The 1,129,932-nt window shown below is 42.3% G+C and overlaps 4 protein-coding genes, 1 long non-coding RNA gene and 4 other non-coding genes across 23 annotated transcripts; 4 read left to right on the top strand and 5 right to left on the bottom strand.

The window, feature by feature from the left end:
* Window positions 1–76,545: 76,545 nt before the first annotated feature.
* VPS13C (vacuolar protein sorting 13 homolog C) lies at window positions 76,546–258,008 on the bottom strand. 5 transcript variants are annotated; one of them, XM_070797480.1, is made up of 85 exons: window positions 257,829–258,007; window positions 246,041–246,084; window positions 245,326–245,368; window positions 241,125–241,220; window positions 238,851–238,952; window positions 234,002–234,064; window positions 229,022–229,087; window positions 228,613–228,722; window positions 225,740–225,799; window positions 223,591–223,650; window positions 222,475–222,555; window positions 221,524–221,581; window positions 209,887–210,014; window positions 208,262–208,368; window positions 207,544–207,715; window positions 206,234–206,296; window positions 200,401–200,530; window positions 199,745–199,839; window positions 193,981–194,123; window positions 192,617–192,809; window positions 191,108–191,222; window positions 190,036–190,172; window positions 188,961–189,084; window positions 187,513–187,630; window positions 185,816–185,945; window positions 183,041–183,119; window positions 182,229–182,368; window positions 177,295–177,448; window positions 176,306–176,385; window positions 174,734–174,793; window positions 173,000–173,162; window positions 172,144–172,260; window positions 171,048–171,151; window positions 170,694–170,861; window positions 169,894–170,198; window positions 167,595–167,742; window positions 166,738–166,846; window positions 162,392–162,528; window positions 160,207–160,363; window positions 158,642–158,721; window positions 158,099–158,158; window positions 157,265–157,421; window positions 155,512–155,628; window positions 152,325–152,428; window positions 151,464–151,631; window positions 149,830–150,134; window positions 148,534–148,681; window positions 145,657–145,807; window positions 142,058–142,170; window positions 136,752–136,921; window positions 135,170–135,417; window positions 133,946–134,175; window positions 132,316–132,408; window positions 129,645–130,010; window positions 129,177–129,263; window positions 127,380–127,535; window positions 126,944–127,208; window positions 126,171–126,331; window positions 124,763–124,884; window positions 123,960–124,254; window positions 121,266–121,655; window positions 119,753–119,857; window positions 118,859–119,023; window positions 115,771–115,899; window positions 115,353–115,486; window positions 112,908–113,034; window positions 107,886–108,121; window positions 105,564–105,705; window positions 104,274–104,414; window positions 100,959–101,040; window positions 100,778–100,847; window positions 100,042–100,153; window positions 99,825–99,938; window positions 97,559–97,698; window positions 95,893–95,974; window positions 94,604–94,717; window positions 93,739–93,814; window positions 93,151–93,314; window positions 91,556–91,601; window positions 89,927–90,050; window positions 89,095–89,209; window positions 83,726–83,814; window positions 80,146–80,269; window positions 78,688–78,771; window positions 76,546–78,393 (listed from the first exon to the last, which is right to left on the bottom strand). In XM_070797480.1, exons 1-85 carry the CDS (start codon window positions 257,926–257,928, stop codon window positions 78,292–78,294), a joined length of 11,262 nt encoding a protein of 3,753 aa, XP_070653581.1. In that variant the 5' UTR covers window positions 257,929–258,007; the 3' UTR covers window positions 76,546–78,291. The 5 variants fall into 5 exon arrangements, 4 of the variants coding, with proteins under 4 accessions (XP_070653581.1, XP_019824301.2, XP_070653582.1 ...); XM_019968742.2 differs by lacking the exons at window positions 229,022–229,087; window positions 234,002–234,064 and having other exon boundaries at window positions 257,829–258,006; XM_070797481.1 differs by lacking the exons at window positions 76,546–78,393; window positions 78,688–78,771; window positions 80,146–80,269; window positions 83,726–83,814 and adding an exon at window positions 84,821–88,359.
* A 14,892-nt stretch (window positions 258,009–272,900) lies between these two features.
* On the top strand, window positions 272,901–275,155 carry LOC109565071 (C2 calcium-dependent domain-containing protein 4A). Its single transcript, XM_019968741.2, has 2 exons — window positions 272,901–273,491; window positions 273,930–275,155. Exons 1-2 carry the CDS (start codon window positions 273,475–273,477, stop codon window positions 275,080–275,082), a joined length of 1,170 nt encoding a protein of 389 aa, XP_019824300.2. The 5' UTR covers window positions 272,901–273,474; the 3' UTR covers window positions 275,083–275,155.
* Window positions 275,156–321,835: 46,680 nt separating this feature from the next.
* LOC139185556 (U6 spliceosomal RNA) lies at window positions 321,836–321,940 on the bottom strand. Its single transcript, XR_011569125.1, has one exon. It is a non-coding gene; the product is annotated as a U6 spliceosomal RNA (small nuclear RNA).
* Window positions 321,941–331,305: 9,365 nt separating this feature from the next.
* Window positions 331,306–331,378, top strand: TRNAG-CCC (transfer RNA glycine (anticodon CCC)). The gene has a single exon. It is a non-coding gene; the product is annotated as a tRNA-Gly (tRNA).
* A 6,959-nt stretch (window positions 331,379–338,337) lies between these two features.
* Window positions 338,338–338,469, bottom strand: LOC139185507 (small nucleolar RNA SNORA2/SNORA34 family). The gene has a single exon (XR_011569087.1). It is a non-coding gene; the product is annotated as a small nucleolar RNA SNORA2/SNORA34 family (small nucleolar RNA).
* A 50,509-nt stretch (window positions 338,470–388,978) lies between these two features.
* Window positions 388,979–392,148, bottom strand: LOC109565070 (C2 calcium-dependent domain-containing protein 4A). The gene is made up of 2 exons (XM_019968740.2): window positions 390,389–392,148; window positions 388,979–390,197 (listed from the first exon to the last, which is right to left on the bottom strand). Exons 1-2 carry the CDS (start codon window positions 390,658–390,660, stop codon window positions 389,063–389,065), a joined length of 1,407 nt encoding a protein of 468 aa, XP_019824299.2. The 5' UTR covers window positions 390,661–392,148; the 3' UTR covers window positions 388,979–389,062.
* An 11,546-nt stretch (window positions 392,149–403,694) lies between these two features.
* Window positions 403,695–415,483, bottom strand: LOC109565069 (uncharacterized). 2 transcript variants are annotated; one of them, XR_011568836.1, is made up of 4 exons: window positions 415,248–415,483; window positions 409,047–409,463; window positions 405,712–405,782; window positions 403,695–404,017 (listed from the first exon to the last, which is right to left on the bottom strand). It is a non-coding gene; the product is annotated as an uncharacterized lncRNA (long non-coding RNA). The 2 variants fall into 2 exon arrangements; XR_011568835.1 differs by having other exon boundaries at window positions 409,047–415,483.
* Window positions 415,484–549,951: 134,468 nt separating this feature from the next.
* On the top strand, window positions 549,952–1,054,684 carry TLN2 (talin 2). Of its 10 annotated transcripts, none has more exons than XM_070797476.1 (61): window positions 549,952–550,094; window positions 640,269–640,354; window positions 709,859–710,049; window positions 761,499–761,563; window positions 814,029–814,112; window positions 843,358–843,529; window positions 846,025–846,122; window positions 847,606–847,735; window positions 848,619–848,771; window positions 850,543–850,685; window positions 852,268–852,395; window positions 871,327–871,390; window positions 872,395–872,499; window positions 886,825–886,980; window positions 890,002–890,103; window positions 891,119–891,195; window positions 893,933–894,113; window positions 895,015–895,128; window positions 898,098–898,206; window positions 898,966–899,174; window positions 901,236–901,334; window positions 905,132–905,299; window positions 906,750–907,044; window positions 909,890–910,056; window positions 913,509–913,637; window positions 914,858–914,971; window positions 917,004–917,117; window positions 919,802–919,936; window positions 922,354–922,482; window positions 924,584–924,719; window positions 938,902–939,110; window positions 939,993–940,112; window positions 941,119–941,316; window positions 942,370–942,509; window positions 950,107–950,200; window positions 951,123–951,212; window positions 955,245–955,367; window positions 956,690–956,833; window positions 958,536–958,697; window positions 965,022–965,162; window positions 965,591–965,772; window positions 967,227–967,359; window positions 969,784–969,885; window positions 976,313–976,483; window positions 986,174–986,320; window positions 991,028–991,129; window positions 993,566–993,685; window positions 1,001,581–1,001,727; window positions 1,007,259–1,007,425; window positions 1,008,580–1,008,763; window positions 1,012,405–1,012,530; window positions 1,012,727–1,012,843; window positions 1,015,950–1,016,135; window positions 1,019,893–1,020,000; window positions 1,031,964–1,032,069; window positions 1,032,943–1,033,067; window positions 1,046,094–1,046,219; window positions 1,048,547–1,048,609; window positions 1,048,701–1,048,883; window positions 1,051,854–1,051,979; window positions 1,053,803–1,054,684. In XM_070797476.1, the coding sequence occupies exons 6-61, from the start codon at window positions 843,394–843,396 to the stop codon at window positions 1,053,929–1,053,931; spliced, it is 7,662 nt and encodes a 2,553-aa protein (XP_070653577.1). In that variant the 5' UTR covers window positions 549,952–550,094; window positions 640,269–640,354; window positions 709,859–710,049; window positions 761,499–761,563; window positions 814,029–814,112; window positions 843,358–843,393; the 3' UTR covers window positions 1,053,932–1,054,684. The 10 variants fall into 10 exon arrangements, with proteins under 10 accessions (XP_070653577.1, XP_070653578.1, XP_019824294.2 ...); XM_070797477.1 differs by lacking the exon at window positions 709,859–710,049 and adding an exon at window positions 640,448–640,600; XM_019968735.2 differs by lacking the exon at window positions 709,859–710,049.
* On the top strand, window positions 921,038–921,110 carry TRNAG-CCC (transfer RNA glycine (anticodon CCC)). The gene has a single exon. It is a non-coding gene; the product is annotated as a tRNA-Gly (tRNA).
* Window positions 1,054,685–1,129,932: the final 75,248 nt, after the last annotated feature.

The following is a 1,129,932-nucleotide window of genomic DNA, read 5'->3' as shown; positions in this document are numbered from 1 at the left end:
CTAAACATAAGACCAGAAACTATAAAACTCCTAGAGGAAAACATAGGCAAAACACTCTCTGACATAAATAACAGCAGGATCCTCTATGACCCACCTCCCAGAGTAATGGAAATAAAAGCAAAAATAAACAAATGGGACCTAATTAAACTTAAAAGCTTTTGCACAATCAAGGAAACTATAATCAAGGTGAAAAGACAGCATTCAGAATGGGAGAAAATAGTAGCAGATGAAGCAAATGAAAAAGAATTAATCTCAAAAATATACAAACAGCTCATGCAGCTCAATACCAGAAAAAATAAATGACCCAATCAAAAAATGGGCCAAAAAACAAAATAGACATTTCTCCAAAGAAGACATACAGATGGCTAACAAACACATGAAAAGATGCTCAACATCACTCATTATCAGAGAAATGCAAATCAAAACCGCAATGACGTACCATCTCATGCTGGTCAGAATGGCTGCTATCAAAAAAGTCTACAAACAATAAATACTGGAGAGGGTGTGGAGAAAAGGGAACCCTCTTACACTCTTGGTGGGAATGCAAACTAGTACAGCCACTATGGAGAACAGTGTAGAGATTCCTTAAAAAAACTGGAAATAGAACTGCCTTATGACCCAGCAATCCCACTGCTGGGCATACACACCAAGGAAACCAGAATTGAAAGAGACACGTGTACCCCAATGTTCATCACAGCACTGTTTCTAATAGCCAGGACATGGAAGCAACCTAGATGTCCATTGGCAAATGAATGGATAAGAAAGCTGTGGTACATATACACAATGGAGTATTACTCAGCTATTAAAAAGAACATATTTGAATCAGTTCTAATGAGGTGGATAAAACTGGAGCCTATTAAATGGATTGAAGTAAGTCAGAAAGTAAAACACCAATACAGTATATTAACATATATATATGGAATTTAGAAAGACGGTAATGATGACCATATTTGTGAGACAGCAAAAGAGACACATATAAAGAACAGACTTTTGGACTCTGTGGGAGAAGACGAGGGTGGGATAATTTGAGAGAATAGCATTGAAACATATATTTTATCATATGTGAAAGAGATCACCAGTCCAAGTTTGATGAAACAGGGCACTCAAAGCCAGTGCTCTGGGACAACCCAGAGGGATGGGATGGGGAGGGAGGAGGGAGGGGGGTTCGGGATGGGGGACACATGTCCACCCATGGCTGATTCATGTCAATGTATGGCAAAAACCACTAAAATATTGTAAAGTAATTAGCCTCCAATTAAAGTAAATAAATAAATTTTTTTTTTAAAAAAAAGCTAATCAAGGAAGTCAAATGTAATACTGAAATGTGAGTGAAGTGAATTTGCTCAGGTTATCTGACTCTCTGCAACCTCATGGACTGTAGCCCACCAGGCTCCTCCATCCATGGAATTTTCTAGGCAAGAGTACTGGAGTGGGTTGCCATCTCCTTCTCCAGGGAATCTTCTCAACCCAGGGATCAAACCTGGGTCTCCTGCATTGTGGGCAGACGCTTTACTGTCTGAGCCACCAGGGAATCCGATACTGAAATGTAGTCAAGTAATAAACACAAATAGAAAAATGGTAGACTTAAAGCCAATCATGTCAATAACTCATTAACTGAAAGTGGATTAAGATTCTAATTTAGAGTTAGAGAATATCAGACTAGATAAAAAATAAGGATCAAGCTATGTGTTGCTTATATTTTTAAATATAAAGATACATAAAACTTCAGAGTAAAAGATGGGAAATATTACACATGCAAACCTACTCATGTGGCTTTGTAGGCAACAAAGTGGTCCTTAAAACAAGGACCAGAGATAAAAAGGGACATTTTATAATGACAAAGGGTTCAGTTCAGGGAGAAGACATAATAGTCTTAAATATGTGTATATCCAATAACAGACATTCAAGGTATATGAAGCAAAAACTGATGGTATATGAAGACATAATTGAACATACCACCTAAAATTTATATCTTTACACACCTCTCTCAGTAAATCAGCAGAAATAGACAAAAATCAGTAAGAAAATAAATATGAACATTACCAGTTAATTTAGCCTAACTGATATTTATAGAATGCAGCACCTGTATAACAGCAGAATGCACATTCTTTACAAGTCAGTGTGTAACTGAAGTAGGCCATATGTTGAGTCATAAAACATAGCTTTATAAATTTAAAAAAGTAAAATCATACAGAATATGCACTGTGACCACAATGAACTTAAACTAGAAAATAGTATACAATATACAGAAAGTCCTCAAATATTTGGAAATTAAGCCAAACATAAATAACATAGGTCAAAGAAATTATTTTAGTAGGTATACATATTTCTATATACAGATTTACCCTAGATATTATAATATATGCATTTTCCTTTCTTACTATAAACTCTTGATAAATATTCATTTACCAGTGCAAATATGTCATTTTTTGAGTTTGTAATTCAACAATCATGTCCTTCTTTTTGGATATATTGACTGTTTGGGGTTTTCTAAAATGTCTGTAACTCTGCATGAATGGATTTATGCGTAATGCTTTTTCTTTCATATTACTTACAAAGGATGGTACTAAGATAATTAGTTCAAAGGACTTAAATATTTTTAAGGCTCTAGAGATAGACATGGAAGAATTACATTCCATTAGAGTTGTTGCAGTTTACATACCTATGTAATAGTTCCTAAAGCTAGAAAAGTTGGGTTGAGGATGTAGTCTAATTTCTGTACTTAGTGGAAATTTAATCTTGTGTTAAATGCTGACTTAAAATCTTAAATTCAAGGTAAATTTTAAAATATTTAAAACTGAATGATAATGAAATACATCACTTGAAAATTTGTGAGCTATAAATAAAACAGTGCTTTGTGGTAAATTTAATGCTGTAAATGCTTCTATCACAAAGGGGAGAAAGTATAAAGCCGTATGTCTGAACTTTCTCCTTAGGAAACTAAGCAAAGAAAAGCAATTTTAAACCAATATAAGTAAAATGATGAAAGAAAAGAAAGCAGAATAGAAGTCAATGATGGAGAAGGCAATGCCAACCCACTCTAGTACTCTTGCCTGGAAAATCCCATGGACAGGGGAGCCTGGTAGGCTGCAGTCCATGGGGTCACTAAGAGTCAGACATGACTGAGCGACTTCACTTTCACTTTTCACTTTCATGCATTGGAGAAGGAAATGGCAACCCACTCCAGTGTTCTTGCCTGGAGAATCCCAGGGACGAGGAAGCCTGGTGGGCTGCCGTCTATGGGGTCGCACAAAGTCGGACACAACTGAAGTGACTTAGCAGCAGCAGCAGAAGTCAATGAAATAGGAAATAGACAAATGTTACAATAAATAAATATAAGCAAATATTAGTTTCCTGAAAATATAAGAAATGTTATAACCCTTTTAACTAGACTGACCAAAAATAAAAAACAAAACAAAGTAAGTTACCAGCATTTAAAATAAAAGATGACATCATCTTTGATGCCATAAAATATTAAAGAAGCAAAATGGTAAAGGAATATTAGGAATACTTCACACCAATAAAGTTGATAAATCAGATGAAATGGGCAAATTCCTTGAAAGATATAAATCAGTGTGACTGACATGAGAAGATGCAGATAATCTGAATAGCCCTTAAGAAATTAAATTATTAGAAATCTTCACACAATAAAAAGACCATTTCCAGATACCCTCTAAGTTTAATTTTATCAAACATTTAAAGAACAAATAAAATAGCACCAACCATACACGATTTCTTTTGGAAACCACAGAAGAATTAAATTTTTCCCATAAAACCATTTTATGAGATTAGTGTAACCCAGATATCAAAATATGAGTTTTATAAGTGAAGCACAAACCATGAACATAAAACAAAAATCTTTAATAAAATTTAAAGAAATTTATCCAGAAACACATAAAGGGTTAATACATCATGACTATGAAGGTTTCCTACAAGGAAGGCTAGGTTGGTTTAACATTTGAAAATCAAAATGAACATGGTATAATTCTATTTTTCAATTTGATTTAACCATTCTCAGCAATATTTTGTAGTGCCTATTGTGCAGGTCTTTCACATCTTTCCTTAAAGGTTCTTCCTAGATACCTCTTGTTTTGATGCTCTCATAAAATATAATACAGCCACTATGGAGAACAGTGTAGAGATTCCTTAAAAAACTGGAAATAGAACTGCCTTATGATCCAGCAATCCCACTGCTGGGCATACACACTGAGGAAACCAGAAGGGAAAGAGACACGTGTACCCCAATGTTCATCGCAGCACTGTTTATAATAGCCAGGACATGGAAGCAACCTAGATGTCCATCAGCAGAAGAATGGATAAGAAAGCTGTGGTACATATACACAATGGAGTATTACTCAGCCATTAAAAAGAATACATTTGAATCAGTTCTAATGAAGTGGATGAAACTGGAGCCTATTATACAGAGTGAAGTAAGCCAGAAGGAAAAACATAAATACAGTATACTAACGCATATATATGGAATTTAAAAAGATGGTAACAATAACCCTGTGTACGAGACAGCAAAAGAGACAGTGATGTATAGAACAGTCTTATGGACTCTGTGAGAGAGGGAGAGGGTGGGAAGATTTGGGAGAATGGCATTGAAACATGTAAAATATCAGGTATGAAACGAGATGCCAGTCCAGGTTCGATGCACGATACTGGATGCTTGGGGCTAGTGCACTGGGACGACCCAGAGGGACGGTATGGGGAGGGAGGAGGGAGGAGGGTTCAGGTTGGGGGACACATGTATACCTGTGGTGGATTCATTTTGATATTTGGCAAAACTAATACAATTATGTAAAGTTTAAAAATTAAATAAAAATTAAAAATATATATATATAATTCTTTTAAATTTTCTTTCTCCAGTTGGTCACTGCTAACATTTAGAAATACAATTTATTTTTGTATATTGACTTTGAAGTCACCAGTCTTGTTAAATTCACTTATTGGTTTTAGCTTTTTTTTAGATTCTTTTAAGTTTTCTATGAAGACAATCATGTCATCTGCTAATAACAACAGTTTTGCTTGTTCTTTTCTAATTTTACCCCTTTTATTTTTTTCCTGGATTTTTGCACTGGAAATAAATAATGAAAACCTGTCTAGAAGGTATCAAAGTAACAATTATATTTGGGCCTGAAATTTAACATATTTTCTGACAACCAAAATGACAAGGGAAATATGCAGTGATATGTTACATTTCTCTCACTGTCTTTAAGCAGTAACATACCAATTCCTCAAGGAAAGGAAAACTTTTCCCCTGCATATAACTAGTAGTTTGACTTAATGTTTATAAATATCTTTGATCCACAAATATGTTATCCAAATCTCATTTTTTTTCTTGTTGTTCTATAGGTTCCTAAGGTTCTGTTTATATATATATATTTATCTTTTTTTCTCTCCATTATTCAAACTGGATAGTTTCTATTGATCTATCAAGCTCACTGGCTTCTTTCTCTGACAAGGCCATTCTGCTATTTCATAGGGAAGGGATATTGTATATTTTAGAGACAGGGCACGCAAAAAAGGGGTGATATCCCAAAGACTTCTCCCACTTTCTGTAAGCTGAAGGGACTGTTTTCCTGCTCTTCAGACCAGAAGAGAAGAGTTTGCTTCAGTTTTTGTTCCCACACCTAGTGTGCATCTCTAGGTTTGTGGCTGCCTTTGAATCCAAAAATGTTGATATCAGAGGAAAATAAAGAGAAACTCCCTCACCACCAGTTTGGTTGAACTTCAAGTTCTGGTCCCTTTCACAATCTGTCTGCTACCATTTACTTTTCGGAGTCTTCCAACAGCTGCTTTATGTATTCTGCCCAGGATTTCTTACTGCTTTTAGTGGCAGAGACAGGGTAGAGTGTGTTAACTCCATATGCCACAGGACCAACATTCACAAATCTTATTTTAAAAATGTTTTTATTTGTCAAACTGTTGTAAAGCATGTTGACACAAATATGCTACATCCCAAATTTTAACTTAAAGGAAAATACCAGCATGTTCACTGGAGTTTCCAGGTAACTTCATTTTTATTGAGCCCTCAGAATAAAGCTTCCCTGACCTTTCCTTTTAATGAAAGAGTATTCTGAGATTGTAAAGTAAGCTGTTAGAAAACTTACAATTTGCAATTACTGACCTAAGTAAATCTGGCTTTTCTTGATACAGTATAACCTAAATATGGAAAAACAGAAATAAAGCGGATGCTGAAACTTATAAAAGACTATAACTATCATCAGTCACTAGCAGTTTCAAATTTCCGTGTTCCCCAAACACATTCCTGCTCTCACTGATTAACTGTATATCAAGTAATGTCCTTAAAAAATACATTTTGCTATTAAAATACTTACCAATTTATGTTAAATGTTAGTTTTCTATGAGATTTTGACAGTAGGTTTCTGCTACTTAAAGAAAAAAACAAAAAAATATTGGAAACCTATGACACTAAAAAAGGGCAATTTTGTTCAGGCTGAGAGTGCCCACCCCCCCACCTCTCAAGGGCACATGGTCTCTCACACAGATACAGATAGACACACAAAGGGTCAAAATTCCCATAAACAAAATACACTTTTATCAGTCACTAACTCTATCACTAAAAATCACCCCCTCTGAGTTGAAACCAAGTAACTCTAAATGTTTTCTCAAACTAAACTGAACCCATTATTCCTTTCAGCCAGGACCTTGGCTCAACAAACACATACCCCAGGGGAACTCAGAGTTCATGGAATGACAATGTCATAAACAAACTCCCTTCAAGCCTAGGTGAATAGGTCTATAAAAGATTAATCGTGCACTTCCTACAGGAACTCCTAAGGTAGGAAGTATGGTGGGAAGAAAAATGACAGTAAAGTCGCAAAAACGACACAAGATGCGGGTGCTGTACTTGACACAGATGAAGGTCATGGAATTGGATTTCCTTAATGCATCTCAGTTCAGGTTGTTCCTCATCTCTGTTTAAATGCTGTGGCCATGAGCTCTGGAAACACTCTCCTGTGGATTTAGACTTGAAATATGCCCAGTAGCTCTCAGAAGGACAGGGTCAAATATCTGGGAGGCAAATGCAAGCTCTTTCTTCATGTGTCACATGGCCACTTCCCTTTTGCTGGGAAATAAACAGGTTGACTACCACTCTATTCACCAGTGTGAAGTATGGACACAGAGGGAGCATTTATCTTCCCAATCGACCTTTATCCAGGACAAAGCCCTGTTCTTGCCTTGCTTCAAAGTCACCTACTTACACACACATTTCCTCAGAAGTCAGAATCTTTTGCTTAATAGGGGAGAAGTGAGTTGGCTCTGGAAGAAAAAACCAGAAAGCTCACTTGCAAGGCACTCTGTAAGCCCTTCCCAAAGCCATACGCACACACTGGGCTTCACTTCTCTCCTTCACAAGGGCACACAATCACTAATAGCATTAATGAAAGTTTCTCACAAGCAGTAAGTGCTTAAAAGTAGATCTCTTTATATGCTACGCTTCAAGTTAAAATTTGGTGCTGGTCAGGCTAGCAGATAGTAAAAACTCCTCTAGAGTTGGAGTACAATCAAATTCCTACTCTTTTCCATTAAAACATCCTGTTCACTGGATTATTTCTCTAATAGTCCTCTTCAAGGAATTTTGCACAAATGCAAGTTTCACACCATGATTTATGAACTCTTGGACATGAAATAACCTGCGTCAGAGAAAAAAATCCATGTGGGCCTAGAAATGAGGAATGGTTTAGAAGCTTCTTGATAGAATAGCACCCCCTGGTGGCAGAAGTAGGGAGTGAGTGAGGTCCTAGGAGCCTGTGGAGGCAAAAAGTACCAACACCAGGAAATCTACAACTTCAGGTTTTCCCACTCTGTCATCGTTAACTATCCGATTTCGGTAGTATTCCTTCATGCTGTGTGTCCAGGAATTTTGTTGGAGAAGGCAATGGCACCCCACTCCAGTACTCTTGCCTGGAAAATCCCATGGACGGAGGAGCCTGATAGGCTGCAGTCCATGGGGTCACTAAGAGTCAGACATGACTGAGTGACTTCACTTTCACTTTTCACTTTCATGCATTGGAGAAGGAAATGGCAACCCACTCCAGTGTTCTTGCCTGGAGAATCCCAGGGATAGCGGAGCCTGGTGGGCTGCCATCTATGGGGTGGCACAGAGTCGGACATGACGGAAGCGACTTAGCAGCAGCAGCAGCAAACATTTCTACTGAACATTTGCCCAACAAGAATTTAGTTCAACTATGAAACAAGAACTCTGCTGAGTTTCTAGTGACTGAAAAAGACGTGGGCCCTGCATTCATAAGCTAAGACTTAAATTTAATATCAGCAAGTTCTGTGTTCAAGGCATACATGGGGTACCATAAGGACACAGAAGGAAGTGCTGCCCAGATAGAAACTTCATGAAAGCCTTTCCCAATGGTATGCTTCAACAGTGTCTATAAGTGTGGCTACACTAGCTAAGTGAAAAGTAGAGCAGGAGAATACATGATACAGTGGAGAGGTCTGCATAACTCATGCTGAGAACCACGCATTTTTCACACAAGCTGAAGAAATACTGTGAGGTTACAGTGCACAGCGTGTTTATGGGAGGGTGATGATAAGTGAGAATTAAAAAGTAAACAAAGGCCAGAGCATGAGGAGAGGGTGGTGGTAATCCTACAGGCAATGAATGGGGAATACTGAACAGTTCTGAGCACGACAGTGCCGTGAGGATGTGTGCATTTCTGATAGGTCCACTCAGCAGCAGCGGAAGCATCAGGACCCATCAGGGAGACCCATTCTAGCATCAGAGAGAACTATCAGGGTTGTCTCTATAATACAGGCAAGTGATGGTGTGGACCGAAGGGAAACAGTAGGCTTGCAGAAGTAAACAGAGATGTAGGAGTTTTAAAAAAGGAACAATTTGTTTGACTTTGCAACTGCTTGTTAGTGGTGGTGTAGGCAACAAATCAATTACAATACAGCTATCAGGGTTAGGATCCAGGTTGGAAGGTGAACCAGTTCCTGAAAAAGAAAACACAGGAGGAGAAGCCATTTCGAGGTGCCAGAGAGACACTTTCGAAAAATCTCTTTAAATTTTAATGTGAGATTTATTGAAGTAAATTTAAATGTAGTAAATGCACCCATTTTAGGTGTTCACTTCTGAGGTTTGACAAACATAGACAGTCATGTAACTTCCGCTACCATCAGGTTATAGAATATTCCCATTGCCTTTCTTTGCAGTCACTCTCTTTCCCTTACCCCAGATCTTGCAGCCACTGATTTGATTTCTATCCTTACAGTTATTCGCATTTCCAAAATCTCACAGAAGTGAAATCATACAGTATGCAGTCTTTGGTTTGCCTTTGCACTTAAAATAATGCTTCTGAGATTCATCCCTCATGTCGCTTGTATCTGCAGTTTGTCCTTTTATACTGCTGTGTAGCTTGCCGTTGTATATACCATAAGTTGTTTATCCATTCACCAGTGGATGGACATTTGGGCTGCTTCCAGTTTGGGGCTAATATAAATAAATTTGCTGTGAATACTCAAGTACAAGTCCATATGAATATTTGCTTTCATTTCTCATGAGTAAAGGCCCAGAAGTGGGACTTCCTGGTTTTATGGGAGATACATATCTAAAACTGTAAGCTGTAGCCAAGCCTTTCCATGGTGCATGTGATACTGCACCCTCACCAGCAACGAATGCGAGTTCCGGGTGCACCGCATCTTTACCAAAACTTAGTATTGTCGGTTTTTTGTGTCGGCCTTCTGATAGGTATGCAGTAGTGTCTCACTGTAATAATTCTTTTTTTTTTTTTTTGCCACAGCATGTGGCATGCAGGATCTTAGTTCCCCAACCAGGAATCAGACCCGTACCCTCTGCAGTAGAAACACAGAGTCATAACCATCCAACCACCAGGGAAGTCCCTCATTGTGGTTTTAATTTGCATTTCTCTAATGAATAAGGCAGAGGAACCAGAGATCAAATTGCCAACATCCGCTGGATCATGGAAAAAGCAAGAGAGTTCCAGAAAAACATCTATTTCTGCTTTATTGACTATGTCAAAGCCTTTGACTGTGTGGATCACAATAAACTGTGGAAAATTCTGAAAGAGATGGGAATACCAGACAACCTGATCTGCCTCTTGAGAAATTTGTATGCAGGTCAGGAAGCAACAGTTAGAACTGGACATGGAACAACAGACTGGTTCCAAGTAGGAAAAGGAGTACGTCAAGGCTGTATATTGTCACCCTGTTTATTTAACTTATATGCAGAGTACATTATGAGAAACGCTGGACTGGAAGAAACACAAGCTGGAATCAAGATTGCTGGGATGCTGGGGACCAGCCCCAGCTGATCCAGGGTATTCGAAGGAGAGACGGCCTAGGCGACTATTTATATGCTAATTAGAGATATAAAGAATAATAGAATGAGGATAGCTCAGTAGGAAAATTCAGTGGAGAAAAGAGGCTGAGTAGCTTGGTTTACGCGGGAGACCAATAAAACTTCAAGACAAGAAGTTTGCACCACTTACTTAGGCCGCAGGCACCCTCTCAAATAGCGGAAGGTGCCTCACCCTAGACACCTTCTCGAGTGGGTCTTAGAAGCCCAGGCATAATTAGTAAGCGTGGTGGGTTCCGCGCTCCAGATGGAGACTTACCTGGAAGTTAAAGGGAAGAATGACATGGGGAGACCAAGCGTTGGTGAGCAAGGCCCGTAGCTTTATTTTCAACAGGGGCTTATATACCCTAAGTTAAACATAGAGGATAATAGGGGATGCAAAGTCAGCAGTCTTTGATTCTTATCAAAAACCAGGGTTCTTTCCTGCAAATTTATCGTATACAAATGGTTTAGGTGATTTACATCATCTTCTGGCCAGAAGGCCTACTAACATTTTATGACTCTTGACAAGGACTTATCAACAAAGACTTATTTTCTCGAAGAGTAATTATTTTAAGGTTTGGCGCCATCTTCCAAAGATAAAATTGCATTCCTATAGGGCGGATGTGTAATGGGTTTACAAGAAAGGAAAGAATTTATTACCTTAAGGGTCTAAAGTTACTAACACCAAGGCCACTACTTATTTTTTCTATATACCAACTATTAATTAATACATATTCAAGGATACAATTTAGGGGATGTGAAAACTTGGCAACAAACATTGACTCATCAATGAAATCCTTTACTAGTTTATTCTAACAGTTTCTAACTCTCTGAGAGGCTCTAAGCTATTTGAATATCTTAAGCTTCCCATGCCTCTCGAGGCTGGGAGACTGTAAACAATCGTATGCATAGCTGCAGGAGTCTGGGTAAACTTGTCAGGCGAGTTAGAGAGCCATCTGAGGGGTTTGGATTTAAACACTCCTAATTGCCCAGGAACTTTATTAATTGGAGCTGTAAGTTAACTCTTTGACAGAGAGAGCGAGATGGTGGTAGGGGACAGCCCCCAGTAAAGTCAGAGGTGAGAGCACAAAGCAATAAAGTAGGCAGACTCTGGTTTTTTTGGGGGGTAGATGCTCGAGAATATCCGGGCGGACTCCTGAGGCTCGATCCCGCCTTTGCGTATGCCGAGCCTCCTTCCTCATGACCTTTGTCACGAGTGGAATGCCTCACTGGCTCCCGGCACTGGGAGAAATATCAATAACCTCAGATATGCAGATGACACCACCCTTATGGCAGAAAGTGAAGAGGAACTCAAAAGCCTCTTGAAGGAAAGTGAAAGTGGGGAGTGAAAAAGTTGGCTTAAAGCTCAACATTCAGAAAACGAAGATCATGGCATCCAGTCCCATGACTTCATGGGAAATAGATGGGGAAACAGTGGAAACAGTGTCAGACTTTATTTTTCTGGGCTCCAAAATCACTGCAGATGGTGACTACAGCCATGAAATTAAAAGACACTTACTCCTTGGAAGGAAAGTTATGTCCAACCTAGATAGCATATTCAAAAGCAGAGACATTACTTTGCCAACAAAGGTCCGTCTAGTCAAGGCTATGGTTTTTCCTGTGGTCATGTATGGATGTGAGAGTTGGACTGTGAAGAAGGCTGAGTGCCGAAGAATGATGCTTTTGAACTGTGGTGTTGGAGAAGACTCTTGAGAGTCCCTTGGACTGCAAGGAGATCCAACCAGTCCATTCTGAAGGAGATCAGCCCTGGGATTTCTTTGGAAGGAATGATGCTAAAGCTGAAACTCCAGTACTTTGGCCACCTCATGTGAAGAGTTGACTCATTGGAAAAGTCTCTGATGCTGGGAGGGATTGGGGGCAAGAGGAGAAGGGGACGACAGAGGATGAGATGGCTGGATGGCATCACTGACTCGATGGATGTGAGTCTCAGTGAACTCTGGGAGTTGGTGATGGACAAGGAGGCCTGGCGTGCTGCGATTCATGGGGTCGCAAAGAGTCGGACACGACTGAGTGACTGTTCTGATCTGAATGAATAAGGGTGTTGAACAATTTTTCACATGCTTATAAGATCGTATCTCTGGTAAGGGTTATTCAATTTATTGGCCCATTCTTTACTGGGCTGTTTGTTTTAGTAATGAATTTTAAGAGTTGTTTATTTATTCTAAATACAAGTCCTTTATGACAAGTTATTTGCAAATATTTTCTTCTATTCTGTGGCTTGTCTCTCTTATATTTCTAATGATGCTTTCAAAGAGTAGAAGGACTTAGTTTTGACCACATCAATATACTTTTATATCAGAAAGAGAAGGATTATGAATTTCTAATTCAACTTTAGTGCCATCAAGACAGAGATACATTTTGCAAAGCTTCTGAAGAGTTTCCAGGTGTTTTCTGATTTCTTTTCAAAGAAATTGACAGAGAATTTTGTATCTCAGTTTTACCTTGGAAAAACAACTCCTCCAGCCATTGAAAGTTTGCAAGGACATTGGCCTTCATTTTTTTTATTTCTGTATGAGTAGCTAAAGGCAAGAAAGTTTTTTCCAATTTTTCAGTAGCATCTACGATGATAACTCCAAGACCCTGAATTCAAAGATTTCTCTTATTTATATAGCAAAACATATCTGCAGGGTTAAGCTAATTCATGGATGAAATTCTTTCAGAAAGGTTCAAGGACTTTTTTTTTCTTTTTCCTTGAGAAAAGCATTTAAAATTCTGGCTTTACTTTGTTAGCCGTGGCCAGCAGTCTCTCTCTCTCTTGGCCAGAGCACCTCTCTGTGGGAGAAGAGTTCTTCATATCTTGCTCCTGTTTCTGGATAAAATATCTTTTAAATACTGTGATTTAGAGGCCTGCTCCTGATAAAGCTGATGCCTTTATGGCTATTGACCAAACTCCTTTCAGGATTTCTGGAAGAATCTAGACATGACACAAACACATATCTGTGTGAAAAGGAGTAAGTGACATGAATGAAAGGAGCTTCTAGCTTCACTATATACCCAAAGCAGATGCATCATCAGGTATACAGAAGCACCATCTGTGCAAAGTCTGAAGCTTTTATTCCCAGGCAAAGTTATGTTTTTGGGGAAACAAAACTTTTTACCATTTCCAACAAAAAGGAATTTAAAGGGGACATTCTAATGGCCAGTGTACATATGCATGATCCCAAAAGCTGGGAGTAAAATAGACTGCTGATACCCAAAAGAAATAAAGAGGAGTATGCTTGAAATCCACAATACTCACTGGAGTGCCATTTTGCACTCCCTTGTGCAGTGGCCTTGATCACTGCTGCTGCTAAGTCGATTCAGTCGTGTCCGACTCTGTGCGACCCCACAGACGGCAGCCCACCAGGCTCCCCCGTCCCTGGGATTCTCCAGGCAAGAACACTGGAGTGGCTTGCCATTTCCTTCTCCAATGCGTGAAAGTGAAGTCGCTCAGTCATGTCTGACTCTTAGCGACCCCATGGACCACAGCCTACCAGGCTCCTCCGTCCATAGGATTTTCCAGGCAAGAGTACTGGAGTGGCCTTGATCAATGGAACACAATAAAAACAAGATTGCCAAGGCTTATGATCTTACAGGAAAAAGGTTCTGGTATCTTTAGCAATAAAGTAAGTTAAAGAATCTCATCTCACCTATGAGTCTGGAAAAGGGTAAAGAGAACATGGAATTGTGGTGAGAGAAAATATGATTATCATTGTAAACCTGAAGACTAGCTCAGAAGCAAGGACTGGAACATCTGTGTTTTAGGTTACTTAATATTTCATGTCTCTCCCTCCCCCTGCCCAAAACTTCCTAATACAAAGAATATCAGCAGTGGCTAGTGGGTTAAGATTCCTGAGTAAGTAAAACTGAATTGATGAATTTTTGCATTTGCTCCTTGAAGAATATTAACTTTTCACATACACACACAGAACAAGAATGGATTCTGCAGGACAAAAGAAGTGGACCGCACTTGGTATTTTCCATTCCTCCTCCAGATCTACCCTCCCTCCTCCTCTATCTGCCCTGTCCTCTGCCCCAAGCTGATCCACTTGGATCTCAACAACGAGACTCCCCTGTCTCCTGACATGTGGTTGGGTGTTGACTAATGGGGAGCTTTAGCAGGAGATCACAGGAAGGGAAGAGAGGGCATCCAGAGTGTCTATTTGATTAAATAGGCCTGATTCTCTCTAGATGGCCTTTTACACATAACTTTATGCTTTTAGGTTTGAATTCTGGGAGCTTCTCCCTTTCCTCATCCTTTTGGACTTAGGGATGCTTATATTGCTGTCCATTTTTCTTTGAATGAGCCTACTCATTGGATAAGACCATGATGCTGGGAAAGACTGAGGGCTGGAGGAGAAGAGGGAGACAGAGGATGAAATGGTTGGATGGCATCACCGACCCAATGGACATGAATTTGACCAAACTCCAGAAGATAGTGAAGGACAGGGAAGCCTGGCATGCTGCAGTTCATGGGGTTGCAAAGAGTCTGACATGACTGAACAATTAAGCAACAATTCCTCTCTAAATAGTACCTCTGCTTCTATTAGGAACTGTATTAAACCCTTCTGGAATTACTCTAAAGTGAGTACACCCTTTGTCTCCTTTTGAAGTCTTGTCTGATATAGCTTCCCCGAGGAGGTGAATGTTGGAATGGATCTTTCAGGGTGCATGGAAGATCACCAGGACAAAGTGCATATGACAGAGGAAAGCACCTATTTCATCAACATTTTGGGACCTACAGGACTGGCAGTGCCTGTATGTTCTAGAAACCACAAAGTCAGTGAGGGCATGATCTTGGCAGGAACACGATGGAAGATGAAACTGGAAAAAGCATAGATCACAAGGAGACTCAGTGCCAACACATGGGATGTCATCCTAGGAGGGGCAGGAACAGAATCCAAAATTGTTTACTTATTTTTGTGGCTGGAAATTTTATTATCTTCTCCTTCTGAAAACCATTGCCTTACTGGAAATAAATCCTCATAATGAGTAAAAAAGAAAGTCACTTTTAAAAGGGCAATGATATCCCCTGTACGTTTGGCTCAGAAACAACTCTTACCCTATCAGATGCCAACATGGTACATGGAATCACCACAGTCTGTTCCAGTCTACACCAAAAGAACAATTTCCCCTCTTTCATCTTCCCTTCTCCATGGAGCAGCTGAGCAGGCCCCTGGGAGAATCCTGACTCTCTTGACTTGGCAGGATCTACAGACATGTACAGAATAGCATTCTCCGCTTTGTTTAGAAACATCTGTGGGAAATCATGGGCATCAGTGCGGCATTGACAGCAAGAGCTAAGGCTTCTGATACAAAGCCCTTTCTCTGTGCTGAGTGGCAGCCCCTACAATTCTCGGGATTCCTCTGGTAGACCATTGACTATCTCCAATACCAGCTGGCTTCAAGCACTCAGCTGGCTTTTACAGAGTTCCTGGGCCAACAGGTCTTAAGTTCCCATTGTGCTTTCCATGCCAAGCATTTCTGGACTTTTGAACGTCACCAATATCCTTCAAAGTACATGGTCTACCGAGGGAGGCAATTGTCCACAATATTCTATTAACTAAACAATACCCTCTCTCGGTAAAAGAGTGTTTGTTTTTCCAAATTCCTAAATGACCATCTGCATTCCTTTACTTTGGGCAAATCTGCAGATTCAGGGCCCTCCATATCACTCACATTACTAGGGAGCACAATTATTCTCTTTGAGATGCTAGACCACAGGATCAGTGTGGCATCCAGAATCTAGAAGCCAAGGCTCTGATCTCTAATGCGTCCTCGGACACCTCTGCTGCAGAGTGGGCTTCATTGCATTAACGGCCCTGTTTTTCAGCTGTCCAAGGACCTGATTTAATTACATTGCAAGTCTCTGTCTTCATTGGAAGTCCCCACACACACTATTTGCTCCATTATTATGGATTGCGTTTCCTCTCTGCTGCAATGTCTCATTCTTGTCCTTCCTTGGGCTTTAGTGGCTCATAGACATTTGCATTAATTTTCATTTCTCCTGGTGCTTAATAAACATCCTCTTAGGCATTCATCCTAGAAGAAGGAAATCATATAGTTCAACCAAAAAGCTGAACTCCAGTCTCAGACTAGAACTGAAACTTGTCTCTCAATTGGTATGGTCCCCCTACCTTTCACATCGTCTGAGGGAAAAGTCCAGGGGCCTCGCAGAGACAATGTACTTGCCTAATATGCTTACACCCTGCTGAGGTATTCTGGTTGCCTTTCCTTAGGGCTTCCCAGGTAGCTCAGATGGTAAAGAATCTGCCTTTAATGCAGGAGACCCAGGTTCGATCCCTGGGTCAGGAAGATCCCCTAGAGAAGTGCATGGCAACCCACTCCAGTATTCTTGCCTGGAGAATCCCGTGGACAGAAGAGCCTGGTGGACTACAGTCCATGGGGTCACAAAGAGTCAGACATGACAGAGCAACTGACACTTTCCTCAGTGTACCTTGTAAAAGTCACATGAAAACACACGTACTCTGTGTATAAAGTCCATTGCTGCATCCGGTGACCCAGGAATGGTTAAGTAAACTATGATACTCATTCTACAGAAGAGTGTGTAGTTACTAATATGACGCATATAAATATTACATAAAATACTATGAGAAAATATTCATGTTGTACTGTTAGCAGGAAATGAAATGATACATACAGCATTATCACCATGATGTTTTAAAATATACATATCCCCATGCCTAAGAAAAGGACAGGAACGAAATATACTAAAATATTTACATTGATTGGGCTGGAATTAGAATTTCTTGGAAAGAATTCTTTCTTTTTCCTTCCTTTCAAAGAGAGAATATTTATTTATTTCTAGGACTGAAAATAATAACCTAAAAAAAAATAAGACAATAAGCAAATATATTTTCTCATCATTGGAGATCCCAAATAATTAAGCTCGGTGGATATAGAGGATGAAACACAGAAAGAGATGCAAATTGGGACCACTGGACAGACAACCAGGAAATTTAGGAAAATGAGGAGCAGGGTCTTCAAATCAAGATTCCAAGAACTTTATTTAACCCCCAGGTCTGTCTCTTTTGCAGACACACCATGACTGTGTTAAACTATCAGTGGAGGGAGCTAGAGGTTGCTGCCCTCACCATTATGTAGAGGAGAATGGGGGGTGAAGTTACAGAGAAAACAGTTCCTTAGGAAAGAACGGGACAGGAAACCAACATCGATAATAGACAGCTCTTCTGTGCCTTTGAATACAAGATTAAGAACACAAATTTAAGTACAAAAATGAATATTAAAATAAGAGAAATCACTGCAAGTTATCAGTATAAGAAGTTGACAAATAAAAAGCACCAGAAAATTCATTAAAACAATGTTTTTCTTACTTAACTGTTTGTTTTCTTGCTTAACTTGGGGGTATGTTTCTACACACTCTATAATATTGTTTTTCCTGCAGTTTTGACTGCATATTTTGTCATTACCACTTCATGGAACAATTATAATGTTTCCTAACTAAAGATTACAAAGGTAACTAAATATTTCCTCTGATGTAGTTAACTGAAAACTTAAAATATTTATTTTGAAATAATTTTAGACTTACAGAAGAGTGGCAAAAACAGCACCAAGTGTTCACCCAGCTTCCCTTAATGTAAATATTCCATATAGCTATAGGAAAGCCATGAAACAAGAAATTAACACTAGTATAACACCATGAACAAAACTACGGACTTTCCTTGGAGATCACTAGTTTTTCCACTTATGTCTTTTCTCCGTCCCAGGATTCAATCCACATTGCATTTAGTAGCTGCTCCTTTAGTCTCTGCCCATGTGTGGCAGTTTCTCGGCTTTTCCTCGTCTTTCATGACCTTGAGCTTTTTATTTGGTACTAGTCAGTTGCCTTGCAGAAGGTCCCCCGTGTGAATTTGTGGAGTTTTCCCACGATTAAACTGAGCACATTCTTTACTGAAAAGAATTCCACAGAGGTGATATCCGTGGTGTATCACGTCAGGGGGACTTGAGTTGTTCTGCCTTACAGGTGATATTAACCTTGATTCTTGGTTAAGGTGGCACATGCCACACTTCTCCACTGAAAAGTAACTATTTCTCCATTTGTATTTAATAAACATTGGGAAGAAGATACTTGGAGACTATGCAGAAATCCTGGTTCCCTTTAAACTTTCCCCCTCTAATTGTATTATCCATTGGTAGAACTTACTTATAGAAATTATTATTGTGGCAATACAGTGGTTTTAAACATGACTTTCTATTTCTCTCATTCTTTATTTATTAAGTATAATTCTTTATTTACTACGTGGAATTCTTCCCTGTGAAAGAGCTTTTTCCCCACATTTATCAGTTGCTTTCCATGTGATTAGGGACTCATGCTTATTTATTTCATTCTTTAGGATATAATCCAGTGCTATCCTAATCTAATTTTTGTCAAAATTTTCCAGCTTTGACCACTAGGAGTTCTTTGAGATTGACTTCTGTGCTCTTCAACATATTCCCCCTTTTTTGGGGGTGGGGGGTGGACTTCCATACTTTTTGTTATAGGCTCATCTTGTCTGTTCCCTAAGCCTGCTCTGGAATCTGCCACTTCTCCAAGGAACTCTGACTCCTTTCTATGGAGCAGTGTTTATCACGATATGGAGAGCAGGTTTGCTCATTGCTCCTGGGATGTCACTGCTCTGCTTCCAGGCCCTTTTCATGCGCCACAGAAGAAAATTAAATGCATGTACATTAACCCTTGTGTGCACACACATCTATATTTGTGCATCTGTGTATTTACATGTGTATGTGTATGTTATATACACACTAAGAGTTACTAATAATTTTCTGAATTCAATCCAGATACCACAGTATTCAATCTATACTTTCCTCCCTTTTAACTTCTTCCTCTTACAGTAAGAAAGCTCTTGTTCTCGACAATACTTCTACTTATTTGTACCCTAGTGTACACAGAAAGCGCTTTCAGAATTGCTAACCCAAATCTCCATGGGAAAATCCCATGTGTATGAGCAATACTTTCTGTCTTTAGCTTTACAGTATCAAGTCAAAAACACAGATTTCCGAAAGTACTTAAGTCAGCTCCTTTCTTCTCAAACCCCCTTCAGTGCAGTTATGTCTGTGGTTCTCAAAAGGAGCTATTTTGCCCCAGGGCACATGTGGCAATGTTTGGAGAAATTTTAGGTTATAACAACCAGGGAAGTGACACTAATATCTAGTGAGTAGCGACCAAGGATGGGCTTCTTTGATGGCTCAGCAGGTAAAGAATTTGTTTGCAATGTAGGAGACACAGGTTCGATCCCTGGGTCAGGAAGATCCCCTAGAGGAGGGTATGGCAGCCCACTCTAGCATTCTTGCCTGGACAATTCCATGGACAGAGGAGGCTGGTGGGCTGCCGTCCATAGGGTCACAGAGAGTTGGACACGACTGTAGCAAGTGAGCACACATAAACACACAGAGGCCAAGAACACTTAAACTGTCTACAATGCCCAGGAGAGCTACAGACAAGAATTATATGGACCTAAGTGTCATTAAACTCAAAAATGTATCTCTTTCTCTTACAGATATCCTTTTAATAGAATCTGGATTTTTTTTTTTTTTTGCGTTGCATATTCTAACATCAGGAAGTAGAGAATTTTTTTGATATAATTATATATCTTTTTGCATTCATTTCGCAATCTATTAATCTTCATCTGAATTTTCTCATAGCTCTTTAATAAATGAAGACAAAAGAAGATATGCTTCTTATAGGCCCAAATCTGGAATCTGTAAATGCTTACTTGTTTATTGCCATATTCCAAATTATTTTTACAAATTGCAGTCAGACTGGCATATTTCCAGACAACTTTCCATTAGCAGAATCCCCAGTGTGTTCATGGCCACCCCAGGCTCCCTGGACACAAAGGGAAGTGTAATAGAGAAGTTAAATGGAAAGAGACTGGTTTTAACCAATGGCTGTTAAAATGTCTTAGTTTTACAAATTTTACAAAAACATGTGAACGTGTTGTTAGGGCTTCTCCTAGGGCCTTGGATGAGATCTGAGATGAAGGATTACCAAAGCTTACACTTCATTACTTCCAAAGAATTCTTTTCCACCCAAAAGACAGATGGTTACACGAAATCCAGGCTCTCAAGGAGCTTGTGATCTAGGGAAGAAGGCAGATCCTGTTCAGAGGTGTCTCATGCGGCCCCTGTATGAGGGTACAGCCCTTCTCTTGCCTGGGTCTCCTGCATTCCAGGCAGATTCTTTACCATCTGAGTCACCACGGAAGCCTCCATGAAACTCAACCCCTGTGAAATCTTTGTTTCTGAGTGCCCACTCCTCCCCATCATCCACCTACAGACAGCCTCCTCACACTGACCCCTAGGTGGCTCTGGAGGCCAAGGCAAGGCCGGCTCCTAAATTTTCTTTTGTCCTTTGATTTTTACACAGGAGTACAGAGTAGAGTAAGAGCTTGAAAGAAGATAGAGTACATCAAAAATATCATCATCCTAAATACTGTGATTTGAAGTCATTTTTCACTGCCAAGAAAGGGGAAAAAAAAAAACACAGTAGTCATGCCTCTGAAGGCAGTGTTTACTCTTCCAGGGAGAGGCCATATGGGAGAGCTTCTGACAAGACTGTCAAAAGTGTGTTCAGCAGTTTAACTAGTAATAATAGTGAAAAACAACAAATAAAGCTTTGAATTAATCCAGCATCTTTCATCTCCATATATCAAAGGGTGTTGCCACTGCTCCTGCTAACGACACGTCTGTGAAACACGGAAGTCATCCCCCGGTGACAGATGAAAGAACAGAGAAGCTGAGAAACTCTCCCCTAGTGAATCAGCCAGGGACCCATGGGGGTGGATCAGCCCCTCTCCAAGGAATCAGCAACACCTCCCTGGGCTGTCGGAGCTCTTCCTCTAAGGGGATTTGGGTTTGAGAAGGGCCTGAATGTGAGCTCCCCAGAGCATCTGTGGAGGGCATCAAACCTCTGTTCTCCAGAATGTGTCAATAAAATGCATCCATGAAGACAGCTCTGTACCTCTGCAGGTGGGTCAGCAAGACTCTTTTTTTTAAAGGTCAGCTGTTCATGGATCTGGAAAGGCACTGGCCCCACAGAGCCTACTGTTGGGGAGTTTGTGATACATGGAGCCAATCAAGGGAAGATACACACATACCCCTCAAACCCCACACTCCAGCCACAGGAAGCTGCTTGCAGTTCCCTCAGGTGCAAAAGCATGAGCTTCTGTGCCTTTGTTTATGCTGTCCCCTCTCCTTTGCTCATCCCTCCCATGACACTCTGGAAGTATCACTTACTCTATCAAACCATACACACAAACACACCTTTCCTTCCTTTCTGTATCTTCCAGATTCTAAACAGATCTCTGTCAAGGACCCTGTTAACTCTGTTGCAAATACTTGCTGACATGTCTGTATTCCCTACCAAATTCTCAGCTCTTTGTTAGGGGGGGACGTGTTGTACCTTCGTGTGTCCAGAGTCCAGCATGGTGTCAAGCTCATACCAGATGGTCAGTGATGATTTCTGGAAAGAAACCAGGAAGGACAAGAGGAAGGAGCGACAGGGAAAGGAAGGGAACTAATATCTACTGTGCAGCTACCACTTGTGTGCAGAGTCCTGTGCCAGACACGCATTTGTTCAGTGTTTAGTATGTGCTTCTCACTTGAGGATTTGTATCTTTTTTCAATTGCAGAATTTTCTGAGCTATTATTTTTTTTTTTTGAAAACTGCTCTTCTCCTATTCCTTCAGTTCCCCATCTCTGGAAGCCCATCTGTTGGAAACTCTGTCTGTCCTCCACGTCTCTTTCCAGATTCCACCTCTTTGTCTAGGCGCCACATTCAGGGGACCACCTCAGTGTTACCTCCCAAATCACTGATGCTCTCTTGGGCACATCCACTCCAGGGTCGATCTTGTCCCCTGAATATATCTTTATTCCAATTGCTTGGTTTTTCACTTCCAGTCCCTAATTTGTTCGTTTTCACATACACCTGTTCTTGATTTCTACCTGCCTGTTTTTGGTTCATGATTTCCTGCTGTTTAGGTGTTCTTCCTTCCTTTATATCTTCAAGGATCTCAAACATACTCATTTTAAAGTAATTTTCATGTTGCTCTATTCAGTTTCAATGGGAGTGAATTCTGCTGATTTTTGAGCTTTTGGCTGTCTTTCTCAACATTAGTTTACTTCATGGGCTCTGGGACTTCTGTGGGTAGGTTCATTTGGAACGTTTCCCTCCCATCATCCCTCGGTCTCCTCTCATCCCTCCCTGTCTGGAAGTTGATCAGTTCCCCTCCTAGCTCTCCTAGCCCAGAGTCAGCTGTGGTAATGGTGGCTCAGGATTCCGTTGCCAAGGTGATTCTAGGGGTGTCACAGATCTAGTCACTGGGCCAGGAGTAGCTCCTGAGGTCCTGATGGTACGGCTTCCTCAGCTTCTTCCCTCTACCCAGGCATTCGGCTCTGCAACATCCTGCAGCTCCAAGCAGTAACTAGTTTCTTCTAGTCCTTTCTGAAGAGTTGGCAGTGAGCACTTCAGTTTCACCCATTGAGCTCAGGTCTAGTTCCCAGTCATGAGTCTAAAACTTCTGGTCCCTGTCATCTCACAGCAGGTGTACTACAAGCCCCCTCTACCTATTCCCAAGCCCAGGAGCCCAGTAAGTCTAATGTGTTGCTTCTGGCTCACAGAGGTGCTCACCTTATTGAATGTGGCTATGTTTGAGTTCTTCTTAAATATTTCATCCCACATTGCAATGTGTTTGACATCAAGGGAACTTTCAAGCATGAACTCCCAACACCGTCTTGACTTCAAGTCCCAGTCTAGACATTTTCACAGGGTCAGTGAGTTCATAAGAAATGATCTCCAGATGACCAAGATGTACCCAGTCACCTATAAGCTCAGTTCTCCAGGCCTTGGTCCTGGGCCAGTGAGAGCCAGACCTGGGAACACATGGAGCCCTACCCATGAGTGAGCATCATCTGCAAATAGTCCCCAGCTCTCCTGCCTGTGCACCTCAAGGTGGGGCCAGCTCAAGTCCCCAGAGAGAACTCAGCTACAGCGTCCACAGAGCAGGAACACAGCATTTGTGCCCACATTGCCCAAGTCTGCCCCAAAGGCTCACTCCCCTCACCCTGTTGCCTAGCCTTGTTTGGATTTTGTCAGACTCTCAAAAAAAAAAAAAAAAAAGATTCCCACTTAATATTATCACCTTTAGGACCTCTCAGAACAGACCCCTGGAGCACTGAACTTGAATCTACTACTCCCAGCCTTGGTCCAGACACCAGGCCTTCTCTCAGACCCACACTATACTCCTCCTGGCCTGGTCCTAGCTGATACCTTCCCCTGGCAGCTCTCATCCCCATGAAGATGTCTACACTCAATTACATCGTGTGTGTGTGTGTGTGTGTGTGTGTGTGTGTGTGTGTGTGTAGGGGTGGAAGTTCCCACACATCCAAACAATGCTCCCCACCAGCTGTGTGCATCCATGCTCAGTTGCTTCAGTCATGTCTGGCTTTATGTGACCCCATAGAGATCTGTCCATGGGATTCTCCAGGTAAGAATACTAGAGTGGGTTGCCACGCCCGCCTCCAAGGGATCTTCCCCATTCAGGGATCAAACACTCATCTGCGGCTCCTGCACTGCAGGCGGGTTCTTTACTGCCGAGTCCCTGGTAAAGCCTCCCCACCTCCTGGGAGTCCTACAATTCAACTCAGTTCTGACACTGTCTCCCTCCCTGGAGATGGGATTAGATCCCACAGGTGAAGGGCTCAGTCCTAACCCAACTGCCCCCACCCTACTTCAGACACCAATCTCAAGTCCAGGTTGTCACCTATATTTCTGAAAGACTTTCAGTCTAGTCAAGGGTTCCAATGACCCCCTCCTTGGGTTTGATTAATTTATAAGAGCAGCTCAAAGAACTCAAAGAGATACTTTACTTACTAGATTACTGGTTTATTCTAAAAGGATATAACTCAGGAACAACCAGATGGAAGAGATGCATGGGGCAGGGTATCAGGAAGGGTCACAGAGTTTCCATGCCCCCTCCAGGCACACCACTCTAAACTCCATCTTTGGGAGGTTTTATGGAGGCTTCATTACATAGCAACAATTGATTAAATCTCTGGCCTTGGCAATTGAACTCAATCTCCAGTCCATTTACCCTCCCCAGAGGTTGGGGGTGGGCTCACGGGGTGGGCGGTGGAGCACTGAAAGTTCAAGCCCTGTAATCACAAGTTTGGTTCCCCCAGCAACCAGCCCCCATTCTTAGATGCTTTCCAAAAGTCACCTCATTAACACAACAAAAGATGCCTATATGGGCCTCATCACAGACAATTCTAGGGGTTTGGAGAGATTCGTGCGTGCAAAGGCCACAGAGACCAAATATATATACATTTCTTATTACAAATCACAGTATAACACCCAAACATCACGGACTAGACAAGAGACAGCAACCATGCATGCATGCTAAGTCGCTTCAGTCAAGTCCAACTCTATGTGACTCCATGGACTGTAGCCCGCCAGGCTCCTCTGTCCAGGGGAATTATCCATGCAAGAATACTGGAGTAGGTTGCCATGCCCTCCACCAGGGGATCCTCCCAATCCAGGGATCGAACTTGTGTCTCTGACATCTACCTACATTGCCAGGGGGATTCTTTACTGCTAGCGCTACCTGGGAAGTCCGAGTTCATGCACGTTCTCATGTAATTCTTAGCACAGTTTTGTAAGTAGACATTGTTACCACTTTTACCTATCATAACTACAATGAGTAATATTTATTGTCTGCTCAGTGTTCCAGGATCTGCACCTACTACCTCACCTGCAGTTCACTTAATTCTTGCAACAGTCCTACATTGGCTACTACTATCATCTCCCCATTCTACAGATGCAGAAGCTAAGACTCAGGCTTAGTATTATATCTCTAAGACCCTAGAAATACTAGGTACTGGAACAAAATTTTGAACCCCAGTTCATCTCCACCTAAAGCCCATGCCCTTGGCCAAATGTGTCTCTGTCCAATCCATCTAAATATTGATCTAAACTCTTTTAGCAACTGACACTATCACTGGTGCCTGCCTTCTAGAAGTAACTCCTCCTTTATGGGCCTCCAAGAAACTGACCTGGACAGAGTTTCCTCTCACCCTGATCTCTTTCACAGATGCTCCTTGTTCTGCCCACAAACCCTGATGTTCCCCAAACTCCCACCTCAATTTCCACATTTTAACATGTTCCATTTCGAATAAACCTGTATGCAGGTCAGAAAGCAACAGTTAGAACTGGACATGAAACAACAGACTGGTTCCAAATAGGAAAAGGAGTACGTCAAGTATTGTCACCCTGCTTATTTAACTTATATGTATGCAGAGTACATCATGAGAAATGCTGAGCTGGAGGAAACACAAGCTGGAGTCAAGATTGCTGGGAGAAATATCAATAACCTCAGGTACGCAGATGACACCATCCTTATGGCAGAAAGTGAAGAAGAACTAAAAAGCCTCTTGATGAAAGTGAAAGAGGAGAGTGAAAAAGTTGGCTTAAAGCTCAACATTCAGAAAACGAAGATCATGGCATCTGGGCCCATCACTTCATGGGAAATAGATGGGAAAACAGTGGAAACAGTGGCTGACTTTATTTATTTGTTTTTTTTTTTTTTTTTTTTGAGCTCCAAAATCACTGCAGATGGTGACTACAGCCATGAAATTAAAAGATGCTTACTCCTTGGAAGGGAAGTTATGACCAACATAGACAGCATATTCAAAAGCAGAGACATTACTTTGCCAACAAAGGTTCATCTAGTCAAGGCTATGGTTTTTCCTGTGGTCATGTATGGATGTGAGAGTTGGACTGTGAATAAGGCTGAGCACCGAAGAATTGATGCTTTTGAACTGTGGTGTTGGAGAAGACTCTTGAGAGTCCCTTGGACTGCAAGGAGATCCAACCAATCCATCCTAAGGATGAGTCCTGGGTGTTCACTGGAAGGATTGATGTTGAAGCTGAAACTCCAATACTTTGGCCACCTGATGCAAAGAGCTGACTCATTTAAAAAGACCCTGATGCTGGGAAAGATTGAGGGCAGGAAGAGAAGGGGACAACAGAGGATGAGATGGTTGGATGGCATGACCAACTCAATGGACATGAGTTTGGGTGAACTCTGGGAGTTGGTGATAGACAGCGAAGCCTGGTGTGCTGCAGTTCATGGGGTCGCAAAGAGTCAGACACGACTGAGCGACTGAACTGAACTGGTTCTGAAGTCATTACTGATACCCCCACCTCTGTTCCTGGCAACACCATCCACCCAGAAGTCAGAGTTGGCCCTACAAGGCCTTGTCACTTCATCTCGCAGCCCCTCAGTGAATGTGGCAGATTCTGCCTCCTGAGAGCCCTGAGGCTGTCCTACCTGATATCTCCGCCACCTACAAGCCTCCTCCAGGCGCTCCGGGTCCATCCCCACCATTCATTCCCACCATCCACACCTAGAGCCCTGGAGCCCTAGCTGGTCTCCATCACTTGCCACTTCCCACAGGGGAAGTGGGGCTCTCATGGCCCCAGGTTTTTTCCCTGCTAGTCCCTCCACACAAAGCATCATCATCCCTTGCCCCCCCACTTTTAACCCAAACATCCCCTGCTCCATGAAGCCATCCACAAGATCTTTCTCTTGGGTTCTGAGCCTTGCAGGGCACTGATGTCTCTGCCCTCAACTTCCCAGGGCCTCACCAGGACAGCCTGTCTGGACCTTCCTGTGATCCTCCTGCTCCAACAGCCCACTCCAGGCATCAGGACCCCTCCATGTGGCCAGGGAGCACAGAAACTCCCCCTCCCTTTCTGCCTCCAGCCTGCCCCACTTCTAGCCTTCATCCAACATTTAGGTAATTAACTGACAACTGGCAACAGATACAGAAAAGCAATTTTTCACCCCAATGGGGGCCTGTAATGTTCCATTCTATTTTTCTAAGGGCAGTGATCAGAAGCCTGTGTGCACAGAAGAGACGCTTTGACAGAGTCACCAGCATCTGAAGTCAGCAAGGAGGCTTAAATAAAAGAATTAAGAGAAACAGATCTCAGTTGGAGCTCTACACAGAGGGCTATGATGCTAAAATTTGCATTTAATAAGGACCACATGGCAGAATCGTTCTATCATAACTAAGAGTGCCACAGACTGATATCAGAAGTGAGTCCTCAGTTCTCTGAGGCTGTGTCCCCACCCTACAAACACACAACCCCCCAGACATACCCTATACCTCACACACAACCCCCCACACACCCCAGAATGAGTCAGTTTCAAACTTCTGACTGACTGGCCCGCAAAAGGTTGTTAAACTGCATCTCCTGCTAATCCCAGTCTACTCCTTAGCAGTACAAATCCAAAAGTTGAAATACTTCAGGTAGAAAAGGTAACCAAAAAAGAATTACAAATAGCTAATAAACATATTTAAAAATTCAACTGCAGGAGCAATGAAAGAAATACAAATTAGGACATGATATTATTTTTCACCTATCAAATTGGCAAAGCTAAAAGTAATGATCAATGAGGAGAGGATGTCAGTCGCCTCCCAGTTGAGCCGAGTGTGGGTGATGAAGGAAGCGCCCACACCCCAGGGTAGAAGAAATCTCAGTACCCTTTCAAAGGTCTTCAAGTCAACTCATCTGTCCTTAAACACTTCACTGTCAGCAGAGCCTTGACGAGCATGAGGGGGGTTATGTGTATGCTTGGGAAGGGTGAAGAGAGGTGTGGAGGGAATGATACCCCTACACACATACACACATAGACACCCACACTGTCTGACCATGAACAGGGCCATGCTTCATCCCACCCTGCCACACTGATCTGTTAAGGAGGGCATGACCAATCCTGCCTTTATAGGCTTACAATTTAAAAGTGGAGCCAAGACTCATACACAAATCCAGAGAAAATAGGCAAACAGAATTAGATACTGTCAGAGAAGAAAAACTGCTGGGTACTTTCAAAAAAGAGAAGATTACTTCCAACTAGGCCATCAGAGGGAACAGAATTTTGTCAGCACTATAGGGAGAAAAGTATTCTAGGGGCAAAGGAAAGATTAAGGTCACAGACAAAGACGTTTCAATATGCATTAATCACTGAGGTCCTTCCCAGCCTTTACATTTTTATGATCTGATACTTTCCCTCCTGTTAGTTGGGTGAGTTCCAAAGACCCCAGAAAACAGACACTGCTAGACACTGTCCTTATACATTGTTCAGATAAGCTTGGTTAATTCTCAAAACAGCTTTAGAATAAGTATCCTTAGATCTGCTTTACAAATAAGGAATGTGAGGCTCAAAGAAGAAGACTTGAATTACCCAAGATCAAGAGTTTGCCAGTGCTGGGAGGTCAGATATGAACTGATGCCCACCTGACTTTGAAACTTCCATCCATTCTTTCTTCTATACCATACAGCTTCACTTCAAGACCACTTTCCTTTTTTAAAAGTAAAGCCCCCAAATTGATCTATAAATTCAATGCCATCTTGATCATATCCCAGTAGGCTTTTTTGGCCAAAGTGACAAACTGACCCTAAAATTCATATAATAATTCAAGGGACCCAGAAAAGCCAAAATAATCCTTTAAAAAAACAAAGTTGAAGAACTCACACTTCACAACTTCAAAATTTCCTACAAAGCCACAGTAATCAAAACTATATGACATAAAGTGCTAACATAAGAATATACATATAGATCAGTAAAGCAGAATTAAGAATCCAGAAATAATCCCACTCCTAGGAATATACCCTGAGGAAACCAGGGTTGAAAAAAGAAACATGTATCCCATTGTTCATTGCAGCACTATTTACAATAGCTAGAACATGGAAGCAACCTAGATGTCAATCAACAGATGAATGGATAAAGAAGTTGTGGCACATATACACAATGGACTATTATTCAGCCATAAAAAGGAAAGCATTTGAGTTAGTTATGATGAGGTGGATGAACCTAGAACCTATTACACAGAGTGAAGTGAGTCAGAAAGAGAAAGATAAATATCTTATTCTAATGTACATATATGGAATCTAGAAAAATGGTACTGAAAAATTTACTTACAGGGCAGCAATGGAGAAACAGACATAGAGAATAGACTTATGGACATGGGGAGAGGGGAGGAGAGGGTGAGATGTATGGAAAAAGTCACATGGAAACTTACATTACCATATGTAAAATAGATAGCCAAAGGGAATTTGCAGTATGGCTTAGGAAGCTCAAACAGGGGCTCTGCATCAACCTAGAGGGGTGAGATGGGGAGGGAGATGGGAGGGAGGTTCAAAAGGGAGGGGATATATGGATACCTATGGTTGATTCATGTTGAGGTTTGACAGAAAACAACAAAATTCCGTAAAGCAATTAGCCTTAAATTAAAAAAAAAAAAGTTTTTAAAAATCCACACCTTTAAAAGGCAGTTGATTCTTGACAAAGGTGCCAAGACAATTTAAAGGAAGAAAAAAGATAGACTTTTGAACAAATGGTGATGGACCAACTAAATGCTGTGTTATGCTTGGTCGCATAGTCGTGTCTGACTCTTTGCAACCGCATGGGCTGTAGTCTGCCAGGCTCCTCTGTCCAGGGAAATTCTCCATGCAGGAATACTAGAGTGGGTTGCCATACCCTCCTCCAGGGGATCTTTCCAACCTAGGGATTGAATCCAGGTCTCCCGCATTGCAGGTGCATTCTTTGCTTTCTGAGCTACCAGGGAAGCCCAAAATCACATGCAAAAGAATTAAGTTGGAACCTTACCTTACATCATATAAAAAGATGACTCAAAATAAATCAATATAAATGTAAGAGCTGAAACTATAAAACTCTTAGAAGAAAACATAGGGGTAAATTTCTGTGACCTTGGATTAGGCCAAAGTTTCTTATTACCTAAAGAACAAGAAACCAAAGAAAAATAAAAATAAATAAATTTGAATTTTGATAAAAATTAATAACTTTTGTCTTGCAAAAGATATTTTTCAGAAGGTAAAAAACACAACCTAAAGAATCTGAGAAAATATTTGCAAATTGTATATCTGATATGGGTAGAGTCTCCAGAATATATAAAGAGCTCTTACAATGCAACAATAGAAAGACAAATAACCCAATTTTAAAGTGGGCAAAGGATCTGAATGGAAATTTCTCTAAAGAAGATATACAAATGGCTAATAATTACATGAAAAAGTATTCAATATTGTTAATCATTCAGTTCAGTTGCTAAGTCGAGTCTGACTCTTTGCAACCCCATGAATCACAGCACGCCAGGCCTCCCTGTCCATCACCATCTCCCAGAGTTCACTCAAACTCATGTCCATCAAGTCGGTGATGCCATCCAGCCATCTCATCCTCTGTCGTCCCCTTCTCCTCCTGCCCCCAATCCCTCCCAGCATCAAGGTCTTTTCCAATGAGTCAACTCTTCACATGAGATGGCCAAAGTATTGGAGTTTCAGCTTTAGCATTAGTCCTTCCAATGAACACCCGGGACTGATCTCCTTTAGGATGGACTGGTTGGATCTCCTTGCAGTCCAAGGGACTCTCAAGAGTCTTCTCCAACACCACAGTTCAAAAGCATCAATTCGGCGCTCAGCCTTCTTCACAGTCCAACTCTCACATCCATACATGACTACTGGAAAAACCATAGCCTTGACTAGATGGACCTTTGCTGGCAAAGTAATGTCTCTGCTCTTCAATATGCTATCTAGGTTAGGGAACTGCAAATTGGAATCACAGATACAAAATGGATACCACTCAATACCCATTAGGATGGCTAGAATAAAAAAGATATATAACAACAAGTGTTGAGAAGACGATGAAAAATTGGAACCCTCATACATAGCTGGTGGGAATGTAAAGTGGTAGGGCTGCTGTGGAAAATAGTCTGGCAGTTCCTCAAAAATTTAAATAGAGAGTTAACATGAAAAGTGAAAGTCGCATGGCCATGTCTGGCTCTTCATGATCCCATGGACTGTAGCCTACCCGGCTCCTCTATCCATGGAATTCTCCAGGATGTGATACAGCAATTTCACATACACATACATATACCCAAGACAACTGAAAACAGATATTCACACAGAAACTCACACAATATTCATAGAAGCATTAATCATAACAGCCAGAATTTAGAAACAACCTAAATGTCCATCAACCAATCATGGACAGAAAAATGTGGTATATCCACACAGTGGAATATTATTCAGTCATAAAAAGGAATGATGTATCAATACAGGCTACATGATGAACCTTGAAAACATGATTTCAAGAAAGAAAATCAGTCACACAAAAGCACCTACCTATCATATGATTCCATTTTTATGAAATGTCCAGAATAGACAAGCTTAGAGATGGAAAGTAGGAGTGGGGGGCGGGGAGTGGTATGGATGCAGAAAACAGGGAATGTTTCTCAATAGGTACAGGGCATCTTTCAGGGATAATGCAATATTCTAAAATGGATTGTGATGACCGTACAACTCTGTGAATATACTAAAAAACACTGATTTATATGCTTTAAATGGATGAATTATATGGTATGTGAGTTATATCTCAATAAAGCTGTTTAAAAATAGGCCAAAAAATTCTAAAGTAAACTAGCACATGCTCACTGACAGTTGGAATATAGAGAAAATGTAACAAAGGACAGAGAAGTCACCCGTGACCACCAGAGCTAAGTGCTGCTCATGTTTTGGTTTCTTTCCTTCCAAATTTTATTTTCAATGGTTATGTTAATAGTTGAAATTACAGGTGGACACTGTTTCACCTGAATTCACTTCTTGCCTCGGAATAACCCCTAGGTGCTCTTGTCCCTAGACACATAGTCCAACCTTTGCCCCACCTCTGCCCGCCAGTTCCTGAGGACCGTGTTCTAATCTAGATGGTGTCCTCTGACTGGAAGGCCCTTCCCCTGATTACCTGGCTGGAAACTCCCCACTTTTCCCTCACTGCCTGCCCTAAAGTCTCCTCGGCAAAAGTTTCCCCAGAGTCTTCAGCATTTGCTTCTATTGGTACTTCTCTCACTGATCATTCTTTATTCCTACCACTGGCTTCTGACCCTAACCTGGGCTCCTCAAGCACAAATTCAGGATTTATTCCCATTAGGAAAGCTGAAGGGAAGGAAAGCATGTGTGGGAGAGTATGGGATGGGGAAGCTGAATCTCCTTGCCTGAAGACCCCCTCCTTCTTCCTGGCTGACGTCCCTCCAGGAACATGAGGGGCGGGCCCAGCAGCCTTAGCCCAAGACACCCCTCGCACCCTCTAGTTCTCCCTGGATTTTCTGCCCCTTCCCCACCTAGACACTGAACCAGTAGCTGACAGGTTGGCCTCCCCTCTCCCTCTCTCTAAGGCTGATGCCTGGTGAGCCCTGGTTTGAGGGGCCTAGGAAGGACCCAGGCCAGGAAGACCTCAGGCTCAGTGACCCCATCAACCCCTCAAGTTCCAGGAAAGGGGCCAGATCGGTGAGACTGAGTCCCTTAGGCACCTTCTTGACCACAGAACTCTGGGTCCAGTGTATTACAGCTAGCAACAAGAAGTCTCCCCTTCTTTCTCAACAGAGATGGAATGTACTCTCAGATCTCAGAACTCAGGAAATAGAGCCCATCTCCTTGTTATCAGTGTAAAAACTCAGCTGAGCTATTTGTGATCTAAATCAAAATAGAACTGTGTCTGGCAAACTCATTTTTCTCAGGCCCCGGCAGCTCCCCAAGATACATTGTCTACTGATGGGAGGGTGATGGGGGGACAGACAATGGCAACTGCCAGGAGCCATTGATCACTTGCTTTATGTGCAGAATGAATCCTTAATCACTGTCGCTTCAGAAAGAAAGGGGAAATTGAGATGGATTCTCAAGTGCCAAAGGCAGGGAGCTTGGCAATTGTAGCTCTTTCATTAAAACTTTGGAGCGTAATAAGTTAGCCAGTGGCTGTGCATCTCTGTCCACAGACCTCAACTTGGCTCATTGCTAAGGAACAACTAGGAGGAGTCCTAAGAGTCACAGGTAACTCTCCTCCTGTGAGCCAAGGGGTTTAGAATCTCATAGGTCACTGAGACTGGACATCTCAGGCTTACAGTTGAAGACCTACCTAATCACTGGACCCAACTGACCCATCCAATCCTATCCCTTACTGCTCTCTGAGCCTGGTTTCCTAATTTGCATGTGCTAAGTCACTTTAGTCATTGTCTGACTCTGTGTGACACTATGGACTGCAGCCTGCCAGCCTCCTCTGTCCATGGAGATCTCCGGGCAAGAATACAGGAGTGTGTTGCCATGCCCTCCTCCAGCAGATCTTCCTGACCCAGGGATTGAACCTGTGACTCTTACGTCTCCTGCATTGGAGGGTAGGTTCTTTACCACTAGTGCCACCTGGAAAGCCCAAATTTGTAAATGAGAGCAAAGCCTTGCAGTGCCTCATTCACCTAGGCTGTATTCTACTCTTCTGCCCCATTTCTCGCAGTAGCGTTTTCTGCTGGTGGGGACACTTATTTATGTATTCATTCATTCTGCAAATAATGATCAACAGCTTATTATGGGCTCAAGAATTAGCAAAGAGTCTCAATAAGAGGCAACATTGCCCTTTGGTTCTGGGGAGAAGAAAAGTATCACACTCTTTTTATGTATGAAGCCCAAGCTTCCATGCAGTACATACACAGATATGCAGCTTCTTTTTACTTTCCATGAAGGAAGGTCAGAATGACTAAGAAAAAGATGTCTGAAAAGGTTCCTTAGAGGAGAAATAATGAAAAGAAAGTCACTTGTCCACACTGGCTTACAGTGACTTTCTCCCCTTCTCATCTACCTCACGCATCAGGACTAATAAATGTGTCTGCCTCCAAGAAACTTTCCCCAATTGATCCCCCACTCCTTTTTGGCCTTCCTCTTTGCTCTGCTCACGATCTTCATGCTGCTAGTTCACAGCATTAACCTCTGTGCACTCAACTATGACTCTGACCCATGGCTCCATCTCCCACACCGGTCTAGAGAATGCACTCAGACAAGACTCTTATCTTCAGTTCAGTTGCTCAGTCATGTCTGACTCTTTGCGACCCCATGAACCGCAGCATGCCAGGCCTCCCTGTCCATCACCGACTCCCGGAGTTTACCCAAACCCATGTCCATTGAGTCGGTGATGCTATCCAACCAGCTCATCCTCTGTCATCCCCTTCTCCTCCCGCCCTCAATCTTTCCCAGCATCAGGGTCAATTTTAAACCTTTAGGGCCTAGAAGCATAGCCTACATAGTAGCTGATCAATAAATATTGGACAAATGAATCAATGAGTGAGTGACAATTCCTATATCACTTTGCTGTTCTGAAGATACAGAAAAGAGGAGTCAAGGGAACCAACATTTATTAAGACCCTCCATGATAATCCATGGCACAGTCTACCTCACGCCCATATTTACCATAACCTTGGACATTCCAAGGCAGAAATTATTAGCTCTGTGGAAATGAAAATTAAACAGTATTCCATGCAGCAGTAAACAGAACCCAGTCCCTGTGGCTCACCAGAACCTACTAAATTTTCAAAAAAATTTCAAGCCCATTTTTAAACCACTGAGAGCTTGAAATCAACCATGATGAAGTATTACACCATGGAAACTGGCAAACATTATAAATCAAGGCTATTTCTTTCCCCTTTGAGACCTAGTTTACTAGGTTCCATGCCTGGCCAGAGGTCTCCAGGAGAGAGTAGAGTTTTTCCATTGTAACATGTGGCCGGCCTCTCAGTTGAGAGTGGGTGGTCAAAGAGAAATCTCCATCTTTGCATCATAGGACTTCATCCAGGATCTCACCTGATACCTCTTGTCTTTCACTGAAACGCCTTTCCTTTCCTTTTAGTTAATTATTGTGAGGGAATGAACAAGGACCCTTGAAAATTGCCCTTTTGAAAACATGGGGTCACCACCACTTTCTAGGAGGCAGAGATCAGAAGATGGGAGAGTTCTGGAACTCTTTTCCATTATTGATGCCCCAAAGCCAAAGTCCAACAGGCCTGGCAGTCACCCTCATGGAGAGCACTGCAGAAGCTTCACCTAGGGACTGCAATCATATTTTCTTTTTCCCACCTCTCTTGACAGTGTAGGTTCTTTAGGGCAGGAACCAACAGTTTTTGACCTCTGCATTCATCTCTAGAAACAGCTGTTACAGAGTTGGCACTGAGTGCCTGTGTGTGTTGAACAACACCCACCTGACCCGGACGCAGCTCATCGGGGGACTGTCCCATACTTAATCCAGGTAGTCCAAGCAATGCTCCAGTGGAATTCAACCTACTGAGTCCACCTCGAAGCTCAAACAACTCTCTTAATTCCTCGACCCTTTTGCATTTCCCATAAGACTCAAATGAAATTTTAAATGCCTTGAGAACGCTCTAGCTGTATGTTCTAAATGCTAAATGTCTTATTAGACAAAGGAGTTTGGGTCTGACTCCGCTAGAATACAGATCTGCTCGGAGTAGCATCAGCAATACCTGGTGTTTCACACATCACAGTATCATTAGCAACCAGACAGAGTTATTCAGCTCATACCTTTTAATGCCAAGTCTCTGTTTTCTGACTGCTTGACAAGCCAGGGAGGATAAATAAAACAGGCTCCTAGGGCATCTGGTTTTTTTCTCACATTAGGTTCCGTGATGGGATCCCTGATTTAAGACCAGGATCCAATTGAGAAGCTGTGCTGATAGCACAATAAATAATAGGGGAACGTCAGGCCTGAATTGGTGTTCTGTGTTAGTCCAGGACCATGCACTGTGTCATTATTTATATCAAGCAAACTCTTACTTTGGTCTCTAGAAAAGGACATCATAGGGAGAATTAACATTGAAAATGGAAAGAAAAAGGCATTCATGAGAGGGTGAGTGTTTGTCCTTGTTGGGAAATAAGAGTCAACAGGTAAAAATATTTTCTATGGACGTGTTCAAAATATTCATAAGGGACAGAGAAGGTTCTGTTTTCCCGGCTGCTTTTGTCATGATCTCTATCTACAGCCTCTTGCAACTGACATCAGTAAAAAAGAATTAAAAGGATTCCTTATCAACAGTGATCAAACAGTCTAGAGGTTTTTGTTTTTTTTGTTTTTCGTTTTTTTTTTTTTTTGCACAATATTCCAAAATGCTTTGAGTCTTTGAAACAAAGATTATTCATTAAATTATACCAAAATACAGTTTAATTCTGTCCTTTCGTAAGACATTTCACAGAATTACATTCACAAATTAGAAAAAACATCACGATAAGCTAGTTTTTAAAGAACTATACGGCCTCCATATTTTTATTCACCCTTTGGCTGGCTTCCTCTCCTTTTAAAAGTTGTATAACAACCTGTGGGGTACACTGAGAGTCACAGATGCAGGTACTGGGGTGCAGAGGGGTCAAGTTAATTACAGGAAGTCTCATAGCCAGCAGGTGCTGAAGCTCGGCTTCCATTCCTCAGTGACTGTCTCCAAGCAAGGGGCTCCCTCTTCCTCACCTCCTCCTGCATCCGAGCCTCTGAGACCTCTCGGTCCCACCTGAAGGAATGCTAGAGGGGCCCTAGAGTTGCCCCTTGCCTCTTTCTCCCACAGGGATCCTGCCACTTCCCAGAAAACCTGGGGCCCACGCCTGATAGCCCAGTTCTTCCTCACAACAACTTTCTATAGTAAGTGGGATCAGAGGCCCCTGATTTGTATACGGCAAACGAAGCTCACAGGTGTGTGGAGTCACTTCCCAAAGTGAAAGTCGCTCAGTCATGTCTGACTCGTCACAACCCCATGGAGTATACAGCCTATGGAATTCTCCAGGCCAGAATACTGGAGTGGGTAGCCTTTCCCTTCTCCAGGGGATCTTTCCAACCCAGGAATCGAACCCAGGTCTCCTGCATTGCAGGTGGATTCCTTACCAACTGAGCCACAAGAGGCCACATGCAAATGTCAGAGTCAGGACTCAAACCCGCCTTGGGGATTCCAAGTTTCCTCCATTTTTGCGCAATAGTAAAAAGTCGCTGTGCTGGAACGGCTTCTTCTCCACACCTGTATGGTTAGACAGACTACTGGCTCTGGAGTTAAAAGCCCAGGGGCAAATACTGGCTCGAGACCAGGGCAAGTTGCTCAGCCTCTCTGGGTCTGAGTCCCTCATTCCTCAAGAAAAGCAGAAACGCCACCTGCCCAGGCTGTTGCAAAGCCCTTGGGTGACACTCCTGACACCCCAGCAAGGCCATGCACAGGCACAGATGGTGGGGTGCTCACACATCCCTGTCAGATGCCTGCCTCCTGTAGGGACCTGGGGTGTGTTTAAAGCAGCAACCAGATGGGAAGCCTCAGCCTGTTAGAGGGAAGAGTGGGCACAAACTGGCCCCTCTCACCTGCACGGAGTTTCTTCTGAGGGACCTCATCCAGCTCTGACAACGGGCCTCTCCTTGCAAGAATATCCCAGTCAGGGGCCATCTCTGTAACCAAGAAGAGAAAACGAGGGAGCCAGAGCCAGGCTGACATGGGACACGGGGGCTGGAGATGTAGCCAGCCGGCACTTGGGGTCTAATTATCCAGCAGTCAAAGCCCTGGTGACTTCCGAGATCCCTATCAACCCTGAAATACCCTCCACTGCCTTCCAAGTCTGAGTTATCTCTCCAGGCACCCAAATTAAGCAAGACATGAACGAGGTCACTACGGTGGACTCCAAGAGCCATTTTCTAGCAAGCACCCTGTAATTCCTGAGCTCCTAGAGAAGCTGCGGGCTTGGGTCTGTAACAGAGAGGTGCCATCAAGCAGGAAAGACCCAGAGACATAGAACAGGAGCCCAGAGCTCATCCAATTAAACTCCCTAAGTTAACAGGTGATGAAACCAGGGCTGGGAGAGGGAAGTAAAAATAAAGCACAGCTTAAACTGTGGTGCAGCTAAAGCCAGAGCCCCCAACCCAGCTTTTCCAGCAGGGCTCTTCCCTCCTCCACCTCGCCTCTTTGGTACTCAGATTCTGCCCTTGGCAGAAGCTATTCCTCCACTTGGAAGCCATTGCTGGATTTGCCATCACAAAGATGCACTTATGGCTCACTTATACCCTACCATCCTCTGCCCAACATGTCCAATGACTCTCCCATGAGCTACTCAGTAAAGAACAAAACGCCTAGGCCAGCATTCAGGGGTCTCCTTTGGTGCAGCTTGATACAGTATTTCTAGCCTTATTCATTCTTCCTCGTCATTCATCCATTTCACAAATATTTATTGAGCAGTAAATCGAAGCATGCACCAAAGGATAAAGCACTCAAGAACAAAACTCTTTCTGCCCTTGTAAAGCTCCTGTGTGTGTGCTAAGTCACTTTAGTCGTGTCTGACTCTATGCGACCCTATTGACTGTAGCCTGTCAGGCTCCTCTGTCCATGGGATTTCCCAGGCAAGAATCCTGAAGCTGGTTGCCACGCCCTCATCCAGGGGATCATCCTGACTCAGGGACTGAACCCACATCTCTTATGTTTCTTTACCATCTGGAAAGAACTAGTGCCGTTACTAGTGCCAGCTGGGAAGCCCCTTCAAAGTAACAAAAAAGTACCAGTATAATGTATTAAGACTCAGAGACAGATACTTGCAGACCCATGAACCCAGAGAAGGAAATCAATCTGAAGGAGGAGGTTATATCTAGGAGAATCTTCCAGGAATAAAGATGCCTGAGTTGAATTTCAAAGTGGGCAATGACCAGTTATGAAGGAAGGACCCGAGAGGCACCACGAGAGGGCATAGCCAAAGCAAAAGAAAGCCATGGGGAACGTAAAGCCCACGTCACGTTCTTTTTCACCTCCGTGCTTTTGTGACTCAGAATCTAAGAAATTCGCTTCTTCATGAACGGTCACCAGGTAAGTGGATGAGGCATGTGAGGAGTTTCAGGAAGGTCGAAGCTGTTGTGACACCAAAGAGTGAGACAGGTGGACATGACTATGGGCGAGGCAAGCAGCAGGCTGCGGGTGAGGCTATGGAGGGCTAGGTGTATATTCAGAAAGGCTTACACTTGATCATTCAGGTCAAGCATTTTTTTTAATTTTTTAAATACATACAGTTGATCTACAATGTTGTGTTAATTTCTGCTGTACAGCAAAGTGATATGTACATTCTTCTTCATATTCTTTCCATTATCACAGGATATTGAATATGGTTCCCTGTGATATACAGTGGGACCTTGCTGTTTATCCATCCTGTGTATAATGGTTTGCATCTGCTCATCCCAAAGGTCAAGGATTCTTGAAGTCTGGCCTTCAGGGTCAGGGTCCTTCCCCCTGAAGCTGTTATAAAGTTTTATGCAGGAATTCAGCTTTTATCAGATTTCAAAAGGGATTCATGACTAAAGCATGCGAAGGCTAATTGGGACAAGGGTTGAAACATGTTGGAAGGTTGTAAACCAGAAAGGGCCAGGGTGAGATTTATTATTTATGTGGATCTTGCTGATTTATGAAAACGGGGTCTATGTCTTTTTCACTGTTGTATTCCTAGTACCTATCGCCACGCTTGGCACACGATAAGCGGTCAATAGGGAAAGAACGACAACATCATGGATGACGGGCTTGAGGACAAGGACCAGATGCATGAAATCTGTTAGGAGGCTGCTGGCTGCTGAGAGGGGCAAGCGAGAGAGGATGGTTGTTAGTATAGAGTAAAAATGACATATTTGAAAATAAGTTTTGGAAGTAAAATTAATAGGACCCAATAATTTAATGAATATGGTCGGGGGAGGCAGGGCAGGCGGTGAAGGAGAAGTCAAGGATGACTCCCGCTTGTCCAGCTTGAAAGCCTAACTAATGGTGGTGCCACTAACAGAAATCAAGGAAACAGGAAGCAGTGTGTTAAGAGTGGCTGGCATTTGGTTCTCTTGGGATGTGGCCTGCAGGGGGGCCTGGGTGTCATCCAAAGGGAGATACAAAGTAGGCAGTGTCCATGAGGCGGTTTGGTAGTGAGTTTTGAGCTGAGGACAGAGAGGTGGAGATCAGGAATATAAAACCACTAAAGCCCTGAGAGTGAGTGAGTTCACACAGGGACACTGTAAAAGGAATAGGGAGCAGTCCAAGGACAGAACCTTCTGAAAGAACCAGCATCTGGGAAGTGCAGAGAGGGGCAATCTCTGCACTTTCTTTTAAAGGGACCTGTAAAAGAAAGAATTTCCACAGGGGATACAACGGAAGCAAAGGAAAGAAGCACTTGACGGAGGAGGAAGCATCCAACCCAGGCTGATGAGACTGAGGCTTCAGGAGGCTAAGAGCTAGTCACTGATTTGCCAGTACAGAGGTTATCAATGGCTTTAAGGAGAAGGATTTCAGTGGAGCAGGAGAAGAGAAAGTCAAATAGTGTGTGATTTGATGGACAATGAAGAAATGGCTATCATTCAAAGAGCACCTCCTCTCACAGAGTTTACATGGCCAGAGGTGGAAGGAATTAGATTATATCAAGAGTGGACCTCAGGATAAAGGATAAATCTTTTTCAGATGAAAAGAATTTGACTTCTTGCTGTATTTCTCTCACTACATTATAAATTCTTTGAAAGCGAGGACAGCAGTGCTTTTTTTAACCCCCCTTCCTATGATATCTAGTAACATCTGCAGAGAAAATATGAGTGTTCATTCATTCCTTCTTTATTTATTGAGCGTCTACTATATGCCAGGCACTGTTCTAGGCACTCAGGCTAAGTCAGAAACCAACAAGACAGACTGCCCCTCAGGGCGCTTAATTCTAGGGAAATGGTAGAATTTCCATTTTACCATGAGAGTAGGAAGTAGTGGGCCTCGTTGAGAAAGCAAGATTTAAGCAAAGACCTGATGGGAACAAAGGAATTTGTTTGCCTGGTTGGAATGTTGGAGAACATTCCAGAGAAATGTAGGAGGATCAATGACCTCAGTTTGCCCAGGATGTAAGACTGTTAGAACCAAAAGCCCAAGAAAGAGACCAGCTAAAGGGCCAAGGCAGGAGTATGGGTCATGTGTCCAAGGAGGCCAGTGTGGCTGGAGGAGAGGGAGTGGGGTTGGTGGTGGGGGCAAGAGGCAGCACAGATGCTCCACAGGCCCTGGAGCCATTCATGGCCCCAGAGCAATGAAGCCCCTATATGTGTCAGGTATGTATACAGAGCCCCGAGAATACATCCATTAACAGAAACAGGGGGGATACAAGCAGCACACAGGATGAAGGGCTGTGATGAACCTCAGGCAAACACACTCACCTTTCTCAGCAACTTGCAGGCATGTTTTCCCCTCTCTGGGCAGCAGCCCCATCCCATCCCCATGGGCTCCACGTTCCACCCTCTTAGTGAGTCTGCTGTCCACCTTCTCATCAGCTCTTGGGGGAAACGTGCTGAGCAGCAGGGCCAGCCTGACCCAGAGACAGAGTGGGACGTCACCTATCACACACAGTACCCTCTGTACCCCACTCTGACAGCCTCCACAGCTGTGTGGCCCTTGGGGAGAGACAATGGTTCTTTTTCTTAAGATTTTTTGATGTGGACCATTTTTAAAGTCTTTGTTGAATTTGTTACAGCATTGCTTCTCTTTCGTGTTTTGGTTTTCTGGCCACGAGGCATGTGGGGTCTTAGCTCCCCACCAGGGATAGAACACGCACCTCCTGCGTTGGAAGGTGAAGTCTTAACCACTGGACCACCAGGGAAGTCCCAAGACAATGGTTCTTACAAGGGTGACCCATTCAGATGGCAGTGAGGAGGATTTCTTCTGAACTTTTCAAGCTTTCAAATAAGACACAGAAATAAGGCCCACAAATTCTCTTTTGTCTTATAAAGTATAAAGATGCTCGCATGTGTGGAACCAATTCCTACAAAGTTTGCTTCTTTCAGAAACATCTCATAGAACATGGGGCTGATGAGGAGAAGGAGGGGGGACCCCTAGTGTCAGCAGACTAGGAAATCGTAGTTAAAACTTCAGCTAAAATGGAAGTGTGTAATCTGAGAAAAGCAAACGCATTAGGCTATCATCATTTATCAACACTGGATTGTAGATTAGCCAGTGAGATTGGCTGTTCACAAATCAAAGATTCAAGTAGTACCAGAAAGGGAGAGGAAGATGACTGGAGAGCGGGAAGAACCCAGACAATTCCAGATAGGAAACCAGGAGATGTGGACCCAGGGTTCAGAGAAATATTCAAAAAATAGGGACTTCCCTGGTGGTCCAGTGGCTAAGACTCCACACTCCCAGTGCAGGGGCCCCAGGTTCAAGCCCTGGTCAGGGAGCTAGTTCACGCGTGCTGTAAGTAAAAGATCCCGTGTGCCATGACTAAGACCCAGCTCAGCCAAATACATTTTTTTTTTTTTTGAGTCCTAAAAAAAATATCCACAAAGTAGTTTGATATTCTCTACTTCGTTTGCCCCTCTCAATCCAGGATGGTAAGAATTATATTATCCTCCAAGGAGTAGCATAACATGGCAGACCCAGAAAGTGCTAGTCACTCAGACGTGTTCAACTCTTTGCGACCCCATGGACTGAAGCCCACCAGGCTCCTCTGTTCATGGGGATTCTCCAGGAAAGAATACTGGAGTGGGTAGCCATTCCCTTCTCCGGGGGATCATCCCAACCCAGGCATCGAACCAGGTGTCCTACATTACCAGCAGATGCTTTACTGTCTGAGCCACCAGAGACGCCCCAGACTGGATCTCAAAGCCCAGCTCTGCCACTCAACTGAGCTGTGTTATTGGGTAACTTACTTAACTACTCTGGGTCTCCTACTCCTCATCCTAAAAATAGAGATAATTATAGTACCAATCTTATAAACCTGCTGTGAAAATTAGATGAGCTAAGTCATGAGACACTCTAAGAACATGCTTCACACATGGTAAACACTCAGTAAATGTTATTTACTTTTAGCTGTTATTTGTAAATAAGGATACAAGGCATCAGAAGGTAGAGATATTTCGCCAAGGCCACCAGCAACAAAGCAGTAAAACCTAGATTAGGAGGCTTTGCCTTTTCCTGGAAAACATCTGGGAACCTAGTTATGAGATACAGATTCCCAGGCCCCACCCTGGCCCTTCTGTGTGGGTGGATCTGGTGAGCAGGTAGCCTGTGCCATAGGAGGGCAAGACTCTGCATTCACTGAGGACAGGTAGAGCCTAGGTGATTCTGTTAGAGAGGATTGACAGAGAAAACAGAGGATTGACAGGGGAACCCTGGCTGGGACTTGAAAACTCCTCCCATGTCGTATGTTGCTGGACCGAGGGGCCGCGGCAACCTCCCCCAGCCCCTTGACCCTGCTGCTTCTGACTCGCGGTGCATTTTTGTTTCTCTAGTTTCTAAAGGGAAAAGTGCTATATGACCATTTTCAGAGTTTTCTCCAAGAGCTTTCAAATCAAGCCCCACTTCAGAATGGATTTTACCACCGGGTTCTGTAATGGAAATGCTGACCTAATCTTAATTATGAGAGAGAATTTCTCTCAGATGGAAATGTGGTGACCTAGAAGACTCCATTTGCAAGTCCTCCTGACCTGTAAAAGAAGATGCCTGGTGGAATATTTTGGGTAATATATTATGCATCTACTTATCCTATGATCCCCATCTGTGGGCTTTAGCAAGACAGTATTTTGAAGAAAGGGAGGAAAAAAAAAATATGAACACCAGGCTTGAGAACACTCGCCTGGATCACAGACCAGGGTGAGCTTTCTACTCTGCAGTGTTTTGCATTTCATATGAAGTGAAATCTATTTCAGGTGCTGCTGAAAATGCAGGAAAAGTACCAGGGACTAGAGCCCTAGGAATTAAACTGGCCTCAGTTCAGAGACACAGAGTGGTCTCATACCATCTTTTCTGCATATTCATAATTCACCAATGTGAAGAGGTCTTTGTTACCAAAAAAAAAGAAGAAAGAATGGAACAAAGTTCCTTGGGAAGTATCATCTCATACGATCCCCTTCACCCCAACCCCGGAGGTTCCCATGTGTTATCAGCATTTGACTTTGTGCTATACCCCTGGCAGTCACTTCTTTGTCAAGACAGGGATGGTGTGGGCTGCAAGGGGCATATATTTCTCAGAAACCAAGGCTGCTTCCCCAGAGACTGGGGCAGTATTTGCATATTTAGCTCATGGCTAGGATAACAGGGCAGAGCCCCAGGCAAGGATGGATAGCCACTGTGATTCTATTTCATAGCAGAAAGCATAAACCCCTGAGGCCATGCTCTCTTGAGAGCGAGGAGTCATCAGTACCCATATGGGATGGGCCACAACTGTTCTGAAAGCCCCCAGCTACATCACCTAAGTAGCATTAAGTCAACCCAAGATTTTTTTTAAGCACACAGTTCAGTGAATTTGGGCAAGTCTATTTGTTCATAGAACAACATGAGAATGTTCCCATCAGCTCGGCATGTTCCCTCGTGCTGTTTTTCGGTCAATCTCCCCCTCTCCACTGGCACTACCATTCTGATATCTATCCCCATGGATGCATTATGCCCGTTCTAGAACAGTGACGTCAATAGAATCATGCCGCCTGTGCTCTTGGTGTCTCTGCTTCTCTCAATCAACATGACGTCTGCAGAATCACCGTGCCTTGGTATCTGTCAGCCATTGGCTCTGGACCACTTGGTAAATGTTGGGAGCTCACTAGACAATCCCACCTCCCACAGAGGCACTTGGGTTCCTGAGCAAACAAAGCCTTGACATCCCAGGAGCTCCGAGCACCAAAGCAGCAATTCTTCTAGTTGTGGAGTTCATGGGGATGTGAAGGACCTTGGCTTTCTGTGAGTCATTAACTCCCTGCCTCTTCTCCATCCTTCCCCATGGCAGCTCCCCAGTTCCGATGCAGAGCAGGGGTTTCCCAAGCAGCCTCTTGCGGTCCCCAAGTAGTTCAGGATCTTGATGCATGTGCCATGAGCAAGGAGGGTAAGAATGTGGAGGTGCTGATGGTGAAAGGTTTTATTAGCTGTGATGAGAAGCCAGTGGTGGGGGCCAGGGAGGGCACTGCTTTCCTGGGCCTGCAGAGTCTGTGCTAATTTATCCTTCCTCTCAATTGCCTCCAAACTTCGGTAATAAGCACGCTGGTAGTTCGCTGATGAAATATATTCTTCCAAAGCAATTTTAAAATAATCGTAGTGTGTGCTAAACCCTTAACAAAAAAAAAAAAAAAAGTATAAGAAAGAAAGAGAAAACCCTGCAGCCAAGTCACCCTAGACTGAGCGGCAACGACAGAATTTCATAATTAGGAAATGCAGTGTCATTTCTGAACGTTATTGCACCTTTGAAAAACGGTATCAAACTGAGGCCTGCATATTTGATACCCAATTGATTTCAGATTGCAAGTCAACTGCAGCAAAATAATGAGCTGCCTCTGCCCTGAGCGGCTGAGCTCCAGCTCAGAGGGCCTGGGAGGGAAGGTAGGAAGGGGGACCAAGCCCCAGGGCTCCAAGACCTCTGAAACAAAGCTGGGGCCACTGGGCTGGCAGGCAGGCAGGACCGCACACTGTCGTCTGTGCTAATTTTTTTGCCCAAGGGGCTGATTTTGAACTCTTCAATTGTGCTTCAATTTTGCTCACCAGGGCTGATGTTGGGAATCAGAGGATCAAAGCCCTAGATGAGAATGGCCTGCAGTTCCCCACCCTCTTATCTAGGGCTGGCCCCAGCCCAGGGAGCCTGGGGGACTGTGTGCACAGCACCATCTCACAGACCCCCAACCCTTCTCCATCACCACCAGGCCTGTCACCCAATACTGGGTGCTCCAACATCCATTAGGGTTTCATTCATAAAATGAGAGCATCTTGGACCTGGAAAGGAATAGTGTGTCATTCTTTCCAACACCCTGATCAAAGCTAGAATGTCTCCACAGCATTTCCCAGATCGAGTCCCTCAGGTCCTTATGCTGGGAGCTACACAAACTTGTGACGTCACCAATTCATGGCACTCCGGCTGCCAGCAAAGGCCTTGTTCCTTTCACCTCAAATTTGCTTTCTGTTATTCTCACCCACATCACAGCCCTTCAAACATCCAAGGATGATTGGATGTCTGTACGGCACATGTGTTGGTACCACGTCTGTAGAGCCTTCCCACTATCGGTGTCCCAATTGTGGGCCTGGGGCTCTCTCTGAAGCCTTGGCTTGACCCTGAGCATAGCCCCCAGTCAATGACACATGCCCCAGAGAACTCACCTGCTAGATGGGATCACTGAGATGTACGTTCTATGCCATTTCCCAGTTTCTCTGCAGAATTAAGCCCCAGTACCCACAGTGGGAGCTGGCTGGCTGACATCCATCACTGGCTGCCTCACTCCCCTCCGGGGTTTCTGTACTTCTCAAATATAGCACACACACCCAGTACTTGTCTCATGGTCCATTCCCGGGGAACCCAACTAAAATGATGCTCTATTTAAGTGCTCTTCCTCAGGCTGAAGAGCCCTCATACCTTCTCCTGTTCCACATGTGATTCTGTTCACAGACCTGTAACTACCCTGGCCAAGCTTCTTGCTGACCATTTCACTTGCAAATTTCTCTCCTACAATGTGGAGCTGGGACGGAACATGATGTTCCCAGGACATCTCTCTAGTACAGTGCAAGTCCTGGGGTGTCTCATGCTCTGAGCACACACTTCTCTTCCTAGTCTTTCATGATATCACACTCAGGGTTTATAATCATCCCCTGCTTGATGTGACACTCCCAGCTTTCTGCCTTGAACTGCTAAAATGCCCAGCCTTATTTTACACTGGACTGGATGGCCATGTTCTCTGTCTTTATTCAAAGATTTGATGTAAATGCTAGCTAAGACAGGCTCCAAGACTTGACCCCACAGCACAGTACTAGATTCTTAGGATGGCAGCAATTCATTAACCACATCCTGTGGGAACAGTTCATCAGCCTCTAACACCTGTAACTAATTTTTTATCATCAAATCCACATTTTCACTACTGGATACACAGGATATCACAAGAGACTTTGCAAAGGCCCTACTGAAAGCCCGGATCATAATCTCTAAAAGACTAGACAAAGAGAAATATCATATGATACCCCTTATGTGTGGAGTCTGAAAAGAAATGATACAAATATATTTATTTACAAAACAGAAACAGACTCAGACTTAGAGAAAGAAGCAATGATTGCCAAGGTAGGGAGTTTGGGATGGACATGTCACTGCTATGTTTAAAATGGATAGCCAAGAAGGGCCTACTGTAGAGCGCAGGGAATTCTGCTCAATGTTATGTGGCAGCCTGGATGAGAGGAGAGCTTGGGCGAGAATGGAGACACGTAAGTGTGTGACTGAGTCACTCTGCCGTGCATCTGAAACCATCACACGTTATTAATCAGCTATACCCCAATACAAAATAAAAGGCTTGCAAAAATCATATATATTTATGTATTTTTTTTTTGCAAGCCTTTTATTTTTCCTGTGGTCATGTATGGATGTGAGAGTTGGACTGTGAAGAAGGCTGAGTGCCAAAGAATTGATGCTTTTGAACTGTGGTGTTGGAGAAGACTCTTGAGAGTCCCTTGGACTGCAAGGAGATCCAACCAGTCCATTCTGAAGGAGATCAGCCCTCGGATTTCTTTGGAAGGAATGATGCTAAAGCTGAAACTCCAGTACTTTGGCCACCTCATGCGAAGTGTTGACTCATTGGAAAAGACTGGGAGGGATTGGGGGCAAGAGGAGAAGGGGACGACAGAGAATGAGATGGCTGGATGGCATCACTGACTCGATGGACATGAGTCTGAGTGAACTCCGGGAGTTGGTGATGGACAAGGAGGCCTGGAGTGCTACGATTCATGGGGTCACAAAGAGTCAGACACGACTGAGCGACTGATCTGATCTGATCTGCAAAAATATAAAAGCTTGATTTTTACTCATGTCCTCCATAGGTAAAAAATCTAACAACAAACAAATTAAAGCTAGAATAAATCCCGGAAAGCTCCACCATGCCACGTGTCCTGTCTCCCCTCGTCTTCCCATGCTGCATGGTGTCACCCCCCACCAGCTATGCCAATATCAAAAGTGCTTTCTATATTTTATTTCCCAGGTTCTGACATGGTTTCATAAATGTTCTCTGGTAGGACAGTCATCGTTAACATAGGAGCCCTAAAAGAACTGACCACAAGGCTAGAGAACAGGGGTCAGCATATTCTTTCTGTGAAGGGCCAGAGAGTAAATATTTCAAGTTTGCAGGTTAGACCGTCTCTATCACAACTACTCAACTCCATTTTTCTTGCCCCAAAGCAACCATGGACGATATATAAACAAAGGGCATGGCTGTGTTCCAACAAAACTTTATTTATGGGCACCAAAATTTGAATTTCATATCATTTTCACATGTCGCAAAATATTTTTTTCGCAACCATTATAAAATCCATTCTTAGCTCACAGAACATACAGAAATAGCCAGGGGCCTGGATTCAGCCCATGGCCATAGTTTGCCAGCCCTGGTGGAGAGTAAGAAAAAGGAACATAAGCCCTACTGATGTCCTGGGTCCTAAATGTCCAGCTGCGGGATCTCAGGCTGACTGGGTCCATGCCCTCTGACTGTGCTTGGCTCTCAGAAGGGATACCAAGGAGAATAAAGAAAGGCAGCCCCGTGCCCAGGGCTGGGAGGACGGGGTGAGGAGTCCCTATGCACAAGTGGGTGATCCATCTCAAACCTGTTACCCCAGGCTACCTCCTCCCTCTGCAACTTGTATTTCTAAATGCTCAGAATTTAGTTTCTGAGCAATTTGGCTTGTAATTTATTTTAGAAATTGGCTAACGATTTATATCCAGTTATGTTCCCTGCATGAAAAGCTGAATGCTACCCTGCATCCCTCTCATCCCCTCTGGGCTCTCTGTGATCTCTCTGAATTCTCGATAGGAGTTCACCAAGCACATCCCCAGAAAGTTGCAGCAGCCTGAGTCAAAATGGGTCTTAGCCAAGGGGCTGGTAGACTTCAAGGTGTGCAGGTCTCTCTTCTTATCTTCAGCCTCAGATCTTTCTCATTTTTTATAACCTGCTTTGTTTATTTGACCAAATGCTGTAGACAACATCCATTAAGAAATCTTCCTGTCATGTTTAATGGTTGCACAGTATAGTATTGCACTGTGACAATATCCCATAATTATTCACTTAATATCCTTTTATTAAGATGTTTAGGTTCTCTGCCTGTCTTACTGTTATGCACAAGGCTTTGCAACAAAATCTTTGGACATATCCATGATGACTCCCTCAGGAGAAATTCAGGACTGTGTAATATTAGTAAAATGTAATTTAAGCAAAAAACGCTCTGTTTCCCAGATCTTCAGTCATTCTTACATACAAGCTGAAGCTGATGTTTTTCAACTCTGACAGGGCATCGGGAATAGATCAGTAACTTTCAGCATCTTATGTGGTATCCGATCTCTCGCGTTCCCTATCCAGGTTACAGAGATTCCTCCTCAACCAAGAAGAAAGTGATCTGCATCTTGTTATCAGTGCCCCCTCTATCCACTGCACACTAATTCTCAGTGTCCCCACCGTGTCCTTTCAGCCACATCCCACCATAGCCTTCCTGGGGTTCATCCTGTGGCCAGGCAGTGTTCTTGAATTGGTCCTTGGCTACATGTTTCTGGTGAGGGTTACTTACCTGTCAATAGGGCTAAGGTACGGTGCCCCATTTTTGGGTCAAACACCAATCTTGATGTTGCCTGGTTTTTAGATGAAAGTAACATTTAAATCAATACACTTGAGGAAAGGAGATTCCACCCCCCCAATATTGTACATGGGCCTCATCCAATAGGTTGAAGGCTTTAAGGGCACAGACTGAGGTTCCCTAAAGTAGAAGGAATTCTCCCCTAGGCTGCCATGTAGGAACTTTGCCTGAATTTCCAACCTGCTGCCCTGAAGAATTTGGACTCCGGCCTGCAAAATCAACTCTCATCTGAACTTCCAATCTGGCTTGTTCTATGGATTTTGGACTTTCCAATCCCGCAATCACAGGAGTCAATTCCTTAAAAGAATTACATGGATGTGTGTATATAGGAGTGTGAGCAGGTTTGCATGCACACGTGTCTATCCTATTTGGAGAACTCTGACTAAGACACTCCTGCTTTCCTTTTCCATGTGGCTGTACTGGCTTCTTTGCGAGCCTTCTCCTCTTTCTTTCTAGGTCACTTATGACTACATAAGCAGAATGGCCGTCGAGAGGCTCCTGCCCTTGCAACCAGATCACCTTTTAATAGTTTAGGGAGAAGAATCACCCCTCTTCTCTCTGACACCTTTGCACCAGGTCCTGCTCACATATGACTGACATGCTACTCCCTTCTCAGCCTCTCTTCCCTCCTAGATGGACCCCACGGCTGGGGCCACAGTCCTCAAGGTTCTTGTCTTCTCCTACCCCAAATAGACTCCTTCTTGTCCCAATTACCAGTTTTTCTCTTTGCTTTCTCTCCCTTTGGAGATGAAATTGTCAGCAAGGCAAGACAAGACGTTATCTGTTTTTAGCTGCCTGAGACTCCGGCTGATGCCCAGATGGCTTAAGTCTTCCTTCACTCCTGGATCCTGCCTCCATGCCAGCTTTGTGTTAGGCCTTTAAAAAGTATGATCCATAGATTCCGAAAATAGGACTCCTGTTGCTCTCCACCAGCACCCTCCCTCCAGGTTGGGGTGTGCACTCCAGTGAAAATTTGCTAGATTCCCACTCCCCTTCTTTGAGTTCTGATTCTATCACTGTTAAACACATTATATGATATTCTTTCCCAGTATTCCATTGCTGAGTCCTGGAATCAGAGGACCCCAAGGTTAGTAAGTGTTTTACAGTCATCAGATCCTGGGATTCCATCTCCTTTGTTAAAACCCCATCAAGAGGGACTTCCGGGACTTACCTGGTAGGCCAGTGGTTACGAATTCCCCTTCCAAAGCAGGGAACAAGGGTTCAATCCCTAGTCCGGGAAGATTTCACATGCCACGGGGCAACAAAGCCATGCACCACAGCTACTGAGCCCGCATGCTACCACTCCTGAAGTCTGCGCCCCTAGAACCCACGCTCCAAAACAAGAGCAGCCATTGCAACGAGAAGCCCAAGCGTAGCAATGAAGCCCGTTCACCGCAACTAGAGAAAGCCCAAGCGCAGCAATGAAGACTCAGTGCAGCCAAAATAAATAGATAAATAGTAATATTTTTTAAAAGTAAAGAACAACCTTAAAAAAAATAGGAGAGACTTCCCTTACAGTCCAGTGGTTAAGATTCCGTGCTTCCAGTGCCACTTCCATATCTACCACCGTGCTTCCAATACCTCCATCCCAAGTTGGGGAACGAGTATCACACGTCGTGTGGTGTGGCCAAAAATAAATATATAAAAATAAAGAGCTGTCTTCCACTGGAAGTAAGGTTCTACCATCAGCCAAGACATGTGGATCAAAGCCAATAAAAACTCAACTTTAAAAAACAACACATTAAGAGGTTTGAGCACTTCCGTGACTAGAAATTCACTTTCAGCCATCCTGTTGTGGCCCCTTCCTTTTTTTTTTTTCCAAAATGACTTTTTCTAACTAGGGCTTGACAACAGTGGCACAGCCTAGGGGAGGACAGATAGGGTGCTCACAGTTGGAAGAGTCGAGCCAAGGTTTCCAAAATTAATCTTTTCAACCCTAAAGATGAATAGAGAAGGTAAGAAAAGACTGGAGGGCTTTTTGCATTAACTTCCCCCATAACAAAATCTGGCCAGACTTCCACTTGGCAACACCTATGAAATGTATGTTTCTACTTTGTTACATTTTTTTTTCCACTTTGTCACTCAATCTCTATTTACTGGTATCTCTGAGGTCCTACAGATTTTTCCTAGCTTTCTGCAGCATTAATTTAAATACAAGAATATGGGCAAAGAATTCAGCAAGGATGGTACATTATATAAAAACTCAGGAATAGAGAAAACTGAAATGACTTAACAGATTTTGCCAGATCAAAATGAAAAGCTTATTTGAAAAGTAAAAAATATAGTAAAATAGATTATAATGCTCAAAGTGTTTATATATCTTGCACGAAAAGATCTGTAACACGTGTATAATAAAAGTACTTTATAAAAAAACTAGGTAGAGGATATGAACAGAAGAGGAAATTTAAATGGCCAGTAGACACGTAAGAAGATGCTCTAATTCATGTCAAAAAGGTAACCAAAAACAATATAGTGAAAGTGAAGTTGTTCAGTTCTAACTCTGTGACCCCATGGACTGTAGCCTGCTAAGCTCCTCCATCCACGGGATTTTCCAGGCAAGAATACTGGTGTGTTGTCATTTCCTTCTCCAGGGGATCTTCCCAACCCAAGCATCGAACCTGGCTCTCCCACACTACTCTTTACCAACTCTTTACCGACAGAGCCACCAGGAAAAAACAATATGGAGGTTCCTTAAAAAACTAAAAATAGAGCTACCATATGATCTAGCAATCCCACTCCTGGGTATATATTTGGAAAAGGTGCAAACTCTTACTTCCGAAAGATACGTGCCCTGTAGTGTTCACAGGAGCACTGTGTACAACAGCCAGGACACGGAAGCAACCCAAGTGCCATCACTGGATGACTGGCTTAAGAAGAGGTGAGATATACATGTATGTATCATATTACTATCATATCATGTGTCATATTACTTAACCATAAAAAAATCAAATATTGCCATTTGTAGCAACATAGATAGACCTAGAGATGATCATACTAAGTAAACCAAAGACAGACAGTTATTATATAACTTACATATGAAGTCTAAAAAATAATACAAGTGAATCTATACACAAAACAGAAACACACTTACAGACATTGAAAACAAACTGATGGTTACCAAAGAGGGAAGGGGAGAAGGGATAAATTAAGAATATGGGGTTAACAGATACAAGCAAGTACACATAAAAATAGATAAGCAACACAAACTTACTATGTCGCACAGGGAACTATCCTGGATATCTTCTAATAACCTACGGTGGGAAGAAGCGGAAAATACACACATGCATCTCAATTACTTTGCTGTACATCTGAAACTAGCACATATTGTTCATCAACTCTACTTCCATTTTTAAAAAGATCATTGAAGTGCATATTCAACAAAATACCAGTGTTCACTCACAAGCTCAGCAGCTCTTTTTGAAAATGATAACATCCAATAATGTCATGGTCTTAGAGAAATAGAATCGCAAATAGAAACTGGTAGCATCTTTTTGCACATTAACTTTGCAGTATTTATGAAGATCAAACTGTAGCTAAATTCTGGTCCAGACACCCCCATGTATAAGAATTTACTGAGCAGAAGGATATGTAAAGATTTTTTTACATATGTAAAAAAGATTTAATAAGGCATTGTAATAGCAAAATGGTAATAAGAATACCTGAAACAAGTAAATTACCAATAAGCGAGAGGTAGACAAATTATGTTGCATTTGCACCCTGGAAGGCTAAGCAGAAGTTGAAAGTATCAAGATCAATATTCAACGATCTGGAAAGTAGGATGTCTATATATGCTAAAAACAAAACGAGACAAAAATAGTTGCAGACCAAACATATGTTTGAAAGACGTATCTGTTATTGACATAAATATATCTGTGTTATGTTGGGGAAAGTCAGGAAGTTCAAATCCCAGACTGCTGCCTGAGATCCTTTTGGACCATGATACTGGACAGCCAGATGAAGGTAGGGGGCTCTCCTATCTAACTTCACAGAATCGTACCCACCACCCCGGAAGAGCTGGGGATTACAGGACCTTTTAATTTAGGGTGTTTTTCTCTATTTTTCAAATTATTAAAAAATCTTACCACAGTACCTGGCATAACACAGGTGTTCAAAAGAGAGTAGCCATTCTTTTGACCATTATTGTGTCTCATACCAGCACAATTTCACTCTCCTACACCATTCACCTGGTCAGCTGCTGTATTCCCAACACTACTGTCTTCTTAGTAAGCGGCAAGTGTCAGTTTCTCCCTGAAGATGCTCAGTCTCTGACTTAAGGCTTTGCTTCCCCTTCTCCATTCCCCTTCTGCACCACCCACAGAATTGGTGCATTTTTCCCCATGTATCAAAAAGAAAGGGAGGGGGGACAATTGGTTGGATCAATGACTTTGGTAAATACTTCATGCCGCATCGACAACGTCATTTAGGAAAACAGCTGAGCTCCAGGTGACACCAATACTCTCCATTAACACAAGCTCTAACACAAGGAGTCTTGGAGCAGCTACTTTTGGGCTCTTGCTTCTGAGGCTTCCTAGGGCACTGGAGTGACTAGCGCATTCCAGTTTGCCCAAGGCTTTCCCCATTTTAGCACTCAAAGTTCCACAACACGGCTACCTCTTCAGTCCCATGCAACCCTGGCCAGTGAGTTGTCTTTTTGAACACCCATTATGTCTGGCTCTGTGCTCAGCATGGGAGATGGCTACAAAGACGAACAGTCTCAAACTGCCCTGAGCAACCAGCCCCTTCTAGACAGCATTCCCCTGGTGGAGGCACACGTGACATGCCCTGGAGAGGAGCCACAGGGAGGAGGCGAGCTCTGCCTTCTGAGATCTGATCTCCCCATGTTCTTGTCCTCCTTCCACCATTGCCTCTTTCTCCTGCTGGCTCAGCTCCTGGGTCCTTATCCTCTCCCTGGAAGTGCAATTAATTCGTTTGCATGATCCCCCAGGGCTCAAGACTGACTTTCTTTAACAGACACTGCCTCCTCTCTTGGAGACAATCTTCCCAAACGCAGCCCTTGCCTCCTCCCTGTGTTGGTTGCCCCTCCCTCTTTCCAGGGCTTCCCTGGTGGTTCAGAGATAAAGAATCCACCTGCAGTGCAGGAGGAGCAGGAGACTTGGGTTGGATCCCTGGGTCAGGAAGATCCCCTGGAGAAAGAAATGGCACCCCGCTGCAGTATTCTTGCCTGGAAAAGTCCATGGATAAAGGAGCCTGGTGAGCCACAGTCCATGGGGTTGTGAAGAGTTGGCCACGACTGAGCTACTGAGCATGCCCGCCCCTTCCCCCACTCATTAGCAGGCATGTTCAGCTCTAGGCATCCTCCCTGTCCCCACCAATTAAATCTGAGTCACAGGAAAGGGACGCAGGCATAGGTATGATTGAAAGCCCCCCCAGGTGATTTTAATGTTCAGCTAGGCCTAACGCTCTTCTGCTTTGTTGAAGGGTAAACCGCCCAGGTGTGGTACCTAGAGGGCAGTGGTGATGCATCTTGGCTCCTCCTACCTGTGGACTAGATGACTTTGAATGCTGTGTCTTCTCACCTGTAAAAATGTGGTGAATGCCAGCATTTTCCACGAAGGGTGATTGGGAGTTTTAAACAAAATAATGGAGGTAAAAATACCTAGCATAATGCCTCAGTCCTTTACTCTTTAGTATGAATGTGTGTGTAACCCTTTTCTGACAGATGGTCTTGAAACGGGAGGGAGAATGAGGAGCCTGTGTGTCTTAAGGAGGGAACACCCCAATCAGGAAGAAGGTGAGGGAAGGGCTGCAGGCCAGCTTTGCTGATGTCACAGGTTTGGCTCAAGGATGTCATTTGCACTGATTTGCTTTGTTGCTTTTTCAGGTCACCTTCCCTCTCTGGTTCTCTCTTTTTTTTATGATTTTTTTTTCTTTGACCCTGTTGCATGCAGGATCTTAATTTCCCAACCAGGGACTGAACCTGGACCCTCTGCAGTGGAAGTGTGGCGTCTTAACCACTGGACCACCAGGGAAAGTCCCAGGTTCTCTCATTCTTGAGGGTAAAAGTATTCCTGATGTAGAGAAAATAATGAGAAACAATGTGTTTTCTAAGGAGAATTATCAGCAGGGCTCTGTTGATGGGCGCTTCTCATTTCTTGCTTGTGAGGTCATTCTTGTGGACAAAGAGAAGAAACCAGAACTTGGCCTGCCAGAGGCACCAGGCCAGTTCTGAGCTCAGTTTAATTTGACGAGCCACGAATCTTTTTCAATGTCGTCCAACATATTACAGGCACTTGATGAATATTAAACAATAACAATAACAAATCACTGTCTTCCACCTGCAGAGCCCCCTCTCAGCTCCAAAACCAGAGCTCGGTCAAGTATTTTTGGAAGGAAATTCTGCTTAGCTCCTTGTCCTCCCAACACTCTACCCAGGGCCAGAGAGCTGCTGGGCTATAGTGATTATGGACCATGGCCTTGGCCCACACTGGGTCCAGCCCCTGCAGAAGTGGGCAGACACCCGGAGAGGAATGAGAAAAAAGCACAGCAATGGCCCCAAGGACTGCCACCCATGACCAGAGACTCTTAGTCCCACAGTCAGTCCATGAACCCCACCATCAGCCAGAAGGCCTCCATCTGCCCAGCCACCATTTTGCCCTGGCTTCCCTTCCACCCAGGATGGCCAGTTCATTTCATATCACCTGTCACGTCTGATCCATCACTCATACTTGTCTGGAGAACTGAACCAAGAAGGAAGTTGGTGGTGGGTGGTGATTTCCTGGGAGAAGGGAGTGAGGTGGCTTGGGAAGTCAAGATGATACAGAGAAGGACCCTGTGGGGCTCCTGGGCACAAAAACCTTCCTGTGTCCCCCATCTCTTTGATTATAGGAAACAGGCTTCGTTCAGCCTCCATGACCGTCCCTGAGTTCCGACAGGTGGGTTCAAACAAATGCTAATTATGGAAGGGAGGGGGTTCGAGACAAGGGAGAAATAATCAAGAAAAACAACTGTGTAGCCATGGAGCAAAGTCCTGGTTCCCCATCAAGGGATACACACAACAATATCTTTGAGCTGTTTTGCTGAGACTGAGACCCTCTCCAGGTGTGAGAAGTTAGCAGTTAAAGATGGGTATGCAGCCCACAAGCATGTAGACCCCAGAGTGTTAGAACCAGAAGGTTGATGCTGCTGATTCCCAATTAGCTCACCACCAACCAATCAGAAGAATGTCCATGAGCTGGTCACGCCCTCTTCGGACAGTTATTATGGAACTCCTCATTACCCACACCAGCTGGGACACACGGTTTTGAGGGTATTAACCCACTGTGGTCCCCTTTGCCTGGTAGAATAATAAAGCTATTCTTTTCTATTAATACTTCACCCAAAATTAAACCTCTGTTTCTGAGAATTAATTCAGTGTAGGGTTCAGAGGCCAGACTCAGCTTCAAGGAAGGCATCTTGCTTGAAGATAAGCATCTTGCTTCTGGTCTGCCTGCACTTTTGCATCTTGCTGAGGTTTGGGTTATGGGCATATATTATCTATTTTTTTTTTTAAAGAAGCTAAAATTCAAATGCTTTAAAGGCAGGATGGAGAAGTTCCCTTTAAGAGAAAAGGGACAGAGAACTGTGTTCTGTTACAAAGTCAGCCACTGTGGAGGGAGGGGCATAAGACAGATTCGCTGAATTTTAGGTTCTTCTTCATGGTTAACCAGAAAAAAAAAAAAAAAACATCCTGGTTGAGTTACAGATGGCAACGTGTGTTTGTCTTAGATCCCACCCCCTCCGTGTGCAGACTTTCAAATCAAGCAGAATCATCAACCATCACTAATGAAAGTACCCCACCTCAGCCCTGTGTTTCTGCTTTCTCCCTCTGTGCTCAGGGGAATAAAGGATAGAAGAAATAATCCAAGCAGGGAGATTAAAAAAGAAAAGGTTCAGAAGAGGCAGGAAACAAGGGAAACCAACGTTCAGAGTTTAGAAAATGGAAGAATGTGTCACAAAGGAGCAAAGAAGAAGAAAAAAAGAAAAAGCCTAGTGCCCTAAGGCATCAGCTGCATGTGGGGAATTCACTGCTCTCCTGTGCACCCGGACCGTCCTTGTTAGGGGCCATCCCGGGCAGAGCTGAGAAAAGTGTCCCTCAGATTATTATCTGTGTTCTGTGGTTCCCAGGAGGGACCCAGTGGAGAGGGGCTACACGAGACCATTCAAGTAAGCAAAAGGGGCTCATCCACGCACAGACCCAGACTTTCCCAAGAAGCAGCGGGGCCACGGGACAGAAGCAAATATAACGATGATGGAGCTGCCCCCACTCTGATGAATATTTATGTTGTTTTGGGTTTCTTCTAGACCAGAAACTCCATGGGGAAATGGCCTTGCTCACTGCAGGTTCCCCCAGCACCAGCCCAGCATGGGAGAACACAGGAAGTGCTAAGTAAAGCTCATCAACAGAGATAAGCAGTGGTCCGGCATCAGCAGACCTGAGGAACACTAGGATGTCTGGGGTGACTCCGCTGAGGGACCCAGAGGAAAACCCATTTTACAGATGCAAGAATGAGGCCAGAGGTAAAGCAGTCTCTACCCTTCTCCACCAACCAGCCAATGAGCGCCTGGTAGATGGCCACACATCTTGGTCACGGCTGCGTCCTCTAGACCCACCGGGACCTGACATCTGCCTGTGTCAGAGGGCCTTTAGCACATGGGGTTCCAGAGAGAAATCCAGGGAGAGGGACACAGCCAGGGTTGTCACCGTGAGCTTGGAAGGAGGTGACTGATGCAAACACAGGCAGCATGACCAATGCCAGGGAAGAGCCTCCTGAGGAGTGGAGGGTCCCCTTGGCCCTGCCATGAGCCCCACCGTACCTGTGTGCTTACTGGTTCAGTCGTGTCTCACTCTTTGCGACCCCATAGGCTGTATGTAGCCCACCAGGCTCCTCTTGTCCATGGGATTTCCCAGGCAAGAATACTGGAGTGGGTAGTCTTTCCCTTCTCCAAGGGGATCTTCTCGACCCAGGGATCAAACCCAGGTTTCCTGCATTACAGGTGGATTCTTTACCAGCTGAGCCACAAGGGGAGCCCATGAGCACCACAGATCTCCCTTTATGCAGACTTTAAGCTCCAGGCACTGGAGAAAATGTGCTTTGGGCTGGGCATGGGTGGGAGAGGCCCCAGGCTTAAGGGATTCTACCCAGGATGTCAGCATGCCCAGTCAACTAGATGGCCAGCACAGGAAACTGAGGAGTCTATGTATTTGGCTGAAGGAAAGGGTGTCACAGAACATGAGGCCCCAGAAAGCCCTCTGTAAGGCAGCAGGACATGGTCGGGGAGCGGGCTGAGAAGTTTGCTGAGATCAGAGCCAGCCAAGTTCAAAACCCACCAGAACTTGCCTCCTGAAAGTTGTGCCTTGGCTGCATAATGAGAATGGACAACCTGGGGACACGCCAGGTGCTCTCACCCAAGGAGGCAGGGAGTTGGAGGCAGGCTGGGGATACAGTGGGAAGGCCTGGCTGGACACTGCTGGCAGCCAGCCCCAAAGGGTAGATCCTCTCTTCAGGGATCACACTGCCCAGACACAACAGCTGGACACATTGACATTGGTCAGACCCAGTGAGGGAGGCAGCATGGAAATTTTTCTCCCTATTTTATGGATTTGAAAACTGAGGCCCCAAAGGGTGAGAGAAGCTGTTTGAGGCCTCCTGGCCAGCAAAGAGTAACTGGACATTCAGGCCTGGTCCCTGCCCTTCTGGAGGGGTTCTTCCCATCCCTCTGGGCCTTGTCCCCTTCATCCTGTCTCCACCTCTGTCCAACAGATACTTTTGGGGTGCACCCCTGGTGCCTGGCACTCCCTGCCCGCAGAGTCACTCACTTCCCATCAGCCGCTGTGGTCCTGGGCTTAGGCCAGAGGAAAGTCCTGTGGGCCTCAGCTCAGAGTCCTGGGGAACTGGCCCATCCTCTGCCCAGAGCTTGGGTCCCCCATTCTTGAACCAGGGAACTCAGGACACAGCTCCCACACACACACACCTTCAGCCCCTGGGGCAGGTGTGGCCCCGGGAAGCTCCAGCTCACACATGCACACAGCACCCTATCGGGGGTGCCTTCACCCCACGGGTGCCAGCATAGGCCTGTGTCCCCATTACCAGACCCTGGAAGGCCACACGGGACTCCCCGACCTGGGGCTCTCCCAGAAACGTGAGCTCAGCCCAGCTCTCAAGGACAGCCCCTGACGCCCTACCATCCTGGTGGCGGGAGAAGGGGCCCTCTGTGTATCTGAAGGTCACACTCTCCATAGGGAACTTCAGTTTCTGACACAGAAGCGATGCCTCAGGAGAATGCAGGCTCCCAACCAGGCCACCCAATCACACCCAGGGCCACAGCCCCCTCCCTCACCCCTCACCTAGTTGGCTAGAGCGACGAGGTCATCTCTGAGCTCACTCTGTCACCACCTACCCCTCCCTGATGGCCACCAAGATGGGTCACCTTAGCTCTCCCAGCTCCCAGGAGATCCTGTGCCCAGTTCATCTGCAGTCCCCCTTAACTGGACCATAAGCACATGGAGGATGTCTGTTAAAGAGGATCCCGGGGGACTTCCTGGTGGTCTAGTGGCTAAGACTCCATGTTCCCAATGCAGGGAGCCCAAGTTTGATCCCTGGTCAGGGAACTAGATCCCACATGCTGCAGCTAAGACCCAGCACAACCAAATAAATAAAAAGTGAAAGTATTAGTCACTCAGTCATGTTCGATTCTTTGCAACCCCATGGACTGTAGCCCACCAGACTCCTCTGTCCATGGAATTCTCCGAGCAAGAATACTGGAGTGGGTAGCTATTCCCTTTTCCAGGGGAAATAAATAAATACATAATTTTTTTTAAAAGAATCCCAGAAAATTTCAGGTGACAAAGAGAGGGAAGACTAGTAAGGCTATGTATTCATTGAGTTCTTTGTAGGAACGCGATGAAAAGCCCTTTATGCTCATTGATTTGTCCTGACAACAGTTCACTGATGTGGGGACTGCTCTCATCCACGTACGGGGATGAGAGAACTAAGGGAATGACACAGACAAGAAGAGTCTAGGCCGGATTCACAGCCAGGCAGCCTCGCCCCAGCCTCACATGCTCAGCCACACGGCACAGCCCTGCTTTTCCTACCAAATAAAGGACCAATTCCCACGGGTCTTTTTCTAAAAATAAGCATGGCTCTGATTCATTTTAATTTGTGTGGCACACAGTAGGTGTTCTCTGAATATCTATAAAAGATTAATAAACAAATGACATAAACATGGACACAACAGCAAATACTGGAGGAGGAAGAAGCTAAATATACATAGTCTCTGTTCTGAGACTTCAGCAGCAACACCTCCCCCGTTCTGTGTGTGTGTTACAGACGTGTGTGTCTCATACACAAACGCAGGCGCACACACAAGTCTATGATCTCAAAGTTGAGAAGATGACTATTAATCACTTCTACAAAAAATGTTTGAGACTCCTCCATCCTTCAAGTTGTGCTTGAAAAATGTTCCCACGGTGAATTTCAACATTGCTTCTGCTAATCTTGCTGAGAGGACTAGAGCTAATGGCACTGAACCTCTGCTGTCTTTATACAGTGGCACCCCGGCTTGGTGAAGCTGCAGGAGGTGAGAGCTCAGGGCTTCTCCGCAGGCCTCCGTGGGATCCGTCTGGCTCCTGTCCTCTCCATCTACCTGTGGGAGCCCAGTAGGGCCTGAAGCGTCCAGGGACAATGGCGCCCACCTGCACTGCACAGCTCACAGCAGGCACGCACGTGGAAGGGGCTTCTATGCTCCGATTGTGTGTGTGCGTGCATGCATGCACAGTGCCTGCATGTTCCAGGGAGTCTAAAGCAGTCCCACATTTAAAGATTCTCTCATTATTCCGTTAAATACAGCCATGCATGTTAGAAACATACATCCAAATTTGGGATTCAGAGATGGATTGTTGCTCTATCTCGGCTGGACTGTGCGCTGTCCTCCCTCCTTACTTTATACACACTTTAGCCTTTAATAAATAATGAGTTTTAAAATGGGGACAGGGCTTCCCTGGTGGTTCAGTGGTAAAAGAATACACCTGTCAATGCAGGAGACACAGATTCCATTCCTAGTCTGGGAAGATCCCACACGCCGTGGAGCAACTAAGTCCATGGCCACAATTGTTGGGCCAGGGCTGTAGATCGTGGGGGCCGCACCTGCTGAAGCCTGTGCTCCCTAGAGCCTGTGCTCTGCCACAGAGAAGCCACTGAAATGAGAAGCCTGAGAACCAAAACTAGAGAAAAGCCCCAAGCAGCAATGAAGACCTGCTGCTGCTGCTAAGTCGCTTCAGTCGTGTCCGACTCTGTGCAACCCCATAGACGGCAGCCCACCAGGCTCCCCTGTCCCTGGGATTCTCCAGGCAAGAACCCTGGAGTGGGTTGCCATTTCCTTCTCCAACACATGAAAGGGAAAAGTGAAAGTGAAGTCATTTAGTTGTGTCCGACTCTTTGCGACCCCATGGACTGCAGCCCACCAGGCTCCTCCGTCCATGGGATTCTCCAGGCAGGAACACTGGAGTGGGGTGCCATTGCCTTCTCCAATGAAGACCTAGCACAGCCAAAAATAAAAGTAAAAATTCTAAAAATATCCAAGTGTTAGTCTCTCAGTTGTGTCTGACTCTGCCATCCCATGGACTGTAGCCCACCAGGATCCTCTGTCCATGGGATTCTCCAGGCAAGCATACTGGAGTGAGTTGCCATTTCCTTCTCCAGGGGATCTTCCCAACCCAGGGATTGAATCTGGGTCTCCTGCATTGCAGGCGGATTCTTTACTGTCTGAGCCAACAATCTAAAAAAGCTCAGATGGAAGAGATCCCAGAATTCTCCAGGACAGAACTTGCTCAGCACCCTCCAGGTCAAGGGTCATCAGGTGTGTCTGACTTGGCTACTTGGAGCTCCTTCCAAGGTCCTCTTCTATGGCTTCAGAATCAAGCAGTAGATTGATCTCACTCCTTCCGGACACTGATGTTCTGGAAACAGAGATCTTTCTGCTCCCTTTTTAAGAGGTTTATAAAAGTCCAGGTTACTGTAAACAAACGCCTAGTTGCTCCATTTTGCTCCCTGTGATGAGAGCCTAGCTTTATGTCCTGACACTGAAAAGCGAGGAAGAAGCTTAAGTCACTCCGCTACCCCGTGGCCACTGAGAGAACTGCACTTTCCACATGGGTCAGAAGCTGGTTCCAAAACAATGACGTCTCAGAGCTGAAAACAATTTTTTAATCTATCATAGGGATGAGCACCTCATAAAAGGGTCCACGGTAGTTATTAATTGGACCGGAAATTGCCTGTTTTCATACAATTATCCATAAATGTTCTTGCGTTAAAAGGGACTGATTCCTATCAGGATGGTTAGAAACTACCTCCAGGGTTTGTCCAATTAACTCTCTTGCCTCAAGGAAGGATATCCTTCAACCTTTCCAGGAAAAAGATATTGCTGCCATTTCTGAAGAGGATCTGGAGGGATGTCACAATCTCCTGCTAATGCACATGTGAAGGTCAGAGAGGCAGAGGTTTTCTCTGAAGTCAACCCCAAACAAGAGTAATCCCTTTCAAATCAGATTATGTGAGTTCAGGTTGGAGTGTCAGCACTTACTTGCTCTGAGCCTTGTTTTTTTCATCTGTGAAGTAGGAGGGCTCCAGAGTCATGCCTAACGGTGGTATCAAACAACATGCGTGCAAAATTATGTTGTAAAGCAGTAAGTGCAGTGGAAACTAGGCTCCCGGTCATTCTAATCAAATGTTGCAAAGTGGAAGAAGTATTTCACACAGGGGCAGGTGGCTCAAAATTAGGTCCTCAAACACAGAGCCAGGAGAAACAAAGAAGTGGAGAGACATTTATCACATACCCTTCTGTTTATAAAGCATGCAGAGTGGGAGCCCACTTATGAAACAGTGACCTGTTAATTAGAATTCTAAGTCAAGAGTAATCACCCTCACCCACAGCAACACTGGCAGGGGGCAGGGAGACCCAGGGGCTCCGTGACAGAGGGCTTGCCCTGATCAGGGAAAACATCTGTTCTTGATTTTCTGGAGTTCTGGTTTCAAATATTCCAGTCTATTGCTCCCATAAGGACATATGTGTTTGGAGGGGTCTGGCAATTGGGGTGCAGGAAATATAGTCCTCGAAGCCCTGGAATCTGTCATAATTCACCCCTGCAGTGCCCTTCTGAAACAAAGAGAGACAACTAAAAATGAAAAACCCTCACTGGGGTTTCTGAAATCCCAGTCCTGAAGTGCAGGGCTCTCACGGTCTCCACCCTCACTAAGGAGTCTGAGGGTGACCTCTTGAGGAAGCAATGGACCCCAGGCTGGACCCAGAATCCTCTCAAGTCTGTAGCTGACCCCAGCTGTCTCTTTGGACCAGGACGAGTAAAGACCCCTCCTTGGAGCACGGGCACAGCTGATAGCTGGGCGCCCTCTAGTGGATGATGATGGGAAGACCGTCTGGAGAGATGCAAAATGAAACCTAACCCCCCACAAGCCAAGTTGAGTTTTTTTCTCCCAGATTTTCTTTCCTCCGCTACAAAATTGCCAGCACACATCTGCTTCCACGTTGACTGGCAAGCAGATTCCGGTCCCGCCTACGATCCAGTCCAGGGAACGACCTTCAATTCATAACAAATCACAGAAATCTTGGAAATTTTTCTGAACGGCAGCTCTCTCCACCTCCAAGAAAAACAATGAAGTTGGGTTTGGGGAAGGCTGGCTCCCTTGATGTGTTTCTCACATGGTTCTCCTGGTTTAGGGAACTTTCAAGTCTGGGCATTTAATCCAGGCACAACTCTTTCAAATAGGAGGTCTGAAAACCGAGACAAATAGTGGCTGTTCTTTTTAAAACACATCACTTCATTTGCAAAGCGTTTTGGTCTTTTTATTAGTCCCTTTAAAGCATAAAATCCACTCTGCCGCGCACACCCATTCCTGTGAAATAGATTCCAATAATGCTTCAGGCAGACGCACTCTTCCTATTTTGTGGGCATGCACGGAGGTAAGCCTACATTTTCATGGAAGTTTAAAATTATCAAAATGGAATTATTTATATGTGTTATTAATCTTTGTTTATATTTTTACAATTACTTTTTTCATGGTTTTTCAATACTGATACAACCAATTAAATGTAATAACAGTATTTGAATATGGATAGTTAACAGGAATATTGGATCAGATAAGATCAAAGACCACTGGGATTTCATTATTAGTCATCTTATACTTGGTTCCTCTGCGCATTTAAGCACCTTGTCAGACTCCTTACATACATAATCTTGTTTAAACTTCCCAACACCTCCATGAAGCAGGATTATTATTTCCATTTTATTGTTAAGGACACTAAACAGAGCCACAAAATGATCGTGCAGGGATTCACACCACACCCGTCTGGTGGAAAAGCCTAGGATCTTTCCACCCTGCTTTACTGCCTCCTTTGTAAGTATTATCACTGCTGGTAAGGACAGCCTACTTCCAAAGTACCCTAAACCAGAGGAAGCTGACTGAATAAAAAATATTTTTAAAGACAAATAGAATTTCAACTCAGAAAAGTCAGATTAAAGTAATGCTTAATCTGACCACAACGGCATGAAACTAGAAATCAACCACTGAAAACGAAATGAGAAAAAAAAAAAGATTACATGGAGACTAAACTACAAGCTACTAAGAAACCAGTGGGTCAACAATGAAATCAAAGAGGAAATTTAAAAATATTTACCTTGAGAAAAATGACAAAATACAAATATACAGAACCTACAGGATGCAGCAAAAGCAATTCTTAGAGGGGAGTTCATAGCAATATAGGCCTTCCTCATAAAACATGATAAATCTCAAATAACTAACTCGGCCTGAAAGAAAAAGAAGAAAAAGCAAAACTAAAGTCAACAGAAGGAAGAAAATGTTAAAGATCAGATAAGAAATAAATAAAATAGAGATTAAAGAAACTAGAAAAAAATTAAAAAAACCAAGAGCTGGTGCTTTGAAAGGATAAAAAAAGTTGACAAACCTCTGGCCAGGCTCACCAAGAAGAAAAGAGAGAGAGGACCCAAATAAACAAAATAAGAAACAAAAGAGAAAGAATAAACAATACTGCAGAAATATAAAGTAAATGCTTAGAAGGAAAAGATTGCAGTAATTACATTCAGCAAAATGTTCTCATACAAAGGTGTCTTTAGAAATGTCCTAAATAGTATCTCCAACCCAAATTACACAAACCACTCGGAAACTTGAAGACCAAAATCAAACAGTACACAAAACACCGGTACGTATTCCCAAGAGGACACAACATCCAAATTCACCAAAAGCACAACTTTTAAATAACAGATTTGAAAACATCAACAAATGCTCTTTGCAGAAAGACAACTTTGGCTTTTCTTTGGAGCACTTACTAAAACATTATAAATAATGTAAAAATAACTTAAAATAATTAATTAAACTTCACCTTTCCTAAAATTAAATGCCTCCAATCTAAGGGCCTGGCTGCTTGATCTGGGAGGAATTTCGTTAGCATTTATAAACTGTCAGTGTAACTATCTCTTCAAGAGACACTTAGGATTATTTTAATTCAAGAAGCCAATTCAGCATTTATAAAAGGTAACTCTGTCAGTATGCCCATCCATTTTCTTTTTGTATTAGTAAGACTGTGCTTCCTAATTTAATTCTGAAGTGTACAATTCTTTAGACTAATGATAATTATGCATATATTAATATATGTTTATGGCAACAAAAGAGAAACTATTCTCAAAACTTCAAGAGCAATGAAAATAATGTCATTAGATCTGTTTCTTCCTTACCTTGGTGCTTCTCTTGGCCAAATGGCCCTTATAAGCAGAGACTGGTTACCCCTGCATCCCCACCCAGCACAGGATTTGACCAATGGTTGGGGCTCAGTTTCTTTAATGCACCTGTAATAACAACTTCTGGGGTGCAGGTCTGATCCCTAGCAAGGCCTCTAAATATCACCAAGGACAGACATACCTCCAAGCTTATTGCGATCTGGCAATAAATAAGGGCTTTCAGAACCAAACTGTTTGGTCCCCATCAGGTGGACAGGCTCAGAGAGGTGAGGGCAGCCCCGAGTGCCCTACCGAGGCCTTCCCACTGCACACTGGTGCTTCCCTCTTAGGCCTGTGCAGCTGGGGCCTTGAGGCATGCCCACCTCCCAGAAAAGCAGCATCTTCAAGGTAAATCCCAGCAGCTCTTCTCTTCTACAATGGCTAATCAGCTGCCACGTCCTCTGAGTGGGGCAGCCCAGGCAAACACAACAAGCAGTGTGATGGGCCTTCCTTCATGTCCAGGTAGGTGAGTGCAGAGTGTCTTCTCTTTAGTGGCTGGCAACTGGGAAAGGGGGCAGATTTTAAAAGGGGGCATTTCAGGGAACAGAAGTGAAAATCAACACGTACAGTGACTTCCCCAGTGGTCCAGTGGTAAGACTCCAGGCTTCCACTGTCGGGGGCAGAGGTGTGATCCCTGATTGGGGAGCTAAGATCCTGCATGCCGTGTGGTATGGTCAAAACATAAAATAAAAATAATAGTGAATGTCTTTTTTTCTAAGGGCAATTGAATGCAGGTCATGGAGATTTGTCAGCGTCACCCCTAATCATACCCTCCACAAAGGCCTTGTGTTGGGTTGGGTCTCGGGACTGGGACTCCCATTTGGATGATCAGCCCATGAAGGCAAGGACCACTGTGGAAGCAGACGTGCAGCATTTCTTTGCACCCTATGTCTTTTGTCCCAGGAAGAATAAAAGACACGGCAAGCTTCCTCATAGAGCAAATGAGGGGAAGATTATCTTTCTACAGGAGGCCACATTATCCGTGTTTATCTCTGTTTTGACAAAGAAGTTGAATCAAAAGCAAATGTTTCTAGAAGCAACAAGCTAACTACCCAAAGCCTTGGTTTCTTAATTAATTAATCAGCTCAGCCCAAAGACATGTCTGTTTCCAATATGTGGGTTCTGCTTGAAAGAGGTAGATATTTCTGGTGGAAATGTTTTAATCAGTGGCTAAACTGAGATAAGCTTGGGGCTGGGCTGCCAATGGAAATACTAATGAAGGTCCACAGAAGGCCAGAAGTTTTCTGGATTTGAATCCAATTCCAGTCAGACCATACTAGATCCAGAAAAAATTTCTTACCCAGAAAACCTTCTTAGCATGGATCACTGAAGTGATTCAAGCCAGGCCTGGGCTCTATCAATGAAATTAAAAAGTTAGGTAGAGCTAATTAAGAGGATAAAGTATCATTTAAATTACCTTTCAAGCATTTTCAATTACCTTGGAAGCAGCAATTGACAACCAATCGCTATATGAGATATGAATCAACTTTTATCTAATTCATTAAAGTGGGTTCCCCAGAGCCTTGGCTAGACCATACCTTGATAGCCTAGTTTAAATGACTGAACCATTTGTACCTGAAAGTAAAAGAATTGACTTTGCTCAGATGCTGCCTTCAGTGTGGTCTGACTTTGCGCATTTTTATTTTACAGCCTTTCAATTTTCAAGAGAGCAAGCACCTGGATTATGTGTAGCAGCAGATGTCTGACTTCTTTGCGTGTTCTCCTGGGCAGGCCTGCCTTCCCTGGGACTGCGTTCCTTGCTCTGGAAAACGAGGGGCCTCATCTCTCAAGTTCATGGGTCCCCTTTGTTGCAGCTGCTGTCCCGTGTCCAAATCAGACCCAGCCACTTTTGCTGGGAGACCCTCCAATGTCAGAAATTTCTAATGCTGACACCTCCAAATGTTAGAAACCTCTTGGGAAAATCAGTTTCTCCAGAGGAAAAGAACGTCCATTCAGCATCTGGGGAGCCTGAGCAAAGAAGGGGAAGCAGATGTGGGTCTGCTTCATTAAATTGTTAATTCCCCTCTAACAGCTCCCCTTTTTCATTGTAGCACAAGCTGAGGTCAAGTTCTCCAGAGCACTAACTGCCTCAAGCATCACAGCCCTGCACACCTGCCTCCTTCAACGTCCAGAGAAAGGAGATCAGCCAGCTCTGGGAGCCTAGAGATGAGATGGGGACGGAATCACTCATTTTAAGACTTCCGATGCAGTCTCCTCTGTTCCGTTCCACCCCAAGCATGGCCTTCTTTATCATCTGAGGCTTCCAGTGCTCCTCAGTGCCAGCTACTCACTCCTCTTTGGCATCCTCCAAACCCTCCTGAAACCATCTAAGTGGCAGCTCTATCTAGTTTGCTAAACCAGTCACAGTCCAATCTGTCACGTCTCCATCACTGTCCTCCCCTGGTAGGTCTGTTCCTTTTTCTCTCCATTGCCAGTTAGTTACCTGGGTGGGACAGTAAGGAGAGAACCTCCATGCAGATTTCATCTTGCTTTGTTTAAGACATCCTAAGCATGGTGTCCACGGTGTATTTGGTCATACCCCCTCTTCCCTGCTTTCCCTCCTTGACATTTGCCAAGACCCAGAGTCACTCAATATCTGCTCACAGCCCCCAGTCTCACCAGAAGCCGCCCCACCCTTGCAGGTCTATCTTTTCTCTAGAGTGCATGGGGCTCCCAAAAGAGAGAAAGCTCTCCTGTGTTCTGGGCTCCCTTCATCCAGGGATGAGGGTATCCAACTTCTCCAGCTGTGCTAACGGTCCTCCAGTCCAAATAATATCATGGCCACCAAGCCATGTTTTTCTTCTCTCCCTCTCTTTCCTTCCTCCCTCACTTCTTTTAAAATGTGAAATGTTTTGTGTACATGAAGTGTGAAAAATAATCTTATAAACATTCATGTCCTTATCACCTGGATTGAACAGATATCAGCATTTTGCCATTTTTTGCTAACAATCTTTTATTTGTGATGGAACAAATCATTGCAGATACACCTGTCTCAGTTCAACTTCCTTTTTCCTGAACGTCATCCCTTAGTGATTTTTAAAGAAAGGATTCCATTTTTTTTCCCCTGAAAAATGGGATCATTTAACCCTCATTCTTGAATGATACTTTAGCAGATTAAAGACAACTTAGGCACTGGGACTTCCCTGGTGGTCCAGTGGTTAAGATTGTGCTGCCAAGGCAGGTGGCACGGGTTTGATCCCTGGTTAGAGAACTAAGGACTCACATGCTGTACAGTGTGGCCAAAAGATTAAAAAAAAAAAAGACAAATAGGCACACAGTTGAGTTGGTTTTCTCTCAACAATTTGTAGATACGTCATTGCCTCCAGGGAACCATCATTGAGAATTCTGCTAATTGCTGGTCCTGTGTAGGTCATCTACTTTTTTTTCAATTTTTTCTCTTTGTATTTGCACAGCTACAGTCTCAACCCAATGTGTGTTAGGTTTGGATTTATTTTTATTTATCCAGCCCTGGACTCACCTTATTTCCTACAATTATCAAATCAAATCTTTCTTATATTCTGGAATGTATCAACTGTTTCTTTATACTTTCCTGCTAGGATTTAGATTAGAACTATGTTAGATATTCTCAGTCCTCCGTGTTGCTTAACTTGTTTTATATTTTCCATCTCTTTTTCTCTGCTGCACTCCAGGGAATACAGTGAGTCAGTTCTATCTACAAATTCACTAATTTTTCCTTTAGCTGTATTATGGCTGCCCACTGATTATTTTTATGTCTGGAAGATTTGGTTCTCATTCTAATTTGCCTCTTCCTTTTTCAAAATAACATCTTGTTTTTAATCCTTTATATCTATGTAGCATTTTTTACTGGATATTTCTAATTTCTCAGTAATTCAACCCTATCATTTTGCTGATTTGGTAAATTAACTTGTGCAAATTCATCCGCACGTAATACTTGCAATCCATTCTCCAAAGGAAGGACTCCAACAAAATTTCAGATGACAGGGATGGGCAGCAAGGAAATCTTCTGAGTGGATGGCTGTCTTGGTCCATGTGTATTGCTGTAACAGAAATACCATAAACACGGTGCCTTATAAGCAATAAACTATTTCTCATAGTTCTGTAGTCTGATCTGTCCAGTGAAGGCCCACTTCCTCATAGGCAAGTGGTGGCTTCTTGTGGTGTCCTCACATGCAGGAAGTGGGCGAGGATCTCTTAGGGGCTCTTTCATAAGGGCACTAATCTCATTTGTGAGAGCCCCATCCTCATGACCTAGTTACCTTCCAAAGGCCCCAACTTCTAATACTATTACCTTGTGGGCTACAGTCTCAACAACTGAATTTTGGATATGAAAATAACACATTCAGTCCATTACAGTATTACCTCCTGGAGGGCCTAGGCTGGCCTGGTGTCATATAATGCCTATATTACACACCCTGAATGGTCAGACAACTAAAGGGCACCATTAAGGGTAAGGCTCTGAGAGATACAATCAAGACTCTGTTTGCAGAGCAATAGGCAGGCTCTAGACTAAGCCATTCCTCTTCACCGACCAACCAGGGGGCTCTCTTTCAGCTCTCAGTTACCAGACCATTCTCATACACAACAATTAGCAACACCACTACACACTTCCTCTTCCTTTTCTATTAAAGGCTTTGTGGTTTAAAGAACTCATTGACCATTAAAAATACATATATTTAAGTTCTATGGGGATACTGTGGGAAAGAGGAAATAAGAATACTTTCAAGTCACACATCTCACACTTTGAATTAACAATGATAAAACCCATCACTTTTTCCATATCTATAAAATCCACACAGAGCACAAAAAGGCAGATCTGGTCCAGAGGTCTTACTTTCAAATGAAGAAACTGAGGCTGAGAAAGGTAAAGCGATTGGGTAGGGGTGGGGATCTTTTGATTTTAAATTTATAGTACCACACAAATTCACTGTTATGCTTAGTAAAAGATAAAAGGTAAAACAACAATATTCTCAAGTAAAAGTTATGAGATTCATAAATTATAATCATGAGGAAAAGTAGTACAATAATGGGGACATTTTACTTTATGTAAGTTATTACTCTAATAGGTTGGGATACTTATTATTAGAAAGGTAGAAGAGAATACGATTGCCCAGGTACCACTCTGCCTAAGTTGTCTCTGGCAACAATCATTCAGATCAGGTACAATATCTGAGAGAGACATGGATTAACTGTTGTATTTAGGGGAGGACCATCAAGATGATGGGATGACCCGAATTTATGTCTAATCAGGGATGGTTTAGGTAGAAAGAGATGAGAACTTGAAGACTTACATGACTTGCTGAATGAATGGACCTGAGATCAGCCTTCAATTCTATTACTCAGTGCCTCCATATACAGGCTTCCATTTATAAAGTCATTGTTTTAAACAATCACTTATTGGGACTTCCCTGGTGGTCCCAATAAACGGGTGGCTAAGATTCCATGCTCCCAATGCAGAGGGCCTGGGTTTGAACCCTGGTCAGGGAACTAGCAGGCTTTACAGGTAGCTCAGTGATAAAGAATCCATCTGCCAATGCAGGAGACATAAGAGGAGCGGGTTCAGTCCCTGGGCTGGAAGATCCCCTGGAGGAGGGCATGAAAACCCACTCCAGTATTCTTGCCTGGAGAATCCCATGGACAGAGGATCCTGGCAGGCTACAGTCCATAAGGATACAAATAGTCGGACACAACTGAAGTGATTTAGCACACAGCAGACAGACAGTAAATGGTTTCCAAGTTTTCTATTGTAAAAATGAAAGTTCTCAGAGTTTAAGGAACATTCTTTCACAGAAAACAAACCTGTGTTTCTTCTCTCTGAAATATTAATACGTATGTACTGCTGGGGGGAATGCATCCCATGAGAAGGACACCAGCCAGGAGAGGAAAGATTAGTTATTAACTGGGCTTTGTCTATATAAAAAGTCATTCTTACTCTCATGGCCCCAAGGATTGGGACTGAGTTCAACAGACGGAAGCCACAGGAAAGCAGAGTTATGCTTAATGTAAGGACCTTCCAACCACAGATTATTATAATTGTGTGCATTTAAGTACAACTAAAACAAAGACTGCCAAGGGAATTACTTTTTCCAAAAAGTGAATGATAATACTAATTAAAAATTAATCCATTTGACATAAAAGGAAGCATTATTGGTGCTTCTAAAAGAGCTGCATTATAATTCAACATTAATTGATTTGAGTCATTAATTTTAAATAGAAGGGGCGATATATTCTTATTCACCAGTCTGAGTCATGGGTAATCAGTCTTCATGACCTCTACAAAACAGTGTTTTTAATAGTAACCATTCACCATCTGGATTGTAATAATCATCATGCAAAATTTCCGCTCTGTTCATTTGGGGTCAGTTCCAAAGGAGCATTTTCTAGGTCTCTAAGCTTTAAACAAAGGAATCTTTACACAGGCAAGCAGTTATTTCCTGCACAGTCAATAATTCCAGATACATTAAAATGTCATACAGACCTTACAACTAAGTATGACCCCCTTATCTTGGCTTAAAGAAAAAAAAAAATCTACTACTTACATTACACAGCTGCTGATACTTGAATGACTGCAGAGTCCAGGAAATCTTTAATGAAAAATTTAACTCTGTTAATACTCTAATTCATGCCCCTGTCCCTTTCCTTCCCCACTACTTTTGAAAGTGTGAATCACCCTGAATTGAATGAAGTAAGATTTGATCAGAAGTGTCAAAGTGGGTTAAGAATCTCTAAAAGAGCTCCATAGAGAGGGGAGATGTGTCCTGTGCACGTGTGGCCTCTTAATTTAAACCCTCAGTAAGTGCATGCTTCACTGATTTACAGCAGCAGTCTCTGGTGAAGCATGAAGTATGTGTTCACTACTATCTTAGTGTATGCTATCACCCTTGCCGTTTAGTTGCCCAGTCGTATCGGACTCTTGGCGACCCTATGGACCACAGCACACCAGGCTTCCCCGTCCTTCACTATCTCCCAGAGTTTGCTCAGACTCGTGTCCATTGAGTCAGTGATGCCATCCAACCATCTCATCTTCTGTTGCCCCCTTCTCCTCTTGCCCTATCTCCTTTATCACCCTAAAGGATCATGTTGGCTTGTTTCATTACCATTCTAATTATTTTTGCAATAGGAGTCAATCCTAAAAACAGTTTGTTCACCAGATTTTTACTTAATTAACAGAGAAGGGGACAGAAACCATAGTAATGTTTCAATCTCCTATATGACAACACCAATTACTTTGAATTCTTCACCAAAACAATTTGCCAGCAAAACTGAAATGAAACATTGACATGGTCTGAAGAGGGAAGAAAATTCTATGGTTCTTTGTAGCTTCTCCTATTGTTTTATGATGTTTCCAAAATTCAGGATGGAACTTTAATAAACAGATAATTTTGAGGTTATACAGACCTATAATCTATCTGAAACCCTTGGGACCAGATGTATCTCACAATACAGAATTTTTCAAATTTTAGAAAGGCAATATATTTCATATATCGTAAAGCTGGTACACCTCCAAGGAAGTCTGGAGTGGGATCCCATAGTCAAATACATTAACTTTGCTACAGCCAAACTCATTGACATAAATAGAATTAAGACCACAATAGTCTCATATCAGTTCAGCTCAGATTTTGCTGTAAAATGTCTCCACTATAAACTCATAAAAAAACTTTTTGGCTTTCAGAGCTTTGTGAATCTAGGTAAGGGACTGAAGTTCTGCAATATGTAAAAAACAAACAAAATGTGTTTCCAAAGGCTTTCTCAGTTCAAAAAGAAACTCAGTGTTGAGTATTAAATTCAAAAACAGTAAGCATAAGTTCTGCTATATGCACAATTACTAAGATAAATGGGCTCCCTCTGGCCCAGGAAGTCTCAAATTTCTTTTCAGAGCCAACATACACACACAACACAGAACCCACTTTCATCAGTATTAATCGTCATCCTTGCAGTGATTCTCAACCACAAGGGCTTGCCCCTCAAGGATGTATCATTTTAATATGAATAATCTCCTCAGTTTAGTCACTCAGTTGTGTCCGACTCTTTGCAGCCCTATGCACTGCAGCACACCAGGCTTCCCTGTCCATCATCAACTCCCGGAGCTTACTCAAACTCATGTTCATCGAGTCGGTGCTACTACTCAATCATCTCATCCTCTGTCGTCTCCTTCTACTCCCACTTTCAATCTTTCCTAGCATCAAGGTCTTTTCCAACAAGTCAGTTCTTCGCATCTGGTGGCTAAAGTATTGGAGTTTCAGCTTCAGTATCAGTCCTTCCAATGAAAATTCAGGACTGATTTCCTTTAGTATTGACTGGTTGGATCTCCCTGCAGTCCAAGGGACTCTCAAGTGTCTCCTCCAACACCATAGTTCAAAAACATCAATTCTTCAGTGCTTAGCTTTCTAGAATAAACTCCAAATCCTTATAAATTTCTAGAATAATCTCCTACCCCTTAAAAGCCTTTGGTTTTGGGCTTCCTTGGTGCCCACTAGTAAAGAATTCACCTGCCAGTGCAGGAGACATGGGTACGATCCCTGATCTGGGTATATTCCACATGCCACCACGCAACTAAGCCTGTGGGCCTCAACTACTGAGCCTGTGCTCTGAAGCCTGGGAATTGCAGCTACTAAGCATATGTGTCACAACCATGGAAGCCCATGCTCCCTGGAGCCTGTGCTCTGCAACAAGAGAAGCCACCACAATGAGAAGCCTGCATGCTGCAACTAGAGAAAAGCCCAAGCAGCAACAAAGACCCAGCACAACCAAAAATAAAGATAAATAAAATTTTATATATTAAAACCAACTTTGGTTTTCTCCCCAGTAAAGAGATGATTCTTCTAGCTCTGGCAGTAACTGCAATTCTGTAATTTAACTGGCATTGATACCTGCAGAGTTCTTCAAGAGTTTGATTACTTTAAATCCACAGTATTAATTTTTTTAGTCCCAGTCGTATCTTAGAAATACACATGGAGCCCTGTTGAAAATACAGATGTCCAGGCAGCACCGTATCAATGCACTTAGAGACCCACAGCACCAAAAAGGTGACAGTCCCCTCCCTTACACATAAATCAAAATAAAAACAATACTAAATCATGAAACACATGTAAAGAAGTCCACCCTAGGATCATCAGTACCATCTTTCTAGATTTCATATATATGTGTTAATATCCTAGATCACATTTTTCTTATGAATCTTGAACCTTTTGTCCTTGTTTTCATTTTGATGGCCCCAGTTTTGCTACATTCCTCAGCCAGCACCTGTTCTTCATAGTGGATAACCATGTACGGTGATAGCCTTCAGACCTGTAGTCTGAGCTCCCAGCGGGATGGGGTGGAGGGTGGGAGATAAAAAAGAAAAAACAGAGAGACAGAGACAGGCTGTGTGGAAGCCTCCCAGACTGCCGAGCGGTCTGAGAAAGGTTCTGTAAAGCCACTGAGGAGTCTTCAAGCCAAAGTTGGCTATCAGAGGACCTCCCTGTCTCCCAGGAGTGGGTGAGCCCCAATATCCTTGCCATCCCCAGTTGGTGACTGATAGAAAGCATGGACAGGGCAAATGAAGCTATAAATTCACAATGTGGCAGCCAGGTCCATGGTCACATCAGGTCTCTGTATTCTCTCAGCACTGAAGATCCATACCCCCAGGAAAAACCTTGTCCTGCTTAGCATCTTTGAAAGCTCTTGAGAACTATATTCAATATCCTATGACAAACCATAATGGAAAAGAAGATGAAAAAGAATATATATGTACATATACAAGCTGAGTCACTTCGCCGTACAGCAGAAATTAACATGACATTATAATTCAACTATACTTCAATAAAAATTTTTAAAAAGCTTTCCATAACTATTAATCTAACATGTCACAAAAAGTAAAAGCAAATATTATTGAATATGAAACACAAACCCACAAGGTTTTCACACCTGCAAATAATGCACCAAATGTTTAATTTCTCTCAATAGTTCATATGCAAGCAGTTGACTCCCAAAGCATTTTAAAAAACACAAAAGACATTATTACACTTCACTAATGAATTACTTCTCACCTAGGGGATTAAATCAAACAAAAACAGTACAAATATTTGGAAGTTTATTTCTAAGCCGACGAGATGATGAATTTCTGGGTTTCTGTAAATTAATTTTTCTTAGTTCAATGTTTTGTACATGCCATCAATACAATTTAATTACTTTAATATTCAGGACACTGTCAATAGCTGTGATTTATGAAAAATATAACTAGATATCTCAAATTCCTGCAAAAATATAAATACAAAATATAAGTACACTTGAATAAACTGCAATTAATCACTGATACAGAAATTCTACTTAAAGTTAAATGTTTCTTGACAGAAAAAAAGTGATGTTGAAAAGGCAAAGACAACAATACTGAATCAAATATTTAGGGCATTAGTTATTATACCCCTTTTTTTGAGCCTACAGTAAGTTTATAACTAGGAACATTTTTTAAAGTCTTAAGGCCAGTCTTAAAAAACATGAATAAGGATAGTAAAAATATTACCACACATATCAACAAAACAGAGCAAACCGAGTTTGTGCACAGCTTCATTTCATTTCAGTGCCTTTAAGTAAATGTCATGTTAAAAAACATGAGTAAATTGTAGGGTTCATCCACGGAAATGAAAAACTTTTGAGCATTTTTAAAAAAGCTTTAATAGGCAGTGCATCTCTAACCAGCATAAACAAGATGCAGAAAGAACAAAAATGAACTGAGCCTGCTCGCTCAAAGGACACATCAACCAATGATTCTTCCACAGTGTGGCTAGATGCCTTATTTTATTCACATATAAAGCAACTAGAGATTTTTCATTCTTCCTACAGAAGTATTTAAAATACATTTCTAGGTATGTGTTAAAATTAAGTGTTATGATGCCCTTAAAAATCTTTCAACTTATAAAAAACAAGTTCTAAGTATATAAAAATATTTAATTTTTCATGCCTGACTTGAAAAACTTAAAGTGCAATATTTTCATGCATCAGCACATTACAATTGTGCCACATAAGTTCATGTAAATAATACCCAAAACTTCCAGAGAACAGAGTATAGATATTTTAAGGTTTGATTTTCATTTGTCTTTATATTATAGTGAAAGGAAGAAAAATAAGCACCAGAGCAAGACATGTTTTTATTAAGAGAAAATAATGTTTTTCTGGAGGAAAAAAAAAGAAAGAAACATGTCATTTCTCCTTTCAATGGTCTTTCTTAAGTCAACCACTCGGTTTACCAAAAATGTTACATCAGTTCAATTACTGAACAAAATATACCATATTTTGTCCAAAGACACAATTGTCTAAAAGGCTCTCAAAGAACACTAGTCATTCTAAGCTCCTTTCTTATTTTTCAGTAGGGATTGTAATTAAAAACAAGTTTATTACCCTTGTTCCATAATTTTAACATTCATGGAAATTTCACTCTGAATTTAAAGTGGTATTTCTTTAATGGGACCATCGGGCGGCAGTGTGGACATGGACTGCTATCAAACACACAGCCAAATTGGGAGCCAAAATTGGGGGGGAAATGGAAAATGAATTACTCTAGAAAAAAATTCCAAAATTAAAGGATTCCTTGAAAAATTCTCTTTAGCAAGACAACGACGAGTGGTTTACAGACAAGATGGTGATTGGTTTTTCTCCCAGCAGCAGCCCCTAGGATCTGTGATTAAGACAGTACTTGGGGCCTGAGAATTCTCAGTGATGGTTGCTTCATCAATTTCTGCTGCTGTCTCACTGACTGTCCTTCCTCAATGGCACGACATGCTCTCTGGAAAACAAAATATTTATCACAAATGGCAAAAACAAGTACAGGCTCACATGGTGGAGCGCTCAAGGGTACGAGCTGCCCGCACAGGTCCAAAAGGAAGAATACACGGTCAGTACATGTCATGCTAAGACTGGTCTGCCCGCAACATATTATTCCAAGTTTATATCCATCCAAAGCTTCAACTTGAAGATCTTTTGGGAAAAGTGGTGACTGTTGCTAATAATAACAGATTTTTTTTTTTTTTGTCTTTCAGCTAAAAAAAGGAGGGAGCATTCTTTAAAATAAATCATTTACCTCTGCCGTGGTGGTATCCCGCAGGTAAATTTTCTGAATGTAGCCTTGATTGGCACTATCTTTTTTTTGGAACAGACCTTGTCTCTGTTTCAAAACAAATAATAACAGAAAAGAAATTATTATGGGGAAGGAAAAAAACCTATAACCTTTAATTGAGTGCTTAAATGTCAACTCTATTTTATAATCAGCAGACTAACCAAATACACATATTCAGGTCTGATAAGAAATAAATCATTTTTGGTACAAGTATAGTGACTCCATATTTGTGAGTTGTTAGAATTTGTGAAATTGGATCAGTATACATCTATCTGCATAAAATGATGGCTTTCTGCAGGCGATGATAAATCACGTACAGAGATACCACTTGATAACTCATCACATCTGACAAATCAAAAACCCTCCCTTTATTTCCTTGGCTGATAGATAAAATTTGTACATAATGTAAAATACACTGAGTCAATTCTCACCTCTGATGTGAAAGGAAAGTGATAACTGAGAGAACTGTAATATACATGCATACTGACAGGAAAGACACAGTCTTTCAGTGGTCTGAAAACTATGTTTCATATACCAAGGCACTCTTTCAGTTTTGAAACTCTACAATGAGGTAAGGCTGAAATACAAAATGGCATGGTTTCATAAGTGGTTTCTTTTACTTGTAAACTTCTTTGAAAAGAAAGGAAACATAAAGGATAATAGTACTTACATCTCTAACTATTGAATTTTATAATTCAGTAAGCATTTTTTAAATAGTTTCAGTAATAGAGATAACATAATTATTGCTTAGGAAAAAATATAGAAATTACCATCTTTGGAATAACAGTTTCTACTTTTTTTTTAAGGGTGAAAATAGAATTACAACATATATAAGAAAAATTATACATTACAAAGTAAAATGAGTTTGAGAAGTAAGCAAAAGATAGGGTATCATTTTTGCCAATTACTTGCTATACAGTTAAAAAGTTTTTCCACAGAAAATGGAGAGGAAAAGACATGATAGCATTATTACATACTTAAAATGCATTAGTCTTCTATAAATGCCAAACATTACTAAATGTGAGTGTTCTGGACATAATGTTTATAATAATCTCCTTAAATCCTAAAACGGGGAATCTTTCCAAGAGTATTTTATATTATAGCAAAATCATATCCATTTGAAGTAAAACAAACAACAACAACAAAAACCCCACTTCTATTCACTTCCATTCTTCTACCAAAAAGGAACCTAACTCTTTCAGTGAACAGATTTAATATTTCACTCAGCGCATCAAGGACTGCCAGAAAACGAAGTACAGAACACAAATTACATTTTCCTTTACTCTTCAGCATATGATAATAATAATAATTCTTCAAATACTTTATGCAGTTAACTGTAAAACAAGAGTCAGAAAGCACTCCTGGTTTCTACTCATTTAACAGATTTTTTACTCTAAAGGTGTGTGATTCATGTTTTCTTACCACAACTGATATTTTGAGCAGATTTCCATCGACAGTGGGAGGCTGTACAAAATCTTCAAATAGATATTGCCAGTCTGTGGACATATGGCCTAGGATTTCAACTTCCTTTACACACAAAACTCGCCTATTTTGCAAAAGGAAACAGAAATATATAGGTATTGATAAAAACAGTTAGTTGTTCTAATATTTCCCTCGACTAGATGCCATAGATATTACTTGCTTAGTAAGCAATATAACCTGGAGCACTAAAAAAATGTATGCTTCACATTAAAAAAAAAAAAGATAACTGTCAAATAAAGAGCGAACATAGCACAACTAACACAGCAGAACTTCAAAAATCCCCCTTCTGCCAATCTTGGAAAATTCAGGACAGTGTCATTTTAAAAAAACTGAGCAGAAAACTGAAATCATTCTCTTTAAAACACATAAGGAACAGGCTGTACTTTCATCCAGGAAGTAATAAAGGCAGAAGCCCCTGAAAATGTTTTACTTGGAAAATTATTAATTGCTTTTTACTGTCAATCATGTATGCCTTCTAATCAGGAAAGAAATGTCACAAACTTCAAACATCAGCAAAGATTCATGTTAAGCCTACTAATAAATACCAGGTTTGAACATTTTAATACTGATGTACTATATCACAGAGTGAGCAGCTCATTTTACTCAACAGCAATTAAAAAAAAAAAAAAATCACAGAATCCTTAAAGGGCATCCACATTGATTTCCCAGTGTGTGATTCAGATTGGGTACTGATATAACTATACTTGATTCCAAAGTTTCTGTAACAGAAAGTAAAACTAGGAAAGGAGAGCTGTTGAATCTATGAATGCGCACGGTGCTGGAGAAACAAAGACCCGGCTTTCTACTTGAGAGGTATTTATAGGCTAAAAGGGGAAGTGAAATTCACTCAGTCAGGTCTGACTCTTTGTGACCCCCTTGGGACTCTCCAGGCCAGAATACTAGAGTGGGTAGCCCTTCCCTTCTCCAGGGGATCTTCCCAACCCAGGGATTGAACCCAGGTCTCCTGCACTGCAGGCAGATTCTTTACCAGCTGAGCCACAAAGGAAGCCCAAGAATACTAATGGAGTGTGTGGAAAATTCTCTTGGTACACAGGAGCGAGGAACTGACTGTTGATAAACTAGGTAGGGTAAGAGCTGATTCTTGAAAGGAGGAAGTCTTCTAAGGAAATTATATTCTAGACAAAGGGAAGAGTGCAGTAACATATATGGTGGTTCAAAAAAGGAAAGATTTATCTGAGGAAGGTGGAGGTCTGCAGCTGGAGTACCAGACATATACAGCGGTGAGAAAATTAGCTTGGTGCCAGCTCTTGAAGGTTTTTTTCTTTGTTGGCGGGTGGGGTTGAGGGGATAGTGGAGGTTGTTAAGAAATTTTGACTTTAATCTACAGATGATGGAAATGATATGATAAATTTTCTTATTGAAGAGTCATGGCCAAAGCAGGAGAGATTGGGTAGACAGTGAAGGTGGGAAGTGACCGTAATAGTCCAATTAGGAAACAGCGAGACCCTCATTTAAGGTGGTGGCTTGTGAGAAGAAAGAGATAGATTTTAGATGTTTAGAAGGTAGGGGTGAATGAACTCAGTGACTGATGGGGTAAGGACTGATACAGACCCCAGGCACTGCATCTTTCTGCACAGGTGCTCCTGAAATTGTGGGTATATTTGGGACTGTGTCGAGCACTGTAGGAAGTGCAGCATTCAGGGCCCCAGCCTACCAAGTGCCTGCAGTGCCTCCAATGACTATGACAACCTCCAACACCCCTACCCATTTCAAACAGTCTTTAGGAAGTGGACTCCAGCTCCCCTACCCCCAGCCTCCTGCCTAGTAGAGAATCAGAAGATAGAGATAAGAGTTAAAGATAACTAATACAAATCATTGCATCAAACGCAATTCACCGTTTTGATTGTCTTAAAACTCTACTGTTGACCATTTCGACAATACAATTGTCCTCCTGCTGCCCTCAACCTCCTTCACTTTTTCCCTCCTGCACCACGTTTCCCGGAGTTCAAATCTTGGTCTTCTGAATAACACATTCTCTCAGGATGGTCTCTTGGATCTCAACTCCATATCTTTATCCAAACTCCACGTATCTACACCTATACTTATTTCTACACATCTCCTTGACCTTTACTTTAATATCTCAAAGCTATGTCAAACTCATCAAGTTCAAAATGGAAACAAGTCATCATCTTTTCCGCCAAACTACTGTAAATGGTACTCAAGCCAAAAACCAGCGAAGTCATCTGGTATTCCCTTTTCTTTCATATTCAGTCATCCAACCCTCGTCTCTAAAGGCTGCCCCTTCATACCTAAGGCAGAGTAACTCACTGAGCTGGTCAGGAATGTTATTTTACTAATTGTCTTCTGAAAATCTCTACAAGTGATCCGATTTGAAATTACTATGATTTTAAATTACTATGATTTTTCAACTTACTTGAAGAAAAATAGATGTATAATGTACACGTTAATATTCCTACCAAATGCCTAAATCAAACAACTACTAAAATATTACATTCAATCCCCAAAATATGGGTTTCCACTGCTTAGTATGGAATTACATAAAAAGTATAAAAACTACTCTTTAGATTGTTTCGTGAATATTTTGATTTAATTAATGGCCAAATCAGAGGACTAGCTAACTCTCTCTTAGAAACAGTTTGTAGATTTAAGCCTGAATTCTCAAGTTTTCCTTTCTCTCCTTCCCACCTAAATACATTTAAATGCAGTAGTAAGAAATCTAATATATAAATGTTACCTACTCTAAGTGCTTTGCTTTAGTCCTAAGAAACACATAACTTGGAATGTTTTGAAAATTGTTTATCTGTAATTAGAATAATTAGGGTAGATCTTAGGAAAATAAACTTAGTAGTTTAGTCCAAGTTCTTTTATTGGGAAAAATGATCCACTACTCCCAAAATATTTAGAAAGAAAATGGGACGCAAAGATATAATAACATACTTTTACAAAGGTATGCTCAACCTCCAAAATAAAACCTAGTGAGAAAAAGTAAATTCATCCTCCATAACTGGACATACAGTTCACATATAAAGGTATACTACTGTACTTATAAACTCTAATCGATTCTGTCTCTCAGACATTGTGTAACTTGGTTAAGCCTCTAAACCACACTTAGTCTCAGTTTCAGCATCTCTAAAACGAGAAGGTCAGAACAGATGATCTTGAAGGAACCATTCAGACCTGAATTTCTGTGCTTCTATGACAATGAACAGGGCTTCCCAGGTGGCTCAGGGGTAAAGGATCCACCTGCCAATGCAGAAGATGCGGGTTTGATCCCTGGATCAAGAAGATCTCCTGGAGAAGGAAATGGTAACCCACTCCAGTGTTCTTGCCTAGGAAATCACATGGACAGAGGAGCCTTGCAGGATACAGTCCATGGGGTCTCAAAGAATCAGACACGACTTAGTGACTAAAGAACAACAATGACAATGAACATTTTGCAGCTGAAGCATAGTTATCTAAATCCAATGTCATTTTCGTCTCCAAAATTCTTATAATATATACAGTTAGCATTTGAAAAGATGTCACTTGAAGTCAATACCTATTTGTAACCATAAAGCTTGCCTTCTTGTTCCCAGGAATAGCACAGTGGTATCGGTAAGTCTCTCCTTCTAACTTTTTGACGTGATTCTGAAAAGAAAAGAAGACTCAAGATTTGTGTTGTAACATGCATCTGAACAGTATTTCCAATACCCTATATTAGTGCCAGTTAGGAAAAAATTATTAAAACCAAAAGCACAATTCTACAGATTGGCACATGAAGCTAGAAAAATGTTCACAGCATTTTTATAAATAGACTTTCACTGAGCCTTAAAAGTCAAGTAACTATTAAATGCTTACTAAGCAATCTTCTAATAAAATACACTTTGTTGTGTGATAATTCCAAAACTTTTAAATAGTTTTACCAGAAATAATCACAAATTTTATTTATATGAACCAACACTAATATAAAACTGGACATTAACATTCCAGAGGTCCTTAAACTGGGGTCCTTGGAAGGACTTTGGAAGGCCTATGAAATACCATAAAAAAAATACAAAATTTTGAATATGTGTTTCTGAACTTGTTTCCAGAGGACAGTTCATATTTTTCATCAGATTTTTAAAGGAGTCTGTTATCCTTCTCAAATGTTAAGAACCACTGATCTACAATAATAAAAATAATAAAATTTCAAGATAACTAATATTGTTGAATATTTGGTCTTATATATTAAACATGCATGAGGAGTACAAATATGTACTAGAATTATATTCCTGGTAGAAAAGAAAACTTAATGGCAATCTTAATACAAACATGAAGAATTTCTAAGATTTCAAACAGCTGGCACAATTTATTACTGAATACAATTACAAGCATAAAATAATTCAAGTATAAATAGTAGCACATTAAAATACATTTTTTAACTATCTCAAAACTATTGTGACCTCAATCAACAAACATTAAATATCAATAAAGTTACATTTACAATTAATGCTAATGAAATATTATTGACATTATATATAATGCATAATTAAAAATTAGAGAAAATATATGAAAATATAAAACATAAACATACCCAACAAATAAGATAATAACAATTTATAACCAAGAATACATCAATATTATCAAAAGGATAATATAATCAATAATAATCACAAGCAGAGAAAGCACACTTGTTTATTATTTCAATAGTAAAATACACATTTTTTTTTAAAGATCCTTGGTTCCGTCATTCTTTGACCAATTACGAAAAGCCATGAACAACAAAGATGAATCCCTAAAGAATGGGGGTCTCAACCTCAGAATGGATGTCTCAACTTCAGAATGAATCTCAGAGAGAAGTGAAGTTTAACAGTTACTTGTTTCATATCTTCTTGTGTGAATTAACTAATATCTTTTAATATTTATACCTTAATTCCTTTAAAGTGAATATAAATGAAAATAACAATTTAGTATATTTATTTTCAGCCTTGAAATTTAAATATGTTAAAACATTTAGATCTGAGATGAAATATACAATACTACTCGCTTTCCATCTTCTACCATCTTGTATGCATTTTCATTAGTTATAAGCTTTGCATTTTACAAAACTAAAGCTTTTAAAGTATATTTTACCACCATAACACATTACAGAAACCTAGTTTTCAGCACTTCTGAAACCCACTACACTCTGAGATTCAGTCTCTATGGCAGATGAGTTTATAAAATATTCACTCTTCCTTCCCAAAAAGGCAACTGGAAGAATTTATAATATTTAGCAAAAGCATTCAATTTTTTCAAGTAAATTCGAAGGAAATAATACAAGATATGAAAAAGCAATGTGTATAATGATGTTTATTACATCAATATATTATCATAGTATCATTAATGTAAAATATATTAAACATATATATAGTATCATAGTGTCATTAATGTAAAATAATGGTAACAGCTCTAATGTCAAGAATTGGGAATAGTCAAATATATGTGGTAAAGTTAGCTCAATAGATAAAGCAAGAATTAAAAATGAAGCATTTCTAAGAACCAGGAAAAATATAATTAAGACAAAAAAGCAAGGAATGCCATTTTAAATATTATACAATCATTAACTATGGGAAGCAAGATGAATATTAAACAAAAACTGGCTATACATATATATATATTTCATATATGTCTCTGTGTAAGTATTTATATGAATGTGTGTGTGTGTGTGTGTAGATGGTAATTATCCTGGGAGAAGAGAGGATAAGTAGAAGAGTATATCCTATGAAAACACAGAATATAATTCAGTAACTTTCAAAGCTCACTCGTAAAGAATGCAGAACAATACTCAGGAGAAAAGAAAAGGGGGTAAATCCAGATTCCCAAATTATTCCAAATTATTTAGAATGTACCCATATTATAGCAAGCACTAAGGAGGATATAATTTTACCCTCTAGTGATCTTCAATGTTTACACATTTATGTTATACTTGGTCTGTTAAGGACAGAAGTCTCATTTCATTTGGATATCCAGCACAGTGTAGATAATCAAATACTTTGTTCCTAACTAACTGATTACAACAAGATAGTAAGGGATGAAACAGCCTAAACTCCTTAACTATCCACGCCTACCCTTGCTACCCATGGAAGAAAGTTACCAAGCTCTTTTGTTAATGTACAATCATTCTGCTTCTTCCAGTTCTCATATCTTAACGAAAACTACTGAATCACACACGATGACTATATTTAGCTAAAATAATAAAGTTTCTTGAAGTTTTGTGCTTACTGACATGCAGTTGGAAGAAACAGAAATCATGAGGAAAAGAACACTAAAGAGCTACACGATCAAAAAGTAAACAGTGAAGAAAAAGTTTTTCCCAGAAGTCTCATAAAATTGTATTAATAATATTTCCAGGAAAATTGAAAAAATATTACTTTTACCTAAGAAGAAAGAATAATTATTAGTGATGATTTAAGATAGAATCTTGAATTAGTTACTGTGCTTGATTCTCATAGAAACTGTATATGAGGCGCCATTTCTGCCAACCCTCAATTATCCAGGCGCAAGAAAAGTTTTTCAGCTACAATTTTAGGCAGGCTAGTCTTTGGATGTCATTCTTCTATTTTAAAGTGCTTGTTTCAAATAGGAAGCTTCCCTGGTGGTTCAGACGGTAAAGAATCCGCCTGCAATGCAGAAAACCTGGGTTCGATCCCTGGGTCAGGAAGATCCCCTGGAGAAGGAAATGGCAACCCAGTCCAGTATTCTTGCCTGGAGAATTCCATGGACAGAGGAGCCTGGTGGGCTACAGTTCATGGGGCTGCAAATTCTTCTATAAAGTGCTTGCTTCAAATATGAAGCATTCAATTTATTATTTTGATAACTATAGTTTAAAAATATATAATGCAACTGAACAGTTGTATGTTAACAGCTTCATTCTCTTTAAATGTAAAACACAATAAATCTAAATTCATAATTTGTTTCCAATTTTGGGAGGAAACATGAAAGTTGCTAGATAAGATACTGCTAAATCTAACATTTTTATCAATTATAGAAAAAAGAGAAATCAAAATATAACATGTTGAAAATTTATTCTGGGGTCGCTAATTTCAAAATCATAGTTTATATTTTTTTAAATTTCCATTAGGATTATGCATCCTCTTGAAGGATTTAAAAGCAAAAGAGATTGGTTTTTAAATATAAAGACATCCATCAATTCAAAAGCCACATAAGTAATCTGCTTAATTACATGTTCAATTTCTATTTTTACATCTAATAATTGTGAAATAAGCATAACCAATAAGGAGACTTAATTTTTAAAAAGTATAAATACGAAGGGCTAAGACTGTACATAACATAATTAGAAAATGATTGCAATTTATCTAGCAGGAGTATAGAGAAGTTAAAATAGAAAAAGAGGCAAGGGAATAAATTCTCAAAATTGATGTGCCAATACTTATTTGAGGTTGAGGGACTGATCCAGAGCAACTGACTGTTGTTTAGTCATTCAGTTGTGTCTGACTCTTTGTGACCCCACAAACTGTGGCCCGCCAAGTTCCTCTGTCCACAGGATTTTCCCAGACAAGAATACTGGAGTGGGTTGCCAATTCCTTCTCCAGGGGATCCTCCCAACCCAGGGACTGAACCTAAGTCTCCCACACTGGCAGGCAAATTCTTTACCACAGAGCCATCAAGGAAGCCCAGAGCACGTGATACTTCATTTCTTAAAATATATGCCCCAATCAACAGTTTCATAACTTGAGTAAATTTATGGTGATTTATGAAACACAGGTATGTAATTCTATCAGCAGGACTCATATACATAAAGAACACACAGATTGGACATAAGAATTCTTCTTTTTTTTTTTTCAACTTTACCAGAAACGCATATGAATACCATAAGAAAAGGAGAAATTCTCAGGATGACAGTAAAAGTTCAATAAAGTATCCCTCCAACTAAATATAAAACAAAGTTGATTTCCTGCATCTTTTCATCTTTTATATTGACCTCTTATTCCTGTACAATATTACTAGGAATATCACAGTTTTTATCTGTAGCCAAGCCACTACAATAAAAAGTTCAGAGAGAGGTAAGAAATGTAAAGATAATTTCATCAAAATGGACTCTCACTCTAAATAGATCAGGACAGTCAATTAATACCACAGTTTGTTTTGATTTTTAAGGATGAAATCAAGTAGTAGTATACAAAACATTTACTCCTGTATTTCCAGTTCTTGCTGTGTAGGCAGAAAAAAGAAAGAAAATAAAGTTAGAAGCATGCAGAAAGGTAAAATGTAATCACATACTATAAAAACCAAAGGCTAAGAACAATGAAGAGTCATTTTATTTTAAAGTCAAAGTAGAAAAATATTAAAAATTTTATTTTGGAGGAAAGCTAGTCATGAGAGAATAGCATTTTACATATGTGTATATTGTTTACGTTACAAAATTAAAACTAAAATATAAACCAAAAGAAATTCCAAAAAAGTTTCAAGGTTTTAACAAAAGATTATAATTGTACATAATCTTTTTTTCTCTCTTCCAGCTTCTGTTTACCTGAATAAATCTAGATTTACAATACAGGACAAATAAATTAATTTGGTTGAGAGAAAAGGAGAGAAAAGGAAGCAGCAAAATTCCAATAATTAGCTATAAGCAGAGGACCAAAGTTTAACAACATAAGGCGCTCAGTACAAACAGTAATAAAGCCTATGACTACTTTCAACATTATCCTTTCTGCACTAAAAAGCTTTGATCCTGGGCAGAAAAGAAAAAAATGATGAGTTACTCCTATTTGATATGCTATGCTAATAAAATAAAATAATCAAATTCTACCCTGCATACCATTGTTTCCTGTGTAATCTTTAAAGAAGTTCATGAATCAGGAACTTTAGGAACCAGCCATGAAGCTCTGACCGTAGAAATCTTTAAAATTCAATTTCACTCATGATCGTAAAGAACAGAATTTATACCTCAAATATGTCATAGCCCTCAGACTCCTGTCGGTCATAAGGCCGAATGATGCCATCTTCATGGATCAGGCGAGGGGAACGGAGCCTGGACACATCCTCTGTTGATTCTGCAACCCTGTGTAAGTACATATAAGAAAACACATGAGAATCTCTCAAAATAACATAAATGTATTATTGTATTGATTCAACCACTATCCTATGTAACACATGAACCATGAATACTGTGCTGAGTCTTGTCAGACTCTTGTGACCCAGGGACTATAGCCAGCCAGGCTCCTTTGCCATGGGATTTCCCAAGCAAGAATACTGGAGTGGGTTGCCATTTCCTTCTCTAGGGGATCTTCCAAATCCAGGGATCGAACCTGCGTCTCCTGCATTGCAGGCAGATTCTTTACCAACTGAGCTACCAGGGAAGCTCCACTATGTAACACAATATATCAGTATTTGATAAACAGTAATTTTAAATAACTTGCCAAAATAATGTGACTAATATTAAAACCAGGTCAGTTTGACTTCATGCTCCCCCACCTTTTCTTAATAATAAAGGCGGGGAGTAGGCCATCCACTCTTTTATTCCATGGTGTCTAGCACAGTGCCTGGCATATAGTAAGGACCAATAACCATTTGTCAAATAAAAGAGAAAATGAGCCATTAAAAAAAAAGTCTCTTCTTACACCTCTTTGGGGGAGCTCTAACCTTGTGGACCAGTAAGAGCTCTCCATCAGACTTTAAGGTTCTTAAGGGCAGGCAGAGTATTTAGCATACTTATGTACTCCTAGCAACAATCAGCACATAGACACGTGGCCTGTACATGGTGCACATATTTAATTACCTCTGAATCCCCTGGAAGGTGCTACTGGCCATGTCTATGATTCCACCAGTTGGACGAGCCACAGCACCCACAAGCCCTTTTCCAATCCCTTTGAAGAATCCAGCAGCTCCTTCCTTTTTGGCACCTTCATAAAACCAGACAATGAAAGTATAAAGATTTTAAAATCAGCAAATTTGAACTCAACGAACATCTAAGTCAAATACTGAATGGTTTTACCCAGGAAGCTCCTAGAATTTGACGTTCTAAAGAGGTTAAATTTAATCCTAACCTGTGATAAAAGAGTGGTTTTCAAAGTATATTAAAAATGCAAAATTATGAGGCCCCACTCCCAGCCAGTAATCTGCATTTTTACAAACCCCCAAGGTAATCCTAAGGCATACTCAAGTTTTACAACTAGTGATCTAGGAGTTTAGTTAGTAACTATGACTGGAGGATCTGAGAACTGACCAGAAAATATTATTCTTATTATTACTGCCAACCATCAGGAGATTTTTAAAGAAGTGTACTTTTTAAAAAATATAAGAACTTTATAAAAATATAATTCACATTCCATATAATTCACCCATTAAAGTATACAAATAAAACGTTTTTATAGTATATTCACAGCTCTGCAACTATCAGCATAATCAATTTTAGAAAATTTGCATTATTTCAAAAAGGAAGCCCATGCCTATTAGCAATTATTTCCTATTTTTCCCCAAACCCTCTTCCCAATTCTGTGTAGTTTACCTCCTTCCTCCCTACCCTGCAGATCTAGGCAATCACTGACCTAATTTTTATCTGTATGGATTTGCCTATTCTGGTCAAACAGAATCATACAATATGTGGCCTTTTGTGACTGGCTTTTCTTCACTTAGAATCACGTTTTCAAGGTTCATTCATCTTGTACTTGTATCAATACCTGACTTCTTTTTATAAATGGATGTTAACCCATTTGTATGGCTTATACCACATTTTGTTTATCCATGCATTAGTTGATGGACATTTGGATTGCTACTACATTCTGGTTATTATCAGTAATATTTTTATAAACATTTCTGTACAAGTTTTTGAGCAAACAGAGGCTTTCAATTCCCTTGGGTATATACCTAAGAGCGGAATTGCTGGGTCACATATATAAGCTCTATCTTTATATCCAGCTGTCCCAGTACCGTTTGTTGAAAAGACTATTCTTTTTCTATGGAATTATCTTGGCACCCCTGTCAAAACGCAATTGACCATAACAATAAACATGTATTTCTGAAATCTGAATTCTACTCCATTGATCTATATGTGTATCTGTATGCCAGAAACACCTGTCATAGCTACTTTAACTTTACAGTAAGTTTTAAAATTGAATCGTATAAGTCCTCCAACTTCATTCTTTTTTTCCCCAGATGTTTTTGGCTATTTAGAGTTCCCCTGAATTCCCATATAGATTTTAGAATCAGTTCATCAATCTTTGAAAAAAGAAACTATTGGGATTTTGATAGGGATTGTACTGAATAAAGAATGTGTTTTAACTAGGATTAAAAAAAAGTCAATTGCTATTGAGAGTCCAAGAGAATCTAGTCTAACAATAACATCTATTACTTTTACCATGTATCAACTCTTCAGACTTTGTACAGAAAGGAAACATTCTCTACCTACCTTCCACCGGCTTTGTTATTATTCCAGTCACTCCACCAACAACTCCCTGAGAGAGAAATTATAGATCAAGTCAAGCCTGAATGGAAGGTGCTTAATTTTAAACCGACCACTAGAGGTCTCTACAGACATATTATTACAGGAATAACTTTTTAAAAAAAAACAAGGACTTGACAGAGAATATGCACGTATAAGTGAGATCTCTGATTTTTAAAATATGACCTCATAGCACATATTAAATGAAGCACTTTACAGAAGCAGAACTTTTTAACAGTCAGAAGAGTAGAGAAGGTGAACATTTTTTACATCTGACTCTGACACCAATCACTAGCTGATTTGTGTGCATGCGTGCTAAGCCGCTTCAGTCATGTCCAACTCACTGTGACCCAGTGGACATTAGCCCACTAAGCTCCTCTGTCCATGGGATTCTCTAGTTGATGCAATCTCTTTAAGCCTCAGTTTCCATATCAGTAAAATGAATGACTTGAGAAAATTAGAGATCTAATTATAAATTCCAATGAAAAGGGAAAAGGAAAGTGAAGTCGCTCAGTCGTATCCGACTCTTTGCGACCCCATGGACTGTAGCCTATCAGGCTACTCCGTCCATGGGATTTTCCAGGCAAGAGTGCTGGAGTGGATTGCCATTTCCTTCTCCAGGGGATCTTCCCGACCCAGGAATTGAACCCGGGTCTCTCACATTGCAGGCAGACGCTTTACTGTCTGAGCCACCAGGGAAGTCCAAATTCCAATGAAGTTACTCCATAATTTAGTGCCAAGTGTGGAAAACCAAAAATGAAGGGACCTCTCATGGACAGCAAATAACCTGACAAATAAAGCGCTTTGAGGAGACAATACACGTTACAAATCACAGGCACAAACACAGCAGTTAACAGTCTACTGGATTAATTTCAAAATTTAAAAAGTAATATTTGTGCATTCTTTACATAGCTTTCAAGTAGTGTTAGTAACTAAAAACGGCTGTATATCACACAGAAAAAGAACTGACGGATGTATACTATACTGAAAAGATTAGATACCTCTAGGAAGAGGAGAGGGATAATCAAAGAGTACTTTATAGCCTTACCTAGGTTCCCATTACCCACTTAAAAAAATAACTTAGAAGTTCTTATAATTACTCATAAGGAAGATAGTCATGTATTACCTGTATAATTGAATGGTATAGTCCTGAAAAGTAATGAAAGGTAGTTCCTGCTTTATAACACGTAACCTGTGCACCTGCCTTCTATAGAAACAGTTGACTGATGATGACCTGAAGACGATGACTCTCTCCTTCCAGTTACCTCCACCATTCCTCTGCTCCACTTCCCCACCTTCCACACTAGTGCTAATCTGCCATCATTATAGTTTTCACTCCAGCCCAAGTACCAAAGTCTAGGAATGGGCTGGGGGGGAGGGTAGACTGATGCTGATAAAGGGAAAGGACAACAAAAAAGGAAACAGAAAGTGTGCAATTTATCACTACTGTTACTCTGACAGACTTTTACTTACAAGCAGTGTTCCACGTGCCACACAACCAGTACATATGCTAAAGTGTATCTGTAAGTTAGTATTTCTTGAAGATTCAGCAGGAGACTTACAAGCAGCAAGCCCTTTCCCCCTCTGGCCAGGCTGTCACCAAAATCTTTAGGCTGCCGACCCATCTCTTCTCTTCTTTTTTGCTGATATTCTTTGTCCATTGTAATTGCTGCCAAACCTTTTCCAACAGAGCCGGTGATTCGAGATACAACTCCTGCTGCACCACCTATCAAAAGGCCCAGAGAAGTAAATCACACTGTTTCTTTGAAGAGCATTATCGCAATAGAGAGCATGTGGCTGCTTGAAACTAACAGGTGCTTAAAATTCTGTCCCTTATACAAAAAGGCGGATATTGATTGTATTCAGTTTCCACTTAGCAAGAAGAGGAATAAAACTATTTCAAGTACACTGACTAACAAATCAACATATTAAATAAACAAATTAACATATTAAAAAAAAACCCTCAGATCAGTGTCAAATTATTTTCCATTTAAGAACAAATGAACACGTCTTTTAGAAGGATTATTGTACAGCAAAACCCTCTTTTCTTAAACATAGTCATTTATTTTTTATAAAGAATGAATTTAATAATAACTTATAATAATATAATTATATTTACACACATAGACACACAAATATGTAATACATACCTACTGTGTGTCCAAAGAGACTTTTTACTCCAATTACTAACCCCTCAGCAAATTCTTCAGGGCCTTGAACAGCACCCTGGTCGAAAATTTAAAAAAAGTTTGCTACTTAAAATTTAAATACGTTTAAGATTTTGAATCTAGTATTTCAGAATTTCCATGAAGATACAGAATCCCAAAGATACGTCAACATTGTGCTGACAGTTTTCACCTTCTAATCCCAAAACTGATAGAACACCTATTGTGTCTGAAGATACTTTTAACCCACATGATCTTAGCAAACCCTTTAAGAGGACAAAAATTGGAGAGGAATAAATCATTGGCTTCAACCAAAATTGGAAATTGGCCTTCCAGGACCAAGTGCCATCAGACTGTTAAAGCAAGCCACACTGACAGCAAGACTAAAGTCCACACAGTTTGGACTCTCCTGTTTTTCCATTTATTCTTTTTGCTTTGTCCTTCTGAAACCCTCACCACACTGAGATCCTGCATCCTTTAAATGGAGGAGAACAGGTTAGAGGAAAGCTTGACTATGAAACAAAGTCAGCTTTCAATGCCCATTAGTTCTTTACACAGTGGTGACACAGTTTTGAAATGTTCTCAGTCTACTTAGCACTCTTCCTAACAACTACATTAAATCCTAGAAAATGTAGGCATGCTTTATTACCCAGATACTAGAAGTGCTCAGTTAGTTCTAAAACAATCTTTTACTGTTATCTCTAGTAATTTTAAAAATATATAAAATTGATGTACTTGGTATTTGAACATTATTCAGTTCCAAGATACAATTAAAATATGAATTATCTGTCATAAAAAGTAGAACATCCGTTTTTCTATACTACACTTAAAATAAATAAAAGACCAATACCTGGAAGGGTTCATAGAAAAGAGCTTCAAAGCCTTCAGATAGACCTCTAATTAATCCAAACGGGTTTCCAAGTACATCTAAGCCGAATACAAGGACATACATCTGTTTCAAGAACTACAGGAAAATAAATAAATAAATGAAGTTCTTTGCAACCATTGTAAGAAAATACATCATGAACCAATGTGGAAAAAGTGGGATACTGACTAAATTAGGTTGTTAAAGGAAAACTCTGCAGTGACGTTTTACTATGTTCCAGGCATTATGCTTGTACTTTACATGGGACTTTCAAATGGGATAGAACTCAGGTTTGAGGCAAAGTCGGCCCTTTATCAGTTACATAACCTTGGACAAGTCGCGTAGTCTCTATAGGCCCTGCTCTTTTAATCTGTAAACTGGGAGGCATGGCTGAGTATGCATATTAAATGAATATATATTTCAATAATTGGTACTCATTTTTGTTACATTATTATCAGCATTGCTATGAACTAAATGGGTTGATAACCAAAACAAAAAGCCAAATGAAAAAATATCCTTATTTGGACATGTAAAAATCAAGTTTAAACACCTTAAGAGAAAAGACCTTTCAGCAGAGGAAGGCAAGAGGAATGTCCCCCATAGCAATGGTACTCGTGCGTGCGTGCTCAGTCGCTTGAGTCATGTCCGCTTCTTTGCAACCCCATGGACTGTAGCCTGCCAGGTTCCTCTGCCCGTGGAATTTTCCAGCCAAGAATACTGGAGTGAGTTGCCACGCCCTCCTCCAGGGAATCTTCCCAACTCGGGGATAGAGCCTGCGTCTCTGATATCTACGGCATTGGCAGGTGTGTTCCTTACCCCTAGTGCCACCTGGGAAGCCAATGGTACTCTAGTGCCCCTAAACAGCTACTGTGTCTCTGTGCACAGACTTCAAACCTGGAGTGACAGGCATCAGTAAGAGGAGCTGGGTTTCCCGGCAATTCTACTACACTATGCTTAGAAACTATAGTCACTGAGGGAATAAAATGTAATGACCCTTAAATCACTATTCTTCCCCAAAGTGGTAAATGTATAATTGCAAAGGGAAAACACACTAAAGGAAACTTTTAAAAAGGTTTACATAGTTGGTGAGGGGCAAAGGCAGGTAGGTGGAATTAAAGAAATAGAAGTTAATCATTCCAGAAAACTACTAAGTAATGAGATTGTGAATTGCAGTAAGTTAGGTAAATGTCACCCACTACAGTCATAAATGCTTTGCTTTGATATTTTATGAAGTATCTTCCGTATGAGCTACTGTTAATATGACAGGAAGTTACCTGTTCACTGTAATGTCTAACAACACTCCACATGAGCTGATCTCTGTTGTAAAACTGATACCGAATTTCGTAATAAGCAAGTCTGGGAGGAGAAAGAGTCAAAAGTACTAAGATTATTTTTTGGGAAAAAAAAAAAGACTTAAAATTTCAGTGATAAATTAATCATTTCTAAATCACAACTAGGTTTGTACATATAGTTTGAGATGTTAAATATTAGGATGCCAAAACTATGATAAAAATAGTACATTGTCATGCAAATCTTTCATAAACACATAAAGAGTAAAAAGTTGACCATAATCCCACTACACAGTGAATTTTTTCTTAAACTTTTTCTTTTCCTCATTTTCCACTTCAGATTCTTTCTTTTCTTTTCTATGCAACTGAAAAATATTAAAACACTCTGTATGCATTTTTATACTCAACATTTTAGATAAATATACTTTTAGGTTTTCAAATTTTGATGTAACCATTTTTAATAACATAGCATTCCATCATGTGGATGGGTCAAACAATTCTTTCATGATCAGATATTTATAAATTTTGACATAATAATCAGAGTTGCCATGTGTATTCTGAATATAACTTTGGCTGCATTTCAAGATTATTTTCTGACCGAATTCCTACCCAAAATAATTACTGAGTGAAAGACTACAAAAACGTTTAAGACTCTTGAGATATATCCCTCTCCACTCGTACATATGATAAAAACAAAGTCCATTTCTTAGATGCACTTCTCTCTAGTACTAGGATTTCTCATATTTTGAAAATCTTTGATAATTTGCTTTAATTTGCATATATTCTTTGATAAATAATAAAGCTAAACATTTCTAATATCTATTAGCCACTGTATCTTCCCTTTTATGAATTAGTTAACATTGTTCTCTAGTACCTACAGCATTCGAATTTTTAGGTTAAAAATTAAATTATTAATCTTTTGCTATACTTGTCATATCATCCCAGTTCTTTGTTTTTTAATTATTTTCATTGATTTTGTTTTAAGAGTCTAATTTTTATGTAGTCAAATTAATTTTTATTTTTCCACCAGGATTTTTGCCATTGCTTTTAAACATAGGACGGTTTCCTTTTATTTAGAGATTTGATAGCAATTAACTTGTTTTTCCTTAGTCTTTCTCTTTTCATTTGAATTTAATATTTAAGCCTTTGAGTCCTATAAAATTTGATAGTGTACAAGGTAAAAATAGTATTAATGAATTTTTTCTCTAATACCACTGTTGAACATTCAATTCAATAAATATTCATTGAATTTATATGTATCTGGCACACACAAATATTCTTATATTAAAGGTAGCAAGGAGCTATTATCTATACTTTGCCACAAATTATACTGAAATCTAATCCTACTGCTATATATTTCTAAATATAATTTCACTTAAAACATGGTCCATTTATAACATACTACTAAAATAATTCAATGTTTATACTATATTCAGGTATTATCTAGATGCTGATAACTGAAAAAAATGTTAGACTCTTTACCTTGTCATTATAAGTAAAATAAATATACCTAAAGTCCAAACTATTAACAGTGTAAGTAGTAAGAATTACCACTTTTCTAAGGTAACTTCTAGCACAAATGAAAAGAATGAATATCCAGAAACAGCATCCTGGTATAAAACCTCCTAACACACTTCATCACAACTCTTACTTGAATATAAGGTCATCCACATCAGTCAGAGTAGCACCAATGCTTTTCAACAGCAGGTTGACAGAATGAATTGGAATCAATTCCTGTTTCTCTTGGTTTGATTCCTCACCACCAGAACCCAAAGACAAACTCAAGTGCAACTAAAAGGAAAATAATGTTCAATAAATGAAAACTAAAAACAAAAATATTTACATACATGGACACCAAATTGTCCAGACACAAACAAATGTATCTTTCAATTAGAATCCTAAAGAAAACTATTATGTTACTCTATATATTACACAGAACAGCTCTGATCCTCATATTTACTTTCTAATAAAATACAAATCAATTTTTCCAATATAGTTCCAAAATGGAACTATAATTTTATTCAAACTTTATATATAACATTGTGTTTATATGGAGAAAACCAAAAAAAAAAAAACAACACTTTGCAAAAGCAGCATAATCATTTTAAGAGGAAAAACGTCAACTGGCCTACCAGCAGTTTAACTCAAAATAATGGATAATCATTTCTACAAGATAAATAACTTTTAGTAACAATTAATAAGAATAACTGCAGTATAATTATATGATAACACCATAACAACAGCATGACAATTATGGCAACACTTTAGCAAGTTCCAAATAAATGGTTAAAAGAATAATAAGGTTTTCAGCTTCCACAACCCCTTCAACTCGGACTTAACCATGAGATTTTCACATTCCCATTTAGCTTCTTCTACTTTGTGCTGCATCAACATTAGTGTGACAGTGCCAGAAGATACAGGCAGAAGGTAATTCAATGCGTTAAGTAAAGCAGATAACTCTGCCTTCTCATTCTGCCAATTCTCTAGGCATTCTCCCTCATCAACAGAGAGCTCAATAGAGGGAACTTGTGGAAAAGCTAGGAAAGCCTGGTTGTTGAATTTCTTCTCACATGTGGACTTTTGTCCATCTGCAGACTTAGAGAGGGCTGGGATTCATGAAAGGCAATCTTAGGTGAAAAGAGATCCAGCCTTTTCCTACAGAGTAAGAAAATGACCATGATAGTCATAATTTTAGTTATTCAACTTTATGGGACAATTCCCAGTGCACCTAAAAATGTTGTTACACAGTCGCTCAGTCAAGTCCGACTCTTTGTGACTGAATGGACTGTAACCTGCCTCAGTCCATGGGATTCCCCAAGCAAGAATACTGGAGTGGATTGCCATTTGCTTCTCCAGGGGACCTTCCCAACACAGGGATTGAATCCGTGTCTCCTGCTTGGCAGGAGGATTTTTAACTGAGTCACAATATGTATAGGTAAATTATAAACCTGTAATACCCCATGGAGATTATAAACCCCATGAAGTCATTTTATATCTTCAACAGCAACTTCAATAGCAGGTCTTCAGTTAACAATTTGTTGAAGGTATTGTCCAATCTCATAAAGAACTGATTTTCATTTAATAATGAAAAAGAAATTGTGTACAACTCACCACATAAAACAATATCAATTCTGAACCTAACACTATCAATGTTTGATATCACCAAACTAATATATCAATTTATAACAATAACTTCATTTTATACTTCCATTCACTTAGCTGAATGGATTGGTGAATGCAACTGACAATAATGTGCTGTTAACAGTTTTTGAGAATGTAAAGGATCATCGATATTTTTAAAGAGTTACTTAATTGTAAATCTGGCCCATTACACAAGTTTAGAGCTTTATGGTTGATAGCATTTGTGGATTCTCTAAGCAGTCACCTTTCCCCAGAAAAGCTAAAAGGAATAACAAAAGGAGACAAGGAAATGGGTTCATAAAGGACAAAATCAGGCAAGTGAAAGGTATCCAATTTTCCACTCCCCTAGTTACAATCGAATTTTGGAAGGGTGGAAAATACCACATCAACAGTGTAACAGCAACTTCAGCGTTTTCACAGGCTGGTTAGGACACCCATTATAGCTTTCTATTCAGACAGGGAGGAGTTACAAAGCACAACCACAACATTAAATGTTGGTGAGCACTTCTTTGCTTAATTAAGAAATGCTTTTGTCAGCTTCTTCCTTGAAGAAAGGGGTTATTAATTCAAGACTAGAGATCATGCTCTGGTGGTTTCTCTATGGGAACTGTGGCTTTACATATGTTACAGAGAACTGTCTTAATTATTTCAATTAATCAAACAAAACTCCCCTCCAAATATTAGATACAACAAATTAAAACCCACATTTGTATACAGATCCTTTAAAAGTTCTACAAGACTTCTGTCAAATTTTCAAAGTAATAATTACAACAAACCTTTATAGGAGAAATATGGAAATCTTCAAAGAAACTAAGCATGGATGTATCAGTCACTGAGGTCCCCACTAGTTCTGTGTTTATAGCATCTAAGTCTTCCCGGATCAACTCTGTCTGAAAAAGAATTAACCAAGATTTTCTATCTTAATATTTTTCTACAACAATTATTGAAAAGAATGGTTGATCTTTCATAATATTCCCCAAAAATAAAAATTACCCATTTTCTTTCAGCTTCAGGGTCAGCTGTTGGGGTAAACAGCGCAGTGATAGCTCCTAGAAATCCCTGATCAACTTTCAAGGCCATTTCCTGAATGAGAACCATAAAATACCTAAGGAAAAAAACATTTTTTTAATAGAAAAAGCTTTTTTAAGGATGAAAAAGGCATTTCATCAAAGCTTGTAATTTTCCATGTTAAAACTTTGATTTTGGCCAAAAACCACAGCAAGATCTTTTTCCGTGATCTCTAAAACAAGCGTTATGTTAGCAAGATCGAAGTTTATTTAGACTGAGATCTTTTTTTTTTAATTAAAGTAAAAGTTTCACTAGGGGTAATACTGCTATATTAACACTTAGCATTTAAAGTTCCAAATGCTCTATTTACCATGTTATGGAAGATATAAGAACAATGATGATGTAGCATATATTATCTAATTTTTAAAGTCCGCAGGAATTAAAGAACACACCTCAGAAACACATCATTTATATTTCACTATTTTATATTCTAATGGAAGTTACAAAGGGGAGAAGTGGTTGAAGGAATTTCACACTTTAAAATATATAGAGGCTATTATTAAAATAAATTTCAACATATAAAATCACTTGACCATAAAGTAGATTGATACGTTCAGGTGGAAATAATTTTCATACAAAAGTCACTTCCAAAACATAATGTATTTTCAAAGCAGATTCTCATTTTAAGTTCCTTTAGATGATCAAGGGTATCTTTACTTACTTGAACTGTAAGACTTTACTGTACTCATTAAATCTTGTGATGACACTCACATCAATGAAAGGTTTGGGCTCTAAAAGGAAGAAAGAAAACAGGAAAAAGGCAATCAAGCTTTCTAGTAGGTCAAAATGATATCTATTCAACTTTTATATATAGGGTATATCTCAACTTAATTTTTTCTTACCTGAATCCAAAGCAATAGATTTTGGAGGGGCCACAGGATGAAATACAACAGGGAACACTGTACCTGGTAACTGACTATCAACCTAAAGAAAAGAAAACTGATTCAGCCGTACTTAATTTAAACTTTTGTTTCAGAGATGTATTACAGAAGATGCCACTAATTACATCATAAATAATATCTATATTTTTTTTTGTATGTGCTGCTATTAAAAGTTTCACTTTAAATCTAAATTTCTTATATATCTCACCAAGGGCAAGTTTCCACATACAGGAATACATAAACACTCTCATAATTGCACTAGAACTGTGGAGCATGAACACCACTCATGGAAATATTTGTATCAATGGATCATGTGAGATTTCAACTATATATAATTTAAATAAAAATGTAAGTGAAGACTGCGTATGAAATTACAGGTTAGGTATTAAGAAAAAGAGAACAAAAATGTCCTAAAAAGTAGTAATCCGTAGTTAAAAACAAGAGATGGAGGCAGGCAGGCAGGGAGAAAGCAAATGAACCGTTTGATAAAAACAGCCTCCAATAAAGCCCTAATCATTCCCATATAGAAGAATAAAAGAAAATCTTAATTTGGGATTTGATGACAAATTTAAAGCAATATTAAAAATAACAATTTGTGTAAGAAAACATATGACAAAATTAAAAGTCTCAGCGGTCATTTAGCCTTGGATAATTAGTATGGTGAATCACAGGATATGTGAAAGAAGGAGAATAACATAAACAAAAAGAAAGATATCAATTCTGATGTATGATTTTTGTTGTTGTTCAGTTGCTAAGTTACGTCCAACTCTTTTCGATGCCATAGACTGTAGCACACCAGACTTCCCTGTCCTTCACCATCTCCCAGAGCTTGCTCAAACTCATGTCCATCAAGGCAGTGATGCCATCCAACCATCTCGTTCTCTGTCACCCCCTTCTCCTCCTGTCTTCAATCTTTCCCAGTATCACGGTCTTTTCCAATGAGTCAGCTCTTTGCATCAGGTGGCCAAAGTCCTGGATCTTCAGCTTCACCATCAGTCCTTCCAATGAATATTCAGGGTTGATTTCCTTTAGGATTGACTGGTTTGATCTCCTTGCAGTCTCTCAAGAGTCTTCTCCAACACCACAGTTCAGTACCATCAGTTCTTTAGCGCTCTGCTTCCTTTATAGTCCAACTGTCACATCCATACATGATTACTGGAAAAACCATAGCTTTGACTATATGGACCTTTGTCAGTAAAGTAATGTCTCTGCTTTTTAATATGCTGTCTCAGTTTGTCATAGATTTTCTTCCAAGGAGCAAGCATCTTTTAATTTCAGGGCTGTTGTCACCATCTACAGTGATTTTGGAGCCCAAGAAAATAAAGGCTGTTACTGTTTCCATTGTTTCCCCATCTATTTGCCATGAAGTGATGGGACCAGATGCCATGATGTCAGTTTTCTGAATGCTGACTTTTAAGCCAGCTTTTATACTCTCCTCTTTCACCATTGTCAAGAGGCTCCTTAGTTTCTCTTTGCTTTCTGCCATAAGAGTTGTGCCATCTGCATATCTGAGGTTATTGACATTTCTCCTGGCAATCTGGATTCCAGCTTGTGCTTCATCCAGCTCGGCACTTCACATGACGTACTCTGCATATAACTTAAATAAGCAGGGTGACAATATATAGCCTTGACATACTCCTTTCCCAATTTGGAACCAGTCCATTGTACCATGTCTGGGTCAAACTGTTGCTTCTTGACCTGCATACAGATTTCTCAGGAGGCAGGTCAGATGGTCTGGTATTCCCATCTCTTTCAGAATTTTCCACATTTTGTTGTTATCCACACAGTCAAAGGCTTTGGCATAGTCAATAAAGCAGAAGTAGATGTTTTTCTAGAATTCTCTTGCTTTTTCCATGATCGAACGGATGTTGGCAATTTAATCTCTGGTTCCTCTGCCTTTTCTAAATCCAGCTTGAACATCTGGGAGTTCTGGGTTCATGTACTGTTGAAGCCTGGCTTGGAGAATTTTGAGCATTATTCTGCTAGCATGTGAAATTAGTGCAGTAGTTTGAGCATTCTTTGGCATTTCCCTTCTTTGGGATTGGAATGAAAACTGACCTTTTCCAGTCCTGTGGCCACTGCTGAGTTTTCTAAATTTGCTGGCATACTGAGTGGAGCACTTTCACAGCATCATCTTTCAGGACTTGAAAGAGCTCAACTGGAATTCCATCACCTCCACTAGTTTTGTTCGTAGTGATGCTCCCTAAGATCCAGGTGACTTTGGAATCCAGGATGTCTGGCTCTAGGTGAGTGATCACACCATCATGGTTATCTGGGTCATGGAGATCTTTTTTGTATAGTTCTGTGTATTCTTGTATTCCACCTTTTCTTAATATCTTCTGCTTCTGTTGGGTCCATACCATTTCTGTCCTTTACTGTGCCCATCTTTGCATGAAATGTTCCCTTCAGTTCAGTTCAGTTCAGTAGCTCAGTCCTGTCCAACTCTTTGCGACTCCATGGACTGCAGCAAGCCAAGCCTCCCTGTCCATCAGCAACTCCCAGCACTTACTCAAACTCATGTCCATTGAGTCAGTGATGCCATCCAACCATCTCATCCTCTGTCATCCCCTTCTCTTCCCACCTCCAATCTTTCTCAGCATCAGGGTCTTTTCAAATTAGTCAGTTCTTCACATCAGGTGGACAAAGTATTGGAGTTTCAGCTTCAGCATCAGTCCTTCCAATGACTATTCAGTACTGATCTCCTTTAGGATTAACTGGTTGTCTCTCCTTGCAGTCCAAGGGACTCTCAAGAGTCTTCTCCAACACCACAGTTCAAAGGCATCCATTCTTCGGTGCTCAGCTTTCTTTATAGTCCAACTCTCACATCCATACATGACTACTGGAAAAACCATAGCTTTGACTAGATGGATCTTTGTTCCCTTGATATCTCTAATTTTCTTGAAGAGATCTCTAGTCTTTCCCATTCTGTTGTTTTCCTCTGTATTTTTCCATTGTTCATTTAGGAAAGCTTTCTTATCTCTCCTTGCTATTCTTTGGAATTCTACATTCAGCTGGGTATATCTTTCCTTTTCTCCTTTGCCTTTTGCTTCACTTCTCAGCTATTTGTAAGGGCTCCTCAGACAACCATTTGGCCTTTTTGCATTTCTTTTTCTTGGGTATGGTTTTGATCACCGCCTCCTATACAATATTATGAACCTCCATCCATCATTCTTCAGGCACTCTGTCTATCAGATCTAATCCCTTGACAGAACCTTGTGAAAAAATAAAATTCAGACCCAAGATTCCAAAACTGATTGAATAGGATGACAATGTTACCTGAAGCCAATACAATCTGGCCCTTAAACTTCTTTGGTGAGGGGATTGCTTATATTCAACTTGAATTCCTGATAAAAAATGTCGCCTTATAAAGCACCGAGAAGGGAGGCGCATTTCCATTGGGTCCTTGCCAAAATTCACCTGGAAAAAAAGCAGATGTGCTTGTGATGAACTGGTATTAGCAGTGTAGACCATTTTAAATATCCACTTACTCACAAACTGAAAAAGAAAAATATTCATTTCTACATCTAATCAAAAGATCTACCTTAAGATGATCTAGAGCTGAGATGTTTGAAGCAGAATCATCACATAACTAAGGTTATGTGGAAAATATATTTTCAGTGATATGAACTGTACTTAAAGAACATAAACCATGTTTTTCATTTTTTTAAAAACCTCAAAGAGTGAGTGTGTGATAGTCACTCAGTTGAATACAACTCTCTGCGACCCCATGGACTGTAGCCTGCCAGGCTCCTCTGTCCATGGAATTCTCCAGGAAGGAATACTGGAGTGGGTTACCATTTCCTTCTCCAAAAAACGTCAACAGTAATGAATAATTCCAGATAACACTTATGCTTTGTTTTAACAAAGTTAAACAGTGAATAGTCAATAGCTTAGTTATGTCTGACACTAACTGAATAGTGTTCTTTCATTTTAGCATGACCAACATTTATAAGGATGAGGGTGGGGGTGGGAAGCAGGTATGGTGATAATGCAAATGCAACCACCAGAGACAAAGAGTAACACACACTGCATGACTGCAACTTCAGTCAAGCTTCTGGGCTCTTCCTGAAGCAAAAGTGACTTTCAATTTTAATAATGTAGGGCCCTGTGTAGAGCATATGTTTATTTGTGGACATCTACTCATGTCCTAAAATAATTTACATTTAATGAATTTAATTGGGCAAGTTTTTTTATAGGGTTTTCATCACTGAGATACACATTTCTGCACAGCCTATAGCAATATATTGATATCATTCAGAACAGAAGTTTCAATAAGTAACGTTGATTTCTCCATAATTTTCCTAAAAACAAGTTACATGAAACTATCTGCTTTGCAAATAGAGGAAATTATAAAAATGCAGATAAGAAACATATTTAAATAATGTTTTACAGTATATGATGAACAGTATATTTTAATTTAAAATGTGCTAATAAATTTTTAGTCATACTAATGCTACTAACAAATTAGCTTCTGCATACATATATTTACTTGGATAGCAAAATTTTATTTACTACCACCACTGGCAACATAATACATAAATAAGAAAAAACACAAATTTGGTATACCTCAAAATTATCATCTAGTTTAATCCAGCCAAGGTCTCTTGATTCTAGATATTTCTTATAGGACTTTTCCAATAAAATTATTTGCTTTCGACTAAATGGCTTCCACTTCTGTTTTCGTTTCATCTCCCAAACAACACCAGAACTAAAATAATTCACAAAGAAAATTAATTAAATTAAATGCATAATTTAGGTTGTGGAATTTTCACTCAACTCCAAATTGTCGCAACTGTCAACTCCTATGAAAATCACATTTATGCAAGAGATTTTAAACACCAAAATATATCTACGTTTTATATAAAAGTACATAAGGAAAAGAGGCAGGAGATACGTTTTTGTATCACACACTGACATCAATGAACTATGGAACTGGCAAAATTTTTTCATATGGGGATATTTTAGGCAAAAACCCATCAAGATGGAAGACCTAAATATCAAACATAAAACTATAACATTCCTAGATATAACATAGGAGAAAATCTAAGTGACCTTGGGTTTGGCAGTGACTTTTACAATACATCACTAAAAGCACAATCCATGAAAGAAAAATAGATGTGGGACTTTCTTGAAATTGAAAATTTCTGCTCTGTGAAAGACATTGTTAAAAGAATGGAAAGGCTGGGAGAAAATATTTGTAAAACATACATCTGATAAAAGACTGATATGGTAAGTCCCCTACATACAAACCTTTAAGTTTCAAACTTGCAAAGAACAGAACAGGTGTCCACATGTCCAGTCCCATAAGTTAGTTTACATGTCCGGTGTACACTGTCACATGTGTGCATACAAGCGGCTGTGCTTTTCAGTACTTTACTGTGTAGTACTGCATAGAGTACAGTATCTCTATGTCAAGCCCAGGATGCCCAGAAGCAAACATAAAAGCAGTGGTGATGCAGCTGGTGCCCAAGAAATGCCAGACGCCGCACTGTACTACTGTACTTCTCAAGGTACTATACTGTAAGATTAAAGATATTTTATTTTTTGTTTTTGTTTTTTTATGTATTATTTGTGTGAAGTATTATAAACCTAGGGGTCGCATAGAGTCGGACACGACTGAGCGACTTCACTTTCACTGTTCACCTTCATGCATTGGAGAAGGAAATGGCAACCCACTCCCGTGTTCTTGCCTGGAGAATCCCAGGGACGGGGGAGCCTGGTGGGCTGCCGTCTATGTGGTCGCACAGAGTCGGACATGACTGAAGCGACTTAGCAGCAGTACAGTACTATATAGCTAACTGTGTTAGTTGGGTACCTAAGCTAACTTTGTTGGACTTAAGAACAAATTGGATTTATGAACATGCTCTTGGAACAGAACTTGTTTGTATGCAGGGGACTTACTGTACCCAAAGCATGCAAAGAACTCTTAAAACACAACAATAGCAAAAAAATATTAAATTGGGCAAAAGATCAAAACTTCATCAAATGAGGTTCAATGACAAAAAAGCATATGAAAAGATGTTCACCATCATATGTAATTAGGTAACTGCAAATTAAAACAAACAGAGATCACTACAAATCTAATAGATGATCTGACAATAGGTGATCTGACAATACTAAATGCTGGCAAGGATGTGGAACACCAGGAATCTCTCATTCATTCATGGCATGGTTACCAAATGGTGAGCCGCTTCTCACAAAATTAAACTGCCAGGTGCTGCACAAAGAGCATTTTTGAACTTCATCAAACACATTATTATCCGTAGACCCTATACTGGTTATACCTGATAATTATTTCCCTCAATAGCCTCCAAAGAAGAATGAGTCTTTTACCACAGTCAGTGTGATTGAAAACCAAAATAGATAAATTCAAATATTTTCCTTATATAAGTATAAGCAGAATCAGAGAAAAGAACTGGTTCCATCATTATTAAAATGTTCTAAACAACCATCCAATAAGATCATGTACGCAGGTTAAACTACTGCCTCCGTGAAACTTTTTTCCAGTTTATGTGATTCAGTGTTCTTGGCTTCCCCAACCCACACCAGTGTCTCCAGCCTCTACAGCACCACAGAACATGTTCATACTTCTTTGTAGCTTTTTTTTTAGTGTTTTTGTAATTCATTTAAAAAATACATACAAACAACAAGGGAAGAAAAAACCTCTTCTCCCACCAACTAATGAATGTTGTCGTAAGGGCCAAGACATGATTTTATCTTAGGGGCTTTTCAACTAGCAGTGAAAGCAGCTGTTCAGTAAGCTTTGCTGAAAGGTATGTACAAGTACATCAAATTCAAAATAGGTATTTGTCTACTCTCATCAAACTTGATATTATGAACTTAATGCCTTTTAAAGATTTCTGATACCTTATCTTTCTTCTCCCATACCTGGTTATCCCAATATATGAAACTTCCTGCTTGGTTTCATTGTTGACCAGTGAAAGCCCAAGACTATGGAGAGAAAAAGTTATTTCGTGATTGGCCTGCTCCATTTCTTCTGCCTGCAGAGCTTTGGAAACCAAGGCAACATCATCAGTGAAAAGCAAGACTCTCTGGCGCCCATCGAGAAATGATACCCAGTGTATCTGGATGTTTGCATCATAGGCAAACTGTCCACATTCATCCTGTGGGAAAGAAAGATTTCATATTAAAACCACAAACAGTAAGCTTTTATTACATAAAGTTGAACTGCAGTAGCTAGGAAAGCATGACTATAAATCAGAAAACCATCAAAATAATATAAATTAATTAAAGTTATGTGTTTTGAAACATCCTCACCAATTTTTTCAAACTGTAACAGATCAATAGTGCTTATTTTTTTAAAACCTTAGTTTAAGTTACCTAGTTAGGCTCAAAGGGTACTCAGGAGGAATAAGAATCTCCTTCAAAGGCACCAATGGCATAAGATGCTTACTTGTCTCCCAGATAGAGAACAGAATGGTTTAAAACTTTACTGGAAATGTAATATCAGATAAAATTAGGTTTTAATACTTTATAATGCTGCAAGTATTTATATAAATCACACTGTTAAACAGTCAAACTATGGTGATCAGTTTGTATTAACTTTCACTAAGAAGAGCCTTCTTGGCTGACAGTCTTTTATAGCATTTAAAAATATTAGGCTTGATTTGGTGCATGTCTTCAGAGATTTAAATAATGATTTTTTTCATTCTGGACTTAACAAATAAAACAACAGTTCATTTCAACACGAAGTATAAGAACCTAATATGTGATTTTCATTTCATGCTTTCTTGGGACACAAAAGCCAAAAACAAAGGATGTCACCAAAAGCACAGAAATGGTTGGTATTTGCTGTTCTCTGAAACTGATCTACAGCTTTTAACATATATCAAAGTAGATGGCCCAATTTTTTAGTCTAACATGATTAAATTTTATAAATGTTTCAGAGATACCTACTAAAGAAGGTGAATTTTCTCCTTGTAAACTACAAAATTTGATATGCTTCCTGGTTCAATCTTAGTTATTATTCAAATGCTCTCCATTCGTTTTCAATCTATTGGATCTGTTAAAAATTAAATAAGGTATATTTTAAAATATCCCCAGGCAACAATGTTTCAGTTGACTTCCAACATTTTCAGTTACACATTTTGATGCAATATTATTCACTGCATGAAGGTTTATGGCTATCATGACTTCTTTGTCACATTATCATATTCTATTTAATGATTTTTGCTTTGAATCATAAATTGTTTTTTTACTTTTGTTTACTTGTTAAATCTTTATCATTTCTTCATGCTTTTAACTTTCTGTGCAGTTAAAGCAGATCTCATGTAAATAGCATCTGTTAGAAACTACTTTTTAACTTAATCTGAATGTGATCTTTTAATAGGAGAATTTAAACCATTTTCATTTACTGACATACTTGATGGGAAGCACGGTTTAGTGGGAAAAGTCCAGGGACTATGAAGTCAAGAAGATCTGGTTTTGAATTCTAACCAGCAGTTCTAAGTTATAAACATAAGAATTTATGATACTATATAATAAGCATTAACATATGATATATTCAACAAAATGTACTGACATTTGCCACTTACTATATACTTCCTTAGGCTTCCTTCTTTTACTGTAAGAGCAAATTTTTCTTTATTTTCATTTTCTCAATTGTTTTAGAATTCTTTTATTACTCACTTTGCTTCTATTAATTGGTATCCTTTTTAAAAAAAGTCATCTTTGATCTATATTTCTGTAATTAAAATTTAGGATTAAATGCTGTTAATATATTCTGTTCATAACATACTATTTCCTTGCTCTCCCTTTCATTTTATTTTGTTGTCTTTGTCTTTTGTTTCACCAACTTTCTCCTATCACAGTTGTCATATGTTTATAACTTTGGGAATCTCAGGCAAACATGCTGAAAATTTTCTCTGGTCCTTCTGTGGTAAAAAAAAATTTTCAGAAGTGTGATCAGCTTCTGAATCTTTAGGATCAGGCTACAGTTTTCTCCTGAACTATTTTTTCGTAAACCCCATGTTTGTTTTTTTCCTGTTTATTCACACTTAAACATCCGCTGGATCACTGAAAAAGCAAGAGTTCCAGAAAAACATCTATTTCTGCTTTATTGACTATGCCAAAGCCTTTGACTATGTGGATCACAAAACTGTGGAAAATTCTGAAAGAGATGGGAATACCAGACCACCTGACCTGCCTCTTAAGAAACCTATATGCAGGTCAGGAAGCAACAGCTAGAACTGGACATGGAACAACAGACTGGTTCCAAATAGGAAAAGGAGGCTGTATATTGTCACCCTGCTTATTTAACTTATATGCAGAGTACATCATGAGAAACACTGGGCTGCAGGAAGCACAAGCTGGAATCAAGATTGCCAGGAGAAATATCAATAACCTCAGATATGCAGATGACACCACCCTTATGGCAGAAAGTGAAGAGGAACTAAAAAGCCTCTTGTTGAAAGTGAAAGTGGAGAGTGAAAAAGCTGGCTTAAAGCTCAACATTCAGAAAACTAAGATCATGGCATCTGGTGCCATCACTTCATGGGAAATAGATGGGGAAACACTGGAAACAGTGACAGACTATTTTTTTGAGCTCCAAAATCACTCCAGATGGTGGTTGCAGCCATGAAATTAAAAGACGCTTACTCCTTGAAAGGAAAGTTATGACCAACCTAGACAGCATATTAAAAAGCAGAGACATTACTTTGCCAACAAAGGTCTGTCTAGTCAAGGCTACGGTTTTTCCCATGGTCATGTATGGATGTGAGAGTTGGACTGTGAAGAAAGCTGAGCACCGAAAAATTGATGCTTTTGAACTGTGGTGTTGGAGAAGACTCTTGAGAGTCCCTTGGACTGCAAGGAGTCCATCCTAAAGGAGACCAGTCCTGGGTGTTCATTGGAAGGACTGATGCTGAAGGTGAAACTCCAATCCTCTGGCCACCTCATGCAAAAAGCTGACTCACTGGAAAAGACCCTGATGCTGGGAGGGATTGGGGGCAGGAGGAGAAGGGGATGACAGAGAATGAGATGGCTGGATGGCATCACCAACTCAATGGACATGAGTTTGAGAAAACTCCGGGAGTTGGTGATGGACAGGGCGGCCTGGCGTGCTGCGATTCATGGGGTCGCAAAGAGTTGGACACGACTGAGCGACTGAACTGAACTGAATTGAATGAGGAAAGTGCTTTACAGTACTGTGTGGATTTTCTTTGAATTCCCTTTTCATGTACACCTGAGCCTCAGAAGAATTCCCTTCTCAGATCAGCCAGGAAATGGCTAACTGTCTTGTTTCTAGCTTAATTTTCATAACCTGGCAGATCACCAGTTGACTAAGGCACAATAATCTATTTCTTACTGTCTGGTTTTCTAACACCGAATAGAACAGAAACATTTAAAACCACAAGCCTGTGAATACACTACTGCCAGGATTCTTTATGATTTTGCCTGAATTTATAGACCTTGACATAGTCTTTCAGGATGGCGATACCGTTCTTTCTCCAGTATCTGTGTACTGCCTTATGGGAGTTGTGGTTGCCGAGGAGCATGAAATGTGAGGAGAAAGAAAATAACACCAGCATAGTACAGGGATCCCTGGTCAAGCTAGCATGTCTCTGAGCCAGAGACCTCATTGTAACAGGGAACTTAAGCTCCTCTCTACCACTTACCACTTGAGGGTTTCTCTGTTGTAAAAAGTAAAGCAGGCAACAGAGCTCCATCAAATTTTCATGGCAAAAATCACTCCAAGAATCTCATAACCATCAGTCTGATTTTTCAAAAGTCTCTCTCTTTTATGGGTATTTCAGAGAGAATATAGGAGAGGGTAATTCAGTCACTCTTGGCCAATTACTATTTTAAATAACCAAGAAAGCTTTTATGACAACTGGCATTATCAGACAGTGGAATATGACACTGTAAGAACTTTTCAGCATAGAATATAATCCTACAGAAACTAGGTACCACTCGCGGAGGACCAGTGTCTATATTGGAGGGAGGGTGGCAGATGAATTCTTTTACTTTTATAAGTATTTATTTATTTGGCTCCACTGGTTCTTAGTTGTGGCATGTGAGATCTCAATCTTTGTTGTGGCATGCGAGATCTTTAGTTAAGGCATGTGAACTCTTACTGTAGCATGTGGGATCTAGTTCTCTGACCAGGGATCAAACCCGAGCACCCTGCATTGAGACCATGGAGTCTTAGCCACTAGACCACCAGGGAAGTTCCTGGCAGATGAATTCTTAAGCCCTTCTCAAAGTCTAAGTGTCTAGGAAATAACATGTTTAATTAATTTAGCTACCTAAATAGTATTTCCATAAGTAATTAATTATATTTCTTATATGGATAATTTACTACTGTCATACTCCTTTAATTAAAAAACCATATGGCTTTGATAGGGAAACCTTGCCTTAAAAAATCTTACAGCTAACAGTGGTATACAAAATAAACCTGTTTTTTACTTAGCCTCAAAACTCCTTCCTTATAAAAAAAAGTAAATAAAAAAGTACTGGTCTTAGGCAAGCTGAAACAGACGCAAATAAAGTATTTTGACTGATCTAGGACAAAATATTGGTGTGAACTATTTACCAACTAAAGCCCCAAAGCAACTTATTTTGAAAATACTTGCAATTCATTTTTAGTTCAATAAAGAAAAAGCTGACAGTGTGAAGCTAACTTGTCTACTTCCTTTGTTATCAGGCACTTTCCTGGTGGCTCAAACGATAAAGAATCTGCTACACTGCAGGAGGCCTGGGTTCGATCCCTGGGTTGGGAAGATCCCCTGGAGGAAGGCATGGCAACCCACTACAGTCTTCTTCCCTGGAGAATCCCCATGGACAGAGGAGCCTGGCAGGTTACAGTCAATAGGGTCGCAAAGAGTCGAACACGACTGAGCGACTAAGCACAGCACACTTCATATGATACCCATTCACATCAGATGATACCTTTAACAGATCATGTTCCCCAACATTTTCTGCATAACTCCATTTAAGCTTTCTGGTACCAGTGGGATCTTCCCAGGCAAAGAGTCGAACTTGTCTTGGCAGCAATACCATTTCTTCCTTTGACCCGCTGAAACACAAGCGACAGAGGGAAGGTTAAAACACCCTGGCCTTGAGAAACGTAGACCTGTGGTTTATCGAGGAGGGGACTGGCACAAACATGGTATAAAACTGCCTTTGTTAATAAAACACAACTGTGCCTAAAAATGAGTACCCTAAAATGTCCAAATAACTAATGATTTTGAGGCTTGAGGGAAAAGAATATTGCTCTTTCTGAAGCTGCAGTATATTCTGAACTGATCCAGGTAAGATGGCACTAACAAAATTCATGAAGGGAAACAGACTGGTACCTCAGAATTCATCTACAGAAAAGGTTGTGAATAGTAAACGTTTTAGGAGCAGAGAACTGTACTTGGTACTCAAATTTGAGATTTTAATCAAAAGCAATGCATAAGAAGTAAGAGTCTCAGAAGAGAAAACAACAGGTCTGTTCCACTGCTACTCCAAGTGTGGTCTCTGGGCCAGCAGCACTAGCATCACCTCGAGCCTTGCTGGAAAGTGCAATATTCTGGGGCCCACCTAAAACCAACTAACTCAGAACCTGCATTTTTACAGGATTTCTAGGTGTTCTTAATACTGATATTTAAGTTTAAGGAGTACTGGTCTAGATAACACAAGAAACTTTGCAGAGAACTAAAATAAAACAAAAAGTAACCCATTTAGGGTTTAATCTATACTTTCAAATCTCTCAGCAGATTCAAGCCATGAGAGTTAAGAATACGTTAGATCCGGAAAGCATTAATTTTTAAAAATTTATTTATCTATCTTTGGCCGTGCTGGGTCTTCACTGCTGTCTGAGGGCTTTCTCCAGTTGCAGTGAGTAGCGGATACTCAGGAGAAGGCCATGGCACCCCACTCCAGTGCTCTTGCCTGGAGGATCCCGTGGACGGAGGGGCCTGGTGGGCTGCAGTCCATGGGGTCGCGAAGAGCTGGACACGACTGAGTGACTTCACTTTCAATTTTCACTTTCATGCATTGGAGAAGGAAATGGCAACCCGCTCCAGTGTTCTTGCCTGGAGAATCCCAGGGACGGGGGAGCCTGGTGGGCTGCCATCTATGGGGTCGCACAGAGTCAGACACGACTGAAGCGACTTAGCAGCAGCAGCAGCAGCAGCGGATACTCTGCTGTAGCATGCGGCCTTATTGTGGTGGCTTCTCTTGTTGTGGAGTTCAGGCTCTAGAGCGCTTGGGCTTCAGTAGTGGTGGCCCGTGGTCTCACCAGTTGCGGAACATGGGCTCTGTTGCTCTGAGGCATGAGGGATCTTTCCAGACCAGGGATCGAACCCATGTCTCCTGCATAGGCAGGCAGACTCTTAACCTCTGGATGACCAGGGAAGTCCCAGCAAGGCATTATTTTTTATATATTTATATGCATGTGTGTGTGTATACATATATATAATGGGTATTATTATTTTATATTATATATACATACATAAAAATAATGCCCTGAAGATTTATAATAATAATTCTTTGCAAATATATTATTACATATTTTAAGAATCTAAAGCCCCCTGTTTAATGGCATCACCCAAGCTAAACAACAGCACACACAAGGACAACAAAATTCCTGTCAGTCTGTACTACAATACATTCAATATCACTATTTAATCTTCCACTTAAATCTGTCTTCAGCCCTCTACCCTCCTGTTTAATATTCTACTATCCAACCAAAAAAATACGATTTATAGAGAGAAGTTCACTGAGCATCACGAGACCACAAAAGAACGGTACTGCTTAAACAAGTTCACAGTTCCTTGTATCCAATTCTGAAATATAAAAAGCTTCAAAATTCCAAATATTCTTCTCTTAAGTTTGGTGTCCAAACTCATGTGGCAGCAAAACTTATCTGAACTGATGGGAAACTATTAATACTTTCATTTATCTCACTTATTATAAATGTTTACATGTTTTGCTGCAGGAATACTAATGTGTTGGTTACAGAATACTGCTTCAGAACTTGCTAGGGCTATTAGCAATACGCATCCCTATTACCTTTCTAAAATCTGAAAACACATGGAAGGTGAAACACATTTAGATCCAAGTATTTCCTAGAAGGAACTGTGGACCAGTGGGCTTCCCTGGTGGCTCAGCTGGTAAAGAATCTGCCTGCCAATGCAGGAGACACACAAGACCCAGGTTTGATCGCTGAGTCAGGAAGATCCCCTACAGAAAGAAATGGCTACCCACTCAAGTATTCTTGTCTCAGAAATCCCAAGGACAGAGGAGCTGGCAGGCTACAGTCCATGGGGTTCCAAGAGTTGAACACAACTTAGCAACTAAACCATCGAAAACAAATCATATTTTCTAAGAACCCTTTTTATTTCATACCTCTGTTTATATGTGAGGATGTTCCATGGTGTGTGGTTTATTATTAGGGCAGGTGCACATCCCTCATGGTAGTCAGAAAAGCTGATGACAGTTGAATGTGGAGCAGTATCTACATCCACCAAGATACCCCCATTCTATTGCAGAAAAAAGGAGTATGTCTGAAGCATTGGTTTAAACTGCACGTTACATTTAGAATTTCAATCATTCATATAGATATTAAAAAGTCTGTTTTCTTAAATTCCTACAGAAAATCACATTGGCTCTGATCTCTTACAAACATATGTACAGCATTATATATTGTTAGAGTTAGCATACCTTCAATTAATTATCAGGATATTTTACAGCACGTCTTAATAAAATATTGTAAAGCAAACTTTAAAAATCAAAAATATTTTATTTTAAAAACAGGAAAACATACCAGATCTTCCAAGCTCAATAAAGTGCCATTATCCTGTTGGTTATAAAAGAATGGCCTGGATGATCCCTCACAGCTCACCACTCTCACACAAAGTTTGCCTGAAAATTTCTCAGGCCAAAATGGAAGGTTCTGAAAATATGGAAGTCAAATATCAGTCTTAATACTATGGTAAGTAAAACAGTGGCTAATAAAGTTTTAAATTCTAATTCAGATCATAACTCAATTATCACTGTTTCTTAAAATAGCTCCTTTACATTTCATATTGAGATTATTGACAATATAATGATTATTTATGAAGCCTAAGAAACTCCATCAGAAGAATAGATGTATTAGTCTTCTCATACTTACAGAATAATTACAATATGAGGAACTGAAGTGCTATTAAGAACATCTCAAATATCTTAAATATTTAAAAATTATAATCTTAATATTTGCTTTTATGAATTGTACTATGAATTCTTTCAGAGTATCTTGTCCTAGATAAACCACAAGGCAACTGAAGGCAGAGGACCTTGCTGGCACTCCTGACACTATCCCCCTATAGCTGTTTGATCTTAATCTTGACCTTTTTGAGCCTCAGTTTCCTATCTGTAAAACTGAGATTTTAGTTCATAAAACAAAAGTTCCTCACCCATGACAGAATACTGGGTAAAAGCTATTTCGGAAAAGAATACTACTACTATCAAACTCACATCAAAGATAAAAAGATAAGGAACACGTATTTGCTGCCAAGTCTATGGAGATCATTCTAAGTGCCTTGGAAAGCCCATGCCTCTTAGAGGTCTAACTTTGTATTGTAAGTGGAGTCCCTCCTCTTAAACTTTTTGCCAAGCAATTTTAAAGATAATTTTAGAATTCTTTTTAGATGTACAGAAAAACAGTCCTATCCTTAAGTCAGCTGGTTTGGTTGAAAACTCAGGCAAATTCAAGCAGTAATGCTTGTTGGTGCACCTGCCCCCTCCCCCACTTTCCTTATTCTCTTCACTTCACCTCTTGTTGAGTCTGCAAAGTTTTGTTCAAATACCAGCCCTTCTATGAAACATTTTCTTTTGATCTAGGCCACAATGATCTCAATCTCCAATAACCTTACTGACCTAAAAAAAAAAAACAGATTCAATTTCCTTCTCTGTAAAGTAAGGTGGTTGAATTTTGGGGATTTTTTCCAAGGAAACTTCCAGTTCATCTATTCAGAGATCCTATAACCACCTATCAGTCAGTTCAGTTCAGTCGTTCAATTGTGTTAGACTCTTTGTAGACTCCATGGACTGCAGAACACCAGGCTTCCCTGTCCATCACCAACTCCTGCAGCTTGCTCAACTCATGTCCATTGAGCTGGTGATGCTATCCAATCATCTCATCCTCTGTCGTCCCCTACACCTCCTGTCTTCAATAGTTCCCAGCATCAGGGTCTTTTCCAATGAGTCAATTCTTCACATCAGGTAGCCAAAGTATTGGAGCTTCAGCTTCAGCATCAGTCCTTCCAATGAATATTCAGGACTGATTTCCTTTAGGACTGACTGGTTGGATTTCCTTGCAGTCCAAGGGACTCTCAAGAGTCTTCTCCAACTCCACAGTTCAAAAGCATCAATTCTTCGGCATTCAGCTTCCTTTACAGTCCAACTCACATCTATACACGACTAGTGGAAAACCATAGCTTTGACTAGATCAACCTTTGTTAGCAAAGTAATGTCTCTGCTTTTTAATATGGTGTCTAGGTTGGTCACAGCTTTTCCTCCAAGGAGCAAGCGTCTTAATTTCATGGCTGCAGTAACCATCTGCAGTGACTCTGTACCCCCCAAAAATAAAGTTTGTCACTGTTTCCATTGTTTCCCCATCTATTTGCCATGAAGTGATTGGACCAGATGCCATGATCTTAGTTTTTAGAATGCTGAGTTTTAAGCCAACTTTTTCACTCTCCTCTTTCACTTTCATCAAGAGGCTCTTTAGTTTTTCTTCGCTTTTTGCCATAAGGGTGGTATCATCTGTGTATCTGAGGATACTGATATTTTTCCTGGCAATCTTGATTCCAGCTTGTGCTTCTTCCAGCCCAGCGTTTTTCATGATGTACTCTGCAAATAAGTTAAATGAGCAGGGTGACAATATACAGCCTTGGTGCACTCCTTTCCCAATCTGGAAACACTCTGTAGTTCCATGTCCGGTTATAACTGTTGCTTCGTCAAGTGGGCCTTAGGAAGCATCACTAGGAACAAAGCTAGCGGAGGTGATGGAATTCTAGTTGAGCTATTTCAAATCCTAAAAGATGATGCTGTGAAAGTGCTTGCACTCAATATGCCAGCAAATTTGGAAAACTCAGCAGGGGCCACAGGACTGTAATAGGTCAGTTTTCATTCCAACCCCAAAGAAAGGCCATGCCAAAGAATGTTCAAACTACCATACAATTGCACTCATCTCACACGCTAGCAAAGTAATGCTAAAAATTCTCCAAGCCAAGCTTCAACAGTACATGAACCATGAACTTCCAGACGTTCAAGGTTGATTTAGAAAAGGCATAGGAACCAGAGATCAAATTGCCAACATCCGCTGGATCATCAAAAAAGCAAGAGAGTTCCAGAAAAACATCTACTTCTGCTTCATTGACTATGCCAAAGCCTTTGTCTCTGCGGATCACAACAAACTGTGGAAAATTCTTTAAGAGGTGGGAGTACAAGACCAGGTAACCTGCCTCCAGTAGCTTGCCATATATTATCTTCTTCTATGTATTAAGAGAGTCTTAAGCCTTCCAAGATTGGATGCTTCTTGAATATAAAGACATTATCTTGACTACTGACAGAATAGTACATTATTTATATGTACATTTTACAGTACATATCCACATTTATACACATAGGAAGAACCATAAAATGAGTGTTAACAGTCTAGACTAGTGATAAATATTATCAACAATTCTTTCTTCTTTTTAACATATGCTTATAGTATGAAAGGGAAGTCTTTCTAAGCTGGCTGTCATAGTTTAACACACAAATATGGTAGCAAAGTGATTATGACAGAGAGATATATAATTCTTATTTACATGTCGATATTTACTTGTACATTTTAGGAGCCAATTATATCAAAGGAAAATTATTACCTCTGAAGAAGCAATATAGTTCCATTTACTAGTTGGCAGTGAGCCATCAGATGCAATTTCACCAACTTCTAGTTCTAATGATGACTTGTTCTCAATGGTATAAAAGGGAGTCAAAGTAACTATTCGTGTAAGATTAAAAGTGCTCATTTTGATGCTGACACCAACCTGTGGAAAGGAAACAAACAAGTTTATCATTTCCCACCACTCTACACACCTTGAAACACACACAGCTATTCACTCACAGTCTTCTTCAAGTATTTTAAAATAGGATTTCTTAAAAAAATAAAGTAACTAAAAAGAACCATATTCCATGACTATCTTCTCACTAAGAAGAAAAATTTCAGTTCCTTAGTCTGGGACCAGCAGAAACCAATTCAAGAAATATCAATCAGTAATTTAACAAATGATGACTTGTAATAACAAACTTAATTTTTAAAAATCCTTTACTTTTACACATTCCAAAATAAATTGTTTTAAAATCAGTGTACAGTTTCCTTTGCTGCTTTATTCTCTCTGCTATCAATAAAATGAAATAAAAATTTTAAAGAAGTAATAAAACAAGTGAACTAGTATCAGATTATTCAAATTGTTGCAGTGAAATTTAAGATTTAAGGCTTTTTGGCAGGGAGTGGTATGGATGTGGATTCTAGTAATTCTGAATATTTACCAAATTCCTTCCTTAAATGTATTCAAATCACTGTCTTAAACTTTGACAAATTTAGGCTTTGCTTTGCTACTAACTGTACTAGAAATTAAGTAGACAGACACAATGTAATAGTAGACATCCTCCATGTAATACCCTGAATTCACATTTCTATACCCCTGAGGATTTCCAGCTTATTTAGTGAAGAAAATGTGAATGAAATCAGAGGTAAATAAGCAAGCAAAACCTACCAGGTATTCCATGTTGTTGGCGGGACACTTCACACATCCGTAACTTCCCACTGTATCCAATGAAAAACCATTGGACCACGAACTAGTTGAAATTTTTAACTGTACCTACACCAGAGAACACAGACAATTATATAAGAAATCTAAAACACTGTACTAATTTTATTTGATGGATAGGTGCTAGACCACCTGAAATTTATTTAATAACATGAGACAAAGAAAAGTATTATCAAAGGCATGCTGCAAATGGGTAAGAGAACCACAGGAACTCTAGGAGACAATACAATAAAAGCAGAGCTCTAAAGTTCCCTTTGCATTCACCTCTGTGATGAGTATGATGAATTTAAAGATGTGTACCAATGAGACCTTCTGTTACTTAGGAAGGAATTACAATGTAAAGTGATATTTTCCAGTGTTAGGTTTTTTATACAGAGCTAATGAATTCTTAAACTTTTAGCACACACAGGAAATTTATGCTTTTATTATTCAGCAGACAATGAAAAGTGTTTTGATAAGCAGAATGGAAGACACAATACCTGTCCTCAATAAGTTTCCAACTAAACAGAGACAGGAAATACACACTAATAATTATAATGCAAGACAATGTGATAACAGCCACATAAGAGGGATAAAATCCTATCAAACTGACAGGATAAAAAGCTTACTTATGGCTATGGGAAAAGGTAAAGTTTTACAGAAGAGATCTAATTCTGCTCCTGTATTAACCTCCATCTACCCAGCAGATGATAAAAACCTGAGTACAACCAAAGGTCAGACACATAAACAGGTACAATATCAAGCATTAATCAACACTTTATGAGAGAGGTTCTCAAAGTATGGTCTCAGGCCCTACTCAGACCTACTGAACTGCACTATGGGGGCCTGGCTCAGCAGTCTGTTTTCAAAGCCCTCTAGGTGACTCTGTTACACACTGAGATTGAGACTGAGAAGCACTGCTCTAACAGAACATGCATGGGATATCTAGCTCTGCTTTAGATGATCAGAAAATCTTTCACACATGTCAGGCTGGAGCAGCATGTCAAAGCATGAACAGCGATAATGAGAAAACAAGAAGCAGGCAGGGAAAGCATAGGGCAAAAGACATTCTAAGCAGGTGCAGCTACACAAAAGCAATATCACGATGTGAGTTTGCACAGGAAAGAAGCAACCAGAGCAAAAAGGATCAGATCAGGCCTTAGGCTTTGTTTTTCTCTTGAAGGCCCGCCTTAATCCTTCATACATATGAGGCTCAGTTAAAATAAACCAAATTCAACTGCTCTCTCTTTTGAAATGCCATTGCATCACCGGTAACCTACATAAAGTCAAGCTTTCCACTCGACACTATGTCAAGAACAGAAGTAATTCTAGGGGCACTGGAGAAAAAGACACCTCAGCCTTGGGACACTATTGTTGTTAGTTCCTCATACCCCACTTAATCATGTATTCCTTAAAAGTAGTCTTGGATCTAATGCATACCAGTGACACTGAACAATTTGTTTTATTGATAAAAACGTACCTTATTTTTACTAAAAATGTTCTTCTTCTTGAAAGAGAATAAAACAATATCCCTAAAATCAGCTGGATGTTTCACATGCGTATCTTCTGCACGATACTGGAGAACCCGAGAAGTCTTGTTGATTAGCCAGTAGGGACTGAAAATGGAGAGCTCCATCTGGCTGCCAATTCGCTTGACATGTATTGACAGGTCAACTGTCAACGTTTCTTCGGAGTCAGAAGAAAAACACACAAGGAAGAATTCGGGAAGTGTACTGCATATACGGAAATGTCCATTCCAGTTTTTGCCCTGATATTTCACCAGAACTAATTCCATTATTTCTCCACTGATTCGCGAATGTAGAACATTGGCTGTACTGCCTTCGGTCAGCTCATGAGTTTCTGCTGTTCCCTAAAAACAAACAAAAACTAAATTTGCTTACCAATTTAAAAAAAATCTCTGAAATAACTTCCCCATCTTATACAAATACTAAATTACCTACCAGATTCACATTAACTGAGAAGTCTTCAAGGTACCATCTTTACATATTATGAATATCCAACAATTACTAAGGACTAAAAAGAAAACACTAATATAGCCAAAGGCAGAAGTTGTCATTCAGCTATCATCGGCCAATGGCTGTTAGTTTTGAGAAAAACTCAGACCCATGTCAAGAATCTAAGGCTGGATTCAAGAACACTGGCTATTTCCATTAAGAGATATGTCCTTACACGAGCCACATAACAGCCTGTGCTTCAGCTTCATCCTTTATTCATATTCTACACTTAATGGTTCTCATTCAAATAAAACAAGGAAAGTGATGTCAAACTATTCTGACAAGCTATCTAAGGTAGAACTACTTTAAAAATGAGTAATGGCAATATAATAAACTAGGCTTCCTTACCAACAGCTTCTCTTGTATAAATATTACTTGAAAATGAAAGTGAAGTAGCTCAGTTGTGTCCAACTCTTTGCAACCCCATGGACTATAGCCTGCCAGGCTCCTCTGCCCGTGGGATTTTTTTTCAGGCAAGAATACTGGAGTGGGTTGCCATTCCCTTCTCCAAGGGATCTTCCTGACCCAGGGATCAAACCTGGGTCTGCTGTGCTGCAGGCAGACTCTTTACTGTCTGAGCAAGAGCTTACTAAATAAATACTACCTAGGTCATCTAATTAATTTTAGTCTCCACAAGTCAAGGGTGGCTTCCTGTCACATAAAGAAAATTAATTTAGGTTCCAAACACTTTTCAGATTTTTGTATTTTGAAATGTTGTGGCATGAACAAATTTAAAAGCATATACTATGGAGAAGGAAATGGCAACCCACTCCAGTATTCTTGCCTGGAGAATCCCATAGACAGAGGAGCCTGGCAGGCTACAGTCCATGGGGTCGCAAGAGTCGGACACGACTTAGTGCACTGTCTCACCCCAGAGATCCTGCCACATATACCACAAAAACCAAACATCCCCCAGTGACCTTGGCCCCACTGTTCCAATCACTCCCAGGTGGGAATTGAGGCACATGTCCACAGAGGTCACAGACAACATGCATACGGTTCTGTTATGTCCCATATATTACCCTTTCATGTCCCAAGGAAGACATTTTCTCTTAGAGATTTTCATTTAGTGTATCTTTAAAAAATCTTGTGTTAAACTTGCCTCCATCTTTTTCTTGGGTGAGGACAACCCAGAAATGGCCCTTTTGTGTCTGTGATGTTGCCATTCACAGCTTTCTTGATAGGCCTATACAATCTTGAGAACAGGGTTGCTGTATGCTGAATGTTAGATGGTAGCTCTTAGCTTTGCCTATCTTAGGTAGTTATGCTGTGCATTTTTTATTGGTGTACCATGTTTGATTTGTCCCTAATACCTTTGAAGTTTTTCTGAGAAATGAATAATGCAACATGAACTTATTAAAATACATTTTAAGCCTTTTAAAAAAATAAAATAAAATAAAAGCATATACTATACTTCATTTCTAGAAAATGTTCCCTAATACTTCTTAGGACAGACAGTAATTATTTTTTGGTTCATCTTGAACCAAATAATCATCACTTTAAAATAAATCTGAACTAAATAATCATCACTTTAAAAAACTTTAAGATTAACTTCATAATAAATTAAGATGAAGTATTTTCTCACTGGTGCTTTCCTGTACTTTAGCTAAGAGAACTGCACTTAGATAATAAAGAGATAAATACAAGTATTAATTTATAGCAGATGCAGCAGAGTTAAGTGGTGAAGAACAAGGAATCACATTGCTTCGGTTCAAATCTCAGTTCTACCATTTATTAGATGCGGGATTCTGAGCCTGGCACTTAACCCCGCTGTGACTCAGTTTCCTTATGTGTAAAATGGGTCAAATAATAGCAACTTCTTTGGTAAGTTATTGTTTGGACTAAATAATGCATGTAAAACACATGAACTAGTGGCTGGCACAAAGTAGATGCCATGCCAATTTTTGCTATTATTATTACTATTAATGCATTACAAGTATGTGATGTAATCACATAAATACATAATCACATAAATCACATAAATACTCAACAAAAATACCATTAAAAAAAGAATTCACTCCATGCAATAATAAAAGTCAAACAAAATGCAAAACAGGGGGCATATATGTATACTTGTGGCTGATGCATGTTGATGTATGGCAGAAACCAATACAATATTGTAAAGCAAACAGAATTTTTAAAAAATGCAAAAGACATACCTCAAGTAAGTATCTTAGAGAATATGGGAGAAAATTTCGCAAGGTGACAGTAGGGTAAAGGTGAATGATGTAAGCGGGATCCCAGTCTTCCCCCTGTGCACTTATATAGCTCAATTCATCAGGCACAGCAACTGTGTTGACTATGAGAGGTAAGAAGTTCATTTCTGTTGATGGACACTGCAGCATGCATCTGACTTCTTTGCTCCGATGAAGCTCTTCCTTCCAGGAAATATAAGTGGTGGATTCTTTGTACTGATTCTCTAAGATACCAGCTGGCTGAATGAACAACTGACATCTAAAGGAAAAAACAGAGAGGGAAAAAATTTTTTATTGAGAACTTAAGAAAAAGAATTCAACTAACTCTTCTTGATGACTCTACAAGACAAATACTCTTATCCCTATTTCTATAGATAAGAAAAACAAAGCTAAGAAAAGTTAAGAAACTTGCCCAAAGTCACACAGCTGACTCATGGAGGCACCTTCTGAGAAAAACTACTCTGTAAAAAATGACAACTAAAAAAAAAGTTAATATCAAATACAAAGACAATCTAATAAGTCTTATAAAATTCTGAAACATCAAATACACAAATGAAAAAGTTTCATTTGGCAAATTCAATAATAATTAAATATATTTCTCCATATGTCTTAAAATTGGATTTTATAGATCTTTAGATAGTAAGAATTATTGTTATTGTAGAATACAGATGTTTTATTTTTTCCCCAGAATATAGTTGCTAATTCACAGAATTAAAAATATACATAATGAATCTTTCATAGTTTAATATATTCAAGGAAGTATCTACCTATATGAATCTAAAGGAACATGGAACTCCTCTTCAGGTCTGGCTATTCCAATGCGCTCCAACAGCTTCACATTCTTAACATATTTATAGATGATGAAAGCAATAGAAAAATGGTTTTTAATCTGTTGGACAAAAAACATACAAGTTGTTTAAAAAGATGTAGACATTCAAAAAGAAAACTGTGAGCCGCACACAATTACATTTAGATCTAAAAAACTGCAAGCCCAAAATTGGAAGATATTTTTATGGTAATTGAAAACTTTTATTTATTTAAGTGCTATATATCTGAAACTTGCTGTTAAATGGAAGCTAAGAATTATTACGATATTCACATGTTCACATATTACATGCTGAATTTTAGTATACATTATAATCTTTCAAATATGTATTAATCTTTGAAGACTTCAGCCATAATATTTTCTTCATTATAACCTTTTCTCAAAGTACTATATGACTAAACACAAAAGGATAGCAAAGGAAAAATGAGGTAAATAAACATGGTATAGTTCTTCCTTAACTTCAATGTAATATGCTGCTGCTGCTAAGTCGCTTCAGTCATGTCTGACTCTGTGCAACCCCATAGATGGCAGCCCACCAGGCTCCCCCATCCCTGGGATTCTCCAGGCAAGAACACTGGAGTGGGTTGTCATTTCCTTCTCCAATGCATGAAAGTGAGAAGTGAAAGTGAAGTCGCTCAGTTGTGTCCGACTTAGCGACCCCATGGACTGCAGCCTACTAGGCTCCTCCATCCATGGGATTTTTCAGGCAAGAGTATTGGAGTGGGGTGCCATTGCCTTCTCCATAATGTAATATAGGTAGGACCTAATAGCAAACTGAGAGACAACAAGGACCAGAACTTGAAATCCTTTCATTTTCACCTAATTTTCTAGGTAAGAAGAAATGTTCTTTTGCTGATCATATGCTGAAATCTGTTATAACACACAGAAAAAGAAAAATTAATAGTCTTAAAAGTGAAAAAAATATTTATACAGGTTAACATGCTAAATTATTTTTTGGGGGGAGATCATTCCAATATTCCTTCACACATACTTGAAAACTGCAATACAAAGAGAACGGGATGTAATCTTATTTGACCACCAGCTATTACTACCATACTCCTCAGTTTTGAATCTTCCAAGGAACAGATAAAACGTTTCATTAATTTCAAACCCAGGAGACAACAATAATCGACTTTAAACTAACAAGAGCATTTTATGAGATATTTAAAATGAAGAATGTTACAAAAGTAAGTTGGACAGGAAACAGCAGCCAATTTAAACTATTATTTATTTCTGAAAATCAGTAATGATCTATAATAAAATGAAGTTTTATTATATTCCCATGGTCAGCCAAGTGGTTTAGTATTTCTTGATATACTAAAAGGAATACAATTCACTTAATGCATTACCTGGAGAGGAGAACGAACAGTAATTACTTTATTCCCTTCAGTTGCGTCAATTTGTACCACGAGTGAGTCAAAATGACTGGTATTAGGATTCCATACATTATACAGCCGCCGTCCAGGTCTGGCAATTGGGACTTTGGTTACTTCTGTATATCCATGAGGTGCTAAGGCAGAGCGTTCCAAATACTAATTTACACAAACTTTTATAAGACAGAATCAACAGCAGCACCTCAAAATAACAACAAGCGTATCCTTCCTCATGACTAGAAATGATGACTACACAAAATTCTTGTCTAAGACACAGGAGCTAACAAAGAAAGGAAACTATTTATTGTTACAACATTTTCTGACCCAAAACGATTTCTCTTGAGGTGGAGGTTTTGTATGTATTAAAACAAACAAGACCCAGTTCGTTCCTTACTTTCCCAACTCTATAAAACAATAAAAATCATCTTGTTTTCTGAAATGGTGATAATTACTGTCAACATTCTGAGACATCTGAATGTAGTTACTTTCACTCCTCAGTGAACTCCCGTCCTTTCTGAAGCATATGGCATACTGCACTATTTAAGCGTATAGAGACAATTTAGCTCTTTAAGGTAATTTTTAAATTAATCAAGTTTAATTTTCTCAAGTTTTGAGAAAGAAAACAAAAGTTTGTCAACTGTTTCAAGCCTTTCGAAATCTGCAGCAAAATATTTTTCCATATTTTACCAAAAATAAGCTGATATCAGTACTTCTAAAGATTCCCTTAAAAATAAAATAATACAGCATACCAAAGGTCAAAGAGAAGAGGGAGCTCTCTTGACGGCTGAGTATAGACAGTTTCCCTTGACGTGAAGGTTCCATAGTGGCGTATTCCAATTCCAGAATCTGACCAGCATCAACATCACACACATCACTTTTCTCAGGGCAGCCCATCACTCTGAGATTATGATTGGGCTGCACCTTAATGGGAACACCTACAGAATTTGTTACTGTAAAAGGAGCCCTGTCTTTTAAAGAGTAGTCAAAAGTAGAAGCAGTGCCCTCTGAAAAACCCTGAAAAGGAACACAACATCACAGTTAAATATTTGCAAACTACAAGTTTTTTTAAAAAATTAAATTATGACTACATGTTTTTTAGAAACTAATGCGGATGACACACAAAAATAACACGCATGTTTCAATTTAAATTCCATTTGACATACTGCAACCAAGAATTAAACATACTTTTGCTAAATTGTTGAAAACATTAAGACAGCTTTTGGATATTGTTATATTCATTGTATCTCCTGAAGAAATATCAATTTCTGTCTGTGGCTCAGGAACTGCAATAAAATCATCTCCTGGCATCAAAGTTTTATCTTGGACTGGATTCTTCTTTACCTATGAGGGTAAATACATAACAAATTTATCAGCCAATGAATAATAAAATTAAAATACTCTTGATAGAGTTAAATTCTTCTAACTTTGTCACTTAATATCAAGGCTCCTCAAAATTCTCAAACATATTCAGTGCTTCACCTTGACTTAGCACAGATCAACATTCTTTCTTTCAGTGTGTAATCCACACGTAGGGAAATGTTTACAACTGCGCCATGGAAGCACTCCAAGGAAGTTATGATAGTTGTCTCCAGTCTATTCTCTACAGAAAGCTATTTACCTAGAGTCATCTGACTAATTGCTCATTTTATGCTACTGAACACTCTAAGAGGACACTGAAATCTAAACTTATCGGCACTGGAAGTAACACCTGGAATTTTTTCTACTTTTTACCAGTAATACCTATAAATAAGTAATACAATAAGCTTCCAATCAATCATCAGACTCCATCATAGCTTTTATTCTAAAGGCATTACAAATATCTTATCAAACTTTGTTAGCCCACCTATACCAAAGAAGGCTAGGTCAGAAATATTATTTCTACTTTACTGAGAGGAAATCGGGGACATAGGTTAAGTGACTGCTCATCTTTAAAATAAGAAATTGCTGAACCAATTTCAATGCCTCACACTTGAGTCAGGCTGCCCCAGAGAGATGTGATGGGATCATTTGTGAAGGGTATAAAAGTATGTTCCTGTTAATCTAGAAAGACGAACTTCAGTATCTAGGACTCTGAAGGGTTTTCAAGAAGTACCATAAAGAGGTAACATAAAGAATTCATGAGCCAGAAGAGCAGTTCTTGAGTCTTTCAGTGTCTTAAAATGATTGAATCCTAAAGAGATTCATTTATGTGGATTATTATCTATCGGTATGTACTCTATGAGAAACTAAAGCTGTTGTTGCTACTCAGTCACTCAGTCATGTCTGACTCTTTGTGACCCCATGGGCTGTAGTACACCAGTCTTCCCTGCCCTTCACTATCTCCTGGAGTTTGCTCACACTCATGTCAATTGATTCTAAAAAAACTAAAAGCTGAGAAATTTTTAAATATTCATTTAAAACTAACAATTACATGTTAATAATATTTTAATGAAAAATAACTGTTAAAAATACATAGTGAGAAGGGCATTTACAAATCTCTTTAGTGCAAACCTTAGGAGAAGACAGGTGGATAGTCAAAATGGATAATCAACAAGGACCTACTGTACCTACCACATGGAACTGTACTCAATGTTATGTGGCAGCTTGGATGGGAGGGGAGTTTGAGGGAGAATGAATACATGCATGCGTATGGCTGAGTCCCTTTGCTATTCACCTGAAATTATCACAACATTGTTAATTGGCTATACCCCAATACAAAATAAAAAGTTAAAAAAAAATAGAAGACAGGTGGTCTCTCATTTCTAATTCTGTATACAATCTGTTGCAAAATTACATGTTCTTTGGGAAATTCCACTGTTTGCTTATGAGAGAATGAGAATGAAAATGATATACAATGACTGGATGTTATTATGAAAAGAATTTTGATCCCAGTATCCTCTAAAAGGGTCTCAAGGATCCTGGACTACATCTTAAGAATCTCTGAACCTTTTAAAAGAATATATATAAATTAATGTGCACAATGATATTTTATGATTTCCTTACAGCAAGGCTTAAATTCCACGGTCTTTTCTCCTCCACTCTCTCAATCAGTGGCTCCCAAACAGCATGGGTCTCATTGTAATAATGAACCTGGAAAGGCACAGAATTATAATGAGAATCTTTAAACTTTAACTACATATTTCCATAATCAGTATAAAAATACTAAGTAATGTAATATGTCAATAACCATTTTAAAAACATACCTAAAGACACAAAGAATATACATAAAAAAGGGTGCATTTTATTCTACTCTCTTGGCTTCACAAACAAATTATTTAGCAAAAGAACCCTTTAAAAATGATGGCCAAATAAACAGTATTATACATCAACAAATTAAATATTAGACTGTATTATCTATTCATATGTATACTTGCTATGATCATGCACACACAAAAAGCTCTCTTCTTAATTCATCAGTTGTACTTTTAAGAAGTTGCCTCTGCAGGAAGGTAATAATTAATGTGGTCATACCTCTAATGTCATGTCAGCAGAAGCAGCCATTAGGGAAGTCCAATTTTTAATATTTCCTGAAAACTTAGACTCTGCCAATAATAAAGGTACAGTTCGATGCCCAAGGCCACATTCTAAGGTAACTTGAACTGACTCGACAACAACAGCACAATTTTCCTCTATCGACTGATTTTCAACGTCTCTGAAACTTTCTGTTAATTCTGTGCCCATGTCAACACCAAGAAACCAAGAGTTGCAATCACTAATAGATTTGATGCCCCAGAGATTTTCCATTTCCTTAGATGTATCTTTGGATTCATCTTCTTTTGTCTTTGGGGACATAGCAGCCATTATTGTCATCACGGTATTAAGAATTATGGGTGAAATCTTTAAAAAAAAAAAAAGCAGAAAAAAATTCAGAGTAAATTCTTTCCCAGATGAGAAGAATGAATACATTAAAAAAAAAAAAAAATTTAAGTAACTAATTAAAATTTGAATATATCAACTGTATAACTAAGGAATACAAAAGAGAGCACACACAAAATCACACGTCCAGTTAACTGACCTCAAACCAGTGATTTCTGCTCAACTTGTTCTAGAATTAAGTAACTAACATGCATGTCAACTGTCAAAACCTAAAGTTAAATCAATTAATTCAGAGGCAAATAGTATTATGTGAAGAGAAAAATGCAGAAGGGTAACTGAATTTTTCAACCAGCTGCATTAACTAAACCAACTGCGTGATCCTCACCAAGATATACACACATGGTTTTCACTGGTCTCACTGAAACAGGAAACCTGAGACTCACCATGGAACCCCTTTCACAAGAAGACATGAAGAGTCCACCTCCTACCATCTTTGGACAGTTTCTTTGCTCACCTCTTCATTCGAATCACTGTGCCTTAGTTCTTACGTCTTCCATGATGATGTCTTCCATGCCTGGTGAACACCATCTCAGCCCACCCTCCACATGATTTTTCTAAAACCCAAATCTGAACATGTCATTCCTATGCTTAATAAAATCTTCAACAACTCCCCCTCGCTTTCAGGATAAGATTAGATCTCTCTTTAAGGACACAAACCTCTTTGTGACCTGACACCTCATCAATTAGTTACCCATGACTTTCCAAAGTTTGAGCAATAAGTTAAGTAGATCGATTTCAATGTTCACTTCTTACAATCCTTACTTATTTAATATGCTAAAGAAATATGATTACATCACCAAAAGAAGGATTCAGTATGTAGTGCTTCCCAAACTTATCTGTCAACCAAATCCTTTTTTGCCTTGCCTTGTTAATGTAACCTATAACTAGTCCTCTTAGTCCCAACTCCACTACACCATTCTCCCCAGACATATGGGATCACCCCTTCAAGACCTTAAAGGATTTTTCAAACCTGGACCTATATACATATATATATATATAAGTAAAGTGATATACATGGAAAAACAGTCCCTCAGCATCTTAACCCAGTGTCTCAGACAAAGTGCATACAAATTCAAGTTTTCTCCCCATTTAGTAGTGTAGTCTCAACAAAGTACCACCCAAGACCAACTACACTGAGAGAAAACTGAATTGTTATTTACATGGTAATTCAAATGACATTATTTTGAACCTTGGTTTATTCACTATTCACTATTTACCTAAATAATAAAGCTACTATCAGAATTGCTATTAACCACCTCAATTTTGTGTCCCTTGAACAGAGAGAGAAACAGATTTTATAAAGTATTCTGTACTTTTCATTTGTAATTGACCAAGAGGTCATACTTAGAGAATGTGAAAGGCATTGGAGAACAGATTGCTTTTTCAATACTTCAAAGGTAAGAGATAAAAAAATTCTAATACTTTATTTCTAGCATACATGTCATTAAAATATTTTATAAGACATATAAAACATTTAATTACATAAATATTAAATTCAACCAAATAGCACCCCAAATAAAAGCCTAAAAATAACACTGTAAATAAAATAACAGCAACTTCATTTTTCCATCCTTTCCTTCTCTTTCCCCTTCATCTCTGTTCTTCCCACCTAAACCCAATCTCCAACACACAAGCAAATATACTAGATAAAAATTATCCTGACCATCTGTATACATTTAAAAGTATAGCTCACCCTGAACAACATGAATCTGAACCATGAGGGTCCACTTAAATATGCCAATTTTCAATAGCAAATACTATGGACTACACTATTTGCATCTACAGATTTAGAACCTCAGACATGGAAAATCTGAGGAACTGCATGTACCGAGGCCTGACTATAAAGTTCAGTTCAGTTCAGTCGCTCAGTCATATCTGACTGTTTGCGATCCCGTGGACCGCAGCACGCCAGGCCTCACTGTCCATCACCAGCTCTGGGAGTTTACTCAAATTCATGTCCATCGAGTCAGTGATGCCATCCAACCATCTCATCCTCTGTCGTCCCCTTCTCCTCCCACCTTCAATCTTTCCCAATATCAGGGTCTTTGACTATAAAGTTAAGCACTCCTAATCCCCACATTGCTCAAGGGTCAACTGCAGTCTTTCAAAGAAAACAGAAACAAACATTTGCATTAAAGAAAAACGGATTAGGGGTATTTACTGATTACTAAATATGTGACTAGCATAATGCTCTAAACATGAGACAAATCAAAAGATAAGAAAAAGAAAAATTGATTTTCACCCAAATAATATGATAGGCACTAACCTTAATTATAAATTCTTCAACTTTAATATCTATATTTTCTTTTCCTGATGTCTGTGTATATTTTTTCATAAATAGAGAACAGGGCTGTAAGACCTACAAACAGATAAGTGAAATTTACTTAAGGACATGTCTTACTTAATTTGAGATCTTTAACTATCGCCTATTACTAAAAGGAAAAGCAAATTAAATTATCTGAAAACCTCTCATGAGGGCTCTTCCAAACTATGGCAAGTCTACGATCACAGTAAAGGACTTTCAACAGTTGTGACGAATTCCTTTATGCCAAATTCTTAGGTAGTAATGCACATTTACTAGCAGAAGTCTAAAATATCTTTTAAATGAAACTCATTCAGTTGTGTCTAACTCTCTGCAACCCCATGGACTGTAGCCACCAGGCTCCTCTGTCTATGGCATTCTCCAGGCTAGAATACTGGAGTGGACAGCTGTTCCCTTCTCCAGGGGATCTTCCCAACCCAGGAATCGAACCCAGATGTCCTGCATTGCAGGCAGATTCTTTACCGTATGAGCCACCGGGGAAGCCCAAAATATCTTTTAAATGATGTCCTGTGTAAAATATACTTTAAAGATATTTATAAAAATGAGCTAAGCAAGGTCTTACATTTGCAAAGAGGTAAATGAAAAAGGTATTTCATTATAATTTTTATGATCACAAAATTACTAGAAATTGTTATTCTAAATAAATAGTTCTGTTAACATTTTTATTAAAAAAAGACTATTTGGTAAGGTAGGTAAATGAACAGTTTCCCAATGATTAACAACAGGTCAGTCTTGAATTTCCTGTAAGTCCTTATTAGAACAGATTGCAAATCTTCAAATTCAATGATTTATTAAAACTATGAGGCCTATATTGTTAAATATCATTAAAGAAACAAATAAAATGCATCTGAACTGAATGAGGGAATTAATACTAAACAGCTTTCATTTTTAAAAAATTAGGATGAGCTTTAAATAGAAATGATTAATATAAACTTTCTGTGACATGTCAAGACGATCCCACTTAAGAATGTTTCATGATAACGTACAGATTAAGCTCAGCACTGTATTTCTTTACACAAGTCACTTTATCCATCCATTTTTTTGTAAACTTAAAATAACACTGCAAATAAGTCACATTATATAATGATGCTCTTTAACATAAAATAATCAATTTAATATTAAAAACCAAATGGTGTGATAGTTAATTCATTTAACCAAAATCACATTTTTTGACAGTAATGTGAAAGCACCATTGAAGTTAATTTGTAATAAAGAAAAACAATCTCTTTTGGGCATGTGACTCCACTGAATGTTTGGTTCATTCATCCACTCAGTCATTCATTGGATATATAGTGGTGAAAAAAAGCAACAGTTGAAACGGAATATTGATTTGTATGTACTAAAATTCAAATACTGTTCAGCAAAAGATGGTATAATGAAAATAAGTCTGGAAATAGTCTATAGTTCTGTCACTACAAACATGGGTAAATCATTTAACATCTTTGGAATTCAACATCTTTATCTGTATCATCTCAAGCTGGAGTAAATATAGAGCCCTCATATTTTAGGATTCTATGAATCAACCATTTCTGCCATCCTTCAATTCAAGCTTAGGATATAAAGTCATTCTTACTGTGGTAATATTTTTTCCTCTCTTTTCTCTGAGAAAAGGGCAAGCAAGCACTTTAAGATCTCCCAGAGAAGCTGTCATTATCTGTTCAAGTTTGGATGTTGATAGAAAGAAGTCACACTGGAATGAAGCTGTTAGAGCAGGAGCATCAGCCTTTGTCAGGTTGGCAACAAAAACCACTTCTGGATCCGTGATCTTGGCATTTAAAATCATATTTGGTCTTAGAGAGTCATCTGAAGAAACATAAATGGGAACCATAAAAGTTCTAGTAAAGTAAATCTTGTCACTTGTGTATATGTTATCTGTAAGTTTCTACACTGCTTCTAATATCCTGCTGTTAGGGATATGGTGAAAGTAACAATATAAATAACTGATTGGTTAGGACTAACCATAAATAATTATTAACTAATGCTGATTATGTGGGATAATGCAATCTTGATCCCTGTTTTAAGACTTTGACCTAACAGAAATAGTCTTGAAGTTCTTTTTGTCAGAATTAATGCATATATGCAATGCATGTATATACATCGGAGTGTGTACTATGTATGCTGCAAGAGCAGGGAAGGGAAAACAGGTGAGGGGAACATCAGGAAGAAGACAAGAGACCTGCTAAAAGCACACAGACCACTTTACTTGTTTACTTTGATTTTACCCTAACGTATATAGTCAGTGTCATACAATCTATAGTATAAATGCATTACATGTATATATGAATACAGAGATATCATATGCCTACTGTTTAAGAAAGGTAAATGGAAAAATAAAATTCTGACCTTGCCAGTGAACAGCAGTTTTCCAATACTGCTCAATTGCACATTAGAGAGAAATATGCATGAGCTTAGACAATTACAATTTAACAGAGAAAAGAAATGTTAATGGCAGAGCTGGAACCAGAGCACAGGCTTCTTGGCCCCTGATCCAATACACATTTCTATTCCTGTTGTTTAGTCGCTAAGTTGTGTTTGACTCTCTTTGACAGAGTAGCCCACCAGGCTTCTCTGTCCATACAATTTCCCAGGCAAAATACTGGAGTGGGTTACCATTTCCTTCTCTAGGGGTCTACCTCTCTCTCAAAAATTGACACTTACTAAGGTTTTTCTTCTGAATATATTTAAATTTGAAAGAGTAATTTTACATTCTTAAATGCTCCATTTCTCTTTTTTCCTGTTTGCAATTCTGGTATAATATAAGACAAGTTATCATCTGTGACAAATAAATTCTGCTAACCTTTCTCCATCTTGATTTTTGCTAAGGCAGTTTGTTTCAGTGGAATCTGTGATTCTTTAGTCATATTTTCTGGACTCTGAGGTACAGCCTTGATAAAGAAATCGGCCACAGTCATCAGAAATTCCACACTGGCACATACATACAGCTTGTCAAGAACAGCATCAATATGACTTTCATTTTTGCCTTGTTGGTAACTTATGTCAATCATAGAACTGTTGTTCTCTTGACCATTCTTCTTATCAATCATTCTGAAAAAAATTTATGTACATTCAATATTTTATTCCTGCTAAAACACTTAAAAAGATGAAAAATTTTCTAAGTGTCTTGTAATAGCTTTTCTTTCACCTTTCAGTTTCCAACCTGTATAGAAAACAGATCAGTGTTAACTGCAATCTAATTAGCTAATCAGCAACCAAGACAGGGTCTCCTAACCTCCACAGCCAAGGTTCATGGTAATAAGTAATCATAAGAGCATTTTATAATTATAACGCAATACTAGAAAAACAAATCAATGACCACTGAAAGGAAGTTTGGCAAAACACATTATTGTAGCCCCACAAAATTTAAAAGACAACCTCTTTATTTTATAAAATAAAACCTTCTTGAAGGAATTTATCTCCAAAGATCATTCGATACAACTGACTCCCAAGTTAGTCCATGTAATTCAAATCTGGCAGTGTTCATCAAGGGTCTGCAATGACAGTTTCCACACAGCCTCAAGCATGCTGCAAAAAGCAGGCTATGAAACAGAAGCATGGTCTTTATCACCCTCGCCTAGACTGCTAGGCTAGGCACCCTTGCCAAGACACAAAGTTTGCAAACTAGAAAAGCTGAATGCATGAAAGCACTCTTCCCTCATTTATTCATCTCTTAGAAAGACAAAGGGCTCAAGCAGCAGAACAGTTTTTCTCCAAAAATAATCAAGAACAAAAATATTATGTATCTCATTATTTGTGAAAGGAATAAAAATATTATTAGGCCACTAAAGTTGCGTGTCTCTCACTTTCCAATAGGGTGATATGAATTACTCTTTCAAAAATGAGTTGATAAATGTGAAAATTAGGGATTCCATTTCTGCTAAAACTTTTTTTAATCCTGTAGAGTCTTTTCTTTAAATTTAAGTATAGTTGATCTACTAAAACTTTTAAAGAAATTTTACAGAACTGTTTTAAAATATATATACAAAATAAATAAGACAAAGATCCATAAATTGAAGGCTTTTTTGAAAAAAGATTCTGCCTACTGAAAACAATTTACAAAAATGTACCACTAATGAACCACACACATGAATTTCACTATTAAAATTCTTACATTTTCTTAGTTCCCACTTTTAAGACAATATTATTAAACTTCCCTTTAATTCAAACATAAAAGCAACTGAACCTGAAATTAGCACTATTTCTTGAAGCACTTCAAACTGAAATATGACCAAAGACCTACATTGATAATTCCAAGGAACAGAATCCCAAAAATGATAATCAAAAGATCCCTTCTGACAATCTGAAGCCAAGCAATCAATGCCTGGTAACAATGCCAAGCGCATCAACCTTTTATATGTGCAGCAAATTGAGAAATGACAAACCTTGATGTTGCTCTCTCAATTCCTTCTCTGAGATCATCAAGAGTGCAGGTCTTAAGTTTAATACTGACATTCATTGAGCCATCCTTAAACATCTTCCCTGAAGAGGCCATAAGATGTAGCCTGAGTTCACCGAGCCGGAAACTATCATTATGAAATGCAAGTTTGGATTCCTGGGGTACATTTTTCAAGCAAAAGAATCAATTATCTTCAGGTGTATGTAATTAGTTTTAAACATATTTCTTAACTCAGAGATTAAAAGCAAATTTTTAAAGTATGGGTATTAAAACTGGAACAAAGAAAAATATGCATGTTTGTGACTGTATATGCACATGCAAATACATACCTAAGTGTGTGTGCTCATATTCAACAAGGGTTAATACATAAAATTTTCTGATTTACAGTTCAATGCAAAAAGAAAATCGGGAAACTGTCAATCAATCACTCTAACTTATAAATATTTAATGGGCTCTTCTGTAAATCACTCTGTGATAGGAACTAAAGGCTTTATGAGAAAGGATAAAGCATGGTACACGATCTTAGTAAGCTTATACTCTAATTGAAAAAAATAAAATGGAAATTTATTACAAAGAACATCACAAGGAGATGCTATAATTTGTAAATAAATAAAAAATGATACATTGTCACTTATCTACTCATACTTACATCTTCCTATATTCCACAAAGAATATTAAGAGATTAGGTAAAGAATAAAAACAGCAAAAGCTCATAGGGTCAAAGAGATAATTGTGGGCTGGGAAAAATTCATGAAGAATGTGAGAACTAACTGAACTTCAGAGAGTGATTGGAATCAAGCTAAGAGGGGTAGAAGGCATTCCAGATGGAGAAAGAACATGAGCAAACAATTCAAGATGCTCTGGGGGCACAAGGTACAGGCTGGCATCTTAGGCTTGAATATTTCAATAAAAGAAAAGTAGGGAAAAGAGTCTAGAAAGAAATGTGGAGGCCTAACTGTGGTCTCAAACCCTCAAGATTTAAACTTTAAGGAAAAACGACCTCAATATGTATTCCACACCATAACACATAGCTCAAATTTCTATAGGTATGATGAGACACTGAAAGAACAAAACCTAACCAACCAAGCAAAAAAATAAATAAATAAATAAACCACAGAGAGAGAAAATCTTTGGGGAAGTAGGATTTTTAGTTTAGCCGTAATTGCTCACTACAGACCAGTGAGTGTATTGATATAAAGGTGCTGCTGATGGGCAATTCTTGGCACCGTGGTTCTTACTCAAAAGAGTACAATGCATGTAAATGGGTCAGAACGAAATTATTATTGGAAACTTGCAATGTCTTTAATTTACAAAAATACAGATAATTCACAAACTTGTGATTTGTAACTTTTAATAGAAATAACCAATGACACATCTACTAATCACAATATAATAGGGTTTCTGGTATGGTTACTGATGTAGACGATTTGGAGGCACTGAGTACATCAATGCTATATATTGTCACCCTGCTTATTTATACGCAGAGTATACCATGGGAAACGCTGGCCTGGAGGAAGCACAAGCTGGAATCAAGATTGCCCGGAGAAATATCAATAACCTCAGATATGCAGAAGACACCACCCTTATGGCAGAAAGTGAAGAACTAAAGAGCCTCTTGATGAAAGTGAAAGAGGAGAGTGGAAAAGTTGGCTTAAAGCTCAACATTCAGAAAGCAAAGATCATGGCATCTGGTCCCATCATTTCATGGCAAACAATGGGGAAACAGTGGAAACAGTGGCTGGATTTATTTTGGGGGGCTCCAAAATCACTGCAGATGGTGATCGCAGCCATGAAATTAAAAGACGCTTACTCCTTGGAAGGAAAGTTATGACCAACCTAGACAGCATGTTAAAAAGCAGAGACATTACTTTGTCAACAAAGGTCTGTCTAGTCAAGGCAATGGTTTTTCCAGTGATCATGTATGGATGTGAGAGTTGGACTATAAAGAAAGCTACGTGCAGAATTGATGCTTTTGAACTGTGGTGTTGGAGAAGACTCTTGAGAGTCCCTTGGGCTGCAAGAAGATCCAACCAGTCCATCCTAAAGGAAATCAGTCCTGGGTGTTCATTGGAAGGACTGATGTTGAAGCTGAAACCAATTCTTTTGGCCACCTAATGTGAAGAGATGACTCATTTGAAAAGACCCTGATGCTGGGAAAGATTGAGGGCAGGAGGAGAAGGGGACGACAGAGGATGAGATGGTTGGATGGCATCACCAACTCGATGGAGATGGGTTTGGGTGGACTCCGGGAGTTGGTGATGGACAGGGAGGCCTGGCGTGTTGCGGTTCATGGGGTCGCAAAGAGTCGGACAGGACTGAGTGACTGAACTGAACTGAACTGAATGTTCTTTTTTAATAAGTTAAAATTCACATAATGTAACACTGACTGTTTTCTAAGTAAAATGGGAATCTTAAAGTTTAAAAATAAAATAAAATTTAAAAATAAAAAAAATAAAATGGGAATTTGTAAATGGCTACATGACATTGAGGAACCTGAACTTGTGCCAATGTGTAAGTTGAATGACAACAAACAAGGAAGCCACTGCAGTACTGTGTGAGCTAAGAAGCCTCAAATGATGCAGCAGTGAGAACTTCCAGGAAAGAACAGAAATTCACTGAAACTGACAGTACTTGGTGTCCAAATGAATAAAGAATGTCAACAAAGAAGGAAGTAAAAGAAAACAACAGGATTGTAAGGCTGGGCAGCCAGTAGAATAATAGTACCTTAATCGAAATGAAGAATATATTTAACTGTTCATTTTGCATTACATCATTTTCTGACCTTTTATTAACATTAACGTTAAACATTAGAAATTAAGGCTGTCACCTCATACCAGTCAGAATGGCCATCATTAAAATGTCTACAAATAACAAACTGCTGGAGAGGGTACGGAGAAAAGGAAACCCTTCTGCACTGTTTGTGGGAATATAAACTGGCGCAACCACTACGGAAAATAGTGTGGAAGTTCCTTAGAAATTTAAAAATAGAGTACCACATGATCTAGCAATCACATGCCCATATAGCCAGGCAGAAATACATTTGAAAAGATACAAGCACCCCTATATTCATATAGCACTATTCACAATAGCCAAGATAAGGAAACAACCACTGAATGGATAAAGAAGACATGGTACATAAATACAATGGAATATGATTCAGCCACAAAAAGGATGAAACAATGCCATCTGCAGCAACATGGATGGAACTAGAGGTTATCATACTAAGTGAAGTAAGTCAGAAAGACAAATACCGTATAATATCACTTATATGTGGAATCTTAAAATGTGACACAAATGAACGTATCTACAAAACAAAAACAGACTCACAGACATAGAAAGCAGACTTGTAGCTGCCAAAGATGGGGAGTATGGGAGGAGTAGATGCAAACTGTTATACATAGGATGGATAAACAACAAGGTCCTACTGTCTATCACAGGGAACCATATTCAATATCTTATAATACACCATAAAGGAAAAGAATGTAAAAAATGAATATATATATATGTATATGTATAACTGAATCACTATGCTATATAGCAGAAATGAATACAACACGGTAAAGGACATGGAACAACAGACTGGTTCCAAATAGGAAAAGGAGTACATCAAGGCTGTATATTATCACCCTGCTTATTTAACTTATATGCAGAGTACATCATGAGAAATGCTGGACTGGAAGAAGCACAAGCTGGAATCAAGATTGCCGGGAGAAATATCAATCACCTCAGATATGCAGATGACACCACCCTTATGGCAGAAAGTGAAGGGGAACTAAAGAGCCTCTTGATGAACGTGAAAGTGGAGAGTGAAAAAGTTGGCTTAAAGCTCAACATTCAGAAAACAAAGATCATGGCATCCAGTCCCATCACTTCATGGGAAATAGATGGGGAAACAGTGGAAACAGTGTCAGACTTTATTTTTTTGGGCTCCAAAATCACTGCAGATGGTGACTGCAGCCATGAAATTAAAAGACACTTACTCCTTGGAAGGAAAGTTATGTCCAACCTAGATAGCATATTGAAAAGCAGAGACATTACTTTGCCAACAAAGGTCCGTCTAGTCAAGGCTATGGTTTTTCCTGTGGTCATGTATAGATGTGAGAGTTGGACTGTGAAGAAGGCTGAATGCCGAAGAATTGATGCTTTTGAACTGTGGTGTTGGAAAAGACTCTTGAGAGTCCCTTGGACTGCAAGGAGATCCAACCAGTCCATTCTGAAGGAGATCAGCCCTGGGATTTCTTTGGAGGGAATGGTCCTGAAGCTGAAACTCCAGTACTTTGGCCACCTCATGAGAAGAGTTGACTCATTGGAAAAGACTCTGATGCTGGGAGGGATTGGGGGCAGGAGGAGAAGGGGACGATAGAGAATGAGATGTCTGGATGGCATCACTGACTCGATGGACGTGAGTCTGAGTGAACTCTGGGAGTTGGTGATGGACAGGGAGGCCTGGCGTGCTGCGATTCATGGGGTCGCAAAGAATCGGACACGACTCAGCGACTGAACTGAACTGAACTGAATTGCACAAATGACAGATACTTGGCTCAAGGTCCAACGGTAATAATATATGAATACTGTATAACTCTTATAATATGAAACATAACAAAACATATACATGGACATAAACAATAGATATAATACTTACAATAAGTGCTTATTATGGGTATTATTATATTATATGCATGAGTATTATGATGATACTAATCAACTGATATAATAAAAAACATTTATTAGAAGACACTATATAAAAAAGCTTCCTAAAAAAAATCAATGACATAGTATGTGGTTCAAATCATAATGACACTAGACCTTGGTTCCTCAATTCACTCATCAGTATCCTTAACATATCATCTAATAAATAAAAAGTTTATTCAAGGAAAACATAATGCTTATATATCATAGATAATCATAAATTTTAAAATAACCCTCTAAGGTTCCAAAGCCACTAAATTATTTTCCTTAAATAGTTAAATATGCATGTATATATAGCTATGTAGTAAAACTGTACATATAGCTAATTATCCACATATAAAATATTTCTCCTAGAGCTAGGTCTAAATATTTTAGCACTGATATTACTTGGAAAAAAGTAAAAAGTTTTCCTAAGCCTAGAAAGATTAAAAACACTAACAAAGTGCAAACAGAGAGCAAGACCAATGCATACTCTGTAGGCCAAATAGAATTTAACAGAGATCAACCTTAAGAAGAAGAATCACATCAAAAAAATGACAATATTCTAAAATTGAATATCAAGAGCTAAGGACTTTCTCCTAGATATAGACATTAACTACATACCTGGCTGGTATCATTGTTATACAGTACAATAGAAAGAGATTCAAAGTGAAAGTCAAACTGGAGAGTGACACTCTGGTCCAAAGCAAGCTTGGGGTCTGTCACATCTTCTTGTTCTAATGGTTCAAACATAAATATGAAAATTAGTAAGCTTTTAAGTATGTATATGACTTTATACATATTTTGTATACATAAAGCTAGGATAATAATGCATGATTCTAAATTTATATGATACTTTCAAGAATTATTTAAATCATGATGAAACAATGAACAAAAATAGCAATATATTCCATAAATATTTAGTACTGGGCAAAATGTACACAGACTATCTATATTAAAAATAAAAAGACGGCCTGGCAAAGACTATTAAGACAACTTTTTTTAAAAAGCCCTACAAACGCAAGTCTACTTAATTGTAGTTTATAATTATTAAAGCATTTCACTTAACTGGTTACAGGCTATTCTCAAGAGATTATGAAATTGGAGGCAGAGAAAAGTAAAATACTTTGTCCAAGAGCAGACAGCTAGTCAGTAAAAGATCCTCTGCTAGTGTAGTTCATGTCTCACTATCTTTAATTACCTATGACATCCAATCCATTACCTTTGATAGATAAAAGCAGAGTTACCTTTGATAACTTAAAAGCAGAGTTGAAGAGACCTCAAATATAATGTGGCACAGGGAGTCTCTGGAATTCTGAGGTGAAAGAGACTTCAAGAAGTAATGCAGTCTTATCCCTCATCTTTAGACAGAAACGTTTTAGACAAAGAATACATAATGCTTTCAATCCTGCTTACAAAGTGATTCTGCAGTCTCTTTTGGAGATGGATTCTATTATTTTGGTCATTTATAGGAAAGTCTATTCTTACATGTTACTGCAAGAGCAAGCACAGCATAGCTTTAACTACATTAAGGCTTCTCCAAGTTGGAAAACGCCAGGCTTTTTCCCTTTACCTTTCCCGAAAATAAGCTACATTCCCACGTAGTTTTTCCATCAGAACTTGTTTTGTTTTCCCAAGTGCCACATTAACTATACAGCTTGAACCAGGGACACAGACTGACCACAGGTGAATATAGTGAGATTGTTAACCACATAAAGCTTGCCTGCTGCAGTTTATTCGTCCATACAGTACACTGTTCCTGTCTGACTACAGCAACAGCCTACGTATCTATCACTTGTCCGCACGGCAGCATGAACTCAGCCTGGGGAGAGATGCAGGGAGGCCTCACTAAATTCATATAGTGCTCATAACTATCCTCAACCAAAAACCTTATTTTGCTCACTGCTCCAGGCATTTGTTTTATGACTTCAAAACACACCAGACCTAACTATAGGAGAAGCACTGCTGGCTTAGTATAGTTACTGGCAGCTTAACTGACTGCTGCCATAACTAACAGTCAATGACTTAAACGTGAAAAAAGCACAACAGTCTGGGGTCATTTATTAAATGGACAAGGAACACTCCATCTCACTTTAGCCATGAAAATACTAACTTATTCACAGTCTAAAACAAAACATGATATTCACATAACAATTTTAAATGATGAAAAACAGTGAAATTATAAAACTATTCTATATACTTGGCCAAGAAAGCAGAAAGGAACCTTGTATGTTAGAAAGATTGTCTTTTAAAAATAGCTGAATTTAAAAGGTTCAGTGCCTTTGAAAGATAACAATTTTAATAATCTGGAAAATTCCCTTCTGTATCTGACTGTATCACTCCCCAGTGAAGACAGAGAAGCAAAGCTGTTACTGAACCAGAATACCTTCCTATTTCATGGACCAGTCATCTGAGTATGACACCAGTTCCTTTTCTCTCTTAATTATTTTGGGCTTTTACTATGCTGCATCCCTACTTTGCTTTTTCTCTCAAAGTATACTACTTCAGTTCATTGCAGTCACTCAGTTGTGTCCTACTCTTTGTGACCCGATGAACCGCAGCACACCAGGCCTCCCTGTCCATCACCAACTCCCAGAGTCCACCCAAACCCATCTCCATCGAGTCCATGATGCCATCCAACTATCTCATCCTCTGTCGTGCCCTGCCCTCAATCTTTCCCAGCACGGCCAAAGTACTGGAGTTTCCGCTTCAACATCAGTCCTTCCAATGAACACCCAGGACTGATTTCCTTTAGGATGGACTGGTTGGATCTCCTTGCAGTCCAAGGGACTTTCAAGTGTCTTCTCCAACACCACGGTTCAAAAGCATCAATTCTTCTGCACTCAGCTTTCTTTATAGCCCAACTCTCACATCCATACATGATCACTGGAAAAACTATAGCCTTGACTAGACGGACAATATCTTTGTTGACAAAGTAATGTCTCTGCTTTTTAACATGCTATCTAGGTTGGTCATAATTTTCCTTTCAAGGAGTAAGCGTTTTTTAATTTCCTGGCTGCAATCACCATCTGCAGTGATTCTGGAGCCCAAAAAATTAAAGTCAGCCACTGTTTCCCCATCTATTTGCCATGAAGTGATGGGACCGGATGCCATGATCTTCGTTTTCTGAATGTTGAGCTTTAAGCCAACTTTTCCACTCTCCTCTTTCACTTTCATCAAGAGGCTCTTTAGTTCTTCACTTTCTGCCCTAAGGGTGGTGTCATCTGCATATCTGAGGTTATTGATATTTCTCCCAGCAATCTTGATTCCAGCCTGTGCTTCTTCCAGCGCAGCATTTCTCATGATGTACTCTGCATATAAGTTAAATAAGCAGGGTGACAATATACAGCCTTGACGTACTCCTTTTCCTACTTGGAACCAGTCTGTTGTTCCATGTCCAGTTCTAACTGTTGTTTCCTGACCTGCATACAGGTTTCTCAAGAGGCAGGTCAGGTGGTCTGGTATTTCCATCTCTTTCAGAATTTTCCACAGTTTATCGTGATCCACACAGTCAAAGGCTTTGGCATAGTCAATAAAGCAGAAATAGATGTTTTTCTGGAACTCTCTTGCTTTTTCGATGACCCAGTGGATGTTGGCAATTTGATCTCTGGTTCCTCTGCCTTTTCTAAAACCAGCTTGAACATCTGGGAGTTCGTGGTTCACGTATTGCTGAAGACTGGCTTGGAAAATTTTGAGCATTACTTTACTAGCCTGTAAGATGAGTGTAACTGTGTGGTAGTTTGAGCATTCTTTGGCATTGCCATTCTTTGGGACTGGAATGAAAGCTGACCTTTTCCAGTCCTGTGGCCACTACTGAGTTTTCCAAATTTGCTGACATATTGAGTGCAGCACTTTCACAGCATCATTTTTAGGATTTGAAATAGCTCAAATGGAATTCCATTACCTCCACTAGCTTTGTTCGTAATAATACTACCTCAATGCCCCTTGAATTGGGCAAATTCAACTTTCACAAATAAAGGGCAAGCATGCATCATGCAGGCAACAAGAGGTGGGCCCTCCCTTTAGAGCAATGAGCCCAGTTCTTTCCCCTGGGAACTTCAAGGCAGTCTCAGCCCCTTCTGATCTTCCACAGTAAATAATACAGCATTGGATCAGTTCACACCACATTACACTGGACAATTAAAAAACCCACTAAATGTAAATATGACATTAACATCTAATTCTTTTCAACAATCAAAGCAAAAATCTCCATCAATTTATACCTATGAAGTGCTCAGGTCTACTGGAAACGTCTTGTCTGACTCTCACAGCCTCCTGGGTAGACTGTGTAGGGCTTGGCTGTGAAGAAGCTTCTCCAAGATTCTCTAGCAAAATTTTCATTAAAACTGTTAAGTCATCTCTACTGAGAGCAACCTAGAAACCACAATAGGTTACTGTTAATACAAAACAATAAATGATGCAAAATATCTATGTCTTAACTTATGGTCTGTCAAATAAACTGTTCATCTAACTAAAAAAAATAAGCGAGTTGAGACCATAAATAGCAGGATGAAAGTATTTTATCTTGTATAGTATTAGACATTACTCCTGTGTGTAGACAGATTTTTGCCTCCACTCATATCCAAGCCCCTGCTTCCGGTACGCCCCTCCTGCTGCCTTAACTGTTACTGTTACTGTAACTCATTCTGTCTGGACCTGTGTTCCTCTCCCCTCTCCCTAGCTCATCTCCATTCTGCTTCTCTCTCTTCTCATCCAGTACCGGCATCCTCCTCCACATTGTCTGCTCTCCCCCAAACTCAAAATAGGAAGAATGCTGTTCAGTTTCCAGTCTCCATCAAGAAGGAAAAAGATGCGCTCCTGCAATGTAGTCTTATTCTCAGTACATGCGTGTCTGCATATACTTAAATCATTTAACCTATCAAGATGATGCCTCCTAGAACAGTAATAAATCCATCTGCACAGAACTGTTAAAAGCCAAAACACAGGCCAAGATGAGCATCTTGCTAATCTCCAACCTTTATAAAAAGGGGATATGTGACAAAAAGAAAAAAAAAAAAGGCAAGAGATTTTGAGTCAAGTAGATATGTGTCAACTATACCACTCTCAAGCTGTGCTGTTGGCTAAGTTTCTTAGCCTCCTTAACTCATGAGAAATAATATCTTCCTCATCAGTGGCTGCAGAACAACATGAAGCTGCTAGAATAAAGAAAGATGCTACTGGCTGCTAAGACCCATTAAACCTTTTCATCCTTCCATCGTTTGTGCATTTCCCCTACACATACTGAGGCATCCCTAGTGGCTCAGAGATAAAGAATTTGCCTGCCAATACAGGAGATTCAGGTTCGATCCCTGGGTCAGGAAGATCCCCTGGAGAAGGAAATGGCAACCCAATCCAGTATTCTTGCCTGGGAAATCCCATGGACAGAGGAGCCAGGTGGGCTACAATCCATAGGGTTGCAAGAGTCAAACACGACTTAGCAACTAAATAACAGTAATAACCTACACCTAGTAATAGTGATCCAAAAGGTCTTTTTGAAGTTCAGTTGAGTTCAGTTCAGTCATTCAGTCGTGTCCGACTCCTTGCGACCCCATGAATCACAGCACACCAGGCCTCCCTGTCCATCACAACTCCTGGAGTCACTCAGACTCACGTCCATCGAGTCAGTGATGCCATCCAGCCATCTCATCCTCTGTCGTCCCCTTCTCCTCCTGCCCCCAGTCCCTCCCAGCATCAGAGTCTTTTCCATGAGTCAACTCTTCGCATGAGGTGGCCAAAGTACTGGAGCTTCAGCTTTAGCATCATTCCTTCCAACCCAAATCCAAACAGGTGCATTCACAGCACCTTTTCTTCTGAACCCTGCAGTACCCTGAGCCCCTCAAATTGTGCCCCTATCCCCAAGGACAACACCTGATTCCCAGCCTAAATGAAAGTGTGGACATATTTTAGCATGAGATGACGACCAGGGATTTCTTATTTGCTCCAAGTCCCAGTCCTTAGAAAAGAGACATCACTTTAACTTCCCAGAACTTCTTTCTATATTCATTTCCACTTGTGCTACCAACTGAGATAGCATAGCCTCCCGAAGAACAGCTAACTTCACCACCTCCTAGTATTTGAAAAGGATCCAATGTTAGTTCTGTGATCTAATCTGAGCAAGGGAGAATTTAAGAGAACAGTACTATATCCTAGAATAGAAAAGTCAATACTCTGAATAAACACATGCTCTTCTTTATATATTTATCCATACCACAGACAGGGATCTCTCATTCCTATAACAAGCCTCAATTTTAATATCCTCACTAGTAGAACTCGGATCCTTTGACCCTTCTTGCTATATCTTAGAACTAACTCTGAAATAGTCACAGATATCAAAACCCATTACACTGCCGAATTTTCACTCATCTTCCACACATTCTGTTTAGTCACTCCCTCCTTCCCTATCCCCTACTGCTTGGCTTCAGCAGTTTCATACACAGGCACACAAGAATCCCAAGGTTCCTACACTAGGGTGACCATCTTTGACCAGTATCATCTCTTCCTGTGAGCCTACCTACGACCTGCTAACTACAATACTAAAAATACTGCTGCTTATATGCTTACCAATGAAACATATTCACCTACTGAAAATGCTCTTCTAATTAAAAGCGTGTTTCTATACATTAAAAACACTATTTAAGGTGCTTTGGATGTGGTATCTAAGTATCACTTTACAGGGACTTGCCTAGAGGGTCTATACTTAAGATTCTATCCTTCCAATGCAGGGGGCACAGATTCAGTCCTTGGCTGGGGAACTAGGATCCCGCACACCATATAGCATGGTCAAAAAAAATTTTTACATAAAATTTAAAATATCACTTTTCTTTTATTATTTGTCTTAAAACTTGAACAGAATCTTCTAAAATTACTAATAATAATCTCAGTAGACTCCCTAGCTTTCAACCTCAGAGTTCTTGCTGGCTTCACCAAATATCCAACTAATAAGAAATAAACAAAAGTGTGAAAAACTACGACACCTTCATTTTCAGTTAACAAAGCATTCCCTTTTAAACGTTTTATCACTTTCTGATGTACACTAGAACTACACTGTGATCAATGATAAAAGACTAGCTAGCGAGCAATTATTTTATACACATACTTACCTGCATAGGTTTTAGTCTTCCTTTTACCTCCACTCCTGGAATTTGCACATACCATGATGCTGCTAAATTTCGCTGTATGTATAAAAGCATGTTGACTGGTTTTAAAATTTCAATGTCATGTTGTGGTAAGTCAGCCTGCAAAATTGTTCTGAAAGATAATTAAAAATTTATTTTATATTTCTAAAATGTACATTTTAAAATGAAGACTATCATCATATGTGTACCAGTTTCCACACAGCATTTTTCCAAACACTAAAGACTGCTATCAGAATTCTTTTAGAACATGCTTCTTTTCAAAAATCAATCAGGATAAGTTTATAAAACAGAGCTACATAAACAAAGCCCATGCAATGCTGATTTCAAAGAAACAAACGGCATGAGTATGACTATTGCGCTATTTACTATCTTTCCCAAAGACTAATAATAGCTACTAACCAATGTCATACAAACAAATGTTACATCCTCCTAAAACATCTCTGAAGGACAAAGAAAGTGGTGCTGTACTAGGCCCTTAGGTTTATGCTATTAGTACTTCTCCAAACTCAAAGGGAAAAGCTCACCAAACCTAGAAGTTAAACAAGCATATTGTAATAGTCATTTCTAGCCTGCCATCTAACACATATTTGAACCACCAAATAATTCGCTCTTGTCATCCAACAGAGCCAACACCTTCCCATTTTGATTTGATAATCCATTAGATAGCTTACTGAGAATTCCTAGATGTGACATGCTTTGGAAACGAGAAATAAATCTTAAATTTTATTATATTTTTAAGAAGGCTTTGTCCATGTATAGCTCTGTGCAAAGCAAATAAATAAATATCTAAATTGAGTATTAACAATAATCTTATAATAGGAAATTTTTATAGAGTAAAAAAACACATCATAAATTTAGTAAGACAAAGTATAGATTCTATGAGGTCCATCACTATCAACCACTAACCAAAAATCAATGGTCAAAGTTTCATGATTAGAAGAAATAAGGAATATGAACCATGAACCACTAGAGTGTTTTACCCTGGCAATGATTCTATAAAAATTCTATTTCTAGTAAGTAATACATAGTTGGGGCTTCCCTGGTGGCTCAGTGGTAAAGAATCCACCTAAAATGCAGGAGATGCAGGTAACTCCTGGGTAGGGAAGATTCCCTGGAGAAAGAAATGGCAACCCACTCCAGTATTCTTGCCTGGGAAATCCCATGGAGAGAGGAGCCTGGCGGACTATAGCCACAGAATGGAAAAAGAGTCAGACACAACTTAGCGACTAAACAGTATGCAATTGGATTATATATTTATACCTGGACAGCTTTAGCTGAGTGAGTTGGATGTCCATTTTATCAATGATGGGGGGTAGAGAATGATGTCCCCTAGAAACTACATTAAACCGGTTTTCAACTGTGATTAAACCCAGATCTGCTATAATAGCATTAGGTGATACTGAAGACTGAGGAATGATAATAACTGGTGCTTTCAAGTTGATATCCATCAAAAGGCGGAAACTCTTTTCGGCCAAGTCTTTCATGCTGGAAGCAGCTCTTTCTGCAGCCTGGGCCGTAGCTGAGCTCAAAGCTTCTTTGGCAGTTTGAAAATTGTTGAGGAAGTTCTGTGGGGAAATACTGGTATTTAGAGTTCCCCCCAAAACAGGGATTTATTTTTTAAAGGAAAAACTTTAAAAAAGTGAAGCTAAATAAAAGAGGTGATATAAAAGAGATGTTATTTATGACTGTGTACATGAAATAAAATTTAGAAAGATACACTCTGATATATTAACATGAACAAGAGTCCCTTCACTTTATGTATTTCAGAATTATTTGTTTATTGACAAATTTTGGTAGCAATTCTTTTTTGTGTGTGTGAAAATAACAATGTTTATTGAGGACTTGCTAAATGCTTTACATGTTTTTCTTTGTTTCATATTTTTTAAGTATTTATTTAAATTGGAGGCTAATTACTTTACACAATTGTGGTGGTTTCTGCCATACATGGACATGAAACCTCCCTTTCACTCATTTAAAACCTCCCTTTTACTCATGAATGTTGGCCATTTCAACCCAAATTTACATAAAGAGGTGGAGGAGAAAGCTTTACGGCTCCCAAAGTAGCTTTGAATCTGTACCTCTAGGTCATAGGAATAAAGTCTAGTCTTAGAAACTAAGGTTTTGCCTGCTTATTTCTGAAGATTCTTTTCTTAAGTGTACTTCAACATGAGCAAAGGTGCTTAAGTTTTACAATCTTGCTATCACTAACAAGAGTCAAAAATTATTTATTTAGAGTAAGATACCATTCATCTCAAATTCAACTAAACACAGAAAGTCTTTTCCCAAAAGAGAAAAGAACTGGAAGCGATATTCTTGATGCACATCCATTAATAACACAGATGGCTTATTCAGTTGTTTATTTAACTAACCCCCCTCCAAATAAATTACTTTTCAGAAAAATAAAACATCATGGTTTACATAGAAATGTGTGATTTGAAAGCTTTGATTAACAGTCCTGCTAAAAGAAAGGTATAGGCAAATTAAACTCATTACTCCATGAAACTTACATGGAAATAAATAATTAAAAGAATTTTATGGCTTTCTTTATTATAATTATAATCAAAGCTGTAAGTTCCAGTATTAGCCCTTCCAATGCCTAATGGTCTCCTTAAAGGATTCTTTTAGTTAACCATATTTTAAGGGTATCTCTCAAAACAACTAAAACTGAAAAGCCATAACAAATATCAGAAAGTATTTTCAAACTATGTAACTATGTTAAAGAATGATCCTTCATAGTTGGTTCAAACCAATAATAACTGTAATAATCTATTTAGCATTTAGGAGTTTATCACACAACCCTATTTAGTAAAGATTTTGACTATCTAGATTCAGATACACAGGCAAAGATATTTAGGCTTCAATGAGAAATAAATATATTTTTAAAATAAACTTACCAAAAGAGACATGAAGAATTTATGAACATACACAATCTGAATACAACCCACTTTGAGACTAAGTTTGCCATCTACTTTAGACATATCAGAATAGGCCTTTCCTTCTGTGGCATCTGGATAAAGAGTCATTTCAAACCTAAAGACTTCATCTCCCAAAATAGAGACAGCCTAAAAGTATTAAATTAACTCGTTATTACATCAAAAGAATTGTATCACTGTATTACACAGTTTCTTATTACAGAGTCCTTGACATACAAAGAAGCATCATTTATATCCAAGCTTCAACAAAATACTAGTTAAAAGCATTTAACTTGACAATAACATTTTCCTAAATCTCTAAGAAAAAGGTTTATCAATGGAGATATCAATCACTTAATTGGTCAAAAATTACTTTAACACATCATCTAGTCTACATACTGGAGAAGGCAATGGCACCCCACTCCAGTAGTTCTTGCCTGGAAAATCCCATGGACAGAGGAGCCTGGTAGGCTGCAGTCCATGGGGTCGCTAAGAGTCGGGCACGACTGAGCAACTTCACTTTCACTTTTCACTTTCATGCATTGGAAAAGGAAATGGCAACCCACTCCAGTGTTCTTGCCTGGAGAATCCCAGGGACGGGGCAGCCTGGTGGGCTGCCTTCTATGGGGTCGCACAGAATCACACGTGACTGAAGCGACTTAGCAGCAGCAGCAGTCCATATACAATGTGAAAGCAGACAATGACCATATTCATGGCCAATTCCCAACAAATTGCCTGACACATGACAGATACTACATATACACTGAACAAATGATTAAAGACATCTCCAGACACAAAAAAACAAAAATAAATTTCAATACTGAAACACATTTTTTTAATTACCTTTTTGTGAATGGATGTTAAATCAACATTCGTAACTATGATATCCTTAAGTCTGGCAAACATGTCGGTCTGCTTTGGCCGCACAGAGACAGAGGCATCCATTCCTGTGGGAAATACAACACTTTTAATCTAATCCAAGTGAACTAATTCAGTGTTATTTAAATTCAATAATATACTACCAAGATAGAGAACAGATAAAATTACTATTAGACATATGTGAAGTAACAACTTAGTTTTTAATAGTTTTTTAAAAATGTTTTGGCTGTGCCATGTGGCATGTCAGATCTCAGTTCCCCAGCCAGGGATCAAACCAGCTCCCCCTGCACTAGAAGCACAGAATCTTAACCACTGGACCGCCAGGGAAGTTCCAAAGGTAGCAATTACTATGTATGAGATACTTATTAAATATTACAATATCTTCAAGTGCTAGAAGCATCTCACCCATAAAATCTGTGGAAATTTCAAAACAAAAGTAATCAAATTTCAAAGACAATTAATCACAGGTCTCCAAAAACAAGTATCCTGGGCATTAGCATGATCAAAATCATTTAGGACAACACCTAACATACGTTGAACAGTCATTTTATAAACATTATATAATGAAAACTATTAATCTGAAAACTATGAATAAATATAATTTGATGAATAAATACTATTCTTTCTACAATAAACTTTATCCAAAACACAATTTCTCTCCAAAAAATGTTTGTCATTTTCATGATTTCTAAAGGCATGATTTTTAAAAACACTTCTCAGAGTGAATCGGAGAATGGCTATAGCTCAACCCCAAAAATGAACCTAGATCATTACCACGTTACCCATAAACAGATCCTTAGTAATATCTGCTGAATGGAACTGATTTTCTAACCCCTGTTAACTGCTTATTATGTACATGACAGGCATTTTTCTTAATATATGCATATATGCAAACTTAATCCTCACAACAATCCCATGAATAATTACTGTAACAATGTCCGTTTTATAGATGAGGAAACTCAGGCATGGAAACATAAATTAACGTGCTCAAGGTCAACCAGTAAGTTTTAGAGCCAAAATTTGAACCTTGACAGGCTGTTCCAGAATCCATGGTATAATCTGAACTCATCTTTCTATCAGACTGATGATGAGTAAAGCTTATAAAATTTCTTTTAGAAACCTCTTTTACTGATGTTATATACGCACAAAAGGCAAGGGCCATAGGACAATGACAATTTCTTTACTCAGTGAGATGCTCTGCTATTCATTTCTCAGTTTAAACTCATATTATTTTGAAAATGCAAACAGAACATGAGACTAAATCTTAGACTTATTCTGAAAAAAATTTTAAAATATAACAAATGTCTTATATCAGTCATGAATCATAACAAATTTACTTCTAACATTTCAAAGCATATCTCTGAAAAGTTTGCAGGAGTCTTCAATATAAATAAACCCAAAGATGACTCATGATGATCTAAAGGGGTGGGATGGTGCGGGGGAGGTTCAAGAGGGAGGGGATATATGTACACATATGGCTCAGATGGTAAAGAATCTGCCTGCCAATGCAAGAGACCCAGGTTCAATCCATGAGTTGGAAAGATTCTCTGGAGAAGGAAATGGCAACCCACTCCAGTATTCTTGCCTGGGAAATCCCATGGACACAGGAGCCTGGCAGGCTACAGTCCAGAATGTCACAAAGAGTCTGATGTAACTAAGCAACTAACACACTCACTTTTTATAGCTCATTCACTTTTTTTTTTTTTTTAATGACTGTGCTAGGTCTTCACTGCTGCACCCAGGCTTTTTTCTAGTTGCGTTGACCAGGGGCTACCCTTCTTTGCAATGCTAGGGCTTCTCATTGTGGTGGCTTCTCTTGTTGTGAAGCGTGGACGTGTGTAGGCTTCAGTAGTTCTGGTGCAAGGGCTCCGTAGTTGTGGTTCCCGGGCTCCAGAGTACAGGCTCAACAGTTGTGGTGCATGGCTTAGTCGCTCCACAGCCTGTGGTATCTTCCTGGAACAGGGGTTGAACCCATGTCTCTTGCACTAGCAGGCTAATTCTTTACCACTGAGTCACCAGGGAAGCCTACCGATTCACTTTTTTATACAGCAGAAACTAACATAACATTATAAAGCAACTATACTCCAATAAAATATTTCAAAAATAAATAAATAGGGCTTCCCTGGTGGTTCAGCAGTAAAGAATCTGCCTGCAATGCAGGAGATGCGTCCGAGAAACACGGGTTTGATCCCTGGTTCGGGAAGATCTCCTAGAGAAAGAAATGGCAACCCACTCTAGTATTCTTGCCTGGGTAATCCCATGGACAGAGGAGCCTGGCGGGCTACAGTCCATGAGGTCCCTAAAGAGTCAGATGCAACTTAGCAACTAAACAACAAATACATAATAAAGTTTACCATTTAGAAAATAAAAAAATGGAAAGTTGTATCTTGTTAATGAATGAGAAAACTCAATATCATTAAGATATCAATTCTCCCTAAATAGGTCTACAGATGCAATGCAATTCCAATTAAAATACTACAAGGCTAAGAAAAAAAAAAAATACTACAAAGCTTTTTGTTGAAATTGGCTGTTGTCCTTGAAGTCGCTAAGTCATGTTCAACTCTTTGTGACCTCACAGACCATTGCACACCAGACTCCTCTGTCCTACACTATCTCCTGGAGTTTGCTCAAATTCATGTCCATTGAGTCTGTGATGCTATCTAACCATCTCATCCTCTCCCGTCTCCTATTCTTTCTGCCTTCAATCTTTCCCAGCATCAGGGTCTTTTCCAAGAGTCGGCTCTTCACATCAGGTTGTCAAAATATTGGAGCTTCAGTTTCAGCATCGGTCCTTCCAATGAATATTCAGGGTTGATTTCCTTTAGAATGGACTGGTTTGATCTTGCAATCCAAAGAACCAAGAGTCTTCTTCAACACCACAATTCAAAAGCATCAATTCTTCGGTACTCAGCTTTCTTCATGGTCCAACTCTAACAACTGTGAAGTTGGAAAGCTAATGGTAAAATTTACACGGAAATGCAAAGAATGTGGAATAGCCAATCAGATGAGGGAAAAAATATAATTTTACTGTTACTGAAATCTTGGGGGAAAAAAAAAGACAAGCCATGAGAAATCTACCATGCAACAAGCTCATTCTTCCTGAAGGTCTATGTAAAAACAAAAGTACCTACACCAAGGAATAAGTACTTACCATGTATTCTAATATCTGCAATGTTACACTTCTGATCACAGACAAAAACATTAAATGCATTTAATTTAGCGGTGACCTTTAAATCAAACACATCTTCTTGAGAAGAGTTGCTGGATACTGAAAAGTAACAAAATCCTTGTGATCAGCAAAATGTAAAGAAGATATAGCACATAAAATAATCTCAAATTCACTAGAAGTACAATATGAACTGTGAAGAACCAAAAAGGTCTCCATTAAGATTATACATATTATTATTTTTAAACCAATTTTCAAATGCCAATCAGACAAAAACTAGTATTTTTCCATCCAAATTAAAAATAAAGGCAACCTTTATTAGCACCTGGTAAGTACAATTTTGTTAGATGGAAAACTTTACTATAACTTTTCTCCTAGAAAAAAAAGAAAAATCCCTATAATAGAATTCTAGGATTCTAACAGAGATAAATTTTGATTTGGAACTTCTTTTCACATCATATATTAGATCAAAGAAAAATATTTCATGAAAAACTGAAATGGTAAATTAGTAAAAATATGTATTATTAACTATGACACATACAATACATGTTATTAACTATACAGCCAATTTCTCTAGACTGTATTCTGTTTCTCCATGAAGAATCCTAAGATAAAGTCTGTAAGAAATGAACATAAAGAGCTAAAGTTAAGGAACAAAAAGCTACTTTATAATATGTATTTGTGTCTATGTACATGTCTAAGAATCACAATCAAATGGATTCCCTTAATCTATTTTAGTTCAAGTCCGGATTGATAAATATAAGATATAATTTCCTAGAGATGTGTCTTGACTGAAGGAAACAATGTTTCTTATAAAACTGTAAAAGTATGGGGACATCAGTCCTTAATCACCAAGATGATAAAAGAGTTTGTTTGTTTTCCCTTAAAATTTAAAGTAGCATAATCAAACCATAAAAAAACAGCTACACAGCATAACTAGAATATTGCTTCTTTGGATTAGGATTTTTTTATAGTTTATTGTGAGCTTAAATACTCCCTGTATCAGATCTAATATTACTAACAGCTTTATACTTTAAAGATGCCAGTAATATAGATACTGCAACCAATTATGGTCTGAAAATTAAATGACCAGATATTTAGATACTCACACCATATGATATGAAAGAAAAATAATTAAAGTAATATTTGACTTAAAAATAGGCACATATTCACTCAGGCTATACTACATCTAATATTTTCAGGGCACAAGTCATGGCATGTGCCCATATCTCTATGTGACTTAAATCCAGTTTTGGTTTGAAATCAAAGTGAGTCTGTCTCTTCCATGAGATTATTCCTTTTGTGTCTTGCAAAGCTTAAATCTGTTGAGTACCAGGTAGTTTTAACTGACTGAAATGGGCCTTTGTTACTATGCATGACTGTGATCATACTTTAATTTCTTCCTTTCTCACTTTCACTAGAGTGAAGGCTATGGGCACATCAATGCAAAGTATATACGACTTTATTTCATGAAAAAGCAAGGCAGTGGAATCAAATATAAATACATGATTAATATTAAACACATACTTAAAATCTCTCACTAAATTTATATCAATACCATAAGAGTAAAATCCGCTTTCTTTTGAAACCAACATAATCTGTTAAAGCACTGGAAACATTAAGGTGCTAAATGGTTATCTTAGCTTAAAAATACAAGTTATTCTGTTCAGTTCAGTTATTACATATGATTATTAAAGTTCAGGTAGAAAGTATGAGACCATGACTCAAAAGTTAATACCAGTTTTGGCAATGATACTTCTGGACTCCCCCATAAGTGGTTTCAGCTCCGAGTCCTTCTTAGAAGGTTCAGAGGATGGAACAGCAGAGGACAAAAAATCCATGAAGGACAGTAAAGCTTCCAAATGAAGAACTAAGTCTAAAGATGAAAATGAAACCTAAGATAATGAACAATTAGAGAGGCAAATTTCAGATATGGAAACATTTTTATGTCAAACTTCAACATATACAAGTAGCCCAAGAATAGTTCAACCAAGGACCTTTTTTATTTGAGAAAGAATTCACTATTACTCTGTTAATCCTTTATCAGACAATAAACTAACACTGCCAACTTCCACACATGACCATACTTCTAACTTCAACAGAACTTGATAGCTTTTAAGTAAAGATTTAGAAGTATTATCAGCCTTAGCTCAGTCCCCTTATAGAAGGTTCCAGGCAATGTCTGTACTGAGCCATACTTTCTGCCTGACCCTTAATTTTTTTTCTAATCCTAAAGTCAGTTAACAATTCAAGTGCTTAATGCTTCCATTAATAGGATGTCAAATAAGAGTTGTAAATAAAATTCCCTTAAAAATGTATTATTTTGTCCTCAACAAGGAATCATTAATTTGTACGTGGGAAACAAATAGTCTTTTAGGAAATCAAATAAACTTTTGTAATAATTTTATCTCAGCTCTATATTCATTTCTTCCATCTACAAGATTAGATCTATTATCATTACCACTCTTACTCTAATTTTAGAACTCACAATCTCACAGCTAAAGATGGCTTTGAAGCTATATTTAATCATTAACATATACCCTAGCCTTACAGTGAGTTAGAAAAGACATACCTCAAGTGTTTGTTTGGTATTGTCATGAGTGGTTTTAAATTCTGGTCCATCAATGTCTGCCTACAAATAATGGAGGATTAAATCACCAGGTTGGAAACAATAAAAATTCACACAGTGCAAAAATATATATACATATAGTCTTTACTTTTCAAAGCATGCTATGAAAACACTATAAATATATTTTTTAAAGCAAAGAAGAATATGCCCAAAACACAACCACATAAGTAATTCTCACATTCTGTAAAAGCAAAATCCCAAACTAGGAGGAAATGCTAAAGGTAGGGAAAATGCTAGTGCATCTGGATTATATTTTGCTTCAAGTTACAATGGAACTTTGTATATTTCCACTTATTCAAAAACATACGATTAACTCTGAAGGTTACTGAAATGATCCAGGACTGTCAGATGCTTGCATAATGCACTATAATCAACCAGTTTTAGAATAAAAAATTTTAGGGGAAAAAACTGAGACATTGAATATGGGGGAACTATGTAACTTCATACATTCAAATGTTAAAGAATTTTAGAACTAAAACTAGGTACCTTTGTCAATAACATTTTCAGAAGGGGTTCATCTGTTACATTGGAAGAGTTAATAATGTGAAGAGGTCCTCCTTTAGAGTCTAAAAGAGAAAGAGAGATCATGAAGTCTTTTAGATATTTCAAATATATTAAAAACAGATCAGCCAGATACACAACATATACATTTCCCAAACCTCAACAGTTGGGTGGTGCAGTGGATAAGAATCCACCTGCCAGTGTAGAGGACACAGGTTCCATCCCTGGTCCGGGAAGATTTCACAATGCTGTGGAGCAACTAAAGCCTGTGTGCCCTAGGGCACTTGAGCTACAACTACTGAGCCTATGTGCTGCAACTACTGAAGCCTGAGTGCCCAAGAGCCCGCATTCCACAACTACGGAGCCCGTAGGCTGTAGTTACTGAAGCCCTTGAACCTAGAGGCAGTGCTCTGCAACAAGAGAAGCCACCACAGCAAGAAGTCCCCTGCACCAGAACAAAGAGCCACCCCAGCTCACCCCAACTAGAGAAAGCACATGCAAAGCAACGCAGACCCAGCACAGGCAAAAATAAACCACAAAAATACATTTTTAAAGAATTCAAGAGTTGTATGCTAAAAATGGTGACTTTTACTATATGTATCATATCTCAGTAAAACTGGCTTTGAAATAAAATCCGAGATACTCCACAAAGACAAAAAACCAGCACTAGCCAATTACAAATGATATAATATTTGGTACTACTGGTATTACTTATTTCAACAAATAAGAATATATTAAAGGACAAAGCTAAAAAATACTTAAACTAGGGATTATTCTCAATACAAGTCTGCTTTACTTAAAGTGACCCCATAGAATTCCAATGAACTTTAAATACCTGTATTAACTTTAAAAGTTACTTTGGTGCAATTTAGAAAGTGAATTTGAAAGGTTGAAGAGACTACAGAAGAATGCTAAACTTTTTCCTCTATATATTTTCATATTGCTTGTTATTTTTTACAAGTATATATTAATATTATTAATATTAATATTAATATTTATTATTTAATATTTAATTAATAATTAATTAATTAAATAAATAATAATATTTAATTAAAATATTAATATTATTAATATATTAATATAACAAAAAAACACTGCTGTAATTTAAAAATAAATTTAAAAATCAAACAAAAAATTTACTTTCTAGTAAACTAACTCACCTTTCAAAAAGGGTCCCTGGGCTCTCTACCTGAGTATTGTACTTGGGTTGTGATTTCCTAATATGTCAGTTCACAGAGAATAGTTATAATGTTGCCTTTTACAAGTTCTGAAGTGTTTTATATAGACACTAGAGACATAGGCCTCATTCTTCTTTTAGATATATTCTACTTTGTGCTAAATATTTAGATATAGACTTACTTTATGATCAATTACTACATAGATAATGAATTTTTAATTTTTAAATATCAAATTACTTTCTACTAAATGTAATAAATTTAAACTAATTAAATAATTACAGTGACACTAAAAGATATGCTTAAAGTTTATAAAAAGGTAGGGACCTCTGTCTATTACATGCACAATTTACAAAGACTACACTTCATACTTACCAGTGAACTCAAAGCATCGCATACTAATCTTTTTTAGATAAGCTTCAGCAGTCAGGTCATAGGCTTTAACTCTAGCTTCCAGTCCAAGCTGCAGGACATTTAGTTCATGTAAAGGCCTTCCTTTCTTTTCTGCTTTTTCCATCAAAGTAATCACAACCTAGAAAAAGATACCAGTATTACCACAAACTATTTCACTAATATACAATGAAGATGTAAGTTAACAATTTAATAACCATCCAGAGTAATATAATAAAAAATTCACCCAATGTAAAGATGTGCACTTCTATTTGTGTCTGGAAATTGCCTAGGGTTATTTACTTTGGAGGCACACTTACCTGTTCAGATTTTTAAAGCACAGCCAATATATTCTAGTGGATTTCAAGACAGCTAGGAAAAAAAAAAAAAGTGGTTCTACCTAATTCCCAGAAGTCCTAGTCTGATGGATGGTGTCAGACTAAATCTCAAAGTCTGAGATATACAATCAATTTTTAAACTACACTTAAGGCAAGGTTTCTCAACCTTGGCACCAATGACATCTGGGGCTGGGTCATCCTTTCCAGGGAGGAGCAGTCCCAAGCACTACAGGCTGTTCAGTGGCATCACCGGCCTCTACCCATTGGCTGCCAGTAGACCCCTCTCTCTGGATGGCAAAAACCAAAACTCTCTCCAGATGATGCCTATTATCAGCAAATTGCTTCCTCTTACCCTAATCACTGTCCTCGCAAAGACAACTGTAATTACATGTATCACAAATGATATTAAAAAGGACTTATGGGTTTTTCTATGTACATATGTTAATGAAGCCCACGTGCAAATAGAATGATTCATCTATCAACGTTTCAATTATCAAAGCTTAAAAATCTTCAATAACTTAATATCACCAGAAAAACAGCAGACGTTTAACATTAAGGAAGTTTGTTTCAAAGCATATATTTCAGATTTTAAAAGTAGCATTCAATTGTTTAAAAATTTATTATGCTTAACTCAGAGACAGAATATAACCTCTACACAACTGTTTAACAATGAAGGGATTTTTAGGGGAAATTGTTTTCTTCCAAGTCCCTCTGTGTGACGCTTTCCCACATATAAACATGTTTATGTCTGGTTCCTCTCTCTACCCTGTCCCAGTCCCCTTCCTGAATCCTGTTTCTCAGACTCCATTTTATTACTCTTTAAAAATGCAACCCAAATCTCACTTCCTCCAGGAAATCTTCCCTGATCCTCTCAGACTGCTTAGATGCCCTCTTCCTACTGTGAGGGCACCAAGGACGGAAACCACCTGCCTTGGCCGGGCATGATGATAACCGCTTGCCTGAACTGTCTCACAGCAGAAGGTCCAATAAGGAAAACAGAGCTTCCCCTGAAAACTAATGGACAGAATTCGGGATAAAAGCGGATAATAGGAGGGAGGAGATGCCAGCGAACAAACCCAGAAGAATTCAGACAGGGCCAAAAGGAGGAGGGAGGAGACAATATGTCCAGCCAACCTCCCAAAAGCCCTCACACTGCTATCGACATTGGCCGAGTCACACGTGCACCATCAGGAAGACCCTGAGTCACCAAACGTATTTGGTGAGCAAGATGACTGGCCAGAGATAACCTGGCAACCAACCCCATTACCATGAACCAGAGACTGGGAACCACGTGACAGAATGTAATTTAATGGGAATATTACAAAAATGTTAATAGTTTTCTTGTTTGAGTTGAGTCTATGCCTTTTACCTTTGTTTCCTTAGCACTCAGCACATGCAATGAGTATTTGCTACATGTGTGAATACAGAAGAGGAAAACTCATTTACTCTTTCCTTAAGAATCTGAAGCTGGACAGCAGACTAAAAATAAGATAACATCTTTTAAATTTATACACATTTTATTCTATTGTATTAACGGTTACTAACATTTTCAAAGAATTTTCTCAGTCCTTTTCCTGTCTTTCCTATACAAAATCCAAAGCAAGCCACATTCCATTTGTCCTAAAATCGTGTGAAAAGTGTGTTAGAGGGCATACTACCATTTTTTCTATGAAATATTATAACCTCAAAAAATAATTCATCTTTAATGCTCAAATTTATAAATATTACATCTACATACAAATTACAAATAGCCTATGTAAGATTTTTTTAGTAATTCCAAATATCCATTATCTATTCACCTCATTTTATAAAAACAGATGAAAATTACACACCTCTTTAATTTCAAAATTCAACAGCATATTAATGATGTCTACAGATTTTATTTCTTCTACTCCAGCTGTTGAAGTATCTTGAGAAACATGCACATCTTGTTTTAATGTAGAGATTTCAAGTGGCTCTTTAATTTCACCTAAAGAGGTTTAAAAGAAATTGATTTACCTCTATTCACACATTTCCTACATGAATACTCAATGAGGACTTAGACAAGTACTCCAGACTTGGTGCAAGCATTCAAAATCTACACATCAGAATTATACAGCCCCAGCCCTTAGAGAGCTCAGTTTAGTAGAAGATACATAGACACACACACATCATATATAGTACAGACAAAATAAGCAGGCTTCAACTGCTTATTAAATAGACAAACGTTGACAGACTCTATGTAAGTGGATAGAAACCACGTAACTAGGCAAGACACTGCCATAAGGAGATCAAGAAAGTCTTAACAGGACAGTTATCTTCAAGTGGAACTGGAGGATCTCCTCAGAAGAGACAGATAGGAATAAAATAAGAGGCAGCAGAAAATCACAGAGAAAGAACACATCAGGACAGGTTTTGCAAACAGAAAGGAGTTTGAAATGGTTAAATCATGAGGAGAATAACAAGAACGAAGGTTTGATAAGAAAAAAAGCAGGGGAAAGTTGAAGCTTCTTATGCCATACCAAAAACCAAAAGTAAAACCAAATGCCTATGGGCTTGGTGTCCTGAAATTCATACCCTGAAACACAACAAAATTTGCTTTCCAAACTGTAATACACAACACTAATAACAGCTATCACTTGCTAAGTACTCACCTCTGTGTAGGATGTGTGGTAACAGATTTACATGAACTAGCTCAGTTAACTCTCCTAACAATACTTTGACGTAAAAACTTTATTGTTCTCACTTCCCAGATGAGCAAACTGAGGTCCCAACAGACTCAGTGCCTTGCTTAGTGTTTTCCATGTGGAAAACCACTGCTGTTAATTACTACCTTTGAGAAAGCAATACACAGGGCAAGGCTTCTTAACTATCCCCTTATTTTAGCACTGTTTCAGGCATAATGTGATCCAGGGGAAATAATTCTAGCAAATGTTTTGCTTTTAGAAAACAATTCATAGAATAGGCAAAGATTTCTTAAATAGAAAATAAAAAGCCCTCATCATTTAAAAAATATGTATTAGAGTTCATTAAAAGTAACTAATTCTATAAACAGAAGGCCCATTAAGAGTGAAAAGGTAAACCACAGATAGAGAGAAGACATTTCTACACACATACTAACATGTATACATATAGCAAACGTAACCAGCAAAGGGCTCCTATCCAGAATGAATAAATAATTCCTATACACCAATTAGAAAAAAAGACCACACCTTAATAAAAATGGTCAATAGACTCGAATGTGTGAGTAGTTGCTCAGTCGTATTTGACTCTTTGCAACCCCATGGACTGCAGCCTGCCAGGCTCCCCTGTCCATAGAATTTTCCAGGCAACAATTCTGGAGTGGGTTTGCCATTTCCTTCTCTAGAGGAATCTTCCCGACCCAGGGATCGAACCTGCATCTCTTTCGTCTCCTGCACTCGCAGGTGGATTCTTTACCACTGAGCACCTAGGAAGCCCCATACTACACTTGATCTTAGTCAAAAGGCTGAGAAAACTTGAATGACCATGTCGAAAAAGAGAATATCCGAATAACCAATAAGCATATGAAAAGATACCCAATTTCATTAGTTACCAAGGAATAAATAAAAACCAAAGACTGACAATGGTCTTCTTGGTGAGAATGTGAAAAAACTGGAACTCTCATACCCAGCTGGTAGCAAAGTAAATTGATTCAACCACATGGAAAACTGATCAGTATAACCTGGCGTAAGTTACTGAAGCTAAATGTAAGCTAACATATAAGCCAGTAATTCTACTCTGAGTTGTATGTTCAGAACAAAAAAAGTAATATAACTGTACCAAAAGATTGTGCAATAACTTTCATAAAAACTTTACTCATGATAGTCAAAAACTGGAAACAGGAATAAAAGGAACAAACTAGTGCTAGATACTCCAACGGATGAATCCCACAAACAAAATGTTTAATGAAAGAAGCCAAACATGAAAAAATTTTTCTATGATTCCATTTATATGAAATTCAAAAAGAGGGAAAACTACTCTATCTACGGTATTACAAACTAGAATGGCAGTAAATTCTGGGTAGATCTTAGGGGAGGGTGGGAGTTTGGTACTGACCAGGAAAGGGCATAGGGAGGGCTCTAGGGTGCAGTGCTGGAAATGTTTTATATCTTAATCTTGGTGATTACACCAGTGTAGCCATATATAAATAAGTTCACTGAATTTACACTTTACTATATGTGTTAACATATTGTAAAAAAATAAGACACCCCTCCCTAGTTTTTTTGTTGTGTGTGTGTGTGTGTGTGTTGTTGTTATTGTTGTTTTTGAGATACAACTGACTTAAATTATTGAACGCAAATCCAAAGCTGGTGCTCCGTGACAACCTGGAGGGGACAGGGTGGGAAGGAAGGTGGGAGGGGGTGCAGGAGGGAGGGGACACATGTATGCCTACGGCCAATTCATGTTGATGTATGGCAATAACCATCACAATATTGTAAAGTAACTATCCTCCAATTAAAATTTTAAAATATTGTATTAGTTTTAGGTAAAAAAAAAAAAAAAAAGAACAGCTCTTTAAAATCAAAAAAAAATACAGTGGTATACCATTTTTTCACTCAGCAAATTGGCAAAAATTTTTAAATCTGATAATATGCTGTGTTAGAAAAGGCACAGAAAAACAACCTGATGGGAGTACAAAACACTCATGCTCATTTTGCGTATAAGCTCTATGAGGTTCAACTGTCAAAACAATAAGTGAAATTAAATTTTATTACATGTACTAATTAAATTATTTTAACAAAAACTAAATACTCTTTTATCCAGTAGTCCTGGTATTTTTCCAACAGATAAACATGTACTTGTAAAAGTGTATGCACTAGAATAATTAATGCAACATAATAAAAGTGAAAGACTGAAATAAACCTGACATGTCCATTAATAGGGACTTTATAAATTATGATACTTCAATAGAATACCAAGCATCCATTAAAAAGAATGAGTTAGATCTATACACAGCATATATACAGATATGGAATGAACACCAAGATACACTATGTATGTGTACATGCTGCTAAGTCATGTCAGTTATGTCCTACTCTTTGCACCCCCATGAACTGTAGCCTGTCAGGCTCCTCTGTCCATGGGATTCTCAAGGCATGAATATTGGAGTGGGTTACCATGCCCTCTTTTAGGCTATGTGTATATACATACATATAAAACAGCTTAGAAAATAAGTCTGGCAGTTACTTTGTCTTAAGTTAAAGGGCCACTGTATCTAATAATTTAAATCCTCTTGCATTTATATTGCAGTACAATTTTTTCCGTATCTTTGTTTAGTTCCGTATCTTTGTTTATCAACCACCTCAGTTTTTACATCTATATTACTAGTGTGTGCATGCTCAGTTATGTTCGACTCTTTGAGACTCCATGGACTACAGCCTATGAGGTTCCTCTGTCCATGGGATTTTCCAGGCATGAATACTGGATTGGGTTGCCATTTCCTTCTCCAGGGGATCTTCCCAACCCAGGGATCAAACCTACATCTCCTGCATTGTCAGGTGGATTCTTTATCACTGAGCCTCCAGGGAAGCCCCAGGTATATTACTACTAAATCTTATTTTAAAGTCAGATTGAGTAGGCTACATAGCATACTGTCAACTTAAATTTTCTTCTTTCCTATATGTGCAAATTTAAAATTTATTCCAGGAATTCACCACTGATCTGAAACCCTTCTTTCTGGCTTCCTCCTAACTCATGCAACTTAGAAATAACTGACAGTTTGCTTAACTTAAAAGCAAACTGTCGTTTTATTCAATAGTATCTTATTTACTTTCTCGGTAATACAAATCACAGTTGTAAATATGTATTCATTTATTTCATTTTTATTGTCTGTCACCCCTACTAAATTGTGCTGCTGCTGCTGCTGCTAAGTCGCTTCAGTCGTGTCCGACTCGGTGTGACCCCATGGAAGGCAGCCCACCAGGCTCCCCCGTCCCTGGGATTCTCCAGGCAAGAACACTGGAGTGGGTTGCCATTTCCATCTCCAATGCATGAAAGTGAAAAGTGAAAGTGAAGTTGCTCAGTCGTGTCCGACTCTTTGCGACCCCATGGACTGCAGCCCACCAGGTTCCTCCACCCATGGGATTTTCCAGGCAAAAGTACTGGAGTGGGGTGCCATTGCCTTCTCCTACTAAATTGTAAATAACTTATATTATGCCACCTATTGTTAGCCTCTTACCTGTCTCCTGTATTCTCGGTTTTACTTTATTCAAATCTTCAGGAGCCTCACCAAGATTTTCTGCTAGTATTCTAAACAAAAGATTAAGATCTTCTTGATTTAGATTAACCTGTGAAATACAATGTTCCAAGAAAAGATAATTTCATTTTTAATGAAACAATTCTAACACAGAAAATAAATCCTTAGTAACAAAACACTAAGGACCGAATAATCTTAATGATGACTAAAAAATTATATAATCACTATACACTCAAGTATTTCACTACTTATTTCATGTCAAAGTGAAGACAGTGTCTGAGAAAAACAGTATGATTTATGAGTCAGTATTAGTTTCATCTACTTAATCAATATGATTCTCAGTGAAAGTTAATAATGATTAAAGAAATCAGATCACCTTTTTTTAAAGAAATTAATTTTGGAACATAAGTGCTACTATGCACATATAAATGCTATTTTTTAAATAATAACAATTTCAATGTAATAGAAAGGCCATCTTCAATATAAAAAATAGGGTTCATTCAATGCTATAATTATCTTATGGGTACTTAGATATCCCTAAAATAAAAGGTTGTATATATAATATATAGAAGAAATAGAATTATAATATACTGATACTAATAATTTACAAGTAGATCTTTGCTAATGTGTACATATAACAAATTTAAAAGCTAAAGAACACTTAACTAAAGATTAAATTCTACTAAAAACAATGAAGATACTGTTGGACAATATCACACTGAAATTTTTCTTACAACAATCAGTGAAAAAAAAAGTCCACATTTCATTTGGATTTATAATGAGAAAATCTTCAGAGTCTCAACTTTCAATAACAAGGTTTTCTCCACTCATCTACTCACATTCATTGACTCAAGATGTCCTTTAATTTCCACAACAGGCACCTTGTGGTACCAAGATGCAGCTAGATTCCGATTTACAAAAAACTCCAAGTTAATTGGGTGCAACAGCTGAATATCAGGATGGGAGATTCCTGGCTGGATCACTGTCCTTATGGGAAATATAATTGATATATACGCATAAACATCGGGGTAAATGCAATATATCATTGAAAAAAAAAACAGAAAGTCCAAAGTTGTTGCTCTAAATGCTGATTTGAAACACAATGCTGTTTTAGTGTTTTCTAAACTTGATTTATAGTTAATTTAATCTACAATGCACCAGCATGAACAGATTAAAATACAGCTGACCTTTGAACTTCATGGGGTGGGGGCGCGCTAGTGGTGACAACCTTCCACTCAATCATGTAACTTTTACTTTGCCCTCCATATTTTGGTTCCTCTGTATATGCAGTTCCTCCACAACTATGGCTCCAAACAACCATGGGCTGTTAACACTGCATTATTTACCAATGGGAAAAAATCTGCTTATAAGCAGAATCATGCAGTTCAAACCCATGTTGTTCAAGGGTCAACTGTATATGATATACAATTAACCTTTTAAAAAATTTTTTCTTTAAACAGAAGATAGATGACAACAATTTTTAAAAAGAAACTGATATCACTGACAATATGGAGGAATTATCTGTACAGTTGTTCAAGGATTCATACATACGCTAGTACAGAGATTAGAGAAAAAAGCGACATTTGAAAAGCAAGCTCTAAGTTTATAAAGCTCTTCACCAGCATTCTTTTCTTGACGTGCCTTATAATCATTCCTTTTTTACTCAAGATAATTAAATATCCTTGGATGGGGTAGAAAATGATTTTAAAATGAATGGACACACTTTCAAATGTCCTCTGGTGTGAGCCCAAGAGATACATCATAACTTACACAGCACTCCTGCCAAAAATGTATAAGCTCAATTAAATCATGAGGAATCACTCAGACAAAACTGAGACTCATTCCATGAAACAACTAGACTATACTCTTCAAAACTGTCGTCATCATGAAAAACAAAGAGGGCTAAAGAACTATTACAGAATAGTCTATCAGTACAGAAATCCCCCTCCCTAGTACAAAATACAATTTAATGCCACATGTTACCATGGACTAAAGGGGAAATTCTTGGACCAACTGGTAAAATCTGAATATTGATTGCATGTGCTATGTGCTCTGCCCATGGGATTTCCCAGGCAAGAATACTGGAGTGGGCTGTCATGCCCTCCTCCAGGGGATCTTCCTGACCCAGGGATTGAATCTGCAACTCCTGCATGACAGGTAGATTCTTTACCACTGAGACAGCGGGGAAGCCCTATAGAACCCATACTGGATAATACATTATACCAATGTTAAATTTGGTAACTGTGGTGATTATGTAAGAGGATTAAAGTCCTTGCTCTTAGGAGACACATGCTAAAGCATATAGGGGCAAAGGATAAGATATCTATTCTCAAATAGTTTAGCAAAAAATGTTTTAACTTCCAGTTATGAAATAAACCTTGGGGACGTAATGTATAGGATGGTGACTATAGTTAATATCACTATATCGTATATTTGAAAGTTGCTAAGAGAGCAGATCTTGAAAGTTCTCATAATAACAACAAAAAATTTCTGGAATATGTGTGTTGACAAATGTTAACTAGACTTACTGTGGTGACCATTTTGCAATACATACAAATATCAAATTGCTACGCTGCATATCTGAAACTAGTATAATCTGTCAATTATATCTCAATAAAAATAAAATTTTTAATTTAAAATATTAAGTATATATACAGAATTAAAGCAAAGGCAAACAATTGGTGAATCCAGGTGAAGGATTATATGTGAACTCACAGTACTACTATTTTTGCAATTTGTCTGCAGGCTTGAGATTTTTCAAAATAAAAAGTTGATTTAAAGGACTTCCCTCGTGGTCCAGTGGTTAAGAACGCAGATTCACTGCATGAACCCATGCAATGGGACACGGGTCAATCCCTGGTCAGGGAACCAGGATCCCACAGGCCTTGGAGCAACTAAGCCCATGCACCGTAATCAGCCTACGCACTCCAAAGAAAATCCCGCATGACGTAACAAAGAACCCGCATGATGCAACTAAGACCCAACACAGCCAAAAAAATTAATAAATATTTTAAGATAACTGATTTAAGATACTGTTCTGTGCAACAGAAATATGTTGAGTATGAATTTCAACAGTCATAAAACTTCACAGACAATATTAAACAACACTTGAATACGTAATTATTGAAAGAGCATTACCTAGAAAGCTTCAGTTCTGTTAGTTGCACATCCATTCTATCAATCACTGGAGGGTCTGAGTAGTTTTCACCAGATACCAGACTGAACTGATTCTGAACTCTGATTAACCCAAGATCAACCACTACTGCATTGGTGGAAATGGAAGACTGTGGGATGACTATAACTGGTGCTTTCAAATCAATATTGATGGAAACACGAAAGCTCCTCTGGGCAAAATCTTTCACACTTGTGGCGGCCTTTTCTGCAGCCTGAGCAGTAGCTGCACTCAGAGCCTCTTTCGCTGTCTGGAAATTGTTCAGGAAGTTCTGGAGACACAAAGTAAAAGGACAAATTCAAACAGGAGGATAAGCACATCATTTCTAACACCATCTTCTTTTTATTTATGTGCTAATGTTTTCCCAATAAGTAACTTTCAGTTGAGTTCTATTTTTCTAAAGTTAGGAAAGTCTAATTACTGACTATCCATCCATATGCATGAGCTACCTGACAATGGCTAATTATAAATAGAGTTATATGGCTGAGAAACAGAGAAAAAAAATTATAATAGTTTTTACACTTGAGAATTTAGATTCACTATGTTCCAGAAAAAACAATTCCATTGTAGACAATGCTAGACAAAAATCATTAAATGATTTCAACTGTTAAAGAGAGGTTTTGACCTCTACATTAATCCATAAATAATATCAATAATCAAATCAATGCACATCCTAAATTCAAAGTTTTAAGATTGCAATCATAATTATCAGACTTGCTTAAGTACTTCTAAGTCAAAAAAATCTATATATAAATGGTGATTTTACCAGAAGTGACATGAGGAATTTATGGAGATAGACAATCTGAATACAGCCAACATTGAGTGATACCACACCATCCACCTTGGACATGTCAGTATAGGAATCCCCCTCAGTAGCATCTGGATACAAATCCAAGTTAAAATGAAAGACTTCATTTCCCATTATTGACACAGCCTGAAAAGCAGAAATGTGGATGAACAATGACAATGACAAAATAAAATCCCTATTGAAAAGTGTATATAATCATTATAGAAACATTTTCTATCAAAATATATTTCATTACCATTATAAAAAATAAAATATATATTAAAATAAAATCTCTCATTCACCAAAAAATATTAATGATTTACTGTCACCTACTTTTTTATGAACTGTCTTAGGATCAACATCTGTGACAATAATATTTTCCAATCTGGCAAATAGTGACTGCTTTCTTGACTGAAGAGAAAGGGAAGAATCAAGACCTGAAAAGAAGCATATTATTTTAATTTCTATAGATACCATAATAGGATCTTAAGATTTTTCTTCTATTGCATAACTTTATTTTGTAGGTGATATTTTCATAAATTTAGCAATGTCTGAACTCCCAATTGATAAGTGCAATATTAGATATTTTTGGTTTTATAAACAATGAAGCATATAAATTCATTAAAAAATAATTATTTGAACTTTCAACCTTGTGAAGAAACTACATCTAGTACAAACATATTATCTTAGGATTTTAGTTAATTCTTTATACTTATATCCAGTCATTTACATGGAGACTATAAAAGTTTCATGAATCAACTTCAGATTAGTAGATACACTCCAGTTCAGAAAGAACACAGAAAAAGCCTGGTTTTCTGGGTTTTAAGTTCTACAAGAATTGTATTACACACATTCTTTACCTTTACCAGATCACAATGAGCTTATAGAGTCAGAGAAAAAATCTAGACTCATTTTAGCAGCTTTTGCCTAAAAGAACATAATGGGCTCTTAGGATTTGTTCTTCATAAGGTTGCTTTGTATTTGTACCAAGCTAAAGCATATTCACAGACCTTAAACTGAATTCTGGGTTGACACTTAGCTCAGCTCATCAGGAGCATCCCTACAAAGACATTAGTATTCCTTTCACCTCTGAGACACTTGTGTGTGCGTGCTCAGTTACTCAGCAGTGTCTGACTCTTTGTGACCCCATGGACTGCAGTGCATCAGGCTCCTCTGTCCATGAGATTCTCCAGGCTAGAATACTGGAGAGGGCTGCCATTTCCTTCTCCAGAGACAACTCTCAAAAAGGTCCAATTCACCAGTATATGTGGTTCAGCTCTTGAAGAGTTAAAAAGAAAGTATGTAGTCCAATTATGTCATAAAATAAGCCAGTTTTCAAAGCTCAGAGGCTTCCATTTGTGAATATGCTTTAGCATTGCAAAAGAAACCTTATCTTTTCAATGAATTTTAAGATCATGAGAACTTTTACCTTGAATCTTGATTTCAGCAATATTGTTCTTCTCATCGCAAACAACAACACAGAAAGCATTCAATTTGGCAAACAGCCTGAAGTGAATCATGTCACTGTCTTTAGAGGATACAACCACTGCAAATAAACAAAGCAATTCTATCACAGTGGGATTCTAGGGTTACATATTCTATGAAGGTTTCTTCCCTATATTAAGTGTTCGGCTTAAAATAATTACAGAAGTCTCAAGTTCTTAAAGATTTCAAACACTTTTTCGCTTTATATATTCTGTAGTTTGCATTTGCAATAGTGAGGTGTTACTTTTATAATGTAAAAGCAAGAAAACATTTAGATAAATATAAGGACACTGAAACTCAAGGAAGCTAAATAATGTGCCTATGGTCCCACAGTTTAAATAGCAGAGTCAGGATCTAAACTGAGTTCTTTCTGGTTCAAAAGCTGGGCTCTTTTCCAATTCATTGATAACCTTGCATCCTGGCCCTCATGTCTGTGGGTCTTGATTTCCTTATCTGCAAAATGTTAGATATGATTAGTCTTCTATGGAGCCCATTCAGGAGCCACTAAGAAAGGAAGAAGAGCTCAAAATCAATACAGGTCTTCTTCCCTTAGTACCTTGATAAAGGCATCGCCCATCAACAACAAAATAAGAACAAAAACAGACATTAAAAAAAAAAAAAAACAGTATTAATCACATTTATCTAAGATATCAGGCACCCACGTATGACTTAGTTTGAAGAAAAGAACAAAAGGAGGGGAAATGGCATGTAAATGACTAACTAGATGGTCTCTAAGATTCCCCATTTGGCTCTACAATTCTAAAACCCTTTCTAACAAGAAACAACCGTGTTTTTCATACCCTTCTGCAGAGCTGAATTTTTTTGCTGTTTTTCAGTAGAAACCTGTATGTCCTTGGTATCACTCATGTTTTGGCCATCTGATGGAATAATGGTTGTCAGGTAGTTAATAGAAGAGAGAAGAGCTTGTGTATGCAGCAACAGGTTTAAAGATGAAAAAGCCACCTAGAAATATTTTAGAAAGAAAATTACTTTCCCAGGCCAGCTGTACCAGTAGTCTCCATATGATGAATGCAAAAGGCTCCTAACTAGGTTTGCATCACTGCCTTATACTGCTTGGAAGGAAGGAAGAGGAAAGGAAGACTTATAACCCACAATCCTTAAATAGGGACTATATGCAGAATAAATTACACTTAGTATATTTTGGGGATCAAGATAACCTAATTACTCCACTCCCCAAGCCTAATTATCATAGAGTATATAATCTGCCAGTAATGGTCATTCTAACATTCCACATATACATGGCTTTTCTCAATCTTCAATGACTGACTATTATGATTATATAAAATATATATTAGCGCATGAAACTCCAGAATCATCATGTGTTACCCTTATGTCAATAAATTATTTCAAATGTGATATGCATGAGATTTAAATATAAAAAACGCAATTAAGAGTGACTCAGTCACTGATCTTCTACCACAATTATGATCTTATCATTAAAAAAAGAATACATAACTCATAGGAAAAAATATATTTTTTAAAACAGTAACTCCAAAAAGCTAAAATAGAAAACAAACTGCTTTAAAGAATATATGATTTTCTAAAAGCAAATTGATTGTTTTTTAATCTATTTGGCTCTACCAGGTCTTAGTTGCAGCATGCAGGATATCTAGCTCCCTGACCAGGGATCAAACCCAACCCCCTGCATTGGGAGCAGGGAGTCTTAACCACTGGACCATCAGGGAAATCCCAAAGTGAAATTTTTTTTAAAAAACTCACTTTTTATTCAAAAGAATTTGTTTTCATTGCTTCAAAACACTGCTACTGCTGCTAAGTCGCTTTAGTCGTGCCCGACTCTGTGTGACCCCATAGACGGCAGCCTACCAGGCTCCACCGCCCTTGGGATTCTCCAGGCAAGAACACTGGAGTGGGTTGCCATTTCCTTCTCCAATGCATGAAAGTGAAAAGTGAAAGTGAAGTCGCTCAGTCGTGTCCGACTCTTAGCGACCCCATGAACTATAGCCTACAGGCTCCTCCGTCCATGGGATTTCCCAGGCAAGAGTACTGGAGTGGGTTGCCATTGCCTTCTCCTTCAAAACACTAAGTGGACATAAAAATTATTAAAAGGAAGAATCAATATTTAATAGATTCTCCACATCTCCAAGATAAAATCTGAAACTCATTTCTCTCATTTTCTTTTTATTGTTTCCTAAAACAAAATTCTTCCTCTATTTGACTACCTTAGTGTGGCTCCAGAGTACTCAGCATCTCTCCTTATATTTCACATTCTTTCTGAGCCCTGCATTAAATGATATTGTCTGGTTTGTTCAGAATCCTGTTGGTTCTTCGTCAATTAAAGTTCCCTCATCTACAGCATTCCCTCCTTTAGAAATAATCTGGATGTGATACAGTAAGTTAAAATAAGAGCATTATTATCCTGAATCATAAACACTGAGTATGAAAAGACATTTATGAGGTTAATTTATAACTTGTAATGGTTCCTCAAAGGATACTTAGACTTCCAGAGTAGGTTATTTCCAAATAGGATGTAGTCTTTTGATAGAATTTCTTACCTTAAATGTTTGTTCAGTTTTTTCAAAGGTAGTTTGAAAACTGGGTCCATTCTTATCAGCCTAAAAAAAAAAAAATGTTCTAAGGAAGGAATTAAGACCAAAGTAAACAAATCATTTACTTATAGTCATTAATTTATTTATATTCAGTTACAACTGTATTTTTAAATACATTATATATTTAATTTTATCATTATTTTAAGGTTACATCCAAATCCATTTATTATAAGAGTACAAATTTGTCCTCCTCCTTTAAACAGAGGAGAGCATGGCATCACTCACTTTTGGGAAATGGCTAGGGATCAGAAGGATAAACTATGAAGGCTAGAAGGTTTCAAGGTAGTCTAGCCCATCTATTAGAAGGTGAAAGAAAGGGAAAGTCACTCAGTGGTGTCCGACTCTTTGCAACCCTATGGTCTATCCAGTCCACTGAATTCTCCAGGACAGAATACTGGAGTGGGTAGCCTTTCCCTTCTCCAGGGGATCCTCCCAACCCAGGGATTGAACCCAGGTCTCCCGCATTGCAGGTGGATTCTTTACCAGTTAAGCCACAAGGGAAGCCCAAGAATACTGGAGTGTGTAGCCTCTCTTTTCTCCAGGGGATCTTCCCAACCCAGGGACTGAACCGAGGTCTCCTGCATTGCAGGAGGATTCTTTACCAGCTGAGTCACAAGGGAAGCCCAGCACATCTATTACCTAATGTTTAAATCCCATTAGAAAGTCTTCAATTTTAGGATATCTCCAGGAAAAGAAATCTCATTTCCTTAGAACTCCAAACTTTAGAAAACTTTGATTTAATGAGGTCTTCACACTGAATCAAAAACCCATCTCCCATCATAATTACCAACTGCTTCAAGTTCTGTCCCTCAGGAATACATAAATTCAGTTTTACCTCCTGTGAGAAGCCTTCTGGCTAGATCAGTATCTCTGCCTCCCCACTCCCACAGCGCTTTGTGTTCTTCCTTATTAAAGAATCAAACACATTATATTTTAATTATTGCTTACCTATCTCCCTACTGGTCTACATATTCCTTAAGAATAGAGAATGTTTTCATCTCTGTATCCCAAATGCGTAACAGAATCTGACACAAAAGACATTCAATAAATAGTTATTGAATGATCAAACAAATCAACTAATCTTGAATGAAACCAAATGCCATCAGTTCCTGCAGCATTCTTCATATAACATACTTTTGAGTCACTTCCAAACCCTGGCAGTTCTCTACTCAATCAAATCCAATTTGACTGCATCCCTTCTGAGGTAGGATACCCAGCCAAATATCACCTACACAAGCAATGAACGCAGGTGGACGAATGTCCCCCAGAAGACAGGAGGATTTATTTCATCCAGGCTTCCATCTTTGTAGACAAGAAGTCTGGCTTTGTAAAATCCTAGTCCTGTACTTGAGTGAAAGAGAAAGAAGGTGTACAAATGGAAAGAGAAACAGTAGATATCCCTGTGATTCAAAGCCATGGCACAAAACAACTGCCTTTAATAATCTACTCTCATCTTTTCCCTCCCAGAGGATAGCTTAGAGTATTAAAATAAATACATAAACATTCTATGACCCTTACCTTAATGTACTCCACTTTTAAAAGATCTAACCCAGGTTTGTCAGAAGAGCTAATCAAGTGAAGTGGCTTCTTTTTAGATCCTGGATTAAAGAAAAAGAAAAAAAAAAGTATTTCAAATAAACTGCTAACAGGTACTACCAGATATCCTCTATAACCTCATGAAGATATACCAGTCACTGCCTCCGGAAGCCAGGGAGGGAGACGTGATTTATCCACTGTTTTATCCATCTTTTATTATTTGCAGTCTTATAACTCCTGTTTATGAGATAGCTTAGAATTTTCCACTGGAATAATCTTCTCTAAGGGAAATAATAGCCTAGGAAATTACTGTGGATTCATTCCTTCATTCCTCAAACATCCAGTGAGTACACAAGATGTACCCTGGAATGAATAAACCATAAAAGCTACTGAGAGAATTAATTTTATGTCCCATCGTTTTAATTTTTATAACCTGATACTGTTTCTGATATACAAACACTACTGAATTGAAAGAAAAAGGATTTCAATATTATAAGACCAGAGATAAATTCTAAATTTTGCCATTCATAAAATGCATAATCTTAAATAAGCCACTTAATCTCTCTCTATTTAACCTTCCTTTGTTAAATGGGAGTAATACACCCTATATAATGGGGATTTATACAGACTCTCTGAGGCAGAAGATCATAGTAGTAGTTAAGAATATAGACCCTAGGGCCAGATTTCTAGGGTTTTAATCATGGTTCAGCCACTACCTAGCAGTGTGATCTTGGGTAAATTATGTAACCAATTTACAACTTCATTTCCTCTTGTGAAAGCTAGAGATAATACCATTGCCTATCTCATAGCATTGTTATAAGAGTTAAATGAGTTACTATTTATAAGATGCTTAGAACACTTCTAGCTATTATTTATTATAAATTATTACTAAATAAATATAAGTGTTTCATATACTCAAAAGTGATAATAAAGCTGTTATTGTCTATTATTTCTACTTTTATGGTTATTACCTTGAATTTCATGGTAATCCAAGCTGATTTTCTTTAAATAAGACACTGCAGTTAAATCAAACGTTCTCATTGTAGCCTCTGTTCCTAACTGAGTAACATTAAACACTAGAATTGTATCTTCTTCCTTCTGTTGTTTGGTAAATTCCAGAATCACCTGAAACAATCAGGATAGCCAAAGAGAGTACTCTGAATCATACTTAAAAACACAAAATCCTTCTTCATATATATCATCAAGACAATAATAGAAATTTTGCTTATACTCTTCTATTACAATCAAGCTATTTACCATGATTGCATGTTATCATCTTAAACTCTATGAGAATATAACTACATCTATCTAGAAATTGTGATGAAATTTTATAACCTTATTGATTTACTCTTTTAATTTAGTAAATATGGAACTACATGAATTCTTCCTTAATACGATTTTCTAAAACCTATACCTCAAAACTAAAAGTCATGTTTGGTGATAAAAGAATCATCACCATTAATGTAAAAAGTAAGACAAGGATGTTTACTATTACACTACTATTCAGATTTACTGCAGAAATGACAGTCAGTATATTTAGCCAACAAAATAAAACATATATGTTTTTAAAAACATGCAAGCTCTTTGATATCCATCAAAAGATGGAGGTCTTTGTCCCCTCCCTTAGAATTTGGGCAGGGTTATAACTGCTTCAATCAATAGAGTACAGAGTTCCATAAGGATTTCCAAAGTCAAAAAGGCCATGAAACGTCAACCTAGGCTTTCTCATTCTGGGGGAAGCTAGTTGCCAGATAAAAAGTTCAACTACCCTGAAGCTGCCATGCTCAGGAGGCCAAGAGTTGGCGCTGTGGTCAACAATCCCAGCTGAGCCCCAGTCAAGGTCCAGTACCCACTGCCAGCCTCATGACTGAGCCATCTCTGGAAGCCCTCTGAGTGTTCATTCGGGTCACTGCTACTCCAGTCAAATCTGACCAAGATCACATGAAAGACCACATGCAAAAATTACTAAATGGGCTCTTCCAGAATTCCCAACCCACAAAACTATTAGCAAGATAAAATAATTGTTTTGGACTACTACATGTTGGGAAAACCTATAAGCCAGCCATAGTAACTAGAATAATACAAATGCCAGGGAAAAAGCAAAAGCTAATATTATCAGCTGTGATATAAACATATATCTAAGAAAATCAGAGTGTCAACTGAAAAACAGAAACAGTAAAACAGTCCTGTAAGATAATTCAATACACAACTGAGATCCAAAAATGCCAAATAAATCAGTAATTTAAATGAAAGCATTGTGGTGGATTCATTTTGATATATGGCAAAACCAATACAATATTGTAAAGTTAAAAAATAAAAGAAAAAAAAAGAAAATTAAAATAAAAAAATAAATGAAAGCATTCAAATCATATAATAATAAATAAAATCATGGGTAAATATTTTTGTTATTGTTCAGCTGCTCAGTAGTATCCAATTCTTTGTACTCCATGGACTGCAACACACCAGGCTTCCCCTTCCTACACTACCTCCCAGAGTTTGCTCAAACTCATGTCTATTGAGGCAATGATGCCATCCAACCATCTCATCCTGTCTCCCCCTTTTCCTTCTGCACTAAATTTTTACAGCATCAGGGTCTTTTCCAATGAGTCAGCTCTTCACATCAAGTGGCCAAAGTACTGGAGCTCCAGTTTCAGCATCAGTCCTTCAAATGAATATTCCAATGAATATTCAGGAAATGAGTATTCCTTTTAGGATTCACTGGTTTGTTCTCCTTGCTGTCCAAAGGACTCTCAAGAGTCTTCTCCAGCACCACAGTTCAAAAGCATCAATTCTGTGGCACTTAGCCTTCCTTATGGTCCAACTCTCACACCCACATATGGCTACTGGAAAAACCACAGCTTTGACTAGATGGACCTTTGTCAGCAAAGTGATATTTCTGCTTGTTTAATACACTGTTAAGGTTTGTCATAGCTTTTCTTCCAAGAAGCAAGCGTCTTTTAATTTCATAGCTACATTTACTGTCTACACTGATTTTGGAGCCTAGGAACATGGGCTGATTCCATTGTTCCACCATCCATTTGCCATGAAGTGATGGGACCAGATGCCATGATCTTAGCTTTCTGAATGCTGAGTTTTAAGCCAGGTGTTTAACTTTCTTCTTTCACCTTCATCAAGAAGGTCTTTAGTTCGTCTTTACTTTCTGTCATTAGGGTGATGTCATCTGCATGTCTGAGGTTATTAATATTTCTCCCAGCAATCTTGATTCCAGCTTGTGCTTCATCCAGCCCAGCATTTCTCATGATGTACTCTGCATATAAGTTAAATAAGCAGGGTGACAACATATAGCCTTGACGTACTCCTTTCCCGATTTGGAACCAGTCCATTGTTCCATGTTCATGTTGCTTCTTGACCTGAATACAGGTTTCTCAGGAACCAGGTAAGGTGGTCTGGTATTCCCATCTCCTGAAGAATTTTCCAGTTTGTTGTGATCCACACAGTCAAAGGCTTTAGCATAGTCAATGAAGCAGAAACAGATATTTTTATGGAATTCCCTTGCTTTTTCTATGATCCAACAAATGTTGGCAATTTGATCTCTGGTTCCTCTGCCTTTTCTATATCTAGCTTGTACATTTGGAAGCTCTTGGTTCACACACTATTGAAGCCTAGCTTGAAGGGTTTTGAGCATTACCCTACTAGCATGTGAGACGAGCACAACTGTGCGGTAGTTTGGACATTCTTTGGCATTGCCCTTCTTTGGGACTAAAATGCTAAACACACCCTAAAACTAGAATATAAAGAAAAAAATTAGATAAATTTCACTATATAAACATTTAAAAATTTGGAATGGCATAAAAAAAAGGTCAAACTGGGAAAAATATTTCAAATGACACTACTATTTTTTCTTAGATGATTTTGATTGTTTATCACTTTAGTTCATTAATTTAATACTTTAAAAAATATTTATTGAGCTTCATCTTCCATGTATAAGAGAGTGTCAGCCAATTAGAACATCAAAATAACCAGGACAGACAAGGTCCTTGTCTTCATGAAGCTTACACTCTAGGGACATTGCTGCTACTAAGTCACTTCAGTCATGTCCGACTCTGTGCGACCACACAGATGGCAGCCCACCAGGCTCCCCAGTCCCTGGGATTCTCCAGGCAAGAACACTGGAGTGGGTTGTTGCCATTTCCTTCTCCAATGCATGAAAGTGAAAGTGAAGTCGCTCAGTCGTGTCCGACTCTTAGCGACCCCATGGACTGGAGCCTACCAGGCTCCTCCATCCATGGGATTTTCCAGGCAAGAGTACTGGAGTGGGGTGCCACTGCCTTCTCTGCTAGGGACGTTAGGGGAAAGCAAAGGTTACTCTCCTATGTTGGGTGGTCAGGCCTTTCTAGTAAGTTACCATTTCTGAAGGAAGTAAAGAATCAAGTCATACAGGAAGAGTTTTCCAGGCAAAGGAAACAGCAAGCACAAAGAATATGTGCTGGTGCATATAAGAAACAAAAAAAGCACGCATAAGCTCCACATGGCAAGAAATCTGCTCACTGCTGTAGCTCTATTACTTAAAATGATGCCTGGTATTTGTTGACATTGATAAATATTTATTGAAGGAATGAATGAAATGTGGCTGGAGCAGAATGAACAAGGCAGAAGAGAACTGCAGATGAAGCCAAAGAAGTCACATAGTGTGATTGTAGATCATGTAAAACACTGTAGCCATGGGAAGAATTTAGCCCTTTACTGTGAGTGAGATGGAAAGCCTCTATCGGGGTATGAGCAAAGCATGATCTGACTTTCCCTATCAAAGGATCACTCCAGGTACTGTGCAGAGAACAGAGTACACGATAGAAGCAGGGAGACAGTTAAGAGCCTTCTGCAATAGTCCAATGGAACAGAAGGGAAATCATTTGAGAATCTTATGAAGGTAAAGTCAAGGGGTTTTCTAATATGTTAGATGGAAATATGAGAGACAGGTAATTCAAAGGCTGAACATGGAGAATACATCTTTCTTCAAACAAATCCCAATAATAGGTATACAACAGTCACTAAGAAACACCTCCTTTTTATACCTTTTCTGTTTTATTCCAAAGCAACAGATTTTCATTTAAAATTCCTTAGTACATAAAAAGCAAAGAGGCAAAAACAAAAATGAAAAACTATAATCTCACCATGCAAAGGGGAACACTATCATTTATTTTAAAAAGGTGTGTTTGCACGTGTTTAATTTCTAAATGGAATTATATCCTTGGAACTGTAACCTCTTTTTTTTCCCCAAATAAAAATATGCTGTGAACATCGCTCCATGTCAATGTTTCCTTTTATCATTACATGACTTAATGACTGTAAAGACAATGCTGCAAATTTAGAGTGAGTGAAGTCGCTCAGTCATGTCTGACTCTTTGCGACCCCGTGAACTGTAGCCTACCAGGCTCCTCCATCCATGGGATTTTCCAGGCAAGAATACCGGAGTGGGTTGCCATTTCCTTCTCCAGGAGATCTTCCTGACCCAGGGATTGAACCCAGGTCTCCCGCATTGTAGGCAGATGCTTTACTGTCTGAGCCAGCTGCAATTTTAGGTTGCTTGCATTTTTCTAAATTATAAGCATGAAAATAAACTATATTCTTTAGATTAAAAATTGAAAAAACTGAAGTAAATATGTCACAGAAATTTTCTACAGAAAAGAAAATCCTAATTGAGAGTCTCAAGCTTTTCCTAGATCAGATATACTGTAGATCACACATATCAGTTTTTACAAAATAACATTTTATTTCCTTAGAACTATGTGTCTATGTGTGTGTATACACACATGCATGCGTTTGTGGCAGTAGGGAAGATAGAATACCATATTTTAAATATATTTAATGTTTGGGTCTAGCAAGAGACTTGTTTATAAGGACAGCAGTAACAAGAATATATTTATGGACAAACAAATACACATACCTCTTTAACTTCAAACTTTAGTAGAAGATTAATGAGCTCCTCATTTGGGGCCTCAGGAGCTTTTTTCACATCTGACGCTTTCGTACTTTTACTAGGCTGTATGTCTCCATCCTCAGCATCAAAATACTCATCATCAGATTCTAAAGGAAGAAAACTGACTTGAGAGAATGTCCATCGAAAACTGCGTAAAACACTCAAACCGAAATAGCTCAGAAGTAAACTTCATTTATTAGACAAAGCCTTCATATTCAGAATCATAATACAGCTTCTTTCTAAGTCCCACAAAGTAACTCAACCTGGCATGAGATAATCATATATAAAATCAAATTGCCTTTCTATTTCCTTCTTCAACATTTCTGATTGCTTTTCACTTCAGCTTATTCATTCACTTTTCAATAAAATATTTATTGGATATCATCTATCACATATCAGTCTGTTCTAGCCACTAAGGATACTAGAGTGACCAGGACAGACATTATCCTTGCCTTCATCAAGTTTACATTCCAGTTCTAAATCAAAAAAGATCAGTTAGACCAGAGATAAAGAAAAGACTCAAGTAGAGATCAGGGCCAAAAAAAAGGAGCTTATTTAGAATCTTAAACACTGTCAATCACAAAAACACTTTCATACAAACAAAGAAACTCAGCCATAAATAAAAATAAATGATTTAAAGTCTCACTGTTGGTTAGTAGCACAACTAGAAATAAAACCAGTCAAATACTACAACACTTTCACAATTCTTTTGTCAAAACTGTATTTCAATATACTAATTGATAGGTTTTGTTTAATAAAGAACATTTTACTCTCCTTACCTGATTCAATGCCATCCAGCAACAAAGGCGTACCAAGTAGGCCTTTTGTTCTAGTTGATATAATAGGAATTGAGGATACCTAGAAAATAATACAAAAAGTTTTCTAAACATACTAATTTGCCAATGTACATAAATGAGATAAATACTTAAAAAGTAATAGTGAGTGAGAGCTGCAAAGACACATATACAGCACACAAATCTTCCAACAAAGCACACTTCACAATCAACTAACTAATGGTTGGCTGGAGTTTACTTATTATTAAGACTATCACTTGCATTTAAAAGGGCAAAATCATGTATAACTAGTAGGTAAGTTTGCTTATTATTGTGTCATTCAGTTGCTGTCTGTTACAATAGTAACCCTACATCTTCTCCAAGGTTTCTGGAAAATAGTATCAATATTAGTTGGCTATCTCAAACTTCATTTCAAAATACATGGAAGCCCAACATATATTTTATGTTATAAAGATCAATTCCAAGTAAAGTGATCTAGGACTTTTAAGTCTAACACATATGAACACTTTATAATGATCATTATGTTTGGCAATATTTTAAAGATTTCTATGTCTCCAGTTCACTTCAGTCTTTCAGTTGTGTCCAACTCTTTGTGACCCCGTGGACTGCAGTACACCAGGCTTCCCTATCCATCACCAACTCCTGGAGCTTATTCAAACTCATGTCCATCGAGTCGGTGATGCCATCCAACCATCTTATCCTCTGTCATCCCCTTCTCCTCCTGCCTTCAATCTTTCCCAGAATCAGGGTCTATTCAAATGAGTCAGTTCTCATCAGGTGGTCAAAGTATTGGAGTTTCAGCTTCACCATCAGTCCTTCCACTGAATATTCAGGACTCATTTCCTTTAGGATTGACTGGTTGGATCGCCTTGCTGTCCAAGGGACTCTCAAGAGTCTTCTCCAACACCACAGTTCAAAAGCATCAATTCTTCAGTGCTCAGCTTTCTTTATAGTCCAACTCTCACATACATTCATGACTACTGTAAAAACCACAGCTTTGACTAGCTGGACCTTTGTTGGTAAACTAATGTCTCTGCTTTTTAATATGCTGTCTAGGTTGGTCGTAACTTTTCTTCCAAGGAGCAAGCTTTTTTTAATTTTATGGCTGCAATCAATCATCTGCAGTGATTTTGGAGCGCAAAAAGATAAAGTCTGTCACTGTTTCCACTGTTTCCTCATCTATTTGCCATGAAGTGATGGGACCAGATGCCACGATATTAGTTTTCTGAATGTTGAGTTTTAAGCCAACTTCTTCACTCTCCTCTTTCACTTTCATCAAGAGGCTCTTTAGTTTTTCTTCACTTTCTGCCATAAAGGTGGTGTCATCTGCATATCTGAGGTTATTGATATTTCTCCCAGAAATCTTGATTCCAGCTTCTGCTTCATCCAGCCTAGCATTTCTCATGATGTGCTCTGCATATAAGTTAAACAAGCAGGGTGACAATATACAGCCTCGACATACTCCTTTCCCAATTTGGAAACAGTCTGTTGTTCCATGTCCAGTTCTAACTGTTGCTTCTTGACCTACATACAGATTTCTCAGGAGGCAGGTCAGGTGGTATGGTATTCCCATCTCTTTCAGAATTTTCCAGTTTGTTGTGATCTGCACGGTCAAAGGCTGGCATAGTCAATAAAGCAGAAGTAGATGTTTTTCTGGAATTCTCTTGCTTTTTTGATGACCCAATGGATGCTGGCAATTTGATCTCTGGCTCCTCTGCCTTTTCTAAATCTAGCTTGAACATCTGGAAGTTCATGGTTCACGTACTGTTGAAGCGTGGCTTGGAGAATTTTGAGCATTACTTTGCTAGAGTGTGAGATGAGTGCAATTGTGCAGTAGTCTGAGCATTCTTTGGCATTACCTTTCTTTGGGATTGAAATGAAAACTGACCTTTTCCAGTCCTGTGGCCAGTGCGGAGTTTTCCAAATTTGCTGGCATGCTGAGTGCAGCACTTTCACAACATCATCTTTTACAATTTAAAATAGCTGAACAGGAATTTCATCACCTCCACCAGCTTTGTTCCTAGTGATGCTTCCTAAGGCCCACTTGACTTCACCTTCCAAGATGTCTGGCTCTAGGTGAGTGATCACACCATCGTGGTTATCTGGGTCATGAAGATCTTTTTTATATTGTTCTTCTATGTATTGTTGCCACTTCTTCTTATGATCTGCTTCTCTTAGGTCCATACCATTTCTGTGCTTTATTGCACCCAATTTTGCATGAAATTTTCCCTTGATATCTCTAATTTTCCTGAAGTGATCTCTAGTCTTTCCCATTCTATTGGTTTCCTCTATTTCTTTGCACTGATCACTGAGGAAGGCTTTCTTATCTTTCTTGCTATTCTTTGGAACGCTGCATTCAAATGGGTATATCTTTCCTTTTCTCCTTTGCCTTTCACGTCTTTTCTTTTCTCAGCAATTTGTAAGGCCTCAGACAACCATGTCTGGTTTCTACGTCTACTTTTACTTAAAACACATTTCCTAAAAGTGAAGAACATTTTTCTTTTCATCTATGTATCTTTGTTTCCGTTATTCCCTACAAGAGACTTTATACCATCACTCCAAAACAGTAGCAACCAAAGGCTAGTCTTTATTTATTTACTCAGTGTACAGAATCAACTACAATAAACCCCCCAAAAATATCACATAAATGAAACTGGCTGTAAACAATACTGAAAAACAAAACAGCTCACAAAAAGATGAAAAAAACTCACCATATATAAAGATGTAAAGATATTTAGAATTTTTATTATCTCTATTTACCTGTTTCTCTGGAGACTGTGCAGATGATTTCTGTGGCAAGGGTATACTGTTAATCAAACATAGCACATCTTTCATCTTCTGGTCAGAAATTCTCACATGCATCAAAGGAAGCCCTCCGGATACTTTAAATCTAAAAACATAATTAAACTCTAAGGTTTCAAGGTCCAGCTTCTCTATACTATGGAAGAGGGAAGGGAGTGGAGAGGAGATTACCTTGTGGGGTCAAAGTTACCTTGGATATGTTTTAATATAATTACATTAATGTCTCAACACTGTCAGGGAATAGGAAGTTCTATGTAAGCCAAGTTTTGTATCCTTCTTAAGCAGCTAAACTATCTTAAGCAAAACTTATTTTTTAGGAAGATATTGTAAACACAAATTGTCTATGTTTTAAAACCTAAAACACTGTATATAACTTATTTGCTGGTGTTAAAGATATGTCATTCTAAACATCAAAGAGTACCCACCCCATCATTCTCTACCTTCTTACCTCCCTTTAATTAATTTTATAGCATTTGTCAGCACCTGACATAGTATTAAACTTCCCCCAGAAAGAAAACTCCAGGCCCAAGAGGTTTCACTGGCAAATTCTACCAAATGTTTAAGGAGGAAAAAAACACCAATTCTACACAACTTCCCTCCCTGAGGCCTGATACACTGATGCCAAAACAAGAAACTAAGGCACAGGTCAACAGCCCTCATAAACAGAGATGTAAGGTTTTAAAACTTCATGACAAAATTTTAGCAAGCAATTCCAACATTTTAAAAGAATAATACATTACTAAAACAGGTTTATCTAGTAATGAATGGCTGGTTTAACATCCAACTGATAAAGAGTACCAATGAACTACTGATACACCCAACACAAATAAATCTCAAATCAATTATAATGAAAGAAGTCAAAAAAAGAACTGAAATTGTATGATTTTATTTATATAAAAGTCTAGAAAACTCCAACAAACTGGGAGTGTCAGAAAGCAGATCAATGTTTCCTGGAGACCGAGGGGAGAGAAGCTAGCAGGAAGGGATGTGAGGGAGCGAATTCAAAGCAGCACAAAGACTTCTGAGGATGATGGGCGTGTTCATGATCTTGACCATGGAGACGGTTCCATAGAAAAATACTTACATCAAAACTTATCAAAAAGTACGTTTCAAACAGATGCAGCTTATTGAATGTCGATGAGACTTCAATAAGACCGTTCTTAAAAACGCAACAAAAATATATCATAATTATTTACTTAAATTCAAAATTCAGTTTCTACTTTCCATTCCCTTATTCTCAAGATTTCTATGGCTTCATAATCAAAACAGCTTGTAATTTTTAAAGATATTCTTTTTTAATATAGAACCTTGAATTTGATCCATCCAAAAACACATGGTATACATACTGTTGATTCACTTTGCTGCACAGTAGAAACTAACACAACATTGTAAAGCAACCATACTCCAATAAAAATTAATAAAATAAAAAATGGATAACCAACTTTTACAGGATGTGAAAGTCCAAATGCTTCTGAAACAAGAGAGGTGATATATAATTCCAATAAACATTTTCTTAAAAATGTATTTCTGCTATAAGATAATCATTATTTTTTGTGCCCTTTAGAAACCTAGCTGTGGTTTCTTAAAATTCAGTAACTGATGCAGAATTATTTCACCTTGTTGATTTTATAATATAAAGGAAACTCATACATTACCTTGCCATTCTAATGTCTTTTTCCACCATTGCTTTGGCCAACTCAACGTGAATATCCATGGGTTGCAATATATGCATAGTAGATGGATGCTGAAATCGACACTCCTTCCAGTTTTCATCTTAAAAAAATGTTTACTTAAATCACTATTTTTATTTATTAAATAATTATTTTAGATTATCAGATGTTCTATGGAAAACTGATCAGAAATAATTTAGAAATATATTCAATAATACTGACTTTTACTTCTTTCAACATACAAGCTAAATGACCTATATTTTTTAATTGACAAAAGTCAAAGACTATGATATACAAATAATTCTAAATATTTATTTGAAGAATTTTTTTTATAACATCTTACATTTTAAAGCTAACAGAGAAAACAATCTAGGAATTTACTGCCTTTGATTCCAGAATTAGAGATCAAGGCTGGGGAGCTGCAGGAAAAGAAAAAGGAGAAAATGGGGTAGGGGGAAGAACAAAGAAGTTTCTGGCAATTATTCTAAAGGAAAAATGAGTTTTATCAAGCAAGATTTTACGACAAGAAAAGAACAATAGTCACTTCTCTTCCAAATAAGAAGGTTGTAAAGACAAACTTCCAATGATTAACAGAACCCTACACATATCTTAATTGATGGCAATAAATAAACTTCTTTTATTGCTTATAATTCAAACAATTACTATTAAGTATATACAAAAGAAAAGGCAGCTTTAATGGTCTGTACAGGTACTTCTCTTCAAGAAATTAATATTCAGGCTCTATCTATAAGACTAAGTACAGCATTATGTATTTATATTTTAATAAATCTCAGCACTCCCACTATTGTATATACTCTGCACATAGAAGCCACGTCCTTTCCTCCAATGACCTTCCACAGAGTGATATATACTCAAGGATATTTTGCAAATATTTATTGCTTCTAGATACTAAAGAAGTATAGAGAACCAGTGATCTTCATTTAAGCAGAAAACACCAAAGCTTTTGGAAAATAAGTTCACTACCTTTAAAGATTATATCCATACTTCTCAAGTATCAAATGTAATACTACTCAAAATAAAAACTAGGCTGATAGTAAAATATTTTAAAAATGAAGGCAGCAAGGAGAAACAACACTGAGACATCCCAAACACACTGGGATAGAGGAACGTGAGCTAAATGCAACTTCTATTTTGTGTTTTACGGGAGTTTTACGTCATATTTAAAAAAAAAATAGGCAGTGACTGGACTTAGATACCAACAGTACTAAGTACCTGAAGATGAACAGCCACCATCTCTATTTGGAATTGTGACAAAGATTTTCACTGAGGGGCTCCTATTTGGTTCTCTTAAGTGACCAGCAGCATACATGTTCAAAACGTCATCAGGGATGATATACATGCGAACATACATATCCATTTACCAAAGCTATTCAACATAATTTCAAGGTCCTGAAAACTGAGCAACAGTTTACCTGCTCTTGCAAAGAGTAGCTGCACACTTTTTATTTCAACATCAAACTTGTCATATGCCTTATCCATTATTTCTTCCAGAGATGAATTACTGGTCTTCTGCAAACCTTGATCTTTACTGTTAAGCTAAAATGGAGAGAAAGCTTAATTTTTTAACAGAAAAATCTATATATCAACATAAGTTGTTTTCTTGAAGCCTAAATAAAATTAAAATATTGCTCTTAATGAATTCACATTTTGCTCCAGTTTCTGATAGTTATTAGCAAATACTTTATTTGGAATATACCATATGAGCATACGTCTCTATTATGTTTGGATAACAGGGACTCAGCATGCTGACATTAATTACAAGATGAGTTACAAGAACTCTCTCTCAATCTGTCTAAACATGCAACAAATCCTGGCTCTCAGGAATCGTCACTACTTGTGGATCAAGTTCCCCTACAATTCATCTTAAACTCTCCACCATAAAAAAGAAGGTTTTATTCCTTCCTTTCCCCACTACATAAATGCATAATTAGGCCATTAGAATTCAGCTCCAATCTCAACTTCCTTTTCCCTCTGCCGAAAGGAATCAAGGATCAATTCAGGACAACAGTTTTTGAAATCTTCACTTTTTCTCAGAAGATTGGAATGCTGGGAGGTTCAACATGCACGCCCTTGGAGTTCTCTTATTCTAATAGTTGTTGTCAGTGATTTAACAAATATATAATCATGTTTGCATAATTTTCTATTCTCAAGATATATAAATGAACAAAGAAAACTATGTAATTGGATTTTAGAAACCTAGGAACGCTTGAAAACTAGAAGTGCATCTTTCTAATTAGGAAAAGACAGCACTAATCCAGCCTTCAATATCAAATCATCCACCATTTCAGAAAATGTAAGGTATTTTTTTTTTGAATAGCCACAAAATACATAGAAACTACACAATCTGTGTTAAGCATGACAAAATGCTTAACAAGAAATAAGTCTGGGTTTAGTTTAAGTGAACTTTGAGAGAAAAACAGCGAACTGTCAGACAGCTAGCTACTAAGCTGAGCAAACACGGGCAGGCAGAAATGTATACACACCTACCCGAAAGGTACCAAAATCTAAGATGAGAAGATCTGACTTTTCATGGTGGAAACCGGTCTGTGGAACTATTAGATAAGAAGGCTTCAGATTTATCCTTAAATCAAGAACTTTTCGGGTTTCAATAATATGTGTAAGTCCTACAAGAAGAAAAGGAAATGATGAAAAACAGCCAAATTTAAATACATTAATATAATCGTATCATTAATGAGAAAAAGAATATCACTTGAATAGTATGTTGGTGACGTTCTTTTCACAGATTAGGTCCTCCACTGGGCATGTAAGTTTAAATTACATGTGATCAATGGGAAACAATCACACTGCATAATACAATAAACCTGACACACCTAGTATTTCAGTCAGAGATTGAAAAATTCATTATTTCTTTAGTTAAGTGGGCTTCCCTGATAGCTCACTTGGTAAAGAATCCGACTGCAATGCAGGAGACCCGGGTTCAATTGCTGGATCGGGAAGATCCGCTGGAGAAGGGATAGGCTACCCACTCCTGGAGAAGGGATAGGCTACCCACTCCAGTATTCTTGGGCTTCCCTTGTGGCTCAGCTGGTAAAGAATCTGCCTGCAATGCAAGAGACCTGGGTTCAATCCCTAGGTTGGGAGGATCTCTTGGAGAAGGAAAAGGCTACCCAGTGCAGTATTCTGGACTGGAGAATTCCATGGACTGTATAGTTCACAGGGTCACAAAGAGTGAGATACGACTAAGCGACTTCCACTTTTCACTTTAGTTAAGTAACCAGATATAGTGGGTAACTTGAACTTAGAGGCCATGATGCACAAAAGTATGTTATCTTTAAAACTCGATTCACACACAGCATGGTGAACAGTCCCTTAAGAACTGAGACAGGGAACTTTTACATTTCAAATTTACTCTGCAGCACAGGTTCCTAAATTGAACAGCTGACAGAATCACCTATGCCCCACATCATTCTCTTTCTCACCCAGTCTGGCAGGTATATTCAAGAAAAAGCTACCTACACTATTTCAAATGTAGTGTTTACATTAGAAGAGAAAAAAATTTTTGAGAGTTGAGATGTTGCTTCTGCATCAAATTCTTTACCTGTAGCAGTTCTCTCTTTAATTTCCTCCAGCTTCATTAATGTAGCTGATGTTATTTGCTCAAGATCCAATCCCCTATTTGACTGAAAGAATTCAACCACTGCATTGATGGTTTTCTGTAAAATCATTGAAAATATAAGCAAGTTATACACAGTATTTTCCATATTATAAATTTTAAAGTTACAGTTTAATTCTAATCAAATCTGGCTCTGAACTGAGACGGCACTTCCAAAGATAAGCTACCCTCCTACATCTTCTTCTGGAGGGAAAGAGAACCTGAAAAAAGGTAATAGGCCAGTTAAGCTTATTGAGAAGGCAACAAAGGTGTGCATATCATTAAGGTGACCTTGACTATGTTTGGTGGTATCATGTCCATGTAGCAATGGGGTATTACTTCTAGTCTTAGCCAGCAGAATGTATACCGCAATTGGATTCCCCTGTGCTCTAAAGTTTAGAAAGGAAATAAGAAAACTGTTCTGCCCTTACCTACATCTAAAACTTCAACTTAAAAATCAGACATTTTGCAAGAAAGAATGAGTACTGGGGACTGGATGTACAACAGTGCAAATGTACTTAACACTTCTGAACTATACACTTAAAAAATGACTAAGATGGTAAATTATATGTATTTTACCACAATTTAAATTTTTTTTAAAAATCAGAGAAAACAGTAAGTTCTGCCTCTGACCCACACTGTGAAATTATTTCCATAACTGTACAGTAAAAATAAGTCAGAGACCTTAAAACACAAAGTGGGCCAACCAACCAGTGATGGAATAATGAACCACAGCCTTCCACGTCTTGGCTAGCTCAGGATGAATTAAGAGAGTCTGGATAAAGACGGAGCTACAGATACAGAACTGGAGCCAGCTGTTTCAATAACACAGAAATGACAACACTTTTTTCTCACATGATCAGTATCTAAAATTCTTTTATTTGCTCCTAAAGTTCCTTAAATTGGTTACAAACACTGAGGAGAAAGGGAGAATAAGCCAAAAGAAACTGGAGTAGAAAGTCAGTATATAATTATTTGTGAGTAGTTAGTTGGTATAAAAGCATAGACTTCTTTAAGAATATATTACCATTTTTTAAAAATGTAACACAAGCATAGGTAGTATACCTTACAGTAGGGAAAAAAAAAAATCTGTAGTATATTAAAAATCAAAATTAACTGCTGGGACTTCCCTGGTGGTCCAGAGGTTAAGACTCCACCTTCCATAGCAGGGACTCTGGTTTGATCCCTGGTCAGGGAACTAAGGTCCTACATGCCACGGAGCAGACAGGCTCACACGTCACAACCAAGATTCCACATGCCGCAACTAAGACCCAATGCAGCCAAATAAATAAATATAAAAAACTAAATACGTACTGCCCTTTAAACAAGAAAAAAGTATCACTAAACGGAGCTGCTAGGTAAATAAAGATTAAATATGAAAATGGAAAAACAAGAAACCGTATGTCAGAAGCTTAAGATGTGTTTGATTAAGATTCACTTTCTCCTTGTACTCACAGCATCGTAGATGACCTCCACAGGCTGAGACTGAACAACCAGAGTCTGGTCAGCAGTACTACTCTCTGGATTGGTTTCAAATTCAATTTTAAGCAAGGATGATGCAGTATCGCCAATTGAAGCCACAAGTGATGGTATAATATCTTGTTGTCTCAGACCTGTTATATACCAGTGTTCTAATTTTGCTTCCACTCTACAATCCAATGAGGAAAAAAGAAGTATTACAAATAAGATCCTTTGCAATATAACAGTTTGAAGTACAAATTTCCCTTTAAAAAAAACTCCTTTGAGAATCAGGACCATGTCTATCATCCAGAGTTGAAGTCCAAACTCCTTAGCCTGGCATTTAACTACCCACGGAGTCTGGGATTTTTTTTTTTCCCTGATTTGGTTTATTTTTTTGTTCTCCTAATCCTCATGAAAACCCGCTTTGGCTAGCTTCAAAACACTGCAGAACTGTCACACGAATACATGCTGCACTTAATTCATGGGATTCATCTCCCGGTTTCTCCCGGTTTCACATGACCCTAAAGCTGTTCTCCCTCATCCCTGCTCCTGCTGGCCCTTCCAATCAGTTAAGCTAAGTCCCCGTTCTTTGAGACCAGTTATTCCCTTCCACAGCTGAGTTTGTACAGCATTAATCCTAAGGTATTTAAAACTGCAGCTCCTTATTACTTCTGAGCTCTGAAATACCGAGCTGGCCAAAAAGTTCATTTGGAGTTTTCCATAATGCATGCATGCTAAGTCACTTCAGTCATGTCCAACTCTATGCAACCCTGTGGACAGCAGCCTGACAGGCTCCTCTGTCCATGGGATTCTCCAGGCAAGAATACTGGACTGGGTTGCCTTGCCCTCTTCCAGGGGATCTTCCCCACCCAGGGATCAAACCCATATCTCTTATGTCTGCTGCACTGGCAGGCAGGCTCTTTACCACTTTTCCCAGCACCACCTGGGAAGCACAAAATATCTTAAGGAAAAACCCAAACAAACTTTTTGGCCAATCCAATTATTATACAGATTTTACGTTAACTTTCTGTATTCCTTCTCTTATCATCTATACCATAAACACCTTGAAAACAAAAAGTTACTATTCTTATGCATAGCCTTCATAGTAACAAATTCATGAACTGAACAGTATACAAGAAATATTTGTGAAGGAAAGAAGCAAGAGAACAAATAATGAGCTTCTCACATAGTTTCATAACAAAACAAACTCAAATAAAATGACCATACTCACATGCTAAACGAAAAAAAACAGAGAGGAATTACTATTAATCAATTTTTTATGCTAACTATACTATATTTTTTTGGCTTGAAGTCACACCTAGAAATAAAAATTGAAATAATATGTTTTTAAAACTTACTTAAGTGCTTGTGCTCCTGGTCGCTGAGATACTTGAGTTCCAAGACCAATTATCTGAATTTTCAGTATTTCTGGAATATTTCTATTTTCTCTTATTGTAATTGAGGTGCTTACTAACTTCAGTGCCACTATATAAGCAACATACTAAATGAAAAAAATGAATGAAAATGGTTAAATTTTAAGAAATTACTTTAATAATTTCTTCATATTTAAAATTGTTAAATTATAAAATGATCTAAAAAACAACATGGTTGGTCTTTGCATCACTATGTTCACCATAAAAAAAAAAAAGGACATTAGAAAACCCAATAATACAAAATTGCAAAAGATTCAAAATTAACTTCTCTTAGTTTTTAAGGTAATAAAAAATGAAATGATAAAATATTTTGTGGCCTAAATATTCAATTCAGTAGCTTTCAATAAAGTAAATTAATTCAGATCAATCATCTAGCTCAAAAACTGAACAACATTCAAAGAACATCTGCTTAATGACTTTGGAGAGTTAATAAGACATGGAGAAAAATAAATCCTGCTCCCAAAATTGATAGGTCAAGACTAAAGGTAGGACAGATAACCAGAAAGATGATTCTCATCAAACAACACAAGAAGAAAAGGAGGAACACAGAATCTATAAAAAAGTCAGAAAGCAACTGACAAAATGTAAATAATAAATCTTTATCTATCAGTAGTTACTTTAAAAGTAAATGAATTAAATTTTCCAATCAAAAGACAGAAACTGGCAAAATGAATTTAAAAAAAAGATACAATGGTATGCTGCCTACAAGAGACTCACTTTAGCTTTAAAGCCACACACAGACTAAGAGTGAAGAGATGGAGAAAGATATTTCAAGCAAACATTAACCAAAAAACAGGATAGCTATACCTACACCATAAAAAACACTTTAAATTAAAAATGGTCAGAAAAGACAAAGAAGGTCATTATATAAAGATAAAGGGGTCAAACTATCAAGAAGAGATAACAATTATAAATATATCATGTATCCACTGGAGCACCTAAATATATAAATCATATACTAACAGAACCAAAAGAAATAGACAGCAATATAATATTAACTGGGGACTTCAATACTCCATTCTCAACAAGGGAGAGACCATCCAGACAGAAACAATGAGGAAACAGTGGATATGAATAACACTACAAGCCAAGTGGATTTCTCAGACATACATAGAATGTTCCACCGAATAGCAACAGAATATTCTTCTGGAATACACAGAATATTTTCTAGGATAGATCATACACTCAACCATAAAAAAAAAAAAAAAAAAATTCAAAATATTCAAGAAAGTACACATTATATCAAGTATCTTTCAACCACAATGAAATGAAACTAAAAATCAATAATAAGAACAGTACAAAACTCACAAATACATGGAAATTAAACAACACACTCCTGGATATACTCCTGGATCAAGAAAGAAATCAAAATGGAAAACAAAAACTATTATGAGACAACAAAAATGGGAATACAACATACCAAACTTACTGGGTGCAGCAAAAGCAGTTTTAAGAGGAAAATTTATAGTGATGAATGCCTACATCAAGAAAAAAGAAAGATCTCAAGTAAACAACCTAGCTTCACACCTTAAAGAATTATGAAAGAACAAACTAGGCCCAAAGTTAGAAGAATAAAGGAAATCATAAAGATTACAGCAGAAATAAATGAAATAGAGGATACAATAGAAAAATAAAAACACGATGGAGATTAACAAAACTAAGAATTTGTTCTTTGGAAAGAAAAACAGAACTGACAAACTTTAGATAGACTAACAACAAAAAAAGACAACACATAAATAAAATGATAAATTAAAGAAGAGACATAACAACTGATACCATAAAAATACCAAAGATCATAAGTGATTACTATGAACAGCTATCCACCAACAAATTGGAAAATCTAGAAGAAATTGATAAATACTGAGAAACATATAATCTACCAAGAATGAATCATGAAGAAACAGAAAATCTGAATAAACCAATGATGAAGGAGATTGAATGAATAATCAAAGAAAGAAAGGAAGTGAAGTCGCTCAGTCATGTCTGACTTTGCGACCCCATGGACTGTAGCCTACCAGGCTCCTCTGTCCATGAAATTTTCCAGGCAAGAGTGCAGGAGTGGATAAAAAGACCATACACCATAATCAATTAGGATTCCTCTCAAGGATGTGAGGTTGGTTCAACAAATGAAAATAACTTATGTAACACATCACATGAATAAAAGGATAAAAATCACATGACTATTTCAATAGGTTAAAAAAAAAAAAAAAACACCATTTGACACAAGTCTACACCCATTCAAAATAACAACTCTCGAGGAATATGGTATAGAAAGAATCAACCTCAGCATGACAAGCCCACAGCTAATATCATACTCAATGTTGAAAGGTAAAAAAGTTCTTGCTCTAAGATTATGAACAAAACAAGGGTGCCCACTCTCACTACTACTATTAAACATAGTATCTGATATGATAGCAAGAGCAATCAGGCAAGAAAAAGAAACAAAATGTATCCAAATTAGAAAGAAAGAAGGAAAAATTCCTGTCTTTGCACATGGTATCCTCTTACATAGAGAAAACCCTTGATTCCATCAAAAAAAGAACTAATGAAAAAATTCAGTAAAGTTGCAGGATACAAAATTAACAAATGAAAGTCAGTTGTGTTTCTTGAGTTATTTGAGAAAAAAAATTTAAGTGATCCCATTTATAACAGCAAAAAAAAAACAAAACAATAAAATACTTAGGAATAAACTTAACCAAAGAGCTGAAAGATCTCTACACTGAAAACTAAAAGATAGTCATGAACGAAACTAAAGAAAACATAAACAGAAAAGCTATGTCTTATTTATGGATTCTTAAAATGTACATACTACCCAAAGTAATCTATAGATTCAATGAAATCCCTACGAGACTTCAATGGCATTTTGCATGGAACTACAAGAGACCATGAATAGCAAAAGCAATCTTGAGGGGAAAGAAAACCAAAGCTAGAGGCACAACATGTCCTAATTTCAAACTATATTACAAAGCTACAGAAATCAGAACAGTATGGTGCTAGCATTAGAATAGGCACACAGACCAATAGTACTTAATCAAGAGCACAGACATAAATTCATACACATATGGTCTATTAATATTTGACAAAATAATCAAGAATATTCAACAGGCCAAAGATATTCTTTATTAAATGGTGCTTAAAAAACCTGGATATTCATGTGCAAAAGAATGAAATTGGTCACCTGTCTTACACCGCTCACAAAAAAATAACTAGAAACGGATTAATGACTTAAATATAAGACCTGAAACTATAACTCTTAGAAGAAAACATAGAGAAAAAGCTCCTTGGTGGCAATCTTGACAATGATTCAATGGATATGACACTGAGCAGAAGGAAGAGAAGCAAAAATAAACAAGCAGGACAACATCAAACTAAAAAGCTTCTGCACAGAAAAAAAAAAAATCACAAAATGAAAATGCAATCAACAGAATGGGAGAAAATATTTGTATACCACATACCTGATAAGGGGTTAATAAGAAAAATACAAAAGAAACTCATATAACTCAACAGCAAAAGAACAAATAATCCAGTTAAAGGTACAAATTATTATATATAAAATAATAAGCAACAGAGATACATTATATGTCACAGGGAAATATAGTCATTATTTCCTAAGAACTTTAAATGGAGGCTAATCTATAAAAATATTAAATCACTATGATGTACACCTGAAACTAACATAATAGTGTAAATCAACTATACTTCAACTTAAAAAGATTAAGCAATAGCTTTATATGGAGGAAAATACAGTCAATGTACTTTAGGAAAAAAAAACACAATGAGGTATCCCTTCATACCTCTTAGAATGGCTATCATTCTATGCCAATTTACATTCCCACCCTTGTACACTGTGGGTGGGAATGTAAACTGGTACTGTTGTTGTTTAGTCACTAAGTCCTGTCCAACTCTTTTGTGACCTCACAAAAGGTAGCCCACCAGGCTCCTCTGTCCATGGAATTTCCCAGGCAAGAGCACTAGAGTGGGTTGCCATTTCCCTCTCCAAGGGATCTTCCCAACCCAAGGATTAAATCTGAGTCTCCTGCACTGGTAGGAGGATTCCTTACCACTGAGCCACCTGGGAAGCCCACAAATTAGTATCATCAGTATAAAAACCAATGAGGAGGTTTCTCAAAAATTAAATAGAGACATACTATATGATCCAGCAATTCCACATCTGGATATTTACCTGAAGGAAATAAAATCAATATCCCAAAGAGATATGTGCACCCCCACGTTCACCGCAGCATTATTCACAACAGCCAAGACACTCCAACAGCCTAACTTTCCAAGGACAGATGAAAAAATAAAGAAAATGTGGTATGGATATACATGATGGTATATTATTTAGCCATAAAAAGGAAGGAAATCCTGCAACAACATGCATGTAGCTTGAGGACATTATGCTAAGTGAAGTAAGTCATTTACATGTGGAACCTAAAAAGAAAAGACTCACAAAAACAGAGAATAGGCTGTTGGTTACTAGGAACAGGGAGCAGGGTTTGGGGGAAATACATGGAGGCAGTCAAAGCTACAAACTTCCAGTTATCAGATGAATAATTTCTAGGGATGTCATGTAATTTAATGTAACAAATACATAAAAGGCTTCTACAAATCATCAAGAAAAAGACAACCCAATAAGAAACAAGAGACTCAAAAGTCACTTCACAAAAGAAGATATACAAAAAAGTGAAAAACCTCTTCAGTTATCCAAGAAATACAAATTAAAACCACAATGAAATACTACATACTCACCATTTAGAATGGATAAATTTAAAGGACTGATAATGATAAGAGTTGGTAAAGACATGGAATAATGAGAATCCTCATATACTATTGATAGAAATGTTTTCCACATTGGAAAAGTATTTAGCAGAATCTATTAAAGTTAAATATACTCATATCCTACGATACAGCAATTCCATTACAAAGGATTTAATGAGCAGAAAACCTCATATACCCAGTAAAAGACATTTACAAGCTGTTAATAGCATAACAACCAAAAAACAGGAACAACCCAAATACCAATCAACAAAAGTATGAATAAAGTGGTATTTCCAAATGAAAATACCTACACAGCAATGAAAATGAGCAAAATACAACTAGTCAAAGAACAGAGATGGATCTCAAAATAATGCCCTATCTATTGCCAAGGTCCATAAATTAACCTTGATGGTAATTACACAGTTGTGCTTTATGACAAATCCAATGAGCAACACATTTTGATTTTGCTCACTCTTTCATACAGGAGTTCTATTTCACATACACAAGAAAGATAAAATTTTAAAAGACTTAATTACCTCTGCAATAAGTACTTTTTATCAGGTTATTCTCACACTCATTAAAGCAAGTATACCGAAAGTTGGAGACAGTTTTAAATGGTAAGGTCTGACTGAAACATTTAACAAACAGTAAAGCAAAACTTTCACACTGTGGTCCTGGATTAGCATCACCAACTCAATGGACATGAATTTGAGCAAATTCTGGGAAGTCGAGGAGGGCAGAGGAGCCTGGTGTGCTGCAGACCATGAGGTGGCAAAGAGTCGGACATGACTTAGCGACTGAACAAGAACAAAGCAGAAACAAATTGCAACATGTTTTTATTAGCTACTCTAAAAATCAATACTTGTTTAATCCAATTCAAGATAGTACAGAAAAATGAAACCACCTGAATAATTACCACCTAAATAATTACCTGCTTGGGTAAAGTTAGGTTGTGGGTGCTCTCACTATAACCAATAGCCGTGAAGAGCTTATCTTTTTCCTCTGGTGTCATAAGGTCATCAATAGCTATAAAAAGACAATATTTTAAGAAATCAACTGCTTCAGTTTTACAGAGACTGTGAATAAAATCAAAACAAATTAACAGGTGGCCTAAATTTATAGACACAAATGCTGAAGCAAAAGCAGCAAAGTAATTTCCTCTAGTATACTATGTTGACTTGTTAAAGATCATGTATTTTGCTTATTTAGGTCAAGAAAATGCAGACATAACATTAAGGCAATTCATGTGTCACATAGAAATTTTACAATTTCCTAAGTATTTTAAAAATTAAGTGAAATATCTAATTAAATATCCATGTAAAAAGTAACAATAAAGAATGCCACATGTGAGATTTTTGAATTTCAATTTTCAAATTTTTACACAAATGACTTTTCTCAAAAATTCAAAGCTTCCTTTTAAATAAACATGGAAACGTTTCATCCTGATATATCTGCTTATATGTTTACTATACTGAGCTACTTTTACTTCAAAATTATTACAGAATAAAATTCAACTAACTAGCTAAAGCAGAATTTATATATTTTTTCCTTACCAGTGTGCAATAAGTCATAAGACTTGGAACTTACTTTCAGGAATCAAAGATTCTTCATCTTTTTTCTTAGATTCCTTCTTACTCCAAAACCCACTAAACCAGCCTCCACGTTTCTCAGCTGTGTCAGTAGACTTTTTCTTCAATTTTTGCCCTGATCGAATCACCTAAAAATTAAAAATCAAAAAATTTAATTAAAGAATAAATGCCCTCTTCACTTTCAGGTCCAGGCAGGTAAGAACAGTGGTTACATTTTTTTTAACACTACATAAAGTTAAAAGCAGTCAATACAGCTAGTTCCTTCTGAACTGATTCTCAGCATTATCTGGTTAATACAATCTCACTATTAATTACTTTCCACACGTACTGACAGCTTTCTGATGAAGCTGCATTTTGTGAGTGATTCAGATAAAGTTTCAAGTAAAATTCTTCTGAGCAATGTGTTTTCTAAATTTATAAGGTAAGAAGTCAAGAGGAAAGCAGGTTTTTAAAATGAAAAGTTCCCTGAAAGGAAGATACGTGATCTCAAAAATAAAATTTAACAATCCCATTTCATAATCCATACACACTGTTGACTTGCTAACTATGAACATAGTTTGGGGACAGAATATAAATAAAATTAAAAAGTGCTCAAATCTCATTTCATCCTCTTTCTCAACAAATCTTGGCTTATCTGCTGCTCCTTGTCTTCACCCCTTTTTAGTAAAATACAGATGAATAACTCAAGAGTGGAAAACGAAAGGATAAAAAGAATGAAGGGGTTAAGTAATTTAGACTCTTCTCATTCCCTGAATAAGTAAATAATTTTGCCACTTTAAATTTAAAATATTTTAAATTGGTAGTGAATTGGTAACATACTGCAAGCTTCAGTGTATACCAAAAAGTGAAATAATCCAAAAGCAAAGTTAAAGAAAAGAGCTGAATTATATAGTAAAGAGAATAGTTTGATTAACAACTCAATTTAAACTAAGCTATCTTTGACAAGTAGATATTATATAGGGAAACAGGTTTGTATCTGTCCACAAAATCATTAATGTTTTCCATTATATCTCAGTTGTAACTATCTTTTGTCAAGCTTTATCCATCTTCAAGAGTTAGAAATGCAATGGGTAAAAAAAATATATAGCTGGCTGGTTTGTATTCTATATGAAATAATAATTAATTTCTTTGTTCTCCTAGCATAGATTAGTATGCATTTTTATTTTCCACAGTAAAATATATCTATATGAGACCAAAAAGAACTTTTACAATGTGTATAAAACCTAATATGAAGAGGGATGCAGATCCCTTTCACTTTTTCCTAAATACCACCTCTGTTGCCTTCACTTCCCTTCCTTATCTAGCTAAGGGGCCAAGGTAAATAACTTTAGCCAATCCTCAGCCCACATTCTAAACTCTCTGGCCCTGCAGATTTTCTATTATAATGAAAAAGCATCAATTTGGGATGAATCTAATTGTCATCTCTTTATCTACATCCCGCCCTTCTTTAGCTACAACAACTAATTTATCTTCTTCCTTCAATTTTCAAGCAACTGGTAAGTGTTATTAAGAATACCAATTAAATTGAAGCCACTTAATTTAAGGAGGATTGGAATTAACTGTTTCTTCTGGAAAACTACTCCTCTAATTCATAGGAACAATCCACAGCAGTAGCAAATACCTTTTAAAATACTCAGACACTCTCCGACCCACCTTGGGGAATTTGTCCTTAAAAAAATTAGAAATGCTTCGGAAAATGTGACGACAAGGCTATTCACTGTAGTGTCATTTATAATTAAATATAACCAGGAGGAAATTGTGAAGCAAATTCCAGTGCACGAACAGAATGGAATATGAGTCAGTTATTCAAAATTATGTTGGATAAACAATTCTATGGAATACTACATAAAACAGAACACAGTATTTTTTTTTAAAGAAACAAAAGTGTTAGTTACTCAGTCATGTCCGATTCTCTGCAATTCCATAGACTGTAGCTCATCAGGCTCCTCTGTCCATGAAATTCTCTAGGCAAGAATACTGGAGTGGGTTGCCATTCCCTTCTTCAAGGGATCTTCCCTACCCAGGGATTGAACCCGGGTCTCCTGCATTGCAGACAGTTTCTTTACCGTCTGAGCCACAAAAGTAACTTAGAAAACCTTTCCTTGACTTCACAATGCCCACCAGTTGCCACCCTTTATCTTGTTTTCCACTTACAATGAAGTATCAGGACTGCCTGTGCTTACTCTCTCCAATTCCTCATCTTCCACCTTCTCTCATTCCTATCAAATTTCTACCTATAATATCCCATAAAATTTGCTCTTTAAATGATTTCTTCATGGCTAACTCCAATGATGAACTTTCAGTTCAGTATGAAACTGATCTAAATGAAAGCAGCGAAAGTTTAGAGACCTGAAGCAGGATATAAATCATCTGCACAAGTCTCAAACTCCTGTATTACTCATGTGCAAAACAGACTCAAACCATCACACCAAAGGCTGAAAGAACTGAACTGAGATTTAAACCACTATCCACAGAAGGCAAAACCCAACTTAAAATCAAAACCAAACCAGACTGTGTGTTAATACAAAATATCAAACATTTTCCAAAGGACACATAATATAACAGTCACATCATCCAGAATACAATCCAAAATTACCTGACATACAAAAACAAAACAGACAAAGAAAAAAAGAAAAATGTGACCATTTCTCAAGGGGAAAAGTCTACAGATGCCAATACTCATATAATCAAGATGTTTAAACTATCACAGGGTCACTGTATCCATGTTACATGAGATAAACAGAAATACATTCAGTTCAGTCGCTCAGTGGTGTCCGACTCTTTGCAACCTCATGAATTGCAGCACACCAGGCCTCCCTGTCCATCACCAACTCCCAGAGTTCACCCAAACTCATGTCCATCAAGTCGGTGATGCAATCCAGCCATCTCATCCTCTGTCGTCCCCTTCTCCTCCTGCCCCCAATCCCTCCCAGCATCCGTCTTTTCCAATGAGTCAACTCTTCGCATGAGGTGGCCAAAGTACTGGAGTTTCAGCTTTAGCATCAGTCCTTCCAAAGAACACCCAGGACTGATTTCCTTTAAAATGGACTGGTTGGATCTCCTTGCAGTCTAAGGGACTCTCAAGAGTCTTCTCCAACACCACAGTTCAAAAGCATCAATTCTTCCGTGCTCAGCTTTCTCCACAGTCCAACTTTCACATCCATACATGACCACAGGAAAAACCATAGCCTTGACTAGATGGACCTTTGTTGGCAAAGTAATGTCTCTGCTTTTAGAAATTACTAAAAAGACTGAAATTTTCGGTAGAGAAATGGAAACTATAAAAAGGAATTCAGTAAGAATTCTAGACCTGGAAGATACAATATCTGAAATAAAAAAATGAAGATGGGTTCAATGGTAAAATGGAGATAACAGAGGGAAAAGTAAGCTTGAAAAGAGATTAAGAGAAACTATCCAATCAAAAGAACAGAGAGGAAAAAAAGATTAAAGGAAAAAAATGAACAAGACCTCAAGAACCTATGGTCACATACATGTTTGTGTTGTGTGTATATATACATATATACACACACACATATATGTGTGTATGTGTGTATATTATATATATATACACATATACACATTTGAAATTTGGAGACCAAGAAGGAAAGAAGGAAGAAATAGGAACTAAAAAATTATTTGAAGAAATAATGGCTGAAACATCCCAAATTTGATAAATCCTCAGTCCTTATTTCAGTTGCCCAATGAGATGCATCTGTCACAGCTGATCACTTCCTGTTCCCTGACATCTTTTCTTCACTTGACTTTGAGGTTATTACAGTCATAGCGCTTTCAGCCTACCTCTCTGGCAACTCCTCCATGGTAACCACGGCTCTCACTTCTTTGACCTATAAACAATACATAGACTTTGGGTCTTTGGACTCCAGGTACTCTAAGCTCCAGGTACTCTAACTTAGGTGATCTCATCCAATGCCATGGCTTTTTAAATAACATCTATGTTCTGACCCCTTCTAAATGTGCATATATATCCAGCACAGACCTCTCTTCCAAACTCCACATTCATGCATCCAACTGCATACTCCCTATCTCCAAGTTAATATATGATAGCTTAAATCATCAGTCCCAGAAAGAACTCCTGATCTTCTCCCATCTCACCCAAGCATGTTCCATCTAGTCTTCCCCATCCCATTTCACGGCAACTCCATCCTTCCCAACTGCTCCAAGCCTAAATCCCTATAGTCACTTTCAACCTCTCTTTCATAAAACCCATATCTAATTAGATGGGAAATATTGGCTCTATCTTCAAAATATTTCCAGGGTTTGAGCCTTTCTCATCACCTCCACTGCCACTACTCTCAGCCAAACTTCTATTATCTCTCACCTCAAATATTTCAATAGCATCCTAATTGTCCTCCCTGCTTTCATCCTTGTTGTCCCTCTATGGGCTTTTGTTTTCAAAGGAGCAGCCAGAGTAATGTTTAAAAATCTACATTGGATTATATCATTCTGTTCTCAAAATAGCTCCTCAACTCAGAATATAAGCCCAAATCCACACAACTGCTTATAACACTTTCCACAATCTGACATCCTCCTCAATACTGACAAGCACCTCTCCCCTCCTCTAGCACCTCACTTCTCTGACCTCACTAACCACAGCCACCGGTGTCTCCTCTCTTTCACCACTCTACTTAGAACCCTGAATGAGTCAGATGTGCTCCTAGCCCAAAACCTTTCAGCTTGCTCTACTACTTATTCCTGGTATACTTTTTCCTCAGGTATCTTTCTGGTTGACTCCCTCATGTTCTTCAGTGCTCTGCTGAAATGCACCTTAAGAGAGCCAAACTCATTGGAAAAGCCCCTGATGCTGAGAAAGATTGAAGGCAGGAGGAGAAGGCGGTGACAGAGGGTGAGATGGTTGGATGGCATCACCAGTGAAAATCAGACATGGACTGGACAAACTCTGGGAGGTGGTGAGGGAAAGGGAGCCCTGGTATGCTGCAGTACATGGGGTCGCAAAGAGCCAAACACGACTGGGCGACTGAACAACAACAAAGCCGATGAACAATGCTGTGACAGTTTCAGGTGAACAGCAAGGGACTCAGCCACACATACATATGTATACATTCTCCCCCAAACTCGCCTCGCATCCAGGCTGCTACATAACACTGAGCAGAATTCCATCTGCTATACAGTGGGTCCTTATGGGTGATCCACGTTAAATACAGTAGTGTGTGCATGTTCATCACCATCTCCCTAACTGTATCTTAATTACCAGAAAAGTTATGTTACAGAATAATAGAAATGACAAGAAACAAAGAGGAGAAGTTACCACGTAAGGTAAGTCAGTAATTATTACTACAAAAAGATTGTAAGTACTGAAAGTATTACAAAGAGACTGAATTCAATTTTAGAAAAAAAGAAAAGGAAGGAAGGAAGAGAAGAGAGAAGGAGGGAAAAAAGAAGATGGGTGAAGGAAGGGAAGGAAGAGGAAATAAAGGGAAAGAAATAGGGGCTACGAAGCATAAGTAACTAGGGACATATGCATGAGAGAACAACTGGAAGCCTACATATCAAAATGGTAACACCTGCATTCTGTGTTGCTAGAACTGTTTGACTTTTACTTACTTTCTTTTGGGGGACCAGCAAAAATTTTGTTATAAAATTAGGAATTTTCCCCCTTCATACTACTGAGGTTTTTTCCCCCACAATATTCCAATTTTATTTTTTCTGAGACTGAGCCATGAAAATTCAACCTTTATTATCAATTGAGTAAATTTAAACAACTTTCTAAGCAACTTAAATTCTTGATTCCAGGTTTAAAGGAGTAGTATTAACCCATTTAAAACATAAAATCAGCTAATAAAAATGATTACCTCAACTTGTGCTTGTTGCCTTGCTAAAATTATGTTAAAAACATCTAGTATCTTCTCCAAGTCCTATAAAACAAAGGGACATTTGTAAACAAATTTGTAAACAAAGAAAATGGTCATTAAATTTTTTTCATATATATTTCTAGGCTTATTCCAGTCCATGAACAAACAGTATCTGTGATCTAATGAAAGTGTAAGTATAAATTTGAACAGATATTTGGCTTTTACATTTTTACATTTTGCAATGTGAAAATAGTTTTGCAAAAAAGTAAATCCTCATTAAATATGAAAGTAAGAATTTTAATGAAACCAAAACAATATAGAGACAGCCATACATGCAAATGGAAACAAAAATATTTAAGAGGGGGACCTGTTTTAGGTATTGGCCTTATGGTTGTTACTTTGGACTCCCTCTTCTCCATGCTATTTTACAATCATTATACTAAAGTCACCTTAATAAAATACAAAATTTAAGAATGTAAAATTCTTCAAGTCAAGTATGCCAAAGCAGAAACTGACTTGGGGAATTTATGTAAGGGGAATCTAACATGTACTGGATGACCTATTTGTCAGATGTTCTATCTGTTATTTCATGCAATTCCCACAAGAGTGTAAGATACATACTATCTCCATTTTATACATGAAAATAACAGATCTAAGATGTTGAGAAAATTGATGCTTTTCCTAATATATAATACTAGTGATTGTCATATATTTCAGAATAACAATTAATTCTTTACATTATGAATTTATGGCAAAAATAGTGATATAATCAAGACCAGATGATATTCAGCAAATTAAATATTTAGTACAGTGTTTTTCTGTATTTCAAAAGCGGGTAAATAAGACCCCTATCTTAAGGAATAAGAACTATTTTTTTTACAAATAAATTATATATTTAGTACAGTGTTTTTCTGTATTTCAAAAGAGGGTAAATAAGACTCCTATCTTAAGGAATAAGAACTATTTTTTTACAAATACTCTGAACTCTTAAAAAAAAGCCACTAACAAAACAAACAATACATATTTAGCTAATAATAATTACATACTCAAACAGCTCTGATACTGATTTTCTAAATATTATTATTATAAAAACTAAACACGTTTCTCCAAATAGTTTATAGTAGGCTGATATTAGCAAGGTATTTTTAAAGGGAAAAAACAGGTAAAAACACTTTGCATTTTCCATACAGTTCTCTCAAAAAGAACTCAGTATTGTTCTTCCTAAAATTGTCTTTAAATTTATATCTAGAAAAATTAATACTTAAGGATGATTTAACAAATAACACCTTCCCAATACATGCAAGATATACCTGAATTTGTTTCTGTATTTCTTCTGGGACTTTAGTCTGGGTTAGCTTATTTTTATAGGCACTTTTATAATTCTTGAGCAATTGCCTGTGTTTTTTTATGTTACTCCATGACCACATCCGTGTATACCTTCTTATATGAACTTCAAGAACAGAATCGATTGCATATTTCCACCTGTAAACCAAATTTTGTTAATGCACATTGGAATATGAAGGTTTAAAAAGCAGGAAAACAGCACTGACATTTTACAGCTACACTGTTACTTATTTTGTTCTTATTAACTGTATTCTTACAAAGGTTCAGCCATAATATTTCAGTTCCCCAATACTTCAATTCTCTGACTTAAATACATTATGAAATAAGCAAACCATTCGAGGAAGAGGGTGTGTCAAAGCAAAATAATAGAGACACAAAATGACATGCTGTGTGAAATTAATAATATCCCAATATATTTGTGACACTGAGTTCACATGCATGACTGAAGGGCAATATGATCAAAAAAATGTTGAAAGTCTTGAATGCTGAGTTAAGAATTTAATCTAGGAGCAAGAGTACAGGAGAATGTGTTTATAAAAAAAGTAACAAGGACATAATATAAAAGCCCTCTAATGTCTATTAAAAAAAAAAGTGGCTTTGTTACATGTCTTTCAAGGTCTGTTAGCTCTGAGAGTTCCTAATCATATGATTACATAAAATATTTTTTTAAAAATTCTAACTTACCATTGTCGACCATTGGTATGAAGTGGTAAATAAGGCTTATATTTTCTGTAAGGAGCATTTCTAACCATGTAATCCACTGACTCCAAAAGGTCGATCATACTTAAGTACTATAAAAACAAAAACCAAGTTACATCTGTTACATCACAACATGGATAAATACCAAATTTTATTATATTTTCTGCCTAGTGAGATTTCAAATTATCTGAACAATGAATACCATAGCTGCTTGGTAATTCAATAATATATTTCATCAAAGTTAAGAAACCACCAATTGTAAGATAATATTAAGCACTGCTGATTAAACATCATACCACTAATAATAATATACATGCCATTTTCAGATATATTAAAGTGTGATATAAATGTAAATCTTAGAACCAATGAAATACGGTATCTGTTACTACTGACATGAAACTCGCTTAGTGCTAAAACCAAACATACTTTCCTCTGGACCATCATTTCAAGTAGTGGCAACCTATAAGCTAAGTTTCCAAATTGCTCCAGGGAATTATTGCATAACTAAAGCAAGATAAAATTATTTAACCACCAATACAAACAACTCACATGGAGGAAAACACACACACACACAATGAGAAGATAAAGAAAGGAGAGGTCTAACCTAAGAGTAACCAGTACTTATCATGTGGATAGCATGAACTTAAATGTATTTGTAAGTGTAAAACATACTCCAAATTTTGAAGACTTAAAAGATAAAAGGATATAAAATATTGTAACAATTTCTAATTTTGATTACATGTTGAAATGTAATCACCACTTCCCTGGTGGCTCAGATGGTAAAGCCTACGATGCAGGAGACACGGGTTTGATTCATGGGTCAGGAAGATCCTATGGAGAAGGAAATGGCACCCAACTCCAGTTCTCTTGCCTGGAAAATCCCATGGACAGAGGAGCCTGGTAGACTACAGTCCGTGGGGATGCAAAGAGCTGGACACAACTGAGTGACTTCACTTTTCACATGTTGAAATGATAATATTTGGGTAGGTTAAGTTAAATAAAATGTTATTAATTTTAGTAATTAATTTCCTCTTTTCTTACTTTGCTAATGTAGTTACTAGAAAATTTAAAATTCCACATATAACTTGCATTATATGTGTACTGGACTGCACTGAGCCAAAAGTTCAATTAACTATAAAGCCCTCATCCTCCTTTCACTTCCAGTTCTCCAAATTAGTTATTGAAACTCCTTAGGTACATAACCAAACTTGAGAAACAAGTAAAGGAAAAAAAACTGCCAACACAGCTGTTCTAAAAATTAAGTAAACAATATTTAATGTAAGAGTGTCTGCTATTAAAATCTGAGGAAGGAAAATAAAACCATTAAAATTTTTCATCAAGAACTGGGAATTAAATGGAACCATGCCATATACTATAATTTGGCAGGATTCTCTACCAATAAGATGAAAATCATAAAAAATGAAAGAAAACTATTTCTTATATTTGGTATTTATTTTAAAATAATACATACAATCTATTTTGAGGAATCAAAACTCAACAATAACAAACCAAAAGAACCACCAGAGCAGTGAAGAAAGAACAGTCACAGAGGACAAAAGCTGTTGAGATTCAAGGCTACTCAAAGCTGGAAGTCCTTAAATGAATCTTACCTGAGGTTTGGTCAGTTCAATTGCAATATTTTGTACTTCTATGTTCCAATCAAGTTTAGGTGTTTTGAGCTCTGTTTCTGCATAAGGATTCATGTAAAGTTTTGCAGAGGCTGATATTGGCTGAAAAACTTACACAAGATGGGAAGACATAAGATATGTTTATATGCCCTTACCTATGAAAAACTGTAAATAATTATGAGAACACTGTTACCTTGAAAGTAAAGAAAAATCATCAAAAATATATTTTTAAAAATATTAAAAAAAAATCATCACCAAAAACTACTTAAGCACCTATTTATCTACATAATCGGAGAAGGCAGTGGCACCCCACTCCAGTACTCTTACCTGGAAAATCCCATGGATGGAGGAGCCTGGTAGGCTGCAGTCCATGGGGTCGCTAAGAGTCGGACGTGACTGAGCGACTTCCCTTTCACTTTTCACTTTCATGCATTGAAGAAGGAAATGGCAACCCACCCCAGTGTTCTTGCCTAGAGAATCCCAGGGACAGGGGAGCCTGGTAGGCTGCTGTCTATGGAGTCACACAGAGTCGGACACGACTGAAGTGACTTAGCATAGCATAGCATATCTACATAATAAGAATTCCCAACTCAATGGTAAAAGTAGAATCTCCAAGGAGGAAGATTGTGTTCTATGCCTCTAAGTAAGAAATGCACAAAATATACACAATCTAATCTTGATTATTTACAGTCTATGTAAAACTATGTTTCTCTTCCTTGCTGCAAGATATTTAATGATTTTATTATTCATTAAAAGTACTAATACAGGGGTATGGATAAATTGGGACATTGGGACTGACATATACACATTACTATAATATATAAAACAGATAACTAATAAGGACCTACTGTATAGCACAGGGAGCTCTGCTCAATACTCTGTAATGGCTTATATGGGAAAAGAATCTAAAAAAAGTGGATATATATATATATAGATAGATAGATAGATAGATAGATAGATAACTGATTTACTTTGGTGCACACATGAAACTAACAAAACACTGTAAATCAACTATACTCCAATAAAAATTTTTTTAAAAATAGTCATTATTGCCTGAGATGCCCCCACAAAAAATAACAATACAAGACAGGAAATAAAACTTGATTAATTTTCATCTTATTTAATCATAGTTAGAATTTAGGAACAGAATCATGAATGAAATTCATATTACCCAGAAAAAATTACCTACTACTTTATAATTTTCAAATGACTATTACATATATAGTTTTAGACTCAAAAGAAGACAATATTCTTGAAGTTAAGTAGTATAAAAAAAGAGTATCAGGGAATATGACAGAACAAAAAGTAATGTATTAAATTATAATTGTGAATAGTATTAAAATTATATAAATTGTGATATCTTATAGTATTTATAATATACGAAAGATCATATAAAATTTTTTAACTTATTTAGAGGTTATTTATAATTGAAACATGCCCAAGAATAAAGTTGCAGATTTTTCTAAACAAGTTATTTCATGAATGAAACTAAATGCTCTCACAAACTAACAGCATCTGAAAGCTTTACCATCATTAAACAGGCATGCTTGTGGACATAAAGAAAAAGTGCCAACTCTCATATAAAGGCAGTTGGCTATAAAAGAATAAAAAGAAAACAACAGTGAACCATAGTAGTATGGAATACAGAAGAACATGGGCATAAAAACTGAAACATAACGAGGTACACTAAATATATACAAAAGAATATTAGAGGCGGTCCTAAAATGGTGGAGGAATAGGACAGGGAGACCAATTTCTCCCTCACAAATTCATCAAAAGAACATTTGAACGCTGAGTAAATTTCACAAAACAACTTCTGAATGCTGGCAGAGGACATCAGGCACCCAGAAAAGCAGCCCATTGTCTTCGAAAGGAAGTAGGAAAAAATATAAAAGATAAAAACAGAGACAAAAGAGGTAAGGACGGAGCTCCATCCCAGGAAGGGAGTCTTTAAAAAGAGAGAAGTTTCCAAACACCAGGAAATACTCTCACTGCCAAGTCTGTGGCGAGCCTTGGAACCACAGAGGGCAACATAACCCGGAGGAAAAATAAATAAATAATTAAAACCCACAGATTATGAGCCCAACTATAACTCCCCGAGCGGATAAGCAGCGCAGACACCCGCATCTGCCACTAGCAAGCAGGGGCTGGGCAGGGAGGCCCCGTGGTTTGCATTGCTTAGAGTAAGGACCAGGCCTGAATGCCCCGAGGGCAATCTGAGGGAACTAACTTGAGATAGCAAACCAGATTATGGGATAGCTACCACTCAAAAAGCCCTAAGCTAAGACACCACCAGGCTCACTCACAGAACAAAGGACTGAGCAAAGCTAGCTGGCTGCAGGCCGGCCCATCCCCCTCCGGAAACAGGCAGGCGAGGGCAGCCAGAGCCGGAAGGAGGCAATCGCAGCCCCAGAGAGGCATTATCTACCGAACTGCAAGCAGGCTTCATGCTAACCAAGACTTCTTGGGATTCTGGATAGTCAACATCTGCCGCAGAAGGTGCGCCAGTTGTACACCCAGAAAACTGAGCAGCAGGGACGGGGGAGGCGATAAGTTGCAGCCACCACGCTCGCCCAACACCTGGTCACCTGAGCTGCTCCAACCTGGGAAGGGCACAAAACACAGGCCCAACCAAGTCTGCGCCTCTGAGAACTACCGTGTACCTGAACCTGAGCGGCTTAGACCTGGGAAGTGCACACAGCCCAGGGCTGGCCTCAGACAGTTCCCGACACAGCAACCTAGAGCCTAAGCAGTGTAGACAGGGAAAGCACACATGTCGTGAGCGGGAGCAAGCCAGTGTGGCTGAGACACTGCGAGCACACGCCAGTGTTATTTGTTTGCCATGTCCCTCCCTCCTCATAGCACGACTGAACAAGTGAGCCTAAAAAGTGCCTACCACCGTCCCCTGGTGCCAGGGCGGAAATTAGACATTAAAGAGACCAGCAAACAGAAGAAGCTAAAACAGAAGGAACCTCCTTGGAAGTGACAGGTGCAGTAGATTAAAACCCTGTAGATAGTACCGACTACATAGGAAGAGGCCTATAGATCTTGAGAAATATAAGCCGGATCAAGGAACTATCCAAAAATGAACTGAACCCACACTGCCCACAACACCACCACAGAAAGTCCTAGATATATTTTTACTATTTTTACTATCATTCAATTTTTTTTATTTTTTATTTTTAAGTCCTCTATTACTCCTCTAATTTTCATTTTTATAACCTACCACTACTTTGCCCCCCCCAAAAAAAAGAGACCCTATTTTTAAAGCAAACTTCATATATATATATTTTATAATTTTTGTGACTTTTTTTTTTCTCCTTTTCTTTAATATTGTGTTTTTGAAAATAAAACCTCTACTCTAGATTTTTAATCTTTGCTTTTTGGTATTTGTTATCAATTTTGTACCTTTAAGGACCCAATCTTCAATACCCATTTTTACTTGGGAGCGAAATTGCTGGCTTGACTGCTCTCTCCCCCATTGGACTCTCCTTTTTCTCCACCAAGTTGCCTCTATCTCCTCCCTCGCCCTTCTCTTCTCTACCCAACCCTATGAATCTCTTTGTGTGTTCTGGACGGTGGAGAACACTTAGGGAACTAATTACTGGCTGGATCTGTCTCTCTCCTTTTGATTCCCCCCTTCATCCCCCTGGCCACCTCTCTCTCCTTCCTCCCTCTTCTCTTCTCTGTATAACTCCGTGAACATCTCTGAGCAGTCCAGACTGTGGAGCACACATAAGGAAGTGATTACTAGCTAGCTTGCTCTCTCCTCTTTTGATTTCCCCTCTTCTCCTCCTGGTCACCTCTATCTCCCTCCTCCCTCTTTTCTTGTCTATGTAACTCTGTGAACCTCTCTGGGTGGCCCTCACTGTGGAGAAACTTTTCATCTTTAACCTAGATGTTTTATCGATGGTGCTGTATAGATGGAGATGTCTTGAGGCTACTGTAAAAATAAGACTGAAAACCAGAAGCAGGAGGCATAAGTCCAAATCCTAAGAACACCAGAGAAATCCTGACTCCAGGGAACATTTAATCGACAGGAGCTCATTAAATGCCTCCATACCTACAATGAAACCAAGCACCACCCAAAAGCCAACAAGTTCCAGAGCAAGACATACCACACAAATTCTCCAGCAACACAGGAACATAGCCCTGAGCTTCAATATGCAGGCTGCCCAAAGTCACTCAAAACCTACTGACATCTCATAACTCATTACTGGACAATTCATTACACGCCAGAGAGAAGTCCAGCCTCACCCACCAGAACACAAGCTTTCCTAACCAGGACACCTTGAAAAGCCACCCTTACAACCCCACCCACAACGAGGAAACTCCACAATGGAATTTAGAAAGATGGTAACAACAACCCTGTATGCGAGACAGCAAAAGAGACACAGATGTATAGAACAGTCTTTTGGACTCTGTGGGAGAGGGAGTGGGGGGGGATGATTTGGGAGACTGGCATTAAAACATGTATAATATCATATAAGAAACGAATTGCCAGTCCAGGTTTGATGCAGGATACAGGAAGCTTGGGGTTAGTGCACTGGGATGACCCAGAGGGATGGTATGGGGAGGGAGGTGGGAGAGGGGTTCAGGATGGGGAATACGTGTACACCCGTGGTGGATTTATGTTGATGTATGGCAAAACCAATGCAATATTGTAAAGTAAAAAAAAAAAAAAGAAAACAAATGTTAATAGTTCTCATAAAGTGTGTAAAACCATAAAAAAAAAAAAAGAAAACTCCACAAACTGCCAGAATACAGAAAGGCTACCCCAAACACAGCAATATAAACGAGAAGATGAGAAAGAGGAATAACCAGCAGGTAAAGGAACAAGATAAATGCCCACCAAACCAAACAAGAGAGGAAGAGATAGGGAATCTACCTGATAAAGAATTCTGAATAATGATAGAGAAAATGATCCAAAATCTTGAAAACAATGTGGGATCACAGATAAATAGCCTGAAGACAAGGATTGAGAAGATGCAAGAAAGGTTTAACAAGGACCTAGAAGAAATAAAAAAGAGACAATATATAAGGAATAATGCAATAAATGAAATTAAAAAAACACTTTGGAGGGAACCAACAGTAGAATAAGGGAGGCAGAAGACAGGATAAGGGAGGTAGAAGATAGAATGGTAGAAATAAATGAAACAGAGAGGAAAAAAGAAAAGTGAATTAACAGAAATGAGGACAATCTCAGAGACTTCTGGGACAATGTTAAGCGCCCCAACATTTGAATCATAGGAGTCCCAGAAGAAGAAGACAAAAAGAAAGACCATAAGAAAATACTTGAGGAGATAATACTTGAAAACTTCCCTAAAATGGGGAAGGAAATAATCACCCAAGTCCAAGAACCCAGAGAGTCCCAAACAGGATAAACCCAAGGCGAAACACCCCAAGACACATATTAATCAAATTAACAAAGAACAAATATTAAAAGCAACAAGGGAAAAACAATAAATAACACACAAGGGGATTCCCATAAGGATAACAGTTATCTTTCAATAGAAACTCTTCAGGCCAGGAGGGAACGCCAGGACATACTTAAAGTGATGAAACAAAATAACCTACAGCCCAGATTACTGGACCCAGCAAGTATCTCATTCAAATATGAAGGAGACATCAAAAGCTTTACAGACAAGCAAAAGCTGAGAGAATTCAGCACCACCAAACCAGCTCTCCAACAAATGTAAAGGATATTCTCTAGGCAGGAAACACAGAAAGGGTGTATAAACTCGAACCCAAAACAATAAAGTAAATGGCAATGGGGTCATACTTATCGATAATTACCTTAAATGTAATGGGTTGAATGCCCCAACCAAAAGACAAAGACTGGCTGAATGGATACAAAAACAAGACCCCTATATACGTTGTCTACAAGAGACCTGCCTCAAAACAGGGGATACATACAGACTGAAAGTGAAGGGCCAGAAAAAGATATTCCACACAAATAGAGACCAAAAGAAAGCAAGAGTAGCAATACTCATATCAGACAAAAAAACTAATACAATATTGTAAAGTTTAAAAATAAAATTAAATTTAAAAAAATAAATAAAACAAAGCCTGTGAAAAGACACAAAGAAGGACACTACATAATGATCAAAGGATCAATCCAAGAAGAAGATATAACAATTATAAATATATATGCACCCAACATAGGAGAACCGCAATATGTAAGACAAATGCTAACAAGTATGAAAGGAGAAATTAACAATAACACAATAAGTGGGAGACTTTAATACCACACTCACACCTATGGATAGATCAACTAAACAGAAAATTAACAAGGAAATACAAACTTTAAACGATACAATAGACCAGTTAGTCCTAATTGATATCTATAGGACATTTCACCCCAAAACAATGAATTTCACCTTTTTCTCAAGTGCACAGAACTTTCTCCAGGATAGATCACATACTGGGCCATAAATCTAGCCTTGGTAAATTCAAAAAAATTGAAATCATTCCAAGCATCTTTTCTGACCACAATGCAGTAAGATTAGATCTCAGTTACAGGAGAAAAACTATTAAAAATTCCAACATATGGAGGCTGAACAACATGCTGCTGAATAACCAACAAATCACAGAAGAAATCAAAATATGCATAGAAACAAATGAAAATGAAAACACAACAACCCCAAACCTGTGGGACACTGTAAAAGCAGTGCTAAGGGGAAGGTTCATAGCAATACAGGCATACCTCAAGAAACAAGAAAAAAGTCAAATAAATAACCTAACTCTACACCTAAAGCAACTAGAAAAGGAAGAAATGAAGAACCCCAGGGTTAGTAGAAGGAAAAAAATCTTAAAAATTAGGGCAGAAATAAATGCAAAAGAAACAAAAGAGACCATAGCAAAAATCAACAAAGCCAAAAGCTGGTTCTTTGAGAAGATAAATAAAATTGACAAACCATTAGCCAGACTCATCAAGAAACAAAGGGAGAAAAATCAAATCAATAAAATTAGAAATGAAAATGGAGAGACCACAACAGACAACAGAGAAATACAAAGGTTCATAAGAGACTACTATCAGCAATTATATGCCAATAAAATGGACAACATGGAAGAAATGGACAAATGCTTAGAAAAGTACAACTTTCCAAAACTGAATCAGAAAGAAATAGAAAATCTTAACAGACCCATCACAAGCACGGAAATTGAAACTAACCAGAAATCTTCCAGCAAACAAAAGCCCAGGACCAGACGGCTTCACAGCTGAATTCTACCAAAAATTTAGAGAAGAGCGAACACCTATCCTACTCAAACTCTTCCAGAAAACTCCAGAGGAAGGTAAACTTGCAAACTTATTCTATGAGGCAACCATCACCCTAATACCAAAACCAGACAAAGATGCCACAAAAAAAGAAAACTACAGGACAATATCACTGATGAACATAGATCCAAAAATCCTTAACAAAATTCTAGCAAACACAATCCAACAACACATTAAAAAGATCATACATCATGACCAAGTGGGCTTTATCCCAGGGATGCAAGGATTCTTCAATATCCGCAAATTAATCAATGTAATACACCACATAAACAAATTGAAAAATAAAAGCCAAATGATTATCTCAATAGATGCAGAGAAAGCCTTTGACAAAATTCAACATCCATTTATGACAAAAACTCTCCAGAAAGCAGGGATAGAAGGAACATACCTCAACATAATAAAAGCTATATATGACAAACCCACAGCAAACATTATCCTCAATGGTGAAAAATTGAAAGCATTTCCCCTAAAGTCAGGAACAAGACAAGGGTGCCCACTTTCACCACTACTATTCAACATAGTTTTGGAAGTTTTGGCTACAGCAGTCAGAGCAGAGAAAGAAATAAAAGGAATCCAAATTGGAAAAGAAGTAAAACTCTCACTGTTTGCAGATGACATGATCCTCTACATAGAAAACCCTAAAGACTCCACCAGAAAATTACTGGAGCTAATCAGTGAATATAGTAAAGTGGCAGGATATAAAATCAACACACAGAAATCCCTTGCATTCCTATACACTAATAATGAGAAAATATAAAGAGAAATTAAGGGAACAATTCCATTCACCATTGCACTGAAAAGAATAAAATACTCAGGAATATATCTACCTAAAGAAACTAAAGACCTATATATAGAAAACTATAAAACACTGGTGAAAGAAACCAAAGAGGACACTAATAGATGGAGAAATATACCGTGTTCATGGATCAGAAGAATCAATATAGTGAAAATGAGTATACTACCCAAAGCAAACTATAGATTCAATGCAATCCCTATCAAGCTACCAATGGTATTTTTCACAGAGCTACAATAAATAATTTCACAATTTGTATGGAAATACAAAAAACCTCAAATAGCCAAAGCAATCTTGGGAAAGAAGAAGGGAACTGGAGGAATCAACCTGCCTGACTTCAGGCTCTACTACAAAGCCACAGTCATCAAGACAGTAGGGTACTGGTACAAAGACAGAAATATAAATCAATGGAAGAAGATAGAAAGCCCAGAGATAAAGCCAGAGATAGGTTTCCCTGATGGCTCAGACAGTAAAGCGTCTGCCTACAATGCAGGAGACCCGGGTTCGATCCCTGAGTCAGGAAGATCCTCTGGAGAAGGAAATGGCAAACCACTCCAGTACTCGCCTGGAAAATCCCATGGACGGAGGAGCCTGGTAGGCTACAGTCTATGGGGTCACAAAGAGTCGGACACGACTGAGCGACTTCACTTTCTTTCTTTCTTTCTTTCTTTCTTTCATGGATATCTTATCTTTGACAAAGGAGGCAAGAATATACAATGGAGAAAAGGCAATCTCTTTAACAAGTGGTGCTGGGTAAACTGGTCAACCACTTGTAAAAAATGAAACTAGAACACTTTCTAACACCATACACAAAAATAAACTCAAAATGGATCAAAGATCTAAACCTAAGACCAGAAACATAAAACTCCTAGAAGAGAATGTAGGCAAAACACTCTCCAACATAAATCACAGCAGGATCCTCTATGACCCACCTCCCAGAATACTGGAAATAAAAGCAAAAATAAACAAATGGGACCTAATTAAAATTGAAAGCTTCTGCACAACAAAGGAAACTATAAGCAAGGTGAAAAGACAGCCTTCAGAATGGGAGAAAATAATAGCAAATGAAGCAACTGACGAAGAATTACTCTCAAAAATATACAAGTAACTCCTGCAGCTCAATTCCAGAAAAATAAACAACCCAATCAAAAAAAAATGGGCCAAAGAACTAAACAGACATTTCTCCAAAGAAGACATACAGATGGCTAACAAACACATGAAAAGATGCTCAACATCACTCATTATCAGAGAAATGCAAATCAAAACCACAATGAGGTACCATTTCACACCAGTCAGAATGGCTGCTATCTAAAAGTCTACAAGCAATAAATGCTGGAGAGGGTGTGCAGAAAAGGGAACCCTCTTACACTGTTGGTGGGAATGCAAACTAGTACAGCCACTATGGAGAACAGTGTGGAGATTCCTTAAAAAACTGGAAATAGAACTGCCATACGACCCAGCAATCCCACTGCTGGGCATACACACTGAGGAAACCAGAATTGAAAGAAACACGTGTACACCAATGTTCATCACAGCACTGTTTATAATAGCCAGGACATGGAACCAACCTAGACATCCATCAGCAGATGAATGGATAAGAAAGCTGTGGTACATATACACAATGGAGTATTACTCAGCCATTAAAAAGAATACGTTTGAATCAGTTCTAACGAGGTGGATGAATCTGGAGCCTATTATACAGAGTGAAGTAAGCCAGAAAGAAAAACACTAATACAGTATACTAACACATATATATGGAATTTAGAAAGATGGTAACGATAACACTGTATGCGAGACAGCAAAAGAAACACAGAGGTATAGAATAGTCTTATGGACTCTGTGGGAGAGGGAGAGGGGGATGATTTGGGAGAATGGCATTGAAACATGTATAATATCATACATGAAACGAATTGCCAGTCCAGGTTCGATGCATGATACAGGATGCTCGGGACTGGTGCACTGGGATGACCCAGAGGGATGGTATGGGGAGAGAGGTGGGAGGGGGGTTCAGGACGGGGAACACGTGTACACACATGGCGGATTCATGTTGATGTACGGTAAAACCAATACAATATTGTACAGTAACTAGCCTCCAATTAAAATAAATAAATTTATACTAAAAAAAAGAATAGCAGAGAAAATGTATGGGATAAATAATATACAGGCAGCTTTGTTAGAGATCTACTCAAAAATAAATAAAGGTAAGGCTGCCAAGAAACAGAAAAGAGATCTGGAGAAATTCAAATCAAAACAACAGTGAGTTTACCCCCTACATCTGTCAGAATGGCTACCATCAAAAAGTTTACAAATAACCAATGCTGGGAGAGAATATGAAGAAAAGGGAACCTCTGTGCATTGTCAGTGGGAAATGTAAACTGGTGCAGTCACTACTGAAAACAGTATGGAGGTTCCTCAAAAAACTAAAAATAGAACTACCGTATGACCCAGCAATTCCACTTCTGGGCATATATCCTGAAAAAATAAAAACACTAATTTGAAAAGACAGGTGCACCCAAATGTTCACAGCAGCACTATTTACAACAGCCAAGCTATTTCAGCTACCCATATGCCCATCAAAAGAGGAACAGATTAAAATATGGTACGTATATACAATGGAATATTACTCAGCGATAAAAAAGAATTAAATACTGCTATATGTAGCAATATGGATGAACTTAGAGAATATTATGCTTAGTGAAATAAGACAAAGACAAATATTACATTATATCATTTATATATGGAATCTAAAGAAAACACAAATGACTGAATATGCAAAACAGACACAGACTCACAGATGTAGAAAAGAAACATGTAGCTACCAAAGAGGAGAGGGAAGGAGAAGGGACAAATTAGGGTATGTGATTACCATGTACAACCTACAACACATAAAACAGATAAGCAATAAGGATTTACTGTATAGCACAGGGAATTGGACCCAGTATCTTATAATAATCCATAATGAAGTATAATCTGTAAAAACACATTATCTGTACTTTGTATACCTGAAATTCACATAATACTATAAATCAACTATGTGCATGCGTGCAACTCCTGCATCTCTTGCATTGGCAGGCAGATTTTTTACTACTGTGCCACCTGGGAGGCTATGCTATAATCATCTATACTTCTTTTTTTTAAAATCTCTGGAGTACTTTGTCTTAACACTACAATACTGACATGTTCAAAGTAACCTGAATATCAAGACCCCAGAGATTTCATTATTAAACAAAGAAAAAAAAAGAAAATCTAATTCTTAAAAGAAAGTAGACATTAACAAGATAGGGAAAAAACATGGAGGTCAAGGGGGTTAGCTGTTGGGAGTGAACTATACCCACAGAGCCCTTCTCTCTCACTCTCCAGTGGTGTAAGTGTTACAATCAATTTCTAAATACTAAAATATATACTGAATATGCTGTTATCATGACACTAACATATAAAATTAATACTTTCTCTTTGTCAAAATAACTTTATCAGAAAAAGTATATTAAAATACAGTATTTAATTCCACGCTTCCTATAACATAAAATAAACTTTTACCATTACTTACTGTATTGATGGTTTGGGGGTATATTGTTACTTGTAAGAATTTCACTTTTCAGCTGATCCTATAAAAAAAATTTGAATGATATGAGAATGAAAAAGAAAATGCATATATTCTCAGCACCCCTGACACACACACACACACACACATGAAATTTGGTTCTAAATCAGTATCTTTATTCCCAACTTTGTAATTATTAGTCCATAAGAAAAACACACTGAGCACTATTTACAGATATATTTCTTTAGAATATTACTTCAGTAGGTAATTTTTATAAATTCTAAATACCTAGAAACAACATAAGACTGTTCCACTCTGACTTAAAAGGTATATAATGTGTACACACACACACATTCATAAATTAGGATCTCAATCACTTTCTAGACAAAGGCAAATTAATCATTACAATATCTTTCTGAGAAATAAAAGACAGAATCTTGGAATTAATTCAGTTCAGAAAATTCAACTGTTCTTTTCTAGGTAAATATGACTAAGACTGCTTAGCTTTAAGACATGACTTAGCATGCTTAGTTTTGAATCAATCATTCACTGTGATGCATCACTGTAAATGCTTAAAATATATGCTACGGATACATTTTTTAAAAATCTGACAGGTATCATCTTTCTTTACAATCCTTTTCAAGTAATCATTCTCATATGAAACTCCACAATGCAACCAGAATGCCATCAAAATGAGAGTGTGAAAAACCATAAATCCAGTTTTAATTTGATAGTATAGGTTCTCATCTCACTGTCAAGTGAAAGATGTCACAAAGATCTTCAAAAACAAAAGTGCTATTTTTAACACGGAGTCAATTCAAAAACTGTGTTGCACACTTCTGACTTAGTTACAACTTAAGCAAAAGACCAGTATCTTGTCCTCATTAGAGAGAGACCGCGTATGTAAAGTAAATCCCAGGAGTATAGTCAGCTATTCAGGGGACAAACTGAAATTACCAAGATCTGTTCCCTTGACCCCTGGTAAGACATGCTGCAGTTCACATTCCAGTAGGCACTGAGACTATCAAGTCGTATCAGCTATAAAAGAAAAGTTGGAAAAGATCAGGCAACTAACAAACCGAAGTTATGTATCAATATTAAAAGAATATTCTCATGTTCACTATACCAAAATCATCCAACTGTCATTTTGAACTTTTAAAGGGAAGAAGATAATGCAAAAGTGGAGGAAAATGTATGTATGTTCTTCAGAGACTTTATTATTAATCTGGGCTTCCTTAGTGGCTCAGATGGTGAAAAAAACTAACTGCAACACAGGAGACCTGGGTTCAATCTGAGGGTCAGGAAGATCCCCTGGAGAAGAAAATGGCTATCCACTCCAGTATTCTTGCCTGGAGAATTCCATGGACAGAGGAGCCTGGCGGTCTACAATCCATAGCATCCTAGAGAGTCGGATATGACTGAGTAACTAACACTTATTAATCTAGCATTTGCTGAATTGTGCTTGCAGGAACAGTGTTCCCCAGGGGATTTACTCATTCAATAATCAAATATTTATTGCGAATTCAGTATATAACAGACTCTGTATTTCAATGAATAAGAAAGACATGATTTCTCCAATGAATACAAATGGCTGTTTCAAAGGAAGGGTGAAGGGAAGAGGATTCTATGATCAACAAGGTGGAGAAAAGTACATACAAAATATCCCTTTGGAAGATTCAAAGTGTTTATTAGCATATTTAAAGTATTGTGAAATCCTGGAGTTTAAAACAAAACAAAATATACCTGTCTAACTATGAACACCTTTCTGTTTTAGTCAGTAATCTTATTTGACCAGAGAATATTTTTTCAACAAATCTAATATTATCTCAATTATCTAATGCCCCATCAAATACAATTTGGGAAATATTAATTTTATCCAGCTTCTTTATATTCTAGGTGAAGAAAGGTAAGTGATTTTAGAAGGTAACATAGTAACTAGCTGAGCCAAAACTAAACCCTAAACTTTCAACTCCCATTCAATGGAATATTCTGTTCTATCAAGATTTCTTGAAGAAAATACATTAAATGTTTGTACTTAGGAAAATAACTAGATTTAAAAGTCTAGTCTAATACCTTGTATATAATTTTTTCTGCTTCATTTAATATGCATGGTGTCCAGTGTTTGTTTGCAGTCTAAAACAGAAAAAAAGAGTAACTGTGAAATGAAGTATATGTATCACAAAACAGTGCTCTAATAACTGTAACAAAATAACTTAGAAATAACAAGACATCCAGTTAACACTGGCTAATGTGAGTTACCTGTTTTTCATATTACAAAATCAAAGGAACAGTGAAAAAGAGAATTGAGGAGGTTCTAATTTAATTGAGTTCATTCATCCAGAAAATAATTACTGAGCTATTGTGTGTCTGAGAGTGGGTATGAATAAAAAAAAAAAACAAAGAGCTAGCTAGGCAGTAGTTAGATGTGGCTGAGTGGAGTCAGAGGAGGTTAAGGAGAGGCTTTTCAATTTTAATATAAAGGAGAGACTTAAATGTGCTTAAATGGTTAGAAGACAGAGGTGGGCAGGGAAGAAGAGTTGAAGATTTAGGAAAGAAAAGGAAATTGACAGAAATAAGGAAGAAAGGACAAAAGGTAGAAGAGAATGAGAGAAAGTCGGGGAAAGGCTCCTAAGGACATGGGCGAGGATGGGATCCAATCAGAGGTGGGGAGATTATCTAAGATTTAAGAGTTAGTCTGCATTTGAAAAGATGGAAAAAAGGAATGGTACAGATACAGAAAGAGGTGAGTCTGCTATTATTGTTGTTATAATAGTCAATGTAGTAGTTGAAGCAGAAATTGAGCCAATGTGGCAAATACTTTATTCAAACTATTTAATAAATCATCACAAAAACACTAAAATACAGCTAATACTGTAGTAATGAATGGAGGTTGGATAGAAGGAAACCAACATGGTAACCATACAGTAAGGTGTCACAGGTGCTTTGATAAAATGTGAAGGGGAGTATTTTTAAAAAAGAAATAGTAAATTCTAAGAGTGAAGTAAAAAAAAAAAAAAAAAATGAGAAACAGTAATATCTCAAGGAAATATTAAAACCTGAATAAATCACCAGGAAGTTTAAGGGAAAAGAGTAACACAGGCAAAGAAAACCATATGAAAAATCTGAGGAAAGATACAGAGGATCAAACAACAAGAAACTACATCATCCTTACACCCTAGTACTCCTGCCATCAGTCAATGCAAACTAAGTCACATGACTATGTTGTGTTTTTCATTTGGTCTGCTAGAAGCTCAATATTAAATACTGACCTTTCTTATGACTAATATTGTTAGTCTCATTTTTCTGAAACGATTATGTCTCTACCTTTCAGAACACAGATTCTGGTTCTTCGAAAGTATTATAGGATTATTTCTTTTTTATTGAAAGCTATTTCAAATTTATTTTGGAGACAAGCAAAGGATAAACGGTGTATTAAACACTAGCTTCCTTGACTCCCTTTCCTTTATTTCTCCAATACCTGTTAATTTTTTTTTTTTGCTTTGATCTTCAACTGATGTATATCTCTACTTCTCTGTATGTATGTATCATTCTTAAGGAATCCATGGAACAAAGACCTTTTTCTGTTTAATAGACTACTTCTCTTTCCTTTTCCTTCGTCTTCTTTCCTTCCTAAGGCCCTCTTCACATAACTAATCAAAAGGCAAAAATATACCCAATGTGATTTACCACTCACTGTCCTTAACTTTAAAACATGTTCCTACCACTTAGTTGTCCATAATAGAAAAAAAAAAAAAAAAGTCCAATCAGGATATACCCACTCTATATTTTAAAAGAAAAAACAAACTGCATTGTAAAATACTTAATCAAAATAAATTATGTATATTTCAATATAATAAACACACATATACATACATATAAACAGATACACATGTACAAGCTATTTGGAAATTATACTGTGGATAAGAAAGAACTTGACTCTGGAAATCTATCTTCCCCTAATTTACTACACATTTAAGATACAGCTTTTAAGACCTTCAAAACACTTGTTCTTAATATTTCTATATTTGTTAAACTCAAAGATAAAATAATTACAGAATATAATAAAAGTATCACTAAAAATAATAAAATTTCTAGAAAAGCTGTAGAAAGGTTACACAAAAAAATAAAATAGCTATTTGCAGCAATAGCTGATTTTAGGAAATTCACCCTGAGAATAATATTTTACAGATTCCACAGAAATTTTAAATAAGGTCAACTTTACCAATAGACTAAGTTCTCCCAGTGTGACACCAAATGAAAGAGGCCGCGTTGGATCTGATACCTGTCAAAGAAAAAAAGTGACATTAAAATACACTCATAGTGAGGATAAATCCACTTTACACTCTACAACAGGCAACACAGGACAAAGAATTTACAAGGAAGTTACACAACAGAAATGGATTTGTGGAGAAGAAAGGGAAGGAAGACACTAACATGGCTGAGATTTTCCATATTTTGTAGGCATGACACTAACATGATACTTTCCCAGTGGAACTATTTTTTTTACTAGAAGTGAGAACACTCACTAAACAGATTCTTGCCCAGATAGTTTAAAAGAGATAGTTTCTTTATGTATACCACTAAAGATGTTCTTCATAGATAAATAAAACAAGGAGTTGCAGATAAAACAGTGCCACTAAATTATTTACAAAGATTTTCACATTTAGAAACGTGAACTGTCTCTCTACACCTTTAATTTCCAATGACACTTAAAAAAGAATGTTTGTTAGAAGATGCTCAAGATCCCTAATATTTAATTTCCTCAATCCCTTAACCCAAAATCTGCCATTATTAAACTGATCTAGTTCTCATCTTCAATATCTAATAATATTTATACACAGTGCTTAAACTGTGCTATTGTGTGTATGATGACTTTGTTTTTGACATCTCAGAGATGTACAAAAATTAGTGTTTTTTGGTCATGAAAGAAAATAGGGAAACTAGAGACAAGAGAAAAATCATATAATGTTCTAAATCATCCATCAGGGACTTGAGTCACATACACCCTTCTCAAACAGGAAAACCATGATCTGGTATAGCTGTAAAGAAGGAGCTTTGTGAGCTTTGTTTTTAATATCAGATATATTATGGTTTGTGGCAAAATATATTTGCTTCATTCTCATATTCATCTTTTTAGGCCTATGGATATCGAGCTCAAAATAGCTTGCAGCTATTTCAGTAGGAACTTTAATAAAGCACAACTCCTCAGCTGCTAATGCACTACCCATAAATTACTGCTGTCATACAAAGAGCATCTTTATGATAAATTATACTCCCCCTACCCTCATTTCTATATTTTTAACTATCCTTCCACACACAATAATTAAGGTAATCACACTGAAAGAGGCAAGATACAAGGAAGATCCCTTTGCGCTTTTAATTTTTTCTGTAGATTATTTTAATATATTTTGTCACTGACACCAACTTAACTGTAATTGATGTTACTTGTCCCACTCCTGTGCATCTCTGTATTTTTTCATTAAAGAGAAAGAAATAACGTACCTTTCAAACTGTACTTGCTCAGTAGAAAAGCTTAGTTCAAGTTTAAACTGAAAGTGGGAGGGACGGTCAAGAGAGAAGGGACATAGGTATACCTATGGCTGATTCAAGTTTATGTTTGGCAGAAGCTAACACAATACTGTAAAGCAATTATCCTTCAATTAAAAGTAAAAAAAGTTTTAAAAGCTGAGATTATTATTCATCAACATACCACACTGGCTTTAAGAATAATTCTTTTACTTCCATGACAAGTTGAGTTCTAAGTTTGTTTTAAACAAGGCAATTTATGAATTAGGCTTTTTAGACATTTGTTTGTAAAATTCTGTCTACTGGACTTTCCAGGTGCCTCAGCAGTAAAGAATCCACCTGCCAATGCAGGAGACGTGAGTTCGATCCCTGACCCAGGAAGATCCCACGTGCTACGGAGCAACTAAGCCACAACTACTGAGCCTGTGGTCTAGAGCCAGGAGCCGCAAGTACTGAGCTCATGTGCTGCAACTACTGAAGCCGGGACACGCAGAGCCCACGCTCCACAACAACAGACGCCACTGCAGTGAGAAGCCCAGGCCCGCAACTAGAGGGCAGGCTCTGCTCACCACACCTAGAGAAAAGCCCACAGCAATGAAGACTCAGCAGAGCCAAAAAAAAACATTTCAGTCTAATGATGAGCTAGGTTTTTCAGACATTTGTTAGCAAAATTCAGTCTAATGACTATAGAAAACCAAAACATAAAGTTGGTATAAGACGGAGATGGTATATCTTGAAAAACTACAAGTGTATCTTACTGAATATGAACTGAAAAAAGGGACTTATCAGGAAAGTAAAATAAATTCTCTATATGGCAGTATGACTTTAAATGTAATCTAAACTTAGAGCAAACTAAAAACAAAAAAGAAAGCAACTCATTTTTGGAAAAGATGAAAAAGCATTTCCAATTGGTTACATAAATGAAAAAATTCAAGGCTTTTCAATTATGCTTCAAACTTTAAGACAAAGCAATGCACATTAAGTTTAAAATATTGATTATGTTTTAATTGAAATTAATCAAATAGTTCTTAATCAACTAACGTTAAGCTTTTAGTTATCAGTAAAGTGGTTTCTAAACATTGCTCCACATGTATGTGAGTAGCTGTGTGTGCTAAAATCCTGTGTGGTAGAATGTAAAGTACATGAGACTACCAGCCAAGTGACCTAGGTTTTAGTCCCCTTTCTAACAACCACCATTGTAACCAATTACTTCATTACCTCTGGGAACCAAATTTTTTGTCTTTGTAAAAAATAAAAAAATTAGTTCCTTAAAGCTTTATTAGTCTAAGTCTTTAAACAAAATTCAAAATAAATAATAAAGGAAATCCAAAAATCTCTTAAATTAGCTTTAGAAAGAAACATATGGTGGTTTATGATATATTTACACATTTAATGTAAAAAGCTTAATGCTAATAAGGAGATACGGTAGTGTACTAATCAGGAAAAACTTAATCTTGGATTTAAAACTGCCATGTATGGGCAAATCAATAATCAATAATTAATAATAATAATTAATCAATAATTAATGTCATAAAACACACAATTACTTACACCAAGTAAACTACTTACATCATCTTCATATTTAATGTGAATGTCTGTGATTTTTACTTGTACATTTTTAATTACTTGAGTTGCCAATTTTTCCAAAAATGTATCCTTTTTGGCTTCTTTTGCTTTATCTATAAAAAATACAAAAATACAAGTTCAAGAGCTGAAATTATCACATAATTCATAATCAATGATCAAGGATAGCTAAAGTACTACTCAACGGGAATTACAACCTATTCCTTGCTTTATTTTAGATTTTAATATGCATTTCCAACTTAAAACTTATTTTTCAGCCACTATATCAACAGGGAAATCCCTAAAACTTATTTTGAAGTTACATCATAATCTAACATTTATTTTACCTTTGAAGACAGAAATCAAGTGGCAATGTGTATAAATAACACATGGCATAAAAACCACTTTTACCTACCTTTTGAGCGATCAAGACCTTTAAAAGGTTTCTTAAAATGTTTTTTGTGCTTTTTACGTTTACGTCCTTCTCAGTGGAAGCATTTTAGTGAGAAAAGGATAAAATTCAAGTTAGCAGACTAGAGGACAGAAGAGAACAACAAGAGACTTCTTCCTGACAGCAAATTTAGTACAATTCACCGTATTATATTCTAAACTGACCTGTTACTTCAATACAGGCAGAAATTCACAAACCTTTTTTAGTCTAGAATAACCTTCTGTAATAAAGAAAGTAACTTGGCAGATGCAATTACACAAAAATTGAGTAAAATATCTGTACACAGTGCCCATTAGAATATTTACAACTGCTTATAATATAAACTTTAATTTTTAATTTCAACATTGCCAAAATATTGGAAATGTAATAATGACAGAATATGTATGGTAGGAGCACAAACGAAATGAATGGGTAGGTTGCTGACAGATGACTTCCTCTGAATGATACACCTCACAAAAACAGGATCCTTTGCAGTCTCGAGGATATAAAGAATACAAAAAGGGAAAAAAACTGCACACAGAATTTTACATTTAGCTTAATAATTCCTTTAGTATCTCTTTTATTTGGCACTGCCTTGTTTCATGGCATTAACCCAAACCTATCTTACCCAACTTATAAATCTTTACATTCAACTGCCTGCTACACATCAAATCCAGTCCTCACTCTTGGGGCAGCCTCTGTATGGTCTCCCCTGTCTCCAATCTCCACTCTTTTCTCTGATCTAACCTCCTCTGACCTAATACGACCAGATTCACGTCTTCCAAAATACTATTCACAGCCTGTTAATCCCTGCTCAAAATTATTTTAAAGGCTCTTTGTAGCCTGCCAAATAAAATGAGAAAGTGTTTGCATGACACAGAGGTCCTTTTATGATCCAGTCCCTATCTCTCTGTCCTGTTCTATCTTCTGCCACTCATCCTTGCACTGGACACTTCAAGAAGACTACTGCTACTTTCCAAAACAAGCTATAACTTTAAAAAAAAAAAAAACACTTTTTATTTTGTCCTAGTGTATAGCTGATTAACAATGTTGTGACTGTTTCAGGTGAACAGAGAAGGGACTCAGCCATATATGCACATGTGTCCATTCTCCCCTAAATTCCCCTCCCATCCTGGATGCCACATAACACTGAGCAGAGTTCCATGAGTACAAGCTATAACTTTCTAATGCCTTACTGCCTCTACACATAGTAGATTCCCTGAACTTAGTTTGCTCTCCCTCAAGTTCTTCAGGCAAATTCCTAGGAGGCTTTCAAATCTCAGGTCCAGCACAACTGCATGTGCAATGCCTTCTTCAACTTTTCCAAGGATCTCCAAGGCCATCCACTCTAGTACCTTATGCAGACTTCCACTAAGCAATGAATACACTGTATTTGAAGTATCTGCACAACTGGTTTGTTTCTAGTCAGGAGGAGTCCTTCATTAGGACAAGAATTATAATATCTAGGCACAAAGCACATGATATGTATCTATTCAACTGAATCAAAGTTATCTACATTTGGATATTAAAATAAAATATATAAGCTCAATTAATGTTATAGAGAATACATTGATATTTAGCTCGAAATTTTAAATTTGTTCTTCCTTGATATTTTAAAGCAAATTATCCTGCCACTACAAGAACTAAGAATCAAATTATCAAGTCCTGGATTTTAAGCATAAGACCCTAAGTTTCAAGAAGAAAATATTTACTAAACCTGTAACAAACAGGACTTTGCTATTACCAGGAGTTCTTGTCACAGTGATGGTCCCCTAAATCTTTTTCATTTACAAATAAAACATTCAGCGACGTTCTCAGAGAAATACTATTTGAAAAGAAATAGCTAAGAAAGCCAGAGAAGCCCTGAAAACCATCCCACTTAGGGAGAAAGTTTTCGGAGACAGGATTCAGCTGCCTGGGTGTAGAGTCTGGAGTAACTCACCCTTCTCATCTGACCTCCTATTATCCTTCTGGGTTCACATTTGTCCTAGAACCTTGTTCTGTCTTTGATCTCAATGTTAGATGCACCATGTTCCAAATGGTTTCAAACTCTAATCTGAGTACTACAGAGTCTTCATTTAATCTGATGGATAGTCACTTTCTAAAGCAGTTCTCAAATGTTTTGGTCTTAGGGTCCCTTTAATACACTTAAAATTTAAGAACCTTAACCAGCTTTTCATTAGGGTGGGTTACAGATACTGATATTTACCACGTTGGAAATCAACACTGAAAAGCTTTTTAATAGTTATTAACTTATTAAATAACCCATTATGCAATAGCACAGGTAACGTGTATTTATAAAAAATAACTATGTTTTCTGAACAAAAACTTGTAATGAGAAGACTGATACGGTTTTACAGTCACAAATCTCCTTAATGTCTGGTTTAGTAGGAGACTGCTGGATACAAATACCTGCTTTTGCCTTTGCTCTTTTAGGATCTATTGTTTAGGTTGGAGTATGTGAGGAAAATCTGACCTAATTACAGAAATGTAATAGGAAACAGGAGGAACATCTTCATCTTTTGCATATGACCATCTTTTCATGTAATTATGGATACTACATCAAACTCAACCAGTGATAGCTTCTTAAAGCTGTACCTTGGAATCTGAAACTATCCGTCAATTTTTCGTCTAAATTAAAGCCGGTCTACTGTGCACTTTAATACATTCATAATATTTTACCACACTTTTATAATACAGAAATACTGCTTCATTGAATTATACAGATCTTATAAATGCGGAGTCATTTTATTTTTTAATATGAAAAATCACATTGTTAATACCACCAAAAATCTCATCAGAAAAGTCTTTGAGTATGGGAAGCTGTGAAGCTCAAAGTAGCAAATACAAATTCCCCAAAATTCTAATTTTTGTTCAAAAGCTCAAATCTTATTGCTGGTAACAAACAGTGTCAGTTCTTTTTTCTTAAAGCTGTGTTGTTGAAATGTCTACCAAACACCCAAATCTGAGTAATAATCGTCTGTCAGCCATTCTTTGAAGTAAAATGGCTTCCCATGAAAAAAGCAACTAGTTCCACTAGTTCAACTAGTAAGATCAGAAAACCCAAACAACTGCACAAGTATGTTCCCTTGAGACAATTATCCTCCTTCAGTCTACAGAAGTGCAACATGTAAGCTTCCTCTTTTGTCACAAAATGACAAAGACACATATACTCAAGAGCTGTAATCTATTAAAATTAAATGGTTTCTATTTCATCAATGGTTTTCTTAAGCAAAATTGCTGCTTCTTCCATTCTATTTTGGTTTTTACTGTGCGTGACTGGCAGGGAACAATACAATAGCTCCTGGCAGTAGAGTTTGGTGCCACTGCCTTAAATCATGGGAAGGCAGCCAGCAATCTTACACAACATTGCTTTTGCACCATCAGTACCAATGTCAATACAGTGGGGAAAAAAAATAACGTCTTAGAATTATTATGAAAATAGTTTTGACTTTTTGAAAATCATTGCTCCAGAAAAAAAATTTTTAATGAGTAAATATACACTCTCAAAGAATCAGACACAACTGAGCGACTGAACAACAACAAATATACACTCAGGAACTGAAAAAATGAAAGCATTGTAAAGAACACATGAAGTCCAGGGCAACTAAACAAAAGACATCTTCAACAAAATTAACTGTTCTCATTTCAGAATCATCAAATTCTAGGCCAAGTTTAGTTTTTTGGTTTTGTTTTTTTAATCCAGGCTAATACACATTTTTGGAATAAAAAGAAACTCTGAATCATGAAGTTTTACTTTAGAGTGACCTCTGTCTGTTTTGTTTTGTTTTTTAAGCACTGCTTGCTGCCCAGTGATTTTTTTTACATATTTAAATAGGCCACTAGAACTCATTTGTATCCTGGAGGCAGGCTGCACTTAGTAAGATCAGAAAACATTGCCCCTGGCAGTCTACAGAAGTTGGTTCCATTATAACCCACAAAATTGGACAGTGAACCATGAGTTATCTTTTATATTAAACAAAGTGACTCTAAGACAAGAGTCAGTCACTCTTACTCAAGGGGCAGATTTGTTCAAAGAGAAACTCCTTTCAGGATAATTTCATTCATGCTATGAAATTTGCCATGCAACTCATCCTTCCATTTGTCATAATGAACCTAAAAATGAAAGAAGTTTCTAGCAGCAAAAGTAATTCTATCATAATGCTTATTGTGGTTTATATCTTGAAATAGAGATGCCAATTGCCTGCCACTTAATCGAAACAAATTTTAAGTGTGACTAAGTTAATATAACAAGTTCCTGAGAAGTTATAGATAAATATATTTAAAATATTTTAGTATTTAAATATTGTTTAAAATATTAGAAATTATTATTTTAATGTGCTTGGTAAACTTCCTAAGATACAAAAAAATCCTACTGTAAATCCTAAAACAGTCAGCCTTCAAATCTGCCTTTTTTGTGAGACTGTCCAGGACAGTAGTCTACATGTGCTGCAAAGCTGCTACACAGATGAAGCAAATCAGGGAGGACAGGAGAAGAAAGTCAGGGAAACATCTTTTATCAAGGTCCTAAATAAAGTCTCACTCCAAAAAATAAAGGTTCCATTTTACTGCTTTTTACAAGTTTGAGAACCACTGCTACAGAAGAGAAATCGTTTAATTGAAAAACTACTATACTATTGAACGAAGTCAAAAAGGCAGTCCAGATTTGGAAGTTATCCACAGATCAAACTGTAAACTGCATAAGGCAGTGGGCTGGGTCTGTTTCACCCCACGAACACTGAGCATCCAGCATAGTCTTCCTACTAGAAGACATTAAGCATTTGGTGAGTGAATAAATGGCTGCAGAAGATGGAGAAACGAAATGACAGTGAAGGGGAAAAACATGAATTACATTTCCATATTTTCTAAAAGGATGACATGCCATATAAACTCCATTAAAAGCACAAGCATGGATAAGAATATAATTTTGTATGTAGCTCAGTATAATTAACCGTGCATACCCACCAGGCTTTATGTCCTTGTAAACAAAGTTTTCCAAGCCATATATGAACTCCCCTGAATGTGCGCCTGCATCCGCACGGCAGCAATAACCAAAATGCAAAGCATTTTAAGACATCTTTAATTTCACATGTAAAATACATCTGAACTCAGTTCAAAGAATTAGACATCAGATAACAGAACAAGTAAAATCCAGTGACACTAAAACAACTTACTTCTACGGAAATATTCTCAAGTGACACCATTTCCATTCTTTCAACAGACAGGCTCTGTTTTCATATATTAAAACAAAAACTCTTAATAATTAAAATTATAACAATTAATAATTTCAAGTTAACCAAAACAGACAAATATCAACTATGGCTAATGTCTCATTGATTTACCCAATTTTCAAAGAGAGTAAAAATCTGCTCATTTGGTTCCCTTTCTGCCCACCATTTGTTCATTTTCAGAAGGAAACACTGCTGCAATATTTATGCTAATTTTAGGGTTAACTGAAATGAATTCATCTTACTTTAGTATCATGTTCCCTTCAAAGACACACTATCTGAATCCTTTCTATTCATTCTTGTTAGTGATGGTTAGGTAACACCATCTTCCATTTTGCTCCCCAAATCCAGCTTATATACCACTACCCAAACACAGCCATGATCAAATCACTCTCCAGATTTTTAAAGAAAAAGTAACTTCCTGACTGTCTCACTGACTATCGATCAAAGTCCATTATAACGCAGTCAAGAGCCAGACTGAGTTCAAATTCTAGCTCTATCATTTTCTAACAGCATAACCTAGAACAAGCTATTTAACTTCCAGCTTCCTCAACTATAAAATGGGAACAATAAAAGCCATTAAAGCATAGAATTATGACTATTAAATGAGTCAGCTGATATTAACCACTTTGAAGAGTGACCCGCAAACAGTAAATTCTCAATAAATGTTAGCTGCTATCATTATCATCATCACCATCATGGTATTCAAATTTCTCAAAACCGATATAAACTTAGTTTTCCAACTCCCCTCCAGCTACACTATCAAAGTCCCAAATTCTTAGCAGTTCCCCATACATGCTCTACACTTTTTCATTTCACTATCGCCTTAACCTAGAACGCCCTCTCTCCCTTCTGCATACTCAGCTGAAATACAGACCTTCAGAGTGTCCACCCCGATCTCTGGCTGAACATGATAAGCCCTTTAGGAACTTCTGTAATACTCTAACTGCATCTCATTAATGAGACTCAACACCCTCTCCTGTCTATTACCATACATGAGGTCTCTGACAGTAGGCTACAGGAATTTTCTAATTTTTGTGTTTACAACAATGTGTTCAACAGACTGGCAGCAGACTTCTCAAAAGTACCTGGAAGTTAAAAGATTTTTACCCTTAAAATTCTAATGTTAAACTCAATATTCTATCCCCAGCCAAATCAAACAAGTGTGGAAATAAATTACAAAACTTTCAGACTTGAAAGGATCTTAAAAATTATATCCAGTGCATCCTTTCTTAAAAGCTATCAGAAATGCTTCAGCTAAACAAAGGAACAAAACTAAGAACAAAAGGCAAGGGACTCAATGAATTAAAAACAGAAGAGCAGTGAAGATCAGTTCTAGGATGACAATTATATAGCAGAACTAAAACAAACAAACAAACAAAACACAACCAAAAAAACTGCTCTTCAAGAGGGCAAGGGGGACAGGGAGAGGACAACAGATGTGTTTGGACAACTGCAAAATAACACTGAGAGCCATATGATTGATAGATTTCATGTAGCACACAAAAGAATTTAAGGTAAATTTAAACAGAAGGAAAGAAGCATTTACAAATTTAAGAAAGAAAAACAAAAGGCTGGTGCAGAGGAAATATAATCACAGTATATTATCTGACCCATCCAGTGAACAGTAATTATTTTGTCACAGTAATGTAAATTTTGACTCATAATTGGCCAAAAATTATGATACGACCATATTATGAGAAGATAGAAAGAGGAACTGAGGATGAAGGAAGATGGTAAGAGAGGTAAATTCCTTGACTACTGTGGAAGGAAATACAAGATAGTGCCTTACATTAATAAATTAGATAACCACAGAATGTTACTATTTCTAAAATGATGGCTCCCTCTAAGGAGTGAGTTGAAAGGGTAGAGAAGGGTGAAACAAGAAACTGACATTTTTCATAAATCTTTTTGGAAAAACTATTTGATTTCAGAGTTAACGTTAACTCTAAAATTTTAAGAGTTTTGATAAATTAATATTTTAAAATATAGAATCTATATAGCATTTGAAAATCTTTTGATTTTACTAGGAATTTAATATTACCCTTTACTTTACAATAGCCTTTCCAAAAAAATAAATTTAGTACAATGAAATAAAAGAAGAAAAATATCAAGAAATTTATTTTGACAGTTAAGCAAGCTCTCTAGAAATGAACTTGTATTTCAATTTTCTTTTTTTCCCACATAATAGTGGGCAGGCACTCTATTTTATCAAATGAAACAAACTGAGTAAAAGTACATCTTTAAAGCAGATCAGACTAAAAACTCTATTTTCATTTTTATCAACTGCTGCTTATAGTTAAATCATTTTCTCTCCTTATCTCTGAGTCTCCATATATAAGCAATAGTACTTTTGTGCTTTCAAACTCAAGAAATAAGTGGGAAAATAATAAGTAAAAAAAAATAAAGTATAGTAATCAAGTCAAAACTGTTAATTAAAAATGATGAAATGGAAAGCATATAAAGGCCAGGGTTGTCTTTAATCATTCACATGAACAACATTATATGAAGATAGGGTCTATATTCATATAAACTAGAGAAAGTACTTAAATGCAGTCAAAATGACTAAATGTATTTCTTAATAATTGAGAAAAAAAATCTCTATCAACATATTTCCCAACTTCTGAATTTATCTCTTTTATACTTGGAGCATTTTGTTGACAAATCTAATAATGTTAATGAAACTGAGTTTCAATTTCTGAATCTTAGTTCTATACTAACAAAAATTAAACTTATCATCCAAGAAGCTACAATATAATGATTATTTATAAGCTTAACAGCCCCATTTACACAAGCTTAGTACTACAGATGTTGATGCTCTATAGATTTATCAAATCATCCGTAACAATCTCTCTGCCAGACCCAAAAATAAGTTTCCAAAGTATTAACAACCCAGTGACTTAGCAGTAGCAGTAGTCAAAATTCACAAGCACTTAATACAAAATGTATAGCAAACTATCATTTTGCTGATTAAGCTGTCAACTACTAAAACGGAGAGAGTATATACCATGCTTTCTCTTATAGTTCACTGGAAACACTAAAATATTTTGAAAGCAATCACAGTTATTTCTATTCCAAAAAAAAGAAAAAAATGAGTTTGGGGTTTGTTTCTCAAGAGGGAAAATATAAATTATATATATTATAAATTAAAAGTATATAATTACATGTAACAGCAATATATCCAACCATACATATACCAATTGATGACTACATACAATTATATGTATGTGTATTAACAAACAGATTTAATCTGAACTGATTTAAGGAAGAAATTAAATTCTAGTGCTCTCTAAGCCTTTTTCCTCATATTAAAATTAATAAAACTATTTCTAATTAACCAATATTAAGTAAAAAGAAATATTCACACTGAATTGGCATAAAACAAAACCATGACCACTTTGCTTTGTTTGGCAGATAAAAGTGACAGAAATTAACAAAACCATTTTCATGGAAATACAGATCCTTAAGTTTCAGCGGAAATATAAGATACAGTTAAATATGAAAAGAGAAAGGAAAAAAATGTTTAGACTTTTAAATTTTTCTACCATTAAAAACAGCCTCTGTATCTGAAATATTTTAGTACTTTTCTGTAAAAGAATCAGTAATTCTGAATAAGGGAAAAACAGCCAGGGAAAAAAGAATTAGAATCTTTGACAAAGAATTTTAATAAACAAGCTATTTTTAAGAGAGATTTCTCTTGATTTAATTAAACATCAGCAGCTTAAGCATCTTATTATAGTATCTAAAAATAATTTCTATCATTTCTAACATTGGCCATATCTTTAAAGAGAGACCAAAGAGAAATGCCTTAGGCATTTCTAGTACCATCTTCTTCCATCATAGAAATATATAAACATGCTACCAAATGATGCAAAAATGATGTAAAATGCCATTAATTTTCATACGCCAACCAGCAATCAGAGTATGATTTGCCTTGAAAGAGAAAAACAAACTTGGAAAGGCTTGGAAATGCCTTCAACTCACCATCCTACAGACTACTCGGTTTTATCCTATCCTTATTCTTGCTCCATAAACCAAATTAAAACAGTCACCAGATTTATTTTTAGATAAAAACAAAATATTAAAACTTAAGATGTTAAAATGTTGAAATCTGAAAAACCAATTTTTAACAATTATCCTGTATAATATGAAAAGATATAGCAAGGAAAAGAATTACAGCACCATTTCCTCTAAACATTACTTCACTATATTAATATGCTGAACTTTATTATCTTTCAACAACACAGGTGAAAATATAGACAAAGAAACCATTAACCTTTGGCAAAAACAAACAGGACTACAAGAACTCAAAGAATTTGGGAAGTCTCCATAAAGTAGCATAGTAGATATGACTGGTTAAGAAAAGTAAGAAAATTTAACTGGCAGTGAGATAAAATAATCACAAAGGCAATGATTCCTAAATGTGTCATTAAAATCTTTACAATCAATATTATGAGATATGATATTAAAAGATTCTTTGGAACAATAGCTTATGAAGGCTTATGAAAGAATCCTCTTTACAGAATATTAAATGTATCTAAAACATAGGTATATGTACATTTTTCTAAAACATAAACATATTGTACCTTTCTCTGCTGCTTTTTGAAGGGCTTCTTCAATTCGGGATAACTCTCTCTGTTTAATATCTTGCAAGGATTTTTCTTCCTTTTCAGCATCATATTTAATACCTAAAATATGTATATAGTTAATTCACATATCAAGAAAGGCAATAATAAATAAATAAGCAAAGTTCAGCCTCATTATAATATTGTGTGTATGTGTAACAGGTAATCTTTGTAAGCAAAAAACATTTATATTCTTTAGATTGGCTTTACAAAAAGTTTACATAAATGATTCCTATCTACTTACAAAGTTCACATCAAAAGGAAAAGGAAGGAAGGAAAGGAATTAAAGGGAGAAAGAATACAGGAAAAAGGATGATTGGGGGAAAGGGTGAGTAGGAAGGTAAAAGGGAAAAACAAAGAGAAGGCAGAAAAAACATCCAAAAATTTCCAGTTATTAGATCTGAGTGGTAAAATTTTGAGTAACTACAAAAACATGTAAAATCCAATATCAGCTGGTATCAGTGTAAGATTGATTTAAAAAAAGACTTTGAGAAAGTAATTCAAGAACATGTATCAACAATCATAAAATACACAAAATCATATCCTTTTAATTTAGTAATCTCATTTCTGATCACGTACCTAAGGAAAAAACACAAAATGAGAAAGATATCTATAAGGAGGATGAGTTATAATGTTCACTGTAACAGCAAAAACCAGTTGGCAGTCCATAATAAAATATCATATAGCCTTTCAAAATTGTCACTATCACCATGGAAACTGTGGTTTTCATATTTCATCAAAAATAGCCCTTTTGCACTGTTGGTGGGAATGTAAACTGATGCAGGCACTATGGAAGACACTATGGAGATGCCTCAAAAAAACTGGGAGTAGAACTACAACATAACCCAGCAAACCCCACTGCTTGGCATACACCCTGAGGAAACCAAAATTGAAAAAGGCACACGTACCCCAATGTTCACTACAGCCCTATTTAGCTAGGACAGGGAAGCAACCTAGATGTCCATCATCAGATGAATGGATAAAGAAGTCATGGTATATAAATACAGTGGAATATTACCCAGCCATAAAAAGGAACACATTTGAGTTAGTTCTAATGAGATGGATGAACCTAGAGCCTATTATACAGAGGGAACTTAAGTCAGAAAGAGAAAAACAAATACCTTATATTAATACATGTACATGGAATCTAGAAAGATGGTACTGATGAACCTATTCGGAGCAACAGTGGACATGCCAACATAGAAAACAGACCTACAGACATGGGTGGGGGAAAGCAGAGGGTGGGATGAACAGAGAGAGCAACATGGAAGCAGATACACTACCATGTGCAAAATAGATAACCAGTGGGAATTTGCTGTGTGACTCAGGGAACTCAAACCAGCACTCTGTAACCTAGAGGGGTGGGAGGTAGGAGAGAGGTTAAAAAGGAAGGGGACACATGTATACCTATGGCTGACTCATGCTGATGTATGGCAGTGGCCAACACAACATTGTGAAGCAATTTTCCTTCAATTAAAAATAAGTTAAGTTTGGAAAAAATATATATACACATACTAAGCAAAGAAGCTGGATCCATGTTACATATATAATGTGATAAATGCTATGTTAAATCAAGCATGTATACAGTAAAGACTGGAAAACAAGTTATAAAAATACAAACTGTCTTTTATGGTTGATAAAACAAGTAACTTTTCCCTAAAATATCTGAACTTTTCTTAACATTATATTGATCTCAAACTGAAAAAAAATTAATAAAATTAATAGTGAAAGATATTACTTTGAAAAACATCACTACTTTAAAACATTCATTGAAAATTAAAATACTATAATGTATAATGAGAAAATTACCTACTTTATACATGCTTTTGAAAGAACATTCACTCAAAATCAGAAGCAACAAAATGGGAAAAAAATTTCCAATCTGTAGATTAACATGACAGTACATTTTTTAAAATTTATTTACTTTCATTCTCAAAAGTAAATCTGTCTAATGCATCTCAACAGAAGACTTAGTTGTAAAATAATTATTCACAGAGAATATAATAAATTTCACAAATGGTTGAAATTACTCTTTCCAACAACAATATAAAATACTTTATATAAAATGTGGCTATGTATGTATATGTAAAATGCATGTATGTGTGTATATATATGAGTATGATTAGTTTATTTAAATTATGTTCTGTTTTACTAAACATATTAAAATATTTAACCAAAGTAACAATTTAATTTTACTATGACTTTACTGAATGGTTATAACCTAAAATAACTTACTTGCTCCTGGGACAACAAGCAGGTATAATCCCTCTAGAGTTGCAACAACAGCTTCGCCATAAAGGTTCTTCCAAGGAATCTTCAAAGTTAATTTATCTAAACAAACATGATTTCAACTTTCTTATTTGGATGCTCAAGAAGATATACATTTCTCGCTTTCCATTAAGAGAAAAAGTATACAAAACCCTTCAGATATAGAGTATGAACATTGCTCAGAAAAAAAGAAACTAACACAGTTTAAAACATCTTTTTATATTACTATTAGAAATAACTATTCACATTGTGCTTTATATTTTTTAAACTTTTTGATAACTATTATTTCATTTAATATTCCCAAACTATAAGAAAAATGAGGCAACTATTACTTTGGTTTGGAAAAAAAGAAAACTCGGTCCCAGGCAGGTTTAATTATTTGCTTAAGTCCACTCAAGTCATCAATGGAACCAGAACTGATGATCTAAATATGGTACATGCTGTTCTAGTCACACCTGCAACCTCATCTCTACAGCATCAGTGTAAAAGAGTATCTGTTCAAGATCCCAGGAATTGAACCAGCAACACAGATTAGAGCACCAAAGGAAAAGACCTTTGACAGTATGCTAAATTGCTACAACTAGAAGAGGCCAACCCTGAAGGCAAGGTATACTGTTTTATGATTACCAGTATTATAAAGTGACAGGCAGGTCAGACTAGTTATATTCCAAATATTACATGAAAGGAAGAACACATCTTCTCTGTTAGAAATAATGGTATTAATATCAAGTCCTTCAGAGACTGGCCTACAGAAACTTTCTCACCCATAATGTAGATGAACTACCCTAAGTGTCACTAAGCCAAGTTTGGAGTTTTATGGGAAAAAGCTATGCAAAGCAGGAGAGAGAAGATAAAAAGGGCATATTTTCAGCTAAATTTTGAAATGGGCAAAAATCTGTCTTTGGTATCTTTCCACACTATTATTTCTTTATGCTCTTCCCAATCACTAGTATGCCCTCTTTTCAGGTCTCCAGGCAGCACAATGTCCCAATCTGCCCTCAACTGTATCAGAGCAATTCTACCCAAACCTTTTCACCCCTACAGTTTTCCATGTTCCAAAATTAGATACCTTCTCTCATCACAATTTAAAAAATAATGACCCTATAAAAGCTATAGTTCTCTCAGTACTGCCGATCAGATTCTTAAGACAAAAGAATCTGATTCAACTAAGTCATGCTAATATGTGAGTGACTAAACTACTTACACCATCAGAATCACTGGCACTTTTAAATCAAGATGCTGAAAGCTCAAAGAATTGTTGACCTGGATAAAAAGCTGAAGAAGAAATAAAATAATGTAATGTAAGGGAGGATATTTTGCTTCACCTGGATGGCTATGGAGGCAAGCCAGTTTTGGCTGGGAATCTCTTACCGAGGTTAAAATCCAGAATTATTTCTCCATCTAGATTTTTACTTTTCTCTAGCTTGTAACCCTGATGAGATCCTTAAATGGTTCCTACATCAGAGGAGCCTAGAGGTAAGGGCAGTACACTTCTGGGTCATTTCTAAGTCTGTTGATTTTATAGTGAGCACCACCTATATTTATAACAGATAGCGTTTTATTTGTAATTATCTCATCAACTCCTAAAAATAGATTTAATTGCCTTCTTGGTGAGCATGAGATTGAAAAAGTGGGAAATGCTTCTTTAATATACCAAAAATAAATTATCTGTTCTCTAAGCCTTTTTTCTCTCCTTTTACCATAACTCATTATCCTCCCGTCCTTGACTATTCTGTATTCCACTGAAATTAAGTTCCACTGCCTTCCTTTTATAAATCAGGAAAATTTTTTAAATTTTTAAGTAAAAGCAGTATCCACAAACATATCTAGCTCTTAGAAAATCAAAACATCCTTGGTGTACTTAGCCACACTAACTCGACAGGTTAGGTATAATATTTAAGCTAACAGTAATTTAAAAACTGTTAATTTTAAGCTAACAGTAATGTAAGTGCCTGATAAACCTCAAAACAGAGATAAGTATAAAGAAAATATGCTTTGCATCCTTACATGCAAAGTGTCTCTCCTAACTCAGTGAGTAACCTGGAAGAAAGCCATTAAATTCTTATAATACTTTAAAAGCAAAGAAAATAAATTCAGAACCATAGAAAACCTCTTCCAAAATATAAATTTTGTTGTAATAATACAATGAATAACATATAAGTTATTTAGGCAAATATAACTCACCCATTAACCTGGATATGAAGCTGCAATATTTTGTCCTAATTATAGATCTCCCTAGTATCTTTGAGGACAAAGATACCATAGTTACCCTTGCTTCTCCCACAGCTATGTATCTTAAAGGTAAAAGATTGAGTTAATAACTATAACTTCACTGGAGGATTTCAATTAAGCATGCAGGGCTACAATACATCCACAACACTGCTAAACAAGGCTCTGTGTAATAGACAAACAAAAAATATAATTTTTTGCCCTAGCAATATTTTCAATCTAAAGGAGTATCTCCTGTTTCAAGAGGAAAAAAAAAAAGAATTTACATTAAAATGTTTTAACTTATATAAAAGGAACACATATTTATGAAGTAATGCAGATTCACAGAAGTATTCAAGTAATTACTAAAAAGATGCTACGACAGTAAAAGACAAAGCCTTCCCTGAATACAAAATAATGAATGAAGAAGGAAAGCGATGTGGTGAAGTAGCAGGGTGACAGGGATGAAAGGAAGGATTGGTGGCATAAGTGAAAATTCTAAAGTAAGAGTAACTCATCTAGGGTTGTAATTTATAGCTTTTAAAAAGTAAAAACCAGGCAGCATGGAGAGTTGAAAAGACCTGCTATATTAAATGGAGAAGGCAATGGCACCCCACTCCAGTATTCTTGCCTGGAAAATCCCATGGACGGAGGAGCCTTGTAGGCTGCAGTCCATGGGGTCACTAAGAGTCGGACACGACTCAGCGACTTCACTTTCACTTTTCACTTTAATGAATTGGAGAAGGAAATGGCAACCCACTCCAGCGTTCTTGCCTGGAGAATACCAGGGACGGGGGAGCCTGTTGGGCTGCCATCTACCGGGTCGCACAGAGTCAGACATGACTGAAGCGACTTAGCAGCAGCAGCAATATTAAAATTCCTATTGAAAAATTTCTCCAACAAAGATGTATGCTTAGTTATGGATGATCTTAGTGTGAGAGTTTAGCTACACAGACTTTCAACTTAACAGAACATATCTTTTATACCACATTGCTGCACAATATATCAAGTGAAATGGCTGAATAAAACATAAGGGAAATTAGCTATACTTAAATTCTCTTTAGTCAATCCTAAAGAAAATCAACCCTGACTATTCACTGAAAGGACTGATGCTGAAGCTGAAGCTCCGATACTTTGGCCACCTGATGCAAAGAGCCGACTTGTTAGAAAAGACCCTGATGCTGGGAAAAATTGAAGGTAAAAGGAGAAGAGGGCGGCAGAGGATGAGATGGTTAGACAGCATCACCAACTCAACAGCCATGAATCTGAGCACACTCTAACAGATAATGAAGCAAGGGAAGTTTGGGGTCCTGCAGTCCATGGGGTTGCAAAGAATTGGACACAACTCAGCAACTGAGTTCTGAGTAAGGCTTCCCTGGTGGCTCAGAGGTTAAAGTGTCTGCCACCAATACCGGAGACCTGGGTTTGATTCCTGGGTCGGGAAGATCCCCTGGAGAAGGAAATGGCAACCCACTCCAGTATTCTTGCCTGGAGAATCCCATGGACAGAGGAGCCTGGTAGGCTACAGTCCACAGGTCACAAAGAGTAGGACACGACTGACCGTTCACTTTCACTTTTCACTTTCAGCAACTGAACAACAACAAATTCTCTTTACTAGAGTCTGCAAATTATATTGCTTTGAAATTTTAAAAAAAAATCTGCATATCAACTTTGAAAATGAAGATACTTTTCTGTGGTGGAACCAAAGCCTGAAAAATATCACTGCAGTTCAAATATCCTTCTAATTTAAAAGGTAATTTTCTACACTTTGCTCAAAAACTTCCATACATATACTAGGTACAGTATACATTAGGCTCAGAACTCCGAAAGCTCTAATCAACATAAGCCAAAAACCTATCACATTTTGTTCAAGCTAAGAAAGATGTCTGAGATTAAACAACAGGAAAAATAAAAAACTAAAAGGATGAAGAATAATTCAAATGAAGAGTGAAGTACTTACCAATTTGGCCAGCCTTGACTTTAAAAGGAACATCCAATTCACTCTTCAGAAGAAAGAAAAAAAAAATTAAACAACATCTTAAACTATTAAGTGCCCCCAAATCATCTCTGTAGTAATTATTTAAATACACGATCATCTCTAAGGAAAAATAAAATTTTTACATCTGAGCAACTCATAAAGGATATGTTTCATAGGTGAAAAAATGTTTTTATTAACTTACAATTGACTTTTAAGAAAGAATTCATAAGAGAAGCAAAATATAAACAAGGATGATAGAAAAAGAGTTTATAGTTAAAGAACATTTCATTTTCCAAAAGATACTATTTCCATCATAAGGAAAAAAATTCTTTTTCTAAATCTTCAATCTCAGATTTTCCTAGAATAAATCATTAAACAAATAATCACTTCATCTGGTACCTGGTACCAAGTACCCAGCAACCAGGGTTTCAAAGAGCTTATCAAATTAACTGGGTAGTCAACATAGTAAAGAATCTGCCTGGAATACAGGAGATTCCGGGTTCAATCCCTGGTTTGGGAAGATCCCCTGGAGAAGGGAATGGCTACCCATTCCAGTATCCTGGCCTGGAGAATTCCATGGACAGAAGAGCCTGGTGGGCTACAGTTCATGGTGTTGCAAAGAGTCAGACAGGACTGAGCAACTAACATTTTTACTTTCAACATAGTTTATATTAAAAAAAAAAAAAAAAAAACTTACCAGAGCATTTTCTTTGATCTGTAGATTATCCAAGGCCACATTACCTTTAAAAAAAAAAGACAAAAATTATAAAGTTAATACACCAATTAGTATTAGTATACCCCATCTTAATGCAGCACCAACACTATGCTGAATGCTAAGAAGTAAGCAAAGCAAACTTCAAGAATTTAAGAAGCTAAGGCACAAAAGAGTTGTTCTATATACACAAGAAGTATTAGTTATGGCATACTTTAGGTGAGCCCAATGCAAAAGAAATCATAAAATATTTAAACTGGCTAACATTTAAATAGACAATGAGAAAGAAACTGATGCCTTTCAGACTAAAGAACTCTAGAACTGAAAATATCTATATATCCATCATTTTGAATGATGAAGCCAAAATCTTAAAAGAAGGAAATAAAGAGGTTACTATTAGAACAGATCAATTATCCTGTAACCCAGAATCTTTTCCTTAATCATAGGGTCAGTGAATAATTTCTATAAGAATACAGTGCTGGTCTTTTAAAACTTCAAAGATCCTATTCCCCAGTAATTGTTTATGCTTCTACTATTCTCTCATTAGTCCAACTTTTTAAAAGTTTATTCAGATATTAAGTTATAAAAACAAAAGCCATAATGACACTATTGCATGACTCAAATTTTAAACACTGCACCTATATGTTCATACAGAATAAGTAAATATTGTTTACATAAAAATATAAACCAAAAAAAGTTTTCATTTCATGTAAATTCTCTAAAGATTACTAAAATGCAAGTTCCAACATGAAATACAAGTATAAATTATTCAATCATGCATTTTCTTAATCACTCATGACACATTTCTGTTTTTGTTTTGCTTTTTCAAAAAATACTATGCTTCCTATGCTCTCTCAAAACATTTCTCAGTCAAGCAGTTTCTTTCTGGTGGTATTCTAAAAAGTATATTCCTCTATTATGCCACTGTTAAGAGATTCGCTTTTCCCCAGATCTCAGATTTATTCAAGCAAACATTTATTAAGCACTTACTCCAAGTCATGTACTGGAAAGAGAGAGAACAAGCCTGCTGGTTGAGGAGAGCAAATTTCTAAAATTTGGTTAATACTCTATTGACATGCCAACAGAATAGTACATAAGACGCAAGGGAGGAACCACCTAGTTCTGCCAAGGGAGACTAAGAACTTCACACAAAAGTTCAAGCTAGAAGACTGAAGGAATATTTATTGGGTGGATAAGAAAAGAGAGCAAAGGGCTTCCCTGGTGGCTCCGCAGTAAAGAATCTGCCTGCCAATGCAGGAGACACAGGTTTGATTCCTGGGTCAGGAAGATCCCCCAGAGTAGGAAAGAGCAATCCATTCCAGTATACTTGCCTGGGAAATACCATGGACAGAGAAGCCTGGTGGGCTACAGTCCACCAGGCCGCATGAGTCAGACAGACACGACTTAAAACTAAACCACCACCACCAAGAAAAGAAGGCAACAGACATCTCGGAGTACGATGTATTTTAGAATGCACATGTGGTTTTTTGCAGGTGGATGTGAGGATGGGAGATAAAGCCAGAAAGGTTGACAGGAGTTAGGCTAACCAAGAGTCTTCGGACTGAAAAGTTCAGACTGGTTACAAGAGAGAGATGAAATATGTACAACGAGGATGACAAAATCTGAGCTAGAACCATTATTCTATTGTTCTAAGAAATGGATCTGTCCAAATAATTTACCTAAAGATACAGCAATATTGGTTACAAAGCAGAAAGGACTGATGGGGGGGGTGGGGAGGACCTAAAGAACTCCAAGTCCAAAAAGACAGCAAACATCATAATAACCTATAACAGAGCAACAAAATATAGACAGACATGGGAAACACACTCATAAAGCAGTGAGGTTTAAAACAATGGTAAAGAATGCCCAGCTTGATCTATATATTTAAAATTACATATATGCACATATACATAGATAACAAACAACTCTAACACTAGACACCATAATAATCACAGCTGTTATTACCATATAATAAAGTTCATCTTCTTTATATATGCATATTGTAAATTTTCTATAATAAACTTAAAAGCTGCAAGAAAAGGAAAGTAGGAGGTAGAAGCCTCGCAAATGGGAAGAAAATACTACAGCATAATAACAGGAGGAAAATTTCTACAATATACTGAAGAAAAATTAAAACCTAAAGTAGGCAATAACTTCAGGGTCAAAGAGACAGATGAAAAAGTTATTTTGGGGCTAGAACTGACAAGATGTCATCACTGACCAAACATATGAATAATATAGTAGTCATGGAAAACTGACATGTATTTTGAGAATTAAGAAAAAAAAATCTTTAAAAAAAGTATTATATGAATAAAAATTACATAAAGTGGGAGAACATTCCTGGACTTAATTCTGTCAGATGACGAATTACAAAAAATTACAATTGGGAATTCTATGTGAGTCAAAAGAAGTAATGCGCACAGAAGCCAGTGCACATGTGAAGCCATACACACCAGTTTAACAAGACCTAACACCATGGGGTCGCACAAAGTCAGACACGACTGAGCGACTCCACTTTCACTTTTCACTTTCATGCATTGGAGAAGGAAATGGCAACCCACTCCAGTGTTCTTGCCTGGAGAATCCCAGGGACGGGGGAGCCTGGTGGGCTGCTGTCTATGGGGTCGCACAGAGTTGGACACGACCGAAGTGACTTAGCAGCAGCAGCAACACCTCTAGGGAGGCTTGTAAACTTGCTCATGAATTTTGCTTGTTCTTCCCCTTGATTTTCAACTAGAGGGTCAAGGGTCACCAGGAATGTTCTCAAGTAACCTGCAGTAGATATGAAGCATTTTCTAACAATTGTTAAAGCACTAACATATGTAAAAATATAAGTGCTCTCATAAAAAGCACACTTTCTACCACAGTGGCACTGTGGTTCTTTAATGAAGTGATAGATGCTATTTAAGATGTGAAATAGTAAAGCTACCAACATGGCTAACAGAGCTAAACAAGTACATTTAGAAAGGCATATGAGAGAAAGGTAATAGTGTTTATTTCTGGGAGGCAGAATTAAGGATTTATTAATTCATGTTCCTCAGTATTTTCTAGTTTTTACAATAAACAGATATTACTTTTATGTTAATATTATTAAATTATAATATGAAATGGGGAAACAAGGTAAACTCTAATGTCAATGTCAATATGACCTTAATATGTTTTATCTAAATTCCTCCTATATTTACTATTTACTATCTACAGAAACATTAAAAAAAAAGATCTATTTCTACTACTTAAGAGTCTAGCAATCAAATGCATATTTCCTCTCTGGAAAAAATGTAAATGTTATCTAACAAATAGTAACCATAACAGTGATAATAAGAATGATATATTCTATAAATTATTTGCACTGAAGGAGGAGTCACTACTCCTAACACAAAGAAAAGGGGAGGAACAGCAGCGTATTTCTGATTAACACCAGGGTGAAAGTGCATTCATTTATTCAACCGGTAGATGAGTGCCTTATCTAAGTAAGGCACTGTGCTCTTAGTGTATTCTCCCACTAAAATGCATGCTTTTCTGCAGATACAGAATATCAGCCTCTTTGTACTTAACTGACTGCTGAGGCAAAAGTTAAGATTTAGTTTTCCATCTCTATTCAAGATAATATAATTCTATATACATGCAAGGAACTTTAATAGCTATAATCAGATCACCCAGGGCTAAGAGCACAGAGGTCATAGGAAGTTCCTGAAAACCTAGAGGAAGGATAAATATTTGTGTCTAATCTTTAACAACCCCCCCCCCCAAAAAAAGGGAGGAAAGAAAGACTAATAATTGGAGATGGATAAACTTAACTCTGCCAGCGAGGAAGGCACTAAAGCCAATCCCACAATCAAGTGTGTCTAAGCCCACAAATTTCTAAGGAGACCAAGGTGAGAAAGAAGAAAAGAGGCTCTGTGAAGTGATTGCCTTCTATGATGGACTGCCAAGTCTGAAGGATGACAGCAAAAGTTAGTCTGGCTTCAGAAGACAAGGTTTCTGATTTTGATCCTATATGATGAAAGTAAATGATGGCCCACAAGCTACCCAGGCCTCTCAATGCACTATATGATGAAAGAAATGAAAGTAAATCATGAAGAAACAAATGTATGTGACCAGAGTGTCACATATAAACTTTCAAAGCTAATCTTGAAGGATATTTTAAAGAAGCATCTTAAAAGAGTAAATCCTCAATCAAAATTTAATTTAATCTTTATGAATGAACCAGAGGAGGGAAATGAAAGTAAATCCATTAAATTAGCAAATGAAACCAAGGAGGCAGAGTTGGAGCCAGCTCAGAAAAATTTCAAAAGAAAAAGAAAAGACTGCTAAATTATACAAAATAACAAAGTTGGTACATTTGTGAATAAAAATCAAATGCCACTGATATAATGTGGAGCAAGTCTGCCTCAGTCCAAGAATAGCTTTTAAAACACATAATGGCCTACAGAATAAATGTAAGAAATTCATTGCTGATGCTAAATACCTCCAGTCTGAAATAATCTGAATTTTCACAGAAGTTTCACTACACTATTCTTATGGCACTTAACACTCAGGTATATAAATCCCCCACCTAACTTCAAACTCATTGATTCTCCTCATAGAAGGCACTCAGAAAACACTGACTCAGTTAATTAGAATGCCTGTGTGTGTTTTAGTCGCGCAGTTGTGTCCAACCTTTGCAACCCCATGGACTGTAGCCCACCAGGCTCCTCGGTCCATGGGATTTCCCAGGCAAGAACACTGGAGTGGGTTGCCATTTGTACTGAAATAGAAATGACTACATTAAGAACATAAATCTTTCTATGTTATTGATAGAAAACACTCTCAGATCTACTACATTACTTGATCCTCACAGCCTCCTGGGTGTAAAAGGAGGCAGGATGTAAAAACAAATCAGGGTTTAGAGGTTAAATGATTGGCCTAAGAACACTATGTGAACATAGTAAGTGGTGCAGCCAGGGCTCAAATCTCCTGATGCCCCAGGCTGTATTAAAAACATTACACGATCTTCCAAAGAGCACAGATAGCTTAGAGAATCTGATAATTCTGTCCTCCTTGGGGAAAAAAAAAAAAGCCATGTAAGAACTGGACCCCGCACTGAGAGGTCTGGATAGCTGGTGAGCCATTTTTGGTTTTTGCTTTTTAAAAGAATTTCTTTAGAAACCCAAAACCAAAAAGGGTAACTAAAATCAGTATTACTAGCAAAGATATAACCAGAAAGGAAAGGAAAGTCAAGCTTTATGTTAAGAAAAAGAAATGTGTCTCCGTGGGAAACGCAGAAGCAGGAGATAGCATTGCAAAGGGTCATTTTAGTACTTTTTAAAAATCTACATTTTTCTAAAAACAAAAGAAACTCATAAGTTATGATTTAGAACGTTTTAGGATCATGAAGACCTTAAAACCTAATCTGCTTTCACTTTATACATGAGGAAATCTTTTAAAGAGACTGGGTGGTTTATGCAAGGTTATACAATTAATATGTAGTAGCTTCCCAGGCGGAGAAGGCAATGGCACCCCACTCCAGTACTCTTGCCTGGAAAATCCCATGGACAGAGGAGCCCGGGAGGCTGCAGTCCATGGGGTCGCAAAGAGTCGGACACAACTGAGTGACTTCACTTTCAATTTTCACTTTCATGCATTGGAGAAGGAAATGGCAACCCACTCCAGTGTTCTTGCCTGGAGAACCCCAGGGACGGGAGAGCCTAGTGGGCTGCCACTATGGGGTCGCACAGAGTCGGACACGACTAAAGCGACTTAGCAGCAGCAGCAGCTTCCCAGGTGGCTCAGAGGTAAATAACCTGCCCACCAATGCAGGCGATGCCTGCCAAGCAGGAACTGCAGGTTCGATCCCTGGGTCAGGAAGATCCCCTGAAAAGGAAATGGCAACCCACTCCAATATTCTTGCCTGGGAAATACCATGGACAGAGGAGCCTGGCAGGCTACAGTCCAAGGGGTGGCAAAGAGTCACATGACTTAGTAACTAAACAGCAACAGCAGTAGTGCTTAGAATAGAATCTATGTCTCCCGACTCCCTGGTCAATGTTCTTGATATAAAACACACAGACAAATACAAAACTGGGATTAAAAACAAAAAATCAACCAATAAACAAAAATGCCCTCATCCAGGGAACTAGCTTTGCATATTATAAAATGGTGAAAAAAGAATATGTGGTGCTATGCACTTTTTATTTAAGATTTCCTTTGCTTATCTGTAACATAAACTCATTATTTATTTGAAAGTATATATAAATATTCAAACACATTCATTTCCCAAGGACGTGAGCTAAAGTAAGCGAAAGTGTTAGTCACTCATTCGTGTCCAACTCTTTACGATCACATGGCTCCTCTATCCATGGAATTCTCCAGGCAGGAATACTGGAATGGGTAGCCATTCCCTTCTCGAGGAGATCTTCCCAACCCAGGGATCAAACTTGGGTCTTCTGCATTGCAGGTAGATTCTTTACCATCTGAGCCACCAGGGAAGCCCTAAGCTAAAGTAAATGAATGAACATTTCTAAAATAAATCAAATTATTTTGATAACTATTGCTTTAGTAAAAATACTTAATAAAATATTATATCAACTCATTTCAGTTGAATCCAGCTATTTAACCCAAATTATCTCATCTAGAGTCCTTTTAATAGGAGTTCACAGTAACTTTGTCTTGGGAGGGGAAGCTGGGGGAAGGAGAAGAAACAACTGACTCTCACTCTTCCATTTCCCTATGGAAACAGGAAGTCTCAGCAAAGAAAGCTGGAAAGCTGCCACGTCACCACTGAACTTTCTCCTTTTCAAATACATTTCAGGGCTCTCGTAAGAGTAAGTAGTGTGGCAGAGCCCCTTTGCAGAATGGTTACCCAAGTACCAACTTCCAGCTCTATTTGTAGAAAGGGGTGGTTTTAATTTATCATACTATTCAAATTTGTGGAAAGTTGTTTTTAATAAAATTTTAAAGCATTGTTTTAAATAATGATATTTAAATACCTAAGTATGTTACGATATTGAACTTTTTTGTTTACATGTGACAGGACAAGCTAATGAGAAGTGTGGCTTTCACTAGGCTAAGTGTTGGCTGGGAGGAGAGAAATAAAATTCCTCAACAGGTTTAGAAATGCTTAAATATTGCTATGTTTTATGGATTAAGGTTAGAAAGAAGCAAAGAGGCCTGTTTTTTCAAGCTGCCTTTCAGCTACCTGTTAAGACAATGTAATATATAGATTTGGATTTGCAAATATCAGCATGAGGCTGGAACTTCATTCTTCCTGTCATACTTCATGACTGTGAATCTGCTCACCAGTAGTGAGTGAAGAACAAAAAGGTAAACATGATTTGACTATCATTTCTCTCCATGAATGCAGGGCAAGTGGGAGTACTTAATGAATGAGTACACATGGATCTGGCCTTGTTCAAGTCACTAAAGTTCAAAGCCGGAAGAAACGACCTTGCCTTGCCTTCTCATTTACAGATACAAAGCTAGTAGTCACTGGGCAGTGACTTGCTAAAAACCAGTGAACCAGGCAGTACTGGACATGTAATTAGATCCCATGTTTCCTCCTCCCTTATGCTGCTCAGCTCAGAACATCTGGCAGCTGACAGGAAAGTGTCAAGGGCAGAGTGAAGGACAATAGAGTAATCAGAGTTAAAACTCTGAGGGTACTCCACCTGGCTCCTACTCCTACTGGTGGCCAGCAGGTCACCACAGCCATCTCCTACATCCAACTCTTCACAGCCTCTGTGTATATTCTACCTATCAAATGGAAGCAAGAGCAGCAGAATTCTGAATGGAGATTTTCTGATGACTTTTCATGGCAAGTCACCTTGAAAAATCAAACTGAAAAAGGTTCTACATTGCCACAATCTCGCCTAAACCAAATTGCAAAAGATCTGGTGTTTCAACATACCTTTTCAAATATGTTACTCTTAAAACAATTAAATTCTGGACATGCCTCAAATAGCTAAAGGCTGTGCAACTTATCTCCTGGTACCAGTTTATGGGTAACAAAACCTAGACAAACCTTCCCACCTACATAGGCAGCAACATGCCCACCAGGCACTTTTCTGAACCTTTGAAAATCGGACTTACAAAATACCTGGCAGGTGGTATAAGTTCTCTAAGTGTAAACTCAAATGGAAATAGTTTTTTTTCTTTTAAGAACAATCTTTGGAAATGTGGTATTAGCTCTCTACACAAAATTATTACACTGAAGAATGTGAAAACCTTAAAGGTCATACTTATGAAAATATAGGCATAGCTCATTTTACTGCACTTCACTTTACTGAGCTTCACAGATACTGTTTTTTTACAAATTTTTTACACATTGAAGGTCTGTGGCAACCCTGTCAAGCAAGCCTACTGGTGCCATTTTTCCAACAGTATTTACTCACTTCATGTCTCTGTGTCACATTTTGGTAATTCTTGCAATCTATCAAATTTTTCATTATTATTATATTTGCTATAGTGATCAGTGATTTTTGATGTACCTACTGCAAAAAAGATCATGACTCACTAAAGGCTCAGATAATGGGTAGCATTTTTTAGCAATAAAGTATTTTAAATTAAGTATGTACATTTTTTGACATAATGCTATTGTACACTTGAAAGACTACTAAGGTATGTTCCAAATTAACGTTAATAAGCACTAGAAAACCAGAAAGTTCATGTGATTTGCTTTATTTTGATATTCACTTTATTGCAGTGGTCTGGAACCAAACTCTCAATATTTCTCAAGGTATTCGTATAAAATAAAACAAGCAGGCTGGTTTCCATCATTCAACTAGGTTTGTGTATCATCACCATTACTATCAGTATTAACAATTTACCAATTAGAATCACAAAAACTTTTCACATGATTTACCTTACAAATAGTGTTATTTCCGCATTTTAAAAGGGAGATAAGTAAACTAAGGCTTAAAGAATTTAAATGTTTCTCCTATATCCCACAGCTAGTAAATAAGTTTTCATTTCTCCACCACAGCAAGAATTTTTTAAAAATCATTATGTGTAAATCACTTTTAAAATTACAGAGGAACTGCTGGGCATTTAAAAAAAATCTTTATAAGAATAAAAACGGAGATGACAAAGCCTTTATGTGTGTGTGTGTTGCAATTTAAGGCAATATTCACAATAAACTTTCAGATTCTAGGCCTTCCAATAATTCTCCCCATCTTTCTCACTCTAATTTTTTGTTTCTTGTGGATTTCATTGGGAATGCCTGTATATGTATGAATATTTGCACAGAAAATTTTTCAAATTATATCAACACACCATTTTGATTTCTAAAACTCCTTCCTGATACCATCCAAGCAAAGATTATGCATTTTTACTGACATGCTACCAAGTCACTTCTTAAAACTTCTGTTTCTTTCTTAAGTTAAAAATTTCATGAAGCATATAATTCCTCTAAGTACCTTTTAATTTTCTACTACAACCTATTCAGCACCAGAAGGTCTACTATAAATGCAAAATACAATTTCAATATTCCCCTTAGACTAGGGTTTCTCAACCAACATTTTGGGCTGAGTACTACAGTCCATGGGGGTCACAAAGTGTCGGATATGACTTAGTGACTAAACAACAACAACTTTTTGCTGTGGGGAGCTGTCCTGAGCATTTAGAACATAACAGTCTTTAGGGGTTCACCCAGGAAATACCAAAAGCACACATCTCCCCACAGCAGGACAATCAAAAGTGTCTCAGATATGCAAATGTTCTCTTGGAAGCAAAGTCATTCCTGCTTGAAAACCATTGCCATAGATTAGTCAAAGAAGTATCAATTTATCCCTTGTTTGGAAAGAATAGTAGATCAGCTGTGCGAAATGTTTGCAGATGGAATTCTTCCCTTTCTCAACATATGAAAATTTAAGAAAAAAACTAAAAGGTCAAACTCTGTGACTCATAAATCTTATCTGCTAAACCAGTTTTCAAGTAATTATTATATAAAATTTTAAATTCTTTATAAAGCTTGTCAATGTTAAAGATCTCATAAATATCAGCTGTTTTCTTAATAATAACTTAATAATCTCATTTGTTTTACTATAAAAAGTGTAAGATAAATTTATTCAAAGAACAGAAATCACCAGCTCACAGTTTTGCCTATTTTAATGAGAGAATTAGTATTATAAACAAAATATTTAAGCAATAGCTGTAAAAGCTCATAACTTATTGCTTTCTTTATGCTTATCACAAAAACAAAAGGCAGCAAAACTTTATACGAGTTTAGCTGTGGTCTGATAAACCTGAATGGACTTCCATCAGAGGCATTTCCTAAAAGAAATGGGTTTATTTGCTCAGGGCCTGTTATAAAGTTGATGCTGGCCATGGGCATAACGCACAAGTACCAAGTCACTTCAGTTGTGTCTGACTCTGTGTGACTCTATGGGCTGTAGCCTGCAAGGCTCCTCTGTCCACGGGGTTCTCCAGGCAAGAATACTGGAGTGGATAGCCATTCCTTTCTCCAAGGGATCTTTCCCACCCAGGGATGAAACCTGGGTCTCCCACATCATAGGCCAACTCTTTACCATCTGAGCCACCATGGAAGCTCAAAAAGAAATGGAATAAATTCTAATGGTATATTTTATTTAACCCAATATATTCAAATATTATTTTACCACATGATCAATATAAAAAACTGCTGAGATATTACACTTTCTCCTATTGAGTATTTTCAAAACTTGCTGTGTACTTTATACATCTAGCACAATTTATTTTGCACTAACTACACTGGAAATGTTCTTACAGTGGCCATGAACCGAACATCCATTTGAGTACTACTACAGATTTCCCTTCAAAGCTGACAAAATTCCCAAAACTCTTCTGTAGAGTGAGGAAGTATCCCCAGTGTCCCCAGAGCTTTTCAGGTAAATGGTGCAAATAAGCTTTCTGAAGATGGAGAAGCACACTACGGTCTACTTCTATACACAGCCTCTAGGATAGAAGCGTTGGTGTCAATTCTTCAGTGTGCAACCAGTTCAGTTCAGTCGCTCAGTCGTGTCCGACTCTTTGCGACCCCATGGAACCGCAGCGCACCAGGCCTCCCTATCCATCACCAACTCCCGGAGTCACCTAATTAATGATGATGTAGCTCGTGGCTTGAATTTCTCTCTGTTGCTCCAAAACAAAACTGAAACTCCTCTTCTTAAGAGGAAAATCAATCCTAAGGGAAGTAGTCACTTTCTCAGTAGCTGAGAGTATTATAAGTTAAGAATTTCTACCGAAGAGCCTTTCCTAATGATCTTCCCCTACTTGCCAATCGTTTCCCAAACCCTTTAGGGAAAAGCCAGTTCCTGACAGCTATCAACTGCCAGAAAAGATAACTGAGAAACACAATTTCCTGTTTCTCCTTCCTTGATGCCACTTGGGCGTGTGTGACCACGCAGCCAGCCTCGCTCCACCTGGAGTGAGAACAGGAAGGGTTCTGTGGAGTCGAAGGGGCCAGGCCGAGGGCAGGCAGAGGTCCCCCCAGGTGGGCAGATGTGACCGGGCAGGGACTTCGGACTCAGGGACACGAAAGCTGGGAATCTCCGCGGGACGGGCTTGATCCAACCGCCCCTCTCCAGACCCTGCGAGCACCCAGGACCCCGTGGCGGTGGAGGCGGGCACAGGCCTCCCCACGCCCTGCACCTGCGGCCCAGGGAGGGGGCCCCACCGAGTGCCCTCCCCGGAGGCGGAGCCTCAGACGGCAAAAGGAACTCGGCCGGGGCTGGAGCCGGGAGGGGAGCAGCCTGCGGCTGGGGCCCCATGGCCAGCGTCTGCAACCCCCAGCAACCCGCGGCCGCGCCCTCTCGCTTACCGCCCCAGATCCCCAGCTTCAGCTGGGACTTGTTCAGGTTCTCCACATAGTCCCCCAGGAAGCGGTTCAGCAGGTCCGCGACCACCGACTCCAGCACCATGGTGGGACCCAGGCACAGGAGAGGGAGGAGCCGGAACCGACCGGCGCAGCTGAGGGCGGCGACCAGCGCTGCGAATGACAGCCCCCCCCGGGCGCCGACCCGCCCCCGCGCCGCGCTGCACCGCGCGTGATTGGGCTGTGCGCAGGCGCGCCACAGCGCCGCCGCCGATGCTGCTGCTGTTGTTGCTGCTGCTGGTTCTGCTCCTCCCGCCTCCCGGAGCTGGAGCTTCGGGGGCGCGTCGCAAACTCGTGACCCCCTGGCCGCAGGCCGCCAGGGCACCTGACAGCGGGCGGAGCGGCGGAGAAGCTGCTTTGTGGCTTGCCTCAGCGGCCAGCACCAGAGGAAAGAGTTGTTAGAGAAAGAAAAGGGAGGCAGGAGTTGCTGAGCACGGGTACATCTTTGACCGTCTCTCTGCTTCCTCTGAGTCTCTTTCTTTTGCCTTGAGGACCGTAAGGCTCCGTCGTCCGGGTGGGAAGCATCGGCGCCGGAGCCGACCGAATGGCTACCCGGCGCTTCCCAGGCCTCCAGTCCACACTGAGCAGCCTCATAAGTAACCATCCGTTCAGGAGGGGAAAATAGGAGACCCTGCACCCTAGTTCTGCTACACATCAGCCGCACCTGGCACCAGCTCTCTGAGGCAAAACACACTTCAGTAATTTGCAAGTGAGAGGAGGGGAAACAGAACTGCATCATAAGATGGCAGAATGGGAGCTCAGTATGCATTTCGTTAACTCGTTCTTTTACTCCCTTCTGTGCCTGATTGGCTCTTAGTTAATTCAGGAGTCACTTCTTAATTACATACTAAGTTAAGGAAATAAAGAACAAAACGACGTAGTACTTGCTTTTTTTCCCCTTTAATTGTAGGTTAGCTGTTAACTTCATCTCTTTTAATCATTGAACTATTTCTGGTGTGCCAAGACTTTTTGAAAGTGAGATTTTTATAATTCAAGGACTTTTAGTAAAATTTAGCCACTCGTTGACAAGCCAATTCTCTTAAGAGAACAGGACATTTTTTAAAATTTATGAAAAAGAAAATACTGTTGAGATAGTTTGCAAACATAAACCTGAGGATAATGAGATTATTTGTGGTCACATGTTTATTAAATGCTTCGCTGCATATGTCTGAAAAACTGTGTGTGAATTGCTCTTAAACAACTTCTATGGACATTGTGTAACCCCCAGATTCAAATGTTGAAATTCTTTTTATTTAATTGAAAGAGAATTGCTTTACAGAATTTTGTTGTTTTCTGTCAAACATCAAAACATGCAAATATTGAAATTCTAACCTCTACTGTCAGAGTATTAGGAAGTGGGGCCTTTGGGAGGTAACTAGATCATTAGGTAATTAAGTAGAGCCCTCATGGATGGGATTAGTACCCCTATGAAAGAGAACCCAGAGAGTTCCCTCACCCCTTCTGCCATGTGAAGATACAGCAAGAAGACTGACATCTATGAACCAGGAAGTAGGGCCTCACTAGACTGAATCAACTGGCACCTTGATCTTGAACTTCCTAACTTCAAGAACTGTGAAAATTGTATTATTTTTAAACCACTCAGCCTGTTGTATTCTGTAATAGCAGCCTGAACAGGCTAATAAGAGGATCGAAAAGAAAAATCATTCCTTAAATACAAAGTTCACTGGAGAAAAAAGTCAAAATATCTAGAATTGGTGTTATATAAAATGGATGTAAAAGAATCCACACTAAGCAGTACTAATGCTATCAATAACCACCTTCATCCCTCACTCCAGCCCACAGAAAATAAAACATTAACCATTTGTTTTTCCTAGCTTAGTCACCCTGACAAAATACCTAGGATGTATTTTGAAGCACTTCATACTTCATTCCTTTACCACCCACAACCAATTAACAGCCAAACATGTCTCTTCTGCTTTTGCATATTTCCTAAATTCTCTTTATATATCATCCAAACTATGCAATCACCCGCTAACCTGTGCCAAACTTGTTTTTAATCTGCTCCCAACCACCCCTCTCCCCTTGTACATACACACCAACTATGCACTAGACAGAAAGAAAAAAAAGATGTATAGATAGATCCATACAGATATCCATACATTGTTACTGAAATAGGCGTGCACCAGAAAAAGTTGAGAAACCAAAAAATGCAAGGATATATGAATAACTGTACAAGAGGATAAAAGAGATGTCACAAGCCGAAGAGTGTGGTCAAGGAAATGGAACAGAAGGGGAAATTTGCTGGGAGAAGTGGGAAATACTAATCCTCGCGTAACAATAACTTCTTATACTTTTATGGTACTTTACACTTTTGAAGGAATGTAACATAATGCATATGCCTACCTTCATAAGCATGATTCCATTTTATTAATACTTCTGCAGCTGTACCTCATGAGCTATCATTTCAGTATTATGCCAAGGTATACATTTTCAAGTAATCCTCACAAAAGATCTGCGAGACAAGTAATGCAGATAATAGTACTATCTTCATTTATAAGAAAATTAAAGTCAGTGATTTACGTAAAATTAAATGATTTACATAAAACTACACAGCAAGTATTTCTTTCCCTTAGCTCCCTGAGCACTGCCACTTTTTCTCTTTTAATAAGTAGAGTCAAATCACCACTAGGCTAGTAATAATTCTCAGAGATCTTATTTTGAAAGGGTACTGACAGAATGGAAAATCTCAGAGTAGAAAAATTCAGCTCAAAATTGTCAGTACAAATAATGCTATTACCATATAGGATAAAAAGCTTTTTAAGTTTTAATATTTTACTTTTTAAGTATATTTTGAGGAATTGGTTATTATGTGCACAGAGTAATGCTCCAAATTTCATATACTTCTTGAAAAAATCCTAATCCAAAACAAACCATAACTAATGAAAGAAGCATCATTTGCCCTGTAACACACTACACCAAAAGGAATTTGGACATACAGGTTAACTAAAAAACATAAGCATTCTATTAATTATAGCTCTTATATTCATTCTGGCTTCAGAACAATGAGAAGTTTAACAAAGGCGATCAAAAGCTAGGGAGGGATTGAGCAATAAAAACTGATTAGCAAAATATTTTTCTATTTTTTTTTTAAGTCAAAATTAGGGACACTTTAGAAATTGATGACTTTTGCTTTAAGACTGAAAAATAAGAAATTGTAGTGTCACACTACTACCTCCTACCCACACCCCATTCCTCCTAGTCCTCAACTTTGTTTAGAAAAACAAAGGGATTTGGCGGAAAGGAAATGGAGGAGAAAGCTAGAGAATAAGAATGCTACTGTGGTTTTTCAGAAAAGTTTGGAAGTTTAACTGGGAGAAGGCTTGTGAGAGGATTGCAGAATGTCAGAGAAGAGATCAAATATCTGGTTAATCCAACCCCCTCCTTTGGCAAATGGAGACACTGAGTGCGAGAGAGAATTAAGGGACTAGCCAAAGTCCCTCAGGAAGTTACTATCAGAGCTAAAATCCAAGTGTCCCAATTCCCTGGTCTGTGTACTTTGCATTACTTCACACTCTAATTCTGTTGAACGAGATGAGTAAGTCAGAACACCAGTATTTTATTTGGTTATAAACTTTCCTCTTCTTGCTTTCCTTGACATCTATATGTTATCTTGCAGGTCTGCTTTATCTTTTAATATTTATTTATGTATTTGGCTGAACCGGGTCTTAACTGTGGCAACAGAATCGTTAATTTTCGTGGCAACATGTGGGATATTTAGCTGCGGCATGCAGAATCTAGTTCCCTGACCAGGGATTGAACCTGGGCCCCCTGTACTGGGAGCACAGAATCTTAGTCACTGGACCACCAAGAAAGTTCAAGGTCTGCTTTAAATGGTGTGTCTTCTTCTACTCCAAGAGCACCTCTGACCTCGATGGTGAGTGATCTATTTATGCTTGCTTTGCAGAATTGTTTTCCAGCTCCATCACTGAATGTTCCCATAGCTGTGAGCTTGGATAATGACAGTCTTCCTCTGAATAGATTTGCGTGTTCCATGAACAGAGCCTCATCCTGTTAGACAAACCACCCGAGTACTGCATGGATCATGCTTCCGAGGTAAGTAAAACATTAGGCTTAATGTGGTCACAGGGGACCAGCCATGCAAGGGCATGTTTCTGCTGTTTTCAAGACATCTTATATAGGAAATGTTTCCAAAGTGTTATTGAAGAAGGTGATTTATTAATAAAAACAAAGCAAATCTACTTGGCTTGGCCAGAAAGAGAAATGTTTTTAAGGGAATCCATGTGTGAATCACCTAATCCTTAATCAAGCAGACTCATATAATAATAACTGCTAAGTGATAGCCAACACTTACTATGTACCAGGCGTTTCATGCATTTAACCCTCAACCCTCACAGTGATTATGTGTGGTAGGCCTTGTAACCGCCATTATACTTCAACTCAGAGAAGTTAATTTCCTTGGCCACAGTTCCATAGTTAAAAAGCTGCATAATATTTGAACCGAGGATGGATAACTCCAACTATGTTTCTTTACCACTAATTCATCTCTCCCTCCACAGCACAGCTTTGCTTAACCACTTCTCAGACAGCTTCTCAGATTGTGAGCCTCACTATTGTAATCCAGGGCTCTCTGGGCTCTCATTTGCAGAGTTAACAGCATCTTGCCTCCTGAGAAAAGATGAGTCAAAACACAATCACGTGACCCTTGAGTGTATAATTGGTAAACATTCTCCCACAGGTTTAACAGTGACCCAAGGCAAAAAAAAAAAAGATACCCCACATCCAAGGACAAAGGAAAAGCTGTAACGTGACATTAGAAGGGAAGCTGTTGTGCTGCTAAGTCACTTCAGTCGTGTCCAACTCTGTGCGACCCCACAGACGGCAGCCCACCAGGCTCCACCGTCCCTGGGATTCTCCAGGCAAGAACACTGGAGTGGGTTGCCATTGCCTTCTCCAGAATGGGAGCAATCATGTTGAAATCAAACCTCATACCCTCCAGAGACGCTTGGAGTGCACAAGCAAAACCTGGTGTGCACCAGGAAACAGGAGAAAGGAGCAGTGACCCCCACAAGAGATTTTGAGTGTTGGAGGGTCTCCTGCAGAAGTGTGGGTCAACAATGGCCTGCCACAGGGCCAGAAGCACAGAAGGCCTAAGAGGCATGGCCTAAGTCCTCTTGGAGGAGGTCGTCATTAGCCCTACCATAGAGACTGCATGCAATGTGGGAGACCTGGGTTCAATCCCTGGGTTGGGAAGATCCCCTGGAGTAGGGCATGGTAACCCACTCCAATATTGTTGCCTGCATAATACCCATGGACAGAGGAGCCTGGCCATGGGGTCAAAGAGAGTTGGACACAACTGAGCGACTAAGCACACAGAGACTGCATGCTCAAGTTCTGGGCCACCTCAGGACAGACTACAGTGAGGGAGCACAGTGCCACCCCACCCATCAGCAGAAAGTTGGATTAAAGATTTACTGAGAATGGCCTTGTCTACCAGAGCAAGATCCAGTTTTCCCCAGCCAATCTCTCCCATCAGGAAGCTTGCATTAGCCTCTTATTCTCATTTATCAGAGGGCAGACAGAAGAAGCAAGAGCTACAATCGAATGACCTCCAGAGTGAAAACCACAATCAAGGAAAACTAATCAAAATGATCACATGGATCACAGCCTTGTGTAACTCAGTGAAGCTGTGAGTGTGAGTCACACTGTGCAGGGTCACCCAAGACAGATGGGACATGGTGGAGAGTTCTGACAAAACGTGGTCCATTGGAAGGGAATGGCAAACCACTTCAGAATTCTTGCCTTGAGAACCCCATGAACAGTATGAAAAAGCAAAAAGATAATGAAACTGAAAGATGAGCCCACCAGGTCAGTAGGTACCCAGTGTGGTAATGGGAAAGAGTGGAGAAACAGATCCAAAAAGAAAGAAGAGGCTGAGCCAAAGTGGAAAGGACACCCAGTTGTGGATTTGTCTGGTGGTGAAGGGCTTCCCTGATAGCTCAGTTGGTAAAGAATCTGCCTGTAGTGCAGGACACCTGGGTTCCACCCCTGGGTTCGGAAGATCCCCTGGAGAAGGGAAAGGCTACCCACTCCAATACTCTAGCCTAGAGAATTCCATGGACTGTACAGTCCATGGGGTCGCAAAGAGTCAGACATGACGGAGAGACTTTCACTTTCACTGGTGGTGAAAGTATATTCTGATGCTGTAAAGAACAATATTGCATAGGAACCTGGAATGTTAGGTCCATGAATTAAGGTAAATTGGATGTGGTCAACAGGAAATGGCACAAGTGAATACCTACATTTTAGGAATCAGTGAACTAAAATAGACGGAATGGGCGAATTTAACTCAGATGACCACTGTATCTACTACTGTGGGCAAGAATCACTTAGAAGGAATGGAGTAGCCCTCATACTCAACAAAAGAATCTGAAATGCAGTACTTGAGTGCAATCTCAAAAATGACAGGATGATCTCTGTTCTTTTCCAAGGCAAACTATTCAATATCACAGTAATCCAAGGCTATGCCCCAACCACTGATGCTGAAGAAGCTGAAGTCCAACAGTTCTATGAAGAACTACAAGACCTTCTAAAACTAACACCCAAAAGAGGTGTCCTTTTCATTATAGGGCACTGGAATGCAAAAGTAGAAAGTCAAGAAATTCCTGGGGTAACGGGTAAGTTTGGCCTTGGAGTACAAAATGAAGCAGGGCAAAGGCTAACAGACTTTTCCCAAGAGAACACTGGTCATAGCAAACACCCACTTCCAACAACACAAAAAGGGAATCTACACATGGACATCACCAGATGGTCAATACTGAAATCAGACTGATTATAGTCTTTGAAGTCAAATATGGAGAACTCTATACAGTCAGCAAAAACAAGACTGGGAGCAGACTGTGGCTCAGATCATGAGCTTCTTATTGCCAAATTCAGACTTAAATTGAAGAAAGTAGGGAAAACCACTAGACCATTCAGGTATGACCTACATCAAATCCCTTGTAATTAACAGTGGAAGTGACAAATAGATTCAAGAACAGAAGAACTATGCAAAAAAAGATCTTAACGACCCAGATAACCACTATGGTGTGATCACTCACCTAGAGCCTGTCATCCTGGAGCGCGAAGTCAAGCAAAGTCAAGCATTGCTACGAACAAAGCTAGTGGAGGTGATGGAATTCCAGCTGAGCTGTTTCAAATCCTCAAAGATGATGCTGTGAAAGTGCTACACTCAATATGCCAGCAAATTTGGAAAACTCAACAGTGGCCACAGGACTGAAAAAGGTCAGTTTTCATTCCAGTTCCTAAGAAGGGCAATGCCAAAGGATGTTCAAACTACCTCACAATTGCACTCATTTCATACGGTAGCAAAGTAATGCTCAAAATTCTCCAAGCCAGGCTTCAATAGTACGTGAACTGAGAACTTCCAGATATTCAAGCTGGATTTAGAAAAGGCAGAGGAACCAGAAATCAAATTGCCAACATCTGCTGCATCATAGAAAAAGCAAGAGAATTCCAGAAAAACATCTACTTCTGCTTCATTGACTATGCTAAAGCCTTTGACTGTGTGGATCACAACCCACTGTAGAAAATTCAAGAGATGGGAATTCCAGACCACCTTATCTGCCTCCTGCAAAACCTGTATGCAGGTCAAGAAGCAAGTCAGAACTGGACATGGGACAACAGACCTGTTCAAATTCGGAAAAGAATATGTCAAGGGAGTATATTGTCACCCTGCTTATTTAACTTACGTGCAGAGTACATCATGAGAAATGCCGTGCTGGATGAAGCAGAAGCTGGAATCAAGATTGCTCGGAGAAATATCTATAATGTCAGATATGCAGATGACATCACCCTTATGGCAGAAAATGAAGAGGAACTAAAGAGTCTCTTGATGAAGGTAAAACAGGAGAATGAAAAACCTGGCTTAAAACTCAACATTCAAAAAACTAAGATCATGGCATCTGATCCCATCACTTCATGTCAAATAGATGGGGAAACAATGGAAACAGTGACAGACTTTGTTTTCTTGGGCTCCAAAATCACTGCAGATGGTGACTATAGCCATGAAATTAAAAGGCAGTTGCTCCTTGGAAGAAAAACTATGACAAACCTAGACAGCACATTAAAAAGTAGAGACATTATTTTGCCAACAAAGGTCTATATAGTCAAAGCCATGATTTTTCCAGTAGTCATGTATGGATATGAGAGTTGGACCATAAAGAAGGCTGAGCACTGAAGAATTGATGCTTTTGAACTGTGGTGTTGGAGAGGACTCTTGAGAGTCCCTTGGACTGCAAGGAGATCCAACCAGTCAATCCTGAAGGAAATCAGTCCTGAATATTCATTGAAAGAACTGATGCTGAGCTGAAGCTTCAATTCTTTGGCCACCTGATGTGAAGGGCTGACTCATTAAAAAAGACCCTGATGCTGGGAAAGATTGAGGTCAGGAGCAAAAGGGGATGACAGAGGATGAGATGGTTGGATGGCATCAACAACTCAATGGACATGAGTTTGAGCAAGCTCTGGGAGATAGTGAAGGACAGGGAAGCCTGGCATGCTGCAGTCCATGGGGTCGCAAAGAGTCAGACATTACTGAGTGAGTGATCAACAACAGTGGATGGAGGTTCATAACATCCTATAGGAGGTGGTGGTCAAAATCATTCCCAAGAAAAAGAAATGCAACAAGGCAGAATGGCTGTCTGAGGAGGCCTTACAAATAGCTGAGAAAAGAAGAGAAGCCAAAAGCAAAGGAGAAAAGGATAGATACACCCGTTTGAATGCAGAGTTCCAAAGAATAGCAAGGAGAGATAAGAAAGCCTTCTTAAGTGAACAATGTAAAGAAATAGAGGAACAAAATGGAGGAAAGACTAGAGATCTCTTCAAGAAAATTAAAGATACCAAGGGAACATTTAGTGCAAAGATGAGCACAATAAAGGACAGAAATGGTAAGGACCTAACAGAAGCATAAGAGATTAAGAAGATGTGGCAAGAATACACAAAAGAATTATACAAGAAAGGTCTTAATGATCCAAATAACCATGATGGTATGGTCACTCACCTAGAGCCAGACGTCTTGGAGTGTGAAGTCAAGTGACCTTACTTTGGCCACATGATGTGAAGACCCAACTCATTGGATAAGACCCTGCTGCTGGGAAAGATTGAAGGCAGGAGGAGAAGGGGACAACAGAGGATGAGATGGTTGGATGGCATCACTGATTCAGTGGATATGAGTTTGAGCAAACTCAGGGAAATAGTGAAGGACAGGGAAGCCTGGCGTGCTGCAGTCTATGGGGTCGCAAAGAGTCAGACATGACCTAGCAACTGAACAACAACAACAAGAAATTTGGCCAGGAGTGGAGCTCAAGTGAAGACAAAGAAGTAGGTAGTCAAGGGCATGGCAAACTCAAGGACGTACCCACCCTGCCCCCAGGCTAGATATATAAACCGTGTTCAACAGTCTCTTCTCATTTCTGCCTCAGCCAAGCAAAGTTCAAATACGCCATCCTCATTATTTCATTCCTCTTCTGACAGAAGTGCATAGCTAATATGATCTTGTACAGCAGGATCTACCTGCCTAGCATAGTGGCTGGAAGCCAGGATGCATCCAGTAAATATCACTTTGAATGAATAAGTGGACTAATGAACATTTACTCTCCTCTGTACTAACAATAAATATCTGACATTGTGTATATCAGGCTGTATGCTAAACTTTTCATCTGCATTATCTTATTGTATGGGCTTCCCTGGTGGCTCAGTGGTAAAGAGTCCTCCTGCAATGCAGGAGACACAGGAGACGCTGGTTTGATCCCTGGGTAGGGAAGTTCCCTGGGAGAAGGAAATGGCAACTCACTCCAGTATTCTTGCCTGGGAAATCCCACGGACAGAGGAGCCTTGGAGGTTAGTGTCCATGGCGTTGCAGAAAGTTGGCCACAACTTAGCGAATAAACAAGAAAAATAGATAGATAGTGGCGAGGCAGTTCTCCTGGGTCTTTAGGTCACTAATCCCATTACCCTCTGATGGAGAAGAATAAGAGGCTTATGGAAGCTTCCTGATGGGAGAGACTGACTGAGAGGGAAACTGGGTCTTGTTCTGATGGGCGGGACCATGCTCAGTAAATCCTTAATTTTCTGTCAATGGGCGGGGCTATATTCCCTCCCTGTTATTTGACCTGAGGCCAATCTATGGTGGAAGTAATAAAGATAATGGTGACCTCTGTTGAAAGGTCTCATGCTACACTCAGTGCACCCAACCCTGCAGCAAGCCACCACCGACCCACACCTCCACTGGAGACTCCTGGACACTCACGGGCAAGTCTGGGTCAGTCTCTTGTGGGGTCACTGCTCCTTTCTCCTGGGTCCTGGTGTGCATAAGATTTTATTTGTGCCCCCCAAGAGTCTGTTTTCCAGTCCTGTGTAAGTTCTGGTGGCTCTATGGTAGGGTATTTGGTGACCTCTTCCAAGAGGGCTTATGATATACCAAGGTTTACTGCACCCAGAGTCCCTGCCCCTGCAATCCAATGCTGACCCATACCTCGCAGGAGACACTCAAACACAGTTCTGTCTCAGTCTCTGTAGGGTCTCTGGGTCCTGGTGCACACATGGTTTGTTTGAGCCCTCTGAGTGCCTCTGGTGGGTATGGGGTTTGATTCTAAATGCTATTTTGCCCCTCCTACTGTCTTGCTGGGGCTTCTCCTTTGCCCTTGGATGTGGGGTATCTCCTCAAAGTTACTCCAGTGCCACACAGCCACCTTGTCTAACTCAGTGAAACTATGAGCCATGCTGTTGAGGGCCACCCAAGATGGACAGGTCATGGTGGAGCATTCTGAAAAAATGTGGTCCACTGGAGAAGGGAATGGCAAGCCACTTCAGTATTCTTGCCTTGAGAACCCCATGAACAGTATGAAAAGGCAAAAAGAAAGGACACTGAAAGATGAACTCCCCAATATGCTACTGGAGATCAGTGGAGAAATAACTCTAGAAAGTATGAAGAGAAGGAGCCAAAGCAAAAACAACACCTAGCTGTGGATGTGACTGGTGATAGAAGCAAGGTCCAATGCTGTAAAGAGCAATATTGCATAGGAACCTGGAATGTTAGGTCCATGAATCAAGGCAAATTGGAAGTGGTCAAACAGGAGATGGCAAGAGTGAACATCAACATTTTAGGAATCAGCAAACTAAAATGGACTGGAAAGGGTGAATTTAACTCAGATGACCAGTATATCTACTACTGTGGGCAAGAATCCCTTAGAAGAAATGGAGTAGCCATTATAATCAACAAAAGAGTCTGAAATGCAAAGCTTGGATGCAATCTCAAAAATGACAGGATGATCTCTGTTTGTTTCCAAGGCAAACCATTCAATAGCACGATAATCCAAGTCTATGCCCCAACCAGTAATGCTGAAGAAGTTGAAGTTGAATGGTTCTATGAAGACCTACAAGACCTTCTAGAACTAACACCCCCAAAAGATGTCCTTTTCATTATAGGGGACTGGAATACAAAAGTAGGAAGTCAAGAAACACCTGGAGTAACAGGCAAATTTGGCCTTGGAGTACAGCATGAAGTAGGGCAAAGGCTAATAGAGTTTTGCAGGGAGCTGCCCGTGAGAACAGGGTCCTTTGTCCAAAGGACACAGCTCTGGGAGCTGCCTCAGTCCTTGAGGGTTTGCTTGCAAACATAGCTCTCTGTCCCGCCACCCCAGAGATTAGGCGCTTATTTACTGCAGGCACCTGAAGTTCTGTGCAAACTTCTCATGCACAGAGAAATGTTATCTGGTGTAAGAAATAATAACAGGGAGCCATTCCCATGCTCTCAAGATTTCTTGTGACTGTTTGTAAGATGTATAGGCCAACCAAGAAAAAATGTCAACTGTCTTGTCTTTCTCACGCTTTTTTGTATAAATATAAGATGCTGAATAAAGTTGGTGTCAGACTGCGTCCCTTCGTGGAGACGTGTCTGAACCTCTCGACCCCATCTTTGTAGTCTCTTGCTTTAGTTTCTTTCTTAGCCCCGCCGTGCACGTTCTCGGGACCTGATCGGCTTTGCTGGCTGGCACCGGCAGAGTTTTGCCAACAGAATGCACTGGTCATAGCAAACACCCTCTCCCAACAACACAAGAGATGACTCTACCCATGGTCATCACCAGATGCTCAATATGGAAATCAGACTGATTATATTCCTTGCAGCTGAAGATGGAGAAGATCTAAGTCAGGAAAAACAAGACCAGGAGCTGACTGTGGCTCAGATCATGAACTCCTTATTGCCAAATTCAGACTTAAAATAAAAGAAACTAGGGAAAACCACTAGACCATTCAGGTATGACCTAAATCAAATCCCTTATAATTATACAATGGAAATGAGAAATAGATTCAAGGGACTAGATCTGATAGAGTGCCTGAAGAACTATGGATGGAGATTGTGATATTGTACAGGAGGCAGTGATCAAGACCATCTGCAAGAAAAAGAAACAAAAAAAGGCAAAATGGTTGTCTGAGGAGGGCTTACAAATAGCTATGAAAAGAAGAGAAGTGAAAGGCAGGAGAAAAAGAAAGATATACCCATTTGAATGCAGAGTTCCAAAGAATAGCAAGGAGACATAAGAAAGCCTTCCTCCGTGATCAGTGCAAAGAAATAAAAGAAAATAATAGAATGGGAAAGATCTCTCTTGAAGAGATCTCTTCAAGAAAATTAGAGATACCAAGGGAAAATTTCTTGCAAAGATGGGCATACTAAATGACAGAAATGGTATGGACTTAATAGAAGCAGAAGACATTAAGAAGAGGTGGCAAGAATACACAGAAGGACTATACAAAAAAGATGTTCATAACCCAGATAATCACGATGTGTGATCACTCACCTAGAGCCAGACATCCTGGAATGTGAAGTCAAGTGGGCCTTAGGAAGCATCACTACGAACAAAGCTAGTGGAGGTGATGGAATTCCAGTTGAGCTATTTCAAATCCTAAAAGATGATGCTGTGAAAATGCTACATTCAATATGCCAGCAAATTTGGAAAATTCAGCAGTGGCCACAGGACTGAAAAAGGTCAGTTTTCATTCCAATCTCAAAGAAAGGCAAGGCCAAAGAATGCTCAAACTACTGCACAATTACACTCATCTCACACACTAGCAAAGTAATGCTCAAAATTCTCCAAGCCAGGCTTCAATAGTATGTGAACTGAGAACTTCCAGATATTCAAGCTGGATTTAGAAAAGGCAGAGGAACCAGAAATCAAATTGCCAACATCCAGTGTATCATCAAAAAAGCAAGAGAGTTCCGGGAAAACATCTATTTCTGCATTTTGACTATGCCAAAGCCTTTGACTTTGTGGATCGCAACAAACTGTGGAAAATTCTTAAAGAAATGGAAATATCAGACCACCTGACCTGTCTCCTGAGATATCTGTATGCAGGTCAGGAAGCAACAGTTAGAACTGGACATGGAACAGCAGACTGGTTGCAAATCGGGAAAGGAGTACATCAAGGGAGTATACTGTCACCCTGCTTATTTAACTTATATGCAGAGTTCATCATGAGAAATGCTGGACTGGATGAAGCAGAAGCTGGAATCAAGATTGCTGGGAGAAATATCAATAACCTCAGATACGCAGATGACACCACTCAGAGTAGAAAGTGAAGAACTAAACAGCCTCTTGATGAAAGTGAAAGAAGAGTGTGAAAAAGTTGGCTTAAAATTCAACATTCATAAAACTAAGATCATGGCATCTGGTCCCATCACTTCATGGCAAATAGATGGGGAAACAGTGGAAAGAGTGACAGACTTTATTTGGGGGGCTCCAAAATCACTGCAGATGGTGACTGTAGCCATGAAATTGAAAGATGCTTGCTCTTTGGAAGAAAAGTTATGACCAACCTAGAGAGCATATTAAAAAGCAGAGACATTACTTTACCAACAAAGGTCCATCTAGTCAAAGCTCTGGTTTTTCCAGTAGTCATGTATGGATGTGAGAGTTGGACTATAAAGAAAACTGAGCACTGAAGAATTGATGCTTTTGAACTGTGGTGTTGGAGAAGACTCTTGAGAGTCCCTTGGACTGCAAGGAGATCCAACCAGTCAATCCTGAAGGAAATCAGTCCTGAATATTCATTGGAAGGACTTATGCTGAAGCTGAAACTCCAATACTTTGGCCACCTGATGTGAAGAACCAACTCATTTGAAAAGACCCTGATGCTGGGAAAGATTGAAGGCGGGAGGAGAAGGGGATGACAGAGGATGAGATGGTTGAATGGCATGACCGACTCGATGGACATGAGTTTGAGTAAGCTCTGGGAGCTGGTGATGGACAGGGAAGCCTGGCATGCTGCAGTCCATGGGGTCACAAAGAGTCAGACATGACTGAAAGACTGAACTCAATCTTAAGCATAAATAGCATGTTGCTGTTTAGTTGTTAAGTCTGACTCTTTTGCTTTGTCTGACTCTTTTGTGAGTTGTCTGATTTTCTTAGTTGTCTTAGACAACTAACTCAGTTTAGTTGTCTGACTCTTTTGAGACCCCATGAACTGTAGCTCATCAGACTTCTCTGTCCATGGGATTTCCAGGCAAGAATACTGGAGTGGGTTGCCATTTCCTTCTCCGGGAAACCTTTCTGACCTAAGGATGGTACATGCATCTCCTGCTTCGCAGGCAGATTCTTTACCACTGAGCCACCAAGGAAGCCCAGAAATAACATAACCCAAACAAAATGCCTCAGATCTCTTTCAACCTAAGCTAGCTGGAAGAAGGTCACTTAGAAAGTAAATTTAGGTCAGTTTTCAAAGGAAGGAAAAGATCTCTCAGGTGAGCACAGTCTAGAAAGGCCAGATGTGGTTAGGGTGCCTCCAAAGGATGGGTCCAACAGCCCAGATGTGTGCAGGAATATAATTTCCCAATTTAAAAATCAGCACACAAGGTTTAAGAAGTGGGTTGTTATTTTTTAAACTGAGGTATAAGATACATAATCTTATATCTAATCTTAAATGCATGCTAGATTATCTTTTTACATATGAATACAACCCAGTAACCCCACTCAGATCAAGATGCAGAATATTTCCAGCAACCTATAAGGTTCCCTGTACACACAGTGGTTTGTAATCAACAAAGAAAAATGATTTAAAATCAGAGCAGAAAGCCAGAAGGCAGGTAGGGAACTTTGAAACCTGGGCAGAGTAAAGGCTGGATTTGGAGGGTGGGGGGGATATTAACTAAGAATGAAACAAACTCGAGGTTTGTATCCTCTTCACGGTGGGTATAGAGAGCTTCTGCGATTCAATTCAGTATGCCGATTGATCCTCACAATGACTTTGCCATATAGTAAAGGCTGAGCCCTCTTTTGCACATAAGTAAACAAAAGCACCCCCCATTTAGAAGTGAATGTCTAGAATTTGCACTGCGGATCCAGCCACGTGGCAGAGCCAAAGTTGGAAGGCTTGGCGTCAGGTTACCTAGCAGTGCCAATTCGGCCCGCCCATTGGCGGGCTTCCCAGGCCTCAGGTATAAAGGTTCAGGACGACTGCCTTTAAACTTTACTGAACCCTGCAGCAGGAACTTTGATCTCCCCAGAGGCCGTGCACTTCTACAGTTTGGTGCCCCAGGCACAACGATGCGGAGACCTATATGACGCTGGACCCCAGGTATATTAGAAGAGGCCATAGCCTTGCTTAACTCTCCCAGGGACTTGTCTGAGGCTCTTTGAGCTTAAAAGCGGGGAACAAGCCAAATATCCTAGAAAGGATAATAAATATTTTAAATCTCTCTGAGGATTAGAATGCAATAATCCAAGGATTCAGGAAACCATTGCACAAGCATAGTGCCTCTTGGCACCAAGGACAACGCGAGGCAAACATGTTGAAAAGCTCTGCCTTAGAACAGCGAGGGCAGGTCTAGATTAAGGCACAAACCCAAAGACATCAGAGAAACACTGAAACATCTGCAATAGCAGCGTGAGGGGCAGTTTGCCTGGTTCCAAGGGAGGCAGGAGGAGGCACCCCGTAAGTAGAAGAGACCGGAGACCGGAGCTCCTGTGCCCTGCAGAGCTCACTCTGAGATCCGTGTGTGCTTGTGCGTTGCAGGATGACCAGCTCCAGCAGAGCTTCCTCAGGAACCGGCACCTGCTGCCTAATGTGGTGCCTGGAGCGGCTCCTCTTGGGACCCGAGCGCCTCCTGCGGGGCAGAAACCGGCTTTACCAGGATGGAGCCCGCCGAGCCACGGCCCTCACGCCCGCCGGGTGCCCAAACGTGCTCACCCCGGACCGCATCCCCGAGTTCTGCATCCCCCCGCGACTCGTGCCCTGCCCGACTCTGACTGCAGTCCGAGACTCCTGGGACGAACAAGCAGGGACTGACGACGGCGCTGGCCACACGGACTGGGACCCGCGCTCGCAGGCCGCACTCTCGCTGCAGCACCTGCCCCGGGCGCGCACTGCCTACGGCTTCTGCGCGCTGCTCGAAAGCCCGCACACCCGCCGCAGGGAGTCGCTCTTCCTCGGGGGCACGGGCGCAGCCGCGCTCCCGCCCGCGCCCCGTCCCCGGGCCCACACCTACGGGGGCGGCGGCGGAAACGACTCCCTCCCGCCCCGGGCGAGAGCGCCCATTGCGCCCCCCAAGGCCCGCAGTGGCTCCCTCCTGGACGCGCTCGGCCCCGGGCCCCGCTGCCGCCGCTTCCTGCGCGCTTCCGAGGAGCTGCTGCGCCGCGTGCTGCGGGCCCAGAGGAACCGAGACCTGGCCCGCGCCTGCTCTGTTTCCAGCGGGGACGGAGACGACGAGGACGAGGACGAGGGCCCCTCCGGCTCCGGATCCTCGGCGCGGGCCCCGGGCGCGTCCCCCTCGCCAACTCCCAGCCCGCTTCCCGAGCGCTTGGAGGCCGAGGGCACCGTAACTCTGGGCCGTGCCGGTGGCGCCCTGCGCCTGGCCGCTGAGTACAGTAGAGCCAGCGGGCGCCTCCGTGTCCGGTTGCTCCGTGCCGAGGGCCCGGCTGGAGGAGCAGCCGAGCCCCGCGCCCCCGTAGGCTGCAGAGTCAGCTTCATCCTGAAGCCGCGGGGCGCCGTGGTCCGGCGGAGCCGCAGGGCAGTCTTGGAGCAGGACTTGTGCTTGGACGGGCTCTCGGAGGACGAGGTGCGCCGCCTGGCCGTGCGCGTCAAGGCGGAGAACCCGGGCCGCGGGCTGCAGCGGGGCCGCCTGCTGGGCCAGGGCGAACTGCTGCTGGGCCCCCTCCTGCTCCTCTGAGGGCGCACTCTGCCGCGGGGCCTCTCGGACACTGACAGCCGCTTTGTACAAAATAAATGTGTTTTCATTCTTCTCCTCAGGTCTTTGTTTACTCAGGTCCAGTATTGGCAGAGATGATGTTGGATTAATTACCATGATAAAGGATGCTATATTTTGTGTTATTCAGTCGCTAAATAGTGTCGCAGTCTTTGAGACCTCACGGACTGTAGCACTCCAGGCTTCCCTGTCCTTCATTATCTTCCGGAGTTTGCTCAAACTCATGTCCATTGAGTTAATGATGCCATTCAGCCATCTTCATCCTCTGTCAGCCCCTTCTCATTCTGCCCTCAATCTTTCACAACACCAGGGTCTTTCCCACTGAGTCGGCTCTTTGCATCAAGTGGCCAAAGTATTAGAGTTTCAGCTTCAGCATTGGTGCTTTAAATGAATATTCAGGGTTGATTTCCTTCGAGATTGACTGGTTTGATCTCCTTGCTGTCCAAGGGACTCTCAAGAGTCTTCTCCAGCACCACCATTCAAAAGCCTCAACTTTTTGGCGCTCAGCCTTTATGATCCAACTCTCACATCCATACATGACTATTGGAAAAACCATAGCTTTGGCTATGAGGGGGCTTCCCTGGTAACTCAGACTGTAAAGAATCTGCCTGCAATGGATCAGGAAGATCCCCTGATCTTACTTACTTAGCTTATCTTACTAGTTCTTCATTGCCTGAAGAAGGCAATGGCACCCCCCAGTATCCTTGCCTGGGGAATTCCACAGACAAAAGAGCCTGCAGGCTACAGTCCAAGGGGTTGCAGAGTCAGACACAACTGTGACTAACACACACACACTTGTCTTTGTGGATATTTTGTGTATATACTGTCAACATTATTTTTCAGTAAACAGTATGGAGTTTTGCAGTGGTGTTTCCCAATGTGGATAACCAATGGCATTTCCTGTGTTACCCAGGGTCTTATTGAGAGATAATGAATCATAAGAAGTATTAAAGTTAGAGGGTTTCCTGATGGTCTGTTTGCTCCAATATCCTCATTTTGAAGTTTGTTCATTCCACAACATGCATTGAAACCATCTTAGAACATGAACTACTTTTGAAGCATTGTTTCAGACCTTGATCGAGAAAATGAGATGGAGAGAGAGAAACTGACTTGTTAAAGGTCAACAGTGAACTGTTAGTAGGAACTCCAATCTCGTACTCTTGGCTACATCTTGGAAAAACGTAGGAAGAATTGAAACCATTTTAATATTCTGAGCTTAAATAATAATTGTAATAGTTTTACAAAAATCAACTTATTTAATTCTTAAAACAACCTTAAAAACTGGTATGACTATATCCCCATTTTACAGATGAGAGTATGGAGGTACAGAATAAAGACAAGAAGGATTTGCACCTAAGTGATCAGTATTTTCCTCATAAAGCTGTATAAGTAATACTACAATGTCTGAAAAGCTTATCTTACTAGCGTTGTGAAACTGCAACTTATATCTGAAATTGTTGACTCTGAGGCTGAGGTCTCCTCACATTTCTCACCCTCCAGTAGAAAAGCAAATACATTAAAATGAGTGATTTATCATCTCAAGCTGCTGACATCAGGCATTGAGATGAGCTGGGTCTACAATTGACTGAGGTGGAAACTAAGGACCTCGGAGTCATAGATAAAAGGGGTACCAGTCTTATTGGCACCAGGTGAGCTAATGTGCTAGGGCAGAGTCAAGAGTACCTATAATGGTATTCTTCCTCCTCTGGCTTCTGATGGTAATAATAGGTTTGTGTGGTGGTTTAGTCAGTTGGGCTTCCCTGGTGGCTCAGCTGATAAAAGAATCCACCTGCAATGTGGGAGACCTGGGCTCCATCCCTGAGTTGGGAGGATCCCTTAGAGAAGGAAATGGTTACCCACTCCAGTAGTTTGGCCTGGTGAATTCCATGGATAGTGTAGGCCATGGGGTCACAAGGAGTTGGACATGACTGAGAGAACTTCACTTTTTTTTTTTTTAAGTCACTAAGTTGTGTCTGACTCTTGGAACCCCATGGACTGTAGCCCACCAATCTCCTCTGTCCATGAAATTTTCCAGGCAAGAATATTGGAGTGGATTGCCACTTCTTTCTCCAAGGGACCTCCCCAACCCAGGGACAGAACCCACATCTCTGACATTATGGGCAGATTCTTTACCACTGAGCCACCAGGGAAGCCCAATAATAGGTTTACTATCTTTTAAAGGATTATTTTCCTTCATCCCTCAAATTCATTGCCAGCCAGCCATATTACTTCCTTTCTTATGCATATAGGAGGAAAATTTATCCTAAATGAGGGCTGAAAATATTTAAACATGTGGTGTACTGTTAAATATGACTACATTATCAGTCTGGGTTTGGAAATGGTTTCTGCTTTTACTAAGCTGCTGACAGTTTTATCCATTGGTGCTCATGAAAAATGCTATTTAGAAAAGAGTTTCAGTTTTAATAATAGCCCAGGCATAAACTGAAGATGGGTTATTATGATAGATATTTATAATGAAATTCACTGAACAAATGTGAAGAGTGTGAATTCATTGACTGTCAAAATCAGTCACATCTGGAAGTTCAAAGTGATTGATTGACTAAATGATTGATGACATCATGGTAGTTCATATCTTTAACACGTTCTTTTATCTACTCACAGTCACTGTTTCCTTGGTCTTCAAACCAATGCTTTAAAAAAAAAATAAATATATATATATATGGCTTCCTTGGTGGCTCAGACAGTGAAGAATTCACCTGCAATGAAGGAGACTCAGGTATATAATATATATAAAACCTTCTTAACATTTAGAATTTAATCATTAGAATTTAGAATTGGTACAGTGACTGAGTTCACATATGCAGTACTTTAAAAGGAAAATATTAATAAATGGAAATTGAGAACAACCTGGGTATTTACAATACCATCATGTTTTTATTTTTTTTAAAATACAAACAGATTGCACTCATGGCTCAAATCATACAATTTATTCCAGAAAACACTATAACCATGATTGACACTAGATTATATACAAGTAACAATTTGGGGACAGAAGTGTAATTTTATTAAGAAGGTAAATCGGTGCAAATCAGGGACCTAAGTTTTCCATGAAATAACAGTTTGGGAATACCCAAACAGAATCTCCATTAATGTTAAGTCACAGTTCATTAAATAATATAATAGCCTAATCAAAAAGATTTTAAATGACTTAAATAGAATCATTAATCATAAAACCATGTAATGTTAGAGTTGAGAAGAATGCTGAGAATCATTTTGTACAAATCTGTGTATCATAGAAGAGGACCAGAGAGGCAAATTGTCGATTACCCCATATTATACAATTAGTAAAAGAGCTATTCACACAGTTCTGTCCTCATTTTGCTCTTGGACCAGTGTTTCCAAGAAAGGAAAAATACTTGTGCATAAATTATTTTAAGACTGATTTAATGTGAATTTTTTTGCATTTAAGGAATCTTATTTAGAGCTCATTTTTGTGAGGACATCAGTCTCTCTAGGGGCAAATTTGGTTTCTATTTTGCTGTGCTCTAGTGGATCCCTCGAGTGTTCTGGCAGTGGGTCTGTCTTCTTCCTATTGGACCGTTTCAACCAATCCAATGCCAGAACACAATGACCTTGATGTGTGCTAATACCAGATGACAGGAAGAGTCACATCACAAAAAATAACTAAATATAGCTATCTGAGCATAAAAGGTGCCAAAATATTTTAGATTTAAAAAAAAAAAAAACAAAACTTTCCCAGTAATAATGAAGCTGGGTGTGTGTGGCAACAGTTTGTTGGTTGCAGAAAACTGCTTTAAGAGTTCTCATGTTTCCAGTTGAGCTTTAGGTACCCATATCTTTCCCGTGAATGACACAGCACAATCCTGTCTCTTTGTGGTTTAATATCTGAACATATTAAAAAAAAAAAACAAAAACCTGTACAACAATGGGAAATATGTCGATTTAAATAGCATTAAGTGCAAATTTAAAATCAAATCAACATTTTGGTCACTTAGCCTTGCTAAGACAATGCATTCTACATCTAAAATATTAGCTTTGATATGACTGAAACATGCCTAGAATATTGTTTCTTTAGAATCTAATTTTCTTTTACCCAGACTTCAACAATTCTCCCTAAATCCATCCCCAGGACCTAGGTAAAAATTACTCTTTTAGTCAAAGATATTTGAGAGACAGAGCAAGAAGTGGGTACTATGTGATCCCTATGACATTAAAGTAATAAAAATATATAAGTGGATAAAAAGGTACCAAAGAGGTTCATTTAGAACATCTATCATGTTCAAGATGCTACATTTGTAGATGTAAATAAGACATAAAATGTCCTTGCTCATAGGGAATTAAGTTTCTAAAGCCAGGGGAAGAGATAGACAATAAACAAGTCATTTTAGTAGTGTTTAAGAAAATTAAATGTGCTAATGGTAAAGAGCATGACTAGCTAGGGTGAAGGGGTACCTTAGATTGGATGGTTAAGAAAGGCCTGTATACTGACACTGAGCCTCTTGTGGTTACATACGTATTACTATCATATTTTAATCCAATGTCCTGATCTGAGGACTTCTTGACCTCCCAGGGGATCTGAGAAGTGTTTTCCTAGGAATTTTGCTATTAAGTTATCACTAGTGAGAAATACTTCCTGTGGGGTTCAACATTTCTATGTAGGAGATCTGCCTCCAAGCTTATTAGTTCAACAGATGAAATTGACTTGAGGCAGCCAATAGAGTTTATAAACCCACTTTTCACTGCAGTGCATAATTTAGCACAGCAAAATCCCATAGCTAAGGATTTATTATGGTGCCATGAATAGTCTTGGCATTAATTTGAGAGGATTACAAACTCTGGCCAGATTAGGCCAGATATTAGGATATTAGGATATTAGGATATCAGGATATTAGGAAGCAAATAGCAACATGATTTTTTTCTGCAATGTTATAATTTTCAAACAAAAATTTTAAAATATTTATTTATTTTAATTTATTTGGCTGCATGAGTCTTAGTTGCTGCCAGTGGGATTTAGTTCCCTGACCAGGAATTTAACCCAGGCCCCCTTGCATTGGAAGCATGGCATCTTAGCCACTGAACCACCAGGGAAGTTGGAGTCTTAGCTCCAATTTTTATCCTTAAATCTTCTCACAGACAATTTGGGCTAGTTACTCGTAGTGTACCTGGGGTTAGATGCTGTAGTCTGTCTCCTTCAACACACAATCCAAACCCTTATTGCTTTAATTTCTGTGCTATAGAGGCTAGAGAATAAAAAGTTGCCTTCCCAGGCCCCTTTTCAGCTAAGGACAGCCAAGCAACTCACTGTAGCCAATGAAGATGTGGAGAAGTCAGCAGATGGTGTCTCTGCCCCTTCTCTCTCCTTGCTAGGACACAAGGTACCTGAGAAATGGCAGACATCATGAAGGACAGTAAAATAACCTTTGTTGTTGCTGTTCAGTCACATGGTGGTGTCCGACTCTTTATGACCCCATGGATTACAGCATGCCAGGCTTCCCTGTCCTTCATCATCTCCCAGGGCTTGCTCAAACTCATATCCACTGAGTTCCTGATGCCATCCAACCATCTCATTCTCAGTCATCCCCTTCTCCTCCTGCCTTCAATCTTTCCCAGCGTCAGGGTCTTTCCAGTGAGTCAGTTCATTGCATCAGGTGGCCAAAGTATTGGAGCTTCAGCTTCAGCATCAGGTCTTTCAATTAATATTCAGGATTGATTTCCTTAGGAGTGATTCAGGATTTGATCTCCTGTAGCACAAGCGACTTTCAAGAGTCTTTTCCAACACCACAGTCTGAAAGCATCAATTCTTTGGCACTCACCTTTCTTTATGGTCCAATTCACACATCCATACATGACCACTGGAAAAACTACAGCTTTGGCTAGATAGACCTTTGTTGGCAAAGTAATGTCTCTGCTTTTTAATATGCTGTCTAGGTTGGTCATAACTTTCCTTCCAAGGGGTAAGCGTCTTTTAATTTCATGGCTGCAGTCACCATCTGCAGTGATTTTGGAGCCAAAAAAAATAAAATCTGTCCCTGTTTCCATTGTTTCCCCATCTATTTACCATGAAGTGATGAGACCGGATGCCATGATCTTTGTTTTTTTGAATGTTGAGTTTTAAGCCAACTTTTTCACTCTCCTCTTTCACTTTATTCAAGAGGCTCTTTAGTTCTTCTTCACTTTCTGCCATAAGGGTGGTGTCATCTGTCTATCTGAGGTTACTGATATTTCTCCCAGCAATCTTGATTCCAACTTGTGCTTCATCCAGCCCAGCATTTCTGTATGGGCTTCATCCAGCCCAGCATGATATATTCTGTATAGAAGTTAAATAAACAGGGTGACAATATACAGCCTTGACGTACTCCTTTCCCAATTTGGAACCAGTCTGTTGTTTCATGTCTGGTTCTAACTGTTGCTTCTTGACCTTTTTTGTGTAGTTCTCTGTATTCTTGCCACCTCTTCTTAATATCTTCTGCTTTTGTTAGGTCCATACCATTTCCGTCCTTTATTGTGTCTATCTTTTCATGAAATGTTTCCCTGGTATCTCTAATGTTCTTGAAGAGATATCTAGTCTTTCCCAAATGATCTTAGCTCCCCAATAACATCACCAATCCTCCATGCTAGCTCTGGACAGCCTAAACTCAAAGTTCCTGTTTATGAGACAAATACATCCTTTACCTGTTTCAGCCATTGTCAAGTATTCAGATGTATATGAACACAATCTTAACTGATACAGACAATATCCGTTTTACAGAGAAGGACATTTCTTTTTTTTTTTAATTTATTTTAATTGGAGGTTAATTACTTTACAATATTGTATTGGTTTCTACTCAGAAGAATTTAAAAAGTTTCATGAGGTTTTGCACTGAGTAAATCATGAATTTAATTACAGACCTCTCAGACCTCCATGCTCACTGCTTTTTTCACATCTCATCATCTTTCCTCATGTAAGCTATTAAAAAAAAATTTTTAAGTACAATTGGCATACAATAAATGGCACTTGTTTCATGTATACAATTTCATGAGTTTTGACATACACGTGCACCCATGAGACCAACACCAAAATCAAGATAATGAACGTTCCTGATTCCTAATAGCTTCTTTATGCTCCTTTGTAATCCCTTTCTCCTGCCCTCTCCACCTCCCCTCTCTGGTCCTCAGGGAATCATCTGCTGTCTTCACTACAGATTAGTTTATAAAAGTTTATGCAAATAGAGAAATCATATATTTGGAGTCAGTGGGAGGATTGCCTTCTTTCACGTAGCGTTAGTATTTTGAGGTATATCCATATTTTTTCCATATCAATAGTATGTTTCTTTGTATTGCTAAATGAAGGGCTATTGAATGGATAAACCACAACTCTTTTTATTCACCTGTTCGTAACTATTTTCTATTTATTCCTTATACTTGTTACTTGTTTTTTTTACCCCTTTTCCTTCATTTTCTGCATTGTTTTGTTTTAACTGAGCATTTTATAGGATTTCATTTTCTCTTCTCCCTCTTCATATCAGTTATATTTCTTTTAAAATTTTCTTTAGTGGTTGCCTTGTTGCTTGCAGTATACACTGACAACTATTTGTGTGTGTGTTAGTCACTTAGTTGTGTCCGATTCCTTGCAACCCCATGGACTGTAGCCTGCCAGGATCCTCTGTCCATGAGATTTCCCAGGCAAGAATACTGGAGTGAGTTGCCAGTTGTTTCTCTAGGGGATCTTCTCAACCCAGGGATCGAACCCGGGCCTCCTGCATTGCAGGCAGATTCTTTTCTGTCTGAGCCACCCGGGAAGCAGCTAGAGAAAAGTTGACCCCCAGATGGATAAACAGCAAGGCCCTACTGTATAGCACAGGGAACAACTATATTCAATATCCTATGAAAAACCATAATGGAAAATGAATATATATATATATATATATATATATATATATACACATATGTATGGGTATGTGTGTGTATATATATATGTATATATAAAATCACTTTACTGTAAAGCAGAAATTATCATAATCTTGTAAATCAACTATACTTCAATAGAATAAATTTTTTTAAAAAAGAAAATCTGACCCCATTTAGGAAGCTAGACTTGCAGAACCAGCATCCACCTATTAATGGAGATTTAGATTGTTTCTAGTTTTTTACTATTCCAAATAAACCTACTGTGACTATTCATGTACAAGATTTTGTGTGAGCATACACTTTCATTTCTCTTAGGTAAATACCTAAAGTGGATCATCATATAAGAAAGTGACAAAATGGTTATACCATTTAACTTTCCCACCAACATGTTAGAATTCTGTTTGCCCTACATCCTCACCAAAGCTTGCACATATAAAGATCTTTTGAAGGAAACACATATTCAAAGTTTCTATATATATATTTTTACATTTTACAAAGTTTCTATTCTGTTGCTTATGTGTTGTTATAAGCATGTACCTCAGTCCCCTCAAGAATTTTGATGACAGTTTTACTTTAATAATTAAAATGTAGCATTAATAATTAGGCAAAGGTCTCAATTAGGACAGAATTTCAAAGTAATGTAACCATTATTATCTTGGTATAACATAGCTATAAAATATCTTGGTGCATTAAAATAATCCTAGAACATCAGAATTTTTAAAAATATTCAATGACAATTCCTTTCAAGTTTCAGGAATCATTGAACCTCTTTCCCAAAGCCAGTAATTTAGTCATTTAAAACAATTCAGATAAAAGAGATTTACCATAGATCAGGATCCAATTTTGTGAGAGTCAGTTAAAGGAAATAATTATATCACTAGAGAAAAGTCTGAATAGATGGAGCTTAGAGACACTGTTACTTTTCTGGTAGGTAGGTTAATAGAAATCATCTTTGTCAAGGAATTGACAATCTCTTCTTTCTTTTCTGTATCACCCTGAAGCTGGGAGAGCAGAAATATGAGCTATCTGGTGCCATCAGAGCTAGAACACAGATGCGGGGCCAGTTTCTGACAGCCATTAGTCCAAGGTGCCACTCCACATACAAATCTGGGCCTGGAGACTGCAGCAACTCTCCAAGTGGTGGTCATTGACAGTAAATTCATTTTTTAAAGAGGAGTTCATGTTCAAAGTCAGAGGGACATGGATTCCAGATCTCAGCTGATGTTTACTATCCATGTCTCTTGGTCACGTGAATTAGCTTTTCTAAATGTCATTTCTTCGTTAGAAGAGACGTAATAATGTTACCTACCACATAGGATTTGTGTAAAGATGAAAGGAGATAATGAATTCAATGTCCTCTGCACAGGGCCTGTTATGTAGAACCACTCAGTAAATAGTAGTTCTATTTTTGGTTTCTTCATAATGGATGACATTTCTGGACTTTCCCCCCAAGCTTCTGGAATGCTCAGTAGTTGCTTATCCTGTAGCTGGAACCCGACATCTAAGGGATTTAGTAGGTAAGTTATACTCATATGAATCATTTGAGGAACAATACAAATTGCCAAAGCAAATGTTACAAATAATAGTGCTCTAGACAAGGATTCTTAAAAAGGGGAACTGAGAAATGAGGAAGGCTCTGACTTTTATTTAATACTGATGTTCCAGACATTTTACTAGAGACACAATCAGTGTTAGATATCTTTGTGCCACTGCCAAGTGATAAAAAGACTTTTTAACAGCCAGGACATGGAAGCAACCTAGATGTCCACTGACAGATGAATGGATAAAATGTGGTACCATATGTGCAATGGAATATTAGTCAACCAGAAAAGGAAAGAAATTGGATCATTTGTAGTGATGTGGATGAATTAGACTCTGTCATACAGAGTGAAGTAAGTCAGAAAGAGACAAATATTGTCTATTAATGCATATATGTGGAATCTAGAAAAAATGCTACTGATGAACCTATTTGTAGGGCAGGAATAGATATGGAGACGTAGTGAACAGACTTTGTGGACATGGGGCAGTGGGAAGAAGGAGAGGCTGGTATGAAGTGAGAGAGTAGCACCGACATGTATACAATACCATGTGCAAAATAAGTAGCTAGTGGGAAGCTGCAGTATAGCACAGGGAGCTCAGTACTCTGTGACAACCTCGGGAGGTGGGAAGGGCCGGGTGGGAGGGAGGCGCAAGAGGGAGAGGATATATGTATACTTACAACTGATTCACATTGTTGTACAACAGAGTACAACACAACCTTGTAAAACAATTATACTCCATTAAAAAAATAGATTCTGATGCTCAGAAAAGATGCATTTCATATGGCTGGTAAAAAGAAAGACACTGATTTGGAACTGAGTACATATGACCACTTCACGGGATCACAAAGAGTTGGATGCGACTGACTGACTAAACAACAACAACATATGACCACACAGCCTCTACTAGACTTTGGGTACCCAAGAAGGGGATTGGATTTGGGTTTAAACAGAAAAGGGAGAAGGGCAACCTTAAAAAGGAACTAAGTTTTGAATCCAAGATAAGTAAACTGTGTTCTGGAAACACTGCTTCTTAAATCCCCAACAGCCCCTGGGAGCATCTTTGGTGACCATGTCCCACGTGTGGAGAACTTTGGCTTGCTGAAGTCCTGGCATGTAAATTAACTAAAACATAGATACCACTTTGCCTTGCAACAATTAGCAGAAAGTAGCTCATCCTATGTTAGCAGTCAAGATTTATTCACTCAAAACATCATGTCGCCCAAGGACAACATTATTTCTCCATCTTTTAAAGATATTTTATTGCATGATTAACTATGTATTCAGCAGTAGTTCTAAGTATGAGCTTTTCTGAAAAAAAGGACAAATCAAAGGTTTTCACTTAAGAAAAAAATGACTGATTTTGAACCAAGACAGATATATTACTTTTTATGTTATATAACTCATTTCTTTAAACTTGGGATTGAGACTTGAGAGTTCTTTATTGGACCAAGGCCCTGAAATGTGACAAGTATTTACCATCCTTAAACATTTTAAAACATTTGACTTTTTTGTTTTAATTTGTATTTGGAGTATAGTTGATCTACAATGTTGTGTTACTTTCTGCTGTGCAGGAAAGTGTATCAATTATACATATACATATATCTTCTCTTTTTAAGACTCTTTTCCCATATAGGTCATTACAAAGTAGAGTTCCATGCTATACAGTAGGTCCTCATTAGTTATCTATTTTGTACATAGTAGCAAACACTTTCAAAATGTCGATTTAAATAAAGAAGAAGGTAAGTCTGTGAAGATAATAGAATTTAGATCAACTTAGAAAAATGATGCTCAGTGTCCTCGTTTTATAGATGAAAAAAGTGAGATCAAACAGTGAAAGGATTTTGCAGAATCATATTGTCAGGTAGTGACATATCTTGACTCCCAATTTAGAAACCCTTCTCCCTTCATCTGCCATAATACTAACTATACTGGTAGACTGTTAAGTTTTTGTATTATTAAAGAACATTTTAACAAATGATCACCATCAAAAGACAACCACACTTCTGCTGACCACTGCCAAGGACAGACCCTCTAGTCATCTGTTGCAATCCAAGGAGGCCAGTCCACATGGCAGGCAATACCAAGTTTCCACTGAGTCAGGGATCTCCTTTGTGTTCTTCTGCACTGGCTTTTGGAACTCAAGTAAAGGCCCTTTCATTTCAGATGAAATTTGTCTTGATAGATTGGACCTAGGCTGGTCCTTGGAGAGAGATCAAGCCCTTTGGAGTGGGAGCACTGACTCCAAGACCCTAGACTACCAGAGAACTAACCATAGGGAGTATCAAATAGTGATAACTCACCAAAGGAAACCACTTGAATACAAGATCTGGCATCACGCAACCACCAGTAGCATCCTGTGCAGGATGCTTCATCTAAACAATAAACAAGACAAAAATACAAACCAAATCATCAGCAGACAGGATTACCACCTCACTCAGCCTTGTCCATCAGAGGAAAAACAAAGCAAACAAACAAAAACTCAGCACAAATCTCACCCTATATGAAGCCTACACAAACCACTGGACCAACCTTAGGAGGGCAGAAACCAAAAGGAAGAAAGAATTCAACCTTGAAGCCTGGGAAATGGAGACCTCAAACACAATAAGTTAAAAACAATAATGAAAAGACAGAGAAATACTACATAAATAAAGGATCAAACTAGAAACACAGAAGTCCAAATAAATGAAGAGGAAATAGGCAAACTCCCTGAAAAAGAATTCAGAATAATGATAGTAAAGATGATCAAAAACCTTGAAATTAAAATGGATAAAATGCAAGAATCAATTAACAAAGACCTAGAAGAATTAAAGAATAAACATACAGAGATAAGCAACACAATTACTGAAATTAAAAATACTCTAGAAGGAATCAATAGCAGAATATCTGAAGCAGAGCAATGAATCAGTGAACTGGAATATAAAATGGTGGAAATAACTTTGGAAGAGCAGAATAAAGTAAAAAGAACTGAGGATAGTCTCAGAGACCTCTGGGACAATATCAAATACATCAACATTTGAATTATAGGGGTCTCAGAAGAAGAAGAGAAAAAGAAAGGGTATGAGAAAATTTTTGAAGAGATTATAGTTGAAAATTTCCGCAACATGGAAAAGGAAATAGTCAATCAAGTCCAAGAGGCACAAAGAGTCCCATACAGGATAAACCCAAGGAGAAACATGCCAAGACACATACTAATCAAACTAAGAAAAACTAAACACAAAGAAATAATATTAAAAGCAGCAAAGGAAAAGCAACAACTAACATACAAGGGAAACCCCATACACTTAACAGTTGAGTTTTCAGCAGAAACTCTGCAGGCCAGAAGGGAGTGGCAGGATATATTTAAAGTGCTGAAAGGGAAAAATCTACAACCAAGATTACAGTACCCAGCAAGGATCTCATTCAAAATTGAAGGAGAAATAAAAGGCTTTTCAGACAAGCAAAAGTTAAAAGAATTCAGTACCACCAAACCAGCTTTACAACAAATGTTAAAGGGACTTATATAGTCAAGAAATACAAGAAAAGAAAAAAGATCTACAAAATCAACCCCAAACATTTAAGAAAATGGCAATAGGAATATATATATCAATAATTACTTTAAGTGTAAATGGATTAAATGCTCAGACAAAAGACACAGACTGGCTGAAAGGATACAAAAACAAGACCCATGTATATGCTGTCTACAAGAAACCCACTTCAGATCTCAAGACACATATAGACTGAAAGCGAGAGGATGGAAAAATAAATTCCATGCAAATAGGAAGCAAAAGAAAGCTGGAGTAGCAATCCTAATATCAGATAAAATAGACCTTAAAATAAAGATTACAAGACATAAGAAAGGATACTACATAATAATCAAGGGACTAATCAAAGAGAAAGACATAACAAATGCAAATATCTATGCACCCAACATAGGAGCATCTCAATACATAAAACAAACACTATAACAGATATAAAAGGGGGGATGGTCTAAGATGGCAGAGGAATAGGACAGGGAAACCACTTTCTCCCCCACAAATTCATCAAAAGAACATTTGAACACTGAGTAAATTCCACAAAACAACTTCTGAATGCCGGCAGAGGACATCAGACACCCAGAAAAGCAGCCCATTGTCTTTGAAAGGAGGTAGGAAAAAAAATAAAAGATAAAAAGAGAGACAAAAGAGATAGGGACTGAGACCCGTCCCTGGAAGGATGTCTTTAAAAAGATAGAAGTTTCCAAACACCAGGAAACACTCTCACTGGCGAGTCTGTGGCGGGCCTTGGAACCTCAGAGGGCAACATAAACGGAAGAAAAAAAAATATATCAAAACCCACAGATTACCTGCCCAAAGGTAACTCCCAGCGGAGAAGCAGCACAGACGCCCACATCCGCCACTAGCAAGCGGGGGCTGGGCAGGGAGGCGCCGTGGGCTGCATTGCTTAGAGTAAGTACTGGTCCTGAATGCCCCAAGGACAATCTGAGGGAACTAACTTGAGATAGCAAACCAGATTGTGGGATAGCTGTCCCATGAAAAGCCCTAACCTAAGACACCGCCAGGCTCACTCACAGAACAAAGGACTGAGCAAAGCTAGCCGGCTGAGGACCGGCCCATCCCCCGCCGGAGACAGACAGGTGAGGGCAGCCAGAGCCAGAAGGGGCAATCACAGCCCCAGAGAGGCATCATCCACCAAAATGCAAGCAGGCTTCGTTGCTAACCAAGACTTCTTGGGATTCTGGATGGTCGACATCCGCTGGGAGGGTTGCAGCCAGAGATTAGCTCCCCAGAAAAGACACACGGCACACCTGAGAAGGTGCGCCAGTTGTACACCCAGAAAACCAAGCAGCTGGGTTGGGGGAGGCGGTAAGTCACAGCGACTGCGCTCACCAAGCACCTGGTCACCTGAGCTGCTCAGACCTGGGAAGAGCACAAAACTCAGGCCCAACCGAGTCTGCGCCTTTGTGAAGTACCCGAGTACCTGAATCTGAGCGGCTTAGACCTGGGAAGTGCATACAACCCACGGCCGGCCTCAGACAGTTCCCTGCAGAGCAACCTAGAGCCTAAGCAGTGTAGACAGGGAAAGCACACAAGCCGTAAGCAGGGGCAAACCCAGTGTGGCTGAGACACTGCGAGCACACGCCAGTGTTATTTGTGCCAGTGTTATTTGTTTGCCGTGTTCCTCCCTCCCCACAGCACAACTGAACAAGTGAGCCTAAAAAAGTGTCCACCACCGCCCCCTTGTGTCAGGGCGGAAATTAGACACTGAAGAGACCAGCAAACAGAAAAAGCTAACACAAACAGAGGGAACCGCCTTGGAAGTGAGAAGTGCAGTAGATTAAAACCCTGTAGTTACCACTGACTACATAGGAAGGGGCCTATAGATCTTGAGAAGCATAAGCCGGATCGAGGAACTATCTGAAAATGAACTAACCCCACACTGTCCACAACAACACCAGAGAAAGTCCTAGATATATTTTTACTATTATCATTCTTTAAATTTAAAAAAATTATTTTTAAGTCCTCTATTACTCCTTTAATTTTCATTTTTATAACCTAGTATTACTTTGCAAAAAAAAAAAAGACCCTATTTTATAAATCAAACTTCATATATATTTTTAAAATAATTTTTGTGACTTTTTTTTCTTTAATATTGTATTTTTGAGAATCCAACCTCTACTCTAGATTTTTAATCTTTGCCTTTTGGTATTTGTTATCAATTTTGTACCTTTAAGAACCCAATCTTCAGTTCCCATTTTTACTTGGGAGCAAGATTACTGGCATGACTGCTCTCTCTCCCTTTGGACTCTCCTTTTTCTCCACTATCTCTTCTATCTCTTCCTTCCCCTTTCTCTTCTCTACCCAACTCTGTGAATCTCTTTGTGTGTTCTGGGCTGTGGATAACACTTAGGGAACTGATTACTGGCTGGATCTGTCTCTCTCCTTTTGATTCTCCTCTTTATCCCCCTGGCCACCTCTCTCTCCTTCCTCCCTCTTCTCTTCTCTGTGTAACTCCGTGAACATCTCTGAGTGGTCCGGACTGTGGAGAGCACAAAAGGAAGTGATTACTTGCTAGCTTGCTCTCTCCTCTTTTGATTTCCCCTCTTCTCTTCCTGGTCACCTCTATCTCCCTTCTCCCTCTTCTCTTCTCCAGTAACTCTGTGAACCTCTCTGGGTGTCCCTCATTGTGGAGAAGCTTTTCATCTTTAATCTAGATGTTTTATTATCAGTGCTGTATAGATGGAGAAGTCTTGAGGCTACTGTAAGAATAAAGACTGAAAACCAGAGGTAGGAGGCTTAAGTCCAAATTGTGAGAACACCAGAGAACTCTTGACTCCAGGGAACATTAAACAATAGCATCTCATCAAATGCCTCCATACCTACACTGAAACCAAGCACCACGCAAGGGCCAACAAGTTCCGGAGCAAGACATACCACACAAATTCTCCAGCAACACAGGAACACAGCCCTGAGCTTCCATATACAGGTTGCCCAAAGACACACCAACCCACTGACATCTCATAACTCATTACTGGACGCTTCATTGCACTTCAGAGAGAAGAAGTCCAGCTCCACCCACCAGAGCACCGACACAAGCTTCCCTAACGAGGAAACTTTGAAAAGCCACCCATCCAACCCCACCCACAGTGAGGAAACTCCACAATAAAGAGAACTCCACAAACTGCCAGCATACAGAAAGGCCTCCCCAAACACAGCAATATAAACAAGATGAAAAGGCAGAGAAATAACCAGCAGGTCAAGAAACAGGGTAAATGCCCACCAAACCAAACAAAAGAGGAAGAGATAGGGAATCTACCTGATAAAGAATTCCAAATAATGATAGAGAAAATGACCCAAAACCTTGAAAACAAAATGGAATCACAGATAAGTAGCCTGAAGACAAGGATTGAGAAGATGCAAGAAAGGTTTAACAAGGACCTGGAAGAAATAAAAAAGAGTCAATATATAATGAATAATGCAATAAATGAGATAAAAAACACTCTGGAGGGAACCAACAGTAGAATAAGGGAGGCAGAAGATAGGATAAGTGAGGTAGAAGATAGAATGATAGAAATAAATGAAACAGAGAGTAAAAAAGAAAAGCGAATCAAAAGAAATGAGGATAATCTCAGAGACCTCTGGGACAATGTTAAATGCTCCAACATTCGAATCATAGGAGTCCCAGAAGAAGAAGACAAAAAGAAAGACCATGAGAAAATACTTGAGGAGATAATAGTTGAAAACCTCCCTAAAATAGGGAAGGAAATAATCACCCAAGTCCAAGAACCCAGAGAGTCCCAAACAGGATAAACCCAAGGCAAAACACCCCAAGATACATGTTAATCAAATTAACAAAGAACAAATATTAAAAGCAACAAGGGAAAAACAACAAATAACACACAAGGGGATTCCCATAAGGATAACAACTGATTTTTCAATAGAAACTCTTCAGGCCAAGAGGGAATGGCAGGACATACTTAAAGTGATGAAAGAAAATAACCTACAGCCCAGATTACTGTACCCAGCAAGGATCTCATTCAAATATGAAGGAGACATCAAAAGCTTTACAGACAAGCAAAAGCTGAGAGAATTCAGCACCACCAAACCAGCTCTCCAACAAATGCTAAAGGATCTTCTCTAGGCAGGAAACACAGAAAGGGTATATAAACTCGAACCCAAAACAATAAAGTAAACGGCAATGGGATCATACTTATCAATAATTACCTTAAATGTAAATGGGTTGAATGCCCCAACCAAAAGACAAACACTGGCTGAATGGATACAAAAACAAGACCCCTATATATGTTGTCTACAAGAGACCCACCTTGAAACAAGGGACACATACAGACTGAAAGTGAAGGGCTGGAAAAGATATTCCACACAAATAGAGATGAAAAGAAAGCAGGAGTAGCAGTACTCATATCAGATAAAATAGACTTTAAAACAGAGGCTGTGAAAAGAGACAAAGAAGGACACTACATAATGATCAAAGGATCAATCCAAGAAGAAGATATAACAATTATAAATATATATGCACCCAACATTGGAGCACCGCAATATGTAAGACAAATGCTAACAAGTATGAAAGGGGAAACTAACAATAACACAATAATAGTGGGAGACTTTAATACCACACTCACACCTATGGATAGATCAACTAAACAGAAAATTAACCAGGAAATACAAACTTAAATGATACAATTAGACCAGTTAGACCTAATTGATATCTATAGGACATTTCACCCCAAAACAATGAATTTCACCTTTTTCTTAAGTGCACACGGAATTTTCTCCAGGATAGATCACATCCTGGGCCATAAATCTAGCCTTGGTAAATTCAAAAAAAATTGAACTCATTCCAAGCATCTTTTCTGACCACAATGCAGTAAGATTAGATCTCAATTACAGGAGAAAAACTATTACAAATTCCAACATATGGAGGCTGAACAACACACTGCTGAATAACCAACAAATCACAGAAGAAATCAAAGAAGAAATCAAAATATGCATAGAAACGAATGAAAATGAAAACACAACAACCCAAAACCTGTGGGACACTGTAAAAGCAGTGCTAAGGGGAAGGTTCATAGCAATACAGGCATACCTCAAGAAACAAGAAAAAAGTCAAATAAATAACCTAACTCTACACCTAAAGCAACTAGAAAAGGAAGAAATGAAGAACCCCAGGGTTAGTAGAAGGAAAGAAATCTTAAAAAATTAGGGCAGAAATAAATGCAAAAGAAACAAAACAGACCATAGCAAAAATCAACAAAGCCAAAAGCTGGTTCTTTGAGAAGATAAATAAAATTGACAAACCATTAGCCAGACTCATCAAGAAACAAAGGGAGAAAAATCAAATCAATAAAATTAGAAATGAAAATGGAGAGATCACAACAGACAACAGAGAAATACAAAGGATCATAAGAGACTACTATAAACAATTATATGCCAATAAAATGGACAACGTGGAAGAAATGGACAAATTCTTAGAAAAGTACAACTTTTCAAAACTGGACCAGGAAGAGATAGAAAATCTTAACAGACCCATCACAAGCAGGGAAATTGAAACTAACCAGAAATCTTCTAGCAAACAAAAGCCCAGGACCAGACAGCTTCACAGCTGAATTCTACCAAAAATTTAGAGAAGAGCGAACACCTATCCTGCTCAAACTCTTCCAGAAAATTTCAGAGGAAGGTAAACTTCCAACACCCTTATGGCAGAAAGTGAAGAAGAACTAAAAAGTCTCTTGATGAAAGTGAAAGTGGAGAGTGAAAAAGTTGGCTTAAAGCTCAACATTCAGAAAACGAAGATCACGGCATCTGGTCCCATCACTTCATGGGAAATAGATGTGGAAACAGTGGAATCAGTGGCTGATTTTATTTTGGGGGCTCCAAAATCACTGCAGATGGTGATTGCAGCCATGAAATTAAAAGATGCTTACTCCTTGGAAGGAAAGTTATGACCAACCTAGATAGTATATTGAAAAGCAGAGATATTACTTTGCTGACAAAGTCCGTCTAGTCTAGGCTATGGTTTTTCCTGTGGTCATGTATGGATGTGAGATTTGAACTGTGAAGAAAGCTGAGCGCTGAAGAATTGATGCTTTTGAACTGTGGTGTTGGAGAAGACTCTTGAGAGTCCCTTGGACTGCAAGGAGATCCAACCCGTCCATCCTAAAAGAGATCAGTCCTGGGTGTTCACTGATACTGAAGCTGAAACTCCAATACTTTGGCCACCTCATGTGAAGAGTTGACTCATTGGAAAAGACTCTGATGCTGGGAGGGATTGGGGGCAGGAGGAGAAGGAGACGACAGAGGATGAGATGGCTGGATGGCATCACCAACTTGATGGACATGAGTTTGAGTGAACTCCGGGAGTTGGTGATGGACAGGGAGGCCTGGTGTGCTATGATTTATGGGATCGCAAAGAGTTGGACACGATTGAGTGACTGAACTGAACTGAATACACCACACTAACAAATTGAAAAATAAAAACCATACGATTATCTCAATAGATGCAGAGAAAGCCTTTGTCAGAATTCAACATCCATTTATGATAAAAACCCTCCAGAAAGCAGGAATAGAAAGAACATACCTCAACATAAAAAAAGCTGTATATGACAAACCTACAGCAAACATTATCCTCAATGGTGAATAATTGAAAGCATTTCCCCTAAAGTCAGGAACAAGACAAGGGTACCCACTGTCACCATTACTATTCAACATAGTTTTGGAAGTTTTGGCCACAGCAAACAGGACAGAAAAAGAAATAAAAGGAATCCAAATTGGAAAAGAAAATGTAAAACTCTCGCTGTTTGCAGATGACATGATTCTCTACATAGAAAACCCTAAAGACTCCACCAGAAAATTACTAGAGCTAATCAGTGAATATAGTAAAGTGGCAGGATATTAAATCAACACACAGAAATCCCTTGCATTCTTATACACCAATAATGAGAAAATAGAAAGAGAAATTAAGGAAACAATTCCATTCACCATTGTAACAAAAAGAATAAAATACTTAGGAATATATCTACCTAAGGAAATAAAAGACATATATATAGAAAACTATAAAACAGTGATGAAAGAAATCAAAGAGGACACTAATAGATGGAGAAATATACCGTGTTCATGGATCGGAAGAATCAATATAGTGAAAATGAGTTTACTATCCAAAGCAATCTATAGATTCAATGCAATCCCTATCAAGCTACCAACGGTATTTTTCACAGAGCTAGAACAAATAATTTCACAATTTGTATAGAAATACAAAACACCTCGAATAGCCAAAGCAATCTTGAGAAAGAAGAATGGAACTGGAGGAATCAACCTGCCTGACTTCAGGCGCTACTCCAAAGACACAGACATCAAGACAGTATGGTACTGGCACAAAGACAGAAATATAGATCAATGGAACAAAATAGAAAGCCCAGAGATAAATCCACACACCTATGGACACCTTATCTTTGACGAAGGAGCAAGAAAATACAATGGAGAAAAGACAATCTCTTTAACAGGTGGTGCTGGGAAAACTGGTCAACCACTTGTAAAAGAATGAAACTAGAACACTTTTTAACACCATGCTACTGCTACTACTAAGTCACTTCAGTCGTGTCCAACTCTGTGTGACCCCATAGACGTTAGCCCACCAGGCTCTCCTGCCCCTGGGATTCTCCAGGCAAGAACACAGGAGTGGGTTGCCATTTCCTTCTCCAATGCATGAAAGTGAAAAAGTGAAAGTGAAGTCGTTCAGTCATGTCTGACTCTTAGCGACCACATGGACTGCAGCCTACCAGGCTCCTCCATCCATGGGATTTTCCAGGCAAGAGTACTGGAGTGGGGTGCCATTGCCTTCTCCTTCTAACACCATACACAAAAATAAAATCAAAATGGATTAAAGATGTAAACGTAAGACCAAAAACTGTAAAACTCCTAGAGGAGAACATAGGTAAACCACTCCGACATAAATCACAGCAGGATCCTCTATGACCCACCTCCCAGAATATTGGAAATAAAAACAAAAATAAACAAATGGGTCCTAATTAAAATTAAAAGCTTCTGCACAGCAAAGCAAACTATAAGCAAGGTGAAAAGACAGCCTTCAGAATGGGAGAAAATAATAGCAAATGAAGCAACTGACTAAGAATTACTCTCAAAAATATACAAGCAACTCCTACAGCTCAATTCCAGAAAAATAAACGACCCAATCAAAAAATGGGCCAAAGAACTAAACAGACATTTCTCCAAAGAAGACATACAGATGGCTAACAAACACATGAAAAGATGCTCAGTGTCACTCATTATCAGAGAAATGCAAATCAAAACCACAATGAGGTACCATTTCATGCTAGTCAGAATGGCTGCTATCCAAAAGTCTACAAGCAATAAATGCTGGAGAGCGTGTGGAAGGAAATGGAACCCTCTTACACTGTTGGTGGGAATGCAAACTAGTACAGCCACTATGGAGAACAGTGTGGAGATTCCTTAAAAAACTGGAAATAGAACTGCCATATGACCCAGCAATTCCACTGCTGGGCATACACCCGAGGAAACCAGAATTGAAAAAGACACGTGTACCCCAGTGTTCATCACAGCACTGTTTATAAAAGCCAGGACATGGAAGCAACCTAGATGTCCATCAGCAGATGAATGGATAAGAAAGCTGTGGTACATACACACAATGGAGTATTACTCAGCCATTAAAAAGAATACATTTGAATCAGTTCTAATGAGGTGGATGAAACTGGAGCCTATTATACAGAGTGAAATAAGCCAGAAAGAAAAACACCAATACAGTATAATAACACATATATATGGAATTTAGAGAGATGGTAACGATAAACCTGTATGTGAGACAGCAAAAGAGACACAGATGTAAAGAACAGTCTTTTGGACTCTGTGGGAGAGGCCGAGGGTGGGATGATTTGGGAGAATGGCACTGAAACATGTATATTACTATATGTGAAATGAATCGCCAGTCCAGGTTTGATGCATGATACAGGATGCTCGGGGCTGGTGCACTGGGATGACCCTGAGGGATGGGATGGGCAGGGAGGTGGGAGGGGGGTTCAGGATGGGGAACACATGTACACCCATGGCAGATTCATGTCAATGTATGGCAAAACCAATACAATATTGTAAAGTAATTAGTTTCCAATTAAAACAAATAAATTTATATTAAGAAAAACAGACATAAAAGGAGAAATTGACAGTAACATAATAATAGTAGGAGACTCTAACACCCCACTCATACCAATGAACAGATCATCAAAACAAAATTAATAAGGAAACAGAAGTCTTAAATGATACATTAAATGAGATGGATTTCATTGATATCTTCAGGACATTCCATCCAAATGCAGAATACACTTTCTTCTCAAGTGCACATGGAACATTCTCCAGGGTAGACCACATCTTGGGTCACATATCAAACCTCAGTAAGTTTAAGAAAATTGAAATCTTTCAAGCATGTTCTCCAACCACAATGCTATGAGACTAGATATCAATTACAAGAAGAAAACTGTAAGAAACACAAACACATGGAGATTAAACAACACGTTTCTAAATAACCAACAGGTTACTGAAAAAAACAAAAGGGAGATCAGAACATTTCTGGAAACAAATGACAATGAAAACATGACAACTCAAAACCTATGGGATGCAGCAAAAGCAGTTCTAAAAGGGACGTTTATATCAATACAATCCTACCTCAAGAAACAAGAAAAACATTGAATAGACAACCTAATTTTACACCTAAAACAACTGGAAAAAAAAGAACAAAAAGCCTCAGAATTAGTAGAAGGAAAGAAATCATAAAGATCCGAGCAGAAATAAATGAAAAAGAAATGAAAGAAACAATAGTAAAGATTAATAAAACTAAAAGCTGGTTCTTTGAGAAGATAAAATTGACAAGCATTTAGCCAGACTAAAGGCTTGTCAAGAAGAAGGAAAAAAAAAAGAAAATCAAGAAAAAAAGAGAGAAGAATCAAATCAGCAAAATTAGAAATGAAAAAGTAGAGGTTACATCAGACAGTGAAGAACTACAAAGGATTATAAGAGACTATTATGAACAACTATATGGCAATAAAATGGATAACCTTGAAGAAATGGACAGATTCTTAGAAAAGTTCAGTTTTCCAAGACTGAACCAGCAAGAAATAGAAATTATGAACAACCCAATTACAAACACTGAAATTGAAGCTGTGATCAAAAATCTCCCAAAAAACAAAAGCCCAGGACCAGATGGCTTCACAGGAGAATTTTATAAAACATTTAGAGAAGAGCTAATGCCTATCCTTCTAAAACTCTTTCAAAAAATTGCAGAGGAAGGAAGACTTCTAAACTCATTCTACGAGGCCACCATCACCCTGATACCAAAACTAGACAAAGACAACTCAAAAAAAGAAAACTACAGGCCAGTATCACTGATGAACATAGATGCAAAAATCTTCAACAAAATTTTAGCAAACAGAATTCAGCAACACATCAAAAAGCTCATACACCATGATCAAGTTGGGTTTATTCCAGGAATGCAAAGATTCTTCAATATATGCAAATCAATCAATGTGATACACTGCACTAACAAACTGAAAGATAAATACTATATGATAACCTCAATAGATACAGAAAAAGCCTTTGACAAAATTCAGCACCCATTTATGATTAAAACTCTTCAAAAAATGGGCATAGAAGGAACCTACCTCAACATAGTAAAGGCCATATATGATAAACCTACAGCAAACATTATCCTCAATGGTGAAAAACTGAAAGCATTCCCCCTAAAATAAAGAACAAGACAAGGGTGTCCACTTTCACCACTATTATTCAACATAGTTCTGGATGTTCTAGCTACAGCAATCAGAGAAGAAAAAGAAATAAAAGGAATCCAGATTGGAAAAGAAGATGTAAAGCTCTCACTGTTTGCAGATGACATGATACTGTACATAGAAAACCCTAAAGATAGTATAAGAAAATTACTAGAGCTAATCAGTGAATTTGGCAAAGCTGCAGGATACAAAATCAATACACAGATATCACTTGCATTTCTATATACTAACAATGAAAAATCAGAAAGATAAATTAAGGAATCAATCCCATTCACCATTGCAACAAAAAGAATTAAATATCTAGGAATAAACTGACCCAAGGAGACAAAACTGTACACAGAAAATTATAAGACACTAATGAAAGAAATCAAAGACAACATAAACAGATGGAGAGATATTCCATGTTCCTGGCTAGAAAGAATCAATATTGTGAAAATGATTATGTTACCAAATGCAATCTACAGATTCAATGCAACCCCTATCAAATTATCAATGGCATTTTTCACAGAACAAGAACAAAAAATTTCACAATTCATATGGAAACAAAAAAGACCCCAATAGCCAAAGCAGTCTTGAGAAAGAAGAATGGAGCTGGAGGAATCAATCTTCCTGACTTCAGATTATACTACAAAGCTGTGGTCATCAAGACAGTATGGTACTGGCACAAAAACAGAAATATAGATCAATGGAACAAGATAGAAAGCCCAGAAATAAACCCATGCACCTATGGGTACCTTATTTTTGACAAAGGAGGCAAGAATATACAATGGGGCAAAGACAGCCTCTTCAATAAATGGTGCTAGGAAAACTGGACAGTGACATGTAAAAGAATGAAATTAGAATACTTTCTAACATTATAAACAAAGATAAACTCAAAATGGATTAAAGACCTAAATGTAAGACCAGAAACTATAAAACTCTTAGAGGAAAACACAGGCAGAACACTCGATGGCATAAATCAAAGTAAGATCCTCTATGACCCACCTCCTAGAGTAATGGAAATAAAAACAAAAGTAAATAAGTGGGACATGATTAAACTTAAAAGCTTTTGCACAGCAAAGGAAACTCTAAGCAAGGTGAAAAGACAACCCTCAGAATGGGAGAAAATAATAGCAAATGAAACAATTGACAAAGGATTAATTTCCAAAATATACAAGCAGCTCATAAAACTCAATACCAAAAAAACAAACAACCCAATCAAAAAGTGGAGAAAAGACCTAAACAGACATCTCTCCAAAGAAGATATACAAATGGCTAATAAACACATGGGAAAATGCTCAATACTGCTCATTATTAGAGAAATGCAAATCAAAACTACAATGAGATATCACTTCACACCAGTCAGAATGGCCATCATCAAAAAGTCTACAAACAATAAATCCTGGAGTGGGTGTGGAGAAAAGGGAATGCTCTTGCACTGTTGATGGGAATGTAAATTGATAAATTGGAAGATGGTAAGGAGATACCTTAAAAAACTAGGAATAAAACCACCATATGACCCAGCAATCCCACTCCTAGGCATATACCCTGAGGAAACCAAAATCGAAAAAGACACATGTATCCCACTGTTCACTGCAGCACTATTTACAATAGCTAGAACACGGAAGCAAACTAGATGTCCATCAGCAGATGAATGGATAAAGAAGTTGTGGTACGCGGGGAGAGAGGAGGGAGGAGGGTTCAGGATGGGGAACACATGTATACCTGTGACGGATTCATGTTGATATATGGCAAAACCAATACAATATTGTAAAGTTAAAAAATAAAATTAAAAAAAAAAGAAGTTGTGGTACATATACACAATGGAATATCACTCAGTCATAAAAAGGAAAGCATTTGAGTCAGTTCTGATGAGGTGGATGAACCTAGAACCTATTATACAGAGTAAAGTGAGTCAGAAAGAGAAAGATAAATATCATATTCTAATACATATGTACAGAATCTAGAAAAATGGTACTGAAGAATTTATTTTCAAGGCAGCAATGGAGAAACAGACATAGAGAATAGACTTATGGACAGGGGGAGAGGGGAGGAGAGGGTGAGATGTATGGAAAGAGTAACATGGAAGTTACATTACCATATGTGAAATAGATAGCCAAAGGGAATTTGCTGTATGGCTCAGGAAACTCAAACAGGGCTCTGATTCAATCTAGAGGGGTGGGCTGGGGTGGAATGGAGTGGGATATGGGAGGGAGGTTCAAAAGGGAGGGGACATATGTATACCTATGGCTGACTCATGTTGAGGTTTGGTGGAAAACAAGAAAATTCTGTAAAGCAATTATCCTTCAATAAAAAAAAAAAAAAAAAACCGCAACCACTCTTCTGCCACTCTGATCTATTTAAATAATTTTTGTCTTTATTCACTACTTGCCAGTATTTGTTGATAAGGATGCCAGTACTTACATAGTTTCAAGAATAGTTTATGTACACATAGAATTTTTTCTATTTTTAATTTACTTTATTTTTCATTTAATTAATTTATTTTTTGGCCATGGCTCAAAGCATGTAGGATCTTAGTTCCCTGACCAGGCATCAAACCCATGCCCCCTGCATTGGGAGCATGAAGTCTTAACCACCGGACCACCAGGGAAGTCCCTATTTTTTTATTTATGATTATAATTTGAGTTGTTCGTGTTGCCATTGGTCCTTGGTATTAAAGCTCCTGAAGAAGGCGTATAATAATTAATATCACATTATCCCTATTGTTGAACATTTTTCATTCTTCCCAATTTTTTTCTCTAATTTTTTTTCTTGAATAAATTCTAAGTGATGTGATTTCAGGATTAAAGGCTATGAACAAGGTGATCTCTCCTGTGTGTCCTCAGTTGCTCAGTCATGTCAGACTCTTTGAGACCCCATGGATGGTAGCCTGCTAGGCTCCTCTGTCCATGGGGATTCTCCAGGCAAGAGTATTGGAGTTGGTTGCCATGACCTTCTCCAGGGGATCTTCCTAACCCAGGGGTCAAACCCAGGTCTCTCACATTGCAGGTGGATTCTTTACCAGCTGAGCCACAAGGGAATCCTAATACATCTTAATAAACTGTCTTTTTCAGTTTGCTATATTGTCTTTTACAAAGTGAAATGAGGAAGAGAAGTACTGTGAGGAGAAAAGCCCTAAATTTAATAGGCTTGTAACTAAAGAACTGAATGTATTTGTAGAAGGCACAGTGTTTTCAGAGATAACACAGCAAGTGAAAAGGAATGAGTATGGCTTGGCTACTGTTGTAGGTAAAACTATTGCCATATGTTAATGGATAGTAAGGATTCTCTCAAAGGATTTGCTTGTCTGAACTGCTTCTGAGCATGGAAACCTTCCTCTCCAATCTCCTTTTTCCCATGTCGGGGTCTAGTTTACAACAAGAGGCCCCAAAGAGCAATGGTATTTCCTGTGGGATTTTAAAAACCCTTGGAAGGAAAGTTATGACCAACCTAGATAGCATATTCAAAAGCAGAGACATTACTTTGCCAACAAAGATCCATCTAGTCAAGGCTATGGTTTTTCCTGGGGTCATGTATGGATGTGAGAGTTGGACTGTGAAGAAGGCTGAGTGCTGAAGAATTGATGCTTTTGAACTGTGGTGTTGGAGAAGACTCTTGAGAGTCCCTTGGACTGCAAGGAGATCCAACCAGTCCATTCTGAAGGAGATCAGCCCTGGGATTTCTTTGGAAGGAATGATGCTGAAGCTGAAACTCCAGTACTATGGCCACCTCATGCGAAGTGTTGACTCATTGGAAAAGACTCTGATGCTGGGAGGGATTGAGGGCAGGAGGAGAAGGGGACGACAGAGGATGAGATGGCTGGATGGCATCACTGAATCAATGGACGTGAGTCTTGAGTGAACTCCGGGAGTTGGTGATGGACAGGGAGGCCTGGCGTGCTGCGATTCATGGGGTCGCAAAGAGTCGGACACAACTGAGCGACTGAACTGAACTGATTGCCTTTAATTGCATTTTGTTAAGCACCTTTCTAAGTGCCTGGAAAAAGAACTGGCAATAATAATTTGCTCATAAGCAGCAAACTCAGTCTTAAATCATTTGGAGGAGAATAAACTGGTTTTGGGCAAATATGTTTTTAGAACTAAGCTTTTTAAATCTAATGTTCATTATGAATACAATTGATATAGTTTTTCACATTTAACCAAGAAGGTTTTGTACAACTATAGACTCCATTTGCATGACTGATATAAGACTGTTGCAAGTGCTGAAAGGGGTTTTGTATTTAATAGATTTGGGATATCTTTTGTGGATCTCATTACAGGAGGAAAAGAGTTTGAAAATTACAAATTTGAACTGAGATGTCAAATAAAATCATGAATTAAGCTGTCACCCCAAGCAGAGCCAATGATATTAAATTACGATGTCAGTAACATTGTGAAATACTCTGCTTTTCAAATACCTGAGTAAACTCAACCCTGAGAAAGATGGGTCATAAGTGTTTGTTGAGCACCCAGTATGAACTTAGCAACTGTGTCAGGCACCCTTGGGGATATTAACAACACTGAAGAAAGAAGATGACAAGAAATAGGAGACACGAGTTCTAGTTCTGGCTATGCATGCCATGAGCAAGTCACTTCCTCTTTGGGTCCTAATTTCCTCATTTGGAAAATGAGAAGCTTGGAGTAGCTCCAGAATGGCAAGTAGGTTTCATCTCAGGCATAAGCTCCACTGAACTTATAGTGGTAGCCTGGAGTGCAATGTTGAAATGATTGTTAAGACAACATCGGACTCAGCAGCAAAGAGTGCTGTTGATTGATTAGCTATGTCTGTGTAGGTTCACACAGAGGTATGGATACTTGTGCTACTACTTAGCTACCAGAACCAGAGCTCCTGGTTTCAAGAGCTCTCCAACTCCGCTATTCTTTAATGTTAATGAAGATAAGATTTGTGCCCTAAGTAACTTAAAATGTGCTCGAGGAAATAAGACCAACCACCAGAAATTAAATACATTGAATAAATCAAGGTGGAAAAATTATAAGGGCTAATTTGTGTGGTATAGATGATAAACATCAAAACTGAGAGAATACAAAGATCAGTTTATTAATTCAACCTTGGGTTGTTGTTGTTGTTTAGTTGCTAAGTCATGTCTGACTCTTTGTGACCCTATGGACTGTAGCCTGTCAGGCTCCTCTGCTTGTGGGATTTCCTAGGCAAGAATACTGGAGTGGGTTGCCATTTCCTTCTCCAGACTTGGGTAGTCAGGGATATTTTCTTGGAGGAAAAAGGACTTAAATTGAATCTTAAAGAACAGGGCAAGATAATAATAATATAAATACTAAAAAAGATGATATATTTTTTATTATAGCACTTTAGAATTTACACACCATCTTGGAATACATTATCAAATTTTGAGAAGATTTCAGAGTTTTGAGAAGTTTACAGAGTTTTCACAACCATTGTAACATTTAATCTTCACAATAACCCTAGAAGTAGGTATCATTAGCTACATCTTAAAAATGAGGAGCAAGACATTTAGTAAAGTTAAGTAACTTTTTCAAAAAATGTCACAACATTAATAAGGGGCATAGTCAGAAACAGACCTACAGTTCAGAACTAGACTAAGTGAGTGTATTGATTAGGACTGAGCCTTACAATAAGTTCCCATTAACTTCAGGAAAAGACTGATATATAACTATGGTAATAAGAAGTCACAAAAACTGGTATTAAACCTGTTTCATTGATCAACAATTTGCCACACTGAACATACTTCTAAAACCAACCAACCAGTATCAACCCTTACTTCTGGAGGCTAGTCAATCAGATGGACTCATTTCTGTAAACCTGCCTCTGAGTGACCACCAGTCAACAACTGTCTCAGCTGTATCAGCCAGCAGCTGCAGAGAACCTCATCAGTTTTGCCTCAAAAAGTCCTCCAATCCCTGACCTCCACGCTTTCCCCAACACCCCTAAAAGATATTAGCAGCCTTCTCTGCTCAAAATGGATATGCCTGACCAACACAGCCCTCTACCTATAATGGGCAATAATCTCACTTTTGTTTTTCATTTCAGATATTGAGTGGTGATCTCATCACTTGTTGACAGGTCCAGTCATGAAAATAAAACCACTTTGGGTATTTCAAACAAAGATAAGAAAATATAGCAAACTGCTTCCACAGAGTGGGAAGGACTGTGTCTGCCAAAAAAAAAAAAACGATATTCGGGTGACCCAGAGATGAATAACTCTAAATGAGGTACAAGCTTCTAAAACATGGTTATATGGAAGTATGCAACTCATGTCAAGCCTTCTTCCAGGCACTGGAATACAGAAAGGAACAAGAAAGAGGGGTCCTGGATCCAGGGGATTGGAGACAGACAGTAAATGAGTTTTAAAAGATAGCTAAACAAGGTATGGGAAGTAACGTGAAATGACACAAGAGTGATGTGATAGACTGGTGACAGGGAAGCCCTGTCTCAGGTGACGGTGCTGATATGGAGACCGAGGTAGGCCAACCGTGGTAGGCCTGGGAGCAGGGCATCTTGGACTGAGGGAAGAGCCCCTGCAACCACCATGACCACCCATCCTAGAAGGAGGGGTACCCTTATGATGCTCTGTCATCAGCACCTTAATATTGTCCTTCTGGTCAAATTGTTCACTCCAGAACATCAAAATCTCACTGAGATAAGCATTAGCAATTCTTTTGTGGATTTTTTTTTCCTTTTTATTTAAAGTTGGAAACAGGATAAAGCCCAGGAAGGGTTTATAACTCTGGCTGACTGATTAACCAACTGTTTTTCTCATAAGATACCATAAAAAAGAAGAGAAGGGGAAAAAAAAAATCCTGGGGAGGAAAATACAGAACAGATGGTGATGTTTATCACTTCATTAACCTTTGCATATGTGAGAAATGCTTGCGAAATTTCTAGGAACTTGGCATAGCCAGAAGAATACAGATATTTATGTAAGCTAATTGCTGGTAATAACAGCATCAATAAGCCTAATCACACCTGAGGTGGTTGAGCTGGAAACAGAAAACCCAGCTTATCACATACTTATAAACCTGTCACTTATGGTAACCAGAGCTTTAAAAAGAAGCAGGGGAGGAGGGTTTTCAGAGAGTAGCTCTGCTACTATTTCTCAGCATTGGGACTATTGATTGAAATAATTATGAAATGCTTCTTCTTTAAAAGCAGGTGTAAAGAGATAGGGAAGAAGTAGGGAAGGCATTAGGCGGGCATGATGAGAGTGAAAGACTGAAGAAGGGTGAGATTATAAATAAAAGAGATGAAAGACAAAATTAAGATCTGCTTATCAAAGTATATCTTAAACACAAGAAAAAAAAATAAATAAATAAATAAAAGAGATGGTTCCTCTCCCGGTTCTGCTCTAACCAGACCAGTCACTCCTCTGGGCGCTGTCCCCCTAATATACGTAAAGGCAGCATTGGACAAGAGAGGTGGTTTCTAAATGGACTTTTTCAAATAAAATTTTACGAACAGACTGCAAATGAAATCTTACAGAGAGATCTAACATCAATGCTCATTTTAAAGATGAAGTCGCTCTGGTTGATGAAGAGGTGAGGGACCCAAAAACCCATTCATTTATTCATACACTAATTCAACAAATGTTTTTTTGAAATCCTATTATGTGTCAGGCAGTGTTCTGGAAAACATCAGTGAGCAAAACAGATAAATATCCCTGCCCTTATGAAACTTCCTTCTCAGCAAGAGGGTAGATAAACAATAAACAGAGTAAATCAACATATAGTAAATATACTTAGTATGTTGGTAAATCATGGTAAAAACCGTGGTATAAATAAAAGGTGATAAAACAAGAAAGAGAAAAGTAAACTAGAGGAAGGAGAATCCAGAGTGCCCAGCTGATGTGGGGAAAATTGCAATAGGGAAGGAAGTCAGAGATGTTCTCATAGAGAAAGTGAGATTTGAACAAATATTTGAGAAGGGAGTGAGGAAACCACCAAGTAGGTGTCTGGGAGAAGAGCACCCAGGAGAGGGAGTAGCCTGAGCAAAGGCTCTGCGTGGAAGCACACCTGCACAGTGGGGCAACAGCAAAGACATCAGGGTGGCAGGGAGGCAGTGGGCGAGGAGGAGAGGGACGGCAGAAGAGACTGGAGAGGTAAAGGGGGCTAGACTGTGCAAGGCCTTGAAGAGTCTGGCCAGGAATCTGGCCTTTACGTTGAGTGAAATGGGGAAACCGCTGTAGGGTTCTGAGTCAAGGAGTTGCCTAACGTGACTTCTGTCTTAACAGACTCACTATAGCTGCTGCATTGAAAATAAACTAGATGGCAATGAGGATGAAAGCACAGACACGAATTCAGGGCAGAAACACTAGAGAGAGTGAGAAATATGTCAAGGATCTGGACATAGTTTCAAGCCCTGCCTCTCAGCCTCCTATTCACTCCCATAACTGCTTCCAGAATCCTCCTGGAATCCCTTGGACTTCAAGAGTACACTTTGCAAATCCATGGCCATTCTGATGTGCTGGTTTCCCTACTGACTCTGGTCCCCATCTCCAGTAGAGCCAGAGCACTAATCGCTAATGTTAAAGGAGCTGCCTAGGGGATGGCATGAACCACTGGACCTAACTTTTCCTCCAAGCTAAACATTTAAATTTTGGATAATGAGAAATACTTTGGCTTCTGAGTCATCGTCAGAGTCTACCTCAAGCCTCCACACCGTTAGTTCTGGCTTGGAGAACAACCTCGTGTGCCTTGCTGTAGGCAAGAGCTCCAGTGAGGGCCTCCAGCATGCAGTGGGCTCTCGTGTGCAGATTCCGTCCATCCTTTCTGCTCCTCTGATGACAGGGAGCAGCATACACTTGGCACCACAACCCCCAGATCCCTCTACAGACTGCTTCTGTGCTTTCTGCACTGTCATATTGGTGATAACTCCAGGTATTACACACAGCAAGGTCTCAAAGCAAACATGTTGCGTGGATTCAAATCCATACCAGTAGTTCAGCATAAAAACTACTTTATGGGACTTGCCCGGTAGTCCAGCAGTTAAGACTCTGTACTCCCAATTCAGGGCCTTGGGTTCAATCACTGGTCAGGGAACCAGATCCCACTTGTCACAACTAAGAGTTTGCATGTTGCAACTAAGACCTGGTGCAGCCAAATAAATTAATCAAATAGTTAAAAACAAACCCCCCCAGTATATTATAACCAGCAAAATCAGAGTCATAAAGAAGGATGGGTTTTTGGTTTTGTCCACTTGAGTTGAACCTCATAGACAGTTGCTTGTGATTTAATTTGAGGGGCACATAGGGCCCACCTGGCTAAATTATTTACCCCATGCTGCCAAGTCACCTCAGTCATGTCCGACTCCGTGCGATCCTACAGATGACAGCCCACCAGGCTCCCCGTCCCTGGAATTCTCCAGGCAAGAACACTGGAGTGGGCCTCCACCTCCTTCTCCAATGCGTAAAAGTGAAAAGTGAAAGTGAAGTCGCTCAGTCGTGTCCGACCTTCAGCGACCCCATGGAGTGCAGCCTACCAGGCTCCTCCGTCCATGGGATTTTCCAGGCAAGAGCACTGGAGTGGGGTGCCATTGCCTTCTCCAATTACCCCATAGGCTTCTATTATTTCTTCAGTTATCTGAATTTAAGCCAGGATGACAAATAGAATTTATTTCAAACATCAAATGTGATCAATTAGGAAAGTCTATCTGGAGCAATGTGTTGAAAAAGAGAAACCACATCTGGGTTCAGCAACAAGGAAAAGAAAAACTGTAATTTATCAATAATGTCTGCCAAGAATGTGATAAGAAGGTATTGTCACACATTTTATTCCTATTTTAAACCTTTTTCTTATACTCAAAAGCCCCATATTTACAAGGTACCAGTTAAAATACAAAGACAGAGAAACTTATCAGTAATGAGGCCAGTTGAACATTCGTTCAAATGTTAGTTTTAAGGGGGTAAACTCCATTTTTAAAGTATGTATCTGGTGGCACTAGTGGTAAAGAACTTGCCTGCCAATATAGGAGACATAAGAGATGTGGGTTCAGTCCCTGGGTTGGGAAGATCCCCTGGAGGAGGGCATGGCAACCCATTCCTATATTTTTGCCTAGAGAATCCCATGGACAGAGGAGCCTGGCCGGCTATAGTCCAGAGGGTGGCACAGAGTCCAACAAGACTGAAGCAACTCAGCTAGCATGCACACATGCATCTGAATCTTTAAATTGGATATAGCCTGGTCCAAATGTTTGATTAGGAAGTAACTGTTGAATGAAAATCTGGTAACATTCAACCTTCAACCCAGCCATTTTGTCCATTGCCTTTTGACATCATCTCTTTCATTGAAGTTATTTTTTGAGCACCAAATGTTTTCAAGGCACGGTTTAGGTACTTGCCATATATTATCTCAACTTCTCACCACAATTCACCCATTATATCTGTTTTACATAGAAGACTCTGGATTGTCACACAGGTACAGGTAGAAAATCCAGGTTCTGAATCCACCTCCAATGCTTTGTTCTTTCTTTCAAATTTGAAATTGGCACTTTAAGCTCATGCACATAATTTGCAGAGATAAATTACCTACTAATGGATGTCACCAGCTGACAAATAATGAAGCTGTTCATCTCTAAGATGACTCTAGTAACGTAAGCCTGGTGATCTTTGTGATTTCGCTAAGTAAAGCCCCAAGGGCTATTAACCCTGATTCAATAAATGCTGAAGCCCTTACACAACCCTTTGTTTGCATCTCTTCAATAAAATGAAAATGTCAGCTGGATGTGACGCGCCTCATTCTGCTGGTGATATTTTGAAAGAGACAACTGTTTTCTCAGAGCTCATATTTCCTCTCCAGTTCCCTCCCTTCCGTGGTCCTCCCCAAGCCACCACCTGTTGGATGGTTGCTGGGAAGGTCAGGCTTTCAAATGTTGAGCCAGGACTGGGGAACTTCCCAGAAAGTGTGTCTGATTTTCAGGTCTTCTGATTTTATAGGGCAGAAACATAAGGCTTCCCTGGTGGCTCAAATGGTAAAGAATCTGCCTGCAATGCATGACACCTGGGTTTGATCCCTGGGTCAGGAAGATCCCCTGGAGAAGGAAATGGCTTCCCACTCCAATATTCTTGCCTGGGAAATCCCATGGACAGAGGAGCCTGGCAAGCTGCAGTCCATGGAGTCACAAAGAGTTGGACACAACTGAGAGACTAACACAACATTTAATGTAGGTTTCCACTGTCACAGATAATGTGAATATAGGGCATGAAAAGCAAAATTTCAAATGAGCATTTTTGCCTTGAAAGTGAAAGTCGTTCCATTGTGTCTAACTCTTTTTGACCCCATGGACTATATAGTCCCTGGCATTCACCAGGCCAGAATACTGGAGTGGGTAGCCTTTGCATTCTCCAAGGGATTTTCCCAGCCCAGGAATCAAACTCAGGTCTCCCACATTGCAGGCGGATTCTTTACCAGCTCAGCCACAAGGGAAGCCCAAGCATACTGGAGTGGGTAGCCTATCCCTTCTCCAGGGGATCTTCCCTACCCAGGAATCTAACTGGGGTCTCCTGCATTACAGGTGGATTCTTTACCAACTGAGCTATTAGGGAAGCCTTTTTTTTTTTTTTTTTTTTCTTTATGCATCTTTAATAATGCTTATGAGTCAGGACACTGAGTCAAAAAATAGCAGGCTTCACCCACAGGCATTTAATCCATAAGTGCCTACTCGGTGTTCCTCCTCACACACTGTGTGATGTATCATCAGCCTCTTTGGAGGATGCTAGAGGGACAAGGGACTCAAGGTTCACAAACCTTAAACTCTACCCAGAGAGGCAACATGGACATCAAAAACATTTGGAGAACATTAGGATGATAACAACTAACACTTACATACTAAGAGACAGATCCTTCTCTAAATGCAGGCAACAATGTCAAGAGTGAGGTACTATATTTTTATCCCCACTTTACAAATAAGGAAACTAAAGCTGAGGTCACTAGAAGAGGTCAAGCTGGAATTTGAACCCAGACTCTTAATCACACTCTGTGTTGCCTCTTATGTTAACCTCTTGGAGAAGTGGCTATAAGGGTAAATAAAGCTGAGATAATAGGGAGTTTAATATCACCTCTGTAATGCAGGAGGGCTTCAAGAAGGAGGCATGAATTCCTGTGTCTGCATCTCTCATATTGGAATCTTGGAAACCTCACTGAGGCTGTGGGGTGCAACTTCCCAACTTTGGATGTCAGCTCTGTCTCTAGAAAATGTAGTCTTGGACACATTTCTTAACTTCTCTGTGTCTGTTTCCTCAACTTTAAACTAGAGGCAGTATTTCTGCTAGGCTATAATACTTCTGCAGTGGTTGTAAGAACAAAATAAGACACTGGGACTACAGGGTTTAGCACAGCTTAAACAAACAAGCTCAGTAAGTATTCACTGTTACTCCTATCACTATTATTGTTTACAGTTGGGAACAAGGTTGAGATAATGATTGCGATATGCTGGCAATAAGGGTGCACAGGGTATTGTCAAGCAGGATGGGAACTTGGATCATCAAAAGATACTAAACCACAGCAACCCGTCTAAGGTTCTGTCTGTCTCTCACTCCATCTCCAGTTCTCCTCCAGTGATCAGGTCTCTTCCATGGAGTGGAGAAAATCATGGGTGGAGACCACTGCTGCCAACATCTTCAGCATATATTAACCTAGCCTAACAACCTCAGAGGAAAGAAGAGCAACACCATTCCGAGGGAAGCCTCTGACTGGCATAGCCTAGTCTTGGGATGCTCCCTGGGCCAATCACCATGGCCAAGGAAGGGTACCACTGTCAGCAGTGGGACCAACACCTCATGGAGTGATGGAGGGCCAGTTCCTCCAAGAAAGGGGGTGCTATCCCAGGAGAGAGAGCACAGGGATGCCAGGGAAAAACAACAGATGTTCATCCTCCAATACCCACCCCTAGTACATAAAAATAGGCTTACTTTGTTACACATGGGAACATAACTTTATTAATAACCAAATACCATTATTTCTTCTGAAGGAAAAATTACTATGCTTATCAACTTGGAAATTTGAAACCACCAGCAACAAAAAGTAAAGAAGGTATTCTGTCAATACAAAACAAACTTTAAAATGTGAATCATATCACTGATAATTTTATAACTTCATTTTTATTCTGCTTCTTTGTTGTTTAGTTGCTAATAAGGGCATAAGTATTATGGCCAACTCTTTGCAACCCCATGGACTGTAGCCTGCCAGACTCCTCTGACCATGGGATTTCCCAGGCAAGAATACTGGAGTGGATTGCCATTTTCTACCCCAGGGGATCTTCCCAGCCCAGGGATCTAACCTGCATCTCCTGCATTAGTGGGCAGATTCTTTACCACTGAGCCACCTGGGAAGCACTTTTAATTCTAAGTTGTGGTAACTTGTTAAATTTTCTTTTCCTCCAGAGTTCCTTAAAGAGTTTTTATTTGGGAAGAGAGAAGCTATTCTGCTAGTAACGCAAGTTGTCAAAAACAAGACTTGCGAAGAATATGCTTCAGAAAACCTTGCCCTCATTTCATAGTATGTTATGCTATGGTAGCACATTTACAGAAAATTTCAATTTCTCTTTTTGATGATTTTGATGATCTTTGACGATCTTTTTGATGCGCAGGTTATTTGAAATACATCTCTTGTATCTTTTGTCAAATTTGTATTGCCTGATTCAATACATTTTTCTTGAAGTTATTTTTTTCACCAATTTAAATGACATCATTTAGAGTCTGGAATGTGAACAAGTCAGTACTGTTCTAGTCCTTGAACTCTTATAACTTGCTGAGTGATCCTTTGAATTTATTAGTGCACTTTAATCATGAGAACAGAATTGAAGTGCTCCTAAAAGAAAATATGATTTTTGTATTTATGTCAAAGAACTAATTAAAGGCATATAATTTTTTTAGCTTGCAGTTTTTCCCTGGGAAGGTCACATCCAATGTGCATTGTCAGCTGAAAAATAAAAGCAGCTCACCAGAAATCACTAGAAAAAAATGCTTAGCAGACTCTAAATAGTGACTCTTCCACCTGGCCTCAAGATAAAACTGAATCTCTTACAAGGCAAGAGGTTACAGTTTCCAGCAAGATGCAGATTCCAAAGCAATTATGTTTATGTAGGAAAAAGTCATTTATGCCCCAATTTTTTAAATGTCTAAGGTATTGATTCTTTCTCCCAGTCCTCATATCTCACACAATTACTAAGATATTGGTAGGAGACCAGTTGAATTCCTATTGGAAAACCATCTGCAATAAACTTCAGCAAGTTATCTATCTCAAGTTACTAATCCAAAAGCAGCAGTCAGGGAAATACACAGCACACTTTCTTTTCACAAACTTAAATTATGAGTTCCTCAAGAGACCCTGTCTTAATAATCCCTTTTATGTTTCCCTCTCAGGGCTGAGCATAGAGCCTTACACGTAGTAGGAGATTAATAGGTGTTTGCTGAGTTAATTCAGAGTCAGAATGATTACAATCAGCAGTGACCAGGAGGAGCCACAGCCTGATTCATACAGACTGAAAAATCCAGGGCTGCCCAAAGGTTTGAGCTGACTGAGGACTGAAGGTGGGGGAGGGGAACATTCACGCTGTAGACCCTACAGATATGTGGATTTATTACAACAAAATCAGCATATTATGGCATTTTCCTACTGAAGCATCTTGAGGGTGTCTTTTAGTACTTTATAGGATGGCATCACCATCACCATCATGTGGGCTAGCAAGGGCCTGGACAGAGGAATTGATGAATCAGCATTCAACCCTCCAGAGATCTTGAATCCTTCAATCACTGGAAGTGGGAGGAGCAGCAAGAGGAATCCTGCTGAATAAGCTGCTGTTATGTTCATAGTAAAAGTTTAGGAGTCAAGACGTATCCTCTGATGGGGTATGTGATAGAAACCTCTCCTCCTCCCTCTCCTTGGCTCACATCCCAGTTGGTGGACTATGTGCTGCTCGCCCTGTGTGCAATACCACACACAGCAGCTGGGCCATGTCCCAGGAAAGCCACACCAGCCGTGCACTGGATAACAGGCATCAGCTCAGCCCCTGTGGTCACCCCGGCATTGGAGTGGGGAGGGGAGACAAGCTCTTGATAGAACAGCTGGGGAAGAGTCAGATAAGCTCATCTCATGACTTAAGCAGTGGTTCTTAATGGGATGATATCATATCTCAGGAGGTATTTTGGTAATTTGAAGAAGGGATTTTGGTCAGCACAGTGACATAGGAACACTGTCCTCCTGTGGTGGATACACTGGGAATCCTAAGTGGCCTGCAATTTGATAGTTTCAGATAAGGAAGAATTTTTCCAAGTCTGGCATGACTATTAAATGTTCCAGCAGGTATCCACATAGTGGAAAAACCTCTTTATCATTATATGAGCGTGGGGTTTCCTAGGTGGCTCAGTGCGTAAAGAATCCGCCTACAACGCAGGAGACACAAGAGATGTGAGTTCGACTCCTAGGTTGGGAAGATCCCAGGATCTCCCCAACCTGGGAGGAGGAAATGGCTACCCACTCCAGTATTTTTGCCTGAAAATTCCATGGACAGAGGAGCCTGGTCCATGGAGTCGCAAAAGTCAGACATGACTGAGCAACTAAGCATGAACAGAACCTACTTCTGTTTTCACATGTAACTTGAAGTCAGTTTGGATTTATCTTAACAGAAACTGATTTTTTTCATGAGTATAAATCCTATGGAAATCAGTAATTTGTTTTGTTCAGAAATATATCAAAAGTTGTTCATCACTGTGGAGAGTCAGTCCACTTGCTGATTTGGTACTGCACACACCTGTTAGTCTGTATTTATAACTGTCTCATGTAAAAATGTAACTAAAGACATTTGAGACTCCCTTCAGCAGATTCTTAAACAGATTTAGATCCAAATGTTATTAAAATATGCTCAGTCATGTCCCCATGGACTGTAGTCCGCCAGGCTCCTCTCTCCATGGGATTTTCCAGGCAAGATTACTGGAGTGGGTTGCCATTTCCTACTCCTTATTAAAATATGGCTATATGTTAACATATGTTTATAAATAAACATCATGAATTTTCCTAGTAAAACTTTTTCTTAATATTCACAATTTTGCTATCACTTATTTATAATTTTTTAGAAGTGATAAGAAACCTAGTATTGCAATTAAACATTTAGGATTGCCTGGGTTCTTCTCCACCTAACTCTACTAATAACCTTCAATGTCTACTCCTGAATGATGGCTCTTCCTCCAGTCTATCTTTTACCTTTCATCACCTACTGAAGTATACAGTCTCCAAAGTTGTTCTCATGCACTAGAGATGGAATTTTTAAAAACTCAACATGTGGTAGGATTTAAAAATAGGAATTTTGCCATAAAACCCAGTTCTTCTTCAGTTAATCTCATAACAAAACCAACAACTGATACTATATTTATAAGTAAGTCTGAGTCTGTTAGGGAGATGATGTCACACTTCCTCTTTTTCTGCACTATGTTAGTATGTAGTTTATCTTGGCATGTTATCCCTACTTTAACTAAGGTTACTTCCCACTTTCTCTTATCACAGATAAATGACTCTGTTCTGCTAATATGTATCCTCATACTAGTTCCTCCTGCAGTGACTTCCCCAGCTACTATTGCTCTTTTATTCTCCCTTATATCTTATATTTTGGATGATATCTTATCTGTTTTATTCTTTTAAAGCCTGACTCATTTATTAGGTATACAAACAACCATCTGATCAATTCACTGTCTTTTAGTGAAGTGGTTCCCTACCATTTAAATGTTGAAATAAATTTTATCATTGTTACATTTCTTTTGTGTCTCCCTTATAGTTGTGGTGGGCTTCCCAGGTGGCGCTAAAGGTAAAGAACCCACCTGCCAATGCAGGAGACATAAGAGACGTGGGTTCAATCCCTGCGTTGGGAAGATCCCCTGGAGAAGGAAATGGCAACCCACTCTAGTATTCTTACCTGGAGAGTCCCATGGCCAGAGGAGCCTAGTGGGCCACAGTCCATAGGGTCACAGAGAGTCAGACACGACTGAAGTGACTTAGCACGCACACACAGTCATGGTATCGTGTTAATTTTATAAAGTTATGGACTTACCTGGAGTGGTCCAGTGGTTAAGACTCTGTGTTTCCAACACAGGGAGTGCGGACTCGATTCCTGGTCTGGGAATCAAGATCCCACATGCTGAATGGTGCAGCCAAAAATAAAAATAAAGTTGTAAGTATAAGTAGGTTTTTCTTATTTATGAGTTTTATCTCCAGATCCATTTTATTTACTATAAAATCTAAAGATACCAACAGCCAAGGCCAGGTGAAGAATATACTTTAGCTGGAAACCCCTGAATATCTTGGATCTTTGTCCTTTTTACAGCCAGGCAAGACCTTTATTTGCTGTACAGTCATTAGACAGGAATTAAGTATATGGCAGTGGAGGTGGTGGGGGAGCACTTCCTTCCTTCCTTCCTTCCCCTGCTTAGCGAGGTCCAGATAGTTCTGTGCTCCAGGAGGTGATGGGAGTCTACCATCAAAGGTTCAGACCTGGAGAGCAGTCATGATGCTGCTTTACAGCTAGGTCCCCTGAGATCCAGAGCCCACATTCTCCATCTCACCTGCATGTAGGTAATTTCTCAGACACTTTATTATTTACCCACTCACAAGGCCATACTTATCTTCGGGTAAACACGTAGCTGGCTCAGTGGTAAAGAAGCTTCCTGCCAATGCAGTAGATGCAGGAGACTCAGGTTCGATCCCTAGGTCAACAAGATCCCCAGAGTAGGAAGTGGCAACCCACTCCAGTATTCTTGGCAGGAAAATTCAGTGGACAGAGGAGTTAGTGGACTGCAGTCCATGGGCTTTCAAAGAGTATGTGACTGAGCAACTGAACATGTATGCACGCAGACACGTAGCAAAGCGTTCCAGCTGAATATAACTGGGATTCAGAGAATGGTGACTCAGTCGGGGTCTAACCTGGAAGACAGAAATGACCCTGAGTACTTAAAATCATGGAGCTTTAAGGCAAGGAATACATTACACAGGAGTTGGGAAAACAAGGAGCCAATAGAAGGAAGTGTTTTAAGAGCAAGAAAGCCCAGGAGAGACAAACCCACCCTGAGATCTCTTTGCTCGTGTTGGTAAGCATTGAATGAAGGTCTGGGAGGAAGAGGAAGAGAGGCGATTAGAGGTAGAGATGGCAGTTTATCAACCCTCCAAATTAAGGATATCTGAGCCAGGGACTGGGGAGGCTACTAGGATTTTCCATGACTTAGTACTACTTTCTCAGTAAACAGAGCTGTGATTACATGTGAAATTCCTTGAAATTCCACCAAGCTGGTCATATAGAGGACACTTTCTCTGACTTCAGAGTTGATGCCCAGTGTCTTCTATTTTTATCTTCCTTAGATCATTTGAGTCAGTTTCAAGGAAGTGTGGGCAGTTGGCGATACATTCTTTTGCCTCTATCTTGCCCAGTATTATCCCAGACCTTTGTGTGTGCAAGGCAAATTCTCCAACAACCATGTCTAAAGAGTTCAAATCTCTTCTAAACCCAAACTAACAGATTTTTAGAGCACTTTATCCTTTTATCATTTTTTCATTAAAATGATGTGCATAAGGAAAAGAAGGTGAGTCCTAAAGTGAGATATTTGCCATTGGTGTGATGGTGGACACACCAAATGAACAGATTTATTTTTTTAATTCTTGAAAATTACCTATTTAGTTGGCTATACCTGGTCTTAGCTGCAGCATGCTGGATCTCCCATCTTTGTTTCCAGCATGAGAACTCTTAGCTATGGCATAGGGGTTCTAGGACCCTGACCAGGGATCAAACCTGGGCTCCTACACTGGGAGTGCAGAGTCTTAGCCACTGGACCAACAGAGAAGTCCCCAGTGATCAGCTTTAAACCTTAGATTCCTAAGTGCTAAAATAGGAATATTAAAACTTAGCTTGCAAATAAGTTCTGGGAAGCAACTTCCGCAATGTCAGGGATGTAGTAGGTATCCAACAAATAGTGGATGTTATTACCAAAATGACCTCTGACAGTATTTAATTTTCATTGAAAGATTTGTGGTAATAGCTGAAAACAAATAAAGATGGTAAAGTGATCCATGATGATGGTAAAGTCATCTTAAAAACAAGAGTCCTGGGACTTCCCTGGTGGTCCAGTGGTGAAGACTCCTAGCTTCCACCGCAGGGGTCTAGGTTTGATTCTTGGTTGGGAAACAAAGATCCTGCATCCTCAAATCCAGTAGCTTTCAATTTTTCCTTATGACCCACCATAAGTAACACATTTATATAATAATACATTTCATGCATGAAACTAAGACATACATAGAACACTCCTACTCTTACTATATGTGAAAGATGCTGAGGTTTTCTATTCTATGGCACTCTATTCCATTTACTAAAAAAAAAAAATTCTGGTCATGAGTCAGTATGCTTCAAGTGAATGGAAAATTCTAACTCATTAGATTCTTTTATTTTTTTAATGTGTTTAGAAGGAAGTCTGCCTAATTCATTGACGTCAGAGGAAGTGAAGCAGCTATGGACAACTGAAAAGGCAGTTACTGCTCGCCAGGAGCTTAACATGAATGTAAATCCCAACCTCAGCTACACACTCACTCGGTTTTACCACCAGAATACAAGTTCTAAATCATGCTTTACAGCTGCTTGTCATGTAACATTTGGGCAACCTCGGAGGAGTCCCATTGACAGGGACTTGTCTCTGGCTGAGTCATTAAAAAATGGCATACGTCCCAACATCTCTATTTGCATCCATCAGGAGACGGTTAGTGATTTTTCTATTTTAAGCAGTGAAGGATGTGCCTTTGCATTCAAGGAGATTCTGAGCCCTCTAATTGCCAATAGATTTGGTGTGATAAGTATGCACTTAGTGAAGTCACATTATAAAATGAGTTGCTCAAATATTTAATCAGCTGTGCATAAAGCCCAGCCACATGGTTCCTTTGGTATAGCATTATATCCATCATGGCGAGGAGTTGCTATGGGTTACAGTTCTCCTGTCAAACATGAAAAACCTGGATTTGGGAGATGAGTTCCAGCAATGGCTTTCTCTTAGCTGAAGAAAGATTTGCAAGTAAGATGCTTGGGCCAAGCGTGCAAAAGTCTTGGATTCTTATCACACATATTCTTAATGGTTTCCTGGGAATCACCATTTTTTTCCCCTCAGCCTCATTTGCTCAGAGGGAAGAGCATATATTCTGCATGAAGCATGTGCTGAGACCTTTCATAAAGGTTAAAATAATTTGTCCAAGGATATTTTATCAGCCAGGGAAAGAAGTGAGACTCCAAATCTGGCCAGGCATTGTTGGGGAAAATGCAGTATAAGAAAGAGCTTTTGAAGGAGCTTGAAGTCTAGCGGAAGAGAGAGATCCATAAACACATTGACACAGACTTAAAAAAGGGCTCTCATGATCGGAATGAGTCACGTTGCATGGGAGAGCAAATGGGTGAATAACAAATTCTGTCATGAGTTCTTTCTATCTATCTATCTATATATGGGGATTCCTGGTGTCATTGAAGCTTTGAGAAATAAGATTAATAAAAATAACAAGCCAAGTTCCCATTGAATATGAACTTTATTTTTTATCCTAATATTTGAAATCCTAATATTTCTAAGCCCTGCCTTTTAAGAAGGGTCCTCCCAACTCAAACACTCTATATACTAAATGTTACTCAAAATAAATAGGTCACTGGGTTAAGGTTTATGAACCCTTTTGGCTATAAAGAGATTAGTTTGTCCTACCCTTGGCTGGGCCCATTTTTTATTCTTAAAAGTCAAGAATCTGGATGTCTTCCTCTACTTAAGAAAATTAAACTCAGTCTTTTGCTCATTCTCCTTGGTTCCCTTTTTCGTATCTTCTTTCCTTTGGTAGTAACCATGACATCCATCAGTCTAACAAAGATATTAGATAAAAATCTAACATGTTAGATTGTAATATTTTCCCAAATATTACAAAGGAGCAAAAAAGGCTAAATTTAGCCCAGCTTTCTTCCTTTCTCCAAACTAGTTCACACAGTCCTGCAATTACTTGGACACTTTTAATACTTTAACCTAAAACTTTCTTAGGAGGCAGCAAACATCTCTTTCCCAATAGTTTCAACAAAAGACTCCCTGAATATCGTAAATTCTGACTGAGGCTCATGCCCATTCCAGAACCAAAGATGGTGGCCAGGAGGCTTTATATATGGGACAGGTGCTCCAAACCTGGAGAATCCCATGGACAGAGGGGCCTGGCAGGCTAGAGTCCATGGGATCACAAAAGAGTTGTACACGACGTAGTGACCAAACAACAACAACCCATTTCACTGTGTATTTCACCAATACAGGGGGAAGAAAAGACCAAAAATATGTTACTAGAAACAGGGAGAAGAGATGTTGAGCTACCCTAAAACCACTACCATGAGTATATAAGACCCTACACAGAAATTGTAGAAGTCTTGGGAAGGGCACTGTATTTTTTAATAAAGCCTGGAATAGAAATTTGAACTAAGTCTCATAGAGATTTTAAGAGGCAGGAAGACATCATCTAATATGTAGTTTGTGTTGGGGAAAAGAGTAAGATAAGAGATAGGTCTAGGGACCTCCCTGGTGCTTCAGCAGCTAAGAGTCTGTGCTCCCAAAGCAGGGGGCCTGGGTTTGATCTTCAGTCAGGGAATTGAACTAGATCCCACATGCTGCAATGAAGAGTTTGTATGTTGCAGCAAAGATCCTGAGTGCTGCAACCAAGACCCAGAGCAGCCAAATAAATAAATAAAATTTTTAAAAAGAGGTAGGGCTACCACGAAGCTAGTGAAGCTTAAGCTTTCCATATTTGACAGCAATCCTAAAAACATTCCATGAAACTACCATTAATGAATTATAATGCTGAAACAAACTTTTCCAAACCATCAATAGTAAAATATTTAATTAATTCATACTAAAGGGAAGAATACCTATTTTTCCTCTCTATAAAATTGATATTATTAAATTAATGTAATATAAAGAGGTGATCAAGTAGTATACAGCCTAAAACTTGGGGAAAGTACTTTCGAGGTGTGTCAAATATTGATTCATAAAAATTTCATGCTGTTTATCAGGATTTTGTTATGCCTATGGTATTTGTCAGTTCTCTCTAGCTTGTTATTTGTCTTCTTTTCTCTATCAAATTTAATATTCACATAGGTACTTATGTATTTATAATTATTGCTCATTTTCTTAAAGAGATCACCAAAACTGTATAAGCTGCAGACCTCACAGAACCTGCATTTACCCTGGGATTCATCCTTTTAGAAGGATCCATAGCGTGGCCCAGAGCTTCAAGCTTACTTTCAGTGTTAATTGCTCAGTTGTGTCTGACTCTTTGTGACCCCATGAACTGTAGTCCATCAGGCTCCTCCTGGAGTGGGTAGCCATTTCCTCCTCCAGGGTATCTTCCTGACCCAGGGATCAAACTCAGGTCTCCTGCGTTGCAGGCAGATTCTTTACCATCTGAACCACCAGGGAAGCTCCTTTCCCAGCAATCTCTGACCAGAAATCTTTCACCACAAACCTAAGGAGGAGAAGGTGTCTGTGGCTCTGCATTCCCAGCTTAATTCCCTAGGTCACTCCTCTTGGGCAAGCCTTTTTTAATGTATATATTTTAAAAATGCATATATTTTTGGCCCTGCGGCAGACAGCATCTTAGTTCCCCAATCAGGGATCGAACTTAACAACTGGACCACCAGGGAAGTCCCTGGACAAGCTTAATTGCCCTCTCTTTGAACCAACCAGCCTATGGGAAAGAGATATATTGGCTGGTTTAAGCCAATCACAGCCCATTCCTGGATTAGGGGTGGGGTCAGTCCCACCCAAACCACACAAGTAAGAACAGAGACAGAGGGTTAATTTTCCAAAGAAACTGGGTGTCCTGGTACCAAGGAGAAGGAGATGCTGGACAGAAAGCAGTAGGTATCTCAAAGCTGAGACTTGCATTGGGTGTAAAATTTAAGAGGGCACCAAAAACTCAGCAAGTTAAATAATATTTTAATGCACTTAAAAAAAAAAAAAAAAAAACTGAACCAGAAAACTACAGCCTGCAGGCTGGCTGCTTAAAAAAAAAAAAAAATGAAACGCTTCAGGAATTTGCATGTCATCCATGCAGGGGCCAGGCTAGTCTTCTCTGTATTGTTCCAATCTTACTATATGTGCTGCCAAAGTGAGCACCTGCCTGCATTTTTTGTTTTTTATTTATAAGTAACTTTTATAATAGTGTCTGGGCTACCTCCCAGGGGAGTTAGGCTCTGCCTCACCATTGCCTTAGAAATTTTTGAAGTTCTGGAAGAAACTTTCTGGGTCCTAGGGCTTCTTGGAACTCAGAAATTGTGAGGTGTTCTTATCCTACGTGCGTGCGTGCTCAGACGCTAAGTCATGTCTGACTGTGGGATTTCCCAGGCCAGAATACTGGAGTGTGTTGCCATTTCCTTCTCCAAAGGATCTTCCCAACCCAGGGATCAAGTCTTCATCTTCTGCATTGGCAGATGGGTTCTTTGCCACTGAGCCACCAGGGAAGCCCTTCTTATCCTATACCTGTTCCTGTGTTAGACGTTCAGTTGTGTCCGACTCTTTGTGACCCCATGGACCATATCTCACCAGGCTCCTCTACTAATGGAATTCTCCAGGCAAGAATACTGGAATGGGTTGGAGAAGATTCCCTTCTCCGTGGGATTTTCCTGATCCCAGGAATCAAACCTGGGTCTCTTGCATTGCAGGCAGACTCCTTACCTTCTGAGCCACCAGGCTATAAGTCAGCCCTAAATTGGCCTCCTGTTTCAGAGAGGTATGGGAAAGCAGAGGATGCTCCATTTCCCTAACAATTAGGATCATCCCTTGTTGCTTAGCTGGTAAAGAATCTACTTGCAATGCAGGAGAGCTGGGTTCAATCCCTGGGTTGGGAAGACCCCTGGAGAAGTGAAAGCCTACCGTCTCCAGTATTCTGGCCTGGAGAATTCCATGGACACCGTCCATGGGGTCACAAAGAGTCCGACACGACTGAGCAACTTGGGCATCCCTGCTAGCTCAGTTGGTAAAGAATCCGCCTGCAATGCAGGAGAGCCTAGTTTGATTCCTGGGTCAGGAATATCTGCTGGAGAAGGGATAGGCTGCCCACTCCAGTATTGCTGGGCTTCCCTTGTGGCTCATCTAGTAAAGAATCCACCTGCAGTGTGGGAGATCTGGGTTGGGAAGATCCCCTGGAGAAAGGAAAGGCTACCCACTCCAGTATTTTGGCCTGGAGAATTCCATGGAGTGTATAGTCCATGGGGTTGCAAAGAGCTGGACGCGACTGAATGACTTTCACTCATTCCCATATTAGTAGCACAAGCCATTCACTTGATTTTGAAGAAAAAAGACTGGTGGGAGGCCTTGGACTCAAGCAGAGCCTCTGCCCTGTAGCTCTAGCCCCATACTCCCCCTCCTCAACCCCAAGCTGATGAGGGCAGGCGCAGCCAGCTTGCTGGCGATGCCACATGAGATCTGCTGGGGACAGATGGAGGAAGAGGCAGGCAGACCCTATCCAGCTTGCTGCCAGCCCAAGGCAGGCCTTGTTATTTGATGTGGGTGCACTGTGCGCTTCAATTACTGGGCTAGGCTTTATCTTCTCTGACAGCTCACAAAATATCAACCCCGTCGCATGCTGTCAGAAGCTTGTACCTAGAAACAGCCCCAGGTATTGGTGAAAGGGAAAAATGCATCCTTCCTTCTGACTGCATGTGGGACTAGAGAGCCAGAATTTCATCAACAGGACCACAGATAACCAGTTAAAGTGACTAGTAACTCATAGGTGATCCAAACATGTCATTTTAAATAATAGTATCTATTTACCTCTAAAAAAACACATTCATGGAAATGTCAATAAGAGCCATTTGTCAGCTCTGTGACCTTGGTGAGTCACCAGGACACTTAACCATGTGGTGCTCGGTCTCTCCAAATGAAGGTAAGGGGCAGAAATTGAGTGATCATCTCTGAGGTCCTTTCCAGCTCTGGCAGCTATAGTCTTATGAGACGGGGGTCACTTCCTTCCCTTCCCTTCCCAAACAGAAGTAGGCAGCCCCAAGACAGCTGTGTTGCCCAGAGGACCATGGCAGAAAACATGGTCAGAGCATTAAAAACCTGTCTATACTGGAAGGAGACTGATGTGTAAAATACTTCCCCCTCCCCCCCAAAAAAACCTGTCAGTTACTACTAGAGCTTATTTTAAAATAATCTCAGGACTTCCCTGGTGATCCAGTAGCTAAGATTCAGCATTCCCAGTAGCAGGGGGCTCAGGTTCAATCCCTGGTCAGGGAACTAGATGCCACATGCTGAAACAGAGGGATCACGTGCAGTAGTAACTAAAGACCCTGAATGCTGCATAGAAGATTGAAGAAACTGCATGCTGCAATTAAGACTCAGTGCAGCCAAACAAATAAAAATAAATGTTTTAAAAATTTAGAGGCTCCCCTGGAGAAGGCAATGGCAACCCACTCCAGTACTCTTGCCTGGAAAACCCCGTGGACAGAGGAGCCTTGTAGGCTGCAGTCCATGGGGTCTCTAAGAGTCGGACACAACTGAGTGACTTCACTTTCACTTTTCACTTTCATGCATTGGAGAAGGAAATGGCAACCCACTCCAGTGTTCTTGCCTGGAGAATCCCAGGGACGGGGGAGCCTGGTGGGCTGCCGTCTATGGGGTTGCACTGAGTTGGACACGACTGAAGTGACAGCAGCAGCAGCTGGTGGCTCAGTGGTAAAGAATCCAACTGCCAAGGCAGGAGACATGGGTTCTAACCCTGATCCAGGAAGATCCCATATGCTGCAGAGCAACAAAACATGTGTGTCACAAGTACTGAGCCTGTGCATTAAATAATCTCAGGACTTTAAAATAATCTCAGGACTTCCCTGGTGATCCAGTGGCTAAGGCAGAAAACATGGTCAGAGCATTAAAAACCTGTCTATACTGGCAAGGGAGACTGATATGTGCTTTAAAACCCAGGAGCCACAACTACTTAGCCCGCTTGCTTCAACTCCTGAAGCCTGCAGGCTCTAGAGCCCATACTCTGCAACAAGAGAAGCCACCGCACTGAGAAGCCCATGCACCGTAACTAGAGAGTAGCCCCTGCTCGCTGCAACTACAGAAAAGCCTGCTCAGCAAGAAGACCCAGCAGAGTCAAATATAAATAAATAAATTACTGTTTTTAAAAAGTCTAAAGATAATCTCAGGAATATGTTACATATCACATTTGTGATAGCTCAGTTCCTTTGAGAAGCGGATGCCAAGAGGGGCTTAGACATATAGGAGATTTATTGAGGGAAACACCTGTGAGGGAAAAGGCGCAGTGGGAGCCAGGGGAGATGGGAGAGAGACTCCAGACCCCAAAGCAGGGCTGTCACTTGTGAAGAGAAAGGCGGCACTGGGAGGTGGGGGAGGAAAGGTCTCAGACTGTAGGTTCTCTAAGAACATTTCGGATAGACTGAAATCAGTTTCCTAGGGCTGCCACAACAAAGGACCATGGACTGGGAGACCTAAAGAATGGAAATTTTCCTATAGGTCTGGAGGCTACATTTCTGAGATCAAGGTGTTGGCAGGATTGGTTTTATTCCAAGGGCTTTCTTCTTGACTTGTAGATACCTGTCTTCTCCCTGTGTCTGTACTTCATTTTCCCTCTGTATAGGTCTATATCATAACATCCTCCTCTTTTTTTTTTTAGGATTTATTTGTTTGTTTGTTTGTTTGCACTGGGTCTTAGGTACAGCATGCAGGATCTTTTATCTGTGGCATGTGGGATCTAGTTCCCTGACCAGGGATCAAACCTAGGCCCCCTGTATTGGGAAAATAGAGTCTTAGCTACTGGACCACCAGGGAAATCCCCCTCATCTCCCCTTCTGATAAGGACACCAGTCATATTGGATTGGTCCACCATCATGACATCATTTTAACTTGTTTTTGTTTAGTCACAAAGTTGTGTCCAACTCTTTTGACCCCATGAACTGTAGCCCACCAGGCTCCTCTACCCATGAGATTCCCCAGGCAAGAATACTGGAGTGGGTTGCCACTTCCTTCTCCAGGGGATCTTCCAAACCCAGAGATCCAACTCGCATCGTCTGCATTGGCAGGCTGATTCTTTACCACTGAGCCACCTGGGGAGCCCCCATTTTAACTTAATTACCTCTTAAAAGTCATATTCAGAGGTACTGGGGTTAGGACTTCAACATATGAACTTTGGGGGAATGCAATTCACTCCATAACAGGCAAGAAAGGTTTCCTCAAGCCAGTTGCCCATTAGAGGAGCCATGTGTCTCACAGCAATGGGACACCTTGAGTATCCTCGCCATGTTCTGTTCTTGGCTGGAAGCCAGCCCACAGGACACATGGCCTTGTGCAAACACTGTGGTGGATTCAAAGAGGCCACAGCTGGGGCCCTCAGTTAATTATCCCACTGCTGGCAGGAGATCCATGGTGCATTTCCATGGTCACTGTGACATTCAATCTTTATTTACTAAATTGCTCAAGAAAAATAAATTGACCACCTATTAGGTACTAGGTGAGTGAGTCTAAGCCCTGATTGTCCACCAAAATTACTGATAGAGATTTTGTTTTCCAGTGCATTTTTCTGGGCCCATCTCTGCAGGGGGTCACTGTCCTTGAGAGCTGGTGTGTCAGGTGCTGGGGTGGGGAGGGTGCTGATGGGACAGCCTCTGCCCACCGGAGCTCCAAGCCAGCAGACGGAATTAACAGCTTCAAAAGCCTCGTGCACAGAATTGCAGCCACATTACAACGCCCTGGTTAAATCAGTAACTAGAATCAGCTGGAAGCAAGAAGGACTTGTTATGACTGTTGTCAATCAGTAACAAATATAAAGTTCCATGAGGATAGGTTCAGAGGTTCTCATTCATCTTGTTTTTCCCCTCAATTCTTCCTTGCTAGGAGCTTCATCTGCACGTCTTCCAGCTGAAACCAGGAGGAATGACTCAACTCAGACTGCCGTGAGATTCCCTGCAAAGGTCAAACCCCAGTGCCAACATGCTCATTCCCACAGTGCATCCTCCAGCTTCATCTGGTGGCTATCATCTTGGCTGCGTTCACAAACCTCCAATGTCATGGAAGCACATTCCCCTCCTAGTTCCAGCAAAGGGAAAAAGGGCTACAGGCTCGATCCTCTACCCTGATGTGGAATGTGAAGGAAAGACCAGGCTTTTCAATCCTGCCTTGCCTTTTACCAGGCAGACCTCTGGGAGCAAAGTATTTAGTCTCTTGACATCTCAATTACCTTACCTATTATTTGGAAGTAATAGTAACTACCCTGCAAAGTAGTTGTAAGGATTAAGACATCAAAGGTAAGAATGTCCCCTACGACTATGAGCTCATAGTTGGTATGTTATAAATACTGAGCCTTCCCACCCCAATCATCAGCAAATTATTTTCTCTAGAGTTAGAACAAAAATTCTCTTGCCAAAACCATTGAGGAAATCCAAAAACTCCAGCTTCCATTTCCCCCTTTTACCTCCTTTATGTACCTGGGAGCTGCCACAGCAGCCAAAATCTGCTCTCTGGAAAGGCTCTGATGTCAAGCTTTGCCACCTCATATGAATTTCTACTTCTCTGAACATTCAATCCAGAAGCATGCCATGATAACTATTCAGCCTCACCAGGGAAAAAAGGGGCTTTACCTCTTGGTAAAGAAAACCACATAAATAGCAAGGACTTTTCTGGTGGCCTCAGTCACACCAGATAGGTGTCCTCCTCTTATGGGGTGGCCTTGGTTGGAAGGGCAGTGTAAGGTAGGAAGGATCATCCCCCCAGGAGAGTGCAGACATTTCTAGAAGGAACCATCTCTCTTCTTTCAAACGAAATCTTACCCTGGATCCTGATATTTATAAAACAGGAACATATCCTATTTCATCAATATAAAAATTTTCAGTGCAATTGTATAACCTTTGCTCATTATAACCCAAAAATGTATGAACAAGAAGATTGTGTTGAAATTAGGACATTAGATGACAGTTACATTTTCTATCATCTTCAATAACTTGTTGTTTGAGTTGTTCAGGATCTAAGAAACTGGGCTGCATGTTGTTAATGGTCCCAGTCTTTTAACAGCTCTTCTGTCAGTCTTGGGAGACACTTTGAGAAAAACATCCCTAAAGCTTGTATAGGTCCATCTAGTTAAAGCTATAGTTTTTCCAGTAGTTATGTATGGATGTGAGAGTTGCACCATAAATGAAGCTGAGCGCCAAAGAATTGATGCTTTGGAACTGTGGTGTTCAATAGACCCTTGAGAAGACTTCTGAGAGTCCCTTGGACTGCAAGGAGATCAAACCAGTCAATCCTAAAGGAAATCAGTCCTGAATATTCATTGGAAGGACTGATGCTGAAGCTGAAGCTTCAATACTTTGGCCACATGATGTGAAGAACTGACTTACTGGAAAAACCCTAATGCTGGGAAAGATTAAAGGCAGGAATAGAAGGGGACAACAGAGGGTGAGATAGTTGGATGGCATCACTGGCTCGATGGACATGAGTTTGAGTAATCTCTGGGAGTTGGTGATGGACAGGGAAGCCTGGCGTGCTGCAGTTCATGGGGTCACAAAGAGTCAGACAGGACTGAGCGACTGAACTGAACTAAACTGAAAGCTTGAAGATATATATACATATATGTATATATCCATGTGTGTGTGTATATCTATCTATCTATCCATATATATATATATATATATATCCATCAGCACCAAGAATGGACAATCGTTGCTTATTATCGATAACATAATTTTTCATGTTGTAACATGTTCGTAATTCACTAGTTATCAAGTTATCACCTAGGTGAGAATAACTCTGTAATGATGCATTTGCACTTGGCCCAGCCTTCAATCCAGTGAGGTCCACACAGCTGTGCTAAGACACATGCACAGCCTTGACCTTCATACAAGACCAGCAAGGAGTGACAAGCTTCCAGATCAATACACATCTACAAGAGATTTCAATATATGCATGGCTGAGATGTTTCGACAAGATTTTTCCCAGGGCTACAAAAAAAGTTCACATGTAAATATATATTCATATGCTCATATCTCCTATGGTTAAAATTACACTGGATCTGTTTGATCATTCTGTCTTTTATTCTTGTTTAAAGCCACTTTCATATTTTAATGAAATTTGACTCAAGAGTTTGCAGAGTCCCTGAATCATTGAAAAAGCAAGAGAGTTCCAGAAAAACGTCTATTTCTGCTTTATTGACTATTCCAAAGCCTTTGACTATGTGGATCACAATAAACTGTGGAAAATCCTTCAAGAGATGGAAATACCAGACCACCTGACCTGCCTCTTGAGAAACCTGTATGCAGGTCAGGAAGCAACAGTGAGAACTGGACATGGAACAACAGACTGGTTCCAAATAGGAAAAGGAGTACGTCAAGGCTGTATATTGTCACCCTGCTTATTTAACTTATATGCAGAGTACATCATGAGAAGCGCTGGACTGGAAGAAACACAAGCTGGAATCAAGATTGCTGGGAGAAATATCAATAACCTCAGACATGCAGATGACACCACCCTTATGGCAGAAAGTGAAAAAGAACTAAAAAGCCTCTTGATGAAAGTGAAAGAAGAGAGTGAAAAAGTTGGCTTAAAGCTCAACATTCAGAAAACGAAGATCATGGCATCTGGTCCCATCACTTCATGGGAAATAGATGGGGAAACAGTGACTGACTTTATTTTTTGGGGCTCCAAAATCACTGCAGATGGTGATTGCAGCCAGGAAATTAAAAGACACTTACTCCTTGGAAGGAAAGTTATGACCAACCTAGACAGCATATTAAAAAGCAGAGACATTACTTTGTCAACAAAGGTCCATCTAGTCAAGGCTATGGTTTTTCTAGTAGTCCTGTATGGATGTGAGAGTTGGACTATAAAGAAAGCTGAGTGCTGAGGAATCGATGCTTTTGAACCATGGTGTTGGAGAAGACTCTTGAGAGTCCCTTGGACTGCAAGGAGATCCAACCAGTCCATCCTAAAGGAAATCAGTCCCGGGTGTCCATTGGAAGGACTGATGTTGAAGCTGAAACTCCAATACTTTGGCCACCTGATGCGAAGAGCTGACTCATTTGAAAAGACCCTGATGCTGGGAAAGATTGAGGGCAGGAGGAGAAGGGGATGACGGAAGATGAGATGGTTGGATGGCATCACCGACTCAATGGACATGAATTTGGGTAAACTCCAGGAGCTGGTGATGGACAGGGAGGCCTGGCGTGCTGCGGTTCATGGGGTCACAAAGAATCGGACACGACTGAGCGACTGAACTGAATTGAAGCATCTCTGCAGGACCCCGATCCCTGCCTAAATTGAGCCCAATATAGTTGGAGGAATAAGGCCCAGAGAAATGTGGAGTCCTGCCCGGCTCACACAGCCCATTCATGGCACCACTACAATGAGAACCTTTAACTTCAGCCTCCTTGGTCAGTGCTCTTAACAAGACACCAGAGTTCCAGGAGGTTCCTAGTGCCCCACAATAAGGGCAGTGACAGATGTCAGCACATAGCCAAGCCTGAAATCCTTTCCCAAAGGAGGGAGAAAATTCTCAAAATGACTGGTGGCCTTTATGACTCAGACTGTGCTGTGGGCCATGGAAAAATAATGGTTTATTTGGTTTGGTTTACTTTCTGAGAAAGAGAGGCCAAGCTACATCACACCAACATGTGGTGACGCTGAGTCTGAGCTGTGACCCTCAGTGATGTGGGGAAGGGATTCAGCATCCATGGGCTGGGATGGAAGATAGAGGGTTGGGGACCAGGTTTGAGTCTGGGCCAACAGAAGGGCAAGCCCAAGAGGCCTGAGGCAACCATCTCTCCATCTGCCAGACAGTTGCAACAGCTATTCTAAGCCCTGGCTCGAGGCCAGCCTTGATTGATTTCAGCAATAAAATTACATGTTCCAAAACTCATCTGTTTTGGACCATCAATGACAAAGAGAGTTATTACAGAATGTCAAATCTGTCCCTGTGTTTGGGACACATTTCTGTATTAATACCTGTTTGGCCTCTACAAATGATTCATGTGGGGCAGTGGAATGACTGAGTCACTGTCAGAATAATTTACTCACATCCCTCTCATCATTATTGTACATTCTTTCCTAGAGCCAAACATTACTCACATGTCTCTTTGACCTACGTTAATATGAATGTCACTGATAGGCTGTTTTCTCTCTGCTGAGCTGAGGTGTGGTAAACAGGAAAACAAGATGAAAAGCATTTCCAATGATAGTTATGGAACCCTGTGGTTAAAGGGTCAACCCACATTTTCTAGTCATGGAACAAAGGAATGATGATCAAACTTGGCATTAACAAATTCTACCTCTGTCCACACCTCAGCTATTTCAAAGGGTTTTCTAGTGCTGCTTCAGTGAAGTCAATTTCCCCCTCCTACCCACAGGCATCTTTTTGCTGCCCCAGGCTCAGGAAGCAACTGTGCACCATCCTCTTTGTTCAGACGCCTTTTCCTTTAGGCAAAAAGAACAGAAATCTTCTCCAACTAGCTCAGCAAAAAGCAGGGACTATATGGACTTCCCTGGTGGTCCAGTGGCTAAGACTCTGCGTTCCCAATGCAGGGGGCCCAGGTTTGATCCCTGGTCAGGGAACTAGATCCTACATTTGCAACTAAAAATTCTGCATCCTATAAATAAGACCCAATGCAGCCAAATAAATAAACATTAAAAAAAAAAAAACCCAAACCAACAGAGACTGTGTTGGAGGGAAAGTGGGGTTTCTCTCAGGAAGCTGAGCTAGTGAGGAGATAGGAAATACTTGGCAGAGCTAGAGTTCCTTCTCTAAAGAGATACATTTTTAACAATTTAAGGAGACATGTGGGTAGGAGGGTCACTGAGCTCCTGTTGCCAGGTTAGAGGAAGAAGTATGACGTCAAGGGGTTTGACAGTAAGTCCAGCCCCACCTGACGCTGCATCATGGGGAGGAACAACTGTAATTACATGACACAAGAAACCCACGCTTCATCTATTTCTACCTGTGCCAAGTGGCCCTTCTTCTGTTCAAATCAGAGCATGGACTGTGCCCCACGCACCCTGTTATCCATCCGAACACAAGGACTGCAGGCTAAATTCCAAATACCCAAGACCGAAATCTTCAGTTCTGCCTAAGAGAATGGCTCGATCTTTGAAATTTTATTGTCTTGTACAGGGCATTCTCTGTACTAGTTTGTTGTAGTTATAAAACAGTTAGCAAGACAGCTTACATTTCCATTTAATCAATATTTTCTATCCTATACATCTCTGCCCCCAATTTTTTTTCTCTTCAAAATCCATTCTTTAAAAGAAAAAAAAAATCACTGGAGAAATGTGTGTTAAAAAACAACAATAAAAACCATCTAACAACTGACGTGCCAATAGTCAAGTCTGTGACTTGTAGAGAAGGTGGTCAAACAATGGCACATGATATACCTATACCCACCCACCAGCTCTTCAAGGCCTGCCCTCAGCCAGGACCCAGGCTCACCATCAGACACTCAGGGTCAGGCTGACTAGGGCTCCCCAGGGCTAGAGTGACTATGCTCTGGTCCCCAGAAACCTGCAAAGTGCCTAGAATCTCGTTAGCTTCTCTCTGCTTTTCTCCATTGTTTCTAAATAGCTTGCCACACCCTTCTCATTTTGCAGGGGGCAATTTTATGACTTCATGTATAAGTAGTCTGGCCCTGTGAGTGCCCCGAAAATGGAAGACATAAGGCTTGTATGGAGTGTAAAGGAAGCTCTCCATCATTAATTGCAGCACATAACCAGTGTTGTTGTGATGTGTTTTCTCACACTGGGAAGGTTGACTCCCATGCATCCATTTGGATTTAAGGTTTTGTTTCTTCAAAACATGGGTGTATTTTTTCCAAGATACTCCTCAAAATATTGAGTTGGCCTAAAGGTTTGTTTGGGTTTTCCATAACATCTTATGTAACAAACCTTTTGGCCAACTCAGTATGAACAGAGAATGTTCATGAGTGGAGGAAAGCAGAGGAGTTGCACTGCTGTCCACCAGGCAAGGAATATGGGGATAGTCTGAGAAGAGAGAGGACATGGAAGGGCAAGAAATTTGGCCTAAATGGTTGCTGCCACAAGGAAGATGGTTAGTGTCTAAGCATGACTTGCCATGTGCATATGTGTGTGCTCACTCAGTCACACGCAAATCTTTGTGACTCCATGGACTGTAGCCCACCAGGCTCCTCTGTCCATGGGATTCTCCAGGCAAGAATACCAGAGTGGGTTGCCACTTCCTACTCCAGGGGACCTTTCCTACTCCAGGGATCAAACTTGTGTCTCGTGTATTGGCAAGCAGATTCTTTACCACTGTGCCACCTGGGAAGCCCATGTGAATAGGAAACACAAACCAATCTCATTTGCACTAACACCCCTGGAGCTCCAGGCAGCTTTCTTGAGGGGTAGGGGGCTTGTTTGGTACAACCACCATTTTTCTGGAGATGATATTTCATCTCTTGCACAAGGAGATATTCTATTAAATTAATGGCCCTGGAAGGACAACTAGTGGCCTTGATCCGCCAGCCATGGAGCTGTCAACCCTGGACCCACCCACCGTCCTTGTCAGGTTTCTTACGGGAGTGTTTGCCCCAACCCTGCTTAGAAATAGCGCACTGGCTTTGGCCAGTCTACCACGGTTGAGAAAATAAATGAAAAAGAAAAAAGGAGAACATAGAAGCCAGGGAAAGGAGAAGAGCCCAGATGAACTTCCTTTCCAGATTCCCTCTGTGGATTTCCCTGGTGGCCCAGTGGTTAAGACTCCACGCTTCCTTTGCAGGGGGCACGGGTTTGATCCCTGGTTGGGGAACTAAGATCCCACATGCTGTAGGACAAGGCCAGAAAACAAAACAAGACCAAAAGACTCCCTCCATGCTAGGCACATGCTTTCAATCAGGCCTGAGACTCCATTATTCTTTCTGACAACACGAGAGCTGGTATACTGTGCCCTTCAGACTAGAGAGGAAAGAGAGGCTCAAGGGGTTAAATGACACACAGTTGACTAGGGGCAGAGCCAAGATTCAACCCTGAGGCTCTCTGCCTTTAAAGCTCATAAGCACTCATCACTGTCCCCACTGCTGCGGATTATCTCATTTTCCTTATCTGGCTGTCAAGGAGTAATTACCTCGCAATTCCCTCCTGTCTCATTCTTTCCATTACCGTCACCCTCACACGTTAACACAGATCAGGCTCTGCCAGCTCGTGGTCAGCCGTCCCCTCTGCCGATGGCTGCCCCATATTGGTCCCTTAGGCCAACAGACCACCTGTGCATCCCATGCACTCTGCCCATATGGTGGCCCCAACTGTCTCATGACCTCCTGCTCCCGCTCACTTTTGCTCTGGTCCCAACTCCACCGGTGTCCTAATGGTTAAAGAAGACAGCTTCAGGGACAAGAAAAACACAGTGACCAAAACTGTCAGAACCGCCTGCCCTGAAATTCATGGGCACTAAGGGGCAATCCCACAGTGGGCTGGAGGACAGAACATGCAGCGAGGAGAGGGCCTGGAACCCGGGAAGTCTGCCCTTCCAGCCCCCTCTGCTGCCTTCCTCCCTGTGGCTGGTGCCTGCTTAGCCAGCCTGGGAGAGGACCCCTGTCTACAGGGCCTGGCCCTGGCGCCCCCTAGAGGTCACTGAACGCAGCAACCCTTATTCAGTCCAGGAAATCACTGTCTATAGCGGGTTCTTCAGCCTGGTTGCTCTCATAGCTCCAGTGATAGGGAGAGTACCACCTCTTTTCACTGCCAGACAGCCCTCATCATCAGAAAGACCACACCAATGTTTTCATGCATTTCTAGTCCTGATCTTCTTACCCAGATTTATGAAAACGACTTCATTTTCCCATAGGTCTTCTCCTGTATTTCATTTTTTTTAAGCAAAAGCAGTCTTTTTTCTTTTTTTTTAATTTTTTTAGCTGTGCCGGGTCTTAGTAGTGGCATGTGGGAGCTGGTTCCCTGACCAGGCATTGAACCCAGGCCCCCTGCCTTGGGAGCACGGAGCCTTAACCAGGGGTGTCCCAGATCTTCTCCTATACTCATCAATCGTTGCAAGATTGTACATTTCCATCCATGACATTCCACCTTGATGACATCAGGCAGCTGTTCCACCTTGCTGAAATTATTTTGGGCCCTAATTCTACCATCAAACTCACTATCATTTGTCTTTCTATAAATCTCAAATTCGATTAAGATGTATAGTGTGAATCTGAGTCGCTGATATGAACACTGAACATGACTGTTAAAGACCAAAGCTTTTCAGAATGTATTTAGAGGCTTTCTTCCATTCTGTCACCCATTCTTCAATCAATAATGTTTTAGATTCCGTCTTTTAAAAAGTCACAGATTAATCTCTCTCCTAACTCAATCGGCATTTCTTCATTTTATAAATTTAGTGGCTCTTTACAGTCCAGATACACCATACCTGCTACATACATACCCCCGATCTGATCGACCAATAGTCCCATTGGAAGGGGAAATAAAAAATCGCTGGGTATGATTTACAGCGAGCTACTGCTGGCTCTTGGTAAATTTCTACTTGCTTGACTAAGAATTCACAAAACATTCACTTAATTCCCTAAGGAGCTTCTAGATTCTACCTTCTTTCCTTTTTTTTTTTTTAAGTCTTTATTTACTACAATATTGCTTTTGTTTTATGTTTTGGTTTTTTGGCCAAAAGGTATGTAGGATCTTAGCTCCCTGACCCAGAATCTAATCCAAACCCCCTGCATTAAAAGATGAAGTCCTAACCACTGGGCTGCCAGGTTAAGTCCTGATTCTACCTCCTTTCCTTTTTTGACAATTAGAGCAGTGTTTTCTTTCTTTCTTTTTTTTTCTTTTGAGGTTGGAATTGCTTTTATTGGGGCAAGCATGGCAGGCCCACCATGGTCAGCTTAGTTTTCTGCCCTCCAAGGCAGCCAAAGCCGGGCTCCTCCACCCGCCACCTACATGGGTTAGTGGAACATGCAGAGCTCAATCACAGGGTGGAGGCAGGAGGTCAGTGGGGAGCTGCCAGAGCCTGGGGCCAATGGAACAGGAGCAGGTGGCACCGGCTGGCTGGCCTTGGCCAGCATGGACTGCCCAGGCAGCGTCCCAGGCCAACATGGGGCTGAGAAGCTCCCTGGGGGAGGCAGGCAGCACCTGGGGGCCCACAGGCCTTGGGGGATACTGGGCCCACGGTGGGCAGAGGCCTGCAGGAGCCCAGCCATACCTGGCCAGCATGCCTGAGAGCTGGGCAGTGGCAAGACTTTCACCAGGAGGGAGGCAGCTCCCACCCCAGGTCTGGGTCCTTGGGGCCTGGGGTGTGAAGGGGGACACAGAAGGCACTTACTAGGGAGCTGAGGCTGGAAGGCTGAAGCCAGAGGCCTGGGGATGGGGGCCCTGGCCTGGGTTGGCTGGGTCTAGAGCAGTGTTTTCTTACCTTGAGCCTTTCCATACTTCCTGTTTTTCATAATTCCTCAGAGATGACTGACAGGCATTCTAGTCCATTTACCTGCAATTTGACTGAATCAGGATATGAACTTATTCAAAACAGGTGTTTTTTTTTTTTTCCATTCCTTCCCCCTTGGGCTTCCATTTCCTGTTCCCCATGTTTTGCATTGTGTTGGTCATTAACCTTGATAGAATGGCAAAGTTAAAAAACAGGTGCGTTTTCTCTTTGTCACTTGTAAACATGGTATCATCTACCCCAAACAGGCTCATGCCTTTGCAGTTCTTCCTGCCCTGAACCAAATAAAAGCAGTCATTATTCTTGTTCTTCAAGCCCAAGTTCACCCTGCCCTTTATTCATCCTGTTTCTATCTTTACAAATTTATTCACTCATTCACTCACTGGATGAACTTTTGTTAGGAAATCTATATCTTGTTCCCCAAATAAGATAATTAATTACACCCTATTGACACATTCTTCTTTTGCCAAGTTTTGGTATTTGCATGCATTATTTGTTTCTGTACACACCTCCTCAGCACCCAGATGATCAGATGTCACTTCTTTGGATATAATTGAGGTTGGGGGAAAGGGAGGGAGAGAAGAAAAAATTATAGTCCATATAGCAGGTCAGGAGTAAAGGTATTTACAATGCATCCTGGGGAGAGATTAAAAACGACAAGGTGTCTCTGGTGGTCAGTGGTTAAGAATCTGCCAGCCATTGCAGAGGACACAGGTGCAATCCCTGCTCTGGGAGGATTCCACGTGCCATGGGGCAACTAAGCCAGTATGCCACAACCACTGAAGCCCGCACACCCTAGAGCCCATGCTTCGCAAGAAGAGAAGCCACCACGATGAGAAGCCTGTACACCACAAGCAGAGAGGAGGCCCCGCTAGCCACTAGTGAAAACCAGTAGGCAGTGACAAAGATGCAGTGCAACCAAAAATAATAAATAAGTAAAATTTTAAAAACTGAAACAAGACAAAGAAAGTAAACCCTGGTATTTTAACCACATCCCCCATTTCTCAGAAGAAGGAGAGTTAAGGCATGCATTTAAGTGAGTTTCTTTGGGGACAAGGTGGGAGCTGATGACAAGAACCACCAGTTTCAAGTCATAAAATCAGACAAGGAAGACAAAATACCTTTAGGCATGCATATAAATGTTCACACAAGCTTCTCGCTTAAACTGCAAGGGAAGCAGATTCTGAAACATTTCTAAGGAATTATTACTTAATATGTATAAAAATATTACCAATGGTTTAGTAATGGTATAGTTCCTGTTATTTTAGTTAGTTAAGTATAAAAATTAAAATAAGGGTTTTTGGTGGATCTGTGACCTCAGTGTCTCCAATTCCATGTTTCACTTAAGACCTTAAGTTATTTATTTAAATTGGTTAAATATTTAATAAACAGAATAGAAAAAAAATAGTTTTCCTTTCTAAAGAGCAAGAAAAATTTCCTTTCTTTGTATTAAAAAGATACATTTTACTATCCAAATATTTGTATATCTTTCCAGGGAAATGAAATCTGGCAAGATTTATGCCTTTCATATAATGAAGATCATAATATTTAAAAAGTGCATTTACTGTGAAAGTAAGTAACTTTCTCAATTAGTGTCCCAATTGAGACAATTGTGTCAATAGAGAGAATAGTGTCCCAATTTCTCAATTAGTGTCTCGATTGTCTCAAAAGTGCAATAAGGATGCACTTTCACAATCTAATATAGAACTCAAAATGTTTTACAGCCCAATAGTAAATATAAGTTTCTAATTTGAATGAAGTCTAAAATATACAAGTCAGGACTCTAACCATACAAAAGGATAATACTCAGAGAGAGCTCACAGTTCAGAATCATCCCACAGCAATTTCGGGGGGATAGTAAATAGATTTTTTGGAGAAGGAAATGGCAACCCACTCCAGTATTCTTGCCTGGATAATCCCAGGGACAGAGGAGCCTAGTGGGCTGCCGTCTATGGGGTCGCACAGAGTCGGACACGACTGAAGCGACTTAGCAGCAGCAGCAGTAATTAGACCTAACAGTATTATCATTCTAATGAGCAAGTTAAATCAGAGAGCTCTCAATTTTGGAATTCCAGTATTAATCAACTATAAGTAAGTGTTAGCTTGTATGTATCACCAACGACTGAGATGTTTCTAATGAATTGACTATTACATTTCCTAAGTTCTGAAAGGCCAACAGACCAAAGAAAGAGATTTCTCTATATTCCTGCTTGAAACCAACAGCTTTAGCAAACTGCTAGCCTTGATTCAGGACCCACGGCTTTAAGATATTTAATTGTAAGATTCTCTCATCTCATCTCACCTCATCTCATCCCATCTCATCCCATCTCATCTCATCCCATCTCATCTCATCCCATCTCATCTCATCCCATCTCATCTCATCCCATCCCATCCCATCCCATCCACGGGGTTTCAGACACAGAGTCCTTGTGCATGAGGAGTCACCCATGAAACCACAGTGAAGTGAAGCCCAGTGAGTGAAGAAGCTTCTTGGGGCAGCAGCAATGGAAACAGACCTTCAAGGTTGAGTTGGAGATGAAAGGGTGTTCTGAACAGAGGCTCTGACTTGTGCTAAGACATGTAGGGTGACCCACATGGCCCGGAAACTCCAAGAACTGACTGAGGGAAGAAGCAGGAGGGAAGTCTGGCCAGCTGAATTGGGCCCTTGACAAAAGGGCCTGAAACGTCCCAGCAGCAAGCCCAGAATTTCTCCTGAAAGGAAAGGGGAATTTACATGACTTGTGTCATAATCTGACATGTGATTTCAAAAGACAAGGCAGGGGACTTCCCTGGTGGTCCAGACGCTAGAACTCCACATTCCCAGTGCCAGGGGGCTGGGTTCAATCCACGGTCAGAGAACTAGATCCCCCATGCCAAAACTAAGAGTTCACATGCCACAACTAAAGATCCCACAAGCAGCAACCAAGATCCCACATATGCCACACCAAGCTCCCGCATGCTGCGACTAAGAATCGATGCAGTCACACACACACACACACACACACACACAAAGAGAAGGCAGGAGACAGTTTGCAACATGAGTTCTCTGGGAAGTGACTCTGGGAGGCTCCATGTTCTGTTTTGCCTCTCTTACCTCTTTTATATATTATCTTTACGATAACATTGACAGTGTGTTAGGCTAGGCCACAAAACAGGAGTTTATTCAGTTCTGTCTCTGGAAGGCCATGAATCACTCTTTCTGGCTGCAGTTCCTCTGTCTGTTAAATCAGACCACAGCACCTTCCTGACTACCTCTTGGCCAAGAAAAGCTACCATATTTTTAATATCTTAGTTGTATACAGGCAGGGTACACAGGCAGTATCCCATTTAACCGTTCTATCAACCTTACCAGGGATGAACTATTACTATCCCCACTATACAGATGAAGGAATTGAGGCTCAGGAAGGCCATGTGACATCCTTAGATCTTATAGGTGGAAGTGGCATAAGCAGGAGCGGTCTTTGCTGATCTTCCCAGTAAGTCAAGGGACGATGGTTGTAAGGCTTCCCACCTCCACTGGATTCAAGGTGTTACTGTGGTTATAGGAAGCCAGGGGAAGACTACTTTCTCCCCTCAAAGCTTCCACCTTCTGCACAATGTGCTTCCTTTCTCTCTCCTATCAAGGTGGTGCTGTCATTTTGTGTTTAGGATATGGGGTTACTGATTTTAATTGCAGACCCTCCCCCCCTGATTTTAATTGCAGGGCCAGACTGAGCTGGCCCTGACTGCTGGCACGGTTCTCTGCCAGCCAGCCATGCTCAAGAGATGGATTCCTCAGCATCTGTCAGGCCAGTCTCAGGGATTAGGAACACAGCAGCCCCCCTTGCCTAGGCCTCTCTACAATTCAACAGTTTGGGAGCCATAACTCAGCTCAGGCCTTCGGCAATACTGCGACCCTGTTTGGCTTCTTCTCACCTACTCATCACACCAATGATTCAGAAACGTGCTGTTCTTATGGTAATTCGTGTTTGTGCTCTTGTGTACAGGTGTTGGCAGTGACTTCCTGTTAGCGCACTGCTTTTGTTTTTGCCTGAGCTGGGATTAAATGACTTCGCTTATAAACAAAAGTGGAACCACAAGTCCCTGGGCACCCTGAAGCAGAACCAGTCAGATGGTTTTGAATTTATGATGTTTTCCTTTGATGAAAAATAAGGTAACATAATAACATAATTAAGAGGTGGCTGTGGTGAGATGGGAAGAATATTAAGAGGTGAGGTCAGGAAATCAAGTCTCCTCCCCCCTTTCTGCTGAATTTGAAGTTATTTGTGATAATTACTACTTCACATTATATGTATAACTGAATCACTTTGCTGTACACCTGAGACGAATGCACAATAATAAATCAACCATACTACAATAAAATTTTTAAAAATAAGTGTAAAAAAAGATAAAGTTCATAAGCCATAAAATTCACCCTATAAAAGGGCACAATTCAGTGGTTTTTAGTATATCCTGAAAGTTGTGGAACCGTCACCCCTCTCTCATCCTAAAACATTTTTCTCGTCCCAGAACGTAACTGCACACCTGCTGGCTGTCACTCTCCATGCCCTTTCCTGTGTGCCAACACCACCTAGACTTGCTTGACCCCTCACCTTCTCTTTCCGGCCCCCTGCTAAATCAGAGTCCCCAGATCCCCCAGTCATCACCAGCCAGGTCACCAGAGATGAAGTCCCTCTGGCTGAGCGCAAGGCCAGGGTCATTGTCTTTTCACTAAACAACAGGATGGCTCTGCTGTCCAGCATAATGTCATCTCTAATGGCAGAGACCCCACACTCCACTTTGCTACAACTGTTACCCAGGTGAATAAGATAAATAAGCTGTCAGAGTGGGATAGGAAGAGACTGAGCTGGCCCTGACTGCTAGCATGGTTCTCTGCCAGCCAGCCACGCTCAACAGATGGATTATCCAGCATCCGTCAGGCCAGTCTCAGGGATTAGGAACACAGCAGCCCCCCTTGCTTAGAGCAAGAAGTATCGCTCAAGGAACTCACCCACATTTCCTGCCTCCTGTGCGACTCCTACTGAAAGGAAAACTTATTCCCCAGTCCAGGTTTTCATCCATAGCAGGGAATTCGTGCTCTAAGCCAGAAAAGATGTAATGTGTAAGAGACACCTCTCTGACCCCACCTTCTCTCCTCCCTTAGGGAGGAGACTCAGCATCACTTTTAAAAAATGTATGTATGAGGGACTTGCTTGGTGGTCCAGTGGTTAAGACTTCACCTTCCAATGCAGGGGGTATAGGTTCGATCCCTGATCAGGGACCCAAGATCCCACATGCCTCATGGCCAAAACAGCAAACATAAAACAGACGGAATATTGTAAAAAATTCAATAAAGACTTAAAAAATGGTTCACATCAAAAAATATATGTATGCATGATGTGATATGGTATGGAATGATATGATATGGTATAATATAGTATATCAGTTCAGTACAGTTCAGTCACTCAGTCGTGTCTGACTCTTTGCAACCCCATGGACTGCAGCACACCAGGCTTCTCTGTCCATCAGCAACCCCCAGAGCTTGCTCAAACTCAGGTTCATCGGGTTGGTGATGCCGTCCAACCATCTCATATAGCATCTATTATGTACTATATACTTATGTCTTTGTTTCTGTCTGTTCGTCCAGTAAAACATAGTATCCAAGAGAATAGAGCTAGCCCCACCTCCAGTCCCTAGAACTGTACCTGAACAATAAGAAATAAGATGCTGTATGAAAATGTCTTAAGTAAACAGAGGAGATTCATGACAATGGAAAAGTGGCATGAGGTCAGAGGCCAAAATTGAACACAGAAAATTTGCCACTAGTATGAGAGGCTCTGAATACTGAGACTCAACATTTCTTTCAAAATTATATTTTTATCATGTTCTAAGATTTAGCACAATAGGACCATTGTTTGGTGAGCCCAGCCCTGTAACCAGAGTTGGCTGCTTCAGCCTCCGGGCTGCTCTTCTATTCTCAGGACTTAGCTTATAGTCCTGCCCACCCATGCTCAGCTGGACATAGAACCCCTCAAAGAACCCCCTCTCTGGTGGCTATCCCAGGGTGTGGGCTCAGAGCAGGCATCCTGGGTTTTCTTCCCGGTACTGTTGCAGGAAGGCAGACCCCTTCCAGGGCCCAAAACTGGGCTCTTGTCCAACACTCGGAAATGAATTGTCCGAGGAGACACATGCTGACAAAGCAAGAGATTTTATTGGGAAAGGGCACCTGGGTGGAGAGCAGTAGGGTAAGGGAAGCCAGGAGAACTGCTCTGCTGCGTGGCTCGCAGTCTAGGGTTTTGTGGTGATGGGATTAGTTTCCGGGTGGTCTTTGGCCAATCATTCTAATTCATTCTTTACTGGTGGCGCACGCATCGCTCAGCCAAGATGAATGCTAGTGAGAGGGATTCTGGGAAGTGGACAGACATGCGGTGTCTCCTTTAGACCTTTCCTGAACTCTTCCGGTAGGTGGTGGCTTATTAGTTCTATATTCCTTATCAGGATCTCCTGTCATAAAACAACTCACGCAAATGGTTACCATGGTGCCTGGCCAGGGTGGGCGGTTTCAATCAATGTGCTTCCCCTAACAGTACTACTGGTTTTCTCCAGCAGGAATCACTGACCAGTCATTCCCCTAGGGCAGTCCTCTATACAAGGCACAGAAGACCCACCAGAAACGCAGAAATTCAGAGAACATCACAGTTACTGCAACATGGTACTGTATGCTATTATATACTAATGCAGCATTTAGATCCCCAAGAGATGTGCTCTGATAACAAAGAGCAGTAAATACCTCAGCTGCCTTCAGAGTTTTGTTTTGGTTTTTTTTTGGCTTTGCTGAGTTAGTGTTCAGTCACCAAGTCGTGTCTGACTGAGACCCCATGGACTGCAGCACACCAGGCTTCCCTGTCCTTCACCATCTCTTGGAGTTTGCTCACTCATGTCCACTGAGTTGGTAATGCTATCCAACCATCTTGTCTTCTTTTAGGAGTCTACAAATTTGGATCCAGAACTGAGTAGCCCAGACCAGAGAGGAGAGGCTCTTGGTGGTGATAGACTTAACCTCATTTCTCTTCCTTCCAGACAGAGCACTCCTCCAACATAACGTCAAACAATCTTTGAAGGGGCTCTAGACTGTTATCCTGCCCACAGTGCCCACGCACCTCCATTCACTTCTGCCCCCTCCCTCATACTGTTCCCTGCAGCGTGCCATTTCTCCTAATTCCAATCTTGCTCCTGACTCCATGGTGGCCTGAAGCATTAAGAGCTATTAACACCACTGGGTAAAAAAGACTGACATTTGTTTTAGCCAAATTTCCTCTGTAAGAGTCTAATCTACATTTGATATAATCCAAGGGCATCTCAGGCTCAGCCTCAAATTTCATTTCAGTGGCTCCTAGAGGAGTGATTTCACAATCACACCAAGTCTTTGACCCAAAAAAACCTTTGTCTCTTGGCATCCATAGTAACTCAAATCCAAACATAAAAAGAGAAAATAAAGGCCATACGGAAAGAAACTGGGTCAGCATCTCTCAGTGGTGTTCATTCAACAGAGGATTCGGGTCAATGATATTTTGCCATGGTCCACATTGGAACAGAGCCTTTCATTAGCCGCAAAGCTCCAGGCAAACTTGATTTTATTGACCTCTTTGAATGCATTTCCTCTTATCCCTGGCAAAGAAAGTGGAAAAACACTTTTAGAAGTCAGTCTACCAATTTTACCCTTAACAGGTTGAGTGACCTACTTGACCCTAGGTTTCATTGTCCACCAATTGCCCAAGGGCATCTGGATGGCAGGTTTGCAGCCACCCTGAGTTTTTTTATAGCCTAAAATTTTAGAGTCTCTTTATCTTTTTCTCTTAAGGAAACAGCAGAACAACAACCAGAGTGTGTTTAACAATGAAAGAATGAGGGTAAACAAATTTGATTTTAAGACCGTGACGTCAAACAGGGTAAAGCATCAATTTGGTCTTGCAGGTTTAAGCCTACAGAGTTCACGTAGGTTTGAACCTGCAGGGTTCCCACAGTGTCAGTGAACTCCTTGACATTCGCCGTTCAGACACACGAGGAGAGGCCAGTAGACTAGGAAGTGTATTTGGCCCTCAGGTAAATATGCAAAACAATCTGTTCTTGAGATGTGGTCATGGCAAACATTGCTTTGTGACATTAATTTTATGGCAGGCAGCAACATTCACTATCAGTTCTGTTCAATTCAGCCTCTCAGTCGGGTCTGACTCTTTGCGACCCCATGAATCTCAGCACGCCAGGCCTCCCTGTCCATCACCAACTCCCGGAGTTCACTCAAACTCACGTCCATTGAGTTGGTGATGCCATCCAGCCATCTCATCCTCTGTCGTCCCCTTCTCCTCCTGCCCCCAATCCCTCCCAGCATCAGAGTATTTGCCAATGAGTCAACTCTTCGCATGAGGTGGCCAAAGTACTGGCGTTTCAGCTTTAGCATCATTCCTTCCAAAGAACACCCAGGGCTGATCTCCTTTAGAATGGATGGGTTGGATCTCCCTGCAGTCCAAGGGACTCTCAAGAGTCTTCTCCAACACCACAGTTCAAAAGCATCAATTCTTCGGTGCTCAGCTTTCTTCACAGTCCAACTCTCACATCCATACATGACCACTGGAAATACCATAGCCTTGACTAGATGGACCTTTGTTGGCAAAGTAATGTCTCTGCTTTTGAATATGCTATCTTTGGTCATAACTTTCCTTCCAAAGAGTAAGCATCTTTTCACTTCATGGTTGCAGTCACCATCTGCAGTGATTTTGGAGCCCAAAAAAATAAAGTCTGACACTGTTTCCACTGTTTCCCCATCTATTTCCCATGAAGTGATGGGACCAGATGCCATGATCTTTGTTTTCTGAATGTTGAGCTTTAAGCCAGCTTTTTCATTCTCCTCTTTAACTGTCATCAAGAGGCCTTTTAGTTCCTCTTCACTTTCTGCCATAAGGGTGGTGTCATCTGCATATCTGAGGTTATTGATATTTCTTCCAGCAATCTTGATTTCAGCATGTACTTCTTCCAGCCCAGCATTTCTCATGATGTACTCTGCATAGAAGTTAAATAAGCAGGGTGACAATATACAGCCTTGACGTACTCCTTTTCCTATTTGGAACCAGTCTGTTGTTCCATGTCCAGTTCTAACTGTTGCTTCCTGACCTGCATATAGGTTTCTCAAGAGGCAGATCAGGTGGTCTGGTATTCCCATCTCTTTCAGAATTTTCAGTCTACCAATTTTAGCCTTAACGGGTTGAGTGACCTACTTGACCCTAGGTTTCATTGTCCACCAATTGCCCAAGGGCATCTGGATGGCAGGTTTGCAGCCACCCTGAGTTTTTTTTTTTTATAGCCTAGAATTTTAGAGCCTCTTTATCTTTTTCCCTTAAGGAAACAGCAGAATAATAACCAGAGTGTGTTTAACAATGGAAGAATGAGGGTAAGCAAATTTGATTTTAAGACCATGACGTCAAACAGGGTAAAGCATCAATTTGGTCTTGCAGGTTTAAGCCTACAGAGTTCACGTAGGTTTGAACCTGCAGGGTTCCCACAGTGTCAGTGAACTCCTTGACATTCGCCGTTCAGACACACAAGGAGAGGCCAGTAGACTAGGAAGTGTATTTGGCCCTCAGGTAACTATGCAAAGCAATCTGTTCCTGAGATGTGGTCATGGCAAACATTGCTTTGTGACATTAGTTTTATGCCAGGCAGCAACATTCACTGTGGCCTCCCCTTAACAAAACCATGTAACTATTCATGCTAAGGTGCTTTAGTCCTGCCTGACTCTTTGTGACCCCATGGACTGCATGGACAGCTCCTCTGTCCATGGGGATTCTCCAGGCAAGGATACTGGAGTGAGTTGCCAAGACCTCCTCCAGGAGAATCTTCCCAACCCAAGGATCCACTCTATGTCTCTTGTGTCTCCTGCATTTGCAGGCGGGTTCTTTACCACTAGTGCCACCTGGGAAGCCCATATGACTATTAGGAGTAATTTATAACAGAGTAAATTTAAGTCCACGTAAATCTCATCACCCCAAAATGCAACTTCTAGCCTGCCAGTATGGTTACTAACATTTTTCAGAATCTCTGGGTTGTTGAGGTGAGAAATAGAGTATTTTCTGCCATATCAATAAACAAAGATATCACAGCTATCAACGATTCCGACCCTCCAAATATGAATTTCTGAGCCCCGAGAGTGCATAGGAAGAACAATGCCCACTCTCTGGCAACCATCAAGTTGCCTCCAATCCCTACCACAAGCACTGAGCCCCAGGATACTGGCCCCAGATAGCTGAGATGCAGAGAAAGGAATGATTTCAGCAAACCCAAACCCTTCCCATACATAGAAAAGTGCTAAATTCCTTAAGTCTAAGATAACTGGTTTTCCTTAATTAACAATAATCTTTTGATGTTCAGACTACCTGCCCCTTGTTGCAAACTTGTGTATAACCTGACTGCTCCCACCTCCCACCGCCACCACCTCCTCGGAAAAATTCTCTCATGGTCACTTGAGACGCTGTCTCCTGGGCTTGAAGTCCTAAAAACTCTCAATAATTAAAACACAAACTCTCAACTTTTAGCCTGACTATTCTCTTTAGTCGACAGAGGTTAATTTTTCCTTGAAGATTCAGGTCAAGCAGTCTTCCTGATTTCCATTCCCCTGTGTAGAATTGACCACTTGTTCCCCATGGTACCCTGAATGTGTCTTTACTGAAATGAAATTATTGATGCACCCAATTTTGTCCATGTCTTTCTTGTAGGAATTCTTTCTCTTTCTCTCTGCCCCAGGGTAGAGAGGAATCTCTTCCTCCATACAATCTCATTTCTACCAAATATAATGTTTGTTGAATTAGTAAACAAAGTTTTTTGGAATGGTGTGGAATGCATGATTTCTGCAGTCATCTTAAATTTTTCCATCATCCAAACCATGACCAACGGCCAAAGTTGAAAAGAATTCAGGTGTAGACAATAATAACTTCCCATTTATCATTTTCTTCAGCCCCCAAATTTACTTCCAGCTACCCTTTTCCTTCCAAGAGCATTTATTTTTTAGATCCTTTTAAGATTTTGTATTCTATAAGGCTATAGAGCATACAGTGATGGATACAGTCAACAATGCAACAAGAGACTCTTGTTTTTGTCCAGACTCTGACACTAATCACCTGGGACACACTAGAAAGGTCACTTCCTTAACTAAGGGTGGCAGATGGGTTTCATTTCAAGGATCCACACCAATCAGTTGGTAGTGATCATGTAAGATACCTTGTTGGAGGACTCAGACTCCTGAGTTCCATGGGAAAGAATTTCAGAATTGATTAGTGATTATCTGCCATGATGGAAAATAGGCTAGGTATTTACCATCCTCACAGAAATGATCTCAACCATCTCTTTCAGACTCTAAACTTCTGATTTATTTTTTAGTCATTCACAGACCACCCAGGATCTTTTAACATTCCTCTTACACATGCTATATACAACCACGATGCATTCAGTGTTTACTGGATCCTGGTACTACTCAAGGCACTTTGCTTACATTATGTCATTTTATTCCTATGACAATGCTAGGGGCCCCATGCTACTACTATTCACATTATGTAGAATGAGGAAACAGACCCGAAGAAATTGAGCAGCTTGCAAGATCACAGGGCCATAATACTGAAATCAGGATTCACCCACTGAGGGCCCCTCTCCAGAAACTGTGTTCTTAATCACTATGTTGAGGTGGCCTTTCTACTTTAGCTTTTTTCTCAACAAAAGATTAAAAGTCTGCGATAGGGAAAAATACAATAAGCCTGTTCAGAGATTAGGAAACTGCTTGTATTCTACTGACAGGTAATCATTTGCAACCTCAAGTAACACAAGGCTGTACAAATATTGACTGCTCCTGAATCACTGATACTACAGGCAAGCTGTTAGAAATGCATAAGTCCTTGGAAAAATTCAGACCCATATCATTTGCAGGGCTTCACCAGTGGCTCAGATGGTAAAGAATCTGGGTTCGATCCCGGGGTTGGGAAGATCCCCTGGAGAAGGGAATGGCTACCCAATCCAGTATTCTGGCTTGGAGAATTTCATGGACAGAGGAGCCTGGTGGGCTACAGTCCGTGGGGTTTCAAAGAGTCAGACATGACTGAGCAACTTTCACACTCAAGCAATCATTTTGCAGAAGAACTAGTGAGTAAAAGAAGTTGTGATATTTTAGGTAAAATGAAACAGGAAATCACTCCTTATCTCACTTTTCTACCTGGACAGAAGGTTAAGAACTTCACTTGGGGCCTTGATGTGTGTGCTCAGACACTCAGTCGAGCACACTCAGTCATGTCTGACTCTTTGCAACCCCATGGACTCTAGCCCACCCAGCTCCTCTGTTCATGGGATTCTCCTAGCAAGAATACTAGAGTAGGTTGTCATTTCCTTCTCCAGGGATCTTCCTGACCCATGGGGCCTTGATGCTCATTGGCAATTCTTTCAGCAGCTTCCTTGACACACTATCCTCAGCCTTTCTCTGTTCCACACTTCCTGATGCTCAGCAGCTGATCTCCTCTCTAATTTGCTCACTTTATTCTTAGTCCTTTAGACCAAGTAGACCCACCCATATATTACGACCCTGTCAATCAATCCATCGAGGCAAGCCTTACCTGTCAGCAGCTTCTCTTGGCTCAGCTCAAAAGAGGATTCATACAATTTAGCACAATGAGTTACCAGGATGGGTATAAAGGAACAGTTCCCTCAAATTCAATGGACCAATAGATGGGATGAGGGGCCTGGTCACATTTCCTTTATTTGAAACCTGAGGAGCACCCTCCCCCAACCTGCCAAGTTTAGAAAAAGGCATTCCCACTGGAACCCAGTGTGTGAAAGGATGTGTGTACCACTTCCTAGAGAAAGATACTATCTTTTGTTGTATTTTGCACATTTTCTCCTGTCTTTATTCATTATTACTACATTCAATCCTCTCTATCCAAGTTTAAACTTTGTGTCACCTATGCTCTGGACCTCATCCTTTTTTTTCCAATAGTTTTTTATAGTGGTAAAATGTCCATAATATAAAACATTCTATTTTAGCCATCTTTAACTGTACAGTTTGGTGGCACTAAGTACATTCACACTGTTGTACACCATTATCCATCTCCTGGATTTTTCACCTTCCTAATCTGAAACTCTGTCCCCTTAAACACTAACTCCCCATTCCCCTCCCCACCCCGCTCCCACCCTCTGGACTCAGCACCTACCAATGTACTTTCTGACTCTATGAATTTGACCTTCCACCTTATAAGGTGGAAGTCTTATAAGTGGAATCAAACAGTATTTGTCTGCACCTAAATTAGGGGCTTTCCAGGTGGCACAGTAATAAAGAATCTGCCTGCCAATGCAGGAGATACAGGAGACATGGGTTTGATCCCTGGGTCAGGAAGATCCTTTGGAATAGGAAATGCCAACCACTCCAGTATTCTTGCCTGGGAAATTCCATGGACAGAGAATCCTGGTGGGCTATGGTCCATGAAGCATGCATGTGAAACAAGTATATTGGAATGTATTTTTAAGGTTAACTTAATATACTGGATCTCATTCTTTAAAAGAACTTGCCTCCCTCCTGAACTGGGGGTTTTAAATTAATTTCCAATTATTCATTAATGACTCTAATGGATTTTTTCATTTAAGAAATTAAGATATTACAGATAAGGCTAAAGTCAGGGAGGTAGTTGAGAATAAGAATTTTAAAGGAGAGGATGGGAATGATAGCTTACGTGGTCATTGAAGCTGTAACCATTGATCATATTCTGGAGACAATCTTCTCCCCTGTCTTCAGTTCAGTTCAGTTCAGTTACTCAGTTGTGTCCAACTCTTCGTGACCGAATGGACCACAACATGCCAGGCTTCCCTGTCCATCACCAACTCCTGGAGTCTACTCAAATTCATCTCCATTGAGTCGGTGATGCCATACAACCATCTCATCCTCTGTCATCCCCTTCTCCTCCTGCTTTCAATCTTTCTCAGCATCAGGGTCTTTTCGAATGAGTCAGCTCTTCGCATCAGGTGGCCACAGTATTGGAGTTTCAGCTTCAACATCAGTCCTTCCAATGAACACTCAGGACTGATCTCCTTTAGGATGGACTGGTTGAATCTCTTGGCAGCCCAAGGGACTCTCAAGAGTCTTCTCCAATACCACAGTTCAAAAGCATCGATTCTGTAGTGCTCAGCTTTCTTATAGTCCAACTCTCACATCCATACATGACCACTGGAAAATTCATAGCCTTGACTAGACGGACCTTTGTTGGTAAAATAATGTCTCTGCTTTTTAATATGCTGTCTAGTTTGGTCATAACTTTCTTTCCAGGGAGTAAGCGTCTTTTAATTTCATGGCTGTAGTCACCATCTGCAGTGATTTTGGAGCCCCCAAAAATAAAGTCAGCCACTGTTTCCACTGTTTCTCCATCTATTTGCCGTGAAGTGATGGGACCAGATGCCATGATCTTAGTTTTTTGAATGTTGAACTTTAAGCCAACTTTTTCACTCTCCTCTTTCACTCTCATCAAGAGGCTCTTTAGTTCTAGGGGGTGTCATCTGCATATCTGAAGTTATTGATATTTTTCCCGGCAATCTTGATTCCAGCTTGTGCTTCATCCAGTCCAGCATTTCTCATGATGTACTCTGCACTTAAGTTAAATAAGCAGAGTGACAGTACACTCCCTTGACGTACTCCTTTCCCGATTTGGAACCAGTCTGTTGTTCCATGTCCAATTCTAACTGTTACTTCTTGACCTGCATACAGATTTCTCAAGAGGCAGGTCAGGTGGTCTGCTATTTTCTTTTTTTTTTTTTTTAATTTTATTTTATTTTTAAACTTTACAATATTGTATTAGTTTTGCCAAATATCGAAATGAATCTGCCACAGGTATACCCGCGTTCCCCATCCTGAACCCTCCTCCCTCCTCCCTCCCCTCCCCTCCCTCTGGGTTGTCCCAGTGCACCAGCCCCAAGCATCCAGTACCGTGCATTGAACCTGGACTGGCGACTCGTTTCATACATGATATTATACATGTTTCAATGCTATTTTCCCAAAGCTCCCCACCCTCTCCCTCTCCCACAGAGTCCATAAGATTGATCTATACATCGGTGTCTCTTTTGCTGTCTCGTACACAGGGTTATTGTTTCCATCTTTCTAAATTCCATATATATGCGTTAGTATACTGTATTGGTGTTTTTCTTTCTGGCTTACTTCACTCTGTATAATAGGTTCCAGTTTCATCCATCTCATTAGAACTGATTCAAATGTATTCTTTTTAATGGCTGAGTAATACTCCATTGTGTATATGTACCACAGCTTTCTTATCCATTCATCTGCTGATGGGCATCTAGGTTGCAATGTTCATCGCAGCACTGTTTATAATAGCCAGGACATGGAAGCAACCTAGATGCTATTTTCATCTTTCAGAATTTTCCACAGTTTGGTGTAATCCACAAAGTCAAAGGCTTTGGCATAGTTAATAAAGCAGAAATAGATGTCTTTCTGGAACTCTCTTGCTTTTTCAATGATCCAGTCGTGTTGGCAATTTGACCTCTGGTTCCTCTGCTTTGTCTAAAACCAGCTTAAACATCTGGAAGTTCACAGTTAACATATTGCTGAAGCCTGGCTTGGAGAATTTTGAGCATTACTTTGCTAGCATGTGAGATGTGTGCAATTGTACAGCAGTTTGATCATTCTTTGGCATTGCCTTTCTTTGGGATTGGAATGAAAACTGACTTTTTTCAGTCCTGTGGCCACTGCTGAGTTTTCCAAATTTGCTGGCATATTGAGTGCAGCACTTTCACAGCATCCTCTTTTAAGATTTGAAACAGCTCAACTGGAATTCCATCACCTCCACCAGCTTTTTTCGTAGTGATATTTCCTTGACTTCACATTTCAGGATGTCTGGCTTTAGGTGAGTGATCACACCATCGTGATTATCTCGGTCATGAAGATCTTTTTTGTATAGTTCTGTTTATTCTTGCCACCTTTTCTTAATATCTTCTGCTTTGTTAGGTCCATACCATTTCTGTCCTTTTATTGAGCCCATCTTTGCATGAAATGTTCCTTTGGTATCTCTACTGTTCTTGAAGAGATCTCCAGTCTTTCCCATTCTACTGTTTTCCTCTATTTCTTTGCATTGATCACTGAGGAAGGCTTTCTTATCTCTCCTTGCTATTCTTTGGGACTCTGCATTCAAATGGGTATATCTTTCCTTTTCTCCTTTGCTTTTCGCTTCTCTTCTTTTCACAGCTATTTGTAAGGCCTCCTCAGACAGCCGTTTTGCTTTTTTGCATTTCTTTTCCATGGGGATGGTCTTGATCCCTGTCTCCTTTACAATGTCATGAACCTCCATCCATAGTTCATCAGGCACTCTATCTATCAGATCTAGGCCCTTAAATCTATTTCTCACTTCCACTATATAATCGTAAAGGACTTGATTTAGGTCATACCTGAATTTCCCTACTTTCTTCAATTTAAGTCTGAATTTGGCAATAAGGAGTTCATGATCTGAGCCACAGTCAGCTCCTGGTCTTGTTTTTGCTGACTGTATAGAGCTTCTTCATCTTTGGCTGCAAAGAATATAATCATCAATCTGATTTCAGTGTTGACCATCTGGTGATGTCCATGTGTAGTGTCATCTCTTGTGTTGTTGGAAGAGGGTGTTTGCTATGACCAGTGCATTCTCTTGGCAAAACTGTATTAGCCTTTGCCTTGCTTCATTCTGTATTCCAAGGCCAAATTTGCCTGTTACTCCAGGTGTTTCTTGACTTCCTACTTTGGCATTCCAGTCCCCTATAATGAAAAAGACCTCTTTTTTGGGTGTTAGTTCTAAAAGGTCTTGTAGGTGTTCATAGAACCATTCATCTTCAGCTTCTTCAGCATTACTGGTTGGGGCATAAACTTGGATTACTGTGATATTGAATGGTTTGCCTTGGAAATGAACAGAGTTCATTCTGTTCCTTTTGAGATTGCATCCAAGTACTGCATTTCCGACTCTTGTTGACTATGATGGCCACTCCATTTCTTTTAAGGGATCCTTGCCCACAGTAGTGGATATAATGGTCATCTGAGTTAAATTCACCCATTCCAGTCCATTTTAGTTCACTGATTCCTAGAATGTTGACGTTCACTCTTGCCATCTCCTGTTTGACTACTTCCAATTTGCCTTGATTCGTGGACCTAACATTCCAGGTTCCTATGCAATATGCTCTTTACAGCATTGGACCTTGCTTCTATCACCAGTCACATCCACAACTGGGTGTTGTTTTTGTTTTGGCTCTGTCTCTTCACACTTTCTGGATTTATTTCTCCACTGATCTCCTGTAGCATATTGGGCACCTACCAACCTGGGGAGTTCATCTTTCAGTGTCCTATTTTTTTGCTTTTTCATACTGTTCATGGGGTTCTCAAGGCAAGAATACTGAAGTGGTTTGCTATTCCCTTCTCCAGTGGACCACATTTTATCAGAACTCCTCTATCTTAAGCCTTTTAAAAAAGAGTTTCTTCCCCTTAGCATAAATAGCCTCAAATCACACTTAGTTTTAGAAACAAACACCAAGAAAACAAGCCAAAAAATATCTTTTCCAAAGCCTTTCTCCTGTTATCATCAGCTTCTTTCCTTTCTCTCCTTCCATCTACTCCTTTCAAGGTTTTCTCTGTATCCTCTAACTTTTGCAGTTTCACTACACTGTGTCTAGCTTTTGTTTCTGTGGGTTGGACCTAGTATAGACAGCACACACTTACAGCAAGAGTTTCAATAAAACTCAAATGTATTTTATTGTTGCCTTCTACTGCCCCGGACCCAGAGAGCTAGCAGTAGGAGTAGGGAAATGAGAAGGCACCTGTACAGATATACCCATCCAGCTATGTTCCCAGCCAGACCAATGGTGGGCCCCCTAAAGCTACGGGGTAGGGACTTCCCTGGTGGTCCTGTGGCTAAGACTCTGTTCTCCCAAAGCAAGAGGTCATAGTTTGATCCCTGGTCCAAGAACTAGATCCTACGTGCTGCAACAAAGAGTTCACTTGCCACAACTAAAAAAGATCCCGCATGCCACCAAGAAGGTGGAAGATTCCACGTGCTTCAACTAAGGTCTGGCACAGCCAAATACGTAAATAAATTTAAACATAAAATAAAGGTAAGGAGTAGCTCCTTCCTTCCAGGGAACACAGAGCACTTGCGTCTGGAGTTCCTGGGATGGGCAGTGCTCCCCTGAGCACTTAGCACAGATAGAGAGCTGGTCATTGCCAAGGTAAGCACTGGTTTTGTCAAGAGCTTATCAGGGTGTAACTGTGATTACTACCAAACATGCCCAGCAAGCTCATTCTCTACTCCATTCCAGTCAATCAATCATAGTTATGTGTTCACTCTTACATCACGTATCATCATCAAAAAACTGTTCATACTGTAAGCCACCTAAGACCCTTCTAATTTATTCTAGTGACCCTCTAAGAGGAGTCTCATATCTTAAACCAGTAAGTCTCTGGACCAAAAGGAAAAGCCCCAAATTGCCTCTGACTCTATCATTCCATATGTTGTTGTTGTTGTTCAGTCATTAAGTTGTGCCCAACTCTTTGCAACCCCATAGACTACAGCACCCAGACCTTCCTGTCCCTCACTATCTCCCAAAGTTTGCCCAAGTTCATATGCACACACACACACACACACAAAATCAGGAAGAAATTTTCTGTATAAAAGGATAGCTAGTTATCTTGATAAAAGTTAATAAATGTTACCCATCCTTCTCTCAAACATTTAAAATATTACCTTCCTCAAAAACCTAGTTTTCAACTATGCAGGGCTGTTTTGGTTTGTTTTTAGGTTCTTTGATCTCTAGTTCTTGGCCAATGTCAGTATCATACGGTTTCATATGCTATAATTTTTCATTTCATTTTGATATTTAGTAAGTCCTCCTTACTAAAGGACTGTCACATTCTGACAGAATGTGGTCCACTGGAGAAGGGAATGGCAAGCCACTTCAGTATTCTTGCCTTGAGAACCCCATGAACAGTATGAAAAGGCAAAATGATAGGATACTGAAAGAGAAACTCCTCAGGTCGGTAGGTGCCCAATATGCTACTGAAGATCAGTGGAGAAATAACTCCAGAAAGAATGAAGGGATGGAGCCAAAGCAAAAACAATACCCAGTTGTGGATGTGACTGGTGATAGAAGCAAGGTCTGATGCTGTAAAGAGCAGTATTGCATAGGAACCTGGGATGTTAGGTCCATGAATCAAGGCAAATTGGAAGTGGTCAAACAAGAGATGGCAAGAGTGAATGTCAACATTCTAGGAATCAGCAAACTAAAATGGACTGGAATGGGTGAATTTAACTCAGATGACCATTATATCTACTACTGTGGGCAAGAATCCCTTAGAAGAACTGGAGTAGCCATCATGGTCAGCAAAAGAGTCCTAAATGCAGTACTTGGATGCAATCTCAAAAACGACAGAATGATCTCTATTCATCTCCAAGGCAAACCATTCAATATCACAGTAATCCAAGTCTATACCCCAACCAGTAATGCTGAAGAAGCTGAAGATGAATGGTTCTATGAACACCTACAAGACCTTTTAGAACTAACACCCAAAAAAGATATCCTTTTCATTATAGGGGACTGGAATGCCAAAGTAGGAAGTCAAGAAACACCTGGAGTAACAGGCAAATTTGGCCTTGGAATACAGAATGAAGCAAGGCAAAGGCTAATACAGTTTTGCCAAGAGAACGCACTGGTCATAGCAAACACCCTCTTCCAACAACACAAGAGATGACTCTACACATGAACATCACCAGATAGTCAACACCAAAATCAGACTGATGATTATATTCTTTGCAGCCAAAGATGAAGAAGCTCTATACAGTCAGCAAAAACAAGACCGGGAGCTGACTGTGGCTCAGATCATGAACTCCTTATTGCCAAATTCAGACTTAAATTGAAGAAAGAGAAAACCACTAGACCATTCAAGTATGACCTAAATCAAGTCCCTTATGATTATACAGTGGAAGTGAGAAATAGATTTAAGGGACTAGATCTGATAGACAGAGTGCCTGATGAACTGTGGACAGAGATTCATGACACTGTATAGGAGACAGGGGTCAAGACCATCCCCATGGAAAAGAAATGCAAAAAAGCAAAATGGCTGTCTGCGGAGGCCTTACAAATAGCTGTGAAAAGAGGAGAAGCGAAAAGCAAAGGAGAAAAGGAAAGATATTCCCATTTGAATGCGGCGTTCCAAAGAATAGCAAGGAGAGATAAGAAAGCCTTTCTCAGTGATCAATGCAAAGAAATAGAGGAAAACAACAGAATGGAAAACACTAGAGATCTCTTTAAGAACATTAGAGATACTAAGGGAATATTTCATGCAAAGATGGGCTGAATAAAGGACAGAAATGCTATGGACCTAACACAAGCAGAAGATATTAAGAAGAGGTGGCAAGAATACATAGAAGAACTGTACAAAACAGAGCTTCACGACCAAGATAATCACCGTGGTGTGATCAATCACCTAGAGCCAGACATCCTGGAATGTGAAGTTAAGTGGGGCTTAGAAAGCATCGCTACCAACAAAGCTAGTGGAAGCGATGGAATTCCAGTTGAGCTATTTCAAATCCTGAATGATGACGCTGTGAAAGTGCTGCACTCAATATGCCAGCAAATTGGGAAAACTCAGCAGTGGCCACAGGACTGGAAAAGGTCAGTTTTCATTCCAATCCCAAAGAAAGGCAATGCCAAAGAATGCTCAAACTACTGCACAATTGCACTCATCTCACACGCTAGTAAAGTAATGCTCAAAATTCTCCAAGCCAGGCTTCAGCAATATGTGAACTGTGAACTTCCTGATGTTCAAGCTCGTTTTAGAAAAGGCAGAGGAACCAGAGATCAAATTGCTAACATCTGCTGGATCATTGAAAAAGCAAGAGAGTTCCAGAAAAACATCTATTTCTGCTTTATTGACTATGCCAAAGCCTTTGACTGTGTGGATCACAATAAACTGTGGAAAATTCTGAAAGAGATGGGAATACCAGACCACCTGACCTGCCTCTTAAGAAACCTATATGCAGGTCAGGAAGCAATAGTTAGAACTGGACATGGAACAACAGACTGGTTCCAAATAGGAAAAGGAGTACGTCAAGGCTGTATATTGTCACCCTGCTTATTTAACTTCTATGCAGAGTACATCATGAGAAACGCTGGGCTGGAAGAAGCACAAGCTGGAATCAAGATTGCCGGGAGAAATATTAATAACCTCAGATATGCAGATGACACCATCCTTAAGGCAGAAAGTGAAGAGGAACTAAAAAGCCTCTTGATGAAAGTTAAAGAGGAGAGTGAAAAAGTTGGCTTAACGCTCAACATTCAGAAAACGAAGATTATGGCATCTGGTCCCATCACTTCATGGGAAATATATGGGGAAACAGTGGAAACAGTGTCAGACTTTATTTTCTGGGGCTCCAAAATCATTGCAGATGGTGATTGCAGCCATGAAATTAAAAGACTCTTACTCCTTGGAAGGAAAGTTTTGACCAAGCTAGATAGCATACTGAAAAGCAGAGACATTACTTTGCCAACAAAGGTCCATCTAGTCAAGGCTATGGTTTTTCCAGTGGTCATGTATGGATGTGAGAGTTGGACTGTGAAGAAAGCTGAACACCAAAGAATTGATGCTTTTGAACTGTGGTGTTGGAGAAGACTCTTGAGAGTCCCTTGGATTGCAAGGAGATCTAACCAGTACATTCTAAAGGAGATCAGCCCTGGGTGTTCACTGATACTGAAGCTGAAACTCCAATACTTTGGCCACTTCATACACAGAGTTGACTCATTGGCAAAGACTCTGATGCTGGGAGGGATTGGGGGCATGAGAAGAAGGGGACGACAGAGGATGAGATGGCTGGATGGCATCACCAACTCAATGGACATGAGTTTGAGTGAACTCAGGGAGTTGGTGATAGACAGCGAGGCCTGGTTGCTGCAGTTCATGGGGTCGCAAAGAGTTGGCCATGACTGAGCAACTGAGCACATCAGCACATCAGAGATTTAATTTATTGAAGGTATAAGGAAAACCAAGGGGACACAGGCTCTGCCATCTGCCTCACTGGGGGAGACAGATGCCTATATGGGGTTGCAGCAAAGCTTATTAAGCAGGTTTGTACCCAGGAAAAGCCCCAGGAAACCCACGAGGGAGTATCAGTTCCACCTGAGAGTACTGAGAAGATGTTGCAGCCCCCACCCCATCCCCGGGTCACAAACAAGAAAGGCGACGGGTTCGGGCTGGGGCAGAGGGGATGTCAAGCAGCAGCAAAGTTACAGGGATACAGAAGGGCATCTGCAAGATCAGGGGATTTTAAAGAGTGAAGGGTATGGAGCCAAGAGGGTTGATGTGAGGTTGAGAGAGGGCTAGACTGCATCAGCTCACAGAGGGCTTTGACCTTGGACTGCAGAACTAGGCAGCACAGGGTTACAGAGCCCATGTCTAGGAATTCACCCTTGGGGCCATGAGAAATTCTTCCCTGGTCCCCTGATTAGGTATTTCAGCCTGTTCACTGCAGACCAGGGAGAGGAGAGGTCTCAGCCCTGACACTTTCTGGGCTCCCCCTAGCTACTGGTTTTATCTTATCACAAGCCCAACACCCAGTCCCAGGGTCTCAGCAGCATCTCTGTTACCTCCGTCGAGGCTCTAGGTTGGCCTGAGTGTTGGTCCATTCTGCAGACTTTAGCACTATAGCAATAATCAGGAACCTTCGGATTTTCCTCTGGGTTCAAAACACTTCAGTTTCACCTAGTGCCAGCACCTGCCAGCTCTGCAGCTTGGAACCATCACAAACAAATTCTGTTCAGATAACTGCTATGAGCCCCCTGCCTCTCTTAAACTAACAAAAACACCCTTATCTCCCAACCAAAAAAAAAAATCCCCATTATTGTTCAAATGTGCCAACTTCCTATTTGCCCTGGCACACTGCCCCTTCTTCATTTCAGTTTCCCAGCAGCAGCCAACATTCCTGCCAACTTGAGCAGCAAAGCAGGTAGGTTCTGCCCATGTGTGTACAGGACCCGGGGTGTGGGAGGAGACGCCATGGCAGGCACAGCGGGGTTCTTCCCAGCTCTCCAAGAGCCCGAGGCATTTACAAGGCCAGCACGGGCAGCCAACCTGCAGCCTACTCTAAACAAACACCCCCAAACTTGGCTGGAGTCACTGCAAGTCCTGTGTGTTCCCTTTATCGTATACATTAACTCTTGATTCTCACAACAACCCTGTGAGGCAATTTTCAATTTTGGTTTCAAGGATGAGGAAACTGAAACTCAGAGTATTTAAATGGCTTTCCCCAGGCCACCTGGTAGAGATGGAACCTAGGCTTATGATTCTGCCTAAATCCTGTGCGTGTGACCCTATCCTTGGCATCACAGAGAGGAAGGAATGCTTTAAGAAGCCCCAGTAGATGGGTGGTGAGTGTGTGCACACACGCACACACACACACACACACATACACAGTCATAGCCATCATGGCACCTGTTCCACTTTAAGAACCTCACATTGAACTGAGCAGAGTGCCTTCATCTGGGTAGGAGACCACGCTAAGATCACCATCAATTTTTACAAACGAACTTGGCAGTGTTTTATCACACTGATGGCAGTCATCTGTTTGCAAGTCTGCTCCCCTCACCAGGCTGAGAGTACTCAGGTCTCCACAGGCCTCAGCACACCACTGATCCTAAAAGCACATTAAAAAAAAAAGGTAATGAAAATGAGAAGCATGAGGACAGGTAAGGTGTCACTTTGGTCACCTTGCTCAGGCTATTGTGCTAATGTTAATGCTGTTAGTGACTAGCCGGCTCACAGACCCTTAGGTCAGGCCAGTCTGTTGGAGGCAGGTGAAGGTAAAACCAGTCTGATGGAGGTGGGCAGAGACACAGCCAGCAGCACCAGGGGCATCAGGACTGGGTGCCGAGTGGTGGGTCTCGGGGGACACAGCCAGTGCTGAGACAGGAAGTTCAACAGGAGACATGTTGGAGAGCACGGGGAAGCCCAACCTGAAAGATGGCAGTGCTGATGGGAAATGGTTAGAGGGCAGTGGTGTGACAGCCTTGGCCTGGAAAAGAACATGGTACCCACATTAACTAAGTCACCAGTGGGTGACCCTGCCATCAGGGGAGGGTTCCCTCTGGCCTCCTCTTACTGTACATCATCCTGAAGGCACCCTGCTCCCTCCAGCGCACAGCTCTAAGAGCAAAGGTGTGCGTGCATCGAAGCTCTTAGGTCACCTAAAGAAAGTGGAGGCATTGATGACAACGCCTTCCTTTGTCCAGCTCCAGGAGAGATGGAAGTCTAAACACAATTAGAGTGAGTAAAGAAGCTCGGGCACTTTTACTCCATGATGCCCAGTTATGACTCCCAGTCTCGTACCCGACTCGTGGGCCGAGATGTGACCGTGGCGTGATGTCAGTCTCAATTCTGGCTAACACGAGACAATGTCCAAGATGATAGATGCCCACCGTGTAGGCTGCATGGACAGCCCATGTGGATTTGAGAAAAGAAGATTCAGAGACAAAAGCATTTAGGAAAGAAAAGAAGTTTCATGTCCGAATCTTTGCGATCCCATGGACTGTAGCCTGCCAGGTTCCTCTGTCCATGGAATTCTCCAGGCCATAACACTGGACTGGGCGGCTATTCCCTTCTCTAGGGGATCTTCCTGACCCAGAAATCAAACTGGAGTCTCCTGCATTGGAGGCAGATTCTTTACCAGCTGAGCTACCGGGGAAGCCCAGGAAAGAAAAGAAGTTTACTTTAAAAAGGATTCAAGGGAATCTGTCTTCAGAAGGACAGGTTGGCAAAAATTAAAAGAAAATCCATAGAGATATTTAAAGAGGGAAAACACTCAATATTAGAAAAAGCCACCTAGTTTCAATTAGCTGTTGTGGTAGAAAAGCAGCATGTGATTGTCATAACCTCACAAGTCATAACTTGCGGTCAGATGTCAGCAGGGTAAAGTTTTTGTTCAAGTCAGGTAAGAATCAGATGACAACTCTACCCCTGAGGAAGCAGTTACAGTGGCTAGAAACCTATTATTGGACAAGGTCAAGGCTTCCTTTATTTGGGGAAGCAGTACTAGACATAGTGATCGATTTATTTTAATCTCCCATTGCAACCTAAGTTGACTTTTTTGTTTTCTTTGGTTGTGAAAAAATGATGTACACATTACTTAAAATAGCAGCATGGCAAAGTATCAATTTTGCTTTCAAATTTCCAGGTAGCTGGAACTCTTGTTACCACTTGCAAACCCCAAAAGGTAACAGTCGGAGAGCTGGAGAGAATTTGAAGATTAGAGCATCTCTTTGGAGAACTGCCAGGGCGCTGTGAGTCCAGTCAGAGAGCTAGAGAGAACCTGTATATTGGAGTATCTCTTTAGAGAACTGCCAGGGCACTGTGAGTCCCAGCCCTCATGCCAAAGAGGAAGATGTGTGTGTGATGTGGACAGGAAGGAGGGGGCGGGAGAGCCATGCTGTTTGCTCAGAGGACTGCGTTTGTCAGTGAAACAGTTCAAGAGGAGAGGCGGCGGAAGCAGCCTGGGCCAGTAGAAGGGGCTGCTGTTATGGTGTCAGTGCACTCCTGGAGGTCCAAGGATGTGTTGGTGTCTGCCCAGGTCCAGATAGGAGCCCTAGCAGAAAGACCTTGCCTGGAGACCTTGGGGTCCCACCCCAGGGGTCTGCCTTGGAAGAATAAGGGCCAAAGTTGTACTGAGCGTCAGAGGGGTAGAGGGAGGAGTTACTAAATGACCAGCCAGATGATACACATCTACCACCAACAAGGGAATGGAGGGGAAAGGATTTTCAGCCTGGAAGAAAGAAATCCATCTTTTTTTCTTCATCTCCAAGAAAACCACCAAAGAGAAACTCATCCTTAGACACTTGCCAGGTCAGACAAAACTGAAATCAGACCAGGGCTGGTCAAATAAGACCCTTCCTGTCTTTTCCTTTCCTTCCTCTCACCACTGCAACTTTTGGAGTCATCTGAATGTAAAGCAAGTCTGATGTGCAAAGAAGCAGTGATGTCAGGAGACCCAGTGTCCAAGGCAGGTTTGTTCCATCAGAGGTCCTGGCTGGGGAGACAGAGAAGATTCATGTTTAAAGTTTAAGGTTTGTTTGTGTTTTAAAAATGAAATTACACAGGGCTTCCCTAGAGGCTCAGTGGTAAAGAATCCACCTGCTAATGCAGGAGACACAGGTTTGACCCCTGGTCTGGGAAGATCCTACATGCTGTGGAGCAACTAAGCCCATGCACCACAACTACTGAGCCTGTGCTCTAGAGTCCAGGAACCACAAGTCCTGAGCCCATGTGCTGCAAGTACTGAAGCCCACAAGTCCTAGAGCCTGTTCTACACAAGAGAAGCCACCGCAGTGAGAAACTGCACCCCAATAGAGAGTAGCCCCCACTCTCCACAGCTAGAGAAAAGCCCAAGCAGCAACAAAGACCCAGAACAGCTAAAAATAAAAATTACATTGTAATTGACATTTTAATTATTACTGGAGATGACTTAAAGGGCTAAGGTGACTGGGGACTTTTATTACATAGAAGTTATGGTACCAGCATGAGATTTCATCTCAGGCCAAAGAACCAGCCCCACAGCAGGAGTGGGGTGAGAAAAGATGAGGTCTCTGTAATATTGCTGTTATGAGTCCTGCCCCCTTGAAGACCAGTTAGAGCAGTGTACTAGCTTCCCACAAGTGCTGTAACACATGACTGCAAACACAGTGTATTAAAATATCACAAATGTATAATCTTACCGTTCTGAACATTAGAAGTCCAAAGTGGGTTTTACAAGCCAAAATCAAGCCTGTGTTCCTTCTGCAGGTTCCAGGGGAGGATCTGTTGCTTACCCTTCACAACTTCTAGAGGCTGCCCACATTCCTTGGCTCAGAGTCTCAAATCACGTCATGGGTTCTAGTTCTCCCTCAGCTTCCATCATTATGTTGCCTTCCATCTAGCTGACTCTCCTGCCTCCCTCTTTAAGGACCCTTGTGATTCATCAACCACTCCTCTCCTAATAATCCAGGGTAATCTTCCCATTTCAATATCCTCCGCATAATACTTCAGCAAAGTCTCCTTTACCATGTAAGGCAATGTCTTCATGTTTGCTTAGTCGCTCAGTCGTGTCCGACTCTTTGCAACCCCATGGACTGTAGCCTGCCAGGCTTCTCTGTCCTCTGTCCATGGGGATTCTCCAGGCAAGAATATTGGAGTGGATTGGTTGCCCTCCTCCAGGGGATCTTCCCAACTCAGGGATCAAACCCAGCTCTCCCAAATATACTGTATGAGCCACCAAGGAAACCCAATGTATCCATAGGTTCTGGGAACTGGGATGTGGATATCTCTGGGGGACCATTATCCAACCTACCACGAGTGGACAAGTGAACTTAAAAAAAAAAAAGCCACTTTATTCTTTGAATCTTTCTTTTTTCCTTTGTATATGGGGATAATAATACCTATAATCTGCAAGATTATAGGATTTAAAGAAGGTCTGATGTGAAACACTGCATAGCATCTCAGTAAGTGCTTTATAAGAATTCATACTTTACATGCAGTCACTTGATAAATTTGTTAAATCCCGATTATGTACTGGGCAGTGTTCTAAGTGCTGAAATATGCATTGCTAAAAAGAGAGGAAATTGGGAGAAAGTGAGGGCTTTGGATGTTCTAAAAGAGTAGGTTCTGAAATTGGGAAAATAATTCAGAAAAGTGAAGCAATCACCTGGTTGATTTTATCAAGTACTGATGATAATTAATCTAAGTAGTGGGGGATCTCATTAAAATACTTGGCTCATATCTACTTTCCAAGAAATATTGACCTGTGTGTATGTGCTGCGCACATGCTTAGTCGTTTCAGTCGTGTCCGACTCTTTGCGACCCCATGGACTGTAGCCTGCCAGGCTCCTCTGTCCATGGGATCCCCCAGGCAAGAATACTGGAGTGTGTTGCCACGCCCTCCTCCAGGGGATCTTCCCGACCCGGGGATTGGACCCATGTCTCTTAAATCTCCTGCATTGGCAGGCGGGTTCTTTACCACTAGCGCCACCTGGGAAGCCCCCAGGTATATATACTAATGGGATACAATATTAAAATGCAAAATATTCTCATGCCCTAGGTGTTTGTAGGGATTAATTCTGAGGCTTAAAAGGACTCTACAGCAGAGCAATGACTGCAGTCTGGAAGCAAATTAGTTTGTAAATACACAGTATTAAGGCTAAGTCCTGCCTCAGGTCTAAGGGGTTTATATCAAACCTTCCTGGGGTCCTGTAAACGGTGTTAAACTAATTAAACAGGGAGATCATCAGACTGAGGTGGCTCTAATGCCATGGCAGCCCATTTAAGCAAACCACACTTTATGCCTGTGAATGTCTCAAGATTACAAAATCGAAACATAAGGACAACCAATTACAAACAGCCACCGAGGCTTGCAGTTAGAGCCCATCAATAATTTCCTTACCTTGCTTCCGCCTTTCCTCTATAAAATTCTCTCCCTAAGTTCCTGTCCACAGAGGGCTCCTAACCATTTGCACTCTGGCACCACCCAATTGAAATTGATCTTTGTTCAAATAAACTCTTAAAGTTTTTAATATGCTTCAGTTTATCTTTTAACAATGGGTACCTAACAGAGGTTGAATCATAAAGTTGAGGCAGTGACTTTATAGGTTTGGCTCCCCAGATAGAATATGGAAATAATACTAAATTAAGAAGCAAATGAGAAAGATAAGGATTGTAGGGGAAAGGGAAAGCTGCCCAAGAATTGCTTAACAGAGCACAAAACCTTTACTGTTGGTAGAATTATAACCCTTCCTATCTAGAAGAGTCTCAAAATTCTATACTGGCTATAATCAAAGTGGATATCTTACATCTAAGGAGCAAGGAGCATTCCATACACATTTTTTTCCTGAGCTTGACTTTTTTCCACTTGGCAATATATATATTGAATTTTTCTATTTAAAATAAAGAGATGAGGAATACTTTTTTATGATGAAGAAATCTGAGGCTAGCACAGGGAACTATATTTAATATCCTGTAATAAACCATAATGGAAAACAATATGAAAAGAATATATATATTTGTATAACTAAATCACTTTGCTGTATACATAGAAACTAACACAACACTGTAAATCAACTAAATTTCAATTAAAAGAAATCTGAATATATTTGTAAGACAAGGAAAAGAAATCAGTGAAGGAAGCAAAACATGCCTATGAAAACCATAACTATGAAGACTGTAAAATGTGGAAATGCACAACACTGTAGGAAGTGTACAACTGTAATTTTGAAAAGTTAGCAAATAGGGAAGGAAATACGAAAATATTCTAGCTGTGTGTGATAAGGTGGTAGAATTGTGGTTGATATATCCTCTTTGTTTCCTAACGTTCTGAAATGTTTGCACAGTATTCAAATTAAAATAATTTCAATAAGTTACTTTTGATACAACAGTACAGACAAAGGCATATTATTTACAACTGAGGACCTTGAGACTTCTGATTCCATTTTGTAACCTTTTCTCTTGGGCATTATTTCCACTCTTACTCTCTTAAATCTTCAAATTTTTACTATCATTCCTTGTGTTTTTATCAGATCTTCCCCTAGTGTCGCATTAAAATTGTTTCTCATTTGGGTTAAGCCAGCTCTTTAAGAACAAAAAATTTCTTTTAAAAAGAGCACTTCATTTTGGCTGTGCTGGGTCCTCATTGCTCGGGCTTTTTTCTAGTTGTGGCAAACGGGGGTTGCTCTCTAGTTGTAGCGTGCAGGCTTCTCGGTGCAGTGGTTTCTCTTGTTGTGATGCCCAGGCTCTAGGGCACAAGCTCAATAATCGCGGTGCATGGGCTTAGTTGCTCCGAGGCATGTGAGATCTTCCTGAATCAAGGATTGAATCCTCCTGCATTGGCAGGCGGATTCTTCACCACCAAGCCACGAGGGAAACCCAATGGACTATTTCTTTCATTGTCTCTAGCATTTTGACAATTTATAATTAAGCCCTTGAACCCCATATTCCATCATAAATCCTCATTTTGATACAGGTCCACAAGTAAACACTGGCTGTACAGCAGTGTCATCAGAATTCTTGAAATCTTTTTGCTTGAAATACACCATTAAGATACTGTTTACAAAATACTAAAAAGAGGTGAAATTGTAACAGGATTATCAACATAGCAAAAAATCAATACTAACCAACAGCAATAGAGACCTTGTTTCTCTGGGCAAGCAAAAATATGGCTGGCTAAGAAATATGGTTCAAGTAGACTGTTATCAAGACCTGAAAAAGCCTTCTTTTTTTTTTTTTTTTTTCTGTTAAAACACATGTCCATTAATATCTAGTGGAAATGTAAATATCTTATCAGGAGACTGGGCTCTGCTTACAGGATACCAAAATTTCACTGATGTCTTTCTTTACCTTTTAAAATTTGGTCTCAGAGGCTCCTATTCATCTCAGAGGCCCAAGAGAAAAAACAAATAACATGTGAAATAAATTTAAAATGCTAGTATTTTGTCTACACCCTCCACACATAACCTCTCCAAATTCACATCTTTCCATAGCTGGGACAGTAAACAATTAAAACTCTTTCTTTTATAATGGTATTGGCCTTTGGGCTTCTTAGGAAATCACTTTAATTACCTCCAATTCTGTCAGCACATTGAGAGCAATATTATTGTCCCATTTTACAGATAAGAAGACTGAGGCTCAGAGAGATAAGTGTCTTTCTATTGAAGAGACCAGACCCCAGAAACCTGACTAGGACTCTTTCCATATTACTACACTGGGCATAAATGGGCATTATCATGGCAATAACATGGTAGCTACAAACATTAAAAGAATTGATGCAGGTATAAATCTGAACAATTCCTTTATATTCTCCACTGGGACTTTCATATAGTTTGTTTCTACCTTCCAAGGACAGAGCTATTTCAAAAGTCAACCATGATCTTGTCAGAGCTTTGGTGTCTCTTTGGACCTTTTGCCTTTGAATCACGCCACTCTACCTGACCATTTCCACCCTCCTTTCCAACCCTCATCCTAATTTTGGTCTGACCCCAGGCTCTCCCTAAGACCAACATCCAATCCCTGATTCCTTCTGCCTCTAGCACTTCAGTCCTCCTCAGCTTCTTTTGACCTCCCCAACCCTGCTCTGGAATTTCTGGCTCTGGTCCCTTCAAGAAGCTTCAGAGCAGAGGCCAGCACCAAATTATCTGGCCTTCCTGGGCCTGAAGAGAGAATCTTTCCTTCTCTCCCGTCATCTCTGACTCACACCAAGCCCAAGTCTCGAGCTGCCTTAAGGGGACAATCATAAGGAATCAAGGACCCTGGGCCTTGCTTTACGCACTCAGACTGGTGGGATTCCAGAGTCCCAAGGAAGGGGAGAGTCCTTGAACATGAGGATTCTGGGAGACAGAGGACATGGAAGTATCCAGTGAGCAAAACCTAAAATGAAAAGCATATGTGTCAAGACTGTAACTGCTGGAGACTTGAGACACGGGGCGGAGCCTGGAGCCCAGCAGTGCCTTTAGCTCCGTCTTGCAGAGGAATGCAGCCCATGGGAGTCTGTGGCAGGGAGAAGTGAGAGCATCTCCAGAGTGTCCCTCGTGCCCTGACTTGACCACGAGCCACCCCGCCTCATAAATTTCCCCTACCCCAGAGAGGCCTCCTAGACCCTGCTTCCAGCTCCATGATTATTCATCATTTTCCATGCAGGAAACCAGGAAAACAACTTCTTTGAACATAGCCAGACTACCTAGGAGATGATATTTCAGTCTTTTTTTTGTAACTTGAAGGAACAAAGACCCATCAATCCAGAGCATACATTCACTGAATATCAACAAGAAGGTGAATGATGTGCTTAATGCAAAGAAGTGTGCAGTGCGGTCCCTGCCTTCTGGTCTAGTTGGGGTGACAGGACACAGGCCTGTGGGACTCTTATCACTGTTATACTGTGATTCAAGGCAGCAGATGCTGGGACAGACTCTTGGACCCAGCTTGTTTCCTGGCCAAAGCTGGAGAATCTGCACCAGCAGGGCCATTCTTGTTCCCAGTTCCTGGGCCCTACCGTGATCCGATGCGAAAAAGTTTAGTCAGACACATTGTGGAGTTTAGCGTCAAGTCTTCTTAGCAACTAATTTAGCCCCAGATTTGATAACTGTTGGTGTCAACCAGTCCCCTTTTGGAACACCTCACTCAGTTCTCACTCAGCTCTCATTTCTTGTGTGTGTCCCATTCTACTTGAAGGCCTGGAAGTTTCCTCCATTCCCAGCCTTTTATTCATGCCATCCACTTGTCCTCATGACTTCCCAAGTGTCCCCCTGAAAGGTTGTTGTTGAATCACGCGAATACACTGGGATTCTTGGCCCCTGGAGAAGAATTCAATCCGGGGCCAGAGACGAGGCTTGATCGCTCAGAGTTTTATGTAATAAAGTTTTATTAAAGTATAAAGGAGATAGAGAAAGCTTCTGACATAGGCATCAGAAGGGGGCAGAAAGAGTAACCCCCTGCTAGTCTTCAGCTGGATGTTATATAGTCACTAGCAGTCTGTTAATGAAAAAAAGGAATGTCTTAGAATTCAGAATGGCACCAGGCCCCTCACCCATAAGATGCATTTTGGGATAATCTTGGCACCAAATGGTTTATCCTGGGCTATAAAATGATTAACTTGAATCTTGAAGAAGGTTCACCATACAAATAGTTTCATTTACATAGATTAGGGGAACAATATCTGAGTTTAACATACTGGTTTGTCAAGTAGGTTCTGGGCCAAGATGCGGAACCGACTTGGAGACAGAGTTTGGGGTAAAGGCATAGTACATTAGCATAGCTTAAGACAAATATTTCCATAAGAAAAAGGCATTGGTTATCTCTAGGCTCAAGAATAGCTAACTTCAGGTGAAACCAGGTGTCATTATGGCAACACAGTATTTTAAGAGAAACCTCCCTTTAAATTTGTATAGAGAAGGAAAAAATATTGCTAGTTTGTTTCCTCCTGTCGCTTAAGAGAGATAAAAATGTCTGACACTTGCAGGCTATTTCCTCCATTTGGAGACCCCTGGCCTTCCTGCCTGTTATCCTCTCATTTTCATCCACTCCAGTCCCCAGGTCCTGGTCTACAAAGACTGTGAAAAGTTTGTCCTTTCTTTCTCCTTGAGAATTCCAGACCCCTCTCTTCTTGGGGACCCCTAGATTTCCTATCAACCTGCCTAGGAAATGACTCTCTCACCCCAACCCAGATTCCCAGTCCGTATGTTCTGTCTACAGCTAAACAACGAATCTTGTGGGGCTTTTCTGGAAAAGCGCGAGTGACAAAAGGCTAAGATACAGTAGCTATCAAGACCCAGGGTCTCATGCTACCCATGTGAGCATGAGAACAACTGTGGCAGCTGCAGAACACTGCCCTCAAAGTCATAACATCCCATTGAAAGTAAAGCCAGTCATCAAAATCTACAAGTAATAAATGCTGGAGAAGGGGTGGAGAGAAAGGAACCCTCCTACACTGTTGGTGGGAATTTAACCTGGTGCAGTCACTACGGAGAATAGCTCGGAGGTTCCTTGCTGCTGCTGCTGCTGCTGCTAAGTCGCGTCAGTCGTGTCCGACTCTGTGCGACCCCATAGACGGCAGCCCACCAGGCTTCCCCGTCCCTGGGATTCTCCAAGCAAGAACACTGGAGTGGATTGCCATTTCCTTCTCCAATGCATGAAAGTGAAAAGTGAAAATGAAGTCACTCAGTTGTGTCCGACTCTAGCGACCCCATGGACTACAGCCTACCAGGCTCCTCCATCCATGGGATTTTCCAGGCAAAAGTACTGGAGTGGGGTGCCATTGCCTTCTCCATGGAGGTTCCTTAGAAAACTAAAATATAACTGCCAAAGGATACAGCAATCCCATTCCTAGGTATATGTGCAGAGAAAACCATGGTTCAAAAGGATGCATGCCCCGCAACATTCATTGCAGTGCTGTTTACAATAGCCAAGACATCAAAGCAGCCTAATGTCTATTGACAGATGAATGGATAAAGAAGATGTGATACATATATACAGTGGAATATTGCTCAGCCATTAAAAAGTAATGAAATAATGCCATTTGCAGCCACATGAATGAACCCAGAGATTATCATACTAAATTAAGTCAGAGAAAGACAAATATATGATATCACTTATATGTGGAATTTAAAATATAGTTCAAATGAATCTGTATACAAAACAGAAACAGACTCACAGACATGAAAATAAACAAAGGGGAGAGGGAGAGGGGAGGGATAAATTAAGAGCATGGGTTTAAACAGATACAAACCACTATACATAAAATTAACAAGCAACAAAGTTTTACTGTATAGCATAGGGAATTAGCACAGGAAAATATATTCAGTATTTTGAAATAATCTATAATGGGAAATAATCTGAATATATATATATATCACAAAGTAATAGCTGAATCACTTTGCTGAAACTAACACAATATTGTAAATCAACTATACTTCAATTTAAAAAAGAGCAAGAGTGAAGCCAGACTCTGGCTTGTGTAACCCAATCCTAGTGTTTCACCTCAGCCACCTGTCTCTTTAGAAATTGCCAACTTAGACCAAAGTTCAAACAAGTTATAATTCCCACAAGCAGCCGCATTTCCATTAAACAATTTAGTTATCAGGTTAACTTTGACCCTGACACCTGCCAGGCCAAACCAATTTGCAAGGATTTTAGAGAGCCCATGTTCTGAGGTTTTATTACCCATGTTGTTTTTTGAAATTACATAATTTTAAACACTTGACTTTAGATATCATGAAAGCTTTTTGTCTGGAGGGATTTCTGCATCGTGCGTGTATGTGTGTGTTGGGTTTACAGTAACTCCATAATTCTCACATTTAAACATGGTGAATTCAGAGTTTAAACTCCATCAGTTCAAGATTTCCCACCTTTCCCTACCTTTCATTCCTCCTTTCAACAGGGAGGCATATGTACAGAGAACCGTTGTCAGAGGTGCCTGGCTGTGCTGAGTGGTGGTTTCACGGTGCTCAGCTGGTCTTCATTCCTATGAACCGGTCACAGTACAGATGCTCACGTCTCATCATGGCCTCTGCTCTCTGGGCCCACACACTCTACTTCTTGGTTCTGACACCAGGCCTTTCTGGGTGGACCAACTGGCTCTCAGTCACTGCTGAGCTCCTCTTGGGGTGCCCTGGGGAATTCTATATGCTTTCTGGGGCCTTATCACACCACGTGAGCTTACCCCAACTCCACAGGTTGGCATTACTCCCTCAGCCACTGCCATCCTCCCAGGCAGGCCCCACGACAAGGCATTCATCTAGTAGCATTTACAAAGTGATGACCAGGGCTTCCCTGGTGGCTCAGTGGTGGAGAGTCTGCCTGCCAATGTAGGAAATACGAGTTCAATCCCTGGCCCGGGAGGACCCCACGTGCGGAGGAGCAACTAAGCCCATGCATCACAACTGTGGAGCCTGTGTTTTACAGCCCGGGAGCTGCAGCTACTGAGCCCAAGGGCCACGACTCCTGAAGCCCGTGCTCCTGCAACAAGACAAGGCACCGCAACAAGAAGCCTCCCTGCCGAAACTAGAGAATAGCCCTGCTCGCCGAAATGAGAGAAAAGCCTCTGCAGCAACAAAGACCCAGCACAGCCATAAATAAATAAATAAAACTATAAAAGAATAAAGTGATGACCAATGTTGTCAGAGATCTAAAAAGAAAAAATATAAATACACACACACACACACAAAACATAAACATGTCTTCTTGTTTTCCTAAACAGTTTATTGGAAATTATCTGACATGCATTTATCAGATAATATTGATAGAGTGCCTACTATGGGGCAAGTACTATTCTAGGTACTGGGGATACAGTATAATCAAGACAAGATGAAAATCCTGATCTCATGGAAGTTAGAGTCTAATGTGTCAAGGTAGACAATAAACAGGCTTCTCCTGTGGCGTTAGTGGTAAAGAACCTACCTGCCAATGCAGAAGACATAGAGATGAGGGTTCGATCCCTAGGTCGGGAGGATCCCCTGGCAGAGGGCATGGCAACCCACTCCAGGATTCTTGCCTGGGAAATCCCATGGACAGAGGAGCTGGAGAACTATAGTCTAAAGGGTCGAAAAGAATGGGACACAACTGAAGCAACTTAGCAACCACGTACACACATTTCACTGTGAAAACAGCTTATTTTAATCCTTACCTCCAAACAACCCATGAAATATTAAACTTTCCCTGAAACAGGACACACCTAAAAGCTTCTGAGCAATTCTCACGGTGTCAGAGTTACAGATTCCCAGGATTGTGCATGCTGTGGATTATTTATCAAAGTATTAAAAGCACTGAAATGATCTCTTTTACAACAGTATAAATATCCATTACCAAGTGCTTGTTATGTGCCAGGTCTTTGCATGTATTATCTCTAATTCTTAGTATAATCCTAAATTAGATGGACGTTGTTATTCTCAGTAATAAACTTGAGGCTGATACAAGTTTAGTAAATTACCTGAGGTCACTTAGGTATTAGGTGGCTGAGCCTTAATGGAACTCAAATGGTCTGATATTGCTCTGCCTCTGCACAAATAGTAGGGGAGTGCATAGAAAGAAAAGCAAAATTCTAAGTAGGAAATCTTGGAGTGCTCCTTTAAACAAAACCATTCCTTTATATTTAAGAGTGTGCACACGTGAGCTGGAAGAGTTAGGGAGAAGTTTGGCTTGAAGAGGAGAGGATGAAACAGAACATTTGTTAAATCTGAAGTTTGTAGAAACTGACAATTGAGGACCAAACAGAAATGGTAAAACATCTTAGGAAGTATAATACAGGAAGGCGTAAAAATAGAATCCATTTTGCAAATGTTCAAGTCGCATATAAGCTTCTGGGAACAGAGCTTGAGGAGGTGGGGGAGGAGGTAAGGAAGCTGACCGAGGGCAACTGTTGTGTGGGCATGAGCTGTTCTGTGCTTAGTCGCTCAGTTGTGTCTGACTCACTGAAACTGAATGGACTATAGCCCTCCAGGTTCCTCTGTCTGTGAGAGTTCTCCAGGCAAGAATACTGGAGTGAGTTGCCATGCCCTCCTCCAGGGGAGCTTCCCAACCCGGGGATCGAACCCAGGTCTCCAGCATTGCAGGCGATTCTTTACCGACTGAGACACCAGGGAAGCCTGGTGTGTGTAGGCATAGTGTGTGGACATAGATACTGCCATAGTCCTTACCCCCGACCCAAATCCTCACTGCGACCTCCTTTGTTCCTCACACCCCAAAACTGAGCAAGCCCTCTCCAGCCCCCAGGAAGCCAGCCTTCCAACAAGATGGCACCCTCTGTCCCTGCATCCTCTGTCTTGGCCCTGGACCCAGCCTCCCAGGCACAGGCAAGTTATCCCAGGCTGTTCCACCAGTCCATGCCTCCCCATGCTCTGGGTGAGGCTCCGTGAAAATCAAACTCTCCACCTGTGTCCCCCCACTTCATGGTGCCTTCCAGAGTGTGTTCTAGGAAAGTACCCTGGGAACTGAGTTAATCTCCATCAGAATCAGCCCTGGGTGCTGTGTTCCCACTCAGGAACCACGAGGGAGAAAGCAGAAGGAAGAGCACAGATCAGCCCTGCCCGGGAGGGGGCCTTGTAGCTAATCAGCCCTTCAGCGTCTCGGCTTCTACCCCCATTGGACTCTTTCACTTTGTCTTGTCTTGTAGACATGCCTTCTCTTCCACAAGATTATAAGTTCCTTGAAGGCAGCCCAGAGGAAATGCTTCATAAACCTTCTCTGAAATGAAGTGAAAGTCGCTCAGTTGTGTCTGACTCTTTGTGACACCATGGACTGTAGCCTACCAGGCTCCTCCATCCATGGAATTCTCCAGGCAAGAATACTGTAGTGGGTTGCCATTCCCTTCTCCAGGGATCTTCCCGACCCAGGGCTCGAAGCTGGGTCTCCTGCATTGCAGGCGATCCTTTACCATCTGAGTTACCAGTGAAGCAAGCCCAAGCCTTCTCTAAGTTTCCATAATCACGCTCTCCTCTTTAGAAGAGGATGAACCAATGGGGACTCGTCAGTCCAGACTAACGCACTTAGGGGTGAGCTCAGGACATCAGGAAATCTCTCTGCTTTCACCCTCTCCTCTTTTCCTCACCTGGTCCTTTCCCTTTCTGGATTTCTATTCCTGGGAAGAAAAATGACATTGTAACCATGACCACATTACAGTGAATGGAAACACAAAGAACAGAACTGATTAAACTGTTTGGGGTTTCTTGTCACATGATGTACCTGGAACCAAATCCACATCCAATGTTCTATTCAAATCTCTTTAAGATTTTTAGCCTTTTCTGTGCATTAGTTATTTTACTAATTATTTTTATTTGTCCCCCTTCAAAGAATGTATCTACTTTTTATTTTTTAAAGTGTCCTTAAGATATCCATTTTCAGAAAAACTTTCTGGAAGGTAAACGTTATGTTTGCTTTCCAGAATAGTTATAGCATTAATATCTCAGGGTAAAGTACATTAGGACATTCTCTCTAAGCCTTATTTCCACAGGATTTACTTCTTAAGGTTGTGTCTGTGCTTAGTCACTCAGTCATGTCTGACTCTCTGCAACACCATGGACTGTAGCCACCAGGCTCCTCTGTCCATGGGATTTCCCAGACAAAAATACTGGAGTGGGTTGCCATTCCCTTCTCCAGGGATCTTTCTGACCCAGGGATCAAACCCAGGTCTTCTGTATTACAGGTAGATTCTTTACCGTCTGAGCTACCAGTGAAGCCCAAGCCTTCTCTACGGTTCCATAATCATGCTCTCCTCTTTAGAAGAGGGCAAACCATTGTGGCCCATCAGCAAGGAAAACTCAGTCCAGACAAACGCACTTTGGAGTGAGCTCAGGGTATCAGGAAACCTCTCTGCTCTCATACTTTCCTCTTTTTCTCACCTGATCCTTTCCCTTTCAGGAATTCTGTTCCTGGGAACAAAAATGATATTGTAATCATGACCACATTACAGTGAATGGAAACACAAAGAACAGAACCGATTAAACAGTTTGGGGTTTAATTTGCCCAGGTCTCCTGGGATTAGCAGGTGGATTTTTTTTTTTTACCACCAAGCCACCAGGGAAGCCCTTTTTAAGGTTAGTGCCTGTAAAAAGGTTGGGAGATGGATGAAGTTTGTTTTCAAATTCTCCCTGTTTTGCCAACCCAATGTCTCTATGTGCAACAGGCTCCTTAGCCCACGTCTCTACTGCTGCTAAGTCACTTCAGTCGTGTCTGACTCTGTGTGACCCCATAGACAGCAGCCCACCAGGCTCCCCCGTCCCTGGGATTCTCCAGGCAAGAACACTGGAGCGGGCTTCCATTTCTTCTCCAAGGCATCAAAGTGAAAAGTGAAAGTGAAGTCACTCAGTCATGTCCAACCCTCAGTGACCCCATGGACTGCAGCCTTCTAGGCTTCTCCATCCATGGGATTTTCCAGGCAAGAGTACTGGAGTGGGGTGCCACTGCCTTCTAGTGTGTGTCGTAGCCCACATCTAGAGTCTTCCAAAGAGAGGAACTAGGGTTAAGAACTGGACCTCTCCTGCCAGCCTGCCTGGGTTCAAATCCAAGCTCTACCCCTTCCTAGTCGTGTGACCTTGGGCAAGATACTAGATTCCACTGTCGCTCATTCTGCTCGTTTGCAAAGTAGGAACAATAATGCCACGAGCAGTGGTCCCCAACCTTTTTGGCACAGGGACCAGTCTTACGGAAGACAGTTTTTCTCCATGGGCACTGGGGGCGAGGGAAGAGGCAGTGGTTTGGGGATGATTCAAGAGCATTACATTTATTTTGCACTTTATTTCTATCACTGTTACATCAGCTCCACCTCAGATCATCAGGCATTAGATCCCAGAGGTTGGGGACCCCTGGCCTTGAGCATGAAATATCTGAATAAATTTCAAGCACTTAGAACAGTGCCTTGCACTCAGAATGAGATGGTAAATAATAATACTTTAAAAAATTGTGACCTTCTGCCCAAATAAAACCTCCAAAAGAAGGATCAAGAATTGTCCTTCTCAATAGGGTCCTGATCACCCCACCCCATCACAATTTCCTTTCCTTCCTGTTCTCACCCTTCCTCCAATCGCACATTGCTTGGCAGTTGCAGGAAGACACAGCTCCAGGACAGCTGTATCCTCCCATCAGCCCTCCCCTTATCACATCCCTGAGTGCTGGCAGCACCCACTCCCGTCCTAACACCCTTGTTTTCCTCGCTTCCTTGTCTTTCTTTGCCCCCAGGCAGCTCTGGGTAGGGGCTACATTCACCAACCACTGCTTGGCCTTCCTGCCAGGCTCACCAGTAAGCTAGCAGCCCCATCCCAAAAGGTACCCATCACAGAAGGCTTTCAGCCCCAAGCAGCTTGAAAAGATCTTGGGACAGGCTTCTTACTTAGAAGCCTGATCCTCTGTGACCAAGGTTGGTTCTTCTCTGGGAGTCAAGAGATTGCCCAGCACTGCCCTTTTCCTCCTACTCAAAACAACCTCACTTCCAGAGGCAAAAGCATTGCCTTTTGCCATGTGGGACAGAGTCCAAGCCCTCCTTGCTGAGATTCTGGTGAGAGACCAGCTCATTTTCATGCACGAATCCCTCATTGTTGATTTTTTTTTCCGCTTTGCTTTGAGGAGGGGCCCAGCCCGGGACACCCAAAGAGGTGAATGTACTTTTTCATCACACCCCTCCATAGATGAACCTCTGCCCCGCACCTAACTCAGGGGTTTTCTCCAGCAACAACGTCCCTTCTCCCAGCATTGCTTCCCAGCCCCACCCAGTCTCTGAGGTCCTGATGCAGACAGCATGGGGAGCACACAAAGGTTCCCTTCTCACACTCCGTTCTCCCAAAGGTGGGCACACACACACATGTGATCAACACCTATGGTCCCTAGTGATCACTCCAGAGCCAGGGACTTGGTAGGATATGCAGAGTCAGCCTCAGCATCTCCACCGCAGGCTGGGAGTAGGCTGAGTGGGCCCGGAGGTACCAGAGTCAGAGGATGGAGGGATACAGCGGGACGAGGCTGGGGGCCGAAACACAAGTCCACCCTGTGCAAAGTCAGCCGGGAGAGCTGAGCTTCTAGACTTCCAGCTAAGAAGGTGGACATGAGTTCCCTGGTGGTCCAGTGGCTAAGATTCCTCACTCCCAATGAAGGGGACCTGAGTTCGATCCATGGTCAGGGAACTAGATCCCACATGCTGCAACGAAAAGTTCACATGCTGTGACTGAAAGATTCTGCAAGGGGCGACGAAGGCCGAAGCTCCTGTGTGCCACAACCAAGATCTGGTGCAGCCAAATACATAAACAAATAATTTTTTTAAAGAAGGAGGTCCCACTGTGACTCTGCGTCTGCAAACATCCTTTCATTTCAGTCCTGGTCTAAAGGGAACAACCTGACAGGTACCTGAAATAGGCTAGTAATTAACATATTTATTGATTTAATCCTCCCAAGAACTCTCCAGGGTAGGTGGTGTTACACCTTGATTTCACACTAAGGAAACACAGGGAAAAAAGTAAATCTCTGAAGGTCACATGGCTCATAAGTAGAAGAGAGATGGTTAAAATCCAAAATCTATGCTCTTAACCACTACCTTGTTTATCCTGGCTCAGAGGCCCCACTGCTCTGCAGTCACCGGGCTTGAAAATCTAGGCTTTTATTTCTGAGCCTTAGTTGTCTCTTCACACACATATTTCACAGTTCGTTGTGAGAATTAAATCTATGCATGTAGATCTATGCATGGTGCCTCACTAGTAAACACGAGCAATGTGAGTTATCAACAACATCGCCATCACTACTATTACTAAGTGCCAAATGCCCACAGATCCCTGTTTCCAGGTTTGCCTGCCCCTCTCACTCTCCCTCACCTGTTGCCCTGCGATAAGGTAGGTCTCTGACACTCACAGTTACTCCCAGGCTGTCTCCACCTTAGTTTCCAAGCTACTATGTAGCTCAGTGGGCTTCCCTTGTGGCTCAGTTGGTAAAGAATCTGCCTGCAATGTGGGAGACCTGAGTTTGATCCCTGGGTTGGGAAGATCTCCTGGAGAAGGGAAAGGCTACCCACTCCAGTATTCTGGCCTGGAGAATTCCATGAACCGTATAGTCCATGGGGTCACAGTCAGACACGACTGAGCAACTTTCACTAACTCACTGACTCATGTAGCTCAGTTGGTAAAGAATCTGCCTGCAATGCAGGAGACCAGGGTTCAATTCCTGGGTCAGGAAGATCTCTTGGAGAAGGAAATGGCAGCCCACCCCCGTATTCTTGCCTGAAGAATCCCATGGACAGAGGAGCCTGCCTGGCTACAATCCATGGCGTCACATGGACTGACTTAGTGGCTAAACCATCACCATGAATGTACATAGAGCTGAGGCTTAGCAAGATTAAGCACTGCGCTCAAGGATCATTCTTTCAGGTTCTAAGACATATCTCTGTAAAATCAAGCGGGGTGTTTTAATTGTTTTTTAAATTATAAACTCAGCTTTGAAAAAAAAGATTATGAATAAAGAAAAGCATGACCACAATCGCACACTCCCAATAGCAGTAATATTCATGATATGTATTACTTGCTGAGTTTTGTCTATCTCTGCAAAGACTGACTTTTCTCCCGACTTACTGCCTCTGTGGAGCAGTGGGGAGCGTTCTTCACTGCAGCATTGAGGGAGCCCAGAAATACTCACTGTGGGATTCTACAGTGACCATGGAGTGAATCCAGAATGACTCCAATTTGACCTTGGGAGAAAAATAGCATAATCAAGCATGGATATAAAGTTAAGTCAAGCAAGTGTCCCTTTAGAGACAAATCTGTCTCTTTCAGCCATTAGTTTTTAAAATATTTTAATTAATGCATTTTTGACAGTTAAAAACTGTATATATCTAAGGTGTTTAAGGTAATGTTTTGATACATGTATGCACTGTGCAGTGATTATCACAATCTAGTTAACACACCCATCACCTCCCACAGTTACTTTGTGTATATTTGTGTTGAAAAACTTGAGATCTACTCTCTTAGCAAAGTTCTAGTGTGTAATACATTACTATTAACTACAGTCACCATGCTGTACAGATGGTGTACAGGATTCCAGAATTTATTCACCTTATAACTGAAAGTTTCTATCCCATGACTAATATCTCTGAGCCATTATTTTATAGTCTAAACTACACTGTAGCCAAGCTTCTAGGTGAACTGCTTAAATTATGTAGGCATATAATCCAGTGATATTAATGTATTCTGTAAATCAGAACCAAAGTTAAAATAGGAACTTTACTTTTGTTTCTTTTTTCCTCTTTATCATTAACTAACCACATCAAGTCCAGGTTTTGGGGTGGGGGGCGCAATTTTGATTTTTGTTTTTACTTTAATTTTTTTAAAGCTGAGATTATCAGAAACAAGGACCTTCTATAATAAATTCTACAGAGTTTTCAAAATTTGTGACTGACACCCAGAACATCCTAGAATAAGGGTTGTGGAAGTGAGAGGAAGAATAGGGAAGGAAGGTTGGTGGTGATAAAACTCTGGTTTGGTCTGAGGGACCTCTCACAACTGCTCAACTGCCTGAAGCTCCAAGGGACATTTCTCTATCCTGTCCTTTTTTGATTTGGTCCCCAAATGCCCAGCACAGAACCATTTCATCTGCATTCACTGCAGGCTTACCTCATGGAATACAGCTGGGCTGGGATGGGCAGGGGAGGGGTGGTGGGTGGTGGGCATTGGCAGGGACATGTAAAGATGTGTGAGAAATGGACCTTGATTCAAAGAGCTGACAATTCCACTGGGGCATGTTGATATAATCAGAAAATCTGGGACTGATTCCTGGTTCCCTCACATACTGGGCTTGCAGGAGTAATTTATTACAATTCTTAATCTGTAAAATAGGGCAACTGGCTATAACAGTAAAAGTATCTACATCTGACTTAAAGGGTTGCTGTTTGGATCAAGAGCAATAAATTCAGTGAAAACATTTTACAGACTAGAAAGTGATAGGCAGGAAATTCTTGTTATTATTCATATAAAATGTTTTCACAACACAAACAGCACCTCTCAAAATTTTGTCCCTTTGCAAGCTTCAAATTTCCAAGATTATCTTTTCAGAGACCTGTTTCCTACAAGATGTGATGCATGCCATTCAAGCGAGCTGCTGCCAGGTACAGCCTTACCTGGAAAGTATTTGATATTTTGACACGGTCATCTTGACATGGGCATGTTTTGACCTGGCCCACGAACAAATCTTTAAGCTTCTAGATGTTTTTTTTTTTTTCTTTTTGAGTGACCAATCAACACATTAAATATACATACTTACCCCATTGTCGAGTCTTGCTCGATTCTGCACCTCACTCCATCACTGACTTCCTGAGTTAGAAATCAAGGAGACAAGTAGGGTCCATAATGGGGAGGAGATGAGAAATAAGGTGAGCTCAAGTTCTGGCATATCCAATCAAAGTCCTTTTTTGATGTCGTAACAGAAAGTCCAATTCAAACCCAGTTTAACTGAAGAGAGATGAAGGGTAACCCAGCTACAGCCACAGCTAGATTCAGAAGGCAAGTGATGTCGCTGGGATGCTGACTCTCCACTTACCATTCTGTCCCCTTCACGTTGCCTTTATCCTTGCATTCAATGCACCGGCAAGAAGGCAAGCAGGAGCTCCAGGCCTGCGTCTCATCAGGTTCAAACTCAGTAGCAAATTGTCTCTTTCTCAACACAAATTGTCTGTCTGTTTCTCTCTCTTTCCTCGAGAAGGGAAAGGCTACCAGCTTCAGTATTCTGGCCTGGAGAATTCCGTGGACTGTATAGTCCACGGGGTTGCATAGAGTCAGACACAACTGAGTGACTTTCACTTCTCAACACAACTCCTGGGTTTGAATCTCACTGAACCAAACGTGAGCCTCACTGGATCACAGTTCCATCCTCAAACCAATCATTGAGGCCAAGAGTAAGAAATACTCTCATTGGCCAGGCCGGAGTCAGCCTACCCCTGAAATGATGCAGAATCACCTGAAACGTATCAACTGAGAGAACTGGTAGAGAGATGCCACTTAAGAAAATCAAGATACTGCCGCCACAAGGAGTAATTACTTATCAGTAAATACCCACTACTGATCCAAATTTTACAGGACAGAGTGCTCATTAGAAGAGAGTGGTCAGAAATCACTTGTCAGACAAGTCACAAGTACTGGGTTGGCCAAAAAGTTCGTTTTTTTTTTTTTGATACAATGTTTAGAAAAATAGGAATGAACTTTTTGGCCAACCCAGTACAAGGCCTCATATATTTACTATGCTTTGTTGTTGTTCAGTCACTCAGTCGTGTCCAACTCTTTGTGACCCCATGGACTTCAGCACACCAGGCTTCCCTGTCCTTCACCATCTCCCAGAACTTACTCAAACATGTCCATTGAGTCAGTGATGCCATCCAACCATCTCATCCTCTGTCATCCCTTCTCCTCCTGCTTTCAGTCTTTCCCAGCATGAGGGTCTTTTCCAGTGAGTCAGCTCTTCACATCAGGTGGCCAAAGTGTTGAAGCTTCAGCTTCAGCATCAGTCCTTCCAATGAATATTCAGGATTGATTTCCTTTAGAATTGACTGGTTTGATCTCCTTGCAGTCCCAGAGATTCTCAAGAGTCTTCTCCAACACTACAGCTCAAAAGCATCAATTCTTTGGTGCTCAGCCTTCTTTATGGTCCAACTCTCACATCCATACATGACTACTGGAAAAACCATAGCGTTGACTAGATGGACCTTTATTGGCAAAATAATGTCTCTGCTTTTTAACACTCTGTTTAGATTTGTCAAAGCTTTTCTTCCAAGGAGCAGGTATCTTTTAATTTCGTGACTGCAGTCACCATCAGCAGTGATTTGGAGCCCCCCAAAAATGAAGTTTCTCACTGTTTCCATTGCTTCCCCATCTATTTGCCATGAAGTGATAGGACAAGATGCCATGATCTTCGTTTTCTGAATGTTGAGTTTTAAGCCGGTTTTTTCACTCTCCTTTTTCACTTTGATAAAGAGGCTCTTTAGTTCCTCTTTGCTCTCTGCCATAACAGTGGTGTCATCCACATATCTGAGGTTACTGATATTTCTCCCAGCAATCTTGATTCCAGCTTGTGCTTCATCCAGCCCAGCATTTCTCATGATGTACTCTGCATATAAGTTAAATAAGCAAGATGACAATACAGAGCTTTGACTTACTCCTTTCCCAATTTGGAACCAGTCTGTTGCTCCATGTCTAATTCTAACTATTGCACCTTGACCTGCATACAGGTTTCACAGGAGGCAGGTTAGGTGGTCTGATATTCCCATCTCTTTAAGAATTTTCCACAGTTTGTTGTAATCCACACAGTCAAAGGCTTTAGTATAGTCAATGAAGCAAAAGTAGATGTTTTCCTGGAATTCTCTTGCTTTTTTCTATGATTCAATGAATGTTGGCAATTTACTAGCCTCAAAAAGGCTAACATTTACACGCTCTGCTCATTCTCTATGAGTTCCTCTGTTTGTATTAGACTTCTTCGATTTCTCTGTTAAGGATCGAAGCAATTTCTTTCAGGGAATAAGTAGAATCATCTTCCTAATGAGTACTTGATCTCCTTGACAATTAAAAATCTAGAGGATTGGATTCTATGGATTCTATGCACCCTAGGGGAAAGATAATCCATTTCAGAGAAAAAGATATCAATATAGATATTTATGTTTTCATCTTAAAAGCAGGAAATCAAGTTTTACCAACAGAACTATTGGCACTGTCACTGGTGCCCGTCGTTGGTCCAGACGTCAGAGGTTCTCAGGAAAGATCGGAGGTGAACTTCCCTGATGGTCCAGTGGTTAAGACTCAGACTTCCAACGCAGGAGGTGAGGGTTCAATCCTTGGTTTGGGAACTATGATCCCACACACTGTGGGACGTGGCCAAAAAAAAAAAAAAGTAGAGCAGGTGTTCTGTACACAGAGGGGTGAGCAGGGCCCTCTTGCTTTCAGCATATTGTGCCCTTACAATGGCTTTGTCTGTACACAGAGGGGTGAGCAGGGCCTTCTTGCTTTCAGCATATTATGCCCTTACAATGGCTTTGAGGGGCAAAATGGCACATGTACACAACTTATTTGGAAATCTTTCAGGAAAAGAAAGACAGATGGGTACCTAGAGTAGATTGTAAATAAACAATGGTCATGATAAAAATGTGGAAAATGTTATCACATGGAGAATTTGGGTGGGTGAAAGGTATATGGGAATTTTTAGTGCCGTTTTTGCAACTGTTCTGTAAATCTGAAAGTATTTCAAAATAAAAATTAAAAGTTTGATGATGGTGAAGAGGCAATGCAGAGCAGCCTAAGCGGAGGAAAGAGGGTGGCTCCTGCCACAGTGACCAGGAGGAGGAAGAGAGAAGGATCCTGAGCATTGTGAGGGCAGTTCTGACAAACGAGGCACTGTTGCCTGACAGACCGGAGAAGGCGATGGCACCCCACTCCAGTACTCTTGCCTGGAAAATCCCATGGATGGAGGAGCCTGGTGGGCTGCCATCCACGGGGTCAAGAAGAGTCCGACACGACTGAGCGACTTCACTTTCACTTTTCACTTTCATGCATTGGAGGAGGAAATGGCAACCCACTAGTGTTCTTGCCTGGAGAATCCCAGGGACGGGGGAGCCTGGTGGGCTGCCATCTATGGGGTCGCACAGAGTCGGACATGACTGAAGTGACTTAGCAACAGTAGCAGCAGCCTGACAGGTGAAGACAGGAGACACTGCTTCTTTTTTAAAAAAAGTGTTAGCAATCTGCAAAATAAATCCTATTCTTTTTACCAAGTAAAATAAAGTTTGGATTTTCTATATCAGGACAAATAGTGTCTGATCACCGGGGATATTTATCAAGCACTTGCTGTTCGCAAACGATGAAACCTCCTCGTGGTAATGGCTGGATTTTAGAAGGACACACCAGCGGAGCTGTTGTTCCTCTCTTGGGAACACGGCAGATGGAGTCTGAAGGGCACAACCAGTGGAATGGAAAGATGCAATTCTCTGTGTTTATGTCACTTAGTGCAGCCACCCAGACAGGTTCCCAGCAGCCTGCCCTTTGTACAGACTTAAGACTAGAACCACAGGTGAACATGAAACCATTCAGCAAAATGATACTCGTCAGCAAGCGCTGAAGAAGGGTGTTCACAATATATTCAAAAACAGAAGGGCCCCTCCCTCTGTTAATGCAAAACTTCCTGGGATGAAATGGAATTCTCTATTTTAACCCTGGCCACCTTCACACAGTAGATCCAGGGGATGAGGGTTTGATCCCTGGGTCAGGAAGATCCCCTAGAGGAGGAAATGGTAACCCACTCCAGTATTCTTGCCTGGAAAATGCCATGGACAGAGGAGCCTGGCAGGCTACAGTCCATGGGGTCACAAAAGAGCTGGACACGACTGAGCAACTGAGCATACACACATGTCTTCACACTCAGTATTTTAGAAAAGACAAAAACCTCAATTCAAAGAAGTTAAACATGTGCCCCAAGATCAAACAATTAGTTGGCAGCAGAGCCAAGATTTGAAGCGAAGTCTTTCCAGCATCAGGCTTTTGGCTTATTTTAATACTCCACATCATTTCCCGTCTTATTTCCTAATAGGAAGAAGCATGGGCCTCAGTAGACACTGACCTCATACTCAGCGATGGATTCAATTTTTGCCAATAAAACACGTGGAGAAGTTCACTGGGGTTTTCCAGGGAAATTCATTCTTAGTCTTACGGAAATGTTTGTAGAAACAAGGCCTTCTCGCTAGCCTGGTCTCTGATGAGAAATCAGAGGGTAGTCCCAGCATCCTCAGACTACAACTGTGAGCTGCCCCAGGATGGAATGATGCATGGATGGCAGAATGGAGCTGTGGAACAAGAGCTGCACCAGGAATGTGTGTTCTTTACCCTGTTTCTACCCACTGGTGTTCTGGACCCTTTCTTGCTTTTATAAGACTGTACTTCCATAATTATTGCCGGTTTTCTTTCTCTTCATTATCAATACCTCCCTCCATCCTGGGAATTCCAAACATGTGCTGGATTCTTTCAGATTAAAACAAAATGTGGGACTTCCCTGGTGGTCCAGTGGTTAAGACTTCATCTTCCAATGCAGGGGATGCAGGTTCAACTCCTGGTCAGGGAGCTAAGATCCCACATGCCTTCAGGCCAAAAAACCAAAACATGTAAGACAGAAGCAATATTGTAACAAATTCAATAAAGACTTTAAAAATGGTCCACATGAAAAAAATCTTTTAAAAAGTTTTTTTAAGCAATGATTATCCTTTGACTCTGTATTCTCTTCCTGCTACAGCTCTTTTTCTCTCCTTTCCTCGTCCAAAACTTTGTCTGTGCACTCTCTCCTTCCACTCATGTTTTAATCCATTCTAGTTTGGTTCCAAATGTCACTATTCTACTAGACTTTCTCCTGTCAAGTTCGCCACTGACCTTCACCTTCCCAATGTCAATAGGCATTTCTCTGTTTCCATTTATCTAGACTTTCCAGCAGGATGTAAATGAGTTGAATACCCTCTTCTTATTGGAATACATTCCTATCTTGCCTTCCAGGACTCTGTGCTACCCTGGCCTCTCCCCTACCTCATTGGCTGCTGCTTCTCTGTCCCCTACACTGACATTTCCTCCTCTACATTTCCAAATGTTGGACTGTCTCAGTACTTGGTCCTAGGTCCTCTCAGTTCAGTTCAGTTCAGTTGCTCAGTCGCGTCCAACTCTTTCAGACCCCATGAATCACAGCACACCAGGCCTCCCTGTCCATCACCAACTCCAGGAGTCCACCCAAACCCATGTGCATCGAGTCAGTGATGCCATCCAGCCATCTCATCCTCTGTCGTCCCCTTCTCTTCCTGCCCCCAATCCCTCCCAGCATCAGAGTCTTTTCCAGTGAGTCAACTCTTCCCATGAGGTAGCCAAAGTATTGGAGTTTCAGCTTCAACATCAGTCCCTCCAATGAACACCCAGGACTGATCTTTAGGATGGACTGGTTGGATCTCCTTGCAGTCCAAGGGACTCTCAAGAGTCTTCTCCAACACCACAGTTCAAAAGCATTAATTTTTTGGCACTCAGCTTTTTTCACCGTCCAATTCTCACATCCATACATGACTACTGGAAAAACCATAGCCTTGACTAGATGGACCTTTGTTGGCAAAGTAATGTCTCTGCTTTTAAATATGCTATCCAGGTTGGTCATAAGTTTCCTTTCAAGGAGTAAGCACTCTCCTGTATTTATTTAATCTCTTCCTCTATTCATTCAACACTCAATCAATACTTGTTGAATATCTACTATATGTCAGACTCTTTTCTAGGCACTGGAAATAGAGCACTGAATAAATAAACAAATCTGTCTTTATAAAGCATGCATTCTAGTTGAAAAGAAAATAAACAAAAATTAATAAGTCTATAATATAATGTAAAGTAGTGCTAAGTGCTATGGAAAAGAATAAAGCAGTGCCAGCGACAATGATGCTTTTTAAAAATACGATGGCCAGTGGAGGATGCTCTAAGGAGGTGACATTTACATCTAAGAAAAGTGGAGGGTGTGTGAAAGAGAAGTTAAAGCTGATTCCAGGTTTCTGGTCTGAGTAAAAGAAAGAAGGATCGTGCCATTTAGTGAAATAAGGAAAATCAGGGGAGGAAGAGATTTGGGAGGAGAAAATCGAGAATTCTGATTTGGAGGTATTGATGAGTCATATGTCCATATTAAGCGGTTATTTGGATAGGTCAGATTTCTCTTGTGGATGATTCCTTCCTCAGATCTTATGGAGACTTTTCTGACCACTCTGTCCCAGAGAACATCCCACTTGCCACCTCCCCAACCCACAGGATCTCTATCACCCTCCATAATTTATTGTCTTTATGATAGTCACCGCAAACTGTAATAACAAAATTTGGCTTTGGTTTGGTACCCTTACAAAAATTAACTCTTGGGGGAACAGGAACTTTATCTTGTTTATAGCTTTGTCCCCTGACCTTGGTACCATTCTTATTCAGAGTAAGCACTCAACATCTAATTGTTGAAGGAAAAAGCAAAGGGTAGGTCAGTCCTCTGCAGAAGTCAGGACACCTTGGCTCTTGTCTGAGCCCAGCTAGTCACTGGCTTTGGACCTGTCACTTCTGCGGTATATTATCAGTTTCAGAAGTCATTTGATTAGCTGATTTCTAAGGGCTAATTTGTCAACTTTGAAATTATGCTTAAAATCCAAGATTTTTATCTATTTATTCTAACCAAATTGGTACCTAGAACTTCATTTTGCTAATAACAATGTTGAAGTGCATTTTGATGAAGCATGAGTGCAAACTACTGTTTCTGGGGAAATTCACCACGGGGATGCTGAACAGTTCTATAACCCCACCTGGGCTGCCCTAAATCCTCAGTCTCAGGTGGCCATTCATTCTGCTAGCTTCCACTCCAGGATGGAGGAGAAACAATTAGAAAGAAAGGAGAATAAATGAAGGAGTTCATTTTATGGAACATCATTGAGCCCCTGTTCACTAGTACAGTTCAAGTCTTTTCAGGGATGCTAGCATATTTCAGGTGTATTTAAGGGTTATTTGGATGTTAAGGCATATCGTCACAAAACCTGGTGAGGTAGGTAACTCCTCCTTTCACTGATTTCCAGGAGGTGAACTGATTTGTCATAGTACAGACAAGTGACAAGCACTAGATAAAAGACTGAAATCTAGATCACTCTCTAACCTCCTCTTGCTCTCCATCACACCATAGATACCTATAGTCAAGGGCATACCTTCTTGGGTATAATCAGTTTCCAGTGGACTCAGGTCTATTTGTTGAATAAACAAATGAAAATAAATTGGATTAAGAAACCCTCTCTTAGAACCTTGTTTTCAAAAAACTAGCAGTTTACATTTCAACTTGTCTGGGAAATCCAATAGGATTAATTACTATGTACAGGGCTTTCCCAGTGGCTCAACAGTAAAGAATCTGTTTGCAAGAGACACTTGATCCCTGGGCTGGCAAGATCCCCTAGAGTAGGAAATGGCAACCCATTCCAGTATTCTTTCCTGGAAAATTCTATGGACAGAGGAACCTGGTGGGCAACAGTCCATGGGGTCTCAAAGAGTCAGGACTGAAATGACAGAGCACCTTACATATAGTTAGGCAGAAATAAAGCCACAAAGCAAAATATCACCTTGTTTATAGAGACAAGAATGAATTCCCTTCTGAAATAGCTTGTATTTCCCAGGGCTCCTTCTGGAGAAGGCAGAAGGGGAGGCCAGGAGTATCTACTGCCCACATACCATCCACTGAAGTTCCTTTGCTTCCTCTCTTTGCTTTTTCCTCAGCCATTATTAAAGACTCCACTTTCAAAAAGATCCTGTTCTTTCTTCATGGAAAAGGAATTCTTTTCTCACCAAGGTATCCATGTGACAGAAGGTTCCCACCCTGAGGTGTGTGCTCACGAATGAGAACATGAACCCGCACCACACCAAACATGGAAAGCTGCCTATGTCCATCCTGGCCTTGGGCATGATGCTGAAGGAATACCATTTTTTAAAAAACCCGTAAGTCGTTTGGTATTGCTATATTAATAAATTAGGAATGACAAAACAACGCAGATGGAGTGTCGTTGTTTTTCCTTTCGTCCAGCCACAAGCCAATCTCTTATGTTTAGAGAAAAAAAAAAAGGCCTGGAAAAAAGGATTGAGTGTTTTGAATAGAGGAGGGAGTCATAATTTTATCCTTCCCTACCAATAAACGATGGCAAATCCGGACATCTACGAATTAAAACGGCAACAAAGCAAGAACATGATTAGAAAAATAAATAAATAACATTTATTTTGTACAATATCAGTGGCTAATCAGTGTCCGAGAGGCCCCGCGGCAGAGCGCGCCCTCAGAGGAGCAGGAGGGGGCCCAGCAGCAGTTCGCCCTGGCCCAGCAGGCGGCCCCGCTCCAGCCCGCGGCCCCGGTTCTCGGCCTTGACGCGCACGGCCAGGCGGCGCACCTCGTCCTCCGAGAGCCCGTCCAAGCACAAGTCCTGCTCCAAGACGGCCCTGCGGCTCCGCCGGACCACGGCGCCCCGCGGCTTCAGGACGAAGCTGATCCGGCAGCCGACCGGGGCGCGGGGCTCGGCGGCCCCTCCGGCCGGGCCCTCAGCACGGAGCAGCCGGACACGGAGGCGCCCGCTGGCCCGATTGTATTCGGCGGCCAGGCGCAGGGCGCCCCCGGCGCGGCCCAGAGTTACGGTGCCCTCGGCCTCCAGGCGCTCGGGACGCGGGTCGCGATGCGGCGAAAGGGATGTGACTGGGGCCTGCGTCGGGGACCCGGGGCTGGCGCGGCTTTCGTCCTCGTCATCATCTTCCCCGTCCCCGCTGGAGACGGAGCGGGCGCGGGCCAGGCCTCGGCTCCTCCCGGCCCGCAATGCTCGGCGCAGCAGCCCTTCCGGGGCGCGTAGGAGGCGGCGGCAGCGGGGCGGCGGGGCGAGCGTGTCCAGGGACGGGCTGGGGCCACCGCGGGCTGCGGGGGTCGCAATGGGGGATCTCGCCCCGGGAGCGAGGGGGGCGTCTCCGCCGCCGCCCCCGTAGGTGTGGGCCCGGGGACGGGGCGCGGGCGGGAGCGCTGCGGAGCTCGGGCTCCCGAGGAAGAGTGACTCCTTGCGGCGGGTGTGCGGGCTCTCAAGCAGCGCGCAGAAGCCGTAGGCAGTGAGCGCCCGGGGCAGGTGCGGCAGCGAGAGTGCGGCCTGCGAGCGCGGGTCCCAGTCCGTACGCCCCGCGCCGTCGTCGGCTCCTCGAAGCCAAAGGTCTGGCTCAGCAGCGCACCTCCGGGGCAGCGCGGCGGCCGGGGGGGAGGACTCGGGGGCATAGGGGGTGGGCAGCCGCGGCGGGATGAAGAACTCGGGGATGCGGTTCGGGGTGAGCACATTGGAGAAGGCAGGCTCCAGAGGCGCGCTGCTCGCCGCCGAGGCGCGCAGTTTCCCGAGGAGCCGCATTCTCAGAGGCTGGGGCTGGGAGTGGCGGGAAGAAGCGCTCCTGCGGGAGGAGAGAAGCGAATGAGTTTGGGCTCCTCGGGCCTCTCGAGAGTGGCTGGACACCCATCCAGAGCCCTCGGGGTATCAGCGCGCCAACGATCCCCTGCCAGTCCCGGCGAGCTCGCTCGGGCCCACAAAGCCACCCGCCTTCCATTCATTGGTACTAATTAAACAAAGAAGTAGAAATCAGACCTTTGCCTCTTTTTCAATCCCTCTGGTTCGTAAGTTTCAAGTTGCCTTCTAGTGCCTGCTGACGCTCCAGCTTCAGCACTGTAGCCGGGACAGGGGCGCTCCCCCTTATATTGCAGCCTGAGTCCCGCCCAGCTGGCCAGGAGTCCAACCCTTGGAGGCGCCGGCCGGCTCGCCCTTCCGGCGGCCCCTTCTCGCCAGAGCTGCTGGGGCTCGCGTGGGAGCGAAGCTGTGGCGAAGGCCAGCCCCCTTCTGCTCAGCCCTGGGGCCTGCATCCGCTCTGCATGCAGGGAACCGCTCACATGGGCCTGCGAAAGTTTGCCGGTAGAGGGAGAACGCCTGGGTCGGCCTGCCAGGAAGAATTGGCGGCTGAAAATGCCGGCGGCTTCTCGGAAAAGGTGAAGGATAAGGAAGCAAGAAGTTCTTTTTAGCTGGGAGCTAAATCCTGTCCCCCTCTCCTCACCCCCAACCCCACATGTGAACAACACACACTAGTAGCTTCTGTTTTACTGCCCCCATGAACCTGCAGTCTGTAGACCAGTATAGTTCCCATGGTACTCGTGTACTTATTTATGCGTCTGTCTCCCTCTGCTAAACCTTGGCCTTCTTAAAGAGTATCATTGACTGCCTCAGTCAATGCCATATATGTTGGTGGAGTGGGTGAATTAAAGTATGCAAAAATCTCTGAATGTCTACCGGCTCTATCAACTTAAATATTTGTTTGTCTTGGTTTCGGCATGTGGGATCTAGTTCCCTGATCAGGGTTGGAACCTCGGGTCGCAAGCACTGGGAATGCAATCTTAGCCACTGGATCACTAGGGAAGTCCCTGCCTATCATCTTGATTGTCACAAATAATGGGGTTTTGGCTCATGCCCTAAACATGACATGATAATTCAAAGCTGCCCTTTTCTCTCTACTCAAGCACCTAACAAAAAAATCTACGTTGCCTCTCGACCTCTACCTCCCTCCCAACCTTCATTTTCTAAGATGAGAAAACTGGAAGTCCAGTGGGACTTGATGAAATCCTGTAAAGGGTTCAACAGAACTAATTAATGGCAGAAGCTGGAACTAGCAATTTCCTGTCGGTTTGCCTTTGCACGTGACACTTCCTGTTATCTGAAATGCCCTTCTCTGCTTTTTTTTTTTTTTCCTCTATAAAGAACTCCTTTTGTTTTACTTCAGCCAGACATCCACCTGTTCAGAATCCTTTACTCGACTCCTTCACTACAGTTCTCCATGTCTCCTTATTCCCTTCATGTGCATTCTAGGCACCACCACTGCTGCATTCAGCAGCCTGCTGTGGAATTTTTGGTTGACAAGTTTGTCTTCCCTACTAAACTAGGAATTTCTTGAGGGCAAGGACTGTGGTAAGACGACCAGAGAGGAATCTGCGGGACCTACTATCAGTATATGTAAAATAAAGAAAAGGGCTACTGTCTAGAACCTGGGTCAGCCTCCATCCCAGAGCAGACCTCTCTAAGGGACAAGCCTGGCTGTCTTATTCATCTCCTCCACTTTCAGTGCCAGGACATACAATGCCGGGCAAATAATAAGTGCTCAGTAAATATTTGATGAATTATATTGTGTTGTATTTAGCCTGATCCGGTCTTATGACTGTCATGTGCTTTTAACCACATCTCTCTCTGCTTTGTTCAATTTCTTTCTCACAACAAACCAATGCGGTGGACATTGCTTCTGTTTACGATAAAAGAAACTGAGGCTTATCAGTCAAATTATGAATCACAGCTCAGGTATTGTAAATCCTAGTGTTTTGCTAATTTCTTCCTTCTCTTTCCTTTCTCCTTCCATTCATCCACTCAGTTCAGTTTCATTCACTGAGTTCACTATGTGTCAGAGATTGTGTGCATGTTTTGTATTGCACTTAACATCCAGAACGTTCATTCTTAAAGCAACTTGGTCTCCTAAGTATTTTCCATTATCTTTGCTTTGGATTAAGTACCATTATTTCCAAATTTTTAAAGGTAAGGAAAGTGAATGTTTTCCATAAGTGAATAGTTAATATTTTCTTTTAAAAGTGATCACTGTTGTTCTGTTTTTTGAGAGGGCAAGTGTGAATCAATATGCAGCCAGGGAGTAGTAACCATACCTGCTGAAGTCAAACTTGCAAGCAGAAGAATTCCCAGAGGTCTCTGACTGGATCATTTCCTACTGATTCTTCAGGCCAGTCTGCAAATTCTTGGGTGAATGGCCTTCTCTAAGCATAGCACACTTGCATGATATGCCCAGGAGCCAGCTCACTTCCAATGAGACCTCAGTGAAAATGGCTTTTCCTCTCCTGAAGGTCTTTGTGACATGAACACACAGAACTTCTGTCAGCGAGTAAATCCACTAAAAGCAGGACATGAGATTTGAGAAATTATGCTACCAGTATAGCCATGTTCATGGAAAAACATAAGCACACCTATAAACACAATCTCTATATAGAGGGTTTTCTAAAACAATTAGTTTTCCATAGATTAATATTCTACAGAAGAGAACTAAGATACAGGACAATTAAATTACTTACACTGGGATACACTTCAGTCATTCATTCATCTAAACCAATAGCTATAGGCTGAGTCCAGAGTTAGAGGCCTGGTATCCTTCCTGATTCTTAAATCACAATAGTAGAAAGTGAAAACCCCCTCCCCCAGCGGAAACTCTGATAACACCATTATTTCATTATTTTGTGTCTTATGGCAGAAAGCAAAGAGGAATTAAAGAGCTTCTTGATGAAGATGAAAGAGAGTGAAAAAGCTGACTTAAAACTCAACATTCAGAATGCAAAGATCATGGCATCCAGTCCCATCGCTTCATGGCAAATAGATGGGGAAACAATGGAAACAGTGACAAACTTTATTTTCTTGGGCTCCAAAATCACTGCAGAAAACTAAAAGATGCTTACTTCTTGGAAGAAAAACTATGACCAACCTAAGCAGTATATTAAAAGAAGAGACATTACTTTGCCTGCAGAGGTCTGTATAGTCAAAGCTATCGTTTTTCCAGTGGTCATGTATGGATGTGAGAGCTGGACCAAAAAAAAGACTAAGCACCAAAGAACTGATGCCTTCAAACTGTGGTGTTGGAGAAGACTCTTGAAAGTCCCTGGGACTGCAAGGAGATCTATCCAGTCAATCCTAAAGGAAATCAATCCTGAATATTCATTGGAAGGACTGATGCTGAAGCTGAAGTTCCAATACTTTGGCCACCTCATGTGAAGAACTGACTCGTTTAGAAAAGGCCCTGATGCTGGAACGATTGAAGGCAGGAGGAGAAAGGGACGACAGAGGATGAGATGGTTGGATGGCATCACCAACTCAATGGACATGAATTTGAGCAAGCTCCAGGAAATAGTGGACAGGGGAGCCTGGTGTGCTGTAATCCTTGGGGTCACAAAAAGTCAGACACAACTGAGTGACTGAACAGCAACAACAAATAAATACAAAAGGTTCACCATCATCTTTTATTCAGGCTCTGAAATTGTTAAAGAAACTATACCATTAATGATATTAATGTTTACTGAATACTCACTACATACTGGGGTCTTATTTAATCCCTAAACAACCCTCTAAAGAAGGTAGGGATTTAGAAACTGCAGCTTGTAGAGAGTAAACAATTGTCCAAAATCTCCCATCTGGTAAGAGTGGTGCTGGGACTCAAATTCAGATCACTTCAGCTCATTCCCTGTGTGTGTGCTTTAACCACTTCAGTATAGTGCCACCCTCAAAGCTGCTTTTCCTGAACCCATCTCCTCTCTAGGTAGGTAGACAAAAGGAAAAGAAAGCCTTATCCCAAGGCCTTGCATTGAAACTACACACCTTATTGATGATTGCTAAGTCATTTCAGTCGTGTCTGACTCTGTGCAACCCCATAGACAGCAGCCGTCCCTGGGATTCTCCAGGCAAGAACACTGGAGTGGGTTGCCATTTCCTTCTCCAATGCATGAAAGTGAAAAGTGAAAGGAAAGTCGCTCAGTCGTGTCCGACCCTCAGCGACCCCATGGACTGCAGCCTTCCAGGCTCCTCCATCCATGGGATTTTCCAGGCAAGAGTACTGGAGTGGGGTGCCATTGCCTTCTCCGCTTATTGATGATACCAGCACCTAAAAGATTAAAACATGCAATTGTCCTAAGTAGGAAATCACTAGTTATACCACTTGCAGACAGAATCCTTGTCTTCTTGGGAAGTGTACTGATTCTCTGTATTTATACCATACCTTGGTTCCAAAATAGGATTTGCAGTGATCCACATAATAAAGACCCAGAGAATCTATTGTCAGCTAATGCCTGACATGGTGAAAATGGAAAAGACATGCAATTAGCTAAGAACCCTGAGTGAAGTCACTAATTGACACTACCTATGACCCCAAAATGGGAAGAACAAGGTGTGAAAGAAGCCCCCGTGAGAAGGCTGGGGATAACTTTATTTTTTCTCAATTGAAGTATTGTTTTATAATGTTGTGTTAGTTTCAGGTGTACAGAAAAGTAATCAGATATATATATATATATATATATATATATTCTTTTTCAATTATTTTCCATTAAAAGTTATTACAAGATATTGAATATAGTTCCCTGTGCTATACAATGGATCCTCATTGTAGTATTAACTTTTCATTTCCACTCTAAGTTAGTATATTCTTTCCTGGGGTAGTTGTGTGTTTTTTCCGGTGGTGCTTGTCTTAATTACTGCTTAATCCAAGTTATGTACAGTGTCATTAATGTTATTTCCATCTCTGTAAGTCAAATAGTCTTTTAAAATTTTAACCGTGTACGTACATTTACATTATGATAGTGATTATGATACCTTCATATTAAATCAAGTACTTGATATGACTTATTAAAATTGGTGAACACAGTTAATTAATGCATAGCAGCTTATACTTCCTTATGGGCTGTCTAGAAAATAAACTCTTTAGTCTTGATCCCCAGTGAAACGCTTGATCCTAGGTAGTCAGTCACTGATTTATCTGTCTTTTCTCTGCAAATAGCAACCAAATTTTTAAGTATTTCATTCTCTTTCCTATCACTACTTTAATGCTGACCAGAAGTAACATTCCTGTTGAAGACTTATTTTTGTTCTTTGTCTGGGGTTTCTAGATTCCATTCACATTTTCTTCAATTTTTCTTTTCTAGGTTTTAGAAAAAAATGCTTTTCATGTATGTAAAGACCAAAGCATAATATAGTGAACACCTCTTTACCCACCAACCAGCTTAAAAAAAAAAAAAACTATTTTGAAAACAGTTGAAGCTCCCACGGTAACACTTCTTAACCACATTCTTGTCTCTTCCCCAGATTTAAGTATTATCTTGAATTTGGGGTTGTTGTTCTCTCATTTCTCTCCCTCTCTCTCCCCCACCCCTTTATTTTGTTTGTTTATTTGGCTGTGCCAGGTGTTAGTTGCAGGCGTGCAGGAAGATCTTCGATCTGCATTGCAGCATGTGAGATCTAGTTCCCCGACCAGGGATTGAACCTGGGCCCCCTGCATTGAGCGAGGCATCTTAGCCACTGGGCTGCCACAGAAGTCCCTCCCCTCCTCTTTAAATATTAGTTTTATTGCATATACACATGTAGGCTTCTCTGTTGGCTCAGTGGTAAAGAGTCTGCCTACCAATGCAGGAGACCTGAGTTCAGTCCCTGGGCTGGGAGGATACCCTGGAGAAGGAAATAGCAACCTGCTCTAGTATTCTTGCCTGGAGAATCCCATGGACAGAAGGGCCTGATGCACTATAGACCATGGGGTCAAGAAGAGTCAGAAGACTTAGAGACTAAATAATAACACATATACATATTTCTCCCTAAAAATTTTTTCCATTTTTTATAAAAATGATAATTCTAAACATTCTTCACAATTTGCTTTTTTTTTCATTCTACATTGTAAGATTCATGTACGTGCCCATGTAGAGCTCTAGTGCATTCATTCTTACTGATGTACAGCATTCCATTGTGTAAACATGCTTCATTCTCTTGCTGATGGATGCTCGGATTGTTTCCAGTTTTTCCACAGCTTGTATGAGCTCAGGTATACAGGTCTTCTCAGTCACCTGTGCAAAGATTTTCTAGAGTACATCTCTAGTGTATTTGCGCCTTCAGTTTTAATGTGAAATCACTTTCCTCACAGCAGTATATAAGATTTGCTATTGCTCCCATCCTCAACTACATGTAGTATGATCAGATTTTTTTTTAATAATTTTATTTATTTTTGGCTGTGCTGGGTCTTTGTTGCTGTGTGGGCTTTTCTCTGGTTGTGGTGAGCAGGGCCTACTGTCTAGCCATGGTGCACAGGCTTCTCGTTACAGTGGCTTGTTCTGCTGTGGCTCACCGGCTCTAGGGCACTCCCGCTTCAGTAGAAGTGGTGGTTCCTAAGACCTAGAGCGCAGGCTTGATAGTTGTGGTGCAGGGGCTTAGTTGCTCCACGGCATATGCGATCCTCAATATATGGGACTGAACCCGCGTCCCCCCACTGACAAGTGGATTGTTTACCACTGAGCCACCAGGGACGCCTCAGATTTTAAAATATTGCTAATCTGGTGAGTGTTGTGGGCTGAATTGTGCCCTCCCCAAATTCACAATGTGACATCCTAACCTGTAGTGGCTCAGAATGTGACTATATTTAGGGACAAGATCTTTTAAAGCTGTTGTTGTTGTTCAGTATCTCAATCGTGTCCAATTCTTTGCAAACCCATAGACTGCAGCACGCCAGGCTCCACTGTCCTTCACTATCTCCCGGAGTTTGCTCAAATTCATGTCCATTGAGTTGGCGATGCTATCTAACCATCTCATCCTCTGCTGCCCTCTTCTCCTTTTGCCTTCAATCTTGCCCAGCATCAGGGTCTTTTCCAATGAGTTGGCTCAGGTGGCCAAAGGATTGCAGGTTTAGCTTCAGCAACAGTCCTTCCAATGAATATTCAGGGTTGATTTCCTTTAAAATTGATTGGTTTGACATCCTTGTTGTCCAAGGGACTCTCAAGAGTCTTCTCCTACACCACAATTTGAAAGCATCAGTTCTTTGGCGCTTAGCCTTCTTTATCATCCAAAATGGCTGGTTTAAAGAGGTATTTAAGGTTAAATGAGGTCATTCCTGCTGCTAAGTCACTTCAGTCGTGTCCAACCCTGTGCGACCCCATAGATGGCAGCCCACCAGGCTCCCCCATCCCTGGGATTCTCTAGGCAAGAATACTGGAGTGGGTTGCCATTTCCTTCTCCAAAATGAGGTCATTAGAGGGGGCCATAATCTGATGTGACTGGTATCCTTATAAAAAGAGAATAGAAAAAAAAAAAAAAGAAGAAGAGATTAGATTAGAACAGACACGCACAGAGGGAAGACAATATGAAGATGATGGTCACTTGCAAGCCAAGGAGAGAGTCCCTTAGAAGTCAACACTGCCAACATCTGGATTTGGACTCCTAACTCCAGATCTGTGCAGAAATAAGTTTCCAGTATTTAAGACCTGTGGTCTGTAGTTCCTTGTTATGGCAGCCCTAGATACTAATATAGTGATTTTAAAATAGTAAATTATCATGTTAATTTGCATTCCTGTCATTGATAATTGAGGTGTAGCAATTTTGTGTGTAATTAATCATGCAGCTTTCTTCTATAAAATTCTTTTAAATTAAAAAAAAATACATTATTGTGTCATTTCTTTCTCTTGTACATACATACACACATTGAACACTACTTCTCAGTCACTTTTAAGTACTGTACCTGTCTCCCCTGTGACTTGCTTTTCATATTTTTATGATGTCTTTTGAGAAATAGAAAACAGAAATTGTCTTCTGACTCTGGAGGCTAGAAGTCTAAAATGAAGATGTCAGCGGAGCTGTGCTTCCTCTGAAACCTGTAGGAAGTATCCTTCCTCGCCTCTTCCTGGCTTCTGGTTACTTGCTGGAAGCTCTGGGAGCTCCTTGGCTTACAGCTGCAACTTAGTCTCTGCCTGCCTCTATGCATGGCATTCTCCCTCCTGTGTCTGTGCTTCTGTGTTTCACCTCTTCTTAAAAAGACACATGTCTTATTGGATTAAGGGTCTACTCTACTCCCATAGGACTTCATCTTAACCAATTACATCTGTAAAAATGCTATTTTTCTAAACTTGGTCACAAGAACTCCAGTTCTGAGGTACTGGAGTTAGGTCTTCCACAGATATGCTGGGGAGAAACAATTCAACCCACAACAATGACTGAATCATACCATGTCTGATCCATCTGTCATCAGTGACGTCTGGGGAATTTCTAAAAGAGGAAAAAATGTAGGAATCCCCATAAAAATTGAACCACCCCGTTATTCCCAGCACAGGAACCGGAGGCCACTTCCACACCTCTGCTTCTTGGGTAGAGATATTTATAATTGTTGCCTCTTCAGGGGAAATGTGAAAGTTAGCCAACTCACTTAAGGCTCGGCCACTTTCCTGAGGCTGCTTCCAACTGGCTGACAACCAACTGTTGCTGTTTAAAGAATAAAATCCGCTCATCATGAATAAGGAAATGACTGAATAAAGCCTGGAATTTCTAGGAAGGAACTAGGTTGTAGAGCATTTTTCCTCCACGTGGGGAGCTGTGGAGCCACATGAGTACAGAGTAGAGCATGGAAGAGCCCAGGCCAGCACAGGGCAAGGGGTCCCTCAAGGGAGAAGACTGCTAAGGCCTGGGCAGGGGGTCCCCACCCCCCTGTCAACTTTTTGTCAGACCAGAGACCTGGGATCTTGGTACAGCCCAAATGGTAAAGAAAGAGCCATGCATGCATGCTAAGTAGCTTCAGGGGTGTCCAACTCATTGTGACCACATGGACTGTAGCCGCCAGGCTCCTCTATTCATGAGATTCTCCAGGCAAGAATATTGGAATGGGCTACCATGCCTTCTTCCAGGGGATCTTCCCAACCCAGCGATTAAACCTAGGTCTCCCACATTGAAGGGTGGATTCTTTACTGTCTGAGCCACCAGGGAAGCCTGGAAAGAGCCATAGAGAAGGAGAGATACAGAACATTTTTAGTTGCCTTCTCAAGCAAGAAATCCAAGCCAGATCTCACTTAGAAGGGAAATGTGACATTTCTAGTAACACCCGAATTGTGGAGAAATCTGTAACTATTACAATTAGAATAGTTGAGTTGTTTCTGTAAAATATACACAAACTCTTTGTCAGATCAATAAAATTTTAAGTGTCTGTCACAGACTAGGTTCCCTGAGAAACAGTAAACTAGAGATGTGCACGTTAACTGCGTTATTGGAAGATGCTCTTGAGAGATACACCTGTGGGGGCGGGGGGTGTGAAGAGAGCAGGATTGGGCCAAGGCACGAAAGTGGCAAGGCAGTCCCCACAGAGGCCTCTGCAGCTTCCACAAAGAGCTCTGGAACTGGGAGAGGCCTGAGGAGTTATCTCAGTGTGGGGTAAGGAGGCAGGCAATTATTATCCCTCTTGCCCTCATCAATCAATCATTGGCCAAGAGGTCTCCCAGGGAAGTGGGCATGACCTTGATCATGGTTGAGTCCCTCAACTAAGGCAATTCCTTCCTGGAGAAGAATTTATCTGTGTTTTGTTAGCAGCTAGGAGAATGAGTGCCTAGAAGCTGAAGTGGGGGTGGTAGTCTGAGCAACACACCATAGCCTCATGTGACTATTCTCACTCTGGAGTGACTACCGGAGAGTTGACACATTCAAAACACACACACCATGGCCACTCTGCACATGCTGGCATCCTTCACTCCATTTGCAGAAATATCTAATCCTAAAGATTCCTCCACTTAACACAATTCACCCATCCCTCATTTAATCACAAATGCACTCATGTCCTTCCTGAGTGGTAAGACTACTTAAGGTATATCCAGATAATATTCATTTCTTGTCTAGACCAAGTCCTCATTTCTGATAACCTCTGGGCTGACTGGTTAAATAAACTGAGATATAACATCCATGGCTTCAGTAGTGAGGAATCTGCCTACCAAAAAGAGAAACAGGTTCGATCTCTGGGTTGAGAAGATTCCCTGAAGATAGAAATGGCAACACACTCCAGGATTCTTACCTGGGAAATCCCATGGACAGAGGACCCCAGCGGTGGCTACTGTCCATGGGGTCACAAAAAAGTCAGACACAACTTAGCAACTAAACAACACAATAATATCCATTATGTTAGAGATCACTTAAACTGAAGTTATAGATGACAATAATTATAACAATGTGCACCATACAATCTCATTTCTGGATAAAGATATACATATGAAATCTTTCAGAATGGCCGCTAAAACAGGGTGTGTAGTTATCTCTGGACAGTGGAATTATGGAGTACTCAAATTTTTCTCCTCTTGCTTAAATGTATTTTCTGATCAACCCAATAAGCATGTTACTTCTGTAATAGGACGAAAAACCGTTTCTCCTCTGAAGAGTAGATGAAGAGCAGGCCTTATGACTATGTTAATCAAGCAGTGATTTGTTTAATCACCAGGGGAAGAAATTAGGAACAGGATTTTAAATGGAATTTGTATATTATACTGGCCACTTCAGATCCCAGGAAATTTAGGAAAGGAGAGGTCTGAGTAAGAGAAGAAGGTTTAGACCTGTGCTGTTCAAAACAGTGACCATCGGCCACATGTGACTTTTGGGCACTTGAAATGTGGCTGGTTTAAACTGGAGTGTGCTTTAACTGTAAAGTACAAGATTTCAAAGATTTAGTATTAAAAATGTAAAATATCCCATTAATAATTTTAATACATCTTGAGATGATAATATTTTGGATATATTGGGTTAAATAATATACAATATTAAAAATAATTTCTCCTGTTTCTTTCTAGTCTAGAAATTCGTCAGGAAGCATGAGTTCTCTGAAATACTTCTCCAAAGCATAAACAATTTGAAAAAGTAATTGTCTCACGAGATACGCCCTAACATTGCAGTTTCACTTGGGGCTTTCCTAGGGCCACCACCAAAGAGTGGTGGCGGAAGCGGCGGCTCATTGGGCTGACAAAAGAGCACATCAAATGAGCTCTGTGTGCTGCAAGGCCGTTCAACACAACACCTAACTGTGTGCATGTCAGTCTATGTCCCTGAAGTCTATCAGCTCAGAGAAAGTTAAGGAAACATGCTGTTGCAGACAGACATTAACATCTTCCTGTGGGAAAAGCCCCCATGCCTGTCATGGGACGCTGCACAGGAACTCCCCATTGCACCTACATGCCAGGGGTTGACTTGAGTTGAACTGAGCATGTGATGGAAGGATTCTGACTTCTCCCCAAGGAAGAAGATCAGTAACGGGAAAAGTGCCTTTAAGGAAGAATGGTTTACTCTTAATGACATGTGCAGTTTTGTCTTTGATTAATTTATTCTTGGTTTTGAATGCTAATCAGTGTCCAAAATTAAGATGCAATCAGTGGTTACTCCAAGCTATGTTTACATGGAACATATTTAGTTCCTAGAACACTAAATATATCTCAATTATCATTTCATCTTTTCAGCTATCTAGGAGGTATTTTTCTAGCTGCAATAAACAAAAGAGTGTAACGTGTAACTTGAGCTTGGAACTAATTCCAAAGGCCCAGTCAGAAGAAATGGTTTCTTTTTTATTTTTGTGATGTGACATGCAAGGTCTTAGGTTGCCCGACAAAGGATCAAATCTGTGTCCCCTGTATTGGAAGCATGGAGTCTTAATCACTGAACCTCCAGGGAGGCCCCAACAACTTTTTGTTATAATAAGATACAACTAATAAGGTGATTGCTGCCTGAGTGGTGCTCCCCAAATCTCCCTTTATTCCAGGTTGCAGAAATTCCTCCTCACAGAGCACCATCTGATGCCTTACTAGGCAGGCACTCAGTGAGAGCTGTGGTCAGTTATTATTTAGCACCATGCTTCTCAAACTACTCCTTCTGGAGCTATGGAATTACGTACATTTTCTGCAACTTTTACGAGAAAACTTTTCACATGTAATGGAACACACAAAAAACAAGCATTTTGGAAAACCCAAAGAGGATCAATTTTGTATGGAGAAAACAGAAAATATTACAGTAAATAGTAGTATTTGACCTGAGACTTTAGAGATTCATGATAATAGCCAGGTTCAGCCACACGGCAAACAAAAGTGGGACATTATTCCTGTTGCTATTATTACTGTCAGCAGTATCCATTCTCATCAATTGAGAAGATGGCATAACTTCAGTGCTGAGACACAGACAGGCATCGTCATAGGAACCAAATCAATTGTGCACAGCATAGCAAAGAGAGATCACCTCTACACCTCTGCTTTTCAATAAGACTATTCAAATGTTTCCCAAGGGAAACATGAAAATTTCTCAATTTGGCCAGGGTCTTGCCTCATCCGTGAAGCTTTCCCAGATTTGCTAAAGAACAGTTGCTGCTTAAGGAAATTTAAAGGGCTATAAAATACTTTTCATTCTCCATAATATAAAGGACAAAACTTGGTTCGACTTAGCAATTTTTTCTCTTAAAATGCCAGACATTCTCTGCAATTAGTATTTCCCTTAAATACATTTTATTCAAATACTGTTAGCATAATCTGCCATGTCCCTGTGCCTTCTTTTAAAGTTCTGTGTGCTGTGAAGGGGGTCTTTTTTAAGAGAGATGACTGGAGTGCCTTGTTAAAAATTAAAAGTCTCTCTATACTTAAGTACAGTCTGACATTTGTCTTGAGTCATATTTTCTGGTTCACAGTTGGAATGATACCGTGTGCATGTTTCAAGCCAAGTGCAGATAAACCAGCTTGAATAACCCCTTTCGTCACCACTTTGTTTGACTAGAGACAGAGACCCAACAAAGCTCTCAGGATGAACTGCCCAACTTGAAGAAAAGATGGATTCTGGATCCACTGAGGTAGCTGGGCTTTCCAGTTTGGATGGTAGCTAATATAATAATATTATCACTCTACTCACATTCAGCATCCCTGAGACAGAGGCATCTTGGAAGGGAGAAAACATAATGGCCCCATGGGAAGCTGTATACCGTGGACATAGCTTTTGAGAGTAGCAGTGCTAAGTTCACTGCAGCCAGCCCAGCCCAGGGTCAGTGGAGTTTAGGCATCTTCAGAGTGAACCAATGGACTAAAAAACAAAAGCTCCCCACATTCCCTTGAATATTTTCTCAGAGTTAAGACTTTGGGCCTTGGTACAGTCTAAATAGTGAAGAGCCCTCCAATGGCTAATACATGACACTTATTGCTGTCCTTTGCAAGTGAGGGCTTCAAGTTGTATGACATTTTTGTATATAAGTAGTATGAAGAAACCCTTATCTAAAACATATATAGTACTACATATTACTTAATTTGTGTCATCTTTGAAAGATATTTCACACAAATAAACGCTTTGTCAGATCATATGTCATCAAAAGTCCACTTTATTACAATGCTCTAGTATCGCCTTGAAGTACACATGTTGTGAGATAGCACAAATGTCAAGGTTTCAGTAAATCGTTTATATGCCTTAGTGCCAGGCATCCTATGGCACCATTTGTTTCGTGAGTGGAAATGCAGAGTTTCAAAGAAACCTCACACAGAAGAATTCAAATATCCCACGCTTAAAAGCACACTTGCCCTCTCACTCAGGATACGGAGCAACACAGGGGGGTCCCTGTTCTCAATGTCTCTAGTCTCTGGTTGGTGTCCATTCACCTTCCACGTGAAAATCCTCCTGGAATGGGGCCTGTGGGCAACAGCAGATTTGTTAATTTTGTTAATTTGTTAACAAGTTTGTTAATTCATTAATTAAATTAAAGCACAATTATATGAAAGATCATTAAAAAAATCAGTGTGGTAGACAGAATTGTACTAAATGATCCCATTTCTGAAAGAAAAAATGTATATAGGGCAAACACTGTGGGGATATCCACTAAAATGTGGCCAGCAAGTTGACTCCGGATGGTTGCAGATAATTCCAATCTTTATCTCATTGCTTGCTGGTATTTTCTAGATTTACCAAAATGATAGTGTTCCACAATAGAACACTTGTCCCTTAAGAAGTAGGTACTTCTCTAGGGAGGTGGACATGAAGCTACTTTAGACAATGAATGTGAGTAATAGTTGATGATATTAGGATGGAGTTTTAAATATAGTCAGTCTAACAGTTGCCACTTCAGAGCCCAGGAACTTGGGAAAGGACAGATCTGGGTAAAATAAAAAGGCTTTAGGCAGATGGGAAAGTACATGAGTTCACTGAAAGCTCAAGAAAAAGTGAAAATGTTGTAGCTTGAAAATAATGTAGCTTTCCCTGATTCCCTTATAGGTCAAATGGTGGGCCCCTGCCAGGCAGAGAGAGACCCACACTACTTAACTGCTGTATATGTGAAGCCATACGACTAGGGGCTTGGTAATAGAGCAATGGACTTATGCTGAAAGGGGAAAACCAAGGACCATGAGCCTGTGGGAGAACTGAATCAGGCCTAGCCCAGGGAAGTGGATGGAAACTAGTCACAAGAGTGAATCAGTAGTGTAGATCTGTGTGGAATGCCCCATCAGACAGGTGCATCCTGGCCCATTCCCTAGGAAGAAAACCAGTAACCCTGAGGATGTACATGGTATGAGGAATGAATCAATGTAGTTTATAATGAATGACATGTCATTTTGATTTGGGTTATTTTGTTTGTTGACCTTTGAAAGTACTGTCATAATTGACATGCAGTTGATGGTTAGCCCATAGAGGTTCCTTCAAAAACACACAAATTGGTTAAATTGATCCAAATGAAGCCAAATAAGGGAGAAAGTACTTTGACTACCTCCAAATTTCAATTCTATATTCAGGTAAGAAACAGGTGCAAGCTTTTCTAGTTCTTAGTTTCTTTAATTTCATTCTTATTGTCTCTCTCTTTCTCCCTTTATAAAATATTCTAACCCTCCTCATTCATAAGGTTTTGAATTCTTGAACAGATATTAAGTCCAGACCAAAATGAAGATTAATAAAACATTGTTTTGTACTGCAAGTTAAAATTGAACACTGCTTAAAAACTACCATAAATCTTGTAGTTCACTTTATTTAGTGTTAATGGAACTTTTCAGTCTTTGTGACAACCTAGAGGACCTGGAGAAGATCAAATGGTAAAGGGAGGAAGCAGAGAAAGGAGAACTTAATGCACTAGGGAAATAGCACAATATAGAGTTAAGAGCCAGATTCTGTTTCCACCTGTATAAGCATCTTAGCTAAGTAACGTAAACCGCCCCCCCCAGCAACTCTACAAGAAAGCTGTTATTAACATCATTATCATCCCCATTTTGTAGACAAGGAGACATGCTCAGAGGAAAAAACCCATAACACAATACCCGGAATACAATTACTGCTATGCAAGTGTCAGTTTTAAATGCACTTAAAGTGAGTATTTAACACCCAGCCAATCAAGACTATACCTGGTTTGTTTCCAAAGAAGCAAGTTTCAGCCAGTGCTGTTTCTAAACTTAGGAGCCAGGTATTCCAATGTCTGAGAAATCAAGCATAGTTGCCATCAATTAATTTCCAGACTAACAATGAAATTGACTTTATCAGCTGCTTCTTCATGCCACATATTTAATAATCACACTTAAAAAAGAATTCCCAGTTTAAGGATTAGGATTACAGATGGGGAGAAGCTACCACTCTTGGCTTAATTTTATCTAGGCCATATACAATATGTGAAAATGTATTACTCCTTGAAAAGTATTCTGTAACAATATTCTAGAATAGGAGATTTGCAAAGGTTTTTTTTGGCAAAGGGCCAATAGGAAATTTTGGTTTGGTAATCATATACCTTTTTGTTGCTACTGAAGTTGCTTCTTTTTACAACTATATAGCCAATCATGTAATAATGTTAAAATTATTTTTAGTTCAGGTGGCCAGACTAAAATTTTAGAATATAAGCTAAGAATAGTTTAAAAAAACAAAAACAAAGAATAAGTGACAGACACTGTATGTGGCTTACAAAGCCTAAAATATTATCTGAAATATTAACTACAAAAAAAGTTTGCTGATTGCTAGAGAATCATAAAATAAGGGTATCACTATTAAAAAAGTAACCTTTTGCTCCTAAATTTTCTAGTCAATAGAGCTAATTTATTTTTTCAAAATAACCACAACAACAATACATAATCATCTCAGAGGATGATAAGCCATTTGACAAAATCCAACATCCATTCTTAAAATTCTCAGCAAATCAATAATGGAAGAGAACCTCCTTAATCTTATAAAGGACATCTAAGAAAATCTATAGCTATCATCATAATTTTAATAAGACTATACTTGTCGGTATAAAATAGAACGCATTCCTAAGTTCAGGAAAAATAAAAACATGTTCCCTCTCACCATTTCTATTCAGCAGTGTACTGGAGTTTCTAACCAGTACAATAACGCAAGAAAAAGGAAAGACATCCAGAATGGAAAAGAAATAAAGCTGCCTTTATTCACAGATGACAGGAAAATCGGATGAAGTCTTAAAAATAAAAAACCTAATAGAACTAGTAAGTTAGCCTAGTGAATTTGCAAGGTGTAAGATCAATATGCAAAAATCAATTATATTTGTCAAAACCAGCAACAAACAATTGAGAAAACAATACCATTTACAAAAGCATTGAAAAATATGAACTGCTTAGGATAAATCTAACAAAAGATGTACAAGATCTATAATTGAAACTGTAAAACATTGTGGAAAGAAATTAAAGAAGATCTAACAAGTAAGTTTCCCTGGTGGCTCAAACAGTGAAGAATCTGCTTGAATTACAGGAGACCCATAGAGAGCTATTCCATAGCTCATAGTTCAGAAGACTCAGTCTAAGACGGCAATTCTCCTAAAATTGAGCTATAGATTCAAAGTAACCCTAATAAAAATTCCAGAAAGCATTTTTTGAGAAACTGATGATGAGCTCATTCTAAAACTCACATGGAAATGCAAAAGACCTAGGAGATTCAAAACAACTTTGAAGAAGTCAGAAGACTAATAGTACTATCTGATTTTAAGACTTACTGTAAAGCTACTGTAGTAGTAATCAAAACAATATGATATTGGCACAAAGATGAACAAATCAATGAAATACAATAGAAAGTTCAGAAACAGAAGCACACATATATTAACAAGTGATCTTTAACAAAGTTGCAAAGCAGTAGAGAGAGAAATGATCTTCTCAGTAAGTGGTGTTGAAACAACTGGATCCCCATATGCCAATAAAAAGTGAACTTTGAGTTGTATTTTTGAAGGACTATATACAACGTTTTTTACCATATACAAAAATTAACTCAAAATGTAAAATCTAAAATTATAAAACTTCTAGATGAAAGCAAAATAAAACCTTTGTGATCTTTAGTTAGGCTACAGTTTTTTTAGATACTACTCCTAAAATACAATGTATATATATATACATATATATATGTGTGTGTATATATATATATATATATATAAAACAAACTGATAAACTAGACTTAATCAAAATTGTAAATTTCTGCTCTTTAGAAGACACTGCTAAATGAAAAGACAAGAAACATACTGAGAGAAAACATCAGATATATCTGTAAAAGGGCTTATATCTGAAATTCTTGAAATTCAGTAATAAGTGGAGAGGAGGACAACAGATTTGAACAGACACTTCAAAGAAAATAGAAAGTGAAAGTCGTTCAGTCATATCTGACTCTTTGCAAGACCATGGACTATATATAATCGATGGAATTCTCCAGGCCAGAACACTGGGGTGGGTAGCCTTTCCCTTCTCCAGGGGATCTTCCCAACCCAGGGATCAAACGCAGGTCTCCCTCATTGCAGGCAGATTCTTTACCAGCTGAGCCAAAAGGGAAGCCCACTGAGCTACATAGTAGCCTGGAAACTAAGGTGGAGACAGCCTGGGAGTAACTGTGAGTGTCAGAGACCTACCTTAGCGCAGGGCAACAGGTGAGGGAGAGTGTGAGGGGCAGGCAAACCTGGAAACATGGATCTGTAGGCATTTGGCCCTTAGTAATAGTAGTGATGGCGATGTTGTTGATAACTCACATTGCTCGTGTTTACTAGTGAGGCACCATGCACAGATCTACACGCATAGATTTAATTCTCACAATGAACTATGAAGTATGTGTGTGAAGAGCTAAGGCTCAGAAATAAAAGCCTAGCTTTTCAAGTCCGGTGATTGCAGAGCAGTGGGGCCTCTGAGGCAGGTTAAACAAGGTAGTGGTTAAGAGCATGGATTTTGGATGCTTTACCAGCTGAGCCACAAGACAAGCCCTCAAAGAAAATATGAATGGCAAATAAAACAATGAAAGATGTTCAGCCTCACTAGTCATTAGAGAACTGAACATTTAAACCACAATGAGATATCTCAAAATCCATCCGAAGGATAAAATTAAAAGGATAATGTCAAGTGTTGGTGAGGATAGAATACTCACACGCTGTTAGTAGGAATGTAAAGTGGTACCATCAATTCAGAGAACAATTTGGTAGTTTCTTTGGCTGCTAAATATACACTTACTACATGATGAGACAGTCATCCAACGTGCACAAATAGCCTCAAGCCAGTTAAAGAAAAAAACAACCCACAAATACTGAACCCTATAGTGAATGTAAACTATAGACTTTAGTTAATAATCATATATTGGAAAAGAAATTTAAGAATATAAAGGTTTTATGCTTAAAATTCCTCATGTGGGAGTGGGAATTCCAAGGCACCCTAAAAAAGTACAGTCTTGGGGTTCTCTTCACCACTCCAAACAGCCTTGTCATTCCTTGACTTACTTGTAGCTTCAGATGTCTGTAGAGCAGCATGTTCTGAAAGTAGGTAAACCTCCTGACGCGGAAAGTGGGAAAACTCCAGGCATTTGCTCCTGTGAGAACTGGAAGAAGTTTTGAAAGTTCTGGGAGATGATGTGTTCTCTTGTTGAGGAACAGCTTGTTCTGGCAAGTTAGTCCCATGGAGAAAGGTGAAGGCTAAGCCTCTGGTGCATCAGAGTCTTTTATCTTAAGTAGACCCCAGCTCTTTTACTGCCCGGAGTACTGTGGCTCTTCACCTCAGCAGGCCCGCGTTTCCACTTTTATGGAGGGTTGGCTTCCGGGATGCTCACTCGGACACTCCCTCTCTTTCCTCTTTCACAGAGCCTGTTTCATTTCGTCCTCAGTAGGGTTCCATCAAAGTCAAACTTTGGTCTCACTTTCCTAGAGAATTCAACCTAGAATTCAACCTTGAAAATCTTTAAGGTCCAATCTCTTACACTTCACAAATAAGGTAACAGATTCTATGAGGTAAGGTGACTTTCATGGGGCTAAATAAGTTAATTTGTTTTACACCTACCCTCACACTGTAGGCAATTGGATAATCTAATTGCTACCATGACAATATACAATATGTCCAAGATTTTCAGCCCTGATTTCAAATATTCTGTATAGTCATCAGGCCACATTAAGAATTTGACTATCTAAAAAACATTGCAACTACTACAGATGTGTTAAAAGGGACCTTCTGGAAGCAATAAATTTCTGTTACTGAATCCAACTTTCCAATTCCTAAGTGCTGAATTTTAACATTTTTAGGGCAATGAATCCCTTCTTTAGGAAACATGAAAGCTATGAATCCTTTCCACCCAGAAATATTTACCTGAAAACATAAAATTTTGTTCCAAAGACAACTATACAATACATGACAGTGAAAATCCTTAATCTGATAGCAGAAATGTCAGCATATCTGCTATGTAGCAAGGGAATATTCTTAAAGAACTCATATCCTAACAAAAAGTTGCAAATATTTATATGGTATGACATATTATAGAGCACATTTAATCCTCACAACAACCCTGTGAGGTAGGTATAATATCCTAATTTTCCCCATGAGGAAACCAAAACCCAAAGCAATCTGAAGATGTGCCAAAATTCACACAGCTAATAAGTCTGCAGCCTGGACCAGAACATAGGCTTTTTGTTCCCTGTTCAAAACAGTTTCACATATAATATTTTCCATTTTGGAATGAAGGTTCTACCCAGGGAAAACTCATTGGCAACCCATTTCAACAAGCAGTTATTTTTAAGATTGAACAGCAAGTAGGAGAGGACTGTAAGACCGCAGATTGGCACCCTATCGTGCTGTTTATAGTGGCACTCTGTGTCATGGTCCAGGCACAGGTTGGAAAAGAATTTCCAGACATGAGACAGAATGAGAGGGAAATAATTTATTAGAATGGGAGACGCTGTTAGAACAGCGGGCAGCTCGAGGGAGAACGGGCATTGAACAGGGATCCTTAGTCCACTTTTATACCCAGGGTACAAGGAGTGGGACAGGGGTCTTGCGGGTCATTTGCTGATTGGATGAGGCACGTATATTGGGTGGGGGAAGAGTAAGGGAGTAAGGCAAATACCTTCTCCCTGTGGCGGGTAGGAGGAGAGAGAGGTTGTACTGCTCAGGAGGACCTGAAATCCATTAATAGTTACAATAGCGGGGAGGGAAGGACAATAAGGGTCTGGTTTCTCCGTTACTACATTCCAAGACCCTCCTTGGTTTTATCTGGTCTTTAGTCCTTGGGTCACCATACTCTGCAAGCATTACTCCCAGGCCGGGTTACCAGAAAAATGTCATTAGAATTACAGGCTTTGGAGTCCAGACACTAAACACTATTTAAAGGAAAACAAAACCAGATGCCAGAAGTGGTGAGGTACACAAGTTTGTTTTTTGTTTTTTTCCGTAGTTAGGAAATATCTGGCCTTTCCCAAAGAACAGCTTAGTTGTGAGAACAGCCAGTAACATCTTAGGAAAGGCATAATGCATACCAAAAGGGAGCTATGACAGCTAGAAAAAAGACTTGGAAGAGTCATAGGAAGACTAAGATGTCAGGAAACTTGCTAAACGGCCAGAGAAACACCTCCAGTAGGGCAAAGCAAGGTGAGAACCCCTAATCAATTCATAAGTCAGAGATTTCAGAACCTCTGTCAAGTCTCTGGTCACACTCCCAGAACTCTTCCTTTGGGTATCTGCTCAAAGAAATGAAGATGGGGAATCTCTTGTGACTTTATGCCATTGTTGCTGGCGTGGGTCCATGAAAACTAAATACTGTCCAAGGACTGTGGCAATTTTTTGAAAGTTTTCAAAGGCCCATGGTGATGGAGCAAATATGGTGGTGCTGCTCTTGTTGTAGTGAAGACATCTGTCCAACCTAACATGCCACCCATCATTACAGGACTTTGGTACACAAAACACTCAAAATACTTGGTAAAATGACAGCAGGACAGCCAATGTCCTTCATCCGACCTTGTGTCTATAGGTTAGTGTCCATCTATTCAGTACATTAGTTCCAGGCTCTTTTGGACTCTGGCCAGGGACCTTGAGGCCCTCTCTCAATCAACAGAAGGGAATACCTTCCAAACAGAGCATGTAGGAAAGAGTTCCCAGATCCACTCAAAACCCAACCCTGTTGCCCAAAACTCAGTTAGTTTTCAATGTCTGCTTTATAAAACTAAAAACCTAGATGCATAGTAAACCTTTAGTCTCTCAGAAGGCTATTGTTCTGGAAACTTTCTGTATACTCTTCCACCCGCAAGGATATGGAAGATCTTAAATACCTTCACAAAAGTACCTCCCCGCGAAAGGCTCTCCCATCAAGGGTTGAAAACCTTGGCTCTTTCTGCTCTGTCCCAGCACCTCCCTCCTCAGTCTCAGCAAAGACTCTTAACAACCCTTAAATATTGGCAGTCTCTTCTACAAAAGTGTGTGCTGGGGCGGGGGGAGGGGTATGTGTTCTCTGGTTTGGGGGCTTCCTGGACTTTAGGAACCCATAAATTGGATACCAAGTTGTTCTTCTTCAGATTATTATTATTTTGTTGTTGTTGTTGTTATTTGGGGATAAAGATGCTTCTTCATCCTTCTTTGTACTTCCCAATTTTCTCACAACTTCTTTTACTCTCTTTTGCACATAGCATGACAGCCAAGCAAGAGCCCAAGGTGCGTTGCTGCTGAATGACCTGCAACCTCATTGAAAGATGTGATCATTGACCCCTCTCTCGGTGCCTGGTGGGTGTGGCATCCAGACACAAGAAACATCCTATCCCTGACTCACTTCAGACCCCTGCCGGGTGCCTATAACATTTCCCCAAAATACAACGCAAAGAGAAGTAGTGAGTAGAGTCTGAATCCTTAGACCATACATATCAGCTGGTCTTCCACCCTCGGGCCAATAACAATTAAAAGAGAAAACTTCAGGATCCATTCCAGGGGCAGAAGTCTTCATTTTCTTAGTCCTCTCTTTACCTATACATGGAAAAGGGAGTTCCTGGAAACCCACTTCTCACCCCACAATCCTACAGACAGCCTAGACATTATCTCCCCACTACATATAAGCTCTTATGGGGCAGGGAAGGACTCTTGCTCATCTTTTATCCTCAGTGCCTGTACAGGACTTGGCATGTAGTCAACACTCAGCGTAGGAAGGAAAGCAGGGAGAAAAGCAGCAAAGTAGAGACAGAGGGAAGGAGGTTTAATTCTTCCTGTTTTGCGTGTGGGTTTCTTATGCTTCTGCCCTAGCAGCCTTGCTCTTCTTAGCCTTCGCCCTTTCCTCAATATTCCTCTATCTTTCCTTTCACATAATCTCTAACCTGAATCAATTTTTCCTAATTCCGCCCCCCCAAGTTTTTCTCCTCTCTCTGCTGTTGTAACCTAAACTCCCTAATGTTTTTATTCTCTACAATTTTCCTGGTTTCTCCTCTCCTTACTCTAGTTTTTTCATTATTCATGGCCTCCTTTATTTTTCCTTTATGGTAAGGATTGACAGACCTAAAGCAAGCGAGAAGAAAAAAAATTCTAAAAAGAGGAATACCTCAAAATGATGAAAAATGAAGCAATAGCCAAAAAGAAGAGGCCCACAAAAGCAAGGCCCAAGGGTTCAGTAAATAGAAATCATTCTTTCCCCTGCCTTTGTCTTATCACAAAGAATAAGACATTTCCATTCAGGTATTTTCTAGCCTATCCTCTGGCTTCTTCAAAGTAACCCTAAAAACTCTTCTAGTTACCATCAACCTGGGAACTGATGCTTTCAGGGGTATGTCTCCTCATTCAACACAAGGATACCTGGTGCTTTTTCTGCACACTGCTCCAAAGAGGCAGCTCGAGGCCCTGTTCTGAGTGACAGCAAAGGCCCCAGCTAGCATCCTAAGGCTGCAGCCAAGCCCTTGCTCAGCACCACTGCTACGCATCTCATGTACCTCCCCATTTTCTGATCATAATGCAACCTCCTTCAGGGCTGCTGCCTCTGCAAACTCCCTCTTCCCAGTTCTAATCTGGGTTCCAAAAGTGTCTGGCCTCATCAGATGATCTCACAACTGGAGGAAGGGACAAGACTTACAATCCTTACAAATTCAACCCTAGCTTCCCACCAGAATCCAACACTCTTTCCCACTTTAGCATAGAGGGCATGTTTTCAGTGGGGGAACAACAGCACAGGCTAACTTTAGGCACTTTGCTGATATAAACACGGAGGGGAGAGCTAAAGACCAAAGCAGCAAATTACCAAAAAAGATTTGCCCAGTTTAGAACGTGGATGCATAGCTGACATCATACATCCAGGGTCCTTCCTGCTAGGCAGAAGATGTAAGCAGACCATGGAGATGCCATTTATAGTGACAAACTGCCTGACAATGAATATCATATGTCCCCTTCTCCACCAGACTCCTGCTACTCTGACACCCACTTCCCAGACCTTAAGTGCTAAATGGCATTCAATCTCAGGATTGGATCCCAAACTCTTAACAACCCTTAAAATTGCATTTGACTGCCATTTTGTTCTCTCTGCGATATTGTTTCTATCTTCCAGGCCCAGTTACAGAGACAGGGTAATAATTCCGGAAGGAAGAATTGGTCTTCCTCTAAGCCCACATGTGTCTCTTAGGTCAGGAACAACTATCAGCAGTGATGTGCCATCCTCTTTTCCTTTGGGTCCCTGAAGACTGCAGTTAAGTCTTTTCTAATGACTATTACCATGGATGTGAACAGTTCCTATACCGGCTTAACCTATTTTAAAACAAGTTCTAAGAGCGGCCCCACCACAGAACCTTAAAGGCAGCCTTTCTCACTACCCCAGGTATTATCTATTTTATTTCCCCAGTTCTGGTTTCTGGGAAAAACACCCATCCCCAATCCCATAATGCCCAGCAACTCTTGGTAAGCCTAGATCCAGATCCAGTCCAATATCATTTCAGGGCTCCAGTGCAGGACCACCACAAATTTTGCCTCATCAACAGACAAACTTCAGAGCTTTAATGCAGCTCACATACCCCACTTAACCTATAAGCCAGAATGTCTGCCTTACTTAAGACACCAGACTCTTCCTCCCACTAGGGAGGGAACCCACTGAAGGGCAATATTCTTTTGTCTCATCCCCTGAACCTTAACAGCATGCTTAACTGTTAACCCTAATTGTAACCCTAACCATAACCAAGTGACTTCCCCAATGACATCAAAGTGACTTAAAAGTCATTTGGGGAATTCCTCATATCTAGTAAGAAGGGGAAGAGAGGTTAAACTATTGTATCCTAAGAGATGAAGAAGGAGAGGGCTTTGATAGGGAAAAGAAAGGAACGGAAGGAAAATAGAGATGGCCTGAATGACGACAGGAACCCCTAGGCTTGTCTCATGGGGACAGGAATCTGGATGCAGAGGCCGAGTCCATGAAACCCTAACTATGTGGAGGTGTCACTAAACTAATGGCAATGATCCCATCAGTCACTCATAGCAGGAGGCATGTCTGCTCCCCCTTGGAATCAGAAAACTTGGCTAAAAATCCTCAACCTTGAGCTAAAGAGAAGTCATCAGCTCAAACTCTGTATTTATGGGTGTAACTACCCAATTTGACATCCACCATATAACCCCCTGCCCAGGACAAGGTTTGAAATGTTCCCGCGGTTCCTCCAAGGTCACCCCATAGGCCGGTTGCATTATATTAATAAAGCTTGCGCAGCTCCAACCTAATCATCCTAGAGGAAGATTTCTTTTCCTAAGGCCACGGTCACCACAAGAATATATGGCTCTGCTACAGTTCAAGGCCTGGGCAACAGTTTAGTTTTTCGAGTCTCCAACCTCCACAGCCTCTCGACTGGCAAGCCTGCTGCAGCCTTGAGGGCGTGTGGCCAACCTTGACTCCAGCAGTGAACTTAACAGAAAGAAGACTGCGGAGGGGCTCCGCCAACGGCCAACGCCTTTCAACGACAGCCCGGCCCCTCGTGCCCTTCCCAGCCCTCTCCCCCGCCCCGCCCCGGAGTCTCCCGGGTGACTGGGCTGGTGCGCAGGGTTCTCAGAGCTTCCCTGCCGGGATCTGACCAATGACCGGGCTGATGTCCAGGTGAGCTGTCGGTGGTCTCTCTCCTGGGCAGCCCCGCCTCCTTTCATTCCTGTGACCTTGGAGTTCTGTGCGCGAGCCCTACACCACCCGCTGAGACGTTGGGGGTGTCACATGGACGCTCTCGGCTGGTCGCAGGCTGGGGTTCTGTCCCGCTTGTGGTGGCTGTCTGCCCATCTCCCCCGACAGCAACGAGACCCCATGTGGGCCCTCTGGATGCCAGATTAGCAGCTCTACACTGCACATGGGGGGGCGGGGGGGGGGGCAGACCTGTATGCCTTCTCCTTGCCCTCTTCAGCCCTTCTGGTCTCAATTTTTTAACCTGATGGGTTGAACAGTCTTTGACTATTCTGGATCATGGGGGCAGGGCAGGTGCCCCTTTCTCACCTCCTAATCCTCCCCAGAAATGAAGCCATTTCTCCTTTGTCCTGCTCCACTGGATGCTTAGGCGGGCATTTAAGCCTCATCCCTGCCCCCTTTGCCCAACTGGCCCTCTGGCTCTCATCTGCAGGTAAGAGGGCTCTGGCTGAGCAAAGGTGGTCATACAATCCCTTGTTCTGAAGCATCTGAGGCATCTGTGCTCCTGTCACTCCCGTGTTCCTGGCCTCTCCTGGGTCTTTTTGGCATTTTCTATGTCCTTTCATCACCCTCTCCTGGGTCTCAGTTACTCACATGTCCTTTACCTGGCTACCCTTCAGATCCACAGGGCTTCTGCCCATGGCAAGCACTACCTGTATGTCTTTTGTGCTTGGCTTATTAAACTCAGGTATTTAATGAATACCATTTTGAAAAACATTTTTAATTGAGCATTACCTGTTGATAACAGGTTTAATAAACATCACCTATATTATCTAAATTATAAAGTTAGTATGGTGGAGTCTTTTGAACAATGGGTTAAACAGCCAACAAAACTTCTTACAAGAACTATAGGCTTTATAACCTCTAACCTCCACAAAGGCAACAATTAAGCTTTGCTTCACAGACCTATTCTTTCCCAGGACAGATGGAGAGAGATTTGCTATAATGGGAACAGTGGTTATTTAGTAGTGATGAGATGAATGCTTTCCATTTTCCTTTTATCTGTGTTTTCTACAATGCAAATATATTTTAAAAGGCTTTTTAAGAGATATGAAGAGACTGTGGGAACAGGGAACCAAGCCCTTTGACAACCTGATCAAGAGATACCTGTTTGCTCTTGTGGGGAACTTCCTCTAATACTCACAGGCCTTTCCCACACAGTATGGTTCTAACAGAAAGAGGAAGCAAGGGCAGCTTAGGGGACAAGGAACTGGTATGGAAAGGGTTAGTGGGGATTCTGACCATGGTTTGGGGCCGAGGGACCTGAGTAATTAATTATACCTTCCCCTAAGAGAAGGACCAGAGGACAACCCACACTGCATACTTGTGAATTGGGAGCAGACTGCCCTGTCACCAAGGGATCTCCTGTATCTTATTTATTCAGTCCTTGGGTAGCTTCCCCATTCACTGGTAAGTGTAAGGCCAGATTCCGAATTATGGCTACCAGAGTATTCAAAACAACTTGAGAGCGTCTAGAGGTTAGGACTTGGGCTTTGAAATTGGACAGGATCAGCTTTCATCTGAGCTTTCCACACGGATGAGGTGTGCTACCTTGGGCAGGCCATCCAGTCAGAGACTCTGGTTTTTCATCTGAATGAGTGTTGACAATGCTTGTTGTCAGGATTTTTGTACTTCACAGTGCCTGTCAGGTAGTCCATGCTTAGATGAGAATTAGTAGCCTCTTTCCTGCTTCCCCACCACCAAAGGAGCCATAGCCTCCTTTAGTGTGCACCTTATTCTCATCTGTATGCCCAACACTCTATGAGAACCCAGTATTAGATAGTGGAGCTGAGATGCGTTCCTTTTCACAGAACCCTTTGCAGACCCTGAGAAAGGGTACCCCCGACCCTCACTGTCCTTTAGGGTGTTCTGGGGTCTAGGATCCTGGGTTTTTGGAGTACAGAGCTGGAGAGTCCATCTTCCCCATGGGGAATGAAGAGTCTCACGCAGGCTCTGAACCAACCTCTTAAATATGCAGTGCACAGCCGAGGGCAAAGGGTAGAGGGGCCTGCCCACTCCCAATCTGAGGCTGACTGACTACCCCAGAACTTCTATGTTCCCTGAAAAGAAACACTTGAGTCACAAGACCCAGGATACTGTCCTGTCCTCCCCAGTTAAAATTACATCCTCCATAGCAGGAAAGCCCCTGTCATAGAACTCAGTCTTCCTGCAGTCCCGCCTCCCCAGCAGGGCCTCTTTGTTTATCTTATATGCCCCTCCCCGAGCCGTGATCCCCAGGAGCACTCTTCCCCATCACGCCTTACCCTCCTCCCTATGAGCACCGAAGCCCCCAGCACTCCAGCTGCCCAGCGCCCCAGCTGGCTTTGGTGTGGGGAGCTTTCCATATCCACTCTGCAGACAGAGGGGCCCCATAGCTTCCCTTCAGTGCACTTACTGGTGCAGCCTCTTTATCTCCTCCTCCCACATCAGTCCCCAAAGGGGTCTGAGGACAGGTGCATCAAGTCTTGAGAGAGGCATCTCCAGCTTTAAGAGTAGGGCTTTTGGGGTGTTGGTAACTGGGAGCTGTCAGATCTAGTCTGTCCATAGAGACAGTGTTGGATGGGGGCTCCTGGAGTCCCATTCTCAGGTCTGAGCCCACTTTGCTTACCTGCCCTACCCCTCCTCAGCCAAATATGGCTGGGCAAAGTCCTCTCTCTGTGACAACATATATAGAATTTATGGAGGGAGTGGAGGAAAATTTGTATCTTTTTATTTCCCAGAAAAGAAACATGCATTTGATCATGTGTGTCAGAAAGTGGGAGGAAATGACAAAATGGATAAACACAGTAGAGTTTCTAAATTAGCCAGGAGAAAGTGAAAACTAAGGAAAGCGGAAAAAAAAAGAGTGGAGAAGGGGATACCCTTGGTAAATGGTGAACATAAAGTAGAATGAAAGGAATAAAAGGGAGATTAACAATATAGTTATTATGAAATGTAAATGGGCTGAATTTCCCTATTAAAAGACAGTATGCAACTGAGTTAAAAAAAAAAAAAACAAACCCGTTATATGCTGTTGAACAAGAAATACACTTAAAATGCTTTCAAAAGGCCTGAAGAATTTAAAGAATGGTCAAATGAAAATATATAAACAAGAAAGCATAAATACTATCACTAAGAAGCTAGGTTGAATAAATTATGTCACAAACTTATTTACGCCTAGGGATACAGCTACTAAGTGTATCAAGCAAAAACTACTAGCCATGCAATGAGAACTTGATTTCTTTAAATATTTGCTATGATGGAAGATTTTTAAAATAGCTCAAGAATTCTTTTGTTTATTGTTCCAAAATCAGATAAGATGATCTTAGATCACGTGGGAGAGTAAATGTCTAAAATAGCTAAGAAAATCACATAAAAGAAGACAACTGAGGATATCATGAGATGTGGCATAAGGGTCTCAAGAGAGCTCCTGAATGCCTGGGCTTGGGGCACAGAAAGGTCTGTGAAAGGACTCAGCCAGGGCACTGCTGTGGAGAGGGTGACTCTGAGCAGATCAGCTAAGGAAGCTGCCACCACCAGGAGGGAGACCAGGGCAGAGCGCACCCTGCTGGGTGCCCTGATTGAGGGTGAAACCAGCAACAGGAAACTTAAAATCTGCCGTGGCTCAGATTTCCCTCTCTAGGATTGGGGAACATGCAGAGAAATGTGAATTGACTAACCAGTGTTTGAACATTCAAGAAACAGACACTACAGGCAGAATGCTAGCAATGATGTAGTTTTCCTTTGGCTGAAAGCTACTGGAGAAGACATTTTCCTTTAAGAGAATATATAAATTTCACGGCTCAGATTTAAAGGTGTTGGAACTGACTGGGTCCTCTCAAAATCCAGTTTATGGCCCAAATTCACAATTTCTCAGTTATATATAGATATGTACATATAAACATATATATGTTATGAAAGAAACATCTATGTAGAAGATCTATATCTAGATAATCTGTACGTAGGTATATACACACACGCACATACACATGTATATTGTATATATGTCAATGAAACATTTCCACAAATGTTTTTTCAGGGCGTTGGGAGAAGAAGGAAAAAACTAAGATATGGTGCCTCCCTTAGAGAAAAGCACACTATTGTTACAGAGCAGTGGGGAAGGCTTATATGTGGTTTCACCTAAGTTTCCTACCTAGAAGTGGAGCCACCAACGTGGTTATAAGAAGGACTCCACAAAACCTCCACCTAACCTTTCTTCCATGATTAATTAACAAAAACAAGAGATTGACTTGAGAAGCCAGAAGAAACACCCCCAAGGAACCAAAGCCTCTTAAGACTTGGAGGAGGACGCAGGTAGTATTTGGGCTTGTAGAATCCCCAGATCAGCAGAAATGAGCCACTGTTTCAGAGAATGATGTGGTAAGAGACTAGTTGGTAGGGAAGCATGCCAGAAGCAGCCTTTTTTCTGAAGTGAAGTAAAAGTCGCTCAGTCATGTCCAACTCTTTGCAACCCCGTGGACTAGACAATCCATGGAATTCTCCAGGCCAGAATACTGGGGTGGGTAGCTGTTCCCTTCCCCAGGGGATCTTCCCGACCCAGGGATCGAACCTAGGTCTCCCGCATTGGAGGTGGATTCTTTACCAGCTGAGCCACTAGGGAGGCCCAAGAACTGGAGACCTTTTTTTATTCCGTTAAAAGGAAGTAAGTCTGGAAGTAAATCTTTGCCTCCAAGGAGCTAAGTCTAATGGGGAGACATATAAGATAAAAGGCAAATGCAGTACACATGACTGTTGCTTTAACATCAGAAAGACAGGCTGGAAGCCCATCTTAGACACCTGGGTGGTCACTGATTGCCTCCTGGAGGAAGCAGTGTTTGAGCCTAGAAAAATGAGTGGGAGTTGGCTGAATAGTGGGTTCAGGGTGGCAAATTCTTTCTAGCAAAGGGAATGGTACCTCCAAAGGGTAGAGCAAAGAGCCAAGGTGCTTATGGCTACAGCATCACTTTGGAGGGCACAAGTGGCAAAGGCCTTTAAACCACGTTAAAAGAGAATAGGAGTATCTTTAAAAATAAATAAATAAATAAATAAATCTTACTGAGCTCTTGCTCCGCTCTGGGCTCACCCGACAAAAAAAAAAAAAAAAAAAATCAGCATTAAAAAACAGACAGACAGACACACACACACACACAAAACAGACACAGACATAACTTCAGTGAGATATATGCAGAAAAAGTAAGCTGAGGAAAAATATTCCAGAGATGAACATGTATCAGGAGAAGGGGAACATGCAGAGAAAAACAGATAAAGCAATGAAAAAATGGAAATGGGTATTGGGGGTGGAAGGAGCCACAGGCCAGGAGAGTAATAGCGGAGGAGACAGAGTGATCAAAAAGCAGGAGGGAGGGTGGAAGAGAGCAGGTTCCCCCAAGAACATGGAGGAAATTTAGACACTGGAGCTCAGATCCTGCTGACCACGCAGTATCTCTCTGACCTTGCAAGGAGTCTCCCTTGCCAAATCAGACCTCCTCTTCAGTTCTCTCAGCTCAAAGGGAAAAGGAGAAAGACGTTTGCAAGTCCTCGAGGTTGGGGAGCAGGTAGCAGAGCAAAGTCCAGGTTAGAAGGGGTTGACTGGGAAAAGTTAGAGAAAATGTTGTCCCAGGAGGACTGCGGCAACCAAAAGTGGTGTTCTTCAGCTAAAAGAATAAAATGGAAGGGAAAGTGAAAGGAAGAAAACACTGATGGAAAAGAAATCTTGCCAGAGAAATTCCCAGTCACCATGGAAAGACGCAGGCACTAGAGGTCAGAGGCTATAGCTAGACTGTCAGAGTTCAAGTCCTGCTGTTATACCAACTGTGTGACATTGGGCCAGTTACTTGAAATCTCTGTGTTTCCTCAACTGTAAAGTAAGAATGAAATAATAATTAGTACCAACCTCAGCGTGATGTAGGGCAGGTAAAATGAGTTCAATACAAGCAGAATGCTCTGTGTAGTTAGATGTTACCATCTATCAACGCTGGCTGCCATTACTCCTCTACCCAGTGATAGTGCTGGCACCCTTAAAGTCCCATCCAGGCTCTTCTGGTCTATTGGAGGGATGCAGTGAGGAGAAAAACAAGGAGCAAGAAGGGGTATTTTGGGTTTAGGAGGATATTTAGAACGGAGAGATGACCCATCACTCCCCTGAAAGCCTGCCATGCCAGCTGGGCTCTAGTCTTGCCTCTCTTAGACTGTGTCTGTTGTACACATCACTTCTAGTACTTATTTGGATCTTGTTTGGATCTTGTTTTCAGGGTTGGCCTGAGGGCCAGCTATTCAAAAGGGAAGTTGATTTGCAGTCTTTTCATACCCATCCAAGCCCCCTCTTCCTTTCAGTTGCCTAGTACCACCTGGTCCTCTCTCTACCTTTCACATCTCAAAACCTGCTCTTGCTTATATCTCTTTTGAAGGGGATCTGATTGCTCAATGTAGGGTTGTAAAAATGTCTGATGGAAGCTGGACATCTAGGGATTTTATTGGGAGTCAGTTCTTTGAAGAGAGATGTGAAGCTGGCTGGAATCTCACTATTGTGGAAAGAAGGTTCTGACTGAGGAAGCTCTTGAAGGGAGAGGCTTAATTCCATTCCTGGTGTATTTCATTAGAGACTGTATTCCTCTTTTGTTGTGGTTCATGGGATCTATTCCCTGTAACACATGAAAATGTGGTGGAAAGTGTGGCTACAAGACCAACAAAGATTGGGGTAGGACTGAGCGGTGGGCCAATGGCCTTTACAGGTTTTTTCTCTTTGAAGAGCCTGACCATTGCCCCCAGTGCACGAAGTGCCAGAGAGGGCCTGAGAACTGTAGCTGGTGTGGCAATGATAGATTTATTCAGTCTCCTAGTGCCATTCCAAGGAGGTCTTTATAAACTTTTTGAAAGAGCGTGGAACAGAAGTGCTACCAGAGACTCTGTAAGGAGCTGGTCCCCAGCCGTGGAACTAAAAGATTTTCCCTGAACTGTTGAGCTTGGAAGGGAACCAAGGCTATACAGTCTAGGGACCCCATGGCAGTTAAAGGCAGGAGGAGATGGTATCAGCCCCCACCAGCAGGAAAGCCTAAGGAGCAGCTCTGCCTGTGAGCTCTTGGAGAGAGCTCAGTGATATCATACTCATATGCATAGAAGACTGAAATCTTTGCCTTAAAGATCAAGAACAAGATAAGGATGCTCACTTTTACCCCTGCTATTCAATATTGTACTGGAAGTCCTAGCCAGAGCAACCATGCAAGGGGAAAAAAAAAAAAGGCAACCAATTGAAAAATAAGTAAAACTCTCTCTATTCACAGATAACATAATCCTATATATAGAATAGTCTATAAAGAATCTATTAAAAAAATGTTAGAGCTAAAATTCATCTAAATTCATCAACTTTATACAAGGTCAAAAATCAGCTGTATTTCTATAAACTGGCAATAAACAGTCCAAACAGGAAATTAATTTTTAAAATTCTGTTTGCAGTAGTATGAGGAAGAATAGAATACTTAGGAGCAAATTTAACCAAGATGTGTATAATACAAGGAAAACTACAAAACATTACTGAAAGAAATTAAATAGGTTATCTAAAATGAAAAGACATCTCATTTTCATGAATTGAAAGACTTGAAACTGTTAAGATAGTGATAATACTAAAAGCAATCCACAGAATCCGTGCAATCATTATTTTTTAAAAAAACAAAACCAAAGATCTATTTGCAAAAATTGAAAAAAATCATTCTAAAATTCATACAGAATGGAAAGGGGACCAAAAAACAAAAAAACAAAAAAAAAGTTGGAGGACTCACATTTACTTCCTTGTTTCAAAATTTACTACAAAGCTATAATAATCAAGACAATGTGATACTAGAATAAGATTGATATATAGATCAATAAAGTAGAATTAAGATTCCAGAAATATAAATTGAATGTTAATTGATTTTTGACAAGGATGCTAAGACTATTCAATGAAGAAAGAATAGTCCTGTTAACAAATGGTGTAGGAACAACTGGATAGCCATGTGCAAAAGAATGATGCTGGATCTTACCTCACACTTTATGCAAAAATTAATTCAAAATGAACTAAATATAAGAGCTAAAACCATAAAACTCATAACAAAATATAGGGGTAAATCTTTGTGACATTAGATTTAGCCATGGTTTCTTAGATATAATATCAAAAGCACAAATAATTTTCAAAAAATAAATTGGATTTCATCAGAATTAAAACTTTTGTGAAGATCAATGAAATTAAAACTGGTTCTTTGAAAGATAAACAAAATTTATAAGCTTTTAGGCAGAATCACAGACTCATAAAGAAGCAAAGGGAAAGGGTCCAAATCAATCAAATCAGAAATGAAAAAGAAGTTGCAGCCAGCACCACAGAAATACAAAGGACCATAGGAGAGGACTTCCCTGGTGATCCATCCAGTGGTTAAGACTGCATTGCCACTTACAGGGGGTGTGGGTTTGATCCCTGATTGAAAAAGTTCTGCATGATATGGGGTGTGGCCCCAAAAAAAGGTATGATTCAAATTTAAAAAAAAAAACAGCAACTAAAAACAAAAGACCATAAGAATCTTTACCAGCAACTATATGCCAATGAAATGGACAACCTAGAAGAAATGTATAAATTTTTGGAAAGGTAAAATCTCCCAAGACTGAACTGGGAACGAATAGAAAATATGATCAGACCAATTATAAGTACTGAAATTGAATCTGTGATTTAATAACTCCCAACAAACAAAAGTCCAGAACCAGATGGCTTTACAAGTGAATTTTACCAAACATTTAGAGAAGAGTTAATACCTATTCTTCTGAAACTATTCCAAAAAACTTGAAAATAAAGGACACACACCTCAGAATTCATTATATGAGGCCACCATCAGCCTGGTACCAAAACCAAAGATTTGTTGTTTTTGCTGTTTAGTCACTAAGCTGCGTCCGACTCTTTGTGTCCCCGTGGATTGTAACCTGCCAGGCTTCTCTGTCCATGGAATTTCCCCAGCAAGAATACAGAAGTGAGTTGCCATTTCCTTTTCCAGGGGTCTTCCAGACCCAGGGATCGAACAGAGTCTCCTATATTGGCAGGTGGATTCTTTACCACTGAACCACCAGGGAAGCCCAAAACCAAAGATATACCACACACAGAAAGGAAAAGTACAAGCCAATATCAATGATGAACATAGCCACAAGCAAAAAAATACTTGCAAATCAAATCTAACAATGCATTAAAAGGGTTATACACCATGATCAAGTGGGATTTATTACAACAACACAAGGATTTTTCATTATCTACAAAACAGTGTGATACACCTCATTAACAAACTGAAGATGAGAATGATAAGGTCCTACTGTGTATAGTACAAGGAACTATATTCAATAGCCTGTGACAAACTATAAAGAAAAAATACATGAAAAAGAATAATATATGTGTATATATTACTGAGTCACTTTGATATACAACAGAAATTACCACAACATTGGAAACCAACTATACTTTGATAAAATTAAAAAAATAAAATACAAATATCAAATTGATGCCACAGCAAAGAGTCTGCATGCTACAACTAAGAGTTCACATGCTGCAATGAAGACTGAAGATTCCATGCGTAGCAACTAAGACCTGGCACAGCCAAATAAATATTTTTTAATAGCAAATTGAAAAATAAAACCCATATAATCATCTTCATAGATTCAGAAAAAGCTTTTAATAAAATTCACCATCCATTTATGATTTAAAAAAAAAAACAACTCTCCAGAAAGTAGGTATAGAGGGAACCTACCTCAACAAAATAAAAGCCATAAATGACAAAACCAGAGCTAACGTCATACTCAGTGGTGAAAGGATCCAGGAACAAGACAAGGATCCCCATGCTTGCTTGCCACTTTTATTCAACATAGTTTTGGAAACCCTAGTCACACCAATTAGAGAAGAAAAAGTGAGAGGAATCCAAATTGGAAAAGTAAAACTATCTTTATTTGCAGATGACAGATAATTGAACACTATATGTGTTGTTTAGTCACTAAGTCATGTTCGACTCTTTTGCAACCCCATAGACTGTAGCCTGCCATGCTGCTTTGTCCACAAAATTATCCAAGCAAGAATACTGGAGTGGGTTGCCATTTCCTTCTCCAGGGGATCTTCCCAACCCAGGAATCAAACCTGTGTCTCCTGTATTGGCAGGTGGATTCTTTACTGCTGAACCACTTGGGAAAGCTCAGAAAACTATACATAGAAAATACTAAAATCCTACTAGAGCTCACCAATGAATTTGGTACAGTTGCAGGATACAAAATTAGTACATAGAAATCTGCATTTATAATATATACTAACAACAAAAAATTAGAAAGAGATACTAAGGAAACAATCCTATTGACCACTGCATTAAAAAAAGAATAAAATACATAAGAATAAACCTACCTAAGGAGGCAAAAGACCTGTACTCAGAAAACTACAAGACAATGATAAAAGAAATTGAAGATGACACAAACGGAAAGATACACCATATTCTTAGACTGGAAGAATCAACATTGTAAAAACAACTATACTACCCAAGGTAATCTACAGATTCAGTGCAATCCATATCAAATTACCAGTGGCATTTTTCACAGAACTAAACAAAAATTTTTTTAATTTGTATGGAAGCACAAAAGACCCCAAAAAGCTAAAGCAATCTAGAGAAAGAAAAATGGAGCTGCAAGAATCAGGCTCCCCAACTTCAGATCATACAATAATGCTACAGTGATCAAAACAGTATAATACTGGCACAGAAAAAAAAAAAAAAAAAAATAGACCAATGGAACAGAATAGAAAGCCCAGAAATAAACTCATGCAACTATGGCCAATTAATCTATGACAAGGGAGGCAAGAATATACAATGGAGAAAAGACAGTCTCTTCAATAAGTGGCGCTGGGGGAATTCCCTGGTAGTCTAGTGGTGAGGACTGCATGCTTTCACTGCTGTGGGCCCAGATTCCATCCCTGATCCTACAAGCAGCGCCACACAGCCAAAAAACAAGAAGCAAAAAAGTAAGTGGTACTGGGAAAACTGGACAGCTGCATGTAAAGGAGTGAAATGAGAAGTCTCTAACACCACACACACAAATAAACTCAGAGAGATTAAAAACCCAAATGTGAGACCAGTTAATATAAAACTCCCAGAGGAAAAACATGGGCAGAACACTCTTACATAAATCACAACAATATCGTTTTGGATTGGTCTCCTGCTGCTGCTGCTGCTAAGTCGCTTCAGTCGTGTCCGACTCTGTGCGACCCAAGACGGCAGCCCAACAGGCTTCCCCGTCCCTGGGATTCTCCAGGCAAGAACACTGGAGTGGGTTGCCATTTCCTTCTCCAGTGCATGAAAGTGAAACGTGACAGTGAAGTCGCTCAGGCGTGTCCGACTCTAGCGACCCCATGGACTGCAGCCTACCAGGCTCCTCCGTCCATGGGATTTTCTAGGCAAAAGTACTGGAGTGGGGTGCCATTGCCTTCTCCGAGAGTAATGGAAATAAAAATGAAAATGGGACCTAATTAAACTTAAGATATTTTGCACAGCAGAGATTTCACTGGTAGTTCAGTGGCTAAATAAAGACTCCCAGCTGCCGATGCAGAGGACCCGGGTTCAATCCCTGGTCAGGGAACTAGAATCCCACATATCGCAACTAAGAGTTTGCATGCCTCAACTAAGAGTTCACATGCTGCAACTAAAGATTCTGCCTGCTGCAACTAAAAGATCCCACATACTTGGGACTATCCCACATATGTGGTCCAGGGGTTAAGAATCTGCCTGCCAATGCAGGGGACATTGATTTAATCCCTGGTCTGGAAACTAAGATCCCACATGCCACTGGGCAGATAAGCCCACACACCTGGACTATTGCACCCAAGCACCACAACTACTGAAGCCCATGTGCTCTGGAGCCCGTGCTCCCCAACAAGGGAAGCCACTACAATTAGCAGCCTTCACACTGCAACTAGAGAGCAGCCTTTGTTTGCTGCAACTAGAAAAAGTCTGTGCAACAACAAAGAGTCCATGCACTGTAATGAAGAAGACCCAGCACAGCCAAAAATAATAAATAAGATTCTGCATGCTGCAACGAAGATTCAGCACAGGCCAGTTAAATATTTTTTTAAAAAAGAAAAGAAAAAGCTTTTGCACAACAAAGGAAAACCATAAACAAATCAAAAGACAGCCTACAAACTGGAAGAAAATATTTGCAAGTGATGTGACTAAAAAGTGAGTAATTTACAAACTGTACACAGCTCATGTGGTTCAATATCAAAAAAGCAACCAAGTCAATCTTAGGTAGATCTAAATAGATATTTCTCGGTCCTGGAGGAGTATTCCAAATGGGTCACAGGGAGCGTAGGCGGTCAGGTCCACGTCCCAGGAAAGAGAACACAGGCACCAAGAAAGGTCCCAGTCCAGCGAGGGAGATCGGAGAGGAAGCCACTCTCGCTCCCCTCACAGAAGGCGTTCCAGGTCCCCAAGACGACACAGATCCACATCTCCCTCCCCTTCTCGACTGAAAGAAGAGATGGAGGACAAAGAAAACAAAGAGCAAAGAATGTGAGATAACTGAGTAAGCAACAGAACAGAGGAAGAACTAGAAATGATGAAGTTAATGGGATTTGCCTCCTTTGACTCCACAAAAGGGAAAAAGGTGGATGGCTCTGTAAATGCCTGTGCCATAAACACGTCTCAGAAGAGAAAGTATAGTCAGTACATGAATGGAAAAGGGGGATTCAACAGACCTTTGGATTTCATCGCGCGAGAACTGAAGTGCTGAAGAATGATGTTTCTTCTCTCATCTTGATCAGAACAGTGGATTTTTGTATTTAATATGCATCAAAAACAGGATCACAGTCCTTCCTCCTTGTAAAGTAAGAAAATTTTATTTATGATGTATGTAGTTCACTTACCCCGCCTCAAAAAAAAAAAAAAAAAAAAAAGAAGTTAAATATTACACTTTTTTCCTTTAGGAAATATCATTTGGCAGTCATCAACCCCATTTTTTTGTCCTTATTCCTATGGAAACTATATATGTTTTTTTTCTTGACTGCTCCTTATGACTTTTTAAAACACATAAAAGTAATTTGGAAGTAAGTTTCTCAAATAAAGCAATAATTTCTAAAAACAAAAAAGCCAACCAAACAAAAAAGATATTTCTCTAAATAAGACATACAAATGGCCAAAAAATACATGAAAAAAAAAAAAAAACCTCAACATATCTAATTATTCAGTTCAGTTCAGTCGCTCAGCCATGTCAGACTCTTTGCAACCCCATGAATCACAGCACACCAGGCCTCCCTGTCCATCACCAACTCCCGGAGTTCACTCAAACTCATGTCCATCGAGTCGGCGATGCCATCCAGCCATCTCATCCTCTGTCATCCCCTTCTCCTGCCCCCAATCCCTCCCAGCATCAGGGTCTTTTCCAATGAATCAACTCTTCGCATGAGGTGGCCAAAATATTGGAGTTTCAGCTTCAGCATCAGTCCCTCCAATGAACACCCAGGACTGATCTCCTTTAGGATGGACTGGTTGGATCTACTTGCAGTCCAAGAGACTCTCAAGAGTCTTCTCCAACACCACAGTTCAAAAGCATCAATTCTTCGGTGCTCAGCTTTCTTCATAGTCCAACTCTCACATCCATACATGACCACTGGAAAAACCATAGCCTTGACTAGACAGACCTTTGTTGGCAAAGTAATATCTCTGCTTTTCAATATGCTGTCTAGGTTGGTCATAACTTTTCCTTCCAATAGACCAACACAAATAAAAACTATAGTGAGGTATTAACCTCATTCAGTCAAAATGGCCATCATCAAAAAGTTTACAAATAATAAAGGCTGGAATGTGGAGGGGATACAGAGGAAAATATACTCTCCTCTACTGTTAGTGGGAATGTAAATTGGTGCAACCACTGTGGAAAACAGTAAGGAGCTTCCTTGGAGAACTAAAAACAGAACTACCATATGATCCAGCAATTCTACTCCTAGCTATATATCCAAAAAAGATGAAAACACTAATTTGAAAAGATATATGTATTGCAATGTTCATAGCAGCACTATTCACAACAGTCAAGATATGGAAGCAACCTAAATGTCCATTGACAGAGGAATGGATAAAGATGTGATTTATCTGTATATGCTGCTACTGCTGCTGCTAAGTCGCTTCAGTTGTGTTCGACTCTGTGTTACCCCACAGACAGCAGCCCACCAGGCTCCCCCATCCCTGGGATTCTCCAGGCAAGAATACTGGAGTGGGTTGTCATTTCCTTCTCCAATGCATGAAAGTGAAAAGTCAAAGTGAAGTCGCTCAGTGATGTCCGACTCTTAGCGACCCCATGGACTGCAGCCTACCAGGCTCCTCCGTCCATGGGATTTTCCAGGCCTGAGTACTGGAGTGGGGTGCCACTGCCTTCTCCTTACCTGTATATAGTGGAATATTATTCAGCCATAAAAAAGAATGAAATAATGCCATGCGCAGCAACATGGATGGACCTAGAGATTATCATATTAAGTGAAGTAAGCCAGCCAGATTGAAGGCAGGAGCAGAAGGGGACGAAAGAAAACGAGATGGTTAGATGGCATCACCACCTCAATGGACATGAGTTTGAGCAAGCTCCAGGAGGTGGTGAAGGACAGGGAAGCCTGGTGTGCTGCAGTCCATGGGGTCACAAAGAGTCAGACACAACTGAGCGACTGAACAACAACAAAGCCAGAGAAGGACAAATATCATATGATTTTTGCTTATATGTGGAATCTATTTTTTTAAAAGATACAAATGAACTTATTTACAAAACAGAGACTCACAGACATAGAAAACAAAATTATGTTTACCAAAGGGAAAAGGAGAGGAGGGATCAATTAGGAGGTTGGGATTAACATATAAATAAATACTACTGCACTCAAAATAGATAATCAATAAATGCCTACTGTAGCACAAGAAACTATACTCAATGTTTTGTAATAATCTATAAAGGAAAAATGTGTGTGTGTGTGTGTGTGTGTAACTGAATCACTGTGCTGTACATCAAAACCAACACTGCATTGTAAATCAATTATACTTCAGTAAAAAAAAATTAAAACATTTGTGCATCAAAGGACACCATCAAGAGAGTGAAAAGACACTCTACAGAATAGGAGAAAATATTTTAAACTCATGTATCTGATAAGGGTCTATTATCCAAAATATATAAAGAACTCATAACAACAAAAAGACAAAACACAGTTTAAAATGGGCAAAGGACTTGAATGGTCATTTCTACAAAGGAAATAAACAAATTGCCAAAAAGTACATGAGAAGATGCTCAACATAATTTGCCATTAGGGAAATGCAATAAAAACCACAAGAGGGTACCACTTCACATTCCCTTAGGATGGCTATAATTAAAAACAGAAAACAAGTGTTGGTGAGGATGTGGAAAGATTGGAACTTTCATATTCTGTTTGCGGGACTGCAAAATGGTGCAACCACTATGGAAAACAGTTTGAAAACCTCTTAATAAATTAGAATTACCATATAATTCATCAATCTCACTCGAGGCTTATACCAGAAAAATTGAAAACAGGTGTCAAACAAAAACTTGCAGCACTACTTTTAATAGCCCCAAAGTAAAAACAACCCAAGACATGGAAGCAACCTAAATGTCCACAGACAGAGGAATGGATAAAGAAGATGTGATTTATCTGTATCCTAGAATGTTACTCAGCCATAAAAAAGAATGAAATAATGCCATGTACAGCAACATGGATGAACAGCACTATTTATAATAGCCAAAAAGTAAAACCAACTCAAAGGTCCATCCACTGATGAATGGATAAAATGTGGTATATTCCATACCACAGAATACTATTCTGACATTAAAAGGAGTGAATCACTGACAAATGCTATAAAATGGATGGACCTTGAAAGCTTTATACTAAATGAAAGAAGACAGACACATACATAGGTTATTATGTTGCATGATTCAGTTTTTAAGGAATATCTATATACGCAAACCCATGGAGACAGAAAGCAGATTCATGGCTGCTGGGTGGTCATGGGAGGGGAAGAAGCAGAGGATGGGGAGTAAATGTTTATAAAGAGAATAGAGTTTCTTTTTGGGGTAATGAAAATTGTCCAGAACTAAATGGTGGTGATAGTTATGAATATACTAAATGTCACTAACAGTAACTTTTATATTAAGTACATTTTACTGTTGTTGTTTGGTTGCCAAGTCATGTCCGACTCTTTGCAACCCCATGGACTGCAGCACACCAGGCCTCCCTGTCCCTCACCATCTCTCAGAGGTTGCCCAAGTTCATGTCCATTGAATCAGTGATGCCATCCAACCATCTTATCCTCTGTTTCCCTCTTCTCATTCTTCCTTCAATCTTTCCCAGCATCAGGATATTTTCCAATAAGTCAGTTGGCCAAAGTTTAGGAGCTTCAGCTTCAGAATCAGTCCTTCCAATGAGTATTCAAGGTTGATTTCCTTTAGGACTGACTGGTTTGACCTCCTTGCTGTCCAAGGAACTCTCAAGAGTCTTCTCCAGAACTACAGTTTAAAAGCATTCTATGGTTCAACTCTCACATCCATCCATACCTGATTACCGGAAAGATCATAGCCTTGACCATACGAACTTTTGTCAGCAGAGTAATATCTTTGCTTTTTAATACACTGTCTAGGTTTGTTATAGATTTACTTCAAGAAGCAATTGTCTTCTAATTTCATGGCTGCAGCCACCATCCATGGTGACTTTAGAGTCCCCAAAAGCAGAAATTTGTCACTGCTTCCACCTTTTCCCCTTCTATTTGCCATGAAGTTATGGAGGTGGATGCCATGATCTTAGGTTTCTTTAATATTGAGTTTTAAGCTGGCTTTTTCACTCTCCTCTTTCACCTCATCAAGAAGCTCTTAATTTCCTCTTCACCTTCTGCTATTAGAGTGGTATCATCCACATACCTGAAATTGTTGATACTTCTCCCAGCAATCTTGATTCCAGCTTGTAACTCATGCAGCCCGGCATTTAGCAAGATGTGTTCGGCATAGAAGTCAAATAAACAGGGTGACAATGTACAGCCTTGTTGTCCTCCTTTCTCAATTTTGAACTAGTCTGTTGTTGCTTTTTGGCCTGCATACAGGTTTCTCAGAAGACAGGTAAGATGGTCTGGTATTCCCATCTCTTTAAGAGTTTTCCACAGTTTGTTATGGTTCACACAGTCAAAGGCTTTAGCACAGTCAATGAAACAGAAGTAGATGTTTTTCTGGAATTCCCTTGCTTTCTCTATGATCCAGCAAATGTTGGCAATTTGATCTCTGGTTCTTCTGCCTTTTCTAACCCCAGCTTGTAGATCTGGAAATTCTCAATTCAAGTACTGCTGAAGCCTAACTTGAAGGATTTTGAGCATAACTTTACTAGCATGGGAAATGAGTGCAATTGTCTGGTAGTTTGAACATTCTTTAGTACTGCCCTTCTTGGGAATTGGGATGAAGACTGACCTTTTCCAGTCCTGTGGCCACTGCCAGGTTTTCCAAATTTGAAGACATACTGAGTGTAGCACATTTTAAAAAATACAGGAACACAGGGCAGGAAGCAGTCAGGCAAGATAGAAACTTGAAAATTTTCTATAGAAACTGTAGACATTGTGAACTGAAGAAGGAAGAGCTTCTGGAAGCTGCCACAAGCAGAAGAGAGCCCTGGGGACATCTATCAGTGATGACCATTAGCTCCTACACTTTGTCCTCTTAAACGCCCACTGCTAAGCGCAGTGAGAGACAGGCATGTTGTGGGTGCTCCAATACATAGCTTTATGAATGAAGGAGTGAACTGTTAGAGGGGCTGAGCCTGTCCTTGCTGAATGAGCCAGCATTCCCAGAACTCCTGACAAGAAGCCCCCATAAGCTAAATGGAAAACTTGACAATATCACTAGGATATTTGATGGCCCCTGCCAGGAAGCTTGTCAAGAAGCCAAGTAAACTCCAACCCCTGACCTTCCGTCAGACCTTAGGGAGTGTTACCACCTAGAAATGTCTGTTACTTTACTTACATTTGGTCCAAAAGATGGTAAAGATAATTGACTTTGTAAAGAGCCGCTACTGTCGAGAGGATTCCCCCCTAGCAAATAGCAAACTGGAAAATCAAAAACCTCGGTAGCTGAGAACTTGAACTGTAGATGGGCCCACACTTCCCACATAAGCTGTGGCCTGAGACCTGACCTTAGAGTGAGAGTGGGTTTGAGCTGCAGGAGTCTATAAAGCCCATTAATAGGACAAGCACATGGTGGCTGTAAATTAAACTCCAAACTCAAACTTTATTGTGGGGAAAAAGAATGACATAAAAGATACTCAATTTGGAGAAAATGTACAGTTGAATTTAATAGATGTTGAATATGAACCACAAGGAGAGCAGATGGTTTGTTTAACTCAATATTGAGACAATTTTTTCTCCCTAATAAGTAGCTTTCTTGATTACAATTGTTGAGGAAAACCTACTTCTGGTTCCTTTAGGGATCTGCAGGTCACAGATTTCTCCATTCCCGGATGCAACTGAGATCATCAAAAATGTGCATCTGTGCCCAGCTTACAGTCTATCACAACCTGGGGCATCTCCTGTCTTGAATTTTCCTGTTTTCCTTCTCTCCTCTCATGTTCCAATCAAATCCTACTCATTCTATACTTTGTGTCACACAGCACCACATGCTTTCCCTTCTATTTGTCACCAGATCTAGATGATACACTATAGAGAGTGAACCCTGATTTTTTCTGGTATATTTAGAGAAATCATTTTAGTCAATTATGGAGCATTTACCATGCGCTAGGCTCACTGGAGCATTATGAATGAAACAATGGATGAGTTTTGGTCTCAAAGGATTCCCTGTCCAGTGGAGCAACTAACTTTGCTTTTTAATGGGGTAAGGAATTTTGACATTTGGGTTCACCTGGTATGAGGCAGCATAAAACTTTGAGGTTGTCTATTTTTTAAAATAACAGTTTTTAAAAAATATTCTTTCTTTAATAAATTATATTAATAATAGCTATATAAAACATCAGCCTTATGGCATACTGCTAAAATTTTCTCTAATTTAAATTTGATTTTCTATTGAAGGGTAGTTGACCTACAGCACTGTCAGTTCCAGGTGTATAACACCGTAATTTGTTATTTCTATACATGCAATACAGTGGCCATGAGGATTTTCCATTTTTAGGGCCAACATCTGACATGGCCTTCAGAGTTGCCCTTGGAATGTTTCACATCACGTGATCATTTGCCTTGGGGTTGGGTGGAGGAGCCGGCAGAAATTCTAGTCTGCTGAACTGGGTCTGGGGAGAAAGTCACTGGAACAAGAACTTGGGGAGATGACATCAGTCTAAGAGGCAAGAAAAAGATGTGTATGAAGAAATCAGCCTTTAAATAACTAGTTCTTGCGGTGGCCTTCTACAATGAAACTGAACATTTTTCTTTGGAGGGGGGAGACTAAGATTACACTTTCGGAAAACAGTAGAGCTTCCATGATGATGGAATTTGGAGGGTACTGGGTGTGAACTCTAAAGGAAACAAGGATGGGGCATCAACTAGAGCATCAGTTTGGCTCAAAGGGTCGGTCCATAAATTAGAAAGAAATGATTTCCTTCCTCTTGCTGTCCTTTGTTCTTGTAGGTGTGGGTCATGGCATGATTTGGGAGACCAAGGGAAAGACTGAGGACAAGCTAGGAAAACAGAATAGGGAGCAAATATAAGCAATGAAGGGAAGAGTATGAGAGGGCAAGGAAAGGGACGACACCACAAAAAGCTGAGAGAGACAGATGAGGGGGAAAGGTATAGAGAGAATAAACACAGAAGGGCTGAACAAAGTCCAGACGTGGCTGAACAAAGTTCAGACGTAGCTGACCAGGCCCTCTGCCCTCAATGGGTTGTTTGCCGGAAACAGCTCTTCACAGTAACAGCTTGAACAGAGAGGAGTGGAGCAGAGACAAGGACCACTCCTTGTCTGGAGTGGTCATCACTGGAAGGCCAGTGATGCTCTCACCCTTTTTGCATTCCTTCTTCATATCCTGTTGTTCTTTAGTCCCTTCTTTCCATCTCTAGCCTCAGAACTTGCTCTCGTCTGCCTTTTGGACCCTTTTATTTGCTTTGAGCTAAAAGGCAATTGCTTAAACTTGGGAAATCAGAATAATGATGGAATTTCAGTTTCTCACTCATAGGCCTTTGAATTTAAAAGCCTTATTTTGGGGAAGGACAGAAATTTTGCTGGTGTCTCTAGCAGTCCACCATTAAGGCATATTCATACCCTGTTTAGAACCAGAACTGGACAGGCCCTGAATAAGTAGGATGTAAGAAAAGGTCAGGAAAAGTTTTAGACTAAGCTGACTCAAGAGGAACTCCTGATTAGAAAACAACTCCAATGTGGCTACACATACCATTTCCCCAATTTGGAGGTACCGAGCCAAGGGGGAAGATGATTGAAGAACAAAGGTGTTTCTTCAAGACAGAAGCAAATACGAAGAGGACAGAAATGCAGATGCCACTGTAATTTTAAGAACAACTGCGAAGAACAATTTTAAGAACAAGAGCTAAATCACAAGGGTCAGAGAGTTGAAATGGATGAAACAGTTATGCAACTCCTACCCACATCTACAGTGTACCGTGAGCACACCAAATCCTAGGCCCTGCTGAAAGGGGAACGAAAATCTTGGACTTAATGTTCAACAATCTAAATAATAACAATGCAAGATTTAAACCCACAAGCATCATTTCAAGAAATATCCCTGGCATCAAAGCCATTCAAATTTCTTAGAGTTGAAAGAATTTGGACTGTATCAAAGACTACTAATTCTCATAAAGGGGCTGGTATCTGAACAGCAGGAGTCACTGGTTGAGGGCAATTTTATCAGACAGGTGGTGACTCTAGACAGTTTATTTTGTGTCTGCGTAATTAGATCCTCTTCCCAGGCACACACGCGAGGATTCTGAAAAAGGGAAAGATGCCCTTGTGTGCTCCCGTCCACGTCATTAGAAATCAGATGCACCCACTTTCACAGGTACTCACTGACTGCGATCTGCAGACTCGCCCTCTGAGTCTCCACACATAGCCATGCTTTTTGCACCAGGCAAGGGTAGTAGCCCCGACCTCTGCCTGCCCCTACCTCATTCTGTAAAGGAAGCAAACGTTTTTTCCTTACATTTTCGCATGTATTATAATGCTTTAAAAAAATGAACTTTCAGTTGTAATGGCAGACTTCCCTGTTGGTCCGGTGGTTAAGAATCCACCTGCCAATGCAGGGGATATGGGTTTGATTTCTGGTCCAGGAAGATCCCACCTACCACTGAGGGGCAACTAAGCCTGTGTGCCACAACTGCGGAAACCCCTGCACCCCAGAGCCCATGCTCCACAGCAAGAGGAGCCCTCTCTTACCACAGCTATACAAAGCCCACATGCAGCAATAAAGAGGCAGCACAGCCATAAATAAATTAAATTTTTTACATTGTAATGCCTTTAAGGAAATTATTTTATTCTTCAAATAGAGAGAACCTACTGTGGGGAGTCACTCCCTGGTAATGCTAAGGTTCAAAGCCCCTACTCTGTGAAGGTTCTTTTCAATTAGTGGAGCTGATCTTAGGGTATTTGAAAGCTGAAGCTGGGATTCATCCCTTAATTAAGGGCTAATCAGTCTCTGTGCATATCTAACAAAGTTCCTAGAAACTTCAGTACCGAGGCTAGACAGGCATGTGGGGTTCTCAGATGTCAGCTTCTGGGAAAGCAGACTGTGGAGAAAACAAGGATTTCTTTTGGCTTTTGAAGAAATAGGTCTTCATTGTAGAATATAGGCTCAGAAATAGGACCTGGGGCTTGTTTCTTTGAGATAGTGCAGTAGAGGACAGAAAGCTAGGCAGTGCCTCAAAGGGTTAGTTCCCTTGTTGATGGTAACTGGTAGACCAGAAGGGCGACCAGATAGAGCCCAGAGGGTGATGGGGGTGGGACAGCCTTGAACGGTCCTTTTTGATTCCTTGGGAAAGGCTAGGGGAAGAAGGATGAATGGGTCCTACCAATATGGAAAATTCCCAGATGACACTTTTGCTTTATAACTACTCTTTCACCCCTTTACTCTCCTGAAGCTGCAACATTCCTATTTAATAAAATAAAATGTTATCAGATGATAGAATAAGAGATCAAACAGAAAAAAATAGGCAGATGAGATATGCAAAAACCTGAGTAAGAGAAAAGCAGAAATGGTGAGAAAGTAAATATGGGTAAAAACAAGGCAAAAACAGGAAGAGATTAGGTGACATTAAAAGTAAAGAAATAATTGGTCACTGGAAGAAGGATATAGGCAAGAAGAAGGAGAGAAAAAAGGCATGGGGTTAGAGTCTTTCAAGAGAGGACAGCAAGAGTACATAGTTGTATCCTTTCTCCCAGAAGCATATTTTCTCTGTCTGCCCTCGTCTCCCTTTTTCCTTTATTCCTTAATAAATACATATTGAGAGCTGACTATTCTGTGCACTAGGCTTAGAAACAAGGGGAAATCAGATGAGTGAGACCAGCTCCTTGCTCTTAAATTGCCTGCTGGTGAATTATGTGATACCCTGCCAAAGGCAGGAATAATGCCAATGTTCTTGCAGCTGGACTGTGGTTGAATGCAAGGCTTGGTGGGGTTAAGGCATTCCTCATGCATACTGGGCAGAAACTGATTTCAATGACCCTAAATTTGGGTCCACAGACTATACTGGGACGGGGAGCCAGTTATGTGGCTAGTGGCTAAAGATTCAGACCTTTAAAGATTCTGGCACCACTGGAAGTGTTAATTGGGTACTTTAGGACTACTGGGCCCACGGCTGCCACATCCTCAGTTATATATATTGTGGGAGAAATTATGAGACTTCCTCTAGTTTCCCTGAATCAGCATCTACTAAGGGTGGGATTAAGCAACACATATAAGTACACACATGTCTACCATCACTGTAATTTGATGAAAGACATTTCAACACCAAACCATGGACCTGCATCCCCTGTCCTGGAACTCAGTTGATTGGTGGGTAGCACCTTAGGCCTACCTTTGGAGCTTTTTCTGAGATGTGCCCTGGTGTCTATGGAGCTTGGGTGCTATATTCCAGCTCCTCCTCTGCCCTTTCAATACTGTCAGTATTTTCCATGGCAGGCTCCTCTGCAGTACCCACTTCCTTGATATCCTCCTGCCCACACAAGCTCACAGTCATCCTTGTGAGTCATCACAGGTCACATCACTCACCATAAGTGAAATCAAACCTTCCCCACTGCTTCCTCTCCAAGGTGCTGCAGGGAGGGGATGGGGACAAAGATGGAGGTCTCAGTCTGCAAAGATGTGCCTTCCGTGCCTTAGGACAGAGGTGGCTTACGTCACTCCTCAATCTCTGGCTTGTGGAAGAGTTGTCATTCTGTCTGGTTTCAGACACACCCCTCTCTCTTGCTGTTAGTATCTTTGGGCCATAAATAACAGAGGGGTCCTTTTCTTTTGAGCTTCTGTGAAGTGTGGTCCTTTCCGACTTCTCCCACGTCCCTTTTCAAAGTTGAAGTATTTGTCAAGGCTTCCTCTTAGTCAACAAACACCTTCGTGTTTTGTCTCCTCCTCCTTTAGCAAAACCAAAAATCATGTGTCCTTCAGCAAGGACCAGGTGTATCACACCAAGGGGAAAAGGACCCATAGTTCGTCTTGATGGTCAACCTACAGCCCAAGGGAGAGTGCAATAGCCAACACGAATGTTGTCTGGACTTCAGGGATCTACACATTTCCCCTCATCCAGGCAGACAGAGAAGAAACATATTTTTGAAACCTCTGAAATACAGATGGGCTGTGCATTCTCACCATGCCTGCTCTGGGATACATCACACTGTAGCCCTAGAGCATAGTTAGAATCTTTCACCAGGGCTTGCCCCAGATTTCTCTGAGAAAGAAAATAAGGTTGTTTTCTTGCTCTCCTTCACTCGTCCTCTCATCTCCCTCTTCCATCTTCTTGATAGCCTTCCTCCTCATGCCCAGTGTCTTGATGTCCTCAGCACCATCGTGTCAAAACCTCCTTTAAGCTCTTTGGATACGAAGGCAAATAATTAGCGATTAGCACTTGTGGTCAGAGACATCCATGGTTCTCCATTTTTGCTAGTAACATGTTTCCCAGGGGAGAATTCTCCAGGGATTAGGAATGTCGCCAGGATCTTCTGTAGACTTCAACGAGGTCGGGGTATTTGTCTTCCAGCCTTGCCACCTCCCTTGCAGTGAATCTGAGCCCTCCTCTTGGGTAACCAAAACCTTCATGTTCTGTCCTTTCCTCCTTTATTCAAACCAACCCTCAGTTGCCCTTTGGGAAGCAGTCATATAACCTTCACAATGGCTGAAAAATAACAGCTTTTTCTTCTATTCTTCTTTTTTTAAACCAAGATTATAGCTGGATTCCCTTCCCGTCTCTCTGTTGATAGATGACTTGGCCTAAAGTGAGAATAAGTATATGGTAGAGGGTGGAGGCTTTCCCACAATGGCCTTCTTTGCATGTGTGTCTCAGAGGTGGCAGAAGGACATCAGATGAGGCCCAAGTATATCTTTCAGGTAATATAAGTATTATATATTATAATACTTAGGATGTCAAGTGATGTAGGTGTTAGCTGCAAGGTCAAGTCTCTAAAGGTGCTGCCATATCCTTTAGAGGGATCGGGGTGACATTTAGGGCTGTTGAATAAAAACCTGGAGTAGGGGATGGTTGATGGATATCTCTTGCTTTCACTCCCTATTTACAAACAGACCAGAAGAGGGAACAATGCTACCTCCTTTCCCATCCCTGGTTATGTCCTCTTCTGCTGGGTGGTCCACGAAACTCTGCCTCTCCTCTGGCCCCTTCTCTTTTTGGCCATTCTACTGTCTGGTCTTTCCTGAATGAGGAATAGGAAAGGAAATTTTTTAAACATCTGGTGAATGCAAAAAAAAAAAAAATCAGTTTTCACCCAAAGTAATAGAAAGTACTCTAAAGGAGAAAATCTGTATATATATATTTGGGGCCCCAAATATATGTGTAATTTTCCTTGCTCAAGGTCCTTAAACTCCTAAGGCTGTATATAGATCCTTGGTCAAAAACTTTTGTTCTTGTTGGTTCATTCTTAGAAATATTCAATTAGGGTGGAACTTGTGGTGGGGTGGACAGTTATACTTGATTTCACCCAATGTGAGAAGAATCTTGGGGGGTGGGATAGATACTATTGTGAGACTTCCTTGGACTACGTGAGGTGGGTGTTCACATGAGCCAGTCTTCTGAGAGAGTCAAGTTTTGTGTTATAAATTGGTTTGGAGTATAGGTGGCAGCAATGGTCAGGGGTTAGGGGTTGCCTGAAGGAGGCAGTTTTGAGAAACAAAACTGTATAATTAGGCAGTCAGACCAGTAACTCCTCCCTTATCAGTCTCTTGATATTACCTGCTCCTGCCGGTGGTATTTGAAGGCACCTTAGTACTCTTCGTCTGGCCTGAGCTGCAGCACAGCTGGGAGTGGATCACTGCCTGCTCTGGCCCTTCAAATCCTTGGAGCAAGTACAGGGAGGGGGTGCACATCATGGAACTGCTCCTTCTCTCCTTGGTTCCTGTTTCTTCTTATCTCTATCTCCACATCATCCAACATCCCTGTGAAAAGAGAAAAAAATATTAAATAGCATCTGTCTCTACATATGGGAAGGTTTGGGGGAATAATTTGGAAAGCAGGTACAGCTTATTGCAACAAGGAAGGGAAAGAAGTGAGGGTGTGTATTTGGGCAGCACCCCAGAGGTCTGAAGGACTGGCAGGTGTTTCCAAAATAATCCTGTGCCCAGAAGACCCATTTACCATAGGAGCGGAAAAACAAAGGGAAGGGCAGGTGTCTGCTGATATGGGAGAACGTTTCCTGCCACCCCAGGCTTTTTTTGATGTGATGTTAAAAGTCAGCTGAGGATGCTGTGAATTTTCCCAGTATGTCTCAGACATGAGCAAGCAAAATTACACAACAACAAAACAAACAAAAATAATATAGGCTTGGCACTTTTAATATAGCCTCATAAGAACATTTTAACAAAAATTCATAAAACCAAGTCACTCTGTATTCCCTGGTCATTTTTATTAAAAAAAAAAAAAATTTGGCACCAAAAAAACAGAACTGGACTTCCCTGGTGGTCCAGTGGTTAAGAATCTACCTGCCAAAGCAAGGAACACAAGTTTGATCCCTGATCTGGAAAGATCCCACATGCCTCTGGGAGAATAAGCCCATGCTCTGGAACAAGAGAAGCCACGGCCGTGAGAAGCCCACGCACCTCGGTTAAGGAGCAGCCCCCACTTACCTCAACTAGAGGAAGCCCCACAGGTGCAGCAACAGACCCAGCTCAGCCAAAAATAAACAAAAGTTTTTAAAATTAGAAAGGACTAACTGTAAGAATACAGCAAAAACTTTCAAAAGGAATCATTTGGCTTTAAAATTCAGTATACAGTTTCATCTTTTCTCCTCTTGCTTGCATCAGTAAAAACATTTTCCTGGATCTTCCCCATTGCTTCAGATTGGGATTGGCACCCCTGCCATTAACCCAGCTCTAGCTCCTCAGAAATCACCTTGGTTTCACATATGCCTCTCGATGCCTCTCTGAGCCATTAGAAAGATTCACAACAGGCTTACACACGTCTGTTTCCCCTGTCTAGGGCAAAGGTAGACGATGCCCCTTCAGTAAGCTCTGGCTTACAAAAAAGAATGTTCTGTGTCCTCATCCTGCCCGGCTTTGAGACATGGCAGCCTCTATAGCCTGTATTTCAGGAGTGTCTGAAACCCAGTTGTCCCACAACTTGCTCTAGACTTTGTTATGAACCATAACCACTTGCTTCTTGCTCTCCCAGCTACTGCTTGTGCATTTTTTTTTTTTTTTGCTTTCTTGGCTGCCACCTCCCAGGTACTTATTCTCTTTCTTCCCCCTGTGCAACAAGGCTAACTCCAAGTTGTCATTTTTTCTAAGAGGGCAGGGAATTCACTAAGGTAATGATCTCAGCTCCCTCCCCAACTACACGTGATTTTGTTGAGCTACTTCCCAAGGGAGAAACAAGGGCAGATCAGGAACATAGCTCAAGGCCCTCGGGGATCTACTAAATTTAAAGCAACGAAGTTCAGTCACTCAGTTGTGTCGGACTCTTTGCAACCCCATGGACTGCAGCACACCAGGCTTCCCTGTCCATCACTAACTCCTGGAGCTTGCTCAAACTCATGTCCATCAAGTTGGTGATGCCATCCAACCATCTTATCCTCTGTCGTCTTCTTCTTCTCCTGCCTTCAATCTTTCCCAGCATCGGGGTCTTTTCCAATGAGTCAGTTCTTTGCATCAGGTGGTCAAAGAGTTGGAGTTTTAGCTTCATCATTAGTCCCTCCAATGAATATTCAGGACTGATTTCCTCTACGACTGACTGTGTAGGTTCGATATACACTTTGTCCCTTCTTGGGAGAGGTTAATGGTGATCATTTCTGAAATAATCTGATTTATAAACATAAGATCTTGTCCTGCAAGCTTAAAGCTTTACCATGTATTCTGTAGAGGGCATCTTGAGGACTTTATGAAGCTTTCCTTCAGCCTGCCCTAGACCCACAGAGGACTTTGGTGCTTGTTCTCAAGCTTCCCATCTCCCATTCTGATGCTCTATCTTTCTTTCTAGCCTTCCTTCAGGTACCCAGAAGCTTCATGTTCTGTTTCCCACTCCCCCTATCAAAACCAACTTTCATTCATCCTTAGAGAAGAGACCAGATGCCGAACGTGAAAAATACGCTCAAAATCCCACACCCCTTTTCTTTCCCCACTTTCCAAGCTGTCACTGAAGGGAGAGTGCAATCACCAGGAATCTGGCCTGAAATACACAGGAACCTGTGCTTTGCCCCTATCTGAGGACACAAGTGACTGGCATCACTTCTGAAATTTCTGACTATGGGTAGGCTCGGGGTTCTCATCCTCTCTGCCTTAGGAAACTGCCACCCTCTGCAGGGAGGGGAATCTCTAGATTTCTATAGAATCTTTATTGAGGGACTGTCCTGGATCTCTTCATGAAATACAGAAAGTTGCTTTTTTGATCTTCCACCTCCTGTAGAGTTCTGGCTTCTGTGTTTTTCACTCCCCTAACAAGTGCTCTATGGTATCTTGGGATGCTCACTTCTTCTTGATAAATCGTTCAGCTGTCCCTTGGCACAAGGCCAGAATAACTCATATTAGGGTGAAAAAGACATGTAGCTCCCCACTGTGTCTCTTTGAGTTGCTTTATAAGTGATGAAGTCCAGGGATTGTCAGCAGTAAGACCCACATTTGTAAGGGTTTTAAACTTTTCCCGCTTGCCTGGGGTGGGTGAGAAGCACTGCAGCAAGGATCACTGCTATTTCTTTTGAAACCTGACTTCATATACAGGGACTTCTAATGTCACCCCACTATCCTGCTTTAGAATTCTTTTCACATATGAAATAAGTAAAATTTGTTTGTGTGCCCTTTATTGCTTCCCTTCTCTAAGATTTTGGCAGAGGCTCTGTCTTCTCTCCGCTTGTAAACTCATCCCTCATTTGTCCTGTGGGAAAATAGGATAGACTAGGATGGAAAAAATCTATATTTTTTTCTCTTAGAACAGTGACAGGTCTCAGAACCAAAGCAATCATGTTCTCATGGCTGCATGTTAGGTATCATTGCTTAGGCTAGCTCTTGGAGAAATACAGCTGTAGGAAGGCTTCATGTCAACCACCTCTGTGGAATCTGCCCTGGTGGTTATAAGAGCTCATCCCGAGTCACAACCAGTCTATTCTGGGAACTTCTCCGGGATCTTAGAAAAAGCTCAGAGGGTAGCTACAGGCTTATACTCCTTTGGTTTTGTAAGAGGTTAGTCAGCCTCTAACTCATATTGCTGTCTAAGGATATTTTTGCAAAACCCTAAAAAGATCCACGTCTTTAAAAAAAAGAACTCTTGCCTTTAGTTGTTCAAGAATGATCCTGAGACAAATCTGCAAGTAGTGCAGCTGAGACAGTGCTAGAGAGAAGATCTGTTTTAATTCTGACTGCCATTTTTCAGCAAAGTGGAATGGTCCCTGAAATTTTTGATCCTCTGTTTCCTCATGGACAAAATTGGTTTACTGATATTAACTAACCACACAGTTAAGTTCAGTTCAGTTCAGTCACTCAGTCGTGTCCAACTCTTTGTGACCCCATGAATCGCAGCACGCCAGGCCTCCCTGTCCATCACCAACTCCTGGAGTTCACTCAGACTCACATCCATCGAGTCAGTGATGCCATCCATCCTCTGTCATCCCCTTCTCCTCCTGCCCCCAATCCCTCCCAGCATCAGAGTCTTTTCCAATGAGTCAACACTTCGCATGAGGTGGCCAAAGTACTGGAGTTTCAGCTTTAGCATCATTCCTTCCAAAGAAATCCCAGGGCTGATCTCCTTCAGAATGGACTGGTTGGATCTCCTTGCAGTCCAAGGGACTCTGAAGAGTCTTCTCCAACACCACACTTCAAAAGCATCTCACATCCATACATGACCACTGGAAAAACCACAGCCTTGACTAGACGAACCTTTGTTGGCAAAGTAATGTCTCTGCTTTTCAATATGCTATCTATGTCGGTCATAACTTTCCATCCAAGGAGTAAGCGTCTTTTAATTTCATGGCTGCAGTCACCATCTGCAGTGATTTTGGAGCCCAGAAAAATAAAGTCTGACACTGTTTTCACTGTTTCCCCATCTATTTCCCATGAAGTGGTGGGACCGGATGCCATGATCTTCATTTTCTGAATGTTGAGCTTTAAGCCAACCTTTTCACTCTCCACTTTCACTTTCATCAAGAAGCTTTTTAGTTCTTCTTCACTTTCTGCCATAAGGGTGGTGTCACCTGCATATCTGAAGTTATTGATATTTCTCTCAGAAATCTTGATTCCAGCTTGTGCTTCTTCCAGCCCAGCATTTCTCATGATGTACTCTGCATATAAGTTAAATAAGCAGGGTGACAATATACAGCCTTAGCATACTCCTTTTCCTATTTGGAACCAGTCTGTTGTTCCATGTCCTGTTCTAACTGTTGCTTCCTGACCTGCATACAGGTTTCTCAAGAGGCAGGTCAGGTGGTCTGGTATTCCCATCTCTTTCAGAATTTTCCACAGTTTATTGTGATCCACACAGTCAAAGGCTTTGGCATAGTCAATAAAGCAGAAATAGATGTTATTTCTGGAACTCTCTTGCTTTTTCCATGATCCAGCGGATGTTGGCAATTTGATCTCTGGTTCCTCTGCCTTTTCTAAAACCAGCTTGAACATCAGGAAGTTCACGGTTCACATATTGCTGAAGCCTGGCTTGGAGAATTTTGAGCATGACTTTACTAGCATGTGAGATGAGTGCAATTGTGTGGTAGTTTGAGCATTCTTTGGCATTGCCTTTCTTTGGGATTGGAATGAAAACTGACCTTTTCCAGTCCTGTGGCCACTGCTGAGATCTCTTCAAGAAAATTAGAGATACCAAAGGAACATTTCATGCAAAGATGGGCTCGATAAAGGACAGAAATGGTATGGACCTAACAGAAGCAGTAGATATTAAGAAGAGGTGGCAGGAATACACAGAAGAACTGTACAAAAAAGATCTTCACGACCAAGATAATCACGATGGTGTGATCACTCACCTAGAGCCAGATATCCTAGAACGTGAAGTCAAGTGGGCCTTAGAAAGCATCACTATGAACAAAGCTAGTGGAGGTGATGGAATTCCAGTTGAGCTATTTCAAACCACACAGTAGTGGGAGGTTAAAAGGATCTTTCTAAGGTGTGAACATATAATATTCCTTGTCATTGTAGTACTTATGATTTGAGTGCTGCCACCTCATATTTGCACACCTTTGTCTATTATGGTGCTTCCATCCTCTTGACCAATATTGAAATTTCTACTTGTAAATCAGTGTTCTGAACCTATACTTTGTAGACGTTGGTGCACTTTAAGTTGTCTGTAGGCCTCTTGACATTGCATGCAAAAGTATATATTTGTATATGTGAGTAGGATTTTCTGGTGAAAAGGTTTCATAAATTTCATCAGGCTCTCAAAGAGATTCCAATATCTAAAGGGTTTCAGATTTGGAATTTGAGAGTTAAACCTTTGATTTTAACCACAGAAGTACATGTAGTGAGCCTAAGTTTCTATCAAATAAAACAGTATTGTCTTATTGTGAGATACAGACTATTTGAAATTGAAACTGTGAGGGAAATTCTGTGATGTGCTCACTGGCATAAGAGTATCTGATGGCCTGCAAGCTGAAGGGCAAGGCAGAGACTCAGTCTGTGATGTTTTATTGTCAGCTGCCTGATCCTGAGCAAGACCCTTCCCCTCCCTGAACTTCAGTGACTGTATCTGTAAAATGAGGGATTGAATGCATGGTTTCCGCAAGTCCCTCAACAACTCTAAAATAATATAATTCTCTTAGGAAGCAGGATGAAAGCAGATCCAGGTTCCTATGGTAAATTTTAAAAGAATTAGGGGAAAAGGGGGCTTTGTGCCCAGGGTTTCTAGATTCCAGGATTTCATCCCTGATAATGATCTGACAGTGAGTCTGCTGCCTGGATAGTTTCCAGCCAAAGGAAGTAGGCGGACAGCTCGGAGAAACTGATAAACTAGACATTGGACTGCCCCCCATTCCAAGGGCCAGGATGGAACTGTCAGGGCTACTTCTCAGCAGAGCAGGTTTGTGCTGCCCCGATTCATCTCACACATCTCCAGGGAATCAGTGCCTGAGACAGAAGACATTCTGGCGCATGTGTCTTCAGACTTGTACCATAGATCGCTGGCTGGGGAGCACCGACACCTTCCTGCAAACACTTCAGTGCTCGGTAAGTCTGAGGGGACTGGATGCAGCAGGAGCAGGGCCTGGGTGGGAGAAAGTAGAGCTCCTGCCCTTGTACTTCATCTTCCGCCTGGAATGCTGGCACCCAATTCCCAGGTGGAGGGAAAGGGAAGCAGAATCTTCTGAGAAATGTGCAGTCATGGGCATCAGAGTCAGATATATCTTCCAAGAGTAATAATATGTTACCTAGCTTGTTCCATGATTTACCTTTGCAAAAAATATCCATGGATTATTACCATTTGTAACGAGTTTCAAGTTAGCATTAAGTATACATTACTACCCATTTTCACTTAGCAAGAAATAAACTTTAGGGGAAAAGGACAATGGCAGATAAATTCTATTTGGAGAAAATGTAAGGATGCATCTTAACATTGCCCATTACCCGCACTTAGGTAGGATATCAAGGTGGATAACTTTTGAATACCAAGGACAGTTGAAAAGGAGTGGTGTGTTTGCCACAACCTTTCTGAAAGGGAGTGTGAGAAAAGAAATTGCAAGGCCTCTTGACAAGTGGAAAAAGGAAAACATCTCATCCACAGTATTGTCATACATGCTACACATAGACTAGAGGTACAGAACACCTTTATCCTCTACTTTTGAGGGCCTAGACACTAAAAAAAAAATAACAAAACAATATTTGTATGGTCTCATGAAACATCAAGGAATTAGAATAAATTTAGAGTAAAAAGCAAAATGTCCCATGTACCTCCTACCTGTCCTTATGAGTAACAATCAACAACAACCTCTTGACCATCTTTCTTGTCTTGTCTCTTGTCTTTACAATATGTGCCTGCATGTACATACACTCCATTTTTCACTTACTGTTTGAGAGAATTGCATGTCTGTATATGTAGGTCTTTTTCCATATTTCTTGAGAGCTGCATGTCATTCTATAAATATATTGATGGATTGTTAGGTTGTTACCCTAGTATGGTCATTACAATCACATCTGCCTAAATAGGCCACTTTTTTTGTACATGTGCAAGTCCATTACTCTTAAAAAGGAATAGGAAATCATGTAAATTTAAAATAGATAAGCTTTCTCTTTATAAAGGAAGAACTCTAAATTACTCCACTCAACATATGACTTTTGACTTAACATAGAACATTCACTATTTTCAGTGAAACATCCAATTTTAAAAATAAAATGAATTTACTTATTACACACACGATAAATAGAAGAGAAATGAAAGGGGAAACAGGTAAGGAAAAATAGATAAAAGGGAAAATAGATAAAACCTTCATGATTCCTAAATATCCATGAAGCAAAAATCTAGTATATAACCACGAAACACAAAAAATATCTTCTCAGCTTTTAAACTTAAAGATGGGTAGATTTTCACTGATGTATATTATACTCTATTCATTGAAAAAAAAGACAGACCTTTTCAAAACCCCTTGATATATTTGCAAAACTGACCATTTATCATACCACAAAGAAAAAATAAAGTCCCCAAAGTAGAAATATTGTATTGAAAATTGTGTAGACAATATTCTCTGAATAAATGAAACTAAAAATTAAGAGATTAAAATTCTATCACCTGGAAAAATTTGAACTCCTTTTGCTCTTGTGCATAAGAAATGAATTCTAAAGTTGTAGACCATCCAGAACGTAATAATGATGAAAACATCAACTATCACAATCTATGGCTTTCAGCAGAAGCATTTCCATGAATAAAATTCATAGATGTAAATTCTTCCATTAAGTAAAAAATAATTATAAATTATACATCCAGTTCAAAAATCTGGAAAACAGGAAGAGCTTATTAATAAAGATTAAAGTGGAAAGCATCACAATAAATAAAGCAGGAAAAGGATAGAACTAAAGAGCTAGTTCTTTGGATGATTAAATTTAAAGAGTAGGTTAACTCTTTGAAAAATAAATTATATAACCTAAACAATGAAAAGAAAGGTATAGACACCCAAAATCAGAAACACAAAAAAATTAAGCCCTCCCTAAAAGAAGATAATAGAGTCAAAAGTGATTATTTTACTCAGGCAAATATACTTGCAAATGTAGGCGAAACAGATGATTTTCCAGGAAACTGTCAGATAGTAATCCCTACTCTTCCAAAATGACCTGCGCCCAGATGACTTCACAGAGTAATTTTAACAAACTGTAGGAAACAATTTAATATATCCAGAACTTAGAAAAAGGAAAAAAGCTACCAAAAAATTTTTTGAAGGAAGCATAACATTAGCAGCAGAGAATCTAAGATGACCATTTTTTAAATGAACAATAAAATTAGAGAGCTTACCCTGCCTGATTTCAAGATTTAGTATAAAGCTACAGTGATCAAGACAGTGTGGTATTAGGACTTCTTTGGTGGTTCAGTGGCTAAGAGTCTGAGGTCCCAGTGCAGGGGGCTGAGGTTCAGTCCCTGGTCAGGGAACTAGATCCCAGATGCCACAACTAAGAGTTCACCTGCTGCAAATAAGAACTCCTGAGAGCTGCAACCAAGCCCCCAAGCAGTCCAATGAATAAATAAAGATTTTTTAAAAGACAGTGTGTCATCAGCATAAAGATAAATATACAGCTCAATGGAATATAAGAGAGCACAGAAGTAGTTCCATATATATATGGCTATGGGTTTCCAACAAAGTTCCCAGGGTAATTAACAGGAAAAGGATAATCTTTTCAAGGAGTGGTGCTGTCACCGGCAAAGCCCACTGCGGTAGGGGTTGGGGAGGGACAGGGGAATAAAATGGAATCTAGGCTATGAGGTCTAACTTCTTTTTTGCTTAATTTAGTTTTACTTGCCTGTAAGTGCTGTGTGCAGAAGCCTTGTACCTAACACATCAGATGAGCTATCCCAGCACACAACTGCAGTGCCCAGCACTTCAGACCCGACAGAATTCCTTCCAAAATGGCCGAACTGACACCTCAGCTCCAGGAGCGTGTGCAGAAGTGCTGGACATGACACCTCAGTTCAAGATGGCGCCGCAGTGGGCCGTGTGCAGAGACACTGTGCCTGGCACTGAGATCTGGAGAGTGCAAAGCAGCAGAGAACTTGGCACCTGCCCCCTCCCCCACTGCCAAGACCCCTAAAAAGCAGCCAGGTGCTCTGCCTCTCCAGCAGAGTCTGGACTCTAGAGCTTGAGCTCCCACCTCTCCATTCTTTAATCAAAGAATCCTTTCCTTTGCTTCTGAACCCAACTCAGTCTCCATAGCTCACCAGCCAGGAGGACCCTTGCTGGAGCCCAGCTGGAAACTGTCAATAACAGTACTGGCACAACTGGCTGGGTATCTGTGGGGAGGGGGGAATGCCTCCACTCTTATTTCTCACATTATACACAAAAATTAACTCAATATGTATCATAAACCTATATATAAGACCTGTAACTATAAAACTTACTGATTCTACAAGAAAATAGAGGAGATATTCTTTGTGACTTTGGCTAGACAAAGATTTCTTAGATATGTTGTCACCAAGAACCCCAAGAAAATTTTTGTAAACTAGACTTAATCAAAATTTTAAACTTTAATAAGAATGTAAAGATAAGCCACTGACTGGGAGAAATTATTTGCAAAGCATAAAATCCAAGAGAGGATTTATATATAGATTATATAAAGGACTTTTATAACTCAATAAGACAGACAACCCAATTTTTAAAGCGGGCAAAAACTTTAAACAGACACTTCATCAAAGAAGAGAACATGAGTAAATCAACCATACTTCAATAAAAATAAAAATTTTTAAGTTTAAAAATTTCCAAAATAACATGAATAGTAAATAAATCTAGGGAAACAGGTTCACCCTGGCAAGCTGCGGCAACCCCACAGGCAAAGGCTTGAATCACAGCCTGTCTGAGTCTTGGCATAATGTCTCAGGAGAACAGGAGAGGACCGGGGGCTTGTGAGAAGCTCGAGGCAATCTTCCCTGGGAGGCCCCACCTCATCAGAAGAGTTGGCTGAATATAAAACCTCTTAGCTGAGTTTAGAACTGGCTCCTCAGTGATGGGGTTTCCCCTATTTCATGACACAGTCATCTGGCCCTTTTTGTCTCAGTCTCATTCTTTCTATTGTGTCAGGCAAGAACCATGGGAGCTGGCGCCTTTAGCTTACTCTTCTACTCACTACCTACATAAGTAACTGTAGAAACTGAAAGTGGCTCATTGTATCCTTACAAGTTGAACCACGCAGGCCTTGGCTTTGACTTGTGTGTGTGTGAGTCTGACAATCAGATCAGATCAGATCAGTCACTCAGTCGTGTCCGACTCTCTGCGACCCCATGAATCGCAGCACGCCAGTCTGACAATAAACACATGATAAAAACACAGCATCTTTAGTCACCAGGAAATGCAAATCAAAACCGTAGTGAGATATCACTATACACCAATTAGAAAGGCTAAAATAAAAAAGATTGCTCATACTTAGTGTTGGAGAGGATGTGGAACAACAGAAAAGCTCAGTCACTTCAGGAGAGGAGATAGAAAATAGTAAAATTATTTTGGAAAAATATTTAGATAATTTCTTTCAAAGTTAAACATATACCAAGTCCATGATCCAGCTATTCCATTCTCAGCTATTTACCCAAGAGAAATGAGAGCATATATCCACACAAAGACTTCCCATAGCTTTATCTTTAATAGCTAAAATCTGGAAGTGATTGAAATGTCCAGCAAAAAGTAAATGAAAAAACAAATTGCATTACATCCATATAAAAGATTGCAGGTATGCATGCTAAGTTGCTTCAGTCATGTCCTATTCTGTGCGACCCTATAAACCATAGCCTGCTCTGTCTATGGGATTCTCCAGACAAGAATACTGGAATGGGTTTCCATGCCCTCCTCTAGGGGATCTTTTCAACCCAGGGATCAAACCCACATCTCTTACATCTCCTGTATTGGCAGAGGTGGTTCTTTACCACTAGTGCCAGCTGGGAAGCCCTTATGAAAGAATTCTACTTGGCAATAAAAAGTAAGTATTGGTAACAGAATGAAATCATTAAACCATACTAAAGATAGTATGTTATATAATCTCATTTACATCAAATTCTAGAAAATGCAAGCTAGTCTTCAGTGACAGAAAGCAGATTAGTGGTGACTTAGGGGGTAGGAAGTGAGAGAGGGAGGTTTGGATTGCAAAGGGTCATGAAGAAACTCTTACAGTGATATGTTCATTAACTTTATTGTAGTGATGGCTTCATGGGTACATATGTCAAAACTCATCAAACAGTGCACTTAAAAGGTGCCGTTTGTTAACTATAAATAAAGTCATATGAACATGCAACCTCATCTAACATTTTAACTCACTCTAGCTGCTATGAGAAGGAACTGGGTGGGGGCTGGGTGGCAGGTAGGGGTAGAAGTTGGAGGTGGTTAGAAAGCTGATGAACCCATCTGAGTGAGAGATGCTGGTGGCTCTGGCAACAGTGGAAATGGAGGGGGGTGGACAGATTCAAGACTGATTTTGAGACTTAAAAAGACTTGCTAGGAATTTAATGTCTCCTCTTAAGGAAATTCTCCCTTGAGTTTCTGGTCCAGGTCATACAAATATGTAATACAATTTTTCATTCTCCCTGTACTCATCTCCATAGTACCATCAAAGTTTATGATTGTGTATATACTGGTAATACTGTTTACTAGGGTTTATCTCTGCCACTAGACCAAGCAACATAAGGGCAGGATTTGTATGACTCACCGCTCTCCATCCCAAGTGCTTTGTCCCGTGCTTGATGTGGAGGGGTTATGTAGTAGTTTTAAAACATGCCTGCATATCCTTTAATTTTTCTACCATCAAGGAGTGTCAAATATCTTCCAAGGATAGGTCTTGAGAGGTAAGAGAACTTCTGCCCAGCTTTCTCTCCCTTGGGAAACTCATCCTGCTAGGAGGAAACGTGGGCCACATACAGGGGTTCCAGCTGACAACTCCAGCTGAGGTTCTAGCTGGCAATATCAACTGTTAGACATGACACTAAGTCTTCAAGATGACTCCAGCCCCAGCCACTGTGTGACTGCAACCACACAAAAAGTCCTAAGTGAAACACACAGCTGAGCCCAGTCACCAACAGAACCATGAGTGGAAGTGAAAGTGCTAGTCACTCAGTCGTGTCCCACTCTTTGCAACCCCATGGACTATAGCCACCCAATCTCCTCTGTCCATGTGATTCTTCAGGTGAGAATACTGGAGTAGGTTGCCATTTCAGTTTCTTTCACTTTCAGTCATTAAGTTTTGGGGTAGTTTGTTACAGCAATAGATAATTGGAACTAGGTTAGTGAATGTTTTTTGAATGAATGACTGAATAAGAGGGGGTCTGCTTCAACACCAGGTGAGTCTTAGCTGGTGAGTCTGTTGCCCTGTTCTGACAGGTCCTGAAGTTCTTGGAAGCCCTGGTTCACAAAAGAAAGTCTCTGTTTTCAGATCTATTAAGAGGAGACACGGAAACTCTCTCCCCAGAACAGAGAACACAGCAAGCCCATGTTAATTCTGGCTGGGATTTCAGAGAGCAGCTTGTTTGTGAGTTCTTAACCTTGAGTCTGTGAACAGCTTCAGGGGAATGAGCATGCATGCGTTTTGTATGTATGCACATACATTTTCCTGGAAAGAGAATCCCAGGCCCTAACTTTCATCAGATTTTTAAGTCTGTCCCAAAAATGTTAGGACCCTCTTCTCCAGTCCAACTACCTCAATTTCTAGATTAAAAAACTGAGAACACTTCCCTCTCTGGTGGTAAGGTGGACTAAGTGTCCTGAACAAGCATGCTTCTGAAAACAAATTCTGATTAAAATTTTTTTAATTTCTTAAACACACAGATGAGCTGGGAGGGGAAGTAAGAAATATTGAGGCCAAAACCCCAAGAATCTAGAGAGGTAAGCTATGCATTGCAATCAGCTTTTATCGTAAGGACTTCATAAAGTCAGACATGACTTAGCAACTGAACAACAAGAACAAAGGCAGCCAATCAGCAGTAGACCTCCCAGTCTTGAAAATGAACTTGAACTTCAGTTTCCATAGCCTCATGGAGGTAAGATGATTAAGGGAGAAACCCAGGGGGCTCAAGGTGGAGGACCTAAACTCTACCCCCCATAATACTGGTACCCCAGAAGAACTGCTGCTGCTCCTGCTAAGTTGCTTCAGTCGTGTCCAACTCTGCACGACCCCATAGACAGCACCCCACCAGGCTCCGCCAGCCCTGGGATTCTCCAAGCAAGAACACTGGAGTGGGTTGTCATTTCCTTCTCCAATGCATGAAAGTGAAAAGTGAAAATTAAGTTGCTCAGTCGTGTCCAACTCTTCGCGACCCCATAAACTGCAGCCTACCAGGCTCCTCCATCCATGGGATTTTCCAGGCAAGAGTACTGGGGTGGGGTGCCATTGCCTTCTCCGAATAGATGCTAGGTAGAAGCATTTACCGCTTCCCAACACACTGCAAAGAGAAGTGCCTATCCTAATTTGCCTCTTCTCAGGTGAAAGTAAAACATCCCTTGAGAATTCATCACTGGCAAGCATCCTTCATAAGGGTTTGAAGCCCCTGCACCATGCTCCCCTTCCCCATACTTCCCTCCTTCTCTCTCCTTCCCTCCCTCTGGCTAGGAACCTGGGACCCTGTCTTTTGAATAAACCCCACAACAGGGTTTCTGGCCTCTTCTTCCCATGGCTGAAGTTTCTCGCGGGGACTCTAGCCCCCAAGCCTGCCGGCTGTTCATTGACCCATTGAACACTGGGGTCCTGGGAGGCTGAGGGCTCTGGCCTCCGCTGGGGAAACTGGACTCTGGGTGAAGCTCCCAAGCCAGCGCTATGTGGCCCCCGGAGACAACCTGCTCTCCGGCCTCTGTTCAGGGCCGGGCTCGGGGGTGCAGGCATCCCCGGGAAACCCTGCTCTCCACTCCACCACCCCCACCCCAGGACGCCTGGCTATCCCCGGACTTTCTTCCTCTGGGCTCTGGAACTTTCTGTGGATCCTCTCTCCTCAGGATGAGGAAAGCAGATGTCGCTCTGCCTACCAGGTCCCCAGACATCTCCCCGACCCCAGGGCCTCCAGCTTTCTTCTCCTTCATTCTCCGGTGACCGCAGCCCTTCTCTGCAGTGACAGGTGGCAGAGTAGGGTGCCCTACCCCCACCCCAAACCCCACCCTCCGGGCCCAGGGCCTGCGTCTGGCAGGAGAGGCTGGGTCCCCATGGGGATGGCTGCCCAGCAGAGGGGTCACCAAGGCAGGTTTGTGGGTCCCCGCCTGTGTTGGGGCTGGGCTGGTGCTCAGAGGCATCCAGCTGCGGGCAGGGCCAACAGGGAAAGCCCAGGGCGCATCTGCAGGACCCTTGTCAGCCTTTTCTAAGTGCTTTCCCTCCACGGTGGAGCTCAGGTGTCCCTGGGGTCATATTTTCAAGAACATGGGGGAGTGGCACCCTCACTCATCAAAGCAGCAGCCTGGCCAGCATCCCCGGAGGAAGAGCTGTCCCCTCAGAGCGGCAGGTCAGGCTGCTGTGAGAATCATCTGCATTTTCAAACCACTGTGGTCCCTGTGGCGCCCACACCAGTTACATCAGAACTGCCCAGGGGTTGCACAGGGTGGGATTTAAAGCTCCCGGATAGCCGAATGAGTGACAGTTGAGCCTCACAAGGACCCTGAAAGGCAGGGACTGTTGTCATCCCCACTGGGCTCAGAGAAATCAAGCCAGTTGACCAGGATCAGAGGGTAAGTGGGAGGGATGAGGGGTTCCCCCCCAACCCCTGCACCAGTGGGGATCCGGGCTTCCAGTGGGGCTTCGAGTGGGACCAGGAGGCCTCAGGCTGGCCCAGGAGCTGGTTCTGTCTCCTCAAAAATGGAGAGACATTTTTGCCCCCTCTTTCTCTGCAGTGCTGGGTTGGGCCTCCTCCAAGCTCCAGAGGCGGTAGGTCACCTCCACTTACCTAGCCAGGTCCTCTCACTGGAGAGGTGCACCCTTTGGTGAGGGGGAGGCTATATTTTTGAGGTGAAATATTGTATAACAGCCAGGGGCACAAAATATTAAAAGCCCATAGGTGCCAGCAAGGTTTGAACCAGGGTCAGAAAATTCAAAACAAGGGAGGAAGGCTCCTTTTGGTGGAGGCCCTGGGGTAGGGTGGGATTATCTGGTTCCCAGGCTGCTTCTATCCTCAGGGTTAGAGCAAGCCATGTGCCATATGAGAGTCCCAGGATAGTGACCCCAATATAGGATTACCAGAGTATAGGCAGAATATATCCTGCATAATTTTGCCCTGAATCCTATGTTGATCATGTCAGAATGCCTTCAATGTCTTATATTCAGCTTTTTTCAATAAATTGCAAGAATTCAGCAATTAGAGCTGTTTTAGCTTTTTTTCCTGCCACAGTTACTGGTACTTACATCACTTAAATGGCAACACTGGCTAAAAATCATACACATCCCTCCCAAATAAAGATCTGGACAATTCCTTATGATCCCTCCTGCAGATTTAGCTGAGGGAAAACCAACAGAAGGGACTGAGAGGTAAAAACGTTTATTTTTTTTTTTTATATTTAAGAAAGAGAGAAACTATTCTTTAACGAAAATCCCAAATCAAGAAAATAATCACTGATAATTAGCAGTGACTTGGGATCAGTTCACAAGGAAAGTTTGAGAAACTGTCACAATCAAGAAGGCCCTGAGGAGACGTAATGACTAACTGTAATGCGGTGTCCTGGACGGGATCCTGGAATGAAAAAGGACTTGGGTGAAAAGGGAGCTGAATAAACTACATGTGTGTTACTCACTCAGTCAGACTCTTCCACCCCACAGACTATAGCCTGCCAAGCTCCTCTGTCCATGGGGATTCTCCAGGCGAGAATACTGGAGTGGATTGCCAGGTCCTTCTTCAGGGGATTTTCCCAACCCAGGGATCAAACCCAGGTCTCCCACACTGCAGGCAGATTCTTTACCATCTGAGGCACCAGGGAAGCCCAAATAGATAACAATAAAGTATCAGTGTTGATTTGCCAGTTGTGACCAAAAAGTCCAATAAGTGATGAAGTGGTAAAGAATCTGCCTGCCAAAGCAAGAGACACAGGAGACTTGGGTTCAATCCTGGGTCAGGAAGATCCCCTGGAAAAGCAACCCACTTCAGTATTCTTGCCTGGGAAATCCCATGGAGAGAGGAGCCTGGTGGGCTGCTGTCCATGGGGTCACAAAGAGTCGGACATGACTGAGCACACACAGACACATACCATATGAATTCGATGCTAATAACAGAGGAAAATTGGAACTTGCCAGGTGGTCCAGTGGTTGGGACTCTGTGCTTCCACTCCCAGGGGCATGGATCCCATCCCTGGTCTGGGCACTAAAATCCTGCATGCTGTGCAGTGTGGCCAAAATAATAATAGAGGAAATGGGTAAGTGGAGACTCTACTATCTTTACAATTCTTCTGTAAATCTAGAGTTATTCTAAATTATTTATTTAAAAAGAGGCAACTTTGGGCACTAAGACACTAATGGCCTTCCCTGGGCAGGAACATTACACACATGTTGCCAGGGGAAGAGTATATTCAGTCTGACCCCTGTGAGAGGAAGAGAGCATAGGGAAGCCAGGGCAGTGACTCTTCCAGACTCCACTGGAGTCTTCCCCCCTTCCGACCTGGCTGTGTATCCTTGCCATGGCTCTGTAACAAGTCAGGAACACATCTAAACGCTGAGTGTGGAGGTGGCCCAGCACCCCTAACACAGGTGTTACTCAGTATTCTTCCATTCTGTTATTTAAATCCTGTTGCCTCTCTTTAATAGATATAAGTGTGAGGAAATTTCCCTGGTGGCCCAGTGGTTAAGACTTTGCCTTCCAATTCAGGGGGTGCAGGTTTGATCCCTGCTCAGAGAGCTAAAATCCCATATCGCCTCGGTGTCCAAAAACCAAAACATAAAACAAGCAATAGTGTAGCAAAGTCAACAAAAACTTCAAAAATGGTCCATATTAAAAATTAAAAAAATTTAAAAAAAAACCTGCAGGTGTGAAAATATCAGTTTATTTGAAGTGCTGAAATAATAGTCAAATGTTAAAGAAAAGATCCCAATAATCCATTGAGTGAAACCTACTTATGTCTTGTTCATAATTTTCAATATCTCTTTAGCAATAGGATTATGTATGCTGAAAGAACAAACAGCTTTAACAGAACTCCATTACTTACGGGGATTTTTTGAAAGCAATAAGGAAAGTACTGGCAAAAAAAAAAAAAATCCTTTGAATGTCAAGGATGTTCTTAAAAGGAACCTTATTTATGAACAGGTAAATTCCTACCTGAAGTGGATAATTATTATGGCATTTACCCTTACCATAACTATCTTTTGAAATGGTTTCATCTCCCACAGAATTCTGTCTTTTATATGGAGTTACTAAATATTCTCCTGACATGAGAGCAAGAGAAAGAGTCATATGTGGGGTTGAAGATGGGAATAAATTTTTTTGACAGTGCTTTTTTTAGGTCAGTGGACATTTTTAAAAGTCATTGGTCAAGAGAAGCAATGCAATCCAGAAAATGGAAAAGCAGCTTTGGCCACGAAGGATGGTATTATGTGTTTCAACAAATAAAATTTGAAGAACAGTTCTCAAAGTTGTTTATATGCCAGTACATGCTCAGTAAACTGGCTCATAATGTTACTGTTGAATGTGTTTGCTCATTAATGAATGTTTAATAGACAAAGTAGTGCACTTAGATGTGATCACTGTAGATGTGTTACAGTGCAGTGGAATTTAGATTGCTACTGTAAGGAATTTAATAAGCAAATTCTGCAAAACAAAGATCCATCAAGGAGAACGGAATCATCAGGGAAATCTAATTAAAGAGACATGTAACTTAGATACTTCTGATATTTCAGATAAATAATAAGCACACTTTAAGTATCTTCTACACAATATTGTTTCAGTATACATTGCATAGGCAATTAATTATCAACATACACAGAGTACCTTTTATGAGCCATACACTTGTTTAAAATTAATCTGGCAGCACCAGGTCTTGGTTACCGCATGTGCAGTCTAGTTCCCTGACCAAGGATGGAAACCCAGGCCCTCTGCATGGGGATCTTAACCACAGGACCACCAGGGAAGTCCCTAGCCATACACTTTTAATTATATTCTCTTTGGCAGAAAACCCCTGATGGGGTCACAGTTGAAACAAGGTTTTCCTTTTCTCTCCATCTCTTGTCCACTCACCCCAAAATCACACTTCAGGGGTCAGTGAAGAGCAGTCCTGGGAAACAGTCCCTGCAGCTGGGGTGGTTCTTCCTCACCTCTTCGTCTTCCCTGAGCTCCAGTCCTCCTCGTACGTAGCCTGTAGTCTGGCTCCAATAGCTGCTGAAAGTTCTCTTCTGGCAGGCCTACCCCACTGTCCACAATCAGCTCTTAGTTTTGTTGAAATTCTGGGTACTCTCAGAGTAGAGTCAGTCCCTCTGACAACCTCAGCCCTTTTGAACCCTCACCCACTGGGAAAGTGCCTCACCTCCCCCACCAGAGGCACATTTACCCATAAAACAAGAACTCTGATCTCATCTTTCAGTTATTCAGGGCTCTACCATGCCCGGAGAATATATATATACATAGCGCAGGAAGGCAGAGTGGATCTTATCCCCATTTCACAGATGAGGAACATTCCCTCAAAAAGATCATGCGTACTAGTGCGGTCACATCAGTTCATTTAATGCTGAACTAATTCTAAGCCAAGTAGTACATAGCTATTGCCCCAAGACTCCTAAGTGCTTCTCTTGCTCCAGACGTCCCAGACCCTCCCCCAGGGCGTCCTGGACCCCATCACAATCCACCAAGGAAGTATTAATGCTTAGCACAGCAGGAAACCTGGGGACTGTCTTCTGAAGAGCAGAGCCTGCCTCACGTCAGCAGAAACATTTTTAGTATCACCCCTGATTACATGACTCACCAAGATCACATGACTAGATAACAGACTTGGGGAGGAAACTTAGGTTGAGGAAAAAGATACAAACGAAGTTCTCTATTTAAGGAGATGGAGATACAGAATAAAACCTGCCTTACTCCGTGTTCTACCTTCCCTGAGTCTCCGTTACGCAGCATCCTAACTTGATGTGTATATAAAGCATCCAATGATAATTCACTTTCTTCTTTAAATCTTACAATTGAAATAGTCATTCGACTTCCTTTGTGATTAAAAGCATAGTCCAGGAGTTAGAGCTGGGCTGTTCCTTTTACTCTATCTAGTGAAGGCTTTGTAATTCCAGTATTTATCTTATTGATACAAGTCTCTTGGGAAGATACCTACATGTTGAAGCAATCATCCTGGAAGTCACAATATCAGGAGCTACCAAGTACACTCACAGGCATTTCTACTGCTCATAGGCAGGTATATGTGATAAGTCATATATATCCACAGGAAGAAAATATCATCAAATGAGACCTGAAAGAACACATACATCTGTATTAGGGATTAAGGTCGCATCTCCACTTCCCTCTCCATAATGTCCCCTTGCTTATCATTGTATCTGGATTATGATGATGGAAGGAGAACTTACCTAGGATGAGAAGTATTTAATACAGCACATGGGCTTTCAGCTACATTAAGCCTGTGACTAAGAGTACTCATTTGAACAAGGCTAGCAATACAGCTCGAAGAAGGCAATGGCACCCCACTCCAGTACTCTTGCCTGGAAAATCCCATGGACAGAGGAGCCTGGTAGGCTGCAGTCCATGGGGTGGCTAGGAGTCAGACATGACTGAGCGACTTCACTTTCACTTTTCACTTTCATGCACTGGAGAAGGAAATGGCAACCCACTCCAGTGTTCTGGCCTGGAGAATCCCAGGGACCGGGAGCCTGGTGGGCTGCCGTCTATGGGGTCGCACAGAGTCGGACACAACTGAAGTGGCTTAGCAGTAGCAGCAATACAGCTAACCATGCAGCCAATAAAGTTTCCTAGGCTGCTGTGAGCTGAGCTGATCTCAGTACTCATGTTGTGACTCCAGTGGTTTCAGAGGCGACAACTACTAATGTGGATGTGGGGTGGGCTCTGGAAATTCCCAGAAGTTCCAGCAGAGACACAACCAGATCAAAATTAAAAGGGCATTAGTCAGAAGGCTGAGTGGAAATGACAGCAGAGGAAAGATGGCAGTAATGTTTCACATGTTAGAAAATGAATGGACAAGTGGCAACTGATTGAGCAGATGTGAGAGAGTTGAAAACTAAGGTGAAAAAGAGACAGGACAAATTTGGTCATAGACTCATCAGATTGGAGACATCAGGTATCTTTGAACACAGGGTGCAGGTGAGGGTTGAAAGTAAGCTAGACAGACTAACTTGCTACTTTTTATTTATTTGTCTATCTCACGCCTCCCCAACCTCCATGTCAAGAGAATTCATCTTCTAACCTCCTACAGCATTTTACTATGTGCTTTACAAAGAATAGATACTAAATCTTTTGAATGAGGGAGTGAATGAATGAATGAAACCTGGAGTGAGAGAGAACTTAAAAAAGAACAGAGTGGGTGACTGAGAACCAGCTGATATAAAGAGATTTTTCCTAAAGATATCTGAAGTTAACGTCTATGAACACAGACCTTCTTAGAATTGGTGACCACAAGGATACTGACACCCTTGGAAATCATTAACCCTTCTTGCCTACCCACAGCACAGCTTATATTATAAGCTCTTTCAACACAGTGAGAAACACCACTTTTCTGACCTAAAGGACAGTAATTGTTCCCATTCATTAAAAATGCATATATCTGCAAAAAGGAGTTCTTCAGAAACAACTCAGTCAGGATAGGCTCAACCGCTGAATTGCTCCTGCTGCTGCTAATTAAAATGAATTCATCAGCCCCTAGGGTTAAGCCGGAGGTTAGGATGCAGTAGAGCTCAGTACCAACATCTCCCTGCTTCAAGATCTCTTTGTTCTTAAAGACCTAAAAGGAAACACAAATATGCTTAGTTGGAATCAGTGGCTTGCTGGAGAAGCCTCTTTCCAGATTTCAGGTGCTTGGTTCATCACTGACCTGGGAGAAAAGCGTCCTGTTCATGAACTCTACAGAAATGTACCCTCAAAATAGAAACTTGGAAGGGACAATGAGAAAATCTCGGTTCTTACAAAATCCTTCTGAAAGCTTCACCCATCTGGATCAGGGAACTATAGTTCTAACTTGACCCGTGTACACAGGTAACAAAGACCCCAGTTTTCTCTAGAACAGACTACCTTGTGTGCCACAGCCTCAAACCCTGGCTGTGTCAGGCCCTGCCCAGAAGTTGGAAGGTGCCTGCAGCCTTCGTTTGTAAGACAAGCAGAGCCACCTTGTGGTTGAGTTAGAAAACTGTGTTTGAGGCTGCAGTCTCGCTGAAACAGCATTCAATGAGGATGACCCTGGAGGGAGGAGACAGGAAAAAACTGGAAAACAGGCCTCATTATCAAGGAAACTTGGAATAAGTGGTATTTATTGCGTTTCAAAAAACGAAGGGCAGGGTTCCATTTGCAACTAAGTTTAGGAAATGCTGAGTTAAAGTTAAAACAAATTTGTTCTCTGGCCCTCTAATATGTCCTGATTGATGGTGAATCTCTCAGAATAGTATTAATGTATCAAGCAGTATTTAAAAATTGATTTGAGGGATACAGAGATAAATTAGGAGTTTGAGATTAACATATACACATTGCTATATGTAAAATAGGTAACCAGCAAGGACCTACTGTATAGCACAGGGAACTCAATATTCTGTAATAAGCTACAATGCAAAAGAATATGAAAAATATCCAATATCAATCAAAAAAATATCAAAAATAGACACACACAATAAGGGCTTCCCTGATGGCTCAATGGTAAAGAATCTGCCTCCAATGCAAGACACTCAGATTCAATCTCTGGTCGGGAAGATCCCCTGGGGAAGGAAACGGCAACTGCAGTATTCTTGCCTGGAGAATTCCATGGACAGAGGAGCCTAGCAGACTACAGTCCATGGGGCCTCAAGAGTCAAACACGACTTAGTGACTAAACCACCACCACCACCACCACCATCATGTATATTAAATAATTCTATTGAGTCAATATTAAATTTTTCAATGACATGATGGTGTCATGGTTCTTTAGGAAAACGCCATTGTTCTTAGGAGACACAGGCTAAAACATATACGGGTGAAGTGTTACGACATCTGCAATTTACTTTTAAATGGTTCAACCAACAATGTATATGTAAGGTGAGGGGGAGGCAGATCTGGCAAAACATTAACATTGGTGAATTTGGAAAAAGAGTTTAAATGTTGTATGTGCTTTCATTATACTATTCTTTCAAATTTATATAGGTGTGAAATTTTTCAGGGCTTCCAGGTGGCTCAGGGGTAAAGAATCTGCCTGTAATGCAGGAGATGCAGGAGACGTGGGTTTCATCCCTGGGTTGGGAAGATCCCCTGGAGAAGGAAATGGCAACCCACTCCACTATTCTTGCCTGGAGAATTCCATGGACAGAGGAGCCTAGTGAGCTACAGTCCATGGGGTTGCAGAGTAAGACAAAACTGAAGCAACTGAGCATGCACACATGCTCGAAACTTTTCAAAATGAAAAGATAGGAAGAGAAAACAGTTAAATATTTTTAAATTTTAAACATTTAAATGTCATTTACTTGGGCATTTAATTGGCCTAATTCAGTTGTGTGGAGAATCCATATATAGTCAAACAGACCAACTCATTATAGACAAATTAGGTTTTCCTTACCTGTTCACCCATTACTTAAGAAGAACTAGCTCAGTTGAGTTTTACCCATTTCTTTCCATTTAAAACAGACTAGGAGAATTTGAGATGCTGAAGCAATCATTTTGTTGACCTCAACTACATTTTTTAAGCCTGACTAACCTCTTTTGCTGACTATATAAAGCAAAAATACATACATAAAAACTTAATGCCTAGGAGAAATTGACAGACTTGCCATCATAATGAGAGATATTAGTAATCTTCTCTCAGTAATTTTCAGGTTAAACACACAAAACAGTAATTGGCAAGTATACAGAAGATTTGGAGAAGAGCACTGTTACAAAAAAACTAAGAAATGGCTATGTTAAATAACAAATGACCATATAGTAAGCCATAAAGCAAATCTTCATAATTAATTTCAAAGAATCAGTGCCTAACAGGACCTATCCACTAATCACAATGTAATTGAGATAGAAATTAATTTATAAAAGATAACTTTTTATGAAGGGGAAATGGTGGGGGGTGGTGGTAAATAAAATTGGGAGATTGGGATTGACATATATACACTACTATAGATAAAATAGATAATTAAAAAGGACCTACTATACAGCACAGGGAACTTTTCTCAATATTCTGTAATGACCTATATGGGAAAACAATCTTAAAAAAGAGTGGAGATATATATAGGTATAGATAAATAGATACTATATGTGGATATATGTATGTAACTGATTCACTTTTCTGTACACCTGAAACCAAAACAACATTGTAAATCAACTATCTGATCAGATCAGATCAGATCAGTCGCTCAGTCGTGTCCGACTCTTTGCAACCCCATGAATTGCAGCATGCCAGGCCTCCCTGTCCATCACCAACTCCTGGAGTTCACTCAGACTCACGTCCATCGAGTCAGTGATGCCATCCAGCCATCTCATCCTCTGTTGTCCCCTTCTCCTCTTGCCCCCAATCCCTCCCAGCATCAGAGTCTTTTCCAATGAGTCAACTCTTCACAAGAGGTGGCCAAAGTACTGGAGTTTCAGCTTTAGCATCATTCCTTCCAAAGAAATCCCAGGGCTGATCTCCTTCAGAATGGACTGGTTGGATCTCCTTGCAGTCCAAGGGACTCTCAAGAGTCTTCTCCAACACCACACTTCAGAAGCATCAATTCTTTGGTGCTCAGCCTGCTTCACAGTCCAACTCTCATATCCATACATGACCACTGGAAATACCATAGCCTTTACCATAGCCTTGATGAGACGGACCTTTGTTGGCAAAGTAATGTCTCTGCTTTTGAATATGCTATCTAGGTTGGTCATAACTTTCCATCCAAGGAGTAAGCGTCTTTTAATTTCATGGCTGTAGTCACCATCTGCAGTGATTTTGGAGCCCAGAAAAATAAAGTCTGACACTGTTTCCACTGTTTCCCCATCTATTTCCCAGGAAATGATGGGACCGGATGCCATGATCTTCATTTTCTGAATGTTGAGCTTTAAGCCAACTTTTTCACTCTCCACTTTCACTTTCATCAAGAGGTTTTTTAGTTCCTCTTCACTTTCTGCCATAAGGGTGGTGTCATCTGCATATCTGAAGTTATTGATATTTCTCCCGGCAATCTTGATTCCAGCTTGTGTTTCTTCCAGCCCAGCGTTTCTCATGATGTACTCTGCATATAAGTTAAATAAGCAGGGTGACAATACACAGCCTTGACGTACTCCTTTTCCTATTTGGAACCAGTCTGTTGTTCCATGTCCTATTCTAACTGTTGCTTCCTGGCCTGCATACAAATTTCTCAAGAGGCAGATCAAGTGTTCTGGTATTCCCATCTCTTTCAGAATTTTCCACAGTTTGTTGTGATCCACACAGTTAAAGGCTTTGGCATAGTCAATAAAGCAGAAATAGATGCTTTTCTGGAACTGTCTTGCTTTTTCCATGATCCAGTGGATGTTGGCAATTTGATCTCTGGTTCCTCTGCCTTTTCTAAAACCAGCTTGAACATCAGGAAGTTCATGGTTCACATATTACTGAAGCCTGGCTTGGAGAATTTTGAGCATTACTTTACTAGCATGTGAGATGAGTGCAATTGTGCGGTAGTTTGAGCATTCTTTGGCATTGCCTTTCTTTGGGACTGGAATGAAAACTGGCCTTTTCCAGTCCTGTGGCCACTGCTGAGTTTTCCAAATTTGTTGGCATATGGAGTGCAGCACTTTCACAGCATCATCTTTCAGGATTTGAAATAGCTCAACTGGAATTCCATCACCTCCACTAGCTTTGTTCATAGTGATGCTTTCTAAGGCCCACTTGACTTCACATTCCAGGATGTCTGGCTCTAGGTCAGTGATCACACCATCGTGATTATCTGGGTCGTGAAGATCTTTTTTGTACAGTTCTTCTGTGTATTCCTGCCACCTCTTCTTAATATCTACTGCTTCTGTTAGGTCCATACCATTTTACTCCAATACAAATGTTAAAAAATCAAATAATTTTAAAATCTATACATTTTAAAATATAAAGACACATAAATAATTCATAATCAATGACAAAAAATTAGTGAAAATTGGAGAAGTCTAAGAACTTCCCCATTCCCCCAACAAAAGATATGCACATCAAAATGTGTTGAGATACAACTAGTGGGGGAAATCAGAAGAAAATATACAGCTGTGAAAGTTTATAATACAATAAGCATAGCTTAGCTTGGACTTCCAGAGAAGGCAATGGCACCCCACTCCAGTACTCTTGCCTGGAAAATCCCATGGACATAGGAGCCTGGTGGGCTTCAGTCCATGGGCTCGCTAGGAGTCGGACATGACTGAGTGACTTCACTTTCACTTTTCACTTTCATGCATTGGAGAAGGAAAGGGCAGCCCACTCCAGTGTTCTTGCCTGGAGAATCCTAGGAATGGGGGAGCCTGGTGGGCTGCCGTCTATGGGGTCGCATAGAGTTGGACACTTCTGAAGTGACTTAGCAGCAGCAGCTTGGACTTCCCAGGAAGTACAGCCAAATAAAACAAAGCATTGTATTGGAGAGGGTGTTCCCTGGGGCAAAATTGAAAGAGGGAGTGAAGCTGGAGAGGAGGGCGGGAGATTAAGGAGGCATTTTGTGTTGCTGCCAGAGGTGCTCTGGGTCCTCCTTTGAGGAACTGGTGGAACTGCATCTCTGACTCCTGGCGGTAAAGAAAGAGAGGGAAGCCACAGGCTTCATCCACCATCAGTCAGAGGCTTGCCCCAGAAGGTGCTAGCTAAGTCCTTCCATATTTCCAAATTGAGCATCCAGAGCAGGAGGTAAGAGGTAGTGTTACATACCTGAAGCAAAACACTGTCAGGCCTCACCTGATTAGAACCCACGCATTGTCTAAAAGTTAAAGATGCACATACCTAGGACCCAGTATTTCCACCCCTAGGTTTTCCTTGTGTGCTAGTTGCTTCAGTCATACATGACTCTTTGTGACCCCATAGACTGTGGCCCACCAGGCTCCTCTGTCCATGGGGATTCTCCAGGCAAGAATACTGGAGCGGGTTGCCATGCTCTCCTACAGGGGATCTTCCTAACCCAAGGATTGAACTCAGGTCTCCCTTATTGCAGGTGGATTCTTTACCATCTGAGCCACCAGGGAAGTCCAAGAATACTGGAGTGGGTAGCCTATCCCTTCTCCAACAGAACTTCCCAACCTAGGAATCGAACTGGAGTCTCCTACATTGCAGGCAGATTCTTTACCAGCTGAGCTACCAGGGAAGCCCAAAGTATTCCCTAGAGAATTTTAAAATTGTGCACCAGAAAAACATGCATAAAGCCAGATTTGTTGTTTTACAACATCAGAAACAACTTACATCCCACCAAGAGTTGAATGGATTGAGGATGATGGTATAAGTATAGTGGAATAAAATAGTACAATGAAAATGAATGGACTACAGCTAACACATCTCAAAAGCAATATTGAAAGAAAGAAAAAGCTGTTAACAGAAAAATACAATGTGATTCTAGTTATATAAAGGTCTACAACAAACAAAGCTTAACAAAATATTGTTAAAGTCTCCAAACATATATGTAAAGCTATAAAGAAAAGCAAAAGAATGATAAATACAGATTTTAGGATAGCTGTCATGCCTTACGGAGAAGGCGATGGCACCCTACTCCAGTACTCTTGCCTGGAAAATCCCATGGATGGAGGAGCCTGATGGGCTGCAGTCCACGGGGTCGCTAAGAGTCGGACACGACTGAGTGACTTCCCTTTCACTTTTCACTTTCATGCATTGGAGAAGGAAATGGCAACCCACTCCAGTGTTCTTGCCTGGAGAATCCTAGGGACGGTGGAGCCTGGTGGGCTTCCGTCTGTGGGGTTGCACAGAGTCGGACACAACTGAAGTGACTAAGCACCAGCAGCAGCAGTCATGCCTTAAGGGATTCGCTGGTGGCTCAGATGGTTAAAAAAAAAAAAAAAATTTTTTTTTGCCTACAATGCAGGAGACCCAGGTTGGATACCTGGGTTGGGAAGATCCCCTGGAGAAGGGAATGGCAACCCATTCCAGTATTCTTGCCTGGAGAATTCCATAAACAGCCTGGTGGGCTATAGTCCATGGGGTCGCGAAGAGTCAGACACAACTGAGCAACTAATAGTTTGACTTTTATGCCTTAAAGGAGAGGAAAGAGTGCCAGGTGAGAGACAGAGGATTCAGAGTCCTCAGAAGTGTTGATATAATCTATTTCTAATGCTGAGTGCAGAATACACAGGTACATGCCATTTATATTCTTCAGACTGTTCATGTGTAATATATTCTCTGGTGTAATATACTTCACAAAAATAATTTATTTATTTATTTTTGACTGTGCTGAGTGTTTGTTGATGTGCTCAGGCTTTCTGTAGCTGCAGCAAGCCAGGGCTACTCTTAGCTGTGGTGCGTGTGTTGCAGGAAGGGGGACCCCTTCCAGGGCCCAAAACTGGGCTCTTGTCTAACACTCAGAAATGAATTGTCCGAGGAGAGACATGTGCTGACAAAACAAGAGATTTTATTGGGAAAGGGCACCCGAGTGGAGAGCAGTAGGGTAAGGGAACCCAGGAGAACTGCTCTGCCGCATGGCTCACAGTCTCGGATTTTATGGTGATGGGATTAGTTTCCGGGTGGTCTTTGGCCAATCATTCTGATTCAGAGTCTTTCCTGGTGGCGCACGCATCGCTCAGCCAAGATGGATACTAGTGAAAGGGATTTTGGGAAGTGAACGGACATGCGGTGTCTCCTTCCGACCTTTTCCAAACTCTTCCGGTTGGTGGTGGCTTATTAGTTCCATATTCCTTATCAGGATCTCCTGTCATAAAACAACTCATGCAAATAGTTACTATGGTGCCTGGCCAGGATGGGCGGTGTCAATCAGTGTGCTTCCCCTAACACGTGGACTTCTCTTTGCTGCGGCTTCTCTTGTTGTGGAGTACAGGCTCTGCAGATGGTCACTGCAGCCATGAAATTAAAAGATGCTTACTCCTTGGAAGGAAAGTTATGACTGACCTAGAAGTCATATTAAAAAGCAGAGACATTACTTTGCCAACAAAGGTCCGTCTAGTCGAGGCTATGGTTTTTCCAGCAGTCACATGTGGATGTGAGAGTTGGATGATAAAGAAAGCTGAGCGCTGAAGAATTGATGCTTTTGAACTGTGGTGTTGGAGAAGACTCTTAAAAGTCCCTGGGACTGCTAAGAGATCCAATCAGTCCATCCTAAAGGAGATCAGTCCTAAATATTCATTGGAAGGACTGATGCTGATGCTGAAGCTGAAGCTGAAGCTCCTATACTTTGGCCACCTGATGCGAAGAACTGACCTATTTGAAAAGACCCTGATGTTGGGAAAGATTGAGGGCAGGAGGAGAAGGGGACGACAGAGGATGAGATGGTTAGATGGCATCACCGACTCAATGAATATGAGTTTGGGTGAACTCCGGGAGTTGGTGATGGACAGGGAGGTCTGGCATGCTGCGGTCCATGGAGTCACAGAGTCGGACACGACTGAGTGACTGAACTGAACTGAACTGAACAGGCTCTAGGCTCACAGGCTTCAGTAGTTTCGGCACACAGGCTCAATAGTTGTGGCTCATGGCCCTAGAGGCTGCAGGCTTCAGTAGTTGCAGCAAGCAGACCATAGAGTGCGAGCTCAGCAGTTGTGGTGCACGGGCTTTGTTGTTCCATAGCATGTGTTATCTTCCCAAACCAGGGATCAAACCGTGTCCCTGCATTGGCAGGGAGATTCTTACCCACTGTGCCACCAGGGAAGTCCACAAAAACAATTTTTAAAATTCGTTTTCTAAAAAAATCTCATGTCCTATTAACACCCTTACCTTTTCCCGATCTCACTTTAAGCAACAAAGTGTAAGTATTAATAATCATATCCATCTAGGACTTTAAAATTAACTTGGTCTAGATCTCCTCACATTTTAAAAACAAAACCCTGTATTTTCAGCCCTAGGTACTTACTTAAGTTAATATCACATACTTTCTGCTTTGGTCCCAGGCTATTTAACAGAACATGAATAGATTCCATTCATTCAGACTTTACAACTTCTACCATTCTTTCTCATTTGTGCCTCAAGGCATATAAATTGTTCATATTTCCTGTCCTGCTCAAATCAAATGATTTCCCTTTATATTTAGTAAACGGTGCCTGTTTACATGTAACTTTTAAAAATACATAATGGAGCAAGATCGTAGAGTTAAAACCCAAACACCTGGGTTTTAGGTGCCTAAAGGAAAAGACCATTTGAAACTTTTTTTTTTTTTTTGCATTTCTATAGGTTATGATTTTAAGATAGTGTAAAACATTGCTAACATTTTTAAATTAGTACAAACAGTACAGCCTTGAACTTCTCTTAGTTTGCATTCTCATTATACAGAGAACCAGAGGAATGGTTAAAAAGTAGCCAGATAAGTGAGCAGTTCTTTTGCTTTGAAATCACAGCCTAGAATCCTGACTGGCCAACCTTGTTTGGTCACTAAGTCAAGCCTGACTCTTTGTGATCCCATGGACTGCAGCACACACACACCAGGCTCATCTGTCCTCCGCTGTCTCCCCGAGTTTGCTCAAATTCATGTCCATTGAGCTGGTGAAGCTATCCAACCATCTCATCCTCTGTCGCCCCCTTCTCCATTTGTTTTCCATCTTCCTCAGCATCAGGGTTTTTTCCAATGAGTTGGCTCTTCGCAACAGATGGCCAAATTGTTGGAGCTTCAGTTTCAGTTCTTCCAATGAATATTCAGGGCTGATTTCCTCTAGGACTGACTGGTTTGATCTCCCTGCTCTCCAAAGGACTCTCAAGAGTCTTCTCCAGCACCACAATTCAAAAGCATCAATTCTTCCACATTCAGCCTTCTTTATGGTCCAACTTTCACATTCGTACATTCGTACACTGGAAAAAACTATACTTTTGATTATACAAACTTTTGTCAGCAAAGTGATATCACTGCTTTTTAATACACTCTCTAGGTTTTTCATAGCTTTTCTTCCAAGGAGCAAGCACTTTTTAATTAAATCGAGACCTGTGTTTGATCCCTAGGTTGAGAAGATCCCCTGGAGAGAGGAATGGCTATCCACTCCAGTATTCTTTCCTGGAGAATTCCAAGGACAGAGAAGCCTGGTAAGCTACAGTCCATGGGGTCACAAAGAGTCAGACATGACAGAGTGACTTTTATTTTCAGTTTTTTAATGGGACTGCACTTGTCAAATAATGAACTGGCCCGTTTGTGTCTCAAAGGTGCTATTCTTCTCAGGGACACCTGGATTTTAAGAACTGCCCATTTTAAGTTGGTTTCTTCAAAAGCAGATGTCAAGAGGAGAATTCGGGAACAAATGATTTATGAACAAAGTGCTTCCAGAAGAGACTGGTGAAGAGATGGGGAAGCAGAAGAGTGAAAGGTGTGGTGGGTTTCAAGACATGCTGCTGAAATCATGTAACTTGAACCCATGGTCTTTTAACTGAGATCACACACCTGGTCCCAGGACTTAATGGAGCCCAGGTTCTTAATGTCTCATCGCAGAAATAATTCAGAAACAAAGTGTTTCTCTCTGCGTAAGTCCACTTCTTACCTATCAGGCTTCCCTGGTGGCTCAGACGGTAAAGAATCCGCTTGCAATGCAGGAGACCTAGGTTTGATCCTTGGGTTGGGAAGATCTCCCGGAGAAGGGAATGGCTACCCACTCCAGTATTCTTGCCTGGAGAATTCTATCGACAAAAGAGCCTAGCAGGTCCTTCGGTCATAAAGGGTCCATGGGGTCGCAGAGACTCGGACACCACTGAGTGATTTTCACACTTCACAGAGTTTGGGCCATCTCAGAAGGTGAGAGGGGCCCCAGGGTATGAAGTTATCAGTTTTTATATGGCTAGGTAATTTCAGAGGTTAATGAGTGGAAGGAGTATTCTAGCTATTTTGGGGACGGGATGGGGATTTCCAGGAATTGGGCCACTACCCACTTTTGGACATTTCTGGTCTGCTTTAGCAGATGCGCGGGCACAGAAGGGCCGAGAGGAGCTACTCCACGTTCAAGGTCAGGAGAGGTGACTCGCCTAGGTTAAGGAGCAGCAGCTGCGCTTTGCTGGAGCAGCCATGAAGAGATACCCCAAGTCCAAGGTAACAGAAACCCAAGTAAGATGGTAGGTGTTGTGAGAGGGCATCAGAGGGCAGACACACTGAAACCATAATCACAGAAAACTAGCCAATCTGATCACACAGACCACAGCCTTGTCTAACTCAATGAAACTAAGCCATGCTGTGTGGGGCCACCCAAGACAGACAGGTCATGGTGGAGAGGTCTGACAGAATGTGGTCCACTGGAGAAGGGAATGGCAAACCACTTCAGTATTCTTGCCTTGAGAACCCCATGAACAGTATGAAAAGGCAAAATGATAGGATACTGAAAGAGGAACTCCCCAGGTTGGTAGGTGCCCAATATGCTACTGGAGATCAGTGGAAAAATAACTCCAGAAAGAATGAAGGGATGGAGCCAAAGCAAAAACAATACCCAGCTGTGGATGTGACTGGTGATAGAAGCAAGGTCCGATGCTGTAAAGAGTAATATTGCATGGGAACCTGTAATGTCAGGTCCATGAATCAGGGCAAATTGGAAGTGGTCAAACAGGAGATGGCAAGAGTGAACGTCAACATTCTAGGAATCAGCAAACTAAAATGGACTGGAATGGGTGAATTTAACTCAGATGACCATTATATCTACTACTGTGGGCAGAAATCTCTTAAAAGAAATGGAGTAGCCATCATGGTCAACAAAAGAGTCCGAAATGCAGTACTTGGATGCAATCTCAAAAACAACAGAATGATCTCTGTTCATTTCCAAGGCAAACCATTCAATATCACAGTAATTCAAGCCTATGCCCCAACCAGAAACACTGAAGAAGCTGAAGTTGAATGGTTCTATGAAGACCTACAAGACCTTTTAGAACTAACACCTCAAAAATATCTCTTTTTCATTATAGGGGACTGGAATGCAAAAGTAGGAAGTCAAGAAACACCTGGAGTAACAGGCAAATTTGGCCTTGGAGTACGGAATGAGGCAGGGCAAAGGCTAATAGAGTTTTGCCAAGAGAACGCACTGGTCATAGCAAACACCCTCTTCCAACAACACAAGAGAAGACTCTACACATGGACATCACTAGATGGTCAATATCGAAATCAGATTGATTATGTTCTTTGCAGCCAAAGATGGAGAAGCTCTATACAGTCAACAAAAACAAGACCAGGAGCTGACTGTGGCTCAGATCATGAACTCCTTATTGCCAAATTCAGACTTAAATTGAAGAAAGTAGGGAAAACCACTAGACCATTCAGGTATGACCTAAATCAAATCCCTTATGATTATACAGTGGAAGTGAGAAATAGATTTAAGGGACTAGATCTGATAGACAGAGTGCCTGATGAACTATGGATGGAGGTTTGTGACATTGTACAGGGGACAGGGATCAAGACCATCCCCATGGAAAAGAAATGCAAAAAAGCAAAATGGCTGTCTGAGGAGGCCTTACTAATAGCTGTGAAAAGAAGAGAAGTGAAAAGCAAAGGAGAAAAGGAAAGATATAAGCATCTGAATGCAGAGTCCCAAAGAATAGCAAGGAGAGATAAGAAAGCCTTCCTCAGTGATCAATGCAAAGATATAGAGAAAAACAACAGAATGGGAAAGACTAGAGATCTTTTCAAGAAAATTAGAGATACCAAGGGAACATTTCATGCAAAGATGGGTTTGATAAAGGACATAAATGGTATGAACCTAACAGAAGCAGAAGATATTAAGAAGAGGTGGCAAGAATACACAGAAGAACTGTACAAAAAAGATCTTCACGACCCAGATAATCACGATGGCGTGGTCATTCACCTAGAGCCAGACATCCTGGAATGTGAAGTCAAGTGGGCCTTAGAAAGCATCACTATGGGCATCGGGGGGTGGGGGTCCCAGTTGTGCTCTCACAGGTCTTCATTGCAGCTGGGAACGCCCATTTCGTGGGCTCCTGGGTCCCCATTGATCGGTATCCAGTGAGCGGAGCAGAGGGGTGTGGACCACAGTTGGTGAAGAGTCTGCCTGCAGTGTGGGAGACCCGGGTTCGGTCCCTGGGTCGGGAAGATCTCCTGGAGAAGGAAGTGACAGCCCACTTCAGTGTTCTTGCCTGGAGAATTCAATGGACTGAAGAGCCTGGTCATCCAGAGGACCCAAGACACGGTGGTTACTAATAGACTTCCCACAGTACTTCTTCATTCCGTGTGGACTCCTTCAAGGTCAATGAGCATCACAGCTTCCCTTGAACTTCATCTGGAATATATAGGTGGACTATAAAGAAAGATGAGTGCAGAAGAGTGGATGCTTTTGAACTGTGGTGTTGGAGAAGACTCTTGAGAGTCCCTTGGACTGCAAGGAAATCCAACCAGTCCATCCTAAAGGAAATCAGTTCTGGGTATTCATTGGAAGGACTGATGTTGAAGCTGAAACTCCAATATTTTGGCCACCTGATGCGAAGAGCTGACTCATTTGAAAAGACCCTAATGTTGTGAAAGATTGAAGGCAGGAGGAGAAGGGGATGACAGAGGATGAGATGGTTAGATGGCATCACCGACTCAATGGACATGAGTTTGGGTAAACTCTGGGAGTTGGTGCTGGACAGGGAGGCCTGGCATGCTGTAGTTCATGGGGTCGCAAAGAGTCGGACATGACTGAGCGACTGAACTGAACTGAACTGAACAGAAAAACAAATGCTGTTCAAGGACACTGAAAGAACCCTAATGTTGAAAATCAGATCTGTATTGTGAGCAATGCTTAGAAATCCATGAGTTGAAGCATAGTATTATGCCTGCCATCCTTGTAGTTCCCTCAGCGAAATATGTTGAGAAAAGCTCTTCATTCATGGTATAGATTCACGAAGAAGCTAAATAGCATTAATCTTTTACTTTGACAACTGTGAATGTAAATCTCTTGTGAATCCTATGTGACAACCACACATACCAACATGATTTATTAGTATTATATCAATATTTTTAGTCCTATTGTATTTCAACTAAAAATATCAATATACAATTGTACATGAAGTCAAGACATAAAATCAGGGCAAATACAAAATATTCTATCCTTTGAGAAAGGGAGCGGAAAATCTATGTGCTTTGCCTATTGCATTTTTATGTATTAGATCCTTAAGTATGTTATTCACCACACCCAACTGAAAGATTCACAAATGTTTCAGAGAGGAAAGGATCATTTCTCTTTAACAATGAGTAGTTCAACTCCTTTCAAAGCAAATACTGGATGGTAATAACTATGAAGAACGAAGTTAATTATTCATATTTATATTACTCATTCGTTAGCTTGACAAAATTACCACCAACCAGTCCATTCTGAAGGAGATCAGTCCTGGGATTTCTTTGGAGGGAATGATGCTGAAGCTGAAACTCCAGTACTTTGGCCACCTCATGCGAAGAGTTGACTCCTTGGAAAAGACTCTGATGCTGGGAGGGATTGGGGGCAGGAGGAGAAGGGGATGACAGAGGATGAGATGGCTGGATGGCATCACTGACTCGATGGATGTGAGTCTGAGTGAACTCTGGGAGTTGGTGATGGACAGGGAGGCCTGGCGTGCTGAGATTCAGCAAAGAGTCGGACACGACTGAGCGACTGAACTGAACTGAACTGAAACTGATGTGCATCCTACAGTAAATCCCAGCCCCAATGTCTTATAGGAGCCTCTCTGGCCATTGTCATAAGTGAGTCTAATTTTGTGTGAGACCATGAAAACTCAGTGTTTTTATTATGCTTGTGCTTATGACAGGAGGTCTGAGAAGGCACTTCTGAAGGTTTATTCCTACCAGTCGTTGTCATTTTTATAGAGTCTTTAAAGGTTTAATCACTAAGGTGTTGCTTCTGCACTTGTACTAGGCTGACTAGCAACATGTCCTTTCTCCCTAAGTGCAGTAGAAGTCATCCCCACTTCCCAACATGTCTGCTTTCTGTCCTCTGGAGTATGTATTGCTTGAGCTCACCACAGCGTGGTAGATGGAAATCATCAGGATATTCTAGAAACCCTTCTTATTACAGTCTCTTCAGAAGGTTACAACTGCTGCAAACCTCAGGATTTTACAAAGCACTTTTTACAACCTCAGATGAAGGAGAAGTCAACACTCATGACAGTCACAGGCTTCCATGGCCTGTATGTGATCATGGGCTTTGCTTCCATAATCATCCTGTTTCTTATATCAACTAAGATGTCACCGTATTTTTTTATCATCATTTTATCTTTGATGTTTTTTAGATATATTATGGATTTTCCTATATATCTTCACTTATTGACGAGGGTCTTATGTTAGTAGTTACTAAAACTGACTTCCAGTCAGTTAGCTGTGGTAGAATAGGAAAAAGAATGACCAACTGTATATTATTAACATTATGTATTAATATATTATTAGTTTTATTGTTTGCAGGCATCCAGTTCTAACTTTCTGAAAGAAACATTCAGAAAAATCATGTCCTTTTGAATGTCCGTTTGACTGTATAGGAGCAAGGCAACGTTATTATGTAAAATTGTTTAGTTTCCATTATGTTTCTCCTGTTTGATGTAGATATTGGCCTTTGGTTCTATCACTAGCATTGCAAGTTTAAAAAAAAATTAATTAAAAAAAAAAGAAAGCATCACTACGAACAAAGCTAGTGGAAGTGATGGAATTCCAGTTGAGCTCTTTCAAATCCTGAAAGATGATGCTGTGAAAGTGCTGCACTCAATATGCCAGCAAATTTGGAAAACTCAACAGTGGCCACAGGACTGGAAAAGGTCAGTTTTCATTCCAATCCCAAAGAAAGGCAATGCCAAAGAATTCTCAAACTACCGCACAAATGCACCCATCTCACACGCTAGTAAAGTCATGCTCAAAATTCTCCAAGCCAAGCTTCAGCAATACGTGAACCATGAACTTCCAGATGTTCAAGCTGGTTTTAGAAAAGGCAGAGGAACCAGAGATCAAATTGCCAACATCAGCTGGATCTTCAAAAAAGCAAAAGAGTTCCAGAAAAACATCCATTTCTGCTTTCTTGACTATGCCAAAGCCTTTGACTGTGTGGATCACAATAAACTGTGGAAAATTCTGAAAGAGATGGGAATACCAGACCACCTGACCTGCCTCTTGAGAAACCTGTATGCAGGCCAGGAAGCAACAGTTTGAACTAGACATGAAACAGACTGGTTCCAAATAGGAAAAGGAGTATGCCAAGGCTGTATATTGTCACCCTGCTTATTTAACTTATATGCAGAGTACATCATGAGAAATGCTGGGCTGGAAGAAACACAAGCTGGAATCAAGATTGCCAGGAGAAATATCAATAACCTCAGATATGCAGGTGACACCACCCTTATGGCAGAAAGTGAAGAGGAACTAAAAAGCCTCTTGATGAAAGTGAAAGTGGAGAATGAAAAAGTTGGCTTAAAGCTCAACATTCAGAAAACGAAGATCATGGCATCTGGTCCCATCACTTCATGGGAAATAGATGGGGAAACAGTGGAAACAGTGTCAGACTTTATTTTTTGGGGCTCCAAAATCACTGCAGATGGTGATTGCAGCCATGAAATTAAAATTCTTACTCCTTGGAAAAAAAGTTATGACCAACCTAGATAGCATATTGGAAAGCAGAGATATTACTTTGCCAACAAAGGTCCATCTAGTCAAGGCTATGGTTTTTCCAGTGGTCATGGATGGATATGAGAGTTGGACTGTGAAGAAAGCTGAGTGCCAAAGAATTGATGCTTTTGAACTGTAGTGTTGGAGAAGACTCTTGAGAGTCCCTTGGACTGCAAGGAGATCCAACCAGTCCATCCTGAAGGAGATCAGTCCTGGGTGTTCATCGGAAGGACTCATGCTGAAGCTAACTTTGGCCACTTCATGCGAAGAGTTAACTCATTGGAAAAGACTCTGATGCTGAGAGGGACTGGGGGCAGGAGGAGAACGGGACGACAGAGGATGAGATGGCTGGATGGCATCACCAACTGAATGGACATGAGTTTGGGTAAACTCTGGGAGTTGGTGATGGACAGGGAGGCCTGGCGTGCTGCGGTTCATGGGGTTGCAAAGAGTCGGACGCGACTGAGCGACTGAACTGACTGGTCTGCCTTGGAACTGTCGTGCTGCCTGTGAATGTGTCATTTAGGTTGCTGATGTGTTACAGCGAGCATATACTGAGGCTTAAGGTCAGTAAAGAATCTACCTGTGAGAGAGTCAATTCCTAGTTAGGTTGATGAGAAGTCCGGGGTCCCCGAGGAGGAGAATGGGGTCTGGGGCTCCCAAGGAGTAGAGAGGAGTCTGAGGATCTCAAGGAGGAGAAAAGGACAAACATTTTTTTCTACATTGCTTTGTCTTAGTCAATATAGCAATGTCTCTTGCTCCGGATATGTTTCTCCTTATCAAGAACCTTCTGACTAATCTTGTTATCTTAAAACTTGTATACTGTGGGAGTGGGTCTGGTAAGACCTTTCTATTGTTAGTTCTAATCTTGTTAATTTAAGATGTATGTTGTAGGAGTGGGTCTGATAAAAGTAAATAAGGCCTTGCTAAGACTAGCGAGGGGGGTACTCTCTGTCCCCCTTCTGATGTCTTATGTCTGAAGCTTTCCCTGTCCCTTTTCATACTTTAATAAAACTCTGCTACACAAAAGCTCTTGAGTGATCAAGCCTGGTCCCTGGTCCCAAAGCCAAATCTTCTTTGGAAATCACGAATCTGACACCGTTCACAGTAAGCTATCATCGGCAATGCAGGAGACACAGGTTCGATCCCTGGGTTGGGAAGATCCTGTGGAGAAAAGAATGCAACCCACTCCAGTATTCTTGCCTGGAGAATCCCGTGGACAGAAGCCTGGCAGGCTACAGTCTATGGGGTCGCGAAGAGTTAGACATGACTGAACAGCTAACACTTACTTAAGGTCTAGTAGAAGTCTACTTGCCCACCGTCTAGGACCCATTTGGTTCTAAACAGTTTATGCTGTGTCCTTGATCATTCTTTCAAAGGTTATGGCCTGCCCCCTTCCCTCCTGTTTTATTACCCTGAAATATGTCACTTTAACACATTGACAATATTTTATTCTTTAAGATAAGGAATTTGAGAAACAGAAACAGGAAGGTCTCTCTGATCTCACCATTCTTCCCTGAAAGCAGGAGATAAATCTCCCTTTGAAAGGTGCCTTCCCTGTGCTGGGAGGAAAGGAGACATTCACCAGAGACAGGGAATTTAGGGCCACGAAGGCTATCTAAACAAAGCTTGTTACCTCTTCACCAGGTTACTATCCTTAGCCCAAACCACTTGTCAATTCTTCACAAATGTATTGCTTCTTTGTCTAGAAGGTATAAAAGTTTCTTGGTCTGTTCACTTCTTTGAGTCTCATATCTCTGTGGAACTCCCATAGGTGTATCTGTGCATATGTAATTTAAATTGTTTTTCTCTTGTTAACCTGTCTTTTATTATAGGGGAGTCTCAGCCAAGAACCTAGAAGGATAAAGGGGAAAGTATAGCTCCTTCCCTATGAAGGAGCTGCGAGCTCATAGAAAATCCTACAGAAGGTAGCTTCAATCTGATATTGCAGTGGAGCTCCAGAGAGTACATTGCACCTCAGAGTCTGTCCTGATTTGAGGCAATGAATCCAGCTCCAGTGTCATTGGCTAAAAGCCCCACAGGCAGAAATTTCCAGGTCTTTCAGGCTCTCTGCACAAGTGGCTGAATGTAGCCCAGGGCAGTCCTCCAAAGAAGTGTCTCCTGTGAATCATGGGTATCTGAAGTCATAACCCCCGAGACTGAGGCTGCATTTTTACCAGAGGTGCCTTGCCCTGCCCTTCAGGCCTTACCTAAAAAGAAGACGTGATAAGGAGTATTCTAGGCGATCGGGCTGGGGACCCTAAAAAGCCTGAGTGTGCTCAGACTTAGTTGTGATGCTGCGCCTGATTGTCTGGCTTCTACCTCGAGGAGGCCTTCATCATAGCTGTCTGAAACTGAAATAGGAGGGAAGGGGACAGTGCACAAAAGAATGACATAGCTTGAGGACACGACACAAACTGATTAGAACCAAATAGGTCCAAGATTACGGTAGACAAGTTGCCTTCCACTAGACCTTGAGCCTCAATATACACTCATTGTAACATTGGGCTTCGTTGGTAGCTCAGTCAGTAAAGAAACTGCCTGCAATGCAGGAGACCCATGTTCAATCCTTAGGTCAGGAAGATCCCCTGGAGAAAGGAATGGCAACCCACTCCAGTATTCTTGTCTGAGAATTCCATGGGCAGCGAAGCCTCGTGGGCTATAGCAGTCCATGGGGTCTCAAAGAGTCAAACCAGACTGAGCAACGAACACTTTCACTTTCACAGGGGCCAGGACAGTTCAAAGGCCCACCAGAAAGGTCAAAAAGTGGGTGGTGGCCCAATTCCTGGAAATCCTCATTCTTTCCCCCAAATTCCCCCACTCATTAGCCTATAAAATCACCCAACACTATAACACTGACAACCCCATACTCTGGTGTTCCTCTTGCTTTCTGAGATGGCCCATACTCTGTCTGTGGAGTGTGTTTCTCTCTAAATAAATCCACTTGTTACCTATCAATTTGTCTCTCATTGAATTCTTTTTTCAATGAGATATCAAGAATCTGAGCTTCCAACCCTGTGCTCTATGACGGTCTAGAGGAGTGGGATGGGGTAGGGGATGGGAGAGAGGTTGAAGAGGGAGGGAACATATGTAAACCTTTGACTGATTCACATTGTTGTATGGCAGAAACCAACATGACATTTTAAAGCAATTATCCTCCAATTAAAGGTTGAAAAAAAGAATCTGAGTCTCATTAAGCCCCAAGACCAGGTGTGATCTCAGTTAGAAGACCATGGGTTCAGCTCCCACGATGGGTTTCAGCTGGGTTCAAGTCCCAATCAGAGGTGGTGCAGTTTCAAAACCAGGGCTTCCTGGGATGTTCTGCCCTCCTGAGGGAGACCCCCAGTGGAGCTCACCTCTGAGTCTGAAAAGTGTATGTGGTCTGTTTACCTCTGATGGAATCAGTAGCAGTTATCACGTTTCAAACTTTTGGGTTTACAGGATCAGAGGATTTAAGAATACCACCTAGGTGGCTATGTTTTTTAAAGGGAATTATTGTTAATTTGCACTTCCGTGAGAGGCCTCCCAATTCACTGGTGCTGTGTGATTCCAACAAATCCCTCAGAGAAGCCAAACCCCTCACACTAAAGCCACTGAACAGGCCTTTCCCCACCCAAATTCCTCTCCCCTGACTCTAACTACCCCTCTGTCACCGTGATTCCTTTGACTTCTGGCCCTTGGATTTGTCTTTCCGTCCTTCTGCCCTTCTACCAGCCCGGTGAACAGTTGTTGGGGCTGGCACCACTGAGACACAGGTGGGGCCACCCATCCCTGCCAGGCCCTTCTGCCTACCTCCAGCGGCTGTTAGCTGGTGTGGATTTCAAAGGCCTGAGCAGAGTCGGGGAAGCAGGAGGGGAGAGGAGCAGGCCTGGAAAATCAGACTGAGAACTTTTAGTCAAGTCCAAATCACAGATCCTGTCAGGAATCATCCGGATTCAAATTCCAAGTTGTGTTTACATTTCTGGAGCTTCAGAATGTGCTGAAGCTTGTTCCTACAGGAATGTGTTTTTAAAATCCTTTTTTCAATAGCTGATTTAACTTCAACATAAAAAAAAGGAGGAAAAAAGAAAACAGACTTCCCCCTGATGTGGTAGTGTTTCTATACCTTACATTAGAAATATTACAGGATTCCTGAGGTCAGATTGGAACCTGGCCTAGCTTTGCTGGATACACAGGAGCCCATGTGACACACATATTGTACTGCTTCAACTGTTACCCTGCAGCTCGAAGCACAAAGATGTTGTGCTATGCTTTTATTTCCTTGAGGATTTTGGTTATTTTTATTTATCACATTAATATGAGCATTTAAATACAAATATGGAGAGCACCAAAGAATTCCTTTCCATGGTTTAATCTCAGGACATTTTGTGAAGAAAAACAGTTTCTGGGGGAGACGCTGTTAAGCATTTTGAGTTGCCAGCATTAACTAAGGGAAACCATGTACTTGTTATTTATGTAATTTTTATCGCACAAGGAAATGTTTATAATTAAAATACCAAGAAGTCAAATACATTACAGAGTAAAATATATAAAGAGATAAGCATAATATGTGATGAAATGTTTATCTTCTCACTTAACATTTCCTTCGATCCAAAGAATCAACACTGACTGTTTAGGGATAATGATGAAATTGTGTGTGAGTAAGCATGGACAATCAACTAATGTTTGACTGGGAAGCCAAGAATACTCAATAGGGAGAGGAAAATCTCTACAACAAACGGTGTTGGAAAAACTGGATAATCATCTGCAAAAGAATGGAATTGGACCCCTGCTTTACACCACTCACAGAAATTAAGTTGAGGACTTCCCTGTTGGTACAGTGGATAAGAATCCACCTGCCAATGCAGGGAACACGGGTTCAGTCCCTGGTCTGGGAAGATTCCACATGCCATGGAGCAACTAAGCCCACCTGCCACAACTACCGAAGCCCATGGGCCCAGAGCCCGTGTTCTGCAACAAGAGAGGCCACCGCAGTGAGAAGCCTGCGCGCCACAACGAAGAGTCGCCCCCGCTCAGCACAACGAGAGAAAGCCTGAGCACAGCAACAAAAGACCCAGCACAGCCAAAAATAAGCTATTAATTCAAAAACTTAAGTTGAAATGGATTAAAGACTTAACTGTAAGACCTGAAACTGTAAAATCCTTTGCAAAAAACATAGGGGAAATCTCCTTGACATGGGTCTTGGCAATGATTCTTTAATATATGACAACAAAAACACAAACAACAAATATAAAAATAAAGAAGTGGAACTATAAATTAAAAAGCTTCTCAGTTCAGTTCAGTTCAGTCACTCAGTCATGTCTGACTCTTTGCGACCCCATGGACTGCAGTACACCAGGCCTCCCTGTCCATCACCAACTCCCAGAATTCACCCAAACCCGTGTCTATCCTGTCGGTGATGCCATCCAACCATCTCATCCTCTGTCATCCCCTTCTCTTCCTACCTTCAATCTTTCCCAGCATCAGGGTCTTTTCAAATGAGTCAGCTCTTCACATCAGGTGGCCAAAGTATTGGAGCTTCAGCTTCAACATCAGTCTTTCCAATGAACACCCAGGACTGATTTCCTTTAGCATGGACTGCTTGTATCTCCTTGCTATCCAAGGGACTCTCAAGAGTCTTCTCCAACACCACACTTCAAAAGCATCAGTTCTTCGGCGCTCAGTTTTCTTTAGAGTCGAACTCTCACATCCATACATGACCACTGGAAAAACCATAGCCTTGACTAGATGGACCTTTGTTGGCAAAGTAATGTCTCTGCTTTTGAATATGTTATCTAGGTTGGTCATAACTTTTCTTCCAAGGAGTAAGCGCTTTTTGATTTCATGGCTGCAGTCATCATCTGAAGTGATTTTGGAGCCCTAGAAAATAAAGTCTGCCACTGTTTCCACTTTTTCTCCATCTATTTGCCATGAAGTGATGGGACCAGATGCCATAATCTTTGTTTTCTGAATGTTGAGCTTTAAAAAAAAAAAAAGCTTCTGCATAGTGAAAAAAAAAAAAACAAAACAATCAACAAAATGAAAAGCAACCAGTGAAGTAGGAGAAAATCTTTGCAAACCATCTATTTGATATTCAAGGAACTCATAGAACTCAATAGAAAAAATAATAATAATCTAATTTAAAAATGAGCAGAAGACCTGAATAGATATTTTCCCAAAGAAGACTTCCAAATGGCTAATAGATATGTAAATATATGTTTAACGTCACTAGTCATCAGTTCAGTTCAGTCATCAGGGAAATGCAAATCAAAACCACAATGAGATATCACCCACAACTGTTAGGATGGCTGTTATCAAAAGATAACAAATGCTGAGGAGTGTGTGGAGAAGAGGGAACCCTCATGCTCTGTTGGTGGGGATGTAAATTGGTGCAGCCACTATGGAAAACGGTATGGAGGTTCCTCAGAAAATGAATGATAGACTTACCATGTAGTCCAGCAATTCACTTCTGGACATGAATCCAAAGGAAATGAAATTACTATCTCAAAGAAAGATCTATACTCCCATGTTCATTCCAGCAGTATTCACAAGGCATGGAAACAAGTGTCTATCGACAGATGAATGAATACATAAAATGTGACACGTGTACAAGCAATGAAATATTATTCAGTCGTGAGATAGAAGGAAATCCTGCCGTTCACAACAGCATACATAGGCCTTGGAGTCGTTATGTTACGTAAAATAAGTCAGACAGAGAAAGACAAATACTGTGTTATCTTACTCATGTATGTGATCTAAAATAACCAAACTTGGACTGGTGGTCCAATGGCTAAGACTTCGTTCTCCCAGTGCAGGGGGGCCAGGTTCAATCCCTCCCTGGCCAGGAAACAAGATCCCACATGCTGCTACTCAGAGTTCGCATGCCGCAACTAAAGATCCTGCATGCCACACGGAAGACTGAAGATCCTGAACCCCACAACGAAGACCCTGCACAGTCAGATAAATAATATTTTTTTAATAAAATAAAATAACCAAGAGACTAGAATGGTGGTTGCCAGGGACTGAAATGTGGAGAAATGGCAAGGTGTTGATTAAAGGGTGTAAACTTCCACTTATAAGATGAATAGGTTCTGGGGAATCTGATGTACAGCATGGTGACCATAGTTAACAGTACTGTATTACGCATTTGAAAATTGCTAAGAGAGTAAATCTTAAATGTTCTCACCACAAAAAGAGGGAAAAGGTAATTATATGAGGTAATGGAGGTTAACTAAATGTACTGTAATCATCTTGCAATATGTGTGTATCAAATCATCATGCTATAAAATTTTAACTTACACAATGATATATCCATTGTATCTCAATTAAAAAAAAAAGAAATGGTGTGTGTGTGTGTGTTTGAAGCAATAGATTAAAGAAAATAATTCTTGCAAGCTGCCTGGGCCACAATAAGTTCTAAAATATGGTAGTTAACTATGGATAAAATATGTTTAAATCTCATGGTCAATTAAATTTTGCAAAGTTTTATTTAAACAAAATTAAGCAGTATCTTTACTGCGGCGTGCCTCAGAGTCATTTATATGCTAATTCCTACTGGAACCTGCTTCATCCCCAGATTCACTGTTGGAATCCTAATGCCCAATGAGACAGTGTTAGGAGGTGGGGCCATTGTGAGATGATTGGGTCCTGAAGGTGCAGCCTTCTCAAAAGAGGCTATTGTTGTTATGAAAGAAGCACCACACAGTTCTCTAGCTCCTTCTACCCAGTGAGGACACATCCAGAAGTTTGGAGTCTGCAATCTGGCCGGAGGTCTTAGCCAGAACCTGACCATGCTAGCACTGGGATATTGATGTAGAGGTTCAGAACAAGTCTTCCCAAAATAAGTCATTTTTGCATGAGGATTATTTTGAGCTAAAGGCAATCAAGACCCTGCGGTTGAAGAGAAACTATGGTCTCTCCCTTAACAATCTAGAAGAACTTCAATTGGAGATTATCCCCAAAAAAGAATTATTTCCACAGATAAATTTTTATCCAAGTGGCCCCATCAATATGGCAGGGCAAACGTGTAATACCAAATATCTCTTCTTATCATCCTGTGAATGGATCCTCCTGTTCTTGGAAGCCCCAAGCCCCTATCCTATTCCTTAGCTCAACGTGGCACATACACCTCATTTTACCTTTCTATCTCTGAATCTCTCATGTATGTGGGGTTCCCGTACATATGACATTAAATTCTATTTTCTCCTGTTAATTGTCTCATGTCAGGTTAATCCTTAGATAAGTCAGAAGAATCTAGGAGGGTAGAGGAAATTTTCTTTCTCCCCAACATTGGAATTTCAGCCTCTACAACTGTTGTTTGCAAGCTATTCTGTTTGTGGTATTTTGTTATAATAGCCCCAAGAGCTAAGACGCTAATATACGTTGTGAACTTGGAGAGAAATGGTGTAATGAGACTCATGAACATAGAATCCCTTGTTTATGTAAAGACCAACTGTTCTCTGCAACACACTTTGGGAAACTTTATTCAACACATTTAGAAATGAAACTTCATTCAGTAGTGAAATACATCTTAAAACTCCGTATCTATTACTATATAGTTTATGAAATATAGATTTGTCACTCCCGTTCACCTGCCACAATTAGCTACTTTTGTCTATTTGTCTATTTCATTAGTCTGTGATCAATTGTACAAATTTTGGCAGAAGGAAGCCTTGTCAGTGGATTTTAAATATACTTTCAAGGGTAGTTTTTATTGGATATTAAAATATTATGTACTAATATAACATATGTGTGAGTGTGTGTGTGTTAGTCACTCAGTTGTGTCCAACTCTTTGTGACCACATGGACAGTAGCCCGCCAGGCTCCTCTGTCCATGGAATGCTCCAGGGAAGAATACTGGAGTGGGATTCCATCCTCTTCTCCAGGCGATCTTCCCAACCCAGGGATATAGTACATAACATATTTTATACAATTTGTACAATTGTGAAAAATCTTCATTTCTATATATATAGTCACTATATATATATATAAAATATATAGTGATATTGGGTTTTAAATGTATTTCTCTTGTGAATAAAGTTTCAGTTCTGAATGGGTTTTGGGCTTCCCTGATAGCTCAGTTTGTAAAGAATACGCCTGTAATGCAGGAGACCCCAGTTCAATTCCTAGGTCAGAAAGATCCTCTGGAGAAGGGATAGGCTACCCACCCTAGTATTCTTGGGCTTCCCTTGTGGCTCAGCTGGTAAAGAATCCGCCTGCAATGTGAGAGACCTGGGTTCAATCCCTGGGTTAGGAAGATCCCCTGGAGAAGAGAAAGGCTACCCCCTCCAGTATTCTGGCCTAGAGAATTCCATGGACTGCATAGTCCTGGGGTCTCAAGGAGTCAGACAGGACTGAGCGTCTTTCACTTTTGCTTTCTGAATGGGTTTTATAAGAGTTTCCCAAAGTGTGTTCCAGAGAACTGCCAATCTTAACATACATAATAAATGTGTACATATGTAATACAGCGTATTGTATAATTATTATATATACACATACATACAATATATATGTATTATTTATTAGTATATACTTACATGTATGTATGGGGCTTCCTAGGTGGTGCTAATGGTAAAGAATCCACCTTTCAATGCAGGAAACAAGAGTCGCAGGTTTGATCCCTGGGTCAAGATCCTTGGAGTTTGATCCCTGGAGGAGAGCACGGCAATCCATTCCAGTACTCTTGCCTGGAGAACCCCATGGACAGAGGAGACTTGCAGGCTGCAGCCCATAGGGTCGCAAAGAATCGGACATAACTGAAGAGACTTAGTATGCAAGCACATAGGTATGTATATATACTTAAGTAAAGCCTTTTTTTTCTCCTTTCATTATCATGGTTTCCTTTAACTTTGCAAATTTGAATGAATAATGAAGAGATTAAATTAGCATTGAGCTAAGGTAATTTGGGGGAAATAGGACATTTTAAACAGAGAAAATCCTTTCAACTCAGATTTGAAGGAATGATAAAATGAAATAAAATTTTTATAACTTATATGGCAGTCTTAAATTTCTTTAAAATATGAGCAGTTGATTTGACAAAGCATGAAATTTTAATTGGCACTAAGTACTTCGTCTCATGTCGCTCCTTTTTTAAAATTTTTTCACCTTTTGCAAATTTCACCCCTTGCTGACAGCCTTGTCAGAACTGTCTCTAATCCTTAATGTGAGCTATAAGCTCTTCACAGAGCAAATCCTGCAGCCTGGTCATCTGTATGGTACACATGTTTAGTCGTTAAAACTACCAGCCAGCTATATGCAGCAGGGCAAAAAACTTTGTCTAAATTATGAATTTGAGGTCCTCAAAATCCTGAAGTACTTTTGAAGTTATTGAATATTAAATTATGTACAGTTAAAATTTTTGCATAGCATTTCCCAAGATGCCGCGTACAAAACTAATTCCTCAGGCTGCTAACAGGGTGGCCGATAACAGAGTTTCTTTGGTCAAATAGGTCTGGAAAAATTGGTTTAAACCAAAGCTTCTCTAACTCTCTGTAATGAATGACCAGTGTTTCTTTTATTCTGTTTTTCTCAGGCCATTTTTTGTCAAATATAATAAAACTTGTCACCAAATAAATGAAATTTATTACAGTCAACAAATATTTTTCTGCCAAATTTCTCTAAAGTTTCTAAATGCTTACTCTGTTCATTTCAATACTTATCAGTAACCAGTATGAAAACAATTCCAACACTCAGCTGACCTAATCCACAGACCATATTTTAAGTTTAAAAAAAATATAAATGTATTACAAAAGTACTTCCCGGAGATTTTAATATACTAACGGGCATCATAAATCTACAAGAGATATATTCCACATGTAACATTTAGGAAAATTTCCCAGTTAAGAGCACAGAACCTCTTCATTTGGTTGGTTTTACCAGCACATCCTATGAGATCTGTGTTCTGTGGGAAACACTTTGAGAAAAAATTTTAAGTGTGTTTTGTTAAACTCTACTTTCCTAAAAACTATAGCTCCATGCATGTCATATAAGTTAAGTTTTGCTTCCCAGCACATCTATATTTGTAGACAATTCCCAGTTACCTAAAGAAAGACAGATGGATGGATAGACAGATGGAAAAGAAGGAGAAAGGAAAAAAGGAAGGAAGGAGAAGAGGAGGAAGGAAGGAAAGCAGGGAGCGACAAAGAGAAGGAAGGAAAACCTTAAGCAACAGGCACTTAATTATATAATTGCTAAAGGGAAGAAAATACTCTGAAAGCTAAAAATTATTTGAAAGTTGCTTCTGTCACTAGGCAATTTTCTTTCTGAAGCACTTTCTTTTTTAAATTCTAAAAAGTAGTTGCCAGATATCCTGACATGTGATGCTAAACATAGAACCCACCAGAATACCATCGCTCATGTTCTGGGAATGTGCTAATTCATAATGAGTGGAAGCTCACCAGTCTGATTCCTTGTGTCCTAAAAGTTCAGGAGGCCAAAATGTAGGGGCAGGTGGTCAGCCATGCTCCTGCATGATTTCATTTTTTTAACTGGAGGATAATTGCTGGAGGATAACTGGAGGATATCTGGAGGATAATTACAAAGTTGTGTTGGTTTCTGCGGTACAACAACACAAATCAGCTATAAGCAAATGGGCTTTCCTGAAGGCTCAGAGGGTGAAGAATCTGCCTGCAAAGCAGGAGACACAGGAGATGCTTGTTGGATTCCTGGGTCAGGAAGATCCCCTGGAGAAGGGCATGACAACCCATTCCAGTATTCTTGCCTGAAGAATCCCATGGACATGAATGAGTGAGGGAAAGTCACTCAGTCGTGTCTGACTCTTTGCAACCCTATGGACTATACAGTCCATGGAATTCTCTAGGCCAGAATACTGGAGTGGTTAGCCTTACTCTTCTCCAGGGAATCTTCCCAACATGGAAATTGAACTGGGGTCTCCTGCATTGCAGGCAGATTCTTTACCAACTGAGCTATCACAGAAGCCTATAACTCTATAATCGTAAAGAAGGAAATCAGTTCAGTTGCTCAGTTGTGTCCAGCTCTTTTTTGACCCCATGAACTGCAGCACACCAGGCCTCCCTGTCCATCACCAACTCCCAAGTTCACCCAAACCCATGTCCATTGAATCGGTGATGCCATCCAACCATCTGATCTTCCGTCATCCCCTTCTCCTCCTGCCCTCAATCTTTCCCAGTATCAGGGTCTTTTCAAATGAGTCAGATCTTCGCATCAGGTGGCCAAAGTATTGGAGTTTCAGCTTCAACATCAGTCCTTCCCATGAACACCCAGGACTGATCTTCTTTAGGATGGACTGGTTGGATCTCCTTACAGTTCAAGGAACTCTCAAGAGTCTTCTCCAACACCACAGTTCAAAAGCATCAGTGCTCAGCTTTCTTTATAGTCCAACTCTCACATCCATATATGATCACTGGAAAAACCATAGCCTTGACTAGATGGGCCATTGTTGACAAAGTAATGTCTCTGCTTTTTAATATGCTGTCTAGGTTGGTCATAACTTTCCTTCCAAGGAGTAAGCGTCTTTTAATTTCATGGCTGCAGTCACCATCTGCAGTGATTTTGGAGCCCCCAGAAATAAAGTCAGCCACTGTTTCCACTGTTTCCCCATCTATTTCCCATGGACCAGATGCCATGATCTTCATTTTCTGAATGTTGAGCTTTAAGCCAACTTTTTCACTCTCCTCTTTGACTTTCATCAAGAGTCTCTTTAGTTCTTCTTCACTTTCTGCCATAAGGGTGGTGTCATCTGCATATCTGAGATTACTGATATTTCTCCCAGTAATCTTGATTCAAACTTGTGCTTCCTCCAGCCCAGCGTTTCTCATGGTGTACTCTGCATATAAGTTAAATAAGCAGAGTGACAATATACAGCCTTGACGTACTCCTTTTCCTATTTGGAACCAGTCTGTTGTTCCATGTCCAGTTCTAACTGTTGCTTCCTGACCTGCATATAGGTTTCTCAAGAGACAGGTCAGGTGGTCTGGTATTCCCATCTCTTTCAGAATTTTCCACAGTTTATTCTGATCCACACAGAAGGAAATCAAGGAGTATAATTGTTTTACAAGGTTGTGTTAGTTTCTGCTGTACAGTGGAATGAATCAGGGGTATGTACACATATGTACCCTTCCTCTTGGGCCTCCCTCCCACTCCCACCCCCCCCCCACCCCTGTGTGTGCGTGTTAGTTGCTCAGTCGTGTCCAACTCTTTGCAATCCCATGGACTGTAGCCCCCCAGGCTCCTCTGTCCAAGGGCTTTCCCAGGCAAAAAACTGGAGTGGGTAGCCATTCCTTTCTCCAGGGATCGAACCAGGGTCTCTTGCATTGTTGGGAGGATTCTTTACTGTCTGAGCCAACAGGGAAGCCCCACACCACCTCTCTAGGTCACCACAAAGCACAGAGCTGATCTTCCTGTGCTCTAAAGCAGGTTTCCACTAGCTATCTATTGTACCTGTATATATGTCAGTACTACTTTCCCAGTTCATCCCACCCTTCCCTACCGGCCCTGTGTCCACATGTTCGTTCTCTACATCTGTGTCTCTATTCCTGCCCTGCAAACAGGTTCATCCTTACCATTTTAGATTCCGCATATGTGTTTTAATATACAATATTTGTTTTTCTCTTTGTGATTTATTTCATTTTGTATGACAGACTCCAGGCCCATCCACATCTCTATTTTTCCTGAAAGAAGGTTTTATTGTGGAAAACAGCTCAGAAATTACCTAGTTAGGAAAATTATTACCTAAAATGTCACTGCTCGGTGGGTCTTCCAAGGACCAGCAACTTCAGCATCTACTAGGATCGTGTTAGAAATGCAGACTCTTAGATCCCACCGCAGACCCACTGAATCAGATGCTTCGTGTTTACCAGATGCATAAGTGATTCGTTTGCACCTTCAAGTTCAAGAAGCTTGAATCTAACTGTGTGCTTTGCACATATAAGTGTGAATAAACATTCATGACTCAGCCTTAAGGGATTCCATTAAATCAAATTGAGGCTGGCTGGGTACAAGCCAGTAAATTTAGAGAGGGGGAAAAAATGCAAAAAGGAAACCTGAGGGTGAATACAGATCATTCATCTGCTATGTTTGCATAAAATTGGATTAGCTCTTTATGATTTTTCTTCAGTTTGATCTTGAAATGGAGCCATTATTACTCAGGTGGAAGCGGCTCAGAGTTATCAACCAAAGTGCTACTGAGAATTAAGATGACACCTCCCCTTTTCCTCCCCCTTAATATTTTTCTTCTTTTGGGGGAAGAGGGAGGTAGATAAAGAAAATTTCAAATTTCAGGGGTCCTGAACTGGTTGTCTGTGATCTGGATGCTGTATAGGGGAGATGTCACGTCTCTGGGGTCCAACTAGCCTGGGTTCCAGTCTAAACTCTGCAGCTGTGTGGTTTTGGGCAATTTAGTCTCTGAGAGTTCTCATTTCCTCTTCCATAAAATGAGAATACTGATACTTGCAATGTCCTCAGGAGCAATTCAGAGATATGAAGACTTTAAAGCTCATCTTTAAGGTAGGCAATAATGTCATTGCAGCAAATGTGAATAATTTTCTCAGATCTAGTGTTTCAGGGAGCCTCAACCCAGTTAACTCCCCCTTCCCCACCCCAGTCTCATCCCCACTCGCTTTGTGAGCAATGACAAATGTGCACTGAGTGCCTTGGGTGTTCAAGGGAAGTGAATACGTAACATAGCCTACTATGGAATGGTTTCATCCAGTAAGAGGTTCTTATGGAGCTCAAAGATTTCACAGGTCATTACAACTTTAAAAATAATTTAAGGCATTGATACCAGATTGTCAACTTTTTGCTACTGTTAAGAAAATCGGTTTTAAACATTCACCATCTCTAAAAGAAAAGCCTATTTTAACATAAAAAAAGTCAGACATTATGAAAGACAATCCTTTTATATTGAATACATTTAACTCCGAAAAACGTTGCATTGTCCTTTTGTTTTCACGATATGAATAGTTGAAAACCTTTTCATGGACCTGTGGCATTTGGTAACCACTCCCTTTTAAAAACCCCAAAAGGGCCAAGAAAAGCGAAGGTTTTGTCCAGAAGTTGCTTAAAATTGCCAAAAGTTTTTTTGACCCTACCAGAAGCCCTACCTCCACTTCCTGGCCAATCCCAGGCTTGGAGTTGGGGCTCAGGTATCAGGACTGGACAATTTAAATGTTGGACTAGGCCAGGCATCCACAACCTAAACATTATTTTATTTATATGAAACGAAGCCTTCTGGGCCCTGGCTATGGTTAGACTTTGAGAGGATGCTGAAGTGACTAGCAGATGGGAGTAGAATTGCAATTAGTTAATGCAAGTGTGTTATTCAATGCACTTAGCAAATGTATGTGTTTTTAAAAAGCTGAAAGAAACCACATCCAAACGCAGGCAGATGTTACTGCTAGTTGGCTGGAAAGACAGTTTATTTTTACGTAATTTGGACTTTTCAGTATTTTCCATCAAGATAGATTGTTTATATAATAAGAAAACAGAGTTTATCCTGAAAAATAAGTACATAAAAATTTTAAACTATGAATTAGGTTTCCCAGGAGTTGTGCAGTGAACTACACGCATAGCCATAAGCTATGCGCCTGCGTGAAACACATTTCGCATCATTGTATATCCTTTTGTTGCTGTTGTTCAGTCACTAAGTCATGTCTGACTCTTTGCGGCCCCATGAATTGCACCATGTCAGACTCCTCTGTCCTCCACTGTGCCTCAGAGTTTGCTCAAATTCAAGTGCATTTAGTCGGTGATGCTATTTAAGCATCTGATCCTTTGCCACCCTCTTTGTACCTTTTTGATTTTGTGCCTCATGCATGTATTATCTATTAAAAAATAATTAATATTTTTACCTGTTCAGAATGCTGGGAGAAGAAATCCTCCCATGTAGAATGGTTTACTCATTTTCTACCCACCTCCCTCTACCCCTGTGTAATTCCACCTCACCTCTACCCCATCTTTGGGCCTTAGAGGGGTGAGGGACCTCTTCCTGGGGCTCCCCAACTGGTTAGCAGGTGCTACCCAATTTGTTATGGTAGAATGTGATCATTCTCGTCTGGCAGCATGGAGTTGACTGGCTTGATTGTAACAATTAGAATTGCAAACCATAACCCAAAACAAAGACCACTTCAAAAATCCACCGCTTACCAAAACATGATGCTGTGATGAGAAATTTAAACGAAAAAGAAAAAAATCAAAAAGACCTTTGTGCAACCAGACTTGGGGCGGACAGAACTCTGTAGTCTTCTGGGGCAGAGGTAAGATGAACATTCTTACTCATTAGTAAATATTTGAGATGAAAGCTTTTTTCACTCACCTCCTAATTATCATTTTTTCCAAAGCATCTGCTTCTGGGAGAAGATTAATTAGTTGGCTATTCCTAAAGGCTGGATTTGAGGAGATCAAAGGCCCTCAAAATGTAACGGAGAGAGAACTAAACTGTGGAAAAAAAATTTTTTTTTGGAGGAATGAAGATCAAAATCTGTTTGGGGAGTGTCACAAGTGGATGAGGTTTGCTCTGATTTTTTTTCTTTTCTTCCAGAAAAAAAAAAGCCCTTGCCAGGACACAAATGTTTAACTTATACTACATTAAATTGGCCTTCTCTTTGAAGGGCTACCACTTAAAATTTCTCTCTTCTTCAACAGATAAACACATGAAAAACATGTTTCATGTAAAACTATATGCAGAGCCTTTATGAGATACTTTGCAGGGAAACATGAAGACTCAAATATGGTCTCCTTACTTACTTAAATGTGATTTCCTTACGTGCACCTCAGACATTTCCTCCACTGATTTCTTCCTTCTGATTTAAACAAGTCAACCAACAAATAGATATTGATACATTATGCAATTTTATCCTATGTCTGCACAATGACTTGGAAACTGGGCTTGCCAACATCTTTCTCCCCAGCCCACATGAGACTCTGCTTCTCCACAGCTTTTCCTTTCCTGTCTATAAAGCCATTGCTATAGACTGAATGTTTGTGTTGCACAGAATTCATCTGCTGAATGGGACTAGTGCCCTTATAAAACAGATCCTAGAGAACTCCTTTAATCTTTCTCCCATATTGAGAACATGTTGAGAAGATAGCCATCTATGGGCTAGGAAATCATCCCCACCAGATGCTGACTCTGTAGGCATCTTGATCTTGGACGTCCCAGGCCCTATGAGAAACAAATGTTTGTTGTTTATAACCTACCCAGATTATGGTATTTTTAAATGGTGCATGGACTAAGACAATCCTACTTCTTAAATTTTAATTTAGCTATCAAATTAAAATTTAAGAAGTAGGATTGTCTTAGTCCATGCACCATTTAAGCTATCAAATTAAAATTTAAGAAGTAGGATTGTCTTAGTCCATGCACCATTTAAAAATACCATAATCTGGGTAGGTTATAAACAACAAACATTTTTTTCTCATAGGGCCTGGGACGTCCAAGATCAAGATGCCTACAGAGTCAGCATCTGGTGGGGATGATTTCCTAGCCCACAGATGGCTATCTTCTCAACATGTTCTCAATATGGCAGAAAGATTAAAGGAGTTCTCTAGGATCTGTTTGCCAAATTCAGACTTAAATTGAAGAAAGTAGGGAAAACCACTAGACCATTCAGGTATGACCTAAATCAAATCCCTTATGATTATACAGTGGAAGTGAGAAATAGATTTAAGGGCCTAGATCTGATAAATAGAGTGCTTGATGAGCTATGGAAAGAGGTTCATGATATTGTATAAGAGACAGGTATCAAGACCATCCCCATGGAAAAGAAATGCAAAAAAGCAAAATGGCAGTCTGGGGAGGCCTTACAAATAGCTGTGAAAAGAAGAGAAGTGAAAAGCAAAGGAGAAAAGGAAAGATATAAACATCTGAATGCAGAGTTCCAAAGAATAGCAAGAAGAGATAAGAAAGCCTTCTTCAGCGATCAATGCAAAGAAATAGAGGAAAACAACAGAATGGGAAAGACTAGAGATCTCTTCAAGAAAATCAGAGATACCAAAGGAACATTTCATGCAAAGATGGGCTCGACAAAGGACAGAAATGGTATGGACCTAACAGAAGCAGAAGATATTAAGAAGAGATGGCAAGAATACACAGAAGAACTGTACAAAAAAGATCTTCACGACCCAGATAATCACGATGGTGTGATCACTGACCTAGAGCCAGACATCCTGGAATGTGAAGTCAAGTGGGCCTTAGAAACCATCACTATGAACAAAGCTAGTGGAAGTGATAGAATCCCAGTTGAGCTATTCCAAATCCTGAAAGATGATGCTGTGAAAGTGCTGCACTCGATATGCCAGCAAATTTGGAAAACTCAGCAGTGGCCACAGGACTGGAAAAGGTCCGTTTTCATTCCAATCCCAAAGAAAGGCAATGCCAAAGAATGCTCAAACTACACACAATTGCACTCATCTCATACACTAGTAAAGTCATGCTCAAAATTCTCCAAGCCAGGCTTCAGCAATATGTGAACCGTGAACTTCCAGATGTTCAAGCTGGTTTTAGAAAAGGCAGAGGAACCAGAGATCAAATTGCCAACATCCGCTGGATCATGGAAAAAGCAAGAGAGTTCCAGAAAAACATCTGTTTCTGCTTTCTTGACTATGCCAAAGCCTTTGACTGTGTGGATCACAATAAACTGTGGATAATTCTGAAAGAGAAGGGAATACCAGACCACCTGACCTACCTCTTGAGAAATTTGTATGCAGGTCAGGAAGCAACAGTTAGAATAGGACATGGAACAACAGACTGGTTCCAAATAGGAAAAGGAGTACGTCAAGGCTGTATATTGTCACCCTGCTTATTTAACTTCTATGCAGAATACATCATGAGAAATGCTGGACTGGAAGAAACACAGCTGGAATCAAGATTGCCGGGAGAAATATCAATAACCTCAGATATGCAGATGACACCACCCTTATGGCAGAAAGTGAAGCAGAACTAAAAAGCCTCTTGATGAAAGTGAAAGTGGAGAGTGAAAAAGTTGGCTTAAAGCTCAACATTCAGAAAATGAAGATCATGGCATCCGGTCCCATCACTTCATGGCATATAGATGGGGAAACAGTGGAAACGTGTCAGACTTTATTTTTCTGGGCTCCAAAATCACTGCAGGTGGTGACTGCAGCCATGAAATTAAAAGACGCTTACTCCTTGGAAGGAAAGTTATGACCAACCTAGATAGCATATTCAAAAGCAGAGACATTACTTTGCCAACAAAGGTCTGTCTAGTCAAGGCTATGGTTTTTCCAGTGGTCATGTATGGATGTGGCAGTTGGACTGTGAAGAAGGCTGAGCGCCAAAGAATTGATGCTTTTGAACTGTGGTGTTGGAGAAGACTCTTGAGAGTCCCTTGGACTGCAAGGAGATCCAACCAGTCCATTCTGAAGGAGATCAGCCCTGGGATTTCTTTGGAAGGAATGATGCTAAAGCTGAAACTCCAGTACTTTGGCCACCTCATGCGAAGAGTTGACTCATTGGAAAAGACTCTGATGCTGGGAGGGATTGGGGGCAAGAGGAGAAGGGGACGACAGAGGATGAGATGGCTGAATGGCATCACCAACTCGATGGATGTGAGTCTGAGTGAACTCCAGGAGTTGGTGATGGACAGGGAGGCCTGGCATGCTGCGATTCATGAGGTCACAAAGAGTCGGACACAAGTGAGCGACTGATCTGATCTGATCTTAGAAAAAAAAATAGGCTTCCCTGGTGGCTCAGACTATAAGGAGTCTGCCTGTAATGCAGGAGACACGAGTTCTGTCCCTGGATTGGGAAGATCCCCTGGAGAAGACAATGGCTACCCATTCCAGTATTCTTGCCTTGAGAATTCAATGGACAGAGGAGACTGGCAGGCTATAGTCCACGGGGTTGCAAAGAGTCAGATAAGACTGAGCGACTAACATTTTCACTTTCACACTTAAGAAAATATAGATTAACAGGAGATTTTAAATTACTGCTAAGTCCCACACTTAAAGAAAACTATTAACATATTATTATTTAATCTATCACTCCAGCTTTTTTCTAGTCATAAAATTACTTTTCTACGTAAACAGAATCTTACAGCATACACTGTTTTCTAATTTTCCCCCCTTCTTTGCATTTCCACAACACTGATCTATAGAGAAGAAAACCACTCTATTCTGACCAAGGTGGGTGTTGAAATGTTCTGATAACACACGCCAATCACATTTCATCGCAAATTGTACTATACTTAGCTAGGTGTTTTTGTATACCTTGGCCTTCAAAATGACCAACTGAGCCTACTCTGTGAGTCATCAGGACTCTGGTAAGCAACCCCACTACAGGGAAGCTCTGTTCTACACCCAACGTAGTCACACACCTAGAGGTGATAATGGGCCCTACATGGGCCCCAGGGCCATCTAATGAATCTGCAGCCGCCCCTGGCCCTGTAATTGGCCATGGTGTGGGTTATTTGATCAGTTTGGGGAAAAGTGTCTTTCATCCCTTTCCCACTACTGAATGAAGGCACCGCTGAGATGCTGGCCTCTTCAACTCAGAATCTAAGGGCTGGGGCTATCTCCTCCCCATCCTGAGCCCTGCCTTCCTGACTGCCCCAAACAGGCTCATTTTCCAGGACTGCACTGTTCATTACTCAAGTCACACTGTACCTAACCTTCGGCATTTGCTATTAGGAAGAAATCAGGTGGGCAAAGGCCACCACTGAAGAGTGTCCTTTAGTAAAGTGTGTACAGCCTACAACTGTGAAAATTTGCAAGGGTTTTTAAGTCAAAGGGAGTTTGAGAGAATCCAGGAATGATCTGTTGCAAAAATGCAGGATATACTTGGAGGACATATTCTAATTAAGTCTGGATCCAACATGAAGGCAAGTTAAGCCAAGAAGATGTTAATATCAAGAGGAATTTTTGAAAAGTTAATGAATTGTACTTTACCTGCAGAGTTTCCCAAGCTGGTGGATCATCAGAATCACTTGGACTACTTTTAAAACTTGAGATTCCCTCCTACTGTACGGCACAGGGAACTATATTCAATACCCTGTGATAAGCCATATGGGAAAAAAATATGAACAAGGAAAAAAAAAAGCCTCTAGATTCCCACCAGATCTCCAAGGTTCTAATTTAATAGATCTGGGAAAGAGCTATTAGTGTTTACCTATTTCTTACTTTGTTTTAGTAAAACATTTCATGTTTTTTCCTTTCCTTTCTTTTTCTTAAGCTAAAAAAATTGGTCTATTGTCAATTATTTCCTCTTTAAGCTGAACTTTTTATTTTCTTTATTTTTTAATTAATTGGTTAATCAATTTATTCAGCTCGTGCTGGGTCTTAGCTGCAGCACTCAGGAATCAGGATTTCCCATCTTTGTTGTGGCATGCAGGAACTTTAGTTGAGACATGTGAACTCCTATTTGCCTCACGTGGGATCTAGTTGCCTAACCAAGGATTGAAACCGAACCCCCTGCATTGGGACCTCAGAATCTTAGCCACTGGGAAGTCCCTAAGCAGGCCTATTTTTAAAAATTGAATTGATTTGTTAATTCAGACAACACCAGTTCAGATTGCTTTGTTTGTTTATAGCAGTGGTTCTCAAACCTGGATGCACCTCAGAATCACCTTGGGAAGTTTTAGAAATCCTACTACCCAGCACCCCATATTAATTACATCACAATTGGTAGAGATGGAGCTAGGCTTCAGTTCCTCAAAGCTCCAGGCAATTACAAGGTCAGCCAAGGCTTAGAATCACTTAGTGAGACCCAGATTGAAGTACCAACCCAGGTGAGACCTCCCAAGGAGGGAACTAGTGCAGCCCTTACCTAACGAAGGTGATGGGCTGGCAGAAGGATGCTCACACACAAAGGGGATGGTGCTGGCAGAAGGATGCTCACACACTAGTCTGCCCAATGCACACACAGCCAAGCTCTCAGGATATTTAGAAAATCCATAAACTGATATGCCTAGTCGGCCTACTCAAAGAATGTTCCTGCTTGCTGCTGTGTAACCAGTATAACCAACATTTGCAAGCCAGAGTCACTACTGGGACTTCCCTGGTGGTCCAGGGGCTGAGGCTCCACACTCCCAATGCAGTGGGGCCTGGATTCAATTCTTGGTCTGGGAAGTACATATCACACGCCTCAACTAAGAGTTTGCATGCCACGACAAAAGGTTTTGCAGGCCACAATGAAGGTTGAAGATCCTGTGTGCTGCAATTAAGGCCTGGAGCAGCCAAATAAATATTTTTTTTTTTTTAAAAGTCACTGTTCCCAGGCTTAGCTACTTTTTTCCCTCCTCTTCACCCCTCCTTTCCCTTCCTGTGTCCTCCTCTCCTCTACCAATTGACACCCTAACATGTGAATAAACAATTTGCACATAAAAAATAAATGTTTCATGTATATTACCATATGTGAAATAGATCACCAGTCCAAGTTCGATGCATGAAACAGGGCACTCAAAGCTGGTGCACTGGGACAACCCTGAGGGATGGGATGAGGAGGAAAGTGGGACGGGGGTTCAGGATGGGGGACACATGTACACTCATGGCAGATTCATGTCAATGTATGGCAAAAACAACTACAATATTGTAAAGTAATTAGCCTCCAATTAAAATAAACTAAAAAAATAATTTTAAAAGTGAAATAAATGTTTTTTATTCTTTTGTTGGGGCAATGGGTAATTTCCTCGGTTCTGTCTCGTCACAGTGAAAATCTGAAACAGCAGACCAGTGTTACAGCTCGGTTACAGCTCAGTTTTATTTGGCAAGCAAAGGAAAAATACATCCTTGAGGCGTGAGGACAGGCCAACCCGAAAGAAGAGCCTCAATCCATCTTGGCTTCCTCTCCCTGAGCCTGCCCTCTGTAAACTGGGCTAGCCAGGAGGGCTGCATGTTTCATCTGAGGTTCTCACTCTGGTCCTGGGATCTTCCTTTGTTCTATTTTCGCAGGCTTCTTCCTTCTTTGTCTTTTAGCTACCGCCATTTTTGACTCCTTTTTCCTATTCTAACTACCTAACACTTTGACACTGATTTCCATGGCATATGTCTTAAACTGAATGTGGTTTATTAACAGTTGTTGTCCAGTAGCTCAGTCATGTCCAACCCTTTTTGACTCCATGGACTGTATCACGCCAGGCTTCCCTGTCCTTCACCATCTCCTGGAGTTTGTTCAAACTCATGTTCATTGAGTAGGTGATACCGTCCAACCATCTCATCCTCTGTCATCCCCTTCTCCTCCTGCTCTCAATCTTTCCCAGCATCAAAGTCTTTTCCAATAAAACAGTAAGTCACCAAAAATGAATCACTGCTATTTGCCAGGCACTGGGTTGATCACTTCAATGTCATGATCTCATTTCATGCTTATAATGTAGCCGAAATTCGGCCTCCGTACATGGGTGCCAAATTTATTCTCACAGACAAAGTTTTGGACAAACTAGAAAATGATAGCTTTATTACTTTGCCAGGAAAAAGGGGGGCCATAGCAGGATAATGTCCTCAAAACTGTGTCTCAACCTGGAGGCAATAGTGAAGAGTTTTATAACAATGGTTCATAGAGGAGGGCATGATCAGCTCATGGACATTCTTCTGATTGGTTGGTGGTGAGGTAATTGGGAGTCAGCATCATTATCTTCTGATTCTAACTGGTCTGGGGTCTACCTCCTTGTGGGCAGCATGCCCACAGGTGGGGGTTTCAGTATCTGCAAAACAGCTCAAAGATATTGTTATGTGTGTCCCTTGATGGGTGAACCGAGGCCCTACTGTAAGGCTGCATTATTGTTTCCTGATAATTCCTCCCTTCTCCCTGAACTCCCTCCCTTCCCTCATCAGCAGCTTCTTCAACCTGCCCTTTGGAACTCAGGGAAGATCCTGGAGGCAGAATGAAATCTATTTCCTACAAACAAGAAATTGGGGACCCAGAAGGCTTTTTGCCCAGGAACCCCACAAGGCTCTGCTCGGTTACAATGCAAGCTTTTGGTAAGTACTCTTATCATTTCTAATTCTCTTTGAAGAAGCTGAGGCTTCAGATGTGGGCAACGCAGCTACCCCGTACACTGTGCTGTGACTCTAGGAGCTGTGTATGTGTGCTTAGATGCTCAGTCATTTCCAACTCTTTGAGATGCCTTGAACCGTAGCCCACAAGTCTCCTCTGTCCACGGGATTCTCCAGGCAAGAATACTGGAGTGGGTTACCATTTCTTTCTCCAGGGGATCTTCCAGACCCAGGGATTAAACCCATGTCTCTTATGTCTCTTGCATTGGCAGGAGGTTTCTTTACCACTAGCACCACTGAGCTGGGATTCTGCAGCAGCCTCTCTTCTTCTTTGCTTTGTCAGGTTCTGCCAACAAGGGGTGCAAGGAGAGGGAAGGAGGGATTGCCACTTCCCTCAGCTTCCTGCACCTGTCAACACCTTCTCAGTGATGGCCCTTGCCTTCAAAGATCTGGGCTCCCACTCCACAATGTCGCTCCTGACAGCTTCTAGATTCTGAGAACCCCAGCTTTTCTTTCATGTTCCCCCCATTCCCCGCAGCCCTAGAGGGGACAAAACCGCTGCTTTCTGTGATTTTATTGTGTTCTTGCTGGGTTACCTTTTGCTTCTGTAGTCCCTGTAGCACTGATTTAATCAATTTCCTGTATAAAAATTCTCTCTGGTAAAACAACAGGTTTCTGTTTTCCTAACTGATAAAGGAGTAAAGTAAGTTACTCAAGGACACACAGTAAGAAATGGCAGAGGGACTTCCCAGATGGTCCGGTGGTTAAGACTCCACACTCCAAATGCAGGGGACCTGGGTTCAATCCCTGTTCAGGGAACTACATCCCACGTGCTGCAACTACAGATCCTGCAACAAAGATCAAAGATTTGGTGTGCTATAACTAAGACCTGGCACAGCCAAATAAGTAAATAAATATGGAAAAAAAAAAAGAAATGGCAGAATCGGGGTTCAAACCAAGTTCCTCTGACTCCAGAGCACCTGCTCTGCCCTGTGCCACTAAGAGCTTCTCAGCAGATGGCCTAGAGCCTCCAAGAGAAAAGAGTCTCATCTGACCCTAGTTTTCTTCAAGAAAGCCTCTTCTGAAATATAAAAAAAATATGTTTATACCCATTAAAAACACATAACTTTAAAGAAAAGTGGCTACTGATGTGTGAAATGGAAAAATATATGGTACATTCTGAAAGTGCTTGAGGATGCTGACCGTTAATGTTGATGAAAATCCTGGTTTCTTGAAATAAAAGTGTCTCATGTAGGCTAGTATAATCATTAGAGTGAAGTTAAGTTTTAATATTTTTAAACCCCAACAGTTCACAACTCCATACTAATGTATGCTTCTATAGTATATTGTAGGTTGTGATTGGTTGGCCAAAGGAGAAAGAGGTTCATGAACTATGGAATGGATATCACACAGCTTATCTCGTCTACACCCAGTTTATGTTCTTTAGAGCAGGGGTCCCCAACCCCTGGGCCGTGGCCTGGTACTGGTCTGCAACCTGTTAGGAACCAGGCCGCATAGTAGGAGGTGAGCAAGTGAGCAAGCACAGCTTCATCTTCATCTGCTACGCCCCATCGTTCCCCACCTCTCGCATTATCACCTGATAGCTCACCACCCCCCACCCCCCATCCGTGGAAAAACTGTCTTCTGGAAAACCAGTGCCTGGTGCCAAAAAGGTTGGGGACCACTGCTTTAGACTATAGGGAACCTGGAGAAAAGATGATGCTTCTGTTTCATCTTGATTCAGACTGGGAGCCCAGTTCCCAGCAAGTCAGGAGCCTGTTTCCTCATCTGTAAATACCTATTTCCTAGTCCAATGGCACCCCACACCAGTACTCTTGCCTGGAAAATCCCGTGGATGGAGGAGCCTGGTAGGCTGCAGTCCATGTGGTGGCTAGGAGTCGGACACGACTGAGAGACTTCACTTTCACTTTTCACCTTCATGCATTGGAAAAGGAAATGGCAACCCACTCCAGTGTTCTTGCCTGGAGAATCCCAGGGATGGGGGAGCCGTCTATGGGGTTGCACAGAGTCGGACACGACTGAAGCAACTTAGCAGCAGCAGCAGCAGTACTAAAGTGAGGCCTATGAATAAACAGCGGGCAACACAGGGAAGGCAGCTGATGCATTTTAGTTATTCTGTTCTTAACATACACAGCGCGCGCACACACACACACACACACACGTGTTGTGTAACCAAATGTTACTGAAAAGTGTAAAAGTAACACTGTACACAATGTACAGGACAAGAAAATTATTCTAGAGATGATGTCATTATCAAATAATGCAATCCAAATCAAATTTTCAAGAAGGTTCTATAGTACTCACTAATATAATTTTTATGTTTATAAAAATAGTATAAAATTTTTAAAAATCATTATCCAAGATGGAAATCTACAAAGTTGGAAGAAAAGGTCCTCTCTAATCCCATCTGCTGGAGGTCTCCACTGTCAAGAGACTGGCATATACCCTTCCAGACTGTACATACAGAGAAGTATGTGGCTGAGAGTCAGCCCTGATGAAAGTTCACTTGTAACCCAGCCCCTGTTGCAGGTGTGGGCCTAGCTCTCAGCTGTCAGGACTACTTCCTTCTGCAAGGTCTCCCCCAATTTCACCTTCCCCATACCCCCACTGCTCCCTCTTAGTTTATTTATCTCCTATGCTTCTTTTCCTTTCAAAGAATCCTGCCTCTCCTTTGGGTCAGTCTTCAAGGGAGTCATTGGTCATTTATCCCTGTCCATGCACTGGTGAATGGGGCTCATGCTTTGGATTTGCAAATAGAGGAGGGGGTGGGTAAGAAAACCTCATCTTGGCTAAACTCAAGGTAGAGTATCTATATCAGCTCTCTAGGCTGTGTAACAAATTACCCCATAACTCAGAGGTTTAAAACAACATTTATTAGCACCTGGTTTCTATGTGCAGGAATCTGGGTGTGGTCTTTCATTCAAGGTGTCAGCTGGAGCTGAAGACTTTTCAAGACTCAACTGGGAAGACATCTCTTCATGAGACCGTTGGCAAGATTCAGTTCCCTGTGGGCTGTTGGCCAGTGGGCACATTCAGTTTCCTGACACATGGGCCTCTCTATAGGACAACTCACAAGGGTGTTATCAAAGCCGGCAAGTGAGAAGAGCCAATGAAAGAGAGCACTAACAAGACAAGTAATAGCCTATTGTGATCTGTTCTTGGTGATATCCCATCAGCTTTACAGCATGTTATTTGATAGAACCAAGTTCAACCTAGGGACTGAGGGACACTGAGAAAGCAAGAACTTCTATTGGGGTAACACCAAATTTACAGCCCAAGCAAGGTCTGAATTTATGTACGTGTGTATTTTTTGGCCGCCCTGGATTTTCATTGCTGCACGCAGGTTTTCTCTAGTTGCAGCGACCAGGGGCTACTGTTCCTTGTGGTGCTCAGGCTTCTCACTGCGGTGGCTTCTCTTGGTTCAGAGCACAAGCTCTAGAGCATGAATTTAATAATTGTGACGTATGAGCTTAGTTGCCCTGAGGCATGTGGGATCCTCCTGGACCCGGCCCCTGTCCCCTGCATTGACGGGCAGATTCTCAACCACTGGACCACCAGGGAAGTCCTGAGTTTCTTAAAGTTCATCAAATCCACTTTAAGATATTTTCAAAGTACAGTGTATTATCAAATCTGCCTTAACTCCAATGGGTGACCCTAAGCCATAGCCTGAAATCTAACTGTCTCATCACTCTATGCGTTAAGGCCAGTTCCATGCCATGCAGTGAAACGGCAGTGTCTTTGGGAATATGACCACCCCGTTGCCTCTTAGTGGCCCTTCTCTTCCACACACAACTTCTGTGTCCTCTCCACACTTCCCTCCTCCTTCTGAACCTCTTCTCAGGATAGTCTCTGACTTTGTGCTTGGTCTGATCTAATACCCAGCTGACCATTTAGTGCTCACTCATTGACCTGCGAACAGCAGAGGAAACTTCCTTTCAGGTGGCTGACCTCCTGGTCCCAAATGCCTTCCATTCTGCATTTCCTCACTTTTCTGCCCTGTTTGGGTCTCCCCCTGGGCCTTTTGTTATATCCACAGCATCTGGGTTATGGACTATTTAATCTGGCATCTGTATGAGCAAGGTTCAGTTGGGAAATCAGTATCTGCTCTGCATATTTCATGCAAAGAGCTGGTTGCAAAGATAGTGAAGGGGAGGAGAAAACAGGGAGAAGAGATGCCCCAGACATCAAGATGCTAGCGCCCTCACCACTGCTGGCCACCTAGATTCCTTGCCACTCACTGTTCACCACCCTGCTCACCACCCTCTGATGCTGCCAAGAGCAAGAGACAGTGTAAGCTGGTTTCTTCTCCTGCTTTGGAGTCCCCAGTGGCAGACTCCCACCAAGAGCAGCTAGCAGGATAGTCTGGGTAATGTAGTACGGACACTGCCCACTTTGCCAAGTCAAAGTTCAGAGCCCTCCTCTAGACACAGGACCCGTCATCTGGTCTTTGGCCCTTTGCCTTGGCAGTTAGGCATGTGTATGTGCTCAGTTGCTCAGTTGTGTCTAACTCTTTTGTGACTCCATGGATTGTAACCTGTCACGCTCCTTTGTCCATGGATTTCCCAGGCAAGAATACTGGAGTGGGTTGCCAATTCCTCCTCCGGGGGATCTTCCTGACCCAGGGATCTAACCTGAGTCTTTTGTGTCATCTCCTGCATTGGCAGGCAGGTTCTCTACCACTAGCGCCATCTGAGAAGTCCTTGGCTGCTAGAAGAGCACCTTTAGTCAGCCTCTCACCTACAGAGGTTTCAAAAGACAGAATGGAATGAGTGGCCATACCTACACAAGGTGCGGCAGGCTCTGAACTCATCCAGTACTCTGAACTTGGGAAAGGATGTCCTTACCTTGCAACTGGTCACCTGGGTTGGGGGAGGGGGAGAAATCTATGGCCAGGAAAACTCGTTGCTTGTTTTTGTTTCCTTAGCAGCTTTTCAGTTCAGCTTCCTTCCATTTTTCAATTTTGATTCGTTCTATATTTCCTAGGAGATATGGTAGAAATCTTTGACTCTGGCATCACAGAAAACAGGAAATTGCATTTTGTGGGGTTTTATTATCTCTGGTTCCCACTTGGTCCTGGTGCACTTCTGAGTTGAATGTCTGTCTTTGAACAAGTGGCACATTTAGCAGGGACCCAGACATACTTATTGAAATTCTGGTACTAGCCTGACCCTGGATATAGAAGTGAAAACGGAAAGGAAAGAAAAGACAGCATTGGCCCAGTCTTCATCTTTAAGTAGCTTATGGTTTTGTTACGGAAGGAGGCTTACGTGCCTGCACCTTAGGAAAGCAAACAGGTAAATTCTACAGTGTTTGAACTGGTGGTATCCATTCTGAGGATTACAGTTCAGAAGAGCAGTATTTCTTTCTAAAAAAAGGGATTATATTTGGAAGGCAAAGGAGAGGGAGAGTAAGTTCCTAGCACAGAGAGCTGATAGCCAAGGCAAGAAATGAGCAAACATATATGGGTAGACAGTGAGATGGTTTAGCTGGTTAGGAAAACACAGCTAATATTGTGGAGGATCTTGGACATCTTTTGAGGAAATTTAACCTGAGGCTATAGCAGCCAACCCATGGCCATGAAAACAGTGACAGTTATAAACCATCTTGTCATCACTCTGGTTCTAGAGAAAAAAATATGTAACCAGCTTAAAAGTTGCAATCTTTTAATAAACCTGACTCCAGAAATAAATTTTGTTCTATAAACTTAATAATTATATTTTTATGAAATAATGACCCATTGGGTATCAAGTAGGGGAATATTTTACCTTACCCCTCATCATTCTATCTGATTCCTGAGCTTGGAAAGTGCATTGAGATAGAAAGGGGTATTGTGATCTCTAAATCCATTTGATTCCTGAGTTTCCTGAGTTCCTGAATTAGGAAAGTAAAGGATTTGAGTCCTAATTCAAAAAAATGTATCCTAGGGACTCCCCTGGTGGTCCAGTGGTTAAGACTTTGAGTTTCCACTGCAGGAGGTATGGGTTCCGTCCTGGTCAGGGAACTAAGATCCTACATATTGCAGGGTATGGAGAAAAAATAAAGAATATCCTAGTCTGTTCAGTGCCTGGATTTGTAGAGAGTGTTAGGACCACAAGGCAGGTCTGGACCAGATTTTCCAGGGCTCCCTCTCCCACTTCCTCCTGGCTCCCTGATCCAATCTGCCTGAGCAAACATTCAGGGCACCAGTCCAGGTCAGTGTCTTCTACCACCTGCTCTTAGGTGAGGAAGCCCACCCACCACAGACACACACACAGACACACACACACACTAGTCTTCGACTCTGAGAAGGGTCTCTCTAGTGGCCAATCTACACAACATCCTGAGGAACAGGATGCCACTGGAAAGCTGCGTTTTATTCAAGTAAAACTTCTCAGCAGCTGCACTTCTCATTTTCCGAAAGGCAGGGGCTGATATGAAGAAGTTGGCTTCAGCCATATTTTGAAGCAGTTTATGGCTGGACTAAAGATGTTACTCTTGGCTTTACAGGTAATGTGAAACATTGGGCGATGCAAGTTTTAAAGCAGGCTGGAAGTACACTCGCTTCAGCAGCACATATACTCAAGTACGGATGGAAGTGACCAGTCCACTGGATAAGGCAATGCTTGCCCTCAGTACTTGGGGAACTATCAGAGGATAAATTTTGAGCCTGCAGATGGCTAGTTTAAGAAATAAAAAAAAATAAATTAAAACCTCTTTGCCTGTGCCCAGCTCGGTGCTCAGATGAGGGACGGAACTGCCATCATTTTTTGCAGGCTGAGGAAGGCAAGCACAGAAATTAGCTAAAAGGAAGGACCCTTACTTAGTTCCACCACCCTCCTATTCCACCTCTTCAATCACAGGGGATGGCTGTCTCCCCCTCCCCAGCTCCCCACACTCTGACACAGGGAAAGTCAATTAAAATGAAGGTCAAGAACCACTGGCAGAAAAGAGGAAGTTATCACCAGAAGACACCTTGCAAACTGTATCAGTTAGGATTAAGTTTGACTCAGTATATAAGAATTCCAATATGTATGGCTGAGTCCCTTTGCTGTTTACCTGAAACCATCACAACATTGTTAATCGGATATATGCCAATAAAAAATTTAAAGATTTTTTAAAAAGAAATTCAAAATAACAGCAAAGTTGTTTTTTTTTTTTCCTCCTGTAAAAGTCTGGAGGTAAGCAATTCAGGCCAGGAGCAATGTCCCTTTTCCTCAAAGTCCTTGCGCTCTAGCCTGCTTCCAGATCACTATTCCATCATTCCAAGGAAATGGTTCTTATTTTCATGGTCCGACATGGATGCTAGATCTTCGGTCATCCCCCAGGCAACAAAGCAAAAGAAAGGGCCAAGAAGGAGTGACCATGCTAACTATTTTTAAGGAAGTGTTCTGGAAGCTGGTACAGCTTTTGTACTTATAAGTCCTCGTCCAGGGCTCGATCTCATGACCCCGCTAGATGAAATGCAGGCTGAGAAGTTCTGGAAGCCAGGGGTGTCTGCTGGGAGAAGATGGTGGGTGGGTCTCTTTGAATCCCAGCTAACAACTTTATACCTTTTCTGCCAACACTCTTTGTGGGCTGCCTCATTGTGTCCAAGACCTACATTGTGGTGATACCACATAACTGTTCCTTCCAACATGGTCAGCAGCTACACAGGAGTCTCATTGCTCCTTCTTTTTAAATTTTAATTAGTAAATTAATTTCCGTTGAGCTGAGCCTTCATTGCTGCATGCGGGTTATCTCTAGTTGCAGTGAGGGGGGCTACTCTCTAGTTGCAGTGCTCAGGGTTCTCTTGTTGCAGAGCACAGGCTCTAGAGCTTGGGTTCAGTAGTCAGGCGCACAGTCCTAGTTGCTCCATGACTTTTGGGATTTTAGTTCCCTGATCAGGGATCAAACCCATGTCCTCTGCATTGGCAGGTGGATTCCTAACCACTGGACCACCAGGGAAGTCCCTTACTTCTCCTTCTTTACCACCAGGGGTTCAAAACCTGTTTTTTTTTTAAGAGGGTTCCTCCCTACTTATAGCCCAGGACAGGTCTACACAGAAGACTTTAGAATAAGCTGTTTATTCCCTATATCAGGGATTGGCAAACATTTTCTATAACAGATCAGATAGTAAATATTTCTGGCTTTGCCAGACATGCAGTTCAGTCTCTGTTACAGCTACTCAACTCTGAACTTATAGAGGGAAAGTAACCACAGATTATATACAAATGAATGAGCATGGTGTATTTCAATAAGACTTTATTTTGGACACTGAAATTTGAGTTGTATATAATTTTCATGTGTCATGAAATAGTATTCTTTAAATTTTTTTCAGCCATTTAAAAATGTAAAAACTTCTCATCTCACTGTTCATACAAAAATGTGTGATGGGCCAGATTTGGTACACAAACTGTGGATACCAACTTTTTCCCTAAAAGATGAAAGTGTAATCAATACAAATGACTATAAAGACGTCACATATAAATGACTAGTGCTGGCTCTGAGCTGAGCCTAGGACACAGTCCTCACAATAACACCATGATTACACTGCCTTCTGAGTCTTCTTTTATAGATGAGGAAACGAAGGCCCAGAGAGGCTAACTAACTTGGCCAAGATAACACAGCCAGCAAGAGTTCAGCCTCACTTGGAGTCTATACCAAATGATAGTGTTGTGTCACTCAGACAAGTCTGTAGAACCTGAATAGGAAGACTGGAAAGAAGGATTGGAGACGAAAGCAGGGGACCTCCTGCAGCATGGCTCAAGGGGCAGATGCTACAAGAGGACACAGAAGCCTTCCCAGAGGACGGTGGAGGTGAAGGGTAGACTCTGGGGTCACACACTGGCTTCAGATCCTCACCCTCCCATCTGGAAGCTGCATGGACTTAAGCAAGTGACAGGGCTTCCCTGAACCTTATTTCTCTCAACAGAAAAACAAGGATAATGACATCACCCGTTGGTGGAAGGACATAGTTTTGAAAAGTTAGAGAGACACATAAAGCAATATTTCATCACCTCCTGCTTCCAGCCCTGCTCAGCCACAATAACAAAAGACTCTGTTGAAGAAATGAAACCCCCTAGCCATAGCAGGCGGAGAAGGCAATGGCACCCCACTCCAATATTCTTGCCTGGCAAATCCCATGGACGGAGGAGCCTGATAGGCTGCAATCCATGGGGTGGCTAAGAGTCAGACACGACTGAGCGACTTCACTTTCACTTTTCACTTTCATGCATTGGAAAAGGAAATGGCAACCCACTCCAGTGTTCCTGCCTGGAGAATCCCAGGGATGGGAGAGCCAGTTGGGCTGCCGTCTATGGGGTCGCACAGAGTCGGCCACGACTGAAACGACTTGGCAGCAGCCATAGCAGGCAGGACCCTGGGAGCCCCTGCTCCTCCAGGTGGGGTCACAAAGAGTCTGACATGACTGAGCAACTGAACAACCTTGTTCATTCCTTTCAGTAATCCCTCAGGGAGATGCTGTCAGCCCCAATTTATAGACAATAAAACTGAGGCACAAATCAATTAAGTAACTCTCCTAAAGCAGGATTATAGCCCAGGACTCCCACCTAGAGCCTACCTTCTCATCAGAGATTGTAATTTAGCAGGTGTGGGGAGCAGCCCCAAAAGGTGAGTGTTGAACAAACACTCTGGGGCGATCCTGGAGCACTCCAAAGTTTGAGAAGCAGCCCTCTAGGTTACACGCAATGGTGGAGACCCTAGAATATTGGTGCAAACAGAAGTCAGCTGCAGAGGTTTAAACTGTGGTGCTCGTTCAGGAGACTCACAAAAGGGATGCTGACTTTGCTTTTGACCTTTTATAAAACACTCTCGGAACTTCCCTGGTGGTCCAGTGGCTAAGACTCTGTGCCCCAGTACAGGGAGCCAGGGGAACTAGATCTCACATGCTGCAACCAAGCATTCTCATGCCACAACTAAAGATCCTGAATGCTGAAACTAAGACCCAGCACAGCCACATAAATAAATACAAATATTTTTTTAGAAAGAGGTAACCAGGGTCTTCCCAGGTGGTCCAGTGGCTAAAATTCTGAGCGCTCAGTGCTAGGGGCATGTGTTCAATCCCTGGTCAAAGGAACTAGATCCTACAAGCTGCAACTAAGAGTTTGCATGCCACAACTAAGACCCAGCACAGCCAAATAAATATGAATAAATATTTTAGAAAAAGAGGCAAGCAGATACCTTATGGTGTATTTTTTGTGCCCAGCAATAGCTCTTGAACCTGTACTTTCCCAGAAGCCTATGTTTGGGGATTCCAAAGTATTTAATGTGACATGCATGTTGTTGCTCAGTCATGTCCGACTCTTTGAGACCCCATGGACTGTCTCCTGCCAGGCTCCTCTGTCCATGGAATTTCCCAAAAAAGAATACTAGGTGGGTTGCCATTTCCTACTCCAGGGGATTTTCTGGACCCAGAGATAAAACCCATGTCTCCTGTGGCTCCTGCATTGCAGGCAGATTCTTTATCGTTAAGCCACCAGGGAAGCCCTGATCTCTCATTAATTATTTATTAATTCACATCTATGCACAAATGCATTTAATTCCACTACTTTCCCCTTTGACCTGTGATCTGTGCAGAAAGACAGTGAGGGATTGGATGAGGTGATGGAGAAAAGCGCAATTCAGAACGTGTGCCTTTCACTGAAGGGAGACAGGTCTCAGCTTGACAATGAGTTTGCAGGCTACTGCAGCGCACTGGATCACCAAAAGGGCAGAGAGTTTCCAAGACAAACCTGGTTGGCTCTACAGGGTGGTCTGAGACCGAAAGAATGTGAAGATCACAGGGCCTGGCATTGGGAGAACTGCATTCCTGTCTTACCTTTGCAACTTAATAGTACCATGAACCCTGAGTTCCCACCCCTAGTCCTCTCTTCTCTCAGCTGTAAGGAAGGGTCAGTCATACCTGCCCCAACCTGCCTGAGTGTGACTGTGCTTTGAAAACTAGTTCCACTGCCAAAAATAAAATAAACAAGCACATCTTGTTATCATGACTCTTGGGAATGTCCCTCAGGGACTGGCCTCCGGTGGGTCCCTACAGGAGCTCATCCTGGATGATTCGGCGAGGAGCTGGCCCTGCAGCCCTGTCTGAATGTTTCTCCAAACCACACACAGAAGCACTTAGAATGACTCAACTTTGCCAAGATCAAAACCTTAAAGACAGCAAGTTCAGCTGATAAGAAGCTTTCTTCAGGGAGTTTCAAATGAACAATTCAGGGTCTGCTGTTGCTACGTTCATGTGGACCGGGCTCTGGGCTCCAGCTTCTGGCCTAGAGAACAGAGCTGCCAGTGAAGTGGCACAGGCCTAAGGAAACAGGCAAGTGGGACTGTTTTTTAACTGCTTGTTCTTAGGCCTGTCCACAGAGCCCAGATCCACATAAGAGCAGCATCCCAAGCCCACCAAACAGGTGTGGGATGTGCCTGCAACTGGGTAAAGTAGAGGATGCTGGACGTGGACAGGGTGTGTGGGTGTGGATGTATTCTACGTTTTTGTGAAGAGGGTAATGGTTGAGAAAAGAGTGAGCAGTCATAATTCCCGCTGGATCCATATCCTAATTGAGAGTTTTTAGTTATTTTGATTTAGAGGTACTTTCTTCTCTTGCTGTTAGAGAAAAAATTTCCTCTATTGAGAATTAAATAATTTCTTATAGAAATAAGGCATATGTATGTATGTATGTGTGAATGTATGTATTTATTTATCCCATATAATTTAATTTGCATTTTTTATATTAAAAGACTATCCTGTGCTATGCTGTGCTTAGTCGCTCAGTCGTGTCCAACTCTCTCTCACCCCATGGACTGCAGTCCACCAGGCTCCTCTGACCATGGGGATTCTCCAGGCAAGAATACTGGAGTGGGTTGCCATGCCCTTCTCCCAAAAGACTATCTTGCTGCTACTGCTGCTGCTAAGCCGCTTCAGTCGTGTCCGACTCTGTGCGACCCCATAGACGGCAGCCCACCAGGCTCCGCTGTCCCTGGGATTCTCCAGGCAAGAACACTGGAGTGGGTTGCCATTTCCTTCTCCAATACATGAAAGTGAAAAGTGAAAGTGAAGTCACTGAGTCTTGTCCGACTCTTAGCGACCCCATGGACTGCAGCCCACCAGGCTCCTCTGTCCATGGGATTTTCCAGGCAAGAGTGCTGGAGTGGGGTGCCATTGCCTTCTCTGAAAGACTATCCTACTAGCTGCAAAATTAACACCAAGTTTTACTGCAGTGCTTCAACGTCCTCTTGCCTTAGCCACCTCCTCAACTGACCTAGATACATTTTGATCCCTGGATAGGGTTAGCATGCTGCCCTGGGGAGGATTCTGTAGTAGAAATTATTCAGGAGGTCTGGGCTGCTTGTCAAGAGTCTGCTGTTCTTTACTTACAGACCTTGGTTTTCTTACTGGGGTTGGGAAGGCAGGGGATATAGGAACTAGAGTTAATTTACGGACATGTATGTAAGTCTTGTTATTGGACAGAAACGTTTCTAAATGTTTATAAATATTAATTCATCCTCACAACCACCCTAAGAATTACAATTATTATCCCTATTTTATAGAGGAGGCTAAATAATTTGTTCAGATTCCATAAGAATTTGGGAACTCTTGGAAGAGACCTCTGCCAAGATTAGCATGGTTCTTAAACAAGAATGGCCTCTCTCTTTTGGTGGCAGGGGGCGCTAGTTGCAAAGAATTTGCCTGCCAATGCAAAAGATGCAGGAGACTGGGTTCATTCCCTGGGTGGGGAAGATCTCCTAGAGGAGGAAATGACAACCCACTCCAGTATTCTTGCCTGGGCTACAGTCCATGGGGTCACAAAGAGTCAGACATGACTTTCAAGGGATTCCGTTGAGAATCTGATGAAAGCTATAAACCCCTTCTTTGGAAAATACAGCTGTGTTAATAAATTAATCTGCATTCCAAAGCCATCTATGGAGCCCAGACAGATTAAAAACCCTTAATATAATAGAGGAAACCATCAGTCCTTTCTGGCAACTTCTCTCCCACGGGAGCCCCAAACATAGAGATATTCTGGCATTTACTCTCTGATCTTTGCACCATGTCTGTTCTTTTTTAGTTACGCTAGATTAGAAATCATCTAGGTAAACTAATAGTCATCGTGGTTATTTTTGGAGGGTAAAATTCTTGGGTACTTTCACATTCTGCCTGATGTATTTCTGCAATGTTTAAATACCTCCCTATAAGCAGGTATCATTTTAGCCAATAGAAGAGAAATGAAAGATTTTTTTAAGGAATAAAACAGGGACTTCCCTGGTGGTCCACTGGTTAAGACTTCCCCTTCCAATGCAGGGGATGTGGGTTCAGACCCTCATCAGAGAATTAAGATCCCACTGCCTTGCAGCTGAAAAACCAAAAACATAAACCAGAAGCAATATTGTAACAAATTCAATAAAGACTTTAAAAATGGTCCACATCAATTTAAGAAAAAAAATTTTTTAAGGAATAAAACAAAAATTTGCATTACAGTTATATTTTTAAATGTGCAAAATTATGTATTGGGTTGGCCAAAAAGTTCATTTGAGTTTTTCATACAATGGTACAGAAAACCTGAACGAACTTTTTGGTCAACCCAATGCATACAAGGATATTCATTGCTACATTGCTTGCCATTTTCTCAAATGGGTTCAGTAAAGAAGAAATTAAATAAACTATGGTCCCTTCTTTAATGGACTGCTATAAAAATGGCTATTAAAAAGAGAAAAAAAACTTCCAAGTAGCTTTAAAGGACACTCTCTCAAGCCTCAAGATCTACCATTTGGAGAATAAAGCATGATGCTGAATGGTGTATAGGGAGCCACAACTCTGTGGAGGGAATATTGGCTGATGTGTCTAATACCTCCAGAAGGATCAGATAGACCTGTGACAGTTACTGTCTTCAGCAAGTCAAGAGCGGAAAGAGAGATCTATTTTCACTTGATGACCTTCCCTACTTTTGAATTTTGTTTCGTTTATTTATTCTCATTCAATAAATAATTAAAATTCCTAAAAGGAAAGGACCTTAAAGGTCATCGAGAAATGCCATCATCAGCGGTTTCTTCCCACCATAGGACCTTGTGCTATTTGTCCTTCTTCCCAAAACGATCTTCTCTACCCCCACTCACCCTTTGGATCTCAACTCAGTTGAGAGCTCCACCTCGTCTTCCCTGACCTTGCCACAAAGTCAAGCACTCTTACCTATTATTGTAATGCCATGTGTCTTTCCATCCAAATATTTTCCCCCGTTGCATTTCTACATGTATTTTTGTGATCATTTGATTCATATTTGTCTTTTCCCACTAGGTACAAATTCCTTGAGAAAAGGATCCTGGGTTTTGCTCACATAGTAGCATACCTGGTGTACTGATTCATAAATAGTGAGTGAGTGCCTTTATTACCCCCATATTCCTGCACGTCATCAGGCCTCCTAAGAATGCAGACTTCACAGTTTCTCCAAGCTGTCCATTATACTTTTAGATACCTCTAAAAGTTAAAAATGTCAACCTGATATTGTTGTATTGAGCTGAAATGAACTTCTGCCCATTGGATTTAATTCTACTCTTAGTAACACACAGAACAGGACTAATCCCTCTGCTAGATGATGATTTTTGAAGAATTTGAGCACCAGGGTCTTCATTTTACCTAGCTAGCAATCTTCAGATCATAGCTACTAAGCTGTTATCTCCTTCAGGGCAGGGAGGGTATCATTCATCTCTGTATCTCTAGTCCCTAGCTCTGGACTTGTCTTAGCGTATGTTATTTTAATATAATAAATTTTTATATGGCATCTCTTGGTGTTGTTTTTTTTTTTTGGCCAAACTGCACAGCAAGCAAGATGTGAGTTTCCTGACCAGGGATCGGACCTGTACCCCCTGCAGTGGAAGCGCAGTCTGAACCACTGGACCAGGAAGTCCTGGCCTCTCTTGTATTACTCACTTCTGAACATACTCCACTTTTCCTATGTACCTCTTACAGCACCAGCCAATATTATGGACAAATATCATAGGTTTAGTCTTCCCAGTGTACCTCCTTCCTTCCATTGTTCGTATATCTAACTAGTGACAACCAAGACCCCATGAACTCTGAAGGCAGCCACTGATGACAGATAATTAGTCTTGTTTGTGTTGGTTTCCTTTTTTCCTTTTTGCAGATCTGTCTCTACCCTACAGCATTACTGTATATATGACCTTATTTATTAAAATACTGCCCTTAGCTGCTAATGTTAGCATCTCTTTGTCTCTCAGACTTTCCAAAGCCAGACCCTAAGCTTCATGAAATGCCACAAGTCCCTCACCAAAAAGGATAATGCTATTTAAAAATAGGTCCACTTGGAACCTTCCTACACTGTTGATGGTAAATGGGTACAGTTACTATGGAAAACAGTACGGAGGCTTCTTAAAAGACTAAAAATAGAGTTACCATATGATCCAGCAATCCCACTCCTGGGCATATACCCAGAAAGGACAAAAGCTCTAATTCGAGAAGATAACATGCATCCCAATGTTCATAGCAGCACTGTTTACACTAGATAAGAAATGGAAGCAACCTAAATGTCTATCAACAGATGAATAGATAAAAAAGATGTTTTATATATATATATAAAACATTCATATAAAAAATGAAACAATGCCATTTGTAGCGACATGGATGGACCTAGAGATTTTCCTACTAAATTAGGTAAGTCAGACAGAGACAAACAATTACTATATCATATATATGTGGAATCTAAAAAAATAGTACAGATGAACTTATTTACAGAACTGAAACAGACTCACAGACTTATGGTTACTGAAGGGAAAAAAGTGAAGTGAAAGTTGCTCAGTTGTGTCCAACTCTCTGCAACCCCATGGACTGTAGCTCACCAGGCACTTCTGTCCATGGAATTCTCCAGGCAAGAATGCTGGAGTGGGTAGCTGTTCTCTTCTCCAGGGGATCTTCCCAACCCAGGGATGGAAGCCAGGTCTCCCATTTTGCAGGCAGATTCTTTGCCATCTGAGCCACCAGGGAAGCCCACTAAAGGGGAAAAAGGGGTTATAAAATAGGGAGCGTGGGATTAACAGAAGCACACTTGCATACATAAAGTAGAAAAACAGTAAGGATTTACTGTGCAGCACAGGGAACTACATGCAATATCTTGTAATAACCTATAATGGAAAAGAGTCAAAAGAAAGAGTATTGATATATACATATACAAGTATAACCAAATCACCCTGAGGTACACTTGAAACTAACGCAACGTTGTAAATCAACTATACTTCAATTTAAAAAAGTAGGTCCACTTGGTGTGGCAAATATTACCCAAGGCAACCCTACATTGTTCCCCTCCATCCCACCTTTACTCAATGAGTACCTTCAGAGAGGAAAGAGAGAGTGTTTGAGCTTCAAGTGAGAATTTTTTTAAAAGGCCAACCTCTTTAATCATCAACTATGATGCTCAGAACTGTCACTAGATCCATTCTCGAGGGCTCTCAAAATGCTGAATCTAAGCTCTTAGCACTAGATAACTTCTGGGTAAGGGCGAGCATGGGCACATCATTGCTAATGGGCACAGTGCTTGGCAGAGTGCCATAAGGCCCATACGTCGAAGGTAACTTCTCGGTCTTTTAGCCAAGATCAAGAGGAGAGCCAGTCAATCTCCGATATTGTCATAATTCCTCTGTGGGGAACATGTCCTGACCCGGTAAAGGGATGGACACGATAATTTAGTTTCTTTTTCATATTCAGCTTTCATGAGCTATATGACAAATGGATAAAGGATCAGAGCACGCTGAGAACTAATGAACCAGAGGGAGAAATTCATTTAATGACTTAAGTGTGCTTTATCTAATGTGAAATGTAGGTCAATTTACTGTAAATTTATTCATGGGGATTATTTGTTCTTAGCCTGATTACATGGCATGTATTGTAAGACTTCAGCCCTGGGTAATGCAGGACAGACCCAGCTTGTCCCTCCTCATCCTTCTCCAACCCCCTCCCCACTCCCACCACCCCCATACACATGCTGGTAAAAATCCAGCAATATCCATCAGTGCTTGTCTCAATAGAAAAACTGTATTTTGAACCAATAAAAAAATTGATTTGGAGCTCTTTATTACATTTTTGGAGACACTTGGAGTAATCTAAAAGCTGAATACAAAAATTCAGATCTATTGCTGAATTTGCAGTCGAAACAAAGATCAGGCAATAAGAAGGGTATTTCGTCATACTATGGGTCCAAGCCGGGTATGTGTCACCAGAGACAAATTTTTCACATGCAGCATCCAGGGAACAAATTTTATGATGTTTGGGTAGTAACTCCTTCTCAATTCTAATTTTAAAAAGCCAAGACAGCAATCTCCTGGGGCTTATTGTAATCATCATTATAATTTTGTGAAATTGAGATTAGTAACTGATAGTCCAACTTGGATGAATGTTTCATTAGCTTCATTACCTCTTATAATCAAACAGAAGGTTGTTTTTGGTCCTAAAATACAAGCCATTAAAGCATTTAAAGATTTGAATGAAAACTTAAGAAAAATGTTTTCTTGTTCAAAACGAGTGCCCATAAGATCCATATTTTCAGAGGAAAAAATTTATAGGGGCCTAGTTCACATTTGGAGAAGGCAATGGCACCCCACTCCAGTATTCTTGCCTGGAAAATCCCATGGATGGAGGAGTCTGGTGGGCTGCTGTCCGTGGGGTCGCTAAGACTCGGACAAGACTCAGTGACTTCACTTTCACTTTTCACTTTCATGCATTGGAGAAGGAAATGGCAACCCACTCCAGTGTTGTTGCCTGGAGAGTCCCAGGGACGGGGGAGCCTGATGGGCTGCCGTCTATGGGGTCACACAGAGTCAGACACGACTGAAGCAACTTAGCAGCAGCAGCAGCAGCAGTTCACATTAGTAGCATAGGTCATTTAGTACAGTAATGTGAAAATCCTGTGGTTTATCAAAAGTCGCCTTTCTGACTTGGAAAAAAAGAAAATGGAATTTAAGTTTCTTTTCCTTTTCTAATTTTAGTTTCGAGGTAACTGGAGAAGGAAGTGTAAAGAAATACTAAGAAACATTAATTTGGCATTGAGCGCTTAGCAAGGTAAAGAGAAGAAAATGTCATACTTTCCCCAAAACCAATTTCATCTCCAAGACAAAGAGCAACGTGGCCTTTGAATGATTCTGTAAATTTCAATGCATTTTATAGAATAGGAAAGAACATTACTTTGGGGATTTTTTGTGTCAAAACTGTGAACTTAAATGCCTTCTCCTCATCTCCCCTGTGGAACAGTTGTTTAAAACAATGAAGGACCCTGGAACAATTTCCTAAGTAACTTCGGTGTTATAAAGGACTTGTTAAGTCCCATAAAAAGGCAGTATTAAGTTGCACTGTTCCTGGAAGAACTAGCCTTGGAATATAAGTAATAATAATACCCTATATTTGTTTTAAATTTTACAGTTTATAAGTTGCTTTCACGCACACGATTTTATCCGATCCTCATATTGTCCTGTGATGCTCAGCAGCATTTATCTTGTGTGGCAGTGGGGGCAGGGAGGGTGGTGATCTATAGTCATCAGCAAAGGACAAATCACATCTACTTAACGTCTCCTGATCACAAAGTGCTGAACACGTGGTTTGGTGTCTATGTAAATAAGTTAGCTTGCCTTTAGAGGCCTGGATATACTAAAACCCTCCACAACTTTAAGCCCAATGGTGGGGAGTAGGCAATAAGGACAGGAGCCTGACTGAGGGGCTCATGTCTCTGACTCACTCTCACTCAAGGCACTAGGTCATTGATATGAATGGCTAGTGGAGGTGAGCAACCCATTTATTTACTTTTAACATTTATTTGTTTATCTATTTATTTGGCTATGCTGTGTCTTAGTTGCTGCATATGGGATCTTTAGTTGTGGCATGTGGGATCTAGTTCCCTGACCAGGGATAGAACCTGGGCCTGCTGCATTGGGAGCACGGAGTCTTAGCCCTGGGCCATCAGAGAAGTCCCGCCCAACCTGTTTAGATTCTTATTATCTCTCTCTCTTTTGCCAAGTGTTTAGTTGCAAAAGTCAGAGTCTCACCAAGAGAAGAAAAACCACTCTGGATATTCAAATAGATGGGCTGGAGTATAGGAAATTGGTATATAGGTGATAGAAGCGCTCAGAAGATGAGAGTTGAGAAGTCAAACAAAAGACAGTGAAGGTATCAAACGTCTCCTAATTTCTGGAAGCCTCTACCACCACTTGGATGGAGGAAAACAGAAAAAAGTGTAACCAGGACCTATGGGCTGGGATCACTGGAGTTAAACTGGAACAAGGTGGGCCAGCTTTGAAGGAAGTGGAGCCATAAAGGAGACGCCATCCAAGATGAGGTGAGGGAGAAATACCCTGGCCTCTCCTTCCTTCCCTCTGGTCTCCAACCAGCTCCTCTCTTTAGTGGAACATAGCTGCCAGCCAGCAGACAATGGAGTCAGATGCAGCTTGTAGGGATCAGTCTGATTGCCCAAGACACAGAGCAGATAAAAGGTGAGAAATGGAGCTGAGGATAAATAGAACCAGGACCTGCATAATAAGTAAACTTCTCTTCGTGCCAGTTATAGCCTGTACTTTACATTATGCACATTATGTTACGCACAACCGGTATATTAAATGTGCATATGATGTGACATCACCATATCTATTACCAGTTGCAACTTACAGATGAGGAAGCTAAGATTCAAGTTTAATAATTTGCCCAAGTTTACACACTTAAAAAATGTTAGAGTTTGGTCTATTTTTCTGATTCTTATGTTTACTGCTATGATCACTATCCTGGTTCCTTCCATTTGAAAATGTTGGAGAAGGGCTAGGATAATCTGAGATTTTAAAAACACGGATAGATGCTTAGAATGAAACTAGCCCAGGGCATTTCAAGCTGGGTACCCTGGAGCTCTGAGGTAGATAGAACACCCCCAGACAGAGTCAACAGGATCCTAAACTTCACCCTCCACCACAAACTTTGTGGCAGCTTATTCTTTTATGCAGTGAGAGTCTACTAAGATTTTATTTTAAGAAAATGATTCTACTAAAAGAGTAAATAGGGGCTTCCCTGGTGGTGGTGGTCCAGTGGGTTTCTCTGGTGGCTCAGATGGTAAAGAATTTGCCTGCAATGCAGGAGACTCATGTTAGATTCCTGGGTGGGGAAGATGCCCTGGAGAAGGGAATGGCAACCCACACCAGTATTCGTGCTTGGAGAATTCCATGGACAGGGAAGACTGGTGGGTTATACAGTCCATGGGGTCACAAAGAGTTGGACACAACTGAGCGACTAACACTTTCACTGCTGGTCCAATGGTTAAGAATCCACCTGCCAATGCAAGGGACACAGGTTTGATCCCTGGTCCAGGAAGATTGCGCACACCGAGGAGCAACTAAGCTGATGCGCCACAACTACCGAGCCTGTGCGCCACCACTACTGAAGTGTGAGACTGTACTCCACAACAAGAGAAGCCCCCACAATAAGAAGGCCACTCACCGCAACTAGTGAGTAGCTCCTGCTCACTGCAACTAGAGAAAGCCCTTGCATAGCAACGAAGTCCCAGCACAGCCAAATATATATAAATGAATTTGATTAATTTTAAAAATGACTAAAATAATATTGTTCCAGTCTAGTGATCAATAGGTCACTAGATCTAGTACTCTCCCTCAAATGAAGTCACTAGGGCCCAGAGAGGGTCTAGCCAACAGCAGGCTGAAATCCAGATGTTCTGGCTTGCCCCTTAAGGCTCTTGCCAATGAACCATACTGTCTGCGTCGTGGCCAGCTAAGAGAGAGAGACACAGTGAGGCAGGGGTAAGAAGGAGAAGTGACAGAGCGAAGAGACAAAAGACAGAGACCACGCAGGGAAAGAGGACTTAAGAAAAAAACAAGAATGAAATCCCCATTCTCTTGAGGATGCTGCTTGAAGGCTTTAATGGCACTGTGACTCTGCATTTGGGGCAAAAACAAGGATAATTCTGCCAGTAATCTGACCCATTCACAGAGGGGCTAAGCGAAATCAAGGATAATAGCTCCAAGATGGAAACAATTCAAACATCCATCAGCTGGTGAGAGGATCACACATGCAACATCCAAGTGATGCACAATTCTTCAGCAGTAAGGGTGCAGAGAGCAGCTACAACATGGATGCACCGAGAAAGCGTCATGCCAGGTGAAAGAAGCCAGACGCAAACGACCACATACTGTTTAATTCCATTTGTATGAAATGTCCTCAATAGGCAAATCTATCAAGATGTAAAATAGATTAGTGGTTGCCTTAGGCTGGGTACGTGAATGGGGAATGACTGCAAAAGGGCAGGACGTTTCTTTCAGGGGCGACAGAAAATGTTCTTGAACTAGATTGTGGTGATGATTGCCCAACGGTGGAAATTTACTAAAAATCCTTGAATGGTACACTTCAAATCAGTGGATTTTATGGGTGTCAGTTTTACTTGAATAAACTGATGTTATTTTAAACACAAAAGATAAATTGAGGGATGACTCTAGCTTATAGTCTTGAGGGCACAAAACTAACCCCATAAACACTCACAAGAGAAAAAAACCTTGCAGTATCTGTTAGGAGGGTGAGGTGTGGCCCTTCTCCCATTCCTGGGTTGGGCCACAGAGGACCTCATCCATTACTTCCAGCCCAGTAACAGATCTGTCATCTACTTCAGCCCTGCCCTGAGATTGCCCAGCACCTCCGTTTCCTGGGTTTACAGATCATGAAAGCTAAAGTTGCAGGTTTGAGATTAATATGATACAAGCATAAAAAACTTTCTCACAGAATCTTCTTGGTGGTCCAATGGTTGAGAATCTGCCTGCCAATGCAACGGACACAAGTTTGATCCCTGGAATCAATCAAGATCCCTGGAATCTTCCCAGATTCCACAAGCCGCTGGGCAACTAAGCCAGCGAGCCACAACTACTGAGCCCACGCGCCTTAGAGCCTGTGCCCTGCAAGAGGGAAGCCACCTTGATGAGAAGCCCGTGAACTGAAACTAGAGAGTAGCCGCCACTTGCCACAACCAGAGAAAGCCCTTGAGCAGTGACAAAGATCCAGCATAGCCAAAAATAAATAAATAAAATTTATAAAATAAAATTTAAAAAAGAAAGAAATTGTTAAAAAAAATTCTCCCATGATTTCTCAGCACTCGGCACCCCTCCTTCTAAAGTACCTGCTATAAATCTATATTCCTCTGTAGGCTGTAAACTCCATAAGAGCAAGAATGGGAACCATCTTTTCTACTATTTTCTTCCACTACACAGCATAAGCCTGCTCATTGTCCATTCTAGAGGATTATTTGTTAAAAGAATTAAAAAATTATTAGGGGGACTTCCCTGAGGGTCCAGTGATTAAAATTTAGGCTTCCAGAGCAGGAAGTCCAGGTTTGATCCCTGGTGAGGAAGCTAATATACCCACTCCAGTATTCTTGCCTGGAGAATTCCATGGACAGAGGAGTGGGGTGAACTACAGTCCATGGGGACCCAAAGAGTCAGACACGACTGAGCAACTAACACTTTCCACAAGGGCAGAGTTGGGCTTCTTTTTTCCCATCATGCATTGCTTTATGTATGCATAAACACACATAAAAGGACTATGTATTAAAAAAAAACACATAAAAAGACATACACAAAGGGATGAAGTATTAAAACCTTAGTACTGAGACTTCGCTGGGGGTCCAGTGATTAAGACTCAGAGATCCCAATGCCGGGGTGCGGGTTTGATTCCTGGTTAGGAAACTGGATCCTGCATGCCGCAACTAAAGATTCTGTGTGCTGCAACTAAGACCCAGTGCAGCCAAATAAGTAAATAAATAGTTTAAAAAGTTTCAATACTTTTTATCAAAATGGGTCCCTAACTGCTCAGTGATTTTAAAGATGCATAGATAAATAGAAGATGAAGTGTACCACAAAGATCTCAGATGGGGACCTAGCAAATGAAAGATAGTTTTTATATGTCAGAAATCAGACTGAACTAAGAAAAACTGCATGTGAAAGATTGGACTTTAGTACAAATTTATTAAATTCGCCTACGGAAAGAAACTAAACTACAGTGGATACTTTATTGACCAACTGATCAACTTTTAATAAAAGTATGTGATAAACCTCACATTAACCATGGACATGGGTGAAGAGTGAAGGCTCCCAAAGGGAGCTATAATTGCTTTGTCAGGTCAGTTCAGTTCAGTCACTCATTCATGTCTGACTCGTTGCGACCCCATGGGGTACAGCGCAACCAGACCTCCCTGTCCAGCACCAGCTCCCGGAGCTTGCTCAAATTCATGTCCATTGAGTCAACGATGCCATCCAACCATCTCATCCTCTGTCATCACCTTCTCCTCCTGCCTTCAATCTTTCCCAGCATCAGGGTCTCTGCTAATGAGTCAGTTCTTCACATCAGGTGGCCAAAGTATTGGAGTTTCAGCTTCAACATCAGCCCTTCCAATGAATATTCAGGACTGATTTCCTTTAGGATGGACTGGTTTGATCTCCTTGCTCTCCAAGGGACTCTCAAGAGTCTTCTCCAATACCATACTTCAAAAGTATCAATTCTTCAGTGCTCAGCTTTCGTTTTGGCCCAACTCTCACACCTATACATGACTACTGGAAAAACACAGCTTTGTCTAGGTAGGCCTTTGTCAGTAAAGTAATGTCTCTGCTTTTAAATATGCTGTCTAGCTTTGTCATAGCTTTTCTTCCAAGGAGCAAGTGTCTTTTAATTCCATGGCTGCAGTCACCATCTGCAGTGATTTTGGAGCCCAAAAAATGAAGTCTCTCACTGTTTCCACTGTTTCCCCATCTATTTGCCATGAAGTGATGGGACCGGATCCCATGACCTTCATTTTCTGAATGTTTAGTTTTAACACAGCTTTTTCACTCTCCTCTTTCACTTTCATCAAGAGGCTCTTTAGTTCCTCTTCACTTTCTGCCATAAGGGTTGTGTCATCTGCTCTGTACATGATTCCTTTTGATTGTCCCCTCATGGTGTGTAGTCATCACCATGCTGATATGATGAAAGTGAGCTTCTTTGGCTCTTTCCATAGTCTCACCTCCCAGAGTTAGCTGCTCATTCACAGCTGGTGACTAAAGCATCCTTATAATCCTCTCTTACTTTCCTTTCACTGCTTCTTTCTCCCCATCTATCTCCAGAGGTTTAAATAGCTCCACTCTTAATCTTTGGCTAAGCTATTCAGGAATAATGGGATACTTTGATATTATTACTGTTATTCAATGTAGAAGGAAAAAACCATTATCAACCATGTATTCCTATGGGAGAAGCGAGGCCCAGGATGACATACAGAGTGTCAGGGGCCACATGAGATTAGAACCTGGTCTGTAGAGCTCTGGTCCAGGATTTTGTTTCCTCCTATGTCATTTCTCAACTAAACAGTTTATTAAAAGCCTCGATGCCCAGAGTCAAAGAAAGCTTATAGATATAGTTCTGATCTATTTCAAAATATGTTTCCAATATGATAACCCCTGCCTCCTAGATTTCCAATTCCAAAAAGACTTCAGATAATTGGTCTCACAACTACTCAATTTTGAACAACAAAATATTCAGCCTAGAAGATGATTTAGCCAAACCCAGGTATACTGGGTGGGGGCTTCCCTGGTGGCTCAGACAGTAAAGAATCTGCCTGCAAAGCAGGAGACCCAGGTTCAATTCCTGGTCGGGAAGATGCTCTGGAGAAGAGAATGGCCACTCACTCTGAACGTGTTAGTCATTCAGTCATATCCAACTCTTTGCAACCCCACAGACTACAGCCCACCAGGCTTTCTGTCCATGATATTTTCCAGACAAGAACATTGAAGTTACCAATTCTTGCCAACCCAGGAATCGAACCCAGGTCTGTGTTGTAGGCAGATTTTTTATCATGTGAGCTACCAGGGAAACACAACCTAGTCTAGTATTCTTGATATACTTGCATTTTTACATGTGAATGTATTTCTCTGGAGAACTAAAAAAATTCACCCTTGCCAGCAGCCTTCTGCTACAGGGGCAAAAAAGAGGCAACTTAAAAAAAAAAAAAAAAAGAGGCAACTTTCCTTTTCATGTTTTTAGGCCACACTGTGCAGCATGCAGAAGTTTAGTTTCCTGACCAGGGGTCCAACTGCTGCCCCATGCATTGGGAGTGCAACGTCTTAACCACTGGACCACCATGGAAGTCTCCTGAACTTTCCTTTTTAAAGAAATGTCCCCCACAGCATTCTAGTATGACTGTTAGTATAATGTTAGGGGAAAAAGAAGAACACTAACCAACCTCAGAACAAAAAAGAGAGAACCAGAATTTGAGAAAAGCTTCCAAAGCATCTCTGTGTCCCTAATGTTACCTTCACGCCTCTCTGGAAATGCTTCTGTTGTGCCCTCTGGGGGAAACCAGCAGCCGTTGGACCCTCCCACAGTCTTTTGGAGATATCAGTGTGGGAAGGAACTGAGGCCTCTGCCAACAACCAGCACCGACTTGCTAGGCCCGTGAATGAACCACTCTGGAAGCAGACCCTCGGCCGCAGTCAAGCCCAGTGTCTGCCCCGCGGCTCTGGCTGACATCTTGGCTGCCACCTCGTGAGGTGCCTTGAGCCAGACCACACTGGTCAGCTGCTCCTGGATTCCTGACCTGCAGGGACTGTGAGATAATAAATATTTATAGTTTAATCCACCAAACCTGGGATGACTTGTTACATAACTGTAGGTAACTAATACAGAAAGTCACCTGAATATGTGACTAATAAATGACATAAATTTGGTCAGAAAATTAATCACTAGGTTCTAACTGCTGAACTCATTCCCAGAGTAGGGAGTTGGGACATTGGAATGAGAGGGGGAAGACTGGAATACTTTACATTAATTATTTTGTTTTCATTAAGGGGTTTTTATTTTTTCTTTTAAAGAGAAGGGGGTTGTGGTGAAGGGCTGGGGAAGGGAGATAGAAATATGAAATTTTTTTTAAGGGGTATTTTTTTTTGTATTTTTTTCTTAATTATTTGTGTTTTGAAAGAGCAATTTAAAAATTTGTTCTTTGGTTTGAGGTCTTGTTGCTGTCTTTCCTCTCTTCTACTTTCTTTCCATAGATAAAATCTAAGCAGGCTGGTGTTGGCTAGAGTTACATCCCACTTGGGGTTAAAACTTCTGGAATATACTGGAGGAGCACTTGAGTGGGAACGAAGAGAAGAATTATTTTCTTTCTTTTTGACATAAAAAAGACATTCTAATCCCAGAACCTACAACAGAACAAAGTCAGCTGTGTCTTCATAAGGACCTTAGTGTCTTTAAAATCATTTCCAAATAGTAACAACGGATAGAAATGAGATCCTGTCCTGGGATCTTCCTGGATAAAACTAGTCACAACCACAAACACAAAGAGGAAGTTAATGGCCAAGTTTTCCAAAGAAAAGATTAGTTGTGGAGACTGTTTCAAGGGTAAGCCTCAGGAATTATGACATATTAGACAAAAGGAAACATGGGATTATAAGTGAGAAGATAAAATACTCGAGAGTGGCTAATTTTAATTATAAAATGATAATGTTCAGGGGTTCTCAAATTTTAGTGTACTTGAGAGTCACATGGAGTGGGGAGGCAAATTCAGATCTCAAGGCCTCAGCCTCAGAGATTCTGATTTAGGATTTAGTAGGTCTAAGATTGAGTCCAGTAACCTATGTTTTTAATATTTATTTTGGCTGCCTGGGTCTTAGTTGTGGCACTTGGGATCTTTAGTTGTGGGTCTAGTTCCCTGACCAGGGATGGAACTCATACCCCCTACATTGGGAGTGAGAGGTATTGGCCACTAGACTACCAGGGAAGTCCCTAGGAATCTATGTTTTTAATGAGCATAATATGTTGCTTTGACTGTCAAAGTTTAAGAACAATTGAGTTACTATACATAATATATGTCATCAGATACTGTATTTGTTAAAATTATGAATGGAAGCATGTCTAGAAAGACTAGGCAAAGGGTGGACAGCAAGGCAGAGTGTGAAATGTCATCCTGACAAGTGCCCTTCAGACATTTCCAGCAGATCTGTCAATTGCTCCAAACCCTCCTAATACTCTCCATCTCCTAAAACGCAACTATGTTCGATTTTTCACAGCTCAAAATATAATCATTGTACAGTGGCCATCAGAGAGGGTATTTCAGAATAACTATATTATAAAGAAAGATGGTAAATGTTTCCCTAGGTTTTGATGGAATACTATGTTCTTACTGTGAAGCAACACTTGACTTGCAAATTCTAAAATGAGAAGAAAAAAAATCTAGTTTTAGAAGAAAATTAACTTTATAAGTAAACATTTTTAATAAGAAGAGTATATGAGATATGAAATAAAAATCTCGATTCTTTGGTATGTGACCACAGAAGCAGTTTTGCCTTTTATTAGTGACACATGCAGTTCGGAGAAGAAAACCCTAAGGACATACGGGTACAGCCCAGCTATGCTGCTCTCAGCACAGGCAATCGTGTATTTCCAGTCATTTCCACAGGTGACAGGCTGACAACTGGATTTACGGAGCAGTGACCCAGTTCAGTCACTCAGAGTTGAAAAAACACAAATGTCACAAAACAGGGGGGAAAATAAGAAAATGATAGTATGTGGAATACAATCAGGAGGAAAGGAAAAACTTCAGATTGAAGGGGACTAGAGGGGACCCCCAAGTCCAGCACCTTCATTTTACAGGTAAGAAACAGAGTCATGAACAGATGGAAGCCTGTCTTTGCTCTCACGATGTTCAAGTGGAACTCAGACCTCCCAGCCCCCAGCTCAGCAGACCAAGGGTTAAATAACTCATAATGGTAATTTAACTCATAAGTGCTAACCTGCCCCAGGGACAAGAGCCTCTGGGGGTCATCACTGCCTCCAAGGGTGTGTCTGGCTGCTCTGCTGACCAGGTGCTGCCTTGAGTGATTTTTTTTTTTAAATCACATCTGTTATTTTGTATTTAACTTATACCTTTGCTTTTTAAAAATAACATTCTGCAATAATAAATCTAAAAATAAAACATTACACATTATAATAATAATGTTTTTTCTTTAGCCTGCTCTTATCATTTATTCTATCATGAATGTTTTCAGTGCATCAGGTTGAATGGCTCTCTGTTTTCTAGAATGGGACCTTGTTTTTAATTTTTTTGGCTGTGCTGGATTTTTGCTGGGGCAGGCAGGCTCTTTCTTGTGGCATGTGGGCTTATCTACTTGAGGTGTGTGGGCCATGCACGAGCTTAGTTGAGATATATGGCATCTTAGTTCCCTGGCCAGAGATTGAAGCTGGGCACCTGCATTAGGAGCTCAGTGTCTTATCCACTGAACGACCAGGGAAGTCCTTGGTCATACTAGTGCTTAAGCTCAGTTTTAAGCTCAGTTGTGTCCGACTCTTTTCGAGCCCATGGACTCTAGCCTGCCAGGCTCCTCTGTCCATGGGAGTTTTTCCAGGCAAGAATACTGAAGTGGGTTGCCATTTCCTCCTCTGGGGGAATCTTCCCTACCTAGGGACTGAAGCCACATTTCCTGTGTCTTCCACATTGCAGGTGAATTCTTTACCCCTGAGCCGTTGGAGAAGCCCAGGGAAGCCCCTGGGACCCTGTTTATTCTGATCATCCTATATGCCCAAGCTTTAGCACCCTGCCTGCCACACAGCAGGAACTCAATAAACATGTGTTGAATGAACTCATTAGTAGAATGTATTAATTAGTAGAATAAATTATCCTTTATTGTGGAACATTGAGATGGATTCCAGTTTTTTCACAATTATAAATAATAATTCTGCTAACATTCTTTGATGAATCTTTGCACCCACTCCTTATTATTACCTTGTGATAAATTCCTAGAGATGCAATTAGTGGATCAAAGCCTTTAATACATATTGCAGAAATGTCTTTCAGAGAAATGGTCCAGTTCCCCGCTGTACTCCTGCCAAAGTTCTTTTCTTTCTTTTTAACAATGAAGATATTTGTCTCCTGAGAACGGAAGTTAGTGCTGGGAAAACATTTTCAGAACATTCTGCCCATTTTGATTGCATAAAACAGTTTTTGAACACTTTCCGTCTGTATTGTATTAAATCGTACCAGTAATTTATCTAGAGGTGAAAGGTTACTGAAGCCACTGCTAAATTGCTTATATTCATTGGATTTGTTGTGCCTTATAAGTTTTATAAAAGGGGGGAGGGGATATGTCTTTTGCTTGAAAGAGTGCAAAGGAGCCCAGACATGGGGTTGCAGAACCACAGTGGGACGGAATGGCAGGGTGGCAGGGTGCTACAGCCGGAGAAGCCCAGTGCCCGGAGGAGGCTGCAGCGCGCAGCGTTCTCACAGGTACTACATACACGTAACACACACGGAGCACCGTGGGAGGACCTCAAAGCCAGTGTCTGGGGGGTGGAGAAACAGACACTTTTAAGATTCATAAAAATGAAAACGAAGCATGTGAAACACATCAGAGGGGTGGCCTGATTGGAAGGGAGGCCGCAGTGCATGGATCAGATAGGAGGGGGACCACGCTCAGATCAAGGATGCTGTGCGTGTGCCCCAAATGGGGACGAGAAGTATGCTGCAGTCACTCAAAAAGAAGCAAGAAAGAAGAGATTTCCCTGGGGGCCCAGAGGCTGAGACTCTGCAGTCCCAATGTAGGGGGTCTGGGTTTGATCCCTGGTCAGGAAACTAGATTCCCACGTGGCACAACTGAGAGTGGGCATGTCACAGCTAAAGGTCCCTCATGCTGCAAATGAAAGATTCCGTGTGCCACAACTAAGACCCTGCTCAGCCAAATAAACAAATAAATAAAAATAAACATTAAAAAAAAGAAAGAAGGAATGAAGGATATAGAGGGAGGGAGGGAGGGTTCTGACACCCTTTGAACCCCTGAACCCTAACTCTGTCACTAACTCTGGATGAATTGCCCTCGAGTCCCTCCCCAGGCCTAGGTTATATGTGCTGAGGAAGGACTAGATGGTTCCAGCAGGGTCACACTGCGATTCAGACACAAGTGGGATGCAGATGCAGCCGCCTGGGCTCTTTTGTGTAAATACAGGTGTTGCGTTTCCACTGTCCACCCTGACAAATCCCACAAACAGAAAGCATCGATCGATTTGTAAAACAAACCATGTGCTTTATGGAAGAAGCACTGCTAGCAGAGGCTTCCATAATATTATAAGCAGATGTGAGCCGTTTATTAAATTTACAAACAGCAAAGTCCCATAATGACGGACCTCCCCAGGACGGCCAGCTATTCTTTGGCAGAATTCCAGCAGGAAATTTTCTGGTGTCGACTGTTCTCCTTTCCTCTTGGAATCACAATGTCTCCGACAATGTTTGAATTATTTAAATATGCCCCAAATCTGCAGTTCGTTGTCTTATCATTTCAAAGGACTGTGCTTCTATAAATCATATCAAATGTCTGAGATTCAAACCAAAAAAGCAGGGGAAAAATGAGGCACAGATACTCCTGGCTATCCAAGAAAAGCATACAGCAGAAAGGAAATGACATTGCGTATTAAAAGCAAGTATCCTTTTGAAAGGTTTATGTGAACACAAGATGATAAAGCACAGTCAGTTGGTTCTACAGATTAAGATGTGTGTGTGTGGCTGTGTGTGTAGGTTCTATAATTAACCTGGTTAAAAATGACACAACTTGCTCATAAGAGCAATCAAGTAAATGTATTAGAATATGTGGAGGGGAGAGGAGTTGCCTAAAGCAATTTTTCCCTTTATTATGGAAGGGAGCAGCAAGCTTTGCTAAACACCTTGACACCATCTATGCTGATGGATGCCAGACCATCCCTGTGTGATCAGTTTCCTCCTGGTTTTCATTTGGGAGAGGAAGCAGCTTGAAAACCAGGGTTTTTTTCCTTCTGGCTTTAGAAACACAAGGAGACCGGCCAATTTTTAAATATTCTGTTAGTCTTAGTTGTGTTACATAGGACCCAGTTACTCCACTCTAGCTGTTGCCAGGAATTAGACGTACACAAGAAAAGAGATGAGCAGGAACAAATCATTCCTGGGTGCCTTACCCATGGAGAGCATTTCGTCTGTTCTTGGCTTCGCTGGTGGAGATTTGGAGCCTGGGAGAAACACAGTGAGTTTCAGCACTTGTGGAGACAAGGAACAGGGCTTCTCTCCTACCTACGTGGCCCTGTGGACTCCAGCTCATTTTAGCCCACCTTACACAGGGGACATGGTGGGTACATGGGAGGAGACGGGAAGGTAGCCAGGCACATAATTACAGCCCCTAGAAAGCAGGCTCTGAGATTCAGATGTGTGTGCAGGAGGTCAACTAAGAAATGCTCTTATTAACCACACCTGTGAGGGAGTGAAGAGAGTGGGATAAATGGAGGAAGAGGCTGGTCACAGAAAGACCTCAGGGATCTCCAGGGATGCTCTGCTCTGGGGCAGCTCTTCAGAGTTGTCCCCCCTTGGCCACTATTCTTAGTCCTCCCACATCAACCATCTAGTTGTTGGATACTGGCTATCTTTACCCTACACGCCACTCACACACACTTCCCTCGTACCAGGAAGGGTGGAGAGGGACTCAGATAGGAGCTATTGGCCAACAACACTTCCAGCAACAGAGGGAAGAGATTCCTCAGTGGATGTACCAGGGCAACCACCACAAAATAAAAGATGCGTCTCAGCCATTAAGGAGCTTACACTCTTATTGTGGGACCATGTACATTAACCACAGTACAAGGCAATAGATTATTAAGTGGTAAGTGAATGGCACTGATTGTCTGTTTTACAGATGTGTGGAGAAATGACAGAAAGCTGGAAGTGGAATTATGGATTTTGGGACCCAATCAGCTCCATTTCCAAGTGAGAATACTCTGACGTGAAAAATGGGGGACATGTCCAAGCTTACATATCTGCCAAGGAGCCACCTAGGTTTCCTGATTCCCATTTCCGTCCTCATTCTCCTCCTCAGTAAACCTCCCACTCCCTGCCTTTAGAAGTGATTACTTGAGACAGGACTGATCTTATATAATTGTGACTAGATCTAGGTAAGGCACAAAGCAGAACCCTCAAAAGAGGTCCTCACCAGAAGAATTAAAGTCAAATGAATATCTTTGGTTTTAATCTAAACAACTGTCAGTCAAGAAATGGGACTAGAAATGACTGCCCTCAGCTTACAAGTAATTTCACATTTTATCACTTGCCAGACTGTTTGTGGTCATGTGGGAGGCCGCCATCTCTCCTGAAGAAATGATCCGCCCCGGCTATGCTCATTTTGTGGAAATGAGAAATAGTTTTTGAATCATTTCCCAAAAAACACCAAAGAACATAAAAGTAGAAAACCAGAGTCAAGACCAGACCACACTGGTGCTATCTAGCCGCTGTTGAGGTTATTTGGTAAACCATAACTGTAGTCTGTAGTAGTGCTCACTGTCTTCCAAATGACAGCATGGCTTTCTAAGGGCCTCCTTTTCTTCTAGAACTTTCCAGTTCATTTTTTTTTTCCCATCCATGTAAGGTACTTTTACAGATATGTAAGATGCATTGCGGGGGTAACAGAAAGGGCAGCTTAGGTGACATAGGACCAAGTCAGTATTAAAGATCTGAGTCTTTTGATAAGTAACTACCTGTTCATTCCTGAAGTCACTCATTCAACAGGTATTTGCCAGCACTTACTCTATCCTCAGTGACCTTGTAAGAACTGAGGGCTTGGAGATGAGTAAGATATGGCCTCTCAGGAACCAAGTCATCAGGCAGCTTGATCTGGTAGACAAGACAGAGATGTGAATGTGAGTCAAGTATAGTGCTACAAGGAAAACCAGAGCAGGGACGTGGATGGTGGGATGGCGCTAGAGTTGTCTGTGCTACAAAGAGGCCATTTACTTTGTTTGATGTGAAGCATCATTTGGCTTGAGTCCCACCCATTGGTTTGCTGTTCAGTCGCTAAGTCGTGTCCAGCTCTTTGAGACCCCATGGACTGCAGCGTGCCAGGCTTCCCTGTCCTTCACTATCTCCCAGAGTTTACTCAAGCTCATATCCATTGAATCAGTGAAGCCCTATTATTTGTTTGTTCACTAAAAAACAGTTACTAGGAGATTTCCATGTGCCTAGTATAGCACTAGATACTTCAGGTACATCTACTTGAGTGACTCGTTAATAATGTTCTTAATAATGAAGGGTTTTGATGTATTAAAACATCTATTTTGTTGTGCTTTGCTTTCTGAAGCATACATATGTCAAGGGAACTCAAGCATCCCATCCATTCCATATCACGTCCTACTCAGACCTACTCAAGTAGACTGGAGCTTATTCTTCCTAACTCCAGGTCTCTGTATTTCTTTTTCAACATCTCTATCCCTTGACTCTTCTGAACTGGGACACTCTCCTAGTTCTTTGCAACTGAGTCATTCTAGTGGTTCTTCTACTCTTAGCTCACTTCCCTAGAACCTGAGTTCCTTAACACACTCTTGAAACAAAAATATTCTATCCTGTGCAGTGTTTCTCTCCAGCCCTCCACTGTGGCTTTTTTTGGTTACCCTAGCCCCTTCAGTGTCTCTGCAGAGAGCATGGACACACTCCACACATCTCTTACACTTTGGTGTTTCTCCATTCTTAAATGGTTCATTATCCAGCCCAAAGCCCAACACAGAACTAAGCTGTGTTGTGGGGATTTGGCGGGGGAGAGACTAGGATGAGGTTGCCTCACGAACTCAGTGATGAACGAGGTCATCACTAGTCTCTTTGGAGATGGATGTCTCCAAACTTTTGCACTGGTAGGTGCTCCTCACTTCTCTTCCAACCTCCTCTGAAGTCTCAGGCCTCCCCTCCTGGTTTCTTGTTGGCCCATCCACCCTGCTGCGATATACCTTACTATCTTTCTCCCTCCAGAAAATCTCCCTTCACCAACCTGTAATTGCCCACTGCTCTTTACCCTCTGTGGCTGCTTCCTAGGAGGCCCTGGAGCCTGTCGACAGCTTAAGGTCTCACTCCCACGTTGCTCATCCGTGATGGATCTTGCACTATGACTGACACATTTTTATCAGCCATTGGAGGTCAAAACTTCTCCAGCACAGAAATAACGGCAGAAGGGGTGGGAGGGCATGCAGAGTAAAAGTAATCATTGTCACACTCAACTCAATGGCAAGCAGAGTCCTGTTTGGCACAGCCACAACTGCAGGGCATACTGTTGAGCACTGATAAAAGGGCTCTGCTGAACTTGCACAAAGAGGATGGAGAATGCAGGTATCTTCCCAGTGTAGTATAATGGATATAGTTCTTGAGGAAACACTTCAGAGACAAATAGTGTTACAGTGAAGCAGGTCTACTCAGTTCAGTTCAGTCTTATCGCTCAGTCATGTCTGACTGTTTGCAACCCCATGAACTGCAGCACGCCAGACCTCCCTGTCCATCACCAACTCCTGGAGTCCACCCAAACCCATGTCCATTGAGTCGGTGATGCCATCCAGCCACCTCATCCTGTGTCATCCCCTTCTCCTCCTGCCCCCAATCCCTCCCAGGGGTACTAGACAATGGCAAATGTGTGTACAGGTGTGAGATTCAGACCCCTCAGTAGTTACTGCGGGTTTTTTCTCTGAATGTGATCTCTGGACCCACTGCCTTGTTTTCTTTCCTTTTTTTTCTCTTTTCTTTCTTTCTTTTCTTTTCTTTACACTTTCAACTTTAAAATAGGGTAGAACACATACCGGGCTTCCCCAGTGGCTCGCATGGTACAGAATCCGCCTGCAATGTAGGGGACCTGGGTACGATCCCTGGTTTAGAAAGACTACCTGGAGAAGGGAATGGCAACCCGCTTCAGTTTTCTTGCCTGGAAAACTCCAGGGACAGGGGAATTTGGTGGGCTACAGTCCAAGGGTTCGCAAAGAGTCAGACATGACTGAGCTACTAACACTTTCACTTCATTTTAGGACACGTATCATGTTGATCTAACAGTTACAATATGAAAAGGCCGCTAAGGCACTGGACCACTGCATCATTTTCTCCTGGGATGCTTTTAAAGGAAGAAACTTAGCAAATCTGAATCTGTTGGAGCAGGGCGTAGGCATTTGAGTGAGAAGCCTACTGAGTCTAAGTTTGGACAAGAGACAGCCCCTCGTTTTAGAGAGATGCCCAATGCTTGAACATCCTCCCTTTCTCTGGCCTCGAAGCCACACATTAGCTCTTTGCTGGCCCTTATCTGCAATTCTGGAAATATTCATCTCCCTGGAGATTTCCTCTCCGGAGAGGATTGTTTTCATCTTTCTAGCATTCTATACAGGGAATAATTCTATAATTAATTTCATATTGAGTGAGAATATTCTTTCTATAGATATGTTGGGCTGCCTAGTGCATATGGGAGACATTCCCGGTAGATTATATTTGTAATGTTATATAACTGCAGAACACCTCCCCCACCCAAGTGATAAGATCTGTTCCTCCCAAATGGATCTAGACTTTTTAAGCCTTAAAAACAAAGATTTTGAAGCTACAAGTTTTTAATTTTCACTTGAATGGAATTGAGACAGATTTGGAAACTTCTTAGTGCTAATTCTTGGGATCATGTATTTCCATGAACTTGGTTGTAAATTTTCCAGTTCACAATGAATTCTAAGATCTTGTGAATCCGTTCAGGTAAAGAAGGTGCTTGTCACCACACAGTACTGCTAGAATACTCCCATTTTATAGCCCTTAATGAATCACTGATATAGGCAAAAATCATCAATGATGAAACACCTTGATAAAAGGCTTGTGGGAAATTTACGAAAACACCAGGATGGCACCTTCTGAACCCACTGGTCAATCTCAGTTTCACTGAAATTTGGACAACTTACCATTATGTGTTGCCTTGTGTGGTGTGGTGTGAGACATGCAGTGTGTGTGTCTAGTCACTCAGTCATGTCTGACTCTTGGCAAACCTATGGACTGTAGCTCGCCAGGTACCTCTGTCCTTGGGATTTCCCAGGCAAGAATACTAGGGTAGATTGCCATTTCCTCATCCAGGGGATCTTCCCAACCCAGGGAATGAACCTGAGTCTCGATTTCATACCAGCTATGAAATCTGCTTGCCCCAAATTTCAACCAGAACCTAATTAAGTTGAGAGAAACAACTTCCAGTTTACAAGGAATAGGGAGATAGAGGACAAAGTAAGCAACAGCACACAGGAGAACAGGTAGATCCAGAATGTGAAACATTCTACAGGATGGTAAACAGTTGTCTTCAAGTCAGTACCACCAGAAAAATAAGGATGGGTTACTTCAGATGTCAAGATGAAAGGAGGCATAACAAACACAGAGAATAAATCTAGTGTTTGTCATTTTATCACTTAGGGTGGGACTTCCCTGGTGGTCCAGTGGGTAAGACTCCTCGCTCCCGATGCAGGGTTGCATTTTGATCCCTGGTCAGCGAACTAGATCCCACACACCGCAACTAAGAGACCCTGCATGTCACAGCAAAGATCACGAGTGCGGCAAGACCCGGCACGGGAAAGTAGATAAAACATTGTTTATTGATTGATTTTAAACTTGTAATTTTGTTGGAGTATAGCAGGTCAACAATTTTTTTTTTTTAATGACAGTTTCAGGTGAACAATGAGGGACTCAGCCATACACATACATGTATCCATTATCCCCCAAACTCCCCTCCCATCCAGGCTGCCACATAACATTGAGCAGTGTCCCATGTGCTATACACTAGCTCCTGTTAATTAAATAAATATTTAAAAACAACAAAGAAAATTGGGGAAGCCTGAGTATAGGCTGGGCACTAAATGATACCAAGGAATTAATTTTATTATGTGGGATAATGGCATTGTAGTTATACAAGAAAATGTTCATAGAATTTAGACAGTAGAAGGTACTTAGGGAATAGAGATGAAATGACACAATGTATGAGATTTGCTATAAAATATACAATACAAGTAAAAAAATAGACAAAGCAAGTGGTAATACCTTGAGATGGTTGAAATTAGGTGTGGTAGTACATGGGGTTCATTACATTAATAATGCTCTCTACTTTTGGTAGATGTTTTAAGATTTTCGTAATACCATGTTTAAAAAAATTCTACCTACAAATAATAACAAAGCAAGGAAGTCACAGAATAGTATACTACAATTCGTGGGGAAAAGGGAAAATATGTTTATATTTGTATATCCTGAAAGGATACCTTAGTAACTAGTAAAAAGATTGCCTCTGAATAGAGGAACTAGGTGACTGGGAGACAAGGATGGAAGGAAGGCTATTCAAATAATAAAAAATATTAATTAATTAACTTATTTATTTGGCTGTGCTGGGTCCTAGTTGTGGCATGTAGGATCTTTAGTTTTGGCATGTGGGATCTAGTTCCCTGACAGGCATCAAACTCAGGTCCCCTGCATTGGGAGCTCAAAGTAATTTTAGCCACTCGACCACCAGGGGAGTTCCTCAAATAATTTTTAAAAGAGAAGATCCTAGGTGACGCAGTGGTAAAGAATCTGCTTGCTAATGCAGGAGACACAAGAGACCCGGGTCTGATGCCTGGGTCAGGAAGATCCTCTGGAGGAGGAAATGGTAAGCCACTCCAGTATCCTTGCCTGGAAAATTCCTTGGACAGGGGAGCCTGGAGGGCTACAGTACATGGTGTTGCAAAGAATTGGACATGGCTGAGCACAGCATATGCAGATGTTGCAAAAGGACAGAAATTAGTTTTTATAGATTTGGCCCTCCTTAGTTTAGTTTTATTCCTCTCAGTGCCCTAGTCATTTATTGGTTGTAAATTGGGTATCTGTGGGCCACATTCAGCTGAAGGAGTTAATTTATCTAAATAATGGTAGAGAAATTTATTTAATAAACATATATTCAGTGCCTGCTCCTATGGGCACTGGGTCTCAGGAGATAAAAAGATGAGTCAGACACTTGTCATCATCAAATTGATAGTGTTTAACATAATTTCACTAATGCTTTATTTTTAATTTTAGGCATAAAAGAAGGAACCTCTGAATAACTGTTATTTAATTTTGACTGTCTTTATGGTTAATTAAGAATTCTATTTAGCTGTGCCAAGTCATATGGATAATGAAGAAAGAGTTATGTTAGAATGATTGAAGCCCAGTGAATGCAGGAAGTTTCTGTGTTGGAAACTTTGTACTCAACTACTTTCCCTTGTGGCTCAGCTGGTAAAGAATCCCCCTGCAATGTGGGAGACCTGGGTTTGATCCTTGGGCTGGGAAGATCTCCTGTAGAAGGGAAAGGCTATCCACTCTAGTAATCTGGCCTGGAGAATTCCATGAACTCTATAGTCCATGGGGTTGCAAAGAATCGGACATGACTGAGCAACTTTCACTCACTCACTGTAACAATAAGGATTATTAATAAAAGTTAGAATGGCATGGAGAGGAATTAGAGAGGTAAATGATATTAAAGTACTATTTCATCCCACTGATTATTGTAAAGAGCCCTATATTTCCATGGTGGCCTTGTGGTTCTCACCCACATATTAATACATTAAAAAAATTAAAATCTTTTAATTTCACAGGAGACCAAAATGATGTTTTTGCATATATTCTGATATGAAGGAAGATGAAATGTTATCCCTTTGTTTCTATTTTACCTTTGGGTAGAAAAAATTAAGCTAATTGAGTTGATGCTTGAGTTTTTTTTTTTAATTTTAGTATTATTCATATTGCACTGGGAAAATACTTAAAGAATAATGTTAAGAGCTGATGCATTACAAATCATCAGAATGGATATTTCCTTCTCTTTTTAGCTCCCTTCTGACTCACTAACCTAACCCTGCACATATTTGTGTATAATGTCAGCTTTACAGTCTTTGCAAAGGTGGTTCTAATGCTGAAAATTCTGAGTTTATATAATGCTGAAAGTTTGATAAAACTCAATGGAATCACCTTTGAGGCAAAATGAGAACAATTAAATCTTCTTAACCTGAGGAAGCTTCAGGAGATGGATCTGGTTGGCAGGAAGTAAAAGTATATTCAAAACGGTGAGACAAATGACATATGGGCCAGTTCATTTGAACTCCTGCATTGTAGTTGATCGCTAAGATTTAAATGAACACATAATGATGCCAAGCTGATATCAAAGGTGTCTGTTTTGAGCTGCTCTGGACAACAGAACATTGGGCTACAAGGACTACAGCTAAGCCTTTGTGCCTAGGATTGGTAGGGAAAACCATTATTTTTGGTGCATTCTAAAAGCTTATTTAATTTACATGCAGAGTACATCATGAGAAACGCTGGGCTGGAAGAAGCATAAGCTGGAATCAAGATTGCCAGGAGAAATATCAATAACCTCAGATATGCAGATGACACCACCCTTATGGCAGAAAGTGAAGAGGAACTCAAAAGCCTCTTGATGAAAGTGAAAGAGGAGAGTGAAAAAGTTGGCTTAAAGCTCAACATTCAGAAAACGAAGATCATGGCATCCGGTCCCATCACTTCATGGCATATAGATGGGGAAACAGTGGAAACAGTGTCAGACATTATTTTGGGGGGCTCCAAAATCACTGAGAGGGTGATTGCAGCCATGAATTTAAAGGACGCTTACTCCTTGGAAGGAAAGTAATGACCAACCTAGATAGCATATTGAAAAGCAGAGACATTACTTTGCCAACAAATGTCCATCTAGTCAAGGCTATGGTTTTTCCTGTGGTCATGTATGGATATGAAAGTTGGACTGTGAAGAAAGCTGAGCGCCGAAGAATTGATGCTTTTGAACTGTGGTGTTGGAGAAGACTCTTGAGAGTCCCTTGGACTGCAAGGAGATCCAACCAGTCCATTCTGAAGGAGATCAGCCCTGGGATTTCTTTGGAAGGAATGATGCTAAAGCTGAAACTCCAGTACTTTGGCCACCTCTTGTGAAGAGTTGATTCATTGGAAAAGACTCTGATGCTGGGAGGGATTGGGGGCAGGAGGAGAAGGGGAAGACAGAGGATGAGATGGCTGGATGGCATCACTGACTTGATGGACGTGAGTCTGAGTGAACTCCGGGAGTTGGTGATGGACAGGGAGGCCTGGCGTGCTTCGATTCATGGGGTCGCAAAGAGTGGGACACGACTGATCGACTGAACTGAACTGAACTGACATTAAGAGCTTGTCACTCTGAATGAAAGTGAAAGTCACTCTGAATGAAAGTGAAAGTCACTCAGTCAGCCATGTCTGACTCTTTGCGACCCTGTGGACTCTACAGTCCATGGAATTCTCCAGGCCAGAATACTGGAGTGGGTAGCCTTTCGTTTCTCCAGATCTTCCCAACCCAGGGATCGAACCCAGGTCTCCCACATTGCAGGTGGATTCTTTACCAGCTGAGCCACAAGGGAAGCCCAAGTATACTGCAGTGGGTAGCCTTTCCCTGAGCCACCAGGGAAGCCCCCCAGAAAGGCAAGGACTGTTTTTTGTTCAGTTGGATTCTGCGCAGCTGGGAGGGAGAGTGTTTTGCTCATAATGAGTCTTGGCACTAATCCAACAAATATTTGCTAAATCTATTTAAAGAAATAGGCAAGTAACAATTGTGTTGGATATATTTATTTTGTCTTTGATGTAGACCCAAAGCCATCACTTACCTCTCTGAAGAAACATTAAAAATATCTAATTTCTACCTACATTTACTCTATTTCAGTTCATCACTTTCAATTATGTAATAAAAAACAATTAATGACTTAGCCATAATTTAATCATCTTATTTGTTTAGAACCAGTCTATTCCATTTGAGGTTGATTTAGAATAATATTCCCTACATGAACATAAATACATTGTTTTAAAATTAAAGTTGGTTTGATGCCTAAACAAAATTTTTGGCACCTATAAGTAAATACATCTCTAGAGCCAAAGAAGCCATTCTTTTTAAAAAATTTATTTATTTTTGGCTGCACTGGGTCTTCGTTGCTGCACTTGGACTTTCTCCAGATGTGGTGAGTAGGGGATACTCTCTAGTTGCAGTGGGTGGGATTCTCACTGCAGTGGCTTCTCTTGTTGCAGAACGTGGGTTCTAGGCGTGCTCGGGCTTCAGTAGTTGTGGCAGTTGGGCTCAGTTGCTCAGCAGCATGTAGGATCTTCTTAGACCAGGGATCAAACTTGTGCCCCCTGCATTGGCAGTCAGATTCCTAACCACTGGACCACCAGGGAAGTACCAGCCGTTCTTATTCAATTAACTATGACCACAGATTAAAAAAAAAAAATTTTTTTTTTTTTTAGTTTAAAAGTCTTTCTACAATACCTTGGTATTAGAGAACATTTCATGAAAATATGTTTATACATATAGCATTTTAAAAAAATCCCTAATGACAAGAAAGACTTAAAAGTTAGACATTTAATAGTAAAGGAGTTTTGATAATCCACACTAAAAATATTTTAAAATGTTTTTAGCCACAGTATAATAACCCCAAACAAGTCTTCTCAACTCAGTTATCAAGCAACCAAAAGGGAAACATTTTGTCTCACATAATGCTGATATTCCTTTTCCTATTTGGAACCAGTCTGTTGTTCCATGTCCAGTTCTAACTGTTGCTTCCTGACACACAAGCTGGAATTAAGATTGCTGGAAGAAATATCAATAACCTCAGATATGCCGATGACACCACCCTTATGGCAGAAAGTGAAGAGGAACTCAAAAGCCTCTTGATGAAAGTGAAAGAGGAAAGTGAAAAAGTTGGCTTAAAGCTCAACACTCAGAAAACGAAGATCATGGCATCTGGTCCCATCACTTCATAGGAAATAGATGGGGAAACAGTGAAAACAGTGTCAGACTTTATTTTTCTGGGCTCCAAAATCACTGCAGATGGTGACTGCAGCCATGAAATTAAAAGACGCTTACTCCTTGGAAGGAAAGTTATGACCAACCTAGACAGCATATTCAAAAGCAGAGACATTACTTTGCCAACAAAGGTCCATCTAGTCAAGGCTATGGTTTTTCCAGTAGTCATGTATGGATGTGAGAGTTGGACTGTGAAGAAAGCTGAGCGCCGAAGAATTGATGCTTTTGAATTGTGGTGTTGGAGAAGACTCTTGAGAGTCTCTTGGACTGCAAGGAGATCCAACCAGTCCATTCTAAAGGAGATTAGCCCTGGGTGTTCTTTGGAAGGAATGATGCTAAAGCTGAAACTCCAGTACTTTGGCCACTTCATGTGAAGAGTTGACTCACTGGAAAAGGCTCTGATGCTGGGAGGGATTGGGGGCAGGAGGAGAAGGGGATGACAGAGGATGAAATGGCTGGATGGCATCACCGACTCAATGGACGTGAGTTTGAGTGAACTCCGGGAGTTGGTAATGGACAGAGAGGCCTGGCGTGCTGCGATTCATGGGGTCACAAAGAGTGGGACACGACTGAGCGACTGAACTGAACTCAACTGAACTGAATGCTGATATTAACCATGTGATTTGGATTAAAGATAAATCCAGTTTAACATCATAATTACTGGAATTCTTCCAGATAGCATGTTCTTCAGAGATACTTAAAGAACCTTCACTGGTGTGTTTTATATATCATAGGAAAACAAAATAAATCTCAAGCATCTCCTGTGTTGGGTACAATAATAACAATTGTTTCCTGAATCCATGTGAATGATTTCCTTTTCTTAAAAAAAACATTTAAATCTGCATCCTCCACTCCACACTGAATGTCAGGAATAAGGTGAGGCTCTATCCATGGAGATAGCTACAAAGCTAAAATATATTAATTCTGCGTAATGTCAAAAATCTGCCCTTCAAATAAAATGAAAGTAACTTATCAATTATATGCTGTACTGAAACTCAGATAATATTCTGTCTATAATTATTAGGTAGTAATCTCTCCTAGATCTTAAAATTATAGAGCAGATGGAGAGATTTCTATAAACCTAAAAGTGTCAAATGAGAATAAATAGAAGCTCAAGCATCCCATTTCCATCTCTGGTTCTGAGTAACAGGACATTTTCAGAAAACATGGTTCCCCTGTCCACCCTGTTTCTTGGAATGGGTAAGGCAATTTTGAAAATATCATGAACTGTTGGTGTACTGTATTGAGGAAATGCCAGAAAATATACCACAAAATATGAACAAAAGTATTAACAAAAGTAGAACAAAATGTTTGGTGGAATTTCTTTTTGTTTTTCAACATGGACACAATAGGGTTTTCTTAGGCATATGTGCAAATAGAAAGTTAAGAGGTTATGGCTAATAGGGAAATGGGTGAATAGATCAATTTCTTAGAATTTCTGTAGCACCAAGCAAGTATGGTTTGGTGTTTATAGCTCTCAGTTCAGTTCAGTCAGTCAGTTGTGTCCGACTCTCTGTGACTCCATGGACTGCAGCACACCAGGTTTCCCTGTCCATCACCAACTCCCGGAGCTTGCTCAAATTCATGTCCATCGAGTTGGTGATGTCATCCAACCATCTCATCCTCTGTCGTCCTCTTCTCCTCCTGCTTTCAACTTTGCCAGCATCAGGGTCTTTTCCAATGAGTCAGTTCTTTCTTTGAAAGTTTTTTTCAGGCGGCCAAAGAATTGGAGCTTCAGCTTTGGCAACAGTCCTTCCAATGAATATTCAGGGTTGATTTCCTTTATGATAGACTGGTTTGATCTCCTTGCTGTCCAAAGGATTCTCAAGAGTCTTCACCAACATCATAGTTCAAAAGCATCAATTCTTCGGCGTTCAGCTTTCTTTATGGTCCAACTCTCACATCCATACATGACTACTGGAAAACCATAGGTTTGACTATATGGACCTTTGTTGGCAAAGTAACGTCTCTGCTTTTTAATATGCTGTCTAGCTAGTGAAAAAAATAAATTTTAGTTCCAGATATATTTGTAATCGACTCAGAAGCTATCTCTTTGATTTAGTTCCCCCAATATCGTACATTTTAGTCACACAAAATGTGCATTTTTTTCAGTTTCTAATGATCTGCTTGGCAGGAATTGGGACAATATAGTGGTGGTGGTGGTTTAGTCGTTAAGTTGTTTCTGACTCTTGCGACCCCATGGACTGTAGCCCACCAGGCTTCTCTGTCCATAGGATTCTCCAGGGAAGAATACTGGAGTGGGTTGCCATTTCCTTCTCCATGGGACCATATGAAGACTTGGTAAATTGCTTAATGGAATGAGTTTTATCACAAGCTCTAGACTCTAAGATAAACTGCTACCATGTTTTCCTCTGCTGGATGGAGACAGAGTTCAAGAATGTGAACTTGTTAGATCAGGTTTTCTGCTGGTCTACAATGAATTATGATCACTGTAACTAGTAAAGAGAGGGACTAATAATAGCTGACTTTATAGAAATAGTTTAGAAGTAACTGTCTTTTAAGGACATGGAACCACAGACTGGTTCCAAATAGGAAAAGGAGTATGTCAAGGCGGTATATTGTCACCCTGCCTATTTAACTTATATGCAGAGTACATCTGGAGAGGGCAATGGCACCCCACTCCAGTACTCTTGCCTGGAAAATCCCATGGACGGAGGAGCCTGGTAGGCTGAAGTCCATGGGGTCGCTAAGAGTCGGACACGACTGAGCTATTTCACTTTCACTTTTCACTTTCATGCATTGGAGAAGGAAATGGCAACCCACTCCAGTGTTCTTGCCTGGAGAACCCCAGGGACCGGGGAGCCTGGTGGGCTGCTGTCTATGGGGTCGCACAGAATTGGACACAACTGACGTGATTTAGCAGCAGCAGCAGAGTACATCATGAGAAACACTGGGCTGGATGAAGCACAAGCTGGAATCAAGATTGCCGGGAGAAATATCAATAACCTCAGATATGCAGATGACACCACCCTTATGGCAGAAAGTGAAGAGGAACTAAAGAGCCTCTTGATGAAAGTGAAAGAGGAGAATGAAAAAGTTGACTTAAAGCTCAACATTCAGAAAACTAAGATCATGGCATCCAGTCCCATCACTTCATGGCAAATGGATGGGGAAACAGTGGAAACAGTGGCTGACTTTATTTTTGGGGGCTCCAAAATAACTTCAGATGGTGATTGCAGCCATGAAATTAAAAGACGCTTACTCCTTGGAAGGAAAGTTATGACCAACCTAGACAGCATATTAAAATGAGAGGCATTACTTTGTCAACAAAGGTCCATCCAGTCAAGGCTATGGTTTTTCCAGTAGTCATGTATGGATGTGAGAGTTGGACTATAAAGAAAGCTGAGTACTGAAGAATTGATGCTTTTGAACTGTGGTGTTGGAGAAGACTCTTGAGAGTCCCTTGGACTGCAAGGGGATCCAACCAGTGCATCCTAAAGGAGATCAGTCCTGGGTGTTCATTGAAAGGACTGATGTTGAAGCTGAAACTCCAGTATTTTGGCCACCTGATACGAACAGCTGACTCATTTGAAAAGACCCTGATGTTGGGAAAGATTGAAGGCAGGAGGAGAAGGGGATAGAGGATGAGATGGTTAGATGGCATCACAGACTCAATGGACATGAGTTTGGGTAAACTCCAGGAGTTGGTGATGGACAGGGAGGCCTGGGGTGCTGCGGTTCATGGGGTCGCAGAGTTGGAAACGACTGAGCGACTGAACTGAACTGCACTGAAGGTCTACAGAAGGTGTCTCAATTTCAAAGCAGTTACTGTAGGTTACTGGTAAAATCTATTTTACTTTTATTTGGAAAACTGTTGAAAAATAAACTATTAGCCATTAGAATGGTTAGAGTTGGTTTTTCTAAAGAAACAATAAATGGCTTTGAGGTTATTAAGAGAGGTTAGAGAAACTGAGACATCATAAAGATAGGTGAAGTGTTCAAAGTCAGTTGGTTAGAAGCCCAGACTAAAGCAAAGAATTCTAGGACTGATGTTCTCATTGGGGGAAAGGGTCTGATTGATCTGAGAACCACAAAATAGGCTAATTGAACACATAATGCATAGATATTTAGACACCTGCACCTCACTCCTCTGAATGTCTCAGGCTTAGCTGCTTTTTTGAAACGAGTGAAATTACTGGACTAAACCAATGCTATATATAACTCTACAAGATGTTGGTATCCCAGGATTGCACTGATAGTCTAGCAGGAGAGATGACTCTTCAAATATCTCAGGAACTAGTCAAGTAGACAGTGAACAAATACGCCATTTTCATGGAACAAGTATTTATTGTGTACCTACTAAGTGTCCGGCCCTTTTAGGTACAGAGGCACAAGAAATAACTTTGCTATTATTTTCTAAAATTCAACAGCTTCTCACTGGCAGGCAGAGGGAGAACATGGGATATTTTGAGAATGGTGAATTAAATTATGGAAAATCTTTAAATCCAAGTTGGGGAAAAAATCTAATTTTGAGATGTTTGACAAGAAGTCACTGGGACCCATGAACTAACAACTAAGCAGAAGGGGAAAATGGCTTTAGTTGTAGTCAATTCTTCTCTTTGTCTTGAAGAGCCTCTTACACAAACCTGTCATTTGAGCTATAAAAATACGGTCAGTAAACCAAGGGACAATTTAGGTGGCATTAATTTAATGACCTTATTACCAATCTCTTACAAAAATCAATAAACATTTACTTTTCTAACCATCCCCTGAGGTGGCTTCTTGCCACCACCAGTGATTGTTAGACTGGGGAATGTTTAAAAGAGTGTGGTGAACAGAACCGTTTTGAACTTTCTCAAGTAGCCAGTTCATTGGTTCTCTAACTGTGCTTTTTGCTTTATAAAGTTTATTTTCTGAAATAAGTTACAAAGCTGTTCTCTGTTATTAACATCTGTGGTCATAGTAAAGTCAACTCCATCAGCCCTGACAAGAACATGCTTTTTTTTTCTTATAGAGTATCCAGCCTTATCCAATGTCTCAACAGAGTTCATCGAGACAGATCAATTTACATAGTCTCCAGTTCATAAGGGCAGAAGTTTCATGCTCTGAGAAACACTAAAAAGTTGTGGTAGTTTCAGTTAGGAGTAATTAAAGAGATTTGCTACCTGTTTTTTGGGAAAAGGAGTTAATCCTGATTATTTTATATTGGGATGGAGAAAAATGCAAGGTCTTTTCTTATTAAAAACATTTTATTTGTAATTACAAAAGTTATGTATGTCCCTTGGAGAAGGAAATGGCAACCCACTCCAGTACTCTTGCCTGGAAAATCCCATGGACCGAGGATCCTGGAAGGCTACAATCGGGTCGAAAAGAGCTGTACACGACTGAGCGACTTCACTTTCATGTGTCCCTTATAGAAAAATCACAAACTAGAACTAAGCAGACAAAGAAAAATCACCCACAACTCCAATTACCGAGCCCCAGTTAACATCTTGGTTTCTGCTTCCAGTCTTTTCTACCTCTCCACATAATTTCAAAAATGACATCATATAGTACATAGTGTTTTGCGATGTCTCCTGACCTCCAAAACTTCTCATTGTTTCAGGTCATCCTACAACATTTCCTAATGGCTGTGTAATTGCAAAGATATATCATTGACTTTAAGGGCACAGTAGGCAGGAGAAAATTTTCTTCTGCTTAATTTAATAGATTACACCCCCTCATCCCTAAAAGCCGTTCTCTAAATCCCTAAATGACCTCTGACCTGGTGGGTTTTGGTGTCGGCGCGTGCGACACTTACAGAGAGGGACAATCCTGCTTGGGGTTCCCACCGACAGCATCGCTAAAGGACCCCAGAGCCCACCAGGTTCCTTGTGTTGGAACCTCACCTCGCTTCCCCTCCGCGGCGGGCCAGCGGTTTGGGGAAGCGCTCTGCGGACCCAGGGGCCCCATTCCCCAAGACGGTGCATTCCCTTCCTCTTTACACAGCAGACTCGAGCTCTGCGACAGTTCGGCCGGCGCCCCCCTTTGCCCCCGAAACCTCCCAGCACCGGACGGCTGGCTAGAGACCTAAGAGATGCCCGGTGGAGCCCGTGCCTGCCCAACCTCGGTGCCGCGCTGCGCGGCGGCCGAACCCTAGCCGCGCGGGGCCGCGCCGTCCCCGAGTGATGACGCGCTTCCTGCCCTCCCGGCGCTCCCGGGCCGTGCGCTCGCGCTCGCCCTCGGCTCTTGTTCCGCGCCTGGAGCCAGCGGCGGCGGCAGCGGCTGGGGCGGCTGCGGGAGCGGAGCGGTAGCTGGGCGCGCTGGGGGACGCCGGCTGCACTCCGAGGCAGGCGCTCTGCAGTGAGACAGTAAATGCATCCCCCGGTAAGGCGCACGGCTCACTCGGGTTTTCCTCTTCCTCCAGCTGCATGCACGTTGCATGAATTTCTCGTGTCTTTTCCCTCCCCTTTACAGAAGGAAAATGTGGGTGGTTTTCCCCTTCCTTTTGCATCTCGTGAGTGATGCCAATGCAGAAAAAACCTCGCAAAGCTCCCAGATTTGATGTTCTAGGGAGCTTTTTGCAGGAAAATAAAAATAAAATGAAATTAATGCACCTGTCTATTGCACATGTATGTTTTACTGCGCTGGACCCGAGCGCGGCGGTTTGCAAACAGCCTCACAGCCGGCTCCCGAGAGCGGATTCCTAGCTGTGGGCAGCTGGTCCCCTGCGGGGCTCCCCCTGGGTTTCCGGTAACTGGGCTTTGAAAAGCGGCCCCGCCTGTCTGGAGTGTCCCCTCGGCCCCGGCCGGGCCCCCGCGCCGGGAGAGTTGGCGCGGGCAGAGCGGCTTCGTTCCAGCACTGGTCGCCCCGACTCCAGCGCCACTTTGCAAACAAGTCTCCGGCCGGGCTCCGGGCAAAGACAGCCGGCCGGTGCGGAGCTCCTTTCCCAGTCCCGGACTCTCAGACCTGCCGATTCCACGATTGTGTTACTTGGCAATCTCGCCACTAGCAAACTGCTGGAAGCTGGGGGACCAAGAGCGAGGGGAGGATTGGGATTCAGTGCCGCCGCTGTCCTTGCGCTGGACCAGGGGCGCCCTCTCCTTCCTTGGCCCCAGGAGCTGAAATTTCGCCCCCGTCGGGAGCCAGGGGTCCCGGACACCGGCATTTCGGGATTCCCCAAGGGGACCGAGGAGCGACGTTCGAGGGCGCCATATTTTCAGTGGGTCTTGGCTACCGAGGGGAGTGGGCGAACAGCTGGTGGGCCGGGGGAAGAGCGCGGCGCCCCGGCAGGAGAGGCTGGAGCGGTTTTCCCCGGGAAAGTTTGTGCGCCCAGGCCGGCACGGAGGCGGCTCCACAGGGCGCGCACCGCGCCTGTCCCCGCAAGGGCGCGCGGGCTGCAGCGCGTTGCCAGGCCGGCTCGCTGGGGTTGAGGGCCGAGAGCCGCCGTCAGAGACTGCGCGCTCTGCCTGCCTCGGTCCACGGTCCCGCTGAGACGCGGCGGTCGGGCTCCGAGGCGCAAGGAACACGCCCCTCTCCTGCGGCCGCGGCCGCCGGGGCGCTCCGCTGGAGCCGTGCGCTTGACCGCTTTTCCCGGTCGGGCGCCGGTGTGGACCGTCTTGCTGGCGCCAGGACCCTCCTGGGTGCCCATCAGAGCGCGGGAGCTCACTCCCAGCGTAAAGGAGGAGCCCCGGTTATCGTCCGTGGTTTGCGGTGACCCCGTGGCGGAAGACCAGCCCGAGCCTCCTCTCGACTCTCTGGCTGCGGCCGCGACAGCAGCAGCGCCCGCGGCTGCGTGCTCGGCTCTCCCCGCGGTGCCAGCTGGTGGAGGCGAGGTCAGGGGGACATTCCAGAAGTTGGGGTTTCACGGGATGCGTGGGGAAACTTGGATTTTTGCTGCCCGTGAAGAACCCAGGTGACTTGGGAAAAGGAGATTGATTCAGAATGCCTGTCTTGTGGTTAAAACTAACCTCTGGTTATTTCTAGACGATGAGAGAGGGGAATGAGCGGAAGTGTTGGTGTTGTCCGAGACGCATTTAAAGACGCGAGAGTAGCGGGGCGGGGTGGGTGTTCTGGAGAACTGGACCCCCAGATATAATAAATTACAAGCAGCTCGGTGCTCTAAATACCACTGAACTTTGGCTTCTGATAGAACCCGGGGTGCTGAGTGGTGACATTCGTCAGGTTGAGCGCTATTCTCCTTTCTTCAGAGCTTGGAGTTGGCGACTTCTCGGGAGGGGGGCGGTGGGGAAATCTTTACTTTTGAGATAGATTGTGATCTCTGCTTTGTGAAGGGGCAGGGGAAGGGCGAGTTGGCTGACCTACAGTTCGCTGGCAGGAACGTGCCAGCCTTTTTCCTTGGCTAGAGAAATGATGCCATAGTATTGAGGTCATGTCAGCACTTTGGGGCTTCATCATTGGAAAGGCTTTATGGGATCACTGAGAGCATGTGGGGGAGGGGGGAGGCTTTCATCTCAGAGATGTGCCCTGTGATGTCAGGATTTAGGCTGCTCTTACGTCTGTCCCTTCAATAAATACTATCCAGTGAGAATGTCAGGCATTGAATTTCCAACATTTTATCTTCCTTGGCTGATCTGGGGTACCTATGCAAAAACCCGGGAGAGGCCATGGATGTGACAAGACACATGACCTTGAGAGAGGAGGGATACCTGCAAAAATGCTAATTTTGTTTTCACTGAGCCCTAGAACTGTGGAGAACAACCTGAGCCTAAGATACATTTTTCTAGAATTAGCATAATTAATTTAGGAGAGAATCAAATTAGTTGCTTAAAGCCTCCATCCCTTTTGTAAACTTGCCAGTCTTAGAAATGGTGCCTTGAATCAGAAAACACAGGGCTCCTCAGATTGGGGAAGTCCTTGGATTCTCTCTGCCTTTGTACCCACTCAGGTCATCAAGGAGTACTGAAGAATTATTAGAGGTTCTGTTTTTGGCATTGATGTGCTTTTACCTCCAAAGGGAAAGTGCACTTTTAAAACTTGGCCCTGTTCATTGAGTTATTGGGGATATTCTTTATAGGCATAGGTTTATTTATATGGGTTTTGAATTCATCTACTGTTAAATCTACTTGTTTGGGGATTTTCAAACAGTATTCCCTAAAGTATTTTTAAGCAAAGTCAGGTTTTAGAAAGAGGTGTGTGTGTGTTATTTGCTTTAGTCTAGTTTCTTCTATAGCTCAAATTATACTGATTCTCCCATTCCTCCTCTCCCTGTTACCAGCAGATCATTTGTTTCCAAGAGCAGTTAAGGATGGTTATAGGTGGTGAACAATTTAAATTTTTACCAACTGCTCAGAAAAAAAAAAAGTCTAAAGATGTATTTATTCATCTTAGTATTGTGCTTAATAACTATATGTATGTCACATATTTTTTGTGCATGTGCTAAACATTACATAATAAAAATCTAAAGTATTCTCAATAAAGCTAAAATTAAAAATTAAAAAAGTTTTATTATAAACCCTTGTATCTTCATTCAATATATATATTTTTTATGCCTCTCTTAACAAAGTGTTACAGATTGTGCTTTGTTGCCTCTTGCCTGATTCTTCAGAGAAGGCGATAGCACCCCACTCCAGTACTCTTGCCTGGAAAATCCCATGGACGGAGGAGCCTGGTAGGCTGCAGTCCATGGGGTCGCTAAGAGTCGGGCACGACTGAGTGACTTCACTTTCACTTTTCACTTTCATGCATTGGAGAAGGAAATGGCAACCCACTCCAGTGTTCTTGCCTGGAGAATCCCAGGGACAGGGGAGCCTGGTGGGCTGCCGTCTATGGGGTCGCACAGAGTCAGACATGACTGAAGTGACTTAGCAGCCTGATTCTTATTATAACTTCTTGGCTTGATCAAAGTTCCTGCAATTTTTTCCTATTAAGATTTTATAACTTCAAGAGGTTAGAAATGTTTATTCATTTTGGAGAATTGCCTGTCAAGTTACTGTGTGGTGTGTGTGTTGTGGTGTGTGTGTGGCATGCCCAGACTCTTGGGACAGTGTCTAAAATTTGTGATATCTGACATTACTACTTCAGAACTTTTGAGTCATAATGTTTTCTTGGAGGTTTGAGGTGGTGAATTAGCCAATACAGGAAGTACTAAAAAAGAGTTAAGTAATTCAAAGTTATTTTTATGGGTTAAAAAAAAAATTAAAGACAAGAAGGAAAACTTAATAAGCAGGACCAGAATTACAGCTTAACATATACCCAACTGGTGCCTTTTTAATTACAGTACTTTCCCCCAGAACTTTTTAATCCTATTACTCTTATATTTAATAAGGAGACTAGTTAAAATATAAGCCAAACAGAACTATTACAAATAATGGGGATAAATGCTGGGTATAACCAGATGTTTTGCCTAAAGTTAAAAGAGTTAAGAAATCTGAACTCTATCAAACTCCCCTGTAGGCTGTCCTCAATTCCCTTCCTCAATAAGCAGGAAATTTTCAAAGGCAAAAAAACCTTGGATGGCAGTGGAGATAAAACAAGAAAAGAACAAAATGTTTAAGGTGGACTTCACCTGTCTGTTGACCAAGCCTGTGGCTTAGTGGCAGGTGTCCCTTGGTTTTGAGAGCCTTTGATTATGTACCACCCAGAGCTGTGAATCAAGACGGCTTTTTTGCCGCTCTTTCACAGTGGGTTGTTAGAGTCAGTGCTAGGACAATGTTTCATTTCTCCGTTAACCAACAATTAAATTTCATCCAAAGTGATGTTGTTCTGAATATGTAGAATAGGAAGTGAATATTTGTATTTCCCTTTACTCTTTTAGCTGCACTCAAACAAAATTTTCTAAGTCTGCTATTCACTGCTATTCTGATTGTTTTTGAGGGTTTATTGTGTACTTAGACATCTCCTGGCCTCACCCCACACACCCAGTTCCTAGAACATGATCTTTTATACTTTATGCGTCTTGTAGATTGGGAGGTGGAGGAGGGCAATAGTATGAGATTAAATAGTACTTGAAGGACAGCATGATCAAAGATATGCAAAGGATGTGAACGGGCAATTCTCGAGATAAGGGGTATACAAATGGTCATAAACGTGAAAAGATTCTCATAACACATCACGGTCAGGGAAATGCAAATTAAAAAGCCAAGAACGGTTAGTTTTCTGTTCATCCAATTAGTGCGTGTTTTAAAGGTTGGTAACATCCTCTGTTAGGTGGGTTGGAGGCAACCCTCAGACTCTTGGTGGGAGTATGAATGGGTACACCCTTGTGGGAAAGCAGACAGTTTCAGTGAAAATTTGAAATGTGTATATTTGTGTATGCAGTCGCATATTTGGAATCCTTTCTTGCAGAAGTAGAAACAGCATGTAGGGATCTGTGTGTGAGGATGTTTGTTGCCAGATTACTACAGTAAATAAGCTAGAAGCATTATGAGTTTCCATCAGTAGGATGAATATATAGGGTCCATATATATGGACCGTCTCATCCATATATAGAGAGATTATTTTGTGAAGGATGTCTATGATATATGTAAATAAAAAAGTTGGCAAATATCATATGTGGTATGATACTATTTCTGATTTAAAAAAGAAGCCCTATGTGTATGACCTTGAAGAAAGATATGGAAGGACACATTAAAACCGAATAATTGTTTAAAATTAGCTGTGGGGCGGAGGGGTGATTAACTTGCTCCCTATACACCTTGAATGGTTTACTTGCCTAAACATTCAGGCTTTTTTCATATGGAAACATTTTAAAGAATTATTTGGTTAATGAATAGGAAATTTGTCTGGAACCATTTTAGAAACAAAAACTGGGCAATATTCTGTTTTTTTTTTTTTTTCCTGATCCATTCTGCAGCAATCTCTTGTCTCTTTGGAAACTTTCAATTATCTTCTAAAATTCTGAGATTTCCCAACGTTAAGTGAAATCCTTCAGTATAAGCCTTGGCTTCCAGAAGAGCTATTTACCTTTGTCTCCCAGGACAGTGATGATAAGAGTTTGTGAAACCCTTTTCCTTGACTTTCTTTGATCCCATTCTGAAGGTAGAGGGGAGGTCTTCTGGCCAACTGGAGAGTCTTCCAGGAGACAGGCAGCATGTCCTCAAACTTGGTTTTCCTGAGCCTGAGAGAGAGAGAGAGACATGAGTGTGTTAGTTGCTTAGTCATGTCAGACTCTTTGCACTCCATGGATTGTAGCCTGCCAGGCTCCTCTGTCTGTGGAATTCTCCAGACAAGAATGCTGGAGTGAGTAGCCATTCTCTTCTCCAGGGCATCTTCCCGATCCAGGGATCAAACCCGGATCTCCTGCATTGCAGGCCGATTCTTTACCATCTGAGCCATCAGGGAAGCCCAGAGCTGCTGCTGCTGCTGCTGCGTCGCTGCTAAATGATTCTGCTGGCATTTGAATCCCGGTCTCCATCCACACTATCTTTAGCTTAGCTGATTGCTCTACCTGTGTACCATTTTCAATCCTGCCTCTAGATGTGTTTTTTGAAACTTAATAGTATTTGAGTTCTTGGCAGTCACTACCAAAAAAATGAAACTTTCAAAAGTAGTGACACCTCCATTCACATTTTAAAAAGTACATATCACATGACTCTGAATGCTGGTGGGACACTCAGAATCTCAACCACTTGGAAGCCAGGGCTGTGCTGCAAAATTGAAAACCGTGCTTTAGATTCAGTGGTTTCCAGGTGTGAATGCCTCAGAATCCCCTGCACAGTGACTCTTTAAGACCCCATGGACTATAGCCCACCAGGCTTCCCCATCTGTGGGAAGGATATATCTAGGCAAGGATACTGGAGTGGGTAGCCATTCCTTTCTCCAGGAGATCTTTCCAAACCAGGTATTGAACCCAGGTCTCCTGCATTGCAGGCAGGAGATGGTGATTCTTCACCATCAGAATCACCTGGAGGACTTGTTAAAACCCACTTTGTTGAGCCACAGTTTTAGATTCTGCAAGTCTTGGGTGAGTGAGTAAAGTGAGTGAAGTCGCTCAGTTGTGTCCGACTCTTTGCGACCCCATGGACTGTAGCCTACCAGGCTCCTCTATCCATGGAATTTTCCAAGCAAGAGTACTAGAGTGGGTTGCGATTTCCTTCTCCAGAGAATCTTCCCAACCCAGGGATTGAACCCAGGTCCCCTGCATTGCAGGCAGATGCTTTACCGTCTGAGCCACCAGGGAAGTCTTGGGTAGGGCCTGACAATTTGCATTTTTAACAAGTTCGCAGATCACACTGATCTTCCTAGTCCTGGACCATACTTTGCAAACCACTGGTGTAGGGGAACAGTTTCTTGTGTTTTGCAGCTGTTGTGTTCTTGTCCAGCCAGTGCTCTACCCTTTCATGGATGGAAGTTACAATGCCAGTCGAGGCAAATTAACTCAGTTTTATCAGTTTCACCTTGCTGAGAAAAAGAATTATTTGAGTTACTTTACTGAACTGTTGTCTGTATCCGATGTAGGTGTTTGGGGATATAATGATGTTTCCTACATGGATGTGTGGTTAATCTACAGTGAAAGTCAAAGTTCAGGTTTATTTTAAATATTCTGTAGTGGATTCTCATGGGAAAGCAGAGAAGCCTATTAGTCTCTGGTTCCTGTTTTTTTGTTTTTCATCATACTCCCCTGGAGGGTGGACCCCTTCTGTAGGGTTCTCCACCCTGGCCACGTGTTGGGATCACTTGGGGATATTGATTTAGTTGGTCTGGATGGGGCCTGGACATTGGTGGGTAAGTTCTCCAGGTAATTCTAATATGTAGCTGGGGTAGAGAACATGCATCTACAGTTCTCAGGGTCACTTTGCCTTATTCTTTGAAGATGGTGTTCATCTGGACCACAGTCCCTTCTCTGATCAACATTTTTGGTAACTTGGGCATCTATGTAGATTGTCCACCCAACTCAGTCCTTTGACCAACTCTCTTTTAGTTATCCTTTCTTCTGTCTACTTCAGCCATCCCTCCCACAGTTATTCTTAGACTGCTGGTTCTCAACAGTTTTGCCACCCAGAGGCTATTTGGCAATGTCTAGAGACATTTTGGAGAAGGAAATGGCAACTCACTCCAGTGTTCTTGCCTGGAAAATCCCAGGGGTGGAGGAGCCGGTAGGCTGCAGTCCGTGGGGTCGGGAAGAGTTGGACACGACTGAGTGACTTCACTTTCACTTTTCACTGTCATGCATTGGAGAAGGAAATGGCAACCCATTCCAGTATTCTTGCCTGGAGAATCCCAGGGACTGGGGAACTGGTGGGCTGCCGTCTATGGGGTCACACAGAGTCGGACACGACTGAAGCGACTTAGCAGCAGCAGGAGCAGCAGAGACATTTTAGGGCTTCCCGGGTAGCTCAGTGATGAAAAATCTGCCTGCCAATGCGGGAGACGCAGGAGACTTGGGTTCAATCCTTGGGTCAGGAAGATTCCCTGGAGGAGGAAATGGCAACCCATTACAGTATTCTTTGCCGGGAAAATCCCACGGACAAAGAAGCTTGGCGGGCTACAGTCCATAGGGTCTCAAAGAGTCGGACACGACTGAGCAACTGAGCACACAGGCATGCAGAGACATTTTTGTCTGTCACACCTTGAGGGGACATGGAAGTGCGTCAGGTATTCAGTGAGTGGAGGCCTGGGATGTTGGCAAACACTGTATAATGCACTCCCCCAGTACCCGCCCCCATATGTAGAGAAATACGTGGCCTAAAACATAAGCAGTGTCACGATAGAGAAACCTTGCCCTGGTGTCCCGGGGGAGTTTTTTTTTCCAAACCCCGATTTATAGGAGAAATACATCTTATGTGATGACCCAATGCAAATATACATACAACGGAACCAAGTTTCACAAACAGTGTTCACCCTTACTAGCTGTAATGTAGTCACATACTTTTTATTTTGTCTCATTAAAAAAAAATTGCTGGTCATGACCGGCTAAATTGATTTTATTACCCACTAAACTTGGAATCGCAAGTGTAGACCTTATCATTACCAATAACTGTACCTCCATCAAAATCTTGACAAGCATTCCCATCTGACCCTCGCCTTTTCTCTTTCGCCTTATTCCTGTTATTACCCAAGTGCACCCAGCCTGCACCCTCCAAGGGGCTCTGACCTGGTGACCTTTGCACTTCTTCATCCTCTGTCACCCTTATTATCTCTTCCCACTATGCCCCACCCTCAACCCCCACCCCAAGGTGCTTGCCTACATCCCACAACTTCTTTGACTATTTCTCCCTTCATCTTACTTTCCTAGGAAAACCCCATCCTCTGTCCACCCTGCTCCTGCCTCAGGCTGATGAACCTGGCTGGAGAAAACCAGCCATCCTGCATCGTCTCACTTTTTATTTATGACCATAAACCTCCAGATGGACTCTTGGCACTGCAGAGCCCACTGTATTTCTGTCCCCACCTCACTGGCAGCTGATGACTTGGCTTATTTCACTGAGAAAAAGGAAGCAGTTGGGAAGTAGTTTCATCATTTCCTCATGCTAAATCTGCTAGCCTACCTGCACTGTAGCTGCACAGCCCTGGAGCCTGTTCCCTGTTGGCATGCAAGGCTCTCACTCGTGCATGAATCTTCTTTCCCTTCTGCACCATCAGCTTTCTCCCTCTGATGGATCATCTCCATGAGAAACATACTGTAGTCTCTCTCATCTTGAGGGGAAAAGTACCACCAACACAACACTCTTAACCAAATATCCCAGTTGACAGTTCTCCCAATTCCTCTATTCTCCCTTGGAGTCAGTATCTTCCAAAAGAATTGTCATACATTCTGTTCCATGTCCCTCTCTCATTCTGTCTTGAACCCACCAATTTGGCTTCTGTCCCATCCCTTCACAGAAAGTACACTTCTCCAGGCGCCAGTGATGCCTGGTGGCCAGCGCTTAGTTGTCATTGCCTGTGGCCTTGGCAGCAGGTAGCCAGCTTTCTCTTTGGCTGTCTTCACTTGGCTTCTGCGCCACGGTCCTCACCTGGTTTTCCTCCTACACTCAGGCTGTTCCAGCTCCTGCTCTGCTGCTTGATCTCCTCCTCCTGGCTTCTGAAGGTGGGGGCTGTTCTCTCACATTTCACTTGACTTGGGTGTCTGTTCCAGTATCGCCTCCATAGAGGTCTTCCTAGGTCCCCCTTGTCCCTGCTCTCAGCCTCTTCCTTGTTTTCATATCACGTGTCATCCCCTGATAACAGGCATACCTAGGAGATGGTGTAGCTTCCGTCCCAGACCACTGCAATAAAGTGAATATCAAAGTGAGTCATACAAAGTTTCTGGTTTGCTAGAGTATATTTATACTATACTAAAGTCTATTACAGTATATAGGCTATATGTAGTATATAGTATATTATAGTAAATAGGCTTCCCTGGTGGCTCAGATGGTAAAGAATCTGCCTGCAGTGTGGGAGACCTGAGTTGATCCCTGGGTTGGGAAGATTCCATGGAGAAGGAAATGGCAAGCCACTCCAGTATTCTTTCTTGGAGAATTCTATGACAGAGGAGCTTGGCTGCAGTCCATGGGGTTGCAAAGAGGCAGACATGACTGAGCTACTGACATTTTCACTTTCATAGTCTATTAAGTGTGCAGTAGCATTGCATCTAAAAAACACCAATGTACATATCTTAATTAAAAATGATTTTATTGCAAAAAAGGGATAACCGTCCTCTGAGTCTTCAGAAAGTCATATTTTTTTTTTGGCTGGTGGAGGGTCTTGCCTTGATGTTGATGGCTGCTAACCTATTTTTGAGGTGATGGCTGAAGGTTCGGTGGTTTTGACCACATCTTAAAATAAGACAACAATGAAGTTTGCCACATGGCTTGACTCTTCCTTTAATGAATGGTCTCTGTAGCAGGCAGTGCTGTTTGATAGCATTTTACCCACAGTAGAGCTTCTTTTAGAACTGGAGTCAGTTCTCTTAAACCATGCTGCTGCTTTTTCAACTGAGTGTATGTCATATTCTGAATCCTTTGGTGTCATTTCAGTAACCTTTACAGCATTTACGAGGAGCAGATGCCATCTCAGGAAACCACTTTCTTTGCTCATGCATAAGAAGCAGTTCCTCATTCATTCAAGTTTTCTCATGAAATCTAAGCAATTCAGTCACATCTTCAGGCTCCACTTCAGATTCTAATTCTCTTGCTGTTTCCACCACATCTGCAGTTACTTCCTCCACTGAAACCTTGAACCCTCAAAGTCATCCATGAGAGTTGGAATCAGCTTCTCCAGATTCCTGTTAATGTTGTTATTTTGACCTCTTACCACGAATCATGAATGTTCTTAATGGTGTTTAGACTGGTGAATCCTTTCCAAAAGGTTTTCAGTTTGTTTTGCCCAGATTTATCAGAGGAATCACTGTCTATGGCATCTGCAGCCTTATAAAATGCAATTCTTAAAAGAATAAAACTTAATAGTTGAAATGACTCCTTGATCCATGGGCTACAGAATGGATGTAAAAATGAAAAACATTCATCTCATTGTACGTCTCCATCAGAGCTCTTGGATCACCAGGTGTATTGTCAATGAGCAGTAATATTTGAAAAGAAATTTTTTTTTTTTTTTGTGGGCAGTAGGTCTCAACAGTGGGCTTAAAATATTGAGTAAGCTGTGTTGTAAACTGGGTGTGCTGTAATTCAGGCTTTGTTGATACATTTACAGAGCACAGGCAGAATAGCTTGAGTCTTTTTCTTAAGGGCTTTAGGACTTTTAGAATGGTAACTGAATATTGGCTTCAACTCCAAGTCATCCTCTGCATTAGCCCCTAAAAAGAGAGTCAACCTGTCCTTCGCAGAGCCAGGCATTGACTTCTCCTCTCTAGCTATGGAAGTCTTAGATGACATCTTCTAGTATGACTGTTTTATCTATATTGAAAAATCTGTTGTTTAGTGTAGCCGCCTTCATTAATGATTTTAGCTAGATCTTCTGGTTATCTTGTTGCAGGTTTTGGCGTCAGTACTTGCTGCCTCACTTTGCACTTTTATGTTATGGAGACAGCTTTTTTCCTTGAACCTCGCTAACCTATTTCTGCTAGCTTCAGGCTTTTCTCCTACAGCTTCCTCACCTCTCTCAGCATTCCTGGAATGGAGGAGAGTTAGGGCCTTGCTTTGAATTAGGCTTTGGCTGAAAGGAATGTTGTGGCTGGCTTGATCTTCTATCCAGACTGATAAAACTTTCTCCATGTCAGCAATAAAGCTGTTTCCCTTTCATATCATTTGTCTATCCGCTGAAGTATTACTTTCAATTTCCCTTAAGAACTTTTCCTTTGCATTCATTCACAGCTTGGCTGTTTGGCTCAAGAGACCTCGCTTTTGGCCTGTCTGGGCTTTTGACACGCCTTCCTCACTCAGCTTAATCATTTCAAGCTTCTGATTTAAAGTGAGAGATGTGTGACTCTTCCTTTCACTTGAACACTTAGAGGCTTTTGTAGGCTTATTAATTGGCCTAATTTCAGTATTGTGTCTCAGAAAATAGAGAAGCTGGAGGAGAAGGAGAGAGACGGGGAGCTGCTGGTTGGCGTAGCAGCCAGAACACATTTATTAAGTTCGTCATCTTATTTGGGTGCAGTTCACGGTACCTGCCAAACAATTATAATTGTTACATCAAAGATCTATGATCACACATCACCTTAACAAATATAATTATATCAAAAAGGTTTGAAATATTGTGAGAATTACCAAAATGTGGTACAGAGACAGGAAATGAGCAAATGTTTTTTGGAAAGATGGTCCTGATAGACTTGCTCAACACAAGGTTGCCACAGACATTCAGTTTGTAAAAATAGTGGCATCTGCAAAGCTCAGTAAAGCCAAGTGCAGTAACATGAGGTCTGCCTGTATTACATACATGATTCATTGCATGCCTGTCTCATGGCACTAGAATGTAAGCTCGTGAGAGAAACCATCCATGGCACCCTGTCCACAAGAGTCAAACAACATCTGGCACATGGTAGATCATCAACAAAATTTTTTTATTGAAATGTAATTGACTTACAGTGTTGTGTTAATTTCTGCTATACATCTCAGTGATTCAGTTTTATATATATATCTATACACACACGCACCGTTTTTTCCCATATCCTTTTCCATTATGGTTTATCCTAGGATATTGACTGTGGTTCCCTGTGCTGTGTGGTAGGACCTTGTTTACCCATTCTTTGTACTAGTTTGTATCTGCTAATCTCAGACTTTCGGTCCATTCCCCCCGCTCCCCCTCCCCTCATCTCCCACTTGGCAGCTACAAGTCTGTTCTTTGTGAGTCTGTCTCTGTTTCATAGATAGGTTCATTCAACAAAAAAAATGTGAGTAATTGATGAGGAAAACTTGTTGATTATAGAGTTAGCTTTGTGTGAGGAAAAATTATTGTTTTCCAGATTGGAGTTAAGGAAGAGAGTAGTGTTGAGGTAGAAAAGCAGCGTCTCTGGGGGACAGTATTTCTTAGGTCATGTGCTGAGATTTAGGGAGTCCAAGCACTGAATGAATGAAGCCTGTCCTTATTAAATACTTGTCGAGTGGGGGAAAGCACCTGCTGAGGACAGCTAGACCGAGACAAATGGCTGCCTCTCGCTTTTATCTCTGAAGAGGGGCTCTTAAGTGGTCTGCTTGCTAACTTGCCGCTGGGTTGAAGAGGTAAGTTCACTTGTCTTAAGTGTTTATCATTGACCTCAGTGTTCTGGTGAATTGTCTTGGTTCATCACTCGTCCCCAGAGTCCACTCGACCACACGGAGAGATGACTCTCTTTTACTCGCACAGTGTTTGAGGCCCTCGCAGAGTGAATTCCTGCAGATGGGTGAAGTGTTCTATGCTTCCCTCTGCACTACTCTCTCAGCCTCCAGACTTTGTGTGTTTAAATCAAGGCCCTGTCTTCTCTCGCTATTTGCATGCTTCACGACTGCCCATTTAATTGTTTGGCATCCGTGTCCAGGACCTAGTTTGATGTAAGTAGAGATATTTCCTGAGTGTAGCCTGAGGTCATGCATGGTAAATCTTCCAAGAAGAGTGTGGCTTATTCCTGGGTTTGAGAGATTACATCAAGGGCACTTTAAGAGGCTTAATTTTCTCCTTGAAGGGCTCTGCATTGGGCTTAGCATCTGTCACTCCTGGGCCCTCCCCATGGGGTGAAGGAGCTCTTCCTGTGGGTAAGATGTCAGCCACGGGCAGCCTGATATGCACCACACAGCCCTTGAGTCTAGTACTTCCAGGAAGAAAGAGTGATGTCTTGTGGGACATCTTTATTTTTATTATCAGTGTTTTATATTTATTTATTTATTTTTAAAAGGGTGCCTGAGTGGTTCTAGGTCAGCCTTTCTCTTTGACAGGGACAGAACTGAGTCCCAGAGAATGTGACTGACGGGGTCCCTTGGGACAACTGGCTCTGAATTCCCACCCTCCTGACCACCACGGCCTCCATTTTCTGGGATGCCCGGGTGAACCCTCACTTTAATTCATGACTATGATTCTAGGCTCTAGGCATGTATCATAATCACCAGTGGGGACTTCCGTGGTGGTCCAGTGGCTAAGACTCTGTGCTCCCAGTGCAGGGGACCTGGGTTTGATCCCTGGTCAGGGAACTAGATCCCACACACTGCAACTGAAAGACCTCGAATGGTGCAGTGGAGATTGGAGATGCCGAGGGCTGCAACTAAGACCCAGCACAGCCAAATACATAAATAAATATTAAAAAAAGTCACCAAGAAAACTCCTTAAACAGGCTGATTGTGCTAGTTCCCAGACTCCCCTCGATTTGGGATCTTGGCGAGCGGGACTTGGACACTATTTCCAGGAGTCATGTATGGATGTGAGAGTTGGACCATAAAGAAGGCTGAGTGCCAAAGAATTGATGATTTCAAACTGTGGTGCTGGAGAAGACTCTTGAGAGTCCCTTGGACAGCAAGGAGATCAAACCAGTCAATCCTAAAGGAAATCAATCCTGAATATTCACTGGAAGGACTGATGCTGAAACTGAAGTTTCATTACTTTGGCCACCTGATGCCAAGAGCCAACTCATTAGAAAAGACCTTGATACTGGGAACAATTGAGGGCAGGAGAAGAAGGGGGTGACAGAGGATGAGATGGTTGGATGGCATTATCGACTCAATGGACATGAATTTGAGCAAACTCCAGGAGATGGTGAAGGACAGGGAGGCCTGGTGTGCTGCAGTCCTTGGGGTTGCAAAGAGCTGGACATGACTGAGCCACCAAACAACAAAGGGAGCCTTCTAGGAGACATTGCCCAGAAAGGGTATGAAGGGGGTAAAATCAGCCAGGGCCTTGGGGACAGCTGCCCAGCAGGGGTGATGCTTGCCAGCCTTGCACTCTAGACAGACATGGCTTCTTCCTGAGGCTGTGTAATCATTTCAACCAGGCCAATCCGCTCTTCTCTCTCCCACACTCCCTCTGCTTACTGACTGTGATCTTGTGGGGTTCTGGGTGTAATGCATATTAGCAGGACTGTATATTTTCTTTGGGAGCATTTCCCAATGTGTTTTGCCACTTAGTCAAGAATGAAAGCTGTGTTCGGTTTGAGAGGATCATGTCCCGAGGGCTTTTATGGGTCCTCTTGTTTAGGGTCTCTGGGTGCCTGCATGTTGAAGGTAACTTACCAGCTCTCAGACCACTGGAAGTGAAAAGCTGCCCATAGGTGCTGATGGAAGAAAAAAGGGAGTCTGATTGGCTGTGTAAGGTGGGTTTGCACTATTTTGTCAGAATGAAAAATCACTTGCTTGCTCTCAGGCTGGTGAACTTCCAGAAGTGTTGGAGCTGTGAGTTTGTGACAGTTGCTACAGGTCCCAGACTGTGATGCCTTGTCCCCCAAGAGCTGGGTGTCTGATGGTCCTGACTGACAAGTAGAGTATATATAATTTTATGAATATACCTGATGAAGATATGAGAACAAGCCCTGTGGAATCTACAAGCCCTGTGGCAAAGTAGTGTCTCTGCTTTTTAACATGCTGTCTAGGTTGGTCTATAACTTTCCTTCCAAGAAGTAAGCGTCTTTTAATTTCACGGTTGCCATCACTATTTGCAGTGATTTCGGAACCCCCCAAAATAAAGTCTGCCACTGTATCCACTGTTCCCCATCTATTTGCCATAAAGTGATGGGACTGGATGCCATGATCTTAGTTTTCTGAATGTTGAGCTTTAAGCCAACTTTTTCACTCTCCACTTTCACTTTCATCAAGAGGCTCTTTTGTTCTTCGATTTTCACCATAAGGGTGGTTTCATCTGCATATCTGAGGTTATTGATATTTCTCCCGGCAGTCTTGATGCCAGCACGTGCTTCATCCAGCCTAGCGTTTCTCATGATGTATTTTGCATACATCAAAAGCAGGGTGACAATATACAGCCTTGACGTACTCCTTTTCCTATTTGGAACCAGTCTGTTGTTCCATGTCTAGTTCTAACTGTTGCTTCGAGGAAGCATCTATTTCAGGCTTCTCTCCTTGGTTTGTTAATGGCCATCTTCTCCCTAGGCAGCTCTGTTTTTGTGTCCAGATTTCCTCTTTGTATCAATATAAGGACATGAGTCACAACAGATAAGGGAGTGAAAGTGAAAGTGTTAGTCGCTCAGTCCTGTTCGACTCTTTGTGACCCCATGGACTGTAGCCCGCCAGGCTCCTCTGTCTATGGGATTCTCCAGGCAAGAATACTGGAGTGGGTTGCCATTCCCTTCTCCAGGGGATCTTCCCAACTCAGGGATTAAACCTGGTCTCCTGCATTGCAGGCGGATTCTTTACTATCTGAGCCACCAGGGGAGCCTAGGACCCACTGTTAACAGTTTCATTTTAACTTAATTACCTCTGTAAAGACCCTATTTCCAAATAAGGTCACATTCTGAGGTTCTGGGGGTTAGGACTCCAACATTTTCTTTTCTTTTGACTGCACTGTGCAACATGTGGGATCTAGTTCCCAGACCAAGGATTGAACCTCTGCCCCCTGCATTGGAAGTACACAGTCTTAACTACTGGACCTCCCTTTTTTTTTTTTTAAAGGGAGCCCAAGTGGTTCTAGGTCAGCCTTTCTCTTTGACAGGGAAAGAACTGTCAGGGGATACTCCATGGAAATCTCTAGCATTTATTTTTTGATGGGATGCAATTTAAGGCATAACACATTGTTAGACAGACTTGTTTCTCAGAGTCTGCCTCTGACATGGAATGGTTGTTACTGAAGTTACCTCTTTAGGCTAAGGGACCCTTGCCTGCCATTCTGCACCTAACAGTTTCATTGACCTACACCTGGGACTTTATATTTTCCTAAGGTCTTGTCTGTATTTTCTGCCATCAGAACGGCCATGGCAGGCAGGAATTATTTCTACTTTGAGGAAATTGATACGTTCCAAGGTTTACACACTAAACACTGGGTACATTTGTTTTAAGTTCAGATTTTCTCCTCTGTATCTTAGATGTCTCCTGTAACAGTGGTGATTTCTCAAGTCTTGGTATGCATAAGAATCTCCTGGGAGACTCGTTTAAAATACTAAGATTTAGGAAACTTTGTGGAATGCTACTGAACCAGAAGCTGAGGTTGCAAGTAAGGAAGCAGTATTTTTATTGTTTCTGGGCCCTTCCCTGGAGGTCCAGTGGTTAACACTCCATGCTTCTACTGCAGAAGGTACGGGTTTGATCCCTGGTCAGTAAACTAAGATCGCACACGCCATATTGTGCAGCCACACACAGCCAAGTATTTTTATTGTTTCCCCTGGAGATTTTTTGATGCACTGCAATATGTGAGAACGTGTGCACTGTGCCGTGGAGGTACTTTTGGCGGGGAGGGAACCCACCAACACTGTCAAGTTCGCGTTTTTCTGTCGGTGGCTTTGGGAGGCCCTTGGAGACATCCTGAGAAGGCGCTCACTGGAATTGGGGTGCTTTGAGCCTAGAAGCACCTTCGTAGATCATGCCCCTGCCACCATACTGATGAGGAGGGCCTCTGGCTGCCAGGCTGTGCACACTCTCTCACCTAATGGACAGCAAATGTGTCTTGAACTTTCCGTGCTGTACAGACGCACCTTGCGGCGCAGTGGGGAGCGGGTGAGAGTTAAACTGTTGCCTTGTGGTAGCACATAAGCATTGCATGCATTATCAAGGCAGAAATAGAGCTGGCAAGAGGACAAGAAAAATTTTGTGACTGTTAAGTATTCATCGTTATAAAATGGATTCACAGGAAATAAAGTGTGGTGGCGCGTGCCCAGTACAGAAGAAACACCTAGAGAAAATTTTGAAACCTGGATTTCTAGGCTCCAGCCCTAGAGATTTTTTTTCTAATGTGGTATTCAAAAATTCTGAGATACAAGTCTGGGGACCACAGAACTGGCAACACAGTATTAACGAAAGATTATCCCTGTGTAGTTCATCTGTTGATATTACAATGACATTCTCTCTGAATCACAAAAACATTCCTAAGCCTTGGCCGTTAGCCTGTAGATTATATAACTTATACTCAGGATCAATGTTCAGGTTATTTCACCAACTTGACTTTATTTTGATGACTGTATAACAAAACACATGCTCTCTTAGTGTATTTCTTAGAATGTGGTCCTTAGGTCAAGTATGATCAGAATTACCCAGGAATAAGGTTAAAGGATGAAGGTTAAATACTGTAGTTGCCCAGGCCCCAGGTATTCTAATTTGGTAGATCTGTGTGGGACCCAAGAATAGGGAGTTTTCATAATCAGAAGATTGTTAGGGATACTGAGGTTTCAGTGCCACTCAGCCAGGGTTTGGAAAACCCTGTGGTTTTTACCAGAGTCCAGCCAAATAGGAAGGTTAAAAACACTGTTAGAGACTTTGCTGGTGGTCCAGTGGTTAAGAATCCACCTGCCAATGCAGGAGACGTGGGTTCGACCCCTGGTCTGGGAGGATCCCACATTCCATGGAGCAACTAAGCCTGTGTGCCACAACTGCTGAGCCGGTGCTCTACAGCCTGCGAACGTGCAATAAGAGAAGCCACTGCAACAAGGAGGCCATGCACTGCAACCAGAGAGAAGTCCCTGCTCACCACAACTAGAGAAAGCCCACGTGTAGCAACGAAGACCCAGTATAGCCAACAATAAATACATAAAAATAAAATTAACAAAACACTGTTAGATTGTTTACAGTGGCATTTGTTGCCATTTTCCGACTTGTAATTCTTTTTGTAGTCTGAAGTTACCAGGACCTTGTTCTGCAGCTGGGATGTAATTTTAACAGATTTTTAGAGTTCTAGTTGAATAATCACCTCCCTCCCTTTTGTACATAAGCTCATGCAATTCATTTTAAGATACGTCTTAAAATGAAAGTTATGCTCCTTGTCCAGGTAAATTCCTTTGGAGCATTGATAGTCATGTGAAACTTATTAGAGATTTTTGGAATGAATTCAAGGAGGCTTTGTGGTTTTAAACTGCACAAGTGGCTAAAGATGACCTATGGTAGAAATAGGTTTGTATTCTTGGGCTCCATTTGTATATTTTAAAAAAAAGGTAAATGCTTTCATATGAGCAGGGGTGTTGTCAAGGGGAGGGACTCTCCCATTAGTAAAGGAAATTCAACTGCATTGACCAGTATATCTTGGTAGTTTCCATTCCTTGCTTTGTAGATGCATCTACAAATTGATTTTTTTTCCCCCAAAGACAAGATTTTCACTTCTAGGTTCTTCTTTCTGGCAGAATGGGGACCATTACTTTTAGAAAGAGAAGCTAGAGTTAGTTTTGTGTCATCAAGCCATATGTGCCCTCTTTACTTCATGTCACATATTCTTGGAAAGTTAGAGGTGAATAATCTACTTTTAACATTGCTGCAGAAACTGCATGTGTTTGTCAAAATCGATTGATCTCTACACTTAAAAAGGGTGAAATTTACCGTACATAATAATACTGAAATGAATCTGTCTCCAAAAAATGTGCCAGGGGAACTTGTCACTTTAACCATTCTTTTTGTGAATTACTTTTTGAATTCAAGATGTCGTTTGTGACGCGCATGACGCCCCTGGGGTCGTCTTCGTTCCATACCTGTTTGAAAAGTGTTCTGTGTGCTTTACCTTCGCTGGTCCTTAGTGGGGTGGGAGGAGTGGGGACGGCACAGGACTGAGGGGTGGGATTGGCCTTCCACCCATTCTTTTTTGTGTGTGGGCTGTGCCGGGTCTTCACTGCTGCGCGGGCTTTTCTCTAGCTGCTGTGAGTGCGGGCTACTCTCTAGTGGTGTGTGGGCTTCTCACTGTGATGGCTTCTGTGGTGGAGCACGGTCTCTAGTCAAGTGGGCTTCAGTAGTTGCTCTGTAGCATGTGGGATCTTCCCAGACCAGGGATTCAACCCATGTCTCCTGCACTGGCAGGAGGATTCTTTACCACTGAGCCACCTGGGAAGTCGCCTCCCACCCATCTGGATCATTTTCATCTCAGTGCCACATTTAGTGCATGGTGGAAGTTCACAAAGGTTTGGGGGATGAATAAAACCATCATGTTGATGGAGAAAGCGAGGTTCAGTTCCGTGAGGCCAAGTGGCTCGTCCAGATGTGAGGTCAGCGTGGCTGAAATGGGAGAAGAATCCTTCCTTCATGCCTCTGACTCCCAGACCACTGCCCTTCACCATCTTTTTTTCAACTTAGGTCTTGTAAATTCATGTGTTATCAGCTGGGGGTGTTTTAAACCTAGGTGTACCTGTAGCCTTGTAGAGTGGAGGCATTCTGTTATCATGGAGGAGCCCTGGCTTTGAAATCATTCATCAGTTTGGCAGGTCGTTTTCTGAGTGTCTCTAAGGTGCATGCATGGTGGATATGGCCCAGACCGGAGCCCTGCTTTCATGGAAAGCACAGTTTGGGAGGGTATGTGTGGGCAGGAGGCATTAAAACAAATCAGAAGAGGATTGTCGACTAAAAAAAGATGCACTACATGAAAGTTTCAAGTTAAGTTTTATTTGGGTCAAAATGAGGACTGCAGCCCGGTAGACAGCACTTCAGATAGTTCTGAGGAACTGCTCCGAAGAGGTCGTGGGGGAAGACTGATATATGTGATTTTGGTGAAGGGGAAGTTCAATGAGTCAAGCACATATTTTACTTTTCTGCTAGTCACAAAGAGCTGATATTATCATGAAGGTTTTCAGTGCTTTTCTAGATATGAGGAGATGCAAAGATTGGGCTCATGAAGTCAGTTTCTGAAAACATCTATCTAAAGACCTGTTCCACCAGTTTCCCTGGAGCACAGAGTGCTTCACTCTCCACCCTGAATTCCGTTCAGGGCATGTCGAACTTCAACAGCTGCAAGGCACAGGGTTTGATCTCCATAGAGGCAGATGACAAATGCCCTCAGCAAGGGCCAATTTGTAATTGGCAGGGTTGAGTGTCACAAAGGTTACATGTAGGAACCTGTAATATGGTGACCACTATTCAGAGTGTGACCTTGCGGGAGTCATCTAACCTCTGTAAGCGTCAGTGACCTCAATAAAAGAGGCGAATCAAGGATTTGTTGCAAAGATTCAATGAGATCATAAATGTAAAGCATACTATGCATGCTTCTGGGCACATGGTAATTATCTGTAATTTGTTAGGGTGAGTAAATATGTTTGTATTTCTCACCACTGTGCTGCACTGGCTCTTGTGGACAACCTCAGAATGGGAGTTTGGAATGTTTGCTTTTTTCTCTTGTGTTTTGGATCATCTGAAGAACGATGGAGGAATATATTGGAGGGCTGTCTTAGTTGGTTTTGCTCATTGACTAATGAGATTGAGGTGGGAGCAGCTCTTTCTAGCCAGGGAGCTGGGTTATGATCATAAGCTCACTGAGATAGTGATGCCCGCTTCCTTCCTCTGGCTCTCAGGGCCTGCAGAGCTCAGGCTGGACAAAGAGGATAATTTTCCAGGTGTGCCAAGACTTGGAAAAGTTTGAGGGGAGCACATCTCTAAATGTGCTCTCACCCTAACCCCCGGAAGCAGGAGCTAGGTTACTAGATTTTTAAGTTCTTTTCTCACTGAAGAGAACAATGTAAAGGAAGTAAGGACTGCCCCTGGCTGCCTGGGAGAGATGCAGGACTTCCCTGGTAGTCTAGTGGTTAAGAATCCACCTGCTATGCAGTGGGCATCGGTTCAATCCACACTCTAGTAAGATTCGACATGCCGCAGAGCAACTAAGCCTGTGAGCCACAACTACCGAGCCCGTGCGCCCCAGAGCCTGCAAACCACAACAGGAGAAGCCACCGCAGTGAGAAGCCCAAGCACTGCAACTGGAGAGGAGGCCCCCCCCACCCCCAGCTGTAACTAGAGAAAGCCCTCACATAGCGATGAAGACACAGCACAGCCAAAAATAAAGTAAAATGAGAGATGCAGATGATCTAGACTAGAGTTCCCAAACTTCTCTGATAATAAGACTCACTTGAATACTTGCTAAGCTGACAGCTCATCAGGCCTGCCCTGGTCTGGATTTGGGCCCTAGAATCTGTGTATGTAACAGTTACCCCGTGTGATTCTTACAGGGGATATTTGAGAAACCCTGGATGAGGTCATAAATCCCTTTGTCCTTGCCACCTGAATTTGCTCCGAGGATCAGCAACATCAGCATCAGCAGGGAACTCGTTGAAACTCTTGAGTTCCATCCAGACCTGCTGACTCAGAATCAGCATTTTAATAAGATCCCAACTTGAATGTATATCCAGAATCAATTTGGGGCAGGGTTTGCCTAGAGGGCAGGGACACCTGTCAACATTTTACACCAGAGAGGTGGTGGTAACAGGTCTGATTATCTCTTCTGAGGAATCAGAAGATATGTTAGGCCAGGGATTTGAACTCAGGTTTCTGATTCCAAGTTGAGTGCTCCTCACACAAGCTGTGTGACAGAGGATGAGATGGTTGGAGGGCATCACCGACTCAATGGACATGGGTTTGGGTGGACTCTGGGAGTTGGTGATGGACAGGGAGGCCTGGCATGCTGCGGTTCATGGGGTTGCAAAGAGTCAGACATGACTGAGTGACTGAATTGAACTGAACTGAGCACACAAGCTGAAGCTCCAGTACTTACAGACTCTGAGGGTGTGTCTCTAGCCTGATGTCAGGGCCCTCAGCCTGTTAGTGTTGCATCTGGGAAGAATGCCACCTGGGGACAGGAGAGGACTGCTGGGAACACTCAAGTGTGCCGTAGCCCTTGGCGTCCATTCATGATACAGAGTCGGCCCTGTGGGGCTCCTGGGCACAAAGCCTTTCTGTGTCTTCCATTTCTTTGCTTATAGGAAATAGCCTTCATTCAGCCTCCATGACCTTCCCAGAGTTCCAATGGGTAGATTCAAGCAGTTGATAATTAGGGAAGGGAGGGGATGTAAGACAAGGGAGAAACAAACAGTCAAGAGAAACAATAGTACAATCTTGGGTCAAGGCCCTGGTTCCCTATCAAAGGATACACACAACAGTATCTATGAATTGTTTTGCAGATACTGAAACCCCCTCCAAGTGGGAGAAGTTAAGATTAATGATGGTGTACTGTCCACAAGCATGTAGACCCTAGATCAGTTGGAACCTCAAGGTTGGTGATGCTGACTCCTACTTACCTCACCATCAGCCCATCAGAAGAATGTCCACAATCTGATCACACCCTCTTTGAACCATTACTATAAAACTCCTCTCTATTGTCTCCAAATGGGGACACAAAGTTTTTTTTTGAGGCAGGAGTCCACTGTGTCCGCCTTTGCCTGGCAAAGTGATAAAACTATCCTTTTCTATTTCACCCAAAACTGTCTTCAAGATTTGATTTGGCCCCGGTGTATAGAGAAGCTGAGATTCTGGCATCATTAACCCTGTCAAGACCCCTTCTCACTGTTCCTGGGAAGAAACTTAGGTCCAAATGTCAAAGTCAGCACCTTTGAGTTCTTGGAGACCTGCAGAAGTTTGTATCGTCCTGGTGGTGGATCCCTGAAAAAGTTGTTTTATCTCCATCCAAGGTCAGGGTCAGATGGAGTGCAATTTTTCTAATGCTCCTCCAGACTTTTTAATCCTTCTTCTCCAAGCACAATGTCAGAGAACATACCCTGTGAGGCTCTTGCCAAATGGCTTGAAATAAACGTCCACACACATTTCCAAAACGACAATTAGAAGCTTATTTGATGAACCAAAGGCCTGCTGTGCTAGACATTAGTCGAAGAGAGCTCAGTGCCAATTTGGGAAGCTCTCCCAGGGGCCCTCTTTCTCATCGCAGCCCCCTCTTGGAGAAGTTAAATTGGGGAAGTGCTGAGACCGCCAGGGAGAGGGGAGGATGGGGAGGAGGGGCAATGGAAGTGATGGCCCCAGAGAGAAAGGAACAATGGCTCTGTCTCTTCCCAGGAGAATTGAAATCTTTGCAGATAAAATTAAGCAGAAAAATGAAGGTCATTACAAATTCATCAGCATTTGAATTCTATTACCAGTTACCACTGGTGGTGTGGCCACGGAGACTCTTTAGGAAACTGGGCCCTAGGGAGGTCATGGACTCTATCCAAGGTTATGTGTTGGGTTAGTGGCAAAGCTTGGGTCAGGGTCCAGGGATTCCATCTGTGCTCTGTCCCTGTGCTCTGCGGCCTTCTCTATGGGAGGGAAGATGCTAAGAATGTGAAATTTTATAGTGATTGGATCCAGATGTTCTGGCCCAGCCCCCCCTTTAAAGCTAACATAGTGTTTTTTTTTTTTTTAATGAAATAGAATATTTAAATCTGCTGGTTTCATTTGCTAGTCCACCTTATGCATTCAAGGGATAAAGGTCAGGAAGGAAAAATCCCAAGCTGGTAAGTGTCCAGTGGTTGGGGGTGTGACACTAGGCTGTTTTTCTTGGCTTGAGGCATCAAATTGAGTGTCCTGTGGCACACAGGACAGGGATAGGCTCTGCGCTGGACGTGGGCAGAATGTTTATGTTCGTAGTTGCAGTATGGGTTTAGATGCTCTTGCCAAGGACAGACGCATATTACATTTTTAAAATTAAATTGTGGGAAGACTGAAATTTTTTGGTGGTTCTTTTAGCTTGAGTGCATGTGTGCGTGCTCAGTCATATCTGACTCTTTGTGACCCTGTGGACTGCAGCCCGCCAGGATCCTCTGTCCGTGAAATTTTCCAGGCAAGAATACAGGAGTGTGTTGCCATTTCCTTCTCTAGGGGATCTTCCTGACCCAGGAATCGAACCTGAGTCTCCGGCATCTCCTGAATTGGCAGGCAGGTTCTTCGCCACTGAGCCACCTGGGAAACCCCTTTGGCTTGAGGAGGGGAATCCTAAAGGGCCCTGCTGACCAGGCATGGGGAGGATATGGCCATTTCTGTGATGCTTCATTGCTCGTGTGGAAAATCTGAACCCTGTGATGGCTTAGCAAATAGATTACACTTTGCCTTGGTTTAAAAAAGTGTAATGTGTGTGCCTGTTTCATTTTGTTCACTAGATTGAATTTTGAGGACAACCAAACCTTTCTTTTGTCCAGCAGTCTTGGGGGTGTGTTAAGTAGTTAAAACATCCTGATGACACAGTCAGAGGAGACAAACGCTTTAGCGAAGCTGGACCTGAGCTAGAGGCCAAGTGCACTGAATTTTGCTGTCTTTCCTTGTGGTGCTGGCTGTGTCAGCCCGGCCATTACAACTTCTTATCAGTCATGTGTCATATTGGTTGAACTCAATGAAGTTATTTTTTTCCACTGAGGTATAGTTGACTTACCATGTTGTGTTAGTTTCAAATGTACAGCAAAGTGATTCACACACACACACATATATATACACACACACACATATAAATTGTTGTTTAGTCAACACCATACATACATACCACACACACACACACATACACACATATACATTGTTGTTGTTCAGTCACTCAGTCATGCCTGACTCTTTGTGATCCTGTCGACTAGTCTCCAGGCTCCTCTGTCCAGGCAAGAATACTAGAGTAGGTTGCCATTTCCTTCTCCAGGGGATCTTCCTGACCCAAGGATCAAACCCATGTCTCCTGCATTGGCAGGCAGATTCTTTACTACTGAGCCACCCAGGAAGCCCCACCACATTTATATACATATATCTCTATATACACATATATGTCTATTCTTTTTCAGATTCTTTTCCCTTGTAGGTTATTACAAAATACTGAGTGTATCCCTGTGCTGTACAGTAGGTTCTTGTTGGTTATCTATTTATATATATATATCAATGAAGTATTAACAAAAGTATATAATGTGTCGAGAAATTAGATCCTTTTAGATTATGACAGAAGCAAGTAATTTGTTAGTGCCAGAGGTTGAGTTTGTTTTGAAAGCTGAGGGGAAATCCCATGCTTTGGTTTCAGTGGTAGAATACCAGTGTTTTGCGGGGACTGGGTTTGAGAACCACTAGGCTTCTGTGTGCACCTTGGCCAGTCTGGTAAGAAGCCAGGTTCTAGCTTGGTCATTCAACCGGTGACTGACGTGCTGTGTTCAGCTGTTCCAAGTGTACTTCTGGGACCAGCAGCACAGTTATCACCTGGGAACTGATAGAGAGGCAGAGCCCTCAGGCCCTTCCCTCGCCTACTGATTCATAACTCTGGGGCAGGGGTCCAGGAGCCTGTGTTGGAACAAGTTCTGCAGAGTGTTGGACTGCACAGCAAGGTTTGAGAACCGCTGCTGTGTAGTTCTTCCTTTTTAAATATAGACAGTCAATTTATTTCGTTTTCTTTTGGCCGTGATGCACGGCATGGGGATCTCAGTTCCCTGACCAAAGATGCAACCCGCGTTGCCTGCATTGGGAATGTGGAGTCTTAGTCACTGGACCACTAGGGAAGTCCCTGCCATATAGTTCTCAAGCAGTAAGAACTGTTTGGATGTTCAGTCTGGTGGATCATTTCCCGAAGCCTTCCCATTGGGTTGGGTTCTTGTTCTGGTAACCCAGGCCAAGTTAATGGGGGGTTCATAGAGCTAGATTTCCATTAGTGCTCAGTAATATTTAACAGTAGCCCACAGTCTGGATGGATAGGTCCGTCCAACTCACCTCAGACCGGTCTTTGCAAAAAGCATGCTCTGATGGTGACTGCTGCTGCTGCTAAGTCGCTTCAGTCGTGTCCAACTCTGTGCGACCCCAGAGACAGCAGCCCACCAGGCTCCCCCGTCCCTGGGATTCTCCAGGCAAGAACACTGGAGTGGGTTGCCATTTCCTTCTCCAATGCATGAAAGTGAAGTTGCTCAGTCGTGTCTGACTCTTAGTGACCCCATGGACTGCAGCCTACCAGGCTCCTCCATCCTTGGGTTTTCCAGGCAAGAGTACTGGAGTAGGGTGCCATTGCCTTCTCCGATGAATCAATTTCAGGACTTTTCCTCTCAAGGATGTCTTTGACAGTGTTCCTGTCAGGGGTAGACAGAGATGGACAGGTCGCAGGGAGGAAAGAACAGGAGAGGTGCCAAAACTGGCTGAGGACCTTGCAGAGAGACAGATTTCCATTGTGGAAACATCATAACAAGCAGCAGGGTTAAGAGGGGGATGTTTTTCACCTGTGTTTCTGCTGGCTGTGCAATAGCAGAAATGTTTGATGAGCATTCGTCTCTTGAAAGGATGTTTTCATTCCATCAGTTCAAACAGAGCTCTCTGTTTGAGAAACATTTCCTTGTGGAACAAATGTTTCCAACTGAATCAAACTGAGTGTGGAGATAGTATTGACTTGAGGGAAAAGAGGAGAGTTAAAGGTTTCCATTCATTCATACCTTCTCTGTGCCGGGCAACAGCAAGAGTGGGGTAAGACAGAATTCCTGCCATGGTAGGGGGTTTACCCAGAGGAAGGGGCAGCTGTCCGTCTTTCCTGGCAGAGGGCACGGTTTAAGGGAGGAGTCAGCCACAGCTCAGGGGCTCTGGCATCTGCTGGGATTGTTTCTCTGGACCTTGGGGTATGAGGGGCTAATGGAAAAGACTGTCCCCAAGCTACAATCTGCTTTTTCTTTTAGGATCTCTGAGTGGGTTATGGAGATGACTGTCCCCTGCCCATATGGCCAACCACATCATAAAGTCATAATAGTACCCCATTTTAGTGTAAGATAACTAAAATAAAAAATAACTTAAATAACTTCTAGGAGGTCGGATCTGGGTGCAGGTTGGGGCATTTCTATGAGGAGTGTTAGGGAAATACAATTAAAGACAAAATCTCCTCCCAGCCCAGAACACCTCCCCACAAAGAGAAGAGAAAGAAAACCATTTTGTTATTGAATAAACATTAAACCAGAATGTGATACATATCACAGGCAGCCTGTTGCGAGGACTGCAAAGCTAGAGATTACAAAGGTGGAAAGAATTCTCAGTCTTTTCTGTAGCTAGGTGGGTACAATGCATTGTATTCAAGCGTTCAAGATAGAATTGTTCCGTTTGTCAAGTCTTTACCACTGGAGGTAGGGCTTGCACTTTGGAGGCTGGTGACAACTAAAGTTAAGTCCTATTCCTCCCAGGAAACTGAGCTTTATTTTCCTCGATGATTACAGTTTAAAGAGGTGATTCTCAGGCAGTTGTGAGAGAGGCTTATTTAGTATTTGACCTTACGTGAGCAGCCCTGCCCCATTTCCCTGGTGAGGGTGGCTTATGTATCCTGGAATCAGGGATCTTCCTCAGTTCATTGGGATTCCTACCTACAGATATAGACATTGACCTTGGACAACTACCTTTTAGGAGTATCGTAGGATTCTCATGTGAAAAAAGAGGTAGGACTAAAGCTCTTTGGTCTCATGATTTGGAGGCTCTGTTTCCATTTCATTTCCCCAAGCTGCCATTTTTTCTCTTCTTAAGCCTGGTCGGACAGCCGTTGCAGCCTGGCTAAGAAATCTTACCAGATCATACATATATGCAGATCGAGTTACAAACCAGCTTTTGGAGCTCCAGTTGGGAGTGCCTCATAGACGGCATCAGGCCTTGGGGTACCCCTGGGCAGAGCCACCTTCTTCTCCCCCAAGCAGTAAGGTCCTGAAAGATAATTCTGTACAGCAGACAGAATTTGCCTGAAACCACAGCAAGGTCAATTTAGTGACACCATGTTGTGGTATAGTACCGTTTTCATTGCAGGGCACCAGGCGAGGAGAACGGGCAGCTTGTACCCAGAAGACCTGAACTTCCCAGTGGCTTTCAGGTAAGAGTTTTAAAAGGCAACAATAGGGGTGAGGGCAGGGGTGATGTTTCAGGAATCTCAGTCATCAGCCTTCTGCTTCCACCTGGTCCAGGGTTTATAGGCTTGTGGTCAGCATGTCCTCACCATCCTCCATCTGTGTTGTGGTCTTAGTTTCTGTGGAACAATCAAAGATATGCGTCAGATTGTTATCTATATCCCTTTGGGAGGAACTAGGAGTCCTGTGACTCTACTGTTCTAATCATTAACTGCTTGAGTCTGAGTGCTCTTTGAAACTCAGGGAAGCCTAGGAGACTAAACCTTTTTTTTTCACAGACAGGAAATGGGGCACAAGGAGGGACTTCTATACCTGGAAAGGCCCCATAGGATTCTGCTCGGGTTTCAATCTTTGCTCATTATCTGACTCACCCTGCCATTATAAGGTGATAAAAATCACTTAATTTGTTACCGTCCTTCCCCAATTTGTTGCCTTCAATACATTTGTCTTTTTTCCCCCTCCAATCAGAATCCTCACCCGCTTACTCTCTGGCTCTTCTCTAAAGGATGTAGTGAGACTTTATGTGCCTTTTAGCCCCGGCATTTTATGCTTCCTTCCTCTAATGCCTGAGGAAGCCTCACGTCAGGGTCACCTGTGTGCTCAGTTATGTGTCCAGCTGTTTGTGATCCCATGGACACCGTAGCCCACCAGGTTCCTCTGTCCATGGGACTCTCCAGGCAAGAATACTGGAGTGGATTGCCATTTCCTCCTCCAGGGGATCTTCCTGACCCAGAGAGTGAACCTGCCTCTCTTGTGTCTCCTGCATTGGCAGGCAGAATCTTTACCACTGCACCACCAGGGAAGTCCTGAGGAAGCTGAAACTGCTTTACCTTGGTCTTTCTGAGGTTTTGCCAAGAAACTTTGAGTTGACTGGCAGTGCTTATGTACAGAAATTTCCTATCAGATGATGCTTCAATGAATTGCTTATCCTTCATTTACCAAGTCAGAAAATTCTTTTCCCTGCCTGATTCAGCCCTACTGTGGGAACCTCACAGTTGGCACCTCGGTTCTGCAAGAACCGAATCCAGTCTAGATGGAGACTTGTGAAGCTAGAGCTAAGTAAAGCTTCTGAGGGCTCCGAGCCTGGCGGTGGGAAATGAGCACCCAATTCTTGGCCACAACAGTGCCAGTGGGCAGTGAGGGGGCACCACTGAAGGATTTTGTATTTAGTGGGACAAAAATGTAAAAAGTAGCATTTTCAGATCTTTCCCTCCCTTTTATCCTCTTGCTCCCCCTTCCTTCCCCTCCACATTCATTTTCAGACCAGTGTGTGGTTTGTCAGCTCTGGTTACCTGCATTCTGGCTTGTCTTGAATTCTACCTGGTACTAAATGTAGAGAAGACACAGGGACTTCCCTGGCGGTCCTGTGGTAAAGACTATGCACTTTCAGTGTAGGGGGCATGGCTTTGATCCCTGGTCGGGGAAATAAGATCCCATATGCTGCATGGCCAAAAGAGTTAACAAAAAAAAAAAAAAAAAAAGAGGACACAGCATGTCCCCGCCCCTAATCCTTGGATTTTGATGTGGCATGGGGAGAAAGGAAGGGTCCTTCTGAAGAGTTGTGGGGCCTTGGGCAATTCCCTCACTGCGGCTGATCTCAGATTGTTTATCTGTTAAATCTACTTAATGATGAGTCACCCAGGGGATGGTGGGGACCAAGTAAGAAGTGGCTGTTCCACTCAGCACAGTGCTTGGCTCATAGTAGGTGCTCTGGAAATCTGCTTCCACTCTCTTCCTCGTGGTCTCTCTCCTGGTTGAACCTGTCATCCTTAAGAGAGGCCATTAACTGCATATACTGATCTAGAATCAAAAAAACTTTTCAAATATTCACAACAATGACAAATCCCTCATGCTTTTACCCTATGAGCAGCCCTTCCTTCTGATGACTAAGAAAAGAAAGCTTTCAACATGGAGTGCTTTGGAAAGAAGACCCCTCAGTCCTGTCTCATTATGGTAGCTATTGGCTACATATGGCTCTCGAATGCTTGAAATGTGGCTAGTGGGGTAGAGAAATAGAATTTCTGAATTTACGTAATCCATTTAAATGTGAATTTAAAATCAGTTTCTCAATTTGGTGGTAGGAAAACTTGTAAGTGTGTTTGGAATAACTTGGGTGTGTGAATCAGCCTTTTCAGCTGTAAGTGTTATGAATTCACAATATAGATCACACGTTTATTTCCAATGAAGATTTTGTATCCAGATTAAGAAGTGTGCAGTACATGTAAAGTACACACCAGATTTCAAAGACTTGGCATAAAAGAAAGACTGTAAAATATCTTATTAATGATTTTTTATATTGATTAAATGTTGAAATGATAATATTTTGGGTATATCAGATTAAATAAAATACATTACTAAAAGCATGTTCACGTGTTTCTTTTTACTTTTTTAAATGTGGCTACTGGAAAATTTAAAATCACATATATGACTCAAATTATATTTCTGTAAGAAAAAATGTATGATTCATATTTCTGTAGGCTTAGACCCTGGTCTATCACAGAAGCGAATTGGAAGGCCACAAAGAAGCTGCTGGATCCAGAAGTTGCTGTAGAGTTATGCTTTCTGGGGTCTTCCTCAGTGACCTGCATATGTAAGGAGCAGTGAGTGCTGGCCACTTAAAAATTCTAAACCATTGCCGCATCTCAATAGTGTGTCCTCCTGGGGGCAAGATGGGGAGAGCATTCCTTTCATAAAGGCTGCTGTGTTCCATTCGGAAGCCTGAACTCTTTGGTTCCTGACAGCTCCAGGGACTCCTTTTCTCCATCAGGTCTACTTCCTGAAAGATGGCTCTCCCCTAGGGCTCTTTGAGGTTCCTTGTTGATCCAACTTGGCTTCCTTCCGATATATTTCTTTTAAATTATTTTTAAAATTTAAATTGACGTATTTATTTGGCTGCACATGGTCTTAGTTGCAACATGCAGGATCTTCGCTCTTCTTTGTGGCATGTGAACTCTTAGTGCAGCATGTGGGATCTGGATTGAACCTGGGTCCCCTGCGTTAGGAGCACAGAGCCTTAGCCACTGGACCACCGGGGAAGTCCCCTTTGGATTTTATGTTAGGCCCCCAGTCAAAGAACAGTAACAGCAATCAACTGTTAAAAAGTTGGGAAATTCAAAACAGTGTCACACTGTACAGCAGACATGCTTGAAAGCCACATGGTCCAGAATTTGGTGCATTCATGGTCCAGTTGTGGGCCAGCAAGGACTCTGCCAGCTCGTTGTATTGCATGTAAACAATTTTAAATGCTCTCATTTAAAAAGTAATGAAGTTTGAGTTGAATAAAATGTTCAATAGAATTTCATACCACTTTGGATGATAATGGTTAACCAATCCTGACTTAAAAATGAAATCAGTGTGTTATTCAGTCATTCAGAAGGCATCCTTTGAGCACCCCTATGAGTGGGATTCTTGAGGCAAGAATACTGAAGTTTTGCCATTCCCTTCTCCAGTGAGTGGACCAATTAAAACTCAACATTCAAAAAACTAAGATCATGGCATCTGATCCCATCATTTCATGGCAAATAGACGGGGGAAAAGTGGAAACAGTAGCAAACTCTATTTTCTTAGGCTCCAAAATCACTGCAGATTGTGACTGCAGCCACGAAATTAAAAGACACTTGGTCCTTGGAAGGAAAGCTATGACAAACCTAGCTGCTGCTGCTGCTACGTCGCTTCAGTCGTGTCCGACTCTGTGCGACCCCATAGACGGCAGCCCACCAGGCTCCCCCGTCCCTGGGATACTCCAGGCAAGAACCCTGGAGTGGGTTGCCATTGCCTTCTCCAATGCATGAAAGTGAAGTCGCTCAGTCAGAAAGTGAAGTCCGACTCTTAGCGACCCCATGGACTGCAGCCTACCAGGCTCCTGCGTCCATGGGATTTTCCAAGGCAAGAGTACTGGAGTGGAGTGCCATTGCCTTCTCCTTGACAAACCTAGACAGTGTGTTAAAAAGCAGAGACATCACTTTGCTGACAAAGGTCTGTAAGTTAAAGCTATGGTTTTTTTTCCAGTAGTCATGTATGGATGTGAGAGTTGGAAGGCTGAGCACCGAAGAATTGATGCTTTTGAACTATGGTGTTGGAGAAGACTCTTGAGAGTCCTTTGGACTGCAAGGAGATCAGAGTTTCTTGTCTAGAACTTCAAAAGCAGTTAGTTGCTATTAATTTTAAATGGCAGTGTTTATTATATTACTGTAATTATCTTTTGATTATCTGGGTAGCAGGTCATTTACACTGCAGCTTTTCAGAGCATGATAACCAGAGTTGGGAGGAGGCTTGGAGATCTCCAAATAGAAGGGGCCCCAAATTTCTTTTCTTAGGAGTTGTCCTCCTCTCCCTGTTGTCTCCCCATTGGTCCTGATCTTATCCCCTGGCACCCCAGCAACAATGTAGAAATGCCTTCCATGGGGAAGTCCCCATGTCCCATTTCCACCCTTCATTCCATCTTTTATCCAGGCTAAATGTCCCTTTTATTCAACCCATCTTCAACAAGTCTTCACATGTGTGGTTTCTGGATTGTTGACCTTCTTGTTTCCATTCTTTGGTCACTGGTTCTCAGCCCAGCTGGAGAACCTTGTAAGCTGGCATATCCTGGACCTTCTCCCAGAGACTGGTTTAGAGAGTCTAGAGTGGAGTGTGGGCACCTGGTCTTTAAAACCAACATGAAATAACCACCCAATCACTCAAATAGCTATGCAGCCCAGTGCAGAGCAACGTGGGGCTGGCTTCTCCTATGAGGAGGAGGTTGTCCTGATGTAGCCCAGAATCACATTAGCTTAGAAAGTCATCAGGAGGGAGTGGCTTGTGTGTCTCCATGTTACCAGCACCCCATCTCTATATCTTACCTATAATAGATAGGTACCCTGCAAATATGTAAGAACAAATGGATGGTCCCTAAAACCTATCCATGTGAACTGTCAGTAAAAATCAGATATCCCCCATCTCTGCTGATGAAATTCTTAAGATACCAAATTCAGGGCTTTAATGGACTCTGCTTTCACTGGGTAACATCTGCTCTCTGCCATAGTTGACCTTGACGGTAATTCTAACTCGATGTTGTCTTGAGTAGCAGAATGGCTGGAAGCAAAGACTTAGAGCCCTACCATCTGGATTTGAATTGTGGTTCTAGTGGCACAGCTCGCTGCTTCAGTTCTTAACTGGCCACACCTCACTTTCCTCATCTGTAAAATGGAAATAATAACGGTTACTGGCTTCAGTGAGTTGTGATGGGATTAAATGATCCAATGCATAAGGCACTTAGTGCAAGGCCTGGCAGAGGAAGTGCTCACTGGTTATTTCTCTTAAGCCTGAAGATGGTAGTGACAGAACAGTGGACAGGAACAAACATTGTGTTTGCTGTGCCCCACACCCTGTTGAAGGCTGGTGGATCGAGCTTCTCTGGGAGGTGGCTGGAATTGTGCGTCGTCATAGGAAGGATGGGAAGCTGAGTGGTGAGGCCTCAGACAGGCTTGGTTCTGGGTTTTTTTGGCTGCATTGGGTCTTCACTGCCTTGTGCAGGCTTTCTCTGGTGGTGGTGAGCAGGGGTTACTCTTCATTGTGGTGTACAAGCTCAGGGCTTCAGTAGTTGCGGCTCCTGGGCGCTGGAGCACAGGCTCGGTAGTTGTGGTTCCTGGTCTCTAGAGCTTAGACTCGGTAGTTCTTGTGCATGGGCTTACCACAGCATGTGGCATCATCCCAAACCAGGGATCGAACCCGTGCCCCCTGCATTGGCAGGCGGATTCTTATCCGCTGTACCACCAGGGACATCCTTGGTCCTGTCTTTTTTGGGTGAGGTCTGCAGGGGTTAGAGAAGTGGAGTCTGTGCAGCAGATGGCAGGAGAGCTGTTCTCGTACCAGCTACCAGGTCTTCTCCAGCTGCATAGCTGGCTTCCTCCTGGGGACTGGCTGGTGCCGCTCCATTTTGATTGCTTATTACACTCACCTGAGAACTATTAAACTCCACCCACGCTCCGCCCTGCCCCAACCAGTGTCATCTGTAACACCACTGCTGCAGCCCAAGCATCCTTGGCTTACAAGAGCCCCCAGGTGATTTTATTTTTAATTTTTGTTTTATTTTTGGCTGTGCCACATGACATGGAGGGGTCTTAGTTCCTCAACCGGGAATTGAATCCTTGCCCTCTGTAGTAGACTCACAAAGTCTTAACCACAGAACCACCAGGGAAGTACCCCCCCAGGTGATTTTAATGTGCATCTGGGTTAATTGCCCATGGGGCTGATGCAAATCCGGCATGGTCTCCGCGTGTGCTCTGAGCTCTCTTTTTGGGATGTGCGTCCACTGAGCAGCCTGGTCAGCTGCCTTCTCTCACAGGGCTCCTTGGCCTCACCTCATAGTGGAGGTAAAGTAGCATTGACTTCAGTAGTCTTGTAACAGACCCTTCTTTGCATTCCAGAGGCTGGGTGGACTTTTATAGGAGAGGGGTGGACTTCACAAGGGATGGTTCTAAGAAGACTGGAAGAGGCTGGTATACAGTTGCCTCAGTCCATCAGTACAGTGGTTTAGGGAGTAAATGTTCCTGCTTTGGTGTTTGTCTCCTCTCGGAGATAGGACGACACATTTGTGTTTTGTTGTGTAAACTTGTGCATGGCTGTGTCCTTCCTGGGTTGAATTAAGCCTCATAAAAGTGCTGGTACATAAGGATTGTCTGCCTTGATTCTACAGGATCCATTTGGTAGGTAGCTTTTTTCTTTTATTTAAAAAAAAATTTTTTTTTTGGTATGCCACCCAGCATGTGGGATCTTAGTTCCCTCACCAGGGATGAAACCCATGCCCTTTGGATTGCAAGCTTAGAGTCTTAATCTGTGAACCACCAAGGAAGTCCCGGTGGGTAACTTTTGTCACATTGCTTTTAGTGATAGTTGCTGCTGTTACCTTCCCATCCCTGTTTTTGGGGAGAACTCTTCATTGGCCCAAATATAATAATGATTGTTCGTAGACAGTTTTCAACCCAGACCTGTGTCAGAACTGCTGGGAGGCCTTGAAACCACCAGCTTTTTGTTTCTGTCTTGAATTTCCCTCTCAGGCCTCCAGACCAGTTAAAACTGTGTCTTTAACGGGTGAGGGTGGGGAGAGTTGGTGGTGGGAGTTGCCTTTCTCCAGTGCATGGGAAGTCCAGAACATGACCTGGCCAGAGGCGTTTGTGTGGAAGCATGGGTCCTGAAACCTTGCCTGGCAAAGGCCTGAAGAGGCCGGTGATGTGTCCAAGAAGCGACTCCTGCTGTCACTAGCTTGCTCCTTCCAGGCCTTTCTGTGGGGCTGTCAAGTGCCTGTACCATAAGTTAAAGGAAAGGAAAGGTGCAGCTTGCAACGGTTCACTGTCTTCTCCCCTCATTTGATTTTACCATTTTAGCAAACACTTTCTAGGCCCTGTACCCTCAGGAGATGCAGAGCAGCAAAGCCGTTGCTGCCCTTCTGGGGCCTCTGGCCTGGCCTGGACCTGGGTTGGTACCCTGTTGCCTGGACTCTGACTGGGAGGGAGGTGGGCTGGGTCTGGGAGAGTGGGGGGGCACCCACTATGGGCAGGGATTGGGATGGGAGGAGAAGAGGGGATGTGGACAAGAGCCTTTCAGATCCAGATACACCTCAGTCTGGACTTCCTGGTGAGTTCTTCTAGGGTGATGGGGACTGGGGCTCAAAGCTGGACATTTGTCTGAACTCACTCTTAGATCATTGGCATCGCTGGATGGGGATGCTAGAAAGAAGCTGGTGCTTGAGTCCTATCTGTCTGCTGTGGTTTGCAATCAGTTTGGGGGTGTGTGTGTGTGTGTGTGTGTGTGTGTGTGTGAATTCCCTCAGGAGGCTGTGGTTTTCAGTCAGTTTGCTGTGCGTGTGTATATGTCTGTTAATTCCCTCTGGAGACATTTTTCGTGTGTGTGGTATATGTGTGTACATGTGTTAATGTGTGTGTGTGTGTGTGGTATATGTGTGTAATATGTGTTAATTCCCTCAGGAGGCATTTTTCTGGGAGGCCCTGCCTTGTGGTGCCAGGGACACAGAGCTGAGCACAGTGCCAGCTCTCTGGGGGTGAAGGTGGGGTGCTTCCAAAGCCTGCTGGGCCACATGTGGTTTGGGAGCACTGCATCCGTGTACTTGGGAAATTCCTCTGTTCCATCCATAGCTACTAAATCAGCATTTTAAGCAAGCCTTCCAGACACCACCTCTATATTCCTAGCTTACTGCAAAGTTTGAAAAGCTTAGCCCTGGAGGTATTGCCACCACTTGGGTAAGAAATATCAAAGATCTGGGTTTTGTGGTGGCAAAAGGGCTAGAGAGGGGAGAGGAGGGACTGGTTCTGGGGGTCTTCACGGGGCAGAGCCAAAGGAGTGAGTGAGTGAGTGCAGGTGAGGAGCAGGATGCCTGGCTTCTGGCTGGGGTGCTTCTGGGCATTTCTACGGACATATCAGGCAGGGAAGGGGAGGGTTCGGTGCACGTGGGTCTTGAGGGCTGTGCACGTGAGCATGCTGGTGTCCACAGATGTGAGGAGTTATGGGTCTGAGAAGCAAGGGCCAGGAAAGGTGGGTCTCCCAGGAACTCTTGGGGGAGGGGCTGCCCAGATTTATGTCTGAGCCCTTAAAAATGATCTGTGTGAGGTTCTCTTGCTTTCATCCTCTTTGGCCAGGCTTCTTCTACTTTGGCCTTGTTGTAGCCTCTCTTATGAGATACCATCTACTTCCTGAGTGGTTTGGGTGAGTCCTCCTCCTCCCCCCCCATCCCCACCGCCAAGTGGGACTTGAAGGTGGCAGGAAGAGGCAGCAGCGGGGGGAAAAGTAGGGATGGGAGATTGGCAGAGTTTGACCATTGCCAGGTTGGAGGTGGGTGGGTACTCCCCCCAACCCCCACCTTTAGCAGCATCAGTGCTGTGGGTGCCAAGGCCTAGTCTCCCAGGTGTCTCAGAGGTGCTGTCTACCCTGAGCCTGCTGCTCCCAGTCTTACATTGGTTTCATTTAACCCAGGCTTTCTCAGCTTTGTCACAGTTGACACTTTGGGCTGATCAATTCTATTGAGGGGGAGAGAGGCTGTCCTGTGCACTGGAGGATGTTTAGCAGCATCCGTGGCCCCAGCTCAGTAGATGCTGGCATCACCCTCTGCCCTCACTGTGACAATCAAAATATCTCAGCATTGTCAGATGTCCATGGCAGGTAAAATAACCCCATTGAGAACCATTGACTTAACCAATGTTGAGCCCCTTTTCCACTTTGGGCACCAAGGGTCGATCAGTGAACAGACCCAGCCCTGGTCACTTTGCTAGGTCTGAGATGAGGGACAGTGTCAACGGGGTGGATCTTAGGCCTCCAGGAGAGGTGTGACGGCTTGGAGGCCTGGTGTGATGGGTGAGGGTCTGTCTGCAGGTGTCCCTCTCACAGCTCCATCCTGGAGTGGGATTCAGGGCATGGTGTTGCTGGGGAGCTTGGGTTTCCCCTGCTGCTGCCTATGCTGCTTTATCTAAGAACTGCCTTCTTGCTACACTCATAAAACAAGTTGTGTCTCCTTTTTTCTTATGTTCTTTCTCTCCCTTTTTTTGATAAGGTGGCCAGGTTAAAAGTCTGGGTGGGGGTGGCGGTGGTGGTGGTCTTTCCCAGCAGAAACCTGCCCTTGGTGCCCCACCTCGGGCACAGCCTTCTTGTACATCGAAGATCCTGCTGCCTCCCTCTGCCTCCTCCTTTAGGCCACAGTTGGAGAGGAGTCTCTCTGACCTGCAGGTCGGGTCAGATCATTTGCCTCTGGACAAGCCCCTTGGGCTCCAGATCCCTGGAGAGTCTGGCCCTGCCTCCATGCCCATATCCTGGAAGTTATCTCTCCCTGCCCTCTTGACTGACCAACTGACAGGTACACAGGATCTCAGCCTGGATAGGTAGCAGTCCTAGCCAGGGTAGCAGTCTACTTCCTGGTAGCAGTCTCCCTGACTCTCCATCTTCGGGCACTCTCCGAAGGGTGCCTACCCTTCGATCACCGTTAGAATTTCCTCAAACCTCCTTGAGGATTGTTCCCAGGGATGGGCCTGGTGCCAGGTACTTGGAAGGCATCATTAAGTCTTTGTGGGATGACCGACATATGCGTTGCTCCTCACTGTTTTATGAGCTCCGCTCTCAGAAGGGGAGGATTCATGGGGCCAGCAAGTGGCTGAGACGTCAAGCTCAGCCCTCATTTTCTTGGATGTGCACCCTCCACCTTCCTCTTTCCCTCCCCATCTCCCCCTAATCCCATTCTGCTGGTTTCTCGTTTCCTCAGACCCCTTTTCATAGCCTGCTCCCAAGGAAAGGTGGGAGATTCATTGATTTGTTGGAAGAAAAATAATGTTTATTTGTTTACTTGTTTATTTTAATTAGCTGCCCTCCCGTGAACTTGTTTGTTTGTTTGTTTGTTTTGTAACTGTGCTGGGTCTTAGTTGCAGCATATGGGATCTAGTTTCCCAACCAGGGATCGAACCTGGGCCCCCTGCATCGGGAGCTCAGAGTCTTAGCCCCTGGGCCACCAGAGACGTCCCTAATGGTTTTTTTTTTTTTTTTTTTTTTTTAGTTCTACCAGTTTATTGCTACCAACCCGTGACCCTCCACCCTCATGCACACATGCTCAGTCATGTAACCCCATGGACTGCAGCCTGCCAGGCTCCTCTGTCCATGGACTTTTCCAGGCAAGAATACTGGAGTGGGTTGCCATTTCCTTCTCCACCTAATGTTTAATAATTGGGGATGTTACTTTCGTTGGTAGATTGGCATGTCGTTGGTAGACTGGCATGTTTGCAGAGGATTTCAGGGGTTAGGTGGAGGAGTGAGGGGAGGGGGCTGGAGGGAGAGGTAGTTGTATCTGGTGGCCGTGGCTTTGACTCTAGTGACAGCTAACCTGCAGCTTGGTTTCCTGGAACCGTAAAGGTTTACAGCCTGAAACACTGTTTGTTTGTTTGCCTTTGTGGACGCACAGACGTTTCCTTCCTCATTTGGTTTCTGTGGCCTGTGTTTAATGTAGACCGAATGTTTGTGTCTCTAGGATTTATCTTAAGAACAACAGTAGGAGCAGGGTTGTAAACTTAATTCAAGAAAGAAAGCACGAGAAGTGGATTTGCCTTGACTGCTGACCATTTCAAGGGCCATTTCCGTCTCCTGCCTGCTGTGTCCAGAGTGGGCTGCTTCAGTTTGGTTTTCCATATTCACAGCAGAGTCTCTTTAGATTCTTTCCCACTACTGAATGTGCTTCTCAGAAGAGAAAAAGCTTTTACAAAGCATTGTGTTCCTTTCTCCATAAGGATGGCGTGTGGTCCCTCTGGAAGAGGCGTTTGTGTATTGATGACCTGCCGAGTGTTGTATGTCCTGTGTTAAACTGCAGGTGTGGGAATTCCAAGAATGTCACAATGTCCTATAGGTCAGGTTTGGCTCAGATGGTAGAGAATCTACCTGCAATGTGGGAGACATGGGTTCGATCTCTGGGTTGGGAAGATCCACTGGAGGAGGACATCGCAACCCACTCCAGTATTCTTGCCTGGAGTAATAATCATATTTTTGGGCTTCCCTAGTGGCTCAGTTGGTAAAGTATCTGCCTGCAATGCAGGAGACCCAGATTCGATCCCCAGGTTGGGAAGATCCTCTGGAGAAAGAAATGGCAACCTACTCTGGTGTTCTTGCCTGGAGAATTCCATGGACAGGGGAGCAGGGCAAGCTACAGTCCATGGTACTGCAAAGAGTTGGACACAACTGTGGGACTTTCACTTTCTTTCAAGTTATTAGTAATAGGGATTTAATATTCATGGATTCCTGATCCTGTCTGACCTTCTAGAATCACCTAGGGGAGCTTTGAAAATGCAGACTTAAACCCCCCTGGACCCAGGGAATCAGAGCCTTTCTGCATGGAATGTGGGACCCTGTTTTTCAAAGTCTCCCAGGGGAGACTTCTGTGTGAAGACAGGCCCTAGAACATGTCACTTATCCTGACAGGTCTCCAGGCTCTCTGCCCTTGCTGCTCTGTCTTGAGGGTCGGGGTGAGTCCTCAATCAACACCCCATCCCCTCTGGGGGTGTGGTGCTAGTGATGGTACTATTTTAGGAAAGTAGTGGAGAAGATGCCTGGTAGCAGCAAATTGTGAGCAGGGTTATATGCGTGTGATGGTGTTGCCCGGGGTGGTATGACGTGGCTATGCTGGGAAGCCAGCAGAGTGAACTGATTGATCGGTTTGAAAATGCCCAAACCCTTCCCTTCAGTTGCTTTAAAAATCTAAAAACGTCTTACAGTTTATAAGAAGCACATGTGTTATAATTGCGTGTGGCTCAGTCTTCACTGTGGTTCTGGCAGACATGACTTTGTTAAGAATGGTTCCCTGCTTCTACTCACTCTAGACGTGTCTTGATTGTTCACGGTTTATTATCCTGTAAGTTTTGCCTGCCAGGTTCATAATTCAGGGGGAATTTCACTCTTGTTGGTGTATGTAAGTATCAGTGACTTTCAGAGAAGCCAGAGAAAGGACGCACATTGGAAGTCTTCTGGAGGAGCGCCAGCAGTTTAGCTTGGTTTTCACAGTAGAAGCTGGACAGTGTTCTGGCTGACTCCTGGTTAAGGTGTGCAGGATGACCTAGTCATTTTTACTTTAATTGTGAATTCCTAAAACCTTGGGCACGCTGATGTCAGAAACACCAGAAACGATACAGGAACAGACATAAGTAAGTGCTGGAGTATTTGTGCCTCTGTTCAGCTTCCTTGGCAAGGATGATGCAGGACGGAAATTCTGATCCTTTCCCAGAAAGGATTTTATTGTTTCATCTTAGAAGTGATCTAAAATCACTGGTTAGGATTCCTACATAATTGATATAAATACAGAAATTTCCTGAAATCCTGGTCCTGACTGCAAAAACGTTTTCACTTTATAATAATTCTAATTTAGTGATACTCTAAAAAAGCTAATTTACTCTGGTTTTTGAGTTTTTTGGAATATTTTAAAAGTGTACAGGTTTTTAAAAATTGAAGAATAGTTTAATATATAATATATAAATTACAGGTGTGCAATATAGTTATTAACAATTTTTAAAGTTTATAACCTACTTATAGTTACTATGTAAAATATTTGTTATGTTCCCCATGTTGTATAATATATTTTTGTACCTTATTTTATATCTAATAAAATCCCCCTATACTGCCTCTTCCCCCTTCCTTCTCTCCATTGGTAATTCCTATTTTATTCTCTGTATCTGGGAGTTGGTTTCTATCTTGTTATATTCATTATTGTTGTATTTTTTAGATTCCACAGAAGTGATGTCATACAGTATTTGTCTTCCTTTGACTCACTTCACTTACCGTAACGCCCTCCAAGTTCATTCATGTTGCTGCAAATGGCAAAACTTCATTCTTTTTTATGTCTGAGATAATATTCCATTGTATACACATACCACACTTGCTTTATCCGTTCATCTGTTTATGGACACTTAGGTTTCCTCCATACCTTGGCATATCTTATAAATAATGCTCCTATGAACACTGAGGTGTATATATCTTTGCATTGGGTTTTTTTTTTTTTTTTTTGCAGATATATACCCAGGATTGAAATTGCTAGATTCTATTTTTAGTGTTTTAAGAAACCATACTGTTCTCCATGGTGGCTACATCAATTCTCATCAACAGTGTACCAGGGTTCCTTTTCTCTACATCCTCCCCAACATGTATTATTTCTGTTCTAAATGTATACAGGTTTTTTTAAAAAATTAGGTGTCTGTTAGTCCCAAGTATTTACATATTCTGAACACTTTTATTAGATTTCTAACAGAAGCAGTGATTGATACTATTAGTGTTTTGAAGGGAGACAGTTCCATTACAGTTTTAACTGACTTTGGGGAACATACCATTGTGTGGAAAGTTAAACAACTGCTTTGTTTCTTAAGTGGAGAGCAAATTACTGTGAGCTTGAAAACAGTGTACCTGTTTTATTGGGTCATCTATGGTTCAATTTAAGCCATAGAAAAGCTAGCAAAACCAACTCTACAGCTGCCATTTCCTGTCCAAGCTCTCCCTGCCTATAGAATGTTGACCCCAATTAGGGCTGCAGCTGTTTTTTCCCCTAGACCCTTGTTTTCTAAATAGCACTTAATCTGGGTTACTGGGGGCAAGCAGTTTGTGTTGGGAAGTTTAGCACTCGTGAGTTAATTTGCACTCAAAGTTTGGGCACAGTGGCTTGCTTCTGCAGGAGTTCAGATGAGTGCTGGAGAAAATCCGTCCCACTGTTGGAGACGCAGTCAACACGGCTAATAAGTATTCATTGTGTGTATACTGGTGCCCTGCCTTGTATTTAAACCCAAATGGATTATGAACATAGTATAAAACATAGCTCAGTACTTAGAATGAAGCAGCAAGATTGTTACACGGAGGCAGCAATTTCAAGGTAATGAAGGAACATGAATAATTCAGGGTAAGTTGCTCAGGACAGTTATTGAATGATCATCAGTTTTAGGGGCTTCGTTGGTGGCTAAGTGGTAAAAACATCTCTCTGCAATATAGGACATGCGGGAGACACAGGTTCGATCCCTGGTTGGGAAGATCCCCTGGAGGAGGAAATGGCAAACCACTCCAGTATTCTTTTTTTTTTTTTTTCACTCCAGTATTCTTGCTGGGACAATCTCATGAACAGAGGAGCCTGGCAGGCTACTACAGTCCGTGAGGTCGCAAAAGAGTCGGACACAATTGAGCATGCCTCAGTTTTAGCCAGCAGACAGATCGGTGTTGTATGAACATCTGGAAGGCTTCCTGGAAAAGAAGCCTTTCAGTTCTTCCCAAGATGATGGTTGTAACATGGATGATCAAGCACAAGAGAGGAACTGAGAGACTGGATACCTCGCTCTGGATTCTTGTTGAGCAACGATGTTGCCTGTAGCGCCCCAGGTCTACAGAGTGAGGTTTGAAGGAAAACCTCTTCTTGAACAGGTCAGCATCTTTCTGAAGGGCCCAGGCAGAGGGCTGTAGGTACCCAAATTTCTCCCTGAGCCTTGGTCACAGTCTGAGGGGACTTGTGGCAATAAATGTGCAGCTTTCCCCCTTGGACAAGGGAAGTGTGTTCATTTATGTATATGTCTAAAATGAACATTAAAAAGAGACCTAGTTTAATAGTATCAAGGTTTTAAATCTGCCATGAACCCAGCACAGCCCCAGGGGTAAATGCCTAGTTAAGCCCCAGCATTCACCCCTACATATTTGTGGCTATAATTTGACCGCACACTGATATATTAAACATGAAATTAGGTAATGACATAATTAGGCCATTGAGACATGTGCCGAATCCTCAGGACACCAGAACAACCCCCTCCAGGGTTGAGTAACTACAACTGTGACTGTACTGCTTGTTTGATTTCTCAGGGTTTGTGCCCAGAAGGACCACATGTTGTCTCAGACTCTGGAATCTTGAAACCAAACATCGACAAGTGGCTTGTTTGAGTTTGGTTCAAGTTTAGAGGCTGAAGGGATCCTAAGAACTCAGCAAATAGGAATTTGTGCGGCTTTCTTCAGCCTCTCCATTTGGACGAATGTGCGAAGGGGAGAAAGAGAGCATGCATCTGTTGGTTCTTAGGTACTAAGAACTTTCCCTTGTCCAAGGGGGAAAGCTGCATATTCATTGCCACAAGTCCCCTCAGGCTGTGACCAAGGCTTTGGGGGAAATTTGGATAGAGATAGAAGGAATGAGAAAGTTCTAGAATAGGAGACTTGAAACTGATGGGTAGCCAGTTCTTTGGTCCTTGTCAATGGTTTTGGTGTTACTGTTTTCTTGGATTTCATTTCTGCTGAACAAAATGTTTGGGATAGGAATGCACAGAGGGTAGACCTGTCCAGGCCTCAGGCCCTGACCGTGGCCGCAAGCACATCCCTTGCCGTGGATCAGAGGGACAGTCAGGGAGCGTCTCCAGGAAGGGACAGATTGCTCTTTTAGCTCCAGTTATGGTGATGGTAGTGGTAGAGAACCCATCTGCTAATGCAGGAGACCTAAGAGACGTGGGTTTGATCCCTGGGTTGGGAAGATCCCCTGGAGGAGAGAGCATGGCAACCCACTCCAGTGTTCTTGTCTGGAGAATCGCATGGACAGAGGAGCTTGGCAGGCTATAGTCCATGGGGTTGCAGAGTCGGACATGACTGAGCAACTTAGTACATATGGATACCAAATTCACCTGTGATTCAGAATCATAGCAGGCCTCATCCTGGTATCATAGTGGCTGGGCTGTGTATATGTGTGGTTAATTAAAAAAAGTTTTTAACACTATGCCTTTATTAGATTTTTCATAAGAGAAAATTGCTGGAAAAGAAGTACATAAACATTAAAGGAAAAATAATCCTCCACTTGAAGAGAAAATGAGTTTAGAGTGACTATGAGGAAAAATCAGAAGCAGTTAGAAGTTTCTAAAAGTCCCTAAAGTAATGTTTCTGAGCTGTGGAGTGCTATAACTTTTGTAATCCGTCTGTACGAAATTGGGCCTGAGATGTTGCTTTACTTTCTTGTCTCACGTTTCTGGAAAACTTCTACTTTCGAAGATAAATCGTTCTTTTCTGCTATTTATTGAGGAGGCTACTATGTACCATGCAGCATGCTTCGGCCACACTTACTTTGGGCTGGAAGCATACAGGGTACCATATGTATCACGTGTACCGTGTACATATGAGAATGTGTGAGAGCACTTTGAAAAGCTTGCAGAGTTGTGCTAATGTGTGTTAGGTGTGTGTGTTTTTAAAAATATTTGTCTGTGCCTGGTCTTTAGTTGTGGCACACAAGATCTAGTTCCCTGACCGAGGATTGAACCTGGGCCCTCTGGGAGTGTGGAGTCTAAGCCCCTGGACCACCAAGGAAGTCCCAGTTAGGTGTTTTTATTTTTATTACCTTTAGGCCTTTTGAGGCTTAGGTGCTTAGAGGCCAAGAAGCTGCAGAAGGTGTCGTATTGAGCTCTGACTAGGTCGCTGGCAACTTCCTAGAAGTCAACTGGCTAATCTGAATACTTAGATTTAAAACTACTACTTGGCTATGAATAATTTAAGTTCTTTTGGTTTATTCACTAAAATGCGTACTTACGAAATATTTGTGCCTGTGAAACTCACTGACTCCAAAGATCACTCACGATTGGCAGGAGACAGAGATGTGTCTGTGCTCTAGCTTATTAAGTGCCAAGGAGAAGCCCCTGCCAGGCAGGCATTTTCCCATCCAGATGTGTTTAACATGATTTCTGAAATAGACCACAGCCTAGGTCACCGGGTTTCTATTTTAGAGAATTGTGCTGAAAGAGGCAGTGGAAACAGGCCTCAAATAGCGGGGCAGAAGTGGTGAGAAATGTGTCCTCCTAGGGTGAAGAACTCAGGGTCTCCACCTTAGGGTCTTCCACCCAAACACCCAGGGAGTTGAAACTTTAAGGATAAATGGTGCTGTTTTCCTGAGAGGAAGACTGCAGCCCTCCTTCGGCTCTGGCTGGGCAGTTCATTCAGTGACTGTCATCTGTAGCTGTCGACCTCAGGAACCCAGGGGACAACTTGACACAGAAGCCTGAGGCTCTCTACTTTGTAACCTCTTGTTCTCTTGTTAAATCAACTCCAGAGCTGTGGTCGCCCTCTGGACCGACCTTTTCCTGTGGCTCAGGAGGACCGATTCTCCAAAGTTCTAAAAACTGTCAGGGCCTACTAAGCCCAGAGGACAGTTTCCCCATACCAAGTGACTATCATCAGTGTAACTGACCTCAGTTTTTAAAAGGCTTGGTGTTGGCAGATCTCAGGCATTTGAATTTTATGTTTTATGCCTGTGCTTGCTTGCTTGGGGTCTACTTGCAAAGCGGGCTCTGCTTCTGGGTCAAGGTTGTCATCCAGGGTCCTTGCTCATCACAGCCTCTGTACCCAAGGGCCCCTCTTCTGGTACGAGGGACATTATCTCAGCATGCCCCTCTGGGTTCCCGCCTGGATATTTGAATCTTGATGACTCAGGTCTCCTGTCTAGTTTCTCTTCCTTTCTCAGTAATTTGTATTTTGGAGTCATCTGTCTTCCTTCCCTGTTTTTAATGTTAATTTTTACAAAGGTAAATGATTAAAAATCGTGTGGTTAAAAATTTCAGACTGTAAAAAGGGGTATATGATGAAAAGTTTCCCTCCAACCCCGGTACCTTAGAAGCTAAGGTCTCTTCCCAAAGATGACCGCTATTAGCAGTGTCGTGTATGGTCTGGAAATAATCTGTGTGTGTGTGTGTGTGTGAATATTTAGTAGTCCTTCTTCCTTTCTTCCATTGCCTTTTCCTATCCCCTATGTGAATGGAGTACTCTATATACTTCTATATACCTTTCTTAAAAAACAACAACAAACTTACCATTGTAAATCATTTTATTGGGTTGGCTAAAAAGTCCATTTGGATTTTTCTGTAACATCTTACTTTTTGGCCAGCCCAATACATCAGACTATATAGATGCGCCTCATTCTGGAACAGCAGTACAGTGTTCCATTGGCTCTTCTAACTGGCTTCCTATTAATTGACATTTAGCTTGTTTCCAGTCTTCCTTTGTCTTACGCAATGCTATTGATGCAAACACACACACATTTGCACACAAGTGTGAACACATTTGTGGGATGACTTCCTAGAAGTAAATGGTTGAGTCAGAGAGGGCATTCATCTTTAATTTGATATTTGCCAAACTGTCCTCCAAAAGGTATTAATTGTCTAACCAATAACGCATGGTTTTCCTGTTTCCCTGCACCCTATGAACAGTGTGTTACCAAATTTCTTGGTGTTTTCTGATCTGCTGGGAAAAAAATGGTATCTTATGTCAGTTACTATGTGTGAGCTTGAACATATTTTTCTGTGCTTAAATCATTTGTATTTTTCTTTTAACTGTCTCTTTGTTCTTTGCTCATCTGTCTGTTATATTGTTGGATCACCTATTGATTTCTAGTTGCTTTTTACATAGTCTGGAAGTGATTCTTCTGTTACTTGATACACATACTTCCCCCATTGGATTTTGTTAGCTTTTTCCCTGCAGAAAACTTAATTTTTGTGGTTAAACTTATTTCATGACTTGGGTTTGTATCATCCTTCATGATACTGTTTTTTCTGCCTTTTCTACTCTCTCTGGGTCTTTCTTGTGCCTAATTGTTTCAAAACTTATGTCATAGGTAGACATCTTTCTCCTGACTTCCATCACCCTCTGCATCACACATCATCTTCTAAACCCCTGTTTGACCTTCAGCTCTAATTAAATTCTCTGCCTTATTGTCTACTTGCACACTGATCTATCGATTCATTGATTCAGTGTTCCCTGTAGGTTCCAGGTACTGCTCTGTATTTTGGGGATGCAGTGGCGAACACAGCAGGCATCTGCCCTGTCCTTACAGAACTAGTTGAAAATTTAGCCAGGATGTGGGCTTCACTCCAAGAGTCACTGAAACTGGGATGAGGGCTGATGAAGGACCAGGAGTCTTATGCTGCTCTGGGGTGGTGTGGTCATGAAGATGCTCAGGAGGGCTTCCTTCAGAGCATATGTCTGAATGGAAGCTGGTAGTCTGAGTGGAGGGTGTTCAGACTCAAGGGAGTGGATGGCAGGGTGTCAGTGGAGTGGTGCCATGGGGTCTTCTAAGTTGAGGAAGCTGCGGGGCAAGGCCCTGGAGCAGGAGGGCTTACTGTATTAGAGAAACCAGAGAAGGCCACAGTGGCTGGAGCAAGTCTCTGAGAGAAGGCTCAAGGGGCCTGGTTGCGAGGGGAGGGTCTCGTGGACTGTGCTACAGATTGGGTTATTTGCTCCACAATTCTTTGATTCTGTGATTTCTCTTTCATGTGCATCCTCTAATATTTCCTCAGAATTGCCGACACATTTATTTGTTCAATGGACTTCTATCACATTGGCTTTTTGTTTTGCATGGTTCTGTTTTATCTCTTATTGATCATAAGCTACTTTAGATAAAATACCATCAAGCCCTCTTAAAGAGCAGCTCCCATGCTAGTGTGCAGCTTGCCCACAGTCCAGGAGTATTTCCTGATTAGTACATCATTGACAGCAGTGTTAGGAGTTAAGCAGATATGTGAATGGGTTTCATCTTCAGTTTCATATCCTAGCCATTAGAGAGGCTGCTGAGAGGATTTAGGTGAGACAAGTCATGAGGCCAAATTGGCTTCTGTGGCCCAGAGTGTGGTGATGGATTAGTAATGTCTGTCATGGTACTGGGCGTGGATGTTACTATCATGGTGCTGTTTCTTTTGCTATTTGTGACCTGAAATGTTAATTATAAAGACAGGTACTCTTTTGCCCTGCTGCTCAGTTTCTGTTGGCAAAGGTAAATTTGGGCAAGGGTCACAGTCGTAGCTCTTGCTTTGGGCATGTGTAGAGCCATCTCCTTATTGGCATGAGCTTTTAATCCCAGCCTCTGCCTAAGAATACTAACGTCTCTATTGTAGGTCAGGTTACCTTTTTCCCCCCCGCTGTGTGACTAGATACTTTCACAAAGCTCCAGGATTTTGTGTCCACCAGGTTGGCACAACAGCTTCTGAAATGTATTTTCCCCTTGAAATGACCAAGAGTTAATAGCAGTGTCTGCAGAAATGTATTGATTAACACAGCTATGAATCATTTATGCTACAACCGTCGGTGCAGTGAATTGATTTGCAGGCTTGAGGGTTCAGGAGGAGCACCAGACATCAGTAGTCCATCCTCTTTCCCACCCCCTCCTCTGGTGGGAGCTGCCCCGGTCCTGACAGCTCTAAGGGAAGGCAGGCATTAAAGAGGATGTAGTGGGATGACCTCAGGGCCAGAAAGTATTCAGAGAAGCATCACAAGCCAGCCTTAGTCAGAGAGTCAAACTTACTTCCAAGATGTCTGGCGCTGAGCCGTTGTTTGCTGCTCTAGAAATAGTCAACATGACCTAATCTGGTAGTGATTATTCATGGAAAACAGAGGGGACACTGAGGAGCAGCCAGACCACCTCCTTGCTTTTTTTTTTTTTTTTTTTTTTAGTTTTTTGCACTTGCCAGAATATTTAAACAGACTATTTCATTTTACCTTGTGGAAATAGATATATCCTTGCAAGTGAAAGACAAACTTGCCTGTAAAGGAAGGTCCTTTCCTATACAAGGAAAGGAAAGTTGGGCTTCCTTGGTGGCTGAGATGGTAAAGAATCTGCCTGCAATGCAGGAGATGCAAGAAACACTGGTTCAATCCCTGGGTTGGGAAGATCCCATGGAGAAGGGAATGGCAACCCACTCCAGTATTCTTGCCTGGAAAATTCAATGGAGAGAGAAGCCTGGCAGGCTACAGTTCATGGGGTCACAAAGACTCAGACATGACTGAATGACTGACACTTTTACACTTTCCTGTACAAATTCCATTTGATTCCTCTCTCCTCTTTAGGTGGAAACATAGCTTTGTGTGCTAGAGTGTTGCTCTAAACATATGCCATCCTTTTCAGCGTCATGGAGTTGCTGATCTCCTTACTTCTCTTGCAGTGTTTATGTTTCATCTCGCATGGCTGGATACATAGCTGATCTGTCCTGGTATCCAATGTAGCTAGAGAAAGAGGGAAGTTGGAAGTGAGGGGGAGCCAGCATTCACTGTATTTAGCTCAAAGTTTGGGATTAAGGATGATTATGAGGCTCCTGAGACCGTGTAAAAACCCCCAAACAGTGCCTTTTTTAAAAAATGTATTTTTATTGATTTACTTGGCTACATCGCATCATAATGGCAGCACATGGGACCTTTGTTGCATCATTGCAGCATATGGACTCTCTAGTTGCGGTGCATGGGCTTAGTTGCTCCATGGTGTGTGGGATCTTAGATCCCCAACCAGGGATTGAACCTGCATCTGCTGCATTGCAAGGTGGATTCTTGATCTCTGGACCACCAAGGAAGTCCCCCAAACAGAGCCTTGAGCAGTGAATGGTGGGTCTGCAAGGGTCAGCCCTCCTCGCCCTGCTGAATTTGCTGTGAAAGGCCCAAGCCAAGGCAGGCGCTTGGTGATCCCAAGGATGGGAGGAAGTGCCTCCCCAGCGACTCCTCTCTCTGCACCCGGGAGCTTCCTGCTTGGGGAGGGAAAGGCCTGTGGCTGACAAGCCTGTATAGTTGGATCCTCCCAGCAAGAGCTGTGTTACCACATGTTGGGCTCTGATTGGAGTCATGCTTCCTACTCTTTCCCTTCAGTATGGTTGCAATTTAGATGTAATTGTTTGTAATAAAACTTTTATTTTTTTTTTTAAAGCTAATCAGGGGGACTTACAAATGGGTTATATTGTTACATATGTGTATATATTTAGCATATGCATTTATAAAATTCATACAGTGTAAGTAAACCAGGACCAGGGGCAGTAAATAGCCCATGTGCTATCACTTTGTGCCTGTGGCAGATATTGTTAGAAAATCATGACAGTTTCCTACTGATCCTAGGAGAGGGAGCCACTGCCAGTCCCTGGGAGTTGGCAGGTGTGATGAAACCTGTGTTTCATTCTGGACACAGCTAGTCCTGAGGCATGGGCCATTTGCCCTGTCCTGATCAGTCTTTATGTGATGGGTCAGCATGCCACCAGCCTCTGGAAGGCCTCCAGTGGGAATAAATATTTATTTCTGGTGAATGGCCAGAGTCAGTGACTCTGATTGTAAAAGCCTCTGGTCAGTGTTGGTCTTTTCCCCTTTGGGAATGAGTTGTCATATGGGAACACTGAGATTTTGGCCTCGATTCCAGTGAACTTGGCATTTTAAAAGTTGCTTTGGGCTGAAGTCAGGAGCCCTTAGCGAGGGGACAAGAAAGTATTTGGTCTCCCTTGCTGTGGTCTCCGGGTTAACCAGGATCAAGGTTATTCTAGGGACAGGAACTCCTGTACTTGGACAGGAGTGCTGACAGCATGCAAGGCATGGCTCTGAGTCCTGTGACTAGACTTGAGACGTGAGCTGAACAGCTGGGATGGTCTCTTCATTCACTAGGTTCAGACATGTTCATATGTAATCAACACATGTTTGTAAAGAACCCACTGTGTGTGAGACACTGAACTCTCTGTCCTGGGTTCCTTCTCACCACCTCCCCAGCTTCATGCGCCTTGTTGTCCTTCAACAAGGACAACAGTTTAGACCTCTCATGAACTTGATTCTTTCCACTTCCCAGAGGTTACATATAACCTAGACTTTAGCTGCTGCTGCTGCTAAATCGCTTCAGTCATGTCCGACTCTGTAGACGGCAGCCCACCAGGCTCTCCCGTCCCTGGGAATCTCCAGGCGAGAACACTGGAGTGGGTTGCCATTTCCTTCTCCAATGCATGAAAGTGAAAAGTGAAAATGAAGTCGCTCAGTCGTATCCGACTCTTCACGACCCCATGAACTGCAGCCCACCAGGCTCCTCTGTCCATGGGATTCTCCAGGCAAGAGTACTAGAGTGGGGTGCCATTGCCTTCTCCAGACTTTATCATCTAATCACTGCCACATTAAAATACTAGATGTATGGTGCACCTTTGCCTGTTCAAACTCCTTATTCCTGAACTTGAGATAGAGACCAAGTCATTCTTGATTCTTATATATCTTTTGGGTGTTGTTTATTGTTGTTGAGTCCCTAAGTCGTGTCTGACTGTTTTGCGACCCCATGGATTGTGTAGCCTTTCAGGCTCCTCTGCCCATGGGATTTCCCAGGCAAGAATACTGGAGTGGGTTTCCATTTCCTTCTCTGAGGGATCTTTCCAACCCAGGGATCAAACCCGCATCTCCTGCAATGACAGGCAGGTTCTTTACCACTGAGCCACCAGGGGAGAAGGCAATGGCAACCCACTTCAGTATTCTTGCCTGGAGAATTGGGCTGCTGTCTATGGGGTTGCACAGAGTTGAACACGATTGAAGCGACATAACAGCAGTAGCAGCAGCAGAGCCACCAGGAAGCCTGTATCTTTTAGGTAGGTTAGGCCTAAAGGTAGATCCTTTTCCTTGGGTGAGGTGTATCTGGGAACTTAGCAAGAGCATTGTTCTCTCAGTGGGTCTGTAAATGTAACCTAATAATGGAGCTTTTTTTTTTTTTTTTTTTCTGGAAATAGACCCATAGCCTGAAGGGTGGTAGAGTGGTGCTTGTGCCCAAGGACGAGGGAGGGCAGTGCTGGCTGTCCTTCACTGCTCTGGGGAGGGTTTCCATAGCAACCTCATTACTCTCTCCTCCTATCCCCATTCTGTCCCTATCTTGCCCTTGGCTATGGACTCCTAGATCATCATAGCAGAATTATTGACCACCATGCCTCTACTTGAGATTGATACCTCCCATCTCAAATGGAGCTGTCATGCCAAGCAGCTTGTGGTGTGGGTGCACATCTGCTGTTCTTTCAGAGTTTAGCTCCTTGAGGCTATTTCAGCCTTTTTTTGTATCCTCCCGTGTGGTGCTCAGGAAATGTTGAAAGCATGAATCAGTGACTATTACAGGGAATACTTTCCTGAAGGAAGCAGCCTATAAAACAAGGCTATTTCTATCTTTTGGAAGCTGGCCCTTGGAAACAAAGTTAGGGTCCAGATATAGTCACATTGGTGTAGAATAGATACCTTGTTCAGCAAGCACTTTCTGTTTCTGGCCTGTTTCATATTCATGCTCTGGGACAGCATTTCTTAACGTGTGTGCATCTTTGAACTAGTGCAATGTCAGGTGTTGGTAAGTGCAGGGAGATTTCAACACATGCACGGATGAAATTTGCCATGAAGTTATAAGGTTGAAGCTCCAGGATCCCTCAAATAGAGGGTCCCTACCAAGGGTCTGCACCTAATCTTGTATCCTTTCTCCTAAAAAGAGCTTTCTAACTTGAGTAAGCTTCAGGTGGCCCCACCCGTGAATACAAGTACAAAACACAGAGTTGAACTATGATAACTGAGCTTAAAAAATAAAACACAAAAAAGCCTGCAGAACTTGTCAGAGCCTTTAATGTATGAATATCCGAGGGAAGGTATAGTGCTGTTTCCCAAACTTTTATTTAATTAAAAGAGTACTTTGTTTGCTAAAGAATCTCATAGTACCTCCATCAAAGTGAAACACATATTGCTGCTGCTGCTAAGTCACTTCAGTCATGTCTGACTCTGTGTGACCCCATAGACGGTAGCCCATCAGGCTCCCCCGTCCCTGGGATTCTCCAGGCAAGAACACCAGAGTGGGTTGCCATTTCCTTTTCCAATGCAGGAAAGTGAAAGGTGAAAGTGAAGTCGCTCAGTCGTGCCCGACTCTTATCGACCCCATGGACTGCAGCCTACCAGGCTCCTCCGCCCATGGGATTCTCCAGGCAATAGTACTGGAGTGGGGTGCCATTGCCTTCTCCGGAAACACATGTTAAGTACTGTGAATCAGAAAATTAGGGCATGAACTGCCCAGCTGTCTCATAGCTGCTCATGTGAGCTGACTGCATCTCTTCTCAAGTTGATATTCGGTGACATTACATTGGTGGCTTTACTTGGCTTTGGTGAGAGTATTTACACCGTGGAGATCTGTAAACCTGCCTTCAGTTGGAACTTGACTTCTCGCTTTATTCTATCTGCTCCCTGGGGCAGTTATCAGGAGTTGATGCTTGTTCACACTAAGGGCATAAATGACTTTGTGCACAGTATCTCAGTCATATCTGACTCTTTGTGACTCCATGGACTGTAGCCCACCAGGCTCCTCTGTCCGTGGAATTTCCCAGGCAAGAATACTGCGGCAGGTGACCATTTCCTCCTCCAGGAGATCTTCCCTACCCAGGGACTGAACCCACATCTCCTGCATTGGCACGTGGATTCTTTACCACTGAGCCACCAGGGAAGCCCATATGAACGTTCACATGAAAGGCTGGCGAGGTGGACTCATTAAAGTACTCCTGTTCTTTTGAAAAATGGGTATTCATACTTCCTACTTGCCAGAGGAAAATTTCTGTTTTTATCTCATTAGAAATGAGCTTAAGTATTTCAGGTGATTTACTCAGCCATGGAAATAAAAACATTTTGCTAGTTTAACAGATTACCTTAAACTTACTAGTTTAAAGCAACACAAAATTATCTTCATAGTTCTGGAGGTCAGAAGTCTTAGAAACAATGCGTCAACAGGGCTATGCTCCTTCTGAAGGTTCTTGGAGAGATTCTCTTTCCTTGACTCTTCCAGCTTCTAAAGGCAGCTGGCATTCCTTGGCCTGTGGCCTCATCTTCTGAGCCGGCAGCATAGCATCTTCCTAGGTTGCTCTTTGACCTCTGCTTCCAATGTCACTTCTCCTTTCTTTTGACCTAGACTCTTCTTTTAAGGACCTTGTGATTACACTGGGCCCAGCTGGATGATTCAGGATGTTGTCCCCATCTCAAGGTTCGTAATCACATCTGCACGTACTCTTCTGCCGTGTGAGGTAGCGTTTGCACAGGTTCTGGGGATTAGGAGACCATCTTCTGGGGGAAGGGCATCGCTCAGCCTGTCACAGCTCAGGTGTTATATGTGTGTGCCTTTAGTTGTGTCCAGCTCTTTGCAACCCCATGGACTGTAGCCCGCCAGGCTCCTCTGTCCATGGACTTTTCAGGCAAGAATATTGGAGTGGTTGACACTTCTCCTCTAGGGGATGTTTTGACCCAGGGATGGAACCTGGGTCTCTTGTGTCTTCTGCATTGGCAAGTGGATTCTTGACCACTAGCGCTACCTAGCAGGCCCCTAATATGTTATCTTTATTCTTTAAAAGATCAGACTTATAGATGCTGTCTAGTATTTCTTCTGACTACAGTGTTTGTTTTTCATACATGCCCTTCCTGTTGCCCTCACTGTTTTTTAATATAAAACTACTATTTGTTTTACCGCCATCAGCAATTTCTGTTGGACAGTGACCTTTACTGATAAAAGGTCTGCATTCTTTGTTTAAAATGTTAAAGCTTGGGCAAAAGGAAAATACATTGAGTTAGGAAGGAGCTCTTTAATAAACCTGTTATGGAGCAGTTATTTTCCTGTTGAACAATTTTTATTCCCAGCTACCTCAGAAGAGACCTAATCAAAATCCTCTCAAGTTCCTAAGTTCAGTTCAGTTGCTCAATCGAGTCCGATTCTTTGTGACCCCATGAACCGCAGCACGCCAGGCCTCCCTGTCCATCACCAACTCCCAGAGTCCACCCAAACCCATGTCCACTGAGTGGGTGATGCCATCCAACCATCTCATCCTCTATTGTCCCCTTCTCCTCCTGCTCTCAATCTTTCCCAGCATCAGGGTCTTTTCCAGTGAGTCAGCTCTTCGCATCAGGTGGCCAAAATGTTGGAGTTTCAGCTTCAACATCAGTCCTTCAGTGAACACCCAGGACTGATCTCCTTTAGGATGGACTGGTTGGATCTCCTTGCAGTCCAAGGGACTCTCAAGACATAAATCAAATCCCTTATGACTATACAGTGGAAGTGAGAGATTTAAGGGATTAGATCTGATAGACAGAGTGCCTGATGAACTATGGACAGAGGTTTGTGATGTTGTACAGGAGACAGGAATCAAAACCATCCCCAACAAAAAGAAATGGGAAAAAAGCAAGTTCCTAAGCCTGAAATGAAAAAATCAAGGAGCACTGGGAGGAGGAGAGAGTAGGGTATGAATGCAAACCCTGGTTTTTCCGGTTGCCTTGCTGGTTGGAGAGGCTGGGGATCATTCTGTAGGGTGCCTGTAGCATGGGAATCTCGTTTCCAGCAGTTTATCCATCAGTGTAAACAGAGTTCACCATTCAGTCAGCAAACCTTTGAGTACCTACTGATACGAGCCTGGGAGCAACCTTCCCAGTTAACGGTGTAGCAGAGCAGGGTAAACCTGCAGAGGAGACTAGGGAGGTACGGCCAGAGGAGGAGGAGGAAAACCGAGGGGATGGGCGGTGTTGAGGTGAGTGAGGGTAGGACTTCTAGGTGCTGATGAGAGGGTAGGATGAGGGGTTCTGAGAAATGGACTTTGTCTTTACCAACATGAGGTCGTTGGTTACCTTTGTGCTGTCCACAGAGGTGACAAACCACATGCGGACTGAGCCTTCAGATGGTCTTGGCCCTGTGGATGCTGTCCTTTTTATTTATTATTATAATTTAATTTTATTTTTTGACCATGTCACACGGCATATGGGATCGTGGTTCCCCAACCAGAGACTGAACCTGCACCCCCTGCATTGGAAGCAGAGTCTTCCATGGACCACCAGGGAAGTTTTGATGTTGGGGTTCTTGTCTATAAGGTAAGGGATAAGTTCCACAAAGGAAGTATAGTAATAGTAGTCTTTATTTTTATTTTAAAATTTTATTTATTCATTTTTTTAGGGGGGGCCATGCTGCCTGGCTTATAGGATCTTAGCTCCCTGACCAGGGATGGAACTTGGACCCCAGCAGTGAAACAAGTCCTAACCACTGGACTGCCAGGGGATTCCCTAGTTAGTAGTCTTCAGATTTTTATAAGGCCATTGTCTTGGAGCTTTTGTGATTTACCAGCTTTGTGAGGACTATTCCCATAGTCAGTAATTTATCCCCTTAAATGCAATAAAGTAGATTTTGAACAAATGGACATTTCTACTTTCTAGAGAACCATCATTGCTTAGTCTTCTTTTCTGTGTCTTCATTTCCAACACCAGCATAAGGATATTAGTGACTAGTTCTGTCAACAGTTCTTAACCCCAGTGTCCTGACACTTCTGCGACTCACAATCAATTGTGAGCTGTGTTGAGGTGGTTTGCTACTGATTACTGGTTGAGACACCATCCTTTTGGATGACCTACTGGAAAGTAGGGAGCAAAGTGATAAGATCACTTTGTAATAAGATCGTTTTCCCTGGTGTGGTTTCTAATATGCATTATGGAGTGGCTTGGAAAGGGGAGAAGCAGAGCGCAATGCTTGTGCAGCATTGCCTGACATCTGCAGTGTCTGTGCATGGGCTGAGAACGTCTGGGCCCCCGTGAGGAACTAAAAAGTCTTAATACAAAGAAGCACAGTGTATGCTTTATTTTGTTTTTAAATGTGGGGGAAATTGCATTTATTTACTTATATTTTGGCTGCATAGGCTCTCTCTGGTTACGGGGTGCAGGCTAGTTGCTCTGTGGCATGTGAGATCTTAGTTCCCCAGCCAAGGGTCGAACCCAAGTCTGCCTGCCTTGGAAGGCGGATTCTTAACCACTGGACCACCAGGGAGGTCCCACGATGTGTGCTTTAACAGTCACGGTTACTGTGTCTCATAGCCCTGGAGTTACAGGAGAATTCTCACTGTCAGCTGTACAAGTCAAGCACTGAGGGATTCTGGAACAGGAAAGAGAATGGCAGGCTTGGGGAAGAGTGGGTCGGAGAGTCTTTGTTGGAGGAAATTGACCTTTAGGAGTAGAGTGAAATCTTGAAATGTCCGTTGGGCAGTCCCTTGCAAATGAGACAGTTGGCTCCAGGCCTCCAGACCTGTAGTTCACATCTGTGTCTGTGGGCTGGTGTCACCTGTGGGCTTTGTGAAAATGCTGAGACCTGCACTTTTGGAGGTCTTTTTTCTGTATTAGCAGATGACACCCCTCCCCCGCTTTCTTCCCAAGTGGTTCTGATATAGATCTGCTAGGATTGAATCCATGTCATTTTGAGACTAGTGGAGGAATAAGAGGTATCATGGTTTTATCACTGGACACCTTTAGGAAGAAATAGATTCGCACACGCACGTGTGTGCACAAGACGCATATACTTTTCCTTTTTTTTTTTTTTAATGTTTTGGCTGTACCTTGTGGCATGTGAGATCTTAGTTCCTTGACCAGGGATCAAAACCGCACTTGCTGCAGTGAAAGGCATATTCTTAGCCACTAGACCACCAGGGAAGTCCCCTGAACCTCTGTTATTACTTGAATCTTTTTTCGTTTTTGTTCTTTACTTGGTAAGAGTGTGTCATGCTCCCTAGAGTATTCAAATCACTGAAATTCATTCTTTCACCTACTGGAAAACCAACTGGAACCTGAAAGGATAAGCCTTCCTTAAATTACAGAAGGCAGACTAAGGAGTTGGAAGACCTCGGATCTTCTCATGGTTCTTTGATTAACTTTTTATGATATTGGACAACCCATTTACATCCCTGGGCTTTGGTATACATACATACATACATACATATGTGTACGCGTGCAGGTGTGCTCAGTCGTGTCCAACTCTGTGACCGCATGGACTGTAGCCTGCCAGGCTCCTCTGTCTGTGAGATTTCCCAGATAAGAATACTGGAGTGGGTTGCCATTTCCTCCTCCAGGGGATCTTCCTGACCCAGGGATTGAGCCAGCATCTCTTGCATCAGCAAGCAGATTCTTTACCACTGAGCCACCTGGGAAGCCCCTTTTATATGTATGTGTGTGTGTGGTGGTGTAGTCACATCCGATGCTTGTGACCCCATGGACTGTAGCCCTCTAGGCTCCTCTGTCCATGAGATTTCCCAGATAAGAATACTGAAGTGGGCTGCTATTTCCTCCTTGAGGTTATCTTCCCAACCTAGGGATCCAGCCTGGGTCTCTTGCATTGCAGGTGGAGTCTTTACTGACTGAGCCACCAGGGAAGCCCATATGTATATAGAAACTTGATGAACTGAGGTTTTAAAAATCATATATTCTAACACACATGTTTTATAATGTCAGAGCTAACACTTAAAAGAATTTGAGTGTATCTCTATAGCAGGTAGACTTGGGGCTTCTGGAAACTCAAAGGCATGTAAGATGTGATCTTAGCTTAAATGAATGTTCTACTTAAGATAATACCCAAATGCATACAGAACTAAATAATGAAAAATTGAATAACGATTCAAGTCACTTAAATAACATAAGATGTGACATAATGAGTTGTTGAGTGAATGGGATAGCTCAGCATTTCCCCACATCTTCTGTAGATCTTCATTTCTGCAAGTAAGTAATAGGTTTTCCTTGAAAACATGTTCCTAGGTCAACTGCATTTCAGTTCAGATCAGTTCAGTCCCTCAGTCGTATCCGACTCTTTGCGACCCCATGAATCGCAGCACGCCAGGCCTCCCTGTCCATCACCAACTCCCGGAGTTCACCCAGACTCACGTCCATCGAGTCAGTGATGCCATCCAGCCATCTCATCCTCTGTCATCCCCTTCTCCTCCTGCCCCCAATCCCTCCCAGCATCAGAGTCTTTTCCAATGAGTCAACTCTTCACATGAGGTGGCCAAAGTACTGGAGTTTCAGCTTTAGCATCATTCCTTCCAAAGAAATCCCAGGGCTGATCTCCTTCAGAATGGACTGGTTGGATCTCCTTGCAGTCCAAGGGACTCTCAAGAGTCTTCTCCAACACCACAGTTCAAAAGCATCAATTCTTCAGTGCTCAGCCTTCTTCACAGTCCAACTCTCACATCCATACATGACCACAGGAAAAACCATAGCCTTGACTAGACGGACCTTTGTTGGAAAAGTAATGTCTCTGCTTTTCAATATGCTATCTAGGTTGGTCATAACTTTCCTTCCAAGGAGTAAGCGTCTTTTAATTTCATGGCTGCAGTCACCATCTGCAGTGATTTTGGAGCCCAGAAAAATAAAGTCTGACACTGTTTCCACTGTTTCCCCATCTATTTCCCATGAAGTGATGGGACCGGATGTCATGATCTTCATTTTCTGAATGTTGAGCTTTAGGCCAACTTTTTCACTCTCCACTTTGACTTTCATCAAGAGGCTTTTGAGTTCCTCTTCACTTTCTGCCATAAGGGTGGTGTCATCTGCATATCTGAGGTTATTGATATTTCTCCCAGCAATCTTGACTCCAGCTTGTGCTTCTTCCAGTCCAGCGTTTCTCATGATGTCCTCTGCATAGAAGTTAAATAAGCAGGGTGACAATATACAGCCTTGACGTACTCCTTTTCCTATTTGGAACCAGTCTATGTTCCATGTCCTGTTCTAACTGTTGCTTCCTGACCTGCATGCAAATTTCTCAAGAGGCAGATCAGGTGGTCTGGTATTTCCATCTCTTTCAGAATTTTCCACAGTTTATTGTGATCCACACAGTCAAAGGCTTTGGCGTAGTCAGTAAAGCAGAAATAGATGTTTTTCTGGAACTCTCTTGCTTTTTCCTCAAATAAAATTGAACAATTTATTAAAAACCTCAGAATCATAGTCTCCATAATGAATACACATCTGCATAATCTTTGGTTTATCAGACTTTATTGTCCAAGAATCCCTTTGTTTTCTTTTAAGGTCATGGACTATTCACTAGTGGAGTGGGGTGCAATTTGGGAAGTTGTATAAGTGATGTACATTAGGAGTTTAAAGTGGGGACAGGTGGCTTCAAGCAGGATGGCCAGGGAAGTACATGGAAAAAGCCTGTGACTGAGTTGGCAAGACAAGTGACTGGAACGGCACAGGACCCCGACTCTTTCTTCAAAGGCTCAGTCATCTTTGGAAGTGCTCCTTTGATAAAATTAACCCCTCTCAAGTTCCAAATCCCCTGAGAGTATTAGGGGACCTGACTTCCTACCACTCCTCACTCCAGTGTTTTTCTGGTTTTGTACCAGCTATATTGATCAGCAATAAGCTGGTTTCTAGCTTCGTACTTGGCTAATGTGCTATCGTGAGGGGCCGATGGCCCTTACCTAGAACTGCTACTGCTTATCTACAGTGAGCCAGGGCTGAACTGCTAAGGCTGCACTGTCACCTGCGGCTGCCCCTCCCCAGGGTGCTGGTGGAGCGTCCTCCAGAGGGGCCGAGGCATCTGTACTTTCAGCTCACCCCCAAGGCCGTGGATTTAGGAGCTGAACTTGGAAGCCTGTCTCTGGTTGGCCCCACTGAGCCTATATCTCCACCTTACATTAGATTCCATTGGAGCCTTTGGGTCCAGAATTGCCCTGGGGAGGCCTGGGGAGACACCAGTGCTGTAGACTACAGGCTCACAGCAGTGAAGAACAACAGAGTTCCCGGTTGTTAAGGCCCTAATTCCATATAGCTTCCCTCAAACAAGTACATCCCAAGTCTAGATATAATTAGGTAGCAGTTATTGAATTGAGTCAGTCATTTGCAAATGTAGTTATAAGAACGCATGATCATATTAGAGCCATCCAGGGAGGGAAGAATGAGACTTGAAGTGGGCAGGCTGGAAGGAGCCTCTCCTCCGCATTTAGTTGATTCTGTTGTGTGTCTGCTCTTCCCTCTAGTGCCCTCACAGTCATGTGATGCTTGTCTAAAACCCATGAGGAATTCTTTGTTACAAAGAGGTAAGAGGTTGACCACTTCTGATTAAAGGCTGAAACACTTGAAATCCATTGGAGGAGAAGACATTTATGTTTTAATCTTATGGTGCAGCTAATAGTTTTAATCAAAGAATTTTTTAATTTTTTTTTTAAGCACAGCAGGCTTTGTAATTGAGATCCAAAAAAATTAGAAATACGCTTTGGTTATTAGGCATCATAATTTAGGAAGGAGTCTCTACACTCACCAATCTGTTACTCCAAATATAAAGTAAGAAAGTACTTTAAAAGCCCAATACCAGGGACTTCCCTGGTGGCTCCCTGGTAAAGAATCTGCCTGCCAATGCAGGAGACATGGGTTTGATCCCTAATCCCGGAAGATCCCACATGCCACAAGGTCCCTAAATCCATGTACCACAACTACTGAAGCCTGTACTCTAGGGCCCATGCTCTACAAGAGAAGCCACTGTAATGAGAAGCCCGTTCACCGCAAGTAGAGACTAGCTAGCCCTTGCTCGCCACAATTAGAGAAAGCCTGTGCAACAACAAAGACCAGCACAGCCAAAAAATAAAAATAATAAATAAAAGAAAGCCCAAGATCAGAGCCCAAGTTCTGACCTAGTTTAAAATGTCAAAATGCAGCTTATCCCACTAACAGATGACTAAGATGGTGCATTCTCTTCCAGTTTCTTCTCCTTTATTTGTGTTGGGGGCTTCTTTCTTCAGGGCGAGAGAGGGTATTATTGGCGTGATTTTGCAGAGCAACTGGCTGCTGCTTTTTACATCCCTTGGTATGGTATCTCAGCTTTGCCATTTGTAGGAGGGAATGGGCTTTTGATGTATAGCAAAAAGAACTGATTTTAATATAGAATACTGAATTCTGGGTATTATTCTTTGACAGTAGGAAAAATAACTTGTCACTAAGCATTAGTTTTCAAAGCCTGAAGTAAAGTGGCTTAATTTCCCAAGAGAAGCCTTAGAGATAGACCAGCTCTTAAAGGAGGAGGCCCACATGGCTGGTGGGTGATAAGTGGTGGTGCCTGGTATTGTAGTTTGTCACGAAGGGGGTCTGTGAAAGTCTTGTGCATAACGGGAATCCTTTGTTTCTGAAGGATGCTCCATGCCAGAGTTGGTCCTGATGCTGGCATTTTCCCTTTCACTCCTCTCTCTGCTACTGGAGCCTGGGGCTGAGGTGGATGCTTGAAAGGCAGGTGAGCTGGCACAAGGAAGGGGGTTGAGAAATCACAGTTGCTGCTATCAGGACAACTCCAGTGTTTCGAGCCACTGGCCCTGGAGTGCCAAGTTCTCCTCAAAAGCAAACAGAACCTCTGCCACAGCTATGCATAGTAAAGACAAGAGAAAGTTGGAAGGTGGCTGGGCTTCCAGACTTAATATTCATAGTCAAAGGTGGGTAGTTGGATGATTGTCGGTCTGTATTTTCTGATTTACTCTCCACTGTCCCCTACCCCATCCCCCTTCCTTCTTGCTGTTCCTTCCCTGTCCTGGTTGTAAAACAATTTGCATTCCTTGTCGTCAAGTTCTGGCACACAGTTCACTGTGTGTTGCGGCTCCAGTGCTGCTCAAGTGGCCCCGGTTGCATATATAGCTGGACCCCAACTCACTTTTCTAATGTTGTTTTCTTCCATCTCCTGCAAAATCTCTGCTCTGGCCAGCCAGTTTCCCTGCTGATCTCTCAGCGTGTCTTGGGAGTCCTCACCCTTCAGCTCTGAATCAGAAAAGATCCTGGTCTGGAACCCTCTTCTCCCCACTAATCACTCTCTTCCCTTCAATAGCAGATCCTGTTTTCAGATGGTGAGGCTTCCAGAAGCTGGCATCAGAGCATGGATGAATGAGCAGGCAGATTCAGAAGCTGATGGTGTCTGAAAATCACCATGTTTATAGAAAGTCAAAGAAAGTGAAGTCACTCAGTCATGTCTGACTCTTTGCAACCCCATGGACTATAGCCTACCAGGCTTCTCCATCCATGGGATTCTCCAGGCAAGAATACTGGAGTGGGTTACCATTTCCTTCTCCGGGGGATCTTCCCACACAGGGATTGAACCTGGGTCTCCCGCATTGGAGGCAGACGCTTTAACCTCTGAGCCACCAGGGAAGCAAAAATGTTTATAGAAGGAAGTCTTATTCCTTAGTTAACTTGGAAGCAAGTTCAATATGTACTGATTGATACATATTGGCTGTATGTATATTCAGCGGCTGTATGTTCAGTTGCTCAGTCATGTCCCACTCTCTGCAACCCCATGAACTGCAGCATGCCAGGCTTCCCTGTCCTTCACCACCTCCCAGAGCTTGCTCAAACTCATGTCCATTGAGTTGCTGATGCCATCCAACCATCTCATCATCTATTGTCCCCTTCTCTTCCTGCCTTCAATTGTTCCCAGCATCAGGGTCTTTTCTAACGAGTCAGTTCTTCACATCAGGTGGCCAAAGTATTGGAGCTTCAGCATCATTCCTTCCAAAGAATATTCAGGATTGATTTCCTTTAGGATTGACTGGTGTGACTCTTAGCAATCCAAGGGACTCTCAAGTATCTTCTTCAATACCACAGTTCAAAAGCATCAGTTCTTTGGTGCTCAGCCTTCTTTATGCTCCAGCTCTCATATCCATACATGTCTACTGGAAAAACCATAACTTTGACTATACAGACCTTTGTCAGTAATGTCTCTGCTTTTTAATATGCTGTCTGGGTTTGTCTAACTTTTCTTCTAAGGGGCAAGTGTCTTTTAATTTCATGGCTGCAGTCATCATCTACAGTGATTTTGGAGCCCAAGAAAATAAAGTCTGTCACTTCTTCCATTGTTTCCCCATATATTTGCCATGAAGTGATGGGACTGGATGCCATGATCTTCATTTTTTGAATGTTGAGCCTTAAGCCAGCTCTCCTCTTTCACCTTTGTCAAGAGGCTTTTTAGTTCCTCTTTGCTTTCTGCCTTAAGGGTGGTGTCATCTGCATATCTGAGGTTATTGATATTTCTCCCTGCAATCTTGATTCCAGTTTGTGCTTCATCCAGCCTGGCATTTCACATGATATACTCTGCATATAAGTGAAATAAGCAGCATGACATATACAGTCTTGACATACTCCTTTCCCAATTTGGAACCAGTCTGTTGTTCCATGTCTGGATCTAACTGTTGCTTCTTGACCTGTGTACAGATTTCTCAGGAGGCAGGTAAAGTGGTCTGATATTCCCATCTCTTGAAGAATTTTCCACAGTTTGCTTTGATCCACACAGTCAGAGGCTTTAGTGTAGTCAATGAAACGGAAGTAGATGTTTTTCTGGAACCTTCTTGCTTTTTCTGTGATCTGTCGGATGTTGGCAGTTTGATCTCTGGTTCCTCTGTCTTTTCTAAATCCAGCTTGAACATCTGGAAGTTCACGATTCACATACTGTTGAAGCCTCACTTGGATAATTTTGAGCATTACTTTGCTAGTGTGTGAGATGAGTGTAATTGTGTGGTAGTGTAATTGTGTAGCTGAGCATTCTTTGGCATTGCCTCTCTTTGGGATTGGAATGAAAACTGACCTTTTCCAGTCCTGTGGCCGCTGCTGAGTTTTCCAAATTTGCTGGCATATTGAGTGCAGCACTTTAACAGCATCATCATTTAGGATTTGAAATAGCTGGAATTCCATCACCTCCACTAGTTAACTTGGAAACAAGTTCAGTGTGTATATAAATATTCAACTTGGACCCCAGGATATGAAGTTGGCTATTCAGCTTTTCCCCACCAAACATTATATTGTGAGCATTCTTATGTATCATTGAATTGCTCTAACATTTATTTTTTTAAAGCTTAAATCTGGCCTCTGTTTTGTGTGTGGTCTGAGGGTCCCCTTCCTTTGGAATTGCTTGGGGTACTTGCCAAACCTGGTGATCCTTGGACTCTGCACTAGATGGAGAGAGGAATCTGGGGATGGGGTGGGGGTGGCATGGGAATCTCCATTGTGATTCTGTGGCTCAGAGAGGTAAGAGAACCCCTGCTAAAGACCCACCCCCTTGTCCCTCTGTCTGCCCTGCTGAGTCTGGTGTGGGGAATGAGGGGTCATTGTGGCTGCTTAGCTGTCTGGCCAGGTCAGGGTCAGATTGGGCAAGTAAGAGCTGAGAATAATCCGGATTCCTAAAGGACTTACGGTGCGCCGCCCCACCCCAAACCCACCCCCCTGCAAAAAAAAAAGAATATGGGTTCCTGGGAGGGAGAGTCTACACAGCCCTGAGGATCGACCCAGGGACTTACCAGGACTGAGTGAGGGAGCCTCCCTGCTGTCTCCAGACAACGTGTGGACCCTTGCACAGGTTTGTGGCCTTTGAAAATATTTTCTAGCCCTTGACTCTGCCTGGGTTTTATTTTTTTAACTGTATATGTCAGAGCCATTTCTGAAGTCCCCAAATCTTGTTTTGTTTGGCCCTTGCAAGGCAAGTGACCTGTAACTTTACACCAGAACGTGTTTGAAGTGACCTCTGGCCTGGAGCCTTTGGAGTCGGGTGGTAGAAGGGATGTGTGTGTGACATCACTATGTGAGCGGATGGGAAAGAACCCTTTCTTGGTCCCAGAGGAATCAAACTTGGTTTTTCTCCCTTCAATTGTCTTTCAGCTATTGTTTGGCTTTTTCACTTTCCTGAAGGCAAGTTCAGAGCCCTAAGACCTGGTTACTGTTTCAGAGAAGAGAAGTATGCCGACTACAGAGATGGTGTGGGGCTTAGGGCTCTGCTTCCACAGGCCCAGTGGCCTCCTTGACCTTTCTTGACTCTCTTGAGTTCAGTTCCTGAGAGGTTTCTAGAGCCTATTGAAGGCTGGGTGGAGGATGATGACGGGGCCTGAGAACACAGGAGCAGGGCGGGTGCAGTGGGGGGTGGGATGCCTCTGTGGGGCCTTGGGAGGCCCTGATCGATGGGGCCAGCTGGGTATAGGGACTCACCCCCTTCCCCCTCCGCCCCGCCAATCTTGATTTTCATCCCTGTCTTGCTGATGTGATTTCCTCATACATTGTGAGAATCTTAGCAGCGATACCTACTCCATGAAGTTAGAGATAAATTAGGCTTAAGGGAGGGAAAAGCTACTAGCTAATGTGAAGAAGAGGAGAAAATTGGCTAATTTAAAAGAAAAAAGTTGTAAAATATACATAACATAAAATTTAGTTCTTTAGCCGTTTAAATGTACGGTTCAGGAGCAGTAAGTACACATAAGTCACCCAACCACTACCACCATCCATCTCCAGAACTTTCTCATCAAACTGAAACTCTGTACCCATTAAACAGTAATTTGTCATTATCTTCCTTCCCCTCCGCCCCTGGCAACCACCATTCTACTTCCTGTCTCTAGGAATCTCTGTACCTCATATAAGTAGAAGCATAAAACGCTTGCTTTGTGTCTGGCTTGTGTGTTTAAGTTCACATTTTTTCTGTATTGATATTTTCAATAAGCCTTGTAAGTAGTGGAGAGTGGGCTTGACTTCTGTGTGGTAGAGACTACTCCCGCCTCCCTCTCCTGTCCTTGTGCCCAGAGCGGCAAGGCCAGTGCACCGCTTCAGCTAATCCTCTGTGTGGAATGAGGCGACAGCTGGGGGATCCCAAAGTTTGCTTCCAGCTGTTGTCAGGCTTCAGTGTTTTCTCTAGAATGTCAAACTAGACTTGCCAGATATAATACAGGCTGCCCCGTTGAATTTAAGTCTCAGAGAAGCAGTGAATAATTTTATGAGAAGCATGTCATGAATATTGCATGGGACATACTTGTGTTTGGGAATTATTTATGGTTTCTCTGAAATTCACATTTAACCAAATAGCTTGTATTTTTGTTTGCCAAGTCTGGGCAACCCTATGGTAAGCACAAAGTGGTTCTTGGGTAGAAGGTCAGATAATTGGGTAAAAAAGATCTCAGGAGATGGGCAGATTTGATGGTAGGGGAGAGGTGACTTGGCATCATCAACTTACTCTTGGTGGATATTAAACAATTTTAAAAACTTGTTTCCTAAAAGTTGGATTTTTATAGTAATCGCGTAGGCTCTTGTCTATTGTGTCTATAGATAAAGCGGCAGAAAGTACCCACTGGTGATCAAAATACAACCTGTGCATGACAGGTGTCAAAAGTAGGAGGTCTGATCTCCAGTTATTCATTATTCCTGTGCAGGTGTTATGATACCTGGCAGTTTGCAGGGATCCTGGAGAGGGTATTTGAGGGATTCTCCAGGGCCTGTTGCAGGCCTGCCCCAGCTGGAGTTTCTCTTGTTGATGGATGGAGCCAGCTGTGGAGAGGTGGTTTTATATAGTGTGAAAAATGGAAACTTGACTCCAAGTTTCCCTCTTGTCCCTTCCTGTTTAACAGTCAACTGTCCTCAGGTTGCTTCTCTTTGATGACACTTGGAGTCCGTCTTCTGTTTAAGAGTTCGACAAAAATGCCACCGATACTATTTGCTCTAAGTCAACCTGGCACTGAATTCTCCTTTCTCTGTGTTGTCCATGTGGCTGTTTGCACTTATCCCTTCCCTCTCGGATTTAGCTTCCTGGGGCTGTGTTTTGGAGGACAGAAAATAATAGTTTTCAGGCCTTGCAAACAGTGTGAGCCCTTCCTGAGCTGCTGGTGAGTAGATGGAGAAAATCAGTGTTTGATGCTATTCTCTACGGGGCCAGGCCCACCCACAAATGCGATCGCAGGCCCCCAGCAGCCTGTGGGAGAGCTGAGGGGTCTGCCTGCTGAGGATGCCTCCTGAAACTTCCAGGACATATGTATGCAGTATCCTTTGTTCACCGTAAGGGCATACGCACTTCATTTTGGTGTTTTGAAGCCCTAGCAATTGGTGGCTCGTTTTGGCCTTTTACTTCCCCAGTAAAGTTATGCCATAATTAATGACTCAACTGTGACTATAGACTGGATGTTTCCTTTCCACTGTTGTCAGTTTGCAGAGCAGTCCTCAAGCAAGTGTTGGTGGCAGAGGCAGGCAGAAATGGGAGAGAGAAGGGGGGCCTCTGGGACCCCAAGGGAGAGAGGGCTTCAGCTGCTGCCCCCACATATGAGAGAGGCCAGGCCTTGACATTCTCGTGTTCCATCCTTGCAGCTTCCAGGCTCACTGGAGGAGTGTGGTTGGCTGAGGGTGGTGGCTGCTGGAGGTCTGTCTATCTCCTGCCCAGCTGTTGCTTCTCTGTCCAGGAGCCTTAGTGGGAATTACCATGTGGGGTTACCTTCATGGAGTGTCGGGTCATTTTTAGGTCTGGTTGTTAGACTTGCTGCATCTGGCCCACTGGCTCCTCCTGGCTCAGTTCTGTCAGACCTCATCTTGACCCTGGGAGGGCAGGGCTTGGGGCAGGAAAGGGGTTTTGTTCCAAGCATGTAGGTCCAGGTTTTCTATTTTTCTGACTGTGTGGCAAGGCGTGTGGTATCTTAGTCCCCCAACCAGGGATTGAACCCCATGCCCCTTTGACATGGAAGTGCAGAGTCCTAACCATTGGACCATCTGGGAAATCCCAGCTCCAGGTATTTAGCTCAGACTCTAGAAGTCTGACTTCCATTATTTCAGCCCTTCAGAGAAAAAAATGACCTAGGCTAGCTTAATAAGTCCTGAATTCCTTGGGATAAAGGTTGGAAGTGATGCCTCCAGAGGATTCTTCCCAAGGCCCTGGCTTCCTCTGACTATGTGGGATGGAGTGGGGGTTGGGGGGAGGCGGTACTTGGGGAAGAGAAGAGAGAAACTCTAGTATCTTGTCTTCTCTCCCTCCACCCCCAACTCCAGTCCTTTAGATTCACTGCCATGTTCTGTTCTTCCCAAGGGGCTGACAGAATCACACACGCTGGGGAAATATTTGACATAGGGATGGTGTGTGGGCAGTTACGACTGTTACTAAGCGCAAAGAATCTGGGCAAAGGAGGGAGAAAACAACTGGTTTTAAAGAAACAGTCTTATTAATTGCTGTTTTTTGAGGCTGTCTCATGGACAAAGGATTATGGTACCTCCTGAGAGAAACACGGAAACAGTGAGACCTTGGCGCTGTCTACAGGAGTTTGTGATGAGAGAGGACACACAGTCGCAGCCATTTGTGGGTCAGGAGAGTGGTACCCAACAGGGACAGGAAGTGATGGGGACCTGGGAAACTTAGAAGGGTTCCCAGAGGTGCAGCCTCAACTGAGCTTGGAGATTCTGTACGACATTGAAAAGCAGATTGTTCTGGTTGGGAGAGAAGGAAGAACAAAGACGCAAAGGCGGGAAGGCACATTGGGGAGAAAGGGTGTTAAAAGCCTAGGGCTGTAAATTGATGGGGAGTGATTATTTTTCTTTTCACTACTAGTATAGTGTCGTTAGATATCAGTTGACAAACTTTAGAAAAGAGGTGTAGCCTATACCTCTTGCCCTTGCTCTTCAACTTCCACAGCTACCGCTGAGCAGAACACTGTTCTGGAAGATCCTCCCCACCCCCTTTGGGGGCCAACTGTCACAGCTGGATCCTTGGCCTCCCTTCACATCTTGCTGTTTATCATCCTTTTCTCTTAACACTCTCTCTCCCTTTCGCCTCTGGAACACAATACTGCCTGGACCCACCTTCTTGTCTTCCCGTCAGTCCTGTTTCTTATGTCTATGCATATCGGCATCCCTGGCCTTCTGTCTTCCCAAATCATTCCCTACCCCCACCTACTCCCTGTGCCGAGGGCTTTATCTCTCACTCAATCCAGTGTCCTAGCTGACTTTCTGCTCTTCAGCAAGTTCCCTTATCTGTGCCAGTGCCACCAGCCAAGACCCTAGGGGTTAGGATTCTGCAGTTTTGAACCCCTGAAAGCCCCCAAATTGAAGATCATTCCACAGACATCAATTAAACACCCTCTGGATGCAAGGTGCAAGGGAGACAGAAATCGCTTGGGGTCATCCAGTCAATACCTGCTTCCCCGCCAGCCTCTGTTTGCAAGGGCCTCACCCCTTTAAAGGGCTTCCCTGATGGCTTAGTGGTAAAGAATCCTCCTGCAATGCAGGAGATGTGGGTTTGATCTCTGGGTTGGGAAGATCCCCCGGAATAGGAAACGGCAATCCACTCCAGTATTCTTGCCTCCAAGAATCTCATGGACAGAGGAGCCTGGCGAGCTACAGTCCCTAGGGTTGCAAAGAGTCAGACACGTTATCCCTTAAAAGCGCTGAGATTTAAGTACCTAAGAAAGCTAAAATCCTACTTGTCTTTATCTATAACTTCAAACCACTTAAGTCCCTGCATCTCAAATGTCCTAGCAATTTGTTAAGAAGCAAAGAGCATCTCACTGGATTTCTAGGGCGGTGGTGCTGGCAGCGGTTTCAGCCGTGCAGGAGGTGGCAGTGCTGGAGGAATCCTCCCCAAGGTTTAGAAGGCAGGGCGGGGTGGAAGGGGTTTGTGTGTTCCCTGCATCTGCGTCTTGCACAGGCGACTTTGAATTTGACACCTCTGTCACATAGCCAGTGCCTGGAAACCCTGAAACTATTCTTGGTATTCATAATTCACATCGGGTAGGCCTCGGTGGTATTTATAGCACTCCCCGAGACAAGCCATTGCCAGAGGAGGTAGTGACACTTATCAGGTGCTGTGTAGGAGAAGTGGGGCTGAGTGCTCGCTTTTTCTGGCTAATTTTAGATTCTTAGTGGTTGGGGTGGGTACGAGGGCTTATCACATAGTCAGGGTGCTTTCAGAGGCTCTGATCTCCGTACAGACACGTATGGCCATTTCTGTTCTTGGGGCTTGGCATTGTCCCGGGGTATTGTCTGGAACGTATCTCACCGCTGAGGTTCTCCCTTGCTCTGTCTGCTCTTGCTGCCTTCTGGAAGGAAAGAGGGTGTGCAGGGCTCTTTGAATCCCTAGGATTAGGCTGTGGGATGGGGGTCTGGGGAGGAGAGGGTTTGATAGTAGGACATCATGCTTTCGAAATAAGTCTTAAAATTTGTGAGTGTTTGACATGCCTTGTAGCTTGCCCATGTGCTGTCTGCTCTTCGTAAAGGGGGATCTCCTTGGGTTTCCAGGGGACATTTGGGCTTCCCTGATGGCTCAGATGGCAAAGAATCACGTACAGTGTGGGTTCAGTTCCTGGGTCGGGAAGATCCCCTGGAGAAGGGAATGGCAACTCACTCCAGTATTCTTGTCCGGAGAATTCCATGGACAGAGGAGCCTGGTGGGCTATAGTCCATGGGGTCGCAAAGAATCGGACACAACTGAGCAACTCTGAATATTTGAGCTGTGAATTATTTCAGGCAGGGGTGGATGACTGTGCAGGGGAGCTGGGCCCCATCTTACTTGGTGGTCCAGCCTTACTGGCAGAAGAGGCTTTTCAAATGGCCTGCCTCCCTGGGAAAGTGGTCCTGCCCAGGGAGGGATCCCGCCGGGACTGAGGGCTGTGGGATCTGGAGAGGCAGGAAGCTGGCTGGTTTGTGTTGGCGCCTTCGCCGTCTTTGGCTGACAAGGCCGTGACAAGCTGAGGGACTGGACAAAAGGAAGGTGTGTGGGAACTTGCAAAGGCACATGCTTGCCTGTGCCTTAGTGAGGGCCAGATGCCAGGTGCAGGAAGCCTGGGTGGGTTACAGGGAGGGTGGCCAAGTCACATTTGGTCCCCTTCTCTGCTCACCTTTAGCCAGTCTCTCATTTGTCACCTTCCGCTTTGCATGCCCAGGACGGAGTCCCTGCTGTTCTGTCCTTTCCTGTGGCCTGTCATGTCTCGAGCTCCCTGTCCTGGTGTAAAGAGCAGTCGTGGGGAGGCAGGTTGGCCAAGAAAATGGGTAAAAGGTTTCCTCAGATGATGGTGACGAGACAAGTCCAACCTGCTGCTCCTCCCCGACAGTTGTCAGGCCTTGGCTTCTGTGTCGTGGGCTTTGAAAACCTCACAGGCGGCAACAATGGGGTCTTTATTCTCAGCGGCTCCCGGACCAGCTCTGTTGTGGCTCTGCTGGCATCGCCGATGGGCGAACGCTCCCCTGGGGCCAGCGATGGGGGACAAAGCTTGCTCTTGTGCCTCCTTCCACTTGCTCTCCAAGCCCACGCTGAGGCACGGTTTGCCCCCTGCACCGCCGCGCGTTCCTTGAGATGGGAATTAGAACTGGCAAGTTTGCAGTTGCTGTCACCTTGGGGCCCTGGGTCCCTGTGTGATTCTCATTTCTCCTCCTGAGCTGGGCCTAATGAGAAACGGCACATGGATTCATTGTCAGGAAAGGGCCGTGTCTGGCTGGTCCTGGCTGTCTGTACCGTTCCTGGAGCGGCTCCCAGACCGCTAGGTGGGGGAGGGGTTCCACAGACTTAAGAACTGAGAGTTTCATGCCGGGTCGAGGGGTCCTGTTGTTTGCCCAGACGAGTTCAGCCAGGCAGTTTCTTCCTGTCCTCCTCTCCCATTTCACTTCCCCGTGACAAGTGGACCTGAGTGGGGGCCATGGTAGTGGGACCTCCATCCCAGGAGTCTGCTCATTCACACGGCACAGGTTACCTTTGGAAACCAGTGGGTCTGGTTTAAAAAAAAGGAATTGCAACAGAGATCAATTGATCTGCTCTTTCTACCTTTCCAGGGCAGAAGCATAGATAGATAGGATGACAAAACAGGAATGTACTTCATTCAGGAAGGGGACATATTTTATAAAGCAGGGTGTGAAAGAGGAAATGTTAGTTGCTAAGTTGTGTCTTCCACAAAGTGGAAGGTGAAATCCTTGTGAACCCAGGGACTGTAGCCTGCCAGACTCCTCTGTCCATGGGATTTCCCAGGCAAGAATACTGGAGTGGGTAGCTATTCCCTTCTCCAGGGATCTTCCCAACCCAGGGATTGAACCCTCGTTTTCCTCATTGCAGGCAGATTCTTTATTGTCAGAGCCACCAGGGAAACCCTAGTAACTGTATACCTTTGCACTATTCCTCAAGCCGGAATATTTGGTGAGATTAATTTCAACAGAGGGAAGTTTATTTGAGTTGGAGGTGAGAGTGTGTGTGCAAGTGTGTGGAATGTGTGTGAGTGAAAGTGCACACGCATGCCGGGCAAGTCGAGTGTGGACCTCTGTTTTGCAGGTTGGCAGTAGGATCATGATCTGACTGGTATTTGAGGTTTGGGCCCTTGAACGCACAGACCTGTCTGTCACTGGCTGTGTCTCAGTAGATGTCCTGGGCAGGCGCAGTCCTCTCTTTTCCTCCCTCTGATTCTCTGCTGGCCGTGTGTCCTCCAGATCATAGTTGGCCTGGGGCCATTTAGCTGTCTCTGCTCCTAAGATTTGGACTGAGCCAAGAGGCCACTGCTTTGTCACTCATTGGTTTTTTTTTTCCTGCCTAAGAGGAGTTTCCCTTGAATGATTGGTTCTCACGAACAACTTTAAGAAGAAGAAATTACTAGAAAGATAGAAGGTAACCCATGCTTCTTGTTCTCATTGTGTGACCCAGGGCCTCAGGTCATTGGTTTTTTAAAAACTAATTTTGGCTGCGTTGGGTCTTCACTGCTGCTCACAGGCTTTCTCTGGTTGGGGCGAGTAGGGGCTGTTCTCTAGCTGTGGAGCACAAGCTCTCATGGGCTCATAGTTGCGGTGTGAGGGCCTGGTTGCCCGGTGACATGTGGAATGCCCGTGGCCAGGGATGGAACCTGTGTCTCCTACATTGGCAGGCGGATTCCTAACCACTGGACCACGAGGGAAGTCCAGGTCACTGGGTTTTGAGCTGAGTTGTGGCCTCATGTGTCTGCCCATGTGCTGTGATTGTAGGGGAATGCATCTTAGGCCATTCGGGCTGCTCTAACAGTACCACAGACAGGGCAACTTATAAACAAAAGGAATTTGTATCACTGTTCTGGAGACTGGAAAGTCTACAATGACCAAGGTGCTGATGGATTTGGTATCTGAGAGCTACTTCCTTGTTCATAAGCAGATGGCTATCTTCTCACTGAGTCCTTGTATGGTAGAAGGAGCTGGGGAGCTCTCTAGAGTCTCTTTTATAAGGGTGCTAACCCCACTCACAAGGGCTCCATCTTCATGACCTAACCATCTTCTAAATACCATCACACTGGGGGGTAGGATTTCAACATATGAATTTTGGGGGCAGGGACAAGTGGGATACAAGCATTCAGCCTATGTAGGCAGTGATTCTTGTCACCTGTTTCCATCTAAAGTCAGTAATGTTAGGACCCAGTCTTGCATTTCTGGGACTATGAGGAAGAAGAATATTGTAGCAGATAGCATTGTCCTGGTGGATTTGAGCCCTGGAAGCCTTAAATGCAGTCACATGGCAGCTGGACAACATGCTAGATGTATGTAGAGGGAGGCTAGTGTTGCACACCCATAAAACACCATCCAAGGAAGCCTGGGTGTAGGATGTCGGGCCTTGTGGCAGAATAGTGTCTGTAGTTGGCTCTTTTAAGAGAAAAATTCCAGAGACTTCCCTGGTACCCTGTGCTCCCAAAGCAGGGGGTCTTCGTTCGATCCCTGGTCAGGAAATTGAATCCTGCATGCCCCCAACTAAAGATCTCTCATGCTACAACAAAGATCAAAGATCTGTCTTGGTGCAGACAAATAAATAAATATTTTTTTAAAAAGAGAAAAGAAACCCATGTTTATTTCAGATGTTGTTTTGAAGCGTTGTTGAAATAGAATTGAAGTACCCAAATCATAAATTTACAACTTGATGAACTCTCAAACTGAGCACGCTTGTATAACCTGTGTCCAGATCAGGAAAGAGTGTAGCCAGAATCCCAGGTGCCCCCAACAGCGACTTTGCGTCCTCCTTGGAATCGCTCTCCTGATTTGACTTTGAACTTTCTATAAATGGAACCTGCCGGTGTGTCCTTGTTATTCGTTGCTTTTGTTCAGCATGATGGTTGTGAGATGCTTCCATGCTGCCCTGTGAATTGTAGACGGTCATTCCCGATGTTGTCTAGTATTTATTCCTTTTATTCATAGGGTCTCTTCTGTTCACGGACATTTTGGTAGTTTCCAGATTTGGGCTCTTATAAATAAGCTGATGTGCATATTCTTGTACGTGCATTTTGACACGGATGGATTTATTCTGAGGAGCGAGAATTCAGATGTGGTTTTGATTTACTTTTCCCGGGGCATTCATTCGTGGAGTAAATCATGCCTGGGAATCCACCATGGGCCAAGCTCCGCTCCAGTCCTGGGCCGACAGCTGGGAGCAAGAGGAGCAAAGCCTAGTGAGGGGGGAGCCGAGGAGTAGGGGGTAGGTATTTTGGATGAGTCTCTTGAGAGATGACATTTAAGCTAAGACTTGAAGGATGAAAGTTTGCCATCCAGGTGAGGCACCTGGGCCAGAATACTGCAGGCAGAGGGAAGAACACACGCCAGAGCTCTGAGGGAGATTGCTGCTGGCTCAAGAATGGCCGGGTCAGCACAGGAAAGTCCAAGTGTTGGCTAGACCCTATCCAAGCTGATGAGGTAATGGCCTGGGACAATCTGTGTAGGAGTTAGGAGGAGGAGGAGGGCTGGATTTTTGTTGTTGTTGTTTCACAGAAACCCTCAGAAGAGAGTGGGGTGGCATGCATCAGCTGTCCACAGCTGGCCCTTGGCCTCAGTCTGAAAGGCCCGTGGGCGGTCCAGTTAAGGGAAGCACCATGGAGTTGGCTGGTTGCTCCAGGAGTCGTTAGGGCCATCTGTTTTGGAAACCAGCACTACCTGCTGGGTTCTTGGTGTTGAGCCAGTGACTCATCTCCCTGGACCCTCATGGTCCAGATCCCCAGCCTGGGAATTTGCCAGGCACGGATGACAGAGGTGTCACCCCTTGGGGATGCTGGGGAAGTCTGCTTAGCTGGGGGGGACACTCGGTTTGGGGGAGAAGGGTGGGGTAGCGAAGTAGGCTGAAATAACGGGAGAGCCAGCACAGGAAATGGCCCTGAGCTGCGGGTGTGGCTCTTGCCAGCGGGTCCAGGCCGCCTGTCCAGATTCAGAACCAGCGCATATGAAGCCAGCTTGGTGCCAGGCCCTGGTCGGAATGGGAGCTGCATGGAGGCTTCAGGCTGGACACCATCCCTAGCTGAGGGCTCTTTTCGTTTGCATTGCCTCATGTCTCATCTTTAATTAAAATGCCCTTGTTAGGAAGTCATCTAGCGCTGGTGAAAAGCTATCCTGACCGCAGAGCAGCCACCCACATGAGGAAGATGTGGAAGGAGATGGGAAACAGCTTCAGATTCCCAAGAATTCCCTTTGTGTTGTTCAGTTCAGCTGGTGGCTATGATCACAAGAGCCTCGTGTCTCATTGGAGCATTTATTCCCCTGCGAAACAGGGTGCTCTTGCCTTCTTTCCAGCCCCACGGCTCTGGTAACCCTTTTTTTTAAAACTTGTATTAATATTTTTCTAGTATTTCTTTCTACCCTGCAATGTTGTTGAGTGAAGAAGACAAAACCCCTCCCACTTTTAACAAATTACTTAGGACAAAGCCATTGACTGACATCCCCCTTTTCTGATCCTGCTTCTGAAGGGAGTGAAATGAAAGTGTTGGTCACTCCACTGTGTCTGACTCTTTGTGACGCCGTGGACGGCAGCCCTCCAGGCTCCTCTGTCCATGGGATTCTCCAGGCAAGAATACTGGGAGTGGGTTACCATTCCCTTCTCCAGGGGATCTTCCCAACCCAGGGATCGAACCTAGGTCTCCTGCATTGCAAGCAGATTCTTTACCATCTGAGCCACCAGGGAAGCCCTGATGCCATTTCTGTTGGTGAAGGAAATGAGGCACTCTCTGGTGTTTCTCCCTGGATCCCTCTCTTTCATCCTTCTTCCTTTTAAAAAAAAATCAAATTTTAGTTTTGTGTTTTGAATGTAGATGCTGAGATTCAGGGTTATTAATTTATAGGTCCTGTGTATATAAGCACTCCCCTTCCTGGCTTGGGTGGGAGGGGCGTCTCTCTTGGGTTTTCCTGCCACTGAGTCCTGCTACCTTGATCCTGCTTCAGCACCCCGTCCTTCTCACGGTAGATGTTCAACAAACAGCTGCTCAAGAAAAAATGCCTTTTGCTTTCCTAATGGTTTTTAGTTCATACAAATCTTTTATCTCTTTGATACTACTTTCCTTGTAAATGTGAAATTATATAGAAAGTAAAGTTTGACTCATGGGGTGTTTAGTCACCAGGAAGGTACTTTTTATCCTTGTTACTGTTTAGTAATGTGATTTTGAGTATATTTTTAGAGTTGTCTGTATTTGACTGTGTTTGAAGTTTCACCTGACTAGGAAGATGTAATTAGCTACAAGTGTTCTTGAGTCCACCAGGGAACCCAGATACTTGTGTTGCAATTAAATAATTAGAAATTTGATGTTGTGGAGGACCACTTTTCTTCTTCTTAGCAGCGCAATATCAAGCATTCTTAGAAGCACTGATGCAATGCTCGTTTTAAATGCAAATTCTTTGCACAGTTAGAAAGAAATGAAATGTTCTGGCTCCCAGCACTCACTCTGCATTTTTGCCATTCCTTCTGATGGCAGAGGGGAGGGCTCATGACTAAATCCTTCAGCATCTTTATTATGATTTCGGATTTGTACTTGCCGAGAGGAAGCCTTGCCTCAAGACATTAACTCTCTGTTGCCATCTGTAGAGTTTTCACTAGTTTTTGTTCTTCCTCTTAAATGATTTTTGAATTTCTTCTTCCCATTTGCTTTATGGATAATGGATGTACTGGAAACTTGTGGGGAGTATTGGTTTATTTGTTTTTTGAGGCAAATGAAATGTGTGAAAACCCTTCGTCTTGCAGCAGGGGTGTGTGCTATTGCATTTTAGTCTTAGAAATTACACTTCCCTCTTTTCTCTTCTGGTTGGCTTCTGCTTTTCCTGTGAATCCAGGTACTGTGTCCCAGCTTGGGATCTGGAGAATCATTGGCTTTGAGCGCAGTGGAGACAAGGGGATTCCTAAGCAGCATGACTGGACAAATGGTTTGCTCTTTTGCCTTCATTGAGAGAGAGAGCAATGTGGACTTATGCAGGCAGTTTAACATGTTGATGTTCTCCCCCTAGTCAGACAGGTTATATTTGTTTTCCTAAAAATGAGAATTCTACTTGTAAAACAATTCCTGGGTTCTGTGGTTTTAGATACCATTGGATTGTGTATGGAGGGGCTCAGCCTCTCAGCTAAGCTGGTCTCATGGAAGTGGTGTCTACAGCTGGAGCCAGTAGAGAAGGTCTTGAGAATGGGAAGATGGTCTCATGTTGACTGTCCACAAAACTGTGACTTCATACCGAGTCTGCTCCTTAAGTTGGGGTGGTAGGCTGGTTGATGGGTGCCAAATATTATGAAAATGCAAAAAAACCTTTTACATCATTGAATACCATTGTAGCCATGCTGTTTTCTTCTATTATAAAACTTTTTTCTTTTTTTTGCTTAGGCATTTTTTCAAAGCAGAATATAGAATGTAAAATGAAGCTTACATGTCTGTCCTTGGTTTGTTGACCGCGTAGAATGGTTTTAGAGTTGGAAGAGGGTTGTATCCAGGAACCCTCTGCTTTTATTTCTGTGACCTCAGAGATCACCGAGGATGTGTGTGGCGCTTAGTGATACTAAGAAACAGGTCGCTTTCAGCACTACTCCTCCTCCCAAGGGAAATGTGATGGACCTGAGAGAGGACTGGTGGGAAATGCCCCTGGTGAAGGGTGTTAGGGTAAGAAACAGTAGCCACAAGGCTTGGAGAGCTGCCATGCTGGAAGGCTTGCAGAGGTAATGTTTGAATTCAGTGCTGAGGTTGCAAAGTCTCTGAGACAGGCCAATGTCTTTGAGTGACAGTGAACCAGAGACCCAGAAATTCAGGTGCTTTGCCCAGACCAAGAGCCCACGGGGGAAGAAACAGGACTCCTGACTTCACCCTAGTATTCTTCCTGTGTTTTAGGTACGTGTACTAAACCTCAGTACCATTCACATTTGGGGCTGGACGGTTCTTTTTGTGGGGGATGTGCTGTGCATTATAGGATGTTTAGCCCCAACCCTGGCCTCTAGAGAGTAGTAGCATCTCCCTCTCCCACTTAAATTGTGACAGACAAAAATGTTTCCAAGTATCCCTAGCTGTCCCTTGAGGGGTTAAAAGTGCTCCCTATGGAGAACCACTGCTTTAGATGTATATGATGCCCCTCGAAATTGAGAGATACAACTTTTATATTGGCATGGCCCCTTTCCCCTTTTGCTTTTAAATGTGAAGTCAAAGTGTTAGTCCCTTGGTTATGTCCAATTCTGCGACCCCATGAACTGTTACCCGCCAGGCTTCTCTGTCCGTGGAATTCTCCAGGCAAGTGTACTGGAATGGGTAGCCATTCCTTTCTCCGGGGGATCTTCCTGACCCAGAGATTGAACCTGGGTCTTCCTCATTGCAGGCAGATTCTTTACCATCTGAACCATCTCTAACAGTAGATAACACTGGCTCCAAGGCCATTTATAGGAAAGTGGTCAGCATGGTTCTGAATTGCATTGTGTTTGGGATGACACTTTTCCCTTGTAGATTTGATTTGGTTTTCTTTTTAGATTTTGAATGCTGACTTGTCCTTCACGAAGCAGCTTGTACGTTTAATTTTAGGCACTGTGTGTCAATGGGGACACCGTGCACTGTGAGTGGGCGAGAAGTCAAAACATTTCCAAAGGCCAAGGGGATTTTTAGCAATCTGAAACCCATGAAAATTCAAGTTCCTATTTTGTGAACCTTGAGGTAAGCTCAGAAGAAAACACTGATTAACTTAAACCTGCCTGAATATAGAGCAGAGGTAGGGACAGATTTTAAAGCGGACCAGGACCTTATGAGTTAAGGATTGACTCTGGGTGGCCATGAACTGTTGGATGCACATGGGTGAAAAGCCCCTGACTCAGAAGCTGGAGACCTGGGTTCTGTACTTGGGGCTGCCTCCAACTCGCTTCGTAAAGTCATCACACATTCAGGTTCCTCGTCTGCGGGAAGAACGGAGCCAAGATTCCTGCCTCCTGGACCACGATGAAGTGCAGGGTGGTGAACGTAGCCTGGGTGTATGAAATCACAGAATTCTCCTAAGGTTACTATTGGAGCCTTAATTTCACCCAGGGAATTTGGAAGATGAGGTACTTTAGCATGTACATAAATATATATATTTTTAAACAAGTTTATTAAGGAAGCGACAGAAAGAACATCTCAAGGGAGAGGTGGAACAAGCCACGAGAGGCACTGGCCACATGTACATATTGAGTAAGTGGAAAATCTGCCTGATAAGAATTGAAGCTAGGATATAGAACTTGAATGAAATGAAGAACATCTCATGCTTGCTATGAATGGCTTCCCAATCCTGGTGGCCCACCCTCTTCTGTCTAGTGAAATTCTGGCAGGAGAATTTGATAAACCATGGGCCCAGGAATTTCCAAGTTTCCTACTGCATCTAAAATTTCTGGTTGGAATGAAGAAGGTAGACCTTGAGTATAGAATCTTGTGTAAGTTCATACCAATCACCATCCAGGACCTTGGGAAGAAGAGACACTGATGATAAAGGTTGTCTAGTCTTTAGAATTCAGATGCTTCACGCTTTCCTTCCTTTCTTTTTGGTTTAAATGGGAAAGCTTTGGCTTCCATTCTGTAGTGTGAGCCTGTAGGACCCTCAGAGCTTAACACTTAAGAGTTTACTTAATTGAAGGACAGTGCCAGAGGAGATAGCTTGGTGATTTCAATTTCTTTGAAATGCTTCTACCTGAATGGTGACAAGGGAGTTGGCCTATGGGCTCTGTTGTTGTGCTCAGTTGCTCAGTGGTGTCCGACTCTTTGCGACCCCATAGACTGTAGCCCACCAGGCTCCTCTGTCCATGGAATTCTCCAGGCAAGAATACAGAGCAGTTTGCCATTTCCTCCTCCAGGGGATCTTTCCGGCCCAGGGATTGAACCTGCATCACCCATGTCTCCTGCATTGGCAGGTGGATTCTTTACCACTGTGCCACCTGGGAAGCCCAGCCTGTGGGCTCTAGGTGGAAGTTAAAACTACCGACCTCCCAGCTTGCAGCTGGGATTGACTTAGCTGAAGAAAGATAGACTGTTAAGACACTGTATTCATTCAAGTTTTGTTGCTGAAATAAACATTATTTAATGTTACACAGAAGTTGTTTTATTCTGTTGATGTTCATGACAGTCCTTTAGAAACAAACATCAAAGGCATCAGCACGTCCCCAGGCTGTTTTCTGGAGAGGAAAGGCCACTGCCTGGCGGACAAGCAGGGGGACACCTGTGAACAAGGCAGGAAAGCGGCTGCTGCAACCATTTGTCAGCGTTGCCTTATGTGAGGCCACTTTACTATATGACGTAATAAAGATAATTTATAATGTTTTCATGAAAGCAGGAGTGGGTGGTAGTGGGCTTTTCTTTGTCTTTTCTTGGCGTGTAATTGAAACGGAGCTTGGACCAAATGAGAAACATTTGTGTTGAGGGGAAAATAGATCCCAGAGGCTTCTTGACTGGGGTCAAATATTGCCTCCTTACTTTATTTGGAGCATGTAAGCCGGCTTCTCATTGGAGACCAGCATAACGACGTTGCCATTTCTGTCTTTTCACAAGCAAATGGATTTTCTGACTTAAGGAAATGTCTGGATTCTAGACCCGCATAACACATTCAATGAATCAGAAGAAAAAGTGTGTGGGTTGATCTGTCTCAAAAAGAAATCTATGCCATGAGCGTGAGTTTATAAATTCAGCTTCTTTAATAATGTTACTTATCGAGACACTGTGTCTTTTCTAAAGAGGAGTGTGCCTCTGCATTTTGAAGTTGCAGTATTTTTTGGTCTCCAAGGAACACTGAAGAAGTCTATTTCCTGGGGAGATAGAGCCTGAACTTATGGACTAATATGGTTGAGTGGTTGAGTTACTAGAGTGTACCCAAACAAACAAACCAAAAAAACCTCAAACCCATAAACCCTTGTTTAGGCTATTTGTGTGCTTGATTTGATTCTAGAATTGTCACCCTGAAACCCATAAGAATCTTTAACACCAAGGCATAGGCATCTCGTAGGTATCCGGGTCTGGACTGTTATGTCAAGAGGCTTCACTGTTTGATCCACCTTTATCTTTGTTCCCTACATAGCATTCTTGCCCTCCAGGAACTCAGTCTAGGGAGGAGTGTGAAAGGGCACACAGAAACTAACCCTCTGGATATTGGGCGTCTCACAGGGGGACAAAAGCCTCTGGCATGGCATATATGGAGAAGGAAAGACTAATTTTGATTGGGAGGCTCAGAGGGGTCATTTTGGAGGCTTGAGGGCATTTGATCTGGGTTTTGAGGGGAGGTAGATTGATATCAGATGAGGGTGTTGGGCTTTCCTGGAAGGCATGGCTTGGGGACAAACCTCAAAGGGGGCGAGGAGAAGGCAGGGTGTGGTGGGCTGGGGAGAATCCCAGATACCAGACACACTCCCAGGGCTAGGTTGCGGCTGTGGGGGTGGGACGGGAGGGGCATCTCTGTGCAGTGGCTGAGCCAGGGGAGCTCAAGAGGGGGTCAGGGTATGCAGGGCCTTTTCCCCGGGTAAGAGATTTGAACTGCAGATGGAATCAGTGAACGTCAAGTGCAGGAGAGAAGGGAGAAAGGAGGTGGAAAACGCAGCTCTGAGCAGAGGACACCCAGCGCCTTCCAGTCTACTTCTGTCTCTGCTGCTGTCAGGCTGATGGATGGGGAAGCTGGCTGCTCAATGTGGGCTGGGCCTCTGGGAAGACTGTTTCTTTGTATCTTTATTACAGTCCTGGGTTTTCAAACTTGATTGAGCATTGGCTGAGCTATGCTGGTCTGGGGGCAGGGAAAGGTACACTTATACCCATCCTCCTCCCCAAATTTTATTATCGTTCCTCTTAGTTACCTGCAGTGGCCTCTGTAAGTTATCACCTCTCTCCCTCTTTCCACCTGTTCCTTACTATTGATCTCCTGGGTGCCCAGTGTAGGGTACTAAGGCTGCCCTCAGGGATCTCTAGGTGAGACACCAGAGAAGAGATGATTTGGTACCCTATCAAAAGCACAGTGGTGGGGTCCCTGCAAAGGGAATTGCAGGAGAGCTGTGCATGGGACGGTGGTTGGGGGTTGTGCGCTGGAGAAGATCACCCAGCTGCGGGAGGCAATGCAGGTTTGGCTGATTTCAAAAATAATTCATACCTTCACACGTGACTTATTTAGAGTTTCTTGCAAACAGAATAGCCTCTAGGTATGGCCGGTGTTTTGGGGGCTATATTTTACTCCCCCAATCCCTGCCCCAGCACCACTGTGAGGTGGAACACAGGCTATTTCATTGTGTTGTGGAAGTCATTCAAGGGATCCTTAATCCATATGTATTAAGTATTTGCTTACAGAATAAATTAATAATGCCTTAGAATTATTTTTTGCTGTTTTAAAAATGCATGTAGGGGCTTTTGGGATGAATTAAAAATTGATTTAAGAGCATTTACGTCTTGATGGTTCCTCTCTCCAAGGAAGCCAGAACTACAACTCCTCTGGTGTGTTTGTGGAGTGGAGGGCGGGGGGTGGGGTCTGCACTGTGTAGGAAATCTGGAGCACGCTCCCTGCTTTTACCTGTCCCTTTAGCCTGTGTGCCGCTCTATGTGATAATGGGGGGAAGGCACCAGGAGCCCTGTGAGTGTGGTCTTTTCCTGTCTGTGTTCGCTGAGACGTAAGAGAATCTCGAGGATTGAGAGTCAGCACAGGGACTTTCCTCGTGGTCCAGTGGTTAATAGTCTGCCTGCCAATTCAGAGGACGTGGGTTCGATCCCTAGTTCTGGAAGATCCCACATGCCTCGGGGTGGCTAAGCCTATGTGCTGCAACTACTGAAGCCTGTGTGCCTAGAGCCCACGCTCTGCCACAGGAGAAGCCGTCTCAGTGAGAAGCCTGAGCGCCACAACTAGAGAGTAGATGTGCGGCAACAAGACCCAGTGCAGCCAAAAATAAATTAAAAAAGAGAGAAAGAAAGGAAGTTTAAGCACAGTCTAGGGCCCCAGAGATTCAGGCCTGTTATTGGAGGGTCCACCTTCATTCCTGGGCCAGGCCCTTGATGTAAAGGAACTGGCTATTGGACGTAGTGACTCATGCCCTGAGGATGAGGTCTCCTGCCTCACCGAGCGTTCCGGCCCCTCCTTGGCTGAGGAGCCCCCGTCTGTGGGTCTTCTGGGTTAAACATCAAAAAGCTACCTCTGGAATCTGCTTCCTGGCTTGGCCGTCCTCCCCATGGGTTTCCCTAGGGTGGAAACAGTGACTGCCTCTGAGTGAGCACTTCAAGTTTGAGAAGGATCCCACTTAGGCGCAGGCGCAGTGGGAAAGGGGCATGAGATCATTTTGTTCTCATGTTAGTTGCTAAAACCCTTTGTTTTTCTGGAATTGGCTGGCCTTTACTTTTCCTGAGCTCTGAGCGAGAGTTTCCCTGTAAGCTATTGTTTTGAGTCCATCAAGAATGTTGGGCTTGCATGCATGCGTGTTGTCCAGTGCTTACATACACACACACACACACACACAGGCACACAGCAAGCTATGCCAGTCTTGAACTCAGGAGAAAGGTCAGTAGTCAGAGGGATGTTCTACTTTTGAAGGTGACATATTAGAGAGTGGGTTTTGTGTTTTGGCTTTTGCGTTGTTTATTTTTAAAATAAAATTTTTTCATTTTTTAAATAATATTTTTTTGGCCTCATTGATGTGTAAAAGTCTCAGCTGTGGCACATGGGATCTAGTTCCCTGACCAGGCATCAAACCTGGGCTCCCTGCACTGAGAGTATGGAGTCTTCGCCACTGAACCATCAGGGAACTCCCTTGCTTTGCTTTTTTGAACTGCAGAATTGAGCTAGGAGAAGAGTAGAAGAGACATAGAGATGAAGAGCTGCACTATTTCCTTTATGGAACACGGTCTACTGTGTGTCTGTCTTCCACAGGGTATGTTCTTGTTCAGTCGTGTCCGACTCGTCACAACCCCATGGACTGCAGCATGCCAGGCTTTTCTGTTCTTCGCTGTCTCCTGGAGTTTACTGAAGCTTACGTTCATTGAGTCGGTGATGCCATCCATCTATCTCATCCTCTGTCATCCTCTTCTCCTTCTGTCCTCAATCTTTCCCAGCATCAGGGTCTTTTCCAGTGAGTCAGCTCTTCACATCAGGTGGCCAAAATATTGGAGCTTCAGCTTCAATCTTTCCAATGAATATTCAGGGTTGATTTCCTTTAGGATTGACTGGTTTGATCTCTTGGCTGTCCAAGGGACTCTCAAGAGTCTTCTCCAACACCACAGTTTGAAAGCATCAATTCTTTAGGACTTAGTTTTCTTTATGGTCCAACTTTTACATCTGTACATGACTATTGGAAAAACCACAGCTTTTGACTATATGGCCCTTCATCAACAAAGTAATGTTTTGCTTTTTAATATACTGTCTAGGTTTGTCATAGCTTTTCTTCTAAGGAGCAGGCATCTTTTAATTTCATGGCTGCATTTACCATTTCAGTATTCTTGCCTTGAGAACCCCATGAACAGTATGAAAAAGCCACAGGGTATGGGTGTAGGTTATTCCAAACCGGGTTAAAATGTTATGTGATGTCATAGTGTCAATATTTGGCTGTTGTAACTGAAAAATCAGAGCTTTGTCTGCTAGTGCGTGTGTGCATGCTAAGTTGCTTCAGTTGTATCTGACTCTGCTGCTGCTGCTGTGTTACTTCAGTCGTGTCCGACTCTGTGCGACCCCATAGATGGCAGCCCACCAGGCTCCCCCGTCCCTGGGATTCTCCAGGCAAGAACCCTGGAGTGGGTTGCCATTTCCTTCTCCAATACATGAAAGTGAAAAGTGAAAGTGAAGTCACTCAGTCATGTCCGACTCTTAGCAACCCCATGGACTGCAGCTCACCAGGCTCCTCCGTACATGGGATTTTCCAGACAAGAGTACTGGAGTGGGTTGTCATGCCCTTCTCCAGGGGATCTTCCTGGCCAGTGATTGAACCCATGTCTTTTATGTCTCCTGCATTAGCTTGTGGGTTCTTGACCACGAGTGCCACCTGGGAAGCCCCTCATCTGCTAGTAAGATTACCCTAAGATGGGTCTTTTTGGAATGGCATGCTCTTGCTCAAACTATTAGGCAAGGAGCATACTTTCCTTATTTGATCAAGATAGTATTGGTAAGTATGCAAAAGGGATAAGTAAGTGTAAGTAAGTGTTAGTCGCTCAGTTGTGTCCGACTCTGCGATTCCCATGGACTGTAGTCCGCCAGGCTCCTCTGTCCCTGAAATTTCTCCAGGTAAGACTATCGGGGTGGGTTGCCATTTCCTTCTCCGACAAAAGGGATAGGAATCTAAACATATTGGTCACAACTCCTTACACTGTCTACCTCTTTTTCTGGCCAGTAGATGTCTTGACCGCTCAATGAATGAGCAGAATTCTCACCCGGAGGGTGGAGTAATGAGGCAGCTGAAGGAGAACACGTAAGGCCCCTCCAGCCTCTGTATCCAGCTGAGGAAGGAGATGGCTAAGCAGTCTTGCCAGCTCCACATATGAGTGTGGGCTTTGTTCCTTTCTCAGCGGTTCAGGAAGACTTGCTGAGATTGTTCACAGTAACAGAATGTGCCCCAGGATATAGGCCTGCCAAGCATGGCAGAGGAAGACCAGTGAGTTCACAGAAACTCAACACCAGCATTTCCCAGAGTGATGGGCAGCGTCGGAGGTCAGCGTGGCCTCAGCCCAGAACAGCGGACTGTCCCAGGGCGTGGACTTGTTTAAAAAAAAAAAGACTTATTTATAGATGGTGTCCCAGGGGCCAGAGCTGGTCACTGTTCCCTGGTGGGCCCCACCCTCAGACCATTGCTGGGCTCAGTGCAGTTTTACTGCTGTGTCTTAAGCTGGGGCTGAGATGACAAGTCCTGGAGAGCCTTGTCCCTGGCCTGAATCTCTCTGTAAGGAAGATTGCTTTACTCTGTGACATACATGGAGAATAATATATGCAACGTATAGGAATAATCTGAACATCTGGGAAGCCGACAGCCAGGCTAAGAAATCAACATTACGAATATCTCAACAAAAAAAAATCGCCCCCTATCACCTCAGAGTTATGATAAGCATCTCGGTTTTTCATTTTAACTGATCCTTGGTACCTTAGTATGCATTCCTAAGTCATGCAGATGTTTGTTGATTTTTGTTGTTGTGTTGTTGCAGCCATTTTAATTTATTTATTTTTGGTTGAAAGATAATTGCTTTACAATATTGTGTTGGTTTCTGCCATACATTGAAATGAATCAGCCATCAGTATACATATGTCCCCTCCCTCTTGAAGCTGCCTCCCACCCACCACCCTCTCCCACCCTTCTAGATTGTCACAGAGCCCCGGTTTGACTTCTCTGAGTCACACAGCAAATTCCACTGGCTCTTTTACATATGGTATTATATATGTTTCTGTGCTATTCTTTGTTGTTTTGAAGAACTGAGTGCCAAGTGCAAAACCAGATTTGGGAAGGTCCCTGTTGAAACTGTTTGGCAAAGGCTCCCAGGCACAGCCAGGGCCTCAAGAACAGTTGTTAGCATTGCTGGCTGCAGAGTCATACTCTCCATCCTAAGAGCTGCACGAAGCCAGTTTTCTCACCGGTCCCTGCCCTTGTGTATCACTTTGTAAATGGGACTGTCACTCATGACCCTCTTTACCAAGAGCTTGTACAAATTTCAGAGAGAAAGATGAAAAGGGATTCCTTGTTTTAATTAAGCCAGGGTCCTTAGCCAGAGGTACAGAGAAATTTCTGTGAAAATTTGAAACTGAATCTATCATGTCCTTCTTCTGGGGGAGAGGGTTCATCATATTTCCAGAGGAGTTTATGGACCCTCCTGCCCTGTAAGGATCAGGAACCATGTGGTCAGTATGGTAGGTTCTGTTTTTTTGTTTATTTTTAAAAAATGAATCCTGGGACTGTTGAACATTCTTTGAAATATGTATGAGTCTGTGTGTGTGCAAGTCTGCGCTGACTTTTTATCAGTGAATTTGCCTAACTTGGGAAAGGGAACCCCCTTGGTTAGTTGTGCCCTGGACTGTCCAGGGCAGAATCTTTGACCATTCTGTGGGTGGCCTACCAGGCTTTGGATTTTCTCTGAAATCTTAATCTTTTACTCTTGACCCAGAGTAACTGAAATGCTAAAATGGGGGGAAAAAACTGGAATGGTTGCTGTAGTTTCAAAACAAATGACCTCACTGCCTAAATTCCACTTCATGCAAAAGAAACCCTAACTTTCATCCTTATAAATAATAACGGACCTTTGGGGAAACAGACCCAGATACCCCATTTAGTGTAGGTGGGGGCAGATTTGTCACTATTGAAGTAAACTTCCTGGAAACAGAACATGACTATTGTTACACCAACTTTGTAGTTATTTCTTAAGAGATGGCAATTTAAATTTATAATGACTGACATTCATTTTTTCAAAGTAGGCGAGTAACTATGCTTTGTATAAGCTGACTTAATGGGAGGTACTTTCAGCGTGTTTTAGCAATGTAGGGGATTTTCAGAAGTCTCCAGCTGAAGAGTTGAGTCTTATCCCATCACTGCCTTTTCATGGATGAGTTGATGGAAGACGTGCATGGTTAGGTGTGATATGCCCAAGGTTACATTGATTTGTCAAGGTCAGTTGGAACTAGAACCCCAGGGGAAGAGGTAACGGTTTACATAATTATGTTTTAAATATATAATTAGACGACAATTCATTAAAAAAAAAACATAATCAGAAGTGTCATTTTTTTAAAGACTTGGCATTTTGATCATCCATTTTATTTTAACAAGACAGCCCCCTCGTCTTTGAAGTGTACCACTTCTTATGGTCTCCAGGCATGTCCCTGGAATGTTCTAGTCTCTTGGGTCTATAAACCTGATGTATGGAAGAGAAGCTTTTGTGTTTGTTCTGTGCTGTTTATATCTCATAAATTCAGAATTTTTAGGTCTTCAAGTTTTTCTCCAAGGTTTTTAGGTTTTTCGTCTTGTACTCAAATATGAACAGTCCTGGGGTTTTTCTTTTTCTCCCTTGTTTTCTTTTGTTTTTGAAGAAAACCAGGAGTTTTAGTTTGGCTCTTCAAAGTCTTTGGGGATAAAGGAGAGAGAACTCGGGAAACAATTAAGATCTGGAACTGCAGGCTGCTTTGTCTGTCTGTTAAGAGCCAGAGCAGATAAGGAAAACATTTATTTAGAACCCAGGTTTCTTGAAGGAAGGTAATTTACAGGTAAACTTAAGCTTTTTTATAGACTTGCTTCCTCGATTCCCTTCCTGGCTTAGCCTTTATACTTTGCTGATTTTAGACAAGGCCTGTTGTCTTTTCTAAGGGTTGGCTTTTCTTGTCTGTAAAGAGAGGGGCTGGGCCTGATTCTCTCCAAGGGCCCTTTGCAGCCCTATGTCTAGACTCCATATCGGGGGATTTGCAGAGAGACTGCTCTGGAGCTGCTGCTGGTGGGCCGGTGCTTCTGCTGGCGCTGAGGGCAGAGGAGTTTGCCGTATCACTGCACAGCGCTCTGAGACCACTGGCTCTGAGGGGGCACTTTGCTTTTCTGCTGTTTATCATCTGAACCCCATCAGTGTCATTCCATGCTGAGACAGTGTTGCTTACTCACTAACGTGGCCACCTGCACTGACTCCTGTCGTTTGTCTCCTTTTGGCCAGCGTGCTGTTGCAGGGTAACATCTGGACTGAGCTCCTGGACCCTTGGATGCTCGGCTGCAAGTTCCTGGATCGACTTGGAGAAAACAGTGAGTAATCTCCATGTCTCTGCTTGGGATTCTGGGCTGGAGGGGCTGTGGCCAGGAAACAGAGTCTAGCTGATGGACTGCTTCCCTCTTCAGCCCTCCTCTGGCACACCCTCCTCCAGGAGCCATGGAGATGGCAACTGTGACTCCAGACACGGCCTTCCTGACCCCAACTGTCTTACAGTCGGGGACCTGCTGAATGTGCCTCCTGAGAGCTGCTCTTTTCTACCATCAGAGCCCAACTTATGGGTCTTTTTAAAATAATTTTTTTCTTTTCCCTTTAGTTTCTTAGTTCCAGGGTTCTTTTAAAAATTAAAAAAAAATTTATTTATCTATGTTGGATCTTAGTTGTGGCACACAGGATCTTCATCAAGTCATGTGGGATCTTCCATTGTGCCTCACGGACTTTCTAGTTGTGGCTCAAGGACTCTGGAGCACATGGATTTAGGTGCAGCTCGAAGGCTTAGTTGTTCCGCGGCATGTGGGATCTAAGTTCCTCAACCAGGGATTGAACACATGTTCCTTACATTGCAAGGCGGGTTCTTAACCATTGGACCAAGAAACTTATGAGTCTTATCTATCCTTACTGGCCTACAGCCAGAGACCCTTTGTGTTGCAAGTGTAGGTGCTGACCTGTAGGGCTGACATCCTCTTCCCAGCATGTGCCTGCTCATCCATCACAGCGTAGCTTCATGCCGCCCCTGATGTGAGCTCCTGTTAGAGAGGCCTCCACTGACAACCTCGTCTTTAGACGCCTTCTCCCGGCCCCCAAATGTCTCTGAGGCCCATGCTTGCATCTTTCTTTGCACTTAATACAGGGTAAGTTTCTTGAGTCACTTGGTAGACTACCCATTCATCTGTTCATCCATTCAACGAATATTGATTATCTACTATGTGCCAGTGGCTAAAGTTGCCTTTCTTCCACAAAGAAAGGAAAAGACTGAGTGAAAACCTGAGTCAACAATCACAGTCCATTCTGGCTATACTTTGTTCTAAATACTCTCAAGCACTGTCACCCTGGCATCTAGTTAAAAGGGGGACCCCGATGGGGTAGGTCTGGGCGGGGCTTGTGAGCCTGTGTTTCTCACAAGGTCCAGGTGATGCTGAAGCTGCTGATTTGTATCTCACACTTGGAGAAGAAAGGTCTAAGGGGATCCTGATGCCCACGAGACTTGTCCTTGAGTGTGACTCTCGGTGAACTGCATAGGGTGTGTGCCTGCAAAACCCTCAGAGACCCTGCGGGAGTTTCTCTGGTGGGTTCATCTCTTGAACGATGTGAGGCTGAGTGGTTTGAGATATGAGCCTGACCAGGGAGTATGGGAGCCTGTTAAGTTACCCTCACCAGAGTCTGAGCTCGTATCTCCTTATACTGTGTTATGGTGTTGTCAGGGAAATCCTCCCTTTAAGTTCTGTGCTTTTCAGATTCTTGAGGTGGAATACTATGAGGTCTCTGCCTCATAGGATGAGTGTGCCTGTTTTGAAGTCAGCATTTCTGAAAACACTGGGGCTGTTTCTTGTTTTTCAGAGCAGGCTGCCTCAGCTAGGCTAACGCACTTAAGTGGGTTGTTGAGAAGAGAGACTATATTGGAAGCAGAGAACCGACCACAGAAAAAGCAGGCAGAGAGAGGGTTCAAGGGGCTGTTGGGGAGGCTCAGGACGCAGCTGCCAAAGAGGGCGTCTTGAATCCAGCTGGTGAACTGGCCCTGGGCTGTTCTCCCGAGTGTTGCTGTTGCCGGCTCAGCACTGCTGTACAGCTGCAGTCAGGCCTCTCAAAAGTCGTGTAGTTTTTACAAAGAGCCAGACTGATTTGCCTCTTGGGTAGTTAATAGTTCCAGTGACCGTTTATGGAATACTTACAACATATGAGGTTTAAGGCAAAGCACTTGGCACATGACCTTGTGCCTTAGGCCTCCTGACGACTCACGAGGCAGGTAGTGACCATTTCATAGAGGACAAGATTGAGGTCGGGGGTGAAGGCAGTTGCCTGGGATCACGAAGCAAGTAAGACGAGGGTCCGGCCTAGTCTGCTGGACCTTGGGCAGGGTTTTCTCTCTTCTTTCTTTCATCACCGGCATCACAACTAGAAAGAGAACTTTACTACTGGTGGCAAGACTGAATTGCTGATTATTTGTGCTGTTTTTCTTCCATCTCATCCTCATTTTACCCGTAGAGGGTATGACCCTGCCCTGTGTATCAGCTTTAAAATATTGCTTCTGTAGCACTTTGGCCTCTTGAGTTATAGAAGGAACTTGGTCATTGCTTCGCAGAAATGAACTGGGAAGAGAAAAGTGCACTGGGGAGGCTGGCTTTTCATCCCACCCCTGCTGGCTCCCGCCAGCCTCCCCAGTGACAGGTCTCTAGGGGGCTTGCGTAACTGCCTTTAGCCCTAAGATTCAGGGCTACAACTTAATCCTTGATGGCTCCTGCTGGAGGCAGAAGGTGAGAAGTCAGGTTGAAGGCATTTTTAAAAACATTTTAATTAATTTATTTTTGGCTAGGTGGACTCTTCCTCTGAGGCGTGTGGGATCTTAGTTCCCTGACCAGTGCTTGAACCTGCATCCGCTGCATTGCCAGGCCGATTGTTAACCACTAGAGCACCAGGGAAGTCCTGATTGCATTGTTTCTGAAGACCATTTTCTGATTACTGTGTGGGATTCCTGTATCTGACCATTTCCAAATAACCTCATTCTGCTCAGGGTTATTTTGTCTATTCTGTATCAGGTACACAATTCTAGAGTTTATGAGTTTTAAGTTTTGAATGAGGTTTCCATGATTTTGGCTTCATATATATGCTTAGTTTGTGTATAAGCTGAAAAGTGAAACTGAAGATGAAGTCACTCAGTCGTGTTCAACTCTTTGCGACCCCGTGGACTGTAGCCTACCATGCTCCTCCGTCCATGAGATTTTCCCGGCAAGAGTACTGGAGTGGGTTGCCATTTCCTTCTCCAGAGGATCTTCCCGACCCAGGGATCAAACCCAGGTCTCCCGCATTATAGGCAGATGCTTTACGTTCTGAACCACTGCATCACTCACCAAATGCAGAATTAGGTTGAATCCCTATAACTGGGTTTTCGAGGCAAGGTGTGCACTCCTATTCTCATGTTTTAGGCAATGGAGGAACTGTACTGTTAGGCTTGTGTTGCAAAGTCTGTGTTACCAAGTTCATGCCTGTACCTCCCCACTGGAGTGGCAAGGTGGGCCCGCCCACCCATGAAAATGTAAAATTGGATCTTGGAAGCAGCTCCTCCTCACTTCTTTAGGCTTTTGCATCCAGAGTTAAGGATTCAGAGCGAGTGGGAGCTGGATTTACCTCCTTGCTCTGTAGTGGGTAACCTTGGGCCCAAGAGCGTTTACCTGCACTTTACATTCTCATACTGGCACCAATGTCTAGTGGCTTCTATTTTCTGGACTTGTTTCCTCAACAGTGAAAGGAAGGAGGTGAGACGAGAGAGTGGTTTTAGCTATGATGTTCTTTGAGCCCTGTGTGTTCATCCTGGCCATTCGCTCTTCGGAGACTAGCTGAAGTGCCCCTTTCCCCTGCTGTCTGGCTGTATTCCCTCTGGTCGAGCTCTTTGCTCGTGTCTAAAGCCAATTTCTTGGTCTGTAGAAAAGAGCCCCTGAGGACAGGGGGATTATGCTTTATCTATCCTGTATCCCAGGGCCCAGCACTCAGCCTTAGGCTCAATAAACATTTGTTAAATGAACCCAACAATGTCTTTTCTCTCTTCCATTGGCTTGTCTAAAGCCAGTGTATCAGAAGAGCAATGGCTTAATAAGCACTGCTGATGAACCCCTGAGCAAACAGGCTGCTGGGAACAGTAGTCAGAGGAATCTCTGGTAATTGCAAGCCTTAACAGGTAAACACAACAGTAAGGGTTTCCTTGCCTTCTGTGGACTTAAGTCCTCCTCTCTGGGTTCTTCAATTATGTTCAGTAATAGGGGAGAGGCTGGATGAGGGTCTTAAAAAAAAAAAAAAAAAAGAAGAGTAAGTATACTCTTCCTGTAACAGGTTTTGCTTATATTTCTTTAAAATGTAATGTACTTTACAAAGTTACAAAGATAATTTACAACATGTAATTGAAGAAGAGGAGTAAAAATTTTGTAGAAAGAAAGAGAATGGCTCCCCCTTTAATGACATTCTTCCCTTCGGGTAAGCCCAGTCAAGCTGTCCAGCCCCTTGGACCTCTGTTTCATGCTATAGGGTTGCCAAATTTGGGACTGTCTCCCCTTTTTGTACCAGATATACTTAAAAATTCATGATGTAATACATTTTAGGATGCCGAAGGATAGACACAGACCTTCAAATGAAGCAATAAACAACATTCGGATACTTTGTGATTTGCGGTTCTTCCCACCTCTGACTCTATGCAGGATTCTCTCAATCTCCCTCATTTCAAAACATGCCAACGCTAGAGCCAGCATTGCTCCCAGGGCACGTGGGGTTTGGAGCACGGAAGGATTTCACCCGCAGCCTGTGGCTGACTACCCAGAGGCACCCTATCCAGCCAACTGGGATGTTCTGATCTGTTGTATGACCTTGTCTGCAGTTGTGGGTCTATGGTGACTTCCAATCCCAATGCTTTCTCTCATTTGGGACCCTCAGGGGCATGTTCCTCTTTATTAAAAAAAGAAAAGCCTAAAAAAGCAAGATGTCTAATTAAAGGAATGACTGACTGGGGATTTGGCAGTTTTTTTTTTTTTTTTTACAACTGTTCCCTCCTTGCAGACAGAGCCCTTACCTGCTTTAAGAACAATAAAGGATACTGTTGACACCCTTTGCTCTTTGTGAGAAGGGAAGGTATTTTCAAAGTGGTAGTAAGACTCTTTATACTCCTGACATTATTTAAAAAACATGAGAAAACAAGTTTTCTCCTTTTAAATTAATATGGTATAATAATCTGTGTAATGTATTTTAAAAACTATTATGGACACACTTTCCATGCTAAAAAAATTGATCCTATATTGAAAGACCACATATTATTATTATTTTGTTGTTGTTGTTAATTGTTGTGTTTTATTTTTTACATGAAAATGTAAGTTGTATGAGCTTTCATTCTCTCATTGCTGGCTGGGCTTCCTACCCTCCCTCTCCCTACATTTTGTTAATACTGTAGTGAGCATTTTTAAAATATTTATTTGTAGACCATGTGGCATTTCTGTAGACTCTTGAGGTCAGAAGCTATGCACCTTTAAAAATTCACCTTTAAGAAGATGAGATACTCTTAGGTGCCCAGTGACCTAAGAGCTGTCACTAGTGCAGAATGTTGTTAGTCCTGAAAATTTGTCATTTTGAAAGCTTCATATATAGAGGACTTGAAAAAAAATTATTGCCATGCCAGGTTTAGGAGTTTCTAGGGCTTCAAACAAAGTCTCTGAGTAGCAAGGGTTGCCAGGATGTCTTTTCTGGTTCTGTGTTTCAGCCTTTGAGGCCTCACCTCCGGACTTGCCGATTCCTCTCCGCAGGCTCCTTTTCTCTGCATCTTTCTCGTTCTGTTTATACGCAGTGGTGCTGTTGATGGATGCTCCGGAGCGTGTGTTGCAGCACATGGGAGAGGGAAGATGTGGGTCAGGTGGGAGGCGGCTCCCTTCTGCCCAGGCATTTGTGGGCTCACCCCCTTCTCCAGTTCCCCACCTCTGCCCCTGCTCAGAGGGAGACTCTTGGGCAGATTATCGTGGCCGTGCTGGGCGGTCTGTGGCCGGGGTCTCCCGGGTACCCAGAATGACTGTGTGACGTTTCAGGAGCACTTTCCTCCAAGGCAGAGCCATGGTCCTGCGTTGTCATTTGGCAGGCATCTGTGGCAGATCTTGGTTTAACTGGAGTGGGTGATGACAGGATGATAAAAAGGTGATCAAATTCCCCATGGCTGAGCTTTGTTGGCCTGCCCACCCTAAAACAGACTTCTTCCTTTTGTAGAGCAGCCGGCACCCTGTCTGGCCAATTCCTGCACCATGGTGCTTAAAACAGACTCCCTTTTGGGCCAGAACCATTGCCAGTACAAGTCCCTGGTATCTAGGTGCTCTCTGCTTTAGAGGTGATAATCTCTATACTTGAATAGACCCCCTGGGAAACCCACCTGGTGGCCTCAGTTTTGAGTAGATGCAGCAAAGATTGTCAGAAGGAACAACAGCTCCTTGTTCCTAGGTCTGTTCTGATGGACTTTGACCTCTTGTCCTTGGAACTGCACTTGCAGGGGGCACACACACTCTCCAGCTCTTGGGAGAATAAAGAAGTGGAAGCTACAAATAAGCTCTGCTCAAAAAAACTACCGTCTTCACTACAGCCACGAGGTTTGTCATAGGCCTTTCTAGTGAGGCTGCATCAGAGTTAGGACAGTAGCTGTCTTCCCCAGATGTTTCATTCATTGTAAATATTTCCGTGATAAGAAATACCCTCAAACACCCTCCTGAGAACAGAGGCAATCAGTTTAAGTAGCTCCCGTGATGTAGCTGGAGCGCATCACTACACCCATGGATTACACTTGGCAGCATCTCCTTCAGCCAGCTGCATGGCTCCCAGGAGACAGCAGGGCAGTTGCATAGGGAAGATGTTAGAGAAGGGAGGTGGGGGTTGGGAGGCCTTGTGCAGCAGCTGAATTTCCAGGGCTGGGTTTGGGCTTTGGTGCCTTGAGGTCAAAATCCAGCTGCTGCTGCTTGGACCTGCAGTGGTGAAGATGACTCAGAAATCTGGAAGGCGGCCATGGTGATTTCACTACTGGATCTGAGACAGCGCTAAAGTCCTCTGGGGTGGGCGTGGTTGTTGGGGGAATGTTTACTGATCAAGCGGATACAATGTGGATGCTGGTGTTCTGGGCCCCTGGGGTTTGCCAATTAGTTAGTAACTTGGGAGACATTTTATTTTTATTACTAAAAAAAGAATGAGTTCTAGTGGCAAAATACAAAACAAGGGCATGCATGCTCATGCTCACTTGTGTCTGTCTCTTTGCCACCCTATGGACTATATATAGCCTGCCAGGGGCTCCTCTGTTCATGGATTTCCCAAGTGAGAATACTGGAGTGGGTTGCCATTTCCTCCTCCAGGGAACCTTCCAGACCCAGGGATCAAAGTCATGCCTTCTGAGTCTCCTGTATTGCCAGGCAGATTCTTTACCTGGGAGCTACCTGGGAAGCCCACAAAACAAGGGCGGATGATACTAAATAAATTCCATCTGACATGGAGGTTGTTGGTTTTGTGAATTACTTACCTTCAGAGAACTTATGGTCAAGGGCCAAGGTTTCTCCAGGGGTGCCCCAGGAGTTCTACTGACCCCACTTCTCAGAAAGGATGAAAACCCTCTCATTTCCAGAGGAGGGAATAAAGTCCCTGTTAGTTTTCTAGTGCTGCTGTCACACATGGCCACAAACTGAGGGACTTAAAACACCATAAATCTATTTGATCTTACAATTCTGCAGCTGAGAAGCCTGATACGAGTCTCAGGAGGCTAGAATCAAGTGCTCTGTTCCTCCGGGGGCTCTAGATCAGCAGTCCCCAGCCTTTTTGACCCCAGGGACTGGTTTTGTGAAAGAGTTTTTCCATGGACCACGCAGGGGGTAGGGATAGTTTTGGGATGATTCAAGCGCATTACACTTGTTGTGTACTTCATTCCTATTATTATTATCACATCAGCTCCACCTCAGATCATCAGGCGTTAGATCCTGGAGTTTGGGGACCCCTGCTCTAGAGGAGAATTCCATCTCTCTGCCTTTTTCAGGTTCTAGAGGCCACCTGCTTTCCTTGGCTTGTTTCTCTCCATCTTCAAATCCTGCTACATTTTGATCTTCCGCTGACCACAGCTGGGAACGGTTCTGTGCTTTTATGGATCTTTTTGACTCCACTGGACCCACTTGGATAATCCAGGAAAATCTCCCTACCTCAAGGTCCTTAAATTAATCCCATCTGCAAAGTGCATTTTGCTATGTAATGTAGCATGCACACTGGTTACAGAGATGAGGACGTGGACAACTTTGGGTACCATTATTCTGTCTCCCTGCAGGTCAGATGAGAGAGGTAACTTACCAGGTTTTCACTGCGGTTCATAGTACAAGGATCCAGGTTTCCTGCCTGGTCAAGGCCCAGGTCTTTTCCTTCTGGCTGTTTGCCACAGTGTGTCGTGCCTGGTAGAGGTTGAGTGGTCTCTGTTACAGGCTGCACCCTTTGCTGCAGCCAGTTTGTCCCTGGATAAGAGGCTGTGGGTATGAGAATAGAAGGAGCCGTCCCTTCTTTGGTGGAAACAGGGTGGCAGCTTGGGAGCAGGAGAGGGGTGGGTGGCTGCACTCCCCAGTCTACCTTTGTGGGCAGGAGTTCATGGGGACTCTTAATCTTGTTGTATTGATGGTCTGTTGCCAAGAAACAGACACAGTTGAGGTAGCTAAAATGAAGCGGGGGTGGGGTGGAGTTGTGGAGTTGTTCAGTGCAATTGCTGATTGCAGCCAGCCTTTATTGAACGATTGCTGTGTGCCGGAGACATACCCACCAATGTGCTCTTTCGTGCTCTGAGACATTTCTGCCCAGTAATTGCTGATTGCAGCCAGCCTGTATTGAGGGATTGCTGTGTGCCTGAGACATAACCACCAATGTGCTCATTCGTGCTCTGAGACAGTCCTGTCCTGTGTCACCACGTCCTCCTCATCAAAACCAGACCCACTCCTCTGCCCACTCTTTATGCGGAGCCCTCGTACCTGAAGTTGCCTTCTCTTCTGCTCAGTGTTCTCACCTCTTCCTGGCTCAGTTTCAAATTCCTGGGAGATGAATCGCAATGGTTGAGCTTGGCCAGATATTGACTTTGAGGTGGAAGAGGGGCACATCACCTGGGTCTGGGGGTGGGTGGATGGTGACAGGTGCTTTTCCTATGGGATGGGGGCCTTGCCTTATTCAACCAGTGTTACTGTAGAAATACTTTGCAAGTGGAATTTGAATTTATGTTGTTTTAAAAAGATTTATTTTAAAATAAACTTACAGAAAAGTTGCCAGAGTACAAAAGAACTCCTGTATAGTCTAACCTTCATTCATCAATTATGACTGTTTTGCCTCATTTGCTTTATTGTTCCATATTGATGCCTATTATCTTTTTTGAACCATTTGAAGTTACACATGTCAGCCACTTGACCTCTAAATAGCTTCTGCATGTCTTTCCTAAGAACAAAGACATTTCCTCTTTGTAACTATAGTTTAGTTAGTAAAACAGAACATACATAACATTTTCCCCAATCTGCATATCTTTTTCTTTAAAAAAATTGTTTTCAAATTAATTTTCATTGAAATATAGTTGCTTTATAATGAGGACGTATAACATTGATGTCCTATTGTTGAATATACAGTTCATGCCCCAATTTTGCTACTTAAGACAATAACATCCTTTATGGCCACTCTTCCCCTGACCTAGGATTCAGTCCAGGATCGTGCTGATTTTATTCAGTTGTCACATCTCTGTCATCCTTTTAATTGGAAACAGTCCCTCTGCCTCTGTGTGTGTGTGTGTGTGTGTGTGTGTGTGTTTGATGGCATTGACTTGCACTCTTAAAAAAATGTCAGTTACTTCTTAGCAATTTGGATTTGTATGATAATTCCTCACTAGGAGATTCCTCATGATTGGATGTGTTTCTGTCAGGAATGCTACATAAATGATGTTTTGAACCTTTCTCAGTATATCACGTCAGAAAGCACAAGATGTCTTTCTGTCCTACACTAATCTTAGCCGCGACCCTTTGGTTAATATTGAGCTTGTATTATTTAATCTGTGTTTCCCAGAGGAGGTGAGCATGTAAAGAGGACCACACCCTCCTTTAAAGGGAAGTCTGGTTTGCAGGTGCTCTTTGTACTTGGGACTTGCCTGAAGTGGGCACTCTTGTTCTCTGCGGGGTTTGCTCCTGAATGCAGGTGAAAAGGCTGATGTCCTCAGAACCCACTTATAGGAAAAACTTTCCTGAGGCAGGAACAGAGCATCCTCTCTGCCCTGTGGCAAGAGTAAATCCTGGAGACAGAACTACAAAAGCCTTGTGAACCCTGAGTTCCCTTTGACTCCATCTGAGTGTCCTGCCTGTCTCCAAATTATGTAGGAGTGGAAAGGATCGATGAGGATGTGGAGAAATCTCTTGTTTACATGTGTTTGACAAATGCAAAAGATGATGATCCAGGCTGCCGCCGCTGCATTCTTCTTTTCATGATCTCTTCTGACATGGATTCTGACATTGAGCTGCTTGGGTCTGGTTAGCTTGCATGGTGTTGAATATCAGGTGTGTAAGCTCTTGGACTGATTGTGGGATTCTTAAGACCTAGGATGGTTGCTCCCAGCTCATTAAGCAATCATGGGATTCCTTGTAGATGTAACTCAAGACTCAGGAGACTGCCACGTGGGAAAGATGTGCTGTTTAGAGCTCTGGGCATTTCAGTTTGTGGCCAGCATTACCTTTTTTTTAAAAAAAAACTTACTTGGTTGCATTGGGTCTTAGTTGTAGCACATGGGATCTTAGTTGCCCGACCAGGGATCAAACCTGCCTCCTCTGCATTGGAAGAAGGATTCTTAACCACTGGACCATCGGGGAAGTCCTTGGCAATATTACTTTGATTAACGCTTATTCTGCTTCAAACTTCTTCCACTTTATGTGCTATTTCCTGTTGAATATTTGACCTTGCTGACCCCTAGAGCTGTTGATCCCACTTTTTATTAAGAAGCAAACAACATAGCAACATGCAGTCTAGGGTCAGTAAAATAAGATACAAAATAAGATAAAAAAACAGGGGGGAAAGTACTTTTAAAAGTGAAATATAGTCAGTCAGTCAATTCAGTCGCGTCCAACTCTTTGCGACCCCATGAACCACAGCACACCAGGCCTCCCTGTCCATCACCAACTCCCAGAGTTCACTCAGACTCATGTCCATCGAGTCAGTGATGCCATCCAGCCATCTCATCCTCTGTTGTCCCCTTCTCCTCCTGCCTTCAATCTTTCCTAACATCAGGGTCTTTTCAAATGAGTCAACTCTTCACATCAGGTGGCCAAAATATTGGAGTTTCAGCTTCAACATCAATCCTTCCAATGAACTCCCAGGACTGATCTCCTTTAGGATGGACTGGTTGGATCTCCTTGCAGTCCAAGGGACTCTCAAGAGTCTTCCCCAACACCACAGTTCACAAGCATCAATTCTTCTGCGCTCAGCTTTCTTTATAGTCCAACTCTCATATCCGTACGTGACTACTGGAAAAACCATAGCCTTGACTAGATGGACCTTTGTTGACAAAGTAATGTCTCTGCTTTTTAACATGCCGTCTAGGTTGGTCATAACTTTCCTTCCAAGGAGTAAGCGTCTTTTAATTTCATGGCTGTACTCACCATCTGCAGTGATTTTGGAGCCAAAAAAATAGTCTGACACTGTTTCCACTGTTTCCCCATCTGTTTCCCATGAAGTGATGGGACCAGATGCCATGATTTTAGTTTTCTGAATGTTGAGCTTTAAGCCAACTTTTTCACTCTCCTCTTGCACTTTCATCAAGAGGCTCTTTAGTTCCTCGTCACTTTCTGCCATAAGGGTGGTGTCATCTGCATATCTGAGGTTATTGATATTTCTCCCAGCAATCTTGATTCCAGCTTGTGCTTCCTCCAGCCCAGTGCTTCTCATGATGTGCTCTGCATATAAGTTAAATAAGCAGGGTGACAACATACAGCCTTGACGTACTCCTTTTCTTATTTGGAACCAGTGTGTTGTTCCATGTCCGGTTCTAACTGTTGCTTCCTGACCTGCATAGAGGTTTCAAAAATACTCATGAGTAACAGTACGTCTTGACTATTCTACCCAGTATCCTGCTAAATATTGGAGAGGGGGAACATATAAAGGAATATGACACAACCCCTGACCTCAAGGATGTTGCCCTTTTCAAAAAGGAACTGTTATAAAGATTAAACTGATTTATGAATTCATTTTTTTCTTAAATAGTGTTTTGATTTGTTCCAGGCAGTTGTAGTGCCTTAACTTATTTGTGGGGTTATCACTGCATGACTTAGAGCACATTTGTCCATGTCATCAGAAGAATTGTGATGGCAGACCTTCACTACATCCCAGAGACAGATGCTTGGAAAAATAAATATGCCTGGCCATATATTCCCAGGCCATATATTCAGGCTGTGCTTATGCCTGAATTTGAGTAAAAATTATGGACAGCCTTAGGGCAACTAGATTTGGAGACAGTCCATCTTTCCTGCTGCTGCTGCTAAGTCACTTCAGTTGTGTCCGACTCTGTGCGACCCCATAGACGGCAGCCCACCAGGCTCCTCTGTCCCTGGAATTCTCCAGGCAAGAATACTGGAGTGGGTTGCCATTTCCTTCTCCAATGCATGCATGCATGCTAAGTCACTTCTGTCGTGTCCGACTCTGTGCAATCCTGTGGACAGCAGCCCACCAGGTTTCCTTGTCCACAGGATTTTCTAGGCAAGAATACTGGAGTGGGCTGCCATTTGTCCATCTTTCCTAGAAGAATGTTAATAATTTAATCCCTTGTTTTGTGTCTTGGTATCAGCAAAAGCTTCTCTGAGTTGTTAATATGTTCTTAAGTTTTAAAGACACTGATAGAGCATCATTTGATTTTCTGCCTATGGTATTTTTGTATGAGGAAGGGGCTTTGGCCAAGTAAGCATGACTTTCTTTTTATAGGATCCTCTGTATCTAATGTAGAAATGCTGGATAAATGTGATCTGGTGGTGGTTGTGATGGGGAGTAGGTGTTGGGGAAGGTGTGGGAAGGGAAGGTGAGGCTGATGGATGCAAACAAAGATGTCCAGAAAATGTGAAGAATAAGGTTTTGAGAAGAGCTAGGATAGATGAAAAGTAATACGCTGAAGGGACTTCCCTGGTGGTCCAGTGGTTACGACTTCATCTTCCAGTTCAGGGGATGTGAGTTTGATCTCTGGCTGGGAAGCTAAGATCCCACATGCCTCACAGCCAAAAAACTCAAACATAAAACGGAAGCAACGTTGTAACAAATTTAATACTTTTAAAATGGCCCACATCAGAAAGATCTTAAAAAAAAGAACAAAAAACCCTCTGAGAATGTAGTGGTGGTTCGTTTACTTTGGGATCTTCCAGGAAGGAGGAATTCAGGATTAGCAAGTTTTAGCTAAGTGATTGAGCTTTCCTTCAATTACAGGTGAGACTACTGTGTTTTTTTGCAAATGTCTGAAGTATCTTGTATACTTTCCCACTTAAAAAGGAGTAGATAAGCATCACAGTTTTATCTTTTCCCCTCTGTGACTCAGGATGCTGTGCTGACTTCAAAACCCTCCAGACTGATAAGAGTCCTTGGGTTGTTCCCCTCTCTCGTATCTCATTTGACCATCTGCCTCAGCAACCCCATGTGGGATGTTGGTTCCTGGACCAGGGACAGAACCCGTATCCCTGACATTGGCAGGCAGATTCTTAACCCCTGGACTACCAGGGTAAGTGCCCCTCTGGTGGAATTCATGTAATCACAGAGAACATGGCCACTTTTGAAGCCTCTGGTGATTTGAGGTGGTGCTTTGGAAAGGGTGCGCTAGCCGAGGATGATGCTCTGGCCACCTTCTCATTGTGTGACATTGGAGCACTCGGATTGTTTGTGCCTTCCTGTTGGGGTAGAAGAAGGATCAGAAGTCTGCATTTGCCTTGTGTTCCCTTCTGCCTCCTTTGGGACGCTGGGTTAGGATGTGTGTAGTTTGTAGCTGGAGGGTCCAGTTCATGGGTGTAAACCATGATCTGGGAAGTCTGATCTCTGAACTGCTGTTGGCCAGCTGCAGCACTGGTAACTCAACAGTAAACTTTCAACTGAGAATATTTGATTGTGTCAGAGGGCAGAGCCATACTGCCCGACACGGGTCACCCAGATCTGGGTTCAAATGTTACCTCACCATCTAATGGCTGCATGAGTGCAGGCCAGTTAGAGAGCTCCTGAATTGCAGTTTCCTCACCTGTGAAATGCTGGGAACCCATCCACCTGGTAGCGTTGCTGTGAGAAGGGGACTAAGCAAGATAATGCAGGTAAAGCCTCCATCCCCATGTCTGGCTCATAATACTTGTACAGTAAGTAACTGTCTTCCCATCTACCCTTGGCTTTTTTTTTTTTTTTTTACAAGTATAGGTTGAATTTGAGCATATTATTGTCTGGAGTGAATCTGTTCTAAGCTTGCCTTACCAAAAGTTCTCCCATATCTACCCAGCATCACCCCTTTACTCTCCCACATTATAAGGCCCATCACAGAGTGGCTAAATCAAACGTCTAAGTAAACAGCACTGAGCCTGCTTGTCTGCTAGAAGGGAGGATCCTGGTGAGGAAGGTGGCATTTAGATCTGCCTGAATTAGGTGTGCAGCTGCCCTCTGTCAGGCTAATACTGGGATTCCTTTATTTCCAGGAAGACAAATGGTAGGAGGCCAAGGGACAGCAGACCGGCCAATAGGTGTCACATGCATTTTGATCCTCAGTGTTTGTAGTTAGCATCTTCAATTATCCCAAGGGCCCTGAGACCCCCTGGGTCTGTGTGTTCCCTCATAGTTGGGGTGGGCATGGCCGGGGAGGGGGGTGTGCCTCGGCCCTGGAGCCTTTACTAAGGGCTGATTCTCCCTAGGACTGAGGTCCTGAGCTCTTGGCAAAATTAAATTACAGTCTCTGCTTATGGCTGGACCTCAGCTGGCAGGGTCTTGGGGGTTTTAAACAAAAGCATGCGCCTCTCCAGAAGTAGATTAGGGAGATGTCCATTCAAGCAGGGGATTTGGATGTGTTAATTCTCAGAGCAGGTATCTGATTGCGAAAAGGACTGTGCGACCTTATTTAGAAAAAAGGTTGCACTCTGTTAACCTTTATTCCCTTAAGAAGAAAAAATCATTACATGGCAGAGGTTCAGGCCCCATAGGAGATTTTCTGGGTGATTCTCCATTTTGAGAGTCATGCTTCCACAGATGGGATAAATTGTCAGGAACCTCTGACTGTCCCCACGGTGTATTTTTTTGGTTGGAGGGGAAAAACATCTTTATTTCTTTCCTATCCTAGGCTTTTGTCCTTTCCTTCCTAGTCCTAGCAGATAAGGATAAAAAAAAATTTTTTTTTTTAAAAGAGGAAAAAATACATACATTTGAAAAGACATTGCCCTGTCTCCTCCCCCATCTCACCTCCACTCCCCATCCCCCCTCCATGCTTATTGAATACTAGTAAGTGGTAGTCGATTCCCAGCAGATTCGCTGCAAGACAGCTGTGCAAGTGATGGGCCCCTGACAGCCAGGCAGTTTGGTTCCTCCCCTGAGCCTGCGTCACATGCCACCCCATCCTGCCGCCTTCCCCAGCCACTCCACTCCCAGCTGAGCCCTCCTCCCTCTCTGTTCCTCTAAGGCTTTTGACATCTGTTTCCAAGAACGCAACATGGGCTAAAGCAGAGCAAGTGACATGGAATGGGAAGACCTGAGTCCTGACGCAGGCCTCACCGCCTCCTAGCTGCCACTGAGCCTGAACCTCCTTCACTGCACTTGCAGTTACACTGTGCTGTCTGGTCTTCCAGCTAGAAAATGGAAGTCCTGGAGGACAGGATGTTGTTCATCCTGTTATTTCCAGTTATTTATCCAGTCATTCATTTCTTTATACAGTTACCTTCCTAGGACTCAAGATAGAAAGATGAACATGCTGTGTGTGGCACGTGGTAGGAATTGCAAGCTGCTGCTCCCCCGTCCTCCTTTTTTTCATTTGAGTGATGTGATCCATGTTGAGGGAGCTTTGGATCTTTCTCCCCAGAGCATTAAATAGAGAGGAGGAGGACATGGCCTTGCTTATTGACCCTGACTACAATACCTAGTGAAAGTGAAGTCGCTCAGTCGTGTCCAACTCTTTTCGACCCCATGGGCTGTAGCCTACTAGGCTCCTCCGTCCATGGGATTTTCCAGGCAAGAGTACTGGAGTGGGTTGCCACTTCCTTCTCCAGGGGGTCTTCCCGACCCAGGGATCCAACCTGGGTCTCCCGCAGTGCAGACAGACGCTTTACCGTCTGAGTCACCAGGGAACCCCACTGAGATAGCATATTAAAAAGCAGAGACATTACTTTGCCAACAAAGGTCCATCTAATCAAAGCTATGGTTTTCCCAGTAGTCATGTATGGATGTGAGAGTTGGACTATAAAGAAAGCTGAGGGCTAAAGAATTGATGCTTTTGAACTGTGGTGTTGGAGAAGACTCTTGAGAGTCCCTTGGAGAGCAAGGAGATCCAACCAGTCCATCCTAAAGGAAATCAGTCCTGAATATTCATTGAAAGGACTGATGTTGAAGCTGAAACTCCAATACTTTGGCTACCTGACGCGAAGAACTGACTCATTTGAAAGACCCTGATGCTGGGAAAGATTGAAGGCGGGAGGAGAAGGGGATGGCAGAGGATGAGATGGTTGGATGGCATCACCAACTCAATGGACATGAGTTTGAGTAAACTCCAGGAGTTGGTGATGGACAGGGAGGCCTGGTGTGCTGCAGTCCAGAGGGTTGCAAAGAGTCAGACATGACTGAGAGACTGAACTGACAACACTTAAAAAAAAAAATTGGATGAAGAGTTCTTTGAATTCTATAGTGCTTTACAGTTTTCAAAAGTTTCACATACATGAGTTCATATAATCCCATAATAATCTTTTTTTCTCCCTACCTCTGTCTTGTACCCCCCACACCCCCTACTGGTAACTACTAATTTGTCTCTATGTCTGTGAATCTACTAGGGTTTTTTTATTCTCTAGTTTGTTATGGTTTTTAGATTCCACATATAAGTGATATTATAAATACTTTTTCTGCCTGACTTATTTCATTAGCATAATACCCTACAAGTCCGTCCATGTTGTTGCATATGGAGAAATTTCTTTTTATGACTGAGTAGTATTCCATTGTGTATATACACCACATCTTTAAAAAATGCATATATAGATTATTTTTCAGGTTCCTTTCCATTACGATTTAGCACAGGATAGTCAGTGTAGTTCTCTATGCTATACAGCACAACCTTGTTGTTCATTCATCCCATAGAAAGTGTTTGCATCTGCCAATCTGAAGCTTCCAATCCATTCCTCCCCCACTGAGCAGCCAGAAGCCTGTTCTTTGTTTGTGAATCTCGTTCTGTTTTGTACTTAAGTTCATTTGTGTCGTATTTTAGATTCCACGTTGAAGTGATCTCATATGGTTTTTATCTTTCTCTGTTATGACTTACTTCACTTGGCATAATAATCTGTAGTTGCTGCATAATAATCCATGTTGCTGCAGATGGCATTATTTCAGATGGCATTCTTTTTCACGGCTGAGGTATATTCCATTGTTCGTATGTACCGTATCTTCTTTATCCAGTTATATGGTGATGGACTTTTAGGTTGCTTGTATGTCTCAGCTACTGTGACTAGTACTGCTATGAACATCTTCATCCTAGTTGAAGATTTTCCAATTTTCCTGCCCTCTGCCAGGGTAAGCAGGGGTGAGAAGGGGATTATAGCTTACAACTTTTAATGAGATGGATAGAAATTGGGAGCAAGAGGCTGAATACATGGAACAGAAATGTCTCCTTAGATGTAAAGTGGACATAGAGAAACATGAAATGCTGGTGTTTCAGATGGACCCGGGTCTATCACCTATTCCACTGGAGATGGTAAACGATTACTTTTCCTTTTTTCTAGAAGCGATTTTGTGCATGAAAGCCTTGAAAGACTACATTCCACTCAGTCCCTTTTATTAAAAGAATTGCACTTTGTAGTGAGGGTGTGTGTGGCTGAAGAGCCCTTTCAAGACTGGAGCCTGGAGGCATTGGGCTGGTTAATTGCATGTTTGTCTTTTGGTTTCTTTCCAGTCTTTCATCATGGATGACCCCTTATCTATAATTTTTAGGCAAAAACAAAGAAAAAGTCCTTTTCCTCTTTGGTGTGTTTTATGAAGCTAAAGAGATAATGATCTAAGCACTAGCTTTGGTTATAATTTGGTTATAGTTATAGTGGATGAAAAGGGTCAAGATAGATTCTACGACAGGTGTCAGCCTGTGGAGGCTGTGATTCTAGGCATCACGATGGTCAAGTTGATCAGCCTGGTCAGGTTAGCTGGGCTTCCTCTTTCTGACTCATTATCTCCATGGATATCTTCTACAGCTGCTGGCATTTTCTATGTACAGAAAAGAACTGACCTGTTTCTTGGGGTGAGGTATACAAAAAGTCTATGTGACTGATTTCCCAAGTCTGGCTGCACTTGAGAACCACCTTATAGTTTAGAGAGAAATGACAGGGAACCTCATCTCCTAAGATTCTTGCTCATCAGGCTTCAGATGAGGACTGGAATTTGTCTCGTTTATGAGCCCCCTCTGTAGATGTCTAGGATGCTCAGTCAGAACTGAGCATCACTCAGAGTGGGCCACGGGCCCAGCCCTGTCTGCATCACCTGGGAGCTTATTAGAAATGCAGACTGTCAGGCTCCACCCCAGCTTCCAGCTTGTGTGTGTGCACATTAAGGTTTGAGAAGCTCTGCTCCCATGTGGTTGTGTGTGATCGCTGCTTGATTGTTCCCTGGCAATGGAATATTGATTCTATACATTTGTGTATTTAGTCTACTAATGCCTTTCCTCCTAAGGATGGGGCTGTGATTTGCATAGGTCTAATTTTTTTTAATTATGTGAATCACCTCTATGGATTGTGACTAATGTCTAGTTGTTTTGCCTGTTATTGTTGAGTACACATATACTCATTAATGTTTCATTTAAATATACTTGTAAAATGAACAATGTTCTGTAGCCAAATAAGGGTTCTCTGTGCTCTATTTTCATTATTCCTGCCTGTGTTCCCCATGATGTGAAGCAACCTCTGACTCTGTCTCCTTCTCTCACATGGAGGTGATTTGCTCCTCCTCTGGGCTATGATTTTTTCTCTAGTGTTGGACTGTTCCCGCACTTCCTCAGTGTGTTGAAATTTTGGTTTTCAAAAATGAGGTACTGGTTTTATTCCTAGCCGCATCCCCTGTGTCGAGGGCATACCTGGGATTCAGTAAAAGTTCTTTGGGGGAATAAATGAATGAGTGTTTATTGAGCACAGAGGAGTTCTGGTATTTCTTCTGTCTGTGGATGGTATCTCTGCACTTGTGTTTTTTTCTCTTACTTCCTCCCCAACATATCTGGGCATCACAAGTGAGGGTTACTTTGTTTTCTATTGGAGATCGTAGTACTTGATTCTAAGAAGATTAAACCTATGGAGGTGAAAAAAATTAGGCTAAATGGCTGGATCTTTAATTGGGTTGTTAGGAGGGCTGTTTAGAATGACTGTGAGTCACTCACAGCCTATTAGTATTTTTCTCAGCTCCTTCTGGAAGTGCCCTCCTATGAATCAATGGCTCCTGCATCCTTAGATGGGAAGAAGCTTGTGTCTAGGTCTAGCCTTATCTTTGGGTTGATGACTTTGAAATGATTTCACGAAGTTCTGTCCTTAAGTTGCAGCCACCCAGAACTCAAGTAGCCACAGGGCACTCAAAAACCTTATCACAGGATGATTTTTTTTTTCTTCCTGAGAATGGTTTTATGCCAGAGACCCCATAGTCAGCTTAATATAACCATAAGCTAAGTTGAGAAGGCATATTAATGTTGAAAATAAAAAGAAAAAAGAACTGCATTTCAGTATCCATATAATTTCTTCTTTTGGTAATGGGCTGTGGGTTCTTCTCTGTATTCTACATCACCTGGTCCTTCTTTACTGATGCCCAAGTCCTGATGGCTTTTAATTTGCTGTATGAAAACTAAGAACATCCCCAGCTTTGTGTCTTAATTGAGAAATTAAGTCTAGAATTGTATACCTCTTATAAATGTAAGTCAGAATTAGATTTTAAAGTAAATGCTTTGGCTCTTCTATCTAACCTGAACTTGCTTTTCTTAATATCTCTCATGTAGGTTTATGGTTGTGTTTGCGTTTTTTTGGCACAGTGGAGCAGCCCCTAGCATCATCCACTGGCCTATGAGATTATGTTAAAAAAACTCTGTCTTTGAGGTCATTAAAAGGCTGATAGGCTATTTATTTTTTATACCTTCAGTAACTACTTGAAATTTCTTACAAGCTTGTGCACAAACCCTGCATGGGTGAGGTGACAGGAAGGCCTTTGGCTTTGCAAGGAGCTGGGATGATACGAAGCAATCATACAGTGTAGTGAAGTTACTATGAAGGGTTAACTATTGAATGTGAAAACAGAATGCTGTCTCTACCCTTCTTTTATCCAGCTTCATTGTGGGATGAGGTGTATTTCACATTGTGTGAACTTTTCATTCAGAGAATAGGTTCTTACCCTTGAAAGCTCTTGAACTTAATTCAGTTAAAACCCTTTGGAAATCTGTCTAAATAGTTCTTCTGCTTTTTTGTTTCAAGCATGTGCTACAACAACATGTTTCCTGATAATTCAGAATTGTTGTCATTTCATAACTCCTGTGGTGCACGAGTGAGTGATTTGAGTAGAACTGTAGAATCCTACAAAGTAGGTCCTCACACCTTTTTTTGTGCAGTTTTAGTGCTGAGTCTTTTGAGTCTTTCAAGCTCCCTCCAGGTTAGCGGTCAGTTCCCCCACGGTCACTGTGCCTGTCCTTTCTTGACTAGTGGCTACTTACTCTCTGGCAGAAGGGCCACTTGGCAAGTTTGTTGGAATTAAACATACACAGTGGTCAACAATTTTGAGTTCAGGTAAGAGAGACTTGCTTTCAAGTGTTGGGGGTACTTCGCTGGTAGCCCAGTGGCTCAGACTCTGTACTTCTAATGCAGTAAGGCAGAGGATCTGGGTTTGATCCCTAATGGGGGAACTAGATCCCTCATGCTGCAACTAAGAGTTCTCAGGCCGTAACTAAAGATCTCATGCCACAGTGAAGATCGAAGATCCCGTGTGCTGCAACTAAGATCCAGCGCAGCCAAGAAAATATTTTTTAAAAAGAAACAAAGTGTGATAAGCTATTGGACAATGCCTTCATCTCCCTGAAGAGATTTTTTTTCTTTTTTAAATATGCTTCTGGGTTGGTGGCTGTATCCTGGAGAGCCGAGATGGCCACAAGCCTGACCTCTGTCTGAGTATACTTCACAGGAGTACAAGGTGCATCCTGATGTCAAATGACCCCCAACACCTGGTGAAATCTTTTCCACAGAACTTATTCTTTCTAGGAGATTTTTTCCCCCTAAAGTTCAGTTCTTTTTATGGATAAATATTCATTACTGATCATTACCTTTTAGGAAGAGTCGGGAGAAGTTGGTGGAAGAGATGAAAAATTGTTAAGAGAAATTTGGCAAAACCATTCAAGGAGTTAATAGGCTCTGAGAGCTGTTTAAAGGTTACTGTTAAACAAAAGAAATGTATTGATGGAATATAGTGGAGTCTTAAGTCATTGATGATGATATGACCAGTGAAAGAAGATTGGATCTTTGCTCTAGTACCTATTAAGACAGAATTACAGACATGCCATGCTAACTTCATGGAAGATTCTAGGAATAACTTGATGACAGTTTTTCCCCCCGGGCCTGCATTTGTATTTGCAGTCTAATCTTTCTGCTCTCAGACATTATTTTTACTTAAAAACTTGAATAGAGAAATGGCCTGGATATGACTTGAAACCAGGCTTCTTTTAAGCAAACATATTTTGAAATTGAGAGAAAGGTGGTTGAAAAGTTTAGTTTGCTAAAATTTGTCATTCCTTCAACACTCTTTCCTCACATTGTTTCAAAATTGCAATTTTGGTGAAAGTTAGAAGAATGAATGTCCCAATGGGTGGTAACCATTGGTGGGTTGTTTTTTTTTTTTTTTTTTTTCATGTTTAAAGTGTGTGTAGTAGGACTTCCTGGCCAAGACCGTGCCACAGACCTCACTGGGGAACCAAATATTCATTGTCTCTCGTTTGCTCATTATACAGGGAGGTGCATTGTGGCTGGCCTCTGTGTCATAAAACAAGAGGGCACCTTTGTTGTGGATTAAATGGGGATTCAGTTGGGCAAGGGCAGTCTGACTTGCCTTTTTGTTGTTGCTGTTTTAAATTTATTTGACCACATTAGATCTTTGTTGTGAAATGCAGGGTCTGTAGCACGTGGGATCTAGTTCCCTGACCAGGGATCGAACCTAGACCGCCTGCACTGGGAGTGCAGAGTCTTAACCACTGGACCACAGGGGAAGTCCCTGACTTGCCTTTGTATTCATGGTGCCAAAACACAGCCAGGCTCACAGAAGGCAAACCTAAAACAAGGTAAGGGGAGAAAGATTATGTTTAACAAAACATCCTTAGAAATGGCTGAGAAAGACCTGGAATTTCTGCTGTGGCCATCCAAAGCTCTACCAGTTCTTACTTGGAGTTGAACATAATGTAACATTCCTTCTTGAGGGAGCACTACTGGGAAAGGAATTTTTGCTTCAATTGAGTAACTTTGTCCTGCTATTTAACATGCATAGTCTTCTTGAGCAGTTAAAGATGCAGAAGAAAGATATCATTGTTTCAAGACAGTTCTCACAAGCCATCTTTTCTGAACCTGATCTTGAGAATTTGGGAACCTGAGGGGGCTTGCATTCTTGGCAAAGCACTTCTGTTCCTCACTAATAGTGCCACTGAGAAAGGCATTTTGTGTACATTTGGAAGTGTAGATATATTCTGCTTAAATAAAGGTTCAGTGTGCCATGGGCATGGTAGAGACCATCCCAGTGAGCAGACTTTTTTCAAAAGGCTGAGAGAGACTGGGCCAGGTAAACTTCCCTCCATGCATTGTTTAAGAAAAGATTTGTCTGTACTCCTGGCTTCCATTTGACTGAAGGACGTGGGTTGGGCCATCGGATGGCATACTCAGGACTATACAAAGTCCCCTTTGTTCCCCTTCCTCCTGAGCCGGTCACATGTGTCTCTCGGTTTGCATTTATCAAACAAGCCTTTGGTGGAGGCCATGGGGAAGGCTGGGGTGGACATTCATGACTGGCCATTGAGAACTTCCGTCAGTTCCGTCCTTGCTAGGCTTGTGCTGAAGGGGGTCACCCTTCCGTGGGGTTGCTTGGATACCAACCTGAGGTGGGTTTTTTTTTTCCATTTTTTTTTTCCTTTGAGGTATAATTGATATACAACATGTTAGTTTCAGGTATGCAACATAATGATTTCAGTATTTGTATACACTGTGAGATAATCATCACAGTAAGTTTAGTTAACATCCATCACTTTATATAGTTAGATTTTTTTTTTCTTTCTTGTGATGAGAACTTTTAAGATCTACCTTTTAGCAACTTTCAAATATGCAATATAGTATTATTAACTGTAGTCACAATGCTGTACATTATATCCCTAGAACTTAACTTATTTTATAACTGAAAGTGTGTATTTTTTGGTCTTCTTCACCCATTTCTCGTACTCTGTACATTTGCCTTTTCTAATTAAAATTTTTTTAAATTGTAGGATAATTGCTTTACAATGTCATATTGGTTTCTACCATACAACACCCTGAGGTTTTGATGGATTCTTCTCAAAATGAAGCTTGTACTTGGACTGCCCTGGGAAAACCTTTATTCTTTTTTTTTTTTAATTTTTAAATTAATTTTTATTGGAGTATAGTTACTTATAATGTTATTAGTTTCTATTGTGTAGCAGAGTGAATTCTCCATTTAGGTCTCCACAGAGCACTAAGTAGAGTTCCCTGTGCTGTAAGGTAGGTTCTCATTAGTTATCTATTTTATACATAGACTCAATGGTGTATATATGTCAGTCTCAATCTCCCCATTCACCCCATCCTCCCTTTTACCCTGGGTATCTGTATGTTTGTTCTCTACATCTGTGTCTCTATTTCTGCTTTGTAAATAAGATAGTCTATTACCGATTTTTCCCATATATGTGTGTCCATATGCTTGCATGAGTGCTTGCTCAGTTATGTCTTTGCAACTCCATGGACTGTAGCTTGCCAGGCTCCTCTGTCCATGGAATTTTCCAAGCAAGAATACAGGAGCAGGTTGCCATTTTCTACTCCAGGGGATCTTCCCAACTCAGGGATCGAACTCAAGTCTCTTAATTCTCCTTCATTGGCAGGCAGATTCTTCAGCACTGTGCCACCTGGGAAGCCGCATTGTTCATATACAATATTTTATGGCTGAGTAATATTCCACTGTATGTATATGTATGTATATACATACACCGTATCTACTTTATTAAACCTTAATTCTTGATTAGAGCTTTTCATGATTCAGCCACTCTCTGCATTGTAAAGCCATCTGTGGTGGTGCAGAATATCTAAGTCACAGAAGTGACTGTACATTATCCTTGGGAAGGAAGAGGCACAGTGAGCAGGATTCATCCCCATTGATGTGGGTTGACCTGTGGAAGTGGTTGTCTTTTCTTTGATTGCACCTAGTTTTACTAGCAGGATTTTAGGGTGGTAAATGATTTTATGCTGTATCTAATGAAGACTCTGATTGCTCCGTAGTTAGTTTTTAAAGATGTGATTGGAAGAATCTCATGACTCTGACAGCTGATTTTGGAGAGGTTGATTTCCAAGGTAGATAACTAATAAATGGACATCATGTCCATAGAGGGTCAGGTACTACGACACTGGCTAAAAAGCACTGAAGCATGGTTAGGACAGAGTAGGGTGTGTGGGATGCAGACAGCTTGGCATATGGCATGGCTTTGTGGTCTGCCTTGCCCTCTTAGTCCTAGGCTTCTGATGGGCCCAGTGAGAGACGGCTCCACCTTCAAGAATGGAACAGTCTTCTTTCCCTGGTGGTCCCCTGGTTAAGAATCTGCCTTGCAATGCAGGGGACATGGGTTTGATCCCCGCTCCGGGAACTAAGATCCCACATGCTACTATGCTGCAACTAAGACCCGACACAGGTAAATAAATAAGTGAGTAAATAAATATTAAATAAAAGAATGGGACAGTCTACTGCATTGAATGGGAGATAATCACCACAGCTTTCCTCAGCTGCATGAAGCTTTACAGAATTGGGGATCTATTTTCCTTTACAAGGCTGTTTACTTCCTTCTTCTTTTTCTTTTTTTTTAAAACAAGCCCTGTTTTTCTTGGAAAAGACCTTGTAGCTTGAATTTTCTAACTTTGACAGCTTTTCTTAAGTGCCATTATAGAACACAGAGTTGCCAAAAACAAATGCTTGGATTGCCAGCTTCCCCTTCAGGGGATATAAATTGAGATTTTTAGGCTTTGATGTTTCTGAGGAAGGTTGTCTTTGTGACATAACGGGAAAAGCAGTCGGTAAGGGGGTCAGCCAGGGTGGCAAGCCTGTGCTGCCCACTGGTGCTTGACCTTGGACGAGTCATTCCAGGCTCAGGGTGTCAGATTTGTTGCCAGGAAGGAGCACTGGGCCGGTGATGGCTGGGCTCTCCTGAAATGATGAATTTCGGAAAGGAATTCACTGCACTTTGGACTCAACAGTTTGTTATCACAACTCTGCAAGCATGCGTGCTACGTACTTTCAGTTGTGTCCTACGCTTTGTGACCCATGGACTGTAGCCCCGCCAGGCTCCTCTGTCCGTGGGATTCTCCAGGCAAGAGTACTGGAGTCGGCGGCCATGCGCTGCTCCCGGGGATCTTCCCGACTCAGGGATCAAACCCACGTCTCATATCCCCTGCACTGGCAGGTAGGTTCTTTCCCACTAGCGCCATCTGGGAAGCACCTATCACAACTCTATTGATCCACAAAAACTCTTGTTGTGTCTTCTGTTGCTTGGCTTCTGGCTTAGCTGGAGGATGAGACAGAGGGGTGTAATCAATGGCTCTGCATCCACGTTTGGAGATGGAATTTGGAAACATGAACACATAGGCAGGCTGTGAGAATTGCCACTTGTAAAATTGCAGGGCAGTGTGAAATATAAAAGCTGGGTGATAAATGGTCTTAGACTTTACTTTCATGTCACCTCTGTCTCCCTTTCTTATTCTTGCATTCCTGGTAACAACTTTGAGGCTAATCCTTTTATTTTAGATATCATAAAACCTAGAGATGGGTTGGAGGAAAGTAACATGGTAAAGCCTGAAAGGCTTTTACTTTACAGCTGTTTTTGCTGTGTTGTCAAATACCACTCTATTAGCTGCTCATTCTTCCAAGGCCAAGTGCTTCATACCTCGTGACCTGGCCATGCTCATCCATGTTGCCTGGATTTATGTGGCTGGTTTTGGAGCTGCAGCAGAGTAGATACACTCCCTCCATAGCCATTTAAGACATCTTATTTACTTTTTAATTTCAGAAGTAATGTGTTTACTGTAGATAATCTCTGATAATGTAAAACATTTAGAGAATAAAAAGCACCCACTCAGTAAAACAAATGGCCTGACTCTGCACAGAATTGACCCTAAATTCTGTGTCTGTGATTCTGAGGTCTGAACTCACCATCCTCAGGCACTCAGTAAGGACTTAACTAGCTGTCTTTTTTTTTTTTTTGATTTATTTATTTGGCTGTGCTGGATCTTCGTTGCTGCTCGGGTTTTTTCCTCTACTTACGGTGAGCCGGGGCTACTCTGTAGTTGTGGTGCGCAGGCTTCTCACTGCAGTGGCTTCACGTGTGGTGGGACACAGGCTCTAGGGCACAAGGCTTCAGCAGTTGCCGCACATGGGCTCTAGAGCACAGGCTCAATAGTTGTGGCACACAAGCTTGGTTGCTCTGCTGCATGTGGGATATTCCCAGATCAGGGATCGAACTTGTGTCTCCTGCATTGACAGGTGGATTCTTAACCACTGAAGCACCAAGGAAGCCCTTAACTGCATATCTTGATGTGATTTGTGTTTATCGTACACTGAGCTTGAATCCTCCACTTCACCTTTTAGCATGGACTTGTCTACTTAACCCAAATGTGCTTTTGTACATTGAGAGAATTCTTAAGCGCGCAGTAGATTTACTCACTGTCACCACCTTCTAAAGCTCCTTAGGCAACTGATTTTTTTTTTTTTTTTCTGTAGAGTGAAAAGGAAATTAGAGTGCCCGCCCTCCTCCTCAGCTTTTCCCTTCTTAGAAATTCCCAGGCATCCTGGTGACCATGCATGCGCCCGCGGCTGTGCTCTGTGGAGCTCCTCTAGTATGCCTGCCCGTTTCCTCTCCTGGCTCTTTTCCAGCTGGGGCCTTTCTAGAAGGGTTTTTTCTGGCTCTGAATTTCTTGTGGTGGTTCCTCCTCTTCCTCCTCTGTCCTGTGAGCTTGGCTGAGGACAAGGAAGAGGAAGGAAGCCCCACTGAGCTCCTTTAGGAGCAGGTGTCTGTCCTGTAGTGCGGCTTACACTGCTTCCTCAGTTATCCTCTCTCCTGACAAACCTTCCTTTGATTCCTAGTTTTCAGCAAGCTGTACAGTATCTAAGACTGAAGAACCTGAATTGAGGGAGAAAGAGTACCTGTATTTTGGTTCTGCATCTGGCTGTTTTTTATTTTTTTTTATAATTGCATTCCTGAGCCTTTATTTATCCATCAATATAACTCATCACATGGAGAGCTCGTGTAGAAACTGTAAAGTTGTAAATTTGCAGAGATTGTTTTCCAACTGTTCTTTCTTTCCTGACACACACAAGGTAGATGCCCTAGATTTTATGTTTTTGCTTAATTCTGATAGACCCTCAAGAAAATGGAGAGCGATACCATGTTTAAGGTTTGGAAGACTATGGCAACCTACTCCAGAACTCTTGCCTGGAAAATCCCATGGATGGAGGAGCCTGGTAGGCTGCAGTCCATGGGGTCGCTAAGAGTCAGACACGACTGAGCAACTTCACTTTCACTTTTCACTTTCATGCATTGGAGAAGGAAATAGCAACCCACTCCAGTGTTCTCACCTGGAGAATCCCAGAGATGGGGGAGCCTCGTGGGCTGCCATCTCTGGGGTCGCACAGAGTTGGACACGACTTAGCAGCAGCAGCAGACTTAACATTAAGAGATTCCCCTCCCCAAGTTAACCTAAAGGTTCAATACAGTCTCAATCAAAATCCCAGAAAGGTATTTAAAAAAATCTTAAGAACATCAACAAACTATAAAATTTACATGGAAATGCAAAGGACTTAGAGTAGCCAAAATAATTGAGGGGGAACATAGTTGGAGGGCTTACACTATGTAATTTAAAGACTTACTATGAAATGGCATAGATACAAGACAGTGCAGCATCCTGTAAGCAGACAGACTTGATCCCTGGGGCAGGCTAGAGAGTCTAGAAACTGTTGTTAGTCACTCAATAGTGTCTGACTCTTTGCGAACCCCTGGACTGTAGCCTGCCAGACTCCTCTGTCCAGGGAATTCTCCAGGCAAGAATACTAGAGTGGGCTGTCATTCCCTTCTCCAGGCAATCTTCTCAACCCAGGGATTGAACCTGCATTGCAGGCAGATTCTTTACCATCTGAGCCACCAGGGAAGCCCAGAGAATCTAGAAACAGACCACAGATCAGTGGTCCATAGACTTCCACCAGAGAGACAAACTAATTCAATGGAGAATGGGCTGGCTTTTCAACAAGTCATGCTAGAACTGTTGTGTATCTAGATGGAAAAAAGGGAACCTTGATTCTTAGGCTATACTGTAATTTAAAAAAAAAAAAAAAAACGAACTTGAGGTAGATCATAAACAGATATTTCTGATAGCTCATTTAGGTAGACCCTAATAGTTGATTCTTTTGTAATCAAAAGACTGACTACATTTTATTGTAATCATGTAATCATGAGGGCGGAGAAGGCAACAGCACCCCACTCCAGTACTCTTGCCTGGAAAATCCCATGGATGGAGGAGCCTGGTGCGCTGCCGTCTGTGGGGTCGCTAAGAGTTGGACACGACTGAGCAACTTCACTTTCACTTTTCACTTTCATGCATTGGAGAAGGAAATGGCAACCCACTCCAGTGTTCTTGCCTGGAGAATCCCAGGGACGGGGGAGCCTGATGGGCTGCCGTCTATGGGGTCACACAGAGTCGGACACGACTGAAGCGACTTAGCAGCAGCAGCAGCAGCAATCATGAGGGAGGAACAGTGTGCTGAATGCTGAGGGGGTAGCAGAGGAAGAAGTTGTTTTTTCTCTTTTCATTCTGGAGCATTCTTAACACTGCTATTGGGTGATAACATAAGCAAAAAACAAAACCCCAAAGCCATGTTCTTGGTGGTACCTTCAGAAAGTAGATTTTGGTTCTCTTACTGTCCTCTTCCTCTTATTTTACAACTGAATCTCACTTTAGCTTATGCAGAGAGCTCAGGAAAAGTGGTTTCAAACCTGGTTTACGTTCATTTAAAGAAGCCTATTTTAAAATGTACTCGGAAATGCTGACATGTAAACAGTCCTGTGCCGTCACGTTAGTAAGCAAGGACTCCTCCTGTTTAGCTAGTGTTCTTGCGGCAGTTCTGTCCTGGGGTTCTGCCCACTGGGGCCCACCTGCCCTCTAACTGGGGTCTGGGGGTGGGGAGCACAGCTGGTGGGTGACCCCTCACTCAGCGCTGTGATTTCTCTGGTGGCCCCAGGCTGGTGCACTTCCTGGACTTCTCCCAACCACAGTGTTGGCTCTGTCTTCTTGTAGGCACGAGTATTAGATGTTAAATGAAATTTCAACTCGGTCCCTTCTGCATGCTGGGTTCAGGACTGCTTTGTGACATCAGTAGAAATTAAAGAATTCATGACTGATATGAGGAAGGGTGAAAGAAGTTCTCCATGCAGCCCATTTGCCAATCTCTGATGTACAGTGTGGAGTCTTGTCTGCCTCTCCCCTTTAGTGTGGAGGGGAGAAATTTGCCCCTTTAGGCATCCTGGACTTGGTTCTTAGGTTAATCCAAGGTCGTTGAATGCTGTGAAGCAAATGACATGATAGCTAAGTCAGTGATAGACCTAGAACCGTTCTTTCCTTTATTTTTCTTAAATATTTAGAGAGCTTTACTTTTTGGCATTGTTCTAAGATGTGGGGAACACCGTTTTGAGCAAGACCCCTAAGATCGGGCCCTGGTGGAGCTGACATTCTAGTTCCCGGTTAAAGGCTTCCTGACATACATTCTCCCTTGTCAATTTCCTGAAGCGTTCAGCTCAAATCCAGCCAACCACCATCTCTCTACGAGGAAGCGACCTCTCTGTTCTCTGAAATCATTTGTGTGCCTTGCTCGGTCTGAGAGCGTGGCATTTGTTACAGCACATCGGATCGTGGCACTTTGTGGAAGAGCCCAGGCTACCGTCCGGAAAAGTGGACCTTTTTTGGGTGTGGTGGGAGGAGAAGACTGAGGAGAGTCTCTGGGGTACCTTCTAAGCAGGGAATGTTCCGCAAATATTTATTGAGCAAGTTCATATCTGCATGGGAGCATCACTCAGATCATCCTACAAACAGCCAACTGGAATCCAGCTCTTCAGGCGAGCTTTTTGAATTCTTAGGAAATCTGTTGAATGTAGGTAAGGTGAGAGCCCTCCTGCCAGGAAACCCTTTAGTTTGTTTCTGGAGCTTTCTTAATAGGAAAGTGCACCCAAAGGTTGAGGGAATCTTAAATTGGCAGTGTGTTTGAAACAAGTAACAATGTGTTGTGACCTTTCCCTGGGGTCTTGCATACTTTGATGTGGCAGAAGCAAGCATTTCTCTGTAGTTATAAATAGCTGTGCAACTGGAGAGTTACACTCTGGGGCCCCAAGTTAAAACAGCTGATTTTGCTTCTGTTGTAGAGCCAGAAAAACATCTTTTTGGAATCACGTATGAGTAGAATGGCATTTAGACAGGATATTAATCTTCCTAGGAATTATACCAGGAAAGCAGAAAGCTTCATTTTAATCCTACAGTGCTCCCTGTTGTTCTTGTTTTGGGCTTGTATATCTGTTTGTTGATGAGCATATGTGAAATGATCCACAGATTATTTTTTTTAATTTTTTACTGGAGGATAATTGCTTTACAATGTTGTGCTGGTTTCTGCCATACAACGATATGAATCAGCCACAGGTATACATATATCTCTACCCTCTTGAACCTCCTTCCCATCTCCCACCCCATCCCACCCCTCTAGGTTGCCACATATGGAGATTCCTTAAAAAACTAGGAATAGAACTACCATATGACCCAATAATCCTGTTTTTTTAAATTTATTGTTGACAAATAATCAAACATCTTAATTTTTCTTTCATTTAAAAACACTTGCTGGGCTGTGCTTAAGTAACTTAAGGGTCAGTAGGGACCTTGATGGAGAAGGCAATGGCACCCGACTCCAGTACTCTTGCCTGGGGAATCCCAGGGACAAGGGAGCCTGGTGGGCTGCAGTCCATGGGGTCGCTAAGAGTCGGACATGACTGAGCGACTTCACTTTCACTTTTCACTTTCACGCATTGGAGAAGGAAATGGCACCCCACTCCAGTGTTCGTGCCTGGAGAATCCCAGGGACGGGGGAGCCTGGTGGGCTGCAGTCCATGGGGTCGCTAAGAGTCGGACATGACTGAGCGACTTCACTTTCACTTTTCACTTTCATGCATTGGAGAAGGAAATGGCAACCCACTCCAGTGTTCGTGCCTGGAGAATCCCAGGGACGGGCGAGCCTGGTGGGCTGCTGTCTATGGGGTCGCACAGAGTCGGACACGACTGAAGCGACTTAGCAGCAGCAGCAGCAGCAGGGACCTTAAAACCATTTAAGCTGGTGTATCCCAAAGAACTGATCCATGAATCATTCTAAAAGTCAACAGGAGGGACTTCCCTGGTGGTCCAGTGGCTAAGACTTTGCACTCCCAATGCAGGGGGCCTGGGTTCGATCCCTGGACAGGGAGCTAGATTCCACATGCAGCAACTGAGACCCAGTGCAGCCAAATTAAATAAATGATTAAAAAAAAGTCAACAGGAGAAAAAATATAAAGATACTTTCTATTAAGATAAATGTATTCAAAGCATCACCTTTTATTGAAAGATGATATCCGTTCTACTTTTTAGGTTTTAAAATGGCTGGTTTTAATGAAATGATGGCTTGAGGTTGTTTTCTCAAGGGGGAGGACATTGAAGGGAAAGTTTATCAATCAGCATAGCTTAGGGAGGAGTGGGGATTTTCTGCTGAGGGATACCACTCCTCTAGTTTGGTAACCACTCATTTAGTTGAAACCCCATTGGATGCTTGAGTTGTCCTCCTCCTATTACCAAGTCCCCATCCAGTAGGGATATTTGCACTGGAAACCCAAGACAGGTTCTCCTCTGGGCAGCTGTGGCTAAGGCTGGAGAAGAATTGATGTTCTGTAGACTTTTGCAGTCATAGCCCAGAGAAATGGCTGGGAGACAGAGCACAGGTGGGTGGGAAGTGTGGGGTGGGCTTTGGGTGGTTGGTTTGATTGCTGTGACTAAAGCAGAAATGCCCATGAGCTTGAGTTACTGCTATGAATTAATTGGGTGGTAATTAAATGCTAACACGGTGGATCAGAGGAAGTGTGGAATTGAGGCATAATAAAATGTGGCATGCCTAGTAAGCAATTGAGTTGTCTTCCCAAGGATGTAGGCAGCACCCGGCAGGAGAAGCACAGATGTCTTTAACAAGCTGTTTTTTGGGGACTGTTTTGCCCTTTTGTCTTGTAAGGAAGATAGATGAAGTGTTTCTCTGAAATAAAGAGCTGAATCCCATATCATTTGTACCTGAAAACCAGATTCATAATTTTATATGAAATAATCTTTATAGAACTTGATTTTTGACATGCAGAATGTTTACTTGCTGTCCTTAGTGAAATTTCAAGCCTTGCTTTCTCTCTTTCTTTTGGTTGTAAATTTTGGATTTCTTTTTTTTTTTCTTTTCTTTCTCTTTTTTTGTACTTCTCATTAGAGAATAAGTAAGATTCCATGTAAATTCTTCACAGTGGCTCTCTGAGTAAGCCTTAATTGGTACATTTGATAGAGAAGAATAAAAGTACCATTTAATTATGGTGGTAAATTTTAAAATGTAGTGTTTTCTTCTAGATGAATTTTTAACCACTGTAGTAAATTTTTAAGCATTGAAGAAAAAAAATTTGTAAGATGTGGGCAATTTGAAATAAAAGTGGCCAAATTGGTATTGCATTGAAAAGAAATTTAGAGAAGTAGGTCTTCCCTGGTGGCTCAGATGGTAAAGAATCTGCCTGCAATGTAGGAGACCCAGATTTGATCCCTGAGTTGGGTAGATCCTCTTGAGAAGGGAATGGCAATTCACTCCAATATTCTTACCTGGAGAATTCCGTGGCCAGAGGAGCCTGGCAGGCTACAGTCCATGGAGTTGCAAAGTTTCAGACACAACTGAGCTAGTTGAACTAGCTGCTTAACTTAACACTTAACTTATAAAGTAGGGAAATAAGTTATTTTTTAATACATTTTAACTTTGAACAAGTGATAAAAAGTAAAAATTTTATAACTTAGTTCACTTTCTTAAATTTCCCTTGAAAATAAGGGTTCAAGCTTTGAGCATAAACTTTTTTAGTTTAAAATGTCTAGGCTTATGTTTTCCTTTTTACAATAGATTATTTTCTGTGGTAGTTTTAGCCTATTAAAGATCTGTATATAGCCATTATTTTCCCTTCCTTCTGTGAATAGACTATTCTTTTAAAAATTATTTGTTTTTGGCTGTGCTGGGTGCTGACTTCATTGCTGCATTTGGGCTTTTCCTAGTTCTGGGGAGTGGCGGGTACTCTTGATTGCAGTGCAAGGACTTCTCATTGCAGTGGCTTCTCCAGCTGCAGAGCGCAGGCTCTAGGCTCTCAGGCTTCAGTAGTTGCAGCAGGCGGGCTCAGTAGTTTTGGTGCACGAGCCTAGCTGCTCTGAGGCGTGTGGAATCTTCCCAGACCAGGGATCGAAGCTGTGTCCCCTGCATTGGCAGGCAGATTCTTACCCTCTGTACCACCTGAGAAGTCCTATCTATTACTTCTAATCACCATTTACTTTAGTGCTGCTTCACATACATGTGATGGTGAGAGTGACACTTTTTTTCTTTCCTGAAGTATAGCTGATTCACACTGTTGTATTACTGCTGTATTTCAAGTGTACAGCAAAGTGATTGAGTTATACACACACATATATATTATTCTTTCTCAGGTTATTTTCCATTATGGGTTATTACAGCATATTGAATATAGTTCCCTGTGCTATACAGTGGGTCCTTGTTGTTTATTTTATATATAGTAGTGGATATCTGTTAATCCAAAACTGCTAATTTATCCACTCCCCTGTTTACCTCTTTGGTAACCATAAGTTTGTTTTCTATGTCTGTGAGTCTGTTTTATAAATTCACTGGCATCATTTAAGTGATACCATATAATATTTCTCTTTCTCTGTATGTATGGTAGTTTCTAGGTTCATCCATGTTGCTGTAATGGCACCGTTTCATTCTTTTTTATGACTGCACAATATTCCATTGTGTATACACACCGTATCTTCTATAGTCATTCCTCTGTTGATGCACATTCGGTTGCTTCTATGTTTGGTTATGGTAAGTAATGCTGCTATGAATATTGAGATGAATGTATCTTTTTTTGAATAAAAGAATTAGAGTTTTGGTCTTCCAGATATATGCCCAGGAGTGAGATTACTGAATCATACAATATTTCTAATTTTACTTTTTTAAGGAACCTCCATACTGTTCTCCATAGTGGCTGTACCAATTTGCATTCCCACCAACATTGTAGAGGGTTATCCAGATGGTGCTAGTGGTAAAGAATCCACTTGCCAACGCAGGAGACATAAGGAAAGGGTTCTATCCCTGGGTTGGGAAGATTCCCTGGAGGAGGGCATGGCAACCCACTCCAGTATTCTTGCCTAGAGAATTCCATGGACAGACAAGCATGGAGGGCCACAGTCCATAGGGTCGCAGTGTTGGACATGACTGAAGTGACTTAGCACACACACAACAGTGTAGGAGAGTTCTATTTTCTTCACACTGTCTACAACATTTATTGTTTGTAGACCTTTTGATGGCCAGTCTGGCCAGTATGAGTTTTATACCTCATTGTAATTTTGATTTGCATTTCTCTAATAATAATGAAAGTGAAAGAGGAAAGTGAAAAAGTTGGCTTAAAGCTCAACATTCAGAAAACTACGATCATGGCATCCGGTCCCATCACTTCATGGCATATAGATGGGGAAACAGTGGAAACAGTGTCAGACTATTTTGGGGGGCTCCAAAATCGCTGCAGATGGTGACTGCAGCCATGAAATTAAAAGACGCTTACTCCTTGGAAGGAAAATTATGACCAACCTAGATAGCATATTCAAAAGCAGAGACATGACTTTGCCAACAAAGGTCCATCTAGTCAAGGCTATGGTTTTTCCAGTGGTTATGTATGGATGTGAGAGTTGGACTGTGAAGAAAGCTGAGCACTGAAGAATTGATACTTTTGAACTGTGGTGTTCGAGAAGACTCTTGAGAGTCCCTTGGACTGCAAGGAGATCCAAGCAGTCCATCCTAAAGGAAATCAGTCCTGGGTGTTCATTGGAAGGACTGATGCTAAAGCTGAAACTCCAATACTTTGGCCACCTCATGCGAAGAGTTGATTCATAGGAAAAGACCCTGATGCTGGGAGGGATTGGGGGCAGGAGGAGAAGGGGATGACAGAGGATGAGATGGCTGAATGGCATCACTGACTCAATGGACATGAGTTTGGGTAAACTCCGGGAGTTGGTGATGAACAGGGAGGCCTGGCGTGCTTCGATTGACAGGGTCGCAAAGAGTCACACAGGACTGAGCGACTGAACTGAATAACTATGACAAGTAAACACTTATGGATGGATTTACCATAAACCAGGTTCTAATACCAGTATTTATTTAGCCTTTTTAACAACCCTAGGGTGAAAGTCCTGTTCTTATCTTCATTTTACAGATAAAGAAACTAAGCTACAGATTAGTTAAGTAACTTGCTTAGGATCCTGTCATACTTAGTGGAAATCAGTCCTGAATATTCTTTGGAAGGAGTAATGCTGAAGCTGAAGCTCTAGTACTTTGGCCACCTGAAGTGAGGTATTGACTCACTGGAAGAGACCCTGATGCTGGGAAAGATTGAAGGCAGGAGGAGAAGGGGATGACAGAGGGTAAGATGGTTGAATTGCATCACCGACTTGATGGGCATGAGTTTGAGCAAGCTCCAGGAGTTGGTAGGGACAGGGAAGCCTGGTGTGCTGCGGTTCATGGGGTCGCAAAGGATTGGACACGACTGAGCAACTGAATTGAACTGATACTTAGTGACAGAGCCAGCATTTGAATCAAGGGGTCTGGTTCTAGGGTCTGTGATTTTAGCCATCATCCTGTGCATCATGTCTGCATATACTGGTCATGCTGACAGGGGTGGTTTTGAGTGGGTCAGGATCTTAGAGTAGCTATTTAATATAAATAGACTTTTTTTTTTTTTTTTTTTTCAGTAAGGGTTTACCTTTTTGGAAGAATGACTCTTGTGTGTTAAAGCCTCAGTTCAATAGTAAAGCCTGTTTGTTTTAGCCAGTTATGGATAATAGCGTTTGGTACATGTTATTCCATTGATGACTTTCTATTTCTGTTATCTTATGAATTTCTAGCTTGTGATAATCATAATAAAATACAGATATACCAGTTGACACTTCAAACCTGTCTGAGCAAAATTCCAAGGGATTTTCTGATAGGATCTAGATTTCAAAGAATGTTTTGGCATTGGGATTCCACTTCTGACTCAGCAGCCGGGTGTGGAGTGTCCATCCGCACTTGGATCCTTGGCATGTTTTGCCTGGAACGCATAAACTCTAGGACTGGCTCCATCTGGCTCTCTGAGCCCCACCCTGCTAGCATCTCACTCATCCCACAGAGCCAGGGAGGAAAGGGGTTTAGGGGGGGCTTGTCAATTCTTGGCCTTTCACATGCCTCCCTTCCCAGCAGGACCACCAACCAGCCTGCCTTGACCCCTGCCCACCTTCCACCTCCCTGCCTGGAACTCCCTTTACTCAGCCACTTTCTTATACTTGGGCTCCCTTGAGAGCAAGAGAGAATCCAATGGCTTTGATTCAGTGTCCACATCCTGTTGTTTCCCAATAAGAAGAGGAAACATTAAGGCTGGGGTTTGGATAGGGATGTTAGTTTGAAATTAATTCTGTATTTAAAGCTCTTATTTTTATAAGCCACATGAAGCAGAATGTTCTTAACACATAGGAGAAGTTTTCAGGTTGGAATCCTACCAACAGACTGTATTTTCCCATTCTTTTTGATGTTGTCCCTGGTGGTTTTGTTAAGCACTTTCCAAAGTGAGCTGGGAAGTTGTGGTTCCAGGGCCCCAAATGGCCCACATTCAGTGTCCCAGATCATGACATGTCTTGTCAGCCCATCAGTCAGCACTGGGGATCCACCAGAACATGCTGTCTTCTCAAGGACTCAGGACTGTGGGTGCAGAAGCGTTGGCCCTGTGAGGTAGTGACCCAGAGGGTAGGGGCACTGGCTTCAGGGGCAGTCAGACATGGATGTTGCTTAGTGGCTTTGGGCAAACATTTCATCTTGCTGAAGTTCTTTTCTTAAGCTGTAAAATGGGGACTATGTTGGCTCTTATCTTAGGCTAGAGTTGAGATTGGGCTTCCCTGGTGGTTCAGATGGTAAAGAATCTGCCTGCAATGCAGAAGACCCGGGTTCAAGCCCTGGGTTGGGAAGATCCTCTGGAGAAGGGAACAGCTACCCACTCCAGTATTCTTGCCTGGAGAATTCCATGGACAGAGGCGTTGGGATAATTCAGGTAATGAGATATTATTGACATAGGTGTGTGGTGATGATACATGCAAAATACACGGATCTTGTCTGACACATAATAAGACTACTTCTTTGAGCTGGGCCTGGGAATTAGCACATCATTTAATTTGTAAGTTTTGGTTATTGTAGCCCCAGGCCCTGTTTGGAGCCTCTGTTTCTTTTCACCTGCTGATCTGCCCATGGTGATGTTTTGCCCACCTGAGGGTAGTAGTGCGGTTGGTGATTTGCAGCTGAGGGTAGACTGTGATGGGCCGGAGCACCAAGCATCGCCCTGCCTCTCCCCACTGGGTGCCTCCAGGCCCTTGAAACAACTCTGAGAATTAATGACAAAGTGTGTGGTTATGGATGTGAAAGGACAGCCTCTAGAGAATCCAAATGCATGCTATAAAGTCATACCACTTGCCCTTCCCAAGTTCAGAAAAGGTAAGTCACATTTGGAATGGGGTGTAAAAGTTAAGATGTACAGGTCGTCCCTTGGCCTTGGCCCTAGGTCTTTGTGCTAAGTTGCTTCAGTTGTGTTTAACTCTTTGTGACCCAATGGACTCTAGCCTTCCAGTTCCTCTGTCCTTGGGATTCTCCAGATAGGAATACTGGAGTGGGTTGCCATGCCCTCCTCCAGGGTGTCTTCCCGACCCAGGGATGGAACCTGCATTGGAAGGTAAGTTCTTTACCACTAGCGCCACCTATTCCCAAGCACTTTGATAACAAGTGCCTGCAATGCCAGTGGGCTGACTCCTGATTGCTGAGTGCTAGGCCTGAAGCAAGTCCGTCTTCTGTCCTCACTTAGGAGTGACCACAAGCCGTGGATCCTCCTTCTGGTTGTGCTGCTTCCAGCTGTTTCTGAGGGATGGTTCACTAAGGATGATTAGGCAGCAACTAGGAGAACTTGGCACCTGTGACATATCAAAATAGTAAAACATAAAGGCATCTGAGGGGTCACTCAGCCTGTTTTTCGTGTTCAGGCATCTTTCTAAGTTAAAGAAAGGCTGATGAGATTATAGGAAGTACTCTCTGCTTCTACATGAAAAATTCACCCGCCCCCTCAAAGGTTGGGTCTGGCTTCAAACTGTCCACTAGAGGCTTGTGAAAATTTATTTAAATGGTCCTTTTTTTTGTTTTTTTTTCTTATGAATACTTCAATTTTGTATTCCATCTCATAGTACATCTTATCTCTTTTAACATAGAAACAGTATTTTTCTTCCCAAATCCTAGAGGAGGATTGACTGGCCTGTAAGAGATGGCACATTTGTCCTGTAGCTCCCCTGCCTGCAGTGCACCCTGGGGGGACACGTGGGAAGTAGAGGCCTTTTTGCCCCCAAAAGAAGGATGCCTTGTGGGAGGATGCAGCCATGCTCCTTGAGTTTCTAGAGATGAATACTCAAAAATTTCACTCCTAATTCTTTCATTTACTTGTTTATTTATGGCTGTGCAAGGGTTTTCTCTGGTTGTAGCAAGTGCGGGCAACCCAACTAGAGGCTCACTAGTTGTAGTGCGTGGACCTCTCCTTGGGGTGGCTTCTCTTATGGAGCGCGGGTTCCCGTGCGCATGGGCTCTGTAGTTGTGGTGCGTGGGCTTTGTTGCTCTGCAGCACGTGGGATCTTCCTGGACCAGGTATCAAACTCGTGTCCTCTGCATTGGCAGGCAGATTCTTCACCACTGGACCACCAGGGAAGTCCTCACTCCTAATTCTTAATATTCAATTCAAGTTTCATTAATTCACCATTGTGGAATTTCTAGAGACTAATACTTCTAACTCAGGATGTATTCCAGCTGTTCTTTTGAGCCAGGGTTGAATGAACAGCCCCGTTTTTCTAGATTTCTTGTCTTTAGTTCAAATAAAAATAGATCTTTAATTTGCCTTCATATGGTCTTTTTTGGATGTCTTACCGAGGAGCCAGTAGCAACCCCGTTGGTTTTACCCCTCTCTGTAAAAGGCTGGGAGTTAAAGGCCTCCTCCTGGTGCCCTGGTTTCAGTGTCTAGTCCTGGTCAGTGCTCACAGGAATACCCTTCATTGATGACCAGGCTGTGCTCACGAGTTAGAACTAAAGGCCGGTGAATCTGACATTAATACAGCTGGATGAATTTTTCACAGTTTGCCATGTCACATAGTCTTCCAGCCCCTTGATGTCTCTGCATGGTTTGGGTCTGTCATAGCAAAGTAAAATTTTCGTCTTTTAATGGTGACATGCCTCCATTTCATGGAAAGAGCATCATTTCTAGGGCCCTCTGGCTGAGTTTTCTCTATCTCTTCTCTTTGAGTGGCTCATTTCTGGGCCTATTAATTCAGAAATGTCTCTGGGTCAGAAAACCTTTTTTGTTTTCTACTTCTAAGCTTTTCTTTATTCTTGATAACATTGATAAACCTAAATATCACAGTAACTCTTTCTAAAAAGACCCAGAAGTGTCACAGAAACATAGATTGCTATATACATTTTTCATAACTAAACCAACACTCTGTCTTCTCTATCAAGATGTTTATTGATGTACTTAGAAATATAGATGATAATTGTTCAAAGGCAAAATTCTCCCTTTCAGATTTTATATTTTCTCTTAATAGACTTTTTAAATTCGGTGATTGTATTAACTGAATAGACATTGAACCAACTCTTGATAATTCTTGGGTTCTCCTTACATTAAGGTGAATAAAAAATTGGGAGCTATTTGTTTATGTATTATTTATCCATAGTATTTTTGTTTCTTGGAAGGAGAAACCATCCTTCAAAAATCTTCTGTACTGCACTGCTGGTTTGGGTAAGGATGTTTGGGAAAGGGTACTCTGGACATTTACAAACCTAGGATACTGTTCTTTCCTGCTTGAGTTTGTAACAGTATCTTTCCCCCATTCATCTAGCCTGCAAAAGTGAATATTCAATCTTTCCCAAATCATTCTCTTCCAGCCTCCATTTCAAGACCCTCTGTTATGGATTGAATGTTTGTGTTCTCCCAAGATTGATATGATGAAATCCTAACCCCTAATGTGACAGTGTTGGGAGGTGGGACTTTGGAAGGTGATTAGGTCATGACGGTAGAATCCTCATGAATGAGATTGTAGGTGCTGCATTCTCACTCATGTCTGACTTTTTGCGATCCTGTGGACTATAGCCCAGGCTCCTCTGTCCATGGAATTTTCCAGGCAAGAATACTGGCATGGGTTGCCATTCCCTTCTCTAGAGGATCTTCCCAACCCAGGGACTGAACCCATAACTCCTATGTCTCCTGCACTGGCAGTTGGATTCTTTACCTCTAACACCAACTAACAGAGATCCCTCTCGGCTCCCTTGCCCTCCCACTGTGTGAGGACACAAGCAAGAAGATGGCCATCTCTGAACCTCATTAGATGCTAAATCTGCTCACGCCTTGATCCTCCAGTCTCCAAAATGTGAAAAACAAATACCTTATTTATGCGACTCAGTCTGCAGTGTTTTTTTTTTTTTTTTAACTTTTCATTTTATATTGGAATATAGCCAGTTAACAATATTGTGATAGTTTCAGGTGAACAACAAAGGGACTCAGCCATCCATATACATACGTCCTTGCTATAGCACCTCGAATGGGCTAATATGCCCTCTGACTCCACTTTCTCCAGTGGATGACATATAAACCCAGTTGGTCATCTGAGCCCTCCTCACAAGGGTGGCCTTTGTCTTCCTCCTGTCAGTGCCTCATCTCCCCACACCACCTCCTGTGTAAAATGTCTACCCTGCAGGCCTGTGTACTTTAGCCATGTTTTTCTTTTGCTTGCTGTACTTGTCCACCTGTCACTAGGCATGGTGTCCACCTCATTCCCTAAAGCCCAGCAGCAGTGATTCCTCCTTTGCACTTTTTCTGGTCCACTTACTACCTGCCTGTGAGGTGGGGTCTTCCTCCCCAAGCCCCTGTGACATGTCATCTCACCTCAATGTTCATGTCCTTTTACTGTGTCTTAAGTTCCTTGCTCTATTGCAAATGTTGAGTTTCCTTCATCTTTGCAGGGGAGGGGGGCGGCTGTCCTGTAGCCTGGGGTCCGTGTGGGCAGTGGAGGGAGTACATGTGACAGCCGTGTAGACCTGGGTTCCCCTCCTGCTTCTGTCCCTGAGCTGTGTGCCCTTGGGCAAGTCATTTAACCTCCAGCTGCCCCTGGAAATGGCCCATCACTCTTCTCTGTAGGATGACTGTGAGAATGGACGCTGAGATGGGACAGCCAGGTAAGGGGCCTTGAAGAGTGTCCTGTACATGAGAAGCATGTGGTCAATGCAAATTCCTTGCCCAGTCCTCAGTCCAAACAGGGTCTTGAAGCAGCTGTGCATGAATTTGGTGCCTGGTAAATACTGACTGAATTACAGGCCCCCTCAGGGCCTGCAGGACATTTTGCAGCTACAGATCAAATTGGCATAAAAATTTGTAGCCTGATTTGTGGGAGCTGTGAGTCAGGCTTTATCACACCAATTTCTGTCTTTTTAAAAATATTTTTTTTGTATGTTTATTTTTGGCTACGTTGGGTCTTCGTTGCTGTGCTTGGGCTTCTCCAGTTGTGGTGCGTGGGGGCTTCTCATTATGGTGGCTTCTCATGTGGAGCACACATTCTAGAGAGTGTGGGCTTCAGTAGCTGCTGCACGTGGGTTCAGTAGCTACAACTCTGGAGCACAGGCTCAGTAGTTGTGGCACACAGGCTTAGTTGCCCTGCAACATATGGAGCCTTCCTGGATCAGAGATCGAACCATGTCTCTTGCATTGCAAGGTGAATTCTTAACCACTGGATCATGAGGGAAGCCCTGAATTCTGTCTTTACTAGAGACAGAGAATGTTCCAGATCTCTTACATGTTAATCTCTTCTCCCCCAGCCCCCCTTATTGAAGCAAGAGAGAATGACAGTTCCCTGTTAGGGAGCAGGCAGAAACCTCAGTGTTATCTTTGCTGTAATTTGAAGGGCCTATCTTTCTACTTTCTTGCTTAAATTATGTGCACAGCACACCCTATGACTTGCCCCGTCCCCTCCTGCCACAAATCCCTTGAAGGCTACCAGCTTAATATGAACACATCTTCAATTCTTTCTCAATTCTTTTTGGTAATTAATTTCCCAGAGGTCCTCTTTTTATTACTTGAGAGCAAAAGTTTTGAACAGACTATGAATGAGGTTTGCTTGCTTTCATTATGTTGGTAGTATGTTGAAAAAAATAACCCTAAAACTTCCTCCAACGAGTCAGTAAAATATAATTCTGTTAAAAAGGTCAAATGTGATCCCTTCAAGAGAACACCCCAGTGGTCTTCCTTTAGAACTGTGTATGATATTTTTGGAACAGAGTTTTAATGTGGCTTTTTTTCTTTCAGAGGTCTTTCCTAGCTTGTATTAGGCAGATGAGGTTGTTTAATGAAGAGTTGTAATTAATTCAGAATAGTCATTAGCATGTAAACATAAGCTGACCTTCAAGAACCTTTGAAGAAAATTTCACAGTTCATGGGCACAGACATTTGACAGAGGGAAGAAAACAGAAATTGTATGTCAGTTTGGTGTATTATTTCAAAACATGGAAGTTAATTTTGTGGCAGGTTATGATGATAATTGAAGGGTTAAAGACTTGGAGAGTTGTAAGCTCAGTTTAATCTTTCAGCTGCCCTTAAGTGAGTCTTAACAGGTATTGTCACTAAATAATGGGCATAGCTAATGAGAAGAGTTTATTCATCTTGGGGTGTGGGATTAACAACTTGGGGAAGTGAAAACTTTTACTAAAGCAAGATGTGTCTTGTTATGTACCTCATATCCACAAGGAGAGCAGAAATGTACCTTGCAAACCTTTTAGGAGTGGAGCAGGTCTGATACAACGGTTTAGACCTGGAATGTAAGGACTTGTGTGCTTTTGAACTCCACCTCTGTTTCCCCAAATGATGGAGCTGAGGTTAGAGGAGCTCTAAGGCCCATTTGAATGCTGTGTTTACTTCTCGGATTTTTGTGATCTCCTATTTAAATCTGTGTGGTAGGTGGCTGGTCACTCTCTCCTAATACGATTCTGACCCCTGAAAAAAGGAAATTTATTGTGTCAGTTAGCTGTTGCTTCTGTTTCCTCACCATTGTGTGTGTGATGGTTTGCTTCACAGGTTTGTTCCTTTTTATTCCTGTGTATTAAATCCTTGTGTGTATATACTATAATGTATCCATTTTCCTATTAATGGATTGTTTGCAGACTTCGCCTGTGCCCAGGAGCCAGTGACCATGGCCTTGTGTCTGGTGCACCTGTACACGGACTTTAAGCCTTCTTTCCCCTTTTCTTTGAGATATAACTTGTGCAGGGTCCTATTATTTGTGGAGTTTAGTAAACTTTCTGATGAGCATTCTCACCTAAGAAAAGGATGCTTCGAAGGTTTGCAGGATTGTTACTTACGTAGAAGTTATCTTTGGCCTGATTTGTGTGGACTTGCTTACCAGTGACTCAGTGATCGTTGTGGAGGAGAGAACTCCCTGTGGGTTCTGGTTTATTTTATCTTCACTTCACTTGCCCTGTATACATGATTGTTTGTGTTTTCATATCAGACTCCTGTGAATTCTTTTGGCAGTGGTGAGATCCTAAAGTATAAATAAATCCAGCAGGACATACTTGGCGTCCCTTTGGTAGGCACTTTTTGCCTTCCCTTTGTGTGTGTTTATCACGCCCATACCAGCCGTGCTAGTGACATATCACTTTCGTACGGTGCCCGACTGAGTCCCGTGCCAGTAGAGTCCTCATCCAACAAGATGGGCAACTCCAACAGGACATGGCTGTGACAAAACTGAAATCACAACAAATCCCCAAACTCAAGACGCTGGAGGACACACCCACACCTGAAGGGTGAGCCAATCCAACCAGCTCCTTTTATAGATAGAGACGTGGGTTTAGAGAAAGTGGCATGTCCAAATAGAACTCATGTCTTTTTCTGCGGTTCAGGTTGCAGCTTCTCTTAAACTAGTAATATTTATTGGCTGAGGCTAAGGCAGTATTGAAAGAGGACTTGATGTACTCAGAATTTATTATTGGTTTTGGGCAACGAAAGCTTTTTAAAAAAAAAAAAAACAACAAGGGCCAGAATAATATGTGATTTTCTGTTCTCTCTTCTTGGCAAGTGACACACAGCATTGTGCCCGCCTCGCTTTAAATGCTCAGTGTTTTTATGTGGGTTGTAGGTTTATTTTGGTCCTAATCACATTATGCTGACATCTAGTTAGTTGTGCTCCTCCGCTTGAAGAATTTTAAATTTCACTTGAGATTTCTTTTGACTACAAGTAAGACAAAATTTCTCTGTCAGCTGAGGGAATCCACTCACTGTGTGGAGTTGTCAGTGACCTGTAATTAACTCAAGTCCTTTGATTTCAACTTGGGAAGCATGCTTGCTTTTAGACAGCTGCTCCGGCCTGGAGAGTTCCCCCTCTGCCCTCTGTTTCATTTCGCCATGACTGAAGGCCCCGTGTCCTTCTGCCTTTGGTACTGTCAGTCTCTGCCTGCCTGGCGTTAAGCCGGTTGGAATCTTTGGTAGGCAGGTGATCAATCGCATCACTACTTATTTGCTTTATGCTATGAAATCTATCTTAGTATCTGTGCCTCACATCATTGGGATAGTGGAAAGGTATGTTTGAACAGTTTGCTGGCAATTTCAGGTAAGAGGTGAACTGAGCAATTGTATGATAAAGAGGCAGAATACTATTTTGGCAAACTTGGGCCTGAGCCTACTTGCCGAGGCACAGATTGAACAGAGAGGAGGCAAATGTGGGTTTCCTTTGGACCAGGGGTCCCCAACCTTCAGGATCCAATGCCTGATGATTTGACGTGGAACTGATATAATAATAGATGTAATGTACTTGAATCATCCCCAAACTACCCTCCCGCCACCCCCCGGTCCATGGAAAAATTGTCCTCTGGCCCATGGTGCCAAAAAGTTCAGGGACTGCTGCTTTGGACCATCAGGTGATGGTACTGCTCTAGCTGTGATGCTGGAGATGGGAAGATGGTGGAACCCACTCCCTGTCCTTCCCCACGTGAGCAGTTCCCTCCCGGGCACTGTTTTATTGAACGTTGAAGATCAATGAATATGGGTGAGTGAGCTAAGGAGATTTCAGTGGGAGATGGGGGTGTCTCCTTCCCCAAGGACAGTGCGAGGCTGTGTTACTAACTTGGAATCTTTGGAATTCTGACCCCTCCTCCTCCTCTGTAGCACCTCCAGTGTCCACCTTTCCTCTCCTTGTCTGTCTGTCCTGCTTTACTGCTCTGTGGGCTCACTGCGCTTTGTTTGTCCTCTTCCTTTTCTTCATACCCCAAACTGCTGTTAACAATCACAGAAAAGTTTAAGGTATTTGTTCTCCTTGGGATAAAATGTGAGGTTTCATGTTTTCTTTGGAAAAATGACTGAGTTACATTGTTACAGAAGCAAAGATACCCCAAGCACAGTTGTGCCTGTTTTTTGTTTTTTTTTTTAAATTTGTTAGGGGTTTCGGTTATGAAGCCCATGGCACCCCACTCCAGTACTCTTGCCTGGAAAATCCCATGGATGGAGGAGCCTAGTGGGCTGTAGTCCATGGGGTTGCTAGGAGTTGGACACGACTGAATACCTTCACTTTCATGCATTGGAGAAGGAAATGGCAAGCCACTCCAGTGTTCTTGCTTGGAGAATCCCAGGGATGGGGTAGCCTGGTGGGTTGCCGTCTCTGAGGTCGCACAGAGTCGGACACGACTGAAGCGACTTAGCAGCAGCAGCAGCCCACTTTCTCCTAAGGGCCCTGGAGAAAAAGGAGGTGGTTATCGCTGTGTAATGAATCTGATTAGTTGTTCATTGCTCCAGTATTTGTTGTTGTTGTTATTGTTTGTTTTTTTTAGCAAAAATTACTCTGCCATACAGGCTGTTTGAGAACTCTGCTTACATCTAATTAATAAAAAAATAGTCACATATGCTGTTCATGTTGTTCTAAGAGAATTAGGAGCTGTGTGTCTTACCACATTGCCCATCTTGAAACAAATGTGTTAACTCTTCCTCAAAACATACTGATTTGCTGGTACAGAGGTTTATTGGGCCTGTTGGAACATTTCCTCCTTTCCTCTTTGTTTTTGTTAATAAAATAATTATGTGAGACTCTACAGCCCATGTTCTAGCTTTCCTAGTAAATTTTTTACCCCTGCACATAGTACTTCAACTGTTTAAACCTCAATTTTCTCATCTGAAAACTGGGAGTGGTGGTTTTACCCATCCACAAGGTTACTGTCTGGAGTGGGAGTGTGTATAAAGCACTAACTCTGGCCCCAGCACTTGGTGAGGACTCGGTAGACGTTGACTCATAACACTCCTTTGTGGTGACTTGTGCCTGGGGCAGAGAGGAGCCCAGGGCTTGGGGAGGTAGGCAGAGTGTAGCTTCTGAAGACAAACTCAAGTTCAGATTTCAGGTCACTAATGTAGGATGTTAGGTAAGAGTTTAAACATATCTGAATCTCAGATGCTTCAACAGAAAATTGAGTTACTATCTGCCTCAGCTGGCATTAGCTTTGAGGACAATATAAATTGATGTGAAGTGACAGTTGCTCAGTTGTGTCCTACTCTTTGTGACCCCATGGACTGTAGCCCACCAGGCTTCTCTGTCCATGGGATTCTCCAGGCAAGAACACTGGAGTGGGTTGCCATTTCCTTCTCCAGAATTGATGATGATGGCTTATTAAATAAGCTTAACCTTAGAGTGGGATAATGCATGGAAAAGTATGGTACTCAGTACAGAGCTACTATTAGTGTGGCATTTTGAGTATAGGATGGAAATATAATGTTGAAAGAATAGATAATAATATTAAAGATTTATTGAGCACTTACATGTCCCACACAGAGATCTAAGTGTGGTTAGAAGTATTAACTTACAAATGAATGGATAAACTGTAGTACATATATAATGGAATATTACTCAGCCATAAAAAGGAATGGATTTGAGTCAGTTCCAGTGTGGCTCAGCTAGTAAAGAATCCGCCTGCAATGTGGGAGACCTGGGTTCAATCCCTGAGTTGGGAAGATCCCTTAGAGAAGGGAAAGGCTACTCACTCCAGTATTGTGGCCTGGAGAATTCCATGGACTGTATAGTCCATGGGGTCACAAAGAGTTGGACACGACTGATCGACTTTTGCTTTCAGTGAAGTGGATGAATCTAGAGCCTGTTATACAGAGTGAAGTAAGTCAGAAAGAGAAACACAAATATCATAAATTAACACATATATATGGAGTTTAAAAAAATGGTACTGATGAACCTATTTGCAAGGCAGCAATAGAGACGCAAACACAGAGAACAGACAGACTTGTGAACACAACAGGGGAAGGAGGGTGGGATGAATGGAGAGAGCAGCACTGTAGCATATATATTACCATATGTAAAACAGACAGCCAATTACCATATGTAAAATAGACAGCCAGTGGGAATTTGCTGTGTGACACAGGGAGCTCAACCCAGGGCTCTGTGACAACCTACAGGGCTGGGCAGTGGGAGGGAGGTCCAAGAGAGAGGGGACATATGTATACCTGTGGCTGATTCATATTGATGAACGGCAGAAACTAACACAACATTGTCAAGCAATTATCCTCCAATGAAAAATAAATAAAAATTTAAAAAAGAAGTATTAACTTATTTCAACAATTCTGAGGTAGTTACTATTGTCCCCATATTATACAAAATGGTTATGTGTCTTGGCCAAGGTCATAGAGCTATAAGTGGTAGAACTGGGTGAACTTGGTCTGAAGCTTCCAGAGCCCACAGTATTGACCACAGAGCTGGGGATTTTAAGCCAGATAAAACGCTTCTCTCCTGACTGTGCTTTTTTGTATGAAAGATAAACATCACCCAAACAGTTGGGGATGTGCTAACCCAGCATCCCTGGGTGAGGATAAAGTATTTCTCACTTAGTTGGTAAATATCTCCCAAGTATTGATAGGAACCAAGTCAAGGAATTCTTGGTGTGGGCAAGGTTGATTTTTTTTTTCTGTTACTGCTTACATCCTTACTTAAAACTGCATCCCTAGTGGCTCATAAATGAGACATTGAGGGTATTTGCTTCCTGTACCTTTTCAGTAGGAATCATTAGTAGGAGATGATAATAGCATATTAAATATGCTTAACCTTGGAAATTCTGTCTGTTTGCAAAATGGAGAATTGGGAACTGATGACTCCTGTATTCTCCTATTTCCAAAAGCTGATGCAGGATGTGCCAGCCCCTAGAATCAGGCCAGGAGGCAAAGGGGATGAAAAAAAGGGAAGTGTGTCTCGTCAGTGGTGTAGAAGGAGTATAATTTGTGGCAGTCAAGTTCCGTTTGGTTGAAGACTATAAAACTGGCTGCACAATTCTCAACAAAGCATAGTCTCTAGAAGGGAGTATGTTATGTGCTCGTGAAATTGAAATTGTATTTCTAAGAAAATATCCCTGTAATTTCTCTTTAAAAGAGTCTTTAGTGTCTATAAAAAAGGGGGGTGGGGAACGAGCCAGGAACTGAGAAATAAAATGCCATCTTTCTTTGGGGATCTGAAATCTTTGTCACTGTAGAGGTTTGTGTCCCTCCCGAATGTGTATTTATTCTGGAGAGAAATGGCATGTGCCTGTCCACATGCTGAAATTTGACTTTGATGTGGAAGATACAAGAACCAAGCAGTGTTTACTCATGCAAAAATATATTCGCATACACAGGCTCACAAGCTTCCTGAAGTGGCTAAACAGATAACCTCCACAGTTTCCCTCTTAAATGCACGGAAAATACGGAATTGTGAGTAGTAGCTTTTATTTCTTACCTGCCCCCACCTTTCCCGGTCCCTTTGGCAGTAGAACAATAAATCAAAGTCTTCTTTTTTTAAAACAGAAGTTGGAGCTACAGTGTGGGGACCAAGGAGGTACATGAAAAGATGACCATGTATGTTGTTAAGTGGGAAAAGGAGCAACAAATTGCGTATTTAAGAGGTTCAGCATGCAGGTAAAAAGAGTGTATGTATGTAGCGATTTTAGAAGTTGACCTCATTAGCAGGATTGGGGGATGTGATCTTGGGCAAATAACCTGCCATTCTGAGTCGATCTCCTTGTCCATAAAGTGGGTTAGAAATACTCACCTCATAGAGAAATTATGAAGATGAAAGCCAAATGGTACACAGTGGAGAGTTTGAATTGTAACTGGAATGCAGCAAGTGTTCAGTTAATGTAGCCATCGTTGGCATGGAAAAAACACGTGGAATAAAGTTTGTCAAACTGTACACTCACATTATTTTGATGGAGGGTGAGGAACAGGGATGGAATGAGGTTTGAATTTGTTTTACCAGCATTTATACCTTTGTTAGCTGGAAAATAAAATCAGCAAGATTTTTTGAAAATCTGAGGGAGACAGAACGAAGTGTAAAGTCATCTCTGTAATGGCTGTCTGCTCACTTGCCCTAGGTTGTTTTGCTAGAGACCTTTTAACTTTAGTATATATCGTTTTCAATGTTTTTAAAATAAGACTTTTAGTTTTGTTTTTTTTTTTAATTATTATTATTACTTTTGACTGCACTGCTAGGCATGTGGGATCTTAGTTCCCCAACCACGGATCAAACCCACACCCCTTGCATTGGAAGTGCAGTCTTAACCACTGGGCCATCAGGGAAGTCCCTGTGCTGCTGCTGCTAAGTCGCTTCAGTCGTGTCCGACTCTGTGCGACCCCATAGACGGCAGCCCACCAGGCTCCCCCGTCCCTGGGATTCTCCAGGCAAGAACACTGGAGTGGGTTGCCATTTCCTTCTCCAATGCATGAAAGTGAAAAGTGAAAGTGAAGTCACTGAGTCGTGTCCGACTCTTCGCTACCCCATGGACTGCAGCCTACCAGGCTCCCATGGTCAGCATGGGATTTTCTAGGCAAGAGTACTGGAATGGGGTGCCATTGCCTTCTCCGCCCTACTTAGTCCTTGCCAAGGCAAAGGGTTGAGTTAGAAGCTCTTGCCTGATGGCTCGCATGGAAGGAGGGAGAGGATACCCCAGTGAAAACCTCACTCATCTTTTCCCTTGAACTATTGTCTCTCATGTATTAAAAGATTGACGGGAAAGTGTGTCTGATCCTTGGAATTCTGGGTCAGAGGTGCTTAAAGAGCACGCCTAAAGCTTGAAGGGAAAGGTGATCATATGTAGTTTTTTGTTGCACAGAAGATCATGTCCCCCTCTTATATCCCTTCCCTCTGGCTGAGTTTCTCACGTCTGTGCAGTGGTTTTGAGGCAAGCAAAGAATGGCTGATGTGGAATGTGGGAGCCCTGGGATCGGATTAGCAGGACCACTTGTGGGCGTGTGAATTGAGTGGTTGACACTGGTGACACCCATTTGACAAATAGTGGTTCAACTCTCAAAGAAAAGAAAGCAGGATGTCTAAGTAGCTGCATTATCTTCCTCTCTTTTAAAGGGAACATGTCAAGAAATAAAGGAGACTCTGTTAGTAAATCCTGTTAAATTTTTGTTGTTCCTGGGTTTGACACCCTGTGCACTTGGTTGGTTTCTACCTTTTGAGGGTTTGGTTTCTGAGTAAGGCTGTTTTAGGCTGTGTTGTCCGCTTATCAAGTTCTTGTGAATGCAGTTTGCTCAGATTGTCAGGGTGCTGCCCAGCTTGTGTGTGGGCTGGTCTGTGCCAGCCCCAGCAGCAGGACTGAATGCCTTCTTGCACGCCCTGTGGGCTCTCTGTAGTTCCCCGTTTTTAATGGACCTGGAGGCAAAAACCTTTCATAAGGAGTTGTTTTCCAGCACTGGTGGTGATTTTGCTTTATTATAATTATTTTTTTTATTTTAAAGCAAATCTGTGACTTGCTAAAACCGCTGAGGCTTTCTAAGATGGTTCTTCCATTTGGCAGCTTTACTGGCTGGCTTATCATGCTTTTCTTGTTTTTTTCCTACAGCTGACAATTTCAGGACAGAACGAGTCCCAAGTGTCAATTTTAGAGTTCAAAAGCCAGAGAAGAAAGCTGCATCTTCTCCCCCGGATGTGCAGTTAACTTTGACTCTGGCAGAGGTTTGCTCACCCTGCTGGGGTGGGAGAATATTGTTGAGGGTTTGGAAGCTGCTAATGAAATGAATGGTCTGCCCTGAAATTGTTTTCTCACATACTGGCCCCTTACAGCCTCCACCCCCTACTCCCAAGTATACACGTACACGCAATTCCAAGGATCCCAGGGCTGGGATAAATACTCACAAGCAATCAACAGCTTAGATACTAATTCTTGCCTGCTTTGAATTTACCAAGTGTTTCTCAGAACTAGAATTTTATAAAGTACACGATTGTACAGCTGTTTCAACAGAACCCTCAAGCTAGCAACAAGGCGAAATAAATCCCAACGAGAACTAAGCTAAACCAGGCACTTGCAGTTCAGATGGGGCAGGTGGCATGTTCAGCTGCCATGTGACTTGACATTCTCAGTGAGATATGAACGGGGTAGTGTTCTCCTGTACTTCCCCAACCCTGAAGCCCTGGAATAAACACTTAATACATCTGCCGCCTCTGACACCCTATCCTGCTTTCTGATGAATAAGAGGTCAAAGGCTTCCATTTCTATACTATGGCATAGCAGCATGATATCAGGCAAGTAGTCATAGACTGTTTTGTTAGTAGCTAGCATCCTCAGAATGGGGCACCTATGCTAAGTGTATTGGGTTGGCCAGAAGTTTCCTTAACATCTTATGGAAAAACTCAAGCAAACTTTTTGCCCAACTCAATATATACTCTTTCTTACTTAATCCTCTCAAGCACCTTATGAGGTTTGAGGTTGTGTTTTCTTTTCATGGATGAGAAAGTGGAGGCTTAGAGCAGGTTATGGAGTTGGGAGTCGTACCCAGTTCTGTTCAGATGCTGAAGCTGGCTTCAAACTACTAATATAAATCTGCAACACTGTAAATCTGGAATATATAATAATTCTAAACTTGTTTGCCCTTATTTATGGCTTTTCATGTTTATGTGTACATATGTAAAGAGAGTAAAATTGGCCAGATATCAAAGGGAAAAGTTGACAAGTCCATTGGCACAGGGGGAGAATTTAACCAAATTCTGCCAATTTTTAGGAAATTTTACCCATTTCCTAGTATTTCATATATCAAATGCAGGCAAACAATGAAAACAGTGAAGAATATAGACGCTTAAGGCAGTGGACATGTATAAAACACAGCTCCCATATCTGGAGCATACTTACTTTCAAGCACACGTGGAACATTTATGAAAAGTGACAAGGGGTAGTCTTCGATAAATTTTAAAGTCAGTGTCATGTAGGCTAGGCTGTGTGTGCTTGCTAAGTTGCTTCAGTCGTGTCCGACTCGTTACAACCCCATGGGGTGTAGCCTGCCAGGCTCCACCATCCCTGGGATTGTCCAGGCAAGAATACTGGAGTGGGTCGCCATGCCCTCCTCCCAACCCAGGGAGGACCCAGGGGTCTTCCCGACCCAGAGACTGAACCCCTGTCTCTCAGTGTCTCCTGGATTGGCGGGTGGGGTCTTTACCACTAGCGCCACCTGGGAAGCCCATTGTTTAGGCTACTCAGAATCAAAATCAAGTGCAAATGTAGAGCCTCAAAGGCAAGTGCTCTGTGCATGTGAGATGCCCTTCAGTTCCCTTCCCGTGGTGAGCGTCCAGACACAGGTAGGAAGAGCTCAGCTTTGGGGGGCTAACCTGGCAGCAGGGCAGTGGAGATGCCAGCCTGTTGTGGAGCAGCCCAGTTTTACAGAGATCGGATGCTGGTCCTCTCTCCTTTTGAAGGGCCCAGGATGGAGGGTTTTTTTTTTTTGACACAGGCACTCTTCTGCATTTCCCAATGAGGCATTTTAAAAATATAAATCCCTGCCCTTCTATTCTTTTAAGGGAGAGCCCTTAAAACCACCTGGGACTCCTTGTTTATGGGAATTCCAGGCTGTTCCAGCATTCCTGTGCCCTGATAACTTGGCCTTTTCAAGGCTGGGAAATTAAAATGTCATGTTGCTACGTAAATTAAAATCACTGGCTTTCAAAAAGCTGTGAATAGGAGCTTTGTAAATGGAGGATTTTATACTGCAAATTTTTCTCTTAATGTAGAAATTCTCATTCCCAGAGGGGAGGGGGGTGTGTGTGTGTGTGTGTGTGTGTGTGTGTGTAGGAAGCTGTTTTGGTTCCTGTTAGAGCTGAGTGGTACTTGTAGCAATGTGGCTTAGAGAGAAGGTCTTGAGCTTGAGAGCCCGGGAGAGCAGTATCACTGGGAATAAAAGTGAGTTGAAGGGAAAGAATCTGAAAACCAATATAATATTATACACACACACACACCTGAATTACTGTGCTATACACTTGAAACTAACATGGCATTGTGAATCAACTATACTTCAATTAAAAAAAGCCTATTGCTTCTCCACTCTGAAAGAATAGAGGAAATTGTATATTTTAGACAGTTCTGTGTTTGGCATATAGTCAGTTCAGTTGCTCAGTCGTGTCCGACTCTTTGCGACCCCATGAACCGCAGCATGCCAGGCCTCCCTGTCCATCACCAACTCCTGAAGTCCACCCAAACCCATGTCCATCAAGTAGTAAGTGGCAGTAAATGATACCTGTTGGGATAATAGTTACCTACAACTTCACTGACTGAGACTTTTAGCTTTAGAATTTGCAGTCACTTGGGTTGCATTCATAATCCATTGCATGTTGACTCTTCTTCTGTCATTCTTACAGATAATTCAGAAACTGGTAGGGTCTAGAAGTTCAAGTTGTTTCTGCTCTCCATGATGCATCTCCTAAGCAGATGAGCAGACAGGAGCTTAGAATCAAAGGATTTTAAGTTGGAAAGAATCTTCCTCCCTTCATTTTTTACTCGAGGGGGAGAAAAGAGGACCACAGAGTTCAAATGATTGACCTCAAGCCGTAAAGTTAGCTAGATAGGACAAGAATAATGTTGTCGTGTTGCCATGGTTACCAGCATGGTGTCTGTGTGTTAATTCATGTTGTGACATCTTTATGAGGATGCTGCTGCTGTTCCAGTCTTCCATGTAAGGAATCTGAGGCTTAGGGAATGTGCAGCACTTGGTTAAGGTTACGCAGCTCCTGTGCTGTTCCATCTAGCTGCAGGTCTCATCCTGGTATCCAGAACTCTGCACTGCTTCTTTGGTGTGTTTAATCTACTTACAAAGTTGCTAAAGGCAGCCACCTGTCCTTCAGTGAGGCAGGCATCTTCTTGCACAAAGCGAGGATCATGTGCACAACATTCTCAGATCTCCCTGAAATGTGTAACAGTCTCTTAGAGATGATTTAAAACCAGCCTGGGGTTAATTTGTGCATCCAGATTCATGTGACTTGGTGCTACTGGAATTTATTGAATACATCCCCGCGTTTGCTTCTGAAATGGGGTCATTCACTAGGTCCCCTGGCACCTCCCTACCCGCTCTCCCCCAGGCTCGTCTTCTCAGGTCATTGGCAGGATTGTACTCAAGGATAGTCCAGTTTTTTTCTGTGGTAATGTACAGGTTATTTGATCTTGTCCTCAAGTATCAGAAGTGGGTGAAAATTTAATGGCATCACCCATTTCTTGCCAATTTTGATGACTTCTGCTTTGTTGCTTCATATTACATGTTCAGGAACAGAGTGCCAAATCCTTGCAGGAAATGGGACACTGACTTAGACGTGAGGCTGTTTTGTCTAGAAAAGGACCCTTAGAGTAGGTGAAGGGATGAGGAGACCAGGTTCCAGAGAAGTTGGTCATCAGCGGGGCTGAGGCGAGTGATGCGGTGCTCATTGCCCTGCTCCTCACCACACCCCTGCCTCTAGTTGAAGCCTTCCGTCAGCTCCCCCAGGCTGGTCCGCACCAGCCTGCTGAGCAGTTCTTTTTTCCATTTATTGGCTGAGCTGGATCTTTGTTGCTCTGCGTGGGCCTTTCTAGTTGTGGCAAGCGGGGCGGGGGGGCTACTCTTTAGCTGAGCCACGTGGGTTTCTCATTGCAGTGGCTTCTCCTGTTGCGGAACACAGGCTCTGGATGCGTGGGTTTCAGAAGTTGTGGCACGTAGGCTCAGTAGTTGTGGCACATGGGCTTAGTTGCTCCGCAGCATGTGGAATTTTCCCAGACCAGGGATCAAACCTGTGTCCCCTACCTTGGCTGCTGGATTCTTAATCACTAGACCACCAGGGAGGCCCTGCTGAGCAATTCTGATCATCTGTTTGTTAGAACTCTTTGCAATGTGGTGTTGGATCCACAACTAAAGGCTTTAGTCTTGCATTAATGGTGGTCCTAGGGCACGAGGGGTGTGTGAGAGTTGGCAGTGGTGTGGTTGGTCATGGGGATTGCTGGTACATTTATTATCTGTTCTTATATTATGATAAACTTAAACCTGATAGACAAAATAGTTAAGGAATGCTATCTTCTGATGACAGTGGAGACATGGGTGCCTTTCCCTTAGACATGCATATGTAGAGCTGCCATTCTCGTGTGATCTGATACTAGTTTGCACACGTGCCTCCCTGGGATTTTGCTTCTGCAGCTTGTCAGAGTCCCCTCTGACACCCAGTGACAGCCACTCCCGGCTCCAGTGCAGGCCTCGTCTCTGGGGTGGTCTAGCCAGTCTGAGTGGTCCCAAGGGCCCTTCCTTCAGTGGGTTAAGAGGCATTATCCCCTCCTGGGCAGAATCCCTTGGCGATCTTAAAAGTGTTCTGCCTCCAAATAGAAGTAAAACTGTAAAATCTCATGTTGTTTCTATTAGCTTAGGACACTGGCCCAAGTAGATCTCTCCCAGACCCTGTCCCCAGTGGTCTGTATTTCCGTTGGTAACTTTGGAAATGTTCTCTCTTTCTGTGTGAAAGGATATGCAAGGGTTACAGAGTCTGGGTCCTATTCTCAGACTGTGTATATAGATAAGACTGTGTGGGTACAGATAAGTTGTGATTCACTGAAAAGTTAGGCTATAAAGCAGATGTAAGACTTAGGTGTATGGGTGGGCATTGTGGTATGTGAGCTCCTATATACAATCTATGGAGTCTGTTAGAGTGTATGTGTGTATGTGCATCTGCATTATACAAGGGGCTTCCCAGGTGGCACAGTAATAAGGAATCCTCCTGCCAATGCAGTAGACTCAGATTCCATCCGTGGGTTGGGGTCCTCCTTCCTGTAGGAGGAAATGGCAGCTCACTTCAGTGTTCTTGTTTGGGAAATCCCATGGACAGAGGAGCCTAGTGGGCTACAGTCTGTGGGGTTGCAGAGAGTCGGATGGATTAGCGACTGAGTGTATACACGCTTGCGTATGTATACAGGTAGTATACGCATGCACGCTTGGTACCAAAGACACGCTGAGCCATCCCTTTGCTGCTTGGATGGGCCCTGAATGGTGGGTTGGATTGTAGGTGAGGAGTACATACTGGAGCTGCTGGAACTGGAAAGGTGTCAGGCATCTGGTGCTAGAATCGGAAGTTCAGTTTAGTTCTCCCCAGAGACCATTTTAAGTGATTATGACTATGAACACACTTTGGTCTTCTTCACACTGGTATTAGTTTGACTCCCCTTATAGAATCCTGCCTGGGTGAGCTGGTACCTTTGTCTTGTACAACTGGGCTGGGGATAAAAATTCCAGTGCTCTCCCTCAAGAAACAGTTGACCTATTGTGCATGTTTAGGAAAAACAAACAAACAAAAACCCTGCTTTGTGGAAAAACCCACCTGGCTTGTTACCTTACACTCTTGAGGAACTAGGGGTCAGTCAAGCCCAAAGATGAAGATGTGCCTTGGGAACTTTGTAGGAAATTTCTTCCTGCCCCACTGTGGAAGTAACATGGAAGATTCTCTCTGCAGATGGTATTTTGACTGGGAGCACCCGGAGACCTCGCCCTGAACACAGCAAGGCTTTAACTCGCAGTTCCTGGGCCAGCTTTTATCTGGGGGTTCTAATCCAGAACTGATGCCAGCTTCTTTTTCTCAAAGGCAAAAGTGTGGTTTTTTGATGATAAAATACAAAATGATCATTACTGGAAGTGTTATAATAGTGAAAGAATAAGCTTAATATTCTAAAACTCACAGCAACTGTTAGCATTTTGATAGATTTCCTCTTGATATCTTTCTCTGTGCATCTTTATGTTTTTAATTTTTCTAGGTTATAAAAATAACACGTGTGGAAAATATATTAAAATGAAATCATGTGCATATATTATTTACCCTGAAGATAACTGCTGTTAACCTTTTAGTGCATTTCTTTATAATGTTTTCCTTTATAGATGAACATATGTATATATATTTTTTCAATAAAATGAGGAAATATTTTAAGTAGCTTATATCTTATTCAATTTTATATTTTCATTTTTCAATTAATGTTGACAATGCTAAGGTTATAATGCTGTTTCAAATTATGTAAATATAGTTTAAATTGATACATAATTTAAGTGAATATATAAAAGTTGACCTGGTCAGTTCCTATATATCTTTGTACAGAAAGTGTTTTTCAGTGTTTCAAGATGAATTATCAGAAGTGGAAGTACATGGGTTTAGAAAACATTTTTAGAGCTTTTAGCACATACTGTCCGTTACTATTGAGGAAAGATATGGCGAGAACTCTCATTTTATACTCGGTCGCATCTCCTCTATTCTACCCCAGTCTTTGCCTTCCCCACCTCTTTCGGTTGTTCTCTTATTTTTCTTAAATTTGTTTTGACTAGCCAGTACATGCATGGAGGGCAGATACATGGGGAAAATAATTATCCTTCCTACCTCTGTCTATTGGACACAAGGTTCCTTAACCAGAAGGAACCTTCTCTCAAATTTTATGTGTCCATCCAGAGATAATCTGTATGTAGACAAGCATGCATGTGTTTGTGTATATATAACTATGGGGCTTCCCAGATGGCTCAGCAGGTGAACAATCTGCCTTCCAGTACAGGAGACTCAGGAGACGTGGGTTCCATCCGTGGGTCAGGAAGATCCCCTGCTGGAGGAAATGGCAACCCATCCCAGTGTCCTTGTCTGAAATATACTGTAGACAGAGGGCGGGCCATAGTCCATGGAGTTGCAAAGAGTCGGACATGACTGAGTGACTAAGCACAAGGCACAAGTATAACTATATATATTCTAAAGCAAAAGTGATAGCTTTACCACGTTACTCTTTAGTATTTTGCTTTACATTTTGTAGGTCTTTGCACATAGGTATTAGTACATATAGAACTGCCTGTTTCTGGTTCCTTTTTTCAATGACTCCTTAGTATTCTATGTAATGTGGATGTACCATAACCTATCTGCCTATTCATCTACAATTGACTTTTTCTTTTTTGGTTTCTAAGATTCTGTTATTCTTAATAAAGCTTCATGAAGATTTCTAATATACATGAATTTATAAGAAATCTCTAAAAGAATTGTTGGGTCAAATGAATATCAATTTAAAAAATTGATAGCTATTGCTACACTTCTTTCTTTGGGGAAAGATGTATGGGGTTCTGTTTCCCACTCCTGGATCTTTTTGATCTTTGTCTTTCCTGAAAGATGAACAAGTGATTTACCGCAGATGTAATTTGCATTTCTCTTGTAAGTGGGGTTGAGTACCTTTTATAGGTTTGTTGAAGAACTGTCTTAATTCCTTTTGACAGTTGTTTGTAGTTTGTGCCTTCTTTTCTGTTAGGTTGTTGGTCTACTTCCTATCCATTTGTTGGAACTCTGAATATATTAAGGAGGTTGTTTGTTTTACCTGCAAACAATTTATCCCAGTTTATCACTTATTGTTGGACTCCTTTGATAGTGTGTTTTTGGGTTTATTATGAAATACTCATAGAGTATTTTTCCCCTAGTACTATTATGGGTTTGTTTTTCATCCCTGAATCATTAGCTGCAAGTTCAGAGGCACTCAAGATGTTATGTATTTTATTTATTTAAAAAATATTTATTTGTTTTTGTCTGTGCTGGGTCTTTGTTGCTGGGCGCAGGCTTTCTCTGTTTGTGGCGAGTGGGGGCTGCACTGTAGCTGCGGTGCATGGGCTTCTTATTGCGGTGGCTTCTCTTGTGGAGCATGGGCCCTGGGGCACTCAGGCTCAGTAGTTGTGGGCTTAACTGCTCGTGGCTTGTGGGATTAATGAGTCTGATAATTCTCATATCAGTTGCAAAGAGTCAGACATGACAGAGCCACTGAAATGATACTTAGGTCAGATGAGCAAGTGTCCTAAAATTTTTATGTTTGCAGAAATCTTTGGGGGGGGGGATTGTTAAACATGTGGAGTCTTAAGCCCAGGAATGTGCATTTTTATTGCTTAAATAATTTCTGAAGCAGTCGGCCTGTGATCCACAATTCGAGAAACTCAAAACTAACTAAAACCTGGAAATGGGTGAGTCAGGGAAAGCTGGTGGGGATGTGTTCCTAGGCGTCATCCTCCTTCCCTCCCCATCTCCTCATGGCGAATTTGGATCAAGCCTACATTTAGTTGTAAGAGCTCTTACTCAAGTCTCTAGACTCCAAGGATCATTTTAAATATCAGTTCAGTCGCTCAGTCGTGTCTGACTCTGCAACCCCATGGATTGCAGCACGCCAGGCTTCCCTGTCCGTCACCAACTCTCGGAGCTTGCTCAAACTCATATCCATTGAGTCAGTGATGCCATCCAATCATCTCATCCTCTGTTGTCCCCTTCTCCTCCTGCCTTCAGTCTTTCCCAGCATCAGGGTCTTTTCCAAGAAGTCACTTTCACATCCATACATGACTACTGGAAAAACCATAGCTTTGACTAGATGGACCTTTGTTGGCAAAGTAATGTCTCTGCTTTTTAATATGCTGTCTAGGTTGGTAATAGCTTTTCTTCCAAGGAGTAAGTGTCTTTTAATTTCATTCCTGCAGCCATATATATATAAATATATATATGTATAAAATGAGACAGCGACAGAAATATACACTAAGATATATATATGTGTGTGTGTGTGTTTATTTAGACACAGAGATACACAGTAAGGTGTATTCTGAGAATAATAGTGTTTTTCTTTCTCACCTCATTAGTTATTTAACAAGGAACCATACTGCTGAGGTTAATGCCAGGAGGGCTTGTGAGTGTACTCAGTTACTCAGTCGTGTCCTCTGACTCTTTGCCACCCCATGAACTGTATAGCCTGCCAGGCTCCTCTTTCCATGGAATTTTCCAAGCAAGAATATTGGATCAGGTTGCCATTTGATCTTCCTGACCCAAGGATCGAACCTGAGTATCTTTCATCTCCTGCATTGGCAGGTAGATTATTTACCACAGCACTGCCTGGGAAGCCCAGTAGTATTTGGGCAGTATTATTTCTTGAATTAGAGCAGTATTTATTTCTTTGTGGGTGTTTGAACCCAGGCCTGTTAATATCAAACTTATAGACCATTATAAGCTTTAAGACATTGTAAGCATCCCTGGCATTCTGCCTGGACGGAAAACTTGGTCTTTCTGTCCAGCAACCTGTAGGGAGCTATTAAGACCCCCTGCACCAAGCCATGTGAATTACTATGAGTTTGTGATGTGACAAGTGGCTTCAAGTCTCGGGTAAGTGACTGCTCTCCGCTTATGGAGTGAACGGAAGATGTTTGCCAGTTAACTTGCCTTTGGGATTATGTGTTCAATGCTTCCCAGATGTCAGTGTGGGCGTCAATCACCAAGGATTAAAATACATATTCTGATTTAGCAGGTCCAGGCTGGGACCAGGGAGTTTACATTTGCAATAATCTTCTAGGTGGGAGGTCCAGGGACCTCACTTTGCCTGGAAGGGATTAGGAGTTAGATCTAGATTTAAAGCGTGGCTCTGTCATTTCAGCTGTGCTACCTGTGTGTCTTTGTTTACTCGAGTTACCTTGCCCAGCCTTGGTTTTCTTCTTTGCATGGTAGAGACATTGTGATCGAGAGGGATAGTCTGCGTAAGCACCTAGGCAGGACAAATGTTAGCAGTCTTTCAACCAGACGTTTGTTTGAGACAAGGAAAAAGCGAAGAGCACCAATAGTTGGATTTTCATCTAAATGTGTCAGAACAATACATTTTGAAAAAATTGGGAGGCTTATCAGTTGACTAGATTTTTAAGAGTATCTAAAGAAAGACTTGGAGTATTAGCTTGTGGTCAAGATGCTTTTCCTTTTAATGCGTGTCTCTTGTTCATCCTGTTCAGACACCTATGAGAAAAACTTACCTGTGTAAACATGGCGTGTTGGCTGGTGTAATCTGGCTGTGCTGGTTTACTCAGGGAGTAGAGGTTTATGGGAACTGGATTTCTGATGCCAAAGTTTTCTAACTTGATATATAGAGACTGTCTTCTGGTTTCTTATTTGGCAACCTCTCTTCTGGGAATTATATTTGTGATTTTTAGAGAAAGTTGCCTGTATTCTTAGTAGACAGAAGTTTTAAACCTGTTTCTACCGCTAACTCTCTCTGTGACCCACAGCCCTGGGCCTTAGTTCCATCCTTTGCTCCATAGAAGCTTCTAGAGGACAGAGGTTTTTCTGCTCTATTCACTGCTAGATATAGTATGTAGGCCAGGTGCTCAGTAACTCTGCTGAATGAACATGAGAATTGGTCAGCACTCATGCTTGTTAAACTTTAATATGCATCTGGACCACCGAGAATCCTGTTAAGACATTTTCTGAATCCACAAGTTTGGGATAGGGGCTGAGATTCTGCATTTCTAACCAGTCCTAGGTGATGCCCATCCTGGTTTACACAATAGTTTTTTAATTTTTAAAAATTGTATTTATTTTTGGCTGTGCTGGGTCTTTGTTGCTATGTGGGCTCTTTTTAGTTGTGATGGGCAGAGGCTGCCCTTCATTTTGACATATGGGCTTCTCACTGTGGTGGCTTGTCTTGTTGCGGAGCATGGGCTCTAGGGTGCACGGGCTTCAGTAGCTGTGGCTCCAGGGCACTAGGGCATAGGCTCAGTAATTGTGGTGCATGGGCTTAGTTGCTCTGTGGAATGTGGGGTCTTTCAGGTTCTGGGATTGAACCCATGTCTCCTGCATTGGCAGACAGATCACATTGAGCCACCAGGGAAGTCCCTTGTCGGCACATTTTGAGGCAATTGAGTACTCTACTCGTGACTATCCAGCCCTGTTCTTACTAGGCTTATGGATCATGCCAGTGTCTTGAAACCTAATGAAAGTTGATAGAAAAGAAATTTTGGACACTTGAGTAGATGTTAGTGAACTTCCCTGGATCACGGACTGTACGTGTAGGTGTGATCACTGGTTTGGAGCCACATTTCTATGGACCTATGTTGAGATCACCTTTGCCTCTGTTCTTCCTCTGGGGAATGAGGAGATATGGCTGCCCATTGGACCACCCGTGGAGTTTTTAGAATTATTGATACTTGGAGATTTAAGTGATTGATGTGGGGTGTAGCCTGGGCAACAGGATTTGGGTGGTTCTTACTATTCAGCTAAGATTAAAAATTAACTAGGTTAAATAAGTCCATAATTTGATTTTTTTTCTCTTTAATTTCCATACAGTAATTCTTTGTGCGTACATGTGAGTTTTTAAAAATATAGAATTATGAAGTCACCACTGCATTCAAGACTCCTCAGTTCAGTCACTCATTCGTGTTTGGCTCTGTGACCCTGTGGACTGTAGTACACCAGGCTTCCCTGTCCATCACCAACTCCCGGAGCTTGCTCAAACTCATGTCCATTAAGTCAGTGATGCCATCTAGCCATCTCATCCTCTGTCGTCCCCTTTTCTTCCTGCCCTCAATCTTTCCCAGCATCAGGGTCTTTTCAAATGAGTCAGCTGTTCACATCAGGTGGCCAAAGTATTGGATCTTCAGCTTCAGCATCAGTCCTTCCAATGAATATTCAGGACTGATTTCCTTTACGATTGACTGCTGGCATTTGATTTTCATAAATGCACTTTGATTTTTCCTCCTTAATATGACAAACCGAAACACATGGCCTTCTCTTCTCTTCTGTTGTTGTGGGTTCAGTTTGGAGACCCTCTTAATCAGTGTGTTGCAGTGTTGGAGAGCAGCACCTAGGTCACACCCTAGACCAGCTTGACAGAATGTCTAAGGGAGCCCCAGGCACTGGCCTTTTTGAAACTGCCCAGGTGTCACTAATGGGCAGCCAGGCCTGAGGGCCACTTCTGATTCTTCTATAATGTATCTGCAGGTGAAAGGTCAGGGTTCTTAGCAAAGACACATGCTTCTGACATTTCATTTTTCCTTCTGTGGCACCGATTTGGGTGCAATTTTGAAAAGGATTCAAGGAAAATGACTTCTTAGAGCTTACCGATTATTTGTCCACTTGCTCTTTTCACCTGTTGGTGGTGAAATAGCTGGTACAGCACGTTGGTTTTGTCTTCCCTCCGTGGGGACCGTGCGCAGTGCTGGAATTGTGCCGATCGTAATCACGCAGCTGCATTCAGGAGGCTGGCTGAGCGATGTCCCAGGCTCACCTGCGCTTTCTCTGTGGGAGTGAGGGAAGTGATGGATGGATGCTGCCTGCTAGGGCTATGTAAAGCCAGTGGAATGCTTTCCCAACTAACCTGTTTCCAAGAATAGATACTGTAGTTGTTGTTCATGAAAGGAGTTTTCTAAATAAGTAGTATTCAGCGAAAGTCTGCTTCTCTGGGACTAATAGCTCCTTGGTATTCAGGGGCTAGGGGCTCATCTTCCAGCAGGGTTTATTTAGTTCAGAAGCTGAACCAGCTCTCCAGGGGTGCTAAGCTCCTGGGAGGTGGACCAATGCCATGCTTCATATGAAGTTTCTAAAATTCTTTAAAGAAGATGATCTTATGGGATGCTTAGAATCAACTCTTTACATCTGAGGAAGCTGAGCCTCGTGGGCAGAGGGGGTTTTCTTGCTCAGTCCCTCAACTGGTTCTTACTTTTAGACCACAGCCCCGGATGGTTTACTCATTGGTTAGATTCATTTAAGAGGCTAGATGATGGATGAGAAGGTTTAAAGAGGTACTTCTATCAAGTTCAACCCTGATTTATTGCTCAGCTTTTTTACTGCAGAGACTGATCTTAAGAGTCCAGTTCATACATTTAATCAGGATACCTTCTTCCTTTTATGGAATTCAGAAAGACCTAAATTTTTTTTTTTTAAATTGGAGTATAGTTGCTTTAGAATGTTGTGTTAGTGTCTGCTGCTGCTGCTGCGTCGCTTCAGTCATGTCTGACTCTGTGCGACCCCATAGACGGCAGCCCACCAGGCTCCCCTGTCCCTGGGATTGTCCAGGCAAGAACACTGGAGTGAGTTGCCATTTCCTTCTCCAATGCATGAAAGTGAAAAGTGAAAGTGAAGTCGCTCTTTCGTGTTAGTGTCTACTGTACAACAAAGTGAATCGGCTATATGTATCCATATATCCCCTCCCCCTTAAGCTTCCCTCTCACCCACCCCATCTCACCCCTCTGGATCATCACAGAGCACTGAGCTGAGCTCTCTGTGTTATACAGCAGCTTCCCACCAGCTATCTGTTTTCCACATGGTAGTATATAAATGTCAGTGCAGTTCTTCCTACCCATCCCTCCTTTCCCCATAACCATGTCCATGTGGCTGTTTTCTGTGTCTGTGTCTCTATTCCTGCCCTGCAAATATTTCATCTGTACCATTTTTCTAGATTCCATATATATGTTTAATATATGGTATTTGCTTTTCTCTTTCTGACTTACTTCACTCTGTATGACAGACTCTAGGTTCATCCACATCACTGCAAATGACCTAAATGCTACCTCTTGTCACAACAGTTGTCCTTCAAGGCCTTGAAGAACGCCCGTCTTTCTTTATTTTTACCTCTGTTACTTTATCAGGAGTTTAAGGAATCACATTATAATGGCCATTGATGGGATGGGCTTGCCTGGTGGCTCATACCAAAAAGAGTCTGCCTGCAGTGCAGGATACCTGGATTTGATCCCTGGGTGGGGAAGATCCCCTGGAGAAGGGGATGACAACACACTCCAGTATTCTTGCCTGGAGAATCCCATGGACAGAGGATCCTGGTGGGCTACAGTTCATAGAGTCGCAAAGAGTCTGACACAACTGAGCAACTAACACTTTCTTGTGAGTACTTCTGCCCCAGTAGCTCTAATTCTCAACAGGATCACTGCAGAGTTTTCTCATCATCAGTACTCTGCCATACTCTGCTTTAGATGTAGCCTAACTTGTCCAAGGTCTCAGACCTCAGTGTGAGCTTGCAACTCAGCTATGCCAGATAAATAAATTCCCTCCAAATCATGAAATGGAAAGGTCATTGCAGGGACATGTACTTATAGAAGCAAATTCTGTCCCCAGTGTTTGGTCTTGGAGGGCTTTTTAGGTTGCCTCCTTGGTTTTATGTATTCATTTTTTCCTCCTTGGTTTTAGATTTGGCGTCTTAGATTTCTATGTCCACAGGGTTCAATGTACATGACCTAAGAGGCAAATGGAGGTGAGTTCTGCCTGTGAATCAGAAGGTTTAACTCTCCCCTCCAACTCCTTTCTACTTGAAGAGCAATATACCGACTTGACACGCGTAGGCCATTTGTGAATCAATAAGCCTGGTACTGTCGCTCTGAAAAATTGTTGTAAGTTCTAAGAACAAATGGAATGGCTTAAAAAAACTCTTGGGGAGAGATATATCTGATTTACTTTAGAGAGAAGTCGAATGCTTTATAACCTGCTGATTACCATAATAAAACATCTTTATTCTTTAGAGGAACGTAAAATGACAATAGACCTTAAAGTACTATACCCAGTGCCTTATTTCTGGTGGAGGCTGGTTTAGGGTGATTCAGTTGTGATATGCAAAGAGAAGCTACCTGTAGAATCTAAATTTTAAGGCTCACCTTCAGGCAGAAACCGTAGCTTACCTGCATGGAAAGGTAGGGATGATCTCCTCTCCCTGATGGTACCCCCTCCCCCAACCTCAGATAAGAAGACAGATTCCAAGGCAGTTCTGATAGGAGATGCACTATCTCAGGAGCATTAAAAAATTCATTGAAGTAGAGCTGATTTACTATATATATGTTCTTTTTCATATTCTTTTCAGTTATGGCTTATTACGAGATATTGAATATAGTTCCCTGTGCTATGCAACGGATCGTGTTGTTTATCCATTCTATATATAATATTTTACATCTGCTAACCTCAAAGTCCCACTTCATCCCTCCCTTACACCCTCCTCCTTGGCAACCACGGTCTGTTCTCTACATCCGAGTCTGTTTCTGTTTCGTAGATATATGTTCATTTCTGTCACATTTTATTTTCTTTTTTTAAGGATTTTTACTTTTAAAAATTGTTGATTTATTTGGCTACATGGGCCTTCGTTGTGGCACACGTGGTCTTTGTCGCATGATGTGGGGTCTTCTGCGGTGGTGCGGGGACTCTCTAGCTGTGGCTTGCAGACTCCAGAGTGCCTGGGCTCAGTAGCTGTGGTTTCGTGGGCTTGGTTGCTCCTCAGCATGTGGCATCTTAGTTCTCCCACCAGAGAGCGAACCTGTGTCCCCTGCATTGCAAGGCAGATTCTTAACCCCTGGACCACTAGGGAAATCCCAATTCATGTCTTGTTTTGTGTTGTATTTTAGATTCTAGCGTTTTTGTTTTTATCTGTGTACGATGTTGAGCACAGAGAGAGTTGTCCTGTTGTATGTGCCAAGCTTGGATGGTGGGTATGATTGGTAGGTAAGACAACCCACTGTGCTTTGAGTAGTTTTGGTTGTAGTAATGGTGTCATTCCTAAGAAATTTGCTGCTGAGGGCCCAGGTCCAGAAAGTGCAGCTAAAGTGATCCAGATAATAGTGTGCCTTCAGTGGGAGTGGGATGCTCAAGACATGAGGAGTTTGCAGTCAGTTTCAGACAAGGGCCTGAGGGAGTTTTGATGGAAGTCAGCATCATAGTAAAACCTGTCAGCAGGGTGAGCACAAGCTTGTCTGTTGAATAACTGAGTACTAGGATTAGCGGGTACCCAAGGGGCTGAAGGGAAGCAGGCACAGTGTCTGTTGGGTGTTAACCCAAAAGGCTCATTACCTTGGTCCATCAGCTGTATCTAGATCTGGCCATGAAGTGCTGTTGACAAATAAATGTTTGAGGTGTGTTCCCTGCTATCCATCTGGCCATCATCTCATTCTTTCCTTGGCTTGTTTTATTCAATAAACATTATTTGAAGACCTACTGTGTTCTTCTTTTAGGCACTGAAGACTAAAAAAGGAACAGAAGTATGTTTTGACATAACTACAATGCAGGAGACCTGGGTTCAATCCCTGGGTCAGGATGATCCCCTGAAGAAGGAAATGGCACCCCACTCCATTATTCTTGCCTGGAAAATCCCATGGACAGAGAAGCCTGGTAGACTGCAATCCATGGGATCGCAAAGAGTCGGACACGACTGAGCGACTTCACTTTTACTAGATCTCTAGACCTCTAGCTAGTCATTGGGCAGGTACATGTAAATATTCTTCATCAAACTCAGTCCAGACAAAGTCATCATTATTTCTTAGATTTCCATTAAACATAAAAAATAAAACCAAAAAATAGCTAAATCTCCCAGCCCTCAAAAAACACTTAATAAAATTGGGAGTCACTATAAAATGATGTGGGTAGGTGTGCAGAGAGTGAGAGATGGGTGTGGCTTTATAGGAATACTCATTGGAAAAGACTCTGATGCTAGGAAAGACTGAGGGCAAAAGGAGAAGGAGGCAGCAGAGGATGAGATGCTTAAATAGCATCACTCAATGGACATGAATTTGAGCAAACTCCAGGAGATAGTGGAGGACAGAGGAGCCTGGCGTGCTGCAGTCCATGGGGTCGCAAAGAGTCAGACACAACTCAGTGACTGAACAACAAAAAGGTTATCCCAGAAAGCTTTCTGGAAGTGAGGAAAGGAATGTTCAGCCATCGCTGATGATTTTGGGGAGGGACAACATTTCAGCCAAAAGGTGAGAAAATCCTTGCAGAAGGCTGGGAGTTGTACTTCGGAACACCAAGATGTTCAGTGTTTCCGGGGTACTAGGGGTGGTGACATATGTGAGAGATGAGAAAAAGTGCCAGAGGTGGCGAGCCTTTCTAGCTGGGGGCATCAGTTTGGATTTGATCCTGAAGCGCGGTTTAGCAGTAGATGCCCAGGTCACAGTACATGATCTAGTTGGAAAGACAAAATTAATCTACTTGTGGGGAAAATCACCCAGGAGTTGAGGCAGTACCAGGACCCCTGTCCCTAATGGAGTTTCTGGGGGAAGATAAAGATTGGAGGTCTTTCCCTGGTCTTTGACATGCGGTAGCTCAGCTCTGTTGTCGATGTTCGCGGTGATCACAGTTCACTACAGTACAGAACCGGACCCTGTACCTGCCCAGTGAATGGAGATTTGCAGGCTTGACGAAACAGGCCATGGTTTGTGCTGTCAAAGTTAAGAGTTTCAAATTTTCACCCGGGCTTGCTGAAATGACTTATTGGTGGTTTCCTGGCCCTCCTGGTGTGGGGCAGCGCTGAGCAGTGCGTCATGTGGGTACAGATCAAGCAAGGTTCTCTCTGAGTAGATTTTTGTAGCTGTGATGTGGTAATGAGGTTCATTGAACTTTTTTGTGGGTTTTGGTGGTTTTTGTTGTTTTTTTTTTAACTAGAGGGTAATTACTTGCCAATACTGTGATGGTTTCTGTGATAGTTCAACATGAAACAGCCACATGTATGTACACATATCCCTCTCTCTCAAACCTCCCTCCCACCCCCCTCCCCATCCTACCCCTCTAAGTTGTCACAGAGCTCTGGCTTTGGGTTCCCTGCATCATACACCAAATTCCCACTGGATATCTATTTTACATATGGTAATGTATATGTTTCAATACTACTTTCTCAAGTCATCCTACCCTCTCCCTCCCCAACTGTGACCAAAATTCTGCTGCTTACGTCTGCGTCTCCTTTTCTGCCCTGAAAATAGGATTCGGTAATAATCTCAAAGATAGGGAGAACAAGAGCTTCACAGGTTTTTGTGATACTGAAAAGAGATCTAACACTGAACATCTCACCCAGCGCTGTGCTTGGTGACAATTGACTATTGCTATTATTGCCTACTGTCTTGGCCAAATTTCACCTTTCCTTCCCCCGTCTGTTAGTTTTTGCTGTCTTCTGTTTGTGACCTGGAATTTGCCCTGTGGATTTTGGACAATCCAGCTTTTCTGGTTTTGACCCTGAATGCTACTTGCAAGGACAAGCCTACGTGACACCTGAAAAACCACCTCTGCTGACACCCCCCACCCTCCAGTCACAGGGATCAGCCTGCTTGATTGGAACCACATTGGCCCAGGTACCTATTGTGTGTGTGTGTTGGAGTGTAGGGAGTGTGGGGAGGTTTGACAGGGGCTTGAAATGGGAAGAGAATGTGCTGAAGACAGCACAATTGATAACGTCCCCTTTTATACAGAGGATGGCTTCTTGAAATGCTTTGCAAACATTAGATTTTCCTGGCATCATATTTTTGTTCACACATGTGTATGTACAGTAGAAGGCTATCACTCCCTGAGCCTGTAGACATTACTGTATAGATGTTTATTATAAGTTCAAGGATATTTGTTTCCATTTTGTATTGAGCCTTGATTGTCAGTGACTTTCAACCTTTTTGTGTCTTGTGGCCACTTTAGATGCTTTGCTAAGTTGTAGATTATTTGTAAACAATCTGTTTAATATGGTGGGTGAAAAGACTTATTTAGCGGAACTCTGGTGAATCCCTTCATAAGAAGTAGAGAGTATTTAGGACTTGTTAAGTGCCAGATGTTGTCCCGGCAGTAAGTCCTTTCTTGCCTCCCATTGATTTGTAAGATATCCTTTTCGAAGTAAGCATTACCTCCATTTTTGCTTTTCCAGTGTCACACACCTAATATGTACTAGGATTCTTTGGGTTGTAAGCAAAAGAAAATCTACCACAGATTGATTGAAATGGTGAAGGGTATTTAGTGGTTTGGGGACTAAGAAATAAAGTGATGGGATATGCTAGAGATTCATGTTGGCATTAGGGATCTAGTTTCATGTCTACAGGACTCTTTTTTTTTAATTAATTAATTATTTGACCATGCCAGGTCTTAATTGTGGTGTGTGGGATCTTCAGTCTTGATTGTAGCATGTGGGCTCTAGTTCCTGACCAGGGATTGAACCCAAGCTCCCTGCGTTAGCAATGCAGAGTCTTAGCCACTAGACCACCAGGGAAATCCCTCTAGGACTCTTTCAGCTCTGCTCTTCTCTGTATGGGAGGCCTCACCTTCATTCTGTCTTCAGCTCATGGAAGCAACAATAGCCTCAGAGCTCTAGAGCATTCCATCAACCGAGGAAGAGCCAGCAACTTTGAACCAGCACTGCAAGCAGAAGTCTTGAAATTCACAAGGGTTGGACTGGTTGAGGTCATGTGTTTGCCCTAAACGGATGACTGTGGCCAGGGAAAAGGATTCCATTGCTTGTACTGACTTTAGAACACATGTCCTGCAGCTGAGGAGTGATGTCAACTTCTTGAGAAGCATATATACAAGCAGAGGCTGTTTGTTAGAAGGAAATGAGTGTTGGGAGGCCATTCATTGGTGTTCACTACAGAGACAGGGCTGTTTTCTTTCTTTTTTTGGCTGCTCTGGGTCTTCGTTGTTGCCCGTGGGCTTGCTCTAGTTGCAGAGAGTGGGGGCTACTCTCTAGTTGTGGTATGCGGGCTTCTCACTGCGGTGGCTTCTCCTGTTGAGACCATGATCTCTAGGTGGATGGCTCAGTAGTTGTGGTACACGGGCTTAGTTGCCCCGGGGCATGTGAAATCTTCCCGGAACAGATACTGAAACCGTGTCCCCTGCATTGGCAGGTGGATTCTTAACCCTGGACCACTAGCGAAGTCTGAGTGCTGGGGTTTGAACATAGTACTCCGTCCAGTCCCAGAACCTTGTCATCCAAATGATAACCTCCTTTGAAGCTGCTTTCCCTAGGATGGTTATTAGCTGAGGGCTGACAACCCTCACTATCGGTGTTGTTTCTCAGAAAGTCTCAGCCCATAGTCCTTTGCGTGTCACTCTCCAGGAGTCTGACTTGGGTTACATGTCTAATTGTTCAGAAACTCAGTACGCTCAACTCTTAAGTAAGGGGGTTGGTCTAGATTAATTCACCCTGTATTTATTGAGCACCTGTGATGCCAGGTTCTATGTCAGGGACTACAGTTAAAACAGCATGCAGAGTACACATGGCCTCTGCCCTTATGGGCTTATTGGAAAAGATAAGCACTGACTAAATGGGAAGACAGATGTTAGATGGAGTTCTGACACATGCCTGGCCCTTAGCAAATAGTTAATGAAAATAATCACATAAATACATACTTTAAGCCATATTCAGTTCTACTATAGGGAGCCATAGGGCAGCTACAGGAGGACTAGAGGGAATAAGAACCCAGGATGGAGCCTTAGGGGAGTGACATTTAGAGCCTGTAGCTGCTGTAAAGGCCAGTGAGAACTTCGCAATCCATTTGGCCCTCAAGGAATCTGATGGCCGTCTGGTCCCCATAGTCTAAGAGGTATCTGAGAGGTCACATCAAGTCTCATTTTTTTCTTTTAACTTTTAATTTTATATTGGAGTATATTTGATCAACAATGTTGTGTTAGTTTCAGTTGTACAACAAAGTGATTCAGGTATACATAAACCTGGATCTATTCTTTTTCAAATTCTTTTCCCAGTTAGGTTGTTATATAAGGTTGTTATATAATATTGAGCAGAGTTCCCTGTGCTATATAGTAGGCCATCCTTCTCTCTTCAAGCTCCATATGAAGTTATCTATAGTTTTCTTTATTATAATTATATGTGTTCTTAGGGTTAATCTCTCCATGAATCTATCTGTTCTTCAATAATCTAGATTTCAGATTCCTTCAAAATGTTCCTTAATGAATAAAGAAGATGTGGTGTACATATACACAATAGAATGTTGTTCAGCCATGAAAAGGAGAGAAGTCCTGCCATTTGTGACAACCGTGGAGGCGTGGACCTTGAGGGTATTATGCTAAGTGAAATGTGTCAGAGAAATAGTGTGTAATATCACTTCATGGAATCTAAAATAGCAAAACTCACAGAAACAATAGAATGGTGGTTGCCAGGGGCTGGCAGGTGGGAGAAATGGGAAGATATCCAGCAAAGGGTACAAAATTCCAATTATAAAATAAATAAATAGGGGGGATCTAATGTATTGTAAGGTGATTATAGTCAATACTGTATTATATACCTGAAAGTTGAAAAAAATAATTTTTTTATTTCTCCAGACCTTCAAAAATATTGTGGAAGTTTCTTGCCTGTAACAGGTATGCATTGAGTGGTCCAAGCCTAGTTCTATATCGCTTCCACAGTACCCTCAACCTCCTCGAGTTCAGGGCACCCCTTCTTCCAGACTCTCAGGACGTATAGTCCATGCCTCCTGTGGGGCATCTGTATTCTCAGCCATCTTTTCATGGGTCATTCCAGAAGATGATACCTAATGATAACTAGAATGGAAGACGTGAGGTTTATCATGTATTTCTAGAAAAGCTTGTCTCCAGACACCTGGGGAAAAACCTGCACACTCTGGACAGGAAGGGTCATAGTTGCCTGAAAAGAACAGACGTGAATTTCATAATCTTGCAAAGATGCTAGGCTCTGATCTGCTTTGGAACGTTTTTCATTTTCTGGAGCAACTGTTCCTAACTTACCTGCCACCAAACCATCCTACACCCTCTCTCCCTCTGCCCTGTGATCATCTACTCTTCTCTGGAGAAAGACCTTTTAAAAGCAAGTTTGAGCCGAGATACCAAAAAAAGTGACTGTGTGCTATTTCTATGCTGAGTTGTAGTAGAAATAAAGAAACATTATCAGGATAAGTTAGCTTTATTATAGTTTTCCTTGTTCCCATATCAGTGGGGACAGCATAGTCATTGCATTAATAGCCTAAGTTGGTGGAGATTTGGGGGTGACCTCAGGGAGCAGTTCACTATGTGTATTACGTGTTTTGGTGTTTTTTTTTTTTTTTTTTTTTTCTTTTATTGACTGATGTGTATGGGAAAATGGGGGATGGAAAACAATACATTTCTTTGCTCTTCCTTTCATAGATTACTTGTTGCAATAATGATTAAGGTATTTGGGGGAAGTCCACATTTTCCTTTATAGGAGAAAAGTTAAACAGTGGGGAAAAGGCAGGTTGATAGGATAAGAAACCTTACTAGTGAGGAAGCGTCTCTTTAACCTTGTAGCTGCAACGTATGTCTTATTCTACTGTGTGTGTGTGTGTGTGTGTGTGTTAGTTTCCAAGTTTTCTGGTAGTGTTCCAGATATATCATAGCCTGCAAATCTTCAAATTTGCATATCCTTTTATGCTCAACTAAATCAATAAAGGACAATAGTTCCCTTTTCCTGGACAGAGCCCTGAAATTCATGCCACTCAGGGTGTGCTGGTGAGCCCTTTGCAAGCCTAACCTGGCTGGGCTGTATTGACAGTACCTTGTTCCAGCTGGGCACTCAATAAATATTGAATGGATACCCAGAATAGCAGCTTGAAGCTGCGGGTATTTCTGTCCCAGAATGATCCTGTCAGTTCTTGGAACATGGTTTGGAAAGACTACCAGGGACAGGCTTGGCTATCTCTGTGCATCCCAGGTCTAAGGGATGTTGTTTCCATATTCTGTTGGTTCTGTGAAGCAGTAGTGCCAGGCATGCAGGACATTAGGTGGGGCTGGAACATTCTGAAAGACTGGAAGCTTGAGAGGGGGACAGCCATTTGTGCTTCTTATGGCAAGAGCAGGTCCTCTGATAAGAGATGTGGCTGGTCTGCTTGGCACACAGCGTGGGGAAGGAAGCAGGCATGGACTTCAGTCTCCCGCATCTCTGAGGGGGCACTTTTCCTGACCTCTTGGTTATAAAGAAAAGCAGTTGCTGCAAACCACATGGCTTCATTGAAGTAGATTCTGGACAGGGACTTCCCCTTTAACACAGAGGCAGACCGTTGCGCTGGGACATGGCTAATCTGCCTCTGTGGGATTCAGAGAAGGGATGTAAGTGTGGGCAGAGATTCTTATGGCGGTGGTTGGTTGGTTTCTTCCCCTGGTGAAACAGCAGCTATTTGGATTTGCTTCTCTGCTTTTGCCCTATTCTGGTTATTTCATTTCTTGGCCCACAGTTGTGAGCTAGGGAGATTTTTTTTGAAAGAAGCAGTAAGACTGGTCTTCCAGACTGGCTTCTTAGGAGACAGGTTTTCTAACCTCACTTAGTTGTAAGGTTTGTTCTTTCTGTCCGGTCTAGGGAATAGGAGAGAGGGTCCTTCTTAGCGTACAGATCCAGGGAGAGTCTGGGCCAGTGATAGTACGTGAAACCATCTTGGCACCATAGACAATCTGGATAGAAAAGCAAAACCAGGTTGGTCACTGACCACAAAGCCAAGGCAGATCTCTTTAGAACAAAAGGTGCGGCTACTGTGTTTAAAATGGATAACCAACAACACCTGTGGTGTAGCACATGGAACTCTGCTCAATGTTATGTAGCGGCCTAGATGGGAGGAGAGTTTGGGGGAGACTGGACACATTTATATGTATGGCTGAGTGAGTCCCTTCAGGGTTCAACTGAAACTCTCACAACATTGTTAATTGGTTATACCCCAATACAAAATAAAAATTCAAAAAAACAAAAACAGAAAGTGCTTTGAGAGCCATCTCTAGCCACGTGGCTAATAATAAAGGGCAATTTTGAGAGCATTTGCAAACTTGAGCCACTAGTAGAACTGAATTCCTCACGGTAATTCTTGTGATATGCAGAGACTGTGAGAAGACATGAAATGTGTCAGTTGACAAGCCTTTGATCTGTCACATTGTCTGCAGGGGCTGGTCAATGAAATGCAATCTGTGAACCTCTTCAGAACCCATTTAGGACTTAGGCAGAGAAGGCACTGTTGAACAGGGAGGGAAAAGAGTGAAGCAGCAGTACTGAATGGATGACTCTGGCCATTGAGCCAAGAAACCAAAGAAACCACTAGTCTCTAGGAGGGGAGGATTAACTGGCACTAGGCTCTCAGTCATTATAGGTGTATACATATAAGAAAGCTGTTGCTATAGATCATTTATAGTGGTGGTGTAAATTTTGTCAGGCAGCCCTTCCATTTCTATAACCTGTTGAAAAACACGGTCAGGTGATAGTATATAGACCCTAACTGGAACATCAAAATCTTTGTGCAGGAGACCTGTCACGCCACACACCAAAGGGTTGACTTTGAGTGGCCAGGACTGTTTTGATCCTTTGGCTGAATCAGCATCTTTGCTGCTTGTGTGTGAACACACAACGCACACGCATACTTCCCCTTTTCTCATTTTCTGTCGTCTTCAGTGGAAATAATCCTGGATCCTGATACCATTGTTCACCTTACTCATTGTCTAACTGTCGCTGTGAAGGGGGATAAATCTCAGTCTCTGTTTACTGCATGACTCTCATTTAAATCTTACAGATGCACCCTTGGGTGCTGTAAAGGAACCTAAGACTTCAAGCCTGAAAGAGGATATGAAAGGCTTACAGGTGACCAGAGCTGTTGTTCTGTGAACGCCTTGGACTGTGCTTTCCTGTTTTCTAGTCTGGTGTTGCCCCTAGGATGATTTTTATACAGGTGTTTGAAAGGTCTGGGACTGGACTTTTTAGAACTTGCAGTGTCAGTCTGCGTCTTCACTGGAAGGCCTTCAGTGATCTGCACACGGGGAGGCAGCCTGATGAATTTCTCATCTTCATCCAGCTGTTACTGCCAGTCTGGTTGTGAAATGTGATGGGACCCTGGCCAACTGTGTAATGCCAAAATTCCTTGCTATCTTCTGTGTTGCTTTGTGAAGTAAGAGGGTATGTCTGGCAGTCACTTAGAGGTTTAAATCACATTTTGAATTTGCCTGGAGAAATGTATTGGTTTTCTGCGAACCATAAGACATTGTGCAAGAGGCTGTTCAGAAAGGGTTGAAAAATATAGAGTACTTGAATTCTAGTTTGTGACTCTGTTTTAAAAATGGATAAAATGTTAAAAGGATCATTAAAAGTGTAAAGTTGGATCTTCCTCCCACCTCCCACCCCATCCTACCCCTCGAGGTTGTCACAGAGCACCAGAGGTTCAAGAGGGAGGGGACACATCTATACCTATGGCTGATGCATGTTGATATATGGCAGAGACCAACACAATATTGTAAAACAACTATCCTCCAATTAAAAATAAAAACATTTCTTAAAAAGTGTAAGGTTGAGATATGGATGACAACTAATAAAGATGGTGTGCTCAAGGTCAGGAGTTCAGAGGAGATAAGAAAACTATGGTTCTGGATATCTGCCTTTAGAGAGATAAGGATGCCAGCCTGGGTCTAGAAGACAGACCGAATTTGAATAAAAGAGAATGAGGGAAGAACATTTTAGGCATAAATGACATGCTGAGTGTGGAGGTGGGAATGAATGAGTTATGTTAGTGGACAATGTACAGACTCTTGAAATAGTAGATCTATGTTTGTGCTAAGAGAAAAGGGAAAGAGCAACTTGAAAAGTAGGAATGGGCATGCATCACGATGCTTTGGATAACAGAAAAACCCGAGTTAGCTTAAACTGGATAACTCCTTGGTTTGATTATGGGGGAAAAGGCCCACTTTTCAGGTTGCAGAGCTGGTCCTCAAGATTTCCTTAGATTTCCTCATGTTCACAAGATGGCTGCCAGCAGCATGGCTACATAGTTCTTTGTTCACATCCATACCATCAAATAAAAGACCTGAGCCTTTTCTGACTGGACCAGTCTTAACCATCGAGGCAGCCAGGGGAATGCCTTGTACTTAGGCCTGAGTTTCTGTTCATCTCACAATTAGTCAGAATGGGGATAAGATGGGGCTGATTGGCTTATACTAGTAAGGGTCAACCTCTGGGACTCATTTTTTAGGACCACTAGCACCTAAATCTAGAGAAGGCAATGGCAACCCACTCCAGTACTCTTGCCTGGCAAATCCCATGGACAGAGGAGGCTGGTAGGCTGCAGTCCATGGGGTTACTAGGAGTTGGACACGACTGAGCGACTTCACTTTCACTTTTCACTTTCATACATTGGAGAAGGAAATGGCAACCCACTCCACTGTTCTTGCCTGGAGAATCCCAGGGACGGGGGAGCCTGGTGGGCTGCCGTCTCTCGGGTTGCACAGAGTTGGACACAACTGAAGCGACTTAGCAGCAGCAGCAGCACCTAAATCCTGAGGCTGCTATATAGTGATTTCCCAAAGGAAAATCTAGAAAGGTGGAAGTGAATAGGAGGTTTGGTCAATGGGTTAACAATGAAAAAAAAAAAAAAAAGTCCATTCCACCTGTAAATTATGGACAGCTTTGAATCTCAGGATAATTGACCTTGAATGAGTCTAGACTTTATCCTGTGGGCTGATCCATTTGGGCTAATTACAGATTTGTCTTCATCTTTGATGATAAGAATGTTTAACCTTGGCCTTAACTATTGTCTTCTCATGCCCAGAAAAGTTCTTTGGTGACCAGTTTCCTTCTCGTCTTCATTGTCTGCTTTTGCTCCTTGCTAGGAGCACACTTGCTCAGTCAACTAGCCAACTTATGAAGACCCTACAAAGTGCCAAATTTGAATGGCTCTGGAGAAGTACCTCTCCTTTTTGCTGTGAGGCTCTCACTCAAAATTCACACTCAAAGATCCACTCACTCAAAATTCTTCTGAGGGGTGGGGTACTCAATTGAGTCTTTGGATTGTTCACATTAACATTAATCACAAATTATGTAAAATTACTGAAGTTCAATAGTGCCATTGAGAGGCAGGCCATCCACCCATCCATCCATCTGTTCAACGAATGAGAACTGCTGTGTGCCATGGACTGTGCTTGTGAATGGGGATGAGGCTAGGTATGGCACATAATCTCTACCCTTGTGCTCTCGGTCTGGTTGTGGCAGCCAATAAATGCACAATTCTGACTTTATGTGGTGGATATCATAAGTAGCATATTAAAGTTTAGAAAAGAGGTATTTGTCTCAAATGTATGTATTAACAACAGATGACATTTCCTAGCTCCACTAGCATGCTGAAAGTGGGCTTAGGGGATAGAGTCAGGCGATAGAAATTGTGATCAATAAATCAAAGATAAAATGATACATTTTCAGGAAGCCACAGGTGTTATTCTGTGGCTGGGCTACATCGTTCTTAAATAAGTGGGATGTGGAGTGGACATACAGATTCTCAACTCTTCCATCCAAGATTCAATTAGCAGGTCAGGAATGTGGGCTGAGAATCACATTTTAATCTCTGACTCCTTGGGTGGTTTTGATCCTGGTGGTCTGAAGAGTCCTGGCCTGGAGTGTGGTATGTGGGTGTGGGGCTGCAAATGGAGGCTGGAAGAGAAGAAGAGCGGGAGCCTGAGAGGGTGGCCAGCGAAGTTGCAGAAGGATAGAGGGTTTCTTTTTTTTTTTTTCTAAATCAGCCTTATTCTTTTTTTTTTTTTTTAATTTTATTTTATTTTTAAACTTTACAAATTGTATTAGTTTTGCCAAATATCAAAATGAATCCGCCACAGGTATACATGTGTTCCCCATCCTGAACCCTCCTCCCTCTTCCCTCCCCATACCATCCCTCTGGGTCGTCCTAGTGCACTAGCTTGGATAGAGGGTTTCTAGGTCTGAGTCGTCAGCAGGACCCAGTAGGAAGTTGAAAGCATTTGGCAGCAGAGCGTATAATCTCCAGCAGAGCATACTTAGGACAGGAAACAGTATCTTGGCCTTATTTTTACACAGTTGTGCTGAAACATCTTTCCAGAATAAAAGACTCTTAAATTAATCACTTGGCTCTAAACTCACACAGCCAAGAATTCAGGTTCCAAACTCCAAGTACAATTCTTAGTCTACTAGTGTGCCTCCCAGTTGGGAATTATTTATCCTTGTTAAGTTAGCTCAGGGGTTTTGAAATGCTCTTGAGTGACCTTGGAGGCCACTCTACAAATTGCTTGATTCACTATTTAAAAATATGATTGATTCAAGACTGAATAAATGTATAATATTAAAGGCATATGGGTTCAATGTGCAGTAAGGATATTTGGGGGCCACTTAACTGGGCCTTTTTTCATAGAATCATTAAGCCATAAGACTGTTGCATTTTGTTCCTCAGACAGGGTAACTATAAGAACCTTCTCAAAGGCTTGTAACTTAATCTGAAAGCTGCTAGGAGTAAGCGTACTTCTCTATCTCATGAGCAGTATACTACAGATTATACTTTCTTATTACCTACGCAGCAATAATTTTTACTTTCCTAGTGTTGAAGCAGAAAAAAAATTTCAGGCTGGTGCAATGTTTTGTGTTATTGTTGGAGTTTCCCTGTTCAAGTGGAAATGATGGGAAAAGTAGTACTTCTCAATATAGCTTATAACTGTTTTGTGTTTTCAGTTGCATTTGTTTATTATTTATTTTTGACTGCACTGGGTCTTCATTAAGGTGTGGGTTTTTCTCTTGTGCTGAGCGGGGTCTACTCTAGTTGCCATATGCTGACTTCTCATTGCTGTGGCTTCTCTTGTGGCAGAACATGAGCTCCAGGGTGCACAGGCTTCAGTGGTTTCAGCACGTTGGCCCAGTAGTCACAGCTCCCAGGCTCTAGAGTGTAGGCACGATATTTGTGATGTGTGGGCTTAGTTGCTCTGCGGCATGTGGGATCTTCCCGAACCAAAGATGGAACCTGTGTCTCCTGAGTTGGCAGGTGAATTCTTTACCATTGACCCACGAGGGACGCCCCTTCAGTTGCACATAATTAAGCTTGAAAGTAAAGGGGCGTCAATAAAGTAGGAGAACTGCTTTGTCCTTGACATTTAATTGTTTATTGTTTAGGCATTAATGTGTATCTTGATAGGTGTAAAGATAAAGGTCACTTAGCACAGGATTTCTTATTCTTGGCACTATTGATAATTTGGGCCAGATAATCCTGTTGTTCGGAGGCTGTCTTGTACATTCCTAGTGTTTTGTAGCATCCTTGGCCCCTACCCACTAGACCCAATCATGACAACCAACATTCGTCTCCAGACAGTGCCAAATGTCCCCTGGGAGCAAAATCACACCTGGTTGAGAACCACCGAGCAGAGACAAGAAAGTTTTTCACGGATCTCTCTTGACTCTGCTGTTAATCTTTTGAGAATGTTGTTCTATCTAATAAAGGGAAAGGTGTACAATTGATTATTATGTAAGATTACATATTTGCAAATTTGTCTACTTGCTAAAGTTCATTTGTAAACCTAAAATCGATACTCCTGGCTCCTTTACAGTTAGTCTTGGATACACACATGTGCAGAGAGGCAAAAAAAATCTGAGTCACCTGATGCATCTGTTCCCAGCTGAGGTCAAATAAGGTGATGCTGTGCCTTGTTTCAACTCTCAGTCTGTAAACAAGTATCCCTTTCAGGGTCTATTTAGTGCCACATTTTTCAGATTTTTGTGCTCCTTATTGGTGATTTTGCCCTTTCAAACAGCCCCTAAGTACAGTGCTGAGTAGTGTTTAAGCACAGGAAGGCTGTAACATGCCTTATGGAGAAAATGGGGGTATTTTATATAAGCGTCGTTGAGGCATGAATGATGGTGCTGTTGGCCATGAGTTCAATGTCAGTCATATCTATCCATCTATCTGTCTGGAGACACGCATAACACAGGGTTATGTATTGATGAGCTGATGAAACTGCTGTGACTGGAGGCTCACAGGAACCTGCCTAAGCCTGGATTTCCCCTTTGAAGCACTAGTTACTATTGACTGGTTCAGTGTTTGTGGTGACGGTAGAACATAACCACTGCAAATAGCAAGGATCAACTCTACTGATACTTGGCTAGCTTACATTTCAAAAGCCTGTATTTTAAAGATCTACTGAGATATATATGTTCACCTACTTTGATTTTCTTTATAAAAATTAAGATAGCCATGGTAATGGTAAAACAAATAATTGCAGAGTCAATGGACACAAACATTGAAAACCATTACATATGTGGTGAAAATGTTGTATCAGTTTCCTGTGCCATAGCAATTCACCACAGTGCCATTTCCAGTGCATCTGTGCCAGCATTATTCTGCATTTTTCCTATTTTTAAAATGAAAAAAATTGAACGTGTTAGAGAATTCAAGTGATACAGACACTTAGAAAATAAACTGTAAAAATCTCTCTTCGTCTCACTTTCCCCCACCATTTCCTAAAGAGTGTTAAGAATTTGGTATGTGTCATTTCAAGGCTTTTAATAAACACACATGAAATTAAATGCATTTTATACCCATAATTTAATACAGATGAAACTGAATATTTGCCTATTTTGTGTTATGCTTTATTACTTCATATAATTTAGGTGTAAAAAATGCTTCCCGTTATTTAGAAAATACTTAAGTTGTCAGGAAAAATTGCATAAATAATGTTTCTATTTAATAGTGATAGTTTAATTTTTGTGCTAAGCAATGAGCTTGTGATAAATGTCTTTTAATCTAATTTGTATTTATTTTTTTGCCAGTAGCCTAAGCTACAGAACACAACATAGATTCAGTCTTGGAATTTTATGATTTTTTTTTTAATCACTAGGCTTGATGGAGGATTTCAGAGAATTGAATTTCCTGATAGAAAAGTAATCAGTGGATGTCAGTGGGTAAACATTGCCCAGGATCAGGCAAAATGCATAATATTAATTAGTACGCAGATGTTCGTGGAATGATTACAATGTGAGGAACACTTTTATGTCAAAGTGATTCTGTAACCCCTCCCCTCACCATGACTAGAGGAAAAAAGACATCTGATGCTCACTTATGAGTTTCATGGCCACAGAGACTACTTGGAGTGACTGGGAATCCTGTAGATAAGAACTCCCTGATCTAGGGTGAGGAAGTGAGACCTCTTTGTACCAGCTGTTGATACTAGATATGAACATTTGATAGAATTTTAAGCCTTATTTCTATCAGAAAACTATAATTTTCACCTAGGATGATTTAAAGTGAGATAACAAAAATGCTCCTGGGAAAGAAAGACTTAACACATTAGTAGCATTGATTGATGGAAAGACCTTTGAAATAAATGATATATGCTGTTTCTAGGACAGGAAAATTGTACCTACTTAGGGTTCCCTGTGGGGCTTCCCCCATGGCTCAGTGGTTAAGAATCTGCCTGTAACGCAGGAGATGTGGGTTCGATCTCTGGTTTGGGAAGATCCCTGGAGGAGGAAATGGCAACCCACTCCAGTATTCTTGCCTGAAAAATCTCATGGACAGAGGAGCCTAGTGAGCTATAGTCCACGGGGTTGCAAAGAATCTGACACAACTGAGTGAGCACATAGACAACGTTACCAGTTGACTATTGGAAAATGGTAAAATAAAAAGTATGACTTTACCAAGAAGGGCTGGTTTCTGAAAAGAATGGAAAATACAAGGTCATGCCACTGGCTGAGTGTGAATTTCCTCACCTCACAGCGAAAAGGGCCTACAAGGTTTTGTTTTGCAGGGCATAAGATTCTACTTTGCAATAAGGGACTGTCTTTTACACAATAACTTTGCACTTTGATTCCAAATTCAGCACTTGAACAAGACTCTAGTAGGTCTCTTTGTAGACGTGGAGAAAACTTAAGGATTTGGCAGAGATACAGATTAAAACAATTTTTATTTTTTACAATGCATTTGTTATGAAAAATTCACAGAACTCTTTAGTTTTATAAAATCTATCCCTTTTGAAAAGAAAAGAGAACATCCCTCCCACAGGTTGGGAGTTACAGGGTCTCTCCTAGGAGATTCTTAGTTTACTTATGGGATGGTTGTTTGTTTACTCGTGCAGGCATTCAGATAATCATAAAAACCAAGAGGCACACCCGCTTGAGTGCATAGTTTCTCTTCCAGAATATCTATGGGAGAGGCACTAAGGACAATGTTTAAAGGAAAATATTTTAGATAATTGCCCACAGTCATCTTATTTTTATTCCTGACAAATAGCAAACAAGTTTTTTTCTACTGTACTAATTTTTAATTTGTGAATATTTATGAAAGGGTTTACTTGAAGTGTTCCTTCATATTAACTTTTTTGGTTAAAAAAATTTAAATATGTATTATTAACAATATTTGAGTTCTCAAATGTTAAATACTTAACCATGATAAGAAGTTTGAGAGTAAAAAGTAATAGATCAAGCTAATTGTGTTGCCTTCCTCAAAATATCGATTGCAGATAATGTCTCTTTTTTGCATGTCTTTGGCTTTGTTTATACAATGTAGAAGGTTTAACTGTAGTGTTGCCACATCTGTAAGTTTTTCTTTGTTTCATGGGCTTTGTAAATACATAAATGAGTGCCTTCACTTTTTTTTTCTGGCTCTATAATTTTTTACATCTGTGCCTCTTACCTGCCTGGAATTTGTTTTTGTGTCTGACAGTGGTAGGCTTGTGACTTCATTTTTGTTACATGACTATTTACTTTCCTAATATAGTGTGTCAAATAGTTTGTTGTTTTTCCTTTAAATGGTAGGTTTGTTGTCACCTTGATATCTATGCATTTGTTTCTTGTGTCCCGTATCCTGTTCATTATTTGTGTGATGATATCACACCATTTTAGTTACTGTAGCTTTACAGCATGTTTAGTTTTGTCAGGATAGTTTTCCCTTCTTTTTTAAAAACGTAGTCATTCTGAAGATTTTTCTATTCCAATTAAACTTTAGAATCAGCTTTAAGTTCTATAGAATATCCTGTTGCTGTGTTGGTTGGGTCACACTGATTTTTTTAAACTGGGAGAGAGATAATTGCTGTCTTAACAATATTGAGTTATTTCATCTGGGAAACGGTAGTTATCTCCATTATTGTATCTTCTTTTACTGTCCTTCAATAAAATTTAAGATAAGATTGATGTGTTATATTTATAGGTAAGTTGATTTCTAGGTTTTTCCCCCCCGTTTCCTTCCCTCCCTTTCTCCCCTTCTTGATAATGATTGGAATTTTTTAAAATGGCATTTTCTAAATGGTTACTGTATCTGGCCATCTATAATTGACCATATTCTAGGCAGACAGGCATTTCATTAGCAAAAAATATGAAGATCTCCTGCTTCCTTCCTAGTATTTTTATCTTAATTCATTTCTCTGCATTAGTTAGAGGGTGAAGTAAAATATTGAGTAGAAATAGCATGCATCCTTGTCATCTTTGTCATTTTAATGGGACATTACTTGTAATTTACCATTTGTTGGCTCATTTCCACGTATTTCTGATTTAGTTATCTTTAGAGGAAAGTATTTATAAGAAAATATCAAATTGACTATAATTGGAGGAAATGTTTAAGTCATTGATGTTTCCCAAAGGACAGGGCAGTGATGTGGGATATGCCGTACACATGAAATGTTTCTTATGCATTGAGGTGCTCCTTCTTGATTCTCCTGTAAGGAATTCACAGCATATAGGAGGCTGCTGAAGCCTCTGAGGACTTTCTGGTCCTCAGGACCTCTGCAGCAATCCTAGGAACATGCTTTGGGCCAGGCTGACTTACATGAGCCTGATGATTAGATTTTTTGGAGAGCATAGGTTCAGTAGAGGGGGTCTAGCCAGAGGGGGCATAGACACAGGTTGGGTGAAATCTTGGGATATAATAGTCATATTCTCCTTAAGCAGATGGAGCTGAAGCAGGAGGGAAGGGGACTGGGCACAACCTTTGAAGGAATGACATAGCCCAAGTGAAGAAGTGAAGTCGCTTAGTTGTGTCTGACTCTTTGCGACCCCACTGACTGTAGCCTATCAGGCTCCTCCGTCCATGGGATTTTCCAGGGAAGAGTGCTGGAGTGGATTGCCATTTCCTTCTCCAGGGGATCTTCCTGACCCAGGAATCAAACCTAGGTCTCCTGAATTGCAGGCAGGTGCTTTACCCTCTGAGCCACCAGGGAAGCCATGACATAGTCCAAGGACACAACTTAAACTGATTAGACTCAAGTGGGTCCAAGGTGGCCAACAAGTTACCTTCGACTAGACCTTGATCCTCAATATATGATCATCGTAGCACAGCAGCAAGCTAAACAACACAACCAGAGGTGCCATGACAGCTCCAAGGCTGACCATCAAAGACCCAAACGTGGGTGATGGCCAATTCCTGGAAATCTCTCCACCCGTTTCCCCAAATAGTTGAAATAATCCTCCCACACCTTAGCCTATGAAATTACCCAGCCCATAAAAACTAACCACACCACATTTCGAGGCTGTGCTCTCCCTCTGTGAAGGACCACACTCTTGTCTGTGGAGTGTGTTTCTCTCTAAATAAATCCACTTCTTACCTATCACTTAGTCTTTCACTGAATTCTTTCTGCCACGAGATGTCAAGAACCTGAGTTTCACTAGGTTCTAAAACCAGGCGTGTGACTTCAGCTGGAAGACTGTGGGTTTTGGCTAGGTTTGAGTCCCAGAGACTGGGGTTCGAGTCCCAGGCAGGGTTTTGGCTGGGTTTGCGTCCCAGCACGTGAAGTCAAGTCTCAGACTAAGGTAAACGGTTTCAGAGCCACATTATCAGTGTGCCCCGAGAATAAACTGGAAGGGTTGAAATTCAGAAAATCTTTACTGAAGGTTAGATTCAGAGGGACTTTGGAGGTTGCGCAGGAGCAGAGTGAGTTTAGACTTAAGAAGCAGATGTGTAAGAGGCAGATAGTGACATACAAGGTGTCTAGTGTGTTAGCTTAGGACTCTGGCCCTTCCCTGAGATGAGGGATAAGTTTCTGGGTTGTCAGAGGTAGACTGGCAGAGTTAAAATTAAAACCACAGGCTCAGTTAAAATAAAAATCTCAGTCCTTGCCTTGTACACAATCACCTTTTTTTTGCAAGTATATTCAGCTGCCTGGGTACACTTCCACTAGGTGAGTTTAAAATTACCACGTGTGCCTGAAAGACATCAGCCCCAATATGTTACAGGAAGTGTTTTCCAGCTATGGTGGCCCATGAGCAGCCTACAGAAAATGAGCTCCAGGTCTTGAGCCCCCATTCAACCACAGAAGCTCTGCTTTTATGAATCTACTTTGCTTATTGGCTTCTGAGTAAAGTTACATTTAAAGAAAACACTTGGCTGCTTTAAAAAAAAAAAAAACACAAAACTTGAAAGCCATCATTGTCATTCATTTTACTCATTTAAATCATGTTTTGACGGTAATACTGATCTTGCCTATGTAACTACAATATTTTATATTGCAACTCAGTTGTACTTCTTAATGAAAATTCCCTTGAATTCAGGATTTAGAAGTGATTTCCTCATCTATTTTATGAGGAGTTGGTGTGTGCGCTTTACAGAAGCAGAAGATATTAAGAAGAGATGGCAAGAATACACAGAAGAACTGTACAAAAAAGATCTTCACGACCCAGATAATCACGATGGTGTGATCACTGACCTAGAGCCAGACATCCTGGAATGTGAAGTCAAGTGGGCCTTAGAAAGCATCACTACAAACAAAGCTAGTGGAGGTGATAGAATTCCAGTTGAGCTATTCCAAATCCTGAAAGATGATTCTGTGAAAGTGCTGCACTCAATATGCCAGCAAATTTGGAAAACTCATCAGTGGCCACAGGACTGGAAAAGGTCAGTTTTCATTCCAATCCCAAAGAAGGGCAATGCCAAAGAATGCTCAAACTACCGCACAATTACACTCATCTCACACGCTAGTAAAGTCATGCTCAAAATTCTCCAAGCCAGGCTTCAGCAATATGTGAACCGTGAACTTCCTGATGTTCAAGCTGGTTTTAGAAAAGGCAGAGGAACCAGAGATCAAATTGCCAACATCCTCTGGATCATGGAAAAAGCAAGAGAGTTCCAGAAAAATATCTATTTCTGCTTTCTTGACTATGCCAAAGCCTTTGAATGTGTGGATCACAATAAACTGTGGAAAATTCTGAAAGAGATGGGAATACCAGACCACCTAATCTGCCTCTTGAGAAATTTGTATGCAAGTCAGGAAGCAACAGTTATAACTGGACATGGAACAACAGACCGGTTCCAAATAGGAAAAGGAGTACGTCAAGGCTGTATATTGTCACCCTGTTTATTTAACTTATATGCAGAGTACATCATGAGAAATGCTGGACTGGAAGAAGCACAATCTGGAATCAAGATTGCCAGGAGAAATATCAATAACCTCAGATATGCAGATGACACCACCCTTATGGCAGAAAGCGAAGAGGAACTCAAAAGCCTCTTGATGAAAGTGAAAGTGGAGAGTGAAAAAGTTGGCTTAAAGCTCAACATTCAGAAAATGAAGATCATGGCATCCGGTCCCATCACTTCATGGGAAATAGATGGGGAAACAGTGGAAACAGTGTCAGACTTTATTTTTCTGGGCTCCAAAATCACTACAGATGGTGACTGCAGCCATGAAATTAAAAGACACTTACTCCTTGGAAGGAAAGTTATGACCAACCTAGATAGCATATTCAAAAGCAGAGACATTACTTTGCCAACAAAGGTTCGTCTAGTCAAGGCTATGGTTTTCCTGTGGTCATGTATGGATGTGAGAGTTGCACTGTGAAGAAGGCTGAGCGCCGAAGAATTGATGCTTTTGAAGTGTGGTGTTGGAGAAGACTCTTGAGAGTCCCTTGGACTGCAAGGAGATCCACCCAGTCCATTCTGAAGGAGATCAGCCCTGGGATTTCTTTGGAAGGAATGATGCTAAAGCTGAAACTCCAGTACTTTGGCCACCTCATGTGAAGAGTTGACTCATTGGAAAAGACTCTGATGCTGGGAGGGATTGGGGGTAAGAGGAGAAGGGGACGACAGAGGATGAGATGGCTGGATGGCATCACTGACTTGATGGACGTGAGTCTCAGTGAACTCTGGGAGTTGGTGATGGACAGGGAGGCCTGGCGTGCTGTGATTCATAGGGTCGCAAAGAGTCGGACACAACTGAGCGACTGATCTGATCTGATCTGATCTGGTGTGTGCGCTTAGTGTGAGCAGTTAGTGTGTGCATGCTTGTGATTGGGTCATCTGTGTACAAGTCATATTTCCTGATAAATGATAAGCTGCTTAAGGATGTGCTATGGCATCTTTGTTTGTTTTGTATCTCCACTCTCATCCTCATCCCTGAATACCTCTGACAAGTTCAGGATGTAGTTCCTGATTCCACTTGGACTGCTATGAATGAACATCCCCTTGCCCTTCTGCTCATGATGTGAACCAGAAGCCAGGTTGGGAGGAGTTTAGAGGCAGGATTCCCCAGCAGCCTGACCTGCCTCTTGCTTTTCAGCCTGTAGGCCAGTTGTTAACCAGAGAGCACTAAGTAGCCTACCGCGGGGGATTGCTGTATTTCACTAGGATCACCAAAAATCAGGGCAGGAGAGCTCGCCAGCAGAACCTCTCCCCGTTTTGCGTGGGCTACAGTCTAAGCGACTGAGGCCAGCGGATGTGGCTGCAGCCCAAAGGAATTAGAATGAAGTCCTGTTCACAGAGGGATTATCAACTTTGTCCTCCATGTTCAGATATACCCTTCCTGTTCTTCCTGGGCAAGGTGGAGTCCTTTCTCTCCTAAGGAGTGCTCTCTGGCAAATCTGACCCAGAGTGAGCTGTGCTGCCCATTTCTGAGCCAGACTTTGTGTATTATCTCACTAGCATTTTCTTGCAGCTATGCTGCCACATTCTGCAGTTTTTCCAGTAAGAGATTTTGTCTTAGCTCTGAAATAGCACTGTATACACATTGGGCAGATATTTCAGGCAAGGGCCTTTGGTTGTGGGAGAAACCCGTTCACATCAGTTTGGTCAGCGGGGAAGGTTTCCATGTGTCGTCTTGGACTTCACAGGATGGGAAGAATAGGATGTCCAGGGCTCAGGGGAGTTGGGCTGAGACACTCAAGGTGCTCTTCTGGGCTCCCTCATCTCTGAGCCTAGCTTGAGGTGTCCTTGATCCTCTTTTCATGCACTTGAACTTGCAAGGTCCAGTCCTGGCTTTTCTGACTTCTAACCTTCCAACCTCCCTGCTAGGGTTCCATCAGAATGACTGGGGGATAGTCTAGGCCAAAATTGGCTTGTTAGAGCCAGATCACCTAAATGTTACGTCCCTGACCTGATGATGGATTAGCTGCCTTAGGTTCAGACCTCCACCCCTGCCCCAGAAAGGCTTTGTTGGAAGGGCAGGAGGTTAGGTAGGCCTATGGTACTTGAGGTTGGACAAACCACAGGATAGGCCTTCCTACGTTGCTTGAGTACTTACTAACTAATGAAATGATTTATTCTTTTTGCCAATTCTAATATTTGCTGCTTTGAAATGAAATTTACCTATAAATTCTGTCTTTCCTTGTAAGAAATGTCAATCATTCTGGAATCTATCTTCCTACTGGCCCTTGACCCTGCCCTGCTCTTCAGCCTGCCCTAGGGGTTGGATCCCAGCTGAACTGCATAAGGAAGGCGGTCAGATAGCATTACAGTGCAGCTCTGCCATTCCTGCCAGGAGGAAGACTTTGCAGACTTTGCAAAGATGTGATGCACAGATAGGGCTTGGTCTCCTTCATCCCCTCTCACTAGCTGAATGCAGAGATGTACCAGGCCTCCAGGTCAGGAGGCAATGAGAGGCTCTGCGTACAGCCCGGGAGTGTCCCTTGGGCTCGCGTGGTTCTAAATCGAGAATAAAACTGATTTGCCTTTCCAGTTGCACAAAATGTCCCTGCTTCTCCCACCTTCCTCTCTTTTTTTTTTTTCCACCTTCCTCTCTTGAGTAGTGAATGAAAAAGAAATCATCATTCTAAAACGACTGAGAAGAAAAGAATGCGCTTGCCTGATTCACAGAAGTGGGTTTCTGCCTGTGCTGTGCATTGCGGCTCCATCAGACCCCTGTGCTACTTTGGAGTGGCGGGAATAACAGGGCTTACACCTAATCAAGGAACAAAAATTCCAAACAAAAGCCCGGGTGGGGTTTCCTGAGCAGGAGCGAGATATTGTAGTAAATGGGAAGCCAAGCTGGGCCGTCCAATCTCTGGTCTGATTGCACAAATTACAGCAGGGCCCTGTTTTCAAAGGAATGTGACCCGCCCCACCGGGCCCCTCCTGAGCGGGTGTGTCTGTGTTTCCTTAAGCCCTCTCCTGAGCAGCTAATGCGTTCACCAGAGGAGCCAGAGAGAGCATTGTGCGGAGTCATTCAGAGGCCCTCCTTAGGGTCTCTGCCAGGGGACCATTTTCCAGGTGAGTTTACCTTACGTCACAGTCCTCCAGGGAGTCCTGTGGCTGAATGCCCCACCCTCTCCTGCAGAAAGTGCACACAGGCTTCTGATATTCCAGGGACAACTGCCTCCATCTCCAAGCACCAGTGAGCCAAACACTTTGTATGGGGTGGAGGAAAATGTTTATATAAAAAAGTCTCTTTTCTTGCAAAAGGGTGCCATTCTCTGTGCTCAGGTCCAGTGGCCTGCTGCTGTCCTCAGTCTGCAGATCAGCTGCCTCATGTTCTAGAATATTCCCAACCCTCTGGCTTGTGGTTTTCCTATTGGGCCAGGTTCCTATCCCCTCTCAAGAACTTCCTGTTTGCAGTATCCCACCACCCCTTCCCCCTTTCTTCTCCTCTCTTCTCAATCTGCAGATTTAAACATCCTCTCCCTTGAGAAGCCTCCCCCTACTCCTCCTTCCTGTGCTGACCCCCCAGTCCCCACCCCTCTGTTAGATGCTGAGGACAGTGTTTTATGAATCTTCAGTTTGGTGATTCCTGCTGCATCCTAGTGGTTTGGATGCATTTGGTCTCCTAATGATATGTTCTAATTTTATTTTTCTCTAGAGCCAATTTCAGCCCCATATTACATAAATATGTTTCTGTGATACCCTTGACAACTTCTGATCTTAAAATAGTGTTTTTATTGAAACCACTTTGGTTTGTTTTTACCCATCTGTCTTATCTCTTGGAACTTACATGTGCCAGGAGTGTGGTAACTATGCAGCAAGGGGTTGCTGAGACAGTTGCCTGAGTCCCAATGTCTGGGTTGCAGGACTTTTTTTTTTTAACTTTTTTTGTATTGGGGTATAGCTGATTAATAATGTTATGATGGTTTCAGGTGGACAACAGATGGACTTAGCCATCCGTATACATGAATCCATTCCCCCCAAACTCCTATCCAGGCTGGCACATAACAATGAGCAGGGTTCCTTGTGTTATACAGTAGGTCCTTGTTGGTAATCCAGCTTAAATATAGCAGTGTGTACACATCGATCCCAAACTCCCTAACTATCCCTTCTTCTCATCCTTCCCGTACCTGGCAACCGTAAGTTCTTTCTCTTAGTCTGTGAGTCTCTTTCTGTTTTGTAAGTTCATTTATATCATGTCTTTTTAGATTCTGGATATAAGAAATATTATATGATATTTCTCTTTCTCTGTCTTAGTTCTCAGGATGACAGTCTCTGGGTCCATCCCTGTGGGAGTGGTCAGTTGCTCAGTTGTGTCTGATTCTTTGTGACCCCACAGACTGTAGCCCACCAAGCTTCTCTGTCCATGAGATTTTCCAGGCAAGAACCCTGGAGTGGGTTGCCATTTCTTCCTCCAGGGGATCTTCCTGACCCAGGGATCGAACCTGCATCTCCTGCCCTGACAGGTGGATTCTGTACTGCTGAGCCACCTGAGACTCCCTCTAAGTCCATCCATGTCGCTGCAAATGGCATCATTTCTTTCTTTTTTAATGGCTGACTGATCCTCCATTGTATGTATGTGCCACATCTTTATTCATTCTTCTGTCGATGGACATTTAGGTTGCTTCCGTGTCTTGGCTATTGTGAATAGTGCTGCTATGAACATTGAGGTGCGTGTATCCTATATGTACCCCATCTTTATCCATTCTTCTGTTGATGAACATTTAGGTTGCTTCTGTATCTTGGCTATCATGAGTAGTGCTACCATGAACATTGAGGTGTGTGTATCCTTTGGAGCAGTCCTCATTTTTAACTTGTGGTTTGTGATGGTCACTGCAGAATAGTGAGGGTGAAATGCAGTCACGGAGATGGTGGTGCCCAGCTCTCTGACCGCTCCTCCCTCTGTCTGCCCCTGGGCTGGCCTTCCTGAAATGTCCCTTCTGAAACATCATGGCTTTCTGCCCCCTCTTGCACATGATACCCAATTGCCGTGGCCCTGGTCGTTTTCCAGAGCCAGCTCCACCTAGCTCCCATGGGAAGCTCCTTATGAAAAGGTTCCTTCTGGTTCCCCTACCAGTCTACCCCCAGAACACTCTGGATGAACCCCACAGCCCTGCCACTGTGTACCTCATTATGTCCTAGTCCTTTGTGTTTGGGTCTTTCCTCCCCTGGATTGGGAGGACAGCTCTATAGCAGAGGCCTGGCATGACCTCTCCTATGTTCCTATCACCTAACCAAGTGCCATGCAGGCAATTCCTACTTCTTGAGCCAATAAATTAGTTCGTAGGGAACATTAAAAAAAAAAAACAATATACACATCTTCAGTGATGGTGTTAGAATTTTTTAAATGATTGCACACACCCTAATACTGTCAGAGGTTGAAGCTGTAAACAGGTCCTGTCCTATTTCACCAGTGAGGAAGGGAGTCTGAGGGCCTCAGAACTGTAGCCACTTGATTTGTAGGAAGCATGATGGTGACAGAGACCTGCGTCTTAAGAGGTTTGCTTGGTGGACTTTTCCCCACTAGGGGAAAGTCCTGTAGACTCAGTGGAAGTCACATTCTAGTAGGAATCAGGCAGCCCAGCTTTCTGGCTTTATTGTGGGGTTGAGAGTCTGGTCTCACAGTAAAAGCAAAGATGATTGGATTGGCTATTTCCCATGATGGCAAACTACTCCCACCCACCCACTTTAATCTCTGAAGATTTCAGACCTAGATGAGAAACTTCTGTGACCACTTCAGGTTTTGCCTAGGTTGGCCCCATCCTGGATTATATGCCTTATAGATTTTCTTACAAATCACACTTGGATGTTGTTTTTCCTGAGCATGTTAATTTCTCAAACTATATAAGATGCTGCATTTTTCCCACTGACACATATGTGCTCAGAATTGCTTATAAATATCCCCTCGTCACCTGTGCAGTTAGCCTTATACAGCAGAGGTGCCTGTCTGACCTGCTAATTGGTGTGTGTCTGCTTACTAGAGCTTCAGCAGCAACCCCAGACAGGCTGCTAATAAGTGTTAAAACACTGCGGGTATGCATTGGGTGAGGTCCCTGCTAACACTCAGGGCACAAACTTCCCCTTGACTTGCCATGGTGAAGAAAGTTCATAAATATCATTTTGAGAAGTGTTCATAATATTCTTTTGGTGCAGTAAAAATTTTCATTAGTTTGGAATAGCAAGAAGTCACCTAACTTAGAATTCTAAGGAAAATTTGAAAGCATTAAAGTATCTTCACAATAAATTGCTTTAGGCTGACAGATGACATGCCTGAAAGAGCTTTTTGAAATATGATCGGCCCCAAATTTAAGACATTATTGCTCAGTAGAGAATTTCAGGGGAATCTGTGCCCAGGGGTATGTGAGCAACAATTAACATACCACTTGTTAATGAAGTGCTTCTGGATTGCTGGAGGGGCACTTTCTGGCAACAGTTGCACCTTTAAATTCCTTACATAGCTGTATATTAATCCCGAATGAACTTGGACCTCTTTTGATTACCCTTGCTATGCTAGTTTTTGTTGTTCAGTTACTAAATTGTGTCCGACTCCTTATAACGCCGTGGGCTGTAGCATTCCAGGCTCCCCTGTTCTTCACCATCTCTCAGAGCTTGCTCACATTCGTGTCCATTGAGTTGGTGATGTCATCCAACCATCTCATCCTCTGTAGCTCCCTTCTCCTTTTGCCTTCCATCCTTCTCAGCATCACAGTCTTTTCCAATGAGTCGATTCTTTGCATCAGGTGCCGAAGTATTTGGAGCCTCAGCTTTAGCATCAGTTCTTCCAGTGAATATTCATGGTTGATTTCTTTTAGGATTGACTGGTTTGAGCTCCTTGCAGTCCAAGGGACTCTCAAGAGTCTTCTCCAGTACCATGATTTGAAAGCATCAATTCTGTGCTCAGCCTTCTTTATGCAGAGTAATAAACATGTGCCCTCTTGGAACCTGCATCCCAGTGGGAGACAGGAAGACCACACCAAAAAAAAAAAAAAAAAGGATTATTGTAAGAGGGAGAACACTTTGACCAGATCTCTAAGCATCTTAATAGACAGAAAAAGGCCCTTCTTTCGTTGGGGGAGTTAGTTTCTCCTTAAGAAACTGGGGGAATGTCTTTGCATTTAAAAAGTTACAGTGTAAGTGGCTGACATTAGGTTTCAATTGCTGAGGCATCTGTTTCAAAGACATCCATCTCAGCATCTCAGATGAATCTATTACTGGTTGCATAACAGTTACCAGCTAAACAATCAGACAAAAACTAGGCTACTCCTTCCACTAAGGTCACCTTTTAGAGAGTCCCGGGTAACCTAGGTAACTGACTGCTTGAGTGACCCCATTTTTCTCTTCCTGCACACTAGTTCCTCCTATGTGTTAAATTCACCAATATAGAGTGAACTCTTCAAGTACTAGTCACCTTTCCCCTCCACTCCTTTAAAGACAGAACCCACATCTGTACTTCCTCTCTCTTATCTTAGGCATGCCCCTTTATCTTTCAGGACCTGTGACTAATAAACCTTGTATTTTCAGTTTCCCTGGGCGGGGGGGGGGGGAATGGACGCGCCAGGGTGTGGAGCTCTGAGGTGGAGGGTGTAAGGGTGCTTCTAGGAATATTAAGTAACGAGATGTGCCTGGAAGGTGGGGTGCACAGGGTCGGTGGGGGAAGGGGCTGTGGAAGCTGAGGGCCGAAGGTAGCACTCACTTGTGGAGGGTCCTCTGTGTCCTTCTGAACAGCTGCAGCAGCAGTGGGGAGCTCTGGGAGCCTTATCTTTTATCTTACCTAGGAAGTTCATTTTTCCTCTGCTCTCAACATTGTCATTATAGAAAATGTGTGGCAAAATTAAAAAGTAAAAGAGAAACACCTAGAGCCCCACCACTCAGGAAACACTTGTATTTTGACTGACTGCCTCTCAGATTTCTCTTCCATGGGGTGGGTTGGTTGTGGTCATGCCATAAGTACATTTAGCTTTCTGGTTTTTCTATTTATTAGAGAGTAAGCATTTTCTAAAAATCTCATAAACAACATTTTTTTTTCCTAGCTAGGTAATTAATATCCAATCAAGAGAATCAAACCCTGTTAATAACTTAGCCCCTTCTTTTGGAACATAGGGTTGTTTTCAAATTCTTGTTAGGGTGAAGAAGGAAGGTTTATTTCATATATGTCTTCATATATGAAAGCATTTCTGCATGTAAGATTATTCCATGATGATAGATTGCCATCACTGTGATTGCTGGCTCAAGGGACCAGGTATTTCAAAGGTGTCTGAAGTGCACTGTCAGAATGCTTGGCTGAAAGAAAGCACTGACTGAAAAGGTAGTAAACCTTTATGTGTCCTCGAGATTCCTGGAACTTTGGCAGAGGGTGGATTTGAGCACAGAGAGGCTGGAGTCAGAGCAGTTAGGTCATGTGGGCTCCCGGAGGGCAGTGGCATTGCCGACAGAGTGACGGGACCTTGCTTGAGTGTGAGGTGCCTGCCTTTATGGGGATCATTAACTTTAGCCAGAGCCAATGTCATTTTGTAGGTGAAGATGACACGCGTTGAGTTAGGACCTCGGGAATTCCCTCTTCTCTGGTCCCCTATAGTTCTTACGACAAAACCGTTTGTTTATACTTCCCTATTCTTGTCTGGATTTTCTCTGAACCCCTGATACCTGGCATGAGCGTTTTTATGTACCTATTATTGTTGAACACCATTAGGTACTGGGGTCAAGGGAAGGGGCCTGGGCCATGGCTGAGGTTCAGGCTGGGAAGAACGGGGACCTTGCCATAGTGGGGCTTAGGCAGGGGGCCCTGGCAGGGAGCACGCTGGAGTGGGGTGGGGTGGGCTTAGTACAAGCCTCTTGCATGCAAGGGAGGCAGAGCAGAGTGGCCCAAGGCTGAAGACATGCGCTCTGGAGTCTGCTGCAACTCACAGTTCTGGCTTCTCCATCAGCTAACCCACAGTATGGGGGCAAACTGCTCAAATCCCCTCAGCTTCAGTGTTCTCAGGAGGTGTACCAATAGGGCCAATGTCTTTTCAGGTGCAACACTAAATGAAAATTTTCAGGCTTCTTAAGTGGCTCAGGGGTAAAGAATCTGCCTGAGATGCAAGAGACTCGAGTTTGATCCCTGGGTTGGGAAGATCGCCTGGAAAAGGAAATGGCAACCCACTGTAGTATTCTTGCCTGGGAAATCCCATGGACAGAGGGCCTGTTGAGTTACAGTCCATAGGGTCCCAAAGAGTCAGATACAACTTAGCAACTAAACAGCAGCAACATATGCAAGAAGTACCAATTTAAAGAAAAGGCAGAAAATGATGCAATCAAAACTCAAAATAAGTAGTAACCTGGGTGGTATGGCCAGTGGGAAGTTCTCAGGAAGTGTCAGGAAAGGTGGTTGATGATGAACAACCCTTCATCTGAGGACCCTCAAGGTGGTGGGTGTTTTTTACACCCCCACCCCTGCCCCCCGCCCAAGTCCCTTTGGGAGGGGTTGTTTCTTGTCAGTGGTGCTCTGCCCATGACAGATGGAATCACTTTCTTGACTTTCTGCAGAGCTCATCCTTTGGAAAACATCCTTGGCCTGGGCTTTCAGGGCTGAAGGCATATCCTCAGCCCTGCCTACCTGAACTTTTCACAAGTTTCAGGCAGAAGCTTCTGGAATATGCCCAGGTGTACCCTGACCTGGCCACTCTGAGATGCTAAGGCTGGCCAGGCCCAGTGCTGGGCCATGGAGTAGCTTCCCAGGACCATGTTAACCAATTACTGCAAGTTGAGTGGCTTATGTATGAAGGAAATATATTTTTTTCTCCGCCCTTCTGAGTTCTCAGCTGAGACCTCCTATAATAAAAGATTGACAGGAGAAAAACAGAAGTTTATTGACATGTATGCCTCGTGTGTAATGGGAGATACACGTGGGGTATAATAAGTAACTCTAAGAGGCAGAGGTAGAATTCTGGCTTAAATACCACTTTATGGAGTTCTCTAGGGAAGAATACTGGAGTGGGTTGCCATTTTCTCCTCCAGTGAACCACATTTTGTCAGAACTCTTCACTAGGGCCTGTCCATCTTGGGTGGCCCTGCATGGCATGACTCATAGCTTCATTGAGTTACACAAGCCTCTTTGCCACGACAAGGCTGTGATCCATGAATGGGATCACTGACTCAACGGTCATGAATTTGAGCAAACGCTGGGAGATAGTGAAGAATGGAGGAGCCTGGCGTGCTATAATCCATGGGGTAGCAGAGAATCGGACACAACTTAGTGACTAAACAACATCATCTTAATAGGGAAGGGGGCTGGGGATCTGTTTAATACATGTACTTAATAGGGAAAGAAGCAGGGAGGGTGTATTTCCTCTCCTGGGTGCTGAAACTCCAGGGGTAGGGATTTACAGTCCAGTTGCTTTTGGAGGTTTATCTTGAGGCAAATAAGGGCAGATCACAGAAAGCATCTCCCTGCATTTGCTGTTTCTCCCTTGCCTACAGCTGAAAATAATCATTATACCAAAGCGGCATATTTTGCCACCTTTCATTCACTACAGCAGAAATGTATTCTTTAATAGTTTTGGAGGCCCGAAGTAAAAATCAAGGTGTTGGCCGAGCCATGCTCCTTGGAAGGCTCTGGGGGAGAATCATTCCTGACCTCTTCTCATTTCTTGTGGCCCTGGGCATTCCTTGCCTTGTGGCTACCGCACTCCACACACAGACCTCTGTCTTCTGTGTCTTCTGTTCTGGCTCCTATAAGGACACTTCTTATTGGATTTAGGACTTCCCTGTGTAGTCCAAGGGTCATCTCAGCTCAGTATTGTCAGTATCTATCCGAATGTGTATCTGTAATCTTTTTCCAAATCAGGCCACATTCACAGGTTCCCACAGTTAAGTCACGGACTTATCTTTTGAGAGGCCAGTATTCAGCCCTTTCATGCCGAGGTTGGGTGTGAGTTCTCTTGAAACGACCAAGGGTCTGCTCTGACATGGCCTCTGCACCCTAAGGTTATGCACTCTTGGGGCAGGGACCTCTGGTCTGACTTTCTGGGTCTGGTGCCTGAGCTCCTTCCCAGAAGTGGGGAGATTGAGAAAGAATCCATCAGAGCCCACATTAGTCCAGGCATGGGAGATTGAGAAAGAACCCATCAGCAGGCATGGGTGCTCGCTGTTGCCAGGATGTCAGAATTGCCATCTCGGGCATACCTTCTGCCCAGACGTTCTTGAATTGGATAGCAGTTGGAATTCATGTGTGGCATTGGTATAGTCTTTAGTCCAAAATCTCTTGGCTTCTCATGTTAGCAGGTGAACTTGGTTGGTAGTAATTATAGCCACAGTTTAATTTAAGTATTTATGTATGTATGTATTTATTTATGACTGTGTCGGGCCTTAGTTGCGGTGTGCAAGGGCTCATCGAGGTGTGTGGGCTTGTCTCTAGTTGTGGTGCTTGGGCTTCGTTGCCCTGCAGCACGTGGGATTTTCCCCAACCAGGGATTGAACCTGCGTCCCTTGCATTGGAAGGTGGATTCTTAACCACTGGACCACCAGGGAAGTTACCACAGTTTAATTTTTGCGCTAAAGGGGCATGAATGGCTGTGAAAAATGAAGCTCTGTGGCCCGTGGGAGAAAATCTGCGATTGTGCCCTTGAGGTGCAGCTGAATTTCAGTTACCAGAAGTATCTATTATATAAACAGGTCACTTATGCAAATGTAAATAATAAAAATCAAACAAGGAGAGAATCTTTGACTAGTCACCATGGAGGTCGGTGTGGGTTGTATTTCTGGGTTTACAATCAAGATATATATATCGTTTCAACTGGCTATAAAACTGCAGTTGATGGAGCAGTAATTAGGTGTGGGTTCTCCTTTCTGTCTCCTTCAGGTCAAAGTGCCGTTAAATTATTTGATAATTGTAGTCCCTCTCCCTTCCCTCTCTGTGTAGTTTGCCTAATTTCACTGCCATTCTTTTTCTGCTTCTCGAAGGTCTCCTGTGCTGTTGAGAATGTTATCAGGGTTGCCCTGTTGATAGGAACTTGTTTCCCAATGGTTTCAAAGGGGTTGCATCCCAAAGCTGAGGTGGTTTTTAGAGACGGCTCATCTGTTAGCCGTATTCTCTCTTCACCACCCATGAGCAAGGATGTCAGACTATTCCTCGGCTCTATTCCAAGTGTGTCAACAGCCAATTGCTTTCCAGTTCACCAAGGGCAGAGTAATCTTGAGTAAACATGGCCGTTGGAAAAGAGCAAATATTGGTCTTGGCAGTTGTAGTCTCTCGAGTGTCTGGTCCCTCTCGTGTTAGTGGACAAAAGAAGAGCTACAGCAGAGGGCATGGCATCAAATACCGCATCTGGTTGAAGAACAGTGGTAGAAATATGTAGATACAGAACTTGCAGAAGGCAGTCGCATTCTCCTGCCCTCCCTCCTCTCTGAACAAGTCTGAATCTTCCTTTCACTTTTCATTTTCCTTGTTTAAGCCTGGTCTTCTTAACTTGAGCCCATTGATATTTAGGCCAGATAATTCTTTGTCGTGTGGAGTAGTCCTATACAGGGGAGCATGTTGAGCAGTGGTGTCCTTGGCCTCCACCCATCAAACGCTGGTAGCACCTCTCCCTAGTTAGTTGTGGCAGCTAAAAGTGTCCAATCCAAACAATGCCAAGTGTCCCATTACCTGGGGAAGGGGGACAAAATCACCCGAGGCGGAGAAACACCAGCTTAAGCCGATCCTTTGCAAAGTGATAGCACAAAAGGAGGCTTTCCAGGTGACACTAGTGATTAAGAATCTGCTTGCCAATGCAGAAGACACAAGAGACGCAGGTCCAACCCCTGGATAGGGTCCTGAATTTGATGATGGAAAGGATAAAGGTATGTGTGCGCTGGGTACGGAGGAGTGGTGGTTCAATTTCTCAGCCTTGACTCCTGTTTTTTGCGAGTCCTTTCAGCCTAGTCGTGCTCAATCTGGTCATGATGTGGGTCTCACACAAGTGAGGCCAGTAGGTCGTTGATCAAATCGACGTTATTGACTGTTAGCTTTTAGAGCAGGCTTATTCCCTGACTTGTTGCCATTCCTCTGGTGGCTTTAAGACGGGGATGCCAGTCACATTGAGGATGCCTGACATTTGGCATCTTTCCATTGCTTGATTCCTCACCTGGGCAGCAAAGCATGACAGGAGTCTATTGCCTATCAACGCCTGTGAATCAGTCAAACTTACTTTGTGTCATCGGAGGGGAAGGTGCCGAACTTGGATGTCAAGGTGACACATTGTTTGGGCAGATGTATTTCCTGGATCTTCTCAAGCGTGACTGCCTGTACGTACAGCTGGCTAGTTGTGCTTCCTTAGAAAACTTACAGAAAAGACTGCATCCCTATGAAACTGTTGATCTGCCTCTAAAGCCAGAGGCATTTCTATCATTTAAACATACTTTCAGAATTTTGAGTGTGTTGCAGTATTGTTATCAAAGGAACACAGTTAGGTTACAAACAACGTACTGTGCCTTCATGTAGTGCCTCTCATTTATTTGTTTTTGTTTTTTAATCGGAATTGGAAACATCTACAGAAGCAGAAAGCACAGTAGGAGCTCCACTGTACCCATCCCCCCCTTCAGTGATTATTAATTCCAATCTGTTTTGTTTCATCAAGATCTCCTTCTCCACTCACTTGATTAGTTTAAATACTCCACATTGCATTTCATCTATATATATTTCAGTATGTAACTCTAAAAGATTGAAGCTTTTTTTTTTTCCTAAACATAATTATCTTCTCTAAAAATAAATGAATCAATGTTAAACCTAAAAGTGCCTTTGTACTAAATATCTGTTGCCTTTGGTTGATATGTTTCCTCGGTCCCTTTTGCTCTGCTCTGGGCTCTTCTTCTGGAGAAGGCAATGGCAACCCACTCCAGTACTCTTGCCTGGAAAATCCCATGGATAGAGGAGACTGGAAGGCTGCAGTCCATGGGGTCGCTAAGAGTCAGACACGACTGAAGTGACTTAGCAGCAGCAGCAGCAGGGCTCTTCTTCGTCTAATCATGATATTCAAGGGCAGAACAGATTGGAAACCATCTTTCATTCTCTTTGTTTCCAGTGTATGGATACATGAAGGTGTTAGGCCTAGTGCCTGGCCTGGCAGAAACATAGTAGGTACCTGCTTGTCTTCAAAGTCTGTGAGTTCTTCCTTTCAGGTTCTCTGGCTTGTACCCCATGGGGTACAGTCATTTTCTCAAGGAAGATACTCAGCTGGCAGGTACCTTAAATTGCTCTGTAGCTTCTCCTCAGCACACATGTGCTCTTGGGTGGGCCTGTAAGCCTCCCGTCTCCTCCCCTACACTTAAATGAAGCCTTTCAATCTACTCACTGCCAATTTTTTTTTTTTTATAATTTTTATTTATTTATTGGGCTGCACTGGGTCTTTGTGGCTTTGCTTGGGCTTTCAAGCAAAAGTTGCAGCGAGCAGCAACCACTCTCTAGTTGTGGTGTGCGGGCTTATTGAGGTAGCTTCTCGTTGCAGAGCACAGGCTCTAGAGTACGGGCTCAGTAGTTGTGGCAGATGGGCTTAGTTGCTCCGTGGCATGCAGGATCTTCCCAGACCAGGGATCGAACCTCTGTCCCCTGCATTAGCAGGCGGATTCTCAACTACAGGACTACCATGGAAGTCCTCTGCCAAACGTTTCTATGCCAGAATGTGTGGTGCAGCCAGAGATCTGGAAGTCCCTGAGAGTGGAGTACCTAGTGACCGAGCAGTTTCTATGAGTGACAAAGCTGAGCCTGGAATGCTGCTTGCTGACACTTTGATTCCAGGTTCTTTCATAGCCCCTGCCTTTCCTTAGTCACTGTTGCCCTGGCAGGACATTCCTAGGGGTCTGGAGGAGGGGTCGACTCCCTGCTACCACCTCCCAGTTGCGCTTCCTGCAAGTCCATCACCTCTTGCTACCATGCCCCTCCTTGCCCAGTGGCTCCTTCCCCACCATGTGCAGTCCCTGGGGCTCAATGCCAGGCATCCCCCGGGAGCTGATCCCCCACACATGGGCCTTCCCACCTTCCCAGGCTCCTGCATGGTTGGCAGCTCCAGCCCCCACTGCAGGTGTGCCCTTTAACAACCCAGCTGACCCATGACTGGCTGTCTGTCAAGGCCTTTCCTTCCAGTTTCCATAACCACATCCCAAGGCAGGTGTTGGTTTACCAGATAATATAGCAGCTCTCTTGAGAGTTTCTTTGCACCCTGGTGACACCATGAATCTCCGTTCTTTGACCTCACTGAAACCTCCCTATGGAAACTCCTCCTTTCCTCCCACTCGATTAGAATCCCCTGCTCACACTTCCTCCTTGACTGGGGACCTGAGCTTGGATCCCCATGCCCTTGCCCTGGGGCTTGGAGAATGCAGGCTCCCTCTGGGGACTCCGCTTGAGGCTGGCGCCTGCACACACTAAAATCCACAGCCACTTCTCAGCTTCTTCCCACAGGGGTGTCCTTTTAGGAGCCCCTGGTCCATGCACTCAGGTTCCTCCGGGAAGCACGCAGACCTCACCTTGCTTGAGTCCCCTTACTCCAGCTCCTCCTTGGCATTCACTTTTTTTTTTTTTTTTTAATTTAATTTAATTTTTTAACTTTACAATATTGTATTGGTTTTGCCATATATCAAAATGAATCCGCCACAGGTATACATGTGTTCCCCAGCAAGGTGAAATGGCACTCACTTTTCATAGAGAACACCCCTCCTATCCCACATAGAGCACGGAGCTCCCTGAGGTGCCCCCTGGCCCACTTCCCTCCTCTCCCGGCCAGTGTCCAGTGTGAAGAAAGAGCTCTGGGGCAGAAGCAGCTTCCTTTGCCCCCTCCCCCATAATTCCCTTTCTCCAGGAGTCCCCCTCTTCCTCTGGGCTGTGGCTTCTTTCCTTCCGTCTACAAATTCAAATCCCTGAGTTTTTTAGCATCAGAACCCCATATCCCCATAATCCTGAGGGATATCCGTTATTAACCCTTTTTGCAGATGAGGATACTGAGGTTTAGAGGGGAAGTAATTGGCTGGGCATGAACAGCTGGTGACTACTGGCCATGGGGCGGGTGTGTGGATGCTGACTCCTTGCTCAGCCCTTGACCTTGGGTCACAGACATGGGGAGGACTCAGCCTTCTTAGTAGCCTCTCTGTGGGATGACCCAGTGCTTAGAAATGGAGTCTGAGACTGATTGTAATTGAAGTGACAGTCAGTGCGAGTCATTTGATGCTTAAGCTGCTTAACTCTCTGCTCCTTGATATTTTGGGTACCATCTGTCTTGTCTCACTTGTGAATTCTTTAGAGGCTGCCTCTTCAGTTTTCTGTCCCTCAGAACATTTTGCATGTGGTTGATGCTTACTAATGAGCTCCTTACTCACCTAAAAATTTTTGGCTTTTAACTTCAACCTAGAAGGCTTTTTGAAAACACCATTACTTGATTTCCGTGCATGTTTAATGAACACTTGACATTTTTGTTCAGTTGAGTTGTAATCATTCCACATATGAACTTTAGTTTGTTTATAATTTAATAGTTAATCAGGACCCATCACTTGCATATCATATCACAAAGTGATTTTTAATCCATGGCATTTTATTTTATTTTTAAAATATGTAAATATTTTTAAAGTGCAAACTAAGCTTTAAAATGTATAAAGGTATAATTTATAAGCTATAAAATGTGACTCTTTGCTGAGTCTCAAAAATTTAAATAACAGGCTGTGAACTGAAACGGCTCAGAGTGAGAAACAAGAAAAAATACTACCAATGCATATAGACTAACAAAACAACATTTAGACTAACAAAAGCAATGATACTACTCTAAACGCTTCCAGATAGAAATAGCAGATCTTTTACAAAGAAAGAAGCTTGCCATCAGACTTTTCTGTTTGCAAAAACACAGTTGAAAAATAAATTTTTAAATGCTAAAAGAACTTTTAACTTACAATTTTCCTATCTAGCACAATATCATTTAAATGTTAAAGTGAAAAACAATACAAGGGCAAAATAAAAATAAGTTCAGGTATATGCCCTCAAAATCGTACCACTGAAAGCCAGCATTGAAAATATTTTTGCAGTAGGTATTCAAGTAAAAGAGAAATAATCCCAGAGATGTTGCAGGATAGGTAGAAATTAGGGCTTATCAGTACCTTAGTAAAGTGACTGTTGTTTTAAAACTAAGATCGAAGAACAGGAAAAAAGAACCTCAACACTGTGATAGGATTGGAGAATAATTGGGAAAATAGAAGGCTGAGCACCGAATAATTGATGCTTTCGAATTGTGGTGCTGGAGAAGACTCTTTAGAGTTCCTTGGACAACAAGGAGATTAAACCAGTCAATCTGAAAGGAAATCAACCCTGAACACTTACTGAAGGACTGATGCTGAAGCTGAAGCTCCAATACTTTGACCACCTGATGCGTAGAGCCGACTCACTGCAAAAGACGCTGATGCTGGGAAAGATTGAAGGTAGAAGGAGAAGAGGGTGACAGAGGATGAGAAGGTTGAATGGCATCACTGATTCAATGGACATGCACTTGGGCAACCTCCAGGAGATGGTGAGGGAGCCCTGGCATACTGCAGTCCATGGGATCGCAAAGAGCTGGACTCTGCACTTTCATTGACTGGGTTTGATTCCTGGTTGGGGAACTAAGATTCTGTAAGCTGCATGGTATAGCCAAAAAAAAAAAAAAGAAAGAAGAAGAAGAAGCTATAATTGAAGAAAAATGGCACTGTATTGTAGAGGTAAAAATATTACAGAGTTGTTGCAGGAAGAAGGATCCCTTCTGGGGCCTGAAACTGGGCTCTTGTCTAACACTCAGAAATGAATTGTCCGAGGAGACACATGTGCTGATAAAGCATGAGATTTTATTGGGAAAGGGCACCCGGGTGGAAAGCAGTAGGATAAGGGAACCCAGGAGAACAACTTTGCCATGTGGCTCCCAGTCTCCGGTTTTATGGTGATGGGATTAGTTTCCAGGTTGTCCTTAGCCAATCATTCTGACTCAGAGTCCTTCCTGGTGGTGCATGCTTTGTTCAGCCAAGATGGACGCCAGAGAGGAGGATTCTGGGAGGTGGTTGACATGTGGTGTCTCCTTTTGATCTTTCCTGAACTCTTCCGGTTGGTGGTGGCTATTAGTTCCGTGTCCCTTACCAGGACCTCCAGTCCTAAGACAACTCATGCAAATGGTTACTATGGTGCCTGGCCAGAGTGGGCGGTTTCAGTCAATGTGCTTCCCCTAACAGTGTTATAGACCCTAATCCTAGCTGTGTCTTGGACATAGTTCTGCCTTACTCACCCTCTTGTAAGTGGTGGTTTTTCCTTCCCAAAAATGTAGTTTCTGCTCCCTTTCCCCTTCATTACCTTATGCCTCCCAAGTCCTACACATGAAGAATGAGATGATCAGAAAATGAAGGATTCTGGTGGGTTGGTTTAGATTAGTGTTTCTGAAAGGAACCATCATAATTTAATTTATAATTTGTTTTGGGCTGACCGACTTTTGTGTGTCAATAAAAAAATACAATAAAGATGAAATATTTAAAACAGACATAAACTATAAGCACTTTTATTTTTATTACATTCAACCAACATAAATACTTTGTCAGATTACTATAAAACTTTCCAAATGTTTACTCTCGATTTCTGTACTTGCGTTATTGCAGACCAGTCACAAGCTAGTTGTGGGCAGACCACCCTGTGGAGAGTGCTGGGCTAGACAGTGGAGGTTTTACTTTGTTCATCAATTTCCATGGAGTCCAGTTTTTTTGTTAAACTTTTTTGAAATTGCTCCAACTTATTCTGATCTCTGCTGATAACAAAGAAACACAGCTAGGAAGAGCTGTAAAGTCTACTGACCTTCAGAGGTCAGGTAGAATGTTTGACTTTAAAAAAAAAAATCACTGTTCAACCCTATGTTTAATCAGATGTTCATTATTTCATCCGTTGAAAACCAGTAGAAGGCAGATAAGTGGCTTTCCTCCTTCACATTTATGGAGTGTACCTAGCTCTCCTTTGTCTTATAGTAGAAATGTGGGTTTGAGTATTTTCTCAGCTGCATACAGTGAAATTCTAATACTCAAGGTCATAACAGCCAGAAGAAATGTTATATTCTGATTGCTAGATAAAAAATAAGGATTGGGAATTGCTTTTTAAATAGCACAGCCTTTAAATGTTTTGACTTGAAGTCTGATGGGGTCTATCTGGTGATTACGTGATATTTTATGCTCAAGGTAGCTGTGATTGTCTTACTGGAACACTTAAATTAAATATTTAAATGTTAATGGGAATTGGCAAGAAGAACCATTAGGGGAAGTATACAAAATAATTTGAAGGAGAAGTCCAAGTAAATTAATTCTAGCTTTAGGCTTGTATTCAAATAACACCAGTTATGGTGGGTTAACATGAAACCTATTTTTGCTGTTGTGAAAAGGAATTAGAATCTAGAGAAGCACTGTACTAGAAATATTGTACAATGCATGTAATTGTAAATTCTCCAGTAGCCACATTGAAAAAGCTGAAATTAATTTTAATGTTTTATTTCATCAAGTACATATGAAGTGTTAACATTTCAAAATGTAATATGGAATTTACTTGTTTATTTTTAAAAGCATCTTTGCTATAGATTTTTTTTAATGCTATCCATAAGTAACCCACATTATTCTTGAATATTTATTTATTTATTTGGCTGTGGTGGGTCTTAGTTATGACATGTAGGCTCTTATTTGTGGCATGCAAGATCTAGTTCCCTGACCAGGGATTTAAGTTGGGCCCCTTCCACTGGGAACACGGAGTCTTAGCCACTGAACCACCAGGGAAGTCCCAGTACAGAATGTATTAACGAGGTATTTTATATTCTATTTTACTAAGTCTTCAAAATTGGTAGACTTTATACACATTGCACGTCTTGATTTGGATTAGCCGCCAGTCAAGGGCTCATTAGCCATGAATGACTAGTAGTCATGTTACTGGGTAGTGTAGATTGAGAACCGAAGTCCACAGTGAGGGAGATAATTTGCACAATTATGTGAGTAGTTTTATATTTGAATTAGGATTTGGTCCAGAAGAATTTCAACGGAATTCATAGTTACCTTAGAGGGGATAGTAGGGGGATCTGGGGAGTCACCCCTCCTCCCAAAATGCATCTGGCTATTTGTATCAGTGATTTTTAGCAGGTCATTTCTGTGGACTAGCTGCTTAGTCTCACCCAGGGGCAGGGAGGGAACTCAAGAATTGCTTTTGCTTATTCCATAAGGGCAGAGACCAGAGGAAAGAGTCAAGCAGGACACTGCTTTATTGTTCCTGTTTTTTATTTGAGAGATTTAATTAATATATATATATATATATATATGGAATGATTTTTTTTTTTTAATGCAAGGTTATTATGTAGGAAACTTGTTCCTAGAAGAGACTTTGCTATTTAAATACTGTATACTTGCTAATTCTGTTTTTGGCAAAGAGTAGGTAGAGACTAGGTTACTCTGGGTAGTGAAGTTGGTGCTGGGAATGACAAAGAAACATAGAAAAGGGGAAGTTCTAGCTGTGCCCAAGCAGGGGAACTGTGAGCATCAGAGCCCTCCTGTTCTGATTTCCTCCTTGGTAGCAGAGGCCTACAGGGAGGGGCTGTGTGACTGTCCTGCCCACAGTCGCCCAGATAGCTCCTGTGCTGCTGGGAATCAGAACTCAGGCCTGCTGGGTCTGTCTTGAGTCCTCTGTGTCTTGCAGTATGCAGCAGGGACAGAGAAGACGAGATGGCAATAATGTTAATGGATAAGCATAGAATTTTTCTTTTTTCTAAGTGAAAGTGGCTTTTTGTGCATTTTTCAGATTTAAAAATTGTAGTTTTAGAAAATAGTTATATTGAAGTGGGATAATAGCTGGTATTGCTTCAAAATAATCTCCAGTGAGGGAGATTTGCACAAGGAAATAAGAGGGAGTCTGGACGAAATGAGAGTGACTATGAGTTGATAATTGTTGGAGCTGAGTGAAAAAAGTACTTTTGTTGTTGCTATTCAGTTGCTAATTCATGTCTGACTCTTTGCAACTCCATGAACTTCCCTGTCCTTCAGTACCTCCTGGTGTTTGCTCAGACTCATGTCCGTTGAGTCAGGGATGCCATCCAACCGTCTCATCCTCTGTCGCTCCCTTCTCTTCTTGCCTAAATCTTTCGCAGCATCAAGGTCTTTTCCATTGAGTTGGCTCTTGGCATCAGGTGACCAAAGTATTGGAGCTTCAGCATTAGTCCTTCCAATGAATATTCAGCGTTGATTTCCTTCAGGATTGAGAGTTTGGTCCGCTTTCTGTCCAAGAGACTCTCAAGTCTTCTCCAGCACCACAGGTCAAAAGCGTCAGTTCTTTAGCCGGCGCTCAGCCTTTTTTACGTATGGTCTGACTCTTACATCTATACATGACTAGTGATGATTACTTAGGGATTCATTATTCTCTTTATTAGCTATTTGAAATTGTTAATAGAAAGCTTTAGGTATTTAAATGGTACATGAAGTTGTAAAAAAAAAAAAATGCTCTGAAATCCATTATCCAACAGTAACTGCCATTAGCTTGAAAAGCATCTATTGAACATTCCTTTATGTGAAGATGTCTTGAAGAAATACAGGAAAGATGTGAGTCTTGATGTTGCTCTTACAGACATTTTATTCCAGTTCCAGAGCCCAGAGATAACACTTTCAGAGAAAAAAGTCAGTGTTGGTTACAGATGTTTTTTACCCCAGGCCTTATGCTTATGTGGCCCTTAGGTTGGCTTGTGAAGGAGGTCCTCCTTCTGCCTTTTGTAGAGGAGTGGAGTGAGGCTCGGAGGACCCACACTGCTCTCTGCACTTAACATGGGTGTAAGGGAACCAGGATGCCCCTGGCCGTGGGTGACTGGGCACCAGGCTTTGTGTTGGGCACTTGGGCACCTTACCTGTTGGAATAGTTGGACACCTTATCTATTGGAATCATAGTATCTTGTGGAACCAGAATTGGAAGGAATACAATATAATATAATGAATGGCCAAATTATGCAGAGAATCTACCAAGACCCGTGAAAACATAGAGAACAGCAAGAGTAGGGGAAACCACATGGAAGGAAGGCTCCTGGGAAAAGGAGGAGCTTAGAATGACAGGTCAGGGAAAGGAGGAGGACACATATGGCTCAGGAGGATTGACATTCGAAATGTGGTAACAAGAAGAGGAAATTTCAGTGGCAAAAGACTGTTTCTTTTGGAGTATTTTGGTTTTGAATGAAATGTACCAAAATGAATATGTATAGGAGAACCATTGGCCAGTGGAACAAAGATCAGAATGATTCAGCCTTTTGGAAAATGTATCAGGTGGTCATTCATGAAGACCAGATTGCACATAGTAAGAGATATGAGGGCAGCAAAACTACCTTTGAGTGATGAATGATGAGGGATACAATAGCTACTGATCAGTCAAGTGATGACAAGTTCTTATTTATTTTTTAAAAAAGTGTCCCTGATTTCACATTATGTATACCTGAGTAGCTAATTTGTTCTTGATTAGCCAAGCCATCCTCCCAAAAGGCCCCGTGTTCTTATCTGTAATGCCTATTTAAGTTGCCCAGAAGCTAATGAATTTCCACAGTGCACCTTGATTCTTCCTGTTGCTTTTATGGTGCTCACAACACCTGGGCAGCCAGGTTTTGAGAGCTGGAAGAATAAGTGTTTAAACGAATTCATAGGAGTTTAATACTTCTCCTCTACGGGAAGGCCACCCGTTTGCCTAGCCCTGGGATATTCCATCATTGTTGATAGGTTTTTCATTGGCATGGAAATTTACATAGTTTACCACTTGACAAAGTAGTATTCTCTCTGTGTGTTCTTCAGTTGAATGATTTCAGTACAGAAGAAGAAGTTCTTGAGGAGCTAGTACGGAGGAGTAGCCCACAAGTTAAAGATTGAGATGGCAGTGAGAATAACTGTGGGGGAGGAGACTTTCTCAGGGTCACTTCTAGCAGGTTGGATCTCTATGTGGGGCAAGTTCAGCCTCACTGCTCTGTGTGCAAGTGCTATCCAGTTGGCCAGGGGAGCCCAGGTCCTCCACCACTGTTTCTGCAGGCCAAGCGCACTTTGTCTCACTCTGAGCCTCTCCCCAGGCTCTGCCATAGGAGTTTCCCTGGCCTCAGTGCTGGGGAAGGGGAGGGGCATCCATGACATCACACCTCACCCTTTTCTTCTTGCTTATTTTATTTTTACTGTCATAGACTTTATTTTTTGAGTACTTTTTGGTTCATAGCAAAATTGGCCAAAAAGTGAGCACAGTTCCTACACGCCCACTCTCCACACACATACATAGCTCCCCCTCCCACCCCATTATCAACATTCCTTCCCAGGGGGTATGTTTGTTACAATTGATGAACCTCCAGTGACAAATCATAACCACCCAAGGTTCATTCTTGGCATTAGGGTCCACTCTTGGTGTTGTATGTTCTGTCAGCTTTGACAAATGTATATTGAGTTGTATCCACCACAATAGCTTAACATAGAATGGTTTCACTGCCCTAAAAGTCCTCTGTACTCTGCCCATTCATCCCTTCTGAGCCCACAGCCTCTGGGGACCGCTGAGCTTTTTACTGTCTCCATAGTGTTGCCTTTTCTGTTGTTGAATGCCATTTGGTTGGAATTATGCAGTATATAGCCTTTTTAGATTGGCTTTTCACTTATGATACACATTTAATATTCCTCAGTGTCCTTTCATGATTTGAGAGCTCACTTCTTTTTAGTGTTGAACAGTATTCCACTGTACAGGTGAACCTTTTTGTTCACATTGGTATCGTCTCTCACCTTGCCTTCCTAAAAGAAATGCTCTGCTGGTTTAGGCTAGGGGTAGTAAGTGATGATGGAGAAGGCAATGGCACCCCACTCCAGTACTCTTGCCTGGAAAATCTCATGGACGGAGGAGCCTGGTGAGCTGCAGTCCGTGGGGTCACTAAGAGTTAGACATGACTGAGCAACTTCACTTTCACTTTTCACTTTCCTGCATTGGAGAAGGAAATGGCAACCCACTCCAGTGTTCTTGCCTGGACACAACCCACTCCAGTGTTCTTGCCTGGACAATCCCAGGGACGGGGGAGCCTGGTGGGCTGCCGTCCATGGGGTCGCACAGAGTCGGGCACGACTGAAGCGACTTAGCAGCAGCAGCAGCCACTGGTTGATGACTAACACTTGCCTCTCCATGTGCATCAGTGAAAGGTTGTTGCTGAACCATGCAAAGACTCCGGGATTCTTGGCCTCCTGAGGAGAAGAATTCAATCTGGGGCCAGAGACGAGGCTTGATCACTCAGAGCTTTTGTGTAATAAAGTTTTATTAAAGTATAAAGGAGATAGAGAAAACTTCTGACATAGGCATCAGAAGGGGGCAGAAAGAGTACCCCCTTGCTAGTGTTAGCAATGGAATTATATGCTCTCTAATTAGTTATTACAGTGAATCAAAAGAACATCTGGAGGTTGTAAAGACCTCACTAGACCTACTCCCATAATTTACATTTTAAGATAACAGAATTAGCCAGAAGGTTTTTTCCAGAGACTGTCCTCAAGCAGGATACATTATTATTATATAATCCTAAGGAATGTAGAGGGGAAAAAAAATTTTGTCCTTTCTTCCTCCTTGAGAATTCCAGACCCCTCTCTCCTTGGGGACCCCTAGACTTCTTATCAACCTGCCTAGAAAATGACTCGCTCATCAGGTTGCACTGTGGGTCCCTGTGTGACTCTGCTCTCCCACAGGGTCCAAGCTGGAGTGAGCCAACAGACGTTCTTTAGGAGTTAGGATAGGGAATAGCTTAGAGGGGGACATCTTATACCATCCTCTAATCGTTAAATCTCAAAGCCTTTCTTTGCTTTGAGATGGGGGAAAAGGTATAGTTATGAAAAGGTGTAGTTCCCTTATTGATAGGAGGCCAAACAGGAGAGACGCTTACTCAAAGACACTTAGGTTTGTGGCAGGAGAGTGAGTCATCAACCAAAACCCCTGGGACTGAAAAAGGAAAGTGGGGCGGCAGGAGTGGGGGTTTGTTAACAGGAACCTTGACCTTGAAGAAGCAGGAAGGAGGGTCATGGAATGAGGCAGCCCTTCTCTTCAGTGTGAGTGTGCGTATACACATACACACACGCGCGCCTGAACCCACCCTGACCCTGCTGCTGTAGTACTCCAGTCTCTTAAAGTTTGCCACTCTCATCCCCGGTGTCTCGAGGTTATTAATCATACTACACATGTTCATTCATTCTGCAGATACCTACTGAGCACATAATGGGTGTAAGGAACAGTGCTGTGAACTGAGGCGGGAACTCTAGGGGGAGTCATAGCTCCTGTCCTCTGGCAGCTCACTGTGTTGTGTGGACTACAGACACTTAAATAGATTATTTGAACGTGATATGATAAATATCAGAGAAGGCAATGGCACCCCACTCCAGTACTCTTGCCTGGAAAATCCCATGGATGGAGGAGCCTGGAAGGCTGCAGTCCATGGGGTTGCTGAAGGTCGGACACGACTGAGCGACTTTACTTTCACTTTTCACTTTCATGCATTGGAGAAGGAAATGGCAACCCACTCCAGTGTTCTTGCCTGGAGAATCCCAGGTACGGGAGAGCCTGGTGGGCTGCCATCTATGGGGTCGCATAGAGTCGGACACGACTGAAGTGACTTAGCATGGTAAATGTAGAAACAAAGATGTGGTCCATCAAGTCTCCCTGAAGTAGGTGGAACTCGATGGGGTGCTGGGTGAGCAGGGGAGTGTGGAGGCCATTTGAGGCATGGAAGTTGGGAGGGCAGAGAGCACTGCAGGGAAGCAGTACAGAGTACAGGGTTCCAGGTGGAGTGTGGGCACGCTGGTGCTGAGGCACTGACTGCCAGGCCAGATGAGGTGGGGGGTGCAGAAAGGGGCCCCGGAGATTCGTGCAGTTGGGAAGCTGAGGATAGCTCAAATGACTTTCTTAGATGGTTTACTCTGGGCTGGAGAAGGGCTGGCATGCTGGTGGCACAGGGCAGGGCTGCTGCAAGAGACGGGACTATAATCCAGCAATCCCACTCTTGGGCATATACCCATAGAAAACCAGAATTCCAAAAGATACATGCACTCCAGTGTTCACTGTAGCACTATTTACAATAGCCAGGACATGGAAGCAACCTAAATGTCCATCAGCAAAGGAATGGACAAAGATGTGGTACATATATACAATGGAATATTGCTCAGCCATAAAAGGAATGAAATTGTACCATTTGCAGAGACATGAATGGACCTAGAGACTGTCATACAGAGTGAAATGAGTCAGAAAGAGAAAAATAGGTATCATATGTTAATGCATATATGTGGAATCTAGAAAAAATGGCGTAGATAATCTTATTTGCAAAGCAGAAATAGAGACACTTGTAGAGAACAAGTGTATGGACAACGAGGTGGAAATGGGAGGGTGGAGTGAATTAGATTAGGATATGCATATATATAGATATACCATTGATACTATGTATGAAGCAGATCATTATTGAGAACCTCCTGCATATAGCACCGGAAACTCTATTTAGTGCTCTGTGGTGACCTAAATGAGAAGGAAGTTCAAAAAAGAGGGGATACATGTAGGCATATATAGTTGATTCACTTTGCTGTACAGTAGAAACTAATGCAACATTGTAAAGCAATGATATTCTAATAACATTAATTTTTAAAAAGTAAGAAAAGAAAAAAAGGGACTGTAGCCAAACCAAAAGTTGAAAATTGCCAAATAGAAACACACTGGCATTAATAGTTTTGTCAGGAATGGGCGAGGGAAAGGTCTCATCAATTTTTTGAATGATCAAGGAAGAACCAAAACAATTTTTTCCTACTCTTTCCTCCTCATCCCCTTAAAGAAAAAAAATGCATACTTGTTAAAAAATTTTAATGCATTATCCTATTTTGTTACAGTGAATTTAGTTTAGCAAAAACTTTTAAAATGTATTCTTTTGAATGTGTTGCAAGGGTTATTTTATACATTAAGTTCAGAATATTGAAGTTCTTTCTAATCCAAAAGTCAAAGGAAAAATATCCTTTATTTTAGAGGGGTGGTTTTGTGGGAGGGAATTACAAAGGATGAGAGATATTAGTAGGAATGAAACAGGCAAAACAAACTACTTTTGGGAAAAAAAATAGGAAATTGTTTTACAGTAAGCATTTCAAAATCAATTTAAAGCTGTAGAGCATATATTTTGGCCAGCTCATAAAATGAGTTGATACACTTATATAAGTTTATTTATTCTGTACTTTATTCATATAGCAGATAAGGAAATGGCCACCCACTCCAGTATTCTTGCTTGGAGAATTTCATGGATGGATAGAGCCTGGCAGGCTACAGTCCATGGGATCGCAAAGAGTCTGACACTACTGAGTGACTAACACTTATTCATAATAGTCAGATATTTGTGGAACATCCTGTACAAGCTATTCTAGGGCTGGAAGAATAGCTCTATACCAAGAGGAGTCCCTGTTCTTGTGAAAGTTTACATTCTACCTCATGTTACTATTTTAGTTTTACTTACATATAAACGAGAGATGGAGAACAGTGTATTATAATGCAACAGGGAATTCAGGGCATTTCCCAGGTTGTCCAGCTGTGAAAAGCATCTAAAGACTGAAGGAGGTAAAGCAGTGTAATTAGAGCACTTCTCTAACCCTCCTAGTAAACAGAAGTTTCACAGCACTTTGCATTAATATTGTTTGCACTGTGACCTGATCTTTAGGGGCATGGTGCCTGGTCATGTCATTGCGTGTGTAGTGGGGCAGAGTGAGCCTTCAATAGTCATTTGCATAAAAGAACTAATTATAACATTATTTTCCAAACTGTCGACCTGGGCACGTGTACCAAGACATAGACCACAAAAGGTAAAGGAATCTGTATATAGATAAGGTTGGGGCCTCTTATTTATATCCACATTAGCACACTCAACTGTCCAAAATGTTCTGCATTAAAGGAACTCCTTGATTTAAACCAGCATTTCACACATGTATATTGAGAATCTTTTTTCACGCATAACACCTCTTACTTCCTGGTTTGCTGGAAGAGGCATCCAGAGGGATTTGTGGAGCCTTTCTTTCTGCTTGCAGAAATCAAGGTCATCTATCATTCCTTACTTCTGAGGGCCATGAGCATTGCTACTTGGAGCTTGGCTTCACTGAGTTTCCTTTGACCCCCGGACCCAGTCTCTAGCTGGAAAGTCAGCCAAGGAAAGCCATGAAAAGAGAATTGTCATTTCCCTCGGAGTCAGATACCTTCTGACACAGTAGAGCTGGACTCTAATTATTGAACTGCGCTTTCAAAGAAAATGTTCTCAAGGTTTCAGAGGAGAAAAAAAAAAATAATCCTTGGCAAGGGGTAGAATTGGAGGAAGTTGGGAAGTTGGAAGAATTTTTTCTTCACAATTTGTCCTCTTTTCTCTCTTTGGCTCTTCCTGTCTTTATTTTATGACTACTGAAACATCACACTTGGTCTCTTTCTTCTTGGATTTTGTTTTTGAGCAATTAGTAATAAATGTGTCAAATGTTAGTGGTAACTTCAAGCTAAGAGTAGTATATTCTGCTCGTGGTTGGCTAAAATCTACTGGCTGTCCTGCCCCTTTGCTTGGTCTTGCCTTATAAAAGCCCTTTTGCGACTTTGGGCACCAAAAACACTTGGGATGTTGCCCACACAGGCCTATCTTAGTATTTTTATGCTCGTGTAGATGGTACGAGGGTAAAGTTTGAGTGTCCTGTTGCCGTTTTCCATCTTTGATTGGAATATTAGGACAGATGTGTTCTTGGCTCCTATGGGTCAGCCATATACATTGTGCAGGCTCTTCATGGCTTAAAACCCCCTTCAACTTGGCCTTGCATTCCTGTGGGGATTTTGCCAAGTGAGATGTGGAAAACAAAGAGTCCGTAAGACTCTCCTGGTGAAAAAGTGCCTTGTGTAGTCCCAGATTACTTAATATGCGTTTTGCTTCTTTACTGCTGTTCAGATGAATCATTTAAAGATGTACCTTTTACTAGATGCTTACTGGGCTCCATGCACTGTGTTAGGAACTTCACCCATCCGTTTTCATTTTATTTCTGCATCTGAAGTATCTAAGTATTCCTCTCTTTTCTCTGGTAATGAGTGACATGGGACTTGGAGAATTATATCTAAGTTTCCACAAGGAAGTAGGAAGTGATCCAAGATGTGCAAAAAACAAAACAAAACAGTTAGGTACTTCTGTTGGTGACAAGCGTTTTAGCCAGCAGCTTTTCTGCCTTTTCATCACGTCTATAAACACTTCTCAAAATACTCCAGAAAAGGTAGAACATGGGAGCTGCCAAGAGGTTTATCATATGATCCAGAGAAGGCTACTTAAAGGCAGCATTCCTTCAAATAACAGGCTCCTGATACCTTTAGAATAAATTCCTATTTAATTGGAAGGGTCTTATTCATATTTAAAATAAACATTTTGAATAGGTAAGTGCCCTATGTAGAGACATATTCTGTCCTAGGGTTCTCTAGGGACCTTGCTCTGTTCAGGCAATGAGTTTCTGCCTGTGGGCAGTGGCCATCTCACTGACCACTGAGCTGGAGGTCAAGCAAGGTCATGTTTGATTCTTGAACTTACCTCATTGTTTTAGATGTATTATTACCTTTAATCCTCACAACAGCCCTTTTCCTGGGCATTATTATTACAGGGGAAGAAACTGAGGTACACCAGAGCCAAATGACTAATTGTTGTCATTTGGCCGCTCAGTCATGTCCGACTCTGCGACCCCATGGAACTGCATCATGCTAGGCTTCTCTGTCCTTCATTACTTCCCGGGGTTTGCCCATGTTCACAGATGCATGTTCATTTAGTCAGTGATGCCATCCAACCATCCATCCTCTTTTGGCCTCTTCTCCTCCTACCTTCAGTCTTTCCCAGCATCAGGGTCTTTTCCAATGAGTTGGGTCTTTGCATCAGGTGGCCAAAGTATTGAGTTTCAGCTTCAGTATCAGTCCTTCCAATGAATATTCATGGTTGATTTCCTTTAGGATTGACTGGTTTAATCTCCTTCCTGTCCAAGGGACTCTCAAGAGTCTTCTCTAGCACCACAGTTCGAAAGCATCAATTCTTCGGCGCTCAGCCTTCCTTATGGTCCAACTCTCACATCCATATATTAGTATTGGAAAAACCACAGGTTTGACTATACGGACATTTGTTGGCAAAGTGATATCTCTGCTTTTTAATAGGTCTACTAAATGACAGAATCAGGGTCAGTCACTGTAAATCACTGTGCTATTGCTCTTCCCCTAAATGCCATGTTCTGTCTCAAATCCTAATGCATCTCAGCCTCAAATATGGACTTACCTGGTTCCCCCATGTATCTACTTAGAAGGGTGCCCCTACCCTGGGTAGTGGGGTGTGTGCGGTCAGAACAGAGGCCAGCAGTGGGCACTGGGTGGCCTGCGGGTTTGTCTGAGTGATGCCCTGGAGGCACAGATGTTTAAGTTAAACCTTTGATGGCTTGTCTTTGAAATTGGATAGTCCTTTTTCTACTTTCTAGAGAAATTTTTTTGGGGATAGGACCCTTTGGGAGATTGAGGGGGATTAATTAAATTTGTATTTGACATCCAATACACCTCTGAAGGGATTTGTATATTTGTTGCTTTTTAGCCAGGTTTGTAATTACAGTCTTAGGAGGATTCTTGTATTATATGGAACTTCTGAACCTTTAAAGATAGGGCAATGAGAAGAGTAAATTTGTCTGCTGGAGATAAATTGAACATAATGGGCCCATTATGGGAATACATTTCTGTATTTTATAGTCTAAATAGAAAGAAAAAAAGCTTTTCATATGTAAATATAACCCAATAAAAATAAATCTGCAAAGTGGTTAAAACATGATAATGGAGACTATTTTAACCGTAGAAATAGCCCATCTGGACAAATATGTCCCCTTTGTTTTTATTCTTTTTCAAATGGTCTTTTCATGGGTTCTCATGTTAGTCAGGAAAGAGCTCCTCTATCTCTTGAAGTATTGAATAGTATTTGTGCCTTTGTTATACTAACTTTGAGCTGCCTGCTTCAGTCCCTTTGGCTGTAGGTCATAAACAATACATGGCATTGTGTATAACAAATCTTCATTCATGTGATTACAAGATTTACTGTTCTGTTTTCAAATGGAATGGATGATTGAGAAGGTGGAAAATCAAAAGCAGCACTGTATTACATGGGGTTCCTGTGGTCACAGATAACAAACTCAAGCTAGCTTAAGTAAAAAAAAAAAAAAAAAGATTTATAATAAGGATAGAGGTGTGTCTTAGGAACTTAAGGCAAGGATGAAGTGGCCCTCAGGAATGAACAGGAACCGGAGAGAAGGAAGGGACCTCTCTCATCAGTGTTCACAGCAAGCACATGTGTGACACAAACGTTACAGGGAGGGGAGAGAGGTGACGGAGGGAAAGTAGCAATCTATGCAGTGTATTACTTTACACTCAAGCGTGACATTAAAAAACAGCTCCGCTGTGTTCTTTGGGGAAAAAAAAATTCATGCTCATTATATGAAATTCAAACAGTCATAAGAAAAGCAGGAATGCTTTAAAATTCAGATAGGCAATCATTACTGTTTTAATAAACGTCCTTCTAGCATGTATAAGGACATCTAGAAACACTGGCATGCACACGCAGAAATGTAATCATACTTTGCATGGTCATTTACCTGTTTTATTTTATTTTTTAAGTTTTATTTATTTATTTATGGCTGCACTGGGTCTTTGTTGCTGTGCACGGGCTTTCTCTATTTGCGGCGAGCAAGGGCTGCTCTTCATTGCCGTGCGCAGGTCTCATCGTGATGGCTTTTCCTGTTGTGGAGCATGGGCTCTAGGCACACAGGCTTCAGTGGTTGTAGCACACAGGCTCAGTTGTTCCTCAGCGTGTGGGATCTTCCCCAGACCAGGGATCGAACACGTGTTCCCTGCATTGGCAGGCGGATGCTTATCAACTGTGCCACCAGGGAAGTCTTGCCTGTTTTATTCACTCAGAAGTGTATCACGGCTCTTTTCATACCAATAACTATCATCAATAAATACATGTTTACTTGACATCTCCTATTTGTAAACCTTTAGGATACTTACTCCCTCTGCCTTCAGTGATTATAAACATGTTATGTGTATCCATCTTTCTGCTTTCACAATAATGTATTTTGAGTAGATTCTTAGAGAAAGATTGCTAGATCAAAAGGTATGCCATTTTACATGCTGATATAATTGCCAAAGTGGCTACATCGTGAGCTGTGGCCATAACAACAGCTCCTGTCAGTCTTGGACATCATCACCAATCTGACAGATAAAAGGAGCTCGGTTTTCTGAAGTTGTGTTTTCCCGTTGTTAGTATAATTGAGTATCTCTTCATGCATTTGTTATCGTTCACTGTTCTATTTCTTCTCATGGGAAGTTTATTAATTTGCTTCATCCATTTTGAGCTGGGGTATTAATTTCTTTACTGACTTTTTTAAAAGATTTTTTTTGGATACAGATCATTTTTAAAGACTTTATTGAATTTGTTACAATACTGCTTCTGTTTTTATGTTTTGGTTTTTTAGCCTTGAGGCATGGGGGATCTTAGCTCCCTGACTAGGGATTGAACCCACACCCCGTGTATTGGAAGGTGAAATGTTAACCACTAGACTGCCAGGGAAGTCCGTCCTTCAGCTCTTGTATGAATATTTTACTTAGTTTCTTATTTTACCCAAAGTATCTAAGTTTGTTTGTTTGTTGTCTTTATTTTTTACTTGTTTTTGCCTTTCCTGTATTTGAGATTAAAAAAAAAATGTTGCGAGCCAAATGTCTCAGTCCTTGAGTTTTACATTTTGATGTCATGTTTAAAAAGGGCCTTTCTATCTTAATATTATAAAACTATTCATCTGTATGTTTTTCTAGTACTCATTTGATTCTATTTTGAATTTATTCTCTTTAAATAGAGAGAGAGAAAGAGCGCGCTAGATTTTTCTCTCCTCCCATACAGCCAGCCAACATCTTTTATTAACTAGTCTCACATACTTACCCAGACTAGATTACATGCACTTGGTCTATTTCATATGAAACCTGTTTCTGTGGCTGCATGTTTATTGTCTGGTTATTTCATATATGTGTTCTCACTCAGGCCATTGTTTAACTATTAACAGCAGTCATTGTTTAATGTTTAATGCTGGCCCATTTTGTTGGCCATAATCTGTGATCTATTATGGTTCTTCTCTCTTTCAAATTGGGTTTGCATGGATAAGGTGCTAAATTCTCAGATATCAAGTGCCTCAGAGAACTGGGAGTAAGATGGAAACAGTGGAAGCAAGACGGGACTGCTTCCCAGACAGGAGGAAAAAGTGAATAAGACAAGAGCTCATGGATGCTGATTTTAAAAACAATCAGTGCAGTGCCTGTGATTTTTGTTTTAAATATAGGTGGGGGCAGGAAGGATAATGTATATATTTGATCTTTGTTTAAATCTAAAGCCATTAAACATTCCCATCACAGGGAAGAAAATAATGTGTTTTGCTTCTTTGCCAACTGGAACGTAATGTTGGTCTCTGAAATAAGTGCCTTGGGACCTTGATTCCCTGTTGGTCAAGAAAATTCCCAGCCCATGTGTTGCAGCGGAAATTCATTGTTTCCTGAGTTATTTCCTTTCGCACTTAGTGTGGGGGAAATGACCAAATGTATAGATTGAGTTTTTTTTTTTTTTTGGAAAACTGATGTCTATAACATTAGTTGATTCTGATGGTTTTCATAACTGTTTTAGGTATTGCTGCTGAAGGATTCTCAGATGCTTCAGGGAAATCGATTTCACATAAACTGAGAATTTAGGTGAGTCTGTTAAAAAAAACTATTTTATTTTCAATGGGTCACCTTCCTGCACTGATAAAATTTTACAGAGCATTAAAACATTGTCGCTTCATGCTGTCTTGTTTGATTTTTTTTTTACCACGGTTCTGTGAGATAGGACTGTAGCTGCCTGGTCTTATTACCTCCACTGCTGTGTGATTTTTTTCCGTCTGCTAGTTTGATGGGGGCAGGGTAGGGCTTGGAAAAAGGGGTTAGTAGCTGGTTTTTTACCTTATTGTGTGGACTGTCATTCTCTCACTCAAAATTTACCTTATAATTTTGGAGTTAGGGAGGGAAGTACTGGATGAGAAGTTAATGTGGAACTTTCAGCAGCCTTTTTTGTTTCTTAATTGGAGGATGCTTTACAATATTGTGTTGGTTTCTGCCATACATCAGCATGAATCAGCCAGAGGTATACATGTGTCCCCTCCCTCCCGAACTCCCCTTCCGTCTCTCTCCCCACCCCATCCCTCTAGGTTATCCCAGAGCACTGGGTTGGGCTTCCTGTGTCACACAGCAAATTTCCGCCTGCCATCTCTTTTGCATACAGAGTGTATATGTTTCCATGCTATTCTCTCAATTAGTCCCACACTCTCCTTCCCTTACCGTGTCCACAATTCTGTTCTCTAGGTCTGTCTCCATGGATACAGAGATTGTGTTACATTATACATTGGTACTTCCCTGGTGGCTCAGACGGTAAAGTGTTTGCCTGCAATGCAGAAGACCCGGGTTTAATCCCTGGGTCAGGAAGATCCCCTGGAGAAGGAAATGGCAACCCACTCTAGTACTCTTGCCTGGAAAATTCCATGGATGGAGGAGCCCAGTGGGCTATAGTCCATGGGGTCGCAAAGAGTTGGACACGACTGAGCGACTTCACTCACTCACATACAATGGAATATTACTCAGCTATAAAAAAAGAATGTATTTGTGTCAGTCCTAACAAGGTGGAAGAACCTAGGGCCTATTATACAGAGTGAAGAAAGAAAAAGTCAAATATTGTATATTAACTCACGCATATTTATATCTAAGGAGAAGGCAATGGCACCCCACTCCAGTACTCTTGCCTGGGAAATCCCATGGATGGAGGAGCCTGGTAGGCTACAGTCCATGGGGTCGAGAAGAGTCAGACACGACTGAGCGACTTCACTTTCACTTTTCACTTTCATGCACTGGAGAAGGAAATGGCAACCCACTCCAGTATTCTTGCCTGGAGAATCCCAGGGACGGGGGAGCCTGGTGGGCTGCCGTCTATGGGGTCGCACAGAGTTGGACACGACTGAAGCGACTTAGCAGCAGCAGCAGCATGATATCTAAAAAGATACCCTTTTTTTTAGTAATGATGGACCTATTTTCAGTAATCTTTGTGCTGAAACAGTTTAGTGGTTCCTGGAGCCCTCCAGCGATGGGACACAATTGCTACAGTGTGAGATGAAGTATACATTGGTTACAGATTATTGGTTTTCCTCATTTAGTTGTATTTGTTGTGCCTGCTGCTGCTGCTAAGTCGCTTCAGTCGTGTCCAACTCTATGCAACCCCATAAATGGCAGCCCACCAGGTTCTGCCGTACCTGGGATTCTTCAGGCAAGAACACTGGAGTGGGTTGCTGTTTCCTTCTCCAATGCATGAAAGTGAAAAGTGAAAGTGAAGTCGCTCAGTCGTGTCCGACTCTTCGTGACCCCATGGACTGCAGCCTACCAGGCTCCCCCATCCATGGGAGTTTCCAGGCAAGAGTACTGGAGTGGGGTGCCATTGCCTTCTCTCTGCTCCCAAGTAGTGTGTATGAAGTGCCCTGGGCAGGGACAAAAGGCAGTCTTCTTCAAGTCTTGGCTGTGACTCAGTTAAAGTCTAACAGGTTAAAAAGGATTGGTTTCTGCTCCAAAACCGTATCATGACATAACAGATATATTAGTTCTCGACCAGCTGTGCAACTCTAGACGGGTTAATCTCTGCTAGTCTCCAAATCCTTATCTGTAAAATGTAGAGGCTGGCCCAGCCTCATAATTCCCACACTTTTATATTTTGTGAAAGAGGAAAACAGAAAATGAAGATCTATTTTTACTAGATTTTTCAGGCTATACTTAAAGGAAGTTGGTCATTGTTTAAGCTGGATAGTGCATGAGTGTTCTCTATTTATATGCTAATCTCTTTATTTTGTTTTACAATTTTTCATATTTTTCAAAAATAACTAGCATCTGCTAATATCATTTCATGAAAGAAAAATATTTTACTACTGAAAAAGTAGGTGTGTCGTGAATTTGCCTTTTGATTGTGTTTAGCATTGTGAAAACGCTCTTTATTTCCTTCCTCTTTCTTGTTTCTCTGGTGACCACTGACCATTACGCATCAACTAGTGCCGGCCTGGGGACTGAGTTCTGGGAAATACTGGGTGCGTGATTCATAACAGCTCTTCTACCTCTAAAACTGTATCATTCCTTTAAAGTGGGAAAGAAATATACTCTAGTTATATACATTGGCTATTTTCAGAAAGTACTGTGACAGCTGGCATGGTTGACTTCTCTGACAAGAAGTCAGAGGTGAAAAGACAAGGGATTGTTCTGCTGGGGAACCTAAGTGAAAATGGCTCGTCCATGTGAACATTAAATTTATCTGTGAGCCACCTTGCAGTCAGTGGAAAAATGAAGATGTGACAGTGTGTTGAGTTGTCTGATAAAAGTGTGCAGAATCCTCACTTCACACCACTGTGGGCAGCCTCTGGACACGTGATGTTTGATGGATAAGTGTCTGCCTGCACTGTAGGGATGCTGAGAGCTAGGGGTGAGAAGGGCTGAATATCTAACTCTGGACACAATTGCAAATGCCAAGTGCGAGGAATGCAAGGCTGGGAAGGGGTCAAGGACATGGTCAAGAGTTAGGAGCTGAGGGCAGTGGGACCAGACATATACAGGACAGGAAAAAGTAAAGGAGCCATCCTGCCCTGAGATCTTCTGGGTGTCTTGACACGGATGTTGTCTTTTGAGGATGTGCAGACCGCACTAGGTGGCCAGTCTCAGTGAAGGGCTGGGCACAGTGGACAGGAAACACATCAGATATACCATTGTTTTTCGGTCACTCAGTTGTGTCCAACTCTCTGCGACCCCATGGACTGTAGCGTGCCAGGCTTCCCCCTGTCCTTCACCATCTCCCGGAGCTTGCTCAAAGTCGTGTCCATTGAGTCGGTGATGCCTTCCAGCCATCTCATCCTCCGTCACCCCCTTCCCCTTCTGTCTTCAGTCTTTCCCAGCATCAGATATATGGCTTTCCCATCAATTTCAGATCCAAAACCAGTGTGCCAGATGTGTTCTTATGCCTTGGGTCTGTAGAGAACGGAAGAGTACGGTTCTTGCTTACTTCTCCTTGGAGATGTGGGGATGTGTTGGAGGGGTGGGATGGGTGGAGGACACAGGCAATAATGGACTGAGTATGAGGACAGTGAGATAGTGTGAGGGAGGAGCAGTAGTTAACACATGGTTCACGATGCCACATGCCCAACCCTGATTGCTTCAGGATGCTGTGTTGTTAACTATGGTCTTTGTTGATTGCAACATGGTGATTCAGTCCTTTTAAACTCTTTCCCCCAGTGATGTCTGGCTTTCTTGTGTTTTAATATTCCTAGTTTCTGGGAAACTTAAATGAAATCTGACAGACTTATCTGGTTGTTTCCCCTTCTGTCAGCCTGACACTTGGTTTACTGCCTGATTTGTATGCTTCAGTTGGGTTGCTTCCACCCCAGGGATATTTATTTTACTGCCCACCCCACACCACCCCCTCCCTTTCTTTAAAGGGAAAAGCTGTATCAAACAATGATGACAATAACAGAAACATTTCTCTTAAATGTATAGGAATAAGAGAGATGATCTGAAATGTTGACGTTTCTGGAAGTGTCTGAAGTCATGAATAAATGCTAGAGGCACTTTTATTTTGACATAAATGAGAGGAAGTAGAATTGTAGGGATCTGGGCCAGTCCTACTCTGAATAAAATTTAAAGAATGAGCAATGTTATCAATCAGTCATGTTGTGAGCCTCTCAGAAGGCAAGGCCATGCTGGGTGAGATGTTGTAGCGATAAGCTATTAAATGTGAGACAACCATGCTTCACAAGAATAAACGGGATGCTTTAAAGCATTGCAAGCAAGTGAGAGAGATGAGAGAGATTGATGGAGAGTAGATGGACGAGAGCATGTGATAAATGATTTGTTTAGTGTTTAACTTAATGACTCATGGTATATTCCAGATTTGAGAATAGATGCAATAATCTGAACTTATCTCCATGTTCCCTGCAGGCTAGTAAGAAAAAATATTTTAAAACTGAGTTTAAATGAAAAACATTGTTTTTGGCGCTTGGGGAATTTTTAGTTCCCAGTGCTGTTTAGGAGAGGATTGAATCTGTAAAATTCAAGGCAGGATCTACATAGCTATTTGTTACTCTGTATCAGTCACTTAATCAGCTATGTCAGAAAAGATAAGTTGTTCCTGTGCTTGCTTTTCTTCATTAAAAATGTAATCTGTTATGCACTTCTGTCTTCCTGCCATCTCCATTAGCTGGTTTTTCCTGAGGTGACTCTGCTTGTCGACTGTAGGCATTGCCCCTTACCACCCGCTGTGGGCTCCCCGAGTGGCTGAGAGTCCTAATTAGCATTATCTCCTTGATCAGGATTTCCAGACTTGTGATGGGGTCCTTCCTCTGCTGTCTGTATTTGCTAAATGTTGTGCAACAACAACAAAATAGCCATTTCCAGATCGTTTTCGTAATTAAACTTAATCCATGGGTGTTGTAGAATATGCTGTTTCTTAAGCTTTTTGGCTAATTATGCTCATCAGTTAATTTCTTTCAAAGTTTAAAAGCCTTCCTGGAGAACTCAAGATTTGAGCCTTTGCTGTCTAAGAATTGATTGTATTTCATGGACTCCAAGGCTCTGAATACTTGTGCCTATTGAACATATATCTTGAAAATGACTCTCTTGTTTTCTTAGCTGTGAAGCCCCATTTTCTGACAATCTAAAATGACCATCAAAGCCTTTCTATTCTGTTTACAACAAACCAGAATTGGACAGCTTTCCAGAACTGTAAAATGCCTACTGCACTTGTAGAGTTTAAACATGACTTCGTTAAGATTAAAATAAAGTAAACACAGCGTAAAGCCAGCTGCAGTCTTCTCAACACACCAAGGTCAGGCCTGGTAGAAGTTGAGAAGAATCCTCCTGCTGTGGTCTAAACAATGGTCTTATAGAAGATCTTTCATTTAAAAAAAAAAAATTTAAGTCAAAGTAATGTATGCAAATGGATAAAAACAGAAAATGCTACAGAAAAGCTTCTCATGGAAAGGAACAAGTATCTCACACTCTCTCTTCCTTCACTTACCAGCTTTTCTTCTTAGAAGTAACCAATCTCCGCTGTCCCCGCCACCCCCACCCACACGGATCATTTTTCCTGCTTGTTCGGTGATTTCCACATATATAAATATTATGCTTGCAGCACCATTTCTCCCTTTATCAGTTTTAAAAGGCAGGTTTTTGGTGTCTTGTGATGGCTGTTTAGCTCTTTCTGACCTCCCCACCTCTCTTCCTTCTATGGCTGATTCATGCTTTGAATCCTCCCTCTGTGCCCTTGGATGACACGTGCAGCCCCTTCCAGTCTTAGAGGCACTGTTTCTGGGTCCTCGAGTCACTGTTTCTTGTCTACCATCCTTCCTCCACTCAGCCTTTCCATTTTGGGCAGCTGTACCTTTGAATTTTATATTCTCGGAGTTGGTAATAATTATATTCTTTCATCCCTGCAAAGGTTTCCATGAGTTACCTATAACTTGACTCCAAATGTTAAAACCAAGAAGCAACCTTTAACTCTATCATCACTAGGTAGCTGCTGCTCCCATGGCAGTCAGATTACGGAGTGGTTATATCTCTTCCTCTCTGAGCCTGATGTCCTCACGCCTAGGCCCTGCGATGGAGCACATGTGAGTGGATCCTCCCTTGCACACAGCCCCAGCGGTCTTGAGTCTTTTTCTAGACTCTGCCTTCTCATCCCTCCTGGGAACCCACTTTGTTTTTGGAGGTCTCACTGGCACAGGCTTTAGCAAGAACTGATTTCTGGGTGTGCTACCTGCCTGTGAGCTAGTGCTGATGGCAGGAGAAGTTGCTGTTGTTGTTGTTGTTTTCTGCTGTTGGAAAAGTAGCTTCAGACTCTGGTGTCTATAAAGGGACAGTAGCCTGGTCTTTGACATTGTTGTTTAAACACTAAGTCATGTCTGACTCTTTTGCGAGACCACGGACTGTAGCTTGCCAGGCTTCTCTGTCCGTGAGATTTTCCAGGCAAGAAAACTGGAGTGGGTTGCCATTTCATCTCCAGGGGATCTTCCTGAACCAGAGATTGAACCCACATCTCCTGTCTAGGCAGGCAGATTCTTCACCACTGAGTCACCAGTGAAGCCCAATTGATCTTTGACCTTAACCACCATCTAATGAGGACCTGATGTGTTAGACACCTCGGTACTAGAGGCCTGGTGTCTATGGAAATCTTCACACCAGCCCCATGAAACAGATGTTACCCTTGACATTTTGTATACCGTGAAGTTGAGAATCTCAATGACAGCTATCCAAGGTCTCCACTGGGAAGTGCTTCTTAGATTCTGGCACAGGCTGGGGGCATGGTGGCAGCTGTAATTTTATAGATTAGAAAAAACTTCTGTCTCTTGCATGCTTTCTTCAACAAACCTCTATCTTCCCCCGAAAAATTCCTGCTGCTCTAGGAGAATCAGCTCTGTTTTAATTCCCATCTTCAACCTTGTGGCTGCACTGTGTGATCAGGGACTCCTTATACAGAATGACTGGAAATTGGAAAGTACTTACCTGCTTAATGTCCCTTTTGTGAATTCAAAGTAAAAAAGAGGGCTTTATACTCTTTGTCGTGATGGCAAACTGGAAAGGTGCTTTATCAATGGTGGTTATTGATCTAAGGGTTTTCTTAGACCTTCAAGTATCTGTGTGTGAGTTAGGTGCATTTAGTCACTGGATCACCAGGGGAATTCTCTGATTATCTTAATATAAGGTGTGTTTTGGTAGTTATTTTAGAAAGATTGGAGAGACAATCAAGTTGTACTTTGAACACACTTTACTTTCTCTCATGAATGGACTGGTCGGAGTAAATCGTCTGGCTTAACTCTGTTTAGTGATTTACTGTTATGACAGTGACCAGATGGATGGCTGTTGGGTCCACACAGTGTTGTCCTTCTCCCTTCTCTGGGATGCTTGCCTTACTTACTAAGTAGACCCAGGTGGAGCTTTAATAGTGGAACCAGCAGTCTCTCCACTGTCTACCATGGAGCCTGTCATCTGCTTTCTGTGTCATAGCCCATTGAGGTGTCAGAGGCCACAGATGGAGTTCCTCTTTGTCTCCTCTGCTAGGTCAAGGTGGTGGCATTAACATGGGGTCCTCAGTGCAAATAGTGCTTATTCTCCAAACATCTTGACCTATTTTGTGCATGTTCCCGAAACAAGCATGAAAGAGATGTCTTTAGACAATGCCTGGGCATGGCAACCCTCTTCAGTGTTCTTGCCTGGAAAATCCCATGGACAGAGGAGCCCGGTGGGCTACAGTCCTTAGGGTCACAAAGAGTTGGATACGACTGAACGACTTAGCATGCATGCACGCTTGTTTGTTTATAGAGGAACTATCTGAGTTTAGTGAAATTGAGACTGAATGAATAGAGAGGGGTCAGTATTTCCTTTGTTGAAGTGGTGATCAGAGGTGAATTCTCACATTTCAATTAGATAATGATTAGTCCAAGGTGACCTTGCCATCATCTTGCAAAGATAAATTCTGACTTGGCAATTTGTTATTTATCTATCAATTGATGGGTTGTCAGGGTAGGAAAGTGTGCTAAATGAACAGAGTTGTAATACACGTGAGACAATTTTGGTTCTGTTTTACAAAGATCATTGATCTTCAGTTTTATATTCAAGTGATACTTGAGCAAAAGTGATTTGGTGGAAAAGTCTCCTAGGATAATTTAAATCTTGGTTAAGGTTTTATCCCATGCCTATAAACATAGCTTCTAGAAGACTGGGATAGAACCCAACCCCTGAGCAAGAGAGGGAAATAAGTGACATTTAAGAAGTCTTTTTTATTAGTCTTTTATTACCTGATCCTGAACATTCCCCAGGAATGTTCAAATGTTCAAATCCCTGAACATTTTATAGTCGCCCATTTATTTACCTCTAAGGAGTGAAGAATGACTCTATCTCCGCTGCAGGAGAGCATTTGGCTTAGGCATCTGGGTCACACAGGATTCTTGGTTCCTTTTTCTGTCCCACTGGAGAGTTTAACACAGGCCTGGGGGATAAGCTGTGTGGAGCAAGGCCCTTGTCCTCTCTGGTGGCCACTGTTCACAGAAACTCAGATTCAGAGGAGGCACAGTCAATGCTCTGAGCTAGGAAGGACAGAAATAAGAATTGGCCCTGGAGCACGCAATGACATCGTCGTGTTTGGTCTGCAAGTTTCCAGGAAGAAAGAAATTCCAGGAAGAGTGCAGAGGCATCAGTGACAAATGTGCAGGAAGAGAGTCAGTTCAGAGAAAGAAGTGGCTATTTCTTGTAGGCTAGAACAGCCTTCCAAGAGAAAGAAGAATTTATTTCTGGCTTAATTGGTATAAGTTTTGCTGTACATGGTGGAACAGACTATAAATCCTGATAGGTTAAACAAGATAGAAGTTTATTTTCTCTTACCTAGGATGATGATTTGAGGTAGGCTGGGCAGCTCACAGAGCTTGGGTTCCTTCCAGGATGAGGAAAATTTGATACCTTACTTGGAGGCGAACATCTGTATCCAGGACTTAGGCAAAAATCCTTCACAGACAAATTTGCCCTAGAATATCCCTTAGGCAGATGCCACCTTAGATGCCAGAATTCTAGCGCCCACTCAGCCCAACACAAGTTTTCTCCCAGCACTGAAAGAACTTGCAGCTAAGCAGTTGGCTCCTGTGTCTAAGGGCTGTGTCGTAAACAATATGATTACTTTCAGCATCCCAGTAGGAACCCAGGAGGCATTTAGAAACTGGACAGACCTGGGGAACTACAGATTCTTACATCCCTCTGCTGGTCATTCTGGAGCTTATGTGCTCTGTGAGGACTGGGACTGAAATTACCTGCCAGATTGATTTATTCATACCTCTGTATTATGGAGACTTTCTTAACCTCTGCACCACCACAGAAGCCCTTATGGAGACTTTCAAACATATCCAGAAGTTAAGAGAATTGTATGGTGAGCTACATGCCCATCACTCAAGTTCAATGATGATTAATTCTTAGCTGGTCTTACATCACGTATACCTTCCTGTCTCCCACCAGTTACTTGGAGGCACTGCTTTGCTATTTAATTTTTTCCTCTGTCAGTATTTTATTACATGTCCCTAATTGATAAGACTTAAAAACATATCTATGAAACCTTATCACACCAAAAACATAGAAATTACCAATGCTTCCTTAATATCATTAAATATCAAATTAATGTTCAAATTTCTTCCACTGTTTTTTTTTAATTTCTTTGAATCAGGATCCAAATAAGGTTTATACATTGCAATTGGGGGCTTCCCTAATGGTCCATTAGCTAAAACTCCTCACTACCAATGCAGGGGGTCCAGGTTCGATCCCTTGGTCAAGGAATTAGACCCCACATGCCGAAACTAAGGCCTGGTGCAGCCAAATAAGTAAATAAATAAATAGTTTTTAAAAAATACATTGTAGTCGATTGACATGTTTCTAATCTCCATTTGATCTACAGGTTACCCTTCCATCTTTTCCCATCCTGTGATTTATTGGAGAAACTGGCTGTTTATCCTTGACAGCAGAGATTCTCCACCTGGGATGATCTCCTCTCTCTTCATTTGGCACTGCCTAGAGACAGTTCTTTTTGTCACTGCTCGGAGGTGCTGCTGACATCTAGTGGGTAGAGGCGAAGGGTCCTGCTAAACAACCCACAGTACACAGACAGCCCCTCACAACAAAGGATTATGTGGCCCAAAACGTCAGCAGTGCTGAGGTTGAGAAACTGTGCTATAGAAATTTTCACAATCTGGATTTTCATCATTGATTCCCCATAGTGCCATTTAACATGTTCCTCTGTTCCTTGTGTTTGCTGTAATTTGTTCACTGAATCTCGAGTTTTGGTCAGCTTCATATACAGACTTTTGTTTTATTTGGCAAGACTATATCATAGGCAGGCTGTGTATTTTCATTAAGAAATACATAGTAAACGGTGGTCTTATTTTGTGATACTGTTGATCATTGATGCCTATTACCTATGTCTTTTAATTCATTAGTGATTGCAAAATAGTGATATGCCAATTCTGTCATTCCTTCCTTGTTTATAAATGAGAATACATATATAAAAAGAAATTCAGGGAGTTCCCTGGTGGTCCACTGGTTGGAACTCAGTGCTTTCACTGCTGGGGCCCAGGTTCAATTCCTGATCAGGGAACTAAGATCCTGCAAGCAGTGTGGTGTGGCCAAAAAAATAGAAAGGAAGGAAGAAAGACATTTAATCACAACTGTTTGTTTACCCTGAGATTCACAGAGAAAGTCAGGATAAATGCTTGATGCTTTGACTCTGTTGAAAAAGCAATGAGTTCTCTTTTGTAGGGTTATCTAAAAGTTAACATTGAGGGTGTTTTGTTTTTTGTTTTTGGCTGTTTTTTTTCTTTTTCTTTTTTTCAGTATAAATGTTACTGATGTCTTTCAATTTAATATTCTTATTGATACTCAAATTGTCCCATATTTAACCAGTGGAAAGTACTGACCAAGTCATTTTGGCATAATATGTGTTTTTGTGTCCTTTCTTGTATGACAAAATGTTATTGGTTTTTCTTATCCATTTTGTACCCCAAATTTGGATCCACTGCTTCTCTAAAAAACCCTAGTTCTTTTGAGTATTTAGAAGGTACAATGTAGAAACTAGGAATATTTATTACTACTGGACTTAGTGTTATTCCTGGATCCTCTCAGTGAACTGAACTAGGGAGTAGGTACTGATGAATGTGTGTCTGTGTGTATGTGTACATACACAGAGATAAAACTCATTATTAATTAATACTAATACTTCTGAGTGCAATTCAGATATACAGGGTTTTTACCTAGCTTTATCAACTTTGTATTTTTTCACTCACCCAGATTTCTGTTTCACTAATGGTGTTATATGTTTTCGTCTGCTTTATACCATGCTATGTGCACAATAGAGTATTATAAAGACATTTGGAATAGTTCTTCTCTGTCATCATACCACCAACTGGATATATAGTTAGGTTCATTGCTTTCTTCCTTTCTTTCTTTTTTTTTGCTTTTAGGAAATTCTTTTTTTCAGTTTCAGTTTAAATAATTTTGCACAACATGGTCAAGGTTTTCATGTCTCATCCATAAAATAAGGTGTATATGTTCAGAGGTGTTTGCTCATGCAAACACCCTCTTCCATCCTGGGTTTCCCAGATGTGATAGTGATAAAGAACCCTCTAGCCAATACAGAAGACATAAGAGATAAGGGTTCAGTCCTGGGCTGGGACAATCCCCTGGAGAAGGGCATGGCAACCCACTTCAGTATTCTTGCCTGGAGAATCGTTTGGTCAGAGAAGACGTCTGACGGACTACAGTCTGTAGGGTTGCACAGAGTCAGACATGACTGAGCAACTGAACGCACGTGCATTTCCATCCTCCCTCCCCTTATGTAGTGATTGAAAAAGATAGGACTTCTCCTTACACCTTTGAAAAAACAAATCTCAGCAAATGGTTGTATGTTTTCATATTAATATTTATATCTCACCCCCTTCTTAGGCAAATAGTAGTATGCTGTGCACACTTCCCTCCACCTTGCTTTTTCTCATTTACTCTCTCCTGGCTCTTATTCTGTTGTGGTCATAGTGGTGTAATGTAGTGGTCATAGTGATGAAGTTCACCCCTTGGCACAGCTGTTCCATCCTCCATTGTGTGAATTGCCTTGACCTTGTTCACCCTGCCCAACTGGTGTACATTAGGATATTTTTCATCTTTTACTACTGTAAATAGTGCTATGGAGAATACCTTTGGGCACTTTAAAAATGACTTTTCTTTTTTAACCTCATGGAATATAAATCTGTATGATCTCACTTTTTATGGAGAAAGAGAAGGATATCTAAAAGCTATTGGGGTGTGGGGGGAATTCCCTAGTGGTACAGGGAGATCCTAACGGGACTTGGTGCTTTCTCTTCCCTGTCCCAGGTTTAGTCTCTGGTTGAGGAACTATTAATAAGATCTTATAGCCAAGTGGCTAAATAAATAAAATAAGAGCAATAATAATAAATTTTAGGAAAAAACTTAAAAGCTGTTGGAATTAAGTGGAGCTTTGGAAAAGGCAAGGAAGGAAAAGGAGTTAAGTTGGGGACAAATGGAGAAGAGCATTTCAGTGAAGTAGATGTTATGTCTTCAAATAAACGAAAATAAGGCTTAGGAAGGTTGGTTAGATCCAAGTTTCCATGACCTGCACTGCCAGGCCAAGAGCTATGGATGCTACACCCCAAGCTAGGAGTTGGCAATCATTTACAATAAAGGACTAGGCTATAAATATTTTAAGTTACCATCTCTCTTGTAACTAGTCAACTCTGCTGCTGGAATCAAAGTCAGCCATAGACAATTCATAAATAAATGAGTGTTTCAATAAAACTAGATTTATGGACGCTGAAATTTGTTTCACAGTTTTCACATGTCACAAAGTGTAATTCTTCTTTTAATTTTTTTCAACCATTCAAAAATGTAAAAACCATTCTTTGTTTGTGGGCCGCAGTTTGCAAACCTTTGCTCTCATTGTTGGGGAGCCAGAGGAAGTTCTCCAACACAGCAGGACCTATTGAAAAGGATTGTTGATAATGGGCTTAAAGAGGGCTTCGTCAGAGGGAAGAAACCCAAGCCTGAGAGGCTATTGATGGTCAAGTGTGGATGTAGTTGGTAAGTAGCTACGAGAGTAGAAGTGGATTTCTTCTTTATAACCTGAGATTGGAGAATTACTGGGATGAGTGGATGCATTATGTTATTTGGAAAGCATTACAGTATTTGATATGAAATCATGCTGCTGCTAAGTCGCTTCAGTCGTGTCTGACTCTGTGCGACCCCAGAGATGGCAGCCCACCAGGCTCCCCCATCCCTGGGATTTTCCAGGCAAGAACACTGGAGTGGGTTGCCATTTCCTTCTCCAATGCATGAAAGTGAAAAGTGAAAGTGAAGTCGCTCAGTCATGTCCGACCCTCAGCGACCCCATGGACTGCAGCCTTCCAGGCTCCTCCGTCCATGGTATTTTCCAGGCAAGAGTACTGGAGTGGGGTGCCATTGCCCACATTTACTGTTTAAAGCTGTGCTCTCTAATTTGCCACAGGTTATACAACAAGAGAGCCAAACCCACCATCCCATATTATGTGGACTTGGCCAAAATTGCCTCATTCTTTGCCTCTTCCTCCTCCAGCCACCCTCATACCCCACCAAAAAACTGAGCCCAATTCATTGTGGAACGTTTTGTATCAGCTGTCCTGTACATCTTGTTTCCTATGACATTTGTAGGCTAACCGTTGAAAAAACACAGTATTTTGTTTGTGGGAGGAAAATCAAAGATGATGTAAATGAAAAATGCATTTTCATATAATGGAAATTATTAGAGCAACTTTTAAAATGTCACTGCAGATTAATGCAGACAAGAAGGAGCTGAATATATTAGAAAGTAGGTCAAGTTATCTCATGTTTATGAATGAGGTGAATTACAGTGTAGGTTCAGGTTTATAAAATGGTGTGATACGATGGTGTATAAGCATTACCCTGGCCCAAATGATATTGTACCAAAATATAATGAAAATAGATTGAGTTTGTTTCTTTATCCTTTGTGGTTAAGTATTTTATACCTAATATTTTGCAAATTTAATAACGTAGTAGAAGTGATGAGCTTCTTCTTATTGCTCACATTTCCTGTATTAGACACAGGATCTCCTCCAGGGAGTTAGAGCTGAAGTAGGTTTAAGCCTGGAGGCGAATGCTTCCAGGATCCTTGGAAGCTTTGGAGGAGTGAGTTCTAGGCTAAGCCCCCAGCATACACCCCACCCCACCTTTAGGATCCTCATCTCCTGCCAGAATCTGGAAAGCTGCCCTGGCTGCTGCTGTGGGAAGGTCTTTAATGAGGGACCCAGTAAGTACTGGGTGAACGGTAGATACTCAAGTGAATGGCTGGCTCCTGCTCTGTGCCTCCTGTGAAAAGAAATGGCTCTGAAGAGATTCATGGACTTAGAGAGAACGAACTTGTGATTGCCGGGGAAGGTGCGGGAGAAGGAACAGTTAGGAAGTTTGGGAGAGACCTGAACACACTGCTATATTTAAAATGGGTAACCAGCAAGGACCTACAGTATAGCACAGGGAATTCTGCTCAGTGTTATGTGGCAGCGTGAATGGGAGGGGAGTTTGGGGGAGAATGGATCCATATACATGGATGGCTGAGTCCCTTGGCTGTCCACCTGAAACTGTCATAACATTGTTAATCGGTTATACCCCAGTACTTTATATGAGAGTTGGACCATAAAAAAGGCTGAGCACTGAAGAATTGATGCTTTTGAACTGTGGTGTTGGAGAAGACTCTTGAGAGTCCCTTGGACTGCAAGGAGATCAAACCAGTCAATCCTAAAGGAAATCAACCCTGAATATTCATTGGAAGGACTGATGCTGAAGCTCCAATATTTTGACCACCTAATGCAAAAACTGACTGATTTGAAAAGACCCTGTTGCTGGGAAAGATTGAAGGCAGGAGGAGAAGGGGATGACAGAGGACGAGATGGTTGGATAGCATCACTGGCTCAATGGACATGAGTTTGAGAAAACTCTGGGAGATGGTGAAGGACGAGGAAGCCTGGTGTGCTGCAGTCCCATGGGATCACAGAGTCAGACACTACTGAGCAACTGAACAACAAGCCCAATATAAAATAAAAAGTTTTTATCTTTTTTTTAAATAAGAAGTTTTAAAAGAAGAGTCTTCTCAGGATGCATACACATTCTGCCTCTTTTCACCATGCCTTAGTTCCAAAGGGAAGTCACCTGTGCAGCTGTCTCATTGGCAGAGTCTATGGGCCGTTGGGCCCCACAGTGGCAAGAGAGCCTGGGCATCATGTTAGCTTTGCAGCCTCTCTGTACAAGTGAGCCAATTGCTGTATTTGCCACAGTTCCAAACTGCAGGAAATGCCTCTTCAGATACATATGCCACCACTGCTAGGTGTAAAAGGACAGAATATCTGATTTTCCCTTCCTTGGCTACATGTGGTCTGTTTGGATAGACTTGCATAGTGATCACAGTAACTAGCGTTACTAGTGTTGCACCAGAGTTCCTAGTTGTTAGTTTTAGTAGTAATATAAGTAATATTGCTGGTGACTGATAAAACTTAGGCAATATCTGCCATGTCACAAAGATTTTTTTTAGCTTGAAATTATCCCTGGTAGCTCAGATGGTAAAGTGTCTGCCTGCAATGCAGGAGACCTGGGTTCGATTCCTGGGTTGGGAAGATCCCCTGGAGAAGGAAATGGCAATCCACTCCAGTACTCTTACCTGGAAAATTCCATGGACAGAGGAGGCTTTAGACTACAGTCCATGGGGTTGCATAGAGTTGGACACGACTGAGGGACTTCACTTCATTAATATTTTGAGTAATATTAGGAAAGGAACAGCTATCATTCAACAGGGAGAAGTTCAGTGATGGTGGAATCCAGGCCTAGAGGACAGTATTTCATTTTCCCCATGAAGGATGGTAAATTAAAGTATTGTCTTGGTCATCCATTACTTTAGCATTGGTTGTTCTAACCTGAACATAAGATCAGTGAAGCAGGATGATTTTACACCATGCTTTGGCTGGCTAGCTTCCTCACTACCAGATTCTTCTGTGAGTGTTTTAACCCGACACTCCCTTTCTTCTTCTGGATAAGAATAGTCATTTATATGGGAGTAACTAGACATGGTACTTCAAAAAGAAGGTCATTATTTGGAAGTTGGGCAGATTTCGGGTCAAGTCTTCATTTCACCATTTGCCTGATTTACATATTGGGTGGAATTGACCTTTCTGCTATGAAGAATGGAATTAATAGTATCCTCCCCACAACATTTGTTGTAAGATACTGTTCAGCTGGCCCACAGCCAGCACCCTGTGGTGGGCTGCAGCTGTTGGTGTGGTGGCATCACCAGTACCAGCAGGGCCTGAAGGGTCCTCGGTCTTCTCATCTCCTGATTTTCTCACCTGTGGTCCTGGGTCCCACAAACGTTGCTTCCTTTTTGTGCTTTTGGGCTTTCTCCTGCCCTTCAAGTGTTCTTGGACTCTTCTTAGACTGTCTTTCCTCTCAGGGAAAGATCTCTGTGAATGGTTAGTAGGCATCAGAGCCATCCTGGGGTCACTAGAAGTCATGATAGCTTTTTATTTGTCATCTAGATATCAAGTGCTCTTTCTGAGGCTGGAAAGGTTGGTGGCACTCCCCACCCCTTAATTAGATTACTGATTCCATTTCAATTATGGTTTTTAGCTAAACTTGCCTTAATTCCATTGCATTTGTTTTCTTTTTCTTGACTTCATGTTTCCTTTGACTCCCAGCAGTACCTAAATTAAAGTGAGTGACCCTAGCTGGGACCTTATTATTAATAGCCTCTATTTTTAGTGACGCCTCCAGAATGGCCAAATTTTAGTGGAGTTTTAGGGTAAATATAAGAAATAATAAATGAAAGATCATTCCATACCATTGTGTGTCATATGAGTTTCCATAAATGTTCCTCATTTGGTTTTTGGTTGTCATTTGTTCTTTCTTTCTTAGAGTTTATTTGACCCCTATGTGCAGCAGACCTGACTTTCCCCAGCCCTTGGTTTGTGTGTGTGTGTGTGTGTGTATCTGGGTCTGTCTGTCTGTCCCTGGGCAAGCCCACTGCCCCACTATATTTGAGTTTACTATTAGTACACCATGGGCAGTGTGCCCCACACCTTAAATAAAGTGGCATCAAGTCCTATTGTGGCATGTGATAGAGGGAACCACTTTGTACTTGATTGTAAGCAACTGTGTTTCCCTTCTTCCACTTTAATATCTAACCTCAAGGACCTTGACCTTGAACTGCTAATTACTTTGTGCAGACCCTCTCTGACATTTTGAAGTGTTTGCCAGGGGTTTTAGTCACATGCTTAACACTTCTGTACATCTGAAGATTTGAGTCTGTCAGATAATAGGTTGGTCTATTGTCCCCTCATCTAACTGATACATTGGTTCATTCAGTAAGCACTCATTGACTGTCTGTAGAGTACTCGGCATTCTGCTGGATGCTGGCAGCAGGACTGTTGGCAGGCTGAGGATGGAAAATGTAATATAATTGGTGCAGAGGATTAAAGATAGAGATGACAAAGATATCTTTAATGTCTAGTAAGGAGTTTGGATGTTTCTTAAAAACAGGGATTAAAGGATTTAAGATGAGTGGGATCTTTAGGACGTGGAGTATGTGTTTAGGGGCAGTAAGAACAGAAGTGAGAAGCCCAGTTGGGATGATTTTGGACTAATTTGGGCAGAAGACGATTGTATTCTAGAGCTGGAGAAGAGGACAGTGTTGAGAGACACTTAGGAGCTGAAGTTTTCAGTCGTCAGGTGAGTGGATGTGACAGCAGAGGACAGGTGCCTGTCAAGGATGACTCTTTCACTTCCGACTTTGACAGCTGGGTTGTTGCTGGTGCCACTGGCATATTGAGTGCAGCACTTTCACAGCATCCTCTTTTAGGACTTGAAAAAGCTCAGCTGGAATTCCATCACCTCCACTAGCTTTGTTCACAGTGATGCTTCCTAAGGCCCACTTGACTTCACACTCTAGGATTTCTGGCTCTAGGTGAGTGATCACACCATTGTGGTTATCTGGGTCATGAAGATCTTTTTTGTATTGCTCTTCTGTGTATTCTTCCCACCTCTTCTTAATATCTTCTGCTTCTGTTAGGTCCATACCATTTCTGTCCTTTATTGTGCCCATCTTTGCATGAAATGTTCCCTTGGTATCTCTGATTTTCTTGAAGAGATCTCTGGTCTTTCCCATTCTGTTGTTTTCCTCTGTTTCTTTGCATTGGTCACTGAGGAAGGCTTTCTTCTCTCTCCTTGCTATTCTTTGAAACTCTGCATTCAGATGAGTATATCTTTCCTTTTCTCCTTTGCCTTTAACTTCTCTTCTTTTCTCAGCTATTTTTGAGGCCTCTCCAGACAGCCATTTTGCCTTTGTGCATTCATTTTTCTTAGGGATGATCTTGATCCCTGTCCCCTGTACAGTGTCATGAACCTCCATCCATTGTTCTTCAGGCACTCTATCTATCAGATCTAATCCCTTGAATCTGTTTGTCACTTCCACTGTATAATCATAAGGGATTTGATTAGGTCATACCTGAATGGTCCAGTGGTTTTCCCTACTTTCTTCAATTTCAGTCTGAATTTGGCAATAAGGAGTTCATGGTCTGAGCCACAGTCAGCTCCTGGTCTTGTTTTTGATGACTGTATAGAGCTCCTCCATCTTTGGCTGCAAAGCATATAATCAGCCTGATTTCGGTGTTGACCATCTGGTGATGTCTATGTAGAGCTGTCTCATATGTTGTTGGAAGAGGGTGTTTGCTATGACCAGTGCATTCTCTTGGCTACAGTCTGTTAGCCTTTGCCCTGCTACATTTTGTGCTTTAAGGCCTAACTTGCTTGTTACTCCAGGTATCTCTTGACTTCCTACTTTTGCATTCCAGTCCCCTCTGATGAAAAGGACATCTTTTTTTTTTGGTATTAGTTCTAGAAGGTCTTGTAGGTCATCATAAAACTATTCAACTTCAGCTTCTTCAGCATTACTGGTTGGGGCATAGACTTGGATGACTGTGATATTGAATGGTTTGCCTTGGAAATGAACAGAGATCATTCTGTCATTTTTGAGATTGCACCCAAGTACTGTATTTCAGACTCTCTTGTTGACTATGAGGGCTACTCCGTTTCTTCTGAGGGATTCTTGCCCACAATAGTAGATATTATGGTCATCTGAATTAAATTCCGGAGAAGGCAATGGCACCCCACTGCAGTACTCTTGCCTGGAAAATCCCATGGGCAGAGGAGCCTGGTAGGCTGCAGTCCATGGGGTCGCTAAGAGTCGGACATGACTGAGCAACTTCCCTTTCACTTTTCACTTTCATGCATTGGAGAAGGAAATGGCAACCCACTCCAGTGTTCTTGCCTGGAGAATACCAGGGACGGGGGAGCCTGGTGGGCTGCCATCTATGGGGTCGCACAGAGTTGGACACAACTGAAGTGACTTAGCATCAGAATTAAATTCACCCATTCCAGTCCATTTTAGTTCACTGATTCCTAAAATGTCAATGTTCACTCTTGCCATCTCCTGTTTGACCACTTCCAATTTACCTTGACTCATGGATCTAATATTCCAGCTGATCTATTTCAAGTAGCAAAAGATGATGCTGTGAAAGTGCTGCACTCAATATGCCAGCAAATCTGGAAAACTCAGCAGTGGCCACAGGACTGGAAAAGGTCAGTTTTCATTCCAATCCCAAAGAAAGGCAATGCCAAAGAATGCTCAAACTACGGCACAATTGCACTCATCTCACATGCTAGCCAAGCCAGGCTTCAAAAGTATGCGAACCGAGAACTTCCAGATGTTCAAGCTGGATTTAGAAAAGGCAGAGGAACCAGAGATCAAATTGCCAACATCCGTTGGATCATAGAAAAATAAGAGAGTTCCAGAAAAACATCTACTTCTGCTTTATTGACTATGCCAAAGCCGTTGACTGTGTGGATCACAACAAGCTGTGGAAAATTTTTAAGGAGATGAGAATACCAGATGACCTGACTTGCCTCTTGAGAAGTCTGAATGCAGGTCAAGAAGCAACAGTTAGAACTGGACATGAAACAACAGACTGGTTCCAAATTGGGGAAAGAATATGTCAAGGCTGTATATGTCACCCTGTATTTAATGTATATGCAGAGTACATCATGCAAAATGCCAGGCTGGATGAGACACAAGTTGGAATCAAGATTGCTGGGAGAAATATCAATAACCTCAGCTTTGCAGATGACACCACCCTTAAGGCAGAAAGCTTAGAGGAACCAAAGAGCTTCTTGATGAAAGTGAAAGAGGAGAGTGAAAAAGCTGGCTTAAAACTCAACATTCAGAAAACTAAAATCATGGCATCCAGCCCCATCACTTTATGGCAAATAGATGGGGGAACAGTGGAAACAGTGACAGACTTTATATTTTTGGGCTCCAAAATCACTGAAGATCGTGTCTGCAGCCATGAAATTAAAAGACGCTTGTTCCTTGGAAGAAAAGCTATGACCAACCTAGACAGCATTTAAAAAACAGAGACATTAATTTGCCAGCAAAGGTCTGTCTAGTCAAAGCTATGGTTTTTCCAGTAGTTGGGTATGGATGTGAGAGCTGGATGATAAAGAAAGCGAGTGCCAAAGAATTGATACTTTTGAACTGTGGTGTTAGAGAAGACTCTTGAAAGTCCCTTGCACTGCAAAGAGATCAAACCAGTCAATCCTAAATGAAATCAGTCCTGAATATTCATTGGAAGGACTGATGCTGAAGCTGAACCTCCAACCCTTTGACCACCTGAAGTGAAGAACTGACTCATTGGAAAAGACCCTGATGCTGGGAAAGATTGAAAGCAGGAGGAGAAGAAGATGACAGAGATGAGATGAGATGAGATGATTGGATGGCATGACCGACTCGATGGATGTGAGTTTGAGCAAGCTCCGGGAGTTGGTGATAGATGAGGAGGCCTGGCATGTTGCCATTCATGGGGCCACAGAGTCGGACATGACTGAGCAACTGAACTGAATTGCTGCCAGTGAGATCAGAAACCCAGGGGCGGGGGGTAGCATAAATGTTGGTGATTTTGTTGATAGCATCAATTTGATATGGTGAAAGATCTTGGGGAAGTGTGATGACATCATGGATCAGGAGAACACAGGGAGGCCTGGCCTCTCTCTACAGATCTGGTGATTTCAAGTCCTAAGAGCAGATAAGATCCACCAGGCAAAGGTGTGGAAGAGGAGGAGGAGGAAGAGGAGACTCAAGGATCATGAGGTTTAGGCAAGGTAGAGAGCCTCCAGAGGAGACGGAGAGGGAGGAGGTCAGAGGTGGGAGGTCCAGTAGAGCACCCACTGGTGTCCAGCGCTGTGCAGGGGGGCAGACTGGACAGGGAAGGCCTATGTTATCAGCAGGGAAGAGATGTGAAAAGTGGCCAGAATGGGTTCCGGTGGAGTACTGGGCAGAAACCAGAAGATGAGCAATTAGAGGTCTTTCAGTGTACCCTGAGAGCTCTTGCAGGGACTGTGCCTGTTGGGGGAGGACAGAGGCAGTGTGGGAGCCCTGAGGGATTGTGAGCATGCAGTAGCGGGGCGGTGGGGGCGGGTGTTTCTTTGCTTTAGAGATGGAGGAAAAGTTAGTAGAAAGGAATGCTCATCTGGACTAGCTTCCTTTCTGGGCTTACTGCAAAAAAAAAAAAAAAAACTTTGTAATTTTTTAGAAACAATCACAAACTTAAAGAAATACTTGAAAGTACAGCACAAAGAATGATTCCCTGAACCATCTGATTTTAAGTTGCCTACCTAATGCAGAGTCATCCCCGGTTACTTTTATTTGAGCAGGTGTTTCCTAGAAAAGGCCATCCTTGAACTAACCACAGTGCAGTCATCACAATTACTGCCATCTAATCCTCAGATGCCCTTCAAGTTGCACCACAAATGTCCCTTTCACGTTCTTTATAGCAAGAGAACCAAACGCAGAATCATTCATTGTGACTACTTGTCACGTGTCTTTTATGTGTCCTTTGTCTTCCTTAGTTTCAATGGTCCATGAGCCTCTTCTGGACTTTGATGACTGTGACACTATTGCAGCTGAAAAGACTATTAGTTTGTAGCTTATCTTTCAATGTTACGGTCTTATCTCATGGATAAATTGAAGTTGTGCATCTTTGGTCAAGAATATCACAAGAATGATGCTGTTCGTTTTGTGTCCTGTCACTGGACTTCCCAGGTGGCTCAGTGGTAAAGAACCTGCCTGCCAGTGCAGGAGATGTAGGAGACTCAAGTTCGATTCCTGTGTTGGGAAGATCCTGGAGAAGGGAATGGCAACCCACTCCAGTATTCTTGCCTGGGAAATGCTATGGACAGAGGAGCCTGGTGGGCTACAGTTCATGGGGTCGCAAAGGTTTGGACACGACTGAGCACACACACAAGTGGTACACAATCTAGTTTTGTCCCATTACTGATGATGTTCGTGTCATCACATGATTGAGGTTGTGTTGGCTAGATTTTACTCCTGTAAAGGTTTTGATTGTTGTTTTGTTTTTCTCTGTTCTATTCAAAGTCGATGAATAACGACTTTGTTGGGAGATACTTGGAAACTGTGTAACTATTCCACTTCTTATCAAATTTTCATTTTGTTTATTCATTTATTTATTTTGGTAGGGACTAATGTTTCATATTTTATTCAGCAAGACATAATCTGTAACTATTATTTTTCTGTTCACATTGTTCTTGATGTGACCACTGGGAGCCCATTAGAATTTGTTCCTGTGGCCTTTTGATGCATCATCGTTCTTTGAGCAATTCTTTACTTTCTAATAGAAAAAGAAATGCCGGGTTCATCTTATATTTCCCCTTTTCCAGCCATTTCTCCAAGGAGCTTTGGTAGCTTTTATTAGAAAAAAGGTGATTTGAAGCCAATATCTGGGCATTGAGAGTGCTCTTTGCTACTGGGGTATCATCCATCCCAGGCTTCCTCAGTGGTTCTTGATATTTACAGTATTGTGATTTATAAAGCCAGAGTGAACATAGAATTAGCAAATACTGAACCATTGCTCCTTGGGGAAATACAGGGTTGGGTTCTTGCCAGCCTCAGGTCAGAACATCTTTGTTAAGTAATCCGTATGTAACCATGTATTATGTGTGTTTCTGTTTAAAGACAATGTATTTAATATATATTGTTGATTCATTTACATTGAACTCTTGGCCAACAGCAGTTTTCCCCATGAGGCACATTGCAGCATCCATGTACTTAGGAACACAAGACGGGTCATCACTACGCTTGGGGCCGTTTTAAGCAGTGTAAATACCAAGCAAACCACAGAAAATGCAAAGAACATGGCACTAAATAGACCACAATAAGGACATGTTCACAGTGTGAGAGCTGAAACAAGACGGCGGGGCACTGCCTTCTTGAATCTCAGCTGGGAAAATGTATATCATGTCACTCAGAGTTTTTCCTACTCTACATGTGTCCAAGAATAACCAGGAAACTGCTGCAGGTATCAAGTTTAGGGTTACAAGTAAACTTTCCTGAGTAAATGGATTCAGAAATATGGAATCAGTAAAGGGTGAAGAGTGTGTGTGTGTGTGTGTGTACGTATATTCGCTTTGCCAGTACTACGGCTTTGTGTGTCTGTGTATTACAGACATACAGAACAGTATATCTGTCTGCCTGTCTGTCTTGAAAACCTGCCTGTCTGTCTTGAAAACTGACACTTGTGCTTTAAATTCCAGTGTAACACCATGGGGTTCCTTCTAGTTTCCCTTTATTCTGAGCGCCATGGTACCCCCTCCCATACCCATTACTGGCATGTGTTTTGTTCTTTCACACCTAATGACTTTAAGGCCGAATTTTTCAGAAAGGAAAGGGTGAGTGGTATGATTGCATCTTACGATCACATGTATAATGTATTATGTCACTTTAGGATAGGCTGATATTGAATGAAATAATGTCATTTGCAACAACATGGATGGACCCTGGAGATTATCATACTAAGCGAAATAAGTCAGAGAAAGATAAATATCATATTTCATTCATACGTGGAAGCTAATTTTTTTAAAAAAATAAAAGAAATGCACTTATTTACAAAACAGAAACAGGCTTATAGATATCGAAAATAAACTTATGGTTACCAAGGGGGAATATGGTGGGGCTGGGGGAAGGAATAAATCAGAACCTTGGGATGAACACACAGATACACTATTATATATAAGATACATAACCAACAAGGACCTACTGCATATCTCATGGAACTCTACTCAGAATCCTGGGATAACCTATATGAGAAAAGAATCTGAAAAAGAATGAAAGTATATATATCTATAGCTGAATCTCTTTGCTGTACAAATGAAACTGACACAACATTCTAAATCAACTATTCTCTAAAAAACGATAGGCTGATATTAAAATATTTATAAAGCCTCCTTGTTTTTTCTTTTTTTTTTTTTTTTTTTTTTTTTTTAATTTTATTTTATTTTTAAACTTTACATAATTGTATTAGTTTTGCCAAACATCAAAATGAATCCACCACAGGTATACATGTGTTCCCCATCCTGAACCCTCCTCCCTCCTCCCTCCCCATACCATCCCTCTGGGTCGTCCCAGTGCACTAGCCCCAAGCATCCAGTATCGTGCATCGAACCTGGACTGGCAACTCGTTTCTTACATGATATTTTACATGTTACAATGTCATTCTCCCAAATCTTCCCACCCTCTCCCTCTCCCACAGAGTCCATAAGACTGTTCTATACATCAGTGTCTCTTTTGCTGTCTCGTACACAGGGTTATTGTTACCATCTTTCTAAATTCCATATATATGCGTTAGAATACTGTATTTATGTTTTTCCTTCTGGCTTACTTCACTCTGTATAATAGGCTCCAGTTTCATCCACCTCATTAGAACTGATTCAAATGTATTCTTTTGAATGGCTGAGTAATACTCCATTGTGTATATGTACCACAGCTTTCTTATCCATTCATCTGCTGATGAACATCTAGGTTGCTTCCATGTCTTGGCTATTATAAACAGTGCTGCGATGAACATTGGGGTACACGTGTCTCTTTCCCTTCTGGTTTCCTCAGTGTGTATGCCCAGCAGTGGGATTGCTGGATCATAAGGCAGTTCTATTTCCAGTTTTTTAAGGAATCTCCACACTGTTCTCCATAGTGGCTGTACTAGTTTGCATTCCCACCAACAGTGTAAGAGGGTTCCCTTTTCTCCACACCCTCTCCAGCATTTATTATTTGTAGACTTTTGGATCGCAGCCATTCTGACTGGTGTGAAATGGTACCTCATAGTGGTTTTGATTTGCATTTCTCTGATAATGAGTGATGTTGAGCATCTTTTCATGTGTTTGTTAGCCACCTGTATGTCTTTTTTGGAGAAATGTCTATTTAGTTCTTTGGCCCATTTTTTGATTGGGTCGTTTATTTTTCTGGAGTTGAGCTGTAGGAGTTGCTTGTATATTTTTGAGATTAGTTGTTTGTCGGTTGCTTCATTTGCTATTATTTTCTCCCATTCTGAAGGCTGTCTTTTCACCTTGCTAATAGTTTCCTTTGATGTGCAGAAGCTTTTAAGGTTAATTAGGTCCCATTTGTTTATTTTTGCTTTTATTTCCAATATTCTGGGAGGTGGGTCATAGAGGATCCTGCTGTGATGTATGTCGGAGAGTGTTTTGCCTATGTTCTCCTCTAGGAGTTTTATAGTTTCTGGTCTTACGTTTAGATCTTTAATCCATTTTGAGTTTATTTTTGTGTATGGTGTTAGAAAGTGGTCCAGTTTCATTCTTTTACAAGTGGTTGACCAGATTTCCCAGCACCACTTGTTAAAGAGATTGTCTTTAATCCATTGTATATTCTTGCCTCCTTTGTCGAAGATAAGGTGTCCATATGTGCGTGGATTTATCTCTGGGCTTTCTATTTTATTCCATTGATCAATATTTCTGTCTTTGTGCCAGTACCATACTGTCTTGATAACTGTGGCTTTGTAGTAGAGCCTGAAGTCAGGTAGGTTGATTCCTCCAGTTCCATTCTTCTTTCTCAAGATCGCTTTGGCTATTCGAGGTTTTTTGTATTTCCATACAAATTGTGAAATTATTTGTTCTAGCTCTGTGAAGAATACTGTTGGTAGCTTGATAGGGATTGCGTTGAATCTATAAATTGCTTTGGGTAGTATACTCATTTTCACTATATTGATTCTTCCAATCCATGAACATGGTATATTTCTCCATCTATTAGTGTCCTCTTTGATTTCTTTCACCAGTGTTTTATAGTTTTCTATATATAGGTCTTTAGTTTCTTTAGGTAGATATATTCCTAAGTATTTTATTCTTTCTGTTGCAATGGTGAATGGAATTGTTTCCTTAATTTCTCTTTCTGTTTTCTCATTATTAGTGTATAGGAATGCAAGGGATTTCTGTGTGTTGATTTTATATCCTGCAACTTTACTGTAGTCATTGATTATTTCTAGTAATTTTCTGGTGGAGTCTTTAGGGTTTTCTATGTAGAGGATCATGTCATCTGCAAATAGTGAGAGTTTTACTTCTTCTTTTCCAATTTGGATTCCTTTTATTTCTTTTTCTGCTCTGATTGCTGTGGCCAAAACTTCCAAAACTATGTTGAATAGTAATGGTGAAAGTGGGCACCCTTGTCTTGTTCCTGACTTTAGAGGAAATGGTTTCAATTTTTCACCATTGAGGATAATGTTTGCAGTGGGTTTGTCATATATAGCTTTTATTATGTTGAGGTATGTTCCTTCTATTCCTGCTTTCTGGAGAGTTTTTATCATAAATGGATGTTGAATTTTGTCAAAGGCTTTCTCTGCATCTATTGAGATAATCATATGGTTTTTATTTTTCAATTTGTTAATGTGGTGTATTACATTGATTGATTTGCGGATATTGAAGAATCCTTGCATCCCTGGGATAAAGCCCACTTGATCATGGTGTATGATCTTTTTAATGTGTTGTTGGATTCTGATTGCTAGAATTTTGTTAAGGATTTTTGCATCTATGTTCATCAGTGATATTGGCCTGTAGTTTTCTTTTTTTGTGGGATCTTTGTCAGGTTTTGGTATTAGGGTGATGGTGGCCTCATAGAATGAGTTTGGAAGTTTACCTTCCTCTGCAATTTTCTGGAAGAGTTTGAGCAGGATAGGTGTTAGCTCTTCTCTAAATTTTTGGTAGAATTCAGCTGTGAAGCCATCTGGACCTGGGCTTTTGTTTGCTGGAAGATTTTTGATTACAGTTTCAATTTCCATGCTTGTGATGGGTCTGTTAAGATTTTCTATTTCTTCCTGGTCCAGTTTTGGAAAGTTGTACTTTTCTAAGAATTTGTCCATTTCTTCCACGTTGTCCATTTTATTGGCATATAATTGTTGATAGTAGTCTCTTATGATCCTTTGTATTTCTGTGTTGTCTGTTGTGATCTCTCCATTTTCGTTTCTAATTTTGTTGATTTGATTTTTCTCCCTTTGTTTCTTGATGAGTCTGGCTAATGGTTTGTCAATTTTATTTATCCTTTCAAAGAACCAGCTTTTGGTTTTGTTGATTTTTGCTATGGTCTCTTTTGTTTCTTTTGCATTTATTTCTGCTCTAATTTTTAAGATTTCTTTCCTTCTACTAACCCTGGGGTTCTTCATTTCTTCCTTTTCTAGTTGCTTTAGGTGTAGAGTTAGGTTATTTATTTGACTTTTTTCTTGTTTCTTGAGGTGTGCCTGTATTGCTATGAACTTTCCCCTTAGGACTGCTTTTACCGTGTCCCACAGGTTTTGGGTTGTTGTGTTTTCATTTTCATTCGTTTCTATGCAAATTTTGATTTCTTTTTTGATTTCTTCTGTGATTTGTTGGTTATTCAGCAGCGTGTTGTTCAGCCTCCATATGTTGGAATTTTTAATAGTTTTTCTCCTGTAATTGAGATCTAATCTTACTGCATTGTGGTCAGAAAAAATGCTTGGAATGATTTCTATCTTTTTGAATTTACCAAGGCTAGCTTTATGGCCCAGGATGTGATCTATCCTGGAGAAGGTTCCATGTGCGCTTGAGAAAAAGGTGAAATTCATTGTTTTGGGATGAAATGACCTATAGATATCAATTAGGTCTAACTGGTCTATTGTATCGTTTAAAGTTTGTGTTTCCTTGTTAATTTTCTGTTTAGTTGATCTATCCATAGGTGTAAGTGGGGTATTAAAGTCTCCCACTATTATTGTGTTATTGTTAATTTCTCCTTTCATACTTGTTAGCGTTTGTCTTACGTACTGTGGTGCTCCCGTGTTGGGTGCATATATATTTATAATTGTTATATCTTCTTCTTGGATTGATCCTTTGATCATTATGTAGTGACCTTCTTTGTCTCTTTTCACAGCCTTTGTTTTAAAGTCTATTTTATCTGATATGAGTATTGCTACTCCTGCTTTCTTTTGGTCCCTATTTGCATGGAAAATCTTTTTCCAGCCCTTCACTTTCAGTCTGTATGTGTCCCCTGTTTTGAGGTGGGTCTCTTGTAGACAACATATGTAGGGGTCTTGTTTTTGTATCCATTCAGCCAGTCTTTGTCTTTTGGTTGGGGCATTCAACCCATTTACATTTAAGGTAATTACTGATAAGTATGTTCCCGTTGCCATTTACTTTATTGTTTTGGGTTCGAGTTTATACACCGTTTTTGTGTTTCCTGTCTAGAGAATATCCTTTAGTATTTGTTGGAGAGCTGGTTTGATGGTGCAGAATTCTCTCAGCTTTTGCTTGTCTGAAAAGCTTTTGATTTCTCCTTCATATTTGAATGAGATCCTTGCTGGGTACAATAATCTGGGCTGTAGGTTATTTTCTTTCATCATTTTAAGTATGTCTTGCCATTCCCTCCTGGCTTGAAGAGTTTCTATTGAAAGATCAGCTGTTATCCTTATGGGAATTCCCTTGTGTGTTATTTGTTGTTTTTCCCTTGCTGCTTTTAATATTTGTTCTTTGTGTTTGATCTTTGTTAATTTGATTAATATGTGTCTTGGGGTGTTTCTCCTTGGGTTTATCCTGTTTGGTACTCTCTGGGTTTCTTGGACTTGGGTGATTATTTCCTTCCCCATTTTAGGGAAGTTTTCCACTATTATCTCCTCAAGTATTTTCTCATGGTCTTTCTTTTTGTCTTCTTCTTCTGGAACCCCTATGATTCGAATGTTGTAGCGTTTAATATTGTCCTGGAGGTCTCTGAGATTGTCCTCATTTCTTTTAATTCGTTTTTCTTTTATCCTCTCTGATTCATTTATTTCTACCATTCTATCTTCTAATTCACTAATCCTGTCTTCTGCCTCTGTTATTCTACTATTTGTTGCCTCCAGAGTGTTTTTAATTTCACTTATTGCATTATTCATTATATATTGACTCTTTTTTATTTCTTCTAGGTCCTTGTTAAACCTTTCTTGCATCTTCTCAATCCTTGTCTCCAGGCTATTTATCTGTGATTCCATTTTAGTTTCAAGATTTTGGATCAATTTCACTATCATTATTCGGAATTCTTTATCAGGTAGATTCCCTATGTCTTCCTCTTTTGTTTGGTTTGGTGGGCATTTATCCTGTTCCTTTATCTGCTGAGTATTCCTCTGTCTCTTCATCTTGTTTAAATTGCTGAGTTTGGGGTGTCCTTTCTGTATTCTGGCAGTTTGTGGAGTTCTCTTTATTGTGGTGTTTCCTCGCCGTGTGTGGGTTTGTACAGGTGGCTTGTCAAGGTTTCCTGGTTAGGGAAGCTTGTGTCGGTGTTCTGGTGGGTGGAGCTGTATTTCTTCTCTCTGGAGTGCAATGAAATGTCCAGTAATGAGTTATGAGATGTCTATAGTTTTGGGGTGACTTTGGGCAGCCTGTATCTTGAAGCTCAGGGCTGTGTTCCTTTGTTGCTGGAGAATTTGCTTGGTATGTCTTGCCCTGGAACTTATTGGTCCTTGTGTGGTGCTTGGTTTCAGTGTCGGTATGGAGGCATTTGATGAGCTCCTGTGAATGAATGTTCCTTGGAGTCAGGAGTTCCCTGGAGTCAGGGTTTGGACTTAAGTCTCCTGCTTCCGATTATCGGTCTTATTTTTACAGTAGTTTCAAAACTTCTCCTTCTATACAGCACCATTGATAAAACATCTACATTAAAGATGATAAGTTTCTCTACAGTGAGGGTCACTCAGAGAGGTTCACAGGGTTACATGGAGAAGAGAAGAGGGAGGAGGGAGTTAGAGGTGACCCAAATGAGATGAGGTGAATCAATAGTGGAGAGAGTGGGCTAGCCAGTAGTCACTTCCTTATGTGCACTCCACAACTAGACCACTCAGAGATGTTCACGGGGTTATACAGAGAAGAGAAGAAGGAGGAAGGTAACAGAGGTGGCCAGAAGGATAAAAGGGGGGAATGAAAAGGAGGGAGACAGATCCAGCCAGTAATCAGTTCCCTAAGTGTTCTCCACCGTCTGGAACACACAGAAATTCACAGAGTTGGGTAGAGTAGAGAGGGGTTAGGGAGGAGACACAGGCGACCTGGTGGAGAAAAAGGAGGGTCCAAAGGGAGAGAGAGCAGTCAAGCCAGTAATCTCACTCCCTAGTGAAAGATGGGTCCTGAAGATTGGGTCCTTAAAGGTACAAAATTGGTAACAAATACATAAAAGCAAAAATTAAAAATCTAGAGTAGAGTTTGGAATTTCAAAAATACGATGTTAAAGAAAAGAAGAAGGAAAAGAAAGAGAGAAAGAACGAACAAACAAAAACAAACAAGGTCGCGAAAATTATAAGGAAAGTACAGGTACAAAATTGATAACTAATACCAGAAAGCGAAAATTAAAAATCTAGAGTAGAGTTTGGAATTTCAAAAATACGATGTTAAAGAAAAGAAGAAGGAAAAGAAAGAGAGAAAAAACGAACAAACAAAAACAAACAAGGTCGCGAAAATTATAAAGAAAGTACAGGTACAAAATTGATAACTAATACCAGAAAGCAAAAATTAAAAATCTAGAGTAGAGTTTGGAATTTCAAAAATACAATGTTAAAAAAAAAAAAAAAAAAAAGAAGAAGAAAAATAAAGAGAGAAAACAAACAAACAAATACGAACAATGTCACAAAAATTATACAGAAAATACAGGTACAAAATTGATATCAAATACCAAAAAGCATAAATTAAAAATCTAGAGTAAAGTTTGGAATTTCAGATATACAATGTTATATAAAAGAAGAAGAGAAAGAAACAGAGAAGAAGAAAAAAAAAAAAAAAGTCACAGAAATTATATAAAAAAAAACTATAGGTACAAAATTGATAACATATACCAAAAAGCGAAAATTAAAAATCTAGAGTAGAGTTTGGAATTTCAAAAATACAATGTTAAAGAAAAGAAGAAAAAAACAAAAACAAACAAACAAAAAAAACAAGGTCAAAAAATTATAAAATATATATATATGAAGTTTGCTGAAGAAGAAAAAAATAGGGTCTTTTTTTTTTTTTTTGCAAAGTAATAGGTTATAAAAGTGAAAATTAAAGGAACAATAGAGGACTTAAAATTTTTTTTTTTTTAATTAAAAAAAAAAAGAAAGAATGATTGTAAAAATAATAAAAATATATCTAGGACTTTTTTTTTTTTTTTTTTTTTTTTTGTGGGTGTTGTGGGTTCAGTTCATTTTTGGCTAGTTCCTTGGTCAGATTTATATTTCTCAAGATCTATAGGCCCCTTCCTATGTAGTCCGTAGTAACCACAGGGTTTTGATCTATTGCCTGTAGCTTCCAAGGCGTTTCCCTCTGTTATATCTTCTTCTGTTTGCTAGTCTCTTCAGTGTCTGGTTTCCGCCCTGACTCAAAGGGCACGGTGGAGGACACTTTTTTTTTTTTTTTTTTTTAGGCTTACTTGTTCAGTCGCGCTGTGGGGAGGGAGGGAGGGAGGGATGCTGCAAACAAATAACACTGGCGTGGGCTCGCAGTGCCTCAGCCACCCTGGGTCTGCCCCCGCTCACGGCGCGTGTAGCCTCCCTGTCCACACTGCTCAGACTCTAGGTTGTTCCGCCGGGAACAATCTGAGGCTGGCCCTGGGCTGCATGCACCTCCCAGGTCCAAGCCGCTCAGGTTCAGGCACTCGGGTAGTCCTCAGAGGCGCAGACTCAGTTGGGCCTGCGTTTTGTGCTCTTCCCAGGTCCGAGCGCCAATTTGCTCTTCCTAGGCGAGCGCCAATGCTGCGACTTATCGCCTCCCCGCCACTCGGTTATCTGGATGTAAAACCTGCGCACCTTCTCAGGCAGATGTTGACCGTCCAGAGCCCCAAGAAGTTTTAGTTAGCAAAGAAGCCTTCTTACAATTTTATAGATAATGTCTCTCTGAGGCTGCGATTGCCCCCTTCCGGCTCTGGCTGCCTGTCACCGGAGGGGGAAGGTCTGCAGCCGGCTATCTCTGTTCAGTCCTTTGTTCCGTGCGCGGGCCTGGCGGTCTTAGGTTAGGGCTGGCTTTTCGCGTGGTAGGTATCCCACAGTCTGGTTTGCTAGCCCAAATTATTTCGCTCAGATAGCGCTCAGGGTATTCAGGCCAGATTCTTACTCTCAGCGATGCAGCCCACGCCGCGCCTCCCTGCCCAGCCCCGGTTTGCTAATGGTGGATGCAGGCGTCTGCGCTGCTTCTCTGCTGGGGGAGTTACCGTAGGGCTCGCAATCTGCGAGTTTTAAATTGTTTATTTATTTTTTCTCCCTGTTATGTTGCCCTCTGTGCTTCCAAAGCTCGGCACAGATTCGGCAGTGAGAAGGTTTCCTGATGTTTGGAAACTTCTCTCTTTTTAAGATTCCCTTCCCGGGACGGAACTCCGTCCCTCCCTCTTTTGTCTCTTTTTTTTTGTTTTTAATATTTTTTCCTACCTCCTTTCGAAGAGTTGGGTTGCTTTTCTGGGTGCCTGATGTCCTCTGCCGGCATTCAGAAGTTGTTTTGTGGAATTTACTCGACGTTTAAATGCTCTTTTGATGAATTTGTGGGGGAGAAAGTGTTCTCCCCGTCCTACTCCTCCGCCATCTTGGCTCCTCCTCCCTGTTTTTTCATAATTTGAAATAACGCAAGTATCATCCAGTTTAAGGACAGATTAAAGTTTCAAAGCTGTTGAGTCCCAGGAAATGAAAACTGACTTTATGCTATTGATTTGTGGCAGTGCCATGCTATCTGGTAAACAGAGCACTCACTGTTGTTTTTTAGATCGGGTGTAAATGGTGGGGCTTGCCAAGTGTGCCAGACCCTCAGGAGTATGTCCCTGCCTGGTAGACTCACCCTCGTGGAGGTGTGTGCCTCTCTTGATAAACATTGAGTCCCTGGAGAGCATGGATGAGGTCTGAGTTTCTCATCACTGTCACCAGAGTTTGGCATATATGAAGTGAGTGGTGAATGTTTGTGTTTGACCACATGCTACCAACTGGCTGCCCACTGTAATGTTCTTGCCCCCTTTTCTTCAGTCTCTCTGCCATGACTTTCCTTCCTACAGGAAGCTTTCCAGGCCTTCACTAACCAGAGGGATCATTCTTGCAAGAGTTTCTGAAGGCTCTGGAGAGTTTTTATAACCTAGTAACTAAACATCAGCTTTGGAGTCAAACAGAGCTGCACTGGATTCCTGACTCTACCACTTACCAGCTACATGGGTAGATGCAAGTAGCGAAACTCTCCCCAATCCGTTTAATGATCTATAACATGGAGGTGAGCAATGCCTGCCTCATGTGATTCTGCGTAGGAGTAAAGGAGGCAGCATTTTGGGAGGACTTGACGTGTGGCTGCGCTTAGTGTGAGCAAAGGTGCTGGTGGTGAATAGCTAGTGACCGGCCCGGAGTGCGTCATGGTTGTTTCCGGGGCATAGGCACTTTCCCCAAGTGCATGATAAACTGCAGCCTGGCATAGAGATCCCCCTTCTGTTTCTGCCTTCTTTTTTAAACAAATATTTATTTTCAGTTGTGCTGGGTCTTTGTTGCTGTGCACAGGCTTTCTCTAGTTGTGGTGAGCCGCTCTTTGTTGTGGGGCATGGTGTCTCATTTCGTGACTTCTCTTGTTGCAGAGCACAGGCTCTAGGCCCACAGGCTTAAGTAGTTGCAGCTCATGGGCTCAGTAATCATGGTTCAGGGACCAGTTATTCCGTGACATGTGGAATCTTCCTGGACCAGGGATCAAACCCATGTCCCTTACGTTGGCAGGCAGATTCTTATCCACTGTACCACCAGGAAAGTCCCTGTTTCCTACTTCTTGTTTGTGTCTAACTACTGCCTAACGTCCTATCCCCCAACCCCAGCAGCATGCTGTGCACTCAGTAGGTATTAAAAATCCAATTTGTCATCGAACAATCCTCCTTCTCTTGAAGACCCTTTTACCCGGAGTTAATCTCTGTAGTAGAACTGTTTCCTTTTGTTGTGTCAGTACTGGGGAGATGCTGATTATTTTTTCTAACCTTTCTTTTCCTTTTGATGATGAATCAAAATTCTCTATCACATGGTCGATATCACAGTCTGCCGCTGCTAGAAAGGGCCGTTTTCCTTGCTTTCTCTTTAATGCAGCTACTGTCCTCAATCCCTGCTGGACTCCTAGGCTCTCCTTAGACAAAGAAGTGGCTGTACAATTACCCTCTGTTTTCACCCATTAGAATAATGGCTACAAATGCCAGGAAGTTCTTAAAATACAACACATTGCTGACCTGGTTATCTTCCAGCCCTGGGTCTTTATGGTCAGGCCTTTCAGTAACAGGACAGCAGTCTGACACACAGTGGCTAATGAGTCTGTCTGCTCAGGAGGTTTTATTTCTTTTTTTCTTCTTTGCACCAGAAAAGCACTGTTACAAAGTAAGCCATGTTCCTTGAAATAATACTTTCTCACAGCTTAGGACCAACTTTTGCATTTACTCAGTGAGGTGCTGGACTGAATTAATCAATATCCACTCTGTCATTGCTGTGCTGATTTTATATTATGTAGAAATGTTGGTATTGTAAGAATTGAGCATTTGTTCTGCTCAAAATAATATTCCAGGGCTTCTTTCTCAATCTGTTCCTGAAAGACTTGAAATCAGTTGTTTCTGAGGTAGAACTGAAAAGAAATATTAGGAATCATTCATAGCTTTGTAAAATAAAAAACTGAGGGGCTTTCCTGGTGGTCCAGTGGCTAAGACACCATACTTGCAATGCAGGGGGCCTGGGTTCGAACCCTAGTCAGGGAGCTAGATCCCACATGCCACAACTAAAGATCTTGCATGCCACAACTAAGACCCAGCACAGCTAAATAAATAAGTACTAAAAAAGATGAATAGCCAACGTTCAGGAATGTGTAGATGATAGCTAGGGATTCCGGGATACAGATAGTAGTTAAGAGCTAAAGCTCAGTGCTCAGATTTCTGAGTTCAGATTCTGACTCTGCCATTCATTAGCTCTGTGATCATGTATAATTTATTTGTTGTCTTTTCCCCATACTTAAATCACTTATAAGATGGGTTTAATGGTTTAACTTTAGTCCTTGGCTTATTAGGGCTTTCTAGGTGGCAGTGGCACCCCACTCCAGTACTTTTTGCCTGGAAAATCCCATGGATGGAGGAGCCTGGTGGGCTGCCGTCTATGGGGTTGCACAGAGTCGGACACGACTGAGCAACTTCACTTTCACTTTTCACTTTCATGCATTGGAGAAGGAAATGGCAACCCACTCCAGTGTTCTTTCCTGGAGAATCCCAGGGACGGGGGAGCCTGGTGGGCTGCCGTCTTTGGGGTCGCACAGAGTCGGATACGACTGAAGCGACTTAGCAGCAGCAGCAGCAGCAGGTGGCAGTAGCAGTAAAGAACCCGCTTGCCAGTGCAGGAGATGTAAGAGACACAGGTTCAGTCACTGGGTCAGGAAGATCCTGGAGAGGAGGGCATGGCAACCCATGTTAGTATTCTTGCCTGAAGCATCCCATGGACAGAGGAGCCTGGTGGGCTATAGTCCATAGGGGTCTCAAAGATTTGAACACGACTGAAGTGACTTAGCACGCACACACACTTAGCTTTGTCGGGTCATAGAGTATTTACAAGATGGAATGCATAGAATCAAGCATGTGGTAAACACTCAATAGATGTATATTGTTATCAATGTACTTTTTTTTTCATTATCATCTGTGTTATAGGGAGAGGGTAGAAATTAAAAATTCCCACTCATAATTAATTAGGATGGTCACCTAATACTCTAATGCCTTAAAAGTAGACTCAGCTGTGTATAGTGTGTGTTTCATAAACAAGGGATCCCGTGTCCTACAAAACATACATACAGCTGACATGGAGCAGGCGGGACTCATACACATTAAGGGTAGGAATGTGAAATGGTACAACTCTTTGTAAAACATTTGGCAGGTTTCTTCAGCTTCCCATGTCTTATGCTCTAGTTTTTTAAAATCTCTATCAATTCCTATAAATGTTATTGTCATGTATAGTATCAATTATGATCTAGCTTTTTAAAATCAAATAAAAATTTGCCCAGCATCACTTTTTGAATAAACATAGCACCTATCATATGTCCTAGACATTCTACTCCTTTGGATTCACCCAAGAGAAATACGTAGGCTATGTTCTTACAAAGACTTGTACACAGATGTCACAGGCCGGGCAGTAGACACATGCACCCAGTACTGTCAACTCCCAAATTGAAAATGAACCAAATGTCCGTCCATGTGTGAAGAGATCAGGTGGTGGTGTTTAGTCACTAAGTTGTGTCCACCTATTTTGTGACTCCTTGGACTGGAGCCTGTTAGGCTCCTCTGTCCATGGATTTCCCAGGCAAGGAGATTAGAGTGGGTTGCCCTTTCCTTCTCCAGTGGATCTTCCAGACCCAGAGATCGAACCTGCATCTCCTGCACTGGCAGATGGATTCTTTACAACTGAGCCACCAGGGAAGCCCAGATATTTAAATATACAAATACATAATAAATACGACTGACTTGAACAGGTTTCAGAACAGACAGACTCGTGTCGGCACACTACTCCGTAGTGGGTATAGCCACCAAAGAGTAACTTTGAGTCAAGAGTTAAGTTGATTATGAGAATGTCTACTGTATATGCACATTGTAGGAAATCAAAACATGGCAAACTATAAATCATTTACAAACCAGAATTTGAAGATAATAAAATTTATTATTAAATAATTTAAAATAAATTTAGGAAGATTTTCTTTTCGTCTTTGTGCAGTATGAATGTGTAATTTGTAATAGTTTTTATCATGGTTATGAAAGGAGTGAAAAATGTTCTCAAACCTAAAAACTGCTTATCTTTACTTATCTCCTTTAAATATCTACAAAGGAAGTTAGCAGTCTAAAGAATGTGACCGCCGTATTTATAATCTTTCAATACTATGACCATACTGTCTGTGCCCCTTAATTGTACCTCCTGTAGAGAGAAGTGTGTATTTCACTGTATTTCCTGCCAACTTGATGAGTGTTCAGATACCTCCTAACATGATAGTTAGAGAATGTCTTATTTGGATTTGTACTTTAAACATGTTATTAAGGATGAACTTTCCCCCCATTTTATTTCCTTCCCATTTTTTTGTTTTTAAATTTGTTACTGTTCTTTAACCATTTTGCATTAGGGTATTTGTTTTTTTTCTTAATTATTTTTTGCCAGCCCTAGCTGGTATCTCTCAGATAGGTAGTAATACTCTGTCAGCATATTTTCAAAGTTGATTACTTATCTTCTGGGTTTATTTTATAATGTTTTTACTATTTATATTGTGAAATCACTTTGTGATTTCTTCTCTTGTGTTGTTTTTACTTAGAAAGACCTTGCCATTCCGACTGAGATAAATTGCATAGATCTTTCTGTTTTATGTTTTCTTTTTTAAAAAAATCTAACTTTTAATTGATGTAAATTTTATGGCCTACAGTATGAAGTATGATCTTTTTTTTTTTTTTTTTCAAATTAAACAATTTTCATAGCACCACTTTTTAAGTACTGTTTGCTCATGGAATTTTGGTGACACTTTTATCACATATGAACATTATATTGTGTCTAATTTATCTGTGAGTCTTCTACCACTGTGAGGATGTAGTTATTTCAACTTTATTGTCATTTTAGAATCTGGTGAGTAAGTTTTCATTTTTTTGCAACATTTTTTACTGCTTTCACTATGATTTTTCTCAAAATAACTGTTCTAGATAGATGCAGTCAAAGCTCTTAAGGGGTGTGGCAAGTTTCTCCCCAGTCTTCATCTTATATAGGGAATTTCATAGGGAATCTTGTGTGCTGCTACTACTAAGTCGCTTCAGTCATGTCTGACTCTGCGGCCTTATGGACCGTAGCCCTGCAGGCTCGTCCATCTATGGGATTCTCCAGGCAAGAATACTGGAGTGGGTTGCATTTCCTCCTCCAGGGGATCTTCCTGACCCAGGGATCAAACTCATGTCTCTTATTATCATCTCCTGCATTGGCGGGTGGGTTCTTAACCACTAGCGCCACAGGGAATTTCACAGGGAATCTTGTGTGAGTCTGAGGCTTTTGCTATCTCCCCAGAACATTTGTTTCTTAAATTCTTAACATGATTATACTCTAGTCGTGTCCAACTCTTTGCAACCCCACGGCCGGTAGCCTGCCAGGCTCCTCTGTCCGTGGAATTCTCCAGGCAAGAATCCTGGAGGGGGTAGCCACCGGTACACTTCAGTAATTAAGGTGCTTTTGCTATTGCCTTTTCATCTAGTTTCTGGATTGTCTCATTAATCTCATTTTCTTCAGTTCAGTTCAGTTGCTCAGTTGTGTCCGACTCTTCGCGACCCCATGAATCGCAGCATGCCAGGCCTCCCTTTCCATCACCAACTCCTGGAGTTCACTCAGAATCACATCCATTGAGTCAGTGATGCCATCCAGCCATCTCATCCTCTGTCGTCCCCTTCTCCTCATGCCCCCCATCCCTCCCAGCATCAGAGTCTTTTCCAATGAGTCAACCCTTTGCATGAGGTGGCCAAAGTACTGGAGTTTCAGCTTCAGCATCATTCCCTCCAAAGAAACCCCAGGGCTGATCTCCTTCAGAATGGACTGGTTGGATCTCCTTGCAGTCCAAGAGACTCTCAAGAGTCTTCTCTAACACCACAGTTCAAAAGCATCAATTCTTCGGCATTCAGCCTTCTTCACAGTCCAACTCTCACATCCATACATGACCACAGGAAAAACCATAGCCTTGACTAGACGAACCTTTGTTGGCAAAATAATGTCTCTGCTTTTGAATATGCTATGTAGGTTGGTCATAACTTTCCTTCCAAGGAGTAAGCGTCTTTTAATTTCATGGCTGTAGTCACCATTTGCAGTGATTTTGGAGCCCCAAAAAATAAAGTCTGACACTGTTTCCACTGTTTCCCCATCTATTTCCCATGAAGTGATGGGACTCATTTTCTTAGAAAGCACTTAATAAATAATGACTTTTTCAGAAGAGCAGTGCAGAAGTGACATGTTCCTCTCTGTGGCCTGTATGGCCCGTGCCATCTGGACTGGGTCTGGCAGGTGAGAAGGTGTCACCCCAGTGTGCATCTTCAGGAAGGTTTTAAAGTTTTTGTTGTTGTTTTATGTAGACCATTTCTCAAGTCTTTATTGAATTTGTTACAAGATTGCTTCTGTTTTATGTTTTGGTTTTTTTTAGCTACCCAACCAGGGATCAAACCCACACTCTCCTGCATTGGAAGGCAAAGTCTTAGCCACAGAAGAGTCCCCTCAGGAAGGTTTTTTAACCTAAGAGGACAAGGCTGTGGTATGCCACATGCCCATAAAATGTCCTGACTGGAGTTGGGATTTAACTGTAAGGCTTCATGGGCTCAGATTGTTTGGACTGTGAGTTTATACATCACAGTGCACAGGCATTCTCTGGAGTGAGGTCAGCGCCTTACTTCCATCCTGTCAGCTTTATGAATGTAAAGGAAACAGTGCAGCGGCTGCAACGTGTCCAGGCAGAAGGCAGAAGTTAGCCCGGCCGAGCCCACTTGCTGCATCTGAGTTAGGCTGAGTGCAGGGCTCCACCTGACGCTGTTGGCAGTGATGCGATGGCCATCCTTGATGTGCTGTCCCTCGAGGGCCATCCTTTGAAGGCCTCTTGGCGATCACTTCCTGGTGTTGGCTTCACAGTCTGCTGTCTCTCCCTGAGCTGAGTGATGCCAGCGCTTCACCTCCCTGATCTAATATGCTGAGGTATCCACTTACCATCGATTGCACATTTATAAAGAGCTGTTAGCAGAGTTGCAGAGAGAAGAAACACAACTGAAACAGAAGCAGGAGACACACTCGCTGCTCTGCCTTTGTCACGCCTCTGTGAGCAGCCTGGCGTGGGCTGTCACACCTGAGTCCCGGAGGCCGCCTGGCACGGCCATGGCCCTCGAAGCCTCCTCACACCTCTGACTGCTGAACTGTTTGAAGTGCCTGTCACTCTGAGTGGTGCTCCTTTGAGGTTTCTGTTCATTGCGGTTTTAGCAACATCTAAATCAGGGGCATAGAGGAGGGAGAAAGATTGTAGTGCTGAAGATGTAAAGGAAGAAATGTATACCTTTTGCTATCGAGTGAAAACAGATGCTGTCGCATTTAAAGTATGGACTAGGAAGCAGGCTTTGTCATCAGCCGGATGAAAAGTCCTTTCTTAAAGGAGAATCGTAAAGGAGGTTGATGATCCATGCTGGTTCATCTCTCCGTTGTTGTTTAAGATACACATTTCCTCCTTCAGTAACAGCAGAGAGGGTCATAGTCACCCAAGACCGGGCAAACAGTTCTACAGAGTTTCATTGAATTTGAACTGGAATTTGAACGTTTTCTCCTATTCCTTTATTCCACCTTTTGTTTAGATACTCTGATAGGTCTATGTCCGTCTTCATCAATGATTTCCTGGTACAAGATTTGAAAAGTTTTCCTTTTTTTTTTTTTTAATTTCCTGCTTACTGACATTTTTTTTTTTCAGATATATTCAGACATGTACATTGATTATCACATTCCTGCATACTTTTTTTTTTTTGGCACGCAGCATGTGGGATCTTAGTTCCCCAGCCAGGGGTCGAACCCCCATCCTCTGCAGTGTAAGCATGAAGTCTTAATCACTAGACCACCAGGGAAGTCTTGGGAAAGTTTTTATTCCATTCTTCTCATCCCTCTTTCCAGTCTTCCCTGCTACTCCCAGGGCACAAAGGGAGGCTCTCAGACATTGGAGCCTGTTACTGTGAGGTGATTACTGAGACCATGGACCCTAGTGTTGACGGAAGACCCTATAGGAACTCCCAGCTAGAGGACTGGGAGTGACTGTTCCGAACTGGTTGTGTATTAAAATACTCCCATGTGCTCTAAAGAGGGGCTCAGAGGCATAGACTCTCCCACTGTAGCCAGGGTACTGGCTCGCCAGGACTGCATGTTGAAGGCAGCCCACGTCTCTGTCCACCTGCAGGAGGAACCAGGGAGAGCAGCAAGCTTGGAGAATTAGTCATTCAACAGTCTTCCTCTTGGAAACACTTTTATGGTACAATGAAGGTGGTTATTCCTGAAAACTGGAGAGCTTGCAATGGTGAAGGAGTTTCCTGAAGCTTCCTAGATTGTTTCTCCTGATGTGTTAGTTTTCAGAGTGAAATGTAATGCTGAAGATGTTGAACACCTTTTCCAGCTTTATATGTAGAGAATAAAGTTTCAGTTAGAAAATATGCATTGTTAAAATGACTTCTATTCTAAAGTTTCTATTAATCCTACAAGTTAGACTCACAGCATAGAAGCTAGTTTAGAGGATTGAACAACTGTGCTTTTTAATTTTTGCAGAGCAACTTGGAGAAGCAAAGGAAGCATTTCTAACTGGCCTATACTGTGCTGTGCTTTCTTTTTCCAAGTTTGGATTAAGTTATGTTGCTTGGATGCTGAGATGTTTGATTCTTAGATGAGGGTAGCAATGAGTCTAGGTGAGAGTGTGGTGTGTATTGTCCACAGTCTTCCTTGGGTTGGAGGCGGAGAAGGAAGCAGAGCTGCAGTGTTTTTCTTCCCCCTGAAAAATGTCATATAATTTCCACATTTGGCTCTGACGACACAGCTCTCTATCCCCTTAAAGAAGAGTGAGAGAGAAGTATGGAAGCTCTTGGTGTGGGCTTACTCATAGTTGTGGCTTTTCTTAGCTTAACTTCAGTTTATCTCCTTCGATGAGTCACTCACATACCCTATTATCCAGCTCTAATGGCTTTAAATATAGTCTTTGTTTTCCTATTTCTGCAGAACGCGTCTTTATTAATGTATTTCTTTATTTGGCTGCATCGGGTCTTATTTGTGCCATGCAGGGGCTTCTGCTGTGGTGCTCAGACTCTCTAGTTGTGGTGTCAGCTTGGTTGCTCCACGGCATGTAGGATCTTAGTTCATTGACCAGGGATCAAACCCTTGTCCCCTGCATTATAAACCAGATTCTTAACCATTGGACCACCAGGGAAGTCCCAGAAAGTATTATTTTTATATCAAGCTAATCCTTGCCATAGGAGTCCAACTGGACTTTTCATTAATAACTGTAGTGGGTTGAATAATATCCCCTCCAAATTCATGTCTACCTGAAACCCCAGTATGGGACCCAGTTTGGAAATATTCAGTGTAGATACAATTGCTTAAAGATAGAGGTGTGATTGTACTGGGTTAATCTGATGACTGGCATCCTTATATAAAGAGAGGACACAGAGAGATACACAGAGAAGGGTGACTTATGTGGAGATGGAACCTTCGGAAAGCTCCAAGAAATAAGGAGTGATTCTCCCTAGAGTCAGCTTGGGCTTTCCTGGTGACTCAGATGGTAAAGAATCTGCCTGAAATGCAGGAGATCCAGGCTTCTACCCACTCCAATATTCTTCCCTGGAAAAATCCATGGATAGAGGAGCTTGGCAGGCTGTATGTATAGTCCATAGGGTTGCAAAGAGTGGGACACCACTGTGCAAATAACACTCCCTAGAGTCATCCTGAAGAGGGTGACCCGCCAGAGACTTTTGATTCCAGACCTCTGGCTTCTGTAGCTATAAGAAAATAAAGTCCGGTTGTTTGAAGACACCCATTGTATGGTAATTGTGAAGAGTCAGACACTGAAGTGACTGAGCCCACATGCATGCACATGGCAGCTCTAGGGAATTAATGTAACAGCCACTACAAAATGGCATAGTTTGAAGGCCATCCTCTTACTGACCTTCAGCTTGAGGTGCTGTGAGGTGAGCAAGGTTTTAAATTGTGATTATACTCAGTGTTTATACTCAGTGCAGTGAAATTTTCCATGTGCAGGAAGCTGCTATGTCTGGTAAGCCTTCCATTTTAATTTGGTCAATGTGTTGTAAAAGGCGACTTACTGGAATCCTGTGCCACTTGAAGGAGCTCCCGTGGACTTTTTAAATCTTAATTTGTAGGAAGTGGTCTGTGGGGCTAGATGGCTGTTGCCTTTGCTATTCCACCACGGTGATTTTTCAAATTCCTTAAACCTGCTTGTGTAGCAGCTGGGACTTAAGGAATAAGAAATCGATTGTGTCTCTTACAGATGTATTTGTTCACACCTTCAGTGCTCAAGGCCTGGGGTTGGGGTGTCAACAAACAAGATGGAAACGCTACAAAGGATGCAAGATTGCCCTCTGTGACGGGATCCTCTTGAATGTCCACTGGGAAGCACAGCATTGGGAGCACAATCTGCTGCCCCACATGTTATCATCAGGAGAAAGGGAAGTCGATATGCAGTTACTGAAAACAGTGTCTTTGAAGGGAGTTGTGACTCTTGATCAATAGAGATAAAAATGCAGCATCTTGAGGACATTGATTCAGCCTCCCTGTGTGTGGTACCCCTAGGCCCGTATTCCCAAGTGTGTTCTGGAAGCATAAATCAAGGTGAGTCAAGTCCTCAGGCTGCGGAACTCGATTGTGCAGCAGTAATATGTTCCCCTGGAGTGGTGATGGAAGTGGCAAAGTGTCTGAGAAACATCCCCAAGAGCCTGCAGCCTTGCACTTCCACGTGATGTTCTTTGGCTTGATTTCTTGCAACAGGAGCCCTCTCATTTGCTCTGAAGGGCTCCCTGACCATTAAGAATTGGCCCAATGGAAAAGTCTCTCTTACTTTCATTATCAGATGCTCAAAAGGAAGGGCGAACTCCAGAGATTTCCCCACACAGAATTTCTAGTGATCCTACTAAGAGAGCCTCCCAACTCAGACAAGCTCAGGACATGAAGCCAATTTGGATTGGAAAATCACTCTGCTAGCTTTAGATGTCATGTATGCACATTTACGAAAACCTGGCTGCTCTCCAGAAGAAAGCATTTGCTGTCATCTTTCCCGGGAGGTGCTCCACATGAGCCAAGCTTTTCTGGAACTGACAGGGCTAAGTGCTAGAAGGGGTGGAGAGCAAAGGGAAGGATAATAATGTCTTTCTAATATGAACTCTACTGGGCATTACTTACTCAATTTAGTCTTTAGGGTGTTCCTGTGGTTTGTAGACGTTTCTTAATGTGAAAATGATTTTTAGTCTTAATTTGGAAATTGAGGACCACAAAGTTAAAATGATTCACTCCAGGTTATACAGTTAAGTAATTATTAATAGTAGAGACTTCTTTTGGGAGCACAGAAGAAAAGAAATGGGAAAAGTATAAGTGAGTATGTATATGTATGTGTAAATACAGGGACTTTTTTTTACTGATGATTTCTGATTTCAACTATTTAATTGCAACTTAGGAAGGACTCTTTCTGGTCTAGAAGGATGCAACAGGCTCCATTCAGTCTAAGGTGTAAGGTGAAGACTGCAGAGTGATATATTGTACCCATACTTATTAAGCATGTACCCCTTCCATGCACAAAAGGATGCAGAGAAAGCCCCAGCTTCTTGTTCTTCCCTTGGACCATGCAATTAAATGCAGTTAATCTGCATTAAACAATGCAGATTAAATAACATAGAATTAAATAATCTATAATTGTGTCTACTAAGGAATTTTATATATTCTGTTCTTCATTTAAAAGAAAACAGACAAGTAGCGTTTTGTAATTTGTTTTACACACATGCTCATGAGTTTTTATTTAATATATGAATTGATTTTTTGTGTGTGTCAGTGATAAAAGGGACAAAACCTTAGCCCTGCACTGTGTCATGGAAAATCCAACTTTATCTTAATGAAAGGAGATGGACTTTGGGTTTCTCTCGGGCCAGTTCTCTACCCTTAATAACCCCATAAGCTGTTCACATGACATCCATCACTGCCTAGACCGATGGCTCAGAGGCCATCGATGTTGCTCATTGTCTTGGTCTGTGTACCCTGCGCAGCTGGCCCTTAGCGCCAGCCAGTCTTCCTTACCCTAGCTGACAGTGCTAATCAGGATGATCAATATGACCTCCCCTCCTCATGGCACATCACTAAGTGGATTTTCTTTACTTAATATCCATACGGAGTGACTGTTTGAATGGACAGTGGAGATTTTAGTAAGCCCTCTGCTAATAAACCTGTGCTACAGTAGAAAGGAATTAAACATGACCATACCAGTGGGAGCAGAGCTGTTTGGGAAAGGGGGTCCCAAACCAGGTGAGTTTAGGTAAATAGTCTAGCATTTTAGAATTTCTTTCCATGTGTTTTTCCACAACTAAGCATGAAGGGGGCTAATGGTTTGAACCTATGTGGAAAATCATTTGTTCTATTTTCCTCGAAAATCTCAGAGCTTTAAGTCAAAGGAAAAGTGAGCACCTCTTGTATAGTTCATCCAGGGATCTAGTGATGGTTCTGTTTACCAAAACCAAGTATGAATTTGTGAATGAGTTTTTGCTGACTGTGTTGATAAGATAGCAGTCATAAGCTCATTCTGTAGTTCATGCATGAAATACATTTATAGAATGTAAATGTATCTTACCTTAAATTTAAATCATAGCTAATCCATGCCAGCACAAGCTGAGGTCACTGTGCAGTATAGGTAGTCAGCTCTATGGCTACTGCTAATATGAATGTGGACAGGAATTCAAAGTGTAAGTTGTCTTCTAAGACTTTACTTCTTAGTGAGTTGACTGTTATCATTAGGCAGTTTTTCATTTGACATAAGATCTTTGATTTGTTTTTTTTTTTTTTTTTTTTTGTAAGTTCATGTATTTCATTTGGGGCTGGAGATAAGGCTGAAAAGAGTAAAGTATGTGGGGACGTGTTTGCATTCATAAGAACTGTTGATTGGCCATTTCATTGAACAGGGACCCATCAAGTTCACTACTCTTGTTAGAGCTACCCTTAATTGGTTTTTTGGCTTGCGGTATTATTATTTTTCCTTTGCTGTCAACTGTATGATGGCTGAGGTCCAGGATTTCCACCGTTCCCCTAAATACAGAGGAGAGTTGAGGGATTTGATATATCTTCAGGGCCCAAGAATATATGTTAAGGGTCCTACTCCAAATGGTTTCACAGTAAAGCTATGAGTTTTCTACTCAGAAGTAATACATTGCCTCTGGTTTTCAGTGGCTGGTTTAACATTCCTTAGATCCAGGAAGATTTACACCATTGAACCGCCAATGCTTGCTCTTTGCAAATGGTCACTTTTCCATGTTTGTTCCCAAGTTTGAAAAACTTAGTGTTAGATAGTTTCTGATGGATTTAAAAGTTACTGTGACACTCAGGAAATTCTTTGCTTCTCACCAGATAGAGTAAGCCACCTCTGCCCTTCTGAGCAAATCTTCTTGTCTGTAGCCCCAAGAAAGGGTGTGGAGTGTTTTGATCCTGGAGAACCTAGAAGTGGGAAGGTCTCAAATGACACAGGGCATGGGAGAGTGCTATTTTGTAGCTTAGGCTCAGAAATTGGGCTGTCGAAAGGTGTAAGATTTTCTCTTTGGAGGGCAGAGAGAGGGGAAAAAAAAAAAACAAACAACTATCACAGTAATGAGGGAAAAACCAAAGAAATGGATAAGCTTTGACAGTTTTCTTCTGCTGCTTTGTCAGATTGTCTTCAAGAGCTTAGAGTACTGACTTAATCCCTTAACAATCCTGTGTGTTATGTCAAAAGTGTGTGGTTGTGTGTGTGCATGTCTGTGTATGTACAGTTACATAATAAGCATAAGTACATGATGGAGTAAAGGCAAGAAGACAGCTTACTTTTTATTTTATTTTTTTTTTAAAACGTAAGTATGAAAGCTAAAAACACCACATTAATGTGACATCTGTTGACCAAATAGGAAAAAAGCATCACAAGTAAGCAAGATCAGGCCTGTCTTAATTAGAAGTTGTTGCCTGGGACAGCTGGAGCATGGTGACCAGAAAATTGTTTGTACCAGTAACATCTAGATGACTTGTTTTTCCTGCCACCTAAGGGAAGTGTTGTTGGGCTTTGGGGATAACTGGAAGATGCAGGAGTGTGTCTTGTCAATGTGCTGGTCATCAAGGCTGATGTGGGAGTATTGGGGGTAGTAGCAGGAGGATCCAACTGCAGATAGCATTGCTTGCATCCTGCAAACCATCCAGAACTCTGGGGCTTGGCTTTGCTAGCCAACATGCATATAAGCCTTCAGACTGTAACTCAGGTCTCTGACCTACTTTTCTGGTTGCGCCTGCCTAAGCGAACCCATTAGGAGAACTCTTCCTAGTTGGAACCGTGCTGATCACAACTAAAACCTTTCAAAGCATAGGGTTGTAGTAGAGCCCCCTACATTGGGTATGGTTGGGCTTTGGTGGCTGCAGTGTGAGTTGGGGATATTTCACTGTCAGAGATCATAATTGGGTGAAAGGGAAGTGGACGTAGGCAGTGGTTAAGTCTAAGAGTCTGAAAAAATGCCTTTTGCCATGAGCTGGTCTTTAGCATCCGTTCTGTTAGTACGCGGTGGTGAGCCAAGAGGAAGTCACCAACTGCTGGGAACAGCTAGGCTCCTGTGCCCTGGCAAGGGCAGGGAGAGGACAGGAACTGCCACAGCATATGTTCAGGGGATTAAGAGGGAGCATGGGCTGAAGCTGATGGGCAAGGAGGAATCTTAAATGGAGCCAGTTGTCTTTTTATTCCATAAGATTCTTCTTTCAGATCCAGGCAATCTGGGCTTCCGTGTCACCAGCCTGGCTTGTGGACTGCACTCTGGTGATGTTATTTTGCTGGAGAAAGCAGAGATGAGTGAGCAGATGGGAATGGATGCTGGACGATTATGGGCTGCTCCTGTGTGATTGTGCAGCACAGGGAGTCAGGGGATGTGGAGGCTATAGGGAGGATAGGTCTGCATTCCCCATAAAATCCATTCTCATTCTTTTCTGAAAGGTGAGCAGAGTCCACATTCTCCCATGTGCCACAAGGCGAGTTGGACAGCATGTGTCTTCCTACAGCTCTCAACCTCAAACCATTCCTCCTAATGATTTTTTGAGCATTTGGGTGATAGCACAGAAGGGTACGTGTGAGATGTTAGCACTTGTAAATACACATAAGACATTTTAATAGGAGCTGATCATGCATTTGAAGCTTTCAAAATTACTGACATTCAGATTTTCAGAGTGATAGTTCTACCTTGTATCTGCTAGAATTGTGTTCTGTAGCTTATGAAAATATGAACGATTATTTTTGTTGATTGTCATCCATTTGAACAAACAAAAACATAAAAAATAGGGGTTTGCTGCTGCTGCTAAGTCGCTTCAGTCATGTCCGACTCTGTGCGAACCCATAGATGGCAGCCTACCAGGCTCCCCCGTCCCTGGGATTCTCCAGGCAAGAACACTGGAGTGGGTTGCCATTTCCTTCTCCGAAATAGGAGTTTATTGTTCTCCTTTGCTGGAGTAATAACATAAATAGCTTACTGACATCATCCTAAATAGGTCTCTTGCCCTAAGAAATCTGCAGTCAAAAGCCCAGGTCAAAGCACTATTGACTGAGGTGTAGGAAAAAAACAAATGTACTCACTACTGGCTTTTAAAATTTTCTTTTCTAATTTCAAATCCTGAGTCTTTTGAGATAAATGAACTCAAGGATCCAAGACTGACATTAGCTTTCTCCCTGATAGGGGTGAGCCAACAGGAATGATGTGCACCCAGACGTATGGCATTAGATGCTGGCAGTCCACTCTTAAGATCACCACTTATTACATAAGAGGAAAGTGGGAATCAAATTGATAAATGCCTTGTCCAAGGACACTCAGCTCTTTGAGGCCTGTATATTGCTATGCTATATGGGAAGTTACAAAGCAGAGCTTTAAGTTGGACCAGGTGTCTGTGGTTACTAGTGTGAAGTTGACATATAGGTGAAACTAAAGGTGTCACGAGTCATGTTTGGTACTGAATGCTGGACATAGAGGGGAAAAAAGCTTGAGTGTGGGATGAGGACAGATATTAGTGTTTTTCCTCTTGGCAGATGTTCAGTTATATTAACATAAGTATTTAAAACCCTTCCCTACTAAAATAGAACTGTGTGTTTATTATTTTGAGGGTTGAAAGGAAGGACTAAGGTAAGTGCTGGTGGTTAAAGAAGCAAGGAACGACTTGCTTTATGCCTGCTTATTCCAGCCACGCCTTTATTACACATGCCTTTTAAAATTTCATCATCACCAAAGGCTAATGCAGTGCTAGTAGGTAGACCATTTTGTTTCTTGGCAAAAGAGAATTCTTAAGGGTCTGATCCATTCTCTTGGATGTGCAGAAAGATTTGATATTAAATTCTCTACCCTGCCAAAGGCAGAATGATATAGAATCATATCCCAGATACCTCAGTCGCTTTCATCATGAGGAGCCTTAATAGATATTTCCCATTCTGTCTTGCTGTCTCTTTGTCCCTCCTGATGGAGGGAGTTGGTGAATTTTGGGAACCAGCCAAAGAGGGAATTAGGTAAGCTAAGTCTTCATTTCTGCTATTAACTTGTATTCATAGAATAATATTTAATAGCTGCAGTTATCCTTGAGATAAGTGAAGAGGTTCGTCATGCGGAGAATCATATTGTGAAACATTGATTTGTGCTTTTTAGAGGCTAACACAGAAATTGAACTGCTGTGTGTCAGAGGCATTATTTTAAAAATAGAGCCATACTGAATGCATGCTAAGGGTTTTGTCTCTTAGCTGTACCAGAATTACCTCTACTTATTTGCGTTTAAAAAATTGGTTATAATATCATTACAGTATCATTGTGTAGTACATGAATTTTCTTTGCCTTTTCTAATTTATCCAGCATTGGGTTCTTTAAGAAACCATCTTGTAAAAACTTCCAGAATGAATGATTCTTATTTTCAGCTTGCTGGTTTTGTCTTCTCAGTTCTTTCCAGGTAGGGGTTGTGTTGTTTGCTCTGCCTTGTCATGTGGAGTTTTGAAGCACTGGAATTTCTTCATTCATTAAGATTCTGGTTGAACTATGACTTGAGTTTCCAATAGGGAAAATTATGAACAGGATGAAATCACACATGGACTGTCAATATGGAAAGTGGATGTTCTCCTTTTCTATAGTTCCGATACAGAATCAGAACTTCATCATTGTACTAGCGACCTAAGATTCTTTGCATTGAGAAACTGAAGATTAACAGTGATGTTAATTGTTAGTCATTGCTCTATTTAAACCTCATGCTGCAGTTATTTAGTCTTGGTAAGAAGCTGAGGGCTATAATTTTCATTCTTCTTTACTAATAACTCACTGTATAATTCTGGCATAAGATTAAATGATCGTAGTTTTGAAACTGTTCTTACACCCGCCAAGGCTTCCTTGGCGTTTTAAAGGAACAACTTCAGGTTCTACTTCATGGTTTTCCTGGAGGGCCTTGTACAGGCAAAATCCCAATTAGACAGTGCCATTGCAACAGGAGCAAAAGTTGAAATAATATTATCACTTAAAACATTGTATACAGTAGAATCTTTAAGAAACATTTGTTGAATTAAATGGATTTATTGTTAAGTATGTCTGAGTTATAGTGGAGACCATATTGCTTTCTCTAACCTTGTCTTAAAACAGAGACATTTTTCAAAGGAAGGTCTGGATATTAAGTCTTGATAATTAATCCTCATAATTAAGATCTAGAATTAGAAGAAAGTTTGGATGTTTCTGTATACCAAGTATGGGGAAAGACAGTCTGACAGTAAATGGAAAATTGAGCCTTCTTTTCATAAAGCCTTATTCATCAGAGCTAAGTAGATGTTAAGTGATGGAGGAGGTCTCCTATTTCAAGGAGACATCTTGAGAGGACTTTTAATTTGGAAGCTGCTAGGAGGACCCATCTACTCACTAAAGCAAAAAGTTGCTTGTAGCTTATAGGATCAGAGCAGGGAGTTCTGGGTGGCCTTGCAGCAGTCAGTCATGTGATAATCATATTCAGCTACATTTTGCTCTACTCCAATAATTTCCTATCCTGCTAACCTGCTGCTGCTGCTGCTGCTAAGTCACTTCAGTCACGTCCGACTCTGTGTGACCCCATAGACGGCAGCCCGCCAGGCTCCCCCGTCCCTGGGAATCTCCAGGCAAGAACACTGGAGTGGGTTGCCATTTCCTTCTCCAATGCATGAAGGTGAAAAGTGAAAGTGAAGTTGCTGAGTCTAGTCCTACTCTTAGTGACCCCATGGACTGCAGCCCACCAGGCTCCTCCATCCATGGGATTTTCCAGGCAAGAGTACTGGAGTGGGGTGCCATTGCCTTCTCCTGGTGACTTACCTATTTGGTGGTGAAACTATCAATTTTCCACTTTTTGTATCAGTCCTTATGCTGGTAGACCAAAACTTAGGTAGGTATCATCTAGGCTCCATCACTTCCTTGGTGTCACCAATTTTATGTGGTCCCTGGATGGCGTAGGTCAGATAATCATTTTTTGTCTGCTGCATAATGGATTATTATAAATGGTGAGCCCATCTCTGTGTGAGATGTAACTTCAATGTCACTCGTACATGACACTTTCCAAGACTGTCCAGCTTCAAAGGTGATTCTTCTTTTCTGTGTGATTCAGAGAGGAACTCTGAGCCGAGCATCAGAAGGTATCTCAGTGATAACCTGTTATTTTTGTTTTTAAAATTTCTTATTTCTGGCCTGTCTTTCTCCATGGGTATCTATTAGTTTTATGGATGGCTTTCTCTCTAATGAGGCACTTTCTGAAGTTTTCTTGACGTTCTCAGGTAGGTCCCTGTGAGGCTAAGCCATGAGCTATCAGAGGGAGACAGTTTTCTTTTGATTGCAAGTGCCTGGCTGAGAGCAGCTCTTATGAAACATTTGTTCCCTTGAGAATGATGGGTATATTGATCTTATGTATTTTCTACTCATCTTCCTACATATTTCTAAACATGGTTTTGAATACATTTTCCTTTTTTTCCACTTTCTTTGTGTTTGTGAGACCCAATAAAAGGCAAATATTAAGCTATTTTAAAAATTTAAAGACTCAGTTAAACCAAGTTCTAATCCATTTAAGCCTTGAAAAAATCTCTTTTGAATACATGAACATTTATTCTAAAGGTAATTGAAGATGCAGAGGCCATTTTAATACCTTCTTCCCATCATTCTCTATTTAGAGAATCTCTTCTATCTGTGTCTTCAAAATCAGGAAATTTTCTTTCCTTTTTTTTTTTGTTTATTTGATGAAATGGTTGTCCACTGTCTAATACTCAATAAAAAAGTTAAAGAGTTGTTGGAATGGTTATCAACAAGATTATAAAATCTTGTTTTTACGAAATCCTTGTGCCCCTGTTTGAATATTTCACCAGCCCTGTTGATGTGAGCAAATAGGATATATCTCCTAAAAGGAATTTGACCCCTTTTTTTCCTCCAAAGGCTTACATAATTGAACTACTTCACTCATTGAAATTGAACTACTTCCTGGAAAACCAGCGTTATTTCACAAGCTTAGCCATTAGGGTAAGTGACTGTGAGTTACATATATTTATATGTATACTATACCTTAGGGGCTAGCAGTGTGCAGGGTATATTACTGTTATCCATTAATTTTATTTATTTTGTTGGTTTCACATGGTATCCCTTAAAAGTGAAGTCTTTTTACTTGGCTGGTCATTGGAAAATCACAGAGCACTGAGCTTCACCTCAATGCTTGAAATACTGGATTTCTACAATTACTGAAGGTGATTTCAGACTCTTCAGGAAAAATTCAGTTGCTGTCTTCTCTTCTTATTCATAAGTTAATTTTGGACTTGGAAATAGCTATTCTTTCTCCCTACGTCCACTATTCAGTGAAAGTTAGAAGAAAGCTATTTCTTAGTTTTAAAAGCTGATAGGGAAGAAGTGAAATTGGACTCCTACCTCATACCATATATAAAAAATTAGCTCAAAGTAGATCAAAGGTCCAAATGTAAGACGTAAAACTATAAAACTCTTAGAAGAAAGCATTGGTGTAATGCTTTATGACCTTGAATCAGGAAACAGCTTCTTAACTATTATACCATTAGCACAAGCAACAAAAGAAAAACAAGTAATAAACTGAACTACATATAGCCAGTAGGCACATGAAAAGATGCCCAGCATCACTAATTATTAGAGAAATCTAAATGAAAACTGTAAGGTACTACCTCACACTGGTCAGAATGGCCATCATTAAAAAGTCTATAAGGAGAGGGTGTGGAGCATAAGGGACCCTCCTATGCTGTTGGGAATGTAAGTTGGTACATCAACTGTGGAAGACAGTGTGGAAGTTCTTCAGAAAACTAAAAATAAACTTACCATATGATCCAGCAATCACACTCCTGGGCATATACCCAGATAAAAGTATAAGTCAAAAAGATACCTGCATCCTTATGTTCATAGCAGCACTGTTCATAATAGTCGAGATACAGAAACAACCTAAATGTCCATCGACACATGAATGAACAAAGACGATGTGGTATGGATATATGATGGAATACTACTCGGCCATCAAAAGGAGCGAAATAATGCTGTTTGCAGCACCAGCAGGCAACCAGAGATGATCATACTAAGTGAAGGGAAGTTAGAAAGAGAACGACAGATACCCTATGAGATCACTTACATGGGGCATCTAGAATATGGCACAGGTGAACCTATCTACAAAACAGAAACAAATTCTCAGACAGAGAGACCAGACTTGTGCTTGCTAAAACGGGGGGCAGTAACAGGAGGAAAGGACTGGGAGTTTGGGGTTAGCAGCTGTAAACTATTGTATATAGGATGGTTAAACAGTAAGGTTCTGCAGTATAGCACAGGGATATTCAATATGTCCTAAATCAAAATGGAAAAAATATAAAAAGGACTGTCTATATATGTGTAACGGAGTCACTTTCTACAGCAGAGATTGGCGCAACATTGTAAATCAACTATGCTTCAATAAAAAATGTATATATCTAAAAAAATTATATATATATATGTATATAAAGGGGCTTCCCCTGTGGCTCAGCTGGTAAAGAATCCTCCTGCAACGCAGGAGACCTGGGTTTGCTCCCTGGGTTGCGAAGATCCCCTGGAGAAGGGAAAGGCTACCCACTCTAGTATTTTGGTCTAGAGAATTCCATGGACTGTATAGTCCATGGGGTCGCAAAGAGTCAGACATGACTGAGCGACTTTCACTTTCGTATGTATAAAGAAGTCAGATAGTCCAACAATAAAAAGGCAAATAATCCAGTTTTTAAAATGGAGTAAAGCTTTATCATAAGGAAGGCTGTGCCCCAAAGGATTGATGCTTTTGAGCTGTGGTGTTGGAGAAGACTCTTGAGAGTCCTTTAGACTGCAAGGAGATCAAACCAGTCAATCCTAAAGGAAATCAGTCCTGAATATTCATTGGAAGGACTGATGCTAAAGCTGAAGCTCCAGTACTTTGGCCACTTGATCTGAAGAGCTGACTCATTAGAAAAGACTGATGCTGGCAACGACTGGAGGCAGGAGGAGAAGGGCACGACAGAGGATGAGGTGGTTGGATGGCATCACTGACTCCTTGGACATGAGTTTGAGCAAGCTCCAGGAGATGGTGAAGGACTAAGAAGCCTGGCGTGCTGCAGTCTGTGGGATCGCAAAGAGTCATACGTGACTGAGCAACTGAACAACAGCAAAAGGTTTAGAATAACTGTTTCTCCAAAGAAGATAAACAGGTGGTCAATAATCACATGAAAATGTTCTCAGCATCATTAGTCATCCGGGAGATGCAAATCAAAACCACGGTAAGATAGCACTTTAACTGTTAGAATGGCTATGATCGAAAAGACAGTAAGTGTTGGGGAGAACATGTAGAATCCTCATTCATGTCTGGTGAGGAATGTAAATGGTGCGGCTGATTCAGAATAGCAGGCAGTTTCTCAAAAAATTAAACAAAGAATTATGTTTAGATATATACCTAGGTATATACAGTTCTAGGTATAGACCCAAGAAAAGAGAATTTTGAGAATTTTATCTAAGAGGAAAAAAAATTTTTATAAGATTTCATTATTTTAAGAGAACTTTTAGATTTACAATATAAAATTGAGAAGAAAGTATAGAAAGTCCCCATATATCCCCTGCTTCCACATATGCAAAACCTCCCCAATTATCAACATCACTCAACAGAGTAAAAGAAGAAAAAAAGGTTTTAAACCAAGGATGAATCTATATTGACCCCAAATCTATTATCAAAGTTCATAGTTTACCTAAAGATTCACTCTTGATGTGGTACATTCAATGGGTTTGGACAAATGCATATAGGGACACCTATTCATCCTTATAATATGATACACAGTTGCTTTCACTGCCCTAAAAATCCTCTGAGCTCTACTTAACTCCACCCCTAACCCCCAAATCACTGATCTTTTTATTGTTTCCATAGTTCTGCATTTTCCAGAACGTCACATAGTTGAAAGTACACATTACATAGCCTTTTCAGATAGGTTTCTTTCATTCTGTAATATGCATTTAAGGTTTCCCCATGTCCTTTCCTGGCTTGATAGCTCATTTTTTTTTTTTTTTTTTTTTACCACTGAGTAATACCCTCTCCAGTATTCTTGACTAGAGAATCCCATGGACAGAGGAGCCTAGTGTGCTTCAGTCCATGGCATCACAAAGAATTGGACACAGCTGAGCACACACACACACTACTCCTTTGTCTAGAGGTACCACAGTTTATTAATTCATTCACCTATTGAAGGACGGGCTTCCCTCATAGCTCAGTCGGTAAAGAATCTGCATGCAATGCAGGCGACCTGGGTTTGATTCCTCATTTGAGAAGATCCCCTGGAGCAGGAAATGGCAACCTACTCCAGTATTCTTGCCTGAAGAATCCCATGGATGGAGCAGCCTGGCAGACTACAGTCCATGGGGTCGCAAGAGCTGGACACAACTTAGCAACTAAACCACATTGAAAGATAGCTTGATTGCCTCCAAGTTTTGACAGTTATGAATAAAGCTTCTATAAACATCCATGTGCAGGTTTTTATATGGACATAAATTTTCAGCTCCTTTGGATAAATACCAAGGAGTACAGTTACTGGATTGTATGGTAAGAGATCATCACATTCTCTCCCAAAGTGGCTGTTTTATTTTGCATTCCCAGTAGCAATGGATGAGAGTTATTGTTGCCCCATATGCTCACCAACAGCGTTTGGTATTGTCAGTGTTCCAGATTTTGGCTACCCTAATAGGCATATCAGAGAAGGCAATGGCACCCCACTCCAGTACTCTTGCCTAGAAAATCCCATGGACAGAGGAGCCTGGTAGGCTGCAGTCCATGGGGTCGCGAAGAGTAGGACACGACTGAGTGACTTCATTTTCACTTTTCACTTTCATGCATTGGAGAAGGAAATGGCAACCCACTCCAGTGTTCTTGCCTGGAGAATCCCAGGGACGGGAGAGCCTGGTGGGCTGCCGTCTATGGGGTCGCACAGAGTCGGACACGACTGAAGCGACTTAGCAGCAGCAGCAGAAATAGGCATATAGGTAGGTATCTCATTTTGCTTTACATCTCCCTGATGACACATCACGTGCACCATCTTCTCATATGCTCACTTGCCACCTGCATGTCTTTGGCAAGATGTCTCTAAAGGTCTTTGGCCCACTTTCTAACCAAGTGGTTTGTTTTCTTATTGTTGACTTTAAAAGTTGTTTTTATGTTTTGGATAATAGTCCTTTATCAGACATGCCTTCTGCAAATATTTTCTCTTGATACTGTTTTTCACAGGGCAGAAGTTTTAAATTTTTACCTTTTGCAGCTTATCAATAGATTCTTTTCATGCATGATGTGCTTGGTGTTATGTTTTAAAAAGCATGGTTGTATCCCAGGTATTCCAAGTTTTCTCCTGTGTTATTTTCTTAGGAATTTTATACTTTTATTTTAAATTCATATTCCTGATCCATTTTGAGTTAATTTTTGTATAGGATGTAAGCTTGTCTAGATTTATTTTTTGTGTGTGATTGTCTAGTTGTTCCAGGACCATTCATTAAGAGACTTTATTTGTTCCATTGTATTGTCTTTGCTTCTTTGTCAAAGATCAACTGATTGAATCTGTGGGGATCTATTTCTGAAGTTTCTCTTTTGTTCCATTGGTCCATTGGTTTATTCTTCTGCCAATACCACTCTGTCTTGATTGCTGTAGCTTTGTAGTAAGTCTGTTTTTCCCCAGCTTTACTGAGGTATAATTGACAAATGAAACTGCCAACGTGATGATTTGCTACTCTATAGATACTGTGAAAGGATCTCATCATTGAATTATGAAGATATCCATTATCTCACATATTTACCCTTTTGGGGGGGCAGGGGCTAAGAACATCTAGTTCTCTCTCAGCAATCTTTAGTTTTACAGTGCAGTATCAACTATAGTCACAATGTTTTACACTACATTCTCAGGCCTTACTCATCTTATATCTAAAAGTTTGTACCATTTTACTAACCTGTCCATATTTTCCCTACCCCTCGGTCCCCTAGCAACTACCTGTTTACTGTTTCTACAAGGTTTTTTTTTTTTTTTTTTAATTGGAGAAAAATTGCTTTACAGTGTTGTGTTGGTTTCTGCTGCACAATAACACATCAGTCATAATTTTATATATATATCTCCCCTCTCTCTTGATGCTCCCTCCCCTCCCTCATCCCACCCCTCTGGTTGTCAGAGTGCCAGGCTGGGCTCCCTGTGCTGTATAGCAACTTCCCTGCAGCGATCTGTTTTACACTTGATAGTGTTTATATGTCAATGCTACTTTCTCAGTTCCTCCCACTCGTCCTTCCCTCACTGTGTCCACAAGTCTTTTTTCTACATCTGTGTCTCCATTCCTTCCCTGCAGATGGGTTCTTCAGTACCATAGATTCTATGTATTTGCATGAATATACAATATTTGTTTTTCTCTTTCTTACTCTATATGAACAGGCTCTAGGTTTATCCACCCCACTAGAACTGACTCAAATCCATTCCTTTTTTATGGCCGAGTAATATTCCATTATAAACATACCACAACTTCTTTATCCATTCATCTGTCACTGGACATCTAGGTTGTTTCCATGTCCTGGCTATTGTAAATATTGCTGCAGTGAACACTGGGGTACTTGTGTCTTTTAGAATTGTAGTTTTCTCGGGGAATATTCCCAGTAGTGGGATTGCTGGGTTATATAGTAGATTTATTCCTAGTTTTTAAAGGAATCTCCATATTGTTCTCCATCGTGGCTGTGGCAGTTTACATTCATTGTAATTTGATTTGCACTTCTCTAATAATGAGCAATGTTGAGCATCTTTCTGTTTCTACAAGTTTGGCTTCTTTTTTTTTTTTTAGGATTCCGTATATAGGTGATACCATGTAGTATTCATCTTTCTCTGTCCAGCTTATTAGCATAATGTCTGCCAGTTTCATTCATATTGTCACAAATGACAAGATTTCCTTCCTTTTTTAAGGCTGAACTATTCCACAGTATATGCATACATGTGTGTATATATATATCATACTACCTTTATCTACCTATCTGTCAACAGGTACTTAGGTTATTTCCTTACCTTGGCTACTGTGGATAATGGTACTGTGGAATGGGAGTACAATAGTAAATAAGTCTTAAAATGAGTATCCTCAGCCATCCAACTGTTATTTCCTTCTATGTCATGTTGGTTATTCGGGGAGTTTTATCACTCCATATAAACTTAAAAAAATTATTCAAATCATTCGCTTTTTTTTTTTTTTTGATATTTATTTATTTGGCTGCACTGGGTCTTAGTTGCAGCCTGAAGATCTTTTCGTCATAGCATGTGAACTTATTTGCAGCACGTGGGATCTTGTCCCTTGACCAGGAATGGGACCCAGGCCCACTGCATTGGGAGTGCAGAATCTTAGCCATGGGACTACCATGGAAATCCATATAAATCTTAAAATCACTTCATTGATACCCATAAAATATCTCATTGGGATATTGACATGGGTTGATTGAATGTATGGATCAAGTTGGAAGAACCGGCATCTTGACAGTATCGTGTGTTCCTCTCTGTGAACATGGGATATCCCTTCATTTATTTGCTTCTTTAATTTTCTTTATCTAGATTTTGTAGTTTTCCACATAGAGATTTTATATGTGTTTTGTTAGATTTATATTAATACCTAAATATTTTATTTTGGGAGGAACTGATGTAAATGGAATTTTTAATTTTAAATTCCTTTTGATCATTGTTTCTGTATAGGAAAGAAATTCAGTTTTGCATATTAACTTGAATGTTCCAAATGTGCATTATAATCAATTATTACTTCAAGGGTTTTCATTTTTTTGTCAACTTTTTTGGATTTTCTACATAGAGAATCATGTCATCCTCTTTAATTTCTTTTCTCCCAGTCTGTATACCTTTTATTTCTTTCTCTTGCTTATTGTACTAGCAAGGACTCCCTGAGTGATGTTAAAGTGGTTAGAGGGAATATCTTTGCTTTTTACGTGATCTTAGTGAAAAAGCTTTAAGTTTCTTACCTTTTTAAGTATAATGTTAGCTTTAGATTTTTCATAGATAATCTTTGTGAAGTTGAGAAAATTCTTTTCTATTTCTTGTTTAGTGAGAGTTTCTATCATTAATGAGTGTTGGATTTTGTCAAATGCTGTCTCTGCATCTATTAACATGATTGTGTGATATTTTTTTAAAAACCTGTTGATGTGATAGATTACAGTAATTGATTTTTGAAGAAAAAATTTTCAGTCAAGCTGATAGAGCTAGTTGATAGAGTTAACTGACAATACAGTGGGGCATCTTTCTTGAGTTGGAAAAGCTGTGCAGATATCACACTTATTAATCATCAGTTCAGTTCAGTCTCCCAGTCGTGTCCGACTCTCTGTGACCCCATGAATCGCAGCACACCAGGCCTCCCTGTCCATCACCAACTCGCGGAGTTCACTCAGACTCACATCCATCGAGTCAGTGATGCCATCCAGCCATCTCATCCTCTGTCGTCCCCTTCTCCTCCTGCCCCCAATCCCTCCCAGCATCAGAGTCTTTTCCAATGAGTCAACTCTTCGCATGAGGTGGCCAAAGCATTGGAGTTTCAGCTTCAGCATCATTCCCTCCAAAGAAATCCCAGGGCTGATCTCCTTCAGAATGGACTGGTTGGATCTCCTTGCAGTCCAAGGGACTCTCAAGAGTCTTCTCCAACACCACAGTTCAAAGGCATCAATTCTTCGGCACTCAGCTTTCTTCACAGTCCAACTCTCACATCCATACATGACCACAGGAAAAACCATAGCCTTGACTAGACAGACCTTTGTTGGCAAAGTAATGTCTCTGCTTTTGAATATGCTATCTAGATTGGTCATAACTTTCCTTCCAAGGAGTAAGCGTCTTTTAATCTCATGGCTGCAGTCACCATAATCCTTGCTTATTCCAAGTTGACTATCGCTTATGAAGATGACTGTCATGCTGGTAGAACCCAATTTGGGGTTTCATAAGAGGGACCCAGAAAACAGACCTGAGACTTTAGAAGACATGAGGTCTAATAGAGGTCAAGAAAATTGAGGTTCAGTTCAGGTCAGTTTGTTCAGTTTTGTCTGACTCTTTGCGACCCCATAGACTGCAGCATGCCAGGCTTCCCTGTCCTTCACCATCTCCTGCTAAGTCACCTCAGTTGTGTCCGTCTCTGTGTGACCCCATAGACGGCAGCCCACCAGGCTCCCCCATCCCTGGGATTCTCCAGGCAAGAATACCAGAGTGAGTTGCCATTTCCTTCTCCAATGTATGAAAGTGAAAAATGAAAGTGAAGTCGCTCAGTCGTGTCCGACTCTTAGCGACCCCATGGACTGCAGCCTACCAGGCTCCTCCGTCCGTGGGATTTTCCAGGCAAGAGTACTGGAGTGGGTTGCCATTGCCTTCTCCTCACCATCTCCTGGAGCTTGCTCAAACTCATGTCCATTGAGTCAGTGATGCCATCCAACCATCTTATCCTCTGTCATCCCCTTCTCCTCCTGCTTTCAATGTTTCCCAGCATCAGGGTCTTTTCCAATGAGTCAGTTCTTCACATCAGGTGGCCAAAGTATTGGAGCTTCAGCTTCAGCATCAGTCTTTCCAATGAATATTCAGGACTGATTTCCTTTAGGATGGACTCGTTTGATCTCCTTGCAGTCCAAGGGACTCTCAAGAGTCTTCTCCAACACCACACCTCAAAAGCATCAATTCTTCAACACTCAGCTTTCTTTATGGTCCAACTCTCACATCTATACAGGACTGCTGGAAAAACCATAGCTTTGACTATATGGACCTTTGTCAGCAAATTAATGTCTCTGCTCTTTAATATACTGTCTAGGTTTGTCATAGCTTTTCTTCCAAGGAGCAAGTGTGTTTTAATATCACGGCTGTGGTCACCATCTGCAGTGATTTGGGAGTCTAAGAAAATAAAGTCTCTCACTGTTTCCATTGTTTCCCCATCTATTTGCCGTGGAGTGATATGACCGGATGCCATGATCTTCATTTTCTGAATGAGTTTTAAGCCAGCCTTTTCATTCTCCTCTTACACTTTCATTCACCAACAGGCTTCTTAGTTCCTCTTCACTTTCCCAAAATATTTTTAGAGCTGAATGAAGACTTGATATCCCCCCTGCATTTCCACTCTTTCTCACTGGCCCTTCAGTCAGCTGGTGAAAATTAGCCCTTGAGAGCATGTATATTGGAGCAGGAATTCCACAGACTTGGACAGTCTCGTCACAGAAGGAGGTACTTGAGCAGCCAATCTCCAATGGCCCGAGGCTGGGTTTTTTTGACATTGATTTCTTGTTTCTGGTACCTCTCTGGGGATATATCACAGAGAGATTTAATGAATATTATTTTTGGTCTCCATTTATTTGATGCATGACCTAGTGACTTGCATTCTGTTACTTTTTTTTTTTTTTTTTGCTTTCTGATTATTATGTACTGCATACCTAAATCAATAAAGAGAAGAATGAAGAAATTGCTCTGTTTAACATTTCAGGAGTGATGGAGTAATGTTATCTATAAATATTTATATTTTCCTGAGAAGATGCCTTTTTCTTTTGACATTTAGACTGGCTCACAGAGATAGCTACCACTAGGGCAGGGGGCAGAGAATGAAGAGAGTTTTTCTCAGTCAACTTTATACATGCCTTTCAAGGGTGTACATGGGAAAACTCGAAAGGATTTTTCATTATAATTTTTTTTTTCTGGGGCATTGAAATATTTAGCCAACCCCTTCTCACTTGAGATAGTAACAATCAGGGGAAGCTTGGATTATAATTATGCTCCCCAAAAGCAAAATAGATGAGTTTGACTGACAATTTCCCATGTGTCCCCCAGCTTTCTTCCCATCAGCTTCCCATCAGCTTCCCATCCTTTTCTGGTTCTGGTCCCTCTGGCTTCCCTAATGTGTCCTTTCTCCCAGCCCTGGCTTCAGTCCTTCCTGGATTGTCATTCTGTTGTGCCTGGTCCAGCAGCCACCATAAAGTGTGGAGACCCTCAGAGCAGCCCCGAGCCCAATCCCAGTAGGTGCTCACCTACCTTTCTTGAGGAAGGTAGAAGCCTGAGAAGGAGCTTGAAGCAAAGCCATGCCTCTTTGCTTGGAAGGCCCTTGAGCATGCTTTCTGCATTTTGAAAATCCTGAAGGCAGGCAGGTGAGCACAGGGAAAGCCTAGCTCTTTTACTTGGTTTGAGTTCCTGCACCCCAGTGTGGAGAAGATGGTTATGCTTTTTGATCAGGGTTAAGTCTTTGGTGACCAGAAAGTGGAGGGTTGATTATTATAAATGTATGTAGTTTAGAGAGTACATAAAATCTTTTTGATACATGGAGCCATGGAATTTTAAAATCAGAACCAATCCAGAGAAAGTTGAGATCCACTGAAATAATAGAGCAGACTGGAGCAGGACTCTTATGTCTGGGGCCCTTAAGACTGTCTTTGATGAGGGACCCAGAGTTAAAGGCTGTAGTCCCTTGAGGACTTGATGATAAACAATTGAATTTTCAAGAAGCCTTGCTCAGTGAATTCACTTGTGTGTCAGGATACCTTCTGTAACACAAATAACCATCTATCATTCTTTTTAAGCGTGAGAGTTTGATAGTAGTATTTTAATAGTCATATTTTTATATATGAAATGTTGGTAATGATAAAACCTGTCAGTTGCAGCTTCATTGGGAGCCATGGTGATGTAAGCCCATGAGAATAACAATGGATGATGCCATCAGGCCACCAGTAAAACACAGTAGTCACATAAGTACTGATGAGAAGTTGTTTTCTCCCCTCCTCACAGCTTTTGAGATAACCCCAGCAGCTATTTTTAGGCCTTTAATCATAAGGCCTAAAAGTGCAGAATTTTTTGAAAATAACTCAGTTGAGGGATGGACTATTTAATGGAATTGCCTGACATAAAAAGGCCTGGGGAGCTTCCTGTCTCTTTGTGGCTATCTCTGTGTCAGTCTAAATGTCAAAAGAAAAAGGCATCTTCTCAGGAAAATATAAATATTTATAGATAACATTACTCCATCACTCCTGTGTGTGTTAGTTGCTCAGTTGTATCCACCTCTTTGCAACCCCATGGAGTGTAGTCCACCACGTTCCTCTGTCCATGGGTATTCTCTAGGCAAGAATACTGAAGTGGGTTGCCATTTCCTTATTCAGGGGATCTTCCCAATTGAGATCCAACTCAGGCCTCCTGCATTAACAGGCGGATTCTTTACCTCTGAGCTACCAGGAAAGCCCACATCATTCAAAAAGGACACAGTGTCCTGCTGAGGACTTGTGCCACTCTGTGGGGCAGTGCTGTCCGGGTGGTCAGTTCTTGCCTGCCTGTACTGTAGACCATTCCCATTCTAACTGAAGCACCCCCAGTTAAATTTCGCCTGCCAAGGACTCAGACTAATCTTAGAGCTCTTCAGGAGCCTCAAGGACTCACAACCACTTAGAGCCCTTACTCCTACTGAGAGGACTTTCTTGATCAGAGTGACATCAGTTCTTATTCGAGACTCATTACCCTGTATTGCTTGTTGGGACTCTCTCTGTCCATGGAGGAGCATCTGGTCTAGTAAATGGCACTCAGTGAGTCTATGTGGGTGAATAAGTGGATGAATGCTTCTTTAAGGATCGAGCATTTTGTACACCATTCAGTTGCAGTAGTTGGCTTCCTGCCATAGTGAGGAGCAGATCCAGGGCTGAAACTTGGTTGTCTCTCTTTTTAAATTAGTTCTATGTAAGATTTAAGGACTAGAGTATCCATGATGCCACCCTGCCTTGTCTAAAAATTTTCTGCATCTGAAACCTATCTGAGTCATAAAATTATCCCACAGACTACCTTTTAGGTAAGGGGGAGAAAGAATCACTCGAACAGGGTGTAGTAAGTTAATTCTTATCGAGGAGCCATTACCCTTCCTACCCTGTCCACCAGCCAAATAACTATAAATTATCTGTCTTTGCATCTCTTTTGGAGGTGGAATAACTTTTAGAATTCCACATTTTTTTAATCCAAATAGCATATTAGGTATTAATAGTAATAATAGTAGCAGCTAATACTGTGGTTAGACTTTTCCAACAACAAGATCTTTATTATTTTAAGTGAGTTTTGTGTGAACTGAGACTCGGTGTGCATCTTAACTCTGGAAACACACAGGCCCTAAATGGTGGTACTGCCATCAAAACCCATGTGTTCTAACTCCAAGACCAAATTTGTTTTCTCCATAACATGGTTTGTCTCAATATTAGTCAAGACAGTGGAGGGGATATGCTTGAATTTGGCTGAAAGATGGTTATTTTAAATCTGAAGGAACTGGCCTAATTTTTAACAGAACTATAAATTCTTTCTGATGTTTGTTCCTCTGTGATAAAAAGGAAATCATATGGAGGAATTGCCGCCGACTATTTATCAAATAGTTCTGAAAGTCTGCCCAGTGCTGTGGATAACGAGTAATTATGGGCCCTCCAGGAGCTCATCATAGTGTGTGAAAAGTAGACTCAGAAACAGTCATTCAGTGTTCAGTCTTTATGAAATATCTACTCATCTCCCAGGCTCTGTGCTGGGCCCTGGAGGCATGGTGGTCACTAAGTCCTGGGAGGTGAGTACAGTCTGAGAGAGGAGTAGGAGGGGGAGACAAGCTGAATCTTGAACAAGAGTCGAATTTCCTCTGGGGTTAAAGGGTAGCTTCTCCTAACACCATCTGGAGGGCTATTCTTCTCTCTCATCTACTCAAATCCTCTCCCTTATGTACTCAGATCCTGTTCTTTGCTTAAGGCTAAGTTCACATCTCACCCTCAGCCTAATACGATTCTCAGCGGACTCTTCCCAGAGTCCTGTCTTCATCCAGTGGGTACTTCTGGTCCGTTTGTCATTGCCTGACATAAAAAGGCCTGGGGAGCTTCCTGTCTCTTTGTACACTGGATGGGATGATCTTAGAAGGAAGAGAGCCATTCCCTTTCATCAAGATTAGAGTAATTGAAAGTGTTGTTTTGTTGTAGTTGAATTTATTTAAATTCATGAAAAAGTGTATAACTAAAGGAGAAAAAGAAGTCACACTCAAAAAATACGATTTTATCACTCCAATAAGACACATAGTTTCTCCCATATTTTTGTCTAAGAATTCCAAGTTCTACTTGTCTTCAATCATACTGTCCTTTCCACATTACAATCTAGATGTGTTGGGTGGTATTATGGCAAGGACTTGGAGGTAGGTATGTCCAGGTTAGAACCCCTACCCCTCTTGTGACCCCCATCCCCTGCCATCACTTGCTACTCTTGTGACTTTACACGGAACGTATCCATATCCATGTGCCGCTGCATAGGGCAGTAGCTGCATCCGTGCCTTCCTTTGTTGTTCTTGTTTAGTTACTAAGTTGTGTCCGACTTCTTTTGCAGCCCCATGGACTCCTCTGTCCATGGGATTTTCTAAGCAAGAATACCGGGGTGGGTTTCCATTTCCTTCTCTAGAGAATCTTCCCGACCCAGGGATCAAACCTGCATCTCCTGCATTGGCAGGTAAGTTCTTTACCACTGAGCCACCCGGAAAGCCTATGCCTACCTTTACATGTTCATAAAGAAAATATGTATTTACTACACATTAGTCAGTTTGTGTCAAAACTGTACTAATTTCCTGTATTTAGGAAAATGCTACTAGTTGAAATCTGAATTGAACCATAATTCTCTCTAAGTGTATGAGTTTGCTGAATCTGCCGTAACAAAGAAGCCACAACTAGGTGGCTTAAACAGCAGAAATTGACTGCTTCACCCTTCCGAAAACTGGAAGTCCAAGATCAAGGTGTCCTTCTGAGGGCTAGAGAGGAAGGATCTTTTCCAGGCCTCTCTCCATGGCTTGTAGATGCCTGTCTCCCTGTGTCTATTCACATTAGTTTCCCTCTATCCATGTCTCTGTGTTCAAATTTTCCCTTTTTATAAGCATACCTGTTATTTTGGATTAGAGCCTGCTCTAGCAACCTCATTTTAACCTGAATTATATTTATAAATACCCCATCTCCAAATAAAGTCATATTCTGAGATTCTTAGGATTGGAACTTTAATACGTGAGTTTTAAGAATGGGGAGAGGTGGGGACACAATTTAACCCATAAACATATGTTAGGTGTTGAGTTGGAGGACAGGATGAGTATCAGGTTTATAAGCCAATACTGATAGATGACAGGATTTGTATCATAATTCCTGTTGATGAAGCACTCTCACTTTCAAAGCCAGAACACACTTCAGTCCTGCCATTTCTTTAGAGATCCTTAGCCTTGGTTTCCCTCTCTCTTGACTGGTCTCTCTATTTTCTTCTGTTGTGTATCCCCCTTTAGCTTAAGTTCTGTATATGTTCTCAGAATTGTTTTCCAAATAGTCTAGGTTATAGAGAACTATAACACTATCTTACAATCATAATTTAAAATACTATGGTATGCTTACCCATGCTGTCAAGAGTTCATCATTTCATGTCATAACCCCGGGGACGTGTTTCTTTCTTTTTCATGCTCTTAATGAAGTAATATTTATGTACACAGACTTAAAATTAGATTTAGTTTTGTCATTTGGAAATGTAATGTAAATGTAAATCTTATCCATCACTCACTGATGTAATTGGCAAGACTTTTGATTTGGCTTTATTTTATTAAGTACAGGAAAATGGTGCTCCATCATAGTGCTTCAGTTTTGTTAATATCTTTCTTGTAATTCTGATTCTGTCTACCGGATGGTTTTAGAAACTTGGGCTTACAGAAAGCAGAACGTTGATATTGACCATGCACATCCATGCTATTTCATTTAGTAAAGTCTAATTATTTCTTTTGTCTGTTATTTCCACTGTTCACAATATATTTTTAAATGTGTGTTAAGCATCCATCTTTCCTCCGCCTCTTTTCTATAAAACTAGTTTGTTGCCCATGCCAGCTGTTTTCCCCCCATTCATGCCTTTTGTCTACTTTGTCTTTGGATAGAGTCCTTTGCACCCTGAGCCCTTGCTAGCCGAATCATTCTGTGCGATGGACTGCATCATAAAAATCTAAATTGATTTCTGGCTTTTCCTGTTGTTAATGCATATTCACTTAGCTAATCCATAAATCAAACCACCAATATCTGTACATTCAGATTTCATTTTTCCTTCTTACCTTAACATCTTCTGGGTTGCATTTTAAAAACATTGATGATTCCTTTAAAGAAAAACCTAGCCTAAGAAAGTCTGAAATAAAGAACAAGAGTTTCTAAATAGAAAAATCTTTTCACAGGCTTATTCATAATAGCAAAAACAGGTAGCTGATGTACACAAAAATGAAGATAGAGCAAAGTAAATCAGGATGCCTTGCATTGCAATGTTACACATCTATTTAAACAGTGTTCCTAAAAACTTTGCAATACTGTGGAAAATGATGATTGTGTAATTAAAATGGGGGGAGTGTTGGAATGCAGAATTCCAACCTACATAAAGTTATGCATAAACAAAGAAAGGAGGTGTGTCAAAATGTTAGCAGTGCTCATCTTTGGGTAAGGCAGGGCCGACAGAAAGTCTAGATTCAACCTCCCCTCGCACCTCTGTGAGCCTGTTGCTTAGGAGACATAGCCTCTTAAGCCTGATTTTCCAAGGTAAATAAGGACTCTCTCTCACTGACTAAGTCAAGTGCTTAGTTCAGTGTATGACATGTAATACTACAACCAGTAAAAAGCCAGTTGTTAGTAAAAAACAAAATACACAGCTCATGCATTGTACTACTCTTCTAACACAAGCACTGCATTTATTTTTCCCTGTTTCTCTCTGTTTTAAAAGCATACAGTTGGAGGCAGTGCCCTCAGCAGTGGCCTCTGTCAAGCCACGTAACCACTGTGTCCTGGTTGTCTTCCCTGGGTGAAGCCTAAATTCCTTAGCTTGGGGTCACGGCAAAGATTCAGTGATTATGAAAAGGGCTTGGAACAAGTGCCAGACACATAATTGCTTCTATGTTCCTTGCTATTCTCTTTAAGAAATTTAAAAAATAAATGAAGGTAAGGAATTCAGAAGAATGGGAAAGTTAGAGCAAAGATTTATGTATTTTGTAGAGAGCTGAGCTGAATGACGTCTAAGGCTGAGATTTGGGATACCACAGGCTATATTAAGTGTAACTGAAACATTGCAATTTTTAGTTATAAAACAAGGGTGATCTTGGAAGGAATAACCATAGAAAATGGAGATCCTTTGGAAAATCTAGTCTCATGAGTAAATGCTGAGATTGGTACTCTGATAATATGCTGATGGACTTTGACTCTCCAGAAATGTAAATTTTAGTCACATCCCTTGATTTGGTTCCATTCTCCACGTAAGTGCCAGATTTTTAAGTCTGGGCTCTAACACAAATGCACTGCTGATTTATGGTTAATGGATTAACATAAAGAAATAGAAATAATATGTTTTTAATACTCCTTTTTCTTCAGAATCCATCCTTGCCAAAACCACGCACTATTACCTTTTTGAATGATGGATGATGCTGGGGGTTTGTGGCCAGGAATTCATTGGTCTGAGGTCATCGGTGAAAACCCTGTCAGTGAAAGAAAATGGAGCTAGGAGTTGGGAGATTTTCCTCAGTTTCTTAAGTGAAACCAAGCATGATGGCCTGTGTTGTCACTTCACACGTGAAGTGCACACTTGGCAGCTACCTTCAGTCAGGTGTATGCTATTTTAGCATTAAATTCGGCACAAGCTTGAGAAAGATGACCTGAGGGGGAACTTGTGTGCAGTTCCTTTCATACATTCTTCCAGGTTCAGTCAGAAACACACTGAATATATATTTTTTCCGTATCATTGTAGAACAAAGCCCTCTCCTTTTTTCCTCCCAAGTGAAAGGTATTCTATCTGTACCCACGCCAGGGGTGTGTTCCTTTAGTGACAAAGCTTGTGTTTGTCAACATCAGCAGTAGCCTCGAGAATCCCTTTCTTAGGCTTTTACAGGCTTGTCACTAGGTCAGAAGAACTAATAGGATGTGTTTATTCCCAGTTAGCCAAATGAATAGTAAAGAATTCATAGTTCTCCTGGTCTTGACCTTCACTTTTGTTTTTCTTCTATTTTTTTTTCTTAGACCCGACCTTTCATTTCTCTGTCCTATTTCTGTAAACAGCTTCAAATCATTTGTATGAGTTAGGATATAAAAGAATTCAAAATCAGAGTTAAATGTGGAGCCTTCTAGGGACTTCCCTGGTGGTCTGGTGGCTAAGACTCTGAGCTCTCAATGCAGGGGGCCTGGGTTTGATCCCTGGTCGGGGAACTAAATTCCACATGCCACAACTAACAAGTTCTCATGCTGCAACTAAAGCTCCTGTGTGCTGCAACTGAGAGCCTGTGCAGCCAAATAAATACAGAGAAATATTTTGTTTAAATGTCGAGCTTTCTTCCTTACTTGTCAGAGGAAAGACTGATAGGTAACGTGCAAAGGGACTGAGATTCGTAGATGATTTATTCAACTGTCTTGGTGAGCATAGGTGGACTAGAGGGATTACTGGAAAACCAGCACTGCCTTCTTAGTAGTCTGATGGGAGACAGCAGTATATGCCACACACAGGCCAGGAATTCACTACCCTCCCAGACCCTCTGTCTCCATCTGTGAAATGCAAAGCAAAACCAAACTCGTTTTCCTTTGTAACCTATTGAGCACATCATGTGAAAAGACACCTGTGAAAGTGCCATTGACTGCTCCATGCCTAACGGACACAAGCGTAGCGTCTCATGGTTGTTCCAATACGGACTCCGCACCCCACCTACCCCCCAATCCCCCTCCACCCCCCTGCCCCGAGAGGGCTACTGATGAGAATTCTGAGAGCCTAGGAGAGGAGAGGGTTTCTGCCAACTGGAAAGACTACAGTTTCTAGTTTCTGGAAAGACTAGTTTCTAAAAACAAAGCTTTTTATTTTTTAAAAAAGATTCATTTCTTTGGCTGCGTCAGGTCTTGGTTGTATCACGCGCGATCTTTCGCTGCAGTGCGCGGATTCTCTAGTAGTGGTGTGCGCGATCTTTCGCTGCAGTGCGCGGATTCTCTAGCGGTGGTGTGCGAGGTCTTGCGCTGCAGTGCACGGATTCTCTAGCGGTGGCGTGCGAGGTCTTTCGCTGCAGTGCGCAGATTCTCTAGTAGTAGTGTGCGAGGTCTTTCGCTGCAGTGCGCGTATTCTCTAGTAGTGGTGTGCAGGCTTCAGTAGCAGCTGTGGCACACGGACTCTGTAGTTGTGGTGCATAGTGCCTTGTACGGGCTTAGTTGCCCCCCTGCATGTGGCATCATAGTTCCCCAACCAGGGATCGAACCCATGTCCTCTGAATTGCAAGGCGAATTCTTAAGCACCAGACCACCAAGGAAGTCCCCTTAAAAGCAAAGCTTGATGCTGGTGAATAACCAGGAAGAATGGAGAAGCATGGTGGTGCATGTTTAGACAGATGTATGCCACAAGGCGAAAATAATTGAGTTATCCGGGGATTGAAAATACATTTGTTCTGTTAAAATGAAGAGTTCTTACAATGTGAGTAGGGGTGCAAATGGGTGAATGAGGGGCCCAGACCTTTGAGCTAAGCAGTTTGAGCCTGACTACTCATATAGTTCAAAATGTTGTATGTATTAAAAATGGCCTCTAAGCAAATTAGAACTCTGTGAACAGGTAGGTGTTTGTTTTCCTTCCTTTTAGCGGGTCTTCCTGTACTTCTCTGCTCATTGACCTTTTTCAACAGTGTCAGGTTCTGGATTGATTTGCACTAACCTATCCCTCCCTCCTCAGAATTTCCTGGTAATTAGGAATCATCTTTAATAATGAGCAGCTCTCATCTCCTTTACTTGAGAGGTTCTGAAATGTAGCTTTTTAATACAGTGATAAATGTAGGTGTCTGCTTTTACAGCAGAGTTTAACTGGACACAAATCATTATGACCAACCATGTACTTAATGATGGAGTTTCAGGTGCCAGGAGCCATCTGGGAATTGGAGGGTAATTGGAGGGATCCTCGGAGGACTCTGACCATACCATGTACATAACCAGCTCTGTTCATTGTGGTAACGTGAGGAGCTCTGCTTTGTGCTTTGCTATCAATGTGACCTTGAGAAGATTTCTTGGTCTCAAGATTATAGTGTCTTCATCTAAACATGGAAAATAATCTCAAAGATTTTTTCTCATCCTTCTGAATTTCCCATTGTAGGCATTCTTTGGTTCTCTTGGTGAAATTAAAAATGCTGACTTGTATCTCCAACCGTGCATTAAATAAACAGGTATTGAGCCTTCCTTTCTGGCAGGTACGTGAGAAGGGATCCCCAGGGATCTTCCAACTGTTGTGGATTTGGTTCTTTCTTTGTTTCTCATTTTCTAAAATGGAGAACTTCATCTTATGAGCCATGGAGGTTAAGTTTCTGTGGTCAGTGTAAACATTTGTGGATGAGTAGGAATATTTGGGTCTGCTGGGATGTTTGCCCTCTGTTCATCCTTGAGTCATGCTGTGAGTGTGAATAATTCCTAATGACTAATTTAGAAAAAACATCTGTCTTTCCATGGTGTACCTATTAATTCCACAAACATTTATCAAACATACTTGTGGGTACTGTGCTATGACCTTGAGAGGCATAGGTGGCCATAATGATATAGACACTTGTGTATGCCTGGCAGGCTCACTATATGGGGTCTGAATGTTCAAGGCGAGCCCTAAGGTACCTAACAGCCCAGGAGAACAGGTGAAGTATAAGACCCTGGCTTTTGCTTTGGAGGCACCTCTGGGTAGCTGTGACTACCCAGATGGGTTCTTACTTGTCAGATGAGCTTTCCTCCTTCCTCCCTTGCAGGAGGAGGAGGTAAGGGGTGGAGAGAAGGGGAAGCTCTTTCCAGGGCATTTCTTTGAGAGCAGAATCATTCATAGGGGATATAAATACAGATGAATGGTAGCTTTTGTATAGGCCCACATTTTATGCTAATTATGTGATGCATGCTGTTACTAAACAGAATTGTATTTTGCCTGCTGAGAGAGGAGCAGAACCACAGAGCGGGTGAGGTGCAGCAATCATAATTGGGTACAGCAGTCCTCCAGTGGGTCAGAATGGAGTCAGTGGCTGGAGGAAGAGGCTGTGATTGGTGGTTAGCTCTTACTCTTTTTCATATCCAGGACTCCATTGAGGCGTGGTGGCCTGGCCTTGTGGTCCTGCCAGCTGAGTGCCACTCCTCTACTGTCTAGCAGAGTGCAGAGCCAGTGGCACCTCATATAGGTCACTCTGGGCAGAGGACATTGATGAGCCCTAGGACATGGGCCTACTGTGGTGCCAACCCTGCTCCAGAGGGTGAGATTCTTTTCCCTTTGGGCTCTTGGTATGAGGGAATTCAACCAACATCTAAGAGCAACAGTCCAGGTACTAGCAGTTATCTGATGCACAAAAATGTTCAGCATCACAGCTCATCCCAGGATAGTTCTGCATTTCAAAAAATCATGTTATATGATTTGAATAAAGATGAACAAGTTTACTAGACAGTAAGTTCTAACTAGGCAGGAATGTCTGTCTTTGCTTCCCTAATGCCTGTAAAAGTATTATTGCTGCTGCTGCTGCTAAGTCGCTTCAGTCGTGTCCGCCATCCCTGGGATTTTCCAGGCAAAAACACTGGAGTGGGTTGCCATTTCCTTCTCCAGTGCATGAAAGTGAAAGTGAAGTCGCTCAGTCGTGTCCGAGTCTTAGCGACCCCATGGACTGCAGCCCACCAGGCTCCTCCGTCCATGGGATTTTCCAGGCAAGAGTACTGGAGTGGGGTGCCATTGCCTTCTCCGAAAGTATTATTAGGTTGGTGCAAATGTAGTTGTGGTTTCAGATCGTGACTTTTAAATCATTATAACTAGGCTCAGATACATCTTTATTAATCAAAATAGGAACCATTACAGTCAACAAATTTTTGCCAATGAGAAATAAGTTTGTTTATTCCTATAGCATAAAAATTCATTTTTCAGGATTCATTGAACTCTTGGAAAGCATTTTCTGCCTCCTTCTGGTGGTGAAAGCATTTTCCCTGCAAAAAGTTGTCAAGATGCTTGAAGAAGTGGTAGTCAGTGGGCAAGAAGTCAGGTGAATATGGCAGATGAGGCAAAACTTTGTAGCCCAATCCTTTCAACTTTTGAAGCCTTGGTCGTGTGATGTGCAGTTGGGCCTTGTCATGGAGGAGAATTGGGCCCTTTCTCTTCACCAGTGCTCACTGCAGGTGTTGCAGCTTTTGGTGCATCTCATCAGTTTGCTGAGCATGCTTCTCAGATGTGAGAGTTTCACCGGGATTCAGAAAGCTGTAGTGGATCAGATTGGCAGCAGATGACCAAACAGTGACCATGACCTTTTTTGTTTGTTGTTGCAAATTTGGCTTTGGCAAGTGCTTTGGAGTTTCCTCTTGGTCCAGCCACTGAGCTCGTCATCACTGCTTGTTGCATAAAGTCCACTTTTCTTTGCACATCACAATCCAATAGAGAAATGGTGCATTGTTATTGTGTAGAATAAGAGAAGACGACACTTCAAAAGGACGATTTTTTTGATTTGCAGTCGGCTCATGAGGCACCCACTTATCAAGCTTCTTCATCTTTCTCATTTGCTTCAAATGCTGAATGACCTGTAGAATGGTCGACGTTGAGTTCTTCAACAGCTTCCCATGTAGTTGTAAGAGGATCATCTTCAATGATGGCTCTCAGTTGGTCATTATCAACTTCCAATGGCTGGCCACTGCACTCTTCACCTCCAAGGCTCTCCTCTCCTTTGCAAAACTTCTTGAACCACCACCACTGCGCTGTATGTTCATTAGCAGTTTCTGGGCCAATTGTGTTGTTAATGTTGTAAGTTGTCTCCGCTGCTCTAAATCCTATTTTGAACTCAAATAAGAGAACTGCTCGAATTTACTTTCTATCTAACATCTTTTTCCTAATCTAAGATAAATATAAAATACACAGCAGCTAATAAGTCATTAGCAAAAAAGCATAAAGTGAGAAATACACATTAAAATGATGTATAACCACATTTATGAATATATTTCAATATCAAACAGCAAAGGTCACCAATGTAAAACCGTGATTACTTTTGCACCAACATCATAATATCTAGTGTATGATAGATGCAAATTAAACAATAAAGTGAAGTTTGCAGCTTAGGCCGTGACTGAACACAGTATGCTGCTTCCAGTGTTTTCCCAACTACCATGACTAATAAATAATAACAACAAACTTTGACCCAGTACTTTCTGTGTGCCTTGGACATGTATGAATTTCTTTAGTTCTCTAGCCATCTTAGAGGTACATTTATTATTGTCTCCTATTTCAGAGAGAAGACTGAGGCAGGTGGCACTTAAATGACCAGCTCAGGGTGGGAGTTGGTAAGGCAGGGGTCGGGGGCAGTGGGAGCACTTCATGGCCTTCACTTACCAGGACAGAGATCCAAGGGGTGATTGCTCATCTTGACCAATGGTGGGTGTGCTTTCAGAGAGGATGAGGTCTGGCTGAGTCAGGCTTGTTTGTCCCAGGGTGTACTGGAGCTTGGAGCTAGCCTCAAGCCAGCACCGCTGCCATCACACTGGGCTGTTTACAGCTCTCTGGGACTGAAAAGTGTTTACTTTAAAAGGAGAGAACGTCTGCGCTTCACCACTGGTTCCATTGGCTCATCTTCCACAGTGGATGGCGCAGAAGGGTTTCTGTCTTGGTCCAGGCAACCTTCACACACGCAGGGCCAAAATGGTCGGAATGAGAAGAGATTTTGCAAAGGAGAGTAATGAATGTTTTATGCCTTTATACCCTGTCTTTTTTTTTTTGGCTTCACCACGAAGCTTGCAAGATCTTAGTTCCCCTACCAGGGCCCAGGCATTGAAAGCACCAAGTCCTCCTAACCACTGAACTGCCAGGAATTCCTATACCTGTATTTTAGCAAAAAAAAAAAAAAAAAAAGAACAGGAACATAAGGTCCAATTTTATAGCAGACATTCCACCTGGGGCAGAAGAAGAACAAGGATAGGAACGTAGAATAGAGGTTCATCAGACTCTAACAGGACTGAAAGAAATAGCACGCGTGTTCAGTTCTCTGTCTTTGTGAAGCCAAATGAGAAGAAGCAGCCTGGTCATGTCTCCCAGGCTCCCGTCCTGGAGGGCCAGGAATTAGCAGGAGGGCTAAGAATACAGAAAAGTGGACAGGAGGCTCAGTTGTTGTCAGAGTCAGTGCTGCACTGACCTGAAAACATCACAGTGGAGAGGCAAAGTCAGGTTTTATCACGTGTCATCAGAGCTGCCTAATTTTCTTTGGGCCTGAGTGGATCTATAGAGACTTCTCAGGGGTGTTGAATACATACCCATCTTTTGCTGACATCTCTAGGCTGCTTTATACTTTAAGCCTACTTTCTTTTTGTTGTAAGTCAGGACACTTTATTCCAACAAATGTCCATTCTGCACATCTGTCATGTTGAGAGTAGGGCTAGGAACTTCTCACTGCTGTGCTCCTGGCGGAATGGTGATTAAATCTCTATGCACTTTGGTTTCAAAACTTCACTGAGGGTTTTCTGTGTGTGGGATCCTCTTGCGTGTTAGTAGTAAATATGTCTTTATACAGAATTTTGTCATTTGTAAAGCATTTTATGTACATAATTTACATTAAAAAAAAATATTCCCATGTAGGAAATTGTCTTGTTTCATGCTTTCATGGTTGGGAACACTGAGTCATAAGAAGAGAGAGAGCCAAGACTAGTAGAAGAAATTGGAGCCTTGTAGTTTTCAACCACTGTGCACAGCTCTTTCAGGGTGACTAACTGGATTTTTTGTAATGTGTCCCCATGTAGTGAAACTGATGGTTTTTGCAGTGATTGTTTTTAGAGGGTAGAAAAGTTGAACACGGATCAAGTAATGAATCTGGTGTCCCTTATTCTGTTGAACATCTGTCCTAAACTAAGGAGAGTGGCCTCCATCATGAGATATCAGGATAAGGAGATGGGAAGGAGTTAGCTGAGCATCACCTGTCTGCTGGCTCCTTTCATGGGAGTTGGTCATTTCCTGCTCTCTGGAAAGCCGAGAGAGAAGGTTCAAGGTATCAACAGGCTGGGATTGACCCTGGTCCGCCTGCTCCCATCCAGCAGCCTTTGCTTGAACCACGGCTTACCTAATCCTACCCTCTCCTCTCATACACATGTACGCTGCAGTGTGTGTGGTGAGGCACCTGTCTCCAGGAAGGGCACTTAGCTATCCCGGGGCTGCCCCTTGGGCTGTAATAAGGGGGCAGCCAGGGCTATATAGATACTCTGTAAAGTGTGCAGCAAGCATGTGATGAATTGCTTCTGGATAAAGAGCCTTTAACGCATGAATGAGAGCCACTGCCTGTCCCTCCACGCCTTCCAGCAGGTCTCCATACTCTGTGTGCCAGCCCTTCTCCTCGTCTGTCTCGTAAACCTGCTGCTCTGGCCTTTCCCGCTCCTCTTACCTCCGCTGCTAGACACCTCCAAGCTGTCCAATTCAGCTGTCCACTTTCCTGTATTCTTAGCCCTCTTGCTAATTCCTGGCCCTCCAGGACGGGAGCCTAGGAGACACGACCAGGCTGCTGCTTCTCATTTGGCTTCATGAAGACAGAGAACTGAACACGTGTGCTATTTCTTTCGCCTCCAAGCTGTCCAATTCAGCTGTCCTAGCTCAGTGCCCCTCTTCCTGAACTGTGACTAGCATTTAACCCAGGTGATCGCTCCCTCCTGTGTGACACAGCTTCCTCTGCCTGCACTCCCTCTCCATACTCCTCCCTCCCCCACCACTAGGCCTTCTTGTGGTCTAGACCTCAGGTCTGTTTCCACTCTTGCTCACTCCCTAGATGATCTTTCTAACCCCAAGGATTTGACTATGATGATTTATACCTCCAGTTTTTAAAAAAAATATTTTATATGTATATGTGTGTGTGTGTGTGTATCTCTCTGTCTAGCTACCTGCCTGTGCCAGCGCTTAGTTGCAGCATGCGGGATCTTCCATCTTTGTTGCAGCATGTGGGATCTTTAGTTGTGGCATTTGAACTCTTGGCTGTGGCAGGGGGGGATCTAGTTCCCTGACCTGGGATGGAACCTGGGCACCCTCCTTGGAGAGTGTGGAGTCTTAGCCACTGGACCACCAGAGAAGTCCCATACCTTCAGTTTTGTATTGGACTCCGCTCTACATCTCACTGAATACATCCCAAAGAAACTCATTAGTAACTTTTCACCCCAAACCTGTGCCTTCCAGCACCTTTCTCCTTCTCAGTCAATGGCTTCTTCATTTTCCCAGTTGTTTTGGATAGAGATGTTCCTTCACCGTCAATTTTTTCTTCTTCTCTTCTTGCCTTCTGCTTCCCAGTGTTCTGGGCTTCTCTCCCACGTTACTCGTTGATTCTGCACCATCTGTCCTAGAGCAGCCCCCAGACCTTCATTTGCCCCTTTATCCTTGCTGCCCTAGTTCTTCCTCCTGCTGAGCTCCCGTGTGGTCTGTTCTGCTGCTCAATTCTGCTCTCACCCCATGTCATGGCTCTGTCTTTCTATGATTGAGTCTTTCTCTGCTTGGCTGCAGAAACCATTCATTTACTCTTCAGAAAATCCAATGATTAGGCTGGGAAGAGATGCTTCATGAAGGGACACTTATATTGTACTGCTTCCTGTTCTCAGGGAATGAAAAATATTAACCATCCCATTCTCTTTGGTGTATTCATAAACAGCATCCATGAAATCATTGAGTTTCACAGTCTTTCCCACTGACAGTTACCACCAGCCATCTCATGGGGCTTTCCTGGTGGCTCAGACAGTGAAGAATGTGCCTGCAATGTGGGAGACCCAGTTTCAATCCCTGGGTTGGGAAGATCCCCTGGAGAAGGGAGTGGCTACCTACTCCGGTATCCTTACCTGGGGAATTTCTTGGACAGAGGAGCCTAGCAGGCTACAGTCCATGGGGTCACAAAGAGTCGGACACAACTGAGCCACTTTCATTTTCATGCACATGGATCTCACAGGTTCAGGAATCCCCATAGTTGTCACCAGCTGCAGGGGAAAAACTAACCCATGGAGTGGTCTGCATCACAGCAGATTTGTCAATTTATCTCTAGAGTTGTTTTTGTTGAAGTATAGTTGAGGTACAATATGATGTTAGTTTCAGCTGTACAGCATAGTGATCCAGTATTTTTGTGGATGATGCTCCATTATGGGTTGTGGGATAATGGCTGGAATTCCCTGTGCTATACAGTAGATCTTTCTTGCTTATCTATTTTATACATAGTAGTTTGTATTTGTTAGTCTCACACCCTTAATTTGTCCCTCTCCTTTTCTTTTCCCCTTTGGTAATCACATGTTTTCTTTTTCCATGAGTCTGATTCTGTTTTGCATATACATTCATTTGTATTATTTTTTAAATTCCATGTATAAGTGATACCGTACATTTTGATTTCCTCAAATTAGAGAGTTGATTCATTAAATATGCCTATAAAAAGAGTTGAGTTGAACCTTATAGGCATACAGCATTTCATAGCACCTTGTTTTACTGTGCTTTACAAATACTGTGTGTTTTTTTGTGTTTTTTTTTTTTTATAAATCAAAGTCTTGTGGCAACACTGAGTCAAACAAGTCTATCAATGTCACCATTTTCCCATCAGTATATGCTCATTTCATATCTCTGTTTTCCATTTTGGTAATCCTAACAGTATTTCAAACTTTTTCATTATTATATTTGTGATGTGACTATTATAATTGTTTGTTTGAACTGCACCCATACATGAGACAGGGAACTTAATTGATAAGTGTGTTCTGACTACTCTACTGACCAGCCAGCTCTTTCCCTCTCCTCTGGCCTCTTCTATTCCCTGAAACACAGCAATATTGAAATTAGGCCAGTAAATAACCCTACTGTGGCCTCTAAGTGGTCAAATAAATGGAAGAGTCTCACATCTCTCACTTTAAGTCCAAAGCTAGGAGTGATTTCATTAGTGATAAAGGCCAAAACAGACCAAAAGCTAGGCCTTTTGTGCCAAGCAGTCAAGTTGTAAATGCAGAGGAAAAGTTCTCGAAGGAAATTAGAAGTGCTATAGAGAAATCTTTTGTGAAAGGAAGGGTCAGTCAGTACAGCAAAATTCACTGTTGTTTCAAGCAGTGGCCACAGCCAGACTAATCTTCAACCCTACTGCCCTCATCAGTCAGCGTTCATCAACATGACCTTCCACCAGCAAAACAATCACAACTTGCTCACAGCTCAGAGAATGGCTAGCATTTTTCAGCAATAAAATATTTTCTGATAAGAGTATATGTATTTTCTTCCCAGACATAATGGTATTGTACACTTAATAGACCACATTATTGCGTAAACGAGTTTTATATGCACGAGGAAACCAGAAAAATCCATGTGATTCACTCCATTTCAGTATCCCACTTTATCGTGGTGGTCTGGAACCAAATCTGCAACATCTCCAAAGGGATGCCTGCATATATGGCTTTGTAAGACCACAGTATTGTAGATGGAAAGCCATCAGATATTCTGAATAATTCAGTCTAGCCAATGACCAGACTAGAGTCAATTAATTCCATTTAGGCAGATTGTCAGCAAATACTGTTGTTTGTTAAGAAGTATATCTTGATATTTCTCAAGTAAGAAATATTTTCATGTTTTCATGGACAGAATTCATGTAGAAGGTAAGCAGAGGTCAGAATGACTTTACAGTTGGACAGACCAAATGGCTGCTGCCTGAGAGTGTGTGTACATCCTGCCCATGGATACCAGAGCTTCTGTTGAAAAGTGTTCTCCATAGCCAAGTGACCAGAGTTGCTTGATATTAGGAAGCTAGTGGTCACTGAGGCTTGCTGGGAAGCAGATCGAGGCTGCCACCCCAGGCCTGGGCCTGGTCAGCCTGTTTTCCTCTCTGCCTGTGGCCACCTTGTTGCTTCTTAGGGTTTGCATTCTCAGAGGGAGCTGTGGTGCTTACTTCCTGTAGACTATCTAATGAAAGATAAGAAAGGAGTGTGAGCTTGCCACTCCTGAAGGTTTGTTATTCATGCCATTCTAGGATTCTAATAGCTTATTCGCTGTGAAGCCCCTTATTTTGGTTGCCAGAATGACAGTGAGCTGGGTAAGTCCGTGTTGGCTCCTCAGGTGCAGAGAAGTGCCTCCCTTTTGCACCCAAGGCCTGCATTGATAGAGACTGGACTGGGCTGGGTGTCGGGGGTAAGTTTGGCCAAGGAATAGAACAGGTAATTCGAATAACCTAGAAGCCATCAACTTGGAAAGTGTATTTAATGGTTGGATATAAAATGGCAAAGAAGGCTTTTGTGAAATAATTCAAACCTAGCCTAAGCACCTATCTATTTTTAAAGCCATTGAACTGGGTAAGAAGTAAAATATCCCAGGCTTTTGTCAGAATGAAAGAACAACTAAATCATCTTTTTCTCTACATTGAGACCCCTGAAGAGTGTGAAGCTGTCTGGCACACTGAGTGTTTAAAATATCTCACTCTGGCCTCATTAGTGATAGCTGTGCATTGGCCTGGCATTGATGTCCGCTCAGGATTCAGTTCTTCTATGAATTATGCAGGGCAAACAGCATAGCTCTCTTGTTGTGGGGAAATGGAAGCAGAGTGGCCAGTTGCTGTCTCCTGGGGATGGGTCTGGGCCTACAAGCTAAGTCTTCTGGTACAGACGTGGTGCAGTTTGGCTGTGAGAAGCACCACCGGAGGGTAGAGGTGCTCCTTCTCTGTGCCCAGGAGCTGCTGGGGAGGGAGCCCTATGATTGAGGATACTGACAGGTATCTACAGCAGACAGCAGTGGGTGCTCTGCCTCTCACGTGGAGGACATTCACCTGGGAAACTCCTCTCTCCCTTGGGAAAACCCAACAGCTTCCCCAGTCCCTCAGACGGTTGAGAATCTGCCTGTAATGCAGGAGACGCAGGTTCGATCCCTGGGTCGGGAAGATCCCCTGGAGGAGAACATGGCAACCCACTCCAGTATTCTTGCCTGGAGAACCCCATGAACAGAGGAGCTTGGTGGGCTATATAGTTCATGGGGTTGCAAAGAGTTGGACGCGACTGACTAATACTTGGAAAAACCCCAAGTAGGGAGCAGCCTGAGGAAGGAGCCTTGGTGAACGCCTGCAGTTCCCTCCTTCTAGGAGGCTCTCCTTGCCACGCTGTGGTAACTCCAAGACTATGTGCTGCTGTCTTATTCTAAATTTGTTTAATTTGTAGTTTTGTCCAAAGCCTCTTTAATTGCCATTTTTTTCTTTTTCGATTTTTAAAGCTGATTCAGAGTGTAACTTTTTTTTGGCCAGGTGTCATGAATGTCACGCTTTGCCCCTTTGTGTTTTCCAGGCACTCTAAGTGAGGGTCCTCAAATCTCCTGGGAAAATGGTGGCTCTGTCTTTAAAGATTTGTGTCCGCCACTGCAATGTGGTCAAGACCATGCAGTTTGAGCCATCAACGGCTGTGTACGATGCGTGTCGAGTCATTCGAGAAAGGGTACCCGAAGCGCAAACTGGCCAAGGTAGGTCATTGGTTATTTGCTGGCTGCTTGAAGTGTGTTTGTATATTTTACCCTGGTAGCTAAGGAAACAGAGGCTCTGCATATGTGCACAGGTCAGCTGGTGTATATGTTTCGAATGAAATTCTTATCCTGGACCTTACTCGCCTCGTATGTAAAACTTGTAATGACATCATTGTAGTTCTGCCAGTGAACCAGCATCATCATCATGTCCCTTTCATACTTCAGCAACGTGTTCTGCAGTTTACAAATCACTTTTTGGTATAAAGGCCTATAGAGTACAGATGAAGTTGCTCAAACAGTTATTGGTTTTGTGTATCCTGAGCCCTGTTTCACTGTTTCTACTGCCAGCAGCCTGAAGAAGACTGGAACTGCCATAAGGACCCAGGGCAAGCATCATATTTCAAGTACTTTGCAGGGGCTTCTAATCTTTATCTCAAACCTTAAAAAAAAATTGTGATACATGTTTTGTTTAATGTTTGGTTAAACCACTGGCCACAGTTAATCTGAGTTTAAACAAGTCAGTCATACAAGTTTATTTTCCATTTCCCTTTGTCTTCTCTCTACATTTCCTTCCTTTATTTAGTGTTTGACTGATGCATAAGAAATTGAGGTTACTCCTGAATTCATAAGCCTTTAGTGTGAAAATGGAATAAAACTTTCCTTGAAAATTGGAATCATAAAAATCAAACATTCAAAGACAGTTATTGTTAGGCATGGGTCTTCATGAAAAGTTCTGTTACTCTCAAAACCACGAATCTTTTGGTCCAAAAGCAATGTCTATATTATTCAAAACACAATCTATAATAGTAATCTATATTATTCAAAACAATCTGTTATTTCTAGATTAACCCACCCTCCCCCCACCCAAAAAAAAAATTGCCCAGGTTCCCAAGTTCTGGTTATCCAATCATATCTGATGTTTTTACTTTTCTGTTACTGTTTATTCTCAGACTTTTTTAAACTTTGTTTGAGTTGGATTGCTCAAAAGCTCTGGTGGAGATACAAACCTTTACAGATCTTGAAGTTGTTTTTCTAAGAAACAACAGGAGCTCTGGCCCTCATCTGGGTCTCAGAGGTTTCCTTGAATCACATTTAGGAAGAGACAAATCTTGAGACAGGAAATGATACCGCTTTCCTCCTGCCTCCACCATCTTGTACTTCCTGGGTTCAGTTCAGTTCAGTTGCTCAGTCGTGTCCAACTCTTTGCGACCCCATGAATTGCAGCACGCCAGGCCTCCCTGTCCATCACCAACTCCCGGAGTTCACTCAAACTCACGTCCATCGAGTCGGTGATGCTATCCAGCCATCTCATCCTCTGTCGTCCCCTTCTCCTCCTGCCTCTAATCCCTCCCAGCATCAGAGTCTTTTCCAATGAGTCAGCTCTTTGCATGAGGTGGCCAAAGTATTGGAGTTTCAGCTTTAGCATCAGTCCTTCCAATGAACACCCAGGACTGATCTCCTTTAGGATGGACTGGTTGGACCTCCTTGCAGTCCAAGGGACTCTCAAGAGTCTTCTTCAACACCACAGTTCAAAAGCATCAATTCTTTGGCACTCAGCTTTCTTCACAGTCCAACTCTCACACCCATACATGACCACAGGAAAAACCATAGCCTTAGCTAGACGGACCTTTGTTGGCAAAGTAATGTCTCTGCTTTTGAGACAGGAAATGATACCGCTTTCCTCCTGCCTCCACCATCTTGTACTTCCTGGGTTAGATTAAGGGATTTCTGTGAAGAACACAGGGTTTAACTCTCCGACTTTACTCTTAATTTGATGGTATGGGGAGCAGAGACTTCACGTCATGGGAACTCTTTTACTTTGTAATGCCATGTGGGGGTGATGGAAGGATCATGCCAAGTATAAAGTCTCCATCAGCCCCTCTTTACCTGGGTGGCCTTGGACTCAAGTGATCATTTCCATGGTCTCTCATGAGTTCTTGGCCTGACTTTTAAAGCACCTGAAAGAAAGTGAAAGTGAAGTCGCTCAGTCGTGTCCGACTCTTTGCGACCACATGGACTGTAGCCTACCAAGCTCGTCCATCCATGGGATTTTCTAGGCAAGAATACTGGAGTGGGCTGCCATTTCCTTCTCCACCCAGGGATTGAAACCGGGTCTCCCGCATTGTAGGCAGACGCTTTACTGTCTGAGCCACCAGGGAAGTCCAGAAGCACATGGTAGGAAACAAAAGCCCAGTTCAGTAACAAGAAATTTAGACTGCTTTGTTTCTGGTGTTTCCCTAAACCTTAGACACACCTACTGCCCACTGGGTTTAAGAAATCTGAACCTCGTATGTGGGTGCTGGTTTTGCAGCTCAGCTCTTATTCTTCTCAATCTGTTTTAGTCCCAGTGGCTGCTCATGTTTGGAGAATGAAGTATTTCTCTGGTGAAGGAGCCCACCTCCCATCCTGCCAAGTCAGCAGATTCAAGGGCCTGGAAGTCAGTGATGGGTTCATCATCACTTTGCCTTTTATTTTTCCTTCTGTTTTCCCTCCAGCGTCTGACTATGGGCTATTTCTCTCGGATGAAGACCCCAGGAAAGGAATTTGGCTGGAAGCAGGCAGAACACTGGATTACTACATGTTGAGAAATGGGGTATGCTGTTGATCTTCCTTTGAGTTTTCATCACTTTCTTCCTAGGCCTTCCATAGAAGCCAACATGATTATGCTTCAAAGAAAAGGAGAGATTGGAAAATCTGTTTTGATTTCAGAGCATTGTTTAATAGTTTTGATGTAATGTATTTTGTAAAGTCTGTCCAGGTTAGTGATAGGAAATATCAACAGTCCAAATTCTTGAGACTTCGCAGAGTAATTAAAGCAGCATGAGGCTACGGTTTTAAGCTCTTTCGACATGCTGCTGCTGGGCCATGGTAGTTATGACGTACAGCATCTTCCTCTACGTATGTAGGACGTCCCCTGGTGACTGGTGATAGAAAGTAAGGATCCAGAGGGAACAAAAAAGTTGTTCATTCTGTCTGTCAAGCTATCAGTCTATCTACAGTCCTAAAGATTGTCAGAGGTTAAATCATAACCAGTGTTTTGCTTTTATAAAAAGTTCATATTAGCTGTGTTTAATCACTATCAGTAATATTAACAACAAAAATGGTTGTGTTGTGGAAGTAGGAAGAAATAATGAGTAAAAAATAATGAGTAACAGGAAACCATATTCAGTATCATATAATAACGTATAATGGAAGATGCCCTGAAAAAATGTACGTTTGTAACTGAATCGCTTTGCTGTATACCTGAAACGAATACAATGTGTAAATCAACTATACTTCAATTTTTTTTTAAATGTGTTATATTCTGTTCAACTTAACTTCTGAGATATACTGGGTTTTGATGTACAGAATAGACGTATCAGATTAGTCAGTATTCCATAAATGAGAGTGAAGTGTGAGGCGCCGGTTAATTTTCCTTCCATAGTTCTATTTTTAAGAAGTGTAGTAAAAGAGAAATCTCTTATTTAGACATAACTCTCAAACTTATTACCTTTTTGGTTTTGCCATTATCGTGAAAACCACTTTTTTGGTGATATACCATTAAATGAAGAATTATGGGGGCATTATTTATGTCTTTTATAACATATATATATATACAAATTTCTTACTACTGTGTAAGAGACCATTGGAGAAGCACAATCTTTTCAAAAAACAAATAGGCATTTTCCTTTGCTAATTCTCATTACAGCAGATCATTCTCAGCTTTTCAGAAGGATATATGTTACTTTGACTTTATAGAGGTTAGTTTTCAGTAACTGTGAGCTATAAGTAGTACTTCTGGGGGTGCAATTTTACTATCAGATTTTTTTTTTTTTTAACTTTACATAATTGTATTAGTTTTGCCAAATATCGAAATGAATCCACCACAGGTATACATGTATACTATCAGATTTTAAAGAAATCTTTATGTAAGCAGTTTAGCACTGGAGGTTCTGTATTAGTGGCAAAAATCTTGTGAAAAATTAGAAGGAGGGAATCAGAGGGAGCTAGGGAAAATTCTTTTATTAAAGAGAAGTGTCCAGGTTTATTAACTAATTTCCCACGCAACATGAAATGTTTACATGATTTTGCTCTAGGATATTTTGGAATATAAAAAGAAACAGAGACCTCAGAAAATTCGGATGCTTGATGGATCTGTGAAAACGGTGATGGTGGACGACTCCAAGACAGTCGGGGAACTCCTGGTTACTATCTGCAGCAGGATAGGTGAGTGTTCACATGCCAAGCTTCTGGATTTGGCTTTGTTGTTAATAACATGCTTCTCCTTTTTACACCCACTTTGGGTGTCTGGGCAATTTTGAACATATCATAACTCATTGACTTTGACGCAATCCCAAGAGAGTGTGTTCATTTTCCTGATTAGCAAACCGGCTAACTGGTATTGTAAACACTTAAGTGTCTCTCTGAGTCACAAGTGAGAGCTTTTATTTCCCTTTCAAAATTAAATGAATTCTCAAATTGAAAATAATGTTTTTGAAATCATATGGTTCAGGCTCCCATCCATGACTGGGAGATTCTGTCTAAGCATCACTGACCCCCATTACCTCCTGAAGACTCATGGGGCCAACCTATACAATCATATTAGACATTGCCCCCCCACCATGCTTCTATTTGTCTCCTCAAAGAACAAGTCTGTCTCCTTTCTATTGGGTTGGCCAAAATGTTCGTTTGGTTTTTGGTAACGTCTTACAGATGTTGCAATATATGAACCCGCTTGAATATTTGAAGAAAGTGGCCTTTCCTGTCTTATTTTTCTCATAATGAAAATGAAGCCCAGGTCCTTCAGACACTGCTTGTTTGACATTGTCTTACCTTCCTCTGTTCTATTTCTATTTTGTTCTTATTACTCAAAAATTACTCAGGAGACTTTAGCATGACGTTGGAATGTGACTTACCTAGTGGAGGACCCTCCTTTGTGACCAGTTACTTGATGCATGCTCCCTGGAGTGACCCTGACCTTCCCCCTTGGCAAGGCTTCTTTCTGTCCTTCATCCCCAGGGACTCCTTGGAGTATTACGGGCCCCAGGACGAAAGGGACTGATGGCAATGCAGTCACTAATCTAACTGATAAACTCATTGATAATTTTAGGAATTACAAACTATGAAGAATACTCTTTAATCCAAGAAACAATTGAAGAAAAGAAAGAAGAAGGGACGGGTACGCTAAAAAAAGACAGGACACTGTTAAGAGATGAGAGGAAGATGGAGAAGCTGAAGGCCAAGCTTCACACGGATGACGACTGTGAGTGTCCAGGGAGGAAGTGTGATGTGGGCACATGGGCTGCCCGCCTCTCTCCTCTCCCATAATTTGTATGGTCTAGACAGGGGTCTTTATTCCTTTGTTTTATTTCATCTGTGAACATTTGGGTCTGTGTCACTAAAAGAAAAAGACCCTTACGGGGGAAAAAAGTGATAATAGCATTTCACACCTAAAAGGTAATCTTTTAATGTCAAATACATGCATCATGTTTACAGTTTCTCCATTGCCTTCTAAAAAAAGCTTTTTTGTTAGCAAATAAGCTTGGATGAAAGGCTGCTTAACTCTTTTAGTCCCAAGCTTTCTCTCCATCTCTCTCTCTCTCTCTCTCTTTTTTTTTTTTTTTGCCTTGTAATTATTGAGGGGAGAACCCTGGATTGTTACTTGTATACAATTTTCTATATTCTGGATTTTGTTAGATGCCTGTGGTGTCATCTAACATGTTCATATGTCCCTTTTAATTCCTGAGTTCTGGAGGCTTGATCAGATACGTGTATCCGTGTTTAAGAATAGCGACTCCTATGTGGTACGTCCATTGGGAAGCTGAATTTGATTGTTTCCTTTTTGTGACATTAACAGCCTTGGATGACTATTGCCTCCATCCATTATTTCCTTAGGGGTTACAAAATAGTAATATAATTCCACCACAGGAAAATCCTTTTCTATGGCTACAGAGTTAATATACAGAAAAACAAGTATGTGTGCACCACGTGTCCCCAAAGCCTGTGTTTTGTGCACTGGCTGACACCACCCCCAACACCTTCCCAGAAGGACCATATTTTATGCACATTTCACTCAGACCTTCCCAACTTCTTACTTTCTTTCACTGTTCTTTCTCTTGCTGTTGCATTGGGAAGATGTCATCCTTGTCCTTATGTTCGTTGGTCTTCAGTGGGGCTTTCATTTCCTCTGACCCTTTTTCCAATCTCTCTCTCTTTTTTTTCTTTTCTTTTTACCTCATTCGATTTCCAATTGCATGCTTCTTTCCAAGTGAGACCTTGGTAGACAAATCCTGAAGATTATGTTGTGCATGATGCTCTCCCGGCTAGTGTGGGAGAGGAGGTCCATTCAGTACATTCCCTGTGCTAAAGTCAAGGCTTGTCAATAAATACTTGCTCTCAGTATGTGTGTGTGTGTTAAGCCTGGGGAGGAGTGTAGGAATGAGAGCTGTGGGAAGTATAGAGCAACGATCCATCCCCATGCATCTAGGTATCAGGCCAGTATTTTCTAAATGAGTGAGATTACTGGTGGGCCGTGTGCAGGGTTCTCCCCTCCTCTGCCCCTCAGTGTCCTGTCCTCTCCTGGTCCCAATTACTTCCAGTTTCCTCCTCTTTTCTGCCTAAGGTCAAGGGTAGCAACTCATTATGCTCAGAGTTTATAAATTATTTCTCCTGATCAGAGTAAAGGCCAGTCTTGACTTAAAAGAAAATGCAGACTTGATTGTCTCGGCTTAAAGCATTGTTTTCCTTGTTTCTTCCTCCACCCAAGGAATGGGCATATTATAAATTCATTGTAGGGTTTTACTAACTTAAGAAGAGCTGTGAACTTCTCTGTCATTTGCTTTTTCATATGTCATGTAGTAAGCATCCAATTACTTTGCCAAGTTAAAGAGCTCAGATTTAATCTAAGAAGCAACTATAACTGAATATGAGCATTTTAAAAATCCACGTCTGCATCATGCTGCTGTTTTGGTTAATCCCCTTGAACTAAGAGGAAAAGTAGACACAGTTCTTTCATATGTCATCTTGCGTTGCAGTAAATTGGCTGGATCACAGCCGAACATTCAGAGAACAAGGAGTAGATGAAAATGAAACACTGCTGCTTAGACGGAAGTTCTTTTACTCTGATCAGAATGTGGACTCAAGAGACCCCGTGCAGCTGAACTTGCTCTATGTTCAGGTACAGTATCGAACGCTCAGACCCCGAGGTTGGTGAGCTTTCCAGAACTCCGGCTGTGGCTGGGGGAGGGCAGGAACTGGGCTCTGGTTCTTGCCGTGTCTGTGACGTTCTCTTTTCAATCATGTTGAGCTGTGGTGCAGGTTGACGTCCACTGTGTGCTGCCGGCGATCCTGAGAGGGGCTTTGGTTGACTTCCCATCGGGGGTCCTGGTAGCCACTGCTGTCTCTCTCTGTCTTCTGGCTTTGCAGGAAATACTCACCATTCACATGTACTACTGCTTTCTTAGCTCACATCTAGAAAACAAGGATGGATATTGGTCAGAAAATCAGTATTTCTCATTAACTGAAAGATATTCTCTCAATAACATTTAAAATTTTTGCCATTAAGCAATTGTTTAAACTCAGATGAATCATTCAATTTATCTGAGTTGCAGTTACCCAGTACGTAAGATGTGGGCTTTGACTAGACAGTCCCAAAGACTTCTGTTGGCCCAAGGAAAACATCTTCCTTCCTCTCTTACTTCTTTCATTCTTCCCTGTATTCCTTCCCTTTCCTCTCCTTTTACTTATCAACCTATTGGCTCTTAGCAATAATGTGGGAGGGGGAGGGTCAGCAAAATGCAGCCACGGTGTCACCTGTGTTTATAAATATTAAAGTTTTATTGGAACCACATCTCATTTGTTTACATATTGCACACTGGTAAATCCCCTTCTTTATCACATAATTGTCTACGTATTGTCAGTGGCCGCACTCGCATTCTGACGGCAGAGTTCATGGCCCAGAAGATGTAATTTGTTTACTCTCCGGCATTTTACAGGAAAATTTTGCTGGCCCCCAAGTTAGCAGATGGAGGAAGGACTTGGAGAAATGAGGCTGGTAGTTCAGAGGGAGAGAGAGATCCAGACAATAAGAAAATGCTTGTTGGTTTAAGGCTCAGGGCCACAGGTCAGAGTGTACATCTGAAAGTGTTCTGGGGGTCATTTAACTAGAGAAAGGAAAGACAATAAATAGCAACACAAGTGAGGGGGTCAGGAAACAGGAGAAAGACTTCAAGTGCAGTGCCTTCCTGATTCCTGGACTGTGTATTTGCTTATCATTTCACCCAGATGTCTGCAGTACTGAGTGCTTGTCTGTTCTGTTTATCTTGGGGTGGGGATTGGGTTGATTTTTACTTCTAGGTAATTTTTCTATTAACTTTATCACTTAGGGTCATAAAAATCTATTGCATTTCTGTCCCCTATGAATCTGGTCATTATACAAGGACTTCCCTTGGCCCCTTTATTTTTCACAATCACTTCTACCTCCCTAGATTGCACTCAAGCTTTAGTTTTAATATACTGGGCATTGCTGATGCCTTCCATCCATAGGCAATTTGGGCACGGACTTGTTTTCCCTTTGCATTAATTCTGTGACGCTACAGTCGCTCACAGCGTCCTGAATGAATGCCTCACTCTGGCTTGGCTGGCACGCTTCCCCTCATCTCCCCAGAGAGGGTAGGCTTGGGTGCCAGGAACATGGAACTGGAGAGATCGTGTTGGTCCCCCCAAGCTCCTGATGCTTTTTGCTTCCTCTTGTGTTGCAGGCTCGGGATGATATCCTGAATGGCTCCCACCCTGTCTCCTTCGAGAAAGCATGTGAGTTTGGTGGATTTCAAGCCCAGATTCAATTCGGACCTCATGTGGAGCATAAACACAAGCCTGGATTCTTAGAGTAAATGACCATTTGGTTTTTCTTTTTTCTGTTGTTTTCACTATTTATTTTTGAGCTTGTTATGCAGCGTACACACTGTAGGTTTGGTCAGTTGTGAGACTGTTAGTTTTTACTTGATTCAATATATGATGACATTTGTGGAGAAAGCAAGGGGCCTCGAAATTCAGTGTTGGGATAACTATGAAGAGGGCTTTTTCCACTTTTGGGCAGGGTGTGTTTTCCTCTGGACCACAGGGTCTGCGGTACCCCTCCAAGCTACTGTCTCAGGCAGTGGTCCCCAGCCTTTTGGCACCTGGGGCCAATTTCATGGCAGATAATTTTCCCAGGAACAGAGTGGTAGGGGATGGCTTCAGGATGCTTCAGACACTTTACATTTATTGTGTACTTTATTTCTATTATATTACATTGTGATGCATGAGAATTTAATATGGGAATCAGCCGTTGCTGATCTGACAGGAGACGGAGCTCAGACGGAAATGGCAGCCATAGGGAGCAGCTATAAATACAGATGAAGCTTTGCTCACTCAGCACTCACCTCCTGCTATGCAGCCCAGTTCCTAACAGGCCATGGACCCAGTACCAGAGGTTGGGGACCCCTGATCCAGGTTATCTCTGGAACTGAGATACTCGCTTTTCCCATCTTCTGAAATCTCTGCTCTTTAGAATATTCTTCATATGGGGCAGCATTTTGTCATGTTGCATTTCTTTTAAAGACTTCAGTATTAGAGCAACAGAGTATAAAAGAGAGAGTTTCACATCATTTAGTATAATTTAGTGAAATTGTCACTGCTCTGAAAAAGTGTGATATATATATTTTTAAATACTGGCTCTACACTTCCCACCCATCTGGTCTTTGGTTTGATTTTATGAAATGATGGGGGTGATTTTTCTGGCTCAGTACTTACGGGTTCAAGAGAAAGCTAACCCTCCAGATTCATCACTAAGATTCATCACTGAACATGGGCCTTGGGACTGGGTTTCCTAGAGATGTCCAGCAGACAAGCCTCACTATTTGTAGGCAGCTGTTTGTCAGAGGTCATCTTCCCCTCTGGTTTGGCCTGGGCTTCTCCAAGGATTTTGCCTCTTTCTTTCTCTGATAATATTTCTTTCCTTTATCTGGTTTCCCCCACTTGTTCTTTCTGTCTTCCACTTCCTCTTAGATCCAATGAAATATTTGGCTGAGCCAAAAATATCACTACAGGAAGTCTTAACCTGGTCAAAATCATGCTCTCACGTAGAGTGCAGCTTTTGCAGGAGACTTTGCAAGTGGGGACCTGACAGGAATGCTGACTGGGGTGGGTAGGCGTCATCTTTTCTATAGGATACACCAATGTGAGGTGCATTAAGTAGGTCATTCATCATATTGTATCTGAGTCTATTGAAAGGAGACAATAACAACTGCTTATTTGGCCCCTGACCTCACTTTTGCTTTGGTGGAAAGTAATTGGGACCAGCACGTGCCCTGAGGTAAAAAGGAAATCAGACTTCTCTCCGGGTGGCAGAGAATGCCTGGGCCGTGTGCTGTTGGGTCTAAACTGAGTTGTTATTAAAAAAAAAAACCTCTGCCCTTGGGTTGATGAATCCCAGGGAGCCCTTCCAAAGTGATGCTTTGTCCTACAGTATTCCATATAGCAACCTTGAGTTTGAGACTAGCTCTAGGCAGGTCCTGTCGTTAAGTTTATTCTGCATCCTCCAAATGAGTCATTTGGCCAAGTTCCTCAGGGCCACTTGTATCCAGTTGGTCTGACTTCCTTCCTGCAGGAGCCTTGGAAATTTGCCTTTCTCTGTTCTTATACCCCAGATGCCTTCCAGTAACTGAAAGCACATGAGCTTTTAGTTACTCTCACCTTCCTGGATTCTGCCCTCACAGTTGGTCCCTCAGATACATTTGGTATCATAAACCTATGGATTATGGCCACGGAAACTGACAGCACAAAGAACTAATTAAGCCCCGGAGGGAGGAAATGTATTTTGTTTCTTTGAGTGACTGATGAAGCATGGGAGAAAGTGAAGAGATTTGTGAACCAAAAAGTTTTACGTTTAGTTTTTAAGCCTTCATACCTGTGAGCCTGTGTGGCCCTGATCAGAAGGTGATCCAAATTCAGCCTTGCATTGGGTACCTGAAATGATGCTACCCTGGTCATTTTATTTATGCCTTTTCTCTGGAGCTTTTGGATAGATAATCCTCAGGGCCTCCTTGTGAATTGAACAAGCAGTATATTTTTATGCTATGGATGCAGAAGAAGCAGCAGAGAGGAGAAGTGGCTTGTTCGTGGTTACATAGACTTTTTCTGCAGGTAGCTTCTGACTCGTCACATTGGGATTTACATTTTTTACAAACAGATGTCTACTTGGAGGGCAAAGTTGCCCCCTTCACTGGTCTCCCAGTATGCAGCAAGATTAGGAAAGTACTTTAAAATGTGATCGCAGGATTCTTTGGCTTCCGCTCTGTTGTGCCTATTACATCCCAGTGAGTGTCATCACACCACCGACTGCTTGTGTGTGGATTACGTGCAGTATCAGCATGCTGGTATTGCTCACACACTGTCTCCTGGGACTTATGGGCACACCTACACTCTATTAAAGACGTGCCTTCTCTTAGTAATGTGAGGTCACCAAGGTTAAGCAATTGTGTTCAACTTTCTTGTTTCTGAGATTATGGTATAAAGCTCAGGACTCTAATGGTATATGTATCCTTACTCGGGTTCCAGATTAAAATAAGCTTATGTGCCTCATAGAAATTATTTTTCTTATTAATTTGATTTACTCTTTAATTAGGCCAAGTTTAGTCTAGGTAATGAGGCATTTTTATTTAATGTAGATGTTTAATTGTGTATATTATTGCACATACATTACAGGTAAAAACTTGCCTGAGAATATTCATCTCCTTTTAAACAAAACAGCGAGGTCACAGTTCCCTGACTGTATGTTGGATAGTCTGAGACCTTTCAGGGTTAGGGTCCCTGTGCTGACCCTGGTGACAAACCATGTCTGCTAGTCTTTGTTTTTCACCATCTTGCTGTCATATATACTGTTGGCTTTGAACAGTTCACAGTTAAAAAAAAATAAAAGATTGGCCTTGTCACACAGCCTGATTGAAGATAAAGCCAGGCAGAGATTTTACTCACACAGCTTTTGGGTAAGGTACATGGAGGGATGTTTAATGACTTTAATTCCTTTCTTTTTAACTTTTAACGATAAAATTAATTTTCTTTTAATTTTTTGAAAATTTGTGTAGCACTTGTGCTCAGAGTCAGCATACTATGGACCTTTTTTTAAAAAAAAAAGCTTTATTGAGGAATAATCGACAACTATGTATATTTTAAAGTATGCAACTTGATGATATGATGTCCATATACATGTAGAATGATTACCAAGATCAAAATAACTAACATCCGTTACCTCACATTGTGTTGTGTCTGTGTGTGTGTGTTGAGAATGCTTATCGACTCAGCAACTTTGAAGTACACTGAACCATGTTATTAACTGTAGTTGTAATGCTGTGTGCCAAATTCTTACTGTAAATTTCATACACTTTGACCTGTATTATGCAGTTTACCTCTCTCCCCCAGCCCTCACATCCACCCTTTCTATCTTCTGTTTCTGTGAGAATGGCTTAAGAAAGAACTCTGCATGTAAGTGATACCATATAGTTTCGGTCATTCTCTGTCTGGCTTTGTCACTTAGCATATTGCCCTCCGTGTTCACCTGTGTTGTCACAGATGGCAGGGTTTCCTTTTTTCCTACGGTGGAAAATATTTCATTGTATATATCTACCACACATGTTCTTTACCCATTCATCCATCAAGGGACATTTATATTGTCTCCCTATCTTGGCTATTCCAAATAATACTGCAGTGAACATGGGTTGCAGACCCTGACTTCAGTTTCCTTGGCGATACACCAATGAGCGAGATTGCTGGATCATAGGGTAGTTACTATGGACCTTTTTATGAGTTTTGGGGTTTGTTTGTTTGTTTTCACCTTTCTTAAGACCCCTTAATGATTTCTGTACTCAGAAGCACCTTAGTGAAGGTGCTTATTGAGAAAAATGAAAATCAGAGACTAAACGATTCTCAGAGTTTTCAGGAATTTAAGAATTATTTAGTGTCCCCCAGCTGCTCTATTGTTGGGAAAATGGGTGCAAGAGAAACAGGGAATTTCAGAGACACAAATTTAGTGGACTAATTTAACGTACCTTCCTCAGGAAGTGATAAGTAGAACAAGATCAAAATAATACAAAGAAAATGTTTTAGTCAAGAGAATGAAATAGAAATTCAGAGAGAATCAACAGAACCCGAAGCTGCCTGTCTGAAAAAATTAATAAAATGTATAACTCTCTGGTAGATTTGGTCAAGTAAAACAAAAGAAGAAAGAGGCAAAAATAATCATTAGTAATGAATTATAGGGGAAGAACTTCAGATAAGGATTTTAAAAATCATAAGAAAATGAAATGGAAATTTGAAGCCAAAAATTGAAGATCTAGACAAAAATGGATAATAAGAAAATCTGGATGGATCTATGATCTTGAAAGAAATAGTCCTCATAATATAAAATAAATGAATCCAAAACAAAACAAAAAGTAGCTTCACTTTGTTTCAGAGAACAGAAAGAGGAAAAAAATTCCTCACCTTACCTTGAAGCTAGCAGATCAAATAGCAAAATTGAACTGAATACAGACCAATAAAATTTTAAACTCAATATGGGTCCTACCTAAAATTCATAAAAAATCAGTAAAGTCCAGCATTACTTCTGTTTATCTGTAACTGCAAGTTATAACTGGTTTCTCTAGGAATGCAAAATTCATTGTTCAATAAATAATTTATTCATGTCTTCTGCCTGGTAAGCTCTACTGCTACTGCTGCTGCTAAGTCACTTCAGTCGTGTCTGACTCTGTGTGACCCCATAGACATCAGCCCACCAGGCTCTCCTGCCCCTGGGATTTTCCAGGCATGGACACTGGATTGGGTTGCCATTTCCTTCTCCAATGCATGAAAGAGAAAAAGTGAAAGTGAAGTCGCTCAGTCGTGTCCGACTCGTAGCGACCCCATGGACTGCAGCCTACCAGGCTCCTCCGCCCATGGGATTTTCCAGGCAAGAGTTCTGGAGTGGGGTGCCGTTGCCTTCTCCGACATTGAGGACAGCAGTGTAAAACAGTCAAACATTCCTTCCCTGATGGAACTTTTGTTCTAGTGTAGAGGGAGATAATAAGTAACAAAGAAGTTACGAAATAAGGAAAGGAAAAAGAAACAACTTCAGGATTAGAAAAATGAAACTGTCAGTTGCAAGTGATAGGCTTATCTACATAGATAATTCACTCAATCTGTGAAGAAATTTATCAGAACTGTTAAGAGAAAAGCAGCTTATCATCACCTAGGTCCAGACAACCATGGTATTCATCTGCAGGACTGAAAAATAAATGTATAGATATGTTTGTATGTGTGAAATATATGGAAGACTCACAACTAATCCCAATTTCTTAGAAAGCTATAGTAATTTAAACACTCTATTATTAACATAGGGTGATGTAAGAGTTCTGAAGGTTGACGAACTTGCCTTGCTGCTGCTAAGTCGCTTCAGTCGTGACCGACTCTGTGCGACCCCATAGACGTCAGCCCACCAGGCTCCCCCGTCCCTGGGATTCTCTGGGCAAGAACACTGGAGTGGGTTGCCATTTCCTTCTCCAATGTGTGAAAGTGAAAAGTGAAAGTGTCTGACTCTTAGCAACCCCGAGGACTGCAGCCTACCAGGCTCCTCCGTCCATGGGATTTGCCAGCAAGAGTACTGGAGTGGGGTGCCATTGCCTTCTCCAGACGAACTTGCCTTAATGAAACTTAAAACAGTAGGCAAAAGACGTTTTCCAAATGGGGCTTTCCAGATGACTCGATGGTGAAGAATCCTGCCAGGACCGGAGATGTGCGTTTGATCTCTGGGTCAGGAAGATGCCTTAGAGAAGGAAATGGCATATTCTGGCCTGGGAAACACTATGGACAGAGGAACCTGATTGGCTACAGTCCAGGGAATCGCAAGAGTTAAATATGACAGAGTGACTGAGCGCCCTCACTAGGGAAAAAGATCAAGATAATGCACAGGCACTTGAGAGAAGAGGAAATTCAACTTACTTGTAAAGATAGGGAAAGATATTCAGCCTCGTAAGCAATCTAGAATGCAAAATCAATAAGGATATAGCTTTTTCATGCCTCTCAGATGGGCACACATTTTAATGTATGAAGACACCAGAGCACAGAGGAAATGATATTTTATAAGATGAATCTGTTGAATTTAAAAATACAAAGAGAAACAGAATGTATTGTTTATAGACACAAGGAGAGGTAGGAACATAATAAACCATGCATGGAAATTACCTTCAGGAAAATGACTACCTATAGGGTGAGAAAGAAGGATGGTGTGGGACTTCAGCGCAATCTGTAATTTGTTCTTTAAAGCAGAGAAGTAGCAATCATAAAGCGAATATGACAATATGGTAACGTGTATTTATCCTTGATGATTGGTATATAAGTTGAGGTGTATACTTTATACTTCGTGTTTCCACAGTTAATGTCTTTAAAAAGCATAGTTGCTATAGTCTGTGTGAGAGGTGATAAAAGCTTGTAATCACTGAGGCTGGATATATACCACGTAGTAAGGAAAAAATTAAGAGACCTTGGAGGTCAGGCTCAAAGGTTCCGTGACCCTGGATGCCTCGGGGAGAAATGGTGCAGTGGTTGGGTGCAGGCAGGCAGGGGGAACCACCGTCCTCCTTGGTTTCACCCTCGTCCTGTTACCGTGTTCCTTAGGAGTGCTTCACTGAGAAAACACTGCAGCCGGGGTATGAGTCTCTGAGGAAGGCTTCAGAGAGGACCTCGAGATTTTCCCCCACAAACTCAAGATAATTCTACTGTCAACAAACAAAGCCTTTGACACAGTACGAAGTCTTAAGTCAGTTTTTCTCTTGGCATCTGTTCAAACACATATTCCTCCTTTGTAGTTGGCCTTCTGTGTGTGCTTTTGTCAGAATAACTTGGCTGTGGATTCTGTTTTCAAACCCACAGTAAAGCAAGAGTTTCGCCTTTGTATCTCCCCAGCTCTGTCTTACCCCCTCTTCCTCTCCACTGCCCATGCACTGGTTCCTCTGGTTGGCTTTTTAAAATTTTTTTGGAGATAATGCCATTTTATTTATTTATTTGTTTATTTATTTTTATATTTAACTGTAGGATAAGTGCTTTCCAATGTTGTGTTGGTTCCTGCCATTCATCAGCATAAACCAACCATAGATATAGATATGCCCCTCCCTCTTGAACCTGCCTCGCATCCCATCCCTCTAGGTTGCCACAGAGCCCGGTTTGAGCTCCCTGAGTCACACAGCAAATTCCCACTGGCTGTCTATTTTACCTGTGGTAGTGTATATGTTTCCATGCTACTCTCTCCACTTTTCCCTCCCTCTCCTTCCCCACCCGGTGTCCATAAGCCTGCTCTCTGTGTCTGCGTCCCCACTGCTGCCCTGCAGATAGGCTCATCAGTACCTTTTTTCTAGATTCCATATATATGCATTAGTATACGGTATTTGTTTTTCTCTTTCTGACTTACTTCACTCTGTTTAACAGGTTCTAGGTCCATCCACCTCATTAGCACTGACTCAAATGTGGTCCTTTTTGTAGCTGAGAAATATTCCATTGTAAAAATGCACCACAGCTTCTCTATCCATTCATCTGTCGATGGACATTTAGGTTGCTTCCATGTCTTAGCTGTTGTAAATAGTGCTGCAGTGAACACTGAGATACAGGAGTCTTTTTCAGTTATGGTTTTCTCAGGGTATATGCCCAGGAGTGCTGTTGTTCAGTTACGTGGTAGTTTTATTCCTAGTTTGTTATAGGAATCTCCATACTGTCTTACATAGTGGCTGTAATCAGTTTCCATTCCCACCAGCAGTGCAAGAGGGTTTTTTGTCCCACGCTCCTGACAGCCGGGAGTGCTCCCTTTGGTCTGGGGTGGTGATGACCAGTCAATGTTGCCTTCACTGTTTCCTCCTAGCTTCAGCCTCCTAAGGTTGCTGTCTCCCTCCCTAATGACTTTCAGACTCCATAACTTTCAAACCAGGAACCTCTGCATGTATCTAACCCTAGGCTATCTGTGAGCCTCGGTGGGATTTCCCACCTTTACACTGAAGGGCACTGGGTTTGGTTCAGGAGCACAGAACTGCCGTGTGACTGAGACAGGTCCTCAGCACCTTGCCTGTGCATTCCCCGTGTGATCTTCACTCTCTACTTTTTTGCCACTGTAACTATTTTCCAACTCAACCAGTGTTTTCTTCCGCCTGCTTCATCACTTCAAATTAACCAGGACTTGACCAATATTCTTAAGTCACATTTTCATCTTTGAGTCTGGATTTAAACCCAAGATTTAAATCCAGTGTATCCAACTCCATCATTTAAGCTTTCGGCCCACTAGACCAGTGGGTCCTCTGCCTTTAGCCTATGGCAGGCTCATCCAGCGAAAGTGAAGTTGCTCAGTCGTGTCTGACTTTTTGCGACCCCATGGGCTGTAGCCTACCAGACTCCTCCTTCCATGGGATTCTCCAGGCAAGAGTACTGGAGTGGGTTGCCATTTCCTTCTCCAGGGGATCTTCCTGACCCAGGGATCGAACCCGGGTCTCCCATATTCCAGGCAGACGCTTTAACCTCTGAGCCGCCAGGGAAGCCTCCACCCTGGCTCGTCCAGAGGGCTTGTTAAAACACACTGTTGGGTCTTACCTCAGAGCCTCTTATTCAGTGGGTTTGGCGCAAAGCCTAAAAACTTGGCGCGTGTTATATGTTTTCAGGTGGTACCGATGCTGCTGGTCCTCAGACCACACTTTGAAACTTTATGTGATACCAAATTTGAAATATTATTAGTCATTTGGTGATTCGGCATGGGTTCCGGAAACCTGGGTGTTCTCGTATCCCCGAGTGACACTGTCTCTGCTGCACCTCTGTCATTGTCCCCTCTCCTCTTTAGAGCTCCACTGTGTGCTGGTAGACTTGTTACTGCCCGTTTTTGTTTTTGTTTTTTTTAAACTCTGGCTGCAATTTGTCTTCATTTGCATGTGGGCTTTCTCTAGCTCTAGATAGCAGGGGCTACTCTTCGTTGCAGGGTGAAGTAGCTTCTCTTGTTGCGGAGCCCGAGCTCTAGGGCTCATGGGTAGTTTTGGCTTGTGGGCTTAGTTTGCTCTGAGCCACATGGGATCTTCCCAGACTAGGGATTGAACCTGTGTCCCCTGCATTGGTAGGCGGATTCTTATCCACTGAGCCACCAGGGAAGCCCTCCTCACTGCTTTATGTTCATATTGTTGCCCTCCTTCCCCAGGAATGAGAGGGCAGCCATTGTTTTCATATAAGCAGCATGATTCCTAGGTGGGAATCTTAAATGTTTCCCAGGTGATAAGACCAGCTAAGAGAGGTAGGAGTTGCCTCTGGTGGTGCAATTTCAAGATGAGAGTTCTGAGACAGGTGAGACGCAGTTTACATTTCCCAAACCATGCTGCCTCCCGTATACTTGTGCACTTTTTTTGAGACCAGAGAACATCTTTAGAATGCCTCTTTTGGAATTACTTATAGAAGCAGCTTACATTTGATATATGAAAATGAAGTTTTAAGTGAGTGTCTGGATTTGACTCCAGACCCTTCTCCCCAAGATGTGTTTATTAAATTCCCCTTCCTTTATTCATTGCCTCTTGGCATCTCTAAAAAATTGACTGCCACCACTATGGTCATTGTTGCCATTATCTGATTGGGTGTTACTGTTTCTTTGTCCCAAGGTTCTCAAATACCTATCATATGGTATGTCTTTTGACCAAAGGGTAACATGGGAAGACCAGAGTGCTAAGTGGCTAAGAGCATGGTCTCTGGAGCCCACATATGAGGCTTAAGTTGTTGGCTATGATTGTGGGCAACTTCCTGAGAATCACTGAGCCTCCTGTTCCATGTGTAAAAAAACTGGAATGTTGAAATATTTTCTTCCAAGAATTTTGTTAGAGTTTAATCTATTTATGCATGTAAAACCCCTGAAACAGTATTTGCATTTCAATAAATGGCAGCTGTTGGTAATGGAAAACCCCCTATGAACATGGTTTACTGTTTCTTGGATCATCCCCCAAAATCATTTAAAGTGTAGAATCTATGCTTCTACCTCTCTGAAACCCTGTATTTTAACTTTCAACTTAGGCATTTATTTCCCAGTCTTTTGATACAGGACCAACTTTTTTTCCTGGTATGGGTCACCTGGATAGGGCTCTTCATTATCTTTGTTGGATATACCACGTCATCCATAAGAGAATATAAAGACAATCATGAAGCAATCTGAGGACAGACTATTTTTAAATTTTAATTTTTTTTTTCTGTTTAGTAGTTCACATGTTTTATTTATATCTAATAACTTTTTGTAAATATTTACTGTTAGGAAGCATTCAGTAAGCTCTCTTTTGTACTGTTCCAGGGACTATTTTAGCCCCTGGTTAGGGGCTACTTTGGTTTATTGCATAATTATGTGATACACAGCCAGCAGTGAGATTGAAGAATAAATGCAGATCAATACAAATGGGAGAAGAAAGACAACTGACTCAGCCAGAGCAAAAGTAGAGCTCATGAGAGAAGAGTCTTTTGGCTGCAGATTTCAGCCTCCTGTGGATCTGAGAGTGTGAGAGGAACTCTGACTAGTCTGCTGTATTAGTAATCAGTGTTACTATTGCACTCAGAAAAGATGATACATACGAGGCTGGCAGAGGGTTTGCAGGCTGCCCTTTTAAGGTGGGAATATTTCAGGAGGCAGTAGGTAGGACTTGGCTTGGCCAGTGCTTGCTTAATTAGGAGAAAATTTTCCAATCAGATTTGACCATCTGACTCATTTTCTCAGAGAAAGCCAACAGATTTCACATGTACGCTTAGGAACCTTCCATACTTGGGTCTGGTAATCAAAAAAAAACAACTGAGCTGGAACTGCTCCCCCGCGCGCTGGCAGGCAGCGATGATGGCAGGCTGCCTGCTCTTTCTGGCTTCCTGCTGACACTGTGCGTGCTGTTGATTTACTGGGGAAGAATACATCCCCCACACATGCACGCACACACGCATGCTCCCTCAGTTCAGATTTCAAAATACAGTAAGTGAAGTGTTGGTCTCTCAGTCATGTCCGACTCTTTGTGATCCCATGGACTGTAGCCCACCAGGCTCCTCTGTCCATGGAATTCTCCAGGCAAGAATACTGGAGTGGGTAGCCTATCCCTTCTCTAGGGGATCTTCCCAGCCCAGGGATTGAACCCGGGTCTCCTGCATTGCAGGCAGATTCTTTACTATGTGAACCATCAGGGAAGCCTGCGCTTTACAGTACACTACCCCAAAATTGACTGTTGCAACATTAGGGGTCACACCTCCAGTGCGAGCTTCTAGAAGTTGTTTTCTCTTCCTACAAAAGAACGGGAGCGTTAGTTTGCAGAGTCTGAGTCGAGGGCAGCTTGTTGCCACACAGAACTTTCTCACCATAAATGACCAACAAGTCACCATCTGGTGTTCTTCTAGTAACAGTCATTCTTGTGAGGGGGTTGGCATGGGCCCCTTTTTGGGGCCCTTTAGGTAACCTTTGCCAGGTCTCCTTTGTTGATACTGTGGGAGCTGCCATCCAGAGGCTCACAGCAGTGGCCCACCATGATGCTTCCTGGTTATCATTGTTCGTGTGCTCCAAGGGGAGCTTGGAACAGCCCTGGGTCCACATGCATCCGCTCTTGAACTGGAGGTCAGAGGTTCTCTGCTGCTGTGACCTCAGCCAAGTCTCCTGACCTCTCTGTGACTCAGCTTCCTCTTCTGTGACATTGATGTCTTCCAGTCTTCTCTCAATCAGACCTTTTTGTCCCCAGAGCTGCTTAACAATAGTCACAGCATCTAAGGTGTGGCCGCCCAGTTGTTCCCTAGGTTCCTTCCTGTGGACTGACATGGGGTCTCTTGATTAGGTTTGAGTATTCTGCTGGTGCTCAAACCTAGTTCCCCAACCTTCCAGAAAATGTATTCAGAATTTTTTTTCTACAAATGCAGTTTACAGGTTGAAGAGGCATCATGATTCAAGTCTTAATGTAGCCAGAACCTTAACTTGACCCCTTCTTAAGATATTTTTTTGTTTATTCATTTATTTGGCTGCACCGGGTCTTAGCTGCGGCATGCAGGATCTTTGTTGGGTCATTCAGATCCTTCTTTCAGTTGCACACACTCTCTAGTTATGGTGTGCGGGCTCAGAAGTTGTGGTGCTGGGGCTTAGTCGCCTCTTGGCATGTGGGATCCTAGCTCCCTAACGAGTTGGAACCCATGTCCCCTGCATTGCAAAGTGGATTCCGAACCACTGGACCACCAGGAAAGTCCCTTGCCCCTTTTTCTGGCTACTGTGATTGAAAACAAATCCAAGACAGCATACCATTTCACATGTCAATACTTAAATATGTTTTCCTGACAATTACAGAATTTTTAAATAATTAAAATCCCGCCTAACTGCAAATGCATCCTGATGCCAAACAAAATTAGCAGCAATTCTTTAATGACATCTAATACCCAGTTTGTGTTAAATTCTCCCCCACATAGTATTTAAAATGTCATTTTATACTTGGTTTGTATGACGAGCCAAACAAGGCCTAAAGTGGTTGATGTTTTTCTTTTCTGAAGAACAGCTTTATTGAGATGGAGCTTACATACCATCCAACTGACCCATTTATATTTCAGCACTTTTTAGTGTGTTCACATGATTGTGCAACCTAATCACCACAACCTGATTTTAGAATGTTTGTATCCCTCCTAAAATAAGCCCTGTGTCCTTTAGCAGTCACCGCCCTGATCCCCCTCTCCATTCCCCAACGTCTGCAACCTCTAATCCTATTTGCCTCTATAGATTTGCCTATTCTAGACATTTCATATAAACAGAAACATAACTATTTGCAGTCTTTTGCCATGAACGTCTTTCCCTTTAGCACAGTGCTTCCATGTTATGGCATGTATCATACTGAATACATTTTTTATTGCCAAGTAAAGTTACACTGTACGGCTCAACTACATTCTTTTCATCCATTCATCAGTTGATGGAAATTTGAGTTGTTTCCATCTTTTGGCTCTTACAAATGATGCTACAATGAACGTTCATGTACAGATGTTTATGTGGACATATGTTTTTACTTTTCCTTGATATATGCCTAGGAGTGGAATTGTTGTTTAATGTTTTGAGAAACTACCAAATCATTTTCCACAACAGCTGTGCCATTTTACATCCCCACCAGCAATGTGTGAAGGTTCCCATTCCTCCATACCCCCGCCAACACTCCTTATGACCTGTCTTTTTCTATTGGGGTGTCCTACTGGGTATGCACTGGTGTGATACTGTGTTTGAATATTGATTTTCTTTGTGTTTCCCTGATGGCTGCTGGTGTCGAGAATATTTTCACACCCTTTTTGGCTATTTCTATATCTTCTTTGGAGAAGTGACTGTTCAGACCCTATGACCATTTTAATTGTTTTTTAAAAAATCATTAGTTGCAAGAGATTCCATACAAGTAGTTATCAGATACATAATTTGCACTTCTTTTCTCCCAGGATGTGGGTTGCCTTTCACTTTTTTTCAGTGATTTCTCTTGCAGTTCAGTTTTTCAGATTTTTATTTAGTCCGGTTTACTTTTTTTCATTTGCTGCGTGTACTTTTAGTATTGTATCTTAAAAGCCTTTGCCTAACCCAGGGTCATAAAAATTTACTCCTTTTTCTTCTAAGAGTTAAACTTTTAACCCTTACATTTAGGTCAGTGATCCATTTGGAGTTCATTTTTTATAGCGATCTTTTTTTTTAAGTTATTATTCATTTATTTATATGTTTTTGGCTGCCCTGGGTCTTTATTGCGGCGCATGGGCTTTCTCTAGTACGGCCAGCAGGGGCTACTCTCTAGCTGCTGCGCTGACTTCTTATTGCAATGGCTTCTCTTGCGGAGCACAGGCCCCGGAGCTCACGGGCTTCCGTAGTTGTGGCACATGGGCTTAGTTGCCACACTGCATGAGGAATCTTCCCAGACCGGGGATTGAACCCCTGTCCCCTGCCCTGGCAGGTGGATTCTTAACCACTGGACCACCAGGGAAGTTCTGGAGTTAATTTTGATGTGTCATGTGAGATAAGAGGTCCAACTTCATTGTTTTGCATGTGGATATCTAGTTGTCACAGCACCATTTGTTAAAAAGACTGTTATTTTCCCATTGAAGCGTCTTAGCACTCTTGTTGAAAATCAGTTGTCTGTAAGGCAAGGGTTAATTTCTGGCTTCTCAATTCTATTCTAATGTCAGTACTATACTATCTGTGTTACTGTGGTTTTATAATACATTTCTTCTTTCTTTCTATACTAACAGATTTCAGTTCTTCTTTTAAATAATTCTTTAGTTTTGGTTGTGCTAGGTCTTCATTGCTGCACAGGCTTTCTCTAGTTGCTGTGAGAGGGGCTACTCTCCAGTTGCTATGCCTGGGCTTTTCTTGCTGCAGAGCTGGGGTCTAGGGTGTGCAGGCGTCAGTAATTACAGCACATGGGCTCAGTAGCTGTGGCTCCAAGGCTCTAGAGCACAGGCTCAATAGTGGTGCTGTACAAGCTTAGTTGTTCCTTAGCGTGTGGGATCTTCCTAGATCAAGGACTGAACTTGTGTCTTCTGCATTGGCAGGCAGATTCTTCACCACTGAGCCACCAGTGACACCCCATAAATACATTTCTTAAAACTCTCTTAATCTGTTTGTGTGGCAAATTTTTTGCCTCTACCCGCAAGCCATTTATTTGTGAAAAACCTAGGTTATTTTTATAATATTTACCATGATGGGATTTGGCTCATAGTATCCTGGTAGTATCACTTACCATGTTTCTCTCTTTTTTTAAACTATTATGAGGTTTTTTGCTAAGCTTATATTTATATCTGGATTCTTAAAGAAATTCATATTCAGTTATATATTTACTTGTTTTTTTTTTTCTCTATTGCCAAGAATACTTCTAGGTGAAACTGTATACTTACTGGTTTATCAGTCAGAAGGCATGTGTTGTGTGGTTATCCCACTTTCATTAATGCCAAATGGATCATTTGGTTTGGCTCAGACATCCATCTATTATAAAGTCCCCCATTGACTTGTCACTGGTTTTAGCAGCCACTCATGCTTGTTTAGATCTATTGACTATTCCATGCAGAGTTGTAAAATGGTCATTTTGGATTTCTATTATTCCTTCTGCATTTATTAGCTTTGTTTCTTTTCCTTCATCAATTTTCAGTATGAACTTGTGCCCTAGTAACCTCTTAAGGTGATCAATGATTATTTCTAAGAATCGTTATTGAATTTTACACACCTGTGTTTTGACCCATTGCAGTCTTCATTCTTTCTGACACTCAAATTGCCCCTCACATAAAAATAATTATACGATGTCTGGGCTTTGCCTCAAAATCATCCATTAGAGGTAATGTGGATAAGCAAGTAGATGAGTCGTGAGTTATAATTGTTGAGTCTGGGCAGTGGGTTCATTGTTCTATTTTCTCTTCTTTTGTATGAGGTTTTAAAAATCATGTTCGTGTGTTGTGGGAGTGTGTGCTCAGTCCTGTCTGATTGGTTATCCCTTGATGTCAGTCCATTGTCATTTTGATAACTTCCTTGACTGCAATGCAGGAGACCCTGGGGTTGGGAAGATCCCTTGGAGAAGGGAACGGCTACCCACTCCAGTATTCTGGCCTGGAGAATCCCGTGGACTGTACAGTCCACAGGGTTGCAAAGAGTCGGACACGACTGAGTAACTTTCACGTCACTCACTTGATCCTTAGGCACAGGAAGCCCCAGGAACATTTCATACATCTGTCCCAAAGCTAGAATCAGTCATTTCTCCAAGGATTCTTTTTAGTGGAACTGACATTGAAGACCGTCTGGCTGATCTACTAGGGTGCTCATCTCAACCCAGTTGTCCTTGCCCTTAGCCTCTGCAGTGGACAGAACTAGAAAAGGTTTTCAGAAAAAGAAAAGTGAATCAACATTCAGGTCAGTATTTGCATTCAAATGAAAGAGTGCAAGATTCATTTAACTTCTTTTGCTCTATTTATCTATTTATCTATTTTATGCTAAAAAATCTTGATTTCTAACAACTACCATAATTACTCATTTACTTTATTCTAGTTATATTTTTAAGGGCCTAGATCTGATAGAGTGCCTGATGAACTATGGACTGAGGTTCATGACATTGTACAGGAGACAGGGATCAAGACCATCCCCATGGAAAAGAAATGCAAAAAAGCAAAATGGCTGTCTGGGGAGGCCTTACAAATAGCTGTGAAAATAAGAGAAGCGAAAAGCAAAGGAGAAAAGGAAAGATATAAGCATCTGAATGCAGAGTTCCAAAGAAAAGCAAGAAGAGATAAGAAAGCCTTCCTCAGTGATCAATGCAAAGAAATAGAGGAAAACAACAGAATGGGAAAGACTAGAGATCTGTTCAAGAAAATTAGAGATACCAACGGAACATTTCATGCAAAGATGAGCTCGATAAAGGACAGAAATAGTATGGACCTAACAGAAGCAGAAGATATTAAGAAGAGGTGGCAAGAATATACAGAAGAACTGTACAAAAAAAGATCTTCATGACGCAGATAATCACGATGGTGTGATCACTGACCTAGAGCTAGACATCCTGGAATGTGAAGTCAAGAGGGCCTTAGAAAGCATCACTATGAACAAAGCTAGTGGAGGTGATGGGATTTCAGTTGAGCTATTCCAAATCCTGAAAGATGACTCTGTGAAAGTGCTGCACTCAATATGCCAGCAAATTTGGAAAACTCAGCAGTGGCCACAGGACTGGAAAAGGTCAGTTTTCATACCAATCCCAAAGAAAGGCAATGCCAAAGAATGCTCAAACTACTGCACAATTGCACTCATCTCACATGCTAGTAAAGTAATGCTCAAAATTCTCCAAGCCAGGCTTCAGCAAAACATGAACTGTGAACTTCCTGATATTCAAGTTGGCTTTAGAAAAGTCAGAGGAACCAGAGATCAAATTGCCAACATCCGCTGGATCATGGAAAAAGCAAGAGAGTTCCAGAAAAACATCTATGTCTGCTTTATTGACTGTGCCAAAGCCTTTGACTGTGTGGATCACAATAAACTGTGGAAAATTCTGAAAGAGATGGGAATACCAGACCACCTGACCTGCCTCTTGAGAAATCTGTATGCAGGTCAGGAAGCAACAGTTAGAACTGGACATGGAACAACAGACTGGTTCCAAATAGGAAAAGGAGTATGTCAAAGCTGTATATTGTGACCCTGCTTATTTAACTTATATACAAAGGACATCATGAGAAACACTGGACTGGAAGAAGCACAAGGTGGAGTCAAGATTGCCAGGAGAAATATCAATAACCTCAGATATGTAGATGACACCACCCTTATGGCAGAAAGTGAAGAGGAACTAAAAAGCCTCTTGATGAAAGTCAAAGAGGAGAGTGAAAAAGTTGGCTTAAAACTCAACATTCAGAAAACGAAGATCATGGCATCTGGTCCCATCACTTCATGGGAAATAGATGTGGAAACAGTGTCAGACTTTATTTTTGGGGGCTCCAAAATCACTGCAGATGGTGACTGCAGCCATGAAATTAAAAGACGCTTGCTCCTTGGAAGGAAAGTTATGACCAACCTACATAGCATATTCAAAAGCAGAGACATTACTTTGCCAACAAAGGTTCGTCTAGTCAAGGCTATGGCTTTTCCTGTGGTCATGTATGGATGTGAGAGTTGGACTGTGAAGAAGGCTGAGCACCGAAGAATTGATGCTTTTGAACTGTGGTGTTGGAGAAGACTCTTGAGAGTCCCTTGGACTGCAAGGAGATCCAACCAGTCCATTCTGAAGGAGATCAGCCCTGGGATTTCTTTGGAAGGAATGATGCTGAAGCTGAAACTCCAGTACTTTGGCCACCTCATGCAAAGAGTTGACTCATTGGAAAAGGCTCTGATGCTGGGAGGGATTGGGGGCAGGAGGAGAAGGGGACGACAGAGGATGAGACGGCCGGATGGCATCACTGACTCGTGGACGTGACTCTGAGTGAACTCCGGGAGTTGGTGATGGACAGGGAGGCCTGGCGTGCTGCGATTCATGGCGTCGCAAAGAGTCAGACACGACTGAGCGACTGAACTGAAATGAACTGAACTGAACTTATATAATATAATATACTAATTTTACAGTATGTGTATTTGTGTATATATTTAGGATGAGAGTAGATAGTAGTTTAAAAATAATGATTTAACAAGTCTACTGTGGCGCATTTTACATTAAAGATATATCTCATTGGGGTGGATATAGTCAAAGACTGTTTTTCAAAGTTAGGCTCTATCAAACACTGTTCGGTTCATTTGTTTCCATTTGCTTTAGAGTTTTAGGTGTTGCATTTTACCCTCTTTGTGATTTCTTTTGGTTCTAAAGTGAAGACTACAGTATAAGGAAAAGTCAAAGGTTTAATATCCATCCATGTTCCCTTCTCCGTGTTTTTTCTTTCTTTCCATGAAGAATCATTTTTACTTGTACTAGAATTACCCATCTAATGTTTTAAAAATACATATTAAAAGTGTAAAATGGATATCCTCCTCCTTTTCCCCCAAAAGCTAGCATACTGTACGCTCTAGGGTGCTTTGCTTTGTTACTTTACAATATTTCAGGACATTCTTTCTTCTTGAACTATGTTATAATAGTTTGACCCTTTTATCAGACTAGTTTTTATATTTCTGTTCTACTTAAGTGCATTGTGGGATGTGGCCGTCTGTTATTAATTATACCATAAAATACTGAGAGTTAGGGACTTAACTGTGAGTTTTATGAAAAGTCTCTTTTTCTTTCCTTCTCATCATAGAGTACGATTAAATGCCTTACCTTTTTTACTCTCTCTCTCTCTCTCAGTCTAAAAGAATTCCTGCCCAAAGAATACATCAAGCAGAGAGGAGCTGAAAAGAGAATATTTCAGGTATTGGGAATGGTCAGAGCTTTGTTATTCTCCTCACTTCCTGTCCTCATTTATTAGTCTGAGAGGGGCCGCTGTACATAAAAGCTTCAGACCCCGTGCATGTACTCCACTTATATAATAAATGATTAGTGACTCAGGAGGAAAGGAGCTGACAGTTCTACTTTGGGCAGATTTATTATCTTAATCCATACCTTCTTGCTAAAGGTTACTTAGCCCTTCTGAGAAAAATGTGCATACATTTAATTTCAAAGACATTATCTTTGAAGCATTGAAACAAGGTGATTTTCCATTAAAGTGTACCAAGGAAGCTACAAGGAGCTTTTTTTTTTTTAATCCTGAGATTTGTTTTTGTACCTTAGAATCTGGGAACTGGTGTGTTTTTAAAATCCAGATTTATTCTAAAATTCAGAGAGTTATCTATTCTAGGCAACCAGTAAGAAAAGCTTTGTCGTCAACTTTGCCAAGAAACACTCACTCTAGTGAATCCAAAATATCAAAGTCTTCTTTGGCATTGAAATGTAAATATAAATTGAAAGAGATAAATTTCATGTGTATAATGCATAGTTTTTAATCCAGTATTGTTTCCACACACTGAGATGTCCAGGCTTTTATATGTCGTGCTGTTTGGAAATTGTTGTCTTTTGCCTGTATATTAGAATGATAGCTCTCCCAGGACAATAACATTTTTCTAGTCCTTGTTTAAAGTGTTGGTCCTGAACCTTTTGAAACCTAGAGTGCTTTGAAAATTAGGTTACAGTTACGGCCCCTGTTCTTGTCACGCTGCACATGCATGAATTGTTCCCTATAATGCAAAATCTACAGGGAATTTGAGCTCACATTCTAGTTAAGAAGGCTTGCATTAGTGCTTTCTGTGTGCTCTGACCCTTGGGCAGCAGGGACGTGCATCTACAAATAAATAGATGGCGTGTGAAGTAGTAGCTCTCACTAAGTCCACCTGTGGTCAGAGCTGCGGTAACTGGTCCCTGCCTCTGTCACTTTTATAGGAGCACAAGAACTGTGGAGAGATGAGCGAAATAGAAGCCAAAGTCAAGTATGTCAAATTGGCGCGGTCCCTTCGGACATATGGTGTGTCCTTCTTCCTGGTGAAGGTGAGTTGGGTGTGGTGGAGGGGAGCGTTTGTCTTTACCACTTCTTTTGTTAAAAGCGTTCACTGATAAGCTTGGTAGTCGTCCCTTTTTTGTTGTTTACTTGCTCAGTCTTGTCCCTTTGCCACCCCCATAGACTGCAGCACGCCAGGCTTCCCTGTCCTTCAGCATTTCCCAGAGCATGCTCAAATTCATGTCCATTGAGTCAGTAATGCCCTCCAACCATCTCATCCTCTGTAGTCCCCTTCTCCTGCTTTCTATCTTTCCCAGGATCGCGTGGTCTTTTCCAATGAGTTGGCTCTTCGCATGAGGTAGCCAAAGTATTAGAGCTTTAGCTTCAGCATCAGTTCTTCCAATGAATATTCAATATTGATCTCCTTTAAGATTGACTGGTTTGATCTCCTTGCAGTCCAAGAGACTCTCAAGAGTCTAGGGGTAGTCCCCAGACCCCTAGCATTTGCACATGCAGCATCTTGGCAGTAGGGCCCTGAGTTGAGCAGTGGGACAGACATGAAGTTAGCTATGAGGCTGGTGAGTGAGCCTGGCTGCCCTCAGGCTCTCAGAACAGCTGTGTCTTGGCTGTGCTCTCTGTCACTACTGTGAAGTCCCCAAAGGAGTGCCTTTACTTTTACTTGCTAGCACTTTCTCCTAAGAATGTTTCACTTACGTTATCAGGAGTGCCCTGGACTAGGAAGTTTGTTGACCACAAACTTAATGGTACTTAATTTGTATCCTGTTAGATGGGTTTGCTTGGAGAAGGCAATGGCACCCCACTCCAGTACTCTTGCCTGAAAAATCCCATGGACAGAGGAGCCTGGTAGATTGCAGTCCATGGGGGTTGCTAAGAGTTGGACATGACTGATCGATTTCACTCTCATGCATTGGAGAAGGAAATGGCAAGCCACTCCAGTGTTCTTGCCTGGAGAATCCCAGGGACGGGGAGCCTGGTGGGCTGCCGTCTATGGGATCGCACAGAGTCAGACACGACTGAAGTGACTTAGCAGCAGCAGATGGGTTTGCAGATTTTCTGTGGCCTTCAGATCTGTTTTTTCTTGCAAATTGCTGGCCTTCCAACCTAGAAGGACAGAGATGGGTCTTTGAAATTCAGTTTATGAACAAGCAGAGAGTGTGTTCTTGAGTTGACGAGGAAACTCTTCCAGTAACTTCCTCATTTTTACATCCTGCCCAGCATATGATCTATCCTGGAGAAGGTTCCATGTGTACTTGAAAAGAATGTGTAATCTATTGCTTTTGGTGGAATGCTCTGTAAATATCAAGTTAAGTCCATCTGGTCTAATGTGTCATTTAAGGGCTGTGTTTCCTTATTGATTTCTCTGTCTGAATGAACTGTCCATTGATATAAGTGTGATGCTAAACTCCCCCTGTGTTATTGTGTCATTGTCAATTTCTCCTTTTTTCATGCCTGTTAACATTTGTGTTTTATACTGAGGTGCTCCTATATTGGGGTGCATATATGTTTACAATTTGTTATATTTTTTTCTTGGATTGATCCTTTGATCATTATGTAGTGTCCTTTGCCTCTTGTAAGATTCTTGACTTTAAAGTCTATTTTGTCTAAGTGTTGCTACTCTGGCTTTCTTTTGATTTCCATTTGCAAGGAATACCTTTTTCCGTTTCCTCACTTTCAATTTGTATGTATCTCTGGATCTGAGCCACCAGGGAAGCCCACTCTCGCCTGGAAAATCCCATGGACGGAGGAGCCTGATAGGCTACAGTCCATGGGGTCGCAAAGAGTTGGACACGACTGAGCGACTTCACTTTCACTTTCTGGATCTGAAATGAGTCTCTTGTAGGTGGCGAATATACAGGTCCTGTTTTTGTATCCATTCAGCTGTTTGGTGTCTTGGTCAGAGCATTTAGTCTGTTTTCATTTAAGCTAATTACCAATATGTATATTTCTATTGGGCTTCCCTTGTGGCTCAGCTGGTAAAGAATCCGCCTGCAATGTGGGAGACCTGGGTTCGATCCCTGGATTGGGAAGATCCCCTGGAGAAGGAAAAGGCTACCCACTCCAGTATTCTGGCCTGGAGAATTCCATGGACTGTATAGTCCATGGGGTTGCAAAGAGTTGGACATGACTGAGTGACTTTCACTTTTCATATTTCTATTGCCATTTCAGTAGTTGTTTTGGATTTGTTTTTTCCCGTTTCTTATTTTGTTCTCTTCTGATTTGATGACTGTCTTTTGTGTTGGGTTTGGATTCCTTTTTCTTTTTTTGTCGGTGTATATCTATTACAGATTTTTGTCTTGTACTTACCATGAGCTTTTTGTATAGCAGCGTATGTATATACCTACTTGTTTTAAGTTACTAATCTCTTAATTACAAATACATTTTAGATCCTCTGCGTTTGTACTCTTCTGTCCTCATGATTACTGTTTTTGATATTGTATTTTACATTTAATTGTTTTGTGTATCCCTTAACTGCTTATTGTGGATACAGATGGTTTTACTACTTTTGTCTTTTATCCTCCTTACTAGTTGTATGTGGGTGATTTCCTACTTGTATTATATATTTGCCTTTACCAGTGAGCTTTTTCGTTGTAACTTCCTTCTTTTTAGTTGTGGACTTTTCTTTTCCACCTAGAGAAGATCCTTTAGCATTTGTCGTAAAGCTGGGTTGGTGGTACTGAATTCTTTTGGCTTTTTCTTGCCTGTAAAGCTTTTGATTTATTCATCAAATGTTAGTGAGAACCTTGCTGGGTAGAGTATTCTTGGTTGTAGGTTTTTCTCTTTTATCACTTTCAGTCTATTGTGCCACTCTCTTTTGGCCTGCAGAGTTTTGGCTGAGAAATCAGTAGATAGTCTTACGGGAATTCCTTGTGTATTATCTGTTGTTTTTCCTTTGTTGCTTTCAATATTCTCACTTAAAATGCTCTCATAACAGCTAAAAAGAGGTAATTATGTGAAGTAATGGATGGCTTAACATTCTGTGGTAATCTTTTCTCAATATTTACATATATCAAATCATTATACTACACACCTTAAACTTATATAATATTCTAAATCAGCTATATCTAAAGAAAATTAGAAAAGATGGCATCATGTGATCATTTTAAATAAAACTCCTAAGATGTTTGATAAAATTCAACTATTCATTATAAAAATTTCTGTAAAATTCTAGAATACAAATATACTTCCTCAATAGGATAGAATGTTTTAAACCTATCACCAGTATTCTACTCAACAGAGAAGTGCTAGAGAGAAACTTGCAGAAATTGAGATCAGAGCAAGTTACCCTTTAACATTATTTTGTGCATTCTAGGAAGTGTGGTAATATGTTAAAAAAATTTTTTTAAACACATATCTTTAGGAAATGAAAAATTATTAATATTTGCTATGTTTGTTTATCTTTTAGCAAAGATATATGGAATCATATTTTTAACTATTTGAAATAACCATAGATTCACAGGAACTTGGAAAAATAATGCAGAGAATCAAAAAGTCAGAGTAACCAGTATGGGTAAAGATGTAGGGAAACTGGAGTCCTCATTTACTGCTGGTAGGAAAGGTTCAGTCACCTTAGAAAACAGTCTGGCAGTTCCTCAAATGTTCAACATAGAGATGCCATATGACCCAGCAGTTCTACTCCTGGGTATATATGCCTAAGAGAATTCAAAGCATATATTCATAGAAAAATTTGTACATGAAAGTATATAGCTGCATTTAGCCAAAAGGTAGAAATAACATATTCATCATCTGATGAATGGATGAACAAAAAGTCATACATCTATGAGGTGAAATATTAATTGGTCATAAAATGAAATGTACTGCTTCATACTACAGCATGGATGAATTTTGGAACTGGTATGTGAAGTGAAGGAAGGTTTCTTCACAAGAAAAACAAAAAAATCCTATGACAAGATTTCTTTGGTATAGAATGTCCAGAAAAGGCAAATCCATAGAAACAGAAGGTAGATTAATGGTTGCTTAAGAGTGGGGTGGGATCATGGGACATAGGTGAGTAATAACTAATGGTACAGGAATTTTTTTTAGGTGATGAACATATTTTAAAATTGACCATGGTGATAGTTGCACATATCTATAAAGATACCAAAATCCACTGAATCAGATACTTTAAGTGGGTGAATTGTATGCTATGCGAATTATATCTCAATAGCAATGGCACCCCACTCCAGTACTTTTGCCTAGAAAAATCCCATGGACGGAGGAGCCTCGTAGGCTGCAGTCCATGGGGTCGCTAAGACTCGGACACGACTGAGCGACTTCACTTTCACTTTTCACTTTCATACATTGGAGAAGGAAATGGCAACCCACTCCAGTGTTCTTGCCTGGGGAATCCCAGGGACGGGGAAGCCTGGTGGGCTGCCGTCTATGGGGTCGCACAGAGTTGGACATGACTGAAGCGACTTAGCAGCAGCAGCAGCATTTTAAAAATTATAAAGATGCTGAGAGTTCTCTTTTCATCAATTTTCCCTCAATGGTAACATGTCAGGAGTACAATGTCACAACCAGGCAACCACCTTGGTACATACAGTTCATAGACCTTAATCAGATTTTGTGTTCTATATGTACTTATTTATGTGTGTGTGTTTAGTTCCGTGCAGTTTTCTCACAAGTGTAGGTTTGTGTTACCACCACTGTAGTCAAGATATTGAACTCTAATCCATCGAGAATACCCTGTGCTACCCTTTTATGGCCATAGACACCTCCCACCCCTTCCTGCTTCTCCTCACACCCTGTTCCCTTCCCCTGGTCTCTTTACCCAGTAGCAACCTCTAATTTCTTTTCTGTCTCAATAATTTTGTTATTTCAAGAGTACCACATAAATGGAATCATACAATACATAAATTTTTGACTTCTTTTTTTCATTCAGTAGAAATCCCTCAAGATCTATCCAAGTCATAATGTACATCAATAGCCCCATCGCTTTTTAGTGCTGAAGAGTACCCCGTAGTATGGAAGTAGCAGTTTGTCTAGTCATTCATCTCTGAAGGACATTTGGGTTGTTTCTAGTTTGTGGCTATTATGAACTAAGCTGCTATAAATATTTGTGTATAGATTTTGGTGTGAATGAAGTGTTCATTTCATTGGGATAAATGCCCAAGAGTACAATTGCTGAGCCATATGGTAAGAACACATTAAGCATTATAACAAACAGCCAGACTATTTTCCAGAGTGACTATACCATTTTACACTCTTACCAGCAAAATATGAGTGATCCAGTTTCTTATCATCCTCTCCAGCATGTGGTGTTATCATTTTTTTTAATTTTACCTTTCTGATATGTTTTATGAAATCTTATTACAGTTATATTTTGCATTTCCCTAATGGCTAATGACTTTGAACATCTTTTCCTGTGCTTATTTGTCATCTGTGTATCCCCTTCAGTGAAATGTCTGTTCACATTTTTTTTTGGCCAGTTTTCTAGTTAGATTTTTTTTTTTTTTTTTTACTGTTGAGTTTTAAGGGTTCTTTATATATTCTGGATCCAAGTCCTTCATTGAATGTGATTTGCAAATATTTTTTCATGGTCTGTAGCTGTGTTTTTATCTCCTTGACAAGATCTCTCACAGAATTTTGTTGATATTTAGTCAGTCACTAAGTCATGTCCGACTCTTTGCAACTGCCGGGACTGCAGCATGCCAGGCTTGAATACACATTCTTAATTTAGATGACAAGTGTTTTATCATTGTTTTCCTTTTTATGAATCTTGTTTTAAGTGTTACATCTAAGAGTTTCTATCTGGTACTCCCCTTGGTGATCCAGTGGTTAAGAATTTGCCTCCCAATGCAGGGGACACAGATTCGATCCCTGGTCCAGGAACTAAGATCCAACATGCCATCAGGCAGCTAAGCCCATGTACCACATCTACTGAGCCCACACTCTAGAGCCACAAGCTGCATCTACTGAGGTCCACGTGCCCTAGAGCTTGTGCACAAAAACAGAAGGCCCTGCAATGGGAAGCCCGCACACTGCAACCAGAGAGCAGCCCCCACTGGCTGCACCTAGAAAAGACCACACAAAGTAACGGAGACCCATTGCAGCCAAACTAAGTAAATAAATAAAACTTTAAAAGCAGAAAAACTCAAAAACAAATAATATATTAAAAAAATTTTAAAAGAGCTCTAACTCTAGGCTCCAAAGATTTTCTCCCATGTTTACTTCTAAATACTTTATGGTTTTGCATTTATGTCCTTGGTCCATTTTGAGTTTTTGTATGAAGTGTGAAGGTTTTAGATCAAGGTTCATTTTGACCTGTGGATGTCCAGTTGCCCCAGTACTGTTTGTTGAAAGGTGTTTTCCCCATTGTATTGCTTCTGTATCCTTGTCAAATTAATTTGAATATATTGCTGTGGATCTATTTCTGGGTGCCCTAATCTGTTTTGCTGATTTGCGTATCTGTCGTTCTGCTGATAGCACACTGTCCTGATCACTTTAACTGTATAGTATGCCCTAACTTCAACCTGAATGATTCCTTTCACTTTTTTCTTCTTTTTCAGAATTGTTTTAGCTACTTTAGATCCTTTTCCTTTTCATGAACATGTTAGAAAAACCTTGTCTGTATTCACACAAAAAAAACTTAGCTGGGATTTTGATGGGCATTGCATCGAAATTATAGATCAATTAGGGGAGAATTGATAACTTTACTATGTTGAGTTTTTCAGTCTATGAACATGGTATTAGATCCTCTTTGATTTCTTTCAACATTTTGTAATTTTCAGTGTGCAGATACTTGTACATGTTATAACAATATACAGAGTCATTTAAAATTTTTAGATTTATTTTAAATTCAGTGAACAAGTAAATTTACATGACATATGTCAAAAACATGAAATAACCCATGTGTGTGTATGTATAACCATGTGCAACCATTTAGAATATATGGTAAAAAGAGATCACACACAGAATGGCAGACATACACATAAAATTGTTTGGATAAGGGGTAGAATGTGTTTTAATGGCATAAATAACATATTTCTCTAGGTCCTCAATTTGAACATACCATTAAATCTTGAAGGAAGTTCATTGGCATAATTTAAGAAGTAAGTTAAAAGTGAGTGATTCATTCATTACTTGAATAGGCTATTCGGAATTCTAAATTAAAAAACTCAATGAAATTATAATTTATAAAATGTAGATATTGATATTGAACACAATTATACCACACAGCCTTCAGATCAATCATATATATATATTGTGAGAGAACAAGTTTGATATGTTTATAGATACTTCCATCATATTTCCTTCTATATTGGTGAATATTCTGTCCCCATTTGTAGATTCAACAAACATGGATCATGTAGTTCTATAGAATTAACTTTTGACAAGAAGTAGACTAACCTAGTTCAGACCCATGTGGCTCAAGGGTCAGCTGTACTTCATGCTGTATTTTCTTTGTTATAATAGAAAGTGCTTGGGTGTTGGAGCTGGGAAGATTGGCCTAGAATTCTTGATATAATATTGTCTCTGTGAGAAATAGCAGAAACTCATGACTTGGAGAGACATCTTTAACCTTCTTAAACCTCAGTTTCTTCATGTGAAAAATGGGAATTATAATTCTTTTGCATTTTAAGTAGTGCATTGACAGGTTCAGATGAAGAATCTGACAGGTCTTTTTTCCCCATTTATTATTGTTGTTGTTGTTTTAATTGGAGAATAATTACTTTAAATTGTGTATTAGTTTTTGCTGAATATTAACATAAATCCCCTCCATCCCACCCCTCTAGGTCATCACAGAGCTCTAATGAAGATTAAGTGAGATAATGTATGTAAATAAATATAGTAGCTGGAAGATAGGGATATTTAGTAAATTTTAGGTTAGCCAACTCCTTAGCCCTTCTTACAGCTTCCTAATTCCTGGCCCCTGAGTCCTCCAACTTTTAATTGGCTTTTAGAATCATGATACAGAGCAGGGGCTAGAAACCTTTTTTAATAAAGGGCCAGATAGTCAATGTCTTCGACCTTGCTGGCTGTGCTTCTCCTCTCTGTGCTTGTAGCCCAGAAGCAGTAGGCAATATGTAAATAAATGAGCTTGGTTATGTTCTTGTAAAGTTTTATTTATGGACTATGAAATATAATGTTTTCACTTTTCATGAAGTATTATTGCTCTTTTGAATCTCTTTCAACTCTGTAGAAATAGAAAATTTACTCTTAGCTCTAAGGCCAAAAAAATCGGGGGGTGATGGGGCAGAAAACTGGCTTTAGTACCTGTCATGGTTTGCTGGCCCCAGTAGGGAGGATAACTCTCATGAGCCTGTTACGTGACAGTGTTCTCAGTGGCTAAGAACATACACTCTGAAAGAAGACCTGGGTTTCAAATTCTGGCTTTGCACATAGTTTGACCTTCCATAAGTTACTTTACTTTCATTTCTGAACTTCGGTTTATTAACCTAGGACGTTGACTTTTTATGAGGTTTAAAGGAAATAATATAGAAAAGGAGACGCTTGTACAAATGATTTCAATAGATGGGACCTGTAAGCATCTGCAGTCTTCCTCTTTCATTGAAATCTTTTGCAGTTTATCTTGATAAGTTTTTCAAAACCCCATAAGGAACAGTAAGGCATTTCCCATGACTTGCAAAAGATCTTGTTTCTTTGCAAGAAATCTTTGTGTAAACCTTCCGATTTATAAATTTGCCTTTAACTTTCCTTGCAACCACAACCAGAGCTTTGAGGTGAGAAACCTGGGGAGCTGACCCTTTTCTCTCTGAACTATAAAAGCATCACAGAAGGCATTCAAAGCAACTCAGAATCATGAATTAAATCAAAATGAATTGCCAGTTGTTTTTAGGGAGAGAAACCGCTAATGAACAGAGTCTTTAACACCATTTTGCTTTTGAGCATCCCTCTCTGCCATGTGCCTAAAAGATTAAAAAAGAAAAGCATACTGATGACACAGCAAAGCACCAAGGCAGCACTTTGGCAGGAAGCCACTGTAGAACTCTGGTGAGCACAGCAGGCTCACGGACTTAGGCCACGTTGGAGTCGGGCTTAGAGCCAAAGCATGCCCACAGCTTAGCCCACTGGCATCCCTCCACCCCAGTCTGAACCTGATGTAAGGCACAGGTGATGTAAGAATCAGCCAGTACACACACCTGCAAGAAGAGCCCAAGGCTAAGCAGACTTAATCACAGCCAGCTGCCAGGACTGAATCCTCAGTAACGGCTAAGAGGTGCTTGGAAGAGGATCATGTGCATTCTCAGTCCCGTCTGACTCTCTGCAACACTCTGGACTGTAGCCTGCCAGGCTCCTCTGTCCATGGGATTCTCCAGGCAAGAACACTGGAGCGGGTTGTCATTTCCTTCTCCAGGAAGTCTTCCTGACCCAGGGATTAAACCCCCGGCTCCTGCAGTGCAAGCCACTTCTTTCCCTCCACACCACTTGGGAAGCCCCTGAATGAAGAAAGGCTGGGGTTATTAGTGGATCCTACCTCTCCTTGGTAGAATACATACCTTCTCCTGCCTTTAAGTTACGCAAGCTCGACACCTCAGAACAAAACCAACCTGATGAGGATTGCCTCAAGATAGAAGTTGCTAGGTAGCTCACAGAATCGCAACCAGAGTCTACATGTGTCTGTGCACAAAAGAGTTGGGTCTTCACTGGATCCTGCCTAGCCTGCTGTCTTCTCCCAGAGATAAAAGGATACTGGTGTCTGTAGTTGGAAAACTGGAGAGGAGACGTGTGGGGTGGACTGAGATTCTAGATTTAGGGAGGAAGGGGGAACCTTATTGACTCTGGACCTTCTCCTATTATGTAGGTCTGCCACTAAGGTTCTAAGGCAGATCCTCTCTTGGGGGAGCCCTTGTATCACTAGCACAGAGCCAAGCCCCTTGCTGTTTTAACTTTCCCCAGCTGCTCTGCATTTTGCGGGTAGACTCAAAAATAATTGTGTCCCTTGATGGTGGTCCCTGTTGCTGAGTGACAGTGTTTTCTGAGTTTCTTTTATACCCTCTTCCCCCACCCCCAGTTATGAACTTGTACTGGAATGCCCACTGTAAGCTGTTTGCTCGTTCACTGTGGTTTCCTCTCCCAGACCAGAATGATCTCGGGAGTCGGGGCAATCCATCAGGATCCTGTGTTGCCTCACCCCAAAGCCCCTCACTGGGGAGGTGCAGATTTGAGAGCAGGAAGGCAACAGCTGCAAACCATATTTTATTTCTGATCTCCTTCCTAGGCCCGGCAGCTGGGCTGGTGCCAACCCTGTATGACTAAACCAGTGGCTCCTGAAGCCAAGTGATGCTGCCTGGCATGGTCCACCCTGCACTGATTTCACCCCTGGTGGAACTAGCCTCTCTACAAAGGATCTGACTCGTCCCTGAGTTTTCCCTAAGGACTCAGAGGTTCTTACAGTGCTATATTCCCCTTCTCAGACACCCACTCAGATTCCTACTGCCTTTATCTCCTCCTCTTGGGAGGAAGCTGGAGGTGTGCCGTGACCTTCCCTGTCTGATGCTTTGTGAACCGCCCACAGAAACTGGGAGGGGTATTTTTGCATTTTCTCTAATTGTTTCTCTCAGAAGTAGTAAACTGGTAGACAGTCTCTTTTAAAGTCAGAGATGTTTTTGTACTCAGACCTGTGTTCTAATCCTGGCTTTATCACTTATTATCATTGCTGGCCCCTTCATTTCAAGGTGGGGAAGTTGATGGTGCTGATGATGGCAACATTTGAGGGAGGCTCTGAAAATTAATGATAATATTTATTAAGCATCGGTCACACTACTGGTTTAAGTACCTGTCCTTGCATACACATCCATGTATACTTGTACACTTTGTGCTAATTTGTCTGCATATTGCTTTTGTAGTGGTGCTGTGGGAATTGCTAGATTTTTGCAAATAATCTTGAAAAGTTTGTTTTTTCCTGACCACTAGAAATGTGTTTTAAGTTAAATTTTTGGAGTAAGGAAAAGCACAGGACAATAATACAAATCATGTGAGATGATCATTGCTACCATTTCCTCATGCAGTGAGTTTTCTTAAAAAAAAAATGTTTAAAATTTTATTTCATAGGATCATGCTGTACAAACTCTTTTAATGTGAATAATTTATTATCATGAATCCAGTTGTTTTTCTGTACTATGATTTGTAATAGTTGTAGAGTAGGGATTCCCAGGTGGCTCAGTGGTAAAGAATACACCTGCCGAGGCAGGAGACACAGGTTCAATGCCTAGGTCAGGAAGATCCCCTGGCAGAGGAAATTGCAACCCATTCCAGTATTTTTTGTCAGGAGAATTTCGTGGAGGGAAGATCCTGGAGGGCTACTGTCCATGGGGTTACAAAGAGTCGAACACGACTGAGCATGATTATGCACCATTGTAGAGTAGTCTTCTGTTTGGAATATCATAATTATCAAATCTCTTATAGTTGACATTTTGGGTTATTTGTATTTTTTTGCTCTGAAAAACTCTAGCTAAGCCTTCTTGCTTTGTTATCTTTATACACATTTGTAACTTCTTTTTTAATAAGTTTCTAAAAGCAAATTGGACTAAAAGTGGGAACATTTTTAAAGCTTTGAATGGTTAACAAATTTTCTTCCATAAAGGTTTTGCTGTTTTAAATCACCATCAATAGTGGTCCTCTTTCATACCTTCTTTAATTGAGCATTAATTTTATAAAAGATAAACTATTATATATACATGAAAATTTATCTAATTTCTTCTTATGGCTGATTAACTAGTTATTTTATAATTTTAAACATTTTCTGATCATGTTCTTTGCCACATATGTTTGATTTATGATAACCTGTGACATATAAAGCATATGAAATTTTTTATCATCCTATTAGTTGTAAATATTTATTCACCAGTCATTTGTCTTTTAATTTTTTATGGTGAGGTCTCTTTCTTTCATTTCTCTCTCTTTTCAAAAAAAATATATCAAAGTCCATCTATTTTATAGTTAAAGCTTTTAATCTTTTCCTTTATTTGGCATTTGTGCTATACATTTCCACATCCCACCCCATCCCCCGCTGGAATCACAAAAATATCCAACTATATATTCTTTCTAAATTATTAACCTATCTTGAATTTGCTGTATCATGAGTATGAGGTCAGTTCAGTTCAGTTGCTCAGTCGTGTCCGACTCTTTGAGACCCCATGGACTACAGCATGCTGGGCTTCCCTGTCATTCATCAACTCCCGGAGCCTACTCAAACTCATGTCCATTGCATTAGTGATGCCATCCAACCATCTCATCCTCTGTTGTCCCCTTCTCCTCCCGCCTTCAATCTCTCCCAGTATCAGGGTCCTTTCCACTGAGTCAGTTCTTCGCATCACGTGGCCAAAGTACTGGAGTTTCAGTTTCAGCATCAGTTCTTCCAATGAATTTTCAGGACTGATTTCCTGTGGGATGGACTGCTTGGATCTCCTTGCTGTTCAAGGGACTCTCAAGAGTCTCCTCCAACACCACAGTTCAAAAGCACCAATTCGTCGGTGCTCAGCTTTCTTTATAGTCCAGCTCTCACATCCACACATGACTACTGCAAAAACCATAGCTTTGAGTAGACGAACCTTTGTTGGCAAAGTAATGTCTCTGCTTTTTAATATGCTATCTAGGTTGGTCATAGCTTTTCTTCCAAGGAGCAAGCATCTTTTAATTTCATGTCTGCAGTCACCATCTGCAGTGATTTTGGAGCCCCCCAAAATAAAGTCTGTCACTGTTTCCATTGTTTCCCCATCTATTTGCCATGAAGTGATGGGACCAGATGCCATGATCTTAGTTTTCTGAATGTTGAGTTTTAAGCCAACTTTTTCTCTTCTCTTTCACTTTCATCAAGAGGCTCTTTAGTTCTTCTTTACTTTCTGCCATAATGGTGTCGTCTGCGTATCTGAGGTTACTGATATTTCTCCTGGCAGTCTTGATTCCAGCTTGTGCTTCATCCAGCCCAGCATTTCGCATGATGTACTTTATATATGTTAAATAAGCAGGGTGACAATATACAGCCTTGACGTACTCCTTTTCCTCTTTGGAACCAGTCTGTTGTTCCACGTCCAGTTCTAACCGCTGGTTCTTGACCTGCTCAGTGATTTCTCAGAAGGCAGGTCAGGTGGTCTGGTATTCCCATCTCTTTCAGAATTTTCCACAGTTTGTTGTGATCCACACAGTCAAAGGCTTTGGCATAGTCAGTAAAACAGAAATAGATGTTTTTCTGGAACTCTCTTTTTCGATGATCCAGCAGATGTTGGCAATTTGATCTCTGGTTCCTCTGCCTTTTCTAAATCCAGCTTGAACATCTGGAAGTTCATGGTACTGTTGAAGCCTGGCTTGGAGAATTTTGAGCATTACTTTGCTAGCGTGTGAGATGAATGCAATTGTGCTTTAGTTTGAGCATTCTTTGGCATTGCCTTTCTTTGGGTTTGGAATGAAAACTGAGCTTTCCAATCCTGTGACCACTGCTGAGTTTTCCAGGTTTGCTGGCATATTGAGTGTAACACTTTCACAGCATCATCTTTTAGGATTTGAAATAGCTCAGCTGGAATTCTATCACCTCCACTGGCTTTGTTCATAGTAATGCTTCCTAAGGCCCACTTGACTATGCATTCCAGGATATCTGGCTTTAGGTGAGTGATCACACCATCATGTTTATCTAGCTCATGATGATCTTTTTTGTACAGTTCTTCTGTGTATTCTTGCCACCTCTTCTTAATATCTTCTGCTTCTGTTAGATCCATACCATTTCTGTCCTTTATTGTGCTCATCTTTGCATGAAATGAGATAGGAATTATTATTTTAAAAAATTATTTTAATAGGTATGATAACTATTTCTTTAAAAACTTATTAAAACCAATCAAAATATTTTGAGTCCATAGATACACATTAAAAATAACAAAACCCAAGCCTCCAGATGGAAATATATTTCAGGGAATATTTAAAAAAAAAATCTGTGCTTAGTAATGAGAAGATAACTACTCTGGCAATTTTAGTTAATTCTAAATAGCTGAAGTGCCATATTTAAATTCTATATTAACCTTTTTGTGTTACTCACTGAGGTGGCTACTGGGAGTTCAGTTTAACTTCTTTTTCTCTGGATATGTTTTTTCTGTCACAATCTCTGTTTTTGGAGCAGCCTGACCTTCTGGACAGTATCTCTCTGCAGAGAAAACTTGTGGATCTTTCCAATTTCTGTGGATCCTTCCAGTCTTCTGATAGCTCTGTTTTAGCTTCCATCCCTTTAATTTACGAGTCATTTATCTAGTCTTTAAAAAACTCTTGATTTTCCAACAGCCCCGCCTATTTTGAAACAGTGATGTAAGTTGACCGCAGGTAAAAAATCACAAAATCACTGATGACTTGGAAAAATCAGATGTATTCAGAGGAAGAGCACTGATTCTTTGTACCTCCTGTTTCAGGAAAAGATGAAAGGGAAGAACAAGCTGGTGCCTCGCCTGCTGGGGATCACCAAAGACTCAGTGATGCGTGTGGATGAAAAGACCAAGGAAGTGTTGCAGGAGTGGCCACTGACCACGGTCAAGCGCTGGGCAGCCTCACCCAAGAGCTTCACACTGGTAGGGACTGGCTGAAGCAATGAGTGGGCTAGCATATTCTGGGTGATACCATGGGGCAGGGGAAACAAGATAAGCCCACTGGGCTTCCCTGGCCTTGGAGAGGGACAGATGGTGGGAGTCCCTAGGGCAGGGAGTGGGGGTACTCACTGGTCTAGAAGTGAGGGAGATGTTGAGCGCTGGGTCTCCTTAGCCACCTCTTTATCTCTGGTCGGTCCTCTAAGGCGGTCTGAGTTCCTTAATTAGAAAGAGCCAGTCAAGGATGATTCTTGGTCTTCTGTGGTTCTGATGCCATCCCCAGTATAGCCTAAAAAACAATTTGATGATGCTGTGAGGCCATAGGGATGCTTCTCATCTCTAGTTTTAGAAGTTTCTAAATAAGCTCTTAAGAATTGTGACATCTTGCCAAGCTGTGTTTTCCCAGCCTGCCTATGAAGAGACATGCTGTACAGTGGGAGTAGCACAGACTGTGGGGTAGTGTTCGAAATCAGCTTTCCTTCCCAGTTCTATGCCTTTGCTCAAGTTACTTCTCCTCTCTGAGCTTTAACGTCCTTGGTTGTGAAATGGGAATAGTAATACCTGTTTCTCAGAGTTACCAGAGTCAAATGAGACGATGATAACAAAATGCCCAAAGTGAAGTACACTGAATGTCGGGAGGATGTGTGTTTGTTCCAGACCTTTAAACTTCTGAATTCTCCCTCCCAACCCCAGTATCTGCTTTTAGCAGAGTATACCGTGTGGCCCTCACTATAGCCAGCCACACTGATATATGAAAATCAGTAGTGCAATTATTTTGTAGTTGTATTGAGCCATAAGAGAATCAGAAAGTGTTGAAATTTGTCAGTTTCTTCAGAATTCCTAAATGGTGCCATTCTCCAGCTCTCATGAACACTTGAAACATCTGCATCTAGGAAAGATCTTACATCAGAGCATCAGAAAAAAGGTATCAAGAAGGGGCCTTGGTGGGAATGTTAGTTATCTAATTTGAGCATTGACTCTTGCCACTTGGGAGGAATCTTCAGAAAACATACCTTCCTTCCATTTAGGTCTACTTACCTGCCATGCTTTTTGAGTATAATTACTTAAGTATTTCTTCTATATATTATACATTGACCACTACATGAGATGGTATTACTTTTGCTTCATCCTCATAATAAGATTGAAGAAAATGCATAAGGTGAAGGATATAATTTACTTCTGTTTTTATCCATCTCATTGCTCTTTCTCTTTCTAAAGTTACCAGTTTTCTTTTGTCTTCATTTTCTGTGTATTCAGAGTTTTTTTCTTAAGCCATTCTTTAAAGGTAAATCTGCTAGCAACAAATTTTTTAGTTTTCCTTTAGCTGACGGAGAATCTTCTTATTTTCCCTTCATTCATGAAGATTAATTTTGCCAGATACAGAATTTGAGATTCTCAGTTCTTTTAGCACTTGAAAAATGTCATTCCACTTCTCTCTGGCCTCTGCCGTTTCAGCATAGAAACTTTCTGGCATCGTGTTGGTGTTCATTTATAGGTAACATGCTGCTTTTCTATGAATGTTTTGAAGATTGTCTTTCTCCAGTTTTCATAAGTTCTTGGTGTGGATTTCTTAGGCTTATTCTGTTGTAGGGTTTGCTTAGTTTCTTGAATTTGTAGGCTTACGTCATTCACTAATTTTTATAAGTTTTCAGTCATTGTTTCTTTATATACATATATATATATATATAATGTATGTATATATTTTGGTCCAACAGTAGGAGGCTCTACTCTCCTTCTGTGTTTCTGATGATATGGATATTAGGTCTTTTTTAAATTGTCCTACAGATCCCTGAAGCTCTCTTTTGTTTTGCCTGTTTTCTGTTGTTTCACTTGACTAAATTTTATCAGTCTATTTTCGAGCTGACTGGTTCTGTTCTTTGTCATTTCCACAGTACTATTTTATCTATCCCATGAGTTTTTTACTTCGATTATGGCATGTTTTTATTTGCAAATTTCAGTCTGGTTCTTTTTTATGACTTAAATTTCTTTGTTAAGCCTCTTGTTTTCATTTGTTTCAGGAGATTTTGTCATTGTTGAAACATTTTTTATGATTCAAAATTTAAAAATTCTTACCAGATGATTCCAACATCTGATTCATTTCAGTATTGGCATCAGTTGATTATCTTTTTTTTTTTCTTACATTGTATTCATCTTGGTTCTTGACATGCGTAGTGATTTTTAATTATATCGTAGATGCTATGGATTTTATATCAGGATCTTCTTTATATCTCTGTTTTCATAGACAGTCACCTTGTTTAGGTCTGGTGTATAGTCCAATGTTCTGGCATACTTCTGTGGACTTGAGTTGGCAATGGAAATTTATTTTCTGAGCCCTGGCAATGTTCTGGACTGCCTTGTTCTTCTGACATTGCTGGGTTCCTGCTCAAAGCCTGCTAGTGCTGTCTATGAGGGAATAAAGTAATTCCTATGGCCACCTACTATTAACAGGTGACCTTTCTTAGGAACACAGAAGGTGAGTGGAGGGGAGGGAGACACAGGGCTTCACTGTGGCCACTGCTGCAGAGCGATCAGACCACCTGCCTGCCTGGGTTGTGGAGAAGGGCCTGGGATGGCCAGGCTTTCACTGCTTTGCAGCCGCCCATGAGCAACTCAGTTGTGAAGCTGCTTGAGGCTCCCAATTAGGTCTTTGTTGGGCTTCCCATCTCCTGGTCCCTTGGCCAGAGAGAACAGACTTTCATAACCTTCCTGTTGGAGGTTCCAAGTTCAGGCCTCTCCAGCACCCAGCCTTGGAAATGTGGGATATAAAATAAAACTCGAGAACTCATCAGATTGTGGTGCCTCGAATACTGAGGTCACCAGTCAATACAACTTTCCAGGTTTCAGAGCCCTACCATTGTTTGTTGAATACATTTTAGGGTGTTGTATTTAGGGGAGATGAGCAAGAACAGTGAATCTATGCCAGAACTTGTTCCAAGATTGGACCCCCTCACCTTTGAAACTGGTGATGTGACTGTATTTCTTCTAACGTGAGTTTTCCCCCCCTAGGATTTTGGGGAGTATCAGGAAAGCTACTACTCCGTACAGACCACTGAAGGAGAGCAAATATCCCAGCTGATTGCAGGCTACATTGACATCATCCTCAAAAAGGTATTTCATACTGTGCAGATTAGACAGCACTTCTTTATTTAAAAGTCTCAGTTTAGATGGTGTAGCTACCTGGAAAATAAAAAGCTCATGTAAAGTACTTGATGCGCTAATGGAATCTTTAGCATTAAGATTGCTTGAGTGTGCAGTCTTTGACCGCGTATCCATTTCTGATTTTGCTGCAGCTCACATTTGTGTCATTGACTGCCAGGTAGTGAGCAAGTGTATCATTTAGCTAATGAATGAGCCTAGCTCACCCCTCAGCATCTTCCTCTCTAGGTAGTTGTTATGTTTTCCTCTCTAGAAACTGGGTTGAGGGCCTAAAGATTTACTTTCATTTTTTTTCTTTCTCTCTCATCCAGTTTTAATGAGGGGGAGGGTGTTATATGCCATAGTGGTACATAAAATAACCTTTCCTAAGGTTTCAATATACCACCCACTGAAATAGCCAAGTTCTAGTAGAGTATTCGGAGAAGGCAATGGCACCCCACTCCAGTACTCTTGCCTGGAAAATCCCATGGATGGAGGAGCCTGGTAGGCTGCAGTCCATGGAGTCGCTAAGAGTCAGACACGACTGAGCGACTTCACTTTCACTTTTCACTTTCCTGCATTGGAGAAGGCAATGGCAACCCACTCCAGTGTTCTTGCCTGGAGAATCCCAGGGATGGGGGAGCCTGGTGGGCTGCTGTCTATGGGGTCGCACAGAGTCGGACACGACTGAAGCGACTTAGCAGCAGCAGCAGCAGCAGCAGTAGAGTATTAGTGTCTTAATTTTAACTATATGAAATTGTCTGTGCAATAATATATACAAAAGGCACTATATATATATATTAAATATTACATTTCTTTTTCATTATAACTATTGATTTTATTCACCTATCACTTATTAAATATCCCATACAAGGAATTTGGGATCAACCTTAACGTACCTGCTTATGTGGCTCATTTTAAAAGGCCTCCTTAAAAGGATCTTGTGTCAAGACCTGCTAACTTTCATGTTTGTCTTGTTTTACCTCAGAAACAAAGTAAAGATAGATTTGGACTGGAGGGCGATGAGGAGTCAACTATGTTAGAAGAATCTGTCTCCCCTAAAAAGTAAGTGTATTTAAGATGAGGGATAACTGCCTTCTCCCAGCATGGGCAGGTTTCCTAGGCCAACTCTGGGCCGGTTGCCTGAAGTCCTTCACGTGGAGGGATGATGGATGAGACAGATGAGTCTTGCTTCTCAAAGTGTGGTCCCCAGACCATTGTCATCACTGTTGAGGGTGTCCTGTTGGGGTGAGGGCGGCTGGGGGTTTCAGGGAGACACGGAAGACCATGTGGTACTTAATTCCATCTTTAGACATGGTAAGCCTTCATGTCCCACTTTGAATTTCTGATTTAAATCTCATAAACTGCATCATTATCATCAAAGCCTGGAGAGTGAGTTCAGTTCTGTATCTTTTGGGCTAGGGACCTACCCAGTAGGGGAATTTTTGTTTATGAGACGCTAGTTACTGCTGTGCTTGATACACATGTCATGAGGTAGCAAAAGGAAATGGTAAAAACAGGGACTCTGGAGCCAGAGTTACTAGGTTTCAATCTGGGGTCTGTTTTTCAATGTGTGGCCCTGGGGGCGTTATGAGTTTTCTCTGTCTCCTTCATGAATAATGATTGATAGTACTACCTCATAAGTTGATTTCGATGCTTGAGTTCTTAATAATGCTTATAAAACAAATAAAGCACATTAAGCAATCTCTTGATTGTAATACATATTTGCTATTTTTATCATTATTTTAAATTTAGAGCAGTCTCAATTTAGCCCCGTTTTGTGAATGAGGAAACTGAGATTTATTAAAATTTAGGAATAGGCAAGACCTGTTGAGAAGCCTGTTCACCCACCCCCTTGATGTTCATGGAGCATTGTAGTGACAGTTTTTCTGGTCTATACTGTGTGTGTCCATCTTGCTGTCTTACTTGATCCCAGCAACATCCCCCATGGCAGAGGTAGGCTAGATCTTGTCATCCTCAGACCGTGGATGAGGAATCTGAAGCTCCTGGAGGTCAGTTGAGATGTACACCTGGGGCCGAGCCAGGACTCGGATTCAGGTCTGCGACATCTCCTCTAGGGCGCTGTCCTAGGGCAGCATCTTGAACTTGCCCAATTGTAGTCACTGTTTCTCCACCTTGGCTGCTGTGTACCACTTTCTCACAGTTTGCATCGTAATCCCCTTGAAAGTGTTTCTCTATTTGTCCCCTATTAGTATACAACTTTGGAGAAGGCAATGGCACCCCACTCCAGTACTTTTGCCTGGAAAATCCCATGGATAGAGGAGCCTGGTAGGCTGCAGTCCATGGGGTTGCTAAGAGTCAGACACAACTGAGCAACTTCACTTTCACTTTTCACTTTCATGCATTGGAGAAGGAAATGGCAACCCACTCCAGTGTTCTTGCCTGGAGAATCCCAGGGATGGGGGAGCCTGGTGGGCTGCCGTCTCTGGGGTCGCACAGAGTCAGACACGACTGAAGTGACTTAGCAGCAGTAGCAGCAAGTATACAACTTGGAGCCAAATTTGATGTACTGCATTTCAAGTGCTGTTTGGTACCCTCTGGCAAAAGACTTGATTTCTTGGAGTTATTAATGACCATCAGATGAATGTTAGTAAGCTAGTGCTTCCTAATAGGGTCAACTGTGCGCTTCACAGGATTCCACTGCACTTGAACTTCTCCTAGGAGAAGCTCAGTAAGTGTCTGTGCCCTGAGTGCTGGGACCCTCCCCTGCCTGGCACCACTGCAGCCCCTCCCCACTGCAGAGGGCATCACAGTCCAGGGAGATCCTCATCACGAGATCTTTCACTTCTCCCTGAATTAGACATTGGCTGAGATCTTGGAATGTAGCTGAGCTCTGAGAGGAGCCTTAGATACACCCTCTCTAGTGCCAGTTCCTCTGCAGATGCTAATGTCCCTCCATGGATACCTGTCGATTGGTACCCTAACTTGACTCACAACCTTTGCCCTGGGCAACAGGAAGTACACTGTGATGGTTCCAGAATCCTGGGACAGAGGCTCCTATGCCTTAACACAGCTACTCACCAACCCTGCCCCACTCCCTCCCCACCCCGCAACACAGACTCTCCCATATTCCCTGTGGGTTTGTCCTCTGGGTTATCAGAGTCTTACCCTCATGTGCTCAAAGTCCTTGGCACTCACCTCTCATTCCAGGAAAATATCAAGAGGTAAAAACTTGAAATTTTTTTTTACTAGATGCTCTGGGAGTCTTCCCAGACTTAAGTTGACATCATTTGGACGAGGTACCAAGGTCAGCCAGTCATCAAGGCTCCACAGGTGTTGAAACATCCTCTGTGGTCAGTGGCTTTCCACCTGGGAAAGGAGAGCTAAGCTGAGGGAGATGTGAAGTTCATTTCCACATTTCTTCCTTCAAACTAAGGATTACTGATCTCTGTCCCCAGGGCTTAGAATAGAACCTGGCATGCAGTAGATTTGTGTTGAATGAATGCTATTTCAGGTAGAATTTACCAAATACTACATCACTGTATCCAGAACATTCACTTAGGCCTAGAACGTCATTGCTTTCTGTGTCTTTCTGAACAGCTAATAGCATAAAGCCAGTAATTAATTACAGTACTGATTATATCAAAGGATTCATTCATCTCAGGGTTTTGCTGAGCATTTGAGTGCTGTTACCTCATTCATGATCCTGTCTATATTTGCCTCTTTTAAACTGGTTGTCATAGCATGCAGCATGAACACTGCTAACACCTGTGGTATCAGGCGCATTGACACTCCATGTGAGCGGCCACCTCGCAGTGACCAAAGCTTCTGTTCCCCGCAGGTCCACCATCCCGCAGCAGCAGTTCAATCGCACCGGGAAGGTGGAACATGGTTCGGTGGCCCTGCCAGCGGTAATGCGCTCTGGCTCCAGCGGGCCTGAGACCTTCAATGTTGGCAGCATGCCCTCCCCACAGCAGCAGGTCATGGTTGGGCAGATGCACCGCGGTCACATGCCCCCGCTGGTGAGGCTCCCGGGGGCCCTGCCCTGTGCATCACTAGGCTGCCCTGGTGTCCAGGGAGCGATACCAGCCTGGTGATGGGTTGTGTGTGTTATCCCCACGCTTGCTACTTCCTATCTGCACCCTGGCTCTTCAGCTCTGCAGTCCCAAATGCCCAATTCCCAGTGTGTTTTCTTTTAAATGGGTGGCTCTGGCAGTGCTCTGTCTAGGACTACAGGTGTCCTCAAGGGCTGGACAAGAGCCAGTGGCCTCTCCACGTGGTTTGTGAGTGAGGGCTAGGATCCTGCTCGCGAACTTGCTCATCAGCCCAGTACCCCTCAGAGAGGCTCAGAACTAGTCCAAGTCCGTTCCACTCCACACACCCCCCGAGCACATCATTGGTTTCTTACACTGTGCTCCTCTGCCTGAGTCTCTCTGGAATCTCATGCTTTGGGACAAGAACTTTTTGAAAGCAGAAGAGCCTGAAAGCCCAGAAGTGATTTGACTGAAGAAGCATGTTGACTGTATTGTAGGTTTGGGTGAAATCTTTATTTACTTACCAAGAATTCAAATCTAACACCCACATGATTCCTGTGCAGGGGAACTTCTGTTCTGAATACTCAAGGGTTGGGGCCCCTGAGCTCCCAGCGGGGGACTCTTTCTGAGCCTTCTTGTCAGCTAATTACACTCTCTACACTCTGCTGATTATAATCACTCTATTGCAAACACCCCTATTTAGTATTCTATTCATGTGTCACAATACCTATTTCCAGCCCCAGTTGAAATAGGAGGTGGTTCAGGCAGTTTGTTGAGAGGTACTCTGGACCGCTGTGTCTTGATCCCAGATCCAATTTCCTTGCTTACATAGAGGCTCTGTTGCCAGGCCAGGAGCATGGTGTGATCCCTGTGTTACCTACCTTTGCAGACCTCAGCCCAGCAGGCCCTCATGGGGACCATCAACACGAGCATGCACGCTGTCCAGCAGGCCCAGGATGACCTCAGCGAGCTCGACTCCCTGCCACCTCTCGGCCAGGATATGGTGAGGGTCATTCAGCACTTTTTTTAAAGAATATTTTCTTTTTTTAAATATTTATTTATTTGGCTGTGCCAGTCTTAATTGCAGCACATGGGATCTTTAGTTGTGGCCTGTGGGATCTGTTTCCCTGACCAAGATTGAACCCAGGCCCCCAGCCTTGGGAGCATGGAGTCAGCCACTAGACCACCAGGGAAGTTCAGCATTTTTATTTAATGTCTCTGCCCTCACAGAAAATGGGATTCTGTACTCTGGCTAGATTCAGTGAGGTGAATCTCTGTCTCCAGCTGGGTGAGGTGCCAATCCATATTTTTTTTAAGAGATGGAGTCCCTGTCTTTAAGCTGCACCCAAGGAAGAGGGTACTAGTGGTAAAGAACCCACCTGCAATGCAGGAGACATAAAAGATACTGATTTGATCCCTGGGTTGGGAAGATCCCCACTCCAGTATTCTTGCCTAGAGATTCCCATGGACTGAGGTGCCTGGAGGGCTATAGTCCATAGGGTCACAAAGAGTTGGACATGACTGAAGCAATTTAGCACTTAGCACAGGAAGAAAGAATCATAAAATGCTACGGGCTATTGGCAGTACCCCTTTAGGCTAAGAACTTAGACTCAAGTGGGGCCCACATTCCAGGCCTACAGCTCAGTGGCTATGTCTTCTGGGCAACTTTCTCTAAGGTCCACTTTGTTATCCCTGAGAAGGGCTGTTGTGAGGGTTGACAACACAATCATGAAAAAAAAGTTCTTCCCTTGTGTGTGGGCTTCCCTTGTGGCTCAGCTGGTAAAGAATCTGCCTGCAATGTGGGAGACCTGGATTCGATCCCTGGGTTGGAAAGATCCCCTGGAGAAGGGAACAGCTGCTCACTCCAGTTTTCTGGCCTGGAGAATTCCATGGACTGTATAGTCTCTGTACTGTTCTCTATACTGTTCTCACTGTATAGTCCATGGCGTCACAAAGAGTCGACTGAGCACCTTTCACTTTCACTTCACAAAGTTCTTAGCCCCGCACCTAACACAGTGTGAGCCCAGTGAGTATTAGCTGGATTTGTTGTTAATCCCGGTGGTTCTCACACTCAAGCAAACCTCAGAGTCATCCAGAGGCTAAAAATGGGCCCCTCCCCCATTTTTTCTGACTCAGTTGGTCTGGGGTGAGGCTGGAGAATTTGCATTTCCAGCAAGTTCTCAGGTGCTACTGCTTGTCTGGGAACCATGCTTTGTGAACTGCTGGGTTCGTACTACTGAACTTTTCAGTGAGGCAGGGCGTTTAACTGCCTTCCCATAGCTGCCATTGCATGAAATCATCTAGTCCCTTGCTGTTTAAATTGTGATCCCCAGGCCAGCAGCCTTGGCAGCACCTAGGATCTTTTGAGAGGTACAGAATCTTAGGCCTGCCTCCGCCCTTCTGAATCAGAATCTATGTTTTAGTTCCCAGCTGTTTTGTGTACACAGGGAAGTTTGCCAAGCACCGGCTACCATTGTCATTCTCTGTCCCGCTTTGCACATTAGAATCACCTGAAAGGCTTAAAGGACAAAGCCTAGGGCCCAGGTCAGACCAAGCAGATCAGTGTTGCTGGAGGTGGGGCCTGGGTTTCCATGGTGTTTTATCTCTTTATGATTCTCATATGCAGCCAGGGTTGGAAACCATGGCTGTAGTACTGCCTGGACATCACAGGGGCAGAACCAAGACACAGTTTGTAGCCTCGTCTCATCCAGTCAGGACAGCTGCCTCCAAGTTCTCTCTGCTCAATGTGTTTTTCATTTGTGTACCTGTAAACCTGAAGGGTGCAGCATCCTCAAAGCTGTTTGTCTCAAGTCTCTGAAGTTATTAAGTATTTTGCTTTCAGGAACTTGAGACTAAAAATACATATGGCAGCCTCCCATATCCAGCATAGTTGGGAGAGGGAGTTTTTAAATATCTGGACTTAATATTCTTGCTTCACCAACTTTTGAAGAATTAATATATAAAATATTTTAGTGCTAGACATACTCTGAACCAAGATTAATATTTGGGGACTATTTGGGGAAGGAGACCAGAACCATCTATTACCATGGGATCACCATTGCCAGTATAAGCACTCATTGGCTAAGACCAGAAATGGCCAAAAGCAGAATTTGCTAAGAGTCACATGAGCATACAGTATAAGAACTAGAAAGGTTTCAAAAGACCACTGAGTTTTTACAGTAGAAGAAATTTAGGCACAGGAACTGAGTGAAGTTTGCTCAATGTCATATGACATATTATGGATCCAGAGCAGGAGTCCTGAAGACCACCCCTCAAAATCCTGCCAGTAAAGGTGCACATCAGCATGATATTCATGTCATAAAAGACAGTTGCTACACTGAGAGAAGACTCTCAGCTAAAATACCCTGATTCTTACTCCATTCTCTAAAAAAATGAAGTTGAAAATTAGCAACAGTTGCTGCCAGTGGGTTTCCCAGGTGACTCGGTGGTAATAAATCTGCCCGCCACTGCAGTAGACACAGGAGATGCAGTTCAATCCCTGAGTTGGAAGGATCCCATTGAGTAGGAAGTGGCAACCCACTCGAGTTTTCTTGCCTGTGAAATCCCATGGACAGTGGAGCCTGGAAGGCTATAGCCCATGGGGTCAGAAGGAGTCAGACATGACTGAGCATGCACGTTGGTGCCACTGGGCAGTATTATTATAAGATACTAATTATCTCCATTTTTTTAACTGGATTTACCTATGTAAAACCATAGAGAGTTTTGTCTCCAAAATCTTAAATAAAAGGTAGCCCGAGTAAGAAGCATTGAGAATTTTCATTCCATGTGGCATGAATGAATGAGCAAGAGACCTGTTAAGGACATTGTTAAAGATGACGTAAGGGCCTCACAGGTGCCGGCCCAGTGAGAGGAGTGTGGTCAGAATGCTGGTCTCATTTTATGGCACGGCTTCTCTGGTTTCCTGGGTAACCCTGCGCAGCGATTGTGTCATGCAGTTATCTGGTTTTGCAGGCGTCCAGGGTGTGGGTTCAGAATAAAGTGGATGAATCCAAACACGAAATCCACTCTCAAGTCGATGCCATCACAGCTGGAACCGCGTCAGTTGTTAACCTCACAGCCGGTGAGTCCTTGAGGGATTTGTGGTGTATTGTGGTTTTGTTCAAAAAAAAAAAAAAAAAAAAGAGAAGTTCTTAGTCTTTGATTGAAGCAACAGATTTTTCCTATTCTGAGAGAAGAGCCTATTTTTAGGCCCTCACAATGCTTCAAGCATTTTCTCCACCTGACCCAGGAGAAAGGCGGGGACCCTCTCTTGCCTATGTGACTATATCATGCACCCTCAGTGAAAAGCACTTACTCAGCTCATTGTCCATCAAGCTGCTGGACATACTTCAAAGTTTATTGAGGCCAGTTTCTGCCTTCTGAGAGCTTACAGTCTCAAAATGGTTTTGTATGACTAGCCGTCACGGGTGCCTTCCTCCGTCTTGTCTAACTGTGGTCTTCTCTGGATTGCATGGCTCTCAGCCTCGCATGGTCAAGTGAGAGCCAGGGACGATCTTGGCATCACCAAGCAGCCTTGCAGTATTTCAGGGACAGAGTTGACCTCTCCAAGCTGCTGACCTTGGAGAGGCCTTCTGAAAAGGACTGTGAGATGCTAGTTTTAAAGGTGTTCACACTCAGAATCTTAAAGTGTGAGACCTCAGGGTGAAAGGACCTCATGAAGAGCAGCCTTGGAGATGGGGAGACGAGATGCCTGACTCTTGCAGGATGTCGCAAGCGGGTGGGGGTCTGCTGCCAGTGTCACCCCCTGTCTCGTGTTACCCTGGGCTCTCTGCAGCCTTCACTGCCCTTCTCTGATGGTGTCAATCCTTCTCTGTCCCAGGTGATCCTGCGGACACCGACTACACTGCCGTGGGATGCGCCATCACCACCATTTCTTCCAACCTGACGGAGATGTCCAAGGGCGTGAAGCTGCTAGCAGCCCTCATGGATGACGAGGTGGGCAGTGGGGAGGACTTGCTCAGAGCCGCGAGGACCCTCGCCGGGGCTGTGTCAGATTTGCTGAAAGCTGTGCAGCCAACTTCTGGAGAGGTGAGCTTTGGGGTGAGCAGTCACTCAAGGTTCTTTTTTTTAACTTTTTATTTTGTGTTGGGGTATAAACAATTAACAATGTTGTGGTAGTTTCCAGTGGACAGTGAGGGGACTCAGCCATGTATATACATGGATCCATTCTCCCCCAAAGTCACTCAGGCTCTGATGAGGTAGATGCAGCCTTTGAGACCCATGGGACTCTCGCTTCCCTAGCTGCTCCTTCCATCCCAGTGGCTCACGTTACCACACTGCAAGGTTTGGGGTTGCTGAACTGTGTGCAGAAGCTGTGGTGCAGCCTTTGATACTGGCTAAGCTAAGATGTACTGGAGTACATCAAGGCTGTATACTGTCACCCTGCTTATTTAACTTATATGCAGAGTACATCATGAGAAACGCTGGACTGGAAGAAGCACAAGCTGGAATCAAGATTGCTGGGAGAAATATCAATAACCTCAGCTATGCAGATGGCACCACCCTATGGCAGAAAGTGAAGATGAAAGTAAAAGAGGAGAGTGAAAAAGTTGGCTTAAAGCTCAACATTCAGAAAACTAAGATCATGTCATCTGGTCGCATCACTTCATGGGAAATGGGGAAACAGTGGAAACAGTGTCAGACTTTATTTTTGGGGGGCTCCAAAACCACTGCAGATGGTGATTGCAGCCATGAAATTAAAAGATGCTTACTCCTTGGAGGGAAAAGTTATGACCAACCTAGATAGCATATTGAAAAGCAGAGACATTACTTTGCCAACAAAGGTCCGTCTAGTCAAGGCTATGGTTTTTCCAGTGGTCATGTATGGATGTGAAAGTTGGACTGTGAAGAAAGCTGAGCACCGAACAATTGATGCTTTTGAAATGTGGTACTGGAGAAGACTCTTGCAAGTCCCTTGGACTGCAAGGAGATCCAACCAGTCCATCCTAAAGGAGACCAGTCCTGGGTGTTCACTGGAAGGACTGAAGCTAAGGCTGAAACGCCAATACTTTAGCCACCTCATGCGAAGAGTTGACTCATTGGAAAAGACCCTGATGCTGGCATGGACTGGGGGCAGGAGGAGAAGGGGACGACAGAGGATGAGATGGTTGATTGGCATCACCAGCTCGATGCACATGAGTTTGGGTGAACTCCGGGAGTTGGTGATGGACAGGGAGGCCTGGTGTGCTGTGGTTCATGTGGTCACAAAGAGTCAGACATGACTGAGTGCCTTAACTGAAGCTTTACTCTGCTGACAAAAGTCCATATAGTTAAGACTATGGTCTTCCTAGTAGTCCCATGTGGTTGTGAGATCTGGACTATAAAGAAGGCAGAGCACCAAAGAATCGATGCCTTCCAACTCTGGTGCTGGAGAAGGTTCCTGAAGGTCTCCTGGATAGCAAGGAGATCAAACCAGTCAGTCTTAAGGGAGATCAACCCTGAATACTCATTGGAAGGACTGATGCTGAAGCAAAAACTCCAGTATTTTGGTTATCTGATGTGAACAGCCAACTCTTTGGAAAAGTCCCTTATGCTAGGAAAGATTGAGGGCAGAAGAGGAGGATGTCAAAGGATGAGATGGCTGGATGGCATCACCGATGCAATGGACATGAACTTGGGCAAACTCTGGAAGATGATGAGGGACAGGGAAGCTTGGCATCCTGCAGTCCATGGGGTTGCAAAGAGCTGGATATGACTGAGCGACTGAACAACAACAGGCTCTTAGAAGGAAGCCTCCCTTCCCCCACCCAAGGCTACTTGATTAGATGTAACCTGAGAAACTAACACACACATGACAAATACACATGTAAAGGGAATACAAATCTGTACCCTAATTTCCTACCAGTTGAATGAGGCTTGTTAATTGATCGTTTCAAATCTATTCAGACATTGCTGGTTTTGAGCAATGGTAGTTCCTTGCACAGATTCCACAAGCACATGTATGTCTCCTGTCTGGCAGACAGTTCCAGAATTTATTGGGCTGCAGGAGGAAGCCAGCCTGTAGGACTCCTCTTCCTGCACTGCCCTGTCTGATGCTGCTGGGGAGGCAGTGCATTCTCTTTCCCACTAAGATGTGCTCTGTGTTTGTAGCCTCGACAGACAGTTTTGACCGCCGCTGGAAGCATAGGACAAGCCAGCGGGGATCTTCTGCGGCAGATCGGAGAGAATGAGACCGACGAGCGATTCCAGGTAAGATATTTGCAGTCCATAATCTTGGACCCTAAGTGATGGTCTTAGACCCAAGCAGGGAGAAGGTAATGAAAAACGGAGTCTTCCTTGAACTGACAAGAGAAGGGTGAAGGTGGATTATCTTAGAGTGTAATCTTTTATGTGTTAACGAAAAAAAATTTTAATTGAAAAACTCAATTCACTTACACCATACATCACCACACTGAAACATCTGCTTAGCTGTTCTCACTAGTCAGCATGCTGCCCTTTCTTTAAACACAAACATGGAAGGAATAATGTCACAACCATCCTTATATCAACCACCCAACTCTACAATTATCCACTCATGGCCAGTCTTGTTTTATCTATTTGGGGCAGTTTTGAATTGCATCATTCTTGAGTCCACATGTAATAGTGAAAACACACGCACTCCCATACACTCTGCTCCCACATAGCACAAGCATTCCATTGTGTTGAGAGCTTTGAATGTGTCTGTGTCATATTCAGAACCACAAGTGTGGCAGAGAAGTCCCTTTTGTCACCCACCCCCCCTTTTTTTCAATACCAAAGACATATCCTCTGGGGACCAGCTGTAGCCACTGTCTGCAGCTGGCTGGATGCACTGCCAGCTCAGACAAGATCTCAACTTGTCTGCCTCCATTCCCAGCCCCCGCAAATGGGGTGGGGAGGCCTCCTGCTGGGGATCTTCAGGCCAGATGAACTCCTCTTCTCACATACTTATGGGCAGATGCCTTTCATTCCTCTTCCTACTCCTCCTAAGTCTTAATTTTACAAGTAACATACAAATACGTTCTCATTAAACTGCTGCAGTCCAGGTTTTCAGGAAGGTACCCTTTTCTAAATCCTATGGCAGGTTCAGTGTTTGGAATTTCTGTAGAATTTAGAATAAAATCATCCAGCTTTCTATTAGCATTCCACTTGCCTCAAGGGGGGCAATTTTGCTTGCTATTTCATCTAGAACTACTGGATTTCATCACCTCGAGATGCGTTAGTTACTCTAAGATATGATCGTGTATGTTGTGGATACATTAAACATGCCCCTTCTCCTCTACTTTCCACATTCCTGGGGTGCTGGGGACACAGGACTCGTTCAGATCCTGCATTAAGGCTTGAACATTCAGTGCATGAACATTCATGTGATCAGGGAGGCTGAGACACAGAATGGGTGGTAGGGGTATTCCTGGAAGCCATTTCTGTGCTAGCGTGGCCAGTAATAACTGTAAACAGAACTAACTGTAGACCACATAAATACAACCTGCTAAAGCCAAGCTAATTATGTCCTCATCCTTCCTTCCCCTTGATTAGATCCCCAAACACATGTGTTGTCCTATGGATTTTGTATTAGAGCAAGTAGTTCTTTGTAAGTAGGTACCTACTTAGAAATTGGTTAAATATGAGATTCATCCGTTGGTTTACTAGGCTTAATTATCCTGAAGCAGTCAACTTATTTTCTAATGTCTGGGAATAGTTGAGAGGGAAGTCACAGCTCTTTCTTAAAGCATCTCATATATCCATGTGGGTTCTTGGTTGTTTTTTTTTTAATAGATTTTTCCCCTTTTATTCTTTGACAAACTGTTTCCATCACGTGTAAATATAAACTCTGCCTCCAATGTCTGCTTCTATTCAGATGGGCTAGAGAAGCAGGTTCAAGTTCAGGATAGTGTCCCATGGTGGTTTTCTTAACAGGAAAGACCTGGCTTGAATGTTTCCTGTTTCTGTAAGGTCTCTAGGTAAACACCAGTGCAGTAAGGTCATCCTACAGTCTCCTCCAGTTGTGGGTAACCCCTGGCTTACTGACATTGGATTTCTTACTCTCTTGGTTTTCCAGTTCTTGAGATCCTATCTTGGAGCTTTTTCTTGAGTTTTCAGTGTACTGCATGTTCCCAGAGTTAACAAAGGTTTATTCTACATGAGCTGCATAATAGTGGTCTTGTTGAAAAGTTTGACAAGGGCCTTGTCAGCAACTATAGCCACAGGATCATGTTCTTTTTCTAACTGTATTTTTTGTGAGCGGGGGGGTGGACAAAATTAGTAGGAGAATCAGGATTTTTAAATCAGTCTAACAAAACCATGACCAAATCTTGGTCTCTGGGTGAGAAGATGGATTCCTTTCAAGGGAAGGAATACTTTGACACATTTTGGAAGACTGCTTTTAAAAATCTTGATAATAATTTGTGACTTTCAAATTTTGCTTTCACTAAGCATTGAGATAGAGGGCCAAGAACCATAGCTTTGCAGGCTGTGTTAGGATCAATTTCTAGAAGTTCTGTGGCAGATGAGTGCCAGTCGGATCCCAAAGGCCTCTTCACCTCTTGGCAGCACAGGCTATGACTTCTCCTTGGACATCGAGTAAACACCAGAAACCTAAGAAAGACTGGATCAAACTGCCCTTTTCTGACTGCTTTGTTATTGTCCATTTTAAAATCTCCTTACTTGGTGGATGCATGGGTTTCTGATTTGCCTGGATAACATATATGGTCTTGGGCTTTCCAAGTGGCTCAGTGGTAAAGCACCCTCCTGCCATGTGGGAGACATGGGTTCAATCCCTGGGTCAGGAAGATCCCTTGGAGAAGGAAATGGCAACGCACTCCAATATTCTTGCCTGGGAAATCCCATGGACAGAGGAGCCTGGCAAGCTACAGTTCATAGGGTCGCAAAGAGTGGCAGCAACAATAAACATATAGTCTTTGCTCTGTATAAAATTGTACAGGCAGAACACTCTTTCCAGTATATCTTCTCATAAAATATCTTGTTGTAAAGACTCTGTGGGTGCCTTTTGCATTCAGAATCAAAAGTGCTTTTCATTATCTGATGAATTAATAAAGACTTCTGACCACATTTCCTCTGGGAGAAAGCCTTGACATGCTGGTTGAAAATAAAATTGGCCTATATGTTTGGGAAGGCATTTCCAAACAAAATAAATGACCTTCAATATTAAAAGCCAAGAAGTGCATTAAATGTAGCAGTGGTGATTCTTCAGGTCACAGAATGATGACAGACCTGATGGGGGAGTCAAAGGATTCTCCAGCCTGCAGGCAGGAAGCCTTTATGTTGACCTGCAACATAAACTGATCTTTAAAGGCTCAGAGTGCTTTGCATCATTGGTGAGGTCTTCTTGAGACTGGTTTATTTATATAGGCTCCCTTTCCACTTTTCATAATAATTTATCTCCATCTAGAAGGCTACAGAACACTGAGGATAACTTATGTTCAGAGAATTCATGAGCTATTGAGCTGGAGGTCCTAGCCATGCATGTTCAACGTTGCCCTCTGGAGGCCAAGATGTGGCTGAACTGATAACAGCCTGGATCCTTGTGCAAAGTAGAGATCCAAAAGATAAATTTTCAAGTCACAGTGGAGCATGATGACATGGCGGGCCATGAATTTCATCCTTCCTACCACTCAGTGTATATTTTCAGCTGGATCTACCACATACTCAGGAGGTGTTGTCAAGATTCTGAGTGTTGTTTAAATGCACAAATGTGAATCAATGGTTAAAACAAAAGCCCTAAAAAAAAAAAAAAAAAAAAGCCCTTCCTTCAAATTAACCTATTTTATATTGAAACTTATGCTACTTATAGTATAGGAGACTGTAGTATTAGGATTAAGTCTCCTTCCTTAATTAGCTTTCAGACTAACTTGACATTTCAGTAAAATAAGTGGAAAAAGTGTTATTCTAAAGTACTGAAGGAAAAAGGTCGAATGGAATTTTCATAAAATATTTAAGTGCTTTATTTTCCAGCTCTGATGGATGACTGGGAAAATATAAATAACTATTTTCTGTTTCCCCTTCCTTAGGACGTTTTAATGAGTTTGGCTAAAGCTGTTGCCAATGCTGCTGCCATGTTGGTACTAAAGGCAAAGAATGTTGCCCAAGTGGCTGAGGACACGGTCCTGCAGAACAGGGTGATCGCTGCGGCCACCCAGTGTGCCCTCTCTACCTCCCAGCTAGTGGCGTGCGCCAAGGTAAGCTGGTGGGCACCCCAGCCCTTTCTTCAGAGTGTCACGTGCTCTTATCCGCCTCCAGTCTGTGAGAGGAAACAGGGGCAGAGCTTGTTAAAATTGTCTGAGATTCAGAGCTTGCTTCAGGTGTCTTTTAGGTGAAATGGTAGTATTTTAGCATAAGCTGTCCAATTCCACTTTAATAATTTTTTCCTTGCTCAAGTCCTGAAGCAGTGGTACTTTTCCATGTCTAATTGCCATTTCTGCGTGTAAATTGCTGTGTCTCCCCTTCGGACTTCTCAGCATGTCTTATTTACCCCTGTGCACAAAGAGCTCTTGGATTATGCCGTTATAGCATTATACATGGGTTCAGTAATAACCTACATAGTGGGAGCCCTTTCTGCACTGCACAGTATCAGAATGAGGGATAATGATGTAGTTCATGGTTGTCATTAGGATGCACACACTCTGTGTAACACAGAACCTCATGAAGCACCATCACCCCCGGTTTACTGAAGAGGAGACTGAGGCCCTTAGATGTTACTGAGTGATTACAGCCACAGAAATCATAAGTGCCTGGACTAGGCTTGCAACTCAGGCTGGTCTAACTTCAGATACCCTTTCCACTCAACCATGTGTATCTTTGCTGAGATAATGCATCACAAGATGGTAGGTGTTAGTTTCTCCACCTGACAATACAACATACTGTACAGATGTAAGAGCTTCCCTCATGGCTCAGCAGTAAAGAATCCTCCTGCCAGTGCAGGAGACATGGATTCAATCCCCGGGTCAGGAAGATCCCCTGGAGAAGGGAAGGGCAACCCACTCCAGTTTTCTTGCCTGGGAAATGCCATGGATGGACAGAGGAGCCTGGTGGATCCCAGGCCATAGAATCACAGAGTCGGACACAACTGAGCAACCGAGCACACACGCACGGATCTGTAATCTGGTTCCCCCTGGCATTTTCAGTCCTAGGAGAGGGTTTGCAGCATCAATTGGAGGCATCATTGATGGTCTCCCTCCTCCTGCTTTCCTTGTTCACCAGCCGAGTTTCACAGATGCTGAAGCAACCCACTCTACTCTCTAAACCGTGAAGCAGACTTCCAGGAAATATGTCTGGAAAAAAATTATAATTCTTTGACATAGTCTTTATCTCAGCTTGGAAGACTCAGTTCAGAGGTTCCCAAGAGGAAGAGGTGTGAATGGTAAATATCAGAAATTTCTCTCTACAGAAGTAGTCAGTAGTATCCACGGTAATAGAGCAGTAAAGGAGGTGAAAGTTAGTGGGCATCCAAAAATCACAAAGTGAAATGGTCGAGTATGAGAAACCTCCAGTGACGGTTCAGTTTGATTGCTGGTCCTCTAAGTAAGGAACTGAGGCCCAGGGCAGGGAAGGACGTGGCAGAAGTGCTAGTGGGCACTGGAGACTAGAGTTGTGATGCGGCGCCCAAGACCCACTCCCGTCTCGCTTCAGGTCGTGAGCCCCACCATCAGCTCCCCCGTGTGCCAGGAGCAGCTGATCGAAGCAGGGAAGCTTGTGGATCGCTCAGTAGAAAACTGTGTCCGTGCCTGCCAGGCGGCCACCGACGATACTGAGCTGCTGAAGCAGGTCAGCGCGGCTGCCAGCGTGGTCAGCCAGGCCCTCCACGACCTCCTGCAGCACGTACGCCAGTTCGCCAGCCGAGGCGAGCCCATCGGTCGCTACGACCAGGCCACCGACACCATCATGTGTGTCACCGAGAGCATCTTCAGCTCCATGGGCGATGCTGGTGAGGGGCTGGGCTGGGGCTGTGGGTGGGCCAGGCGGTGTGGGGTTCCCTGATGGCACTGACTGTGAGCAAGTCAGATGATGGTTTCCTGGACACCTGGTAAAAGGGCTAATGCTAATCACTCTCAGTCATAGCCTTCTTCTGAAGCTGGGAAAGATAGAAGGCTTCTAATCTGCCCATCTAAGCAACACCGAGAGACTTAATGTCATCTAGAGTTTTATATGTATATATATAATTTAGGTACACAGTATATCCCTTTTGTTCCTAGAATGTCCATGTTGGCTATGGTAAAGTTGGTGTCGCCACAGGAAGAGGCAAGAATGAGGCTTGGACGTTTATTATACTCAGAGGTCCCAGTCAGGGCGTCTTTGCCTGTCACACAGGGTCACAAGGGAAGCATCAGGTTCTGACCAGATGGCAAGAGACAGGATTGAGGAGAGAGCTCAGGACACTGCCTTTATTGGGATTTCCATAGAAAAAGCAAGATGGAGCAAGATGAACAACCTAGGTTTGACTAGTCTAAATAATTTCAGCTGGCTCTTCCCTTATAGGTATGATCCCAAGTTGCCTCATCCATGGCTCTGGGGTGATGAAGGCAGAGAAATATTGCCTCCTAGCTGTAGGGGCCAGATAGAGGATAGCTCTGGATTGGTTAGTTTGCCACCATACTCTTGGCTAGACCTTTTACTGTCTCTGACTATTTGCTAGCTTTGTGAGGGGCAGTTTCTTTCCAACCAGAAAAGTTTTCCTAAGATATCAAACATCACTATACACACACACACACACACACACACACATATATATATATAACCTTTTCAGCCTATTAGTTAAAAATTAAGTCTCCCCAGACCCAGCCCTGGAGAAGGAAATGGCAGCCCACTCCAGTACTCTTGCCTGGAAAATCCCATGGACGGAGGAGCCTGGTAGGCTGCAGTCCATGGGGTCGCGAAGAGTCAGACATGACTGAGCGACTTCACTTTCACTTTTCACTTTCATGCATTGGAGAAGGAAATGGCAACCCACTCCAGTGTTCTTGCCTGGAGAATCCCAGGGACGGGGGAGCCTGGTGGGCTGCCGTCTATGGGGTTGCACAGAGTCAGACACGACTAAAGCAACTTAGCAGCAGCAGCAGCAGCAGCAGACCCAGCCCATCACTATCCCATCTAAATCTCTGGAAATGACCACTTACCAATTTCCATTTTACCTGTTCAGAAATGTTCAGTCTTCCTACCTAGATATAGGTGTATGTGTGTATAACATCCTCTTTTTTTCCATATTAATGGAGTTCTATGACATATACTCTTTTGCAGCATTTTTCACTGAATATATTAGAATGTTTCTGCCTGTTGACCTATAGTATTCTTTCTAATGGGAGCATAGTATTCTATTCAAGAATACATCATAATTTACTTAACCAGTTGTTTTCTAATGGTAATTTCCAAATTTTTGTTTGTTTTATAAAGTTAATGTAGTAATGATTCTTGTAAAAATATCTCTGTTTACTTTGGGGAGTATAGATAGGACAGGTTCCCATCATTTGAGTTTCTGGGTCAATAAGTATGTACATTTTTAATTTTAAATATGTCTGAAATTTCTCTCCAGAAAGGTTCCACAGTTTGCAACCCCACCAGTAGTTTGAAAGATGTCTATTTTCCTACTTATTCATCAGCACAGAGCAGTCGAGTTTTTTTTTTTTTTTTTAAGAAAACTACCTTGTGCTTTTCTCCATCTTTCTTAAGTGATTTAAGAAGTGGGTTCTTTTGGTTCTTTCATTTAAATAAACTTCATATTGTGGGATTTTTTTATATCTATAGAAAAGTTGCTGGAGTAATAGACTTTTCCTTTACTATTCCCTGTTTCCTCTGTTTTTAACATCTCCCCCAGCCTACAGGACATTGGTCAGGACTGGGAGATGAGCATTGGTACATTACAGTTCTTTAAACTACAGACATTATTCAGATTTCACCAGTTTTTCACTAATGTCCCTTCCTTGTCCCAGGAGCTAATCCAGGGTACCTTGAATCGAGCACATTATGATTTTCATGAAATTTCCCATTCCCCCTTCATGCTGATAGTGCCTCAGGATTCTCCACAAATGACCCAAAGGAGGATATTGCTCATATTTGAATCGTTTTATTTTTTAATGTTTATGATGGTAGCCCTCCCACTTCCAAAAGGAAGTTGAAACAGATTTCAATAAAATCACAGTTCCTAAGAACAAGATCAAAGCCAATGCTGGGAAGGAAAGGGTGAGCAAAGAAATAATTGATAGGGAGACTGGGCCAAAGCAGATCTCAGCATCTGAGCATGAAACTGGGGTCTGTGCTTTCTATGAGTTAGAGCCAAGTGACACAAATAGAGTGGGTTATGTGATACCACTCATCTGATGTTAGGCAGGCTCAAAATTAAAAAATAACTTTTTTCTATGCACATTACTCAAAGAGCTTATCATAGGGGCTTTGGTGTAAGAGACTCTTGACATGTGGAAAATAGTATTTTTTATATAAGTATTTACTAAGCATAAATGCATATAGTAAATCCACATAATCTTGTTCCCTGCCTTCTCTTTATAAAAAGTTCCTCTTAGGTTACTTATGTCATCTCTATCCCGCACAGTTAGAGACTGAACTTGGATGCCTCTGGGGTAGACAGGCCTGGCAGCCATAGGGAATGTTTTTGGTTCTGGGTCTGACTTGGCTTCATTGCTTAGGAATGGAGCATGGAGGCTCATTTCTCTTTGTCCTTTTTGCCAGAGGAACAGAGACGAGACTGTATTGGCCCCTGAGGTTTCCCCTGAGCTTTAAGAGGCAGACGCATAGACTGCATCCTCTGTCCCACCCTCTAGGTGAAATGGTACGCCAGGCCCGGGTCCTGGCCCAGGCCACCTCAGACCTCGTCAACGCCATGAGGTCAGACGCGGAAGCTGAAATCGACATGGAGAATTCCAAGAAGCTCCTGGCAGCAGCTAAACTCTTGGCTGACTCCACAGCTCGCATGGTGGAGGCTGCAAAGGTAGTACATTGGATTTATTCACTTGAAAAGTGAACGTTATTGAAAGTGAGAATCTGAAAGTTACCTTCAAGATAAAGAGTAGTTAACAGAGTATATGTTTTTATTTATTTAAAATCTACGTGGCTTTGTAATGCTTAACCTTCTTCAAGTGGGACACAGGGAAATCATGGAACACGTGAATGAAACTCTTTAGGAAAATGGTGCTGACTCAGCCATAGATAGCAGAGTCCCTGCTTAGCAAGTATTCTTTCCATTGAGGCATTGCCATTGACGTTATTGAAAATGGTGACTAAAGTTGAGATTTTCAACAGTAAATTCACTTTGACCTGTTTTCTTCCTGTAGCCTTAATGTCACTTTACCCTCCGTTTGACTTCTCAGCTAAACTTCTTTCAAGATTTTGCATAAGTGACCAACTTGTGATTACCAAAGGGGATGTGGGGGAGAGATAAATTAGGAATTTGGGATTAATGTATACATACTATTATATATAAGATAGAACTAACTGTATAGCACAGGGAACTCTGTACTCAGTATTTTATAATAACCTATATGGGAAAAGAATCTGAAAAAGAATATATATATATATATATATATATATATATATACAGGCAAAATTCAAAAGATTACCTTATATATGATTTTATATGTAATTGCCTTATATAATTTTATACCTTATACAATTCATGTATATATATGATTAAAAAAATAGAAACCAGCTTCAAGTTCATATCCCCAAGGTAACATGTTGAATGTATTTCTATGCATTTTCAGGTTCATTATACATCCCCCACAGCTTAGCCTGTCTCCTTGGCTTCTAACAGAACAGTAGGGTATCTCAACCAAGTATGTGAATTTCATTCACTTTCAATGTCTGTGACATGCAGTGATATCCAGTAGACCTTCCTCCTTGTCTAACTCATCATTATATTACCTGAGGGGCTGAGAGTCCTCGGAGATATATCCTGTGTGGGACTGAAGAGAATCCCAAGGAGGGGCAGAGTCTGAACTTCCTTTTTCTGCTCTGATCCCTCTTTCTGCCAAGAAGCTCTGCTTCTAACCATGCCTTTTAGCAAAAATACCCATTAGACCTTTGGATTATAGTAAGTTTTTTTTTTTTTTTTTTTTAAGGTTGTTACTAGTTTTCTTTCCTTTTTTCTCCCTTCTTTCTAAGTTTAAACAAAGCCATTTGAAGCAAACCCTCATGTTCACAAAAATTACTTGCTAGGCTGGAAAGAACTTTAATGAAAAGTCTGCATATGTGCTGAGTTGCTTCAGTCGTGTTCAACTCTTTGCATCCCTAGGGATTGTAGCCTGCCAGGCTCCTCTGTCCATGGAATTCTCCAGACAAGAATACTGGAGTGGGTTGCCATGCTGTCTTCCAGAGTGAAAAGTCTAGTCCTTTATTTTACAGATGAGAAAATTAGAACTAAGAGAAAAGTTAAGCCTATTATCCGGTAACCAGGACTAAGCCGACCAGCGTGCACATTTTTTTCTAGATGTGTGGTGGTGGTCCCCAGACCCATTCACTGCATATACCGACTTACCAAAGTATTTGTTATTTTGGATTATTTATATTAAATGGGACAAGTTGAGTGTTTTTCTAAGTTATTTTAATCTTTTAGTTAAAAGTCATCATGGCAATATTTTAATTGCTTAATTTTGTTGAAAGATAAAGAATATATGGTAGTTAGACTTACAAAGAATATATTTAATGTGAAGAAAAAATATAGATAATCAGTAACTAAGATTGCAGGCCAAAATTAGTACCCCATATCTAATATATGTTCATCATCAAAGACATTGCTAAGGAAGGATCCAGACACACACGTCAGTATAAAGTACAGAAATGGTGCTTTCCTGCTGCTTGAACACGCAGTTTAGGCTGCTGTGCCACAGGAGGCATTGATAAAAAATGCCCAGTGACCAGAAAAAATGACTCTCATGAAAGCAGAAGAATGCAAAAGGAGCCCTAACAGTCCTTTCACGTGTGAAGTGCAAAGATAGAATTTTTTAGTTGCTAGAAACACAAAATCAAGACTAGTGAAAGTGGTTTTAGATTTGAAAGATTGGGAGAGTCCATCCAAGAAGATTGCCAGTACAACTCTGCCATGGGTGTTAGATCTGTTCCACTCAGTGTGAATTTCTATGACTTCTTATAAATACCGCAGTTCAGAGAAGTCAATTTTTGCAAATTGGTAAACTTGGCTAGGTGGCCATATGGGAAATGGAGACGTTCAAAAAATTGATTTTCAGTAATTGGTGTGTTTCTTTCTGCCTTGCAAGCAATTATTATAGCCTGAAAATGTTCATGGAAAGAAACTCGTTCATCTATTTACATCCAGTGCTGGTCACAAAACATCCAGGCCCTGTGCAAAGAATCTTGATTGATGCTTTTATTGCTGGTAGAGGTAGAAGACTGGATAAGCTTTATGTTTTTGTTGATTTGGGGCTTCTCTGGTGGCTCAGATGGTAAAGAATCTGCCTGCAATGTGGGAGACAACGGTTCAGTTCCTGGGCCAGGAAGATCCCCTGGAGAAGAGAATGGCTACCCACTCCAGCATTCTTGCTTGGAGAATTCCATTGACAGAGAAGCCTAGCAGGCTACAGTCCATGGGGTCACAAAGAATCGGACGTGACTGAGTGACTAAGACTTGTACACTCACTCATCATGCAGTAAAATTATCTTCTCCCTACATTGTCTTTAGCCTTTCTGTTCTTCAAAACCCTACTTATCTAAGTAAAATCCACTTGGACTTCTCCAGTAACGTGATAAAAGAGCCATGGGCTTACACGAGGGAAGCATGGCCATCGGCAGTGCATGGAACCCTCCCCTTTCCATGCCAGGATAGCAGCATCAATTTCTCTTGTTACTTTAGTACAATTGGGTACCAATTCTACTTGAATACATTTGCCAACTCAGGCTCTCTAGAAATGTAATTTCTAGATATGGTCTTTCTTGAACAACATTGCCTCATAGAACTTTGAATGGCATTCCTCTCCCTCCTCCCTGCAACCTGGGCCCCTGTGGGATACTGTAATCTTAGCCCATTCTCATTCGCCAGTACAGCAGGACAGGAGAATCTTTCAGCAGGGATATGTGTCTGTCACTCTAATTAAAATATAGCTCTTCCCGAGAGATGTGAGCAGGAGGGACTTAACAGCTTTTAAACCGTGGGTTTCTGACCACAAGGTAATTGATATGGATGACGAAGGCTATCACCTTAAGTGTTACCATTGGATTTCTCCTGTTTCGCTGTGCATTGTTGAAACATCCCATCCCCTGGTAGATTTTTTTTTTTATTGAGAGGAAACATCTTTGTCACAAAGATACTGCTCGGAGCATTCTGAGATATCTTGTACTCCTAGGAAAAATAAAATTGAAGGCACAAATTCAGTGTCTTTGGCACATTGCCCCCTGGACCTCCTGAAATCTTTGCTTTCACCTTGGCAGGGGGCTGCAGCCAACCCTGAGAACGAGGACCAGCAGCAAAGGCTGAGAGAAGCTGCCGAAGGTCTCCGGGTAGCAACCAATGCTGCGGCCCAGAATGCTATTAAGAAAAAAATCGTCAACCGACTGGAGGTCAGTAAGGAGTAAAGAGCCTGGTTTGCTAGAGTTTAGATTTGCAGAGAGTCCATTGAAAGAACAGTCGAATTCATAAGGCAATGCCCATCCAAAGGAAGCTAAATCAATATGGATGATGCAGTTTAATGTATTAGATGCCATGAGCAACTTGAACAGCTGGTTTGGGGCCACTGTTCGTTTACGTCCCGTGGTTTAGATCCATTGACACAGTTTGAAAAACTGCTTCAGGTCATGTTTGCACAAAGCCAAGATCTTTTCAAAGTTTAACAGTCTTGAATAAAATTCAAATTTTCTTTCAGGAGGAACCAGGATTTTTGTGGGGTTTTTTTGTTTGTTTGTTTTCCCCTGGCATTAAGGGATATACATGTTCAGGGAAAAATGTAAAAATGTAGCTAAAATGTAAATATTTTGTTGGAGGTAATGTTCTTTTAGGACTTCCAATAGAAAGTAATCACTTTTGAAGATTGGAGATGGGAATAAAGAGGTATGAAAGGGACTAATAAATACTTTTGTCATTTTTCAGAATGCTCATTTATTCTTGGGAAAAAAGTAATAGGTACAAATTCTTTAGAAAATGAATCTCACAAATGTACACAGGAGACTCTTAGGGTACAATTTGGGGGGAATTTGAGGCCAGAACTTGCCTGTCTGGTGAGGAATCCCAACGTGTAGTTTTCTGGGTTCTGGAAAACAACCGGCCTCCATGTCCATGGAAGGAGACTGGAGAGTCAACATGATTAAGTGTGCCAGGCCCAGAAAGGCCTGGGCATTTCTGAACCCAGGCAAGTCAGGAGCACCAGTGTTTATGCCTGGCACGTGACCCAGAAAGCAGCCCATGCCTCATGGGAGAGAGAGGCCTTTTTCCTAAAACATTTAGGCTTGGTGCTGCTTATCAGTTCCATATGGTCTTGGGACTTGTCCCTTGTCTTTTGTGGAAAGAAAAATGAACACCGGAACTTGGACACTCAAGCCAGCCTCTCTTTTTCATTTGTCCCAGGCAACATAAACCAAAGGAAGACATCAGGACTCAGCTAGGTTAGGATTCAGTGGTGCTGAAAGGGTGGAGTCTGCGCCTGGCGCTCCCTTTCTTATAGCTGTCCGGTGCCCCTCTTTAGTGGAGAGATGTATATCAGTGTGTGTGTGTGTGTGTGTGTGTTTGCACACGAGAACCCTGGCTCACCTCCTCTCTCTGTCCCGCTCCCCCCCCCCACCCCCAGGTTGCAGCCAAGCAGGCTGCGGCTGCAGCCACACAGACCATCGCCGCCTCCCAGAACGCAGCCGTGTCCAACAAGAACCCCGCGGCCCAGCAGCAGCTGGTGCAGAGCTGCAAGGTGAGGCTCTGGCCACCGGAGAGCCAGGTCTGCTGAAGGACACCCTGATAGCATTAGAGCACGTGGTGCCGGCTAATTCAGTTAAGACCCATCACCCAGGCCCCTAATCCAGTTTGTTCTGGCTCCCGTGTTTCAGGTGTACACACACATACGCACATCTGGCTTTTGTCTATTAAGCGGATGGCCTGTACTTGGAAGGGAAGCACAATGTTTTTACCAGCGTTGTCTTTCCTTTGTCTGGATTCTTTTCCTCCTTTTTGTGAGCACAAATCAAGGACAATCGATGATGAGGCCATTTTCGGGCTCTGAAGCAGTAATGAAGCATCGAATTTCCCAAGTGCCTCCCTCCCTTTGAGCAGTGGCATGTACCTTCAGTCTTGGATTTATCCGTCCTGCCTGGTCTCAGTGCTGCTCTGCTCGGGGCTTACTCTGGTTACCTGATGGATCTTCGGAGACCAGGCCCTGATTCCATGCTGAAGCCACAGTGCCGCCGAGTGTGCAGCACGCCTCTGCCGCCTTCTCTGAAGGCCCACGGTTGACTCCCGGGAGAGCCCTGAGCAGTGCCAGATGCACACTCTCATTGCATAGCTGTCGCCCACATCTTGGCACCGTTTCTCACTAAAGTCTCCCACAAGCGTTTGCAGTCCGCCGTGGGACCTGGGTGTAGGGACATGTTAGATTTATGACCCCTCTCTCTCCTTTCTCAACTCCCCTCTGAAATGCTGCATGCATGAGGGGTGTTGTTGCCTCTACTTTAGAAATGGCTTGACTTCTGCAGGGAGACCACCCGGGACCCTTTAAGTCCCGAATCCCGGGTCTCTGAGCCCAGCCCCTCATTAGGGAGCAAGTTTTCTCTGGTAGAAAAGCCTCAGCAATACAGGAGGACCCTGACCTTGGAACTGTGCATGTCAAGGGGGTTTTTCTGAGAGCCAGGTGCCTGCTATGGAGAGAGATGGTTTCCTATCGGGGCCTGGCATCAGCCGCCAGTAGGCAGAGCAAAATGGCATTTCCCTTCTCAGAGAGCACATGCCTCTTGCGTCCAGGTAAATAGTATGAAACCCCTCACCTCTGCATTTTATGAGGAAACTGAACATACTCATCCTGTGGGTATCCCTGTCAGGGGATGAGAGCATTGCTGTTTATCAGGATGCTGTGCAGAAAGGAAAGCGGACCAGATTGCTGGAGAGGATCCACGGACAGTCTCCTCGAATTTTTTTTTTTTTTTTTTTTTAGATTTTTGCCTAATTGGACTCCTGAAAAGAACATGTCACCAGGGTGGGCTGCTCTTGGGCCCTTCCTTAGAGTGCTGGACACTGTGCCATGAGCTCTGAGGGCCTGGTTAGTCAGACGGGGCATGGGCGCAGAGGGACGTGTGGGAGAACTCTGAGTGAAAGGCCGTCATCTCCTTGGCACAGTGGAGATGGTCTCTTTCAAGTGCTCTCACCACAGGATGCTGTACTCCCTTCCCCACGCTGGGCAGTGGGTTTCCCCATTTAAGAAATGAGAACAGAGGAAGGGGAACCATGGTGACATGAAAGTTGATGGACAGAACGTATAACCACAAAGTCAGAAATCGACATGCTGAAGTATACTGTTAGTTGAGTATTTCTCTCACTTTCTTCTGATCATGGGACTGAATAAATCTCTACTTTACCTATAAATTGGAGAGCGTCTTTAATTCTAGGGTTTTCAATCCTCATGAGTCAGGATGGTATGAGTTGCTACTGGTGAAATTGTTTTCAGGCCAAGTTATAGAGGATCGTCTTGTGCTGGGTGTGTTGGGACCTGGAGGACCACAGGGTAGGGTGTGTGCAGGAGGAGCCTTCCCACAGGTGCTGTGTTGGGACTCAGTGTTGGCAGGGACCCTGCTGGCTACAGCTGCTGAGTGAATGCAGGGTCTGGACCAGGCATCCCCCTAGGAGGGAAGGCACACCTACAGAACATTATCACTTGGGGCATTTGCCCCCGCACGCTGTGTTGGTAACTCACCATCCTGGATGTGCTCAGTTTTCATCTTTCTTGCTTCCTGCAGGCGGTGGCTGATCACATTCCTCAGCTGGTCCAGGGGGTCAGAGGGAGCCAAGCTCAAGCAGAAGACCTGAGCGCCCAGCTGGCTCTCATCATCTCCAGCCAGAACTTCCTCCAGGTACTGCAGTAGCATTCACCCCGCTCTTCCCCAGAACCAGAACCCACCCCACCCCACACTGGGCAGGGGGTTCCCTTTATCCTTATGAGAGTACTTCACAGATTCTAGAGCAAGAGCAAAGTTTTCATAGTAAGCAGACCTGGAGAGGGAGATGGAGCTTGGCAAAGCAAGATGCCGACGTATAGGGAAATTGCCATTTTTCTATCTATATTTCTCTTCTCTGAGGGAAGACATGTAACCAGTTCCATTTTTTGAGAACAGCCTAGTACTCAGTATTGCTTTAGGTTCGCTAGTTTCTGGAATACGTCATGCCATTATTCATTAAGTTTTCCTGGTGGCTCATACGGTAAAGAATCTGCCTGCAATGCAGGAGACCCCGGTTTGATTGGTTCCATCTCTGGGTCAGAAAGGTCCCCTGGAGAAAGGAATGACTACCCGCTCTAGTATTCCTGCCTGGACAATTCCATGGACAGAGGAGTCTGGTGGGCTACAGTCCATGGAGTCACAGAGTTGGACACGACTGAATGACTAACACTATGACAAGTTTCCGGAATATCTCATGGCGCTATTCATAGCCAGGGAAACAAGAAGCAGTGAGTACATCTTCTCCAAAGGTGTCATGCCTTCTTGTGACAGTTGTAGAATTAGTGAGTATTGTTGGTCTTTGTTAAGTGAGGCTAGGTTCACTTTTAATTCAAAAAAATATGACTATTAAGTTGTGGGAACACTCCCCCTTTGTACTTCTTGTTTTCACATCTCTCAGCACTTTGCCAACTTGGACCCCGTAAACAGTCAGTTTGGTTTGGTATGTTTCTTCCTCATCCCTGTCTATTCAAATCTCTGCTTACAGGACCCACTGATACATCTATTTGGTTAAAGTGCCTTAGCTCTGACATGCAGGTATAGAACATGAAAAGCTTGTGCTTCCTCACATTTTAACTTCATAAATAAACACATTTATGTATGTATGCATTCTCTTGGGATTCACTGTGTATTAACTGTGTTTTTCAAGTTAACATTTATTAAGAACATTGATGATTTTGATTCATAGTCTCTCATCTCCTATACTCAGTGGTTAGCTTTTCTTCTGTCATTGGGCATACAGGTTGTTTACAGTCAGTTGCCATCATAAACAACCTGTGATATGATAAAAATAAAAGAGACTTAATGTGTGCTCAAATCTTTGCCCCTCCTAAATTGTTTCCTCAGAGTAAGTTACTAGAACTCAGATTGCAAGCAGCTTATTTTTATCTTGGGACATCGAGAATTATGGCTTAGACAAGTTGTTTGTCTTCTGCTGTAGGTGGTTAGCGGGCCTGGACGCAGCCGTGTCTGTCCCACGGTCAGCAGGATTGTAGGGTCCTAGAATAGTACAGTGTGGACGTGTTCCAGGGCTTACTCTGCCAGTCCCTACACTTGTTTTCCTGTTTCTTTTGTTCTTCTAATCTTGCTGTGCATCAGACTTTTACAAGAATAAGTTCAGAGTCAGAAATAAATAGAAATGGAATCAACAGACCGAAAGTTTCAAACTTTTTTTCAAGTTTACATTTTAAACTTTCTTCTTCTGTGTGATAGAAGAACCTTTCCAGAAGGATGAATGAATCTAAGTGTACAGCTAGAGTGTATGGAGCACACTTTTTAATACATGTCTTCCAAGTTGGGAAAGCAATCATTAAAAAGTTTTTTCCAATTTACTTGGTAAAGCTTTTATTGTTTGATTTTGCCTTTCTGTGGTTTTCACAGTGTTTAACAGTGGTCATGTTTCAGTTATTTGTTTTTATTATGTAAACTTGTGTCTTTATGCTTTTTGTATATTCATGCTAATTTTTCATATAAATCCTCATGAATTCTTTAAATATTAATAATATTCCTATGTTCTTGATATTTATGACCTGATATTTAAATTGTTATAGCTGTGCTAAGAGCAATTGTGTAGCATACATATCAAAACCCTTAAAATTATGTATACTCTTTGCTCTGGTAACTTTATTTCGTAGAATTTATTTTTTAAAAAAATGAATGTGTACAACATTTTAGCTACAGAAGTGTTTATCACATTATTGTTTATTATATTTGAAAATATGAAAACATACTCAATACAGAATTGAAAAGTCATAACAGATGTATACACTGGAGTGTTATAACAGCTATCAAAAAATAGAATATGCGGAACAAGGAGATTGAAAAACAGAATAAGTAGTATGATCTTATTTTGGAAAATATATGTGCATGCACACAGGACCCACACATATTGAAATTTTCCTGGATTCTGAGATGTGAGAGGTCATTTGTTTCATTTTATATCCCTGTATTTTTCTGAATAGTCTATTAGATATAGTTGAGATACATATTCAAGAGCTATTCCAAGAAACACAATATCTTTAACGAGAAATCTCTTTCAAATCTTTTTTAAATAAGAATTTCAAGCCACCATCCCAATTTTAATTTTACTCCCCACTCTACCCACAAAGACACATACTTTTTGTTTCAAACATTCCTAGAGTGTCCTGCCCTAGAGTATCTGATTTGGGGTGGCAAATTTGGGGGGAAACTAGATAGTTTTAATGTTCATTGTTTTAGGCCAAAGTAAGTTGTGACTGATATGGTGGCATTGCTCTCTGGGTCTCTCTTCTCTGACTCTTGCTGCCCAGGAGCTGTCTGACTTTCTGTTTTTCTCTCTACAGCCTGGAAGCAAGATGGTATCCTCTGCCAAAGCTGCAGTGCCCACGGTCAGCGACCAGGCTGCGGCCATGCAACTGAGCCAGTGTGCCAAGAACCTCGCCACCAGCTTGGCAGAGCTGCGTACCGCCTCACAGAAGGCAAGTGCACCCTCGTCATGGCAGTTAGCTTGCCGCAAGTGGAGCTTTTAATTCCTTGCTGCTTGTTGTGACCTGGGTGTTCCTTGGGGCCAGAACATTGCTGGGCATGTTTCTTGGTGAAATTGTCTGTTTCCTTTGCTTGACCATTAAATATGCTTGTGTGGACTGACTTCTACCACTTTTAACTGCTGTCTCCTCGACTTAGTTATCACCTTCTGGTTACAGATGACTTTGGTTAAACTATGCTAGGTTACATACTCCCCCGCCTCCCTTATGCTGGGACTAGCAATGATCTATTTCTCACAGTCTTAGAGGAGACTGGTCATCTGTTTCTTGATGCCAGGTGGACTGTGGGCAGAGTAAGTGATCACATCATTCAGACATTATCTTGTGAACTTAGTAACAAATTATTTAGGTGGTAGGTCTAACTTGGAGGATCATTTGTATTATCTTTGTCCTGAAAGTTTTCCACGTCTTAAATGGGAACATTCACCTCACCAGGATTCTTAATAGAACAGAATTAGGGATTGAGGAGTTTCTGTCTCTGGAACTTATTAATTCCTGAAGACCCTCCTTACCGTTCTGTTTGATATGGTCTTAGCATGAAGTTCTGGCATGAATTCATTGTTCCTTACTGTAACATTCCCTTTGTAGAAGCAAGCAGCCTCATACATGACTAAAGGAAGAAAGTTTGAAGCTGATTTGAATTTGTAATATAACAGTGTACTATATCACCTAAGGAAAGATATAATCTAGAGATTTAGAATATATCTAATAAAAAAGTTATTTTGAACCCTGTTTCTCAAAGAGAGGTCCCGAGGCCATCTGCACTGGGATCACACGGAAGCACTTAAAATACAGGCTCCTGGCCCTTGCCCCTGAGCACCCAAGTCAGCGTCTCAGGTTCTAGAGCCCAAACGTCTGCATTTTAACAAATTTCCTCAGTGACCCTGACACACCCCCCTCCAACAACTGCTTTGGAGCTGTGAGCCCCACAGTGGGACTCAAGCAAGACTGTTCACTGGGTTCACGAAGATTCTGTGAGAGCTTCCAATTATTTTTGTATATAGTGTGAGGGTTAAGTGTATAGGCTCTGGGACTTCCCTGGTAGTCCAGTGGTTAAGACTCTGTGCTCCCAACGCAGGGGGCCAGGGTTCAATCCCTGGTTAGGGAACTGGTCCCACATGTGGCAACTAAAGATCCCGTAGGCCACAGCAAAGTTCTAAGACCCAGCTCAGCCAAATAAATAATTTTTTTAAAAAAAAGAAGAATTTGAATCTAAATATTCAAATTCTGGCCTTGCTATCGACTAATTTTGTAACCTGGCAAGTTAATTAACCTCTCTATGTCTCAGCGTCCTCACCTAGTAATACTAACTACAGAAATCAATCAAATAGTGTGTACTGCTGCTGCTGTTACTATTATCTAAAAATGAAAGATGCTAAGATTTACCTGTTTTTAATATATTTGTGTATAATTTATTAATGAGTGTGTTGGGGGGAATGTGATGAAAGCATTTGGAGACTAGTGTTTCTAAAAGATCACAGAATAAAGTAGTTTTCTTTCAAGTTTTTACTAAGGAAAAATATCTTTCATAACCTTCAGTATGAAAAGGTAATGGTTTACAATCTAGAGATTTGAAAAAGAATTGACTCTTGAGAGTCCCTTGGACTGCTAGGAGATCAAACCAGTCAATCCTAAAGAAAATCAGTCCTGAATATTCCTTGGAAGGACTGATGCTGAAGCTGAAACTCCAATACTTTGGCCACCTGATGCGAAGAACTGACTCATGGGGAAAGACCCTGATGCTGGGAAAGATTGAAGGCAGGAAGAGAAAGGGATGACAGAAGATGAGATGGTTGGGTGACGTCACCGACTCAATGGACCTAGTTTGAGCACACTTGGAGAGTTGATGATGGATAGGAAGCCTAGCATGCTGCAGTCCATGTTGCAAAGAGTCAGACACAACTGAGTGACTGAACTGAACTGAATTTTGGTATAGACTTGTCCCTAGAGTCCTGGGTTCATTTGTTGGTTTGTTCATTCAGCTGCCACATGCTTCCCAAGTTTCTGTGTGCACTCATCCTGTGCTGGTTGCCCCATTTCTAGAACCCAGACACAGTGAATAAGAATGCTCTTAGTATGAGAGGCAGTGTATTGCAGATATAAACAGCTTCAAGGAGACTTTAAGTATATCCTGTTGTGAAGCACACACAATTGATTATTTAGGGAACTTAGGACTAAAGTCTTAACTGAGCATAATTTTGTTCTCTTAGGAAATGCTAGTTACCTTTGCTTGCTCTTGCTAAATTAGGAGAGTCATTGATTATATCCCGAAAAGCATTCATGTGTTGCAAGGTACTGGGGTTGCTTTTCCAAGCAGACCTTCGTGTACATATTCCCATCTCTGTTGACAGGCCCACGAAGCCTGTGGTCCCATGGAAATCGATTCAGCACTGAGCACCGTGCAGACCCTGAAGAGTGAACTGCAGGACGCCAAGATGGCGGCTGTGGAGAGTCAGCTGAAGCCACTCCCCGGGGAGACGGTAGGAGATATCGGTGGCAGCCAGGGGTGGGACTTCACCTTCAATTAGGATACATTGAGGCATTTTTAGAAGTTGTGGGTCAGTGCGCCTAAATTTCAAGCTTTGTTAATGCAAAGCCCAGGATGGCCCCATGTCTCTAGAACTAGGGTAGAGATGGCTTCAAGGGGTCTCTGGTGATGGGTCTGTGTGTGCTCCCCTAGGGTGTGCCTGGGATGACCAGGCATCTGTTAATATTCATCCCTCTTTTCCATAAACAATACCTGCTGGTGGTTGTGCCTTTTTCTGAAAAGAATGTCCAGTGCAGCTGAATGAACTGTGTTTACACATAGAAGTTCTGGCTTTCTTGGTTCAGGATATATCATCTACCAGTTGTGAGCAAGTCCTGATCTCCATGTTCCAAGTATTTTATCTGTGAAATGGGTGGCAGTTAAGTTATAAAGATAAATGCAAATTATTTTCAACAATCATATTCAAAAAAATTTTTTTCCATCGTATAATGGGCAGTGACAAAGCACTTTGCTGTAGCAAACCCACAACAGCACATGGGATGATGGCACCAGAAATCTAACTTAATCCTGTTACAATACCTCCTGATGCCTGTGCCAGGGTTTTCTTGGCTACAGTTTTACCAGTTGTCCTCGTTTGTATATAGATTTCTCCTTTCCCTCTCTCTTGAACATTGCTGATGAGATACCTTCATTTATTAAGCACCTGTTAAGCAGTGTATGCACACACAAGCCATCTAGTTTATCCTGACAGTAACTTAATTAACAAGTGTTGTTCATCCCATTTTACAGCTGAGAAAACAGAGGTGTGTGTTTGTCACTGTTCTTCTTCATGCTGCCTGGCATTAGCATCGTAATCATGGTTTGAACCCAGATCTACAGGACTCCCTAACCCATGTCCTTGATATTTTACACTGAGAGCTTTTAACTAGTGCCACTCTTTGGATGAACTAAAAATGTTAAGAATATAAAGAGACCAATTTATCATTGAACAATGCCTGGTACATAGGAAGCACACAGAAAATAATCAAGTCAAGCTACTCCTCATTGTAAAAACTAGGCAACTCAGGCTCAGAGAGGTTAAGTCACTTACCTAAAGTGCCCCAGCTAATGTTGAGGTCAGGATTGGCTCCTGGGCCAGCGGCTTTCAACTGTGGTCCAGGGTCCCATTGCAAAGTTCTGTGCTCCAAGGAGCCCATTCTGCCTTTACTTACAACAACTGGTTAGTTCGAATGCAAGAAACATCATGTAATTTTTTAAGAAATTGTTGTGTGTACTGTATTATATGGTTGCCTGTAATGGACCAGGCTGTTTTTTACTTGAAGAAAATGCCTCGTAGAAAACATGTTTTGCGGTTAAAATGGCATGCACTTCCTGATCACCCAAAAGTTCTCTTCCAAAATGTTGTCCTCATCTAGTAATCAAACAATTACTCGTATCCTAGGCCTCTATTGACTTTATTCTCTGAATTATTTATTCTGTTGACAAAGCAAGATGATGTGCTCGTCATGGGAAGCAAGCACTTTGCCCGTTTTTATAATCTCATTTACCACTCCAAGCCTCTATTTCTATTGCATTTCCTTCTGGTTAGAATTCCATAAAAGTATTATGATCAAATTGAACAATGGTAATGGTCCCACGTGCCAGGAAGGTGGAACAGCTGGATGTCTGCCCACTTCCTGCCAAGGCATAATTAATTCTCACTAAGGATTTTTTGCAGACTTTCTGAATTAGCTTTTAAAGGCATAATACTAATAGCTACCATTTGTTGAGTACCTACATTAATTCTCTGAAAACCTTTGAGCTAGATACTATAATCTCAGGACACAGAGACTTGGAGAGGTTCAGTGAATTACCCAAACCTATCACAGGTAGCAAGTAGAGGAGGGGAGCAGAGGGCAGGGTGTGAACTCAGATTTGTTTACCCTGAAACCTGGGTTCTTTCCCCTCTGTCACCCTCCTTCTTCGTAGGGCCATTGGTATATTAGATGGGAAAGAATTGAAGCCCAGAGTTTGATTTGCATTATCTGGGGACTAAGACTTTTGTGGATGATTTGGTTCTTCTAAGTTCTTCTCCCTGTTGCATATTCTTACAGCTGGAAAAATGTGCTCAGGACCTGGGAAGTACATCTAAAGCAGTAGGCTCCTCCATGGCGCAGCTCCTGACCTGTGCTGCTCAAGGCAATGAGCACTACACAGGTGAGACTCGCCTTCATGATGCCCTGAGGCCAGGTACAGACCACGGGCTGGTGGGGGGAGTTCATTGATTTGACAATGAACCTGATGTTTTTATTTCAGCAGTTCAACACACATTTCTCAAGCACATTCCACATGCTTGTTACTGGGCTTGATGCTAAGCATACAAAAACGAATCAAATATGATTCCCCCAAACTATCAATATTTGTGATTTTTTGGCATCCCAGGGGAATTGCTGGGAGAAATGAGGAAAACAATAGAATAGGAAAGACTAGAGATCTCTTCAAGAAAATTAGAGATACCAAGGGAACATTTCATGCAAAGATGGGCTCAATAAAGGACAGAAATGGTAGGGATCTAACAGAAGCAGAAGATATTAAGAAGAGGTGGCAAGAATACACAGAAGAACTGTACAAAAAAGATCTTCATGACCCAGATAATCACAATGGTGTGATCACTCACCTAGAGCCAGACATCCTGGAATGTGAAGTCAAGTGGGCCTTAGGAAGCATCACTACAAACAAAGCTAGTGGAGGTGATGGAATTTCAGTTGAGCTATTTCAAATCCTGAAAGATGACTCTATGAAAGTGTTGCACTCAATATGCCAGCAAATTTGGAAAACTCAGCAGTGGCCACAGGACTGGAAAAGGTCAGTTTTCATTCCAGTCCCAGGAAGGCAATGTCAAAGAATGCTCAAACTACCACACAATTGCACTCATCTCACACGCTAGTAAAGTAATGCTTAAAATTCCCCTAGCCAGGCTTCAGCAATATGTGAACTGTGAACTTCCAGATGTTCAAGCTGGTTTTAGAAAAGGCAGAGGAACCAGAGATCAAATTGCCAACATCCACTGGATCATGGAAAAAGCAAGAGAGTTCCAGAAAAACATCTATTTCTGCTTTATTGACTATGCCAAAGCCTTTGACTGTGTAGATCACAATAAACTGGAAAATTCTGAAAGAGATGGGAATACCAGACCACCTCACCTGCCTCTTGAAAAACTTGTATGCAGGTGAGGAAGCAACAGTTAGAACTGGACAGGGAACAACAGACTGGTTCCAAATAGGAAAAGGAGTACGTCAAGGCTGTATATTGTCACCCTGCTTATTTAACTTATATGCAGAGTACATCATGAGAAACGCTGGGCTGGAAGAAGCACAAGCTGGAGTCAAGATTGCCGGGAGAAATATCAATAACCTCAGATATGTAGATGACACCACCCTTATGGCAGAAAGTGAAGAAGAACTAAGGAGCCTGTTGATGAAAGTGAAAGAGGAGAGTGAAAAAGTTGGCTTAAATCTCAACATTCAGAAAACTAAGATCATGACATCCGGTCCCATCACTTCATGGCAAATAGATGGGGAAACAGTGGCAGACTTTATTTTTTGGGCTCCAAAATTCACTGCAGATGGTGATTGCAGCCATGAAATTAAAAGACACTTACTCCTTGGAAGGAAAGTTATGACCAGCTTAGACAGCATATTAAAAAGCAGAGACTTTTTACTTTGCCAACAAAGGTCCTTCTAGTCAAGGCTATGGTTTTTCCAGTGGTCATGTATGGCTGTGAGAGTTGGACTGTGAAGAAAGCTGAACGCCGAAGAATTGATGCTTTTGAACTGTGGTGTTGGAGAAGACTCTTGAGAATCCCTTGGACTGCAAGGAGATCCAACCAGTCCATCCTAAAGGAGATCAGTCCTGGGTATTCATTGGAAGGACTGATGTTGAAGCTGAAACTCCAATATTTTGGCCACCTGATGTAAAGAGTGGACTCATTTGAAAGACCCTGATGCTGGGAAAGATTGAGGGCAGGAGGAGAAGGGGATGACAGAGGATGAGATGGTTGGATGACATCACTGACTCAATGGACATGGGTTTGGGTGGACTCTGGGAGTTGGTGATGGACAGGGAGGCCTGGTGTGCTGCAATTCATGGGGTCGCAAAGCGTCAGACATGACTGAGCAACTGAACTGAACTGAACTGAACTGAGGGTGTGTTCTTGCCTGGGAAATCCCGTGGACAGAGGAACCTAGTGGCCTGCAGTCCATGGAGTCGCAAAAGAGTTGGACGCGACTTTGCAACTTTAACAGAAAACAAAGCTGTGCAGCTACGCAGCTACACTCCTTCCTGCAGTGCCTGAAAGTTCTACTTGTTCTACATCCTGGGCCCCGCTCTATTCTGTCAATTTTAGCTTTTCTATTCAGTGTGTAGTGGAATCACATTACGGTTTTTAATTTGTGTGTCCCTGAGAAGCAGTGTGGTTGAGGATATTTTCAGTGTATCAACCATTTGGATACCTTCTTTGTGAAGCATCTCTTCATGTCTTTTGTGCATTTTTAAAAATATTGATTTTCTGTCTTTTCCTTATATATCTGCAGGAATTAGTTGTCACATATTTTGTGGCTTACCTTTTTGCTGTCTTAAAGGTGTATCTTGATAAACAAAACTTAAACTTTAATACAGTCCAATTTGTACTTCTCCTTCATGGTTAGTGCTTTTTGTGTCCCATTTAACAATTTTACTTTTCCAAGTCATAAAGATATTCTTCGCTGTTATAGTCTAGAAGCTTTGTTTCACTTTCCGTATAGTAAGTCCCCTGTATATGATCCTTCAGGCTGTGAACTTTCAAAGATGCAAATGTGCATCCCATCAGCATCAGCCATGAGTGAAATTGCAGCTTGCCCTCCATCTCCTGTTGCTGACAGTCCTTCAGCTCTACCCTCTCCCCTCTCTTCTCCCTTGTCCAGTCAGTAACTCTTCTTGCCTTACTTGATGCCAGGCCCTGTATGCCAGCTGTTTTACTGTGCTACTGTACTTTTCCAGGTACTGTACTGTAAGATTTAAAATATTTGTGTGTGTGTGTTTATGCATTCTTTGTGTGTAAAGTATTATAAACCTATTACAGTACTGAATAGCTGATTGTGTCAGTTGGGTAACTATTTTTTATAAAATAGCCTATTGGGTAGGCTATTTTTGTTGGACTTACAAATTGGGCTTAATGAATGTGCTCTTGGAATGGAACCTGTTCATTTGTAATGGACTTGCTATATTTAGAACTGTGATCCACCTGGAACTGAGTGGCAAACGGGGTCCTAGTGGAGTTGTTTTTGCACTAGGGCATCCATGCACTTCCTTTCCCCAATGGTCTTGAGGGCCACTTCATTATAAATTAAGTGAATCAATGTGTGTGAATCAGTTGCTAAACTTTGCTTCTTTTTCATTGCTGTAATTGCCTGTTCCTACCTTAGTACCACACTTGCCTAATCACTGCAGTTTTATACTAACTGTATCCAAGAACGTGAGTGCCCTGACCCTACTGTTCTTCCTCAAGTTAGTCCTGACTTCCTTGACCCTTTATATCCACTCTGTTTTAGATGCAGCCGATCAATTTGTGCCTTCCCACCAATAAAAGCCTTTTTAGTTTTTTTTTTTTTCTTGGTGGTTTGATTTTGATTTGGGTTTCCTGAATCTGGAGATAATTGGCATTTTTATATCACCGAGTCTTACAATCTACGAATACGGCATGTGTCTACATTTATTTAGGTTTCCTTTCTCTGAATATTGTTTTATAGTTTTTTGCATAGATATTTTGGTTTTCATTATAGTATGCATCATCAAGCTTCTCCCCTTTTACTTTCAGTTTTGCTCTATGTTTATATTTAATGTGTGTCCTGTTATATCATGTAGTTGTCCTTTTATGGAGGGAGAAGTTGTTTGTTGCTGTGACACTATTTGCGTTTCAGTTGGAGTATTTGGTCTACTTACATATAATGTAATTACTGATATATCAAGGTTTGAATTTGTCATCTTACTATTCTTTTCTATATGTCCTACCTACCCTAGGTTCCCTTCTTCTCTCCTTTCTTGCCTTCTTTCGGATTTATAAGTGCTTTATAAAATCCATTACCCTTGATTGGTTTTCTGTACTTTCATTGCCTATTTTGTTTGTTTTGTGGCTGTGCTGGGTCTTTGTTGCTGCACACGGGCTTTCTTTAATTGCAGTGAGCGGGCGCTGCTCTTCTTTGCAGTGTGCAGACTTCCTATTGTGGTGGCTTCTCTGGTTGCAGAGCAAAGTTGTGGCCCACAGGCTTAGTTGCTCCCTGGCTTGTGGGATCTTCCTGGAACAGGGATCAAACCCATGTCCCCTGTATTGGCAGGTAGATTCTTAACCACGTGGCCCACCCGGAAAGTCCTCATTGCCTATTCTTTAACAATTTTTTAAAAGTATAATATAGGTTAGTATGTTTACCTCTTCCTGGACAGTGCAAGAATCTTGGGACACATACACTTTATTTATCTTTCTTCCAACTCGTTCCTTGTTGTTGAGTGTTTTAATTCTGCATATATTTAACCTCCTCAATTCAGATTCAGAGTTGCGTCATAGTAATAATCAAGTGCTCCTCCACATTGACCTTTCCACTGTTGTTCATTCCTCCCTGATCTCAGTGTGCCTCCACCTGGGATTGTTTCCTTTCTGCCCAAAGAACTCCCTTCATTACTTCCTTTAGTGCGAGTCTGCTGTGACCAATTCTTTCAGTTGTTGTTTGCCTAAAAATGCCTTGTGTAACCTTTATTTTGGGTGGATCATTTTATGTATTATAAAGTTTTAGGTTGGCGGTTGTTTTCTTCTAGCTTTTGAAGATGTTATTCCTTTGGTTTCTGGCTTCCTTTATTTCTGCTGTGAAGTTAGCTGTCACTTTACTCTTCTACAGGTAATGTGGTTTTAGTTTTCCCTCTGCTACTTGAACTTTCTCGATCTTTTTTTGAATTTTTGAATTTTCTCAGTCTTTGATTTTCAACCACTGTGCCCAGAGTTTTGTTGTGTGCTGTTTTGCCTACTTATCCTGCCTTGGGTTTTAGTACTCCTTGAAGATGAGATTTGTTATCTTAGGTCACTTTTAAAAAACTCAACCACTGCACCTTCTAATATTGCTTCCATCCCATTTTTTCTCTCCTCTTTGTAGATCCCAGTTACCCCCTATGTTGGACATTTTCACTACATGTGTCTCCTATGCTTTTTTTCTATGTTGGGCATGATTTTTCTTCATGCTTTATTCTGTGGGCTTTTTTTTTAATCTGCAGCTCACTATTCCTCTGTTTATTTGTGTCTATTCTATCTTTAAACCTTCTGTTGGGTTTTTAATTTTTAATGTCATATTTTATACTAGTCTTTTGATAGCTTTCTTATACTTCCCCCTTCTCTGCAGAAATTCTCTATCTTGTCATCTAACTTCTTCAACATACTTTTCACATTTACCTAAAACCCAGGTTAAAAAAAAAAAAAAAATTTTTTTCTGCCTGGTCATGCAGCATATAAGGTTTTAGTTCCCTGACTAGGGATCAAACCCATGCTCCCTGCATTGAAAGCACAGTCTTAACCACTGGATGGACCATCAGGGAAGTTCCAAAGTCCCAGCCTTGAGGATCCAATGTCAAGATCAACTATGGGCATCTTATTGTCTGTTTTGGAGTTTTTTCCCTCTGTTTTCAATTATTGATCTTATCTCCTGATGTTTCTGATATTTTAAAAATTTAATGCTAATCATTGGTATTTTCATTGTAGAGATAATTTGAAGTTCTAGATTGTGCTTTCTTCGATACAGAGGATTATTCTTTTATTTTAGCAGGTGGTTTAGAAATGAGCAGATCACCATAATATGAGTGGATCTGAACTGACTGGATATTGTAAAGTCTATTTCCAATGTACGTTCCATGATGTAGCCCTTTGTGCCAGCTGTCCAAACACCTGTGGTGTTTATGAGGGCCATTCTGACAGTTGAACTCAGAACTATATGTTTAGCATCCCAACCCCACGCCATTGCAGAAGGTTTTGCTCAGCCTCTCAGCTTCTGGGCAGCAGTTTACGAATTAGAAAATGCCTTGAGGGAAAAGTAACATTGTACTCACTTCTAAGTGCTTTCTTTCTCTTCAGGATCTTGGCTTTCTTTACCTTGGCTCCTTGGTACCTCTCCATTGTCTTCAAACAGATGTTTCATATATTTTCCCCAGTGTTTCTAGTTGTCTCTCAGGAGGGGAGGATTCATCTGCAATAAGTTATTCTGCCTCTTTAGTTTTTTAAAAAACTGTGTATATTTATTACTTTGAAAATAAAAGCATAACACGAACACAAAAAGAATTATAGCATAGTGTAATATAGTACCTACAACAGTAAAAATGAGCAATTCTGTCTTCATGAGAGGCTAAAGGAAGATACTAAAGCAGAATTGACACTTGATAGGGGTCTTAAGGATTATTACAACTCACATAGTATCTACGGAGAAGAAGTGTATGTAAATTTTTAAAAGTGTAGGGCATAATAGAGATGTAGTTTCAAGAATTTCTGCACATTGCTGAAATCTTGCCAAATTTTATGTAGATGATGAAATGGATTTTTACTGAAGGAATGACTGCTTTACAACTTGTATCATCTGATACTGATTAACATCTAGAATGACAAACTGTCTAGCTGGTGTCTGAAGAGCAGACTAGGAATAGCCTCATTTCATTTTGGCAGGTACCAACTAGGTAGACTTGGAAACAGCATATGTGAAGTCCCAAAAGCAGGAGGAGAAGGCTAATCAAATGAACCGAGAGGGATCCTAGTAAAAGGCAGGGAGGTAGGCAGTGAGAAGATAAGGCTGTGAAGGTCGGCTGGGGTCAGATCCTGAAAGGCGTCATGCATACATCCTCAATCCATCAGTAGTGTCAGACTCTTTGTGACACTGTAGACTGTACCCCACCAGGCTCCTCTGTTGATGGGATTTCCCAGCAAGAATACTCAAGTGGGTGGCCATTTCCTCCTCCAGGAGATCTTCTCAACCCAGGGGTCAAACCCACATCTCCTTTGGCTCCTGCATTGACAGGCAGTTTCTTAACCACTGAGCCTTCTGGGAAGCCCCAAAAGGCCTCATAAGCAAATTTACATAAATTGAGGGACCTTCCTGGTGGTCAATTGGTAAGAATCTGCCTTTCGGACTTCCCTGGTTGTCCTGTAGATAAGAATCTGCCTGCCAGTGCAGGGGACATGGGTTTGATAGCTGGTCTGGGAAGATCCCACATGCTGTGGAACAACTAAACCCATGTACCACAACTACTGAACCAGCATGCTGAAGTTACTGCAGCCTGTGCACCTGGAGCCCGTGCTCTGCAACAAGAGACACCCCTGCTGGTGCAACTAGAGAAAGCCTGTGCACAGCAATGAAGACCCAGTGCAACCAAAAATAAAATAATTATTAAAAAAAAAAAAAAAGAATCCGTCTTGCAATGCAGGAGACACAGGTCCAATCCCTGATCAGGGAAATAAGATCCCACATGTGGTAGGGCGACTAAACCTGTGCACTGCAACTTCTGAACCCACCAACTCTGAAGCTGAAGCCCCACAACTGGAGAGCCCATGAGCCACAACAAAGACCCGACACAGCCAAATAAATACACATTTTTAAAACAATAAATAAATTGAAATGTAATCTCAGAGCATGTGAAAATACTGAAAAGTTTGCATCCATGGACACAGTCTAGATTGCCCTTTAATGCAGATTACCCTTCTTTCCTGTGCAGATAAGTTAGAAACAAAGTTGGGGCCACTGAGACCAGTGAGAAGGCTGTTGCAATTATCCATGTAAGAAATGTTAGTGGTTTGTCGTGGAGATTTTGTTGTTGTTCAGTTGCTAGGTTGTGTCCAACATTTTGTGGCCCCCTGGACTGCAGCACTCCAGGCTTCCCTGGCCTTCACTATGTCCTGGAGTTCGCTCAAACTCATATCCATTGAGTCGACAATGCCATCCAACCATTTCATCCTCTGTCACCACCTTCTCCTCTTGCCCTCAATCTTTCCCAGCATCAGGGTCTTTTTCCAGTAAGTCCAGCTCTTGTCATCTGGTGGCCAAAGTATTGGAGCTTTAGCTTCAGCAACAGTCTTTCCATTGGATATTCAGAGCTGATTTTCTTCAAGATAGACTGGTTTGATCTCCTTGCAATCTGATGGACTCACAAGAGTCCTCTCCAGCATCGCTGTTTGAAAGCATCAATTCTTTGGTGCTCAGCCTTCTTTGTGGTCCAGCTCTCACATCCGTACATGACTAATGGAAAAACCATAGCTTTGCCTATATGGACTTTTGTCAGCAAGGTGATGTCTCTGCTTTTTAATACACTGTCTAGGTTTGTCATAGCTTTCCTTCCAAGGAGCAAGCGCCTTTCAATTTCATGGCTGCAGTCAACATCCACAGTGATTTTGGAGTCTCAGAAAATAAAATCTGTCACTGCTTCCACTTTTTCCCCTTCTATTGGCCATGAAGTGATGAGACCAGATGCCGTGGTCTTAGTTTTTTGAATGTTGAGTTTCAAGCCAGTTTCTTCATCTCCTCTTTCACCTTCATCAAGAGGCTCTTTAGTTCCTCTTCACTTTCTGCCATTGGAGTGGTATCATCTGCATATTGGTAGTTTTTGGTATTTCTTCCAGCAGTCTTGAATCCAGCTTGTGCTTCATCCAGCCATGCATTTCACATGATGTACTCTGCATAGAAGTTAAATAAGCGGGGTGACAATATACAGCTTTGATGTACTTCTTTCCCAGTTTGTAACCGGTCTGTTGTTCCATGTCAGGTTCTAACTGTTGCTTCTTAACCTGCATACAGATTTCTCAGGAGGCAGGTAAGGTGGTTTGGTATTCCTATCTCTCTAAGAATTTTCCACAGTTTGTTGTGATCCACACACTCAAAGGCTTTAGTGTAATCAATAAAGGAGAAGTAGATGTTTTTCTGGAACTCCCTTGCTTTCTCCATGATCCAAAGAATACTGGCATTTTAATCTCTCAAGAAGGTAGGGAAAACCACCAGGCCATTCAGATTTGACCTAAATCAAATCTCTTATGATTATAAAGAGGAGGTGATAAATTGCTTCAAGGAATTAGATCTGACAGAGTGCCTGAAGAACTATGGACGGAGGTTCGTAACATTGTACAGGAGGCAGTGAACAAAACAATTCCAAAGAAGAAGGAATGCATGAAGGCAAAGTGGTTGTCTGAGGAAGTTTTACAAATAGCTGAGGAAAGAAGAGAAGTGAAAGGTGAAAGACAAAGGAGAAAAGGAAAGGTATACCCAACAGAATGCAGAGTTTCAGAGAATAGCAAGGAGAGATAAGAGCGTTGCCAAGAAATAGAGGAAAACAATAGATTAGGGAAGACTAGAGATCTCTTCCAGAAAATTGGAGATACCTAGGGAATATTTCATGCAAAAATGGGCATGATAAAGGACAGAAAACAGTAAGGACCTAACAGAAGCAGAAGAGATTAAGAAGAGGTGGCAAGAATACACAGAAGACTATACAAAAAAGGTCTTAATGACCCAATAATTATTATGGTGTGGTTACTCACCTAGAGCCAGACATCCTGTAATCAAGTGGGCTGTAGGAAGTATTACTATGAACAAAGCTAGTGGAGGTGATGGAATTCCATCTGAGCTAGGTGGATGTTGTTAAAGTGCTGCACTCAATATATCAGCAAATTTGGAAAACTCAGCCATGGCCACAAGACTGGGAAAGGTCAGTGTTCACGCCAATCCCAAAGAAAGGCAATGCAAAGAATTTTCAGACTACCATACAATTGCACTCACTTCACATGCTGACAAGACTGTCCTCAAAGTCCTTCACACCAGGCTTCAGCTGTACGTGATCTGAGAACTTCCAAACGTAAAAATGTATTTAGAAATGGCCTTGGAGATGAGGGATGGATTAAAGACAAAGAGACTTGACAATTGTTGGCAGTGGGATTAGAAGTTGGTAGGAATGGGAGTAAGGAAAGTAACATAGACAGCTCTAAGTTTAGCCTCATGGCTGAACACACTGTGGTAGAAACACTGGATCATGGGCAGACATGTTGAGGGCTGGAATTTCAGGATTCCAGGTTCAACCTCAAATGGATTCAATTTGAAGTCCCTGCAGGATATCCACAGAGAGGCGCTCATTAGGCAACTAGATATTTGCCTCTGGAACTCAGTAGAGAAGTCTGAGCTGGAGATAAATATTTTTAAATTTTGAATAAAATGGTGTTGATTGATACGATGGTAGGGAGGTAGAGAAGTTTGCCTTGGGGTGGGGGTAGTGGCACAATAAGAAAAATTTTATCAGATATAACCCTGCCGAACCCTTTGAGGAGAAGGCTGAGCAATAGAAATCTTTGAAAGACACGAGAATGTGCATCCTTAGAGCAAGGAAACCAGGAGAAAGGGATGTCTCTCAGCTCAGTGTCTGCCTAGAAAGACACTGAAGAGAGGGACTTAAGCATCCGCTTGGCTTAAGGAAAAACTAAGTCACTGACTCTCCCTGTTGACGGCTGTTTCAATAAAGTCGAAGAGTTGATGGGAAGCAGGGAGAGGACGTGAGTGTGGACAACTTCTCTCTGGGTGTCAGTTCCCTCTCCACATCTGTGATGTGTGGGGTATTCAGAAGTTGTACACAAGCTACCCCTGGACTGCATTCTAATGCAGATGTATGTGTCGGGGCGGGGGGGGGGGGGGGGGGGGGGGGGGGGGGTTGGCCAGCATGGTGTTCAAAATGCATTTAGTCTCCTCTGATTACAGTTACAGAGAACCCTTTCTAGATCCTTTGGGGGCAGGTTAAAAAAATCTTTCATACATGAATTTTTAAATTTATTTTTTAATTGGAGTATAGTTGCTTTATAATGTCTTAGTTTCTGCTTACAGTAGCATGAATCAGCTACGAGTATGCATACATGGTCTTTACCTTGTGAGTTTGATATGTGATCTAATGCTGTCTACCCACAATCTACATGAATTCTGATCAGGATTGATGATTTGATAAAGAATTCCCCTGTATTTCATATTATTAGTGTGTCTCCTTAAGCTCTGTTGCTGAATATATTGGGTTTGTCAAAAAGTTCATACGGGTTTTTCACTTCCAGCTTATGGAAAAAGCCAAATGAACTTTTTGGCCAACCCAGTATTTTGAGAAGTAGCTGGCAGGAATACTGTGAACGTAATCTGTGTCTTCCAAGGATTGTGGTTATTGAAATAGTTGTCTGCTTCAGTGTTTCCCACTGGCAGTTTGGGGTATGTTGCACCCTTGACTACAGGAATAATTTGGGGCAGGGGGGGAGTGGTGATTGCTAGGACACATGACCCTGATGATAACCAACATCACTATTGAGAACGTTGCCATAAATTCAGCCATGTACAGACTTCGATGTTTATTGGGCTTCCTGGCATCTGGTGGTCCTCTTTCATCCATTTGTTGGTGTGGCTTCTGCTTTCTCCAAAACCTGATCCTTCCAGAGAGGATTCTTGATGTGCCTAGAGATTTCATAGTGAGTCCTCAGCAGAAAACACATAGGGTGCATATGCCTCAGCTTTTGGAATTCCACTCTCCTGGTTTCTGCCTTTTAGAAAAACTGTCTGAGTCTATAAAAGGTTTTTGGTGAATGATTTTTGCATGATCATGACTTTTCTAATTGGATGTGATAAATGTTTTATTCTTCCAAAATCATACAACTCAGATAAATTCAAGAGTCCCTGTAGGAAGTCAAGAGGCGAGGTCTAAGAAATCACTGTGTTGAATTTTCTTTGGTCAAAGATGCGGTCTCATCCTCTCCTACAACCTGTGGGAAACCAAGGCCCAGAGGGAAAAGGTGGCAGGAGTTTAGCCCACGCAGCTCACCAGCCCCAGAGCTGGACAAGGTCTTAACCACCCTGGGGCCCTTCTGAGCAAGGATGTCCTTCCAACCTGTGCCAGCAACTTCAGCATAAAATGCAGACTTCTGCTCGGCGTGTCTGTCTGCTTCACCTTGGCTTTATTTATCTTTATGTTTTCTCCTCTTCCATAAAAAACATTTTTTAAAAAACATGCATTCATTTCACATGCTATGCTCAGAAGTGCCAGGTGATAAAGGGTAGATTGGCAGCTTTGTGATTTTTCTTGATTAGATTGTAGAGTTATGTCCCAGCTGTGTGGCTTCCTAAATATTTACAGATGAGCCAGCCTGCAGCACTGTGAGGTTGATTTATGGGTCCGGGGCCTTTCACAATCTTTATTGTATTAGGTCACCTCGTCCCCAGTAAGGCAAGGATCACCTGCTGCATCTGTGCCCACTCAGCTGAATCAGCGGCAGTAAAGGCCACGCTCAGTGGTGCCCGGAGGCCACCCAGCCGAAGCCTGTACATGAGGCCTTTGGCCCATACCCGAAGCCTGTGGTGAAAGAGAAGATGATCTGAATTTTTCATGCGGATGTTGTGGGTTCTGACAAGAATCCCTCATGGTTCTGTGTCCCAGACAGCACTGAGCAGGGTCTGACCCCTTTCTTACACATCTGAGATGCAAGAAAACTCAGATCTCAAGTGTGTCCACAGATAAGAAGCTTTGCAGCGCTGGTCCTCATCTGAAATGGTTTCATGAGACAAGCTTTGAGGCTGGATATTCTGCAGTTCCCCAGGTTCTAGGAGCCTTTTGTCACATGCTTTGGCATTTCCAGTCTTCATCCTTTTCTTGGGTGTGCCAAGTACTAGGTGTCATGTAGGGTGGCACCTCTCCTTTCTATGAGAGGTGGTGCGACAGTTTTTAAAGTTTTTTTAATTGATTTGTTTTTGGTTGTGCTTTGTTGCTACTTGCGGGCTTTTGCTGGTTGCAGTGAGCGGAGGCTGCTCTTCGTGGCAGTGTGCATACTCCTTGTGGTGGCTTCTCTTGTTGCAGAGCACAGACTCTGAGGGTGTGGGCTTCAGTAGTTGTGGCTCCAGACTGTTTCTCCGAGGCATGTGGAATCTTCACAGACCAGGGAAACCTGTGTCCCCTGCACTGACAGGCAGATTCTTATCCACTGTGCCACCAGGGAAGTCCTATCATTTTTTAAGAATTGGTTATATTTACAGATTATCACCAAATCCCATCATCTTTAGAAGTAAATTTAAAGATGAGCAGGCACTTCACAAAAGAGGATATCCAAACAGCCACTGAGAAAAGTGTCCAACATCACTGCTCACTGGGGGCAGAAGAATTAAACCTCAGTAAGGAACTTGCCTGGTGGTCCAGTAGTTAAGACTTTAAGACTGTGGACTGCGGGAGATATGAATTCAATCTGTGGTTAGGGAACTAAGATCCCACATGTCGAACAGTGCCACCTGCCCCACCCCGCGCCCCCCCCCCCCCCGGCAAAAAAGAAAAATCTCAGTGAGATACAGCTGAACACTCATCAGAGTTGGCTAAAAAAAATCTAGCAATAGCAAGTTTGGTCCACGATGCAGAGTAACTGAACTCTCATATAGTGCTGGTGGAGTGTAAAATGTCAAAAACATTCTGAAGAAGTTTTGTAGTGTCCGCCAAAGCTAAATATACACTTAGTCTGTGGCCCAGGAATTCAGCTCCTAGGTTTAAATCTGCTAGAATCACTTCCATTTGTCTACCTAAATGCTGCTATGAGAATTTTTCTGGTAGTTTTATTCACAATAATCCACACAGGAAACAGTCCCCAAATGTACAGCAAGAATGGATAAGCAGATGTTGCTGTGTTCCTATAATGGAATATTACGCAGCAAGGAAAAGAAATGGCCTGCTGTGTGTAACAGCATGGGTAAATCTCACAGCGTTACGGTCAGAGAAAGAAACTAAACACAAAAGAACACCTACTGTGTGGTTCAATAAACATGGAGTTTAAGAGCAGGTAAAACTAGGCTAAGGTGATAAAAACTGGAATAGGGATTACTTCTGGTGTGAGAGTCTATTAACTGGGAAGGAGTACAGGTGATGGAAATGTTCCGTCTGCATCTGGATGCCAGGTACGTGGGTATACACATTTGTACGTTCTGGGAGACTTGTTCACTTTGTTGTATGTGGGTTATGCCCTGATAGAAATGACTGGAAAGAAAAGTGAATTAGAATGATTTATCTGTGAGTTGGATCCTGTGCACTTGGCATTTGAGGTCTAAGGACAGACGGGACAGTGCAGGTGACAGAAGCAGAAGGAAATAGATTTTAGTGTGGCATTTGTTGTAACATCCCTCTTGGAGCAGCCCAGAGCCAGTGGCATGGGCTACTTCTTTGAGAAGCACATCAATTCAAATTTTATAAAAAGCAATTTGGAGCTTACCTGTGCTAGGCACTGTCTGAGGATTCTCTTCTCTTTAGAAGGACCTAGAGATTTACTCCCAAGTAAAAGGATGGCTTTTGGATAAAACCTAATAGAAAGTCTGGTGGGCCTTTTTTTCTTTTAAATCCCCAGGGGTGGCTGCTCGAGAGACGGCCCAAGCTCTGAAAACGCTGGCCCAGGCTGCCCGGGGCGTGGCTGCATCCACGAGTGACCCGGCGGCTGCGCGCGCCATGTTGGATTCTGCCCGGGACGTGATGGAGGGCTCGGCCATGCTCATCCAGGAGGCCAAACAGGCCCTGATTGCACCCGGAGACGCCGAGAGTCAGCAGAGACTAGCGCAGGTGAGGCCCAGAACTGGCAGCTAAGGTCACCATCGCGGTGACATGTTGACAGGCTGTCACCCAGTAATGAGCACTTTCAGAAGCTTTGCCTGGTAGCCCCCATAACGTGAGATCTTCTTAATTCAGTCAACAGAAAGTACAGGGATTTTCTTGAGACCTGTGCTTGGAACTTGAAGGGTCTGGACACAGCAAGCTTGTCTTGGGCCCTAGTGTACTTACATGTATCCCTCTTCCTGGCCTGGGAGGTGAGGTAGATACACTTGGTTTAGAAACTCAACACTTTAAACTCTCTCTAGTGCCTCTTCAGATGAGTCTTCCCAGAGAGTACGGACGGAGAGCCTCACAACCTCCTTTAAAGGCAGCGTGTGGGCAAACTCCAAGCTGGTCTGGAAGAGCTCAGAGCGCCCCTCCAGCCCTTGAGCTGGGTGAGGTGTGGAGGTGATGGCACCAGAGGGTCACTGAGCAGAAATTCATCACAGGCCTGCCTAACAGTGATCCAAAGAGCTCGGGGCCTCCTTCCACCTCAGGCCCTCTGCAGGACTCCCTAGCAGGGAACTGTTTCTCTTCCTCTTGGTACTGGCCATCTTTGTTTTGGAACCTGACAGAATATGGGAGGACTGTATCTGAGTCACAGTCAGGACTTGGCCTGGCCTCCGGAGCAGGTAGAGCGTGCTCTGTCACTGTGTCACAGCTGGTGCCAAGACACAGGATGTTCATGCCACTGAGAGGCCTAAATGCCCTGATGCAATGGTAAACAGTGTCAGGTAGATGCTGGCGGGTCATTTCCGTCTTTCTTAGCTCTGCCCACTCGCAACACATGTGCAAGTCTGTTTGCCCTGGAAGCTGCTTTCTGATGGGGCTTTTCTCCCTCTGTGTATTCAGGTGGCCAAAGCCGTTTCTCACTCCTTGAATAACTGTGTGAACTGTCTCCCTGGGCAGAAGGATGTGGATGTGGCCTTGAAGAGCATTGGGGAGTCAAGCAAGAAGCTGCTGGTGGACTCGGTGAGAGGTTTTGGCTCGGGAAGGGGTACCTGGGGCCCTGGGCTCACCTCAGGTGCAGGTGGGGTCTTCTCCCCTCCAGGGACCCTTTGAGTAGCTCACCTTCCCTTAGGGGTTGGTTTTCGTGCCTATTTGCCTTTTCCTTGTTTTGCTTTCCAATCAGCCGAATTCCCAGGTAGAGCATCTAAAATTTACTTTTTCCTTGAGCCCACGTTGCCCTTCGATCTTGGGTTATCCCTGTGAGCCAAGAATGGGGCAGGCTGTTGACGGGGAGGGTTTGGATCATCTGACCTCTCATCAGGACTCACTGAAAGAGTGAGTGGTCTGTGGAATTTCACGGTGGAGCTTGTTCCCTTCTTTTTTTGTAAGCCCCCTTTGGGGGGACTTGGCCTTCTTCATCTCTGTTTCTTCTCTGCTGTGTGCCTGCACATAGCCAGGTATGCAGACAGTGGGTGTGGTGTGACTCATATAATCTAGCTTAACTCTCTAGAACTTTTTACCAACAGTTACAGTTCTGCTAGTGGCACTTCTGAGGGAAAGCTATATTGTTAGCAGAGACCAACTGATGAATAAAATTGGTGACTATTAGTTTGGAAAAATAGGATTTAAATATTAATAGCATCTGCCTTTTAGTACCAGAAAGCTAAAACTTTGCAAGTTTTCATCTGAGAATGCCAAGATAGAGCGTGGGTTCAGAGAGCAGATCCCAGAGTCAGGCTGTCCAGGTATGAATCTTGGCTGTGCGGCTTAGGAGACCAGAAGCCCTGTGGAAAGCCATCCTTACTATTTTTAGATCCACTCTGTCTAGCACTGAATAAGTGTTCAGCAAATTTAAGTGAATGGGTATATTTATTTGAAGGTCAAACGTAACGTGGGCTCAGGCCACACAGAGCCTTTTCACCTAAACAATTCAGAAATGCATCCTGGAGAGTCTGTCTTCCCTCTGCCGCATTCACCATTCCTCCTACCCTCAGTAAAACTTCTGCAATTGTGCCCTCTCTTCCCACAGTTACCGCCAAGCACAAAGCCCTTCCAGGAAGCCCAGAGTGAACTGAACCAAGCAGCCGCTGATCTGAACCAGTCTGCGGGGGAAGTGGTCCACGCCACCCGGGGCCAGAGCGGAGAGCTGGCCGCAGCCTCCGGGAAGTTCAGTGATGACTTCGATGAGTTCCTCGATGCTGGCATTGAGATGGCAGGCCAGGCGCAGGTGAGGGGAGGGGGTTGCCGAGTGGAGCTGACCCTTGCCTCTCGCCTCTGGTGGACTGTCAGCCCCCGAGGCTAAGTGGCAAATAGGAGCTGGGAATCTGTGAACAGCCCACGGCTTTACATCATCTTTGCTGCTCAGAGACCTTCGTGAGCTTACAGGAATGATATTCCCAAAGACGCTATTAGCTTATGTGTGAGATGAAGATGACCGATAACTTCTGCCACGATCCTCCAGCAGAACTCATCATCTTATACTGTTTGAAAGGAGGGCAGAGGAGAGAAGGAGGAGAGCCCTGCATCCTATACTTCAAATGTAGTATGGTACTATAAAAACTCATGTTATTTCAGGTTTGGTGAGTCCATTTGAAAAGGTTGTGTCTAACCCTGAGTATCAAGTGATTCAAAATTACCTCCTTCAGATGAACAGATAAACCCCTACTTTAGAACAAGGGAGGTTGACTGGTCTGGGGTGAGCTCACTGAGCTATTTATTTGCGAGCTATTTATTTGCTTCGAACTCCCTCAAAGTGGGACCCAGCATGCTTCTTACTCTGTTATATACAAAGGGCTGTTTCTCGGATGGGAAGCCAGGTGAGCAATGTATTATTTGCAGAGTCAGAAGCCTTTGGGATGCAGTCAGCTCTCAGTGTCCAGGCAGTGATGGTGGTATGTGCCAGGCTGGGATGCACCAGCCCCTGGACATCTCCAGCACTGTTGAGCAAGATGCTGGACTGTGGCTTGGTCTGTTTACGCTCTTACTCACTCCCACCCCTCACCCCCCATTAATACCCACACTTGTGATACAGCATAGTTCTTGGCTGACCCACTTGGGAATGGATTTCTGTGCCTCTGTGTGCATCTCGGTTTGGGAATCTGTTTGGGGAACAGTAGATACCAGGCAGAGTCTCGACACACTAGGTGTCTGCAGACTAATTGGGCTTCATGCCATCTGTACAGATAACCTCCTTCCATTTCAGGGTACTGCTCCTAGCTCTGAATGCTGCTTAGGAGAAATGGGCAGCCCCTAATTACTTTAGCTCCTTTTCACCTTCCAGACGAAAGAAGACCAGATCCAAGTCATAGGGAACCTCAAGAATATCTCCATGGCCTCCAGCAAGCTACTGTTAGCTGCCAAATCTCTCTCTGTAGACCCAGGAGCCCCCAATGCGAAAAATCTCCTGGCTGCAGCTGCAAGGTAAGTGTGGAACAAAATGGGCTTTCATGTTGGTTAAATAACATCAGTGTTTGCGAGGTCCGCCTGACATCCTGCTGCTTTTGCTGAGTGAAGAAGTGGTGCTAACCTTCTGTTCTCAGAGTTGGAAGCGAGAGTGACATAGATGCTGGTATCTTATTAAATGGGCTCATTTGCATGCGCATTCTCCACTAAAGATGCCTTCTGTCTCCTCTTAAAGCCTTTTCAGGAGGACTTGTTTAGACTGAAGGCCTCCATTGATTTATAAATATGGTGGCTTAGATTTTTTTTAAGTAGTGCTAATATCATTCAGATTATGAAAGTACCATATGTTCTTTAAAAAGAAATCAGAAGATGCTGAAAAGTTTAAAAAAAAAAAAAAAAGATGCTCAACTAGCCATTCAACATTTCTTGTGTGTTTACTACTATGAGCCTGGCACCCATGTTAATTAGCTAGATTTAAACATGGTCACTTTGTCACATGCAGAAGGGCTCAAAGTCAGGATGGATGGGGTGATGATGAGAGTAAATTGGGGGAATATATTAAAACATGAATCTGAACTTGGGATGATGTGAATGTCCTTCTTTGCTGTTGTTTTCACCCAAGGAAGTAGGTAATATGATATTAATTTCTGCTCCACGTCCACTCTGGCAATTTAGTTCAGTGACTAGTGATTGAATGCTGGTATCTGGAGAAACTGCAGTGATAGCTAAGGAAGATTTTATATTGGTAATCCCACATTCATATTCCTGAACCAAGGGGGTAGGGTGTTCTGTAATTCTGTGGTGGTGCAGGCCTGTTTTCTTAGCCTTACTTAGTCTCACTTTATCAGAAAACTAGCAGCAGTGAAAGATTAAATGCAGGACCGTTAGGATTTGCAGCCTATTTGGAAACATTTTCAAAATATGCAGATGAGTGATTTTTAAAAAGCATGGCTTGAATTCTACTTAAAATTTTTAAAATTTGATTTTGTTTGCTTATTTGTTTTCCAATGTCTTTATCTCTCCTGGCTTTTTTTAAGTTGTCAGAATCAGGAGTCCTAAATTCTAATACAGACTTCATTGCTTGACTAAGTAGGTTACTTTGGTCAGACCACTCAACCCGTCTTAACTTTCCCATTCACAAAACAGGAATGTGTATAGCCCACATCACCCTTGAGCTCTGTTCCATTCCCAATAGACAAGGTATCTTGGTACCACTGGTTAATACCTGTCTCTGGCCTCCTCTTTGTTTGCAGTATTATTTTTTATGGGGGGACTTAGATAATTTCAGAGCAACTCCCTTGAAAACTTTTGAATTTCTTCATTCATTCTCATCAACGTACTTTGAGTGCTAAGTTCCTTTAGTCATGTCCAACACTTTGCAACCCTGGGGACTGTAGCCCTCCAGGCTCCTCCGTCCGTGGCATTCTCCAGGCAAGAATACTGGAGTGGTTTGCCATGCCCTCCTTCAGGGGATCTGCAGGTGGGTTCTTTACCACTAGTGCCCCCTGGGAGGCCCAAAGATACTTTACCTTCAAACAACAGCGAGAGCCACTAGGTGATGGGATACATACTCACATCTCCCCACCTCCATCTTGTGCTTTGCTTGTGATTGTTCCAGCAGGTGCATGCCCTCCTGAGCTCAGGGTGGGGATGAGGAGGAACGGTGATGTCCTCTCTATTGAGCAGCTATTTCTGATATAAAACCCTCTTAATCACTTTTTTTTTTTCAAGAACAGCCTTTGTATAAAGCAGCGAATGTTTCCAGGTACCTGAACTCAGTTGTTTTTCGTTATCTTCAATTTTTTGCCCCTTTTCAAAATTACAGTTTCCGACTCAGAGGCGTGTTGACGTCTCTCGTAAATTGTGAGAAGGAAAGGAGAGTATAAATGGGCGTTTTGAAAGCCCCTTAAAGAAAGGACTCCGGGACCTGAGAGCTTATTGCTGGTGTCCTTGCTCTGTGAGTGTCTGCACGCCCCCTGGTGGTTACATTGAGGAAGGGCCCTGGAGGTGAGGTGAGAAAGCTTCCGTTGCCCTGTCTGTCCTGGCTTTCAGCAGTTGATAGGGAGAATTCCCAGCCTGATGGTTCCACAGCCAAGTAAGCACTCAAAAATCATCACGTGAATTGATAGTCTTGGGTTGGAACTGCTGCAGGAAGTTGCTGGCCTATTCTCCTTGGCTTCTTGGCAAGCTTGGCTCCCTGGGGTATTTTCCCAGTGGGAGCTTGCCTGAGTGAGTCAGGCCAGCTCCTCTTTGGGGTAAAGCTCTGCCCATGGGGTGCAATCATTCATTCTCTTGTTACTTCATCTGTTCATTAAACCGATTTTTGTTGCATGCCTGATATGGGCCCAGTGCTGGGCACACACTGTGAGTAAGAAAGGACAGCCCCGGTCCAGTCAGGACAGGCACATCCAGGGCATACGGCCGCCATCCTCTCTGGGCCTCACAAAAGTCCTGTGTATAAGCACCTTTGGAGCTGGGTAGCAGGAATCTGATGGTTATTGTCCTCATGTGCAGTCCCACTGGCCTCCCTATTCTCAAGACAGCGGTACCCTCCCTGTCCCTGTGGATGTCCAAAGACCCCAGACATGCCACTGTAGGGACCCACACCTGGACCAACTCAGCTCCACCCTGCTCCTATGTCAGCAGACTTGAACCCTTTCTTTGTTCTTTCTAGTCACCATGATTCTTCCTGCTTTAGAAAAAAAAAAAAAAAGGTTTACTTCTGGGAGAGCAGTAGAGTATGTGTGCTTTTTGCTTTGCTCATCATTCTGCATTTGAGCCCTGGTACAAACTGGTCCCTTGGTTTTTGATGCCTCGTGGGGAGGAAGTCATTTTCTGTGGAGTGTCTGGCTTGTTGTTCTTCTTCTTCCCGTGTAACTGCTTGGCTCCGGCTCTTTTCTGGCCAGTTGGGTGGGCCAGAGACTCTTGTAATTGTTTATCAGCTTTTTCTGTGACTTGGGGCTGGTTTGATGCTCCCTAAACTTAGTCAAGGAACTGAAAAGCCAATTTGCAGTGGCAAAAAAAAAAGAGTGTTCTACCTCCAAGCACCCCCAAGCTGCTTCTCAGCCTACAGTCTCCCTGCTCAAAAGGACTCTTGGGAGCTGAAGACTTGACGCCCACTGCCGGCAGCAGCAGGACCGTCCTAAGCCAGGTGTTCTGCTGCTTTCCGGTTTCCCAGGGCTCCCTAGGGCCTTGCAGGAGGTGCCTCTCCCCATGCTGCCCTTTGCCTTGAGGTTCCTGCCAGGCAGGCATCTTTCTGGCTCCAGAGATGGTGAAAAAGGATGACCCACCAAATAGCAATTCCATGCTATAAAGTAGAAAAGTGTACACTGGGCCTTCTGTCTCTTAGTCTCCTCTACAATGTTCTGTTCCCATTATCCAAATTGGGATCTTGCTGAGCCCCGACTTTACAATTGCTGTGGCCCCTGTCTGGCTCTCCCTAACAGGCAGAGCCCACACCTGTGGTCAAGGCTTTAATTTTCTTTCACTCCCAGCGAGTCCTGCCTGTGTCCCGCCAGTTCTGTCTGATGTCACACCCCCATCACTGCTTCCTTTGGTGCACCTTCATGTCTTATCTGTTCATTATCTTGCCTCTCCAACAGGATTGCTGGCATCTTGCTTTCCTAGAGAGCTTTAAACTGTATTATTTTTTTACTCCCCATGCCTGTGATGGTAGGACCCAGGGAATACCAAAGGTTAAATTTTGGTTTGCTCTTTGCTGCTTTCCTAAGCATATCCTCCTTTAAGGATGGGAATTGTCTGAAGTTGCTTTATTCCCTCCAGGCTCGCTATTGGATGCTTAATAGATCATCATGAGCACAAATTGACTGATTTTCTTCTCTCACCTCTGCCCCAGTTCCCTATCTATAAACCGTTTCCTTCCAGAGCTCACAAACTCCTGTCTGAATCAGTTTAGTATCTCTGAACACTAACTGGCTATAGGTTAGAAAGCCTCTTACATCTAAGGTTGTAGATTCCAATTGTTTAAAGACAGAGAGTAGCTACATATGCTTAGATAAAGAATGAATTATAAGAAAACGCTATCTCTAGATGATGAAATTATGGTTATTTAATTTTTTGTATTTTTAAAATGAATTTGTATAGCTTTGATCTTTACCAAAAAAACTGGGGAAAATAAAAATAACTACAATTCAAGCCTAATGGGATTTACATGTAGCAGAGGGAGCATGCAACTAATTTTGGCCATATTTTTATAATGATGTGAGTTGGTTGGTTCATAGTGTTTTAGTCAATTTACTAAAATCTTTGCTTTAAAATAATATTGTTTGGGGATTCCCTGGTGGTCTAGTGCTTAGGACGTGGCACTCTCACTACTGTGGCCCAGGTTCAATCCCTGGTCAGGGAACTAGATCTGCAAGCCGATAAATGGCAAGCAATAGTAATAATAAATTTAAAAAATAATATTGTAAAATCACTTAACATTTTGGTATTGGCTCATATGGTTTACACGTTTATATATTCTTTATATATATTTATATATTCTTTTCTAACATTAACTTAGTTGTATATCCAACTTAGTTGTATATCATGAATATTCTGTGATACAAGGAATAATCTCCAGAATTATGTTGTAGACTGTATGTTTCATCATTCCTTTATTGTTGCGTGTTTGGGTTTTCTCTAATCCTTTGCTCTTATGAATATGTTTTATAGTTTGAACCATAAAAATACTATTTCCAATTGTCAGATCTACATAACCAATTGCCTCTGTACGTTTTTTATTTAGCTATGCAATTCACACTCTAAAATGAGTTATGAGGATAAATGATACCTATATAATGCTTTTCAGTCATGGATCAGTATTACCAAGTGACTCATTCAGACAAGCAGTGCCATGCTGGCACTGTTATGGATTATCCGACCACAAATCCTTAGTCTGTTGGGTTTTTGGATTTTTTTTTGCCCCAAGTTTTTATTAGAAATTTTTTACTTCTAAAAAATATTTGAAATAGGCCAATGAATAGCTACACAGTCTCTGAATTCACCAATTGTAAACGCTTGGTTTATTATTATTATTATTATTATTGGAGTATAATTGCTTTACACTGCTGTGTCAGTTTCTGCTGTACAATAAAATGAATCAGCCATATGTATACATAGAGCCCTCTTTTTTGGATTCCCTGTGCTATACAGTTGGTTCTTGTTAGTTACCTATTTTATACATAATAGTGTGTCTTTGTTTTGGGGGGTTTTTTTGGCTGCACCATGAGGCTTATGGGATCTTAGTTCCCTGACCAACTGTGGAACCTGGGCCCGCAGCAGTGAAAGTACTGAATCCTAACCGCTGAACCACCAGGGAATTCCCATGAATACTTAGTTTCTAATGGAAATATCTTTATATAGAGACCACACTTTTTTAATGTAGATAAATGGGAAACATTGAAGAAGCTAAATGGAAAGTGTGTGTGATATGTGGAAATATTCCCCAAATGATTGTGTCATCCTAGTTAGGGTCATTTTGCACCCTTTGCTATGTTGAAACATCTAGCCTGCCCACTCTAAAATGTGTCTCGAGGGCTGCCACACAGAACACGGTGTTGGACTCTTTGGGGGCCCCTTCCAATGAATACGTCATGAACTGCACCCTCCAAAGGTGGTCCCAACTAGAGACTGTCCTGCTATGTCACTTGTCTTTGTCTTGCTTTGCACCTGGAAGACACAGTGCTTCCCCCATGACACATAGTTAAGCACTTTTCCCCAAATAAATGAATCGATCTTTTTTGTTTTTTTTAAATGAATCAATCTAACAGAAACTATTTGAGGATTCTTTCTTGAGTTGAGGAATGTTTTTCTTCTTCCCATCATTCTTGCTAAATTTAAAATTCAAAGCAGTAGCTCCTCATCAAATAATTAAGCTGATTGCCTTCGTACATTGGCAACATCATTTTCCATCTAATTTGATATTCTGTGGGAAGCTGCAAAGCCAATTTAACTAATAAAATGAGGCATTTTTACATTAGACAGTGTTACTGATCAGCAGCAATGTGCATCCTATTTTTATTTTGTTTGTTTAAGTTGCCCGTTAGCTGCAGTGGTTACCGACTGAATAGCATTCAGGGTCCTGCCAAAGGTACAGACCAGTTATCACCCTGCGGAAAAATGGTTTTGGATCTGGCACTGGAGTCAAATAAGCATGGGTTTAAGTCTTGTTTTTGCACCTTATTGTAACATCTCCTTAGGGAATTATCTCATCTCTCTCTCTCTCTCTCTCTCTCTTTCATTTATAAAAACAAGCATACTATATTCAGTTTTAAGACCTAGTGTAAAGGTGTAGTAATCCAAACAGTGTTAGACACACAGTTCAATGGAATAGAATAGAATCCAGAAGTAGACCCACACAAATATGGTCAACTGATTGTCCACAAAGTTACAAAAGCAATTTAAATCAGGAAGGATGACATTTTAAAAGGTAATGGAATAATTAGACCTCCATATATCCCCCCCAGCCAGTCCATTCTAAAGGAGATCAGTCCTGGGTGTTCTTTGGAAGGACTGATGCTAAAGCTGAAACTCCAATACTTTGGCCACCTCATGCAAAGAGTTGACTCATTGGAAAAGACCCTGGGAGGGATTGGGGCAGGAGGAGAAGGGGACAACAGAGGATGAGATGGCTGGATGGCATCACTGACTCGATGGACATGAGTTTGGGTGAACTCCGGGAGTTGGTGATGGACAGGGAGGCCTGGTGTGCTGCGATTCATGGGGTCGCAAAGAGTCGGACACGACTGAGCGACTGAACTGAACTGATATTCTCCCCCCATTAAAATCTGGATCAAAAAAGTAATGGAATAATTAGATCTCCATATATCCCCCCCCCCATTAAAATCTGGATCCATATTTCACACCTTATTAAAGGAATTAACTCAGAATGGACCATGCCTTTCTAAAATATATCCATGGCTTAACCTAAACAGTGACTGCCCAGGAAGGGGAGAACCCTTGCCAATGAAGAAAAAAATCTGGGCTGTGTCTTAAGTTCTTAGAAGAACAGAAACACATATAAAATCATCTAAGAATCTCTGGTTCCTATTAATGTTAACAAAGAAAATAGCTCTTCTAAAGAATAGTTTTGGTATAGCTTCTAGGAATTGGTCAATCATGTAGAAATGAAAGGAAAGAAGAGGTTTTAAAATCATAAGGCACAGTTTACAGTGTGACTATTTTAAAATATACAGAATAGTCCAAACTACATAAAGGCTGTCCAAAATAGCCTGGCTGAGATCATCCTATTCCTGATGGGCTGCTAGTGAAGGATACTGACTTCAGTGTTAACAGGAGCTCTTTGCGATTTGCAACTTGGTTGTGACTTCTTTCTTCTGAGTATATAGCCACACTTTTCTTAAGAGACCTATTTGTACTTTTAAGGGTAAATCAGTGAATAAATAATGAGAAGCAAGGTGTGGATTCTCATTCTCTCTTCACTGACTGGTTTATTTTTGGTTTAGAGCCTTGTGAAAGAGCTCTCACAAAAGGGGACTGCAGCCTTTATAGTGAATTAATTGTATTCCTGTCAAACCCACAAAACATCATTGGGTAAATTTCTGTTGATCTTTACAAAACACAACCCAAAACACTCTTCCCGTTTCTGTCTCAGAGCTGTGACTGAGAGCATCAACCAGCTCATCACGCTGTGCACGCAACAAGCTCCTGGCCAGAAGGAATGTGATAACGCCCTGCGGGAACTCGAGGTGCGTCCCTGGAAAGGCTGCTGAGGATTTAAGAGCATGTGTCTGTCTGTCCTTTCCCTCCAGGGTCAGGTTCTTCTCCTTTCTTCTTGCCTTTTATCTTTCCTAGGAAACTTTTGGGGCCAAAGTTCTAATCTTGAATTCCATCCATCTCGTGGGATGGAATTCAAGAAAAATTAGATTTGGTGAGGTTATCACCCCTGCCTCCGTATTTCCTCTAAGAGTTGTTTTTTTAAGAGAGTCTTTATTTCAATCAGGAAGAGGCCTCCAGTATTGAATGGAGGCTGAGAATGAGTAATTTCTACCTAAAATGTTTGAGAGTGATTTTTCTAGGGCTGAGAAGCTAGGATAAAGTACTTTTTGAGTAAAAATGGTCTTCCTGTACATTTGATTTTGTAGCATGTAGAGGATGCATTAGAGAAAACCCAAGAGTAACACTTATTACTATGAAGGTGGCCATGAGGCCCCTGGTGGCCCAGAACACAGGGTGGGTGCTAATCAATTTATATTCATACTTAGGGTTTATTTTTCATGGAAAATTTATTTATGCCCATAGAGTATATGTGAGTAAAAATAAAATCCGTGTGCCCACTTGTCCATAAAGCAGTCTTAACCAATTCAGGTTGTATTGTTTATCTCAATGGGTGTGGCTTGGTCGTACCCTACGTACCTTTAGTTTTCTGAAATAGGAATACTTACCATGTGAGAGAGCATGGGCTAGGGGTGGAGGGGAGAGTTAATTGCACCTTCTGAAGGGCCTGACTGAGACCCAGGTTGCTGCAGCTGAAATTCCTCCCAGGAGTGTGTGCAATGAGCGATTGTGATCAGAATGCTGCATGTGCCAGGGAGATTGATGATTGGTATTTTTTGTTGTTTCCCTTGTTCTAAGGCTTGCTTGCTTTTTAAGTCATGTTCTCCTTTGTAGACTGTCAAGGGGATGTTGGACAATCCCAATGAACCCGTCAGTGACCTCTCGTACTTTGACTGCATCGAGAGTGTGATGGAAAACTCCAAGGTGAGCCTGACTGTGCTGTTAGCGTCCCTCCCCACTGTGGGAAGGAATCGGGACGTGCTTTGTGTGCGCAGGCCTGGGGGTGCCCATGTCTTAAAAGGCTCATGGTGCCTTTGCCCAGGTGTTTCTCAATCCTAGCCATGCATCGCAATCACCTGGGGGTCTTGAACACAGATTGCTAGGCCACACCCACACCCCTAAGTTTCTGATTCAGTACATCCCAAAATGGGCAAGATTGTGCATTTCTGACCAGTTCCCAGGTCTGGCCCTGTGGTCCAGGAGCCACACTCTGAGAACCACTGCTTATACCCTCTCAGGGATACGTCTTATTGTGAATCTAAGCATGCATGTCCATCACCTGGGACGGCATGCTGGGGAAAGCCTATCAGTGACCGTATGTGAGACTCTCCTGTGTACTCCTGTTGCCATCCATTTATGGCATGTGTTCTCAAGGGGCATAAATTGAAAGAGACGTGTACCCCAGTGTTCATCACAGCACTGTTTATAATAGCAACCTAGATGTCCATCAGCAGATGAATGGATAAGAAAGCTGTGGTACATATACACAATGGAGTATTACTCCACCATTAAAAAGAATACATTTGAATCAGTTCTAATGAGGTGGATGAAACTGGAGCCTATTATACAGAGTGAAGTAAGCCAGAAAGAAAAACACCAATATAATATACTACCGCATATATATGGAATTTAGAAAGATGGTAACGACAACCCTGTATGCGAGACAGCCAAAGAGACACGGATGTATATAACAGTCTTTTGGACTCTGTGGGAGAGGGAGGGGGAGGATGATTTGGGAGAATGGCATTAAAACATGTATAATATCATATAAGAAACGAATCGCCGGTCCAGGTTCAATGCAGGATACAGGAAGCTTGGGGCTGGTGCACCGGGATGACCCAGAGGGATGGTATGGGGAGGGAGGTGGGAGGGGGTTCAGGATGGAGAACACGTGTGCACCCGTGGCGGATGCATGTTGATGTATGGCAAAACCAATACAATATTGTAAAGTAAAAAAATAATAATAAATAAATAAATTACTTTGAAAATAAAAAAAGAAAAATATTAACCATGAATTTTACCTAATTAAAAAAATAAATAAATAAAATATTATGGAATTTGACCAAAAAAAGGGATATGAAAACTTGTGGGGGTTTGGGGGTGCAAGCAGTGAAAATATCTAAGATAATACAATGGTTTATATCCTCCCTTCTCCAAATCTTAACCTTGCTCAACAGATTCTGATTTCTTAGTATTTAATTTAATATGGGTGGCAATTGGAGGGAGGGTAGTCTAAAAAGACTTCTTAGCAGAGCAGTAATAATAATACTTTAAAAGGTTGAGAAACACTGACCTTTGGTAATCAGATCAGATCAGATCCCATCAGTTGCTCAGTCGTGTCCGACTCTTTGCGACCCCATGAATCACAGCATGCCAGGCCTCCCTATCCATCACCAACTCCCAGAGTTCACTCAGACTCACGTCCATCGAGTCAGTGATGCCATCCAGCCATCTCATCCTGCCCCCAGTCCCTCCCAGCATCAGAGTCTTTTCCAATGAGTCAACTCTTCACATGAGGTGGCCAAAGTATTGGAGTTTCAGCTTTAGCATCATTCCTTCCAAAGAAATCCCAGGGCTATTCTCCTTCAGAATGGACTGATTGGATCTCCTAGCAGTCCAAGGGACTCTCAAGAGTCTTCTCCAACACCGCAGTTCAAAAGCATCAATTCTTTGGCGCTCAGCTTTCTTCACAGTCCAACTCTCACATCCATACATGACCACAGGAAAATCCATAGCCTTGACTAGACGAACCTTTGTTGGCAAAGTAATGTCTCTGCTTTTGAATATGCTGTCTAGGTTGGTCATAACTTTCCTTCCAAGTAGTAAGCGTCTTTTAATTTCATGGCTGCAGTCACCATCTGTAGTGATTTTGGAGCCCAGGAAAATAAAGTCTGACACTGTTTACACTGTTTCCCCATCTATTTCCCATGAAGTGGTGGGACCGGATGCCATGATCTTCGTTTTCTGAATGTTGAGCTTTAAGCCAACTTTTTCACTCTCCACTTTCACTTTCATCAAGTGGCTTTTGAGTTCCTCTTCACTTTCTGCCATAAGGGTGGTGTCATCTGCATATCTGAGGTTATTGATATTTCTCCTGGCAATCTTGATTCCAGTTTGTGTTTCTTCCAGTCCAGCATTTCTCATGATGTACTCTGCATATACACCAGTGTTTTTGAGAACATCTCAGAACCGGGTGACATGAAATGCAAGTCAGCTGAATGGATATTGAGCAGTTGCCATTTGGCTTTGTACATGGAGTGTTCCTGCTCGTTAGCTTACATCACGTTTACATTAGCTTTGGGGAGACAGCAGGGCTCCCCTAGTAGCTCAGTGGTAAAGAACTTGCCTGCCAATGCAGATGTGGGTTCAACCTCTGGGTTAGGAAGATCCCCTGGAGAAGGAAATGGTAACCCACTCCAGTGTTCTTGCCTGGAAAATCCCCTGAACAGAGGAGCCTGGTGGGCTACAGTCCATGGGGTTGCAAAAGAGCCCAACCTGTCATAGTGACTGAACAACAACAAGCCTACAATGAGAATGGCTTGGGCTCTTCTGCTTGGAGACACAGCTGTATTGGTGGTGTCAGGAAGTCTTATTCAAGTTAGGCTAAGACTAGAGTTTGCTTTGTCCAGCATCCTTTATGGTACTGTGGATTGTCTAAACGGAGAATGCACGTGTTTCCCACACTTAGATCCAAAGAAACTGTTCTTCTTAAAGAGGGATGCAGGGAGAAGGAAAGGAAAATACCGTACATAAAAATACCCACTAACTGCTTTGCAAGTCCTTATGTAAACTGGATTATTTTGTGTATCTAGGCAACTTTAGGGAATTTCTCTCTTTGCCCATCCAAGATGGCATCTTGACAAAGAGCTCTGTGTTGTGTTCTAGACATGAATTTGATAGTCTCTCTAAAGCGTCCCTTGCACGTCCTTCAGTTCTACCATCTGTGACCCTGGAAAGTAACCCCTGCCTTCCTGGGCCGTGAGGAGACTGTAGAAGACACAGCCCCAGATATGGGGCAGACACCCTGCCTCTGCCCCCGTGACCTTCTGTCTCCCCTTGTACAGGGTGCTTGACCTCCCTGGGTTGTATTCTGAATGCTAAAATCCCTTTTGACTATTATTTTCAAGACATCTGAAAAGAGAATATACCAATGATTTTCAAAGTAAAGGGAAATACTTTAAGAATTTAGCCTTAAAAATTATTTTAGCCTTAGTTTCAGACTATCTTCCTCTTTATATGTACACTCCTTAAAGATATATTTAGATTTTACTGTCAATAAATACAGAGAAGGCAATGGCACCCCACTCCAGTACTTTTGCCTAGAAAATCCCATGGACGGAGGAGCCTAGTAGGCTGCAGTCCATGGGGTCGCTAGAGTCAGACATGACTGAGTGACTTCACTTTCACTTTTCACTTTCATGCATTGGAGAAGGAAATGGCAACCCACTCCTGTGTTCTTGCCTGGAAAATCCCAGGGATGGGGAAGCCTGGTGGGCTGCCGTCTATGGGGTCGCACAGAGTCGGACACGACTGAAGCGACTTAGCAGCAGCAGCAGTCAATAAATAAATGAAGGGACGGGTGTGTTTTCTACTTTCTGGGTGTGTCTTCATCTACAGCTCAGCAGATATGTGTGATTTTGTGTGATGGTCAATTTAGACCATTTGCCCATAGGGTGCCCTGTATAGATTTTACTTTAGTGATTGGCGTATATTAACTGTACCTCCTTGAGATATAGATAACTTTTAGATGAAAGCTTCATACTTTCATTATGTATTTCTCTTTAATGAGATAGAAGCGATATAATTATCTTGAATCTCTTCTTACTGCAAAAAAAGGAGAATAATGCAAATATTATAAATAAAATGTCCTTGAGTATTCAAATTGGAAGGGTAGCTCCTTTACCTCATGGTCTGAAGGAATCCTGGTCACAGTATCACTGGTGATGTGTTTTGCAGGTTCTGGGAGAATCGATGGCAGGGATTTCGCAGAATGCCAAAACCGGGGACCTCCCTGCCTTTGGGGAGTGTGTGGGGATTGCGTCCAAGGCTCTCTGTGGGCTGACGGAGGCTGCAGCCCAGGTAAGGGACTGGTCCCCATGCCCCATGATGTAGGCCTTCCAGCCCATCCTGTGCCTGGTCCACGAGGAAGGCATGGGGGACTTCAGCTCCAACTCCGACCACCACCACTTAAACCATGGAAACCATGGTGGCTCTTTTGCTTCCTGAGCATTTAGGCAAAATATCAGCCAGTTACCCCCAGGAAGAGACCAAACTGGAGAGGACACTGAGTACTATAAAGCCAACATAAGGGTTCAGAGGCCAGCTTTTTAAAAAAAAATTTTTTTAAGGTCATAGTTACAGATAAGTTGTTTGGGGTGGGGGGAAGATGGGTACTACATAATTCAAATTCCCTCTGAGGCTTTAGAGTTGCAAAAATCTTAGTCATGCTCTTTTTTAGAATCAGAGGGAAAAAAAAATTAGATGCCATCACTCAGAGACGTGATCAGGCATGTTCCTGGCTCATCTTTGAAGGTCCTGTGCATTTCCAATAATTACTGGGCTCATATCACTGAACTTTCAAAAATGTCAGCATTTACCTTGAAGGATTTATCATCTGATGTTACCTCAAGCCTGGAAGATGTTATTGAACCAAAGAAAAACATCTCTAGTTTGGGGGGTGAAATTGCCTCCCTCCTATTCTGCTGCTCACATCTCAGGGGAAATGAGCTGAGGTTAAAATGCCCCCTCACAGATTCATCTCTTCCTTGTTATTTGGCTAACACACTCAAAGCATTTGAAGAAAAGACCTTCTCTTCTACCCTCTTGTCCTGTTGGAGACTAAATATTACCTTTATTTTGTTTCCCTGAACCATCTTACTCATTCTTACTTACTGTTTGAAAAAATTGGCCAAAACACCAAGGATACATTAGACTATGAGATGAGAAGCCCTCATGTAGGGCAGGTTCCAGGGTTGGCTTACCCAGCAATTCCATGCCATCAGTCTACACCCACTTGGTTTTTTTCCCTCTCCCATCTGCCAGCTAAAGAGAAAGCTTCATGCTGAGCCTGGGCCTCCTCGGAGTCATAAAGTGGCTGCCAGAGCACTCAGGGCTACATGCATCCTTGACCATGTTCCCCTGGAAGAGCTTCTCAAAGCTCTCTTAAGAATAAGGAGACTTTGTTCCCCAGAGCCCATAGCAGACTCCTGCTGGCACTTCCCTGGCCCAAGCGAGCATCGGCTTGTCTACCCCTAAACGCTTATTGATGAGATGACTCTGACCACCTTGCACTGGGAGTACCTGAGAATGACTGCTGCATGTACACTGTGGGACCACAATCCCCCACAGGCTTATCTAGGTGCACAGAGAGCCTGAGCTGTGGCCTTCTTCCTCCCTCCCAGGCTGCTTACCTGGTCGGCGTCTCTGATCCAAACAGCCAGGCAGGCCACCAGGGCCTTGTGGATCCCATCCAGTTTGCCAGGGCCAACCAGGCTATCCAGATGGCGTGCCAGAACCTGGTGGATCCCGGCAGCAGCCCGTCACAGGTAACCTTGGGCAGGGGAAGGGGGTGAGGAATGTGAAGTCTGTGCATCCTTGAGCTCTTGGAGGTGGGTGCTAGGAGACTGGAAGAATGAAGATTACTGTTTTTTCAGAGCTTGCAAGGCCAGCCAGATAATGACTTAGAGGATTATTGCAAAATATGATGAAGGTGAATACAGGTAGGTGCTTTGAAATGGAGTGCTGGAAGGCAGTCACAGTGGTGTAATCACAGCGAGATTCATCAGGAGGCTCACAATTCCATTCATCAGTTCAGGGGAGATACATGGATTACTGGTTCTGTGCTCAGCACTGAGGGTCACCATGAGTAAGACCCAATCCCCTACCCCCTTAACTCTTACTATTGGATAAAATTTGGAAGCTGGAGTGATTGGGGTATGATGACCATGCCAGGATTGTCAATGGTTTCTCTGAGGGGCTGTCAGGGTCGCTTCCTGGAAATAGTGGTGCTGAGCCAGGCCCCAAAGCTGGGTCAGAACCTGCAGTGCAGAAAGAGCCATAGAGACATTTGAGAACTAGACAGAATTTGCGACTTTCCATGATACTTCTGATACCCAAGTGGCATGGCTCAGGTTCAGTAATTCCACTGTGCTAAGTCGCTTCAGTCTTATCTGACTCTGTGCGGCCTGTGCCCTCCTCCAGGGGATCTTCCTGACCCAGGAATCGAACCTGCCTCTCTCATGTCTCCTGCATTGGCAGGCAGGTGCTTTACCACTAGCACCACCTGGTAAGCCCAGTAATTCCAGCAGTATGTACTATAAGGAACAAGAGTGGCCTATATGGGCCAGCAGAGGCAGGTCATGAGGGGCTCGTCCATGCTTGACCCTGGGACCAGTATCCTTGAGGCAAGAGAAGGACCCCAGTAAAGGAGATAATACAGGGACCACCGGGACCCCAAACAAGCATCAGTGTACCTAAGATGCCTCACCTGTCCAGTTAAGGCCAAAGAGTGTTACCAGCCTCAGCAAAGTGGATCAGGCAGATTCAGAAAAGCAGTTGAGCTGGAGCCTGCAAAATTCTTGAGCCAGACCCCTTCATAAGGTGCCTACAGCCCGCCTGGGGGTGGGGGTGACATCAGCTGCACGTGACTGTTAAGCACTTGAAATGTAACTGGTCCAAACCATGATAGGCTGTCAGTATAAAATACAGACCGATTTCAAAGACTTAGTATGATAAAGGATTATGAAAGTTTAATCTTCTTAAATGGATTACATGATGAAATATTTTGGATATCTGAGGTTTAAATATGTTATTTAAAATAACTTCCCTTGTTTCTGTACTTATTTTAATGTGGCTACTAGAAATTTTAAAATTAGGTATGTGGTTTGCACTGTATTTCTGTTGGGTAACCCCAGCCTAGGCCCTGGGCTATATCCCTCCTGGCTAGTGGTTACAAAGCATACTGACAGCCTCTCCTCTAAGACCACCTGGAGCCCAGCCCTCTCCCATCACCACAGCAGCGCCAGCTTTCTCTTTCTTTGTTTCTTCTTTCTACCTTAATAATTCTCGCCCTCCCCTTTCTTGGTGGGACTCTGGGGGTAGCAGAGCTAGAGACATGGGTTTTAGTTACAGCGCCCTAGACGTGTGAGTTGGGGGAATCCAGGGCTGGGGACCAGGGTGGCCGTCTTTTGAACTGACCCCCTCTGCACTGAAGCACAGGGTGCCCCCAACGCAGTCCCTGCTTTGTAGGTTTTGTCTGCTGCCACGATTGTCGCCAAGCACACCTCAGCCCTGTGCAACGCCTGCCGAATCGCCTCATCCAAGACGGGCAACCCCGTGGCCAAGAGGCACTTTGTCCAGTCCGCCAAGGAGGTCGCCAACAGCACCGCCAACCTGGTGAAGACCATAAAGGTAGGTCACTGAGCTAAGACCTCAGGAATCTTTGTAACACCTGCTGCAGGTGAGAGAGCGAGATGGCAATGAAGCTCGGCTCCTAGACTTGCTTCTAGTGAGGGGCAACTTCTCGTTTGTTCTCGTGATTTCAGTCACTGAGGAGGAGTTCGTTGGTGATGGACATAGTTATTAGGAAAAACCAACAGCCTTGGTGTCTACGAACCTTCTGCATAGTGTGTAGGGAGGGGTGAGCTATGTGTTTGGGAGGGGGACAGTTTTGAGGCGCCCTACCATGGTTACATATCTCTGGACTAAGAGATAAGGTGGAAGAAGAAGGGAATGGGAAATTGCTGGGAAAATCTCTTTCGTCTTTTTTTTTTTTTTTTAATCTATTCTAGCCTATGATATCTCTTCCACTTATAGTTGTTTAAATGTTTTCAATGGAGCATCAACTTCTTAAAATACAATATCCCGTGTTGATAACAAGTTCATCTTTGTGATCGAGGTCGTAAACAGGTGCGGGGGTGGGAGTGGCAGGGCAGGGTGCCCTGTGAGGAGGCACTTGCAGTAGCTGGGCTGTAGTGTTTGTATCTGGGCAATCAGACTGTAAACCTGGCCTGCCCGACGTGGGACACTAAGCAGAGACCAAGCAGCTGACCAGGTGGGAAGACAACCGCCGTCTAGACAGTTGACCCCAGGCAAAGAGCTTCCAGAGGAGACTGTCAGAGAGGCAAGCTGCCAGTTCTGTGCAAACCAGACCTGCTGGAGGGAGGGGTGTCAGAAGGCTTGACTTTACTGAAGGGTTTTCACGGTCATGGAGGTGAGGTGAGCTGCTTTGTTGCTGGGCAAGTCCTGGAGGAGCGGGGCTTCCCTACCACCCATTCCCTCCAGAGGATATGATACCACACACGTCATTCCTGCACTGTGCTTGCATGCCAAGTCGATTCAGTTGTGTCCGACTCCAAGACCCTATGAACTCTAGCCCACCAGACTCCTCTATCCACAAAGCCAATTTAATCTTGTGGAGAAATTAGTCAACAGGCTGGGCCAAGCAGAAGCCAAGGAGAGATTGTGCAGCTGTTTAAACAGCCTTTTAAAAAAGTAAAAGGCACCTCAAGATTGATTGAAGATGAATAAATAAAGTTCACGCTCAGGTGCCCTCAGGATCCTGGTGGCAGCTCACTTTAATGACCATCATGATCCACGGTATTAGAAATGAAGAAAGCTTACATTTTTTAATATTTAATTTGAGCAAGGCCTGTTCCATATTTTGTATAGATCTCTCATTCAGGCCACACAACCAACCACCCTGTGCTTATCATCCCCATCTTTACAGGAGGTTATGTAACTTTCCTGGGGTGACTCAGCCAGTAAGGAGTGGATTGGAATTCAAACCCAGATCCCCTGCTCTTTCCAAACCCGCTCTCGCTCTTGGCCTGCAGAGTACATACCTTGGAGAGACTAACCCCTCTCACCAGCCTGGGAAGAAATCCCTGGGTGTGTTTAGAGTGCTTGTGTGCAAGTTTGGGGAGATGCAGGGGTGGAAGACAGCAGTAGAATTGAAAAGTAATGACATCATAGTTCATTGCCATGTAATTTACTAACTTCAGTTAAACTTGACCATTTTACGATCGTTTTGATTGTCATAAAACAGGCTGTATTTAGATGGGCCAAGGAGGGGAAAAGGTAAGAAACTCTTCTTTACAAATTCTGGGAAACCTTTCTTTCCTGCCCGATTCCTTGGTTTTCAGTCCTAACCTGTCTCCTTTAAGATCTCACCTCCTTTTCAGATTCTCCTCACAGTGGCAAGCCCTCTTTGTAGCTCCCTATAGCAAATGATCTCTTGGGATGGCCTGAAAGCTAGGCCTGTGCATGCAGGATGCTGTAACTGGGGTAGATGGAGGCCTCCTCCCCCGCCAGTACTCCAGGGATCCGTAGCAGCACAGGAGACATAGAAATGACCCACTCACCCCTCAGCTTGCTGAAGTGAGCTTGGCTTTTCAATTCCCATCAGGGGGCAGGCTTTGCTGAAGACAATAAACTTTGTTTTTAATTTACTAATAGGAAAATGGTGAAGTTCCTTTCAGTGCAGCATGCTGCTGCTGCTGCTGCTAAGTCGCTTCAGTCGTGTCCAACTCTGTGCAACCCCATAGACGGCAGCCCACCAGGCTCCCCTGTCCCTGGGATTCTCCAGGCAAGAACACTGGTGTGGGTTGCCATTTCCTTCTCCAATGCATGAATGTGAAAAGTGAAAGTGAATTCGCTCAATCGTGTCAGACTCTTTGCGACCCCATGGACTACAGCCCACCATCCATGGCTCCTCCATCCATGGGATTTTCCAGGCAAAAGTACTGGAGTGGGGTGCCATCGCCTTCTCCAATACCATACTACATATCGAATAGATCTCCTGAGTTAAGGAATGGTTAAGAATTCTGCCAAATAGCAGAACAAATAAATATTTAATTCCCTAAATGCTTGAAATGGCTGCCATCAAGGCTGCATTTTGCTCTAAGTTCTGTACTTCTTAGTCAACCTTATTTTTCCCTTTAAATCACACGGGTATGCCTAAGCGCCACACCTTTCTAGTCCTGAAGAAAGGGGGGAACCTCCCCCTCCCCGGAGGGGCATTGGAGAGCAGGGAGCAGATTACATCACAGCGGGTTATCAGCGCCCATTAGAATGTCTGCCTCCAGGAATCATAAATCTCTACTGATGGCATTCTTTGCAATCCCAAAGCATGGCTCAGAAAGAATAAATGTGTGCACCCTCCTTCTGACCAGGCCCTGCTCTCGATGCCGGCCAAGTTGGAAGCACACGGACCCCTAACCACGGGTGCCATCTACCTGCTCGTCCCCACATGCACCTGTGCCGGCTTCTCCCTTTCATCAGCTTCTTACCTAGCCTCAAATCTGATGTGGGGAATGGAATGTTATTTTAAATGTGCAGTCACTCAGGTTTGGATGCCAAGTAGAAGTTGTGCAACAACAGCTTCTGTTGCTCTGAGAAGCCGGAGCTCAGCCTTGCGTTTCACAGCAGAGCTGAAGCTCAGGGTTTTGCCATGAAGCACTTCCAGGGCGTCCAAAAGATAACAGGTCCAGCTCTCACTAACCAGTTTAAACTCGGCTGTAAGTATGCTTTCTTGATCATCCTTTTGTTTGAATTGGTAAAGTGGGTTTCTTGAGATAAAAAGAAGGGAGGAAAAAAAACCTCTTGGGCTTCTTATGCCTTTTCTTATTGCCTTTTCTAAGGTCAGTAGGAGGGAAGGGAGCCAGGGGTCTTGGATTCTGGTTTGAGGCATGAGCTTAGCCTCGCATGTCACTTCCTAGGTGTTAGTTTTGTCACCTGGAACATTGGAGCTTTTTAAAGATCTTAAAGTGATCTTTAAGATCCCTTCTGGGGCTTCCCTGGTGGCTGAGCAGTGAAGAATCTGCCTGCAATGCAGGAGACCCCAGTTCAATCCCTGAGTTGGGAAGATCCCCTGGAAGAGGGCATGGCAACCCACTCCAGTACTCTTGCCTGGAGAATTCCATGGACAGAGGATCCTGGTGGGCTACAGTCCATGGGGTCACACAGAGTCGGGCACAACTGAAGCGACTAAGCAGCAGCAGCAAGATCCCTTCTAATCCTTGAAATCCATGAAGCCTTGATTCTATTGCACACGCAGAAATGATTTCTCCCACATCTCTGTGAGATTTTGCTAAATAAGAAAATTCAGAGTTGCGGGCCCAGGATGAAGAGTGCCCTTCTCCTGGTGGGGCCTGCGCATTTGGCTCAGTGGATTTACCTTTATGTTGTTATGGCTAGGGTGCTAGTCATTATGTGATGTGGAATGTCTCTATGAAAACTGTCATGCCTGCCTAAAATTTACCTGTAGCCAGATCTAAGTATTCAGTTTACTGGGGTGTCTCAGCCATCCCCAGAGGGGAAGCCACATTCAGAAGTGAAATAACTCTCCATGTAAACAAACCATCCTTTCTGACGCTCGGTGCTTTTCCCTCTTGAAAATGAACAATGGTGCCAGATTGGAGCTTGGCATCCTAGTCCACAGTCCGTGCTATTCAGGGTCCCGCCCTTGACCTGCAGTGGGCCACATGATTTATGATTTTAGGGCCCATGCTCAAAAAAAAAAAAATATTTTCATCATCCTGTTGGTGCAGTTGATGAAACTGCACAATTAGAAAAACCATTCCTTGGAATTAACCTGGGGTAATCATCTTGACATTTTTCATAAGTTCACCTGAGGGTTGGTGACATGATCAGAAATCTGCCTTCCTAATAGACTGAGGGCGTTGTCGAAAGTAAAGAAGAGGATGGGAGGAGAGCAGAGAGGGCAAGAGCAGGAAGAATAAGTGGCACCGCCCAGAGACTGGGCATTTTCCATTGAGCTGGAAGGGCCTGACCTCAAGCAGTCAATGATGGTAAGAGTGTAAGATCATGAGAGCAGCGAGATTGCTCACTGCCACATCATCAGTGCGGTGCTGCAGGGCAGTAACGGGTGGTGCTAACTTAACACTCAGTGAGTACGTGTGGCAGTCAGAATTGAAGCCATCAATATGAGTAAGTAGCAGGCACGTTGGATTTCCACTGGGCCTGGAAGAACCGCAGAATGAGCAAGGTTGGGTCAAAGTCAGTGCCTGTCTGGTGGAGAAGGGCCTGAGCAGAGGTGAGCTCTGCACAGTATTAGCAAAGACACTAAATTAACGAGGCTTAATGGGGATTCCTCTGAAAAATAGTAGCATGGTGCATGTATAATTGCTGTCCCAAGTTGCCAAGACTTGATTGGAATATAGTTGTTATTCAAATAGCCTTTAAATCTAACCATGCCTGCCGCCTCTTGCCGTGTTGAAAAATAGAAACATTCCCATCTCAGATCCAGTTTATTTCGTAATTCTGGTGCCTCTGGCTTTTTGCTCACTAATTGTCTAAACTGACTTTTATATACTGCTCATAATGGTTACATTAAAAGTTTAGTTGGTCATTTAACAAGGAAGTATATGTTATTCTACAAACATAACTGCCTTCTCAAATGTAGCCCTTTGCTGTGAGGCAGGAGTGCTGTCACTGGATCACAGACTGTTGGTTCTAACAGTCTTGGACTTGAGAATGTGGAGTCCGGGGTCGGGGAACTTTGGATCCAAGTGTTAACCCTTTGTGGGTTTGCCTGGCATGCATCACAGGCTGCTTTCCTGGATTGGTTTCCAGGCCGGCTATTAATCGGTGATGCGATGAATCATTCAGTGCTCTGGTCATGGTGTTATTGTTCAGTCACTAAGTCATGTCCAACTCTTTGCCACCCCATAAACTGCAGTCACCAGGCTTCTCTGTCCTTCACTATCTCTCAGAGTTTGCTCAAATTCATATCCATTGAGTTGGTGATACTATCTAACCATCTCATCTTACACCCAAGGCAAAAGGAGAAGAAGGATGTGGTATTAATGCTGCTAATTTTAAAAAGAAATAAGCTTTGAAAGCTTAAGATACATAGACCAAAAAATCCATATGTGTAGAGTTCAGTGAATTTTCTAGGCTGAACACACCTAAGTAACTGCAGCCAGATGAAGAGACAGAATGTGGCCAGCCCCCAGAAGCCCACTTTGTGTTCCGTTAATCTCACTGGCTCCAAAGTGTCACTGATCTGACAGCCAACACTCAGAATTAGTCTCACCTGCCTTTGTACTTTGCACAAATGGAATTTGTGGGTATCGTATTGTGTGTGACCTCCTTACCTAAACATTAAATCTGTGAGATTTGTCCATATTTTAGGAAATAGTTCTAGTTTTTTAAATAGTTTAAAAATAGTTTAAACTAGTTTAAACTCTACTTTAAAATAGTTCTGTTTTTTCTCCATTGCATTCCATTTTGCTCATTTCAGAAGGGCAGATACAAAAGCCCTCCCTCTGTTAGTTATTCAGGGACATCCGGGTAAACTTAGAAGTTCAAAGTGCCACACAGTGTGAAAAATTGTATTTTTATAGTTTGGGAGGGAATAGAATTAATTGGAGTGGAAATGGAGGGGCCAAAACATAGTTTCAAAAGTAGGGAAGAAAGTGACTCAGCCGGAAGGTTGGTAGCATGACTGGGGAGTGGAGAACAGGGCACCCTTTGAAGCATGTGAGCCGGGAGTTGATGGACTGTGAGGTCGGCTGGCCTGTGAACCATATGTTGCGCTTTATTCCTTATCATTGCTCACTTAGTCACTCTGCTTGATGGCGGAGAGCCTGCTCGTCAGTTCTTATTCATTGTTTATAAACTCACCAGACCTTTTGAGTATTCCCATTGAACCTTTTCACTGGGCGGTGATTGCCGTGGCCCAGGAGTGATCTCTGCGTTTGCCCCCATCAGGCCCTGGATGGGGACTTCTCCGAGGACAACCGCAACAAGTGTCGCGTCGCCACTGCCCCCTTGATCGCAGCCGTGGAGAACTTGACGGCATTCGCCTCCAACCCTGAGTTTGTCAGTGTTCCCGCCCAGATCAGCTCCGAGGTAGGGAGTCTTCACAGCAACAGTGACATTGAGGCCTGTGGCTAGTTTTGTGTGTCCCTGAATGGAATGAACAGTTAAGAATTCCAAAACCCCTGTCTGTCAGTACATAGGGCACTGTTATTTTGTCGGTGATGACATATGCAGTTAATGAAACTGTGTTGGTATATCTCTCAAAAGGTGATGTCTTGGTTTTATATGTTGAGAATAATCTCTGGGCGTAGGTTTGGGGCTGATTCTTGGTATATGTCAAACTCAAAAATGATACTTAAAGATTGGACATGGCCCCAAGTTCTCCCCATCCAGGCTCCATGTGAGCCAGCCTCCGTGGTTCCCTTCCCTCTGTCTTGATAAAGAGCATGACCTTCCTGGGTCAAACTCATTCACTTAATCTGTGTGCCCTGCACTTGACTTCCGCTGTCTGGTCCCAGGGCTCCCAGGCACAGGAACCAATCCTGGTCTCAGCCAAGACTATGCTGGAAAGCTCATCGTACCTCATCCGCACTGCCCGCTCACTGGCCATCAACCCCAAAGACCCGCCCACCTGGTCTGTGCTAGCCGGACATTCCCACACTGTGTCTGACTCTATCAAGAGTCTCATCACGTCCATCAGGTTAGTGTCTCCTTCAGAAATTGCTTGCAGCCTGCATCTGACAGGGCAGGAGGGGGATAAGCCCATCGGGACTTTTATTTAACAGCAGTGTTATTGATTATTGTCATCATTTTTTCTTCTTTGCCTCTTTGGGACCAATGGTAGCACTTGTCACAACAATACAAATACTAACAAATATTTGTTACGTGCTCGATACTATTCAAGGCATTTTACCTGTATTAATGTTATGTTTATCATAACAACCTTGTAAATAGATGCTGCTATTATCTCCCTTTTCCTGATGAGAGAATTCAGAAAGAAATTTAGATGACATTCCCAAGGTCATCTCCAGGTCTGCTTGCTTTAGCCTCAGTCCTTCTAACCATTGTACCGTATTGTCTATACCTAGGAGCTTAGGCAGAGAGCACCACTGTATATTTAGCAGGATTCGTGCTTAACTTTGGGCTTCCCTTGTGGCAATGGCAACCCACTCCAGTACTCTTGCCTGGAAAATTCCACGGACGGAGGAGCCTGATAGGCTACAGTCCATGGGATCGCAGAGTCGGACACAACTGAGCAACTTCACTTTGTACTTTGTACGTTTGTCCCTTGTGACTCAGCTGGTAAAGAATCTGCCTGCAATGCGGGAGACCTGGGTTCGACCCTGGGTTGGGAAGATCGCCTGGAGAAGGGAAAGGCTACCCACTCCGGTATTTTGGCCTGGAGAATTCCATGGACTGTATAGTCCATGGGGTCTCAAAGAGTTGGACACGACTGAGCAACTTTCACTTTCACTTCATGGTTAACTTACCTTGCTGATAAGATGAAAAGAATATTCTAGGTCCTACAGTAACTCTTGGCATCCCTACCCTCCTTGGTGATAGTAGGAGCCTGAAAAGTTATTCCCTGCGTAGATAAAACATTTTTGAAGTTGACCAAAGTTAATAGCCCACAGTATGGAATTGCATCCCTTTCCTCAGTTGTATTTTGTCTTTCAATTGCTTTTAAAACTCAGGATCACGTCAACTTTCTAATGCCTTGCGAAGAAAGATCCACTAAATATTTTAACTCCTGCCATAGCCCAGGACTTTGTGAGTAGTGTGCAATGTAGAGAGCATAGTATATTTACACTGGAAATGCACTGATTTTCGTTTTGTTTAAATGATGTTTCTGTGTTTAAGCCACTGAATGGAGAATCCAATACCAAACTGTTTCATTTGCCTGGCAACCTGCCTGTGATGCAGGACAGCACCCTACCCTTCCCACCATAAATAAGTAGACTGAGCACAAGTGTTAAATGAAGAAACGCCTAGGGTCTGCAGAGAAGCATTGCCAAGCAAAAGTCAGGGATTCACTCACTAAAGCAATGGAGTGGGGTAGAAAGTAGACAGGGGCTCCTGGCCCGCTAGTGCTGGAGCAGGTTGTAGGACTCCCACTTCATGGACCCTGTGTTCAACTTGCCCTGTCCCTTCTAGGGACAAGGCCCCGGGACAGAGAGAGTGTGACTTCTCCATCGACAGCATCAACCGGTGCATCCGGGACATCGAGCAGGCCTCGTTGGCGGCCGTCAGCCAGAGCTTGGCCACGAGGGATGACATCTCCGTGGAGGTATATGGGGCTGTGTGGTCAGCCTGAAAGCCTCTGGAAGGACTGAAGAATCCCGGCACCAGGCTTTGGGAATGGGGGAATAGTACCAACATGTTGTTGATGCAAGAGTTTCATCATTGGACCATCTTCCCCTGGAACCAGCCTGGGAAGTTCTTGGGAGGGGGTAGGGCACATGTGGAGCAGAGAACAATGCTTTGGTGAAGGAACACGTGCACTGTGGCTGAAATTTGGGAGGCAATGATTATTGTCAAATAAAAGTGTATCCGTAAGTGGAGTTACCATATTCAGTTGAATACCTCAGTAGAGCAGGCCTAAGCATGTAAATTTTGAGTGCTTCCTATCATATTTCAGCAATGTGCTTTTTAGACTAATGGGCAAATTCAGCGTTCAATGCTCTGTGTTTTGTCCATGCAGAAATCACAGATTCTGCTCTTGTTACTTAGTGTCTAGTATTGAGACACCTCTTGTATTCTGTTCAGAGCCACTATGCCCTCTCTTGCCCATTATTTTGAAGTTGAGAATAGACTTTCCTACTTTTCTCCCTTGAGTTTTTTCTATTACTTATTACAAAGTCCCCTGATTCATACTCCTTTTTTTCCTGTGTGCAAGTGCCTGACACTCAAGGTGCTTAATAAATATGGATGGTCTATTGACTGATGTTTCCCTCCTGACCCAGAGCTCATCAGCAATAAACCTTGGGGTCTTCCCTGGTGGTCCAATGGTTAAGACACTGTGCTTCCACTGCAGGGGGCAGAGGTTCAGTCTCTGGTTGGGGCACTAAAATCCCGCATGTCGTGTAGGATGGCCAAAGAATAGGGGAAAAAAAAGAACTTTGGCCTGTCTCTAAGCAGGGTCTGGAGTTGGAATTGGTTATTTTTATTAATAGAACTATTTCACTCCAACTTTACCCGTCTTCCCCATTTCCAAGGAAAGAAAGAAATAATGTACGTTCTCATTCCAAGTAGAATGTTAGAATTATTGTTAACTTATTATTAAAGTAGCATATACATACAAAACAGTGTGCTTGTCACATGTGTGCAGCTTCACAGACCACCGCCAACTAAGCACATCCTGTAACTAGCACCCTGAGCAAGAAACTGAGATGATGATCACCCCTCCCACTTCTTGCTCTCCCATTCTTTCACCACCCTTCCAAAGTATATCCTCTGTCTTGACTTTCTCCTTGGGAAGAAAATCCCTCCCTTTTATCTGCATGTGCTTCCTGCTTATACCATATTTAATTTAACAAGCCATATTTAATTTAACAAGACAACCTTGCCTGGATAGTCTCACATTCTTAACTGCAGTTATGAGTGGGAAGACCAGAAGTAATTTGCTAAATAAGACCCTTGAAAGTGTGGAGGTTTCTCTCCACCCACCTCTATCACTCTCTTTCCTTTTTTTATTTCTTACCCAGGATTTTGTTTCCAAGCTTGTGGGTTAGGTTGCTTCTCTCATTGAGTGAACTCTGCTCAAAGCTCGCCAGCCCATGTGCAGCATTGCTGGGTGGGAGAGTAGCCCAGATGTCCTATTTAATAGGCAGGACATTGTCACCTTTTTAGGAATCACCCCATTCCATGCTGGCATGTGCAGACCCAAAACACCCAGCATTCTGACCTAGAAATCCTGTCTGTCTCGGAAAGCTCCGTGGAAGATTCCCACTGAAGGATCTGATCTTTCCCACTACCAGTTAGCACTCTCCATCTTTGAATTCCTCACCCCCTTCATACTTCAGAATCATCTAGGTACCTCCCCCATCTCTTGAGAGCAGTTCAATTCTTTGGGATGGAGAAATTAAACTGTCTCTCAAACCTGAGAAGAAATGCCTTGAGGGTGCCATTTTCAACAATGGTATCCGCGTCACCAAGTACAGCGCATAGAGCGCCTGACCTAAGCCTAGTGGGCACCTCATCGGGCATTTTCATTGGATGGTGTCTGGGAAATAGTCCTGCTTTAAGAGCCAATCTCATTTTTAGGTTACCTTCCTCCCCATTCCCCACTTAAGGGGTTCTTAATTCTGAGGACGCAGCAACCTGATTATCCCTCAGACCCCAGGCAGTTCCTTCCATTTGGACACAGTTCTTTTCCCTTATTGGAAAGCCACCACAGTTCCACTCTTCCAGTAATGATGCTGAGTAACCCAAAAAAAAGATACCACTAGCACCAGTTGAGTGAGAAGCCAGTAGCAAAAGTGTTCCTAGGGCCCACCTCATGCCCCTTATTGGTAGAACTGAGGGGTCTATCCCAGGGGAACCGAGGGTCCCTGGGAGGGCTAGAGTGGAACAGTGGCTGGAGGGTATGCCCAGGCATTTTGACATCCATTTTTTGTGACCTCCCTTATCTTTCATGTGGGCCTTTTTAAATCAGTACAACTACTTGGGGAGCTGTTGTGGGGTGAACTTGACAGATCTGTCTCCTTATCAGGCCTTACAGGAGCAGCTGACTTCAGTGGTCCAGGAAATCGGGCACCTTATCGATCCCATTGCCACAGCGGCTCGGGGAGAAGCAGCTCAGCTGGGACATAAGGTAACAGACGCTGGGTGCGGGGACCCTGCCAAGAGTGCAAGGAGGAGGTGGGGGTGGGGGGGGAGAGAGGGTATTGATTCTGTTGCTCTTGTTCCTCAAAGGCTCTTGGCCGGTGTTAGAGCCAGGTCAGTGCTGGCCTACATTAGAGAAAAGACCACTCAGCCTCCCTCAACAGCTTCTCCAAAAATGACCCCCTCGAGGATCTCTTTTGACTTGGCATTGAGACAGAAACTGCAGGGAAATTTTTCTGGGGCTTCCCAGATGGCACTAGTGGTAAAGAACCTGCCTGCCAATGCAGGAAACACAGGAGCCTCACGTTCAGTCCCTGGGTCAGGACGATCCCCTGGAGTAGGAAATGACAACCCACTCCAGTATTCTTGCCTGGGAAATCCCTTGGACAGAGGAGCCTTGCAGACTACAATCCATACAGTCCTGAAGAGTCAGACACGACTGAAGCGTCTTAAAACTTAGCCATGGTCAGACTTTGCAGCTAACAAGGCATTTACTTCTTGCTCTTCATCTTTCCTGGAACAAGCCAGAGACTGAACTTGGCATTCCTGGCCTGGTGTCTGCCGTTTTTTTTGCCCTGGCTGGCCAGCCTCTTCCCAGTGTGTTTAGGACACAGTGTTCCTCCACAGTTTCTGGTATTGTGTCCATTTTCAGACATGAGGAAGCAAAGCAGACTTTCAGACTTCACCCTCGATGGCTAAAACCTCCGTGTGGCTACTCTGTCAGCCCTTCAACTGAGCACTCAGACCCATATGGTTTCAGGCACTGCATAACGCTTTGCCTGTTTGGGGTCATTTTGCAGATCCTTCAGGGAGCATTGACTTGTCAAGGCCTCAGCAGAGAGAGGACAGACATTGGATTTTTAACAACATGCAGGGTTTCCTAGCATTTATCAGTGCCACCGTCAGCAATGTGCAGATCAAGAAATCTAGTAGCCAAATTGTCTCTGCAGGTATTGATTTTAAAAAATCAATATTCCTGCTTTTTCAAATTACCTAAGGGCCTACTAAGCTTCCTGCCAGTTCTAAGGAGAGGCGTTTGAGATTTAAAATAGTCAGTGTCTCTCTGCCATTTCAAGTGTGGCCAGTTTCATTTCTCAACTGAGCCCCTTTATGATAAAAAAGGGCTTGTCCACCGGTGTGGAATGGTTTGCGTGGGTGGAAGGACAGGCCTGGAGGCTGGCGTGCAGTGTATGTGACTACTGTGGGCAGAGTAAGTTTGACACAGAAGCCAAACTTCGTTTCAGCAGTTACTTTTTTTTAACGTATTTATTTTATTTTCTGGCTGTGCTGGGTCTTCATTGCAGAACATAGGCTTTCTCTAGGTGCACAGGCTTCTCATTGCAGTATCTTCTCTTGCGGAGCATGGGCTCCAGAGCATCAGGCTCAGTAGTGGGCTTAGCTGCTCCAGTGGCACATGGAATCTTCCAGGACCAGAAATCGAACCTGTGTCCCCTGCCTTGGTAGGTGGATTCTTAACCACTGGGTCATCAGTAAAGTCCCCAACAGCTGCTTTTGATTCCAGGAGGAATTTCATAAGAAAATATTTCTAAACTTCCAGGGTAATATCTTTATCTCTGCCAGTATGTTGTTTGTGTGGAAGGTTAATTCCTCTGTCCGTGGGTGGCCTGAGAAGAAAACTTAACTTGTGTCACTTGAGTTATCAATTGATTCTTGGCCCTTTGGCTAAACAAGGCTCATCTTCTGAAAGGGAGTTCTAGACAAAGGTAGCCTAGGGGCCCTTGGTCCACAGAGATCATGGGCTGATGGTTAATACCCACCTCGTTCCAGTGTTTCGTGGAGGTGCTCATGTGGGGCCCCAATTCAGCAGCTTCAGTACCACTTGGAGGGATAAAGGCAGATTCTCAGACCCCACCTGGATTGTTTTCCCACGGCTCCTGAGACAAAGTACCACAAGCTGGGGGGCTTAAAACAACAGAAATTTAATCTCTCACAGCCCTGGACTCCAGAAGCCCAAAATCAAGGTGTTGGCAGGGCCACAAGTTTTGTGCAGGCTCTGGGGAGAATCTGTTCTTTGCAGCTTCCTACTGGTGGTGGTTCTTGGCCTTCCTTGACTGAATCTTGGCCAGTCTCTCTCCCTGATCACTTTTTTGCCCACTTTTCTGCCTTCCCTTTTCCTGTCTCTTCTAAGGACACTTGTCATCAGGTTTTGGGCCCACCCAAGAAATCCAGGATGATCTCATCTTTGTTGCTGCTGTTGTGCAGTCACTAAGTTGTATCTGACTCTTTGTGACTCCATGAGCTGCAGCACACCAGGCTTCCCTGTCCTTCACTGTCTCCCAAAGTTTGCTCAAACTCATCCATTGAGTCAATGATACCATCCAATCATCTCATCCTCTGCCACTTCCTTCTCCTTTTGCCCTCAGTCTTTCCCAGCATCAGGATCTTTTTCAATGAGTCAGATCTTTGCATCAGGTGGCCAAAGTATTGGAACTTCAGCATCAGTCCTTCCAATGAAGGGTTGATTTCCTTTAGGATTGACTAGTTTGATATCCTTGCAGTCCAAGGACTCTCAAGGGTCTTCTCCAGCACCATAATTTGAAAACATCAGTTCTTTGGCGCTCAGTCGTCTTTGTGGTCCAACTCTCACATCCATACATGACTACTGGAAAAACTATAGCTTTCACTATACAGATCTTTATTGGCAAAGTGATCTCATCTTAAGATCTGTAAATATTCATGCAAAGATCCCTTTGTAAGATCACCTTTACAGGCTCCAGGGTTTGGACATGGACATACCTTTGGGGAGGGGTCACCATTCAACCCACTCACCTTCCCTAGGCCTAGGGACTCACATCATGTACCAAATACTCAAAATTCTGTTTTATTTTAACTTCCGTGCTAACCCACGTAAGAAGATTTCCTTTTCTATCATGTCTCTAAGAACAGAAGCTGTTGGAGTCCTTGCCAGACTTCTTAAATACAGAAAAAAAAATCCCATGCCTTTGAAACCTTTGCCCCACAATATGTGAGGAATAAGGACCCCTAGTGCTTGCTATACCACATGGAGGCCGGTGCTAAGGCCTTTACATATGCTGAATTAATCCCTGAGAAATCTGAAGAAACTTACTTACATTTTACCAAGGAGAAAACTAAAATTTAGTATTAATAATGGGATGGAACCTGCCTAAGATGTCTTAAAACAGAGTCAGTAGGGAGGATTCTAATCTAGAGGCTTTGCAGCTACAGCTTACTCCCCATCACCCCACCACCCTCCCTCCCTGAGGCAGTCAGGCACATGGTTAGCTGTGTTCACTTATGCTCAGCGCACAGCATTTTATAGTTGCATTGAAAAAATGTACTTTTTAAAATACATATATATTTATTTGGCTGTGCCAGGTCTTAGTTGCAGCAGGCAGGATCTCTAGTTGCAGCATGTAGGGTCTGGTTCCCTGACCAGGGATTGAACCCAGGCGCCCTGCTTTGAGTCTTAGCCACTGGACCAGGGAAATCCCTAAAATTCACTTTCAAAATAATAAAGTGTTAGTTGCTCAGTCATGTCCGATTCTGCGACCTTATGGACTGTAACCTGCCAGGCTTCTCTGCCTGTGAAATTCTCCAGGCAAGAATACTGGAGTGGGTAGCCTATCCCTTTTCCAGGGATCCAGGGGATCTTCCCGACCCAGGGATAGAAATTGGGTCTCCTACACTGCATGCAGATTCTTTTCTATCTGAGTAAAACTAATCTAGAAAACATGTTGAATTCTAGTGTGTTAAATATTTTGACTCTTTTAGTACTGACAGGACCCATCCTGAGCCCTGACTCCTGATGACCCATCACTGCTCTTGGTGGTGAGACCAGTGCCCTTCCTGGGGAAGTGGAGATGAAATCCAATGCAAACATGAAAGATTGTGCCCTGGATCGTGCAGACTGGGCCTGACACATAAGTCTTTGCCTGAAGGCCAAAATCCAGCCAAGTCACATGCCTTGGCATCAGTCAGTCTGCCCAGAGGATGGGGAGCCCCTTTAAAATTCATATAAAGCACCATAAGGGCCAGCAGCAGCCCTGCTCAAGTGCTTTGAAACCTATGTGTAAGATAACTGTAATTGGGGATAGAAAAGTAAAAGTGTTTGTTTTTCACTGATAGTCTTATCTCACTATTAGCTTTATATACATATATATTTATAATTTTACTTTATTTGCTTTATTTATTTTGGCTGTGCTGGGTCTTCACTGTGGCTCACAGACTCTTCTTGGCGATGTGCGGGCTTCTCTAGTTGCAGCACATAGGTTTGGTTGTAGCATGTGGGATCTTAGTTCCCCACTCAGGGATTGAACCCAGGCCCCCTGCCTTGGGAAGACAGAGTCTTAACCACTAGACCACCAAGGAAGTCTCACAGTATTACTGTAATGAACATTCATATTTTGGACCCTCACCTTGCCACAGCCCCCACCACCACCACCCCCCTCTTGTATTTTATCCGAGTGGGAATAGATGATGGCATTTGAAGCAAGTACAGCAAAATGTTAACATCTGATATTACAGATGCTAGGTAGATGGTGAGCTTTGGTGAGCATGTCCACTCAGCCCCGTGTATCCACGGATGCTGAAACCACAGATGCAGAGGGCCGACTGTACTACAGCATTTCATATAAGAGATGTGAGCATCCTCGGATTTTTGGTATTCACGGGGATCTTGGAACCCGCTGCAGATACCAAGGGACGACTGTGTGCGCCATCTATAGTGTTACCAACTAGAGACAGAGCTCTGCTGTAGCAGCGCTTAACTGTCTCGATGGGCTTTTTTTGTTCTCCCACGTAGTTGTTCAACCAGTAAGTCATGTCCTACTCTGTGCCCCCCTGGATTGCAGCACTCCAGGCTCCTCTCTCCTCCACTATCTCCTGAAGTTTGCTCAAATTCATATCCATTGAGTTGCTGATCCTATCTAACCATCTCATCCCCTGCTACCCCCTTCTCCTCCTGCCCTCAGTCTTTCCCAGCATCAGGGTCTTTTCCAGTAAGTCAGCTCTTCACATCAGGTGGCCAAAGTATGGGAGCTTCAGCCTCAGCAACAGTCCTTCCAATGAATATGCAGGGTTGATTTCCTTTAGGATTGACTGGTTTGATTTCCTTGCAAAGGACTCTTTGCAAGAGTCTTCTCCAACACCACAGTTCAAAAGCATCAATTCTTTGGTGTTCAGCTTTCTTTATGGTCCAACTCTCACATCCATACATGACTACTGGAAAAACTAGAGCTTTGACTATATGGACCTTGGTCAGCAAAGTGATGTCTCTGCTTTTTAATACACTGTCTAGGTTTGTCATAGCTTTCCTTCCAAGGAGCAAATGTCTTTTTAATTTCATGGCTGCAGTCACCATCTGCAGTGATTTTTGGAGCCCAGGAAAATAAAACGTGTCACTGCTTCTACTTTTTTCCCTTTTATTTGCCATGAAACGATGGGACCAGGTGCCATGATCTATCCCAGGTTGGGTTCATCATAAACAGAACATTTTGACTGATGGGAAATCTTTTTTTTTTTTTTTTCCCCAAATCCATGGTTTGGTCAAAATACTTGGGGGTGGAGGGCAGTGGGTTGACTTTCTAAAACCCTTTTGAGGGTGTCTTTACTCTAAGGCCTGGCAAATCTCATGGATGGAGGAGCCTGGTAGGCTGCAGTCCATAGGGTCGAGAAGAGTCAGACACGACTGAGCAACTTCCCTTCCCTTACTCTCATTTTTTCTCAGGCTGCTTCTCTCATCTCCTGCTCCCCTGCCGCTCTCCTAGCCCCCTTCCTTTTGAGTCTGTACGTTGTTCACCTTTGGTTCTTTCAAAAGCTCTTCTATTCGTGAAGTTAAAACTTTGTAAGATTTGTAAAATTCTCACACCTAACTCTGGATCTCAGGACAGATTTCTTAGCACTTCTGCTATGATCAGAGAGAGACAGAGAACTTCCCAGAGGAATAGAAATCCAAGCAAGAGTTCATTCATTACAAGTACTCTCAAAATTGAAGCTGAACAAGGAATAAGGTCCGAGGATCTAATAAATGGAACATGGCGACTATAGTTCATAGCAAGGGATGTACAGTAGAGAAAAACAAAAGTGGAGTCCAGCAGATCTCCCTCTCCCTGCAACTCTTTCCGTCTCTGCCCTCGTCTCTCCCCACTCTCCCCGCCGGTGGTAGTGCTGTGCTCAGTCGTGGCTGACTCTCTGCCACCCCATGGACTGCAGCCCACCAGGCTCTTTTGTTCATGGGATTTTCCAAGCAAGTATACTGAAGTAGGTTGCCATTTCCTCCTCCAGGAGATCTTCCCAACCCAGGGATCAAACCCTCAGCCCCTGCATCTCCTGATTTGGCAGATGGGTTCCTTATCACTGAGCCACCCAGGAAGCTCCCTCCTCACCAGTGGGACCCCTAAAGGAGACTCATGTATGTGTTTGTTTTTTTTTGAAAGGTGACACAGCTGGCGAGCTACTTTGAGCCCTTGATCTTAGCTGCAGTGGGTGTCGCCTCCAAGATTCTGGACCATCAGCAGCAGATGACGGTGCTGGACCAGACCAAGACGCTCGCAGAGTCTGCCCTGCAGATGCTGTATGCAGCCAAGGAAGGCGGAGGAAACCCCAAGGTACAACTCAGGATGCTAGGGACTCACCGAGGACACTGAGAAGCCATCAGAAGTTCCTCTGTATCATATCCCTCCAGGGAAGGCACCTCCACATTTTGGATGGTGGCATTTTTCTAATTAATCATTTTATTATCATTATTTTATTATTATTTTTTGACTGTGTTGGGTCTTCTTGCTGCTCATGGGCTTTCTCTACTTTCGGGGAGCAGGGGCTACTCTTTGTTGTCGTGCATGGCCTTTTCATTGCGGTGGCCTCTCTTGTTGCAGAGCACAGACTCTAGGCTCATGGGCTTCAGTAACTGCATTGTGTGGGTCAGTAGTTGAGGCTGACAGGCTCTAGAGCTCAGGCATGTAGAGGCAAGAGTCCTTGGGAAAGAAAAATATACTGTGTGGTTATCATAGGAATAAAAACCATACCAGCCGGGCACCTACTTGGTGTTGACACGCAGCTTACACAAAGCAAACTTCTGTTGTTTTCCAGTAAGTGTCATTTCCATTCCTGGTAGTTAAGTTCAAAGAGTAACATGGTGCCCGGTCACCTGTGGCATACGCTGCTGTTGCCTTGGGGACAGCAGTTTAATATGAAAATCTCCCTCACCAGTTTGCAAGTGGAACATTTCTTCAGCCTGATGTGTCGCTCGGGTACTTTAAGTGGCCAGAGATGGTGGCAGCATGTTCTTTTCTCTTGGGAATGATTTTGTCAGAGTGATTGTTTTACTTGTAAATCCAGCATGAACCTTAAGTTTCCTCAGGTTTCTAGAACCTGGAGAGGGTGTGGAGGCTTCCCACTACACTCGTATTTTGTTCTAACACGTTCCTCCACTAAGTCATCTGATCTGAATGTCTTCTTCTAAGCAGACTGACTTGAGGGAGCACTACTGGAAATATTTCTGTAGGATACTGACCTACAAGCTCCAGGGATCCATATGTATTTCTTAGTGTGTTTTGTTGTATCTCTAAGATCTTCAAATGAGTCAAGCGGTATAGCAGAGAAAACTCTAGACTGAGTCAGAATCACAAATAGTGTTCTCGAAGCTAATAGTTATTGAGTGCTGACTCTATGTCATTTACGACATCTTATGCCCTCATCCTATTTAATCTTCATAAAAACTCTGTGACATAGGTGATTCGCATTGTACACATGTGGAAGCTGACTTCTCTGCTGAGTTGCCTGAGATGTCTGATGAGGTGCATGTGGGGACAGGGCTGAGCCTGCACCCTACGGAAACACGGCGGACTCAGCCTGGAGCAGGGCTGGGAGGGTCAAGGAGAGATACAGGGAGGAGGGCTGATGTGTCTCAACAAAAGGAAATTACCTGGCATATAAGGGTAGCTAGAGCCATGGTAGGAAGAGGAAACAGCATCTGCAAAGGTATAGATAGAGTTATAGAAGGATTGGGATCTTTTTAGCACTTGGCCTGGGCTTCCCCAGTGGTACAGTGGTAACGAATTCACCTGCCAATGCAGGAGACACAAAGAGACTCGGGCTCAGTCCCTGCGTCTGGAAGATCCCCTGGAGAAGGAAATGGCAACCCATTCCAGTATTGTTGCCAGGAGAATCCCATGGACAAGAAGAGCCTGACAGGCTACAGTTCATGTGGTCACGAAGAGTCAGACCTAACTGAGCACGTACATGCTGGTGTGTATAGGGCATGGAGAGTGTAGGGACAGTGGGATGGGAGGGGAGTCCAGGCTGTATTGTGACTGGCTTCCTCCCCACATGGAGCAGCTGGGGCTTTATTGTGAGCAACGTGGGATGATGACAACCCACCAATAGTCTAGAAACTCCATTCTGGAAACAGCATGGATAATGTTTTGACTTGCAGCCTCTATGTTCAGTTTTTCACTCATGCATCTGGCAACTCTTAAGAGACTAATTCTGGGGATGCTAAAAATATTGAGAGCCAACCTCGGCCCTCAAGTTGTTTTGAGTCTTCTGGCGAAATAAGTCTAGTTGCTGAAGCGCTGGGCAGAGCAAGAACAAGAATGCCCTCTTGGCTGTGATGGGTTAGTGATAGGTGTCCCAGAGTCAGGCCCACCCACTCTGCTCCCTCCCTGAACTGGAGGAGCCAGGACTCACCTTCAAGACTCAGTTCTGGGTTGTCTTTTCTCCAGGGCTGTTTAAATGCCGCATCTCTACTCCTAACCTGAGGGAGTTTTGTTTTCAGAGAATAACTCAAATTAGGATGCTTCTGCATGTTTACGATATTAGCACATCTGCTGGGACTGTGAGTTCTGAGGTCCTCGTGGAAGTCTGTTTTTTTTTGCCAAGGAAACTCATGGTTGAGCATTTGTAGTCAGCACTGTAAGCTTGATAATGACATCTTCTGACCGGAGGTGGTGGCTGGAGACCAGCGTGGGGTCGTTTCCAGTGAAAGGCCTAAAGCACCAGGTGAGGAACTAAGACGCGTGATGAGCGACGGCAGCTCAGGCTTGCTGTGGATCCTCTCACCAACAGCAATCACCCGTGCTGTCTGCTGACTCCTCCAGGCCTGTCACAGGGAGCCCGGGACACTGCACCTGGGCTTGCAGCCCCTTTCCTAAGAGGCCAAATGCAGAGACTTAATCCCCTTGGATTCAGGGGATTGCTAATTCTTTGGGCAAATATTCACTAGGTGTTACTTGCTGTGTGTTAGGTGATATATGCATGTATGTATGTATTAGGTGTCATAGTCCTTGTTTGCAGAGGAAATGTGGTTAAAATGTGGTTGAATGGTTTTCAGTGGCTTTGATCTAGCAAGAAAAAAATTAAAAAGAGGCAGGCCCAGAGCCTACAAGGCATTTGGTGTATGACTTCACCCCATCCCACTGAGCCCCTTCTACACTCCTTCTCTACCTCCAGAGCTCTGGCCCCCACCAACCCTCCCCCACTCATTCCCCTGCCCCCATCCTCCTTGAAGGGACCTTCCAACTTCTGCCTGTAACATTCCAACAAATATCCCCTGGTGTCCATCACTGGGCAGTTCTCATTATTAGTTGTTTTTTTCTCTCTACTAAAGGTGAGGTCTGCCCCCGTAGCCTTTTCTTCCATTTTCCAAACTCCTGTGATGTCCACGCCTGCTTTACTGGGCTTTGTAGTTGAAACATTGTAATAAAGAAGTAAGGCTCCCTTGGAATTCGACTTCAGACTTGTTTCCAAAGAGGAGTGAAGTCTGATTTTTCTCCTGTGTTGTTCTGTGAGGAACAAAACAAGGAGCCCCTCCAGATTCTAAGATAACAACCTCATTGTTGAGCCTGCCAGCTCCCCTTTCCAGATGTCCTTGTACAGCTAAGCCTGCCTTAATTGAGAGCCTGCTGTGTCTTTCCCTGTCTGAAGCTGGTGTGCTCAAGCAGCCTGCATGTGGGGTTTGGCCTCCGCAGTGTGATCAAGATGAGGTTTGCCATTGGAGTTAGAGAAAGCAGTCCTGGGTGAGGCATGGAGTAATTGGAGCAGGCTTCAAAGACTCTGAGCTGGCCCTTTAAGTATCTGTAAAACTTTAATATGTGGAATGAAGGAGAACAGAATTCTGGGTGATTCATTTCTGGGACAGCCAAGAACAAGGATGTGTTTTTGTAGGTTTTGGTGCTTGGTATGGGAAGTGTCCTTTATGTTTTCCAGGGAGTTTCAGAGAACTGTTTTGTGATGTACTTCTGCCACTCCCCAAATTAGCTTCTGATCCCTTACTATACCTTTATGGAAAACCAGACTCTCTTCTCCCTCAAAATGTGTACTTGCTTTAATATAAAAGCACAGAGTTGCTGACATTTTTTGCCACCCATAGTCACTTCAGTCTAAGTGAGATTTACAGAAACGTGCACCTTACATTTTACCTTTTTTATCAATGAGATCATATTTATGTGAGATTCTCTCTCTGAAGAATTATGTACAGATGTCATTTTTCAGGCTTCCATCAAATGAAGCAATCTGCGCATTTTATGTTTTACCTTCTCCGTGCCATGAAATCCGCCATTGGCCTAAAATGACCAGCTCCCCTCCATCACATCCCTCGGGGAGAGAGCTTTGTGTTCTGACGCAGTTCCCGCAGGATAGCCATCCATGATCACATATGTCACAATTCATCAGACGTTGTATTTGAAGGACTCTTCTTGATTCCTGTGGCTTTTCAATTTTCACCTTCCTATGGCTCACATAGCCTCTTGTTGGAGTTCTCCTATTTCATTTAATCATTCAAAAGAGTTATCGTTTCCCATCTCTCACTACCTTCTCATCTACCAAAGGAGTTTCTTGGGGCTTTTGGAAGACTCCTGTCTCCCTAAGGTGGATCAAGGCAGCCACGGCCACTGCATGGTACCTGGGCAGTATGGTTCTCCCGCTACCTGGCATTAGGTCAGATTCCCCGGGTAAGACCACAGGCCCCTGCTAGAGTGCCCTCGATTCAGACACCAGCCCTAAGCTCCAGGCTCCCTAGACCTCTCTTACTCTGACCAGCTCTGGCTACATTCAGGGGTTCTCACCACTCCTTAGGTTGGTTAATTTTCTGAAACAACTCAACTCAGGAAATTGCTCTACTTACAATCACACTTTTATTATAAAGGATGCGTGTGTGTGCATGCTAAATCACTTCAGTCATGTCTGACTCTTTATGACCCCATGGATTGTATAGCCCTCCAGGCTCCTCTCTCCATGGGATTCTCCAGGCAAGAGTACTGGAGTGAGTTGCTGTGCCCTCCTCTGGAGGAGCTTCTCTACCCGGGAATTGAGCCCACATCTCTTAAGTCTCCTGCACTGGCAGGCGAGTTCTTTTACCACAAGCACCGCCTGAGAAGTCCATGATAAAGGATATAACCAGCCAAAAGAAGAAACCCAGAGCTTGAGATCTGGGAGGGTCTCAAATTTGCAACTCCCACATCCTCAGGATGTGTCACCCTTCCCGCTTACTGCTATGCATCACCCACCAGCTTCCAGTCCAGAGCTTTTATTGGGATTTCACGAAGTAGCCTTGATGGACTGAGTTTAGTCATATGACGAACCATTCCATCATTCCCCCTCATTTCCCCAGACGTGGCGGTCAGGGTGATACTGTGTTGCTTAAAGACCCAGCCAGCCCCATTCTGAATCTACCTAATGGCCCCATGAGACCTTGTTGGCATAAGCTACTGTGTGGCCACCATAAATAACAGACACTTGTGTGATCATTTGGGAAATACTAAGGGGTTAAAAGTTCCTAGGAACTGAGGACAAAGATCAACCAAATGTCTTAGTTTTCAGCAGTGGGTGAGGTTCCAGGGCTGGGTTTCATCCAGTGGCCAGCTACCTGGAGTTGAAAGACACATGCAATCTAGGCCATGGGAGGCGAGGAGTGAGCCTCCAGGAAAAAATTGGGGAACTGGTAATAAGTTCATGGTCAGGTGTGGAGGCCACAGTGGCTGAGAGCTGGAGCCAGGCTGATGCCAGGATGTTAGGTGAGGGGGCGCCCAGCCAACTTTCTGGATAGCTCCTGATCCTGAGGTCTCTTGCTTTTGCCACATGGTACTTGGTTGTTTTACTTTGTTTAAAAGCACCCTGTTTAGAGGGACAGGCTGAAAGCTCCCCCTTGTAGATGGCACATTCCCTCCATTAAGGTTTATTTTTCAGGAGTGCTGGTAAACCTAACCTGATCTAGCCATAGGTTCATTTCCCTTTTGACTGGTGGCCTAGGCTCAGCAAATGGCCAGCTGGTCAGTGGCGATTGTCCTCCACCAGGCCTGTAAGCTCTAAGTGCTTAAGCTCCCATTCCAGATTGCACCTGTCAGAGGGCTCTCATCCAATCCCCACCTTCCAGAGTGCTGTAGGGATTTCAGAAGGTGTATGGCACTCAGCGTAGTGCTTAGCACAGAAGGGTCCCCTGGAAATGTCCCTTGCAAATTAGCGGCTGTCCTTGCATTGCCGCTTTTCTGTGGTTTGATGTTTATTGTTATTCCTGGCCTCTGTCTGTCACCTAAGATGAAGCATTGTCTATAAAATGCTCAAATACCCAGGCCAGGATACAAGAACCAAGACTTTAAAACTGAACAAAAGTCTCATTGGGTCCACAGGTTGGCTTTCACATATACAAGTACACGCTAACCCTTGGCATCTTGCCAACGTCCTTAGGAATGTTGTTGGGCTTTCTTGGTCCAGTTAGAGGAGCGGGGGCATGTCATCACAGCTCCAGTGAGCCCAGTCTGTGGCTTGGGGGCAGGGGAGGGCCAGGTCCTGTTCTGACCCCCGCCCAACACACACCACATCTCTGCCCCCAAGTGTGCCACCCATGATCTTTTGAAGCCTAAAAACAAATGATTCCATTTCTTTCTTTTTTCTGTTTACCTGTTTGGCTGTGCTGGGTCTTATTGCTGCATGTGGGGTCTTTTAGTTGCTGCATGCAGGATCTTTAGTGCTGCATGTGGGACCTAGTCCCTGACCAGGGATCAAACACAGGCCCCCTGCATGAGGAGTGCAAAATCTTAGCCTCTGGACCATCAGGGAAGTCCCAAGATGGCTCCATTTATTTCTGAATGAGTCTCCAGAGGAGAGATTTGCACCAATGGCCTGTGAAGGCTATGCTTATAAAAATACCTCCAAAAATAAATATGAGTCTCTTTCAGCACCTTAAACCCATCTTCTAGAGGAAAGCAGAGCAAATGGCTTGCAAGGAGCTCAGAGCCTGGCTGGAGAGATGGGGCTGAGGTTGGCTGGTGGAGAGACAGCAGAAGGGGGCAGGGGCTGTGTGCCAGGCACTGCACCAGACCCTCCCCATACGGCGTTCCTCTCCTTTTCACAGCGCACATGCCTTCTCACCCTTCGACCTCCGTACAGGCTGTGCCCTCTGCCTGGAAGCTGCCTCCATCCCCCCTTCTCCTCACCCTGTGAGAGACTGAATTATTCCTCCAGGGCCTAGAGAATCTGAGAAGTCTTCTCTGATGCCAAGGCTGGGTTAGGAGCCCTTCTTAGGTGCTGTCCCACTCGGCTGTTGCTACAAACAAGCCATCCTGAAATGAAGTGACTTTTAAAAGACTGCCAGTTTTGTATTCTCTCCGGCAGATGTACAGATCCACTGGGCCCCACGAGGCAGTCCTCACCCAGTCCCTCCTGTGGCTGTAGCCATATGGCCGCTGGGGCTTGAAGGACCTAAGGCTCAGTCACTCCCAGTCTGGCTCCTGAGCGGAAATCACTCAGACTTTGGAGGTCTGGAACACCCCTTGCTACTTCTACCGTGGTCTCACCATGCAGTCTGCCAGCCATACAGCCTTAAGATAGCCAACATTCTCACATAGAGGCTGAAGACTTCAAAGGCACGCATCCTCAGAGAGAGCCAGGCAGAAGCTGTATCGTTTTCCATTACCAGAAATCAGGCATCATCACTTGTCCCCCAGTTCTTTACTTTGAGGCCATTGCCCTCTGATGACTCTTTGACTCCTGAGTTTCCTCTCAGGGCTGTAGGAATGTAGAGGAAGGTTGATGAGCACACAACCATCCCTGGAAGGCTTGTGGAGGAGGTGGTATTGAGGTTGGCCCTTGAAAAAAGGGCTAGGATTTAGATGGAGGGGAGGAGGGAGGAGACAAACAGAGCCAGTCTCTGCAGGCAGAGCATGAGAGGGTGGAGCTGTGAGGAAACCAGCCAGATGGCAGCCAGAACTCTGTGCCAGGGAGATGGGGGAATTTGTCTGGGAGGGAGGTGCCTCCCAACACCATGGAGGGCCTGAGAAATAGAGAAGGTGGACACTGGTCTGGGGAAGAGTCAAAGGAACAAAGTAATCTTTGTTCCTCAAGGTTATTTGACATTATTACCTTCTAAAGTGATTTTAGTAGTAATGTCAGTAGTTAACGTTTGTGTCCTAGAACCATTGCCCTGAGAATGTTGTTGTTATGGTTCAGTCGCTAAGTCGTGTTCAACTTTGTGACCCCATGGACTGTAGCCCACCAGGCTGCTCTGTCCATGGGATTCTCCAGGCAAGAGTACTGGAGTGGGTTGCCATTTCCTTCTCCAAAGGATCTTCCTGACCCAGGGATCGAACCTACATCTTGAACCTGTCTTGGCAGGTGGATTCTTTACCACTGAGCCACGTAGGAAGCCCCACCTTGAGAATAACCATCCATAATTAATACATTTCACATCTCATCAGATGTTGATTTGAAAGGACTCTGCTTGGTTCCCATGACTTTTCAATGCCACAGGCTGAGCCAGTTCGTGTGGCTCATGTAGCCTCTTCCTAACTCTTCTCTTTTATTTAATCATGCAAAGGAGTTATCACTTACCATCTCTTATTGGCTTCCTTACTTTCTCATCTACCAAAGTAAAGATGCAGTTTCTTGGTCCTTTTCAAGGGTTCTTCTTCCTCCGAGGAGCATCAGGGCAGCTGTGACCACTGTGTGGGGGCATCCAGTACCTGGCGCGATAGAATTCTGACACCAATTGCCCAGCATTAGGTCAGATTTCCCGAGTGAGGGCACAGTCCCCTACTAGACTGCTCTTATTATAAATGATAAGATGCCTGCAACCATATCACCTCATTAGACTTTCACTGCATAACATGGTTATAATCATTCCCATTTTGCTTAGGAAGCCTCACCCCAGACCACTTAGCTAGTTAGCAGTGGAGACAGATTTCAGCCCCAGAATTTTTTCTTGACCTCAGGACCTTAGCTCTTCCCCACTTCATCTTGCTGTCACTTAGGTGTTTTCTAAGGAGGCTGGCACTACCATTCTTTCAGCCTTTCATGCACTTACTCGCCGGTGCCTGCTCTGGACTGCATACGTGTTGTTAAAGCTTCTCTGAGGACTGTCTAGGGGAACTCATGAGCACTCCAGCTTTGCCTGCAGAGTGTCTGTCCCTGGAGAACTTTCACCATTCATCCTCCAACCTCATGTAAATATAATGTGTGACTCAGTTTCAAAGCCCATGTAGCCTTTTGCAGGTTTCTCTCTCCTGTCTGTACTTATTTTTCCATAATCCAGTCGTGTTTATAGAAATGGAATTCTAGTGTGTGGGGTAACTTTGAATAGAAGTGTGTTGGTTGTGTCGGAGAAGGCAATGGCACCCCACTCCAGTACTCTTGCCTGGAAAATCCCATGGGTGGAGGAGCCTGGTAGGCTGCAGTCCTTGGGGTTGCTAAGAGTCGGACACGACTGAGCGACTTCACTTTCACTTTTCACTTTCATGCATTGGAGAAGGAAATGGCAACCCACTCCAGTGTTCTTGCCTGGAGAATCCCAGGGACGGGGGAGCCTGGTGGGCTGCCGTCTATGGGGTTGCACAGAGTCGGACACGACTGAAGCGACTTAGCAGCAGCAGCAGCAGCAGTGTTGGTTGTGAACACATTTTTTATTTATATCATTTTTCTTTTCCTATTAAATCTGTCAATTTGTATTTTAGGGAATCTGTAGCATTCTTTTTCTACCACCCTAGACATAGTAACATAAAATTAGTCATAAGATGCTGGTTGAAATTGCAGGGGTTTTTTCCATTTTGATTCCAAAAAGAGATTTTTTTCTATTTGTCCTTCTGGCTTTTATTTATCTGGCAAAGAAATGTATACAAATATAATAAAAGGAAAGGAAAAAATAGAGAATACATTTTTGTGTTACATAGTGAGAATATAGTTTTATATTCTGCTTTTTAACGTTATCTTTTTTAAAAAGTGAAGTAATTCTTAAAGAGATTAAGCACCATTGTCTTCTGCTTATGGAAGCAGCTTACAATTATCTTCTTCTTCCGACCCCTTCTTCTCAGGCACAGCACACCCACGATGCCATCACGGAGGCCGCCCAGCTCATGAAAGAGGCCGTGGACGACATCATGGTGACGCTGAATGAAGCTGCCAGTGAAGTGGGGTTGGTGGGAGGTATGGTTGACGCCATCGCAGAAGCCATGAGCAAGGTGGGTCTGGGCTCCCAGATGCCCTCCTGCACTCCTTAACTCCATTTCCTCCAAGATCTCCCTTGAACTTGGTCCCAGAGGTTTTTCTCTAAGGAGCTGGCAGTCCAGGCTGACACCGCCAAGCCTCCTCTTTTCTTGAGGGGTCTGCTTAATGTACAAATATTCTATCAAACGTCCAGCATACTCTTTATTCTTTATTACTCATTCATTACTTTTGTAAGCCTTCCTTCCACATTTACACAGGGAAAAAATGGAGAAGGCCTCCTTGGTCCCCTCACTTATAAGATGGAAGTAATTATTTACCTTCCCTGTCCACCTCATAGAGTTGTTGTAGGGAGCAAACTCTAAAATGAAGTAATGAAGTGATTCCCAAGTGCTGGTCTTCAAAATGGCTCCTTTGGAATCCCTGGGAGCATTTTAGATTGTACATCCCTCGACTCTCTCCCAGCCCTAATCCTTTGGAATCTCTGTGGGGTGGTGGATCCTAGTATTTTTTTTAATTTAATTTAATCTATTTTACTTTATTTATTTTTAACATGGATCCTAGTATTTAAAAAAATCTCCCCATGGTTCTGGCATCTAACCCTTTGCAGAGACCACTGAAATGGTAAGTGTAAAACCCTCAGAGAACAGCAGACAGAGATGTCAGAGGTATCAATTCTTCTCCAGTGACCCTTCAGTTGAGTTGGGTCAGTAGGAAAGGATGACTGGACAGTATCTTGTGCTCTGTCCTCAAGGAATCCTTCCCTAGTTGTGCCAGCTTGCTGCTCATTAGAATGAACAACTCTTCATCAGCATCTAATTGCCATTCTCTGATAGCATAGCCAAGAACTGCAGACTTCATCTGTGTTTTGGAATGTCCATTGTCAATGGTGAATACACTAACGTGGTTTTTCAGGATAATAAGTGGTCTTTAATTGCTAATTTAGAGAAGATTGGTTGGTGTGTATCTCTGTAAAGAGATGATAGCCTGAAACTATCATTAGGATAATTCCCATTAAACATTATGCAGACATTATCAGACTGATAAGCTCCCAAGCTGGGCTGGGGTGCTGGGATCCCTCAGAGACCCCAAGCTTCCTTGTCAAAGCACTCCAGTAGTTTCTGCCATGGGCTTCTCATGCTTCAGCTTTGCACAGTTTGGCAGAAAATGAATGGAATTCGCTTCCTCAAGGCCCTTAGTTAAGTCTTAGTGGGCTTGTTTGATTTTTAGAAAATCGGAACAACAAAACTTTGAAATTAAGCCCTGTATCTACCAACAATATTAAATAATGCAACTCAAGGTACAAATTAGAAAGTCAAATGATAATCTTTTCCTTCTTAGGAGGTGCTTTTCACCATCACTCTTATTATAGGGAAGAGTTGCATAAATCCCTAGAAGAGGGAAGTCTTTTTTGATAGCCTTTGAGCCTTGCATATTGTGATAGCTCTTCAAGAAGGAAAGTGGCTCTTGTACTGTCTGATTTCAGGGGTATAACAGCTCTGCTCTCAGCCTAGGACACACTGGATTCTTTTGGAAGTACTGGGGAATAGGCCTGGTGTTACCTGAGGGCAATAATTAGGAACTGCTAATAACATGAGCCCCCGAGGCTATGAGCAGAGGGTTTTTTCCCCCTCAGTTCTGCAAAGTATATACAGTAAGTCCCCTATATATGAATGAACCTTCAAGTTGCAAACATGCATCTGGTTCCAGCAAGGAACCAGAACCTGTGCCATCAACGTCAGGCATGAGTGAAATTGCAACTTGCCCTCCATCTCTTTCTGCTGATGATCCTTCAGCTCTACCATCTCCTACCTCCTCTCTCTCCTCCAGCAGTAACTCTTCTTGCTTGTTCACTCGATGCCAGCCCTGGTATGCCAGCTGTTGTAAAGTACTACTGTACTTTTCTAGGTACTGTACTGTAAGATTTTAAATGTTTATTTTTTGTTTGTATGTATTATTTGTGTAAAAAGTATTATAAACCTATTACAGTGTACAGTGCTATATAGTTGATTGTGTTAGTTGGTTAACTCCAAGGCTAACTTTGTTGGAGTTTAAAACAAACTGGACTTACAAACACGCTCTTGGAATAGATTTCCTTCATATGTAGGGGACTTACTATGACTGGGATTTCACTGATGCTCCTGAACTCCTATCTACCCTGACCTTACATCCCAAGTACCACACAGTGTCTCTTTCCTTTGCTAAGCCCACCCGGGCCTGCTCATCACTGGGAACTCTGTATTAAGTGATATCTCAGGTCTTTTGATCACCTAAGCAGCAACACATTATATAAGTATATATTATATAAATATGTCATTTTCTGAGCTTGGGTTATTTGGTTAAAACACTAACATACTATTAGAATCATTGTCTGAAGTTCCAAAAGGCAGTGAGTGACAGAAAAAACCCAAGTGTACACAAAGTTAATTCTAACTTGGGTACAGTTCTTGGCACTTTTAGAGCCTCTGCTCTGGAGGATCTCTTTGAGACTTTTCTCTCTGTATATAAGCACAGAAGTTTGAGAATTAATAGGTTACCACGGAGAAGGCAATGGCACCCCACTCCAGTACTCTTGCCTGGAAAATCCCATGGATGGAGGAGTCTGGTAGGCTGCGGTCCATGGGGTCGCTAAGAGTCGGACAGGACTGAGCAACTTCACTTTCACTTTTCACTTTCATGCACTGGAGAAGGAAATGGCAACCCACTCCAGTGTTCTTGCCTGGAGAATCCCAGGAATGGGAGAGCCTGGTGGGCTGACATCTATGGGGTCGCACAGAGTCGGACACGACTGAAGTGACTTAGCAGCATGAAGTAATAAGCTTTCTGGGTAACCTTGGGCAAATTACTGAAGCTTTCTAAACCTTGTTTTCCTCCATTCAATGAGCTTAGTCTCAGTCTTTGGGATTTTATGATCAAGTCACTTTTCTTTGTTTGTTTTTGTGTTTGGGCGATTTTTTTTTTTTCCTTTTGGTCAAGGAAGGTAATTAAAGAAACAAAACAAACAAAACCCTTGGTATCTACATCAGTAATATTCCATAAAATAAAGGACATGTTAACGCCAAAAAAAAAAAAAAAATAGACTATAATTTCAGAATGAAGGAAAGTTCTTTCAACTAAATGAATTTTAAATCCTTTTTTTTAAAATAGTCACTTCTTTGTTCTTACTGCTCTCATTGTCTTCACACTGGGAAAAGGTTCATCATGGCAGCCTGTGGACACTGTGTTCTAAGCTGCCGTCTAGCTCCAATATCCGGGCACGTTTGCAGTTACACCACATCTCATATGGAGGTTCCTGGCACGTGGCCTGACCCTTACGAGATGCCCAGTTAATTTATCCTGAGTGTGTGAGTCCACACCTCAGTCCTCATTTGACCAGTGAGGCCCCCTATCTCCTGATAAAGAAACATAAAAAAAAAAAGTCTATCCTGGAGTTTGTGTTGTTGGTTTAGTAGCGATTACATCCAGTTTATGCAGGCACGTTATACTAGGCTACAGTGACACATTCATTCAACTCACATTGTAACAGGGATCTGCTCACGATAAGTAGCTCCCATTGAAGACTCCATCTAACCTTTTCCTAATTGCTCTGTGGTCCCTAGTGTGTTCCCAGACTGAAGTCTGTCTAGCAGAGAGCTGCCAGGGAGATCTCAGATAGATCATTGCCTACTGCAGATCCCACCATTTTCTTCATGATTACAAACTTCTTTATTAAATAGGTCCAGCCTGATTCCCACCCCCTCCACAGCTCTCTCCTGTTCACTGCTCTCTCTTGCTGTATTCATTTCTGTTCACCTTGCCTCCTCACCTAGAATATTGTTTGGCAATCAGTGGTGACAGTCATGATGATGGTGGTGGTGAGGATGGGTTGCCTTCCTCATCACCATCATGGACTTTATCACCATCATCATCTTCATTATCATGCTTATCCTTTCCACTCCATTCATGTATATGGGGTATCGTCTCAGTTGGTCTTTATTACAACCTTATGATGAGCTTTGAAATTTCCAGTGAAAGACCAGAGAACCAGTTTAAATACCCAGCTTGAGGCCCATTCACAAGTCTTGGAACCAGGTCTCAAATCAAGTCTTCTGAGCCAGTAAAATCTCCAGCCCTTCAAGGGGCAGACCCTCTATCCCTTCCCCTCCACACTGATCTCTCAATTCTTGTGGCACTAGAGTCAGATAAACAAGTTCTTCCTATGTTTCCACCTCCTTCTCTTCCCAAGGTAGATCAGAAGCAAGGGTTCTAGAGCATAGACATCTTTGGGCTACACCGTTCCTAGGAAAGCCCTTTGTGATGGAGGGTCTATGTCCTCCCCCAGCTCTTTGTTCTCCGTTCTGACCTTCCTGCATGTGTCCGACTCACACCCACCTCCGCACATGCTTGAGTGCTAATCCTGCTCCTTGAGACTCCTTCCCCACCTTTTGTGTATGGCATACTCCTTACCTGGTAAGACTTGACTGGATCACCATTCCTCCAGATAGCCCTGCCACTCTCCTCCAACAAACAGGGAGCCTCTCCTTGTCTGTGTGCCCTGAGTAACTTGTGTGCCCCTCTGTCACAGAAGCTGGGGGATTCTGTTGACTCTGGACCAAAAAACTCTGCAGGCCTCTCCATTTTTCCCAAGTTACTGATTCTGAAAAATGAAGCTCACATTTTGTTCATTTTGTTCAAAAATGAACAGGCCTCTGATGACCCTTGGGCTCTTTTCCTCTCCCCTGTAGCTGGATGAAGGTACTCCTCCAGAACCGAAGGGGACGTTTGTCGACTATCAGACGACGGTGGTTAAATACTCCAAAGCTATCGCGGTAACAGCTCAGGAAATGGTAAGAAGAAAAGGGGCTGCTCCACCGCTGCTGGCTGCCCTTTTACCCACCACACCACTGGATCTTCAGGTCTGGGGTCTGTGGTGCAGAGAGATCAGCCCTCTGTGTTCCTAGTTCCTCCCAGGCCGCAGCTTCATCCCAGTCTGTGGTCTTTCTGGCTGCCTGTGGTCTAGAAGCCCCAGGCCACTGGACACAGGCTACAGTGGACACTCTTCTCATGAAGAAGCTCCAGATGAAAATGACTGAGAGTTGGGCATGAGGACAGGGGAGCGAAGAGAAGGGAGGAAATGAGAAGGAAGTTGCGAGTTACAGAGAAAGGACAAAATCCTATTTATCTCACAGAAAACTTGAGATGTTTTTAACGCTTAAGTTACAGTACAAGAGAAGGCATTTGGAGACAAAACTGAGATTGTCTGATGAATCAAATTTTAATGTTTGGACAGTGCTTATAATGAATAGTACAATATTGACAGTCTTTCAGGCAAAATGAAACGCTGTGGTTATATGAAAAATTTTTTCTCCTGGCAACAGAAGGCATGTAACTTTTAGAGGTGGCTTTTTTGTTTTGTTTTGTTTCTAAAATGTAATGTATTCAGAATTGTATTATATGGATATTTAGCTGTAAATGGCATTGAGATTCAGTGAATACTATCTTGATAGGTTAAAAAGTTGTATAAGGAAAGAAAAGTATTGTCCTCAAAGCATTAATACGAGGACCTAGTAAGAAAGTTCTTAACTTCTGAAGGCTCAGATGTCACAGGATAAAATTAAGAGATGGCCTCTTAGATGCTGCCACCTAAGCCTGAGTTGCAGGGACCAGACTGGGCCACCTCGTGGTCCCTGCCCCATCAGGCCAGGCGCCTCTCCTGATGGTTTTGTCATGTAGTCTTGTGTCCACTAGAGGTTGAGCTTGGACCACAGAGGCTCCCCTGGCGGCAGCTGTTCTTTCTTAGAAACTCTGCAGTTGTGCCAGGCTCAATGTTGTTGAAAAGGACTTGGACTGCAGAGGAAGGAACAGTGCCCATCTCAGCGACGAGGAGAAGGCTGGAGTCGGCCCTGAGCTGGCCCTGCTCAGGAGCGCTTAGGGGCATCGTGGCTCAAATCCGGCAGCCCAGCAGTGCTGACTCCTCTGAGCAGGGAGCATCACAGAAGGGGCGAAAATATCTTCAGTGGCCTCAGGAGTTTCTGGAAGAAAGTTTCTCAGCCCGCCTGTCTTGCCCCTCGGTGTCCACACGCCTAAGGAGCCCAGTATTGCTGCTCCTGGGTGGACTGGCTAGAGCTTTGAGGGGTGAAGAGCCCTGGGGGGTGAGAGCCCCCTACACCGACGGCCCCCAGGGTCATTGTGCTCCTCACAGCAGGGTCACGTGGAGCAGCTCTGGGCACAGCCTTGTTCTCATGGCATGCAGTGTGTATTTCCTGCACACCCACACCTCTACCCGAAAGCCTGTGACATTTCCTGGTAAACATGCCTTAGATGGGCCCACGTTCCTGTCCAGCTTGAATGGTTGTGTAGTCATTTAACAGATTTTTGTTTTCAAGTCCTTTAAAATCAAGGACTTCAAATGCCACAAAGAGTGAGGAAGTATTGTCACCCAGAGTGAGAGAACAGGAGGGACGGAGGGAGGAGGGCTTGGATCCAACAGGGACGTGGACACCTGTCGGTGGCAGCTTAAGACTGCCCCTGTGAGACAAGAGGCGTTTTTGTCAGAGGAGAAAAAAAAAAAAACAGAAGCAAGCACATTAGCTCGGTAGAGTACACTAAGGTGAGTTTTTCTGTGAAGCGGAAGATAACTATAGAATATCTTCAGAGTAAAAAGGGCAGAACTTGACCATTTAGGCCACAGTATTCTCCTCATTGAATTTATGACTGAAACATCATTATTCTTCAGAGCAGTGTTATTACAAAGCTGTGTTCTGTGAGTTCCTGCCACCAAAACGTTAGACTTACCCATCACTGCAGGCATGATTTCCTGATGATTCTGTCCTCGTGCCCTCTCTCGGTGGCATGGCACCTGCTCCTGGGTCCCCAGAGACCAGACCAGCCTGGGAGCAGCATATGACCAGGGGTGCGCCCTTCCCAGGGCTGGGCTCCCTTGTGGTTTCTCGGGGGGGCTCCCCTGGTGACCCCGCAGGGCAGGGCTGGTGGAGGCTACCGCTCTCACCTCCCAGAGAGTGGACCCCTTGGCCCGGCCTCCACACTGCACAGCCTGAACCCGAGCATGTCGCCTTGACCCAGCCAGGACCCACTGGCCTGTCGTGTGGGCTGCAGCATGGGCTTTGCTTGAACTGGGCTCTCCAGCGTCCAGCCCCCACACGCAAGCCACAAGCTTAAAAGTGAATGAGACCCTTTGGCTCCCAGTGGTATTAACACGTGGTTCTCATGCTTTTCTCTGTGTGTCTTTGTGTGTTTGTGTCTTGCTTGTTTTCTTTTTCCAGATGACTAAGTCGGTTACTAACCCGGAGGAGTTGGGAGGACTGGCTTCACAAATGACCAGTGACTATGGGCACCTGGCTCTCCAGGGCCAGCTGGCAGCAGCCACGGCGGAACCAGAGGAGGTCTGCCATCTTAAGTCCCTGTTTTTAGAAGCAAACCCACACTAGTGCCCGCTCCCCCGGCCGGGCGATGGTGGGGGTGGGAGGGGCGGCAGTCTCCATAGCTCAGCTCCACTCCAGAACACCCCACCCCGATAGCCACAGCCAGGCATAGTTCCCTCTCCTCTGCTGCCAACCCCGCAGGTTCACACCCAGCAGCCCCAGCCTGTGTTCCAGGCTCGCTGCCCTTCCTAAGGCTGCTGGGCATAGAGCTGGAGCCACCTGGCAAGGTGGGCTTTCAGAAGGACTCTGTTGACAGTTTCTGCCGTGTCTCCTGTCCCCCAGCCCATCACCTGATGCCAAGAGCAGGGCACACATTGCCATTCTCCTCGTACTTCCTGTGCTTGCTTAGCAGCCTACTCGATTATTTGTATATTTTCCAAAGGCTCACAGAAGTATTAGACAAGCCAAGTATGGGATGTACCCACCCCTCCCTTAAGAAAAACCTGCGTAGCCAGCCTGCTTTTGTGAAACAAAGTCTTGCCCAAATATTGTTGGTAACTTTTGAAGAACTGGTCCAGATCCCTGTCCTTGGATCCCTGTGGACTTCTTGTCCTTCCCTCCCGTCTTCCCTCAGCCACTTTCCTTAACGGCCAACACAGACTCACCTTGGAACACCTATACCTGTAGGAGGCTTAAAGTGGCAAAAGATTGACTCCAGAAGCCACTCTCTGAGAGGTCCCATATCTCATACCTCTGAGAAATCGAATGGTCCATTGACCAGCACACAGGGTGGGTGAAACTCTGGGGCCCCTGATTACACCTGTATCAGTGTTAAACACATGGAAGGGGCCTGACCCAGTGCAAGGCCCCCTAGAGAAAGACAGACCAGCTTGCAGTAAAGAACAGTGGAGTGAATTTCAGGGACCAGGGAAAACAAGGGAACGCCATCCATGGGATTCTGAGATGTACCAGGCTGTCAAGGCAGAAGGTTGTGGCTGGTCTTCCCTTCTCCTTTCGGTGACAGGCAGTGTCCCCAAGTTACTGTTTCTCCTGGGAGTCAGGTCTAAGCATGTCTTCACCAAGACTCCCAGCGACACTACTGAAGTGAAGACCCAGAACCAAATCACTTTCTAATGTATGTTGTAACAATGCATGTAAATGGGAGTACCACATATATATGTATTGCATACATATATATCCAGCATGGGATGACCTTAGTTTCTAACAGTGCCTGCGTTTTGAGATTTTAGGATGATTGAGTTTTTAGACTGCAGCATGAATAATTCTATTTGCCATGAGTCTGTCAAGTCACTACCAGGAAAGAAAAATGATCAGAGACCCACATAAGATTCCTTTGATTTCTTTACACAGGCCCATCATTTAAAAAACAAAAAACAGAACCCCCCCCCCCACCTTTAGTAAGAGCAACTGGACTCATAATTCATTTGATTAACATGCAGTTTTGAATTTCATAAACAAGCATAAGGGAACTTCTGTTACAGTAAGGGAAAGCTTGGTTGGACAAAAGGAAGACGTGTTTGGCTTTTCGAGAGGATTGAAAACTAAAAGAGACTGTGATTGTAGGGGGAGGTTTGGTTTGGATCTCTTGTCTCTAGAAATCTTTAAAGATGGAATTTCCATGATTTTTCTTTGGTTAGTTTCAGTTCAGTTCAGTCGCTCAGTCGTGTCCGACTCTTTGCCACCCCATGAATTGCAGCACACCAGGCCTCCCTGTCCATCACCAACTCCTGGAGTTTCAGTGCTAGCCTAAACAGCATTGCTGAGTGAAGACTTCGTGATCTATAGAACACTTTCCACATCTGAGTTCTTATGAGCTAGCAACCCTACCCTGTGTATGAAGCAAACAGTTTTCTAATTGCAGCCCAGACCACTGAAACAAAATAGGCCAGGAAAAAAATTTCATTGCTAAAAGCAAAGCAGCAAGTTCCTTTACATCCTGGCCCTGCCTTTGCGGCAGCTGACGTTTCCATTAAGGTTTCCCCTGTTTACCGTTACATCTTGAGATGTGTTTTACATTCCAGACACACGAGCAGTGTGACCTGGAGCGCAGAGGGGCAGAGAGAATATAAAATTACCGGTGGCTTGCTAAAGGAAAATTCTTTGTGTGCATTTGCCAGACAGATATTTGGGGGAAAACTGAGAAGGCTAGGAGATCCCTGAAGCAATGTAGTTTTTTTCCCCAAGACTGTGGAATTATGTGTATACCCAAGAGAGCCCCACATCACAGCATGTGAAAATATTTATATCCAGGGCAAGTAAGAAGCTGCCCCCTTCACTGAGGGCCTGCAGTCTGCTCTGCCGAGTCAGCATTTTGGGCTTTTCCAGAATGTGACAATGACAGGAAAAGTCCTGGCTCTGCCCTCTGAACATCAAGCCGGAGCTTTGTATCTGCTAGTTTTTCCATGGAAAATTCAAAACTTTTGCTAACATCTCTGCAATACCTTCTCCAGAAAAGTTAAAACCCTCTGGCAGCTTGGCATTTTATGATGCACTTCCTCTTTTTAAAGGGATTTCCCTATAGCTCAGATGGTAAAGAATCTGCCTGCAATGCAGGGGACCCAGAGGAAGATCCTGTGGAGAAGGGAATGGCAATCCAGTATTCTTGCCTAGAGAATCCCACGGACAGAGGAGGCTGGCAGGCTACAGTCCAAGAGGTTGCAAAGAGTCAGACACAACTGAGCAACTAACACTACACTGCGACTGCACTTCCTCTTTTTAAAAAAAGAAGGAAAAAGATACAAATCCCGTGAGCCACCGGCTTCTAAATGTAAATACTGCGGAAAGGTTTAGTGATGATGGTGCCATGTCTGAGAGCACGTTGCTGTAACCACTCATAACACTGGGTGTCTTAAAAGCTGGCAGGAACATTTGTCATGAGCCCGTGGTGAGAACCACAGCCCTCTCCCCCAGATGGGACGGGCGTCCACTCTCGATGTCCCTAAAACTTTCCACTCCAAGGCACACTTTCTGTAGGTGGGAAAGCAATGCCCTGCTTCTGCTCTACACGCTGGTTTTCCCTGCCATGTTTTCTGTCTCAGGAGAAACTGTAGTTTGTCAGATAACATCCATTACTGCCTTTCCAACTTCCACAAGCTCTGCCAGGCAAATTACACTTGACCTGGTTTCCGATGTAATTGATCTTGAAGCCTGAGAAAAATCTGTACGTTTTGTTTAGTTTGAGGCAGTAAAAGATGATGGATCAGTGTTTCTTAGACTCCCTCCAATTGAAATGAGAGCCAGAACTTCATGAAAGCCAGGCTTCTAATTTCCCGCAAGGCACAAAACCAGGACACAATCTTCTCCATTTTACTTTTATTTGGGCAGGATGGGGGAATTGAGGGTTTTTCTTGAGGTTTAAGTATTGCTTGACTCAAGTTGCCAATTTCAAACTCCAAGTTTTATGTCTTGGAGCAACATTCCTTTATAATAAACACTGGTGGTGAGTTGGATCACTTTGCGGGCGGGGAGGTGGGAGGTGGAAGGGGTTAGTCCTGTTTGCTGAGAAGTTTAGTGTTGCTTTGAGAAGCTTAGCATTTTTAAAGCCCTTATCTGAAACAGCCTTTCAAAATGCATTCCCTTTTAGGATGTTCCTCCAGCAGTACAAAACCTCCCGTGAAATTGCAGTAGCATTGAGTGTGTTGATTCTGGTGTCCTTCACTAACCCGTGTGCCCATGGAGACAGATAGGAATATGCGAACCATTTATCCAATCCATATGGCACAGATGGTGTGATGGGCTCTGGCCCATCTTCCCTCAACTGCAGTGTGTAAGGCGAGACTCATTCGCCCTTCCCATTTTGTAGATAAGCAAACGAAGGAGACTCAAGGAACTCTGAGAAATGCCCAGGGCCACACAGCTGCAATAGTTAGTGTTGAACCCACCCTCCTTTTAAAATTTGACTTACTTATGACTGCACTGGGTCTTCATTGCTGCACACAGGCTTTCTCTAATTGCAGTGAGCGGGGCCACTCTATAGGTGCCATATGAGCAGCCTTCTCATTTCCGTGCCTTCTCTTGTTGAGAACAAGGGCTCTAGGTACACGGGCTTAGCTGCCCGGCAGCATGTGGAATCTTCCCGGAGCAGGGATCAAACCCGTGTCCTCGACATTGGCAGATGGATTCTTAACCACTGAACCACCAGGGAAGTCCAAAGCCCTGTTTTTAAATAACTTTTTGCAGTAAGTGAATGTTTCAAGTGTAATAAGGTAACAAGTTATTGTGTAGACAGAAAAGTCAGGATTCGAACCCAGGTTTAGTGGGGATCACAGTTTGTGCTCTTTGCCCTACACCAGGCTATAGAAGATAGTCATGTGATCTAGCACAAACCCAGACTCCAGGACGAAGCCCAGGGTTGACTAAGGACTCCAAAGCTTTTCTGTTGTTGAATTCATTTGGTCTCATCCCTTTGCTTTCTGGTGCTGGTCTTCCTTGGGCTTCCTAACTGGTGACCACTGTGCCAGCTCCATAGTTGTATTTAGAGGATTGCTTGCTACAAATGTGATGTCATCTCCAGGAAGGAGGCTGAACATCAGGATGTTGGGGTGTTTTTATAGCACAGCCTTCTGAGGGGGCTAAGAGAACATGAGTGGGTTGCGGTGGCGGGGGGTGAGGGGGTGTCTTCCCACCATTTATCATTGTCAGCCCATAGATATCAGGTTTGGAACGGCTCAGGAGTGGGTCCTTCTCCCTCCCACCCCCACGTGACTGGGGAGTGATTTCAGTGGCCTGTGGTTGCCCCAGTGCCCTGTCATTCTGCAAACGGAAAGCCCAGGCTCAGCTCTGTACAGGGAGCAGGAGAGGTGCCTGGAGAAGGCTCTTCTGGAAACCAGGTCTTTTCTGGCACCGTAGCCTCACACCACGTTCTCTAGAACCCTCAAGCAGCTGGTGCTCTGGAAGTTCTGCACGTTTGACTCAAGTTTCCCTTTTTAAACATACACTGCTGCCCCCCCTGCCTTGCCCTGGGGCATGGGTGGTTTTATGCTGGCCTCTGGTTGGCACGGCATCTGCTCTGTCTGGGGTGGCCAGGGATCTGTAAGAAAATGCTCCCCTTTTGCTTTATGCACAGGCGAGTATCCTCCACACCATGCAAGCAGGGCAAAATACAGAAACAAGTTGGGGGCCAAGGCAGTAACTGGTCTTTATAATCCCATGTTTGGATCACTTAGCCTCAACTGTTGACTTTTTGAGTCAAGAATATAAATTTTAACTCCAAAGAAAGAGTATAGTAATAACAAGTTCCTTAAGTTTTAGATGTTGAGTTTCCATGAAAGATTTTCTTGGGGAGTGGGAAAGGGTTCTGCTAAGTAGAAAAAAAAATCAAATTAGAAAAACACTGATCTAATGAACAGTGCACCATGCTTGGGATGAAAGACGTAGATTGTCATTTGGCTTTGTGAGGGATTGGCTGTGTGATCTTGGGCTAATTACAGCACTTCTCTGGGCCTCAGTCTCCTCATCTGTAAAATGGGAAGACTGAACTCATGAGGTCTTTGTTTATTTTGAAAGTCTGTGATTGTTTCTTTCTCCATCCCCCCCTTACTTGACTTCCCTGTTAGGGTCTTGCCCCTTAAAGACCTGTGCTCATCCTTGACAGCAGAGCTCTTACCTTGGGGTGAGCTCCAACTCTTTTCTTTTTAATTTTAAATTTTATTTATTTCTGGCTGTACTGGGTCTTCTTTGCTACACACAGGCTTTCTCTTGTGGTGGTGCACTGGCTTCTCTTGTTGGAGAGCATGGGCTCTAGGGCTCAGTAGTGGCACACAGGTTTAGTTTCTCCTTGGCATGTGGAATCTCCCTGGACCAAGGATTGAACCTGTGTCCCCTGCATTGGCAGGCAGATTTTTAACCACTGGGCTACCAGGGAAGTCCCTTGCTCTGACTCTTGAGAACTTAGGGTTACACCATATGGGTCTGAAAAGCCTCTAGAGCTAGACTGAGAATAGTCTTTACTGGGGCATCCCCATGCTTCAGGTTGACCTTATGTTTAAACCAGCAGACATGCCCAGCAAAGAGATGCACTTAAATGGCATTGCCACTGTGTGGGCTGAATTCAAGCCTGTCTCGTTCTCAATGGTGACCTTGATGCTGTACTAGTCCAGATGTGTTTTCAGAGCTATCTGGTTGCACGATTCTGGCCTGATGCTCGTGTCTCATTCCATGTGGAGACGGTCAGCAAGAAGCCCTGCCTAATTACAGAGCTTTAGTAGCACCTGCTCATGTGTGATTAGAAGACACCCCAAAGAGCAGAAGCTCACTTCCTAGGCAGGAGAATGGATTACCAAATGGATTTAAACATCCTTTGGGCCTCAGAGGGTTAAGGAAATAACATTTTCCCCTGGAAGCATTATGTCTGTCTATAACAGAGTGAGCAGTTGCAGCCTCCTCACTCCCCGGAATCACCCTTTCTTAAACTCTGACACATGGGATGATGTTGAAAGACTGCACCCAGGTAGCTCAAATTCCCAGGTGTGTGAGTTCCCAGGTTTTAGTCATAAAACCTGGACTCTCTGAGTAACTCTTCTTGAGAGATGCTGGAAGGATAAGCACTCAGCTTCTAATTATGGTGGATTTTTGAAAATAACACTTGGCTTAGGGGTATTTTGTTCTGTGTTCATTTGCTTACTTGGGCTGTGTTGATCAGACCAAAATGAAAATTGTTGTGAAACGGAGCCAGAAGAATGCAAACTTTGGGAGATAGTTTGCTGTTGTTCAGTCGCTAAGTTTTGTGCGGCTCTTGCGATCCCATGAACTGTAGCACACCAGGCTCCTCTGTCCTCCTCTGTCTCCCAAAGTTTGTTCAGATTCATGTCCACTGAGTCAGTGATGCTATCTAAGCATCTCATCCTCTGTCACTTCCTTCTCCTTTGCCTTCAATCTTTCCCAGTATCAGGGTCTTTTCCAATGAGTTGGCTCTTCGCATCAGGTGGCCAAAGTATTGGAGTTTCAGCTTCAGCATCAGTCTTTCCAGTGAATATTCAGGGTTGATTTTTAGGATTGACTGGTTTGATCTCCCTGCTGTCCAAGGGACTCGCAAGAGTCTTCTCCAGCCCAGCATTTCAAAAGCATCAATTCTTTGGCACTAAGCCTTCTTTAGGGCCCAGCTTCCCCATCCGTACATGACTACTAGAAAAACCATAGTTGGGAAATGGAGGTGGAATTTATTACACCACAAAGAGACAGCTGGCACGTTATCCATAATGGAGCTTACTTGGCTTTTTTTAAGCAAATTACCATTTCTGATCACACAAACATAGAGGTCATTAAAAGCATGCATGCCTGCTGGGCCAGCAGCTCTAAAAGTGTAACTTTGTACGGAAACCTCAACCTGGCTTGCTGGAAAGGAAGCCTGGGCCCAGCACGGCTGCTCTCACTCCGTGGTACAGCTGAGGAAAAAAGGTGTTCTGGTTGGCAAACACAGCAATTTGTAAGAATCTGAACCCTTTAAAATATGCTTTATACTAAAGCTGTATATTCTGAACTTCTAATTACCCTCTCCAGGCTTTTGTGAGGAATCAATGAAATTAAATGCCTTGCCTGCTTCAAAGAGGCCCTGACACACAGGAAGGGCTCAATAAACACGGGTTGAATGAATAATCCCACAGAGTTCATCTAATTAACATTCTTACTTAGTGGCTCAGGATACAGATAAGCAATGCAGCAGAAAAGGTAACAAATATTACCAAGCTTGCTTACTGGGGACTGTGGGCATTTTACAGTCTCTGAAAAGGGAAGCAAACCCAACCAAATTCCATAGTTCACCAAACACAGGCTCCTAATAGCAGTGGAATTTTCCTAGCCAGGCTCCCCTAGGACATAGAAGAAATTTTCCATGGAGGGAAGACCTCGACGGCAGGGCCATCATACTTCGCCTCCCCACCCCGGACTTGCCTCCACAGATCGGCTTCCAGATTCGCACTCGCGTACAGGACCTGGGCCACGGCTGCATCTTCCTGGTGCAGAAGGCGGGGGCCCTCCAGGTGTGCCCCACGGACAGCTACACCAAGAGGGAGCTGATAGAGTGTGCCCGCGCTGTCACAGAGAAGGTAAGGAGCAGCCCTCAGGCCAGGCGGGCACGATGGCACCCAGCTGTGCCCAGGCACAGACCAGGCAACCAAGCCCAAAACCAGCCAGCCCGGTCAGGTCCACATGTCTTCCCTCCCACCCAGGGTCTCCCCAGGGCAGCTGGGGGTGATCCGTCGTCCTGAGAAACGGAGGGACTGTCCTACCGAGGTCAGGGCCCTGGTGGTCACTTTGATGGGCTCTCCTATGGATAGACTGGTCAGACCATGTCCAAGTCACAGTCAGCGCCAGGACCTCTCCTAAAGCCCCTGGGGACATGGTTGCCCCCACCCTCCCTTTTCAGGGAGGCTCCCAAGTGCTGAGACTAGGTAAGAAGGATCACATCTCCTCTTGTGTAACCTGTTTATTTCCAGAGGAGACAGTGCAGTCAGCAGGGTTAAGCCTCCCAAGTTCACACAGTGAGGAAGGGGGACAGGAGCCACAGGACATTTCCTGACTCTATGGGCAGCTGTTTGTAGAGACAGACTCTCATAGCAGAGAGCATAGGGCTCAGCTAAGCTACTTCCCCCGCCACACCTCAATTTCCTTGTCAGTCAAGGGAGGATGAAGAAGAAGAATGCCTGGCCCAGGGGTTATGCAGGTTATATACAGTGATGAGTGTCAAAGAGCTTGGCACCATGCCAGGCACACCATTCAAAGTTTGATTGATTTCAACCACTGTTCCCTAAGTCTATTCAACACCCCTTCTTCTGGGAGGTTTTCCCTGGTTCACAGCACCCCATTCTGAATGTCCGTTCCTCCTGGACCCTCCTGCAGTTTGCTGACGGTTTTGCTTGGCTGGTTTCTCGGAGTTATTTTTCAGGGCCACTGCTGTACAGGCCACGTGGGGTGCCGGCAGCAGCACCCGTGCTTAGCGGGTGTTTCCCTGTCCTTCGCTTGGGTTGTAGGACAGAGAGCTCCGCACTGTTGAGAAGCTTGGCAGCGGGACTTGAGGGGTGCACAGGGGACCCTCCCCCTGAAGCTGCCAGGACAGAGGCTCCTCTGTCCGTGGTCTCTCACCGTGGTCAGGCATCGGTCTCCCACAGCCCACAGGACTATCCAGGCTTCCCCAGGACGAGGAAATAAATCTCTCAGCTCGAGGAAGGCATTCTCCCTCCTTTGAAAGCCCTTCCTGTTGAAGTTACTCCTGCCAAGTTCCCCTGTATGAGACTTTGGAATAGGAGCATGAAGGAGGGGAGGAGGTAGTCCAAGTTGCAAGGTGCCAGTGAGCGTGGCCACGCAGGCTGATCTTCCTGAGCTGGCCTCCCTCCATCTTCCTGCTTCTCCAAGCAGAGTACCCCTGACTCAGGATGCCGGGAGAGGGATCAGAGGCAGGGAGTCGGCTTGTTCAGAGCATCTAGCCTTACGGGTAGATTCCTGCTGCATCTCCCTGCCCTCCCATCTCCACCCAGCACCATCCTTACCTGTCTAGGTATGTCTGTGTGATCATCCCCAGCCAGGAGGACAGACCCATAAGAGGAAGACAGGAGGTGGCTGGAGAAGGAAGGAGGGGGCTGGTGTGGCAGGAACATGGGGGGAGGCCTGGGAGATAGGAGGTGGTTGTGAAGGGAGCTCAGCTCCTCTCTACCGTGGCAGAAGAGCCATCCCCAGGGGTGGGGCAGATCCAGCTTGCCTTGTGGGGGAAATGTCTCTAGAAGCATAAGAGTATGCTGGTGGCAGGTGGTGACGCAAGGGAGTCGTGTAGAGAGGTTAAAGGAAGGCATCCTCTTTGGGCTCCAGCCCCTTTGGGGTCCACTCTGGAGAATTTCTAGTAAAGAGGCAGCCAAGGGAAGGAGTGACAAGTGTCAGCAGAGGGCTCTTCTACAGAAAGTCTGATCGGTGGGGACAGAAACAGCCACACTGTTCATAGGAGCCTGACCCTTAACCCTTTTTGTGGTTTTTATCATCAAGTAGCACCTGCCCTCTGTTGTTCAGTCATGTCCGACCCTTTGTGACCCCATGGACTACAGGACAAGCCTCTCTGTCCCTCACCATCTCCCGAAGGTTGCCCAAGTTCATGTCTATTGCATTGGTGATGCCATCCAGCCGTCTTATCCTCTGACCCTCTTCTCCTTCTGCCCTCAATCTTTCCCATTCCAATGAGTTGGCTGTTCACGTCAAATGACCAAAATACTGGAGCTTCAGCATCAGTCCTTCCAACAAGTATTCAGGGTTGATTTCCCATAAGATTGACTGGTTTGATCTCCTTATAGTCCAATGGACTGTCAGGAGTCTTCTCCAGCACCATCTAGTAAACCCTTATTACATGCCAAGTACTTTACATGCATTTCCCCCCACTTATTCCTCCCATCGGCCTTGATTGGTAAGAAGTAATAGCCCCCTTTTCCAGATGAGAAAACTGAGACTTAGAGAGGTGAAACACCCTGCCCAAGGTTGTGTCGCCAGCAAAGGCAGTGCCAAGGCGGGCAGGCTGCTGAATCCAAACTGCTGGTAACCCCAAGCCACACTGACTCCCAGAGAGAAAATTCACTCTTCTGTTTGTTCTGTTTTGTTTTGTTTTTTACCCACCCCCCAGATTTATTGAGATTCATATAGTTGATAGATAACGCTGTATGTTATTCATACTTCATTACAAATGCAAAAAGTGTATGTGTCTATGTATTTTTTCCTTGTGATGAGAACTCGTAGGACTTCAGCATCTTTTATAAAGATCACAAAGCCGGGTTGGCTATAGTCGTCATTAGTGCATTGCATCCCTAGGATTTACCTTAGAACTGGAAGTTTTGCCTTTGACCAGTTTCCTTGTCTCACCACCACCAAACTCTACCCCACCCCCTTACCATAACCACAGATCTGATCTCTGTTTCTGTGCATTTGATTGAATTTGTTTTGTTTTGTTTTCATTTTTATTCAGTGTATTTAAACTGAGAACAGAAAGTTTCTCTTCTTTTTCCCATTCCTCCTCCTCATCCCCCGCCGCTGGCAGTCACTGATCTGTTCTCTGTATCTTTGGGCTTGGTGTGTGTTTTTGTCTTTGTTTTCAGATTCCGCATAAAAGGGAGGAATGTGGCACTTGTCCTTCTTTGATTTATTTCTCTTAGTATAATGTCTTTGATGTCCATTCATGTTGTTGAAAATGGCAAGATTTCATTCTTATGGCTGAATAATTTTCCTTTGCATATATGTACCACATTCCCTTTATCTAATGTCCTTTGATGGATGCTTAGATTTTTTCTATGTCTTGACTATGACAAATAGTTTTCCAATGAACTTGAAGGTGCATATATCTTTTTGAGTTAGTGTTTTCTTTTTCTTCGAATACATAGCCAGAAGTGAAATTGCTGGGTCATATGAGTGTTCTATGTTTATATTTTGAGGGATCTCCATAAAATTTTTCATATACGCCTGCACCAATTTTTATTTCCAGCAAAAGTTGCATAAGGGTTCGCCTTCTTCTACATCTTTGCCCGCACTCGTTACTTCGTTTTGATAATAAACTTTCTGACAATGTGAGGTGATAGATATTTCACTGTGGTTTGGATTTGCATTTCCCTGATAGTCATGTGGAGCATCTTTGCATGTGCCTGTTGGGAGGCCTGGCATGCTGCGATTCATGGGGTCGCAAAGAGTCGGACACGACTGAGCAACTGAACTGAACTGATTGGCCATCTGTGTATCTTTTGCAGAAAAAATGTCCATTTAGATAGTCTGCCAGTTTTTAAAATGATGGGTTTTTTTGGGGGGGTGAGGTTGGCTATTGAGTTGTGTAAGTTTGAGTTCTATTTATGTTTATCAAATATATGATTTGCAAATATTTTCTCCGTTTCAGTAGATTGCCTTTCCATTTTGTTGGTGGTTTCCTTTACTGTGCAGAAGCTTTTTAGTTTTATATATTCATATATATGTACATATATACGTATATCAATATGTAAACAAGTTCCACTTGTTTATTTTTGCTTTGTTGCTTGTGCTTTAAGTGTCAGATCCATTGCCAAGACCTCTGTCAAGGAAGTGACCAGCTATATTTTCTTCTAGGGGTTTTATGGTTTCAGGTCTTATATTCAGGTCTTATGTTTAACCCAGTTTGAGTTAATTTTTGTGTATGGTGAATCATGGTGATACAGTTTGATTTTTTTGCATATGGCTGTTCAGTTTTTTCAACACCATTTAATGACTATACTGTTCTTCCCCCATTGTATATTCTTTGCTCCTTTGTCATAAATTAATTGATCAGATATGAATGGGTTCATTTCTGAGCTTTCTAATTCCATCTATATATCTGTTCTTATGCCTTTACCATACTGTTTTCATTGCTGTTGCTTTCTGATTTAGTTTGAAATCTAAAAGCATAATGCCCCCAGTTTTGTTCTTTCTCAAGATTGCTTTAGCTATTTGGATCTTTTATGGTTCCGTACAAATTTTAGGACTGTTCATTTTCTGTGAAAAATGCCATTTTAATTTTGGCAAGAATTGTGTTAAATTGTGTATTGGTTTTGGTAGTATGGATATTTTAACAATATTCTTCTAATCCATGAGCACAAATATCTTTTCATTTATTTGTACCTTTTTCAATTTCTTTGACTTCTTATAGTTTTCAGTACACAAGTCTTTCTCCTCCTTGGTTAAATGTATTCCTAAGTATTCTATTCTTTTTGATGCAGTTATAAATGGGATTGATTTCCTAATTTCTCTTTCTGCTGGTTCATTATTAGTATACAGACACACAATAGGTTTTTGTTTATTGATTTTGTATCCTGCAAATTTACTGAATTCATTTATTAGTTCTAAAAGTTTGGTGTTTTTTTTATGGAATCATCAGGGTTTTTTATATAGAATATCATGTCATCTGCCAATAGGGACAGTTTTACTCTTGCTTTCCAATTTGCATGCCTTTTATTTTTTTTCTTGTCTTACTGCTCTGGCTAGGACTTCTACTATTGTATTGACTTAAACTGGTGAGGGTGGCCATCCTTGTCTTGTTCCTGATCTTAGAAGAAAAGCATTTAGCTTTTCACCTTTGAATATAATGTTAACTATCGGCTTGTTGTATGTGGCCTTTATTGTATTGAGATATATGTTCTCTCTATATGCACTTTGTTGAGAGTGTTTTTCATAAATGGCTGTTGAATTTTGTCAAATGCTTTATCTGCATTTATTGAGATGACTTATTTAATTTCTACCCTTTGTTTTGTAAATGTGGTATATCACATTGATATCTGGATGTTGAACCAATGTTGCAACCCTGGAGTAATTTCCACTTGATTATGGTGTGTGATACTTTTATTGTTTTGTTGAATTTGGTTTCTTGATATTTTGTGGAGGATTTTTGCTCTGTGTTCATCAAGGATATTGGCCTGTAATTGTCTTTTTTTGTGTGGTATCGTTGCCTGGTTTTGGTGTCAGAGTAATGTTGGCCTCGTAAAGTGAGTTTGGAAGAGTTTCCTCCTCTTCTATTTTTTGTGTTCTTTGTGGTCTTTTTTTTTTTAGTTTTTAAACTTTGGGGTTGTATTTTCTCCATCTTCCACACCCACTGACTTTCCCTCTCTGCCCTCAGGTATCCTTGGTGCTGTCCGCTCTCCAGGCTGGGAACAAGGGGACCCAGGCATGTATCACAGCTGCCACTGCCGTATCTGGGATCATCGCCGACCTGGACACCACCATCATGTTTGCGACTGCAGGGACCCTGAATGCAGAGAACAACGAGACATTCGCAGACCACAGGTATGGGAGTGACAGCCATCCTGGGGGCTCCTGGACAGGGAGACGTTCATTGTGGCCTGATGGACTTTGGAGATGCTGACCAACATCCAGAAATATGGTTATGCATTTTTATTTCGCAAGGATGTTCAAGTGGGGGAAATGGACCACGTAATCCAAATAAGTGCCTTTGCTCAACTGCAAACAGAATTGTGTTCCAGCTCTGCCATTCACAGCCTACATCCAGTCTGTTCCAACTTTTTCGTCTTTTTTGTTATTTCTAAGCTAAAAAGCTATGCCCTCGATTTTTTCACTAACCCCAGTGGGACTGGGAGTGGCCCGGACAGGCATTTAGCTCCTACCTAAATGGAGAGTGAAGCTCCAAGCCTGCTGTCTCTCCCAGGCTGGCTCTTCAGACTCTGCTTCGGAGGCTGGTGCTAGGGTCTCCGTTTGCTGCTGGATATATCCCCCCGTGTGCTTGCCACGTGTCCAGCACCTTTCTTCCTCTCTCCACTGCCCCAAGACTGGGCAGGGGAGGTGATTCCCAGTGCCCTGTCACCCCTTCCAAAACTCAGCCCCCTGGGCTCTGATGTCCAGGTCCCCTTGCCCACGTGTCCTCACAGCCCCCTGTCACTATGAAGTATTTTCAGGGCCACTAGGAACCACAGGGAGGAAGGTACGGGGTGGGGGAAGGGGACCAAACTGATAGCCCTGAATCTGTAATTGAAGTTTTACGATTAACTGACTGGGAATTCTGAGCTGACTTTCCTCTCCTCTATCCTAATTCTCTTACATGGAGATGAGAGCCTCCTATGACAAGAGGAGAACTGGATCCCTTCTCTTCTTTAATAAAAGCCCTTAGGAGGATTTCTTTTCTTCCTAACTGAGCTTCCCAGGTGGTGCTAGTTGTAAAGAATCCACCTGCCAGTGCAGGAGACACAAGAGATGTGAGTTCATTCCCTGGGTCGGGAAGATCCCCTGGAGTAGGAAATAACCCACTCCAGTATTCTTGCCTGAAAAATCCCATGGACAGAGGAACCTGGCGGGCTACAGTCCATGGGGTCGCAAAGTGTCAGACATGACTGAGCACACACACACAGGGTTTCTTTTCTTCCTGACTACCAGTGACCAATGTCTACCCTTTGTCTGCCCCCTTCCCCTGCCCTCCCTCCCCTCAGGGAGAACATTCTGAAGACAGCCAAGGCCTTGGTGGAAGACACAAAATTGCTGGTGTCGGGGGCTGCGTCCACTCCGGACAAGCTGGCCCAGGCAGCTCAGTCCTCTGCAGCCACCATCACCCAGCTCGCTGAGGTGGTCAAGCTGGGGGCCGCCAGCTTGGGCTCTGATGATCCTGAGACCCAGGTAGGCATGTCGTCAGGCCTCATGTTCCCACAGACTCTATGCACAGGTCTTAGAAGAAACTGAAGGCAAAATAGGAACTTGGGGAATAGACAGTATGTGTGTGGGTGCGTCTGTGGTTTAGGGACTGGTAGGAAGCAGTTATCCAGGCAGCATCGTGGCATGGACTGTAGCGCAGCTGTGGCAATGGATACACGCCCACAGGTTTGAGAGGAATCTGTAAGGAGGTCTCTGCTGGGCTTGGTAAATGACTGGTCACGCTGAGTGTTTGGAGATAACAGCAAGGGAGCTGGCCAGGACAACTGTGTGTTTCAGGCTACATCAGTGAATGGACAGTGGCTCCCGGTACCCAGCCGAGGCTCCCTGGAGGGAGGCCTGGCCTGGGTGGAGATGCAGATGGATTCAGATTGCAGTGTTTTGAATTAGAAGTTCCAGAGAGACACTCAGCTGGAACAAGTGAGTAGGCTTGAGCTGGCTCAGGTTGGAGGGTGTGGATGCAGGGCTTGTTCTCCAGTAAACAGTGACCACAGCCACAGAGGAGAATGAGGAGACGGGGTCAGGGCAAAGCTGAGGAACCCATCATTTGGACCATCTTCAGGAAAAAGATGCACAAGGAGACTGAGAAGTGGCAGCAGCTGGTGGGAAGAAAGCCAGGGGCCTGATGTTAAGAGGAAGCAGTGCTTCAGCCCTCCAGAGATGCTGCCGAGGAGGCAAGAAAGGAGATGTGAGAGCCAACTCCAGCGCCATGGATGGCAGCGGTCACCCTGTCAGGGCTGTTAGTGAGGAGTGGCCAGATGAGGCTGAAGGTAGGAGGCAGTATGTATAGATGCCCTATTTGAGAAATCTGACTCTGAAGGGGAAGAGAGAGAGGAACTTGGGGGCAGAGATGGTCTCCAGGCTCTGTGACTCTCTGCTTCAGATTCAGCCACTTCACTGATGTTACCTGCTGGGTCCTTAGCCCCCAGCCAAGACCATCAACTCCTCAAGGACAGAAACCATGGTTTATTGATCTTTGAAACAAACTCACGGCTTCCAACACATCGTGGATGCCCAACAGAGTAGTTGAGCTCTTGCTGAACTAACAGCCAACCATGGCCAGCATTGATGGATTCTTCCCATTCCTGAATGCAAAATTTAAATATCCCTCTGTTGTTTCACCGCCCAGCACCATCAAATGGTGAACACTTCAGTTTCTACTGCTTGAACTATACTGAATTAACAAGCCTGTTAGGCCCATTTGGACATCACTGGAGACGAAGGGTCCCTCCGTCCTGTGCCAGAGTTGATGACAGCTATTGTGCTGATGAATACAACCAGACCACCAGCTCTGTTCCCACACGGCTGTGACCCCTCCCTTCCTGACATCTTCCAGTGGAGTGGAGCCCCTTGAGGGAAACATTCCATGTGTTGGCTTTTTACTCCTGTGCTGGCTTTCTCTTTGATAATATCAGAGCCCAGATTGACTGCCCTGTGGAATTCAAAGCATTCACAGAAATCTCTGCCTGGGTATTGTTCTTACCCGCATGGAAGAAGGAAAAGCTAGAAAATGCATGAGTGCAGTTGGAACCCGAGCCTGGCTCAACCTGGAATGAATCAGCTGGGAGGATTTAGATCTTTGGATTTAAATCCAAAATGTATCGAATTGCTTAGTCTTTAACTCCCAAATGATCCAGATGTCCCAGAGCCCATCTTCTTTTGAGACCACCAGTACAAAATACCCTGTCTGAAAGGTACACCCACTTGTTCCTGGTCAGTGTCCAGTGACTGGGAGGGGACAGCCTGTGCCAGGTGTCAGCAGCACAGCTGCCCACTCTGCCTCTCCCCTGTGGTCCCCACCACAGCCCCTTCTCGGGAGCCCCGTCACAACCCAGCCTGCCCTGTGGTTTTAGAGTCTGGCAGAGGTTCGTGCACTCTGTGGGTGAGAAGCCACGAGATGGAGAGGGTGGGAGGCTGGGAGTCACAGCCTGGCTGTGCTTGCAGTGTCTGGGACGCTAGTGTTTCTAAGATGTTTTCACATTTGTTACCTGGTTCATCTGCCGGCAGTGTGGTAGGGGGTGGGTGGGTGCGGCTAGCACTACTCACCCCATTTGCAGATAAGGAGCCAGGGCCACAGGAGCCCAATACAGTGTGGAAGTGAAGACCGTGTCCTTGGCATCACGCTGACCAGAGTCTGAATCCCAACCCAGCTGATCCCAGGCTCTTCAAGTATGGACACAATTATTGTAGTTCCCACTTGAAAAGGTAGTGATGAGGGTTAAATAAGATCGTGTGCGTTGTACTTGGCTCGGCACCTGGAACACTGCCCTCTGTGCAGGGAAGCTGCTGTTGTAAGAATTAGGAGTTGTTATTGTAGCTGTTGGACCCAGAAGACTTAAATGTCATACCCAGCATCATGGAATTCCTAAGGACACCTGGTACTTGAGATTCCAAGTCACCCAGAAGTGGTCTGTTGTCTGTTCAGTTAGAAGAGTGAAGGCGCTGAGTTCCATCTAGTGTTATGTGGGTTCACACCTGTATATCCACTCATTGCCTGAGGATTTGCTGAGTGCCCACCACATGCCAGGCCTTGTTCTGAGTGCAAGACACAACAGAAGTCCTGGCTGGCCCTCCTGGAGCGTCCATCCCAGTCGAGGAAGGCAGATGGTATATAATGAACTAATTCCACCTTACTTTATCACTATTATACTACAGCTAAGTGCATTAAATAAAGCAGGGCGAGCTGAGGGCATTCCGGTGGAGATGGGCTTGTGGCGCAAGTGGTCAAGTAGGATCTCTGAGGACGTGACATTTGCCCTGAGACCTGAAGGATAAAAAAGCTGGGGTCCAGGCAGAGAAGGGGATGGAGCAGAGGCCCTGAGGTCAGAGTCGGGGAGGATTTCCAATGGGGAAAAAGATAGACCTCCATGCCTGTAGCATGGCGAGTGGGTCAGGATCCCACTTGGGGATGCAGGCAGGCTGCTATGGGAGCTGCAGGCCAGGCCAGGGGGCGTGCATTTTGTTCGCAGTGCTTTTGGTGACCAGTTCTGGGTACAGGTGAGTGGTTTTGCCTCTCAGGGTGTCTGCCTAGCTGCCTTCATCCTTTAACAGACAGCTTTTCAGCAGAGCTGTCAGCCAGGACATGTTTCTGAACTTGCCAGATAGACTGTACCTGGGTTCGGCATTCTGGCTCAGTATCTGCCTCCCTCAGGGAACTTCTTCAAGCGTGGATTCTGGATTTCCACCCAGACTCCTACACTGGAGTCTCCAAGGGCAGGCCCTGGGGACTCTCCTGTGCTGCGGGCGGGGGAGCTGTGGACGCTGAGCCCCGCCTCCCAGGTCCCCCCTGCCCTGCTCTTGTGCTGTGTGATCTTGGTCCTGTGCTGCAGGCAGGGGAGCTGTGGACACTGAGGCCCGCCTCCCAGGTCCCCCCTGCCCTGCTCTTGTGCTGTGTGATCTTGGTCCTGTGCTGCCGGCGGGGGAGCTGTGGACGCTGAGCCCCGCCTCCCAGGTCCCCCCAGCCCTGCTCTTGTGCTGTGTGATCTTGGTCCTGTGCTGTGGGCAGGGGAGCTGTGGACACTGAGCCCCGCCTCCCAGGTCCCCCCTGCCCTGCTCTTGTGCTGTGATCTTGGTGCGGCTGCTCACCGGGGGTGCATGCTCTCTTTCAGGTAGTGTTGATCAATGCCATCAAAGACGTGGCCAAGGCCCTCTCAGATCTCATTGGTGCTACCAAGGGAGCTGCCAGCAAGCCTGCCGATGACCCCTCCATGTACCAGCTCAAGGGGGCTGCCAAGGTAGAGTGGAGCCCCAGCCAGGGGCAAGTATGCCAGGGGTGCTCCAGTGAGAGACAGAGATGACACTCTCGGGTTTTGAAGGGGGCAGTGAGCATCTGAGTTTCTTCCTCACGTAGAGGTGTGGGCACATTAGAGCTGCACTAAGAGGGATGGGACCTCAGCTCACTGTTTTCTCTTGGCCTGTCTTCCCATGCAGGTGATGGTGACCAATGTCACCTCCCTCCTCAAGACCGTGAAGGCAGTGGAGGACGAGGCCACTCGGGGCACACGGGCACTAGAGGCCACCATCGAGTACATGAAGCAGGAGCTCACGGTAAGGAGCCACCAGTCACCTCCCTAGGGCCCTGTGTGCAATAGCCGACCCCAGTGCAACTTCTCTGAGATTTTACTTGGAGTGCCTGAGCTAGGGGGGCCCACTCACCTGCCTGCTGGTAGCCTTGTGCCATGGAGAACCTATGTGATACTGACCTCAGAGTTTGGCTAGGATCAGTTTGCAAATGTAATTAAATGAATTAATGTATGACTTGGGACCATGTTTAATTCCACTAAAATAGCAGCATAAAATGAAAGCACTGCAGAAGAGCCTCGGCAAAGGGAAAACTCATTGTGGCCCCTTGCACTCGCCTTGAGTTTATGCTTTTTTTTTTTTAATTTTACTTATTTTATTATTCATTTTTGGTTGTACTGGGTCTTCATTGATGCATGCAGGCTTTCTCTAGTTGCGGGAAACAGGCTGTTTCTTTGTTGCGGTGCACAGGCTTCTCACTGCGCTGGTTTCTCTTGTTGTGAGGCATGGGCTGTAGGGTGCACAGAATTCAGCAGTTGCAGCTCACAGGCCCTGAGCACGTAGGCTTCAGTAGTCACGGCACATGGGCTTACTTGCTCCGTGGCATGTGGAATCTTCCTGGACGAGGGACCAAACCTGTGTCCCTTCCATTGGCAGGCGGATTCTTATTCACTGAGACAGCAGGGAAGTCCTCGCCTGATTCCCATGGCCACCAACAACAGCTCATCCTGCTGCACACAGATAGATGTGGGAGTCTGAGTTCACTGTTAGGAAAACCCAGACGCTTTTACTGGGGACACTTCCCTTTAACTTCAGGCTGCCTTCCACGTGAGGTGTCTGATCTCAGAGACTCCGACCCTGTGTTCACTCTTGCCCAGTTCCACTGTCTTAGAATGAGGGTATCCTGGGGTTACTGTGGTTGTCTCCTGTTCTTTTGACTCCATGGTGGTCGTGGATTGCCTTGTGGATTGCCTCATCCTAATCCCTTGAAACAAATATGCTGAAAATGAGTACCTTCAAACTAAGATTCCTCTTTTTTTAATTTACTATTACAAATGCTATTTATTTTCATTATTTTATATGTACCTTTATTCTCAGTAGGCCAAATGACTTAAACAGACAGCTTTAGGATATTTTTCAAAGAATTGCAGATAAATAAAATTTAAATGCAGAGGCAACATGGGCCATCATGTGAGGTTCCTTTTTAATAGCAGATCTGCTCACAGATTCAGCTTCTCTTTTGGAAGGAGGAGTCTTCAGAGAGTCACCTGCAAAGGCCACAAGCTCCTGAGGGTCAGCAGTGTGTGCGTGCTAAGTTGCTTCAGTCATGTCAGCTCTTGCAACCCTACAGACTATAGCCCTCAAGGCTCCTCTGTCCATGGAATTCTTCAGGCAAGAATACTGAAGTGGGTTTCCATTTCCTTCTCCAGGGGATCTTCATGACCCTGGGGTGAAACCCACATCTCTTATGTCTCCTGCATTGGCAGGCGAGTTCTTTAACACTAGTGCCATCTGGGAAGCAGCAGAGATGAGCAATTCTGTTGGGTTTTAGTGGTGAAGACTTGGGTTCTTGTGTCCTGTTTTTAATGACTCCAACCTTGGTTGCCATTGTGCTTAGTTCTCACACAAAGAAGAAACTAAAAACTGCAGGCAGTATCCTTAAGACTGCTGCCTGGCTCTCACCTGCCTACATGGGCTAGGAGTTTCTTTTCTTTTTTTTTAATTTTATTTTTTGGCCATACCATACCACATGGCATGTGGGATCTTAGTTCCCTGACCAGGGATGGAACCCACACCCCCTGCATTGGAAGCTCAGTTTCTTAACCACTGGATCACCAGGGAAGTCCCTGAGCTGAGGTTTCTTATCAAAAGTCTAGAGCACATTCTGACAGGTGTGGGTGGGCCAAACAGTGGCAATGAAAGAGATTTGTAATTCCTGGGATATTACAGATGGTCAGCCTAGAATTGACCTAGATCAAAAAAAAAAAAAAAAAGAATTGACCTAGACAATGCATGTCCATGAACATAGGAGGTTCCCAAAGTAGCATGAGCCCTAAGGCCCATGTTAGCATGGAGGGCTCTGTCCATGCTCATCACACTGCAGCATTAAGGGGTGGTCCTGGGCAGTAGATTGCTGTTGTTCATTTTTAGGGGGTTAGTGATGTTTGACGCTGATGGGCACATGACAGGGATGTCAGCTGGGTCCTCCCTTCTGAATCGTGGCTCAAACATGGCTGCGTAGGGCTGAAGACTCTGGGACATAGTGAAGGACAGGGAAGGCTGGTGTGCTGCAGCCCATGGGGTTGCAAAGACACAACTTAGCGACTGAACAACAACAAGGACTGAAGACAGAGCAGCCCCACCTGTTTCAGGGGTCCTCGTATTCAGGGATCCATCACTCATGGTAGAACCGTGGCAGATGGGCTGGAAGCAGAAATGGTTGGCTTGACTGGCAGGTGGAATTTTAAAGTGAGATACTCACTTACCATAGCTAATGTATTTCAGCTTCTCTAAAGGTGTATGAGTATTGTTAAATAATTCACAATGTCACGGTGGCAGGCTCGACATGAACACCTCCACACAATTAGGCAGTTATATTTGTAAGACAGGCTGAGAATAGAAGAAATGGAATGCTTTATTCTTCCCCAGCTTCACACTGTCTTTAAGAGAGAGAGCTGAGTCCAGAGTGATTCATCCAGGTCAGTCTTGCTCTGGAACCAGCATCAGGGCTGCGGAGCTTCTGGGGACCACTGAGGTATCAGCAGGAATGGGCCAGAAGATCTGGGAAGCTGCACAGTCCACCCCACCCCACCACCCCGGGGGTGGAGTTAATGCACATGGAGTGTCAGTGTCCGCAGGCAAGCATGTTAACAGTGTGGATCATTCTCCGCCCCACACTCTCCCCCCAGGAATGCTGCAGACAGGTGTGTGGGGCTTATCCACGCTGGAATTTTGAAAGCAAGAATGATATTACTGTACTCCAGTTACATTTCTGATTTCCTGCCATTTGACCAGTTTCCTCCCATAGCTGGCTCGGTTTTCAGACACTGCGCTGCAGCCAGTAGGGGAAGCATATGTTATTTCCATTCTTCCCTCTTTGACTTTTTTCAGCTTTTCCATTTCTCACTTCCAGGTATTCCAGTCAAAAGAGGTACCTGAGAAGACATCATCACCTGAAGAATCCATCAGGATGACCAAAGGCATCACCATGGCAACGGCCAAAGCTGTGGCTGCTGGGAACTCTTGTCGACAGGAGGACGTGATAGCCACTGCCAATCTGAGCCGGAAGGCCGTGTCGGACATGTTGACGGCCTGCAAGGTAAAGGCCTTGGCGTTGATTGGGGTGGGTAGGGTGGTGCTCTGTCGTGGCTGAGCTGTTGCAGTCAGTCTGGAGAAGGAGAGGGACTGGCCATGTGTAGGAGTGAGCAGCTCAGTACCCTGGCCTGTGTGATAGAGTGCACACTGATGACAGGTGTGCCCGTCAGCCATGGGAGGTGACACTCTGGAGGTAGCTTCATATTTAAGAGGGCGTGGACTTGGTCTGCTGACTTGCCCTCCCACTTCATCTCTCAGTTCTTCCTAAATAGGTGGGGGACACCTTCTTATAGGGGCTGCAGTAGTGGAGCAGGACTGTGAGGTTTTGTCCCAGGCCCTCCAAAGGAAAACTGCACCCCTCGTCAGCCTGCGCCCTTACCTGCTTCCTCAATCAGCCGTTTTGTGCCAGGAAGGGTATTGCCATGATTGGGTGAGGGAGTGAGTTAGAGGAACCAAACAGCACCAGGAGTCTTGGGGAAGCTCTTCCAACCCTTAGGGGGACAGCAGGGGCAGCTGCCCTGAGCTGGTGCTGCTGGAGAGAGCTGGGGAGACCTGAGCTTTATAACCTGAGCTTTATAACTTTGACTTTACATCTGTTAAGCCAAGGAGCCGTAAGAGGCCCCCCACCTCCCACTGAGCAGCCCCACCCCAGTCCAACACCCTTCTGGGGATAGCCATGTCCCTGGAACCCTGACTTCTCCCCATGATGGATCAGTGACACCTCACCCCTACCCCACCCCCTCATCCCCCCACCCCCACCACCCTGGTCAGCAGATGGAGATGAACCACAGAAGGGGAAAAGCAGCTGTTGCACCTTGGGGTCCTTGGGAACAGGCCCTTCTCTGTGGTGAAGTGAGTTGTGGGGAGAGCTGGTGCAGGGTCCGACGATGGCTTCTCCTGTTCCTCAGCAGGGATGGATGGGCTGGTGTCCCTGGGCAGAGGCAGGGCAAGGCAGTCAGGCTGGAGGGCTGGGTGTGGCGAACAACACTGCATTTCCTGGACCCCGGGGTGCAGGGGAGGGGAGGTGGGAGGAGAAGAGGGTGACAAGAGGGTGGGGCCGCTGTCACGAGTCCCACGTGTGCTGGGCCAGGCAGTTTCTCTCCTCAGGCCCCAAGTGTAGTTTTATTATGTTATTTCTTTTATTTATTTGGTTGTGTTGGATCTTAGTCGAGTCACGAGGGATCTTTCCTCGAGATATGCAGACTCTAGTTGTGGCACGTGGGCTCAACAGCTGTGGCATCAGGGTGTAAGTGCCCCTTGACATCTTGGCATGTGGGATCTTAGTTTCCTGACCTGGGATCAAACCCACATCCCCTGCATTGCAAGGCAGATTCTTAACCACTGGACCACCGGGGAAGTCTCCCAAGTACAGTTTTGATGCACTCAGTGGGATCTACCCTGGCAGAAGTGATCATTCTGTTTGGGTTATAACCTCCATCACTGCAGTATTTGCCAGCCAGATATGGCTAGTGAGCACCACCACGGTTCACATGCAGAGCACCTCATAGTTTTAGAATCGATCCTAGATGGGTAGGGTAAGGGAATTCTTCTAACTAGGAATTCTCCTTATTTGATTGGAGAGGTGATGTGGCATGACCAAGGTCATACAATCAGAACCAGAACTGAGATCGTACCCTCTGAGCTCCGGTCCCGTCTCTTTCTGCTCCTCGTGGCCTCCCAGTCACAGAGATCAAGGTCACCATGGTGAACGGGAACCTCTGTCTCCGTGTTACAGATGTGAAATGGAAGACAGCTCTGATTTTCCTCCCCTGTGTTCCCATCTCCAGGGGAAGAGGTTAAGGATTAAAGTACAGGTGCCAATGGCCTAGCCCTGACTCTTCATTATGATCTCTCCCTGGCTCAAGCCATCCTGATTTTCAGCCAGAGCTTCACATGCCAACACCAGACTTGATGACAAGGGTCACTGCTAAGCCCAGAGACTCCTCTCAGGACAGGACTTACAGATGCCTACGTTTCCTGTGGTCTCTGGTATCTCCCATCCCTTGCAGAAAGGAAATGAGACAGCTTTCTAGAAAAGGTGTGCAGTAAATAGATAGAAAACTAGGCATGCCAGTTGGTGGGCCAAGAAGGAACAATTCTGTGCCAAGCAGAGGGCTACATGGCCGTGTTTGAACACCACCTTTGGGTCTGAGCAGGGCAGCTAGAGCAGAAACAGAAGTGGGGTACAACCCATATTGACTCATCTTACCAGACACGGAGGATTACATTAATTGCTCCAGTGGGGACACAGACTTCCCTGCACCCCCAGTTAATTCCAGTGTGTATTTCTTTCTGAGCATGCTTTCATGTTCATATGTCTTTATCAGACACAACTTCATACCTCCAATTACAATTAACATTACATGACTGTTTCTTTGTTACTGTAAGTCATTGTAACTGATTCTTTAATGAGCATGAAATACATTGTTAATGAATATACTCTTTCCCCTATCATCAGCTATTTAGATTATCTGCACTTTGCTTAATCATCAACTTCAGTGAACATCTTTGGGCATCTTTGGGTATTTTTCTATGCTTTGGATAATATCCTTAGGCAAAACCCCCAGAAGTAGTGGGTCAAATGGTGTGACTTTCTAGTTATTGCTAGGTTGCTTTCCCCAAGGGTTTTGTCAAGTTAGAGGCACCAGCAAGTGATGACCAGCAGTGATCATCAGCACCCACACAGCTCTCAATGAGGGTCTTGCGCACTACCTACCAGAGGAGCATCGTAGCCCTTGTCTTCCCCGTTGAACCAGACCTGGGCTCTGTCCTCACGCTTGGAGACATGGGGGAGCAAGGCTGATGAAAGTGTGGAAGGAGTTAAAGGCCTGGCCTGTTAGTTCTCAGATGAATAAAACCAGGCTCATAAATGATAGATGCTGGCCACTCAAATTGGGGGGCAGGTGAGGAGAAATCCCAGGTATTCTCCAAATAGCCCCTAATCCCTGGGAAAAAGGATTTGACACGAGGAAGCATGGAGACAGGTCACTCTTCCCCTTCTGCCTTGACCTTTTATCCTAATGCATGATTTGTGTTTGTCCTGACTTGTGATTTTTTTTTTTTTTTTTTTTGCAGTTTTCTGTTTTTTGTATTCTTGTAAGCCCCTTGGAGTTCTTTCCAGAGTGAAGTTATAGCAGGAAAGGCTAAATGGGTAGGATTGCCAGACTGAGCAAAAAAATAAAAAAACCATACCAGGGTGCCCCATACTTAGGCTAAAAGTTTTCATTGTTTATTCAAAATTCAAACATCACTGGATGTTATGTGGTTCATCTGGTGGCCCTGTGAATGGACGTGCCATGTGAAACGATATTTCTTGAGTAACTCAAGTCAGCAGGTCACAAGTACAAAAAGAAGGGGGGCCAGATGCTGTGTTAACCATATGTCCTGGTTGGCTTATCTCGACATGTATAATGTGAGTTATTTATGGCACCTTGAGGGTGCTGGGGAGCTCGCTCTCTGAAGGTTCCCAGGAGCCAGTGGGCCCGGTCAGGAGACTGGCTATGACTGCAGTGTGGTCTGGTCAGAGTGAGGAATTTCTTCCTTTCAATAAAAGATGTGAGCATCGGCATGATGAGAAAGGAAGAAAAAAGAGGCCAGATTCACTTGCTTTTGTCTGGCCCCTGGCACTGGAAAAAGCCAGACACAAACTTGTCAGAGAACCTAAAGTGGAAACAGGTAGGACGTACAGCACCACGTGGCCGCCTGGTCCACTTGTCTCCTGGTTCTTCCTGTCTTAAGGTAACCTTCCTTTCTTTCTCCAGCAAGCTTCCTTCCACCCTGACGTCAGTGAGGAGGTGCGCACCAGAGCCTTGCGGTATGGGACAGAGTGCACCCTCGGCTACCTGGACCTCCTGGAGCACGTCTTGGTGGTGAGGAGGGGCGTAGGCAGCGATGGGGCTGGGGAGGAGCTAAGCATCCTTTCCTTGGGAAAATCCCACTTAGAGCTTCATGCAAGCTCCACTTGCAAGGCTCGGACTAGATTGAGCCAAAAAGCGTCTCACAATTCACTGCTCCAACTCACAAGATACAGGTGTAGACTGAAGAGAGGTGCCATTCAAATCCAAAAGGACTGGGGGAGGTCAGGAACAGAGCTTGTTCAGGAGTCATAAACAACACCCCAGGAGAGACTTAACGGTAGCTCCCCTCCCTTCAATATTTTTGCTTCTTCCCAAACCTAAAAAAAAAAAAAAAAGATCCATCACTTTCAGATATACAACACATGTACCTCAAAGACTGTCAAGCCTTTTGATTCTCTGGGCGTTGAAATTTTTCTCTTTTCATGCAACCACATGCGGCTCACAGGGCAAAGGAAGGATCCAAGACTCAAAGATGTTTGGCCTCCTGGTTGAGGTTACCAGCTACTAATGGGAGACCTGGGACCATGTCCTACTTACTATTCTCAGCTGTCCCCATCCTAGCATTTCAGTGCCTTCTCTTCACCTTAAATTTCCCTCTGATGTTAAGCATTTTTGGTTTTCTAAGGGAGCATTACTTACATTCTTCACCCAGGTAACTGTTATTGTTCAGTCATTTTGTTAAGTCATGTCCAACTCTTTGGAACTCCATGGACTGTAGCCTACCAGGCTCCTCTGTCCATAGGATTTTCCAGGCAAGAAAACTGGAGTGGGTTGCCATTTTCTTCTCCAGGAGATCTTCCTGACCCAGAGATCGAACCCACGTCTCCTGCACGGGCAGGCAGATTCTTTACCACTGAGCCACCAGTAACTGTGGTCAGTACAAAAGTGCATCTTTTGTTAGAGTGACCAGTCTGGGGTTCCTCACATTGGGCTCCCAAAGCCTGAATACTTGTGAGTAGAAGCCAGTATATTGCTTGTGAGCCAGGTGAGAACATCTTGGTCAGTCAGCGTTTGTAGGCACGAGCCTCCCTCAGCCAAACCAGCTCTCTGTGTTGGGACTGAAGTTTTCAGCCCATGAGCACACTTAGCAGGAAATTCAGTGTAAAGAGAATGAAGCCAGTAAGGCTTCCAAAAGATATCATTTTCTGGATGAGACGATCTGTTCTGGACACATGGAATCTTGTTATGTCCAAGCATTAGAAAGCATAGTAGAAACAGTCTTAGGCTAAGGTTCAGAACCCTCGAATTCAAATTCAGGCTCTGCCAAGAAGCTGGCTCCACAACTGCCATTTCTGGGCTTGAGTTTGCTCAGATGTTAGACAGGCAGCTTATTCAGGATTAAGTGAGACTGTGGGGAGGCCAGGGCACTGGCTGAGCTTACATCTGCTGCACACTTATTTGAAATACTTCTGGAAGGTACCCGTCCTGGCTGAGCGGAGGTGCGGGGCTACAGCAGTAGTGCCCACCTTGCTTCCTAAGTGGGGCTCTCCCCTGACCCCCCGTTTCTCCTTGTCTCTCCTATGCTTTGATTTCTGTCTCTGTTGTTTAATACTTCCTTGTTGTTCAGTTGCTGTGTCCTACTCTTTGTGACCCCATGGATTGCAGCACGCCAGGCTCCTCTGTCCTCTACTATCTCCTGGAGTTTGCTCAAATTCATGTCCATTGAGTCAGTGATGCCATCCAACCATCTCTTCCTCTGCTGCCCCTTCTACTTCTGCCCTGTCTTTCCCAGCATCGGGGTCTTTTCCAGTGAGTCGGCTCCTTGCATCAGGTGGCCATATTATTGGAGCTTCAGCTTCATTATCAGTCCTTCTGATGAATATTCAGAGTTGATTTCCTTTAGGATTGACTGATTTGATCTCCTTGCTATCTAAGAGATTCTCAAGAGTCTTCTCCAGCACCACAATTCTGGCATCTTCCTATTACTCACAGGAGGGATCCTCACTTCACCTGTTTCCTCCAGGTCCGTTTCTTGGTTAATCCATATTTTTTCCCACTCCTATGTCCATATCTGTGTTGCACTGACAACTGACTCAGGGTTAGTAGGTCCAGGCCCCTGCACACCTTTGCTCTTGGTGAACCATTTAACGAGAATGTTACTGCATTGGGACCCACCTGCAGTGGCGTCTTTGCCAAATCCATGAAGCTGCATGGAACGATGCAGCAGACTTCAAGGCAAACAGTGACGATGTCGAGTTTCCTTCCCCCCTAGTCCCGGGTGAGTTCTGTCTGCATGAGGAAGGACAGGTACCTGCACTTGTTTTGAGAAGTTTCTCCCAAGGGAGAAGGAAAAGGGAGCCCTCATAGGGTCCTCTCCTTGACCTCAAGCCACCTGTAGCCCCTCTCCCAGTACCTGGGAACCAGATGCGGCATCCACCAAGGCGCTTCCTGTCTCCTCAGCTCCTCTCCCTGCACGCCGTGTGTTAGTGGCAGAAGACAGGCCTCCTGGGGGTGGGGGCCGGGGGAATGGTCGGCCTCTTCGCTCAAGAAGAAGCCCAGGATTCCGGGTGTCAGTGAACGTGAGGGAAGACCTAGGAGCCGTTCCCAGGCCACACACTCAGAGACCCCAGCTTTATGGCCACTTAATGGCTGTGTCGGACTTCCCAGGCGACGCTAATGGTAAACAGCCCACCTGCCAACGCAGGAAACGTAAGAGACGCGTGTTCAGTCCCAGAGTCGGGAAGATCCCCTGGAGGAGGGCATGGCGATCCATGCCAATATTCCTGCCTGGAGAATCCCATGGACAGCGGAGCCTGGAGGGCTACGGTCCACAGGGTCACAAAGAGTCAGACACAACTAAAGCACCTTAGCACAGACACAAGGACTGTCAGGCATCAGCCCTAGTGATAATCAGCAGGTTCTTCTGGAACAGGAAGGACACATTCCACAGGGAGGTTTCATGTGAAGCCAGAGGTTGGCAATAGGGGAGCGACCACTCGCTTCTTTTCATGGACCCACGAGCACCACTGCACCTTACAGCTAGCTATGCTTCCCCAGTGTTTCTGTTATGAGTTCTTCCTGATATTTGCTAAAGAAACAGGACTCTGAAACCTTACGTTTTCAAACCTAATTTGGTTGATTGTGTGGTGGTCGATGTGTCTGTTAGAAGCCTGCCACCTGAATTTCTTTTTATTTTTCTATACAATTATTATCATTGTAACCCATAAGTAAAGCAGAAGTATAAATGTCCTGTTTCCCCATAGTTGTTTTGAGATTTACGGTGTGAAAAACGCTGGTGCTAATTTGAAATCACTAATAGGAAAAAAAGCTAGATGACATGAAAACTTTTTTTACAGCATACAGAATTGGTCTCATGTTTTGCAAGAAGGATGTTATTGCCTATTTATGGTGACAAGTGCTGATGGTTCTAATGTCCAAGAAGATAAGAATGAAATCACATCAAATATTTGTTTTAAAAAATTAGCTCATATATTTTTGTGTCTTTAGAGACTTGCACATATTCCATAAAGGATATTTTCCAATAAAAATACAGGAAGGAAACATCCAGATAATAATGTTCATTATCATAAATATGAAAAATACGAGTTCCTGACTGAAAGCGGTGGAACCTCTGTGACAGCGTTCCGACCTCCACGCTGCAGACAGTGGTAGTTCCCTTGGTCCTGCAGCTGAAAATAAGCTCACATTTCACCTCATGTGCCCTCACTCCTTCTCCAAACAGATTTGAAAGAAATCTGGGCTAATACGATGCTAAGTATGAGGAAGATTGTTCCTCATGAGAGGCGTGCGTGCTTCGTTGCTCAGTCATGTCCGACTCTTTGTGACCCCATGAACCACAGCCCGCCAGGCCCCTCTGTCCGTTTCCCAGCCAAGAATACTGGAGTGGGTTGCAATTTCCTCCTGCACAGGATCTTCCTGACCCAGGGATAGAGCCCACGTCTGCGCTGCAGGCAGGTTCTTCACTACTTGAGCCACCAGGGAAGCCCTCCACATGAGAGGACCATGAGCCATAAGACTGCTTAGGACAGAGCTGGTGGAGCCCCAACCCAAGAAGAAATGAAGAAAATGGAAATGCACAGACATAGACACTAGTGTTCACTTCTGAGGGAACTTAGAGTCAGATAAAGAAAGCCAAATTGCAAATTCAGAGAAGACATTAGATTTATTTGGAAATTACCTTTAGGGTAGAGGGAAAGAATACTAAGATAAGCTATTTGAGAGTGGTGAATTAAAAAGCAGTGAAAACTAGAGATTCACACACACACACCATACTCCCCATCCTCCCCTCCTCCTCACTTGGATAAAGTGTCTGGCAATTTAGAGGAATAAACTGAGATCACTTTCAAGTGGTCCAGAGAAGTTCAGCTATCTTCTTTAGGGGCTGTTTTTCTTAAATTTAGACACACGAAAATGTGGGAGAAGGTATCCTGCTTTGGCTTGTTCGGTTCAAATATCTTAGAGTCAAGGATTCCTCACCTGTTTTGGCTGATTTCTATATTTTAGTTTAACTTTAGAAAAAAAATCTTAAAACACAGAAAACCATGTCAACATTTGTGTGTCTACCATCTATAATTAACTGTTAATTAATATTTTGTCTTATTTGTTTCAGATTCTTATTTTGTTTAAAAAAAAACTCTCAATAATTAATTTTATATCCTTTACCAATATCATTCTCCTTTTTTTTCTCTATTGAGGCATGAATAACTATCATGATTTCAGCTTTCTTAACCTTTCATGGATTTGGGCCTCCCTGAATTAGGTAAAAGCCCATTTCCTGCCATCTCTCTACCCTCATAGGAGAAACATCAGCACATAAACACAAATGTCCCTTAAACTGTTAGGAGGATTCCCAGATACCCCGCTCCATCCTTTGGGAATTTAGAAACTCCAAATCGAGAACCCTTCCTTGGGGAATGATTTGTTTGTTTGTTTGAGAATCCAGTTATCAGTCTATAAACAGAGGGATCTAATTTAGGCAGAACCCTGTCCTTGCTGCCCTGGGAGCTACTTTATGCAGCTTTAGCTGTGCCTGTTTGAGCAGTTTTGGCCTTCTGCATTTGTTGTTAGCTGGTTTGTCGTGGAGGATTTCTACTGCAGGATGAGAGACAGCCAATTGGCCTCTGCAGTGACCACAGTTCAATATTGCTGCTAACCCACAATATAAGCTCTTTGACAAGGTTAAAATTACCCTCACTTTCACTAGCTGCACTTTAATTCTGTTCTGTTTCCTGCTGTTAGAAATCATGTTGACTTAATTGCAGAATAAAAATAGACCTCCATTGCTCTGCCTTGTCTAAATAGCGTGCTTTGTTGTCAGAGCCGTTCCCTTTCTTAGAGCCAGAGTGTATACAGAAGTGGTTTTCTCTTTCCATCAAGGTTCTTTTAACGACAGAAGTCTTTCACCACTCCAGTTGGATGATTTAAGTGAATCTCCCTACCACACCCTTCACTTTTGTTTCAGCTTTATTGAGGCATAGCTAGCATACAATAAACACATATTTGAAGTTTACCGTTTGAGTGCTGATATTTGAATACATCTGTGAAAACATCACCACAATCAAAACAATGAGTATATCTATTACTCTTCAAAACTGCCAGGCAGCCACTGATCTGCATTTTGTTATTATAGATTTGCTTACACTTTCCAGACTTTTATATAAAAGTAATCCTCTAGTGTATACTCTTTGTCTAGCTTCTTTCACTCAGCATCAGTGTATTCAATTCCATCCACATTCTTATGTGTAGCAGTAATTTCACCCCTTTTATTGTTACATGGTGTTCTCTAATCTGTTTCCCTGTTGATGGATACTTGGGTTGTTTCCAGGTTTGATTGTTAAAAATAAAGCTGCTAAGAGCATCCTATATATGTGTTTTTGCCTATATGTTTTCATTCTCTTGGATAAATATATTAAAGTGGAGTATTTGTGTCATAGTATGGGTATATTTTTAACTTCTTAGGAAACTACTAAATTCTTTTGTAAAGTGGTTATTTCCAGTAGCAATATATGAGAGTTCCCATTTCTCCACGTCTTTGTGAGCCCTTAGAATGGTCAGTCTTTTCAATTTTATCCATTCTAGTGGGTATGAAGTGGTATCTTACTGTGGTTTCTTTTTAATATTTATATATTTTGGCTGCACCAGGTCTTAGTTTCGGCATGTGAGATCTAGTTCCCTGACCAGGGATTGAACCCTGGCCCCCTGTACTGGGCACATGGAGTCCCAGCCACTGGACCACCAGAGAAGTCTACTGCGGTTTTAATTTACAACATGGAGTATCTTTTATGTACCGGTTTGCCTTCTGTATATCTTCTCAGATGATCTCTGTTCAGATCTTTTGCCCTTTTTAATTGGGTTTTTGTCTTATTGATTAGAGTTCTTTATATTTTCTAGGCATGAGTTCTTTGTCATGTCGGTGAAATACCTTAATAGTCAATCAAAGAAAGAAATGAAAATTTTTATTTGAGTGAACCTGAGGATTATATCCTGGGAGACAGTCTCTCAGAGAGCTCTGAGAACTGTTTTGAAGAGAAAAGTGAGAAGGCAGGCATCAGTATATATGTGGTTTTAGCAAAGAGACTACATACAATTAAGCACTCATCTCGGGAGAAGCTTGCTGCTAGTCACTAGAAATAGACATCTTAGTTCAAGTGCTTTCACAGTACAAGATGTAAGAATTCAGGTTCATTTTTAAAATCTCTTAAAAATATCTATTTCTCTTAGGACCAGTTCAGTCGGTTTTCCTGGAGCACAAAAGGCCTCATCCTTGCCCTAAATTTCTTTGAGGATGTATTATAGGTCAGTAACTTAGTGGAGAATGACTTAATCCTTACAGGCCTGGATGGGGGGAGCAACATTCTTTATTTTACACTCCCTTCCCTTTCAGTTTTAATTGCAACCAGAGATTGGAAGGCATTTTGTGACCAATTTGTGCCACTGCACTAGAAATGCTCATTCACAGGTCAGGCCAGGATTTTGTTGATAGGCCACTCAATGTGCTGTTATAGGACCAGGCCCTGTTAACAGTAACCAGAGGCCTCTGGACCACCGGTCTTACTAGTCTGTTATGGTCCAGGATTCAGTTCCCTCTTGTTTCTTCTTCCGATATCATGAGTTACACTGTTACAGTCATTGATGTCCTTGCACTATATATTTGGTCAGTCGTTTCAATTCACCTAGTCATTATTAGTTTTATCTGAAGCTCAGTCACACATTTGGTAATGCAAGAAACAATAATCTTGTAAAGTAGGCAGAATACAAGTAATTATTAATGCTGGTAGCATTAATAAGGTTGTAAGTATTTAAGCTGAGAACTTTCATTAGGTGTGGCCCAGTATCTCCTCAGATTGTCTAAACAATCTACTCTGCATCCATCTCTATCTTTAAGGAAAATGGTATGTTGACATTGTACGTGAAGTTCACCAAAGAAGTCTGCATGAACATGGTGTGAATAGTGGGTCATTGTGACCCCTTACAGGATTGAGAAAGGAATTTTATCTTCTAAGGAGTTACATGGCAACATCAGCAGAAGAAAAATTGATCTTTATGGTTGAGCAGCTATTTCTTGGGCAGATCTGTTAACGTATAATGCAGATGCACAGTGCATACTAGAGGGGAGCGAGGAGCCAAAGGGGATCTTCCCAGGGGATCTTCCCAACCGAGGGATTGAACGCAGGTCTACTGCATTGCAGGCAGATTCTTTATCATCTGAGCCACCAAGGAAATCCAACAGTGTCTGGCAGCGGGAGACAAATGTATATTTAAAAGGAAAAAAATTACAGCAATGCAGACCAAAAACAAAAAAGTGCAGATAGAACTTGAGTAAAAATGAAAGTGCAACTAAGATATGTCTTATATCTAAAATATTAAACATTTAGGAAGAACTGAATGTTTGTTTGCAAGTGTGTGTTAGTCACTCAGTCGTGTCCAACTTTGCAACCCCATGGACTGTAGTCTGCCAGGCTCCTCCATGGGGATTCTCCAGGCAAAATTATGGGAATGGGTTGCCATTTCTTTCTCCAGGGGATCTTCCTGACCCAGGGATCAAACCTGGATCTCCTGCATTGCAGGCAGATTGTTCACCAAGGTTATCAAGTTATTTTCAGGATTATATCCCAGTGTGGGGGAAGAAAAATAATTTTCCTTCTGCTCTGAGTTCTTGCCTGAGATCGCATATAGTATGACAGATTAACCAGAGAACAACAAACAAAATTTTATTCACATGTGTACCCCATGGATAAATGGAAGCTACCCAGGGGAAAAACGAGTAATTCACAAACTGGCCTAAGCCACCCGATTATATACTGCCTTTAAGCAAAAAAAAAAAAAAAAAAGGGGAAAGGTGTTTATGGTGCGAAGAGGCTGGTTGGAGCAGGTGGTCAGGAAAAGCAGGGTTAATGAGGGTTAAGATTGTTAGCAGATTTAAGTCGGAGCGTTTTTTTCTTGTTGGACTGTACTGGGTCCTTGTTGCTTTGCGTGGTCTTTGTCTAGTTGCTGCAAGCAGGGGCTACTCTTTATTGTGGTGCATGGGTTTCTCGTTTCGGTGGCTTCTCTATAAAGTGCAGGCTCAGTAGTCGTGGCTGGTGAGCTCTAGAGCACAGGCTCAGCAATTGTGGCCCATGGTTTTAGTTGCTCTGGGCCTATGGGATCTTCCCAGAAGAGGGATCGAATCCATGTCCCCTGCATTAGCATGCAGATTCTTATCCATTACACTACTGGAGAAGTCCAAGTCAGAGCCGTCTTCATTGACAGCATTCTCTTGTGATTTTGAGTCAGCCTTCTCTTACTGGTACAGAGAAGGAGGTTTCTTTTATAAATGTGTATTTCCCTTTCAAAGGGTAACTTCCCTGTTTTCAGAGCATCTCCTGTGTCTGATTTTTCTCAAAATAACCAACTGAAAGCAATCTGTATGCCAAAGAGGCACATTCTGGAGTGACATACTTTACTACCAGCTTCCTTGCTTTCTTCTTTCATTTGGCTGCCTAGTTAATTCTCTTCTTGTTAACGACCTTATTGAAATATAATTGGCATATGACAAACTTTTCCAGTTAAGTCATACAGTTCCTTGATTTTCACTGTATTTAAGAGTTGTACAACTATGGCCATAATAATAATTTTAGAACATTTTCTTCTTCCCAAAAAGAGACCTCATGCTCTTTAGCCCTCCTCATTCCCTTCAGCCCCACTCCTAGCCCAAGACCAACACTGATCTTTTTTATGCCTCAGAGTTGACTCATTGGAAAAGACTCTGATGCTGGGAGGGATTGGGGGCAGGAGGAAAAGGGGACGACAGAGGATGAGATGGCTGGATGGCATCACCAACTCGATGGACGTGAGTCTGAGTGAACTCCGGGAGTTGGTGATGGACAGGGAGGCCTGGTGTGCTGCGATTCATGGGGTCGCAAAGAGTAGGACACAAGTGAGCGACTGAACTGAACTGATGAATTGCGTATTTCGGTCATTGCATATAAACACAATCATACAGCGTGTGGTCTTTTGTAACTGGCTTCTTTCATGCAGCGTAATGTTTTTAAGGTTCTAAGACAAACTTGCAGGTTCCTGCTTTTTAAAGTTTTAAAGCATAATTTATGTGTTCTGTCCCCTATTTAAGAAGCTAAGATCACTAAGGTTATTTTCCTGTGTTCTGCAGTTTTCATTCTTACAGTCAGCTTTCTACTCCATTTCTAGTTCATGTATGCATGTAGTGTAAGGAAAGGGTCAGGTTCATTTTCTTACCTATGGCTATCCAATCGTTCCAGCATCATTTATTGACACAGTTATCTTGTTCTCAATCAGTCAACCAATATGGCTGACAGAATCTAGTTCTGGACTCTCTCCTGCTCCGTTGATCTGTATGTCTGTACAATATCATGTTGTCTTGATCACTACTACAACTTGATCATGAGTCTCAAAATCAGATACTATAAGACTTGTAACTTTGTTCTTTTTCAAAATGGTTTAGCTGTTCTAGGTCCTTTGCATTTTACATGCAACTTAGAATCATCTTGTCAGTATCTTTTAAAAAAAAATCTTGTTGGGATTTTGGCTAGGATCATGGAGATATCTGAGAACAATTGATATCTTAATAATCTTCTAATCAATGAATATAGTATATCTATCCATTTATGTGGGTTTTCTTTAATATTTTCAACAATATAGTTTTAGCATGCACATCTTGCACATTTGTTATCAAATTTAACAGGTATTTCATAATTTTTATGCTACTATAAATGGTATTGCTTTTTAAAAAAATTTAATTCTCACTCCTAATATGTAGTAGCATATTGACAGTGAAAATTTTTTTTTACTCACTGGTAATATGTAGAAATATAATTGGTGTTTGTAGATTGACCTTATATCTTGTGACCTTGGTAATAAACTCACTTATTTTACCTTTTTTTCCTTTACTTTTTTTAACAAATGCCTTAAAAATTTTTACATAGACGTTCATGTTATTTATAAACAAAGACAGTTGTACTTCATTTATTTGTTCAGTCATTCACAGGTTTGTACTGAGTTAATATCTGCATGGTGACATGTGTAGGTAGGTCCTAGGGTGAGGAAATGAGAAAAATAGAACAGCTGAACTCAGAACAGTAACAAATATAACATTTAGAAGAGTGCCAGAGGAAGGAGGGTAGGGATAGAGGCCTGGGAAGTGATGTTCCAGAATCTGTGACTGATCAGTTCAAGCATAATGTCTTCTGTGCACTGGTATGTCTGGGTCAATGTGTAACCCTGTTAACTCTCCCAACCCCAGATTTTTCACCAAGCTTCTCTTAAAATTCTCTTATAGTTTTTGGATTCAAAAGAAATATTTTCCAAACTCTTGAGAAAGAGTACAATTCCTGGCCATGTGAAAAGGGTATAGGACACCAAAAAGGGAATTTAACGTTTCATGAATGCCTACTTTGTTCCAGGCATTGTGCAAGATACTTCTTGTGTGTGATTCCGTTTGATGTTTATGCCACTCCTAAGGAGTAAACATTATTACAGTTTTACAAATAAGAAAACAGGTTCTGAGGGGGGTTAGTAATCTGCCCATTGTCACAAACCAGGAGCAGGTGAAGCCAGGTTTGAACCACAGGTTTGACAAAGCCAAAGCCCATGCTTTGTCTACTGCTCAGAGGCTCCAAAACTGTCCATAGTCATCAGGAGTGGTGCTTTCCTCCTGAATGTCTGAGCATTTCTAAATCTCAGCATGACCCCTGTAAAGCATGGGTAAGAGATGCAGAAAAGAATATTGAAAGAAGGAAATTTCAAGATTAGGGAGGAAGAAGATGGTGTAAGTCAGATGTAAATCCATAGGGGGAGGATGGTAGGGAGTGCTCATCTATTTCACAGTTCTGTTCTTGAATTAATTTGGGAAGAAATCAGCTGAGGATGTCCTTTAAATTGGATTAGGGTTATTTTTTAGGATGTTTTTTAACACCATAAAAAAAGAAAAAAAAAAAAAGCAAGTTTAAAGCCCCTTGAAGCTAGGTTTAAAAGAAGGAAAGTCCGTAGGACTTCTCCCAGGAGAGCTTGCAGTCAGAACCCTGGAAATGAGTTGTCCTTTTAGGAACAGCCCTCCTCTTGGGGATTTTTCCTTCCAAGATCCCACCTGAGTCACACGTGTCTTCTGGCCCCATATTTGCTTTGTCACAAGCACCAAATGACCTGTGGCCTTGGGCTTTCATGTTCACTCAGAGCATTCTTTCACCTTGGGTAATTTTCATGTGTGTAGATTTGTTTCAGGTACAAACAAAAGGACAACTAAGAACTTCATCTCCCTTATGGTCTCAGGGAAGTATGTCAGAAAGACCTTAGGAAAACCCCTGCTCCTCAACTTTTCATTTCTCACGTGAGGAAACTGAAGGCCAGTGAGTCTTAGGTGTTTCCCCTAAGTTTCTGAAGTCACTCAGGGACAGAGTTGCAACTTCAAACCAGGGGGTCCAGCTCTGCATCCATCAGCAAGAGTGGGCTTCCTGTCACAATGGCTGCATCTTCCTTACATGTCTGACGCGTTCTTCACACAGATTCTTCAGAAACCAACACCAGAACTTAAGCACCAGCTGGCTGCTTTCTCCAAGCGCGTGGCTGGCGCCGTGACTGAGCTCATCCAGGCAGCAGAGGCCATGAAAGGTAGGCCGGATTCTCACATGTCATCCTGTGGGGCAGCCTGGACAGCCAGCTGAGCAGAGAAGATGTGCAGCCAACACAGGCCTTTTCTTGACAGCCAGAGGAATAGAGTGAGGAAGTTTTTAAAGGCAAATAGGAGTAGAGTTAGACTTAAAAAGTAATATCCTTCTGAAACAAGTCTTTTCTCATACATAATACAAGTTATGTATTAAGTGCTTCAACATAAACGGCATAATCCATCTAGAACTGTTCACTTCTCTCTTAAGGGTCTTGCCATCCATTTTCGTCTGTATTTTTCTTTGAATATTTATTTTTATTTAAATAATACACTTCATGTTTAGAACTGGTGCTATCTGGGTACATTGTTTACACACCCCTTCATGGTTAACATGGAAGCAATCAGCTCACCCACGAAGGGTTTTCTAACCAATCTCCCTTTGTTTGCATTGAGGGGAGTGGTTGTCCTCTTCTGGGAACTCATGAGGATAAGTTCCCAGAAGAGAATGACAAATCTCTGTGCTCAGCATGATCTCATTTCTCCTGTGGATGCTGACTTGCATTCATGAGCTTTAAGTTACAAATCAGAGTAAAACTCAAGCTAGCCTCGGTCTGTAAAATCTTGATTTTTGCCGCTCACATTGATGGCTGCTTCTGTGGTAGGGCTGTCTGTACAACTGGTTTGGAAAGCGAGGATCAGACAGGCAGCCACTGCACCCCATTGGTCTCTGCGAGAGCTTGGGGAGAACATCCCTTAGGAGAGTGCAGCTGGTCGGCTTATGGAGCATGCCTGCATGCAAATCCCGATACTGTTTGCAATTAAGTCACTGCTCTGAGTTCCGCAGCTACAAAGAATGACCCTTTTTGGACTGATTTTAGGAACAGAGTGGGTGGATCCCGAAGACCCAACCGTCATTGCAGAAACAGAATTACTGGGGGCTGCAGCATCCATTGAGGCTGCTGCTAAGAAGTTAGAGCAGCTGAAGCCAAGAGCAAAACCGAAAGTGAGTGTCCATGTGTGGCTGCTTATCTGATGTCAGCAGGTCTTCCAGTGGATGGCTGTGAGTGGAGCCAGGTGGGCTGCAGGGAGCTCATGTCCCTACCTGTGCTTGAACTAGTAACCTGCAAACCTGTTCTGCCTGCCTAGCCCCTTTTTACAGGGTATGGAAAAAACCCAAGAGTGGGTCTTTCAGGTTAACCACCCCAAGAAATACCTTTGGGTAGCCAGAGGAAGAATCCAGGTGTTTCTTGAAAAAAATCGTGATTTTTGTTTCACTATTATATGAAGCAGGTATTGGATGTTTTCTGTAGAAAGCCCCAGTAATTGAATGTGAGACTGTCACCCTGTAATTTTCTGGTTTCCATAATGCTTTTTACCAAAAGTAGCAATGCTGGGTCTCTCCTTTCCTTAAAAATCAATAGAGAGCAATGTGAACCTCAAAAGTGGACCCAGTAACTGACTTTTTTCAGTACATGCTGGAGACTGTGGTTAACTGGCATGTTTTCTCCATCTATGGTTGTCATCTAGATAAATGTTGAGAACTTAAGATCATAAATATGTGTTAAGAGAAAGTCATTTAAAAGAAAGAGATACTTTAAGGTAGTGCAATAGAGAGGACAATTAATACGTAAAAAGACAGCGCACTGGTGCTGTCTGGGGGACAAAGCCCAACCCTGTAAAGAAACCATAATCCCGTCTCCCCCATGGCTGTCTTCACCAGGAGGATGGTGGAACCAAAGGGAGCCATCTTTCTAATCAAGCAAGTCCCTGCTGATAACCTCACCTCCCTTCCAAGGACCCACATACATTAGGAAGTAAAATCTGGCTCTTCTCAAAAAAAAGTTGGATCTCCAGTTTAGATATGCCTAAAAGTGTACCTTTAAAAAAAAAAAAACAAAGGGTGGAGTTTGAGTACTAAAATACACCAAAGTGCTCAAAAGCAGTTCTTGGGCTCATGATGTGTGTAAAATAGACATGGGCATATCGTCAATCTATTAAGTTTGCAAACCTTCTTAAAACCTTGGAATTCTTAGAGCCAGTCTCCTAATTGCCACTCTAACTTTGGTAAAGGCCTTTTTTAGAATTTCTCATCTGAACTCAAAACTTCAGAGTTTTAGCTTCTAGTTTTTGAGTTTGTCAAGGTCCTCTTTACTGGCCTTAACCTGAGGGTCTTAGGTGATACGAGATTTTAACCAAGTTTTTCTCTGCAAACTTCAGAGCTAAGTGTAGGGGTAAGGGCAGCTCCGTCTTCTGGACTTGACTTTATTTCTGCTTATAAAACACGTTCAGCGTGAGTGGAAAACTTCTTTCAGCTAAGAAGCAGGCAGCCATTAACTGCGATTTTGAGGCTTAAACTTAATTCATTTTCCTTTTCCTTCTCTGATTTGCCACATACTTTGCTGTCCTCTGGGGAAAGCTTCTGTCTGCTAGCCCTGCAGCCGTGTCAGTTGCTCTTTCTCCTGGAGAATCAGCCTGGCGTTAATTTACCCCAGCACTTCCCAAGCTCTAAGAGCTGCTGTCTCAACCCCAGTCCTGTTGTCCTTCGGCAGGATCTTCCCGAGCTCTGTCTGCTCTCAATTCTGCTTCCCCTCTGTCCAGCTCTTGATTTATCTCATGATTCTTGATCTGAAAAACAAGGTCATTAGAGTTCCTACCCCATGGGATTATTAATATAACATATTAGATAATTTAGAAATAGTGTCTGACATGTCATAAGACTTAGTAATATCACTATCACCAAAAATACACTTCTGGAACTTTTGTCTACTACCTCCTAGGAAATGTCTGAAACAAAAGTTATTCCATGGATCCATGAGCTTATGGCCTTAGCTTAAAAAAAAAAAAAACTCACACTGATTGAGTACCAAGCACATGCTAGTCAATCTTCTAGGTATTTTACATAGATTGACTCATCTGGTCCTTACAAGTCCACCAGGCAGCAGCATTAGCATCCCTGCTCTAGGGATGCGGAATCAGAGGCAAATTACTTGCCAGAGTCAGGTGACCTCGACCAAGCTAGAAGCAGCATTGCGTGGGCTCCAGGTGGCAGTTTAGCCTGTTCCAGTCCTCTTGGCCTACCTAGTATCAGGAACTCTGGTGCAGTCCCATGGGGGATGTTTTTGGTTTACCCATACCCTTTGAGCCATTAATCCCACCTCTGGGAATCTGTCCAGAGGAGGAAATCCAGAGAGGATAAAAGTCTTGTGTGCATGAGAGTTGCTCCTTTCATCCTATTCAAAGCAGCAAGAATTTGGAGGTGACCCTGAGTGTCTCCTTGAAGGACGAGTATGTAGCTGTTCAGAATAATGGATGATCAGTCTGTGTAGCATGAAGAAGGTGCTCCTGGCATAACATTAAGTGAAAAGAAAACAGGATGTGGAGTCATGTACTCAGTATGATCACAACTCTGTTAAAAGAAACACTTGTGAGTGAAGGAGACAGGTGAGGAATGTGTAAGAATGATGGTGGGACTGGGGTGGTGGGAGGGTCTATGTCTTAAAATTTCATAAGACAATGTTTTAAAAATAATAGCACTTAAAAAGTTAGTGATGACTGCTGAACTGGGTCAGTGCGCGTTCCCCCGCTGCCCCAGGATCACCCAGCCTTTCTGTTTACAGTGTGGATTTATAAGGAAAGCCAGGGTCACAGTTGACATAAGTGTTGATTTGAGTCCCTTCCTTGGGGGTACCTACACTGTGTCACTCCCGTCTTCATATGAAGGAGTATTTGGCCCTTCCTGAATCTTTAAAATGATTAAAAATCTCACTCCAGCCAGTGACAAAGGTTCCCACCACATGGATTGTGTTATCTATAAAACCATTCTGAAGAACCCATCACCCAAGACCAGATTCTGTGCCTGTCTGGGAATGCCATCTCCTCTGTGGTTAATGCCTGCATGAAATAAAATATCTTTCTTGACTTCAAGAAGGAATTTCTCCCCAGTTTAAAAAAAAAGATCCCAATCTGACATCATAATCAATCAGTCTTTTGAGACCAACCAATTCTTCCCATCCCCTTCCAAAATGGAAGTCAATCAATTCCAAATCCTCAGGGTTCTGTAAGTAGGCCATTCCTGCCATACCTCTGCCCCTGGTAACTACATAAAACCCCAGGCACCCAAGATTGGGTGAATGTGCTTTGCTTCTGTCCCTGGGAAGCAGCTCCACTGCTTTGAGGGAGTTTGGGGGATGGGCAGTGTTTTCGTCTCCGTTGCTTTGCCCACCACATTCCCAGGTTGCCTGTTTTAAAAACAGAATGATCCAGACTTTGTAAAGATGATTCCTGGTATATTCCCAGCTTGGGCCCTTAAAAATGTAAGCATCTCTTTTTACCGGGAATCACCCAGACACAAGTAACAAATTGGCATCTTTGGATCCACCGTTTGCTTGGGAAGATGGTATAAAGGCAAAATGAGAATGTCGGTGAGCCCAGGTGCGTGTGCCTAGGATCCCGCTGATGGCGCCGTTTCCATACCTGCAGACATTCCTGTGCTCCACAGACAGGTAACGGAGGTGCCACAGTGGCGCCCTCCCCACCCCACCCCCACGTGGCTGCAGCTTGCAATGCTGTGCCCCATTCTCAGCTCAGTCAGACCTGGATGCCTTTCTGCAGGCCTCTGTGTGATATGTTTGATATATTAGGTTGTTATTTAATCCAACTATATATCAAACATATTCCTACAGTGTCTTGCCCTGTCTCCGGGGGTTCCTAATATAGCTTATAAGGCAACAGGAAAGAATATGTTAGAATCAGAGGTAGATTACTCATTACATCTCTTTTGTTATATTCCATTTCTTCTTGTAGCATTTAAAACCTGTATCTGTACTGCTAGATTATTTTGTTTATTATAGAAACAAATCATAATTAATGATGTTTCATAAGAGCTTAGGTATTATGTATAGCTTAGTTTTGTGCAATGATGAATCCTTAAAGGCTGTGCTCAACGTGGGGGAATAAAACCCATGTTTGTGATACAGGGTCAGGATTATAACCTCCAGACACATCTAGATTTACATTTCATTTTAATTCAGTTTTATCCTGATCTTCAATTTAGAAATTAGTAATTTTCACGATCAAGCTTTCAGCAAAAAATTCAAGCACAAATCAACTCTCTGTAACGTTGCTTTCCACCCACAGTAACAAAATGTATAAACCAAATCAGCCAAACCAAATGTATGGATGGTGAGTCACTGGGCTTTATATAAACCTTGGGGACGAAATATATCTAATAAAGATAACGCAGTGTGGAATATACTCTGTCTGTTGAGTTTCCTGTTGCAGGTTAACTTGTCAGAAGAGGTTGATAATATTTAGAATATGCCGACAATCAGAAAGTGATTCCATAGCCTAATTGGGTGCAACAGGAAGTTCGGGATTGTGAAACATTTTTTCCTGGCACGTAACAGCCTAACTGGGTTAGCTCTGACCTCCTCCCCCTAGAAGAGCCTGTGAAGGATATGTGAGTTCATTCTGATCTCTTTCAACAAAAGACTTAAAACTCTGCTTTCTGAAAGGGGAAGTATTGTGCTAATGGCTCCGATTTTTGGAGCAAAGAGGATGTGCTCTTGTAAAGGTCACTCCTGAACATACAAACACTACTCTATGAAGATAGTGAGCCAGAAGTGTGTACAGGTGGATTAGGAAAGCCTCTTCTGGTGGGTCTAAGAGCCAGCCCAACGCTGCTGGCAGGGACCGCCTAGTGACAGGTCACAGCAGCAGACAAGTGGTGACACAGGGGAGGTCAGTACAGTGTTGGGGCCCCAGCTTCCAGAGTCAGGAAGTGGAGCCTGTCCCTGGGATCCTCCTCATTGAGAAGAGAGCTGTACGCCAGCCAAGATGCTGCCGTAGTCAATGCTACCTTCACGCAGCTAGATGGCGTTGTTTTGGGTTTTAGGCCCAGTTAAAGTTGTTTGGCCAAAATGACAGTCATGGAAAAGCAACAGCAAGCTGTTCTGAATAATGAAAAGCTCAGTTTAAAAGGACCTGAAGTTTGAAGCCCCTACATTAGAATTGATGTATCTTTTTAGGGTACATTTTGCTGTTGACCAGCAGGCTCTACTGATTAGTTGGGCAAATGGGAAAAGGCAGCCAGATGTTCAGGGAGAAGGATACAGCATTTTCTCTATGACCAAGCAGTGGACATTGAGCTCCTGTACCACTAGCTGCTTCCAGGCCAGGAGACGTGAGGTGGGCGGAAGAGTAAAGGTGAGTGGGGCCCCTAGTCAGCATGTATTCCCACATGACTCCCCACCAAATAGAGCAGTGGGTCTCTCAGACCCTCCTCAGACACACACAGGATTCATGTCACATGGCTTTACAGTGTAACAATTCTACCTAATTAAATCTTTGGGAAAATCCTGTCATCTGTTCTTCATCCATGCTTCCTAGATAGACACTCGAGTGCCTATATATTTTTTTTAAGAGTTTGACACATCTTTAAGAATTTTTCTATCAAATAGAAAGCGCAATTAGTAGATTCTGATAAAGGATGCTGCTGCTGCTGCTGCTAAGTTGCTTCAGTCGTGTCCGACTCTGTGCGACCCCATAAACAGCAGCCCACTAGATTCCCCCGTCCCTGGGATTCTCCAGGCAAGAACACTGGAGTGGGTTGCCATTTCCTTCTCCAATGCATGAAAGTGAAAGTGAAGTCGTTCAGTCATGTCTGACTCTTAGCGACCCCATGGACTGCAGCCTACCAGGCTCCTCCGTCCATGGGATTTTCCAGGCAAGAGTACTGGAGTGGGTTGCCATTGCCTTCTCCTCTGATAAAGGACAGATGGATGGATAGATATCAGTAACATAAATCTGGAATGACATACAGGAAAAAAAGAACAGAAATAGTTAAAAGATTATTCCAGTGGTATTTAAAGAAAGAGTGGTGGCTGCTGTGGGAAAACTGCTCCCAAAATACTAATCGGACAAGCTTGGACTTTGTCCATCAGATGTTGCAGAAACATGCAGTTATTCCACATCTGGGTGCAGAGGCCAGTCCCTTCCCAGGTGGCTGGCATAACCATTTGGCAACGCTTTCTCTCTGGCACCTGCTTTATCTGTTGACTGTTTCCCTGGAGTTTCCCCTGGGACCAGATCAACCTGGGGAGACCAGGCCAGCTGACCAGCTCTGGTCTCTTGGCAGTTCCCGTGGTTCTGAGAAGTTTCCCTTTTATTAGGACTAGTAAGCGTGGTAGTCCTAAAGACAACCCACCTGGGGTCCTCCAGAAGAGAAGCTGACCTGGCTCACATACTGTTCAGGTCTTTGAGTACAGGTAAGGTCTCCCCTCCAGCTCCTCTCAACTCAAAATCAGAAGCAAACCGCTAGTGGCCAGACTCACTACCAAAAGAGAGGAACCTGGGACTGCCTGTTCCACTCAGGTTTCCACCTGGCAGGAAAATGCTTCACTCACGTTATGGAGTTCTTGTTGTTTGCCTTCTGTTTTTTTCCTGGAGGACATTTAAATTATATGCAGATGTTCACACTTTAAAAAAATTATACCCAATTTTTTTTTAAATTTCTGATGTGATTTATGACCTTGTTTTTAACTCTAAGTGTCTACAAGGCCTTCAGAGAAGGCAATGGCACCCCACTCCAGTACTCTCGCCTGGAAAATACCATGGACGAAGGAGCCTGGTAGGCTCCAGTCCATGGGGTCGCTAAGAGTCAGACATGGCTGAGCGACTTCACTTTCACTTTTCACTTTCATGCATTGGAGAAGGAAATGGCAACCCACTCCAGTGTTCTTGCCTGGAGAATCCCAGGGACAGAGGAGCCTAGTGGGCTGTCGTCTCTGGGGTTGCACAGGGTTGGACACGACTGAGGCGACTTAGCAGCAATAGCAGCACAAGGCCTTCAGTAACACCAAACACAGCGTGATTCCTAACTGGAAAGATAGTGCAGTGAGTTGTAGTCTGGTTTTAGTGGCCAGCTGTGAGAGAGATGACTATGATGCTTATCAGCACTCAGCAAAGTGATCCCTCAGAGGAGGTTTTCAGGGAGGGAGGCAGAAATGAGGCTAGTGACCCTTAGGCCATCTCCTATGGTTGTCTTCAGCTCCTTCACTGTCAAGTCCGTCGGGGAAGGGACACGATGTTTCAGGGATGTAATTCACAAAGACAAGGGCAAAAAAGAGGACCACAGACGGAAATGTTCTTCCTCTGCCAGGTGCATGCCCAGGGACCTGTGTAGGAGGATGGGCTTGGTGGACGTTAGTAAAGATCCTTTAGGAAGGAGGCCAAAAGAGAGGAAGGAAGAAAAAATGGAGTCTGTGCTAATTTTAGTCCATGCATTCTTTAAAAAGATGTCACAAGCAGAAAATGAAATGTTTGTTTGATATCTGGAGAAGGGCATCAAATTCCCCAATCACTTGGCCAGACAGGGCAGAGCAGGGACTGAAACCCAGTTGTCTATTTCCTGGTTGGGTGTCAAAGGAGGAGCTAGAAGCAGTGCCGACGCTTGACACTTCATTTATCTTTGATTTGTCTTTTTTGTTTGTATTGTAGGTTGTATTCAGAAATAGCAGCTAGAACCTTTATTAGAATTATGGGTGAAGAATAGGGTTCAAGCAGAAAAACAAACTAGTTTAACTCACACTCTGAAAAACTGTTGTTGAAAACCACAAAAAGTATGTGTATTAATAGAAAGAAAAATGAAGTTAATTGGGAGTTATTGAGCATTTACTGTATGCTCTGTGTATATTAATAATTTATATATAACTGCCCTATTGGATGGCAACCCACTCCAGTATTCTTGCCTGGAGAATCCCAGGGACAGAGGAGCCTGGTGGGCTGCCGTCTATGGGGTCGCACAGAGTCGGACACGACTGAAGCGACTTAGCAGCAACAGCAGCAGCAGGCTGGAAGGTAGGTTAGGAAAATGAGTGAACTGCCACAAAGATTATGTTCTCAGAATGTTACTGTGTCCAAGCTCATACTGCTTGCCACACAACATGACAGTAAATTAAGAGATGAGGCACGGGGGCAAGTAATAGCAACTTTATTCAGAAAGCCAGCCGACAAAGAAGATGGTGACTCCTGTCCCAAAGAACCATCTTCCCTGAGTTAGGATTTAGGCTCCCTTAATACTAAAAGGGAAGAGTGTGTGCTTGGTTGGTACAAACTTCTTGGTTCTGGAATCCTTTGTTCTTGCAGCTGTCCGTGTAGGTTTGGTCACAACATTTCTATAAACTCAAACATGACACATGTTATTGTCTGTTCTGCAACTTTTTGTCTCTAAATGAATGGAAAAGTGTTATGCCTTTAGAGGCCAGAGCCTTGAGAGTGGGCTAGTTTACATATTTCAGGTTCTAGACAACATTCTTAACTCATAGCAAACACAATAGAATACAGACGTTAAAGTTTAAAAACAAAAACAGATCCAATATGGAGTCAGATTTGTCCCTAGAACGAGAATTCCTGAAAGGTCGAAAGACAGAAATGAGTAAAGGCCTCCCTTTTCCGCCCTCTTTTTCCCTCTCCTTCCTCTTCTCCATCAGTACAACAAGAGTCTCAAATGCTCTCTCGTGCACGGGAAGCAGGTTGTGAGGGAGTCAGCCCAAAGTGTGGCCTTTCCCAGAGGGATCTCACCCAACCTCTAACTTTTTAAAAAAGGAGTTCTGGAGAAGATCACCTCACAGGAAGAATGTCAGCAAAAGGGTACTTAGACTTTTCTCAAAGCTACTGAAAAGTCAAAGCTAGAGTCTACCCAACAGTCCAGAAAAGACAGTTGCTGAGAACTACAGGTGACCTGGTCAATAGTCTTTTGGAGTAGAGACCAGGGAAAGAGTATTGTACAGAGGATGAGAAGGTGGATTCAGATCTCAGGCTGCAGCTGACACCTTCATTAAGGGCAGGTTCTTAGCTTAACATCTGTTACACTATTTTGTTAAGAGGGCCTCTTAGTAACATGCTGCTGTGTTTTGCATCTGTATATGCGTGAATCAGTGTCAGAGTGTGAGTGCCAGTTGAGGCATACAGGCAGGGCATACAATTAACAACCCACAGTGTTCTACAGGGCAGGAGCCAGTGCCTTGATGTGTATGTCCAGTTATCCCCAGAGATCAGGAAAGGAAAGTTACTGATGCGGGCACTTGCTCCATGCCTCTCCCCTTTGCTTACCATGTAAATTGTCCTCTGGCTGAACTCTAGTACTCAGAAACTCATCTTAAATGGATACATTCTCTCAACAAACCTTTTCTGCATGGGTTTCTCTGCCTCATGCTATGCTCCAGAGACATAAGTTGGATAAAACAACAGTCCATGCCCTGGAGGAGATCACAGGCTGGTAGGATTCAGCTCACTGGTGTCTTGAGCCCAGGCCTGCATTTACCCTAGGGTAGCCTATACCACGGAGAAGGCGATGGCACCCCACTCCAGTACTCTTGCCTGGAAAATCCCATGGACAGAGGAGCCTGGTGGGCTGCAGTCCATGGGGTCGTGAAGAGTCGGATACGACTGAGCGACTTCACTTTCACTTTTCACTTTCATGCATTGGAGAAGGAAATGGCAACCCACTCCAGTGTTCTTGCCTGCAGGATCCCAGGGACAGGGGAGCCTGGTGGGCTGCCGTCTATGGGGTCGCACAGAGTCAGACAGAAGTGACTTAAAAGCAGCAGCAGCCTTTACCACCTGCATCTTGCACCAGATCCTCAGTGATCTGAGCAAGGAAGGGCTGTCCGTTTACCGGCCCATTGAGTGAAAGCATTTCCTCATATTCAGGTGTCCTGGTCTGCAAATTATTTCCCAGGGTTTCCTAGCTGCATCTCCAAGTTACTGTTCTTGATCTCCCAGCTACAGTGGGGTTTATTCTATTAACAGTCCAGCATTTGAATTGTGATTGTTTTATTTAGGGAAAGCCTTCAAAGACTACGCCCGTTCCACTTGTCTCCTTTTTTGCAACATGGTTAAGCATATGTCCTTCTTCTTCTTGCTGCCCTCACACCCCTCTCCCAGAGTCCATCCTGTATGTTGGTGGGAGGAGCTAAAGCCAACAGGAACTCAGACTGCAGTACCATGGCTTTTCATGAATTCTCCTTGACTTGGAAAAATCCCATTTTCTCTTAGGCTAGAAGTTGTATGGTGTGAGGAAACATCAAGTGTTAATGCATAATTTCAGCAGGAGAGATAAAGTGGGCATTTAGTCTTGATGGTAAATCTGGCCTGCAGAAAGATACAGATCTGGCAGGTAGAAAGCAGATATCATCATGGAACTGTGCCCAACTGCAGCATTTAAATGTTTACTCTCCATCACAGTCAGCTTTATTAAGCCTTTTGTTTGGAAACTCTCATACTTTTTAATCAAAGCAAATGTCTCCCAGAGATAAGGCTTCCTGCCATGTCTATTTTGAAATGTAGAGATCTTATAGAAAGGAAAAGATATTCATCAAAGGGCATTACAACACTTGCCATGGCAATAAAAATATGTAGGTATAAGAAATATTTCCAAGTTGAGTATATATTTCAAGCACGTGGGGTTTTTTTAGATTTATTTGGAGTATAGTTGATTTACAGTGTTGCATTGGTTTTGGTATATAGCAAAGTGACTTCATTTTATGCACACACACACACACACACGTATATTAATTCTTTTTCAGATTCTTTTCTCATATAGATTATCACAGAATATTGAGTAGAGTTCCTTGTGCTACACAGTAGGTCCTTGATGGTTATCTGTCTTATATATAGTAGTGTGCATATGGCATATGTTAATCCATGTGTCTTATGAAAACAAAACAGAATACTTCAAGGGTAGCAAAAGATATGGGAGAGGTCTTTTACGTTGATTCTAATGAGATATTCTTTTAGATCTGTCCATGCTTAGAGTTCGCACTTAGTTTTAAGGAAATTCCATTTTTGTGCATGTTAAAATTTGGGAAATCAGAAACCTCCTGTGAAGTGGACTCGATCTTAGAAGCCATAGCATAGCTGAGAGCCTGTGAAAAGGGCCTGGGAGATGTTAGGAGCCACCAGCAAGCCTCCATCTCCTCATCTGCAAAAGGAGTAGGAGCTCCATTTGGACTCAGACACTCTATGGCTTCCCCAGTGCTTACGTCTTTTATAAGCTTAACTTTTCTTAACTTTTGCAGAACAAATTTCCAGAAAAGTTCTTAATTCAAGGTCACTGAATACACCAATCAGAGCCCAGTACCATTTCTTCATGGCTTGTGTATTGGGTTGGCCAAAAAGTTCAGTTGAGTTTTTCCCTAAAGATGTTACAGAAAACCCAAGTGAACTTGTTGGCCAACTCAATATACCAGTACCTTTTATGCCAGAGTGTGTTACGATGGGTTGTTTTATGTTTCAATAAACAAATTTTATATTCCACCATTACCACAGGCTTCCCCACCCCAGGAATCCAAACTTAATCTTTTGGAACTGAGCCCATTTCTATCCTGAATGCTCCTGGAGCAAGACTTTGTCAGAAATAGAGAATATACTGCTTCTGTCTCAGAACTTCTCAAGTGCTGCCGTCCGTCTTCAGATCCACAGGACTTGCGTGGAAATATTTTTCTGATAATGAGTTATTAAAACAGAAATGAGAATGGCCACATCTTGAATCATGAGAAATCCCATAAAGAATAGGGAACTGGAAAAGCATTGTATCTGTGTATCCATCCTGTTTGGTGGTTCACATGGGACCATCCGTGAGCCGACTTGGAGCCTCTGACCTGAAGTCTGCCCCCAGCTGATGCCCTAAGAGGTGGCCTGGTCTGGGAAAAGCCTATCCTGATGAAGGCAGAGAAGCTTAGATTTAGATCATGTCGAGAGTCTTCACGCCTCCACTGGCCTCCTTCGGGCCAGTACTCCACCTCCCTCAGCCTGAGTATTCCAATGTAAATATAAGGATAAAGATAACTTCAGTGCAAGACTTTTTGCTTTTTTGGTGAGAATTAAACAAGTCAGTGTGCATGGAAGTAAATACCTGCACATAGTAGGCACTCTTAAAAAACTATTGCTGTTGTACATTGGTAATGTACTTAGTGCCACTGAATGGTATACTTTAAGTTGATTTGAAGAGTAAATTTTGTGTTACGTTTATTTTACGAACACACACAAAGAAAACTCTTGCTATACTTGACCATCATCTCTTAATGCCTGAAAGGTACCAGCCACATCTTTAAGGTACTGTGACCAAAGAGGCACTTATCCATATCCACACTGGCTCATGGCCACAGAGCAATGCTGCTGGAGGGGACCTTGCAGGTTATCTAGTCTGGCCACCCTTTATGGTGATGCTCTGTCCCACTGAGCCTGGGACTAGGGTCTTTACACTTGCCCAACTTCCCAAAAGCTTCTCTTCAACAACCCAGGCATTTTGGCAGCAGGAAACCTGGTGATGGCGAATTTCAAGCAGAGCCCTGATGACCTGAGAGCCCCGGTGCAGTCAGAGCCTGTGTTCTTCCCCAGGTGGAGCCATGCCTCAGGCTTCCAAGGGGCCAGCCCTACCTTGATGTCACATTGCCTGGCTTCCTTTCTACCACGTGTGATCTCTGGTTGGCATGTGACTCTCTGCTCAACCACAGAAATGCAAATACTATTTTACCTTTGTTTTCACCCAAGAGAAATAAGGTTTTTCAACAGCTAATAGCCATCTTCCTTTTTTCAACCCATTTTTCAAGCCTTACACGGCGAGAGAGTGTGCTACCACTTAGTCTTTGAATTTTGATTATTGATTATTTTGATTTGAGTTGTTGATGTTGATGAAACCATTTGTATATATTTGTATATATTTTATTTCCCAGTGAATTTATGTCTTTTTAAAGACTCTGGTCTGGAAAAATAATCCGTCTTAAAATGGCCTGATTTTAAATGTGTACAGAATCTCAATGCTGGTAATTTTTATCTTTTAGAGAGGGGGTGGGGGGAGGTAGCAGATGGAGAGGCCTCCAGCCAACTTAAGCCTTTCTACCCTGGGTATGGTTTGTCCATAAGAAGCCATGTACAGTTGAAGAGCCAGGTGACTGAGAAGTAAGTCATTTGGCAGAAAATGTCCTTTGGGATATGAATTGTGTATGATGCTGTTTTCTTTTGGTTATAGCAAGCGGACGAGACCCTGGATTTTGAAGAACAGATCTTGGAGGCTGCTAAATCCATTGCTGCTGCCACGAGTGCCCTGGTCAAATCGGCCTCGGCAGCCCAGAGGGAGCTGGTGGCCCAAGGAAAGGTTTGTAAACCTCGCTGGCCACGTGAGGAACGTCAGGCTGCTGGAGCCTCTGAGGATGGAGGGAAAGGCAGTACCACGTGTGTTCTGAGCAAGGAAGCCCTGTCGCCCCATCCCTCCCTGAGTCACCCTGCTCTGCCCATCGCACTGCACACTCTGCTTCAGCTTAACATACAGAATGAAGGATTTGGCTTCCAGGCCTCTCACCTGCTTCTTGTTAAGGAGAGCTCCCACTCCAGGCAGCCATCAGGGCCTGAACATTCATTTATCTCCCTGCTGTCCATTAGTCTATTTAAAGATGTAAACTGTCATATGTTCCCGGTGGATGGCTATATAAGCACCGTAGTCAGGGGCTTTGTAATACCTTGTTCAGTTCCAGTGACTCCATTTTCTTAGGACTGTTGAGCTGAATGCCATCCAGCTCTGCAGTTAGCATTTTCCTGAGTCCTTTGGTCAAAAAACTGGTCTGTTTTTAAAGCTGAGATTTCTTCGACCTGCTTTATCTCCAGTCACCCATTCCATCTGCATTAGCATGAAAGCTTAGTTCTTTTTCAGTGATCCAGAGGATTAATAGTACATTAGACTAATCCTGCGTGTGGGAAGGCCTTTCAATTGAAAATATTCCATGTGTCCTGTTATGCCTATATAGCATGGAACCACTCCATTGAAATTACATCTTGCAGAAAAGACTTTCAATCATAGAGGCACCACAGAAATCCTGACAGGTTGGGGAGATTTGGTCACCATACCTGTCAGTCACTTCTGTTTGATATTAAAAGCTCTTTACTGTCAGTGTACAGATGACAGATGCAATTGTGTCTTGACCTAAAAACTTGCAATAGAGATGGCTAGGCTCAGCTAGTGGCCTTCCGTTTTCCTCCATGAAGTCTCTCATAAGCTTGTTTGTTTTTGTTGTTTAGTCGCTAAGTCGTGTCCTACTCTTTCGCAACTCCATGGACTATAGCCCGCCAGTCTCCTCTGTCTATGGAAATATTTCGGCAAGAATACTGGAGTGTGTTGCCATTTCCTCCTCCAGGGGATCTTCCCAACCCAGGGATTGAACCATTTCTCCTGCATTGGCACACATATTCTTTACCCACTGAGCCACAAGGGAAGCTTAGCCATGTCTTAATCCAACCTGCGTACATTGGCTCCTCTTTCCAAACCATTGTGTTCCAATTTAATGTATGCACATCTCCCCAGCCAGCATAAATCTGTCCCTTTCCCCTTCTCACTAATCCCCTATTGATGGAGCAGAGTGCAGTCCTTACTCACCTAGGACTTGTTAACTGGTTAATATGTAAAGACCAAATATGGATCACTGAGAAGAATATCCTACCTAGAAAGTTCAGTTCATCTGCATCTTGATGAAGACTCGTCTGCATGCTGGACAGAGGGTTGGATACTAGAGAACTGAACTTGAGCATGGCCAAGGCTTTGTCCTCCAAGGAACTTATATGTTCAAGCATTTAAAAAGTTGGTAACAGAGGTTCTCAGAGTTGGACATGACTTGGCAACTGAACAACAACAGCAGCGGTCCAGCTGGATTGGGGGAACTGTATGCAGAACCCTGGGGCGTTATCTGACCTTCAACAAGCCCTCATGTGATGCCTGTAATTGCTAAGAGATCCCCAGTTTCATATTCAAATTTAGCTACTCATCTCTTACCTCTCCACACACCTCCCACCAGTAAAGGTATTTGCTCCCATAGTTCCTTCTACATCTGGTCAGAAAACGTTTTATTTGTTGCCATAATTTCTAAATAGAAACAGAGATCATCCTACTTCCAGCTTCTTACTTCTATACCCACCCCTGACAAAATGGTCTGTATTTCCTTAAGACAAGGATCTGTGCTCAGTTGTACAGAGATGTACTCCTTTTTTAACATCATCTGCCAGAAAGTCACAGTGTGACTTCCAGAGTCAGGAATCAGGAGAGATTTCAGCTTCCCTCACCTCTTAAATGAAGAGGCCTCCATGGCTCCCGTGTTAGAAACGGGGAGGGGTCAGCAGAGGAAACAGACATATCAAGATAGCCCCATCCATCATTCCTAAGCCATTTTCCCAGAAATGTAGTACCTGATGGCTAAAAGGAGGCCATTGAGAGCGTTTCCAGTCGCCTGTGGCCCAGGTGGAAACCGGCCAGGACCTGCAGTCTTAGAGCTGCTAGGGTCCTGTGTGGGAAAAGGTGCCATTGGCAGGGGTCCCCGGGAGATGCTGCATGTCTGATGAGCTGCTTTTCTGTCCAGTTGCAGGTCATGAGTAGGGCATGAGGGGTGCAGTCACCCTGCACCTTCCCACTCTCCTTACCCCTTCTATGCTCCTCTCTAGGTGGGTTCCATTCCTGCCAATGCTGCGGACGACGGACAGTGGTCGCAGGGCCTGATTTCTGCCGTGAGTCGCTCTCTCCTTCTTCCCCGTTGGCTTTTTAGATCCCCTGAGGGACGTTTGGGCTGGGGGTCACTTCTCTTTTGACTGTCGCCAGGCCCGGATGGTGGCAGCCGCGACCAGCAGTCTCTGCGAGGCAGCCAACGCCTCAGTGCAGGGACACGCCAGCGAGGAGAAGCTCATCTCATCTGCCAAGCAGGTAGCTGCATCCACGGCTCAGCTGCTTGTGGCCTGCAAGGTGAAGGCTGATCAGGATTCGGAGGCCATGAGGCGGCTACAGGTAATGGTCACTGATGCTGGTGGGAAAATACTCCTGTTGGAGCGGGTAAGTGTCACCAGAGGGTAAGCAGTCTAACTTTCTTGGCATGACCTACTGGACCTTCCATCAGCCAGCTCTGTCCCACGTTTCTCATTTCCTGCCACGTGAGGCATGCATCCTATACCTGCCGCCCCACCAAACTGATGTTCTCCACATGTACTTTCTGGTCTCATGTCTTGGGGCCCTCCTCCCACCAGACCAATCTTGGTGAACTCCTGCTCATCCTTCATGACTCATCTCCAAAGCCACCTCTTCTGGGAAGCCCTCCTTGACTCCTAGGCCTTGGGGAGTCAGTCCTTTTTCTGCCCTGCCAGAGCCTCTGATCAGACCAACCTAATGGTTCCTGTCACCCTGTACCACCAGATTTATCTGTATGTCTGCCTTTGATGAGACTGAGCTTCTTGGGTGCAGGTCCCAGATCTTTATCTTTGCATCTCACCCCTAAGATGGTACCTGTTTCAGTGAAGGCTCTCATTTAGTGTTTGCTAAAGAAAGGAGCCAAAGGACTGAAGAATTTATATGAGATGCTGCTAAGGTTTCCCAGAGCTCAAAGAACATACTTATGAGGGTGACGCATGAATCCTGCCCAGTGGATCTAAGTTTTCCTGATTGTTTTCATTATAAAAGTATTTTAAACACAGTAAAGGAAATGTGGGAATGAAAAAGATAGCCTCAGCATCTTCATGTGTCCAATGTTATGTTTTTTCTCATCCTATTTTTATCTTATATAAAATGCTTTTGTCTAGTTGTCATCCTAAGCAGAGACAGTCTGCATTTTTTCACTTCACGTTTTATTACACTTTTTTTTTCCTGGAAGAAAAGTCTTCGTAATGGCCCTGTGCAATGCTAACTGGTTCATTCTTCATGAGTCTCATTTTTAATGATTGCATGACATTCTATCAACTAATTATTCCAGAATTTCTCTTTACAAAATTAGACATATTTGTGTCCAGTTTTCTAGATGTTTGCTATTATAAATGTTGTAATGCACATCGTTTATGTTGCTAAAAATGTTTATGTAAGATCATAACTGGCAGAAATATTTGAATGATTGCAGTGAAACTCCAGACTTTTTTGTTATTTCCTAAGTTGTAAAGTGTGTTACGGTCGTTTGGTCCTCCTGTGTCAATCTCTCTCCTTCACCTGCCTTCATTTTTCTCCTGGCATAAACCCAGGGGGGAAGTTGGGAGCTGCATGTTTGTGAATGTGTGATTTATGGATTTGGGGGACACTTCTTTGGAAAATATCCTGAGTTAAGAGATACCTGTGTTCAAGACCTCTACAGATACCTAGGTTCAAGACCTTGATGCCTCTACAATTCATTAAGTGCAATGTCCTATACAAATCATTTCAAACCTTTCAGGCCTCAGTTGCCTCTTTCGTAAAATGAGGATAGAGATGCTGGCACTGGCTCTTACAAGAATCAAGAAATGTGAAAGTGCTTTTGTAAGTCCTAAGGATTTACACAGATGTAGCCGAGCATCACTCTTATGTCATCATTTCTGACTTAACTGTATGCTGCAATGTTGTATGAGTCCCTTACAATGACCCAGAGGTTCTCTGGGGCTACACAGACCTCTGTTCGAATCCCAGCTCTATAATTTATCAGCTGCAGAATCTTAGGTTACTCAACTTCACTTTCTACATAGAAAAGTGCACTAATAATTTCTGACCTTCCCTTCTTGTGCAAGCCTTCATGGTCCCCTTTGGCCACTTTTCTTTTTTTAAACCCCTTGGCCACTTTAAACCACCAACCAGATGAGCCAGTTAACTTTTTATTTTCATGTTTATTTATTTATTTGATCATACTGGGTCTTAGTTGCAGCATGTGGGAATCTAGTTGCCTGACCAGAGATCAAACCTGGGCCCCCTATTTTGGGAGTGTGGAGTCTTAACCATTGGACCACCAGGGAAGTCCCCAGTTAACTTTGAGAAAATTTCATCACTCCGATGGCTTACCCTCAAGTGCAAGTTCTTGACTCTAAGGGGGCTGGGCAAGGACTGTGGGAGACTTAACAAAACCTTAACCACAATGAAAAGGAAATTCCAAACCTCAGGTGGCAGAGGGCAAGCCCCCTGGTCCACCCTCGCTGCAGATCCAGGCTGCATAAGGACCATCCCTTCTGTAACTGTCTTTACCACCTGCCACTTCCTTGAGCCTGCAGCCCAAGGCCAGCTGTGACTCTAAAACCACTTCTGTAAAGGCCCTAGTTACTGCAGGGCTCCGTTCCTCCCGTGGCGGGGGGCGGGGGGTAGGTTGTGTTCCCTTCATTCCCTCAGAAAGCCTTAGGTGAGCACAAGCCCTGGGTACCCACTGCTCCCAGTGCTGGGGATGCAAAGATTCAAGTCACAGCCCCTGCCTTCAAGTTACTCACTGTCCAGGGGCGAGAGAGGCAACCACAAGTGTGGTAAGGGCTGCAAAGAAGCCAGCACAGAGCATTCCAGGGGCGCGTGGGAGGGTGTGGGTAAGGCCAAGGCGGACAGAAAAGTGATCTCTGAGCCAATTCCTCAAGTATGCCTCAGCTGGATGGGGCAGGAGGAGGTGAATTTCTCACCCAGGAGACAGCTCCTGAGCAAGCTTCTGTTAACCTTCGTATCATAGTGCTATAATCATGTGTTCACATAACTGTAATTCCCATTAGAATTGCATGTTCCTTGGGAGCCAGGAAGTGTGTCTCAATCTAATGAATGAGCTAAGGTTAGGTAGGTGCCAATGCTGGTAGAATCAATGGATGGATGGATAAATAGTTGGATGGGTGGGTGGATGAGTGGACGGACAGACAAATGAATACTACCTAGAGAGAAACTGTGTTGTATATAATTGGGTGATAAATAGATACCTAGTCTCGTGAGCTGTGCCTCCATGTCTGTTCTTGCTGAATCCAAATGACTGTTTTTAATGATATCATGTGTGTCTTGTCCCCTCTCCAGGCAGCAGGAAATGCTGTGAAAAGAGCCTCAGACAACCTTGTTCGTGCAGCCCAGAAGGCAGCGTTTGGCAAAGCTGACGATGACGATGTTGTAGTGAAAACAAAGTTTGTAGGGGGCATTGCTCAGGTTTGTGATTAAACCCAGACAGTGTTTACTCCTAAGATGAGCACTGAGTTATAATAGAGACACAAAATAACAGTGGCCTAAACAGGATGGGAGTTTATTTCTCCCTGGTAAGACAGTCTTGGGTATAAGGAGTCCAGGCATGGTATGGCGGCTTCTTTGTGTCTGAGATCCAGGTTCCATCTGCCTTATCACTCCACCATCCCCGAGATGTTCCCTTGGCCACTCGGTCTGAGATGGCTTGATAATCGCCTCAGGTTTCCAGCCAGCAGGAAGATGAAAAGTTAGGGCAGGCATGACTTTGAAGTTGTCTGCCTCAGTTAATTCACATGCCATTGGCCAGCACTCGGTCACATGGCCAACCTAGCTGCAAAGGATGCAAAGAAACGCAGTATTCTTCTCTGAGTAGTAGTGTGCCTACCTAAAAATCAGGGATTCTCTTATAGAAAAGGGAAAGAAGAGAGTTAGAGGACAGCAATATTATCTTCAAATGTTGCATTTGGAGCTGCTACTCCAGATCTTTGGCCCTAGAGAAAGAATGAACGATGACCCTCTCCCAGAAGTTTTACAAGAGTGGATGGGAATCTGACTTATGCGGGCCTGCATTCTTGTGCATGGGAGTGCGGTGGAAAGGTCAGGAAACTGGGCTTGCAGTTTGGGTATGTTCATATAAATCCTTCATGCAAGATGGGTTTTCCACCAGGAGCACTGAGGCTCCGTGGCTGAACTTACTCATTCCCACACCTTCCTTAGCTCCTCCTGAACCATTTCCTGTATTTGGAAATACATAGGATACATTTTTTGGAGAAGGAAATGGCAACCCACTCCAGTATTCTTGCCTAGAGAATCCTATGGATGGAGGAGCCTGGTGGGCTGCTATCCATAGGGTTGCACAGAGTCAGACACGACTGAAGCGACTTAGCATGCATGCATGCATTGGAGAAGGAAATGGCAACCCACTCCAGGGTTCTTGCCTGGAGAATCCCAGGGACAGAGGAGCCTGGTGGGCTGCCATCTATGGGGTCACACAGAGTCAGACATAACTGAAGTGACTTAGCAGCAGCAGCAGCAGGATACATTTTTACCAGAATCTCTTTCTCAATACAGTAGTTCCATGAGAAATTCCATGAAGAAGATTCTGTGATCCAGCAGTTCTGGGAATGGCTGAACTGTGTTCTCCTTCCTTAGATATCACAATGCTCGTTAGTCTAGCAAGGCTCTGAAAAGACCTTTGCTTTTCAGAAATCTATGTGGCTTTCTAGAGCACAGGCTTACCCTTTCCCCTTGAAACCTGTGAACTAATATTCTTCAGATCACACCTTAGAGGCTTGAAATAAATATATGAAAGCTGTCTAATAGTTAAGGGCTCCAGTTTTAGCTTCAAGAATACCTGAGATGGGTCCTACTCCACTAGCTGAGGCCCTTCGGGAAAGTGGACCCACATCTCTTGAGCTTCACGTTTCTCTTTGGAACAATGAGACATTATCAATAGGCCACACTTTACAATGTCACCATGGAGGTGATGGAACACTCTATGTAAAGTGCTTAAACCAGAGCCGGGTGCATTGTAGGGATGCAGGTTATGTCGGTTATTAAATCAGGGGCCAGAAATCAGCGGCCAGAAATCAGCTTATTGTCTTGGATCACTAGTCTTAAAACCTGAACCATGGCCCAGAGGCGGGTCTCCAGAGCTAAGAATATACAGTCTTGAAGCAGTGCTGTGTCCCGTGGTAGCAGAGGCTGTGGGAGCTCTTGAGGCAGGCATGGAGGGGAGGGCAGTTTGCTAGAATCTTTCACACCCCTCCAGCTTGATGCTTTCCCTCTAGATCATCGCCGCCCAGGAGGAAATGCTGAAGAAGGAACGAGAACTGGAAGAAGCAAGGAAAAAACTGGCCCAGATCCGCCAACAGCAGTATAAATTCCTACCCACTGAGCTGAGGGAGGACGAAGGATAAGGCCAGAGCCAGGGGTGCGCGCCCCAGGGGACGGCCGCGCGCGAACTGGACAGACAGCGGTCCTGGGAGGCCGGGCACTGCCCAGGCACCGCCCACCTCCCCCTGGGGCGAGCCCGGGGCCTGAGCGCTCCGGCTCCCTCCGCTGTGCCGTCAGGCACCGGCTGCATGATCGTGATGTCGCACGGTACAGTGAGTGCCCCCCACAGCTCCTCCGCCGCCTCCCCCCACCTCACACATCTCAGGAGAGAGGGGCGCGGGCTCACGGACTGTTACCAAAACGAAGGCAGTATTACGTCGCCCTCGGACACTCGTGCTTCTGTCGGTCCTTTCCTAGGCCTGCTGCTGGGCCTGCTGTGAAATCTTAATAGGAAAAAACGAAAACAGCTCGGGGGAAATCATTAATGCCATAGATACTCAAAGATCTTCTTCTCCCTCTCAGGCGAAGGTGGACATTGGAGTTGGACACAGTTCATAAAAGCCAGAAACATAAACCAGTGTGGACTCCAGGAGGGCAGCTCAGGCCTTCCTGCCTGTCACTAGCACTGGTTCACCCGGAGGGTGAACAATACCTGCTCCTGTTTGCACGCTTTTTTGCCTCCGTGTGTCAGCTCCTTGTACAATCTAGCTCCAACTTGTATTCTGTGGCCCAGAAAATTGAATGATTTTTTTTCCTCCATAATCCAAAGGACAGAGGCATGGGGGACTGTCAGGGCTCGGTGAGCAGGGGCTGTAATAAAATGTGTGGGCTCCTTACTCTGCAGAGGCTGTTTGAGTTCATACAAATTCATCCACATAAACCCAGGTCTTCCAGGTAACAGTCAATACAGCAGCCCCCACCTTAGGCATTCAAACTGAGGGTTCAACTCCAGTAAAGCCATTCCTTGGTGACCCTGTCTTCTAGGTCCCATATCAGATTTTCTGCTCTCAAAATGGTCAGCATTCAGAATTCTGTTTAAAAATCTGTCACCCCCTCTCTAACCCAAGATGGATGTTTTCTCTATGTCCTGATAGTCCTAAAACCTAGATGCGTTCTAACACCATAATGAATTTTTAACAACATAGTTTTGCTAATTAGCCCATCTTAAAAGTGATGACATACGATATTTTCAGAGTTTGTCTTCTGGATGCGACAGTTCAAGAATCTTAAATTTCCCACCCCCACCTCCTTTCTCTTTTCAGAGCCCTCTCCTTGGAAGGGCATTTTAAGACTTTTTTGAGCCTTATCCCAAGACAGTATGTGAAGGATGAATGGCTTGTGGGATAGCTACTAATGCCAGGTAGCAGGTGTCTTTGAAAAAAATTTAATTGAGGGAAGACAGTGGTGATGGAGGTATGTGGTTTTTTAAAGCTGGTAACTGTTGACAGCAGTCATTCTCCATTTATCCAGTCCTGTGGTCTCACATCTCATATTTCATTCACAGGATAGCTTGAATATTCCACCCAGGGAAAAGATGATGCTTTGATTCTCAAAAAGAATCACCTGTAGACTTTGCCCAATGGTCCTGCTTTAACAGACCCTGGCCCATGCCATGGTTGTAAAATGCAGTTAAACTTTGGATGGCTCCTCCTATTTATAAGAGACTTGTAAGTCCTCCACATAGAATTTTTTCCCAGGCACGTAGGAAGCTACAAGAAATACAGTATAAATGAGAAGCAAGTGGAGAGAGTCTGTAGAGAGCTAGGGATGAAGGAATCAACCCTAAAGAAGAGGGAGCTGGCCGGGCCCTGCCATCTAATGGGAGAAACTGACAAATCTGTGGCTCGCCCTGCTCAAGTGTGGCCAGCACAAGTCTTCACTGCTGTCTGGGCTACACCCTGTCATTTCTTAGCCCGTGGGCTGGGGGCTGTCTCCAAGAATCCCTTTGCAGGTGGGCGTACCATGCTTTCTGAGACTCTTAGGAATCAGATCCAGAGACTCAGGATCTAGATGTGCTAATGGCCTCACATAGCAGGCCTCTGGGGAGCCCCACCACACCCCACCATCACCTCCTTGTCTTCCAGGCTATGTGATTGCTCCTCCCCTTCCAGCTGTCCTGGGTCACAGCCTGGCATCCCAGGAGCCAGCCAGTGAGTTCTGTGTCCCTGCCTCAGAGTCGTTTAAAACCTGTCCTGAGTTTGATATCAGAAAGCCAGGTGGAAGGCCTGCCCTTTTTAAACTCCAAAAAACAGGTACGGAACAAAGTTGATTTTGTAGGACCTGGGTGAATGTCCTCCATCCGGCACGTTCTGCAGCTGTGAGCATTAGGGAAGCTGGTTCCCCACCTGGCGTGTTGCTGGTTTTTCATCTGCCCCTCCCCCGTCCACCCTTTGCCACATACATGAGTGGCCTCGTGACTGACTTGGTCTCTCCCCATTTCATGAAATGGGGGAAAGGCTGTGCTTCGGACATGATGTAATAGGTGCTCCTGTAGGTGTGCCCGGATGGCAACAAGGGAGGGAGGGTTCTGGTTTTCCTTCAAAAGGAAATATGAATTTGGGGGGAGCGGGTGTGAATTTTCATTTCAGAGCATCTAACAAGAGAGTGGTTTCAGATGGAAAATGGTTCCAAGCCTGGAGCATAAAGATGCCTCTCTGTGTGAAGGGGGAGTAGGTATGTAGGTGTGTGCCCCATGAGAGGAACTGACAGGAAACTTGAACTGATCTGAAGGTCAAAAAAAGGAACCTGAACTGGAGTTCAGAACTGCCAGGTGATTGGGGAGTTTGGGCTTTGCTTGGTTCTGCCTTTCAGAAGAAGTCTTTGAGTAAGAATGCTCAAGCCAATTCAGTTGAACAAGCAGCTCTTGTTTAAGTTGCTGGCATCGGGTCAGGTGCAGGCCAGGTGATCAGTGCCAGCAGGAACCTTGGGTTGCAGGCACCTTTCAGTCCGGTGTTGTGAGCCCCCCAGGCCGCCGGCAGAGCACTCACATGGTTAAGTGATGAGCCCTGTGTGCTTTATCCCAGAAAGCCCTTTAGGGCTCCTCATGGGTTCTCCCTGCTTGCGTTCTAGGTGTGTTGTTAGTGAGTTTACAGACAACCAAAGTGTATTCCATATTTCTCAAAATGTTACAACCAAAATTCACCCAGGAGAGTGAACCCTACCACCCATGTGTTCCCAAAGCCACAACCTCACACGGGAGCCAGGCAGCAGGGTGATGTGGTGAGCAAGCCTGCTTCCTCCATGGGTGTGAACCCCCAGGTATCCCCCAGCGCTGAGGTTCTGGACACTGGCTGGGGCCCCAGGGATCGGGCTGTGTGCTCCCAGCACAGGCTATCCATATGTTTCAGCACTCAGAATCCTGGAGGAGGCAGCCTCTGCTGACCGAGGTGATGGCTATCTCTCAGAGCTTTGAGGGGATCCCAAGGAACTGGGGGATATTCACTTCAGGCTCAGAGGCAGTAGAATTAAAAAACCCAGTGGTCCTGAGAGCTTATCAGCAACTCAAGTCCCACCTCAGCACAGCCTCCTCCAAGTGCTGGCCTCAGGATGGCCTCTGGTGGAGCAGGCATCTTCCCCTACAGAGTCCCCAGGCGCCATATTTAAATGTCCCTGAGATGACTGCTCCATCCTTCTGAGCATCTGCTCGGTGTGTTATGTTCACGGGCATTAGGAACAGGCATGTGACAGAGCATCTGTGAACTGAAGAAACAAACACTACAAAGAGAGAGTTCTTCTCTGTAAAGAGGTTCGGCTTTGCCTTCCTCAGAGCCCCCTCGCACCCCCATAGGCGTCCCAGTCGTGTGAGAAGCTCCTGATTCCACAAAGCAGGCAGCTGGGTCTCCCTTGGCTACCTTCTTTCCAAGCTGATAAAGCTGCAAGGAAGTGGGATAGCCGAGTTCTGCCCTGGGTCGTGATGTCTTTATTGATCTGGTCACATAAATTATTTTTTTTTTATTATTCACCAGAAATAAACTTGTAAAGGACTGAACCCGTGTGAAAGTCTCACGGGAATGGGAACATGGAAAAGAGGAAGAGGAGACTGTGTCTTTATCATGTGAGAGAAACTCCCCTTTGAGCACTACCTCTGTAGTCACCAACCTGTGTTAGAGGAGGGGAGACAGTGAGTGTGTGTGTGTGTGTGTGTGTGTGTGAGGGAGAGAGAGACCAAGGCAAAGCCACAGGGAACCACTGAATTCCATACAGCATTGTTGACTCTGGAGGAAATCCAAGTAAGAAATAGACCCTAAGTAGGAAGATGCTATTATCCTCCTCCTAAAGAAGCAGGGTCCCAGACAAGGAGTTCAGGCCGTGGGACCACACACATCCCCTGATGCGAAGGTTGCACAGCTGGATGCCCTGTGCAGATGTTCTTCCGTGAACCTGACTCGGAGCCTGACCCCAGAAGATCATTTTACCTTCAGCAGCCGAGGCAGAAAGGCAGCCTCCAGAGATTGTGACCCCTCCTTCCTGTAGAGAGTGGGCACGCAGGTTGTTTGGCCAGAGTCCTTGTTTGGGGGAACCAGACTTGGCGAAACTGTGCGTCATTTCTAGTCTGTGAGAGGGTAATGTCAAAGATTCACCATAGCGACGGAGAGAATGTCACCACTATGTCTGACAACTAAGAGGCTTTTTCCTCTTAAAATGGTGATTTAAATCACTAAGCCCATTAGTCATGTTTTTCTATCTTTGACTTAAAAATGGGGGTGAGACTATCAGAGAAAGGAAGGTGGGAAGTCTGAGATGTGCGGTCCAAGAGTGGGTGAGGGGGTGCCTATGTTTGTGGGGTGTCCTGGATGGATTGCACTGGACATGCAACCCTCTCAGCCCTGGCCAACAATGGGGAAGGTGCTGTGGCTGTTTTTCAGAGGGACAACAACTCAGGAAAGTTGGGCAGTGGTAGGCGTGAGATTGGAAGCTGTGGGAATTCACACCCTCTGCAGCTAAATCAGGCTGATTACAATCAAAGATTATAAAAAATTACTCACTGCCCCGTCACCTACTATGTGCAGCACACTGGGGCCCCTATCTTATTCCTGGAGAAGGTCACAGTCCAGGGAGGACAAACCTGAGCCCAGGCCAGGGGATAAAGAGGGCAAAACCCTGAAAAGGAACAGCCTTCGCGCAGAGGGCGTTTGGCCTGACTCCTGATGAATCGGCATTCCCAGGCAGAGAAGCTGGGGGAGAAGGTGAAGGCAGCGTTCCAGGCAATGGGAAGGGCACATGCAAAGACCCAGATTCATGAGGAGTTGGTTGCTTAGGGGGACAAGTAAGGGTTCAGTGTGGTCAGGGATAAGGGCGAGCGGCACGGAGAGAAAGGCGGCCAGGAGCCCAAGGAGGGCCTTGCTCAGGCCAAGGCACTTGGGACAGTTAGCTGATGAATCGCTCTGTGGGGGCATCAGAAGAGAGATTCTGTCTTCACAATCCAAGTGTGGGGATGACCTGACCGTGGTCAGTAACTCAGGAGTAAGTGGGTCCCAAGCTGCTGGGCCTGAGATGTTCAGAGCAAGGAAAGAGGATGGGAGCCGAGCCACCAAGCCTCTCAGGGAGATCCCATAGCAGGAAGGACCAATGCCAGGAGTCAGGACAGGCTTTGCTTAGAGGGGAGAGGGGGTTTTGTCTCCAGATGCCTGGCACTTACTGAACTACTATACCAGTAGGTACTTGTGCCTAGGCGTGGGCCTTTATTACCCTGAGTCCCCACCACAACATGTAAAGCATGACCCACGTTGCTGTTTACTTCCCAGGCAAGAATCCTGGAGTGGGTTGCCATTTCCTTTCCCAGGGGATCCCAACCCAGGGATCGAACCTGTCTCCTTCATTGCCAGGTGGGTTCTGTACCACTGGGGAACCTGGGAAGGCCAAAGCATAGGCAGTCTTTCATGCTTATTGTATACATAAGGGTGTTCTTGCCTGAAAAATCCCATGGACAGAGAAGCCTGGCAGGCTACAGTCCATGGGGTCACAAAGAGTCAGACACGACTGAGCACACACACAGACATAGGTAAGACTGTTAGGTCTTTTGCCTAAGAGAGGTTAGGTCATTTGCCTAAGGCCACACAGCCAACAGAACTGGGATCTCCCAACCACGGTGTTAAGATCACACACCAGTGGCCAAGCAGAAGCTGAAACTCCAGTTTGTTTCCAAAGCTCATTTTTAGCTAAGAGTTGATGGAGAAGCTATCTGAGCCTGGCAGATTGGATGGAAATTAGGCAGAGGTAAAGAGAAAGACCTTGGAGCAGAGGGAACCACGTGTCATGTGGTAGAGCCTAGGACGTCCAAGAAGGGGGCTGCTGAGCAGGTGGGGTGGGGGGTCGAGGGGACAGTAGGGACCACAGGAGTCGGTGGTGAGTCTGCATCTGTATGAGGGTCACTGAATGGGCACCTGTCAAGGAGCTTTTCTTTTTTAATGTACAGGTTACCACAAGCCTGGCTTGGCTCTACTCTTACCTGGTGTCTCAAAAATCCTGTTTGGGGGTCTTTTTCTCTCAGATCACAATTCTCTACGGAGTCTAAACCACCAGCGTTCAAGAGTAACCCTGTGGTTCAGAGCAATTCAACCATATGTTTTTGTTTGAACACTCTCCACCCTGAGCAGGGCAGGATTCCGGCAGGTTTGCTCCTTGAATATCCCAAAGCAAGAAGCCCTCAGTGCCCGGAGGCAGAAGTGCCCGGTGGGTCTGGCAACTTGTGTGTGTGTGTGTTGGGCATAGAGGTAGGGGATGGGTACAGGCCATCATTAACAGCTTCCTGTCCGCTTGGGCCTCTCTCTCCAGAGACTTTGCTGCCACTGCTGCTAAGTCACTTCAGTCGTGTCCGACTCTGAGCGACCCCATAGACGGCAGCCCACCAGGCTCCTCTGTCCCTGGAATTCTCCAGGCAAGAATACTGGAGTGGGTTGCCATTTCCTTCTCCAATGCGTGAGAGTGAAAAGTGAAAGTGAGGTCGCTCAGTCGTGTCCGACTCTTAGCGACCCCATGGATTGCAGCCCACCAGGCTCCTCCATCCATGGGATTTTCCAGGCAAGAGTACTGGAGTGGGACTCTAGAACTTACTTTTTAGAAAGAGAATCCTGGTCAGTAAAGCCCAGAACTGAATGTTGAAGAAGTTCTTACTGGGTTCTCTGAGAGGCGGGCCATGTTGTAATTGTGGCAGCCCAGGGTGAGCCAGGCTTCCCGGTCCTGTGGTCCTAGCACCCCGATACTGTCGGGGCGTTCAAGGAGAAGCAGGAAGGAAGAGGCAGACCGGACTCCATGGGCATGAGGGAAGATGAAAATGGAAAGAGACTAAAAGGCGCAGTTGTACCCTTCAAACCTTCCTGAAGAATGCAGTCTCCTGCGAGGAAGGTGAGACTAGTGCGAGTTGCCTTCTGCTGGGCTGAGGGCTGGGAGGGTGCGGGGCATCAGGGCACGAGCAACAGTGTGGGCTAGCGGGGAGGCCAGCAGGGGAGACCTGCAGTTGATGGAAAACAGTTGGGCTGGGCTAGCTGCCAGGAGCAGGGAGGACATTGGGGGCCTAGGCCTGCAGGCAGGAAGGAGCAGGTGGAGAGAGAGTACCACAGAGAGGCCGAGAGCTGGGGAGAGGAGTTGGGGCAGAGGTGTGCTCTGTGGAATCAGAGCTTCATCCGAAAGGAAGGAGAAGACAGAGAAGCAGAGGAGAGACGCAGCAAAGCTTTCAGGCTGGCTGCACTCTGCCTCAGGGCCACAATCTTCACGCTTGCCCTTTATGTCTGCCAGCTCACCGTGTGCTCACCTGATGCGTGGGATGTTTGTGCACCGTGGAGCCCATTCTCGATTTGCATCCTAGAGGGCCCCCTGTCTGCAGATTAGATGGCTCTCGCCAAAGCCCTCCTGCCACTGGGGCTGTTCTGGCTTCCCGGGAGGAAAGCCCTCAGCACCCAAGATTGTCTTCTCCGTTATGTGTCCTGGCAGGTTGTGACCACAGGGGGCAGTGTGGTTCCATGGGACACTAATAGAGCATTCCTGTTTTCCTTAAGGAAAACAAGAGGACATTTTGTGGGCAAATCAATGTAAGAATCATTGTATTAAATTTAGACAAACAAATGTCTTAATTCTCTGTAAGGTGTCTTGGGGCCTGTAAGAAATGCATATATTCGGCTGGCCAAAAAGTTCGTTCAGAAAACCCCAACAAACTTTTTGACCAACCAATACATTGGCTACCTCCAAAAGGAGCATTTGACATATGGTTTTGCCCCAGTTTTTGTTTTTGCTCCTTGAAGCACTTTTTATTTTTATTCCAGTATATTTTGAGGGACAGATGTTCTAAGGATCGTGCCTTGGGAAACCCTGTCCTAAAATTCCAGTGGAATTACTCTTTTGTGCCCCTGCCCCCTTAGCACACGTGGCTGGTGCTCTGTCTAGCGTTACTAGGTAATATTTCGTCTGTGCAGCAGCCTCATCTAGGTCACAGGCAGGGATCATATCTTGTCACATGTAGCTTTTCCAGCACCTAAAACTGAGCTGTGGATATGTGAGAAATTCAATGAAGATTGATTGCCCGGGTGATCGTTAGACCATGCAGTTTGCAATCAGTGTTTATGACCTGGGGATCAGCTGTCTTGGACTCCAGCTTGGATTTGAACTTGAATAGGGAGAAAAAAAAAACCCAGTCATACACCACAGCTGTTCCTTCCCTTCCCACACCCTCATGGGGCCCCACCATGCCAGAGGGCAACACTTTTGCTAAAATAATTCCTCAGAAAATTGCTTTCCTGGGATTCCCTTCCTAAGACAGCTGCAAGGAAGCACAACTTGATCCTATATATCCTGAAACCTCCTGGTAACACCGTTGTTCAGAAAAATCCAGAAGATGGGCGCCAGCTAGTAGGGGGTTGTTAATAAAATATTGAAAACACCTCAGATGCTGTGAGCTGATGGCTGTAAAATGGTGCTCATGGCCCAAATCCCAGCGGAATGTGGAGGCCATCTGGAAAAAAGGGAAAGGCTGAGCTGGAGGTTTCTTTAATAAAGCCAGAGTTTCCCCTTGCAGCTGAAGGGCACCTGAAATGTGACTCTCCAACCCCTCTTCCTTCCTTTTTCTCGCCTCATAAGGCAGCACGGTGAGGTGAAAAGAGCACACCTGGGGGGCTCTGGACTTAAGAGAGACGTGACTTTCAGCCAGTTACTTCCTTCCAAGCCTGTGGGGATATGGACTGAACACTGTACTTCACCTCCCAACATCTGCTTATCCTGCGGAGCCGCAGCAGTAATTTGGGAGAGTTGATCGGCAAGTCTACAGCTGGCCTGATTAGTCCAAGTGTTGGGGGAAACACGGGCTGGAACTGCCCACCCTGGCCAGGGGCAATGAATTATCTCATATGCATGACTTACCTCACATCAGGAAGTCCTGGTGAGGAATGCATAACTACCAAGCTACCACCAACTGGAAGAATACAGGAAAGGTCAAAAGGAGAGAGAAGACTCCGGTCTATTTGTCCTGCCAACCTCCCAGAAGCCTTCTCATTGGAATCCATCTTGGCTGAGCGATGCGCGTGCCACTAGGAAGAACCCTGAGTCATAGTAACTGGCCAGAGACAACCCGGAAACTAACCCCATTACCATAAAACTCAAGGGCCATGTGGCAGAGACGTTCTCCTGGGTTCTCTTACCCTGCTGCTCTCCACCCAGGCACCCCTTCCCAATAAAGTCTCTTACTTTGTCAGCACATGTGTCTCTTTGGACAGTTCATTTTTGAGTGTTAGACAAGAGCCCACTCTCAGACCCCGGAAGGGATCTCCCTTCTTGCAACACAATGACAGCATCATTCCTCCCAATGGTGATTGGTTCTCAGATGAACTAAAACCTGGTTTGGCCAAGGAACTGGGAAGAAGTGTCTGCTGGGGCATCAGCCTCCCCACCCTGCATCAGGGTTGGATCAAGAAACCTCTTCTGACCACAAGTAAAACCAGCCTCTGGATGGAGCCTTCACCAAGGATGGCAAAGATAATCAAAGAATCTGGGTATTTGGTGACATTGTTGATCAACATGTCTAATTCTTTCATACATCCTAGTCCCTAACCACATACATTCCTGCCATATTTAAGCCAGCCTGAGTTGCCAACACAGTGTAATTGATCCCAGGCAGCAGTCACGTGCGGAAAGGACAGCAAGCATCTGGTCACAGAGTAGGCATTCAGTAAAGTTTCCTTTTTGCCTCATGCCTACATAAATGCAATCTTGAGAATGTGTCCCAAGAAAATCCCATCTCTTCCACTTTCAAGAGTTAAATCCTGTGAGCCTAATATGGTGCTAGACTCATGGCAGGTCTTCAGTAAGTATTTGAATGACTCTTAACCTGGGACTCACCTCTAAATGGTGATGTTGGCCATGCCTGGACTCCAGCTTATGGCTGGCTCAGTGGGAATGGAAGTAATAATAGATGTGCATGTGAAGAGCAGAGGTCTCAGTCCCATTTCTTGACTCTGGGACGAGCACCAGGAGCACAGGTCCTCCACTTCCTCCACCCCCAGTCTCCATGCCTGCTCTCTCGGACATCTGCCACTGGTAAGGTGGTGCCGTCTGTGGCCAATCACCTACAAAGCAAACCATCCGAGGAATGTCTGGTATGCAGGGTTATGTGGTATGGCGTGGGTTTGTTTTTTCTGTTCATCACTTGGCAAGGGAATCCTGAACTATTTTGTCTGGAGGCACAAGCATAGAGCTGAGGACCCCAGGGGAGTGGAAATTAGAGGGAGGGAGCGGGACGGTTCGGCCTCTATTCCTGCATCTGGGATTGCGTGGTGCCATCGTCTACCTGGTATTGTTTGCTCAGGCTCTGGCTTTTTCCTCTGGCCCCCCAGTGGAAGTCAAGTTGAAATATAGAAGCAGGAGTAGCAGCAGCAGGAGGAAGACGCTTCCTTGGGAAGGAAAGTTATAGGGAGAATAAGACAGGCAGGAAGCTGAGCCGTTTATAACACAGATTCAGTGTCTGGCTCCTGGGCTTTGTGTAGGGGACAGAATGTGGCCTGGGAGTCATGGGATTTGGGTTCTGGCTCTAGCTGAATGATCCTGGGAACATTGCTTGACTTCTTGGAACCTCTTTGTTTTCAAAACAAACCTTTCCAAAGGTTTTCTGCCCTCTCAGTAGGTGAATACACCCAGAGAGAAGACTCTTCGAACACCCAGCATGACCACTGCATCTTGGTAGATCTGATATTGGAGGTCTCCATTTGTATCCATGGATGAGGGTGTCAAAATATAATTTTAAAAGCTAAAAAACATGAATCTTATACAAATATAGAGTGAACATACATCAAGGATTTATTGAATTCATTCATGAAGGAACCAGCAGAATGGCAAGTTTCATTCAAAAAGAAAAATATTAATCATTGCTGGAATAGAGTATGTGGGTTATCACTGTTAAATTAATTATTTTATAAGGCAGCAAAACTATAACTGTTGGGTTGTAATCTCTTCTTCCAGACAAAATCATGGTGCCTCTGTAAGACAAGAATTAGCTGTCAATACTGTCAGTCTCCTGTGATTTCACATCCATTTGAAGTAATCCAGTGCTTCAGTCAACTGGTAAATAGAAGGTCAAAACAAAGGAATATATCCCTAGAAAACTCGATAAGCCTCTGGTATGTCTCCATGCAGTTCTTTTTCCTAACTCCAAGTTTTGGATGCTTGGGCTGATGACCACCACCCCGCCAAGGCTGTTGTAACCTAGAAGAGCGTGATAATTCACATTAGAAGACCACCAGGTTCAAATTGTGGCCCGCCACTCTGTGTGCCTATTCACCTCTATACCTCTGAGCCATAGTTGCATCATCTAAGATTTTTCAAGTTAGGATAACAATACCCTCTCTTCCATCTCACAGAATTTTTGCGAGGATCAAATAGGAGTGAATAAAACAGCAGATGGGGTCAGTCATTGTTCTGGCTTTTGATTTATGGCGGACCAGCCACTGGGCTCAGCCCCGGCATGTGAAACGAGGCCTTTGATGAAAAGCAGGCTACACTGCGAAGCCCTTAACTCTCTGGGATGCTCCGGCAAACTGTGGTGCCTCCAAACGAGTGGGCATCACCTTCATGCCAAGCTAGGAGAACAAGGATTGCAAGAGCCTTTGAAGACCTTAGTCATGTAAGGGTCAGAACCGCTGTGAAGGCTGCTTGTCACAGTGAAGCTTTGGAGAGACACCTCATCGAGGGTCATCTCAGCCATCCCAGCGTGAGCTCAGACGCAGGCGTCTGTCACTGTCTTAACCAGGGGCTGGCAAACTTCTACGGTGGGGCCAGATGGTGGATATTTAGGCTCGGCAGGCCACACATAGCATCTGTTGTTGCATCGCCTTTGTTTTTATTTTTGTCTTAAAATGTAAAGGCCACTTTTGGGCTCCCCAACTGTATAAAAGTAAACAGCAAGCTGAATTTGGCCCACAGGCTACAGTTTGCCAACCCAGGTGTTACTAGCTTCGGAGGCAAGCGAACTGCCCCCGAATCCTGTTGTCTTCGTTTTGCAGCCATGTGAGCTTAGGCGAGCTTCCTTATCTCCTTGAGCCTGAATGTCCTTGTTAAAATTTTTTCGCAAAATACTGGCTGCTCATCTACTGTCTTGCCAAGCACCAGTGTTTATGAGGCTGAAATAAAATGAAAAAGTCCCAGCATGTCCAAGGAATGTGGCAGGAGGCTTCGCTGCTATTGCCTAAACTGACAGTGGTTTGGACTCCCCTGAGCCAAGGAGGGTCACAAAAGGGGAGTTTGGTTCCATGACGATGGCCTGGAATCAGGCAGGGCTACGTGACAACACCCCAAGACTCAGATTCAGTTTGTCCGAGGTGGGTGCTGAGCATCAGTATTTTTCTAAAGGCTTCCTTGATGAATCTGACCTGCAGCCAAGGATGAGAACTCTGCCCTGCAGGAGTCACCCACTCACCGGTACACAGACGTCTGCTCCAGGTGGGCTGAAAGCTGTTGTCCATGAAGACAGCGTGGTGCCTCTGCTGGCCTCATTCCCACCCGCATCCAGCTAAGCCTGGTGTCCTTCAAAGCAAAGCCTTTCCCCAGTCCACTGTGGGTCAAACTCCAGCTCCGGGCATCAGCTCGGAAGACTGTTTGATGTCAAAATCAATAACAAGTGTTTTACAGAGAGCCCAGAAATGGCAACAGTAGTGGTGGCCAGATCTCCTGCTGTGACCGCCTCAGGGAAGGAAGCTGGCCTTTCAGGGCAAGGCCTAATGCAGGCCTGTTGTCTGACATGTAGACTAGCCCCCCTCTCCAAGCCCTGATCACAGACTCAGAGACTGAGGCTCAGAGAGGTCACCTAGCTGGCTCAAGGCCACAGAGCTAAGCAACGGTTTTGATAAAGAGAGACGTGCAATGAACCTCCAGTGAGAAGATTCCTCCTGTGAATTACACTCCTGTGGTATTATTGAAACACTTCCCTTTATGGCATTTTCTTTGTGACTGTGAGATCAAAACATTTATGCTGAGAATATCCAAGGGGCATTTTTTTTTTAATCTCAAAGGCTTATGGTTAACTCTTATTTAAAAGAAGTAAATTCCTCCTCCCTTTATGGGAATTCAGACCCTGGGCAGTTCTGAGAGGGAGCTGTCCAAGTTGTCATGAATTTGCTTTTATGCAATAAATACATTCCTGAAGACTGGATAAGTAAAATTACTACTTCTTAATTTAAAGGGGATTCCTGTGCATGTTTCAGAGTTTTGTTTGTTTTGTTTTAGAAATAGGAGAATCCTTCTGCAAGAAGAATCATTTACCTTTATTTGGTTTGCAAATCTGGATTTTGGCGTATTGGGTTTTCTTAATTACTTCTGTAATTTTGACTTTCTTTACTGACAGTTCTTCAGTTCTTACAGATGGAGTCTGTGCTTTGTGAATACCAACTCTTTAGTTCCTAGATGAAGCAGTAAATGTTTCTTCAGCACCCTTGTGCTAGTCGTTGCTGGACCAGATCATATCCACTGCCTGGTTCACCACTCAGCAGTTCTGCAGCATGAGTTGTATTGGCTCCATTTGATAGATAAAGATGCTAAGGTACAATATCTTTATCTGCTAAAGGGTAGAAATGGCATTCCGACCCAGTTCCGTCTGATTCCAGGGCAAGTGGTCTTTCCAAACCAAGAAGCCCACGGTTTTTCTCATCATTGAAAAACGAAAACAAAGAAACTCCATCCTCCATGCCTGCGTCCTCTGTGTGAACACACTGAACACTGGCTGTGTATCTAGGAAACTGGAGTGCTGGGAAGTGGATGGAGTCAGGGGACCTGTCTTCATATCCTGGCTCTTGGGTCCATGTGTAACTCACCTACCCTCAGTAAATCTCAGCCTTCCAAGTGATGAGGTGGGAAAGGGGGTGCAGTTGGACTAGATTGGCAGTTTTCTTAAAAAAAAAAAAATTTTTTTTTTTAATTTGGCTGTGCCAGGTCTTAGTTGTAGATCTTCAATCTTCGTTGTGGGCACATGGGATCTTTAACTGTGTCATGTGGAATCTGATTCCCTGACCAGGGATTGAACCCAGGCCCCCTCCATTGGGAACGCAGAGTGTTAGCCACTGAACCACCAGGGAAATCCCTAGATTGGTGGTTTTCACACTAAATTTTCTTGGAGTCCAGGGTTTTCAGAAGGTTCCCAGGAGCCTCTTCTGCAGGAATGTGTGAAGAGGACGCTGGAAGTCAGGACCCTGTACCTACTTCGATGGAGCTGCTTTTATCTGCTTTCGTGTTGGGCTTCCATGTGTATTTCCACTTGGAAAAGGGGTCTGGTGCTTTAAGAACTCAAACACGAAGGCTATCTCCAGGTACCTTCTAGCCCCATCCCCCCATTAATGTGTGAATATTAACACCAGGCACTGTGTCCTCTGCTGGGGAGCAGAGGACCCTGCCCTCTGAGAGCAGGACAGGCAGGGAGGCGGGGCAGGGGAGAGGCTCCCTGGCCACGTGAGCGCTCCTCTGTCCAGGGGAGAAGCCCTCTGTGCCCACACTCTCCTGCGGAGGCTGCGGGCCCCAGTGAAAGAGTAACTGTGGGCCAGGAGTCAGGAGACCCAACTCTGGTGACAGCTCTATGCCCTCCTCTGTGTCATCTTGGGCAGGTTGTGAAAACCCCTCTGAGCTTTTGTTCTCTCGAGTCACAGACTTCTTTTGAGAGTAAAATAAGAGGGTGGACATGGATCTTGACACAAACTATGCTAATATCTCTGTATTAATGAAAGGAAAATCAAGGCAGGAGGATCCACATGAAGCCAGCAGACGCCAAGCTCCAGATCTGCATCCCTGGGTAAAGCATCCTTGCATTTGGTACAGCCAAGCTGGCAGGTGTGCCCTGATCCTGGTATTGAAGTGCTGTCATTTAAGTGTGAAGTGTCCCTTCTTCCTAAATAGCTTATGTGCCATGAATTGTGATGCCTGAGACAGACTTCAGTCACCTTAGGCCTCCGATAGCCCATTATTGGATGCATTTGGGGAGTGGCAACGAAGTGGTTAAAAACCAGGCTGTCTGTTCAGATCCTGCTCTGCTGCTTAATATTCCTTGTGCTTTGGTTTCCCCACTTAGAAGAGAGAACCAGAAATGGGAACTGTATCAGAGAGTTATGGTGAGAATTAAATGCTCTATGACATAAAGGCCTAGAAAGGCACCTGGCCTATAGAAAGGGTTTAGTTTGTATTAACCATCATGATACTATCTGTATACTTGGCTGTCTTTGGCACCTCGTGTAGTACAAGCAAGAGCTCAAAAATACTGCAATAAATGAATAACACCTTATGTTTTTGTCATTTCTGTTGAAAGAACCGTACGCATATTAACTTATGCAATCTTCATATATTCTATTATGTATTACTTACTGTTCCCGTTTTCTGGATGAGGACACAAAGCACATAGAACTTAGTTATCTGACCCACGGGTACGCAGCCGCAAGGTGACAGAGCCAGTATCTGAGCATGGGCAGTTGGAACTTGGCAGTTTTTACTCTTCTCTCCTCCCCCACTAATGTTTATTTGTCAGAGTATTCACCCAGTTATACATGAATATATTTTCAAGTTTAAAAATGTAGAACTATGAAGAGGCATGATAATCAAAAATCAACTTAAGTGTGATCGCCCAGAAACGAACACCTGGTTGACTTCATGTGCTGTGTCCAAGTTTATGTCTGTGCAGAGTACTTTCATATTGAGATCACGACACCGTCACACTTTATCATGAGCCTGTTATGAGTGGAATTGTGTCCCCCCAAATTCATATGTTGAAGTCTCAACACCCACCCCAGTACCTCAGAATATGACCTTATTTGGAAATGGGGTCTTTATAGAATGAGTCAAGTTACAATGAGGTCATGAGGGTGGTCCCTAATCCAACTTGACTGGTGTTACTGTAAAAAGAGGAAATGTGGACACAGGGGCACATAGAGGGAAGACAGCCACCTACAAGCCAAAGAAGAAGACCTGAAACAGATGCTTCCCTCCCTGCCCTCAGAAGGGACCAACTCTCTACTGAACCTTGGTCTTGAAATTCTAGCCTCCAGATCTGTGAGACAGTATACTTCTGCTCAAAGCCACATAGTCTGCTCTGCTTTCTTCAGCAGCCCAAGCAGACTACAGCAGCAGTCTTGTGATCTCTGCTTACCCCTGTTTTTTATTGGAGTATAATTGCTTTACAATGTGGTGTTAGTTTCTACTGTACAACAAAGGGAATCAGTTGTATGGATACATATATCTCCTCCCACTTGAGCCTCCCCCCACCCCTCCATCACTCCCCTCTAGGTCATCACGGAGCACAGAGCTGAGCTCCACGTGCTGTAAAACAGCTTCCCACTAGTTACCCGTTTTACACGTGGTAGTATGTATATGTCAGTCCTACTCTCCCGGTCTGCCTCACTCTCCTCTTCCCCTGCTGTCTACATGTCCATTCTCTACATTTGCAGCCTGACCTGCTGCTGAGCATATACCCTGAGAAAACTGTCATACAGAAAAGATACATATACCCCAGTGTTCACTGCAACACTCTTTACAATAGCCAGGACATGGAAGCAACCTGGAACACCAGTGACAGACGAATGGAAAAAGAAGATGAGATATGTGTACACAATGGAATACTACTCAGCCATGAAAAGGAACGAGACTGAGTCATCTGTAGTGATGTGGATAGACCTAGGTTCTGCCACACAAAGTGAAGCAAGTCGGCTTACCTCTCGCAACTCATCTCCAACCCCAGTTCCGTCCCCTCACCTCCGGATCCCATCCACAGATCAACAGTGTCTTTCATCCCCACCTTGATGGAGTCCTCTCTCTGACCCAGCTCACAGATGAACAACCAGAGCCACTTCTATTGCACAGCCTTTCCTACTGGGTGCAAATCAGTTCAGGGTCCCCTTAATCTTTTAAATGGATCCAAATCATCTTTAATTAGTGCCATGTTCTGCTCTGGGTGATGGGACCAGAAAGCCTTTTGAAACCCTAAGGGAGTATCTCACTGTGGACTGTTTGGTCCCCACTAAGGCCTCAACTTTCCTGAGAAAAGGTCAAGATTGTGAAGAAGTAGATGGGGAAGTTGTCCCCAGCTGGGTATCATGGGAAAGAAGGGCTGTCCACAAGCTACTGTCAGTGTTTAAAAAAAAAAAAGCCTATCAGACACCAAAGTTTTTATTCTTAACAGAGCTGGATGGAGTACTGGGCCAGCTGTCCAGGTCACAAGTCCGTGAAGGCACCAGAACACCAGTCAACCAAGTCAGAAAGATGGTGCCACTTAATGCCTGTCTCCAAGTATAGCACCCTATTTAGCTGGTTAAAGGTAAGTGAAGGATGGGACTTCCTTGGGCCTGTGTGCTTCCAATGCAGGGAACCTAGGTTCAATCCCTGGTCAGGGAACTAGATCTCACATATTGCAATGAAAGATCCCACATGCCCCAACTAAGACCTGGGCAGTCAAATAAATAAATACTTGGAAAAAAAAAAAGACAAGTGGAAGTGACAGCATTTTCTAGAGGAAATGAGGGTGGAAAGTCCCTCTGTGGAGCCTCTAGGCTGCCCCCACGAGAGACTTTCACCAAGCACTCTTGGGAGGCGGGGGATGGGACCAGCAGCCCTAAGCCTGGACAGTAAGTGGGTCCTGCAGGGCCAGGGTCAAGCAGCTGGACGCATGAAAACCAGTGATGCTTACTCTGTGCTGATCACTGGGAAGTTGCTATCCACGTTTGAAATCCTTTTAGATGCCTCCCAGGAGGTTATTAGCTTGGAACATCACAAAGACAAAAAAAAGAAAATGATGAAATTCAGTTGAGTGAAAAACGAAAGAAAACTTTTTAAACCACACAAATAGACGTTGTGACTACAAGTATGTTAATACCTCTGTCCTAGCTGAGCGTGAGAGAGTCAAGACACCCAGTCACAAATGATCGAAAACTGGGTAAGGAAAGACATTTTCTAATAAGTTAAAGTGTATTATATCTAGAGCAGATAGACATAAGAGAGAAGTATAATGTTTTATTAAAAAACACTGTTTCTCTCTCTTCATACTCTATATTGTCTTGGGGAAGGGTTAACAAGAGGGCTTCCCAGATGTTGTTAGTGGTAAAGAATCCACCTGCCAATGCAGGAGACACGAGACTCGGTTCAATCCCCGGGTCAGGGAAGATCCCCTGGAGAAGGAAATGGTGCCCCACTCCAGTATTCTTGCCTGGAAAATTCTATGGGCAGAGGAGTCTGACAGGCTATAGTCCATGGGGACCACAAAGATTGGACATGACTGAGCACATGAGCAAGAGTGCACAAAATCTACATTTTAGTTGAAACTAAAAGGCCAAGTGTTAAATATTCAACATCAGTCAAATAGCATGATTATAGAATAACTTTGAGAATACAAGAATAAGGCTGAAATTTTACTTTTAGATTTTAATTATTTTATAATTTTATTAAGGAAAATGTTATTTTAGTTAAAATTTCAAACCCTTAAACTTTGATCTGATGCTACAAGGGGGAAAAAAAAACACACAGCAATATCAGTTTTCAGATTGCTCGCGTGGTTACTATGCTGCACATTTCTATTGCTAAGTAGGTGTCACACTCAGCTGGCACACATAATCTCTCTAACCTTTTGACACAGGACAGTATAATGTAGGAAAACATTTTTCAATAAACTATTTTTTGTTTTTTGGCTCTTTATTATTTGTTTTATAATAGAATCGTTAAAAGTGATGAGAACTTAGCCCAAGGAGGGTTTTTTAATCAATCATTTTGTTGAAAACTTGATTAATGTAAAAATGTTAGAAAGGCTTTCTAGAGAATTCATTTACACTAGACCTTGAATTAATCAATGTTACATGCTTTCTAAAACTTGACATAACTTGTTTTTAACACCAGTTAAGGCTCAATCCCCCATAAGTTTTGGCGCTTCTGATTTTATTATTTTTCTTAACTGTTGTAGGCAGGAAAATGACCCCTCAAAGATTTGTTGTTGTTCTTTGGTCAGCAAGTTGTGTCTGACTCTTTGCAATCCCAGGGACTGTAGCATGCCAAGCCTCCCTGAACCTCACCACCTCCCAGAATTTGCCCAAGTTCATGTCAGTTGAGTTGGTGATGCCATCCAAACCATCTCAGCCACTGACCCCTAAAGATGCTTATACTCTGAGACTCAAAACCTGTGAATATATCACATTACATGGCAAAAGAGACTTTTAATGTGTGATTAGGTTAAAATCTTGAGATGGGGTGATTATCCTGGATTATCTGGGTGAGCCTAGTATAATCACAAAGTCCTCATAAGAGGGAAGCACAGGAGTCAGAGTTAGAGAAGGAAATGGGAAGACAAAAGCAGAAGTTAAAGTGATGTGATGACTGACTTTGATGATGGGGAAAGGGCCTTGAGCCAAGGAATGTGGGCTGCCTCTGGAAGATGGACAAGGCAAAGATCAGATTCTCCCCAGAGCCTCTGTAAGAATGTAGCCCTGCCGACACTTTGAAGTTAGCTCAGCAAAACCTACTTTTCAGTCTGACCTCCAGAATGGTATGATTATAGATTTATGTCATTTTAGGCAACTAAATTTGTGGTTAATTTCCTATAGCAGCAATAGGAAACTTTGGGAAATATATATATATTTTTTTAATCCTTGCGCTTCCATTTGTAAAAATGGTTAGCAGTCTATAGCAACTGCTTTGACAATTAAAAAATTTAGCATTTATAATTCAAAACTGTAACAAATGATCTTTTCAAGCATTTTTTTGAAATCTGTTGTAAAGTGTGATGAGTGAGATAAAAATATATTTTTGAAAACCTCGTTTTTCTCTAACACTTCATTGTTTCATATTCTTTATATCAGTTCAGTTCAGTCGCTCAGTCATGTCTGACTCTTTGCAACTCCATGGACTGCAGCACACCAGGCTTCCCTGTCCATCACCAATTCCCAGAGCTTACTCAAACTCATGTCCATAGAGTCAGTGATGCCATCCAACCATCTCATCCTCTGCCATCCCCTTCTCTTCCCACCTTCAATCTTTCCCAGCATCAGGGTCTTTTCAAATGAGTCAGTTCTTTGCATCAGGTGGCCAAAGTATTGGAGTTTCAGCTTCAGCATCAGTCCCTCCAATGAATGTTCAGGACTGATTTCCTAGGATGGACTGGTTGGATCTCCTTGAAGTCCAAGGGACTCTCAAGAGTCTTCTCCAACACCACAGTTCAAAAGCATCAATTCTTCAGGTGCTCAGCTTTCTTTATAGTCCAACTCTAACATCCATACTTGACTACTGGAAAAACCATAGCTTTGCCTAGACAGACCTTTATCAGCAAAATAATGTCCCTGCTTTTTAATATGCTGTATAGGTTGTTCATAGCTTTTCTTCCAAGGAGCAAGTGTCTTTTAATTTCATGGCTGAGGTCACCATCTACAGTGATTTTGGAGCCCAGAAAAATAAAGTCTGTCACTGTTTCCATTGTTTCCCCATCTATTTCCCATGAAGTGATGGGACCAGATGCCACGATCTTAGTTTTCTGGATGTTGAGTTTTAAGCCAACTTTTTTACTACCCTCTTTCACTTTTATCAAGAGGCTCTTTAGTTCTTTGCTTTCTGCCATAAGGGTGGTGTCAGCTGCATATCTGAGTTTATTGATATTTCTCCAGGCAATCTTGATTCCAGCTTGGGCTTCATCCAGCCTGGTATTTCACATGATGTACTCTGCACAGAAGTTAAATAAACAGGGTGACAGTATACAGCCTTGACATACTCCTTTTCCTATTTGGAACCAGTCTGTTGTTCCTTGTCCAGTTCTAACTATTGCTTCCTGACCTCCATACAGATTTCTCAGGAGGCAAGTCAGGTGGTCTGGTATTCCCATCTCTTTCAGAATTTTCCACAGTTTATTGTGATCCACACAGTCAAAGGCTTTGGCATAGTCAATAAAGCAGAAGTAGATGTTTTTCTGGACCTCTCTTGCTTTTCTCAATGATTCAGGGTATGTTGGCAATTTGATCTCTGGTTCCTCTGCCTATTCTAAATCCAGCTTGAACATCTGGAAGTTCATGGTTCATGTATTGCTGAAGCCTGGCTTGGAGAATTTTGAGCATCACTTTACTAGCGTGTGAGATGAGTGCAATTGTACGGTAGTTTGAGCATTCTTTGGCATTGCCTTTCTTTGGGATTGGAATGAAAACTGACCTTTTCCAGTCCTGTGGCCACTGCTGAGTTTTCCAAATTAGCTGGCATATTGAGTGCAACACTTTCACAGCATCATCTTTCAGGATTTGAAATAGCTCAACTGGAATTCCATCACTTCCACTAGCTTTGTTCGTAGTGATGCTTTCTAAGGCCCACTTGACTTCACATTCCAGGATGTCTGGCTGTAAGTGAGTGATGATACCATCGTGTTTATCTGGGTCATAAATATCTTTTTGTATAGTTCTTTTGTGTATTCTCGCCACCTCTTCTTAATATCTTCTGCTTCTGTTAGGTCCATACCATTTCTGTCCTTTATTGTGTCTATTTTTGCATGAAATGTTCCTTTGGTATCTCTAATTTTCTTGCAGAGATCTCTGCTGCTGCTAAGTCACTTCAGTCGTGTCCAACTTTCCCATTCTTTTGTTTTCCTCTATTTCTTTTCATTGATCACTGAGGAAGTCTTTCTTATCTCTCCTTGCTATTCTTTGGAACTCTGCATTCAAATGGGTATATTTTTCCTTTTCTCCTTTGCCTTTAGCTTCTCTTCTTTTCTCAGATATTTGTAAGGCCTCCTCACACAACCATTTTGCCTTTTTGCATTTCTTTTCTTGGGGATGGTCTTGATCACTGCCTCCTCTACAATGTCACAAACGTCTGTCCATAGTTCTTCAGGCCCTCTGTCTATCAGATCTAATCCCTTGAATCTATTTGTCACTTCCACTGTATAATTGTAAGCTATTTGATTTAGGTCATTCCTGAATGATCTAGTGGTTTTCCCTACTTTCTTCAATTTCAGTCTGAATTTGGCAATAAGGAGTTCATGATCTGAGCCACAGTCAGCTCCCAGTCTTGTTTTTGCTGATTGTACAGAGCTTCTCCATCTTTGGCTGCAAAGGATATAATCAATCTGATTTTGGTGTTGACCATCTGGTGATGTCCATGTGTAGAATCTTCTCTATGTGTTTGCTATGACCAGTGCATTCTCTTGGCAAAACTCTGTTAGCCTTTGATCTGATTCATTTTGTGCTATGGAAGGAAGATATGGAAGCAAGGAGACCTGAGTTTGGCGGAGTAGAAGGACGTGTGCTCATGTTCTCCTGTGAGAACTCCAAAGTTACAACTTGCTGCTGAACAACCATCAATAGAAGAATGTTGGATCCCACCAAAAAGATACCCCATGTCAAAGGGCAAAGGAGAAGCCCCAGAAAGATGGTAGGAGGGGCAAAATAGCATTTGGAAACTAACCCAATATCTGCCAGAGATGCTTGGAGGGCTCAAACAAACCTTGTGCACACCAGGACCCAGAGATCCCACAGAGACTGAGACAGAACTGTGCTTGAGTGTCTCCTGCGGAGGTACAGGTCAGCAGTGGCCTGCTGTAGGGGCAGGGGCTCTGGGTGCAGTAGACCTGGGCATGGCAAGAGCCGTCTTGGAGGAGGTCACCATTAACCCCACCATAGAGCCACCAGAACTTACACAGGACTGGGGAGACAGACTTTTGGAGGGCACAAACAAAACTTTGTGCACACCAAGACCCAGAAGAAAGAAGTAGTAACCCCACAAGAGACTGACCCAGACTTGCCCATGAGTGTCCAGGAGTCTCTGGCAGAGGGGTGGATCGGTGGTGGCCTGCTGCAAGGTCAAGGGCTCTGAGTGTAGCAATGCCTGCATGGGACCTTTTGAAGGATGTTGCAATTATCTTCATTACTTCCACCATAGTTTGGCCTCAGGTCAAACAACCGGGAGGAAACACAGCCCCATCCATCAACAGAAAATTGGATTAAAGATTTCCTGAACATGGCCCCGCCCATCAGAACAAGACCCAGTTTCCCTCTTAGTCAGTCTCTCCCATCAGGAAGCTTCCATAAGCCTCTCATCCTTTTCCATCAGATGGCAGACAGAATGAAAACCATAGTCACAGAAAACTAACAAAACTGATTACATGGACCACAGCCTTGTCTAACTCAATGAAACTATGAGCCATGCCATGTAGGGCCACCCAAGACGGACTGGTCATGGTGGAGAGTTCTGACAAAATGTGGCCCACTGGAGAAGGGAATGGCAAACCACTTCAGTATTCTTGCCTTGAGAACCCCATGAACAATATGAAAAGGCAAAGAGATACGACACTGGAAGATGAACTCCCCAGGTTGTTAGGTGCCCAGTATGCTACTGGAGATCAGTGGAGAAATAACTCCAGAAAGAATGAAGAGACAGAGCCAAAGCAAAAACAATACCCAACTGTGGATGTGACTCATCTTGGAAGTAAAGTCCAATGCTGTAAAGAGCAATATTGCATAGGAACCTGGATTGTTAGGTCCATGAATCAAGGCAAATTGGAAGTGATCAAACAGGAGATGGCAAGAGTGAACATCAACAGTTTAGGAATCAGCGAACTAAAATGGACTGGAATGGGTGAATTTAACTCAGATGACCATTATATCTACTACTGTGGGCAAGAATCCCTTAGAAGAAATGGAGTAGCCATCATAGTCAACAAAAGAGTCCAAAATGCAGTACTTGGATCCAATCTCAAAAGCGACAGAATGATCTCTGTTCATTTCCAAGGCAAACCATTCAATATAACAGTAATCCAAGCCTATGCCCTGACCAGTAACCCTGAAGAAGTTGAAGTTGAATGGTTCTGTGAAGACCTACAAGACCTTCTACAGCTAACACCCAAAGAAGATGTCCTTTTCTTTATAGGGGACTGGAATGCAAAAGTAGGAAGTCAAAAGACACCTGGAGTAACAGGCAAATTTGGCCTTGGAGTACAAAATGAAGCAAGTCAAAGGCTAACAGAATTTTGCCAAGAGAACACACTGGTCATAGCAAACACTCTTTATATACTTTATTTAATTTCTGGATTAAGAATGATTCATCATGCATGCTTAGATGATTTCACATTTCATTTGCACCTCCTGAAATTTTAAGGTGGGTGGCAAAGCTGACACTTTACTTCTAATGAATCTCAGAAAGCATGAAGAATTTCTAAGCAGAATATTTTTTGGAAGAAAAAAATCAAGTATACATCTAGAATACTTCTCAGAGTTTGAGAGGAAATACTCACATGTACATCTTTCTGAATGGTTGTTCATACTACCAACATTGTTTCGCCAATTAGCCACATATGCTGTCAGGAGGGCTTCCCTGATAACTCAGTGGTAAAGAATCTGCTTGCTGGTGCAGGAGACTTGGGTTCGATTCCTGGGTAGAGAAGATCACCTGGAGAGAAGGAAATGGCAACCCACTCCAGTATTCTTGCCTGGAGAATTCCATGAACAGAGGAGCCTAACTGGCTGCAACTCATGGGGTCACAAAGATTCAGACACAGCTCAATAACTGAGCACAAACCATCATGAGGCATATTGTTTGCTGATTCCCTGAACTTCTAAGCAGTCACCCAAACCACAGGGACACGAAGCCTGAAAATAAGACTTCCCAGACTCCCTGGCTAGCTCTGTCCAAGATTGGCATCTGGAAGGGATACAGAAAATAAGGAGAGGCTGATGTCTCAGAAGCAGTCCAAACAGGCACATAAGCAGCTCCATCTGTGGGGTTTTGCATGTGGTTGGGGGCATCTCCTTGAGAATCACCCACTGAGGTGCTCCAGGATTCTGAAACCTCAGAATGGTCTGACCACTTCCTTATGGTCTCTGAACTTCCAGATTTGAAAGCCGCCTTTCTGACCTCTCCTCTCACTGCTGTCCCAAGGTTGTGAATGCCTCTAATCCCCTGCACAACCTCTTCCTATTGAAAATACCTAGAATGGCTTATGTTATTTTGACTAAAACCCCAACTAATACAATCACATACACAGTCACAAAATCACTGATCACACTCAATGTTCAGCGATGATGAAGAATCTTGAAGAAAACTTTGGACTATTTGAACTTCCAAAATCTGAAGACCAAGCAAAGCAGATTTTGGCTGAATATAAAGGCCATGTCCACATTTCCAGGAGTCCCTGTTACTGTCCAGCCATAGGAAACCCACAGGTCTGAGCCTGACTTTCACCTTCAGTGACACTGCTTAGTCTTCTTAAACTTCCAGTTGATATCAACTTCCACTGTTGATAATATCAACAGTGAGGTCATGCTGCAAGCCAGATGGGCATTTACATAAACCCCTTTAAGCAATAGGAGCAAAGAAACAATGACCAACACATCAGGCTGAATACTTAGAATCTTCCCACATGTGAAGGTACAAGTTGGGACTGGAACAGTAACAGTACAATGCATCCTTGATGGTGCAAAAGACGGAACCAAATGAACGGAAGAGTGGAGACGTGGGTGAGGAGGACAGCCCAGAGACAAGAAAATCTCTGCACCCATTGTTGTACCAGGTCTGCATTTCTCAAAATGTTTGGCCTCTGGACCCCTTTACACTTTTAAAAATTATCGATGACCTCAGAGAGTTTCTGTTGATGTGTATTATATCTATTGGCATGTACTATTCTATAAATTAAAACTGAGAACAATTAAAAGCAAGAATACCCAGCACAGGGACTTCCCTGGAGACCCAGTGGTTAAGTCTGCACTTCTAATGCAGGGTGCATGGGTTCAATTCCTGGTGGAGGAACTAAGATCCCACATGCCACATGTAGAGACTGCAAAAAAAAAAAAAAAAAGAATACCCAGCACACATTCCATTACCTGACAGAGTCAGTACTCTTTGGAAAACCCCACTGTACCCTCAAGGAAATGAGAGTGAAAAGGGCAAAAAACATCTTAATATTTTCAGAAAAATAGTTTCGACCCCACATCCCTGAGAGGATCTTGGGAACTTTCCGAGGACCCCACCTACATTTTGAGAACTCTTGAGCTAGGTTGTTATTTTTAGCCTAGCTTATTTAATTCTCCTGACACCTTGAAAGGGTTATATTCCCTATTCCCATTTTACAGATAAGGAAAGTGAGGATGAGGAAGGTCTAATAGCTTGCCCTGGGTAACACAGCTGCTGAACAGCAGCCAGGTTTCAACCCTGCTCTCTCTGCCTCCAGGGCCTGCATCTGAAGAGAAAACTTGACCACTGGCAGGGCCCAGCCCAGGAGGGATGTGGCTGGAGAGGCTTCTGGCTGTAATGAGGAACTCCCACAGTGGGACAAAGGGACCTTCCCATCAGGAAGCTGACTGGCCATGAAGAGGGGCCAGAGTGTCCAAGTTCAACTGGATTCCATGAACACACAAAATGTGCACCCATGTATGGTCTGGGGGAGGAGGCAGTGGAGTGGGGGAAGCAGCAGAGGGGAGTCTTGGCTGCCAGTCCAGGCTCTGCCATTCGCCTACCGTGAGTGCTTGGGCAAGGCTCACCCGGAGCGGCCAGGCTAGAGGAGGCTCAGGCAGCCCACCCTGGCACTCGCTCCCCAGCCCTGAGCTCTTAGCCCTGCATCCAAATGGGAACCTCAGGGTGGCTCGGTGAGCTAGGGTGGAAGAAAAGGCTGCACAGCCTGAGAGGAAAACAGCTTGATTCTCACAAACCTACATGGGTGCGAGATCAGCCCAGGAAATCTGGGGCTTTTTCCAGGACCATAATAGGTGATTTCACTCTGAAGCCTGACAGTGGGAGTATTGGTTGAAATCCACCCAGAGTGAGTTTTCTATTAGAACAGCATTCCAGAGCTACCGCTGGCCTTCCGCTGGGGAGCTCTGGTTCCAATCTCAAAGATGTCAAACAGTTTTAAAGGCACAGGGGCTTGGTTCTACCCAGCCAGGCAGCAACAGTGGAGGGCATGTGCTCAATGGCATTCCCACAGCAGACGCTCAAGGCAGGTCCACCTCAGCCCCTCATCATCTCCAACCCCAAGCTCTGATCCGCCCCCTGTTTCTGCTTCCCAGCTCCAAGCTGAGCTAGAGGAAGAGCTGGTCCTGAAAGCGGGGTTGCCCGTACTACCTACACTTTTGTGTGTGGGGTATGTGTCCACAGCCTCAGATACACTCCCTATTCACACACCTGGCTTCCAGGCACACTGTCCCGAGTCACAGGCCCCAGCAAGTCCCCTGTGGCCCACTTCCCTTCCAGCTGGGCATTCTCTGCATGCCACCTCCCCGTCAGGGATGGCCACACTCAGCAGTCAGCAATAACACTAAAAATAGCTCACATTGTGCAGCTCTGTGCACCTCACACTTCAGTGTACCTGCCCTGTCTCTCGGGAGCCTCACAAAACCCTTAGAAGGTTTCAGATTTCCCTCCTTGAGAGGTGAAGAAGCTGAGAGTTGGTGGGGTAAACGGGAAAGTCTGAGGTTTCTCTCTCTCTCTCTCTCTCTCTCAGCCGTGGGTTCTGTCTGCTGTGGGGCGCAGGAGAGGCCCAGGGCAGTGGAGCCCATGGTGAGGGTGGGGGTAGCTGATCTCTGGTAGCCCGTCAGCCATGAGTCCTCATAGAATCATTTTTTGATGATAGAAGCATACAAGTTTCAGGACTTCCTTCCCTGGTGATCCAGTAGTTAAGACTTTGTCTTCCAAAGCAGGGGTCGTGGGTTCCATCACTGGTTGGGGAGCTAAGATCGCTCTGGTCCAAAAGCCCCAAACATGAAAACACAGAAGCAATGTTGTAACAAATTCAGTAGACTTTAGAAATGATCCACACTAAAAGTCTTCTTTAAAAAAGAAACATAAAAGTTATCAGCCAAGGAACTTGTTACACCTTAATTCTCTCTCCAAAAGAATGCCGCTCCCCCACCCCAACTTAGCCCCATATCCTGTGCCCCATCACCTTCTGCCTCCTGATTTCTGAGAGTGAGGCGCCTGCCCCTGGAATCTCTGGAGTGTTAGGGGACAAGTCTAGCCTTTGAAAACCCCTTGTGTTGTGATCATGGCTACTTAATAATATGCCCTTTGAGAAGAGACCCCATCTTATCTTGCAGCCATGACATGATAGTCCCTGTCTACCTTCCCCGAGGTCTGGTCACAATGAGAAAGACAGCTAACTCAGGGGACCCACAGGGAATGCTTTCCCAGGTAACGCCACTTCTGGGAAACAGCTTTTTGCCTGGACCAGAGATGGGAGAACTTTGGGGTGGCCTTGCCAGGTGCAGGCAACTGATGACCTTTGGGGTCCCCTTCAATTCTACAGCCATGGGGGACAGCCCAGGACCATCCTGAACTTTGCACTGAATGTCCCTTCAGCTCTTGCTGGGCAAACAAGGCCCAGAGCAGGCTGCAGCAACAGGCCAGGCAGTCACCTGGCGTCATAGAGCCTCAGGAGTAGGGCCCCAGGGGTGATACGGCCACTGTCACCTCTGACCTTTCATTCAGAAGGATCCACATGCAGGTAAAGGAGGTTTGCTTGAGGACCCTTGAACCAATAACACCATCACTCCCAGAGGGCTTTCCCCAGCAGGTATGGGATTCTGAGGCCAATGGTGCTATGGAAGTGTGCTCACCTGGCTACTCAGGGCTTTTCACCTCTAGTAGCCTGTTTCACTCCAGGCAGCTGCTTCCTGGGTCCAGAGGGTCCAGAGGCTGCTGTGGTGACTCTCCAGCTGGAGGTAGAGCTCGTGAGGATTCCAACCTTGCAGGTGTAGGCTGTGCCTTGCAACTTCCGTGCTAGGAAATGTCTCTGAGAATCTAAGCAAAGCTCTCTCCCAAGGAAAGCGCGCAAGTATGTTCTCTGAAAACTAACCTTCTCCTTCTAAATTGCGGCTTCTTTGTAGAACTGAGTTCCTCAGCCCTGGCTTGCTCATGGGAAGGTGAGAAGAAGAGCACATGTGGCCCTTCAGTCTGGGTCATTTTGGTGCTGGGTCATCAGCTACAGTGTAAACTGCTTCCTGGATCATCATCATCACCCTGATGGCCCACAGCCCTGAGGGACACAGAGGCAGGTGGGTAAACAAACAGCTGCGGAAGAATGTGATTTGTCCCTCATGGGAGGTGAAGACAAGGTGCTGGGAGAGTGGAGGCGGTCATGACTAATGCCCGTGGGAGCAAAGAGGCTCTGAGGGCTGTCACCTTGGTCTGCTGCCCGATCAGGAGGCTGACAGTGCGTCCGGGTGAGGCCTCGAGGGAGGGCTGAATGTGAACAGTGAATTCACTGTTCACCTGGAGTGAACAGACTCCAACGTGCGGTGACCCCTACGAAGGCTCCCTGGGTGGCAGCCTGGCCTTGACCTCCTTCTGAGAGAGGATCCTTAGAATTGGCTTCCGATGAAGGGCTGGAGTGAGCCAGGGTCACTGAGGGCAGGTGACAGAGATTCATTAGCTGACTCAAGCACAGAAGTCTGTAGGGAGCCCACATCAGCAGGAAATCCAGAGAATCCAGGCTTCAGTAGATGGGAACCAAGTGAGGCAGGGTGGCAGCCAGCAGGGCAAGGGCATGTCCAGCAAACAGCTGCCATTTCCAAGAGTAATTTCGCACCATCTCTGCATCTTTCCTCCAATGGTCTGAGTCCCAAATTGTACAGACTTGGATCCCGTCTCCACTTTCGTACTGCCAGCAGGCTAAGAGTAGGACCCTCTGGTTCCCGGTGGCAGGGGAAGGAGGCCTAGAGGCCCCAAGGGACAGGCATCAGCCATTCTTTGGGTGTCCTTTTCTTGGCTGGAGAGGTACTTCCTGTTGGGGATGGGCAGCCCGTTCATCAACTCTTTTATCCCTGCCCCCATGCTATGGAAAAGTTTAGGAATACCCTTGGGGACCAGGGTGAGGGGAGGGAAGAGGTGAATTTTGTTTCTGCCTTTTCCAGTGTGACTAATTCATTTATCTTTATGGCTTTTTGAGAAAACAGCTTTTATTATCTGTAGGCGTGGAAATTCCACTACGTCCTGTGTGGGATGGGATAGGGGAATCAAACAGAACAGAATGAGGACATCTCTGTAAGGGAATTTTAATAATCATAATGCATTAAATGTACTGTGTGTTAGACACTGAATTGAGTACATATCTTATGTAGCAGGGAGAAAACTTTATTTAAAAAGCTTGCTATAAACCATTTGCAATAGCCTCAAACTGGAAACTACCCAAACGTCCACCAGTATTGCGTGTGTGCTCAGTTGTGTCCAACTCTTTGCAACCCTGTGGACTGTAACCCACCAGGCTCCTCTGTCCATGGGGTTTTCCAGGCAAGAATACTGGAGCCGGTTGCCATTTCTCACTTCAGGGGCGCTTCCCAACCCAGAGATTGAACCCATGTCTCTTGTGTCTCTTGCATTGGCAGGCAGATTCTTTACCACTGTGCCACCTGGAAAGCCCAGCATTAGAATACATTAATTAATTTGGAGGCTCTTCATATTATGGAATGCCACGCAGCAGCATCTCATGGTGTGGCCTGGCCCTGGGAGACCCTGATATCCTTTCAGGAAATCTACAAGGTCAGATTATTTTCACAATAATTCTAAGACATTATTTGCCTTCTCCTCCCTATTAACATTTGTACTGATTTTTATATGCCACTGATGGTGGGCAAGCAATGGCTGATTAAAGTTTGAGTGACTGAATATAAATTGAGGCAATAACATTTCACTGTACTTGTTGCTCTTTGTATTCTTCATTAAAAAAAAAAAAATTATTTGCCTGTGCTGGGTCTTCGTTGCAGCACATGGGGTCTTCAGTCTTCACTGTAGGATGTAGGTTCTAGTTCCCTGACCAGGGATTGAACCCAGGCTCCCTTCGTCAAAAGCAGGGAGTCTTAACCACTATACCACCTTTCATTCTTCATTGTCATACCACAAGAAAAGAATTGGCAGTTTCATTAAGATGATGTCTTAATAAAACAGTAAAACTTTTTAATTTTATTAAACCTCAACTCTTGAGCATGTCTATAATATCTTGCGTGATAAAATAGGAAGCACACACAGAGAGGCACAGTGGACGTCGTGATACCAGCATTTGTGTGACTGAGTCCTGGGCTGAACTAGCCTCTTCCTCATGTTGATTCTTGGCCCACATGAACAAAGAGACTCCTGGACTAGGAATGGAATTGCTGGGCCATAGAGTATATGTGTGTTCAACTTCCTGTTGTTGTTGTTCAGGCACTAAGTCACGTTGGACTCTTTGTGACCCCATGGACTGCAGCTCCCCAGGCTTCCCTGTCTTTGCCATCTCCCGGAATTTCCTCAAACTCATGTCCATTCCCTGGAGGCTCAGATGGTACAGAACCTGCCTGCAATGCAGGTGACCCAGGTTTGATCCCTGGGTAGGGAGGATCCTCTGGAAAGGGAAGAGCAACCCACTCCAGTATTCTTGCCTGGAGAACTCCATGGACAAAGGAGCCTTGCAGGCCGCTGTCCATGCAGTTGCAAAGAGTCAGAAATGACAGAGCAACTTTCACTCATGTCCGCTGAGTCGGCGATGCCATCCAACCATCTCATCCTCGGTTGTCCTATTCTCCACCTGCCTTCAATCTTTCCCAGCATCAAGGTCATTTCCAATGAGTTGGCTATTGAGAACACCAAACTGTCTTTCAAAGTAGTTATACTAAATTACAAGAATGCCTAGAAGATCTTGTGAATTCACTTTCTCTCCAGCACCTGAATATTTTCAGACTTTTACACATTTTACCCCCAAAAATGGTTATAAAATGGCATCTCATTGTAATCTCTATTTGTGTTTTCCTAATTATTAATGAGATCGGATGTGTTAGTTGGCCATATGTTTTGCCTGCCACTGCTCCCTTTGAATCAGCCCAGTCAGCCAATGTCACAGAAAACATGACCATGTGAGGTTATCAGACTTAGTTATTAGCATGTCCAGTGTATTATAAGATGCCTTCAATTATAAGATGCATCATCAATTTGATGTAGATTAAAAAAAGAAATGACACATCATATTATAATTTAAAATTCATCTAAAATTTGTAATGAATAATGGTGTACATTTATTTATCTATACAATTACATGTCATTTTCTATTTTAATGTAACCATTTACAATCTACTCTAAGTTTTCTCTGCATTTAAAGTCTAAGGATACTTCCCATTTGAGGCAAATACTGCCAAAGATATGTAGAGTTACAGAGCCTGCACCCGTGGACTTGACCTCCTGGGTGTACTTAGTAAAGACAGTTAATGTCAGGTTTTGCATGTATTTCCTGTTTGGTTAAACTCATGGTTTCATTTTCTCCATTACTGAATTGCATATCACTGGAAATCTGAAAGTCAGCCAGGCACTTTTGACAAATGGATGTGTCGTGTCTAGTGATAATCTTCCACAAGGCACGAATTAGCCCCAGCAGCTTCTCACAGCTCTCACGTCCATGATCTACTTGGAGAGACCCACTGAGTTTGCACAGCTCTGTGATGACAACCATGTCATGAGTCACTCCTCTATTTGCTGCTAGCAAATTTTGGTTGACATCAATTAAAAGACACAAGCCACTCTCAGAAATGTTCAAAGGTGAAAAAGTGTGCGTCTTATTTTTCTTCTAATTATTTATTAATTAAAATTTAAATATACACTTATATGTGTATGGGCTTCCTGGGTGACATTAGTGGTAAAGAACCCACCTGCCAATGCAGGAGATGTAAGAGATGCAAGTTTGATTCCTGGGTCAGGAAGATGCCCTGGAGGAAGGTATGGCAACCCACTCCAGTATTCTTGCCTGGAGAATCCCATGAACAGAGGAGCCTGGCGGGCTACATCCATAGGGTCACAAAGAGTCAGATGTGATTGAAGAGACTTAGCACACATGCACGCTACATGTGAATATAGGTTTTAGTACATACGTGTGTGTGTGTGTGTGTGTGTGTGTGTAGCCAACCTTTACTGAGCATCTCCTAGGGAATAAATTCCATTTCAGGGACTCTGCATTCATTATGTGAAGTAAATAATTTTATGAGGTAGGTAATATTTTCCTTGTTCTAAAGAAAACTGAGCTTCAAAGAGGCAAGATAACTTGACCATGACTCATAAGTGGCAGAATCGGTATTCAAATCTGGCTCTACCTGGCTTCAAAGCCCTTAAACTTCCTATCATGCCGTAAAGGGCACAGATGTCAAAGATTATGAGTCTCTTTTTTAGGGACTGCTGGGTAAGGTCTCAGACAAATAATTGTCTAGTCTTGCCTGCTGTGTCTCTAAGGGTGAATGCCTCTGCTTACCAAGAGGTTACTGGCAGGGACAATGAGAGATTTACTAGAGAGTTGAGCTATGTTAAAAATAACAACAAGGTATTTATCCCTAATCCCGTTAAGCTCCCTTGAGCTGTGTGCAAGCTGATCAGAGGAGGGCATGTTAACTGGCCGCTGTACAGGTGGGTCTAAGGTTGCTGTCATAATCTCTTGCATTTTCCCACCTCAGCCTGGGCTCGGTGTCACTTGTTTCAGCGTTGCTTGATGCAAAACCCCAACTTTTCTTGCTACGATGAACAATCATAAAAGCAATGAACTAGTTGTCAACAAAGAGGCTCAGGCTGGGCCCTAGAAATGCACTTTTTTTTTTTTTAGATATCTATTTATTTGACTGAGCCAGGTCTTAGTTGCAACATGCGGGATCTTTTTAGTTGCGGCATGTGAACACTTAGTTGCAGCACGTGGGATTTAGTTCCCTGATCAGGGATTGATCCCAGGCCGTCAACGTTGGGAGTGGGAGTCTTGGCCCTTGGGCCACCGGGGAAGTCCCTAGAAACGTACTTCTTTTCATTTGGGATGTCCTAGTACTGAGAGAGGAGCTCTAGATGGGGTTGACATGTGGTATCGGACCTCGAGGGTTTGTTCAGTCTCTGATTTACACACAGCCTGGTTTGGAGCTCCTACAGGCCTGAAAGGATCTGAGGTGGGGGGTGGGAGGGGGGCTATTCCCCACCATTTCTCAGGATGAGCCTAATTTATCTCGGGCAAATAAAACCATGTTTGGATTTTTTCAGACCTTCCCAGAGGAGTGTATGCCTTCACCTCCCTCATATGTCTGGTTTTATCTGGCCATTCACAACCTTTTCACTGCCAAAAACCCCTTTTACAATTTTCTCCCCATGAGCCTCGTCTTCAGAAGGACTTTTATCCACAAGCTACAGGTTGGGCTTTTTAACTCTCTATGAATTACATATGACCAGCAGAAAAAGAAAATTCCAGCCAAAAGCAAAAGAATGTGAGATTTTACTCATATAAAACATAACTTTTCTTAGGACTTTTTTTTGAAATATGGAAATAACTCCATATTCCTAATCATTACCTTTTTTAGATAAATCCCCAGGCCTCCAATGACCCAGATTTAAAATCACTGGTCTAGTTTACTTGATACAGTTCTTTTAATTTTGTGATTGACTTTGCAGAAGAATCACTTTCACCCACTGCTTGACCTTTGAGTCAAACCAATCCACATATCAATGAGATTCTATATTTCTTTATTTCAGAGATGCCCCAACATTTTAAAAATTGAGGTATAATTTACATACAATGAAATTTACACTTTTTGTTGTACAGTTCTATGAGTTTTGACAAATGCATATATTGATATAACCACCATCACAATCAAGACATTGGGCAATTAAATAACCCCCCAAACTTCCCTCATATCACTGTGTGTAGTCATCCTTTCTTTCTACTTCTAGCCTCTGGCAATCATTAATCTATTCTTTGTCCCTAAATGTCTCCCTTTCGCTGAATGTCATATAAATAGAATCACATAAATTGCTGACTTTTGTGTCTAGCTTCCCTGGTGGCTCAGACGGTAAAGAATATGCCTGTGATGCAGGAGACCTGGGTTTGATCCCTGGGTCAGGAAGATCCCCTGGAGAAGGGAATGGCAAGCCACTCCAGTATTCTTGCCTGGAGAATACCATGGACAGAGCCAGGTGGGCTACAGTCCACGGGGTCGCAGAGACTCAGATCCAACTTAGTGTCTAACACTTTCACTTTTCTTTCACTTGGTAAAACGCATCTGAGATTTATCTGTGTATTATATATATCTGTGGTTGGTTTTCCTTTTTTATTGCTAAGTAGTATTTCATTGCATGGATATACTACAGTTTGCTTATTCATTTACCCATTGATGGACATTTGAGTTCCACATTTGGTAATTTTGAATAAAATCACTGTAAATATTTGTATACGGACTGTCATGTGAAAATGTTTCTATTTCTCTTGGATAAATACCTAGACATAGAATTGCTAGGTCATTTGATAAGTGCTTATTAACTTTATAAGCTAACAGATTGCTTTTCAAAGTGGCTATACCATTTTGCATTTACACCATTACAATATATGAGAATTGTAGTTGCTCCCCACCTAAACAGGACATGATATTATCAATTTTTTTTTTAAATTTTAGCTGCTCTAATGTATATAGCGGTTTTTATTTGAAGTTCTCTAGTAGTAATGCTGGTTATATTTACATATGCTCATTTGCCATCTATATGGTCTTTGTTAAGTTGCCTATTTAAATATTTTGTCCATTTTTTTAAGTTGGGTTGTTTGTTTTCTTGTTCAATTTTGAGAGTTCTTTATGCACTATGAACATAATAAGCCCATTGTCAGATGCATTTTGCAATAATATTTTCCTAGTCTGTGGCTTGTTTTTTTTCATTTTCTTAGTGGTTTTTACAGAGCAGATTTTTTTTTATTGTGACAAAGTCTGATTTATTCATTTCTTTTATAGATGGTGCTTTGAGTGTCATATCTAAGACATTTTTGTCTAACCCAGTGTCAGAAAGATTTTTCTCCTATGTTTTCTTCTAAGAGTTTTGTAGTTTTAGGTTTTGCATTTATGTCTATGGTGCATTTTGAGTTAGTTTTTGTACAAGTTATGGAATGTGGATCAAGGGTCAAGGTTCTTTTTTTTTTTTTTTTTTACTATGAATATCCAGTTGTTCCAACACAATTTGTTGAAAAATCCCGTTCTTTTTCCACTGAATTGTGTTTGTACCTTTGTCAAAAATCAGCTGACCGTATAAATATGTGGATCTATTTCTGGGCCCCTTTCTTCATTCACCAATACCACTAGGTCCTGATTACTCGAGTTCCATAGTACGTATTGAAATAAGATAATATAAACCCTCCAGCTCCTTTTTTTTTTTCAGAGTTGTTTTGACTGTTCTAAGTCCCGTGTTTTTCTGTATAAATCTTAGCATCAACTTGTTGATTTCTACAAAAAGTCTACTGAGATATTGATTTGGACTATACTCAATCAATCTGGGGATAATTGATATCTTAATACGTAGCCCTCTAATCTACGTAACTTGTTTAGATTCCTTTGATTTCTTTAATGGTGACTTTTAGATTTCAACATATAGGTCCTACACATATTTTGTAAAATTTAAACCTAAGTATTTCATGTTTTTTTTATGTTGTAAATAGTATTGCTTAAAAAAATTTTTTTTTAATTTATTTATTTATTCTTGGCTGTGTTGGGTCTTCTTTGCTGCACAGACTTCTCCACAGTTGTGGCGAGCAGGGGCTACTCTCTAGTTGCAGCGCTCGGGTTTCTCATTGTGGTGGCTTCTCTTTGTTGCAGAGCACGGACTCTAAGGTGTGCAGGCTTCAGTAGAAGCAGCACATGGGCTCAGTAGTTGTGGTTCCTGGGCTCTAGAGCACAGGCTTAGTAATTGTGGTGCACAGGCTTAATTGCTCCGTGGCATGTGGAATTCTCCTGGACCAGGGATTGAACCCATTTCTCCTGCATTGGCAGGTGATTCTTTACCACCGAGCCACCAGGCAAGCCCTGGTATTGCTTTTTAAACCAAAAATTTCAGTTGCTCATTGCTAGGATTTAGAGATATAATTGGTTTTTGTCATTGACCTTGGGTTCTCCAATCTTGCTAAATTTATTAGTTTCAATAGCATTTGTTAATAGTCCTTGGATTTTCTATGTAGACACACCATCTGCACATCAGGACAATTTTATATTTAACTTATATGCAGAGTACATCATGAGAAACACTGGGCTGGATGAAGCACAAGCTGGAATCAAGATTGCCAGGAGAAATACCAATAACCTCAGATATGCAGATGACACCACCCTTATGGCAGAAAGCGAAGAAGAACTAAAGAGCCTCTTGGTGAAAGTGAAAGAGGAGAGTGAAAAAGTTGGCTTAAAGCTCAACATTCAGAAAACTAAGATCATGGCATCTGGTCCCATCACTTCATGGCAAATAGATGGGGAAGTAATGGAAACAGTGGCTGACTTTATCTTTTTGGGCTCCAAAATCACTGCAGATGGTGATTGCAGCCAGGAAATTAAAAGACGCTTACTGCTTGGAAGGAAAGTTATGACAAACCTAGATAGCATATTAAAAAGCAGAGACATTACTTTGCCAACAAAGGTCTATCTAGTCAAGGCTATGGTTTTTCCAGTGGTCATGTATGGATGTGAGAGTTGGACTGTGGAGAAGGCTGAGTGCCGAAGAATTGATGCTTTTGAAGTGTGGTGTTGGAGAAGACTCTTGAGAGTCCCTTGGACTGCAAGGAGATTCAACCAGTCCATCCTAAAGAAGATCAGTCCTGGGGGTTCATTGGAAGGACTGATGTTGAAGCTGAAATTCCAATACTTTGGCCACCTGATGCAAAGAGCTGACTCATTTGAAAAGACCCTGATGCTGGGAAAAATTGAGGGCAGGAGGAGAAGGGGACAACAGAGGATGAGATGGTTGGATGGCATCAGCTACTCAAATGGACATGAGTTTGGGTAAACTCCAGGAGTTGGTGATGGAAAGGGAGGCCTGGCATGCTGTGGTCCATGGGGTCGCAAGGAGTCAGACACAACTGAGCAACTGAACTGAACTGATATTTCCTTTTGCAGTCTATGTGTCTTATTTCTTCTTTTTGCTTTATTATGTTGACTAGAATCTCTACTACGGTGTTGTATTGACCTTTATATGATAGGCACTTTGCTTTGAAGAGAGGTTTTATCATCCAAGATGATGGTAGAATATACTATATTCTCCTAAGGAACCAGTATTGTGGCCTGGAGAATTCCATGGACTGTATAGTCCATGGGGTTGCAAAGAGTCAGACACGACTGAGCAACTTTCACTTCACTTCACTTCACTTCATACTGCTTATGATCTAAATCACTTTCAGCAGATCCCAGTCCTGTCTATGCACAAGAGGCCTTTGCGGAGTTGTTAAAAACTATGACTCCCTGAGTCCCCAGCTCCCATTCCCCACACCCCCCACCCCCACCACACACACACCAAAGACCAATTAAATCAGAATCTCTGGGACTGGGGCCTGGGCCTGGGGGCTTCTTAGAAAACGACTTGGTTGACACTGAGCTACAGTCAGGACTGAGAATGCTGGACCTGCTACTCCTAAAGAGAGGGGTCCTCCTGCCCTTATAGGGACTGGAGGTGACTGGCCCTCGGATCTGGAAGCAGTGGGTGATGAATGCTTAGCAGGAAGCAACTGCTATGTCTGCTTTGGGCCTGGGAGGCTCAGAGCTATAAAAGGCAAAGCTTTCTCCTTCATTTATTAAACGCTAGTAAATCCAAGGAGTGTGTCATGGTATTTTAGCATCAACTTATCACACGTGTTTGTGCTGGCTTACAGTTGAAATCTTGATGGAAAACAGGTGGGACCCGTCAAAGCTGCTGTTAAGGACTTAATGGGTTACAATAGGATGCTAATGAAAATGTTTGATGAGAAGAATGTTGCCATTTCAGAGGATATAAAGGGTTGGGGAAGGGGAACTCTCATTCTTCAGAGACATTCAGCCTGCTGAGTATCTTTGAAAGCAGAAAGCCAAGTTCCTTGCATCTCTGTGGGAGGCATCAGTATTCTAAAATGTGCTCCCTGGAGTAGCCATCATTACAAAGAAATGAAACCTTCTCTCTACCATGGCAGATTGAGTCTATGGTTGCGTTATTGGCAGGATAAAATAATTGCACTTTTAGACCAGTTATTACTAAAGCTTTCGGAAACACTTTAGAAGTTTTGCCACACTAGATATGATATCCAATCTGGGTAACATTACCTTGTTTGAAATGTACCTTGTTTGAAATGACTTGGACCAGATTGTTGTTATTATAAGTTTACTTTTCCCCACAATGAGGATACAAACATCATGGAAAGTTTAGAAAGTGCAGAATAGTAGACAACTTAAGGCTGAAGAGGTGTTGCTCGAACTCTCATATGCATGCTGTGTGCTCAGTTGCTCAGTCGTGTCCGACTGTCTCAGGCAAGAGTACTGGAGTGGATTGCCATTTCCTACTCCAGGGAATCTTCCTGACCCAATCGAATCCATGTTTCCTGCAGCTCCTGCATTGGCAGGGGGATTCTTTACCACTGGGCCTTCCCTAGTGGCTCAGATGGTAAAGAATCTGCCTGAAATACAGGAGACCCAGGTTTGATTCCTGGGTCAGGAAGATCTCCTAGAGAAAGGAATGGCAACCCACTGTAGTATTCTTGCCTGGAGAATCCCATGAACAGAGGAGCCTGGTGGATTACAGTCCATGGGGACTTTCTTTATCACTGTACCGCCTGGGAAGCCCCCAGAACTCTCACATACATCACTTTATTTAATCCTCACCAGAACCCTCAGAGAGGAGGAGCATTTTCAGATGAGAATACTGAGGCTCCTAGAATTCACTCAGAGCTGTTACCTGGAGGCAAGTAGCCTGGCCCCATAGCACATTCTCATCCCACTCAACTATCCTCACAGCTATAGTGCATCTTGGAATCTTCTCTTTCAACCTTTCTTATTTTTAAGCAAGCATTTTTATTTTTAATGTTTGGGTTCCATACTTTTGAACACATGAAATTCCAGTTTTGCTTCCAGCTTTTCTTTTTCACGTAACTTTATCATAAAAATGGTTTCCCAGCTTGTTTTTTAGCCTCTGCGCATTCATTTGTCACATGGCACACTATTCCAACAAGAGGCTTTGACAGGAGCTCCTCCCGCATAGAGGGTTTGTCTTGGCAAACTTTCATGTGGGTGAAGCTTGGTTTAAAGAGCATAGCGCTCTCATGGAGAGGAATCGGGTGCTGTGGGGTGAACGATCCAAAAGGACGTCAAGAATTGGGTTTTCCCACCACTTATGCCGATTATAGCTCAACTCTTTTTTAGCAAACCATTATCCTGATTGCCTGTAAGAAGGGAAAGGTTTTTGTCCCCCCCGCCCCCGCTACTTTAATATTTATGTATTTGGCTGCTCTGGGTCTTCGTTGAAGCATGTGGGATCTAGTTCCCTGACCAGGGATTGAAGGCACTCTGCTTTAGGAGTAAAGAGTCTTAGCCACCAGAACTAAGGAGTGAAGACCACCAGGGGAGTCCCAAGAAGGAAAAGTTTTTAGAAATAAGGATTTTTTTAAGAGACAGCATGACATGAGAAATAGAAAAGTATGGTCTTCCCACAGTTGTATGTAAACACAGAAAGTGAGAGCGAGGGTCTGTGCTGGCTTCTTGGAGAGAGTGCCTTGCAGAAAGAATCTCCATCCTGGCTCTGCAGGTCGAGCAGGCAAGCAAAGTCTGTGGAAAGCAGAGGAAACAAGCAAGACAGGTTGAAACAGGCCTCAGAGAAACGAGGACAGGTGGTGGAGAAGAGAGGCAGGCCTGGATTTCTGGCCCAAAAGACAAAAGAGGACAACACATTTGTCTTAGAATGTTATGCAGTTAGGAAGGAAACCCCCAATCCAAGATGGTAGAAGTTGGCAAATCTCTGTTTATAACCTCTGTTTCAGGCTAAGGAGACAAATCCCACTTCTACATTTTGCTGGCTAAGGTCTTGCCTTGGCTTTCTTTTTTCCACAATAGATTCATTGACCCACACTGAAGCCGGTGGGTGGGTGGGTGGGGACCATAAACTTGGACAGTCCCACGACTGAGTAAACATTTCTGTGTGCAAACTAGGGTTCCTCTGCTTCCTCTCAACATACAGGTTTGGGTAATTAACTACCAGGGCTTCCGGTGGGTGATTAGCCCCAGGCCTCCACCAAATGTCCTGGGTTTTCTCCCTTTCGTTTTTTGACCCTGTGCATTTTGGCTGGAGTATAGAAGAAGGAAAAATCTGAACTGTTTTCTCCAGCTCTCAAAGTCCCGATTACTACAAGGGAGAATTGAAAACAAACCACTCTTGGACTCTGAGCAGAAGTGGCAGCAATATCTCTGCTTAGCAATCTGCAGGTGAAGGATGGAGCGAGGGTCTGTTTCTCATTAGAGTTCTTGGCAAACGTTTTGAGGCGCATCTGGAAAAGAAGGGTGAGTGACTGTCGGTGAGGTTTGTTTAATAAGCCCCTTTCTCCCATCACTCGTCTGCTGGCTTTTCCCTCTCAAGGTCATCTGGGACCAGGTTTCCCAATCCCTCTGCATCCCCTTCATGTGTCTGTACATTATCTGGGAATATTGCATTTAAAGTGGAGAATCCAAATAAGGAAAACCCGTTCCACTCACATTTTTTCTGAATGTCAATTGAAGTTCTCCCACAGACAACTTCACTTTCACAGATGCAGTGAATTTCAAAGGTAAATGTCAATAATAAGAATCTCTCATATTTATTCACGTAGAATTCTTTTTCTGGGTGGTATCTTAGCCAATGCTTTCATCTGAGCATCACAACATTTGCTTGAGGTAGCAGATCTTCATTTTACAGAAGGGGTAAAAAACAAACCAACAAAACCCAAACAAAATGAAAAGCCCCTGAGGCCCAGAAAGGTTAGGTGATTCACACAAAGTTTCACAGTCAGTGAAAGCTAGAGCTGGGATTATGAGTCCCATGCCCACCCACCACAGTATGTTGTGGGTCAGATCACACGTTATCCCTCCTTGGAGCCACCTCTCCCCAACCCTCACCACGCTTCTTTCCTGAATGTTTCAGGTCTAAGCGCAAACGCCACTTCCTCCAGGAAGCCCTCTCTGATCCCACCTCACCCTCAGGTTAAGATAGGTCTCCCTGGTAGCCCCCTGTGTGTGTGTGTGTTTTTTTTTTTATGACACCACAAATTTTAATCATAATGTGTGATTATTTGCTTAATATTTTTAGCACCAGTGAGACTATAAACCCCTTGTGGACAGGAATTATGTCCAGTCTTATTCATCATTGTAGATGATCAAGACACCACTCAGCACAGTGCCTGGGATATAACAGCCACCCCTGCCACCTGCCACACACAGGTTGTGAAGTGCATGAGCGAATGAATGAAAAACTCCCCAACACCACGCTGGAGGCTGGACCCAGTCCACCCTCCTCACCTCCAGCAAGGAATTTTCCAAAGAAATTTCTGGAGATTATCAGTGACACTGTGTGAAATATTGAGATTTGGAAAAGAAGGGAGATAACCCCTTCTAGCTCCAAATAGCTTCATTTTTATTAATAATATAATATAATACTATATTATGCTGCTAAGTCGCTTCAGTCGTGTCCGACTCTGTGTGACCCCATAGACGGCAGCCCACCAGGCTCCCCCGTCCCTGGGATTCTCCAGGCAAGAACACTGGAGCGGGCTGCCATCTCCTTTTCCAATGCATGAAAGTGAAAGTGAAGTCACTCAGTCACTATAATATTAATTAATAATATAATATATACTATTTACTGTTTATTAACTTTTGCCTGACATTTGTCACATGATTTTATTCTCATAATAACCTTATGAGTGGAGTATCTTTATTATCTCTTGCAATTATATTTTGCTAAATATTGAGAAAATTCTGAAAAGGTTAGAGGCTGAAAGACTCTGAATTATGCAAGGGTTAGTTCTGTTTTTTATCAGCCTGGAGAGTGTAGAGGACAAATAGATCAAGGTGCCTACAGAAGTTAGCGCTTGCCCATGGGTTCTACCTGGCTCCCTGTGCCAGCTGTGTGCTCTAAAGGACCGTTCCCGCTTCTCCAGGTGGGTGCCTGCAGACGTGATTCAGTCTAAGTAATGGATTCCATCTCCCTGGCCTTAACTTCAAATCTTGTGGCCTGAAAGAGCTCCAGCGCTTAGCTGGCCAGCATCAAAGAGAGGTGGGGGCACACATCAACACATCATCTGCTTCATGTGGGGAAACAGAGGCTAGAGAATGGGCCAGACTGGTCTGGAGGTGGCAGAGCTGGAACCAGAATCCAGGACGCCAGACTCTTGGTCTGATACTCTCTCCACTGCCACTCAGTCCATCAGAGGTGTGCTCAGCACTGTGCAGTCCATCCTGGGTTCCCAAAGAGAAACAAAACCTTCCCTCATAAGGTTCTTGTGAGAATTATATCACGTGACAGTTGTCAGGCATAAGTTAATACACAGTAAATAGTATATGAAAGTGAAAGTTGCTCAGTTGTGTCCGACTCTTTGGGACCCAAAGTCCATGGAATTCTCCAGGAAGGAATACTGGAGTGGATAGCCTTTCCCTTCTCCAAGGGATCTTCCCAAGCCAGGGATCGAACCCAGGTCTCCTGCATTGCAAGTGGAATATTTACCAGCTAAGCCACGAGTGAAGCCCAAATAGTATATATTGTTATTAATAAAAATGAAGCTATTTGGAGCTAGAAGGAATTATCTCTGGGGGTAATGAGTCTCCAGTCAACAATGGTGTTCAAACTCTTGCTCAAAAGTATAAAGGGGGGTAGATTATAGAACTAGGTGATAATTTTGGACTTTCCAAGACTGATGTCAAATTAATTTTCAGGACTTGAGCTTGTCCTTAAAAAAAAAAAATATTTCTTTATCTGTCTACACCGAGTCTTAGTTATGGCATGTGGAGTCTAGTCCCTGACCATGGATCAAACCAGGGCCTCCTGCATTAACAGTGTGGAGTGTTAACCACTGGACCACAGGAAAGTCCCTGAGATGGTCCTTGAGAATGGCTAGGTGTTGCCAAGGTGGGAAGAGGGGAAGGATGGCCTCCACGAAGAAGGGAACAGCATGAGGTGAAGCTCCAAGATGTCCCGGAGCTGAAGGCTCTGTTCTGACCCCCAAACTCCATCCCACTTGGGTTTTATGAGCTTCTGGTGGTGGTTCTTTATTGAAGCTTTCCAAAGGTGTGCCTAAGGTTTGCCATAACTCTAGGGTCTTCCATCTATGTGTATCCAAGTTTCATGAACTACTCAGGGAAGGGGAGTTTGTGATACATTTTCTGCCTTAATACCAACGGGTTTAAATCATCATGGTTCAATCCTGCTCATCATGGCCGTTTTCCACTGGGCCTCACTGATTTTCTTATGATCTGCTTATGAATTCAACTAAAACAACCTTCCTCCCATTGAAATAAACTGAGGTCATTTAGCACCTTGTCAAGCTTCTGCACAAACCTCCACATGGGGCAGCGTTACTGGAGACAGAGCTGATACAGGGAAGGCATCTCACCAGGAACAGTTTGCTCTTACCTTCTCGACTTTATAACTTTTTTAAAAAGTAAACATCATGAAAGGCTGCTGCCACATTGAGTTACCCAGGATCTAATGATCTACAACTTTTATCAGCAACGTTGACAGGAAGGATAAAGGCTCTGGATTTCCATGAAATGGAAACTTCTGGATTCCTGCCCAGGAGACCCAAGAGAAGGTACTCTGGATGCTCTGCTCAGAGAGGCTGAAAGTGATGATTACCTAATGTGCAAAGTAGCACTTAAAAAAACCCAACCCCTTCTGTAGGACTGCTTGAAAAACTAATTGGAAACAACCTCAGATATTCTATACTCTGTCATTTCGGTTACAACTGGCTGCTTTGTCTACGGTTCAGACAGAGTTGGCAGCTGGGAGGGGATGAAGGGGTGGGAAGTCAGCTCCTGGAGGCCCTGACAGGGTCCTTTTCAGACAGTCAATTATCCCCCGACTATCTCCTGGGCTGCAAAGGAGGGTGGAATTTGGTAACCCTCCCTCCCTGCCTTCCTTGATGCCTGGGGGACACCCAGTAGGGAGAGGGAAACCATACGCTCCCAGTGGGATCATGAGCCTTTCCAATCCATGGTTTTAGTGATGGTTCTCCACTGTGTTGGGCTTGGACTTTCAAAGCCATGAACAGAGGAAGTCAGTTCTTCTGCTGTTCCACAGGGAAGCCGGACAGAAGTTCATTACCTCTTTGCCCCCCGTTCCTGGCCTGCAGATGGCTGCCTTCTGCCTGGATCCTCATGCAGCAGAGAGAGGAAGCTCTGGTCCCCTCCTCTTCTTATAAGGGCAGTAATCTCACCACAGTGACCCCACCCTCATCTTCTCATTAAGACCTAATTACCTTCCCAAAGTCTCATCTCCAAACACCATCTCACTGGGGGTTAGGACTTCAATATGTGAATTTGGGGAGTGGAGGACACCTTCAGTCCAGAGCATTTAGGAGTTCTTCTTGGAAAGAACCAGGCAATTATCTGCTCTTGGGTAAGTGAAGGCAGTAGTTCCAAGTTCCCTAAAGGAAATCAACCCTGAATATTCATTGGAAGGACTGATACTGAAGCTGAAGCTCCAATACTTTGACCACCTGATGCCAAGAGCTGACTCATTGCAAAAGGCCCTGGTGCTGGAAAAGACTGAAGGCAGGAGGAGAAGGGGACAACAGAGGACGAGGTGGTTGGATGGCATCACCGACTTGATGGACATGAATTTGAGCAAACTCTGGGAGATAGTGAAGGACAGAGAAGCCTGCCATGCTGCCATGGGGTCCCACAGAGTAGGACACAGCTAGCAACTGAACAACGACATGTCCTCAGTGTGCTCAGGTTCCCAGGGATTCAAACCTGGACCTGCCAAAGAGGCACAAATAAAAGCAAGTCTAAGTGGAGTCTGTTACCTCCAGTACAGCTGGGCTTGCTTGGCAAGGAAGGTCAGGGACCTTCATCACCTTCTTTCCTGTTACAGCTTAAATTATATACCCAAGCAAAAGTCAACCCTGAATATTGACCATCTTTTGTTTTTTTTCCAAATGAGAGATTAAACAAACAACAACAAAAAACTTTGGGAAGGGGACACAACTCGAATGTATTAAGTTTTAGGAATGTCGGCAGAAAAGTCAAGTACAGCTAATGATATTTAATATTATTTACAACAAACTTACAAATCACATGATTAAAAATCACAGAGAAAGATTACATTTTTTTCCCCTCTTTTGCATTTCATGGAACAGATTTGTTCCAACTTCTCTTTACCATCACTGTCTCTCTCACTGGAGCTGCTTCTTGAGTCCTCTCCCACAGTCATCTTTAATTCCTAAAACTGTTTGAAATCCAGCACTTTGTGAATCTGTGTTTCTTGTTGTTAATGGAAATGTATACCAAGCCACAAGTACCCACTGGCATATTTGTAAGACAAATTTTCTAAGTTTCTTTTGGGAGTATATGTATGATTTCTGTAACATAACTAGTTTTAGTATCGTTTTGATCAGTGATCTTTAAACAGTTGTTTGTAGTGATATCCAGTGCTTCCCTGGTGGCTCAGTGGCAAAAGAATCTGCCTGCAGTTCAGGGGACACAGGAGACATGGATTCGATCCCTGGGTTGGGAAGATCCCCTGGAGAAGGAAATGGCAGCCCACTCCAGTATTCTTGCCTGGAGAATCCCATGGACGGAGGAGCCTGGCGGGGCACAGTCCATGGGGTTGCAACAGTCGGACACGACGTAGTGACTAAACCACCACCACCAGCACTCACATTTGTGAACATCTTGCCCCAGCAATGAGTACATTTATATTCATTTCTTTGCTTCCTCCAAAATCTGTCAAGTGATCTCCTTACCAACCTAAAAATAACATCGATAGAGTTTCTTTGAGGATTTTGCACATTCTCCAAATAGTGTTCTCTTATTCAAAAATACAATTATTATGAGAACACCCTGTAATTAAGAGCTTGTCTAAGACCACTCCTTCTTTTCTGAAGGATAATTTTAGGGAAGAGATACATCAACAAGACTTTTAGGAAACATGGTACTCTCTAATTATTTAAGTCCTTGCTTCTTTCCGAGAGGAGGACTGATGCTGGAGCTCCCTGGGTGCTGTTAAGGTCCTTCAGAGGGCAGCTCCATCAGGCAGTCTGGCTTCTTGAGTGACACACATCCTGTCACTGTTGAATTCAGGCTGTGGTCCACTCAGTGGCTGAAGAACGTGTTTATATTTAATAAAGGCAGAGAAGACCAACCCAGGCCAGAGAATTTCCCTTTCTGAAATATTATGGACTATGAAAAACTGTACAAAGTTTAATTTCTGAAGCTCTGGGCACAGAGATATCTCTGTCTTCATGTGTCATAGTTGTAAGATTCTGTTACCAATTTCAATGTGGTTTTCCCCCCACACCAAGCTATTCTCCAACACCAGCTGGGTGTCCTGCAACTCAAATCTCACACTGTCTGCTTGGAGATAACATCAGATTCCCCTTGTTAAGGTCTTAGTCCTACAAGACTATTCCCACCCGCCACCATCACATGTGACAGTTGCAAGCCTAGGTTCTCTCCTGTGCTTCTGACCAACATATTAAACACTACGAATTCCAGTGACCCCATCCTTGGTTCAATTAATTTGCTAGAGCAGCTCACAGAACTCAAGAACTCAAGAGAAACATTTAGACTAGATTATGTGTGTGTGCTTAGTCACTCAATTCAGTTCAGTTGCTCAGTCATGTCCGACTCTGCTACCCCATGGACTGCAGCACGCCAGGTTTCCCTGTCCATCACCAACTCCTTGAGTTTACTCAAACTCATATCCATTGAATTGGTGATGCCATCCAACCATCTCATCCTGTGTTGTCCCCTTCTCCTTCTACCTTCCATCTTTGCAAGCATCAGGGTCTTTTCAAATGAGTCAGTTCGCATCAGATACCCAAAGTATTGGAGTTTCAGCTTCAGTATCAGTCCTTCCAATGGATATTCGGGACTGATTTCCTTCAGGATGGACTGGTTGGATCTCCTTGCAGTCCAAGGGACTCTCAAGAGTCTTCTCCAACACCTCTTCAACTCTTTGCAACCCTATGGACTGTAGTCCACCAGGCTCCTCTGTCCATGGGATTATCCAGGCAAGAATGCTGCAGTGAGTTGCCATTTCCTCCTCCAGGAGATCTTCCTGACCCAAAGATTGAACCCGCATCTCCTGCATTGGCAGGCAGAATCCTTACCACTGAGCCACCTGGGAACAGGTTACCAGTATATATAAGAGAATATACTTCAGGAACAACCAGGTGAAAGAGGAGCATAGGCTAGGGTATGTGGGGAGGGGCTCAGAGTGTCCATGGCCTCCCCAAACTTGCCACTCTTCCACTTTCGGGTTTTTACAGAAGCCTTATTACATGGACACAATAGATTGAATTACTGGCCCTTAGTGACTGAACTCAGTCTTCAGCTGCTCTCCCCTCCCCAGAGAGGCCTGAAAGTTGTCTCTAATCACCCGTTGATTCCTCTGGTGACCAGTCCCCATTCTGAGGTGACCTATGTGCTTCCCCAAAGTCACCTCATTCATACAACAAAAGACACTTGTTACAGGAAACTCCAAGGGTCCTAGGAGCTCCATGTCAGGAAGAGGGATGTTGATCAAATATATACTTATTAAAGAAGAACTAAAGAGCCTCTTGATGAAAGTGAAAGAGGAGAGTGAAAAAGCTGGCTTAAGACTCAACATTCAAAAAACTAAGATCATGGCATCTGGTCCCATCACTTCATGGCGAATAAATGGGGAGACAATGGAAATAGTGACAGACTTTATTTTTGGGGGCTCCAAAATCACTGCAGATGGTGATTGCAGCCATGAAATTAAAAGACACTTGCTCCTTGGAAGAAAAGTTATGAACAACGTAGACAGCATATTAAAAAGCAGAGACATTATTTTGCCAACAAAGGTCCATCTAGTCAAGGCTGTGGTTTTTCCAGTGGTCATGTATGGCTGTGAGAGTTGGGCTGTAAAGAAAGCTGAGCACCGAAGAATTGCTGCTTTTGAACTGTGATACTGGAGAAGACTCTTGAGAGTCCCTTGGACTGCAAGGAGATCCAACCAGTCCATCCTAAAGGAAATCAGTCCTGAATATTCATTGGAAGAACTGATGTTGAAGCTGAAACTCCAATACTCTGGTCACCAGATGCAATGAAGAACTGACTCATTTGAAAAGACCCTGATGCTGGGAAAGTTTGAAGGCAGGAGGAGAAGGGGATGACAGAGGATGTGATGGTTGGATGGCATCACTGACTCGATGGACATGAGTTTGAGTTGGTATTGGTGATGAACAGGGAAGCCTGGCAGGCTGCAGTCCATGGGGTTACAAAGAGTCAGACATGACTGAGTGACTGAACTGAACTGAATACTTATTATAAATCACAAGTTGCTTATGAAATTTTTACTTAATCCTGTAAAGAAAAGCTCTTTTAATTGCAAAGTTGTTGATATACTAGAAATGGAAAAATTGAGGCTCAGAGAGGCCAAGTAACTTGTCTAAATTCACACAGCCAAAAAGTTATGAAGCCAGAACTTAAACTGATTGATTTGATTCCACAGCCATTCCTCTTTAACCATAAGCTCCCCTGCCTTCTGTGGTATTGGGTGTGAGTTGAAGCTAACCCATGTTTACTTGAATTTCAGTGTCATCCCTTATCTCAACCTCATGCATACACGCTAAGTCGTTTCAGTTGTATCTGACTCTGTGCAGCCCTATGGACTGTAGCCCATCAGGCTCCTCTGTCCAGGGATCCTCCAGGCAAGAATACTAGAGTGTGTTGCCATGCCCTCCAGGAAATCTTCCTGACCCAGGGATTGAACCCATGTCTCTTGTGTCTCCTGCACTGGCAGGTAGGTTCTTTACTGCTAGTACCACCTAGGAAGCATCTCAACCTCATCTGTCCTCAAATGGAGTGTAGTTCTTCCACAAAGAAGAACAACCATGAGACCAAGCTACTGGACACCAAGCTACTAGATGGCATCTGTGTGGCTTGATGTCATGTCCAAACAGGAGTATCCTAGAGAGACCCTGAAAATCACAGAAGCCAAAAGATTTCATAACCTTTATTAAGGAAGGGGTTTTGTTTTTGTTTTGGTCCCAAAAGTTTCTCTACTTACTCCCCAAAGAGTGTGCAATACGAAGTAAATCGAGTAATTATTGTCTAAGTCAGGGACTACTGTGATTGAGAAATTAACCATGTCTGTTTTTCTTCTACAGGCTCACTGGAAAAGAATGTGAGCTATTTTCCCCTTTTCCTCTCCAGAGGCCTCTGCGTTTTGGAGGGTTGGGTTTCTCTTGCCCCAGGGAAAAGTTAGAGGCCTTTCTTCGATTTTCTAAGGGTTTGGAGTCTTAACACTAGTTGTTAGAGATGGAGAGGGTTGGGAGGGGGCCTGGAGTCCAGAAGTCATTAAGGGCTGGGAGGACCCTTGAGTGCTGGGCCTCCACCAGGCACGCTGGACTTGGCAGGGCCTTGGGGGAGTGACTAAGAGGGGAAGGGATGCCCGGGACCTAACACGTGCGCCATGGCCTTGGATTTGGAGAAGATGCTGTGGGCAGCAGCCTCCAAGTGGTCTGCTAGAGCTTGGACAAGAGGCCACTCAGTAGTGACCATCACAGACCTGGTGCCCTTCTCCATGTTTCTGGAATCCTGAAGGCCTCAGAGTTCTGTGTGGAGGGAGAGTGAGGGGCCCTGGCAAGTGGCTGGGAATTTTCTGCGGTCCCAGTAGATGGAGGTCTAAGTATGATTCAATTTGATTTAGAAAATTCATGAAATGTGTCATGGAACACATTCCTAAGTGTCGTGGAACAATTTATATCAGTTACGCTAATAATGAGCAAATCCTGAAGGGAATTTTTATAACATATTTGGTAAAAACAGGTCTATTTTTTTTTAATCCTTTGGAAATGGTTGATCAATAACTGACAGGATATAACTATTTCAAGCCCTTCTTCTGGTAAAAATATCCTCTCTCCTGGTAATTTAAATTCCAAATTACCTCCAGATGAGGCTTTAAAAATACCCTGTGATTAAATGCACACCAAATGGAGTTTCTGTGGGAACCTTTGCTGACTCAGAGGGATGACCTGTGAGTTTTTTTTTAAAGGCCCAAGGTCTGGACTGGGCTAAAACTGAGACTTGGGGCTTGAGGAACCCATGACTCAGCCTTGGGGCCCTGGGCTCTGGACGCTAGCCCAGAGCTGAACATTCAACTGAAAGGCTTTTGGAGGAGAGTACTGGGAATCTCTCTGGAATCGCATGACCCTTTCTCACTCATCCTTATTAGACGACAGAGTCAGAGCTGGAGAGGGGGTACCGCTGGCCTTGGGGGTTGGGAGAGAGCCAGTGTGTCTGTGCATCATTGTGTCTGTCCGTGTGTGTGTGTGTGTGTGTGTGTGTGTGCATGTGTTCTTGGCAGAGAGAGGTGGTCAGGAATGCACTTGATTCTAGGTTTCCTAAGAGAAGGTGGCTCACAGCACAGGTGGCCAAACTTCTTGGACCAGAAGCCCACTAGGATCTCGCCAACCACCTGCTGCCCAGAACACATGGCTGTGACCTGTGTTGTGGACAAGGAACAGGATCTTCTTTTTGGCTGGGAGCAGGATGGAGGGTGTGTGGAGAGCCGGCCAGCACCCTGGGCAAGATGATAGGGAACGTGAGGCAGAGAGGGCAGACTTAGCGCTCAGAACAGGATGGTTTCCACCCTCTTTCGTTCCACTCACACACACACCCCCACTGCCCCTTTCTCTCCTGTTCCAGATCCTGCTGTGGGACCACTGTCTCAGGCATACCTTTGTTTTCAAGCTCTACTTTAGTTAGACCCTCAGCTGGGCACATCCCACTTGGGATCTCCTTGAATGTGCTTGCTGACAGTAACCTAGGTTTTGTTATCCCTGTTTTACAGATGAAGAAACTGATTCCCAGAGAGGGGGAATGGGTTGGGTCAAGAGAACAGGCTGGTGAGTGTCAGAGCCGAGGCAGGAACCGTGTGTGCTGAGTCTTACCTGACAGTCCTCTACCTGTGGACAGCCCTCATACATTTAGAGGTACACACACATGAACATACCCACCTCCTAGGGTCCCTTCATGAAAGGCCATAGCCCAGGAAACAAGGGGTTCCTCTTCATGGTAATCTCTGTTTATGATATAGACAAAACAGCAACAAAACTGTAGGCCTAGTAAAAGCCAGCCATTCTTTTACATCCCTCTCCTCTTTCTGAGGATGGAAAAGAGTCTTAATTAGCATAGCGTCAAGAGCGTGAGTTTTGGAAGGCTTCCCTGGTGGCTCAGTGGTAAAGAATCCGCCTGCCAACGCAGAAACACAGGTCGGATCCCTGGGTCAGAACATCCCCTGGAGAAGGAAGAAACTGACTCCAATATTCTTGCCTAGAGAATCCCGTGGACAGAGGAGCCTGGCAGCTACAGTCCATGGGGTTGCAAAGAGTCCAACACAACGGAGTGACTAAATAACAACAACAACAAATGAGCTTTGGAATCAGCCTGTGATTTCAATTTCCGTTTATTAGCTCTGGGACCCTCGATGAGTCACTCAGCCTTTGTAAGCGTCAACATCTTCCTCTGAAAAATGGGATGACAGTATTTACCTTATTGGCTGTTGTGTGGATTAAATCAGACCATACCCATGGATGAACAACACTTGATGCCCAGTAATCAATCTGTAATTGGAAGCTGTAATTATTCACAATAATAACGTTCGTAGCAACAAAAACAGCCAATGCATCTGGATGATCACAAAAAGCAAGGTAAGCTTGGTCCTCTCAACAGAGGACATGACATTGTGTTGTCAAGAGTCTGGAGGGGTGCCAAAACCAGGGAGAAAGATGTGAGCAATCTGCTGATTGTTCTGCTTCCCGGAAGAGGGAGGGGACAGACGTCAGGGCCGCTTAACCTTGAGGTGGGAAGTTCTGATTGATCCCGATGCGTGTCTCTAACCTCCGCCTCTTCTGTTCTCAGAGTTTTAGTGGTGGACACTAAGTGCTGGACATTGACAAAGATAAGATGAGGGTGACCCAAACTAAGGGCCGGAAGCCAGTACTGGGAAGCAAAGAAAGGAAGTCGGGCAGCCTGGCACCAGGTGCAGAGCGTGTCTGCTCTTTGTCCCCATCACCTGTCAGCTGGGAATTCTGCACGTCATCAGTACAGCTGAGTATGACCAGCCCAGAGTCAGAACCTGTTACAGACCAGCCATGGCTTCTGTCAACACCACTGTGTCCCAGAGGAAGCCCTTTCTAATGGTTGCATTGTCTTGATTAATGAAAAAAAGATTAACATTGTAAAGAAGTATGTTAAAACAATGAAGAAAAAATGTGAAAGTAGAGTGATGTGGATTTTTTAGGATATATATATTATATACATGTGTGTGTGTGTGTTAGTAGTTCAGTCTTGTCCAATTCTTTGCGACCCCATAGACTGTAACCCATCATTCTCCCCTGTCCATGGAATTCTCCAGGCAAGAATACTGAAGTACTAGAATGGGTTGCCATTCCCTTCCCCAGAGGATCTTCCTGACCCAGGGATTGAACCTGGGTCTCCCACAATGCAGGCAGATTCTTTACCATCTGAGCCACCAGGGAAGCCCTGGATGTATTATATACATATATATGTATAAAATTTTTATTATGGAAGTTTTTAAACAGACACAAAAGTAGTACACAACTGGAGTAGTATGTGTGTGAGAATTCCAACGAAAGCCACATGGCTTTTAACACTTAAAAGTGACCCCATGATGCAAATGTGTTACATCTCCTGATATCCAAGTACCCAGAATTACTCCCCATTCCACGACTGCCTTGAACACCTATCGAATGAAGTAAGAAAGAGATCAGATAATTAATTTGCCCAAAGTCATACAGGAAGCTTGACTAGTGCCAGAAACAGAAGGTGCTCCATACAAGTGAAGAAGATACTCATTATAGCAGAACAAGAGCTAATGTTTATTGAGCACTTACTATGTACCAGCCTCTCTTCCAGCTGCTCTACCTGTATTAGTTCACTGAATTCTCATGCCAGGCCTGTAACAGGTATCTTATCTTCATCCCTGTTTTACAAATGAGGAAATTCAACATGAAGGATTTAAGCCACTTGCCCAACTTTACAGTTATTTAGAAGCAGAGCAAGGGTTTAGATTGAAGCTTCCTGACTCCAGAGCCTGCTTTCTTCTTCTTCTTTTCAAATGTTTATTTATTTATTTGGCTGCGTCTTAATTACGGCACATAAGATCTTTAGTTACAGCTCTCAAACTCTTGGGCTTCCCAGGTAGCGAAGTACCTGCCAATGCAGGAGACACAAAAGATGTGGGATCTATTCTTGAGTCAGGAAGATCCCCTGGAGTAGGAAATGACACCCACTCCAGTATTCTTGCCTGCAAAATTCCATGGACAGAGGAGACAGTGGGCTACAGTCCATGGGGTTGCAAAGAGTAGGACTGAGCATACACTTGAACTTTTAGTTGTGGCATGCAGCGTCTAGTTCCTTGACCAGGGATTGAACTCAGACTCCCCTGCATTGGGAGCTTGGAGTCTTTGCCGTTGGACTACTAGGGAAGTCCCCAGAGCCTGCCTTCTTAATTGGACAGACAAAACCTGACACTGGCAAAATGATTCCTGCTGGGAAAGATGAGGATGGAGAGGAGAATTGCGTGTATGAAATAGGCACTGGGCTGCATTTTCCTGTAACATTCTCAAAGCTCTGGCCATAAAGCCTGTGGCCCTCAGTGGGAAAGAAGGTCAGCATTCCTCCTAAATGAGGAGCCGTCATGATTTCCTCAGTACCAGGCCTTGGGTGGAGTTCCTGTTTTGAAAAAAATAAATGTGTGTAAAAAATATTTATAGCAAAAAGTCAGGGAAAACATCCACCAAGTATTACCAAGTGCTGGTCCTCACCCACAGTGGGATAGGATCAGGGGATGATAGGGATTTTTCTTTTCTTTTTTAAATTAAAAAAAAAAAAAAAATTTTTTTTGCCACACTGAACAGCCTGTGACTTAGTTCCCTGACCAGGAATTGAACCCATGCCCTCTGCATTGGAAAGTTGGAGTCTTAACCACTGGACTGCCAGGGAGGTCCCTTCTTTTCTTTTTGTTCGTCTCAATATTCTATTTTTTCTACAATGAATATGAATTATCTGCATTACAGAGAATAAAGGAAGAGAAGAGGAAAATATAAAAGAAAGAAAGCATACTCACCAGTGGCCTTCAGCTCTGTGAGGCTGGAATAGGGACGGGGCAGCAGGTGGAGGGGTTGGGAGCATCAGGCAATGAGAAATTGGGGGAGGGGTGGGGATGCCAGGCACCATCTCAGGTTAGGGCCTGACTGGATTTAAAGGTCATGGCTCATGGGGTTCCCACCCCGTCCTCATAGGACCTGCTGGCCCTCAGAGGCCACAGCAAGTCAGCGAGTGTAAAAATATGCACGGCCGCGCAGCTCTAGTTTCTGGAGGGGCCCTGGAGCTCTTGGAAGTGGCCATGTTCTGACACCTCCAGGCCTACATTCATTTGGCAGGTACTCCAGGGCCAAGGCTGTTTGTTCTCAAACGCTGCATCTTTGGGATTAAAAATAACCCTCCCCTTGGCTTGGCTTGGCTATGCTCTCCCTGCCCTTGAGGGCAGAGATGGGTGAATGATCCCAGATTAAACATTTTCAGCCTAGACAGAACTTCTGTCCACCGTGGTCCCTGCCCAGCAAGTTACCTTCCATCATGAGCCCTTGATTAAAAATGGGGGGAGGGGGAAGTAAGGAATTTGCAGCATCTACCAGGTAGGAAATTTACAAAGCCATGCTGATGCCACTAAAATAGCAACAGAGTGCTCATAAGAGAAAGTGCCAAACCCTTTATCAGCTGTTTATTTATCACCGGTTAAGCACCATATACATGTGAGTTCTGTGGCAGCATGAGGTAGGTTTGAGGGTGCCACAAGGCCTCCAAATATCTATGCCAGTTAAAGATTCTACCATAAAGGACTTCTCCAGTGGTCCAGTGGCTAAGACGCTGAGCTCCCAATGCAGGAGGCCTGGGTTCAATCCCTGGTTAGGGAACTAAAGCCCTCATGCTGCAACTAAAACTAAAGATCTTGCATTCCACAACAAAGACCCAATAAATAAATAAGTACATTTTTTAAAATTCCACTATCAGAATTGTTCCTTTCAAACTAAAAAGCTGTGCTCCCAAGTGAAAGTCGCTCAGTTGTGTCTGTTTGTGACCCCATGGTCTGTAACCCACCAGGCTCCTCCATCCATGGGATTCTCCAGGCAAGAATACTGGAGTGGGTTGCCATTTCCTTCTCCAGGGGATCTTCCTGACCCAGGGATCAAACACGGGTCTCCTGCATTGCAGGCAGATTCTTTAGTGTCTGAGCCACCAGGGAAGCCCCATGCCCTCAAAGCACCTGTTAAAATATGCGAAGTGTTGTTGCTGGGGATTAAATGTAAGATTTTCTTAGGTTGATAAAGATCATTTCAATTTAGAATCTTACACATACAGGGACTCATTTCTATCCTGAGCCCAGTCCTAGGGCCAAGGATTCACAGGTGGGTGCCATTTGTCTCCTTTACAGAAGAGAAGAGCCTTAGCAAGAGGAAGGCAGTGAAGGGGGCGTGGCTGTGATGGGAACCCATTGCTCCTCCCATCGTGGCCAACCAATGACCCTGATAATCTGTTTAGCTCCTCAGCACCCTGAGGAGATTGACCTTCAGGAGAGAACCCAGCTCTGGAAGTAAAGGGGAAGCGGGGCTGAGGGGCAAAGCCACACCTCATGCCTTCACAACTTGACCTTCAGCCATCCCACTTCACAGGAGGAAGGGTGTTGGAGCAACCCACCCGACAAATGGAATAATTTCCCACTGCACTCGTTTTGTGCTGCTGCCTGGAGTACCGTGCTGAGAAACACTGCATGACAGATTATGGGTGTCTGCCACAGACGCCAGATTAAAGCACGGTGAGATGTGTGTTTCAAGTGTTTGCCATCCCTGCCCCAACACCCCCTGGAACCCCACAGTTAGGACAATGATGGGAGTGGTCCTGCATGGACGGAGAGAGGTACAGACCACAGCACCAGACACTTCTTGCCTTAATATCAAGACAACTGCTGGCAGCCTGATGCAGCTTCTATTGATGGAGAACCTGATACAGTCAACTCTCCCAACCTGGAAAACGAAGTCACGGTGTTCATTAGATGCCCACTTAGCCGCCGGTGAGATAACTGGGAAAGGCTTTATCCAGGAACACAGTCTGGAGGCTGCAGCCACGCCCCTCTTTGGTCACTGATGTCTTCCTGAGAGTCAGTGTGGAGAAGGCACGGGGTAAAGGAAGTGGGTAGAGAGTACACCAGATGTGTAAGCCCACGGAGTCCTATGGGGCCACTGAAAGGGCTCCATGTGCTCTTGAGTGGCTGGACAAGGAGAAAGAATAACTTATAGGTGAATAGGACAGTTCCCAGAGTGCCCAGAACTTGGAGTTCTCACACAAGAACCAGGGGGCTGAGTAGCAGAGAGACTGAGCTAGCAGTCGCCTCCCCTACATATAAATATCTGTCTTGCTGAGCACCCCTGATTTCCCACCCTCCTTCCCCAGATCTGCCTGCTGGGTCAAGATTTCTTTGCTTCTCTTGCTCTGCTAGGATACCTCACTCAGGCTTATTACAAACTATGCCTTTCTCAAGCCTCCAAACTCAGGACTTCATGCCCTTAACTTGAGGATCTCAGCTCCTTTTTTATTATAAAAGACAAAACTGAATCTCCACTTTTTTTTTTTTTTTTGTAAAGGCAAAGCCTTCCTCTTTGCCTCTAGGTATGTCTCTCCCTTCCTGTCCTCCGTCCTGTTCCTGCTGTGAAAGGCTTGTCCCCACTTTGCCGAGGAAGTCCCCCCTCCCCCGCATCTCTCATCCCATCTACCTGCGGTTCCCTCCTCCAGTATTTTCCAGCTCTGTCTCTGCAGGGACACCTGCTTTGAAGAGCTTCATGGACCGGCTGAGACACTGCCTTGCACCTGGGGCATTTGGAAGCACCTGTCAGCCCCTCCCTTCCCTCCATTGCCAAACACAGCATGTTTCTGGCTTGGTGGGTGGGTTGACTATCTGATTGATTGCTACCAAAGCTGCCTCCGCATCCCTGCCCCCAACTGCCTTTCCTCTGCCTTTGGGCGCCAACACAAAGGGTTTCTTATCACCAAGCCCTGGGCTTTGGCCAATCCTAGAGTGTTCCCTCCAGCCCACAGATCACTCACCTGCCTTTTCCTCGTGTTTCCCATGCCCCACTTGACCTCGGGCACCCAGGTGTTCCCTGAACATGACTCACCTCAGAATCAACAGCTCCCTGCTAAGGGATCTCAACTTGTCACAAAGCCTCTGTTTCCTGCATCAGACAATGACAGATAGGATAAAAAGTGCATAGTACTTAGCATTAGTGCTGGAGGACATTACGTGCCTAATAGATAATAGTTATGATTGATTATCTTAAAGAGCTAACACATCCTCTGTTATGGACAATTCAGTACCATATTACTTAGACTGTTTATTGTGTACTCCATTTTTTAGCAAGTTTTCCCTTTTTTTTTTTAAACATATACTAACACAGTGCAAAGGTACTCTTAAATACTTTACAATTTTTAATTATTTTAACCCTCATGGCAATACAATGAGGTAGCCCTGTTTTAACAGAAGAGAAATTTAGATCTGGAGGGATTAAGTAATTTATCAGAGATCACAGGGTTGATAAGTGGCACAGCCAGGCCGTCTGACTCCAGAACTCTGCTTAACAGTATACACAGCTGCCTGTTAGGCTGAGCTTAATTTAAGACACAACTTCTGCTCATGCTAGAGCTCTGAAGTAACACAAGACAGTCCCCACATTGATTTCATTAAGGTCCAAACACTGCATCTTGTTTTTTCATTTAAAAAGCACTTAAGGAATATTCAGTATGTGCTGGCAATATGATGTGCTGAGGCCCAAAGGTGAACAAGACCAGCGAGCTCTTGTGCTGCTCCCAGACCTAACAACAGCTGATGGCACCTTAAAGAGCACACAGCAGATGCTCCGAGGACTGGAGTGGGCTGGGCCTCTGTGAAAAGCCTGTCATCCCTTCCCCCAGAGGGGTTCCAGCCAGAACACAGGGTTCCCTAGAGGGCACTGCTCAGTAGCGCTATCATGAGGACTCTTCCCTGCAAGAAAGGGGATTTGAGGAGTAGTTTTGGGGGTGGTGTTCAGGGAATTCTGGAGGGCTTTAGAGGTGAAAGTATCACTCATATTTGACTGGACAGGTCCTACAGCAGGAGTGCGACCAAGTCCCTGAATCCAACACACTGGTGACCGCGGCCAACTGCTGAGCCCTAGGGCAACTTCTTGGGGTTCACTGGACGTTCCTCTTTTGGGTTCCTACCAGCCAGCCCAGGGCTGGCCCCTCTCTCTCCATGCCTTTCTTTTTTTTTTTTTTCCAACCATTTTTTATTCATAACTAAGTTTGGAAAACAAAGCTATAGGATCTCTTGTATCTATTTGGATATATGTATATCTCAGTGTGTGTCTTTGTTTTTTTTGTTTTTTGTTTTTATTTTATTTTTAAACTTTACATATTTGTATTAGTTTTGCCAAATATCAAAATGAATCCGCCACAGGTATACATGTGTTCCCCATCCCGAACCCTCCTCCCTCCTCCCTCCCCATACCATCCCTCTGGGCCGTCCTAGTGCACCAGCCCCAAGCATCCAGCATCGTGCATCGAACCTGGACTGGCAACTCGTTTCCTACATGATATTTTACATGTTTCATTGCCATTCTCCCAAATCTTCCCACCCTCTCCCTCTCCCACAGAGTCCATAAGACTGTTCTATACATCAGTGTCTCTTTTGCTGTCTCGTACACCGGGTTATTGTTACCCTCTTTCTAAATTCCATATATATGCGTTAGTATACTGTATTTATGTTTTTCCTTCTGGCTTACTTCACTCTGTATAATAGGCTCCAGTTTCATCCACCTCATTAGAACTGATTCGAATGTATTCTTTTTAATGGCTGAGTAATACTCCATTGTGTATATGTACCACAGCTTTCTTATCCATTCATCTCCATGCCTTTCTGCAGGGCATCCACTTCCCGAACTCAAACTCTCACAGCCAGGGATGAGACAAAGTCTGGTGGAAGAAACAGCTGGCCCAGGCTTGGAGTAGTTTGAGATGTTATTGAGTATCTTTTCATGTGCCTGTTGGCCATTCTGCCTTCTTTGAAAATATATCCTTTCAGATCTTCTGTACAATTTTTAATTGGGTTTTTTCTGGGGGGGAGGGGGAGTTGATATGGAATTGTAGAAGTTCTTGGTATATTTTATATATTAGCCCCTTATCCTACATATTGTTTGCAAATTTCTTCTCTCATTCAATAGGCAGCCTTTTCATTTTGTTAATAGTTTCCTTTGCTGTGCAAAAGCTATTTAGCTTGATGTAGTCTCATTTGTTTGTTTTTGCTTTTGTTTCCCTTGCCTAGGGAGACAGAACCAAATATATATATATATATATATATATATATATATATATTGCTGAGACCAAGGTCAAAGAATGTACTACCTATATTTTCTTCTAGAAGTTTTGTGGTTTCAGGTCTTACCTTTTAAGTCTTTAATCCATTTAAAATTTAATTTTGTATATGGAGTGAGAAAGTAGACCAGTCTGATTCTTTTACATGCAACTGTCCAGTTTTCCCAGCACCACTTATTGAGGGTGTATTAGTCGCTTAGTTGTGTCCAACTCTTTGTGATTCCATGGACTGTAGCCCACCAAGCTCCTTGTTCATGAAATTCTCCAGGCAAGAGTACTGGAGTGGGTTGCCATTCCTGTCTCCAGGGGATCTTCCCGACCCAGGGACCAAACCCAGATCTCCTGCATTTCAGGCAGACTTTTTACCATCTGAGTCATAAGAGAAGCCATCACTTATTGAAGAGACTGTCTTTCCCCCATTGTATATTCTTGCCTCCTTTGTCATAGATTAATTGCACATATAAACATGGGTTCATTTCTGAGCTCTCTCATCCTATTAGTTTTCTCAGTTCAGTTCAGTTGCTCGGTCATGTCTGACTCTTTGCGACCCCATGAATCGCAGCACACCAGGCCTCCCTGTCCATCACCAACTCCCGGAGTTCATTCAGACTCACGTCCATAGAGTCAGTGATGCCATCCAGCCATCTCATCCTCTGTCCTCTCCTCCTGCCCTCAATCCCTCCCAGCATTAGAGTCTTTTCCAATGAGTCCACTCTTCGCATGAGGTGGCCAAAGTACTGGAGTTTCAGCTTTAGCACCATTCCTTCCAAAGAAATCCCAGGGCTGATCTCCTTCAGAATGGACTGGTTGGATCTCCTTGCAGTCCAAGGGACTCTCAAGAGTCTTCTCCAACACCACAGTTGAAAAGCATCAATTCTTTGGTGCTCAGTTTTCTTCATAGTCCAACTCTCACATCCATACTTGACCACTGGAAAAACCATAGCCCTGACTAGACGGACCTTAGTTGGCAAAGTAATGTCTCTGCTTTTGAATATGCTATCTAGGTTGGTCATAACTTTCCTTCCAAGCAGTAAGCGTCTTTTAATTTCATGGCTGCAGTCACCATCTGCAGTGATTTTGGAGCCCAGAAAAATAAAGTCTGACACTGTTTCCACTGTTTCCCCATCTATTTCCCATGAAGTGATGGGACCAGATGCCATGATCTTCGTTTTCTGAATGTTGAACTTTAAGCCAACTTTTTCACTCTCCTCTTTCACTTTCATCAAGAGGCTTTTGAGTTCCTCTTCACTTTCTGCCATAAGGGTGGTGTCATCTGCATATCTGAGGTTATTGATATTTCTCCTGGCAATCTTGATTCCAGCTTGTGTTTCTTTCAGTCTAGTGTTTCTCATGATGTACTTTGCATATAAGTTAAATAAGCAGAGTGACAATATACAGCCTTGACGTACTCCTTTTCCTACTTGGAACCAGTCTGTTCCATGTCCAGTTCCAACTTCCTGACCTGCATATAGGTTTCTCAAGGGACAGGTCAGGTGGTCTGGTATTCCCATCTCTTTCAGAATTTTCCACAGTTTATTGTGATCCACACAGTCAAAGGCTTTGGCATAGTCAAGAAAGCAGAAATAGGTGTTTTTCTGGAACCCTCTTGCTTTTCTCAATGAGCCAGCGGATGTTGGCAATTTGATCTCTGGTTCCTCTGCCTTTTCTAAAACCAGCTTGAACATCTGGAAGGTCACGGTTCATGTATTGCTAAGCCTGGCTTGGAGAATTTTGAGCATTACTTTACTAGCGTGTAAGATGAGTGCACTTGTGCGGTAGTTTGAGCATTCTTTGGCATTACCTTTCTTTGGGATTGGAATGAAAACTGACCCTTTCCAGTCCTGTGGCCACTGATGAGTTTTCCAAATTTGCTGGCATAGTGAGTGCAGCACTTTCACAGCATCATCTTTCAGGATTTGAAATAGCTCAACTGGAATTCCATCACCTCCACTAGCTTTGTTCATAGTGATGCTTTCTAAGGCCCACTTGACTTCACATTCCAGGATATCTGGCTCTATGTGAGTGATCATACCATCGTGATTATCTTGGTCATGAGGATCTTTTTTGTACAGTTCTTCTGTGTATTCTTGCCACCTCTTCTTAATATCTTCTACTTCTGTTAGGTCCATACCATTTCTGTCCTTTATCGAGCCCATCTTTGCATGAAATGTTCCCTTGGTATCTCTGATTTTCTTGAAGAGATCGCTAGTCTTTCCCATTCTGTTGTTTTCCTCTATTTCTTTGCATTGATCACTGAGGAAGGTTTTCTTATCTCTACTTGCTATTCTTTGGAACTCTGCATTCAGATGCTTATATCTTTCCTTTTCTCCTTTGCTTTTCACTTCTCTTTTCACAGCTATTTGTAAGGCCTCCCCAGACAGCCATTTTGCTTTTTTGCATTTCTTTTCCATGGGGATGGTCTTGATCCCTGTCTCTTGTACAATGCCACGAACCTCCGTCCATAGTTCATCAGTCTAGTTAGCTACAAACTTGGCTACTGTCCTACAGGATAATAAACCCATAATCTTTGGGATAATCTATTCCACTGGCAAGAAATCTGCAAGTTAACATGCAACTCCCAGTGTCTGCAATCTGATCAAATGGTAAATAGTTAAATCAAACATGGGTGTGTCCTCTGGAGTACTGAATGATCTTTGGGCAGTACTGTTAAAGAAAACCCATGTGTGGCTTTGAAAGGATGTACTGTACTCTCATTTGCCTATTTCCAAGTTCAAATTATTTTTTCAACAGTAGCATGCATCTCTATCTGAGATTGTCTTTTGTATTTATTTGCTCATTTCCAGCCTCAACCTTTTGTATAGTTCTTCAAGAATGAAGATAGTGATTGCAGCCTTGAAATTAAAAGATGCTTGCTCCTTTGAAGAAAAGCTATGACCAACCTAGACAGCATATTAAAAAGTAGAGACATTACCTTGCCAACAAAGGTCCGTCTAATCAAAGCTAAGGTTTTTCCAGTAGTCATGTATGCATGTGAGAGTTGGACTATAAAGAAAGCTGAGCACCGAAGAATTGCTGCTTTTGAACTGTGATATTGGAGAAGACTCTTGAGAGTCCCTTGGACTGCAAGGAGATGCAACCAGTCCATCCTAAAGAAAATCAGTCCTGAATATTCATTGGAAGGACTGATGCTGAAGCTGAAATTCCAGTACTTTGGCCACCTGGTGTGAAGAACTGACTCATTTGAAAAGACTCTGACGCTGGAAAAGATTGAAGGCGGGATGAGAAGGAGACGACAGAGGATGAGATGGTTGGATGGCACCACCGACTCAATGGACATGAGTTTAAAGCTCTGGGAGTTGGTGACAGACAGGGAAGCCTGGTGTGCTGCAGTCCCTGGGGTCTCAGAGTCAGACACAACTGAGTGAACTGAACTGAACTGAGCCTCAACCTACTAGAGTAAAAGCTCCATGTGGGCATAGACTCTTATCAATCTTTTTGACCACTGTGTCCCCAAATTCTATTTAGGTTCCAGGTGCCAAGTAAGTATTTAGTAACTACTTGTCAAATAAAGAAAATAAGACATTTATATAAAAAGTTATGATTGGAGACAGAAAGTAGAAGAGGTTATGAGGGGCTGGGGAGAAGGGGAAGTGCTGGGTTATTCTTTAATGAAACAATTTCAATTTGAGATGATGAAAAGGTTTAGAGATGGACAGTGGCAGTGGTTGCACAACAATGTGAATGCACTTAATGGCACTGAACTAAACACTTAAAAATGGTTAAAATCATAATTTTTATGTATGCTGCAGCTGTTGCTGCTTAGTTGCTTCAACCATGTCCGACTCTGTGTGATCCTACGGACCTCAGCCTGCCAGGCTCCTCTGTCCATGGGATTTTCTAAGCAGGGGTAACAGAGTGGGCTGCCTTGCCCTCCTCCAGGGCATCTTCCTGACCCAGGGATTGAACCCTGGTCTCCTGCAGTGCAGGCAGATTCTTTATTGCTGAACCACCAGGGAAGCCCTGTGTTATGCATGCTGCTGCTGCTAAGTCGCTTCAGTCATATGTCCGACTCTTCGTGACCCCATGGACTGCAGCCCACCAGGCTCCTCCATCCGTGGGATTTTCCAGGCAAGAGTACTGGAGTGGGCTGCCATTGCCTTCTCCGTGTGTTATGCATGCTGCTACTGCTAAGTCACTTCAGTCGTGTCTGACTCTGTTCAACCCCATAGACGGCAGCCCACCAGGCTTCACCATCCCCGGGATTCTCCAGGCAAGAACACTGGAGTGGGTTGCCATTTCCTTCTCCAATGCATGAAAGTGAAAAGTGAAAATGAAGTCGCTCAGTAAGTGTCCGATTCTTAGCGACCCCATGGATTGCAGCCCACCAGGATCCTCCATCCGTGGAATTTTCGAGGCAAGAGTACTGGAGTGGGGTGCCATTGCCTTCTCCGTGTGTTATGCATACTTTACCACACACACAAAAAAATGATATGACTACAATAGCAGCCTCTTGTCTAAAGCTTGTTCTAAGCACTTTGTATATCTTAAGTACTGTACTTGCCATGACTTTATGCAGTGGGCATTTTCAGTGTTCTCAGAAAAGTAAGAGGAAGTGAAAGTGAAAGTAATGGAATGAAGTAGAGAGAAGGTAACTCACCCAGAGTCACACATCTATCTAGTCAATGACAGAGGTGAGATTTGGGGCCAGGCAGACTGTGTTCCTATCTAAGGGTGCATTTATAGTACAGGTTGTCCATACTGTGTGAGTTTCCAAGAAGGAATAATCTACCTGCTCTGGAGAAGTCAAGGAGGGCTTCTTGGAAGAGTTGGAATGTTAAATAGACACCCAGTCCCTCTGGTGTGGTTTCTATACTTGACACATTTCAGACGCCAACTCGCTGATGCCCACCCCCCATCCTTGAGCCTAGCAAAAGAAATGTTTGTGCTGTTGGAGTGGGGGTGGGGAGGAGGGCGTGGGGAGGAGGGTGTGGGGTGGGAGTGGGGGAGGGTGGGGTCAGCAGGGGCCAGGATGCAGGCATAGCCTGCTGCTCCTCCCCTTGCCTCTGTTTTCGGGGTAAGGAGCCAACCTCACCGATATGGAATGGCCAGCGTCTATAAGGAAAGGGAATTTTGGTGGCTGTTCCTGTGCCTAAAATGTAGCCATCTCTTCCAGCTCCTCCACAGCCCTTTAATGAGAGTGCCCCGTAGGCTGCTGGGCCCCTGTGGGCAGGGTTCACGTGCAGGGCTTAAAGACTTCATTAGCAGACAGTAACCCGCACCTGTCCAGCCCAGGAGCGCCATTTCCCACTTCCAGGGCCTGAGCAAGAAACGCCGACCTGAGCTCCTGAGAGTGGATTTTTCTTCTCCTTTCTGACCCAAGACAGAGAGGTGATTTCACGGCAGATGGCTCCACACTGGAGCGCTCAGCATCGAACTCTGCTCCTGCAGCAGTTGGACGGCACAGACCTGCCCGGGAGCTTTGGTCAGACAGGCCCAGCCCATGGAGATATTCTGGGCCCTGAGCACACATTTTAGAACAAAGGAGAGGAGCGTGGGAGGATGGCCTTCCTCACAAGGTAGATGGTATTTCTGTGTGGGCAGAGGGAGGGTTTTCTGAAGAGGCTCCAGTCCTAAGATCTGCCTGGTTCCTCCTCAGCCTGCCCTAACTGCAGGGCTGCAACCCCTCCCTCACTGGGCCCCTTGACCCACAACGATTTACTGTGGGTCTAGAAAGGCATCCTCCTGCCAAGCAGACAAAGGTTCTCCAGGGATGAGGGAGACGATTTCAGAGCTCCCACAGCAAGCTTTTAAGGGAGGGTGTTGACCACAAAGTTTCCCCAAGGCAGTTGGTAAAATGAAACATTTGTGGGTCAAATCTTATTTCCTGTTCTCTGATACAGTGGCTCTTTCTTTCAAATATAAAATCCTGAAACTGGCGGAGACAAAGGTTACTGTCTGCTTAAAAGGAAGCAAATCTGCTTTGGGAGAGCTTCTGAAAATCGGACAGTAGCAACAGGACAGCACCTCCACGCAGTGCTGCCTGGGCACGTCCCAGCCTGTATGGCCGTAATCCTCACAGAGGCTGGGGGCACCCCGTCTCCCTTCCAGATGCAGGCACAGGGGCTGGTGCAGGCTAGCACAGGTTGTGGAGGAGGTGGTGGGTGGCCGAGCCCGGGATGTCGAGAGGCTTTACAACCATTACAGCTCAGTCTCCACATTTTATTTCTCGCTTTCCCTCCTCTGAAAAATTTCCTGTTTAACAGGTAAGAAACGAGTCACAGTGTCAATATTCTTATTGGCTTCTTGTGTGTGTATTAGTTGCTCAGTCATGTCCGACTCTTTGCGACCCCATGGACCATAGACTGTCAGGCTCCTCTGTCCAGGGGATTCTCCAGGCAAGAATACTGGAGAGGGTTGCCATGCCCTCCTCCAGGGGATCTTCAGGACCCAAGGATTGAGCCTGCATCTCTTATGCCTCCTGTCTTGGCAGGAGGGGTTCTTTGCTGTTGCTGTTGTTTTACCATTAACGCCATCTGGGAAGCCCCTATTGGCTTCTTGGGAACAGAAGATAAATCTGAGTCTTTTTTGTTCTCTTTTCTTTAAGAACAAAGGAGAAATGGCTCTTTGCTCAGACTGCCTCAGCCTCCCACCCACACCAAGGGGGCCTACTGGTCACTCCAGTGGCTGGATTGCCAATAAAATCCCCAGGAAGCACCTATGTGTGTGTAGCTGAGCTTTGTGGGTGTGGGGTGGTTCTCCTCTAACCACTTGGAATCCCCAAGAGGTGGGGGGCAGGGGAGGGAGAAGTTTCCAGAACTGGCCTCCAAGACCCTGGGAGGCATCCTGGCTGAGCCCCTTGGAGCTGACAGAGCCAGCATGGGTCTGATGCTTAAGAGAGGTGGCGGCTCAGCCCTCAGAGCTGGAGGGGTACTCCTGAGGAGGAGAAGTCAGCAGGCAGGGCACCCGCTCTGCTCTGGACCCAAGAGCAAGTCTTGTGGGTGCTTCATGTTCCCTGGGGAGCTCACTCTGGGGGCCACCTGCAACCAAGAGGCCCAGGACACAGTTGCCTGAGGGGTACTGTGCTTCCAACCCCTCAGCTTCATGCTGGCTGAAGCTGGGCAGATCCATTGGAGCATTACCCTCAGAGAATCAGGGTTCCAGTTGCAGACCTGTGTCTCTCCCTCACCACAGTGTGCTGGGTATGAACAATACAGCCCTTGCTGGAGCTCACAGTCCCTGTGGCCCTATACTCTGTGCAAAGAGGCTCCTGGGCACACATTCCTCCTCCTCCTCAGCTCTTGGAGCCCTAATGGCAGAACTCAGTTTCTGTCATAGAACAAAAAGTAAACCCAGAGGAGGAAGAGGCTTGTGGACTCCTGGGGCCAGGGGTACGTGTGTTCCACAAGCCAAGGCTCTGAGGTCAGAGGCAAGCAGGACCAGTTCTGAAGGGCCTCACCTTTGGTTTAATGCTTTGTCATCACTGTCCTGAAATCCTTAGTAATTTTATCTTTCAATTTATGTTTTGCTAATGAAGCCTGAAGGATAGCGGGAAATGCACATAAGCAGAGATGTGTGAGCACAGGAGACCCCAGCAATACGTCTCGGCCAGTTGGAGCTGTCTCACATGCTCAAGGCTCTCAAGGTGCCCCGTGAATGCAGAATTCCAGGGGACCCATGATGCATGGGAATCCAGTGAGACCCAGCATCAGCACAAGGTAAGAGTGTTAGACCTATGACACTGAAAACCGCAAGAGGCTACGCTTTCCAATCAAATCAAAACTTTCTTTCCAGGCAAAAAGAAGGCAGTGCTATTGCAAGAAGCAGGAACATCTAAGGAAGTCAACTCTATCCTTTCTTACTCATGTTACTTCTCTGGATTCGCCAACCACTCGTGCAGATGACTTGATGACTCCACATACAAGTTAAATGCTCTTATGTGCATTTAAAACTGGCATTGCCCAATTTAATGGCCAGTAAAATTGACAGTAATAATTAAAATTTTTAATTTAATGACATTAAGTAGAAATAAAAAACCACCAATACTCTAGAGAGAGACACTGGAGGAAGGAAAAAGCTTTAAGTTCCTCTAATGGTATCTTTTCCCCCTGCTTTTTGAATAAAGGGTCCCTCGATTTTTGCCTTGCACAGGGCTTTGCAGTTTGAGTAGCTGCCTCTGAAGCCAGTGTTGGGGTCAGGATCCTGCTTGGCATTCGGGCAGCCTTGGGTAATTCTCTTTACCAGTTGGGAGTCACAGTTTCCCATCTGGAAAATGGGGGCAATATTTCACAGTTGTTGAGAATTAAGATAAGTCATTGGGCAGCTAAACCTTGGGGACCACTTAGGACTCACTGTGCTAAGCACTTTACTGTTTGTCTGAGGTGTTTGTTTTTAATTTATTTGTTTTAATTGGAGGCTAATTACAATATTGTAGTGGTTTTTGCCATACATTGACATGAATCAGCCATGGGTGTACATGTGTTCCCCATCCTGAAACCCCTCCCACCTCCCTCCCCATCCCATCCTTCAGGGTCATCCCAGTGCACCAGCCCTGAGCACTCTGTCTCATGCATCAAACCTGGACTGGTGATCTGTTTCACATGTGATAATTTACATGTTTCAATGCTATTCTCTCAAATCATCCCACCCTCGCCTTCTCCCACAGAATCCAAAAGACTGTTCTATACATCTGTGTCTCTTTTGCTGTCTCGCATACAGGGTTATCGTTACCATCTTTCTAAATTCCATATGTATGCGTTAGTATACTGTATTGGTGTTTTTCTTTCTGACTTCATTCTAGATAATAGGCTCCAGTTTCATCCACGTCATTAGAACTGATTCAAATGTATTCTTTTTAAAGCACTTTACTGTTTGATCTCATTTGTTCCTCACAACAATGCCATCAGTGGGTGATACTGCCCATACATTGGATTCCTCTGATATTTTGGCTCCAGCAGCCATTCATGCCATCTCCTGGTCCTGCAACCAGCTCTGTCCTGAGAGCAATCTCTGTCCTTCTCTGTCCTTTGGTTTTAATGCTTTGCCATCACTGTCCTGAAATCTTTAGTAATTTTATCTTTCAATTCCTGTTTTGCAAATGAAGTCTGAAGGATAGCGGAAAACGCACGTAGACAGAGATGTGGGGGCACAGGAGACCCCAGCAATATGTATCAGCCACTTGGATTTATTTCACACGCACAGGGCGGTTTGGCCAGGTTGTCTCACCTCCTCTCTTAGCCATAGGTTGGCCAGGTGATCCTGAAAGGTCATTTGGGTTCTGTCCCCCAGGATTGGTCCTTTTTCTTTTTAAAAAATATTTATTTATTTCTCTGTGTCCGGTCTTAGTTGCAGCACTTGGGAACTTTGCTGCAGCACATGGGCCCAGTAGCTGCAGTGCTCAGGCTTAGCTGTCCCATGTCCCATGGTATCCTAGTTCCCTGACCAGGGATCAAATCCATGTCCCCTGCATTGCAAGGCGAATTCCTAACCACTGGACCATGAGGGAAGTCTCCATCAGGATTGGGATGCTTGAGAGGGCCTGATTCATCCCCAACGGAGAACACAACCTGGGCTGGTGTCTGGCTTCCAGGATCCCCGGAGTAACTTTGGGGCTCGATGTGTCCGAGCCCCCCTGTCTGCAGCTGTCCCCCTCCTCTGTGAGTTACCTACACCTTCAGTCGCCCTTTGTTTAAGTGAACCAGAATCTGTTTCTGATGCCCACGACGGAAGTGCCCACTACCCCTCCTGTTTTCAGGTGAGGAAACCAGGCCCAGAGAGGTAAAGCAGTTTGCTCAATGCCCCACAGCAAGTGAGTAGCAGAGCCAGCATTTGAACCCAGGTAATCTCAGGAGGCATGACCCTTGCCCTCTTTTGCCCCTAGCATAAGTTACCTCATATACTGCGTGTGTGCTCAGACACTCGATCACGTGCAACTCTTTGAGACCCTATGGACTGTAGCCTGCCAGGCTCCTCTGTCCATGGGATTCTCCAGGCAAGAATACTGGAGTGGGTTGCCATTTCCTTCTCCAGGGGATCTTCCCGACCCAGGGATCAAACCCACGTCTCCAGCATTGGCAGGTGGATTCTTTATCACTGAGCTACCTAGGAAGCCAAAGCCATCTGGTATAGTACAACTCAATAAATGTTAGCCCCCTTCTTTTGGATTTCTGCCCACCCACAGCATCCTCACTGCTGTTTGGGGCTGGCTATGCTCAGCAGGTTCCACCTTTGGCACCCTCATATCACAGAGCCTCACCCTGTGTCACAGAAGAGGCAGAAAGTGAGTGAGCCAGGAGACTCCAGGCCTGCACTCAGCATGGGAAGCTGACCCAGCCTACAGCCCAGAAGGCCTTGGCTGAACCGTTTCTAAGTTAAATGTTGGAGGGTCAGGCCTCTCTGTAGGACACCAGGCGCCCTGGAAGGAGTCAGAGGCCCCTACCCTCGCCCACCCCAGGCTGATCCTGTGGCTCTTAGGGCTCCAATAGGCAGTCAGACCCTGTGTGTCTCAGGAGAGTCAGTCCTGTGCCTACCATGGATGGTAGATCCTGTCACCTGTTCTCCAGGCTTGCCTGGGTGAATGCAAATATCCCTTTCCATCCCAGCCAGATTAGACTGACTTCTGGGCTGACTGGCCTCACACATTCCTGCAGAGGAAGCCTGATGGTTTGTCTATAACATGGAGCAAACCTGCGCATCTGCCCTCTCCGCTGGCCCACACGTTTTCTTTGACTGCCTCCACTCTGTTTGCAAAAGCAGGGCTACATTCTGTCCAGAGACACAGCTTTGTGAGTTCCATTTTCTCTACCAAGGAAAACTAATGGCTTGGGAAAAGTGAACCCAAAGAGGGCCACGTGATATCAACGTATAGACAGTGAGATCATCCTGAAATGATATTATTTTTCTTATTGTTAAATGTCATGTGTGTGTGCTTATTCAAGGAAGCTTTTCATTGCTTTATTTGGTCCTAATACAGATCCCATGGGCAAGGGAGCCAGTGATAGTCTCAGTGGGAGATGAGGCCACTGAGATGCAGAGACAGGGGAATTTGGAACCCAGCAAGATCTAAGGAAACCCCAGCTTTTTGCTGCACCTCCTGGGCCCCGCCTCAGGGTCTGCAGCTTGGCACCAGGCCCCTCCCACATGACTCAAAAAGAACCCGTGGGCCACGACTTCCATAATTTTCGTGTGCTGATGGCTGTGAATGAGACCCTTCTGTCTACAGGACCCTCACAGGCACTCTTTTTGGGCCAACCTGAGAGCAGCCATAGCACTTGGGAAGCAAACCATGGGAACAAATTAAGATCTAAATCATTGTTTAGATCTTGGTTTTCCCAGTTATCAGGCCGCAATTAAAATAAGGCTGTATTGAGACTTCCTACGGGCTTCCCAGGTGCCTCAATGGTAAAGAATCTGCTGGCCAAACAGAAGACATGGGTTTGATCCCTGATCTGGGACGAGCCCCTGGAGAAAGAAATGGCAACCCACTCCAGTATTCTTGCCTGGGAAATCCCATGGACAGAGGAGCCTGGTGGGCTATAGTCTGTGGGGTCACAGAAGAGTCAGACACGACTTAACAACTAATCAACAACAACAACTGAGAGTTCCCTAGTGGTCCAGTGGTTAAGATTCCATGCTTTCAATGAAGAGGGAGCAGGTTCAATCCCTGGTCAGGGAACTAAGATTCCCCATGCCACATGGTGTGGTCAAAAAGAAAAAAGGGCTCAGGGGTGGGGGGGTGGTGCGTGGAAATAATGCAGCATTTGTTTAAAAAAAAGAAAAGCCCAACCAATTATTCCAGATCAGAATACAGGGGCTGAGTCCAGATGCTTGTTTGGGATTTCAAGGCCCTGGTGTCCTTGGGAAGAGCCCTGTGATGAAGAAGCTGGAGGATGGGCTCCGGGAGAGCAGGCCCCTGGCTGTTGCTTTCTTCCATAGTGAGAGCAGTGCCTGGCACGGAGGAGGTGCCCAGTGAGTATTTACAGGGTGAGTGAATGACTGCCACTAGTTCTCAGCATGGTTAAGAAGCCGTCCAAGCTGTAGAGAAGGGATCTGAACTGGGGGCTCCTCTGGTCCTTCTAGGAGAGCACGCTGAGCTGGGGTGCCTTATAGGCTGAGAAGCTGGGCTCAGCCTTGCTAAAGGGAATACAAGTAACAGAGCTGCTAATAAACAAAGCTGGAACTCAAACCCAGGTCTCAGTGAACTCAACTGAGTTCTCTTTCTCCCACTGAAACACCAAGGACTGACTGTGTGAGGCCCTGAAAGCTTCATGTGTTGAGAGCACTAGACCCTCTTTCACTGCAAGGTTGCATGTGGAGCTAACTGTGCCACACCCCAGCTACAAGCAGAGGAGCAGAAACCAGAGGGTCGTAGTTTTGGAAAGAAGTGAGGATAAGTGTGTGTGTGTTTATATATCTCCTGGAGTCCCAAGGCAGATGGAAGTGAAATGTCTGTTAGTTCATTAACTCATAAATATACAGCCCACAAGTGCATACAGAGGACTTAAAATTCAATCAATTTGAAAATAGAAATCATGTAGTATTCATCTTTGTATTCTCAGTGGCTAGCGCATGAATCTCAGAATTCCTAGCACGTGGTAGTTTCTTAATGTACATGAAGTGGATGAATTGATTAGGCTTTTCACATGTCTCACGTTGATTAGAATTAGGGCTCATAAGAAAGAGTAGTCCAACATTGACTATACAGCAAAATAACAATAGTCCTATCGCACTTTTAGCTTTCACAGTACCTTGGGTGTTGTATCTGATTTATTTTGACCTCAAGGGATAGGCAGATATCAAATGTGTGTTAACAGACAAAAAAAAAAAAAAAAATATATATATATATATATAATAAAGCTAAAGCAGACAGATGATCTGGCAAAGAAACTCAGTGCTTTTAATAGTAAGAAAAGGATCCAAAACTAGACCCTGGCCTCGTCACTCCTTTCAGCACTACCCCCCCAACCCTGCCACAGTCTCCCAGAAGGATAGACTTCACTAGAGAAGCGTTAGAGCCTAGGGACATTTCTTTCTTTCTTTTTTTAATCAAGAAGTAGATTGGGAACTTCCCTGGTGATCCAGTAGTTAAGACTTCATCTTTCTTTGCAGGGGATGCAGGTTCAATCCCTGGTCGGAAAGTTAGGATCCCACATGCCTCTCTGCTGAAAAACCAAAACATAAAAAACAGAAGCAATATTGCAACAAATTCAATAAAGACTTTTAAAATGATCCATACAAAAAATCTTTTTTTTTTTTTAAAAAAAGAGCAGTTTGTTGCACGTGCACAGGCTGTTCTGTGGTGCTAAGAACCCCTGCTTCTTCTCAAAAGTGTTTATAGCAGAAAGTGGCTCATAGACTTCAGGGCATGTGGCAAGGTAGGAACACCTGTAGCTGTTAATCCGCTGTCCTGGGAGAATGTGAACTGGTGACTCTGGAGGATGGGGTAAGCACGGTCAGCTATCAGTTTACCCCTTGCCCCCCGGTGGCTAATGTTACAGGACAACTTTGATTTGCTCTCCGTCCTGTGATGGACTGGCCCCCACCACTTTCAGGTATGTGTGAGCCATGCACTCGGCATTTGGCGTTAAATATCTTTCTAAAATAAGCTTGCTCAGATTTTATGTGCAAAGCAGCTGGGATGGGCAGGCCAACCCAGCCATGTTCTCAGCTCAAAGGCTTCTGCTCAATGGTATGAAACCCATTCCCAGACATAAAAGCCCCCCATCCATCACACCTCCCCGAAGAAGAGAAATTCCCAGCTTGAACATTTCCGACTGACAAGATTTTGTCCCAGGTTACTTCTCCCTCCCCCTCGTCCCTTGCCTCACTGCCTACCATAGAGAGCACAGGTTCCAATCATTATAAGGTTTCTATTAAATGACCTCATTTTCCTGTGAGTCTGCCAAGTCTTGTGTATGTCAAAGAATTATGGAGCCAAGAATCATTCCAGTCATTATGATACACTGTCAAAAAGTAGGGATTTTTGCCAAAGAAAAAGAGGAGGAGGGTGCAGAAAGAAGGTCTAGAGGAGGTATTGGTGGAATCAGTATTGACGTTTATCTCCCCATGCTGTACATGCACACACACACACACACACACACACGGAGCCAGAAACCATGGCCCTCTCACTTATGTTTCTAGATCCCTTTGTGCGTATTTTAGTCTCAGCACTTATCCGAGGGCTACTGTCTGGTCCAGCCTTGGCACACACCATCCCCAGGTCTGGCAGTCTAGGAACTGGAAATGGGATTGTGCATTCAACCTCCTACACAGCTGTAACTACAGCCTGGCTCACCTTCTTTGTCCTGTCACCTGTTACTCTGCTCTGACCCAGCCCCTCAAACCCCTACCTTGCCCAGGCCTGGGCCACTGAGCACATAGGCTGTACAGTATGTCTTACTCATTTTGGAGGTCCACTTCTATGCAGTAGATGCTCCCCACGTCTGCTTCTCTGTCTTCTACAACCAAGGCTTTTGCCTGCATGTCCTCTGGGTTTTACTCTGATAATCCAGGGACTGACCTGGCAGAGTTTGCAACAGAAGGCTGTCTGCTGCTTGAAAGAAGCCGGGTCCTTCTTTTAAGCCAGAACTTGAGCCAGATGTGTTTCTCCTCAACACACAAGTCCTGATTTCCTGTCTCCTCCATTGTCTATTTGTCTGGTCTTCTCCATAAATAATGCTTAGATGCTTAAGTCCAGTGGAGGGAAATGTCTGGGGAGATGTAAGAACCCTCTGGGAGACCAATGGCATAATCTAGAGGCTGCCAGGTCTTATTCCAGATTCCAGTGCACATGCCTTTTATCTGATTGCCCTGGGGAAGACCCACAGAATAAGTGAAGAGGGTTGAGACGGCATGGAAAGAGGAAATCCATATGCATGATGTTGCTTATTTTTTAAAGGCAACATTGACCTTAATATGAAGTACTGAAATACATGCATGTATAATTTGGTGTTAAATTCATGGTTCAAAAATAGGAAACTATCATCCCCAGTTTACGAATGAGAAGAACTGAGTCTCAGAACAATGCAGAGTCTTGCCCAAGAGCATAGAGCCACTAGGGAAGGAAACAAGAGATTAACCCCAGATCTGCTTACTCAAGAATCCAAAGCTCCTCCCATCCTGTAGTTCCCCACCTGTACCCTCTCTCAGCACACCTGAGGAGGACCAGGGCCCATGGAGGACTGCCAGCTGCCTCAGCACTGGGTCTGTGGGGAGCAGGGTTGATGATCCAAGGCTCAGAGTAGGGGGCAAGAGACCAATGCATCTTTCTAAAGAGATAGCCACCCCCCACCCCACCCCTCTTGCAGAGAATC

The sequence above is a fragment of the Bos indicus genome, chromosome 10 (genome assembly GCF_029378745.1).
Source record: "Bos indicus isolate NIAB-ARS_2022 breed Sahiwal x Tharparkar chromosome 10, NIAB-ARS_B.indTharparkar_mat_pri_1.0, whole genome shotgun sequence".
In the NCBI taxonomy this organism is placed as follows: Eukaryota; Metazoa; Chordata; class Mammalia; order Artiodactyla; family Bovidae; genus Bos; species Bos indicus.
The sequence above is the reverse complement of the archived record's forward strand: the minus strand, read 5'-3'. Positions and strand labels throughout refer to the sequence as shown.

Excerpts from the sequence above, each read along its gene's own strand:
- VPS13C (XM_070797480.1), bottom strand. The coding sequence starts at position 257,928 with ATGGTGCTGGAGTCGGTGGTCGCGGACCTGCTGAACCGCTTCCTGGGG. Across the intron at positions 177,449-182,228 it reads TAAAGTTTGAAGTTAAAGAG|GTGATTCTGGAATTTACCAA; the intron begins GTATGTGTATTT and ends TGATTGTTTCAG. Across the intron at positions 97,699-99,824 it reads TCCATATTTCTCCTATAAAG|TTGCACTTGAGTTTGTCTTT; the intron begins GTTTGTTGTAAT and ends TTTTCCTTTTAG.
- LOC109565070 (XM_019968740.2), bottom strand. The coding sequence starts at position 390,660 with ATGCAGGCCCCAGGGCTGAGCAGAAGGGGGCTGGCCTTCGCCACAGCT. Across the intron at positions 390,198-390,388 it reads GGATTGAAAAAGAGGCAAAG|GAGCGCTTCTTCCCGCCACT; the intron begins GTCTGATTTCTA and ends CTCCTCCCGCAG.
- TLN2 (XM_019968737.2), top strand. The coding sequence starts at position 843,394 with ATGGTGGCTCTGTCTTTAAAGATTTGTGTCCGCCACTGCAATGTGGTC. Across the intron at positions 891,196-893,932 it reads GAATCTGTCTCCCCTAAAAA|GTCCACCATCCCGCAGCAGC; the intron begins GTAAGTGTATTT and ends TGTTCCCCGCAG. Across the intron at positions 898,207-898,965 it reads AGTTGTTAACCTCACAGCCG|GTGATCCTGCGGACACCGAC; the intron begins GTGAGTCCTTGA and ends TCTCTGTCCCAG.